General features: G+C 48.1%; 4 protein-coding genes across 16 annotated transcripts; 3 read left to right on the top strand and 1 right to left on the bottom strand.

Moving 5' to 3' along the window:
- The first annotated feature begins 57266 nt into the window (after window positions 1-57266).
- LOC140393878 (melanophilin-like) lies at window positions 57267-315592 on the top strand. Of its 5 annotated transcripts, XM_072480450.1 has the most exons (18): window positions 57267-57417; window positions 59830-59860; window positions 94648-94818; window positions 123578-123799; window positions 159716-159852; window positions 169373-169426; window positions 195774-195859; window positions 206031-206159; window positions 217570-217780; window positions 227684-227928; window positions 229060-229143; window positions 271543-271779; window positions 294595-294798; window positions 295463-295633; window positions 301031-301123; window positions 304698-304764; window positions 308425-308522; window positions 310897-315592. In XM_072480450.1, the coding sequence occupies exons 3-18, from the start codon at window positions 94709-94711 to the stop codon at window positions 310921-310923; spliced, it is 2175 nt and encodes a 724-aa protein (XP_072336551.1). In that variant the 5' UTR covers window positions 57267-57417; window positions 59830-59860; window positions 94648-94708; the 3' UTR covers window positions 310924-315592. The 5 variants fall into 5 exon arrangements, with proteins under 5 accessions (XP_072336551.1, XP_072336558.1, XP_072336567.1 ...); XM_072480457.1 differs by lacking the exon at window positions 59830-59860; XM_072480466.1 differs by lacking the exon at window positions 229060-229143.
- A 59503-nt stretch (window positions 315593-375095) lies between these two features.
- On the top strand, window positions 375096-454895 carry LOC140393862 (calcium-responsive transcription factor-like). Of its 5 annotated transcripts, none has more exons than XM_072480400.1 (16): window positions 375112-375177; window positions 381095-381172; window positions 382181-382305; window positions 383255-383485; window positions 387233-387353; window positions 397807-397927; window positions 401548-401632; window positions 407188-407377; window positions 413351-413468; window positions 415898-416041; window positions 421009-421248; window positions 422667-422829; window positions 432527-432602; window positions 442468-442598; window positions 447765-448143; window positions 452857-454895. In XM_072480400.1, the coding sequence occupies exons 3-16, from the start codon at window positions 382195-382197 to the stop codon at window positions 452955-452957; spliced, it is 2211 nt and encodes a 736-aa protein (XP_072336501.1). In that variant the 5' UTR covers window positions 375112-375177; window positions 381095-381172; window positions 382181-382194; the 3' UTR covers window positions 452958-454895. The 5 variants fall into 5 exon arrangements, with proteins under 5 accessions (XP_072336538.1, XP_072336501.1, XP_072336527.1 ...); XM_072480426.1 differs by lacking the exon at window positions 375112-375177 and adding an exon at window positions 378848-379175; XM_072480410.1 differs by lacking the exon at window positions 375112-375177 and adding an exon at window positions 378848-379188.
- A 1344-nt stretch (window positions 454896-456239) lies between these two features.
- On the top strand, window positions 456240-499866 carry wdr12 (WD repeat domain 12). The gene is made up of 13 exons (XM_072480388.1): window positions 456240-456388; window positions 463935-464029; window positions 469897-469991; window positions 470165-470271; window positions 471222-471337; window positions 482178-482332; window positions 484349-484394; window positions 485110-485195; window positions 487566-487706; window positions 489281-489386; window positions 493395-493527; window positions 495516-495588; window positions 496947-499866. Exons 1-13 carry the CDS (start codon window positions 456348-456350, stop codon window positions 497022-497024), a joined length of 1272 nt encoding a protein of 423 aa, XP_072336489.1. The 5' UTR covers window positions 456240-456347; the 3' UTR covers window positions 497025-499866.
- Window positions 499867-530304: 30438 nt separating this feature from the next.
- Window positions 530305-1129772, bottom strand: unc80 (unc-80 homolog (C. elegans)). Of its 5 annotated transcripts, XM_072480341.1 has the most exons (65): window positions 1129379-1129771; window positions 1090904-1090952; window positions 1089121-1089277; window positions 1046849-1047159; window positions 1044213-1044336; window positions 1035101-1035165; window positions 1029879-1030009; window positions 1018689-1018950; window positions 1001800-1001934; window positions 1001122-1001338; window positions 987555-987695; window positions 976183-976451; window positions 950181-950507; window positions 947795-947926; window positions 946742-946889; window positions 945800-945907; window positions 942211-942359; window positions 918739-918902; window positions 916572-916670; window positions 907842-908050; window positions 899726-899832; window positions 896878-897025; window positions 893959-894131; window positions 859516-859728; window positions 851370-851505; window positions 845400-845533; window positions 844988-845153; window positions 835576-835779; window positions 835387-835484; window positions 820595-820795; window positions 813367-813474; window positions 799098-799236; window positions 773100-773281; window positions 770459-770590; window positions 767158-767344; window positions 760771-760902; window positions 760507-760650; window positions 759034-759134; window positions 757113-757199; window positions 753762-753945; window positions 751054-751148; window positions 742243-742332; window positions 738480-738581; window positions 731084-731264; window positions 726174-726439; window positions 681916-682050; window positions 680929-681067; window positions 674187-674283; window positions 667122-667292; window positions 666217-666309; window positions 664327-664545; window positions 656559-656759; window positions 638301-638424; window positions 625537-625662; window positions 619193-619316; window positions 615237-615443; window positions 608028-608212; window positions 605717-605882; window positions 602808-602987; window positions 597270-597417; window positions 582462-582518; window positions 563953-564034; window positions 542239-542350; window positions 540210-540430; window positions 530305-530990 (listed from the first exon to the last, which is right to left on the bottom strand). In XM_072480341.1, the coding sequence occupies exons 1-65, from the start codon at window positions 1129468-1129470 to the stop codon at window positions 530721-530723; spliced, it is 10056 nt and encodes a 3351-aa protein (XP_072336442.1). In that variant the 5' UTR covers window positions 1129471-1129771; the 3' UTR covers window positions 530305-530720. The 5 variants fall into 5 exon arrangements, with proteins under 5 accessions (XP_072336442.1, XP_072336452.1, XP_072336459.1 ...); XM_072480351.1 differs by lacking the exon at window positions 582462-582518; XM_072480358.1 differs by lacking the exon at window positions 945800-945907.
- Window positions 1129773-1153433: the final 23661 nt, after the last annotated feature.

Below are 1153433 nucleotides of genomic sequence, written 5' to 3'. Positions count from 1 at the left end.
CCAAGGCGATGTCTGATGCATTCCTCTCTACCTGGAAAGGGATGGTTTCGTCCATCGCGTGCATAGCGGCCTTGATGATGTCGGCCTCAGCCGTCAGGGGAAATGTCGTGGTCTTTATGAGTGGGCGGGCTTTGTCCGCATATCTGGGGACCCACTGGGCATAATAGGAGAAACGCCCCAAGCACCGTTTGAGGGCCTTGAGGCTACGGGGGAGAGGGAGTTCCTTAAGGGGGCGCATGCGGTCGGGGTCGGGACCTAGGACCCCATTTACCACGACGTAGCCGAGGATGGCTAGTCGGGTTGTGTGGAAAACGCATTTTCCCTTGTTGTAGGTCAGGTTGAGGGCCCGGGCGGTCTGGAGGAACTTTTCAAGGTTTGTGTCATGGTCTTGCTGATAATGGCCGCAGATGGTGACATTGTCCAAGTACGGGTAAGTAGCCCGCAGGCCGTACTGGTCCACCATTTGGTCCATCGCCCTCTGGAAGACGGAGACCCCATTTGAGATGCCGAAGGGGACCCTGAGGAAGTGGAAAAACTGGCCGGCTGAACATAGAACACAGAACATTACAGTGCAGTACAGGCCCTTCGGCCCTCGATGTTGCGCCGACCTGTAAAACCACTCTAAAGCCCATCTACACTATTCCCTTATCGTCCATATGTCTATCCAATGACCATTTGAATGCCCTTAGTGTTGGCGATTCCACTACTGTTGCAGGCAGGGCATTCCACGCCCTTACTACTCTCTGAGTAAAGAACCTACCTCTGACATCTGTCTTATATCTATCTCCCCTCAATTTAAAGCTATGTCCCCTCGTGCTAGACATCACCATCCGAGGAAAAAGACTCTCACTGTCCACCCTATCTAATCCTCTGATCATCTTGTATGCCTCAATTAAGTCACCTCTTAACCTTCTTCTCTCTAACGAAAACAGCCTCAAGTCCCTCAGTCTTCCCTCTTAAGATCTTCCCTCCATACCAGGCAACATTTTGGTAAATCTCCTCTGCACCCTTTCCAATGCTTCCACATCCTTCCTATAATGCGGCGACCAGAATTGCATGCAATACTCCAAATGGGGCCGCACCAGAGTTTTGTACAGCTGCAACATGACCTCATGGCTCCAAAACTCAATCCCTCTACCAATAAAAGCTTACACACCGTAAGCCTTCTTAACAACCCTCTCAACCTGGGTGGCAACTTTCAGGGCTGCTTCGAAAGCAGTATAGAGGCGGTCTTCTGGTCGGATAGGGAGCTGGTAGTAGGCGGATATTAGGTCGACAGTGGAGAATACGTGGTATTGAGCGATCCGATTGACCATCTCTGCTATGCGGGGAAGGGGGTACGCATCGAGCTGCGTGAAGCTGTTTATGGTCTGGCTGTAGATCACGACCATCTGTTTCTTTTCCTCGGACCGTACTACCACCACTTGTGCTCTCCAGGGGCTGTTGCTAGCATCGATAACCCCCTCTTTCAGTAAACGCTGGACCTCTGACTTGATAAAAGTCATATCTTGGGCACTGTACCGCCGGCTCCTGATGGCGACGGGCTTACAGTCGGGGGTGAGGTTCGTGAATAGTGAGGGGGGTGCATACCGTGAGGGGGGCAAGGGTCCGCCGAACTTCAGGGTCAGGCTTCGGTGGCTGCATTGGAAATCCAGACCAAGCAGCAGGGGGGCGCATAGGTGAGGGAGGATATAGCGCTTGAAACTAGCGTATTCACCGCCCTGGATCGCGAGATTCGCAATACAATACCCCTTGATATGGACCGAGTGGGACCCGGAAGCGAGGACTATGGTTTGGGAAGCGGGATAGGTGTGCAAGGAGCAGCGCCTTACCGTTTCTGGATGGACAAAGCTCTCCGTGCTCCCGGAGTCGAAGAGGCGGGGGTGTCGCGCTCGTTGATCTGGACCTGAATCTTGGAGTTCCGCAGGTGCTTTGGCCGCGATTGGTCGAGGGTGATTGCTCCCAGTTGCGGGTAGTCTGAGTCCTCAGCCGAGTCGGATTCACAAAATGGCCGCCGCCGTCGGTCGCACGTGTCGGGTTTCGAAGATGGCCGCTGCCAAGATGGCCGCCCCCATGACTCTCACGAGGCCGTTGATGCGTCAGAAAGGTGCATGTCCGGCCAATGCGCAGCCTCGTTAAGGGGCCAGCGGGCCTGTGAGCTTGATTTTCGGGCCTGGTGAGCTTTTTGTTTCTGGGCCTTGGGCCTGGCCAGGCAGACCCTCGCGAAATGCCCCTTCTTCCGCAGTCGCTGCAGATGGCGGAGCGGGCTGGGCAGCATTGATGTGGATGCTGGCCTTGCCCACAGAAATAGCACGGTGTTCCCCCGGTCTGGGCGGGTCGCCGCACTGCGCAGGCCCGTAGCGTGGCAGAGTCTAGGGAAATCCAAGGGGGGGCTCGTAGGGTCCGCGGGGTACGTGCCTAGGTTGTGGTGGGCCACTGCCAGTGAGGTGGTGAGTGTTACCGTGTCCTGAAGATTTTTAGCTCCATTTTCGAGGATGCGCTGCCTGATATTGCAGTTCCTGGCGAGCGCGGTGAGCTTTTCCACGTACTCATCCAGCATTTCCCCTGAGCGCTGCCGGCAGGTAGAGAGCAGGTGCCGTGCATGTACCTCATTCATGGGTTTGACAAAATGCTTTCGCAGGATCTCGATCACCTCATCATAAGTGGTCGCCTTCTCGATCATGGCAGAGATTCTATGGCTCACCATAGAATGGATTCCAGGTAGGCCTCGAAGCAGCGGAACCAGCACTTTAAAATTTCTTTGGCCTCCGGTGTCCGTGCTTCCAGGTTGAGCATTTCTGGCTTGAGACCGGCGTCCATCCTAACGTACTCTGTTTATTAAATTGTAGTACCCTCAATAATGACACGAGAGTGTGGAATGGTAAATAAAGGCTTTAATAAGCAGAGAACTAGCCAGCTACAGAGATGAATGCTCACTGAGTGCCGTCTACAGGACGTCACCTTATATACGGCTCGCTGGTGGGTGGAGCCGGAGGCGGAGTCCCCCATGGTTCCAAACTCGGTCTTAAAGGGGCATCACCTACATGGTGTTAAGGGTACAGTAACCATTCAGCTGTACTGGGTGTCTGTCACTGCCTGTCTGTATCTCATTATGTGCATGAGTGCATATCATGACAGGTTTAAATACTTACAGGTTTGGGACTTTATGAGGAAGCAGGTGCCGTCCTTTCCCGGTTTTCCGCCTTTGGGTTGGAGGATCAGGTGATGTCGAAGGAAGGAGTTGGTGAGGGGAAGGTATTTCTATAAGGAGCTTATGGACTGGGAGGGAGCCCCGATAGGAGAAGTCAAACGGAAATGGGAGGAGGAACTGAGGAGCGTACGTGCGGCCTCGTCCTGTGCAAGCCTTATCCAGTTTAAATAGTTCACAGGGCGCACATGACGGTGGCGAGGATGAGTAGGTTTTTTGAGTGGGTAGAGGATAGGTGTGGACAGTGCGCGGGGAGGCCCACAAACTATGTTCACATATTCTGGGAATATCCGAAATGAAGGGGCTCGGGCAGGGGTTCGCATATGTAATGTCTGAGGTGTTGAGGGTGAAGATGATCCCGAATACAGATGTGGTGATATTTGGAGTGTCGGGAGACCCAGGAGTCCAGGAGGCGAGAGAGGCCGAGGTCCTGGCATTTGCTTCCCTGATAGCCCGGAGATGGATTTTGTTTGGATGGAGAGACCCGGAGCCACCGAAAGAGGGGATGTGGGTGAGCGACCTGGCAGAATTCCGGAGGTTGGAAAAAAACCAAGTTCGTCTTGAGAGGGTTGGTCGATGGATTTGCCCAGAGGTGGAAGCCATTCATCAACTTCCTCAAGGAGGATTGAGGCGTCAGCAGAGGGGTGGGGGATAAAGGAGTTAAATGGGGAAGGCAGGACGGGTGGTGGGAAGGACAAGGAGGTTTGGGTGGTGATTAGCTTCTTATTTATGATGATGTTCCTGTTTGTTCTTGCTCTTGTTTATATGTTTACTGTTTATATAAATGCCTTAATAAAAATATATATTTTTAAAAAATTGTTGTGCCCTGACCCCTACCTCTAACCTATGTGCTGCACCTGTGCCAACTTAACTCCAGTCTAACTTCCTTATTTTACGTGGCCTACTTCTTCTTCTCTGGTATGACTCCACACAGCGCATCAGACGTGGAGGCTGCCTTCTGACCTGAAATGCTTGGAGCTCGATGGGCCCGGCCGACCTTAGGGTGGGACAGGTGACGAGGTGCCACCCTGTTCAGGTCGCTGTCCATGAAACGCGGCAGTGTCAGGTGTAGGGAATTTGGAAGCACTCTGGAGCTACAGCACCTCCCCTGCGGGTGGCACCGGCATAGTTCCCTTCAGTTCCTCCTCCCTCGGGGGGCCCGATGAACCCTGGGCTACTCCATAGGACGGAGCTGAAGCCGGAGTGAGCTCCGGAGGCTCCATCAACTGGCACTGCCAGCTCACCAGGCCCACGCTCATCGGAATTAGGGTCTTGAATCCCTCAACAATGGAGCACTGAGACTGGGACACATTCTTAAGTGAGTGAGTCATGTCCCTCTCTGACTCGCCCAGGTCAGTCAGTGGCTGGCCAATGCTCGTGATGCCGTCAGCCATGACCCTTTGTGAATGGGCCAAGCTGGAGCGTCGCAGCAATGTCCATGTGGGCCTGATACATGTCTGCCTGTGACTAGATTCCCCTGTCCTGAACATCAGCCATTGACAGCACAGTGTGTTCCAACCTTTTGATGTCTTTTTTGTCTTTTTAAAATAAATCTAGAGTACCCAATTAATTTTTTCCAATTAAGGGGCAATTTAGCGTGGCCAATCCACCTACACTGCACATCTTTGAGTTTTGGGGGTGAAACCCATGCAAACATGGGAGAATATGCAAACTCTACATGGACAGTGACCCAGGGCCGGGATCGACCCTGGCACCTCGGCACCGTGAGGCAGCAGTGCTAACCACTGCGCCACCGTGCTGCCCTAGCTTTGGATGTCTTGACCCATGGCTCTGACGTCTTATCCCAGGTTTTCTACCACGGACGCCATCCGTCCAGTGTTGGCCTGGTTACCATGCATTGGTGGCATCATCTCCTGCACCTGAAAGCAGTTGGACTCTTCCAGCTGCACCTGCAAGCGTTGGAACGTTGCTGACGCCCCTTCCTGTAAATCCTGTCTGTGCGTCTGTATCTCCACCTGTAATGGAATCATACTTCCCAGAAGCGTGATACCTGTCCGGACTGCAGCTGCTTCCTGGGCTTGGGCAGCCCTCCGACTGTCCACACCCTCGGGAGTCCATACCTACAACTGATGTGCTGCAGCATTTGTGCACACCAGAAGGTAACCCAGGAGCCTCATCACTAAATTATCCAACCAAGGTGATGGTCTCTGTGATGGTGGATGGTGCAGGTGACAGCAATGACGAGAAGTCAGTGCCTCCCCCAGACTGGTTTCCGTGGTATACTGTGGATCTTGCTGTAGGCAAGGTATCCCAGATGGGCCAGCCTGGTCTGTTGATGATCCTGTAAGAAAAAAGACCAGACACATGGTGAGATAATAGAACCCTTACAGTGCAGAAGGAGGCCTTTCGGCCCATCAAGTCTGCACCAACCTTCAAATTTGCATTCTACCCATGTCCATCCTGCTCTATAACCCCATAACCTAACCTTCACATCCCTGTCAATTACGACGAGACGAGAGTAGAATGTAATCGAGGCTTTATTACACAGAGATGTGTGGCCTCCTACAGCAGCTTACGAAATGGCTGCTGTTCGGAGAGCACACACATTTATACTCCGCCTCCTGGGCGGAGCCAGCAGGCAGGGATCTACCCCCATACCTGTAGTACAGGGGCCTTACCATAATACCCATATATACAATATAATACAACAGTGGTGACTACCACATTCACCCCCTGTTAAAAATGAGTCCAGCGGAGGGGGTGGCATTGCTAATTGTGTTCTATCTTAATTCGGCTCTGTTTAATTACGTTTGCTCAAGAGTCGCCAGGTATCTTTCGATACCGCCACAAGGTTCAAAACCGAATACTGATCAAAGACTCGATACACCAGTTAGTAAGTTCAAACTCAATGCTCATTTATTTACACACACAGTCAAATATACTCATGCAGAAAACTCTACAGACTAAACTATCACTACTGCTAAAGCCTATACTTAGCTTCAGGTGCCCACTCAGTCAGAGGAACAATGGCCGTTGCTCGGTTCTGAGGCTGCATAGCTGAGCTGTTTACAGGATAGCAACTAAGATCGTCTATCTCATAGCGTGCTTTGATTTGGAAGTTACTTGGTCTGGAGCAGCTTTGGCAGGTCTCTCCCCGCTGAGAGCCAAGGCCAAGAGAACGATTCTCTCTTGGGGAGTCCTTTTTATACTCGAAAGGGCTTTGTGCGCTTTTGGGAGTGCCTTGAACTTGGCCCCAATTAATTGGGCCGTTTGCCAATCATTCTTATCGATTTTCCTCCAATAGAGGGGTGGGTTCCCTGATTGCTGGGCATGTCCTAGGTGGCCATTGGTCTGCTTTGTTTTAGTCTCCTCTGGCGCCGGGGTGGCTGGCTTAGCAATGTTTACCTCAATGTTACCTTTTTGTCCACAGAGATGGCTCATTAGTATGGAGATGGTTTTGCAGTCTCGGTCTTGTCTGGGAGCTATAGCTCCAATCAACAGACAAACCTTGCATCTGCTTGCTTTCTCGGTATTGTCCAATTTCCCCTGCATTCCTTGCAAAGTGTCCATTTTGTAATCGGGACGTGGCCATCCCAGATGGCTACACACCCTCCTTGTGATCCTCCATGCGAAGCGTGAAGGATCACATTACTGCATTGTCTTCGTTCTCTGACCAAACGGGGCACCCATAATCAGGCTCTACTCTGCCCTATCCTATGAAACACAATTTTACCTAAATCATTTTAAATACATCCATTATTATAAACTCTACGGGGAGCTATGACATTAATGCATGCATTACAGAAAAATAAAAAAACTGGAACCTCATACTATCCTCAATAAACTATCCTCACTCAAACAATCCCAAAAATAATCTATAACATCTTAAACTGTACAAAATAGCAGCACTCAAATTTCTCTGGCCTGGCAGTCATGCACAGAGGTTTACAGTTCTTTATTTAACAGAATACATAAAGAGAAATGGATGCACTTTAATTCATGTCAAGGGGTTCGGGGGTTTGGTGAAACCAAAAATGGGGGACCTGAACTTGTATACCAGGGTGCGAGAGCGGTAGGCTCTCTGTCGCCATTTCCTGAGTCTAAGTGTCTGCACGACACTGCAGAGTATCACCAGTACTAAGAGTGCTTCTACTATGTAAGATAGTGAATACCAGGTGATAAACTTATCACACAAGGTCGGGGTATTGTTAGCTGTCGCGGGGCTAGCTATCTCGGGGTTCTGTGTATTGCAGAGGTGGGAATCATTCAAGGCCTTTGTGGTAGGGGTCAGGGGGGTAGCGTCCACGCGCAACTGAAGGGGTCCCGCTAAGATCCAGGTGAACATGAAGGTTGTCTTCATCTTTCTGTCTTTCTGTCTTCTTTGTCTTCCTCTGGGGTTCCTGAGGTTCTGGAGTTCTGTGAACACAAGCATAATATCTGTTATTATCTTGCTTAAGATTGCGTATGTCTGTCTGTCCTTTATTGCCAATTACCCATTATAATTAGTCACGATCTGTGACTCCCTCATTTTTTTTTAAACCAAATATGTGGGGCAAGACATCCGAGAAAAATACTGACATAGTGCGAGCTGTCTCGCAGCCTGTGCAATCTACCATCCTAGTGTTTTAGGATTTAAATGGCATATGGAAGCAACCTAAGGGTTGCCAAAACAAAACAAAAGAATTTTGAACGTAACGAGCCAAAATGGGGTGCGTATGGGCTGCAGCCGGTAAGAAATGAGTGGAATCCCCGGGTAGGACGGTGATCAATGCCATTTGTGCTCTACCCGAGCGTAGCTGACCAGAGCGGGGTCCTCAGGCAGGGCGGGGACCAGTGCCGTTTCTCCACTGCCTGAGCAACCGGCAAGAACGGATAAGAATGTGGTATTCGTGGGGGTTGCCTTGTTGTCTGCTGACAAACTTGTACCTCTAAACTGGTTTCTGTTGACAAACTAGTTCCTCTGAACTGGTTTCTGTTGACAAACTAGTTCCTCTGAACGGTTGTCTGGGGACAAACGTGTTCCACTAACAGGCGTTGGCCATCAAAGGAGTGGTGACATGGGGCCGTGAAAAAGTTTCAAGTTTACAAACAACACTTAACATTAACACTAACGAACAAACATATAACAAGCATGGTGCAGGTTCCATCAGAACGGACACCGTATCTCTCCATCGGTTCCTTTTTTCCATCATCTGGACACCTCACTGCTCAATAGCGAACAGGGTCGCAAAGAGATTTGTTTGGTGGGAGTCAAACTCTAAGTCATCATCTTCTCCCGGCTGCCAAACTCTTGACTGTAGTAACCGTGCTAAAGCTGCTTGGGGCGAATTGGGGTCCATCTCATCATTCCGGATGAGCCTGAACAAATTGTCTCTGTGCCAGAATCGTGTGTCGAGGCTGGAGCTACTAGGTATCAACCCGTAATCGTCGGGTGGTGGGTCTGGGTCAGGGGCTTTGATATATGTAATCTCGAAGGGGTCAGTGGAATCATGCTCGGATTCGCTGGGAGTGGGGCCTGGTACAGGGGGATAATCGTATCGTGGTGTGCTGTGGCTATCGTCATCGTGATCACTATCACTGTCGCTGTCGCTGCTGGTTGAGGGAAGGGAGAGGCGGAGTCGTGCCTCTGGGGGCGGAGTTGAAGTCGCGTCTGAGGACAGGCTGGACTGGTTGGGGGAGGGTAGGAAAACATCACCTTTGGGTGGGGCGTGCTCGTCTGCTGCTGCGAGCAGGATGTGCTTTGTGTGGCTATTCTGCGAGCCATAAGCCTTGAGCTGGTTTATGTGAAACCACGCAGACTTACCATTGGGATATGTAATCTTGTATACTGAGGGGCTGACTTTGTCCGAAATGGAGTACGGTCCGAAGAATTTAGGGGAAAGGAATGTTCTGGGGTTGTATAGGGAAAGCATCACTTGCTGCCCTGCTGCAAACTCAGTGGCGTGTACTGTTTTGTCGAAACAAGCCCTGCTCTGTTTCTTCCTGGTCCCAAGTCTCACAGCTGCTGCGAGTTGGGCTGCCTTTATGTTCTCTATCAATTGTTGTACAGTATTTTCATGCGTGAGGGCTGTGACTGCGGGGCTGGCCAAATCCAGTCCTAATAAATACTCTGCCCCTTTCATGGGGCATCTGGTCATGAGGGTATGGGGGGTGTATCCTGTGGACGTGGATACCGTGTTCCTTAGAAACATTAAAGCAAATGGGAGAACTGAATCCCAGGTGCTGTTATTCTGCTGTACCATTTTCCTGAGGGTGGCTTTTAATGTCCTGTTCATCCTCTCTACAATGCCGCTTGACTGGGGGTGGTATGCTATGTGAAACTTTTGTCGAATGCCGAAAATCGTGAGGACGTTTTTCATTACACGTCCTGTGAAATGGAAGCCTAGATCGGATTCTATACTGCGGGGGAGGACCCATCTTGTAAAGATGTGCTGTGTTAGTATTTTAGCTGTTGTCTCGGCTGGTATTAGTTCTCGATGGAAATGCGTCCACCCATTTTGTGAGGGTGTCGATGACCACCAACACATACTTATAACCATTTCTGCAAAGGGGTAGGGGTCCTATATGTATCTGTAGATTTGTCCAGGGTCCATTAATGGGGTGGGTATGACTAAGTTGAGCCTTTTTCGCATATCTGTCTGGATTGTTCTGGGCACAGATCAAGCAATTCTCTATGTAGTGGGTAACATCGGCTTTTAAATCAGGCCACCAGCAGAGCGGTCTGAGGTGGGCTAGGGTGGGTTCAATTCCTTGGTGTCCATGATTGTCATGGAGCTGACAAATGATCTGGTTCCTGTCCTGGCTGGGAACTATATAAATGCCATCCTTTAAAATCACACCGTCATGTGTGGTTATTGCTTTCTTGTATTTATCATACGGGGCTGGGAAGGTACCCTTGAAAACTTCCCTGAGTTTCTCATCCTCTTTCTGTGCCTTCGCCTTCGCTAGATCCTGAATATTGGTCTGTGAGACCTGAACTGCGTGTACTGGGGTGCTTTCGGGGGGGGTTCCAAAAATAACCATGCCTGGAGCCCACCTTCGCTAGGGCGTCTGCTTTAACGTTACCGGGGGGAAGAACAGTGATGACTGCGAACCTTAATTATTCCATATTTTCTATCCTTCGCTGTCTCTAAGATATGGCGGAGTAATGGGGCTGAGGGTAGGGGTTTACCGTCCGCGGAAACAAATCCTCTCGTTTCCCACAGGGGTTGGAATGCCGTCAAACTATTGCAGACATAAAAGCTGTCCGAATAGATGCCTGCTGGGGTCGGGAACGAGTCGGGTGGTCTACAATGTAAGCGATTGCTGCCAGTTCTGCTGCCTGCGAGCCTAAGTGTCCTGGCAACTTTAATGAAATCTCATCTAGGGCGCGTCCCTGCGCGTCCTCTACGAAAATACCGCAACCGGTGATTCTCTTTCCATTTAACACTGTGGAGTAGCCATCCACATAAATCTTCACTTGTCTGTGGGCTGGGGTCTCTGGAGTGTACTACCGGTTTTCCTGGGAGGTGTTTTGGGTATAAATGGGCCTGTGTTCTGTTTTGTGGTGATGACCTCACACTCATGAGGGGTGCCTGGATACTGCAAATTATCGGCAAGGAAGGTATGGGTCTTGGTTCTTTTTACTGTAATGTCCCGTCCCTGTAAAAGAAGGGTCCAACGGGCTGTGCTGATTTGGCTGACTGTGCCATCCTTAAGTCGGCCGTCTAACAATAGCTGTGTCGGTGTGTGTTCTGTGAGGATGGTGATGGGGTTGAGTCCTGTAATGTAGGCGAAGTATTGTACTGCCCAGAAAACTGCGAGCAGGTTCCTTTCACAGGCAGAAAATCTTTGCTCTACAGGGTCTAACACGCATGAGGCTTATGCTACGGGGCGTAATTGGTCATGGTGTCCCTGGAGGAGCACGGCCGAAAGGGTTCAGTCGGTGCTTGCTACTTCGATAGCATATGGGGAAAGTGGAGCTGGGACCTGTAGTGCGGGGGCTGTGCTGAGTGCTCTTTATAAAGCATCCACGGCATCCGTATGCTGTGGAAGCCATTCCCAAGTTGCCTGCTTCCTGAGAAGTTCGGAAAGGGGCGCTGCTTTAGTGGCGAAACCATCAATATGGTTTCGGCAGTAGCCAACCAGTCCTAAAAATTACCGGAGGGCTGAGACATTGTGGGGAAGGCACAATTTGACGATCGAGTCAATTCTCTTTTCCACAATCTCGAGTTTACCATGTGTGATCACTGTTCCCAAGTAAATCACTTTCTCTTTCAAAATCTGGTCCTTCTTGGGGTTGACTTTACAACCAATTTGTTTTAGGAGTCCCAGGAGTTCGGCGAGAAACGAAATGTGCTCTCCCTTTGTGTCTGTCTGTAGTAACAAGTCGTCTACATACTGGACCAGACAGTCGGGCGGGAAAATTTTGCTGATCCATTTGCCAGCTATCGGTGGAAAATGGAGGGGGAGTTGTGGAAGCCTTGTCGAAGGCACGTCCACGTATATTGTTGTCCCTGGAATGTATAGGCAAATTTGTACTGGCACTCTTTAGCCAATGGAATGGACCAAAAGCCGTTGCTAATGTCCAAAACCGAAAAATATTTTGACTGGAGTCCCTGTTTGAGCATGGTCTCGGGACCCTTGGCTACGGTGGGGGCTGCTGCTGGGGTTACTTTGTTCAGTTCCCGGTAATCAATGGTCAGTCGCCATGATCCATCGGGTTTCCTGACGGGCCAAATTGGTGCATTGTGCATTGTTTGTGGAGGCTACTGATCGGAGTACGCCTTGATCCAACAAAGTCTCGATTACTTTGGAGATTTCTCCCTCTGCTTCCTGGGGAAATCCGTCCTGCTTCTGGGGTTTAGGGTCGGAACCTGTAATGTTCACAAAACCAGCCAATTTGTCACAGTCGTGCTTGTGCTGTGCAAATGCTGATTTATGTTCCTGCAGGACTGCCCTAACCTGTTTGTCTGCACTAATGGCACGAGGGTCGAACCAGAAGTCTCCTACTGAGCTAATCCTGTTTACATACTCTCCGACTGTGAGCGTGGCAGGGGCTCGTGCTGCCTTTGCCATTTTCCATACACACTTGTTAACTGGGTCAAAAGAAAGGTTGTGGGAGCTCATAAAATCGATCCCTAGGATATGTTCTGCTGTCTGGGGCAGATCAACCAAAACTACGGGGTGCTTAGTTGTAATGTTACCTATTTGTATCGCGACAGGGGCTGTGGTGTGTCCCTGTTGTAAATGACCTGTAAAGCCGCTGAGTGTGATGGTGTCTGTTGTGGGCCACGTGTCTCGCTGAAACATCGTGGAGGAATGGAGTGTGGTGCGGGACCCTCCTGTGTCCCAAAGAAATTCTAGGGGTGTCCCCAGACTTTGCCTGCTACTACCGGTCTACCGGACTTGTCACAAAGGGTGTCGCAGACCCAAGTTGGGGAGCCTGAACACCGTCAGTCGGTGCCGTTCATGTCTGCATTCTCTGAACGGGCGCTAAGGCTATGGATCGGCTTTGCCCTATTCCTGTTTAGGGTGCCTGTCTGTTGGTTTCCCTGCTGCTTTTGGAGCGCATTGCACTCTCGTGCAAAGTGTCCTAACTGTCCACAATTGTAACATTCTTGAGCTTTGGGCTGGGGTGGGCTGTTCCTGCCATCATTTAACCATGCGGGCTTCTGGTGCGCTTTAACTGGATTCATGTCTGCCTGCTCTTCATCAGGTTTTATAAATGCAGTTTTGCCTTGGACTGATTGCTCCCAAGTGCGGGACAACCTTTTCAAAACCCATTTTTCATTGTGGGCTTTGTCTGAAGGGTCATAATTTACGCAAGCTTTCTGTCCTGCGTCTGTCGCGTGAGAGACTAGGATTCGAGTCCATTTGGCCATATTATCTGGGGACAAATGGGCGCGGGCTAACTTTCCGAAAACTGCTGTGAAGTGTATACACAAGCGTCCAGCAAACGCTGTGGGGTGCTCTGTTTTCTTTGGCCGACACTTATTTAGGCCTTCTACGGGGTCTCCTCTGTTTTAGCCGATCGCATCAAGGATCGCTGTGTGCATCTCTTGGAGTGTGCCTCCTCCTACGTTCTGTGGGTTGGGAAGGGCTGCCTTCCCAACTGAAGGTCGAGGCTTAAAACTGTGAGCTTCACTTGCTCCTTCTTGTCCAGGTCGTACATGGCAGCCTGCTGTTTGACTTTCGCGAAAAATTGGTGGGGGTCTGATGTGGGAAGGAACGGTGTAATTTTTCCACACGTGTGCCGTAATTGGGTCACGGTTAATGGGGTTGTATAAAGGAAATCTGTGTCTCCTTCTGCTGCGGCCCTGCGATGTGTGGTTACAGGGTTCATGTGGGTGTGTTCTGCCTGTACGGTTGGGGGTTGGGGTGCTTTCCTTTTCTGGGGTTTTTCCTGCGTACATGTCCCATGTATGTATCTATGGGCAGTCTCATTTAACTCCTGCCAATCGGGGCCGTTTTCCTGATCTAAATGGGGTCCAAATGTGCTTTGAAACCCATTCTGAACGGAAAGCAGAGATTGCAATTTGCTCCCGGCACTTTGCGTGGTCTACTGAGCTCTGCCTTTGTTCCGTCGTGGAAGTATGGAGTGCTTGTAGGGCTGCTTTCAAATCATTTCACTGTTTCTGCAATTTCTCTACCTGTTGCTCGGTTTCTTGTCTTACCAAGACCGCACGTTGCGTGTCCTGGTAGGCCTTATCATATTGCGTTTGGAAGCTACTCAAATGCGCGAGACAAGATTGGTGTGCCCTGTTGGCATCATCCACCTCTCTGTCCCTTGCTGCTAACTGCTCTCTCAAATCTCTATTCTCCTTCTGCACTTCGCTCACGTCTACCTCACTACTTCTGTCTCTCTCCTCTATCTCTACGGAGCATCCTAACGACTTCCTCTGTGCCTCGCATTTGTGCCAAACAGGACACGATTGCCATCGGTTTGCGAGCTTTCCCTAAGCTCTTCTTATGGATCTCGGTCAGGTTCTCCCACCAAGTATGTCCTATACTCCCGGGACCTGTTTCATCATTGGCGCAGAATTCACTCCAAAGGGGCCATCCTTCCCCTTTGAGATATTTCCTGATGTCATCTTCCCAAACGGGACACTGTCCTACTCTACTGGTCGCTGCGACCTCAAATTCCTGGGGGTTCATAAGGTATTCCATTGCCTTCATTGCCATTTTCTCTATCTAGGTTCTCTTCTGATTTTAGAACAGGGGGTGATAAAATAGTGATGTAAACACGGGAACGGCTTACGCTAATTTACGGCCTACAAAGCTCCCGACAGTTTTACGCAACAAAATCTCTCAGGTTTACCTTATATCCCTGCTAGTACGAATGCATTAACACACTTCCGAATCTCGGAGGCTTGATCAGTACTGTTCTTACACTTGCGGTTTTTCTGTTTCCAATTGGATACTCAATTCAAATGTGGGTTCTCTCAGAGTGGTTGGCCACTTTTAAGTGGAGTCCCATCTGGGTCGCCAGTAAATGTTGCTAATTGTGTTCTCTCTTAATTTGGCTCTGTTTAATTACGTTTGCTCAAGAGTCGCCAGGTATCTTTCGATACCGCCACAAGGTTCAAAACTGAATACTGATCAAAGACTCGATACACCAGTTAGTAAGTTCAAAAGCAATGCTCATTTATTTACACACACAGTCAAATATACTCATGCATAAAACTCTACAACCTAAATTATCACTACTGCTAAAGTCTATACTTAGCTTTGGGTGCCCACTCAGTCAGAGGAACAATGGCAGTTGCTCGTTCTGAGGCTGCTGGGTTGAGCTGTTTACAGGATAGCAACTAAGAGCGTCTATCTCGTAGCGTGCGTTGACTTGGAACTTACTAGGTCTGGAGCAGCTTTGGCAGGTCTCTCCTCACTGAGAGCCAAGGCCAAAAGAGCGATTTTCTCTTGGGGAGTCCTTTTTTTACTCGAAAGGGCTTCACGCGCTTTTGGGCTGGCCTTGAACTTGGCCCCAATTAATTGGGCCGTTTCCCAATCGTTCTTGTCGATTTTCCTCCAATAGAGGGGTGGGTTCCCTGATTGCTGGGCGTGTCCTAGGTGGCCATTGGTCTGCTTTGGTTTAGTCTCCTCTGGCGCCGGGGTGTCTGTCTTAGCATTGTTGACCTAAATGTTACCCTTTTGTCCCCGGAGATGGCTCATTAGTATGTAGATGATTCTGCAGTCTCAGTCTTGTCTGGGAGCTATAGCTCCAATCAAGAGACAAACCTTGCACCTGCTTGCTTTCTCGGTATTGTCCAATTTTCCCTGCATTCTTTGCAAAGTGTCCATTTTGTAATCGGGACATGGCCATCCCAGGTGGCTACAGTGGAAAACTACATACATACAGATTGGTTTTAAAATTACAGAGAAGGTTACAAATTTAGACGATCGGGCGCCTTAATCTGTCGTTGAGAGCGCCGCAGTGCTGGTGGCGACTCAGGTGCCGGCTTGGTCTTCGGTGACTCCGGGTGCATGTCGAAATCCTCCTCATCCCCGGGTGGGAGCAAGGGGAGGACGGGTTGTCCTGGAGTGGGGGCTGCGGTGGGATATGCCGGGGGAGGGGAGGATGGCGCCGGGGCAGAAGGGGGGATGTGTGGGGACCCAGCTGGTGCCAGATCCCTGAGGGAGACTGTGTCTTGGTGGCCGTCGGGGTACGCTATGTAGGCGTACTGCGGGTTTGCATGGAGTAGTTGTACTCTCTCAACCAACGGGTCCGCCTTGTGGAGCCGCACGTGCTTGCGGAAGAGAATGGGTCCTGGAGATGCCAGCCACGTTGGGCGTGAAACCCTGGAGGTGGACTTCCTGGGGAAGGCAATGAGAGTTACATGGGGGGTTTCGTTGGTTGCGGTGCACAGGAGCGACCGAATGGAGTGAAGTGCATCGGGGAGGACCTCCTGCCAGCGGGAGGCCGGGAGATTTCTGGGCCGTAGGGTCAGCTGGACGGCCCTCCAGACCGTCCCATTCTCCCGCTCCACCTGCCCGTTTCCCCTGGGGTTGTAGCTGGTTGTCCTGCTCGAGGCACTGCCCCTGTTGAGCAGGTACTGGCGCAGCTCCTCGCTCATAAATGAGGATCCCCGGTCGCTGTGGACGTAGGCGGGGAAACCGAAGAGAGCGCAGATGGTGTTGAGGGCTTTGATGACGGTGGCAGACGTCATATCGGGGCATGGGACGGTGAAGGGGAATCGGGAAAACTCGTTGACCACATTAAGAAAGTACGTGTTGCGGTTGGTGGAGGGGAGGGGCCCTTTGAAGTCCACGCTGAGACGTCCAAAGTGGCGGGAGGCCTTCACCAGGCGCGCGCGGTCTGGCTGGTAGAAGTGTGTGGTTTACACTCCGCTCAGACCTGGCAGTCTCTGGTGATAGCCCTGACTTCCTCGATGGAGTAGGGCAGATTGCGGGCCTTTATGAAGTGGTAAAAGCGGGTGACTTCCGGGTGACAGAGATCATCGTGCAGGGTCCAGAGTCGGTCCACTTGTGCGCTGGCACATGTACCTCGGGACAGGGTATCGGGGGCTCGTTGAGCTTACCGGGGCGATACAGAATCTCGTAATTGTAGGTGGAGAGCTCGATCCTCCACCTCAAGATTTTATCGTTTTTGATCTTACCCCGCTGTGTGTTGTTAAACATGAAGGCAACCGACCGTTGGTCTGTGAGGAGAGTGAATCTCCTGCCGGCCAGGTAATGCCTCCAATATCGCAAACTGTTGGAGAAGATACTGAGGGATAGGATCTATTCACATTTGGAAGAAAATAGAATTATCAGTGATAGGCAGCATGGTTTTGTGCAGGGAAGGTCATGTCTTACAAACCTAATAGAATTCTTTGAGGAAGTGACAAAGTTAATTGATGAGGGAAGGGCTGTAGATGTCATATACATGGACTTCAGTATGGCATTTGATAAAGTTTCCCATGGCAGGTTGATGGAAAAAGTGAAGTCGTATGGGGTTCAGGGTGTACTAGCTAGGTGGATAAAGAACTGGCTGGGCAACAGGAGACAGAGAGTAGTGGTGGAAGGGAGTGTCTCAAAATGGAGAAAGGTGACTAGTGGTGTTCCACAGGGATCCGTGCTCAGACCACTGTTGTTTGTGATATACATAAATGATCTGGACGAAGGTATAGGTAGTCTGATTAGCAAGTTTGCAGATGATACTAAGATTGGTGAAGTTGCAGATAGCGAGGAGGACTGTCAGAGAATACAGCAAAATATAGATAGATTGGAGAGTTGGGCAGAGAAATGGCAGATGGAGTTCAATCCAGGCAAATGCGAGGTGATGCATTTTGGAAGATCTAACTCAAGAGCGGACTATACGGTCAATGGAAGAGTCCTGGGGAAAATTGATGTACAGAGATATCTGGGAGTTCAGGTCCATTGTACCCTGAAGGTGGCAACGCAGGTCGATAGAGTGGTCAAGAAGGCATACAACATGCTTGCCTTCATTGGACGGGGTATTGAGTACAAGAGTCTTCAGGTCATGTTACAGTTGTATAAGACTTTGGTTAGGCCACATTTGGAATACTGCGTGCAGTTCTGGTCGCCACATTACCAGAAGGATGTGGATGCTTTAGAGAGGGTGCAGAGGAGGTTCACCAGGATGTTGCCTGGTATGGAGGGTGCTAGCTATGAAGAAAGGTTGAGTAGATTAGGATTGTTTTCGTTGGAATGATGAAGGTTGAGGGGGGTCCTGATTGAGGTCTACAAAATTGTGAGAGGTATGAACAGGGTGGATAGCAACAAGCTTTTTCCAAGAGTGGGGGTGTCAATTACAAGGGATCACGATTTCAAGGTGAGAGGGGGAAAGTTTAAGGGAGATGTGCGTGGAAAGTTTTTTACGCAGAGGCAGGTGCCTGGAAAGCTTTGCCAGCGGAGGTGGTAGAGGCGGGCACGATGGCATAATTTAAGATGCATCTAGACAGATATATGAACGGGCGGGGAACAAAGGGAAGTAGATCCTTGGAAAATAGGCGACAGGTTTAGATAAAGGATCTGGATCGGCGCAGGCTGGGAGGGCCGAAGGGCCTGTTCCTGTGCTGTAATTTTCTTTGTTCTTTGTTCTAAAGGCTCTGTATCTAAACAAGTAGCATTCCAAACAAAACACATGAACTGATCGTGCCAATAGAAATAAATAAGTACGGTCTGATAGCCATTATAGAGACATGGAATGGGGAAGTGACATTGATTGGGACCTAAAAACTGAAGTGTACATAGAACATAGAAAATACAGCACAGAACAGGCCCTTCGGCCCACGATGTTGTGCCGAGCCTTTGTCCGAGATTAATCATAGATTATCATTGAATTTACAGTGCAGAAGGAGGCCATTCGGCCCTTTGAGTCTTCACCGGCTCTTGGAAAGAGCACCCTACCCAAACTCAACACCTCCACCCAACACCAAGGGCAATTTGGACATTAAGGGCAATTGATCATTGGCCAATTCACCTAACCCGCACATCTTTGGACTGTGGGAGGAAACCGGAGCACCCGGAGGAAACCCACGCAGACACGGGGAGGACGTGCAGACTCCACACAGACAGTGACCCAAGCCGGAATCGAACCTGGGACCATGGAGCTGTGAAGCAATTGTGCTATCCACAATGCTACTGTGCTGCCCTTGAGAACAAATAAATCTACACTATATCATTTTACCGTAATCCATGTACCTATCCAATAGCTGCTTGAAGGTCCCTAATGTTTCCGACTCAACTACTTCCACAGGCAGTGCATTCCATGCCCCCACTACTCTCTGGGTAAAGAACCTACCTCTGATATCCCTCCTATATCTTCCACCTTTCACCTTAAATTTATGTCCCCTTGTAATGGTTTGTTCCACCCAGGGAAAAAGTCTCTGACTGTCTACTCTATCTATTCCCCTGATCATCTTATAAACCTCTATCAAGTCGCCCCTCATCCTTCTCCATTCCAATGAGAAAAGGCCTAGCACCCTCAACCTTTCCTCGTAAGACCTACTCTCCATTCCAGGCAACATCCTGGTAAATCTTCTCTGCACCTTTTCCAAAGCTTCCACATCCTTCCTAAAATGAGGCGACCAGAACTGTACACAGTACTCCAAATGTGGCCTTACCAAAGTTTTGTACAGCTGCATCATCACCTCACGGCTCTTAAATTCAATCCCTCTGTTAATGAACGCGAGCACACCATAGGCCTTCTTCACAGCTCTATCCACTTGAGTGGCAACTTTCAAAGATGTATGAACATAGACCCCAAGATCTCTCTGCTCCTCCACATTCCAAGAACTCTACCGTTAACCCTGTATTCCGCATTCATATGTGTCCTTCCAAAATGGACAACCTCACACTTTTCAGGGTTAAACTCCATCTGCCACATGACAAAAGTGTACATGACTTTTAGGAAGAATGGGAAGGTAAGAAAAGGTGGAGAGGTGGCTCTGTTTTGGAATATTAGAGAGGGATGACTTAAATTCAGGAAATCATTATGTCGAAGCAGTTTGGGTTGAGATAAGAAAAGATAAAGGGAAGAAGTCACTTGTGAGAATGGTGTACAGGTCCCCTAATTGTCACTACTGGGTCAGAGTTTTAAAAAAGAGATAGTGGGAGCTTGTGAGAAGGGTATGGCGATAATCATGGGGGATATTAATCTACGTATGGATAGGAAAAATCAGACTGGCAAAGTTAGCCCAGATGAGTAGTTCATTGAATGTTTTCAGGATAGTTTCTTAGAACAGCACATTCTGGAGCCAATGAGAAAGCAGGCTATACTAGACCTGGTATTGTGCAATGAGATAGACTTAATTAATAACCCCATAGTGAAGACACCCCCAGATATCAATCATAATAAGACTGAATTTTACATTCAATTTGAGGGAGATAAAGAGTATCCAAGATTAGCATTTTAAACTTAAATAAGGGCAATTATGAGGGGTTGAAAGCAGAGCTAACTAGAGCGACCTGACAAATGTGCTTAAGTGATAGAGCAATAAGGTTCAGTGGCAGACATTTAATGAATACTTCAGAATACATAGAATAGACACATCCAGTAAGAAATAAAAATTCCGGGGGGTGAGGGGGTGGGGTGGCATCATGTGTGGTCAATAAAAGAGTGAAAGACAGTATTAAACTTAAAGAAAAAGCATATATGTGCGCAAAGGTGAGTTGATAATTGAAAGTAGGACTATGGCAGGTGAATTAAATAGGTAGTTTGCATCTGTCTTCAGATATCGAGAACACAAGTGGCATCTCAGAAATAGCTGTAAATCAGGAAGTGGAAGGGAAGGAGGATCTCGTAAAATAACAATAACCAGGGAAGTGGTATTGAGAGAATTGTTGGATCTGAGGGATAACAGATTATCTGATCCAGATGGACTTCACCCTAAGGTCTTGAAAGAAATGGCTAATGAGATGATGCATTGCTTCTAATTTTCTAAAATTCCCTAGATTCGGGAAGGTTCCTTTGGATTGGAAGGTAATCGAACATTACAGCCCTCAATGTTGTGCCGAACTGTGAAACGACTCTAAAGCCCATCTACACTATTCCCTTATCGTCCATATGTCTATCCAATGACCATTTGAATGCCCTTCGTGTTGGCGAGTCCACTACTGTTGCAGGCAGGGAATTCCACGCCCTTACTACTCTCTGAATAAAGAACCTACCTCTGACATCTGTCCTATATCTATCTCCCTCAATTTAAAATAAATGTAACTCCTTTCTTCAAGAAGGGAGGAAGTAGAGAGCAGTAAATTACAGGCCAGTTAGCTTAACATCTCTCGTAAGGAAAATGTTAGAAGCCATTATTACAGATGTTACAGCAAGGCACTTGGAAAAATTCAAGACAATCAGGCAGAGTCAACATGGTTTTGTGAAAGGGAAATCATGTTGAATCTATTTATTGGAGTTTTTTGAAGGAGTCACATGTGCTGTGGATAAAGGGGAACTAGTGGATGTACTGTATTTAGATTTCCAAAAGGCACTTGATAAGGTGCCACCTCAAAGGTTGTTGCATAAAATAAAATCTCATATTGTAGGGAGAAACATTTTGGCATGGATTGAAGATTGGCTAGTCAACAGGAAACAGCATTGGTATAAATGGGTCTTTTTCTGGTTGGCAGGATGTGACAAGTGGGTTATCACAGATATCAGTGTTGGGGCCTCAACGTTTTACAATTTATATAAATGACTTGGATGAATGGGCTGAAGATATGGTTGTTACATTTGCTGACGACACAATGATGGGTAGGAAAATAAATAGTGAAGAGGATGTAAGGAGGCTACAAAGGGACATCGATAGGTGAAGTAAGTGGCCAAAAATCTGGTAAATGGAGTATAATGTGGGCAAATGTGAAATTGTCCATTTTGGTAGCAAGTTGAGAAAGAAGATTATTATAAAAATAGTGAGAGATTGCAGAGCTATGAGGTACAGAGGGATCTGGGTGTCCTAGTGCATAAATCACTAAAGGCTGGTACAAGTAATTTGAGAAGCTAATAGAATGTTATTATTCATTGTGAGGGGAGTTGATTACAAAAGTAGGGAGGTGATGCATCAGTTGTGCATGGCATTAGTGAGACCATGTCTGGAGTATTGTGTACACCATCCAGAAGTTTAGTGAGGGCTCCGTCAGAGTCTGTTACACCACAGTGTAAGAATCAATCCAGTCTAGTCTTTTAGGTTCAAGCTGGTTTATTGTGGGGCACTTTCTCATAGTTCTAACCCCCAAGTAGCTCTCACAACAAAATGTTCCAGCTGTCTGTATTAATAGGATAATCAATGTCACATATTTAAGCAGCAATCCCCTTAACAAGGCCATTGACATACACAGTGGTTACTAATACACTGACACAGGCTTCCTGGCAGCCATCCCCCTGATATTATCTGGAGCACGTGCTGTGGATGTGTTTATATGGAGCTCCCCTCTGATTGCGGAGATTAAGTTGCCCCAGGGCGAGCAAATCAGTGGAAGGACGCTAAGAACATGGCATGATTCACATGGACAAAAGTATCATTAAAGAGACTCAATATTCCATAAGATTTCCCACTACTGGGAATTTGCACTGATTTTCTCACCAAAACCGACACCTTGCCAAATTCTGGTAACATTCCACCCATTATATGATCAGGCGCTGGATTCCCCATTTGGGAAACTAAGGGCACAATCTACGGGCCAAGCTATGCATGAAAAGCAGTGAGCCGCGGTGCAATATGGATGATAAATGGTGGGAGGCCCCGCTCCCAAGATCTCCCTGCTCGACAGGATGTAACGCAATCTCGCGAGATGTTGCGATGTGAAGTCAGCCCATTGTGGATGGGATCATTTTTTGGCAAATCTGCATGTTTGGCACAACATCGTGGGCCGAAGGGCCTGTTCTGTGCTGTATTTTCTATGTAGAGTGAGACAGCTGGTTTCACATTAATTTGCAGTTCCCTGAGGTAACCAAGGTATTGGGATCTATCCCCTTCACCTTGAAGACCTTGGGCAAACGCCATTCAGTACTGTTCTCCACAAATGTGATCAGACGGAACAGCACTCGTGGGAATCTCCCCGGAGTTTGGAGGAGCCCAGGTGCATGCCCTTTGGCCAGGGTGGCACCTCGGCACTGCCAGCTTGACACCCTGGCACTGTGAGCTGGCAGGGGCACTACCAGGGTGCCAGGATGACAGTGCCAAGCTGGCATTTTCTGCATGGGTATGGGGGTCCCGGGGACACCCTTACAGTGAGTTGGGGCTTGGGGGTGTGCGGGGTCGCACTGAGGGCTCAAGAGAATAGGGCACCATTTTAAAATGGTTATCCATCTCTCCCTGCACTACGAAGTTTTGGTGAGTGGAGCTCCTCAGTGCAGGACACGGGACTATGTGAGTCCTCGACTGCGCGTTTCCCACTGAGGCCCCATTTCTAACCAGAGTCACGTTAGATAACGTGTTTATCGATGCTGTGGGCACAAGGAAACACGGGGCTAAACGCGTTCACTGTGGGACATAGTTCCCATTTGGTTAAATCACGCTCTAGGTGAATCGCGTGCAATTCCCATCCCCACTGGTGTCTGATTGTCTGGGGCCAGAATTGAAGCTAAAGAGCCTGACATGCTCGAGCCGCTTACAAGCGCTTCACCACCACACACTCATTCCAGCCAAGAAAATGGCTGCAAGACGACTTGCACCCCAATTCCAGGAATCTGAGGTAGACAGGATGCTGGATGCTGTGGAGGAGAGGAGATCCCACCCCAGGTGGTGTGTCAACTGAAACCCACCCCCATGAACAGCACCTGGGAAGAGGCTGTCAGGGCAGGCAGTATCACGAGGTGGACCGCACCCAATGTAGGAAGAAGATGAATGACCTTTGTAGGGCAGCTTGGGTGAGTCACCACCTCTGTGCCCATGGCATCACACCTGTCCCTCACTCCTCGCATCACTCACCAATCTCCTGGAGGCCAACAAAACCCCACCATATCCCTTACAACCCACCCTCCACCAAAGCCCAACACATATATTGCCACCAGTCTTGCAGACACATATCACCAGCTACAGACCCCCCATAGAACCTGCCTCCCAGCATCCCAGGGGAGTGTACTGCAGCTCGCAGGCCAGGCCAAGGAATGGACAGTGGCTGACATGGAGGTCAGCATGCGCCAAGCAAGTGAGAGCCTAATGCTATACTGTAGCAAGTGAGTCACCCTTCTCTCACAGACCAGTCCCAAGATGCCACCATTGCTCTTGTCTTTTGTCTCGTAGGGTTACCATCAGACAATACTACGTCACACCCAGCCACATCCCCAGCACACCCCAGAGCACCAGTCTGGAGAAGGCACTGACTTTTCATCAGCTGCCAGTTGAACTCTACACCATCACAGAGACAATCACCTTAATGGGACATTTCAATGATGAGGCTCCTGGATCACCTTCTGGTGCACACCACGCACATGCTGCAGCAAATCAGGTGGAGGCATGGATTCCTGAAGGTGTGCGAGGTTGGAGGGCTGCTCAATCCCAGGAATTAGCTGTTGTCCAGATAGCTGTCGTGCTTCTGGGAACTATGATCCCACCCCTGGCACAGATGCAGGCGTAGAGCCAGGATTTACAGGATGGGGTGTCAAAACATTCCAGTGCCTGCAGGTGCAGGGGATGGTACTGACAATGCGTGTTTCCCAGGCCAACATTTAATGGGTGGCCCCTGCGGTGGAAGTCATTGATCAAGACGTCAGAGCCATGGGTCAGGACATCCAAGGCTTGTGGCACACTGTATGGTCGTGTGGTGAACCACTGTAATATATTGTACATACTGTTCTTACTTATTGTACTTACTGTTCTTACTGTTTGTTACATGTCTGGGTTTGTCCCTGCTGGCTCCGCCCCTCGGGCTCAAGTATAAAGGTGGCTAACCTCCAGCCCTGCCCTCATTCTGGGACCGGCTGCCAGCAGGTATCTTTGAGCTGATTAAAGCCACATTTTACTCTTCCAACTCTTGTCTGTCGTCATTGATGGTATATCAATTTAATCAGCTAAAATTTTAAGATGGATCCATCGCTCAAGCCTGATCGCCTGGAGCTGGACCCCCAAGCAGCCGACACCACTGCCACGTTTGAACACTGGCTAAGCTGCTTCGAATCTTACATTGATTCCTCCGCCGCCGCCGACGCTGAGACCCACAAGCTGCGAGTCCTCAACTCCCGGGTGAGCCCGCAAGTTTTCCTTCTTATCAGAGACGCTACCTCGTACGAGGATGCGATAACGCTGTTGAAGGGGCAATATGTTAAGGAGGTCAATGAGGTGTACGCTAGGCATCTCCTTGCCACGAGGCGACAGGGCCACGGAGAATCGAAAGCTGAATTTCTATGCGCCTTGCGGGTACTCGGCCGGAACAGAAGTTGTAAGGCGGTATTGGCTATCAAGCACATCGAATTGCTGATCCGGGACGCCTATGTCACAGGCATAAAATCTAATTACATCCGCCAGCGGCTACTAGAAGGGGGTACACTCGACCTCCAAGACACAGTACAGCTCTCGGACTCGTTGGAAGTGGCCTTCCATAACATGGATGCCTACACCTCTGGCCACGCGGCACCCTCGTGGACGTCGTGGGCGCCGTCATCACCTGCGCCAGGGGCGCCGCAAGACTCCGGATGCCCGAAATGTTACTTCTGTGGCCAGGGTAAGCAGCCCAGACAACGCTGCCCAGCGAGGAGCACGATCTGCAACGGGTGCGGAAAGAAGGGCCACTTCTCTAAAGTCTGCCAGGCCCGACCTGTTTCTAAACCCAGCAGCGCTGCGTGTAGCCCGCGGGGACCGCCCCCATCTTCCACGTCATCCGCCACGTGCGACCCGTGGGGGCCGCCATCTTCGACACCACACACCACTTGCGACCTGTGGGGGCCGCAATCTTGGCCGCCACCTTCGATGCCACCCGCCACGTGCGACCTGTGGAGGCTGCCATCTTGGAATCACCCCGCCGCCTCCCGGAATCCCTGCTCACCAGATCGTACGCTTGCCTCCGCTACCCTCGATCAGCCCACCCACCTTCCGAAGCTCGCCTCCATCATCCTCGACCAATCTCGACCTCATCACCTCACTAAATCCATGCGGTCCGGATCAACGGCCACGAGATGACCTGCCTCTTCGACTCCAGGAGCAAGGAGAGTTTCATTCAGCCAGATACGGTACGGTGCTGCTCCCTCCCAATTTTACCCGCGACCCAGGAAATCTCCCTGGCTTCCGAATCACATTCCGTGGAAGTCCGTGGGTACTGTGTCGCAACCCATACAGTACAAAAATTTCAAGCTCTGCATCCTCCCCCAACTCTGCGCTGCCCGACTACTAGGTCTAGATTTCCAATGCCACCTCAAAAGTCTTACCTTGGAGTTCGATGGACCACTGACCCCTCTCACCGCCTGTAGCCTCTCGACCCTTAAGGTCGCCCCACCCCCGCTCTTTGCTAACCTCACCCTGGACTGTAAGCCCGTCGCCACTCGGAGCAGACGATACAGTGCTCGGGACAAGGCCTTTATCAGATCGGAGGTCCAGCGATTCCTGCGGGAAGGGATCATATAGGCCAATACTAGCCTCTGGAGAGCCCAAGTGGTGGTCGTCAAAACTGGGGAGAAGCACCAGATGGTCATCGACTACAGTCAGACTATCAACCGGTACATGCAGCTCGATACGTACCCTCTCCCCCGCATATCTGACATGGTCAATCAGATTGGGCAGTACAGAGTCTTCTCCACTATTGACTTGAAGTCCACGTACCATCAGCTCCCTATCCGCCCGGAGAACCGCCAATACACTGCCTTCGAGGCAGATGGCCGCCTTTACCACTTCCTCATGGTCCCCTTCTGCGTCACCAATGGGGTCTCGGTCTTCCAACGGGAGATAGACCGAATGGTTGACCAGTACGGGCTGCGGGCCAGTATCTGGATAATGTCACCATCTGCGGCCATGACCAGCAGGGCCATGACGCTAACCTCCAACATTTCCTCCACACCGCCAAGCTCCTTAACCTGACATACAATAAGGAGAAATGCGTTTTCCGCACAACCAGCCTAGCCATCCTTGGCTACGTTGTGGAAAACAGAGTCCTAGGGCCCGATCCAGACAGCATGCGCCCCCTTCAGGAACGTCCACTTCCCCACTGCCTCAAGGCCCTGAAGAGATGCCTGGGGCTCTTTTCATATTATGCCCAGTGGGTCCCCAATTATGCAGCCAAGGCCCGCCCACTCATTAAATCCACCATTTTTCCCCTGATGGCTGAGGCCCGCCTGGCCTTCAACCGCATCAAAACAAAAATTGCCAAAGCCACGATGCACGCAGTAGAATAGTCCATCCCGTCCCAGGTAGAGAACGATGCGTCTGACTTTGCTCTGGCCACTGCCCTCAACCAGGTGGGCAGGCCCGTGGATTTCTTCTCCCGTACACTCCAGGGCTCCGAAATTTGACACTCCTCCATCGAAAAGGAAGCCCAGGCCATTGTGGAAGCTGTGCAACATTGGAGGCATTACCTGGCCGGCAGGCGATTCACTCTTCTCACTGACCAACGGTCAGTTGCCTTCATGTTCAAATAAAACACAGCGGGGCAAGATCAAGAATGACAGGATCCCAAGGTGGAGGAACGAACTCTCCACCTATAATTATGATATCTTGTATCGACCTGGGGAGCTCAATGAGCCCCCAGATGCCCTATCCCGCGGTGCATGTGCCAGCGCACAAGTAGACCGACCGGCCCTCCACAATGACATCTGTCACCCGGGGGTTATCCGTTTTTTCATTTTATCAAGGCCTGCAACCTGCCTTACTCCATCGAGGAGGTCAGGACCATGAGCAGGGACTGCCAGGTCAGCGCGGAGTGCAAACCGCCCTTCTATCGGCCGGATAAAGCACACCTGGTAAAGGCCTCCCGCCCCTTTGAGCGCCTCAGCATCGATTTCAAAGAGCCCCTCCGCTCCACTGACCGTAATGTGTCTTTCTCAACATCATTGATGAGGTACTCACGTTTCCCTTCCGCAATCCCGTGCCCTGACATGACCTCTGCCACAGTCATCAAGGCCCTGCATGGCCCCTTTACCTTGTTCGGTTTCCCCACTTACATCACTAGCGATCGGGGTTCCTACTTCATGAATGATGAGCTGCGTCAGTTCCTGCTTAGCAAGGGCATCGCCTCAAGCAGGACTACCAGCTACAACCCCCGGGGGAACGGACAGGTGGAGAGGGAGAACGCGACGTTCTGGAAGGCCGTCCTTCTTGCCCTATGGTCTAGATGTCTCCCTGTCTCCCGCTGAGGAGGTCCTTCCTGATGCGCTCCACTCCATCCGGTTGTTCCTGTGTACCGCCACCAATGCGACACCAATGCAAAATCGTGATTGGCGCGGGGGCGAAGAATGTGTGTCAAACCCGAGATCGAGTCCGGTGCCGCTCCCACGATTCTCCAGTCCCCGGAGAATCGCCGCCAATCGCCTGCGCATTTGACGCGCCGCCGGTCGTGGGCCATTGAAAGAGGTCCCCGCAGCGATTCTCTGAGTGTAGTTGGCCGAGTTCCCGACGGCGTGGTTCTCTCCTGGTTCCACCCGTCGGGAACTCGGCGTGGCGGCTGCAGACTCAAAGAACAAACAAAGAAATGTACAGCACAGGAACAGGCCCTTCGGCCCTCCAAGCCCGTGCCGACCATGCTGCCCGACTAAACTACAATCTTCTACACTTCCTGGGTCCGTATCCTTCTATTCCCATCCTATTCATATATTTGTCAAGATGCCCCTTAAATGTCCCTATCGTCCCTGCTTCCACTACCTCCTCCGGTAGCGAGTTCCAGGCACCCACTACCCTCTGCGTAAAAAACTTGCCTCGTACATCTACTCTAAACCTTGCCCCTCTCACCTTAAACCTATGCCCCCTAGTAATTGACCCCTCTACCCTGGGGAAAAGCCTCTGACTATCCACTCTGTCTATGCCCCTCATAATTTTGTATACCTCTATCAGGTCTCCCCTCAACCTCCTTCGTTCCAGTGAGAACAAACCGAGTTTATTCAACCATAGCTAATGCCCTCCATACCAGGCAACATTCTGGTAAATCTCTTCTGCACCCTCTCTAAAGCCTCCACATCCTTCTGGTAGTGTGGCGACCAGAATTGAACACTATACTCCAAGTGTGGCCTAACTAAGGTTCTATACAGCTGCAACATGACTTGCCAATTCTTATACTCAATGCCCCGGCCAATGAAGGCAAGCATGCCGTATGCCTTCTTGACTACCTTCTCCACCTGTGTTGCCCCTTTCAGTCTGCGGCCGCCCTGGTGGGAGGGAGCGGGGGGATCATTCACAGAGGGGAGCCTCCAGGATGGCCCGGCTACCGATCGGGATCCACCGATCCGCGGGCGCACGCAATCTGGATGGGTCCGGTGCCGATCCATGGTGTGGGTCAGCCATGTCGCGCGAGGCGGCCAACGCAGGCCGCCGCTGTGCGCATGCACGGACCCACGACCGGAAGTGCAGGACCCCGCATTGGCAACCGGAGCTGCAAGAACTATTCCGCGGCCCTGCTAGCCCCCTGCAAATCGGAGAATCACCCTGGACTTTCTCCAGGTAAGTCCAGACTGATTTGTGAGCGTTTGTTCGCGGGCGTGGGGACATAGCCCCATTATTGGAGAAACCCGCACTGTATGCTTCACCCAATGTCCATGTCTATGTATTTACATTGTGTATTTATTGTATGTTCTATGTTTTTCATGTATGGAGCGAGCTGCCTGGACTGTACGCAGAAGAATACATTTCACTATACCTCACTACACGTGACAATAAATCTAAATCTAATCCTCAGCAAGAAGTGGCAGGGCAAGGCACCAGAAGTGTGAGGCAACCTTGCATGACGGTTTTCCCAGTGAATGAGCTGTCATCGCTCACCATCTCCCGGAACCACCTCCACTGCGCCTCAAGGTATATGGGCCCGTGAGAAGGTTTGGCCAGCACACATGCAAAGATCACCAGGGCAGAGAGTGGAATGTGATCCAGGAGTCAGACTTTATCAAACGATGAGGAGCAGCAGACCTCATCTCACAGTGAATCGTTATCATCCTCCACCCTGTCATGATATGCACTCATGTACATAATGAGATACAGACAGGCAGTGACAGACACCCAGTACAGTCAATCAACACACAGGACAGAACACAACCAATCACCAGGCAGAACACTAGAGGGGGGGTTCCCCACTATAAAACACACAAGGCATCAGCACTCTGCCTCTTTCCACTGGTGACAACTGTAGTGACAGTCAGGGTGTATAAATCAGTTAGCACATTCTACACGTGGCTCAGAGCTAGTCTGGTCTAGTTAGTTATAGTTAGCACACTTAGATTAGTAGAGTGTCAACCCACAGCAAACTGTGTGCACTGCTCCAGAAGTTCAATAAAACGTACTGAACTAACGTCTAAGTTTGGTGTCTACTTTACAGTACAACTGCATTCAGTTGCCGTCCGTGTTATCCCAGGGTGAATAACACGACACACACCCTGGACAAGACCCGCGGATACTGCCAATCCAAGGCCAACACCTTGTGGTGATGCTGGTAGGACCTTCGGAAGGGGAGGGGAGCTCTGGTCATGGGAAGGAGTGGAAGGCTTGTGGAAGGTGGAGTGAAGCACAGAGAGATAGGGAAATGGGAAGTGGTTATGGGGAAGGGGGATTCTGTTTGAAGCAGGGAGGAAGGGGGTATGGAGAGGTGAGACAGGGCATCGGTGCTGCCAGTGGCCAGGCCTCCTAGTTGGCAAATCAGGAGTTGATGAGATTGTCCCGAGTGCAGTGGCCCTGGGGCACACATTGGGTGGCCTGCCCTGCCACCTTGGGGTCCACGCCCAGATGCTCCTGTACATCCTCTTTGTCAGATGGAGCCTACCGTTCTTTCTGCTCCTCCAGTATGTCGTTCCTCTGCTACGCACGGTTTTGCAGGATGCAGCAGGCCAGCACAATGCTCAATATCCTTTGGGGGCAATATTGGACACCCCCACCAGAGAATGTTGCAAGATGAATATTCCCTTGACCATCCAAAGCCACCAGGTTACATGGTCAGAGTGAATTGTACGGCTGCACCACCCTCCATATGCTGCCTCGCCCCCAACCCAACCCTCACCCCACATCCAACCCCTTCAATATGTTGACATTCTCACTGCACCCCTACCCCCATCAGTGAGTGGTACCTGGCCTGTGATGTGGGCATCCTCTATCCGCATCATCCATTGCTGTCAGCAGGAGTACCAAAGTCTGCCGTTACCAATGCCAGCGATAGGTTCTGTGGCCCATGTCCTGTTCCCCTCAGTGGGGTCTATTGTGGGTGTCCTCACTGGGTGGGCTGGGTGTTATCCCACTAGCAGGGTGACAACTGGTTGTGCGGTGGAGAGGGTCACTGTGTGCCACTAATCATCTCCTTGGGGGTGGTACCAGGGATGGTACCAGGGGATTGGAGAGTGGCGAATGTCGTGCCCCTGTTCAAAAAAGGGAATAGGGATAACCCTGGGAATTACAGGCCAGTTAGTCTTACTTCGGTGGTAGGCAAGTCATGGAAAGGGTACTGAAGGATAGGATTTCTGAGCATCTGGAAAGACACTGCTTGATTAGGGATAGTCAGCACGGGGTAGGTCTTGCCTTACAAGTATTATTGAATTCTTTGAGGAGGTGACCAAGCTTGTGGATGAAGGTAAAGCAGTGGATGTAGTGTACATGGATTTTAGTAAGGCATTTGATAAGATTCCCCATGGTTGGCTTCTGCAGAAAGTAAGGAGGCATGGGATAGTGGGAAATTTGGCCAGCTGGATAACGAACTGGCTAACCGATAGAAGTCAGAGAGTGGTGGTGGATGGCAAATATTCAGCCTGGATCCCAGTTACCAGTGGCGTACCGCAGGGATCAGTTCTGGGTCCTCTGCTGTTTGTGATTTTCATTAATGACTTGGATGAGGGAGTTGAAGGTTGGGTCAGTAAATTTGCAGACGATACGAAGATTGGTGGAGTTGTGGATAATGAGGAGGGCTGTTGTCGGCTGCAAAGAGACATAGATAGGATGCAGAGCTGGGCTGAGAAGTGGCAGATGGAGTTTAACCCTGAAAAGTGTGAGGTTGTCCATTTTGGAAGGACAAATATGAATGCGGAATACAGGGTTAACGGTAGAGTTCTTGGAATGTGGAGGAGCAGAGAGATCTTGGGGTCTATGTTCATACATCTTTGAAAGTTGCCACTCAAGTGGATAGAGCTGTGAAGAAGGCCAATGGCGTTCATTAACAGAGGGATTGAATTTAAGAGCCGTGAGGTGATGATGCAGCTGTACAAAACTTTGGTAAGGCCACATTTGGAGTACTGTGTACAGTTCTGGTCGCCTCATTTTAGGAAGAATGTGGAAGCTTTGGAAAAGGTGCAAAGGAGATTTACCAGGATGTTGCCTGGAATGGAGAGTAGGTCTTACGAGGAAAGGTTGAGGGTGCTAGGCCTTTTCTCATTAGAACGGAGAAGGATGAGGGGCGACTTGATAGAGGTTTATAAGATGATCAGGGGAATAGATAGAGTAGACATTCAGAGACTTTTTCCCCGGGTGGAACAAACCATTACAAGGGGACATAAATTTAAGGTGAATGGTGGAAGATATACAAAGAACAAAGAACAAAGAAATGTACAGCACAGGAACAGGCCCTTCGGCCCTCCAAGCCCGTGCCGACCATGCTGCCTGACTAAACTACAATCTTCTACACTTCCTGGGTCCGTATCCCTCTATTCCCATCCTATTCATGTATTTGTCAAGATGCCCCTTAAATGTCACTATCGTCCCTGCTTCCACCACCTCATCCGGTAGCGAGTTCCAGGCACCCACTACCCTCTGCGTAAAAAACTTGCCTCGTACATCTACTCTAAACCTTGCCCCTCTCACCTTAAACCTATGCCCCCTAGTAATTGACCCCTCTACCCTGGGGAAAAGCCTCTGACAATCCACTCTGTCTGTGCCCCTCATAATTTTGTATACCTCTATCAGGTCTCCCCTCAACCTCCTTCGTTCCAGTGAGAACAAACCGAGTTTATTCAACCGCTCCTCATAGCTAATGCCCTCCATACCAGGCAACATTCTGGTAAATCTCTTCTGCACCCTCTCTAAAGCCTCCACGTCCTTCTGGTAGTGTGGCGACCAGAATTGAACACTATACTCCAAGTGTGGCCTAACTAAAGTTCTATACAGCTGCAACATGACTAGCCAATTCTTATACTCAATGCCCCGGCCAATGAAGGCAAGCATGCCATATGCCTTCTTGACTACCTTCTCCACCTGTGTTGCCCCTTTCAGTGACCTGTGGACCTGTACTCCTAGATCTCTTTGACTTTCAATACTCTTGAGGGTTCTACCATTCACCGTATATTCCCTACCTGCATTAGGCCTTCCAAAATGCATTACCTCACATTTGTCCGGATTAAACTCCATCTGCCATCTCTCCGCCCAAGTCTCCAAACAATCTAAATCCTGCTGTATCCTCCGACAGTCCTCATCGCTATCCGCAATTCCACCAACCTTTGTGTCGTCTGCAAACTTACTAATCAGACCAGTTACATTTTCCTCCAAATCATTTATATATACTACAAAGAGCAAAGGCCCCAGCATTGATCCCTGTGGAACACCACTGGTCACAGCCCTCCAATTAGAAAAGCATCCTTCCATTGCTACTCTCTGCCTTCTATGGCCTAGCCAGTTCTGTATCCACCTTGCCAGCTCACCCCTGATCCCGTGTGACTTCACCTTTTGTACTAGTCTACCATGAGGGACTTTGTCAAAGGCCTTACTGAAGTCCATATAGACAACATCCACTGCCCTACCTGCATCAATCATCTTAGTGACCTCCTCGAAAAACTCTATCAAGTTAGTGAGACACAACCTCCCCTTCACAAAACCGTGCTGCCTCTCACTAATACGTCCAGTTGCTTCCAAATGGGAGTAGATCCTGTCTCGAAGAATTCTCTCCAGTAATTTCCCTACCACTGAAGTAAGGCTCACCGGCCTGTAGTTCCCGGGATTATCCTTGCTACCCTTCTTAAACAGAGGAACAACATTGGCTATTCTCCAGTCCTCCGGGACATCCCCCGAAGACAGCGAGGATCCAAAGATTTCCGTCAAGGCCTCAGCAATTTCCTCTCCAGCCTCCTTCAGTATTCTGGGGTAGATCCCATCAGGCCCTGGGGACTTATCTACCTTAATATTTTTTAAGACACCCAACACCTCTTCTTTTTGGATCTCAATGTGACCCAGGCTATCTACACACCCTTCTCCAGACTCAACATCTACCAATTCCTTCTCTTTGGTGAATACTGATGCAAAGTATTAATTTAGTACCTCGCCCATTTCCTCTGGCTCCACACATAGATTCCCTTGCCTATCCTTCAGTGGGCCAACCCTTTCCCTGGCTACCCTTTTGCTTTTTATGTACGTGTAAAAAGCCTTGGGATTTTCCTTAACCCTATTTGCCAATGACTTTTCATGACCCCTTCTAGCCCTCCTGACTCCTTGCTTAAGTTCCTTCCTACTTTCCTTATATTCCACACAGACTTCGTCTGTTCCCAGCCTTTTAGCCCTGACAAATGTCTCCTTTTTCTTTTTGACGAGGCCTACAATATCTCTCGTCATCCAAAGTTCCCGAAAATTGCCGTATTTATCCTTCTTCCTCACAGGAACATGCCGGTCCTGAATCCCTTTCAACTGCCACTTGAAAGCCTCCCACATGTCAGATGTTGATTTGCCCTCAAACATCCGTCCCCAATCTATGTTCTTCAGTTCCCGCCTAATATTGCTATAATTAGCCTTCCCCCAATTTAGCACATTCATCCTAGGACCACTCTTATCCTTGTCCACCAGTACTTTAAAACTTACTGAATTGTGGTCACTGTTACCGAAATGCTCCCCTACTGAAACATCTACTACCTGCCCGGGCTCATTCCCCAATACCAGGTCCAGTACCGCCCCTTCCCTAGTTGGACTGTCTACATATAGACAGTCCACATAGACACGGGGGGATGTCAGATGCAGGTTCTTTACCCAGAGAGTAGTGGGGGCATGGAATGCACTGCCTGTGGAAGTAGTTGAGTCGGAAACATTAGGGACCTTCAAGCAGCTATTGGATAGGTACATGGATTACGGTAAAATGATATAGTGTAGATTTATTTGTTCTTAAGGGCAGCACGGTAGCATTGTGGATAGCACAATTGCTTCACAGCTCCAGGGTCCCAGGTTCGATTCCGGCTTGGGTCACTGTCTGTGCGGAGTCTGCACATCCTCCCCGTGTCTGCGTAGGTTTCCTCCGGGTGCTCCGGTTTCCTCCCACAGTCCAAAGATGTGCAGGTTAGGTGGATTGGCCATGATAAATTGCCCTTAGTGTCCAAAATTGCCCTTAGTGTTGGGTGGAGGTGTTGAGTTTGGGTAGGGTGCTCTTTCCAAGAGCCGGTGCAGACTCAATGGGCCGAATGGCCTCCTTCTGCACTGTAAATTCAATGATAATCTACGATTAATCTAGGACAAAGGTTCGGCACAACATCGTGGGCCGGAGGGCCTGTTTTGTGCTGTATTTTTCTATGTTATATGTTCTATGTTTCTTAGATGCTTGTGGGTGGGCAGACTCAAAAGTGGGGATGAATGAATGATTCATCTGCCAGGACCTTCGCTGCAGTGTGATGTGGAGCCTGAGTTTTACACTCAAAGATCTGGTCAAGTTTCCTGGCCGGGGCAGGATGGATGGGAACAGGGATGCAGTGGACAGGCAGGGCTTACAGACAGCTCATGGTCCTGAGCCACCCCCACCTCTGAGATGTGAGGTGAGAAAATCCTTATTACAGAACAAGAGGTTTGGGTCTAGAATGCACTGCCTGGAAGTGTGGTGGAGGCAGGTACAATCAAAGCATTTATGAGGGCATTAGATGGGATATACCCCCAGGATTAGCCCCCAAAGGATATACCCAAGGATTCTTTGGAAGGCAAGGGATGAGATTGCAGAGCCTTTGGCTTTGATCTTTGGGTCCTCGCTGTCCTCGGGGATAGTGCCAGAGGACTGGAGAGTGGTGAATGTTGTTCCTCTGTTCAAGAAAGGGAATAGGAATGACCCTGGTAATTATAGGCCTGTTAGTCTTACTTCGGTGGTCGGGAAGATAATGGAAAAGGTCCTGAAGGATAGGATTTATGACCATTTGGAAAGATGCAGCTTAATCCGGGATAGTCAACACGGATTCGTGAAGGGTAGGTCTTGCCTCACAAATTTGATTGAATTCTTTGAGAAGGTAACTAAGTGTGTAGATTAAGGTAGAGCAGTTGATGTCGTATACATGGATTTTAGTAAGGCGTTTGATAAGGTTCCCCATGGTCGGCTCATGAAGAAAGTAAGGAGGTGTGGGATAGAGGGAAATTTGGCCAATTGGATAAGTAACTGGCTATGACATAGAAGACAGAGGGTGGTGATGGATGGAAAATTTTCAGACTGGAGACCAGTTACTAGCAGTGTACCATAGGGATCAGTGCTGGGTCCTCTGCTATTTGTGATTTTTATCAATGACTTGGAGGAGGGGGCTGAAGGGTGGGTCAGTAAATTTGCTGATGACACCAAGATTGGTGGAGTAGTGGATGAGGTGGAGGGCTGGTGTAGGCTGCAAAGAGACATTGATAGGATGCAGAGCTGGGCCGAAAAATGGCAGATGGAGTTTAACCCTGATAAGTGCAAGGTGATTCATTTTGGTAGAAAAAATTTGAATGCGGATTACAGGGTCAACGGCAGGGTTCTGAGGAATGTGGAGGAACAGCGAGATCTTGGGGTTCATGTCCACAGATCCCTGAAGGTTGCCACTCAAGTGGATAGAGCCGTGAAGAAGGCTTATAGTGTGTTAGCGTTTATTAACAGGGGTCTTGAGTTTAAGAGCCGCGGGGTTATGCTGCAACTATGCATGAACCTGGTGAGACCACATTTGGAGTATTGTGTGCAGTTCTGGTCACCTTATTATATGAAGGATGTGGAAGCATTGGAAAGGGTGCAAAGGAGATTTACCAGGATGCTGCCTGGTTTGCAGGATAGGTCTTATGAGGAAAGGTTGAGGGAGCTAGAGCTTTTCTCTTTGGAGCGGAGGAGGATGAGAGGCAACTTAATAGAGGTTTATAAGATAATGAGGGGGATAGATAGAGTGGATGTTCAGAGATTATTTCCTCAGGTGGATGTAGCTGTTACAAGGGGGCATAACTATAAGATTCAGGGTGGGAGATATAGGAGGGATGTCCGAGATAGGTTCTTTACTCAGAGAGTGGTTATGATGTGGAATGGACTGCCTGCTGTGATAGTGGAGTCGGACACTTTCGGAACTTTCAAGCGGTTATTGGATAGGCACATGGAGCACACCAGAATGTCAGGGAGTGGGATAGCTTGATCTTGGTTTCGGACAATGCTCGGCACAACATCGAGGGCCGAAGGGCCTGTTCTGTGCTGTACTGTTCTATGTTATATGTTCTATGATTATTTGAATGTGCAGGGGTACGGGAAAAAGGCAAGGGAATGGCACTAGGTCATGATGCTCGTGTTTGGAGAGCCAATGAAGGGACAATGGGCCATTGTCTTCTGCATCATAACAATCCTGTGATTCTGTGAACCTATTCCTTCTATTGTCCTATCAATATACTTTAAACATTTGACCATCTATTTGTTATGTTCTTTGTTATGGCCGTATTAACTGTTAGGTGAATTGGACATTCTGAATTCTCCTTCTGTGTACCCGAACAGGGTCTGGAGTGTGGCGACTAGGGGATTTTCACAGTAACTTCATTTCAGTCTTAATATAAGCATACTTGTGACAATAATAAACATTATTATTAGTAGTAGTTCTTTGAGTAGTAACAAGATGAACACGTGGAAAGATAATTAACAAACTATGATACAAACAGTAATGAATAAATGAATTCAGTGAATTCTCCTCGAGCTACTTCTAGCGCCACTGACCTCTTGTACAACTTATTACCAACTTCTGGACATCTAGAGTCACATGGTAGATCTCTATTGCCACCAGCTGGTTGGAGGTCACATCGATAACTACATACATTGATCGACAACTATATGCAAACTGTGCACAGGCATATCACCACACTATTGTTATCATTAAAGCATTTAATAGATCGTTCTAATTCTTTGTATTTTAAATCAGGTTATCTGTAATTTTTTTGCAGTTTTGTTAAGAATCAGCAACTGAAGACGACTTTTTGTTCTCTTCACAGTTGCTGCCTGACTGAATCACTTTTTCTGATAAATGTCTGCTGAATTTGCTTCAATTACCCAATGACAGGAATATAGACATAGTTTGAATTAGTGCTTGCAGAATGACCCTCAGTTCCTCATGTGCCCGATTTGTACTGAATTGGCAATTCTCTTTCACAGCAAGTAAAGTAAAGTTTCCATAGTTCCAGATGACCATAGGCTTCTTTCCCCTTTGAGGGGGGGAGCTGACTGGTGGTCACTTAACCTGAGGATCACCACACCTCAGGTGAGGGGCACGGTTAAGAAGGCCGGGTGGGGCCTTCATGAATAACTTCAGCCAGTACAGGAATTGAACGTGCATTATTAGCCATGCTCTGTATCATGAACCAACCGTCCAGCCAACTGAGTTAAACAAGCCAAATTAGCTATCTTTCACAAGGGCACCAGCGACTGTTGGCAACCCAGGCTCAATGTTAGCATTCCTGCCTTTGACTCAGAAGGTTCAAGGCATTTATATCATTAACCGTATCATTTTTACAGCAACAATAACTTGTAATAATATTATAACTCCTTTCAAGTGGGAACATGTTACAGAGTGTAATTGCAGGAGTGTTGTGATGCACTTCCAAAGACTTTGGGTGCGATTCTCAAACTCCCGCGCCGGTTGGGAGAATCGCCTGGGCCGGCAAAATTTCCCGCGACGCCGGTCCGACGCCCTCCCGCGATTCTCCCAAGCGGTGGGAACGGCCCCGTCGAGTTCCGCGGGCCGCAGGCCGGAGAATCGCCCGAGACACCCAAAATGGCGATGCTCCGGCACCCCTGCTATTCTCAGGCCCGGATGGGCCGAGCGGCCAGCCCAAAACGGCGGGTTCCCCCCGGCGCCGTCCACACCTGGTCGCTGCCGTCGGGAACAGTACAGGAACGCTGGGGGGAGCAGCCTGCGGGGGGGGGGGGAGGGGGGATCCTGCACCGGGGGGTACCTCAAATGTGGGGTGGCCCGCGATCGGTGCCCACCGATCGTCGGGCCGTCCTTTCTGAAGGAGGACCTCCTTCCTTCCGCAGCCCCGCAAGATCCGTCTGCCATCTTCTTGCGGGGCGGACTCGGAGAGGACGGCAACCACGCATGCGCGGGTGACGCCAGTTATGCGGCGCCGGCCGCATCATGTATGCGGCGCCGCCTTTACGTGGCGACAAGGCCTGGCGCGTGTAGATGACGCGGCCCCACTCCTAGCCCATTATCGGGCCCTGAATCGGTCGGGATAGGGGCCGTTTCGCGCCGTCGTGAACCTCGACGGCGTTCACGACGGCGTGGGCACTTCGGCGCGGGAGTGGAGAATCCCGCCCAGGATTAGTGAACACCAAAGGATTTATTTTCCAAGATCTGCAGCTAGTTCTGGAACTCCTCACCTTGAGTCATGATTGGTAACCCAGGCCAGGTGATCCTTACAGTGTTGCCCTGAAAGGGACAATCACCACAGACACCAAGCCACATTAGGACAGATAACCCAAAGCTTGGTCACCCAGCTAGGTTTTAAAGAGCATTTTAAATAAGCAGAGAATGATAGTGAATTAGAGGAATTTAGAGAAGGAATTCCAGAGCATGGAGCCTGCGCAGCTAGCTGAATGTATGGCCAGATGATGGAATAAAATCGGGATGATCAAAGGGCCAGAATTTCAGGAGCACATATATCCTGGCGAGCTGTAGGGCTGAAGGAAATTGCAGAGATTGGGAAGGTCGAGGCCATAGAGGTATTTGAAAACAAGAGTGAGAATTTCTAAATCGAGGTGTTACTTACCCAGGAGCCTAAGTAGGCCAATAAGCACAGGACTGATGGATAAATGGGTTTTGAGGTAGTAGTGGTGGAGAAGTAGGGGATGGGATAAATAATGCCATGGGGGGGGGGGGTTTCTTGACCATGGAATCCCCATAAATGAAAATCCTGTGAGGGCTGTGGGAGGCTGCCAGGTTTCATTGGGTTGTCTCTCCCCCCCCCCCCCCTCAACTCCACCCCCCAATGCAGACAAAAAGTCCACCAAGGTGGTAATGGGCACCCTATTGGCCACTTAAAGCATTGGTCCTCCTCTCCACACCTACCCTGGCAACACCATCCCCTGCCATATTGCCTGCCTTTCCTTCTCGCAGACCATTCCCAAAGGGCTTAGATACTGACTTTGTCTTCAGATGATGTTGCCGAGGGGCAGCATGAATATAGCATGAAGAATGTTTGAATTGTGACAGTTCATAATTGTAGCATTATCTGAATATTTATCACCCAATTTCAAAATATTATTCAACCAGCAAGGGTTGAATTATACATTTTATTCTATATTATGTCAATTTCATATCGACAACCTGCAAAGTCGCCTCTCTCTTTCGTAATTTTGACTGTAGGGGGGAAAGATTAATTCAGCTTGATAAATATTTGTCTTGTATATCACACTCTATGGTGAGAATTTCAGACGAGATGCAACTGGATGTAATGATTTTAATGTTCTATATGTGGTCTGAGGTCAGGGCTTGCAAGCAGAGAATGTGGTTTACATCAAGCCTTGAAACATTTGTTCACCAGAACTCCATGATTTAGATTATGAACAAAGATGCATTAGGAATTATTTAATTGAGTCTTTTGGGGTTTTGAAGGAAAGCATTAGGCCATTCAGGAGAGGGTTAGGAAGCACTCTTCACCCAAATAGTGTGAGAGGTGTAACGCCGCTCACAAAAAGCAGTACATGCTATCTCAATTAATAACTTTAAATCCAAGATTAACAAGAGTGTAAAAGGACATTGAGCCAAGATGGCATTTGGATACAGAGCAACAATATCATTGATGGTAGAAGAGGCTTGAGGGGCTGTTTGGCTTACTTTTGTATCTATATTCTTCTGCTTAAAGAGTTACCACATTTTAAAATTAAATTTCCACAACTTTTACACAAGGCAACATTGTGGCTTGCTTGCTCCATGATGCAACGAGATTAAAGATTCCCACAAGATGCAGTACTGCTTTTTTTTCTAAGTATTAGGGGCTTATTTTAAACCAGTTACGCAAGGATACTAAAGCAAAAAAGTGCCGATGATGAAGTCAGAAATCAAAACCAAAATGCTGGAAATGCTCTGCAGATCTGACATTGCGTATGCAGAGGGAAACTTGACTTAACATTACAGGCTGATAACTCTGAGATGCAATAGTTTTGAAACAAGGTAGGGAAAGGAGAGAGGGGAGGTTGGAAGGTGGGATAGATTAAACGACAATGTTGGTGCAGGGCAAAAGGAGATGATAATGGGGTAAGATGAAATTAAAGATTTGTGGTGATTGTCCCTTTAAGGGCAACACAGCAAGCTGAGGATCACCTGGCCTGCGGGATCAATTGGGGCTCAGAGTGGGTAATTACACCAGGGGTGGAGTCCTATCGGGCAAGAGATATGCAAGGAGTAAGCTGCAGCCATGCGGCTGCTGAACATTTGTTAGTAGTAAATCCTTTTTGCATTCATTAATGAAGTCTGTGAAAGCGCTTCATTACAAGATTGTATGAACGTGAGAGCAGAATTATCGGACAACAATTGTCCAAAAACAAAAAGAACACAAATAAAAAAAAGAAAAAAATCAATGAGACAGAAGTTATGATCTGAAATTGTTGAATTCAATATCAAGCCTGAAGGATTAAGTGCCTAATCAAAAGATGTGGTGCTGTTCCTCCAGCTTTCATTGAGCTTCATTAAAACAACATAGGAGGCCGTGAATAGAGTAGGAGTGGCAGGGAGAATTAAAATGACAGACGCCAGGAAACTCAGAGTTATGATTTTTTTTATTATTCATTCTTGGGATGTGGGTTCATGGGCTAGGCCAGCATTTATTGTCCATCCCTAATTGTGGTGTGAGCTGTTCTCTTGAACCGCTGCAGTCCATGTGGGATAGGTACACCCACTGTGTTGTTAGGAAGGGAGTTCCATGATTTTGACCCAGCAACAGTGAAGGAACAACAATTTATTCCCATGTCAGGATGATGAGTGGTTTGGAGGAGAACGTCCAGATAGTGATGTTCCCAGGTGTATGCAGCTCTTGTCTTTCTCGGTGGTAGCGGTCATGACTTTGGAGGTGCTGCCTAAGGAACTTTGGTGAGTTTCTGCAGTGTATCTTGTAGATGGTACAAACTGTGGCCACTGTGCGTCAGTGATGGAGGGAGTCCAAATTTTTAGATAAGGTGCCAATCAAGCAGGCAACTTTATCCTGGATGGTGTCAAGCTTCTTGAGTGTTTCTGGAGCTCCAAACTTGTGCCATGCAGCTAGTGGACAGGCTTTGGGGAGTCAGGAGTTGAGTTACTCACTGCTGGATCACCAGCCGCCATCCTGCTCTTGTAGCCATGCTATTTATAACGCTAGGCCAGTTCAGTTTCTGGCCAAAAACCCCAGGGTGTTCAACGTGGGGGATTTAGCAATTGTACTGCCATTGAATGTTAAAAGCACGGTGAGCACGGTAGCATTGTGGATAGCACAATTGCTTCACAGCTCCAGGGTCCCAGGTTCGATTCCGGCTTGGGTGACTGTCTGTGCGGAGTCTGCACATCCTCCCCGTGTGTGCGTGGGTTTCCTCCGGGTGCTCCGGTTTCCTCCCACAGTCCAAAGGTGTGCAGGTTAGGTGGATTGGCCATGATAAATTGCCCTTTGTGTCCAAAATTGCCCCTAGTGTTGGGTGGGGTTACTAGGTTATGGGGATAGGGTGGAGGTGTTGACCTTGGGTAGGGTGCTCGTTCCAAGAGCCGGTGCAGACTCGATGGGCCGAATGGCCTCCTTCTGCACTGTAAATTCTAAAAAAAGGCAATGGTTAGGTTCTCTCTTGTTGGAGATGGTCATTGCCTGGCACTTGTGTGACACTTGTACTTGCCACTTGTCAGCCCAAGACTGGATATTGTCCATGTCTTCCTACATTTGGACATGGACTGCTTCAGTATCTGACAAGTCGCAAATGGAACTTTGAACATTGTGCAGTCGTCTGCGAACATCCCGACTTCTGACCTTGTGATAGAAGGGAGGTAATTAATGAAGGAGCTGAAGATAGTTGGGCCTAGGACACTATCCTCAGGAACTCCTATAGTGATGTCCTGGAGCTGAGATGATTGGCCTCCAACCACCACAACCATCTTCCTTTGTGTTGGGTATGACTCCAACCATCGGAGAGTTTCCCCCCCGATTCCCATTGACCCCAGTTTTGCTAAGGCTCCTTGATGCCATACTCGATCAAATTCTGCCTTGATGTCAAGGGCAGTCACCCTCCCCTCATCTCTGGCATTCAGATCTTTTGTCCATGTTTGAACCAAGGCTGTAAGGAGATCCGAAGCTGAGTGACCTTGACGGAATCCAAATTGAGAGTCAGTGAGCAGAATATTGCAAAGCGAGTGGCACTTGATTGCACTGTTGATGACCCCTTCCATCACTTTACTAATCAAAGGGCGGAAATTGACCCTCTTTATTGAACCAAGGTGTCATGTGAGAGTACCTTTAAGAAATGGGTGTTTAAGAAATGTACCTTTAAGAAATGGGTGTTTATCAGTGATGTCAGAGTGTGGGTGGAGCTGGGCTGTCTTTCAGGTTTTTACTTTCATTTTAGGCTGTTTGCTGCAGAGTGTGTTTTAGTTTCGTTTTCAGTGTTGGAGCTGAAGCCAGACAAAGCAGGTGTACTGTTGTTCTCTCTGCCATGAAAAGACTATCTCTTGATCATTTGGTAATTCAGAATTATAAATGTTCTTCGTAGTGAATGTAAATCTAATGTGCTTCTGTTAAAAGATGTTTCTTTTGACTTCTGGATGTTGTTTGGGAAGTTATTAAGGATTACCTAGTATTGTATTCTTTGGGGGCTGTATTTGAATTGATGGTTGCTAGGATGTTCACTATATGTTTTAAAAAGGTTAACTTGAGTTCATAGAATAAACATTGTTTTGCTTTAAAAAATTATTTTCCATTTCTGCTGTACCACACCTGTAGAGTGGGCCATGTGCTCCTCATACCACAATCTATTAAAAGGTGTAGGTCAGGTGAACTCCATGATACAGTTTGGGGTTCTCTAAACCCTGGCCCATAACAAATTGGGCGATCGTCCGGGATAAAAGTCTATCTATTGGACTGGCTTAGTGAACTTAAAGACAGTGAGGGGTGAGCATATTGTGGTTGCTTATCGGGTGTGGTATTCTAGTTTAAGTAGGGAGTGTGTTGTGGACAATGGCTCTTTCAGAGGCTCTGAGATGGTCACACAAAGTCCCTTATGGACAGAGACTAAAAGCAGACTGTGAGATATGGCAAAAACAATGCAATTAACTTTACCTGACAAAATGCGAAAAGGTGAGGTAATTTTGGCGGTGGCTAAGCATTTAAAGTTGCCTGAGATACAGTTTGACTCATTGAAAATGGCAAAAATTCAGTTCCAAGTTTAACAAATGGAACATGAGAAAGAATTAAAGCAGCTTGAATACGAAAGAGAAAAACAAGAAAGAGAGAGCAGCAAAAGAAAAAAAGAGAGAGAGAGTGAAAAGAAAGAGAAAGAGAGGAAAAAGAAAAGGAGAGAGAAGAAAGGAGAAAAGAAAGAATAGCCCTAGCAGAACAAAAAGAAAGAGAAAGGGAGATACAGATCAGGGAAAAAGATAAAGAGAGACAGAGTTTGAACTTCAGAAAATGGCCATGAAACATGACAGTCAGTTAAAATTGGAAGACGTAAATGGAAACGTACAGTTGGATGATAGTGATGAGGCTAGTGAGAAAGAGCGTCAAAGTCGAAGGCTTGGTAGGAATCTATTTAAATATGTCCAAGCATTGCCAAGGTTTGATGAGAAGGAGGTAGAAGCCTTTTTCATCTCATTTGAGAAGGTAGCTAAACAAATGAAATGGTCATAGGACATGTGGGTATTATTGATTCAATCAAAGTTGGTAGGTAGGGCTAGTGAAGCGTTTGCATCACTACCGGAGGAAGTATCTGGGAAGTATGAAGAGGTGAAAAAATCCATCTTAGGTGCCTGAAGCCTACAGACAAAGGTTTAGAAATTTAAGGATAGAATTTGGTCAAACATACATGGAGTTTGAAAGGCTCAAACAGAGTAATTTTGATAGGTGGATAAGGGCTTTGAAAAGAGACCAAACGTATGAAGCTCTCAGAGAAATTACACTTTTGGAGGAGTTTAAAAATTCAATTCCTGATGTAGTGAGAACTCATGTGGAAGAACAGAGGGTTAAAACTGTGAGGTTAGCAGCAGAAATGGCAGATGATTATGAATTATTTCATAAATCAAATCTTGGTTTCTAACATCAGTTTCAGCCTGTGAGGGATAGAAACTGGGGACATGAGAAATACTCAAGTGGTAAAGGTAAAGGTGATCTGATGGGAGATAATAAGGAGAGTATACCTCAGATTAAACAAGAAATCCAGGACGGTGGAACAGACATGAAAAGTTTCAAATGTTTTAACTGTAATAAACTAGGCCATGTAAAGTCACAGTGTTGGTGGTTGAAGAAAAGCACTGGGAAGGCTGATGTGGTAACACATGATAAGACAGTGGGGTTTGTTAAAGTGGTAAAGGAAAGCCCAAGTGAAGCGAAGGAGGTGCAAACGATTGTACAGCTAGATCAAGAGGTGATTGATAAGAAGGTGCCAGATCTCTTTAAAGAATTTACTTGTGTGGATAAAGTTTACTCATGTGTATCAGGAGGAGCAGGTAAAGAAGTCACAATTTAAGGGATACGGGAGCTAGTCAATCTTTAATGGTAAGAGATGAGGAGTTATGTAGTTTGGGAAGAATGTTGCCAGAAAACGTGATAATATGTGGAATTCAGGGTGAGAGGAGTAGTGTTCAATTATATAAGGTAAGGTTGGAAAGTCCAGTGAAGAGTGGTGAAGTGCTAGTAGGAGTAATAGCGAAACTATCTTGTCCAGGAATACAGTTTATCTTGGGTAATGATCTGTGTGTATACCAGAGTGTTATTACCGTAAAAGTAATGTCTTGATGAGAAAATGGAGACCTTCACATATGCAGGCTGATGAAAAGTGGGCAGAAGTTCATCAAGTAGTATTGCCGGTAGGGTATAGAAAGGAGGTGTTGCGAGTTGCACATGAGGTACCAGTGGGAGGTCATTTGGAAATAAGGAAAACTCAAGCTAAAATCCAGAAACATTTTTACTGGCCTGGACTACATAAAGATGTAGTTAAATTTTGTCAATCATGTCACACATGTCAAGTGATAGGGAAACCTCAAGCAGTGATAAAACCAGTGCCCCGAATACCCATTTGAGGAGCCTTTTACAAGGGTCTTAATTGATTGTGTAGGACTGCTTCCTAAAACAAAAAGCGGGAATCAATATCTTTTGACTATAATGGATGTGTCTACTAGGTTTCCAGAGGCCATTCCAGTACGTAATATTACAGCTAAAAAGATTGTGGAGGAGTTACTTAAATTCTTTACTAGATATGGACTACCCACAGAAATACAATCAGATCAAGGATCAAATTTTACCTCAAGGTTATTCAAAGAAGTTATGATTGCTTAGGAATAAAACAATTGAAATCAACTGCGTACCATCCAGAATCGCAGGGAGCATTAGAAAGGTGACATCAGACATTAAAGACAATGTTGAGGGCTTATTGTCACGATTATCCAGAGGTTTGGGATAAAGGAATTCCATTCGTACTGTTTGCAACTAGGGATGCACCTAATGAGTCAACCAAATTCAGTCCTTTTGAACTAATTTTTGGTCATGAGGCAAGAGGCCACTTAAATTGATTAAGGGAAAATTGGTGGATGAGAAATCAGAACTTACATTATTGGATTACATGTCAAATTTTAGGGAACGATTAAATAGAGCAGGTGAATTGGCTAGACAACATTTAAAAGTTGCACAAAATGTGATGAAACGGGTGGCAGACAAGAAATCCAAAGTTCGTCGTTTTGCCAGTGGAGATAAAGTTTTAGTATTGTTACCAGTGGTAGGTGAACCTTTAAAAGCTAGGTTTTGTGGACCTTATCAGATTGAAAGGAAATTAAGTGAGGTGAATTATGTGGTAAAAACACCAGATAGAAGGAAAACACACCGAGTGTGTCATGTGAATATGCTTAAAAGGTACTTTGAAAGGGAGGGAGAGAAAAAGGAGGAGATTTTAATGATTATAACTCAAAGTGACGAAGCAAATCTAGATGACTGTGAATTTGACATACCTCCAATTAAATTGGAAAACGAGGATGTTCTTAAAAATTGGGATGAATTGTTGAGTTACCTTCCAGAGGAAAAACGGACTGACCTGAAAGAGTTATTGATATCACGAGGGCAAGTTTGTAGAGATAAATTGGGAAGTACTAAAATGGCTACACATGATGTCGATGTGGGAAATGCTGTGCCAATCAAACAACATTCATATAGACTTAACCCTTTAAAATTGGCACAGGTTAACAAAGAGATTGAGAGTATGCTTAAAAATGGCATAATTGAAGTGGGTTGCAGCCAATGGAGCTCACCATAGTGATGGTACCAAATCCAGACGGTACCCAACGGTTATGTGTGCACTATAGAAAGGTTAATGCAGTTACAAGAACGGACTCTTATCCTATCCAACACTTGGAGGATTGCATTGAGAAAGTGGGACAATCAGCTTTTATTTCCAAACTGGATTTACTTACAGGTTACTGGCAGGTACCTTTCTCCGAAAGGGCGAAGGAGATTTCAGCATTTGTGACTCCAGATGGCATATACCAATTCAAAGTTATGCCATTTGGCATGAAAAACGCACCAGCCACATTTCCACGGTTAACTAACAAAGTTGTTTCAGGATTACCCAATTGTGCGGTATGTATCGACGATCTGGTCATTTTCAGTCAGACATGGACAGAACATTTGAAACATCTGATGGAGTTATTCGATCGACTTCAGGAGGCGGGTTTGGTGATAAATCTAACCAAAAGTGAATTTGGAAAGGCCCAAGTCACTTTCCTTGGCCATACAATCAGACAGGGTCGAATGGTCACACGGGATGTGAAACCAATAGTTATTGAGGAGTTTTTGATACCCTCAGGACGAAGGGAAATAATGTGATTTCTTGGCATAAGTGGATTTGATCGAACATTCCAAAACAGGAATGCGGAATATTTGGCTAATGGTAAAGTTCTTGAAAGTGTGGATGAGCAGAGGGATCTAGGTGTCCGTGTACATAGATCCCTGAAAGTTGCCACCCAGGTTGATAGGGTTGTAAAGAAGGCCTATGGAGTGTTGGCCTTTATTGGTAGAGGGATTGAGTTCCGGAGTCGGGAGGTCATGTTGCAGCTGTACAGAACTCTGGTACGGCCGCATTTGGAGTATTGCGTACAGTTCTGGTCACCGCATTATAGGAAGGACGTGGAGGCTTTGGAGCGGGTGCAGAGGAGATTTACCAGGATGTTGCCTGGTATGGAGGGAAAATCTTATGAGGAAAGGCTGATGGACTTGAGGTTGTTTTCGTTGGACAGAAGAAGGTTAAGAGGAGACTTAATAGAGGCATACAAAATGAGCAGGGGGTTGGATAGGGTGGACAGTGAGAGCCTTCTCCCGCGGATGGATATGGCTGGCACGAGGGGACATAACTTTAAACTGAGGGGTAATAGATATAGGACAGAGGTCAGAGGCAGGTTCTTTACGCAAAGAGTAGTGAGGCCGTGGAATGCCCTACCTGCTACAGTAGTGAACTCGCCAACATTGAGGGCATTTAAAAGTTTATTGGATAAACATATGGATGATAATGGCATAGTGTAGGTTAGATGGCTTTTGTTTCGGTGCAACATCGTGGGCCGAAGGGCCTGTACTGCGCTGTATTGTTCTATGTTCTATGTTCTAAATGTTTTGTAGCGTGATTGCTCCGCTGATGGACTTGCTGAAGAAGCGTCGAACATTTCACTGGACAGCGGAGTTTCAACAGGCATTTGACAGCCTGAAAGCTGTGATAACCAATGCTCCTGTGTTGGAGAATTACAGGGGACTCTGTGATCAGATTGAACTAAAGTATCTGACTTTAAAGAGACATGCCGAGGCGTAGAGGAATGGATGGATCGTGCAGAGACCTTCTTTGAAAGAACATAGAACATAGAACATACAGTGCAGAAGGAGGCCATTTGGCCCAACAAGTCTGCACTGACCCACTTAAGCCCTCATTTCCACCCTATTCCCGTAACCCAATAAGCCCTCCTAATTTTGTGGTCACTTTGGGCAATTTATCATGGCCAATCCACCTAACCTGCACGTCTTTGGACTGTGGGAGGAAACCGGAGCACCCGGAGGAAACCCACGCAGATACGGGGAGAACGTACAGACTCCGCACAGACAGTGACCCAAGCCGAGAATCGAACCTGGGACCCTGGCGCTGTGAAGCCACAGTGCTATCCACTTGTGCTACCGTGCTGCCCTTCTTGTTCGCTGAGACTGTCAATCGAGAAGGATTTCCTGTTGGAAGAAGATGAACGAAAAACAAAATGGGCTATATTAATGTACCTGTTTGTGTGTGTTGTTTTTTGAAATGAAAAAGTATATTTACTGTGTGCATTTCTTAAAGGATAGTGAAAAGGTGAAAAATGAAACCATCTTAAAGTTGATGGGGTTTTTTTTTCCTTGGGGGGAGGTGTCATGTGAGAGTACCTTTAAGAAATGGCTGTTTAAGAAATGTACCTTTAAGAAATGGGTGTTTGTCAGTGATGTCAGACTGTGGATGGAGCTGGGCTGTCTGTCAGCTTTTTACTTTCATTTTAGGTTGTTTGCTGCAGGGTGTGTTTTAGTTTTGTTTTCAGTGTTGGAGCTGAAGCCAGACAAAGCAGGTGGACTGCTGTTCTCTCTGCCATGAAAAGACTATCTCTTGATCATTTGGTGAATTCAGAATTATAAATGTTCTCCGTAGTGAATGTAAACCTAATGTGCTTCTGTTAAAAGGTGTTCCTTTTGTCTTCTGGATGTTGTTTGGGAAGCTATTAAGGATTACTTAATGCTGTATTCTTTGGGGGTTGTATTTGAATTGATGGTTGCTAAGATGTTCACTGTATGTTTAAAAAGGTTAACTTGAGTTCATAGAATAAACATTGTTTTGCTTTAAAAAATACTTTTCCATTTCTGCTGTACCATACCTGTAGAGTGGGCCATATGCTCCCCATACAACAATCTATTAAAAGTTGTGGGTCAGGTGAACTCCATGATACACTTTGGTGTTCTCTAAGCCCTGGCCCATAACAAATGTCAATTTCTTGGTTTGGATTTGTCTTATTTTGTGTTCAGGACATACCAGGGCAATTTTTGACCTTGCTAGGGAGCTACCAGTGTTGTAGCTGTACTGGAACAGCTTGGCTAAGGGCGCAACAATTTCTGGAACACAAGTCTTCAGTACAATTGCCGGCCCATAGCCTTTGCAGTATCCAGTGTCTTCAGCTGTTTCTTGATATCATGTGAAGTGAATAGAATTGGCTAAAAACTGGCATCTGTGGTGCTGGGAACCGTCAGAGGAGAGCGAGATGATCATGCATTCGACACCTCTAGTTGAAGATTGTTGCAAGTGCTTCACCCTTATTTTTTGCACTGGTGTTCTGGGCTCTTCCATCATTGAGGATGGAGATATTTGTGGAGCCTCCTCCTCCAGTGAGTTACTAATTGTCTACCGCTATTCACAACTGGATGTGACACAACTGCAGGGGTTAGATCTGGTTCACTAGTTGTGGAATTTATTAGCTCTAGCAATCACTTGCTGTTTATGCTGTTTGGCATGCCACAAGTCCTGTGTTGTAGCTTCACCATGTTGATGCCCCATATTAAGCCTGGTGCTGCTCCTGGCATGTCCTCCTGCACTCTTTATTGAACCATGGTCAATTTCTTGGTTTGGTTGCAATGGTAAAGTGGGAAGATATCCCAGGCCACGAGGTTACAGGTTGTGGTTGAGTACAATTCTGCTGCTGCTGATGGCACACAGCATCTAATGTTTGCCTAGTCCTGAGTTTAAAATCTATCCCATTTAGCACAGTGGTAATGCCACACAACACAATGGAGGGAATCCTCAATGTGAAGACGGGACTTCATCTACACAAGGTCTGTGTGGTGGTCACTTCTGTCATGGACAGATGCATCTGCAGCAGGCAGGTTGGTGAAGATGAGGTCAAGTATGTTTTTCCCTCTTATTGGTTTCCTCACCACCTGCTACAGTCCCAGTTTAGCAGCTATGCCCTTTAGGACTTGACCAGCTCAGTAGTAGTGCTACCGAGTCATTCTTGCCAGTGGACATTGAATTCCCCACCCAGAATACATTCTGCACTCTTGGTATCCTCAGTGCTTCCTCCAAATGGTTTCCAACATGGAGCAGTACTGAATCAGCTGATGGTGGACAGCATGTGGTAATCAGCAGGTGGTTTCCTTGCCCATGTTTGACTTCATGCCATTGAGACTTGGGGCAGCACGGTAGCACAGTGGTTAACACAGTTGCTTCACAGCTCCAGGGTCTCAGATTCGAGACCCGGCTTGGATCAATGTCTGTATGGAGTCTGCATGTTCTCCCCGTGCCTGAGTGGGTTTCCTCCGGTGCTCCGGTTTCCTCCCTCAGTCCAAAGATGTGCAGGTTAAGTGGATTGGCCATGCTAAATTGCCCTTAGTGTCCAGAAAGGTTGGGTGGAGTTATTGGGTTACGGGGATAGGGTGGCAGTGTGGGTTCTATGATTCTATGACTTCATAGGGTCCAGAGTTGATGTTGAGAACTCTGAGGAGAACGCCCTCATGACTGTATACCACTGTGCCACCACTTCTGCTGGGTAGATCCTGCTAGTGAGACGGGCATACCCAGGAATGCTGGTAGTGGTGTCTGCGACAGTGTCTGTAAGGTATGATTCTGTGATTATGACTATGTCAGGCTGCTGCTTGACAAGTCTGTGAGACAGCTCTTCCAATTTTGGCATAAGCCCCCAGATTTTAACAAGGGGGACTTTGCAGGTTCGGCAGAGTTGAGTTTGCCATTGCCGTTTCCAGTGCCTCCATCGATATTGGGTGGTTTGTCTGCTTTCATTCCTTTGATTTTTTTAAAGGTTTGAAGCAACTGAGTGGCTTGCTAGACCATTTCAGAGGGTGTTGAAGAGTCAACCAAATTGCTGTTGGTCTGGAGTGAAATGTAGGCCAGACCAGGTAAAGACGGCAGATTTCCTTCCCTGAAGGATATGAGTGAGCCAGATGGGGTTTTATGACAATGGTTAATGATTTCATGGTCACCATTAGACATTTCATTCCATATTTTTTTTGTAAATGAATAGAGGTGTTCCAGAAAGCAGTCACCCAATCTACATTTGATCTCTCCAATGTAATGGAGACAGCCTCCTGAGCAGTGAACACAGTATGCTAAAATACATGAAATACATACAAATCGCTGTTCTATCTGGAATGGTTGTTAGGGCCTTGGACAGTGAGGAGAGAAAAGGTGAAAGGACAGGTGTAGCATCTTCTGTGATTTCACAGGGAGGTGTCATGGGAAGCGGACAGGTTCCTGGGGTGATTGAAGAGTGGGCCAGTGTGTCACAGAGGGAATGGGTGGAAGGAGAGGGAGGCTATCTGGTGAAGGAAGACACCCTGTCTGGGACAGGGAGAAAGATAGTGAGGGAATGCAAGGATGCAGGGACGTGGGATGAAGGGAAAGGTCCTTCTTGTTGGGTCTGACGGTCCTGTGGTTGGGTGGGGGAGGACTTGTCTGAACAGGGATGGTGAGAGAAAGATAATCTTAGAGGGTCGGGACCGTTGATGCCTCATATTAAGCCTGGTGCTGCTCGGGTCCTGGAGGTAGAATTGAGGATTCGAGGCAGTGGAAGAAACGATCAGTGAGCAGGGGGAGTAGGACGTGGTAGGGTGGCATGTCCAAGGTGATAGTCAGGTGACTGAAGGTTTCATAGGGAATCACTGAAATGGATTGAACGACAGCTTGGAATATGGGAGTGGTCAGGGTGGGTATCGGGGAGGTAACGAGTGTAGGTTCAGAGGGGAAACAGTTGTTTATACAGAACATAATCCATTAAAATGTCGAATGAAGTTTAAAGATTGAAATGCAAGACTGTTTAGATGGAATTTATTTCAACAACCATGTAACTTAATTATACATGTAGCAGGAAGATAAAAATATAATTGCAGATGCTTTATCATGACTTTGAGTTCTGAGAAGAATGGAACATTTAAAGACGGGAAAGAAAGACTAAAATGAACTATGCATGCATGAATATGATGAGATATGTATCTTATAGTGTAATAATAGTGTTTAGTAATGAGTAGTATTTAAAGTTGAAAAGGCTTTGGAAAATGAAGCCAACTTTTCATGTTGCTAGTTCATTTTTTAAGGGGGGAGGTGTGATGAATGTGAGAAATTGTCCTATTCCATATTTTATATATTTTTGCAATAATGTTATTTAAACCTGGGTTAAGATACAGACAGACAAGTACAACTGCTAGAGCTGTGATTAAGGTTCCATAAAAGTGGGGTAATCATTGATTTACAGATGAAGGATTCTGCTAATAGGTATTCTGCTTGAGAACTGTTTACCTGTTTACAGATAGCTAGCAAATGGAATATTGTTTTGTTTGAAGGGACCCCTGGGAGGGAGATAATTTATGAAGTTATTGTATTTGGTGCTGGCTAAACGCCTTAAGGGACATCTTGTAAGAAGAGACAAAGGAATGCCTTATGCTTTGGGTACAGATAATATAATTAATAGGAGGAGCCAGGTGTTGCTAACTTTTGGTTGGCTCTTAAATCGTAATTTGCTCTGTTTGTTTAACCTTTGCTCTAGAGTCGCCAGGTATCTTTATGATACCGCCACAAGGTTCAAGTTCAAGTAATGATCAATAACTCAACACACCAATTAGTAAGATTCAAATCAAAACACATTTATTATACACAGTAAATCACTACACATGCATAAGCTCTACTTTCTAGACTATTCCTGTGACTAAAAGGCCAATACTTAGCTTCGGATTGGCCCACCAGGTCATGGGAACAAATGGCCTTTCGTTCAGGTCCTGAGTCTGCAGGATTCAAAAGCTGGTATGGACTGGTAGCTAGGAGTACCTATCTCACAGCGAGCGTTGACTTCAGACTTACTTGGTTGGCGGCCGCTGGACAGTTCATTCTCAGGGGTTGCTTCGCGTTGCTGAGTAACTCTGTCAAGAAGGACGATTTGAACTTGGGGGCTTTACTTTATAGTCCCCAGCGGCGTCCCGCCCTTCAGGGCGGACCCCGTTCCAAATGATTGGACTGCGTTCCGATCATTTGGATCGATTTCTCCAATACTGGAGTTGTTCCCTGATCGCTGGGCGGTCCCTAAATGTCCGTTGGCCTTCCTTTGCCTTGGCTCCTGCTGGCGCCGAGGAGTCTGGCTTGGCTTTATTCACCTTAACTGTTGCCATTGTGCCTTGGAATTGCTCATTACTATGCAGATGGCTGCTGGTTTTAGTGATGTCTGGTTTCTTACAGGTTTCAATGCACATGATTTCTGTATCAGGGCAGCACGGTAGCATTGTGGATAGCACAATTGCTTCACAGCTCCAGGGTCCCAGGTTCGATTCCCGGCTTGGGTGACTGTCTGTGTGGAGTCTGCACATCCTCCCCGTGTGTGCGTGGGTTTCCTCCGGGTGCTCCGGTTTCCTCCCACAGTCCAAAGATGTGCAGGTTAGGTGGATTGGCCATGATAAATTGCCTTTAGTGTCCAAAATTGCCCTTAGTGTTGGGTGGGGTTACTGGGTTATGGGGATAGGATGGAGGTGTTGACCTTGGGTAGGGTGCTCTTTCCAAGAGCCGGTGCAGACTCAATGGGCCGAATGGCCTCCTTCTGCACTGTAAATTCTATGATAATCTATGAATTTGCTAGTCTTTGCCTGTGTTGGCTGAATTTCCCTTCAGCCTTTGCGGTTCTCTATTTTAAGTCGGGAAGTGGCCAACCCAGGTGGCTATACAGGTCTGCCTGAAAAGGTAGTTTGTCCTAGAATTCTCAACTGGATAGAAGTGTTTTTGGTCCCTCCAAAGATTCTACACAGAGAAAAGAATGTAGAAATCTGGTTGTTAACTTTATCCATGAGTGATATTTGAAATGTATTGGTTTGCTTGATTGGAATAAAGTAACAGGTTTGGGAAGTAAGTTAAGGTTTTTCTCTTTTTCTCAAGAACTGTTGTAACTGTTAACTGTAAAGCTCCTAAAGTGCTTCATTTGGTGCTTAAATTAAGGTTTGTTTTACCGAAAAGGTACCTATTGGTCAGTGTTATCACTCCTGTCGTGCACCAACATTTCCTCACAGTTTTACAAATTACAAATAATTGGGTTCACATCCGGGATCCTAACAATGCCCCATGTAAATCAATCTCCCAGCTCCAGGTTCCCATGTAAACTTCAAAACCCAGCTCCAAGCACCCCTGTGTACGTCAATCCTGAAGCTATGAGTTCTCCAGCATATACCAGCTCTCCCAGCTGAGTTCCCATGTGTACATCAAACACCCAGCTGAGTTCCCATGTGTACATCAAACACCCAGCTGAGTTCCTCTGTGTACATCAAACACCCAGCTGAGTTCCCATGTGTACATCAAACACCCAGCTGAGTTCCCATGTGTACATCAAACACCCAGCTGAGTTCCCTGTGTACATCAGACACCCAGCTGAATAATGCTGCGTACATCAAACTCCCAGTTGAGTTCCCCTGTGCAAATCATAATCCCAGCTGAGTTCCCCTGTGTACATCAATCTCGCTGCTGATTTCCCCTGTATAGATCAAACTCCCAGTTGAGTTCCCCTGCGCACATCAAAATCCCAGCTGAGTTCCCCTGTGTACATCATCTCACGTCAGCGCTGAGTTCCCCTGTGTAGATCAAACTCCCAGCAGAGTCCCCCTGTGCAAATCAAACTCCCAGCTGAGTTTCTCTGTGTAGGTCAACTCCCAGCTCTTGAGTACCTATGTGTACATCACACACCAAGATCTGAGTACCTCTGTGTACGTAAGCTCCCAATTTGAGTACCTCTGTGTACATCACACACCCAGCTCTGAGTTCCTCTGTGTACATCACACACCCAGCTCTGAGTTCCTCTATGTACATCACACACCCAGCTCTGAGTTCCCCTGTGTACATCACACACCCAGCTCTGAGTACCTCTGTGTACATCACACATCCTGCTCTGAGTACCTCTGTGTACATCACACACCCTGCTCTGAGTTCCCATGTGTTCATATAACTCCCAGCACTGAGTTCCCCTATGTACATCAAACTCCCAGCTGAGTTCCCCTGTACACATCAAACTCCCAGCTGAGTCCCTCTGTGTACATCAAACTCCCAGCTGAGTTCCCCTGTACACATCAAACTCCCAGCTGAGTCCCTCTGTGTACATCTAATCCCAGCTGAGTTCCTCTGTGTACATCAAACTCCCAGCTAGTTCCTCTGTGTACATCAAACTCCCAGCTGAGTTCCCCTGTGTACAACAAACTCCCAGCTGAGTTCCCCTATGTAAATCAAACAACCAGCTGAGTTTCCCTGTGTAAATCAAACTCCAAGCTGAGTTCCCCTATGTACATCAAACTCCAAGCTGAGTTCCCCTGTGTACATCAAACTCCCAGCTGAGTCCCTCTGTGCACATCAAACTCCCAGCTGAGTTCCCCTATGTAAATCAAACAACCAGCTGAGTTCCCCTGTGTAAATCAAACTCCAAGCTGAGTTCCCCTATGTACATCAAACTCCAAGCTGAGTTCCCCTATGTACATTAAACTCCCAGCTGAGTCCCCTGTGTACATCAAGCTCCCAGCTGAGTTCCTCTGTGTACATCAAACTCCCAGGTGAGTTCCCCTGTGTACATCAAACTCCTAGCTGAGTTCCTCTGTCTACATCAAACGTCCAGCTGTTTTCCCCTGTGTACATCAAATTCCCAGCTGAGTTCCCCTGTGTACTTCAAACTCCCAGCTGAGTTCCCCTGTGCAAATCAAAGTCCCAGCTGAGTTACTCTGTGTACATCACACACCGAGATCTGAGTAACTCTGTGTATGTTAACCCACAGTTCTGAGTACCTCTGTGTACATCTCACACCCTGCTCTGAGGTATCCCTGTGTTCTTCAATCTCCCAGCACTGAGTTTCCCTGTGCACATCAAAATCCCACCTGAGTTCCCCTGTGTACATCATCTCACAGCGCTGAGTTCCCCTGTGTACATCAATCTCCCAGCTGAGTTCCCTTGTGTACATTAAACTCCCAGCTCTGTTGGACGTTGCCCCAGAGGCTGTTTCTGTTCATTCCTTTGTTCCGGACTGGTCTGTTGCGTCAACATCATGTGGTTAGAAAATCATTTGAAACATTCCTGCGGCTGCATGTGATATTTTCTTGCCGGCAAGTGTATAGGCTGTGACCCTGTGGCTCAAGATCTGAGCCGTGACGTGTGATCATGTGGTACGGGGACAGAGAGCTCTGTGACTGTACACACTGAACACTGACTGAACAGTAACACTGCAGGAGTTCAGGAAAGTAGTTCATCAATGATACTGAGTTCTCATGAGAATTTTTAATGAAATTCATCCTTTTCGGTCAGTTAATTGCACCCGGTGACGACGTGCTCTAAAATTGGTAATGTATAAAATTTAAAATAAAATCTGGAAAGTTACTAGCAAGCTTATTGCTCCAAGACATTATTAAAGTTTAATGTGTCAATGCCTGGTATAAAATTGTTATAAAAATGTGAATTAATTAAAATAGTGTGTTATTAAAATATAAAATCCTCAAAATGTAGTGTTATTAATGCATAATCTTAATGCTGCGGTATAATGTATTGTGTTTTAACCAGTGACATAAATTAATAAGAGAACAGTGAGGTCTTGTATGTATTTTCTTCTAGTGCCAGATCTTTCATAATGAACATTTTGTGGGAATAATTTAGTTATATATGTGTATGGTGGCAACAAATATTTGGATAAATTTTCTTCTACTTGCTATTTCGAAAAGAACAGGTACAACTACACCAGAAGCATCAGAGTAAACCTTCACACATGTCCATACAATGTCTTCGAGAATGTAGCGTATAATAGAAATCGAGTGAGGAGTAAGTCAGGAATGGGTTACAGTTTTTTTTTACTCCTATTGAATGTAAAGTAAACCCTTTTTTAAAAAAGAAATCACACGAATTGTAAAGAGTTTACCGAGTGTTTCTTTATATGTTGCTGTTTAAAATGATTCTTTCGTGGAATTTAAACATCTCTGACTAGGACAGCATTTCTTGCCTATCCCTAACTTCCCTTGATAAGGTGGTGCTGATCCGCCTTCTTGAACTGCTACAATTCATTCAGTGTTTCCTCTGCTGAAGTCTCTCTGGACACCGCCTCTGTCACTTGAAGTCTTGTCTCAGTGGCTGGGCAGCCTTGCTTTGAAATACTTCACCCATTATGTATTTCCAAGAGGTTTTGGGTGTGTCTATCTGTGGCAGCTATTGTTTCAATGTCCAGTACTTTGCATTTTTAATGTCTCCTCCTTCGATAGTTCTGAGTTTCAATGGATGTCTGAACTCTTCACCCTCCCTTCAGGGTGATTTGTTGGTTTCTCATCTTCACCTTGGAATGTGGCCTTGCACGTTTGAGCAATTTACTCTGTCTCAGTTCAAATTACAAAATTTCCAGTCAGTTGAAAGTTGAAAAATCACATTTTCAAAAATAAAAGGGCATAGCCTTGTGACAGATATTAAACTGAAGCTCCATTTGCATTCTTAGATCCAGATCACTTTCCAAAGTAAAGCAGGGTTTTTTTTCTCATTATCCCAGCCAATATTTTTCCATCAACCAATATCACTTGAAGTTATCTGGTAATCTACTCATTGACATTTGTGGGACCTTGCTGTGTACAACTGCTATGTTTCCTATTATTACAACAGTGTTTACAGTTCAAAAGTAGTTAATTGGCTGAGAAACACTTTGGGATGTTCTGACAGCCATGATATAAGTCTTAAGTTTTTTCATCTTGTTAGGTTTTTGCCCCTAGGCTTCAAAAAGATGTTAATTACATTAAAGTTTGATATTATATCCAATTGGCGTACTTGGAGAAAATGATGTACCTCGAACATCACTTTATGACAATGGGGCCTTAGTGAAGAATTTTACAGCCATTCACATTTGCACAGTCAGGACTCAATCATTTATTTGCCTTCTGGACAATTGACAGATTCCTTCCTGCACAATGGACAAATCATAAGACTTTAAGATGTAGAGTAAAACTAATTTGAATTAATTGTTAGTGATTCATGTTTTACCACTGTGTTTGTCAAACTTTGCCATTCTGGTTATGTGTGTGCACTACCGAAGTTAGAGTAACATTGAGATTATATGCTCATCTAACAGGTGAGATGCATGGGTTATAGAGGGTTTGCTATCTTTATCTGTCACTAACCCTACAACATCTGCTCAAAGTTTTAGAATTCTTCCATCATTGTTAAATGTAATCATTTTCCAATTGAGTTGAAACTGGCCATTATGATGTTGATCGAAGGATATATATTAATCAGCACACCCAGGATAATGTTCATGCTCTTTGTATAGTGCAATGGGATCTTTCATGGTCAGGTGAGAGAGCAAGCACAGCTTCAGTTTATCATTTCAGCCTAAAGATGGCACCTCTACCAGGGCAGCACTCCCCTTAGTATGGCACTAGAGTATCAACTTTGCTTTTTCTGCTCAAGTGCTGGAGTAGGATTTCAATCCACACCTCCTTACCCAGGGCAATAATGCCACCCACTGAGCAACAGCTTATACTGCATAAGGGAAGGGGAGGCTTAATGCATAACTGAGGGGAAAAGGAATAAAGGGTTCCAGGGGACAGGATTAGAAGAAGTATTAGATGGGCAGGAGCTCGTATGAGGTATAAGCACTGGTATGGTCCACTTGAGCCAAATGGCCTATTTCGGTGCTGTAGATTCTATGCAAGCCCGGGCCTTTAAAAACTGCAAGTGGAGCTTTACATAGCTGTTCATACCTTATGTTTTTTGGTCTTTTTTAGGTTCAGCAGCAACTTCTAGCCCATTTTCCAGGTTGGTGACATTATGTGGACTGCTTATGTCAAACTGCTGCTATATTTGCCCCTAATTTCTTATTCCAGGATGTTCCCCTTTGAAAAACCTATTCTCATGTTTCTGCATTGCATGGATGGTTAACTCTTTACAGTTAACGACAGTGTGAGAGATTACCTAGTTAATGACAGTACAAGAGGTGACCTATCTTTCATGTGTACAAGATGGCGTAAATGGGATTGCTGATATTGGTGAGGGTATGCAGTGGTTTTGAGGCCAGTATGAGGGGCATTACAATATATTCTATGATAAATCTGACAAAGGAGCAATGTTGGAAGGTTGGATCTTGTTGACTCATGCTTTTGTATGACTGTGTCTAATCTATCGTCAAGCCACTCCTAAGGGGTGGCTTATGTTTATTTATTAAATTCCAACCATTTACAGCCAATACGTTTTTGGCACACCAAATAGTATTTTCTGATTATACTTACAAAGCACTGTTGACATATAGTAAGGTGGGCCACTTGTTTCATATGTGAAACTGAATCTTTGTAAATTAAATGATTTTGCTCAACCTTGGGAGATGGCGATGTATTAGAACAACGAAGAACAAAGAACAAAGAAATGTACAGCACAGGAACCGGCCCTTCGGCCCTCCAAGCCCGTGCCGACCATGCTGCCCGACTAAACTACAATCTTCTACACTTCCTGGGTCCGTATCCCTCTATTCCCATCCTATTCATGTATTTGTCAAGATGCCCCTTAAATGTCACTATCGTCCCTGCTTCCACCACCTCCTACGGTAGCGAGTTCCAGGCACCCACTACCCTCTGCGTAAAAAACTTGCCTCGTACATCTACTCTAAACCTTGCCCCTCTCACCTTAAACCTATGCCCCTAGTAATTGACCCCTCTACCCTGGGGAAAAGCCTCTGACTATCCACTCTGTCTATGCCCCTCATAATTTTGTATACCTATATCAGGTCTCCCCTCAACCTCCTTCGTTCCAGTGAGAACAAACCGAGTTTATTCAACCGCTATTGGTAGTATTGGATTAGTAATGCAGAGACCTAAACTAATACTCTGGAGATGCCGGTTCACATCCCACTATGTAGAATTTAAATTCAATTAATTGATGGGTATGAAATTAAAAGTCAGTCCCAGAAATTGTGAACATGAAACTAATAATAATAATCTTACTGGACTGGTTTAACACAGTGGTTTAGCACAGCTGGCTTGTAATGAAGAACAATGCCAGCAGCGTGGATTCAATTCCCGTACCGGCCTCCCCGAACAGGCGCCGGAATGTGGCGACTAGGGGCTTTTCACAGTAATTTCATTGAAGCCTACTTGTGACAATAAGTGATTATTATATTATTATTTATTAGTGTCACAAGTAGGATTACATTAACTCTGCAATGAAGTTATGTGAAAATCCCCTTGTCGTCACACTCCGGCGCCTGTTAAGGTACACTGAGGGAGAATTTAGAATGTCCAATTCACCTAACAAGCACGTCTTTCAGGACGTGTGGGAGGAAACCGGAGCACACGGAGGAAACGCACAAAGACACGAGGAGAACATGCAGACTCCTCACAGACAGTGATCCAAGCCAGGAAACAAACCTGGGACCCTGGCGCTGTGAAGCAACAGAGCTATCCATTGTGCTACTGTGCCGCTATCATCCACTATTGCATCAGCTTGACGTCAGTGATAGTGAAATTGTTGGAAAAGATTCTCAAAGATAGGGGGCACGAATCTCCGAAATGGAGACAGAGTGTTTGCGCCGTCAGTTCACGCCGCTCCAGCCTCCCTTCTCGGCGCCAAATGGGTGCCGCGCCAACCCACACATGCGCAATTGGGCCGGGCCAACCCGTTCATGCGCGGGGGACTTCTTCATCGCGCGGCCCCAGACGCAACATGGTGTGGGGGTTCAGGGGCCGGCCGCGCAACAAAGTAGGCCTGGGGGGGCGGAGAGGCCAGCCCGCCGATTGGTGGGCCTCGATCGCGGGCCTACTCTGGGGCCCCAGGGACGGAGCCCCCCTCACCCCCCCCCAGCCCCCCCCCCCCCCACCCCCACCCCACGCCCACATGCCGCCCCCCGACTCTTTGCGCAGAGTTCCCGCCAGCAGCAACCAGGTGTGGACGGCTCCGGCGGGACTCTGCTTTTTCCACCCGGCCCATTCGGACCGGAGAATCGTCGGCCCCGCCGCATACAGTGGCCCGCGACCAGCGCCGCGTCAAACGCGCCGCCGCAAATGGCGCCGATTCTCCGCACCTCGGAGAATCGCGTGCCGGCGTCGGGGCAGCGTGATGCAGTTGCGCCAATTCTCCAGCCCGTCACGGGGCTTGGAGAATCGCGCCCAGGATCTATGCACATTTGGAACTGAATGGTCTTATTGGTGACAGACAGCATGGTTTTGTACGAGGGAGGTCATGTCTCACTAATTTTTTTTTTTTAAATTTAGAGTCCCCATTTCATTTTGTTTTCCCAAATATGGGGCAATTTAGCGTGGCCAATCCACCCATCCTGCGCATCTTTTGGGTTGTGGGGGCGAAACCCACGCAAACACGGGTGAGAATGTGCAAACTCCACACGGGCAGTGACCCAGAGCTGGAATCGAACCTAGGACCTTAGCGCCATGAGGCCGTAGTGCTAACCCACTGCACCACCGTGCTGCCCTATGTCTCACTAATTTGATTGAATTTTTTGAGGAGGTGACAAAAATGATTGACGACGGAAGGGCTGTGGATGTTGTCGATATGGTCTTTAGTAAAGCATTTGATAAGTCCCTCATGGCAGGCTGGTGAAAAAGATTAGATCACATGGGGTAAGGGGTGAACTAGCTGGGTGGATCCAGAACTGGCTTGGCCATAGAAGACAGAGGGTAGCAGTGGAAGTTTTTTTTTCTGAATGGAGGTCTGTAACTAGTGGTGTTCCGCAGGGATCAGTATTGGGACCTCTGCTCTTTGTAATATATATAAATACTTGAAAGAAAACGTAGCGGGTCTGATTAGCAAGTTTGCGGGTGATACTAAGATTGCAGGAGTTGCGGATAGTGATGAAGATTGTCAGAGAATACAACAGGATATAGATAGACTGTAAAATTGGGAAGCAAAATGGCAGATGGAATTTAACCCGGACAGATGCGAGGTGATGCATTTTGGTAGATCCAATTTATGTGGGAGCTATAAAATAAATGGCAGAACCATCAGGAGCAAAGAGACACAGAGATCTGGGCATGCAGGTCCACAGATCCTTAAAAGTAGCAGCATAGGTGGAAATGGTGGTAAAGAAAGCATATGGCATGCTTGCCTTCATAGGACGGGGTATCGAGTATAAAAGCTTGAAAATTATGTTACAATTGTAAAGAACGTTGGTTAGGCCACATTTGGAACTGTGTCCAATCCTGGTCACCGCACTACCAGAAGGACGTAGAGGCTTTGGAGAGAGTACAGAAAAGGTTTACCAGGATGTTGCCTGGTATGGGGGGGTATTAGCGATGAGGAGAGATTGAATAAACTGGGATTGTTCTTCCTAGAGAGATGGAGGCTGAGGGGTGACCTGATTGAAGTTTATAAAATTATGAGGGGTATAGATAGGGTGAACAGTTGGAGGCTTTTTCATAGGGCGGAAATGACAATCACAAGGGGGCACAAGTTCAAGCTGAGGGAGGAAAGGTTCAGTGGAGATGTGCGGGGGAAGTTTTTTGAGCCTGAGGGTGGTAGTGGCCTGGAATGCACTGCCAAGTGAGGAGGTTGAGGCAGATATGCTAGCAACCTTTAAGACTTATCTGGATAGGCACATGAACAGACGGGGTTCAGAAAGATACAGGCGGTTGGTCTAGATAGGACACGAGATGAACGCAGGCTTGCAGGGCTGAAGGGCCTCTTCCTGTGCTGTATTTTTCTTTGTTCTTATTGTATAAACCTTGGTTCACAAATGCCCTTTAGGGACCAAAGTTATTACCAGGTCTGGCCTACATGTGACTCCATACCCACAGCAATGTGGTTGACTCTAAAATGGCCTAGCAAGCCATGCAATTATACCAAATGCTACAAAGTCAAAAAGAAATGAAACCAGACAGCCCACCCAGTGTCAGCCCTGCAAAATCCTTCTTACTAACATCTGGGGGATTGTATCAGCATTGGGAGAATTTTCTAACAGACTAGTCAAGCCACAGCCTGACATAGTCATACTCACTGATCATACTGTAATAACCCTCACAAGACACATGGGGACCCCAATTGGTCTCCCCGTGGCGCTCGTGGAATACAAAAGAACAAAGAACAAAGAAATGTACAGCACAGGAACAGGCCCTTCGGCCCTCCAAGCCCGTGCCGACCATACTGCCCGACTAAACTACAATCTTCTACACTTCCTGGGTCCGTATCCTTCTATTCCCATCCTATTCATATATTTGTCAAGATGCCCCTTAAATGTCCCTATCGTCCCTGCCTCCACTACCTCCTCCGGTAGTGAGTTCCAGGCACCCACTACCCTCTGCGTAAAAAACTTGCCTCGTACATCTACTCTAAACTTTGCCCCTCTCACCTTAAACCTATGCCCCCTAGTAATTGACTCATCCACTACTGGCAGAGGCCCAACAGCTGGAGCTTGTGGAAAATGACTTCTAAAAGCCAGCCCAGAATGGGACCGGAGCTGTAAGTTGCATTGTGGCCTTTACTTTTGTTGCTGAATTAAACCTCTTTTGGATTTACCTTCTCTGGCCTCCTGAGCTTTTATACATACTTTACAGACAATGGGCGGGATTCTCCAGCCGCGCCCGCCCGGCAATCTGAAATTTCCTCCCGAGGTCAATGGACCTTTACGTGGTCTGCGTCCCACCCATGGCGATCCTGCAGTGGGTGGGTCGGAAGAATCCAGCCCAATGTCCCAAACACCACCATTACCATCCTCCATTTGTCTGTCCCACCAGCATAGCAGGTCCACCTGAGGTGGCAGCACAGTGAGAGACAGTCTGGAGGGACATACCCTGGGAGTCTTCAACACTAACTCTGGACTCCAAGAAATCTCATGGCATCAGGTCAAACATGGGCAAGGAAACCCCCAGCTAATTATCACCTACTGCCCCTTCCCCACCTCAGCTGATGAATCAGTACTCCTCCATGTACTGAACATAACTTGGAAGAAGCGCTGTGGGTGACATATGCAGAATGTTCACTGAGTAGAGGACTTCAATGTTTACCAGCAGGAGCAGCTCAGTAGAACCACTACTGACAGAGTCCTAGAAGCGATAGCGACTAGACTGGGTCTGTGGCACGTGGGGGGGGGGCGGGGGGGGGGGGGGGACGGACCGTCAAGAGCAATAACCTACTTGTCCTTGTCCTCTCAATTCTTGAAAGAAGTAACTAGTAGAGTTGACCAGGGAGAACCTGGTTCTGTTGACCAGGGAGTGGGTGGCACGGTAGCACAGTATTTGGCACTGTGGCTTCACAGCTCCAGGATCCCAGGTTCGATTCCTGGCTTGGGTCACTGTCTGTGCGGAGTCTGCACGTTTTCCCCGTGTCTGCGTGGGTTTTCTCCCACAGTCCAAAGATGTGCAGGTTAGGTGGATTGGCCATGCTAAATTGCCCCTAGTGTCCAAAAAGGATAGGAGGGGTTACTGGGTTACGGGCACAGAGTGGAAGTGTGGGTTTAAATGGCGTGGCCTTTCCAAGGGTCGGTGCAGACTGAATAGGCCAAATGGCCTCCTTCTGCACTGTAAATTCTATGTTCTATGTTCTCACCGGTGGATGTGGTTTATTTAGACTTTCAGAAGGCTTTCAACAAGGCCTCCCATAGCAGATTACTATGTTAGGTTAAAGCGTAAGGGACTGTGGGTAGTGCCTTGAGATGGAGAGAAAGCTGTTTAGCAGACAGAAAGCAAAGAGTTGGAATAAATGGGTCTTTTTCCGATTGGCAGGCAATGACTAGTGGGGTACCGCAGGGATCTGTGCTAGGACCCCAACTTTTCGCATCATATATTAATGATTTGGAAAAGGGAACCAAATCAGAGCTGTGAGAAGGCTGCAGAGATGTTCAGCGTGATTTGAACAGGTTGAGTGAGTGGACATATGCATGGCAGATGCAGTATAATGTGGATCAATATGAGGTTATCCACTTCGGTAGCAAAAATAGGAAGGCAGATTATTATTTCAATGGGTGTAAATTGGGAGAATGGGATACTCAGCAAGACCTTGGTGTTCTCGTGCACCAGTCGCTGAACGTAAGCACGCAGGTGCAGCAGTCAGTAAAGAAGGCAAATGGTATGTTGGGCCTTCATAGCGAGAGTATGAGTATAGAAATAGGGATGTTTTATTGCAATTGTATAGGGTATTGTTGAGGCCGCACCTCTAGTATTGTGTGCAGTCTTGGTGTCCTTTTATGAGGAAGGATGTTCTTGCTATGGATGGAGGGAGTGCAGCGAGTGTTTGCGAGGCTGATTCCTGGGATGGCGGGACTGTCATGTGAGAAAAATTAGGTTAAGATTATATTCATTGGAGTTTAGAAGAGTGAGAGGGGATCTCATATAAACTTACAAAATTCTAACAGGATTAACTCGGATAGATTCAAGAAAGAATGTTCCTGATGGTGGGGGAGTCCAGAACTAGTGGTTATAGTTTGAGGATAAGGGTAAACCTTTTTAGGATTGAGGTGAGGAGAAATTTCTTCATCCAGAAAGTGGGGAATCTGTGGAATTCACTACCACAGAAAGTAGTTGAGGGCAAAACGTTGTGTAATTTCAAGAAAGAACTAGCTATAGCTCTTGGGGCTAAAGGGATCAAGGGATATGGGGGGAAGGCAGGATCAGGGTAATGAACTTGATGATCAGCCATGATCATAATGAATGGCAGAGCAGGCTCGAAGGGCGGAATGGCCTCCTCCTGCTTCTATTTTCTATGTATGTTTCTATGTAAATGCTACTAACATCTGGGGGATTGTACCAGCATTGGGAGAGTTTTCTGACAGACTCGAAATGTTAGCTCTGGTTTTTTCTCCACAGACATAGTCAGATCTGCTGAGATTGTCCAGCAGTGTCTGTTTTTGTTTCATATTCCAGCATTGGCAGTCATTTACTTATATCTGAATGCACAAGACAAGCCTGAAGCATTGGTAAACATCTTCAGCCAGAAATGCCGAGTGGATTATCCTTCTCAACTTCCTCCAGAGGTCCCCAGCATCTCAGGTACCAGTCTTCAGCCAAATGGCTGAAGGCACTGGATACTGCAATGTCCATAAGTTTGACGTGGAGATGCCAGTGTTAGACTGGGGTGAGCACAGTAAGAAGTCTTACAACACCAGGTTAAAGTCCAACAGGTTTGTTTCAAACACTAACTTTCGGAGCGCTGCTCCTTCCTCAGGTGAATGAAGAGGTAGATTCCAGAAATATAGACAAATTCAAAGATGCAAGACAATGCTTAGAATGCGAACATTTGCAGTTATTAAGTGTTTACATATCCAGATAAGATAGAGATAATATCCAGATAAGATAGAGATAAGTTTGACAACATGCTGGCAATAGTACTGAATACTAGTGCTTCAGAACAAACTGTGTGTCCAGCTCCTAGCCAATACAGCTACAACACTGGCATTTACTTGATAATGTAGAAACTTGCCCAGATATGTCCGTACACAAAAAGCATGTCAAATCCAATGCGGCAAATTCCCACACTTGCTGTGTTTTATCGTTTGCCCACCACCATTGCGTGAGTTAACGTTTTGGCATATTGTTGCCACTTCATCAGTCCACTTGCAATCACAACAAAGTGACGGAATTAACAATGTTATAAGTGGCATTTACACAGTAATAACCTGCTCACGGGCACTCAGTTTGGGTTCCACCAGCTCCTGACCTCATTACACCCATGGTTCAAACATGGACAAAAGAGCTGAACTCCAGAGGTGAGGTGAGAGAGACTGCCCTTGACATCAAGGTAGAATTTGACCGAGTGTGGCATCAAGGAGCTCCAGCAAAACGGGAATTAGGGAGAAAACGCTCCATGTTTTCTTTGTATTTTGAATCATTTGAATCATCCCCCTCACTGGATCATGTGGCCCTGCTCACCCGAACCATCCCCCTCACTAGATCATGAGGCCCTGCTTCCCGAGAACATCCGCCTCACTGCGTCATGAGGCTCTGCTTGCCGAGAACAACCCCGTCACTGGATATGAGGCCCTATTCTCCATGAACATCCCCTCACTGGATCCTGAGGCCCTACTTACATAGATACATAGATGCATAGAAGATAGGAGCTGGAGGAGGCCTTTTTGCCCTTCGAGCCTGCTCCGCCATTCATCGCGATCATGGCTGATCATCCAACTCAATAGCCTAATCCTGCTTTGATCAAAGGCTATGGGATTGAAGGTGGATAAATCCCCAGGGCCTGAGAATCTGCACCCCAGAGTGCTTAAGGAGGTGGCTCTGGAAATAGTGGATGCATTGATGGTCATCTTCCAGGGTTCTATAGACTCTGGAACTGTCCCTGCAGATTGGAGGGTAGCTCACGTAACTCCGATATTCAAAAAGGGAGGTAGAGAGAAAGCAGGGACTTATAGACCAGTAAGCCTAACATCGATAGTGGGGAAATGCTTGAATCCATTCTCAAGTAGTGGGGAAATGCTTGAATCCATTCTCAAGGGCTTTATAGCGGAACATTTAACAAGCAGTGGCAGGATCAGTCAGAGTCAGCATGGATTTATGAAGGGAAAATCATGCTTGACAAATCTGTTGGAATTCTTTGAAGAGGTGACCAGTACAGTCGACAAGGGGGAGCCAGTCGATGTGGTATATTTGGACTTTCAGAAGGCGTTTGACAAAGTCACGCAAAAGAGATTATTGTGCAAAATTAAAGTGCATGGGATTGGGGGAAATGTATTGAGGTGGTTAGAAAACTGGTTGGCAGAGAGGAAACAAAGAGTAGGGATTAATGGGTCCTTTTCAAATTGGCAGGCAGTAACCAGTGGGGTACCATTGGGATTGGTGCTGGGACCCCAGCTGTTCACAATATATAGTAATGATTTGGATGGGGCACAAAATGTAATGTCTCAAAGTTTGCAGATGATACCAAATTAGGTGGGAGGGTGAATTGTGACAAGGATGCAGGGATCCTACAGCAAGATCTGGACAGGTTGGGCAAGTGGGAAAATCAATGGCAGATGCAGTATAATTAGGATAAGTGTGAGGATATTCACTTTGGAAGCAAAAACAGGAAGGCAGATTACTACCTGAATGGTTAGTGAGCAGCGGGACCTGGGTATCCTTGCACACGATTCGCTGAAGGTAAACATGCAGGTGCAGCAGGTGGTAAAGAAGGCTAATGGTATGTTGGCCTTCATTGCAAGAGGTTTCGAGTATAGAAGCAGGGATGTGTTGCTGCAATTATACAGGGCATTGGTGAGGTCACACTTGGAGTATTGTGTGCAGTTTTGCTCTCCTTCTCGGAGAAAGGATGTTCTTGCTCTCGAGGGAGTGCAGCGAAGGTTTAGCAGACTGATTCTAGGGGTGGCGGGAGTGTCGTATGAGGAGAGATTGACTAGGTTGGGATTGTTCTAGCTGGAGTTCAGAAGAATGAGGGGGGATCTCATAGAGACTAATAAAATTCTAACAGGACTAGACAGAGTAGATGCAGGGAAGATTTACCAATGATGGGTGTGTCCAGAACCAGGGGTCACAGTCTGAGGATTCAGGGTAACCCATTTTGGACAGAGGTAAGGAGACATTGCCTCACCCAAAGAGTGGTGAGCCTGTGGAATTCATTACCACAGGAAAGAGTTGATGCTAAAACTTTGAATATATTCAAGAGGCGGCTTGATATAGCACTTGGGGAGAATGGGATCAAAGGCTATGGAGAGAAAGCAGGATTAGGCGATTGAGTTGGATGATCAGCCATGATTGTGATGAATGGCGGAGCAGGCCCGAAGGGCCAAAAGGCCTCCTCCTGCTCCTATCTTCTATGTATCTATGTATGTAAAAAATTCCACTACATTAGTTAGGCACGACCTGCCCTTCATGAACCTATGCTGCGTCTGTCCAATGGGACAATTTCCATCCAGATGCCTCGCTATTTCTTCTTTGATGATAGATTCCAGCATCTTCCCTACTACCAAAGTTAAGCTAACAGCCCTATAATTACCCGCTTTCTGCCTACCTCCTTTTTTAAACAGCGGTGTCACGTTTGCTAATTTTCAATCCACCGGGACCACCCCAGAGCCTAGCGAATTTTGGTAAATTATCACTAGTGCATTTGCAATTTCCCAAGCCATCTCTTTGAGCACTCTGGGATGCATTCCATCAGGGCCAACAGACTTGTCTACCTTTAGCCCCATTAGCTTGCCCATCATTACCTCCTTAGTGACAACAATCGTCTCAAGGTCCTCACCTGTCATAGCCTCATTTCCATCAGTCACTGGCATGTTATTTGTGTCCTCCACTGTGAAGACCGACCCAAAAAACCTGTTCAGTTCCTCAGCCATTTCCTCATCTCCCATTACTAAATCTCCCTTCTCATCCTCTAAAGGGCCAATATTTACCTTAGTCACTCTTTTTTATTTTATATATTTGTCGAAACTTTTACTATCTGTTTATATATTCTGAGCAGGTTTACTCTCATAATCTATCTTACTCTTCTTTATAGCTTTTATAGCTTTCTGTTGCCCCCAAAAGATCTCCCAATCCTCTAGTCTCTGAATAATCTTTGCCACTTTTTTGCTTTTTCCTTCAATTTGATCCTCTCCCTTATTTCTTTAGATAGCCACGGTCGATTTTCCCTCTTTCTACCGTCCTTCCTTTTTGTTGGTATAAACTTTTGCTGAGCCCTGTGAAAAATCGCTTGGAAGGTTCTCCACTATTCCTCAACTGTTTCACCATAAAGTCTTTGCTCCCAGTCTACCTTAGCCAGTTCTTCTCTTATCCCATTGTAATCTCCTTTGTTTAAGCACAAAACACTAGTGTTTGATTTTACCTTCTCACCCTCCATCTGTCTTTAAAATTCCACCAAATTGTGATCGCTCCTTCCAAGAGGACCCCTAACTATGAGATCATTAATCAATCCTGTCTCATTACACATGACAGATCTAGGATAGCTTGTTCCCTCGTAGGTTCCATTGCAAATTGTTTGAGGAAACTATCGCGGATACATTCTGTAAAGTCCTTCTCAAGGCAGTCTTGACCGATCTGGTTAAACCAATTGACATGAAACATAAACTGAATTGTTGCCATGACGCAGAGAGTCTAGCTGTTTATCCTTTCCAGATAGGTGTATCCACAAATTTCTGGTATCATCCTCGTAAATCTTCTCTGCACTCTTCTCGGTACTCTGCAAGAGGGTAGGCAGGGAAAGGGTTGGCCCACTGAAGGATAGGCAAGGGAATCTATGTGTGGAGCCAGAGGAAATGGGCGAGGTACTAAATGAATACTTTGCATCAGTATTCACCAAAGAGAAGGAATTGATAGATGTTGAGTCTGGAGAAGGGTGTGTAGATAGCCTGGGTCACATTGAAATCCAAAAAGACGAGGTGTTGGGCGTCTTGAAAAATATTAAGGTAGATAAGTCCCCAGGGCCTGATGGGATCTACCCCAGAATACTGAAGGAGGCTAGAGAGGAAATTGCTGAGGCCTTCACAGAAATCTTTGGATCCTCACTGTCTTCAGGTGATGTCCCAGAGGACTGGAGAATAGCCAATGTTGTTCCTCTGTTTAAGAAGGGTAGCAAGGATAATCCAGGGAACTACAGGCCGGTGAGCCTTACGTCAGTGGTAGGGAAATCACTGGAGAGAATTCATCAAGACAGGATCTACTCCCATTTGGAAGCAAATGGATATATTAGTGAGAGGCAGCATGGTTTTGTGAAGGGGAGATCATGTCTCAATAAATTGATAGAGTTTTTCGAGGAGGTCACAAAGATGATTAATGCAGGTAGGACAGTGGATGTTGTCTATATGGACTTCAGTAAGGCCTTTGACAAGGTCCCTTATGGTAGACTAGTACAAAAGGTGAGGTCACACGGGATCGGGGTGAGCTACAGAACTGGCTAGGCCATAGAAGGCAGAGAGTAGCAATGGAAGGATGCTTTTCTAATTGGAGGGCTGTGACCAGTGGTGTTCCGCAGGGATCAGTGCTGGGACCTTTGCTGTTTATAGTATATATAAATGATTTGGAGGGAAATGTAACTGGTCTGATTAGTAAGTTTGCAGACGACACAAAGGTTGGTGGAATTGCGGATAGCGATGAGGACTGTCAGAAGATACAGCAGGATTTAGATTGTTTGGAGGCTTGGACAGAGAGATGGCAGATGGAGTTTAATCCGGACAAATGTGAGGTAATGCATTTTGGAAACTCTAATGCAGGTAGGGAATATACAGTGAATGGTAGAACCCTCAAGAGTATTGAAAGTCAGAGAGATCTAGGTGTACAGGTCCACAGGTCACTGAAAGGGGCAACACAGGTGGAGAAGGTAGTCAAGAAGGCATACAGCATGCTTGCCTTCATTGGCCGGGGAATTGAGTATAAGAATTGGCAAGTCATGTTGCAGCTGTATAGAACCTTAGTTAGGCCACACTTGGAGCATAGTGTTCAATTCTGGTCGCCACACTACCAGAAGGATGCGGAGGCTTTAGAGAGGGTGCAGAAGAGATTTACCAGAATGTTGCCTGGTATGGAGGGCATTAGATATGAGGAGCGGTTGAATAAACTCGGTTTGTTCTCACTGGAACGACGGAGGTTGAGGGGCGACCTGTTGGAGGTCTACAAAATTATGAGGGGCATAGACAGAGTGGATAGTCAGAGGCTTTTCCCCAGGGTAGAGGGGTCAATTACTAGGGGGCATAGGTTTAAGGTGAGAGGGGCAAGGTTTAGAGTAGATGTACGAGGCAAGTTTATTACGCAGAGGGTAGTGGGTGCCTCGAACTCGCTACCGGAGGATGTGGTGGAAGCACGGACGATAGTGACATTTAAGGGGCAACTTGACAAATACATGAATAGGATGGGAATAGAGGGATATGGACCCAGGAAGTGTAGAAGATTGTAGTTTAGTCGGGCAGCATGGTCGGCACGGGCTTGGAGGGCCGAAGGGCCTGTTCCTGTGCTGTACATTTCTTTGTTCTTTGTTGTTGTTCTTCCTAATGTCTCTATTTCCTCTTTATATTAGAGCAACCTGGACTCCAACAGTACCTTATTGTGTGATCTGGCCCAGGTCTGATACAGGTTTAGAATAACTTCCTAACTTTTCACTTCTCTCTCGAAATAAAGGCCAGTGCTTGGTTTGCTTTTTCTTATGGTCATGCTATGACCATCAACCTTTGGTAATTGATTGATTTGTACTCTTAGAGTTCCCTTTTTTCCAAACCTACACTTGCACCTTCTAAATATTAAGTGAATTCCTTATTCGTCTGATCAAGATGTCCTTAGAGAAGCTGAATGAGGCAAGTGAGACTGGGTAATGTTATCAAATGCTATTTTATACCAAAACAATGACTTGGTTTATTGAGTGGGCTGAAACTACAGATTAAACTTTGAAAAGTCGCAAAGTCACCTCAACAGCATGTCTCAAATGAAATGAATGAACAATTCCATAACTACACCTGACAATTTACAAAGCTCTCAGGGTTGTCTCGGGAATAGACACCCATTGAGAACAGTAAGCTCAAAAGGGTGTGAACTGCCATTTCCTGAATCACTCATAAAGCATTCAGACATAATCATAATCAGCTGGATGAGGAATGGGTCCCTGCTGAAGACCAACAACGTTAATTTGATCATTTTAAACAATGGACCTGAAATGAGCTAATTCTGACTATGTTTAGCAAATGGTCAGTTTGTGAAGGAAGGTCATGTGACAGCATGACTTTTGTTTAAATAGACGTAGATTTCTAGAATCGCTGAGCAACACGACCAAGGGTGGAATTGTCCCAGAATTAGTGAGTATGGAAATTGACGCGTTTCCCATTGGCCGCAATGGTGGGTTTTCACTCCGTATCGTCCGTCCTGCCTCATAAATTATGTATCCACGTGAAACTTGCTGGATCACGGGCGGGTCGCCTCTAGTTCACTAGCCCTGAGGTGACCTCACCACTTCCTCAATCTGGACGCCATATTTAAACAGGCACAGAGCACACAATTCTCAGAAAGCAGGACGTCATAATTCAGTGAGGGGGATGATTCGGGTGAGCAGGGCCTCAGGATCCAGTGAGGTGTATGTTCCCGGAAAGCAGGGCCTCATGATCCTGTGAGGGGGATGTTCTCAGAGAGCAGGGCCTCATAATCCAGTGAGGGAGATGTTCTTAGAGAGTAGGGACTCATGATTCAGTGAGGGCGATGTTCTCCGACAGCAGGGCCTCATGATCCAGTGAAGGGGATGTTCTGGGAGAGTAAGGCCTCATGATCCAGTGAGGGGGATGTTCTGGGAGAGTAGGGCCTCATGATCCAGTGAGGGGGATGTTCTGGGAGAGTAGGGCCTCATGATCCAGTGAGGGGGATGTTCTCGGAAAGCAGGGCCTCATGATCCAATGAGGGGGATGTTCTGGGAGAGTAGGGCCTCATGATCCAGTGAGGGGGATGTTCTCAGAAAGCAGGGCCTCATGAACCTGTGAGGGGGATGGTTCAGGTAAGCAGGGCCTCATGATCCAGTGAGGGGGATGTTCTCGGACTGCAGGGCCTCATGATCCAGTGAGGGGATGTTCTGGGAGAGTAGGGGCTCATGATCCAGTGAGGGGGATGTTCTGGGAGAGTAGGGGCTCATGATCCTGTGAGGGGGATGATTCGGGTGAGCAGGGCCTCAGGATCCAGTGAGGTGTATGTTCTCGGAAAGCAGGGCCTCATGGTCCAGTGAGGGGGATGTTCTCGGAAAGCAGGGCCTCATGGTCCAGTGAGGGTGATGTTCTCGGACAGCAGAGCCTCATGATCCAGTGAGGGGATGTTCTGGGAGAGTAGGGGCTCATGGTCCAGTGAGGGGGGTTGTCATGATATTCAAACACACACATCATGATAGACACACCAACAGACAAATCAGAACACACAACACCACAACCAATGACAGAAAGATATAAAAAGCACAGACACGACCCCCGGTGGTCAGTATTAGCTGGAGAGGAAGACCAGGACAGACCTGCTACCAGACACACTCAGGGAGACAGCACGTGCAGAGTATCCAGAACGAACTGTATTATAAGAGTTAAAATAAAATAGAGTTGTACCACATACAACTGTGTTGGCTCATCTGTGCACCAGAGCACCCAACACCACATGGTACAGGAGTGGATCGATACCTGCCGGCATACCTCAGTGTGCACAGACAACCAGCAGTGCCCAGGCAAAATGATAGAGCTCCCGGTTCCGCAGCCGCTCCAGTGCTACGGCGATCTCCGCGAAAACTGGCGGCGATTCCGGCAATGGTTCGAATTGTTCCTGGTGGCAGCTGAACTCCAAGACCTGGATGATAGCGAAAAAATTGAATTTCTCCTCACCATCGCCGGTGCAAGGGCAAGAGAAATATTCACAAGGTTCAGGTTCTTCAGGAGGCAGCAAAGGTACGATTACCAGGCAGTCCTGGACAAATTCTCCAAGTACTGTGAAGAAAACACAATCCAATCGGCAAGTAAAGGTAAGAAAAGCTGCAGTACTCACCTGGTGGCTGGGATCCCGGAGCCCGAATTCCCAGAGGCCGAAATCCCGGGCCTGAGAGAGGGCTGGGTCGAGGTCGGCGGCCATCTTGCTAAAGGTATCACGCTAGCACAGTTGCGCGAGCAGTGCGCAGAACCGGAAGTTTCGTTTGCGCATGCGCGAGGTGCTGCGCATGCGCAGTCAAGAAAACGGCCATCGGTAAAGGAACAGCGATCTGAGCATGCGCAGTCGCTTCCTACGTGCTACATACCGAGCGTCAGGATGTCAGAGGCCCCAGACTGCACCAATTTAAAGGGGAAACGTCCCAAATCCAATTTAAAAGGGAAACGTCCCAAATCAAAAAAACAAAAATCTGTTAAAGCTGTAAAACAACCTTCCCTCACCTGGAATGACAGCACATTGCCGCAAATTGACCCAGGAGATGAATTTGACCTCCGAAGAACCCTCCGACAAGCTGTTACCTACGCACAAGCCGATGATTCCGACCTCGAATACTTCGATGACGATCTTTACAGTGTTTCCGGACCTCGCGAGCCCAATGATAGCTCCGTGGTCCTATACGACTATGACTCGGACGAACCTTTCGTGTTGCACATTGGCGGCCCCCACATTGAATCCGACGCAGATGCGGATTCATTTTTCGGATTTGAGGATCTTCAATCCAGCAGATATGACGTCCCAACTTATCAGTACCGGATGATGCTGCAGCCTGACATTAACAGACAGGGAGCGCTGCAAGCACACGGAGAGCGCCCTGCTGCCACACAGAGCGTGGTCCACGTCCCGCTCAACGTTCCCGACTCTATGAAAGAAGACATGCAAGACTCCAGAGCGCAGTCCTCGCATGAACCAGAAGTGACTCCAGTGTCACAAGCCTCCACAGCAAGCTCGTGGACAGACTCCACAATTGCAGAAATGCAAGACTCCAGAGCGCAGTCATTGCACGAACAAGAAGTGACTCCAGTGTCACAAGCCTCCACAGAGAGCTTGTGGACAGCCTCCACGATAGAAGCAACGCAAGACTCCAGAGCGCAGTCCTTGCACGAACAAGAAGTGACTCCAGTGTCACAAGCCTCCACAGAGAGCTCGTGAACAGCCTCCACGATAGAAGCAACGCAAGACTCCAATGTGCAGTCCTTGCAGGAACAAGACCTTGAGGGTCTAGCAACCTCTCCTGACCAACCAGCGGCAGATGATGCAAGTCTGCCATGCTCACGTGAACAGCAAGAAGGCTATAACAGCCTACCATGCTCCACTACACAGCAGCATGACCATGACGGTCTCTCATGCTACAATGAAGGGCACAGCGCTGAAGACTGTTCAAGCCCAACTGAAGACAAGCCAAAGGAATCGCCTCGTCCAAGCCCGAAGAAAAAAGGTTTATGCGCTGACCTTCAGGATCATTATAGCCGAACAGAGATTAATAATGCTGCACGGCCACAGAAGGATGCTGAGGATTTGCTAAAGAAATTAATTGAATGTTTAACTTGCAAGGAGCAGACTGAGAATTGCCAGTGTTTTAGTACGGATCGAAAAAATGGACAAGACATTGGTCCTCAGGTAATGGAAATACCACAACCTGAATCATATCTACAGCAGGGACAAATGTCTCCCTTCAACACAACGCCGCAAAGTCCCAACTTCGGAGACCAGCAGTTAGTCAGTAATGACTCTTCTAACCTTGAGGGGAACATTAATTGCATTGAACCTATACACACTCCACTGATAAATGAGCAGAACATTGGAGCAAGAATCCTGAGGACACCGACATCGAGTAGCCAGATAACGAATTTAAAACCCACAGCAGTTTCAAGTGAACCAAGTGTGCTTTCCACTAATGGTGAAGATGCAGATAAGGTCGACCCGATTATCCATTGTACCACACTAACCCCAGTGATTAAGCAGTTATGTATGGGGAGTATAATGTGGGCAATTGAGAACAGTAAAAGAGAGACTGTGACCATGCCAGTCCCAGCAAAATCAGACCCAGAGACCATGAAGGCATGTACATTAGACAAAGATACATATGAGGCACCTGAGAAGAAAAGTGAAACGGAATGTTCTTTGGAAAATAGTACAATGTCGATAGAAACATTGGATCCTATATTCGAGACCATACATATGGGAGAATTTGGGGGTAATAAACAAGGTTCTGCAATGTCTGGGGGAAGATTTAAAATTCCAAAGAAGAAAAGCCCAAATGAAGGACAACGGCAAGACAATGACAGTCCACCGACATGGTGTGCACCACCAGATGAAAACTCTGACAATTTACCCAACCCTAGTGAACAGCAAGCTGCTAATGAGGATCTATCCACGGGATGTGAGACGAGTGACGACAGCATCCCACTTCCCATGCAAAAGGTGCAAGGTGACAGACCTCGCCTAGTGCGTACCGAGGCACTCGACGATCACGGTGGGACCACTGACTACTGCGGTGGCAGTGCACCGCTTCCACCCTCGATGGCTCGAGCCTCTCCACTGGTTGGTGCATTCCTGCATGTTCCGACTCCAGAAGTGCAGCTTCAGGGAATCTCGGCTGCCTCCAGTGAACCTGTTGGGACTCCGGACGGGGGGGCATCGACGGAAGGCAGACCGGACTCCAGATGGGGAGCAGCCAAGCGCCGACTCTGATTCGCGCACGCCAGACCTTGCTCCGGACGGGCGGTGTCGCGGCCTAGGTGATGGCACGCTCAGGGTGACGGCGGATGCCACGGCGACAGGGAATGGATCGCGTGGCAGTCCCACTGGGTCGGCAGTGGCAACCAGCACCGGCGGTCCAAGATGGACACACCAATTTGCGCCATCGCCAGACGTTGATGCGAGCGACAATTCTCTCTCCAAGGCGACATGCTTCGACGTTTTTCTGCGGAGTCGCCCTTCCGGCACAGCAGGTGGCCGGAACCAGCATGCACGGTCTCGGCCAACTTCCACATCTGGCACAGTCATCGCCTTGCATGATATTAGTGATGGTGCTACTTCGATGGCAACGACCCATCGGCTACAAGATGCCGTCCACCACAAACATAAAAAGAAAAAAGACTCCACCTTGTTCCTGGCATGCAGGGCGGATGGATTGGTGCGTAGGCGCAATCAGCGAGCGTTGCGCCGCCTTCCAAGCTCGCAACTGAACCGTACACACACGCCGGATCCTCCACTGGTTCCCAAGGATGACTTCGTGGAGATGCCATGGATCATGCCCCTTCCAGCGCCACCAGAACCAAACAACAGCCAAGGCAACACTAACAAAGATGTTGAATGTTATATTTGCACGAATGAAAAACCAAGCACTGCACGAAGTACAACAAATGGTAAAGTAGAGACTTCGGCAACAGCATCACCTCCAACAGTCCAAGGTGAACCAGTGTGGCCACAAATCTCCACAGCTGAACCGGCTTGAGGACCAGCACATTCTTGAGGCGGCCACCCATTGGACTGGACTTATAACGCTGTTCATACGTTCAAAAAAGTCAAACACTTCTGTATTATAACCTGTTGTTGTTTATTGTTCCAGGTATCGTCTGACCGGACCACTGTTCAAGTTTTTTTTTTCTCTCGCATCCATGTTTTGTTATGGTACAACCTTGTTAGTGTGACGCACCCGAAATCGCCCCATGTAAATAGTTACGTCATATACACACGCTGTACACAACACACGCACACACTCTTAGATGCACTCACGACACGATTATATTTATAACCACGTAGGCACATATCTTTGTAAAAAGGAGGGATGTCATGATATTCAAACACACACATCATGATAGACACACCAACAGACAAATCAGAACACACAACACCACAACCAATGACAGAAAGATATAAAAAGCACAGACACGACCCCCGGTGGTCAGTATTAGCTGGAGAGGAAGGCCAGGACAGACCTGCTACCAGACACACTCAGGGAGACAGCACGTGCAGAGTATCCAGAACGAACTGTATTATAAGAGTTAAAATAAAATAGAGTTGTACCACATACAACTGTGTTGGCTCATCTGTGCACCAGAGCACCCAACACCACAGGGATGTTCTCGGAAAGCAGGGCCTCATGATCCAGTGAGGAGGGTGTTCTGGGAGAGTAGGGGCTTATGATCCAGTGAGGGGGATGTTCTCAGAAAGCAGGGCCTCATTAACCTGTGAGGGGGATGATTCAGGTGAGCAGGGCCTCAGGATCCAGTGAGGTGTATGTTTTTGGAAAGCAGGGCCTCATGATCCTGTGAGGGGGATGTTCTCGGAAAGCAGGGCCTCATGATCCAGTGAGGGGGATGTTCTCGGAAAGCAGGGCCTCATGGTCCAGTGAGGGGGATGTTCTCGGAAAGCAGAGCCTCATAATCCAGTGAGGGGATGTTCTGGGAGAGTAGGGCCTCATGGTCCAGTGAGGGGGATGTTCTGGGAGAGTAGGGGCTCATGATCCAGTGAGGGGGATGTTCTCGGAAAGCAGGGCCTCGTGATCCAGTGAGGGGGATGTTCTCGGAAAGCAGGGCCTCATGATCCTGTGAGGGGGATGATTCGGGTGAGCAGGGCCTCAGAATCCAGTGAGGGGGATGTTCTCAGAAAGCAGGGCCTCATGATCCAGTGAGGGGGATGTTTATGAAGAGTATTACCATTGAGGACACTACCATTGCGGTAGACACCGGGGAACCAATGGATGTAGTATATCTGAATTTTCAGAAGGCTTTTGACAAGGTGCCACATCAAAGGTTACTGCATAAGATAAAGATGCATGGCATTAAGGGGAAAGTAGTAGCATGGATAGAGGATTGGTTAATTAATAGAAAGCAAAGAGTGGGGATTAATGGGTGTTTCTCTGGTTGGCAATCTGTAGCTAGTGGTGTCCCTCAGGGATCAGTGTTGGGCCCACAATTGTTCACAATTTACATGGATGATTTGGAATTGGAGACCAAGTGCAATGTGTCCAAGTTTGCAGATGACACTAAGATGAGCGGTAAAGCAAAAAGTGCAAAGGATACTGGAAGTCTGCAGAGGGATTTGGATAGTTTAAGTGAATGGGTTAGGGTCTGGCAGATGGAATACAATGTTGATAAATGTGAGGTTATCTATTTTGGTAGGAATAACAGCAAAAGGGATTATTATTTAAATGATAAATTATCAAAACATGTTGCTAGGGAGAGGGACCTGGGTGTCCTAGTGCATGAGTCACAAAATGTTGGTTTACAGGTGCAACAGGTGATTAAGAAGGCAAATGGAGTTTTGTCCTTCATTACTAGAGGGATGTAGTTTAAGACCAAGGAGGTTATGCTTCAACTGTACAAGGTGTTAGTGAGATGACACCTGAAGTATTGTGTTCAGTTTTGGTCTCCTTACCTGAGAAAGGATGTACTGGTGCTGGAGGGTGTGCAGAGGAGATTCACTAGGTTAATCCTAGTTGAGGGGGCTTAATTATGAGGAGAGGTTGAGTAGACTGGGACTGTACTTGTTGGAATTTAGAAGGATGCGGGGGGATCTCATAGAAACATATAAAATTATGAAGGGAATAGATAGGATAGATGCGGGCAGATTCTTTTCACTGGCGGGTGAAAGCAGAACAAGGGGGCATAGCCTCAAAACAAGGGGAAGTAGATTTAGGACTGAGCTTAGGAGGAACTTCTTCACACAAGGGTTATGGATCTATGGAATTCCCTGCCCAGTGAAGAAGTTGAGGCTCCTTCATTAAATGGTTTCAAGATAAAGATAGATAGTTTTTTGAAGAATAAAGGGTTATGGTGTTTGGGCGGGAAAGTGGAGCTGAGTCCACAAAAGATCAGCCATGATCTCATTGAATGACGGAGCACGCTCGAAGGGCCAGATGGCCTACTCCTGCTCCTCATTCTTATGTTCTTATGTAGGTCTCATTATGGGCAAAATTGCCAATTCTTCTCCATAGGTTGAACATGGGTTTGTAGGCTAAAATTAGAACGTTTAGTTCACCGGCATATTCTGCTAATTTCATGCTTTTTAAAATGTGAACGCAGCTGGGAATGAGAAGATTTATACCAACATGAATTCAGGCATTCAGTTCAGTTTCCATCCTAAAGACCTTTTCATGTTTCACTGAAATTATCTTCTCAAAATAAATTTTAAATTAATCAGCTGCTGTTTTATTTTAGTTGCTGTGCTGTATAGAGTTATTCAAAGTTGTTGTTGGAGGGAAGGTAGTTTGTAAGACACTGCTTCTGAGATGTTGGATGGAAAGTGATTAGGGGTGAGTCTGATATGTGACCCTGTCCCTTAATCACAGAGCTTGCTGCAACTCATTAATTACTCATAGGTGAAGAAAGCCAATCAGCGAAGTCGTGGGTGATTGTTGTCATCCAGGTATGCCAGCATGAGCCACACCTTTGGTATAAAAGAGAAAAGTTAAATAAATATATGTGATCTATTATGAGTTATAAGTAAAGTATGTGGGTGGATCGACCACAGACTGTCATTTTGCAATAAGCCTTTTGTTGAGAAACCTGAAGACTGAGGCCCATAGTGCAGAACTCTTGAAAAAGGTAGGAGAGAAGGCAAGATTTAAAATAAACCCTGTGGCCATCATATGATCCACCTTGGGTCCAACTGTGGACAAGTACACACCACTTTTTAAAGCTATATCAGTATTCATCATGTTTTAAGCTGGGTGTCATTTGTGTGCCCTTCCTCTCAACCTATATCAAAGTCTCTGTATTACCTACCATGTGAGGGGAAGAAGCTGAGTGCAGTAGTGAAGCCTAATCACAATCTCATACAAGAATTATAATGAGTCATCCAGGCAATACAACCCCATACCCTGCTTGCTCTGGTTATTACTTTACAGCATTGGTTGTCAACCTTAGGTGAATGATTTGCTACAATACTGAGATCTTTTACCTTGACAATACAGGATTAATACTCTGGAGAGGTTTACAAGAATGTTGCCAGCGCTAGAAAAGTGTAGCTACGAGGAGAGATTGGATAGGTTGGGGTTATTTTCCGTGGAACAAACAAAGAACAAAGAAAGCTGAGGGATGACTTAATTTTTTTTTTTTAATTTAAAAATAAATTTAGAGTACCCAATTATTATTTTTTTCCAATTAAGGGGCAATTTAGCATGGCCAATCCACCGAACCTGCACATCTTTGGGTTGTGGGGATGAAACCCACGCAGACACGGGGAGAATGTGCAAACTCCACATGGACAGTGACCCAGGGCTGGGATTCGAACCTGGGTCTGCAGCGCCGCAGGCAGCAATGGTAACCATGTGCCGCCCTAGGGATGACTTAATTGAGGTTTTTGTAAGGGGCATGAAGAAACCAGCACGAGTTTTAAGGATACAAAGTAATAACATTTATTTACTATAATATATATACATAACAGTAGCAGTAACTTCCCTTGCTACATACTCCTTCCTGCTGGTTCCTGAACTGGCCAGCTTTATTTACACTGGGAGTTTACTAGTGGTTTCTCCGCCCCCTCATTGGGGAAGCTCATACTCCCACAGGATTGTGGGATAGTCATTAGTCCCCAGCCAATGGTAAGCAGGCAGGTTATAACATCCCTCCCCCCCAAAGTCCAAGGAATCCACCGAAGACCCTGGCGAAGGAGGGCGTCGGACTCGTTTGGCCGCAGGCCGGACACCATTTGCACGCGGCGCTGGATCAGGCGGCGTGTAACGAGACGGAGACCGGTGCTTCCGTGATGAACGGCGCGGTTGTACATCCACGGCCCGTGGACCCGAGGATTCCCCCTCTGATGCATCCTGTGTCTCCATCTCGGAGTCAGGGTCTGCTGCCTCCGTCATGTCAGCGTCTCTATCACCATTCGGTCCCGTAACAACCTGCGCAGGCTTCGAGTGAGGCACCAGAGGAAGATTGTGAGGACTATCTTCCCTTGTTTCTGGTCTCTGCGGCTGTTGAAATGAGCTCCGGGGGCGGGGAATATTTTGAGGGGATGGTCTTCTGGACCGAACGTGGTCGACATGTTTTCGCTGGAGACGACCCTGGGCTTGCACTTGGTAAGATATAGGGCCCGTTTGGTGAAAGATTACACCAGGAACCCATTGGGCACCACCAGCAAAATTCCGAACGAACACTGGGTCACCGGGCGCAAACTGCCGAATCGGCCGATGCCGAGAAAATCCCTGTCCCTGCCGTTCTGGTGTGCGGCGTACTTTTGCGCCAATGTCCGGGAAAACCATACTAAGGCGGGTGCGAAGTCTCCGGCCCATTAGGAGTTCTGCGGGAGCTACCCCAGTCACTGTATGGGGGGTGGTCCTGTACATAAACAAAAAGCGAGCCAGTCTCGTGTCCATTGATCCGGAAGACTGCTTCTTTAGGCCTCTTTTGAATGTCTGCACTGCGCGCTCTGCCAACCCATTTGAAGCCGGGTGGTAAGGGGCAGTGCGGACATGGCGGATGCCGTTCATCTTCGTGAACCTCGCAAACTCCTCACTCATGAATGGAGTGCCGTTAGCCGTGACCAGCACCTCGGGGAGGCCATGCGTACTAAACGATAAACGCATCTTTTCAATTGTTGCGCAGAACGTTGTCCCCTGCGTCCCCTGCACCTCTAGCCATTTGGACTGGACGTCAATTAGTAGAAGGAACATTGCTCCTTGAAAAGGGCCTGCGAAATCTGCATGCAAGCGTGCCCAAGGCCGCCATGGCCATTCCCAGTGATGTAGGGGCGCGGCCGGCGGAAGCTTCTGATGCTCCTGGCAAATGGAGCAGTTTTGGGCCACCTTCTCAATGTCGGTGTCGAGGCCTGGCCACCAGACATAACTCCGGGCCAACATTTTCATTTTGGTCACGCCTGGATGCCCATTGTGCAAGTCTGTTAGTATCAGCTCCTGGCCTTTTTCCGGGACAATCACACGCGTCCCCCACAAGAGGATGCCGTCTTCCACGTTGAATTCTGACAGCTTGGAGGAAAATGCCCGCAACTCGCCTGGGAGCTGTCTATGCTGCCCACCATACAGGACTAGTGCCGAACCGTTGACAGGACTGGCTCCGTCTGGGTCCACTCACGGATCTGTGATGCCGTGACAGGCAAGGTATCCATAAAATTTAGGGTTGCAACCACCTCACCGGTCATGGGGGTCGACATGGGGCCGGTCGATAAAGGCAATCGGCTCAGTGCATCGGCATTTGCTATCTGCGTACCTGGTTTGTGCTCCAGAGAATACTCGTATGCAGCGAGCAACAAAGCCCAGCGCTGGATCCGTGCAGAAGCAATGGGCGGTATTGGCTTATCCTCTCTGAAAAGTCCCAGCAGGGGCTTATGATCAGTCACGATGGTGAAATGGCAGCCGTACATGAACTGTTGGAAGCGTTTCACCGCAAAAACCACTGCCAGGCCCTCCTTCTCGACCTACGCGTACTTTTTCTCCGCCTCAGTCAATGTGCGGGGGGCAAAAGCTATCGGTCGCTCGGCCCCGGTCTCCATCTTGTGGGACAGGACGGCCCCAATACCATACGGGGATGCATCACATGTGACGAGCAAAGGCTTTCCAGGATCATAGTGGGTTAGTAACCCAGACGACGACAATTGTTTTACCCGCCGGAAAGCGGTTTCTTGCGGCTGACCCCAAACCCAGGTGTGATTTTTCTTTAGCAGCAGGTGTAAGGGGGCCAGCGTAGTTGCCAGATTGGGGAGGAACTTCCCGTAATAGTTTACGAGACCGAGAAAAGAACGAAGATGCGAAGTGTCAGTCGGGGTGGGGGCATGTTGAATTGCACGCACCTTCTCTGCGACGGGGTGCAGACCTTTGCGGTCCAACCGATAACCCAGGTAGACTACTTCCTTTGCCTGAAATACGCACTTTGTGCGACGTAACCGGACTCCAGCCCCCGAAAGGCGTCTAAGGACAGCCTCCAGATTTTCCAAATTTTCCTGCTCCGACGTCCCTGTAATCAAAACGTCATCTAGGTAGACAGCCACACGTGGTAAACCTCTCAAAATGCCCTCCATAACACGTTGAAAAATTGCGCAGGCAGAGGATACTCCAAAGGGCAACCGTGTATATTCATACAGGCCCCGGTGAGTATTAATCGGTACATATGGTCGGGAGGCAGGGTCCAGCTCCAACTGCAGGTAGGCGTGACTCATATCTAATTTTGTGAACGAGAGTCCACCTGCAAGCCTCGCGTAGAGATCCTCTATGCCAGGCATTGGATATCGGTCGAGTCGGGAAACCGTATTCACTGTAAGTTTATAGTCGCCACACAAGCGAATTGTGGCATCTGGCTTCATCACAGGTACAATTGGTGCTGCCCAGTCAGCAAAATGGACGGGCCTGATAATACCCAAACTCTCCAAACGAGTGAGCGCCCCTTCTACCTTCTCGAGCAAGGCGTAAGGCACTGGGCGCGCCCGGAAATAGTGCGGCGTGGCTCCTGGTTCAACTTGGATACGGGCTACGGCCCCTTTTATTTTCCCCAAACCAGGCTGGAATACATCTGGGTATCGTCCTAGCACCTCAGTCAACCCTTCAGAAACTGTTTGGAGGATGTTCTGACATTGCAACCGCAAATGGCGCAACCAGTCCCGACCCAACAGGCTGGGCCCATGGCCGCGCACCACGATAAGTGGGAAATATCCCTCCTGGTGTCCATAGACAACAGGGGTCATTGTAGTTCCTGCAATGTCCAGTGGTTCCCCCGTGTAGGTGGCCAACCTGGCCTGTGAGTCGGTTAATGTAAGGTCCTGTATACCCAGCTTGATGCGGTCGAATGTCCTCTGGGCGATCACGGAGACCGCTGCGCCAGTATCCAACTCCATCTCAAGTGGGTGGCCATTGACCCGTACTGTCACCTTAATGGGGGCCACACGGGGAGCTGCCACACAATGCAGCTGCAGGCAGTCGTCCTCCGTCTCCACGTCCTCAGGAGTAGTCACCGCAGGTTCATCCACATGGAAGGTACGGCCTCTGGGCTGGTCCCAGTTACAGCCCCTGGGCTGGTCCCAGTTTTGGTCAGAACGACGGCACCTCTGGCGCCCCCAGGACCGCCGTCCGCGACGGGGTCGACGCCTACAAGTCTGACACGGATATGGCTCCTCATCCATTGGCTCTGGAGAAGGCTCCCTTCGGGGAGGAATGTCCGACGGCCACTGGCGTCGGTCCGAACGTTGCCTCGCCAAAGGTACCGCAGGAGTGCGGGGGGACGTTTTCGGATGGAAGGGGTTGCGCACCAAGGCATGCACTTCCATTCCCTATAGCTCCTGTACTCCTCGCTCTGCGCTCTCTCGGGACAATACTATTTGAATGGCCTGTTGAAAAGTCATTGTTGGCTCAGCTAACAACTTTCTCTGGGTGGCCGCATTGTTAATACTGCAAACCAAACGGTCGCGTAACATTTCTGACAAGGTCTCACCACAGTCGCAGTACTCCGCAATCCTGCGTAGCCTGGATAGAAAATCGGCAAGGGATTCTCCAGGAGTCCTCTCAGCGGTATTAAACCGGTAACGCTGGACTATCGTGGACGGGGTTGGGTTAAAATGTTGCCCCACTATATTCACATGTTCATTAAACATTTTGGTGTCCGGCGCAGCTGGGTACGTAAGACTCCTAATCATCCCAAACGTATGCGGGCCGCAGGCGGTGAGCAATATGACCACCTGGCGCTCGTTTTCGGTGATATTGTTTGCCTGGAAATAGTAACGCATCCGTTGTGTGTACTGGTTCCAGCTTTCCAGCGCAGCATCATAAACATCCAAACGTCCGTACAGAGGCATGGTATAATAGAAAACAACTTCCAACCTGTATCCAACAAAAATCCAGGGAGGTGGCTTCAGCAGTGTAGACAGCTATTCACTTTAACCTTCGTCGCCAGTTTTGTAAGGGCCACGAAGAATCCAGCACGAGTTTTAAGGATACAAAGTAATAACATTTGTATAATAACATAACAGTAGCAGTAACTTCCCTTGCTACATACTCCTTCCTGCTGGTTCCTGAACTGGCCAGCTTTATTTATACTAGGAGTTTACTAGTGGTTTCTCCGCCCCCCTCATTGGGGAAGCTCATACTCCCACAGGATTGTGGGATAGTCATTAGTCCCCAGCCAATGGTAAGTAGGCAGGTTATAACAAAGGTGTACAAAATTATGGGGGGAAAGAGATAGAGTGGACAGGATAAAATTGTTTCCCCTGGTGGAGAATTCTAGAATTCTAGAACCAAGGGACAAAGATTCAAGATAAGTAGCAGAAGGCGTAGAGGGGGCATGAGGAAGAACCTTTTTATGCAGAGGGTAGTGGGAGTCTCGAATTCGCGGCCCAAATTGGTGGTGGAGGAAAAAACTCTAAACTCTTTTAAAATCTGCAGCTTAAGTGCTATAAGATCCAGGGCTATGGACCGGCTGCAGGAAAGTGGGATTAGAAAGGGCAACTTGGTGTCCTCCGGCTGGCATGAACAAGATGGGCTGAATGGCCTCCTTCTGTGCTGTAACTTTTCCATGGATTCTAATAGACTTCAGTTCTATACCCGGTAGGATGCATATATGCTCACTGTTAGTCCACCTACCTATGTCTTATGGTCTTATGGTCTACCTAACCTTACATTTATTTAGGTTAAATACCATTTTGTAGATGGGGGCCTATCGCCCATCTCATTAAGATTTGCAGACAGCAGTCTATTCTTGTTTACACTCTTAACACTTGCACAGATCATCTTATCATCCTCAACCTTTATCGATAATTCTCCTGTGGTTCCAGAGAAAATAAATGGAAATCACCCTAACACTGATCCCTATGAGAGAAAACCATGTAGGGTCTCCAGGCAGATCCACAACTATTAAAAACAATTTTCTACAAATGAGAATTTAGTCAATTATTCATTCATTGAAGTAACTTTCCATTGATTCAAAATGATTCTATCTTATGGAGTAAGCTTTCTGAAAATCTAGGTAGAGAACATCGATCAATTTATCTTCATCCTTCAACATTGTAACTTCTTAAGAAGAAAATTCATCAAATTCGAAAGCCAAAACTTTCTCCAGAAGCCAAGTTAAATATAACTGTTTGTCTGAAATAGTGATATCACATTGTAGGCTATGATTAGCTAAACTTGGACAAGGAGGATGATACATGAACAGAGAGAATGTTATAACATTTTTGGGTATAAGATGGTTGAGGAAAAAATGTATGGATATAAATTGACTGGTTATGAAATGGCCGAGTATAAATTGACAGCTATGAAATGCCTAGACCACGTTGAGAACTCGATTGCCATTAGTAAAACCTCCAGCTATTAATTCTAACTGGTTTCTCTAATCATGGAACGTGAACAGAGCAGTGTATGTATTATCATACACTCAAGCTCAGATCTTGACTAAACAATTTGTGTTTAATGTTTTTTCAAACTTTCAATAATTTGTTTCATATGGATTTTACTGCTCCCCTGTTTGGCTGATGTAACAGTTTAAAATAAGAATAATCAGTTTAATTATCCTAAATGGCAGTATATTGAACATTTTTATACATTTCAAAAATGATGATTTGTAACAGATAGTTTATTTTTTAAAAAGCTTAAAATTATAATGGAAAGAATTTCTGGAAGTTTGAGACGATCTGCAGCAGATAATTAACAAAAAGCTCCTTTAATTCAAATCCGTCACATGCTGGACTCATGATGCTTTTCCCCACTGTGCTAAACTTGGTCAGTAAATATTACTTGCATTTTTATTGTATCTTCCATATCAAAAAGCATCAAAATATTTTATAAAATGGATTAATGTGTAGCAAAACTATAGACCATCAGTGTAAGAAAGTGACGAGCAATTAGGGATCGGCAATAAATCGATTATCATCAAATTTACAGTGCAGAAGGAGGCCATTCGGCCCATCGAGTCTGCACCGGCTCTTGGAAAGAGCACCCTACCCAAGGTCAACACCTCCACCCTATCCCCATAACCCAGTAACCTCACCCAACATTAAGGGCAATTTTGGACACTAAGGGCAATTTATCGTGGCCAATCCACCTAACTTGCACATCTTTGGACTGTGGGAGGAAACCGGAGCACCTGGAGGAAACCCACGCACACACGGGGAGGACGTGCAGACTCCGCACAGACAGCGACCCAAGCCGGAATCGAACCTGGGACCCCGGAGCTGTGAAGCAATTGTGCTATCCACAATGCTACCGTGCTGCCCTCTAGTGAGACCAGCAATGCCTGCATGCCATGTGCAGTATTTTGGAAAGAATGGCAACCATCAAGCAGAATAAGTATGTACAGAGAATTCTAATACTGCTATCCATGACTCTGACTCCAGTTTACTGACTGGCAAGGAAAACCCACAATTAGCCCCAGGATTTGCGTGCTCTGCCCAATTGGCTAAATGGGTCACTTGACCCTATGAAAACACGCCCCTTAAAGGGACACACTACCACATCCCTCCCTCTTTCTTCTTGGGCAATCCGTCAGTGTCATGGATGAGTTGCTTCGACTCCGTGGAGCTGGGTTCAGCGGTGGCTGAATAGTCCAATCCTGGATCCGCAGACTCTACCACAGGTTTGGCAGGTGGTGTTTGATGAGGTGGGTAGGACACTCTGGATTCTGCGCTCTCTTTTCACTGTTTACGTTTGGCCTCCGTCTGCTCCATCCTGTGACGCTCGAGGTGATTGGCGCCTTCACCAATACTTCTTCTCCAGCTTGTGTGTTCTAAGGCAAGCGATTCCCACATATCAATGGGATGTTGCATTGATTTAGGGAGACTTTCAGAGTGTCCTTGTAGGGTTTCCTCTGCTTTCCAAGTGATCACTTGCAATTGCAAAGCCCTGAATAGAACACTTGTTTCCAGAGTCTTGTGTCACAAATGCGGACAATGTGGCCCGCCAATCGCAGTTGTTCGAGTGTGACCAGTGCCTCGATACTGGGGATATTGGCCTGGCAGAAGACACTCCTGTTGGTACGCATATCCTGCCAATGGATTTGCAGGACTTTGTGGAGATAACGTTGGTGATATCTCTGCAAGGATTTGAGTTGTCTGCTGTACATTGTCCATGTTTCTGATGCATACAAGAGGATGGGGCCACGGTTGCTCTGTAGTCCATGAGCTTGGTGATGGATTTGAGGTCTCGGTCTCCGAACATTCTGTTCTTCAGGCATCCAAAGACTGAACTGGTACATTGGAGTCGATGCTAGATTTCATTGTCAATGTCTGCTCACATTGAGAGGAGGCTCCCGAGGTATGGGAAATATTCCACATTGTCCAGGCGCTCGCCATGGATCGTGATGGTATGGAGGCAGTTTTGCGTGGCAGGAGCAGGCTGGCGGAGAACCTTTGTTTAGCATGCAGCCCATTCTCCCATATGCGTTGGTGAATGTGTTGACGATGATTTGTAGTTCGGTCTCTGAGGGCTTCATAGGCTTTGTCTGCATACTGCAACTCAACAACAGAAGTTGGGGTGGTCTTGGTTCTGGCCTGGAGGCACCAGAGGTTGAACAATTTCCTTCCTGTCTGGTAGGTTAGCTCCACTTCAGCGGGGAGCTTCAGGATGATGGGATGGAGTGTTGTTGCAAGGAAGATGGAGAAGAGCATTGGTGTGATGACACAGCCCTGTTTAACCCCAGTTCTCAGAAGTATTGGGTCTATGGTGATTCCATTGGTGAAGATCATGGCTTGCATGCCATCGTGCAGAAGGTGGAGAATGGTGCCGAACTTCTCCGGGCAGCCGAATTTGAGGAGGATGCTCCACAATCCCTCATGGTTGACAGAGTCAACGTCCTTTGCGTGATCAAAGAGGATTCTTCCGATGACCTTTCCCGTGGCGGAGAATAGGGAAACCCCTCTGTAATTTCTACAGTCGGATATGTCCCCTTTCTTGAAGATGGTCACAATTAAGGCATCTCTGAGAGCACCCAGCATGCTCTCTTCCTTCCTGATAAGGCTGATGAGGTAGTGGATCCTTGTCAAGAGTGCATCGCCGCCGTATTTTAATACTTCTGCAGGGATTTCATCTGCGCCAGAGGCCTTGTTGTTGATGGCTTTTTCGACCTCAAGGTGAGCTGGGGTTGCACTGAGGTGGTGGTGGGTAGGTTGTTGCGAGATGGCATTGAGGGAACTTGTGTCAATGGCCATGTTTTGGTTGAGGAGGTTCTCAATGTTCCCTCTCCAGCGGGCGTTGACTGTCTCTGTCTCTGGTGAGCGTCTGTCTCTGGTGAGCGTCTCCTCATTTTGGGGTCTCAGTGGGGTGGGACCCTGGGTACTCAGACCGCATTTGGTTTGAATTGTGCTGAAGAAGCCGTGCACATCATGGTTGTCAGTGAGTTGCTGAGTCTCCTGTGCTCTTTCCATCCACTCATAACAAGGAACTATTTACAATATTATACAATAAATGGATCCCAACTCAGTACATTATAAGGTAAGTTGGTCCGGGGACTTCCTGTTCCGTTGGGAGCATCATAATTCATCAGCAGGCACTCCTGCTGTAGAGTTCAAACTTCAGTTTGAACCTCAATGGGTTGACTCCTGACTTTGGAAGGTTCATCAGTGGAGATAACTTCTGCAGTTCCCACTGGAACATTACTTGGTTCTTCCTTGGGTAGCTTTCTGCAGCATTACTTTCATCTGTAGCAATATCACCGACAAGTATAATTGGGGCGGGCTGCCCCACTGGTTCTGTGTACGATTCCCCTCCTCAAATGGTCCAGGTGTTTCTTCACCTTCTTAATCTGGCCACCTAATCAATGTAACACTGGACCGCTCCTGTAAAAACTTTCCCCCGCAGAATGAAATTACTGTCCCCACACTCCCAGTGGAGAGCAACACCCATCAAGGGTTAGAGCATTGTCTGCAGTGTCATGGGCCTATCCGAATATCGCTTTGAAGGAAATTTCCCCACTCCCACAGCAACCCACGGGTAACAGAATCAGTGAATTTGCTTTTACCTTGTATGTTTTACCTTGTATGTTTGACGCAATGAAATTCTGAACATTGATGTGTTATTTGACATGCAGTCGCCACAGTGTGTTGCCACTGATCGGTTAGCAAATTGCAGGAGGTGACCGCAGACAGGAACTGGCCAGCACTGAATTCTTAATGAGATCATTCTGAGTGATGGTTGCGGTGTCATTCTGTAAACTACAGTCTGTCAGCAAAAGAAATGTATGAAGCTCTCTGATAATCTATCCAGGTTTTTTAATCCCAAATACGTGGAGCTGGATTCACCGCATCCCAACGCCGAAATTGCGTCTGGCGCAGGGGTGGACGATCCAGTTCCACGCATGGAAGCGGGACCGGTGCGAGTTCCTTGATTCTCCGGCCCCCGAAAAGCAGCGTACTTGGGGAGAATGCTGCGCCGCGTATCCCCCACCTGTGGCCATTGCAAAAGGCCCGCCCCGCTGTTCCCGCCCCCGACTGGCCGAATTCCTGATGGTGGGACCACTCATGGTCCTACCCAATACTCGGGGGCGGGCCAATCGGAGGGCAGGCGGGGCCTCATATGGGACCAGGGTATTTTTGAGCTGGCGGTCCGGGTCGGGCAGGCGGCCGATCGGTGGCCATGGGCCATGGCGCGGCTGCTGGAGGCTGCCGCCCTGCGCATGCACGGCCTCTGACCCGGAAGTGTGGGGGCCCGTATCTGCAGCTGGAGCTGCGAGCTTCGCCACGGCTCCCTGCTAGCCCCCTGCAGGGCTGTGGATATGAGGCCTTTTGACGCCAGTTTTTCTGGCGTAAAAGACCACAGTTTTCATGATGGCGTGGGGTCATAGGGCGGGATTCTCTGACCACCCCGCCGGGTCGGAGATTCGCCGGGGGCTGGCGTGAATCCCGCCCCTGCCGTGTCCCGAATTTTCCGCCACCAGAGATTCGGCGGGGGAGGGAATCGCGCCGTGCCGGTCGGCGGGGGCGGGAATCGAGTCGCGCCGGTCGGCCGCCCCCCCCCCCCCGGCGATTCTCTGCCCTGCGGTGGGTCGAAGTCCTGCCGCTGTCAACCCTCTCCCGCCCGCGTGGATTAAACCACCTACCTTACCAGCGGGAGCAGGTGGCGCGGGCGGGCTCTGGGTTCCTGGGGGGAGGGCCCGTGGCGATCTGGCCCCGGGGGATGCCCCCACTGTGGCCCACCGATCGGCGGGCGGGCCTGCGCCGTGGGGGCACTCTTTTTCTTCCGCCTTCGGCATGGTCTTCACCATGGCGGAGGCGAAAGAGACCCCCTCCCCTGCACATGCGCGGGGATGACGTCTGCAGCCACTGACGCTCCCGCGCATGCGCGGACTTCCGCCGATCGGCGAAGACCTTTCGGCCCCGGCTGGCGTGGTGCCAAAGGCCAGTCCACGCCAACCAGCGGAGCGCCAACCATTCCGGCGCGGGCCTAGCCCCTCAAGATGAGGGCTTGGCCCCGAAAGGTGCAGAAAGGTGCAGAGACTTCCGCACCTTTGGGGCGGCCCGACGCCGGAATGGTTCCTGCCGCTCCATCACGCCGGGACCCCCCGCCCCGCCGGGTAGGGGAGAATCCCGCCCATAGTCTCTGAAACGGAGAATCCAGCCCATGTTTCCTGCAGGGAAGCTGCGCAAAGTATCAATCAAGAAATTGTGAGACACTCTTCAAAATCCTCCAAATGTTAATTTTAATGATGTGTTCTCGCAGCGGGTGAGGTTGTCTGCTGTAAACTGTACTTGTGAAATGTGCCTTTATGGTATTTGCTATTGACATGTACTGTTATTTAAAAGGACTCCTAAAACATTATAAGCTAACAAAAAAATCATCATAATTACTCTGTCTCTGGTCAGCTAATGAACAGAAGTGCATTATTCGGCTTGGGAAGTTACATGGACAAGTTACAAAGACGGTTCTGCTAATCAGGAATTTAAAATTTGATAAAACTTTAAAATGTTGAACTTGTTTTCCTTGGCAAGAGGAATATTTTATCCAAAATGACCTAATTTCAGGATTATAAAGAGAATTTGGAGCGCTAATCTAGAAAACAATGTTAATTCTGGTGACGAATGGAAATATAAAGTGACAAATCTGAAATGCAGGGGTTAAGAAATAAAATGCCAACTTCTTTCATCTTAAAGTTAGTCCAGTTTTGGAATAGCCCACCTGAGCGGAATTTGAACCAGAGAGGAGAAATAAAACCATCTTTGAAGAGATAAAGGGAGAATATGAGAAAATTAGGTTGAACGATATGGTCATTTACTGATTCTCAAAGTTCTTACCTGTGCAATGATTTAAAACAGTGTAACCAGAATGGATCTTGATACAATTTATGAAAAGATTTGAAATATGTGTTTGCACAGATTTCTTCACTTTGTCTGCTGGCACACGTGTGAGTATTAAAGTCAAGAGAATACTTAGAATATGGCAAGGAAGCTGGATCTATCAAAACTAACAGAAGACGAGGCCCAACATGTCTTGCAGGTTGTTCAACGGGATCTGGATCTGCGCAAGCAAGAAGAAGACAGACTTGGGTAAGCACAGCTAAGTAAATTAAAAGAGAGAAATCCAGGTGGTGCACCACAACACGAGACATAATGATGGTTGAGGAGAGCAGGAGGGAAATTGAACTTTTTGGAGGCAGAAAGCTGAGATTCCTAAATTCTGCACTTGTAAGAAGATGGAAAGAATGAGGCAGAGAAGGCGTTCCACGGATTTGAAGTCCAATGATAAGATGTTAAAGTAAAGAGGTGAAATTTTGTAAGAGACAGTGGGATGGGATGGAGGGATCTTGAGAATCGTGCATTTTGAGTGAAACAAGACTAGTTCTAGAATATCAAGTTTTAATGATTCCCTAGTGGTGCTCCAGTATCATCACAGCATTGCTGCAAGTTGGGAGCCGCCTATCTGTTTTGCTATTCACAATACCTACACAATTCAGGTACTCAGTGTGTATCTCATTTGCAGATTAAGATGTTCACAGCACCCAAAACCCAAAGTTTTCTCATTCCTGATTACTCGTGAGGTTGGGATTAGGCTAAGTTCTCAACATTGTCTTGTATAGATTCACACACAAAAATCTAGTTACTTAAGTGAAATACTAGATCCATACCCACCAGAAAGAGAGAAAAAGAAATTAGGGGAACAAAATAAATTACAGCAGCTGTATCAGTAAATCTAAAGAAACCTTGGGCGCAATTCAACTAAAAGGGAACAAAGTTCCTTAGCAAGCGCGTTCAGTCGCTTGTTTTCCGGCGCGTGCAACCCTGAGAAACACATGGCTACACAATGCCACATCACCCTATCACCAGCAGATCATGCAAGATACAACACAAGATGCATGATTAGACCGTGGGATGGGTGGGGGTGGGGTGGAAGGCGTTGTATTGGGGAGGAGGTGTGTTTGGGAGGAGGGAGTAGAGGTGGTGGTGGTGGAGCGGGGTAGTGGGAGTAGTGTGGGTGCAGGGGTGGTTTGAGAGTGTTGTGGGGGTGAGGGGGTGGTGTGGGGATGAGGGTGTTATAGGGGTGAGGGGGTGGTGTCGGTGTGAGGGTGGTGTGGGGGTGAGAAGGGGATGGTTAGGGGATGGTGTGGGGGTGGTGTTGGGGGCGAGTAGCACACGTTTCATGAGGAACCGCAATTAAGTGGGGTCTCACTTCCTCGCTCGACATCAAACTCCACCCCGACGACTGCCTTTTCCTCAGGCCCGCCGACCACGTCCTAGGCCTGCTGCTCTGCCGCAGTGAGGGGCCACAGGTCCGGCGGTCCCCTTCCAGTCTTTTCCCGCTCCCAGCGGCTATGGGCAGCCAGGGGAAACAGAAAAAGCAGTGTTATACAGTCTGATGCATGTAGCCCAGGGAGTGGGTAGCTGCTGGCTTCAATGGCCATGGAACTTGGCCATAGCTGCCGGTATGGGTGTCGGCGTGTGGTGCAGGGTGGGGGTTCGCCCAGGGGGGAGGTATTGCTCACATGGGGTACTGGGCAGGCTATGCTGGAAGTGGCTGAAAGTGCTGCACTTGGCATTCTCAGGACCTCTGGCTTCTGATTTCTGCAGAGCCAAACTTTCGCCCACTAACTGAATAGAAACACAGTAAGTGGATAAAAATGTTCGCTAATGCTTGTTTCTGCTGGATTTCTGCAGAAGTTATGAAAGAAGACCAAAAAAACATCGAAACATCAGACAACGCATTTATACATGTGGACGCCTGGCAATAACCTACCTTTGTGCTGGAAGAATGCTGCCAGAATTTCCAGTGTTCTTTTTAATCCACTGAGTTTTCACAGAATTTTGCAGCATGATTTAATAATGCAGCATTTTCTCTGTCATGCCCTCAGGAATCATTGCTGAAACGCATTTGATGTAACACCCTTGCAACCAGAAGACAGAGAAGGCTTTTGTTTGTTGCTGGTTGATATTTGTAATTGCACTTAAGCAACTCTGCTTGCTTTGGGCATGTATTGATTCAGCGATAAGGGCAACGTAATGTTTACGAAAATTTTTAGGATATTGACTGACTGTCCAAGGACCCAAACCACCCAGTGAGTAAACAAAATCCTTCCTTGTATTCTTGGAGGAGGCATGAGTTGTTCCTGTGACTAACTTAAATCAAAAGAAAGTTTTTGCGTTCTTGCTCTTTAAACTTCAAAAAGAACCGTGGATATTTAACAGGCCTCCCATAAAGCTCTCCAAGTTCATTTTGGTCTGGCAGTAAATTTAGTTTTGAGTGAAATTTGTGTTCTTGTTTTACCAATTACAATTGCTTAGCCAAAGTACTTAGAAGAGGGAAACATTGAACCTTTAGCTGAGAAAGCAGCCATTCCTCATCAGCTTGGCTCAGTTAGTGTATTGTGTATGAGTCGGAGGATGCTTGGTGTTCAAGTGGACATGGGTGGGGACAGAAAACATTCAGAGACCCTATTTACCGATCTCCGTACAACACATCCTGTTGAGGTTAGTGGAACTAAATATGGGGCAGTGGATTGAACAAGCAACCAATGTAATACAGTCTTTTGCAATTCCCCCGCTACCCTGCCACCATTTACAGTTCCACCTCCCATGTGTTCAAACTTCACTTCAGGATTAAAGCTGGTGATTGTTTGAAGTTTTGAATAAGAAACTAAATTGAATGGCCCTACACTCAAACTTTCTTTATGGCTTTTCAGGTGTCTGCACCTCACTGCTTCTGAACAGGGTGTGGTCTTGTCAATTTCATGCAAATGATTGTGAAAGAACTTACTCACAGATTGCCAACAATAGTTCAGAGGAAAACAACATAAAAACCTGGTCATATTAATTGCTCAGTTGCTAACCAAAATGATATCAGCCTTGAGGAACATGTTGATCTTGTGAAGAAAGGCCTTTATTTTAGATTTTTTGAATAAAAAGTAGTTTTGTGACTTCAATACTAGCTACAGAATTCTCTTAGTATTTCAGTAATGGAATCATGCTCAGTATGGCATGACTGCCCTCAAGCCTCTTTTGAAACAGAACTTTTTTGAGTTAAACAAGGTAAGGGAAACAAGAATGTTTTTTTCAGTTGCTAATTCTGTAATTTTAGACCTCCCCAATCTACTTTTTCCTATTTGCTCTCTGATGGAATGGTGTAATCCTATATTTTTCTCATTTTTGAGTCCATTGTTAGACTGAGGGACACAGGGGTAGTGTCCCTGTCTCTGAACCAGAAGCTCTGGGTTCAAGTCCCATGTCAGGACTTGATGGCCACAGAAGATACCTTCGTAAGGTGGCCAAACAGCCTGTAAATCTTTCCAATGTGCCTGATGGAAGGTTGTAGGAGCAGGGCAGTTTCCTGGTCAGCCACACTGCAGAAGGAAACTGCGAAACCAGTACCGTACTTTGCCAAGCAGAATCATGGGCCAATCTAATGGAAGCCCATGGTTGCCAAGAGGTGATGGTACCTAGAGGAGGAGGATGAACACCCAACCCACGTATAGCACAGTGAAATGTGTTAGCTCCGTTTACATCGCATTATCAATGAAGCACACCCAAGATGTGTGAAACAGAATAAATTCACTTTAGATTGGCCCATTGCATATTTCCTTGTTATATGCCACACATGTTAAGCGAAGTGCTGTTCTACACAGATACCTCTCTTCTCATTACGCTGTCACGCTTGGAATATATAAAAATGAGATACAGGCAAAAACCAACTTATCCATTTAACCTGTCTCATATAGTTGTGATGCCTTGTATATCACAATTCATACATTGACTACAGACTTGCAGCCATGTTGCAAGGGCTGGTTTAGCACAGTGGACTAAACAGCTGATTTGTAATGCAGAACAATGCCAGCAGCATGGGTTCAATTCCAGTTCCAGCCTCCCCAAACAGGCACCGGAATGTGGCGACTAGGGGCTTTGCACAGTAAATTCTTTGACGTCTACTTGTGACAATAAGCGATTATTATTATGTAATCTAAAAGAAATCAAAACCAGATTTAAAATCCAGACCAATCACATCGTTCCTAAAGTGTGTTGAGCAGAACTGGACACAATGCTTCAGTTGTGGTCGAACCAGAGCTTGATAAAGGTTCAATATTACTTCCCTACTTTTATTCTTAATATCTCCACCAAGATCCCAGGGGCAGGATTCTCCATTTCTGAGACTAAGTGTTGATGTCGGGGCAGAATTCGTGGACTTCCACGACAGCAAAACTGGACCACCTCCATCTGTGTCGGCGCCACATCGACCCAGCGCCACATGGAACACAATCGATTTGAATGAGAAACGGTGCCGGATTCGCGATTGACACTCAGAAGGCTGACATGTTGCAGCCACATATACACACTTCACTCTCCACGCACACCATCCCAGCCAACAAGATGACAGCAAGGAGTGCGGCACCCTGTTTCATCAATGCTGAGCTGGAGACCCTCCTGGACACGGTGGAGGAGAGGCCGGCCACCCGGTACCCCGCCCCGGTAAGGAAGCCATCGCCATGCCTGTCTGTCCATTCCCCCCCCCCCCCCCCCCCTCCTGTCCCGGGTGCATCTGGCAGGCAGTGGGCAGAGCAGGGTGGCACCACGCCACCCCGACATTCGAGCAGCAGCCCATTCGCCCCAGAAGATGACCACCAACGGGGACCACAAGGCAGAAATCACAGCAGGCTGCCTCCACTCCTGTTGTACCATTTGGGGATTCATGTAGACATAGATTTATGGCCCGTAAGGCCAGAAAGTTAGACACCAGTTAAGTCTGCACGGGTACAGGGCACAGTTTAGTTACAGGGGCTAGAGCACGTATCTGTACATATGTTTTCACATTAAATACCTGATAACACTGTTATGTCTTTTTGTTTTTATAAATTTAGAGTACTCAATTCATTTTTTCCAAATAAGGGGCAATTTAGCATGGCCAATCCACCTAGCCTGCACATCTTTGGAACAAGGGGAGACTGTGAAAACTCCACACGGGCAGTGACCCAGAGCCGGGACTGAAACTGGGACCTCGGCGCCGTGAAGCAGGGTAACACTGTTACAACCTGCCTCGGTGTTCTGCCAGATAGGTGTGAAGGGTGGACTCGTCTGGGCTGGCCAGGGAGGGGGTGCGAGGGTGGGAGGGGGGAATGGGCAACATTGTGGGTGGCCTGGGCTCCCCAACCGTCCCCACCACCATCACCCCAGGGATCCAATGGCACCGTGTGTTGGAATGACCAGCTCTCATGGAGGGATCACCCAGGTGGACGGTGGAAAGTGCTACCCTAGGCAGGAGTCTGATGTTGTCATACAATGCAGAGCACCAGAGTTCATCGCAGAGTGGGTTGTCATCATCCTCCAACCCATGGACCAGATCTGGTGTTGCTGCCAACCCAGGGCCCGCACCCTGTAGAGCGACAGGTATGTATCACGGAGGGGGTTGAAGACATGTGGGGAGGGGTGGCGGTGGCTGGGTGGAGAGGGGTGGGGGGCTGTGGGGGTGCAATGCGGTGTCCATGCCCCTGGTCAGTTCCTCTCTCCCTGCCCTCCTCTTCCCTCGGTGAACCTGGAAGCAGTTAGAGCACCCCGTGCGTGTTGGCCCTCGTGCTCACTTTGAGCAGCCTCTCGTGCACGCCTGTCTGGGCCCCATGTCCTGCCTGACCTCCCCTTCCCTGCATCCTCCTCACCGGACGAGGACTGGTGTTCATCCTCCTTCTCCAGCACGTCGCCACTCTGCGCGATGTTGTGGAGGACGCAGCAGGCCGCCGCGATGCAGGCAACCCTCTCAGTATCATACTGGAGGGCCCCTCCAGAGCGGTCCTGGCACCTGAACTGCATCTTCAGGAAGCTGAAGCACTGCTCGATCATGTCCCTGGTTGCTGCATGGGCATCACTGTAACAGGCCTTGCATAGGTTTGTGGCCTCCGGATGGATGTCAGCAGCCACGACCGCAGCAGATAATCCCTATCACCCAGAGCCAACCACCCAGCCGGTGCAGCATCTCAGACGTGTCAGGAATCGTCAAGTGTGCCAGGATGAAGGTGTTGTGCACATTGCCTGCGTATTGGGCGCAGACGTGCACAATGTTCAGTTGATGGTCACATATCAGCTGCACATTTATTGAGTGAAACCCCTTTCGGTTGGTATAGAGTGACCTGTCATCGGCAGGTGTTCTCCGCAGGCATCCCACTGCCTGAGCATCCTGGTGGGCTCGGTCCACATTGAAATGGATTTATTGTGCCAACTGGACATATAGGACCTCTGTGACGGCACGAGATGCACCTGTGCACCGAGCTCTGTGAGATCCCGTCAGGTCCCCACTCACCGCCTGGAAGGAGCCTCTGGCATAAAAGTTCAGGGCAAGTGTCACCTTGATGGTCACCGGAAGTAGGTGTCCTCCCACATTCCCCCAAGGAGTCAGGTGCTCCATGATCTGGCACATATGTCCCCTTACTCAGCCGGAGTCTTCAATGGCATGCCCGGTCCGGCAGGTCCTTAAATGACTGGCGCTGCTGGTACATGCAAGGTCTCATGAGCCATCTCCTTTGCACCTCCTCCTCTTCGACCTGTTAGGTGGCCGGCTCTCCAACCTGGGCGGCTGCCTCCAGTTCCGCTGGGGCAGGCTCCGCTGGAGCAGGCTCTACTGCTGCATGCTCCGCTGCTGCATGCTCTCCTATTGCAGCTTCCTCCTCATCGAGCAGCTCCAGCCCATACAGTCATAGGGAATCCCCCTGGGCTATGGCGGCTGGCAAGAAGGCCACCATTGCTGGTTGTATACCAATATCCATTTTCTGCAAGGGGCAAAAGGCCAACATGTTAGAACCATGCGTACCCTGTGTCCAACCAGGTCCAGTGGGCTACACAGTGCCCGAGTTGGCACTCCAGACTTTGCCCCCGCATGCAACCCCCCCCCCTTCTCCCCCCCCCCCCCCCCCCCCCCCCACCACCACCAGTCCCACACCCCTGTCCCTGTTGCTACCCAGAAGCATGGGGACTCTGGTCCTGGTGCCCATGTCTGCTGCCAGGGGTACCACCAGCTGCTGCTGCCCTTGCCAGCGGTACACTCCATGGCCCCTGCTCGGCCCCCCTGTAGGGGCTCCAGTGGGCATTGCCCTGGGCGGGCTGCCTGATGTCGTGCATGTGGGTGGCAGTAGGTGGGTGGTGGAGGCTATGGCAGAGCGTGGGGGTGGGGAGGTTGGGGGCACCCATAAGGCCGGTGGCACTCTGCTTAACCAGGGGACAAGGTGGGTGGTCAGTGGGGTGCGCTCCAAGATAGCTGCCTTGCAGATCGTGGTAATGACAGTCTGTGCCTGGATACTGTCCGAGTCCCGAGGGGGTCACCCTGGCCACACGGCCTGTCGGCCTGTTTCCCCCATCACCACCGCGCCCGCCCAGGCCACCCCCAGCCAACCCGGCCCATGTCCGGCCAGGCAGCCCACAGTTGCACCTCTCTGTGTCCTACTTGCTCTGTTTCCCTCATCAGCCATACGCCGGTTTCACTAATTTTAAATGCAGAGGTGAAGCTCGCCATCGGGAATTTGGTCCATCAGAGGTGGAGAATCGGGGAGGCCCCGCAGAATACTGTGTCTGGCCCGTTAATGATATGCAAATGTGTTTTCTGTACGTGAGTTTCAGAATACATTGACACCGTTGTCGAGGCACAGAGAATTGCGATTTGGCATTAAATCGGCACCCGCCGCGATTTTGGAATCGGAACCGATTCTCCGCCCAATCATGTTTCCCAATTTTGGCGTCGGCCGACGGAGAATCCCGGCCCATATACTTTGACTCTCTCAATATGTCCTTCAATCATTTGTGCCAGGACCTCCCAGGTTATGATTAATAAGTTTGCAGACGACACAAAGGTTGGTGGAATTGCGGATAACGATGAGGAGTGTCAGAGGATACAGCAGGATTTAGATTGTTTGGAGACTTGGGCAGAGAGATGGCAGATGGAGTTTAATCAGGACAAATGTGAGGTAATGCATTTTGGAAGATCTAATGCAGGTAGGGAATAGACAGTGAATGGTAGAACCCTCAAGAGTACTGACAGTCAGCGAGACCTCGGTGTACAGGTCCACAGGTCACTGAAAGGGGCAACACAGGTGGAGAAGGTAGTCAAGAAGGCATACGGCATGCTTGCCTTCATTAGCCGGGGCATTGAGTATAAGAATTGGCAAGTCATGTTGCAGCTGTATAGAACCTTAGTTAGGCCACACTTGGAGTATAATGTTCAATTCTGGTCGCCACACTACCAGAAGGATGTGGAGGCTTTAGAGAGAGTGCAGAAGAGATTTACCAGAATGTTGCCTGGTATGGAGGGCATTAGCTATGAGGAGCGGTTGAATAAACTTGGTTTGTTCTCACTGGAACGACGGAGGTTGAGGGGCGACTTGATAGAGGTCTACAAAATTATGAGGGGCATAGACAGAGTGGATAGTCAGAGGCTTTTCCCCAGGGTAGAAGGGTCAATTACTAGGGGGCATAGGTTTAAGGTGCGAGGGGCAAGGTTTAGAGTAGATGTACGAGGTAAGTTTTTTACACAGAGGGTAGTGGATGCCTGGAACTCGCTGCCAGAGGAGGTGGTGGAAGCAGGGACGATAGTGACATTTAAGGGGCATCTTGACAAATACATGAATAGGATGGGAATAGAGGGATAGGGGCTCAGGAAGTGTAGAAGATTATAGTTTAGTCAGGCAGCATGGTCGGCACGGGCTTGGAGGGCTGAAGGGCCTGTTCCTGTGCTGTACTTTTCTTTGTTCTTTGTTCCCTCTGTCCCTGCACAATATTTAGCACTGTGCTATTCATTATATATTGCTTCCCGTACTCCTTCTTTCAAAATGCATAATCTCACATTTCTCTATATTAAATTCCATTTGCCATATGTCTGCCCATTCTGTTAGCCTATCTATATCCTGTTGCAGTCAAGTTGTATCATCCTTATCTTTGCCACATTGTACAATCATCAAATTTCAACATCCAAGTTATTTATATATATCAAGAAACAATGGTCCACAGGATGTCTGTCAGACGTGGAAAGTTGAGCACACTACATCTTCTCTTCATTACTCTAGATCTAACGGCCTAGCTGAATAAATGATTTACATGGTGAAATCCCTAATCCTCAAATGTAGACAGACCAGCAAGATGTACACATTGCAGTGTTGTATCTGAGAGCAACACGTAAGTGCAACACTTCCAATACTGGCTGAAGTCATATTTGACTGCGCACTAATTTACCTACTCTACCAATTCTACCTTATAATAGTGATATATTTCCACGTCAGGATAGTGAGTGACTTAGGGAAACTTCCAGGTGGTGGTATTCCCAGGTATCTGCTGCCCTTGTCCTCCTGGATGGTAGTGGTTGTGGGTTCAGAAAGTGCTGCCTAAGGAGCCTTGGTGAGTACCTGCAGTGCGTCTTGCAGATGGTGGAAACTGCTGCTCCTCTGCATTACTGGTGGAGGGAGTGAATGTTGGTGAATGGGGTGCAAATTAAGCAGGCTGCTTTGTCCTGGATGGTGTAGAGTTTCTTGAGTGTTATTGGAGTTGTACTCATCCAGGCAAGTGGAGCTTAGTCCATTACACTCTTGACTTGTACCTTGTAGGTGGTGGACAGGCTTTGGGGGAGTCGGGAGGTGAGTTACTTGCCACAGGAGTCCTAGCCTCTGACCTGCTTTTGAAACCGCAGTATTTATATGGCTGGTCCAGTTCAGTTTGTGGTCAATGGTAATCCCCAGGATGTTGATGGCGGAGGATTCAATGATGGTAATGCCATTGAATGTCAAGGGACTATGGTTAAATTCTCTCTTATTGGAGAAAATAATTGCCTGGCACTTGTGTGGCATGAATGTTACTTGCCATTTGTCAACCCAAGCCTGGATATTGTCCAGGTCTTACTGCATTTGTATGAGGACGGCTTCAGTGTCTGAGGAGTCGCAGGTAGTGCTGAACATTGTGCACTCATCAGAGAACATCCCACATATGACCTTATGTTGGAAGGAAGGTGACTGATGGAGCAGCTGAAGATGGTTGGGCCTAGGACACAACCCCGAGGAACTCCTGCAGTAATGTCCAGGGACTGAGAGGACTGACCTCCAACAACCACAACTATCTTCCTTTGCACTGAGCATGGGTGGCATGGTGGCACTGTGGTTAACACTGCTGCCTCACAGCGCCAGGGACCTGGGTTCAATTCCAGTCGTGGGTGACTGTCTGTGTTGAGTTTGTACATTCTCCACATGATTGCATAGGTTTCCTTCGGGTGTTTCTTCCCACAGTCCAAAGATATGCAGGTTAGGTGGATTAGCCATGCTGAATTATTGTCTAAAGATGTGAAGGTTAACTTGGGTATGGGGTTATGAGGGCAAGGTGGGGGGTGGAGGGGGGGGGGGGGGGGTAGCCTAAGTAGGGTGCTCTTCCAGAGGGTTGGTGCAGACTCAATAGTCAGAATGTCCTCCTTCGGCACTGTAGAGATTCTATGACTTATATGACTCCAACCATTGGAGAACTTTACCCCTGATTCCCAATTAATTCCAGTTCAGCTAGGGCTCCTTGATGACATACTCAATCAAATGCTGTCTTGATGCCAAGGGCAGTTAATCTCACCTCAAAACCGGAGTTCAGCTGTTTTGTCCATGTTTTAACCAAGGCTGTAATCAGGTCAGGAGCTGAGTGATCATGATGAAACCCAAACTGACATCCGTGAGCAGGGTATTGCTGAGTAAGTGCTGCCTGATTGTACTGTTGATGATCCCTTCCCCTTATGATAGGGCGGTAATTGGCTGGGTTGGATTTGTCCTGCTTTTTTGTGTACATAACATACCTGGAAAATGTTCCACATTGCCGGGTAGATGCCAGTCTTGTAGTACTGGAATAACTTGGCTAGAAGTGCGGCAAGTTCTGGAGCACAAGTCTTCAGTCATTTTGCCAGAATATTGTCAGTGCCCATAACCTTTGCAGTATCCAGTGCCTTAAGCCATTTCTTGATATCACATGGGCTGAATTGAATTGGTTGAAGACTGGCATCTGTGATGCTGGGGACCTCTGGAGGAGACTGAGATGGATCATCCACTCCGTACTTCTGACTGAACATTATTGTGAATGTTTCAGCCTTGTCCTTTACACTGATGTGTTGTAATATGCCTTTAAGGGATGGCAGCATGACATCATTAGAAGTGAATATACCTTGTGATCCAGTCTTAAATTCACTATTACTTTGAGCAGAGCACACAGCTCTGTTGTCTTCAAAATTTATACCTATGTCTAACTGTTGTCATGTGCTGAGTCTTAACAAATGAATCCACAACATGTTTACCCAACCCCTTATGAGCAATTGGGTATTATGTTATTATAATAACATGACAGTGGTGAATCTATGTGGTGGTGGGGTTGTAATTGGCCAGATTATATTTGTCCTGTCCTTTTTGTGGATAAGACATATCTGGTCAGTTATTCACATTTATGCCGCGTTGTGGCTGCAGTAGAAAGCTTGACTAGGGGGTGTGGCTAGTTCTGGAGCACAATCTTCATTCAGTACTACAACCAGGATGTTGTCAGGCCCCATATCCAGAATCTTCTGCAATTCTTTGACAACACATGGAGTGAATCAAATTATCTGAAGACTGGCATCCGTATTGAAGTGGACCTCAGCAAGAGGCTGAAATGAATCATCCATTTTCAAAGTTTCAGTCTTGTCTTTTCACTGATGCGTTGGGCTCTGCTATTATTGAGGATAGAAATGTTTTTGGAGTATCCTTCTCCTGTTAGTTGTTTATTGGCCACCTTGATTCATGACTGGGATTGTGCCTTCAGAGCTTTGACCTGATCCATTGGCTGTGGGTTTGGTTAACTCTGTCTATCATTTTTTGCCTCCCCTGCTGAGCATCCTGTGTTATAACTTCACCATTGTTTCTTCTCATTTTTAGTATGCCTGGTGCTGGTTCTGACATCTTCTCCCACATTCATCATTGACCCAGGGTTTGTATCCTGGTTCCATTGTGATGGTAGAGTGAGGGATGTGTCGGACTAGAAGTTACAGATTGTATTTAAATGCAATTCTACTCTGCTTCTGACTGTGAAAGATGGCAAGCTGGCCAGGGAACTATTGGAATAGTCATACCTGGAGGTAACAATGGTGTGAATCATGGTTTTAGTCACAGATGAGCTGAGTCAGATGATATTATGGAAGTGGAAGTAGGTGCCTTAGTGATGGAGCAGATAAGTAATTGGGAGCTCTTCTCATACAGATGGATTGTATTGTGTCTGGGCCGGGAATTGATAGAACTAACCAATTAGTCCCAGTTCCCACATAGATGTTTCCCCTTCTTGTATTTCCGTCAAATATTTCTCCAGATAAGCAATACCCTTCCACCACCAAACTCTACTTAAATGTGCTTTTCCTCCTTTTCATGGGTTTTATTGGAGCATTCAGGATCAGCGTCTCTCTGCCCTGTGCTGTAACCTTCATTCTCCCCTGGTGTTACAGCACAATCCTCATATGTGATAGAGTTATATATGGAAATGTAAGACATTAAAGAATAAGGTTAGGTGGGGTTACTGGGTTACAGGGTTACGGGGATGGGGTGGAGATGTGAGCTTGGGTGGAGTGCTCTTTCCAAGGGCCATTACAGACTCGATGGGCCGAATGACTTCCTTCTGCACTGTAAATTCTATGAATAAGAAAAGATGATTAGGATTATCAGATTTGTATTTGGATCATGATGAGGATTAGTTGCTCTCCTAGACCATGGGCACTGAGGCTAACATTTAGACCAAGTATCTTTACTACAAAGCTTAGATTCTATTACTGTATATTCTGTAATGTTACTGGTGTTACTTCCTGATTTTATTTTTTGCTGCACCAAGACTGAGAGTTTGTATGCAAAGTTTAGCTGGAAAATCATTTATTGAAGATATAAGTAATAAGGAGCAGTAAACATCACATGTCAACGCTGAGCTGTGGTTTCTTCACTCATGATTTTCCTGCTTTATCGGAACAGAAAGCGCTTTATTCATTCAGTCCACAAAGCTAATCTGTGCCTTTTGATAGTTTATAGAACACAAGGTCAGCTTCAGTATCAGTAATGTAGGGCTGAATTTTAGGGAGAAGTGAAGTCGGGAACATGGGTACTTGGGGGGGGGGGGGGGGGGGGAGGGGGGTGGCAGGTGGTGCAGGAGGGAAAGGGGGTTAGAAAGACTGGCAACGGCCAGCACATCAGTTTTTTAAAATTCTTTCATGGGATGTGGTTCACGGACTAGGCCAAAATGTGTTGCTCATCCCTAATTGCCCTTGATCTGAGTGGTTTGCTAGACCCTTTCAGAGAGAGCAATTAAAAGTCAACCACATGACTATAGGCTTAGAGTTACATGTAGGCCGGACCAGTTAAGGGCAGCAAATTTCCTTCTCGAAAGGATATTCGTGAACCAGATGGGTTTTTAAATCAATGTTTACCATGGACTAAATCTCAATTCCAGGTTTTCAGTGATTGAATATAAATTCCACCAGCTGCCATGGTGAAACTTGACTCCATGTTCCCGAGCATTAGCTTGGGCCTCTGCATTACCTGTCAAGTAACATTACCACTGTGCCACTGTCACCCCTACAGGAAGCCATTACAACTGGGAGCGTAGAATTTTGAAGGGGGCATCCCTGTTTCACAGGCTGTCTGCTTGAGATTAGCTGATGGGGTGTGGGTGAATAGTGGGGTTCCAACAATAATTTCCCCAGGAATTCCTCTCACCCCCTCCCCCGCGGCTTAATAAGAGAGTCAGCAGGACAAGGGGGTATTTTGTATTTGGTAAGGAGGGTTGACCTTGACGCTGCATTTGGCGGCTGTGGAAAGTGTGCACTCAGTGCTTGGGATTCGAACAGGCTTGATAAGCCCTTGGCATCATGGACCCAGAAGAGCAGAAGGCAAGTCAACCAACCACGGTGTGAGAGTAGCACTTGATTGGTCCAGGCATCAAAATATTGAGAAACCGATGACCTGCTGTCCAAAAGCAGTTGGCACTGATTTTGGCCCCAATGACGATGATTGGCAGCTCCATCCACAGGAAGGGTGAAGCTCCAAGCAGAAGGAGAGCAGGGGAGAGGAAAATGAGGCAGAAAAGCAATAGAGGCTAAACCCTCAGCACAGCATTGCATGCCAAATTTGGAGCTATCTGGAGATGATTTGGATTCAGTGCTGCAGGCGGCTACCACTCTTGAGGTAGATGGCCACAAGCATCTGTGCGCTCTTCACCGAAGACCTCACAACTCGCAATACTGAGCACAATGCTCAGGCAGTGGCTGTCAAAGTCACTGAAGCTTGAACTTCTTTATTCTGGCTCTTTCTAACAATCAGCTGCACACCTTGGTGGCATCTCGCAAATGGTGGCAACTACTTCATTCTGAAAGTCACAGATACCTTTTCCCCCAGATTTGGACAGAACATTCCTTTAACAGCAGACATGACCTCACAGGGCCAAAGGGTTTTGCCGCTATCTCTAGATTCTACACATGCATGGAATCATCAGTTACACTCATGTGGCTATCAGGGAACCCAGAAACCCACCAGTCAGGTTCATCAACAGGACAGGCTTTCACTCCTTCAATCTCTACCTGGTCTGCAACCACAGCAAGAGCTTCCTCCACGTGTGTGCTAGCTTTCCTGGCAGCTGCCAAAACTCCTTTATGCCCCGGCAGTCCAAGCTGCCTCAGATCTACACTCTAGTCTCCGAAGTGTGTGGATGAATCCTCAAGAGGCATGGAATGTCCCTTCCAGAGATGGATACTCGCCTCTCGACAGAAACCTAAGACAGAGATAAAAAGGTGATAAAACCAACACCATCTTCTTACTAATGTTATAGGCCAGGGTTTAGAAAACCCCAAAGTGTATCATGGAGTTCACCTGACCCACGACTTTTAATAGATTGTGGTATGGGGAGCACGCAGCCCACTCTACAGGTGTGGTGCAGCAGAAATGGAAAAGTAATTTTTAAAGAAAAACAAAGTTTATTCCATGAACTCAGTTAACCTTTTTAAAATATACAGTGAACATCTTAGCATCCATCAATTCAAATACACCCCCCAAAGAATACAACACTCTTAAGTAATCCTTAAATTTTCCTTTTACCATCCATAAACCAAAAATCCTTTTTACAGAAGCACAACAGGTTTAAATTCTCTACTGAGAACAGTTATCACTCTAAATTCACCAAATGATCTAGAGATAGTCTTTAGATGGCAGAAAGATCGAAATTACACCTTCTTTGGCTGGTTTCAGCCCCAACACGAAAACGAAACCAAAAAACACAGACATACCCAAGCTTTTTCTCAAAGCGAAACTAAAAAGCAGAGCCAGAGCTCAGCTCCACCTGCACTCTGACATCACTGCAGCCACTTGAGCAGACAAACATTTCTTAAAGTGACATTCCCATGGCACTAAGCCCACCATTGAGCAGGATATCAGATTTCTCAACATGTGTTTTGATGCCCAGACCAATCAAGTACAACCCTCCAATACCCTCATTTTGGTCATTGTGGTGGTATGCTGCATCAGCCGCAGAATGTAAGCGTGCAAGTACAGCAGGCAGTAAAGAAGGCAAATGGTATGTTGCCCTTCATAGCAAGAGGATTTGAGTATCGGACTAGGGATGTTTTATTGCCTGTTATGGGAGGGGTGTTTTCAGAACCCCAAAATGTATCATGGAGTCCAACCAACCCCCCCCTCCCTTTAATGGATTGTTGCTTTTGAAGCACACAGCTTGTTCTCCAGGTGTGATACAGCAATTATGGACAAATGTTTTTAAACACAAGACAATGTTTATTCCATGAACTCAACTTAACCTTTTTAAATAAACATTGGATCTCTTAACACCCCTTACTTCAAAGATAACCCTGAAAATATTGCAACACTAAATAATCCTTCATTAATTCCTTTCAGCATCCAAGGGACTTAACATCTTTAAACAGGAACACATCAGGTTAAAGGCTCTACTATTATGAGTTTAAATCACCCAATTGATCCAGAGATAGTCTTTCGTGGCAGAGATCACAGCAGATCCAGCTCACTGCAAAGACAGACACCCCCCCAAGCTCTTTTCCTCAAAACTGAAACTAAACTGCAAAATGGCTGATCTAAAGCCCAGCTCCACCCACAGTCTGACATCACTGCATTTCTTAAAGGTACATTGCTTAAACATCCATTTCTTAAGGCACTCTCACACGACACCTCCCCCCAAGGAAAAAAAATAAACCATCAACTTCAGGATGGTTTCATTTTTCACTTTTGCACCATCCACTAAGAAATGCACACAGTAAAAATACTTTTTTGTTTCACCAAAAAAAAACACATGCAAACAGGCATAATAATATCGTCCATTTTTCCTTTGTTCTTCTTCCACCAAACAAAATCCTTCTCGATTGACAGTCTCTTTGAACAAAGTCTCTGCACGATCCATCCATTCCTCTACTCCTCAAAATTTCTCTTTAGAATCAGATACTTTAGTTCAATCTGACCACAGAGTCCCTTGCAATTCTCCAATACAGGAGCATTGGTGATCACAGCTTTCATGCAGTCAAATGCCTGTTGAAAGTCTGCTGTCCATTGAATTTGTTTACATTTCTTTAGCAAGTCCATCAGTGGAGTAATCACACCACAAAACTTTTGCACAAATGTTCGATCAAATCCACTCATGCTAAGAAATCGCATTATTTCCCTTCGTCGCGAGGGTATTGGAAACTCCTCAAGGAAAGAGATTCGGGCTTCTCCAAATTAGCTTTTGGCTAGGTTCATCACCAAACCCGCCACCTGAAGTCGATCGAAGAACTCCATACGATGTTTTAAATGTTCTTTTCATGTCTGGAAGTTGGAAATAAAAGCAGATTGGCCCACTTTCTCAATGCAATCCTTCAAATGTGGGATAGGCTAAGAGTCCGTTCTTGTAACTGCATTCACCTTTCGATAGTCCGCACACAACCGTTGGATACCGTCTGGTTTAGGTATCATCACTATGGGTGAGCTCCATTGGCTGCAACCCACTCCAATTACGCCATTTTTAAGCATACTCTCAATCTCTTTGTTAACCTGTGCCAATTTTAAAGGATCAGGTCTATATGGATGTTGTTTGATAGGAACAGCATTTCCCACATCTACATCATGTATAGCCATTTTAGTACTTCCCAATTTATGTCTACAAACTTGGCCATGTGATATCAACAACTCTTTCAGGTCAGTTCATTTTTCCTCTGGAAGGTAACTTAGCAATTCATCCCAATTTTTAAGAACATCCTCATTTTCCAATTTAATTTGATGTATGTCAAATTCACATTTGGATTTGGTTCGGCACATTGAGTTAGAATCATTAAAACCTCCTTTTTCTCTCCTTCCCTGTCAACGTACCTTTTAAGCATATTCACATGACACACTCGGTGAGTCTTCCTTCTATCTGGTGTTTTTACCACATAATTCACCTCACTTAATTTCCTTTCAATCTGATATGATCCACAAAACCTAGCTTTTAAAGGCTCACCTATCACTGGTAACGACACTAAAACTTTATCCCTACTGGCAAAACTACGAACTTTGGATTTCTTGTCCGCTACCCGTTTCATCACATTTTGTGCAACTTTCAAATGTTGTCTAGCCAATTCACCTGCTCTATTTAATTTCCGATTTCTCACCCACCAATTTTTCCTTAATCAATTTAAGTGGTCCTCTTACCTCATGACCAAAAATTAGTTCAAAAGGACTAAATTTGGTAGACTCATTAGGTGCATCCCTAATTGCAAACAATACGAATGGGATTCCTTTATCCCAATCCTCTGGATATTCTTGACAATACGCCCTCAACATTGCCTTGAATGTCTGATGCCACCTTTCTAACGCTCCCTGTGATTCTGGATGGTACGCAGTTGATTTAAATTGTTTTATTCCTAAACTATCCATAACTTCTTTGAATAATTTTGAAGTAAAATTTGATCCTTGATCCGATTGTATTTCTGTGGGTAGTCCATATCTAGTAAAGAATTTAAGTAACTCCTCCACAATCCTTTTAGCTGTAATATTACGTACTGGAATGGCCTTTGGAAACCTAGTAGACTCATCCATTCTCGTCAAAAGATATTGATTCCCACTTTTGTTTTAGGAAGCGGTCCCACACAATCAATTATAACCCTCGTAAAAGGTTCCTCAAATGCTGGAATGGGTATTAAGGGTGCTGGTTTTATCACTGCTTGAGGTTTCCCTATCACTTGACATGTGTGACATGATTGACAAAATTTAACTACATCTTTATGTAGTCCAGGCCAATAAAAATGTCTCTGGATTTTAGCTTGAGTTTGTCTTATTCCCAAATGACCTCCCACTGGTACCTCCTTTCTATACCCGACCGGCAATACTACTTGATGAACCTCTGCCCACTTTTTATCCGCCTGCATATGTACAGGTCTCCATTTTCTCATCAAGACATCACTTTTACGGTAATAACACTGGTATACTCTCAGATTCCTCTTCCGTATATGCTTTCTGATATATCCATTTACTTCTACATCTTTCTGTTGTAACTCCGCCAATTTTTCTGAGCTAAAAATATCCGCCTCATCCTCCACCTGTTCTTGTTCTTTTCCAACCATCTGATCAAAAATTGTTTCTGATAATTGCACTTCAACTTCATCTTCACTCTTTGATTTCTCCTCTTGTCTTAACCTGTGACTTTGCGACCTTGTTACTACACAATCAGGAAAAATCCCAGGTTATTCGTCCTTCAACACTTCAGTTGACTGATTTTCCACTGGCATCACTCCTACCTGCGATCCAGCTACATCATTACCCAAGATAAACTGTATGCCTGGACAAGATAGTTTATCTATTACTCCTACTACCACTTCACCACTCTTCACTGGACTTTCCAACCTTACCTTATATAATGGAACGCTATTCCTCTCACCCTGAATTCCACATATCACCATCTTTTCTGGCAACATTCTTCACAAACTCCATAATTCCTCATCTCTTACCATTGAAGATTGACTAGCCCCTGTATCTCTTAAAATTGTGACTTCTTTACCTGCTCCTCCTGATACACATGAGTAAACTTAACCCACACAAGCAAATTCTTTAAAGACATCTGGCACCTTCTCAACAATTACTTCTTGAACAGGCTGTACAATCGTTTGCACCTCATTCGCTTTCCTTGGACTTTCCTTTACCATTCTAACAAATCCCACTGTCTTATCCTGTTTTACCACATCAGCCTTCCCAGTGCTTTTCTTCAACCACCAAAACTGTGACTTTACATGGCCTAGTTTATTACAATTACAACATTTGAAACTTTTCATCTCTTTTCCACCCTCCTGGATTTCTTTTTTAATCTTAGGTACACTCTCTTTATTGTCTCCCATCAGATCACCTTTACCTTTATCACTTGAGTATTTCTCATGTCCCCAGTTTCTATCCCTCACCGGCTGAAACTGATGTCGGAAACCAATCTTTGATTTATGAACTAATTCATAATCATCTGCCATTTCCACTGTTAATCTCGCAGTTTTAACCCTCTGTTCTTCCACATGAGTTCTCACTACATCAGGAATTGAATTTTTAAACTCCTCCAAAAGTATAATTTCTCTGAGAGCTTCATACGTTTGGTCTATTTTCAAAGCCCTTATCCACCTATCGAAATTACTCTGTTTCAGCCTTTCAAACTCCATGTATGTTTGACCAAATTCTTTCCTTACATTTCTAAACCTTTGTCTGTAAACTTCAGGCACTAGCTCATATGCACTTAAGATGGATTTCTTCACCTCCTCATACGTTCCAGATACCTCCTCCGGTAGTGAAGCAAACACTTCACTAGCTCTACCTACCAGCTTTGGTTGAATCAGTAATACCCACATGTCCAGTGGCCATTTCATTTGTTTAGCTACATTCTCAAATGAAATGAAAAAGGCTTCCACTTCCTTCTCGTCAAACCTTGGCAATGCTTGGACATATTTAGATTCCCACCAAGCCTTCGACTATGATGCTCTTTCTCACTATCCTCATCACTATCCTCCAACTGTACGTTTCCCTTTACGTCTGCCAATTTTAACTGACTTTCATGTTTCATGGCCATTTTCTGAAGTTCAAACTCCCTCTCTTTATCTTTTTCCCTGATCTGTATCTCCCTTTCTTTTTCTTTTTGTTCTGCTAGGACTATTCTTTCTTTTCTCCTTTCTTCTCTCTCCTTTTCTTTTTCCTCTCTCTCTCTTTCTCTTTCCGCTCTCTCTCTTTCATATTTAAGCCGCTTTAACTCTTTCTCATGTTCCATTTGTTTAAATGCTTAACCACCGCCATAATTACCTCATCTTTTCACATTTTGTCAGGTAACGTTAACTGCAATGGTTTTGCCAAACCTAACAGTCTGCTTTGAGTCTCTGTCCTTAAGGTACTGCGTGTGACAATCTCCACCCCCAAAAACTTATGAGCGTCCGAAAGAGCCATTGTCCACAACACACTTAAACTAAAATATCACACCGGAAAAGCCACAATCCTTCACTGTCTTTAAGCTCACTAAAGCCAATCCAATAGATAGACTTTTATCCCCCTCGAGCCCCCAATTGTTATAGGTGAGGCATTTTCCGAACCCCAAAATGTATCATGGAGTTCAACTAACCTCCCCCTTTAATGTATTGTTGCTTTTCCGAGCACACGTCTTGTTCTCCAGGTGTGGGTTTACAATTATGGACGCATGGTTTTTAAACACAAAACAATGTTTATTCCATGAACTCAACTTAACCTTTTTAAATAAACATTGGCTCTCTTAACCCTCCTTACTTCAAAGATAACCCCGAAAATATTACAACACTACATAATCCTTCATTAATTCCTTTCAACATCCAAGGGACTTAACACCTTTAAGCAGAAACACATCAGGTTAAAGGCTTTACTATTATGAGTTTAAATCACCCAAATGATCCAGAGATAGTCTTTCATGGCAGAGATCACAGCAGATCCAGCTCACTGCAAACACAGACACACCCCAAGCTCTTTTCCTCAAAACTGAAACGAAACTGCAAAATGGCTGATCTAAAGCCCAGCTCCACCCACACTCTTGTCAGATGTTTCAGTTGCTGTGAAATGAAGAGTCTAAAGTTCTTTTTCCTTTTCACCAAACACCATTTATTTCACTTCCACAGCCTCTGCACAAAACTCTTAACAACACACCACCTGACAGAGGCCGCCTGAAGCCCCTTTACATATCAGTGTCAATTAATGGATACTTAGCATAAATGAGACAACTAATTGCAATGTCTCTTAACCCATTACTTAACAGTCTCCCCTTCCTTGGAGAAAAAAAATAATAATTAGGTGAAAACAAAATTTCAAGAAACTTTTTTGTTTGGACGCGAAAGAAAAAAAAACATTCCCAGAAACAAGCGTCCTTCATTAACAATATGCAAAAGTTTCTGTGAACTCGCCCCTCTTTTCGTAAAACAGTCTGACAGTTGATAGCTCCTGTCAACCCATTTAATTTTTGTTATTTCCCCTCTGTCCAACATCTGCTTCAAACTTGCGATGTCTATCCGTAACCTCTTTTCATTGACAATTTTTGTAGAGTTCACATTTTCCCACAGGGATTTATTGTCAATGTGACAGTCAATAGGTATATTACCCAAATCCCCTAATCCCAAAATTTCTGTCAATATCATCCTTATATAAAAAGCCATATCCACCGCCTCTACAAGGCTTAACGTCTCAGCAGCCAAAGTGCTTTTTACCACTCTCCTTATTTTCTTTGTTTCCCACACAAGTGGGCAACATTTACCATTGTTCCCCAAAAGGAAAATTATAAAACCTCCTGCGCTTGAAACCCCATCACATAAATTTGGGTAGGACACATCACTATAAACTATGAGTTTCAATTGCTTAAGGTCACCTAAAACCGGGAACTTCAAAATACACTCCTGCATTTTTAGTTTGGCCAACGCTTTATTTGCTCTTATTATGTCTTCCACTTTCCGATCATTCATTTTTGTACTCAACTCTAAGACATCAAAACTCACGTCCGGTTTAGTCTGTCTACCTAACCAGTTCAGTTGCCCAATTAAACTTCGCAATTGCTCTTTTTCTATCTTTGAAACCATTGCGTCTTTTTGTAAAACTCGGCCACGACTAATTGCTATTGGGGTGATGCTTTCCAAATAAGATTGCTGACGTAAAGTTGCCCCTAATTTAGTCTGTCCAATTTCCAGTCCAATATATTTAAATGCACCGGAAGCCTGACTTCCAACGCTGAATTCTTTCCTCAAACCAGAGATTACAATAGCTTCAAAATCACTAGTCCCACCCCACAAAAAATCATCGACATGCATCATAAAAATGCCAGAAAGATTTCCTTTATAGTACCAGTAAAATATTGCAGGATCTGCTTTCAACTGGCAACAGCCTAACTTTAACAAAACTGATCTTCCCGAAAAATACCAGACTCTAGATGCATCATTTAATCCATATACACATTTGTTCAACTTCCAGAGTACCCCTTCTGTGTTAGCTGCTTCTTTAGGAGGATGGAGAAGAATTTCTCTCTGGAGCTGATGCCCCTGCAAAAAGGCAGCTTTTATATCTATAGATTTGCATTCCCATGCCTTTGTGGCTAACAGAGCCAAGAAGATATTTAAAATAACCTTTCCTGCTGTAGGTGAATCTACCCTTAAATCCTGATCTTCTAAGTTTTCTTCAAATCCCCTTGCCACGAGCCTGGCCTTTGCCTTGTAAGTTCCATCCGGAAGAACCTTTTCCATGCAAATCCATCTGTGGGATAGAACTCTTTGTCCCCTATCCTGTACTTCCGTGTATACCCCAAATTCATTCCAACTATGTAATACTTGCTGTTTAGCTTCTTTAATAACTTTTTCATCTAATTTATTTGAAGCCACCAAAATCTCACGTGCATGTGGGCTTCTACTCCTATTAGTATTCGTAGTCTTACTCATGTTCCGAGATCTTGACAAACTACGTCCCCTCTCCCGCCTGGTATCTTGTTCTGTACTGCTACTGCTTGATCTTTCCCTTCTGCTGTGGGATGTCTTTTCAATAGTTCTCAACCTTTTCCTGCGGACCTGTTCACTATCCGATGTACTATCTGAACTGGCACTGCGTTTCTGTGCCCTCCATTTTTGAACTTCGTTTTCCCAATCCATTGCCTTGACTCCTTCCCCTGAATGCTGTACATTCAACCAATGTTTATACTTTCCAGTGGCCTTCCCTGCTCTACTAATAACAGTTGCATCCTTCCATTGAGTAGACCCTTCAGGCAAGTATGTCACTTTTTGTACCAACGTTTGGCAGTTGCCCTTTCGGAAAAATGGCCTGTTTTAATTCACCAGAAGTGTTGTGTTCCTCCACAGAAACCCTGTCTATATCAGTTAATTGGTCCTCATAGTTCTGTAACACATGCATACTAGATGACTCTGGTTCCTCGTCATGTCTGTCTGCTCTGTCTAAATTTGAAAATTTGTAATCTGTACCCATTATCCTTGATGAGTGGACCCTAACAGTTTTGATTACCATGTTGCAAAATAATTGTTTTGCCATCTATGCCTATGATGTTCCCTGGGCCTTTCCATTCATTAGAATTGTCTCTCTTATAGTATACCATGCCTCCTTGATGAAAAACGGCATTTGATGGTCGTACGTTATGTCTTAAAGCTCTGCGAATTCTTTCAGAGACTTCTGCTTCCAAAGAAGCTTTTCTACTGCTATGTAATGCATTTAAATGTTCAGCAAAACCAGGGCTAATTGTAGTCCCCTCCCAAGCTGGAGGCTGGTCATCCAAAATGGATGGAATTTTAGGATTTCTACCAAACACTAATTGATAAGGACTATAGCCCCCAACCATCTGCAATTAATTCTTTGCATGTACTGCCCATGCTAAAGCTGAATTTAGCGTGAAATTTGGTCGAGCTGCCAAAATTTTCCGAAGCATGTCATCGATGACAGCATGATTTCTTTCACATACACCATTACTAAATGGGCTTTCTGCAGCCGTATTCATAACTCTGATATTCATGTTTTCACACATATCCCTAAACTCATCATTAGCAAATTCTCCCCCATTGTCCGTAAGGAACTTTGCCGGTGGACCCATTCCTGTCCCTATCCATTTTTCCACGATTTGATCCAGAATTACTCTCTTTTCTTTACTTCGTACAATCGTTGATTGACTAAATCTGGTTGCTAAATCTACAAAATGCAAAATAAATATATTATTTGCTTTATCCCATATCTTAAGGTCCATGGCCACATTGTCGTTAAAATCCCTGGCCAAAGGTAGGGTTACTATCGGTCGTGCTGGTGTCCTTCTGTACTTTCTACAAACTTCACAGCGGTCACTAACCTGTTCTATCAGTTTAGTATAGTCGTCATCCCTTACTCCTGCATCCTTTAATAAATCTTTCAGCCTCCGAGGAGACAGATGTGCAAATTGCCTATGCAGTTTTAATACAACAAGCTTTTTATCAGCTAAAGTCCCATTTTGAACTGCCATTAGCACATCCTTAACCACTCTACTTGAAAAATTATTTGTCAGTAATGGAATACAATAGTGTCCCGACTGTGTAAATTGTAAGTCCACCGTCTTCCCAAAAGCTGTTGCCTTATCCTGTTCCATATCCAGTTTCATGTGTGCTTTCTTCATCGATGGTCTGCTCAGAAGCAAAGGTATCTCACTGGATACACCATCCGTGCTAATGAAATTATTCACTCCGGCAATATTGCAAGGGATCACCACTCTTTTCAGCGACTTCAGAGTATTAGCATCCCCAAACCTGAAACTTGTGGAACTTTCAAATTCCTTAACCTTGTTACAATTTTCAGCATTCAAAGATTCCAGGTAACATTTTAACCAGTCAATTCCACACACAGTAGATGTGCAGCCACTGTCCAATGCAGCACAGCTGAAGGATTCTGCAACCAACACCCTCATTATCCTGGTAAAACTGCTTGTCAATAGGACAATGCCTTCTTTCTGGTCACTATCTTTTTCCTCTTCTGACTCTTCCATGTCATGTGTCGCTTCAAACACTCTATCATAACGAGTTGGACAGTTGAAAGCATAATGTCACATCAAAAACATCAATTTATCATGCCCCGTGCATTTCTGGGGTTCATCTTCCTATTGTAGGTTCTAACTGGGTTTCATAATTTCCTTGTCTCGGTCTCCGTCTATAGTCTTGAGCCCTGTTTGTAGCCATACGATTTCGCCATCCTATATAGCAGGGCACCACCAGAGCGGTCCAGAACTGCATTTTCAGCAATCTATTGCACCGCACACAGACAGCACGGATGATAACGTGGGCCTCATTATAACGGGTATCCGCACTGGCATCATGAGCCAGGACCTCAGCTCTAGCCCTTGTTCTCAAGAGCCAACCGGCCATCCTGGGGTGGTCCTCGAAGACGCTGGGGATCTCCAAATGCCCCAGGATGCAGCTGTCATGCATGCTCTCTGGGTAGTGGGCACACACATGCATGATCCGGAGGTGGTGGTCGCACACCATCTGGACATTCAGATGGTGGAACCCTTTCCTGTTAATAAAGGGCAGGGCAACATGTGTGCCACCTAATGCCCCCTGGACCTGGGGCTTCCCAGTACTAGGTGCTGGAGAATCCTGCAGCTTTGGCACCTTGGTGGGCCTGGTTCAGATTGAAGGTGATAAAGTCTGATGCCAAGCATACTGAGTATCTGTGACCTTACGGATCTACCTATAGGCTGTAGATTCTGAAATGGTGCATAGGTCCCCGCTCGAGCCCTGGAATGAACCAGTGGCATAGAAATTGAGCTCTGCGGTGACCTTCACGTCCTCCTCATCCACAGGGTGCCAATTTTGCAAGGACATGGCACAGGTGCCGCACTGTCTTTTGTTGAGACGCCGTCTTCTGCGGCACATGCTTTCCATCATCTCATTGAATGACCTTAGCTCATCACTGACATTCCTCCTCGGCCTGTCGGGCTGCCGGGTCTTCAGGGTGTATGGCAGCCCACTGCTCATGAGGTGGCGCCTCCAGCCTGTGTCGACACTGCTGCCTCCTCCAGTTTCTGGCCGCCTGGGCTGCCACCAGCAATGTGAGGGCAGCTGCAGCGAGATCAGTGCCAACAGCCATTTTGATATCTGTAAGGAATTGGAGAAAGAGCGAGACAAGTGGCGGGAAGACAGAGTCCCGTTGCCAGCAAATGGCACGTTGCCCAGAAACACGTGGCTGGAGGAAACAGAGTAACCTGCCCATAATATGGGAGAAGATTTGATGAGAAAGAAAGAAATGTAGAGGAGGACAATGGGGGAAATGTGCAGTGGAGAAAAGGTATATGCTGCTTAAAGAAAGAAAGTAATGGAATATTTGGTGATAAACATGAACTTGAATGAAGTCCGGAATTCTCCAGTTGTCGGGGTTCACTTTTCCTGCTGGCAGCGCACCCTGTCCATGGATTTCTATCGTCATGGGGTGACATCATTGGGAAATCCCATCGACAAGCAGTGGGAGTATTGAATCCTGCCGCCAGTGAATGGTGCGCCATCGAGAAACACGCGGCTGGGGGAACGAAGAATCCCCACCCGTAATTTTATAGTTTATGACATGTCAATGTACACCTCAGTATTGACACAAACAATAGAAGAAGCAATTAGCTATCTTTCTGCAGTGCAACAATGACATTGGGCCACACGCTGAGAGGCGACTATGCTGTTAAATATCTGTGTGTTCTTATCAATAATGTTCAGAGTTCCTAGTTAAGATCATATGTGTTAGGATTAAATCTTGATCTACAGAATTCTGAACTTTTCATTGATCTACATGTCATAGAATCATAGATACCCTACAGTGCAGAAGGAGGCTATTTAGCCCATCAAGATTACACTGACCCTCTGAAAGACCACCCTAACCTTGGCACATTCCCCTGCCCTATCCCTGTAACCCCAACTAAATCTAAGGGGCAATTTATCATGGCCCATCCACCTAACTTGCACATCTTTGGACTGTGGGAGGAAAACCACGCAAAAAGTCTAAACTCCACACACACCCAAGGCTGGTATTGAACCCAGGTCCCATGCTGCCTTGTCAATGGTCTTATACATTTTGTGGATAGAAGTATATGGGCGGGATTCTCCGACCCCCCCAGCGGGCCGGAGAATCGCCGGGGAGCGGCATGAATCTCGCCCCGGCCCATATGTCTGATTCTCCGGCGCCGGTTTTTCGGCGGGGGCAGGAATCGCGTTGCGTCGGTCAGGGGTCGTTGGCAGTGGCCCCAACGGCGATTCTCTGTTCCGCGATGGGCCGAGTGGCCGCCCGTTTCCGGCCAGTCCCGCCGGCGTAAATCAAACAAGGTCCTTACCGGCGGGACCTGGCTCTGCGGGCGGCCTGCGGAGTCCTCGTGGGGGCACGGGGGGATCTGGCCCCGGGAGGGGGGCCCCGCGGTGGCCTGGCCCGTGATCGGGACCCACCAATCTGCGTGCGGGCCTGTGCCGTGGGGGCACTCTTTAGCTCCGCGCCGGCCACTGTAATGGTCCGCCATGGCCGGCGCGGAGAAGAACCCCCCTGCCCATGCGCTGGGATCGTGCCAGAACACGCTGCCGCTCCCGAGCATGTGCCAACTCGCGCCGGCTGGTGGAGGCCCTTCAGCACCAGTTGGCACGGAGCCAACCCCGCTGGCGCTGGCTGACGCGGTGCCAACCACGCCGGCGTCGGCCTAGCCCCTGAAGGTGCGGAGGATTCCACACCTTCTGGGTGGCCCGACGCCGGAGTGCTTCACGCCACTCCTCAGCGCCGGCACGGCCCGCCCCACCGGATAGCGGAGAATCCCGGCCCATATGTCTGATGACATAGTTGTCCATATTCTCCAGTGTTGCAGACTTTAGCATTAGGAAGTTTAGTTGTTGGGTTGGATGACTGTATGGGCTACCCTACCTTGTGCAGGGATGTTGGTGGGTTGGATTGTTATTTTTGGAGCTGTATTTTTGTTTCACACCTGAGTTACTCACAAAGATGTGCTGTAACATTTATCGGCAGTTGTTATGGGGAAGTCTGATTCTTTCGGCTGAATTTTATGTGGGGCGCAGAGGGTGGCAGGGTCGCACCTTTGGTGTAAAAAACAATGGCGGGCCCAACTGAATTGGCTAGTTCACCCACAGCGACAGGACTTTCATTGATTTTGGGTGGGGCTTCCACCCCAAGCAAGAAAGGAAGACCTACCTCTCAGAGCTGTTAGCCATTAAAATGGCTGGAAGCTCTCATATCCCAGCAGCACCGTCTGAACAGGAGGCATTCCCCCCCAAAATCCCGGCCTGACCACAAGGTCACCAGGTGGCTCCTGACATGGATTTCGCTTGCCTCAGGAAAGACCCCAGCAGTGACAAGAGGTCCTTATGTCCCCATTAATTGTCCAATTAAGGATCTCAGTTGGCCCAAGGGACATGAGGTGGCCATCCGACATCTGGCCTGGCACAGATAAAATACCTGTGATGGCTGATGGGGTCGATCAGTGGATGGACAATGTGGGCATGCATTTTCAGACATACGGATGGATTTTAATCATTTTTACTAAGCTTGTACACTGGGTACAAGCTCGGAATGTCATAGGATTTTCCAACCAAATTCTTCAATCCAATCTATGTCCATATTTGTAAATTTTATCCTCTAGTTATTACAATCCTTAAATTTATGGAAGTAAATTATAATCAGCAACCAACTATAATATTATTGTTGTGGCAACCATCAGAATGTGAATTGTATATTGGCAGGAACTTATAAGCCAGATTTTACAGAAGACATCTTTGTTTTGCTTTAATTCACTCACCTTTTTTCCTGTATTTCCTCCTGTTCCTTCTATCTTGCTTCCTGCTGTCTAGGGAATTAAGGTCTAAGATTGAGGAAGAAACGGCTAAGAGGAAGTTTCTTACGAAGCAAGCCAAGTTTAATGAAGGTCATTGCATTCACTGCCTGGAACCTTTTCAGTTCTTGGTGAACAGCAAACGGCGATGTCTGGATTGTTGTCTGTACACCTGCAAAAGCTGTAGCAAATTCAACAAAAAGGAGTACGGCTGGGTGTGTGATTCCTGCCGGGTTGCCAGGTGAGGCAATGCATGGAACCAGTCTCTCGTATGCATGGACATCCTGTTTATTCCCCATCCCTCTTCTTTCTGCATGCCTCTCCTAATTTCTTTCCACACCCGTGGAATCCCGTTTCTTGATGTTCGCGCCTTCCATTATTTATTTACCCTGCCATTCTCTCTTCCGAAGGTGCTGATTCGTGCGAGAGTTTCCAGAGCCGCTAGCAACCCCCTTTGCTGGTACACATTAATATACTTAGACTTTGCATTTCCAGAAGCAAGATTGAGCAATTCAATGTTAAACGCGATCCAGATCTGAGCCAGTATTATACAAATACACTTTCCATTCCAATCAAGAGTGAAGAACACAGACTGATTAACTCAGACACAGTGCGGACAATCATAGACCCCCAGCTTCCAATGATCTCAACATAGCTTGGGAATTTAACCTCCCTGGACAGTGTTGTACAAGACCACACCGGACAGTGAATTTAATCTTTTTAAAAAGTGTGCCTTAAGGACAAGACACAAGTAGGGCAAGAAATTCAATTGCATAGTGCTATTTCTATTGGTTTTACACAGATGTACACATTCGTAAAAGCAGGGGAAATTACACCAACCCTCCCCTCGGTGCACTTGAAGAAATTGGAACGGTGAGATCATGACATCACAGATACCAACAGGGTGATGCAATTTACTAATGCTGAAGTTGGTTAACAAATGTGCACGGAACACATAAAACAAGTGTTACAAAGCAAATTGGAACCTGTTCTGGGGCTATTTGAAGGGCCAATTAACAAGATGCAGCTAAGGTGCTTTTGATTTACTTACGCTCAGGTCACATTGGTGAAAGCTCTGTGGTGTGTTGCCTGGAGGAGTTTAAAGGTTTCTACTGAGCACAGAAAGGCTAAGAGAATTGCATTGCCTCGTGTAAGAGGTGTTGAGGTGCCACTTGCTGTGCAGAATGAGCGGAACAGACATGGGAGGAGAAAAAGAAGGGAACCTATCCAAGGATGATAAGGAGGGTTTCCTTTAGAAGACGCTACCCCAGACACGCCTCCTATATTGGGATGAGCCGGGAAGAACGTCTCACCAAACTTTGCTTCACCAAGGAGCTAGTGACAAAGTTGTGCCACCTCCTTGACAATGGCCTGGGGCCTCATACCAGGATGAGGTCAGGTCTCCTCTGTGGCTAGGATGATCACGGCCTTCCTTTAATTCTTAGCAACTGGTTCTTTCCAGCTGGAAGCTGGAAACATGAAAATGAAATGAAATGAAAATCGCTTGTTGTCACAAGTAGGCTTCAAATGAAGTTACTGTAAAAAGACCCTAGTCGCCACATTCCAGCGCCTGTTCGGGGAGGCTGTTACGGGAATCGAACCGTGCTGCTGGCCTGCCTTGGTCTGCTTTCAAAGACAGCGATTTAGCCCTGCGCTAAACAGCCCCTACTAAACAGCTAAACATCTGCAAAGTGTTGCAAATCACCATCTATAGAAATATTTGGAAGGTAATCAAGGCTTTCTACAGGAGTCGGGGGAGATTTCATTCTCTACTACCTAAGGATGATATGGCACGTGGATTTGCCAGAATAGCATGCTTCTCAAGGATGCACGGTGCCCCAATGTGGCACCGGGTTCCCTCATGTCAATGTGGAGCGATACCACAATCACTCAGTAAAATGTGTTTTGGTATGTGAACACACCAAGAAATTCAACTCAGTGATTTCTCACTAATCTGACAGCACTCACAATGCTATCCTCCTTCAACAGTCTGCCCACACAATAGGATGGCTGCTTGATAGCTAACCTCTCCACCCATGGCTCATGACCCCATTCCATTATCCCATCACACAAAGTTAGCGGACCATCAACAAGAGCCATGGAGCTCCACTTTTAGAACTGCAAGTGGAATTTTACTGCTTAGTTCACTCAGATGTCCTCTGCAGTCTATGCCCAAGAGGGTCCTCCATGTTTGTATTAACTGACAATTATGAGGGCCCAGCCACCTGTTCCTGCAATCTGCAAGGCACCTCAGGAAGAGGTGGAGGAGGAAAGGAGGAGACCACATGTCGCAGCTGCAATTGGACAGACCGAGAGGGGCTGCATATTGAGGTTTCACTTTGGTTAAAGCTTCCTCACCACCAACCCATCTCAGTGCAGCCATTTCATAAAGGCCAACAACAAAAACGTCCACACAACAGTATTAGCCAGCAATACATCAATAATGCAAAAAGAAATCCCAGAAATAATCATTCTTGTGCATTTTTTTTTAATGCTTGGCTTGTGCATGCCCTTACCTGGCCTAGTGTACTTACACACTGCACCCCGGTGACCTGAGCATTGTTATATTACTTGGAGTAATATTTGTTCCTCATTTGTTTCTGCTGAGTTGAACTTAACTTTGCTGATGAATACTCAAAGTCGTCCAGTGATAACAAATAATTTATTGAGTAACTAATCAATTAACTTGTGAGTTTGATTTTTCAATACTTTTACTAATAGCCAAATTAAACAGGATAGAATTAGATCAGCTATGAATATTATATTTTGCACTCTGAGCTTATTATACTTCTGTTCTCTAGCCACACCACACCCGGAGAGAGTGGAAAAACAGATTGAGCTTGTATTTATACTCCCTGTTCGTGTTGCCCTCAAGTGATCATCTGACTGTATTGACTACACATTAACCCTTCATGTATATACATATACAGAGATCACTACAAGCATGACTTTCACTCGGGCAGGCCACAGGTGATGTTGGAGGATGCTCTTGAGACGCTCTGGGCATTGAGAGCCTGGATTTCGACCTTGATATGGGTGACAGCAGCCTCGGCTAGTTAGCTGAACGACAAGAATAAGTTCACTGATGGAGTAGCAGTGGTGGGAGCACCAGTGCTGTCCTCCTGAGAGTATTTGTGCATCACGGTGCTTTGCTGCTCTCATGGGGACGCCGTCAGAAATCCTTGCAATTGCCAGCAGCACAGATTGCTCGGAGGGGTTTGCAGCCCCGTCGAGCACTGAAATTTGCACCCACATTGGCAGCAGTCCTAAATTTGCTAGCAGCAGTCTGAACCTGCATGCCGACAGCCAGGAATCTTATGACCTCTGTCTGCTTCCAGTGCAGCACGAGACATAAGGAAGCCTCTCGCTGAGCTGGAGACAGCAGCTGACAGATGCTCCATCATGGCTGTGTCCACAAATGCTGCTATGGTGGTGCCCATCACTTACACAGTGAAAAGGATAGGCTCTAACCTCAGCACGGTGGTCTGTGCCACGGTGGAGCCAAACTCCTCCAAACTCCTAGTTAGTGACGGTCGACTATCTAGTGGGATAGCCAGTGTGCCAAGGATCTCAGTGTGCATGGTCATCACTGTTTTCCTATCATCCACTCCAACTAGGCCCTGACTTGAGTTCCCTGCAGCAGAGCTGGTGTGCAACCTCACTCTCCAATAGATTCTGACATGAGCTATCCTGGTTGCAGACCACTCATGTCTGGTGACACACAATGTGCAGGTCCCATTTCTAAACTAGCCTCTAACATTCGCACAGAGCTATGATCCAAGCTGGTGGCTCTAAGTGTCAGATCGAGTGAAGGTATGTATTCTTTAAAGCTCTCACCCTCCTCTCAACCTCCCACTTTCTCGGTAGGGTTGAATAGCCACTTATTCTTGGCGATCTAAAACTGTCGGCAAAGGGGAAGGATGAGCGAAGGGGGCCTGTTTTAGAGAAGAAATAAGGAGGCACACAGTTACTCCATATGCAGTTTCCATGTTGTGGCACCTTTCAGGATGAGGAGCGAGTCGGGCAGATGGGTAAGGGAGCAACATTACTTCATCCAGAATAATAATAATCGCTTATTGTCACAAGTAGGCTTCAATGAAGTTACTGTGAAAAGCCCCTAGTCGCCACATTCCGGCGCCTTTTCGGGGAGGCCGATATGGGAATTGAACCCACGCTGCTGGCATTGTTCTGCATTGATAGTCTCTGCTGATCTAGGTACCACTGGCTCTGTAGCACTGCTACCCATTATCCAAAGAGCCATCTCCTCCAAAGTGCTGAAGAGATGTATTCTTCCTGGCCCTTTTCTGATTTTCCTGCTTGCTATGCATGACCTTCTCCTGTAGGGGAGAGGAAAGACTATCATTGACTGTCAGAATATGTTTGAGTGATGCCTACCATAGCTGACTAAAAGCAGCAGTGAAAGGTGTTTGTGCGGTTAATGTGTTTCAAAGACGTATGTGGGGATGAGGTGTAGGATAAGGATGTTAAGGTAAGACCTGAGTGTCAGGCTGTGGTGGTGGGGATCTGGTGCATTGATCAGTGTAAGAAACGTGTGCATTGGGGGATTTGCGAAATGTGATGTGCTGAAGCATTCAATCACCTAAACCTCTCCAGCTAAGTCATTAAACCTGTTTGGTGCTGCCACTATGTTTTGGGCACTCCCTCTCATAGAATCATAGAATCATAGAATTTACAGTGCAGAAGGAGGCCATTCGGCCCATCGAGTCTGCATCAGCTCTTGGAAAGAGCACCCTACCCAAGGTTAACACCTCCACCCTATCCCCAAAACCCAGTAACCCCACCCAACACTAAGGGCAATTTTGGACACTAAGGGCAATTTATCATGGCCAATCCACCTAACCTGCACATCTTTGGACTGTGGGAGGAAACCGGAGCACCCGGAGGAAACCCACGCACACACGGGGAGGATGTGCAGACTCCGCACAGACAGTGACCCAAGCCGGAATCGAACCTGGGACCCTGGAGCTGTGAAGCAATTGTGCTATCCACAATGCTACCATGCTGCCCTCTCCTTGTGCTTCCACTCCCTCCTCAGGCTCTCTCGAGAAACATTTTGCACCCCCATCCCCAACCCCACAAGAAACATGACCTCCTTCCTCTCTGCAAAGTATGTTCATCCTTGCTGATATGGTTTCTCCATCAGTAATTATCCAGGAGCCTGCAATTAGTTGCTGCAAGCTCCCTTCTCCAGGGGCTGCAGCTATCGGTAGAATGTTCTTTGTCCAGAACATTACCCAACACGCTGGAGTACAGAAAGGATTGCTAAATCAAAATGGACAACAGGGATGGATGAAGGTTGCACTTTTTCATGCTACAATCGTGGAAGGAAGTTGGGTCGACCAATTTCCTGTCTTGTCCACCCCATTCCTGACAGTCATGGGCACGCCACAAACTCAAAATTGGGGTGATTGCATTTTTGCACTTTATTCTATAGGAACGTAGACTGAAATGCAATTGTAATAATTTTGTTCCAAATTCATTCCCCCACCCTAATTCCACGCTAAAGATCATAAGGGCAGATGAAGTGAAAGATCTTTTTTTTTTTTTTTAATTTTTTTTATTCTCCTCCTTTTTCACGTTTTCTCCCACATTTACACCCATCAACAATAAACAATAATCAACAAGATATGTCAGTCCCCATAATAACAACGATCCCATCCGCCCACCAACCCCCAAACCTCAACCCGCATGTTTACATAAACAAATGACAAAAAGGAATCAGGGATTACCCGTAGTCACCCTTAATCTACACGGCTCTCCACCCCCCCACCCACCCCCCCAACCAACGCCATCCAGCCTCTAAGAAAGTACCGTACATGATACCCCAAAGTTGTACCCCCCCAAGTCTCCAGCTCCTCCCGTCCAATGCCTCTTGTAAAACTCCTCCTCCCAACCTCGGTTCCCTCCCCCCAACTTTCCACCCCGGCTAGACCACTCGGACCCTGTTCTGTCAGGCTCCGTTGGCCGCAGCCCCTCCCCCACCTCACTCCCATTCACTGGCCGGCTTAAACCGGCCAGCGTGGAGGCCCCTGCCCGGGTCCCTTTCCCCCTTGCCCGGCCCTAGGAAAGCCCAAAGATCCCCTTTTAGCACACAAACCCCGCTTTTCCACCTACACCCCAAAGAGCCCTCCTTTCGAGTGAAAGTCCTGTCCCTTCCCTTGTCCAATTATATGCAACATTGGCTCCTTTAGCCTCTACACCTGCGCGCAGTGATACAAAAAAAAAGAAGAAAATACAGTCATGAGGTTACATCGGCACATGACCATTCCTCAATTTGTCAGTTCTGCCACAGTCCTTCTGCTTTCGCAAACTCCTCCACTGCTTCCGCCGTTCCAAAATAAAAGTCCCTGAGCTTGTAAGTCACCCTCAGCTTTGCTGGATATACAATGCCGCACTGCACCTTGCCAATGTACAGTGCCCTCTTCACCCGGTTGAAGGCAGCCCGCCTCTTCGCCAGCTCCAACATAAAGTCCTGGTATACACGTATACCAGCTCCAGCCCACTGCACCACCCGCTTCTGTTTGGCCCAGTTCAGGACCTTCTCCTTCACACTGTACCTACGGAAGCACAGAGTCACTGCCCTTGGCGGCTCACTTGCCTTTGGTACAGGCCCTTGGCGGCTCACTCGCCTTTGGTACAGGCCTCCACGACCGATGAGCCCGATCCAGTTCATATCGGGAGGGGTCCTCCCCCTCCCCCAGTAGTTTTGCCAGCATCGCGGCAAAATACTCAGTCGGCTTCGGTCCTTCAACTCCTTCGGGCAGCCCCACGACCCTCAAATTCTGTCGCCTGGATCTGTTTTCCAGATCTTCCATTTTTCCTCTCAGATTCTTGTTCATGTCCATCACCTTCCGCATCTCCTTCCCCATCGAGGCAATTTGATCACCGTGCTGCAATACCGTCTCCTCCACTTCCTTCAGCGCCTCCCCTTGCTCTCGCACCTCCGCCACTATGCTCGCCACTGCCGTCTTCACCGGGGAAACCGCCTCCTCCACCAGCACATTCAAAACCTCCCTCATCTCCTTCCTCACCATCTCCATACATTTCTCAATCTGCGCCAACTGCTTTTGGAATTCCGTAGCCATCACCTTAGTTAGTTCTTCAGCCGTAAGCACTGCGGCCTCCCCTGGTGCTCCAGCCTCCATTTTCTTTGTTGACCCCACGGTGACCTTTCCCCCCTCCAACGGACTTTCAGCCGCTTTTTTCCCGGCCGTATTTTTGGTGATTTTCGACATCCTTCTTCTCCTTGCGCTATCCCCCGACTTTTGCTGCCGTCGCTGGCCCTAGGACCGGGCGTTACTCCGCGAAAATGCCGTTCCCGAATGGGAACCCTCCAATGTGCGGCTGCCTCCCACCCGCCGTCACCGGAAGTCCTCTGAAGTGAAAGATCTTGGCGTACAAGTACACAGGTCCCTAAAGGCAGGAGTTCAAGTGGACAAGGTTGTAAAGAAGTCAGATGGAATGCTTTTCTTTGTTGCATCTGTAACTTATGTTTCGATACTGGTACTTCGACCAGTATTTTAATCAAACGTTTTACCCAGATGTCTTGATGACCCAGAGGACCCAAAAGATGTGCTTGTTAGGTGAAGTGGACATTCTGAATTTTCCCCCAGTGTACTCAAACAGGCGACAAAGTGTGGCAACTAAGGGATTTTCACAGTAACTTCATTTCAGTGTTAATGTAAGCCTTCTAGTGACACTAATAAAGATTATTATTATTAGTGAGGAGAACAAAGGACACACAAGTATAAAATCAAACCAATTTTATTTAACAACAATAATATTAACCCTTAACTTAACCCAAAACATATAGTTAAAGTCCCCAAGATTCGTTATACTTCCCGTAGGGTGGCTTTGGTTGAGCCGTGGGCCCTATTCTCTGAGTCTCTCAGGCCCGTCGTTGTGAAGGTGGGTCTCGCTGGCAGCTTCCTTCCGTCCCTGGTCTGTCTTGCAGATGGTCAAGGTCACCTTCCACGTCGAGTCTTCGCTGGGGTGTCTTGGGTGTCTACATTCATCCCCCTCCCTTGGCGCCTTTCCAGAAACATCTCCGGCTTTCAGCTAATGAGGCCTTGGGAGGGTAGCCCTGCACCCAATGGATGAGATGATGACCACTTGACAGGACACTGGGGCTCACCCCCAGGGGTCCATCCCCAATGGTGTTGTTTGCACGTAACCTGTTGCCGCATAAGGTAATGGTGGGAATTCTGGGTGGCTGAAAGTCTGGTCCGATATGGGCAACTCAAAACAAATCAATGCATATCGATAGAATTGATGATCTTCTGATGCATGATTGATGGGGCAGGTTCAGACATGTCTGGCAGTTTGTCTGGGGGTTGTGTATTTGACTTTGGTCAAGTCTGAATTCCCATCAGCCTGCCTGAGGTTTGACTACAGTTTGATTTAAACTGCCCAATTCTTTAATTTAAGTTATCCAATTTAATTGGGCCTAAAACTAGGCCATGCCAATTTACCATACCTTCATTGGCCGAGGTATAGAATATATAAGTATGGATATATTGTTGGAATTGTATAAAACACTGGTGAAGCCATAACTGAAATATTTTGTGCAATTCTGGTCACCACATTACAGGGAGGACATAATTGCTCTGGAGAGAGTGCCGAGGAGGTTTACAAGAATGTTGCCAGAGCTAGGAAAGTGCAGCTACGAGGGGAGATTGGATAGGTTGGGGTTATTTTCTTTGGGACAAAGCAGACTGAGGGGTGACTTGATTAACGTGTACAAAATTATGAGGGGAAGATCGAGTGGACAGGATAAAATTTCTCCCCTTGGAAGAGAATTCTAGAAACAGGGACATAGATTCAAGATAAGTGGCAGAAGGTGTTGAAGGGACCTAAGGAAGAACTTTTTTATGCCGAGGCTAGTGGGAGTCTGGAATTCACTGTATGAGTTGGTGGTGGAGGCAGAGATCCTAAACCCTTTTAGAAAGTATCTGGATCTGCACCCTAACTGCTGTAAGCTACAGGGTTGTGGGCCGGGTGCAGGATGCGGGATTATAAAGGGCACCTTGGTGTTCTCAGACTGGATGGACTGAATGGCCTTATTCTGTGCTATAACTTTTCTATGGTTCTATCATAAGAAATAGGGCTTGCGGTAAGCAATTCAGCCTTTCAAGTATGCTTCACCAGTTAAAATCATGGCTGATCTCATTGTGGCCTGAACTCAACTTTTCTGCCCATCCTTCAAAAGCCTTAACTCCGATATCGATCAAAAATCTGTCAAATTCTCAAATTCACTATTCAATCACACCTTCCATTGCTTTTTGGAAAGGGAGTTCCATAACCTAATGACCTTCTGAGAGAAGAAATTTCTCCTCATCTTTGTCTTAAATGGGAGTCCTCTTATTATTCAAGTGTGCCTACTAATCCTAGATTCCCCCACGAGAGGAAAAATCCTTCCGGTGGTGGGTTGGGGTGCCTGACTCATTAAGATAGCACAGCAGAGGAGGGTCACCTGGCTCTGGGACCAAAGAGGAGAGTGGAGTCCCCTTTCAGGACGAATACATTGGGGAGCCAAGTAGTTAACACGTACGGCTGAAACAGCAGCTCCGTGCTGCTCCAGGGCAGCGAGGCCAGCGGCCTGTGTACCATTGTTCCTTGTTTTCAATAAACTCGGTGCACACGAAGAGCCTCTGCTTCACCGCTGCCAGGCCACCACAGGCAACCATGTCAAACCCCCTCAGAATATTATGGTCTGGATTCTCTGCGACCGCTGCAGTGAATGGGAGATTTGGTTGAGCACAACATTTTCCATCCTCGCGAGCAGCAGAAGTGGAACAGATTCGCAACTGGGAATCCCAGCGTCTATGTTTCAATAAGATCACTTCTCATTCTTCAAAACTCCGAGTATAGGCATAACCTGCTAAACCTTTCCTCATAAGACAAAGCCCCTCATCCCATGAATCAGCCGAGTGAATCTTCTCTATATTGCGTCCAACACATCTCCCTTTAAATAAGGAGACCAAAACTATACACAGTACTCCAGATGCCGACTTGCCTTTGCTGCCCCAAATTCATCTGCGGTGGTATTTGTGAGTTCAAGTTGCTGTCCAACTGAAGGAAGCCAGGTTAGATGATAACTTGTATTGTTCTAACATATCATCCCCGATACTCATAGTACTCATAGAATTTACAGTGCAGAAGGAGGCCATTCGGCCCATCGAATCTGCACTGGCTCTTTGAAAGAGCACCCTACCCAAGCCCACACCTCCACCCTATCCCCATAACCCAGTAACCCCACCCAACACTGAGGGCAATTTTGGACACTAAGGGCAATTTAGCATGGCCAATCCACCTAACCCGCACATCTTTGGACTGTGGGAGGAAACCGGAGGAAACCCACGCACACACGGGGAGAACGTGCAGACAGTGACCCAAGCCGGGAATCAAGCCTGGGACCCTGGAGCTGTGAAGCAATTGTGCTAACCACTATGCTACCATGACAACAATGCTTCCTGAAGAGCAGAAAGGCCTTCCCTCAGAACGGCCCATCATTATTCCATTAGCTCATTACCAATTGTACAGAATGCACCAGAATGTTTTCTAGGATTAAACCTAATGGGCAGAATTATATCCACCCAGGTGTCAAAGTGTATTGTGATGAATGAGATAGTTTAAGACGCTCTTCATTATTTAAACAAATCCCACTGCACTTTCTTAATTATCTGTCTGGAAACCCCAGATGAAGGACCAGTTCCCAACATACAACATATCATTGTGATTTAAAAGAGTAGGCAAAAAGCGAAGGTAAATCTAAAGGTGACAGTTAAACCAAGTAGAGTATTCTATTGATACATTCACACTCTTTGCTTGAAAGCTTCTTGTTTGTCCTTTATTCACATAATCTTGTTGAAACTCTTGGCAGCTTCCATTGACTGTAATTTACAATGAATCTGTCCAATAGAACTTCCTCAGTTGATAGAACTGCATTCCTCTGTACAGTTTATGTAGTAGGGATGTTTCCCATTGTTTGGATCCAGATGTAAATGTGTTGATTATTAGTAATGTCTAAAGTGATTGTAACATTGGGTGGAATTTTTTATGCATGCACAATCAGGATGTTGCATACATTTTCATGCACAAGTTTTACTGATGTCTGTTGGACACCCAAATGTTCTGACTGTTATAACCTGCCTGCTTACCATTGGCTGGGGACTAATGACAATCCCACAATCCTGTGGGAGTATGAGCTTCCACAATGAGGGGGGCAGAGAAATCATTAGCAGACTCCCTGTATAAATAAAGCTGGCCAGTTTGGAACCAGCCGGGAAGGAGTGAGCAGCAAGCGAAGCTGCTGCTGCTGCTGATACATGTTATTGTAAATAAATGTTATTACTTTGTATCCTTAAAACTCGTGCTGGATTCTTTGTGGCCCTCAAAAAACTGGCGACGAGGGTTAAAGTGAATAGCTGTCTACACTGCTGAAGCCACCTCCCTGGATTTTTGTTGGATACAGGTTGGAAGTTGTTTTCTATTATACCATGCCTCTGTACGGATGTTTGGGTGTTTTTGATGCTGCGCTGGAAAGCTGGAACCAGTACACACAATGGATGCGTTACTATTTCCGGGCAAACAATATCACCGGAAATGAGCGCGCCAGGTGTTCATATTGCTCACCGCCTGCGGCCCGCATACGTTTGGGGTGATTAGGAGCCTTACGTACCCAGCTGCGCCGGACACCAAAACGTTTGATGAACTTGTGAATATAGTGGGGCAACACTTTAACCAAACCCCGTCCACGATAGTCCAGCGTTACCGGTTTAATACCGCTGAGAGGACCCCTGGAGAATCCCTTGCCGACTTTCTATCCAGGCTATGCAGGATTGCGGAGTACTGTGACTATGGTGAGACCTTGTCAGAAATGTTACGCGACCGTTTGGTTTGTGGTATTAACAATGCGGCCACCCAGAGAAAGTTGTTAGCTGAGCCAACATTGACTTTTCAACAGGCCATTCAAATAGTATTGTCCCGAGAGAGCGCAGAACGAGGAGTGCAGGAGCTACAGGGAATGGAGGTGCATGCCTTGGGGCGCAACCACTTCCGTCCGAAAACGTCCCCCCGCACTCCTGCGGTACCTTGGGCGAGGTGATGTCCGGATCGATGCCAGTGGCCATCGGACATTCCTCCCCGATGGCAGCCTTCTCCAGAACGAATGGATGAGGAGCCATGTCCGTGTCCAACTTGTAGGCGCCGACTCCATCGCGGATGCCGGTCCTGGGGGCGCCAGAGGCGCCGTCGTTCTGATCGAAACTGGGGCCAGCCCAGGGGCCGTACCTTCCATGTGGATGAACCTGCGGCAACTACTCCTGAGGATGTGGAGACGGAGGACGACGGCCTGCAGCTGCATTGTGTGGCAGCTTCCCATGTGGTGACAGTACGGGTCAATGGTCACCCACTTGAGATGGAGTTGGACACTGGCGCAGCGGTCTCCGTGATCGCCCAGAGGACATTCGACTGCATCAAGCAGGGTATACAGACTCTGAAATTAACCGACACACAGGCCAGGTTGGCCACCTACACGGGGGAATCATTGGACATTGCAGGAACTACGATGACCCCTGCAGTTTATGGACGTCAGGAGGGGCGTTTCCCACTTATCGTGGTGCGCGGCCATGGGCCCAGCCTGTTGGGTCGGGACTGGTTGCGCCATTTGTGGTTGCAGTTGCAGCACATCCTCCAAACAGTTTCTGAGGTGCTAGGACGGTATCCAGATGTATTCCAGCCCAGTTTGGGGAAAATAAAAGGGGCCATAGCCCGTATCAAAGTCGAACCAGGAGCCACGCCGCGCTATTTCTGGGCGCGCCTGGTGCTTTACGCCTTGCTTGAGAAGGTAGAAGGAGAGCTCACTCGTTTGGAGACTTTGGGTATTATCAGGCCCGTCCGTTTTGCTGACTGGGGCAGCACCAATTGTACCTGTAACGAAGCCAGATGCCACAGTTCGCTTGTGCGGCGACTATAAACTTACAGTGAATACGGCTTCCCGACTCGACCAATATTCAATGTCTCGCATAGAGGATCTCTACGCAAAGCTTGCAGGTGGACTCTCGTTCACAAAATTACATATGAGTCACGCCTACCTACAGTTGCAGCAGGACCCTGCCTCCTGACTATATGTAACGATTAATACACACCGGGGCCTGTATGAATATACACGTTTGCCCTTTAGACTATCCTTTGTCTGTGCTATTTTTCAACGTGTTATGGAGGGCATTTTGAGAGGTTTACCGCGTGTCACTGTCTACTTAGATGACGTTTTAATCACAGGGACGTCGGAGCAGGAACATTTGGAAAATCTGGAGGCTGTCCTTAGATGCTTTTCGGAGGCTGGAGTCTGTTTACGTCGCACAAAGTGCGCCTTTCAGGCGCAGGAAGTAGTCTACCTGGTTATCGGGTGAACCGCGAAAGTTTGTGCAATTCAACATGCCCCCGCCCCGACTGACACTTCGTTCTTTTCTCGGCCTCGTAAACTATTCCGGGAAGTTCCTCCCCAATCTGGTAACTACACTGGCCCCGTTGCACATTCTGCGAAAGAAAAATCACACCTGGGTTTGGGGTCAGGCGCAAGAAACCACTTTCCGGTGGGTAAAACAACAATTGTCGTCGTCTGGGTTACTAACCCACTATCATCCTGGAAAGAAGCCTTTGCTCGCCGCATGTGATGCATCCCCGTATGGTATTGGGGCCGTCCTGTCCCACAAGATGGAGAACGAGGCCAAGCGGCCGATAGCTTTCGCCTCCCGCACATTGACTGAGGCGGAAAAAAAGTACGCGCAGATCGAGAAGGAGGGCCTGGCAGTGGTTTTTGCGGTGAAACGTTTCCACCAGTATGTGTATGGCCGCCACTTCACTATCGTGACTGATCATAAGCCTCTGCTGGGACTTTTCAGAGAGGATAAGCCAATACCGCCCATTGCTTCCGCCGGATCCAGCGCTGGGCTTTGTTGCTCGCTGCATACGAGTATTCTCTGGAGCACAAACCAGGAACGCAGATAGCGAATGCCGACGCACTGAGCCGATTGCCTTTATCGACCGGCCCCATGTCGACCCCCACAACCGGTGAGGTGGTTGCAACCCTAAATTTTATGGACACCTTGCCTGTCACGGCATCACAGATCCGTGAGTGGACCCAGACGGAGCCAGTCCTGTCAAAGGTTCGGCACATAATCCTGTATGGTGGGAAGTATAGACAGCTCCCAGGCGAGTTGCGGGCATTTTCCTGCAAGCTGTCAGATTTCAGCGTGGAAGACAGAATCCTCTTGTGGGGGACACGTGTGATTGTCCCGGAAAAAGGACAGGAGCTGATCTAAAGAGACTTGCACAATGGGCATCCAGGTGTGACTAAAATTAAAATGTTGGCCCGGAGTTATGTCTGGTGGCCAGGCCTCGACACCGACAGAAGGTGGCCCAAAACTGCTCCATTTGCCAGGAGCATCAGAAGCTTCTGCCGGCCGCGACCCTACATCACTGGGAATGGCCAAGGCGGCCTTGGGCGCGCTTGCGTGCGGATTTCGCCAACCCTTTTCAAGGATCCATGTTTCTTCTATTAATCGATGCCCACTCTAAATGGCTAGAGGTGCATAAGATGCTAGGCACAACGTCCTGCTCAACAATTGAGAAGATGCGTTTGTCTTTCAGTACGCATGGCCTCCCCGAGGTGCTGGTCACGAATAACGGCACTCCATTCACCAGTGAGGTGTTTGCAAGGTTCATGAAGATGAACACCATACGCCATATCCACACTGCCCCTTACCACCCGGCTCCAAATGGTTTGGCGGAGCATGCAGTGCAGACATTCAAACGAGGCCTAAAGAAGCAGTCTTCCGGGTCAATGGGCACGAGACTGGCTCGCTTTTTGTTTTCGTATAGGATCACCCCCCATGCGGTGACTGGGGTAGCTCCCGCAGAAGTCCTAATGGGCCGGAGACTTCACACCCGCCTTAGCATGGTTTTCCCGGACATTGGCGCAAATGTACGCCACACACAAGAACGGTAGGGACATGGTTTTTCTCGGCATCGGCTGATTCGGCAGTTTGCGCCCGGTGACCCAGTGTTCGTTCGGAATTTTGCTGGTGGTGCCCAGTGGGTCCCTGGTGTAATCTTTCTTACCAGGTGCAAGCCCAGGGTCGTCTCCAGCGCAAACATGTAGACCACGTTCGGTCCAGAAGACTATCCCTTCCAAAGATTCCCCACCCCGGGAGCTCATTTCGACATCCACAGAGACCAGACACAATGGAAAGTAGACCTCACAATCTTCCTCTGGTGCCTCACTCAAAGCCTGCGCAGGTCATTACGGACCCGTGTGGAGATAGACGGATGCAGCAGACTCTGACTCCGAGATGGAGACACAGGACGCATCAGAGGGGGACTCCTCAGGCCCACAGGCTGTGGATGTACAACCGTTACGCCGTTCATCACGGAAGCGCCGGTCTCCGTCTCATTACACGCCGCCTGATCCAGCGCCTCATGCAAATGGTGTCAGGCCTGCGGCAAAACGAGTCCGACGCCCTCCTTCGCCAGGGTCTTCGGTGGATTCCTTGGACTTTGGGGAGGAGGGATGTTATAACCTGCCTGCTTACCATTGGCTGGGGACTAATGACAATCCCACAATCCTGTGGGAGTATGAGCTTCCACAATGAGGGGGGCGGAGAAATCATTAGCAGACTCCCTGTATAAATAAAGCTGGCCAGTTTGGAACCAGCCAGGAAGGAGTGAGCAGCAAGTGAGGTTACTGCTGCTGTTGTGTTTATATGTTATTGTAAATAAATGTTATTTCTTTGTATCCTTAAAACTCATGCTGGATTCTTCGTGGCCCTCACAAAACTGACATAATAGCCTAAAATGTCTGTGGAGTTGCAGTCAGAGTCAGAAATATTTACCTGTACATGAAGCTGCTCATTTCCCCCTGAACTCAGTGAGTGGGGGTTGGATTGAATGGTTAGTGGGGGGTGTGGTGAGTGAGGGGTGGAGGTAGTCAGGAGGGTAGTGAGTCGGGGATGGGGGTAGTCAGAGGAGGGTAGTTGGGATGGGGATGATTGTTGAGGGATTGTCATTGGGCAACACGGTGACACAGTGGTTTGCACTCTGCATCATACCACCAGGGATCCGGGTTCAATATCGGCCTTAGGTGACTCTGTGTGGAGTTTGTACTTTCTCCTCATGTCTGCGTGGGTTTCCTCCGGTTGCTCCGATTGCCTCTCACAGTCCAAAGATGTGCAGGTTAGGTGGATTGACCATGCTAAATTACCCCTCAGTGTCGAGGGATGTGCAAGTTAGGTGGGATTGTGGTGATAGGGCAGGGCAGTGGTTTAGGCAGGGTGCAATTTCAGAGGGTCGTGCTGACTCGATGGGCCAAATGGTCTCCTTCTGTACTGTAAAGATTCTGTGTCGTTCTTGGGGGGGGGGGGGGGGGGGGGGGTGTTGGGGGGGGGGAGGCGTGCAGTCAGTGGGTGGGGGGTATAGTCAGGGTTGTGTCATGTTTACTAGATCTTTTATATTCAAACATTTGCTTGATGCTCTGATTGCAAATTGTCCTTGGTTACAAATACATAGGAGATTCCACCCAACGGTGAGTATTCCTCAGTGGGAAAGAAAACAGTACTGTTTCCTTTTGTCATATAATGCTAATATTTTGTGTAGTGCAGCATATCTTGAATCACATTATGCAATGTTTTGTATGAATGGGCAGCATTATTAATCTCACCAGTAAAAATGTGTGTATAGGAATTACCTGCACCCAGAGCAATTGAAAATGGGGCTGAAGGATTCTAACCATATCTCAGCAAGTACTGGCAGTGTGGAATCACAGACATTCCCCATTGAGTGTATGTTGATGACAGTGTTAAACATTCATACTACTTGGTCACCATCTTGTGGTGAGATGGAAGTATTTGACTGTTGTTTCTATAATTGAAACAACATGTTGACTTCAATTTCTAAACAATTACATGTTTTTGCAAGACTGAGATCATTCCGCATATATTTTCATTATTATCTTTGTTTGCAAATGATTGTTTGGTGCGTCCAGTTGAATGACTGAAGCTAATCTTCGTTCACCTACACATTCTCGCGTGTCCCTCCTCAGCTCCAAATACTTTGCCTTATATGTTCTTTCTCTTTCCTATTTAACTCTCTGTGTGTCCTGATCCAACTTTTTTTGATTCCTTCATGGGATGTGGGCATTGCTAGCTGAGCCAGCATTAGTTTCCAATGCCCCATTAACCTTGAACTGAGTGGCTTGCTAGATCATTTCAGAGGACAGTTATGTGTCAATCACATTGCTGTGGTTCTGGAATTACATGTAGGCCAGATCAGGTAAGGATGACAGATTTCCTTCCCTAAAGGTTGTTAGTGAACCAGATGAGTTTTTACAACAAGCGATGATAGTTTCATGCTTACCATTACTGAGACTAGAGGCTGGCCTCTCCAGTCCCTCAACCGCATGTTTTGATGTGTCACGCCATTTTCTGGCAGCAAGATTCTGTCTTCCCGCCGCTTGTCAATGGGACTTCCCATTGAAGCTACCCCATGCAGCTGGGAAACCCACAGGCAAGGGTGCACTGCCAGTGGGAAGAGAATCCCAATGGCCAGGGAATTCCAATTTAGCTTTCAATTCTGATTTTAGTTTACTTAAATGAATATAAGTTCATGGTAGGATTTAAACCCTAGATCCTGGGCTTCTGGATGACTAGTCCAGTGACATCATCACCACAATGGCACCCCGATTATTGTCTAGGGAAAAACAATGTGAAGGCCTGCTGCAATGTTCCAGTGAAGCTCAACACAAACTGGAGGAACAACATCTCATCTTCCGATTAGGCACGCTACAGCCTTCCGGTCTCAACATCAAATTCAATAACTTCAGATGATTAACTCTACCCACCTCAACCCATTTGTTTTCATCCCATTTCATTTTAACTGTCTTTTACCATTTCTTGTCTTTCTTAATATATATTTAAACCCTACCCATCTTATCCACTTTTCCTTACCCTTTCTCCTCTTTGCATCCCTCTTCCCCTCCCCCCACATCTACAGTTCACCCTCTGATGTTAGTTTCTTTGCTGTTTGGCCTTTCACATCTTTTGTTCTCTCTGGGGACTGCCATTAGCACTCTTTCCCCTTGGTTTTTGCGGTCATTAGCACCCGGTTTCCCTGGGTTTCTGTGGCTGTAACTCATCTTTCGTTCTCACTCCACCGTATAAATATTCCCTACATTCTCTGTCTGTTAGCTTTGACAAAGAGTCATCAGACTCGAAACGTTAGCTCTTTTCTCTCCCTACAGATGCTGCCAGACCTGCTGAGATTTTCCAGCATTTTCTCTTTTGTTTCAGGTTCCAGCATCCGCAGTAATTTGCTTTTATCCAATGTGAAGATCCTTATCTCCCTCCTCTTACAAGGCCCACCATGTAGTTACCCAATCACTATTCCTTGATTCATTTTGTTTCACTCCTGCCATTTTCAACTTTGGTGATGACCTGTAATGGACAAGATGATCTTATGCTATAAACTTCAAAGCATGTTGGATGGGTTGTCCAGTTTTCTACCATGCCTGTGGGACATCAAGGATACGTTACAAATATCTTAAAAGATCAATTTATGTCAATTCTCCAGGGATTTTGTTGATCTCCCACTGAAGTTTCACAGGGAGGCCACAGAAGTCAGAGGTTATAAATTTTAAATGAAACTTTTAACTTGGTCAATGCCTGGATTATTTTTAACTGGACTTCAGCCAGTGAATGGACTTCAGCTGGGTTTCGTTGTTGTTTTCGTAGCTTGAAATATGACGTTGAGTTGTCTGGTTTGTAGCCCAGTTGGCATGTGAACAATAGTTCATAAAACCCTAGATCCTTTTGAGAACAGTGCACGTGTTATTCCGTAAAGGGTATCAAGTATCAAAGATTCAGCATCAAGCCACGTGTCAGAAGCCAGTCGCTCATTCTCTGTCTGCTTGGAAAATATATATACTTGATTTAAATCTTTGTTTAACTGTTTATTGAGAAAGAATTTGGAACTCCTTAAAAGAAGTTTCTTAATGAAATGCCTGGAATAGTTAAACATATGAATCCATTTGTCTATAGCTAAGATGGTCAGAATATGTCAATTTAAACATAACAAAGGCTAGAGAGCACAAGATACCAGAAATCTGTAGACAATTTGATCAATGCTGTTCAGGACATTCTATATTATCCCCCAATACTCTGTGAGGTTTCATTATTGCCTATGCATAAGAACATAAGAAATAGAAGCAATAGGCCATTTGGGCCTCTAATCCTGCTCTGCCATCCAACAAGGTCATGGTTGATCTGATAATGGCTTTAATTCCACTTTCCTGCCTGCCCCCTTAACTCCTTTGCTGATCAGAAATCTGTCACACTCAATCTTGAATATATTCAATGATCAATATTCAATGTTAAAACTTTGAATATATTCAAGAGGCGGCTGGATACAGCACTTGGGGAGAATGGGATCAAAGGCTATGGGGAGAAAGCAGGATTAGGCTACTGAGTTGGATGATCAGCCATGGTCGTGATGAATGACGGAGCAGGAGGAGGCCTTTTGGCTATGTATCTATGTATCCAATGCCATGCCCGGTAAGGATATCATTTTCTTAACTCTCAAGATACAGACTTCAGTCAATGTGCAATTTCTTGAAATTAACTTTAAAAAGTGGTTTAAATGATGCCCAAGATGTAGCAGAGGGACAGAAGATGTTTTGTGATTTCCAGACAGACAAAGGATTAATTCATATCAGAATATGAGTCAGGATCATGAGGGGGCTGGACAGAGTAGATAGGGAAAAACTGTTTCTACTGTTATAGGATCAATAACGAGAGGGCACAGATTTAAAGTGATTTGCAAAAGAAACAAATGTGATGGGAGGAAAACCTTTTCACACAGTGAAAGGTTCGGGTGGGCAATGCACTGCCTGGGGGTTTGTTGGAGGCAGGTTCAATTGGGGCATTCAAGAGAGCATCAGGTCATTATTTGAATAGAAACAATGTTCAGGGGTTCGGGGAAAAGGCAGGGGAACGGGGAAAAGGCAGGGGAACGGGGAAAAGGCAGGGGAATGGCACTAAGACATGATGTTCGTTTGGAGAGCCGGTACGGATACGATGAGCCATATGGCTCCCTTCTGCACTGTAACAATTCTGTGATTCTGAACATGCTTCTGAAAATGTTCTTAAAATGTGAATGACTATGGGTGGAATGCCCTCCCTTGAATGGAAGTCAAAATCCATTGATGGCATTTGCACCGTCTATTCTTAGTGGACTTATCGAAAACTCAAAATCAATCACCTTTCTGACACTGGGGTGAATAATCCAGCCCCACCTGCCACAGGAATCATGAGTGGTGGGGGGTGGGGGGGGGGGGGGGGGGGGGGGACATGTGACGGACTATTTGAAGATCCATTGACATTGGGTGGAAATATTTAGTCTTGAGGCGGACCTGACCGGAAAATCCTGCCCACTGTCTCTGAGGGCAATCCTGAACTAAAGAGATCTGCAGAACCAGTTAATTATAAGTTGGTGCGAATAATTCAATCATTTCCTCAACTGTAGCAATGGCTTTGGACTTGCAATCAATTCTGGGTGGACAATAGTTACATTGATCCTATGATCAAAACAGCCTTCAGATATGGGCAGGGTTCTCCGTTTCTGAGATTTCTGAGATTGACGCTGGCACAGAATTCATGGAGTTCCACGACAGCAAAACTGCCACCGCTGCTACTGTTGAGGGGCTAGCACCGGCACCATGTGTCAATTCCAACGAGAAACGGTGCAGGATTCGCCGGTTTCACAGCCGCATCTATACTTCACTCCTCACACACAGTATCCCAGCCAACTAGATGGCAGCAAGACGCGCTGTCCCACGCTTCATGGATGCTGAGCTAGAGACCCTCCTGGACGCGATGGAGGGCAGGTGGATGTCCTTGTATCTCGAAGGAGGCTGCCAGTCCCCGCAGTTTGCCGTGCCTGGGCACAGGTGGTAGAGGCAGTGAGAGCCGTGGGAAACACCGTCCAGACCGGTCTGCAGGGCCGGAAAAAACTGCATCTCCTCAGGGTGGTCAAGGTGAGTAGGCAATACTGTGGCCTTGGCATTAACCCCCGACCCACACACCCATAACCTAGCCCCCTTCCCAACCCGGAGGGGGGCAGAACCCCCACCCTGCACCACATGCCGGCACTTATACCAGTGCCCTGGTCACTGAGGCCACAAGCTACCCACCCCCTGGGCTGCCTGCGTTGGACTGTCTAACACTGTTGTTTTCTGTTTGCCACCCCCACCCCCCACTCGCACCCCTCCCAGGAGAAGGCCGCCACAATTGCTGGGAGTGGAAGAAGACTGGAGGGGGACTGCCAGACCTGCAGCCCCTAGCCATGGCAGAGCAGAGGGGCCTGAATGTGGTCGGCGGAAAGGGAGGTCGCCGGGGTGGTATTCAGTCACAGGCGAGGAAGTGAGACCCTGCTTAGTTGCGGTTCCACGTGACACATGTGTCAACCCCCCCCCAACACCACCCGCACCCCACCATCACCCGCACACCACCCGCACTCCCCTCCGGCCCGCGGTCTAATTCTGCATCTTGTCTCGTGTCTTGCAGGACCTGCTGGAGATTGGGCGGGTCCATCAGGCGACCTCGCCCCCAGCCATTCCCGTGAGCCAAGCACCGACGTTGAGAGCAGCTCGGACGGCAGCCCTCCACCCGAGATGCTAGACACCCCGGAGCTCGAGTCTGAGGATGACACTGACTTGCCGTCACAGCTGACTGCAACATGCTCCACCATCCCAGAGTACTAACCTCGGTTGGCACTTTACAGGTGGAAGTAGGAACACCCGAGGGATCAGACGGTCGGAGGGTGCGCCGACCCCAGGAATCAGCTGCCGTCCAGATGAGTTTCGGGCTTCTGGAAGGGACAGTCCCATCGATTGTGGAGATGGAGTTGCAGAGCCAGGGACTACAAGAGGGGTTGTCGGCGAGCATCAAGCACCTGCAGGTTCAGTTGGAGGAGTCCAACCCCGTGCAGGAGCAGGAGGTGGTGCTGACAATGCGTGCCACCCAGGTCAACACTGCACGTGTGGTGTCTGCGGTGGAGGCATTGGGGCGACGGTAGTGACTGTGGATCAGCATTTCCAAGGCCTGGGGCCTTCTGTGCAGGCGATGGCTGAGGCCCAGGACAGGTTTGCCACCTCACAGCCAGCCATGTGCCAGAGCCACCTGGAAATCGCAGCGGCGCTCCTGAGCGTGGTCAAGTCACAGCGGGCCATGGCTGGGAACGTCAGCGGCATTGCCCAGGCGCTGGCCGACGTGGTGCAAACACAGAGGGAGGTGGCCCAGTCCCAGAGGGAGATGGCGCAACCACTGGCTGATATGACACAAACCCAGAAGGTGGTAATACAATCAATGGTTGATATGGCGCGGTCCCTGTGGTAAACCACTGTGTTCTGATATTAGAGGTTGTACGGTAGAACCTGCACTACAGGTTCACCTGTGGCCCCTGTATGCTAGCTCCGCCCAGGAGGCGGGTTATAAATATGCGTGGCCTCCAGCTCGCAGCCATTTCGCCAGCTGCTGTGGAGGGCCACACATCTGATACTAATAAAGCCTCAGTTTGGATTCAACTTCGTCTCCAGTCAAATTGATCGTGCCTCAATCCCGACATAGATGGTCCACTCCCTGTGCTCCATTGCCAACAGCGTGCAGATCCTGGCCGAGACCAGAGTGGCCTCCAGGACTGGCAGCGCCACGTGGTGGGAGCGCCTCACAAGATAGCTCCCTTTGCACTGCCATCCCACAGAGAACCCGGAGGCCATTGGGCACCCTGAGGGAGGAGGAGGTGATGGGGCCCTTGCCTGTGACTCCTATAGGAGAGGTGCTAGAACACCGCAGCACCTTGGACTCCCCTCACCCCCTCCTGTCCCTGGTGCATTTGGTGGGCAGCAGGCAGAACAGGGTGGCACCATGTTACCTTCGATGCCCAAGTAGCAAGCCAGGCTCATCTAGGCCCGGTCGCCCCAGAAGACGGCCACCAACGGGGACCCTGGTTGCAGGCTGAAATCACAGCAGGCCGCCTCCACTCCTGCTGTACTATCTGGGGACCAGTCAAGGTGTAGCATTAGGGCCCGTAAGGTCGGAAAATTAGATACTAATTAAGTTGCCATGGGTGCAGGGCACAGTTTAGTTATAGGGGATAGGGCACAAATCTGTATATACGTTGTCACATTAAACACCTGTTCACACTGTTACGGGGGGGGTGGGGGGGGGGGGGTTGAGGTGGGTAGGGTTGGGATGCGGGGTCCATACTCCTAGCCAGTTCGTCCCCACCCCCAGTCGGTGAACTTGGAGGCGATCAGAGCATCCTGAGCACGTTGGCCCTGGCGCACACGTCGTGTAGCCTCCCGTGCCTACTTGGGCTTCATGTCCTGCCCATACTCCCCCTTCCCACATCCCCCTCTTCGGACGAGGCCTGCCATTCCTCCTCCTCCAGCGCGTCGCCTCTCAGTGTTGTGGAGGATGCAGCAGGCCACCACGATGCAGTGAAGCTCTCAGCATCATACTGGAGGGCCCCTCCAGGGCGGTCCAGGCACCTGAACCGCATCTTCAGGAGGTTGAAGCACCACTCGACCACGCTCCTGGGTGCTGTCTGGGCGTTGTTGTCGTGTGTCTCTGCGTCGGTCTGTAGCCTCCGGACAGGTGTGATCATTCCCGGCTGCAGTAGATAACCCCCGTCACCCAGCAACCAACCACCCAGCTGGGCGGGGGGCTTTCACGAATATGCCAGGAATCGCCGAGTGTGCCAGGATGGAGGCATAGTGCACACTGCCTGGGTATCAGGCGCAGACGTGTATAATGCACAGCTGATGGTCACATATCAGCTGCACATTCATCGGGTGGAGTCCCTTTTAGTTAGTGTAGAGTGGCCTGTCATCAGCCGATGCTTGTAGGGGGTCATGCATCCCGTCGATCACCCCTGGACCCGGGACATTGTGTCGTGGCAGCGAACCCTGCTGCTCAGGCATCCTGCTGGGATTGATCCACATTGAAGTGGATGTATTGAGCCGCCTGGGCATATAGGACCTCCATGATGGTCCCCACTGGGAGCCTGGAAAGAGCCCATGGTATAAAGGTTCAAGGCGACCGTAACCTTGATGACCACCAGAAGTGGGTGTCCTCCCCCATACCCCCGCGGTGCTAGGTGTGCCATGAGTTGGCCGATATGTCACACTGTCTCTCTGCTCAGCTGGAGTCTTCGACGGCATGCCCGGTCCGGCAGGTACATGAATGACAGGCGCTGCCTCCTGTTCCTCTGCGGCAGGCTCCACTGCTGCAACTTCCTCCTCCTCGAGCAGCTCCAGCTTGTACAGCCGCAGGGCATCCCCTAGGGCTGTGGCAACTAGCAGGAAGGCCACCATTGCTGGTTGAATTCCAATATCCATTGTCTGCAGGAGGTGAATGACTGACATGTTAGCATGGTGCATACCCCGTGCCAACCAGGTCCAATTGGCTGCATGGTTGCCCCGGTTGGACTGCAGGCTCCGCCTCCACATGTCCCGTCCCCCCCCGCTATCTCCGCATCTCTGTCCCCGATGCCTGTCCCTGATGCCAGGGGTACCTACCGTCGGCTGACATTGCCCTCGCCAGTGGTGCGCATCACGGCCTCTGCCCGGCGCCCCCGCAGGGGCTACAGTGGCCGTTGCCCTGGATGAGCCATCAGCGGGTGGGGGACAGGTGGAGGGGGTTATTGCGGAAGGTTTGGTGCAGAGATGTAGGTGGTGGAGGGACCCATACGGCTGGTGTCACTCTGCAGAACCAGGGGCCACGATGGGTGGTCAGTGGGGTGTGCAGCAAGATGGTCACCTTGCAGGCCACGGCAATGGCGGTCCATACCTGGATACCGCCCCACTCCCATGGCGGGTCACTCAGGCCACTCAGCTTGTTCCCCGATCACTCCCATTTGGCCTATCAAGTCTGCACCAACCCTCTGAAAGAGCACCCTACCCAGGCCCACTCCCCTGTCTAATCCTCTTAACACCATAACCTCAGCTAACCCACATACCTTAGGACACTACAGGGCAATTTAACATCGACAATCCACCTAACCTGCACCTGGAGGAAACCCACGCAGACACAGGGAGAAAGTGCAAACTCCACACAATCACCCGAAGCTGGAATTGAACCCGGGTCTCGGGTGCTGTGAGGCAGCAGGGCTAACCACTGAGCCACTGTGTCGGCAGTCATGAGCAGCTTAACGGTCTAAAGGACTTTTTGTATTGTGTTAATGATGTAGCTGAATGCTTAATTGTCTAGAATCTAACCCTATTTGTGTCTGTATGTCTGCGTGCATTAGAGACTTTATTCAAAACACGCCAGCACCATAAGCCCCACTTTTAAATGTTTGTCTGAATCCACTTGTTACATCCTCAAAGAATGCTAATAAATTTGTTAACACGGTTTCTAGTTCACAAACCATGTTGATTCTGCCTCATTGCATTATGATTTTTTAAATGTCCTTCAATTGGCCTCCAGACCAGCAGAGCCACTAGAGATTGAAAAAGAATATTGAAATTATGGAAAGTAGGTTGTGTAGTTTGGCTGCATTTTAATTTGCTGCCTTTTCAGATCCAGCACTAACACTCAGTCTCCCGTTCATCTTTTGAGGCAAAGGTGGCCATCCGGAGTGTTTGGTGGCATTCATGTGGATATGTAGGTTACTGCTAAGGCTGACTTCTGCTCGGAAGGTATTGCTGCAAATAGGACAGGCTTCTGCAGACAAGTGGGGTTTTGGACCACTTGCTGGTTTGGGATTTCCTCTTCTTGCATGTTTTCTCTGCCTCTGCTCGAAAGGACTTGCTTTCAAAAGAGGCTGCACTGTTTTTGATTTAGTAGCACTTGCTGCAACGATCCTGGGTGAGCTTCTTTCAGACTCAAAGCCGATATCAAAACCCCTAAATAAAACTTTATAGAGTGTCCTAGTAGTGCTTCCTTTGACCACCATGAGAGCACACCCAGACTCGAGCTCTCCACAGACATTCCCCTCAGGTAAGTGTTATAACCTGCCTACTGACGATTGGCTGGGGACTAATGACTATCCCACAATCCTATGGGAGTATGAACTTCCCCAATGAGGGGGGCGGAGAAACTCCTACTATAAATAAGATGACCAGTCCAGGAACCAGGAGGAAGGAGAAGGTAGCAAGGGAAGTTACTGCTACTGTTATGTATATATTGTTATAGTAAATACACGTTATTATTTTGTATCCTTAAAACTCGTGCTGGATTCTTCGGGGCCCTTACAAAACTGGCGATGAAGGTAAAAGTGAATAGCTGTCTACACTGCTGAAGCCACCTCCCTGGATTTTTGTTGGATACAGGTTGGAAGTTGTTTTCTATTATACCATGCCTCTGTACGGACGTTTGGATGTTTTTGATGCTGCGCTGGAAAGCTGGAACCAGTACACACAACGGATGCGTTACTATTTCCGGGCAAACAATATCACTGAAAACGAGCGCCAGGTGGTCATATTGCTCACCGCCTGCGGGCCGCATACGTTTGGGGTGATTAGGAGCCTTACGTACCCAGCTGCGCTGAACACCAAAACGTTTGACGAACTTGTGAATATAGTGGGGCAACACTTTAACCCAACCCCGTCCACGATAGTCCAGCGTTACCGGTTTAATACCGCTGAGAGGACCCCTGGAGAATCCCTTGCCGATTTTTTTATCCAGGCTACGCGGGATTGCGGAATACTGTGACTATGGTGAGACCTTGTCAGAAATGTTACGCGACCGTTTGGTTTACGTTATTAACAATGCGGCCACCCAGAGAAAGTTGTTAGCGGAGCCAACATTGACTTTTCAACAGGCAATACAAATAGTCTTGTCCCGAGAGAGCACAGCGCGAGGAGTACAGGAGCTACAGGGAATGGAAGTGCATGCCTTGGGACGCAACCCTTTGCGCCCAAAAACGTCCCCCCGCACTCCTGCGGTACCTTGGGCGAGGCAACGACCAGACCGACGCCAGTGGCCATCGGACATTCCTCCCCGAAGGGAGCCTTCTCCAGAGCCAATGGATGAGGAGCCATGTCCATGTCAGACTTGTAGGCGCCGACCCCGTCGCGGACGGCGGTCCTGGGGACGCCAGAGGCACCGTCGTTCCGACTGAAACTGGGACCAGCCCAGGGGCCGTAACTGGGACCAGCCCAGAGGCCGTACCTTCCATGTGGATGAACCTGCGGCGACCACTCCTGAGGACGTGGAGACGGAGGACGACTGCCTGCAGCTGCATTGTGTGGCAGCTCCCCGTGTGGCCCCCATTAAGGTGACCGTACGGGTCAATGGCCACCCACTTGAGATGGAGTTGGATACTGACGCAGCGGTCTCCGTGATCGCCCAGAGGACATTCGACCGCATCAAGCAGGGTATACAGACCCTTACATTAACTGACTCACAGGCCAGGTTGGCCACCTACACGGGGGAACCACTGGACATTGCAGGAACTATACCCAATGCCTCGCATAGAGGATCTCTACGCGAAACTTGCAGGCGGACTCTCATTCACAAAATTAGATATGAGTCACGCCTACCTGCAGTTGGAGCTGGACCCTGCCTCCCGACCATATGTAACAATTAACACACACCGGGGCCTGTATGAATATACACGGTTGCCCTTTGGAGTATCCTCTGCCTGCGCAATTTTTCAACGTGTTATGGAGGGCATTTTGAGAGGTTTACCACATGTGGCTGTCTACCTAGATGACGTGTTGATTACAGGGGCGTCGGAGCAAGAGCATTTGGAAAATCTGGAGGCTGTCCTTAAACGCCTTTCGGAGGCTGGAGTCCGTTTACGTCACACAAAGTGCGTATTTCAGGCAAAAGAAGTAGTCTACCTAGGCTATCGGGTGGACCGCGAGGGTCTGCACCCCGTCGCAGAGAAGGTGCGTGCAATTCAACATGCCCCCACCCCGACTGACACTTCGCATCTTCGTTCTTTTCTCGGTCTCGTAAACTATTACGGGAAGTTCCTCCCCAATCTGGCAACTACGCTGGCCCCCTTACACCTGCTGCTAAAGAAAAATCACACCTGGGTTTGGGGTCAGCCGCAAGAAACCGCTTTCCGGCAGGTAAAGCAACAATTGTCGTCGTCTGGGTTACTAACCCACTATGATCCGGGAAAGCCTTTGCTCGTCACATGTGATGCATCCCCGTATGGTATTGGGGCTGTCCTGTCCCACAAGATGGAGAACGGGGCCGAGCGACCGATAGCTTTCGCCTCCCGCACATTGACTGCAGCGGAGAAAAAGTACGCGCAGATCGAGAAGGAGGGCCTGGCAGTGGTTTTCGCGGTGAAACGCTTCCACCAGTATGTGTACGGCCACCATTTCACTATCGTGACTGATCATAAGCCCCTGCTGGGACTCTTCAGAGAGGATAAGCCAATACCGCCCATTGCTTCTGCACGGATCCAGCGCTGGGCTTTGTTGCTTGCTGCATATGAGTATTCTCTGGAGCCCAAACCAGGTACGCAGATAGCAAATGCCGACGCACTGAGCCGATTGCCTTTATCAACCGGCCCCATGTCGACCCCCACGACCGGTGAGGTGGTCGCAACCCTAAATTTTATGGACACCTTGCCTGTCACGGCATCACAGATCCGTGAGTGGACCCAGACGGAGCCAGTCCTGTCAAAGGTTTGGCACATAGTCCTGTATGGTGGGCAGCATAGACAGCTCCCAGGCGAGTTGCGGGCATTTTCCTCCAAGCTGTCAGAGTTCAGCGTGGAAGACGGCATCCTCTTGTGGGGGACGCGTGTGATTGTCCCGGAAAAAGGCCAGGAGCTGATTTTATCAGACTTGCACAATGGGCATCCGGGCGTGACCAAGATGAAAATGTTGGCCCGGAGTTATGTCTGGTGGCCAGGCCTCGACACCGACATGGAGAAGGTGGCCCAAAACTGCTCCATTTGCCAGGAGCATCAGAAGCTTCCGCCGGCCGCGCCCCTACATCACTGGGAATGGCCAGGGCGGCCTTGGGCACGCTTACATGCAGATTTCGCAGGCCCTTTTCAGGGATCCATGTTCCTTCTACTAATTGACGCCCAGTCCAAATGGCTGGAGGTGCATAAGATGCAGGGGACAACGTCCTGCGCAACAATTGAAAAATTGCGTTTATCATTTAGCACGCATGGCCTCCCCGAGGTGCTGGTCACGGATAATGGCACTCCATTCACGAGTGAGGAGTTTGCTAGGTTTACAAAAATGAACGGCATCCGCCATATCCGCACTGCCCCTTACCACCAGGCTTCAAATGGGTTGGCAGAGCGTGCAGTGCAAACATTCAAAAGAGGCCTAAAGAAGCAGTCTTCCGGATCAATGGACACTAGACTGGCTCGGTTTTTGTTTACGTACAGGACCACCCCCCATACAGTGACTGGGGTAGCTCCCGCAGAACTGCTAATGGGCCGGAGACTTCGCACCCGCCTTAGTATGGTCTTCCCGGACATAGGCACAAAAGTACGCCGCACACAAGAATGGCAGGGACCGGGATTGTCTCGGCATCGTCCGATTCGGCAGTTTGCGCCCGGTGACCCAGTATTCGTGCGGAATTTTGCTGGTGGTGCCCAATGGGTTCCTGGTGTAATCTTTCGCCAAATGGGCCCTATATCGTACTAAGTGCAAGCCCAGGGTCGTCTCCAGCGAAAACATGTAGATCACGTCCGGTCCAGAAGATCATCCCCGCAAAAGATTCCCCGCCCCCGGAGCTCAGTTCAACAGCGGCAAAGACCAGAAACAAGGGTAGTCCTCCAAATCTTCCACTGGTGCCTCACTCGAAGCCTGCGCAGGTCGTGACGGGACCGAATGGGGACCGAGACGCTGACATGACGGAGGCAGCAGACTCTGACTCCGAGATGGAGACACAGGATGAATCAGAGGGGGAATCCTCGGGTCCACAGGCCGTGGATGTACAACCGCGCCGTTCATCACGGAAGCGCCGGTCTCCGTCTTGTTATACGCCGCCTGATCCAGCTCCGCGTGCAAATGGCGTCCGGCCTGCGGCCAAACGAGTTCGACGCTTTCCTTCGCCAGGGCCTACGGTGGATTCCTTGGGCTTTGGGGGGGAGGGATGTTATAACCTGCCTACTGACGATTGGCTGGGGACTAATGACTATCCCACAATCCTATGGGAGTATGAACTTCCCCAATGAGGGGGGGGCGGAGAAACTCCTACTATAAATAAGCTGACCAGTCCAGGAACCAGGAGGAAGGAGAAGGTAGCAAGGGAAGTTACTGCTACTGTTATGTGTATATTGTAATAGTAAATAAACGTTATTATTTTGTATCCTTAAAACTCGTGCTGGATTCTTCGGGGCCCTTACAAAAGTAAGAGAATGTCAGGCACTCTGGCTGCAAGACCAAATTATGAGTGGTGAGGAGGGTGTTAAGAGGCTTCAAGGCAATTTAAACAAGTTGAGTGAGTGGGCAAATACATGCAGATGCAGTATATTCAGGTTAAATGTGGATAAATGTGCAGTTATCCACTTCAGATGGAGAAACAGAATGGCAGAGTATTATTTAGATGGTGATAGATTGGGAATGTTGACATACAAAGGGACCCGGGTATCTTTGTATACCAGTCACTGGAAGCAAGCAGTTAGAAAGGCAACTGGTGTGTTGGCCTCCATTGCAAGAGGAACTGAGTACAGGAGCAAGGATGCCTTACTGCAGCTGTGCAGACCCTTGGTGAGACCATACATGGAGTATGGTGTGCAGTTTTTCTCTCCTTATCGAAGAAAGGATATACTGGCCATAAAGGGAGTGCAGCGAAGGTTCACCAGGCTGATTCCTGGGATGGAAGGATTGTTAATAATAATCATCTTTATTGTCACAAGTAGGCGTACATTAACACTGCAATGAAGTTACTGTGAAAAGCCCCTCGTCGCCATTTTCCGTCGTCTGTTCGTGTACACTGAGGGAGAATTCAGAACGTCCAACTCGCCTAACAGCATGTCTTTCGGGACTTGTGGGAGGAAACCGGAGCATCCGGGTGTGATAATCACCACTGTTGTATCTATTAGGAGATGTGTGGTAAGGCCCTGTACTACAGGTACGGGGGTAGTCCCTACCTGCTGGCTCCACCCAGTAGGCGGAGTATAAATATGTGTGCTCCCAGTGCAGCAGCCATTTCGCCAGCTGCTGTAGGAGGCAACACATCTCAGTGTAACAAAGCCGCAGTTGATTCAACTCTCGTCTTTGTGCAATTGATCGTGCATCAATTTATTGCACTAAAGTTTTCAGAAGGTGGACCTCCGCATCAATCCGGATCGCCTGCAGCTGGATCCGCAATCAAGCAACGTCAAAAAGGACTTTGAACATTGGCTAGCTTGTTTCGAAGCTTACATCAGGTCTACACCAGACCCAATTCCGGAAGATCCAGATCCTCTACTCGCGGCTGAGCTCCAACGTTTTTCCGCTTATCCAGGACGCGCCGACCTATGATGAAGCCATGGCGCTACTGAAAGAGAACTACGCCTAGCGGACGAACACGCTCTTTGCCAGACACATACTCTCTACTCGTAGTCAGCTCCCTGGTGAGTCCATAGAAAATTTCTGTCGTGCTTTAATTCCCCTGGTCAGAGACTGTGACTGTCAGGCCGTCACGGCCACGGAATATTCGAACCTCCTCATGCGGGACGCTTTCATCACGGGGATAGGGTCAGACCACATCTGCCAGCGACTTTTAGAGGGGGCCACGCTCGACCTCGCGGAAACCAAAAAGCTGGCGCTATCGCTGACAATTGCCTCGCGCAATATCCAGGCCTACACCCCCAGCCACGCGGCCCTCTCCTACTACGCATCGTGACCTCTGCAGACGGCCGCCCCACCGGGGACCCCACTCAGCCAATACTACTCCTGTGCCACGCGCCAGCCAGCCAACCCGGGGGCCCCAGATATTACTTCTGTGGGCAGCAAAAACACCCCCGCCAATGCTGCCAGGCCCGCAGCGCCCTTTACAAGGCCTGCGGCAAGAAGGGGAACTTTGCCACGGTGTGCCAGGGCCGCTCAGTCGCCGTTATCGCCCCTACCCCCCACCGCGTACGGACAGAGGGCGCCACCATCTTCCCCTCCTCGGACCATGCGTGGCCAGTGGGCGCCGCCATCTTCCCCTCCTCGGACCACGTGCGGCCCATGGGCGCTGCCATCTTTTTCAACCCCCGCCACGTGCGACCCGTGGGTGCCGCCATCTTGTCCACCTCAGGATCTCCAGGCGGCGCCATCTAGTCTCCCCCACAGCACATGGGTGCCACCATCATACCAAGACCCGTGCCTCCCGGGCACCCCATCGTCCGACACCAGCGACGACCAACCACGACTCGCCTCGGTCACAATTGACCAGTCTCGCCCGCACAATCTAGCCACCGCCTCGACAAGTGTGAAGATCGATGGGCATGAGATCTCCTGTCTGATGGACTCCGGGTGCACCAAAAGCTTCATCCATCCCGATACGGTAAGGCGCTGTTCCCTCGCGGTACACCCCGCCAATCAGAGAATGTCCCTGGCCTCCGGGTCCCACTCTGTGGCGATCTGGGGGTACTGTATAGCCACGCTCAAGATCCAGGGCGTAGAATTCAGCGGCTTCCGCCTCTACATCCTCCCCAACCTCTGCGCTGCCCTGCTACTCGGCCTGGACTTCCAGTGGACCTCCAGAGCCGAACATTGAAATTCAGCGGGCCCCAACCACCCGTTACTGTGTGCGGCCACGCGACCCTAAGGGTCGACCCACCTTCCCTATTCGCAAACCTAACCCCAGATTGCAAACCTGTCGCCACCAGGAGCAGACGGTACAGCACCCAGGACAGGACCTTCATCAGGTCCGAGATCCAGCGGCTAGTACACGCAGCTCGACGCGTGCCCGCTCCCACACATATCTGACATGGTCAATCAGATTGCACAGTACCGTGTCTTCTCAACTGTAGACCTAAAATCTGCATACCACCAGCTCCCCATCCGTAAGGCAGACCACCCATACACTGCCTTCAAGACAGATGGCCGCCTCTACCATTTTCTTAGGGTTCCCTTCAGCGTCACCAACGGGGTCTCAGTCTTCCAACGGGAGATGGACCGAATGGTCGACTGGTACGGGCTGCGGGTCACTTTCCCGTACTTAGACAATGTCACCATCTGCGGCCACGATCAGCAGGACCATGGTGCCAACCTTGCCAAATTTCTCCACACCGCCACTCTCCTAAACCTCATCTATAACAAGGAGAAGTGTGTATTCAGCACAAACCGCTTAGCCATCCTCGGCTATGTGGTCCAGAACCGAGTTCTGGGGCCCGACCCCAACCACATGCGCCCCCTCATGGAACTCCCCCTTGCCCACTGCCCCAAGGCCCTCAAACGCAGCCTGGGGTTCTTTTCTTACTACGCCCAGTGGGTCCCAAACTCTGCGGACAAGGCCCGCCCACTCATCCAGTCAACTCTTTTCCCCCTGACGGCTGAGGCTCAACAGGCCTTCAACCGTATTAGGGCCAACATCGCCAAGGCCGCGATGCACGCAGTCGATGAGATTTTACCCTTTCAAGTGTTGAGCGACGCATCAGACGTCGCTCTAGCTGCCACCCTCAACCAGGCAAGCAGGCCCGTGGCATTCTTTTCACGAACCCTTCATGCCTCCGAAATTCGACCTCCGTCGAAAAGGAGGCCCAGGCTATCGTTGAAGTTGTGCAGCATTGGAGGCATTACCTGGCTGGCTGGAGATTCACTCTCCTCACTGACCAACGGTCAGTAGCTTTCATGTTTAACAACACACAGCGGGGCAAGATCAAAAACGTTAAAATCTTGCGGTGGAGGATCGAGCTCTCCACCTACAACTACAAGATTTTGTATCGCCCCGGTAAGCTCAACGAGCCCCCCGATGCCCTATGCTGAGGTACATGTGTCAGCGCACAGGTGGACCGTCACCGGACTCTGCACGACAACCTTTGTCACCCGGGAGTCACACGGTTGTACCACTTCATCAAGGCCCGCAATCTTCCCTACTCCGTCGAGTAAGTCAGGGCAATCACCAGAGACTGCCAGGTCTGTGCGGAGTGCAAACCGCACTTTTACCAGCCGGACCGTGCGCGCCTGGTGAAGGCCTCCCGCCCCTTTGAACGTCTCAGCGTGGATTTCAAAGGGCCCCTCCCCTCCACCGACCGTAACACGTATTTCCTCAGTGTGGTCGATGAGTACTCCAGATTCCCCTTTGCCATCCCATGCCCCGACATGATGTCTGCCACCATCATCAAAGCCCTCAACACCACCTTCGCTTTGTTCGGCTTCCCCGCCTACATCCACAGCGACAGGGGATCCTCATTCATGAGTAATGAGCTGCGTCGATTCCTGTTCAGCAGGGGTATCGCCTCCAGCAGGACGACCAGCTATAACTTCTGGGGAAACGGGACGGTCTGGAGTGCCGTCCAGCTGGCCCTACCGTCCAGAAATCTCCCGGCCTCTCGCTGGCAGGAGGTCCTCCCCGATGCACTCCACTCCATTCCATTCGATCGCTCCTATGCACTGCGACTAACGACACACCCCATGAACATCTCTTCGCCTTCCCCAGGAAGTCCACGTCCGGGGTGTCGCTCCCGACTTGGATCGCAGCTCCAGGACCCGTGCTCATCCTCCGTAAGCACGTCTGACTCCACAAGTTGGTTGAAAGGGTACAGTTACTCCACGCTAACCCCCAGTATGCCTACGTAGCGTACCCCAACGGCCGCCAGGATGCTGTCTCCCTCAGGGACCTGGCACCAGCAGGTTCCCCACACACACACCCCTCCGGCCCGGCGCCACCTTCCCCTCCCCCAGCGCACCCAACAGCAAACCCCCGGGACCATCAGTCCTCCCCCTGCCCATGCCCAAGGATGAGGAGGATTTTAGCATGCTCCCGGAGTCACCGAGGACCAGACCGGCACCGGAATCTCCGCCACCACTGCGTCGCTCCTAACGTCAGATCAAGGCCCCGGACCGGCTAAACCTGTAATTGGTTCGGGACTGTTAAAGCATCATGTACGGGACTCCAAATTTTTTTTTGCTCAGTATATTAAAACTTGTTCTGTATATAGTTCTCCACCACCCCTGCCGGACTCAATTTTAACAGTGGGTGAAAGTAGTAATCACCACTGTTGTATATATTAGGAGATGTGTGGTAAAGCCCTGTACTACAGGTATGGGGGTAGTCCCTGCCTGCTGGCTCCGCCCAGTACGCGGAGTATAAATAGGTGTGCTCCCCATACAGCAGCCATTTTGCCAGCTGCTGTAGGAGGCCACACATCTTAATGTAATAAAGCCTCAGTTGTATTCAACTCTCGTCTTTGTGCAATTGATCCTGCATCACCGGAGGAAACCCACACAGACACGGGGAGAACATGCAGCCTCTGCACAGACAGTGACTCAAACTGGCAATCGAATCTGGGACCCTGGCCCGAGCGCTGCGGGTCGTCGCCATGCGCGGCCACGGATCTGGCAATTCTCCGGGGGTTTTACGTGGCGCGGCTGCGAGCATCAGTGCAGGTGCGGCACTGACTTTTGCATCATAAGACTAGGCACATTCTCCGGAAATAGCCCAAAATCGGAGAATCCAGCTCCTAGTCTCAGGAATGGAGAATCCCGCCAGTGAAGTTTAGGTGGATTGGTCATGCTAAATTGATCCTTCATGTCCAGGGTGTGAGGTTAGGTTATAGGGATAGGGCAGGGTGAGCGAGGGAGTGGACCTGTGTGGGGTGCTCCTTCAGAGAGTCGGTACAGACTCGATGGGTCGAATGGTCACCTTCTGCACCATAGGGAGTCTATGAAAGGAGGAGTAGGAAATTCCAATGGGAGGAAAATTGGATGAAGAGCTGAGGAGCTAAACAGCGAGTGGAGGGGATAAAGGGTAAGATAGAGTGCAAGAGAGTGCATTTAGGTGTTGGTAGAAGAAGCAGATAAAGCAAAATAAGAGATTTAAGATGAAACATCTGGCACTTACATCTTGTCAGGAATTAACATCAGTGAGAGGAGGTAGTGGTAGTACCCGATCTGAGTAACTCTGAGTAAAGGTGGTTTTCTGCTAAGACAAAGGTTTTAACTATATTCCTGTATTTTTTTTAGGATTGTAAATACTGGGTCATTGGACTGGTTTTACAACCATGTGAGGTCTCGTTTCAAAAACTTTGGAAGTGCAAAGGTGATGCACTCTTTACACAAAAGACTTCAACCTGGAGAAAAACGTCTCCTCCGACATTTAGGTATGCTATTTATTCTCCCTAGTTATGTTATCAATGGCTTTTTATCCAAGTTACACTTTAAGTGCTCAAAAATATAGATTCAATTTGTCATTAAGAGAACTAGGTGATTTACTGAATGCACTCAAGTACTAACCACTCAATGTTAAATAAGAGTAGCAAAAAATGTAACAAATCAACTCTTAGGGAGAATATGATGCAAAGACTGAAGGTAAATGATCATAAGTTTCCAGCAATTTCTTTTTGAATATACGAACAGGAGTAGGCCATCGAGCCACTCATGTTCGTTCTGATGCTCATTTGATCATGCCAAATCTGCGACCTAACTCCATACCTTTAGTGAATACAATCTATTGATATTAGATTAAAGATGTGGCACCATTGTCATTGGTAGTAGAGAATTCCAAACCTCTACCACTCTTTGTGTGCTGAAGTGTTTCCAAAATACACTCCTGACAGGTCCAACTCGAATTTGTAGACTATGACCCATACTCATCATCTCCCCATTCAGTGGAAATATTTCCCCTCAACGTCCTCTCTATTTATTTCCCTTAATGTCTTGAAGAATGCAATTAAATCACCCCTTAGTCTTGTAAATTCCAAAGAACATAACCCATTTTTGTTTTATCGTTCCATGTAATTTTGCTCTTTGAGTATTCTATTACTCTCATAAATCTCTGCCGCACTCCCTCCAAGGCTAGGATAGCCTTCCTAAAGTGTGGTGCCCCAAACTGCTCAAATATTACAAGTCTGATTTAACCATGGCATTGTATAGCTAGAGCATAACTTCTACCTCCTTATATTCTAGTGTTCTAGATGTAAATCACAGCATTTTAACCATTAGCCTTTTAATTATTTTCTACATCTGTTCATGATATTTTAATAATTTCTGTACATACCCCTAAGTCCTTCACTGTTTACAACTTTCCACCATTTACAAAGTACTCTGTTCTATCCTTTTACGGTCAAGTGGATGGCTAAATATTCGCCTGCATTAAAATCCTTTTGCAATGGTTTTCCCAAACACTTGTGTTCTCATCTTTTTGTAATTTTATGCTTCCAAGTATGCTGCTTACGATGCCAGCTGTCTTTGTGTCATTACCACATTAGGATCTGTGACTTTCTATTACTTTGAGAAAGTTTGGCCCAGAGGGTTGGGGGAAGGGAGGGACGTGGCAGAGGCAGTTGACTAAATGGATCAATCTGAGTGACAAAAGAGACGGCGAGTTCCTCATAATAGTTGTGGGAAATGAGGGTGGGAGGGGGGGGTGCAGGGAAGCAGAGTTCAGAAAAATGGTTGGAGCAGGAAAAGAAAGCTGAGGATTGTTATTACATTCCAGAATGGTCCTGGAATAATGAGTAGTTTTGGCAGAAGACAGCAGTACCTAATTGTGCTTCATGTGGTCCAATCCGCCATAAATGTTCAAGTCTGCATCTTGGACCTAAGGGTGGAAGATGAGAGTCATACTAGGCAGTGCAAGCAATGTGAGAGAGTAATGGTTTAAATGCAGCTAGGGATTGAAGGTGGAGGTGAGGATGAGGAGATCGGTGGCTGCAGAACTGCGTGGTGAATGGAGGGTCAAAGGCTGGGGAGTTGGAATTTGAAAGTGCAGTTGTAGGTTGTGGTAGTATGTATTGGGGGTCATGTGGGACTGGAAGCCCTAATGTCATTGGCTGACAGATCCCGGGTCCTGGTTGGCCGTTGACCTCATACTCCGCCCTGAAGGCGAAGTATAAGAAGCCGGTGCCTTCCCCCGCAGGCCAGTTTACTATCGGGCTGCTGGGGAACAGACACGCTTAATAAAGCCTCATCGACTTCACTCTATTCGTCTCACGGAGTCTTTGTGCGCCACAATTTATTAAGCGTGTCTGTTCCCCAGCAGCCCGATAGTAAACCCTTACCACCATACGAAGCATCACCCCGCCGGGTTCATTTTTGACAAGGGGTGAATGTGGTAGTATGTATTGGGGGTCATGTGGGACTGGAAGCCCTAATGTCATTGGCTGACAGATCCCGGGTCCTGGTTGGCCGTTGACCTCATACTCCGCCCTGAAGGCGAAGTATAAGAAGCCGGTGCCTTCCCCCGCAGGCCAGTTTACTATCGGGCTGCTGGGGAACAGACACGCTGAATAAAGCCTCATCGACTTCACTCTATTCGTCTCACGGAGTCTTTGTGCGCCACATAGGTGAATTGGGAGAGAGATTTTCCAGAGGCAGACACGGAAGTGGGTAGGTTTGGGAGGGAGAAGGGTTAAGCGGGGGAGAGCAGTACAAGGAATATATATGTATGATTGGCGCAAAGACTTATGTGCGAAGCCTTGAGAGCTGGAAAGGTGAAAAGGTTTACTCTAAATATAGGTTGGAAAGTTTTTAATGGAAGGAGAGATGAAGGAACAATAGGAGAGCAGTGACTTCAGGAGAGGGAACACAATGAAATATGGAGTTTAAAATGGCTAAAGATGATAATTCACAGAGGCTAGGAGGAAAACAGCCAGAATAACTTGATGAGAAAATGTTACGGTTCTTTAGTGGTCAGTGGAGAACCAGGATTTCAAATGAGTTGCGAGAGTTGGAATAAGGTGAGATGCTCAAATGTAGCGGAGGTTCCAGAGGAATCAGGTCAGGGTGTGATTTGATGATATGAGCAAATGGTGGAAGGTATAGCCAGGCTAGTATACTCCCCCTTCAGCAAGTTTCCATCAAGATCATGGGCGGGATTCTCCCCTACCCGGCGGGGCGGGGGGTCCTGGCGTGATGGAGTGGCGGGAACCACTCCGGCGTCGGGCCGCCCCAAAGGTGCGGAAGTCTTTGCACCTTTAGGGGCCAAGCCCTCACCTTGAGGGGCTAGGCCCGCGCCAGAGCGGTTTCCGCTCCACCGACTGCCGGGAAAGGACTTTGGTGCCACGCCAGACAGGACCAAAAGGTCTTCGTGGGCGACACGGTTCAGCACTTGCGCGGGAGCGTCAGATCCCCGCGCATGGGCAGGGGAGGGGGTCTCTTCCGAACAGGTCTTTTGGCCCACCAAGCCTGCGCCGACCATGCTGCCCATCTGAACTAAAATCTTCGACACTTCCGGGGTCCATATCCCTCTATTCCCATCCTATTCATGTATTTGTCAAGATGCCCCTTAAACGTCACTATCGTCCCTGCTTCCACCACCTCCTCCGGTAGCGAGTCCAGGCACCCATTACCCTCTGTGTAAAAAGACTTGCCTCGTTCATCTCCTCTATACCTTGCCCCTCGCACCTTAAACCTATGCCCCCAAGTAATTGACCCCTCTACCCTGGGAAAATGTCTCTGACTATCCACTCTGTCTATGCCCTTCATAATTTTGTAGAGCTCTATCAGATCGCCCCTCAACCTTCGTTGTTCCAGTGAGAACAAACCGGGTTTATTCAACCTCTCATCATAGCTAATGCCCTCCATACCAGGCAACATTCTAGTAAATCTCTTCTGCACCCTCTCTAAAGCCTCCACATCATTCTGCTAGTGTGGCAACCAGAATTGAACACTATACTCCAAGTGTGGCCTAACTAAGGTTCTATACAGCTGCAACATGAAAATGCCAATTTTTATACTCAATGCCCCGGCCAATGAAGCATGCCGGTCTTCTTGACTACCTTCTCCACCTGTGTTGCCCCTTTCAGTGACTTGTGGACCTGTACACCTAGATCTCTCTGACTGTCAATACTCTTGAGGGTTCTACCATTCACTGTATATTCCCTACCTGTATTAGACCTTCCAAAATGCATTACCTCACATTTGTTCTCCGGGGCCTCCACGAATCTCCGCCTCCGATGGGCTGAATTTCTGACAGCGAGATTCACTTGTGGTTTTAAAAGTCTTGAAACTGGCATCGTGGCTGATGAGGGAGAGAGAGTAGGTAGGACACAGTATAGCATGACCATGGGCTGCCGGGCCAGACTGGCTGGGATGAGGGGTGCCCCTGTCAGCGCCAGGCAGGAGAGAGGTGATGGGGAACTGGCCGTGTGGCTGGTGTGACTCCCACAGGACTGGGGTGGTGGCCAGGTACGGACCGCCATTGCCGCAGCCTGCAAGGCAGCCACCTTGCGGGGCAGCCCACTGACCACCGACCTTGGCCTTGGTTCTGCAGAGTGACACTGCCCCACTCCCCCACCCCCCTCCCCGCCCCCCCCCCACAACTCCCAGCCCGCACCCCACTCTCCGCCATACCACACCCTCCTTCCACCACCCACCAGTGGGGTATCAGGCAGCCCACCCAAGGACAACACCCACTCTAGCCCCTTCGGGGGCACCGGGCGGGGGCTGCAGAGCATATCGCTAGCAAGGGCAGCATCAGCCAATGGCAGGGTGGGCACCAGGGCCAGAGGCCCCCAAAGTGCTCGGCACCAATGGGGCCCAGGGTGCAGGGAGAAGTAGCGGTAGGGGGATATGCGAGGCAGAGTCCACGGTGCCAGCCGGGGTCACCATTCAGCCCATTGGACCTGGTTGGGCACAGGAGTACACACCGTGCTAATATGTCAGCCTTTCACCCCCTGTAGACGCAAGAGCCCCCGGGACTGCCCTGCGGCTGTATGAGCTGGAGCTGCTCAAGAAGGAGGAAGCTGCAGCAGCGGAGCATGCAACAGCGGAACGTGCAGCAGCGGAGTGTGCCACAGCGGAGCATGCAGCAGCGGAGCGTGCCACAGCGGAGCATGCAGCAGCGGAACGTGCAGCAGCGGAGCGTGCAGTAGTGGAGCGTCCAGCAGCGGAGCATGCAGCAGCGGAGCATGCAGCAGCGGAGCATGCAGCAACGGAGCATGCAACAGCGGAGCGTGCAGCAGCGGAGCGTGCAGCAACGGAGCGTGCCACAGCGGAGCGTGCCACAGCGGAGCATGCAGCAGCGGAGCATGCAGCAGCGGAGCGTGCAGCAACGGAGCGTGCAGCAACGGAGCATGCAACAGCGGAGCGTGCAGCAGCGGAGCGTGCAGCAACGGAGCGTGCCACAGCGGAGCGTGCCACAGCGGAGCATGCAGCAGCGGAGCGTGCAGCAGCGGAGCGTGCAGTAGCGGAGCGTCCAGCAGCGGAGCGTGCCACAGCGGAGCATGCAGCAGCAGAGCATGCAACAGCGGAGCGTGCAGCAACGGAGCATGCAGCAGCGGAGCGTGCAGTAGCGGAGCGTCCAGCAGCGGAGCGTGCCACAGCGGAGCATGCAGCAGCGGAGCATGCAGCAGCGGAGCATGCAGCAGCGGAGCATGCCACAGCGGAGCGTGCCACAGCGGAGCATGCAGCAGCGGAGCATGCCACAGCGGAGCGTGCCACAGCGGAGCATGCAGCAGCGGAGCGTGCCACAGCGGAGCGTGCCACAGCGGACCATGAAACAGCGGAGCGTGCAACAGCGGAGTGTGCCACAGCAGACCATGAAACAGCGGAGCGTGCAACAGCGGACAGGAAACAGCTGCTCAGGATGGAGAGCTGGCCACCCAACAGGCCAAGGGGGAGGTGGTGCAAAGGAGGTGTTGGATGAGGCCTCGCATGTACCAGCAGCACCTGTCATTCGAGGACCTGCCAGACCAGGCATGCCGCCGAAGACTCTGGTTGAGCAGGGAGACAGTGCAACATATCTGCCAGATCATGGCACACCTGGCACCATGGGGGAATGGGGGAGGACACCCACGCTCAGTGGCCGTCAAGGTGATAGTCACCCTCACTTTTGTGCCATGGGCTCCATACTGGTGCTGAGTGGAGAATTGCCACAGAGCTTGGTGCACAGGTGCATCCGTGTCATCATGAAGGCCATGTATGCCCTGGCAGCACAATACATCAATTTCAATGTGGACCAGGACGCCCGCCCTCCGGCTGACTCCTGGCCAACAGGCGTTATCCACTGCGGTCGTGAATGATGGCGCCTATCCAAAGGCCTTCGGCCGATGTGGAGGCCTTCTACAATGACGCCCGTGCAGCGATCAAGGATGTGATCGACTGGTGTTCTGGCATCCTAGTTCAGGTGCCTGGACCATCCTGGAGGGACCCTATAGTCTGGCGCTAAGAGGGTTATGAGGGTCTACAGCATTCTCCACAACATTGCACAGCAGAGGGGCTATGTGCTGGTGGAGGAGGATGAATGCCAGGCCTCGTCCAATGAGGAGGATGTGGGGGACGGCCAGGATGGGCAGGACATGGGGCCCAGGCAGGCACGGGAGGCTGCAAGATGTGTGCGCCAGGGCCAACGTGCATGGGATGCTCCGATCGCCTCCAGCTTCACCAACTGGGAAGGGGGAGGAAACTGGCCAGGGGCACGGGCATTGCATCCTCCCCCCCCCCCCCCCCCCCCCCCTGCCTGCAACCCCCGCTGTGATACATGGGAGGGTTGACCCACGCTCTCAGTTATAGATCAGTGCACCATTTCAAAATGGTGGCCTGAACTCTGAGTTCAGCTCCCCAGAGACATGGTGCAACATGGTCTGCAGCAGCCGGGAGACCCCAGTCCCAGAATCTACGTGATTTGCAACCCCTCGCATGATCAAGCGCAAACTTGTGAGATGTTGAACGGCACTCGTGGGGGTCTCCCAGGGGAATTGGAGGATAAAAGGTGCATGCCCTTAGGGCAGATTGGTACCTTGGCACCACTGGTGCCACCCTGGCCCCCTAGCCCTGCCCGCCTGGCAGTGCCAACTGGGTGCCAGAGTGGCACAGACAAGGTGCGCAGGTGGCTTTTTTTTGCATGGCGGCGATTGGACTGGGAATGTCCTGCACGGGTGTTGGCTGGATGCGGGGGTTCCGGGGACCCCTCATAGTGAGTTGGGGCTTTGGGGGGGTCGGGGATCACACACGGGGGCTCCATTTTTAAATGGCAGCCTGATCTCTTGCAACACTGAGGAATTCCGGCGAGGGGATCTTGTCAGTGCAGAAAACAGGGCTATATGCAGGCTCGACCTGGAGTTCCCCACTGAGACCCCCTATCTACCCCATGACATTTAATAGCATTGTGTTCTTGGCTCTGCGAGCGCCGGTATCACACAGCTAAATACACTCGCTATGGAACTTTGTTCCCATTTAGTTAAATCGCGCACTCTAAATGTGGGCTAAACCAGTGAGAAAGTACCCAGGGCCCAAAAAGTGACTAAGTGTCATTCGATTGCGGTGAGGAACTCCCAGCAAAACCCACCACAAATGACACTTTGAAAATTTTCCATTAAATCGTGCACAATATTCCAGGTGTGGCCTCACCAAGGCCCTGTATGTTTACAGCAAGACATCCCTGCTCCTGTACTCGAATCCTCTCGCAATGAAGGCCAGCATACAATTTGCCTTCACTTCCACCTGCTATACCTGCATGCTGACCTTAAGTGACTGGTGTACAAGGTCACCCAAATCTCATTGTACGTTCCCCTCTCCTAATTTATGGCCATTCAGGTAATAGTCTGCCTTCTCGTTTTTGCTACCAAAGTGGATCACCTCGCATTTATCCAAATTATACTGCATCTGCCATTCATTTGCCCACTCACTCAACTTGTCCAAATCACACTGAAGGATCTCTGCATCCTCCTCACAGCTCACCCTCCCACCCAATTTGGTGTCAAATGCAAAATGGATTATTCGGGTAAAGGAGGTGGGAAGAATGAGCCTGCACCAATTTTTTAGGGTGGGAAAGCCAGCGAGGGAGTAAGACAGCCATTGGGATTGCTCCTCCAAAGAAGGCTGTACAAAATGCCGTGAAGAGCCCTCTGAAAGATGTCAAGATTTTCACAGAGGGAAGCTGCAGACTTATCTAAGAAGGAGTCAAGCCTGGGACGGTGGCAGGAGAGTAGGAAAATTGAGGAGTACTGAAAGATTAGCCATGATTTAGCCTATGAAAGGAGACATAACAACTGGAGAGGGTGGTTTAGGAGGGGAAAAAAGAATGGCTTACATTTATATAGCAATTTTTCACAACCATCAGACCTCAAAGTGTTTACAGCCATAAAAGTTTTGAAGTGTAATCATTGTTGCAATGTAGAGAATGCGGCAGCCAAATTAGCTTACTGCAAGCTGTCATAAATGGCAATGTTACAAAATAAATAAGGAGAAAAGAAGAAAAATGGTAATAAAAGTGGGCCTGGAGTGGCTGACAAATGCACACATGAATGGACACAGGGAAAACTTAAGTTACAGAGGCCTGAAGGTGTAGAAAGATTCAAATACATGTATCATGGTGATAAATGGAGAATATGGAAGAGACAATCACCACACTACAAGGGTCGATCTCTGACTGCAAACAATATGAGCTATGCTAATATAGACCACTTAGTCTTAAGCAGAATGTCGTGACACTTGGACTGAGTGATTGAGAGACAGGTTATGGTTCTTGCAGCATTCCAAATTGCTGTGTAAATTAGTTGGACGGGAGTGTATGATCATCATATAGGAAGAAGTGTGCTTCCTTAGAGTTGGCTTTCCACATTTTGTAGGACATGGAGGATGGTGTGTTTCCATCCATTCCCTTTCTCATTCGTCCCAGCAGCTGAGATCTTATTACCCAATCTCTTTCAGGCTTTTAATGCTGCCCAGCATGGTGATGCTGCTCTAGAAGGTGGACAAAAATCTGCTGGACTTTCCGAGATTGTGGGAGTAAAGCTCCCCATTGGGTTTCTGGAGAGCCACTGGCTTCTCATGGGGTCAGAATAGTTTGGCTAATGTAAGGTAGAATTTATCAACCAGTTATTACATAGAAACATACTTAGAAAATAGGAGCAGGGGTAAGTCATTCGGCCCATCGAGCCTGCTCTGTCATTCGTTATGATCTTCCAACTGAATAGCCTGTTCCCATCGTCCCCTCATATCCTTTGATCCCTTTAGCCCAAAGAGCTATACCTCACTACTTCTTGAAAACATGTTTTGGCCTCAACTACATTCTGTGGTAACAAATTGGAACAAGCCGGCCATTCTCTGGGTGAAGAAATTTCTCCTCATCTCAGTCCTCAGAGATTTAACCCATATCCTTGGACTACACCCTTGGTTCCAGACACCCCCTCCATCGGGAACATCCTTCCTGCATCTATCCTGTCTAGTCGTGTTAGAATTGTATAGGTTTCGATGAGATCCTCCCTCATTCTTCTGAACTCCAGCGAATATAATCCTAACCGACTCAATCCTTTCTCATACATCAGTCCCACCATCTCAGGTATCAGTCTGGTAAACCTTCGCGGCACTCCCTCCAATGCAAGAATATCCTTCTTCAAAAAAGAAGACCAAAACTTCATATGATATTCCAGATGTGGCCTCACCACGGCCCTGTTTAATTGCAGCAGGACGTCCCTGCTCCTGTAATTGAAACCTCTGACTATGAAGGTCAACGTACCATTTGTCTTCTTCACCGCCTGCTTACTGAAAGGTTATGTGTACCAATTCGAAAAAAAACAGAGAGAGATTGAAAGCTGAGTTTTTCATGTCGAAGGGAAGCTTCTGTGATTTGCAAGCCTTCTTCCAGGCTAATTAACTTAATGGTATTATGTGATGCATTCAAGTCCCTGCAGTATTCAGTTTATACTTTATTTTTAATGCATTTATTACCTCTTGTAGATGCACACTATGAACGAGAAGGATTTGACTCTGTATCAGATAGTTTCTTGCATGGTGAGTAGACACCAGAATACTTCATTTGTTTTCATTATTTGACCATAGCCCCTGTTACGATCTGACGCGTGGGGGTGGACTGTCTCCCCTCTTCCTTATTCAACTGTAACAGGGTTTTTGTGAAAAGGATATATTTGCATATTGCCAAGAAAATACATTTTGTTAAAGCTTTTTTGCCTTGTATTCATCAGCTGAGAAGCTTCATCAAAATGTATTTTTTCAGCCATACTCAAGTTCTGGACTCCAAATGACTGAAAGGATGAATTTGCCAATTCAGTAAATGTTTAACGGTTTATACACTGCGATCATTAAAAAAAACAGAGAAAACAAAGGAAGAGGTTAGCTCTTTCATACTTTACCCAGTCTAATTAAAATAAGAAAACACTCTCCAACTTTCACACACACACACACAGATACACACTCAAACTTTACACATAAATAGATCATGGAGTGGGGAAGGATAAATCAATGAAATTAGAGTCCAAGGAAATAAAAGAGGGATGTGGTCTGAGGAGTTTGTTTTTGGGATTAATTTGCTGGTCTCACAATTTCCCTTGTAGTTGCGATTTAAAGATGTTAATTTGGCTGTCCTTTTGGAGACAGTAGTGTGGTGTTCATTGCCTTCAAAAAGTCTCTATCCACAGCAGGGACTTCCCTAGGTGGCATGGTCAGCAAACAGGGTTCAAAAGCTTGTAGGTTGGGTTGGTGCGAAGGAGAATGGAATGAAAGGAAATACATCACTTGGGTCTGCTCTCATCAGTGTGTTATGGGGGTCAGGGTTTAGAGAACCCCAAAGTGTATCATGGAGTTCAACTTTTAATAGATTGTGGTATGGGGAGCACACAGCCCACTCTACAAGTGTGGTCCTTCAGAAATGGAAAAGTTCTCTTTCAAAGCAAAACAACGTTTATTCTATGAACTCAAGTTAACCTTTTTAAAACAAACAGTGAATATCTTAGCATCCATTAATTCAAAAATAACCCGCAAAGAATACAACACTACGTAATCCTTTAAGCTGTCCTTTTAACACCCAGAAGACTTAACAAACCTTCAAACAGAAGCACAGGATTTGCCAGGATGTCTCCGAACGGGTAGAGGGAATCCTGAAGGGGGAGGGCAAACAGGCAGAGGTTGTTGTACATATTGGTACTAACGACATAGGCAGGAAGGGGCATGAGGTCCTGCAGCAGGAGTTCAGGGAGCTAGGCAGAAAGTTAAAAGACAGGACCTCGAGGGTTGTAATCTCGGGATTACTCCCTGTGCCACGTGCCAGTGAGGCTAGAAATAGGAAGATAGAGCAGACAAACACATGGCTAAACAGCTGGTGTAGGAGGGAGGGTTTCCGTTATCTGGACCACTGGGAGCTCTTCCGGGGCAGGTGTGACCTGTATAAGATGGACGGGTTGCATCTAAACCGGAGAGGCATAAATATCCTGGCCGCGAGGTTTGCTAGTGTCACACGGGAGGGTTTAAACTAGTATGGCAGGGGGGTGGGCACGGGAGCAATAGGTCAGAAGGTGAGAGCATTGAGGGAGAACTAGGGAATAGGGACAGTGTGGCTCTGAGGCAGAGCAGACGGGGAGAAGTTGCTGAACACAGCGGGTCTGGTGGCCTGAAGTGCATATGTTTTAATGCAAGGAGCATTACGGGTAAGGCAGATGAACTTAGAGCTTGGATTACTACTTGGAACTATGATGTTGTTGCCATTACAGAGACCTGGTTGAGGGAAGGGCAGGATTGGCAGCTAAACGTTCCAGGATTTAGATGTTTCAGGCGGGATAGAGGGGGATGTAAAAGGGGAGGCGGAGTTGCGCTACTTGTTCGGGAGAATATCACAGCTATACTGCGAGAGGACACCTCAGAGGGCAGTGAGGCTATATGGGTAGAGATCAGGAATAAGAAGGGTGCAGTCACAATGTTGGGGGTATACTACAGGCCTCCCAACAGCCAGCGGGAGATAGAGGAGCAGATAGGTAGACAGATTTTGGAAAAGAGTAAAAACAACAGGGTTGTGGTGATGGGAGACTTCAACTTCCCCAATATTGATTGGGACTCACTTAGTGCCAGGGGCTTAGACGGGGCAGAGTTTGTAAGGAACATCCAGGAGGGCTTCTTAAAACAATATGTAAACAGTCCAACTAGGGAAGGGGCGGTACTGGACCTGGTATTGGGGAATGAGCCCGGCCAGGTGGTAGATGTTTCAGTAGGGGAGCATTTCGGTAACAGTGACCACAATTCAGTAAGTTTTAAAGTACTGGTGGACAAGGATAAGAGTGGTCCGAGGATGAATGTGCTAAATTGGGGGAAGGCTAATTATAACAATATTAGGCGAGAACTGAAGAACATAGATTGGGGGCGGATGTTTGAGGGCAAATCAACATCTGACATGTGGGAGACTTTCAAGGGTCAGTTGAAAGGAATACAGGACAGGCATGTTCCTGTGAGGAAGAAAGATAAATACGGCAATTTTCGGGAACCTTGGATGACGAGTGATATTGTAGGCCTCGTCAAAAAGAAAAAGGAGGCATTTGTCAGGGCTAAAAGGCTGGGAACAGACGAAGCCTGTGTGGCATATAAGGAAAGTAGGAAGGAACTTAAGAAAGGAGTCAGGAGGGCTAGAAGGGGTCATGAAAAGTCATTGGCAAATAGGGTTAAGGAAAATCCCAAGGCTTTTTACACGTACATAAAAAGCAAGAGGGTAGCCAGGGAAAGGGTTGGCCCACTGAAGGATAGGCAAGGGAATCTATGTGCGGAGCCAGAGGAAATGGGCGAGGTACTAAATGAATACTTTGCATCAGTATTCACCAAAGAGAAGGAATTGGTAGATGTTGAGTCTGGAGAAGGGGGTGTAGATAGCCTGGGTCACATTGTGATCCAAAAAGACGAGGTGTTGGGTGTCTTAAAAAATATTAAGGTAGATAAGTCCCCAGGGCCTGATGGGATCTACCCCAGAATACTGAAGGAGGCTGGAGAGGAAATTGCTGAGGCCTTGACAGAAATCTTTGGATCCTCGCTGTCTTCAGGGGATGTCCCGGAGGACTGGAGAATAGCCAATGTTGTTCCTCTGTTTAAGAAGGGTAGCAAGGATAATCCCGGGAACTACAGGCCGGTGAGCCTTACTTCAGTGGTAGGGAAATTACTGGAGAGAATTCTTCGAGACAGGATCTACTCCCATTTGGAAGCAAATGGACGTATTAGTGAGAGGCAGCACGGTTTTGTGAAGGGGAGGTCGTGTCTCACTAACTTGATAGAGTTTTTCGAGGAGGTCACTAAGATGATTGATGCAGGTAGGGCAGTAGATGTTGTCTATATGGACTTCAGTAAGGCCTTTGACAAGGTCCCTCATGGTAGACTAGTACAAAAGGTGAAGTCACACGGGATCAGGGGTGAACTGGCAAGGTGGATACAGAACTGGCTAGGCCATAGAAGGCAGAGGGTAGCAATGGAGGGATGCTTTTCTAATTGGAGGGCTGTGACCAGTGGTGTTCCACAGGGATCAGTGTTGGGACCTTTACTGTTTGTAGTATATATAAATGATTTGGAGGAAAATGTAACTGGTCTGATTAGTAAGTTTGCAGACGACACAACGGTCGGTGGAATTGCGAATAGCGATGAGGACTGTCTGAGGATACAGCAGGATTTAGATTGTCTGGAGACTTGGGCGGAGGGATGGCAGATGGAGTTCAATCCGGACAAATGTGAGGTAATGCATTTTGGAAGGGCTAATGCAGGTAGGGAATATACAGTGAATGGTAGAACCCTCAAGAGTATTGAAAGTCAAAGAGATCTAGGAGTACAGGTCCACAGGTCATTGAAAGGGGCAACACAGGTGGAGAAGGTAGTCAAGAAGGCATACGGCATGCTTGCCTTCATTGGCCGGGGCATTGAGTATAAGAATTGGCAAGTCATGTTGCAGCAGTATAGAACCTTAGTTAGGCCACACTTGGAGTATAGTGTTCAATTCTGGTCGCCACACTACCAGAAGGATGTGGAGGCTTTAGAGAGGGTGCAGAAGAGATTTACCAGAATGTTGCCTGGTATGGAGGGCATAAGCTATGAGGAGCGATTGAATAAACTCGGTTTGTTCTCACTGGAACGAAGGAGGTTGAGGGGCGACCTGATAGAGGTATACAAAATTATGAGGGGCATAGACAGAGTGGATAGTCAGAGGCTTTTCCCCAGGGTAGAGGGGTCAATTACTAGGGGGCATAGGTTTAAGGTGAGAAGGGCAAGGTTTAGAGTCGATGTACGAGGCAAGTTTTTTACGCAGAGGGTAGTGGGTGCCTGGAACTCGCTACCGGAGGAGGTAGTGGAAGTAGGGACGATAGGGACATTTAAGGGGCATCTTGACAAATATATGAATAGGATGGGAATAGAAGGATACGGACCCAGGAAGTGTAGAAGATTGTAGTTTAGTCGGGCAGTATGGTCGGCACGGGCTTGGAGGGCCGAAGGGCCTGTTCCTGTGCTGTACATTTCTTTGTTCTTTGTGATCAGGGTTTACATTCAATACTGAAAACATTTATAATTCTGAATTCACCAAATGATTAAGAGATAGTCCTTCATGGCAGAGAGCTCAACAATACAGCTGCTTTGGCTGACTTCAGCTGCAACACACTGAAAAACAAAAACAAAAAGACAAAGACACACTCAAGCTTTTCTCAAAGTGAAACTAAAAAGCAGAACCAGAGCTCGGCTCCACCCACACTCTGACATCACTGCAGTAACATGAGCAGCCAAACATTTCTTAAAGCAACATTCTCATGACACCTCCCCCAGAAAAAAAAATAAACCATCAACTTCAAGATGGTTTCATTTTTCACCTTTTCACCATCCTTTAAGAAATGCACACAGTAAATATACTGTATCATTGCAAAAAACAACACAAGCAAACAGATATAATAATAGTCCATTTTTTCTTCGTTCTTCTTCCTCCAACTGAAATCCTTCTGTTCATCACATTCGTGACAAAGCATCGGCTATCACGTTTTCCCATCCTGCCACCATGTACTATTTTGAAATGAAATGGCTGTAACAATAAACTCCAGCGAAACAGCCTTGCATTGTTATTCCGGAATCGCTCCAAAAATGTCAATGGATTATGATCAGTATATATAATGGTGTCAGACGGATTGCTGGTCACATAAATGTGAAAATGTTGCAAAGCCAGCACCAAACTCAAAGTCTCCTTCTCAATCGTGGAATATTTTTTCTGGTGAGAATTCAATTTCATTGAAAAATAACCAACAGGTCGCTCTAGCCCTTCGTCGTCGTCTTGTAGAAGCACCGCACCTACACCTACACCCACATCACTCGCTTCAACCGCCACTTTGAATGGTTCTGTATAATTTGGGATGGCTAACAGAGGAGCAGTAGTTAGCAGCCTTCAGGCCATCATATGTCTGTTGACACTCCTCTGTCCACTGGAATTTGTTACGCTTCTTGAGCAAGTCCATCAGTGGAGTGACCACACTGCTAAAATTTGGGACAAATTTCCGGTAAAATCCACTCATACCAAGAAATCGCATTATTTCTCGTCGTGTCGAGGGTACCGGAAACTCCCCAATAACTTTTGTTTTCACATCCCGTGGGACCATTTGACCCTGTCCGATTGTCTGGCCAAGGAAAGTGACTTGGGCTTTTCCAAATTCACTTTTGGCGAGGTTTATCACCAAACCCGCCTCCTGAAGTCAATCGAATAACTCCAATAGATATTTTAAATGTTCTTTCCATGCCTGGCTGAAAATTACCAGATCGTCGTACATATACCGCACAATTGGGTAATCCTGAAACAACTTTGTTAGTTAACCGTTGAAATGTGTCTGGGGCATTTTTTATGCCAAATGGCATAACTTTTGAATTGATATATACCATCTGGAATCACAAAAGCTGAAATCTCCTTCGCCCATTCGGATAAAGGTATCTGCCCGTAACCTTTAAGTAAATCCAATTTGGAAATAAAAGCTGACTGTCCCACTTTCTCAATGCAATCCTCCAAACGTGGGACAGGATAAGAGTCCGTTATTGTAACTGCATTAACCTTTCTATAGTCCACACACAACCGTTGGGTACCGTCTGGTTTAGGCACCATCACTATGGGTGAACTCCATTGGCTGCAACCCACTTCAATTGTGCCATTTTTAATCATACTCTCAATCTTTGTTAACCTGTGCCAATTTTAAAGGGTTAAGTCTATATGGATGTTGTTTGATTGGAACAGCATTTCCCACATCAACATCATGTATAGCCATTTTAGTACTTCCCAATTTATCTCTACAAACTTGCCCACGTGATATCAATAACTCTTTCAGGTCAGTTTGTTTTTCCTCTGGAAGATAACTCAACAATTTATCCCAATTTTTAAGAACATCCTCATTGTCCAATTTAATTTGAGGTTTGTCAAATTCACAGTCATCTGGATTTGGTTCGTCACTTTGAGTTAGAATCATTAAAACTTCCTCCTTTTTCTCTCCTTCCCTTTCAAAGTACCTTTTAAGCATATTCACATGACACACTCGGAGAGTCTTCCTTCTATCTGGTGTTTTTACCACATAATTCATCTCACTTAATTTCCTTTCAATCTGATAAGGTCCACAAAACCTAGCTTTTAAAGGTTCACCTACCACTGGTAACAACACTAAAACTTTATCTCCACTGGCAAAACTACAAACGTTGGATTTCTTGTTCGCAACATGTTTCATCACATTTTGTGCAACTTTCAAATGTTGTCTAGCCAATTCACTTGCTCTACTTAATCGTTTCCTAAAATTTGACATGTAATCCAATAATGTAATTTCCGATTTCTCACCCACCAATTTTTCCTGAATCAATTAAAGTGGTCCTCTTACCTCATGACCAAACATTAGTTCAAAAGGACTAAATTTGGTTGACCCATTAGGTGCAAACAGTACGAATGGAATTCCTTCATCCCAATCCTCTGGATAATCGTGACAATAAGCCCACAACATTGTCTTTAATGTCTGATGCCACGTTTCTAATGCTCCCTGTGATTCTGGATGGTATGCAGTTGATTTAAATTGTTTTATTCCTAAGCTATCCATAACTTCTTTGAATAGCTTTTGAGGTAAAATTTGATCCTTGATCCGATTGTATTTCTGTGGGTAGTCCATATCTAGTAAAGAATTTAAGTAACTCCTCCACAATCTTTTTAGCTGTAATATTACATACTGGAATGGCCTCTGGAAACCTAGTAGACACATCCATTATCGTCAAAAGATATTGATTCCCACTTTTTGTTTTAGGAAGCGGTCGTACGCAATCAAAAGGTTCCTCAAATGCTGGAATGGGTATTAAGGGTGCTGGTTTTATCACTGCTTGAGGTTTCCCTATCACTTGACATGTGTGACATGATTGACAAAATTTAACTACATCTTTATGTAGTCCAGGCCAATAAAAATGTTTCTGGATTTTAGCTTGAGTTTGTCTTATTCCCAAATGACCTCCCACTGGAACCTCATGTGCAACTCGCTACACCTCCTTTCTGTACCCTACCGGCAATACTACTTGATGAACTTCTGCCCACTTTTCATCCGCCTGCATATGTAAAGGTCTCCATTTTCTCATCAAGACATTACTTTTACGGTAATAACACTCTGGTATACACTCAGATTCCTCGTCCATGTATGCTTTCTGATACATCCGTTTTATTTCTTCATCTTTCTGTTGTAACCGACAATTTTCCTGAACTAAAAATATCCGCCTCATCCTCCACCTGTTCTTGCTCTTCTTTAACCATCTGATCAAAAATCGTTCCTGATAATTGCACTTCAACTTCATCTTCACTCTTCGATTTCTCCTCTTGGCTTAACCTGTGACTTTGCAACCTGGTTACTACACAATCCAGAAAAATCCCAGGATATCCATCCTTCAACACTTCAGTTGTCTGATTTTCCACTGGCTTATCAACCACAGTAGGCATCACTCCCACTTGCAATCCAGCTATATCATTACCCAAGATAAACTGTATTCCTGTACAAGATAGTTTCTCTATTACTCCTACTACCACTTCACCACTCTTCACTGGACTTTCCAACCTTACAAGGTACAGTGACTGAGGGGAGCTCAGTGAATAGGACCAGGAATACTAAAAGAAATAAAACGGGAAGTGAAAACATTAATGGTAAGCGACGCGGCAGGTTGTTACATGAAGATATGGGTTCAACGACAAGGAAAATTAGGAGAAAGGTTAAGAGGATATATAACTTAGGAGAGGTTACTGATCGAGGTGTTAAGATTCAGAACAGAGGTAAAAAAGCCAACATAAGTGTACTTTACCTGAATGCTCGTAGTATTCGGAATAAGGTAAATGAGTTGATGGCGCAAATCATCGTGAATGACTATGATTTAGTGGCCATTACTGAAACATGGTTAAAGGATAGTCACGACTGGGAGTTAAATATCCGAGGGTATTAAACTTTTCGGAAGGACAGAGTGGATGGTAAGGGAGGTGGTGTAGCTCTGTTATTTAAGGATGACATCCGAGCAACAGTAAGGGATGACATCGGTGCTATGGAGGATAAGGTTGAATCCATTTGGGTGGAAATCAGGAATAGTAAGGAGAAAAAGTCACTGATAGGAGTAATTTATAGGCCACCAAATAGTAACATTATGGTGGGGCAGGCAATAAACAAAGAAATAACAGATGCATGTAGAAATGGTACAGCAGTTATCATGGGGGATTTTAATCTACATGTTGATTGGTTTAACCAGGTCGGTCAAGGCAGCCTTGAGGAGGAGTTTATAGAATGTATCCGCGATAGTTTCCTAGAACAGTATGTAATGGAACCTACGAGGGAACAAGCGGTCCTAGATCTGGTCCTGTGTAATGAGACAGGATTGATTCAGGATCTCATAGTTAGGGATCCTCTCGGAAGGAGCGATCACAATATGGTGGAATTTAAAATACAGATGGAGGGTGAGAAGGTAAAATCAAGCACTAGTGTTTTGTGCTTAAACAAAGGAGATTACAATGGGATGAGAGAAGAACTAGCTAAGGTAGACTGGGAGCAAAGACTTTATCGTGAAACAGTTGAGGAACAGTGGAGAACCTTCCAAGTGATTTTTCACAGTGCTCAGCAAAGGTTTATACCAACAAAAAGGAAGGACGGTAAAAAGAGGGGAAATCGACCGTGGATATCTAAGGAAATAAGGGAGAGTATCAAATTGAAGGAAAAAACATACAAAGTAGCAAAGATCAGTGGGAGACTAGAGGACTGGGAAATCTTTAGGGGGCAACAGAAAGCTAGTAAAAAAGCTATAAAGAAGAGTAAGATAGATTATGAGAGTAAACTTGCTCAGAATATAAAAACAGATAGTAAAAGTTTCTACAAATACATAAAAGAAAAAAGAGTGGCTAAGGTAAATATTGGTCCTTTAGAGGATGAGAAGGGAGATTTAATAATGGGAGATGAGGAAATGGCTGAGGAACTGAACAGGTTTTTTAGGTCGGTCTTCACAGTGGAAGACACAAATAACATGCCAGTGACTGATGGAAATAAGGCGATGACAGGTGAGGACCTTGAGAGGATTGTTATCACCAAGGAGGTAGTGATGGGCAAATTAATGGGGCTAAAGTCTCCTGGACCTGATGGAATGCATCCCAGAGTGCTAAAATAGATGGCTAGGGAAATTGCAAATGCACTAGTGATAATTTACCAAAATTCACTCGACTCTGGGGTGGTCCCGGCGGATTGGAAATTAGCGAACGTGACGCCACTGTTTAAAAAAGGAGGTAGGCAGAAAGCGGGTAATTATAGGCCAGTGAGCTTAACTTCTGTAGTAGGGAAGATGCTGGAATCTATCATCAAGGAAGAAATAGCAAGGCATCTGGATGGAAATTGTCCCATTGGGCAGACGCAGCATGGGTTCATAAAGGGCAGGTCGTGCCTAACTAATTTAGTGGAATTTTTTGAGGACATTAACAGTGCGGTAGATAACGGGGAGCCAATGGATGTGGTATATCTGGATTTCCAGAACGCCTTTGACAAGGTGCCACACAAAAGGTTGTTGCATAAGATAAAGATGCATGGCATTAAGGGGAAAGTAGTAGCATGGATAGAGGATTGGTTAATTAATAGAAAGCAAAGAGTGGGGATTAATGGGTGTTTCTCTGGTTGGCAATCAGTAGCTAGTGGTGTCCCTCAGGGATCAGTGTTGGGCCCACAACTGTTCACAATTTACATTAGATGATTTGGAGTTGGGGACCAAGGGCAATGTGTCCAAGTTTGCAGACGACACTAAGATAAGTGGTAAAGCAAAAAGTGCAGAGGATACTGGAAGTCTGCAGAGGGATTTGGATAGGCTAAGTGAATGGGCTAGGGTCTGGCAGATGGAATACAATGTTGACAAATGTGAGGTTATCCATTTTGGTAGGAATAACAGCAAAAGGGATTATTATTTAAATGATAAAATATTAAAACATGCTGCTGTGCAGAGAGACCTGGGTGTGCTAGTGCATGAGTCGCAAAAAGTTGGTTTACAGGTGCAACAGGTGATTAAGAGGGCAAATTGAATTTTGTCCTTCATTGTTAGAGGGATGGAGTTTAAGACTTGGGAGGTTCTGCTGCAATTGTATAAGGTGTTAGTGAGGCCACACCTGGAGTATTGTGTTCAGTTTTGGTCTCCTTACTTGAGAAAGGACGTACTGGCACTGGAGGGTGTGCAGAGGAGATTCACTAGGTTAATCCCAGAGCTGAAGGGGTTGGATTACGAGGAGAGGTTGAGCAGACTGGGACTGTACTCGTTGGAATTTAGAAGGATGAGAGGGGATCTTATAGAAACATATAAGATTACGAAGGGAATAGATAGGATAGATGCGGGCAGGTTGTTTCCACTGGCGGGTGAAAGCAGAACTAGGGGGCATAGCCTCAAAATAAGGGGAAGTAGATTTAGGACTGAGTTTAGGAGGAACTTCTTCACCCAAAGGGTTGTGAATCTATGGAATTCCTTGCCCAGTGAAGCAGTAGAGACTCCTTCATTAAATGTTTTTAAGATAAAGCTAGATAGATTTTTGAAGAATTAAGGGATTAAGGGTTATGGTGTTCGGGCCGGAAGGTGGAGCTGAGTCCACAAAAGATCAGCCATGATCTCATTGAATGGTGGAGCAGGCTCGAGGGGCCAGATGGCCTACTCCTGCTCCTAATTCTTATGTTCTTATGTTCTTACCTTATATAATGAAATGCTACTCATCTCACCCGGAATTCCACATATTACCACCTTTTCTGGCAACATTCTTCCCAAACTACATAACTCCTCATCTCTTACCATTAAAGATTGACTATCTCCAGTATCTCTTTAAATTGTGACTTCTTTACCTGCTCCTCCTGATACACATGAGTAAACTTTACCCACACAAGTAAATTCTTTAACGACATCTGGCACCTTCTTATCAATCACCTCTTGATCAGGCTGTACAATCTTTTGTACCTCCTTTGCTTCACTTGGGCTTTCCTTTACCACTTTAACAAACCCCACTGTCTTATCCTGTTTTACCACATCAGCCTTCCCAGTGCTTTTCTTCAACGAACACTGTGACTTTACATGGCCTAGTTTATTACAGTGAAAACATTTGAAACTTTTCATGTCTCTTCCACCCTCCTGGATTTCTTTTTTAGTCTGAGGTACACTCTCCTTATTATCTCCCATCAGTTCACCTTTACTTTTACCACTTGAGTATTTCTCATGTACCCAGTTCCTATCCCTCACAGGCTGAAACTGATGTCGGAAACCAATCTTTGATTTATGAACTAATTCATAATCATCTGCCATTTCCGCTGCTAATCTCGCAGTTTTAACCCTCTGTTCTTCCACATGAGTTCTCACTACATCAGGAATTGAATTTTTAAACTCCTCCAAAAGTATAATTTCTCTGAGAGCTTCATTCGTTTGGTCTATTTTCAAAGCCCTTATCCACCTGTCAAAATTACTCTGTTTGAGCCTTTCAAACTTCATGTATGTTTGACCAAATTCTTTCCTTAAATTTCTAAATCTTTGTCTGTAAGCTTCAGGCACTAGCTCATATGCACCTAAGATGGATTTTTTCACCACCTCATACGTCCCAGATACGTCCTCCGATAGTGATGCAAACACTTCACTAGCCCTACCTACCAGCTTTGTTTGAATCAATAATACCCACATGTCCTGTGGCCATTTCATTTGTTTAGACCCCTTCTCAAACCACTGCCATAATTACTTCATCTCTTCGCATTTTGTCAGGTAATGTTAACTGCAATGGTTTTGCCAAATCTACCTGTCTGCTTTTAGTCTCTGACCGTAAGGTACTGCGTGTGACCGTCTCCATCCCCAAAAACTTCTGTGCCTCTGAAAGAGCCATTGTCCATAACACACTCCCCACTTAAACTAGAATACCACACCTGAAAAGGAACCATAATATGCTCACCCCTCACTGTCTTTAAGTTCACTAAGCCAATCCAATAGATAGACTTTTTCATAGAATTTATAGTGCAGAAGGAGGCCATTCTACCCATCGAGCATGCACTGGCTCTTTGAAAGAGCATCCTACCCAAGCCCACACCCCCACCCTATCCCCGTAACAAAGTAACCCCACCCAACACTAAGGGCAATTTTGAACACTAAGGGCAATTTAGCATGGCCAATCCACCTAACCCACACATCTTTGGACTGTGGGAGGAAACCGGAGCACCCGGAGAAAACCCACCCACACACGGGGAGAATGAGCAGACTCAACACAGACAGTGACCTAAGCCGCAAACCGAACCTGGGACCCTGGAGCTGTGAAGCAATTGTGCTAACCACTATGCTGCTGTGCTGCCCCTTTTATCCCCCTCAAGCCCCCAATTGTTATGGGTCAGGGTTTAGAGAACTCCCAAAGTGTATCACGGAGTTCACCTGACCCACAACTTTTAATAGATTGTGGTATGGGGAGCACACGGCCCACTCTAAGGTGTGGTACTTCAGAAATGGAAAAGTTCTTTTTTAAAGCAAAACAATGTTTATTCTATGAACTCAAGTTAACCTTTTTAAAACAAACAGTGAATATCTTAGCAGCCATTAATTCAAAGATAACCCCCAAAGAATACAACACTACGTAATCCTTTAAGCTGTCCTTTTAACACCCAGAAGACTTAACAAACCTTTAAACAGAAGCACATCAGGGTTTACATTCAATACTGAAAACATTTATAATTCTGAATTTACCAAATGATTAAGAGATAGTCCTTCATGGCAGAGAGCTCAACAATACAGCTGCTTTGGCTGACTTCAGCTGCAACACACTGAAAAACGAAACCAAAAAGACAGAGACACACCCAGGCTTTTCTCAAAGAGAAACTAAAAAGCAGAACCAGAGCTCAGCTCCACCCACACTCTGACATCACTGCAGTAACATGAGCAGCCAAACATTTCTTAAAGCGACATTCTCATGACAGGTGTCTCAGCTGTTTTTCCTCTTACTGCAGGGAAAGCAGAAGCTTTTTTAAAAATTTAGAGTACACAATTTGTTTTTCCAATTAAGGGGCAATTTAGATTTGTCAATTCACCTACCCTGCACATTTTTTTTAGGGGGTTGTGGGGGTGAGACCCACGCAGATATGGGGAGAATGTGCGAACTACACACTGACAGCGACCGGGGGCTGGGATCGAACCCGGGTCCTCAGCGCCGTGAGACAGCAGTGCCAACCACTGCGCCACCATGCTGCCCCCGAGAAAGCAGAAGCTTAAACAATCAAAGTGTTGGCCTGTCACATGACGATCACCCAGTGATTCAAACATGGTCATGACTAATGTATTCCCTCATGTAACTTAATCAGTTCATGTCTGGGAATCGTCTTTCTCTCTGTTGGTGTCCCATTGTTCAAGTGATTGAGTTTAAAGTGTATTCCCGTTGTAGCTTGATGAGTTTGTATCTTGGAACATTCTGCAATATCCCAGGTGATTGCTTTAATGCCTTGCTAATGGGGTTGGGACATGTGGCTCACTCATATTCTCGGGCTGTCGTTGTCCTCAATGAGTTGTTGCAGATGTGGTGATATCTCAGTGGATTGGAATGTGGGACGTACAGAAATGAAAATTGGATAGCCACCTTTCATTCCAAGTTCGAGTTATACTTAATCTCTGTTTTTATTTGAAGTCTGTTTTTAAAAGTTCAGTTCAGCCTTGAATCAAAAACATTATTATTTGACTTGAAGCATGTTTTTGTGACAATCTATTGACGCCACTTTCTGTTTCCCATGTTTATTCAGTGATAGTAATAATGTAGCACTGACTGCTTGTCCATCCGTGACCCTCGACAAACCAGGTGATCCACCTGCTCATTGAGATGGAGAGCACATAATACAGAGTGGGTAACTGTTGGAGTAGTCCTGCTTGGTATTATTCAACAGGGCAGCATGTCACCCGAGTCCTGAGTGTGGTTTTCAAATGAGATATTGATTGGGTTTTTGACTGTGGCAAAGAGTTAATGAATAACGTAGGGCTACAAACTTGAGGAGAAACTGAAATGCCTGTGACAGATAGATACAGTATGACTTTGTTTTGAAGATAAAAGATTCTAATCATCTTGATGTAATTTCCTCCAGAAGGTTCTGAGACACACTTACTCTTTCTGCAGTAGTGTGAAAGAGTTTCTGACTCATTATCAACTGTTTTTTTTATGATTATACAATGCCAAGATCTATCCTTTTGCTTCGGACAGCTGAACTGGGAATAGATGGCTACAATGGTAGATTTTGATGAGAAAAGATGGGTGGAAGCTCAAGTGGAGCATTAACCCCGGCATGGACGGATGGACCAAATTTAGCCTGTATGAAAACTCTGGAACCAATTTTGAGCCAGATGTTCTTTCAGTTAGAATTTAAATTCTTCAATCTCCATGTATCAAGGTGGAATGAAATGTTCTAATTCTAACAAAATTAAACTGAACAATGCACTTTGCTTTTGGAAAATGAAAGCTTTGAAAAAATTAATATTTTCCAATTAAGGAGCAATTTAACATGGCCAATCTGAATTCATGGAATCATGGAATCCCTGCAATGCAGAAGGAGGCCATTCAGCCCATCGAGTCTGCACCGATCCTTCGAATGAGCACACCACCCATGTCCACCCCACCCTATCCCCGTAACCCATAACCTAACCTGCATATCCCTGGACACGAAAGGGAATTTTATGATGGCCAATCCACCTAACCTGCACATCTTTGGACTGTGGAAGGAAACAGAAGCACTCAGAGGAAACCCACGCAGACACGGGGAGAAAGGGCAAATTCCACACAGACAGTGACCCAAGGTTGGAATCAAACCAGGGTCCCAAATGCTGTGAGGCAGCAGTGCTAACCACTGTGCCACCGTGCCATCCCTATCATACTGTGCTAGTCTGGTCTACTGTAATCTAATGACTCTGGCACATCACACTGTGATAGTCTGGTCTGCTCTACCCAATCACTCTGAGAAATAGAACCATAGAAAAGTTACAGCACAGAAGGAGGCCATTTGGCCCATCTTGTCCATGCCCGCCCGAGAACACCCAGATGCCCTTTCTAATTCCACCTTCCTACACCCGGTCTATAGCCCTGTAGTTTACAACACTAAGGTGCAGATCCATGTACTTTTTAAAAGAGTTTAGGGTCACTTCTTCAGAAGAAACTTTATTAACAAAGCAAAGCGCAGACATTGGAGGTGCCAACACTCCCCGGGTGGGAGGAAGCCACTGGCAACCCCGGTGAGGAGCGACGGCTCCAACTGCCCTTGCCCCGCGGCCGAGCCTCTGCCCCCAAGGCATGCAACATTAAATTGAAGACATTGCCGATTCTTGGGGTTTTCCTAACTTCAGCTACCCTCGCTGTCAGGGAAACAAGCTGAAGTGCAAATGGCAGTAGTGGATATGAATCTGGAACCCACCTCTTCATTCACCTGAGGAAGGAGCAGTGCTCCGAAAGCCAGTGATTCGAAACAAACTTGTTGGACTTTAACCTGGTGTTGTAAGACTTCTGACTGTGCTCACCCCAGTCCAACGCCGGCGTCTCCACATCAATATAACTTAGAGCAGCTCCGGGCCTTGAGGTTCTGACTTCAGGTTGTGCCACCTCAGTATGAGTGACAGCAGTCTGGACAGGCTTGTTGAGTGGCAATAGCAAGCCTTTCTAGGGGTTGCACAATGCTGAGCACTGAGTCTTGAAGGAGTTATGTGGCGGCGGTTTGTTATTTTTGTAATTCTTGTATCGGTTTAAATAAGCAGCAATCTACAAATCCGTTAAGAGGGGAGATTTCTGCTTCCGGTGGCAACCATGGAGGAGTAGGTCGCACATTCGATAGCTCCCGCCTGAAACGGACTTTCGTACCTTTTTTCCCAACTTTTCTCGGGCTTTAGGGGATAGATCGGTGTAGTGGACGATATTAAGAAGGATTCCCCCTCCGATGTATGGCTAATTGGACTCCGCCCAGATAGAGTGAAGCAGTCGGAGCTGGGACCGCGGTGCAGCATGGCGGGGGGTCAGGACCAGGGAGCGGTGGCTCAGTGGTCTAAGGAGCAGCAGATGAAGTTCTTTAAGGACTGTTTCGCTGAGCTGAAAAAGGAAACATTGGACCCAATCAAGGCTGCGATCGATCAAGTGGTATTGAATCAGGCGGCCCAAGGGAAAGCGATACAAGAAATTGAGCTGAAGTTATCTAGCCAGGAGGACTATCTAACCGTGCTGGAGCATAAGGTGGAGGTGTTAGATGAACGCCACAAGCAAATGCAGGAGAAGTTGGACGACCTGGAGAACAGGTGCAGGAGGCAGAACTTTTAAGGATCGTTGGCCTCCCCGAAGGAATTGAGGGGTCGAATGCGGGAGCATATGTGTCGAGCATGCTGGAGACGCTGATGGGGCCCGGGGTGTTTTCTCGGCCCCTGGAAGTGGACAGAGCGCATTGAGCCCTCGTAAGGAAGCCGAAGGCGAATGACCTGCCGAGGGCCATGGTGGTGCATTTCCACCATTTTTCGGACAAAGAACTTGTCTTGCGGTTGGCCAAGAAGGAGCGGAGCAGCAGATGGGAGAACAGTGAGATGCGCATCTACCAGGACCTGGGCCAAGAGACGTGCTGAGTTTAACCGGGTGAAGGCGATCCTCTTCAAGAAGGGGGTGAAATTTGGGATGCTGTATCCAGCGCGGTTGTGGGTTACGCACGAAGACCGGCACTTTTACTTTGCGGCACTGGACGATGTATGGTCTTTTATCAAAGAAAATAAGTTGGAAGCGTCTTAAAGGACACTTAAGTCTTGAAGGAGTTATGTGGCGGTGATTTGTTATTTTTGTAATTCTTGTATCGGTTTAAATAAGACTGTATGTCATTCTGGGTTAAGTATGGGGCTGGGGTGGTGGTTTGAGGGTGCTTTGTTTTTGCAGAGATTGGATGCAGAGGGGGGAGGGGAGCCGCGAAGTTGGTGATATTCAGTGGGAAAGTGGGTTTGGTCCCAAGCGATTGTTTTCTGCATTGGTTTATGTTAATTTATTTTACTTGAGGTTGTTTACTTACTGGGGACTGCAATGTTGTTAAATGGTTTATGCGTGTCGGGAGAGGGGTTCAAACAATAGGGAGCCAGACTGTTTGGCACCAGGGGCGCGGGCTGTTGGGGTCAGCATGGGTCAGCTGACTCTCGGAAGCGAGGTGGGGGGTGAACATGTGCTAAGATGGTGCTTGACCTGGGGGATTAGGTTTCGGGTGCTAGTGTGGGGGGGGGGGAGGGGGGGCTGCTTCACAGGGGAGGAACAATTACCAGGGAACAAAAGGGAAGTCGAGGGCGGTGGCTGCTTGTGGGGGAGCTCGGGGAAGCGGGGGGCGTGGGCTCTGGGCTGGCCAAAAAAAAGTTATGTCTAGTCGGCAGGGGGGGGGGGGTTTGGCAGTCCCCGCCCCCCCCCCCCCCCCCCCCCCCCCCCCCCGTCCAGGTTGATTACGTGGAATGTGAGGGGTTTGAATGGACCGGTCAAAAGGGCTCGCGTTTTCGTGCATTCAAAGGGACTGAAGGCAGGAGTAGCAATGTTTCAGGAGAAACATTTAAAGATTATTGACCAGACGAGATTGAGAAAGCGGTGGGTTGGTCAGGTGTTCCACTCTGGGCTGGACTCAAAGACCAGGGGGGTAGCAATATTGATCAGCAAGCGGGTGACGTTTGAGGCTGGAAGAATTGTGGCAGATAAGGGGGGTAGATATATAATGGTGAGTGGGAAGTTGGAGGGTGTACAGGTGGTGCTTGTAAACGTATATGCTCCGAACTGGGACGATGTGGGATTTATGAGACGGGTGTTAGGCAAGATTCCGGACCTAGAGTCTCATGGCTTGATCATGGAGGGGGACTTTAACACGGTCATTGATCCCGATCTGGACTGGTCAAAATCCAGGACTGGAAGGAGACCTGCCGTGGCGAAGGAATTGAGGGGTTTTATGGAGCAGATGGGGGGGGGGGGGGGGGGGGTAGACCTGTGGAGATTCGAACGGCCGAGGGCGAAGGAGTTTTCGTTTTTTTCTCATGTTCATAAAGTTTACTCCCGCATTGATTTTTTTTTTTGTTCCAGTCGGGGCGCTAATTCCGAAGATGGCGGGAACGGAATATTCGGCGATTGCAGTCTCTGATCATGCCCCGCACTGGGTGGATTTGCGGTTGAGTGAAGAGAGAGGGCAGTGCCTGCTGTGGAGGCTGGATGTGGGGTTGTTAGCAGACAAAGCGGTCTGCGGGTGGATGAATATGTCCATTTAGAATTACCTGGATACAAACGATACGGGTGAGGTATCAGCCGCGGTGGTTTGGGAGGCTCTGAAAGCAGTTGTAAGAGGGGAACTAATTTTGATTTGGTCCCATAGAGAAAAGGTAGAACGAGCAGAGAGGGAGAGATTAGTGAAGGAGATACTTTGAGTGGATAGAAGATATGTGGAGGCCCCAGACGCGGGGCTCCTGAGGGAGCGTCGGAAACTACACGCAGAGTTTGAGTTGTTGACCACGGGGAGGGCGGTGGAGCAGTTGAGGAGGTCTACGAATATGGGGAAAAGGCGAGCAGGATGTTGGCGCACCAGCTTTGGAAGAGAGAAGCGGCCAGGGAGATTGGGGGGGGGGTGAGGAATAGGGAGGGAAACAGGGTCTTGGACGGGGGGGGGGGCGTGAACGACGTTTTTAAAGAATTTTATTGCAAATTATATGAGTTGGAACCCCCGCCTGGTGTAGAAGAGATGAGGCAGTTCCTTGATCAGTTGAGGTTTCCGAGGGTGGAGGAGGACCTGGTCGAGGGACTGGGGCCTCGATTGAAGCAGGGGAAATTGTTAAAGGTCTGGAGGGCATGCAGCCGGACAAGGCTCCGGGGCCGGTAGAATTCTATAAGAAGTTCTCAGAGGTGTTGTGCCCACTGCTGATGAGGACCTTTAATGAGGCAAAAGAGAGGGGGATCCTCCCCCCAACGATGTCGCAGGCCTCGATCTCGCTCATCCTGAAACGAGAAAAGGACCCGGAGCAATGTGGGTCACATAGGTCGATCTCGCTTTTGAACGTAGATGCCAAGCTGCTGGCTAAGGTTTTGGCCACTAGGATAGAAGACTGTGTCCCGGGGGTGATAGGGGAGGACCAAACCGGATTTGTTAAGGGCAGACAGCTCAATGCTAACGTTCAGAGGCTTTTGAATGTAATTATGATGCCCTCAGAAGGAGAGGAGGCGGAGGTGGTGGTTGCGATGTACACGGAGAAAGCTTTTGATCGGGTGGAGTAGGAGTATCTTTGGGAGACGCTGGGAAGGTTTGGGTTTGGTGAGGGCTTCATCGACTGGGTGTGATTGCTCTACAAGGCGCCGTTAGCGAGTGTGTGCACAAACCAGCTGAGGTCGGGATACCTTAAGCTACACCGAGGGACGAGGCAGGGGTGCCCCCTCTCCCCATTGCTGTTCGCTCTGGCTATAGAGCCATTAGCCATGGCGCTGAGAGCATCAAGGAAGTGGCAGAGGCTGGTTCGGGGGGGGGGGGGGGGAGGGGGTGGAGCACCGGGTTTCGTTGTACGCGGACGATCTGCTCTTGTACATCTCGGACCCGGCGGAGGGGATGGGGGAGGTTATGCAGACCTTGGGGGAATTTAGCAGGTACTCGGGGTACAAATTGAACATGGGGAAAAAGTGAATTGTTTGTGATCCAGGCAAGGGGGCAGGAGAGGAGACAGTAGGAGCTGCCACTCAGGATGGTAGAGAGGAGCTTTCGCTACCTGGGAATACAGGTGGCTTGGAAATGGGAGCATTACACAGGCTCAACCTCACCCGGCTGGTTGAGCAAATGGAGGGGGACTTTAAAAGATGGGATGTGCTCCCGTTATTGTTGGCGGGGAGGGTACAGACCGTGAAAATGACGGTCTTCCCCAGATTTATGTTTGTCTTCCAGTGCCTCCTCATCCTCGTCCCTAAGGCCTATTTCAAGCGGGTAAACAAGATTATTTCGGGCTTTGTATGGGCGAATAAAACACGGGTGGAGATGTTGTTGGAGCGCAGTCGGGGGGGAGGGGGGGGGGGGTTGGCGCTGCCAAACATCTGCAACTACTACTGGGCGGCGAATATAGCGATGATTAGGAAGTGGGTAATGGGGAAGGGGTCGGCCTGGGAGTGGATGGAGGCGGCGTCATGCAAAGGGACCAGTTTGGGAGCACTGGTAACGGCACCTCTGCCGTTCTCGTCGGCCCGTTACTCCACTAGCCCGGTGGTGGTGGCGGCATTGAGGATCTGGGAGCAATGGAGGAGGTATAAGAAGGTGGAGGGTGTGTCAGTCCCGATTTGCAATAATCACAGGTTCGTGCCGGGCAGGATAGATGGCGGGTTCCGAAGTTGTCAGAGAGAAGGAATTAGACAGATGGGAGATCTATTCATGGACGGGAGTTTTCCCAGTATGAAGGTGCTGGAGGACAAGTTCAAGCTGCCGCCGGGGAATGGTTTCAGATATCTGCAAGTGCGGGACTTTCTGAGGAAACAGGTGTTGGCTTTCCCGCTGTTGCCGCCACAGGGGATACAGGATAGAGTAGTCTCTGGTATCTGGGTGGGGGAGGGGAAAGTGTTGGATATCTATCAGGAGTTGTTGGAGGCGGAGAAGACCCCGGTGGAGGAACTGAAGGGCAAGTGGGAGGAGGAGCTAGGTGGGGAGTTAGAGGCGGGTGTGTGGGCAATCGCCCTAAGCAGGGTTAATTCCTCCTCATCCTGTGCCAGGCTCAGTCTAATACAGTTTAAGGTGGTACACCGGGCACACATGGCGGCGAGGATGAGCAAGTTTTTCGGGCAGAATACAGATGTGTGAGGTGTGCGGGAAGCCCAGCAAACCATGTCCACATGTTTTGGGCATGCCCGAAGCTTGGAGGATTCTGGCAGGAGTTTGCCAAGGCAATGTCCAAGGTGCTAGGCACGCGGGTGGTGCCGAGTCCAGAGGTGGCGATCTTTGGAGTGTCAGAAGACCCGGGAGTTCAGGGAGTGAAAGAGGCCGACGTTCTGGCCTTTGCCTCCGTTAGCCCGGAGACGGATCTTTTTAATGTGGAGGGACTCGAAGCCCCCGAGTGTGGAGACTTGGGTCAGTGACATGGCTGGGTTTCTCAAGCTGGAGAAAATAAAGTTTGCCTTGAGGAGGTCAATGCTGGGGTTCTCGCGCAGGTGGCAGCCATTCGTCGACTTTCTCGGGGAAAATTAAAATGTCAGCAGAAGCAGCATTCTGAAGGGGTGGGGGGGAGGGGGGGCGGGTAGGGGCAATATGGTTAAGGGATGTACAGAAGGGGTTGGGTGGGAAATGTCTAGTTTACTATGTTGATGTTTATGTTATTATTGTTTTGTTTGCTATTGTTATAAAAATTTTGCAAATGCTTCAATAAAAATATTTTTTTTTAAAAAGAGGGGAGATTTCTGGATTGCAGTTACAGGGCAGCCTGCACAGAGATGAACATGGGTATCTTGGCCTCAGTCAGAGCTTCCACTAAAGCACTGGGACACTGGTTGGCTTCTCCTTGTGCTGAAGCTGAGATAGCAGTTACCAGATACTCCATCACAGACCGATCTGCAAGGGCTGTCAGGCAATTTTCCCCCATTTCTGTGGTGAAAAGAAAGAGCTACGTGCTCCGGGATGGTACATCCCCTCTCCCACATTGAAGCCGGTCTCCTCCGTGCTCCTTGACAATTATAATCTTTATTGTCACAGGTAGACTTACATTAACACTGCGATGAAGTTACTGTGAAAAGCCCCTAGTCGCCACATTCCGGTGCCTGTTCGGGTACACAGAGGGAGAATTCAGAATGTCCAAACTACCTCACAGCACTTCTTTCAGGACTTGTGGGAGGAAACCGCAGCACCCGGAGGAAACCCACGCAGACACGGAGAGAACGTGCAGACTCCATACAGACAGTGACCCAAGCCGGAATCGAACCTGGAACCCTGGAGCTGTGAAGCTGGCAAGCACGGTGTCGGCGAATTGGCTGGTGGGCCTTCATTTGCGGCGAGCAGCCCATGAGGCCTCGTTAAGTGGACCAGTTAACGTTGAATTGGCCTCGCTGGGCCAAGCGCCAGGAAGCTCGGGGTAATTCTCGCTCACTACCACACTTAGAATTTTTCCGGAGAATTGCACCCTCTGTCATTAATATAGATCAAGAAAAACAAGAGTCTTAATAGCGACACTTTGGAAAACCCACTATATACCTTCCTCCAGCCTGAAAAAAAGATATTTACCACTCTCAGCTTTCTCTCGCTCAGCCAGCTTCTCACCCACTGTCATTGTCCCTTTTATTCCATCGGCTTCATACCTTTCTGGCAAGATTATTATTTGCCACTTTATCAAATGTCTTTTCAATGATCATCCACACCACATCAACCGCATTACTCTCATAAACCTGGACTATATTATAAAAAGTCAGTCAAGTTAGTTAAGCATAATTTGCCCATTATAAATTCACACTGTCTTACTTTAATTAATCGACATTTTCCCAAGTGATTATTCATTTTCTCCCAGATTATCATTTCTAAGAACTTCCCAACACCAAAGTTGATCTGATTTGCCTGTAGTGGCTGGGTTTATCCTTACAAAGTTTTGTTTTAACATGGGTGTTGTCATGATATTCAAACATACATCATAACACATACATAATGATAGACAGACCAACGGACCAATTAGCACACATAACACGACAGCCAATCACAGACAAGGGCAGACACAGTATAAGACAAGAAACACAACACTTCCTGGGCAGTCCATCTGGAGACAGCACAGGGCCAGGACCTCAAAGCAAGACACTCACACAGTCACCATGTGCTGAGTACCAAGTCTGATGTATAAATAGTTAGATGGAATAAAACTGCGTTGTACCAATCGCAACCGTGTTGGTTCGTCTGTACCTCAGAGCACCCAACACCTCAGGTGTAACATTTGCAATTCTCCAGTCCTAAGGCACCTCTCCTCGATATAAGGAGGATAAGGGGTATAAGGGAACAAGGAGCAGGAGTAGGCCATTCAGCCCCTCGAGCCTGGTCCACCATTTCATAAGATCCTTGCTGATCTGATAGTACCCTCAAATCTGCTTCCCGCCTGCCATCGATAACGGTTCAAACCCTTGCTTACCAAGAATCTATTCATCGCTTTCTTTAAAATATTCAAAGACTCTGCTTCTACCACCTTTTCAGGAAAAGAGTTCCAAAGACGCACGACTCTAGAAAAGAAATTGCTTCATTTTGCTTTAAATGGGCAACTCTTTATTTTTAAACAGTGACTCCTGGTTCCATATTCTGCCAGAAGAGTAAACATCCTCTCCACCCTGACAAAACCCCTCTGGATTTTATAGGCAGTAACAAGCTTTCATGTGAATGCTTTGAGGGACTCCAGATGCAGGGGTTGTGTCGCAGTACCATCTCCTCTGTCAACCTCATGTGATGAAAGTTTCCTCATCCCCCACCCATTTGGATTTGCTCCCTTTGATTGTCCTGCAAGAGAGAGGGTTGTACATGCCAGAGATTGTGTTGCACTGTGTTTGGTTGATATGCCTGCCGTGGCTGGAGGCTTATCGAAGCAGCGAGCGGTGGGTATCAGGCTGTTCATCTTTGGAAGACGTGTTAAGGGTGAGTTGAAGGGCGAATGTCAAGCCTGAATCCTGAGTGTTCGGATCTGCTGATGGTTGAATGATGGGGCTGCTTGCCTCCTCAGCCCAAAGAGGCTGCACAAAGTTTGTGCTGCTTGCCTCAGTGAGAGTGGGCATAGGCAGATAAATTGCGACTTCTATGCCCAAAAACAGGCCTGATTGCATTTTTAACCAAAACTGTTTGTTGATTTAAAATATTGGTTTTGATTTCTCAAAATGTTGGAGATATATAAAGTTATATGATAAGACTTTTCTGAAGTAAACTGAAGTGAGCTGATATTTTTAAACAAGATTCCCCTTCATGTCTTGCATTACGCAGTTTGAAGAAGTGTAATTATTCTGGAACTGTGTTTGATCAGCCTCTTTGTTTGGAAGGTGTGGTGATATGCATCACTGTAAATACACAAGGGGTTAATGCAAATACTCTACGACTAAGTAAACACTAGAGGGAGAACCAGAGACGTCATGACATGCAGACATACAGCTAATAAACACATAGAATAGAACACGACCAATGGGCAGTCAGGACACCCAGAGGTGACACTACCACAAGGGGGCATTACACAACCCATATATAAGGACAGGGCACACATGCTCTGTCTCTTTCCACAGGTGACACTTAGAGAGTAGGACAGGGGCAGATCAGAAGCATCACACCCACCACGTGGCTTAGAGCAGACTGGTTAGTTAGACTGAGTTACTATAGCAAGATTAGCAGGAGAGTCGAACTCATAGAGAACTGTGCTAATGGTTCAATAAATCACATTGAACTTACTTCAACGTCTGGAGTATCTTTTGGTCAAAGCTGCATCGAGTTGCAGCCTGTTATCCCAGAGTACAGAACACTCTGTTAGAAGGTTGAACAGCCTGTGAGCCAGTGTGCACCTCATGAGACTGATCCAATGGCACATTTGGTCATTGACTATACAGACTAGGGACGACCGAATCCCTATTCTACACTAATTTAGCTGCTCACAAACAGGGCAGTGGGCATGTGCTGCCTGTGTGTTTCTGGAATAGACCTGTCATAAAACAATAAATACCTGCCCAAGTGTCCCACCTGACTGTCATACTGCAATTCTTACCAAAGGAGTTACATGATGACAGGATTGGGGTCAGTAGTGATGACTCTTGCAGTGGAATAGCCCACAGCATTGACGGTCACACATGAATGACCTCATTTGGTGAGGTCCCCAGGACTGGATGACATCTGTGAAGTCATCTTCTGTCATGAGTTAATAGCTTCAAAAAATATAAATTTGTCTCTTTTTTTGAAGGGGTTAATTGATGCGGTGTGTTTTTGTAAAGATGCTAAGTGAAATAAATTGTGAGCAGTCTTGACCTAGTTTTTGTGGATTTAGAACTATAGCATAAACTGCCCACAGGTTCCGCAACTGAACATCTCAAACAGGACACAGGGTTGCTGGTTAAATGCCAAGGCTGGGATGATAAGGAGGGTAGAATACTGCTTATGTTTCATAGGGAAAAGCAAAAGAAGATTTACAGTTGAGTAGAGAGAGATGCACACTGCAGCTGAACTTGGCAGTACTTGACCTTGATGCTGATGATGGGTGGGGAAAGTGCTATGTTCGTCATCACCAATGACCATCAACTTGATAGATTCAATAGTAAATACTACTTCACTTTTCTAAATCTTTTACCGCTATAATAAAATAGTCAAGCAATTATTCCATGTGTTTTCTATTATGGACTTCCTCCCTCTTCCTCCAGCAGGGGAGAAAAAAAGAAAAGTTCATGGATACTTTTTTGCTCATCAAACAAATTATTCCTTCGAACTGGATAAGACCTGCTGCAGTACTTCCTGCCAGCTTTCACAGTCTATTATCCAATCTGTGGCTAACTTCATTTGTTAAATGGGAGAGATTTGTTTGACCAAGTAGCTCCTAAATTCAAAAGACACCCCGCTGTCAACAACAAGAGCAGAAATTGCCTTAATTGCTTAAATTGACTTAATTCCTCGCACTCACTAATTAAGCATGGAGTTGATTAATACCAGTTGATGTCGAGCAGTCACATTTGCTTCCTGTGTCTTGGTCCAAGCGTATGCTTTCTGATTTGATGTGCGTGCCAGGGGAAGGGTAGCGTGGCATTAAACCATGAGCAAAATTGATGTTTTCTACCCATCTCCTGAAGTGCACAACATTGTGTGACCTCAGAACACACAGCTTTGTGGGGTGTTAGGCACCATGCGCACCATTAACAATGTGCTTTCTCTTCTGTTCTCTATTCCTGTAGGTGAAAACAATCCTGAAATGATAACGGGAGTTATTGAAAAGGATGAAGCTACTTTAGATCACGCAGAGGCTCGCCGCTATAGTGCAGTAATGTCCCTTTTAGGTGTTTTATTTGGAAAATATCAATCATTTGTGGAGTCAGGTTTTGCTTTAAACATTGTTTTCAAACATCTGTTTGCAAAGGACTTCCTTAAGCATGGGTAATTTATTAATTAGCATTTATTGTTTGAGGTGTCTGCTGACATCCACTATGTACAAATATATATATATAATATGTTATATATACAGTGGTAAAGCAGGTGAACTGCTGGAGATGGAACTTAATTGAGGCTAAATAGTGTTCAATTCTGGTCACCACACTACCAGAAGGATGTGGAGGCTTTAGAGAGGTTGCAGAAGTGATTTACCAGGATGTTGCCTGGTATGGAGGGCATTAGCTATGAGGAGCGGTTGAATAAACTTGGTTTGTTCTCACTGTAACGACGGAGGTTGAGGGGCGACCTGATAGAGGTATACAAAATTATGAGGGGCATAGACAGAGTGGATAGTCAGATGCTTTTCCCCGGGGTAGAGGGGTCAATTACTAGGGGGCATAGGTTTCAGGTGCGAGGGGCAAGGTTTAGAGGAGATGTACGAGGCAGATTTTCTACTCAGAGGGTAGTGGGTGCCTGGAACTCGCTACCGGAGGAGGTGGAGGAAGCAGGGACGATAGTGGCAGTTAAGGGGCATCTTGACAAATACATGAATAGGTTGGGAATAGAGGGATATGGACCCAGGAAGTGTAAAAGATTTTAGTTTAGACGGGCAGCATGGTCGGCACAGGCTTGGAGAGCCGAAGGGCCTGTTCCTGTGCTGTACTTTTCTTTGTTCTTTGTTCTAAATGTAAATCTTAAAATATATTTACACAAAGGACATATTGTGGTGGAACTTAGAACTATGGACTGCTGTTTGAAGTTTAATTATCATTGGCTTTAACTAAACACTCAGGGCTGAATTCTCCACTTTCCTCCACCGGCAGTGAGAATTGCGGTCGGGCGGAGATAGTGCACAAGTGAAAAATCGCGATTCGTGACAGCGGCGAGCATTTTTTTAATGGTCCAGATCCCCACTGGCGACGTTACAAACTTTGCGCCCCATGAATGCGGGCCCATACAAAACCGTCATTTGCATGGATTTAAATCTCATTAGTGGATTGAACACTTCACGCTCCCCACCTCTCAGGCGGACGTCATGCGGTTATGAATTGGTGCAAGTATTTACAAGCAGCTACTGGGTGCCATGGCTGTTGAGGGGGAGCGAGAGGCTAAAGAAACTCTCAAAAATTGTCGGGCTTGGTGGGGAGTGACTGCCTGGGGTGGGGAGAGTAGCAGCGAATGACTTGGTGCCAAGTCCGTGGATTCGGTGTTCAGGTCAGAATCAGGGTGGCCTGGCTCAAACCGCCATTGCTGCAGTATGTGATTTAAACATACCCATAGATGAAAGACCATAGAACCATAGAATTCCTACAGGGCAGAAGTCTGCACCAGCCCTCTTAAAGAACACCCTTTCCAGGTCCCAACCCTAACTCCATAACCCCACCAAACCTGCACAACATTGGACACTAAGGGGCAATTTAGCATAGTCAATCTGTCGAACCTGCACATCTTTGGACTGTGGGAGGAAAGCGGAACACTCAGAGGAAACCCACGCAAACACTGAGAGAAAGTGCAAACTCCACACAGTCACCCAGGGCCTGAATTAAATCCAGGTCCCTGGCGCTGTGAGGCAGCAGCGCTAACAACTGTGTCCCCGTGCCGCACCTCTGGTGCTACTTACAGGCTCCTGGTGGCTCACACTGTTGGCTGACCACTGTGTCTTGTAAATGTTCAAAGTGCCTCTGGTCATCTGGGAGCCGACCCAGGCCGCTTCCTCTGGAAACCCCCAGACCCCAGTTGCATCAGCAATGAGATGGGCAATGCTCAGCTCAATCGTTGGCCCACCAGGTTTTGGCACTGCTAGGTGCACTCATCAGAAGCTGAGCTCAACTGCAGAGGAAGCAGGGGATTAGCAGAGCTCACTCCAAATGAAGGAAACCTGCACCGTGGCCTTTGGATTCCTTCCTGGCACACTGTCCCTCTTAGGGCAGAGGCCTCACTAGCCCTCTGGATAACGAGTTGCCTCTTCCTGGTGAGGCTGGCAGCACTGATTGCCTCTGTCACCACCTCCCAGGTGCTGTTCAGGAGGGCAGGCTTGAGTCTGCGGCCCTCCCTGGGGAAGAGGGTGCCCCTCTCCTCATTGGCATTGAGCAGTGGGTTCACTTCAGACTACCAAAATCGGAGGGGGCGTAGTGGAGGGTGATGTGTTGGGTGCTCTGGATCCGTGGAACACATACAGGCCACCAACACTTAAAATAGTGCATCACTATTTTATTAAGTTAGAAACTGTTGAACATACTTTCACTGTGGGTTAATACGATGTTAGATTAAACTAAAGACCTATGCCTGCCCTAACCAGTCTATGCACTCAGCACATGGTGAAGATCTGTGCTGTAAGCTGTAAGCTCTGTCCTTCTAGGAGGCTGCATCCCGAATGAGCGGGAACTCTGATGCCCCCTGTCTTTATAGTGAATGTGCTCTAACTGGTGATTGGCTGCGGTGTTGTGTATGTTGATTGGTCCCGCTGTGTGTCCATCAGTGTGTGTGTGTTTCTGCACCATGATATACCGGTGTATATTATGACATCCCCCCTTTTATAAAAGAACGTATGTGTGTGGCAATAAATAATGTATGGTGAGAATGTTCCTAACTACGTGAGCGCTGCGAAGACATATTTACAGGACTACGTACATGAGAATTAAGCTATTTACATGGGAAGGTGCCTGGTTCAGAGAAGCAGTATGCAACAAGAATAACAAGATCAACACTATACACAAACCAGAGAAACGATCAAACAAAGCAGCGAAACAATTCAGAGAGTCTATAAGTCTGCAATGTTCATAAATTAAGTCTCTGAGGTGGGTGACAAATTCTGGTTGATCGCCTCAAGGGTGAGTTGAGAGCCGCCGGTTCAGGAGCGGGCTGGACTGCGGCAGAGTCAGGGGGATGCAGAGTGACAGGGAGCTCTGCATAGTCCGTGGCAGGGTCAGCAGGAGGGCGAGGCGACAGTGGAGGATCACGTGGCGAGCGTGGAACGAGACGAAGGGCGCGGCGATTGCGGCGCAGAATAGAGCCATCCGGTAGACGAACCAGGAACGAGTGGGGGGCCACCTGCCGAAGGACAACAACGGTTGCAGACCAGCCACCATCCGGAAGATGGACTCGGACATTGTCATCTGGAGCCAGAGCAGGGAGATCAGCTGCACGGGAGTCATGAGCCGCCTTGTGCTGTGCACGAGACAGCTGCATCCGGCGAAGGACCGGAACGTGGTCAAGGTCTGGGACATGGATGGACGGCACCGTCATCCTCAGGGTACGTCCCATGAGTAACTGGGCTGGCGACAGGCCAGTGGACAGTGGGGCGGAGCGATAGGCCAGCAAGGCAAGGTAGAAATCGGACCCAGCATCGGCAGCCTTGCATAGGAGCGGTTTGACTATATGTAATCCCTTCTCCGCTTTGCCGTTGGATTGGGGGTACAGGGGACTGGATGTCACATGGACAAAATTGTTCCGCCTGGCAAAGTTGGACCATTCTTGGCTGGCGAAGCAGGGGCCATTGTCCGACATAACCGTGAGCGGGATGCCGTGTTGAGCAAAGGTCAACATGCACGAATGACTGCAGACGAGGTGGTGTCGTGCAACCGTATCACCTCCGGGTAATTCGAAAAGTAGTCCACAATCAAGACATAGTCTCTACCCAGCGCCTGGAACATGTCGATGCCCACCTTGGTCCATGGTGACGTGACCAACTCATGGGGCTGCAGGGTCTCATGTGGTTGGGCCGGCTGGAAGTGCTGACAAATGGGGCAGTTGAGCACTGTGTTGGCTATGTCCTCATTAATGCCGGGCCAGTACACAGCCTCTAGGGCCCGTCGGCGGCACTTTTCCACGCCAAGGTGGCCCTCGTGTAGTTGCTCCAGGACAAGCTGGCGCATGCTATGCGGGATGACAATGCGGTCTAGTTTTAGAAGAACCCCGTCTACTACCGCCAGATCATCTCTGACATTATAGAACTGAGGGCATTGGCCCTTGAGCCACCCGTCCGTTAGGTGGTGCATGACACGCTGTAGCAAGGGGTCAGCCGCCGTCTTGCGGCGAATTTGGACGAGGCGTTCACCGTGGCAGGTAGATTGGAGGCCGCGAATGCCACATGGGCGTCAACCTGGCAGACAAATCCCATTGCTTCACATGGAGTTTTGACTGCCCTGGAGAGACCGTCAGCAATGATGTGGTCTTTGCCTGGGGTGTATACCAGCTGGAAGTCATATCGCCGGAGCTTGAGAAGAATACGCTGGAGGCGAGGCGTCATGTTGTTCAAGTCGTTCCGTATTATATTGACCAGCGGGCGATGGTCGGTCTCGACGGTGAATTGAGGAAGTCCGTAGACATAATCGTGAAACCTAACCACACCGGTCAGAAGGCCCAGGCACTCCTTTTCTATCTGCGCGTAGCGCTGCTCCATGGGGGTCATGGCACGTGACGCATATGCAACGGGGGCCCATGATGAGGCCTCATCACGTTGAAGGAGCACTGCCCCAATGCCGGATTGACAGGCATCAGTCGAAATTTTGGTCTCCTTTGCTGGATCAAAGAGTTCTCTCCATTCGCGCTCGTGGGCAGGGAGCCATTGGAAGTCTGTCGTCTTCCTGACCAGGTTCCAGAGAGCCGTGGTATGAGAGGCGAGGTTATGGATAAATTTCCCTAAAAAATTGACCATGCCCAGAAATCGGAGGACTGCCTTCTTGTCCTCTGGTGTTTTCATAGCTGTGATGGCAGCTACCTTGTCCACATCCGGCTGCACACCCAATTGGCAGATGTGGTCCCCGAGGATCTTGAGTTCCGTCTGACCAAAAGAGAATTTAGCCCTGTTGAGGCGAAGGCCATGTTCATGTATACGTCTGAATATGCGCTGGAGGTGACTAACAAGTGCGAAATGGCCGCCCTCATCCAGGCTGAGGCCCTGGAGTTGCTCGATTGCTTGGACCCGTTCTGCCTCGTGCGGACCTTGCCGCACCATTTCAGCCGCTTGGATGTGGGAATACCGACTAGTGGCGTGTTCGCAGGTCCCGATGGCGGTCGCTAGGGTGAGCTGCTTTACCTTGAGGAGCTGCTGGCGTAGGGGGTCCGACTGAACACCGAAAATGATCTGGTCGCATATCATGGAGTCGGAGGTGGGCCTGTAATTACAGGACTGCGCAAGGATGCGGAGGTGGGTGAGAAAGGTCTGGAAAGGTTCATCCTTACCCTGCAAACATTGTTGGAATACATAGCGTTCGAAACTTTCATTTACCTCGATGTTGCAGTGACTGTCAAACTTGAGGAGGACCGTCTTGAATTTTGATTTATCTTCACCATCAGCAAAGGTGAGAGAATTGAAAATGTGGATGGCATGTTCTAACCATGGATAGGAAGAGAGCGATCTTCCTGGTGTCTGAGGCAGCTTCCTGGTCTGTGGCTTCAAGTTAGAGCTGGAAGAGCTGTTTGAATATCTTCCAGTTGGCCCCTAGGTTACCGTTGATGCGGAGCGGCGGCGGCGGGCGGAGCTGTCCATTGATGACTGTATGCTGGTGAAAGGCAGATCACTTGCAGGTAGGTCTAAGAAGCTCTAATATCCCTCAACTCCTGGTATCATGATGTGTTGGGTGCTCTGGATCTGTGGAACACATACAGGCCACCAACACTTAAAATAGTGGAACACTATTTTATTAAGTTAGAAACTGTTGAACATACTTTCACTGTGGGTTAACACAATGTTAGATTAAACTAAAGACCTATGCCTGTCCTAACCAGTCTATGCACTCAGCACATGGTGAACATCTGTGTTGTAAGCTGTAAGCTCTGTCCTTGTAGGAGGCTGCATCCCGAATGAGCGGGAACTCTGATGCCCCCTATCTTTATAGTGCATGTGGTCTAATTGGTGATTGGCTGCGGTGTTGTGTGTGTTGATTGGTCCCACTGTGTGTCCATTTGTGTGTGTGTATCTGCACCATGATATACCGGTGTATATTATGACAGAGGGGGGCAGGTTTTCTCTGAGCCATGTTCATGGCAGGAATGAGTTTGTGGTGAGCCAAGCACTTAAAGGCAGCTCCAGCTTGTCAGGCTCTTCAGCGCTAATTCTGTCCAGCAGTTACATTGCTTGCTGGGCTGGGAAGTGCTTCTAATTCACGGCAGCAGAGTGCTGGTCCATTTCCATGTCCTGAATCGTGGAACAAATAGTACCCCCAACATAAATGCTAATCACCCGCTATTCTGATCGGGCGGGAACACTTGGGGCTCGATCTACCGGCCACGCCAGGCGCAAAGTGTTTGGCAAATCCCGTGAGAGGATCATCTCACAAGATTTACCTGGCTCACCATGCCTCATAAGGTCTCATAGGATCTCATGAGACGTCACAATCTGGATCTTGCCCACAATGGGCAAGATCTAGTGCTGGCTAATCTGCATATTAGAATACTGCAGTAAGCAGCACTTTGATATGCACGTGCCGGAGTTACCCAAGGCATGGGATCTAACCCCTGCACTTCATAGATCCCGAGCGAGTGCCAGTTAGCACTAGTCTCCACGAATGGGTACCAGGTGTATCGACAATTGGAGGGGGGGGAGTCTCCCGGGGGGTCTTCCAGGGTGGCATCGCCGATGCCATCTGATCATCCTGGCACCCTGTCAATTCCACCTGGGTGCCCCTGGCATTGCCAGGGTGACTGGGTGGCATCGGTGAGGCTGTGGGGGTTGTGTTGGAGTGAGGGTGGTGTGGGTGTGGGGTGGTGTTTTGGAGGGGTTGACACACTTGTCATGGGGAATGCAACTCAGCAGGGTCTCACTTCCTCACACGACGGCGACTTCCATCCTGGTGACTGCCTTTTCCTCTGGCCCGCCGACCACGTCAAATGCCCTCTGCTCTGCTGCGGTGATGGGTCGCAGTACCAGTGGTCCCCCTCCAGTCTTCTCCTGCTCCCAGCAATTATGGGCAGCGTTCGTCTGGGGGTGGGGGAAAACACATTACGCACAGGATTAGACAGTCCGGCAGATGCAGCTGAGAGGGTGGGCATGGCACTGGCTGTGGCAGCCGCCCGTTGCGGCCTGTATGGGTGCTAGCATGTGATACAGGGTCGTGGTTCGGACACCCTCCTGGTGTGGGGGGGGGGGGGGGGTTGCGGGTAGGGTTACAGGTGTGTGTGGTGGGGGTTGGTGCCAGGGTCACAATGCTGTCTACGCACCCAGGCCGCCTGAGGAGGTTGTGCCGTTTCTTACGGTGCTGCCAGCCGATCCAGACGATGTTGCACACGGTGCCTAGGCACGGCAAACTGCGGGGCTGGAGGTCTTAGACCCACCCCAGGGTACATGGTCACCAGCCTCGCCTCCATGATGTCCAACAGGGTCCCGAGCTCAGCGTCCGTAAAACGGGGTGTCGTTCTCCTCACTGCCATGTTGTTGGCTGGGGTGGTGTGTGACTTATAGAATCATTTACAGTGCAGAAGGAGGACATTCGGCCCATCGAGTCTGCACCAGTCCTTGGAAAGAGCACCCTACTTAAGTCCACACCTCCACCCCATCCTCGTAACCCAATAACCTCACCTAACCTTTGGATACTAAGGGCAATTTGGCACAGCCAATCCACCTATCCTGCACATCTTTTGACTTTGGGAGGAAATTGGAGCACCCGGAGGAAACCCACGCAGACACGGGCTGAACATGCAGACTCTGCACCGACAGAGACCCAAGCCTGAATGGAACCTGGGACCCTGAAGCTCTGAAGCAGCAGTGCTAACCACTCTGCTACCCTGCCGTCCCGTGTCGGGAGTGCAATGTGTATTTACGGCTGCAACTTGGCAGCCTCCTGAGGGTTAATCATGAATCCATCGAATCCTGCACCATTTCTCATTGGAATCGATTGTGTTCCACATGGCACCGGTGTGAGCCCCTTAATGGTTGTTGAATTGGTCTAGGTGCGGTGCCAGATTTGCTGTTGTAGAACTCCGTGAATCCTGCCCCGGTGTCAACACTTGGGGCTGGACTTTTTGGCCACGCCCACTGCAAGATCACCAGGGGCGGGACGCATAACATTTAAAGGCCCATTAACTTCGGGAGGGAATTTCCAATCATCAAGCAGGCGCGGCGGGAGAATCCCACCCTTAGTCTCAGGAACAGAGAATTCCGCCGCCAATCTCTGAAGTTGCTAATATCAGGTACTTTGTATAGGATTACATTCAATTCTGATCAATATGCAGACAGGATCTACAGGCATTTAGGGAGGCAAGGACTGATTAGAGACAGTCAGCATGGCTTTGTAAGGGGAAAATCATGTCACATGAATTTGATTGAGTTTTTTGAAGAGGCAACCAAGAAGGTCGTGCAGTCAACGTTGTCTACATGGACTTTAGCAAGGCCTTTGACAAGGTACCGCATGCTAGGCTGTTGCATAAGGTTAAATCTCACGGGATCGAAGATGGGTTGTTTTTCAAACTGGAGACCTGTGACCAGCGGTGTGCCTCAGGGATCAGTGCTGGGTCCACTGTTATTTGTTATATATATCAATGATTTGGATGAGAATGTAGGAGGCATGGTTAGTAAGTTTGCAGATGACACCAAGATTGGTGGCATTGTGGACAGTGAAGAAGGTTATCTAGGATTACAACGGGATCTTGATCAATTGGGCCAGTGGGCCAATGAATGGCAGATGGAGTTTAATTTAGATAAATGTGAGGTGATGCATTTTGGTAGATTGAATCGGGGCAGGGCCTACTCAGTTAATGGTAGGGAGTTGGAGAGAATTATAGAACAAAGAGACCGAGCAGTACAGGTTCATAGCTCCTTGAAAGTGGAGTCACAGGTAGACAGGGTGGTGAAGAAGGCCTTCGGCAAGCTTGGTTTCTTTGGTCAGAACATTGAATACAGGAATTGTTACATCAGGGGCTGGATTCTCCGTCGGCCGGGGATGTTCCGTTTTGCCGGCAGCCCGGGTGCTTCCCGATGGCGTGGGGCTGCCCCACAATGGGAAACCCCATTGACCAGCTGGCATAACGGAGCATCCCACCGGTGGGGTAAACTTGAAATGTGGCGCGACGGGGTGGAGAATCCAGCCCCTTGTTGAAGTTGTACAAGACATTAGTAAGACCACACTTCGAATACTGTGTACAGTTCTGGTCACCCTATTATAGAAAGGATATTATTGAACTCGAATAATATTAAACAGAAAAGATTAACTAGGATGCTACCGGGATATGATGGTTTGCGTTATAAGGAGAGGCTGGCTAGACGAGGACTTTTTTCCCTGGAAAGTAGAAGGCTTAGCAGGATCTTATAGAGGTCTATAAAATAATGAGAGGCATAGATAAAGTAGATAGTCAACATCTTTTCCCAAAGGTAGGGGAGTCTTAAACGAGAGAGCATAGGTTTAAGGGGAGAGGGGAAAGGTTAAAAGGGTCCAGAGGGGCAATATTTTCACACAGAGGGTGGTGAGTGTCTGGAATGAGCTGCCAGAGGTTGTAGAGAGGCGGGTACAATTTTGTCTTTTAAAAAGCATTTAGACAGTTATATGGGAAAGATGGGTATAGAGGGATATTGGCCAAATGTGGGCAATTGGGACAAGCTTAATGGTAAAAACTGGGCAGCATGGAAACCTTGGGCTGAAGGACCTGTTTTCATGCTGTAAACCTCTTGACTCATATGCAGTAAACTCCTCAAGATTAAGCATTTATATGGACATTACTTGGGCCTTTTCTGGTAACCCTAAGCAGAATGGGGAACTTGTATCTGTCTAGCTGTTAGCTTGTTAATTTTGGTTCACCACACTTTTAGCTTCCTCTTTATAACTGCATTATCTCCCAGCAGGTTGCACTGAAATAGAGACCAATTGCTAGTGTAAACTCGGTTGATGGTTTAATGCTGTGATCCATCAGAAAATGTAATAAATACCTGAAAGCCATGGAATCAAACAGTTCAGAACAAGGCCATCGTCTTTGTGCCAGCTCTCAGTAAAAGCTATCCAATTTGCCCGATTTACCTACTCTTCCCACATAGTTCTGTCTAAAAATATTCTTCCCTTTTCAAAAGATTGAACAAATGCAGCAGTATTTTTAATTGGAAAGTATTTAACACTTTAACTGTCTGTATTCTCCAGTTACGCAGAAACAAGCGCCTGCTCTCCGTACATCCCATTGACTTTGATATGGACTCGGAGTACTCTGCCCAGTCTCGTCGCCAATCTCTCCAGCTTCCTTCCCCACATTATGATGGGAGTGGGCTACAGGTAACCCCCTCAATTCCCCAGCTATATTAAAACAATTTAGAATGAGATGTCACAGACATATGTTGAGAGACGGTAGATTTAAAACTGTGATTAAGATGAGCTGCTTCTCGCAGAGGGTGGTGAATTTGGGGAACTCACTGCCCCATTATGCGGTGGAGTGTGAATCATTGAATGGTTTCAGGAAGGAGATAGATGTATTTCAGATTTTAAAAACTGGTCAAAGGGATATGGGGAGCAAGCAAGGAGGTGGATTTGGGACCAGGAAGAGATCAGCCATGATCTAATTGAATGGCGGAGCAGGCTCATAACGGTTGAATGTCCTATTTCTGCTCCTCATACCTATGTACCTAACCTTATTATGTGTCCCATTTCAAGACTGCAGCAACAAACAAATGCACTGTCCAGTAGGCTGTTGACCTCTGTACCCCAGGTGCTGAATTAATCAACTTTGAGTGGTGATGATTGAAAGGAGCTGTAAAATAAGCCTTGGTTAGCCTGGCATAGAATCATAAAATCCTGCAGTACAAACGGAGACTATTCAGCCCATTCTGCCATTGCCAGCTCTGTGAAAGTGTTGTCTAATTGATTCCACCTCCCTGTTTTCCCCCAGCATGTGTTTTTTTTCCCCCTTTTTTCGGGTATGTGGCTAATTACCTTTTGGAGTCATCATTGAATCAGCTTCCACCACCTTTCCAACCAGTGAATTTAAAACCATAACGGCATTAAACAAAATTCAACATTCATTTTGTTCTCTTGCAAAATCATCTTAAATCATTGCCCTCTGGTTATTGACCCTCCTGTTAGTGATGAGAGAGATGAAAATGAAACCAGGGGCGGGATTCTCCGCAATCGGCACGATGTCCGCCGACCGGCGCCATAAACGGCACGAATCAGTCCGGCATCGCGCCGCCCCAAAGGTGCGGAATTCTCCGCATCTTGAGGGGCTAGGCCCGCGCCGGATTGATTTCCGCCCCGCCAGCTGGCGGGAAAGGCCTTTGGTGCCCCGCCAGCTGGTGCGGAAATGACTTTGCCATGCGGCGCATGCGCGGGAGAATCAGCGGCCGCTCACGGCATCCCCACGCATGCGCAGTGGAGGGGGTCTCTTCCGCCTCCGCCATAGTGGAGACCATGGCGAAGGCGGAAGGAAAAGAGTGCCCCCACGGCACAGGCCCGCCCGTGGATCGGTGGGCCCCGATCGCGGGCCAGGCCACCGTGGGGGGCACCCCCCCGGGGCCAGATCGCCCCGCGCACCCCCCAGGACCCCGGAGCCCGCCCGCGCCACCTTGTCCCGCCGGTAAGAGAGGTGGTTTGATTCTCGCCAGCGGGACAGGCATTCCAGCAGCGGGACTTCGGCCCATCGCGGGCCGGAGAATCGCCGGGGTGGGGGGGGGGGGCGCCATCCGGCGCGGCGCAATTCCCACCCCCGCCGAATATCCGGTGCCAGAGAATTCGGCAACCGGCGGGGGTGGGATTCACGCCAGCCCCCGGCGATTCTCCGACCCGGCGGGTGGTCGGAGAATCCCGCCCCAGGTTCCTGATTTTGTTATCCATTCATTCCAACTGAATTTATTTATTAAGTTAGGGCACAGTTGAACCTCAGTTGTGATTCCAATCAGCTGCCTTCTGTCTGGCTATTGACCTGAACAGTGACCCTTTAGGCAGACCTTCCAGAAAGTGGCTGAAACCTGTACCTCTGGGCCCCAGCGTAAGTTAGTACCTTTGGAGTAGGAGCAGAAAATGGGGACAAAAAACCAAATTGGCCTCTTGTCTCATTATCATACTGTTTTTACATATTACCCCCTGGATACAAAAGGCAACTGATGTACTATTAATTCACTGCAAGACGACGAGAGTGAGTGAACATGGGCTTTATTAACCAAGAACTTGCCTGCCTGTGTCTGCTGTACAAATGAGCACCGCCCCCAGGCGGCCGGTCTATATACTGTCTGAGGGTGGCAGAGCCAGAGGCGGAGCCCACCAGGTTCCAGTGCAATACCTGGAAGGAGATCACATTACCATTGGGCCACAGTGCTACACAGACAGCTTATACTATGGTGAATACATTCACCACAGCAACTTATTACCTAAATGGAGAGAAAACCTCAGAGCGCTTCGGTGCAGAGGGATCTGGGTGTCCTCAGGCATGAATTGAGGAAAACTAGTGTGCAGGTGCAGCAGGTAATAATAAAGGCAAATGGAATTTTGGCATTTATTGCAAAAGGGATAGAGTATAAATGTAGGGAAGTGTTGCTGCAACTGTACAAGGCATTGGTGAGACTGCACTTGGAGTACTGTGTACACATTTGGTCCCCTTACTTGAGGAGGGAGGTAGTTGCATTGAGGCAATTCAGAGGTGGTTCATTAGATTGATTCCAGAAATGAAGGGTTTGTCTTATGAAAAGAGAATGTGCAGTTCAGGCCTTTACTCTCGAATTTAGAAGAAAGAGAGGAGGTCTAATTGAGGTAGATAAGATGAAAAAGGGGATTGACAAACTGGACAGAGAAAGAATGTTTCCTCTTCTGGGGAAATCTAGGTCATAATTTAGGATAAATGGTAGCAGATTTAAAACAGATGAGGAGAAATTACTTCTCTCACAGAAATGAAATGAAAATGAAATGAAAATTGCTTATTATCACAAGTAGGCTTCAAACGAAGTTACTGTGAAAAGCCCCTAGTCGCCACATTCCGGCCTTTGTTCGGGGTGAATCTGTGGAATTCACTACCCCAGAGTGCATTGGATGCAGGGACATTGAATAAATTTAATGAAGAGGTAGACATATTTTTAATTAGTAAAGGGTTGAAGGGTTATGGAGAACGGCCAAGAAAGTGGAGTTGAGGCCAAGATTAGATTAACCATGATCTAATTGATTGGCGGGGTGGGCTCAAGGAACTGAATTGCCAACTCCTGCTCTGAATTTCTATGTTCTTATGTACATGATCTTCATCTTGAAATTTCAGATAGAATCATAGAATCTACAGGGCAGAAGAAGGCCATTCAGCCCATCGAGTCTTCACCGGCCCTTGGAAAGAGCACCCTATTTAAACCCACACCCCCACCCTATCCCCGTAACCCAGTAACATCACCTAACCTTTTGGACACTAAGGGGCAATTTAGCATGGCCTTAACCTACACCTCTTTGGACTGTGGGCGGAAACCGGAGCACCCGGAGGAAACCCACGCAGACACAGAGAGAAAGTGCAAACTCCACTCAGACAGTCACCCGAAGCCGGAATTGAATCTAGGACCCTGGAGCTGTGAGACAGCAGTGCTAACCACTGTGCCGCCATGCCACCTGTTGTCTTATATTTTTGTGCTGGTGCAGCAAAGTATCATCGGTTTCCAACGATATAAATGAGGGCTGCAGTCGATGAGTGTGTTGGTGAAGTAACTGAGGAAAATTTACTTTCCTTTTAAAATGCATGAAAACAGTAGACCAAAAGACGACAGTAATAAAGATGTTCTAAAGTACATATCATTGATTTTCAAAACATTGTAAACACTTCACACATGACTGCACCTATGTTTTCAAGCTGGTACCTCGATAGGCCAATTTTTCTAATGTATTTTTTTTTTCCTGTGGAGAATTTTATGCTGATAAGTGTCATGCACAAAATTACTGGGGATTGAGACATTTTCCCATTTTAGGCATCCAGTGCCAGCACTGAGCAATCCCAGCTAATTACAAGCAGCCAAGCACCTTCTACTCTAAGTCAACAAGATGGTTTGCAACATGTAAAGACCATTCTTGCTGAACCAAATGTGGAACTGTTCCACCCTTCACAGCAGAACCTGAAATATGTTGCTAGGTCCTGGAGGCCCATCTTGTGGTCACATTTTTGACTTTCAAAAAAGTGCCTCCCTTCAATTTTCTCTGGTCCTTTAACTCCTGGCTGCATTTACTCAAGTTGGGATATGGTTCCATGTACACTGACTGCCCTCCAATACTTTGCCCACCTGGCACTTTTTCATTTAGTGGCTTGCAGTAGCTGGTTACATTTTTTTTTCATGAAGGACTGTGCACCAAAAGATGATCCTAAGGCAACATTGACATGTATACACTTTCCAGTGTGAATCGCTGGATAGATTTCAATAGCAAGGAACCTGCCTGATTTTTCCATTTGCCAGTTCACTATTCCTGATGAAAGCTATAGCATTCTACTGGGCATGGCCAGGTCAATCACCAGAGTCTCAAGATAGAGATTTTCCCTGGTCTGTCCAGCTCAATTTAACACTTAACAGGACCTTTGCTGATGGTGATAGCTGGACATTTACTGTGGAAAAAGATACAGGGTAGAATTCTCCGTTTTGAGAGATTACGTGCTGACGATGGGACTGACTGGCGGCTGTTCCACAGTCCTGATGGGTGTGCGATGACTGGAGCCATTCAGGACATGCCATTGGGCCAGCACTCGCGCCACATGGAACTAGCTGGATTCCAACGCAGCGTGTGATTCATTGGGGTCAGGAATGGCACTCGAGAGCCTGACAAGCTGGAGCTGTGTAGAAGCACTCCACTCACAATGCACTCTCATTCCAGCCAAGAAGATGCCACCCCCGAGAGCGGCCCCGAGATTCGCAGCTGCAGATCGTGAGATACTGCTGGATGCCGTGGAAGAGAGTCGGGCCACCCTGTTCATCGGTATGGGAAGGAGGCTGCCACCCGCCGATGTCAACTGGGCCTGGGCAGAGGTGGCCGAGGTTGTGTGCTCCATGTGCCCCACCGTTAAGACAGCCCGCATGAGTCACCAGCTCTGTGCCCCTGGCGCCACCCCTGTCCCACACTACCACTCCCCCTCCCCCCCTCCTCCCCACTCACATGCGGCCCACACCAGCAAGCATTGCTGGGTGAGGATGGACAACCTCCCAGCCAAGATGAGGCAAGGCACCACCACCATGCCCCTGGCACCACCCCGTCGCACATGCCCGTAACCCACACACCCCTCAACGAGGACAAGTGAACCTCACCCGCCGGTAGTCCATGCAGAGACCAACCCACGCTAAGTGCCAACACACATTCTGCCCACCATGGTCAGATGCCCTACACACATAGGCCAATAGCTGCGGCCCTCCTGTGCTTCCCGCATCCGAGTGTCTCACATTGCATTATCTGTCCCTCCAGGAGATCCACAATCTCATCATGCGTCCTGTTTTGTATCTTGGTCCCTTGCCCCAGCCAGCATCTACAACACCCCAGAGCACATGTCCGTGGGCAACGCCGACTTCTCATCACTGCTGTCACCAACACCCTCCACCATCCCAGAGACACTCACCTTGATGGGTCATTTTAGTGAAGAGGCTCCTGGGACACAAATCAGATCGAGGAGGAGCCCCCAAGGGGGCAGACCAGTCGGAGGGCGGCCTGACCCCAGGGGCTAGTTGGCATCCAGGTGGATCTCGTGTTTCTGGAAAGGGTGGTCCCATCAATGTTGTAGATGCAATGTTAGGGACTACATGAGGGGGTGTCAGCAACCATCCGGTTTCTGCAAGTGCAGTTGGAGAAGTCCAACGCATTCAGAAGCAGGAGGTGCTGCTGACAATGCCTGCAACCAGGCCAGCACCACATGGGTGGCATGCACTGTGAAGGCCTTGGGTGCGAGGGTCATGGCGGTGGGTCAGGATATCCAAGACCTGGGACACAGTGCATGATCGGTGGCTGAGGTGCGTGACAGGGCAGCCATGTCACAGGCAGGCATGTACCCGAGCCACATGACATTGCAGCAGTGCCCCAGAACGTGGCCCAGTCACAATGGGCCATGGTTGCGGGCGGCGTGAGCATTAATGTGGCGCTGGATGACCTGAACCGCTCACAGAGGGACCTGAGACAGTCACTGATTGATATGCCACAGTCCCAGAGGGACATGGCACAGTTCTTGTACTTCATGGCCATGAGCATTGAGATCCTGGTCGCGAGTAAGGGAGGGCCTCCAGGACTGGCAATGCCAGGTGACGGTAGTGTTTGCTCCGACTGCGCCCCCGTCCTAAGGAGTAGCCTGGGTGCCATTAGGCACCTGGAGGGAGGAGGACGTGATGGGGCTTGTGCTGCTGACTCCTGCCGGGCAGGTACTGGGACACCGCAGCGCCACTGAATCTCCTCCACCTGCCCTTGGCGCATCCGATGGGCAACGGGCAGAACAGCATGGCACCACGCCACCTGTGACACCCGGAAGAATGCTAGGCCCAGTCACTCAAGAGAGCAGCCAACATAGGGGACCCAGGCCACAGGGCGGAATACGTAGCAGACTGCCTCCACATCTGATAAACCACCTGGGGACCCACCTAGATGAAGCATTAGGACAAGTAAGATTAGAAAGGTGGACACCAGAGCAGCCCGGTGGTGCAGTGGGCTAGACCTGCTGCCTTACGGCGCCGACGTCCCAGGTTCGATCCCGGCTCTGGGTCACTGTCCGTGTGGAGTTTGCCCATTCTCCCCGTGTTTGCGTGGGTTTCGCCCCCGCAAACTAAAAATGTGAAGCTAGGTGAATTGGCCTTGCTAAATTGTCCCTTAATTGGAAAAAATGAATTGGGTACTCTAAATTTATTAATAAAAAGAAGAAAAGTGGACACCAATTAAGTTGTCATGGGTGCAGCTTTAGGGGCTAGGGAACATATATTGTACATAGCTTTGTTACCAATAAACACCTGTTCACCGACGTTTCGAGCTGCTTCAGCCATCTATCTGAAGGGTGTGAGGGATGGGCTGGGCTGGGTGAAAAGATTGTGACGGGTGGGGTGGGGTTGGGACGGGGAAGTGGGAGGGTTGTGTAGGAGGTGAGGCCGGTGGCATTGGAGGACGGCGCTTGTCTGGGTCGCCAGGACAGTCGGAGGTCCGTCCCGGGGCCACCCTCTCGGAGGCAGCAGGGGACTGGGACAGAGATGTGGGTGTGCCATGTGGGAGGGCCTACCCGGTGAGTGACCCATCACTGTTCGCCAGGCCCAGAACCACCCTCTCCACCCCTCCCCGGAGGCCAACCCTGCCGCCTCTGAAGATCTGTTATGGACTGACCAGCACGCATGCAGAGGATCAACCGGGAGGACAGTGGAATGTGGCACCGGGCATGAGTCAGACTCTGTCAAGTGATGCGGAGCACCAGAGCTCATCACACTGCAGACCGTCATCATCCTCCATCCCATGGACCGGACCCGCTGATACTGCTGACACAGGGCCAAGACCTGGCAGTTAAGCTGGTGGGAAGCTCAGAGGGGGGTGTGGGGGATAGAGTGCAGGAATTAGGGACAGAGGAGGGGGTGGGTGGTCATGGGGGGGGGGGGGGGGCGGGTGTGGGATGGCTGGTCTGCTGGTGGCAAAGCCGCCTAGTCAGCAAGCCTGGAGTCGATTAGGACGTCCCATACACGGCGGCCCTGGATCACACGCCGTGCGGACTCCTGTGCCTGCCCTGTGTCATCCTGGACCTCCTTTGCACCTCTTCATCGGATGAGGCTTGACGTTCTCCCTGCTCCTCTTCCAGCATGTCGCCCTTCTGCTGCGCGATGTTGTGGAGGATACTGCTGGCCGCCACTATGTGGAAGACCCTCCTGGGGCTATATTGGAGTCCAGGGATGTGAACCGCAGCTTCAGGACATCGATGCACCACTCAATGACGCCCCTAGTTGCTGTACGGGCGTCGTTGTGGCGGTTCTCTGCGTCGGTCTGTAGCCTCAGTGCATCTACAAGGGTTGCTGCAGCCAGGTACGTGCAAACTGTTCCTGGCTGGACTTCTAAATCCATTATCTGTAGGGGGTAAAAGGAAAACATGTTAGCATGGTGATTAGTCCTGTGCCTATCCAGGTCTAATCCCTACATGTCATTCCCCCCCCCCCCCCCCCCCCCCCCGCCCCCACACTCCCATCCCCACCCATGCCATTCCCCCCCGACGCTCTGCCTTCTGGACTGCACCCCTGGCCCCACCATTGCCTGCCACTGGGGGGTGCGGGGTGGTCTCTAACCCTGTCAACCGTCTAGGCTGGCAGGGATACTGATGGCTGGCACTACCCATGTGATGAAGACTCTAGAAATACATTTAGTTACAGTTGGCAACCCAACCTTGATGCCTCCCAACAGCCTTGAGGGGAGGAGTTGCCAGGGGGGGTGCTCTTCTATTTGGCCCCTCATTTAGCACCTGGATAGGTGGACACTGCTGGGAGTGCACCTTAAAAAAGATGTTGTGGAAGGACGCTGCCTTCCCAACCATGTAAGTAGGATGTGGGGGGCCTGCACCTGTCGGGCAAGTCACCAAAAGATGGGGTGGTGAAGGCTGGCAAAATTGTTCTGCAGGAGCAACCATTGCAATTGAGGGGCCTCTACGTGGCCTGAAAAGAGCCACAAAAGAGGCAGGATGTTGACCACTTGAAATCGTGCAATGTGCAGTTAATTAAATATGCCTCCTTGAAGGGTCACCAATTCTCGAGGTGGGAACTGGAGGGAAATACCTGTCACCTCCATTATCTGATAAAGTCAAAGGTCTGGGCACCATATCTAGAGGGTACCTGAATAGCCAGCTTTATCCCTCCCCCGGACACCCTGCACTATCCATCCCCGGACACCCTGCACTATCCCTCCCCGGACTTCCTGCACCAGCCCTCTCCCGGGCACCCTGCACTATCCCTCCCCGGACACCCTGCACTATCCCTCCCCGGACTCCCTGCACTATCCCTCCCCGGACTCCCTGCACTATCCCTCCCCGGACACCCTGTACTATCCCTCCCGGGACACCCTGAACTATCCCTCCTCGGATACCCTGCACTATCCCTCCCCGGACACCCTGCACTATTCCTCCCCAGACACCCTGCACTATCCCTCCTCGGATACCCTGCACTATCCCTCCTCGGATACCCTGCACTATCCCTCCCCGTACTCCCTGCACTATCTCTCCCCCGGACACCCTGCACTATCCCTCCCCGGACACCCTGCACTATCCCTCCCCGGACACCCTGCACTATCCCTCCCCGGACTCCCTGCACTATCCCTCCCCGGACACCCTGCACTATCCCTCCCCGGACACTCTGCACTATCCCTCCCCGGACACCCTGCACTATCCCTCCCCGGACACCCTGCACTATCCCTCCCCGGACTCCCTGCACTATCCCTCCCCGGACACCCTGCACTATCCCTCCCCGGACACCCTGCACTATCCCTCCCCGGACACCCTGCACTATCCCTCCCCGGACACCCTGCACTATTCCTCCCCAGACACCCTGCACTATCCCTCCTCGGATACCCTGCACTATCCCTCCCCGGACACCCTGCACTATCCCTCCCGGGACACCCTGTACTATTCCTCCCCGGATACCCTGCACTATCCCTCCCCGGACACCCTGCACTATCCCTCTCCGGACACCCTGCACTATCCCTCCCCGGACTCCCTGCACTATCCCTGCCCAGATACCCTGTACTATCCCTCCCCGGACACCCTGCACTATCCCTCCCCGGACACCCTGCACTATCCCTCCCCCGGACATCCTGCACTATCCCTGCCCTGGACATCTTGCATTGTCCCTTCCTGGTCTCCCTCCACTACCTCTTGTAGTGATATTCAGATATCAATATACATGATCAATGTATGTAAATGTAGTACAGTCATTTCAACACTAGATGGCTCACAGTCAGATACTATAAGAACTGATTTCCTGCCTTTTCTAAGTCAGATGATTCAGATGATATCAGAACAGTGAACTAGTTTATTATAATAGAGTATAGTTATATAATTAACTGTATTGTACTTTAATTCTTTATTGTTAGTTTAGTATTCAGTAAAAGGACTCAGAGTTTATCATTTTATTACTCATTAAATAGTTCACCTTTCAATAAGAAGACTATTGGTCATTTTATCATCCTGGTGGATTCAAGAGTAATATATATATTTTAGAGAAGTCATTATTTAAATGATAACACCTCTCCCCAGATATCTTGCACTATCCCTCCCCGGAAGCCTGCACCTTCCCTTTCACCCTGCTCCACCCTTCTCTGCTAATGCTTCCTTCTGACGTTGGTCTTCCTCCACGCAACTGGCACTGCCACCACGCAGTCTCCAGCCATAGGCTGGCAGTTACAGGCACTCCCCAAAGATAAAGTTGGTCACTGAAAAAGTCAACTATGGCGGGTACATGCCACTCATTTTTTAATTACTCCCTGACAGGGAACTTAATTCCGCTGTTTTTTTCTTAAGCATCCATGCCATGCTAATTGATGCAAAAGGACTTCCCAAAATTGTTTCTTCAGAAACTTTTTTTAAAAATCTTTTTATTTGGCATTTTCAAACATTATAAACAATTATGTACATTGCTGGCCGTGTTCATTCACTGTACAATATAGAACGGCTTGTCTTTTCCTTCCCTTAAGTTCGCCCAGTCTGCCGCCATCTGGCTCGGTGTGTGGTCCCTCCCGCCCCCCCCCCCACCCCACCCGGAGCCCACCCCTCACTGCCCCCCTCCCACCCACCCCCTTTGCATCCCCCCTGGTTGGTTTGGAGGGGTGTTTCTACCCCCCTTCATCTCCCATTCCCACCCTCTTTCTTTTCTTCCCCTGTCAGCTTCGGCCATGATTCCCCTGTGGCTGGCCGGGTTTCCCCTTTATGCCTCTTCAGCCCTTCCTCCTCTTCCCCCCCCCCTCCTTCCCCCAGGTTGCGGGTTCCTATGGTTCCCCACTGTCTTTTTTGTCTTTTTCCTCTCCCCTTTTCTTTCTGTCGTTCATGTTTCCCTATCTATTCATTGTTGCTGGCCTCGAACAGGTTCTGGAGCAGACCGACGAACTGCCCCCTTGCATTTAGAAAACCTTCCTCCGACCCTCGGATGGCATACTTCATCTTCTCCAGGTGGAGAATTTGCGAGTTCTCAGCAAACTAGTCCGCAGCTGTGGGTGGTGCTGCTGTTCGCCAGCCAAGCAGGATTTTTCGGCGTGCGACTAGGGTAGCGGCCCTCTCCCCTATTGCTTTAACCCACTGTTGAAACCCTGAGTACTTAATTGCGAAAGTACAACTCATTGTCTAGAAACTGAGTCGGGGGGTTTCTGGCCCTCCCCTGGCAGGGTGACCCACCGAGGGGGATGTGGGGGGTCCATTGAACTTAGGTGGGACCATGCGATCCCGGCGGTGGGCAAGGGCTGGAAAACCCACAGTTCTGACTTGACACCACTGTGTTTCTATGTTTCTAAGTTAAGTTTCCGCATCCACCAAGCTACCTGTTGCTTGCGGGACTGGGAGGTTGTACCCGTTAGCACCGTTTATAGATGCTGAGTATTTTCTGTGTTTTCTCTTTTCATTTCCAACATCTGCAGCATTTTGCTTTTTGGCAGTCTTGTGTTAGCCCTTATTGGCGTATTGAAGACTAAACATGTTTGTTGGAATAAGTCATGTGACAGTCCTCTCAGAGTTTGACATGTTTCATTCTTCTTCTTCAATTTCTTGTTCAATCAGTCATTTTCAGAGTTTCCGTTCTCTGGCAATGGTGTAGCAGAGGAGGGCTCCAGAAGGGGGTCTTTTATTGGAGAAGCAGAGCTGGCCTCAGTATTTCGGAACATCCTGCATGAGAAAGGACAGAACTTATTGCCAGAGTCTGAGTTTAGCACTGAAGTCCGTTTGGAGATTAACAAAAGAAGGAAAAGTTTGGACAAATCTTCCAAATCCGGTATGAAACCTCTTTCCTTCACTTCAAATATCTTGTATTTGACTCCAATTGCATAAAAGTATGTAGTGTATCAAAATTGATCTGAAGTGAAGAACTTCATTATTGCACTTTTGGGATCTACATCTAACCTTCATACAGAATATCAGAATGAGAGTATTTTATGTATTTGTTTTCCAGTTATAGGCATCACCAGAAACACCAACCCCTAGTTGCTCTCCAGTCTTAGTTGCTCTTGAAAAGATGCTGATGGACCATCTTCTTGAGTCGCTGGAGATTGTGACTTGTTGATGATCCCACAGTGCCTTTAGGTATGGAGTTCCAGTATTGTCATCCAGGATTGCCAATATCTATCCCAAGTTGGAATGGCGTGGTGGAAACCTTGAAGTGAAGAGGTTCCCTGTAGCCCTCATCCTTTTCCTGTATCTGTGAGCTATAACCATGCATGAAATGAATGGTTTTGACAACACTTCTTTGCCAAAAAACTTTAAAAAGAACATGTTGAAAATATTTAGCAGGTCTGACTGCATCTAAAGAACAAAGAACAAAGAAAAATATAGCACAGGAACAGGCCCTTTGGCCCTCCAAGCCTGTGCAGACCATGCTGCTCGTCTAAACTAAAATCTTCTACACTTCCAGAAAGAACAAACACTTCCGGAAAGAAAAAAAACTTCTGGAAAGAACATCTGTCGAGAAAGAAACAAAATTAACATTTCAGGTCGATAATCTGATGAAATCTTCCAGCATTTGGTGTTTTTATTTCTGATTTCCAGCATCTGCAGTATTTTGATTTTGTATTAGTTGCTTGGTGTACAGGGAGTCCCTTCTCCAGCACACAATTACACATTATTCTAGTACATTGGAAGTAAGGGACAGATTTTATAAGACCGTAAGATGTAGGAGCAGAAGTAAGCCATTCAGCCCATTGAGTCTGCTCCGCCATTCAATGAGATCATGAATGATCTGGAATGATTCTCCCTAACTCCACTTTCCCGCCTTACCCCATAACCTAGATTCCTTTACTGGTTAAAAATCTATCTCAGCCTTGAACATACCCAACCTCCACAACCCTCTATGGTAAAGGTTTCCACAGATTCACGACCCGATGACTATAGTGCTCTCCATGCAAAACAGCAATGAGGAATGCCGGGTCAGGCACATTTGCATTCTGAGTGATTTTCCATCTGTTCATTCTGAAAGGTGGCAAACTCTGTTTTAAACTCAGACAACTAACTCATCAAACATTCCCCTAAGTTAGCATCCTCTCTCAGAGCACATTTGTGAGTGCAGGTTCCTTCACACACGTTTTTTATTAACCAGTAATTCTCCAGCTTTGGACAGACCCATAACATATGAACGTGGTTTGCGTGGCACCCCCCCGCAATGTTCACACATATCTTCTACCCCCTCAAAGAGCCGGCTCATCCTCACCCTTGTAAGGTGCGCTTTATACACCACCTTCAGCTGTATCAGCCCCAACATCGAACACGAGGTGGAGGCATTCACACTCCAGAGCACCTCACACCAGAACCCCTCCTCCATATCCTCTCCCAACTCTTCCTCCCACTTTGCCTTGATCCCTTCTCGAGGTGCCTTCTCTCCCTCTAAAATAACCCCGTAAATAGCCGAGACTACCCCCTTCTCCAGTCCCCCTGTCGTCAGCACCTCCTCCAGCAATGTGGAAGCCGGCTCTACTGGGAAGTTCTGCATCCCCTTTCTGGCAAAGTCTCGAACCAGTATGTATCTAAATATTTCCCCGTGCACCAGCCCATACTTCGCTCCCACTCCCTCAAAACGACCCCAAGAAATAAATCTTTTAGTGTCCTAATTCCTTTCTCCTCCCATCTCCGAATATTTCCATCCCACTTCCCTGGCTCAAATCTATGGTTCCTCTGAATTGGCATTTCCCTTGACCCTGTCCCCAACACAAAGTGCTGTCAAAACCGTCTCCAAATTCTCAAAGAAGCTATTACTACCGGACTCCCTGAGTATCTCCCTGGGGCCGTCGGGAGCGGCGCTCTCGCTAGCTCCGTCAAACCCAACCCCCTACCCCAACTCTCCTCCATTCTGACCCATTGGGTGTCAACCTCTCTGACCCAGCTCTGTACCTTCTCCACATTCGCCGCCCAGTAATAATACATCAGATTTGGAAGACCCAAACTCCCGCCTGCCTTCCTCTCTGTAGAAGCACCTTTTTAATTCTGGTCACCTTCCCTCTCCATATGAACGAAGTAATCATCCCTTCAATCACTCTAAAAAAAGTCTTTGGCAGGAAAATCGGCAGGCATTGAAAAATAAACAGGAATCATGGCAGAAAATTCATTTTAACCACCTGTACCCAACCCGCCAATGACAAAGGGACACCATCCCACCTTGCCAGATCAGCTTTCACTCTCCTCACCAAACTAAAAATGTTGTACCCCCTCCCCAAACTTGAGCAACCTGCACCCCCATGTATCTAAAGTGAGTCCCTGCCTTACAGAATGGCAGCCCTCCCACCATTGCCCCCACCCCTGGCCGAGACACCACAAAATATTCACTCTTGTCTAGATTTAATTTGTACCCTGAGAAAGACCCAAACACCCGAAGCAGCTCCAGTATTCCCTCTATTGACACACTTGGTTCCGACACATGTAATACCAAGTCATCGGCATATAAGGACACCCTATGCTCTATCCGCCCCATCCGCCCCCCCGCACTATCCCTTTCCATACACCCGAACTTCTTAATGCGATGGCCAATGGCTCAATCGCGAGTGCAAACAGCAGGGGGGACATAGGACATCCCTGCCTAGTCCCACGGTGGAGAGGAAAGGATTCTGAGCTGATGTTATTTGTGCGCACACTGGCCCTCACCTCCTTATATAATAGCTTACCCGGTTCACAAATTTGGGTTCAATTCCAAACCGCCCATTCTACCCCCATTCTACCCGGTCAAATGCTTCTCAGCGTCCATTGCAACAACCACCTCTGTTTCCTTCCCCTCCGCCGGTACCATAACCACGTTCAATACCCTCCCAAAGTTCGAAAAGAGCTGCCTCCCTCTCACAAACCCTGTCGGATCTTCACCTATCACCTTCGGGAGGCACTCCTCTAACCTACCTGCCAGTACCTTCACCAATATCTTTTCGTCCACGTTTAAAAGTGATATGGGCCTATACGACCCACACTCCGTCGGATCCTTATCTTTCTTAAGTAACAGGGAAATCGATGCCTGCCCCAAAGTCTGTGGTAACATCCCTTTCCCTATCGCCTCCTCAAACATCCCCACCATCAGCGGTACCAGCTTATTTTTGTATTTTTTTATAATATTCCACCGGAAACCCATCCGGTCCTGCCACCTTCCCCGACTGCATCCTCACAATCGCATCTTTTATTGTCCTGCTCCATTATCGCCCCCTCTAATGTAGCCCTGTCCCCCTCCCCTAACCTTGGGTACTCCAGCCCATCTAGAAATTCCTGCATCGCCTGGACTCCCCCAGGTGGCTCTGACCTGCAGAACCTCTCATAGAATTCCTTAAAGACCTTGTTAATCTGATCTGGAGCTGCCACCAACTTCCCTGCCCTGTCCCACACCTGGACAATTTCCCTTGCCGCAGCCTCCCTACGGAGCTGACCCGCCTTCTCTCCATGCTTGTAAACTGCCCCCCTTGCTCGCCTCAATTGGCGTACCGCTTTCCTGGTAGATAGTCGGTCAAAGCTCGCCTGGAGTTCCTTCCTCTTTTCCAACTGCGCTGGGTCCCTATCTTCTGCACATCTTCTGTCTACCTCCAGCATCTCATCTATTACCCTCTGCCATTCCAACCTCTCCTTTTTGTCTAGCCTAGCCTTGAACAAGATCACCTCACCCCTCACCACCGCCTTTAAAGCCTCCCAGACAACTGCCTCTGACACCTCACCCGTGCAGTTAAAACCTACATATTCCTCGATTACTTTTTCAATTTTGTCACAGAACCCGCGGTTCCCCAATAGTCCCACATCTAACTTCCACCCTGGTCTCTGTACCCACCCCTTCCCCAGTACCATATCCATCCAATGGGGAGCATGATCTGATATTGCAATTGCCGAGTACTCCGACCCTTTAACCCCAGCCAGCAGCGCCTTCCCCACCATGAAAAAGTCAATCCCGAATGCACCTTATGGACCACTGAGAAAAACAAGTACTCCCGCTCCCTCGGTGCAGAAACCTCCAAGGGTCCACCCGTCCCATTTCCGCCATTAGCCCAGCCAGCACCTTCGCCCCCCCCCCCCCCCCCCCCTGACAGGACCAGCGAGCGCGGCCGTGACCTGTCCAATTTTGGCTCCTGCACCAAGTTCTAGTCCCCCCCCCACTATCAGTTTGTGTGTGTCCAAGTCGGGGATGGCCCCACACACCTTCTTCGCGAATCCCACATCGTCCCAATTGGGACTATATACATTTACCAGCACCACTAGCCTCCCCTCTTGCGCCCCTGTCACAATCGAATACCCATCCCCCTGATCTGCAACCACCTTCTCCACCTGGAACTATACCCTTTTGCTGACCATTACCGCTACCCCTCGAGCCCTTCCGTCAAATCCAGAATGAAACACCTGATTAACCAAGCCCTTTTTAAGTCTCACTTGGTCCTTCACCCTCAGATGAGTCTCCTGCAGCATTGCTACATCGGCCTTCAAACCTTCAAGATGTGCAAGTACCCTTGACCTCTTGACTGGGCCTCCCAGCCCCCTCACATTCCACGTGACTATCCTAACTGGGGGTCTCTCACCCCCCCCCCTTCTTATCCACCACCATCATACCACCAGGCCCTGCCCCATGAGCCTGACCTGTCCCTTTCCATTATTAACATTGAACCCTCTCCCCCCCTCCCAGAATCCCTCCCTGCACTTCTCTCTGCCCACACTTAACAGGTCTTGGAGTGGCATTTAAATCCAGAGTTTCTGGCTCAGAGGTGGAGAGTGGCACCACCTGCTGAGCCACAAGACCTCCCACTTCATTCAGATGCTTCCCTTCTGAGTTTGAAATCAGCAAGTACATTTTTGAGCAGAGTAGCGGGATATTATTTGGCAAGTGTTGAAGTTGTGCTCTACCTGATCTGAGGGTGTTTGATGCTGATTAGGAAAAAATATATCCTTCCCTGCTTTCTTCCTCCCTATCTCTATGACTTCCTCCATCCATAGAATCCCTACAGTGCAGAAGGAGACCATTCAGCCCATTCAGTTTGCACTGACCCTCCAAAAGAACACTGTACCTTGGCCCACTACCCTGCCTAATCCCCGTAACCCCGCTCATTGATCATTGCCAATCCACCTAACCTGAACATCTTTGGACTGTGGCACGGTAGCACAGTGGTTAGCACCGTTGCTTCACAGCTCCAGGGTCCTAGGTTCGATTCCCGGCTTAAGTCACTATCTGTGCGAAGTTCTTCCCGTGTCTGCGTGGGTTTCCTCCGACTGCTCCGGTTTCTTCCGACAGTCCAAAGATGTGCAGGTTAGGTGGATTGGCCATGCTAAATTGCCCTTAGTGTCCAAAAAAAGGTTGGGTGTGCTTTCTGGGTTTCAAGGATGGGGTGGAGGTGTGAGCTTAAGTGGGGTGCTCTTTCCGGGGGGCCGGTGCAGACTCAATGGGCTAAATGGCCTCCTTCTGCAATGTAAATTCTATGATTCTATGAAACTGGAGCACCCAGGGGACATCGGAAAGTAGCTGAGCGGAAAGAATCTGGAGTGCAGTCTGGGAAGGTAAGCGGCATAAAAACATACCTCAGGGATCTGCGGTCTTCACATGGGTAGGGGAGCTGAGTGGGAAAAATCCTGAGTGCTGTCTGAGAAGGGAAGTGGTATGAAAACTTACCTCAGGGATCTGCGGCATTTACATCGGAAGCGGAGCTGAGCAGGAAAAATCCGGAGTGCAGTCTGAGAAGGGAAGTGGTATGAAAACTTACCTCAGGGATCTGCGGCATTTACATCGGAAGCGGAGCTGAGCGGGAAAAATCCGGAGTGCAGTCTGAGAAGGTAAATGCTATAAAAACTTACCTCAGGGATCTTTGGCCTTCACATCAGGAATAGAGCAGAGCGGGAAAAATTGGGACTGCAGTCTGAGAGGGTAAGTGGTATTCGTGTCTGTGTCTCTGTGTTTTCAAATTGTGGGGGGAGAAAACTGAGAAGTGACGTCACTGCAAAGCTGTGACCTGATCGGCTGATAGGGAATCTGTGTTTAATTTGAAAAGAAACCTTGAAAAAACTAATTGTATTAACTAGGTAGAGGAGTAACTAATCCTGAGGGCGGAGATTACTATTTATCATTTAATTGTACAGTAGAAATCTGGTACACTCGTGAGAATTTATTTTGAATTAATTAACTTACGCTTAAATGTCACTCAGTGGGGTGCAGTGCTCTAACTGTAAGATATGGGAAATCCATGACGCTTCCAGCATTCCGATCGACTATGTCTGCAGAAAGAGTAACCAATGGCAGCTACTCACAGACCACGTGGTTCGGTTGGAGCAACAGTTGGATGCACTTCGGAGCATGCAGGGGGTGGAAAGCGTCATAGATAGGAGTTAAAGAGACATGGTCACACCCAAGGCAGACAGGTGGGTGACAACTAGAAAGGGCAGGCAGTCAGTGCAGGAATTCCCTGTGGCTGTCCTCTTCTCTAACAAGTATACCATTTTGGATACTATTGGGGGGATAGCCTATCAGGGGAAAACAACAGCAGCCAGAACAGTGTCAACACAACTGGCTCTGTTGCTCAGCAGAGGCCAAATTGTAGGAGAGTGGTAGGTGCAGGTGACTCTATAGTAACGGGCACAGATAAGCGCTTCTGTGGATGCAAGGAACATAGAATTTACAGAGCAGAAGGAGGCCATTCGGCCCATCGAGCCTGCACCTGCACCCGGATGTGAAAGAGACTCCAGGATGGTATGTTGCCTCCCTGGTGTCAGGGTCAAGGATATCTCTGAACAAATACAGACCATCCTGAAGGGGAAGGGTAAACAGCTAAAGGTTGTAGTGCACATAGGTACTAACGACAAGAGCGATGAGGTCCTGCAGAAGAAGTTCAGGGAGTTAGATAGTAAGCTAAAAAGCAGGACCTCCAAGGTTGTAATCTCAGGATTACTCCCTGTGCCATTTGCCAGTGAGGCTAGAAATAGGAGGATAGTGCAGCTAAATACATGGCTAACCTGGTGGTACAGGAGGGAGGGTTTCAGATTTCTGGACCATTAGGATCTTTTCCGGGGCAGGTGGGACCTGTACAAGAAGGATGGGTTACATCTAAACTGGGGGGGTACCAATATCCTGGATGGGAGGTTTGCTGGAGTCACTCGTGAGGATTTAAACTAATATGGCAGAGAGGTGGGAACCAAAGCATTAGCTTAGAAGGTGTAATAACTGAAGGGGAAATAAAGAACCAAAATACGAGACGAACATCCCCTGTCTGCTCAAACACAATGGTCCAAAGTGTATTTGTTTCAACGCTAGAAGTATAGCAGGTAAGCCAGATGAATTTTGAGCACTGATTAGTATTTGGAACTATGATATTGTGGCTATCACAGAAGCATGGTTAACGGAAGGGCAGAATTGGCTGCTGAATGTTGGAGGATATAGATGCTTCAGGAGACATAGAGAGGGATGTAAAAGGGGTGGGGGAGTAGCATTACTGGTTAAGGAAAATATTATAACCGTACTGCGGGAGAACACATTGGAGGGCTCATACAATGAGCCAATCTGGGCAGAGCTTCAGAACAGGAAGGGGGCAATCACAATGTTGGGGGTTTATTTCAAGCCCCCCACTGCCAGCAACAGATTGAGGAGCAGATAGGTAGAGAGAAATTTGGATTGGTGCAAAAGTAACAGGGTTGTTGTGGTAGGGGATTTTAACTTCCCCTATATTGGCTGGGGCTCAATTTTCCCACGGTGGAGAGGCCAGTCACTAGGGGGCATAGCTTTAAGGTCTGTGGGGCAAAGTTTAGAGGAGATGTGCGAGGCAGGCTTTTTACACAGAGGATAGTGAGTGCCTGGTATGCTGCCAGGGGAAGTTGTGGAAACTGATACATTAACGGCGTTCAAAAGGCATCTTGACAAATACATGGATAGGATGGGTATAGAGGGATACGGCACTAGGAAGTGCTGAGGGTTTTGGCCAAGGGTGGGATCATGACTGTTACAGGCTTGGAGGACCGAAAAGCCTGTTCCTGGACTGTATTGTTCTTTGTTCTTTGAAACCCACGCAGACGAGGGGAGAATGTGCAAACTCCATATAGACAGTCATCCAAGACCAGATTCGAGCTTGGAGCCCTGCTGCTGTGATGCAGCAGTACTAACCACTGTTCCACCGTGCAGCCCCTTTCTCCACATCTGTGTTCTTATCCATGGCTCAATTCCTTCACCACTTGAATGATGGCTATGCCTTCAGCAGTCTCAGTCGTGACCTGTGGAATTCCCTCCCTGATCCTCTCTGCCTCTCCAGCTCAGTCCACCTTTCAGAATCTTTTTAAAGCCATGCTTTTGGTTGCCTATCCCAACATCTCCTTATTTGGCTCAGTGTCATTTTTAAAATTTAACCGCGCTCCTATGAAATGCCTTGGGATGTTTTACTCCATTAAAGGCATTATACAATTGCACATTGTTGTCATGGTAATATGTTCTGTTCCAGACTAGACCACTAGATTTCATTGCATTTTACTGCCTCATTTCAGAACTTTTACCGATAAATTACTGCTGACTTATTTTAAAATTCTGTACTAATTATCCTGATGTTTTCGAAGCTCCAGCAAAATGATTGATTAGTCCACCGGATAACAATTGTCAGATCAAAATGCTGGAATTTCCAACCTAATCCATTTGTGGAAACACAATTGCAAGAAAGGTAGTGTCTATGGGGAAGATCCATCCCTGCCTTCCCAGGGCAATGAGAGATGTGTGATTATATTGTGAGCTTATTTTCTGAAATGTAATCGGAACTGTTATAGGTCCATTCATGTCGTTGAACAAGAAGACCAGAAGCAGAATGTCTGATGGGGTGATGGTGGATAGCCATCTGCTGAAAATAGCCAAAACAAGAACTATGGCAACATTTCCAGTGTCACCTTTACTAAAAGTGTCTGTGCACCTTCATGATGGAGTTTGCTGTCATGTGCCTTCTGATTCTTACATTAAAATTACCAAAAGAAGAATTTCAATCCAAATTTGGCCATTTTTTAGTAATTGAGGAGACGAAATTAGGTGCTATACAACAGCATCTGTCGGGTCCTATTGATTTAAAAACTGACTCAATGATTATGAATATAGAAAGGCAACACCAAATCCATTCTAACTTACTGAGCAGGAAAATCACAGACGTTGTGACTGGTAATGGTATGAGAGAAATAATTTGTACTTTTTCGCTTGGTTTTCTCCACTCTTCTTTTGACTCATGTCTGGTGTGGCAGCACTTTGACATCCCACCCAAGAATCCACTGTTCTGAGCATTAATTTTTAATAACCATGGACCAATAACACCAAACTGAGTGAATGTTACTGCCCATGGCCCTAGCTTACTTCACCCTAGACCAGGAAAGAAACATGGGACTTTTGTCCTCTGTGTGCCTCAGTATCTTTCCTTGTAGTGTATTTGGCACCCATGAATGTGCCAAGCAAAATTTTTCTCTGTTTTCTTTGTTATTCTTGTTGTCCAACAATCACTGTAAGGATATTCACTTCCAGCGTTTTACGTAGGATTACATGGGTTTTAAGGCACATTTGATAAAAAGGGTTCTAATCCTGGAGCATCCATTCCTACAACTAAGTCAATCTCTTATAAAATGCACTGGACCAATGCTGCAGATACATGCATATGTTTCTCTATAGAAGATGGCTCCTCTAAATTCATGTTAACATCTCCTTTTATTTTTCTTTGTCATTCACTTACATGTTAATTGAATTCAGACGAGGTGCTGCATCGTGAACACAGACTTCCCCGCACTCGCTCAGTTCCCGGAATATGGACCTCCCCTGGGGAAGCAGAGCTTCACCATTCACTGCCTTATCAAAAGCACGGGGCCCCGTATTACGCTGATATGGAGAGCTCTGACAACGATGAGGCCCCTGAGCATCCAGTGTATCAGCGGCACTTTGTGCGTCACAGGAATAAAAGTTCCTCACAGGAAAACTCAGGCTCTGGAGGAAGTCAGGTATATATTCAAAGAATACGAGCAATCTGGATTCTGCCAATGTACACAATTATGAATTGAACACAACTTTATTTCTAATTAATTTGGCATCTATATTATAGCCTTTAGAGCTGGCAAACATTATGACAAGAGTGCTGTGTGGATGAAGGGATTGACCAGGTAACTGGCAGTCTTTTAATTCTATAAATTGGGATGAATTAAATATAAATGCACTGCTAAAGGAAAACTTGAGTCTGTGTCTGGGATTGCATTGAATGTTGAAAGGCATTTTTTTAAATCACTACATACATTCTGAGTTTTGAACCTTCCCCAGTTAAAATTCCAAACTGTGATTCTTTCCCTCTGGGGATGGGTTTGAGACCCAAAAACACTCCCATTTCCTGTTCCCTCTCCTCAAATTGAAAATTCATCTTATTAATGTGTCAACAGCCTGATGTAAGGGTAAGTTTCAGCTAAACTCCGATTACCTAACCTCGGAAACACCAAGTGCAGAAGTAAATATTGCCCTGGAAGAAAAGCAAAATACTGGGAGCGAATACTGCAAATCTGAAACAGAAACAGAAAATACAGGAAAACCCCAGCTGGTCTGGCAGCATCTGTGGAGAGAGAAACGGAGTTAATGAGTCGAGTCTGACCAGGCTGGATCTGCTGAGTTTCCAGCATTTTCTGTTTGTGTTAAATATTGCCCCGATTTCAAGGATATAAAAATCAAGATGCAGGCTTAACAATCTTTTAATTGTGATTTACCCAATTATAACTTTCCGAAAATGTTGCAGATATTATCCCATTCTCTTATTTTTCTTCAATTCCCTAGAATAAATCCCCTCAGCCTAGTTAATTTCTATGTCTCATTTTCACACTTGCTACATTTTGATCATCTTCTACATGCTTTGCTTGTAACTCTGACAGTAGATCTTTAGTGTACGAGGAAGTGTGAGGAATGGTGCATAACAATCCTTTGGACCGTGGTAAATACGATTTATGGTTTACATTTAGCTGAACGCCAAATCTTTGGATTCAGTATACCCATTTTCTCTGACACTGAAGATCCTCTTTCAACAGTTGAGTTGCATAATCTATTCAGGTGGCGGTGTTGAGCTGGTGATGGTTTGAAACTCTCCTGCCCTACAGCTTTCAGATCTGTCGAAGCGCATGTCTTCTATTGAGCGAATGCTATGCAGACTGGAGGAGAAGATGACTCCCAGCTCCGAAGAGGTAATCAATTGCAATTGCAAAATTACATTGATTAATAGTTGCCTTCACAGGAAACAAATTAAAAATTTAAAAAATTATTATATTTATTAATAAATATAAAACATGTTTGTCCAGAGACAGCCCATGAAAGTAACTCTCACGGGAAGTTGAAAGGGAACTTTAGTTTGTGAGTGACAATTCCGTGAATGTATGCGATGGAGTCATCTCCTGAGGCACTTCAACCCAGAATGATTAGATAGAATCAATGGGAGATTCCAACTGTTTTATCCTCAATGGATTACATTAGATTATCAAGCAGGGATTTTACAGAAGACAAGTAGACAAAATATTGAAATCATTAGCAACTGTTTTTAGGTTCTATAATTGCCCCAATGGTTCCAAAATGGTGGCACCAAACACCTTATTGGTGAGAATGTGAGTGGAAGTCCATATATACCACATCAACCGCCTTCCCCTGATCAACCATCTGTTATCTCACCAAAAAACTCAATCTTATTAGTTAAGCATGATTTTCATTACCGAATCCATGCACGTTTTCTTTAATTAACCTACATTTTTTGAAGTTACTTTTAATTTTGTCCCAGATTAATACTTCTAAACAGTATCCTACTTGAGATGTTACACTGAATGTTGTAGCTGGGTTTATTTTTACACCCTTTTTTGTACATGAGTGCAACATTTACAATTCTTCAGTCCTCTGGCACCATGTCCATATCTATTGAAGATTGGAATCTTTTGGTCAGTACTTCTGTAATTCCACACTTACTTCCCTCAGCATCCTCAGAAGCAACCCATCCGATCCGTGGGACTCATAAATTTTAAGTACGACCTGATTTTCCAACATCTCCTTTTATATATCAATTTTAGCCCATCCAGTATCTCAGTTATCATAACTTTCTCTTCTTCCTTGGCAAGGAGAGATGCAAGTTTCTCATTTCATATCTCAGCCTCTAAGTGTAAATCCCCATTTTAGTCCCAAATCAGCCCCACACCTGCACTGTTACTATTCATATACCATAGAAAATGTGCCTCGACTGTACCTACATAATCACATCTTTAAAGGCAGTCCATTATTCCACTACAGTTTGCCTGCCAATCTTTCATTCCATTCTACTTAGGACAAGTCTGTTCTCAACCCACTGAATATATATATATTTTAAAAAATATATTTATTAAAGTTTTTTAACACAATTTTTCTCCCTTACAAACAATAACCCCCCCCCCCTCGTAACAAAAAAAACCCAAGAAATCGCGCAGAACAAGATATATACATGGCAAAATGATATATTTACACAGCTTTGTACACTGGCCCTCACCCGTACGCGCCAGTTTCCCCAACCCTTCATGTTATCTCTTGCTCATCCACCCTCCCAGGCAGTCCCCCCTTTCCCCCCCCACCCCCCCAAGGTTGCTGCTGCTGCTGACCGACCTTCCTCTAACGCTCCGCGAGATAGTCTAGGAACGGTTGCCACCGCCTGTAGAACCCCTGCGCAGACCCTCTCAAGGCGAACTTAATCCTCTCCCAATTTATGAACCCAGCCATATCATTTATCCAGGCCTCCAGGCTGGGGGGCTTCGCCTCCTTCCACATTAGCAAGATCTTTCGCCGGGCTACTAGGGACGCAAAGGCCAGAATGCCGGCCTCTTTCGCCTCCTGCACTCCCGGTTCGTCCACTACTCCAAATACTGCTAGCCCCCAGCTTGGTTTGACCCGGACTTTCACCACCTGAGATATTGCTCCCGCCACTCCTCTCCAGAACCCCTCCAGTGCCGGGCATGACCAAAACATATGGACATGGTTCGCCGGGCTCCCTGAGCACCTTCCACATCTGTCCTCTACCCCAAAGAACCTACTCAACCTCGCCCCCGTCAAGTGCGCTCTGTGGACCACCTTAAATTGTATCAGGCTGAGCCTGGCACACGAGGAGGAGGAATTAACCCAACCTAGGGCATCAGCCCACAGACCTTCCTCGATCTCCTCCCCCAGCTCCTCCTCCCATTTACCCTTCAACTCTTCTACCAGCGCTTCCCCCTCTTCTTTCAACTCCTGGTGTATTTCTGACACCTTGCCCTCCCCGACCCATACACCCGAGATCACCCTATCTTGAACTTCCTGTGCCGGGAGCAACGGGAATTCCCTCACCTGTCGCCTCACAAAAGCCCTCACCTGCATATATCTAAAGGCATTTCCCGGGGGTAACTCGAACTTCTCCTCCAGTGCCCCTAGGCTCGCAAACGTCCCGTCGATGAACAGGTCCCCCATTCTTCCAATCCCCGCCCGATGCCAGCTCTGGAACCCCCCCGTCCATCTTCCCCGGGACAAACCGGTGGTTACCCCTGATCGGGGACCACACCGATGCTCCCATTGCACCCCGGTGCCGTCTCCACTGGCCCCAGATCCTTTAGCGTTGCCGCCACCACCGGGCTCGTGGTATACTTTGTCGGCGAGAGCGGCAGCGGTGCCATCACCAACGCCCCCAGGCTCGTTCCTTTACAGGACGCCATCTCCATCCTCTTCCATGCTGCCCCCTCTCCCTCCATAACCCACTTGCGGATCATCGCCACATTTGCTGCCCAGTAGTAGCTCCCCAGGTTTGGCAGCGCCAACCCTCCTCGGTCCCTACTGCGTTCCAGGAACCCTCTCCTTACTCTCGGGGTCTTATTCGCCCACACAAACCCCATAATACTCCTGCCTACTCTCTTAAAAAAGGCCTTAGTGATCACGATGGGAAGGCACTGAAACACAAACAGAAACCACGGAAGGACCACCATTTTGACTGACTGCACTCTACCTGCCAGCGAGAGCGGTAACATGTCCCATCTTTTGAAATCCTCCTCCATTTGCTCCACCAACCTCGTCAGATTCAGTTTATGTAGGGTCCCCCAACTCCTGGCTATCTGGATCTCCAGATACCGAAAGCTCCCCTCCGCCCTCCTCAGTGGTAGGTCCCCTATCCCTCTTTCTTGGTCCCCCGCCTGTAATACAAAGAGCTCACTCTTCCCTACATTGAGCTTATAGCCCGAAAACACCCAAACTCCCTTAGAGTCTGCATGACCTCCACCATCCCCTCCATTGGATCCGCCACGTACAGCAACAGGTCATCCGCATATAGCGACACCCGATGCTCTTCTCCCCCTCGGACCACCCCCCTCCATTTAGTAGACTCCCTCAATGACATGGCCAATGGTTTGATCGCCAATGCGAACAACAGGGGGGACAGGGGGCACCCCTGCCTCGTCCCTCGGTACAGTCGAAAGTACTCTGACCTCCGCCGGTTCGTCACTACACTCGCCATCGGGGCTCTGTAAAGGAGCTTAACCCAATTGATAAACCCTACCCCGAACCCAAACCTACGCAGCACCTCCCAGAGGTCCTCCCACTCTACTCGGTCAAAGGCCTTCTCCGCGTCCATAGCTGCCACTATCTCTGCCTCTCCCTCCTCCGATGGCATCATTATCACGTTTAAGAGCCGCCGCACATTGGTGTTTAGTTGCCTGCCCTTTACAAATCCCGTCTGGTCCTCGTGGATTACCCCCGGGACACAGTCCTCGATCCTCGTGGCCAGCACTTTTGCCAGCAACTTTGCATCCACATTGAGGAGCGAGATCGGCCTGTACGATCCACATTGCAGTGGGTCCTTGTCCCGCTTTAGGATCAAAGAAATTGTCGCTTCCGACATTGTCGGGGGCAGGGTCCCCTCCTCTCTTGCCTCATTAAAGGTCCTCACCAGTTGCGGGGCCAACAGGTCTGCGTACTTCCTGTAGCACTCCACCGGGAATCCGTCCGGTCCCGGGGCCTTCCCCGCCTGCATGCTCCCCAAACCCTTGCTCAGCTCCTCCAACCCAATTGGTGCCCCCAAACCAGCCACCTCTTGCTCCTCCACCCTCGGGTATCTCAGCTGATCTAGGAATCGTCTCATCCCCTCTTCCCCCGCTGGGGGCTGGGATCTGTACAGCTCTTCATAAAAGGCCTTGAACACCTCGTTTATTTTCGTCGCACTCCGAACCGTGGCTCCCCTTCCATCTTTGACTCCCCCATTTCCCTCGCTGCCATCCTCTTACGGAGCTGGTGTGCCAGCATCCGACTAGCCTTTTCCCCATACTCGTAGGTCGCCCCCTGCGCTTTCCTCCACTGTGCCTCCGCCTTCCCTGTGGTCAACAGGTCAAACTCCGTCTGGAGCCGTCGTCTTTCCCCAAGTAATCTTTCCTCCGGGGCCTCTGCGTATCTCCTGTCCACTCTCAAAATCTCCCCCACTAACCTCTCCCTTTCCATACCCTCTGTCTTCTCCCTATGAGCCCTAATGGAAATTAGCTCTCCCCTGATCACTGCCTTCAACGCCTCCCATACCACCCCCACCCGCACCTCCCCATTGTCGTTGGCCTCCAAGTACCTTTCGATACACCCCCTCACCTTCCCACACACCACCTCGTCCGCCAGCAGTCCCACATCCAGCCGCCACAACGGGAGTTGGTCCCTCTCCTCTCCCAGCTCCAGTTCCACACAGTGCGGGGCATGGTCCGAAACGGCTATAGCCGAATACTCCGTCCCCTCCACCCTTGGGATGAGCGCCCTACCCAGAACAAGGAAATCTATCCGGGAGTAGGCTTTGTGTACATGGGAGAAAAAAATTCCCTGGCCTGCGGCCTTGCAAACCGCCATGGGTCCACTCCCCCCATCTGATCCATAAACCCCCTAAGTACCTTGGCCGCCGCCGGCCTCTTTCCAGTCCTTGATCTGGAGCGGTCCAGTGCTGGATCCAACACTGTATTGAAGTCCCCTCCCATTATCAGGCCTCCTAGCTCCAGGTCCGGAATGCGCCCCAACATGCGCTTCATGAATCCTGCATCATCCCAGTTCGGGGCGTATACGTTTACCAACACCACCCACGTCCCTTGCAGCCTACCGCTCACCATTACATATCGCCCTCCATTGTCCGCTACAATAGCCTTGGCCTCAAATGACACCCGCTTTCCCACTAATATTGCCACCCCTCTATTCTTCGCGTCCAGTCCCGAGTGGAATACCTGTCCTACCCATCCCTTTCTTAACCTGACCTGGTCCGCCACCTTCAGATGTGTCTCTTGGAGCATGGCCACGTCCGCCTTCAGTCCCTTTAAGTGCGCGAACACTCGAGCCGTCTTCACCGGCCCATTCAGGCCCCTCACATTCCACGTTATCAGCCGGATTGGAGGGGCTCTCACCCCCCCCCCCCCCCCCGCCCCACGCCCCGCCGACTAGCCATCTCCTTTTCTGGGCCAGTCCCGTGTCCACGCCTCCCTCACCCTCCAGTCCCCCACTTCTTCTGTGTCCCATTCCCTTTCGGCCAGTGCAGCAGCAACCCTTTTCCCCCACCCCTTCCCCCCCTCCCCTCCCCCATGTCACTCCCGTAAGTCAGCTGACGCCTGCTGACCCCGGCTTCCCCCGCCGTCCCATTGACGTCCCCGCGTGGGAGTCTCCCAATCCATATGCATTCCTTCGTTCCCCTTCCCGCCTTTCTTCCCGCGCGCGGGAAAGAAACCCGCGCTTTCCAAAGCCCGCTCCGCCCCCTCTGGCGCAGCTCCTGTCGCGGCCTTGTCTCTCTCCCCCAGCCCATGTAACATTTCCTGCGCGTGATTGACCCCCTATATACAACAACCATCACACATCAAACCCCAAAACATCCCCCCACCCTCACAAACCCTCAGTTAGAGTCCAACTTTTCGGCTTGTACAAAGGTCCAAGCCTCTTCAGGCGTTTCGAAGTAATAGTGTTGGTCCTTGTATGTGACCCACAGTCGCGCTGGCTGCAGCATTCCGAATTTCACTTCTTTCCGGTACAACGCCACTTTGGCCCGGTTGAAACCCGCTCTCCGCTTTGCAACCTCTGTGCTCCAGTCCGGGTATATTCGGATCCCTGCATTGTCCCACTTACTGCTCCGCTCCTTCTTGGCCCATCTCAGGACCCACTCTCTGTCCGTGAACCGGTGGAACCTCACCACCATCGCCCTTGGCGGCTCATTTGCCTGGGGCTTCTTCGCCAGCACCCGATGTGCCCCGTCCAACTACAGCGGCCTCAAAGGGGCCTTCGTGCCCATCATTGCCTCGAGCATCGTGCTCACATATGCCCCGGCATCACCCCCTCCACTCCCTCAGGGATACCCAGGATTCGCAGATTCTTTCTCCTCGACCTGTTCTTCAGGTCTTCGAGTCTTCCCGCCCACCTCTTGCGTAGCGCCTCGTTCTGCTCCACTCTCACCGCCAGGCCCACGAGCTCGTCCTCGTTCTGACTGACTCTTTTCTGTACCTCCTGGATCTTAGCTTCGTGGGCCTTCTGCGTGATCCCGAGTCCTTCAATTGCCGAAAGCATAGGCGCCAACATCTCCTTGAGCATCTCCTCGCGCTGCTCCTCGAAGCAACGCTTGATGAACTCCTGCAGCTCCCCTTTGTCCCTGGCTTCCGACATTTTGTTTTCTTTCCCTCGCTTCTCCCGTTGCTCCAGTGCCGCTCCTTTGGCCGTTACACTTCTGGTCCGTTTCATTAAAGTTGGCAGTGTTTGCTTCACCAGTCTGCCCCAAAAAGTCTATGGAAACTCCTGAAAAAGGTCTGAGAGTCGGTTCCAGACGGGAGCTGCCGAATGCGCGACCTACTCCTCCATGGCCGCCACCAGAAGCCTCGTCCCTGCTTCTTCAATGGCCTTGGTAGATCTTTTCACAGTTGTTCCCTCTGCTGCTAGAATTCACCTTTGATAGAGTCAAGTCAGATTTCAGCTTTAAGCTTGCCCTTCCCCTGCCTGCATGCTGGAAGAGGCCCCTCTCTCCCCTGCAGTTACAGCCAAATCTTTTACTGTTTCTGCCGGGTCTGGTATCCAAAAGACATAACATTCCTGGGGGACACTGTCAGGGGAATGCTACAGTCTTCTTCCCACACCGGGAAATGTCAAACAAATGCCGTGGGGGCCCTGTAAAAGAGCCCAAAAGTCCGTTCCAAGCGGGAGCTACCGAATATGCGACCTAGCTCTGCATAGCCGCACCCGGAACAACCCACTGAATATAGGCCACCTCCAGTTAAATACTTGAAATGAAATGAAATGAAAATCGCTTATTGTCACAAGTAGGCTTCAAATGAAGTTACTGTGAAAAGCCCCTTGTCGCCACATTCCAGCGCCTGTTCGGGGAGGCTGGCACGGGAATCGAACTGTGCTGCTGGCCTGCCTTGGTCTGCTTTCAAAGCCAGCGATTTAGCTGAGTGTGCTAAACCAGCCCCTTTTTTGTTTTATCTTAGGTTCAACTTTTATCTTAGGTTGCTCGTTGTCAATCTCCGTAGCTAATATAAACCTTATGATACAATGATAATTGTTTCCTAAACGTTCCTCCACTGACACAATCTACTTGACCGACCTCTTTCCCCAGAACCAGGTCCGTAAATGCTTCCTTTCTCATTAGGTCAGAAGCATACTGATCAACAAAATTCTCTCTTTTATAAAAAATATTTTTATTCTCCTCCTTTTTCACATTTTCTCCCAAATTTACACCCAACAATAAACAATTATCAGTTACGAATGCAATGTCAATCCGCATATCAATAACAACGATCCCATCCTCCCACCAAACCTTCAAACATTAGCCCGCATGTTAACATAAACAAATGACAAAAAGGAATCAGGAATCACCATTAATACATCCCCCCGCCCCTCCCCTCCAACCCTCCCATCCCCCCCCCCCCCCCCCCCCACCACCAATGTTCGATGTGATCTAATTCTCGAAAGTGCATAATGAATAACGCCCATGAATTGTAGAACCCCTCCATCCTTCCCCTCAGTTCAAATTTGACCTTTTCAAGCGTCAAGAATTCCAGCAGGTTCCCCCCACCACGCTAAGGCACAGGGTGGAGAGGTTGATCTCCACCCTATCAGGATCCGCCTTCGGGCGATCAACGAAGCGAAGGCTACAACATCTGGCTCCGCACCCGTTTCCAACCCCGACTGGTCCAACACCCCGAACATGGCCTCCCGAGGGCCCGGGTCCAGTTTCACATGCACCACTTTAGAGATTACCCTAAACACCTCTTTCCAGTAATTATCCATCTTAGGTCAGGACCAAAACATATGACCGTGGTTTGCGGGGTCACCCCCACAATGTTCACACACATCTTCTACATCCTGAAAGAGCCGGCTTCAGCTGCATCAGCCCCAACCTCGCACACGAAGTGGAGGCGTTCACCTCCGTAACACCTCACACCAGAACCCCTCCTCCATACCTCTCCCAACTCTTCCTTCCACTTTGCCTTGATCCCTTCCAACGGCGCCTTCTCCTCTTCCAAAATAACCCCGTAAACCGCCGAGACTACCCCCTTCTCTAGTCCCCTTGTCATTAGCACCTCCTCCAGCAATGTGGAGGCCGGCTCCTCCGGGAAGCTCTGTATATCCTTTCTGGCAAAGTCTCGAACCTGCATGTATCTAAATATTTCCCCCTGCTCCAGCACATACTTCGCACCCAGCTCCTTCAATCCTGCAAACTGACCCCAGTAAACAGATCTTTTAGTGTCCTAATTCCTTTCTCCTCCCATCTCCAAAAATTTCCATCCCACTTCCCTAGCTCAAATCTATGGTTCCCCAGAATTGGCTTTTCCCTTGCCTCTGCCCCCAACCCTTTCAAGTGCTGGCAAAACTGCCTCCAAATTCGCAACAAAGCTATAACTACCAGACTCCCTGAGTATCTCCCTGGAGCAGTCGGGAGCGGCGCTGCCTAAGCGCTTTCAATCCCGACCCCCTACACAAACTCTCCTCCATTCTGACTCATTGGGAGTCAATCCCTCTGACCCAGCTCCGTACTTTCTCTACATTCGCTGCCCAGTAATAATACATCAGGTTCGGAAGACTAAAACCCCCTGCCTGCCTTCCTCTCTGTCGTAGCATCTGTCTAATTTTGGTCACATTCCCTCCCCAAATGAATGAGGTAATCATCCCTTCAATCTGCCTTTGGCAGGAAAATCGGCAGGCACTGGAAAATAAACAGAAATCGCGGCAGCACATTCATTTCAACCGCCTATACCCGACCCGCCAGTGACAGAGGGAGACCATCCCACCTTGCCAGATCAACTTTCACTCTCCCCACCAAACTAGAAATGTTGTACCTACAGAGCCCCCCCTAATCCCGAGCAACCTGCACCCCCAGATATCTAAAGTGAGTCCCTGCCTTATGGAATGGCAGCCCCCCCACCCCGGGCAGAGACACCACAAAATATTCACTCTTGTCTAGATTTAATCTGTACTCCGAGAAAGACCCAAACACCTGAAACAGCTCCAGTATTTCCCCTTTTGACACACTCGGTTCAGACACATATAGTAACAAGTCATTGGCATTTCAGGACACCCTACGCTCTATTCCCCCCCCCCCCCGCCCCCACTATCCCTTTCCATACCCCCGAACTACTTAACACGATGGTCAATGGCTCAATCACGAGTGCAAACAGCAGGAGGGGACATAGGATATGTCTGCCTAGTCGCACGGTGGAGAGGAAATTATTCCGAGCTGATGTTATTTGCGCGGACACTAGCCCTTGGCTTATATAATAGCTTTACCCAGTCCACAAATCTGGGTCCAATCCCAAACTGCTCCAGAACTGCCATCAAGTACCCCCATTCTACCCGGTCAAACGCCTTCTCAACGTCCAAAGCCACAACCATCTCTGTTTCCTTCCCTTCCGCCGGTACCATAACCACATTCAATACCCTCCTAATGTTTGAAAAGAGCTGCCTCCCTCTCACAAACCCCATCTGATCTTCACCTATGACCTTTGGAAGTCACTCCTCTAACCTATGTGCCATTACCTTTGCTAATATCTTTGCGCCACCTTTAAAAGTGATATGGGCCTATACGACCCACACTCCGTCAGATCCTTATCTAAGTAACAGGGAAATCAATGCCTGCCCCAAAGTTTGTGGTAACATCCCCTTCCCTATCGCCTCCTCAAACATCCCCATCTTCAGCGGTACCAGCTTATTTTTGAATTTTTTGTAATATTCCACCGGAAACCCATCCGGCCCTACCACCTTCCCCGACTACATCCTGACAATCGCATCTTTTACCTCCTGCTCCCCGATCACCCCCTCTAATGTAGCCCTGTCCCCCTCCCCTAACCTTGGGTACTCCAGCCCATCTAGAAATTCCTGCATCTCCCGGCCTCCCCCAGGTGGTTCTGACCTGTACAACCTCTCATAGAATTCCTTAAAGACCTTGTTAGTCTGATCTGGAGCTACCACCAACTTCCCTGCCCTTTCCCGCACCTGGACAATTTGCCTTGCCGCAGCCTCCCTCCGGAGCTGACCCGCCAACAGCCTTCTCTCTATGCTCATAAACTGCCTCCCTTGCTCGCCCCAATTGGCGTACTGCCTTCCTGGTCGATAGCTGGTCAAAGCTTGCCTGGAGTTCCTTCCTCTTTTCCAACTTCCCTATCTTCTGCATAACTCCTGTCTACCTCCAGCATCTCATCTATTACCCTCTGACATTTCAACCTCTCCTTTTTGTCTAGCCCAGCCTTGAACAAGATCACCTCACCCCTCACCACCGCCTTTAAAGCCTCCCAGACAACTGCCTTCGACACCTCACCCGTACAGTTAAAACCTACATATTCCTCGATTACTTTTTAAATTTTGTCACAGAACACTCGTTCCCCCAACAGTCCCCATCTAACCCAACAAAATTCTCTTGATCACACTTCATTAATTTTTCTCCCTCTTTGCCCTGTCTATCTTAGGGTCATTTAGATCCCTTGAATTTACGCTCCTCCGCCACTGGTTTGAAGGTGGTGAAGCCATGTAAAATCCAGCAGGCTGCCTGCCTGCTTTATACATGCTTGTCCTGTACCCCCGCTTCAGCTTTTATCAGCAGTGGGAGGTGGCATTGGTGGCTCGCTCACTTACAAAATAGCGAGCCAGCACACCTTGCCTCCTCAGCACGGTAGCACAGTGGTTAGCACAGTTGCTTCGCAGCCCCAGGGTCCCAGGTTCAATTCCCGGCTTGGGTCACTGTCTGTGCGGAGTCTGCACATTCTCCCCGTGTGTGCGTGGGTTTCCTCCGGGTGCTCAGGTTTCCGCCCACAGTCCAAAGATGTGTAGGTTAGGTGAATTGGCTATGCTGAATTGCCCTTCGTGTCCAAAAGAGGTAAGGTGGGGTTACGGGGATAGCGTTGAGGTGAGGGGCTAGGGTGGAGGTGTGGGCTTATGTAGGGTGCTCTTTCCCAGTGCCGGTGCAGACTCGATGGGCCGGATTCTATGATTCTGTGATTCTCAAGCCTCAAGTGTAGTACCAGAAGTGGCCACTGTGGCGCTGCTAGGACTGGAGAACTGCCAGCTCAGAGGTGGGACCTCCTCACCCTGAGGCGCAGACGTCTCACCTCCAGTCAACTAATGGCTAATTAGACATTAAATGGCTGAAAGGCAAGCATTCCTTCCCTGACGGACTGCCCCGATTTTTAGCCATGGGAGACAGACAGGGATCACAGCGCCCCATAAAATGCGACCCATCATCACTACTCCACAGTTTTTGCATCTCTGTAATTTCCTTAAAAATGTATTTCTCTGTATCGTTCTCATTTGCTGGTCGTCATAAAATATACCCAACAGTATAATGATAGCTCTATTATTTCTTAACTCAAACCAAATTGATTCTGTTCGAGTCAAAAGGCTGCCATGATGGAATAGCCAACTGTGTGCAATCTGTAAGATGTGGATTTGAAGTGTGCAGCTGTAATATGTGTCTGAGAGTGTAGTGCAGCTTATGAATATACGATATGGGTCCAGATTGATGGATAAGTGACAAAGTATAATGAATTGAGCATTGTCTGAGGCTGCTGGTGCACTTCATAGAGTAAGGCATTTGAAGATACATTCACTTACCTTGGCCACTTGTGTGAGATGAGATCATTGAACTTCTTGTACCGTTGCATCCAGGTGCATCAGGTATGACTGCTGGCATTGACCTCCAAGGCTATCTGCTACCACTGCCTCCTGAGAGGAATTAACAGGGTGGGTTCTGACGATTTCTCCCCTTTGGCGGATACTAGAATCAGGGGATACAGTTTAAACATAAGGGAGCCCTCATTCAATGTGGAGATGAGGAGAAGTTATTTGTTTCAGAGGGTCGTATTCTGTGGAATTCTCTTTATCAGCGAGAAGTAGAAGCTGGATCATTGAATACTTTTATGTTGAATTAGTTACATTCTTGATTGGTAAGGGTATCAAAGTATACAAGTGGTGGACAAGAAAGTTCAGTTGAGGCCACAGTCAGGTCAACAGTGATCTTTATCAAATGGCAGAGCAGGCTCTAGAGACTGAATGGTCTACTCCTGCTCCTAATTCGTATGTTCAGATGAGCATATGACTGGAGACCCTACACGCCCCTTGCCAATCCAGGACACATCTCCTATGCTGCACACAAATCTTGTAACAGTCCAAATTACTGCAAAGCGAACACCAGGGAAGACATAATGATGGATATGGTGCAAGAGTATTGTGGAGCAGGCAAACAGGCAGTGAGATGTTCTGGGGGTATCAGGCGACCCTCAAGGACAAACCACAGATAGAAGAGAGAATAGAACAGCAAGGTTAATTCCTGGATCTGGACCCAAGGACCTGGCAGTAGCGTCACAAGAAGTCTATTGATATCAAATGGGTGGTCTTGGACAGTGAATGTAGCTTTACATGACTTCTCCTACTCACTACAATATTGACCTCTCAAGTTGGTCAATACAGCATAGACAATCTCAACTTGGAAATACATCGCCGTTCCTTCACTGTGGCTGGGTCAACTGCTGAAACGCCGTACATAAAAGCTCTGTGGGTGAACCTGCACCACATGGGCTCCAACAGAAGGTGGTTCACCATCAACTTCTTAGGAGCAACTAGCGATGGGCAACAAATGCTGGCCTGACCAGTGATGTCAGTATTCCATGAACAAATTTAGAAAATGCACTGCAGCAGTATCACTCACCCAGCATCAGTCCCTGGCACGCAGAACTTATGCACAACATTCACATACTCCGCTTTATATTAACACACCTACCTCTCACTTAGTCCATATATGTCCAGCCAAGGCTGGCACATCCACCTAAACACCGTGATACAAAGTTGCTCACATTCTGTTCTCTCTCTTGTAGGAAGGTTGGCACACAATCGGAGGAAGCAGAGCAGTACTGGCATGGGATAAGTAGCCTCCATCTCCTGAGTCCAACAGAGGAGATGGGTGTCTGCATTGTGGGGCTGGCTATGACAGGGGCCATATCTTACTCACTGAGATCATGAAGGATGATGGCTTGTTCTCGCCCTCTATCCCTTCTCAGCTTCCAACGTACCCAAATCTTTTTATTTGGAAAGCTGTTGATACTGTAACCATGCATTGTTTGCTTGTCACCCCAGGGCAGCATGGTAGCACAGTGGTTAGCACAGTTGCTTCACAGCTCCAGGGTCTCAGGTTCGATTCCCGGCTTGGGTCACTGTCTGTGTGGAGTCTGCACGTTCACCCTTGTCTGCGTGGGTTTCCTCCGGGTGCTCCGGTTTCCTCCCACAGCCCAAAGATGTGCAGGTTAGGTGGATTGGCCACGCTAAATTGCCTTTGTGGGGTTAGCTGGGGTTACTGGGTTACAGGGGTAGGATGGAGGCATGGACTTAAGTGGGGTGCTCTTTCCAAAGGTCGTTGCGGACTCAATGGTCTGAATGGCCTCCTTCTGCACTGTAAACCCTACGATTTACCTATGATTTACCCACCCATCCTCCCTCACACTAACTTTTCCTGTCTGAGTTCCTACTTTCAAACACTCGAGACCTGTTACTTGGCCAGCAATGGGAAACCCAGGAGGAAGCAAGAGAGGAACAGCACAGCACAAATGAAAAGGCCCTCCCAGCTCCCAGCTCAGATACTCACAAGTCATGTACCTTGGAGGCAAAACTAGATTTGGGAACACATGGGGAGTTGTTTGGGCACAAGTAGCCTGCGCAGCCTGGCCAGGGATAAGGAGCAGCCCATGTGTCAGCTGAACAGAAAGAAAGGTTGTGGTGAGTATTCTGCACTGGACTCAGATGAGGAATTTTATGGGGTAACATACAGGAGAATGCTGAATGGGCATACACACCAAGATGCTGGGTGGATTGGTTTGCCTACTTGACAGCTTACTGTCACTCACAAGTAGCAAAAACGCTCTGGCAATAACCTGGTAGAGTATGATGTGGAGATGCCGGCGTTGGACTGGGGTGAGCACCTTTCGCCTGAGGAAGGAGCAGTGCTCCGAAAGCTAGCGTTTGAAACAAACTTGTTGGACTTTAACCTGGTGTTGTAAGACTTCTTACTGGTAGAGTATGACATGGAGCTTGCCCTTGCAGGAACCTATGTTCCATCTCCCTGTCATGCTGAATTCTCAAGGGCTCTGCCACTGCTGTGCCCCTAGCTGTTTCACCCCTGTGTGGTCAGGTCAGCTCCTTCTATCCCTCAGTGAGGGTATAGCAACACTTTCTGAAAAATCCAGGAACTCACCACGACACCTTCAAAAACATTCCAGAGTATTTCCAGACACTTTGCAAAAGTACCACAAAATTGCTAGACCTGCAATTAGAGTGTCGGGCGTGTTAGATAAGGGCCGACAATCAGCTTCTTGCTAGTTTTTTATGGAGTGAATAATGATTTTTTTGCCCGCAGGCACATTGCTCCGATGTTGGCCTCCTGGCACCATATCATCCATTTGGACTGTGTGATGTCAGGCTAGCACTGAAATTATCTCCCACACACACTGGACACAACTGTGTGAGCCATTATCCTCAAAGAACACCTCATGGGTCATGCAGGAAATGATCGGCATTGCGAACTGCACTTGAAAAACAGTGCAAAGTCTCCAATATAAGGCAACCTTGCACCCCACATGTGTTTTTGTAAACGGCTTCGCTAAAAGGAAGGTGATGTACACTTCCTTATCAAATTAATTAGCTGTATCCTCTACACACACTTCCAAAATAAAACTAGCAACCGATCAGGGAAAGGTTGAGACAGTTGTTGTGGATTTCTTTCTCCCTACAAGGCTGAATCATTTTCTTGCGTAACATTTTAATGCTGAAAATGTTGCGAGGCATTGATTACTTCCATTAAGACATTTGAATAAAAATGCTTTTAAAAGAAAATGAAGAGTGAACGCAATTGGAAAGCTTTTCTGTAGGTTTATTAGAAAACTCCCTTTGGGCTAATGTACACAGAGTGTTTACTGAGAGAAACAGTTTGTTCCTTATTTTTATTTCTGTGGCATTTATTGCTGTTTTAGAAAGCTTCAGTAATAAGGTTTGGAATAGGAAGCTGGCGGGGTGGAACTAAGTGAATCACTCTTTCAAACAACTCACATAAGCATCATGGGCCGTGATGTGTTATGTGAGTTGGTTCAAATTTGACTGCAACTGGATGCGGTGAAACTATAAACAGGCTTCCGACACAGGAGATGGTCCAACACTGTTTTATTGAACTTGCTGATTGCTGTACATAGTCTGCTGTGAGTTGACACTCTATCAATCTAACTGATAACCTCCTACTGGCTTGACCAGACGAGCTCTCTACCTCATGGAGATGGTGCTCACTGGCTTGTGCACTCTTACTATCTCAGTAGCTGTGTCCTGTGAGAGAGAGAGAGAGTCTTAAAGCCCTGTGGGCTTTATAGTGGTTGTGTCCTGTCTGGTGATTGGTTGTTCTGTGTCGTGTGTGTTCATTGGTTATCCTGTGTGTCAATCACTGCCTGTCTGCATCTCATTATGTACTTGAGTGGATATTGTGAAATCTCCCATTTTTAAAATAAAATTTTGGAACGTGGCGATATATATACATGCATGACTATGTACAAGTGGTGAATGAATGAACATATGTACATGGGAAGGTGTCTATCGTGCAGATACAAAGCAAACTGAACAAAATTTACACGATTTAAGTCTATAGATTCAGTCTTTGTGGCGGGCGACGAATTCTTGTCGATCGCCTCAGAGGTGGAGGGGGGGGACGCCGGTACCTGGACAGGCGGGATTGCTGCCATTTTGGGGACCTCGTGGACAGGTGGGATCGCTGCCAGATCGGTGGCCACGTGGGGTGAGATTTCCTGAGGCGGCATGATGACATGCGGAGAAGTGCGGTCAGGTGGTGGGCAGGGAACTTTACGCAGCGCCCTCCTGTTGCGCTGTAGAATGGAGCCATCAGCCAGTTGAACAATGAACGACCTGGGGGCAGCCTTTCTGATGACAACAGCTGGGGCTGACCAGCCTCCCTCAGGCAACTGGACGCGAACAACATCTTCTGGAGCCAGCGCAGGCAGATCCGTGGCATGAGCATCATACATGATCTTCTGGTGGTCCTTGGATCACTGCACTTTCTGCAGCACCGTGAGATGGTCAAGGTCTGGAACATGGATGGTTGGAACAGTCGTCCTCCGGTTGCGGTTCATGAGCAGCTGCGCCGGAGACAAACCTGTCGACAGAGGGCTTGCCCTGTATGCCAACAGCGCCAGGTTGAAATCCGAGGCTGTCTGCAGCTTTGCACAGCAACTGCTTGACAATATGGACCCCATTTATGGCCTTCCCGTTTGATTGCGGGTAATGGGGACTGGATGTGATATACCTGAAGTGGTAGGATCGTTCAAAGTGGGACCACTCTTGGCTGTAGAAACATGGGCCGTTGTCACTCATTACTGTGAGTGGTATCCCGTGCCTGGCAAACGTCTCTTTGCAGGTTTTGATGACTGACTTGGACGTGAGGTCCAACAGTTTCACCACTTCCGGGTAGCTGGAGAAGTAGTCGACCAAGATCACGTAATCATGCCCATTTGCGTGAAAGAGTTCTGTCCCCACCTTGGACCACGGAGAAGTCACGATCTCGTGCTGTTGCAGTGTTTCCTTGGGTTGAGCTGGTTGAAATTCCTGGCATGTTGTGCAGCTGAGGACCGTATTGGCAATGTCCTGGCTGATGCCGGGCCAGTAGACTGCCTGCCGAGCTCTGCGTCGACATTTCTCCATCCCAAGGTGACCCTCATGGATCTGTCTGAACACCATGGTTTGCATGCTTTGGGGAATGATGATTCTATCTAGTTGAGCATCCCCTCAACAACCGTTAACTCGTCCTTAACGTTGAAGAACTGAGGGCACTGCCCCTTTTGTCAGCCATGGGCGAGGTGTTGCATCACGTGCTGCAGTAGAGGATCTTTGGCAGTTTCTTCGCGTATCTGGACAACTCGTTCATCAGTGGCTGGGAGGTTGCTGGCACACAACTGCACCTGTGCCTCAATGTGGCGAATGAAGTTGCCCTGTTCACACGGTGTGGTGATGGATCGGGATAGGGCATCCGCAATGATCAGCTCCTTACCCGCTGTGTAGACGAATTCGAAGTCATATCGACGAAGGTGAAGAAGAATTCGCTGCAGCTGAGGTGTCATGTCATTCAAATCCTTTTGGATTATGTGGACTAAAGGCCTGTGGTCTGTTTCCACCGTGAACTTTGGCAGACCATATACGTAGTCACGAAACTTGACTATTCCTGTCAGGAGACCCAAGCACTCCTTTTCGATCTGGGCATACCGTTGTTCGGTCGGAGTCATGGCCCTGGATGCATATGCCACTGGAGCCCAGGACGAGGAGTCGTCTCGCTGGAGGAGCACCGCCCCAGTGCCGTCCTGGCTTGTGTCTGTGGATATCTTGGTATCCTTGGTTGGGTCAAAGAACGCCAGTACTGGGGCTGTGGTGAGTTTCACCTTCAGCTCAAGCCACTCCGTTTGATGTGCGGGAAGCCACTGGAACACTGTCGACTTTTTAACGAGATGCCGGAGGGCCGTGGTGTGGGATGCCATGTTGGGAATGGAGGCCATTTTCATGAATCCTCTGGAAAACCTGTTTGAGGCGAGCGATGTGATCCTCGGGCGTCGTGGACCAGATGATCACGTCGTCCACATAGACTCGCCCCCCCCTCGATGCCCTCCATCATTTGTTCCATTATGCGATGAAATACTTCGGAAGCTGAGATGATACCAAAAGGCATGCGGTTGTAGCAATACCTGCCGAACGGAGTGTTAAACGTGCACAGCTTCCGACTGGACTCGTCCAGCTGTATCTGCCTGAATCCACGGGAGGCGTCCAGTTTGGTAAAGAATTTGGCATGAGCCATCTCACAGGTTAATTCTTCACGCTTTGGGATCGGGTAGTGCTCTCGCATTATGTTGCGATTCAGGTCTTTGGGATCAATGCAAATGCGGGAATTCGCCAGAGGGTTTCTTGACGCAGACCATGGAGCTGACCCAGTCTGTTGGTTCCGCGACCTTTGAGATGATGCCCTGGTCTTGGAGCTCTCAAGCTGCGTTTTCAGACGATCCTTGAGGGGAGCCGGCACCGGCGTGGTGCATGGATGAATGGGGTGGCATTCGGCTTGAGCAATATCTTGTAGCGATATGGGAGCGTGCCCATCCCATCAAACACACTGTGGTATTGTGTGAGAATGTCGTCTATCTCAGCCTGGAGATTCGCATTGGGCAAGGCAGTCGCCAGTGTCGAGGACATGGCATGGACTCGCTGAACCAGATTTAGGGGCAACATTCTCCGACCCCCCGCCGGGTCGGAGAATCGCCGGGGACTGGCGTGAATCCCGCCCCCGCAGGTTGCCGAAGTCTCCGGCACCGGATATTCGGCGGGGGCGGGAATCGCGCCGCGCCGGTTGGCGGGCCCCCCCGTTCAATTCTCCGGCCCGGATGGGCCGAAGTCCCGCCGATAAATTGCCTGTCCCGCCGGCGTAAATTGAACCACCTACCTTACCAGCGGGACAAGGCGGCGCGGGCAGGCTCCGGGGTCCTGGGGGTGCGCGGGGCGATCTGGCCCCGGGGGGTGCCCCCACGGTGGCCAGGCCCGCGATCGGGGCCCACCGATCCGCGGGCGGGCCTGTGCCATGGGGGCACTCTTTCCCTTCCGCCTCCGCCACGGTCTCCACCATGGTGGAGGCAGAAGACACTCCCTCCACTGCGCATGCGTGGGAAATTGTCAGCGGCCACTGACGCTCCCGCGCATGCGCCGCCCGGAGGTGTCATTTCCGCGCCAGCTGGCGGGGCAGCAAAGGCCGTTTCCGCCAGCTGGCGGGGCGGAAATTCCTCCCGTGTCGGCCTAGCCCCTCAATGTTGGGGCTTGGCCCCCAAAGATGCGCGCGATGCCCGTCTGATTGGCGCTGCTTTGGGCGCCAGTCGGCGGACATCGCGCCGTTTCGGGAGAATTTCACCCTAGGAGTTTGCATGCACGAGCACCGAGCAAGGATGCCATGTCAGGCCGGACGATCTTGAATCTTAACGTCGCCTTGATTGCCTTGTGAGAGACACCTAGCTGACATGACCCACTGGCAGCTATGACATTACCATTGTAGTCAAGGAGCTGGCAGACTGGTGGAAGAATGCTAGGTTGGTCTCGGACGCTGTTGAGGTCCGACTGTGATATGAGGTTTGCAGACGCGCCAGTGTCCAATTTAAATCGGATGTGAGACTGGTTGACCGTGATGACAGCACACCACTCGTCGTCAGGATCCACACTCCGGATTGAAAGGCGGTTTGCAGGCGCGGTGGAGACCAGCTTGCGTGTGGTGATGATGCCCACCCGATATGGAGATTCGAGGCAGTCAGCATCGGGGTCCGTTGGGCTGGCTGGATCAGAATCCTGCATGCCTTGTTGTACGCAGCGGACGTGTCTGCGCTGCAGCTGGGATCGCTGGCTGTTGCTCGGTGGAGCGGACCTGCAGAAGGCCGCGTAATGCCCAGGCTTTCCACACTGTAGACATCGCCTTCCTTTGGCTGGACATTGCCGCTTTAAATGGGCAGAGCCACAATTTGGACACGTCATGACGCTAACGTCTGTGCGCCATCGCGCATGCGCAGTGCAGTCGGCCGACATTCGCACATACGCATTAGGGTCTTCGGCCTCATCGTCCACCCGGTCGTGGCGCGCATGCATAGGGACCCAGGAAATGCGCGCGAAACGGCCACTCTCCTCAATGCTTAGGCGTTGCATTTTTGCGATGGCCTGCACCCTTTCTGCCTCGTGGGAGGCCAATTTTGCAGTTTCTGTTGCCCTGATGCGGGAGTAACGATTTTTTTGCATGCTCATGGACAACGCACATTTCGATGGCGACAGAGAGGGTCAACTGTTTGATTTTGAGGAGCTGCTCCCACAGGGAGTCGGACTGGACCCCAAAAACAATCTGATCCCGGATCATGGAATCAGCCGTCGAGTCATAATTACATGATTGCGCTAGGATGCGGAGATGGGTCAAGAAGGACTGAAAGGTTCATCCTTACCCTGAAGCCTCTGTTGGAAGATGTACCATTCAAAGCTCTCATTCACCTCAATTTCGCAGTGGCTGTCGAATTTCTGATTTGAACTTCGTCTTGTCTTGCCATCGGCAAACGTGAGCGAGTTATAGATGTGGATGGCTTGATCCCCCGCAGTCGACAGGAACAGCGCGATCTTTCTGTCATCCGATGCTGCCTTGAGGTCAGAGGCCTTGGTATACAGGAGGAACTTCTGTTTGAAGACTTTACAGTTGGCGCCGAGGTTGCCGGAGATCCAGAGTTGCAGAGGAGGCTGGATCTTTTCCGTGCCGCTGGATGGCTCTTTGCCGGTCGTTGCAGATTCACTCAAGGTAGGTTCGTTAGAATTAATCGCTCCCTGATACCATGATGTGTTATGTGAGTTGGTTCAACGTTGACTGCAACTGGATGCAGTGAAGCTAGAAACAGGCTTCTGACACAGGAGATGGTCCAACACTGTTGTATTGAACTTGCTGATTGCTGTACATAATCTGCTGTAGGTTGACATTCTATTAATCTAACTGATAACCTCCTACTGGCTTGACCAGTTTAGCTCTCTACCTCATGGAGATGGTGCTCACTGGCTTGTGCACTCTAACTATCTCAGTAGCTGTGTCCTGTGAGAGAGAGAGAGTCTTAAAGCCCTGTGGGCTTTATAGTGGTGTTGTCCTGTCTGGTGATTGGTTGTTCTGTGTCGTGTGTGTTCATTGGTTATCCTGTGTATCAATCACTGCCTGTCTGCATCTCATTATATAAATGAGTGGATATTATGACAGGCCGAATGGCCAATTATTCTCAGTACCACTTAACAGATCATGTTTGACTAATTTAATTGATTTTTTTGATGAAGTAGTGGCCGGAATTCTCCATTTGGGAGACCTCTCTGGGACCTCTCTCTCATCTGGGGTGAATCGCCACTGTTTTGCGCTCACATTGGGAGCACAAATCCAGAGTGATTCCCTATTCCTTGCAATGCAAATTTATGCATGGTAGGAGTTGCAAGGGATTCTGTCGCAAATTCCATTATTAGGCTGCCATTCTGAGCGGGCGGCCTGATAACAAGGTCTGGCATCTGAGCCGTCTCCCCCACCACCCCTCCCGCAACAAAACCTCCACATCTTTGAAACCAGAGCACCTGGAGGAAACCCAGACATGGAGAGAAAGTTCAAACTCCACATAGACAGTCGCCCGAGGCCGGAATTGAACCCAGGACCCTGAAGCTGTGAGGCAGCAATGCTAACCACTGTGCCACCACTGTGTTTAATCTCATCTTCCTTCACCCTTGAATGAATTTCAAACAGTGAGCTGTGAAACTAACCCTAATGTTGATAAACATCTGGCTGTAATTGACAGTTCTTGGACCACATCAAAGAAAATTAAGTGCCTTCATTTCCTCTTTTTCTCTGCAGAAAGCACTTAACTGTCTTTGATGTAGTCCAAGAGCTGTCAATTATAGCTAGATGTTTTGTAATATTGGAGTTTCACAACTGACTACTTGAAATCTACTCAAGCATGAGACTGACTGCATTGTTCTACATAGACCCGATGGATCTCTTTCATAAAAACTTTTTAAAATGGGAGAAGGAGTAGATGATGTGGTCCCTGAAGACTGCTTCACTGATTTTGGAAAACCATAGCTAGTGCATCCACTATGTCTGCCACTGCCACTTTTGGAATCCTAGGGCGTAGACCATCAGGTCCTGACGAGTTATTGCAATTTAGTGCCTTAAGTTTCTCTAATACGTTTTCTCTGTTGATATCAATTACCTTAAGTTCTTCACTGTTATTAGCTCCTTTTTTGCCCTCTATTTCTGGTATGTATCTTTGATTCTACTGACAAGACAGGCACAAAACACTTGTTCAATGTCTCTGTCATATTCTCATTCCACAAGATAATTTCTTGTGTCTCGGGCTGTTAAAGGATCAGCATTTATTTCAGCTATGTTTTTTTATATATACTTGTAACAGCTCAGTGCAATAATGACTCTAAAATATGGAATTTAAAAATTACACTGTGTTCCCAGATATTTATGGAGGCCTGTTAGCTCAGGTGACTATATGACTAGTGTGTGCTTCAAGATAACTCCAATAGTACAGATTTGCTTTCAGCTCTGGCTGAGGTAGACCTGGGACATAGAAACATAGAAAATTGGAGCAGGAGTAGGCCATTCAGCCCTTTAGTCTGCTCTGCCATTCAATATGATTGTGCATTAAGAAATTAGTCCTTTACAGTTTTGCCTGCCAATCGTTGATTCCAAGTTAACTGGATTATATCTGGTCTCACTTCTAATCCTCTATTTCAATGCCATACACAGGCACTCTCCTCAAACCCCTTGACACCTTTCTGTAGTGATATGTAAATGTGAAGATATATTAAAGGGTTAATGACTACATCATAGTATAAGACAACCACTAGATGGCAGCACTAGATTCATGTGTGTATATATATATGGGGTGAGATTCACCGCAATCGGCGAATTGGCCCGCGCCGGAGCCAAGAACGGCACAAACCACTCCGGCGTCAGGCCAACCAGAAGTTGCAGAATTCTCTGCACTTCCGGGGGCTAGGCCGGCGCCCGGAGGGGTTGGCGCTGCGCCAACCGGCGGCGAAGGGACTGCGCGAGTTAGTGCATGCGCAGAACCGCTGGCATGGTTTAGCGCATGCGCAGACCAGCCGGCGTATTCTGGCACATGCGCAGGAAGGTGTCTTCTCCGCGCCGGCCATGGTGGAGCCTTACAGGGGCCGGCGCGGAAGGAAGGAGTGCCCCCACGGCACAGGCCCGCCTTCGGACTGATGGGCCAGGCCACCATGGGGGTGCCCCCCCCCTCCCCCCCCCCTCCCCCCCCTCCCCCCCCCCCGGGGCCGGTTCCCTCCGCGCCTCCACGAGGACCGCAACAGCCGGCCTACCAGCCAGGTCCCACAGTGTGGGACCATGTTCAATCCACGTTGCTGGACTGGCCAGAAATCGACGGCCGCTAGGCACATTGGGGCCTGGAGAATTGCCGGGGGGGTCGCTGCCAACGGCCCCCGACCGGCGTGGCATGATCCCCGCCCCCGCCCGAAAACCCGCGCCGGAGAATACGGTAGCCGGCGTCAGAGCGGCAGGGCGGGATTCACGCCGCCCCCCGGGGATTCTCCGACCCGGCGGGTGGTCGGAGAATCCCGCCTTCGGACTCAAAGGATTTTGGGTCTCTTCGAACCAGGAGTGACTGGACAGCAGAGTGTGAGATAGATAATAGTATAGTTAGCACGTGTAGTTAAATATAGTTAATACTTATACTGAATTACTTTATCACCAGTTATAGTTCTGTAAGAGTGAACAAACCCAATTCAACATTATTTAATTTGTTATTCAATTAAACCTATTTGCTTTAAGTTGAAGATTGGTAGTTTCTTTTGAATCTAACCATCAGACCATTCTGGAAGTGTCAAGCAAAAAGTAACGACATATTATTACAAACAAGTAATATAACACTTTTGAGCCTAGAAATCTATCCATTTCCTTCTTAAATATATTCAGCGACTTGGCCTCAACAGCCTTCTGTCGTATATAATTGCACAGATTTACCACCCTCTGAGTGAAGACGTTTCTCCTCATCTCAGTCCTGAATGGCATTCCCCATATCCAGAGGCTGTGACCTCTTGTCCTCGATCCTCCAGCCATAGGAAAAAAAATCTCTGCATTCAGTCTGTCCAGCCCTGTCAGAATTGTATACATTTCAATTAGATCCCCTCACATTCTTCTAAATTTGAGTGAATGCAGGACCCAGTCGATGACAATCCTGCCACCCAGGATCAATGTGGTGAACCTTTGCTGCACTCCCTCTATGGTAAGTATATATTTTCTTAGATAAGGAGACCAAAACTACACACCATACTCTAGGTGTGGTCTCGCCAAGGCCTTGTACAGCTACAGTAAGACATCTTTGTTCCTATACTCAAATCCTCTTACGATGAAGGCCAAATACAATTTGCCTTCCTAACTGCTTGCCGTACCTGCATGCTTGTTTTCTGTAACTGGTGCACAAGGACACCCTTGTCTCTTTATACATTAACATTTCCCAATCTGTCACCATTTAAATAATACTCTGCCATTCTGTTTCTCTGTCCAAAGTAGAGACCTTCACATATATCCATGTTAAATTACATCTGCCATGTATTTGCCCACTCACTCAACTTGACAAAATCACCTTGAAGCCACTTAATGTCCTCCTACTCACTCACATTCCCACCAGGTTTTGTACAAACTTGGAAACATTAAATTTGGTTCCCTCATCCAAACCATTGATGTATATTGAGCAGGATTCTCTGATCTCATCCGCGGCGGGAATCATTGTGAGCGAGAAAGGAAAATTTGGCATTCCAGTCGAAACTCCATTCACTTTGAGCACCATTGAAACCCCAATCCTATGAGCTTTAATTTTGTACGCTAACTTATTATGTGGGACTTTATCAAAAGCTTTCTGAAAATCCAAATTAACAACATCCACTAGTTCACCCTTATCTACTCTGCTAGTTTCACCCACAAAAAGCTCCAGGAGGTTTGTCAAACATGATTTCCATTTCATAAATCCATGTTAACTTTGTCTAATCCTGTCAATATTTTTCAAAGTGACCTGTTATCGCATCCTTTATAATAGACTCTAATATTTCCCCCACTACTGATGTTAGACTTCCTGATCTACATATATTGCGACACTGGAGAATGTACAGAAATTAATTATGAGAATAATACCAGAACTGAAAGGATAGATATTAACCTATTAGGAAATACTGAACATTGTTGGGATCTTTTCATGGAAAAGAGATGACTGTGGGTGACCTGATAGAGGTCTTTAAGATTCTGAAAGGATTTGATAGTATAGCTGAGATCAGGAAGATGGCATTGTGGTGGAAGATCAGCCATGATCTAGTTAAATAATGGAGTAAGTTCAAAGGGCCAAATAGCTTACTCTTGCTCCTATGTTCCTCTAATTGTTCACAATACTCCAATTGTGGTTTAACTAAGGTTCTATATGTATTTGGAGACCACTCTGAGAGAGAGGGTGAACTTCCAAAGGCCGTGGCCCATATTGGTACCAATGGGATAAACAAAGAGGGATGAAATTACAGAGACAGACATTAGAGGTCTAAAAAGGAGACTTGCTGCATTTGGTTCTGGGGAATTAGATGCATCAAATGGATCAAGTGTCAAGAGGGGAACATTTAGGACACAGTAATCTTGGTATCATAAAGTTTATGTTCACAATGGAAAAGCACAAGGGCAATCCAGAGTGGAGATACCTAATTGGAGGAAGGCCAGTTACTGTGAAGTGAGAACAGATACAATCCAGTTAACTTGGAATCAACGATTCCAACAGGCAAAACTGTAAACGGTTAATTTCTTAATGCGTTTACGGGATGTGGATATCGCTGGCTAGCCCAGCAAATATTGCCCGTCCCTAATTGCCCTTCAGGATGTGGTGGTGAGCCTTGTTGAATCGCTGGATTCCAAGTGGTGTAGTTACACCCACAGTACTATTAGGGAGAGAGTTCCAGGATTCTGACCCAGTGACAGTGAAGGAAGTCAGGATAGTCAGTGACTTGGTCACGTTCAAGTGGCAATGTTCCCTTGTGTCCACTGGACTGCCTTCAATGAAGAGATGTTTGGATACAGTTGAGGATGGATTGGAAAAGCAGGGATTCTTCTTCTTAGAGAAGAGAAGGCTAAGTGGAGCGTTGATACAGGGGTTTCAATGAAGTACACAGAGTGAAATTGTTCCCATTGGCGGAATGATCAAGAAGCAGGGAACATCGATTTAATGTGATTGCCCAAAGAATCAATGGCAACATGAGGAAAATGGGAGGCAGGCACGAAAGTGGAGTTAAAGTCATGGTCATATCAGCCATGAATTTACCGAATGGCGGAGCAGACTCAAGGGGCAAATGATCTGCTCCTGCTCCTATTTCTTCTGTTTTCTTATGTTCTAAAATCTTTTTTCATGCAGTGAGTGGTTCGGATCTGCAATTCACTGTTTGGCAGTCTGGTGGAGGCAGAGTCAACTGAGGCCTTTAAAAAGGGAATTGTATAAACACCTGAAGAGAAAAGCTTTTTACAGGGCTATGGAGCAAGGACTGGTGATTGGGGTGAGCAGAGAGCCAATATGGACATAATAGGTTGAATGGTGTCTTTCTGTCATGTAAACATTCTATGATTCTAGCACTTTAGAAATGAATCCTAATGTGCATTTTATGATGGTATTAGCCAGCACTGCCATTTCTAATGTTTTACAAACATATGAACATACGAAATAGGAGCAGAAGTTGGTTACTCGGCCCTCGAGCCTGCTCCACCATTTGATAAGATCATGGCTGATCTGTTTGCGCTTCAACTTCTAGATTCCGAACGACCGTCAATAACCTTTGATTTCTTTGCTGAAAAGATTTTATCGACCTCCAGGTTTAAAATATTCAATGACGTTGCCTCCACTGCCTTCTGAAGCAGAGAGTTCCAAAGTCTCACAACGCTCTGATAGAAAATGGGCAGCATGGTAGCATGGTGGTTAGCACAATTACTTCACAGCTCCAGGGTCCCAGGTTCAATTCCCCGCTGGGTCACTGTCAGTGCGGAGTCTGTACATTCTCCCCGTGTGTGCGTGGGTTTCCTCCAGGTGCTCCAGTTTCCTCCCACAGTCCAAAGATGTGCAGGTTAGGTGGATTGGCCATGCTAAATTGCCCTTAGTGTCCAAAATTGCCCTTAGCGCTGGGTGGGGTTACTGGGTTATGGGGCTAGGGTGGAGGTGTGGACTTGGGTAGGGTGCTCTTTCCAAGAGCCAGTGCAGACTCGATGGGCCGAATGGCCTCCTTCTGCACTGTAAATTCTATGATTCTATGAAAATACTTTCTCCTCATCACTGTCCTAAAAAGGTGACCCTTAATTTTCAAACACTAGCTCTGGACTCATCCACAAGAGGAAACATCCTTGTCCACCTTGCTAAGACCATTCAGGATCTTAAAGGTAAGGTAAACACACCATAGTCCCAGCTGACCATAGGCTGCTTTCCCCTTTGAGGGGGAGAGCTGAATGTGATGTGGGAGAGACATAGACGAAGCACCCAGTGTGCAAGAGGGTTCACAGAGCATGGTGCCATCAAATCGCAGCATGGAGGATTTGCGTGGGTGAAAAAAGTTATATTTAGTTGAAGTGCTATATGAGGAATTCTCTACAAGTGCCTAGGTTCACCTGTGCCCACTAGGTGCCGACAGTTTCTTACTCTTCCTCACTCTCGCGCTACGTCTAGGTGCTTCCCCAGGATCCACAGCTGAGGTTGAGGCAACCTGCTGACTTCCATGCTCTGTTGCCTGAGAAGACCTTAGTAGGCGTCTTTTGGGTGCCTAGACCTTGAGGGTTCAGGCCTACTTCCAGGCTGCATGTGTGTTGCTGTACTGCTTGCAATGTTCTTTGATTATGCTCATCTTGGATCTTGATGTGGTAGTGTTAACAAAGAATATTAGACTTTGTTTTACAACAAAACTATTTATTACTAACACTTTTATAAAGGATTACTATAATGTCTAAGATTAATATAGTTAGAAATAATGGTCTAACACTAACTTAAGATAATACCGAGCTACTCTAATATGCGACTGCAATCAACTCCTAACTAACACCTTCTCCTGGAGCACACGGTGCCCCCGGGTCACGTGCCGGCATACTCACACCACCTGGTGGCCAGATGCTGGAACCGTGAAAAATATAAATTATAATACACATACAGATGATAATGAGCCACTTATAATATACACAGATGTAGACTATCATCACATCCTCCTTTCTTTCAAAATAATTTTGAATCATAATCATGTACATTGAAACTATACACATGTACATTGATTTTGGTCATGTAAAACTGCATACATGCAAACGCGACTGTACATCAGTTCAGTCAATCAGGCTGGCAATGTTGTCTTCGAGCCCTGGTGGACCATCGCAGTACTTAAGGTGAGGACAAGGTAGTCTGGTTATTTTCCAGTAAACTATCTTGCTCATTGGTTGTGTCAACCTCGGGTGTTTCTACAACTGTGTGCGTAGTCTCAGGCATGTGAGGAGGAGCAACCCCATCATCCAGTCTTGATTGAAGAGTAAATGGTTGATTCGCCTGAAGCTTCAGCAATGCTCTGCGATTTCATCTCAATATTGAGTCTTGATCTTTGAAAACGATAAAGGATGGGACCTGCCTGTCTTGTGACCTTGGCAGTCATGGACCATCCTTCTGGTGTCTCAACCCTGACGGTATCATCTGGTCCTAAACCGTCCAACATTCTGCTGGAGCGGTTGTTGTAGTGTGTTTGTTTCTGCTTTTGAGCAGCCATTTGTTGCATTATGGGCTTATTATGAATTTTTTCTGGGAATGCTGGGAAGTATTGTCTGCAGCTTCCTACCCATTCGCAGTTCAGCTGGAGCTAATCCACTACTCAGTGGTGTGGTATGGTACGCCAACAGGGCTAGATACGGGTCACTGTGTGAAGCAGTGGCCTTCTTGAGCAGAGTCTTAGCGATGTGGACCCTTTTTTCTGCTTGCCCATTGGATTGAGGGTGGTGCAGGCTGGGGGTGATGTGCTTGAAATCATGGACTGGATTCTCCGATTTTGAGACTAAGTGCTGATGCCAGCGTGGGAATCATGGGGCGCAATTCTCCCGAAACGGCGCGATGTCCGCCGACTGGCGCCCAAAACGGCGGCAATCAGACGGGCATCGCGCCGCCCCAAAGGTGAGGAATGCTCCGCATCTTTGGGGGCCGAGCCCCAACATTGAGGGGCTAGGCCGACGCCGGAAGAATTTCCGCCCCGCCAGCTGGCGGAAACGGCCTTTGTTGCCCCGCCAGCTGGCGCGGAAATGACATGTCGGGGCGGCGCATGCGCGGGAGCGTCAGCGGCCGGTGACAGTTTCCCGCGCATGCACAGTGGAGGAAGTCTCTTCCGCCTCCGCCATGGTGGAGACCGTGGCGGAGGCGGAAGGGAAAGAGTGCCCCCACGGCACAGGCCCGCCCGCGGATCGGTGGGCCCCGATCGCGGGCCAGGCCACCGTGGGGGCACCTCCAGGGGCCCCAGAGCCCGCCCACGCCGCCTTGTCCCGCCAGTAAGGTAGGTGCTTTAATTTACGCCGGCGGGACAGGCAATTTATCGGTGGGACTTCGGCCCATCTGGGCCGGAGAATCGAGCGGGGGGGCCGGAGACTTCTGCAACCGGCGGGGGCGGGATTCATGGCAGCCCCCGGCGATTCTCCGACCCGGCGGGGGGTCGGAGAATGACGCCCATGGTGTTTCACTACAGGAAAAACAGCGCAAATGCTGCACCGATTCAACAACTCTAAATGGTCTAGCACCATCGCCATGTGGAATGCAACCGGTTCCATGCAAAATGGTGCCGGATTCGCCAGGTCCATGATTGGCGCACATGAGGCTCACACCGCAGCTGCACTTAAGCGATCCATCCCCCCACGCACACCATCCCAGCCAAAAAGATGGCTGCAAGGAGAGAAGTGCCATAGTTCTAGAATGCTGAGCTGGACACTGTAGAGGGTGCCATCTCTGCTACTCCACTACTGGGCCGATATCTGGGGTTTGAGTATCTGTGTGTGTCTCTCTCCAGCTGGCACTGAAACTTCAGAGGCCAGGGGATGCCGCACTGGGACACTTCCACTGAAGAGAGCACTGAATCAAGCCTGCCGTTTATCCCTAACCGGCAGCCTGAGGCTTATATCACACAGATCTCCAGACCCCTACCAATACCCAGGTGATTCTCTCTCTTGCCGGTGGTGCAACACCCACCCGGTTCCTACTTCGCTAGAGTAGCTTTCCCAAGAGAGAGAATAGGACACTGCTGTTTATTACCTAACCAGCAGTCTGTCCTGAGTGAATCGCTCAAGATGACCCTTGATTCTTGAACCCGGAATTAAGGTGAGGAATATTTTAACAATGACTTGGTCAGAGATCGCTGGTGAAAGATTGAAGAATTTAAACGACTCCAATTATCAGCAAATCAAGGTTTATTGCAAAACCCAGGTCAAAATCATCAACAGAAGAAAATATAATAAAATCTTAAACTCTAACACAAACTAAGTCTATTCAAAAAGTACTATAACGGACACAACGAAAAATCTTATGGTTACACAGTTTTAGCAATAGCACAAAACACACATCAAGTTCCCTTCCCCAAAGCCTCAACCACTATTAAAGTCAAGGGAGTTTCGCAAGCTGCTGCAGGGTACTTACGGTCACAGGCTGCAGAGGTCAAGTCAGAGGTGCAGAGGTCGAGCCAAGAGCCAAGCGACCCTCAATCGAAACACAGCCCCTTTTATATTGTTTTACCTGGCTTTGTCCTGTGTTCGGCCAGCCCCTTTTGCATTGAAAAGGTAAGGTTTAAAGTTCCCGCTGGTCCCGCCCCCTTTGAGCCGGTCAGAGCTGTTTGTTTCCGGGTATTCCTCGCAGGTCCGCTCCTTCCAGCTAGGCAGACCTGCGCGATTTGAATTTGGCGCCGACTCCGCCCCCTCCTTCCAGTGAGTTTCTGCCGGTGGCTTCTGTCAAGATTGGAGTACCTCCCCCAGGTCCGCCTCCAACTTGTTTTTTTCTACCGTCCGCGATTTGAATTTGGCGCTGACTCCGCCCCCTCCTCCCAGTGAGTTTCTGCCGGTGGCTTCTGTCAAGATTGGAGTACCTCCCCCAGGTCCGCCTCCAACTTGGTTTTTTCTACCGCTTATCTTCAAGGGGCTTTTCCAGCGCAATGTACTGAGCCCAGACAGTCTGTTTTTTAGGATAACGAGGTTAAGCTCTCTTGTGAAGAATTTCAGTGTCTTCCAGCTGCTCCGGAGATGGCTGCTATTCTCACCTCGCTATGTTGATGGGGTGTTAATTGGATTCTGCTCTGGTGGAGGCCAGGTCATTTACATTTGCATGGGGCTATGACCATCCCATTGTCCTGCTTGCAGGCAGGCCCCCTGTGTATTCCCGTGCCCCTTTGTCTGTGTTTCGATCTTATCTCGTTGTCTGGCTCCTTCTTCCTTGTAGCTCCTAGGGGGGGGTTTGTAAATACTTATGTCCCTACTCAGCTCAGCGGACCAAGCCTGCTGGGAAAACTGGTTACGTTCTCTTTGCTGAAAAGTCAGTTTACAGTCTCTGAGTTTTATTCTTGGGCAGTCCAAAAGGGGCCGAATTGCCCGAAAACCTTACAACACCCTCCAGAAGCCGTTGAGGAGAGGTGGGTGACCCTGTACCATGACCCAGGAGGAAGGCCGGCAGGCGTCGTCGTGCCTAGGCGCAGATGGCAGATGCAGTCAGCGCCGTGGACAACGTCATCCAGACTGGCATCCAGTGCAGGAAGGAACTGCACAATCTCCTCACGGCGGCCTAAGTGGGTAGGCAGTGCTGTGCCTCTGGCACTAACCCTCCCCCCTCATACACCCACAACCGAGCCCCTCCCCCCCCGGGGGACGGCCAAACCCCCACCCTGCCCCAGAAGCCATCACCTATGCCAACCCCCCTCAGCCCACACCCCCCCCCCCCCCTCACCCCCCTAACCCCGCCCCTCCCCAGCAGTGCCTCCCCAGACATCCAAGCACTGATGCGGAGAGCAGCCCGAACACCTGCTCTCTGGTCGAGACTCAGGACATCCCGGAGCTCAGGTTGGAGGATGACACTGACTTCCCGTCACAGCTGTCTCCAACAGCCTCCACCATCTCAGAGACTATCACCTTGGTTGGGCACTTTAGTGAAGAGACTCTTGGGACACTATCTGGTGAGCACCACACACATGCTCCGGAACAGCAGGTGGAGGCAGGTGGACGGTTGGAACCAGCTGCAGCCCAGGTGGGTCCCGGGCTCCGGGAACATCCAGTCCCAGCCATAGTGGAGATGTAGTCAGAGATCCAGGGACTACAGGAGGGAATGATTGCGTGCATCCAGCACGCGCAGGTTGAGGAGTCCATCCGCGTGCAGGAGCAGGGTCCGGTCCGGTCATGCGTGCCACCCAGGCCGACACCGCACTGGTGCCGTCCATGGTAAAGGCAACAGGGGCAACGGTGTCAGATATGTGTCAGCATGTCCAAGGCCTGCAACCCTAATGCAGGTAGGGGCCGAGGTCCAAGACAGGGTTGCCTCTCATAGGTAGCCATGTGCGAGGGCCACCTGTACATTGCAGCGGTGCTCCTCAGCGTGACCCAGTCACATCAGGTCATGGCTGAGAACATGGCGGCATCGGCAGGCGCTGGCCGACATGGCACAGACACTGGGCGGGATGGCCCAGTTCCAGAGGGAGATGGCCCAGTCACTGGCTGATGTGGCACAGACTGTCAAGGTGGTGGCACAGTCACAGTGTGATGTGGTGCAGTCCCAGATGGAGATGATCCACTCCCTCTGCTCCATGGCCATGAACATGCAGACCATGGTCGAGAACAGAGCGGGCCTCCAGGACTGGCAGCGCCAGTTGACGAGGGACCTCGGGGGATGGCTCCGCTCGTACCCCGTCCCATGGAGTAGCCCGGGGGCCATTGGGTACCCCGAGGGAGGAGGTGGTGCTGATGCCAATGCCAGTGACTCCCGCAGAGGAGGTGCCAGAACAGCGCAGCACCCCGGTCACCCCCTCCCCCTCCTGACCCTGATGCATCTGGTAGGCAGCATTCAGAACAGGGTGGCACCACCCACCCTGGATGCCTGCGCAGTGGCCAGGCCCATCCAGGCCAGTCGCCCAGGAGACGTGCGCCAACGGGGGCCCATGTTGCAGGGCAGTAGTCACAGCAGGTTGCCTCCACCCCAGCTGTACCATCTGGGGAACTACCTAGGCGTAGTGTTAGGGCCCGTAAGGCCAGAACGTTAGACACCAGTTAGGTTGGCACAGGTACAGAGCACAGTTCAGTCATAGGGGTTAGGGCACAGACTGTATATATTTCTCCACAATAAGCACCTGTTAACGGCGTTGAAACTGGCCTCAGTGCTCTGTCTGCTGGGTGTGAGGGTGGGCTGATCAGTGACGGCCGGAGGGGGAGTGGGTGATGGGGGGCCAGTACAGGCCCTGTGGGTGCACCCTGGCCCTGGCGATGACGTTGCCTGCCCGGGTCCCATGTCCCGCTCATCGTCCACCTGCCCCGCATCCTCCTCGTTGGACAAGGCCAGCCCTTCCTCCTCATCATCCTTCTCCAGCACATCACCCCTCTGCTGTGCTTTATTGTGGAGGATGCAGAAGGCCACCATGATGCAGGTGACCCTCTCAACCTCGTACTGGAGGGCCCCTCCAGAATGGACCAGGCACCTAAGCTCATCTAGAAGAGGCCGAAGCACACTTGACCACATCCCTGGTCGCTGTAAGGGATTGTATCAGGTCTCCACATCGGTCTGTGGCCTCCGGATAGGCGTCATCAGCCACAACTGCAACGGGTAACCCCTGTTGCACAGCAGCCAACCCCGCAGCCGGGAGTTGCCCCTCGAACATGTTGGGAATCACCGAGTGTGCCAAGGTGAATGAGTCGTGCACGCTGTCCAGGTATTGGGTGGAGACGCGCATGGTGCACATCTGTTAATCGCAGACCAGCTGCATGTTCATGGAGTGAAACCTCTTTCTGTTGGTACAGCGACCTGTTATCCGCCGGTGACATGCAACCCGTCGATTACCCCCTGGACCCGGGGCATCTCGGTGATGGCAGCGAACCCAGCTGCCCGGGCATCCTGGTGGGCGCGGTCCACATGGAATTGTATGTACTGGGCCGCGTGTGCATACAGGGCATTACTGATTGTGCGGATGCACCTGTGCACGAATGTCTGCGAGATCCTGGACAGGTCCCCACTCGGCGACTGGAAGGACCCCATCGCATAGAAGTTGAGGGCGACTGTCACCTTGACAGTCACTAGGAACAGGTGTCCTCCTCCATATCCCCGCGGTGCCAGGTGTGCCATCATCTGGCAGATGTGTCTCACAGTTCCTCTGCTCATCCACAGTCTCCATCTGCATGCCCAGTCCGGCAGGTCCTCCAATGACTTGCGATTCTGGTACAAGTGGGGCCTCATGTGGCACCTCCATGGCACCTCCTCCTCAGCCTGTTGGGCAGTCGGCAGCCATCCCTCCAGCTCGTGCGGCTGCCACCTTCCCCTCTGCAGCCCGTTCCTCTGCCGGTATCCGGCCCTGTCGGTTCCCCAGTCCTGGCTCCCATCCCTACTGCCAGGGACACCGTTGTCTCGCACTGCCTGCACTGGGGGCTGCCTTGGGTATGGTCCTGGGTGGGGTGTTCGGGGCCAGGAGGGGGGGAGGTGCGGGTTTGGCGGGGGGGGGGGGGGGCACCCATGGGGCCGGTGTCACTGTATACAACCAGAGGACGGGGTGGGTGGTCAGTGGGTGTTCCGCAAGATGGCGGTCAGTGCCTGGGCACTGCCCTAGTCCCATGGGGGGGGGGCACCCAGGCCGCTCAGTTGCCTCCCTCCTCCCACCCTCCCCTCCCATTCCCTCTCCTCTATCCTCCCCTTCACCACTCCCGGCTCTGTCAGGCCCCCACTCCCCACGACAGCCGGCATGGCCGATGTCCAGGCTGGCAGCCCGCAGTCACCCCACGCCATTTCCTACCTCCTCTCTCTCGCTCAGCAGCCAGGTTCACGATTTTCATAATCACAAGTGAACGACACCGGCGGGATATCGGCCCACCGGAGGCCTCGGAGCATAGGGGACTGGATTCTCCGATTGTGAGGCTATGTCTTCACGCCGGCATGGGATCGGTGTGTGGGACGGGGGTTGGTGCCAGGGGCACAGTGCTGCCTTCTCACCCTTGCCACCTTGAGGAGGTCGTGCTGTTTTTTTCAGCACTGCAGGCTGGTCCGGACGACGTTACTGGAGGCCTTGCCCTCCTCTGCCACATGCACTCAGGATGGCGAACGACGGCGGCTGGCAGCCGCCTTCCCAGGCCAGGGTACAGGCTGGTCCGCCTCTCCTCCACAGCATCCAGGACGGTCTCCACTTCGGCATCCGTGAAGTGTGGAGGCGCGCGTCATGCTGCCATCTTGTTGATTGGGATGGTGTGTGTGGGGAGTGGAGTGTGTATATGCGATTACAGCCTGTTAGCCTCCTGAGTGTCAATCGCGAGTCTGGCAAATCCGGCACCTTTCCTCGTTGGAATCAAGTGCATCCCACATGGCGCCACATGGTCCAGGTGTGGTGACACTTTTGCTATCGTGGAAGTCCACAAATCCTGCCCAGACGTCAACACTTAGTCTTCAGAACGGAGAATCCAGCCGAAGATCTCTGTTTAAGCCATTTTAAAGTTAGAATTTTGCATAGCTGTTGTCCATTCTGTTACCTTCCAAGAGTTTAGACCTGACAGCATGTATGCACAATATGCCTAATGTAATTTTCTAACAGGAATGCTCTGTTCCTGCATTGCAATCATCATTGCTTCAGTTTTGCTACTCTGTCCTTTCTAGATGTGGTGCTGAATCCTCTGTGCACAGCTTATTATAAAACCTCCAGCCTCAGTTTCTGTGTATTTGTTAACATCCAACTCCCAACATCATGCAAAGTTGCTGAATGATTAAAGCCTCATACAAACAAAAAGGTTTGCTGGAAATCCGTGGCAGATCGAGTAAACATCCTTAAAGAGAAAAGAGAGGCCAATATTTCATCAGATATTTTCCACTCAAAAGGTTAAATAATTGTCATCTTTCTGGCCACTCCAGACTTGCAGTGCATCGAAGATCTTTTCTGTTTTTATGACTGACAAGATTCTCTGTACACCTAGTTCTCCCTTAGCAGTCCTGGTGAGGGCAATGAATCGCCGTTTTCTAACCAAATTTTATAAAGGGCGTGACTAATGGTGAGAATATTTCCAAATTGTTTTTAAAGGATAAGAGAAGAGAGTGAGTCTGAACTTGCCCTTTTTGTGTGCTCACTTTTTTTCCCTCTCCTTTCTTTCTCCTTGCTCTCTTGGCCTTCCTCACACTCTCCCGACCCCATGTATTTTTGGGTGGGTTTATGTCTCTTGCCTCATGGAGACCAAGTAGTCACGTGATGATGTGGCTACTTAAAGGGTCACATGTCGGAAATGGGGAATTTCTCCCCGGAGCGCGGGCAGAGCGGAAGCGTGTAAGAACTGCTCAGGGTATTTAATAAACTATTGCTGTTATAAGTCCTTGGTCGCCAGTCATTGGAACCCAGTACTTCTACATAGTGTCAGGAGTTGGCAGTGCAATACAATACAATACAATATATTTGATGAAAATGTTGCAGACAACTGGGCCAAGTTTGAAAAGGAGTGGCGAATATACTGCAGCGCCGGGCTATCTGGCAAATCAAAACATGTTCAAGTTTACAACTTCCTAAATCTAGCAGGTCCTGAGGCCATTGAGATGTTAGAATCTTTTGTCTTCCAAATGGAGCAGGCGAAAGAGGACCCAAGACACTGTTAAAAAAGTTTGAAAACATTTGTTTGCCAGTGACAAACATAATATTTGATAGGCACACATTTACCATTACAGACCAAAGACTTACAAATTGATACAGTCACATACTGCAACGTGATGACGTGATTACTAAAAGGGATCAAGGGATCTGGGGGGAAGGCGGGATCAGGGTATTGAACTTGATGATCAGCCATGATCATAATGAATGGTGGAGCAGGCTCGAAGGGCTGAATGGCCTCCTCCTGCTTTTATTTTCTATGTTTCTATGTTCTCCCCAGAGTGGAGGTGTGCAAGAGTGGCTCAGAGTATGGAATCAACGAGTGTTGTTATATGTCCTTGGTTGCCAGCCATTGGTAGGTCACTTCCACACCCCATGTCCACTCCTCTGTGCTTTCTCTCTGTTTTTTGTGTGAATTCTTCGCTTCTCTCCTCCACACAGATTAATTTACAAAGGAAACTGGTGAGGTGCATGTGACACCAAACCGCTATAGTACAAATGCCAATATTGCCTCAACGTGCTTGATCCCGACATCACTTCTGCGGACTCACTGAAACTTAGCAGGAATGAAATGTACATATAGTTGTCATTTATACACCAGATGGTACATCTTAGAAATATAGACAATAAGAGAAAAACACCTCTCACTATATTAGCATGATATATTCATATATCAGTATATTATACTGTGGAAAGAAAATCTTTCTCAAGTGGCAACAATAGTTTCCCAACCTGAAAGTGACCCATTTAACACAACTCTCTGTTTTCTGTTAGTGAGCCACTCTTCTATCCATGCTGGCATGCTATCCCCAACATCATGAGCGCTTGTCTTGTGCAATAACCTTTAATATGGTATTTTATCAAATGTCTTTTGGAAATTCAAATACACTACATCCACGGTCCCCCTTTGCACTAAGTCTGCTGATCCTCCTTGATCCACCCTGCTTGCTACATCCTCAAAAGATTCTAATGAATTTATCAAATACGATTCCCATTACATAAAACCATGTTGACTTTGCCTGACTGTATCATGATTTTCTAAATGTCCTGCTACTATCTCATTAATCATGGATTCCAACATTCTCCCAATGAGATTGGTCAAAATCTAGGAACTCCATTCCTAACAGCACTGTCTGTGTACCGACACTATCACCTTCTCAAAGGCAATTTGGGCTGGGTAATAAATGCTGGCCTAACCAATGGCACCCACATCCCAGGAACAGACTGAAAAATGAGGTGTCAACCTGTTGAAGCAAAAACAGCATAAGCAGCGAGTAATAGGCAGAGCTAAGCGATTCCACAACCAACGCATCAGATCTAAGCTCTGCAGTCCTGCCACATCCAGCCTTGCCACATCCAACAACTCACTGGAGGAGGAAACTCCACAAATATCCCCATCCTCAATGATGGAGGAGCCCAGCACGTATGTACAATAAACAAGGCTGCGGCATTCGCAACAATCTTCAGCCAGAAGTGCCGATGATCCATCTTGGTCTCCTCCGGTGGTACCCAGCATCACAGATGTCAGTCTTCAGCTAATACGATTCACTACATGTGATATCAATAAACAGCTGAAGACACTGGATACTGCAAAGGCTATGGGTCCAGATAATATTCCAGTAATAGTACTGAAGACTTGTGCTCCAGAACTTGCTGCATCCCAGCCAAGCTGTACCAGTGCAGCTACAACACTGGCATCTACCCGGCAATGTGGAAAATTTCCCAGCTATGTCCTGTACACAAGAAACAGGGCAAATCCAGCCCAGCCAATTACCGCCCTATCAGTCTACTCCATCATCAGCAAAGTGATGGAAGAGTCATCAACAGTGCGATCAAGCGGCACTTACCTGCTCACGGACGCTCAGTTTGGGTTCCGCCAGGGTCACTCAGCTCCTGACCTCATTACCGACTTGGTTCATACATGGGCAAAAGAGCTGAATGTCAGAGGTGAGGTGAGAGTGACTGCCCGTGACATCAAAGCAGCATTTGACCGAGCATGGCATCAAGGAGCCCAAGCTAAACTGGAGTCAATGGGAATCAGGGGGAAAACTCTCCGCTGGTTAGAGTCATACCTGGCACAAAGGAAGATGGTTGTGGTGGTTGGCGGTCAATCATCTCAGGGTAGTTCCTCAGGGTAGTGTCCTTGGCCCAACCATCATCAGCTGCTTCATCAATGATCTCCCTTCCATTATAAGGTCAGAAGTGGGGATGTTTGCGGATGACTGCACAATATTCAGCACCATTCATGACTCCTCAGATAATGAAGCAGTCCATGTCCAAATGCAGCAAGACCTGGACAATATCCAGGATTGGGTTGACAAGTGACAAGTTACATTTGTGCCACACAAGTGCCAGGCAATTACCATCTCCTACAAAAGAGGATCTAGCCATCACCCCTTGACAGTCAATGGCATTACCATCACTGAATCCCCCACAATTGACATTCTGCGGGTTACTATTGATCAGAAACTGAACTGGACTAGCTACATTAATACTGTGGCTATCAGGACAGGGCAAAGGCTAGGAATCCTACGGCGGGTAACTCACCTCCTGACCCCCCAAAGCCTGTCCACCATCTACAAGGTACAAGTCAGGAATGTAATGGAATACTCTCCACTTGCCTGGATGAGTGCAGCTCCAACAATACAAGAAGCTCGACAGCATCCAGGACAAAGCAGCTCGCTTGATTGCTCCTCCTTCCACAAACATTCAAACCCTCCACCACTGCCGAACAGTGGCAGCCACGTGTATCATCTATAAGATGCACTGCAGTAACTCACCAAGGTTCCTTAGACAGCACCTCCAAACCCACAACCACTGCCATCTAGAAGGACAAGAGCAGCAGATACCTAGGAACCGCACCACCTAGAGGTCCCCCTCCAAGTCACTCACCCCTTTGACTTGGAAATATATCGCCGTTCCTTTGCCATCGCTGGGACAAAATCCTGGAATTCCATCCCTAACAGCACAGTGGGTGTATCTACACCTAATGGACTACAGCGGTTCACAAAATCAACTCACCACTACCTTCTCAAGGGCAACTAGGGATGAGCAATAAATGCTGGCCTAATCAGCGACGCCCGCATCCTGTAAACAAATTTTTTTTTAAATTTTAATTTTTTAAACTAGACTATAGTTTCCTGCTTTCTTTTTTCCTCCTTCCTTGAATAGAGGTGTTTTTGTGGTTTTACAATCTGCTGGTATCTTTGAAGATTGCAATTAGTGCATCCATTACAGTATGTCTTCTGTTAATGTTAACTGACTTAACCTTATTTCATTTTAACTTCAACATTGCCATTTTCACTTTCATGACATTTGCTATAGACTTCTTCTTTTGTGGCATGTCTGCTCACATGCCTTTTCCTGCAGTGCTTTCACCCTTGCTGATTCCCAGCCTTACCAACATCTCCCTTGTCGACCCCCATCCTTGCCACTCCTGCCCTTGCTTCTCCCCAACCTTGCTGATTCCCAGCCTTACCACCTCCCAGTTTTGGTTCTCCCATCCTTGCCGATTACAGCACGCTCTCCCCACCCCTGCTATTCTCCCCCCTTGCCAACTCCCCCCCTGCCCCGCCCTTGCTAAATCCATTCCCCCCCCACCCCCTTGCCAACTCATCCCTCGTCAACTCATCCCTCGCCCTTGTCAACTCTACCCTTTTCACCCAGCCTCTGTTTTTACCTGCATCTTTGGGATCTGCTCTTCAGTGGCTACTTCTCCTGGTTTCATTTCTGAATTCTTGGGCTTCATCTAGTTGCAGAAGCTGGTCAGTGCACATAGCTGCTGCCTGTACTGAGCAACTTCTGCCAATAATGGAGCCTGGTCAATCTAAAAGTTCGTACTGTCATCCTTTTGAATTACATAATTTGTAAATTGTATTTCTTTCTTATTTCCCTAGAACAGCAAGATGATGGTTTAAGAATCAGCCCACCATTCAGAGTATATTAGATGATGTAGAAAAACCTAAAACTGAGAGTAGCAAAAAAAGAATGTATGTCCAAATATAGCCTGTACCCTAGGAGTCAATTAAACACATTTTTTCAGATAAATAGTTTTATCTGGGTGACATCAGAACTATGAGAGAAAACTTGGGAAAGATAAAACTGTTGGGTGACCTTATAATCTTCAGTTCCATGACCCATGGTGCCGCAATCTCCACCACAGTCAGGGCAAAAAGGCAAGTCTCAAATCCACCCCAGTTGAAACAGGGATTAAACCCCTTGCTGATGGCACTAATCTGAATCACACTGGCCATCCAGCCAAGCAGACCATCAAATCCTGGGGTGAGATCTGAACCCAGAGCTTTTAAGCTGAGAAGCAGAGATGTTACCATTGCACCACAAGACCTCCAGGAGTGACCATTCAAATTATGAAAGAGTCGACACAGATGGCGCTGTCCAATGGCCACACTGCACCCAAAAAGCAGCTCACCGTGGCACAGCGTGGTCAATAAAAGCCGGGAGAATCTCTTCCCGGGATCTACCTGGCTCGCAACGCTTCGCAAGATCCATCATGATTTTGTGAGATATTGCAATGTGAATCCTGTCTATTGTGGGCGGGATCACTTTTTGGCAAATCTGCATATTAGAGTGAGGCAGCTAGTTTCACTCTAATATTTCCAAGGTACCTGAGATTTCTGAGGTACCTGAGACTTTGGGGTTCATCCCGTTCGCCTCGGAAACCTCGGGCGAGCGCCATTCAGCACTAGTCCCCACAAATGGGACTAAACGGAATGGCGCTCATGGGGTCTGGAGGCCACCAGCTGCATGCCCTATGGGCAGGGTGGTGCCCTGGCACTGCTGGTGCCACCTGGGCATCCTGGCAGTGCCACCTGGGTGCCAGCCTGGCATTGCCAAGGTGCCCAGGTGACATTTTGTGTGCGTGCGCGATTGGGCCGGGGATGGGCTGCGTGGGTGTTGTGGGGGGGGGGGGGGGGGTCCTGAGACCTTCCCATAGTGTATTCAGGCTGGGGGTTGAGGATTGCTTCGGGGAGCTCGGAGCTCCCTGGTGTACAAAATGGGCTATGTGCGGCCTCGGCTGTGCATTCCCCGCTGAGAAACACATGGCTCAACGCGCTCGTTATGGGACTTTGTTCCCATTTAGTCGCATCGAGTGCAGAGAGTTTGTTTCCATCAGTGGGAGAGAGCAAAATTAGGGGTCATCAACATAAGATAGTCACCCAGCATTCAAATAGGGAATTCCAAAGAAACCTCTTTACCCAGCGAATGATGCAAACGTGTAAATCACAACCACAAAGAATAGGATAGATGTGCTAAAGGGATGTGCTTAAAGGAAGCTAGATAGACATAAGAGGGAGAAGAGAATCGAGGGTTATTTTGATAGAGTTAGATGAGGAAGGATGTGCTTCATCCTTGCAGGATGCTTCACCCGATACCCTAGGTATTTACATTGTGTACATTGGTGCCCTATTATGTATTTTTTTTATCATGAACTAAATGATCTGTTTGAGCTGCTCGCAGAAAAATACTTTTCACTATACCTCGGTACACGTGACAATAAACAAATCCAATCCAATCCAGAATGAGGAAAGCTTCAGGGGAGCATAAACACCAGCTTAGGTTGCTTGTGCCAAATGACCAATTTCTGTGCAGTATATTCTATGTAATTCTAAATAAATAACTTTAATTTAAAAAAATTTGCATTGATTTTGCAGACACCGGCCAACACAGGTAAACTTCCAATGTTGCCTCCAGTTGATTCTGAAGCCTCAGGTCTTGATTTGACGGATGCAGACATAGAAGAAGAAAAGCTGAAGAAGAAATTGAGTGAGTTAGCCAGCAATATCAGTGACAAAGGCCCTTCATCTGACGAAGAAGAGGTAAAAAGGAAAACTGAAAGAACACGAGAAGTGACTTCATCCAGTGAAGACCTGCAGAGTGAGGCTCTAAAGGTAAGATACTCTTTGAGGTGAGGCTCGGTTTGCACTCTTTAGTCTGCAAGAAGTATTCGATAAAGCACGCCAGGTAAAATCTGTTGTCAGTTGCTGAGTATAATGTTAATGTTCAATGGTTTATCTCCCGTCTCTTCAACAGGCACTGTGGTGGCGGTGGAGTAGCCGTGTTGTCCCAATACAGTTTCTGACCTACTCAACACCTCTAAACAGGTTCCCAGTTTTGTAGCTTTTTTCAGAGGAAGGCATCATCCAAAGGATGGGCAATATCCCATTGGTTGAGAAAGAATATTAGATTGTGAATCCCACCCTGAAACCCATACTCATGGTTAATTTGATAGCACCATTGGAAGAAGCATGGAAATCTAACTTTGCCTGGCTTCGAGTTGTGAAATGGTGAAATGGGGTAAAAGGTAAGTGGAGAAAACAAGAACTTAAATATTGAAATCTGAGTAGTTGAACATCAACAAAAATTGTACCAAAGCAAAACCTGAGCAAGACGTTGAATGTAACCTAATTGGAAAATGGGTGAAGTAAATGCACAGGTGAATCATATGGGTAGCGTGAGAGCAATTGAGCAGATAAACGATGCAAGTATCATTTTTTAAACTTTTCCCAATGGCTCATTAGATGTGGTACTGAACTATACTGTTCCAGAAGGATCCAGTCACTGATCTTCATTGGGTGAGGTGTTATCAGCCAATTATGCATTGGGGTGTCAGAGTTGGCTTCAGCATTTCAGTTATTAAGTAAAAAGGGGTAAATCAGATGATCCTGCTTACAATTCAGTGACCATGCTGGAGAAAGTGTTACATGAGATTAGGTTAGGGGTGCAATTTAACGGTGGTGAGCGGTAACTTTTTTTTCTTTCTTCGTGGGCGTCGCCCTAGAAGAAAGTGAAATTTGACTGACTATGATAATCATAATTGGCACATTGCAACAAGGCTAATGTTGCCACCACTTCAGCCTCTCTTTGCTGCAGAGTGTCTTTCCTAACCTATGTATAAGCTTGATGAGAGGGGGCAGCACGGTGGCGAAGTGGTTAGTGCTGCTGCCTCACGGCACCAAGGTCCCAGGTTCGATCATGGCTCTGGGTCACTCTCCGTGTGGAGTTTGCACATTCTCCCCGTGTTTGCATGGGTTTCGTCCCCACAACCCACAGGTGTGAAGGATAGGTGAATTAGCCATGCTACATTGCCCCTTAATTGGAAAAAATGAATTGGATACTCTAATTTTTTTTTTAAAAGCTTGTTGAGGTCGTACACTGCCCAAAATCTGGTGGGCCTGAAGTGAAAAAGCATTCAATTTCCAAAAATTAAAAATTTTAATGTGTAAAGGGCAGTTCTTGTCTCATGTTTCAAATCACACATATTTAATGGGGTTGGTGATAAGGCAGGGTTGGTTGCAATTCCAAAATGTAAATTAGTAAACTCATTATATCATAGAATGTGGCAGAACAGCTCTGCATAGCTGAAGTTTGCTTCCAAAAATATGCTATAGTTACCTTGCTAGAATTAACCTGAAAGTAAATTAATGCCTTCCTCAATAGACACATCCTTTAATGTTAACACCTTCTATTGTAGTGCTTTAAATCTCAGAAAAATACTCCAATATGATTTTGACTGGGATTGTCTAGCCCCGTTGTGGTGGGTTTCCCTGCGGCGGATGCAATGAGCCAATCCAGTCTCTGTTAACTTTGGCGGGACTGGAAGATCAGACCCTTCATTCCCGCATGAAAAATGGGAATGTAATAATCCGTTTCACAATTGAAGGCTCTAACATCCACCATTTGCTTTGCACAGACCAAAGCACCTATCACCAAAGCACACCTTGTCTCCTTACTTCTTTACCATTGTCTCCTCCTTTAAGCATCTCACCTTTTTCCCTGACTCTCATGTAATTTAAAATCCTTATTTTCTACGGTCAATCCAAGTGCCATATCAATTTTCTCACTGAGGTTCTGCACTGAGAAACTTCTCAACCTTGTTGACTTCACCTTCCATTGGATCTCATCATGCTCACTCTCGACTGAGTTCACTGTCCTGCCGGTATCTCTTCCTTCACATAAATTTCCTAATCCATTTCTATGGTCACCCCTTTGCCTTACCATCTCATATGACCTCACTACTCCCATAGGATCAATCACAGATTAGATCATCTCTGATCACTTCCTTGTGTCACTTTCCACTTCCTCCTTCCTTCATCCAATCATATCCCCTTCCGTGTCTGTCCCTGGAAAACGTTCTTTCCCAGTTCAATTACAAATGCACAGCCAAAATTACAACTGTCTAGATTTGGCCCTCCATTCACCACAACATAGCTGCAGTAACCAGCCCGCTTAATTGCACGCTCACCTCCAACTTTGATGCCATTGTCCTCATTAAAACCATAACTCTGTCTCACCCTCACTATTCCACTGGTATAACCCTCAGTTCCACTTCCCTCATTCCAAGTGACACAAATATGGCAGACAACTGGCTTAGTCATTCACTACCGGATCTGCCTGGACCACATAAAGCATTGTTGAGTCCTGCTCACTACTCCAGGATCAAGGGAATATACAATGAATGGTAGGACTCTAGGAAGTACAGAGGATCAGAGGGACCTCGGTGTGCATGTCCATAGACCCGTGAAGACAGCAGGAAAGGTAGATAAGGTGGTAAAGAAGGTAAATAGGGTCCTTGTCTTTATTAGCCGAGGCATAGAATATGAGAGCAGGGAAGATGCATCTGTACAAAATGCTGGTTAGGCCACAGCTGGAGTACTGTGTACAGTTTTGGTTGCCACACCACAGAAAGAAAGTGATAGCATGAAAAAGAGTACAGAGCAGATTCACCAGGTTGTTCCCTGGGCTGGAGCGTTTCAGCTATCAAGACAGACTGGATAGGCTGGGGTTATTTTCCCTCGAACAGAGAAGGCTGAGGGGGATCTGATTAAGGTGTATAAAATTATGAGGGGCAGGGATAGGATGGATAGAAATATACTTTCCTCCCTTAGTGGAGGGATCAATAATAAGGGGGCATTGATTTAAGATAATGGGCAGGAGGTTTAGAGGGGATGGGAGGAAAAACCTTTTCACCCAGAGGAGGTTTGGAATTTGGAACTCGCTGCCTGAAAGGGTGGTAGAGGCCGGAACCCTCACAACATTTAAGAAGTATTTAGATGAGCACTTGAGATGCCATTGCATACAAGATGGATTTATCTTAAAATGCTATAGCATCCTCAACTTTGTTCCTCGACTGCAAATCATCTTTCCTTATTCCCTGTCTCCTCCACCCTTACCCCCAATAATAAATGTGAGAAGCTAGTTCATAGACTTCTTTGTCATTAAGATTGAGACCATCCAGTCTGCTACTGGGATTACCGTCCTTGCTTGCCCTAGCCCAACAGACCAAACATCCTCTAAGGTTTCATCCTCCACTAGTTCAAACTTGGATCTTTCTTTTGTTTTTCTCCTAACTTTCCCCTCATGCCCTCACCAGGTTTGTCTTGTCAGTGAGACCCACCTTCCACTCTCTTGACTCTTTCCCACTAAACCACTGACCACCCAACTTCCTTTCTTGGCTCTCACGTTAGTCAACATTGCTAATGATTCTCACTTCTCTGGTTCTGCCCCTCCTTCAAAAGCTGTCAGCATCTCCTGTCGCCTCAGAAAACCAAGTCCTGACTCCATCGTCTGTTATGTTCTGTTGCTTGGCCATTAGGAATGATGCACAATAGAACGTCTAGTTCCTGATTAGTTAAAATGTTTTATTGTAAACTAAATGCGTGGTTAAGATAACTATGAGAAATATATTACAAACTACGAATAATAAATTATCCTAGAGCTACTGCAAGTACAACTATCCACGAACACGACCATCTCCAGTCTCCTCAAGGTACAGAGTCAAGTGGTAGACTTACACTGCTACCTGCTGGTTAGAAGTAATTTATATCATTATATACATGATTGTTTATGCATATCATCACACCATCCGTGCAAACTACCACCGCATCTCTAATCTCCCTTTCCACTCCAAAGTCCTTGACTGTGTTGTTGTCTCCCAAATGTATTTATTTATTTCCTGGAACTCCATGCTTAAATCCCTCCAATCAGGTTTTCACCATGCTACTGTACTGAAACCATTCTTATCAAAGTTATAATGACATCCTATATGACTGTGACAAAGTCAAACCATCCCTCCTCATCCTTTTTGACCTGCCTGCAGCCTATGGTGCACCATCCGCCTTAACACTTCTCCATTCTTGACCACTTGAGTGGGACTGCACTTGTCTGATTCCATTCTTATCTACCTAAGTTGTAGCCAGAGAACATGGCTTATTTGTTCCCACATAGTTACCGCTCATGTCCCCCAAGGAGCTATCCTTGTCCCTCATCATCCAAGACCACAATATCAGTTTCCACATATACACTGATAATACTATGCTCTACCTTATCACCACATCTCTTGACCTGTCCATCGTCTCTAAATCATCAGGCTGCTTTCCTGACATCCAGTACTGGATGAGCAGAATTTTCATCTTGGCCAACATTTTTCCCTCAATGAGCACCTTTACAAAACAGATTATCTGATCATTCAGTCATTGTGACACTGTCTGCGCATAAAGTGGCTACCATATTTGTCTACAAAGCAGTGATTTCACCTTCAAATATATTAATTGGCTGTAATTCTCGTAGCAACATCCTGCTGAGGTGCATGTCACTGTGGCTAAGTCCGGAAGGAAGTCCTTCTGAATTGACCACCAGGAAATCTGAGGGATTGAACCTCTTTGCCTGCTTCCCTCCCCTTTATGTCAGGACTTATTACCATTTTGTTTATTGTGTGTTGTTATCAACCATTATCAATATGGTTGACATCAACAAAGCAGCATCAATAAGTAAGGAACATCTTTCCCATACCAGTGAAGTTAACTTTATATGTGCTGAACGGGAAATATTTATTTTTCTGGAATCAGTTTAAATATCAGGCTGTTGCTGTCACCAAGTAAGATGATGGGCCTTTAATGTAGAAAGGTAACATTGTTTGTTCTCAGCTCATTGATGCGATAGTCCATGCGACCCATATCTTAATGAAAGGAAGCTTTTCTAGTGTTCCATTAGCTTATCATTAAAAGGAAGAAGGAGTTACCCCTTTGCCCCATTAACCTAAGAGGCAACTCTGTGTAATTTGGTTTTCTAATGGTTCTTTTGTCTAATTTCCATTTTGGTCTTAAGCAGCTAAAGAGAATGTCTGACTGGATGAATGTAGTGCGTTGTTTTTTGCTTTGATATTAAGTAATATAAATGAGATACATAAACATTTTCAGATCCTATTCTGATGTCGGCAGCACTAGAGAACCTATTAACAGAATCAGCAATAGCAACATCTTACCTAATATTGACCTTTCCCCTCCTATAGTTCTTATCAATGGACCATCTTGTTGATTTGAAAACACAGCAAAAATATGGCCTTTTCATTCAAGTATAAGCATTAACTGGAGTTGAGGGGGTGGGATTTAACACTGCAGAAAAATACAGAGAAGGAAGTACAGTAGGATCCGAATGATTCTTAACCATCTAGACCAGAATTAACTCAGCCTTTGCTGTCAGCTAGTGCAGCAGAAGGGGTACTACTGCCCTTCTCAATCCTGGGTGGGCAAGAGAAAATAATTCATCATAATATCTACTCCTGACCACTAACCAGTAACCTCTGGGTGATTATATGTCAATCTCAGTTGAGTGGGAACAAGACTGGACTTGGCTGTGTTATCCTATGTGACTGTAGTCTGTTGACATTATCCATGAGACACAACAGCATAGCTAGACCCGGAATCACAGAGTTGCTACAGTGCAAAAAGAGGCCATTCAGCTTGTCATATCTGCACCAGCTCTCCGTAGGAGCACTTTACCCTCGTGCCACTCCCCCGCCTTCGACCTGTAGCCTCACACATTCTTCCTTTTCAAATAACAATCCTTTCTGATTGCCTCGATTGAATCTGCTTCCACCACACTCTCAGGCAGTGCATTCCAAATTCTAACCATTTTCTGCGTTAAAAAGTCGCCATTGTTTTTTTTTGCCAATTACCTTAAATCTATCCCGCTCTATTATCGATCTTTCCCCAATGGGAAGAGTTTATTTCTTATCCATTTTGTCCTCATGGTTTTGAATGCATTTATCAAGTCTCCTCTTAACCTTCTCCGCCAAGGAAATCAGCCCCAATGTCTCCAATCCATCTACGTAACCTATGTTCTCCATCCCTGGGACCACTCTCATTAATCTTTTCTGCACTCTCTCTAATGACTTCACACCTTTCCTAAAGTATGGTGCCCAGAACTGGACACAATACTCCAGTTGAGACTGATTCTGTGTTCTATATGAGTTTAGCATAACTTCCTTGCTTTTATACCCAATGCCCCTACTAATAAGTCTAGGATGCCGTAAGCGTTATTAACGAGTCTCTAAACCTGTCCTGCCACCTTTAAAGATTTATATACATATACACCAAGGCCTTTCTGCTCCTGCACTTCTTTAAAATTGCACCCTCTATTTTATATTATCTCTTTGTACCAAAATGAATCACTTTACACTTCCCTGCATTAAATATTAGATGCCACTTGTCCACCTATTCTACAAATATATCTGTGTCCTTTGAAGTTCAATACTCCTCGCAGTTCACAATACTTACAAATTTTGTATCATCCACAAATTTTGAAAATGTGCCCTGTACACCACTGTCTCGGTCATTAATATATATCAGGAAGAGCAGGGGATAAAACACTAACCATGGGGAACTCAACTACAAACCTTCCTCCATTCTGAAATACATCCAGTCACCACTACTCTCTGTTTCCTGTTACTGAACCAATTCTCTGTCCATGTTGCTACTATCCCTTTTATTGCAGGAGCTATAACTTTGCCCACACATCTGTTGTGCTTTTGGAATTCCATGTATAAATATGAACAGCATTATCCTCATCAACCTTCTCTGTTATGTCATCAAAATCTAATAATAATCTTTATTATTGTCACAAGTAGGCTTACATTAACACTGCAATGAAGTTACTGTGAAAATCCCCTAGTCGCCACATTCCGGCGTCTGTTCGGGTACACTGAGGGAGAATTCAGAACGTCCAATTCACCTAACAAGCACGTCTTTTGGGACTTGTGGGGGGAAACCGGAGCACCCGGAGGAAACCCATGCAGACTTGGGGAGAATGTGTAGACTCCACACAGACAGTGACCCAAGCTGGCAATCGAACCCAGGTCCCTGGCGCTGTGAAGCAACACCACTAACCACTGTGCTACCGTGCTGACCAGTGAAAGGCACCAGAAATCATCAGGTCCCCAATTGCAACAAAGGATACTGCTTAACTCTGGCGCCTTAGACCATTCAGCCATCCTGACATTTTCCATCCTGTCAACTCCAACAAGTTAGTAAAACACTATTTTCTCTGACCAAATCCATCTTGGCCTTCTTTAATTACCTACATTTATCCAGGTAACTATTCATTTTGTCCCAAAGTATCATCTCTAGAAGCTTTCCCACAAGTTAACTTAAGCTGACTGGCCTGGGCTTATCTTTACACCCTTTTCTGAACAAGAGTGTAAACATTTGCAATTCTCCAGTCCCTTGGCACCAGGCCTGAGTCGAAGAGATTTGGATAATTATGGACAGTGCTTTCGTAATTTCCGCTCTCATTTTCCTCCGTATCCTTGGATATATCCCATCCAATCCTTATCAACTGTAAGTGCAGACTCCTAACCAATACCTCCTCCTTATTAATTTCAAACCCTTTAACTATCCCTCCTCTTTCAACATGATCTGCACAGCATCATATTCCTTGGTAAAGGCAGATGCAAAATATTAATTTAATACTTCAACCATGTCCCAACCTCTATGTATTAATCCTGTTTTGCTCCCTAACTGGCCCTTGTATGAGTTGGTGCAATCAAGAGGGAAAAAGTCAACAAAATGGAGAAGTAGACGTACCTGGGTAACAGGAGGAGAAGCTCTACTGCCTGCTTTGTTAGGTGTGAAGCAGTGGATCGAGGGAAGGGCAGAAAATACTGGGCTACAAGAGGCCGCCCCTGTGCAGCTTCTAGTGACCAGGACTAACGGGCAAGATTCTCTGGCCTCCCTGGGACGAGTTTCTTGGTGGCAAGAAGCAACCCTCCATTGGGCAGTGCACCTCTGTCAATGGGATTTCCCACTGGATCCACCCCACACCGCTGGTAAACCCAGAAGATCCCACTACGTGAACAGCCGTAAGATCTCACCCAACATCTTTTGTCTGGTCAGCTATGTGACCTCAAGTGTAGAAAGGTAAAAGAAAGTTCTTCTGGGGAATAAAAATAACTTTAACAAGGGCGAATAAATATGACTTGTCAAAAAGTAAATGATGATAAATTTCATCAAAGGCCTCCTATAATTTCATGATTTTTACCATTAAACTGTTTCTTTTGTTTGTTTTAGTGTGAGGGGGTTGCTGGTAAAAGTGAGAAGCATCTGGGGCAGTATTCTCCGTCCCGCGCACCCGGTTTCTTCCCATCGGCAGCGGGATCCTACATCCTGTCAGCTGGCCAATGGGGTTTCCCATTGTGGGCACCCTCACGCCATCAGGAAATCCGTGGGCGTCAGTGCCCTGCCAACGAAATGGAGGATCCTGCCAATGGAGAATCCAGCCCCTGATCTATGTAGAAACACCTTTTACAGAATTGTCAGCAACCAGTATTCATTAGTCAGGTAGATTATGAACAAGCTTTCACAACTATCGCCCAGCAAGAATTTCTAGTTCAACTATTATACAGGTCAAATACAAAATACAAATCCCTGTACTCAGTCAGCATTGTGCCTTAATCTCAACTTCAGAGGAGTTTGTCTCTGCTACATCACTGTGATTGTTTTTTTCATTTCACAGACTTGTTGCATCATTGCATTGTCAAAATTAGATTGCTCGTTTATAATAATAATCTTTATTAGTGTCACAAGTAGGCTTACATTAACACTGCAATGAAGTTACTGTGAAAAGCTCCTAGTCGCCACACTCCAGTGCCTGTTGGGTACACTGAGGGAGAATTCAGAATGTCCAATTCACCTAACAAGTACATCTTTCGGGACTTATGGGAAGAAATCGGAGTACCCACGCAGACACAGGGAGAACGCGCAGATTCCACACAGACAGTGACCCAAGCCGGGAATCAAATCCAGGTCCCAGGCATTAGGAATCAATGGTGCTAATCACTGTGCTACCATGTACCACATTGTGATCAGGGGCGAAATTCTCCGTTACCGGCGGAAACTCCGCCGATCGGCGCAAAAAACGGCGCAAATCCCACTTGCGTCACGTCATAAAAATGGGCCGATAGTCTGCGGCCCGAAATGGGCTAGCAGCGACGTAACGGGATCCGCGCTTGCGCAGTGGTTCACGCCGTGCAGCGTCATACGCGCTGCACGGCGTGACGGCTCATAAGGCCGCGCAGCTCCCCCCCACCCGACCGGAACAGCCGACCGCAACACCCGACTTGATGGCTGGCCGTCGCTCAGCCCCGAGGTTCGAGTCACGCGATGTGGAGGCGCTCCTGGATGCGGTGGAGCAGAGGAGGGACGCCCTGTATCCCGGGCACGGCCGCAGAGTTGCCCCACGCCACAGCCGGCGTCTGTGGAGGGAGGTGGCAGAGGCCGTCACCGCTGTGGCCCTAACACCACGGACAGGCACCCAGTGCCACAAGAAGGTGAACGACCTCGTCAGAGCAGGCAGGGTGAGCCTCCCCCATATCCCCCATATCCCCTCTCCCCCAAATCCCCCCCTCCCCCATATCCCCCCCTCCCCCATATCCCCCCCTCCCCCATATCCCCCATATCCCCCCTCCCCCATATCCCCCCCTCCCCCATATCCCCCCTCCCCCATATTCCCCCCTCCCCCATATCCCCCCTCCCCCATATCCCCCATATCCCCCCTCCCCCATATCCCCCATATTCCCCCATATCCCCCATATCCCCCCTCCCCCATATCCCCCATATCCCCCCTCCCCCATATCCCCCATATTCCCCCCTCCCCCATATCCCCCCTCCCCCATATCCCCCATATCCCCCCTCCCCCATATCCCCCATATTCCGCCCTCCCCCATATCCCCCCTCCCCCATATCCCCCATATTCCCCCCTCCCCCATATCCCCCTCCCCCATATCCCCCATATCCCCCCCATATCCCCCCTCCCCCATATCCCCCCTCCCACATATCCCCCCCTCCCCCATATCCCCCATATCCCCCCTCCCCATATCCCCCCTCCACCATATCCCCCATATTCCCCCCTCCCCCATATCCCCCATATCCCCCTCCCCCATATCCCCCATATCCCCCCCTCCCCCATATCCCCCCTCCCCCATATCCCCCATATCCCCAAGTGAATCCAGCCCTAACCTTCACCTCTGCAATACACGCGCAACCGATGGCGTGCATTCATATACCTGCCTAACACTGTTGCCTTTTACCCCTGCCACCCCCCCCCCCCAGGAGAAGCGCGCACACAACAATAGGGAGCATGTGAGGACTGGAGGAGGGCCCGCTGATGAGAGGCCACTGACCGTACACGAGGAAAGGGCCCTGGAACTGGCTGGCGGACCTGAGGACCGGGAGGTTGCTGATGCAGAGGTCAGGGCCCCACGAGCAAGTGAGCCACCAACAGCCCGTCCCCATATCCCCCCTCCCCTATATCCCCCTCTCCCGTATCACCTGATCACTGCCTGATGTCTAACCATGCATGCTTCATTGTGTATCGCAGGACCAAACGTCCAGGCACCCATCCCCGCAGATGCAGACCGCCCGCAGGATGCCCCTCGGAGACCACAGGAGACGGAGAGACCCGCACCCTCCAGCATGCGACGCCCGCAGGATGCCCCTCGGAGACCACGGGAGACGGAGAGACCCGCACCCTCCAGCATGCGACGCCCGCAGGATGCCCCTCGGCGACCACGGGAGACGGAGAGACCCGCACCCTCCAGCATGCGACGCCCGCAGGATGCCCCTCGCACACCACGGGAGACGGAGAGACCTGGAGCAACAGGGAGACGACACCCCCGTCACGTGCGGGAGCGACCACCCAGCGATGAGGGGGGCAGCCACAGGCCCCCGTCACATCCGAGCCAGGACACCACTACCCAGGACACCACTATCCAGGACACCCCTACCCGGGACACCACTACCCAGGACACCCCTACCCGGGACAGCACTACCCGGGACAGCACTACCCGGGACAGCACTGCTCAGGACACCCCTACCCGGGAAGACGAAATACCGGACAGTGACTCAGAGTGGATGGGTGGAGACGAACCCCCACCCCAAAGTGCCATGGACTCATAGTGGTACGAAGAGCACGACACAACGCCACTGCTGTCACCAACACCCTCCACCATCGCAGAAACACTCACCACGGTTGGGCACTTTAGTGATGAGGCGTCTGGTACACTCACTGGTGCGCACAACACAGCCGTCCCGGTACAGCAGGTGGAGGTAGGAGCAGCAGAGGGACCGGGCGGTCGGAGGGCAGCCCAGGCCAAGCGAACATCTGCCGCCCAGATGGATCCCGGGTTCCTGCAGTTACCACACCCACACATAGATCCGATGCAACCACTGACACGGAGACGAGCGAATAGGGTGACGGGTGGCTTGCGGCGGCTGCGGTCGCAGGTGGAGGAGTCCACCCGCGCCCAGGAGCTGGGAGTGGTCCCGGTCATGCGTGCCACCCAGGCTGACACCGCACGGGTGGCGTCCGCGGTGGAGGCAATGGGTGCGACGGTGTCAGACATGGGGAATGGTTTGCGAGGCCTGGGGCCTTCCGTGCAGGCGGCGTCTGTGGCCCAGGAAATGGCTGCCCTCTCACAGGAGGCCATGAGCCAGTGCCAGCGCCAGATGGCAGAGGCGCTCAACGCCATAGCCCAGTCTCAGCAGGCCATGGCCCAGTCTCAGCAGGCCATGGCCCAGTCTCAGCAGGCCATAGCCCAGTCTCTGCAGGCCATGGCCCAGTCTCTGCAGGCCATGGCCCAGTCTCAGCAGGCCATCGCTGAGGGCATCGGCGCCAGTGGCCATTTGCGAGCTGGCGTCGCACTGTCGCAGACAGGGTTCGACAACCCCCTGGACTCCATGGCTGCAAACCTGCAGACCCCTGTCGATACCAGCACGGGCCTCCAGGACTGGCAGCGCCAGATGTCGGGGGCGCGTCGGATGGCCAGTCCGTTCGCATCCCCCACCCATGTAGAGGCCTGGGGGCCATCGGGCACCCCGAGGGAGGAGGAGGTGGTGTGGTCCGTCCCGGCTCCCTCTGTAGGGGAGGTCCCGGTACACCGCGACACCTCGGACTCCCCCCCTTCCGTCCCAGGTGCATCGGGTGGGCAACGGGCAGGACAGGCTGGCAGCTCGCCATCCCAGTCGCCCGGGCCGCAGCCTGGCCCATCTAGGCCAGGACGCCCCAGGAAACGGCCGCCAAAGGGATCCAGTGTCAGAGGGCAGGAATCACAGGAGTCCACCTCCAGTTCTGCTGTACCGTCTGGGGAACCACGTAGACGTAGTCAAAGGGCCCGTAAGTCCAAACAATTAGACACTGAGTAAGTTGGCACGGGTGCAGGGCACAGATGAGTTTTAGGCGCTAGGGCACGTGCATGAACTCCTTTGGTTATTAAAGTCAATGTTACACCTACCGAAGCTGCCTTTGTGCTCTGTCCAAAGTGTGCGGGGGTGTCATGTACGTTGTGCGCAAGTGTGTGTGTGAGGGGTGGTCTTACCTCAGCCCCAGGTGAGTCTGCCCCCTTCCCCCTGGGCCGCCATCAACATCCCCCGGGCAGAGGACGGGACCGTGCGCTGCAGTGTCACAGCCGCATGCAGGGATGGTCCGTGTGGATGGTGGTACTGTGGCCATGGGTCAGACATAGTCCAACGATGTAGAGCCAGGAGCTCATCAGAGGCGGGTTGTCATCATTCTCCATGGCCTGCGATAGACACGCGTCCACCCGCAACTGGGTGAGCCCGGCCCGTTGTGCCGCCGGTGGATCGGCAATTGGGGGGGGGGGGTGGTGTGCATGCGGGTGGGGTGTGTGGGGTTGGGGAGGGGGGGTGAGGGTGCTGGGTGGGTGGATGGGTGGGGGGTGTGGGTGGTCGGCTGTTGTCATGGTGTGCGGTCTGTGGCCATACTACCCGATTCCCACGCCCATCTAGTCAGTGAAGCGGGCGTCTATCAGTCTGTCCCGTGCCCGCTGGGCCAGCCGGTAACGGTGGACAGCCACCCGTCTGTGTCTACCCCGTCTGCCCTGACCATTGCCCCCATCCCCCTCATCTGGGGAGGACTGGGCCTCTTCCTGCTGCTCCTCCACTCCGCCCTCCTCTGCCTGCGGCACATCGCCCCTCTGCTGGACTATGTTGTGCAGGACGCAGCACACCACAATGATGCGGCCGACCCTATCTGACCGATACTGGAGGGCGCCCCCAGAGAGGTCCAGGCACCTGAAACGCATCTTCAGCACGCCAAAGCACCTCTCGATCACTCCCCTTGTCGCTACATGGGCATCATTGTAGCGGTTCTCCGCCTCATTGCGTGGCCTCCGTATAGGCGTCATCAGCCACGATCGCAATGGGTAGCCCCTGTCGCCCAGCAACCAGCCCCTCAGCCGGGGATGGCGTCCCTCATACATGCCGGGGATGGATGACCGCGACAACACGAATGAGTCGTGTACACTGCCTGGGTGACGGGCGCAGACGTGCAGGATCATCATGCGGTGGTCGCAGACCACCTGTACGTTCATTGAATAGGTCCCCTTCCTATTAGTGAACACGGCCCTGTTCTCTGCAGGTGGCCGCACGGCGACGTGCATCCCATCGATCGCGCCCTGGACCATGGGGAACCCGGCAACGGCAGAGAAGCCCACGGCCCGGGCATCTTGGCTGGCCCGGTCCACGGGGAAGCGGATGTAGCGGTGCGCCATGGCATAAAGGGCATCTGTCACTCCCCGGATGCACCGATGCACCGATGTCTGCGATATGCCGGACAGGTCCCCACTCGGTGCCTGGAATGACCCCGTTGCATAAATGTTCAGGGCCACCGTAACCTTGACGGACACGGGGAGAGGGTGTCCCCCGCCAGTGCCACGCGGTGACAGGTGTGCCAGCAGGTGGCAGATGTGTGCCACGGTTTCCCTGCTCATCCGGAGTCTCCTCCTGCATTCCCAGTCCGTGAGGTCCTGGTATGACTGCCGGGGCCGGTACACACGGGGCGCCCTCGGGTGCCTCCGTTGCCGTGGGGCCGCGACGTCCTCCTCCCCCTCCTCGTCCTGTCGGTCAGGTGTCCCTCCAGCCTGGGCGGCTGCCGCCTGCCTCTCTGCGGCAGCCTGCGCCGCCTCTCTGGCACGCTCCTCCTCCTCCTCCTCCTCCTCCTCCTCATCCAGGGCAACATAGACATGAGCGGCTGCCACCACGGCGGCCAACATCGCTGGATGGTCTGAAAACATGACGGCCTGGTGGGGGGGGGAGGGGAACGACGACATGTCATCATTGCCCATATCCCCTCCTCCCCCCAGCCAGGTGGCATGGGCCGCATGGGTCCAACTGTTGGAGGCTGGCACCTGGCCAGGTGGACCAACTCATTTGCCCTCCCATCACCCACCCCGGCACGGACCCCCCCCCCCCAACCTCCACCCCGGCACGGCCCCCTCCCCAATCCCCAACCTCCACCCCAGGACGGACCCCCCCCAACCTCCACCCCGGCACGGACCCCCTCCCCAACCTCCACCCCGGCACGGACCCCCTCCCCAACCTCCACCCCGGCACGGACCCCCTCCCCAACCTCCAACCCGGCACGGACCCCCTCCCCAACCCCCAACCTCCACCCCAGCATGGACCCCCCCAACCTCCACCCCGGCACGGCCCCCCCCCAACCTCCACCCCAGCACGGACCCCCCCAACCTCCACCCCGGCACGGCCCCCTCCCCAACCCCCAACCTCCACCCCAGCACGGACCCCCCCCCCAACCTCCACCCCGGCACGGACCCCCTCCCCAACCTCCACCCCGGCACGGACCCCCTCCCCAACCTCCACCCCGGCACGGACCCCCTCCCCAACCTCCACCCCGGCACGGACCCCCTCCCCAACCCCCAACCTCCACCCCAGCATGGACCCCCCCAACCTCCACCCCGGCACGGCCCCCCCCCCAACCTCCACCCCGACACGGACCCCCTCCCCAACCTCCACACCGGCACGGACCCCCTCCCCAACCCCCAACCTCCACCCCAGCACGGACCCCCCCCCCCCAACCTCCACCCCGGCACAGACCCCCTCCACAACCCCCAACCTCCACCCCGGCACGGACCCCCTCCCGGCACTCCCCCGGAGCCCAGCCTACTCTAACCACCCCCCCCCCCCGCCGCACACACACACAAGCCGAGACACACCTCTCCTCACGCAATCAGTCTGCGGCCACGCCATTTCCTGCCCAGAGCCAACCCCCCAGGCCGTCACTCACCTCCTCGCTGGTCGGCGTGAGCCTGGAGCACCGGGTCACGCCGATGAAAAGGAGGTTTGATTCACGTCGACGTGAACGGTCATCACGTCGACGGGACTTCGGCCCATCCGGAAGGGAGAATATCGGCAGGCCGAAAATCGGCTGCCTTGCGCAGACCCGTGACATTCTCCGCGGCAGCAGCGCCATTAACGCCCCGCCGACTTTTCTCCCTTCGGAGACTTCGGCGGGGGCGGGGGCGGGATTCACGGCGGCCAACGGCCATTCTCCGACCCGGCGGGGGGTCGGAGAATGACGCCCCAGTTCTGTAATGTGAGTCCATGACAATTTTGTTTGGAAATTTCATATAGATTCTTGCAGCAGACAGAAGGTGCTTGGAATTTTATTAGTCTCCAGTGGTAAATTGACCTTATATTGACCCATTTATCACCGAAGCACCAATAAATTATTAGACTTTGCAAAAAAGACAATGCAATAGGTTGGACCAATCATATTAGCAAAGGTGGTCTGGGACATGAGCTTGTAGAAAGCATTAATGCCAGTTTCCTGGAGCAATATGATGTGGAATCAACTAAAGATCAAACTATTTTTGATCTATTATTGTACAATGATTCAGGGTTAATTATTAATGCCAGAGTAAAAGATCCATTTGGAAACAGTGATGATAATATAATAGAATAGCACATTACCATTGAAAAAATCATTCTTCAATCACACACAAGAATCTTAAACTTAAGTAAAGGCAATTACCTAGGTATGAGGAAAGAGGTGGCTTAGGCTTATTGGTTAAATAAGCTAAAAGGTATGCTGGTAATTAAATAGTGGGAAGTATTTAAAAAAACAAATAAAAATGTTAAAAATAATGTATTCTATTGAAAAACAAAAACACAGTGAGAAAAATCTATTCATAGCTTACTAAGGAGGGTGACAGCTGATATTAGATTAATACAAGAGGTCTGTAATGTTGTTAAAAGTCACAGCAAGTTGAGGATTGGTGGTGTGTTCAAAGTCGGCAAGGAGCCACCAAAATGTTGATAAAATAGGAATAATATAATATGAGCAAACTAGCCAGGAATAAAAAGAACATTGTGAGAGCATTTACAAATAATAAAAAGGAAGAGAGTAGCTAAAAAGTAAACATTGGTCCCTTAGAAGCAGAGACAGGAGAAATTATCATGGAGGATGAGGAAAAGACAAATGACAAATATTTGGGGCGCGATTAGCCAGATGCTTCTCAGTGATTGGAGCACTGAGAAACACCCCACTATCTGATGCCCATCCGGGTAGATCGGGGAACATCTATGGGGAACGCATGGCCTAAGCCGCAGTTAGCCCCATTTCCTGCATTGAGGAGCTACGCAAGTCGGAACTCCTCAGTGCAGAGAGAGAAAATGATGTCCCAATCTCTCAAGCTCCTGACACGATCCCCGAACCCCCCCACCCCCAAGCACCTATTCACTATAAGGGGGTCCTTGGGCACTGCCAGGGTGCCAGGCTGTCAGTTCCAGGGTGCTCATGTGGCACCAGAAGTGCTAGGGTGCCACCCTGCCCAGAGGGCAAGCACCTGGGGGCCTCCGATCCCCTGCGAGATTCCCACAAGTGCCATTCCGTCTGTTCCACATTTGTGGAGACAAGCACTGAACAGCACTCGCCTGAGTTCTCCAAGGCAAGAGGGCTAGATCCCTGTCTCATTCTAACATGCAGATTTGCCAGAAAGTGATCCCACCCACAATGGCCGGGATTCACATTGTGACGTCTCACGAGACCACTTTAGAGCTCGCAAGGTATGGTGAGCCGGGAAGATCCCGGAAGAAGGAGCACCTGGCATCTACTGGCTGCATCCATTTTCGGGCACAATGTGACCAGTAGATCACGTCCTTTGTGTCCATTTTCACAATAGAAGACACAAGTTACATGCCAGAAATAGAGGGTAACCTGGAGCTAATAAGTGTGACATAATTCATATCCATAGAGAAAATGTACTGGAGAAACTTAAGTTGTTAAAATCTGTCAAATCCCCTCATGGCCTAGGGTCCACAAACTGGTAGCTGCAGGAAAAGTGAATGCGCTGGCTGTGATAGTCAAAAAATCCCATGATTCTGGCTTAGTTCCATCAGATTGAGAGCTAGTCAATATAACACTGTCAAGAAAGGAGGGAAAGAGAAAACAAAGTGCCTGGCACTGCTGGTGCTGCGTAGCGCCCTGGTAGTGCCATCTGGGCACCTTAGTGGTTCCAGCCTGGGTGCCAGCCTGGCACTGCACTGCCAAGTTAGCACTGCCAAGGTGCCAAGCTGGCAATTGTTGCGCGTGTGCGATTGGGCCGGGGCTGCCTGGTATGGGTGTTTGGGAGGGGGGTGGAGAGGGGGCTTCCCATAGTACGTTTGGGATGGGAGGGGAGGTCAGGGATTGTTTCGGGGGCCTCCCAATCTCTCGCTTCATTGGGAGGTTCCAGCGAGCAGAGCTCACCACTGTAAAAAACAATGCTACATGGGGCCTCGGCCATACATTCCTCATTCAGGCCCCTTATTCAACACGGGTTGTGTTGAATAGCCATGTGTTTCTCGGCACTATGAGTGATGGGAAACACATAGCTAAACATCCTCGCTCGGGGACTTTGTTCCCTTTTGGGGGAATCGCGCCCATAGGCTTTAAGGAGTGCTTTGAAGGAAGAAAACAAGGTATAGAAACAGAGAGGTGTAGGGACGATATTCCAGAACTTGGGACCTGAGCAATTGAAGGCACAGCCGCCAATGATGGAGGATTAAAATTGAAATACACAAAAGCCCAGAAATATAGAAGGGAAGAAACCTTGGAGAGTTGTGAGGTTGGAGGAAATTACAAAGATAGAGGTGAGGTAATTGAGGGATTTGCAAACAGGGATGAGAATTTTATATCAGGATGTTGTTTGCCCAGGAACCAATGTAGTTCAGTGAGCACAGGAGTGATAGGGGAACGTGACTTGCTGCGAGCTAAAATATGGGCAGCACCCGCACATTTATCAAATGAGATAAGATCCACGGTGCTATTTTTGACAGAGGGTAGGATTTGTTGTTGGGGAAACTATGTTCCCCTGCAAAGTGTAAGTGCACCTGACCCAAGAAGTGATTCCCAATCCTTAGCCATGCAACTTTTTGCATGGTGAGGATTGCGAGGGATTCTCTAAGGAACCCCACTATCTGGCCGCCATTTTGAGCAAGCGGTCCGATAGCGAGGTCCCACGGTTGGGCCACCCCCGCCCCTACAATGTAATTCAACTCCCTCCTCCTGGGATTTTCTGGGCCATCTCCCCTCCCCCTAGTATGGCGGTGACCCAACACCCCCTCCCCACCCCACCAGAGGCCCGCTAAATAAAGAGACCCTCCCAAAGACTCCCTAAATGAAGAGACCCCCCACAGACCCCCTAAATAAAGATACCCCCCACAGACCCCCTAAATAAAGAGACCTCCCACAGACCCCCAAAATAAAGAGACCCCCACAGAGATCTCTTAAATTAAGAGACCCACACAGACCCCCCCCCACAGAGACCCCATAATTAAGTGACCTCCAAAGAGACCCGCTGAATAAAGAGACCCCCGAGACCCCCAAAATAAAAAGACCTCCTAGAGACTCCTTAAATAAAGGGTGCCCCCAGTTGAGTAACTTTGAAATAGTCAGCTGTGAAACTAACCTCAATGTTTATAAACATCAAGCTCCTGAACCACTTCAAGCAGAGTTAAGTGCTGTTAGTCTCACAGGAGACCACTTCAAAGTCATTCAATTATTAAGGGAGGTGAATGGAAAGCATTTGATTCAGTTTGAAGTGAGGTGGGCTTCCTGACAAGGATCCCTCTTCTGGGAGGCTTCCTGACAAGGATCCCTCTTCTGGAGGCTTCCTCACAGGGATCTCTCTTCTGGAGGCTTCCTGACAGGGATCCCTCTTCTGGGAGGGTTCCTGACAAGGATATCTCTTCTGGGGGGTTTCCTGACAGGCGCCTCTTTTCTGCGAGGTCTCTGGGTGACTCTTCAATTAGGATGGGGGCAGTGGGGGCGGGGGGTGGGGGGTGGGGGGCTGTCTTGTGGGTGTGGGGTGGAGAGGTTTTGCATTGTGGGAGGGAGGGTGACCCTCCGATAGGCTTTGGGGGCAACCTCCTTAAAGAGTTACCCCCTCGGTCCACCGTGAGGTCCACAGCGTCAAATCATTCATGTGATTCCCTTCCCAAAGGACCCGAGAATCACTCGAGCCCGGTGATGGCCTGGTAATTGGATGCAAATGGGTCTTAATGACCCATATGTGCCCTTCCCCTGACATGGGGTGCGAATCTCTATCCTGACACCAGCAGGGGGCCAGTACGCTGTTCCTATTTTCTCCCTGATGCCGAGTTCACGATGCGGCGGAGAATCCAGTCCATAATCTCAGCACTCCGGCTGGGATTCGCTGTTGCGAGTCTGCCTCACTATCGCTGCTAGCGAGAATAGAGGGCGAGATTCTCCACTCCCCCGCCGGTTGGGAGAAATGCCTGGGCTGCCAAAATTTCCCAGGACGCCGGTCCGACGCCCTCCCGCGATTCTCCCAAGCGGCGGGAACGGCCCCATCGAGTTCCGCGGGCCGCAGGCCGGAGAATCGCCGGAGACACCCAAAATGGCGATTCTCCGGCACCCCCGCTATTCTCAGGCCCAGATGGGCCGAGCAGCCAGGCCAAAATGGCGGGTTCGCCCCGGCGCTGTCCACACTTGGTCGCTGCCATCGGGAACAGCGCGGGAACGCTGGGGGGACGGCCTGCGGGGGGGGGGGATCCTGCACCGGGGGGTACCTCAAATGTGGGATGGCCCGCGATCGTGCCCACCGATCGTCGGGCCATCCTCTCTGAAGGAGGACCTCCTTCCTTCCGCGGCCCTGCAAGATCCGTCCGCCATCTTCTTGCGGGACGGACTTGGAGAGGACGGCAACCACGCATGCGCAGGTTGGCGCCGGCCAACCTGCGCATGAGCGGGTGACGCCAGTTATGCGGCGCTGGCCGCGTCATGTATGCAGAGCCGCCTTTACGCGGCGCCAAGGCCTGGCGTGTAGATGACGCGGCCTCGCTCCTAGCCCATTATCGGGCCCTGAATCGGTCGGGATACGGGCCGTTTTGCACCGTCATGAACCTCAACGGCGTTCACGACAGCATGGGCACTTCGGCGCGGGAGTGGAGAATCCCGCCCATAGTGTTTGGCACTCAGCGCTCATTCACTACAGCGGGACCAGAGAATCCCTCTGGCGGGAAGGAGCAGAGAGTCCCACCCTTCATATATTACAACCTTGACTGCAGGACATAAATGGCAAACTGGCACTGATTGTAGAAAGAGGGGAAAGGATTGAAGAGGCTGGGAAATTGAGCAGGGCACAGTCATTATATAAAGCATGGAAACGTATTAAGGAAGCGGATGAGAGTGTAAGCTTTGCGGACATAATTAAAGCATGTCGTTGTTGAGCCCGACTGACTTACACTTAATCGATAGCAAAAACTCTTAACTAAGTAGATGTGCATTACAGAAGCAGTAGCATGTTTACTAATCGCAAAGTGCGCTTGAGAAATGCTCCATGCTCTTGCTAATGACTAATTACGAGCTTCACCTTTTAAATTCACGTACCTCTCACAGCATTTATTTGAAACGACACATATGTTCTCCTCATGAACATTTTCCATTTCAAGCAACCTGTGTCAGAAACAACCACTCTCACGGCAGTTTTTATATGTAACACTGTTAGATGCAGATTAAAGCCACTTCTCTGGTTCAACCATGTTTTTCAGTCCTACCCTGAGCACCCCGTACTGTGATTAATGTGAGCATCTTTCCATTTCTACCACCAGTTACCCCATCATTCCTCTGGATGAAACTGTCTATTTCAGAATAGATACTACAAATCTATTTGAAACAGGTTAAAGCCTCCACAAAGAGAAAGAGATGAAAATCCACATTGAATGTTCGCATTAAATATTTGTGCAATAACATGGTAATTTTCATCCTATCGCACAGAATAAGAAGCAGTTTTTGTGCTGTGAATCCAGGTTCACTAATAACTGAAATAAAACAGGGGGCGTGATTCTCCGACCCCCCCGCCGGGTGGGAGAATCGCCGGGGGTCGGCATGAATCCCGCCCCCGCCATCCTCCCAATTCTCCCACCCCAAAAAAACCGGCCCGGCGTGAGTCGCGCCACCCGCCTCGGAGAATGGCGGGGTCCGGCGCGACTCAATGGGCGCCGTGGGCGCCCGAGTTCTCCGGCCTGCGATGGGCCGAAGTCCCGCCCATCTGTGGCCGGTCCCGCCGGCGTAAATCAGAGTAGGTCCCTTACCGGCGGGTGGGCTCCGGGGTTCCTGGGGGTTCACGGGGGGATCTGGCCCCGGGAGGTGCCCCCACAGTGGCCTGGCACGCGGTCAGGGCCCACCGATCCGCGGGCGGGCCTGTGCCATGGGGGCACTCTATTTCTCCACATCGGCCGCTGTGATCCTCCACGATGGCTGATGCAGAGACAAACCCTCCCGCGCATGTGCCAACTCGCGCCGGCCGGCAGAGGCCCTTCGGCGCTGGTTTGCGTTGGCCAAGCCCCTATCCCGCCGGCCGGCAGGGCGCCAACCACTCCGGGGCGGGCCTAGCCCCTGAAGGTGCGGAGGATGCTGGAGTGGTTCACGCCACTCCGTCGCGCCAGGACCCCCCCGCCCCACCCGGTACGGGAGAATCCCGCCCAGGAATCCTTGTTTCATATTAAACCTTCACAGTTAACCCACGAAGATTCCCTCAGCTGGGGTGAAGTTACGACATCTTTACATTCATACTTGATTTTTAACTTCCTGTCGATTCTGTTGTGTTATGCTTCTTCATGTAGCATAAGCTGCTTCCTTGATATATGCTCTGACAAAGGAAGGTTGAGAGTTGGAGATGGTTTAACACATTTATTGAACATTTAACAATTCTCGTACTTGAGTTTGACTCTCCTGCTAATCTTGCTATAGTAACTCAGTCTAACTAACCAGTCTTCTCTAAGCCATGCGGTGGGTGTGATGCTTCAGATCTGCCCCTGTCCTTCTCTCTGAGTGTTGCCTGTGGAAAGAGAAAGAGCATGTGTGCCCTGTCTTTTTATATGGGTTGCCCCCTTGTGGTAGTGTCACCTCTGGGTGTCTTGACTGCCCATTGGTCGTGTCCTATTCTATGTGTTCATTAGCTGTATGTCTGCATGTCATGATGTCTCTGGTGCTCCCTCTAGTGTTTACTTAGTCTTAGTGTATTTACATTAACCCCTTGTGTATTTGCAGTGATGCATATCACCACAGATTCTGTTAATTTTGTTTTCTACTTATGTATATGGCATTCACAGCGCTCATCAGCAGTGGCTCTTTGTGACATCACAACGAAAGCTTTAAGGATCATTAACGCAACTGAAAAAGCATTGCATGACTTTGCAGAAGTAGATGGCACAGTTAATGAACCTCTCACAAATCCCAGTTTTCATCTAAAGTCCAGTGAAAAAGACCTAAGTGTGAGCGAGGCTGATGAAGCATACAGAAAACTTGAGGAAAATGTAAGAACAACAGTCTATCTCACAGAAGAAATATATTTTAATATTAGTACCTATGAGATATCTTTGCATTTCTTGACATTTTTTTTATATTTAATAAATATAAAAAGGTATGGATTGATCTACACCTTTGTGGATGTGTAATGTACATCTGCATCTCTTGGGATGGGACTAAATTATGGAAAAGTTCATGTTGCACCCATCTTTTGCTGAGTTAGCTGATCTCAGAGAAGGAAGGAATTGGGAGCACTTCCATTGGTTTCAGCACCTCTTGGCTAGATAGCTTTCCAGTGGTTTCTGCTGGAAAGTTAACATATGTGGACAGTAGATCAAGCTCAACTGAGCTGCCATCTGTGCTACAATAACCTGACAGCACATTGTCTAGGTTGATGCATGGAGAAGGTGCTGGGAAGCTAATACCCCATAAGGGGAAGAAAATTAGGCCTATTTGAGCCTTTCATTTTCTAATTGAAAACCAAACTAAAGAAAGTTAGTCATTTGATGCACTTTAGTCTCGGCATGTGGGAAACAACTCAGCAATGTTCCCAGCTGACCCAGTCAATATCCCTGCCTGATATTTTGCCAGTCACTCGACATCTGCCTCTCGTATATGAGGTACTGTCATAGACAGAAAGAGGGAGTAATTTGGCACATTATCTTCCTGTAGGTTTATATGGCAGCCAGTACAAATCACGGCCTGGAAATCCAGCTCAAGGACCTGGAGGAGCGAGCACGAAGCAGACAAAGTCACACCACCACAACAACAGACTCTGAGCTCTCAGAACTGGAAGATAAGGTGGCTTCAGCTGTTGCTAAGGTTCAATACACTGAAAGTGAGGTACAGTGTAAAGCGCTACAGATTTGAAAGATAGTTTGCAGCTGCATGTTGAACCTTAGGAGGGGTGGCTCTCTAACTCCAATGGCTCTGTTGGTCAAAACATCACCCAGTGCATGTACAGAATAGAAAGGTTGCCAGGTTTGATCTTTGATCTGTGCTGATGTAGTGGGTCTCAGCTGGTAAGGTAGAAAGGAAACTGGGATTAGATTTAGTTTCCTCTGGTTTATTGGAGGGGGGTAAAAAGGAAATCAGACGAGGTTCTCAAAATTGATTGCTATGCAATGGTTTCTGTTGGAAGTACACTGTCGATGTCATTGGATGAGGACAGATCAGGCTTGGCTGTAGTGCTCAACTTTTTCAAATAGACCACTAATTTGATCGTCTCAACAGGGTTTACTCAGTACCTTTTGTTGCGAACCAAATTCAGAATCAATTCCTTGCTCAAAGACAACTGTTGCACCACTCATGATGGGATGGGTACTGAGTGTATTTCCCCACACAGTGACTTCTGATTCCAAACACCTCACTGTGGGGAGCTGCAAAATGGAGCCTGAACACTTTCCCATAGAAAGAGAAAAAACACTACAAACGAACAAGCATTTTTTATCTGCAAGTCCGAAACCGAACACATCCAAAAACAGCACTTCCTTTGAACCTCATTGACCTTTAGCACGGGAGGCCTGTGATCTGAGCCGACCTGACCCGAGTTGACATGAACCTCACTGACTGCACCTTTTATTTGTTACTCAATATTCTTATTACTCTTACTTTCCCAGCCATCTTATTTACTTTAGACAATAGTGCCCAAGGCTTTGGCCATTGTAATGTAAGTAGGCCAAGGCCTATATCCATCCAATTCTCTTCCTACACCTAGGGATGTACACTTTTGTCTCTTTCCATTGCTACTAATTCCCAGAACAGGTCGCTGGTCTGTCACCAAAGGGTTATAGCTTGAGGAGCACCACTCCACATCAAGTGTGACTGACCTGGAGTCTCTCCCGCTATTACCACCAACCATTGGCATGTTGGAAGAATTGCCACGCTCAACCTGTTTGACTGCGTTATGAACGCACCATCCTTGGTCACCAAGTTCTGGATGGGAGGGATGCTACCCACTGCACCACAAGACCTCTCGAGGCCTATATGCAGTATCCAAAAACCTAAATTAACTGCAGTGTGAAATACAATCGGCCCCAAGGGCTTCAGCTGATGGATACTCAACCCATATAGTCCAATCTATCAGTAGTGATCGTGGCTTACAGAGATTGCATTTCTCTGTCCACTACTACAGTATTGTGCAGTGATGTATTCATCTTCAATATTGCCAAAGATAAATTTTATCTTAAACAACAAGGTTATTCTTTTAATTTGTGGTATTCTAATGGGTCCCATTAGTTATTGTAAGGATGTTAGGTAACCCTGCCTTCTCGTAGTACTTCCATGCTTCTTTTGATTGTAGAACAAGAGAATTATAAGGAACAACAATGTATCTCAGCTCAGCCGGCATTCCAACTGGGCATCCATAGCAACAGCTTGCATTTATGTAATGCCTTTAACATATTAAAGGTGCAAAAGCATTATGGAAGGCCCAACATTATAGGTGCAGGGAACATGAGGCGCAAAGGGTCATCATTTATCATAATGATCTGGGCTATTTCATGAAGAGTGGCATTTTACCTGAGGTACCAGTGGACCACAAAACATGTCAGGCCCTTAAAGAGAAGAGGTGAGAAGATAAATTACTGAATAAAAGGAACCTTATTTTGATTGGGTGAATGACTGATTTAGAAAAAGTGCCACCTAAATAATTGATTTCTTTGTAATTTTAGCTCACAAATGTTAATGTGCAAAACTCATCTCAGAAATTGAAATTTGGATATAATTCCATTTTTAAAAAATTATTATTTTCTGGTTGACAGTAAGTTTTTTGCAGGTGTGTTGAGTATTCTTTTGTTTGTACATTTGGTTACCTAAGTTAGCGAGTTTAGTAGGTACAGCAGATGTATTCATGCTCAGAATTGAGAGACTGTGAACATGAGTTGATAAATAGTATAGTGCCCCCAAGAGACTAAGACTAATTCTTACCTCTCCCTCAATTTGTTTGCCACCTTATCAATGCCTGTCCATTTTTGCCATGTAGTGTCCACGTTCAATGCCTCATCCATTCAAGATCATAAATGATTTTTCATTCCCATGGCTTATGACATCCCTTAATATAAGTCACCTCTTCACCCTCTGATCCAATCGTTGAAATTTCTTACACAGTTTTCATCTGAGCAACCAACAGCTTTTCATTGCAAGATCACCGTGCAGAACAAAACCACTCCAAATTCTTTCTATAAACCTATCACCCAGTCTTTACCTCAAACCCTAAGTATGAGAAACTCAGTGGCTCAATTGTGTCCAAAATTAAGCCCATTGGCACTCCTGCTTCCACTGAATGCTGCAAGATTTTTAACAAGTTTTTCCTGTTTTCAACCCAATCAAATTATCAACCATCCTGTTCTCAGCTGTTTGTGCCTACTCTCAGCAGTCAACACATTCATCTTATCCAGTGACTCTTCAGTCGCCCTGAAGATTCTATGCCATTCCAGCTTCTATCCATCTTTGCCCTATGAATGCAGATTTGATGAAACTGTATTGCTATCTTTGAAGATTTATATCTACCGCCCTAATCCTCAAGAACTCCATCCTTCACTCCCTCCATCCTTTTCAACTACAGTAAAACTCCTGGCATACATTGTTGTCTCATAATTGCACGTTCCATTTCATAATTGACTCCCTCCAAACTGACTTCTGCCTTAACCAAGCACCAAATTCACATTGTCTGAGGCACAAATGACATTTTGACTGGCTGTAACAATGGTTTTCTGTCAATTAGCTTCTTCCTCATTAGTTATTCCATCTTTGGCACTGTTAATCGCTCTGTTCTCCTGCAACATGTTTTCTCTGCAGTCCACCTCTCTCCATCTCAATGGCTGCTAAACCAAAGCTCGTTTTTCTCATCCTAATTACACCATCTGACTCCCTCAACCTCCTGTTTTGCCAGAAACCTCAGTTAACAAATTATAATTTCAGGTTGAATACTTTCCATCCAAGTTATGAACAGTCAGGTCTCATGAAAGGTCATTAAGGCAGCTCAGTGCCACAGTGGCTAACACTGTTGCCCCACGGTGCTGAGGACCCGGGTTTGATCCCGACCCGGGTCACTGCCTATGTGGAGTTTGCACATTCTTTCGTGTCTCTGTGGAGGTCTCGCCACCACAACCCAAAGATGTGCACGGTAGGTAGATTGGCCGCACTAAAATTGCCCCTTAATTGGAAAAAAAATTTAAAAGAGGTCATCTACCTGAAATGTTATCTGTGCTATTCTCTCTTCACAGCCGCTGTTGTGTATTTCCAAAGTTTTCATTACCTACCACTTAATATTTTCTTTCTTTGTCTTCTATAATTTTCACAACCACAATCCAGCACGCAATGATTTCTTAAATAAAAACAGAAAATGCTGAAAATATTCAGCAGGTCTGGTAGCATTGATGAAGAGAGAAAGAAATGTTAACAGTTTAGGTCTGTGACCTTCATCAGAATGGAATAAGTTTTTGTTCGACATGTAACAAGTATGAGCCAGGAACATGCCAAACTCGTCATTATTCATAGCTGAGCCCTAACAGGCAAGTACAGCAGCATCTAATAATGTTCTCAACTGTGTACTTGCAACGAGACCACTGGATAATGATCAAAAACCTGTCATACATTCCCCTTCTGGGAGTAAATATAGTGTCCCTACTGGCACCACAACTATGAACAGTAAAGTGGAAGGATCAAAGCTAGGATTTTGTTGGGATGTTTTGGTTGACATTTTTCTGGTCAACAAAAAATCAGTATGGTGGCTATCCAACGCTCAGAAATGTCCATTCAGACCATTATTTGAAGAACATTCCTGAGACCATTAAAAAAGAGCCACAGTTTCTATCTCTTTGGATAGCGTGCTCTGGAACTGACTATGCATTCACAATTGTCATCAACAGACATCTATTGATTGGACTTTGTCTCATATATGATGGGTTGTTTTCTACTTGGCTATTCCATAATGGCAATGAAGGCAGTAGCAGAGCTGACCAATTCGCCAAGGAAGGCTCTGAGCATAGATTGGTTGCAGCTTGCGACACGTTTGCAAGTCTATCATGTTGGTCAAATAATGATATATAGGGGTGGGGTGAACACAGCGCAAAGAAAAAACGAAAGGGTGCACCGGGTGAGAGGGGGTACAATTCTTTCAATTAGCACAACATCAAGTGCCGCTTGCAGACTACAATGTTTCTTTGGGCCAGACAGCGCTGTGGGCCACTATCTGTGTGATCCATGTGACATTCCTCATTGATGTACGCTTGGATCACCTGAGGAGCAGTGATCTTCATTAGATTGCTTCTGTGTCTGGGAATTTCCTCAACCTGACACTGCTTCTCATTTCTACGGGGGTCTTCAGAACCCAGCTGTGGGAGAAATACAAAGTGTGTGTTCCCTGGAGAACTCCATCTGGGGAAAGGCAAGACATGCGCCTTTTTTTCCACACTAGCTGCCATCCGGTAAGTTTGAATGTCTAGTCTTAATATTAGTGAATGAATGTTGGTGAATGGATGAGTGAGGACTTGGCAGCTGGGTGAGGTGGGAGGGGCAGCTTGTGTAGGTGCTTGCATGGGAAAATGGGTAGAAATAGTTGGTGAGGTGGGTAAGTGGGTAAGGATAAGTGAGTGAATGGGTAGTTAGGTTGAAGGGTAAATGAGTTCGATTTGGGAGGGTAATCAAGTTGGGTGGAGGGTAATCAGGAGTGTAGTTGGGGGGGGTCAAGGAGTGTAGCCAGATGGTCAGGAAACATAGTCAGGTGGGTAGTCAGAGGGTCAGGGGAGGATTTGGGAGGATAGTTAGGTAGTTTAGGGAGTGGTCGAGTCACAGTCAAGGAGTTTGTGTGAATGATTGGGGACCCTGTTCAATAGATACCTAGGAGTTAGACAAGAATTTTTCTGTCAATCATTTCCTGGGTAAGTACTCAGTTAAGTACTATCGAACTGCTCCAAGTTTCCAACTATAACTTGGTGTTGGAGACATTCACGGACGGTCCCAGGGAGCATGGGAATTACCCATCAGAAGTTGAATCCTCCTCGGAATTTCCCACGGAGGTATGCACGGCAGGACTTCCTCAGGCTCCCGACGTACATCTCAGTCGTATGCAGCCTCTGAGGATCTGGAAAACGGATGATTTAGCCCGTAATGTTGGCCCTTGAAGAAGCGAGTCTGCAAGCAGCACTATGCAAATGGATTTTTCCCCAGTAAGTATCTTTACACAAGAAAAGTCAATGTATTAGCTATTTGAAATGTCAGTGCGGTTTTGTACTCCAGGTTTCTGACATAGAAAACCGGATTGCAGCTCTGAGTGCAGCTGGGATGAGTGTTTCAACTAAGGAAAAGCCCAGAAGGAAGCAGGATGGACAGGTGTGTGTGTGGTGTGTGTGTGTTAACGTGTTATCATCACTGATGCTGATTAAATTAGGGTGGATAACAGAGTCCTAGTCCATGAATTGAAAATATCTGTATAATATATATATTATGTACATAAAAGAAAGTGCTGGCAAGCTTCCTAATGCTTCAGTTACTAAAGACATTGCTGTAAAGATGCGGATGTAAAGGTTTAATCCTTGTTTTACTAGGGTAAGATGATCTTAGGTTTCCACTTCATGATAACTGCCCAGTTGCATTACATATGTGCGTAGATATCATCTGAGAAAAGGATGCAGTTCTGTGATAACTTTACTGTTAAATAACTTGCTCACTGGCACTCTCTTGCTTAAGTTCAAACTTGAAACATGGTCACTTGGGAGAGATACTGGATGGGAGACAGTGTCTGGAGCTGTTCTTCAGGCAATGATGATAAGAAGTCAGAAAAATAATAATCTTTATTAGTGCCACAAGTAGGCTTACATTAACACCGCAATGAAGTTACTGTGAAAAGCCCCTAGTCGCCACATTCCGGTGCCTGTTTGGGTACACAGAGGAAGAATTCAGAATGTCCAATTCACCCAACAATCATGGCTTTCCGGACATGAGGGAGGAACCGGAACACCCAGAGGAAACCCACGCAGTCACGGGGAGGACGTGCAGACTCCACACACACATCGAACTCGGGTCCCTGGCGCTGTGACGCAACAGTGCTAACCACTGTGCGAGCTTGCCGCAAAGATTGTTCCTATCCAAGATCCCCCATTATTCGACATAATTTCATGTGACTGGTGGGGAAAACAGGGAAGGACTTTTTAATTGACTGTTTGGAAAGTGATCTTTCACAGTAGTTAGCACTGCTGCCTCACGGTGCCAGGGACCCAGTTTGATTTCGACCTTGGGTTACTGTCTGTGTGGAGTCTACATTCACCCTGTGCGGAATTCTCCCCCCCCCCCGCCCCGCCAGCCCCCCCCCCCCCCCCCCCCCCACGCCGGGTGAGAGAATCGCCGGGGCATCGCGCGAGTCCTGCCACGTCGCCGCAACACCCGCACGCGATTCTCCCCCCCGCCCCAAACCAGCGCGGGGCAAATCACGGCTGGCCGCTCGGAGAATTGCCGCTTGCCGTTTGTAACGGGCGAGGGGTGATTCTCCGGCCCGGATGGGCCGAGCGGCCTGTCCAACACGAAGGGTTCCCGCTGGCGCCGATCAAAACCTGGTCGCTGCCGGCGGGAACAGTGCGGGAACGCTGGGGGGGGGGCAGCCTGTGGGGGGGTTCCTGCACTGGGGGGGGGGCTCAAAAAGGGTCTGGCACGCGATCGGGGCCCACCGATCGGCGGGCCGGCCTCTATGAAGGAGGACCTCCTTTCCTCCGCCGCCCCGCAAGATCCATCCGACATCTTCTTGCGGGGCGGCCTCGGGGAGGACGGCAACCGCGCATGCGCGGGTTGGCACCGGCCAACCCGCGCATGTGCAGGTGACATCATTCGGCGCCGCGTCATGTATGCGGCGCCGCTGTTACGCGGCGCCAAGGCCCGGTTCATGTAAATGACGCAACACCGCTCCTAGCCCCCCGGGGGCGGGAGAATAGGGGGCTGGGTGCGGCCTCCGACACCGGAGTGAAACACTCCAATTTTCACTCCAGCATCGGGACTTAGCTTCCTGATGGGAGGATTGTGCCCCCTGTGTCTGCGTGGGTTTCGTCCAGGTGCTCTGGTTTCCTCCCACAGTCCAAAGATGTACGTTCAGGTGAGTTGGCCATGCTTAAATTGCCCCTTCGTGTCCAAAAGATTAGGTGGGTTTATGGGGATAGGGTAGGGTAGGCCTAGGTGGGGTGCTCTTTCAGAGGGTTAGTGCAGACTTGGCCTTCTGCAGTGCAGGGATTCTATGGATTCTATGATTCTTGTTTCTACCTATAATGCATTCGTTGAACATCACATATTCCTTTGTTTATCTTTTAATATAATTAAACATTTGTGAGTAGGTTGATAAATTGTTTTAACAAGAAACATGATCCCCCATGACAAATAAATCCATCTCTTGTCTCAGAATTTAGCGTTTTCTGTAGTCGCCACCCGCCTGCTAAAGCACCCAAGTTCAGTGTCTGGTTTCTACACTAATTTAGATTCTCTTTATCCAATTTTATAACTTCCAGTTGCCTGAAGAATTGTTACATATATCTTACTGGTTCCAAGGATGGGATGTCAAGCAATTATTATGAAATTTATCCTTCAATCATAGAAATGTTAATGCTGTTTAGATGAATAATATTGTGGTAAACATTAAGTGGACGGTCCCCTTCAAAAGTATATGAATGCTTTTCATTTCACCACTTTGAAGATGAAACCAAGGAATTTGAAATGTTCTTTGCCAGTCTTCTGTGCCACGAGCTGATGGCTTGCGCCACTGCCTCTGTGCCTACTGTGGCTTAGGCGCCCCCCTCTGGCATGGCAGTCTCTGCCACATTTGCAGCAGAGGAAAACTGCGCTGATGTTCAGCTGGTGAGCAGATTAGATGAAGGCTAAATGTGGTTTAAAAGGTCTTGCGGTTCATGTTCACATGGCCAGTAAACATTTAATTGCGGGGCTGAGCCAACAGATAAGGAAACTTTCAGTTTTGATCCCCAGTGTATTCCACATTGACATCGGCTGTAGATGAAATGCTTCAATTATCTTGGTGCCTCAGTTCTAAGGACAGGGTGAGTCAGCTGGAGTGTCTTTTCCTGATGACTAGACTGTGACAGCTGTAGTACCTTCCAGAGAAGTATCCAGGGGGACTCACTGATATCTTGGGCAAGGCACCATAAAAATATTCAGGCGAGTAGGGGAGAAAGCTGACGGCTGGACTGAGAATTTTTTTAAATGTGGTCCAAATTGAAGTATAAAGTTGCTTTGTATGGAATTATTTTATTATATCTGTATTCTCAGTAGCCGATATCTCCCTGACTAATTGGGCGCTGAGGCCAACTCTAATCCTGAGATATATGTACCTCAGAGAGTGCAGAGTTTGTGAGTAAGCATCTATTCTTATTGAAGTGAGGCCCGCTTCCCACAAAGAAACTGGAAGCCTGAAATAAACGCTCGTAGTTCAGTGTCATTTGCAAAAGCACATGCAAGAAAGGACCATGGAAATTTTAAAAACTGGTCTTAGGGCTCATCCAATTTATCTGCTGCCAAAATGTTAGTCCGAAACAGTCATTTCCACCACTTTCACAGCAGCACACAGCAACACCCACCCTCCGGGTCCTTTCACCCTGAAGTGTCAGCAGGAATTCCCACCCTGATGAATTTTGTTGATCTCTGAGCACATTCTTCACAAAACATTGAGGGCAATATTTAAATATTGCAATGCATATTGTGCTGAGGACCTAGGTCTGCTAATTGATGCACAGGTGCATAGAGTGCCTCTGAAAAGCATTGATCATGTTTATCAATCCCACATTCGCCTGGTTCTTGAGAATTAGGTTATACATGGAGGATATTTCTGTGCAGAGATAAATGAGTCATGTGATATGTATGGATGATGTTTCTTTTTACAACCAATTTGTTTGACAAATGTGCATCTCTTTTACAGGCAATGATGGTGCAACAGTATCCTCGCCGAAAATGGTCAAATCCAACTGGAAATAAGGAATCAAAAAGTCAGTTAGACATAGTAGTGGTTTGATTTGAACATATTTTGAATAGAATGTAATTTGTATTTGATTATGGGTTGGGTGGTCTTAGATTGTAAAACAATGAGACATCTCTTCAATGTCTCACAAAGATGTTCCAAGGTATTTGCAGCCTTCTTTCTCAAACTTACTTCCCTTTCCCCTTTTCTATTTAATCTGTCCTATAATGATGAGCAAATTCTCTGGTGCTTCATTTAATCTTTCCTCCTCTCTCCCACCCTTTCAGTGCCTAAGTGTTAACCAATTTCTAAACCCTTACCCCATTCATTTCTCATGGTCCTCAACCCTCTTGCATGTTCTTCTTTATCTCTTCATCCTCACACCAAGTGGCGACTCTAACTCATTTTCATCTTCCCAGCATCTCAAAATAATGGACCTTCTTGTTCTCCAGTCTCCCTTGCTTCCTACAATGTTTGGTATTGAAATGTAATGGAACGGATATCTTGAGCAGTAGCAACTCCTACCAGATTGCTGTCCTGCAGTCCTACTTATCCTCAATATTATTTTAACAGTTGCATTCCATTTAATTTATGTTATCAATATGGCTTAACGGGGAAGGAATTTGTAGGAAACAACAACTGTGAACTGTGTCATCTCATCTACACCCCCCCCCCCCCCCCCATCCCCAAATGATTTTTATCATTAGTCTTAATGCCTTCAATAAAAATAAATTCTAGGTATTTGCTATCAAATACATATTTTTAATATCAAATTAATGTAGATAATAGTCCCAGGTTTGACTATTTAACTTGGAAAAGTAGTGTTGATTAAATTTAAGTTGAGGGAAGTGAATTGGATTATTTTCTGTTTAGTGCAACAACCACATGCTGATGATCAGTTTTCAAAGCATTGAGAAAGATGGGGGAGACACCTCATTGCCAGTCTCATTATAGCACATCACAAGAAACCTTTACAATAGATATTATCACAGTATAATTATCACAGATATTATACAGTAAAATCATAATACAAGGAACTTGCTCCTAATGCTAAGGTTTTGCAGAGTATTTAGAATTGTTTATTTAAAGACAGAAAGGGTAATCATAAATCATTTGTTTGAAAGTAATTGTTTCATCTACTTCCCTTTTTCAATGTCAAGGGCTAATGAATGACTTTGTCCAGACCCTTTCTGAAACAATCACCATTGAGTGTGGAGAAACAACATGTTGTTTGTAAGAAATTACCAATATTTTACTGTTAAGATGGACAATTCTTTTGGAAGAAAAGACTTACACAATCAAAGTCAATTAGGATGGATTATAATGCACTTCCAGATTATCACATGGACAAAATGAAACAGTGTTTTTTAACGAGGTTGGAAAAGAATCGTCTATCAGACCAGCAGAGGGGTTTATTCAGAGCTGCCCTCTGAAATGGCCTAACAAGCCATTCAGTTGTGCCAAGCCACTGTAGGAAAGTCGAAAAGAAATAAAACAGGACTAAAACTGGGGAGCTCCCCTACAGACTAGTCAAACATCAACCTGACATAGTAATGCCCCAGACTCCTCTATCGCCATTCCTGGGTATACCTATCCCAATAGCCTGGCATACTCACCAGAGATGGTGGCACTGTGGTATACAGTTGGCAGTTCCCCTGGAGTCCTTAACATTGAAGGACAATGGCATCCTGCTGATTACCATCTACAACCTGCTCCCCCCTCCCTCCCTCTCACCACCACCACCTCCCTGCCACACCTACTCCTTCACCTGAAGAATCGGTAAGAAGCACGGAGAAGCATGAGAACAGAATGTACTCTGCGTGGGAGTCTTCAATGCGTATAAACAACAATGGCTCAGTATCTGCATTATTGACTGAGCTAGCCTAGCCCTGGAAGATATATCTGCTAGAGTGACAGGTGGTGAGGGAACCCACAAGAGAGAAAAACCTACAGATCTCACCCTCACCACTTGAACCATCACCAATGCATCTATCCATGACAGTATAGGTACGCAGTCCTTGAGGAGACAAAGGCCCATCTTTACACTGAGTGTGCAATCCATTGTGTTGTGTTTTACTACCAGCATCCGGAATGGCAGAGCAGATCTATCAGATCAAAACTAAGCATTGTTGAGATGCTGTGGACCAACAGCGAAGAAGTATATCCAAACACAATCTGTAACTCATGGCCCAGCAAATCCCTTACTCTACCATTATCATTGAGTCATGGTTCAATGAGAAGTACAGGAAAGAATGCAAGAGTGTCAGGCACACCTGAAAATGAGGTATCAACCTGGTGAAGCTACAACACAGGACTATATTCAAGCTAAACATGGGGAGCAGCATGCAAAAGTCAGAGCTAAGCGATCCTCCACCCAACAGATCATATCAAAGCTCTGAAGTCATGTCACATCCAATTGTGAATGCTGGTGGGGAGTTAAATGATTAACAAGTGAGAGTCTAACCATCAAACGTGACATTCATTAGCAGTACCATCACTGAATCTCCCCACCATTAGCACCTTGGGGGTTACCATTGACCAGAAATGTAACTGGACTAGCCATACAAATACTATTAACTACAAGAGCAGGTCAGAGGATGAGAATCCTGTGGTGAGTAACTCATCTCCTGACTCCCCAAAGCTTGCCCATCATCTACAAGGTACAAGTCAAGAATGTGACGCGAATGCTACCGTCTTGAGAGTGCAACTCCCAGGCAACACTCGTGAAGCTCAACACCATCCAGGACAAAGCAGCCCACCTCTTCCACCAACCCAAACATTTACTCCCACTACCACCGGTACACAGTTTCAGGAGAGTGTACCATATGGAGGTACACACCAGGTGGAGTTGAGACCACAACCTATCAACCAGGATGTCACAAATGGTTTGAGGGCCCAAGTTGCCTGTTCCAGCCCCTAGGTCCTATGTTCCCATTTTCCTATATACAAGTTGCACTGCGGCAACTCACATAGCCTTCTTCAACAGTGCCTTCCAAACCTCTGCTACTTAGACTGACAAGGACAGTAATCCTTGAGAATACCCTGACCTGCACGTTTCTCTCCAAGCGAGATGCAATCCTGCCTTAGAACTCTATTGCCATTCCTTTACTGTCACTGGGTCACATTTTGGATCTCTCGCCCTAATAGCACTGCGGGTGCACCTACACCAAGTTGACTTCAGTGGTTTAAGAAAGCAGCTCACCACCTCCTTCTCAAGGGTAATTAAGGATGGGCCAGCAAAGTACAAATCCCATAAAATAATTTTTAAAAATTGATCCAGTGACAGTAAAAAGGGCCAGCAATGTATGTTCGAGTTAGGATAGTGTGTGACTTGGAGAAGGAACTTCAAGGGGTTGCACTTGTCTTAGTTCAGATCACAGCCTTAGGACTTCATAGAACTCTACAGTGCCTGGTTTAGAGTTGGTAAAATAATCAAGGGAAGAGAATAAGTGAAGAACCAGACAATTCGCCATGAGTTGCTTATTGAACTTATTAGTACTTATCCTATATTGATCATCCTTTTTTTGGACCCTGCCACAAGTGGGAACACCTTCTCTAAATTCACCCCTTCAAACCTCTAATTTAGTGACTTTAATAGAGAAGTCTCAGCCTACATGGTTTTTCCTTATTTTTAAAGCTATGAAAAATATAAATATGTATTTTAATAATTAATATTCATTTTCTACAGCTACCAAGAATGATACAGTTGATCGAAATTCACAGAATAGAGGATCACTCACCCAACGGAATCCAAGTAAAAGGGGAAGATTGGACCGTGTTTTTGGGGTACGCTAAGGCTCCATCTTTTGGGATGGTCCTGGTACAATAAAGCACAATACTACTTAGAATAAAACCTGGAACCTTTGTGGCTTGCTTCCCCTTTACCTAGCCCTCAGTAGAATGCAGCGTTGTATGATTCCAAGCCTCCATCTGGAGCCTGTTCAGCTCGCAGATGTTACCACAGCTCAAATTCAGGTCCTTCATATGTCGCGATCTGGATCTCACCCTTGCTGGGAGAGATCCAGATTAACATACTTAATGGATCATTTAAATATGTCTGCGCCCCATTCTCCTGAGGCCCAGGAACTAACACCCACAACTGGGGGACCACGCTAAAGTGCCATTTTGCACTGGTCCACACAAATATGGATAGGCATAACGGCACATTGGTTGGGGGGGGGCGCTCCCAAGCAATCCAAGGCGCCTGGTGGTCGTGCTCTGGGCAGGGTAGTATCCTGGCACTTCCGCTAGTGCCCAGGGATCTTGGCACTGCCAGTTTGGCACTTTGGTAGTGCCACGTTGGCACTGACAGACTAGCAGGGACACTGCCAGGTTGCCAGGCTGGCAGCACCAAGGTGTCCGGGTGCTAGATTGCCCGTGCTAGGGATCGGGCCCCGGGTGCCCTGCGGTTAAGAGGTTAGGTGAGGGCAGCACGGTGGCGCAGTGGTTAGCACTGGAACTAAGGTGCTGAGGACCCGGGTTCGAATCCCGGCCCTGGGTCACTGTCCGTGTGGAGTTTGCACATTTTTCCCTTGTCTGCATGGGTTTCACCCCCACAACCTAAAGATGTACAGAGTAGGTGGATTGGCCACGCTAAATTGCTCCTTACTTGGAAAAAAAATAATTGGTTACTCTAAATTAAAAATAAAGATTAGGTGAGGGGGGGGCTTGAGGACCCCCTCGGAGGTAAGTTGGGACAGTTGGGCGGGGGGGGGGGGGGGGGGTCGGAGGCCATGGTGGGGTGTCCAAGGGGGGCCGAGAAATTGGTGCTCGTCAGTACAGGAAATTAGGTAAGTGCGACCTTAGCAGGATGTTCCTCGCCGAGGCCACAAAAAAATGATAGGGTCCCGTTTGATAGCGGAGTCGTTCTTGGCGCTACAGGTTCTATACGTGGCATAGCAGGAATATTTTTTGTGCATTAAATCACGCTCACTGTCTTTGAATTCTGAGACCGGTTTTTGGGGAGCATACCAAGCCTCATTCAGTATGCCACTGTTCTTTATTTACGCCTCTGCTTTCCTGGAGGCTGAAGCAAATCTGGAAAATGGAAACTCCTGCAGTGGGAGGGAGACTGCCTCTATGTGTCAGATGGGGACAATGGTAAGAGGTGTTCATCTGCCTGTGCACATCTGTGGGGAGAAAGGGAAATGAATCCAACTGTACACTTTGGATGGAGGTAATCTATTTCTGAGAGAGTAAGAGAAAGGGCAATAGTTTGCTTCTCAAGCTAGAAAAGTAAAACCTTGTAACTTAAAAAGTAACTTAAAGCTGTTTTTGAGTTGTATATAGTAGAGCTATGGAAAAAATGCCTGTGGACATAATTTTGGTGAAAATTTAATAGTTGAGGAACAACACACATTTTTCAATTTTCTTCTAAAAGCCCTTACATTTTTAAACAGTGCATTGAACTCTTTCATATATTTGCTATTCGGCACAATAATTCGAGGAAGCATTAATAGGTTTCATGGTCAAATCTGCACCCCTCTCTAATTCGTAAACTTCCACATATCTCTGTTCCAGCTACGGGATCAGAGTCTTCTAAAAAAATTATCCATATCCGGTATTGTTATTGCATCCCTGAGATCATGCACACAGTTCTTATCGATCTATATGCAGGTTATGGGAAGGCACTCACTTCCCTCAGCCAGGGTAAAGATTCAGCCAACGGCCTGGTCCTTCAAATGGTGGCCTGACAAAGGAGTTGGTAAAAGTGTGGGAGAATTATATAATCTGAAATCAGCTGTCCTGTTATTTGTACTTATGGGGCAGCACAGTGGTAGCACAATTGCTACACAGCTCCAAGGTCCCAGGTTCGATTCCCGGCTTGGGTCACTGTCTGTGTGGAGTCTGCACGTTCTCCCCGTGTGTGCGTGGGTTTCCTCCGGGTGCTCCGGTTTCCTCCCACAGTCCAAAGATGTGCAGGTTAGGTGGATTGGCCATGCTAAATTGGCCTTAGTGTCCAAAATTGCCCTTAGTGTTGGGTGGGCTTACTGGGTTCTGGGGATAGGGTGGAGGTGTGAACCTTTGGTGGGGTGCTCTTTCCAAGAGCTGGTGCAGACTCGATGGGCCGAATGGCCTCCTTCTGCACTGTAAATTCTATGAAATCTATTACTGTTCCCTGATTGGTCACATTTTACTTGTTTGTTTGTTTGCTAAACAGAAACCAGTCATGTCTATGCGACCTTAAAGAGAAAAGTCATCAACTGGAGCTATGTGCTGCCGCATTAGAAAAGCCTGCGTTACCCAGAATCGGAATAAAAAAATCAACATCTCAAAGAGCAATCAACTTGTTAAATGATACATCATACAAAACAGCGTGTGTGTTAAATGTTTATTTTATGCAGAGTTATGTACAATCGATCCTGTGTAGTAATGGATTTATGCAGAGTTACGTACAATTGATCCTTTGAGTAATGGATGTCCCCTGCATTGAAATATATGTATGTGCATTCTACCATATTGCATCAACTCTAATGCTTTTTACATTTGTGATGTTTTGATACAGCAATGCTTTACATGTTACTGCTTTTTAATACTTTTGTGACAAATTAGATGGCAAGTCCAAATCCCTCAAGAACTCAGTTGCTAAATGTACTGCCCACTAAGAAACTGAGCTGTAAGGAATTCCTCTTCAAGGGGCTGGTTTAGCACAGTGGGCTAAACAACTGGCTTGTAAATAAGGCCAGCAGCACGAGTTCAATTCCCGTACCAGCCTCCCTGAACAGGTGCCGGAATGTGGCGACTAGCGGCTTTTCACAGTAACTTCTTTGAAGCCTACTTGTGACAATAAGCGGTTTTCATTTTCACTTTTCATTTCATTCTCTGGCTCATTCCTGGTCCACATGAAATAAATGATGGTTGGGGATACACTGTTGCCATCATTACCCTTGGCCATTTCAGAAGAAAATAAGTCAGTATTTTCAATCAATCAGTCACCAGTTCTGTTACTTTAGATTGGAAAATTGGGCATGTTACTCTGTTATTTAAGAAAGGTGACAGTGGGATATCAAGGAATTGTAGAGCATTTCACTGAACATCCCCATCCTGCTTCTCTCACCCCAACTTCCTGATTTTCTTGTTTCCTGATAATCAGGAAATGCAGCCGGCCGAGCCAAAGCACACCACTGATAAAGAAGCTCCATCAGTTGAGTTGACAATTGCACCCACCAGCTCAGGTACTGGCACTGTGTGAACTTTAGAGGCTAGGAGAAAGACAGGAATTGCACATGGTAAGTTACTGGGCATGAGGAAGCTGCAGCAAGGCCAGAGGGAAGCATAGCTTGTGCAGCAGCTCACTATGAAGCTAGGTCGCAGACAGGTTCAGCTTCAGGGGACTCTGATGGGGAAGCACACTGAAAAATGCCGATGAACATGCGCAATGAGATGCCTGGTGCACTGGCACGCCTGTTAGACAGCCTCCATGCACTGTCAAAAAGCAGTTAGGTTTAAAGGAGGAGCTTAGTTTGATAAATGGTAGAGGACAGCCTAAATTTTATCACATTTGCCAGGAGCCGACCAGGGCAGGAACCTCCTTACCTGAAACTCTGTGCCTGATTGAGGGGCCTGGCAGTGGGATGGGCCAAGGCCAATGAAAGCCATCTATCTCCCTGCCATGCCTCTGACCCCCTTTCCCGATGACGGCTTCCCCAGGACCTCTTTACTGCTCTTTACACATCCATGTTCAGGGCGACAATGATGTAGAACACGACTGACAGCAGCCACTGCTTCTGGCTGCCCTCTGATTAGCTGGCAGTTCCTGGGGGCAGAAATTCTGCCTCTGGGGTCCTAAATTCCAGAAAAGGCACGACACTGGTCAATGAACTGCCTGATGGGCACTTGATTTCATCAGGCCTCCCCACAACAGGAGTCCTTGGTATTTACAGGTAGCCAAATCGTCTAATGGTTTCACCAACTCACTAACAGGCTTCCAAAACAAATCACAGCATGTCTACAATCTTTGCCAGAGAGAAATAAATCAAAAGTACCTTACCTGCAAGTTGACGGTCTGGCCCTCTAAGTAGTATTAGTGGAGCGGCAGGGTGGGGGAGAATGACCCTCATGCAGCTGAACTCATTTTGAGTTGAGAATGATTGACATGTGTGTTCCCTGGACTGGCATGAAAGAAGTTTCAGAAATGGTTGTCTGCCAACTTGATCTGACCACTCCTGACCAAATATAATATGACCAAGCTAGCACCGTTCCCAGCAAGGAGCATGCCTGAAACAGTTTGAAGCATGGCAGCAGTACAGAATCAAATTTCACAGCCTGCAATCATAAATTCATAGAATGCCCACAGTGCAGAAGGAGGCCATTCAGCCCATCGAGTCGGCACCGACCCTCTGAAAGAACACTCTACTTAGACCCATTACCTCACCCTATCCCCGTAGACTTGCAACACCATCTAACCTTTAGACACTAAGGGGCAATTTAACATGGTCGATCCACCTAACCTGCACATCTTTGGACTGTGGGAGGAAACCGGAGCACCCGAGGAAACCCACGTAGACACGGGCAGAACAAGCAAACTCCATACAGATAGTCATCCAAGGTCAGAATCCAAGCCGGATCCCTGGCGCTGCCAGGCAGCTGTGCTAACCACTGTGCCACCGTGCTACCCATGGATAGTGTCCGAATACCATGAAATATTCAGTTAATTCAAGAGCACTGAAATAAATTTGTAAAAGGTAGCTCATGGCTGACAAGCTAATTAAATATTTTGATGATGTGACTAGTGGACAGGGGAAGATCAATGAGGTGTTATGACTTCCTGAAGTTATATGTTAAAGTCCTTCATAAGAGATGGTTAGTTAAAGCTGGAATTGAAGACAAATTATTGACCTGGTTTGGAAATTGGCTCAGCAGCACTGCGGTAATAGGCAGGATGTGACTAGTGACATCCAGCAAGGAGTTTGGCCTCAACTTTTCATTGTATTTATTAACAACTTAGGTAATGTGATAGAAATCCACAAATCCACATCTGCTTGATTCCTCTGTAGGGGGAGTGAGTTGAAATGTCCCTGAATATTTCAATTACAGAAAGCTTTAGATGCAGAGCCAAAGTGGTCAATGAAAATATTAAAGTGTACATTTTAATTTCGAAGAATTGCCGGCTGTTGGGCTGAGGAACACTTTCCAATTGTAGAACTTGTAGTTAAACTTGAGCCTGTTATCCCTCAGAGGAAAAAGCACATTGCTCATCAAATCAAACCTCCTCCCTCCGCAGCCCAGTAAACAGTACAATCTTGCAGACCTTTCCTCACTCTTTTATTGTATTATCTCCTGGAAGAAGCCAAAAATACTCCAGTTAATTTGGAGAAAACACCGAAAATTCATCTCTATTTCCCTAAGACAATCAAGGGAACGCCCAAGAAACCATTGCTCCTGACTCTGAAATATAACTAACTGGTAAGTCACCCTCCGTAACTGGAAATGACCTCTTCTCTAAGATACATGCCAGGTTCTTGTCACGGGTTTGTAACAGCTCTAGCTCATCAGCTCGTGACAGTTAATTTCAGAAAGTGATAATTCTCCATAAAAGGAATATTTCCTGGCATCCATCCTATTGTAGAACCTGTAGATTTTATAGTCCGGGGATGTTTCAAATATTCATTCGAACTGGCTACATAACAAGTAAATTTTCAATATGGAACTAATTCCAAGAGTATGATCTGCTGGGTGTCGCAGCTTGGGCAAGGAACCGAATTTCTAACTGGACTGTCCCGACCCTTTATCTTTTTAAAGTTTCAATCATGTTCCCTCTGGGTGTATGTTTCTCCTAAATAAATCAGGCTAATTCTCCCAGCTTGTCTTCCTAACTCAAAGCTCTTCATTTTGGAGTCATATGACTCCTGTACTTGATTCCCTATCAAGAGAACATAATATTTTATTTGCTTTTCCTATAACTAATTAATACAGTTTATGCAGCTTTAATGAGTGAGCAACTATTATCCTAGGATTCCTTATTACCACAACATGATATGAAAGCTCCTAACTATGATATCCACCACCCGCTGGCCCAATTACCTCATTTATTCAATGTATTTATGAATCATTAAGTCCTGTGCACAATCTTGTACTATCCTTGAATTTAAGAATGGTTCCTCTAACTCATTAATGAAATTATGGGGAATAGTTATCCCAGGAGTGAGCCCTGCAGAATTTATTCATAACTAATATCCTTACTCTGCTTCTTTAAGCGCTCCCACATTTAATATAATCAAAGATGCAGAGTAAAGTCTATCCAATGATGCACTATCAATTACGACGAGACGAGAGTAGAACGTAATCGAGGCTTTATTACACAGAGATGTGTAGCCTCCTACAGCAGCTGACGAAATGGCTGCTGTTCAGAGAGCACACACATTTATACTCTGCCTACTGGGTGGAGCCAGCAGGCAGGGATCTACTCCCGTACCTGTAGTACAGGGGCCTTACTGTAATACCCATATATACATATAATACAACAGTGGTGACTACCACATCCAATACTATGTTTTAATCTCAAATTCAGAAATCCATTCCCTGCTGTGATGCTTTGACTTGCTATGGCATACGTCATCCTTGTAACTTGTCTGAGTCAGCTTTTCAATTGCTGTTGAATTAATGGCATAAAAAAGTCTCATAAATATGCAAAGGTGATTGGATATTTTGTTCAGATGTATTCATTATATGCACTGGAATGACTACCAACATGTTTTATTAATTATATTGATTAAATTCCACATGCATTGTTACCGAAGCAGATATATGACAATTAGTACGTGCATTCATGTCATCAGAGATGATTCAGCTGAAAAAGAAACCTCCACCTAAAGAGGTTTATTGTCATGATGGGAAAATATATGCTTTCACCATCACTCAGATTCAGTCTCTCATTTGTTCACTCTGCCATTACTCACTGTATCCACGTTGCTGACGTGCTTTCACTCTCTCTCTCACTCATTAACATTCACATCTTTCTTGCATTTGTATGATTGTTCAGTAACACCCTCTCCCTCATTCATTATTCTGCACATGGCTCACAGGGACTGCAGCCTGTTCTGCCATTCACAGACATGCCAACTCTTGTAAATTCAACACAACTTCTAAGCCCCAATCATAATCTCACACTGGGACTTTCAAATCTCAAGGTATTTTGTAAGCAGAGCCAACATTGTGTGAGAAGAGCAATGACAGGCAGATGGATGAAATTGTGATCGGCAGGCAGGGATGGAGTGTGTGTAAGACTGTGGGGAGGAGCCAGGAATCGCGGTCAGCAAAATGCTGTGAAAAGTGGCCAGCTTGTTCAGGCAGAAGGCTCTTTTTGCTGCTTCTGTTGCATCAAAATAATGGAAAGTGGCAAAATCAGCCTCCCTCACCAGAGCCGCCACATATCCCTGGACATAAGGAAGCAAGGTTGTGGCAGCCTAGACCCCAGGGCTCTTCACAGATATTGTTCACAAAAGATTATAGATGAAGTCACCCCCCACCACCCACCCAAATGCCAAAACTCTGTTTTCATACCTGAACTGCCAGCTGGACATTAATTAAACATTTCTGACCACAATCCACCCTGTTAGTGCATCAGTGACAGCAATAGTCACATCCTAAGATTGAATTTTAAAAATGTTCTTTCCCTAAATATTTTGGAAATCTTGTATCAGTAGATTTAAGTTTATAATTAGTATTATGATTTATTTTAAATGGTGTGTCAGTAATTTGAAAAGGGGTCCTTCAACCAAGGAAATTGCCAGTGCAGTGGTCCGTGGGCTGCCAGACTTGCCATGGACCCTGGGGATAACCTCTCTAACGGACAAGAGAGAGGAAAAGACAAGGGGGAAGAAAGAGAAAAAAGAAGAGGCAAACTATCTAATTTGTATAAATTAATAGCAGGTAGTCACAACCAATTTTAGGAAGAGTTTGGCCACAGAACTATCGATCAAAATAAAATAACTACCAAAAACATGTCTCACAAACCAACTCACCAAACCAGAGTGTTAAACTGGTTAAGGTGACCTGTCTGTTGACACAGATAGTGGGTTGGATCTTTAAAAGGCTTTTCTGAAAGCATTCTCAGTAAGGTGCAGTAAGATTTTTATGTGGTCACGAAAGGATTCTCTACTGTCTATCACAAGCTCAATATACATATAGCTCCAGACACTTATCAACAATTTTGTGAATAGGGCTCTAACCATTTGTTCACATGCAAGCTTGATTTACACAGGAGAGTACTGGTTCAATCCACAAACTATTACCACAGACAAAGCAGTTAGAGAAGTCTTGAAAAGACATAAAGCATCCTTTGCCCAACACAAGCACAACTGCGGTAAGATCCCAGGAGTGGTTCACATTACAAGTCCCGATCCTAAGCCCCAGAAACAATAAGGCTTTCCACAGCAAGCCGAGGGAGAGATAGGCAAAGTAATCCAGAGTTTATTGGACCAAGGAGTAATTCGGCCCGTAGCATCAACGAACAATAACTGTTGCCTTTTTACGTACTGTAAATACGGCAATCAACGAGATTGCCCTTCTTTCTTTGGATATCAATGTTATATTGCTCAGAGTCGCCAGATATCAAATGATACCACCACAAGGTTCAACCGGATATTGATCAAAGAGCCAAACAGCAGTTAGTTAGTTCAAGATCAAGGGTACTTTATTTACACACACAATTATCATGCAACATAAACACTACTAGTTAAACTACGTCTGTTAACTATGACAACCTGTACTTAATTTCAGGCACCCGGCTTAGGTCAGAGGAACAATGGCCGTTGTTCGAGTCTGGATCTATCGGGTCTGTAGAAGTAACTGCTGCTCAGCTGGGCTCATCCGTCTGGTAGCGGGCGTTGAACTTGAACTTGCTTCTGGTGGTGCTGCACTTGGAAGTAGACGTTGCCGGAGCGCCAGGTCCAAGAGAGGCTGAACACATGGTTGTCTCTCTTTTTATCCTTGGGGGTTTTCGCGCTCTTTTGGTCGGTCTTTCAGTTTGGACCCCACTAATTGGGTAATTCTTGATCGCTGTGTTCGATTCGAACCAATAAAGGGCGGGTGCCTTGATGGCTGGGTGTGTCCTAAGCGGTCATTGACCCTGTTGTTTATGCTTCCTCGGTACAAGGAGTGGTGCCTAAATGTCTGGGATTGTATTGGTCGCTCAGGTATCAGTTCTTTGTCTGACGGAGATGGGCCATCAAAATGCTAATCGGTTGGGGGTTTCGATACCGTCTGGATTCTTCGCTCACAAATATACATTCAGGTTCTGAGCCTGATTGAATCTCACATTGTCCATTTTTCCCGTTAGGCTTTGCGACCTTCCCTCTTCCTTATTGTAAGTGGCCATCCCAGATTGCTACAGTCTGTTCTCTTGATCCTCAACGCGAAGCGTGAAGGATCACACTACTGGATCTTCTCCTGTTCTCTGATATGCCGGGTACCTTCAATCAAGGACAGGTTCTATCCTACTCTGTCCTATGGGTCGAAATATATTTACCTAAGTTTTCCCTAATACAACACATAGCTCTAAAAATTCTAAGGGGGCACTATAACATTCGAACATACATTTCAGTCTCTTTGCACAAAAAAAGGGGAAACTCTAACTGTCCTTAACTAAACTACACTCATGCTGCTATCTAATAACCAAAGAACTTATATTACAATACAAAATACATAATAGCAGCATCACATTCCTACTTAACACTAATGTCCATGTACAAAGAAAGTAACTTTATTAAAAAAAACAACCGTGGAATTTATTAGGAAGGAAGGGTTCAGAAAGAGTGTGGGGTTTGCTGGAGTCCGAGGAAAGGGGCTCTGAGTGTGTATACTGGAGGGCGGGAGGCTCTCCTTCGCCATTTCCGAAGTCTGATCGTCTGGATGACACTGCAAAGTATTGCTATAACCAGTAGAGCCTCTACTGTGTACGAAAGGGAATACCATTTTATGATATTAACACACCATGTGGGGGTATCAGTGGCTGTGTATATGTGTGGTGTAGTGTCCGGGCTGGGGGTGTCATGTTGGGTGGTCATGTTAAGGGCCTGTGTGGTGAGGGGTGTAGGGGCGGGTAACGTGCGCAACTGTATTGATCCAACGACGATCATGATGCAGATCATCAGGTTCATCTTCAGCTTGTCTGTATCTTCCTTTGTCTTCTGGTATATCCGTATCTTCCGGGGGGTACAAGCATTATATCTGTTATTATCTTGTTGCTTAATATCTCGTTTGTCTGTCTGTTTCTCCTTAACGTCAATTTCCCATTTAGAATCGTCACCTGTGTGGTTAGGGGTGTAGGGGCGGATAACGCGCAACTGTTTTGATCCAACAACGATCATGATGCAGATCATTAGGTTTGTCTTCAGCTTGTCTGTTTCTCCTTAACGTCAATTTCCCATTTAGAATCGTCACCATATGTGACTCTCTCATTTCTTTTTTAAACAACCATTTGGGAGACAAGACATCCGGAAAAAAAAAAAATTTTCACAGCGCGAGCACTCTCGCAGCCTGTGTTTGATGGGCTGAGTGGGCGGACAATTTCTCCGTCCAGTGCAAACTCGTTTCAACCAAATGTTTTGAACATGTAAATAGCAGGTGGGGGAATAGCAATTGAAGTGTCGCCGGAAAGGGGACAGAAATTGTGGCAAAAGTGCATTCTTTAAACCACAGTTGTAAAAAGAACAGCAAAAGAGTTTCGAAAATAATTCTCCGAATGGGGTGCATATGAGCCGCGGCAGGGCAAGAATGGGTGGAATTCCCCCGGTAGGGCGGTGATCAGTGCCATTACTCCACTACCCGAGCTTGGCTGACCAAATACATAGGGGGTCCTCAGGCAGGTGGGGATAAGTGCCGTTACTCCACTGCCTGAGTGACCTTCCAAGAACGATAAGAATTTGAGCATATATGGACTTCAGCAAACTTGTGTCTTTAACTGCCATGTGGCATCAGAGGAGTAGTCACAGCTGTATCAAGAAATGTGTCTGGGGTTGATACACAAAGTCGTACAAGAGAGAGAACATTCAACATTAAAAAAACAAACTAAAGAAGAAAGCGGGCAGGTTCCATCAGGGAATAGGACACCGTAAATCTCAATTGGTTCCTTTCTCTCATCATCTGGACACCTCAAGGTTCCATTCCAAAAAGGGTATCAAAAGGGTTAGCATGGTGGGAGTCAGACCTGGAGTCATCACCATCTCCCGGGTGCCAAACTCGTGCCTGAAGTTTGAGTGCCAATCCGGCTTGTGCCGATGTGGGGTCCATCTCGCTGTTCCGTGTCAGACGACAGGAATTGTCGCGGTGCCAATGTTTCGGATTCTGTTGGGCGGTAGGGGCAAGGGGGGTGTCGCTATTGTCGGGTGGTGGGTCATGTTCTGGTAACAGCAAATAGATTGTGTCCGAGGGGCCGAACATATTGTGGTCGGTTCACTGGGGCTGTAGGGACTGGGGCCTGGTCTGTGTTTCCATTGTTCGGGTCTATCAAGGGCATCCGTTGTGCTGTCGCTATCGCTATCGCTAGCGGCCAAATCCAGTGTTAGGGTGATATTCGACTCTGGGGGTGGAGTCAAGGTCGTGTCTGTGGACATGCTGTCCTGGCTAGGGGAGGGCTGGATTGGGTTGTCAGTGGGCGGGTCTCCGCTGTCTGCCATTGCCAATGAGAGGTGGTGTGAGTGGCTGCACTGCGTTCCATAAATCTTAAGCTGGTTTATATGGAACCATCCTGATTTTCCATTAGGATATGTGATCTTGTAAACTGCGGGGCTTACTTTATCGGAAATTGAGTAGTGTCCTGCAAATTTAGGGGAGACGAATGAACTAGGATTGTACAGGGAGATCATGAGTTGCTGTCCGACTGTATGCTCTGTCGGGTGTATTGTCTTTTCAAAGCAGGCCTTACTCTGCCTTCGTCTGGTGCCCAGTCGAACAGCTGCAGTGAGCTGTGCTGCTTTAATATTCTCCGACATGTTTTGGACCGCTTTTTCGTGGGTAAGGGCAGTGACTGTGGGGCTGGCCAAATCAAGTCCAAATAAATACTCGGTACCCTTCATGGGTCGTCCGGTCATGAGGGTATGGGGGGTATAACCTGTTGAACTCGACACTGTGTTTCTAATAAACATCAGTGCGAATGGGGGCACTGTGTCCCAAGTTGTATTATGCTGCTGTACCATCTTCCTAAGTGTTGCCTTTAGTGTCCGATTCATGCGTTCCACAATGCGGCTGGACTGTGGGTGATAGGCAATGTGAAACTTCTGTTTTATGCCAAAAATCGTCAGGACATTTTTCATAACTCTGCCTGTAAAATGCGAACCTTGGTCCGACTCAATACTATGGGGGAGTCCCCATCTAGTGAAAATGTGCTCAGTTAGAATTTTTGCCGTGGCTTTGGCCGTATTTGTTCTTGAAGGTAATGCTTCTACCCATTTTGTGAAGGTGTCGATGACGACCAACACATATTTGTATCCATTTCTGCAGGGGGGAGGGGACCAATATAGTCTAACTGCACGTTTGTCCATGGGCCATTAACAGGGCGGGTGTGTCTTAGCTGGCCTTTCTTTGCATATCTGTCTGGGTTGTTCTGGGCTCAAATCAAACAATTCTCAATGTAATGGGTTACATCGGTTTTTAAATCGGGCCACCAGTAGAGAGGTCTGAGGTGGGCAAGGGTGGATTCTATCCCTTGGTATCCGTGCCCATCATGGAATTTGCAAATAATCTGGTTCCTGTCCTGGGTGGGGACCACATAAATACCATCCTTTAAAACGATTCCCTCATGGATCGTTAAAGTATCTTTAATCTTATCATGGGGAGCTGGGAAATCTCCTTTCAAAATTTCCTTTAGTGTCTCATCTTCTTTTTGTGCCTGGGCTAAGTCTTGACTGTTGGTCTGTGAGACCTGGACCGTGTGTACTGGGGCACTCTCGGGGGGGGTTGCCAAAAGTGGCCATGTTGTGAGCCTGCTTTCGTTAGGGCGTCTGCTTTCACGTTACCGGGTGGGAAGGAACGATGGTGGCTTCTAACTTTATCGATTCCGTATTTTCTACCTTTCGCTGTCTGGAGAATGTGTTTGAGTAATGGCGCTGAGGGTAGGGGCTTTCCGTCGGCGGATATAAATCCTCTAGATTCCCACAGGGGTAGGAATTCTGTCAGGCTGTTGCAGACGTACAAACAGTCCGAATATATGTCTGCTGGGGTCGGGAACAAATCTGGGTGCTGGACAATGCAAGCGATGGCTGCTAACTCAGCTGCCAGCGAACCTAAATGTCCATGCAACTTTAATGAGATTTCCTCTAAAGCGCGTCCCTGCGTGTCCTCTACATAAATTCCACATCCTGTGATTTGTTTTCCATCAAGAACTGTGGAGGAGCCATCTACATTAATTTTTAGAGCTTTGTCTGTGGGCTGGGTCGTCTGTGGTCGGATGCCTGTCTTTTTCGGTACCAATTTAGGAACAAAGGGGCCTGTGGTGTGCTTGGCGGCAATGATCTTGCACTCATGTGGGGTTCCTGCATAGTGTAAATTATCGGCCAGAAACGTGTGCGCCTTTGTCCGTTTTACCGTAATGTCACGTCCTTGTAGGAGTAGGGTCCAGAGCGCTGCTTGAATTTGGCTTACTGTGCCTTCTTTTAGCCTACCGTCTAATAGTAGCTGTGTCGGGGTGTGCTCGGTCAAAATGGTTATGGGGTTGAGTCCTCTTATGTATGAGAAGTACTGTACCGCCCAGTAAACTGTGAGCAGGTGCCTTTCGGAAGCTGAAAATCCCTGCTCTACGGGGTCTAAAACTCATGAAACATAGGCTATGGGTCCTAAACGATCGTGCCTTTCCTGAAGGAGTATGGCCGAAAGGGTTTGTTCGGTGGTCGCTACCTCTATTGCGTATGGGGAGTGTGGATCTGGGGCCTGCAAAGCGGGGGCTGTGCTTAGGGCGCGTTTCAATGTGTTTACGGCATTATGTGCTGTGGAAGCCATTTCCATGGGGCCTGTTTCTTAAGGAGCTCGGAAAGTGGGGCTGCTTTTGTGGCAAAACCGTCTCTATGTTCCTGCAGTAACCGACCAGTCCTAAAAATGACTGGAGTGCTGTAACATTTTGGGGCAAGGGCAATTTTACAATCGAATCTATCCGTTTCTGTTCTATTTCACGCTTAGCATGCGTGATGACTGTACCTAAATAAATGACCTTTTCCTGGAGGATTTGGGGTTTTTGGGGGTTAATTTTGCATCCAATTTCTTTGAGGAGTCCTAATAGTTCCGAAAGAAGCGAAATGTGCTCTTTCTTGGTGTCAGTCTGTAGGAGCAAGTCGTCCACATACTGAACGAGGTATTCAGGTCGGGGAAAGTTTGATAATCTGTTCGCTAATTGTCTGTGAAAAATGGAGGGGGAGTTGTTGAAGCCTTGTGGAAGGCACGTCCACGTGCACTGCAGTCCCTGGAAAGTGAACGCAAATTTGTACTGGCACTTTTTATCCAATGGAATGGACCAAAAGCCATTGCTAATGTCCAAAACCATGAAAAACTTTGACTAGACTCCCTGTTTTATGGGTCTCGTGACTCGTGGCAATGGTGAGGGCTGCTAATGGAGTCACTTTGGTTAATTCCCTATAATCAATGGTCAGTCGTCATGAACCATCTGGTTTTCTTACGGGCCAAATCGGGACATTGTTTGTTGATGCTACGGGCCGAATTACTCCTTGGTCCAATAAACTCTGGATTACTTTGGCAATCTCTCCCTCGGCTTGCTGTGGAAACGCATGGTTGAAATTGTCCGCCCACTCAGCCCATCAAACACAGGCTGCGAGAGTGCTCGCACTGAGAAAATTTTTTTTTTTCCGGATGTCTTGTCTCCCAAATGGTTGTTTAAAAAAGAAATGAGAGAGTCACATATGGTGACGATTCTAAATGGGAAATTGATGTTAAGGAGAAACAGACAAGCTGAAGACGAACCTGATGATCTGCATCATGATCGTTGTTGGATCAAAACAGTTGCGCGTTATCCGCCCCTACACCCCTCACCACACAGGCCCTAAACCTGACCACCCAACATGACACCCCCAGCCCGGACACTACACCACACATATATACAGCCACTGATACCCCCACGGGCAGCACGGTAGCACAAGTGATTAGCACTGTGGCTTCACAGCGCCAGGGCCCCAGGTTCGATTCCCCGCTGGGTCACTGTCTGTGCGGAGTTTGCACGTTCTCCCCGTGTGTGCGTGGGTTTCCTCCGGGTGCTCCGGTTTCCTCCCACAGTCCAAAGACGTGCAGGTTAGGTGGATTGGCCATGCTAAATTACCCGTAGTGTCCATAAGGGTTGGGAGGGGTTATTGGGTTGCGGGGATAAGGTGGAAGTGAGGGATTAATGTGGGTCGGTGCAGACTCGATGGGCCGAATGGCCTCCTTCTGCACTGTATGTTCTATGTAATCTATGTAATCTATGGTGTGATAATATCATAAAATGGTACTCCCTTTCGTACACAGTCGAGGCCCTACTGGTTATAGCAATACTTTGCAGTGTCATCCAGACGATCAGACTTCGGAAATGGCGAAAGAGAGCATCCCGCCCTCCAGTATACACACTCAGAGCCCCTTTCGTCGGACTCCAGCAAACCCCACACTCTTTCTGAACCCTTCCTTCCTAATAAATTCCACGGTTGTTTTTTTAATAATGTTACTTTCTTTGTAAATGGAAATTAGTGTTAAGTAGGAATGTGATGCTGCTATTGTGTATTTTGTATTGTAATATAATGGTTATTAGATAGCAGCATGAGTGTAGTTTAGTTAAGGACAGTTAGAGGTCCCCTTTTTCCTTTGTGTAAAGAGTCTGAAATGTATGTTTGTATGTTGTAGTGCCGCCTTAGAATTTTTAGAGCTGTGTGTTGTATTAGGGAAAACTTAGGTAAATATTTTGACCCATAGGACAGAGTAGAATAGAACCTGTCCTTGATTGAAGGTACCCGGCATGTCAGAGAACAGGAGAAGATCCAGTAGTGTGATACTTCATGCTTCGCGTTGAGGATCAAGAGGACGGACTGTAGCCATCTGGGTTGGCCACTTACAATAAGGAACAAGGAAGGTCGCAAAGCATAACGGGAAAAATAGACAATGCAAGGTTCAGGCAGGCTCAGAGCCTGAAAGTATATTTGTGAGCGAGGAATCCAGATGGTATCGGAACCCCCAACCGATTAGCATTTTGATGGCCCATCTCCGCCAGACAAAGGACTGATACTTGAGCGACCGATACAATCCCAGACATTTCGGCGCCACTCCCTGTACCCAGGAAGCGTAAACAACAGGGTCAATGACCGCTTAGGACACACCCAGCCTTTAAGGCACCGGCCCCTTTATTAGTTCGAATCAAACACCGCGATCAAGAATTACCCAATTAGTGGGCTCCAAACTGAAGGATTGCCCAAAAGAGCACGAAAACCCCAAGGATAAAAAAGAGAGACCACCATGTGTTCGGCCTCTCTTGGACCTGGTGCTCCGGCAATGTCTACTTCCAAGTGCAGTACCACCAAAAGCAAGTTCAGGTTCAACGGCCGCTACCAGATGGATGAGCCCAGCTGAGCAGCAGTTACTTCTACAGACCCGATAGACCCTGAATCGAACAACGACCACTGTTCCGCTGACCTAAGCCGGGTGCCTGAAGTTAAGTACAGGTTGTCATAGTTGATAGGTGTAGTTTAACTAGTAGTGTTTATGTTGCATGATAATTGTGTGTGTAAATAATGTACCCTTGATCTTGAACTAACTAACTGATGTTTGGCTCTTTGATCAATATCCGATTGAACCTTGTGGTGGTATCATTTGATACCTGGCGACTCTGAGCAAAATATCGATATCAAAAGAAAGAAGGGCAACCTCATTGAATGCCGTATTTACAGTAGGTAAAAAAGGCAACACTGCCCACTCCCCATATACCTTCATTCCCTGAGAGATCAGGGCCAGGATTCTCCAAAATCCCGGCAAAAGTATTGTCGCCGGCGTAAATGCCAGAGTGTTTCACGCCGGCGTCAGTGGACCTCTTGGCCCAGTGATTCAGTGGGCCACAGGGGCCAGCATGGCACCGGAGTGCTACGCGCTGCTCCGGTGCTGGAGTGCTGCACGCTGCTCTGGTGGCAATATGCAGCCCTGTACTGCGGGTGCAGGTCCGCACATGCACGTGGTGGCCATTTCCGTGCCGGCGCCGCGCAACATGGCGGAGCCACACAGTGGGCCCGCATGAAAGGAGGTAAGCCCACTCCAGATCGTGCGCGCATGCTGATTGGTAGCCCCTGATCGTGGGCCTGGCCGTCGTAGAAGCCTCCCCAGGAGTCTGATTCCCCCCGCCCCCCCACCAGGACGGCCAGTGCGGCCATGGGTCCGAGCTCCCGCCAGGTGGTACAAGGTTGGAACCACGCTGGCGGAACTTGGCGGGAACTCGGCCGGTTGATCGCGGAGAATCGCCACGGGGGCCGTTGCGATTCTCCGCGATCGACCGGCCGAGTTCCCGCCAAGTTTTCAACGGCCCCCGACTGGCACCCTGCTGACCGTGCACGCATGACTGCCACCGATTCCCAGGTTGCCGGAGAATCGCATCCCGGCATCGGAGCGGCGTGGCAGGAATTTACGGCGTGAATTTCTGCCGATTCACCAACCCGGCGTCTGCTCAACGAATCCCGGCCCAGAAATCTGTCTATCTCACCCGTAAATATATTCAACAATTCACAACCCTCTGGGGTAAGGAATTCCAAAGATTCACACCCTTTGCAGGCGGGAGGGTTTCAGATTTTTGGATAACTGGGGCTCTTTCTGGGGAAGGTGGGACCTCTACAGACAGGATGGTCTACATCTGAACCTGAGGGGCACAAATATCCTGGGGGGGAGATTTGTTAGTGCTCTTTGGGGGGGTTTAAACTAATGCAGCAGGGGCATGGGAACCTGGATTGTAGTTTTAGGGTAAGGGAGAATGAGAGTATAGAGGTCAGGAGCACAGATTTGACGTCGCAGGAGGGGGCCAGCGTTCAGGTAGGTGGTTTGAAGTGTGTCTACTTCAATGCCAGGAGTATACGAAACAAGGTAGGGGAACTGGCAGCGTGGGTTGGTACCTGGGACTTCGATGTTGTGGCCATTTCGGAGACATGGATAGAGCAGGGACAGGAATGGATGTTGCAGGTTCCGGGGTTTAGGTGTTTTAGTAAGCTCAGAGAAGGAGGCAAAAGAGGGGGAGGTGTGGCGCTGCTAGTCAAGAGCAGTATTACGGTGGCGGAGAGGATGCTAGATGGGGACTCTTCTTCCGAGGTAGTATTGGCTGAAGTTAGAAACAGGAAAGGAGAGGTCACCCTGTTGGGAGTTTTTTATAGGCCTCCTAATAGTTCTAGGGATGTAGAGGAAAGGATGGCGAAGATGATTCTGGATATGAGCGAAAGTAACAGGGTAGTTATTATGGGAGACTTTAACTTTCCAAATATTGACTGGAAAATATATAGTTCGAGTACAATAGATGGGTCGTTTTTTGTACAGTGTGTGCAGCAGGGTTTCCTGAAACAATATGTTGACAGGCCAACAAGAGGCGAGGCCACGTTGGATTTGGTTTTGGGTAATGAACCAGGCCAGGTGTTGGATTTGGAGGTAGGAGAGCACTTTGGGGACAGTGACCACAATTCGGTGACGTTTACGTTAATGATGGAAAGGGATAAGTATACACCGCAGGGCAAGAGTTATAGCTGGGGGAAGGGCAATTATGATGCCATTAGACGTGACTTGGGGGGGATAAGGTGGAGAAGTAGGCTGCAAGTGTTGGGCACACTGGATAAGTGGGGCTTGTTCAAGGATCAGCTACTGCGTGTTCTTGATAAGTATGTACCGGTCAGACAGGGAGGAAGGCGTCGAGCGAGGGAACTGTGGTTTACCAAGGAAGTGGAATCTCTTGTTAAGAGGAAGAAGAAGGCCTATGTGAAGATGAAGTGTGAAGTTTCGGTTGGGGCGATGGATAGTTACAAGGTAGCGAGGAAGGATCTAAAGAGAGAGCTAAGACGAGCAAGGAGGGGACATGAGAAGTATTTGGCAGGAAGGATCAAGGAAAACCCAAAAGCTTTCTATAGGTATGTCAGGAATAAGCGAATGACTAGGGAAAGAGTAGGACCAGTCAAGGACAGGGATGGGAAATTGTGTGTGGAGTCTGAAGAGATAGGCGAGATACTAAATGAATATTTTTCGTCAGTATTCACTCAGGAAAAAGATAATGTTGTGGAGGAGAATGCTGAGCCCCAGGCTAATAGAATAGATGGCATTGAGGTACGTAGGGAAGAGGTGTTGGCAATTCTGGACAGGCTGAAAATAGATAAGTCCCTGGGACCTGATGGGATTTATCCTAGGATTCTATGGGAGGCCAGGGAAGAGATTGCTGGACCTTTGGCTTTGATTTTTATGTCATCATTGGCTACAGGAATAGTGCCAGAGGACTGGAGGACAGCAAATGTGGTCCCTTTGTTCAAAAAGGGGAGCAGAGACAACCCCGGCAACTATAGACCGGTGAGCCTCACGTCTGTAGTGGGTAAAGTCTTGGAGGGGATTATAAGGGACAAGATTTATAATCATCTAGATAGGAATAATATGATCAGGGATAGTCAGCATGGCTTTGTGAAGGGTAGGTCATGCCTCACAAACCTTATTGAGTTCTTTGAGAAGGTGACTGAACAGGTAGACGAGGGAAGAGCAGTTGATGTGGTGTATATGGATTTCAGCAAAGCGTTTGATAAGGTTCCCCACGGTAGGCTATTGCAAAAAATACGGAGGCTGGGGATTGAGGGTGATTTAGAGATGTGGATCAGAAATTGGCTAGCTGAAAGAAGACAGAGGATGGTGGTTGATGGGAAATGTTCAGAATGGAGTACAGTCACAAGTGGAGTACCACAAGGATCTGTTCTGGGGCCGTTGCTGTTTGTCATTTTTATCAATGACCTAGAGGAAGGCGCAGAAGGGTGGGTGAGTAAATTTGCAGACGATACTAAAGTCGGTGGTGTTGTCGATAGTGTGGAAGGATGTAGCAGGTTACAGAGGGATATAGATAAGCTGCAGAGCTGGGCTGAGAGGTGGCAAATGGAGTTTAATGTAGAGAAGTGTGAGGTGATTCACTTTGGAAGGAATAACAGGAATGCGGAATATTTGGCTAATGGTAAAGTTCTTGAAAGTGTGGATGGATAAGCAGAGGGATCTAGGTGTCCATGTACATAGATCCCTGAAAGTTGCCACCCAGGTTGATAGGGTTGTGAAGAAGGCCTATGGAGTGTTGGCCTTTATTGGTAGAGGGATTGAGTTCCGGAGTCGGGAGGTCATGTTGCAGCTGTACAGAACTCTGGTCCGGCCGCATTTGGAGTATTGCGTACAGTTCTGGTCACCGCATTATAGGAAGGACGTGGAGGCTTTGGAGCGAGTGCAGAGGAGATTTACCAGGATGTTGCCTGGTATGGAGGGAAAATCTTATGAGGAAAGGCTGACGGACTTGAGGTTGTTTTCGTTGGAGAGAAGGTTAAGAGGAGACTTAATAGAGGCATACAAAATGATCAGGGGGTTGGATAGGGTGGACAGTGAGAGCCTTCTCCCGCGGATGGATATGGCTGGCACGAGGGGACATAACTTTAAACTGAGGGGTAATAGATATAGGACAGAGGTCAGAGGTAGGTTCTTTACGCAAAGAGTAGTGAGGCCGTGGAATGCCCTACCTGCTACAGTAGTGAACTCGCCAACATTGAGGGCATTTAAAAGTTTATTGGATAAACATCTGGATGATAATGGCATAGTGTAGGTTAGATGGCTTTTGTTTCGGTGCAACATCGTGGGCCGAAGGGCCTGTACTGCGCTGTATTGTTCTATGTTCTATGTTCTATATGAGTGATGTAATTTCTTCTCATTTCAGTTCTAAATAATTGGCTCCTAATCCTGAGATTGTGCCACCATGTTTTAGATTCGCTGCGCAGCAGGAACAATCTCTCAGCATCTACCCTGTCAAGCCCCTCCAAATTATTTTATATTTCATACGAACATACAAATTAGGAGGAGTAGGCCACTTTTTTTTATAAATGATTTTCATTGGGTTTATGAACAAAGTATATTTACAGTTATGTACACAGAATAAAAAATATATATATAGAAGAGAAGAGAAAAAAAAACAATAAAATAAAGACTGCTATGATATTGTGCACTTGCTCAACAACAACTCTGTACAGTTAGCAATACTATTTTTAACAAATAGGTAGGCACCTGTTTGTGGGGGGGGGGGGGGGGGAGAACTGGGGAGGTACATAAACATTTGGGTGCCGGAGAAACAATTACATTAGTTATGCCCAATACAGAGAGGGCAAAATGAGAATGGATCTGGTGTTGGTGTTGTTACTTGCTTAGGCAACTTGACCCTGCGAGATTGCTTTGCTATTTAGTACGATCATGACAGATCTGACTGTGACAACTCCACATTCATGCCTACCCCTTGCTTATCAAGGATCTATCTCGCTCTGCCTTAAAAATATTCAAAAACTCACCTGTCACTGCTTTTTGAGGAAGAGAGTTCCAGCGACTCATGGTCCTCTGAGAGAAATAAGTTCTCCTCATCTCTGTCTAAAATGGGCAACCCTGAATGTTAATCAGAGACTCCTAGGGAACGATCTATCGGCCTCGCTGCACCCGAAAAGCAGCGTGCCAAAGCACAACATGGCCGATAGAAGCTGGGAGACCCCACTCCAGGAATCTACCTGATGAGCGGAGCTCCTCAGTGCAGAAAATGGGGCTATGTGCAGCATCGACCGCACGTTCCCTGCCGAGGCCCTCGATCTAATGCGGGTTATGTCTGATAGCATTGTGTTTCTCGCGAAACGTGTGGCATACCAACTCATTACATATTGCCAACCAGTAAATTACCCATTATGGCATGTGTTTTTAATTTCTGGGCAATAACCTTCAGATGGGAGACATTATACCTTCTGGAATTCTAAGTACAATACATCCACTGAATCCCCTTTATCCACAGATCATCTAACTTCTTCAGAGAACTCCAATAACTTGGTTAAACACATTTCCCTTTCACAAAACCACGTTGATTCTGATGGCTTACACAGAATTTATCCAAGTGCCATGTTATAATGTATTTAAAAATAGCTTCTAACATTTTCCCGATGACAGATGTCATGTGAGAGTACCTTTAAAACATGGATGTTTAAGCAATGTACCTTTAACAAAACAGTGATGTCAGAGAGTGGGTGGAGCTGAGGTTAGGTCAGCCATTTTGAAGTTTAGTTTTGCAGTTTGAAAAGAGCTTGGGAGTGTCTGTGTTTGCAGTGAGCTGGATCTCTGCCATGAAAGACTATCTCTGGATCATTAGGGTGATTTAAACTTATAATAGTAGAGCTTTTAACCTGATGTGATTCTGTTTAAAGGTGTTAAGTCTCTTGGAAGTTTGAAGGCACATTTTGAGGAATTATTTACTGTTGCAATATTTTCGGCGTTATCTTTGAAGTAAGGGGTGTTAAGAGATCCAATTTTTATTTAAGATGTTAAGTTGAGTTCATGGAATATACATTGTTTTGTGTTTAAAAACCCACGTGTCCATAATTGTAATCCCACACCTAGGGAACAAGCCGTGTGCTAGGAAAAGAAACAAATACATTAAAGGGAGAGGTTGGTTGAACTCCATGATACATTTTGGGGTTCTGAAAATGCCTCACCCATAACAATTGGGGGCTCGAGAGGGATAAAAGTCTATCAATTGGATTGGCTTTCGTAAACTTAAAGACAGTGAAAGATTGTTGCTTTTCCGATGTGGTATTTTAGTTTAAGTGGAGAGAGTGTTGTGAACAATGGCTCTTTCAGAAGCTCAGAGGTTTTTTGGGGTGGAGAATGTCACACGTAGTACCTTACGGACAGAAACAAAAAGCAGACTGTTAGATTTGGCAAGAACATTGCAGTTAACATTACCTGACAAAATGCGAAAAGATGAGGTAATTATGGCGGTGGTTAAGCATTTAAAGTTGCCTGAGATAGAAAATGGAAATGGCAAAAATTCAGTTGCAAATTAAACAAATGGAACATGAGAAAGAATTAAAGTGGCTTGAATACGAGAGTGAGAGAAAGGAAAAAGAAAGAGAAAGAGAGAGAGAGGAAAAAGAAAAGGAGGGAGAAGAAAGGAGAAAATAAAGAATAGCCCTTGCAGAACAAAAAGAAAAAGAAAGGGAGATACAGATCAGGGAAAAAGTTAAAGAGAGGGAGTTTGAACTTCAGAAAATGGCCATGAAACATGACAATCAGTTAAAGTTGGCAGACATAAAGGGAAATGTACAGTTGGATGATAGTGATGAGGATAGGGAGAAAGAGCGTCATAGTCGAAGGCTTGGTGGGAATCTATTTAATTATGTCCAAGCATTGCCGAGGTTTGACGAGAAGGAAGTGTAAGCCTTTTTCATTTCATTTGAGAAGGTAGCTAAACAAGTGAAATGGCCACAGGACATGTGGGTGTTACTGATTCAAACAAAGCTGGTAGGTAGAGCTAGTGAAATGTTTGCATCACTACCGGAGGAGGTATCTGGAACGTATGAGGAGTTGAAAAAATCCAGCTTAAGTGCATATGAGCTAGTGCCTGAAGCTTACAGATAACGGTTGAGAAAATTAAGGAAAGAATTTGGTCAAACATACATGGAGTTTGAAAGGCTCAAACAGAGTAATTTTGATAGGTGGATAGGGGCTTTGAAAATAGACCAAACGTATGAAGCTCACAGAGAAATTATACTTTTGGAGGAGTTTAAAAATTCAATTCCTGTGTAGTGAGAACTCATGTGGAAGAACAGAGGTTTAAAACTGCGATATTAGCAGCGGAAATGGCAGATGATTATGAATTAGTTCATAAATCAAAGATTGGTTTCCGACATCAGTTTCAGCCGGTGAGTGATAGAAACTGGGGACATGAGAAATACTCAAGTTATAAATTAAAAGGTGATCTGATGGGAGACAATAAAGAGAATGTACCTCAGATTAAAAAAGAAATCCAGGAATGTGGAAAAGAAATGAAAAGTTTCAGATATTTTCACTGTAATAAGCTACGCCATGTAAAGTCACAGCGTTGGTGGTTGAAGAAAAGCACTGGGAAGGATGATGTGGTAAAACAGGACAAGACAGTGGGGTTTGTTAGAGTGGTAAAGGAAAGCCCAAGGGAAGCGAAGGAGGTGCAAACGATTGTACAGCCTGTTCAAGAAGTAATTGTTAGGAAGGTGCCAGATGTCTTTAAAGAATTTACTTGTGTGGGTAAAGTTTACTCATGTGTATCAGGAGGAGCAGGTAAAGAAGTTACAATTTTAAGAGATACAGGGGCTAGTCAATCTTTAATGGTAAGAGATGAGGAATTATGTAGTTTGGGAAGAATGTTGCCAGAAAAGGTGGTGATATGTGGAATTCAGGGTGAGAGGAGTAGCGTTCCATTATATAAGGTAAGGTTGGAAAGTCCTGTGAAGAGTGGTGAAGTGGTAGTAGGAGTAATAGATAAACTATCTTGTCCAGGAAAACAGTTTATCTTGGGTAATGATATAGCTGGACCGCAGGTGGGTGTGATGCCTACTGTGGTTGATAAGCCAGTGGAAAATCAGTCAACTGAAGTGTTGAAGGACAAATATCCTGGAATTTTTCTGGTTTGTGTAGTAATAAGGTTGCAAAGTCACAGGTTAAGACAAGAGGAGAAATCAAAGAGTGAAGATGAAGTTGAAGTGCAATTATCAGAAACAATTTTTGATCAGATGGTTGAAAAAGAACAAGAACAGGTGGAGGATGAGGCGGATATTTTTAGTTCAGGAAAATTGGCGGAGTTACAACAAAAAGATGTAGAAATAAAACGGATATATCAGAAGGCATATACGGAAGAGGAATCTGAGAGTATACCAGAGTGTTATTACCGTAAAAATGATGTCTTGATGAGAAAATGGAGACCTGTACATATGCAGGTGGATGAAAAGTGGGCAGAAGTTCATCAAGTAGTAGTGCCGGTAGGGTATAGAAAGGAGGTGTTGCGAGTTGCACATGAGGTACCAGTAGGAGGTCATTTGGGAATAAGGAAAACTCAAGCTAAAATCCAGAAACATTTTTATTGGCCTGGACTACATAAAGATGTGGTTAAATTTTGTCAATCATGTCACACATGTCAAGTGATAGGGAAACCCCAAGCAGTGATAAAACCAGCGCCCTTAATACCCACTCCAGCATTTGTGGAACCTTTTACAAGGGTCCTAATCGATTGTGTAGGACCGCTTCCTAAAACAAAAAGTGGGAATCAATATCTTTTGACTGTAATGGATGTGTCTACTAGGTTTCCAGAGGCCATTCCAGTACGTAATATTACAGCTAAAAGGATTATGGAGGAGTGACTTAAATTCTTTACTAGATATGGACGACCCACAGATATTCAATCGGATCAAGGAACAAATTTTACTTCAAAGTTATTCAAAGAAGTTATGGATAGCTTAGGAATAAAACAATTTAAACCAACTGCGTACCATCCAGAATCACAGGGAGCGTTAGAAAGATGTCATCAGACATTAAAGACAATGTTGAGGGCGTATTGTCAAGGTTATCCAGAGGATTGGGATAAAGGAATCCCATTCGTATTGTTTGCAATTAGGGATGCACCTAATGAGTCGACCAAATTTAGTCATTTTGAACTAATGTTTGGTCATGAGGTAAGGGGACCACTTAAATTGATTGAGGAAAAATTGGTGGGTGAGAAATCGGAAATTACACTATTGGATTACGTGTCAAATTTTAGGGAACGATTAAATAGAGCAGGTGAATTGGCTAGACAACATTTGAAAGTTGCACAAAATGTGATGAAACTGTTAGCGGACAAGAAATCCAAAGTTCGTAGTTTTGCCAGTGGGGATAAAGTTTTAGTGTTGTTACCAGTGGTAGGTGAGCCTTTAAAAGCTAGGTTTTGTGGACCTTATCAGATTGAAAGGAAATTAAGAGAGGTGAATTATGTGGTAAAAACACCAGATAGAAGGAAGACTCACCGAGTGTGTCATGTGAATATGCTTAACAGGTGCTTTGAAAGGGATGGAGAGAAAAAGGAGGTTTTAATGATTCTAACTCAAAGTGACGAACCAAATCCAGATGACTGTGAATTTGACATACCTCAAATTAAATTTGGAAATGAGAATATTCTTAAAAATTGGGATGAATTGTTAAGTTACCTTCCAGAGGAAAAACAAACTGACCTGAAGGAGTATTGATATCACATGGGCAGGTTTGCAGAGATAAATTGGGAAGTACAAAAATGGCTATACATGATGTAGATGTGGGAAATGCTGTTCCGATCAAACAACATCCATATAGAATGAATCCTTTAAAATTGGCACAGGTTAACAGAGAGATTGAGAGTATGCTGAAGAATGGCATAATTGAAGTAGGTTGCAGCCAATGGAGCTCACCCATAGTGACCAGACGGTACCCAACGGTTGCGTGTGGACTATCGAAAGGTGAATGCAGTTACCAGAACGGACTCTTATCCTATCCCACGTTTGGAGGATTGCATTGAGAAAGTGGCACAATCTGCTTTTATTTCCAACAGACATGGAAAGAACATTAAAAACATTGTATGGAGTTCTTCGATCGACTTCAGGCGGCGGGTTTGGTGATGGACCTAGCCGAAAGTGAATTTGGAGAAGCCCAAATCTCTTTCCTTGCGTGGGCTAGGAAAAGCAACAAATACATTAAAGGGAGAGGTTGGTTGAACTCCATGATACATTTTGGGGTTCTGAAAACGCCTCGCCCATAACAGATTGAACCAGATTATCTGATTCTGAAGAGAAATGGCGAGGTGTAGAGGAATGGATGGATCGTGCAGAGACTTTGTTCATAGAGACTGTCAATCAAGAAGGATTTCGGTTAGAGGAAGACAAACAAAGAAAAATGGACTATATTATTCTTCCTGTTTGCATGTGTTGTTTTTTTTTTAATGAAAAGGTATATTTACTGTATACATTTCTTAGTGGATGGTGCAAAAGTGAAAAATGAAACCATCTTGACGTTGATGGTTTATTTTTTTTTCTTGAGGGGAGGTGTCATGTGAGAGTACCTTTAAGACATGGATGTTTAAGCAATGTACCTTTAAGAAAACAGTGATGTCAGAGAGTGGGTGGAGCTGACGTTAGGTCAGCCATTTTGCAGTTTAGTTTTGCAGTTTGAAAAGAGCTTGGGAGTGTCTGTGTTTGCAATGAGCCGGATCTCTGCCATGAAAGACTATCTCTGGATCATTAGGGTGATTTAAACTCATAATAGTAGAGCCTTTTAGACTAATGTGATTCTGTTTAAAGGTGTTAAGTCTCTTGGAAGTTTGAAGGAACATTTTGAGGAATTATTTACTGTTGCAATATTTTTGGCATTATCTTTGAAGTAAGGGGTGTTAAGAGATCCAATGTTTATTTAAGATGTTAAGTTGAGTTCATGGAATAAACATTGTTTTGTGTTTAAAAACCCACGTGTCCATAATTGTAATCCCTCGCCTGAGGAACCATCCGTGTGCTAGACAAAGCAATAAATACATTAAAGGGAGAGGTTGGTTGAACTCCATGATACATTTTGGGGTAATGAAAACGCCTCGCCCATAACACAGATGTTAAGTTAAGTGGCCCATAGTTTCCTGCTTTCTGTTTCCCTCCCTTTTTCAATAAAGCAATTATATTTTCACTATTTTGCAATCTACTGGAATCATCCCCAAATATAGTGAATTTTAGAAAATTAAAACCAACGCATCAACTGTTTCACCAGCCACTTATTTTTAGGATCCTAGGATGAAATTCATCAGGACCCAGGGAATTGTCAACCCGCAGCTCCAAAAATTTTCTAAATATTACTTCCCTGATGATTGCAATTTTCTTCAGTTTGTCCCTCCCTTCCCATTCCTGATTTACAGCATTTTCAATGAGATCACAGTTTCAAGTGTAACGGCAGCAGTCATTATCAGTGTCTTGTCTGAGTGACAGTTTTTGTTCAATAGTTTAGAACTGGTAGCCTAGGGCAGCACATGTCACAGTGGTTAGCACTGCTGCCTACAGCACTGATGACTCAGGTTTGAATCCCGGCCCTGGGTCACTATCCGTGTGGAGTTTGCACCTTCTCCCCATGTCTGCGTGGGTTTCCAAAACCCTTTTCATATTGAACAAAAGGTACAAACGTCCCCTTTTCCGAACGAACAAAAGACACATTTGCATGCACGGTCCTGTGTGACGGTGCATTAGCAACTGTACTCCCACTGTACCCATACCTTAACAATTGTTTGTGCTACTAGTCAGTCTCTGCACATGCATTGCATACACGTAGGCCAGAATTTTACGCACCTCACGCCACAGGTTCTGAGGTGGTGGGGAGTGTCATTCCCATGGCCCTTGTTGTCTTGATAACTGTTGTTGTTCCACTCTCCAGACAAGGAGCCTTATCTAAATGTGCAATCAATGTCAATGTGCACACAAGATTTGCATGTTTTAAAGACTAAGGCCAGAATTCTAAGTGGCCACTTAAGGGCATTAATAGGGCAAGGGTGAACTTGCAGATCTCTGGTATTGATGGTAGTTCTGTACTCAGTATAACTGGTGAGATCTCTCTGACTGGCTGATTGCTGTGAAAGAACAGTTTCGCTAGTTGTTCAGATATGCCTGCGGTTGTGCTGGTACATTTGGTCATTCAGTTCCAATGCCCAAAATCGAGATGGCAATATCTCTCCGCATATCCATACTAATGTCCTCTGGTTTGTAATGCAGAACAAGGCCAGCAGCACAGGTCTTAGCCGAACAGGCGCCAGAATGTGGCTACTAGGGGCTTTTCACAGTAACTTCATACTTGTGATGATAAAAGAATATTATTAGAATGATTATTATAATCTTTCATCCTTATCTGGTCTGGCCTACATGTGATTCCAGACTCACAGCAACTGCCCTCTGAAATGGCCTGGCAAGCCACTGAGTTCAAGGGCAGTTAAGGTTAGGCAACAAATGCTGACCTTGCCAGTGACGCCCAAATCCCAATAAAGAATAATAAATGTGCCAAGTGTCCACATGGGCTGACAGCTGTTGAGAGCATTGAAGTTTAGCACCTTAGCTGGTTCTCTAATGCTCAGCTCTGGCAATGGTTGGCAGGTGTTGTCAAAATGAAATTTCCTCTGCTGAGCAGCTCTAAACAACTAGCGATCGCAATCGCCTTACTTATCTTGGAAGCCCGTCTACCAACCTCTTTATAGGCATAGACCCAATAAATGTTGCCTTTGGAACCCAAATCTGATATCGGAGTGTTACCCCACTCCACCCATTTGGGCTATTTTGGATTTAAATAACCCCTAAGAGTTTCCTCCCATTCGGCGCAGGTGGCAATGCCTAGCTCTCTCACTCTCTCTAGGGTTTGTCACGGATGTGTAGGGATCAACCGAGGTAGGGGTCCGGATATCACTAAATTCCCTCCCACAGAGTTTACCCAATTGAACTCCGTCGAGCTACGGGTCCAATTCTCTGAGTCTCCATTGTCTCAGGACTTCCATTCGTCCTCGTGTCTGTCTTCGAATCTTCCCTGCTGCCTCTACACCAAGTCTTCACTGGGGAGGGTCCTGGGTGGTCAATCTTTATCCCCCTCTTCGGGCCTTTCCAGAAAGTTCTCTGGCCCTCGGTCAATGAGGTTTCAGTACAGGGGTCACAATATCCAATAGGGTTGCTGATTGCAACTCTGCAGGATACCAGGAACCCACCTGTGAGGGGTCCATTTTCAGGTTTATTGTTTGCACGTAACCTTACTCCATATATGGTAACAACAGGAAAACTGGGTGCCAGAAAGTCTAGCTTCATCTGGGCAATCAACAACAATCGAAACATTTGAATCGGACCGATTATCTCCTGATGTCTTGTTGACAGGGCAGGCCCAGACGTGTCCCGACTGTTTGTCTCTATTCAGTGTCTTCGAACTTGGCTGTTCAAAGGCCTGCCTGTGAGCTGGTTGTGGTTTAATTTAAAATGTCCAATTCTTAATTTAAAGTGTCCAAATATATATCAGGCCTAAAATTCAGGCCGCTGTATATTTTACCACATTATTAAGTTGCATGACACACCAGTGTCAACCTGATGGAAGCAGATACGATAGCGGTATTTAACAGGCACCTTGATGAATATACAAATAGGAATGGGAATAGAGAGATACGGACCCTGGAAGTGCAGAAGGTTTTAGTGTATGGAGATTGGCTTTAAGTTATGATTATCGGTTTCTCACCACGCTACTGCAGAGTCCTGATTTCACCAACAGTAGCGGGCCAGTTAGATCGCAAACTGATCGGTGCCCGGCGCAGTTCTTGATTTTGATCTCTCCCGCAATCTAACGGCCGCGTTGCGCTCTCGCTCAAGTGCAACGCAGCCGTACAATTGCGCCCCATATCCCTATTTCTTTGGGAAATCACTCCTAGAGTGAGGTATCCTTTCTTCACAGTCTTACAAAATGAAAATAAAATATTGAGGTGACTGTCCAGTATCCTTTTTTAAAATAAAATTAGAGTACCCAATTCATTTGTTCCAATTAAGGGGCAATTTAGCGTGGCCAATCCACCTATCCTGCACATCTTTGGGTTGTGGGGGCCTGCACATCTTTGGGTTGTGGGGGAGAGACCCACGCAAACATGGGGAGAATGTGCAAACTTCACACGGACAGTGACCCAGAGCCGGGACCGAACCTGGGACCTTGGCGCCGTGAGGCACCAGTGCTAACCACTGCACCACCGTGCTGCCCGACTGTCCAGTATCCTAGCCACTGTTGGGGTCTGTTCTGGGACCGTAATATAGCAACTAACTTTTTCCTACTCACTTAACCTGGCTATGCCTCTTTGCAACCTCTCTGTGTCCTTCCCAAAGTTTGCCTTTCTAGCTTGGTATCATCACAATGTTATGCTCTGTCTCTTCATCTAAGTCATTAATATCGACTGTAAATAGCTGAAGTTGCATCAGTCCACTATTCACAGCGTGTCAACTTGAAAAAGCTCCCATTGAGCCCACTCTTTGCTTCTTCTCTGTACGTGGGTTCAATTCCCGGCCTGGGTCACTGTCTGTGTGGAGTCTGCACATTCTCCCTGTGTCTGTGTGGGTTTCCTCCGGGTGCTACATTTCCTCCCACAAGTCCTGAAAGATGTGCTTGCTCGGTGAATTGGATATTCTAAATTATCCCTCTATGTACCTGAGCAGGCGCTGGAAAATGGCGACTAGGGGCTTTTTACTGTAACTTCATTTCACTGTTAATGTAAGCTTACTTGTGACACTAATAAAGTTTATAATAATCAAACTTTGATAAATGCTGATCCTAACTCCATGAGTCCTTATCTTGCTGTACTTAATCAAACTGTATTTTTTAAGTGCATTGTTAAGACTTGCTTAATTATAGGCATAATCAATCCAGCATTTTCCTAATAACTGATGTTAGGATAACTAGCCTGGTGTTTTCTGTTTGTCTCTCGCTTTTCCTGCAAAGCAGTTTATTTTGTTAACTTCCAATGTGACGGGACAATTTCAAAATCTAAGACAGTTTGGGAAATCACAGCTAGTGCATCCACTATCTCTGCAGCTACTTCTTTGAGAATCCTAGGGTTCTTACTCAGTCTGCGTTGCACTCAGTCAAAACTTCCTCTCCGTCTATCCACTTCCCCATTTCTTTTTCCATGGCAGTGCAGTGACCTTTACCTGGGTATGTACAGAAGGGGCTGATGGGACATGGAAAGACCACTAGGGGGCAGCACTGGTGGGTATAAAGGGGGAAGCAAGAAGCCCTCTGGTCTCTTTGGCTGATTAAACTGTGAAGAGAACAAAGGCAGAGATTTAGCTCAGGGCTGCTCGTGTGGTCAGGCCTAGTTGTATAGAAAAGTTGTAACCTTCTACGAGTACAGTTCTTAAAGTAAGAGCTCACACAGTTATTTAAGTTGTGTTACTCAATAAACTTTATGTAAAACTTCTGGACGACTTCGAGCCTTCTTCCGAAAGCCATTGCTGTAACTGAATTGAGTAGCACATGTTACCTGCCATACAGGTAACAAAACAGGCAATGGTTTCTTTTACATCAAATTTCTTGATTTTGGAGGATTTATTTCTTGATTTATGAGATGGTGGGATTGCCAATGAAATCATATCTGATCTGTGACCAAACTCCGTATATCTACCTTTGCCCCCTATCCCTTAATACTGATTAATAAAAATCTATCATCTCCAATTTAAAGTTAACAAATGGCCCAGCATTAGCTGCCATTCGTGGAAGGGGATGGCAACCATCTACGACCCTTTGTGAGAAGTGTTTCCTAGCTATATTCCTGAAAGTTCAGGATCTAAACTTCGGGTTATGTTCCCTCATCTCAGCCAGCAGAAATTGCTTTTCTCTGTCGGGTGTATCAAATACCCTGACTATCTTTAAAGAATTCATCAACCACTTCTTTGTTGTGTTCTTTGTATTGTTCTTCAGGATGGTGAAGGTTGTATTGTTGACAAAGAACAACAAGCAGTGTTTAACAAACAAAGCTAATTTATTACACTAAATTAGATTTGAACATTTACTAAGGAATTAGATAAGTAAAGAATACACTACACTTCTACAATACTAAACTGTGCTATCAGCTAAACTATCTCACATCTACTCAGTCTAATTTCCTTCCATTCTCTCCTGTGTCTCCTGTCTCTCTCCTCTCTCTCTCTCAGAAGTCAAGGAGGCATGTGATATTTACATGGTTACACTATAGCACCATCTAGTGAGTAGAGTAGGAACATTACATTCACCCTTTATGTTCCATACAATATCCACATCTTAACTTACTAAATTCCATGGAATACACCCCTAGTTTGTATAGTTTAATCTTGTAGTATAACCCGAGGAGATCAGGGCCGGGATTCTCCGAGCCCGCGCCGGGTCGGAGAATCGCCGGGTGGGGGCGCGAGAATCCCGCCACGCTGCTCCGACGCCGGGCTGCCGGTCGGGGGCCGTTTAAAGCGGCCACCGTGATGATTCTCCACGCTTCACGGGCCGAGTGCCCATCGAGTTCCGCCGAGTCCCACAGGCGTGGTTTACATATGGTCCCACCCGGCGGGACCTCAGCTTTCTGGCTGCGGGGCCGTCCTGGTGGGGGGGCGGGGGATCCGACTCCGGGGGGGGGGGGGGGGCCTCCACGGTGGCTATGCCCGCGATCGGGGGCTGCAGATCGGCGGGCGCGCTCATTCCGGGGAGGGGCTATGTTCCTCCGCGCCGGGCCCCTGTAGGGCTCCGCCTTGTTGCCCAGTGGCAGGAGCGGAGACGGCCATGGCGCGCATGCGCAGACCCCACCAGCCGTATAGGGCCGGCTTTCGGTGCTGGAGCAGCGCACAGCACTCCGCCGCTGTTCTAGCCCCGAAAAAGGGAGAATGACTGGGTCTGGAGGCCCATTGACGCCGGCGTCGCTTGTGCCGGTTTTGACGCCGCCGTCAACACTTGGCCGAGATTTCGGAGAATCCCGGCCCAGATATTGTTCCAATAAACCTCTCCAAGGCCAACATCTCCTTCCTAAGGTGAGGTGCCCAGAACTGAACATAGTACTTCATGTGCAATTTCACCTGGGCTTGTTCATCAGGAATATGCAATCACAAAGTTACAGTATATCTCTGAGACCCTGGGCTGGATTTTAATTTGCTGATGTTGTTAAGAATGTATGTGTGGGAGCAATTTGAAAATCATGATCCTGGAGAGTGGCAGTGCATCCCAATGGCTCCGGAATGCAATTACATTTTTATTGGGAGCATGTCTCGGGGGGTGGGGGAGCATCGAAATCAGGAACCTGCCACGTTGCCTATTAATTGTGCCTGTTAAGTTATTTGTGGAGCCAATGAAAAGGCCTCACTAGGCCGGTTTGTGATTTTCAATTAGCAGACATGGGGAACACACATGTTCTGAGTGAAAGTAACCCCGACTTTAACCTTGAACTACCGAGGTGCGCGTGTCTGCACAGTTGGAGGTTGTGGGTGAGCAGTTTGATTGTTCTTAGTGAGCTCCCTTGTCCTCGCACATGTGTTGGGGTCTCGGGCAGCTGCTGAACTGACTGGATGACTGCGATCTACTGGTTCCTGCAAAATGAAATAGAGGCTTAATTGATGGGGTTAAGCTATATCAGAATACATGTGACTCACTGTGGTTGTTCGGATTTGATGAAGTGATGGCTGTAATCCATACTAGTTGTTGGAAGAGGCCAATCGCCCCTTCGTCACAGTTCATCCAGAACAGCACTGACCTGCTTTTCCTACAAAATGCCTGATACCTTCGCTCCACCCTGTAATGACAAGATCTTACCAAGTTGAAATCGAATTAACTCCACAGGGCAGCACAGTAGTGCAGTGGTTAGCACAGTTGCTTCACAGCTCCAGGGACTCAGGCTCGTTTCTCGGCTTGGGTCACTGTCTGTGTGGAGTCTGCACATTCTCCCAGCGTCTGCGTGGGTTTTCTCCGGGTGCTCTGATTTCCTCCCACTGTCCAAAGATGTGCAGGTTAGGTGGATTGGCCATGCTAAATTGCCCATAGTGTCCAAAATGTCCTTGAGTGTTGGGTGGGGTTGCTGGGTTGTGGGGATGGGGTGGGGTGTGGTCCTTGGATGGGGTGCTATTCCGGGGGCAGGTGCAGACTCGATGGGCCGAATGGCCTCCTTCTGCACTGTAAATTCTATGATGATTCTATGATCGTAGTTCAAATCCATTGATTGCCCGGTTAATAAATTACTTCATGTATCTTTTTTGTTTCAGTTGTAAGGCTCCCTTATATGATATGAATGCACATGATAAATGCCCTTAGTGTCCAAAAAGGTTAGGTGGAGTCACTGGGTTATGGGGGATAGGGTGGACGTGTGGGCCTAAGTAGGATGCTCTTTCCAAGGGCTGCTGCAGACTTGATGGGCCGGATGGCCTCCTTCTGCACTGTAAATTCTATGATTCTATGAATCCCCTTAATCAAAACACAATTCCATTAGCCCAAGCTTTTTAAAATGGTTTAATTGCATCGCTGGCTCCCAAACTTTCAAACACGGTTTCTTTTAAATCATGGCTACAGCAGTTAAACACATTCTAATCTAGGCTTTTAACCCTTACTGCACTAAATTCCTATCATACAATACATCTGAAATTCCTACATTCATCAAATCCGCCACTTACAAAATGAACTAAGGGCAGCACGGCAGCATTGTGGGGGCAGCACGGTAGCATTGTGGGGGCAGCACGGTAGCATTGTGGATAGCATAATTGCTTCACAGCTCCAGGGTCCTAGGTTCGATTCCGGCTTGGGTCACTGTCTGTGCGGAGTCTGCACATCCTCCCCGTGTGTGCGGGGGGTGCCTCTGGGTGCTCCGGTTTCCTCCCACAGTCCAAAGATGTGCAGGTTAGGTGGATTGGCCATGATAAATTGCCCTTAGTGTCCAAAATTGCCCTTAGTGTTGTGTGGGGTTACTGGGTTATCGGGATAGGGTGGAGGTGTTGACCTTGGGTAGGGTGCTCTTTCCAAGAGCCGGTGCAGACTCGATGGGCCGAATGGCCTCCTTCTGCACTGTAAATAAAACCAGCAGCATAAACAGATGCCTTTTTCAAAAGACTTTTAACTCTAAATATTTTTCAATGGATACTCTATAAGATGCATATCATATTACATTTCAATCATGCAAACTTAAACATGAGTATAGTCCATTTCAGTCTTTCTTTTCCACCTTTGAATGTTCCAGTCTTCTCACACTTCAAAGTTGTGATAAAGCATTAGCAATCACATTTTCTGTTCCCGCTACATGTAGGATTTGTGAGTTAAACGATTGTAACAATAAACTCCATCTGAACAGTTTCGCATATTGATCCTTAAATTTTTCCAAAAACTTCAATGGATCATGGTGCATATATATATTTGTCTCCGATGAATTGTTAGCAATATAAATGTCAAAATGTTGTACCGCCAATACCAAACTCAATGTCTCCTTCTCAATGGTCAAATATTTATTTTGATGAATATTTAATTTCCAAGAAAAATAACCAACACGCCTTTTGATTCTTTTGTCGTCTTCCTGCAACACTACAGTACCAACACCCACATCACTCACATCAATTGCCACCTTAAATGGCAAGTCCTGAAAGATGTGCTGTTAGGGGGGGAATTGGACATTGTGAATTCTCCCGCTGTGTACCCGAACAGGTGCCGGAATGTGGCGACTCGGGGGCTTTTCACAGTAACTTCATTGCAATGTTAATGCAAGCCTATTTGAGACAATAAAGATTATTTTTTAAAAATTTTGATGATTCAGGCTGTGTCTGTGGCAAACTTAAATGTTGAGCTATTGTTTGTATTATCTCTACCTTCCTTACCCCTTCAGATAAGGTTAACTGCAGCTTTTCCGCCAAACCTAAAAGTTTTGTTTAGTCATCCTTTGTAACCCATCCCGAGTAAGATCTTCTACATCCAGGAAAACCTTTGCAACTGAAAGAGTCATCTTTGTTGGTGTCTCAGGTAGGCTTACATTAACACTACAATGAAGTTACTGTAAAAACCCCTTAGTTGTCACACTACGGCACCTATTTGGGTACACTTAGGGAGAATTAAGACTCTCCAATTCACCTAACAAGCATGTCTTTCGGGACTTGTGGGAGGAATCCGGGGCACCCGGATGAAACCCACGCAGACACAGGGAGAACGTGCAGACTCTGTACAGACAGAGACCCAAGCCCGGATTCGAATCCGGGTCCCTGGTGCTGTGAAGCAACAGTGCTAACCACTGTGCTATCGTGCCACCCTATCCCAGTCTCTCTCTGTTTAAACTCCAAAACCTTAAAGAAAGCAATTGTTCCACACAAGCTCACTGTCTTAAAATTCAATAATCCCAAGGCTAACAAGGAATTATACTTTAAAATCCCGGCAAAGAGACGCTAATTTTATTACATTCCCTGACCAGACCCTAACAGTGGCTGGGACACTGGACAGAAACCCCAATATTTTATTTTAATTTTGTAAGACTGTGAGGAAAGGATACCTCACTCCAGGAGCAATTACACAGAGAAATAGGCATATGGTCTATTAAAACAAACTTTATTACTAACACAATATTACAATAATTAATATCATAGCAGAAAATAACTTACAGAACTGGCTAGGTCAAAGAAGGAAGAGGGTAGCAATGGAAGGGTGCTTTTCTAATTGGAGGGCTGTGACTAGTGGTGTTCCCATTCAACCCCCTCACATTCCACATGACCAGCCTGGTCGGGGGGCTCCCAGGCCCCTTCCCCTGCCGATAAGCCATATCCCTTTTTGGGCCAGACCCCGACCAGTGTCACGCGACTCTCTGGGCCTATCCCCGGATGTCCAGCACCTTCGATCATTTCCCAACTGCTCCACACCCAGGTCAGCCACCCTCCCTACCCAACCCTCCACTCCCACCCTCAAACAATAAACCAAATCCTGCCCCCCATGCCTTCCTCCTGGCAACCCCCCAATTCATTCTCATTAACTAGCACGCCCAGCTAGCATGATGGCCCCTACCCAAGGCCTCAACCACTCCTCCCCCTACAGTTCCCTTCCCGCCCCCCCGACCATCCCAACCATCAACCCCATCAGTCTTGCAACAGACACGGAGGGATTCATCAGGCGAATGAGGCTCCGGGAGTTCTTCCACAGACCACAAGAGGCCGACAGCGAACCCAGTGAGACAACCATTGAACCAGATCAGCAGACCGAGAGATATGCGGTGCGGCAACCGCAGAGGAAAGAGTCAAATTGGGCCCTTTCGGAAGGCCGCTGCCCTAGACTCGACATGTATGCTCAAGCTGTCAGGAGTCGCGTCAATGCCAGATTCATCAGTCGCATTCACAAGACAGCCCCGAATGTCACCCAAGCACAACGCAATGCCATCCGCGCTCTCAAGAGCAACCACAACATCGTCATCAAACCAGCAGTCAAAGGAGGGGCCACCGTCATACTGAACAGAACGGACTACTGCAAAGACGTGTACCGACAACTCAACAACCAGGAACACTACAGACAGTTACCCGCAGGTTTGACCAAGGAACACACCCGCCAACTCAACAGACTGATCAAGGCCTTGGATCTAGACCTTCAGAGCACCCTATGTGCTCTCATCCCACGTACTCCCTGCGTTGGGGATCTCTACTGCCTCCCAAAAATACACAAGGCCAACACACCAAGCCGGCCTATTGTATCAGGCAATGGGACCCTGTGTGAGAACCTCTCTGGCTACATCGAGGGCATCTTGAAAACCTTCGTACAAGGTACGCCCAGCTTCTGTCGCAACACGACGGACTTCTTGCAGAAACTCAGCACCCATGGACCAATTGAACCAGGAACATTCCTCGTCACAATGGATGTCTCGGCACTCTACACCAGCATCCCCCATGACGACGGCATTGCTGCAACAGGTTCAGTACTCAACACTGACAACTGCCAATCTCCAGATGCAATTCTGCAACTCATCCGCTTCATTCTGGATCACAACGTCTTCACCTCCGACAACAAGTTCTTCATCCAGACACACGGAACAGCCATGGGGACCAAATTCGCACCTCAATATGCCAACATCTTCATGCACAAGTTTGAACAAGACCTCCTCACTGCACCGGACCTTCAAACGACATTATACACCAGATACATCAATGAAATTTTTTTCCTTTGGACCCATGGCGAAGAGTCACTGAAACGACTACACGATGACATCAATAAATTCCATCCCACAATCAGACTCACCTTGGACCACTCTCCAAAATTGGTTGCATTCTTGGACACACTCATCTCCATCAAGGACGGTCAACCCAGCACTTTGCTTTACCGAAAGCCCACGTATAATCTCACGATGCTCCACTTCTCCAGCTTCCACCCTAAACACATTAAAAAAGCCATCCCCTATGGACAAGCCCTCTGTATAAACAGGATCTGCTCAGAGGAGGAGGAGCGTAACAGACATCGACAAAGGGCAGCATGGTAGCATTGTGGATATCACAATTGCTTCACAGCTCCAGGGTCCCAGGTTCGATTCCGGCTTGGGTCACTGTCTGTGCGGAGTCTGCACATCCTCCCTGTGTGTGCATGGGTTTCCTCCGGGTGCTCCGGTTTCTTCCCACAGTCCAAAGATGTGCAGGTTAGGTGGATTGGCCATGATAAATTGTCCTTTGTGTCCAAAATTGCACTTAGTGTTCGGTGGAGGTGTTGACCTTGGGTAGGGTGCTCTTTCCAAGAGCCGGTACATACTCGATGGGCCGAATGGCCTCCTTCTGCACTGTAAATTCTATGATAATCTATGATAATCTACAGACGCTGAAAGATGCCCTCGTACGGACGGGGTACGGCGCACGACTCATCCAATGCGCCACAGCAAAAAATTGCACCAACCTCCTCAGAAGACAAACACGGGACAGAACCGACAGAGTACCCTTCGTCGACCAGTATTTCCCCGGAGTGGAGAAACTACGACATCTTCTTCGCAGCCTTCAAGATGTCATCAATGAAGACGAACCCATCTTGCCAAGGTCATCCCCACACCCCCACTACTTGCCTTCAAACATCCGCACAACCTCAAACAAACCATTGTTTGCAGCAAACTACCCAACCTTCAGAACAGCGACCAAGACACCACACAAACCTGCCAAGGCAATCTCTGCAAGACGTGCCAGATCATCGACATGGGTACCACCATTACACTTGAGAACACCACCCACCAGTTACGCGGTACACACTCGTGCGACTCGACCAACGTTGTCTACCTCATACACTGCCGGAAAGGATGTCCCTTCTTGATCTGCCTCGCCCATCAAAGGATCTTCTCCTTGTCCACAATGTGGTGCAACCACACCACCATTGCCCGCGGCAGCTGGCCCACGTCCGGCCTCCTCCTCAGCGGCCTATGCACTCAGTCCACCTCCAGAGGTCGATCAAAGGCCCCCTCCCCCCGTCAATTTCTCCAACATCCTTGCCACATACACAGCGGCCTCCGCACCTTCAATGCCTTCAGTCATCCTGACAATCCTTAAGTTTTGCCTCCTGGAGCAATTCTCCAGATCCTACACCTTCTCCCTCAGCCTTTTCTGGCCCACGCGCATCAGTACCACCTCCACCACCAATCAGGCAACCTGCTTTTCCTGCTCCCCTATGCTTCTTCCACTTTCTGGATTGCCTGGCCCTGGGACTCCAGCCTCTGCTCAACTCACTCAATCCCAGATCTCAGCAGTTCTACCACCTTGGCAGGTCTTCCAGGACTTCTTTCCTCTGTTCCAGGAACTTATTGTTCAGAAACTGCTCCATCGGCCACTGGGTGTGCAGACCACCATCTTTACCTGTGGTGCACCACGAAGGTGTATCATTTGTAATCCTACAATCCTCTGGCCAGAATCCATGGAAGATTATAGCCAGAACGTTTGGAATTCCCAACCTTACTTCTCTCAATAATCCAGAATGCATGCTATCTGACCAGGTGACATGCCTACTTTGAAGACAGCCAAACTTTGAACACATGGTCCTTATCTATTTTTATCCTATCCAATATTGCTACTCACTCTTCTTCTAGTCATGCTCTCTGTCTCCACAAAAGGTCTCCTTTTAGGTCCATGATTGACCTACCCAACCTTTGACTACCTTTTTACTATTCAAAGTTCATCAATTAGTTTGGTATCATTTCCTGTTTGCCATAATCTATTTTCATTTTCACCTTTTTAGATCTCTGTCGTATTTTATATTAGTTTCTGTATGATGAACATTGTCATAAGTCTCCTGACTGCTGTCTTGTAACTTTTATTATTTTATTCATCCAGGGAGCTCTAGCTTTGGATGTCCTTCCTTTCTCCCTCATAAAGGTATATCCATTCTGTACTCGAACCATCTCCTCCCCTTGTTCATTTACTGTTTTGCCTCCAATCCACCCGTGCTCTATTCTTTTCAACTGAGGAAGTTAAATATTTTTACACTTGATTGTTACTTGCCTTTTTCCATAACTATGCTGAACCTGATCATTGTTCTCCAAATGTTTTCCAACTGAAAGATGCGCTGCTTGCCTCACTTCATTCTCCAGAAGTAGGTCCAGCTGTTTCTACATCTGGGGCGGGATTCTCCGACCCCCCGCTGGGTCGTCGAATCGCCGGGGGCTGGCTTGAATCCCGCCCCCGCTGGTTGCCGAATTCTCCGGCACCGGATATTCGGCGGGGGTGGGAATCGCGCCGCGCCGGCGCGCGCCCACCCCCCACCCCCCCCCCCCCCCCCCCCCGCCCCCTCCCCGGCGAATTCCGGCCCGTGATGGGCCGAAGTCCCGCTGCTGGAATGCCGGTTCCGCCGGCGAAAATTAAACAACCTCTCTTACCGGCGGGACAAGGCGGCGGGGGTGGGCTCCGGGGTCCTGGGGGGGGGGGGGGGGGGGTGGGCGTGGGCGATCTGGCCCCGGGGGGGGGCCCCCACAGTGTCCTGGCCTGCGATCGGGGCCCACCGATCCGCGGGCGGGCCTGTGCCATGGGGCACTCTTTTCCTTTGCCTTCGCCATGGTCTCCACTGTGGCGGAGGCGGAAGAGACCCCCTCCACTGCGCATGCGTGGGGATGCCGTGATCGGCCGCTGATGCTCCCGCGCATGCGCCGCACGGCAAAGTCATTTACGATCCAGCTGGCGGGGCACCAAAGGCCTTTCCCGCCAGCTGGCGGGGCGGAAATCAGTCCGGCACGGGCCTAGCCCCTCAAGGTGAGGGCTCGGCCCTTCAAGATGCGGAGAATTCCGCACCTTTGGGACGCCGTGATGCCGGACTGATTCACGCCGTTTTTGGCGCCGGTCGGCGGACATTGCGCCGATTGCGGAGAATCCCGCCCCTGGAATCTGTCATAATATGCACTCATGCACATCATGAGATAAAAGCAGGCAGTGACAGACACCCAGGTGATCCAATCAATGTACAGAACAGAACACGACCAATCACAAGACAGGACACCAGAGGGGGACTTACACCTATAAAACACACGAGGCATCAGCACTCTGCCTCTTTCCACTGGTGATAGCTATAGTGATAGTCAGGGTGTACAAATCATTCAACACCTCCAACACGTGGATCAGAGCTAGCCTGTCTAGATAGTTAGCTTTAGTTTACTTTGGGTAGTAGAGAGTCAACCCACAGGCAGCTGTGTATTTTGTTGCTAGAGTTCAATAAATCTTTTATTGAACCAACGCCTTTGTTTGGTGTATACTTGATCAGTTAATTGCATCGTGTGCAATCTGTGTTACCTCAGGGCGAACAACACGACAGAATCTGCAAAGGCTTCAATTTCCATATATATTATGGAGCAGACCTTTCTTTTCGACTCCTGTGTCAATGGGCGAGAAATGTACTGATCAAGAAAAATCTCTTGTGCACATTTCAGGATTTCCTGCTTCTCATTCCCCTGAACACCGTTACTATTTCTATCTATATTGGGATAACTTACATTCTCCATTACCCCCGCTCTGTAATTATACTTAGTGTTCTATCTCCTTTCCAGTACTTGATGGCCTGTAGAATATACCAAGCAGCATATTGCTTCCTTAACCCTAACCAAATACACTCTAACCCTGAACTACATCATCCCTCACCAGTGTTATAATTGTTTGATCAATGTTACCGTCCTCCTTTTTTTATCCTTTCCTGAAAATCTTGTAGGCAGAAATATTAAGTTCCCAATCCTCTCCTTTGAGACAGATCTCTGTTATTTCCACCACATCATAGTTCCATGTGGTAACTTGTGCTTGCAGCTCATCAACCATAGTTACTATACCCTTCTGTCCCATTTCTGCAGCCAACAATAACCTGCTTTATCATACTATTGCAACACTCATTCTTGCATGGCATAGGGAGTAATGTAGAGATTACTAACTTTGATGGCCTGAACTTCCTCCTGAACGTTTCAAACCAGGCTGTCAAAGTCCAACTCTTTTCTTTCTAATGTCATTGGTTCACACATGGACTTAGAGTCATAGAGTCATACAGCGTAGAAAAGGTAATTTGGCCCATCAGGTCTGCGCCGGTCAAAAACACCCACCTAACTATTCTAATCCATTTTCCCAGCACTTGGTCCACAGCCTTATATGCCTTGGGATCGCAAGTGCACATCTAAATCCTTCTTAAATGTTATGAGGGTCTCTGCCTCCACCGCTTTTTCAGGCAGCGAATTCCAAACTCCCTGGGTAAAAAAAGTTATTTCTCACCCCCCCCTCTAAACCTCCTGCCCCTTACCTTAAATCTATGCCCTCTGGTCATTGATCCCTACACCAAGGGGAAAGGTTTGCTCCTGTCTATCTATGCCCCTCATAATTTTATACATCTCAGTCATGTCTGCCCTCAGTCTCCTCTACTCCAAGGAAAACAATCAAAGTCTATCCAATCTCTCTTCATACCTAAAACCCCAGCCCAAACAACATCCTGGTAAATCTCCTCTGCACCCTTTCCAGTGCTATCACATCCTTTCTATAATGTTGATTCCGGAACTGCGCACAATACTCCAGCTGTGGCCTAACCAACGTCTTATACAGTTCCAGCATAATTCTCCTGCTCTTAAACTCTATGCCTCGGCTAATAAAGGCAAGTATACCATATGCCTTCTTAACCACTGTATCCACCTGCTACCTTAAAGGACTAGTGTACATGCACACCAAGATCCCTCTGATCCTCGATGTTTCCCAGGATTCTGCCACTCATCATGTATTCCCTTGCTTTGGTTGTCCCGCCAAAGTGCATTACCTCACTTATCTGGATTGAATTCCATTTGCCACTGATCAGCCCATCTTACCAGCTATCTATATCATCCTGTAATCAATGGCTATCCTCCTCACTATTTATCACCGCACCAATATTCGTATCATCTGAAAACTTATTGATCATGCCTTCTACATTCATATCAAAATCAATTATTTAAACTTCTTGTGCTTCCCTTCCTCCCTCAAAATGCTGTGCACCTTCTCAGTGATGTCCTTTACCCTGGCACCAGGGAGGCAGTGCTCCTTTGGCAGCACCTTCCAAAACCAGCCATAACCAACTAGAAGGACAAGGGCAGCAGATGCATGGGAACACCACCACTTCCAAGATCCCCTCCAAACACCAGCCTGACTTGGAACTATATTGACATTCCTTCACTGCCTTTGAAACAAAATCCTGGAACTCCAGTCCTAAACGCACTGAGTTTGCCTCCACCTAAAGGACTACAGTCATTCAAGAAGGCATCACACTACCATCAGTAAACGCCGGTCTTCCTAATGATGCCTATATCCCATGAAAGAACAGAAAAATATGCACCATATAGGAGTCTTATTGGTAGTTGCAGAAACACCTCTATTCACTGACTATTGAAGCCCCTGTGACAACTTCATTTCTGCACCTTGTTGTGTCGCCTTGTGTAGTCATTTACCCCACAATTCTGTGGACATGTTCTGGACTCTACAGCCCTCACTGCACAGTGGCACAGTGGTTAGCACTGCTGCCTCACAGCACCAGAAACCCAAGTTAGATTCTGACCTCGGGTGACTGTGTGTGTGGAGTTTGCACGCTCCCCCCAGTGTCTGCGTGGGTTTCCTCCAGGTGCTCCAGTTTCCTCCCACAGTCCAACAATGTGCAGGTTAGGTGGATTGGCTGTGCTAAATTGTCCCCAGGTGGATTATTGGGATAGGCTGGGGATTTGGCCTCGGTAAGCTGCTCTTTCAAAGGGTCAGTGCACACTCCATGGGCCAAATGGCCTCCTGCACTATAGGGATTCTATGGTTCTGTGATACACAGTGCAGGAAACTGGTTTGAGATTGTCACACTCCTGTAATGCCTGCCTTTACTACCCCGCCAAGTGGCCACCTATTTAATATTTTCTTGAACTTGGGGGGGGGGGGAGGTTGGTTTCCTGGAACCTGCACCGCAGGAACTGACCAGCTCATCCGATATGCCCTGCAGTGGTCCAAGCTACTCTTCAAACTTGAAAACCCTGAGCTTGATTTCAACCAATTGAAGTAGCTGAAATGGTTTCCCATTGCCTTCCTCAAAGTTTTTATGTTGGGAGTATATCTTCATTTAGTGGTCAATAATCAAAGTTAAACAATCACACCGCCTACCAACCATTTACAATGGGGAGGGGGTGGGAACTTTCAGTCATTGATTCAACGGCCACTCCTGGATGATCCAGCAGAGGGCAGTAGAGCGGATCCAGCAGAGGGCAGTAGAGCGGAGCTGCTGACTGGCTGTTGCGGGGGAAATTTGCATACGTCCGTTGTGGTCACCCTAACCTGAAGGTGTACCTGTGCAAGAGACCCTAGCTGTTCAAGTGAAGACAAGCATCCAGCAGAGGGCAGTAGAGCGGAGCTGCTGATTGGCTATTATGGGGGAAATTTGCATATGTCCATTGTGGTCACCCTAACTTGAAGGTGTACCTGTGCAAGAGACCCTAGCTGTTCAAGTGAAGACAAGCATCCAGCAGAGGGCAGTAGAGCGGAGCTGCTGATTGGCAGTTGCAGGGGGAAATTTGCACACGTCCGTTGTGTCATCCTAACTTGAAGGTGTACCTGTGCAAGAGACCCTAGCTGTTCAAGTGAAGACAAGCATCCAGCTGAGGGCAGTAGAGCAGAGCTGCTGATTGGCTGTTGCAGAGGTAATTTGCATATGTCCGTTGTGGTCACCCTAACCTGAAGGTGGTTTGTGAAGGAGCTGTTGTCAAGTGACACTTAAACCCGAAACACTTCTTCAGTGTTTTCCCTCCTCTAACCCAAACAAAAACAACCGCTGTAAAGATCAAGAGGAAGGCTCGAGGGCAGGTAGAAGTAGAAAGAAGTTGAACCGTGACATCACAGCCTGCAGGTAAGGGATTGGCTGGTGACTGGTAAGTAGTTTCTCTTTTATTTTCCCTCAGGTGTTATCGTGCGGGGCGCAGAGGTTTCTGAGTGAGTGCTTGCTGAGAAGGGGATTGAATAACAGGTAAGCTCTTTCTTTCTTTTTCTTTTTTTATCTAGAGGGGATGGCAGGGAATGTAGTGCAATGTTCCTCCTGCAGAATGTCTGAGGTGAGGGGTGTCATCAGTGTCCCTGCTGATTTCATCTGTGGGAAGTACACCCATCTCCAGCTCCTCAGAAACCACGTTAGGGAACTGGAGCTGGAGCTGGATGAACTTTGGATCATTCGGGAGGCAGAGGTGGTCATAGATAGAAGCTTCAGGGATGTAGTTACTCCAAAGAATAAAGATAGATGGGTGACGGTGAGAGGGGTTGGGAGGAAGCAGTCAGTGCAGGGATCCCCTGTGGTCGTTCCCCTTAGTAACAAGTATACCGCTTTGGATACTGTTGGGGGGGGGGGGTAAGCCATGGGGTACAGGTCTCTGGCACAGAGTCTGTCCCTGTTGCTCAGAAGGGAAGGGGGCGAGGAGTAGAGCATTAGTCATTGGAGACTCCATAGTTAGGGGGATAGATAGAAGATTATGTGGGAACGAGAGAGACTCACAGTTGGTGTGTTGCCTCCCAGGTGCCAGGGTCCATGATGTCTCGGATCGTGTTTTCGGGATCCTTAAGGGGGAGGGAAGCTGCCCCAAGTCGTGGTCCACATAGGTACTAACGACATAGGTAGGAAAAGGGATAGGGATGTAAGGCAGGAATTCAGGGAGCTAGGGTGGAAACTTAGATCTAGGACAAACAGAGTTATTATCTCTGGGTTGTTACCCGTGCCACGTGCTAGCGAGATGAGGAATAGGGAGAGAGAGGAGTGGAGAGAGGAGTTGAACACATGGCTACAGGGATGGTGCAGGAGGGAGGGTTTCAGATTTCTGGATAATTGGGGCTCATTCTGGGGTCGGTGGGATCTCTACAAATGGGATGGTCTACACCTGGACAAGAGGGGTACCAATATCCTGGCGGGGAAATTTGCTAATGCTCTTCGGGAGGGTTTAAACTAGTTCAGCAGGGGCTTGGGAACCTGAATTGTAGCTCCAGTATACAGCAGGTTGAGAGTAGTGAGGTCATGAGTAAGGTTTCAAAGTTGCAGGAGTGTACCGGCAGGCAGGAAGGTGGTTTAAAGTGTGTCTTCTTCAAGAGCAGGAGCATCCGGAATAAGGTGGGTGAACTTGCGGCATGGGTTGGTACCTGGGACTTCGATGTTGTGGCCATTTCGGAGACATGGATAGAGCAGGGACAGGAATGGTTTTTGCAGGTGCCGGGGTTTAGATATTTCAGCAAGCTCAGGGAAGGTGGTAAAAGAGGGGGAGGGGTGGCATTGTTAGTCAAGGACAGTATTACGGTGGCAGAAAGGAAGTTTGATGAGGACTCGTCTACTGAGGTAGTATGGGCTGAGGTTAGAAACAGGAAAGGAGAGGTCACCCTGTTAGGGGTTTTCTATAGGCCTCTGGAAAGTTCCAGAGATGTAAGGAAAGGATTGCAAGATGATTCTGGATAGGAGAGAAAGCAACAGGGTAGTTGTAATGGGGGGCTTTAACTTTCCAAATATTGACTGGAAACGCTATAGTTCGAGTATTTTAGATGGGTCCATTTTTGTCCAATGTGTGCAGGAGGGTTTCCTGACACAGGATGTAGATAGGCCAACGAGAGGCGAGGCCATATTGGATTTGGTACTGGGTAATGAACCAGGACAGGTGTTAGATTTGGAGGTAGGTGAGCACTTTGGTGATAGTGACCACAATTCGATTACGTTTACTTTCGTAATGAAAAGGGATAGGTATATACAGCAGGGCAAGAGTTATATCTGGGGGAAATGCAAATATGATGCGATCAGCCAAGATCTTATGGAGAGGAAAACTGCAGGGGATGGGCATAATGGAAATGTGGAGTTTGTTCAAGGAACAGCTACTGCGTGTCCTTGATAAGTATGTACCTGCCAGGCAGGGAGGAAGTGGTCGAGCAAGGGAACCGTGGTTTACTAAAGCAGTCAAACACTTGTCAAGAGGAAGAAGGAGGCTTATGTAAAGTTGAGACATGAAGGTTCAGTTAGGGCGCTCGAGAGTTACAAGTTAGCTAGGAAGGACTTAAAGAGAGAGCTAAGAAGAACCAGGAGGGGACATGAGAAGTCTTTGGCAGATAGGATCAAGGATAACCTTATAGCTTTCTGTAGATATGTCAGGAATAAAAGAATGACTGGGGTAAGAGTAGGGCCAATCAAGGACAGTAGTGGGAAGTTGTGCGTGGAGTGTGAGGAGATAGGAGAGGTGCTAAATGAATATTTTTTGTCAGTATTCACACAGGAAAAAGACTATGTTGTCGAGGAGAATACTGAGATTCAGGCTACTAGACTAGAAGGGATTGAGGTTCATAAGGAGGAAGTGTTAGCAATTCTGGAAAGTGTGAAAAAAGATAAGTCCCCTGGGCTGGATGGGATTTATCCAAGGATACTCTGGGAAGCTAGGGAGGAGATTGCTGAGCCTTTGGCTTTGATCTTTAAGTCATCTTTGTCAACAGGAATAGTGCCAGAAGACTGGAGGATAGCAAATGTTGTCCCCTTGTTCAAGAAGGGGAGTAGAGACAACCCCGGTAACTATAGACCAGTGAGCCTTACTTCTGTTGTGGGCAAAATCTTGGAAAGGTTTATAAGAGATAGGATGTATAATCATCTGGAAAGGAATAATTTGATTAGAGATAGTCAACACGGTTTTGTGAAGGGTAGGTCGTGCCTCACAAATCTTACTGAGTTCTTTGAGAAGGTGACCAAACAGATGGATGAGGGTAAAGCAGTTGATGTGGTGTATATGGATTTCAGTAAAGCGTTTGATAAGGTTCCCCATGGTAGGCTACTGCAGAAAATACGGAGGCATGGGATTCAGGGTGATTTAGCAGTTTGGATCAGAAATTGGCTAGCTGGAAGAAGACAAAGGGTGGTGGTTGATGGGAAATGTTCACACTGGAGTCCAGTTACTAGTGGTGTACCACAAGGATCTGTTTTGGGGCAACTGCTGTTTGTCATTTTTATAAGTGACCTGGAGGAGGGCGTAGAAGGATGGGTGAGTAAATTTGCAGATGACACTAAAGTCGGTGGAGTTGTGGACAGTTACAAGTTACAGAGGGACATAGATAAGCTGCAGCACTGGGTTGAGAGGTGGCAAATGGAGTTTAATGCAGAAAAGTGTGAGGTAATTTATTTTGGAAGGAATAACAGGAAGACAGAGTACTGGGCTAATAGTAAGATTCTTGGCAGTGTGGATGAGCAGCGAGATCTCGGTGTCCATGTACATAGATCCCTGAAAGTTGCCACCCAGGTTGAGAGGGTTGTTAAGAAGGCGTACGGTGTGCTAGCATTTATTGGTAGAGGGATTGAGTTTCGGAGCCATGAGGTCATGTTGCAGCTGTACAAAACTCTGGTGCGGCTGCATTTGGAGTATTGCATGCAATTCTGGTCGCCGCATTATAGGAAGGATGTGGAAGCATTGGAAAGGGTGCAGAGGAGATTTACCAGAATGTTGCCTGGTATGGAGGGAAGATCTTATGAGGAAAGGCTGAGGGACTTGAGGCTTTTTTCGTTAGAGTGAAGGTTAAGAGGTGACTTAATTGAGGCATACAAGATAATCAGAGTATTGGATAGGGTGGACAGTGAGAGCCTTTTTCCTCAGATGGTGTTGTCTAGCACGAGGGGACATAGCTTTAAATTGAGGGGAGATAGATATAGGACAGATGTCAGAGGTATGTTCTTTACTCAGAGTGTAGTAAGGGGGTGGAATGCCCTGCCTGCAACAGTAGTGGACTCGCCAACTCTAAGGGCATTCAAATGGTCATTGGATAGACATATGGACGATAAGGGAATAGTGTAGATGGGCTTTAGAGTGGTTTCACAGGTCGGCGCAACATCGAGGGCTGAAGGGCCTGTACTGCGTTGTAATGTTCTATGTTCTATCCTAGTTTTCAAGGGAGCAATCTGATCACTCACTGGGGCTGCCGATGTGGGTCTCAGCTCTACCTCCTCTGGCTGGTCGGTGCTACCAATATGAAATTCGTCACTTTCTTGGTCAAATATATCCTGCTTGAGGTCAAATTATTTGGTCATCCAGTATTTGAAAACCATATTCTAATTTTCACTCACTGGAGATTTAGGGACTGGGGCTCAAATCCCTCACTTGCTGATTCAGAGATGGAAATGTTGCCACTGAAGCCAATTTTTAGGTCGAAGAACTCGCAAATGGCTACAATATGAGAGGGCAGATACGATGGATAGAGCCTCAGCACAGACACCGTTAATCTCATTGCGGGCTGGACCAATTAAAGAAGCATTGCAGTAGCTTTAGACGGCTTCTTTATCAAAAACAACTGTTAAGAAAGGAGACTATCACTCATCAATAATTGATCAACACCCCCTCACATATGCAGAATTCAAGTCAGCATTTATATTCCATCTATTGTACAGTTATTACTGCTGTTATATCAATTTCAATTATTGAGAAGTTGTATGACAGAAGAGCTCCCGGGTTGGATTGCAATTTGAAAACATTTCAGCTTTTTATATTTTAAACGAGAGAAAGTAAGAGGCTGGAGAATGGAGAATGAAGGAGGAAAACACATTGTGAGCAGAGGCGGAAGCAAAAAACGGGAGAGGAGAGAGAGGGAGGTAGACCAAGACTGATAGTTAAACACCAAGAACGACACTAATACATGAGGCTAGACGTTCTGGGTTGACCGTATTAGCCGATGAACGCTTTTTAATACTTGGGCTATTGGTTCCATTTAAATACCTGAGAAATGTCAGACAAATGGTGCTTGTTCACCGTTATTGCCAATATTAATTTCTGGGTTCAGATCATAGCAAAGACTTGGAGATAATCGAGGAAGAGATACACAGATATACCCAGAGGACTCCCCATGAAGTACGGAAGTGCTGAACAAGCAGGGCAGAGGATCTTGAGGAGATGCAAGCGTCGAGTCGGGCCATCCTTGGGAAGGGTGCAGATCACACTGACGCCAGTGTCATTAGCAAGCTACCCTCCAATGAGTGACGCTTATAAAGTGGAACTGGGCAAAGCGAATTCAGTCAGTCACTGACGTAATCGCGCGCTAACTAACGGAATAAAAAGCGGATCCCAGTGAATTGGATCAGCAGCTTCACAAACCGCCTGTTGGGTACCGAGCGGTGAGTAGACTTGGGGCGAGAGACAGCAATTCTTTTGAGTCTGACTGGATCAGATTTACGATTATTGCAATGTTTTACTTCATGCAAACTTGCATTGCAACTTTTCTTTCGCATTTCAGGAGTATTCAGAGGTTTTTTTTGAACAAAAGGTTTCCTGTCATTTGGCATTTAATAAAAAAAGTTTTGTTGTAATGCTGTAATGTAATTGTTGTAGATGTACTGTATGAACTCATGGGGCTCGCTCATTCTCCGCAGCTCTTGGCTCTGCTCCGTACACCCCCATCAGAACAGAACTTGTCCGCCGCACCTTGTCGAGGAATGAAGCTGCTGGCGGTTTGCTGTGTCTTTTGCCTGCTGGTGTGCATCGCGGATGCGGGGTCTCAGGTCCAAGGCTCTTCGGTGGAGATCAGGAGTAAGTGATCGCTTCACCCAGTTGGTGATGGGAGAATTGATTTGTGTGTATGAAATGATGTGGACTCGGGCGATTCCTGCAACTCATCCCAACTAACAAAAGGAGAGGGGGCAACTTGTATATGATTGTAATAGGAAATAAATAAAAGGCGGGAGAATTTGTATGCTACAAATATACTTTTTTAGTTTTTTTTTTTGGGGGGGGGTCCTAACGTGTTTCAGATGAGCAGAAAGCAAAATTGGACAGGAAGCTACTTAATGTGCCATTAGATTAGGCGGCAAGGACCATGGTGAGAGGCAGGTTTTGAGGGGCATGCGAAAGGAAAGCGGAGCGGAAAGGTTTAGCGAGAAGTCCAGAGTTTAGGGCCTTTCAGGATACGACGGGTATTCTACTCTGAATCTTCCCTGTTGATGGAGAGGAAAGAGTGCCCAGTATCACCAGATGCCCAGTATAACCAGATGTGCATGCCTGCAGGGGAGGCTCTATGCCGATAGAGAAATGGTGCCTTATACCATCAGCTCTGTCGCTTTGCAGTCAGGGAAGGTCAATGTTCTTATGTGTAAATACTAACATTTGCATGTGCTGTTCCTAACATTGAGGGAAAGTTAGAAGTTTGAATAACAGGAAACTTCATGCTTTGCTTCACTCTAGTTGCATTTATGCTATAGCCGGTGAAAAGTAGGTGATGTCAGATTACATTCGAGACGATTACATTCGAGACATTGCTTCTCCAAATATAATCCAAGAACCTTCACACCTGAATTAGACGAGTGTGTGAATGTAACGGTTTTTTTGTACTACCACACTGCTTTGGAAACCTTAATAATTCTCCAGTGTTTTAGAAAATAAAAACTGTAGTTTCTTAATAAAGAGGTTACTTTATTAAGTCATGTGTGAAATTAAAAAGTTTAAAGTAATATAGGAGGGGTTTTTTTTGCTGTTAGGTAAGAGAAATGTGTCCTTTTCATCCTGATGATGTATCCCTGCAATTATGGGATGTTTGTCAGTAAGGTGTGGGTTTTCAAAAAAAGTTCACCAAACACTTCCATTGAGTAGATAGGTGTGGCTGCAATATTGATTATATATTACATTAGACATTTAAAATGTCAACAAAGGTAATAGGCTTACTTTTTTGAAGATGTGCTCATGCACAATATGATACAGTGCCTTTCTACCGCAGACACTGGAAATATAATTCTACCTGAAATAATCACTGCCAGTTGCAACAGACCCAAAGAAAATTGATTTGCGTGGTATTGGCTAAGTGCATAGCACTAAATGTCCCTTGCAGATCTGCACTACCACAGCTCCGAATTGTTATTCCCACTCATAATTTCTCTAATGAGAAATGTTGCAGCCGAAGGTCCTCTTCAAATTGGGGGAAAGAATAATAAAGGTGCTCGAGTAAAAGGAACTGTGTTGCACCCAATTTGGGAGCATGTGGTTGGGAAAAATAGAGGGAATTTTGTCGTGCTTTAGCTTTAGACACCAGGGAGAACTTTGAACGATGTAGGGAGAACTTAATGCTGCATTTTATCCATCCTGCACCTAACCAAGCATACTTGATAAAGGAGAATAGAGACAATTTAATATTGCATCTTGTCTGTGATGTACCTGACTTGAAAGTGCTCAATGCTGATAGTGTTGCACAAGTACAGGGCTCTGTTCCTCAGCATTGATGTTTCTCAATTGATCAATCAATGCAAAATTTGCCAAGAAAATCTTTAAAATAGGAAGAAATTTCTATTTTAAATTCCGACTCCCAGTGCAATTTTTCTCTGGTCTCTTTCTCTTCACCATAAATGGTTATATGTTAATGTCAGTTTTGAACAAAATGTTCCACAAGCAACCAGAACAGAAGTGAGGGTTGAGATTTAGTTTTTAGAAAAACTCCAAAAATTAAAGAGAAAATACAATCACCATCTGTAAAGAGAAAATGTAGCTAATGGGGAAAAATATATTGACATTGTACTCCTTTCAGCCTCATTACATTACAGCACTACTGCAAATTTGGCACCAGAAGCAATGCCCCGCTTTCAAATAGTGTAAGTTAAGTGTAATTGTTTTTACATTTTCTAAGTGCGAGTCAGTAAAAGATCTAATCTGATCAGAACTTTGAGAGTCAGGGAGCAGAGGTGAGTGTAGTGGCCACTACACAGTGGTTAGCACAGTTGCTTCATAGCTCCAGGGTCCCAGGTTCGATTCCCGGCTTGGTCACAGTCTGTGCGGAGTCTGCACGTTCTCCCCGCATCTGCGTAGGTTTCCTCCGGTTTCCTCCCAGTCCAAAAATGTGCAGGTTAGGTGGATTGGCCATGATCAATTGCCCTTAGTATCCAAAAAGGTTAGGTAGGGTGAAGGCGTGGGCTGAAGTAGGGTGCTCTTTCCACAAGCTGGTGCAGACTCGATGGGCCGAATGGCCTCCTTCTGCACTGTAAATTTTATGATTCTACTAAGGAGAAGGTGCTGGGGAAGCTGAAAGGTATGAAGGTGGGTAAATCACCCAGACCGGATGGACTGCACTCCAGGGTTCTGAAGGAGATAGTTGAGGAGACTGTGGAGGCATTGGCGGTGAACTTTCAGGAATCACTGGAATCAGGGAGCGTCCTAGAGGATTAGACAATGGTTAATCTAACGCCCCTGTTTAGGAGGGAGAGAGGCAGAAGATCGAAAATTTAGGCTGGTTAGCCTGACTTCAGTCATTGGTAATTATTAAGATGAGATTGTGGAGTACTTGGAAGTGCATGGTAAAATAGGACTGAGTCAGCACGTCTTTATCAAGGAGAGGTCATGCCTGACAAATCTGTTAAATTCTTTGAGGAGGTAACAAGGAAGTTAAACAAAGGAGAACCAGTGGTCGTGATCTACTTAGATTTCCAGAAGGCTTTAAAAAATATATATATTCATTAAAGTTTTTTAACACAATTTTTCTCCCTTACAAACAATAACACCCCCCCCCCGCTCGTAACAAAAAAAACGAGAAATCACGCAGAGCAAGATATATACATGGCAAAATGATATATTTACACAGCTTTGTACACTGGCCCTCACCCGTTCGTGCCAGTTTCCCCAACACTTCATGTTATCTCTTGCTCATCCACCCTCCCAGGCAGTCCCCCCTTCCCCCCCCCTCCCAGGACGTCCCCTCCAGCTCCCCCCCCCCCCACCCCCCCGCAAGGTTGCTGCTGCTGCTGACCGACCTTCCTCTAACGCTCCGCAAGATAGTCTAGGAACGGTTGCCACCGCCTGTAGAACCCCTGCGCAGACCCTCTCAAGGCGAACTTAATCCTCTCCAACTTTATGAACCCAGCCATATCATTTATCCAAGCCTCCAGGCTGGGGGGCTTCGCCTCCTTCCACATTAGCAAGATCCTTCGGCGGGCTACTAGGGACGCAAAGGCCAGAACGCCGGCCTCTTTCGCCTCCTGCACTCCCGGTTCGTCCACTACTCCAAATATTGCTAGCCCTCAGCTTGGCTTGACCCGGACTTTCACCACCTGAGATATTGCTCCCGCCACTCCTCTCCAGAACCCCTCCAGTGCCGGGCATGACCAAAACATATGGACATGGTTCGCCGGGCTCCCTGAGCACCTTCCACATCTGTCCTCTACCCAAAAGAACCTACTCAACCTCGCCCCCGTCAAGTGCGCTCTGTGGACCACCTTAAATTGTATCAGGCTGAGCCTGGCACACGAGGAGGAGGAATTAACCCTACCTAGGGCATCAGCCCACACACCTTCCTCGATCTCCTCCCCCAGCTCCTCCTCCCATATACCCTTCAACTCTTCTACCAGCGCTTCCCCCTCTTCTTTCAACTCCTGGTGTATTTCCGACACCTTGCCCTCCCCGACCCATACACCCGAGATCACCCTACCTTTAACTTCTTGTGCCGGGAGCAACGGGAATTCCCTCACCTGTCGCCTCACAAAAGCCCTCACCTGCATCTCACAAAAGCCCTCACCTGCATCCAGAAGGCTTTTAACAAGGTGCCGTACAGGAGTTTGTTAAATAAGTTCCATGGTGCTCGGGGCAAAGTACTGGCATGGATAGAGGATTGCCTAACTGGCAGAAGGCAAAGAGTGGTAATAAAGGGGTCTTTTTCGGGATGGCAGCCGGTGACTCGTGGTCTGCAGAGGTCGAGGAAGGGATAATTTTAGGGATTCCTGTACCCGAGATCTCTGCCAGAAAGAGAACATGGATATGATCTGTGTGAGCTCAAAGTCTCGCTCAATTGTGTTATCCCTCTGAGTTACCTAGCTTTCCAGTGCTTATTGTGCATGTTTATAGGGAAAATGGCTTTTTAGCTGGTGAAACTGCACTGTGTCTTGGCAAGAGTGAAATAATTGAGGAGAAAACGGTAATAAAATTGACATTGGAAAAGAGTGAAAGAAAAGATAAAATAAATGAGGAAGTACAGGCAGTACCAAGTCCGAGTTTTCAAAGTCCGACATTGGAGAGGGAAAATTAATGATTATAAGACAATCGAGAAAAAATAGCTTTTGCATCAACCAACTCAGAAGAATTGGATTTCCTTGTGGACTTAGCAGCATTAATTGGTGGAGATTTTCCTGTTCGGCTGACAAATTTAAATGGCTATTAAGGGTTGGTTATTTTTGGTTGCATTTTATATAATTTATGCTTTATGATGAATGATAATACACATCAATCAACTTAAAACCAATTTGATCTTGAAATATTTTCCAATAAAATTAAACACAGGGTCCACTCTAAAGCCTGGAGTGCTGATAGACCCCGATAACTTAAAGCACTGTTTGCAAAGTGGACCTTGGATGCAAAGCAATCTTACCCTCCAGGGTTGGTTGAATTGGTATTCTTTAGTTTGTGAAGAGGAATTGTTTATTGTGTGAAATGCAGAATAATACCATTGGTATCTTCAGCACCTATTTTACAATCAGTTAAAGTTGTTAATAAAATTACAAAGAATACTTTGACAGCTAACTGAACCTGTAGTTCATAATTATTTTGTGCCTTTATTCAGAGTATTCCAGCTGAATTGCTTGTACGTTACAAGGTACGTAATCGTAGGAAGATTATACTCCTTAAGTGAGGATGATAGGGCTCGATGAATAATGAAGGTAATTCTGAGTATTAAGAATGTAATTGAACAGGTTAAAGAAGTTTGGTTTACTTTTGTTGAAAATGGCATTAGGTTATAAATTGGTATGTATTGCATGCATATTTCAGGTACGAAGCACACCAATTTAATAATGTAGTATCTTGTACCAACCTACACAAGCATAGATCCCACCATTAAATCTGAGACCTTTTTTTAGATGTCATCGTCTCCTTGAATATGCAAATGAGGAACTTATCCCTACTATGACCCCTTTTAGAAATTTGTGTCTGATAAAGGGAGGGGGCAGTGTTGGGACTTGCTCTGCTCAGGAATCTTCAACGCTCTCAAGCCAAAGGTAGGTTGCAAACTATCTTGTGGGGCTGCCGTGCTCTCCTGACTCTACATCTACTCTACTCTACATTTACACTCAAAATCTTGCTTTCAGGGTTTATCTGACGAGGCAGGCAGTCACAAATTAAGTTTTCAATTGGATGAGCAGCCTGTGGAAGTGTGGCGGGCATGTGATAAGAATGCTGATGAGATCCAAGGATCAATTATTGCTGATTCCAGTGCCTATTACTGAAAAATAGGTGCAGGTCAATTTCTACTCCCTTTGAACTAACTGAAGTATTCAACTTTGCAAAGAGAATTGTCAAGGTTCATCAAAGTAAATGGTTTTCTGTGTTGAAGGAAAATGATGTTTAAAAGTAGGATGTTGGGAGTAAGAGAGATCTTAGCTGAAGCATCACAGAGCATAATAGAGTTTAGGCATAAATTCGAGAAAGGCCATCAAACACAGATATTAAAAAAAGTTTCAAGAGTTGTTATTTTCTCGAGAGGAAGGATTGAGGTAATTAATAAAAAGCTGAGTAACTAGAATTGAGATCCATTGAAAAGGTAATGGGCTTGATGAGCTCAACAGCTTTTTCTTATACCTTAAAATTCTTGAATTCTTATTTCCAAATTAGTGCTGGATTAGGCACTTCGCTGAAGCTCCATTTTCCTTTTCCTAAATATAACCATTCCCCATCTTAAAGGAAAAAAAATGATCCTATTTATGCCTTTTTCTCTGGGTGACACGGTGGCACAGTGGTTAGCACTGCTGCCTCACAGCTCTCGGGTCCCAGGTTCAATTGCTGCCTTGGGTGACTATGTGGAGTTTGCAGTTTCTACCCGTGTCTAGGTGGGCTTCCTCCGGGTGCTCCGGTTTCCTCCCACAGTCCAAAGATGTGCAGGTCAGGTGGATTGCTCATGCTAAATTGCTCCTTAGTGTCCAAAGCGTTAGGTCGGGTTACGGGGATAGGGTGGAGGCATGGGTTTGGGTAGGATGCTCTTTCCAAGGACGGATGGTCTCCTTCTGTACTAATTCTATGATTCTACAATTTCAATTTTTATCTGTATGCGGTATGCTCCTCTCTGTACTTGAAAGGACAGGTGGGTCGGTATCTGTTGCCAGGTCTCCGATAGTCACTGAAACCAGACATCTGGAGGTGTACAAAATAGTCCAGATACTCTTTGTTTACTCTCCTACCTCTCCTCCCTTTTGTGCGGCGATATCTGGCCAATGTCTCAGGCACCCACCTACTATGTGTTGAGATCAGGAGCTAACTCTGTGCAACATTCGCTTAATATTAATTTTTTTTTAAAATCCTTCCTCCACTTTTAAATGAACAGTTTTCTGCCATTCATTATCAGGTTCTACACCTGTAATTGAAGGATGGAAACTGGAGAAAATACACAAGAACAAGGTATGAAAGGTCTCCAAGCCCCTTAGATCCATACCTGGTAAGGGTTACTGCCCTCAATGTAAGAGGTGAGATTATTATGAAGCAAATGAAAGAAGTTCTGATGTAAATAGATTTTGTTTTCTTGCATTATGTGAGCCAATAAAATGTTGCAAGGTGCTGATAGTATAAATACTCGTGCCTTGTTTTGCAGATGCGGATATTGATTCCTCTTGGTATACTGGACGTGGAATAAGGCCTGTGGGCCGTTTTGGGAGGAGAGGACTAACCTTGGAAAATATCAGAAAATATGAATTGGGCACTCGTCGTGTCTGCATCCCAATCCAGGAAAGTGAAGACTACAACCAGAATGAATAAAACAAAATCCTGCCTGTAACTCCATACTTACAAAGCCAACTTTATAAATTCTCAATTTACCATCTGTAATTGTGTAATGAAAACAAATTATCAAGCATGAACAGTATTAAAAAACTGATGTCCATCTTCTATAGAATGTCAAAGCTTTAATGTTGACTGTTTGAACCCCAAGGAAAATAGATTTTTCGAGTTTCAACTCAATTAATAGTCAATGTGCGTCCACAGTTCTATCCTGCCATTGCCATTTATTGTTTGGCAGGACTATAGGGATGTGTTTAGGTAATAGTACAGATATGTCAGGGACTGTAGTTCTATTCTTCCTTAAATGTATAGCTTTTCCTCACGCCTTAGATTTCCAGTCGCTCTTTTCTACTCAATTTGTTATTTTTCTCTTTTGCTTATTCTCCTGTTCCCTTTGCCTGTATAATTTCAGATTTCTCTTTTGAGATTTTTTCCTTTTTTGTTCAATTGTTTCACTCTGAAAATGCTCTTTAAACTTTGCTCAGATTCAGTACCAAACTATTATTTTCATCGAAATGAATTTATAACTTGTCCATATCCTTGTAAAACAAGCAGCGAGTTTGAGCCCTGCAAGTGTCTGCAACAAGCGAAGTGTTCTCTAACATTAATTTTTTTCCTCAAAAACTTTCACCAGTTCTTGGCCAGTGTTGTGTAGCTACAGGTCATTGTATCTGACTGTTGCACTACCCTAAACAAAGGCAACATCTTGGTGATGACAGCATGTTTCCCACAAACTGGGTAAGGGGATTAGATTGGGTTAAATTGAAGATTTGTGTTGGAATAAATTGATCCGAACTCCATTAATGCTTCTTTATAGCAATCTTTCTTTGCCTTCCTTTCCAGTAGCTTATTAACCCAGCCAATTTTCATAAATTAAATAGTCAGCGGCTCTTTGAAGTCCACCTCCTTTCACCAGTAGCCTCATGCTGCTTTATTTGTCTCTGAGCCTTGGGATGTTAAGAATGAAGATTCAATGTAATTCCCTCTTGCTCCCCTAAGATCACCTCAATATAATTATTGATCCTTTTCTTATGGAGAGGTACCTGACTTCCATTCATGGTCCAGGGTGAGTAACAAACTCAGCCTAATCTGCTGGTTATGATATACAATGACTCCTGTCAAAAAGTTAAAACTGTGGATATTGAGAGAAGGCAGATTTGATCATCGATGTAGTAACCCCCAGAATGGTACTGTATTCTGACATTCATCACCTTGCTGTGTGCAGAGTGTGAAAAACATATATTGAATAAAGGCCACATGTTAAATGCTGAAAATTGAATGTTATGTTATACACTATAGGCAATTTGATCTTAGTAAGATAAATTAGTCTGGGAACTTCTTTTGTCTAAACCCTCTGAAATTCAGCAGTTCCATTTCCCTGTTCACAAATTGTACTAATTCTGCATTTGATGAGTCCATGGCACGTATGTGTATTTAGGTGAAGCATGTATTGTGCAGGAAAATTACATGTTAGTTGAAAAAAAAATATTTAAAGGATCATCAACCATAAGTGCCTATTTCGGGGATCAGACTGCAACTAACTTTTTTCCCCGTTCTTCGTCATTTATTTTTGTCTAATACCTGTGCTGACACCATCATTGGGGAATTGGTTTGAAGAGGTTACTGAGCTGACACTTGATAGAAACAGGTTTAAACATACACACATAACCAAAGCAGCACCCCTCAGTTTCTCAATGTATCCCTTTATTCATCATGCTCCTCTGATTGAAGGCTGGGTGCCTTGTGTTTTCTGGAATGAGTTTGTCCATTCCGTCACATCATCTAACAGCAACTTTCTTTGCCTTCCTCTTAATCTATTATCAATTTCTCAGTGCCAACTTTAATAACTATCACATAATGTGCCCATGGTCAGGATGATTTAATTATTTGTTGCTCCCAATGGGCAGTGCTAGATTGCAGAATTACTTATAGTATGGTGCCTACTCGCCCTCACCACTTTTGTCTTCTCATACTAATTCAAGAGGTCTTCCATTAATCACTGTTCAATTATGCCAGTGGCACAATAACTGAAAAACCTCCAGTCCTCAGTGACACAGTTAACCACATAACACTTAAATATTACATATTATTACAAGTCTGATTTTGAAGTAGTCCAGTAACGGTTTCAGGTTGTGAAAGAACACTTCTGCAATTGTCTTGTTTTACTTGTCCATCTGTTACTGTTCACCTGTGGAACTAAACATTTTTATCTACTTTCTTTATTTCGATAATTAATCTCTTGCAGACTTGCTTGCATTGAAACTACCATTGATTTTTGTCTTTTTTCACTTACTTTCAATTCTAGATTTCTGCCCTCTTGGGTGTTTGGTCTTGCTAATCTGTAAACCAACTCATCATTATTTCCATGCCTTCCTATGCTCCTGCCATTGCAGGCTTCAATCCCTCCCTTGGCATTCTGTAAAGGACACATCAAAGCACCCATCACTAATTCTTTATGAGTTGCAGCCAAACTGGCCTATCCTTTTTAATTGACCAGTACACTTGCTGAGAGCTAATCTTGCTAACTTCATTCTCTTTTGCTTGCTTCCTCCCCATCACTATCCTTTTGGGTTCTGCCAGCAGGCCAACTCTCAATTACCTCCCCACCCTTCCCCCGACCCTCCCATTTGATTGTTCTCTCTTGAACAATACTCTTGTATCCATGACCTTACTGTGGATGAATCATAGACATTTACAGCACAGAAGGAGGCCCTTTGGCAAATCATGTTCACACCAGTCTACAAGTAGCCAACCAGCCTAATCCCACTTTCCCGCTCATGATTTGTAGCCTTATAGCTTCAAGTGCATATCAAACTATGCTTTAAATGTTATGAGGGTTTCTGCCTTAACCATCCAGTGAATGCCACTGAATGCCAGGCAGTGAATGCCAGCTCCCCACCACCTACTTGGAAAAAAATCCTGTTGATTCCCTTCAAACCCCATATCTCTTATCCTAAATCAATGCTCCCTGGTCATGGATCCCTCAACCAAGGCCTTCAGATCCATCCTATTCAGAATTTTATACACGTCCAATTCGATCTGCCTTCAGCTTCCTCTGTTCCAAAGAAAACTGAACCTATCAAATCATCCCTGATACCTAAAATTTCCCTATCCAGGAAACATTCTCGTAAATCTCCTCTGTACCCTCTCTATTAGTCACATCTTTATTATAATAGTGACCAGAACTGCAAGCAGTGCTCCTGCTATGGCATAATACTGTTTCTACGATTTCAACATAACCTCCCTGTGCTTATGTTCAATGCCTCAGCTAATAAAGGCAAGTATCCCATATACTTTCTTAAGCACCTGATCTACCTGTCCAGCCACCTTCAGGGATCTGTAGATATGCACTCCAAAGTCCCTCTGTTCCTCAACACTTCTCAGTATCTTACCATTTATTGTGTATTCCCTTGCCCTGTTCACCTTCCTCAAATACTTAACTGGATTTCACCCCATTTACCACTGTTCCACCCACTGGACTGGTCCATTGGCAGCTTCCTACAGTCTACAGCTTTCGTCTTCATTTGCAACCACATTGACAATTTATGTGTCACCTGCAAACTTCTTAATCATACCTCTGACATACAAGTTTAATCATCAGTATACACCATGAAGGACAAACAACTTACTACGCCCTGATTGCATTGACATATGGACTTTGACTGAAGCTTGACTGAAGGGTGATCCCCCATATCCTTTATTAAAGTCTCATGACCAGCCCAGCTGGAAGGATTGAGCGTTTATATTGGTGAATGGGGTGCCGATCAAACAGGCAATTTTGCCCTGGATGGTGTAGAGCTTCTCAAGTGTTGTTGGTACTCCTGCTCATCCAGGCCAATGAGAGTATTCCATCACACTCCTGGCATCTACCTTGCAGCTGGTGGACAGGCTTTTGGGAGTCAGCTGAGTTACTCTCCTCAGACTTCCCAGCCTCTGACCTACTCTTCTAACCAGTATTTATATGGATGGTCCAGTTTAGTTTCTGGTCAATAGTAACCCCCATGATGATGATTATGGTGAAGTTCAGCAATGGTAATGCAATTGAATGTCATGGGGAGATGGTAGATACTCTCATGTTGGTTATGGTCATTGCCTGCCGAATGTCAATTGCCACTTACCAGCCCAAGTCTGAATATTGTCCAGGTTCTGCTGCATATGGACACAGACTGCATCTGAGGAGTAGCGGAAGATACTGAACATTGTACAATCATCAATGAACATCCCCACTTCTGACCTTATGTTGGAAGGAAGGTCATTGATAAAGAAGCTGGAAATGGTCAGGTTTAAAACACGACCTGAGAAATTCCTGCTGTGATGTCCTGCGATTGATCTTTAGTAACCACAGATTTGTTAAAACCAGTCACATTAACCAGTGGAGAATTTTCACCGATTTCCATTGATTTAAATTTTGACAAGGTCCATGATGCCAAATTTGAACAACTGCTGCCTTTATCCAAGGACAGTCTCTGCCATCTCACCTCTGGAATTCAGCTCTTTTGTCCATATTTGTACCACGGCTGTAATGAGGTCAGCATTCACGTGGCCCTTGTGGAAACCAATCTGGGCCTCAGAGAGCAGGCCCTTGCTGTGTAGGTGCTGTTTGATAGCACTGTTGACGAGACCTTACATCACTTTGATGATCAAGAGGAGGTTAATGGGGTGGTAATTGGCTGGCTTGGAGTTGTCCTGTGGACAAATTTTGTGAACTAGACATACCTGGGCAATTTTCATTCAGCACTGTTGATTAGATGCTGGTATTGTAGTTTGGCAAAGAGTATGGCTAGTTCTGGAGATAAAGGGCTGGATTTTCAGACGGCAGGATTTCTCGTTGACCGGCAGCCTATGGGTTTCCTGGCGGCATGGTAATAATGGCAGGTGGCGGGAACGCAGAATCCTGCTGCCAGCGAGGGTGCAAGAAAATGCGGACCGGAAAATCCCGCCCGAGGTTTTTACTACCTCAGTGTAGATCCCTCGAACCAATATCAGGACTTAAAAGATTAAAATTATGAGAACTTGTTGCATAGATCTGGCCTGCATTCCTATGAGTTTAAAGATTGTGTGATTATCTGAGATTTCTACATATAAACATAGGTAGATAAAAAAGCTCTTTCCCATCGTAGGAAAATTCCGAACAAGGAGCCAGTCTTAAAATTGGAGATAGGCCATTCAGGAGTGAAATGAGGAAGTGTTTTTTCAGAAAGGGTAGTGGAAATCAGGAACTCATTCCACTAAAAGGCTACTGAACCCGGTACTGGGTAGCCTACATTGGTATTCTTTTCCAATTGAAAATTCTTATCATTTGTGTTTAAATCCCTTCATGGTCTCACCCCTCCTTTCACCCAATTAACAGTTGTCCTTCAGCTATTAAAGTTCCATGCTTTTCCACCTTCATAAAATTAACGTCTTTGACTAAGCTTTTGGTCACCCTCCAAAAATTCCTTCTTTATTTCAGCAATCATCTGATCTGTGAAGTACCTTGAAATTTTCTTTCTACATTAAAAGGTAATGTAACAAAAGCAGAAAATGCTGTAAAATCTCAGCAGGTCTGACAGCATCTGTGGAGAGAACAGAGCTGATGTTTTGAGTTTGGATAACTCTTCGTCAATATTTAATCCTTTGTTCCATCTAAGTTGTTGTTGGAGGTATTGTGCTCATTTATATCGTTAATCAATGCTGTATGATTGTCCTTTTCATTATCATTTGGTCTTGAACCCATCTGTTGTCCAGATTATGTCTCAAAATGCATTGACGTAGCTGTTGAAATTATTAGGCAACATATCTCTTCTGATTTTTTAATAGTAATTAAATAAAAGTGCGATCAAACAGCAATTACACAGCATGGGCCTGCTCTCTGAGGCCCAGATTGGGTTCCACAAGGGCCACGTGATTATAATTGTTTATTAATGTCAATCCAATGGTAATTAGCCCGTAGCATTCAGAATCTGTCCCCAGTAAGAATTGTGTTTTAATTTTTAATTTATTAAATTGTTCCATTTCCTCACATTGTCAAGCTCAGTCAACATGGCAAACACTCGCTATTGGAGACGATATGCCTGTCAAGTTGGCTCCCTTACATTACTCAACTCAACAATTCTGTCAATTACGTTATCAACTTCATCACCATTAATCAATAATAAAGCAAGAAATGGAAAAATATTGTAGTTTTGATTCTTAACATCAGTCAGCGGTGTGACAGTATTGAAAGGGGAGTGTTTCTGGAGCAGTTTATTTTCAATATGGGCAAAACATTATTATTCCCACACTGGTGCGTACTAGATAACCGAGACCTGCTTGGTTCTGTTGCATTTTTTATATGTTTTTCCCTCGACTATTTAAGTCAGATCCAGCTGCAATGCTGATGTTACTGATTTTATGGGCTCAAAATTCAATTTGCAGCATATTTGTTGTATCTCCCCGGAGACGCAGCTATGAATCCAGCCCAGGCTCTCTTGAAGGAATTTATATATTTTCTGGTGGCTACAATGTCTTAAGTTTTCGGTGTTTTCAACACATCTACACCAATGCTTGGAGGTACAGGATTCGGCCAGTTAACCACACAGAACAAAATATCCTCCCTAAATGCACCTGAAAATGATATCGGGGACATCGAAAATTGCTGTTCTGAGCAAACTGGTAAGCTTTCAAGTCACAATTTAGCAGCAGAAATTGGTAATTTTTCAGGGGAACGGCTATGCTGAGTATTTGCCCAGTTTAGACACCAAGGGTTGTGATGATATGCAAAAGCAATCATAGATTATCATAGAATTTACAGTGCAGAAGGAGGCCATTCGGCCCATCGAGTCTGCACCGGCTCTTGGAAAGAGCACCCTACCCAAGGTCAACACCGCCACCCTATCCCCATAACCCAGTAACCCCACCCAACACTAAGGGAAATTTCTGGACACTAAGGGCAATTTATCATGGCCAATCCACCTAATCATGTAGAGAATGATGTACATGACTTCCGACCAGCAGGTAGCAGTGTAAATCTACCATGTGACTCTGTATCTGTACCTCGAGGAGTTGGGAGGTAGCTATGTTGGTGGATAGTCATACTTGCAGTACAGTAAGAAGTCTTACAACACCAGGTTAAAGTCCAACAGGTTTGTTTCCAACACTAGCTTTAGGAGTACTGCTCCTTCCTTAAGTGAATGAACCACCTGAGGAAGGAGCAGTGTTCCAAAAGCTAGTGTTTGAAACAAACTTGTTGGACTTTAACCTGGTGTTAAGACTTCTTACTGTGCTCACCCCAGTCAACGCCGGCATCTCCACATCATACTTGCAGTAGTTCTAGGATAATTTATTTGAGTTAGTAGTTTGTAATACATTTCTTATAGTTATCTTTACCACGCATTTGTTTTAGAATAAATGACTTTAACTAGTTAAGAACTAGATGTTCTGTTGTGCATCATTGCTATTGGCCATGGCACAAGAATATGGCAAGTGGCTCAATATGGCGCTGCAAACAACCCTCAGGAAAAATGTCGTTCTACCGTTCTTCACAGCAAAGCAACCAAGTTGGCACCGCCAGCTGTCCTTGTTTCCTCAAGATTAATTAACCCATCCGTGTTTTATCACTCGATCGGTGGAAAATAAACTCACCGAGTAGCCATTAATGACTCGACCCTGCCCGGCGGCCGGTGGGGGCGACCCAGGGTTTGAGCGGGCGCTGCAGGTCGGCCTGAGGACCGCGCATGCGGCGGTGCCGGCGCCGGGGCTGGGCGGGCGGCGCATGCGCGGTGTCGGCAGGCCGGCTCTCCATGGCGGATGTGTTGGAATGAAGACGAGGTTGAGTAGACTCGTTCCGGTGTTTTCCTCGCTGTCTGTCTGTCCGGCCGGCCTCTGTCCCGCGCTCTCGCTGACTTTCAGCCTCTGGGACCCGCTGCGTCCGGGAGGATGGGGGAAAGGGAGAGGAGGCGCGGACCTCAGACGAGCCCTCACTAAGCGTTCGTTTAGTGAAAGCTGTAGCGCGACAAAATGGCGAGAATCTGCTGCAGGCTGTCAAATGGGCGGGGGACCCACCTGGTCGAGTGACGGAGCAGGCAGTAATACTGCTACATGTTAAAAAAGCAACATTTTTAACATTGATTGTAATACATTAATATTCAAATAAGCATTCGTCCAAAATGTGTCCCCCTCCCCAGCAGGCGGTGTGGATTTTCACTATTGAGCCTCTGGGTACTGTGGGATGGTGACTGTTGCTGTTTGGTTGGATGTTTGCAAAAGCTTAGGCCATGGTTTATTTTAAAGAATGTCAATAGTCGGTGACTGTAGAAAAGCTTTAATCCTGAAACTTGCAGGATGACTAATTTCTATTTTTCTCGTCCTCGTCAGTGAAGCTTTTACGAAAAATGTTCAGAATAGTAAAATGCAAATCCAAACGCACTGGTAAATTTAAATTTTGTGACAACAGTTTAATTTGTATTATTTCCGCATAAAACCAGTTAGGCTGCCCAAACTCATCGTCCACCTTCTCCCCAAAGGAAGTTTGTATTGAAATACTTGAATCATTTTGACCCACCTAAATAATTCCATTGAATGAACTTAATGTGACAAGGATTAACAAAAATCCTTACAATATTTTTACTAATATGAGCACTGGGGAGAGATCTATAAAATGCATCTGAGCATATGCTGGGAGGGCTTTATCTGAACAAATGTTTTACTTATCAGTTACTGAATATTTAATTACAGTAATGTCAGGTGTAGGTCAAGTAAATTAGCATTTTTGCATTTATTTATTCTGTTGTGCGTTTATAAATAAACGTGAGAATAGTTCATGGTTTTTCTGTAAAGCTAAAGTTGCAGGAAGTAAGTGACATTGCACAAGAACTTTTGGGCAGCAAGTTTGTTTGCATAAGGGGTCCAGTTAGCTTTTACATATTTGAAAACCAAGTGCAAGTTGTTTTATGTTGGTCTATATTACACCTGAATGCAGTTAACATTGTTAATTACTATAGTTAATAATCTTGAATTAAGTTTTTTAAAGGTAGCACTTGCAAATTCAGCTATGAGCTGGATGCAACTAATACAGGGAGACTGTCTCTTGATTTACCCTTTAGAGAAATACCTAGTTTTCACTATCCCCACACATCATCATGGTTGTGATCAGAAACTCAACTTGTGAAGAATTATATATTTGTGCCAGACATGTATTTTGCTTGTGTCCAAACACTTTGTGGCAGTGTGTGTTGAGACTGACCTATTTCTAGGTTTATTGGCGTATGGTTGTCAAAGTGCTAATCAGAAATAAGTAAAATGAACCATTCCATCAAAGCTTTCCATCTTGCGCTCAACAGGCAGCTATGAAATATAAAACGGCAGTAAAGGAAACAACTTGTACTGCATAAGAAGAGAAGGCTGCTTGGTTGGCAAGTGGACTCTGGTAAAGACATTGACATGGCGCATGGTGCAGAGAACAGTTAACTGCCATTGTTTCAGATTCAAACCAGGCAGGTTGACACTAATTGGTCAAGGCATAGCCTTTGGGAATGAACCAGGGAGTGGCAGTCCCCTAAACGTTTGCTTAGTTGGAAAATACATAATGTGTGGGTGCACTCCTGGTTGCAAAGGTCAGGGCCCTGTGTTTTAATGTATGACATCTAGCATCTGTAAGTGAGCCACACTTGCTAACCAATAAGCACTCCCTTGTGTACTATAAATTGTTGTTCCCTTTGCTGTTGGTTTATCTTGCGTAGCTATCCTGATAGTGCAAAATGAAAAACTTCAATAATATCTTTTTCGAGCAAACTCAAATTCCATGCTCCCACATGACTTTAAAATTAAGCACTTGTGTCAAATGCCTTTGCTCTCAAAATGGCATTGTGGATCTGAAATTCTGATATCTGCATGAAATGCCAATTCTAATAATGAAAGAAGCTTTGAAATGAGGATCAACTTTAAGAATGGGTGCTAAATAATGAGCACATATTACTGTATCAAACATTTTACAGGCACCACCTTTTCTTCATTGTTAATGTTATTCCAGCTGAGAAGCCAGCAGTCTGCTTGTACATGACTTGGTGATAAATCCCATGAGAGCAGGGAGTTAACTTCCCGCAGAGGTGGCTGAGTTTCAGATCTTTGAAGTTGTGAACCAACTTCTCAAGAATTCTGTTTTATCTCCGCTTGTTGGTATTTTAACCAATGTTTGTCCCACTACCTAAACAAATTTTTAAAATATATGCCAATAAATTTCACGCCAATGCAGTCTCACACCACAGTGAAAATGTACAACAGTTTGATGAAATATGTGCCAGTTTACAAACTATTAAAAATGAAATAAAAGTTACTTTTTAATAACAAATCAGTACAGTGAGCTATCATGAACATAGTTCTTGTTTGTTATGGTCTTTTTTGTGATCTTTTTTGTTTTAAGCAGAGTGCCATGAGAAGTGCGAGAACTGGTTGAGACCCAGTAGTTTCAGGGAACTGAATTAAGAAGTACCCATAAACCTTGGGCTTTTATTTGTGTAGGGTGAAACAACATTTGTGTTTATTTAACACAGCTCCATTTTAAAACAAAAATTCTTCAGGGGATTGTTATTCATGGGAATATTTTAAAATACCTTTGCGAATGAGATGCAGTGTTAGAAATGACTATCATATCACCATAAATTCTAATCAGACTGAAAAATATCTGGTTGCAAATCCAAAAGAATAATGTATTTTTATATTACAGTTGGAGTATATTTAATTATAAAAATATTTTGGTCTCCCATCATTGTCTCTTATGTGTTTGCTTGAGAGGTATGGTAGTGAATTTTATCATGTCTATCCTTGTTCCACATGCACCCTGGCAAGTGCGATCAGAGGACCAATGCTAATCTAATGCACTGGTTAGTATGGGTGATAAGGTGGTAATATCATGCATAGTCTGAAATCAGCAAAACTGATCTATGCTTCATATTGTCCACACGACGTGTTTCCAGCGCTGGTCTTTAAGCTGTTGGGAATGCTCTTGAGGGAAAATTAGATTGAAAGTGACCAGAACTGTTCTTGCCTACTTCCCAGTGGCCAATTTCAGAGCAATATTCACTATTGCCTAGGATCATGTTGGCTGCCACCTTGGCCATAATGGTACATTGTAATCAAAGAGCTTGAAGGAAAAAACACAAAGATTCACTCTCCACAAAACAAATTACTGGGCTCCTATCTACAGTTGGTGCGCGTTTTTTTTTGACCTTTGAAAGAATGATATCTCTTTTCCTTGCCACTTCTGTTTCAAGTCCGAATGTAGCATCCCCTTCCCGATTTTGCTTCTGGTTGTAAACTTATTTCCTCAGCTTAATTAGAGTTAATTCTAGTTCTGCAGACCGCCCGCATGGAGAACTTTTGCCCATGAGTAATTAAACTGTGTATTTGGGCTATACTTCACATATCATTTTTTTGGAAGGGTAAGATTAAATGTTCTACATGACAATCTGGCATTAAGGTGGGGAAGGAAATAAAGTATTTTAAGAACATGGATTTCCATAAGTAGTTTTACAATTTCATATGATCTTAAAAAAAGTTGGCCAGTTGTTGGCAATGCTATCCATTGGAAAGCATCATATGGTAGTTTAATAGTGACAATACCTTTGTTTGCCACTTTGTTTCAGTTTGTTTCTCTTTTTATAAACACCCTCATTCATTTTAATAGATACTTCATTAGGGGTAATAAAAAAACACTTGGGTCAAGCAGCAGCTGTAGAGAGAAAAAAGAAGTTGAGATGCTTCCGGTTATTGACTTTCATCAGAGATACCAGTTGCCTTCTGGAACTCTTTCCATGTGCCATTCTTCTTAAGTATGTATGGACAGTGAGTATTGGCAAGTTATTCAGCCACTGAAGGCACAAGTTAAGGTTCACTATTTTAATCTGGAAACCACATATGAACCGTCCAGAATAATCTTGAGATAAAAGTGTGAACATATCCCTCCCCTCCTTTACTCCGAGTTACTGTGCCCAGCGCCCAGCCTATCTATATCAACTAATTCAGCACAAACCAGGAATTGAACTTGTTTGTGTTTGTGGCTTAAGTTCATGTTGGACATTGAATTTAGAAATGGAGCTGTCAAGAGGTGCCATAGTGAGAAAGTGCTGCTTTTTGAGTCTACCAACCTCTAGTTAGGAGAGTTGCCATTATAATAATCAAGAGAGGAAAATTAACAGCTAGAATGATGCTTTAAGTGTAACTTAGCAATTTAAAAAAAGTTAATACATTTCAGGCAAAACATTTTGTTGCTATTACTGGAGTAAAAATGCAGTATATAATGTTGAATTTAGAATTTATGGAAAAACACATCATGAGTAAATACAAATGTTCAGCAACGTTACATACTGTATTCAATTTATATAGATAACTTTTTAGTGCAAAGTTAAAAAGAACTGTTGTGAATGGATTTTGATAAAATGTAGGTTGCTTCATCAGTTGGCATTCGGTTGCTGAAGATGAAGTGACTAAGTACAAGTGAGCAGGGAATGATGTGATGAAACATGTGTGGTGGTTGTAGGAAGAGAATACAGTGCTTTTTGTTGCTAGTATACCAGTTGGAAGGCTTGTTTGTTTGATTCATTTATTTAGGCTGTGTCATAGTCATATTTGAGATTTTACAGCATGGAAAGAGGCCCCTTCTGCCCATTGTGCCTGTGCCCGCCATCACGCACCGATCTACTCTAATCCTATCTAACCCCTGTGCTTATTAGTGTAAGTTTTCCCGTAAGTTAATTTTTATACTGTTATTTGAAAATGCAGTCACAATAGAAGTCAGATAATAAGAATTAGTTTGAAACTGAAATAAAGTTATCTTCCTGGTCAGTTATCTCGACGAGGTTAAATTCTTCCAAGCTACAGGCAGTTAAACCTTTGTATCACACTCTACTCGAGTCATGCTTCATTAGTCATGAAAATGAACCTTTTACAGGACACTATTGATTTTCATTGAAAGAATATATGCACATACAGTAACAGAAGAAGTAGGTTATGATTTATCAATTTTCTAGATTTTGAGAAGATAATTTGCAATATAGTTATAATACCGCTATAATATGTTGCATAGCAGAAAGCTCTGTGCAATGTGCTTGCATATGTATGCTCCAAACACCAGGCAGTTGATAGAATCTATGGCATGGAGACAGGCCCTTTGCCCCAGACTGGTCCATGCCAACCAAAAAGCCCATCTAAGCTAACCCCATTTGCCTGCATTTGGCCCATATCCCTCTAAACTTTTCCTATCCATGTATCTGTCCAAATGCTTTATAGAATCATAGAAGCTACGAAAATGTGACTGGTGGGATACTTAAATGTTGCAGGATATGAGACATTTGCACCATCGAAACTTCAAAATAATATTCCAAGGTCTGTCTGAGCATCTTTTACAGGCAGGTTGACACAACACTTGTAGATGCCACATATAAAGTTAAACCCAAGCAGTATAAAATTGCCTTTTCTCTGGTACTTGACTGGAGTACTGCAGAATTTGTTTAGTAATGAGACAAATGTAATCCAAACACACATGAATAGGCTTACAGTGAATATACATACAGTCGGACATTCTCAAGATACAGTCCTTCACTGAGTGAATGTGCTAACTGAATTGAACATTAGATAGGGGGGGGGGGAATTGATGAATGTTTGTTGAATAGCAATTGTTTAGAACCCTGTGCTTAAATTATAAATAATAAGGGGAAGAGTATTTGTTACAATTTAATGTTTTATAATGTAGGTAACCATACAAAGAAGATTCAGGATGTTGCAAGCGCAATTAAGTGGATTGGCTAACGAATAGTGAATGGATTTTAGTGTAAGTAAAATGTACATTGGTACAGGACACATAGACACACCTGAAGGAGTGTCCATTTATGACATACAAAAGTATGAACAAAGAACCTTTTTCTAATGACCACAATCGTACCTTTCACACATCATGTATATTCCATTCTATCTCGGACTCTTGTGTAATCTCTTGAAGAAAGGTCGTGCAAACTTTGTTTCACTTGCCAAAAAGATGAATCCATTTCAAATTTATTCAGACTAAATTATTTTGAATGCTATATTTTATCTTGCGGCTATACTGTATGCTGAATATAACCTCCTGCTATCAGCCAGGTTTATAATATTTCAACTCTGGTCCATGCTTTATGAATTAAACAGAAAATAAAATCACTGTCTCTATGTCTGACCTTTTAACTTGTGATTTTAAGGAAACCAACAGCCCCCAAAGTACCTTGCCCATGTAATCATTCATATATATGTGAGCCTTGATGGTGAATGTCAGCAAACTATTCCATCATGGGGAGCATTGCAGCTAAACCCAAACCAATCTTCATCCAGCTCTTTATGATGCACTTCTGACTGACTGACCAAAGGGAAGCTCTGATTGTTTCTCTGTTCAGTCTTGGGGAAGCTCAGGCCAACTGTATTGTCCTGATTGAGATCCACTAGCTTCCCATAAGCCTGAAAGTCAAAGCTAGGTTATTCTTCGTCTTTGGGCTCAGTTCCATGCTGAATAGTACAATGAAATCCATTCCCCTGATATTACACATATTTTCCATTAGAAAATATGCCTTCTCTCCTATGCCTCTTCTGTGTATAAAGCTAAAAATACATTGAATCACTGTTTACCTTCTTCAATCTGCCTTTCTTTTAAATTCTTGTATCTTATGCATTTTGGTATTATTCATCTCTGACTTTTGCATGAATTCCAGTACAACTGTTTGTTTCTCTGTATCCTCAGGTATTTCCACTTGGCTCTGAGTCTTTTGATTTCTTTATTCAACCATTAAGTATCATTTTCATTCTATTATTTCAGTGGTTACTTCTGAGATGGCAGAAGATGTCAGTGAGGATGAGATTGGTATTGAGAGAAACACTACATTATTGGGACCAGATGCTGACATAACTGAGGACTCTGAGGCAGAACGTCAGGTTTTCCAGGTAAGATCACAGTTATCAAAAAAACGTTTGATCAAAACAGAAAATGATGGAAATATTCAAGGTGGAGGTGTTGAGTTTGGGTAGGGAGCTCTTTCCAAGAGCCGGTGCCGACTCAAAAGGGCCGAATGGCCTCCTTCTGCACTGTAAATTCAATGATAATCTATGATTAATCTAGGACAAAGGTTCGGTTAAGTCTGTCAGCATGTGTGGAGGGAGCAGACAGATTAATGTTTCTGGGACCGATCTTTCTTCACAAGCAGTATGTGAGCGAATGTTGAAACTCCAAGAAGATGGAATAAATGCTCAGTTGCAGATAACAGATATTTCATTGAATTCCTTTCATAGAATCCCCACAGTGCAGAAGGAGGCCATTCGGCCCATCAAGTCTACATCAACCCTCCGAAAGAACACTGTACATTGGTCAACTCCCCCGTCCTATCCCCGTAACCCCTGGCATTGATCATGGTCAACCCACCTAACCTGCTCATCTTTGGACTGTGGGAGTAAACCGGAGGAAACCCATGCAGACACGAGGAGAATGTGCAAACTCCACACACAATCACCCAAGGCTGGAATCGAACCCGGGGTCCCTAGCACTGTGAGGCAGCAGTAATACCACTGTGCCAACATGCCGCCCTTCCAATGCTGTTCTACACGTAACCACTTCAAAGTTTGTGAGAATGACCTGCCCTTTAATTTTCTGTCAATCTATCTGAGGATTTGCTCATCTTCAATTAGTGGCTACCCTACCCCATAATTAAGAGGTCTCAGTCTCAGCACCTGGGTACTGTGCCACCATGCCTCAGATAAAGCTAAATTAAAACTCAAATGTGTCTTCAGTTAACCCCTTTCAGCTTGCCATCCTGGTGATGTTGAGCTATCTCTGCATGCTGCTGCTCAAATGCAAAGGTTGCTAAATTCAGCTTTTCTGTTTGTTTAACTTTCAAAGCAATTAGCCTGGATCGATGATGGAGAATCTGCATTTGGAAGTAATGATCCCATCACTGTCATTCCCATCACAGTACACATTACAGATGACTGTGCTACTTCTCAGAATCCTACGGTACAAGTGTCCCAACAAGCACAGACTCTATCCACTGAGCCATTCCAGTTGATGGATCAGAATGGGCAACCGATCCAGTATGAACTTCAATCACTGGGGGATGCAAATACACGTATGGTTAGTAACAAATGAACTGAGAGAAAAATTATACAAATGTTTATGTTTCTCATTGACGCATGCAAAAATCTAGTGATGCTAATTACTGGACTCCACAAAATTGGCAGCACTTCCATATGTTGATATAATAACCCCAAAATGTAACAGCTTTATTATCTGCAAAATATCTGCAAAAAATAAAATCCAAATGTGAATGCATTTAACACTGGTGTTGAATAACCCAGAATTTAACAAAGTGGTTTAGGTTTGACCTCCCTTTCAGAGGGGTCTAGCAAGCCCTATTTGAGCTAGTGCAAGCGGGTTGGACCTTTGATTCAGACTTCCATTCTCTTCAATAAGAGACTTGCACCAGGTGCTAGATATAGGTTAGGTGACAAGTCACATCTCACAGAACTACTTATCCCAATTGCTTGATCATCGATTTTCAAAAAATGACATGGAGAATACTATTATATAGACTGTACATTTTAATGCCCTGATAAATTAATGGCCTAATGAGTTTAGGTGTTGTTGAAGAAAAAAATAGTCAGCACTTCGAGTTTTCGCGAAAGATCCTTTATTTAACACAAAGTTCATGGGGGAATTAGATAGACCAAAGTCATTCCAAATGTCCCCTCTCTACAGAGGTAAGGCAAGCAATTTATATGTTACAGTAAGCAATATCCCGGACAAATTGCATTCTTTAGATAAGCTAAAATCCAGAACAAACGAGCAGGCCTTGAGTTCGTCGTCTAAGAAAAATAATAATTGTCTGCTCTCAGCAAAACAGTGTGCAGCTGTATGCTTATTTACATTGTATGACCTTCTGACTTTCATTCAGAACTTCTTGACTAAAAAATAAGGCAAAAGATCCATCATGCTTTGCCAAATGCCTATTTCCATGAAATATAGTCAAGCAGCCGGTTAAAATGAGTACAGAGTATTAAGGCAACTAATCCGCCAACTAAAGTTCCTTCTACAGGTGTCAACTGTTACGCAGTCTACGGTATGAACCATATGCTTTCAGCAATGGTGTCAGTTCGGCATTTGGCCAGGCTGCTGCTTGATTGCAATGTATGTGCACTGTTACACACTTGTAAATCTTGTGAAAATCTTTAGAAATATTTGTAATTTATTCAACCTAAAAATAAAGGAATTATAACCCATAGGGGAAAAGCACTTGAGGCATCATCCATTTAACAAAACTGATGCATTGACAGGCCAAGGGAATTTCTACTGTATTATGTGATCAATTTGAGGTAGAACTTTAAGAATTTGGTGTTTTTAGACATGTATTTGTTACATATTAACATTTTTATTTTTAGTGTGAAGATTTTAAATTCTCCTTTCCAGTATTTTTAAGGTATAAAGAATAACTTTCACCAAAACTTTTGAGTTCTAGTATTTAAGTTTTCGATTTTGACTGAAAAATAGTTTGCAACCATTCAGTTGATACTGCCTTGAATTATGCCTTTGCAGACATGTCTTGATCATGTAAGTCTAAATCAAACTCTGCATTAGCTACCACTGTTACTTTCCAATAAGGCACATAAGGATACCTATCCAACTGTCCGAGCATGACTGTAGGTTCTCCCAGAGCAAGGGAAGAAAAAAAATATATATATAATGCATGTGGGCGGCACAATAGCACAGTTGCTTCACAGCTCCAGGGTCCAGGTTCGATTCCTGGCTTGGGTCACTGTCTGTGCAGAATCTGCACGTTCTCCCCGTGCCTGCGTGGGTTTCCTCCGGGTGCTCCGGTTTCCTCCCAAAGTCCAAAGATGTGCAGGTTAGGTGGATTGGCCATGCTAAATTGCCCTGAGTGTCCAAAAATGTTGGGTGGGGTTATTGGGTTACGGGGATAGGGTGGAGGTGTGGGCTTGGTCGGGTGCTCTATCAAAGGGCCGGTGCAGACTCGATGGGCTGAATGGCCTCCTGCACTGTAAATTCTATGTTCCTGTCTGAAGGGACAGGCTCAATGCAATTGAAAGGAAACCAAAAGTACTCAGCAGGTCAGGCAGCAGGGACTGTTCCCTATCACCATCTTCTTTTGCCTTGTGTGATCACCCCTATGTCCTTTCTCTCCTGCCCTTGACCCAATCTTTTCCCTTTTGTTCTTCCTGCCCCCCTTTCTAGTCTCTGTATGAAAACCTGTTAATTCTTTAATTTTTTCCAGACCTGATGAATGGTCAACAACTTGAAACGCTAATCGTTTCTCTGTCTACAAATGCTGCCTGACCTATTGAGTAATTCCAGCATTTTCCATTCTTTTTTCAGATTTAAAGCTGTATTTTGCTTTTGTATTAGAGTAATTTATTGAATTATTTTTGGAATCTTGGTCTTAAAAGCAATTAATTAATCTCCATTGATCTTGGGATCCATCTTGGTAAAGCACTCAGATCGGACAGAAATTGAATGCAAGCAGAAAATATGCACTTCATCCCAAAGATATACTGATAAATTATAATTTACTTCACATATCTGGCTAGATAGCAAAGGAAGGGAGAGAGCTGCCACCTAATGATGGTCATGAGTAAGTGTCTGTTGGTGTCAAGAGAATTGTTATAAGTGCCATCTTTGGCACTACCTGGTTATCTTGCTGCAGAAATAGTACCAATCACTTTTCCACCATTACGATGCTCCTAGCTACTGCTAATATATTAATTCAGGATCCTCGTGCTTTGACTTGACTTCCAAGTGGTTCTGAGGTTGTAGTCATCATAGTACTTACTCTCTTGCAATTTTCCCCTTTTAAGCTGCATTCTTCCTTTTTGAATAGATCTCCTGTTTTTTCCATCAAAGTTAAGTTTCTTCATGTTTACAGGTTAGTAACCTCCAGGACAGGATGAAAGAATTTTAGTCAATCCATGCAGTTGTTTCGTCACTTCATTAAAATTCCCACCACTAAGGAACAGTTAATAAACAATATATTAGAGTACTAGTATTAGAAAATCACAGTAAATCTAATGTTTTTGACCAACACAGCCCAGGTCAATGATATCTGGAGTCTCTCCACTCTTTGTGTTACTTGTTCAGAAAAAGTAATTGCTCATTCTGCCTTATCAATGGGCGCTTTTTGATTAACATGCAGGGATTTACCTTTGTGTCATTTACAAAGCAACTACTTGGTAGCAGCATTATTATTTTAAATAATACAGTGGGCAGCACGGTGGCGCAGTGGGCAGCACTGCTGCCTCATGGTGCCGGATTCGATCCCGCCCCTGGTCACGGTCCGTGTTGAGTTTTCACATTCTCCCCCTGTCTGCGTAGGTCTCACCCCCACAACCCAAAAAGATGTGCAGGTTAGGTGGATTGACCATGCTAAATTGCCCCTTAATTGGAAAAACAAATTGGGTACTCTAAAAAAATGTTTTTAATTAAATAATACAAACCGCCATTATAAAGAATTTGTAGGTTGAACAAATGAAGATAAAAATGACAGTCATTGTTACAGTATTGTTTCCCCCCACCACCTGCCAGTCTATTCCTTGTTCTTTTCTAACTTAGTGCAGCATGGAGCTCTTTTTGACCAACAGTTTTACTGTTTATTATATGTCAGTGCTTGTCCAGGTTCCTTTGGCCCCAGTACTGAAACCTCCAGGCAAATAATGAAAATCCTTTCTTGGACTTAGGTTGTGGTACCGTGAAAGTGGGGCAAATTTCATTCAATATAATGGGAATGAGGCAGCCCTCTCTGATGCTTTTTTATCTACTGAATGGAAATTGCAAATCTAACACGATCCATCCCATGTTGATGGTTATTTCCAGATGATTGTTACCAGCCAGTCAGAGAATGGCCAGGTGCTTCACGTGATTCCTTCCAACCCACCTGGTGTTGCACAGGTGCTGATTCCACAGGGACAGATTCTCGATGTCACAGACTCGCATGGTAAGGATGATTACCATATGTAATCTCCATAATTTGGCAATTCACTTTGTGTGATTGAGTGTGCCAGTTGTTTAGCAAAAGATAATGAACTACTGTGACCTAGGTGTTCTTTTTCCATCCTTCAGGTAGTGAATTGTGCACTGGTTGGGGCTATGGGTGAAAGTAACAAGATTTGTGGATGGGGAAAAGAGAAAAGAAAGTAGCTGTTATGCAGCACACTTTGTTTCATAAGCAATTGGTTGTTCACACAGTAAAATTGTGTACTTTCTAATCTTAATAATTCTTATTTTAAGTAAAATATATATTTGCATTGTTATCCAATGTATTGTCCAACTAGAATTTCCTTTGCTACGACTAATGTTTGATCTAAACTTTATCATGCTGGTGAATGGCTATCAGGCAAGATTTGTTAGATGACACATTCTCTTTGAAGCACAGAAAGAGTTGTTATATTTTGTTACAATCTATAAAATATTTTGAGACTTATATGAAACTATATGTTAAATGAAAAAATTGTCAGAATAGTTATTCTTAGTATTTTCAACAAGATTCATTTGTCTCTGCTCGTTTTAGATCACAATTCTGTCAATAAAAATACAAATGACTACCAAAACATAGCAATCAAATACTGGGATTTGTAGCGACTTACAATGGCCAACTCCCGATTCAAAATGGCGAACGGCAAAGGCTGATGGGAAAGTCAGCCAACAAGACAAAAACCAGCAGCTGCAGGTTGGCTGTGTATTTACCTCTGGAAAGGCCAGACAAGATCGATACCAGCAACCATCAGCCTAACAAAACACCAGCCATCTGCATACTAATGAGCAATCCCCGGGTACAATAAGCAACATTTAGACACACAAAGCAAAACCAGACTCTTCGGCGCCAGCAGAAGCCGACACAAAAGGAGGTGAACGACCACCTCAAGACCGCCCATCGATCAGGGAACCGCTCCAGCATTGGAGAAAATCGAACCAAGCGATTGGGACAAAGTCCAATCACTTGGGACCAGGTACAGGGTTCACCCCGAAAGGCGGGAAGCCCCTAGGGACTATAAGAATTGAGCCCCAAGTTCAAGTCGCTCCCTTCTTCTTCGGCTCGCTTCCAGCTCTTCCAGCTCTCGTCACTCTTCAGCAGCCGATCGAACCTGTAAGTCTTACTTCAACGCTCGCTACAAGATAGGCGCTCCTAGCTATCAATCTGTACCAACTTCGAATCCCGCAGGCTCAGAACCCGAATGAAAGGCCATTTGTTTCCCTGACCTGGTGGGCCAGTTCCAAGTTAAGTATAGGCCTGTTAGTTGTAGAAGTAGCTTAAACGTAGAATTTGTGCATGAGTAGTGATTACTGTGTATAATAAATGTGCTTTGATTTAAATCTTACTAATCGGTGTATTGAATTATTGATCATTACTCGGACTTGAACCACGTGGCGGTATCATAAAGATACCTGGCGACTCAAGAGCAAAGGTGATAAAACAGAGCAATTAAACAAAGGCAGAGTTAGCAACATTATTTGGCGACATCCTGACGGGACCCAATCTAGAAGTGGAAAACCACTCCGGGAGAACCCAAGAATTTGAATTAGAGATCCAATTGGAAACAGAAAACCACAAGTGTTCAAGCAGTTCTGATCAATACTCATAAATTCGGAAGTGTGTCTATGCATGCGTAACTAACAGGGCGATAAGGTAAAACTGATAGATTTTTTGTTGCGACAAAACTGTCGGAAGTTTGTATTTCGGAAAGTAGCGAAAGCCGTACCCGTATTTACAGCACCGCCTTAATACCTTCTGTCCCAAATTTGAAGAGCAGCATTCGGATAGGAAAGATGGCAATGCAGCGCCTAATGAACCCCGAGGAATTTGCGGTCGCAGCGACCAGCAGCAGTAGAGTGGGACAATGTCCCACCTGGGAGGAAGAGATCAGGAAATATCTCAAAGGGAAAGGATGGCCCCTTTGGAATGAATTCTGTGACAACGAGGAATCGGGTCCCGGGGGTATAGGACATACATGGTGGGAGACCCTGAGCGAGATCCACAAAAAGAGCTTCGGGAAAGCTCGCAAGCCGATGGCAATCGTGTCCTGCTTGGCACAATTGCGAGGCACAGAGGAGGTCGTTAGGACGCTCCGGAAAGAAGTTGCGGGCATACATCGAATGAGTAAGGTCGATGTAAGCGAGGTAGAAAAGGAGAATTTAGAATTGAGAAGGAAGTTGGCGGCAAAAGATGGCGAGGTGGAGGATGCCAAAAGGGCACACCAGTCTTGTCTGGCGCACTTAAGCAGCTTCCAGTCTCAATATGAAAAGGCCTATCAGGACACGCAACGTGCAGTCCTGGTACGTGAAGAAACAGAAAAGCAGGTAGAGGCATTGCAGAGACAGTGTAGCGATCTAAAGGCAGCATTAAGAGCACTCCATGCTGCCACCACAGAACAAAGACAAAGCACGCTAGATCACGCAAAGTGCCGGAAGCAGATTGCAGAGCTGCAATCGCTGCTTTCAGTTCAGAAAGGTTTCCAGGAAACCTTTGGAGAAAAATTAGATCAGGAAGACGGCCCTGATTGGGAAGAATTGAACGAAACAGCGCAGAGATATGTTCAGGGAACATGTGCGCAGGGAAAGCCACAAAAGAGGAAAGCGCCCCAACCCGCCACAGAGCAGATAGTTCAAGCTCCAATGAACCCAGTAACCACCTACCGCACAGCCACATCGGACGATGAGGAATTTCTATATTCCACCCCCTTAACAGTGACCCAATTACGGGACACGTGCAATAAGATCATACCGTTCCTCCCCACCTCAGACCCCCACCATTTCTTTGCCACAGTCAAGCATCAGGCGACCATGTACGGCCTGGATGAGCGAGAGCATGTAAAGCTCACAGTTTTAAATTGAGGCCCTTCAGTAGCAGCAGCCCTTCCCGACCCACAGAATGTAGGAGGAGGCACCCTTGCAGAAATGCATACCACGGATCCTGGATGCGATCGGGTATAACCGGGGTGACCCCGTAGATGGCCTCAACAAATGTAGGCAAAAGAAATCCGAGCACCCCACAGCGTTTGCAGGACGCCTGTGGATTCACTTTGCAGCAGTCTTTGGAGATTTAGACCGTGCCCATTTGTCCCCAGACAACATGGCGGAATGGACCCGCACCCTTATCTCCCATGCCACAGAAACAGGACAGAAAGCCTGCGTGAGTTATGATCCCTCAGAGGAGGCCCATAACGAGAAGTGGGTACTGAAAAGATTGTCCCGCGCTTGGGAGCAATCTGTTCAAAGTAAACCCGCAGTTAAGAATACCGAGGAAAAGCAGGCCGGCGCAGATATGCAGGCAGTAAAGACAACACACCAGAACCCCGCATGGGTGAATGAGGGAAAGAACAGCCCCCCACCCAAGTCACAGAAGTGTTACAACTGTGGACACTTCGCAAGAGAGTGCAATGCCCCAAAAAAGCCACAGAGAGCCCAGCAGACGGGCACTCTGAGTAAGTTGGCGCCCGTTCAGATCAGACGGACTTGACCGGAACGGACTGACGGTGTACGGGCTCCCCCAGTTGGGTCTGCGACACCCTTTGGGATAGGTCCGGACGACCGGTAGTTGCAGCGAAAATTCGGGGACAGCTCATCGAATTTCTCTGGGACACAGGAGGGTCCCACACCACAATAAATTCCTCCACCATGTTCCAAAAAGACACGTGGCCCACTACAGCCACTATCACCCTCAGCGGCTTTACAGGCCACTCACAGCAGGGACACATCACAGCCCCTGTACCCATTCAAATCGGTAACATCACCACCAAGCACCCCGTAGTTTTAGTTGACCTACCCCACACAGCAGAACACATTCTGGGAATTGATTTCGTGAATTCCCATAATCTTTCATTCGATCCAGTCAACCAGTGTGTCTGGAAGATGGCAAAATCCGCAAGAGCCCCCGCAACGCTCAACATAGGAGAATATGTGAACAAAATTAGCGCAGTAGGCGAATTTTGGTTCAACCCGACCACGCTTAGTACGGACAAGCAGGTTAGGGCAGTTCTGCAAAACAACAGGGCAGCATTCGCAACCCACAAGCACGACTGTGGACGGATGACTGGCTCTGTACAAATAACAGGGCCTGACCCTAGACCCTAAAAACAGTATGGATTTCCCCAAGAGGCAGAGGGAGAAATCTCAAAGGTAATAGAAAGCTTATTAGAGCAGGGCGTACTTAGATCAGTAGCCTCCACTACTAATGCCCGGATTTGGCCAGTGAGAAAGCCTGATGGATCATGGCGACTGACCATCGATTACCGGGAACTCAACAAAATCACCGTAGCAGCCCCCACAGTAGCCACAAGTCCCGAGACCATGCTCAAGCAGGGACTCAATTCCCGATTCTTTACGGTTTTGGATGTCAGTAATGGATTCTGGTCCATTCCATTGGCAAAGGCGTGCCAGTACAAATTTGACTTCACCTTTAAAGCACAGCAGTACACGTGGACATGCCTACCACAAGGCTTCCACAACTCCCCCTCCATTTTCCACCGACAGCTGGCAAATGGTTTAACCAAATTCTCTCGCCCCGAATGTCTGGTTCAGTACGTAGACGACCTACTACTGCAGACAGACACCAAGGAAGAGCACATTGAGCTTCTGTCCGAACTCCTGGAACTCTTACACTCAATCGGTTGTAAAGCCAACCCCAAAAAGGCCCAGATTTTGGAAGAAAAGGTGATATATTTCGGAAAAATTATCACACATGGTAAATGCGAGATCGAGCATAAAAGGATTGACTCGATTGCTAAATTGCCCCTTCCCCGGAACGTTTCAGCCCTCCGGTCGTTTTTAGGACTGGTTGGCTACTGCCGAAACCACATTGACGGTTTCGCCAGCAAGGCAGCACCCCTCTCAGACCTCCTAAAGAAAGGAGCCCCCTGGGAATGGCTTCCGCAGCATACGGATGCTGTGGACTCTTTAAAACAGGCACTCCTAGCAGCCCCCTCACCACAAGTTCCAGACCCGCTTTCCCCTTACGCCATAGAGGTCGTGACCACAGACCGCACCCTTTCGGCCGTGCTCCTCCAGGAACTGCACGACCAGTTAACGCACGTAGCTTACGCCTCCAGAATTTTAGATGCTGTGAAGCAGGGATTTTCAGCCTGTGAGAGGCACCTGCTCGCAGTATTTTGGGCAGTGCATCATTTTTCATATATTACCGGACTGAACCCCATTACAATTCTCACCGAACACACCCCCACCCAACTCTTACTGGATGGATGACTCGAGGACGGTACAGTCAGCCAGATTAGAGCAGCTAGATGGACCCCTCTCTTGCAGGGATGAGACATCACTGTTAAACGGACAAAGACGCACATCTATTTAGCCGACAACTTACAGTACCCCGGAACCCCCCCATGAATGCAAAATTATCTCACCACAACACAGGCCCCTTTATTGCGAAAACACCCCACAGAAAGATAGGTAGTTCAACCCAGAGCCCCCAGCACACAGACACGTGTGAGCCCATAAAGATCTATGTGGATGGATCTTCCACAGTCTTGGATGGGAAGCGCATAACAGGTTGCGGTATATATGTCGAGGACATGCAGGGACGCGCCCTTGAGGAAATATTGTTACAACTTCCAGGCCACATAGGCGCGCAGGCAGCAGAGCTCGCGGCCATCGCGTATATAGTGGAACACCCAGATTCCTTCCCCAGCCCAGCAGACATATACTCGGACAGCCTCTATGTCTGCAACAGTCGCACGGAATTTCTGCCCCTGTGGAAAGCAAGAGAATTTGTTTCCACAGACTGGAAACCCCTCCCCTCAGCCCCATTGCTCCGTCACATTTTCGAGCGAGCACAGAACATGACTTTTGGGATAGTCCAGGTCCGCAGTCACCATCGTTCCTCCCCCCCCCCCCCCCCCCCCCCCCCAGAAATGTGAAAGCCGACGCACTGGCTAAAGCATGTTCCAGCCATGGATATTTTTGGACCCCCCCCCCCTCCGAAAGCGCACCAGTGAATGCAGTTCAGGTCTCACAGACAAAGATCGAGGATCTAGTAGAGGCCCAGAAGCAGGACAGCAATCTCAGGAAGATTTTGAAAGGAAAATATCCAGCTCCCTGTGAGAGGTTCAAAAATGCACTGACCACACATGACGATGTGGTGTTAAAAGACACCCTTTATGTGGTTCCTGAACAGCACAGGAATCAACTGATTTGTTTGTTCCATGACGGTCATGGACATCAGGGAATCAATCCCACTACAGCCCATCTCAAGCAGCTTTGTTGGTGGCCGAATTTAAAGGAAGATGTAAACCATTACATCGAGAATTGTCTTATCTGTGCCCAGAATAATCCGGACAGATATGCCAAAAAGGCTCAACTCAGCCACACCCGACCCGTTAATGGCCCCTGGACTAACCTCCAGATTGATTTTATAGGACCATTGCCCCCTTGCAGGAATGGCTATAAATATGTACTTGTGGTAATTGACACATTTACGAAATGGGTGGAAGCATTCCCAGCCCGCACAAACACTGCAAAAACCACAGCCAAGGTTTTGACCCACCACATTTTTACAAGTTGGGGACTCCCCCGCAGCATTGAATCAGACCAAGGTTCCCATTTTATGCGACGTGTCATGCAGAACGTCCTCACGATATTTGGCATCACCCAAAAATTCCACATAGCATACCACCCACAGTCGAGTGGTATCGTGGAGCGCATGAATCGGATCCTAAAATCCACCCTCAGAAAAATGGTTCAGCAGATCAACACCACTTGGGAGTCAGTCCTCCCTTTCGCGCTGATGTTTTTGCGTAACACAATTTCTACTTCCACAGGTTACACCCCACACACACTCATGACCGGACGCCCCATGAAAGGCACAGAATATTTATTAGGTTCAGACTTGACCAACCCCGAAGTGACGGCCCTCACACACGAGAACGCTGTAGAGCAATTAGTTGAAAATGTTAAAACGGCTCAGCTAGCAACCGCAGTAAAATTGGGCACCAGAAAGAAACAGGGCAAGGCTTGTTTCGACAAGATAGTGCATGCGATTGAGTACAGTATAGGACAGCAAGTAATGCTCTCTGTATATAACCCCAGCACGTTCCTGTCCCCAAAATACTCGGGTCTGTACTCCATTGCTGACAAAGTAAGCCCCTCCATATATAAAATAAAGTACCCCAACGGTAAGACTGCGTGGTTCCATATAAACCAGCTGAAGGCATATGGAACACAGTCGAACCACTCACACCACATCATGCTCGACGCAGCACACCACACCCCGCCCACAGCCAACGTAACCCTACCATCCCCCAATACGTCCAGCCCAGCCACGGACTCAACCTCGACTCCACCCCCGAAATATACACTCCGACCCGAAACACCCACAGACTGCAGCAGCAGAGACAGCGACTGTGACTCGGACGACAGCCACAGCACGCCTCCCTACTATCCCCATGCAACAGGCCCCACACCCAGGGATTCCGACTACGATCCAAGTGATCCCTTCATGATCACTTTCCTCAACAAACCCCACCACCGAATTACACTGACGATCCCAATTCTGTCCCCACACAACTAGACACCAACTATTGGCACCGAGATAACTCGTTCCGACTCGTCCGCAACGACGAGAGCGACCCCACCTCACACCATGCAGCCCTTTCAGCCCTGATACACTCAAGAGTTTGGCACCCGGGAGAAGATGACGACCTTGGGTCTGACTCCCAAACCGAGAACCCCTTTGCGACCCTGTTCGCAACCGAGAACTGAGGTGTCCAGATGATGTTTTAAAAGGAACCGCTTGGGAGAAGTGGTGTCCTTTCTGATGGAACATGCCGCATGTTTTAAGTTGTTTGTAAGTTTGTTAAATGTTGTATGTCCGACAGGAAACAAAACATATTCACGGCCCCACGCCTTTTCGGCCGAAATCTCTGTGGACTTGCCCACAGAGACTCACTACTGGCAGACACTAGTTCAGCGGAACTAGCTTGTCTGCAGAGACTTGTTAAGGTACCAGATGCCCGTTCATAACTGCCCTTCTGGTTTGAAGGAAAGAACCATTACGGCAGCCCCCCCCCCATGGTGACTGCATTTCTTGCCCGTTCTTGTCGATTGCTCAGGCAGTGGAGAAACGGCTTGGGACCCGCCCTGCCTGGGAACCCCCCCTCTGGTCAACTACACTCGGGTAGGAGAGACACGGCATTGGTAGCCGTCCTACCCGGGGACTCCATCCAACTTTTACCCGTCGCAGCCCATACGCACCTCATTTTGGCACTTTCAGTTCAAAAAGTTTTGTTTTGTTTCAGGTAACCCTTAGGTTGCCAACCACATGCTATTTACATCCTGAAACATTTGGAGGTAAATTGCGCAGTCTGCGAGACGGCTCGCACTGGTTCATTATTTGGAAGTGTGTCTTGTCTTAAAATTTGGTTTTTGGAAAAAAAAATGAGGGAGTCACACATAGTGACCAATTATAAAGGGAGTAATTGGCACTAAAGGACAGACAGACTATCATACGAGATGTTAAACAAAGATAGTTACAGACACTATGCTTGTTTCCACAGAACTCCAGAAGCTCCAGGACCGGAGAAGAGAAGAAAAGAAAAGAGAAGAGCCATGAGGATTTCCTCCACATGGATCAGCATCATACTAATGGGCATTTGGTTGCGAGTGAACGCGAACCCCATGACTTCAAGCCCCCCCCCAAGCCGTTAATGTTTCACTTCCCTGCAGTACCCAGAGCCCAGTCACCAGCGACACCACATCATCTTGGTGTGCCAGGTTTATAACCTGGCACTCCCTGTCCTATGTAATAGAAACCCTACTAGTATTAGCGATACTCTGCTGCATCGTGCAGACTATGCGTCTAAGGAAATGGAGAAGGAGAGCCTACCGCGCTCGAACCCCGGTATATAGGATCAGATCCCCTATTTTCGGATACGACCAGACCCCCGACCCCCGCGATCTATAATAAAGAGCATTCATTTGCGGTTTTATTGTAAATAAAGAAATGTAAAGAACTGTTCATGAGCAAATTGTACGATCCTGTGCTTGACTGCCAAGCCAGGAAAAATGTGTATAAACTGCTATGATTTTGTTTATATGGTTGAGGAGGGTAGAATAATGAAATGTTTAAGTGAGTGTAGTGTACTAAGAATAGTTAGAGGTTCCCAGTTTATTGTTTTGTAATGCATGTCCCTGTTTGACATAGCGCCCTTAGAATTGTCAGTTAAAAGTTTTTTGCATAGCTATGGTCAGTGCAGAGGCCATGAAGGAAGTGCCCCCCCCCCAGGTCAGGGAATGGAAAGCAACATAGTTATGTGATCCTTCACGCTTCGCGTTAGGATCACAAGGAGGGAATGTAGCCACTTAAAATGGTCAACTCCCGATTCAAAATGGCGAACGGCAAAGGCTGATGGGAAAGTCAGCCAACAAGACAAAAACCAGCAGCTGCAGGTTGGCTGTGTATTTACCTCTGGAAAGGCCAGACAAGATCGATACCAGCAACCATCAGCATAACAAAACACCAGTCATCTGCATACTAATGAGCAATCCCCGGGTACAATAAGCAACATTTAGACACACAAAGCAAAACCAGACTCTTCGGCGCCAGCAGAAGCCTACACAAAAGGAGGTGAACGACCACCTCGAGACCGCCCATCGATCAGGGAACCGCTCCAGCATTGGAGAAAATCGAACCAAGCGATTGGGACTCACTTGGGACCAGGTACAGGGTCCGCCCCGAAAGGCGGGAAGCCCCTGGGGACTATAAGAATTGAGTCCCAAGTTCAAGTTGCTCTCTTCTTCGGCTCTTCCAGCTCTCGTCACTCTTCAGCAGCCGATCGAACCTGTAAGTCTTACTTCAACGCTCGCTACGAGATAGGCGCTCCTAGCTATCAATCTGTACCAACTTCGAATCCCGCAGGCTCAGAACCCGAACAAAAGGCCATTTGTTTCCCTGACCTGATGGGCAGTTCCAAGCTAAGTATAAGCCTGTTGTAGAAGTAGCTTAAACGTAGAATTTGTGCCTGAGTAGTGATTACTGTGTATAACAAATGTGCTTTGATTTAAATCTTACTAATCGGTGTATTGGATTATTGATCATTACTCTGATTTGAACCACGTGGCGGTATCATAAGGATACCTGGCGACTCGAGAGCAAAGGTAATAAAACAGAGCAATTAAACTAAGGCAAAATTAGCAACAGATTGCAAACTGCTGATTATGATTCCAATGCAACTTGCTTAGCAGAATAAAGGAGAGGACATGTAAATCAAGTTACTACATTTCAAAAAGCTAAATTTTGAAGATGGGGTCTGGCTATCCGAATGTTCTCATTATTATAATGTTTACCTTATTCCACTAGGTTTTTCTTTATTTACTGTCTGTTTATTATTCTCTGATCATGCTGTAATTATTTAATTTCTTAAAAGTTAACTCTTATTTATTGCCAGATACAATAGATGACAAACAGCTAAGTGATGAGCTTCAGACGGTGACCGTAGCTGCAATAACAGATAACACCGGTTATGTTTTGCCATCTTCATTAACACTGCCCAAAAAGGCTTCACTCAGGTATGTATGAAACACATTATGTCATGAAATCTAACAGAAAATTGAGTGGTATCTAAGGAAGCGATGGCTTAGTTACAGGCGCGATACATTTCAACAGGGAAATTCAGAGAAACTAAAGCTCCTTTGATGACCAGGGCGATAGATGAAGCTATGAAACAAAACATGCAGATGCATGGTGCACGTTAGGTGAAATCTTCATGCGAGAACCATACCAAGTACCATAAGTTTGAGAGAGGAAGTGAAGCAAAAAATAAGACTGGCAAAGAGTGAATATAAGAACAGGCTGGTGGTTAACATAAGAGGAAACCTAAAAAACGTAATCTGGCATGTAAATACAATGCGGCTAGTAAAAGACAGGGTGGGGTTTATAAGGGATAACAAAAGTGAAATATGCTTAGAGGGACAGAGCAAGGCTAGAATACTTAGTGAGTAATGGAAACAGAAAATATTGCCAAACCTGAGTTTTTCCAGCATTTTCTGTTTTTATTTCAGATTTCCAATATCTACAATATTTTACTTTTCTACTTAGTGATTGCATCAGTGTTTACTAAAGAAGAAGATGCTTACAAAATATCAGTTGGCATGGTGGAGGTAGAGAAAATGGATGGGGTAAAAATTGATGGCTCGGATGTATTGGAAAGGCTGGCTATGCTAGACTGGATATCTCATCTGGATCACTTGCATCCTAAGTTGCCTAAGTCAAGGACGTGAGAGCGATAATAGCAGAAGTGCTTGCCATAAATCTTCCTTAGATACGGGCGAGTGCCAGAGGATACGGGCGACATTGACACAGTGGTTAGCACTGCTGATTCACAGTGCAGGGACCCAGATTCAATTCCGGCCTTTGGTGACTGTCCGTGTGGAGTTTGCACTTTCTCCCCGTGTCTACGTGGGTTCCTCCGAGTGCTCCGATTTCCTCCCACAATCCAAAGATGTGCAGGGTAGGTGAATTGGCCATGCTAAATTTCCCCTTAATGTCCAAAGGTTAGGTGGGGGTATGGGGACAGGGTGGGCATTTGGGTTTAGGTAGGGTGCTCTTTCAGAGGGTTAGTGCAGTCTTGGTGGGCCAAAGGGCCTCCTCCTGCACTGTAGGGGATTCTATGATTGAAAAGTGGGATTTTCTCCTAGGCCGATGTTCGGCAGGAAAAGCAGTGTTGAAGCTGCCGACTGGTGTCTTTCTCTGCCGTTTAGTGCAGCACTTTAATTTTTTAAAACTTTAAGTCCAGATCGGGGTGCCATTTTTAATAGCAAACCAGTTCACTCAAGTGAACACCTCCCTCTCTTTCACCCCCTTCCTTTCGCACCAAATTGGCATCAAGATGGCACTACCCTGTCATCCAACTGGCAGCTCCTGGGTAGTCCCAGCTTGATGCCAGGTACTACCCAGGCATGACCCTCTTTTCCTTTCACCCAAGCGCTACACTTATCTGAGCTCTCTGGGAGTAATGCTCTCTTTCTGAGACCAGTTACTCTTCATGGCTTTCTGCTATCATGTCACATTGGATGTTTTTTTTGACGTGGGGGTATGATTCCAACGTATGGGCCTGATAATAAGTTAATTTATTATTATAATATTCCTGACGTTCACGTGACCCATCATTGAGGGGGGTTTAAAAAACAATAATCAGGAAAAAATAGGCACTTGCCGAGTGTTAAGTCATTCAGGAGAACCAAGAGAATCCAGCAGATGCTGCCTTTATGGATTTTAAGAAGCTGTTTGGCAAAATACTACTTGTGGCAAGAGATACAGGGAGTTGTGAAAAGGAACAATCCAAGGAGTGCGTCTTAAAAGACCTGGAAGTCACTGCCTAGGCAGTAGCATAAATGAGTCATATTCTTGTTGGCAGGATGTGATGAGAGGTGTGCCACAGGGATCAGTACTGGCATCGCAACTCTTCACAATTTATATAAATGATTTAGATGAAGGGACCGATGGTTTGGCTGTGAAATTTTCAGATGATACAAAGATAGGAAAGTAAGTTGTAAAGAGGACATAAGGTTACAAAAAGATATAGATCAGTTGGGTGAGTGGGCAAATGGAGTATAATGTGGGAAAATATGAGGTTGTCCATTTTGGCAGGACAAATAAAAAGCATATTCTCTAAATGGTGAGAGATTGCAGAGCTCCAAGATGCAAGGAATCTGGGCGCAACTCTTAAATGCAGCAAGTAATTGAGGGCGACTCAGTGGTGCAGTGATTAGTACTGCTGCCACATGGCGCCGACGACCCGAGTTCGATCCTAGCCCCAGGGTACTGTCTGTGTGGACTTTGCACATTCTCCTTGTGTCTGCATGGATCTCACTCCCACAACCCAAAAGATGCGCAGGGTAGGTGGATTGGCCACGCTAAATTGCCCCTTAATTTAAAGTAAATGCAGAAAGTAATTAATATGTGTAACTTCTAATACACATACATATGCCACACTTCAAGAGGGCCCTGCTCCTTGCAAGCAGAAAGAACACATATGCACATTGCATTGTTTCAGCTAAACAAAATAAGTGATAGCTAGTTAATTCCTCAGGACAATGTCCTTAGGACAACGGGGGCTGGTATAGCACAGTGAGCTAAAGAGCTGGCTTGTAATGCAGAACAATGCCAGCAGCACGGGTTCAATTCCTATACCGGCCTCCCCGAACAGGCGCTGGAATGTGACGACTAGGGGCTTTTCACAGTAACTTCATTGAAGCTACTTGTGACAATAAGCGATTATTAGTAGTAGTAGTAGTATTAGTATTATTGATCAATCAGAGTCAAGCTGTCTGGTTTAAATCTCCAAACAATGCTTGCCATTTGGCTGTCAGTCACCATTAAGGATTTATTGGACTCCACCTGATAGTGTCCAATTCTGGTTATTTAAACATAGAATAAGATTGCAAGGATATGCAACCCATATATGATTTGATGTACTAGGAATTTAATGCAGGAGAAAGGTTAATGAAGCTTTAATAATGTGAGATTTCAAGCTAACAGCATTAAAGGCAGTATTGTGTGTGACTTGAAGGGGAATTTCCAGGTGGTGGTGTTCCCATGTGTCTGGTACCTTTGTCCTTCTACATTGGTAGTAGTTGTGGGTTTGGATGGTGATGACTAAGGGGCCTTGGTGAGTTCCTGCAGTATATTTTGTAGATGGTACACACTGCTGCTATGGTTCGTGGTGGTGCAGGGAGTGAATGTTTGTGGATGCGGTTCCAATCAAGCGGATTACTTTGTCGTGCATGTTGTCAAGGTTTTTTTGGGGAGCTGCATTCATCCAGGCAGGTGGATAATATTCCTTCACACTCTGTACTTGTGCCTTGTAGCTGGTGGACAGACTTTAGGGAATCAAGAGATGAGATGCTTGCTGTGGAATTCTTAGCCTCTGATCTGCTCTTGTAACCAAAGCATTTATATGGTTGAACCAGTTCAGTTTCTCCCAGGATGTTGATAAAAGGGGATCCAGTGATGGTAATGCCATTGAATGTCAAGGGTAGATGGTTAGATTCTCTTTTTTTGGAGATGGTTGTTGGTTGCCTGGCCCTTGTATGGCACAAATGTTACTTTTCACTTGTCAGTATTACAATTCCATTCACAGCAATTATGTAGAAAAATGCTTTAAATATTTTCTTTCCTTGTATTTCAGAACTGTTGAAGACAATTTTCCTGTTCCATTGCAGCCACTGCCACACAACACCCCTGCCTGGGCTCGACGGCTTCGGAGTTGTGAGGTTGATTAATTGCTTACGTATCTGCTTTATTTAAGATATTGCTCCATGTTGATCTCTCTTTGAGTAGCATTGACTTTCAAATATTTTTTATCAGTTGGTGCAATTTATACTTGGGGTGCCAAATAAGCTGCACTGCCTAAATTTTTCAATACCGTTCAGGAGAGCACAGATTTTCATCAAAAGCTCTGAACCACAAGCAAAGCATGCAACAGTAGAGATACAGTCAGGGCATAGATCTGTGAAAGATGTAGGGTAGAAATTTATGAATCAAGAAATAAACAAGTGCAAAAATTCTGAGGAACGGTTAATGTTTCTGGAGAGACCCATCTTTCTCTTTCAGATACTGACTGAACTGTGTGCATTTCCAGCGACTTCTGTTTTTATTTCAGATTCGCAGGGTTAATTTTTTATTAATTTTTGCAAATTTTTACACCAAGTGGAAGGAAGATTTACGTATTGGTTTGTGTTCATACAACAGGAGGCTGCATTCCCCTCTGGCCTTCCTGGACTATCCTGTAACTGGACTGGTGTATTGATCTTAACCCCCTGCTGGAGGATTTGTAGGAGCGACCCAAAGTTGTCTTTGTTCCCTATCCCTCATTGAAAAGTAGCCTGAGATTATATAGATGCTCCATAACCATTATTGGGAGTGGATATGTGTTGTGCACTGAATTAGAATTTCACAGTAAGAACAAAGAACATTACGGCACAGGAACAGTGCCTTCAGCCCACCAAGCCAGCCCCGATCCAGATTCCGTATTTAGACCTATTTCCCAAACAATCTGCATCCCTCCATTCTCCGCCTATTCATGTGTCTATCAAGAGACATCTTAAATGTTGCTATCATGCCTGCCTCCACTGGCAACATGTTCTAGGCACCCATCGCCTTAAAAACTTTCCCCCTCTCACCTTGAACCTTGTAATTGAGTCTTCTAACGTGGGGAAAAGCTTCTGAGTATTCACCCTGTCTGTACCTTATAATTCTGTCGACCTCAATCCGATCTCCCCACAGCCTCTGTCTTTCCACCAAAAATAATCTGAGTTTATTCACCCTCTCCTCATAGCTAACATCCTCCAGACCAGGCAACATCCTGGTAAACCTTCTTTGCACTCTCTCCAAAGCGTCCACATTCTTCTGGTAGTGTGGCGACCAGAACTGCATTCAATATTCCAAATGTGGCCTAACTAAAGATTTATACAACTGTAACATGACCTGCCAACTCTTGTACTCAATGCCCCAGCCAATGAAGGCAAGCATGCAGTATGCCTTCTAGACAACCTTATCCACCTGTATTGCCACTTTTATGGAACAATGGACCTGATCGCCTAGATCCCTCTGTATGTCAATACTCCTAATGGTTCTGCCATTTACTGTATAATTCACACCTGAATTTGATCTTCCAAAACGCATCAACTCGCATTTGTCCAGATTGAACTCCATGTGCCATTTTTCTGCCCAACTCTCTAATCTGTCTATATTCTGCTGTATTCTCTGACAGTCTCCTTCACTACCTGCAACTCCACCTATCTTAGTGTCATCTGTAAACTTGCTAATCAGACCATCTACATTTTCCTCCAGGTCATTTATATATTACAAACAACAGCGGTCCCAGCACTGATCCCTGTGGAACACCACTAGTTACAGATCTCCATTCTGAAAAACTCCCATCCACTGTTACTCTGTCTCCTGTTGCCAAGCCAGTTCTTTATCCATCTAGCTAGCACACCCCGAATCCCATGCAACTTTACCTTCTGTACCAGTCTGCCATGAGGGACCTTGTCAAACACCTTATTGAAGTCCATGTAGACGACATCCACAGCCTTTCCGTTATCAATGGATTTTGTCACCTCCTCGAAAAACTCTTTATCAAGTTGGTGAGACATGATCTTCCCCACATAAAACCTTGATGCCTATAATTAACAAGTCCATTCGCTTCCAAATGTGAATAAATCCTGTCCCTCAGTATCTTTTCTAACAGCTTCCCCACCACTGACTCGGGTTCATCGGCCTGTAATTACCTGGATTATCCCTGCTTCCCTTCTTAAACAAAGGAGCAACATTGGCTATTCTCCAGTCCTCTGGAGCCTCACCTGTGGTCAAAGATGATGCAAAGATATATTTTAAGACCCCAGCTATTTCCTCTCTCGCCTCCCACAATAACTTGGGATGTATCCCATCCAGCCCAGGGACCAGTCTATCTTAATGCCTCTTATGATATCCATCACTTACTCCTTCATTATGTTGACATGTCCTAGAATATTCATACATACATCCGTCATGTTCCTCCCCTTGGTGAATACCGATGCAAAGTATTCATTAAGAATCTCACCCACTTCCTTTGACTCCACGCAAATCTTCCCTCCTTTGTCCTTGAGTGGGCCTACTCTTTCCCTAGCCACCCTCTTGCTCCCTATATATGTATAAAAGGCCATGGGATTTTCCTTGACCCTGCTTGCTAATGACATTTGATGGCCTCTTTTAACTCTCCGAACTCCCCATTTGATGTTGTTCCTACTTTCCCTATAGTCTCCAAAAGCTTTGTCTGTTTTTAGGTGCATAAACCTTTATCTTTTTGACTAGTCTCACAATTTCCCCCGTCATCCATGGTTTCCTAATTCTGCTAATTCTATCCTTCATTCAAGCAGACCAGGCCTGTCCTGCACTCAACTGGTCTTTAAAAGACTCTCGCATATCAAAAGTGGATTTACCTTCAAACAGCTCCAATCCACATTCTCCAGTTCTTGCTGAATTCTGTTGTCGTTCGCTTTCCCCCAATTTAGCACCCTCACTCGAGGACCACTTTTGCCTCTATCCATGATTATTCAAAAACTTATGAAATTATGATCACTATTCCCAAAATGTTCCCCGACTGAAACTTTGGTCACCTGGCTGGGCTCATTCCCCCCCCAATACTAAGCCCAATAAGCCCTGGTTGGACTGTCAACATACTGTTTCAAAAAACCCTCTTGGACACACCTAACAAATTGCTCTCCACCCAAACCTCTGGCACTAAGGGAGTCCCAGTCAATATGGGGGCAATTAAAATCACCCGCCACGACAACCCTGCTATTTTATAAAGCCAGTGCTAACTGGATCGTTAACACAATTACAATATTTTGTAATTTGTGTTTTAAAAGATTAGCTTTCCCAACATTCCCTGTATGGAAATGGAATGGAAATCGCTTATTGTCACAAGTAGGCTTCAATGAAGTTACTGTGAAAAGCCCCTAGTCGCCACATTCCGGCGCCTGTTCGGGGAGGCTGGTACGGGAATTGAACCGTGCTGCTGGCCTGCCTTGGTCTGCTTTAAAAGCCAGCGACTTAGCCCAGTGTGGAATGCAAGGGTTAAAGAGTTTTCATTCTAATTGGGCAAGCTAAAATGGACCCTCTCTTTAGAGTATTTCATGACAATCGCAAGGATAGAGTTGAGTGTGGACATTTTGTCCATCTATTTAATTTGTTGACAGAAGTCCAATCTTACCCCATAATGGCATCTAACTATTTCATGAAAGATTCAGGAGTTGTTGCTTCCATGATTGTAATTTGATTACTCTTTATTTGAGAAAAGTTTTTTGGTACCAGCCCATAAATTACCTTCTACTAGTTTTCTGCACTGTAGTCATGACTTAAATTACAGTAATGCCCAAGGTTAATTTTGTCTTCTGTAGTTAGCATTATACTTCGCTGAAAGGATTCCTCCGATTGTGTAACTTCAGATCAGTGTTTAGGTCCGTAGAATCTCTACTGTGCAGAAGGAAGCCATTCGGCCCATTGAGTCTGCACTGACCCTCTGAAAGAGCACCCACCTAGGCCCACTCCCCCGCCCGATCCACATAACCCCACCTAATCTGCACATTTTTGGACACTAAGGGACAATTTTTTTCGCGTGGCCAATCCACAGATGGGTTGCACGATAGCACAGTGGTTAGTACTGTTGCTTCACAATGCCAGGATCCTGGGTTCGACTCCCTCTTAGGTCACTGTCTGTGCAGAGTCTGCATGTTCTCCCCATGTCTGCATGGGTTTCTGCCCACAAGTCCGGAAAGACGTGCTTGTTAGGTGAATTGGACATTCTGAATTCTCCCTCTGTGTACCTGAACTGGCGTCGGAGTGTGGCGAATAGGAGCTTTCACAGTAACTTCATTGCAATGTAAATGTAAGCCTACTTGCGACAATAATAAAGATTGTTTTTATTTATCTGCACATTTTTGGATGTTTCTCTTGGGCATAATTTCAAAATAGATGACACAAAACCTGGCAATATAGTGATCTTTGCGGAGAATGACAGGCTACAAGAATGTATGAACATATGACATTGCAGAGGTAGGCCACTCTGCCCCTCGAGCCTGCACCACCATTCAATAAAATCATGGCTGATCTATTTGTGTTTTGAATTCCATTAAAAAATTATCCTCGTCCCTGTCCTAAAAGGGCAACCCCTAATTTTAAAACAGTGCCCCCCTAGTTCTGGACTCACCCATAAGAGGAAACATCCTTTCTATGTCCATCTTGTCAAGACTGTCAGGATCTTGTATACTTCAATCAAAAACCACTCGGTCTTCTGGGAAACAAGCACAGTTTATCCAACCTTACACATAAGACAACCTGCCCGTTCCAGGTATCAATCTAGTAAACCTCCTCTGAACTGCCTCCAGTGGATAGTGACAGGCTGGTGGAATGTGCAGGCAAGTGGCAGCTGAAATGTAATGTAAAAATGCTTAGAAACAGGACAGAGATAGTATAAACTAAATTCTCAGGGTGGTGCAGGAATATAGAGGCCTGTGGATATATGCACTCAAGTTGTTGAATAATAGCGCAGGTTGAGAAAATGGTTAAAAAAGATATCTAGTGTCCTGGTCTTTCTAAATTTAGACAGAGTACAAAAGCAAGGAAATTATGATGAGCTTTGCAAGACAATGCGGGATCTCTGCTTTTGACATTGTGTTCAATTCTAAGTATTGTGTTCAATTCTGAGCACTGCACTTTTAGAACGATATGAAAGTTTTAGAGGGCAGAAAATATTTTGGAGAATGATTCCACGGATGAGGGACGTCTGTTACAAGGATAGATTGGAGAAGCTATGGTTCATAGATCAGAGAAGGTTGATAGATCTGCTCAAAATCATGAGGGATTTAGAAGGATAGATAGAAAGAAACTTCCCATTTGCGGAAGGGCATGGGACCTTTAAAGTTCTTTGCAACTGAATCAAAAGAGACGAGGAAAAACATTTTTAGCAATGTGGTTAAGATCTAGATTGCACTGACTGAGTGTGTGATGCAGGCAACTTCAATCGTGGATTTCAAAAGGGAATTGGATAATCACCTGAAAGGAAAAAAATTGCAGGGCTTCAGCGTAAAAAAAACTGAATGTACTATTCAAGGTGTGGACTGACCGGAATGTCACACCCTGCTTGATACCATCAAGCTGAAGCTATAAAGAGATAGTGGTGGTGAAAGGAACAGAGCAAGGCTAGAAGAAAGCAGGAACTTAAAAAAATGTCCAAACACATAATTGCCTTACTTGCTCATCTTTCTGTTCATTGTTCATGTTCCAGAAAATTGGAGACTCCTATCGCGGATACTGTGAGAGTGAAACCGAATTGGAAAATGTATTAACAGTTCATAAACAGCAAACACAAAGTGTCTGGGGAACACGGCAGTCTCCAAGCCCTGCTAAACCTGCTACCCGACTGATGTGGAAATCTCAATATGTACCATATGATGGAATTCCATTCGTTAATGCAGGTCAGAATATGGTACTGGTTAGAAAATGGTTACCTTCCACCAGAGAGATATTTTGTTGGCAATTATTAGAGAAATATATTAACACCTTTCTCACTTAAAATTTAAAAAAAAAAAAAAATTCCTTGACCCATTTAAAAATTCCCGCTCACAATAATAGAGTTCTTCTTGTTCCAACTTGGTTAATACACCTAAACAGTAGCATTAGGCCTTTGTCAATGTCACCATTGTCCTAGGTGAGTTAAAATAAAGTGCAACAGGCTATTTCTTTCCATCTTGCATACTATTATAGGAAGCTATTCAGTTCATGATGCTTGTGCTGTTCTCTGAATGAGCTATCTATTTAAAGTGATTACTTTTCAAGTATTTGTCTGCTTCCCTTAAAGTTATGTATTCTGCTTCCACAAATGTTTTTGGTTTGGCCATAATATTTGAATTTTTAAAAAATCTCCTGAAACCTCCCTTCATTCTTTCATTGCTGATTTTAAATTTATAATTGAAGCTTCTCATTCAGGATCTTTTGGGACAGCACATTGGCTAGCACTGTTGCTTCACAGCTCCGGGGTCCCAGGTTCGATTCCCGGCTTGGGTCACTGCGGAGTGTGCAGGTTTTCCCCGTGTCTGTGGGTTTCCTCCGGGTGCTTTGGTTTCCTTCCACAATCCAAAGATGTGCAGGTTAGGTGGATTTGCCATGCTAAAATTGCCCTTAGTGTCCAAACAAAAATGTTAGGTGGGGTTACTGGGGTACGGGGATAGGGGGGCAGTGTGGGCTTAAGTAGACTCGATGGGCCGAATGGCCTCCTTCTGCACTATAAATTCTATGATCCCAGTGAACCTTTTCAGTATTTTCACCAATTTTCCTAAAATAATTGGATGCAGTTTTCAAATTGTTACCCAACATGTTTTCAGTAGGTTTAGGCATTACTCTTTGTATTTGCATGCTAACCCCTATTTATTAAATTTTTTTTTTTTTTTTACAGCTTTACTACTTTCCATTCAAAATTTCTGTCTGAATCCCCATGGTCTTTGCTGTTTTATCCCATAAAGTTTACCATTTCGTGTATTTTTTTTCCTTTTTCTAAATCCCCAATCAAATGTATCATAAAAATGAAATGTCATCTGAGATTTGGTTGCTCAACCTTCTACTAGGCACACCCTTTCCCCCTTGAGTTGCTTCCCCTTTGATTCTGTAGCGCAGTATACGGAACAAGATAAATGAGCTTGTTGCACACATTGAAATTAGCCTGTACGATGTGGTGGGCATCACAGAGACGTGCAAGGTGATCAAGGCTGGGATCTAAATATCCAAGGTTATGTGTCCTATCAAAAGGACAGGCAGATGGGCAAAGGGGGGGGGGGTTGCATTAATTAGTAAGAAATTAAGCTAAATCGATAGGAAGAAGCGATATAAGATCAGAGGGCATAGAATCTGTGTGAGTAGAGTTGAGGAATCACAAAGGTAAAATGACCCTGATAGGAGTTATGTACAGACCTTAGCAATGGTCAGGATGTGGGGGAGAAAATAAATCAGAAGATGGAAAGGGCATGTAAAAAAGGCAATATCACAATAATCATGGGAGACTTCCATATGGGCGGCATTGTTGCACAGTGGTTCGCACTACTGCTTCACAGTGCCAGGGACCCGGGTTCGATTCCCGGCTTGGGTCACTATCTGTGCAGGGTCTGCACGTTCTCCCTCTGTCTGCGTGGGTTTCCTCCGGGTTATCCGGTTTCCTCCCACAAGTCCCAAAAGACATGCTTGTTAGGTAAATTGGACATTCTGAATTCTGTCTTGTGTACCCGAACAGGAGCCAGAGTGTGGCAACTAGGAATTTTCACAGTAACTTCATTGCAGTATTAATGCAAGCCTACTTGTGATAGGAATAAAGATTATTATTAATATATGCAGGTGGACTGGGAAAATCAGGTTGGCAGTGGATCCCAAGAAAAGGAATTTGTGGAATGTCTAAGAGATGTTTTTTTGCAGCAGCTTGTGACAGCCTACTAGGGAACAGGCAATTCTGGATTTGGTGATGTGTAATGAGGCAGACTTGATTAAGGAACTTAAGATGAAGGAACCGTGGCTTGGGGAGCCGTGACCACAATATGATAGAATGTACCCTGCAATTTGAGAGAGAGAAGCTGGAACCAGATGTAATGGTATTGCAATTAAATAAGAATAACTACAAAGACATGAAGGAGGAGCTGGCCAGAGTTGATTGGAAAGAGAGCCTAGCAGGGAAGACCATGGAACAGCAATAACAGGAGGCACAAGAGAAATTCATGCCAAGGAGGAGGAAACATGCTAAGGGGTGGACGAGACATCTATGGCTGACGAGGGAAGTCAAGGACAGCATAAAAGCAAACAAAAAAGCATACAAAGTGGTGATGATTAGTGGGAAGCCAGGGGATTGGGAAGCCTTTAAAAGCGAGTAGAGGACAACTAAAAAGGGCAATAAGTGGGGAGAAGATGAAATGAGTGTAAGCTAGTTAGTAATATAAAAGAAGATAAGAGTTTTTTTTCAATATATGAAAGGTAAGAGAGAGGCAAAAATAGACATTGGACCACTGGAAAATGAGGCTGAAGAAGTAATAGGAAATAAAGAAATGGCAGAGGAACTGAATAGTTACTTTGCATCAGTCTTCAGTGGAAGGCACCAGTGGGATGCCAGAGCTCCAGGAGAATCAGGGGGCACAGGTGATTGTAGTGGCCTTCACTAAGGAGAAGCTTCTGGGGAAACTGAAAGGTCTGAAGGTGGATAAATCACCTGGACCGGTTGGACTACATCCCAGGGTTCTAAAAGAGATAGCTGAGGAGATTGTGGAGGCATTGGTGGTGATCTTTCAGGAATCACTGAAGGCAGGGACGGTCCCAGAGGACTGGAGAGTGGCTAATGTTACACCACTGTTTAAGAAGAGAGGGAGGCAGAAAACAGGAAATTATAGGCCGTTTAGCCTGACTTCGGTCATTGATAAGATTTTAGAGTCCATTATTAAATATGAGATCGCGGAGTACTTGGAAGTGCATGGTAAAATAGGACTGAGTCAGTACAGCTTTGTCAAAGGGAGCTCGTGCCTGACAAATCTGTTAGAGTTCTTTGAGGAGGTCACAAGGAAGTTAGACACAGGAGAACCAGTGGACATGATTTATTTAAATTTCCAGGATGCCTTTGACAAGGTGCCGCATAGGAGACTATTAAATAAGTTAAGAGCCCATGGGGTTAAGGGCAAGATCCTGGTATGGATAGAGGATTGGCTGACTGGCAGAAGGCAGAGAGTGGGGATAAAGGGGTCTTTTTCAGGATGGCAGCCGGTGACTAGTGGTGTGCCTCAGCAGTCGGTGCTCGAACCACAACTTTTCACAATGTACATCAACGATCTGGAAGAAGGAACTGAAGGCACTGTTGCTATGTTTGCAGATAATGCAAAGATATGTAGAGGGACAGGTAGTATTGAGGAAGCACGGGGGGCTGCAGAAGGACTTGGACAGGCTAGGAGAGTGGGCAAAGAAGTGGCAGATGGAATACAGGGACAGGTAGTATTGAGGAAGCAGGGGGGCTGCAGAAGGACTTGGACAGGCTAGGAGAGTGGGCAAAGAAGTGGCAGATGGAATACAATGTGGAAAAGTGTGAGGTTATGCACTTTGGAAGGAGGAATGGAGACATAGACTATTTTCTAAATGGGGAAATGCTTAGGAAATCAGAAGCAGAAATGGACTTGGGAGTCCTTGTTCAAGATTCTCTTACGGTTAACATGCAGGTTCAGTAGGCAGTTAGGAAGGCAAATGCAATGTTAGCATTCATGTCGAGAGGGCTAGAATGCAAGAGTACAGATGTACGTCTGAGGCTCTGGTCAGACCCCATTTGGAGTATTGTGAACAGTTTTGGACCCCGTATTTAAGGAAGGATGTGCTGGCCTTGGAAAGGGTCCAGAGAAAGTTCACAAGAATGATTCCTGGAATGAAGAGCTTGTTATATGAGGAACAGTTATATGAAGAACAGTTGAGGACTCTGGGTCTGTACTCATTGGAGCTTAGAAGGATGAGGGGGGTTCTTTCTGAAACTTGCAGGATACTGCGAGGCCTGGATAGAGTGGACGTGAAGAAGATGTTTCCACTAGTCGGAAAAACTAGAACCAGAGGGCCCAAACTCAGACAAAGGGACGATCCTTTAAAACAGAGATGAGGAGGAATTTCTTCAGCCAGAGGGTGGTGAATCTCTGGAACTCTTTACCGCAGAAGACTGTGGAGACCAAATCAGATAAATAGGTTCTTGATTAATAAGGGGATCAGGGGTTATGAGGATAAGGCAGGAGAATGGGGATGAGAAAATATCAGCCATGATTGAATGGCGGAGCAGACTCGATGGGCCGAGTGGCCTAATTCTGCTCCTATATCTTGTGGTCTTATGGAGATAACCACACTCCTTAATCAAGCTGTCTATATGAAAGCTTGTCAAACACCTTTTGAGAATCATGAGTGCAATATTCATTACAATTCCTAAAGAATTTTAATGTCAGCTATAACTTGACATTACACATCTCTGCTAACGGTCCCTAATTAATCTCTTTTTTTAGAGAGTATTTATTTCACACCACTACTGATATTGTTACTCTTTATTCCTTCTTGAATAGAAGTGTTGACCTCTAGTCCTGTAGAACAATTTCTATATGCATAAATGTTTGAAAGATTTGTGGCCAGACTGACTGCTGTTTCGTTCTGATTTCCTAAACATTTTATGATGCATGCCTTTTTTGAAAGTGGTCTTGCTCCTCTTCGTGATTGAGATCTGGACCTAATTATGGATTTGGTTACATATCTTAATGTTCCTTGGGTTACAGATATAACTGACACTGCAATAGCTACTAAATTTTCAGGTGCATTCCTCACGGTGTATTAAAAACCTATCTGAATTTGCAACCTATTAGTGTTCATTTTTTGAAACTATTTTGTAGTTTGGGAAATTACTAGATTTACCAGTGAAGGCTGCATGAATTATTATTGGAATTAGGACGCAGTTGTATCATGGTTATGATACTTGGCTAGCAACCTGCCGGTTCAAATCTCATACATGCAAGTTGTGAAATTAAATTTACCAAAGTAGAAAAATGATCAGGAAACTGACTGGATTTTGGTTAACTCAGGGCCACTTGAGGGCAGCACAGTGGCGCAGTGGTTAGCACTGGTGCCTCACGGCGCCAAGGCCTCAGGTTCGATCCCGGCTCTGGGTCACTGTCCGTGTGCAGTTTGCACATTCTCCCCGTGTTTGCGTGGGTTTCGCCCCCACAACCCAAAAGATGTGCAGCTAGGTGGATTGGCCACGCTAAATTGCCCCTTAATTGGAAAAAATGAATTGGGTACTCTTAAAAAAAATGTTTTTTAAAGACTCAGGGCAACTCGTATTTAAGGGCAAACTCGCTAAGTACCTGATGGAGAAAGGAATAAAAACAACAAATGCTGGAAGCGCTCAGCAGGTCTGACAATATCTGTGGAGGGAGAAACTGAGTTAATGTTTTAGGCCTTTATTCAGATGGAAGGTCATAAACCTGAAACGTTGACTGTATTTCTCTACTAATACTGCCAGACTTGCTGAGAATTCCTGGTATTTTATGCTTTTATTTCAGGTTTTCAGTATCCACACTGTTTTTGAAGGAATAAAAAGAATTATTGATCAGGTGCGATGTATGTGGGGGGGGGGGGACAAAACTCATATGGAGCATTAACACTGGCATAGACCAGTTGGGCCAAATGTTGTAATTTCTATTATTCCCTCAGTCTTATAACACATCCGTAATTCCTGGTATCCTTGGCGCAATATTTTTACATTGAAGCTCTTGCAGAATGTTGCAGTTTCACGTTTACCCTTTCTGACGACACTGATTTTTGAACCAGTCATTGTAAGCATTCAGTTTGTGCTGATTTCATGAGAGTGTAATTTAGATGATTTATAACCACACTATGTACATATCCCCATTCAGGAAGTAGGGCCATTGTTATGGAATGCCAATTTGGACCAAGGCGAAAAGGAGTTCAACCTAAGAAAATAGAACAAGAGAACATTTCAAATCCGCATTATAAGGCAACTTGTGCTGCACGGTAAGAAACCCCTTGAATAATAGGGACAAGTGTGCAGTCATTTTTATATTGTCTGAAACTGATCCATTCTGTAATTTTTATGGGCTTCCCGGTTCCATTTCACTGCATTCAGCACCAAGACTGGAAGCAACTTCTATCTAGCTGCTCTTTTAGAGTGCAGACATTAAAACTGCACACACAAAAAATGACAAGTTTGTTTATATTCACTAGCTTTCGGAGCGCAGCTCCTTCAGATAAGCCGTGATGAAGGAGCAGTGCCCCAAAAGCTAGTGAATCCAAACAAACTTCTTGGACTTTAACTTGGTGTTGTAAGACTTCTTACTGTGCCCACCCAGTCCAACGCTGGCATCTCCACATTATCACATAAAACTGCACCCATACTCCCAAGTGCGGCCAACTTATCGGACTGTTTATCTGATAGCCAGTATGAAATGAAATGAAATGAAAATCGCTTATTGTCACAAGTAGGCTTCAAATGAAGTTACTGTGAAAAACCCCTAGTCGCCACATTCCGGCGCCTGTTCGGGGAGGCTGGTACGGGAATTGAACCTGCGCTGCTGGCCTGCCTTGGTCTGCTTTAAAAGCCAGCTATTTAGCCCCGTGCTATACCAGCCCCAGTACTGGGTGAACAGAAATTTCTTCCAATTAAATATTGGGAAGATTGAAACCATTGTTTCAGTCCTGGCTCCTAATTCCTTTCCCCAGCTAGAAATTCCATCCCTCTCCCTGGCAATCGTCTGAGGCTGTGTTAGGCTGCTCATAATTTATATGTCACACTTAACACTGTGATGAACTTCTAAACCACAGATTTGTGCCATGAGTAAGACCATCTTTTTCTACCTGTTGTTCACCTTTGTAACATTGCGTAACTTTTCCCCATATCAGCTCATGCTGCTGAAACCCTTGTTCATGGATTCTCATCCTTGTCAGATCCTTAAGAGTCTAAATTGTGGCTGAGTTGGTGGCACTCTCCACATCGAGAGTCACAAGGTTCTGGGTTCAAGTCTCATTCGATTGATCCCAGCTTCATCTATGAGTAGTTAACTTTGTTCTTTAAATGGAAAAAACTTTGCAACACTGTTTACTAGTTGGTTGATTTGAGACTGTTAGTGAACAACCTTTCAAACCTCTGCAGCTCTTGCGGTGATCATGTAAAGTAGGCAATTCTGAGATATTCATTCAGTGACAACAAAAAGTGCAAGTAGAGATTATGTATGATTGGAGGAGACCTTCGAGGAATGATATTTCCACAGTTATTGGATACAAAAATGTACGGGTTATTGTACTGGACCAGCAATTCTGAGATCATAAGCTCAAATCCCACCATGGCAAGATTTGAATTTGCGGAAGCGAGCCTGTTGTGATTATTTTGCCTTGCAATTCTGGTCATACATTATGTGGTTGATTTGTAATGCCCTTTAAATTGACCTAACAAGCTACTCAGTTGTTACTCTTACTCAGTAAGTTGAGTAATGGCGCACAAGACGGTCAACATTTTTGAACTTGTCTTGAATGCTGCAACCCATTTGTCTTATTTGAACCAAATTTGTGGGGTGTGAAGAAGCTGACAGTCTCATGTTTTGAACATGAACCTGATTTCTGACTTTCTGAGCACTGCTACATGAATGAATCAAAGCTGTCAACATAATTGGATAGGACACATTTGAAATGAGAGTGGCTTACTTTGCCATATACTCATTAGCAATTTCACACCGAATAAATTTTCAGATTTTACCTGGTCAAGTGAATTTGCTCTATCTTTAGTTGAGTGAAACTTACTGGAGCAGCATCCTGTGTTTGGCTGTCACGATTTAGCTTTGTGCACTGCCACGCAACCATTTTGGTTTCCTATAATACCTGGCTTCAGCTTTATGTGTTTTAACAGCTAAAATTTGATAAGTTGAATGTTTTGATTGCGATTTACTAGCAAATGTGAGCCTATGCAGTTTGAAAGCTGCAAAAGTAAACAGTATTTCAAGGCTGTTTTAGGATTCACACACTAGGCCTCAGCAGAACAATCTTTGAGGTTTACTAGTTACCTTAAAGATATCTGCTATCATTAACCCCATGTGGTAAACTCAAACTTGCTTGTCGAGTACTCACCCAGCAATAAAACATTCCTTCCACTGAAGACTCAATTTAAAACATAAGATGAGAACTGATATGTAACTTCAAGAGCCTTTCCACAGACAGGATGGGTTCAGACATGATTTAATGACTTCAAAAATAATTGACAGACTTTGTCCTCCATGAATTCCTTGTTCTTAATCTGGGCTTGGGTTTGAAGAAGATTTTGACGAACTATGTCAGCCTTGATTGAATGGCGGAGCAGACTCGATGGCCGAGTGGCCTAATTCTGTTCCTATGTCTTATATTTTACGTTATTACTACATGAGAGTGCACCTTGTCTTCTCTTTATTTTTTTGCAGAATCTACATTAAAAAAGTACGAAAATTCCCAGAATACAGGGTTCCCATAGATCCTAAGATTGATAAGAAGGTTATCCGACAAGAGCAGGAAAAGGCATTCAACATGTTGAAGAAGAATGGATTTGATATAGGAGGAGTTGTCAGGTAGGGATTTTAAATATAAGACGATAAATAACTCATGATTAGCATGTTAGAACATCCCATTAAAAACCTTAGCAGCAATCTGTTACTTCATGTGACTTATTAATTTATTTTCTCCTGACTTAAAACCGTTTCCTACCATTTAACAATTTGTATATGTATTAGGACTTCAGCTACAAAACAAGATATTGTGTTTGAGGGAAGATTGTGTTTTAATTTTCAGTTGCAGTTTTCTGAAACAAAGTGTATGATTTTCACTGATGGTTTCTGAACCTTGCTGTCAGGCTAAAATGGGGGACAGAAGCCTGCTCTGTGTGGGGAAACAACTCATTGTGATTTTCCCAATTTAGCCATCTAATTGCCATAGTGTGGGTTGCTAATTAAGGGTGGTTGGTAGGCTCTCAAAGTTCAGCAGTGTACATTACTCTGATATTGAAGCAATCTGTGCCCATATGCAACAAGACGGGGATAACGTTCAGGCTTGGGCGGATAAATGGCAAGAAATATTTGTGCCATACAAGTGCCAGGAAATGATTATCTACAACAAAAAAACATTGAAAGGCATTGCTATCACTGAATTCCACATTATCAAAATGCTGGAGGTAATCAATTACTAGAAACTGCACGGAACCATCCATATGAATACTGACTGCAAAAAAGGAGACTGGAAATTTGCAGAAAGTAACTCCCCTCCGACTCCCCAAATCCTGTCCACTATCTACAAGGCAATAGCCAGGAATGTGATGGTATGCTCTCCATTTTCCTGGATGTGTACAGATCCAACTGGAAGGGGAAACAGTAGCAGAGTGGTATTGTCACTGGACTAGTAAACAAGAGACCCAGATTATTGCTCTGGGACCCAGGTTCAAATCCTGCCACTGCAGATGGTGAAATTTAAATGCAATAAAAATCTGGAATTAGAAGTCTAATGATGACCATGAAGCCATTGTCAATTGTCGTAAAACGCCATCCGGTTCACTAATGTCCTTTTAAGGAACAAAATCTGCATCCTTACCTGGACTCCAGAGCCACAGCAACATGGTTGACTCTTAACTGCCCCCTCAAGGGCAATTAGGGATGGGCAACAAATGCTGTCCCAACTTGTGATGCCCACGTCCCATGAACATATTTTTTTTAAAAAACCAAGAAGCTCAACACCATCCAGGACAAAGCAACCCTCTTGATTGCTACCCCAACCATTACCTACAACATCCATTCCCTCCACCACCACATTGGTAGCAGTGTGCATCATCTACAAGATGCACTTCAGCAAGTCACCAAGGCTTCTTCGACAGCACCTTCCAAACCTGCGAGTTCTAGAAGGCCAAGAACAGCAGATGCATGGGAACACCACTACCTGCAAGTTCTTTTCCAAGCCGCATACATATCACTGTTCCTTCGCTGTCCCCAGGTCAAAATTCTGGAAATCACTCCCTCACAGCACTGTGGGTGTACATGCTGTACATGGCCTGTTGTGGTTCAAGAAGGCGGCTCCTCACCACCTACTCGAGAGCCATTGGGGATGGGCAATAAAAATGCTAGCTTAGCCAGCGATGTCCACATCCACAAAAGAAAACTTGCACTTGAGGGAAGGAAATCTGTCCTTGCCCGTCTGGCATGCACATGACTAGATCCACAATAATATTGTTGACTCTTCACTGCCTTCTGAAATAGCCCAGTAAGCTACTCAGTTGAAAGGCAATTAGGCAAGGACAACAAATGCTGGCCTTGCTACAACACCCGCATCCCAACAAGACCTGGACAAATGACTGAGAGACATGAGCTCAAATCCCACCATGGCAACTAGAGAATTTGAATTCAGTTCACTAAATTAAACTGGATTTAAAAAAGTTAGTATCCCTAAAGTATTGTAAACTGCCAGATTATTGTAAAAACCCATTGGTCTGCTAATTTCCTTAAGGGAAGGAAAGCTACTATCCTTGCCCAATTTCCCATATGTAACGCCAGAGCTACAGCAATGTGCGTGACTCTTACCTGCCCTCTGGAATAGGTTAGCAAAAGCCACTCCATTGTCTTTGAAAAGGCTTACTGTTATCTTCTCAAGAGAATTAAACAATGTACAATAAATGGCGCCCTTGTCAATGATGTCCACTTCCCGTGAATTAATAATTAAAAAGAATGCCATTTTAGAGTTGGATCAGCTGAAAGTGGACTGAATTGTCCAAGAATTCCCTAGTAAAGCTGAAGTTCTTGCCATCCAACAAGGCTGAGAGAAAGTATGGGGATCTTCCAGGGTCCACAAAATTGTTTAAAGTGCTAATCACAATATTCATCCTATGGATTGGTACTGTTCTGCTGTCATGATCCAAGCATAAAAATATTTTTTCTCCCAGTATTGGAACCCAATGCAGCTTTGGTGTTGGACATATAAAGCTCAGGATATGAAGGAATGGTCCTTTTTCAGTAACCACATCGGTCAATATTTGACAGATCTAGTGATGCTGGTCAATTTATGAATCCAGTGCATTTTTGTTTAGATTTTTGTACATTTCTGCTTCTGCCTGTGGTCATTAATTTTTAAATCCATTTAACTGACCTTGGATTAATATAATTGGTCATGATCAGTGTTGGCTGGTTTAATTGCATCAGTTGAAAATTGTCTCCACTCAATTTAGCTGTGTATCTCCCCTTGCACGATTTCTAACATTATGACAAGTCTGTAGATTCATTGAATTTGCCATTTTTATGTTGCTGCTTGGATTTACAGTACCAGCAGTATTGAAAGTTGTTTAAAAGTAGCATTTGTTAACATTTAAAAATAAGATCAAGGGACACATAAAATGGCGTTCAGTGTCACCAGAGGTAACCAATTGTGTAATTTTATCACCTTTATCTTTTTTCTCAACTCCCTTAAGCACATTCCTTTACCCTCCTGCAATCCCGCTATTCTTACAATTTAGCTGTTGTGCTTCACTTGCCAAAGCCAAAACTGCGAGGGTTATCCGTCTTTTTTTCCCCAATCCCCTCATTCAGTCCCTCTAATCTTGTCAAACAGCAATAGCAGGTGGTATGTCAGATACCAAAACCATTTTTGCAGCTGCCTCTACTGCTTCCTCTTCCTCTGACTGCTGTTGCCACTCTTCGGAGTTCTCTCCTTGAACTTCTTCATCTCATTCTTCTCCGCTTAAAATCCTCAAGACATATCTCACTGTTCAACTTTCCAGCCATTGCTAATTACTTCCCTTCTGGCTAGGACACCATTTTCCTTGCATTCATTTGTGATGTAAACTTGGGACCTTTATGTGAATGCATACATTTGTTTAAGTTATTTTCTCCAAATTATGCTTTGCCGCCAGAAATCCTATGAAAATCCACAAAAGAGGTGGATGTTGATGCCTTTGGGGAGACTATCGTTATTAATTTATATTAAAGTACAGTCTTCAAAAATACAAATATGGCATTAGTAGTCAAGTCCACCAATTTTTCAGTCATTTTATCCTTTATAGACTTCAGCAAGGGTTAATTTGACAAATCTGTTTCAAAACAGTCTGGACAGACATAGTCGCCAAGGAGCCCTGTGTGTTTAAGGAGCTTTTCCATCAGGTTTACTTGTCTTTTAAGTTACCAAATATCAAAAATATTGTCATCTGTGATAAAGCCAAGCGTGCCCAGAAAAAATTAAAATTGTAACGGTTTGCCATTAGCTCTTCAGAAAGGCATGTTGAAATTACTGAAGATTTGTTTGACATGGGTACGACACTTGCTTCAAAAAACTATTGTGAAAATCATTCTGAAATGCCTAGCTTTGGCCGTTAGAATACCTAGCTAGAACCTCAATCAGTAAAGAATAGTCCTCTCAGAGCAAAGGAGGGTCTGCAACATAAGGTGAACATTGAAACACCAGAACGCTGGCCTTTATTCTTGCATTCTTTTCAGCAATGACTGAATCACTGTCTGCCCTAGTGTTGAAGGAACCTCAATGGAGGATTGTATCTGATTTTTTTTTTGAGAAACACTACCTAATATTTGGGTGAGAGAGACTGTTGAGAAATAGAAGGTTTAGCATTTCACAGTTGCCCCTCTAAAAAGAAAAGAGTCTTTGGGGCACTTGAGGATGGGCATAGAAGTGACTACAGTATCTCTGGCATTGAAGATTATCATCAGGGTTCTACTTCCATGACCTTGTAGTTTGTTTAAGTATAAGAGTTGCTTGCCTAACTTGTATTTCGGGGCTTCTATTATCCTATCCATGCTTGGATAAGGACATTACACACCCAATCTCTACTTTTTATTACAGGATTGAAGATATGTACAAATCGTGTCTATAGAGTAAATTACCACTATTGAAGTTGCAATTGAAGCATCAAACTTGCTTTGATGCTGCAACCCAGTTATAGAATCTATTATTTCACATTGGAAATGTTGTTCCTGGCAAACTACTTTATTTAGCTACATCTGTGACATACTACAGCAGTACAAAAAGCTAGATAATGACATGGTGCGCAATACAGTACACTGATAAATTTTAGAATTATAGAATCATAAAATAGTTTATCCATGTATCTGTAATCCCACATCCCTGGAACCATTCTGGAAGTACTCTTCTGAACCCTCCCTAGCGCCTTTATGTCCTTCCTGATGTGTAGTGCCCCAAATTAGATACAGTAGTCCAGCTGGGACTGAAATAGCATTTACATAGGTTTGATATCATTTCCTAGCTCTTGTAATCTATGCCTCAATTTAGAATTGCACAGTTTAGGGATAGGAACTATTGCATTTTAATTACATTTGAGCACATGATTTTCTTGCAGCACAAGGTTAATTTTCTGTTGAGAATTTGAAATGATCATAATTGTTACCTCTTTCAATTTGCAGGTGAGCTGATGAAATATTTTAGGATTTATAGAAACTCTAGCGTGGGTCCTGGCTGGGAATTGTTTCCAGAATTGTATTCTGTCCACTGACAGGTTTTACCCACAATGTTAGTGACCATATTCATGTTGCCACAGGTGGTATGTCCAATTACCCACACCACAGGCTCACCAGTACCATGATCAAGACGGTTCCTATTTACCACCACTTCCGCCACCACCACCTCTGCCATTTGTTTCCGTTGAAGAGGAAGATGTTGGAATGATAGATGAAAATGGGATATTGCCTTCTCGCCTGCACCCACGTGTCACTGAGAAGATTAGAGAACTGGTTGTTCAGGGAATTGACCAAGTCTACATGGTCCGGAAGCAGTTAAGGTACAACTTTGTTTTCCAATGCTTCGGGAAAATTTAGACTAGTATAGAAAATATACTTGCAGTGCAATGCAATGATGATAAAGTCATATATCATTACAGTATGTAAAGAATCCCACATTAATAATTCTCCTGATCTGTACAGAAGATTTGTATTATCAAATGGGAGTTCTTGGTCACAATACAAAAGCTCTGAACACGTTTCAAAAAGTGAAAGGTTAATGATTTTAATGTGAATGATGTCATATTTACTCTGTTATGTTTTACCTTCAGTGGAAATCCAGCATTCATATGTAGGAATTGAATTTATATTGCATATTAAAGCGTGTTCTCCTGTCAGCAAGATTTATTTCTCAAATTTGGATGCCGAGATTTGTGATTAAAATCCATTTGCTTATTTTTGTTTTTTCTGAAGATTTTCATTTACAAAATGAATACTGGTGACATCAGGGAAAGTGTTTGGAAGAAAATATTGAATCTGACATTGTGAGGCATGTGGATTAAAAACCATAAATTGTTTTTGTATTTCATTCCATAGAATAGAACAATAGAATTCCTACAGTGCAGAAGAAGGCCATTTGGCCCATCAAGTCTGCACCGATCCTCTGAAAGAACACCCTACCTAGGTTCACAACCCCAACCATATACCCGTAACCCCATAACCTCACCTAACCTGCACATCCCTGGAAACTAAGGAGCAATTGATCATGGTCAATCCGCCTAACCTGCATATCTTTGGACTGTGGGAGGAAACCGGAGCACCCGGAGGAAACTCACGCAGACACAGGGAGAACGTGCAAGCTCCACACAGACAGTCACCCAAGGCCGGAATTGAACCCAGGTGGGTCCCTGGCGCTGTGAGGCAGCAGTGCTAACTACTGTGCCACCCATTCATGGGATGTGAGTGTTGCTGGCAAGACCAGCATTTATTGCCCAATCCTGATTGTCCTTGAGATGGTGATGGTGAACCTTTGCCTTCAACCGTTGCAATCTGTGTAGCACAGCTCTATCCAAAGTGCTGTTAGGGAGGGAGTTCCAGGATTTTGACCCAGCGACAAATAAAGTATTCAAAAAAAGTAAGAGTTAATGATTGTTGGCTACATTCTGTTTTCTCACAATCCATTTTTGTTTCGATATAAATGGATCAGAATGGGGAGAATTCACAACCAGTCAAGCAAATCCAAACCAAACCAGTTATCATCCAATTTTTGGCTGGCCTGCAAGCAGTCTTTAACCTCAGATGTGTGTTTTATTTGGTTAAGACTTTACCAGTTGGATCTTGCTTATTTCGTCTTTGTCACCAATGTGTGGCATGGACTGTATACGGTTGTTTTATTTCCTGATGCTAAGTAGGCTAGGCTTTGTCCTATTGGATTTTGAAATGCTGGTCTGTAATTGATAACCTGTTTTCCTTTGTGCAGAAAATTTGTGGAAAGGGAATTATTTAAACCTGATGATGTTCCTGAGAGACACAACCTCTCCTTCTTTCCGACTGTCAATGACATCAAAAACCACATTCACGAAGCACAGTTAGCACTACAGAGAGGCGAGCTGGAGTACATATCCGGATCGATGACTGCAGCAGTAAGATATATGTTTGTTCTGATGTGCAAGTAACTATTTGGTCTGGGGGCATGGTGAAAGATTCTTCCTGATTTGTTCAACCTTCACACACAAGTTGGATTGTTATTGCATATGGAACAAATGGTTTTCTCCCTCTTTTCCCCACTCTATTGGATATGTCTTCAACAGGCCTTCCATTCCAGACACGTCATGGGTAGCAGACTTGTACTTTTCACTCCCAACCAGAAAAAGTTCTAATCCTGGTTATAGTTTTTTGTGCGAATTAATACTTTTGTTTGTCATTTACTTCATTGAGATGTTTTGTTTAATTTTCTAGCTAAGGCAAAATATTGTTTGAACATTATAATCGATGTAGGTGTACAGCAGCAGCTATAATTTTAGTTGTTTGCGTATTGTGGAAAAAGAGACATGCTGTCAAAGCTTTTCATCTTCCACTCATCAAGACAGATGCAGGAATGCCAAATTTCAAAGGGAGCTGCAATTTATCCCATATGAGAAAGGGAGCTGATCAGTTGGCAAGTTGACTGATTGAGGTGTTGCCAAGGAGGATGCACCCAGGAATCTATTGTCCACCAGGCTTTTGTTTAATTCAAAAAAGGTGCAATGCTTAGACATATTCCTATGGCGGCAGGGGACTGTCCCCTGCATGTGAATATATGTGGTTTCCAGCAAACGTGAATGAGCCACATTACAAACTCAGCTGACAAATTTAAATTGGTTGTTAATGTATTTCTTAGCACACTTGGCGTTGGTTCCGTGAATGCTACCCAGTTGTGGAATCGCATCTAATGTTCAACATTATGTTTGGAGCTTTGAAAAGTCGGGTTGGTTGAGTATAGTCAGTACTCTGCCTAATCCAAATAGCTGAAGGGTCATGCTATTTGAAACAATCCACCAGTTGTTGAGAAATATGGCTTACGTATCTGGTAACGCACCAACACTGAAATTCGTATACAACATAACTTATTTGTTTGGTAGGCAAAACATCTTTTTGGCTTGACTGCAGCATTCTGTTTGTGGGAAAATCACTTGTGCTGTCACTGCATAGCCACAGCTTACCCCAAGTAACTTCACTTGTTGCTCAAATTTTTAAAATATCGTATGCTTCTGGGGTAATTTGAGGTATACTGGGCACTTCTCTGACTGAGTGATACACATCAAGCAATGATCTGACCATGGTAGCCATCAGCCCACATGGTAGCTTTGGTGGGCCTTATTTTAAAAAAATGTAATTCCTTCGATGGATATGGACTTCTCTGGCAAGGCCAGCATTTATTGCCCATCATTGATTTCTCTTGAGAAGATGATCAGCTGCCTTCTTGAACCGCTGCTGACCATGTAGTGTAGGTATACCAATAGTGATGCTACAGATGGAGTTCTGGGATTTTGACCCAGTGACAGTAAAGGAATGGCGATATACTTTCAAGTCAGAATGCTATGTGGCTTAAAGGGGAACTTTCAGTTGGTTGTGTTCAGGTGAGTTCCTGCAGTGCATCTTGTAGATGGTGCACACTGCTGTCACTGTGCGTTGGTGATGGAGGGAGCGAATATTGAATATTGTGGATGGGGATCCAATCAGGCCGACTGCTTTGCCCTAGATGATGAGCTTCTTGAGTGTTGTTGGAGCTGCAATTATCCAGGCAAATGGAGACTATTTCATCACACACTTGACTTGTGCCTTGTAGATTGTGGACAGGTTTTGGGGAGTAAGGAGGTGAGTTATTCGCTGCAGGGTTCCTAGCCTCTGACCGGCTTTTGTAGCTACAGAATTTAAATGGATAGTCCAGTTATGTTTCTGGTCAGTGGTAACTCAGGATGTTGAAAGTGGGGAATTTAGCAATGGTAATGCTATTGAATGTTAAGGGACAATGGTTTGGATTTCTTGTTGGAAATGGTCATTGTCTTATGTAGCGCAAATGTTTCTTGCCACTTGTCAGCCCAAGCCTGGATATTATCTGGGTCTTGCTGCATTTGGGCACAGGCTGCTTCAGCATCTGAGTCGTCGCAAATGGTGCTGAGCATTGTGCAATCGTCAGCGAACCTCTGACCTTATGATGGAGGGAAGATCATTGATGAAGGAGCTAAATGTGGTTGGGCCTAGGACAGTGCCCTGAGGACCACTTGTAGTGATGTCCTGGAGCTAAGATGACTGATCGCCAACAACGACAACCACCTTCCTTTGTGCAAGATATGACTCCAACCAGCGAAGAGTTTGCTCCGATTCCCATTGAATCCTGTTCTGCTTGGGCTCCTTGATGCCATCTGTCAAATGTGGCCTTGATGTCAAGGGTAGTCACTCTCCCTGCACCTCTTAAGCTTTTTGCCAATATTTCAGCCAAGGCTGTAATGAAGTCAGGAGCTGAGTGGCCCTGGCAGAACCCAGGCTGAGCATCAGTGAGCAGGTTATTCTCACACAAGTGCTGCTAGATAGCACAGTTGATGATCCCTTCCATTATTTTACTGATGATCAAGAGTAGACTGATGGGGCAGTAATTGGCTAGGTTGGATTAGTGCCTGTTTTTGTGTGCAGGACATACCTGGACAATTTTCTACATTGCTGGGTAGATGCCGTGTTGTAACTTTACTGGCACAGCTTTGTTAGGGGGATGGCAAGTGCAGGAGCACAAGTCTCAGTACTATTGCCAGAATATTGTCAGGGTTCATAGCCCTTGCAGTATTCTGTGCCTTCAGCCATTTATTAATGTCACGTGGAGTGAACAGAATTGTCTGAAGACTGACATCTGCAATGCTGGGATCTCAGGAGGATACCGAGATGAATCATTCCCTCGGCATTTCTGACTGATGATTGTAGCAAATGCCTTATCTTTTGCACTGATATGCTGGGCTCCCCCATCATTGAGGATGGGAAAATTTGCGGAGTCTCTTCCTCCAGTGAGTTACTTAATTGTCCACCACAATTCACGGCTGGATGTGGCAGGGCTGCAGACCTTAGATCTAATCCGTTGGTTGTGGAATCGCTTATTTGGCATGCAAGTAGTCCTGTGCTGTAGCTTCACCAAGTTGGCATTTTTACATATGCTTGGTGCTGCTCCTGGCAAGACCCTCTTGCACTCTTCATTAAATCAGGTATGGTGTGATGGTAGGGTGAGGGATTGCTGGGCCATGAGGTTACAAATTGTAGAGTACAAATCTGGTGCTGCTAATTGCCCACAGTGCCTCTAGGATGCCCAGAGAGTTGCTAGATCTGTTCAAAATCTCCCCATTTAGCACGGTGATAGTGTCACACTACACTATGAGAGTGTCTTCACAAGGGCTGTGTGTGGTGGTCATTCTTGCTGATACTGTCATGGACAGATGCATCTGCGGCAGGCAGGTTGGTGACGATGAGGTCAAGTATGTTTTTCGCTCTTGTTGGTTCCCTCACCACCAGTTGCAGACCCGTCTAATATAATGTCCGTTAAGACTCTGTGATCTCATGTGCTTCCGAGCCACTCTTGGTGATGAATATTGAAGTCCTCCAGAGTCCATTCTGCGCCCTTGCCATCTTCAGTGCTTCCTCCAAGTTGTGCTGAACGTGGAGCAGTACTGATTCATTGGGTGCGGCAGGGTGACCTCTATGTGTTAATCAGCAGGACGTTTCCTTGCCTATGATGCCTGATGATGTCATGGAGTCCAAAGCCAATGTTCAGGAGACTCGGGGCAATTACCTCCCGACTATATACCCCTGTGTCACCATCTCTGTCCTGTTGGTGGGACAGAATATACCCAAGGATGGTGGTGTTTGGGACATTGTCTGTAATGTATGATTCCATGAGTATGACTACATTTGGGCTTGACGAGTGTTTGAGACAGCTCTCCAAACTTTGGCACAAGCCTCCAGATGTTAGTAACGAGAAATTTGCCGAGTCGACAAGGCTGAGTTTGCCTTTGTCATTTCTGGTGCCTACGTTCATGCTGAAAATGTCTGTCCAGTTTCATTCCTTTGAGACTTTTTAATGACTTGATACACCCAAGTGGCTTGCTAAGCCATTTCAGAGGGCAGTTAAGAGTCAACCACATTTCTGAGAGTCTGGAATCACATGTAACCAGACTGGGTTCAGCATTCTTCCCTAAAGGAAATCAATGAACCTGATGCGTTTTTACAACAATCAACTATGGTCACCACTGGACTGTTAATTCCAGATTTCTTGTTGAATTCAAATTCCACCACCATTCGAACCCATGTATCCAGAGCATTACCCTCGGTCTCTGGATTACTAGTCCAGTGCGAATACCACTATGTCGCCACCACCTCCTGTAATGGGACTCAGTTGGGGAGGGGGGAGGTGCGGTCCTATTTTTGAGATTGCTGATAAGGCAAATCTTATAGCATGTGGAGCTATGGGAATCACAGCACATATATTGAGCAGTAAAGTAGACTTTTGGCAGACAATGGTCGAGATCCCAAAGGAATGCTGAAGAGAAAATTAGATGAGCACAGATATTTCCGAGGATTGTGAGGCTAGCGGAGATTACGGAGTTAAGGAGAGGCAAGACCACGGAAGGACTTGAAAACAAGGATGCGGTTTTTTAAATTGAGCCTTGTACAGGTGCCAGTTTGGATCAGCAAGCACAGGGGCTAAGGACATGGGCAACAGAACTTAAGACAGACCTTTGGAAGACCTCCAGTTTACAGTGAGTAGAATGTGAGGGCAGCCAGGAGTGCCCGGTCTTTAAAGTGATGTTGAACTGTGTCCAGAAGAGTCATGCTCCGAAGCCCTGTGTCAACAAGGATGACAATTTCTCAACTTCCATTTCTCAGTCTCCCATTCCTCTTTATTGGAGATGGTCCAAATTCATCCCACTGCTCCTATTAGCTATAGGACACAAATCATCTTTTGTCACCCCCACCTTTACAACAACCCTTGCTTTATGGGTCATAAACTCCAGAAGTTTATATTCCATCACAAACAAATGTACATTTCCTTCCAGATACAGAGAAACAATAAATAAAGTCACATTCTCTTGTCAGCATATCTTAACCCAAGCCCCGCTATTAAAAGTAACGGTTAAGATCACATCCTATCTGAAAGGCTGCATGCTGTGCACTGCTGCCTCATGCCGCTGATGATCTGGGTTTGATCCCGACTCCGGGTCACTGTCCGTGTGGAGTTTGCACATTCGCCCCATGTTTGTGTGGGAGTCTCACCCCCACAACCCAAAAGATGTGCAGGCTAGGTGAATTGGCCATGCTAAATTGCCCCTTAATTGGAAAAAAAAATAATTGGGTACTCTAAATTTTTTTTAAAATCACATCCTATCATAATATCAGGGAATAAAGGTTTCCCTCTCTGTACAGATCAATTAAAGCAAAGATCGATTTGTTTAAATGTAATATCATCTTAGGCTGATTTTAGATATTCCTTCAAACTGCTTTAAAAACAAACACCTCGTGGTATTGTGGTCATTAAGACAGCTTCAGCTCAAGACTCCAAGAAACTCCGTCATAAAACAATCTTTCTTTATCAACAACTTCTTTCCTATTCCCCAACTACCTTGATCGCTAATTTTCTAACAAGTTCCATCTGACCATTTTAAAAGTGGCTAGCTTAAAAGTTCATAAACATTAGTCCACCCTATACTAAATTCCTTAGAAATATTATACCAGAATCAAAATCTTGGAGTGGTTGAAGCAAATAGTAAAGATGCATTTGAGGGCAAGCTGGATAATATATGAGGGAGAAAAATGGAAGATTATGGTGGTAGAGTTTGATGAGGATAGGCGGAAGGAGGCTTGACTAGGTCGTTAATTATCCTGTACAATCCAATGAATTTATTTTTCACAGAGAGACTTCAGAATCTGGCTTAGTGTGGCACATCTGTATTGTAAATCAAGAGAGAATCAGACACAAATGGGAAACATTTTTATGGTCATGAGCCTGCACAGATTCATTCAGCAATGGTTGACATGACGCTAGTTGAGTGACTAGTGCTTTTCAGTTCATGACCAGAACCCAGTTTGTCTCATTCCCTGAAAAAACATTAACTCAGGTTGTGGCATATCATGCCGCAGCTAGAAGGGGTTGAAACTCTTGTATTTTTTTAAATAAATACTGAATGTCTTCTGGTCAGTGCCAGTATGATTTCCCATCTATACTGAACTCAGATGGAGTAACAGCTGGGGCAGATTTCAGTGATGTTGCACAAGAAAGGGTAGGGATAAGTCAGAGTTCCTGATCCTGCCTGTATTTATGGGCAGCACGGTAGCACAAGTGGTTAGCACTGTGGCTTCACAGCGCCAAGGTCCCAGGTTCGATTCCCTGCTGGGTCACTGTCTGTGCAGAGTTTGCACATTCTCCCTGTGTCTGCGTGGGTTTCCGCCGGGTGCTCCGATTTCCTCCCACAGTCCAAAGACGTGCAGGTTAAGTGAATTGGCCACGATAAATTGCCCTTAGTGACCAAAAAGGCTAGGAGGGGTTATTGGGTTGCGGGGATAGGGTGGAAGTGAGGGCTTAAGTGGGTCGGTGCATACTCGATGGGCCAAATGGCCTCCTTCTGCACTGTATGTTCTATGTTCTACGTTCTATTACTGCCTACTGGAAGTGCACGTGGACCTTGGGCAACATATAATCAATTGTGTTGCTCTCTAGTCAAATACCCACTTGCAGTCTATTTCCTTGGTTCACATATGCAGAATGCCCATTTGAACTCCACATACTGTAAGTCTGTAACCACCGTTCACACTTATCGTAACCAGAAGTGCAGTGCTTTCAGAAGAGAGGGGGAGAAGTTTAACCAAAAAAAAACAGTACCCGAAGAGTGCATTTTTAATAGGGCTCATTAAGTTTAACTTGATGTCCTCAAATATCAAGACTTTATTTCTGCATATGGTCACGATTGACAAACTGCATATCTGTTTTGTGAAATCCTTGCAATGCTAGTGAGTAGTCAGCATCAACCAATGAAAGTCGCTTAGGACAGGTGTCTTTTTACTTGATGAAGTAAGATGACCTTCTCTTCTGTTATAGGGAAGAGGCAGAGGAGTGGGATATGAAAATGGGGAGCAGTTGCCATTCCAATAAAATCCTCCGGTCTCGATGTGAGGTTGCGGATGGACTGCTGACTTGATTATATACATTTTGATGAGCAGAGCGCAAGGGTTACAGCTAGGGATTCAGCCTGTAACATGGATGAGCAAGGATACCATATTGGACCTAGTGGATATGTCTACCAAAATGTTGCCCATTCCCACGTAGGATGAAACAAAGATAATCTAGGAGAGCATGATTCAGGTAATGGCTTATAGCATTACACCTAGACATACCTTGTTCTCCAGATTTTTAAAATGTCTTGTTGCACTTGATCGACAGCCAATCTTGGTAGTCACCCAGCAATTGCAAAAACAGGTTGGATTTATATAGCACTTTTCACATAATAAAACATTTAAGATGTTCACAAGCACTATCAGACCAAATTTGACAAAGTAGGAAAGGTGACACAAGCTTGGTCAAAGAGGAAGGTTTTAAGCAGCAACTTAGTGGATAGAGAGGTGGAGAGGGTTAGGAGGGTTGTAGTTTTAAAGTCTGGCGGAAGCAGAAGCTGGTGGTGATCTGCCACCTTGAATAACAATGGGTGGCCATTTCACAGGACAGTTAGGAGTCATTTCCCCATGCTGTGGGTCTGGAGTCGCATGTGGGTCAGAGCAAATGAGGGTAGATTCCTTTCCCTAAAGGAGGTTAGTGAACCAAGTGGACTTTTATGACAAACTGATAATCTTATGATCACCATTACTGATACTATTTTGTTCCAGATTGTGTTTAATTAGTTGAATTTAAATTCCCCAGATGCCTTGGTGGGGTTTAAACTCATTTTTACCTATCATTTGTCTGGGCCTCTGGGTGACTTTGTTCAGTAATGTAAACACTATGCTACTATACCCCATGATTCAAACACAAGGATGAGATTTTAAAATGTAGGCGTTGCCTGACTGCAGACCACAATGAGCACAAGGCTGTAGAAGATGGTGTGAGTTAATGTATCGGCATCAGAGTTTTGGATGAGCTTACGATTGCGTTGAATGTTAGTAGGGAAGCTGACTGGGAGAACATTTGAGGTTCAGAAAAAAATACAATACTGTTTCTTCTTTGAGCTATTTGAAAACATTGGATACAGGTTAATCCAGTTTTTTTAAAAAAAATTGTTCATTAGATGGAAGCGTCGCTGGCAAGGCCACCATTGGCTGCTCACTACTAATTGCTATTGAGAAGGTGCAATCCATATGGTATAGGTATACCCACAATGCTGTTCAGTAGGAAGTTCCAGTAATTTGACCAGTGACGGTGACTAAAATGATGTTGGCCAAGTAACAATGTTGTCATCGATGTTTTAGACTTGAGCAATGTGACTGCATTCTGAGGCCATGTCCTATTACTATGCATGGCTAATAATCTCCTTTTTCTGGCTGATTTCTAGAAATGGTTCCATTTCCCAGGCAAGCATATGGGAATGACAGATAGGAAAATGTCAATCGTCCATCAAATCTGTCTCATACATCATATTGCAATTGAGCATTATAATTGTTGGTGTTTTCCATAACTAGCAGTCCATGTAATCCCCTAGGGCAGGCACAATTCAAGAAAATAACCAATTCTGGGAAATACTACTTCGATCCACAGAGACGATTAGAACTAATTCCATGGGGCACAAAATCCAACAACCTTCTCAAGATTGAGGATATATTGAAAATTTTCTAAAAGCATCAGCAAAGCTTATGTGTTCCCAGAATCAGCCACCTAGTCCGATCTTTCCTGCTGAAAAACAGGCATTCTTTGTGAATTTAACATGTAGTCTTTACTCTTTAATACTAAATGTATCTACCAGACTATTGAATAGCTGTATGAGAGAAAACCAAGAAAATAACTCAAATTATGGTGGCCTCATATCTGTATCAAAGCTGTTTTTAGATTTACTACTAGGAAGTGCATGAGATTGGCATGACTTTATTCACTCTTGGATCTTGTGTGTGCTTTTCCTCTCCTCTCCATATCACTTCTTTGTCCATTAACCCAAATGATACTCGATGTGGATTATTTATTGCTTGTATTGGGATTAACAAAATAACAGGATTATAGTAGTTAAAGTCAGTATTTGGTGTGAATGAGTGTTGGCAATTCGCTTTTTAAAAGATTAATATTTGAGAGTAAAATGTTAATGTTTGACAAAAAAACTCATCAATTGTAAACTATAATCTGATGCCTTGTCTTTTTATGGTGGTTCAAATGGATTGTAAATAGCCCATATGATTTGAAGATCTCCCACCATTCTGGTCAACATTCCTCGCATATTAATGGTGGCCTTCTTATTTATCTTGTTGATGTTTGTGGAATCTTAGTGTATGACTTTGATGTTTGACTATTTAACTACTTAATCACATTAATGAATTGTAAAGTGAACGCATGTGTGAAGCCATGAGACTTTGTAATGACGTTTTATAAAACTCTTTAGCACCCTGCATGTTGAGAGTTGATGGAAAAAGATTTACTTGCCCCATGCACAATTTAGGCAAGCTGCCTAGTTGAAGCCGTATGCCATGGACAAGCCACTGGCCTCTAGAGGCAAAATGAAGAAGTAAGATATTTAGCTAATCTGAAAGGGCCTTGTATCTTGAAGTCTGTACAGGAGCATCATTGGCTGAGTCACTGACTTCTGTGCTGCCTCAAATCTATTTCTGTTTAACTTACAAAGACTATTTTTCCAGCTGCAATGGACGGCTTCTAATGGGAGTCTTCAAACAGAGACAGTGACAGTCACACTTGCATCTACACATGGAGATGGTAAGTTATGGCACAAATTCTATATAGCATTTTGGCCTCGAGACCTAACCTTATTGTGAAGCAAGAGTTGTCAGTGAACACTTCGGCCTTTATTTAAGATGTAAGAATATAGCAAGGACAAACATTTAAATGAACTGACACTTTTTAAAAAGATTCTCCGTTAGGAGTTTCAGCACTCTATCCTCTGAGACAGGAACCTATGTGTTCAAATCTCGCCCTAGAGGCTTGAACACATAATCCATGCTGCCATTTTAATGCACTGTTGGGGGTGCAATCTCAGATGAGATGAGAACACCTTTTGCCCATTTAGGTAGGTGTAAACGATCCCAAGGTACTAGAACATAGAACATAGAAAAATACAGCACAGAACAGGCCCTTCGGCCCACGATGTTGTGCCGAACCTTTGTCCTAGATTAATCATAGATTATCATTGAATTTACAGTGCAGAAGGAGGCCATTCGGCCCATTGAGTCTGCACCGGCTCTTGGAAAGAGCATCCTACCCAAAGTCAACACCTCCACCCAACACTAAGGGCAATTTTGGACACTTAAGGGCAATTTTATCATGGCCAATCCACCTAACCTGCACATCTTTGGACTGTGGGAGGAAACCGGAGCACCCGGAGGAAACCCACGCAGACACGGGGAGGATGTGCAGACTCCGCACAGACAGTGACCCAAGCCAGAATCAAACCTGGGACCCTGGAGCTGTGAAGCAATTGTGCTATCGGCAATGCTACCGTGCTGCCCTTAAGAACAAATAAATCTACACTATATCATTTTACCGTAATCCATGTACCTATCCAATAGCTGCTTGAAGGTCCCTAATGTTTCCGACTCAACTACTTCCACAGGCAGTGCATTCCATGCCCCTACTACTCTCTGGGTAAAGAACCTACCTCTGACATCCCCCCTATATCTTCCACCATTCACCTTAAATTTATGTCCCCTTGTAATGGTTTGTTCCACCCGGGGAAAAAGTCTCTGATTGTCTACTCTATCTATTCCCCTGATCATCTTATAAACCTCTATCAAGTCGCCCCTCATCCTTCTCCGTTCTAATGAGAAAAGGCCTAGCACCCTCAACCTTTCCTCGTAAGACCTACTCTCCATTCCAGGCAACATCCTGGTAAATCTCCTTTGCACCTTTTCCAAAGCTTCCACATCCTTCTTAAAATGAGGCGACCAGAACTGTACACACTACTCCAAATGTGGCCGTACCAAAGTTTTGTACAGCTGCATCATCACCTCATGGCTCTTAAATTCAATCCCTCTGTTAATGAATGCTAGCACACCATAGGCCTTCTTCACAGCTCCATCCACTTGAGTGGCAACTTTCAAAGATGTATGAACATAGACCCCAAGATCTCTCTCTGCTCCTCCACATTGCCAAGAACTCTATCGTTAACCCTGTATTCCGCATTCATATTTGTCCTTCCAAAATGGACAACCTCACACTTTTCAGTGTTAAACTCCATCTGCCACTTCTCAGCCCAGCTCTGCATCCTATCTATGTCTCTTTGCAGCCGACAACAGCCCTCCTCACTATCCACAACTCCACCAATCTTCGTATCGTCTGCAAATTTACTGACCCACCTTTCAACTCCCTCATCCAAGTCATTAATGAAAATCACAAACAGCAGAGGACCCAGAACTGATCCCTGCGGTACGCCACTAGTAACTGGGATCCATGCTGAATATTTGCCATCCACCACCACTCTTTGACTTCTATCGGTTAGCCAGTTCGTTATCCAACTGGCCAAATTTTCCACTATCCCATGCCTCCTTACTTTCTGCAGAAGCATACCATGGGGAACCTTATCAAATGCCTTACTAAAATCCATGTACACTACACCCACTGCTTTACCTTCATCCACATGCTTGGTCACCTCAAAGGATTCAATAAGACTTGTAAGGCAAGACCTACTCCTCACAAATCCGTGCTGACTATCCCTAATCAAGCAGTGTCTTTCCAGGCGCTCTGAAATCCTATCCTTCAGTACCCTTTCCATGACTTTGCCTACCACCGAAGTAAGACTAACTGGCCTGTAATTCCCAGGGTTATCCCTAGTCCCTTTTTTGAACAGGGGCATGATATTCGCCACTCTCCAATCCCCTGGTACCACCCCTGTTGACAGTGAGGACGAAAAGATCATTGCCAACGACTCTGCAATTTCATCTCTTGCTTTCCATAGAATCCTTGGATATATCCTGTCAGGCCCGGGGGACTTGTCTATCCTCAAGTTTTTCAAAATGCCCAACACATCTTCCTTCCTAACAAGTATTTCCTCGAGCTTACCAGTCTGTTTCACACTGTCCTCTCCAACAATATGGCCCCTCTCATTTGTAAATACAGAAGAAAATTACTCATTCAAGACCTCTCCTATCTCTTCAGACTCAATACACAATCTCCTGCTACTGACCTTGATCGGACCTACCCTCACTCTAGTCATTCTCATATTTCTCACATATGTGTGAAAGGCCTTGGGGTTTTCCTTGATCCTACCCGCCAAAGATTGTTCATGCCCTCTCTTAGCTCTCCCAATCCCTTTCTTCAGTTCCCTCCTGGCTATCTTGTATCCCTCCAACGCCCTATCTGAACCTTGTTTCCTCAGCCTTACATAAGTCTCCTTTTTCCTCTTAACAAGACATTCAACCTCTCTTGTCAACCATGGTTCCCTCACTCTACCATCTCTTCCCTGCCTGACAGGGACATGCATATCAAGGACACGTAGTACCTGTTCCTTGAAGAAGTTCCACATTTCACTTGTGTCCTTCCCTGACAGCCTATGTTCCCAACGTATGCACTTCAATTCTTGTCTGACAACATCGTATTCAAATAAACCCAAGGGAGTTTCCCCCCCATATCCTGCCCAATATTCACTCTGTTAACCAACATCAGGAAAACATTATCTGATCATTATCTCATTGCTCAGTTCTGCACAAATAGACTGCCACAATTCCTACATTACAGCAGTGGCTTCTTAATTGGCAGTAAATTGAAATTATACCATGTTATTCCTTTCAGAACCTTAACACCGCAAATCAAAATTTAATATCATAAACAATATGCAGCATCAGTCAGGGAAATTTGGAATTGTTAATTTAAATCTGATGTCTTGAGGTAACAAAAGGCAATATGTAATGCAAGTTTTATCTTCATGTTATTGCAGTGCTGCATATTCTCTGGCTAAGAGGATAGGCATATTCTATTTTTTGAAAAATTTTTATTGCCGTTTTGCACTTATTATCCAAACTCTGCAGAATAATACAGAAACAACCATAATAATTAACATAATAACATAATATCAGCACAGGCACCACAGGATGTTCCACGTCCAAGACGGTTGCCCCCGTTCTATTCCTTTACTTATTTACAAAGGTGTGTATCTCGTAGTTTAAAAAAAATTGTTGTTATTGGGACTCTTAACATTTAGTGATATGGGTTACACACATCTTTACATATGTATTTACTGGGTGGTACAGTGGTTGCACTGCTGCCTCAGTGCCGAGGACCCGGGTTTGATCCTGGTCCCAGGTTACTGTCCGTGTGGAGTTTGTACATTCTTCCCATGTCTGCGTGGATCTTACCCACAACCCAAAGATGTGCAGGGTAGGTGGATTGGCCACGCTAAATTGCCCTTTAATTGGACATTTTTAAAAAACCCATATGTATGTACAACTCTTGGTAAGGCTCTTTACATAATACTTTACATTAGTTTTGCTGGGGAGGGAGATCCTTTTCCCTACTCAAGTTTTCGGGGAAGGGTGGGTTGGACAGGTCCGTTCTCCCGGTTTGACCCATGTGGGAGGGATCCATGACCCTTCCTGTGGATGGCCTCCCTCCCACTCCTTCTCTATCTGCACACTTCCTTTTCCATGCCACCTCCACCCCAGTTAGTTGCTCGTTGCAAACAGGACTGTAAAGAGGTTTATGAACTACTTCCATGTGACGTGGAATCTCTCCTTGGATCCCCTTGTCGTGAATGTTATTTTTTCTAGCCTCAGGAATTCGGCCAAGTCTGAGAGCCACTCTGAGACCCTGGGTGGTGCTGCTAACTTGCATCCTTGGCAATCAGTGAGGCGAAGACTAGGGTGTCAGCACCCCTTCCCTGTCCAGAGTTCTGGATGCTGTGACACCGCGAAGACTGCCACAGATGGGAACGGCTCCAACTCAACCCTGGACATGGCCTCAAAAAAGGCGGTCCAGAATTCCCCGAATCTGAGGCAGGTCCTGAACATGAGTGTGGTTGGTCGGACTCCTGGCACAGCTCACACTTATCCTCCATCTCCGTGAAGAACCCACTCATGCATGTCTTAATAAGGTGCGCTCTGGCGCCACTTTGAGTTGCATCAGGCTTAGCCCGGCACTGGAGGAGGTGGAGTTGATCCTGTGCAGCGCCTTGATCCAGGCTCCTCTCCCTACCTCTATGCCCAGCTCCTCCCATTTCCCTCTGGACTCGTTCAGTGGGGTCCTGCCTAACCTTTTTCATGAGTCATCTGTAGATGTTGCTATATTTGTCATTGCCTAACCACCAGTCCAGCCCTACCATTATGTACAAAAATGTGTGTCCTGATCTCGGGAGGAATGTTTTGATCTCCTTGCAGAGAAAGTCATGCAGTTGAAGGTACCTAAGCTTGTTCCCTTTCGGGCGTTGGAGCCTCTCTGAGAGTTCCCCCAGGATCACCAGTCTATCATCCACATGTCCCTCACTCTGTGTCCCGCTATCTTCCGTCCAAATCCCAAATGTGGCATCCATTTTTACCGGTGTGAACCTATGGTTTTCTCAGATAAGGGCCACCACGGACATCTCTCCAAGCTTGAAATGGCACCTGAACTGGTTCTATGTAATGTGGCTACTACCACCGGGGTCCTGGAGTATGTTTGTGGGGGGGCCGGGAACGGTGCAATGGCCAGCGCTTGGAGAGATGTCCCCCTGCAGGAGGTCTCCTCCATATGGACCCAGTCTACCTCTGATTCCCTTAGCCATACCCTCATCCTCTCCACGTTTGTCGCCAAGTGGTAGTAGAGAATGTTCTGTAGGGCCAGGCCCCCCACATGTCACCTTCACTGTAAGATGGTCTTACATATCCTAGGGGCTCTTTTCCCTCTCAGATGAAGGCCATGATTAACTTGTCGACCCTGGTGAAGAGGTATTTGGGGACGAAGATCGGGAGTGATCTGACTATGAAGAGGAACCTAGGCATCATGTTCATTTTGACCACCTGTACCCTTCCCGCTAGTGAATGAGGGACAGAGTCCCATCTTTGGAGGTCCCTCTTCACCATCTCCAGCAGGCTGGAGAGGTTCCATTTGTGGAGCATCGTCCACGTGTGGGCCACTTGGATCCCCAGGTACCTGAATTTGGTCTGGGTTGCTTTAAATGGTAGTTGTTCCAGCTCCACTCCTCCTGCTCGGGGTGGGGGGACACCGGGAAGATTTTGCTCTTTCCCAGGTTGAGTTTGTAACCTGAGAAGGCACAAAATTCCCTCCTGTTATCTTTTCCATGCTAGCTATGGGATTCGCCACGTAGAGGAGCAGGTCATCTGCATAGAGTGAAACTCAAAGCTCTCTGGCCCCTTTTCAAATGCCTGTCCACCATTCCGCCAATCTAAGGTTGATGGCCTTTGGTTCGATTGTCAATGTGAACCCTGTTCAACTGTGCAGCTGAAAGTATTCGGAGCTGGTAGCGTTCATCTGTACGCTCATCATGGGGCGCTGTACAGGACCTTCACCCACGTGGTGAACCTTGCTCCAAACCCAAACCATTCAAGCACCTCCTTGAGGTACCTCCACTCTACTTGATCAAAGGCTCTCTCAGAGTCCAGGGAGACGACCACGTCTGGTGTCCTCTCCCTGGGTAGGGTCATTATTACAGTCAGCAGGCATCCAATGTTCGCTGTTAGCGGTCTGATCTTCCGCGATCACTTCTGCAGGCAGCTCTCTAGGCGCCTTGCCAGAGTTTTCGCTATGACGTGTGCATCAGTGTTTTAAGAGAGAGATTGGTCTGTATGTTCTACATTTTTGTCGGGTCTTTGCCCTTTTTGGAGATCAGTGAGATCGAGGCCTGGGCCTGCGTGGGCGGCAAGGCCTCCTTCGACACCGAGTTGTTCGACATCTCCTGCAAGTGTGGGCCAATGCTGCTGCAAATGTTTTGTAAAAGTCTACTGGAAAACCGTCTGGTCCCAGCGCTTTTCCTGATTGCATAGAATTAATGCATTCCACGATTTTGCCCAGCTCTAGCGGTGCTTATAGTCCTTGTTTCCTGTCTTCCCCCACATATGTCTAATCCGTTGAGGAGCTGTTCCATCCCCGAGCCCCCGTTCATGGGCTCGGAGGTGTATAGTCCTCGGTAGAAATTTACAAAGGCCTCTTTAACCTCTTTTGGGTCTGCTACTATACTAACATTTCTGTCTCTAACTTGTACAATCTCTTTCGAGGCTGCCTGCTTTCTCAACTGGTGTTCCAGCATGTGGCTGGCCTTGTCGCTGTGCTCGTAGAAGGCCTCCTGTGCCTGGCAAAGCTGGTGGGCTGCCTTCGTTGTGGAGAGCAGGTCAAATTCCATCTGCAGCTTTTTCCGCTCCGCCAACAGTTCCATGGTTGGAACTGTGGAATACAACCATCCACCTCCAAAATGGAGTTGATCAGCCGTTGCTTGGCTGTCCTTTCTTTCTTGTCTCTAAGGGCCCTATATGCTATGATTTTGTCCCTAAACCGCATCCTCAGTGCCTCCCAGAACTTGGAGAGTGGAACCTTCCCGTTCTGGTTGCAGGTTACATATCCAGCGATTGCTTGGGATATCTTTGTGCAGAATTCCTTATCGGCGAGGAGAGCTGCATCCAGCCTCCATGGGGGCATTGGGTCTGGCCGTTCCCCACCCTCACGTCCATGTACCGTGGCATGTGGTCTGAGATTACAATTGTGGAGTTTTCCGCATTTGTTACCCCGGGAAGCACCATCTTTACGACAAAAGACTTTGTGCACATGGGAGAAACAGGAGAATTCTTTCTCTCTCAAGTGGTTGTACCAACAAGGGTCCAACGTCCCCCATTAGCTCCAGAAAGGCGTTGAAGTCTCCGGTGGGTGTCTCGGTCCGGTTTTCGGCCATCGTCTTCATGACAAATTCTGCATTGTCCCAGTTCGGGGCTTATGTATTTACCAAGACTACTCGGACACCTTCCATGGTTCCGCTGGCCATGCGTATCCCCGCCGCCCCCTTCCACCGGGTCCATCACTGTGCTCATCACCAGTGAATGAAACTGTCCTAATATGAATGGCCACCCCCCCTTGCCCTGGTATTGAAACATGAATGTCCCACCCAGCCCTCCCTTACCGCAGTAGGTCCCTGTCTCTTAAGTGTCTCCTGTAGGAAGGCTACGTCCACCCTCATACGCTTAAGATGGGCAAGGACTCTGGATCTCTTCACCTGCCATTGAGGTCCCTCACATTCCATATTACAATCCAGATAGGGGAGACCTGCCCCTGTTCATCTGGGCCTGCCCTTGCTCATGCGCCATTCAAGATGGCCACCAACTACTTTTTCGTCATCACCGCGTACGACCTGTTGCAACCAACGCGCTACCCTCCCTTCCCTATTCCATGGGGTTTCTCTCCGGCAGCCCCACAATTCATTCTCCGGTTCTGCCAATACGATCAGTTCTCCTGGTCATCAATTTTGTCCTTTAGCACCTTTGGGCCCTGACCAGGCTCGCTATCTTGGCCTCGAATGCCGCGATCCGGTCCCCTTGATCCTGGAGGCTTTTTCAAGGTCCCTAGTCGTCGTCTCCTGGGCCTCTAATCTCCAGTCTTTCTCATTCATGCCTGCTTTATGGGGGCTGCCGCGCCTCCACTGCCAACTCTCATCTCCTCCCTGTGCCTCTGGAGCTCAGAGGTGATGAAATTTGTCGATCAGCACCTGGGTCTGCGCTGGGAGCTCTGCAGGGTTGACCCTCACTCAGTTCTGCACCTCCGCATGTGGTGCCCTGTTCTGAGGCTGAGGATTCCCCCTGTTCGTCTCTGCTGACCTTTTGGCTGGGCGGTTGGCTTTTTGCCATCCTGTTCGGCAGTGTGGTCGATGGGGGGGGGGTTAAACTGCAGGGTTATAAGCACTTTTGGTGCCCGTCTGTTGGGACTAAATGGGCGTAGTTGTAGTTCTTAGACAAGAGCCACCTTTTGTGCGACCACTCAGCTCATGGCCATCACCAGAAGTCGAATAGACATGTTATATGCCTCCATGTGATAATGTAAAAGTTAACCGTTAGGTGTAAAGAGATGATAGGTTGGCAAAAGTGGGATTTCAGTGAAGCCCTGGATTAAAACTTCTGTTCTTATTTCCTTCTTTGTAGGAAGTGATTTGAATTATTCTGATGTCATCTTGAAAGCATAAAGGATTTTTTTGTACAATTAACATGTGTGTCCATTTAATTATTTTTCAGTAAGAAACCCCAGTATTCCCTGAAGAAATGTCCTAAATCGCACTTGCATATTTCTGACTATCCCAATACATATTTAACTCTTTAATACAGAAATGTAATGCTATGTTAAGTCAAAATTTATGTATTGTCATCTTCCACAATACTGAACTTTCAGAACACAGCTAACTGAAGCTGTGTAAATTCACGATATTTTATCTGCAGAAACCAGATGAAAAAAATGTAGAAACCTTTACAGTTGAATAATTAATGAATTTCTGCTTCTGTCACCCACTTTCAAATTGTTGCTAGGGTGGAAATTCATATAAGAATGCACAATATGCATCCCTCAGATTGTCTTTATTAAAACTGATTGGGATTTTCCCCAGCAGTGTTTTGTGAGTACTGCCTTTCGGCCAGTACCTAGAAATGAGACACATGGGTTTAATTAGCTCCACTGTAGACTATGGCCGAAATGTTCCGGCTATTGGAGTTCTCTTTTCCTGCCAACAGTGCACCCTGACGGTGGGTTTCCCAGCAGTGTGCAATGGTTTCGGTGTAAAATTCCATTGATAAGTGGCAGGAGTAGAGAATCCTGTCGCCAGCGAATGGCACTCCGCGAGAAACACGCGGCTGTGGGACGGGAGAATCTTGCCCTGTGTTTCACTGTTCCTGGAGGCTAATGAGAGGCAGTTACTTTCAAGGCCTCTCAGCATGCTTTGGCAAGATCCTTGTAGTGATATTCATGGACTAGCTTGCTTCATTCCATTACCCTGCATAGTAGTAACCAACACGTTTAGAGAAAAGTTTTGAGCTTAAAAGATCATATAAAAAAAATTAGTGGCATAGCCTCACAGCAACAAGGATTCATATAAGAATGCACAATATGCATTCCCTCAGATTGTCTTTATTAAAACTGATTGGGATTTTCCCCAGCAGTGTTTTGTGAGTACTGCCTTTCGGCCAGTACCTAGAAATCAGACACATGGGTTTGATTAGCTCCACTGTAGACTATGGCCGAAATTTTCCGGCTATTGGAGTTCTCCTTTCCTGCCAACAGTGCACCCTGCCAGTTCCGGCCTTGTGTGGAGTTTGTACATTCTCTCCATGTCTGCATATGTTTCCTCTGGGTGCTCCTGTTTCCTCCCACAGTCAAAAGGTTTATCGGTTCAGAAGATACTGGAGCAGAAGTAGGCCATTTGGGCCATAAAGTCTGTTCTGCCATTCAATCATGGCTGATCTCATCCTGACCTTAATTCCACCATCCTACCCATTTCCCATAACCCGTCAACCCATTGTTATGGGGATGGGTGGAGGAGTGGGCCTGGGCGGAGTGCTGTTTCGGAGGGTTGGTGCAGACTCGATGGGATGAATGGCCTCCTTCTGCACTGTAGGGATTCTATGAAAAAGTGTTAAATATAATGTGCATTTTTTCACATGTTGTCAATTCACAGAAAGTACCATAGCTGATTCAATCATCACAAAGGTGGAGTCAGCCCAGGTGGCAGATGTGCTATCTTCAGAGGCAACCCAGCTTCCATCTTCACTTTCCTCGCTGCAACCAAAGCTTTTTGCACAATTACAGGTCAGATCAATAAGTTGTTTTTCTAAAGGAAACCTAGGTCTCCACTTGGCTGAGCTTGCAATTTGCATTCTTCTAATAATTTCCTTTTTCCTCAAAGTTCTGCCTTTCATGCTTATTTTCACAACTTATTATTGACATTCTAATGCTTAAGCCCATTTACTGCTGAAACCCTCATCCATGCTTTGGTTACTTCTAGACCCTACTATTGCAATGCTCTTCTGGCTGGCACACTCATCTTCCATCGCCATAAGCATGAACTCCTAAAGATCTCTGCTGCCATAGCTTAACTTTCACCAAGACTTGATCAACCATCACTTCTGTGCATACATTAGCTTCCAGTCGTAATGCCTCAAACTTAAAATACTCAACCTTGTGTTCAAATTCCTCCCAAACCTTGCTTTTCCTTGTCTCTGTAACCTCTTCAGCCATACAATCTTAAGAGAAACGTGCGTATTTCTCTTGTGTATTCCTTACCATTGGCAAAAGTGCTGCCAACTGTTAGGCCCTAAACTCCAGAACTCCCGCCACAAATCTCTTCACCTTTCTACCTCTCTCCCAATCCTTTAGACATAACTTTGAAACAAGTGTTTAGTCACTTTTTCTAATATTGTCTCCTTTGGTGCAGCATCAGTCTTTGTCTGATTATACTCATGTGAACATCACATTTTACATGGTTAAACCCCCTATGCTAATTGTTGAGGTTGTGCACATGCACTTCAACATGGCAATACTTTGTATACTTGTATGTTAAACATCAGTCTAACATAGTCCAATGGGGCTGGTTTAGCACAGGGCTAAATCGCTGGCTTTGAAAGCAGACCAAGGCAGGCCAGCAGCACGGTTCGATTCCTGTATCAGCCTCCCGAACAGGTGCCGGAATGTGGCGACTAGGGCTTTTCACAGTAACTTCATTTGAAGCCTACTTGTGACAATAAGCGATTTTCATTTCGTTTTCAGTAGAGCTCCAATTCTCCCCCCTTCATTGAACCTCCATCTTCGGAGTTGTCATCAAATATAGTGAAGCATTGTTTCTTTTTCTCTCTCCACCTCCCTTGAAGATTTTGACTCTTGCTGGGGACGGTTCCATGTTTCTAGCAGCTGGCCAGTATGCAAGTGATCATTCTACAGCTGCGATTGTTAGATTGTTGAGCCACAAAGAAAACCACAGTGAGATCCAATGCTGTTTTTTTAGTTAATGGAAGACTGAATGTTTATCTTGAATTGGCTTTTTTATTCCTTTGGAACCTTTGCTGAGGCCAATAATAAATAACACCTCAAATTCCTCAAGGGCAGCATGGTGGTTAGCACAGTTGCTTCACAGCTCTAGGGTCCCAGGTTCGCTCTCCCCGTGTCTGTGTGGGTTTCCTCCGGGTGCTCCGGTTTCCTCCCACAGTCCAAAGATGTGTGGGTTAGGTGGATTGGACATGCTAAATTGCCCTTAGTATCCAAAAAATGTTAAGTGGGGGTTACTGAGTTACGGGGATAGGGTAGATACGTGGGCTTCAGTAGGGTGCTCTTTGTAAGGGTCGGTGCAGACTCGATGGGCCGAATGGCCTCGTTCTGCACTGTAAATTCTATGATTCTATGAAATACTGGACTTTACCGGGACCTTGGATTCATGTCTCACTACATTTAACTACATATAACCCCCCACCATCTGACCTGGGCTTGTGAAATCCTACCAACTGTCCTGGCTTGAGACAATTCACACCTCTCTCCTGTCACGCAATCTGGACTGTAAAGACTTAATTACCTGTAAAGACTCACATTCAAAGTATCATCTTGCATCATTGGCTTTGTCTTTATATGCTGTGTTTATGTAAACCTCTTCATTCACCTGATGAAGGAGCTCCGAAAGCTAATGATTCCAAATAAACCTGTTGCACTTTAACCTGGTGTTGTAAGACTTCTTACTGTGCCCGCCCCAGTCCGACGCCGGCATTGCCACATCACCTCAAATACTGTTTGGAAAGTGTGACTAACTCAGCAAGTTTCAAATAGGTATGATCATCTGTGTTTTTAAAGTACTTTGTCAAAATAATATATATACATCTGTAGCTTTCAGCAAGCTATTTATATTCCTAGTTATAGAAGATTCAGTGAAGTCCCTCCTCGCACCCTTAAACTCTGTAATCAACCCCTTTCCCCAACACATTGCAATCAGTCCCACCCCACAACACACAATAATCAGCCCATCTCCCACTGCTCCCACACAGACTAACCAGCACCTTTTCCAACACCCCACCCCATAAACACTGTACTGAGATCCTGTTCAAGCACCATCCCCCTACCATGTGACAGCCACCTTCACCTTTTGTTTAGTTGCCAATACACCAATGCAAAACAGAGCCATTGGCCTGGGGTAAGGAACCTGTGCACAGGCGGGCAGAAGCAGAGTAAAATTTGCAGCCTCCACTTGCCTTCCTGGCTCAGCCACATGACCTCCCAGTTTTTTTCCATACGCAGTCAATCACTGACTGCCAAGGTGGCACACGGCAATCCCAGTTCTGTGTTGCCCTTTCTGCTAGAAATGCTTTGTAAGGTTAAAGACTACTTTAGCCTCACTGTCCTCTCCTTTGCTATTTGGTGACATTGATCCAGTGAGTCTAGGACTATTGCTCCAGAGCACTTCTCTATAGTTGCCATTGTTGCCTTGGTGGAGAGGGAGCCCATGACCCCAAATGCTGTTTCTATGACCCCATCAGGGTCACCGCCCACAGTTTGAAAACCACTGCTAAGCTATCAAGGTAACTAGCATCCACTTTGAGAACATTTATGCTTTGGATAGTCAGATGATTTCTCTCTCTTTTACTGAAGGACATCTCTGATCTGACTTTTTGTTTCTACTGCAAACAACAGACCCGTGTCCCATTTCCCAGAATAAAGAAAATTTCATATGTTATTACTGTGGTTTAAAAATTAACAGGTTTTGGTCCTCCCTCTGAGCACATATAGAAAGGAATTTTCATCAAAGCTTCAACTCAGAGCCTGAAGGTAAGCATGCAGGTACAGCACGCAGTAAAGAAGGCAAACGGTATGCTGGCCTTCATTGCGAGAGGATTCGAGTACAGGAACAGCTGCAATTTTACAGGGCCTTGGACCGGCCACACCTGGAACATTGTGTGCAGTTTTGGTCTCCTTATCTGAGGAAGGATGTACATGCTATAGAGGCAGTGCAGCGAAGGTTTACCAGACTGATTCCTGGGATGGAAGGACTGACATATGAGGAGAGACTGAATCGGTTAGGATTGTATTCGCTGGAGTTCAGAAAAAAAAGGGGGGTTCCCAATGAAATTATAACAGGACTAGACTGGGTAGATACAGGAAGGATGTTCCAGATGGTGGGTGTGTCCAGAACCAGGGGTCACAGTCTGAAGGTACTGGGTAAACCATTTAGGACCGAGGTGAGAAATGTCTTCACCCAGAGAATGGTGAGTCTGGAATTCATTACCAGAGGAAGTAGTTAAGCAGTTAGACATAGCACTTAGGGTGAAGGGGATCAAAGGATATGGGATGGGGAAATGGGATTAGGCTATTGAGTTGGATGATCAGCCATGATAATAAATGGCAGATCAGGCTCAATGTGCCGAATGGCCGCCTCCCTGCTCCTATTTTCTATGTTTCAACTTTCCCATCCACTCCTCATAGGCCCTTGGTTTCCCCGAGACAACAAAATTCTTTTATATACTCAACATGAGAGCATCCATAATCCTCTGCGTTAGAGAATTCCAAAGATTTACAACACTTTGAATGAAGAAATAGATAAAATCAAAGACATTTTTGGCACGGTAGCACAGTGGGTCACTGTGCAGAGACTGCACCTTCTCCCCGTGCCTGCGTGAGTTTCCTCCGGGTGCTCTGGTTTCCTCCCACAAGTCCCGAAAGACATGTTAGATGAATTGGACATACTACATTCTCCCTCTGTGTACCTGAACAGGCACCGTAATGTGCATTTCCAGTGTTAATGTTAGCCTACTTGTGACAATAATAATGATTATTATTATGATTAGTGTTTTCATCGATCACATCATTTCATGCTGTATATCGCACAAACTAAATTTGAGCAACGGGTTAAGCGAGCTGTTTCATGTTGCTGTTATGCAGTAGCAGCACTGGTGGTGTTCGCTATCAAGCGGATGCTGCTGTCAAGCCGAAAAGATGTTCTGCCCATCACACAAATGAGTAATGCGCTATATGAGTTTGTGTGATGCTAGATATGTAGGCCGTACATCCCAAAAACTAGTGGATCGTAACAAACAGCATGTCCCTTCCTCTGTTTGCAACGGGCATGGTACAGACTGTACCTAAATAGCCCCTGCATGCAAAATCCAAAATATTAGATGTGATTCTGCGATTGGACAACATTTGCTAAATAGTGTACTAAAAATTACGCTGACAACCAATTTAAGATTGTCAGCTGGCTCGCAGTGTGGTGCATTTGCTTGTACTGGAAGCATGTGCACACATTGTGTCTATTTCAGCTAAACAAAGTAAGTGATAATCATTTGCTGGTTCACAGGGCAACGCCTTGATAATCGAGAGTCCAGCTGCCTGGTTTAAATTTCAAACAATGCTTGGCAGTTAACAGTCAGTCACCATCAACTGGTACACTCTCCATAGCAATGCCTCTATCAATTAGTTCCACATGCCAACCAGCCAGCACCCTCTTCTCTTACAGTATAAAGTTGTTATTTCCCCTGGTATTGGTATTCTTGCAATTGTCCTGATAAGTGCAAAATGAACAGCTTTGACAAAATCTCTTCCTTTCAGCAACATTGAAAATGCTTTTCTTCCTCTTAAATCTTCAAATATTAGCCCTTATCCTGTGTTCTAGAATTTCTAGCCAGGGGAAACAACTTTTCTGTACCTGCGCTGTCAAAACAACTTCAGAATTTTGTATGGTTCGATGAGATAATCTCCAGGAAGTCTAGAACTAATTTTCTCAGCTTTTCATCATTGGACGATCCTCTCAGCCCAGGAATCAATCTAGCGAACCTTCACTCTACCTCACTCAACCCCCACCCAGGGCAAAAATTTGATAAATGGATTGTAACTTTCTTTCCCTTCAGTCATATCTTATATGACTTTAACGTCTTTCAAATAATTAGTTATTTTCTGTAAGGCATTTCCTTCTGTTTGCAATTTATTTTCTTTCTTTCTCTCAAGGGCTTACAGTTACAGTCAGCCTTTGGTTCTTCTGACACAACCACAGCAGTTGTTACATTGAACTCCCATCAACCAGGTATCAGCAGCCCTTCTGCAGTGCTGGATTCAAGCAACCCCACTGCACAGCAACACCAGGTTTTCAGCCAAACTCACTTTCTGCAACTCGGCAGCTCACTCTCAGAGTGTGACTCCGCAACTTCCACCTTGCTTGGTGTGGCAGGAGCTGAGCAGAATATGGTCAGCATGGGGCAGCTGGTAACAGTAGGAACATCTGTCGGTGGAGACACGGGCCTTGATGGAGGAGTTCACCAGATCTTCCTTGAATCTGGGCAGACCATCCCCATACAGATCATGGAAACCTCATCATCTGCCACAGTCTGTAAGTTTTGTTATTTTGCTTGTAGTGAAATCTAGTGCTCTAATTTTAATGCAAAAACAAAACACTGGATGCTAGGAATCTTAACTGAAAATGCTGAAAATACTCAACAGGTCAGGCATTATCTATGGAGAGAGAAACAGTTAATGTTTCAACTTGTGACCTTTCAGAACTGGGTAAAGTTGAAAATAGCTTTTAGGGACATAAAATAGAGGAGGGTGGAGGGAAACAAAAGGAGAGGTCTGTGATGAGGCAGAAGACGGGGCATTAAATGCCAGCAGAGTTGATGGAGCAGAGCCAAAGTGGGTGGTAAAGGTAAGTCCAGAGGAGGTGTGAATGGCATGAAATCAAAAACAAGGTTAAGACTTGACACATGAAAAGGAAAGGTGACAAAATGGGGGTGGGGGACAGCGATAACATTCTGAAATTGTCGAACAGCGGTGTTTCTTGCCAATGCCATGTTTGCAAGTTGTTGAGTCTTGGCTTATTTCATGCATTGGTTTAGATTTTCCAAATTATTTTCGGTTCGGGGAAAGTTCCACTGGGTTGGAAGATAGCAAATATTCAAAAAGGGAGGGAGACCAAAAGCAGATAGCTACAAGCCATTTAACCTAACTTCTGAGATAGGGATGTTAAAGATATTATAGATCTTATTGCAGGGCAATCGGGCAGAGTCAACGTGCTTTTGTGAAAGGGAAATCATGCTTAGCCAGTTTATTGGAGTTCTTTGAAGTAGTCACATGTGCTGTGGAAAAAGGGGAACCAGTGGATGTACTGCACTTAGAATTCCAGAAGGCATTTGATAAGGTGCCACATCAAAAGGTATTGCTTAAAATAAAAGCTCATGGTGCAGGGGGTAACATATTAGCATGGATTTAATATTGGCTAGCCAACAGGAAACAGTTGGCACAAGTGGGTCTTTTTTTAGTTGGCAGGATGTGATGAGTGGTGTGCTACAGGGAATCAGTGCTGGGGCCTCATCTTTTTACAGTGTATGTAAAGAAGTTGGATGAAGGGACTGAAGGTATGGTTGCTAAATTGCTGACAACTCAAAAGATAGGTAGGAAAGTAAATTGTGAAGAGGATGTAAGGAGGCTACAAAAGAACATAGGTTAAGTGAGTGAGCAAAAATCTGGCAAATGGAGTATAATGTGGGAAAATCTGAAATTTTTTATGTTGGCAGGAAAAATAAAAACATGCTTATTATCTAAATCGTAAGAGGAAAATTAATAAAATGTTATTGTTTATTGTGAGGGGAATTGATTACAAAAGTAGGGAGGTTATGTGTCTTATACAAGGCATTGGTGAGACGACATCTGCAGTATTGTGTACAGAATTGGTCTCCCTTGTTTAAGGAAAGATGTAAATACTTTCAGAAGCAGCACTGAGTAGGTTTACAAGACTAATCCCGGGAATGGGCCGGTTTTCTTATGAGGGGAGGTTGGAGCGGTTAGGTTTGTATCCATTAGAGTTTAGAAGAGTAAAAGGCGATTGATCGAAATCTTTAAGATCATGAGGGGTTTTGGCAGGGTGAATGTGGAGAGGATGTTTCCTCTCATCAGAGAATCCAAAGCTCAGGGTTATTTTTTTTAAATGAGGGGTCACTCAGTTAAGACAGAGGTGAAGAGAAATGTTTTCTCTTAGGATTGTGAGTCTCTGGAACTCTTCCTCAAAATGCCGTGGAAGCAGAGCCTTTGAATATTTTTAAGGCAGAGCTAGATAAAAGCTTGATTAAAGGGGGTGAAAGGTTATCGGGGGTAGGGAGGCAGGAATGTGGGTTTGAGGTTACAATCAAATCAGTTATGATCTAGGGCAGCATGGTGGCATAGTGGTTAGTACTGCAGCCTCATGGCACTGAGGACCCGGGTTCGAACCCAGCCCCGGATCACTGTCCGTGTAGATTTTGCACATTCTCACAACCCAAAACGATGTGCAGGGTATGTGGAGTGGCCAACCTAATTTGGAAAAATAACAATTGGCTACTCTAAATTTTTCTTTTAAATCAGCCATGATCTTATTGCATGGCAGAACAGGTTCAAAGAGCAGAATGCCCTGCTAATTTATATGCTCTGAGCATGCATTGTGCATGCATGTTACTCTGACGTAATTTGGAGCGCCCGAGTAGTTAGCGGCCAGGACCAAACCTGGTGCTGCTGAAATCATCTTTTTAAAATAATGAGTAATTAATAAAGATTTAAGGCAAGGCACTGTACACTCTCAGTTGTGAACACTAGCACACTGCAATGAATCACAGCTGCTTGTAACCAGAATTCATAAAGCTAGTCAGCCTGAAAAGTGCATTTTTCCAAGTAATTATTGCAGTAGCCTGTGGAACCAGAAGTGATGGTAAACATTGGGTTTCACTGAACACTGCACACTCTGCCATCCATAAAGCCTAAAGAAAGCAAATGGCAGCACGTGCTGGATCAACAATAGCCATTATTTAAGCAAGCATTTACAGGGGATTCCCCTAGAGAAGGCGTGTCCAACCTTTTTGTGTGAAGAGCCGCATTGGATTTTGTTTTGCACTAGGGCTGATGAGCAAATTTTGAAATGATAAAGTTTGGCACAACATTAAACAAAAATTTAAATAAAATATTGATATATGATACAATTTAAGGTAGTCCACCGGGCACACATGATAGCAGCTAGGATGAGTAGGCTCTTCGGAGTTGAGGATAAGTGCGCGGGAAGCCCAGCAAATCGTGTCCACATGGTCTGGGCATGCACGAACCTTGGAGGGCTTTGGCAGGATTTTGCTGAGGCAATGTCCACGGTACTAAAAACACGGGTAGTGCCGAGTCTGGAGGTAGCGATCTTTGGGGTGTCGGAAGATCCGGGAGTTCAGGGGGCGAAAGAGGCCGACGTGTTGGCCTTTGCCTCCCTGGTAGCCCGGAGATGGCTCTTGTTAATGTGGAGGGACTCGAAGCCCCCCCCCCCCCCGAGTGTAGAGACCTGGGTCAGTGACATGGCTGGGTTTCTCAGTCTCGAGAATATAAAGTTCGCCTTAAGAGGGTCAATGTTAGGATTCACCTGGAGGTGGCAGCCATTCGTCGACTTTCTTGGGGAAAATTAAAATGTCAGCAGATGCAGTATTCCAAAGGGGGGGTGGATTGTTGTTGTATGGTTGAGGTGTGTGAAGATTGGGCTGGGGGAATGTTTATTTTACCATTTGATGTCATTGTTTATGTTACTGTTATAAATTTTTTCAAATACCTCAATAAAATATTTTTTAAAAAATAAAATATTGATATATGGAACAACTTGCTGAGCAACAATAAAGCAATGTTAAATCACCATACTGATAATTTAAAATAATGAGTAATTAATAAAGATGACCATTACAGTGTGAGAGGGTTAAATTGTATATTTCCGATTTATTCTCAGTCTCACGGTACTTACCCACTCACCCAGTCCTATGAGTTGGTGTGACTGTGTTGGTGTGTAGCGGTAAGGGTGAGTGCAAACCCTGAAACTGGCAGTGAGCCACACTCCCGCTCGCTCTCATACTCACATACACACACTTCGCTCACGCACAAATACACACTCACTAATACACACTCACTAATACACACAAATGCACACACTCGCTCACACACACACACACACATGCGCGCACACACTCACACACGGCCACATGTGCAAGCGCGCACCCTCGCGCCCACACACTCGCCCGCATGTGCATACCCACACGCGCACATCCTCATGTCTGCCCACACACACCCTCCGTGCTCTTGCCAACACACACCCTCAGCGCTCTCGCCCACACACACCCCCTCCTTGCTCTCGCCCACACACACCCTCAACGCTCTCGCCCACACACACACACCCTCAACGCTCTCGCCCACACACACACCCTCAACGCTCTCGCCCACACACACACCCTCAACGCTCTCGCCCACACACACACACCCTCAACGCTCTCGCCCACATGCACACACACACACAGCTCTCGCGCGCGCGCTCACACACCCTCAGCGCTCTCGCCCTCACACCCTCAGTGCTCTTGCCCACACACACACCCTCAGTGCTCTCGCTCATGCGCGCCTGCATACACCCTGGCCCCATCCAGCAGCCAGAGTATTTTCCATCACCTCATTCCCAGCAGCCAATTTCTCCTCTCTCCGCTCTCTCCCCCACCACCATCGTTGCAAACCGCAGCCATCTCTTCCCTCCCGCCCATACCTGTTAGTTCCTCCGATCCAATGAATTTCAGACAGTCAATATTTAGGATTCTGTTCCGTAGAATAATTTTTTAAAACTAACAAATGTCTGTGAGCTCTTGCAATGGCCTTTAAATTTACTTTGCCAATGTTGTTTTATGTTCCTTAATGGCAAGTAGAGGGAAGAGACCTTATCAGTTATGTATAATTTGAATTCAAAGCCAAGCGGTTTGTGAAAGGGGCTGTTTTAGTTGCATTGCCAAACGTTCTCAGCAGCATCCAGTGGAAGGATATGGACCTTAACTTTATTTGGCTAAATTCAAGCATGTAACATTTTTGAAAAATCCTTCCTACTCTTTCTGTTTTAGTGTTACTTCCTGATTGCTACCACACCACCAACAGTAAGTTTGAATAACATAGTTTTACATTTATTACATGGATGCTGATATCAATTTATCTATCCCATTTAGAAAAAACATGGTTATTCATAAACGTCTGTTGTTTTGATCAATATTGTTGCTCTTGCTTAACTTTTTTCCCAATGTAATTATAGCCCAGGAGCGATGTATTAGCCAGGTGAAAGAGGAGTCTGAAGATGGGAGCCTACCTGCAGCTGGGTCCTGCCTGCCTGAGATAGCTGGACCAGGAGACTGAAGATCTTCATCTACTTCATGTATGCAACCAAAGAAACTGGTGGTGCCCAGTGACTAGTACCCTGGCGTGGGAGATTCCTGAGCTATCATGGAACATAAGGGTAAATCTGGTGGTAGACAAAGACCAGGTTGAAGCTTCCATTCCAGTAACCACAATAGGTTCACCTATTTTGCAAGGAGAGAACTTTTTAATTTTTGTCATATGCATGAACCTTCTGCTCAGCCTGCTTTGTAAGAATGAACAGTGAGGGCATTTGAACATGTTAACAAAAATTAACTGCTCAGAGCTGCTAAAAGAAATATCTCCGTTTTGGTGGCCTACCTAATATGTATCCTTAAAATATCAACAAACGCAACAGATCAGCACTTTGTCACGAGCTGGTATTGAAGCCTGTGCCAGCAACGTAAGGATCATCATCTGTACAGATTTCTACTACAAGGCTGCTGCTTATTGGTGTTATCTATAGATTTTCTGGTGCTGGTACCAGACCTACACTAATGAGAGTACATGAATTAAAAGCATGCTGGATCGGAACAGACTATATTTATTCACAAATTGTTGGAAATACAGTGGAAAATTTGGACTGCTTTGTACTGGCTTTGATGCCAGATATGGAGCCAGATTTGAAATCTCATGGTACCTTCAAACTGCAGAGGAGTGGCCACTCAGGATTTTCTAGTTCACATACAAGTAGCTTGCAGAGCTTGGAAATACAATTAATTTTGAGCTCTGGGCCCTTGGCCTTTGAAAATTCACCAGCAAGTATTCTTCTCAAGCCTGACATATGATTTGATGCATAGTCACAGATTGCTTTGCTGGGTTCCTGACTGTAAAGGTCCATACTGTATTTTGAAATGTTTACTAATGGCATAAAGTAGCAGTGATTCAGAGATGCAAAGTTCCAGTGAAAGAAAACATTTGTATTTCTTGAACTCCTTTTCAAAGGGAAGGACATTGTAAATGAAGATTATTTTGGGAGGGGAAGAACAGTTCTGGGAGAAATGAACTGCTCTTACCAGTAAGCCGTGTAATTGTAATTGAGTTTTTTAATGAGGCGCTGGGATCTGGCGGACACCTCTAACCAGACCATCTGATTATGAGGGCATTATTCCATGTCTAACGCACCGGCCTTTAATTAGTGATGAACAATGTAAGTGCAACCATTGCACAGCTATCATTAGAAATTTTTCACATTTTCAGGGTGTGGGTCTCTTTAATGGTGAGGGGCAGGGAATTATGACTGCACAATCTTTTATTTCAGTACTATTCCACCTTTTGACTGAGAAACTTTTGCCATTTTCTGATTAACTGCAAAATTAAACAGATAAGCGGGCCTAGGTAGGGTACTCTTTCAGAGGGTCGGTGCAGACTCAATGGGCCAAATAGCCTCCTGCACTGTAGGAATTCTATGATTCTATAACTGAATGTAAAAAACATTATGTATTTATCTTTAAATACAATTGCTGTGGCATTCAAAATTGCCAATTTTTCCTTATTTGGGAAGCTTTGAAGACCTCCAGAATTCACAAGTTAAAAAACTTAAAAAGAAATACACCTTGTGAGGAGATGATGTTCAAACAGTTAAACCAACGGAACATTTTCAATAGAAAATTAGTTACTCCAATAGTGTGAAACAGATAGAATGATTTTATTTCAGCCATGGTAGGATGACCTCTTGTTGCCTTGGCTGCCCCATCAGCAAGCTAACTGAGAACTGCCAGTACAGTCAACCATGATTCTTGCACAGGTGCATACATTGTGCTTTTCTAATTACACAAATCTACCTGACGTGAACCATTAAACAGAAGTACACTTGCTTCAGTGAAGTTTGATCACAGACAATGTTTTAATACATCAGTGTTTGCAGAAGATTGGAATGTTTTATGAAAGCTACCAACAGAAATGAAATAATTCAAATAAAGACACTTTTCATTGTAATTTGTCTGTTTGTCTTTTCATTTAAACACAAGTCCTTTCTTTTAATTTCCCTTTGTTCCCATTTCTTTTTTATTTTATTATTTTTGGTCCATGGACTCATAATTGGAATGTGCCTTTTAAGCAGTGGACATAAACTGAACAGCCTGTGTCTGCGAGCCAGGACAGTGTGTTCCAGGATTTGTTTTTGCAGAGGAGAATAGAGACTTGTCAGTGCTGAGGGAATCTTAAGAACCAACTTTGGAGGATGTTGGTTCGATTAGCTGGCTGGCAACCTGTGGGTTGGCCAGGGACAGTGTTCTGGCTGACAACAGCCAGTGAATGGTTCATGTGAGATGCTTCTGAGAACTGATCAGAAGTGATTATGATGTGGAGATGCTGGCATTGGACTAGGGTGAGCACAGTAAGAAGTCTTACAACACCAGGTTAAAGTCCAACAGGTTTGTTTCGAATCACTAGCTTTCCGAGCACTTCTTCCTCAGAAATGATTAGACCTTGATCGAAGAAGGAACTCTCTCGCTCTCTCACTGCTGGTGTAAACAACTGCTTTACTGTTTAAAACCAGTGCATGCCCGGCACATCTTTACTATACAGTTGGAATGATCTTGAATCTACAAAGGAAGTCGACAGCCTTGCCAGAGAAAACCCTCTCAAGCTTAGAAGGAAGAAGAATCGAAGCAAAAACATGAGCTCCTGAAACTTTAACTGAACCCATTATAGTGTATTGGAGATTTTTTTCATCTTTAACCTTTTTAACTTTATCATCATTTTGCTACATAGCCTCAGAAAGGAGCCCTGTTAAAAACCTACTCAATTCCTGTTTAGTTGACACCGTTATGCCTGCTTAACTCCCATGCATTTCTACAAATGTACCCCCCTCCAATCATGAAATTGATCTTGTATCTGTTACATACCTTGCCAACTACATTTTGGAAATCTATATAAATTGTTTCCAACTAAAACAATTGACGCGGTTTTTGGTTCAGATCAATCAATTTGGTGGAAGCCACTGTGCCGCCCCATCCTCTGTTCAAACAATTCTAATATTAAGCAAAAAGTGCCAGAAACACCAGGCAATCTTTTCGAAACAAAATGTGCTTATTGTTTGTCCTGATTAACTCGTAAACGGATAAGTTGCACTATCGAGCCAATACTTTTCTGCCCTAATGGTTATAGTTTTTTATTGAAATGAAATGATGTCCTGTAACAAAGACTATCTTTCTATAAGTATGCTCAATAGCCCGGTCTGGAAATGTTCAGTGCAACAGCAACTGCTGTTTTCGGAGACAGTGTGCCTTTGGGAGTCTTGGGCAATGGCTCGCAGAAGGTCTGATTGGATTGGCGCGGCGATCGACTGTTGTGGCTGTCACGGTCACGTGGTGCTGGAGGTTCTGTGACAGCACTGAGGCCGGCAGGCAGTGCGCAGGCGCGGATAGCGCTGCTCCACCATCCAACATGGCGCAGTTGCAGGCCAGGTTTTATACGGAGGACAGGAGGTGAGTTCACCCGGCTCGGCTCGGCTCCTGAGCGTTATCCCACCGCCAGCAAGGGCCCGCACCGCAGCGGCGGGTGTGGGTCGGGAAACATGCCCCGAGCGGGTTAGTTTAATAAAGCCAGACTTTGTAGTTAAACCCTTCGCTCTCGCATGTGGAGTCCATGCTGGCACTGGGAGCCCTGAATGTTATCAGGTTATTCAACTGCACGGGGCATCACAGCTCAGTCCGATCCAGTTCGAAGCCACATTATTATTATCCAGTTACGGCAGAGGTAATTGACGCTTCAGGAGCATCCATACCGACCTCCCGACTACATCTGATGGACCCTGAAGTCTGTTGAAACAAATCTATCTTCATTTCAATTAATTGGCTACCACAGTATGTGCCAAGGATCTAGCCAGGACCTTCGTGGTCTGCAAGGCAGGCCACTCGATGCATCTTCAAACTGAGGCGGGGGGGGAGGGAAGTAGGTCATTGACTTGATGCATTATTGTTTCCTCCTCCCTTTGTAACCGCCCAAGGGTGCATCAACAACATTGGGTTTATTCTCTAAATTTTGAATGTGGACCACAATCCATGCAGTCTTTTACTTGAGAATTGTGCTGCATCATAGAATGAAGGAATCCCACTGATGCCCCTCTTGGTGAGCTCTTTGTCTCAAAAACATGCCCCGAGCAGGCATCTAACCTAAGGGTACTATGGCTTCACAGCCAGGGTCCCAGGTTCGATTCCCGCTTGGGTCAGTGTCTGTGCGCAGTCTGCACGTTCTCCCCTTTTCCGTGTGGGGTTTCTCCGACAGTCCAAAGATGTGACGGTTAGGTGAATTGGCCATGCCAAATTGCCCTTGGGTTAGATGGGGTTGCAGGGTTACGGGGTAGGGTGAAGATGTGGGGTTAAGTAGTGTGCTCTTTCCAAGAGCCGGTGCAGACTCGATGGGTCGAATGGCCTTCTGCACTGTAAATTCTGTGATTCTATGAAAAAGGTGTCTGGGAAGATGCCAGTTGGAAGTTAGTACGAAGTCTTACAACACCAGGTTAAAGTCCAACAGGTTTGTTTCGATGTCACTAGCTTTCGGAGCACTGTTCCTTCCTCAGGTGAATGAAGAGGTATGTTCCAGAAACACACATATAGACAAATTCAAAGATGCCAAACAATGCTTGGAATGCGACCATTAGCAGGTGATTAAATCTTTACAGATCCAGAGATGGGGTAACCCCAGGTTAAAGAGGTGTGAATTGTATCAAGCCAGGACAGTTGGTAGGATTTCGCAGGCCAGATGGTGGGGGATGAATGTAATGCGACATGAATCCCAGGTCCCGATTGAGGCCGCACTCATGTGTGCGGAACTTGGCTATAAGTTTCTGCTCGGCGATTCTGCGTTGTCGCGCGTCCTGAAGGCCGCCTTGGAGAATGGGTTGGAAGTTAGACACTATTACATGGCGTGGGAGGATTACTTCCTCTGCTTCCATCAGGACAATAGGCAGCAAAGCTCTGCTACCAGACCTGTTCCACCAGTCTCTTTTGCTGCAGCCCAGGTTGTGTCCCACTGTTGAAGGTCCTCCTTAAATGTATTTTGCCAGGGCCGCCCCATCGTTGTCTTCCATCGGATGGTGTTCATTCTCACTACCACTCTGGTACATCTGGAGGAAAAATACATGTCCTACCAACCTTTCTGTCATCATGATCCATAGGCTCCTGATCAGTCATCTGTAGCACTGGATGGGAGGAGAGGGAACAAAAAAGTGCTTGAGTCGAGAGGAAAGAAACCAAATAAGTTGAATGGCAGCTCGGGTTCAACTGCTCTGCTTTTACTGACTCTTTCATGATTTGGTCATTTTAATCCTCACGGACGGTCCCCCTCAGCCTCTGCCCCCTTTTATTTTTATTACTTGCTTTCCCTTGTATCTCTTCTAAGTTCTTGAGATTTTTAATGTTCCTGCTACTCGGTTTGAGGGTTGTCCCTGTTATTGATCCGTGAATCAACACTTAGGCAGCTCAAGCTATTCCTGTCCAACCCTCTTCACCGGGGGATGTTCACATAGCAATGATAAAACGATAATCTTGTCATTGCTGCTATGTAAACATTCCCCAATAGAGTGTTGGGACATTGTAGGCAGGTCAATTCTGTTTCATCTAAAGTACTTCACAACACAAGTTGTTGCTGGACAATGTGATCAGCATCATGAATTCTGCCCAATTTTCATCTCACTGGTCTAGATTCCTTTTGAAGTGAGATTAATTATCCGAATAACATATTTGTAAAACAAGCATTAAATTAACAAGCGGTTTTGCAATTCCTTGTGCATGATGGGATTTCTAAGTACCATATGTTATCAGACGTTCCATTATAATGTCCTAGTGGGTTTGAAGCGAGCCTGTTGGTGCTGTTCAATATGAATTTGACTGATCTTCAGTGGCATCGCTTCGCCTCTCCACCTCGGTGCACCCCCATGGCCTTTGATTCCTTGAGAAACCAAACCATCTCAGGCTTAACTATATTAAACAATGGAGCAGCCACAACACTTGAATAGAGAATTCCAAAGATTCACAACCTTTTGAGTCAAGTTAATAATACTACCTTTAACTTCCTGAGTAAGCCACAAATAGGTTTTTGTTGTTGAGGTTTTGTTTTTCAATGGATTGTATTTTTGTTGAACATTTTGAATTGTTTTTTTAAATGTTTCCCGCTGTTTATTTATCACCATATCGTTGGGTCTATTAACACAACCAACCAGCTGTGCCAGTGTATTTGTCTTTGTTTAAAATTTTGAATGGGACTGGAATATGTTGCTTTAAAACTTAATATGGAATTCAATTGTATTATGATCGACATTACAGTTTACATTGTAAAATGTTATTTAAACATTAAGGGCGACACAGTTGTAAGCACTGCAGCCTCACAGGGCCAGGGATGCGGGTTCAATTCCAGCCTTGTCTGTGGCACGTTCCCCCAGGGTTTGCTCCGGTTTCCTCCCAGAGTCTGAAGATATGCAGGTTAGGTGGATTGGCCATGCTAAATTGCCCCCTGGTCGCCAGGAATGTGCAAGTTAGGTTATGGGGATTGGGCGGGGAGTGGACCTAGGTAGAGTGCTCTTTCCGGTAGTTGGTGCTGACCCAATGGACCAAATAGCCTCCTTCTTCACTGTTGGCATTCTATGATTCTAAGAATGTCTGATTTTGAATAAAAATAGTTTAACATCAATAAAGAAAAGTGTATATTGAAACTTTAAAAGAGCAATATACAATAGATTGGATATGTGTGCTGAATTGTGCAAAATCTGGCTCTGCAACCTGTGCAAATTTAAAACTGAATAGAATTAGCCAGCACAAGTTATCAATGTTAGATCGAACAAAAAGGAAAACTAAATTTTTGAGATTTTGCTCCCAACATAAGTGAAAGAAATTCTGGAAACTAAAATAGAAAGGCTGACCGCTGGTTTTGGAATATTTAAACTTTGTGACTGACCAAAACATTATGTTAGACGACTAAGAACTCTGGAGTGTGGCCTTGTAATTGAAATAGTAACAACTTAAATGAGAATTGAAAGACCATTTGCAATATTTTGCCTCCTTCAAGTTATAAAGCTTTTTTTAAATGTTCTTTTTTTTAAACTTTGCATCACATCACTTCCTGAGGATATACTGTTAACCTGGTTGTGGTTAGTTGATTAGACACAGACAGATAATCTAAATGCTTTGATGCTTATTGTTCATTGCTGATTAGTGCGTGAAACCTGTGGCTCAAAGAATGGTGTGGCAAGGAAAGTTTTCGATTCATGAGCCACTGACTGTGGTACTGGGAAGCAAGTGAGCTGTTCTTTTGGGACCAACTGACCTGGCAAATTGTATAATTAGGTCTTTAAACTAAAAGTGAAGTGAGATTTGGAAGTCTAAAAGGAAAAGTCAAGATAATAGAGCAAGTTGGTTAAAGACCAGCAGAGTGGGACAGGATTGTACAGAGAGTTAGTTGGGCATCAATGAGTAAGGTCCATGGAAAGGATAGTAGTCAAAAATAAAATTAAGCCTTTTATCTGAGTATGTAATAAGGTAGATGATCTGGAAGCACAATAGATGATCTGGAAGCACAAATAATCGTTTAGATATAATCACCATCTTTGAGACATGGTTACAAAGTTCGAGAAATAAATAGTCCAAGATACACAACATATCGAAAAGACAGGCAAAATAGTAAAGGAGGTTTGGCCCTTTTAGTAAAGGATAACTTGGGTACAGTAGTGAGAAATGACCTTAGCTTGGAAGATCATGAAATAGAATCCAAATGGGACATGGAATAACATGGGTCAGAAAATGGCTGAGCAATTGAATGCATTCTTTGGTTCTGTCTTCACAAATGAAGACACAAATCAGATCCCAGAAATGTTGGAAAATGAAAGGTTTAGTGAGAGGGAAGAACTGAGGGAGATCAACATTAGTAGAGAAATGGTGCTGGGAAAATTGATGGGATTGAAGGTGGATAAATCCCCAGGGCCTGAGAATCTACATCTTAAGGAGCTGGCTCTGGAAATAGTGGATGCATTGGTGGTCATCTTCCGGGATTCTATAGACTCTGGAACTGTCCCTGCAGATTAGAGGGTGGCTCACGTCACTCCGATATTCAAAAAGGGAGGTAGGGAGAAAGCAGGGAATTATAGACCAGTAAGCCTAACATCGGTATTGGGGAAAATGCTTGAATCCATTATCAAGGACTTTATAGCGGAAAATTTAGAAAGCAGTGGCAGGATCAGTCAGAGTCAGCATGGATTTTTTTAAAAATTAAAAAATTAGAGTACCCAATTATTTTTTTCCAATTAAGGGGCAATTTAGCGTGGCCAATCCACTTAACCTGCACATCTTTGGGTTGTGGGGGTGAAACCCATGCAGACATGGGAAAAATGTGTAAACTCCACATGCTTAGTGGGCCAGGATTCGAACCCGGGTCCTCAGCGTCAGTATGGATTTATGAAGGGAAAATCATGCTTGACAAATCTATTGGAATTCTTTGAAGAGGTAACCAGTACAGTTGACAAGGGGTAGCCAGTCGATGTGGTATATTTGGACTTTCAGAAGGCTTTTGACAAAGTCCCGCATAAGAGATTATTGTGCAAAATTAAAGCACATGGGATTGGGGGAAATGTATTGAGGTGGATAGAAAACTGGTTGGCAGAGAGAAAACAAAGAGTAGGGATTAATGGGTCCTTTTCAAATTGGCAGGCAGAAGTAGTGGGGTACCACAGGGATCGGTGTTGGGACCCCAGCTATTCACAATATATATTAATGATTTGGGTGAGGGAACCAGATGTAACGTCTCAAAGTTTGCAGATGATACCAAATTAGGTGGGAGGGTGAATTGTGACGAGGATGCAGGGATCCAAAGCAAGATCTGGACAGGTTGGGTGAGTGGGCATATCAATAGCAGATGCAGTATAATTTGGAAAAGTGTGAGGTTATTCACTTTGGAAGCAAAAACAGGAAGGCAGATTACTACCTGAATGGTTGTAAATTGGAATAGGGGAGTGTGCAGCCGGACCTGGTTGTCCTTGTGCACCATTCGCTGAAGGTAAGCATGCAGGTGCAGCAGGCGGTAAAGAAGGCTAATGGTATGTTGGCCTTCATTGCGAGAGGTTTCGAGTACAGAAGCAGGGATGTGTTGCTGCAATTGTACAGGGCCTTGGTGAAGCCACACCTGGAGTATTGTGTGCAGTTTTGGTCTCCTTCTCTGAGGAAGGAGGTTCTTGCTCTCTCTCTCTCTCTCTCTCTCTCTCTCTCTCTCTCTCTCTCTAGTGCAGCGAAGATTTTCCAGACTGATTCCAGGGATGGCGGGACTGTCATATGAGGAGAGATTGACTAGGTTGGGATTGTTCTCGCTGGAGTTCGGAAGAATGAGGGGATCTCATAGAGACTTATAAAATTCTAACAGGGCTAGACAGGGTAGATGCAGGGAAGGGTAGATGCAGGGAAGGTGTTACCCATGATGTGTGTGTCCAGAACCAGAGGTCACAGTCTGAGGAATCAGGGTAAACCATTTCGGACAGAGATAAGAAGACAATTCTTCACACACAGTGGTGAGCCTGTGGAATTCATTGCCACAGGAAGTAGTTGATGCTAAAACTTTTAATATATTCAAGAGGCGGTTAGATATAGCACTTGGGGAGAATTGGATCAAAGGCTATGGGGAGAAAGCAGGATTAGGCTATTGAGTTGGATGATCAGCCATGATCGTAATGAATGGCGGAGCAGGCTCGAAGGGCCATAAGGCCTCCTCCTGCTATCTTCTATGTATCTATGTAAGAAGTTTATAGGCCATATAACAATAGTTATATTGTTGGACAAAGTGTTAAGTAAGAAATAATTGGAGTTTTTAACAAAGGCATGGACTAATGCATTAAAATGGCAAAAGTGTCTGGAAGATGAATTTGTAGAATGCTTTCACAGTTTCCTGGAACAATATGTGGTGGAACTAACTGTTAGAGCGATTTTAGATTTTGTATTGTGTGATGAGGCAAGGAAAATTAATAATTTCATAGTAAAAGATCACTGGGAAATGTGATCATAATAAAGTAAATTCCATATTGGGAAGTTTGAAAATGAGCTACTCCTGTCCCAAACAGAAATGTCCAATTTTTTTAAAACAGTGACATAGTTTGAGAGGGGTGTTAGCAAAGATTGATTGAGGAAATAGATGAAAAGCTCTGGTAATTGAAAGAAACAATTCAAAATATTCAACAAAAATACATTCCATTTAAAAATTAAAACTGCAGGAAAAATCTATCCATGGCTCATTAGTGAAGCTAATGAGAGTATTAGATAAAAGAAAAGATTTCTAATATGACAAAGCATTGTAGTTAACTTGAGAATAGGGAGTGTTTTGGAAACCAGCAAAGTTGATGAAAATTGAAAAATTAGACCATGAGAGTAAATTACCCAGGAGTATAAAAACAAATCTTAAGAGCTTTTGCAGGTATATACAAGTCAGGGGAGTAGCTAAAGTACATGTTAGTCCTTAAGAGCTAGTGTCAGGAAAAAGTGTTATGGAGAATGATGGAGTATGTCAAAAATCCCATTTCCAACAGCTGAACCACCGGCGTACAGTGAAGAGCCATAGGCATCATAGGAAAAACATTTCCCACACCAAATGATTAGGATTTGGAATGCGCAACCTGATGCTGGAGACTGATATAGTAGTAGCTTTCAAAAGGCAATTGGATATCAACTTGGAGAATTAAATTGCAGGACTATGGAACAAAAGTTGGGAGATTGGGCCAAACTGGATTATTCTTTCAAATAACCAGTGTAGACTTCATGGGCTGAATGGCCTTCTTGTACTTTTCTGTCTATAATTCAATGAAAAGGTTTTACAATGGGGAGGAAGGGAAAGTAGTCAATGCAATAGTCCCTCTGCTCAGTACAAACATTTGTACTATTGATCACACCTGTTGTCTTGGCTGCAGTGGGTACATGCTATCATGGCCACAAAGTAGAATGAGATTTAAGATAATATATTTTAAAACTGTCTTTCAAATACTGAGAAATGTGTTTCTACACATAGGTATGAATTGGATGACATACCATTCTCTGTACCTGCTTCATCTGAAGTCGATGACCTCAGTAAAGTTATCAACAAGCTCCTGGATGCAAAACATGGTGAGTTTATGCTATTTGTGAGTGCCAGCCAATTGATCCAATTTTTTTTTTTTTTTTAATAAATATTTTATTGAAAATTTTTGGTCAACCAACACAGTACATTGTGCATCCTTTACACAATATTATAACAGCACAAATAACAATGACCTATTTTATATAAACAAAAAAAAAGAATAAATATTAAATAACAAAAATGAAAACTAGCCCTAATTGGCAACTGCCTTGTCACAAGTTACAAAGGCCAAAACATCGGCCTCTCTCGCCTCCTGCACTCCCGGCTCTCGTGCAACCCCAAATATAGCCAACCCCCAGCTTGGTTCGACCCGGACCCCCACTACTTTCGAAAGCACCTTTGTTACCCCCATCCAAAACCCCCGTAGTGCCGGGCATGACCAAAACATATGGGTATGATTCGCTGGGCTTCTCGATCACCTCGCACACCTATCCTCCACCCCAAAAAATTTACTGAGCCGTGCTCCAGTCATATGCGCCCTGTGTAATACCTTAAACTGAATCAGGCTTAGCCTGGCACACGAGGACGACGAGTTTACCCTGCTTAGGGCATCTGCCCACAGCCCCTCCTCGATCTCCTCCCCCAGCTCTTCTTCCCATTTCCCTTTTAGTTCATCTACCATAGTCTCCCCTTCGTCCCTCATTTCCCTATATATATCTGACACCTTACCATCCCCCACCCATGTCTTTGAGATCACTCTGTCCTGCACCTCTTGTGTCGGGAGCTGCGGAAATTCCCTCACCTGTTGCCTCGCAAAAGCCCTCAGTTGCATATACCTGAATGCATTCCCTTGGGGCAACCCATATTTCTCGGTCAGCGCTCCCAGACTCGCGAACTTCCCATCCACAAATAGATCTTTCAGTTGCGTTATTCCTGCTCTTTGCCACATTCCATATCCCCCATCCATTCCCCCCGGGGCAAACCTATGGTTGTTTCTTATCGGGGACCCCCCCAAGGCTCCAATCTTTCCCCTATGCCGTCTCCACTGTCCCCAAATCTTCAGTGTAGCTACCACCACCGGGCTTGTGGTGTAGTTCCTCGGTGAGAACGGCAATGGGGCTGTCACCATAGCCTGCAGGCTAGTCCCCCTACAGGACGCCCTCTCTAATCTCTTCCACGCCGCTCCCTCCTCCTCTCCCATCCACTTACTCACCATTGAAATATTAGCGGCCCAATAGTACTCACTTAGGCTCGGTAGTGCCAGCACCCCCCTATCCCTGCTACGCTGTAAGAATCCCTTCCTCACTCTCGGGGTCTTCCCGGCCCAAACAAAACCCATGATGCTCTTTTCAATCCTTTTAAAAAAAGCCTTCGTGATCACCACCGGGAGGCATTGAAACACAAAGAGGAATCTCGGGAGGACCACCATCTTAACCGCCTGCACCCTCCCTGCCATTGACAGGGCTACCATATCCCATCTCTTGAAATCTTCCTCCATCTGTTCCACCAACCGCGTTAAATTTAACCTGTGCAATGTGCCCCAATTCTTAGCTATCTGGATCCCCAGGTAACGAAAGTCTCTTGTTACCTTCCTCAACGGTAGGTCCTCTATTTCTCTACTCTGCTCCCCTGGATGCACCACAAACAACTCACTCTTCCCCATGTTTAATTTATACCCTGAAAAATCCCCAAACTCCCCAAGTATCCGCATTATTTCTGGCATCCCCTCCGCCGGATCCGCCACATATAGTAGCAAATCGTCCGCATACAAAGATACCCGGTGTTCTTCTCCCCTTAGTACTCCCCTCCACTTCTTGGAACCCCTCAACGCTATCGCCAGGGGCTCAATCGCCAGTGCAAACAATAATGGGGACAGAGGGCATCCCTGCCTTGTCCCTCTATGGAGCCGAAAATATGCCGATCCCCGTCCATTCGTGACCACGCTCGCCACTGGGGCCCTACACAATAGCTGCACCCATCTAACATACCCCTCTCCAAAACCAAATCTCCTCAACACCTCCCACAAATAATCCCATTCCACTCTATCAAATGCTTTCTCGGCATCCATCGCCACTACTATCGCTGTTTCTCCCTCTGGTGGGGCCATCATCATTACCCCTAACAACCTCCGTATATTCGTGTTCAGCTGTCTCCCCTTCACAAACCCAGTTTGGTCCTCGTGGACCACCCCCGGGACACATTCCTCTATTCTCATTGCCATTACCTTGGCCAGGACCTTGGCATCCACATTTAGGAGGGAAATTGGTCTGTAGGACCCGCATTGTAGCGGGTCCTTTTCCTTCTTTAAGAGAAGCGATATCGTTGCTTCAGACATAGTCGGGGGCAGTTGTCCCCTTTCCTTTGCCTCATTAAAGGTCCTCGTCAGTACCGGGGCGAGCAAGTCCAAATATTTTCTATAGAATTCGACTGGGAATCCGTCCGGTCCCGGGGCCTTTCCCGTCTGCATGCTCCTAATACCTTTCACCACTTCTTCTACCTCGATCTGTGCTCCCAGTCCCACCCTTTCCTGCTCTTTCACCTTGGGAATTTCCAGCCGATCCAAAAAGTCCATCATTCTCTCCCTCCCATCCGGGGGTTGAGCTTCATATAATTTTTTATAAAATGTCTTAAACACTTCATTCACTCTCTCCGCTCCCCGCTCCGTCTCTCCTTCCTCGTCCCTCACTCCCCCTATTTCCCTCGCTGCTCCCCTTTTCCTCAATTGGTGTGCCAGCAACCTGCTTGCCTTCTCCCCATATTCATACTGTACACCCTGTGCCTTCCTCCATTGTGCCTCTGCAGTGCCTGTAGTCAGCAAGTCAAATTCCACATGCAGCCTTTGCCTTTCCCTGTACAATCCCTCCTCCGGTGCTTCCGCATATTGTCTGTCCACTCTCAAAAGTTCTTGCAGCAACCGCTCCCGTTCCTTACTCTCCTGCTTCCCTTTATGTGCCCTTATTGATATCAGCTCCCCCCTAACCACCGCCTTCAACGCCTCCCAGACCACTCCCACCTGGACCTCCCCATTGTCATTGAGTTCCAAGTACTTTTCAATACATCCCCTCACCCTTAGACACACCCCCTCATCCGCCATTAGTCCCATGTCCATTCTCCAGGGTGGGCGCCCTCCTGTTTCCTCCCCTATCTCCAAGTCCACCCAGTGTGGGGCGTGATCCGAAATGGCTATAGCTGTATACTCCGTTCCCCTCACCTTCGGGATCAATGCCCTACCCAGCACAAAAAAGTCTATGCGCGAGTAGACTTTATGAACATAGGAGAAAAACGAGAACTCCTTACTCCTAGGTCTACTGAATCTCCACGGGTCTACCCCTCCCATCTGCTCCATAAAATCTTTAAGCACCTTGGCTGCTGCCGGCCTCCTTCCAGTCCTGGACTTCGACCTATCCAGCCCTGGTTCCAACACCGTGTTAAAGTCTCCCCCCATTATCAGCTTTCCCGTCTCTAGGTCCGGAATGCGTCCTAGCATCCGCCTCATAAAATTGGCATCATCCCAGTTCGGGGCATACACGTTTACCAAAACCACCGTCTCTCCCTGTAGTTTGCCACTAACCATCACGTATCTGCCCCCGTTATCCGCCACTATAGTCTTTGCCTCGAACATTACCCGCTTCCCCACTAATATAGCCACCCCCCTGTTTTTCGCATCTAGCCCCGAATGGAACACCTGCCCCACCCATCCTTTGCGCAGCCTAACCTGGTCTATCAGTTTCAGGTGCGTTTCCTGTAACATAACCACATCTGCTTTAAGATTCTTAAGGTGTGCGAGTACCCGTGCCCTCTTTATCGGCCCGTTCAGCCCTCTCACGTTCCACGTGATCAGCCGAGTTGGGGGGGCTTCCCACCCCCCCCCCCTTGCCGATTAGCCATCATCTTTTTCCAGCTTCTCACCCAGTTCCCACGCAGCTGTATCTCCCCCAGGCGGTGCCCCCCGCCCATCTTCTCCCGTACCCGCTCCCTCCTTTCCCCAGCAGCAGCAACCCAGTAATTCCCCCCTTCCACCCCCCCCCGCTAGACCCCCCGCTAGCGTAATTACTCCCCCCATGTTGCTCCCAGAAGTCAGCAAACTCTGGCTGACCTCGGCTTCCCCCCGTGACCACGGCTCGCACCGTGCGACGCCCCCTCCTTCCTGCTTCTCTATTCCCGCCATAATTATCATAGCGCGGGAGCCAAGCCCGCGCTTCTCCCTTGGCCCCGCCCCCCATGGCCAACGCCCCATCTCCTCTCCCTCCCCACCTCCCCCCATCACCCCCTGTGGGAGAGAGAAAAGTTACCACACCGCAGGATTAGAACATAAAACCCCTCTTCGCCCCCCACATTCGCCCCACCACTTTGTCCAAACGTTCTTTTTAATAATCCACTCATTCCAGTTTTTCTTCTACAATAAAAGTCCACGCTTCATCCGCCGTCTCAAAGTAGTGGTGCCTCCCTTGATATGTGACCCACAGTCTTGCCGGTTGCAGCATTCCAAATTTTATCTTCTTTTTATGAAGCACCGCCTTGGCCCGATTAAAGCTCGCCCTCCTTCTCGCCACCTCCGCACTCCAGTCTTGATAAACGCGGATCACCGCGTTCTCCCATTTACTGCTCCGGGTTTTCTTCGCCCATCTAAGGACCATTTCACTATCCTTAAAACGGAGGAATCTTACCACTATGGCTCTGGGAGTTTCTCCTGCTCTCGGTCCTCGCGCCATAACTCGGTATGCTCCCTCCACCTCCAACGGACCCGCCGGGGCCTCCGCTCCCATTAACGAGTGCAGCATCGTGCTCACATATGCCCCGACGTCCGCACCCTCCACACCTTCAGGAAGACCAAGAATCCTCAGGTTGTTCCTCCTTGCGTTGTTCTCCAGTGCCTCCAGCCTCTCCACACATCGTTTCTGATGTGCCTCCTGTATCTCCGTCTTCACCACCAGGCCCTGTATATCGTCCTCATTCTCGGCTGCCTTCGCCTTCACGACCCGAAGCTCCCGCTCCTGGGTCTTTTGTTCCTCCTTTAGCCCTTCGATCGCCTGTAGTATCGGGGCCAACAGCTCTTTCTTCATTTCCTTTTTTATCTCTTCCACGCAGCATTTCAAGAACTCTTGTTGTTCAGGGCCCCATGTGAAACTGCCACCTTCCGACGCCATCTTGGTTTTTGCTTGCCTTCCTTGCCGCTGTTCCAAAGGATCTGCTGCAATCCGGCCACTTTCCTCTCCTTTTTCCATCCGTGTCCAGGGGGAATTCCCTTCTGGTTTACCGCACGGTGTTTTTAGCCGTTACAATTGCCGTTGGGGCTCCTATCAAGAGCCCAAAAGTCCGTTCCACCGGGAGCTGCCGAAACGTGCGACTCAGCTGGTCATCGCCGCACCCGGAACTTCAATTGATCCAATTTATATGTGCCAGCCGGCACTTGTTATGATAAACCAGATTATGATTCAAAACATTTTTCAATGCCATATGTGGGTCCTTGTGCTGAGAATCCTGGGTTTGAATCCATAGCACAATACTGCCCAGACTGCCATTTGACTGAGATGGCAAGGATGGATTGTGTGGAAAATGCAAAAGACTGGTATTGGTCCAGTATGGGGTGCCCTTTTAATGTTAACATTGTGTAAAGGGAGCTTTACGCTGTATCTTGCCACAATCAATTCACTATGTGACAAAAGTAATATGTGGAAGATGTTCACATTTCCAGCATTTATCATGGTCTTCAGGCCTTAGTACTTTGAGTATGATTGTCTATTTGAACTCAGGGCTCAGGAAGATTTGTAGATTATGATCAGAAGTCTGGGTGGCTTGTTTAGGGGGGTGGGTGGCTGTTGGGGGGGGGGGGGGGGGGGGGAGGGGTGGTGCTATGTATGTTTGTTCTTTGTTTTATATGTGAAGCACCTGATGTCAGGTTTCTTTCTTGCAGCTAATCACAAGCATACAGACTTTGATTTCCTTATTAAGGACCAGTTCCTACGGCTAGCACTGGGTAAGCACATGGAAGTGGAAAACATTTCAACGGTAAGTCACCACAAACCGACTTTCGTGAAAATTCATTAATGCAGAGCTCCCTATCACCCGGTCTAGGAGAATACAGCATATAATGTTTTTCTGGAAGCAGCAGCAAGAAATGTAGTTGGTTAGTGACCAAATTGAAGAAAGAGCATTAATGTAATCTTTTTGTCCCATACTAGGAAGAGGTGGTTGAGATTGAATATGTGGAAAGATACAGTGCCCCTCAGCCAGAAGAGTGCTTGTTCCATGATGATTGGGTCAGTGCAGTGGAGGCACAGGGAGAATGGTAAGAACGGTATTGATCAAAGCCATTTTGTGCTGGGACACCTGAAAATAGTGGGAAATTGGTTTGGAAAGTCTGTTGCTGAAAATATAAACAGCATTTTTGGTAATAGTGAGGGTCAGTGATAGCTCATTTGCCATTAGGGCTTAAAACTTTGCAGAGCAGCTTGGTTATTTATCATTTCCTTTTTCAAACCTTTTAATGTTTCTACTGGGGTTCAGTCTGGTTCGAACAATGAATGGTCTCTGATCTAACTGATCCATAGCACCTAACATAACAGACTTGTATGACAGCGACAGTGGGGAAACTCACCTTTTTCAGTAGTACTGCTAGATTGTGCCACTTAGGCTGAATCCCATCAGTTGCAAATTATCCGGTGTTGATACAGATGTTTTTGGATTGGTGATGATTCTTCATCTTTTGCCTTCCTCCTTTTTCTGTTCTTACCTGGCTGCACTCTAGAAACTAATCCTGGACTCAGTTCCTTAAAAGAGTACTGCATTTATGGAGATCTTTAAGATGAGAGTAGGATGAGAGAAGTGACCTGTATTGTTTGCATTAATATGACCAAGTAAAGTATCAATACCTGCCAACACCATTCAACATTGAGTGGTATATTTTCAAGCAAATAGGTTTATCAAGCACAATAAAAGCAGAAAATGCTGTAAATACTCAGCTGGCATGGCAGCACCTGTGGAAAACAGAGTTAATGCTTCAGGTTAGTGACACCTTTGTTCATTTTGAAATGTTAACTCTGTTTTCTCTCTCCCAGAGACTGCCGGATCTGCTGGCCATTTCCAGCATTTTCAGTTATTTTAGACTCCCAGCATCTGTGGTACTCTGCTCTTATAAATTTGTCAAGCACTGCTGTTTGGAAATGGTGTCCTTTCATCAGCTCATGTCTAGCTTTTAATAAATTCAACACTTACTGTGGTTATTTTATGTTCTTTCAGGATTCTCACAGGATCGTATGACAAAATTGCTCATATTTGGACTTTAGATGGCCGACCACTCATGGCTCTTTCCGGACACACTGAAGTAGTCAAAGATATAGCGTGGATCAGGAAAGGTGAATCTCTTGATAGTCTTAAGTTAAAATAACTATAGCCTAATGGGGTCTATTTTTAAAGAATCTGGATCTGCAAATGTTCTTGTATCACTGGGCTAAATCGCTGGCTTTTAAAGCAGACCAAGGCAGGCCAGCAGCATGGTTCAATTCCGGTACCAGCCTCCCCGAACAGGCGCCGGAATGTGGCGACTAGGGGCTTTTCACAGTAACTTCATTGAAGCCTACTCGTGACAATGAGCGATTTTCATTTCATTTCATATCTGTTGTAATCATTCAGTAAATTGCAAGATTATGTATTTTATGCTATTCGAGGACGTTTTACAGTATTGTGTAGCTCACTGGGAGTCTCTTGTGGCAGTAAAAGACCGTGCAGCACAGATGAAGGTGTAAACTGATTGCATGTTTGAATGCACTGCCGGTTGTTGGTTAGTAAAGATCGTTCTATTAAGTCTGTCTGATTTGTATAACGTTTAATTGTGTAATGGTCTAATTTTGAACTTCATCTGAGTGGCTATCATTAAATGCATGGTTTGTGATATTATCTATCAAATGTATAATATTGCCTTTGCATTAGATTTCTCATACCATTGCATCAGCTACTCTGGTTCCCCTGATTTTTAAAAACAAAGTAGAATTTTTGAGGTTTCTTCGTAAATGTTTGAGTTTAGGGTCTGGGATGTTCACACAAGTTTTGAGTTCCTTACTTAATGTACATCGAAAATTAGGAGAGTAATAGAATACATCTTATAATAGTTGTTATTTGGAACATGAATGTGCTGAATCTACTCATTTGAGTTTCATTCCCAAAGACATTTCTGTTGTCTTGACCTCATTATGCCCACATTTTGTGGTTTTAATAATAGTGATAATGAACAGTGATCATTTCCCTACTTTGTAAAACTGACAACTGCATCCCCAGGCGAGCAATTAAATACAGAAATTCAGAAGTTGCTGTCAGTGATTACCAGCTCCTCCACAGGGTGCACTGTTAATGTATTTGCCGATATAAGTCAATTAGAAATCACTGAATTGAAGCTATCTTCCACTTTCTATACTGCTATTCTTGCTGTAAAAACCATTGAAAAGATTATGCCGTGTTAGGTGTCACTGGATTACAGTGAGAAGTCTTACAACACCAGGTTAAAGTCCAACAGGTTTGTTTCAAACACGTGTTTGAAACAAACCTGTTGGACTTTAACCTGGTGTTGTAAGACTTCTTACTGTGCTCACCCCAGTCCAACGCCAGCATCTCCACATCATGGATGATTTACAGCAAGGTCAGTCAAAATTACTTTTAAATGACATCTCTGGCACTAAAAAACGAATATTATGTTTATGAAATGTAATTTTTTTTTCCATTCCATGCTACAAATTTCATAGCCTTTTAAAATCTATATTTTTAAGTTTATGATATTTCAGATTGTACTGTTATCCCATATGTCTTGATCTTTATTTCGCTTTCTAGAAAACATGAATGATAAAAACCTACTTGTTTCTTTCTGATGTTCTGTCTGTGGGCATCCTTCAATGTGATTGGCTATTAAGCCTACTTGATGACAACACTACTACTGGTTGCAAGAAGTATCCCCTACAGCTGGTGCCAAATCAAATTAACCGTGCCAAAGATGAAATTTACGCCCTAAGAGCTCTAGGGAAACTTTTATGTCGTTTTCTTTGAGGATATTTTCTTTGGGGTCACTTTGCTTTGTTTCATAGAATAGTTTTAAAATTCTTTAATGGGATGTAGGCAATGCTGTGTAAGAGTCCTTTCTAGTTTCCCTTATTTCCCTCTGTTATTTTGATCCATGGAAGCTTAATGTACATTTATTAAGTCAAGCAGCAGAAGGAAGGAGGAATTGAAGAAGTTGTAACATAGTATATAGTACTGTTAACCTTGGACAACAAGTACCAGACTTTTTGGCACCCGGGAGATTTGGGGGGGGCGGAAGTGGGGGTGCTCTGTTCACTTGATTAGCCGGTGGCCAATGAATTGCTCAAAAGGCTGTATTCTGCCAGGTAACAGTGGTGAATGGGTCCTACTTGAGTGGAATGATTTTCAGAGACCCTGAAAACTCCAGGAAGGACCTGCCTTTGTCTGTCTGTGTGCCTGTCACTCTCGCTCTTTCTCTCAACCATAACACGTGGCCAATCCACCTAACCTGCACATCTTTGGATTGTTAGAGGAAACCGAAGTGCCTGGAGGAAAGCCACGTGGAGAATGTGTAGATTCCACAAACAGTCGACCAAGGTTACTGGGTCGCTGGTGCTGTGGGGCAGCGGTGCTAACCACTGTGCCACCATGCCATTTTTACTTATGGTTTTCACCCCTCTCCTCCCACCTGTGCTTGTCTGACTTGTGTGTGTAGAGGGTGGGGCGGGGGGGGCAAGTTAAAGTGGGGATTAGGAATTATTGATAGTTAACCAGTTGTCTTTGCTGCATATTTTGTTATTGTTATTGTAAATGAAAAGTAATTGTGTTTAAATTTACAAACCTAATTATTTACAAACTGTAATTATTGGGCGGCCAAAAACTTTGTTTCTTTTTCCAAGAATTACTGGTTAATTCCATTGTTTTGCGACTCCAGGTCAAGTGGGACTGGAATTGACCGCGCACCAGCCCAGGGTGCCGTAACAGTTGGCATGGCCAGAATTTGTTGCCCATTCCTAATTGCCCAAGAACTGAGTCATTTGCAATGCCATTTCAGGGGGCAGTTAACAGTCAACCACATTACTGTGGATTAGAGTGGCATGTAAACCAGACCAGATTAGGACAGCAGATTGCCTTCCCTAAAGGGCATTAGTGAACCATATGGGATTTTACTGCAAGCGATGATAGTTTCTTGGTCCCATTGCTGTTTCTGGTCATTTGATTTGAGATATGCTGGTTTGGGGCACAGCAATGTTCTTTTCTTCTTTGCTTACTTAGTTTTAGTTTTACACTTACTCTTTTTTAAAAATAATTTTTATTAAAGTTTTCACAAAATATCAACAACAAAATGTAAAAGGAACAGAATAGAGTTAAATACAAAACAACCCCGTGCCCCCCTCCCCCTATTCATAAATAATAAATTAACACCCCGAATTAACACATAGCAGATATATACACCCCCTCAGACCCCCCAGTATAGACAAACAAAAGTAAAAATAGAACCCCCCCGGGTTGCTGCTGCTGCTGACCATTGTCTACCGTTCTGCCAGGAAGTCCAAGAACGGTTGCCACCACCTGAAAAACCCTTGCACCGATCCCCTTAATGCAAATTTCACCCTCTCCACTGTCCTCGCTACGCCCTTCCAAAATTCCTCCAGCGCTGGGCATGCCCAGAACATATGGGTGTGGTTTGCTGGCCTCCCTGAGCACCTAACGCACCTGTTCTCACCCCCAAAAAACCGGCTCATCCTTGTCCCGGTCATGTGTGCCCTGTGCAGCACCTTAAACTGTATGAGGCTGAGCCTTGCGCACGAAGAGAAAGCGTTCACCCTCCCAAGGGTATCTAGAACATAGAACATTACAGCGCAGTACAGGCCCTTCGGCCCTCGATGTTGCGCCGACCTGTGAAACCACTCTAAAGCTCATCTACACTATTCCCTTATCGTCCATATGTCTATCCAATGACCATTTGAATACCCTTAGTGTTGGTGAGTCCACTACTGTTGCAGGCAGGGCATTCCACACCCTTACTACTCTCTGAGTAGAGAACCTACCTCTGACATCTGTCTTATATCTATCTCCCCTCAATTTAAAGCTATGTCCCCTCGTGCTAGACATCACCATCCGAGAAAAAGGCTCTCACTGTCCACCCTATCCAATCCTCTGGTCATCTTGTATGCCTCAATTAAGTCACCTCTTAACCTTCTTAACAGCCTCGTTAGAGAGAAGAAGGTTAAGAGGTGACTTAATTGAAGCATAGTCCCTCAGCCTTTCCTCATAAGATTTTCCCTCCATACCAGGCAACATTCTGGTAAATCTCCTCTGCACCCTTTCCAATGCTTCCACATCCTTCCTATAATGCGGCGACCAGAATTGCACGCAATACTCCAAATGCGGCCGCACCAGAGTTTTGTACAGCTGCAACGTGACCTCATGGCTCCGAAACTCAATCCCTCTACCAATAAAAGCTAACACACCGTACGCCTTCTTAACAACCCTCTCAACCTGAGTGGCCACTTTCAGGGATCTATGTACATAGACACCGAGATCTCTCTGCTCATCCACACTGCCAAGAATCTTACCATTAGCCTAGTACTCTGTCTTCCTGTTATTCCTTCCAAAATGAATCACCTCACACTTTTCTGCATTAAACTCCATTTGCCACTTCTCAGCCCAGCGCTGCAGCATATCTATGTCCCTCTGTAACTTGTAGCATCCTTCCGCACTGTCCACAACTCCACCGACTTTAGTGTCATCTGCAAATTTACTCACCCATCCTTCTACACCCTCCTCCAGGTCATTTATAAAAATGACAAACAGCAGTGGCCCCAAAACAGATCCTTGTGGTACACCACTAGTAACTGGACTCCAGTCTGAACACTTCCCATCAACCACCACCCTTTGTCTTCTTCCAGCTAGCCAATTTCTGATCCAAACTGCTAAATCTCCCTTAATCCCATGCTTCCGTATTTTCTGCAGCGCCTACTGTGGGGAACCTTATCAAATGCTTTACTGAAATCCATATACACCACATCAACTGCTTTACCCTCATCCACCTGTTTGGTCACCTTCTCAAAGAACTCAATAAGGTTTGTGAGGCACGACCTACCCTTCGCAAAACCGTGTTGACTATGTCTAATCAAATTATTCCTTTCCAGATGATTATACACCCTATCTCTTTTGTCTTTAAACCTTTCCAAGATTTTGCCCACAACAGAAGTAAGGCTCACTGGTCTATAGTTACCGGGGTTGTCTCTACTCCCCTTCTTGAACAAGGGGACAACATTTGCTATCCTCCAGTCTTCTGGCACTATTCCTGTTGACAAAGATGACTTAAAGATCAAAGCCATAGGCTCAGCAATCTCCTCCTTAGCTTCCCAGAGAATCCTAGGATAAATCCCATCCGGCCCAGGGGACTTATCTATTTTCACCCTTTCCAGACTTGTTAACACCTCCTCCTTGTGAACCTCAAGCCCTTCTAGTCTAGTAGCCTGAATCTCAGTATTCTCCTCGACAACATTGTCTTTTTTCTGTGTGAATACTGACGGAAAATATTCATTTAGCACCTCTCCTATCTCCTCGGACTCCAAGCACAACTTCCCACTACTGTCCTTGACTGGCCCTACTCTTACCCTCGTCATTCTTTTATTCCTGACATATCTATAGAAAGCTTTAGGGTTATCCTTGATCCTATCTGCCAAAGACTTCTCATGTCCCCTCCTGGCTCTTCGTAGCTCTCTCTTTAGGTCCTTCCTAGCTAACTTGTAACTCTCGAGCGCCCTTACTGAACCTTCATGTCTCATCTTTACATAAGCCGCCTCCTTCCTCTTGACAAGTGTTTCGACTGCCTTAGTAAACCACGGTTCCCTTGCTCGACCACTTCCTGCCTGACAGGTACATACTTATCAAGGACACGCAGTAGCTGTTCCTTGAACAAGCTCCACATTTCCATTGTGCCCATCCCCTGCAGTTTTCCTCGTCATCTGATGCATCCTAAGTCTTGTCTCATCGCATCATAATTGCCTTTTCCCCCAGATATTGCCCTGCGGTATATACCTATCCCTTTCCATCACTAAAGTAAACGTAATCGAATTGTGGTCACTATCACCAAAATGCTCACCTACCTCCAAATTTAACACCTGTCCTGGTTCATTACCCAGTACCAAATCCAATATGGCCTCGCCTCTCGTTGGCCTATCTACATACTGCCCACGTCCCCTCCTCGATCTCCTCCCCCAACTCCTCCTCCCACTTACCTTTCAGCTCCTCCACCGAGGCCTCCTCCTCCTGCATCACCTGGTATGTTGTCGAGATCTTCCCCTCTCCAACCCACACCCCCGAGAGCACCCTATCCTGTACCGTACGTGGCAGCAGCAGCGGGAATTCCACCACTTGCCACCTGGCAAACACCCTTACCTGTAGATACCTAAAGGTGTTCCCCGGGGGGGAGCCCGTACTTCTCCTCCAGCTCACCCAGGCTCGCGGACTTCCCATCCACAAACAGGTCCTCCAACCTTCTTATCCCTGCCCTGTGCCACCCCGAAAACCCTCCATCTATTCTCCCTGGGACAAACCGGTGGTTCCCCCGTGTCAGGGTCCACACCGAGGCCCCCACTTCCCCCCTGTGCCGCCTCCATTGCCTCCAGATTTTGAGGGTATCCGCCACCACCGGGCTCGTGGTATACCTCATTGGAGGCAGCGGCGCCGTTGCCAGCGCCTCCAGACTCGTACCCTCACAAGACGCCATCTCCAGCCTCTTCCATGCAGCCACCTCCCCCTCCATCACCCACTTGCGCACCATCACCGCATTGGCGGCCCAGTAGTACCCACAGGTTGGGCAGCGCCAGCCCCCCCCAATCCCTACTCCGCTCCAGGAACACCCTTCTCACCCTGTGAGTCCCTCGCGCCCACACAAACCCCGTTATGCTCCTGTTGACCCGCCTAAAGAAGGCCTTCGGGTTAGGAATGGGGAGGCACTGGAACAGGAACAAAAACCTTGCGAGCACCGTCATCTTGACTGACTGCACCCTACCCGCCAGGTACAGCGGCAACGCGTCTCACCTCTTAAACTCCTCCTCCATTTGCTCCACCAGCCTCGTGAAATTAAGTCTATGCAGGGCCCCCAGCTCCTGGCCACCTGGACCCCAAAATACCTGAAGCTCCTCTCCGCCCTTTTTAGTGGGAGCTCGCCAATCCCCCTCTCCTGGTCCCCTGGGTGAACCACGAACAACTCGCTCTTCCCCATGTTGAGCTTGTACCCTGAGAAATCCCCGAACTCCCTGAGGACCCTCATTACCTCCGGCATTCCCCCCACCGGGTCCGCCATATATAGCAGCAAGTCGTCCGCATATAGCGACACCCTATACTCCTCCCCACCCCGCACCAACCCCCTCCAGTTCCTCGACTCCCTCAGTGCCATAGCCAGGGGTTCAATCGACAGTGCGAAGAGCAGGGGGGACAGGGGACACCCCTGCCTCGTCCCTCGATGCAACCAAAAGTACTCAGACCTCCTCTTGTTCGTGGCCACACTCGCCATTGGGACCTCGTACAACAGCCTAACCCACCTGATGAACCCCTCCCCAAACCCGAACCACTTCAGCATCTCCCACAAGTACCCCCACTCTACCCTATCGAAGGCTTTCTCAGCGTCCATCGCCACCACTATCTCCGCCTCCCCCTCCCTCGCCAGCATCATAATAATGTTCAGGAGCCTCTGCACATTCACGTTCAACTGCCTCCCCTTCACGAAACCCGTCTGGCTTTCGTGGATAGCCTGCGGCACCCAATCCTCAATTCTCGTGGCTAAGACCTTCGCCAGCACCTTGGCATCTACATTTAACAACAAGGAGATCAGTGCCCGGGACATAGTCGGGGCAAAGCCCCCCCTCCCTTGGGGAGGCCCATTGAAGGTCCTAACCAGCAACGGGCTCAACAGGTCCACATATATTTTGTAGAATTTGACCGGGAAACCGTCTGGCCCCGGTGCCTTCCCCGCCTGCATGCTCCCTATCCCTTTGGCCAGCTCCTCCAGCCCAATCGGGGCCCCTAATCCCGCCACCAGTCCCTCCTCCACCTTCGGGAACCTCAATTGGTCCAGAAAGCGGCCCATCCCTCCTTCCTCCAGTGGGGGCTGGGACCGATACAGTTCCTCATAAAAGTCCCTGAAGACCCCATTGATGCCAACCCCACTCCGCACCACACTCCCTCCCCTATCCTTAACTCCCCCGATCTCCCTAGCTGCGTCCCGCTCCCGAAGCTGATGCGCCAGCATCCGGCTTGCCTTTTCCCCATATTTATAAACCGCCCCCTGGGCCTTCCTCCACTGCGCCTCCGCCTTCCTGGTGGTCAACAGATCAAATTCGGCCTGGAGGCTATGCCTCTCCCTCAACAGTCCCTTCTCCGGCACCTCCGCGTACCTCCTGTCTACCCTCACCATCTCCCCCACCAGCCTCTCCCTCTCCCTCTACTCTTTCCTCTCCTTGTGGGCCCTAATGGCGATCACTCTCCCCTAACCACCGCCTTTAGCGCCTCCAAGACCATCCCCACTCGGACCTCCCCGTAATCGTTGGCCTCCAGGTATCTCGCTATGCTTCCTCGGACCCGCTCGCTCACCACCTCGTCCGCCAACAGCCCCACCTCCAAGTGCCACAACGGGCGCTGGTCCCTCTCCTCCGCCAGCTCTAGGTCAACCCAATGCGGGGCGTGATCCGAAATGGCTATCGCCGAGTACTCGGTATCTGCTACTCTCGCTATCAGCGCTCTGCTCATAACAAAAAAGTTGATCCGGGAATAGGCCTTATGAACATGCGAGAAGAATGAAAATTCCCAAGCCCCCGGCCTTGCAACTCTCCAAGGATCCATCCCTCCCATCTGGTCCCCTCAGCACTTTAGCCGCCGCCGGCCTCCTACCCGTCCTAGACCTGGAGCGTTCCAGTGCCGGATCCAACACCGTGTTAAAGTCCTGTCCCCCATTATCAGGCCCCCAATTTCCAAGTCCGGGATCCGACCCAACATGCGCCACATAAAACCCGCATCGTCCCAGTTCGGGGCGTACACGTTGGCCAGCACCACCCTCTCCCCTTGCAGCTTACACTTACCATTACGTACCTTCTGCCATTGTCTGTCACAATACACGACGCCTCGAACGACACCCTCTTTCCCACCAAGATTGCCACCCCCTGATTTTTGGCATCCAGCCCCGAATGAAACACCTGACCTACCCACACCTTCCTCAATCTTACCTGGTCTGCCACCTTCAGGTGTGTCCCCTGGAGCATGACCATATCCGCCTTCAGCCCCTTCAGGTGCGTGAACACCCGGGCCCGCTTTACCGGACCGTTCAGTCCCCTTACGTTCCAGGTTATCAGCCGGATCAGGGGGCTACCCGCCCCCTCCCCCGCCGACTAGCCATAACCTCTCCTCGGCCAGCCACGCGCCCGCACCCCACGCCCTGCCCGTTCCCCACGGCGGCAGACCCCCATCCCAACCCCTCTACTCGCTCCAGCTCCCCGTTGACCATACCAGCAGCAACCCAGTCCCCCCCCCCCCCCCCCCCCCAGCTAAGACCCCTCCTAACTGTTTTGCTCCCCCCATTGCACTCCCGCAAGTCAGCTGACTCCTGCTGACCCCGGCCACTCCCGCCTCTCCTTCGACTCCTCCCATTGTGGGACTTCCCCTCCCCCTGCATTACCCACCAGTAGGCTCTCCGCCTCCCCCTTCCATCCCAAGCACGGGAAAAAAAACCACGCTTCCCCGCCCCCTCCAGCCTTCAGAGCGGGAAAAAGCCCGCGCTTTCCACCTGCCCGGCTCCGCCTCCTCTGCCGCAGCTCCTTTTACAGGCCCAGTCCCCTCACCCCCGACGCGGGGCTCCATCCCCCCTACCGGCCATCTACCCCCTACTCCGTTTACTTGCCCCCCTCCAAGAGCCCACCCGACAGACCCAACCAAAACAGTGCCCAACCCACCCTAACCACCCACCCCGAATCAAAAAGAAACAAGAACAAAGAACCCCCCCTCAAAATGTGACACATCAACAACAATCCCCGACCATCCCCACGTCTGACCCCCCATCACGACCCTCAGTTTGTGCCCAGCTTCTCGGCCTGAACAAAGGCCCACTCCTCCTCCGGGGCTCAAAATAATGGTGCCGGTCCTTGTAGGTGACCCACAGTCGCGCCGTCTGCAGCATGCCAAACTTCACCCACTTCCTGTGCAGCACCGCCTTCGCCCGGTTGTATCCAGCCCTCTTCTTCACCACGTCCGCGCTCCAGTCCTGATATATTCGAACCTCTGCATTCTCCCACCTGCTGCTCCTCTCATTCGTGGCCCACCTGAGTACGCACTCCCGATCAGCAAACTGATGAAACCGCACCAACACCGCCCGCGGCGGCTCGTTAACCTTGGGCCTCCTCGCCAGCACTCTATGGGCCCCTTCCAGCTCCAGGTGCCCCTGGAAGGACCCCTCTCCCATCAGCGAGTTTAACATGGTGACCACATAGGCCCCCATGTCCTACCCCTCCGGGAGGCCCAGGATCCGCAGATTCTTCCACCTCGACTGATTCTCCATCTCCTCGAATCGCTCCTGCCATTTCTTGTGGAGCGCCTCGTGCGCCTCCACCTTTACCGCTAGGCCCAAGATCTCGTCCTCGTTATCTGAGATCTTTTGTCGGACCTCGCGGATCGCCACCCCCTGGGCCGTCTGGGTCTCCAGCAGCTTATCAATAGAAGCCTTCATCGGCTCCAGCAAGTCTGCTTTGAGCTCCCTGAAGCAGCGCTGGATAATCTCCTGCTGCTCCTGCGCCCACTGCATCCACGCTGCCTGGTCCCCGCCCGCCGCCATCTTGCTCTTCTTCCCTCGCACTTTCTTTGGCTTCACCGCCACTTTTTTAGTCGCCCCGCTCCTGGTCCAAGCCATACACTGTCGTGGGAATGTTGCAGTCTTCTTCCCACACCGGGAAATGTCGAGAAAATGCTGTTGGGGGCCCTGAAAAGAGCCCAAAGTCCGTTCCAAGCAGGAGGTGCCGAACCTGCGACTTAGCTCTGCATAGCCGCAACCGGAAGTCTCCAGTTTTACGCTTACTCAAAACCTGGCCACACGTTCATCATTCCTTGGTAAAATGTGCTTGTGCTTTCATGTGCTGTCTTTATAAATGTGATGTATGGCTTTATTTAACTGAGTGCTGTTTTTATTAGTTGGTTCCTGCAACTTGCTGCTCAGTGCCTCTCAAGATCAGAGTGTTATTTTGTGGGAATGGAACTCTGAAAAGAACAAAGTGAAAGCATTGCACTGTTGTCGAGGACATGCTGCGAGTGTAGAATCAATTGCTGTGGACAACACCAAAACCAAAGTGAGTTGCTAAATTCTGAGATTTTTAGCTCCGTGTATCCATTTAGATCCATAGATTAGCACTTTTGTCTGGTTTAATAGTTTAGGTAATCCTATTCAAGGGAACCATAAAAGTCCAGCAGATTGGGAAGAGCAGAATAAGCCAAAAAAAAGTGATGCATGTATTTAATCTTTAGACAAAATGAGAAATTCTGGTATCCTTATTGTGAGTGTGTTCTGTTCATTCTTTTGTCTTTTTCTGCCCCTTGTTAATGACAATCCAGTTATCTACTCTTAGACTTTTAGCAGTGTTGTTCTGAAAAGCTTATTGAGGAAAGTAGGAAGAGGTATATCTACGTATTGTGTTGGATCTACATTAATCATGAACCAGTACTTTTTATTTTCCTTTTAAGAGTGGCTTGCCAGATAAAATTAGAATTCGTATGTGATTGGGAATAATAGCTTGGATTGAGGATTGGTTAATGGACAGAAAACATTTGCAATAAACGTTTCATTTCAGATTGGCAGGTTTAACTAGTGGAGAGCCGCCAGGATCAGTGCTTTGACCATGTCTATTTACAATCTAATGTCATGGCTTGGGTGAGGAAGTCAAATGTTAAATGTCCATACTGACTGATGGTACAAAGTTATGGGGAAAGCTTTGAGGAAGGTACAATGAGGCTGCAAAGGGATAGGGCTGAAATGTGGGAGATGAAGTATAATATGGGGAAATGTGAATTATCCATTTTGGTAGGAAGAATTAAAAAAATCAAGATATTTTCAAATGGTGTGAGACTACTAAGTTTTGTGTTCAGAGGGATTTGGATGTTCTTGTATGCAAATCGCAGGACGTAGAGTTGATCAAGATGGTCAGTCATGGTCCTATTGAATGTTGGAGCAGGCCCAAGCGGCTTTATGGCCTAATTCCTTCAAGAAGGGATTAGATATAGTTCTTGGGACTAAAGGGATCAAGGGATATGGGAGAAAGGCGGGATCAGGGTATTGAACTCGATGACCAGCCATGATCACAATGGCAGAGCTGGCTCGAAGGGCCAAACGGCCCCCTGCTTCCATTTTCTATGTATGTTTCTATGTATGTACTCCTATTTGTCTTGTTTTTTCCGTAGACTGGGGTCAGTGTTGGTCATTGGCACTTCAGTCAATGATTTTCACCAGAGCCTCTGGAACAATTTTGCACCACTGCAAAATGTCAAATCACAAATGTTACTGAAACTTCCTTTTCAAATCACTGGTTGTACCTCATCTGGAGTATTGCATGAAGTTCTGGGAAGGATGTTTGAGGCTTGGAGATGGTGGAATGAACATTTATTGGAGTGATACAAAGGATGAGGTAGTTCAGTTATGTGGAGAGGGGCTGGTTTAGCTCACTAGGCTAAATCGCTGGCTTTTAAAGCAGACCAAGGCAGGCCAGCAGCATGGTTCGATTCCTGTACCAGCCTCCCTGAACAGGCGCCGGAATGTGGCGACTGGGCTTTTCGCAGTAACTTCATTGAAGCCTACTCGTGACAATAAGCAATTTTCATTTCATTTCATTTTTTTCAAAATGGAATTATTTTCCTTAGAGCAGAGAAGGTTAAGAGAAGATTTGATAGATATTCAAAATTACAAAGGGTTTTCATGGAGAAACATTTGGCACATGGGTTGGTAACTAAAGATCATAGATTTAAAGTAATTGGTAAAAGAATTAGAGAATGAGAGAGAAATTTGGCCACACAGGATCATTAAGATTTGGAATGCACTACCTGAAAGTAGCAGGATTGTATTTTGTATAACTTTAAAAAGGCAACTTTCAAAAATGTATTTAAAGAGGACTAAATTTGCAGAGTTATGAGGAAAAAGCTGGGCTATGGGACTCATTGGGACAGCTCTTTCAAAAAACCAGTCTATGCACAATGGCTGAATGGCCTCCTGTGCAGTACAAATTTGATTAACTAAAGACATTGCAGTACTCAAGTTTATTTTAGATTTGCAGATTACCTATTTTTCCATGTGCTTTACCGACACATTTTCTGCTTAGTTTTGCAGTGGCTCATGGGACAAGATGATAAAGATTTGGTCGACAGGTAATGTTTTCTATTGGCTTTGGTTTCCTTTCACTAAATATTTGTCCACAAACTCACATGTCTGAAGCCCAGCTCTCAAACTGTTACTTTTTTCTTTCATTTAATCATTCCTGACCAATTTCAAGGTCCAAATTGTCAATCAGCAGCTTTTCTTAAAAATTAGTCAAATGTCTGGTTTGCTTCAATTTTCTTTACTAAATTAATTGTATAATATTTTGTAGCATCATTATTTGGAAGCATTGTCTTCATTTTGGCACCCTAAATGCCAGACAAATTTGCAATGTCAAAGCAATTGGAATTATCTAACTCATCAGAGCCAAGCTGCTCCATGATGATCTGGCAATATGTAGCTTTTAACATTTGCTTGTTGAGATTTTGATGTCAGGAATGCATTTGTTACATCCGATGTTGTGTTCTACTGACAAAGCAGAGTAAGCATATCCCAGAATTGTATATCATACCCTGTGCTTGTCCCTGCCTTATGTCTCAGGACCATGAACCATATCCTGGCTAAGGCAATTGATAGGTAACCTGCCATCACTAGTGTAACTCAAACTTGCTCAAGATGACCTTTTCCTCGGGTCTCTGCTACTTTGTTACAGCACCCAACACAAGGAGTTTGCCATATGGTAGAGTTGAATGTGTAAGGCTCTATTCTGCCACTGCACTATGCCAACGTTTACTTTCTCAACAACCTGAGTTTTTGAACACTTAGTTCCCAATGAGGATGAAGAAATGGCGGAGGAATCTGAATCCAGACCAAGGAAAAAACAGAAGACTGAACAGCTGGGATTAACAAGAGTAAGCAGTTAATTAATATTGTAATTTTTTGCGTAGGATAATGGCAAAGGTAAAGGAAGGGAAATAATCAGGTTGTCACAGGAAGTGATGACCTAAGAGTGTATACTATGTCCTTATCCAGGATCTAAAAGGGATAGTGAGACTGATGTGCCAGGTGAAGCACTCCAGTGAGAGTTTTTGACTTGAATTCCAATTCCTTCTTTTCACCATACTAGGAGGAAATGATGGGTTTCTACATAAGGGTAAAATGAAAGTAGAGATGATGGTGTTTCCAAGGCATTTGCAAGACTTATAGTGTTACAATAAACAAAAGATTTAACATCATAGTCCCCATCTATAGAATCTTCATAGGTTGGAAATCACAAGCAACGGGATTGCATTTTCAGTCCACCTTGCAAAGGAAAATAACTTATTGGGTTCCATGGGTTAAATTTATTTATATATGTGTTCAATTGGTTCAATTACAGCACAAACCTCTGTGATGATCTTTAACCTGGAAGCAGTAAAGAAAATTTTTAATTTCTTTAAAATGTCTGGAATCAGTTTTTAAGAATATTTGAAAGGGCCTTTTAGGAGATTTCATCAATTGTAAAAGAGCCACTTATATTTTTCTTGGAGGATAAGAAATACTGATCCCTGCCACTTTGCAACTCTTCAACTGAAGCAGTACTAATAGGAAAGAAGTTAACGTATGAAAGCTGTGTGGCTGGCAGACACGAGGGAGAGCTACAGCAGTGTGGAGAACAGAGATGGCACATTTACCAGGAGCTGTGTGTGTTTAATTCAATTAAATGGAACAGAAAGATGAAGACAGTTTTCAGACAGGGATTGTGAATTGGACAGTTACAGCCGCTGCTTCAGTTTTGCCAAAGCCTACTGGACTGTTTAACGGTCTATTAAAGGAGTGGAATAAATGAGTCTTTGGGGAATTGTGCCTTCACAATTGTCATGAACCTAAGGATGTTGAAAAGGAGTGTACCATTTGGGTAAATACAGTCTCTCAGACAGTATATGGCTGCTGGAGAACATGACTTGAGGGCCTAATCAATTGAATGGGATAGTGAGTGATCCTGTGTGCCAGAGGCCAAGTTAGAAAAAACTTAGAACTGCATGTGGTACCACATGTTTGCAGGAGGTGGTGTTTGTGGTTGTGAAAGGCGTATCTTTATTATATTGGCTATTACTTTCTTGTTTGAAGTATCATTTGCTTGTTAATTCATATTTGATTTGAGTTAAAGTTACCAGAAATGAAAGATTGTTGGAATTTGTGTTTTCATATGAAGGTCATTTGGTTACTTTGGTTTACGATTCCCAGTGGGGATCATAACACTTTCAACAAAAAATAAACATTTGCTATGTTATTTCAGATGAGTAAAATCAAATATTGAAACAGACTTTGTAAATTTCAATAACTTTACTTCCTGCATTGAGTGAAGTTCGCCTGACATTTGGGTCCTGTTTCTGCACAACCTAAGTAAGATCCCACATAAATAGACAAAATCCTCAATATTTGCCAGCCTAATGTATAACCAAGTTTAAACACAAGTCCCGGAGGTTTTAAGCTTTGTTTATGCTTCCTTGCCATTTCATATGATATATATAGAGGTGTATAAATATATAGAGATGGTTATGACACCCTGGGCGAGTGCTCAGTCAGTTCCAGCCCCACAGTCCCTGGAGTGTCAACATAGGTGAATTAACCAATAATTTGTGCTTTTCTGAGATCCTTAACCCCTGACTGATCCAATGAGTTACAGACATCAGATTTACAAACTGTTTATTAATAATGAGGAAAGGATGAATATATATAAATAAATAACAGGGCAGTGGTCTACCTAATCCCCAAATCCCGTGCCACCCAAACACACACAAGACAGACACACGGTAAGGGTTGGAGAGGATTTTTTAAAAATGGGGATTAAGGAAACAGGTTTGAGATTAATCTGCAATTGTGGCCTCTGGGGAATAGATTCATTCCTGAGATTCAGGTCAACGCAGTTCTGTCCTTCGGCTACCGGATGGCATTTTACATAAGAGTTCCAGGTCGGTGCAATTCTGCCCTTCTAACACCAGGTGGAGCTTTACACAGGATTCAGATCGATGCACTTCTGTTCCTCTACCACTAGATGGAGCCTCTGCATCCCGGAGATATTACTGGGCTTTAAGTCTGAAAGTTTGCAGACCTTTCATTTGCCTGATTTCTGTGTAGAAAATCCGGCTGTAGTATGAAGAATACTCTCCGTTTGGAAGTTTGAATATTTTATTTTACATTTTCGTAAAATTAAAAACTTTATCATTTAAACAGAACATGTTGCTTAATGATCTGTCATTAGGAGGCACCATTGATAACTTGGATATCCTCTTCCACAGACTCCTATGATGACATTGTCTGGTCACAATGAAGCGGTTTCTTCAGTCTTGTGGTCTGATACAGAAGAACTCTGTAGTGCATCTTGGGATCATACCATAAAGATCTGGGATGCTGAAACTGGAGCCCAGAAATGTACTCTGGTGAGTTGGTAATCTTTACTTAGCAGCATGGATTCTGCAATTAATATTTAATGGAGGCCACAGTGGAATAAATGCACACATTATTCCCATAACTACCCTTTTGAGAGAACTTGATTAATTGGGTAGTACAGGGATGGTGGTATTCGCTGTACTGTTCTTGGGCATTAAGAGCGTTATAGTCTAGAAAAGATTTGTGTATATGCATTTCTGTCCTCCAGATGAGAAGAAATTGTCATCTGTGAAATCTTTCCTCAGCTTCCTGGAGCAATCCACTCTTATATTGTGAATTGAAGGAACAAATCCTTTCTTGCCACTTGCCATTTTGTTGACAGCTCATTGGTGTAATCCAAACCCCCCAGGAAAGCTACGAATAAAAACTGTTAAAGAACACATTTGTTGGATTATCACACAATTCCAAAGCAACACTTCCCAGGTGTAACAAAGTAAAATGATACAGATGCTGGAAACGATACAGATGCTGGAAACCTGAAATAAAAATAGAAAATGCTGGACAGGTCTTGTGAAATCTCTGGAGAGAGAAACAGTTATGTTTTGGGCCTTTGACCTTTCATCATTGACCTGAAACGCTAACTACGTTTCTCTCACCACAGATGCTGCTAGAATTAATTCCAGCATTTTCTGTTTTTATTCCTAATTGTACTTATCGTGCTTGTGATTTAAAGTTGTCATTTATGCAAAACTTTGAAATATGATACCGATCCAAGTAACCATTCTTTACATGTGAATTGGGACAGTGTGTGCTGCTATGAAATGACCATTATTTCTCTTTTCCCACAAAAGAAAACAGAGTTTTGTTCTAATGCTGCCTGGTGCTGAAACTTTCTAACAGCACATGATTTGTTTTTGCATTTTAAGTGTACTATCAAAATCTATAAACACGCTATCCCAGGCAAACTTTAATTTTTACAAAGCACTGTATGTGTATCTCTGCTTTTCGTTCCCTGCTCTTTTCTCAACTCCACTAACGATCACTCTGGCTCTTCAAAAAGCTGCTTTCTTTTGGTCAGTAGATGCCTAAATGTCTGATTGATGTGATAGCAGATCATTGTTTTTCTATCTTTGTGTTTTATCCTATCAAACAAGATGGGCAGCACGGTGGCACAGTGGTTAGCACTGCTGCCTCACAGCTCCTTGGTTCAATTTCGGCCTCGGGTGAATGTGTCGCGTTTGCACTTTCTCCCCGTGTCTGCAAGAGTTTCCTCCGGGTGCTCCCGTCTCCTCCCACAGTCCAATGATGTGCAGGTTAGATGGATTGGCCATGCTAAATTATCCTTATGTCCGAAAGGTTAGGTGGGGTTACTGGGTTATGGGGATAGGGTAACGGCATGGGCTTACGTAGGCTGCTTTTTCCAAGAGCCGGTGCAGACTCAGTGGGCCAAATGACCTCCTGCACTGTAAACTCTATGATTCAGGTTGTCTAATTTGTGATATAGCAGTCTAATCACATCTGGTTTTGAAGCTAAGTATTTCCTCAAATGACTTGTATTATCTCATGCTATCTGAAACAGATTTCCTATGTTTCTTAGTTTCCTAACTGCTTTCTTTCTCTACAGAGTGGAAGCAAAGTGTTTAATTGCATCACTTATTCACCATTGTGCAAAAGGCTGGCATCAGGCAGCACAGACAGGCACATCAGGCTGTGGGACCCACGCTCAAAGGGTAATTAAGAAATGTTTTGTGCTTTCTCCTTCAAGACACTAACTCTGTACCATCCTGTTAGCTCCATAGAACCATAGAAAAATTACAGCAGAGAAAGAGGTCACCGTGTTTGCGCTGGCCAAACAAAAAGTTATAAAACTAGCTGTTCATTCTAATCCCATCTTCCAACACCATAACCTTGCAGGTTATAGCACTTTAGGTGCAGGTCCAGGTACCAGGTGAAGGTCTGCCTCCACCACCAGACTAAGCAGCAAGTTGCAAATACCCACCACGCTCTGGGTAAAGATGTTTCTCCTCATCACCCTCTAATCCTTCAACCAATCTTATTGAATCTGTGCCTCCTGGTAATTGACCTCCCCGCTAGGGGAATTGGCGAATCCCTGTCTATCTTGCAGACACAAAAGTCAGTGAAGATTTGCCACCAACATCACCAAGGCTTCTTGGGCTGACTCAGTTGCAAATGGTTTTCTTCTTGCAGATTTAACTAGATGCTTTTATCTCAGCTGGCATCTCTTTCTGAGACATCTAAGTTCACGATTACTTCAACTGAAAAGCAAACACGAATTTCCTAAACTCAGTCCCCAACAGCCTTGCAGTATTTCATATATGATAACTTAGAACTCCTGTCTTCACTCTTTGGCATGCGTACTGTGAACACCTGTATTTTCCCGTATCACTGGACCCCTGTCGCTAGGCAACTGCATCGTTTTTTCTATTTTATGTTTTTCCCCCCAAATATCACTTAACTACTAATACTAAGCCTTTGTAACTCATCTCTTCACTTTTGAGGGTTGTAAAACCTCATTAAAGAAGCATCAATACAAAACAAATCCAGAAAACTTGACCTTTTTGCTAGGAGGCCCTCCAGACCTCCTGGCACCAAACTTGCTTCAAAAATAAATGAAAGTGCAATTCTGTCCCACTTTTCTCAACGCACACAAGTATTAATTAAACTTAAAGTTAGACATAATTTCTCACAATTCTTACAACCAAATTGAATAACCTCACACTTAGCTGCCTGCGATCATATTACCCACAAGCTAACCTCTGTATATCTCTTTTGCAGCTTCTCTGTGTCCTCCTCACAACTTACATTTCCACCTAGCTTTAAATTGTCAGCTTTAAGATGCATTACTCTCTGTCTCTTCATCCAAGTCATTAATATAGCTTATATATAGCTGAGGCCCTCTTACTGATTCTTGCAGAACAGTCATAGTCATAGCCTACCAATTTGAAAATGCTCCATTTATTCACACTCTTTTCTTCTTACCTAATTCCCAAACTATGCTATCTTTTGTGTGATACTTTATCAGATGCCTTTTGGAAATCCAAGTATACAGCATCGACGGGATCCCCTTTATCTATCCCACTTGTTACATCCTCAAAAACTCTTAATAAATTTGCCAATCAAGATTTCCCTTTGGTAAAACCATGTTGACTTGTTCAAATCATGCTATGCTTTTCTAAGTGCTGTTACAATCCCAGTTGATGTTATAACTGGATGGGAAGAACCCAGAATGGAACCTGGCTCAAAACACTGCAACTTTTACTTTTTTTTAATAAAAGTTGGACAAACAGAGTCACAGGATCATTAATTAGTTTTGACAACAAGCAAAGAACATTTATTGAACGTGAAAAGTTGAGCTATTAAACAATACTCCTTTACTGACCACCCCCCATCTTAAATACACACAGATTTTAAGATTAACAAGTACTACAAAGTATATCTAAAGCCACAATGGCCTCATTCACACGCAGCCCCTTATAAGCCAAATATTGAGAGGGTGCAGGGTTGATATAGGGGGACGGAGTCTGTCTGTGGGCATATGGAGGGAAGTGCCTGTGGAGGTTCCAGTTTGAGAGCTTTGGTTACAGTTCCTCTGCTATTCTCTCCGGCTAAATGGACTTCCAGTCAAGTGGTGGATACCATCTTGAGAATATGGTGACAGTTGAGGCAGCTTTTTTAGCTGGGGGCTATGTCATTGCTGGCCCCAATCTGTGAGAATCATTATTTTGTGCCAGCAGCCTTGTACTGAGTATTTCGGACATGGAGGGAGGAGTGGTTGGAGCGGTTTGGCTTTTTCTTTATAGATGGGAAGATCGCTCATTTTGAGGAGTGGGTGGGCACGTACTGGCTCTCAGGAGCTAACCTGTTTCTGTATCATCAGGTAAGCGCATTTGTATGCAAGGAGATTTCTTACTTCCCCTTGATGCCTCAGCCCTCGTTGATGGATAGGGTTCTTTCAGTGGTGGGTGTAGGTGAAGGGAATTTATAGACGGCTCGGGTCAATGGAACAGGTTCCACTGGAGGAGGTTAAGTGGGAGGGGGTGCTGGGCGAGGTGTTTGGGGCGGGGTGGTGGAGCGGAGAACGAGGCAGTACACAGAGTCACTTCCACCTCCTTGTGTGCTAGGCTCAGTCTGATTCAGTTTAAGGTGGTTCATAGGACATATTTGACCCGGGCACGGATATGCAGGTTCTTCTCAGAAGTAGATGATAGGTGCGAGCAGTGTTCTAGGGGTCCAGCACATTATGCACACGTATTCTGAGCTTGTGGGTCTCTTTCTTCAGCAGCATGTCAGAAATTCTTAGGCTTGAGTTGGATCCTTGTCCTTTGGTAGCTCCCTTTGGAGTTTCAGATTTATCGGAGCTGCAGACAGGGGCGAAGACAGATGCTCTGGCCTTTGGCTCACTAATAGCCTGAATATATCTGCCGTTTGGATGGAGGTCTTTGGTTTTGCCCAGTGCCGCAGAGTGAAGTGATCTGATAAAAAGGTCTTACACTTGGAAAAGATTATGTAACCCTCGATTGTCTTACTGATTACAAATCCACCAATCTCAGCCTTTAACGTACTTTTTTTTGAATAGAATTTACAGTGCAGGAGATAGATATATTTCTGATTTTAAAAATGGGTGAAAGAGATATGGGGAACAGGCAGGGAGGTGGATTGGAAACCAGGAAGAGATTAACCATGATCTGATTGAATTGCCTACTTCTGCTCCTAATTCCTATCTTCCTATGATCTTATTGAAACATACAAGATTCTGAGGGGATTTGATACAGTAGTTAACAGGTGGATGTTTCCACTCATGAGGGAGACTAGGGGGTCACAGTTTAAGATTATGAGAAGTCTCTTTTAAGACTGGGTAGAGGTGACGTTTTTCTCTCTCAATGTCATTAAGCTGTGGAATTCGGGGCAGCACGGTGTTGCAGTGGGTTAGCCCTGCAGCCTCACGGCCCAAGTTCAATCCCGGCTCTGGGTCACTGTCCGTGTGGAGTTTGCACGTTCTCCCCGTGTTTGTGTGGGTTTCGCCCCCACAACCCAAAGATGTGCAGGCTAGGTGGATTGGCCACGCTAAATTGCCCCTTAATTGCAAAACATTAATTGGGTACAATAAATTTTAAAAAAAATTAAGTTGTGGAATTCTCTTTCGCAGAGAGTATTGGAGGCTGCGTCATTGAATTTATTCAAAGCTGAGTTAGATAGATTTTTGATGGACAAGGGAACCCAGGATTATGGGGAGCAGACAGAAAAATGGAGTTGAGACCACAGGCAGATCAGCCTAGATCTTCCTGAATGATGGAGCAGTGCGAAGGCCATATGGCCGACTCCTGCTCCTCAGTCTTATGTTCTTAAATGTTACAATTTCTCCTTTTTATGATGTCACAAGGATGCTGATGATGGAGGGCAACTCTGCTGCCTTGTGTTGACTGGATGTCAAACCATCCATTCACTTAAGGGGATTTCAAAATAACTTCTATTGTCTTCAAATGTAGACAATGACAACAGCTGAAGCAGCTGCCTAATTCCATTCACTCAAGACTATTCTACAAATCCACGTCTTGGCACTGTACTGCCACCAGACTAAATAGTTCTTTCCCGTCTGCATTCATGAATTAATTCTCTATAATATTTAAAGAAAGTACTTTGTGTTTTGGGCAAAATGAGCTGGAACGGGTTAGTGTTGGCACACTGTATAATTATTTTCTCTTCTTTCTCCCCCGCAGATGGATCTCTAGTGCTGCTATCCCTAACTTCACACAATGGATGGGTAACAGCAGTCAAATGGTCACCCACGCATGAGAATCAGTTGATTTCGGGCTCGTTTGACAAATTGGTCAAGCTCTGGGATGTAAGAAGGTATCTTGAGAATTTATTTTGTTTGTGTCAGGTCAGAGATTCGCAGAAGCTAGATTGAAATCTCAAAAGTTATTTCTGCAAAACTGAAATGCTGTCATCTCTGTAACTATTTCCACCATTAGAACTACTTTAGAATGAGCCTCACTTTTACCAGGCAGGTATAGTTTCACAGTGGCAGCAAGAAAACCAGTCTCTAGAGTGTGAGTCTGTGCTAATCTTGACTATATTGTGGCAATTACAGCAAGTTTCACAAGTGGACAGGAGTAAATGGCCTCTATTCAAACTTAACACTGCTCTGAAAAAAATGTTACATGCTCAAGTTAATTTCCCCAATTACATGCAGTTCTACAGGCAGTATCTGTATCCCAGCATGTCAGACAAGTGGCCACTCTTGGGCCCTGGACCAACAGTGGAGGCACAGCTGAGTTGACTTTGCCCTTACTTGGTGTTCACACATACACTCCTGGCAGGGATCACTGTATATCAATCCACTCCACGCTCTATCTCCTTTTCCCTATTCTTTCCTTCCTAGCCCAGTTTGGCTTATGCCAGTTGCAGCTTTCTACCCTGATTAACATTTGCTGACAGTACAGACTGCAGTATGGCCATGGATATGTATGAGTCGCTTTGGTGTAAGATTATTAAATGGCAAATTACTTCAAAGTGCATGTTCCCAAATGCTGCTCATGTTTTAGAGATGTCATCATGATGACTAGTGTAACAAAGCCAGAATTCACCAGTGAAATGGCCCGGCACAAAACCATTCAACAGATGTAATTTTTCCAGAATTTTTAATCATGTGAAATTAATTGTAATGTTTTAGAAAGCCCACATGAAAGGCCAGAAGTTAGAGGAGTAAGGAGAATCACATTTCTTGGGGTGGAGTGAACAAGCAAATATCCAAGGAGAAAACGAGATGCAGTGGGAGTTAGAAAGTAAAACAGCCCAGTATGATAGGGGCCAATTTGGAAGCTTGCATCTTGAGAGCAATAGGGGGGAAAATTGGGACAAAAGGTCTTGTAGGGTCCAGAGAATTACCAATATTATAGAGACCTGATGTTGGTTATCTTATGGGAGAGTGATGAGAAGTATCATTGCCAAGAATCTCTCCCGCTGCAGAATCATGTATTTCCCTCAGCACCAGATCAGCAGTGATCAATGCAAATTCCACTAATGCACTTGAGTCTTGATGCTGCTGCTGTTCCTGCTCCAAGGCCTTCAACAATGCTGTTGTATTAATGATGCCCTAGAGATAAAACTTTCTTTCTATTTCTGTGGAGAATCTGGTGTGTGCACTTATCAATTGAAACACCTTTTACGTTGATTGTTTGATTCTGGGAGTCGCCAAATGCTAAAACCGGCTCTCCTTGGTGCACTACAAGAAATGGTCTACAAATCTGCTATTGGAATAAATGAGTATGATTCAGTAAACACTAGGAGTAGGTACATGGATGCTGGTCTCCTGCAATCTTTCTTGAATAAGTGCCAATATAAAAGTGGTTTTAAGTATGGAAAAATAGCTGGTCCAAGTCAATTTGCTAATTCACTGAATCCCAGTTCATCATTTAGGGCAGCACGGCAGCATTGTGGTTAGCACAATTGCTTCACAGCTCCAGAGTCCCAGGTTTGATTCCCGGCTTGGGTCACTGTCTGTGCGGAGTGTGCACATTCTCCCTGTGTGTGCGTCGGTTTCCTCCGGGTGCTCCGGTTGCCTTCCACAGTCCAAAGATGTGCAGGTTAGGTGGATTGGCCATGCTAAATTGCCCATAGTGTCCAAAATTGCCCTTAGTGTTGGGTGGGTTTGCTGGATTGTGGGGATGGGGTGGGGTGTGGACCTTGGATGGGCTGCTTTTCCGGGGGCAGGTGCAGACCCGATGGGCTGAATGGCCTCCTTCTGCACTGTAAATTCTATGATGATTCTATGATCGTAGTTCAAATCCATTGATTGCTCGGTTAATAAATTACTTCATGTATCTTTTTTGTTTCAGTTGTAAGGCTCCCTTATATGATATGAATGCACATGAAGACAGAGTACTCTGTGTAGACTGGACAGAGAATGGGGTAAGCATTGGGTGCCTCGGCATCTATTTTATTTCTTCTCCACATATTGTGCAGCGATACTGGCATGAAAAAAAAGTCCATGGATTTGCATCTATCATTCTCTTCAGCCTTTCTGCCTAAAAATGGCACATATCAGAATTATTATTATTTATTTTTTTTGCATATGTTGATCATTTTTTATTTATTTTTTACATTTAGAGTACCCAATAATTTTCTTTCCAATTAAGGTCCAATTTAGCATGGCCAATCCACCTAATCTGCACATCTTTGGGTTGTGGGGGTGAAACCCACGCAGACACGGGGAGAATGTGCAAACCACACACGGACAGTGACCCTGGGCTGGTTTTCCAACCCGGGTCCACAGCGCCGTATACAGCATTGTGTCACATGCTGCCTCTGCATGTGCTGATTATTATTCCTCCTGTCTAGTAACGTGTGATTTGAGTAATGCACACATTAAAAGAAATTGCCACAGAAACCCACATTTTTGTTGTCCCCTTATTAGTTTCCTCGTCTTTCAGCATGTCCAATTGAATGCCAACACTTCCAAACCTCAGATGCCTTAATCTGTGGTGAATGTAGGGAAACTGGTTCTGTCTGCCAAGCTGATGGGATGACAGTTTTGAGCCAAATAAATTTGTTTTGGGGGGATTCAGGTCTGTTATTACTGTTGAGAGCTCACAGCAGTAGTCAATGCACCATAAATAACCGTAAGAATGGATGTGGGATCATTAGATATTGTAATGCAAATATACAGCCCACTCAGTTCAATACTTTTTTTCTCATGAGGTGGGATAAACGTACCACATTGACCAGAAAATGTTATTTGTGTCTATTCTTTTCTCTCGGCCATTTTAGTTGTGTGGTGGAATGGAAACCTAATTGACGAGGTCCAGAGTGTTGTAGAAAAAGAAGGGCATGAATTTGGAAATGTTCTGAAGCCAGTTTACAAGTGGGGTCGCTTGATTGAGTTTATAATCCACAAGAGACTTAGCAGAGCTTTGAAATCGTGAAAAATTAAGCATTGTTTCACTGGAGGAGATTTACTGGGGTGTGGGCAATGAAGATTTCAACCGTGATGAAATAGCATGATCCCACGATGAAGGCTGCATAACTACTTCCAGAGAAGATTACTAAATAAATATTTAAAAGGAAGGGGGTGCCAGTTGTCTCATCTGATGGGAGACTCTTCACTCCTGAAGTTGATTCTCTGCCCTGAGATTGCAATAGTGGTTTTAAAAAAACTGGGTGATTACGCAGAAAAGGCTTTTGAAGATCCTGAGAAGTAGGAAGGTAATTAATAACATAAAAATATCAGGGTGGGAAGATAAATAAATGTTTCTTTTTGATCTTTTCAGTTGCTATTAAGTGGTGGAGCAGACAACAAATTATTCTCGTTCAGATATTTGACTCCCACTTCTGGCGATGGAGCATGAGGAAGAAATACCAATTTGTTAAATGATGAAGACCAAAACATCACCAGAGCGTACCATCAGCTTCATTGAAATACTTCATCGGACCTTCTTGTCTCCCATTTATTTCTGAAACCACCATACAAGGAATTGAATAAGATTTGTTTGCCTGCCATGACTGTCCTGAGTTCTGATCTCATTTCTGTCAGCACTAGCCTTGCAGTGTTATAATACTTGACGTTTGTTTCAGTAAGATTATTGGCATTGGGATTTAACCTGGGATAGGAGGGCCCGGGTGAGAAAATTTACTGCTGCTAAGTTTTTTTTAGTCATTTGTAATAATTCTGCGCACAATTTTTAAAAAAAAGTCTGCCCTGTAGTTTCTAATTTTTTACTAAAGATTGTAAATCTGTCCATGTCCATTCTAAATGTTGAACATGCTGTGGTTGATTTAATTCATTTCGAGCCGTCTACATTGTTGTCACCATCCAGATAATAGGATCCAGCAATTCACAATCATCTCCTGCACCCTTGTGAAATCCTCCTGGGCCGTGAGCGTTGTGGTTGATGTAAACCAGGAGCTGAGTGCAGTCTTGGGTTGGTCTGGATAACTTAAACAACTCATTGCTCAGCAGACTTTCACCCTGGTGCTGTAGGCCAGTTAAGTTGTTGAGGATTTTCTTGCCTTGGAAGAGCGTCATTTTTTTGAGAATATGTTTTATTTTCTTACAATTTCTTACCATTCTTAATGAAATTATAGAATTGCAGAATTGTTACAGTGCAGAAGGGTGGTACAGTGATTAGCACTGCTGCCTCACAGCGCCAGGGACCTGGGTTCAATTCCGGCATTGTGCCACTCTGTGGAATTTGCACGTACTCCCGTTTCTACCGGTTTCCTCCAAGTGCTCTGGTTTCCGCCCACATTCAAAGATGTACAGGTTAAGTGGATTGGCCATGACCAATGCTCTGGGATAGGGCGGGGGAGTAGGTTTGGAAGGGTGCCCTTTCGGAGGGTCGAAACAGATTCGATGGGCCGAAAGGCCTCTTACGCTGTTGGGATTCTGTGGATTTTGCGTTTGCACCGGCTCTCCGAATGAGTAATTCACCTAGTGCCAGTCCCCTGTCTTCTCCCCTAATCCTGCACATTCTTCCTTTTCAGATAGTTGTCTATCCCTGTTGAATGCCTCAATTGTACCTGGCTTCACCACACTCTCAGGCAGTGCATTCCAGATTTCAACCACTGTTGCATGAAAATATCTTTACTTCTATCACTTTTGATTCTTTTGCCAATTATTTTAATCTGTGCCCTCATATTCTTGATTCTTTTACAAGCGGAAACAGGTTCTCCCTATCTACTCTCTCCAGACCACTCACGATTTTGAATAGCTCTATCAGGTCTTCTCTCAGCCTTCTCTTCAAGGAAAATAGTCCCAACTTCACCAAACTATCTTCATAACTGAGGTTCCTCCTCCCTCAAACCGTCTTTGTGAATTTTTTTTTCTGCACTCTCTCTGAAACCTTCACATCCTGTAGTGAGGTGCCTATACTCCAGCTGAGGCTCAACTAGTGTGTTACACAAATTCAGCATAATTTCCTTGCTCTTGTACTCTATGTTCCTATTAATAAAGCCCTAGGATATTGTCTGCTTCATTAACCGTGCTCTCAACCTGTCCTGACATCTTCAATGATGTAGCACATATATCACCCAGGTCCCTCTGCTTCTCCACCCCCTTCAGTGTATTACCCTTTATTTTCTGTTTTCGCTCCATGTTCTTTCTACCAAAATGAGCCACTTTTCATTTCACCACGTCAAACTTCATCTTCCACTTGTCTGTCCAATCCAGCATCTCATCTATGTCCTTTTGAAGTTCTACAATATTCTCATCACAGTTCACAATGCTTCTTCCAAGTTGTATCACCCATGAATTTTGAAAATTTTCCAAGATGTCTTGATGATTAATATATATCAGAAAGAGCAAGGGTCCCACCACTGACTCCTGAGGAACTTCAGCACAAACCTTCCTCCAACCCGCAAAACATCTCTTAACCACTACTCTGTTTTATGTCACTCAGCCAATTTCATATCCTCAGCCAATTTCATATCCATGTTATTACTTTTTATTCCATGAGCTATAACCTTGCTTACGAGTCTGGTGTGGCACTGTATTAAATGCCTTTTGGAAATTCATGTCAACCCACAACAGGATTGCCCTCATCAACCCTCTCTGTTATCTCTTTAAAAAAAACTCCTCCAAGTTAGTTAAACATGATTTTCCCTTCACAAATCCATGCTGGTTTTCCTTAATTAACCCACATTTATCCATGTGACTTAATTTTATCCCAGATTATTGTTTCTAGAAGCTTCCCGCCATCAAAGGTCTGACTGGCCTGTAGTTGCTGGGCTTACAATTACATTCCTTTTTGACAAGGGTGTAACGTTTGCAATTCTCCAGTCCTCTGGAACCACTTCTGCATCTAAGAAAACTGGAAAATTCTGGTCATTGCCTTTGGAATTTCTATTCACTTCTCTTCATGTCCTTGAATACACCTCAAGACATACAGCCCTGGTTCTTAAACTATTCCTCCAGCATCTAAATGCCAAAATTTTACACAACATAAAGGATATATAGCAGTTAGCATTCACGCCTCATTCAAGTCTTCACCCATCTAATTCTTGAGCACAGCTCTGTTCCTTTCTCCCTCATATGCTTATCTCACTTCACTTTTAACACAGTGAGTCTGGCAACAAGTTCCACATTCTTACCATTCTGGCTCACCATCTCAAGGACAGTTAAGCTGGGCAATAAATGATGGCCTTGCCATTGATGCCACATCCCATGAATGAATAAAATAAATTTGTCCTGAATTTCCTGTGGTGACTGTTATATTATGGTCTCTATTTTTGTTTCTCTCCTCAAATGGGGACACCCCTTTCTGTCCAGCAAAAACTGTTTTCTCTACTAAAGAGACTTAGTCTGTTCATATCTGTATCAAAATATTCATAGGAGGCATTTACCCATTGTTTTTATTAATAAATCTTTACTGTGACCTATCTTAAAGTAACAGCCATTTAAATAACATTTGTCAGAAATATCTCCGTGAATGTGCTGATTTAATTAATCGCCTTGGATTCTGTAGGGTGTTCCTCTGGGCAAAGATTGGTGAAAATCCTAAAGTATTGACTCTTTACACCATTTCTCTGGCATGGTAGATCGAGGAATCACTGGCAAAATTCTACTTGCTTGTTTTTCTTTCTTTAAACAACCCTTACCATTAAGCCCTTAGATTTTGTTTAAATTAGGGCTTACTTTGCTGGGATGTGTGGGAATCTTTTAAAGTAATATCAGTTGATGTATGCGTTTTTCCAGAATGATTGTTAGCTTCAACCCCCCAGTGATAAACAGGTTTACAGTTATAGAGATTAGAGAAAAGAAAAAGAGGTTGTTTCCCTTTCAAAACCCTCGTGTGCCATTTCAACTTTGATGAATGTAGTGATATTGTAGGAAGTGCAAATGTTAGAAAAATAATGAACAACTACTACTGTCTACAGTTCAGCAAATAGCCAAGCTTCAGTTAGAAAAGCTGAAACAGCGTCTGTATTTTCACATTTTATTATTGAAGTGAAAAGTACGTCAAAGCTCTTTTTTTAATTCCAGGTTCTGTGAATGTTTTACAAAAGTTAACCTGAAGATCCCTAAAACGAATTATTGTAAATGCAAACTGAAATGTCAATAACTTAGGAGTCTGCCATTTGACCCTTCGAACCTGCATTATCATGGCTGGTCATCCGTAACCTGGTACCTGTTTCTGCTTCCCCCCCCCCCCCCCCCATCCTCTGATCCCTTTTGCCCCTAGAGCAATATTGAACTCCTTCCTGAAAACAATGTTTTGGCCTCAACTGCTTTCTGTGGTAGAGAATTCCACAGACTCGCCTCTCTGTGGTGAAGACATTTCTCTTCATCTCAGTCTGTACAACTCCGTATCCTCAGACTGTGACCCCTGGTTCTGGACTCCTTCAACATCATGAATATCCTTCCTGCATCAACCCAATCCTGTTAGAATTTTAAAGCTTTTTATGAGATTCCACCGCCCTCATTTTTCTAAACTCCGGTGAATATAAATCCTCACCGACTCGATCGCAATAACAGTCAGGAAATCCCACAATAAAAACAATTCACTTTCCTGATCTTCAGTGTTCCTGGTAATAAACACTCTACCTCTCCAGTTCAGAAAGCTGAATTCTGGCAATAACGGGTGGGATTCTCCATTGGCTGACGGCAAAATTGGGAAACATGATTGGGCAGAGAATCCGTTCCAAAGCCAAAATCACAGCAGGCGCTGATTGTCGCCAGATTGCAATTCTAGGTCACCTCGACTGCTGTTAATGCAGTCTGGAACGCATGTACAGTAAGCACATTTGCATATCAATAGCGGCCTGACGCTGTATCCTCCGGGGCCTCCACGATTCTCCGCCTCCAATGGGCCGAGTTCCCAACGGCGTGGTTCACTTGTGCTTTTTTAAAATCTTGAAACCAACATTGTGGCTGGTGAGGGAGAGAGTTGCCAGGCCAGGCACTGGGTTTGGGGGGTGGGGGGGGTGAACAGGAAATGGACCGTGTGTTCGGGGTGACCCCCCCCCCCCCCCCCCACAGGATTGGGTGGTGTTCAGTCACAGACCACCATTGCTGTGGCCATCTTGCTGCGCACCCCACTGTCCAGCCATCTTGGCCCCGGTTCTGCAGAGTGATACCGGCTGCATGGGTGCCCCCACCCTCTGCCATTCCCCATCCCCACCGGCCTGCTACCTACTGGTGGGGTGTTAGGCAGCCAACGCAAAGGCAATGGCCACTGTCGCGCCTATGGGGACTGCAGAGCGTATTGCTGGCAAAGGAAGCACCAGCTGACTACCTCAGGCGACAGGGTCAGGCAATGACAGGGCCATTGGGTGTGCAAGATGGTGGGGGGGGATTGAAATGCGGGGCCAGAGTCCGCAGTAGTTCCAACCAGGGACACCATGTAGACAGGTGGGCACGGATGTCCGCACCATGCTAACATGTCAGCCTTTCAACCCCCGGAGATGATGGATACTGGAATTCAACCAGCAATGGTGGCCTCCTGCTAGTTGCGGCAAGCCTGGGCGATGCTCCACGGCTGTACGAGCTGAGCTGCTTGAGGAGGAGGAAGCTGCAGCAGCGGAGCATACCCCAGAGGAGCAGGAGGTAGCCGCCCAACAGGCCGAGGAGGTGCAAAGGAGGCGCTGCACGAGACCTCGTGTGTACCAGCAGCGCCTGTCAATTGAGCTGCCAGACCAGGCATGCCATCGAAGACATGGCTGAGCAGGGAGACAGTGCAACATATCTCAGATCATGATAAACCTAGCACCGTTAGGGGAAGGATGCCCGCTCCCGGTGACCGTCAAGGTTACAGTCACCCTGACCTTTTATGAGACGGAGTCCTTCCAGGCGCCAAGTGGGGACCTGGCTGGAGTCTCACAAACCTCAGTGCACAGGTGCATTACCCACCATCACGGAGGCCCTATATGCCAAGTCGGCTCAATACCTCCATTTCAATATGGACTGAACCCACCAGGAGGCGTGAGCAGTGGGGTTTTTCAACATGCCCCGGATCCAGGGGTGATCAATGTGGTGCACATTCCCCCAATGAGCACCTGCAGATGACCGGCTGCTTTACAACCGAAAGGGGTTCCACTCAATGAACGTGCAGCTGATGTGTGACCATCAGCTGTGCATAATGCATGTGTCCCCGATACCCGGGCAGTGTACACGATACCTTCATCCTAGCACACTCGATGATTCCTGACATGAGCGAGACGTCCCCTGGCTGGGAGGTTGGCTCCTGGGAGATGGGTAATAACTGCAGTTGTGGCTCATGACACCTATCCGAAGGCCACAGACCGACGCGGAGACCCGATACAATGATACCCATGCAGCAACCAGGAGCGTGATAGAGGATGCTTCGGCCTCCTGAAGATGCAGTTTAGGTGCTTTGACCACTCTGGAGGGGCCCTCCAGTATGATAATGTGCAAGATGGGGGGGCCGGGGGGGGTCGAAATGCGGGGCCAGAGTCCGCAGTAGTTCCAACCAGGGACACCACGTAGACAGGTGGGCACGGATGTCCGCACCATGCTAACATACGGTCCCATCGAATCCCTGGGGTGACGGTGGCGTTGACAGGAGTGCGGGTGAGGGAGCCCAGCCCACCCACAACATCCGCCGATTTCCACCCCTCATATCCATCTGACAGAGCAGCGAGGCAGGTTGTAAAAGTGTGAACAGGTCACCCACATCATGGCGGCCTGCTGCGTCCTCAACTTTGAGCAGCAGAGGAGCGATGTGCTGGAGGAGAAGGAGGGTGGCAGGTCATGTGGCCTGGGAGGCTGCACGACATGTTCATCAGGGCCAATGCGAGCGGGACGCTTTTATCGCCGCTAGGTTCACCATCTGGGGGGAGGGGGGTTGTAACTAGCCAGGGGCACAGACACAGCATCCCACACCCCCGTCCACCCCGCCGCTGGCAACCCCCTCTGATACATACCTGCCGCACATGGGGTAGGCCCTGGGTTGGCAGTAACACCGGGTCTGGTCCATGGGATGGAGGATGATGACAACCCACATTGCGGGTTCTGATGCTCCGCATTGTCTGACCTCTGCACACGGTAGCACTTTCCATGGTTTACCTGGGAGATCCCTGCATGTGAGCTGGATAATCCATCATACGGTCCCATCGAATTCCTGGGGTGACGGTGGCGTTGACAGTCAGGAGTGCGGGCGAGGGAGCCCAGCCCACCCACAACATCCGCCGGTTTCCACCCCTCATATCCATCTGACAGAGCACCGAGGCAGGTTGTAAAAGTGTGAACAGGTGTTTAATGTGACAACATATATACAGATTTGTGCCCTAGCCTCTATCTCTAAACTGCCCTGCAGCCGTGCCAACTTAACTGGTGTCTGTGGCTACCTAAATTGCAAAGATCGCTGGGAAAATGGTCAAAGATAGACGCAGACAGGCTGCAGCTTGCAGATATACAAAAAGCTGCAGCCCAGACTTTGCAGAAACTAACACAGGAAACAGGCCTTTAAAAGGCCATCCTGGGACAATGGGCTCCAGGTAGAAACTGACAATAAGTGGCAGAGTTGGTGGCATCTGCATTCCTATGCCTATGTGCATCGACCACTTAACGGCCATGGCTAACCGGGACATGCCCCACCATCAAGGTGGCAACCCTTAATTGGTTGGGATCGATCAGGGTAATCAAGCTCTGATCGATCGATTGGACATCTACCTGGGACCGCCCAAAAGCGCGCAAAACTTTCAAGAGATAAGGGTGCTGCGCAGCCCATTACTCGCTCTCTCGACTGCAGCTTTCGACTGACAACAACCCGTAACCAGCCAAGAAGAAGGACATCCACAGAACGACCAGAGATGAGGACACAGATGACCAGCACCATACTTCCAGCACCGCCAGACAATGGATCCCAGATAAGGCCATATCTGCTCTGTACTTGCTGGTCACCTGGAAGTTAAGTTAAGGGGCTGGATTCTCCACAACCCGACGCCAAAATCGCCTCCAGTGTTTGGGTGGAGAATCCAGTTCCATGCATTGAATCAGGACCGGCGCCGTTTCCTCGATTCTGCGGCCCCCGAAAAGCCTTGTACTCTGGGAGTACGGCCCGTATCCCTTACCTGCGGCCATTGCCAGAGGCCCGCCCCGCTATTCTCCACCCCCGACCGGCCGAAGTCCCGACGGTGTGGGTGGGCCAATCGAAGGGCGGGGGGGGGGGGGCGGGGGTGCTTATACATGGCAGGGTATTTTCGAACGGGCGGTCCAGGTCGGGTGTGCGGCCAATCGGGGGCACTATTTGCGTGGTCTGAGTCCGTCATGGAGCACGGCGCGGTGGCTGGAGGCATGAGCGGCCTCTGACCCGAAAGTGCGGGGGCCTGTATTTGCAGCTGGAGCTGCGAGCCTCACCATGGCTCCCTGCTAGCCCCCTGCAGGTCTGTGAATATGTGGCCTTTTGACACCTGTTTTTCTGGCATCAAAGGCCACAGTTTTCATGACAGCGACGGGACATAGTCCCTGAAACGAGGAATTCAGCCCAAGGTCTTGTGTGTTACCTTAAGAGTTCAACTTGCATGTGTGTGTGATTGATTAACATAAACTTTGTGTGTGTGAAATAAAGCATTCTTGTGTTAGGCAACTTATGGTCATTTGTCTGACGTATACAGGTTAAAGACACACTGGTTTGGAAGATACAACATTTTTAAATTCCTAGCTTTACAGGCCCTAATGCGACTTCTTGGTGGATTCCCAGACGGTACAGGAGGGATGGAGACAGCCTGCTGTGATTCCCGCCCTATGACTAGGTCCCGTTTGGCAGCCGTCTTCTGGAGCGACCAGGCCTGGATGAGCCCGGCTGCTGCTCGGATATCCCAGGTGGCGGTGGTGCCACCCTGTTCTGCCTGCTGCCCACCAAATGCACCAGGGACAGTATGGGGAGGGAGGGGGTAGTCCGAGGTTTTGTGATGTTCCGGCACCTCCCCTGCGGAGTCATCGGCACGGGTCCCATCACCTTCTCCTCCCTCGGGGTGCTGCCGGGCTACTCCAGGTTAAGAGGGTCTGAGCAGAGCTATTCCCTGAGGCCTCCCCCGCCACTTGGCACTGCCAGTCCTGGAGGCCCACTCTGGTCTCCACTAGGGTCTGCATGCTCACAGCCATGGAGCACAGGGAGTGGACCAACTCCATCTGGGACTGCGCCACATCACCCATTGACTGTGCTGTAATGATCTGCATCACTGTATATACACAAGGGGTTGATGTAAATACACTACAACTAAGTAACCACGAGAGGGAGCACCAGAGATGTATATAATAGACAGGAAGTCAGGAGGGCACTCTTCACAGGAACAGCAGCTAGTGAGCAGGATACAGACAGACAGCTCTCAAGTAACATCTAGTATAAGCTCTGGAGAGAGAATGAACTTACTCAATAAAGCATCTACTTCAACTGTAAGACGACGAGCTTTATTCAGACATAAGAAATAATATATGTGCCACTCTCTCTGGGACTGGGCCACCTCCTGCATCTGTGTTATGTCGGCCAGCACCTGGGCAATGCCGATGAAGTTCGCAGCCATCGCCTGCTGTAACTGGGCCACGCTCAGACACACTGTTGCAATTTCCAGGTGGCTCTGGCACTTGGCTACCTGTGAGGCGGCAACTCTGTCCTGGGCCTCGGCCAGCGCCTGCACAGAATGCCCAGGCCTCGCCGCCAGTGCCTCCAGTGCAGACGCCACATGTGCGGTGTTGGCCTGGGTGTCACGCGTGGTCTGCACCACCTCCTGTTCCTGCACGCGGTTGTACTCCCAGAGGTACTGGATGCTCGCCTACAATCCCTCACGTAGTCTTTGGCTATGCCACTGCATTTCCACTATGGATGGGACTGTTCCAGAAGCTCAAAACTTGTCTGGATGGCAACTACTCTCTGGGGTTGGCCTGCCCTCCAACCATCTGCCCCCTCGGGAGTTCCTACCTTCACCTGATGTACCAGATCAACTGGGGGGGGGCGAACCACGTAGTGTCCCAGAAGCCTCTTCTTAAAGTGCCCAACCGAGGTGAGTGTCTCTGGGATGGTGGAGGGTGTTGGAGACAGGTGTCATGGGAAATCCATGCCATCCTTGACTCGAGCTCTGGGGTGTCCTGAGTCTCGGGTCTAGGACCTCCGTCCGAGCTGCTCTCCTAATCACTGCTCGGCTCAAGGGGGGCTCCGGCTGTGGCACTGGCTGGGGGCAGGGGCCACTGGATGGACCCGTCCCATCACCAGGAGGTTCTGTAAGACACAAGACACGACGCATGGTTAGACCCCGGGCCTGGGGTCAGGGGGTGAGGGTGGTGTGGGTGAGCATGGTGTGGTTTGGGGTGAGGGTGGTGTTGGGGGGGGGGGGGGGGGGCGGGGAGTTACACACGTGGCATCAGGATCTCCCTTCATTATCCATGACCAACTTCCACCCCAGCGACCTTCCTTTCCTCGACGCTGCCGACCATGTCCATAGCCCTGCTTGCCACCATGAGGGGCCGCTGGTCCAGCGGTCCCTATCCAGTTTGCTATCTCTCCTGGCGGTTATGAGCGGTCCTCCCCTGGGGGAGGGGGGGTGACAGGAAATGACAGTGTTAGGTAGTCTGAGGCATGCAGTCCTAGGGGGTTGGGGGTAGCTGGTGACCTCAGTGGCCAAGGCAACCGATCATGGCAGTCGGCATGTGGTGCAGGGTGGTGGTTTGGCTGCTTCCGGGTGGGGGAGTGGTCGAATTACGGGAGTGTGGGACGCGGGTTAGTGCTAGGGGCACGGTGCTGCCTACTCACCCTGGCCGCCCTGAAGAGGTGTAGTTTTTTCTGGCACTGCTGTACTTGTCCGGACGGTGTTGCTCATGGTGTTGATCATCTCTACCACCTGCGCCCAGGCACACCGGACGGCGGCGGCTGGCAGCCTCCTTCCCGGGCCGGGATACAGGGTCAACCGCCTCTCCTCCACGGCGTCCAGGAGGTCTCCAGATCGGTGTGCGTGAGGCGGGGTGCCGCTCTCCTCACTGCCATCTTATCGGCTGGGACGGTGTGTGTGGGGGGTGCAGTGTGTATTTGCGGCTGCAGCCTCTCAGCCTCCTGAATGTCAATCTCGGACCTGGCGAATCCGGCACCTTTTCTCATTGGAATCAATTGTGTTCCATGTGGCGCCCGTGCTAGCCCCTTAACAGTAGCTGAATTGGGCAGCACGGTGGCGCAGTGGTTAGCACTGCTGCCTCACGGCACGGGAGTCCCAGGTTCCATCCCGGCTCTGGGTCACTGTCCGTGTGGAATTTGCACATTCTCCCCGTGTTTACGTGGGTTTTGTCCCCAAAACCCAAAAGATGTGCAGGGTAGGTGGATTGGCCATGCTAAATTGCCCCTTAATTGGAATAAATGAATTGGGTACTCTAAATTAATTTTTTTTAAAACAGTAGCTGAATCGGTCCAGGTGCGCAGCCTGTTTTGCTGTCATGGAACTCCACGAATCCTCGCCGACGTCAACACTTAGGGCTGGATTCTCCGATCGCCGACACCGAAATCGCACTCGCTGATGGTCAGGAAAATCAACATTTACGGCGAAATTGGGGGTGGCACCCTTTTTGCGATGCTCCACCCCCTCTTAAACACGATACTCGGGGAGTACGCCGCATGGACGGCCTCAGGGCGTCACCTGAGGCCCTCCCACGATCCTCCGCCCCCGATGGGCCAAGTCTCCGACGGCGCCGCTCGTGTGTGTTCACACCATTCAGGGACCGTCGCGTGGAGGCTGCGGACTGTGTCCAGCGCCGCCAGAGTCGGGTGGGGGGGGAGCTGTTCCGCTGGCAGGGGGGGGGACTTTGGCGGGGGCTGGGGGGGCGTGGTCCGGGGGGTGGCGAGGCTGGTTGCAGGGGGGCAATGTTTAGCCGCCGTGCACATGCGCGGCCATGCACGGACCCGGCCATTCTCCAGCCCTATCCACCGGGGGCTTTACTCTGCATGGCTTCTAGCCCCCCGTGCGGGGACGGCACCTACTTTCTGGTCGTAAGACCAGATGGATCCTGCACACACAGCCACAGGGTCAGCAAACCCAGCCCTTAGTCTCAGGAATGGAGATCCCTCCGAAGTCGTCTGGAATTTTTTTCAGCAGCGCCTGCAACTTAGATTTGCCACTTGCCACTTTATTCTAGTGTGAATAAAGAGATAGAAACAAGATGGATAACAATGGAAAAGATAGAATCTTTATCATCACTTTGCTTTCCCCATCCTGGGCCCGTTGGTAGTTCTAATCCTGAATCCTCAAATCCTTTTGCAGATCTAGATTATACAGTAGTTTGAGCAGACCCAAGGTAAACTGTAGTTTAGCCATTTTAATACAATGCAATACTTTGGAAAAATAAAAAATACAATATTTGGATGTATAATATTTTTCTCAGTGCTTTGTAATGTTTTGTCACTATTTTATGTCTCAGGTACATATTTATATCTGGGTCACACACTTAGGGTTAGGCATTATAACTTTACCCTATAATCCAGAAATGCCTTGGCCCAAGCATTCTGGACTGGAGAGGTTACAATGAATAACAAGAAATTCAGAGCTGAGGGTCTTAGCTGAAGCCGAGGAAACCAATGAAGAGACAAAGGAAGTCACGGACGGCACAAGGTAAGAATTAGAGGAAGTTGGACATCGTGAGTGGTAGATCAAAAGGTCACAGAGATGAGGAAAAGGGGTCATGGAGGAATTTGAACAAGAATTTTATATTTGGCATGTTTGGGATCCTGGACCAGGAGCCAAATAGTCAATCAGAGAACTCAAGTGATGAGTAAAAAGGACTAGAGACAACATGTTTAGGTGAGCTGAAGTTTGTGGAAAGTGTGCCTGCCAAACTATAGTGTTGAAATTAAATTCTCAGGATTTTCTTTTTAAATTCCTGAGCAATGAATTTGAGAGGAATTATTAAATAGTCCATGACCATTTAAAATAATTGGAAAATACTAGAACCCTGAAAACATGATCCAAATCTATTCATTCACATTTTACTTGCTCGATTCAAATTGAGTAGGTGAGTTGCATCGTGGATTGTAGCTAAGGTGTATTTTAATCACCTTATGGGTTTGGAACACATAATGCTCAATGAACTGGTGGAGCTAAATATAATGGCTGGGATTCTTCAATCCCGGGGCCACGTTCTGACGCTGGCGTGAAAAGTGGCGCGAGACACTCCGGCGTCAATGGGCCCCAAGTGTCAGATATTCACCCCTTCCTCGGGGGCTAGTATGGCACCGGAGTGGTCTCCGCTGCTCTGGCACCCAAAACCCGGCACGCCACGGCCGGCGCGATTTTGCGCATGCGCGTGGGTTCCTGTGTCCGCGCCGGCCCCCGGGCAATATGGCGGAGCCCTACAGGGGCCCGGTGCAGAGGAACATAGGCCCCCCAAGGAGCCAGCCCGCCCGCCGATCGGTAGGCCCCGATCACGGGCCAGGCCACCGTTGAGGCCAGCCCCCCCGGGGTCGGATCCCCCCACCTCCATACCAGGAAGGCCCCCGCAGCCAGAACTCCAAGGTCCAGCCGGGTAGGACCATACGTAACCTACGCCGGCGGGACTCTGCTGAACTCAGCGGGCACTCGACCCATCGAGACCCGGAGAATCACCGGGGGCTGGGGGGGGGGGGCGCTTTCAACGGCCCCTGACCGGCATGGCGGCGATCTCGCGGGCCCGGAGAATTGGCGGGCCAGCATCGGAGCGGCAGGGGGTTGGAGAATCCCGGCCAATCCATTTCTCAGGAAAACTTTGTTGTACAATGTTAGATTTACTGAAATGGCATGATGGCATGTCTTAGGCAATTGGAAGACACTAAAAGATCAAGAAAATGAATAAAATATCCTGGGAAAATTAAGAAATGTTGGGAATTATGTGGTCTTAATAGGTTGAAGCAGTAGTCTCAGGCTCAGTGATTTACCTGATATTGGGGATTCTACAGAACTTGTACCAATGCATATTTTCTAGATAATACTTCTAACATTTCTAAACGTTTCTAAACAGTGACAAAATTCATAATGCTGAAGTGCAAAGGGACTTGGGAGTCCTAGTCCAGGATTCTCTAAAGGTAAACTTGCAGGTTGAGTCCGTAATTAAGAAAGCAAATGCAATGTTGTCATTTATCTCAAGAGGCTTGGAATATAAAAGCAGGGATGTACTTCTGAAGCTTTATAAAGCATTAGTTAGGCCCCATTTAGAATACTGTGAGCAATTTTGGGCCCCACACCTCAGGAAGGACATACTGGCACTGGAGCGGGTCCAGCGGAGATTCACACGGATGATCCCAGGAATGGTAGGCCTAACATACGATGAACGTCTGAGGATCCTGGGATTATATTCATTGGAGTTTAGGAGGTTGAGGGGAGATCTAATAGAAACTTACAAGATAATGAATGGCTTAGATAGGATAGACGTAGGGAAGTTGTTTCCATTAGCAGGGGAGACTAGGACCCGGGGGCACAGCCTTAGAATAAAAGGGAGTCACTTTAGAACAGAGATGAGGAGAAATTTCTTCAGCCAGAGAGTGGTGGGTCTGTGGAATTCATTGCCACAGAGGGCGGTGGAGGCCGGGACGTTGAGTGTCTTTAAGACAGAAGTTGATAAATTCTTGATTTCTCGAGGAATTCTCGAGGGTAAATGGAGTTGAAATCAGCCATGATTGAATGGTGGAGTGGACTCGATGGGCCGAATGTCCTTACTTCCGCTCCTATGTCTTATGGTCTTAACATATTTTAAAACGTTAGATTGGAGGAAACTAGGAGCAGGAGAAGGCAATTCAGCCCCTCGAGCCTGCTCTGCCATTCAATACAATCCTGGCTGAACTCATATTGGTCTCATCGCCACCTTCCTGCCCATTCCCCATAACTCTTCATCTCTCCTCAAATGTAGTTAGTGTTTTGGTGTCCACTGCACTCTGCGGTAGAGAATTCCACACATTCTCGACCCTTTGAAGTAATTCCTCCTAATTTCTGTTTTCAATCTTTAGCCTAAAACTATGGTTTTAGAACTTGCATTCAAGAATGTCAAGGAGGGGAAAAATCCACTCCGTGTCTACTCTATCAATCCCCTTTAGCGTCTTATATGCCTCAATTAGCTCTCCCATTCTTCTAAATTCTGTCGAGTATAGGCCTGAACTGCTCAATCTCTCTTCATAAGACAAATCCTTCATCTCTGGAATCAATATACTTTTTTTTAAATTAAATATTTTATTGAAAATTTTTGGTCAACCAACACAGTACATTGTGCATCCTTTACACAATATTATAACAACACAAATAACAATGACTATTTTATAAACAAAAAATGAATAAATAATAAATAACAAAAATGAAAACTAGCCCTAATTGGCAACTGCCTTGTCACAAGTAACACTCTCCAAAAATATAATTTAACAGTCCAATATATAATTATCTGTAGCAACGACCTATACATACTATGCAGTATATATTAACAACCCTGAGAGTCCTTCTGGTTCCTCCCCCCCCCCCCCCCCACCCCCACCCCTCGCCCCCCCCGCCCCCCCCGATCCTGGGCTGCTGCTGCTGCCTTCTTTTTCCCATTCCGTCTATCTTTCTGCGAGGTATTCGACGAACGGTTGCCACCGCCTGGTGAACCCTTGAGCCGACCCCCTTAGGACGAACTTAATCCGCTCTAGCTTTATAAACCCCGCCATGTCATTTATCCAGGTCTCCACCCCCGGGGGCTTGGCTTCTTTCCACATTAGCAATATCCTGCGCCGGGCTACTAGGGACGCAAAGGCCAAAACATCGGCCTCTCTCGCCTCCTGCACTCCCGGCTCTTGTGCAACCCCAAATATAGCCAACCCCCAGCTTGGTTCGACCCGGACTCCTACTACTTTTGAAAGCACCTTTGTCACCCCCATCCAAAACCCCTGTAGTGCCGGGCATGACCAAAACATATGGGTATGATTCGCTGGGCTTCTCGAGCACCTCGCACACCTATCCTCCACCCCCAAAAATTTACTGAGCCGTGCTCCAGTCATATGTGCCCTGTGTAATACCTTAAACTGAATCAGGCTTAGCCTGGCACACGAGGACGACGAGTTTACCCTGCTTAGGGCATCTGCCCACAGCCCCTCCTCGATCTCCTCCCCCAGCTCTTCTTCCCATTTCCCTTTTAGTTCATCTACCATAGTCTCCCCTTCGTCCCTCATTTCCCTATATATATCTGACACCTTACCATCCCCCACCCATGTCTTTGAGATCACTCTGTCCTGCACCTCTTGTGTCGGGAGCTGCGGGAATTCCCTCACCTGTTGCCTCGCAAAAGCCCTCAGTTGCATATACCTGAATGCATTCCCTTGGGGCAACCCATATTTCTCGGTCAGCGCTCCCAGACTCGCGAACTTCCCATCCACAAACAGATCTTTCAGTTGCGTTATTCCTGCTCTTTGCCACATTCCATATCCCCCATCCATTCCCCCCGGGGCAAACCTATGGTTGTTTCTTATCGGGGACCCCCCAAGGCTCCAGTCTTTCCCCTATGCCGTCTCCACTGTCCCCAAATCTTCAGTGTAGCCACCACCACCGGGCTTGTGGTGTAGTTCCTCGGTGAGAACGGCAATGGGGCTGTCACCATAGCCTGTAGGCTAGTCCCCCTACAGGACGCCCTCTCTAATCTCTTCCACGCCGCTCCCTCCTCCTCTCCCATCCACTTACTCACCATTGAAATATTAGCGGCCCAATAATACTTAGGCTCAGTAGTGCCAGCCCCCCCCTATCCCTGCTACGCTGTAAGAATCCCTTCCTCACTCTCGGGGTCTTCCCGGCCCACACAAAACCCATGATGCTCTTTTCAATCCTTTTAAAAAAAGCCTTTGTGATCACCACCGGGAGGCACTGAAACACAAAGAGGAATCTCGGGAGGACCACCATCTTAACCGCCTGCACCCTCCCTGCCATTGACAGGGATACCATATCCCATCTCTTGAAATCCTCCTCCATCTGTCCCACCAACCGCGTTAAATTTAACCTATGCAATGTGCCCCAATTCTTAGCTATCTGGATCCCCAGGTAACGAAAGTCCCTTGTTACCTTCCTCAACGGTAGGTCCTCTATTTCTCTACTCTGCTCCCCTGGATGCACCACAAACAACTCACTTTTCCCCATGTTCAATTTATACCCTGAAAAATCCCCAAACTCCCCAAGTATCCGCATTATTTCTGGCATCCCCTCCGCCGGGTCCGCCACGTATAGTAGCAAATCGTCCGCATACAAAGATACCCGGTGCTCTTCTCCTCCCCTAAGTACTCCCCTCCACTTCTTGGAACCCCTCAACGCTATCGCCAGGGGCTCAATCGCCAGTGCAAACAATAATGGGGACAGAGGGCATCCCTGCCTTGTCCCTCTATGGAGCCGAAAATATGCAGATCCCCGTCCATTCGTGACTACGCTCGCCACTGGGGCCCTATACAACAGCTGCACCCATCTAACATACCCCTCTCCAAAACCAAATCTCCTCAACACCTCCCACAAATAATCCCACTCCACTCTATCAAATGCTTTTTCGGCATCCATCGCCACTACTATCTCCGTTTCTCCCTCTGGTGGGGCCATCATCATTACCCCTAACAACCTCCGTATATTCGTGTTCAGCTGTCTCCCCTTCACAAACCCAGTTTGGTCCTCGTGGACCACCCCCGGGACACATTCCTCTATTCTCATTGCCATTACCTTGGCCAGGACCTTGGCATCTATATTTAGGAGGGAAATAGGTCTATAGGACCCGCATTGTAGCGGGTCCTTTTCCTTCTTTAAGAGAAGCGATATCGTTGCTTCAGACATAGTCGGGGGCAGTTGTCCCCTTTCCTTTGCCTCATTAAAGGTCCTCGTCAGTACCGGGGCGAGCAAGTCCACATATTTTCTATAGAATTCGACTGGGAATCCATCCGGTCCCGGGGCCTTTCCCGCCTGCATGCTCCTAATTCCTTTCACCACTTCTTCTACCTCGATCTGTGCTCCCAGTCCCACCCTTTCCTGCTCTTCCACCTTGGGAAATTCCAGCCGATCCAAGAAGCCCATCATTCTCTCCCTCCCATCCGGGGGTTGAGCTTCATATAATTTTTTATAAAATGTCTTGAACACTCCATTCACTCTCTCCGCTCCCCGCTCCATCTCTCCTTCCTCATCCCTCACTCCCCCTATTTCCCTCGCTGCTCCCCTTTTCCTCAATTGGTGTGCCAGCAACCTGCTCGCCTTCTCCCCATATTCGTACTGTACACCCTGTGCCTTCCTCCATTGTGCCTCTGCAGTGCCTGTAGTCAGCAAGTCAAATTCTACATGTAGCCTTTGCCTTTCCCTGTACAGTCCCTCCTCCGGTGCTTCCGCATATTGTCTGTCCACCCTCAAAAGTTCTTGCAGCAACCGCTCCCGTTCCTTACTCTCCTGCTTCCCTTTATGTGCCCTTATTGATATCAGCTCCCCTCTAACCACCGCCTTCAACGCCTCCCAGACCACTCCCACCTGGACCTCCCCATTATCATTGAGTTCCAAGTACTTTTCAATGCACCCCCTCACCCTTAGACACACCCCCTCATCTGCCATTAGTCCCATGTCCATTCTCCAGGGTGGGCGCCCTCCTGTTTCCTCCCCTATCTCCAAGTCCACCCAGTGTGGAGCGTGATCCGAAATGGCTATAGCCGTATACTCCGTTCCCCTCACCTTCGGGATCAATGCCCTACCCAGCACAAAAAAGTCGATTCGCGAGTAGACTTTATGGACATAGGAGAAAAACGAGAACTCCTTACTCCTAGGTCTGCTAAATCTCTACGGGTCTACACCTCCCATCTGCTCCATAAAATCTTTAAATACCTTGGCTGCTGCCGGCCTCCTTCCAGTCCTGGACTTCGACCTATCCAGCCCTGGTTCCAACACCGTATTAAAATCTCCCCCCATTATCAGCTTTCCCATCTCTAGGTCCGGAATGCGTCCTAGCATCCGCCTCATAAAATTGGCATCATCCCAGTTCGGGGCATATACGTTTACCAAAACCACCGTCTCCCCCTGTAGTTTGCCACTCACCATCACGTATCTGCCCCCGTTATCCGCCACTATAGTCTTTGCCTCGAACATTACCCGCTTCCCCACTAATATAGCCACCCCCCTGTTTTTCGCATCTAGCCCCGAATGGAACACCTGCCCCACCCATCCTTTGCGTAGCCTAACCTGGTCTATCAGTTTCAGGTGCGTTTCCTGTAACATAACCACATCTGCCTTAAGTTTCTTAAGGTGTGCGAGTACCCGTGCCTTCTTTATCGGCCCGTTCAGCCCTCTCACGTTCCACGTGATCAGCCGAGTTGGGGGGCTTCCTACCCCTCCCCCCTTGTCGATTAGCCATCACCTTTTTCCAGCTCCTCACCCGGTTCCCACGCAGCTGTATCTCCCCCAGGCGGTGCCCCCCCGCCCATCCTCTCCCATACCAGCTCCCCCCTCTCCCCAGCAGCAGCAACCCAGTAATTCCCCCCTCCCACCCACCCCGCTAGATCCCCCGCTAGCGTAATTACTCCCCCCATGTTGCTCCCAGAAGTCAGCAAACTCTGGCTGACCTCGGCTTCCCCCCGTGACCTCGGCTTGCACCGTGCGACGCCCCCTCCTTCCTGCTTCTCTATTCCCGCCATGATTATCATAGCGCGGGAACCAAGCCCGCGCTTCTCCCTTGGCCCCGCCCCCAATGGCCAACGCCCCATCTCCTCCACCTCCCCTCCTCCCCCCATCACCACCTGTGGGAGAGAGAAAAGTTACCACATCGCAGGATTAGTACATAAAACCCCTCTTTGCCCCCCACATTCGCCCCACCACTTTGTTCGAACGTTCTTTTTAATAACCCGCTCATTCCAGTTTTTCTTCCACAATAAAAGTCCACGCTTCATCCGCCGTCTCAAAGTAGTGGTGCCTCCCTCGATATGTGACCCACAGTCTTGCCGGTTGCAGCATTCCAAATTTTATCTTCTTTTTATGAAGCACCGCCTTGGCCCGATTAAAGCTCGCCCTCCTTCTCGCCACCTCCGCACTCCAGTCTTGATAAACGCGGATCACCGCGTTCTCCCATTTACTGCTCCGAGTTTTCTTCGCCCATCTAAGGACCATTTCTCTATCCTTAAAACGGAGGAATCTCACCACTATGGCTCTGGGAATTTCTCCTGCTCTCGGTCCTCGCGCCATCACTCGGTATGCTCCCTCCACCTCCAACGGACCCGCCGGGGCCTCCGCTCCCATTAACGAGTGCAGCATCGTGCTCACATATGCCCCGACGTCCGCTCCCTCCACACCTTCAGGAAGACCAAGAATCCTCAGGTTGTTCCTCCTTGCGTTGTTTTCCAGTGCCTCCAACCTTTCCACACATCGTTTCTGATGTGCCTCCTGCGTCTCCGTCTTCACCACCAGGCCCTGTATATCGTCCTCATTCTCGGCTGCCTTTGCCTTCACGACCCGAAGCTCCCGCTCCTGGGTCTTCTGTTCCCCTTTAGCCCTTCGATCGCCTGTAGTATCGGGGCCAACAGCTCTTTCTTCATTTCCTTTTTGATCTCTTCCACACAGCATTTCAAGAACTCTTGTTGTTCAGGGCCCCATGTTAAACTGCCACCTTCCGACGCCATCTTGGTTTTTGCTTGCCTTCCTTGCCGCTGTTCTAAAGGATCCACTGCAATCTGGCCACTCTCTCCTCCTTTTTCCATCCGTATCCAGGGGGGATTCCCTTCTGGTTTACCGCACAGTGTTTTTAGCCGTCAAAATTGCCGTCGGGGCTCCTATCAAGAGCCCAAAAGTCCGTTTCACAGGGAGCTGCCGAAACGTGCGACTCAGCTGGTCATCGCCGCACCCGGAAGTCACCGGAATCAATATACTTAATCTTCTCTGAACATCTTCTGATTAATTTAAGCCCCATCTCAAGTAAGGGGACCAAAACTGCCCAGTACTTCAGATGCAGTTTCACCAGTGACCTGTACAGTTGTGAAACACTTCCTTACTTTTATACTCCACCCTCTTAGCAATGAATGCCAAATTTCCATTTGCCTTCCTTACAACCTGCTGCACCAGCTTATTAACTTTCTTTGATACAGTATGACTGCAGAGGGATCTGGGTGTTCTCGTACTTGTGCTTCATTTGTAATAAAGTATAGTCGGATTGACCAATTCCTAAAGTATGGCACTTGGGTGGCACCGAAGCACAGTGGTTAACACAGTTGCTTCACAGCTCCTGGGTCCCAGGTTCGATTTCCACTTGGGTCACCATCTGTGTGGAGTCTGCACGTTCTCCCATGTCTGCGTGGGTTTCCTTCGGGTGCTCCAGTTTCCTCCCACAGTCCAAAGATGTGCAGGTTAGGTGGATTGGCCATGCAAAATTACCCCTAGTGTCCAAAAGAAAAGGTTAGGTTGGGTTACGGGGATAGGGTGGAGGTGTGGGCTTAGGTAGGGTGCTCTTTCCAAGGGCCGGTGCAGACTCGATGGGCCAAATGGCCTGCTTCTGCACTGTAAATTCTATGATTCTGTGAAATGCTACTGCTTTACAGTTGTATAGAACTCAATGACGTAGTTTGATGAAGAGTTCCTCAATGCCCTGGGGCGAAATTCTCCGACCTCCCGCCGGGTCGGAGAATCGCTGGAGGCTGGCGTGAATCCCGCCCCCGCCGATTGCCGAAGTCTCCGGCACCGGATATTCGGCGGGGGCGGGAATCGCGCCGCTCCGGTTGGCGGGCCCCCCCCGCTCGATTCTCCGGCCCGGATGGGCCGAAGTCCCGCCGCCAAAATGCCTGTCCCGCCGACGTAAATTAAACCACCTACCTTACCGGCGAGACAAGGCGGCGCGGGCGGGCTCCGGGATCCTGGGGGGGGTCGCGGGGCGATCTGGCCCCGGGGTGTGCCCCCACGGTGGCCTGGCCCGCGATCGGGGCCCACCGATCCGCGGGCGGGCCTGTGCCGTGGGGGCACTCTTTCCCTTCCGCCTCCACCACGGTCTCCACCATGGCGGAGGCGGAAGAGACTCCCTCCACTGCGCATGCACGGGAATGCTGTCAGCGGCCGCTGATGCTCCCGCGCATGCGCTGCCTGGAGATGTCATTTCCGTGCCAGCTGGCGGGGCACCAAAGGCCTTTTCCACCAGCTGGAAATTCGTCCGGCGCCGGCCTAGCCCCTCAATGTTGGGGCTCGGCCCCCAAAGATGCGGAGCATTCCGCACCTTTGGGGCGGCGCACGCGATGCCCGTCTGATTTGCGCCGTTTTGGGCGCCAGTCGGCGGACATCGCGCCGTTTCCGGAGAATTTCGCACCTGATCTTTGTTCCTTCCTCAAACAGCACCAAAATATCTCAGCTGTGTTTGTGATCTTGCTGGATACAGAATGGCTGCCACATTGACCCAAATAGCAATAGGGCTGTTAAAGTATCCTTAAAAGTACTATTATGGCCTGTGTGCAATAGTTTTATCAATGATATTATTTAGGTTTGTTTTGAGAGGCTGCGAGACTGTTTTTAACTTTTAAGGTTCAACTTTGGAGAAAGAGGCACCCGCTCCTTTTCTTACTGGAAAAGGCATAGGAACTTAGGAACATAGGAATTAGGAACAGAAGTCAGCAATTCAGCCCTTCGGGCCTGTTCCACCATTCAATCAGATCATGGCTAACTGCTTCCTGGTCTCAAAGCCCTCTTGAAACCATTTAATGATTTGGACTCCACCACACTATGGCACAGCGAGTTCCACAAATTCACCACCCTCTGCGAGAAGTAGTGCCTCCTCATCTCAGTTTTAAATCCAGCGGCTCAATCTATATCTGCGATATCTTTTTTCTAGATTGCCCCACAAGGGGGAACATTTGGTCGACATTTACTTTATCAATTCCTTTTCGTATTTTACATACCTTGATCAGATACCCTCTCATCCTTCTAAACTCCAGAGAGTATAAGCCCAAACTGTTTAATCTATCCCTGGAATCCTACTACTGTTTCTGCTTTCTATTGGCCCGCCAGCTTTGAGCCCACCCACTGTCTTTAATTCTACAGTAAGTCACTAATTAATGGAAATTTCCAGACATTATTTATCCACACAATGCGGGGTTGTGACCCCCATTTGGCCCTGACGTTAATGTCCTGACCCAAAATAGTGCCCATGGACCGAATGCCACAACTAAAAATATATTGAGAAGGCCCTTGATTGGCAACTAAATTGTTCACATTTAGAGTGGTAATTAATTGGAACATTAGTAATTGATGGGCGTAACTTGGGACGAGAAACAATGTACACATGTTCAATAAACGCTACTTCACAATGCATAATTAATTATACCTTAACTGCAACTCCATTGACACCAGGAAAAAAGTTCTCAATAATGTTGAAAAAATAGTTTCTGGTTCTACTTTTTGCCTTTGAAAAACACATTTCAGTGTTGTTAAAAGAGGAAAATAGTGGATTGCCAATACATATACTATTTATTTCAATATTACATTGTTCTTTACATAGACTGGAGTCAAATAATACAGATGAACTTTTATTATTTTGACTGACAAGAAAGGCAGCTGTATGAAGGAAAATGTTATTTTGGGAAACTGCTAAATTGAGGCATGTTTCAATAAAAATCCATTATCTGTATTCTACATTATTGCGCACACTTCCAAAGCCTGTATGTCAACTGTATCTTAAATACATATGATGATGGCTACATGACATTGAAAAACAAATCCAACTCCATTGAAAGACAAATGAAGTCGCCAGTTGACAACACATAGAACATAGAACATAGAAAATACAGCACAGAACAGGCCCTTCGGCCCACGATGTTGTGCCGAACCTTTGTCCTAGATTAATATGTTCATATGTTCCATTTTCTATTTCTCGAAATTACATACACTATCTTAGAGCCAATTTTAGGTGAAATAGCAGGCGCCAAGCACTATACATTATCAGTGCACCTTGATATGCACATCTATACTATTAGCTCCCGACATCCCAGCAGTGAGAGTTACAATGAAGCGTCAGGGGCAGGATTTTCCATTTCAGAAACTAGATGTTGATGCCGTGACTGAATCGGTGGACCTCTAAGACAACTAAATTGGTGCCGGTCTCAGAGCAATTCAGGATCCGTTAATGGGCTAGTGCCGGCGCCACGTGGAACACGATCGATTCCAATGAAAAACGGTGTCCAATTCGCAGAGGTCGGGATTACCACTCAAGAAGCTGACAAGCTGCAGCTGCATATCAGCACTTCACTCCCCATACACTCATCCCAGCAAACAAGATAAGCGGCACCCCAGTTTGCAGACGCCATGCTGGAGGCCCTGCTGGGCGCCATGGATGAGAGGCGGGGCACGCTGTTCCCCTGGGTGGGAAGGAGGCTGCTCCCCCCCCCCCCCCCCCCGCACCCTGTCATACACCCGGGCCTGGTTGCAGGTGGCAGAGGCCAAGAGTGCCGTGGGCCTCAGTGCCAGAACTGGCCAGCAATGCCGAAAGAAGCTGCATGAATCCTCGGGGTAGAGTGAGTAGGCAGTACAGTCCCACACACCCATAAACTCACCCCCCTACCTGGAGGGAGTCTGAACCACACCACTGGCAGTGTGCTCGCTCCCCATCCTGCACCACATGCCAGCACCCAAACCGGCCACCATGGCCGGGTCCCCTGACTACGAAGACCACCAGCTGCTCACCCCCCTGTGCTGCCTGCGTCCGACAGTCTAACACTGTATGCTTTCTGTCTCCATCACCTCTTCCCGCCTCCACAGGAGAAGGCGGCGCACACCCGCAGGGAGAGGGAGAAAAGCGGAGGGGGAACACCGGACCGGCGACCCCTCAGAGTGGCGGGCACTGGATCTGGTCAGTGGGCCCGGAGAGAGGGCAGCCACTGAGGCAGAGATCGGCATCGGGCAACCAAGTGAGACCCTGCTGCGCACGATCCCCCCCCCCACACACACACACCCTCACAGCCCCCACCTCACAACCCCCACACCACCCACCTCATCATCTCCCGCACAACCCTCCTCCCCAAACCCAGCACCCACCTCACCATCACACCACCCACCTCCCCAACCCCCACCACCCACCTCCCCAACCCCCACACCACCCACCTCCCCAACCCCCACACCTCCCACCTCACCATCCCCCACCTCCCCAACCCCCACACCACCCACCTCCCCAACCCCCACACCTCCCACCTCACCATCCCCCACCTCCCCAAACCCCACACCACCCACCTACCCAACCCCCACACCTCCCAAACCCCACACCACCCTCCTCCCCAACCCCCACACCACGCACCTCCCCAACCCCCACACCTCCCAAACCCCACACCACCCTCCTCCCCAACCCCCACACCACGCACCTCCCCAACCCCCACACCTCCCACCTCACCATCCCCCACATCACCCACCTCCCCAACCCCCACACCTCCCCAACCCCCACACCACCCACCTTCCCAAACCCCACATCACCCACCTCCCCGACCCCCACATCACCCACCTCACCATCCTCCACATCACACCTCCCCAACCCCCACACCACCATCCTCCCCAACCCCCACACCACCCACCTCCCCAACCCCCACACCACCCACCTCCCCAACCCCCACACCACCCTCCTCCCCAACCCCCACACCACCCACCTCCCCAACCCCCACACCACCCACCTCCCCAACCCCCACACCACCCTCCTCCCCAACCCCCACACCACCCACCTCCCCAACCCTCACACCACCCACCTCCCCAACCCCCACACCACCCACCTCACCATCCTCCACATCACACCTCCCCAACCCCCACACCACCATCCTCCCCAACCCCCACACCACCCACCACCCCAACCCCCACACCACCCACCTCCCCAACCCCCACACCACCCTCCTCCCCAACCCCCACACCACCCACCTCCCAACCCCCACACCACCCACCTCCCCAACCCCCACACCACCCACCTCACCATCCTCCACATCACACCTCCCCAACCCCCACACCACCATCCTCCCCAACCCCCACACCACCCACCTCCCCAACCCCCACACCACCCACCTCCCCAACCCCTACACCACCCTCCTCCCCAACCCCCACACCACCCACCTCCCCAACCCCCACACCACCCACCTCCCCAACCCCCACACCACCCTCCTCCCCAACCCCCACACCACCCACCTCCCCAACCCTCACACCACCCACCTCCCCAACCCCCACACCACCCACCTCACCATCCTCCACATCACACCTCCCCAACCCCCACACCACCATCCTCCCCAACCCCCACACCACCCACCACCCCAACCCCCACACCACCCACCTCCCCAACCCCCACACCACCCTCCTCCCCAACCCCCACACCACCCACCTCCCAACCCCCACACCACCCACCTCCCCAACCCCCACACCACCCACCTCCCACCACCCACCTCCCCAACCCCCACACCACCCTCCTCCCCAACCCCCACACCACCCACCTCCCCAACCCCCACACCACCCACCTCCCCAACCCCCACACCACCCACCTCCCCAACCCTCACACCACCCTCCTCCCCAACCCCCACACCACCCACCACCCCAACCCTCACACCACCCACCTCCCCAACCCCCACACCACCCTCCTCCCAAACCCCCACACCACCCACCTCCCCAACCCTCACACAACCCACCTCCCCAACCTTCACACCACCCACCTCCCCAACCCCCACACCACCCTCCTCCCCAACCCTCACACCACCCACCTCACCATCCCCACACCACCCACCTCCCCAACTCTCACACAACCCACCTCCCCAACCCCCACACCACCCACCTCCCCAACCCTCACACCACCCACCTCCCCAACCCCCACACCACCCACCTCCCCAACTCCCACACCACCCACCTCCCCAACCCCCACACCACCCACCTCCCTAATCCGTGATCCAATCATGCATCAAGTCTTGTGTCTTGCAGGATCACCCGGCGATGAGGCGGGCCCTTCTGGTGTCCCCCGCCCCTAACACCAAGCAGATTCCAGCGACGAGGAGGCAACGGACAGTGACGCAAGCCCCCAAACGCCAGCCCAGGTCATCCCGCAGCATCAGTCTCAGAGACCTTGGTTGGGCATGTTAGGACGCAGCTCCTGGGACACGATCTGGTGCTGCGCTCCATCAGGTAGAGGTAGGAACCCTCAAGGGGATGGACAATCGGAGGGCGGCCGACCCCAGGGACTAGCTGCCATCCAGATGAGTCTCAGGCGTCTGGAAAAGACGGTCGCATCAATAATGGAGATGCTGACACAGAGCCAATGACTACATGAAGATCTGTCAGCAGCCATCCAGCATCAGCAGTTGGAGGAGTCCAACCGCATGCAGGGGCAGAAGGCGGTGCCAACAATATGGGCCACCAGGCCAACACTGAACAGTGGCGTCTGCGGCGAAGGTCATGGGGGCGAAGGTATCGGCAATTGGTCAGGGTGTCCAAGGCCTGGGGCAATATGTGCGGGCGGTGGCCAAGGCGCAGGACAGGGCTGCCCTGTCACAGACAGCTATGTACCAGGGCCACCTGGACATTGTAGCAGTGCTCCAGATTTGGCCCAGTCTCAGCGGGTTACGGCTGAGAGCGTTGACAGCATTGTCTGGTGCTGACTAACCTGAGCCAGTCCCCTGGGAGGCATAGTCACTAAGTGATGTGGCACAGTCTTAGAGGGATGTGGCCCAGTCCCTGTGCTCCATGGCAGCGAGCATGGAGACCCTGGTCGAGACAAGAACCGACCTCCAGGACTGGCAGCACCATGATGTAGTGGGGGAGCCCGAGGAGTTTGTTCCCCCATCCCACGGAGTAGCCCAGGGGCTTTTAGGCAAACTGAGGGAGGTGGAGTGATGTGGTCCTTGCCGGTGACTCTCGCAGGGGAGGTGCTGGAACTCCACGGCATCTCGGACTACCCCCTCCACCCCACCCCCCCTCTCCTGTCCCCGGTGCATGGGATGGGCAGTGGGCAGCATAGGGTGGCACCACACCACTTGGGACACCCGAGCAACTGCTGGGTCCAACCAAGCCCGGAGGACGGACGCAAAAGTAGACCCAGGTCACAGGGCGGGATTCGCAGCAGGCTGCCTCCACTCCTGATGTACCGCCTGGGGAACCACCTAGACATAGCATTCGGGCCCGTAAGGTCAGAAAGTTAAACACCAGTTAAGTTCGTAAGGATGTAACACATAGGTTAGTTAGCGATAGGGGCCAGGGCACAGACTTGTACATAAATGTTCACCTTTTCACAATAAACACCTGTTCACAAACATTTCAACCTGCCTCGGTGCTCTGTCAGAAGGTTGTGAGGGATGGGCTGGGCTAGCCTGTCTGCAAAGGGGGCATTGGGGGGGGGGGGGGGGGGGGTGGAAGAGATGGGCGGCCGTTAAAGGTGGGCATGGGCTGAGGCTCCGGGTTCGGACACCACACATCGTCCCGTTACCCCACCCTGCCCCATCCCTCTCAACCCCAACAACCCTCACCCCTCCACCCCATATCCACCTCGCCACCCCAAGGGTGCAGTGGGACCTACTCCAGGATGTTGCCCCTCTGCTGCACGATGTTGTGGAGGACTCAGCAGGCCTAACGCTATACTGGAGGGATCCTCCAGAGCGGTCCAGGCACCTGAAACTGCTACTTCAGGAAGCAGATGCACCACTTGATCACACACCAGGTCGCTGTATGGGCGTCATTGCAGCGGGTCTCCGCTTCGGTCTGTGGCCGATAACATCATCAGCCAGACTACAGCGGATAGCCCCCATTGCTCAGGAGCCAAACCCTTACCCGGTGGTGTGGTGGCACCTTGAAGGTGTCAGGGACCGTTGAATGTGCCAGGACGAAGGCGTTATGCACACTGCCCTGGTATCGGGCGCAGACGTACATGATGTGCATCTCATGGTCACACATTAGCTGCACGTTCATTGAGTGGAACCCGTTTCAGTTTGTGAAGATTGGCCTGTCTGGGCCGGTGCGCATTGGGGGACATGCATCTCATCGATCACCTCCTGGACCTGGGGCACCCTGGCACTAGTGGTGAATCACACAGCCTGGGTATTCTGGTCCTCATTGAAATGGATGTATTGTGCCGACCGGGCATATAGGGCCTCCGTGACGGCGCGTATGCACCTGTGCACCCACTCTGCGCCTGGAAGGACTCGTGGCATAAATATTCAGGGCTACCGTCACCTTGACGGCCACCAGGAGTGGATGTCCTTCTCCATACCCCTTGCGGTTCCAGGTGAGCCATGAACCGGCAGATATGTTGCACTGTCTCCCTGCTCAGCTGGAATCTTCAACGGCATGCCCGGTCCAGCAGGTCCTCGAATGACAGGCCATGCCGTTCACACAAGGCCAAATGCAACATCTCGGGGGTGGGGCGGGAGGGGGGGTAGGTGCATGGTAGTACAGTGGTTAGCACAGTTTCTTCACAGCTCCAGGGTCCCAGGTTCGATTCCCTGCTTGGGTCACTGTCTGTGCGGAGTCTGCGCGTTCTCCCCATGTCTGCGTGGGTTTCCTTCCGGGTGCTCCGGTTTCCTCCCAGTCCAAGGATGTGCAGGTTAGGTGGATTGGCCATGCTCGATTGCCCCTTAGTGTCCAAAAAGGTTAGGTGGGGTTACTGGGATAGGGTGGAGTTGTGGGCTTAGGTAGGGTGCTCTTTCCAAGGGCCGGTGCAGACTCGATGGGCCAAATGGCCTCCTTCTGCGCTGTAAATTCTATGATTCTATGATCCTTCCCACCTCCTCCTCCTTGACCTGTTGGGAAGCTGACTGTCCATCGTCACCGGCTTGCCCCATTCCTCTGGGGCAGGCTCACCTGCTGCAGGTTCCTCCTTGAGCAACTCCTGCTCCTACAGCCTCAGTGCATCCCCCAGCGCTACGACGGCCAGGGTGAAGGCTACCATTCCTGGTTGGAGTCCGAAGTTCACTGGCTGCAGGGGGTGAAAGGCAGACATGCTAGCATGGTGCATACCCCTGTGCCCAACCAAGTCCAATGCTACATAGTGGTCCTAGCCTGCACTGGAGTCCCTGCCCCTGTTATGTGCCCCTCCCTCATCCCCCATCCTTACACCCACCCCAGCCATTTCTCTTAGCACACTGCTCCCCAACCCATCGGTGCCAGGCACCACGGGGGCTTCTGGCCTTGGCACCCATCCCTGCCCACAGGGGTATCGGTCGCTGGCCCTACCTATGCCGACGGTACAATCCGCACCCCCTGTCCAGCACCCTCCTGCAGGGGCTACTGTGGACATCACCCTTGGGTGGCCCTGTTATGCCCTGCCAGCGGGTGGCATCTGGTTGTGAGGGGGGGAAGGGGCATTGGTGGGGTAGAGGGGAGAGGGAGGAGTGTGGGGGGGGCACCCATTCGGCTGGTGTCACAGTGCGCAACCACGGACCATGATGGGTGGTCACTGGGGTGCTCAAGATGGCTGCCTTTCAGGTCACAGCAATGGCTATCCATGTCTGGACATCCTCGTCCGGGGTGGCGGGGGGGGGGGGGGGATCACCCTGACCCCACGGCTCCTGGTAATCGCCGCCCTTTGGCAGACACCCCCTCCCGGCCCGGCAGGCCCCAGGCCCCAGCCCCCCCCCCCCCCCACACACACACAGCCAGCCCATGGTCACGCCTCTATATCGACCTTCTCTTTCTCCCTCAGCAGTCACGGCACTGGTTTCCTGATTTTTAAAACCACAAGTGAAACCTGCCGTCCATAATTCCTCGTGACGGAGGCGGAGCCCCCGAAGAATATGGGGTTGGATCCTTTAATGATATGCCAACATCGTTTACTGCACGTGCATAGTAGAACATATTCACGCACTGCTGAAGCACCGGCGCATAGCATTCTGTCAGTTCCCGGAGCTGGCCACGATTTTGCCCCAAACGTGATTCTCCGCCCATTCACGTTTCACAATTCCGGCATCGCTGGATGGAGAATCCTGCCTCTGTTGTTGAAGCAGGGCAATTAAGGCAAGCAGAAACTGCTACGTCAAATAAAACAACAGACTGCATGTTCATTGTATTCATTTGTGGGCCAAAAAAGAATCAACCATGTTATTGAAGGAACTTACCCATGCTTTTTTTTTTGTGCAGTTCATTCTTGCAATGGAGCTTTTCTGCCATGAATTAATATTCGTTTTCTTAATCAGGGAAACATATGTTGCAATTGTATAAGGTGTTAGTGAGGCCACACCTGGAGTTTTGTGTTCAGTTTTGGTCTCCTTACTTGAGAAAGGACGCACTGGCACTGGAGGGTGTGCAGAGGAGATTCACTAGGTTAATCCCAGAGCTGAAGGGGTTGGATTACGAGGAGAGGTTGAGTAGACTGGGACTGTACTCGTTGGAATTTGGAAGGATGAGGGGGGATCTTATAGAAACATATAAAATTATGAAGGGAATAGATAGGATAGATGCGGGCAGGTTGTTTCCACTGGCGGGTGAAAGCAGAACTAGGGGGCATAGCCTCAAAATAAGGGGAAGTAGATTTAGGACTGAGTTTAGGAGGAACTTCTTCACCCAAAGGGTTGTGAATCTTTGGAATTCCTTGCCCAGTGAAGTAGTAGAGGCTCCTTCATTAAATGTTTTTAAGATAAAGATAGATAGTTTTTTGAAGAATAAAGGGATTAAGGGTTATGGTGTTCGGGCCGGAAAGTGGAGCTGAGTCCACAAAAGATCAGCCATGATCTCATTAAATGGTGGAGCAGGCTCGACGGGCCAGATGGCCTACTCCTGCTCCTAGTTCTTATGTTCTTCTGTTCACAATTCCTCCAAGATCCTTGCACGGTGAGTTAATGCCTCCCACTCCAGTATTGTGGATGATAGGTATCATGGGGAAACCAAAGGGTAATTTTACATTTTCACTGCTGATAGAGCTTCCCATGATGGACGAGCATGTTGGGAATACCCCAATACGTTTGAGTCTGTTCAGGCTGCAGCCTCCTTCCATTGAAAATCTGTGTGCTGCCTGCCAGCTCTAATAATAATAATAATCCTTATTATTGTCACAAGTAGGCTTACATTAACACTGTAATGAAGTTACCGTGAAAGTCCCCTAGTCACCACATTCTGGCGCCTGTTAGGATACACTGAGGGAGAATTCAGAATGTCCAATTCGCCTAACAGCATGTCTTTCAGGACTTGTGGGAGGAAACCGGAGCAACCGGAGGAAACTCACGCAGACAGTGACCCAAGCCGGGAATCGAACCTGGGATCCTGGCGGTGTTCATGAGAATGTGTAAATGAGACAGTTCACATCAACTTTGGGAATTGGGAGCAGCACCGTGGCGCAGTGGTTAGCATTTCTGCCTCACGGCACTGAGGTCCCAGGTTCGATCCCGGCTCTGGGTAACTGTCCATGTGGAGTTTGCACATTCTCCCCGTGTTTGCGTGGGTTTCAACCCCACAACCCAAAGATGTGCAGGGTAGGTGGATTGGCCACACTAAATTGCCCCTTAATTGGAAAAAATAAATTGGGTACTTTAAATTTATATTTAAAAAAACTTTGGGATGTGATATAAAATCACTTGCCACGTGGCAAGCATGAAATCTCATTCTAGATGTAGTTATTCTTTTGTTATGTTTGGAATAAAGTTGTTGTTAAAGATTACCAACAATTGTCATTGACAACACCTCAAACACAAGGACACACCAGCCACATTGCATTTCCTTGGATTGAAGACTGACGATGTAAATCAACCCTTCAGTCTTTTGGTGCTCATCTACAAAATGTTGGGGAAATCATTGCTAAATTTTAAAAATAAAAATTTAGAATACCCAACTATTTTTTTCCCAATTAAGGGGCAAGTGGCATGGCCAATCCACCTACCCTGCACACTTTTGGATTGTGGGGGTGAGACCCACGAAGACACGGGGAGAATGTGCAAACTCCACGAGGACAGTGGCTCGGGGCCAGGATTGAACCCGGGCTCTCCATGAGGCAGCAATGCCAATCACTGCGCCACCGTGCTGCCCCCCCCCCCCCACCCCGCTATTGCTAAATTAATGAATGAGCCTTACTTATTGTGACTGTCTATGGATTTGGAGTTGGTGAAAGAGGATTGCCCCAGCTCCCTAGCACCAGTGAGTGATTGGCCTGACAAGATATGTCCAGGGGGAAGAAAATAGGGGAGTGGGGGTAATAGGAAAACGTCTAGCTATCAAAAAGAAATTCGCTGAAAAATTATTTAGTTGTTTACAAATGAAATAAAATGCTGGTTCTTGGAATTATAGATTCTGAAATATCAACGCCTGGCTTTTCCCCATTCCATAATACAGGTTATGTATTGGCTTCAATTATGTATTCAATTATGAAGATGCATATGTCACATTAAGTTTAAAATATACTGCAATGGAACTTCCATTATCTGCCACAATAGAGCATAAGATTTCCATACCAATAATTTTGATTTTACATTTTTTCGATATTACAGTATGCAAGTACGATAAAATAAATGGCAGTAAAGCTTATGCCAACTACTGGCATTAGGTTTAGACAACATCTCGTGCAAGGCTTTGCCCTGCAAAAATTCTGACAAGTTATCAGGAAGGCAAATAATTTAGGCTCAATTGTATATATGTATATTAAATATTTTGGCACAACAAGTTGGCTTTTGACATCAAACTGGTTCATTTCTGTAATACATTTAAACGGCATGTGTATGTCTGAAAGTTTCCATTATAAAATGACACAATGTTGAAACTGAAACACAAGACCACATTCAGTTAATGAAATCACGGCAGCAATACATTTACGGTTGATGATTTGTTTCCCAACATTGGTGTTTTAATGACGAGATTACTCAATATTATTATTTTGTTGCTACTTTGTTGAAAATACAATGAAGTTTGCAAATTCTTTATCAGATTAAGATTCTTCTGACACAAATACCTACTACCCTGAACTAACAAATCATGAGAACGAAACTTGCGCTTTCTTTGTGGCAGCTAATTTCAGCTAATCCTGTGACTTTATAAATATCTTGAAACATCAAGAATATATCAATGCCCTTGGATCTATCACTAGATCTAAGCTGTATTGAGCACGCAAAACTAGTCAGGAAAATACCAACAGGCAGACAAGCTAGGTTACCACATTTACTGGAGAATCCAACAACTGACACACTTGAACTAAAATAATAATGAAAAATGAGGAAATGTTCTCATGGTAAAGAACTGCCTTAGATGCGGGATTGATCCAGATTTCCATCAGTCTCACCAGATTTAACATCCAACAAACTGAATGGATCAGAAAGAAGTGGATTTTCTGTCCCATTCTCTTCACTGATATGCAAGATGGTGTCTGAATGTTCAAGTAAGCTGCTTGATTCAAGGCCCGCAAAGTCTTCACTGTCAGCAGCTTGGGCCTGTTCTAAAGATTCTGTCTGTGCCGCCATCATTTCATTTGTCTGAGAATCTTTGTTTTCAATCTCTGAAGATGTTAGCTTCACCTGAGAAAAGGATAAGCATTGTTTTAAAATAGGTGAAGGAAGGATCAACACTTCTTTTAAATGCCTTCGGCACCCTGTATGCCAGTGTTATGTAGTTACATTGTGTATCTTGTGTTGCCCAATTATGTATTTTCTTTTATTTCCTTTTCTTTTCATATACTTAATGATCTGTTGAGCTGCTCGCAGAAAAATACTTTTCACTGTACCTCTGTACACGTGACAATAAATAAATCCAATCCAATAACTGCAGAGATCTCTTGCTCGAAGACATGTGAATGTGCAAATTCCTACAGTAAGGAACAACCCTCTGTGTGAGTGGACTACTTCAGCTTTGCCCAATATCACTATCAACATATAATATATCGGGCCTTCGTGAGACCACAACTGGAGTACTTAGTGTAGTTTTGGTCTCCCTACCTAAGAAAGGATACACTTGCCATAGAGGGAGTGCAACAGAGGTTTACCAAGCTGCTACAGGGGTTGACAAAACTGTCCTATGAAAAGAGGTTGGTTCGACTGGAGCTGTATTCACTGGACTTTAGAAAGTGAGAGGGGATCATAGAATGATAGAATTTACAGTGCAGAAGGAAGCCATTCGGTCTATCAGGTCTGCACCGGCCCTTGGAAAGAGCACCCTATTTAAGCCCACACCGCCACCCAATCCCTATAACCTAGTATCATCACCAAACTTGCACATCTTTGAACTGTGGGAGGAAACACACACAGATACGGGGAGAAAGTGCAAACTCCACATAGACAGTCTCAGCCAGAATTGAACCTGGGACATTGGAGCTGTGAAGCAGCAGTGCTAACCACTGTGCCACCCAACCATACAATTGATTCAAGAGGTCTTAACATAATTTTTTTTAAAAATTAGAATACCAAATAGAGTGTCCAATTAAGGGGCAATTTAGCATGGCCAATTGACCTACCCTGCATATCTTTTTGGGTTGTGGGAGTGAGATGCATGCAGACATGGGGAGAATGTGCAAACTCCAGATGGACAGTAACTCGGGGCCAGGATCGAACCCTGGCCCTCAGCTATGTGAGGCAACACTGTGCCACTGTGCTGCCCTGATCTGATTGAAACATAATAATAATAATCTTTATTGTCACACGTAGGCTTGCATTGACACTGCAGTGAAGTTACTGTAAAAAGCCCCTAGTCGCCATATTCTGCCGCCTGTTCGGGTACACAGAGGGAGAATTGAGAATATCCAATTCACCTAACAGCACATCTTTCGGGACTTGTGGGAGGAAACCAGAGCACCCGGAGGAAATCCACGCAGACACAGGGAGAACGTGCAGACTCCGCACAGACAGTGACCCAAGCGAGAATCGAACCTGGGACCATCGAGCTGTGAAGCAACAGTGCTACCCACTGTGCTACTGTGACAAGCGTATACGATTTTAACAGGGCGGGACATACTAGAATGCCTTGTTGCAGAATCTAGAACCAGGGGACACAGTCTCAGGATATAGGTAGACTCAGAGGATAAATAATTGTGTCACTCAAAGGGTAGTGTACCTGTGGAATTCTCTACCATAGAAGGCTGTGGAGGCCAAGTCACTGAAAGTATTCATGAAAGAGATAGGTATCTAAAATTATTTTAGTCGCATCAAGGTGTATGGGGAGAAATCAGAAATATAATAATAATCGCTTATTGGCACAAGTAGGTTACAATAAAGTTACTGTGAAAAGCCCCTAGTCGCCACATTCCGGCGCCTGTTCGGGGAGGCCGGTACGGGAATTCAACCGGCATTGCTGGCTTTATTCTGAAACACGGGCCAGCTGTTTAGCCCACTATGCGAAACCAGCCCCTGCTAAACCAGCCCCTAAATATGGCATTGAGATTGAGAATCAGCCATGATCATACTGAATGGTGGAGCAGGCTTGAAGGGCCAAATGGCCTCTTCATGCTCCTAGTTTCTAGGTTTCCATCATCTTGACAGGATAGAATCATAGAGTCGTACAGTGCAGAAAAAGGCCCTTGGGCCCATCGAGTCTGCAGTGACTATAACTACCCCTAATCCTGGGCTAGTCCCATTTATCAGCACATGTCCCTTATCCTTGAATTTGATGGTGTTTCAAGTGCGCATCCAAGTGCTTTTTAAAGGATGTAACGTTTTCCGGCCTCCACTACCTTTCCAGTGTCATGATAGGGGGATAAATAAAATAAATAAATAAATAAGTAGGCTTACATTAACACCGCGATGAAGTGTCATCTTCTGTTTTTGCTCCCTCTCCCTCAGGAGAAGACTGCGTACAACCACCGGAAGTAGGAGAAGATGGAGGCAGAGGAGAGGGCCCTGGGCGTGGTTGGCGGCCCAGAGGAACGGGAGGTCGCCGAGGTGGAGCTCGACCATGGGTGAGGAAGTGAACCCCGCTTAGTTATGGTTCCCTGTGACACGTGTGTCAAACCCACCCCAACACCACCCTCACCTGCACACCACCTTCACCCACACATCACCGTCATCCCCACACCAGCATCGCCACACCCACGCCCACCCTCACTCTCTCCCCTGGTCCGTGGTCTAATCATGCGTCCTGTCTTGTGTGGTGAATGTATAGTACTAGTAATTCACCAGTGTATTAGTATCATGTTCTGCCATTGTGTTACAGCTATGTTACGTTGTTGACCTTGTGGGCTCCACCTATGGGCCATTGTGTGGCTTCACCCACAGGGGGATATGTTGGGGCATGTACGGACTCCGCCCATGGCTCCTCCCCTTGAAAGGAAGTATAAAGAGCAGTTGACCTGTAGGCGGTTCACAGTATTGTACCAGTCATAGGTAGGCACTGTTCTAAGCTGATTAAAACCACGGTTTACTTCTACTCGTGCCTTTGAGTAAATTGATGGTCGCATCATCTTGTGTCTTACAGGACCTGCTGAGGATTGGGCGGGTCCATCTGGCATCCCCCTCCCCAGCCAGTGCCACAGCCGGGGACCCCGTGAGCTGAGCAGTAACGGGGATAGCAGCTTGGACACCAGCTCTGTGAACGAGACTCAGGAGACCCCGGTTCTGAGGCTGAAAGTGATTTCCCATTACAACTGTCTCCAACACCCTCCACCATCCTAGAGACACTCACCTTTAGTGAAGAGGCTCTTGGTACACTATCTGGTGCTCACCACACAGCTGCTCCAGTACAGCAGGTGGAGGTAGGAACTCCCGAAGGCCGGACGGTCAGAGAGAAGGCCGATCCAAGGTGCCAGCTGCTGTCCAGACAGGTCTCGAGCTTCTGGAACAAACAGACTCATAGTGGAGATGCAGTCGCAGAGCCAGGGACTGCATGTCGGCGAGCTTTCAGCACCTGCAGGAGCAGTCGGAGGAGTCCACCGGGTGCAACAGCAGGAGGTGGTGCCGACAATGCATGCCACCCAGGCCAACACTGCAGGGGTACCGTCCGCGTTGGAGGCATTGGGGGCGACAGCTTCAGCTATGGATCAGCATGTCCAAGGCCTGGGGCATTCTGTGCAACTGCTAGCCGAGGCCGAGGGCAGGGTTGCTGCCTCACAGGCGACTATGTCCTAGAGCCACCTGGAAATTGCAGCGGCGTTCCTGAGCGTGGCCCAGTCACAGCAGGACATGGCTGGGAACTTTGGCGGTATTGCCCAAGCGCTGGGTGACGTGGTATAGACAGAGGGAGAAGGCACAGTCACTGGCTGATGTGATGCAAACCCAGAAGATGGTGGCACAGTTAATGAGTGATGTGGCGCAGTCCCACACGGAGATGGCCCATTCCCTCTGCTTCATGGCCGGGAGCTTTGGACGGTGGTTGAGACCTGAGCAGACCTCCAGGACTGGCAGCACCGGTAGCGGGGGAGCCTCAGGGGATTGCTCCCCTTGCACCCCCATCCCATGGACGAGTGGACCGGGGGACATTGGGCACCCCGAGGGAGGTGGAGGTGCCGGTGACTCCCGCATGAGAGGTGCCGGAACACCGCAGCATCTCGGATTCCTCCCCTCCTGTCCCTGGCGCATCTGGTGGACAGCGGGCAGAACGGGGCTGCACCATGCCACCCGGGAAACCCGAGCAGCAGCTGGGCTCATCCAGGGCCGGTTGCCCCAGAAGAAGGCCGTCCACGGGGACACAGGTCGCAGAGCAGGAATCACAGCAGGCCACCTCCACTTCTGCTGTACCGTCTGGGGTTCCACCTAGATGTAGCATTGGGGCCCGTAAGGCCAAGAAGCTAGACACTAGTAAAGTTGGCATGGCTGCAGGGCACCGTTTAGTTATCGGGGCTAGGGCATAAATCTGTATATATCCATTCACGTTAAACATCTGTTGCCACCGTTACAACCAACCTTGGTGCTCTGTCTGATGGGTGTGCGGGGTGAGCTGGTCTGGGGTGTGGGCGGATGTTGGGGTGGGGGGAATGGGTGGACTCTGTGGGGGCCCGGGCTCCCCCCCCCCCCCTGCCCCCCCCCCCCCCCCCCCCCCCCCCCCCCACCCATCTCCACCACTGCCATCCCAGGGATCCGATGGGACCATGTGGTGGAATGTCCAGCTCGCACGCAGGAATCACCCAGGTGGACTGTGGAAAGAGCTACCGTGCGCAGGAGTCAGAGGGTATTGACGCTGCGAAGTAGCGATGGAAAATGGACTGGCAGGAAAAGGAGGACATTGAACTTTTCAGGAAATGTTTGCTTTCTGTTCCTTTGGGTTTGTTTGTGTTTTCTTTTGGGGCCAATGCCCTGTGTGAAATACCTGTCCTACCCACCCTTTCCTAAACCGAGTCTGATCATCAATCTTCAAGTGTGTTTCCTGCAGAAGAGCCTTTTAACTCCTTAACTGTGTGTACACACAAGCCCTCTTGACCAGCCCATTCAACCCTCTCATATTCCATGTGACCAACCCCCCAACCCCCCCCCCCCCCCCATCACCCCCACCCCCCGATCAACCATACCCCCTCCTTGGCAAGCTTCCAGTCCGCATCCCGCACCTCCTCAGGCCTACCTTCGGATGTCCACTGTCATCGACCCTCCCCATACCACATCTTAAAAGTCCCTCCCCTGTCAGCAGTTCCCCCCCCTGTCAGCAGTTCCCCCCTCACCCCACCCCAACATTATAATCCCAACTCCGATCCACACTCTAACCATCTGAACTAATCCGCCCAGCTAGCCTGACTGCCCCCGCCCATGACCCCTAGCACCCCCCCCCCCCCCCCCCACTGATTCCCCTCCCACCCACTCAAACATTATCACCGGTGCACAAAAAACAACACCAATCCAAACACAAAGAGAAACCACCCATCCCCCAGATCCGAGCCATGTACGAGCCAGCATCCACTCATTCGCTACCCTCCCACAGCCCCACGAACCTCAGATTCTGCCTGCGGGACCGGCTCTCCAAGTCCTCCAACTTCTCCTTCAGCCACCTCTGCGTATCCCGCATCACCCCCAACTCGGCCGCCATTGCTGCTGCTTGGGCTCCCCCACTGTCTCCTCCACCTTCTGGATCGCCTGGCTCAATCCCCGCCTTTATCGGATCCACCACCCTCGCTAGGTCTTCCAGATTCTCCTTCCGCTGCTGGGTGAACTTCTCATTCAAGAAGCCCACCAACTGCTCCGCCGACCATTGAGATGGTAAGGCCGATCCTGACCCTGCATCATCTTCCCTTGTGTTGCAGATACAGCTTCTCCTCGCTCCAACTGCTCCTTTCTTTTTAGACCACTCCTGGTCCACGAATCCATCCACTGGTGGGACGCTCTCTCCTTCCACCCTCCCACACCTTTTTTACTCAACACATCCATCCGATAACCAGGGAAAAGGTCCAAAAATACCATCACGAGCGGGAGCTCCAAATGTGTGACCACTCACACCATGGCCGCCATGGGAAGTCGACTCGACATCAAGGTCTTGTTGCACATTCCCTTCTCTCAATCTATAGCCATTCAGACCACGCCCTCTACATTTGTGTCCAAATCATTGATGTACACTACAAATAGCAAGTGAATTCCAGTCACAGAAACATCCCTTGACCATCACCCCCGTTTCCTGCCTCTCAGCCATTTTAGGATCCAAAGTGTCACTTTACCTTGGATTCCATGGGCCCTTACTTTCTTGACCAGTATACCATGAAGGACCCTATCAAAAGCCTTGTTAAATTCATAAGACCATATCAAATGCAATACCCTCATCAACACTCCTGGTTAATGCCTCAAAAATTTGGTTAAATTTGACAAACACAACCTTCCCTAAACAAATCCATGCTGACTATCCCTGATAAATCTGTGCCTATTCAAGTGCAGATCTATTCTGTCGCTTAGAATTCTTTCTAGCAGCCTCCCCACCACTGAGGTTAGATTAACGACATACAAATTCCGGTCTATCCCTACCCCCCTTTTTCAATAGTAGGACAATGTTAGCAGTCCTCTGGCACCTCACCGGTGGCCAGGCAGGATTTTAAAATTACTGCCAGTCTCCCTGATATCTCATCCCTTGCCTCCATGTGACTCGCTGTGATTGTCAGGATTTGATGAAGTGATGGAGCTGTGATCTGTATTTGGTTGTTGGGAGAGGCCAATCTCGCCTTCACCAAAGGAGCAATCCCTGTCTTTCCCAGCAAGATCGGCTGCATCCTCCTCGAGTTCGGTGAGGGTGAGGATCTCTGTCATCGCTCCTCACTATGGGCTTGCTCTCAGCTTGGCCTCTATGAAGACAAAAGAAAGGCAGGTGAGCAGAGGTTGGGTTAAATGCTTGTCCCCCGTGTGTGGTGAGCCCTCCCTGGAAGGGCCAGAGCAATACCATGACAGATGGGATGATGGTGATGTGAAAGTGCCCGTGATGAGTGTTGATGTGTGGCCACTGATGGATGTGCGAGATCTATGAAGAGAGTAGTAATTTGAGTACATGCCATGATGATTGTTTGAAACTGGAGGAAGTTAAAGGATGACTTACTCTCGTGGAGTGGATGAGATGATTCCTCCACTTCCTGCATGTGTGACACTTCGGCAGCAGTTGCCAGCTGTGCTGACCTCCTGGGCAATTGGCTCCCTGCCGAGAGGCGACGGTTGGGTGCTTCCTGGAACCATCGCTGGGGTAGGGGACATGCGTCTCGGACACCTCAAATCAACGCCTCGTGGGTCTGGTGGCTGAAGCGGAGTGCTCCGTAATCCTGGGGGAGATGACCTTTTGCTTGTGGCAGGATACCATGTTGAGCAGTTTCCTGACGACAGTGGGCTGGAGAGAGTGATATCAGTGTGCTGCACTGGTGCTTAAATATGGCACCCGGTCCTTTAAACATGGCAGATGATGGCGGGCAGACAAATCACCTCCCTACTTGCCTGGTGGTTTGGAGAGACACTCGTTCGTGATAATTAATGAGGCACCACATGCAGAATTGGATGTGGATTTATGCCATTCTGGCCAGTGGGTGCAGCAACCCTGGGCCTGCCCGCATCACCCTTAGACAATAAAATTGTGAATTCCGTCCTTTGCAACAACCAGAGGATTAGTTGGCATTAGAAATTTGATGTGTGAGGAATTAAATTATGCAAACCCAGGTCCAACCATAATACAGGACAACTTTGGAATATGATTACAATAAATCACTCAGACTACCCTTTTCATCTGTAAACTCTTTTAGTTTATCTTTTTTCCCCCTGTTTTTTCACCCCTATAAATATCTTCTCCTGGCAACAATTCCTTCCAAATAACCTGTGGCTCTGTAGACCAGTTAGCTGATGGCTAGCCTGCTTGAATGCAGTATGGGTGAGTAGAACCTTGCACCACTGTCAGTAACCACTTTGAGTAAGCTCAAGACTAATTAAATACTGACAAATAGGAAAGCATTACAGCATTTTTGGCCAAATTCTGGGGTTTATTATCTTAAAATGATGGTGAAATGACTCACTGCCCAATTGCTGCTGAGGTTATGGTCATTTCCAGCTTCTCAAGGCCTACAGATGAGTGTTTGGAGTGCCTGCCTGGAGTCAGGCATTAGCCTTTTTTAATCTGGAAATTGGGATCCCATTAATTACATTAAACTGTTATTGCCATTTTAGGATATTACTGGGCATATGATGTGCTGCGAGCAAACTTACTTAACATCGTCAAACATCTTTTTATGTCAGTTCCAGCTCCCACTTGTTACTTGATTAAGATATACCAGTCAGATTTTTAGATTATTTTCTCCATATTTCTATCTCTTGTTATGAATTGTTGGATCACATCTTCTCCAGCTGGAAGGCACCTTCTTACCTACCCGAGTTATATTCAGGTGAAGGAGGGCACGGATGTGGGCAAAATGTCAGCAGGCCCATAGAATAGCCCCTAATTGTGCAAATTGGCTGTGCCTCCATGGAACAATCAGCCAATCTGCCTTGGAATCTGCCTCCTCAGTATTTTACTTCCCTGCAGCTCTATTCATACCATCCAGTGGGTATGCAATACCTAGAGAGTGCTGCATGTTACAGGTCTTTCAGCTCAGATGTTAAACTATGGGGGCCCAACTTTTTCCCCAGGTGCATGTGAAAGGTCACAGGTCACTATTTGAAGAACACAAAAGCATTCCTGGTGTCCTGGTAAATATTTATCACTTAGTCAACACCAAAACAGTTTAACTGCTCAATTCCAACATTGCTGTGTATGGTACCTTTCTTTGGGAATGTGGCTGTTGCATTTCCCTATATAATTGTGACTACCTTCAAAAGTAATTCACTGGGAACTGAAACAATATGTATAGTGTAAGGAATACAATGGGTTAACAATTTGATGTTAATACTTCTCACCACCAGATGGAGATAAGGAGCAGTCATATAAATATCACGTGGCTCCTGGGATTCTGAGGGAAGATGTTTAGGCGTAAGATGGATCAGTTGTGTATTTGAGAGTTCTGCAGTTCGAGATAGCATAGTTTAATTCAGTAACCTTATATTTTAGGAATATGTACAAATCTTATTTAGTAGCATTAATAAAATAGTTTTGTTAGTTAACAAAGCTTGTTGTTCTTTATTCAACACTACACATCCAAGCCATCCAGCTAAAGCAAAACAGAGAACAACATAGGAACCACTTTGTGACACCTTGAGACATGAAATTCACTATTCTATATGAATGCAACTAAGTTGTTTTATTATATGACTGAATCCAGGAAGAGGTTTCTGATGAATTTTTGACATTTTGCGGTTTAGATTTTGTGATTAGAAAAAAATTATTTTATAGCAATCAACTCTTGAAGGTGTCAGACTAGATGTGCTATTTAGGACATTTACCTGGCTGTGGTCTAGAATGCTTGGACCCTGACTTACAGGGGATCGAGGTTGTGCTGTTGAAATGGGTGAAGTGGCAGCTGAAGATGGTGCCGCAGCAGATTCTGGTCTGTTGCCCTCCACCTGTTCTGCTGCAGTTTCCTTTCCCTCTACAATTGTTGCCTGTTGCTGAGGAGTCTTGGTATCCTGCTGTATTTCAGTGAAGGTAACTGACCTCTTTTGCTCTGTCACAATCCAAAGTTCAAGTAAAAACATGGTGATGTTGATTTAAAATATCTACTTCATTTAAATGCTAAGAGAGCAGGATAAAGTCAATACACATAATCATCAGTTATAATATATATTTATACATAAGTCTAGGCATCTAAAAACTGATGAAGCCCTTGAGGAGCACAGTGAAAGTAGGAATGAACTTAAACGTGGAATTAGGAGGGCTAAACGGGGCCATGAAATGTTTTTAGCAAACATGGTCAAAGAGAATCCTAAAGCTTTTTATATATATATTAGGAGCAAGAAGGTAGCAAGACAAAGAGTAGACCCATTAAGGACAATGGAGGGAAGTTATGCGTGGAACCATAGGAAGTGGGTGAAATCCTTAATGAGTACTTTGTATGAATATTCACCAGGTAGAAGGATATGACGGATGTTGAGGTCAGGGATAGGTGTGTGAAAGCTCTTGAGAATGTCAATATATAAAAGGAGGAAGTGTTGAGCATCTGAAATTGCATCCGGTCCCTGGGGCCGGATGGGATCTATCCCAGGTTACTGCAGGAGGCAAGAGGAGGATAGCTGGGGCCTTAACAGATATCTTCCTCTTTGACCACAGGCGAGGTTCCAGAGGACTGGAGAATATTCAATGTTGTTCCCTTGTTTAAGAAAGGAAGCAGGGACAATCCAGTAAATTATAGGCCGGTGACCCTGACATCAGTGGTGGGGAAGCTTTTAGAAATGATACTGAGGGACAGGATATATGCACATTTGGAGGAAAGGTTAGGGCATCACTTTTCTTGTGCTGTACTTTTCTTGTTCTTTATTAAAATAAATAACCTTGTAACATAACTGGAAAATCAGTCTGGTTAGCTTCTTATGTCATAATGTGATTTATTACTATTCCTTTCATTATTCTGAATTACTTCCGTCCAGTTTTGTATTTTACCGTTCCACTGTCTGCCGGTCTCTTAATTGAATAATAGAAACTTTCAACACCGAAGGGGCCCATTAGGTCCACCCTGCCTGCACCCACACGTTACAAGAGAAAACATGCTTATTTCCTCATCCTCAAGAACTAGTCCAATTCCCTTTTAAAAATTATTTTAAGTGTTTCTATCTTCTTAATGAGCCTTCTTTGTGGCACTTTGTTGAATGCCTTCCAAAAGTCCATATACGTGTTTACTGTATTACCATGATCAATGTTGTTATTATTGTCATTAAGAGGCTACCAATCTCTGTGCCCATAAAGCATTCAAACCAAAATCATTCTGAAAAATAATGCAATCTTTGTCCGAACAATATCACACCAAACCCCCCAAAATGGTGGCTAAGATATTCTCGGATATTCTTGCCTCCATTCGGAATCAGTCTGTCACATGTCGTTGGTGTTGGGTGGGGTTACTGGGTTATGGGGATAGGGTGGAGGTGTTGACCTTGGGTAGGGTACTTTTCCGGGGGCCGGTGTAGACTCGATGGGCCGAATGGCCTCCTTCTGCACTGTAAATTCTATGTCCCCCATCAGCTCAGGCTCGGCAAAGAATTTGGACTTACCATAAAGGGCACTGCAGGATCATGCCTTTTCCTGGCACAGCACCACATTGTGCTACTAAACTTCAAAGTCTGATAGGATTTTAAAAACGGTTTATTTGTTTTCATTTAATTGTTGTCTTTATACCCTTAAACATTGCTTTCATCAAATGGTTTAGTAGGTTTGAAATGTTTCCATTTCCTGTGACACTGTTCATAATTTTAGTTTCCAAGTGCACTTAGTTGTCAGATAACCTAAACTCTACTTGTCAGAAAACTTAATTCTGGCTCTTACCTAGCGGTTTTGCTTTCGGCTGGATGTTGCGTCTGGTTGTCGATAACCGGGCACCCTGTCGTCCTCTTACTTCAGTTTGTAACTTCGGACGCGAGAGGAGAGCTCGCCGTGGCTAACAGGAACAGTAATCATTTTTACAAAGTATTTTAAAAGCATTAACATTATTCCAAATTTGCTTTATTGCATAACAGCTGTTAGGAATTCCTAGCTTACGTTTAGGAAAATGATAGCTGCTAATGTTGGGATGTAGAATATTTTCCATTTTTAAAATTGATGTTGCCATCAAGTACAATGCAACATAAAGTCTCTCTATTCCGAGAATGGACTTTAATTCAACTTCACATAAATAATCTTTGCTCAAATCCTTATCACCTCTCCCCCTCTAACTAAGGTAGCATTTCAATGGCTATCTGCAGCATCATTCTAAAGTAAGTCTCTGCAACTCAGTGCCACAAGACCTTCTTGGGGATATTTTTGCATATTAATTGACACTACTTGTTCTAACGCAGTGTCACATGAGGTTCCTGGCCTCAGATTGGCTGGCAGAGGGACACCCTGTCAAATGGGAGTGGCAGCTACAACATCAAGCAACTAATTGCACAAAGACCATAAAATACAGCCTTCGCTTCCAGGGCTTTCTGGCTGGTGGACAATGCCACCACCTCTCTGCATTAAATCCTGGCCCCACAGGGAGTCACAGAAACACTGAGAAAGGTTACTGCTTAAATTCTGGAAGTGACAATACAGCCAAGTAAAAGACAGCAGTGACCAAGTCAAGTTAAGCCTTAAAGCATCCCAAGTACAATATTTCATGGTTGAAGTCATACAAGATGAGCAAATTATTTCAAGGGCAGCAGATAATAATAATAATAATAATAATAATTGTTTATTGTCACAAGTAGGATTCAATGAAGTTATTGTGAAAAGCCCCTAGTTGTCACATTCCAGCGCCTGTTCGGGGAGGCTGGTACAGGAATTGAACCTGCGTTGCTGGCATTGTTCTGCATTACAAGCCAGCTATTTAGCCCACTGTGCTAAACCAGCCCCTCTGACTATCGTGGCTGACTATTCAGATACTGACTGTCATGTCATAACTGTGGCTGCTGTCATTTATCTGGCAATGACTGAGCTGAATTCCCTCTGTTCTCTTTGATTCTACAGTTCCCAGGCCGTTCAGATCAACTGAAAAAAAGATTGTCCACTCATGCAGACACTTGGATTTAATGTAATTACATTCAGTTAATTCTCGCTTGTTTTTGGCCTCATTTGGTGAGTTCCTGCCTGCAGGTCAAATTTAGGAGGAGTGAATATTTAAGTACAGAGACAAAGATATGGTCAAGTATCTGCTATATAGTTGAACATTTTTAATAAAGTACATTTATTGAGGTTTTACATTTTAACAAACAACCAAGAAAGCACAGGAATGATGCAGCACAGCAAGAAAAATAAAGTCTCAACATACAGGAATACAGAGGGAGACAGGAGAACAGCAGTACAACTGGCTCATGTTAGCATATTGTATGTCCTGTGTTCCCTTTTAATGCCCGACCTGCTACCTTTTCTGATCTACATTCTTCAGGTTAGCTGCTACAAAGTTACTGCACCCTTTGGGATTTCTGTTTAACTTATAGTCTTTGGACACTGGGAAACCCCAGTCTTCTGTTGGGCTGGTTCAAAACCATCCCCTTTTATGTTCTGCGGCAGAATTTGTGATGTTGTTTGATTGACTTGGCAAGCAATCACTCAGCGTATGTGGAATTTTCAGCCTTCTCCTATCGGAGCTTACAGCTGGTGAAGCCAGTCAGAACCTTTCAGGGAAGAAGGTAGCTCTTCTGGAAAGTGCTATCTTTTGTTCAGTTCTGTTAAGCAGCCAGCAAGAAAGGACCCTGAAGACTCTCTCTCTCTACTGGATGATTTTAAGAGGCATTCAAGCCAAATCTGTGAAGACTTTCTTGTTTAAACGAGCACAGACAGCCATCAGAACTGGGAAAGAGATATTAAGTGTGAAAGTGCAAGTTTCCCCAAAGGTCAGTAACCTTAGAACTGTGTGTGTCAGGGGCTGGGAAGAGCTGAAGAATTGAAGCTTAAGTTGGGAGCATTACTGATAAAACCGCCAGAGTCTTGGACAGGAATCAGGCCAGTACAAACTGCTAAATTCCAGGATCAGAACTGTGTTGTTCCCAAGGGAGGTGAAAGCCCCCCTCTCTTGGTAGAAAGGCAGAAGTGCATGATGTTTTAAGTAAGTTGGTTCAATGTTGACTGCAACTGGATGCAATGAAACTAGAAACAGGCTTCTGACACAGGAGATGGTCCAACACTGTTTTATTGAACTTTCTGATTGCTGTACATAGTCTGCTATGAGTTGACACTCTATCAATCTAACTGATAACCGCCTACTGGCGTGACCAGACTAACTCTCTACCTCATGGTGATAGTGCTCACTGGCTTGTGCACTCTTACTATCTCAGTAGCTGTGTCCTGTAGAGAGAGAGAGAGTCTTAATGCCCTGTGTGCTTTATAGTGGTGGTGGCCTGTCTGGTGATTGGTTGTTATGTATCGTGTGTGTTCATTGGTTATCCTGTGTGTCAATCACTGCCTGTCTGCATCTCATTATATACATGAGTGGATATTATGACATCTCCCCTTTTTGAAGTAAATTTTGGAACGTGGCGATATATATACATGCATGATTATATACAAGTGGCGAGTGAATGAACATATGTACATGGGAAGGTGTCTATCGTGCAGATACAGAGCAAACTGTACAACATTTACAAGATTTAAGTCTATAGACTCAGTCTTTGTGGCGGGCGACAAATTATTGTCGATCGCCTCAGAGGTGGAGGGGGGGATGCCGGCACTTGGATAGGTGGGATTGCTGCCATGTCAGTGGCCTCATGGAGAGGCAGGATCACTGCCAGATCGGTGGCCTCATGGTGCGAGATGTCTGGAGGAGGCATGATAACATGCGGAGAAGTGCGGCCAGGCGGTGGGCAGGGAACTTTTCGGAGCGCCCTCCTGTTGTGCCGTAGAATGGAGCCATCAGCCATTTGGACAACAAAGGACCTGAGGGCAGCCTGCCTGATGACAAGAGCTGGGGCTGACCAACCTCCCTCAGGCAACTGGACGCGGACAACATCGTCTGGAGCCAGCGCAGGTAGATCCTTGGCATGAGCATCATACATGATCTTCTGCTGGTCCCTGGATCGCTGCACTTTCTGCAGCACCGTGAGGCGGCCAAGGTCTGGAACATGGATGGCTGGAACAGTCGTCCTCAGGTTGCGATTCATGAGCAGCTGCGCCGGAGACAAACCAGTCGACAGAGGGGTTGCCCTGTATGCCAACAGCGCCAGGTTGAAGTCAGAGGCTGAGTCTGCAGCCTTGCACAGCAACCGCTTGACAATATGGACCCCTTTTTCGGCCTTCCCTTTTGATTGCGGGTAATGGGGACTGGGTGTGATGTGACTGAAGTGGTAGGATCGTGCAAAGTCGGACCACTCTTGGCTGTAGAAACATGGGCCGTTGTCACTCATTACTGTGAGTGGTATGCCGTGCCTGGCAAACGTCTCTTTGCAGGCTTTAATCACTGACTTGGATGTGAGGTCCAACAGTTTCACCACTTCAGGGTAGCTGGAGAAGTAGTCGACCAAGAGCACGTAATCTCGCCCATTTGCGTGAAAGAGGTCTATCCCCACCCTGGACCACGGAGAAGTCACGATCTTGTGCTGTTGCAGTTTCCTTAGGCTGAGCTGGTTGAAACTTCTGGCATGTTGTGCAGTTGAGGACCGTGTTGGCAATGTCCTGGCTGATGCCAGGCCAGTAGACTGCCTGCCAAGCTCTACGTCGACATTTTTCAACCCCAAGGTGACCCTCATGGATCTGTCTGAGCACCATGGCTTGCATGCTTTGGGGAATGACAATTCTATCTAGTTTAAGAAGGATCCCCTCGAAAAACTGGGGGCACTGCTCCTTTTGCCAGCCATGGGCAAGACGTTGCATCACGCGCTGCAGTAGAGCAGCTTCTTCGCGTATCTGGACAACTCGTTCATCAGTGGCTGGGAGGTTGCTGGCACACAACTGCACCTGTGCCTCGATGTGGCGAATGAAGTCGCCCGGTTCACACGGCATGGTGATGGATCGGGATAGGGCATCTGCGACGATCAGCTCTTTGCCCGGTGTATAGACGAGTTTGAAGTCATATCGGCAGAGATGAAGAAGAATTCGCTGTAACCGAAGTGTCATGTCATTTAAATCCTTCTGGATTATGTGGACTAGCGGCCTGTGGTCTGTTTCGACCGTGAACTATGGCAGACCGTATACGTAGTCATGAAACTTGACTATTCCTGTCAGGAGACCCAGACAAGCCTTTTCGATCTGGGCATACCGTTGTTCGGTCGGAGTCATGGTCATGGAGGCATGGGGCTGGTTTAGCACAGGGCTAAATCGCTGGCTCTTAAAGCAGACCAAGGCAGGCCAGCAACACGGTTCAATTCCCGTAGCAGCCTCCCCGAACAGGCGCCAGAATGTGGCGACTAGCGGCTTTTCACAGTAACTTCATTTGAAGCCTACTTGTGACAGTAAGCGATTTTCATTGAAGGGGCTGGTTTAGCACACTGGGCTAAATCGCTGGCTTTTAAAGCAGACCAAGCAGGCCAGCAGCACGGTTCAATTCCCGTACCAGCCTCCCCAAACAGGCGCCGGAATATGGCGACTAGGGGCTTTTCACAGTAACTTCATTGAAGCCTACTTGTGACGATAAGCGATTTTCATTTTTCATTTCACATGCCACTGGAGCCCAGGACGAGGAGTCGTCTCGCTGGAGGAGCACCGCCTCAATGCCGTCCTGGCTTGCGTCTGTGGATATCTTGGTATTCTTGGTTGGGTCAAAGAACGCCAGTACTGGGGCTGTGGTGAGCTTCGCCTTCAGCTCAAGCCACTCCACTTGATGTGCGGGAAGCCACTGGAACACTGTCGACTTTTTAACAAGATGCCGGAGGGTGGTGGTGTGGGATGCCCATGTTGCGAATGAATTTTCCGAGAAAATTTACCATCCCGAGGAAGCGGAGGACCGTCTTTTTGTCCTCTGGTGTCTTCATGGCATTGATTACCAGCACCTTGTCGGCGTCAGGTTGCACACCTTGCTGTGAAATGTGGTCACCTAAAAACTTGATAGCGGACCGCCCAAACGAGCATTTGGCCCTGTTGAGCTGGAGGCCATTTTCATGAATCCTCTGGAAAACCTGTTTGAGGCGAGCAATGTGATCCTCGGGCGTCGTGGACCAGATGATCACGTCGTCCACATAGACTCGCACCCCCTCGATGCCCTCCATCATTTGCTCCATTATGCGATGAAATACTTCGGAAGCTGATATACCAAAAGGCATGCGGTTGTAGCAATACCTGCCGAACGGAGTGTTAAACGTGCACAGCTTCCGACTAGACTCGTCCAGCTGAATTTGCCAGAAGCCACGGGAGGCGTCCAGCTTGGTAAAGAATTTGGCGTGAGCCATCTCACAGGTCAATTCTTCACGTTTTGGGATCGGGTAGTGCTCTCGCATGATGTTGCGATTCAGGTCTTTGGGATCAATGCAAATGCGGAGTTCGCCAGAGGGTTTCTTGACGCAGACCATGGAGCTGACCCAGTCTGTGGGTTCCATGACCTTTGAGATGATGCCCTGGTCTTGGAGCTCTCGTAGCTGTGTTTTCAGACGATCCTTGAGAGGAGCCGGCACCTGGGGTGGTGCATGGATGACTGGGGTGGCATTCGGCTTGATCAATATCTTGTAGAGATATGGGAGCGTGCCCATCCTATCAAACACACTGTGGTATTGTGTGAGAATGTCATCTATCTCAGCCTGGAGATTCGCATTGGGCGAGGCCGTCGCCAATGTCGAGGACATGGCATGGACTCGCTGGACCAGATTTAGGAGTTTGCATGCGCGAACACCGAGCAAGGATGCCTTGTCAGGCCGGACGATCTCGAATCTCAATGTCGCCTAGATTGCCTTGTGAGAGACACTTAGCTGACACGACCCACTGGCAGCTATGGTATTACCATTGTAGTCAAGGAGCTGGCAGACTGGTGGAAGAATGCTAGGTTGGTGTGAGATGCTGTCAAGGTCAGACTGTGATATGAGGTTCGTAGACGCGCCAGTGTCCAATTTAAATTGGATGCGAGATTGGTTGACCGTGATGACGGCACACCATTCGTCGTCAGGATCCACACTGAGGATCGAAAGGCGGTTGGCAGGCACGGTAGAGACCAACTCGCGTGTGGAGATGATGCCCACCCGATACGGAGACTCGAGACAGTCAGCATTGGGGTCCGTTGGGCTGTCTGGATCAGAATCCTGCATGCCTTGTTGTACACAGCGGACACATCTGCGCTGCAGCTGGAATCGCTGGCTGTTGTTCAGTAAGGACCTGCAGAAGGCCGCGTAGTGGCCAGGCTTTCCACACTGTAGACATCGCCTTCCTTTGGCTGGACATTGCCGCTTTAAATGGGCGGAGCCACAATTCGGACACGTCATGACGCTGACGTCAGCACGTTCTGTGCGCCATTGTGCATGCGCAGTACGGTTGGCCGACATTCACGCTTTCGCCTCAGGGTCTTCGGCCTCATCGTCGACCCGATCGTGGCGTGCATGCGTGGGGACCCGGGAAAAGCGCGCGAAACGGCCACTCTCCTCGATGCTCGGGCCTTGCATTTTCACTGTGGCCTGCACACTTTCTGCCTCGTGGGAGGCCAGTTTTGCAGATTCTGCCGCCCCCGTTGTCTGTAACTCATTGGAGCAGTCAAGGTTTAAAGGTCTTTGGAAAATACGCATTATTGGTTGATTCACTTCTGTTGGGACTCCAGGGTCTATGGGGCTGGAATTGACTGTGCACTCACCCAGGATGTCGTAACACGCAATACAATCATTAGACATAATTTGATGCCTCCATAAGCCCCACCAAAGAAAAAGAGAGAATAGGATAAGGCCATGAAAACATGGTAAAATGGTGTACACCTTCCCACGGGAATTGCTCGTAATTACTAGAAGAGTTCAGGATAAATTTATCGCACCATGTTTGGCCGTGCACCGATATACAACACCCTTAACCCCAACAGTACCAGAGGCACCAATGACACACTGCAACCTTCTCCCCTTGCACATCATACCCATCTGCACTCCTGAAGGATCCAATCACAGATTCTAAATACAAAGAAAATACACGAGGACCCCAGTTCTAAAAGGATGTTCCACATATACCACACAATTCAACATAACCCCAATTTCAGGCTCAGTACAGAACCTCCATCATCCTGAATATTTATACAGAGAGGACCAGCAGCTATATATTTGGATTATGATCAGTGCCATCAATGCCTCCCATTGAGACAGGCTAGAGAATAAAATGGAGAGAGAACCACCAGGAGTGGATCACAGTATAAAAGTGGATCACGATCCAGCCATGAGTCCGTACTCTCCTGGCACATGCTCATCATCCGTTGATGGAGAAGAGAATAAATGGCTCGTTCCATCAAGAAAACGTCCTGATCATAAGGAGTAGGGTCAACAGGATATCAATCAAAGCACAGGACTTGGCTCAACCCCGGGTCCCCATGGACAGAAGGGTCCGCAAATCAAGGATATTCAAACACCTCCAAAATAAAACGCAGCCTTTCAGAATATTCCGAAGAAGTGTCTTTGAGAAGGGACATCCCAGGCTTCGGGGGCAACAGGATACCAATCACAGCCCTGGAACTGGCCTAGCTCAGCACATTCTGATACACAGGAATCAGTACCCCCGGGATTTCCAGCACACATCAAAACCTGCACCCCAGTCGATCCTGCACCTCACCAACCACACCCAGGGCAGTGCACCCCCCACCCCCCCCACATTGACACCAGAAATGATTACGCCAGCCTCAACTGGGGAGACCTCACCACCGAAGGGAAGAAGAATCAGCAAGACACCCAATAATTGAGTGCCCTGGGAGGGGGAGGCCAATTACTTTCCCCCTCACCTCTTGGCACAATAAGCGAAACCCTCTGTAGGCCACCGGAGCAGACCAGGGTTTCTAACAGCTAAGCCAGGTGAAGAGAAGAAGAAAAAAAAACCTTTGCATGCCATCGCAAGGAGGATATTAGGGGATACAGCAATGCTGCCTCAACAGAGACACAACACTGCTTCCACACGGAAAACTCAATCACAACGAGGAGGACACTCAGGAAACCACTGTATAAGACCTCTTGGCGGACGGCACCTACCTCCCCCATCAAACCTACCCCCGCATGAAGAAAAGGCTCCAATAACGTAGAGGCATGGCATAAAGACACTCTTCAACAAATCAATCAAGAATGAACTGGGCACACGTTGGCGTGTGCCGTCACTCATTCCCTCTTCTTCTAATATCTCTAAAAAAAGACCCCAAAAAATGCCAATCTCAATGAAGAGTCAGAAGGAATCCAGCACTCCCAAGGATACATAATCTGTCTGGAACATCGAAGAAGATAGGCGCTGATTCTTAAATTTAAAATGACAAAAATCAAAATAACAATTCAATTGTTACCTCTATGTGGGGCGGGGGGGGGGGGGGGGGATATCAATGAGGACTTAACTAACCGCACCAACCATCTCTACACCAACCATCACCCTGCCATGGTTCTGTCATAATATACACCAGCATACCATGGTGCAGACACACACTGATGAACACACAGTGGGACCAATCAACACACACAACACTGCAGCCAATCACCAGTCAGAGCACACGCACTATAAAGACAGGGGGCGTCAGAGTTCCCGCTCATTCGAGCTGCAGCTAGCTAGGAGGACAGACCTCACAGCCTGTTACACAGACATTCACCATGTGCTGAGTGCATCAACTGGTTAGGACAAGGCAAAGGTCTTTAGTTAAAGCTAGTATCGTATTAACCAACAGTCTGAGTATGTTTAAACAGTTAATGATTCAATAAAATAATATTGCACTATTTCAAGTGTTGGTGACCTGTGTGTGATCCAGAACACCCAACATATCATGATACCAGGAGTGGGGGGATATTAGCACTTCTTAGACCAACCTGCAAGTGATCTGCCTTCCGCCAGCATTCCATCATCCTGCAACATGGACAACATCAGCCCGCCGCCGCCGCCACTCCGCATCGCTGGCAACCTCGGGGCTAACTGGAAGATTTTCAAACAGCGCTTCCAACTCTCCTCGAAGCCACAGACAGGGAGAGCGCCTCGGATACCAGAAAGATTGCTCTTCCCCTCTCCACGGCCGGGGACCATGCCATCCACATTTTCAACTCTCTCACCTTTGCGGATGATGAAGATAAAACGAAGTTCAAGATGGTCCTCCTCAAGTTTGACACTCACTGCAGCGTAGAGGTGAATGAAAATTGTGAACGCTACGTGTTCCAGCCGCGTTTGCAGGGTAAGGATGAATCTTTCCAATCCTTTCTCACGCACCTCCGCATCCTTGCGCAGTCTTGCAGCTATGGGCCCACCTCCGACTCCATGATACGCGACAATATCATTTTCAGTGTTCAGTCGGACCCCCTACGTCAGCAGCTCCTCAAAGTAAAGCAACTCACCCTAGCGACCGCCATCGAGATCTTACATGAAAACACTACGAGTCGGTATTCCCATATACAAGTGGCTGAAACGGCACGGCAAGGTCCCCATGAGGCGGAACGGGTCCAAGTGATTGAGCAACTCCAGGGCCTCAGCCTGTATGAGGGCGGCCATTTTGCGTGCTTTTCGCAGACTCCCGCGCTTGTACGCACCAAACGAGGGGACGGCGACGTTGAGGAACGCAATGCGCAGGCGCGCACCACGCACGACTGCACCGCGCATGCGTGGGGGCGCAGCGAACGTGCTGACGTCACGACGTGCGGCAACTGTGGCTCCACCCATTTAAAGCGGCAATGCCCCGCAAAATCTCGACAATGCCTACGATGTGGCAGACTTGGCCACTATGCTGCCTTCTGTCGAGCAGCACAGCGTGCCAATTCATATCGCTTCAGCCAGCCTCGCAGGAACGTTTGGGCAATTCAACCCACGGTCACCGGGTCCGATGCGGACTTTCGAGTCGGTGTCGTAACGAAAAACAGGCTGTCTCCAAAGCAAAGACACCAGCCGCTGTCGGTATACAGCATCGATCCAGACGATGAGTAGTGTGCCACCCTGACGGTCAACCGGTCCCAAATACGATTCCGCCTGGACACTGGTGCCTCCGCCAATCTCATGGCGTGGTCTGATTTCCAAAGCCTTCGTGTCAAACCAGCCATCCTTCCATCAGCCTGCCAGCTATTGGATTATAATGGCATCGTCATTCCTGCTCGCTGCTCGTGCCAACTTGAAGTGATGCACAGGCCACGCAAAGCCATCCTTCCTTTCGAGATCGTGGGCTCCTCGAAAGACTCCCTGCTTGGCGCACAGGCATGCAAGCTGTTGAACCTCGTTCAGAGAGTTCACTCTCTCTCTCCTGATGACATGTCTGCCTTCCAGGACGCTGACTTCAGGGCGCAACACAACACCATCATCGACCAGCACCACGACGTCTTCGAAGGCATGGGCATGCTCCCATATACTTACAAGATCATACTCAAACAGAACGCCACGCCTGTGGTGCACGCACCTCGCAGAGTCCCAGCACCCCTTAAGGACCGCCTCAAGCAGCAGCTGCAGGACCTCCAGGACCAAGGAGTGATCTCCAGAGTTACGTAACCAACCGACTGGGTCAGTGCCATGGTGTGTGTAAAAAAGCCTTCCGGCGAGCTGAGAATTTGCATTGATCCAAAGGATCTGAATCGCAATATCATGAGGGAGCATTATCCGATTCCCAAGCGCGAAGAGATCACATGCGAGATGGCTCGCGCCAAGCTCTTCACCAAACTCGACACCTCGAAAGGATTCTGGCAAATCCAGCTCAACCAATCCAGCAGGAAACTGTGTACATTTAATACCCCCTTTGACAGATATTGTTACAACAGGATGCTGTTTGGGATTATATCGGCTTCAGAAGTGTTCCACAGGGTCATGGAACAAATGATAGAAGGCATTGAAGGTGTTCGCGTCTATGTCGACGACATAATCATTTTTTATTTTTTTTAAAAATATGTTTATTCAAATTTTCCAACAAAATTTTAACAAACCCCCCCACCCCCCATAACAAAAAGAAAAAGGAACACAAACACAACAATCGAAAATAATACAAAACTTATACATTGGGTTTCCCCCGTATATAGCAATTCATATGACATTCAAAGGTACCCTTGGGGAAGCCCACCCCCCACCCACCCAAATTCCCCCCTCGAAAGAGACCCCCCCTCCCCACCCTTGGGTTGCTGCTGCTGCTGACCTCCTCCTAACGCTCCGCGAGATAGTCTAGGAACGGTTGCCACCGCCTGAAGAACCCCTGCACAGACCCTCTCAAGGCAAACTTTACCCTCTCCAGCTTAATGAACCCTGCCATGTCATTTATACAGGCTTCCACACTGGGGGGCTTCACGTCTTTCCATAATAGCAAGATCCTCCGCCGGGCTACCAGGGACGCAAAGGCCAGGATACCGGCCTCTTTCGCCTCCTGCACTCTCGGCTCATCCGTTACCCCAAATACTGCCAACCCCCAGCTCGGCTTGACCTGGACTTTCACCACCTTGGACATAGTCCTCGCGAAACCCCTCCAGAACCCATCCAGTGCCGGGCACGACCAGAACATGTGGACGTGATTCGCCGGGCTTCCTGAGCACCTCCCACACTTGTCCTCCATCCCAAAGAACCTACTCAACCTCGCCCCTGTCATATGCGCTCTATGAGTAACCTTAAATTGTATTAGGCTGAGCCTGGCGCAAGAGGAAGAGGAGTTAACCCTACTCAGGGCATCAGCCCACAGACCCTCATCTATCTCCTCCCCAAGTTGCTCCTCCTACTTGCCCTTTAACTCCTCTACCGAGGCCTCCTCCTCTTCTTTCATCTCCTGATAGATCGCCGAAACCTTGCCCTCTCCGACCCATACACCCGGAATCACCCTGTCCTGAATCCCCTGTGCCGGGAGCAACGGGAATTCCCTCACCTGCTGCCTCACAAACGCCCTCACTTGCATATACCTGAACGCATTTCCCATTAACCCAAACTTCTACTCCAGCGCCCCTAGGCTCGCAAACGTCCCATCTATAAACAGGTCCCCCATTCTTCTAATCCCTGCCCGATGCCAGCTCCGAAACTCCCCATCCATCCTTCCCGGGACGAACCGATGGTTCTCCCGAATCGGGGACCAAACCGAGGTTCCCACCTCGCCCCTATGCCATCACCACTGCCCCCAGATCTTCACCATTGCCGCCACCACCGGACTCGTGGTGTACCTTGTCGGCGAGAGCGGCAGCGGTGCCGTCACCAGCGCACTCAGGCTCGTGCCCCTGCAGGACTCCAACCTCTCCCACGCCACCCCCTCTCCCTCTATTACCCACTTACGGATCATCGCCACATTAGCTGCCCAATAATAGCCGCACAGATTCGGCAGCGCAGCCCTCCTATGGCCCTGCTACGCTCCAGAAACACCCTCTTTACCCTCGGGGTCTTATTTGCCCACACAAAACCCATGATGTTCCTACCTACCCGTTTAAAAAAGGCCTTCGTAATCATAATGGGAAGGCACTGGAACACAAAGAGAAACCTCGGGAGGACCATCATTTTAACCGACTGTACCCTGCTCGCTAGCGAGAGTGGCAGCACATCCCATCTTTTGAAATCCTCCTCCATCTGCTCCACCAACCACGTCAAATTGAGCTTGTGCAGGGCCCCCCAACTCCCAGCCACCTGGATCCCCAAGTACCGAAAGTTCCTTTACGCCCTCTTCATTGGTAGGTCGTCTATCCCCCTTCCCTGGTCCCCTGGATGCACCACAAAGAGCTCACTTCTCCCTTCATTGAGCTTATAGCCCGAGAAGTCCCCAAACTCCCTTAGAATCCGCATGACCTCCACCATCCCCTCCACTGGATCTGCCACATACAGCAACAGGTCGTCCGCATACAGCGACACCCGATGTTCCTCTCCCCCTCGGCCCAATCCCCTCCATTTCCTGGACTCCCTTAGTGCCATGGCCAAAAGCTAAATTGCCAATGCAAACAACAAGGGAGACAGGGGGCACCCCTGCCTCGTCCCTCGGTACAGCCGAAAGCACTCCGACCTCCGCCGATTCGTAGCCACACTCGCCACCGGGGCTCTATATAGCAGCCTGACCCAGCTGATGAACCCCTCCCCGAACCCAAACCTCCGCAGCACTTCCCAAAGATACTCCCACTCCACCCGGTCGAAGGCCTTCTCCGCGTCCATAGCTGCCACTACCTCCGCTTTTCCCTCCACCGATGGCATCATAATCACGTTGAGGAGCCTCCGCACATTAGTGTTTAGCTGCCTGCCCTTTACACATCCCGTCTGGTCCTCATGGATCACCCCCCCGGGACACAGTCCTCAATTCTCGTAGCCAGCATTTTTGCCAGCAACTTAGCATCCACATTGAGGAGCGAGATCGGTCTATGCGACCCACATTGCAGTGGGTCCTTGTCCCGCTTCAGGATCAGAGAGATCAGCGCCCCGGACATTGTCGGGGGCAGGGTTCCCCCCCCCCTTGCCTCATTAAAAGTCCTCACTAGCAACGGGCCTAGCAGGTCCACATATTTCCTATAAAACTCGACCGGGAACCCATCTGGCCCCGGGGCCTTCCCCGCCTGCATGTTCCCCAATCCTTTAACCAGCTCCTCCAACCAAATTGGCGCCCCTAAACCAACCACCTCCTGCTCCTCCACCCTCGGGAACCTCAGTTGATCCAAAAATCGTCGCATCCCCTCTTCCCCCGCTGGGGGCTCCGATCTGTACAGCTCCTCATAGAAGTCCTTGAATACCTCATTTACTCTCACCGCACTCCGCACCGTATTCCCCCCGCTATCCTTAACTCCACCTATCTCCCTCGCTGCCTCCCTCTTACGAAGCTGGTGTGCCAGCATCCGATTCGCCTTCTCCCCATACTCGTACGTCACCCCCTGTGCTTTCCTCCACTGTGCCTCTGCTTTCCCTGTGGTCAACAGGTCAAACTCCACCTGGAGGCTTCGCCGCTCCCTGAGTAGTCCCTCCTCGGGGGCCTCTGCATATCTCCTGTCCACCCTTAAGATCTCCCCCACCAACCTCTCCCTCTCCCTGCCCTCTCTCTTCTCCCTGTGGGCCCTGATGGAGATTAACTCTCCCCTGACCACCACCTTCAACGCCTCCCAGAATACCCCCACCTGCACATCTCCGTTGTCATTGGCCTCCAAATATCTCTCGATGCACCCCCGCACCCTCCCGCACACCTCCTCATCCGCCAATAATCCCACATCAAGACGCCACAACGCGCGCTGATCCCTCTCCTCTCCTAATTCCAGCTCCACCCAGTGCGGGGCGTGGTCTGAGATGGCTATGGCCGAATACTCCGTTCCCTCCACTTTCGGGATTAGCGCCCTACTCAAAACAAAAAAATCTATCCGGGAGTAGGCTCTATGTACATGGGAAAAGAATGAGAATTCCCTGGCCAGGGGCCTGGCAAACCTCCATGGATCCACTCCCCCCATCTGGTCCATAAACCTCCTAAGCACCTTGGCAGCAGCCGGCCTCTTCCCCGTCTTGGACCTAGAGCGATCCAATGCTGGATCCAGCACCGTGTTGAAATCCCCCCCATTATCAAGCTTCCTACCTCCAGGTCCGGAATCCGACCCAGCATGCGCTTCATAAATCCGGCATCATCCCAGTTCAGGGCGTATACGTTTACCAGTACCACCCGCACCCCCTGCAACCTACTGCTCACCATCACGTATCGACCTCCATTGTCCACTACAATATTCTTTGCCTCAAACGACACCCGTTTCCCCACCAGTATTGCAACCCCTCTGTTCTTCGCATCCAGCCCCGAATGGAATACCTGTGCTTCCCATTCCTTTCTCAGCCTGACCTGATCTGCCACCTTCAAATGTGTCTCCTGAAGCATGACTACGCCTGCATTCAGTCCCTTTAAGTGCACGAACACTCGGGCCCTCTTGACCGGCCCATTCAGGCCCCTCACATTCCAAGTTATCAGCCGGATTGGGGGGCTGCTCACCCCTCCCCCACACACCCCCACCCCCACCCCTGCCGACTAGCCATCTCCTTTTCTAGGCCAGTCACGTGCCCGGGCCTCCCGTACCCTCCAGTCACCCGGATGGCGGACCCCCGCCCCGCCCACACTCTCCCACAGTCTCCCCATCAAATCCCTTCACCCTTCCCCATCCAGCACCCAACCAAGGGAACATTCCCTACACGTAGTTAAAGCCATATATACAGCAAACAAACAAACCCTCAATTTGAGCCCAACGTTTCAGTCTGTATAAAGCTCCAAGCCTCCTCAGGCGTTTCGAAATAGTGGTGCCGATCCTGGAATGTGACCCACAATTGCGCTGGCTGCAGCATACCGAACTTCACCCCTTTCCGATGGAGCACCGCCTTAGCCCGATTAAAGCCAGCTCTCTTCTTGGCCACCTCTGCACTCCAGTCCTGGTAGATTCGGATCTCCGTGTTCTCCCACCTGCTGCTCCGCTCTTTCTTGGCCCATCTCAGGACACACTCTCTGTCCATAAAGCGGTGAAACCTCACCACTACAGCCCTTGGCGGCTCGTTGGCCTTGGGTCTCTTTGCCAGGACCCTGTGCGCCCCATCTAGCTCCAGGGGCCTCGGGAAGGCTCCCGCGCCCATCAGCGAATTGAGCAATGTGCTCAGATATGCCCCGGCATCGGGCCCCTCCACTCCTTCAGGGAGACCCAGAATCCGAAGATTCTTCCTCCTCGACCTATTCTCTAAGTCCTCAAATCTTTCCGCCCACCTCTTGTGCAGCGCCTCGTGTGCCTCCACCTTCACCGCCAGGTCCAAGATCTCGTCCTCGTTCTCCGAGGCTTTGTGCCGCACCTCTCGGTTCGCCGCCCCTTGGGCCTTTTGGGTCTCCACTAGCTTCTCAATCGCCACCTTCATTGGCGCCAGCATTTCGGTTTTCAGCTCCTCAAAGCAGCGTTTAAGAAACCCCTGCTGCTCCTGCGACCACAGCGCCCATGCTGCTTGGTCTCCACCCGCCGCCATCTTGCTTTTTCTCCCTCTCACTTTTCGCTGCTCCAAGATCCCTTTTTTCACCGCTCCACTCCTGGTCCAATCCATATATTGTCGGGGGGACCTTGCTATCACCTTCCCACACTGGAAGCCGTCGAACAAGTGCCGTTGGGGCCCTTCTAGAGAGCCCAAAGGTCCGTTCCCGGCGGGAGCTGCCGAATGTGCGATCTATCCAGGCATGGCCGCAACTGGAACCGACATAATCATTTGGTCCACCTGGCAGGAGCATATCAGTCGCCTCCAGCGCGTGTTCAAACGCATACGTGAGCAGGGCCTACGCCTCAACAGAGCCAAATGCTCGCTTAGTCAGAAGGAACTCAAGTTCCTAGGGGACCACATCTCCCAGTTGGGTGTGCGGCCGGATGTGGACAAGGTGGCTGCTATCACAGCCATGAAAACGCCAGAGGACAAGAAGGCGGTCCTCCGATTTCTGGGCATGGTCAACTTTTTAGGGAAGTTCATCCCTAACCTCGCCTCTCATACCACGGCTCTCAGGAACCTGGTCAGGAAGACGACAGACTTCCAATGGCTTCCTGCCCACGAGCGTGAATGGAGAGAACTCAAAACCAAACTCACCACGGCCCCGGTCTTAGCTTTCTTTGATCCAGTGAAAGAGACAAAAATTTTGACCGATGCCAGCCAATCCGGCATTGGGGCGGTGCTCCTGCGACGCGATGTGGCCTCATCATGGGCCCCCGTTGCATATGCGTCAAGCGCCATGACCCCCACGGAACAGCACTACGCGCAGTTAGAAAAGGAGTGCCTCGGCCTTTTGACCGGTGTCGTCAAGTTTCACGATTATGTGTACGGCCTTCCTCAATTCACCGTCAAGACCGACCATCGCCCGCTGGTCAATATAATACAGAAAGACTTGAACGACATGACGCCTCGCCTCCAGCGTATTCTGCTCAAGCTCCGGCGATATGACTTCCAGCTGGTATACACCCCGGGCAATGACCTCATCATTGCCGACACTCTCTCCAGGGCAGTCAACACTCCCTGTGACCCAGCGCGATTCGTCTGCCAGCTTGACGCCCATGTGGCCTTTGTGGCCTCCAATCTACATGCCACAGATGAACGCCTCGTCCAAATTCACCGCGAGATGGCGGCTGACCCTTTGCTACAGCGTGTCATGCGCCACCTAACAGACGGGTGGCTCAAGGGCCAATGCCCGCAGTTGTATAACGTCAGAGATGATCTGGTCGTCGTAGATGGTGTTCTCCTGAAACTGGACCACATTGTCATCCCACATAGCATGCGCCAGCTCGTCTTGGAACAGCTACACGAGGGCCATCTTGGCGTGGAAAAGTGCTGCCGACGGGCCCGAGAGGCAGTGTAGAGGCCCGGCATCAATGACGACATCGCCAACACAGTGCTCAACTGCCCCACTTGTCAGCACTTCCAGCCGGCCCAACCACGTGAGACCCTACAGCCCCATGAGTTGGTCACATCCCCTTGGACCAAGGTGGGCATCGACCTGCTCCACGCACTGGGCAGGGACTATGTCCTGATTGTAGACTACTTTTCAAACTACCCGGAGGTGGTACGTTTGCACAACATCACATCGTCTGCAGTCATCCATGCCTGTAAGGACACCTTTGCTCGTCACGGCATCCCACTCACTGTGATGTCGGACAATGGCCCCTGCTTCGCAAGCCAGGAATGGTCCAACTTTGCCAGGAGGTACAACTTTGTGCATGTGGCATCCAGTCCCCTGTACCCCCAATCTAATGGCAAAGCGGAGAAGCGAGTCCATATAGTCAAATGGCCACTCTGCAAGGCTGCCGATGCTGGGTCCGATTTCTACCTCGCCCTGCTGGCCTATCGCTCGGCCCCACTGTCCACTGGCCTGTCGCCAGCCCAGCTGCTCATGGGTCGCACCCTGAGGACGACGGTGCCGTCCATTCATGTCCGGCCTCGACCCCGTTCCAGTCCTTCAACGAATGCAGCTGTCTCGTGCACAGCACAAGGCGGCTCATGACTCCTGTGCAGCTGATCTCCCTGCTCTGGCTTCAGATGACAACTTCCGCATCCATCTTCCGGATGGTGGCTGGTCTGCAACCGCTGTGGTTCTTCGGCAGGTGGCTCCCCGCTCGTTCCTGGTTTGTCTCCCGGATGGTTCCATTCTGCGCCGCAATCGACGTGCCCTTCGTCTCGTTCCACGCTCGCTACGTGATCCTCCACTTTCGCCTCGTCCTCCTGTTGACCCTGACCTGGACTATGCAGAGATTCCGGTCACTCTGCATCCTCCTCCCTCTGACGCAGTCCAGCCCGCTCCTCAGCTCCTGACCCACCCTTGAGGCGGTCAACCAGAATACGTCGCCCACCTCAGAGACTTAATTTGTGAACTCTGTGGACTTATGGACTTTCTGATTTGTTCTGTTCTTCCGTTTAATCGTTCAAGTGGTTTGTATATAGTGTTCATCTCGTTATTCAAGTGACACACTGTTTTTCTGCACCAGGCACCTTCCCATGTAAATAGCTTGGTTTTCATGTACATAGTCCTGTAAATATTTCGCACACACATAGTCAGGGACATTCACCATACACTATTTATTGCCACGCAGGTACATTTTTTATAAAAGGGGGGATGTCATAATATACACCAGTATATCGTGGTGCAGACACACACTGATGGACACACAGTGAGACCAATCAACACACACAACACCGCAGCCAATCACCAGTGGGAGCACACGAACTATAAAGACAGGGGGCAATAGAATTCCCGCTCATTCGAGTTGCAGCTAGCTAGGAGGACAGAGCTCACAGCCTGTAACACAGACATTCACCATGTGCTGAGTGCATCGACTGGTTAGGACAAGGCAAAGGTCTTTAGTTAAAGCTAGTATCGTATTAACTCACAATCTGAGTATGTTTAAACAGTTAATGATTCAATAAAATAGTGTTGCACTATTTCAAGTGTTGGGGACCTGTGTGTGATCCAGAACACCCATCACATCAGGTTCCACTCATCTTCACTATCAATGAGATAAGGGGTGTACAAAATACACTCCCTTCCCATAGCCGCAGGGATTACAGCGCATAAAAAAAGGGGTAAAACTGTGCACAGACCACATATCACATAATCGACTCAAAATGTTTTTTGCTAGAACAGGATAACAGGCAACTCTCGCCCTCGTGCTCACACCTCACACACCCTTGCCAGGAGAAAAGACAATAACATATAATCAACAACATGTTCACGAGTAACGTCCAGGATTATTGAAGGACTGAAGGATAACAACATCATCTATGTTGCTTGGAAGGGCCAAAGTTATGTCAGGATTGTCAAACACTCCTCAGGATGGTTCGAAAAAAGCAACGACCGAAACACCTTCACTTCCACCATGCCATCGCCCCAATTCCCAAGCGATCCAGAACCTAGGCCCCAATGTTGGGGATGACTCGACACAACTGGCCACCTTCAACCCCGCACGATGAGATTTGTGAACTGGTTAATATAAGGCCAGTTGTCGGGGGTGCCCAACTGACCCCAAACCTCAAAGACTGGATACATCGTGCTCTGTCGAAGCTGATATGCCCAGCCTACAGATCAAGATCACTCAAGCGTGGCAGCTAATTTACAAATTCAATTGAGAACTTGCCTCTCACTTCGTGCTGGAGACCAGGCTCACGGACACTCGTTGTCCGGCTCATTCCGCCAGAACCTATCAGGACAGAGAACACCATGCAGTAGGGTCTCAATGAATCAAAGGTGGGCTATTATAAGGGAACGTGCTCTATCAAATACAAGGGGTCTCTCCTGCATGTTCACCGTTTTCTCAAGGATACCTGCCAGTTCCTCCAAGTAAGCACCAAAGCTCTGCGCCAAGAAGCCAGGATCATCATCCAGAACAACATACTCAATGTCGGCCATCACCGCCGGAGCATAGGCCTGCTCACCAGCAACAACGCCACTGCAAGTCGGGCTCCACCCCAGTCAGCTCTGTCCGCCTCAATCAAATGAGGATTCTTTACGTTTTAACTCATTTTCTCATCACAAAACTCCAATCAGGATCATCCAGGGACATAGTGAAAGAGACATTTCCCAAACAAGGGACATTTATGAAATGTGAACTTGGATAAAATATAGGGTTAAAAGACGAGCAGAGCCAGAGCTCGTAAAAACGCAGCCATTCCTGCGCTCATATCAGGTGACCCCCCAACTTTTTAAATTGTAGATAAATTATCTGTAACTTATATTAGTGTGTCGTCATCATTTTTTGCTTCAAACAAATGTCCATTTTGGAGCATCAAAGTGACCCAAGGAAGCATGAATACAACATCATTTTGGGAACTGTTTCCAGAGTGTAATCTTTATACAGAAACTTCTAAACACTCAAAGTATGGCTGTATTGATCACAGTAAAGATCCATCTTTTTAATACTGTGGTCTGAGGGCTAGATTTTCAGCAGTGCGGAGAAGAATCCGTGGTCCTTTATAAAATAGTGGGCTGGATCTGGATGTAAAAGTCTCTCCCTTTTCCAGCAGATCCAATTTTGCAGGCACAGGTAAGGGGGTGGGCCATGACTCACACAAGAGGGAAAACCAAACTCAGCAGGGCCATTTAAATTTAGTGTTGAGTTCAAATAGACCCACATTTTGTTTATTACAAGGGACTTAACCTGAAGTGTGGAAGTCGATTAATGGAGGAGACATAAGCACTCTTGAAGGGCTGATATGGTCTGTTTATGTGTCATATTCTGATGTTTTTTTCAATCTCGTGCTCTTTAAACATGAAAACAGGCTGAAGCTGCCAGGAAGAGTTACAAATCCCGACTGCTGGACTGATTGATTGCAAACCATGTGGGGTGGTTAGAAAAAAAATACCATCTGGTCATGCAGATTCAATTAACTTCCGAGTTGACATTTCCCAAGGAGAATTATCATGCCATTAAGAATGCTTGGCTGTGTTTTATTTAATTATCTCTACAGGGTGTTACAAATTCACAGTTTGATCGACAGTTTAAAGCAGTTACTCAAGGATTAGTTGGCTTAAAAGTGGGATCCGAATTGAAGTTTGTTTGTTGTTTTATAAGAGATTAACACAGTGGCACAGTGGTTAGCACTGCTGCCTCACAGCTCCAGAGACTCGGGTTCAATTCCGACCTCGTGTGACTGTGTGGAGTTTGCACTTTCTCCCCATGTCTGTGTGGGTTTCCACCGGGCGCTCTGGTTTCCTCCCACAGCCCAAAGATGTGCAGGTTCGGTGGATTGGTCATATTAAATTGCCCCTTAGTGTTGAAAAAGGTTAGGTGGGGTTACAGGGATAGGGTGGAGGCGTGGGCTTAAGTAGGATGCTCTTTCCAAGGGCCGGTGCAGACTCGATGGGCCGAACGGCCTCCTTCTGCACTGTAGGGATTCTATGATTAACCAGTTGAGGAGATTTAAAAGCTTTAAATTGGTTTCTTGAATGGGAGTTTTTCACTATCAGCTATCATAGATTGTTCGAAGTTTATTTCTTTTAACGCAGCCTCCCGAACGGAGAATCCAGCCCATTATGTTTGATGTCTGGGTTTTCAGCATTACTCTAAAGATCAGAATTCATGTTCTCACCTGCCTGAGGCCTCTCTTTCTTCCCAGTGGTTGCTGTATGAGAAGATTTTGCTGACCAGGTTCACTTTGCACACTTGCTACCCTGTTAAGCACATCAAATGTTAATCAGATTACAAATAACTCTCACGTGGCAGCTGTTTCATTACTTTTTACCATTATTTTTGTAGTGCTTGCTTCATGTTTCAGAAAAGTATGACTAACTTAATTTCAGCAAATAAATTGTCTTCTTTTTGAGTTTGAAACACCCACCCCAGACTGCGGTTCCACACATTTCCCGGTAGGGAAAAGCATTCGGTGTAGCTGATAAACTTTGATTTTTACATGCTCTTAAAGATTAGACTACTTATAATTGTTTTAATTCCTTCAGTTACTTTAGTCTTTTGATAAGTCCATAACATTATTAACTTGGTTGAGATTAATAGTGTCTAACAGTCTGGTGTGGAGTTGGTTTTACGGAAACACTGACATTGTGTAAATAATCTTACAAAAGCAATGCTTTTCCTTGACCATTAGAATATTTGTGTTACATTTTGTCCAAATAAATCTCCTCTAACATGTGAAGACTCACTTAACATTTTCACAAGGAAGATAAAGTTGCAAGATTACACTGATCTGAAACAGAAACAGACAATATTGCTGATTGAAAAGTAAGTCTGGCAATGGTGGAGGCGTAAGCAACTTATTTCAAATATTGTATAATATTGTGAATATTGTGAACTAAGGGACATCAGAATTTCAATCATTCATCAGATGGTAACACAACTTGCAAGAAACAATTCTGCTAAAGATGTGGCACAGTGGGTTAGCAATGCTGCCTAACGGCGCTGAGATCCCAAGTTCGATCCCGGCCCAGGATCACTGTCCATGTGGAGTTTGCACATTCTCCCCGTGTTTGCATGAGTCTCAGCCCCACAACCCAAAAGATGTACAGGCTAGGTGGATTGGCCATGCTAAATTGTCGCTTAATTGGAAATGAAATAATTGGGTACTCTAAATTATTATTTTTTTAAAATTCTGCTAAAGATAAGGCAATGCAATATACCTAAGTTCAAAAGATCTTATGTAAAGGCGCTTCTCCATACTTATCAATCTTACCAAGGGACAGAAAATAAGGAACAGTGTTCTTGTACTCACCAAATTTACACTGCAGATGGGTGAGATTATCCGTTACCATGAACATTGAAAATTACTCTTCGTAATTTCAATTTTTTCCTTCAGCTTTCCTGTGTGCATGTTTATTTCACCTTGAATCCAGCCAAGGAATATTGGGCTATAAATGAGTTCATATAGCACTCTCCTGCTACTTCCCAAGGGTATCATAAGCTACAGGCTCCTTTCCTGTGTGGTGTTGCCACAATTGAATGATTGGATAAACAAAAATGAACTACTCATCCCTATGCAATCCTTTATGCTCGTCTTGTCCTCTACTGGCTTAGTGCTCTGAGACAGTGACTACCCAAGCAGCTGCAACATGGCTAGTAGAAGACTGCTGATTTTCACCAGGAAAGACTTCAGATGACCTTGCAGGATGCCTTTGAACCAGTCTGGGCCTTCAGGGGCTGCACCACATCAGCATGGGCAGTGGCAGTCCGGCCTGTCTCAGTGGCAACAGCAAGGGCATTGGCAGAGTGGCAATGTTGGGAGCACAAATACTGGCACTTTGAGAAAGGAACTGGTTCGTCATCTACAGAGTTACTGCCATACCTATGGAGTGCATCTCAACAATCCTAGTAATATTTTGGAGGACAGGTTGTTGGACTAGTTTAAAATCTTGCATGCTTCTTTGTGCAGTGAAATCTGTACCTGTGATTGCAACACTCTGAGCCTTGCAAGGCAGCTACCCTGGATCTTGTCATCCCTTTGTCTGAGCTTCTACTGCAGCAGGGACATGTTGGGAGGATACCAGCTGTGTTGCAGTGGAAGCTGAGACAGTGACTAGCTGGCACTCCACCATGGATTGGTCAACCAACAATGCCACTGACACTCTGGAAAGGATGAACAGGTGCCATGTTGGAGCCAGACTACTATAAGCTCCTTGACTGTGTGAAGGAGCTATCTGGAAGGCCTGCCAATGCACCAAACATTGTGGTCTGCATTGTCATCAGTGTTCTCCTCTACGCTGCCCCATTGAAATCCTCATCAAAAAGGTGTAATGACATTAATCGGTGTAGTATATAGACCACCAATTTGTGGAACAGATGCAGAGAAACAAATTTGCAAACAAATTACAGAGAGTTGCAAGAATTATAGAGTAATCATAATGGGGGACTTCAATTATCCAGATATAGACTGGGATAGGAATTGTGCAAAAGGAAGAGAGCCAGAGTTCCTGGAATGTGTTCATGATACTTTTCCGCAGCATTATTTATGGTCCAAAGAGAGGACAGCCACTGCTGGACCTGGTTCTGGGGAATAAGTTGGCCGAAGGGGATCAATAATAGTGGACAGTGACCATTGTATCAAAAATGTCAGGTTGGCCATGGAAAAGCACAAAGAACAATCCAGAACAGGGATAATTAATGGGGAAAGATGAGATGAGAATGCATCTGAGAAAAGATGGCACTTAAATAATGGGCCACCTTCAAAGAAAAAGAATTGCAGGCAATGTTATGATATATTCCTTTGAAGGGAAAAGGTAGGCCAAATAAATCCAGAGCGCCCTAGATAACAAGAGAGATAGAGTCGAAGATGAAAAGGAAGAAGTGCGTGTACAATAGATGACAAGTAGAAAATGCAATAGAGAATCAGGCTGAATGTAGAAAGACTGGAGAGGAAGTGAAAAAATTAATAAGAAAAGCAAGGGGAGAGCATGAAAAGAGTCTGGCAGCTAACATAAAACTGCATCCCAAGGTTTTCTATAAGCATGTACATAATAAAATGGTGGTAAAGGAAAGAATAAGGCTGATTAGGGATAAAAAAGAGGACTTGCTAATGGAGGCAGGAGAAATAGTCTGGAATTAAATGAGTACTTTGCATCTGTCTTCACAAAAGATGAAGATTCCACCCAGACTGAGGTGAGAGGAGGTAACTGATACACGAGAAGAATTTACAATTAAAAGGAGACGGTGTTAGAACAGCTACCTTTGATTAAAATTGCTAAGGTACCAGGGGTGGATGACATACATCAAAGTGAGAGTGGAAATTGCAGAGACACTGGTGTTAATCTTCCAGTCTTCCTTAGGCACAGGGGTGATGCCAGAGGACTGGAGAATTGTGAATGCTACACCCTTGTTCAAAAAAGGCTGCAAGGATAAAGCCGGCAATTATAGACATGCCAGTTTGACTTCAGAGATATGAAAATGAAAATCGCTTATTGTCACAAGTAGGCTTCAAATGAAGTTACTGTGAAAAGCTCCTAGTCACCACATTCCGGCGCCTGTTCAGGGAGGCTTGTATGGGAACTGAACCATGCTGCTGGCCTGCCTGGGTCTGCTTTAAAAGCCAGCGATTTAGCCCAGTGTGCTAAACCAGCCCCGATAGGGAACGATCTGGAAACTATAGTTTGGAACTGAATCAATAATACCTAAATAATTAGTGCAGGCTAACTAGCGAAAGCCAGCATGGATTCATTAAAGGAAAATTATGTTAACCTAACTTGCTTGAGTTATTTGAGGAGGTAACAGAGAAAATTGATAAGGGCAATGCTGTTGATGTGGTGTATACGGATTTTCAAAATGCACTTGATACAGTGCAACACACAGACTTGTGAGAAAAATTCTAGCTCATTAGATAAAAGGGAAAGTAGGTTCTTGGTTAAGAAATTGGCTGAGTGATAGGAAACACAGAGTAGTGCTAAATGGTTACATTTCAGATTGGAAGAAGGTTTGGAGTGGATTTTCCCATGGTCAGTGTTTCTTGCTCTTCTTGATATGTATTCTTGATATATATTCTTGATGTATATTCTTGATATATATTTATGGTCTAGATTAAGGGGCGAAATTCTCCGTTATCGGCGGAAAGTCCGCCGATCGGCGCAAAAAACGGCGCAAATCCGACTTGCGTCACGTCGGAAAAATGGGTCGATAGTCTCCGGCCCGAAATGGGCTAGCAGCGACGTAACGGGATCCGCGCTTGCGCAGTGGTTCACGCCGTGCAGCGTCATACGCGCCGCACGGCGTGACGGCTCATAAGGCCGCGCTGCTCCCCCCCACCCGACCGGAACACCCGACCGCAACACCCGACTGGATGGCTGGCCGTCGCTCAGCCCCGAGGTTCGAGTCACGGGACGTGGAGGCGCTCCTGGACGCGGTGGAGCAGAGGAGGGACGCCCTGTATCCCGGGCACGGCCGCAGAGTTGCCCCACGCCACAGCCGGCGTCTGTGGAGGGAGGTGGCAGAGGCCGTCACCGCTGTGGCCCTGACACCACGGACAGGCACCCAGTGCCACAAGAAGGTGAACGACCTCGTCAGAGCAGGCAGGGTGAGCCTCCCCATATCCCCCCTCCCCCATATCCTCCATATCCCCCCTCCCCCATATCCCCCCTCCCCCATATCCCCCCTCCCCCATATCCCCCCTCCCCCATATCCCCCCTCCCCCATATCCCCAAGTGAATCCAGCCCTAACCTTAACCTCTGCAATGCACGCGCAACCGATGGCGTGCATTCATATACCTGCCTAACAGTGTTACCTTTTACCCCTGCCACCCCCCCCCCCCCCACAGGAGAAGCGCGCACACAACAATAGGGAGCATGTGAGGACTGGAGGAGGGCCCGCTGATGAGAGGCCACTGACCGAACACCAGGAAAGGGCCCTGGAACTGGCTGGCGGACCTGAGGACCGGGAGGTTGCTGATGCAGCGGTCGGGGGCGTACTAGCAAGTGAGCCACCGACAGCCCGTCCCCATATCCCCCCTCCCCTATATCCCCCTCCCCCGTATCACCTGATCACTGCCTGATGTCTAACCATGCATGCTTCATTGTGTATCGCAGGACCAAACGTCCAGGCACCCATCCCCGCAGATGCAGACCGCCCGCAGGATGCCCCTCGGAGACCACGGGAGACAGAGAGACCCGCACCCTCCAGCATGCGACGCCCGCAGGATGCCCCTCAGAGACCACGGGAGACGGAGAGACCCGCACCCTCCAGCATGCGACGCCCGCAGGATGCCCCTCGCACACCACGGGAGACGGAGAGACCCGCACCCTCCAGCATGCGACGCCCGCAGGATGCCCCTCGCACACCATGGGAGACGGAGAGACCTGGAGCAACAGGGAGACGACACCCCCGTCACGTGCGGGAGCGACCACCCAGCGACGAGGGAGGCAGCCACAGGCCCCCGTCACATCCGAGCCAGGACACCACTACCCAGGACACCACTACCCAGGACACCACTACCCAGGACACCACTACCCAGGACACCACTACCCAGGACACCACTACCCGGGACACCACTACCCAGGACACCACTACCCGGGACACCACTACCCGGGACAGCAGTACCCGGGACAGCACTACCCAGGAAGACGAAATACCGGACAGTGACTCAGAGTGGATGGGTGGAGACGAAACCCCACCCCAAAGTGCCATGGACTCAGAGTGGGACGAAGAGCACGCCACAACGCCACCGCTGTCACCAACACCCTCCACCATCGCAGAAACACTCACCATGGTTGGGCACTTTAGTGATGAGGCGTCTGGTACACTCACTGGTGCGCACAACATAGCCGTCCCGGTACAGCAGGTGGAGGTAGGAGCAGCAGAGGGGCCGGGCGGTCGGAGGGCAGCCCAGCCCAAGCGAACATCTGCCGCTCAGATGGATCCCGGGTTCCTGGAGTTACCACACCCACACATAGATCCGATGCAACCACCGACCCGGAGACGAGCGAAGAGGGTGACGGGCGGCTTGCGGCGGCTGCGGTCGCAGGTGGAGGAGTCTACCCGCGTCCAGGAGCTGGGAGTGGTGCCGGTCATGCGTGCCACCCAGGCCGACACCGCACGGGTGGCGTCCGCGGTGGAGGCAATCGGTGCGACGGTGTCAGACATGGGGAACGGTTTGCGAGGCCTGGGGCTTTCCGTGCAGGCGGCGTCTGTGGCCCAGGAAATGGCTGCCCTCTCACAGGAGGCCATGAGCCAGTGCCAGCGCCAGATGGCAGAGGCGCTCAACGCCATAGCCCAGTCTCAGCAGGCCATGGCCCAGTCTCAGCAGGCCATGGCCCAGTCTCTGCAGGCCATGGCCCAGTCTCAGCAGGCCATGGCCCAGTCTCTGCAGGCCATGGCCCAGTCTCTGCAGGCCATCGCTGAGGGCATCGGCGCCAATGGCCATGTGCGAGCCGGCGTCGCACTGTCACAGACAGGGTTTGCCAACCCCCTGGGCTCCATGGCTGCAAACCTGCAGACCCCTGTCGATACCAGCACGGGCCCCCAGGACTGGCAGCGCCAGATGTCGGGGGGGCGTCGGATGGCCAGTCCGTTCGCATCCCCCACCCATGTAGAGGCCTGGGGGCCATCGGGCACCCCGAGGGAGGAGGAGGTGGTGTGGTCCGTCCCGGCTCCCTCTGTAGGGGAGGTCCCGGTACACCGCGACACCTCGGACTCCCCCCCTTCCGTCCCAGGTGCATCGGGTGGGCAACGGGCAGGACAGGCTGGCAGCTCGTCATCCCAGTCGCCCGGGACGCAGCCTGGCCCATCTAGGCCAGGACGCCCCAGGAAACGGCCGCCAAAGGGGTCCACTGTCAGAGGGCAGGAATCACAGGAGTCCACCTCCAGTTCTGCTGTACCGTCTGGGGAACCACGTAGACGTAGTCAAAGGGCCCGTAAGTCCAAACAATTAGACACTGAGTAAGTTGGCACGGTTGCAGGGCACAGATGAATTTTAGGGGCTAGGGCACGTGCATGAACTCCTTTGGTTATTAAAGTCAATGTTACACCTACAGAAGCTGCCTTTGTGCTCTGTCCAAAGTGTGCAGGGGTGTCATGTACGTTGAGCGCAAGTGTGTGTGTGAGGGGTGGTCTTACCTCAGCCCCAGGTGAGTCTGCCCCCTTCCCCCTGGGCCGCCATCAACATCCCCCGGGCAGAGGACGGGACTGTGCGCTGCAGTGTCACAGCCGCATGCAGGGATAATCCGGGTGGATGGTGGTACTGTGGCCATGGGTCAGACATAGTCCAACGATGTAGAGCCAGGAGCTCACCGCAGGGCGGGTTGTCATCATCCTCCATGGCCTGCGATAGACACGCGTCCACCCGCAACTGTGTGAGCCCGGCCCGTTGTGCCGCAGGTGGATCGGCAATGGGGGGGGGGGTCGTGTGCATGCGGGTGGGGTGGGTGGGGTTGGGGAGGGGGGTGAGTGTGCTGGGTGGGTGGATGGGTGGGGGGTGTGGGTGGTCGGCTGTTGCCATGGTGTGCGGTCTGTGGCCATACTACCCGATTCCCACGCCCATCTAGTCAGTGAAGCGGGCGTCTATCAGTCTGTCCCGTGCCCGCTGGGCCAGCCGGTAACGGTGGACAGCCACCCGCCTGTGTCTACCCCATCTGCCCTGACCATTGCCCCCATCCCCCTCATCTGGGGAGGACTGCGCCTCTTCCTGTTGCTCCTCCACTCCGCCCTCCTCTGCCTGCGGCACATCGCCCCTCTGTTGGGCTATGTTGTGCAGGACGCAGCACACCACAATGATGCGGCCGACCCTATCTGACCGATACTGGAGGGCGCCCCCAGAGAGGTCCAGGCACCTGAAACGCATCTTCAGCACGCCAAAGCACCTCTCTATCACTCCCCTTGTCGCTACATGGGCATCATTGTAGCGGTTATCCGCCTCATTGCGTGGCCTCCGTATAGGCGTCATCAGCCACGATCGCAATGGGTAGCCCCTGTCGCCCAGCAACCAGCCCCTCAGCCGGGGATGGAGTCCCTCGTACATGCCGGGGATGGATGACCGCGACAACACGAATGAGTCATGTACACTGCCTGGGTGACGGGCGCAGACGTGCAGGATTATCATGCGGTGGTTGCAGACCACCTGTACGTTCATCGAATAGGTCCCTTTCCTATTAGTGAACACGGCCCTGTTATCTGCAGGTGGCCGCACGGCGACGTGCATCCCATCGATCGCGCCCTGGACCATGGGGAACCCGGCCACGGCAGAGAAGCCCACGGCCCGGGCATCTTGGCTGGCCCGGTCCACGGGGAAGCGGATGTAGCAGTGCACCATGGCATATAGGGCATCTGTCACTGCCCGGATGCACCGGTGCACCGATGTCTGCGATATGCCGGACAGGTCCCCACTCGGTGCCTGGAATGACCCCGTTGCATAAAAGTTCAGGGCCACCGTAACCTTGACGGACACGGGGAGAGGGTGTCCCCCGCCAGTGCCACGCGGTGACAGGTGTGCCAGCAGGTGGCAGATGTGTGCCACGGTTTCCCGGCTCATCCGTGTCTCCTCCTGCATTCCCGGTCCGTGAGGTCCTGGTATGACTGCCTGGGCCGGTACACACGGGGCGCCCTCGGGTGCCTCCGTTGCCGTGGGGCCGCGACGTCCTCCTCCCCCTCCTCGTCCTATCGGTCAGGTGTCCCTCCAGCCTGGGCGGCTGCCGCCTGCCCCTCTGCAGCAGCCTGCGCCGCCTCTCTGGCACGCTCCTCCTCCTCCTCCTCATCCAGGGCAACATAGACATGAGCGGCTGCCGCCACGGCGGCCAACATCGCTGGATGATCTGAAAACATGACGGCCTGGTGGGGGGAGAGGAACGACGACATGTCATCATTGCCCATATCCCCTCCTCCCCCCAGCCAGGTGGCATGTACCGCATGAGTCCAACTGTTGGAGGCTGGCACCTGGCCAGGTGGACCAACTCACTTGCCCTCCCATCCCCCTCCCCGGCACGGACCCCCCCCACCATCCACCTCCCCGGCACGGACCCACCCCCCCAACCTCCACCCCGGCACTGACCCCCCCACCCCCCTCCCCAGCACAACCCCCCCCCCCAACCTCCACCCCGGCACGGACCCCCCCCCCCACCTCCACCCCAGCACGGACCCCCCCATCCCCCTCCCCAGCACGGACCCCCCCATCCCCCTCCCCGGCACGGACCCCCCCCCCAACCTCCACCCCGGCACGGACACCCCCCCCAACCTCCACCCCGGCACGGACCCCACCATCCCCCTCCCCGGCACGGACCCCCCCCCAACCTCCACCCCGGCACGGACCCCCCCATTCCCCTCCCCGGCACGGACCCCCCCCCCAACCTCCAACCCGGCACGGACCCCCCCAACCTCCACCCCGGCACGGACGCCCCCATCCCCCTCCCCGGCACGGACCCCCCCCCAACATACACCCCGGCACGAACCCCCCCCCCAACCTCCACCCCGGCACGGACCCACCCCCCAACCTCCACCCCGGCACGGACCCCCCCCCAACCTCCACCCCGGCACGGACGCCCCCATCCCCCTCCCCGGCAAGGACCCCCCCACCCCCAACATCCACCCCGGCACGGACCCTCCCATCCCCCTCCCCGGCACGGACCCCCCCCCCCCGCCCCCCAACCTCCACCCCGGCACGGACCCCCCCACTCCCAACCTCCACCCCGGCATGGACCCCCCATCCCCCTCCCCAGCACGGACCCCCCCCATCCCCCTCCCCGGCACGGACCCCCCCCCAACCTCCACCCCGGCACGGACCCCCCCCAACCTCCACCCCGGCACGGACCCCGCCATCCCCCTCCCCGGCACGGACCCCCCCCCCAACCTCCACCCCGGCACGGACCCCCCCCCCCAACCTCCACCCCGGCACGGACCCCCCCCCCCAACCTCCACCCCGGCACGGACCCCTCCATCCCCCTCCCCAGCACGGACCCCCCCATCCCCCTCCCCGGCACGGACCCCCCCCCAACCTCCACCCCGGCACGGACCCCCCCCCAACCTCCACCCCGGCACGGACCCCCCCCCAACCTCCACCCCGGCACGGACCCCGCCATCCCCCTCCCCGGCACGGACCCCCCCCCCCAACCTCCACCCCGGCACGGACCCCCCCCAACCTCCACCCCGGCACGGACCCCCCATCCCCCTCCCCAGCACGGACCCCCCCCATCCCCCTCCCCGGCACGGACCCCCCCCCCAACCTCCACCCCGACACGGACCCCCCCATTCCCCTCCCCGGCACGGACCCCCCCCCAACCTCCACCCCGGCACGGACCCCCCCCCCAACGTCCACCCCGGCACGGACGCCCCCATCCCCCTCCCCGGCACGGACCCCCCCCCCCAACATCCACCCCAGCACGGACCCCCACATCCCCCTCACCGGCACGGACCCCCCCCCGCCCCCCAACCTCCACCCCGGCACGGACCCCCCCCCTCCCAACCTCCACCCCGGCATGGACCCCCCCATCCCCCTCCCCAGCACGGACCCCCCCATCCCCCTCCCCAGCACGGACCCAACCCCAACCTCCACCCCGGCACGGACCCCCCCCAACCTCCACCCCGGCACGGACCCCCCCCCAACCTCCACCCCGGCACGGACCCCCCATTCCCCTCCCCGGCACGGACCCCCCCCCAACCTCCACCCCGGTACGGACCCCCCCCCAACCTCCACCCCGGCACGGAACCCCCATCCCCCTCCCCAGCACGGACCCCCCCCATCCCCCTCCCCGGCACGGACCACCCCCCCAACCTCCACCCCGGCACGGACCCCCCCATCCCCCTCCCTGGCACGGACCCCCCCCAACCTCCACCCCGGCACGGACCCCCCATCCCCCTCCCCGGCACAGACCCCCCCCCCAACCTCCACCCCGGCACGGACCCCCCCCCAACCTCCACCCCGGCACGGACCCCCCCCCATCCCCCTCCCCGGCACGGACCCCCCTCCCGGCACTCCCCCGGAGCCCAGCCTACTCTAACCACCCCCCCCACCGCGCACACACACACACAAGCCGAGCCACACCTCTCCTCACGCATTCAGACTGCGGCCACGCCATCTCCTGCCCAGAGCCAACCCCCCAGGCTGTCACTCGCCTCCACGCTGGTCGGCGTGAACCTGGAGCACAGGGCCACGCCGATGAAAAGGAGGTTTAATTTACGTCGACGTGAACGGTCATCACGTCGACGGGACTTCGGCCCATCCGGAAGGGAGAATATCGGCAGGCCGAAAATCGGCTGCCTTGCGCAGATCCGTGACATTCTCCGCGGCAGCGGCGACATTAACGCCCCGCCGACTTTTCTCCCTTCGGAGACTTCGGCAACCGGCGGGGGCGGGATTCACGGCGGCCAACGGCCATTCTCCGACCCTCTGTGGGGTCGGAGATTGACGCCCAAGGTGTTCAGAGCATAATTTCAAAATTTGCCCATGATACAAAGTTTGGAACCGTTGTCAACTGTGATGAGGATAATCTTAAATTTTGAGAGGACAGTCATGTTGGTGCATTGGGCAGGCAAGTGGCAGATGATGTTCAATGCAGAGAAGTGTGAGATGATTCATGTTGGCAGGAAGACTATGGAGAGACGGTATAAAATAAAGAAAGAAATTCTAAAGCAGGTGCAGAAACACAGGTACCTCAGTGTAAATGTACATAAGTTATTGAAGATGGCAGTGCATATTATGAGAGCAATTAATAAAGCATATAGTATTTTACACTTTATTATAATAATCTTTATTGTCACAAGTAGGCTTACATTAACACTACAATGAAGTTACTGTGAAAATCCCCTAGTCACAACACTACAGTGCCTGTTCAGGTACACAGAGGGAGAATTCATAATGTCCAATTCACCTAACAGCACGTCTTTCCGGACTTGTGAGAGGAAACCGGAGCACCGGGAGGAAACCCATGCAGACACAGGGAGAACGTGCAGACTCTGGACAGGCAGTGACCCAAGCCGGGAATCGAACCTGGGACCATGGCACTGTGAAGCAACAGTGTTAACCACTGTGCGGGACAGTGAGAGTAAGCTGCCTGTCGCTGGGCCAAAATCCTGGAATTCCCTCCCTAACAGCACTGTGGGTGTACCTACAAGAGAAAGAAATCATGTTGGACATTAGATAGGCCTCACTGAAATACTATGTCCAGTTCTAGGTGTCATAGTTGAGGAAGGATGTGAAGGTATTGGAGAGAGTACAGAAGAGATAAGCAAGAATGATTCCAGGGATACAGAATTGTAACTATGAGGATAGATTAGAGAGGTTGGGACTGTTTTCCATCAAGAAAAGGACAGGGATATTCAAGATCCTCAGGACAAATAGTGAGAAACTGTTCCCACTCAAGGGTACATCAGGAACTAAAGGGCACAGATTCAAAATAATTGGCAAAAGGAGTAGAAATGATGTGGAGAAAACTTTTTTCACCCAGAGGGTGTTTGGAGTCTAGAGTGAACTTCATGAGAGGGTGGTGGAGGCAGGTTCAATCTAAGTATTCAAAGGGATTTGGATTGCTATCTGAAAAGAAAGAATGCGCAAGGCTACAGGGATAAGGCAGGTGAATGGGACAGGGTAGCATGATCTTTCAGAGAGCCAGTATAGACTTGCTGGGCTGAATGGCTTCTTTCTGCACTGTACCTGTAAAGATGCTGTGATTCTGTGAAGTCAGGAGTGTGATGCAATACTCTCCACTTGCCTGGAAAGAGTAGCTCCAATAACACTCAAGTAACTCAACACCATCAGGATAAAGCAGCCTGATTGACTGGCATCCCATCCACCACCTTCAACATATCACTCCCTCCACCACCGATGCACAGTCTATAAAACATGCACCTCACCACTGCTCCTTTGACAGCACCTTCCAAACACGCAACTTCTACCACCTTGAAGGATAAAAGCAGCAGATGTAGGGGAAGCCCGCCACTTTCAGGTTCCTCTCAAATCCGCACACCACCCTGACTTGCAATTATATCGCCGTCCCTTCACTGTCGCTGGGTCAAAATCCTGGAACTCCCTCCCTAACAGCACTGTGGGTGCACCTACACCCGAAGAACTGCAGCGGTTCCAGACTGCAGCTCACCATCACCTTCTCAAGTGCAATCGAGATGGGTAATAAATGCTGGCCGAGCCAGCACTGCCCATGACTCATGAAAGAATTTTTAAAATAATGTAACAGTGGTTTCCTGCAACTTGACCACAGGTGAAAATTTATTTTACATTTTCAGCAGTGCTGTCATGTCCTGGGGACCAGATTCTGAGCATTGACGCCCCTTCCTTCCTCAAGCTGGTGCATGAGGACATCCTGCCAAGTCACAAAAACATAGATCTGATTTGCATCACTGAGGCGGATAGAGTTGTGAAAATCCATGGTTCAGCCCACCCACTTCGGGAGAAAGTGCTTGCAAAGGCAGAATCGTAATTGCCGGCGGGTTGAGGGGGTGGCGGGTTGCGACAGATGAGCATTTGCTGCAGTTGGGCTAGCCAACCCAGGAAAGAGATCAGAGGCAGCCATAGGGGCTGCCGGATGCCGAGGAGGGCTGTTTCCAGGCCCGCCTTGATATTGTGGGATTTTGTTCCTGTTATAGAAAAACAGAAAGACCCTTTAACTCTCACCCCTCACAACCGCTCACCCCCAACACACTCTCCATGGCCAATCCATGTCACCTCATGCCCCTCCACACCAGGCTATTACCCCATACCCTCAAAATAGCCCCTCATGCCTGCTATGCCAAACTATACTCAGTGGCCCACTGTACACTGTATAGAACCAATGAACCCTACAGTGACAGGAGGATATGTAAGAAATAACATTTAAAAAGCCATTCATTCGTTACTTTCCACTTTGTTAACAAAGTCCTTAAACTACAATGCAATAAAAGTGTCAATCACCCTGACCTTTTAAAGTATCAATATAAGAAGCGGCAAGCACTTGAAACCGCTTCACCTTGTGTAAATAAACACTATGCAATTGACAGCAGAGATCAGAGAGTCGGAGCTGTCAATCAATCAATGTTTTCCCTGGGGCTAGGATGTTTTATCAGGATAATGAGTACATGTATTCTCACCAATATTCAATGTGTATTCTTGGCAGTATAGTAAGTCATTGGGCATGGAAGTGCTATAGCTTGGCATTAGTGGGCATAAACATCCATGGGGATGGATTGTGGAAAAGCTTGACATAGGGGACATTTGGGACCATTGGGGTGGGGGTGGCAGTTTGGGGGCATAGCTTGATATACGGGGCAAGAGGAGGAACCTCTGAACTCATGTTTTACAAGGTCCATTCATGCAGACTATGGTTCATGACTCCCTTAAAACTTCACCTGTTCCCTTGAAAAGTGCCAATGTCCTTAATGGAGTCAGCCAGGTTGAGAGTGCTCAGTGTGGGCTCGCATCCACACCCTTGAAAATCACACAGCCCCAGAATGGGGTCAGCAATCCCAAAATCAGGACCCAATGATTTTTGAAGAGTTCCCAACTCATTATGACTTAGCGGACATCCAGGCCATGTTGTTCCTCTTGGCGTCCAGCTCGCTCACCTGAGCCTCCAAGATACTGTTGTTGAACCTTGATTGGGATGGGTGTGGCTGGTTGCTATGATGATCCTGCACCTAAAAGAATGGTGCCATCCAATTTCTAGTCCATTGTGTATACCTACCATTTAACATATTCACACCAGGTTTGTACATTGGCTATCAACATTTCAAATCTATTGCCAGCTTTTGGTAATTTTCTAGATCACTGTCTAAATAGTCTTAGAACTTCCAAAGTACTGCAAATCCCTTCAGCATGGTGTTTTCTACTTCCTTTCCAAAGTTCATCAGTTATTTGACATCAAATGGATCAGAAGGTACAGCAGTCAGTCATGTAGTTGTGGATAGATTACTGTATTACTTGTTTCTACATACAGGACAGAATTTTCCCAACGTAGTCCTTGTTTGGGTTAGTCGATTGATCACAGAGGGTGGATAGGATGACCCACTAGATCTGTCAAAGGAAGAATTTCTGATTCAAGAGCCAGAATGACTCAGCACTTTGATATTTGAGGCTGCAGCAGCTGTAGGAATGGAGGGGAGACCAGGAAGGCTGCTCCCTAGGTATCCCATTCTTACTTGGAGTGCTACTGACCATTGCTGAGGAATGACAGTGAGGGGCACTCTACTCCCAAGCAGGCATGGATGGAAGAGGCCAAGGAAGCTAGCAGCAATACTGTGATCCCTCCAACCTGGAGACAGTGCACCAAGAGGGTCCAGGACATCAGGAGGGCAGGGGAGGGAGTTGCGTAATACTTTTAGACGCCAAGGTCCGGACTCTGGCTTTCCAAGCATTCTCTTGTTCAGTACTCATTTGACTAACTCACCTTACATTCTTCTTTCTTCAGGCACCTCTTCACATATCCATCTGAGCAGCCAATATTCACACTCACCCTGAGCCAACTGCCCTCTCTCAGTCACCCTCCACAGATTTTGTCCTTCCCTGCTAACCCACACAAGCCATTGCAAATTTATTTTGCTCCTTGCCGGAGACAGCATTCAGCCTGGGAGAGAGGCAGACACCTGGGAGAGAGACAGACACCTGGGTGTGCCTGGGAAGGTGTTCCAGTGCCAAGCACCTTGATGGCCACTGACATTGCACAGTTAGACTTCAGAGAAGGACGTCTTGTTCCAGAAGGCTGCAGCTGTCAGAAAGGAAAAACCTGCAGGGCCACAGGGAAAGGCATGGGGGGAGAGGGGGGGGGGGGGGGGGGGAGTCAGACAGTGGACTTTCTCATGAGGAAGGTAGCATGGACACAGTGGGACAAATGGCCTCCTTCTATGCTGTAAATAGTCAGTAATTCCATTCCATAACCAGCCATGAAAGTCTGAGCCTATTGAGGCACTAATGCTCAGACATGTCGAGGGGTCTGTCTGTAGACTCATTGTGGGGCTTCTCGCTTTCTTGGAGCTGAATTTCTTTTCTATCCCCTTTGCCCTGAGGAGCAGCATGCAGCTGAGAAGAAGTCATGGTTCTGTTCCTGGTATTCCTTGTCTTGTTCTTCATCAGAGCTTAAAGTAGAGTTGCAAAAGCTGCTCCCATGCCAGAGCAGAATATAAGTGCAGCTGAAGGCGAGTGCTTTCAAAGACGTTGACAATAGCCTGTCACGAAGTGATACCTCTTTTTGAGAGAGGAAATGCTTTGAACAGCTGTCCCTCACCTGGCCATGGCTGCAACTGTCCAGTCTTTAGAACCATAGAATCCCTGCAGTTGAGAAGGAAGCCTTTCGGTCCATCAAGCCTGCACCAGTCCTCTGAAAGACCACTCTACCTAGGCCCACTCCCCTACCCTATTCCTGTAACCCCACCTACCCTGCACATCTTTGAACTGTGGGAGGAAACTGAAGCACCCAGAGGTAACCCATACAGACACGGAGAGAATGTGCTAACTACACACAGACAGTACCAAGGCTAGAATTGGACCCCGGGTCCTTGGCGCTGTGAGGCAGCAGTGTTAACCATTGTGCCATCATACCCTATTGATCAAAGTTTTTGCATTGATCCTCAGCTTGGTAGTTTCACTGAAGAAGCCCTTCTCATTGTGTACTCACTGAGTTGCTGACAGATCAAGAAACAAGTGCCCTGGTTGATAAATCCAGAATTGAGAGTTTAAAAAAAATAAATTTAGAGTACCCAATTCATTTTTTTCCCAATTAAGGGCCAATTTAGCGTGGTCAATCCACCCAGCTTGCACATCTTTTGGGTTGTGGGGGCGAAACCCACGCAGACACGGGGAGAATGTGCAAACTCCACATGGACAGTGACCCAGCGCCGGGATCGAACCTGGGACCTCGGCGCCGTGAGGCCGCAGTGCTAACTCACTGCGCCACCGTGCTGCCCTCCGGGATTGAGAGTTAAGAGAGTATTTAATGACTTATTTGAATATTTTAACTTCTGCCATGTCTGCTGCATGGGCACCCCCCCACTTTGTCTTCAGTCCTGCCACAATGAAAACTTGAAGAGGATGATGTCAGCATCCTGGCCTGACATCACGCTTATGGCATTCAACTCACACTTGCACCCAAAGCTTTCTCCCTTTGCCTGGGAAAATTGCACCCACAATATTTGATACAGCCAAAACCCTTTGGATCACTAGTTCGTCACTTCCTTCACAAGACAATTTTGAGTCTTGGACAAGATTGTATATCCAATAAAAAGAAAAGATGAATTTGATGTTAGAGTGGCTAATGGCATATCTTCTATGAAAGGTTGAATCAAGAAAAGCACCCACAAAAGTTATTGTGATTGGAAAGTCTGAGACTGCGTGTGGTAGATTTGAGTGATGCTGATAAATCGCACTCAAATGAACATTATGTAGCCAAAGAATTTTGTTGTCTTTGTAATTAAAGTCAGGCTCAAACTAAAATTAGAGTTTGAAGTACTCATCCACTAAGCAGCATTTTGTTAAGCAACTTCAGAGGAAAGAAGGACTGTTAGGTAAAACCAAAGTTTCTTTAAAATAATGCTTTGGAGTGATCAAGAATTACTGCAATGATTATGATACATATGTTATGAAACCCAAAGGATCAACAGAAAGTGAAGCAGAATCAGGGGTTGCAATTATATGCATAATTGCCTAGCACTTGTATTGCCCATCATTAAAGATGGTATGTGGGAGATGAGTTTGTTAACAATATAATTCTGTCAAGATGAATGACTGGAACACTTTGGGCTGGACATTCCTCTGGATTTCTGATGATACTGGAATAGACTGGTATGAAAATCAAGTGAAGAGACCAGTACACTGGACTTCTATCCAATCTTCCGACTTTCCTATTGTGCACTGCCACATGTGTTGCATGCTTAGAAGCATGCATGCAAATAGGGGTACATATATTTAATTGAAGTGATCACGTAATGTTATACATCTCATTTATCATAATTATAGCTTTATTCCTATTATTTGACAGTATAGGCACAAGAATAATGATTTTGGAAATGCTTAGATCCAAGAGGCCTTTAACAGCACTAAATTTGAATATGTACATCATTTTTATTTCAAATGTCTGTTTCATTTGCATATATATAGTATATATATTTGATAAGCCTAGTAGGAAATGTAAACAGCCTGAAAGATCAAATGGTTTCATTTGTTTTAAAACATTAATATTTGATAACTAATATAACGCTGATATTCTGAAATTTCACCCAATTACCTTGAGGTGCCTGACAACATTACAGCGTCCACTTAATTGCAGTGTGATTTTGAGTAATTTAAATGAATTATGATAATTTATTCCAATAGCAACAGAGATTGGTTATTAAAATGAGTGAACCTTTATTGTTCCTTACCCTTTTATGCTATTATGTCTTATGTTACACCTCCACCTTCACCATCAAAAACTCGATTATTTAAAAAGCTGGAATATGTGCACACAGGTGAATGTTATGAGACCATGGGTTGATAATATTAGAATAATGGAACGTTTTCATGACACATCTGATTTTCAATTAAATCACAGGTACCACAGACAAAAAAAGTACAACATTTATGAGAATATAGACATGTGAATGGGAATATGGTTTTTGTTTGGAAAATTCAGATGACAACTAAATAACAAGACTTGTTAAATGGCAAACAAATGTGTTATCAGGATTCCCAGCATGTACATTGACATAAATGCAACATTACACTGTACCTAGAAAGGTTAATCTCAGCAGCCAGCCCCTGGGATTCATCGAGCACATTAGGTTCACTGCAGGGCAGGGAGATGAGTATTTAGGGAAATTAAGCATGCCTTGTCCACAAACAGGGCAATTCGCAAGGTGACATGCTGTTCAACAGCATGCATTTATTATACATTGTAACAAATCAATAGAGACTTACACTGGTTAGGGACCAGAAGTTCAAATTAAATATAATGCTTAAGAACACATGAAAAACTCAAACAATTCCACATTATTCCACAGTCCATGAGGAAACTTTCAGTTACTGAACATTACAAAGAATTAAAAAGAAATGTGGTTAATTGAAGACAAAATACTGCTTTGCTACAAAAAAAAAAACAGATTTTCAACAATTTATCAGGGATCCATTTATCAATAATCTGAAAACTAAACACAAAAAATGTATATTCTTTAGCATACTATAACCACAAATTAAGATCAAATTCCTCAATACCATGTTCGCAAATGTATCCAAAGAAATTATATTGTGTGAACAGCCCTGAGTAAAGGTGAGAATGAGAAAATCAGAGGGCGATTAGATTTCTTCCAGCAGTTAGTTAGAGAAAAACATTGGCAATGATTGAGAGTTGGTCACCTTGACAGGGAATGATGTGTGGTACAAAAGGTACCTAGCTGAGAAAAGAGCATCTTTAAAAATGGTGTTAAAATGTCACAAACACGGTTCTTAGAACCACCATGTTGCTTCAGTTTTCAAAGTAGAATACACCAAATATTTGAGATTTTTACGAGAAACAATTCAAAGGTTTAAAAAGAGTAATTTCAAATGCTGAATCTGCCGAAAATATCATTTTGACCATAAATCAAACCAATTTTATCATTAATATTACTTTCGGTTGTAGTCACAGAAGCAATTTATTTTATTTATCTATAAGCATTTTGATCTTTTACTTGTCATTACTTACCTCATTATCTTGAATGCAAATTTGTTAATTACAAATTCGAAAATGAATAAAATAATGAAATTATTTCCCAAAATGTACAGGTTAGGTGGATTGACAATGATATAAATTGCCCCTTAATGTCCAGGGATGTACAGGTTTGGTGTATTATGAGGTTACGGGGATGGGTTGGGGGAGTTGGTCTAGGTTGGGTCTTCTTTCAGAGGGTTGGTGCAGACTCAATGGGCTGAATGGCCTCCTTCTGCATTGTAGTGATTCTATGATTCTATGCTAAGAATGTCTGCATTTTAACAGATTTTTTGGGATATGTAAATAGAACAATAATGAAAGGAAAGTTAACAAATTGTGAATGGATTCAATTACAGGCAGGATGAGGTTCTTGGATGTAGATACCTGCTTGAAAGCCCAGGCAATCTGAACTGCTAATTTTAGTGAGCTAACTGTAAACCACTGTGTTATACATTCGCCTTGCCCAGAAGCCAGGTTTTCTCTTAAAGTAGGAAATCTATCAATTAGTTCTCCAAACACGTTTCCTAGTGTCAGCTTTAGAATGGTAGAAATGTGGTCATCAGGCCCCTATCAGTTAGTTAGTGGACACCATCAACAGACAAAGGAAAACAGCGAAAATTGAAAAAGAAATAATTCACAGACTCAAAACAAGAATAATCTTTATGATAATCTTTGTTGTCACAACTAGCTTTTCATTAATAATGAGCCTAAATTCTTAAACTGGAGTTGGGAACCTGGGGCGGGATTCTCTGCAAACTGGCGCGATGTCTGCTACCCGGCACCAAAAACGGCGCGGATCACTCCCCATTCTCCGCACCTTTAGGGGCCAAGCCCTCGCCTTGAGGGGCTAGGCCCGCGCCGGAGCGGTTTCCGCTCCGCCGGCTGGCGGGAAAGGCCTTTGGCGCCACGCCAGCAGGCGCCAAAAGGACTTCGCCGGGCGACGCATGCGCGGGATCGCCAACGGCAGCTCATTTGGATTCAACCGATCAACTTTCGCCAGTTCTGATAATACCAGTGTGATGCCACCACCAAACACTTCCCTGAACTCAACTTTCCGCATTCTTTCTGCGACATCCCTGTCTACTCTTCCATCACTCCCAACACCGCCTCCCTTTTCACAGCACCCTAGAACAGGAGACACAACACCTGACCTTTCACCTCCTCCCTTCTCCATCCATAGTCCCAAATATGCCTTCCAACTGAGGCAGTGCTTCGCTTGTACTTATGTCAATTTTGCATACTGTAATCATTGCTCAGATTTGGGAAATCTTACATTGGGGCGATCAAACACAGATAGGGTGAGCACTTTGCAGAACACCTCCATTCAATCTTCAAGTATGAGTCTGAGCTTCCAGCTGCCTGTCATTTTCATTTGCAACTTTGCTCCCATTCTGACCTTTCTCAATGTTCCACTGAAGCCCAATGCAAGTTTGACAACAGGACCTCAACTTTCAATAGGGCATTTTACTGTAGAATTCAACAATTTTAGATTATAACACCTGCCTCTAATTGTTTTGGACTTTTCTTTGCAGATTTTCTCCCCCCCCCCCCCCCTCTTGTTTGTCCCTAATTTCCTTTTCTTTGCTTCCGGACAACAGCTATCCAGCATACTGCCATTCACACCTCCTCGAGATGGATCTTTTGTTTCTTTACTCGCCCCATTGGCATTCCCTCTGGCTTTACACCATGAAACCCTTTGTCATTTAGGGCTGAAATTTCATTTTGATGCGGGGAACAGGAACCGGGATTGTTTCCAAGTCCCTAACAGGCACGTTCTCCCCGTGTCTGCGTGGGTTTCCTCCAGGTACTCCGGTTGCCTCCCACAGTCCAGAAATGTGCAGGTTAGGTGGGTTGGCCATGCTAAATTGCCCTTAGGTTAGATGGGGATGCTGGGTTACAGGGATAGGGTGGAGATGTGGGCTTAAGTAGGGTGCTCTTTCCAAATGGGCCGAATAACCTCCTTCTGCACTGTAAATTCTATGATTCTTAATTGAATGGAGACAGGTTCAATTAAGAACAGTCAATGTGCTCTCAAAGTTGGCGAGACAATCAGATGTCTCTCAGCTTCAGGGTAACAGCCAGCTGAAAATGAATGGTAAGTAACTGAGGGGGCACTTCAACGTGAAACAGCCTCCAAGCCAGTGTAAAAAAAACTAAATAGTAGAGAAATCAGCCAGGAAACAACTGTGGGTGGTGGGGTAGGATGGGTGGAGAGAGGGTATGGGAAATCCCTCTACAGGATGGCCTTTCAGTGCACACCAATCCAGGCAGACAGCCTGGAGGTGACCTGAATTGTTGGCATCCTGGCCTGCAACTGAGTGCCAGCCCCAGGCAGCATTACCTCGACAAACTGAAAATCCTTTACAAAACTCTGAATGAGCCTAATTGACTGGCTGCCTCATGGGGACTGGCAGCCCAATCAGACCTGAACGACCATCAACCAGAAAGTTCAGTGCCAGAAATGGTGTCAGGAAACTGGCACGCCTGAACAGTTCTGGTATTCCAAGCCCCCTTTTCCACTGTCTATAAACTCATTGGTATCCAAAGATTCTGGGTGCAATTCTCCCACCGGGGGGCTAGGAGCGGCATTGCGTCATTTACGCGCGCCGGGCCTTGGCGCGGCGTAAAAGCGGCGCCGCATAAATGACGCAGCCGGCGCCGCGTAAATACGTCACCCGCGCATGCACGGGTTGGCCTTGCCGTCCTGCCCGAGGCTGCCCCACAAGAAGATGTCGGATGTATCTTGCGGGGCGGCAGAGGAAAGGAGGTCCTCCTTCAGAGAGGCCGACCCGCCGATCGGTGGGCACCGATCGCGGGCGAGACCCTATTTGAGGCCCCCCCGGTGCGGAATCCCCTTCCCCCCCCACAGGCCGCCCCGCAGCATTCCCGCGCTGTTCCCGCCGGCAGCGACCAGGTGTGGACGGCGCCGGCGGGAACCCGTCGTATTGGGCAGGCCGCTCGGCCCATCCGCGCCGGAGAATCGCCGCTCGCCCGTTGCAAACGTCGAGGGGCGATTCTCCCAGCGGCCAGCTGTGATTCTCGCCGCGCCGGTTTGGGGGGGGTGGGAGAATCGTGTGCGGGCATCAGGGCGGCGTGGCGGGACACGCGCGGTGCCCCGGCGATTCTCCCACCCGCCGTGGGGGGGGGGGGGGATTCCGCCCTCTGCTCTTAATCGCTCCTGATCACAGACATTCAATTTTGTTCTTCATTTAACGCTCCCTACTTTCATTTCCTCTAAACCCAATACACTTCTAACTTTTCCCAGTTCCAAGAAACCGTGATGTGGATAACCATGCGGGTGGGGGTAGTGTCCTCGTGTGAAAGCCCTCCTCACTAGGCCACCACGGGCCATACATTGGCTGAAAAACATAAGCAATAGGAGGAGTAGACCACACAGCTCATTGAGCCTGCTCCGCCATTCAATACAATCATGGATGACCTTGGGCTGCAACTCAATTCTCCAGCCCAGTCCCCATATCCCTTTATTCCATAAGAGACCATCGATCTGTCTATCCCAGCCTTAAATGTATTCAGTCATGGGAGCATTCACAACCTTTGGGCTAGAGAATTCCAAAGATACATAACACTTATAATTGAGAAATTTTGCATCTCAGTCCTAAATGATTGGCCCCTTATCCTGAGACTATGTTCCATGTTTTAGACTCCGTGGCCAATGAAAACAATCTCTCAGCATCATCCTATCAAGCCCCTTCTGAATTTGTAGGTTTCAATTCGATCTTCTCTCATCCTTCTAAACCCCAGAGAATATCAGCGCAATTTACTCAGCCTCTCATCACAGGACAACCCCCTCATCTGAGGGACCAATCTTATGAACCGTCACTGTATCAATGCAAGTATATCCTTTCTTAAATGTGGAGAGCAAAACTGCACACGATATTCCAGATGTGCAACATGATCCAACGGTCACATTGCACCCAGCGCGGATCCATGCAAACCGTTTAGATCGCGGGAGAGGTCAAAATCGGGATCCACACTGAGTGCCAATCTAACCGGCCCACTCCTGTTGGCAGGTTCCGGATCCATCCCCGGATGCGGTGAGGTACCAATTAACACTAATTGAGGGCAATCTCCATCCCATTAACAAGATGGATGCCCTATCTAACTGCCTCCCGGGATCTAACTGTCTCCTCAGTGGGAAGTCACGCGGATGCTCCTTGGTGCACCTACTTAAAAATGGGAACCTAGTTATATGGCTATTGTGGGGATCGGAGGAGGTGAATAGCCATTTTTGGAATTGGGCATGCAGCCCAGGGGCACTGGGGCTTCTGTCCCATGCTCGGTGGGGTGGGGGGGGGGGGGGGGGGGGGGGGGAGGGCGAGAGAGAGAGAAAGAGATGCTCTCTCACTCTCCTGTTATGCTCTATGATAGATTGTCTTTCAGGTAATGATTGTTCCTGCCTTGAGAGTCTGCTGCTGGGAGCTGCCAGAGGGGGAGAGAGAGGAGCAGTGATCCGACTGCTGCTGCTTCCATTTGGAAACTATGCGTCTGCCTGCTGTTGCCTCTTTTGCTTCTGTTGCCTGCAGTGAGGAAGTGAAGAGAGTAAGGTGCAACCACTACCAATGCTGACAAAGGACAAGGGTGGCGACTGATTCAACTGAGCAACTTGCTGGAGGTATGATGAACTCTTCTTGCACCTTGTTGGTGCTTTTGCTGTATTGCTGACTGTGCAATTTTTCATGTCTGGAGGCCATGTGGTTGCTTGTTACCTTGTTACTTTTCCTTCTGTGGCCTGGACCAAGGACTGTGTGGCGTTGGTGACTGGAAGCCGGTACTTCAGGTGGCAAGCTCGATTTGACTGAGCAACTTGCTGAAGGCACAAAGATTCGTCCTTGCAGCTTGTTGGTGCTTATGTTGTACTACTGACTGTTCAATGTTTCATGTTTGGAAATGTGTGTTTGCTTGCTACCACCTCTTTTACTTCTGTGGCATGGACCAAGTGGGATACCTTCTGGATGGTGTACTGCAGTGCACCGCCAGAGCGGTACAGGCATCGGAACCACATTTCCAGCAGTTCGATGCACCGCTCAACGACAGCACGGGTGGCAACATGGGCCTCATTTTATCGGGTCACGGCCTCGGTCTCCGGCCTCCGCACTGGCGTCATCAGGTGCCTCTTATCCTCCAAGAGCCAACCTGTTATCCTGGATTACTCCTCGAAGACCTTGGGAATCTCCAAGTTTCCCAGGATGTAGTTGCCATGCACGTTCTCCGGGAAGCCTGCACATACGTGCATGATCCGGAGGTGGTGGTCGCAGACAAGTTGAACAATCAGGGAGTGGAACTCCTTCCTGTTAATGAAGGGCACTCCCTGAAGCCCAAGTGCGTGCAAGGCAACATGCATGCCATCAGTTGCCCCCTGGACCTGGGGCATCCCGGCAATGGCGGAAAATTCTTCAGCCAAGGCATCTTGGTGGGCTTGGTCTAGCTCAAAGCTGATATGGTCTGATACCTGACCATACAGGGTCCGTGACATGATAGATGCTGTAGGTTGTGGGCTGTAGCTTGTGAAATGACGCACAGGTCCCTTCTTGAGCCCTGGAGTGAATTGGTTACATAAATGTTCAGGGCTGCAGTGACCATCATGGCCACCAGGAGCGGGTGTCCTCCTCCTCCACGGGGCGCCAAGTTGGCGAGGACATGGCACAGTGCCACACTGTCTCTTTGGTGAGATGGAGTCTCCTGTGGCATATAATGTCTGTCATCCCCTCAAAAGACCAGTGACACCTGTACACCTTGAGCCGTGGCTGCCGTCCCACTCTGGGTTCCGCCCTAATGGCCAGTTGGATTTTCAGGGTGTGCGACGGCCCCATGCACATGGGGTGCCACCACCAGCCTGCATCGACACTGCTGCCTTCTCTGACGTCAGGCCACCTGGACTGCCACCAGCACCGCAAGGGCATCCTCTGTGTGATTGACACCACCATCCATTTTGGTATCTCTAAGTAATTGGAGAGGACATAGACTAACAATCAGTTCGGGCTTCCACGCCGGAACCCTCAAATCCCTGATGTGTCCTGCCTTCTCTCAGAATGCCATCCACCAAGCCAGTTGTACTGGAAACCCCGCTCTGGGCACTCACCCCCAAAGGCCCTAAGACCCCAGACTCCTGCTGGGGACATTAGGGAGATCATGCTCAGGTGCCCTCCCCAGATCCACACACTCACCCTTTGTTCATGAGGATATCCCCAGTGCTGAAGCCAAGCTCCTGAGTGATTGCTTGTTGGCTGCTGCCTCTAGGGGCAGCACGGTACCATAGTGGTTAGCACTATGACTTCACAGCGCCAGGGTCCCAGGTTGGATTCCCGGCTTGGGTCACTGTCTGTGCGCAGTCTGCACGTTCTCCCGTGTCTGCATGGGTTTCCTCCTGGTGCTCCGGTTTCCTCCCACAAGTCCCGAAAGACGTGCCATTAGGTAATTTGGGCATTCTGAATTCTCCCTCTGTGTACCCGAATGGGCACTGGAATGTGGCGACTAGGGGCTTTTCACAGTAACTTCATTGCAGTGTTAATGTAAGCCTACTTGTGACAATAAAGATTATTATTATTATTACATGGTGCTGATGTTTCCAGAGTTCAGGCAAAGTGTTCAGGCTTCAAAGTTTAAGTGAAATATAATGCAATAATCATTGTCTGAGACATGGCACGTGTACCCACGAGAAGCCACTTGAGCTCTTTTGAAAGCCAACCAATTAAACAAAAGTAAGAGAAGCCACTTGAACTTTGTGGCAGAAATGATCTGTCCATCAATGGGTTACTTGCTGGTTGTGCCACGTATCAGTATCATTCTCCATCCAGGGGCTGCAGCTGAGCAGGCCCTCCCACACGGCCCAATCTCATCGGAACCTGGCAATTACATTATCCACTGACGCTCAAGGTGCAGTTGAACATCCTGGGCTTCTAGCGTGTTTGACCAGCGGTGACATGCCAGTTACATGCAGCACTCACCACACCTGCAACAAAAGCATCAGCAATCTGCAAAAGCATTTCGTCAACGTCTGCAGCAGGTTGCTTATTTTGACTGTGGGAGGGAACCGGAGCACCCGGAGGAAAACCACGCACACACGGGGAGGATGTGCAGACTCTGCACAGACAGTGACCCAAGCCGTAATCGAACCTGGGACCCTGGAGCTGTGAAGCAATTGTGCTAACCACAATGCTACCGTGCTGCCCCGAATTATGAATGTTACACCTTTGTTCAAAAAGTGATGCAGGGATCATAGAATCATTGAATCCCTACAGTGCATAAGGAAGCCATTCAGCCCATCGAGTCTGCACTGATCCTTCGAATGACCACTCGACCAATTAACACTTCCCCTGTCCACTCCGCCTTATCCCTGTAACACAGAACCTAGACATTAAGGGGCAATTTAGCATGGCCAATCCACCTAACCTGCACATCGTTGGACTGTGGGAAGAAACCAGAGCACATGGAGGAAACCCACGCAGACATGGGGAGAACGTGCAAACTCCACACAGACAGAGGCTGGAATTTAACCCAGGTTCCTGGCGCTGTGAGGCAGCAATGCTAACCACTGTGTCACCGTGCTGGCAATTATAGACCAGTCAGTTTGACTTCAGTGGTCGGGGAATTTCGGGAATACTATAGTTTCGGACACCATCAATAGTCCTTAGACAAGTGCAGGATAATTAAGGAAAGCCAGCATGGATTCATTAAGGGAAAATAATTTTTGACTAAACTGCTGCAGGCTTTTAAGGAGGAAACAGAGAAGGTAGATAAGGGCAACACTATTGATGTGGTGTGTATGGATTTTCAAAAAGCATTTGATACAGTGCAACACAACAGATTGGTGAGTAAAATTCTAGCTCATGGAATGAAAGGGAAAGTAGGCTCTTTGGTAAGAAATTGGCTGAGCGGAAACAGAGAGTAGTGATCCATGGTTGTTTTCCAGATTTAGGAAGGTTATAATGGAGTAACTCTGTTGGGACTCTTGCTGTTACTGATATATATTAATGCCTTAGACTGTGATGTTCAGGGCTGATTTCAAAATTTTCAGATGATACAAAGATTGGAAATGCTGTCACCTGTGACGAGGATTGTCGTGGACTTCAAAAGACATGTTTGTGGGCTGGGCAGGCAAGTGGTCGATGAAGTCCAATGCAGAGAAATATGAGATGGTTCATTTTGACAGGAAGAATATTAATCAGGGAACTGAGTACAAGAGTAAAGAGGTCATGTTGAACTTACATAAGACATTAGTTCTGCCTCATCTGGAGCGAAAACAGCGCGGGAGGAGAGAGCCGGGAGATTTTAAAAGCGCTGGAGGAGAGAGCCGGGACAGCGAAAACAGCGCGAGAGGAGAGAGAGCCGGGACAGCGAAAACAGCGTGGGAGGAGAGAGCCGGGAGATTTTAAAAGCGCTGGAGGAGAGAGCCGGGACAGCGAAAACAGCGCGAGAGGAGAGAGAGCTGGGACAGCGAAAACAGCGTGGGAGGAGAGAGCCGGGAGATTTAAAAAGCGCGGGAGGAGAGAGCCGGGACAGCGAAAACAGAGCGAGAGGAGAGAGAGCCGGGACAGCGAAAACAGCGCGGGAGGAGAGAGCCGGGAGATTTAAAAAGTGTGGGAGGAGAGAGCCGGGACAGCGAAAACAGCGCAAGAGGAGAGAGAGCCGGGACAGCGAAAACAGCGCGGGAGGAGAGAGCCGGGAGATTTAAAAAGCGCGGGAGGAGAGAGCCGGGACAGCGAAAACAGCGCGAGAGGAGAGAGAGCCGGGACAGCCAAAACAGCGCGGGAGGAGAGAGCCGGGAGATTTAAAAAGCGCGGGAGGAGAGAGCCGGGACAGCCAAAACAGCGCGGGAGGAGAGAGCCGGGAGATTTAAAAAGCGCGGGAGGAGAGAGCCGGGACAGTGCTGGGAGAGGTGAGTGCACAAAAGGTGTGGCAGGAGTGCCTTTAGATACGGAGTGCTGATTGGAACAGAGTGCATCTGAGTTTAGCTGAGTGACTGAGTCCGGGTGAGTGACGAGAGAGGGCTGTGTTTTTGTTGGTGTTTTTGTTGGTGTTCGGGTTTATCTTTGAGGTTCTATTAAAAAAAAAATTATTTAAATTAATTAACTAGTTGAATATGGCTGGACAGGTGATGTGCTGTTGCTGTATGATGATGGAATTGGTGCATCCCATTGAGACCGTCAGTGACCACATCTGCAGCAAGTGTTGGCTGCTTGAGGAATTTCGGCTCAGAATTGATGAGCTGGATACCGAGCTGCACACACTGCGGCACATCAGGGACGGGGAAAATTACCTGGACGTTTTGTTTCAGGAGGCAGTCACACCCGGTAGAATAAGTACTGTTAATTCGGACAGTGGTCAGGGACAGAGTGGTGTGACTGCAAGGGAGGCAGGTAGGGGGATCCTGAGTTTAGGAGATGAGGTACCTCAGCCCTTGACCTTGTCCAACAGGTATGAGGCACTTGCTCCCTGTGTGGATGAGGAAGAGGGCTGTAGGGAGGATGCGTTGACTGACCACTGCACCGTGGTACAGGAAACCATTCAAGAGGGGGGAGCAAAAAGACACGTGGTAGTTGTAGGGGATTCTATAATTAGGGGGATTGATGGCATCCTTTTTAAGCCAGATTGAGTGTCCCGCATGGTATGTTGCCTGCCCGGTGCCAGGGTGAGGGACATCTCTGATCGGCTTGAAAGGATTTTGGAGAGGGAGGGGGAGGATCCAGTTGCTGTGGTCCACGTTGGGACTAACAACATAGGTAAGACTAGGAAAGAGGACCTGTTTGGGGATTATCAAACACTAGGGACTAAATTAAAGAACAGGTCCTCCTGTTCTTTAATCTCTGGATTACTACCCGATTATAATCTCTATAATCTCTGGATTACTACCCGAGCCACGTGCCAATTGGCATAGGGTTGAGAAAATTAGGGAAGTTAACACGTGGCTAAAGGAGTGGTGCGGGAAAGAGGGATTCCATTTCATGGGGCATTGGCATCAGTACTGGGACAGGAGGGACCTGTACCATTGGGACGGTCTTCACCTGAACCATTCTGAGAACAGTGTTCTAGCGAATAGGATAAATAGGTTGGTCACAAGGACTTTAAACTAGCAAGTTGGGGGGGAAGGGAAGTGTAAAGCTATGGACAGTATAATGGTTAATGGAGATCAAGGCAGCAGGTTACGTGACAGGTTATTATGTAGAGATATGGGTTCAAAGACAAGGAAAATTAGGAGAAAGGGTAAGAGGAAAAATAATTTGCGAAAAGTTACTGATCAAGGTGTTAGGATTCATAACAAAGGCATAAAAAACAGCATAAGTGTACTTTACCTGAATACTCGTAGTATACGAAATAAGGTAAATGAGTTGATGGCGCAAATCATCGTGAATGACTATGATTTAGTTGCCATTACTGAAACATGGTTAAAAGATGGTCACGACTGGGAGTTAAATATCCAAGGGTATCAGACTATACGAAAGGATAGAATGGACGGTAAGGGCGGTGGTGTAGCTTTGTTGTTTAAGGATGGCATCCGGGCAATAGTAAGGGATGATATTGGTGCTATGGAGGACAAGGTTGAATCAATTTGGGTGGAAATCAGGAATAGTAAGGCGAAAAGGTCACTGATAGGAGTAGTCTATAGGCCACCAAATAGTAACAGGATGGTAGGGCAGGCAATAAGCAAAGAAATAACGGATGCATGTAGAAATGGTACAGCGGTTATCATGGGAGATTTTAATCTGCGTATCGATTGGTTTAACCAGGTTGGTAAAGGCAGCCTTGAGGAGGAGTTTATAGAATGTGCCCGGGATAATTTCCTGGAACAGTATGTAATGGAACCTACAAGGGAACAAGCGGTCCTAGATCTGGTCCTGTGTAATGAGGCAGGATTGATTAATGATCTCATAGTTCGGGATCCTCTTGGGAGGAGTGACCACAATATGGTGGAATTTAAAATACAGTTGGAGGATGACAAGGTAAAATCAAACACTAGTGTTTTGTGCTTAAACAAAGGCGATGACAATGGGATGAGAGAAGAACTAGCTAAGGTAGACTTCATGGTGAAGCAGTTGAGGAACAGTGGAGAACCTTCCGAGCGATCTTTCACAGTGTTCAGGAAAGGTTCATACCGACAAAAAAGAAAGACGGTAGAAAGGGGAAAAATCGACCGTGGATATCTAAGGAGGTGAGGGAGAGTATCAAATTGAAGGAAAAAACATACAAAGTGGCAAAAATTAGTGGGAGACTAGAGGACTGGGAAGTCTTTAGGGGACAACAGAAAGCTACTAAAAAAGCCATAAAGAAGAGTAAGGTAGACTATGAAAGTAAACTGGCTCAGAACATAAAAGCAGATAGTAAAAGCTTCTACAAATATATAAGACAAAAAAGAGTGGCTAAGGTAAATATTGGTCCTTTGGAAGATGAGAAGGGAGATTTATTAATAGGAGACGGGGAAATGGCTGAGGAGCTGAACAGGTTTTTTGGGTCAGTCTTCACAGTGGAGGACACAAATAACATGCCAGTGACTGATGGAAATAAAGATATGATAGGTGAGGACCTTGAGATGATTGTAATCACTAAGGAGGCAGTATTGGGCAAGCTAATGGGGCTAAAGGTAGACAAGTCTCCTGGCCCTGATGGGATGCATCCCAGAGTGTTAAAAGAGATGGCTAGGGAAATTGTAAACGCACTAGTGATAATTTATCAAAATTCACTAGACTCTGGGGTGGTCCCAGAGGATTGGAAAGTAGCAAACGTGACACCACTGTTTAAAAAAGGAGGTCGGCAGAAAGCGGGTAATTATAGGCCGGTTAGCTTAACTTCGGTTGTAGGGAAAATGCTGGAATCTATCATTAAGGAGGAAATAGCGGGGCACCTGGAGGGAAATTGTCCCATTGGGCAGACGCAGCATGGGTTCACAAAGGGTAGGTCGTGTCTGACTAATTTGGTAGAATTTTTTGAGGACGTTACCAGTGCAGTAGATAACGGGGAGCCAATGGATGTGGTATATCTGGATTTCCAGAAAGCTTTTGACCAGGTGCCACACAAAAGGTTGCTGCATAAACTAAAGATGCATGGCATTGAGGGTAAAGTGGTAGCATGGCTAGAGGATTGGTTAACTAACAGAAAGCAGAGAGTGGGGATAAATGGGTGTTTCTCTGGTTGGCAACCTGTAACTAGTGGGGTCCCTCAAGGATCAGTGTTGGGCCCGCAGTTGTTCACAATTTACATAGACGATTTGGAGTTGGGGACCACGTGCAATGTGTCAAAGTTTGCAGACGACACTAAGATGAGTGGTCAAGCAAAAAGTGCAGAGGATACCGGAAGTCTGCAGAAGGATTTGGATAGGTTAGGTGAATGGGCTAGGGTCTGGCAGATGGAATTCAATGTTGCCAAGTGTGAGGCTATCTATTTTGGGAGGAATAACAGCAGAATGGATTATTATTTAAACGGTAAGATGTTAAAACATGCTGCTGTGTAGAGGGACCTGGGTGTGCTGGTGCACGAGTGACAAAAAGTTGGTGTGCAGGTGCAACAGGTGCTTAAGAAGGCTAATCGAGTTTTGTCTTTCATTGCTGGAGGGATGGAGTTCAAGACTAGGGAGGTTATGCTGCAATTGTATTGGGTGTTGGTGAGGCCGCATCTGGAGTATTGTGTTCAGTTTTGGTCTCCTTACCTGAGAAAGGACATATTGGCACTGGAGGGAGTGCAGAGGAGATTCACTAGGTTGATCCTAGAGTTGAGGGGATTACATTATGACGAGAGGTTGAGTAGACTGGGACTGTACTCATTGGAGTTTAGAAGGATGCGGGGGGGGATCTTATTGAAACATATAAAATTATGAAGGGAATAGACAGGATAGATGCGGGCAGGTTGTTTCCACTGGTCGGGGAAAGCAGAACTAGGGGGCCTCAAAATTAGGGGAAGTAGATTTAGGACGGAGTGTAGGAGGAACTTCTTCATCCAAAGGGTTGTGAATCTCTGGAATTCCTTGCCCAGTGAAGCAGTTGAGGCTCCTTCTTTAAACGTTTTTAAGAAAAAGATAGATACCTTTCTAAAGAATAAAGGGATTCGGGGATATGGTGTACGGGCCGGAGAGTGGAGCTGAGTCCACAAAGATCAGCCATGATCTCATTAAATGGCGGAGCAGGCTCGAGGGGCCAGATGGCCTACTCCTGTTCCTAGTTCTTAAGTTCTTATGTTCTTATGAGTGCTGTATCCAGTTCTGGATGCCACACTTGAAGGATATGAAGGCATTAGAGAGAGTGCAGAGGAGATTCACAAGAAAGGTTCGAGGGGTAAAGAACTGTAGCTATGAGGATAGATTGGAGAGTTTGGTACTGATTTCCTTGAAAAAAGAGGGCTGAGGAGAGAATTGATAGAGGTATTCATGATCCTGAGGGATATGGACAGGGTAAACAGTGAGAAACTGTTCTCACTCAAGAGAGCATCAAGAACTAAAGGGCACAGATTCAAAATAATTGGCAAAAGGAGTAAAAGTGATTTGAGGAGAAATCTTTTCACTCAGAGGGTGGTTGGAGTCTGGAACAAACTTTCTGAGAGGGTGGTGGATATAGGTTTGATTGACGTATTCAAAAGGGATTTGGATTGCTATCTGAAAAGAAAGAATGTGCAAGGTTACGGGAATAAGGAAGGGGACTGGGACTAGGTTGACTGATCTTTCAGAGAGCCAGTGCAGACTCAATGGACCAAATGGCTCCTTCTGCGGTGTAAAGATTCTGAGATTCAGATTGATACATTCATAAAACAATACAACTATTCTCCACATTTACATTTTCTCATATTGACTTTTAATAGTAATTTAAATAGTAATGTATTTAAAGATATAGAAATTGTTGGCTTCATTACCTGTGGCTGGGCAAAATTCTGAGGCCTGAGTCAGGCTGAGGAGCGGACATACTGGAGACATGGCTGGAAAATCGACGGCGCCCTCGACTACTGCTGGCCAGATATGCTTCCTGTTCACTAACGACGCTAGGCATGCTTACAGTGTCATCTGCAGGGCGGAAAGGAAAATCTATTCAGACAGCCTTCTTTTCCTAATCGAATCACAAAGTTACAGTGCATTAATTACAGTATTAAAAATAATAAAGCTGGCATGAAACATGCTGGAACCCCCATAATAACGGTTTTAGAATAACAAACACTCCTATGATAAGGATATAGAAGTTGTAAAATAATTTTTACAATTTTTATATTTTACAAGTGCAAAAGTTCAAATTGCCTTTTCTGTGCACCTGGGATGTGTCAGTCTAGTGACCCAATAATCTGACAACAGTCATAAGTAAAAAGCCTATCATTTTAGATATAGTAAATGCAGACAAGGTAAATAATCTGAGATGGGAATCAGAGGGATATACTGCCCCTTAAATGAATGAATTCATAATCTACGTTTCTGTTGGACCCAATAAAAAAAGTTCCCCCTGGAAGCCATCTTCTGCTCCTAATTTTCACCCCTCATGGTTTTTAGCTACAACACACCACTTTCTGCTTAACATAAATCTTTGTGAATGCAACTCTGTATTCAGTTATAAGAATATATGCAAACATGACACCAATTTTACCAGCCTTCTTACGGGGTTGCAGGATCCAATTTTCTGACTAAATGATTTCTGTGTGCCTTCAAGGCTAAATACAGTGAAAATTAGCTTTACTGAATAATGAACAAATACAATGAAATTGGGATGAGTCCAACTTGGCTGACCCAAAATTCTGATTATGTTGAAGTCATCAACTAATCCCAATGGAAGAATAGCAATTCCAATGGAACGATGCCCTTAAGTTAAAATTCTGCACTGGCAAGCTCGGATTAGCCAAACTTGTCTCTTTTTAAAAAATTTCCAGTTAAGGGACAATTTAGCGTGGCCAATCCACCTACCCTGAAGACCTTTGGGTTGTGGGGATGAGACCTACAGGCAGACACAGGGAGAGCATGCAAACTCCACACAGACAGTGACCCGGGGCTGGGATGGAACCCAGGCCCTCGGCATCATGAGGTAGCAGTGCTAACCACTGCACCACTGTGCTGCCCCGCCAAACTTGTCTAAACTTGTCAGATGACCGTGCTGACAAATTAGAGCAAATTTAGACCACACAAGAGTGGGAAATCATGGAGCGTTGGGCAAGCCATCATTTGACATTGAGATCTCCTTGTGAAAGCACATGCCACACCTGAGAGTCTGGCTAACCTGTGAGAAAGTTAAAAGCGTTTTGATTGGAGAAAAGGTGAAGTGGGTACAGTGAGTAGAAAAGTGCAATGGGGAAAACAGACTTTGTGAAGGAGTGGGAGATTCCAACATTGAGTTCATCCGCCATTCCCATAGAATCCCTACAGTGCAGAAGGAAGTCATTCGCCCCATCGCATATGTACTGATACACTCCATCCTACCCGTAATCTCATAACTTAACCTGTACATCCCTGGACACTTAAGGGGCAATTTATCATGGCCAATCCATCTAACCTGCACATCTTTGGACAGTGGGAGGAATCCGAGCACCCGGAGGAAACCTTTGCAGACACGGGGAGAAAGTGCAAGCTCCGCACACAGACAATCGCCCGAGTCTGGAAATTGAACCCGGATCCCTGGCGCTGTGAGGCAGCAGTGCTAACCACTGTTCCACCATGCTGCCCTTGTGTTATGAAACACAAGGCAGAAATCGTGGAACAGTTTGATAAGCAGGCATTTTCTCCAGCAAGGAAGAGGATGAGAACAACTGTCTGCCTGTTATTGAAGAAGCTCTGCTAATGAGTGGGTCCAAAATGGTCTTGCCTGTGCCTTGAACTAGCATGCACCACAGGAGATTTTTAATGTGGATAAAACCGAACTGTTTTACCATTTTTTGCAAGACCACATTTTGATGTTGAAAGGCGAAGCATATTATGGTGGAAAGTGGAGCAACGACTGTGTCATGGTCTTCACCAATTAGAATGGCACTGAAAAGCTGCTGCTTTTTGTGATAGGAAAATCAAGAAGCTGCGTTGCTTCATGAATGTCAGACATCACCCACGCAGTATGATGCTAACAAAACCACCTTAATTACCTTCAGCATTTTTGAGGTATGAATCAGGAAAGTGGACAAAATGTAACAACAAAAAAAGGAAAGACTGTCATCATAACAGACAATGACCTCATGCACCTCGATATTACGGCCTCAAGTGCATCAAGCTGATGTTCTTGTCTCCCAACACCATGGCCAAGCTCTAACCAATGGGGCCGGGTGATTAAGAACCTGTGACCTACCACTGACAGCATCTGGGGCGAGATTCTCCAACCCCCCGCCGGGTTGGAGAATCGCCGGGGGCTGGCGTGAATCCCGCCCCTGCCGGTTGCCGAATTCTCCACCACCGGAGATTTGGCGGGGGCGGGAATCGTGCCGGTTGGTGGCCCCCCCCCCGCGATTCTCCGGCCCGAATGGGCTGAAGTCCCGCCGCTAAAATGCCTGTCCCGCCGGCGTAGATTAAACCACCTACCTTACCGGCGGGACAAGGCGGCGCAACGGGCTCCGGGGTCCTGGGGGGTGCGCGGGGCGATCTGGCCCCGGGGGGTGTCCCCACGGTGGCCTGGCCCGCGATCGGGGCCCACCGATCCGCGGGCGGGCCTGTGCCGTGGGGGCTCTCTTTCCCTTCCGCCTTCGCCACGGTCTCCATCATGGCAGAGGCGGAAGACACTCCCTCCACTGCGCATGCGCGGGGATGCCGTCAACGGCCGCTGACGGCATTCCCGCACATGCGCCGCCCGGAGATGTTATTTCCGCACCAGCTGGCGGGGCACCAAAGGCCTTTTCCGCCAGCTGGCAGGCGGAAATTCGTCCGGCGCGGGCCTAGCCCCTTAAGGTTGGGGCTCGGCCCCCAAAGATGCGGAGCATTCCGCACCTTTGGGGCGGCACGATGCCCGACTGATTTGCGCCATTTTGGGCGCCAGTCGGCGGACATCGCGCCGTTTCCGGAGAATTTCGCCCCTGATCTCTCAAGTTATCAAGGTCATCAATAAGTAGGATTGCAATCCAGCTATTCATGTGGCCATGCTTACGATAAAGAACGTGTGGAAGCTAATGATAGAAGCCACAATTTCCAAATACTTCCACCACACTGGGTGCAAACAGGTTATGACTGCACAAGACGTCAAACAGGAGGAGGAGCAGGGTGAGGCCAAGAAAACCCAATGATGAGGCACTTTTTGCTCAACTGTAGGAGGCTGGCATGGAAATTGCAGCAGAGAACAGCACGGAAACTTAACAGAGGTGGACAATGTTGAACGCTGCACAACAGAACTGAGAAATTATGCCACCATAAATGCAGTACGTTCTTTAACCAAGGAGTTGAAGGAAACCGATGACCCTAAAGACTGATGAATTCGTGTCCACCTGTTTCCCTAGCCAATGACACAAAGGATGCTCTGGGATTTTGTACTGCAACATTAAAAACACATTTGACTGCATTGATGTAATTCAGGACTGTATCGCACACGTCCAAAGACAACACGCTAAGCAGGAAAGATTACAATCCGGAACTAACTCCCATTATTCTTCAATGCAAATCTCCAGATTTTTACTAAGGCAAGCCATTATATGGTGTGAACAAATTAAATTAAGACTTTCTCACACATGTGCTGCTTTACTGAGTTTGAATTTGGTATTGGAATCTGTTGTTTTGACACGGACCACATTTGTAGGCATATTGTATTTTTCTGTATAACTACATCAATATAGCCCATTGGAAACCTAATCTGCCTCAGTCTTGTCTGGTGAACCAGCGTGTAAATTTGGCAGGTCTTTCACTTGGTATACTGACCAAATCTATCCCTCAACCAATGTCACTAACTGTCCAAACTGGCTGCTGTGTGTCCTGTACAATGGCCGTGATTGTACTTCAAACGTATTTCATTAGCTGTGAAGTTCTTTGGGATGTTCTGAAATCAGGAACTACACTACATCTACCCACCTCTCACCCACTCCCCCATGCGCCCTCCATGTCATTCATTGCAAACTCATACCCTGACCACGCTCCAAGGTCTCTCATACCCTCCATGCCAACTCAATGCCAATACACCCACTATTTGCCATGGGAAGATCCCAGAAGCTATGTGGAGATTAAATAAAATACATGTCTAGCCATCTAAGAGAGCTTTCACTTTACACACTGTATCGTGAAAAAACTCCCATCCATAAAGCCCATTCAAACCGTTAAAATCTCAAGTAGTTAATCTTTTAGGAACAAACTTCTATTTGTATTCCACATCAAAATCAGCAAATCTTTTAAGCTGTCAATCAAACTGTGAATTCAGATCCCCCTGCTGAACATTTCAAACTCAGCCAAGCTATTAGGGAAAAGTCAACAATGCTGCACAAACAGATACTACACCAGCTGGCCTGTGAATTAAAGCAATTCAGCAGGAGTTTGTATTTTTAACAATCACTGACAACATCGGCCACATTTTTTTCTAAAGTTTAAAGAGTGGTCGATTTAAAAAACCTTCATATCATGACAGTTAAACAGAAATGTCCATCCTTCTTTACGTCTACTCCATGAATTCATGGCTCTCATAATGTGGGTTAAGGCCCTTGCAAAAGCCAAAGAGTTCAAATTTGGGTTTCCCTCCTGTAAGATTCATGCCCTGACCCCTTACCACAAACAAAATGGGATCTGTTGGAAACGGGGGCAGGACTTTCACAACAAGGTCCAGTCTGTTATTTTTAGAGATCTGTGGTGTCTTCCCAGCTCCATGAAAATCCAGCCCGAAATGTTGTTTCATTGATGCATCTTTTTATGTTTTAGATCAGTTACCTCACGTTGATCAGTAATCACACTTCAGACTAACCTACTTAGTATGGGAGAGTGTTTCTATTCACACACACTTATATATCTACACACACACACTAAGCTAGATTTGTGATTTATAAGTAAGCGGGGGAAAAAAGCAGTAAGCAGAAAGCTTTTTTGGAATAGCAGAAAATGCTGATTGAATTTTTCATCACAAATTTTTAAGTTCGGGAAAATTTGCTCCTTTGTCAAAAATTGAACTTTTGTCCTAATATTAGTCATCATACTCTGTATGTGCAAGACTGGGCACAAGTTCAAATCAGGGTGGTCCGAAATTCTGTAGCTTGTTGAAGAATTGCATAGGCAAATAATTTATTGATTTGAAATATTGTAAAATACAGAGGTGCATTCAACATTCTAGCAGGCACCATTCAAAGACAATTCAACTTGGACCTCATGTTGTATTAAATACAAAAACAGCAGCTCATGCTACTTCTCATAGCCTGAACAAATTACGACTGTTGAAATGAAAAAAGTGCAAATGATGAATAGGCTGTCATGTTCGATCTACTCAAAGCAAATATCATGCGAGTTGAATTGAAGCTCTGTTAATGACAAATGCTCACTTTCACCATCCTCCTCATCAGTCCTGCTTAGTGTGTCCTGAGAGGCCTGATGAGAAGGCTGGCTGTCCTGCTCCCACACAGTGCCTGTCCCCGTGTTTGAACGAGACATGGTGGCCAGACTCAAGCGGTAAGCTGATGTGGAGGTTCCCACAGTGCTGATGGAAGGTTTGCCTTGGTATGCTGCAAAGATATAATGAACAAGTTATGTGAGACAAATATGACAATGCAAGATTCTGATTAGACTCTTAGTATTTTCATCAACTGCAAGGCAGTAACAGGAGTCTTGCACAAAAAGATATAATGACCAGAAAATATTAGTAAAATGCATTCGTCAATGGGAGAATTGTAGGCACAGTTCCTGTTCTCATTGTGTGGAGGATGAAAGTGCTGGAAAATGGGACATTATGGCAGTTTGCATTTGGGGACAGCTTCTACCTAGAATAGGAAGGAAACCACTTGCTCAAAAGTGATTTGTGTCCAAACCATGAGGCCATGTTCCCTCAGTTCTGTGGCAAGCAATCAAATATCAGGTGAGACATTTCATCTCACTCACGTTCTGATCAGAAAGCATACTCATGACAGTTGTGCAGAAACTGTTAGCTTGGACCTGCCTACTCTCAATGGAAGGAGAATACATGGTGGTAAGCAGTTCAGAAGGTGACAACATTTAGTAATATGGTGAAGTAAAAGGATATGATTTAAAAGAAAAACTATGCATGATGGGTTGGTGATACCACTGAGCTGCCTTCATACACTTGCTTGGAAATTGTAAAATATCCTGAAAGCCTAAGCATAAAGGTAATCCCTAAATTTATTTATTTCTCAACAATAGTTGTGAATGTGTAATTACTGCCATCTGGAAATGTAAATTTTATTGTATTTTATATTTTTTGTCAAGGATATTAAACAGCCTTATGTTGGTTTTTCTATTGTTTGTGAACTTTTAAGGGCGATAATCCATTATTTCTGGACTTTTATTGCAAAATTAGATCACAGTAACACCGAGAAACACAAACAAGATATATGGGGTCAATTCTGCAGTCTTGCTGCAGTGCTGAGAACACTGATCTTATGCACAAAGTGTGTCACTAGTACATATCTGAACTTGCAAAGTCAAGTTATAGAAATTATTAAAATACATTCCCTGTGTGCAATAGTCTGCTCCTGTGCTGTCACCAATGGTGGAAGTGGGATTTTCAGAGTAAATTTAAAGGCTGATGGGAAAGGTTAATGGGATGTAGCCATTCATAGGTCAGTGATTGCATGGGGGAACGGAGCAAAAAGTCATGCCTGCCAAGGTCAATGCTGTGTATGGTATTGCATGACCTAGAAACAGATGCATGGGACAATGACTTATCTTAAGGAATTAGCAAAGCATGATTACCCAACAGAAGAACCATGTTCCAAATTGCATGCCACTAATATTACCTGCCAACCTGTTCCACATTTACTGCTCACTTATGTTAAGGCCTCATCCAATCTTACAGTTCTTTCACTGCATTCATGCATAGTCACACTTCAACTGAGTATATGCTCACAAGTTGAAACTTACAATTGAAAGCTTTCCACACACCCATCTTCCAAACCATTGTAACACAAGCATAGTCACTGAGGATGGGATTGACACTGCTAATATTGAAGCTAGTAGTGGGCTCTGGTACTTTGAGAAATGCAGCAATGCAGTAACATTAGGGAGCCGCCTTACGCTATTCATTGGAAGACTAGGTCAAAGTGCAGGCCATGCTGACAGGCTACTGTGACTGATCCATCAATCAATTGTTTGATACCTACATAAGCAGCACATTCATTAATGTTATAGTGGTAGATGGGCATGGGGTGTAACAGTTAAGAGCCAATCACTGAGCTGGTTGCAGGTATCACTGGTACAGATGGTGAAGTTCTGTAATTGGCTCCTTGCTGGTCCTGAGCAAGCTGTGGCAATTATCCTCAGTGACTGCTGGGTACATTTACTATGGTCTGCAGTCATAAAAGGTGTTCATTAGTTACTCTGGCATGGTTTCCTTTAACCACTTCAACCATGTAGTTGAAGCCCTTCAAAATTAAGCTTTATCTTAAGCATGAAAAACATTGGCAAATTAATGAGCTTTAATGAGCGCTAAGGCATGCAAACTCCCAAACACATAAGATTCAGCAGATCATTAAATTGCAGCCTAATAGGAAACAAATCATCATAGAATTTACAGTGCAGAAGGAGGCCATTCGGCCCAGCGAGTCTGCACCGGCTCTTGGAAAGAGCACCCTACCCAAGGTCAACACCTCCACCCTATCCCCATAACCCAGTAACCTCACCCAACACTAAGGGCAATTTTGGACACTGAGGGCAATTTATCATGGCCAATCCACCTAACCTGCACACCTTTGTACTGTGGGAGGAAACCGGAGCACCCGGAGGAAACCCACGCACACACGGGGAGGATGTGCAGACTCCGCACAGGCAGTGACCCAAGCCGGAATCGAACCTGGGATCCTGGAGCTGTGAAGCAATTGTGCTATCCACAATGCTACTGTGTTGCCTGGGTCTGTTATAATACTGGGTCTTTATAACCCATTATAAATACTGGGTCTGTTTTCCCAATTCCATGACCCTTCTGTGCCCATGCTGCAATTTTTCTCCTGGAGTGTGCCACCGCAGAATTGGCCCCATTGTATATACATGGAGGAATGTCATCCTTCAAAAGACACTCCTATTAATTCAATCTAAGGAGATTAACACCTCTACATTATCACAATAGTTCCAGATGTCTGCAGTCTCAGGCTCTCCAACAAGAGATTTAATTAAGTGACAAATTAAGGATACTCGTGTGGTGTGGTTACACTATTAGGACACATTTTATTTGTGATCTGCAGCAATCTACAAGAAAATAAATGTTTTCTGAGACTACCATTACCTGATCCACTGTGCACTGCCTCTTTCAGGATTTTTAATTCGCTGTGAAACTCAGTGACTAGTGAACTCTTGCAGAGTGGTCTCGGAATGAACCGGCGCTCGAGCTGGTCTACAATATGATGGCGTGCAGTCATTTCTTCATGATTTTCTGCTGGTTGACTTAATAGCTGGGAGAATTCCAGAGAGAAAAGAAGCATACATTTGTTTTTGTAGAAACCATTCTCGGCAGTTCTCTTATTTGAACGGCATATTTTTCTCCCTTTTAACGCTCTTGCTGTAACATAGAACACTGACAATTTATGTGCAACGAGGTGATATTGCACTGCAATGAATGCTCTGCAATTGACTAAGAGTAGCACAGATTTAGCTTTTCATTTTTCCACTCTCCCTTTAAGGAGTAACATAGTTTAGATTTAAAAGCCTTGATGTAAAGCTAGAAAGAAATGGGCATTGCCGTCTCTGTTGTGACTCATCTCAAGAGACAAGAGATTTATCTCTTGGCATATGCAACACTTGTATTAGTAGCTCGTGGTTTTGTGGGTAGAGGTTTAGAAGGTGCAGATGGCTCAAGATTTCAAAAGCTTTTAGCTGCATTTATAGTTCATAGTGTTGATGGGAGCAGATTTTGTTCAATCATGTATCAAGACATGACGGGCAAAAATACAGTCCAGGGAGGAGCAGGAATAGGCCAAGGATATCATCTGCCAGCTGGCAGCTGCTTCATGAATAGATTTTGTTGCGAAAAGGGCTGCAATTCTGGCAACAGATAGGCATCATAGAATTAAAGGACAAAGGACAAAACACCTGTCAACAGGTAGTTAAGGTAGCAATAGGTCACTATTTAAAAAGCTTAACAGGAGCAGGAGGAGGCCATTCGGCCCCTTAGAACTTGCTCCGCCCTTCATTATGATCAGGGCTGATCATCCAACTCAATAGCCTGTCTGCCTTCTCTTCCCCCCCCCCCCCCCCCCCATATCCTTTGATCCCTTTAGCCCCAAGAGCTATATCTACATTTTTCTTGAAAACATACAACTGCTTTCTGTGCTGGTGAATTCCACTGGTTTACCACTCTGGGCGATGAAATTTCTTCTTATGTCAGTACTAAATGGTTTATCCCATATCCTTAGACTGTGACCCCTGGTTCTGAACTCACCCGCCATGGGAATATCCTTTCTGCATCTGCCCTGTCTAGTCCTGTTAGAAATTCATAGGTTTCTTTGAGATCCCCCCTCATTCTTCTAAACTCCAGCGAATATAATCGTAACCGACTCAATCTATCCTCATACATCAGTCCCGTCATCCCAGGAATCAGTTTGGTAAACCTTCATTGCACTTCCTCTATAGCAAGAACATCCTTCCTCACATAAGGAGACCAAAATGGAACACAATATTCCAGTGTGGTCTCACCAGGACCCTGTATAATTGCTGAAGGACATCCCTGCTCCTGTACTTGAAGCCTTTCGCTATGAAAGTCAACATATCACTTGCCTTCTTTATCACCTGTTGTACCTGCATACTTATTTCAGTGACTGATGTACAAGTTCACCCAAGTCTCATTGCACATTCCCCTCTCTCAATCTATAGCCATTCAGATAATAATCTGCCTTCCTGTTTTTGCTACCAAATTGGATAACCTCACATTTATCCCCATTATATTACATCTGCAATGCATTTGCCTTCTCTCTCCACTTGTCCAAATCACACTGAAGCATCTCTGCATCTTCCTCACAGCTCACCCTCCCACCCAGCTTTGCGTCATCTGCAAAATTAGAGATATTACATTTAGTTCAATCATCTAAATAATTAATATATATTGTGAATAGTTAGGATCCTCACACTGATAAACCTATATTTAGCTGTTTGATTAAAATTCAGCAAGTTTAAAAAATGATGAAGTATTCATAGAAATTTAAAAAAAGATTTCCTGTGCTGTACTTTTCTTTGTTCTTTGTTTAATACACTGCTCAATTGTTCACGGTAGATTTGCCAACATGCAAATTAATCCATATGAAAGTTGGAAGACAAAAATAAATACTTTTCAAAAGGGGCACAAAATATTGGGCACAATATTTACAATATTGGGCGGGGTACCAAAGTTTTGGGCACAATATTTACCTAAATTGAGCCTAAACTGGAAATTCTTCTCCTCTGTATTCGCATATACAACAAACTATCATAAAAAACGTTGAAGAATATCCAGAGATTACATGATTATATCTGTAGTTTAATTAGCTGAAACTGATTCAACACAATTATCACGGATATTTAAAAGAAAATCCGCTGTTAGAAAAATGATTGAGAAGTTTCTTTACCTTACATTGGATAAAAGGACGCAGAAGAACGAAGATAGGGATTCTTGTCCTCACTATAAAATCAATAAAATCCCACATGGCAAGGCCTCCGACCTTTCGCAGTGCCATTTCTTTGACTTGCAAACTGAGCTTATACCATTGACTTCCCAAATGATGCTCAAAGCAGACAAGGATCACCTTTAAAGCTAACAGGCATAGGAAGATTTAAAATAGAGAGACAAATAAGAAGTCATTACTACGATTTGATTTTGTTTAACATATTTGATATTAGATTAAGAATATAGTTGATTGGATTGGAATAAAGAAACAATGCGTTAGGATCCCTGATGAGAACCCAATTATTTGCAATTTATAGAACGGTGAAGAAAGGTGACAGCACCACAGGAGTGCTAACACTGACCAATAGATATTTTACACATAATATTTTGAAATGGAATGGCCTCTGAAAATCTTGTAGACATATCCATTATGATCAACAAATATTGATTCCCACTTTTCATCTTAGGAAGAGGTCCCACGTAATCAGTTAGGACCCTAGTAAAAGGTTCACTAAATTCCGGGTGCTGGTTTGATTACCGCTTGTTTTCCTATTATTTGATGCGTGTGACATGTACAAAATAATTCAACTATATCCTTATGCAGTTCAGGCCAATAAATAACTTGAGGTCGCGATCGGAGCCCAACGTTCGGCGGGCTGGCCTCTCCCCCCCTCCCCCACCCCCGGCTCCTTCCGCGCGCGGCCCCAGATCACCGGCGCCATGTTGGTGAGGGGCCGGCGTGCGTAAGAAGTTCCCCGCAGTTGGGCTGCCCCAACTGCGCATGCGCGGGTTGGCGCGGCGCCCATTTGGCACCGCGTAAAGACGCTGGAGCGGCGTGAACCGCTCCAGCACCGTGCTGTCTCCCTGTGGGAGCCAGAATAGGTCGTGCCTGGGCCTTGTTCATGCCGTCGTGAAATGCGACGGCGCGGGCTCTTGTTCTGTGCTGCGGAGAATCGCCCCCCTTATCTTTTTCCTTTACTTCTAATTCCAATTCAAACGGTTTCATTTTTTTTTTCATGCTGTAACTCTTTAATTTGTAACTGGATCTGTCGATAGTTTCAGTTCACCACAGGATTTTAAATTGAACTGAAGTGTCTTGAGTTCACTCATGAAAGGTTCTCTTCAAGGTCTCTGCACAGAGAAAAGCAAGTGAGCTTGATTGTTAACTTTATTTCTAAGTGGTCTTTGAGCTGTATTGGTTTGCTTAATTTGAATATATATAGTTGCAGCTGGAGGGAGTAAGTTAAAGTTTTCTCCTTTTATTTCCGAACTGTTTTTACTGTAAAGCTATATAACTATATAACTTTGTTGCTAATGTAATTGATTTGGTGTTCAAAGTTTACTTAACATAAAAATATCTATTGGTCAGTGTTATCACTCCTGTGGTGTGCATCCCAGCACTGAATGTACTGCTGAGTAGCTGTTGAAAGAGAGAAAATTTTGGAGAGAATTAGATATTTACAGCACAGAAGGAGATACTTCACTCCATCAGTGTCTGCTGGCTCTTTAGTATAAAAATCCAAACATGTTTCCCAACAGAGACCCTTTGCATGAAAGATTTGTTGAATCTTTCCTTGCCTTAAATGATGCACTGCTCCCTCCTTCCACTGCTCTTTGGGAAAAGATTCTACTCAACATGAAGAAAGTACTGCTAACCTCCATCTTTACACTCTTTAGTGACTATTTTAAATTAATGACATTTTGGGCTGGATTTTAATAGTTTTGAGTCACTCGCAGTGGGGAATTTGGAGGTTTCAGCAGGGAATTTGTCAGTGACATTTTAGTCCAACCATTGCATTAGCATCTAACGTTTAGGTTTCCTGTCCAATAAATGCTAGCAGGTGTGAGGAGAGTCTGGATAAACTCAGATTGTTTTCACTGGAACGACAGAGGTTGAGGGGCGACCTGATATAGGTTTACAAAATTATGAGTGACATGGATGGAGTGGATAGACATGTTTTTTCCCAGGGTGGAAAAGTCAATTACTTGGGGACATGGGTTTAAGGTGCGAGGGGAAAAGTTTAGAGGAGATGTGCGAGGCAAGTTTTTATACACATACTGGTGAGCACCTGGATCGTGCTGCTGGGGGAGGGGAAGCAGATTCTTTTTTTTTAATTTAAATATATTTATTCAAATTTTTCAACAAATGTTCAACAAAACCCCCCCCCAACAAGAAAAAGAAACAAAACCACAACAAACAGAAATTATACATAGGATTTCCCCCAGATACAATAACCCCCCATATAACAGTAGAAAACACAAATAGGGAAATACCCCACCTTAACCCAAAAGCCACCCCAAAAGAACCTCCCCTCCCCCCCACCCTTCACAAATCCCGTCTAGTCCTCATGAATCACCCCCGGGACACAGTCCTCAATTCTCGTAGCCCGAACCCTCGCCAGCAACTTAGCGTCAACATTGAGGAGCGAGATCGGTCTATACGACCCACATTGCAACGGATCCTTGTCCTGCTTCAAAATCAAAGAAATCAGCACCCAGTACATTGTCGGGGGCAAGGTCCCCCCCCCCCCCCCCCCCCCCCCCCCACCCCCACCCCCCACCTCATTAAAAGTTCTCACTAGCAACGGGCTCAGCAGGTCCAAGTATTTCCTATAAAATTCAACTGGGAACCCATCCGGCCCTGGGGCCTTCCCCGCCTGCATGCTCTCCAAACCTTTAACCAGCTTCTCCAGCCCAATCGGCGCCTCCAGCCTGGCCACCTGCTCCTCCTCCACCCTCGGGAACGTCAGCTGATCTAAGAACCGTCGCATCCCCTCCTCCCCCGCCGGGGGCTCAGACCTGTACAGATCCCCATAGAAGTCCCTAAATACCTTGTTCATTCTCACCGCACTCCTCACCGTATTCCCCCCTCTTTCCCTAACTCCACCAATGTCCCTCGCTGCCTCCCTCTTACGAAGCTGATGTGCCAGCATCCAACTCGCCTTCTCCCCATACTCATATGCTGCCCCTTGCGCTTTTCTCCACTGTGCCTCTGCTTTCCCCGTAGTCATCAGGTCGAATTCCATCTGGAGGTTCCGTCGCTCCCTAAGTGTCATAATATACACTAGTATATCATGGTGCAGACACACACTGATGGACACACAGTGGGACCAATCAACATACACAACACCGCAGCCAATCACCAGTGAGAGGACACGCACTAGAAAGACAGGGGACATCAGAGATCCCGCTCATTCGAGTAGCAGCTAGCTAGGAGCACAGAGCTCACAGCCTGCAACACAGACATTCACCATGTGCTGAGTGCATCAACTGGTTAGGACAGGGCAAAGGCCTTTAGTTAAAGCTGGTATCATATTTACCCATAGTTCAAGTATATTTAAATAGTTAACCTTTAATAAAATAGTGTTGCACTACTTCAAGTGTTGGTGACCTGTATGTGATCCAGAACACCCAACACATCACTAAGTAGCCCCTACTCGGGGGCCTCTGCATAGCTCCTATCCACCCTTAAAATCTCCCCCACCAACCTCTCCCTCTCCCTCCTCTCTCTCTTCTCCCTGTGGGCCCTAATGGAGATCAGCTCTTCCCTGACCACTGCCTTCAACCCTCCCAGACTACCCCCACCTGCACCTCCCCGTTGTCATTGGCCTCCAAGTATCTTTCAATACACCCCCGAATCCGCCCGCACACTTCCTCATCCGCCAACAGTCCCACATTGAGGCGCCACAGCGGGCGCTCGTCCCTCTCCTCCCCCAACTCCAGCTCCACCCAATGCGGGGTGTGATTCGAGATGGCTATGGCCGAGTATTCCGTTCCCTCCACTTTCGGGATTAGCGCCCGACTCAAGATGAAGAAATCTATCCGGGAGTAGGCTTTATGGATGTGGGAAAAAAGGAAAATTCCCTGGCCAGCAGCCTGGCAAACCTCCATGGATCCACTCCCCCCATCTGGTCCATAAACCCCCTGAGCACTTTGGCCGCAGCCGGCCTCTTAACCATCCTGGACCTAGAACAGTCCAGTGCTGGGTTCCCCACCGTGTTGAAGTCCACCTCCATTATCAAGCTTCCTACCTCCAGATCAGGAATCCGACCCAGCATGCGTTTCATAAATCCGGCATCATCCCAATTTGGGGCATATACGTTCACCAGTATCACCCGCACCCCCTGCAACCTATCACTCACCATCACATATCGATCTCCATTATCCACTACAATATTCAGTGCCTCGAACGACATCCGCTTCCCCACCAGTATTGCAACCCCTCTGTTCTTCGCATCCAGCCCTGAATGAAAGACCTGCCCTCCCATCCCTTTCTCAGCCTAACCTGATCTGCCACCTTCAAATGGGTCTCCTGGAGCATAACCACGTCTGCCTTCAGTCCCTTTAAGTGCGCGAATACCCGGGCCCTCTTGACCGGCCCGTTCAGGCTCCTCACATTCCAAGTTATCAGCCGGATTAGGGGGCTACTCGCCGCCCCGCCCCTGCTGACTAGCCATCACCTTTTTTAGGCCAGCCACGTGCCCGCCCCTCCCGCACCCTCCAGTCCCCCAGGCGGCGGACCCCCACCCCGACTACCTCTCCTACCTCCAGCTCCCCTTTGGCCAATGCAGCTGCAACCCAGTTCCCCCCCCCCCCCCCCCCTCGCTAGATCCTCATTTTGCTCCCCCCATTTTGCTCCCCCCATGACATTCCCGTAAGTCAGCTGACTCCTGCTGACCCCGGCTTCTCCCGCCATTCCATCGACCTCCCAGTGTGAGAATCCCCCCACCCCTTGGCAGTCAGTGTGCGCTCCTCTCCAGCACCGCCCTTCCCCCCGGCCCTGCCCCCTTCCTTCCCTAGCGCGGGAAAAAGCCCGCGCTTTCCATCTGAGCCAGCCCCGCCCCCTCTGGCGCAGCTCCTTTTTACGGCCTTACCCCAACTCCTCATCCCTGGGCCTCCACCCCCCTCTTCCTCCGCGGGGCCCTGTCCCTCCAACACCGACGCCCACACTCTCCCACAGCCCCCACATCAAATCCATTTACCCATCCCCACACAGCACCAAAACAAAAAAAACATTCCCAAAACGCAGTAAACACCGTAAACACCCCCCGCGACAAACCCTCAGTTCGAGTCCAACTTTTCAGACTGGATAAAGTTCCATGCCTCATCAGGCATCTCAAAATAGTGGTGCCGATCTTGGAACGTGACCCACAATCGCACTGGCTGCAGCATCCCGAACTTCACCCCCTTCCGATGGACAACCGCCTTAGCCTGGTTGAAACCAACCCTCATCTTAGCCACCTCCGCACTCCAGTCCTGATAAATTCGGATCTCCGTGTTCTCCCACCTGCTGCTCCGTTCTTTTTTGGCCCATCTCAGGGCGCACTCTCTGTCCATTAAGCGGTGGAACCTCACCACTGCAGCCCTTGGCGGCTCGTTGGCTTTGGGTCTCCTTCCCAGGACCCGATGAGCCCCATCCAGCTCCAGGGGCCTCGGGAAAGCTCCCGCGCCCATCAGCGAATTGAGCATCGTGACCACATATGCCCTGGCATCGGGCCCCTCCACTCCTTCAGGGAGACCCAAAATCCGAAGATTCTTCCTCCTCGACCTATTCTCCAGGTCCTCAAACTTTTCCTGCCACCTCTTGTGCAGCACCTCGTGCGCCTCCACCTTCACCGCCAGGCCCAAGATCTCGTCCTCGTTCTCCGAGGCTTTTTGCCACACCTCACGGATCGCCGCCACTTGGGCCTTCTGGGTCTCCACAAGCTTCTCAATCGATGCCTTCATTGGCGCCAGCATTTCTGCCTTCAGCTACGCAAAGCAGCGTTTGAGGAACTCCTGCTGCTCCTGTGACCACTGTGCCCACGCTGCATGGTCTCCACCCGTCGCCATCTTGCTTCTCCTCCCTCGCACTTTCCGCTGCACCAAAATCACTTTCTTAACTATTCCACTCCTGGTCCAATCCATACAGTGCCGGGCGAACCTTACTGTCACCTTCCCACACTGGGAGCCGTCGAACAATTGCCGTTGGGGCCCCTCTAAAGAGCCCAAAAGTCCGTTCCTGGCGGGAGCTGACGAACGTGCGATCTACCTCGGCATAGCCGCAACCGGAAGTCGACGTGGAAGCAGATTCAATAGCGACATTTAAGAGGCATCTTGACGAATACATGAAAAGGATGGAAATAGAGGGATACGGACCTCGGAAGAGCAGAAGGTTTAGTTCAGGCAGGCATCATGATTGACGCAGGCTTGGAGGGCCGAAGGGCCTGTTCCTGGGCTGTACTGATCATTGTGATCATAGCCTGCATGAGTCTATTTCAGCTGATGTATTTAAAGGGACCCTGCTAGTGGAAGGAGGATTTAGGAAATCCAACACAGAAAAATCGACAACAATGGAGTCACATTGTAACAAGGCAGCACTTCAATTCAATGATGCCTCCCTAGGGTTGTGACTTTGTGCCATAAGGACCCACAGGGAGACCCTGTTCTCGACTAAGCAGAGGAAGAAACCAGCTACATAAGACAAGACGGTGTGGCTGGAAGTAGCTGAAGGGATCAAGAGTGTGGTGCCATGCACCTAGATAAAGTGCTGGAAGAGGTTTAAAATTTAATCACGTTAGGAAAAGTTATTTGCAGGGCACATTCAAGTATATTGTGATGTGCTTCTAACCCTAACCCCAGTCCCTCAGCTTTCCTAACCCTACTCCTGTACATCACTCTTCTTATCAATTTTCCATTTGACCATCCACCTTCATGTTACTGTCATGTCAACCCAATCCTTCACAATTACCCCACATAAATGTTGTCTATCCATCCATTCAACAAATTTTACTGCTCTCAATTCAAGCTACCGGATTACAGAATAAAATATCACACAACCACCTGGCGTGCAGCAGTTACTTGCGTTGACTTCATGCTACAGTGAAATATGGTCATGTGCACAAGGATGACTTGACTCAAATCTTCTTATGTTCACAGTTCTAAATCATGTCCTCCATCTCCCATGGACCCATCAAGTGTCACATTGGAGGTGGTGCAGCAGGAAGAAGATTCCTCAAAGGAGGTAGTTCACTCAATGAGTGCACCATCAAAAGACTCAAGCAAACTGTCTGCCAGCTCAGATACACATAGTTTCAATCCTTTTTATAACTCTGTAATGGACGTTTGTTTCAAGTCTGCTGAAAATTTTTGTTTAATCTATTGCTGACAATAAAATGCTCTCCAACATTACCTAAGTAAGCTGCCTGGCTTGTGGACTCGGCCAATCCTTCCCGTCGCAGGTCCTTTCCAGCATCCCCAGGGGTAGAGCAGTGTGCTGGGGAGTTCTCCAGCATGAAGTTCTTGCTGCGAGAAGTACTGATGATTCGTGGTGGAAGGAGGATATTGATTACAGTCTGTAACAGCAGGAAAACCTCAGGCTGCTCCAAGTTAGGGCTATCTATAACACAGGGGAAAATTGTCACTTAAAAAAAATGTTAGCAATCTGATTTTGTTTTGCCAGTGAGAGAAGATTCACACGACCATTCATATTATCAGTTTCATTTCAAATCAAGAACGGGCAATTACAACTTTTAGTTTATGAGTAAACTTTTCATTGATAAATTTACCAAAAGAATTGTTCCCTATCTCCCCTTTATTGCTTTACTCCGCTTTTCCACCTTCAACAGTCGCTGAAGATTGGCATGCCGCTACTGCAGGCGGTGAGGAAAGCTATTGGCATTCTGGTCTTCATAGCGAGAGGCTTTGCGCATTGGAGTAGGGATGTCCTGCTGCAGTTATTCAGGACCTTGGTGAGGCCACACCTTGAGTATCGTGTATAGCTTTGGTCTCCTAGTTTGAGGAAGGACATTCTTCCTATTGAGGGTGTCCAGCAAACTAATTCCCGGGGTGGCAGGACTGACATGAAAGACTGGATCCACTGGGCTCTTACAAAAAACAAAGAACAAACCACAGAACAAAGAAATGTACAGCACAGGAACAGGCTCTTCGGCCCTCCAAACCTGTGCCGACCATGCTGCCCGTCTAAACTAAAATCTTCTACACTTCCTGGGTCCGTATCCCTCTATTCATGTATTTGTCAAGATGCCCCTTAAATGTCACTATCGTCCCTGCTTCCACCACCTCCTCCGGCAGCAGGTTCCAGGCACCCACCACCCTCGTACATCTCCTCTAAACCTTGCCCCTCGCACCTTAAACCTATGCCCCCTAGTAATTGACCCCTCTACCCTGGGAAAAAGCCTCTGACTATCCACTCTGTCTATGCCCCTCATAATTTTGTAGACCTCTATCAGGTCGCCCCTCAACCTCCGTCGTTCCAGTGAGAGCAAACCGAGTTTATTCAACCACTCCTCATAGCTAATGCCCTCCATACCAGGCAGCATCCTGGTAAATCTCTTCTGAACCCTCTCTAAAGTCTCCACATCCTTCTGGTAGTGTGGCGACCAGAATTGAACATTATACTCCAAGTGTGGCCTAACTAAGGTTCTATACAGCTGCAACATGACTTGCCAAATCTTATACTCAATGCCCCGGCCAATGAAGGCAATCATGCCGTATGCCTTCTTGACTACCTTCTCCACCTTTGTTGCCCCTTTCAGTGACTGTGGACCTGTACGCCTAGGTCTCTCTGACTGTCAATACTCTTGAGGGTTCTACCATTCACTGTATATTCCCTATCTGCAATAGACCTTCCAAAATGCATTACCTCACATTTGTCCGGATTAAACTCCATCTGCCATCTCTCCGCCTAAGTCTCCAAACGATCTAAATCCTGCTGTATCCTGTGACAGTCCTCATCGCTATCTGCAATTCCACCAACCTTTGTGTCATCTGCAAGCTTACTAATCAGACCAGTTACATTTTCCTCCAAATCATTTATATATACTACGAACAGCAAAGGTCCCAGCACTGATCCCTGCGGAACACCACTAGTCACAGCCCTCCAATCAGAAAAGTACTCTTCCATTGCTACTCTCTGCCTTCTATGACCTAGCCAGTTCTGTATCCATCTTGCCAGCTCACCCGTGATCCCGTGTGACTTCACCTTTTATACCAGTCTGTCATGAGGGACCTTGTCAAAGGCCTTACTGAAGTCCATATAGACAACATCCACTGCCCTACCTGCATCAATCATCTTTGCGACCTCTTCGAAAAACTCTAAAGTTAGTGAGACACGACATCTCCTTCACAAAACCATGCTGCCTCTCGCTAATACAAATGTACTCACTGAAGTTTAGAAGAATGAGAGCGGATCTCATAGAAGCATAGAAAAATCTGATTGGAATGGACAGGCTCGATGCAGGAAGAATATTCCTGATGTTGGGGACGTCCAGAACTAGGGGTAACAACCTAAAGAATAAGAGATAAGCCATTCAGGACTGAGATGAGGAAGAACCTCTTCTCTCAGAGAGTTGTGAACTTGTGAAATTCTCTACCACAGAAAGCTGCTGGGGCCAGTTCGTTGGATATATTCGAGAGGGAGCTGGATGAGGTCCTTGCAGCTAAAGGAATCAAGGGGTATGTAGAGAAAGCGGGAGTGGGATACTGAATTTGTATTATTAGCCATGATCATATTGAATGGTGGTGCAGGCTCAAAGGGCCGAATGGCCTGCTCCTGCACCTATTTTCTATGATTGTACGCTGACCTCGTTCAGCTGGGAGTGTGGCCGATTTGAAGCACAGATATTTACACAATCTCAGTTGATATCAAGAAACAGGAAATTCTTCAAGGGTGGGTCAGTGATATTGGGTGCATTTTCATTCTGGCGCCCAGATATGATGGTGGGATGTGCGCTATCAATCCTGCCCCACCATCCCCGGTGCATCATTAATTAGGTCAGGGCCAGACGTTAGGGCGTGGATTCTGTCGGCGTCCACAGTGCAAAAATCTCTGGAAGGGATTCTATGATCCTGAGGCTAAGTGTTGACGCTGTCGGAAACACATTTGCGTTTCTCGACGATGTCAACACGGCCTCAGGATCAGCAATTCTGGACCCTACAGGGGGCCAGCCAACTGCACATGCACAGTGGTACTGGCACCAACGTGCACATGCACAGTGACACTGGCACCAACACGCGCATGCGCAGTGGCTTCCTTCAACACGTTGGCCCTGACGCAAGATGGTGCAGGATTACAGGGGCCGGCGCGGAGGAAAGGAGGCCCCAGCATGAGAGGCCGGCCCGCCGATCGGTGGGTCCCGATCGCGGGCCAGGCCACATCGGAGGCCCTACCCGGGTTCGGACCGCTCCCCCCCCCACCCACAGGCCGCCCCCCCAACCCTTCCACGCCGAGTTCCCGCCGGCTGAGAGTAGGTGTGGATGGTACCGGCGGGAGTCAACATTTTTACGATGCCGCTCGGGCCATCCCGGGCCGAGAATCGGCGGGCTGGGCGCGTAAAGCAGCCCCCGAACCGGGGCTGCACCAACCACGCCGGCGCCAAAGGCGCCGATTCTCCGCTCTGCGGAGAATGGCATATCGGCGTCGGGGCAGCGTGGCGCGATTCGCGCCGGTCGCGGGGATTCTCTGGCCCGGCCCCGGGCTGAGAGAATCCCGCCCCCCGTTCCTGCCCCCGCCATGGGACTTGGTCGCAGATGGGAGAATTCTGCCCGATGCAGCTGATTTAAAAAATGAACAATCACCTTGCTAGTTATCGTTCACCTTTCATTTGTAGCTCCTTGCAACAAGGTGCCATTTGTAATGGTCTAAATGAAGGATAGCTAAATCTGTCAATTAAAAGTAATAACGCCTGAAAGGTTTAACTTGTGGTCCGCTAACTTGAAGTCAAATATTCTATGGCCAGAGGGGCTGGGCCATTATTGGTAGATCCATTCAACACTTTCTACAAACACAAACTACCTTTTCTTTTGAAAAAGAGTTATGTTAAATTATAACTTATTTTACCTTCTACCCAACAGAAATAATGTTTTTTCATTTCAAATATATTAATAATATTTAATGTTGAAACAGAAGTTAGCTTTAAGAAAACTATACCAGGCATGACATTTAGCTATGATTACATTTTCTAGCAATCTTCACACAATTCCTGAATTTATATTGGTGGAAAGATGTTCTTCAACTTCCAGCAAATGTCCTTTTTTCTCACATGTGTGATATGTTTTCAAACTAAATAGAAAACAAGATGTGCAGAAGTAACACTACTGCTTTTAGATATAATTATAATAACAGACCTTTGCTCCCAGTTCCAACTGTTAGCACAAATGGTATCAGAAGATTCAGGAGCATTCCTTCCCTTCTCTCCTGGTTAGTAAATGGAGAAATCACATGGCTTAAGGGGAAGTCTTCTTTCAAAGCCTTTCATGAAAAAAAAGTCATGTAAAATATTTTTAATAGCTCCAAAGACATTTCAAATAGCTCTATGACAGAATGGAAATTGTTGTTGATGTAGTAAAGTAGAAAGGCCATGGCTAGAAACATATAGGCCTGAACTTTCTCAAAGACTGAGAGGATCTCTGGCTTGGCCAGTCCTGATTCTGGAGCTCCCATCCTTGAATCCGGCACCCACCATTCTCTCACGGGGGAAGGGGGAATGATATGGGGAACGGGATGGATTTTAGTTTGCACATCTGTGATTCAAAGAGGCAGCTAAACATATAGAAGTGCAGCTGTTTTCAAACAGATCCAATTTTTCCTCGTGGGATGTCTAATGCAGGTCTTGTGGGCTTTAGACCTTCCAGGTGGCGATGTAGGGAGCCCTTTGGATAGAACCAGGGACAGCTTTGGGAGAAGTGGGTAGCCCTTTGGGAGAGGTCAAGTTAAAAGTTCTGTTAAAAGTAGACATGAATGTGCATAAAAAGTGGAAACATTCATTGGAACTGTTAACTTGCCAGGGCATTGAAATCTCCTGGCCTTTAATAAAATGAACAGTCTGTAGCTTAAAAAATCAGTAATAGATGGATTCCTACTCAAAGGAGATAGAATACTTTTTCCTGCATGCCTCCGACAAGGAATTCTGCAACAGATTCACGAGGGTCATTAGGGTGTAGAAAAATGTTGTCGAAGGGCAGGACAATCTGTGTACTGGCCTGGAATCAACAAGGATGTCGACAGTCATGTACAGGAATATGCAATCTGCCGAATGCATCAACCTGTGCAATGCAAAGAAAGTATGGAAGAAAATCAACTCATCACCAATCCATGGATCAAAGTTGGTATGGATTTGTTCTACTTTAAAGGTTGTGACTATCTAGTCACCATCGACTATTATTCCAACTATCCCGAGGTGATGCCGCTGAATGATTCAACAACAAGATCTGTCATACGCGCAGCAAATTCCATTTTTGTACGCCATAGGATACCATTACACGTTGTCTCTGACAATGGTCCTTGCTTCACAAGCTGGCAGTGGACAAACTGTGCAGAAAAGTACAACTTTAATTACATCACATCAAGCCCACTGTATCCTCAACCAAATGGCAATGCAGAGAAGGGCGTAGGAATAATCAAAAATTGTTCTCTAAAGCAATCGATGACAACAAAGATGTATCTTTGGCACTTTTGACGTACAGAGCAACACCACTGTCATCTGAATTATCGCCAGCTCAGGTGCTAATGGGTAGAAAAACCTGCACCATGTTACCTGAGATGACTATTCCAGATATGGATCATCAAGAGATACACAACTGTATCAAATTAAGAAAACAGAAACAAAAAGAGAACTATGACAAGCAAACAAAACCTCTATCAAAATTAAAAGAAGGAGACTATGTATGTCTACAAAATCCTGATGGTAGATGGCAACACATAGCTAAAGTTCGAAGACAAGTCACACCCAGATCATACTTAGTTCAGACTGAACAACGTTTTATGTTCAGAAGAAATGGAAGATCCCTGTTGCGGATAAAACATCATGTTCCGTCTCAATATCAAAATGTTATTGATCAAGATAACATCTTCCAGGACATTGATTTCCTAATCCTTACTTGTCACCAATACAGCAAGACAATATGGAAAACCAACTGCATACTTTGAACAAACCACTGAGAAGATCAACTAGAACGAAAAGTCCACCGAACGGATTACATTTGTAATGACTATAATGATTATTAATTTGACATCAACAATGTGATGTAAGTTATTTGTAACTGAATGTAAAAAGTAATAACAAGTTCATGATTAACAAAGTTTATAATTTTTTCTTTTCCAAAGAAAGGGGGTAATGGTATTATCCTAAATGTAAGAACTGCAAGGGTTAACGAAATGTATAAGTCAACCACTAGAGGGAGCTAGATGTACAAGTATATAAAACATTGATGCTAAGCCTTATGGGTGAGAACTGTAAGAAGTCTTACACCACCTATAAAGTCCAACAGGTTTGTTTCAAACACTAGCTTTCGGAGGACTGCTCCTTCCTCAGGTGAATGAAGAGGTATGTTCAAGAAACATATATATAGACAAGGTCAAAGCTGTAAGACAATGCTTTGAATGGGAGCATTTTCAGGTAATTAAGTCTTTACAGATCGAGGGATAGGGGTAACCCCAGGTTAAAGAGGTGTGAATTGTCTCAAGCCAGGACAGTTGGTAGGATTTTTCAAGCCCAGGCCAGAGGGTGGGGAATGAATGTAATGTGGCATGAATCCAAGGTCCCGGTTGAGGCCGTACTCATGTGTGGGGAACTTGGCTATAAGTTTCTGCTCGGCGATTTTGCGTTGTCGCGCATCCTGAAGGCCGCCTTGGAGAACGCTTACCCGGAGATCAGAGGCTGCATCAGACTGCTGAAGTGTTCCCCGACCCACATTATGGGTGAGAGATTGAGGAGAAGGCTAGAGAGCAAATTGAAGGAAAGATAGTGTGAGCGAGAGTTGTGTATTATCTGAGAGTAAGCATCGAATCCAAATTAGTAGTGTCAATATATTTATAGCTTTGTTCAAGTTAAAGCTATTTTGTGGTCTTTGTGGACACTATGCCAATCATCCTGAATTTAGCAACATAAAGAACACCACAGTAAGGAGGGATGGCATCATAGAAGGCTCTTCAAATTAAACCATATGGGTAGAACTTAAAAACCAAAAATGAGCAATCACATTTCTGGGAGTGTTCTATGGGCCTGAGAGAAAAAGACAATCAAATATGTAGGCAAATTTCAGAGAAGTGTAAAAGTAATGGGGCAATGATAGTGGGGAATTTCAACGTCCCGAACATTAACTGGGGTAGCCATAGTGTAAAACGTTTAGAAGGAGCGGAATTCTTAAAATTAATCCAGGACAATATTTTAAGCCGCTACAAAGAAGGTCCTACAAGTGAGGGGTGGTCCTGGATTTAATTTTCGGTAACGAAGCTGGACAAGTGGTTGAAGTATCATTAGGGGAGCATTTTGCAGACAGTGAAGATAACTCCATTTGTTTCAAGATTGTAATGGAAAAGGACAAGGATGGGCCTGAAATCAAATTTCTAAACTGGGGGACAGCCGGGTTTAAAAAGATCAGGGGCGGGATTCTCCGGCGCCCCGCCAGGTGGGACAATCGCTGGGGGTCGGCGTGAATACCGCCCCCACCGTCTTCCCAATTCTCCTGCCCCCAAAAACCGGCCCGGCGTGAGTCGCGCCGCCCGCCTCGGAGAAAGGCGGGGTCCGGCGCAACTCAATGGGCGCTGGGGATGCCCAAATTCTCCGGCTTGCGATGGGCCGAAGTCCCGCCCGCCTGTAGCCGGTGCCACCGGTGTAAATCAGGGTAGGTCACTTACCGGCGGGACATGGTGGCGCGGGTGGGCTCCGGGGTTCCTGGGGGTCGCGGGGGGATCTTGCCCCGGGAGGTGCCCCCACGGTGGCTTGGCCCGTGGTCGGGGCCCACCGATCCGCGGGCGGGCCTGTGCCGTGGGGGCACTCTATTCCTTCCGCATCGGCCGTTGTGGTCCTCCGCGATGGCCGATGCGGAAGTGAATCCCTGCGCGGGGATGACACCAGCATGCGCTGGTGCTCCCGCGCATGCGCCGACTTGTGCCGGCCGGCGGAGGCCCTTCGCCGTCGGTTGGCGTTGCGTCAGGCCCCTATCCCGCCAACCAGCGGGGGACCAACCACTCCGGGGCGGGCCTAGCCCCTGAAGGTGCGGAGGATTCCACACCTTTGGGGCGGCCCGATGCCGGAGTGGTTCACACCACTGCGTCCCGCCGGGACCCCCCTGCCCCGCCGGGTATGGAATCCCGCCCCAGATCTGATTTGTCCTGTGTGGATTGGGAGCAGACACTTTTAAGTAAATTTGTAACAGAACAGTGGGATGCATTCAAGAAAGAAATAGGGAGAGTACAGGGCCAACATGCTCTAATAAAGGAAAAAGATGGGACCAACAAATCCCAAGGACCCTGCATATCGAAAGGTATAGAGCAGTGTATAAAGAAAAACAGGGAGGCTTATGGCAGAGGGCTCAAAACAGCAAAAGCCTAAGACGATGATAGAATGTGCAAGAGGAAATTAAGAGAGCAGAAAGGAGGCATGAAAAAAGTCTGGCAGGTAAAATAAAGGACAATCCGAAGTTGTTTTGCAAGTACATTAAAGGTAAAGGGATATTTAGGGAAAGAGTAGGACCAATTGAGGACCAGAGTGGTAATTTGTGTGTGGAGCTGGAGGATGTAGGTGGAGTTCTACATAAATACTTTGTGTCACTGTTCATTAGTGAGAGGGACGATGAGGATGTCGAAATCAGGGAGAAAGACTGTGATGAAATTAAAGAAATTAACATAGACAGAGAGGAGGTTCTGAGTGGTCTGGCAGGCTTAAAGGCAGACAAATCTCCAGGGCAAAATGAAATGTGTCCCAGGCTGAGTGAGGCAAGGAAGGAAATAACAGGGGCACTGGTAATAATTTTCAATTCATCTCTGGGCACAGGAGAGGTGACAGAGAGAGGATAGCCAATGTGGTGCCATTATTCAAAAAGGGAGGAAGGAATAAACCAGGGAACTACATACCAGTCAGTCTAATATCAGAGACCCTCATTACACTTGAAATGCATTTAAATGTGCCCTTGCGATGCCAAGGCATACAAGGCTATGGGTCAAGTGCTGGAAAATGGGATTGGAATAGTTCGGTGGTTATTTTTGACTGGCACAGAAATGATGAGCCGAAGGGCTTTTTCTGTGCTGTAGACCTCTATGACTCTATGATATAAATAAGATCTAGATAAGAAGACAAATAATTTGTTCAGTTTAACATAAGACTAACAGAGAGAAAAAAAACAATTTTGGAAATGCAGAGCAGGTTATGCTGCATCTGAAATATACAGGTTGCCGTTTTTGTGTAATCATTCACTGGAATCAAAGGAAGCAATTTTAGCCTCATTCATCCAGCAGGAAATTGATAGGATTTGATGAAGTGCCTATTTTACTTTCTATTAACTTCAAAGGGAAGTAATTTGAGTAGTGTGTAAAACAGGCAATGTTTAGTGGAGGAAGCTATCATGATTTGCTTGTCTGCTGGTTAAAATAACTCTCCAACTTCAGCCATGACACTGAGCCTTTTAACATTTGATATTTTCCAATATTTACCACTGGCTATGTATTTTTAAAATGAACTGGTTTAATTTCAGATTTACAGCATTCAACCGGCGGGACTTTTGTTGCAACCCGCCGCATGTTTCACAGTGGTAGAGGTGGCCTGCCATTGGCCGGTGGCGTGACAAGAAGGTCCCGCCACTGTCAAAAGCGTTACTGTTGAATACCCCCCTCACCGCTGTGAAAGCTGTGGCGGGGGTGCAGTGTCGGTGGGACAGTAAGATCCCACCGGCGTGAACGGCGAGAAAGTTCCGGCTGTGTATTTTTAAAAACTCAATTATATGGACATTTATGATCCAGTCAACTCTCTATTTCCTAAGAGCCCAAACTTATTGTAAGTCGGCAAAAGCTCAATTTTTTGTACTCAAAATTAAAACACTTAATAAAAATTTATATTTAATTTACTTCAACTGCTTTCTCCATCTCAAGCTACATGGATATTTTCCTTGATTCTTCTGTTTGAAAAGACTCGCAAACAGTGCACTGAAATGTTTCAACAGGCAGTAGCATAGTGGTATTGTCACTGGATTAGTGATCCAGAGACCCAGGGTTATGCTCTAGTGACCTGGATTCGAATCCTGCCAGGATAGTTGGTGGAATTTGAATTCAATAAAAATCTGGAATTAAAACTCTAACGGCGACCATGAAACCATTGTCGATTGTCGTAAAAACGCATCTGGTTCACTAATGTGCTTCAGGGAAGGAAATCTGCTGTCCTTATCTGGTCTGTCCTACATGTGCAGTGGGACCAGAGAATCCCTCAGTGACGTTTTGTTTTCATATCCAGCTATAATTTTCCACTTGTACAAAATACCATTGGAGATGGAATTTACACAGGATTCTCCCAATGCCCCCTTGGTGGAAGCTCTGGGAAAATTATGCAAATTTACACTTATGTTATATCTCCAGGAATTCTGTTGTAGTGAGTGGGAGATTGCGAGAATGTTGCTCCCTCTCTCCAGCCCCCCCCCCCCCCCCCCTCCGCACCCAGGAGATTTTACCTTCAAGATTTTAAACAACAAAATTAAAATACCTGAATCTGTGATGCCACAAGTCTAACAACTGCTGTGCTGAAAGGTAGAGGTGGAGAGAGATATGGACTCAAGTGTAGAAGAGGTAGACCATCAGCAACACTGGATGGCCCAACAACGCCCATTACCTATAAATAACAAATGGAAGAATTTATTCCTCATCGTGATCATTCAGAGAAGTACCACTTCCTAAAGTCTGCTTTTTGTTTGAAACTTTTCTGCAACTAAAAATAGGAGTACGTTTACTATCTACATTTATTTGTTCACCATCCGATTTCAGTTTCATGCTTAGAAGTGTGAAACTATTTAACTGCCTTTTGAACAGAAATTTAGAGTTGTTTTTTGCACTCTATTGTAGGGGTTAGTTGCAAATAGGGCTGCCGTGCTACCTCTGCTACAGACTTAATGGAGGCAAACAGATCAGATACAACTCCAGAATTGATACCCAGTGCTCAAGGCAGTAACATTTGGTATGAAGGACAGGAAAACACCTTGATTTCCTGATCTTGTTCATTATCTAATGTTGCATGAGTAGAGGTCAGAGGAATCAATACAAAGGGCAGCCAAGAGGATAGAATTGATGGTGGCAGAAGCTAAAAAAAAATCTCAAATACACCCAGGAGGAGGTGGGCTATGATGTCATCTTTATCATAAATTTTTCACCTGCATTTCTCTGCTGAAGATCACACTCGCTGGCTTACAATTCTGTGGTGGTGGAACTTCTCATATTCAGCCACTGATTGCAAATTTAGGGAGGAATTTAATGGTCGAGGTGATGGGTCTGACCACCTGCTCAACCCAGTCACAGTCATTTCCGTAAGACCAGACGCAACTAAATCCCAATCAGGACGTCCGCTGCATGCCGTGCCGTTGTGGTTCCTGGGTCCTAAAGGCTGAATTTACCACCTCAGAGTGCTTCCAGCCAATCAAAGGTGGGCATCCCTCTAGTACTGACAGAGGCACCAGGAACACTGGCTACTGTTAGTATAGTAAGAAGTTTTACAACACCAGGTTAAAGTCCAACAGGTTTGTTTCGATGTCACTAGCTTTCTGTGCGCTGCTCCTTCCTCACCTGACTTCTTACTGTGCTCACCCCAGTCCAACGCCAGCATCTCCACATCATACTGTTAGTATGGCAGTAAGCCCTCAGAGAAGGATATCTGTTGGACCTTCGGAACATAGTTAGTGAGGTGTAGTCAGTTAGGGAGGCCTTGGTGAATTTGATGCAGAGGGAGGAGAGTCAATGTAAAGGTGGCGGTATGGGTCTATGGTTGCCCTGTTGTTGTCAGGTCCCTCTGTTGGACACCAGCTGCCTCAATGAATGCAGGCCTAACCAACGATGCCCACATCCTGTAAATTAATTTTTAAAAATTGAGAGGAGTCAGGAAGGCAACATGCTCTCCAGCCTGAGCCCCACTATACAACCCCTCTGTTTCTCAGCCCACTCCTGGAACAAACCACTCTGGTATCCAGGCACATGTGGGCTTCCAGCAAAAAACAACATTCACAAGTAGGGAACATGGGTGATTCTTTTCTCCCCTGTTAATGCCATACAGAATGATCCATCCCTCGCACTGACCTCATGCCCATTCCCCCACCTGATCCTCATCCGACAGTTACAGCCCATCTGGGTTGGTCCCTCCCACCCCCCCAGGTCTCCATGAGAACACCTTGGAGGGGAGCTACGAGCAGACCGCCGTATTCACAGCACAGCTGACATCCCCACCCTCAGCGCAGAGACACACATCTTGGTGGGCAATAGTAGTGGACAGGCTTTTGGGGCACACTCTGGTGAGCACCACACAGCTACACAGCTGCCGATGCACATCAGGTGGAAGCAGGAACACCCAGGCGAGTCAGCAGTCGGCGGTCTCCTGTACCCCAGGACCCAGCTGGGTCCCAGTCAGATGCTGAGACTCTGGGCCAGGTTTACCCGGATAAGATGCAGATGCTAGGGTGTGGCTGTGAGATTCAAAGGGGGATGCCAGTGACACCCAGCAGGTCCATAGCCGATTGGAGGAGTCCCAGAGGTCGCAGAAGATGGCACCGGCAATGCATGCCACTGAGGCCAACATTGCTGGGGTGGCGACCGTAGTGGAGAGCCTGGAGCACGACATCGGCAAGGTTTCCAAGGTGTGGCCCAGTCAGTGACGGCCATAGCTGAGCACCTCGACAGCATGTCCGACTCGCTGGGGGACCTGCCTCAGACCCACAGTCCCAGGTGGACCTTGATGAGGCACTGCGGAGCATGTCCCAGTCTCAGGTGGGAATTGCCGAGGCATTCCAGAGCATATCCCCGTCGCTGGGGGAGGTGTCCCAGTCTCAGGTGGGCAAGCCGAGGAGTCACGGGCATGTGGGCATTGCCGGGGCACTCCAGAGCATGCCCCAGTTATGGAAGGGCATCGCAGATGTTGTCTGCACCATGCTGTAGACATTGGGGAGCCGCCAGGGCTGGCAGAGCCAGATGACTAGGGAGAAGCCGGGGCTCGATCCAGCTGCCCCTTCGCCCCGAGGTGAACCCCAGAGTGCCAATTGCGCCAATCGTGAGGGGACACTCAGTGCCAAACTGGAGCCACCCTATGGAGTGATATCGGCGGCCTCCAGTTCCCCTGAGACCCATCGCCCTGACAACGACATGTCTCGGAGTCAGTACTCGGAACAGGGTGGCATGGCGGGGCATGTGCTACCAACAAGTGGCCCAGGCCCTCTGGCCCCAGGGCACCTAGAGGATGCCCGCCAACGGCATTGAAGGCCACAGGACGTGGTAGGCAGCAGGTTGCTTCCACCTCTGATATGCATCCTGGGGACGCACCTAGACACAGCGGTAGAGCACTGAAGGTCAAGGATCACTGAAAGGTGACTGGAGGCAGGGAGGGTTTGAGGGCAAGAGGGAGTAGGTTGTGTTGAGGCAGAGGAAGGAGTGGGAGGGGTGTTGAAGGTGGGGTGGTACCATCAGTTGATCGGGGCTGTTGGGGACACATTTGTACAGCATTAAAAAACGTCGCACTCGAGAAATATGACACCTCTGGCACTTTCTTCTGCAATGGGGGCCGAGCACCAATCCCCTGCCCCACCTACCCAGGCATGGAGATCTTGGATGCCTCTTCCACACCCAATGCTCAGACAATGGTTGTGAGTGAGCACGCAACGGGCAGGCACGAGTCAGACTATGGCATAGATTGAGGAGCACCAGCGCTCAGCTCTCAGTGGATTATCATCAACTCCCTGCCCCCGACAGTGGCCCGCGGACACTACTGACACAGGCCCATCTCCCTGGAGTGATGTTACACAGACTCTGGGAGGGTGGAACAGTGCGGGAGAGGGAAAGGGGGGAGAAGAATGGGTGGGGGAGGGGAGGGGAGGGTGAAGGGAGAGGGTGGAAGGGGGAGGAAAGAAATGGGATGAGGGGGAAGGCTGAGGGATGGGGAGAGGAGGTGGGAAGGGGGGGAAAGACAGATGAGGCTCCATGAATCGGGCGAGGATGAGGACCTTCCGGGCCCTCTGGGCTTGCCAGACCCTCACCACTGCTGCATGCCCACCAACCTCAGGCTGGTCCTGCGTGCCCTCCCCGGGCTCAGGGTATAGCATGGCGGACACTGAGACACCAGTCTCCACCCCACCACCACCCCACACCGATGGCCGGCCACCCCGGCCAAGACCGGTCCCCTTGGGGGGCTTCCCCACCCTCCTCTCCGAGCGTCGGGGCAGCAACCCCAACTCATTGCCCGGGAGTGAAGATGGTTACTCACTTCCTCGTATCCCCACAGCAGCACTTGCGGCAGCTTCCTTTTTAAAAAAGGTGTACTAATCGGCGCCTGCGTGACCATTTGCTGGGGTGGCTGTTAGAAAACGGGAGCCCATTAGATAGGGGTCGCTTCCGTTAACTATACGGATGATTGGCCGTAATGGTAAATATTGGTTTCTCACCATGCTATAGCGGGTTCCTGATTTCGCCAACAGGAGCGGGCCAGTTAAATAGCAAACCGATCGGCACCCAGCACAGTTCTCGTTTTTGGCCGCTCCCATGATCTAATAGCCTTGTCATGTTCTTGCTTAAGCGCAACGCGGCCATTAAATCGTGCCCATTGTCTGTAATCAAAAATAAGCTGGGCCTTCCAGCCAACCAAGGACAGAAAACCGAAAGGTTAAATAAATGTGTTGGCAGTATACTCTGCTGGAATCTGGTAGCTATTAGATTGGCGCTGGTATGTCTACTACATCATAGTTCTGTTATAGTCTCTGCATGTGGCTCAGTGACATCCTGGGCCTCCCCAGCTTCACCCCCTTCACCATCCTCATCATCGGAGGAAAGATCTTGGTTCTCCATGTCTCCCTCAGGCAACACAACCCTTTAGAGTGCTAGGTTTTGCAGGATGCAAAAGACAACAATAGTCTGGGACACTCTGTGGTGAGTATTGGAAAGCCCTCCTGATCAGTCCAAACATCTTAAATTCATCTTTAAGAGGCTCATCATGTGCTCAATCATGGTCTGTGTAGAGACATGTGCAGTACTGAAGCACTGCTCAGCATCAGCATCACTCTGCGGAAGGCAAACTGGTGTCATCATCCAGGTCTCCTGGTGGTATCCCTTGTCTCCAAGGAGCCAATCTGCAACAACCGAGCTTTATAAATAACTTGTGGTATCTGGGAGTGAGCCAGAACGTTGGCATTGTGAAATCTCCCTGGGAACCGAGCTCAAACCTGTAGGGTTTGTATTCTGTGATCACACATGAGCTGTTTGTTCAAATAATGGAATCTTTTTCTATTGGTGAATGTGACTGGCTGTTGCCGGGGAGCTCTCAAGGCCACATGTGTGCAGTCAATTGTGCCCTGCACTTGTGGGAAACATGAGAATGCTGCAATTCCCAATAATCGCAAAGCCTGGCTTTTGGGATCCAGGTGGAATTTGACAAATTGGTACGCTCTCCTGAACAGAACATCTGTCACCTCCTGGATGCACTTGTGTGTGACTAAATGGGCGATGCCGCACCGGTCCCTGGTGGAGACCCGGAAGGAGCCACTGGTGAAGAGGTTTAAGGTGGTGGTGGTGACCTTCAGTGCCATTTGCATGAGAATACCTCCAAATCCTTGCAGCCGCAGCTCAATGCGGACAAGCTGGCGAATGTCTACACCCATATTCCGGGACGTTCTAAGGCTCCTCTAGCATTGCCTTTCATTCAACTGCAGATAGCTGCACCACCTGTGAAACATCTGTGATTGGGCCCTTGCTTCTTGTTGCAGTAGACCCTGTTCACCAGCATCCTGACCTTCTTGAGGCCCTGCTCCCTCTTACTGCTCTGGCCGTTTCTCCTCCTGTTCCTGTGCCAACCTGCAGTGGGCCCTCCTTCTCCTCATCGAGATGACAGCCAGTAGAAAGGCAGTATTGCTCTGGGCCCCTGTGGATCTGTGAACAAATTGAAGTGAGACATCTGGTGACCATATTCTTTACAGGCTTGTCTCCATCTCAGAACCACCAAAGCTATGTTAAACCCTGTGCCTGGCCTGGCCTCTGTCTAACCATGGTATCCCCACCCCATCCCTTCCTGGAGGACCAGGATATGTTATTCTCTAATTCTGAATAACGACTGTAGACTTACAGTTAACACAAATACTTTATTCAAAGGGTTCGTTCTGCTTCCAGAGTTCAACTAGATGTACAACAGTCAAGAGGTATCACCAGTGAAGCTAAGGTAAACTGCCTATGCTAAGCTATCCCTGTGTGCTGCTGCTCACTAGCTCCGTGCTTCTAAAAGAGGCAGATCCTGCCTTGGGCTCGACCCTTTATACCCGTCTCTGATGCTGCCCTCTAGTGATGCTGTGGCAGTCACATTTGTGCTGCAGTCCCTGGTGTATGTGCAAATGCATGTACATATGTACAGATCACTACATCCGCCCCTTTTGACTTGATATGTTTTCTAGACTGGCCTCAAGAAAACTGTACATAACAAGTGGTGAGAATAAGCAAAGCTGCACACTGCGAAAACGATAAAGTAATACAGAAACAATTAGCAGTGTTATGAGTCCATTGTAAGAAATGTTCATATTTGTCTTGTGGGTGTGTTGAAGTGTTGTTACAAATCTTACGGCTTCTGCTGGACCGTCTTAATGGTGGTGGTGGTGGGGATGACGGTTTGATGTCATCAAGAGTACTGTCTGGCGTTGTGTGGCGAGGAACGTCCTGTGGACTAATGGACTTGGTCAAGTCCAGTGTGGGAAACACCGGCGTTGTAGGCCGAAGCATTAACAGATCCCGGCGGTTCGGGCTAAAGAGTACTCCCGCCGACGACTTGACAATGTAGGACCGTGGTGCCTCCTGCCTGATTACCGTGGCTGGCTCAGACCATCCGCCTTTTGGGTCCCTGATCCTGACGATGTCGCCCATGTTCAGTGGCTTGAGTGGGATCACATGTTGATCGTAGTATTGTTTTTAATTGGACCGTAGTACCCGCATTTTGTCGAGTACCAGAGCATTATCGGGGTCTCGGAATTGAATCGCCAGGAGGGTTGTCTGGATGTCCCTGCCGAAAAGTATCTGCGCTGGCGACAGTCCTGAGTTCAATGGGGTTGCTAGGTAGGACAACAGTGCTAGGTTGATGTCCGAGCGTGAATCTGTTGCCTTGCTCATAAGTTGTTTAACAATGTGGACAACCGTTTCCACTTTCCCATTTGACTGTGGGTAGCGCGGACTGGATGTGACATGCCGAAAGCTGTAGTGGTCTGAGAACTCTTTCCATTCCCAGCTCGCGAAACAGGGACTATTGTCTGACATCACCACACGCGGGATTCCATGTCGCGCGAATGTCTCCTGGCACGCTTTGATGACAGATGAAGACGTGAGATCATGGAGTTTCAGTACCTCCGGATAGTTTGAGTAATAGTCCATGATCAAGACATAATCACACCGTGTGGCATGAAATAGGTCAATGCCCACTTTTGTCCACGGTGCCATTGTGAGTTTGTGTTGCTGCAGTGGTTCTTTACACTGTGCGGATTGATGTCTTTGACAGGTGTCACATGTCATGACCATGTCCGTTAAGTCTTGATTCATGCCGGGCCAGTACACAGCCTGTCGTGCTCACATTTTGCATTTCTCAATTCCTAGGTGGCCTTCATGAATCTTATGTAGCATCTCGGCGCGGAGTGTGGCCGGAATCACAATCTGCGCATTGCGTAGCAGCAGGCCGTCAACTTCAATCAGGTCTGACTTGACATTCTGAAATTGTGGACATTTTCCCCTCGTCCAACCGTGCTGGAGTAGGTGCAGCACCCTCCGTAAGGTTGCGTCTTTCTGCGTCTCCTGTCGGATTAGGCAAAGCTTCTCATCCGAAGCAGGCATATTCTCCATGCATAACTGTGTTTGGGCCTCGATTTCTCTGATAGGGGCTGATGGTGCGTTGTCAGTGCCAATGGATCGGGACAGTGCGTCGGCAATGGCAAGATCTCTTCCCGGAGTGTAGACCAGGGTGAAATCATACCTTCGCAGCTTCATCATGATACATTGCAGACGAGGTGTCATGTCATTTAGATCCTTGTCTATGATATGGACCAACGGTCTGTGGTCGGTTTCCACTATGAACGTGGGCAGGCCGGACACATAGTCATGGAATTTCAGAATCCCAGTGAGGAGTTCAAGACATTCTTTTTAGATTTGTGCGTATCTGCACTCAGTTGCGGTCATGGCCCTGGACGCGTATGCCACCGGGACCCAGTCAGACTGGTCGGCCTGTTGGAGGAGAACGGCGCCAGTCCCGTCCTGGCTGGAGTCAGTGGAGATCTTGGTGGGTCTGGTTGCGTCAAAGAAAGCAAGGGTCGGTGCCCTCGTTAATTGCTGTTTGAGATCCACACATTCATTTTGGTGACGTTGTGTCCATTCAAATGCTGTGGTCTTTCCTAGGAGATTGCGTAAAGCTACCGTCTGAGCTAACCCAGTCAGTCGGCTGTGTGACTCGCGATATTACACCTTGTGACTGCCTTCTTGTCGTGTGGCGTCTTCATGGTCCATATTGCAGCGATTTTTGCCTCATCAGGGCTGACACCCTGAGATGATATGGTGTCACCCAAAAAGGTTACAGACTCCTTCGCAAATGTGCATTTTGCCTGGTTCAGTTTCAAACCGTATTTATGAATCCTCTGAAACACCTTCTTCAGACGACAGAGGTGTTCTTCTTCAGTGGTGGACCATACGATGATGTCATCCACATAGACTCTGACACCCGCGATCATTTGCTCCATAATCCTGTGGAAGATCTCTGCCACAGAGATAATGCCAAAGGGCATGCGATTGAAGCAGAAACGGCCGAATGGCGTGTTGAACGTACACAGTAATCTGCTCAAGTCATCAAGCTGTATGTGCCAAAATCCCTGCGAGACGTCGAGTTTGGTGAAGATACGAGCATTCGCCATCTCAGATGTGATCTCTTCACGCTTGGGGATGGGGTAGTGTTCCCGGCGAATGTTCTGGTTCAGGTCCTTCGGGTTTATGCATATGCGAAGATCTCCAGAAGGTTTCTTAACACAGACAATGGAGCTAACCCAGTCAGTCGGCTGTGTGACTCGCGATATTACGCCTTGTGACTGCAGTCTGTTGAGTTCCGCTTTCAACTTCTCCCACAGTGGAGTTGGAACCCTCTTGGGCAGCTGAATGATGTGTTTGGCATCTGCCTTCAGCATGATTTTGTATTGGTAGGGTAGGGTGCCCATGCCTTTGAATACGTCGGGGTATTCTTGTAGCATGCTGTGGATTTTAGCTTCCAGGCTTGCTGGATCCTGGGTGTGCATGTAAATGCGTTGCACCAGCCGCAAGTCTTTGCAGGCCTGAGCGCCTAACAGTGATGATTTATTGTCGTCTACAATTGTTGTCCACCCGGAGATGGCACGATCCCTTTGAGGCGATCTGATTGCCGTTGTAGTCCTTCAGCCGACATGCAGTGGGTATTATTCCATGGTCTCCTGGAATCGAATGGAGATCCTTATTAATGAGGAGGTTAGCTGAGGCCCCAGTGTCAAGCTTGAAGACTAATGGAAAGTCATTGACTTGCACAGTCGCAGTCCACTCACTGCTGGAATCAATGCTGTTGACCGTGTGAGGCATGGCAATTGTTGCGTCATGTTCCTCAATTGTCTCGATCGTGTCCACGACAAACGAGTTGTCGCAAGCGAGGTTGTCCTCATCCGAGAAATACTCATCATTGTTTTTTTTGTGCTCTGTTGAATCTATGCTTTTTACATTGAAGTTCATGTGTTTCTGTCTTGTTGTCTTCATTTGCAGTGCAGCTCTGCACTGTGAGGCAAAGTGGTTGTATTTGCCACACTTTAAACATTGTTTTCCAGAAGCTGGACATTGACCTTTTAAGTGGGCGTGGTCACAGCGGGGACACGTCATGACGCTGTCCCTCCATGCTCGCGCATGCGCAGTAGGCCTTTCTTCTGTGTCAAATCTTCGGGAGAACTGCGCATGCGTGTGGCCTGCATCCATGTTCGCGCGGGACTGCCGCTAGAGGAGCGCCTTCTGGACGCCTGCGCCACCATTTTGACGGGCTCGACCTCGTGGTGAAGGCCTTGGTCCCGGTAAGTAAACTCCTCATATTCTTCTTTGCTTTTTTCATAAGTAAAGCATCTTTGCATGGCTGTTTCTAGGGTTAGGTCTTTTCATTTTAATAAGGATTTTCTAAGTCCCTCATCAGATATACCATTGACTATCTGGGCCGTCATTCTCCAACCCCCCCGCCGGGTCGGAGAATGGCCGTTGGCCGCCGTGAATCCCGCCCCCGCCGAAGTCTCCTGGGCGGGGGCGGGAATCGGGCCGCGCTGGTTGGCGGGACCCCCCGCTCAATTCTCCGGCCCGGATGGGCCGCAGTCCCGCCCAGAAATTGCCTGTCCCGCCGGCATAAATAAAAACTGGTATTTACCGGCGGGACCAGGCGGCGCGGGCGGGCTCCGGGGTCCTGGGGGGGTGCGGGGCGATCTGACCCCGGGGGGTGCCCCCACGGTGGCCTGGCCCGCGATCGGGGCCCACCGATCCGCGGGCGGGCCTGTGCCGTGGGGGCACTCTTTCCCTTCTGCCTCCGCCACGGCCTCCACCATGGCGGAGGCGGAAGGGACTCTCCCCATTGCGCATGCGCGGGAAACTGTTGGCGGCCGCTGACGCTCCCGCGCATGCGCCAAATTTCCGCGCCAGCTGGCGGGGCACCAAACGCCATTTCCGCCAGCTGGCGGGGCGGAAATCCCTCTGGCGTCGGCCTAGCCCCTCAATGTTGGGGCTCGGCCCCCAAAGATGCGGAGCATTCCCAACCTTTGGGCCGGCGCGGTGCCCGTCTGATTGGCGCCGTTTTTGGCGCCAGTCGGCAGACATCGTGCCGTTGGGAGAGAATTTCGCCCCTGATCTCTGATGAGGGAGTCACGGAGGTTTTCAAAGTTGCAGGATTGAACTAGTAATTTTAAATCAGTTACAAAACTGCTGAAAGATTCTCCCAGTTTTTGTAAACGTCTGGTGAACTTGAATCTTTCAAAAATCTAATTGACTTCAGATTGACAGTGGGTTTCAAATTTTTTGATGATTATTTCCAGCTTGCCCTTGTCCTCCCCTTCCAGGTAGATAAAGGAATTATATATTTCTAATGCCTGCGGACCTGCCAGGGATAAGAGCAAGGATACCTTCCTGACATCAGATGCTGAGGTTAGATCCTTAGCTTCTAGATATATTTTGAACTGTTGTATGAAAATTTTCCAATTGGAATGCATATTACCAGTGGTCTTGAGCAAGCGTGGAGGTTGGATTGGGTCCATCGTGCCAATTGGTATCTGAAGGGTCCGAATGCTGCGAGGCCTTCCTTGGTCGAATGTCTGGTTTAAGTTCTCTTCTCTTGCTGGTGTCTAGCTGGCTTGCTGAAACCACTCCTGGTACTATGTTATTCTCTAATTCTGAATAACGACTGTAGACTTACAGTTAACACAAACACTTTATTCAAAGGGTTTGTTCTGCTTCCAGAGCTCAACTAGATGTAAAACAGTCAAGAGGTATCACCAGTGCAACTAATGCTAAGCTATCCCTGTGTGCTGCTGCTCACTAGCTCTGTGCTTCTAAAAGAGGCGGATCCTGCCTTGTGCTCGACCCTTTATACCCGTCTCTGATGCTCCCTCTAGTGATGCTGTGGCTGTCACATCTGTGCTGCAGTCCCTGGTGTATGTGCAGATGTATGTACAGATGTACAGATCACTACACAGGAATATGTGCTCCTCCCATTCATACAGGGCTACGAATGGATACATCACTCTTTGATTAGGGTAATGTAGCCATGAACGAGTGTCCTTCTTCTGTCACCATTCAGCTTGCCCCCACTATTATGGGACCAATGAGCCAGGAACCAACAAGCTGCCATGTGGCTTTCACCATGGACAGGAGAGCATAACTGAGCATGGTTGTCATTTTGTTGCCTCTTGATTATGAAGGTGTCCCTTTAGTTGGCCAAATGCGCTGACCTTCAACTCTGCCCACCTGAAAAGACCCTCCTCTAACTTCAAAATATAACAGCTTTATTGGGCATGCATTGCATTGTTGTTACCCAAGGAACAGTGCCTGTTAGTTTTGAAACTTGATCCACCACCTTCTAGCCTGGGTCTGTCACCCACCAACTGCTCCCAATAAGCATTAACCCATCCAAAATAACCATTCCTCTCCCCTCTGTCAGCCTTGAAACTTCCCACCCCGATCCTGATTCCTCCTGTTATCCAAGCCACTTGTGTAGTCTGCTTCCATAACCCCTCATGGCACCCTCACCTACCCAACTATCACACTGGACCTGCCAACCTACCTCATCTCACTCCCTCCTCTGACTGTGGCTGTTTCTGTTCCATTTGCTGTCCAGTACCCTCAGTTCAACCTCCAGGACTCCACTGTTGGTAGCACTGGCCTCGCCATCTCTCTCCCATCATCCCTGCCTTTAAACCTTCCCCCTCCACCCAACCGCAGGACCCCCAGACTAACAAGAAAGTCCTTCCCTCCATCCCATGTCACTGTATTCTCGCATTCCCTTACTTTCTCCCTCCCTGCCGAGATAGTCTATCTTCTAACTCCAGCCAATCTCTTCATTTTTGGACAATCTCCCCACTCACTTCCCTGACAGTGCCCCTCCCCCTTCCCTGGACAAACACTCTTCACCCCCCCCCCCCCCCCCCCCACTCCCACCCTCTTTCCCAGGACAGTATCCCCTGCTTCTTCTCTTAGCCTGCCTCCGGTGTTCAGCCTCCACTCCACTCCTTTAACCAACCTCCACCCCCCCCCCCCCCGCCCCTCACCTGCCGTGCATGCCCAACCTCCCATTCACACTGCCTCGTCTTCCACCCTTCACCTGTCTCCCATCTCCAAGCTTTGTACAGAGTGTCCTACCAGCGCCCAGAATGAGTCGGACTGTGAGCAGTCCCAAGAAGGTGGAAGCAGCATCTACTCACCTCTAGTTGTGGAAGAAGTCAAGCTTGCCAGGTGCGTGCCACTTATTTACATTCTTAAAAGTGAATGCTCTAATTCCTGACAGGAGGGAACTTCATTCCAGCGAGGTGGCCTATTAATGGGCATGTGTGACATACAGATGCATGCAAAAGCGCTTCCCCATATTGTTCGTCCCGCCACCGGGAAACTGATTTTTGACCTCATGCCAAATTAAGTTCCCCCAACCCCCACTCTTCCTCCCTTTGGTGGGACTGGAAGATTCCACCCATTATTAAAGTTTGACAGGTGGAGGTTAAACTTCACTGCTTACCAACTACTCACCAAATTAACACAAACATTAATCAGTGACCTGAGATGTGGTAGGAATGATATGATTGGCTGTCGTTGAAGCGTTAAGCAAATGCCTTCTATTAAATTACTGGCTGCTTCCCACTCCACCTGGCGCCTGCAAAAACAAAGAAAAAAATCAACCAGAATCTGACCAAATATTCCAATGTTTTATGCTAAGTTACTACGTGTACAACTATGTCTCTTTTCAAAGCAGCAAACTTGAGCATCACGTTTGCAAAAATATGTAAATTGTTGCAACCAATTGGCTAAAATATCATATTCTTAGGAAAGCAAATCCTAATTGAGTAATCAATTGAAAAAGTGGAAAAAATAGAAAAGACAGTGGGTGGAATTCTCTGTCCAGCGAAGGCAAAATCGCAAAACGTGATTTGGCAGAGAATTGCGCGAGCTGGAAATTGTCGCAGGTGCCGGGCGCTCGATGGAATGCCATGCTTCGTGCCTTGACAGTAGCGTGATTGCATTCTACTCCCCATGTACTGTAAACGCCATTTAAATGAAATGAAATGAAAATCTCTTATTGTCACAAGTAGGCTTCAAATGAAGTTACTGTGAAAAGCCCCTAGTCGCCACATTCCGGCGCCTGTTCGGGGAGGCTGGTACGGGAATTGAACCGTGTTGCTGGCCTGCCTTGGTCTGCTTTAAAAGCCAGCTCTTTAGCCCTGTGCAGATCATTAACGGGCCTGACCCTGTATTCTCTGGGTCTCTGTGATTCTCCGTCACTGCCAAGAGGAATTACCGACGCCGAGTTTCACTTGTGGTTTTAAAAATCAAGAAACAAGCGCGTGTGACTGCTGAGGGAGAGAGATCAGGTACGTCAAGTTCCCAGAGGCGTGACTGTGGGCTACCGGTCCAGCCACTGGCATGGCTGGCTGGAGGTGGGGGGATCGTCTGCCTGGTCCAGGGGAAGGAGCAGGGGGCAACCAGGGGATGAGCCGTGGGGCCGGGTTGGCTCCCCTTGGGACTGGGACCGGTGTGTCCATACACAGACCACCATTGCTGTGGCCTGCAAGGCAACCGTCCTGCTGCGCACCTCACTGACCGCCCGCCGTGGCCTCTGAAGGGGCTGTCCAGCGATGAGACCTCTTAAAACTGAATAGCTAGGATGCCACTAGAGTAGTTCTACATAAGATAGTTTATTAAGGATTAAGAATAATCATAGAAAGTATACCCAATAACCAGTATTAACCATCACACCTGTGTTTTTAGGACATAGCAGTGATAATCATGTAAGCTCTAGCTACAAGCAGTGGCCACAATGCATGATGGGATTTAGGCTCACTAACTTGCCCATGTTTTTGAGACACATGAGATTGTGTGGTCAGTAGATTACATAGTGGACTTAATAAACAAGTTTTATCAATGGCCCCAATATCCTCTGAAACAATCCATGGAGTAAGAGGAAGCCAGTTCTGGTATCCAGCTCCTGGATGGACAATGGGTGGACAGGATCTGACTGCGATATCAGGATGGGAAATCCAGGAAAAACAACGTTAAAATGAACACGGGATCTTGGTAAACAACAGGTGACAGGATGGGGTTAAATCATGGGCCGGTCACAATTCTACTGGATAGTTTGAAAATGACAGCTTCAAGGATTGGATCAAGTCCAACTGGGATGGGCTATTGATTTTTGGAAAATCGTACAATAGATGTGTTTCTATAGGTGTTTAGCAGATAGATCTTGGCAAGCATCCAGATCTCTCTCTCATGTACACGAAACCAAGCTTGGGATAATAAAGCAGTCATATCCAGGTTGTTGTGTCTGTTGCTCTCTGTATTGGGTTGAGCCATAACCACAGGGAAGAACCTCACGTGAAAGCTGACTCAATACACAGGTCCTGAAAACGCTCCTACAGCCTGTGGTTGCACACAGTGATGTCGGCCATATGGGTGCCCCCACCTCACCATCCCCGCACTCCACCCCACCAACCCCCACCTCCACTGGCGGGGCATCATACAGCCCTCCCAAGTGGGATAACCACAGTAGCCCCTACAGAAGGGTGCCGGATGGGGGCTGCAGAGAGTATCATTGGCATCATACGGGGCAGCCACCAGTACCCCTGCTGGCAGGGATGCCAGGGTAAAAGGTGCAGTGTGGAGGGCAGACTGGCAGGGGGAATGGCCGAGGGTGGGTGAGGGGGGAACATGTGGGGGTAGGGCCTACAGTGCAGGCCAGGTACACCGTGTAAATGTTGGACCTGGTTGGTACGGGGGCATGCACGCACTACACTAACATGTCTGCCTTTCACCCCCTGCAGATAATGGACGGGGGAATCCAACCAGGAATGGTGGCCTTTATCCTGGTCACTGCAGCCCTGAGGGATGCACTGAGGCAGTATGAGAAGGAGCTGCTTGGAGAGGACCCTGCAGCGGTGGAGCCTGCCCCAGAGGAATAGAAGTCAGCCAGTGAGGATGGAGAGTCGGCTGTCCAACAGGCCAAGGAGGAGGTGGGAAGGATGCGCCGCATCAAGCCTTGTGTATACCATCGGCGGCTGTCATTCGAGGACCTGTCGGACCGGGAATGCCATCAAAGACTCCGGCTGAGCAGGGGGACCTGTGACATTTCTGCAGGATCATGGCTCACCTGGAACCAAGGGTGTATGGAGGACACCTGCTCCCGGTGGCCATCAAGGTGACGGTCGCCCTGTACGTTTTCGTCATGGGGCCCTTCCAGGCCGAGTGGGGACCTGTCTCGGATCTCACAGACCTCGATGCATAGGTACATCTGTGTCACCATGGAGGCCCCTGTACGCCCGGTCGGCATGATACATCAAATTCAATGTGGACCAAGCCCACCAGGTTCGCCACCATCACTGGGATGCCCCAGACCCAGAGGGTGAGCGACAGGATGCATATCCCCCATGAGCACCAGAAACCAAAAGGGGTTCCACTCGATGAACAAGCAGCTGGTGTGTGAGCATGAGCTGTACATCATTGTCGTATGTGCCTGATACCCTGATGTATTGGGCATCCTTCACCCTGGCACACTTGACAGTTCCTGACATCTTCGAGGCACACCACCGGGTGAGGGGTTGGCTCTTGGGCGACAGAGGCTATCCGCAGCGGTCGTGGCTGATGACACCTCTCCAGAGGCAACAGGCCAACGAGGAGACCTGCTAAAATGACGCCCATGCCACAACCAGGCGTGTGACTGAGCGTTGCATCAGCATCCTGCAGATTTGGCTCAGGTGCCTGAACCGTTCTGGAGGGGCTTTCTATTACAGTGCTAGGAGAGTCGTCCACATCGTGGTAGCCTCCACAACATCACGCAGCAGATTTTGCCTGCTGCCCATCGAATGCACCAGAGACAGGAGGGGGAGTCCGAGGTGTTCCAGCACCGCCCCTGCAGGAGTCACCGGCACAGGCCCGACCACCTCCTCCTCCCTCGGGGTGGCCAATGGCCTCGACTACTCCTTGGGAAGGAGTGCGACCAGATCAAATTCCTGGGGCTCTCCTGCCACCAGGCGCTGTCAGTGCTGGAGGCCTGCTCTCATCTTGACCCAGGTCTCCATGCTTGCGGCCATGGAGCACAGGGACTGGACCACCTCCCTCTGGGATTGTACCACATGACTCAGTGACTGTACCACCTCTCTCTGGGACAGGCTCAGGTCAGCCAGCACCTGAGCAATGCCATTGAAGCCCTCGGCCATAACACTTTGTAACTCTGCCAATGTCCAGGTGGCCCTGGTACATGGCTGCTTGTGATAGGGTATCCCTATCCTGTGCCTCGGCTACCATCCACACAGATTGCCCCAGGTCTTGGACATCCTGACCCATGGCTGATACCTTCTTCGCCCCCAGGGCCTCCACCGCGGACACCTCCCGTTTGCTGTTGGCCTGGGTGGCACGCATGGTCGACACTGCCTCCTCCAACTGCGCCTGCTGATTCTGGATGGTTGTTGACAACCCCTCATGTAGCCCCCAGCTCTGTGTCTGCATCTCCAGCATCGATGGAACTGCCTTTTCCAGAAGCCCAAGACTTGTCTGGACAGCAGCTAATCCCCGAGGCTGGGCAGTCATCCGATCATCTGCCCCCTTGGTGGTTCCTACCTCTACCTGATGTACTGCAGCATGTGTGTGGTGCACACCAGATATAGTCCCAGGAGCCTCTTCACAACCGAGGTGAGAGTCTCTGAGAATTTGGAGGGTGTTGAAGACAGCTGTAACGGAAAATCCCCTGACTGGTGCTCTGGGGTGTCCCTGGCTGCCGCTTGGGGGCTCTCTTTGCTGTCTGTTGCCACCTCATCGCTGGAATCTGCTTGGGGTTGTGGTTGGGCATGGGGGGACACCAGAAGGGCCTCAACACCAGGTGATCCTGCAAGACACAAAACATGATGCATGATTGGATCGTGCGTTTAGAGTGGTGGCTGGTGTGGGGGAGGTGGTGTGGTGTGGGGGTGATGAGGGTGTTGTGTGGGAGAGCTGGGATGGGGAGAGGGTGGGGGTCATTCCACGTGTGCCACAGGGACACTGCAACTCAGCGAGGTTCACTTGGTTGCTCAATGCCGACCTCGTCCTCGGTGACTGCCCTCTCTCCGGGCCCACCAACAAGCTCCAGTGCTTGCTGCTCTGCGATGGTGAGTGGCCGCAGGTCCAAAGGTTTGCCCTCCGGTCTTCCCTCTCGCTCTGCTGGTATGCGCCGCCTTCACCTGAGGGAGATAGAAAGCGCACAGTGTTTGGCAGTGGGATGCATGCAGCACAGGGGGTGGGCATCTGATGGCCTTTGTGGCTAGGGCACCCTGCCAAGATGGGTGGTATGGGTGCTGGCATCTGGTGCAGAGTTGTGTGCGTGCACACTTGCCAGCGGGTGGAGGTTGTGGGTGTGCAGGATGGGGGTTGGTGCCAGGGGCACTGTGCTGGTTACCCATCCTGGCCGCTATGAGAAGGTTGCGCAGCTACTTCTGGCACTGTTGTCTGGTCCTGGTGGTGGGGCTCACATTGCTCACGGACTCTGCCACCTGCACATCAGCCTGATGTACGGCGACGGGTGGCAGCCTCCTTTCCACCCCGGGAACAGGGTGGCCCACCTCTCCTCCATGGGCCCCAGCAGGTCTCGAGCTCTGCGTCCATGAACCGGGATGCCGCTCTCCGTGCTGCCATCTTGTTAGTTGAGATGAATGTGTGTGGGGAGTGGAGTGCTAATATGCGGCTGCAGTTTGTCAGCCTCTCGAGTGTCAATCCCGACCCCAGCGATTCGGACACCGTTTTTCATTAAAATCGCGTGAGTTCCATGTGGCGCCTGTGCTATCCCATTAACAGATCATGAATTGCTCCAGGACCGGCAAAAATTTAGTTGTCGCAGAAATCCTAACCTCGACGGCACGGTAGCACAGTGTTGAGCACTGTTGCTTCACAGCGCCAGGGTCTGAGGTTCGATTCCTGACTTGGGTCACTGTCTGTGCGGAGTCTGCACGTTCTCCCCATGGCTGCGCGGGTTTCCTCCGGATGCTCCAATTTCCTCCCACAAGTCCCGAAAGACATGCTGTTAGGTAACTTGGACATTCTGCATTCTCCCTCTGTGTACGCAAACAGGCGCTGGAGTGTGGCGACTAGGGTATTTTCACAGTAACTTCATTGCAGTGTTAATGTAAGCCTACTTGTGACAATAATAAAGATTATTATTATTGTTAAATCCACCGATTCTGTCCTGTTTCAACACTTGTTTATACTCTGTAACAGAGATTGCTTCTGTGACCCCCTATGACCCGGACAGTGACACGGTGATTGGCACTGCTGCTTCACAGCGCCAGCGACCTGGGTTTGAATCCTGACCTTGGAGGAGTTTACACATTCTCCGTGAGTTTGCCTGAGTTTCCTCCGGGTTCTCCAGTTTCTTCCCACAGTCCAGAAATGTGCAGGTAGATGGATTGGCCGTGTCACATTGCCCCTTAGAGTCCAGGGATGTGCCGGTTACGTTATGGGGCTACAGGGATAGGACTGCGTGGATGGGGGAGTGGGCCTGTGTAGAGCACTCTTTCAGAGGGTTAGTGCAGGCTTGATGGGCTGAATGACTTCCTTTGCACTGAGGGATTCTATGATTCTATTCCATGATTTCCTTCTGGCATTTCCTGTCCTTGATAACCTGGCCTCTCCTCAACTTGAAATCAGATCTGTAGAAAAACTTTACTCAGTCAGCCTCAGGATCATAGATCCCCACAGAGTCTTCTCTGACCTTCCGGAAGAGCAGCCTATCCAGGCCCACACCCCCACCCTATCTCCGTCACTCTTTAACGCGACCTAACCTTTTGGACAATCGGGCAATTTAGCATGGCCAATCCACCTAACCTGCAAATATTTGGACTGTGGGAAGAAACTGGAGCAGCCGGAGGAAACCCACGCAGACACGGGGAGAAGGTGCAAACTCCACACTGTCACTCCAGGCTGGAATTGAATCGGGATCCCTGGCACTGTGAGGCAACAATACTATCCACTGTGCCACCTGAGCGCACAAAGACTCCGAGAGACGAATAGAGTGAAGTCGATGAGGCTTTATTAAGCGTGACTGTTTCCCCCGCAGTTCGGTAGTAGACTGCCTGCGGGGGAGGACTCCAGGTACTTATACTCCGCCTTCAGGGCGGAGCTAGAGGTCAACGTCCAACCAGGACCCGGGATCTGTCAGCCAATGACATCATGGCTTCACAGTCCCACATGACCCCTAATGCATACTACCACATTCACCCCTTGTTAAAAATGAACCCGGCGGGGTGATGCTTTGCATGGTGGTAAGGGTTTACAAGGCTGGTCCTGGCAGGAAAACTTTCACATGTTATAACAGTATGTACAAGTTTTTTTTTGTTTCAAACTATTTACAGTAATCGTCAGGAAAAGACAAAATGTTCTCGTTAAAAGTCCACAAAGTCCACATTGTACTGTTAGATCGACGCCACGAGTCGGTCGGGCGGTCTGGTCGTCCGTGTCGATCGCCTCGGCCCCGGTGGTGGTGGTGGTGCTTGTTTCGGTGTTGTCTTCTCCGGGAGCCTTACGGTTTCAGCTTGGGCTTCATTCCTGGTCGGGCCTGCGAGGAGGACTGATCCTCCTGGGAAGGGGGCGGTCGCGGGGTGCGGCGGTGGCAGGAAGGGGGGGGGGTTGGGTGATTGGTGTCGGGTGGGGTGTGTGTGTTGCCGGCGGGCGCCAGATCTCGCAGAGAGACCGTGTCCTGTCGGCCGTCGGGGTACTCCACGTAAGCGTACTGCGGGTTCGCGTGAAGGAGGTGAACCCTTTCGACCAACGGGTCCGACTTGTGCGCCCGCACGTGCTTTCGGAGCAAGATGGGTCCTGGGGCCGCCAGCCAGGTCGGCAGCGACGTTCCAGAGGAGGACTTCCTGGGGAAGACAAGGAGGCGCTCATGAGGCGTTTGGTTAGTGCTAGTACACAGTAGTGACCGGATGGAGTGGAGGACGTCCGGAAGAACCTCCTGTCACCGTGAAACTGGGAGGTCCCTGGACCGTAGGGACAGTAGGACGGTCTTCCAGACCGTGCCGTTCTCCCTCTCTACTTGCCCGTTCCCCCGGGGGTTGTAGCTGGTCGTCCTGCTCGAGGCTATCCCGTTGCTGAGCAGGAACTGGCGCAGCTCGTCACTCATGAAGGAGGACCCCCTGTCGCTGTGGACGTATGCGGGGCAACCGAACAGTGTGAATATGGTGTTCAGGGCTTTAATGACTGTGGCCGCGGTCATGTCAGAACAGGGGATGGCGAATGGGAAGCGGGAGTACTCGTCCACCACATTAAGGAAGTATATGTTGCGGTCGGTGGAGGGGAGGGGTCCTTTGAAATCCAGACTAAGGCGTTCAAAGGGGCGGGAAGCCTTAATCAGGTGCGCACCATCCGGCCTGAAAAAATACGGTTTGCACTCTGCGCAGATGTGGCAGTTCCTTGTGACTGTACGGACCTCCTCTAAGGAGTATGGGAGGTTGCGGGACTTGATAAAGTGGTAAAACCGAGTGACCCCCGGGTGGCAGAGGTCCTCGTGGAGGGTTTGGAGGCGGTTAATTTGTGCGTTGGCACATGTGCTGCGGGATAGGGCATCGGACGGCTCGTTCAGCTTTCCGGGACGATACAAGATCTCGTAGTTGAAGGTGGAGAGCTCGATCCTCCACCTTAAGATCTTGTCGTTTTTGATTTTGCCCCTCTGTGCATTATCGAACATGAAGGCTACCGATCGTTGGTCCGTGAGGAGAGTGAATCTCCTGCCAGCCAGGTAATGCCTCCAATGTCGCACAGCTTCCACTATGGCTTGGGCTTCCTTTTCCACTGAGGAGTGGCGGATTTCTGAAGCGTGGAGGGTTCGGGAGAAAAAGGCCACGGGTCTGCCCGTTTGGTTAAGGATGGCCGCTAGAGCTACGTCGGATGCGTCGCTCTCGACCTGGAAGGGGAGGGACTCGTCGATGGCGCGCATCGTGGCCTTTGCGATATCCGCTTTGATGCGGCTGAAGGCCTGGCAAGCCTCTGTCGACAGAGGGAAGGTCGTGGTCTGTATTAGGGGGCGGGCCTTGTCTGTATACTGGGGGACCCACTGGGCGTAGTATGAAAAAAACCCCAGGCAGCGTTTCAGGGCTTTTGAGCAGTGCGGGAGGGGAAATTCCATGAGGGCGCGCATACGTTCAGAGTCGGTGCCTATTATCCCATTGCGCACTACGTAGCCCAGGATGGCTAGCCAGTTGGTGCTAAAAACGCACTTGTCCTCGTTGTACGTGAGGTTCAAGGCTTTAGCGGTCTGGAGGAATTTTTGGAGGTTGGCGTCGTGGTCCTGCTGATCGTGGCCGCAGATGGTTACATTGTCGAGATACGGGAACGTGGCCCGCAACCCGTGTTGATCAACCATTCGGTCCATCTCTCATTGGAAGACCGAGACCCCGTTTGTGACGCCAAATGGGACCCTTAGGAAATGGTATAATCGCCCGTCTGCCTCGAAGGCTGTGTACTTGCGGTCACTTGGGCGGATGGGGAGCTGATGGTAGGCGGACTTGAGGTCCACGGTGGAGAAGACTTTATATTGGGCAATCCGATTGACCATGTCGGATATGCGGGGGAGAGGGTACGCGTCTAGTTGTGTGTACCTGTTGATGGTCTGGCTATAGTCTATGACCATCCTTTGCTTCTCCCCTGTCTTTACTACTACCACCTGTGCTCTCCAGGGACTATTGCTGGCCTGGATTATGCCTTCCTTTAGTAGCCGCTGGACTTCGGACCGAATGAAGGTCCGGTCCTGGGCGCTGTACCGTCTGCTCCTAGTGGCGACGAGTTTGCAATCCGGGGTGAGGTTTGTAAACAAGGACGGGGGTTGCACCTTGAGGGTTGCGAGGCCGCAGATAGTGAGTGGGGGTATTGGGCCGCCGAATTTGAAGGTAAGGCTCTGTAGATTGCACTGGAATTCTTATCCCAGTAATGTGGGGGCGCAGAGTTGGGGAAGGACGTAGAGCCTGTAGTTTTTGAACTCCCTCCCTTGCACCGTTAGGGTAACTATGCAGAAGCCTTTGATCTGTACGGAGTGGGATCCTGCAGCTAGGGAAATCTTTTGTGCGCTGGGATGGGTGGTCAAAGAACAGCGTCTTACCGTGTCGGGGTGGATAAAGCTCTCCGTGCTCCCGGAGTCGACTAGGCATGGTGTCTCGTGCCCGTTTATCAGCACCGTTGTCGTCGTCGTCTGGAGTGTCCGGGGCCGAGCTTGGTCCAGCGTTATTGAAGCAAGACGTGGTTGTAGTAGTTGAGCGTCTTCTTCGAACCCCGTGGAGCCGTCGACACTGGGGTCCGTTGTTGCCGTCCAAGATGGCGTCGGGATTGAACAAAATGGCTGCCCCCATGCATCGCACATGGCTGGGGGGTCACAAGATGGCGGCGGGGGTGGACAAAATGGCCGCTCCCATGCGTCGTACAGGTCTGAGGTGGTCCAAGATGGCGGCGCCCTTCCTCCCCTCGTGCTGGCCGGGACCCAAAATGGCTGCGCCTGCGGGTCGCACATGGGGCGCTGGGGGGGTTGGGGAGCGTTAGGAACACGCAGGGCTCCCTCATCTCTGGGGACAGCGGTGGTCGGGACCCAAATTGGTAGCGCCGGCGGGTCATACGTGGGGCGCGGGGGGGGGGTTTGGGGGGCGTTAGAGCCGCGCAGAACTCCCTCTTCTCCGGGGAGAGCGGTGGTCGGGACCCAAAGTGGGAGCGCCGGCGGGTCATACATGGTGCGTGGGGGGGGGGGGGGGTTGGGGAGCGTAAGCGGCGTGCAGGGCTCCCTGTTCTCCCGGGACCGCGGTGGTCGGGACCCAGAGTGGCTGCGCCTGCGGGTCGTACATGGGGCGCAGGGGGGGTTGGGGAGCGTAAGCGGCGTGCAGGGCTCCCTGTTCTCCCGGGACAGCGGCGACCTCGCGGGACCGGCACACAACCGCGAAATGGCCCCTTTTCCCGCAGCTCTTGCAGATCGCTGCGCGAGCCGGGCAGCGCTGCCGGGGGTGTTTCGCCTGGCCGCAGAAATAGCAGCGGGCGCCCCCGGTGCGACTTGGTGTTTGGACCGCGGAAGCCTGTGGGGTGTCCGGGGGGGGGGGGGGGGTGGTGGGTTTGTCGCAACGGGTACGTACGGAGCCCAATGGGCTGCCGCGCGGTCGGGGCCGTAGGCGCGGGTATTTCGCGCGGCCATGTCTAGGGAGGCTGCTAGGGCCCGTGCCTCTGAGAGTCCTAGCGACTCTTTTTCCAGAAGTCTTTGCGGATTTGGGAGGAGTTCATACCTGCCACAAAAGCATCGCGCATTAACATGTCCGTGTGTTCATTTGCGTTCACCGATGGGCAGCTGCAGACTCGTCCCAAAATTAGTAGCGCGGCGTAGAATTCATCTATCGATTCTCCGGGACTTTGCCGTCTCATTGCGAGTTGATAGCGAGCGTAGATCTGGTTTACTGGGCGGACATAGAGACTTTTTAGTGCTGCGAACGCCGTCTGGAAATCCTCTGTGTCTTCGATGAAAGAGAAAATCTCCGTACTTAACCTCGAGTGCAGGACCTGTAGTTTTTGGTCTTCTGTGACCCGGCCGGTGGCCGTTCTGAGGTAGGCCTCAAAACAAGTCTGCCAGTGCTTGAAAGCTGCTGCCGCGTTCACTGCGTGGGGGCTGATCCTCAGGCATTCCGGGATGATCCTGAGCTCCATAGTCCTTTTTAGTCACGCTTAATAAATTGTAGCGCACAAAGACTCCGAGAGACGAATAGAGTGAAGTCGATGAGGCTTTATTAAGCGTGACTGTTTCCCCCGCAGTTCGGTAGTAGACTGTCGCAGGGGAGGACTCCAGGTACTTATACTCCGCCTTCAGGGCGGAGCTAGAGGTCAACGTCCAACCAGGACCCGGGATCTGTCAGCCAATTACATCATGGTTTCACAGTCCCACGTGACCCCTAATGCATACTACCACACCACCCCAATATAAAACATTTCTCCACAGAAAGTACGCTTCTTGCTCTTGCTGACACTTAAAAAAAAAAATCATCAAGATGTAATTTGAGTTTCAACTCAAACCCTCCCCTTCCCAGTAGAAGTGTGGACAGGGTATGATTGATCGGGTGGAGGGGGCGGGGGGGGGGGCTGTGAAGCTGTGTTCCGAGCATCGTCCTGGTCCCTGCTATCTTAACTTAATTTAGACATATGAATGAAAACCTCAAGGCAAGGGCAAAGGCTCTCTTTACAATGAAAAATCACTATCTAATTATGCCATTGGTGCTGCAATGCCAAGTCCCTGTCCAGCAATAAATTTACGCCAGGGATTGTTCCCTTGAGTCTCCAATATCCAATTCGTGCTCTCAGCCACTGTCCTGTGCAGCCTCTGGCTACTTTTGGACAAAAAACTTCCTATGATGATTTGAAAGAAGCCGCCGAGTGTAAATGGCTGAGCTTCTCCATCCCAGCTTGCAAATGGCCCCCGTTGTGCATTATGTTGTATCAAACTCCTTGCTATAAAATAGTATAAAGTCTAGCTTACCATAAACATTGGCAAGGGAAATCTCAAGGTATGAAATACGGGTATAAATTTGTAAGCATTCGGTCTTGCTGAAAGGCTTCACATTGTAGAAGTATGGATTGCAGATGGGCCATTTAACACTATTGGGTTGTACCCCTGCCCAAGGAAGCTCTTCGCAAAATTTAGCTTGTAGAATTTGGTTAGTTTAGACGGTAACTGAACCTGGAGAAACAACTGCAGCTGCAGTTGGATATATCTTATTTTTGTTATTTTTGATGGAAGGGCTGATTCTGACCTTGTGCACACAAATTCATTAGTATTGAGAGTGCTGGATTCTCATTTCAGACATGCGCGCACATGCAGACTACACGCACACTCAGCTCTATCAAAGTCCCACAATCATCTCTCTCTCACAGGCAACCACCTCTTACATACAAACATTGCTCTCTCCCACACACATGTTCACTTTAATCACGCACATACTTCTCTCACGCACACATACTCACCACCTAAAAAAGTTACCTCTCTCTCACACACATATTCACCTCCCTCACACACATCACACTCACCTCTCTCTCGCACACACATATTTCTCTCTCACATGCACATTCACTTTAATCACACACACACTCACCTATCACACACACATTCACTTTAATCACACACACACTCAATTTCTCACACACATGCTGATCTATCTCTCACACACACACACTCACCTCTCTCTCCCACACACACCTCTCTAACACATTGTGATGAATGATATCTGTATACACATGTACCTTTAATGCGTATGCCCCTTTAAGACCGGGTTTGGAACCCTGGAGGACTCCGCCTCCGGCTCCGCCCCAGTAAGCTGTATATAAGGTTACGTTCAGTAGGCAGCGTGCAGTGAGCACACTTCTCGGCAGCTGTTTGGTTCTCTGGTAATTAAAGCCTTTGTATTACCAAACTCCTCTCCTGAGTTGTAATTGAGGGTATCTCAATTTAACTACCAGACTACATCAAGATGGACAGCGGTCTAAAGCCGGAGAAGCTCAATTTGGACGCTCTGTCGCCTGAGGCCACTGAAATTTTTTAATACTGGCTCCGGTGCTTTGAGGCCTATCTGAATTCCTCAGAGACCAAAGTTGACGGACCTCGCCAGCTGAGCTTACTACATGCCCGGGTGGTCCACCGACTATCCTCCGTGATCGAGAAAGCTACGACATACGAAAAGGCGGTCGAAATCCTACAGAAGCGCTTCGTAAAGCCGATAAACGAGGTACACGCCAGACATTTGCTCTCCACCTGCTGCCAGCACTCCGAATACTTGGAGAGACTCACCGCACTCGCCAGGAACTGCGACCATAAAGAGGTGACGGCAGAAGTCCACATGAATGTACATATTCGTGATGCTTTCGTGTCCGGTATCCGATCCACATACATCTGGCAGCGGCTCCTAGAAGACGGAGCGAACGACCTCCAAGGCACGGTAACGCTCGCCTCTTCCCTGGAAGCGGCCCACCATAATCTTCGCACGTACTCCGCGGATCTTGCAAACCCCTCTCGATCCCCTCCAGACTCGCCCACGCTTCAGGCCTGCGCCGCACGGCGACCTGCTCACACCGGGGGTCCCCAATGCTATTTCTGTGGGCAAGGCAACACTCACGCCTGCGTTGCCCGGCCCGCTCCACTATCTGCGGCGAATGCGGAAAGAAGGGGCACTTCGCGAAGGTCTGTCTGGCTGGGCCCAAAGGCCAGAATCGAAAGTCTCATTGGGCCCAGAAATCGAACTCCCGGGACCACAGGCCCCGCAACGCAGCCGCACGGCGGCCAGACACGCCTACTTCTGACGCGTCATCGGCCTCATGCGAGTCACGGAGGCGGCCATCTTGGCAGCGGCCATCTTCAAAACTCAAAACGTGCGACCGATGGCGGCGGCCATTTTGCGAGTCCGATTCAACAGAGGACTCTGACTGCCCGCAACTAGGAGCGATCATGCTCGATCAATCTCGGCTGAAGCACTTGTGAAACTCAATGATGCAGGTTCAAATCATTGGCCGCGACACCCGCTTTTTGAGGGAGCACGGAGACACGGTAAGACGCTGCTCCCTGCGCATCTATCCCGCCTCCCAAACTATCGCCCTCGCATCTGGGTCTCATTCGGTCCAAATCACGGGGTATTGTGTCGCGAACCTCGCTATCGAAGGCGCCAAATACCCCCGTTTTAAACTTTATGTCCTCCCTCACCTCTGCGCCCCCCTGCTGCTCGGTCTGGACTTTCAGTGCAGCCACCGAAGCCTGACCCTGAAGTTCGGCGGACCCCTGCCCCCGCTCACGGTATGTAGCCTAGCGACACTCAAAGTTGCACCACCCGCCCTCTTCGCGAACCTCACCCCCCGAGTGTAAGCTCGTCGCCACCAGGAGTCGGCGGTACAGTGCCCAAGACATGGCTTTCATCAAGTCAGAGGTTCAGCGGCTACTAAAAGAAGGGGTCATAGAGGCTAGCAACAGCCCTTGGAGGGCACAAGTACTAGTAGTCCGCTCCGGGGAAAAACAAAGTATGGTGGTGGACTATAGCCAGACCATAAACCGCTTTACGCAACTCGATGCGTATCCACTTCCCCGCTGTGGTATTATAGGTATGACGGTACCCGAGAGGCTAAAGCACCATTGGTAGAACCTGTATGCTTGCTATTGGCTAGGGTGTATAATAGCTCCGCCCAGATAGGCGGGGTATAAGAAGCCGTGCCGCCCCAGCAGCCCTCATTCTGTACCTCAGCTGCTGGGGGAAACACCTAGTTTAGTAAAGCCTTCAGTTGGGACTACAACCTCGCTTTAGTGGTCATTGATCGTGCATCAATTTAATAAGCTAGATTTTTAAGAATCAAGCTGGAGTGTCTGCAACTTAGCCCCCACGCGGCGAACTCAACGGCAATCTTTAAGCACTGGCTGGCGTGCTTTAAAGGGTATCTCGAGACGGCTGAAAATGCACCCACGGGAGAGCAGAAACTGCACGTCCTACACTCAACGGTGAGCCCGGAGATTTACACCATCATCGAGGAAGCGGAAGACTTCGATGCAACAATTGAACTGCTAAAAGGACACTATATTCGCTCGGTAAACCAGCTCTACGCCCGGCACCTGCTTGCAACAGGACGACAAACCCTTCGGGAATCGTTGGAGGAATTCTACCGCGCACTCCTGGTGCTGGGAAGAAACTGCGGCTGCCTGCAAGTTTCGGCGAGCGAACACACGGAACTCTTAGTCCGGGACGCTTTTGTGGCAGGTATGCTTTCGTCACAAATCCGCCAGCGCCTGTTAGAGAAGGACACCCTGGGTCTCAGGGAGGCACGGGCCCTTGCAGGCTCCCTGGATGTGGCCTCCAGGAACGCCCGCGCCTATGTTTCCGACCGCGCGGCAGACCCCTGGGCAGCGTGGAACCCCGCAGCGGCCGACCCCAAGAATTCCCCCGTTCCCCCACAGGCCTGCGCTGCAAGGCAGCCTGGCAAACCCGAGGGGCCCCGCTGCTACTTTTGAGGGCAGGCCAAGCACCCTCGCCAGTGCTGCCCGGCCCGCGCATCTACCTGCAAGGGATGCAGCAAAAATGGCCATTTCGTGGGGGTATGTCAGGCCCGAGCGGTGGCCGCGGTCTCCAGCGGCAAATCCGGGCCGCCACCACAACTGCTCCACGGGCCCCCACGCTTGAGGAATGGGCGCCGCCATTTTGTGCACCCCCGGCCATGTGCGACCAATGGGAGACACTATCTTGGATGAACCCCCAGGACCCCAGCTAGGCCGACCACACACTGCCTGAACAGAATTCCCAACTACTGCGATTGGCCTCGGTGACTCTGGATCAGCCTCGACCTCGAACACTCTCAACCGCTATGACAACCGTTTTCATCAACGGGCAGGAGACGTCCTGCCTAATTGACTCTGGGGGCACGGAGAGCTTCATATACCCCAACACGGTAAGGCGCTGTTCCCTCCTCATCCACCCTATTAATCAAAAAATCTCACTGACCTCCGGTTCCCACTCAGTGGAGGTATGTAGCAAACCTCACAGTCCAGGGAAGGGAGTTCAAAAATTTCCGTCTCTACGTCCTTCCCCACCTCTGCGCGGCTACACTCCTGGGTTTAGACTGCCTGTGTAACCTTCAGTCTGACCTTCCAATTCGGCGGCCCTATACACCCCCTTACTGTCTGCGACATCGCGACCCTTAAGGTCGACCCGCCTTCCCTGTTTGCGAACCTCACTCCGGATTGCAAACCCGTTGCCACCAGGAGCAGACGCTACAGTGCCCAGGACCGGATCTTTATTAGGTCAGAGGTCCAAAGACTACTGAGGGAAGGGGTAATTGAAGCCAGTAACAGCCCCTGGAGAGCTCAAGTAGTGGTGGTAAAGACCGGGGAGAAGCACAGGATGGTCATCGACTACAGTCAGACCATCAACAGGTTTACGCAGCTGGACGCGTACCCTCTCCCTCGCATATCCGACATGGTAAACAGGATCGCGCATTATAAGGTCTTCTCCACGGTGGATCTCAAGTCCGTCTACCACCAGCTCCCCATCCGCACTAGTGACCGCAAATACACTGCCTTCGAGGCAGATGGGTGGCTCTATCACTTCTTAAGGGTTCCCTTTGGTATCACTAACGGGGTCTCGGTCTTCGAATGGTTGACCGGTACGGTTTACAGGCAACATTCCCGTATCTCGATAATGTCACCATCAGCGGCCACGACCAGCAGGACCACGACACCAACCTCCGAAAATTTCTCCAGACCGCTAAAATCCTTAACCTGACATACAATAAGGATAAATGCGTGTTTAGCACCGACCGCCTAGCCATTCTCAGCTACGTAGTGCGTAATGGAGTTATAGGCCCCGACCCTGAACGCATGCGCCCCCTTATGGAGTTCCCCCTCCCTCACTGCTCTAAGGCCCTGAAACACTCATCCACCTCTCTCACACACTCATCCACCTCTCCCTCACACACTCATCCGCCTCTCTCTCACACACTCATCCGCCCCTCCCTCACACTCATCCGCCTCTCCCTCACACACTAATCCACCTCTCCCTCACACACTCATCCACCTCTCCCTCACATACTCATCCACCTCTCTCTCGCACACTCATCTGCCTCTCCCTCACACTCATCCACCTCTCGCACACTCATCCGCCTCTCCCTCACACACTCATCCACCTCTCTCTCGCACGCTCATCCACCTCTCTCTCACACACTCATCCGCCTCTCCCTCACACACACATCCATCTCTCTCTCACACACACTCATCCACGTCTCTCTCACACACTCATCCACGTCTCTCTCACACACACCCAACTCTCTCTCTCATACACACACTCAACTCATGCACACACACCATCTCGCACACACACACATGTCTCTCTCCCACACACACACTCAGCTCTCTCACACTCCCACACTTATTTTTCTCCCACAGGCACACACCTCTTACATACATCGCTCTCTCCCACACACACACACTCACTTTATCAGACACACACACTCCTCTTTCTCATGCACAAACTTCTCTCTCACGCACACACTCACCATCTCAAAAACACATTTACTTCTCTCATATACATATTCACCTCTCTCACATACACACATTTCTCTCTCACATACACACACTCAGCACTCTCTCTCTCACACACACTTCACATTAATCACATCCAGTTACCTCTCACACACACAGACTGATCTATCTCTCACCACTCTCGCCCACACTCACCTCTCTCCCACCCACACACTCACCTCTCCCACACACACACTCACCTCTCTCACACACACTCACCTCTCCCACACACACTCACTTCTCTCACATTCACTCACCTCTCTCGCACACACTCACCTCTCTCGCACACACTCACCTCTCTCGCACACACTCACCGCTCTCGCACACACTCACCTCTCTCGCACACACTCACCACTCTCACACACACTCACCGCTCTCACACACACTCACTGCTCTCACACACTCACCTCTCTCGCACACACTCACCGCTCTCACACACACTTACCTCTCTCGCACACACTCACCGCTCTCACACACACTCACCGCTCTCACACACACTCACCGCTCTCACACACACTCACCTCTCTCGCACACACTCACCGCTCTCACACACACTCACCTCTCTCGCACACACTCACCGCTCTCACACACACTCACCTCTCTCTCACACACACACACACACGCATCTCTCACACTCAACTCACAGCAGATGTCATTAGATTACCTACAATACCAGGAGTTTTCTCCAATGTTTACCAGCTTACAAAACAAGTTACCTTAATGTTGGCATCTTGTGAATCTTGTTAAACATCCGATCTAATCGTTTTAAGATTAGGATGAGGGCTGGCCGTACAGCTTCTGTAGTCCAATCGGTGATTGGAAGCATTTCCATGATGTATCTCCGAAGCCCAGAACTCTCCATTGTTTGCGTGTCGTACGGTGCAAGTTTTAGGAGGGAATGTGCAATTTCTGCCAATCTAAAGTAAAACAACAAATGTTAAATTTCTTAGAGAGCTACAAAACACTATAACCACAGATTCTAAAGACTATTTCAATGACAGGAAAGTAAATTTGATTTTGTCCTCAAACTGCACTGAGAAAGTGCACAGACCTGCAAAGAAGACATCAGTGGGGAAACTGATACCATTACCAAGATCTATTTTGCTGTCTCCATTTAATTACTGACCGAGGAATGATCTGGCTCTGTTTATACACTATAATGGAGACAATGAAATAAGATTCAGAGGGACAGCAAGATCTGAAATAGGGGCACGTAACTTCCTCAGAGTGACAATCTCCGTCGAATCACCACTCTCGAAGGACTTACCCACGCTGATATTCCAAAGCCCCTGTCTTGCCCAACCTTCCTCACTCAAGCTAGGTGAGACAGGAGCTCCAGGTTGCATTGGCAAAGAGTAACTGGGGTGCAGGGAAGAAAGGATGGCCCCCTTTTTACGGTACTAGCTGCCATACAGAGGAGATTTGAAGGAACAAAAGGTAAGTGGTTCAGACAACGGGGAAGGGGATTGGACGGGAGGGAAGGGGACTGCCCAGGGGGGTGTCAGAGATCAGACCATATCGCACCGAAAGGGTTCAGTCAGGATGGCTTGAGGTAAGGGAAGGGGGGGGGGCAGTCAGGAGGGTTTGGATTGGGTCGGGGTGGTGTGTTCCATGTGTGGTAAACCACTGTTGCACCTCTATTAGGTGATGTACGGTAGGACCTGTACTACAGGTACATTGGTAGTCCCTGCCTGCTGGCTCCGCCCAGTAGGCAGAGTATAAATGTGTGTCCTCCATGCTGCAGCCATTTTGCCAGCTGCTGTGGGAGGCCACACATCTTAGAGCAATAAAGCCTCAGTTGTATTCAACTCTCGTCTTTGTGCAATTGATCGTGCCTCAATTTATTGCTCTAAGATTTTCAAAAGTTGGACCTCCGTATCAAACCGGATCGCCTGCAGCTGGATCCGCATTCAAGCGACGCCAAAAATGACTTTCAACACTGGCTAGCTTGCTTCGAGGCGTACATCAACTCGGCGCCAGCCCTGTCTCGGAGGCTCAGAAGATACAGATCCTGGACTCAAGGTTGAGCTCCAGCATCTTTCCGCTAATCCAGGACGCCCCGAACTACGCCGAAGCCATGACGCTTCTCAAGAATTACGCACAGAAGACGAACACGCTCTTCGCCAGGCACGTACTCGCCACTCGCTCCCAACTCCCTGGTGAGTCCATAGAAGACTTCTGGCGGGCCCTAAACCCACTCGTCCGGGACTGTGACTGTCAGGCCATAACCGCCACTGAACATTCAAACCTCCTTATGTGGGACGCGTTTGTTACGTGGATTGGGTCAGATCTCATACGCCAGCGACTGTTAGAGTGCGCCACGCTCGACCTAGCGGAGACAAAGAAACTAGCGCTCTCCATGACGTCGCCTCACACAACGTTCAGGCCTACGCCCCCAGCCGCGCGGCCCACCCCTCCCATGCATCGTGGACTACAGCCAGACCATCAATCGGTACATGCAGCTCGACACGTACCCCCTCCCACGCTTATCTGATATGGTCAATCAGATTGCACAGTGCCGGGTCTTCTCAATTATAGACCTCAAATCCGCCTACCACCGGCACCCCATTCGTAAATCGGACTGTCCATACACTGCCTTCGAGGCAGACGCCCGCCTCTATCACTGCTTCAGGGTTCCTTTCGGCGTCACCAACGGGGTCTCGGTCTTCCAAAGGGAGATGGACCAAATGGTCGACTGGTACGGTTTTCGGGCCACCTATCCGTACCTCGACAACGTCACCATCTGCGGCCATGATCAGCAGGACCACGACGCCAACCGTGCCAAATTTCTTCACACCGCCACTCTCCTAAACTTCACCGACAACAAGGAGAAGTGCGTGTTTAGCACGACCCGCTTAGTCATCCTCGACTATGTGGTCCAAAACAGAGTTCTGGGGCCCGATCCCGACCGCCTGCGCCCCCTCATGGAGCTCCCCCTCCCCCACTGCCCCAAGGCCCTCAAACGCTGCCTGGGGTTCTTTTCGTACTACGCGCAGTGGGTCCCAAACTATGCGGACAAGGCCCGCTCACTCATACAGTCCACCCATTTTCCCCGGATGGCCGAGGCACAACAGGCCTTTGCCCATATCAGAGCCGATATCGCCAAGGCTGGCATGCACGCAGTAGAGACACTGCCCTTTCAAGTAGAGAGCGACGCATCAGACTTCGCCCTAGCCGCCACCCTCAATCAGGCAGGCAGACCCGTGGCATTCTTTTCCTGCACCCTTCATGCCTCAGAAATTCGGCACTCATCCATCGAAAAAGAGGCCCAAACTATCGTTGAAGCTGTGTGGCATTGGAGGCATTACGTGGCCGGCAGGAGATTCACTCTCCTCAATGACCAACGGTCGGTAGCCTTCATGTTCAATAACACACAGCGGGGCAAATTCAAGAATGATAAGATCTTGCGGTGGAGGATCGAGCTCTCCACCTGCAATTACGAGATTTTGTATCGCCCCGGCAAGCTCAACGAGCCTCCAGATGCCCTATCCCGAGGTACATGTGCCAGCGCACAGGTAGACTGACTCCGGACCCTGCACGACAGTCTTTGTCACCCGGGAGTCACATGGGTTGTACCATTTCATAAAGGCCCGCAATCTGCCTTACTCATCGGGGAAGTACAGACAATCACCAGGGACTGCCAGGTCTGTGCGGTGTGCAAGCCGCACTTCTACCGAACGGATCGTGCGCGCTTGAAGGCCTCCCGCCCCTTTGAGTGCGTCAGTGTGGATTTCAAAGGGCCCCTCCCCTCCACCGACCGTAACACTTATTTTCTCAGTGTGGTCGATGAGTACTCCAGATTCCCCTTCGCCATCCCATGCCCCGATATGACATCTGCCACCGTCATCAAAGCCCTCAACACAATCTTCGTTCTGTTCGGCTTCCCCGCCTACATCCACAGTGACAGGGGATCCTCATTCATGAGTGATGAGCTGCGTCAGTTTCTGCTCAGTAGGGGTATCGCCTCCAGCAGAATGACAAGCTACAACCCCCGGGGAAACGGACAGGTAGAGAGGGAGAATGGGACGGTATGGAGGGCCGTCCAACTGGCCCTACGGTCCAGGAACCTCCCGGCCTCCCGCTGGCAGGAGGTCCTCCCTGATGCACTACACTCCATTCGGTCACTATTGTGCACCGCCACTAACAACACACCTCATGAACGTCTTTTTGCCTTCCCCAGGAAGTCAACATCCGGGGTGTCGTTCCCGACTTGGCTCGCAGCTCCAGGACTGTCCTGCTCCGTAGGCACGTCCGACCCCACAACGCGGACCCGTTGGTGGAAAGGGTGCAAATACTCCATGCAAACCCCCAGTATACCTACGTTGCGTACCCCGACGGCCGCTAGAATACTGTCTCCCTCAGGGACCTGGCACCAGCAGGTCACACACACACACACACCCCCGGCCCGGCACCACCCTCTCCTTCCCCAGCGCTCCCAGCAGCAACCCCCCCGGGACCATCCGTCCTTCCCCTGCCCACGCTCAATGATGAAGAGGATTTTGGCACGCTCCTGGAGGCTCCGGACACCACTACGTCGCTCTCAGCGGCACATCAAGGTCCCGGACCGGTTAAACCTCTAACTGGTCCACTGGACTTCAAAATTCATTTTTTCCCCAAAAGTTGTATATGTAACTGTAAAAAGAAAACCATTGTTGTATACAGTTCTCCACCACCCCCGCCGGGCTCAAATTTAACAGGGGGTGAATGAGGTAAACCACTGTTGCACTTCTGTTAGGTGATTTATGGTAGGACCTGTACTACAGGTACATTGGTAGTCCCTGCCTGCTGGCTCCGCCCAGTAGGCGGAGTATAAATTTGTGCGCTCCCTATACAACAGCCATTTCGCCAGCTGCTGTAGGAGACCACACATCTTAGAGCAATAAAGCCTCAGTTGTATTCAACTCTCTTCTTTGTGCAATTGATCGTGCCTCACCGTGCAAGGCTGGGTTTGGATTTTTTAAACAGTTACTCTGGAGTTAAAAGTGGTTTTTCTTCCTCTAACTCATTCAGAGTAACTATCAGGGCAAAACGGGCAGAACCATCCGAAGTTAGAGATTTAAATCCCATCTGTCCGCTGGTTCCCAGCCCAGTGCAATTGTCCAGAAGAAATTAGCACTTCTGGGAAATTGCCAGGTAAACTATAATTGGTAACTTCCTAGAAGGATTCCCAGTCCGTCATTGGGGTGCTCCCTAAATGCGATGCTGGGGAACCAGGATTTTATGGGCCAGGACACTTGGTACGCAATGTAATGCAGCAAAGTGAGGAAAGGTGTCACCTGCACCACTATTAAACAGTGCTTACATAGCAATAATCCCGCTCGGGGTGGTCAATTTGGGTTCTGTCAGGGCCACTCGGGTCCTGACAAACATAGACAAAAACGTTGAACTGAAGAGGGAGGTGAGAGTGACTACCGTTGACATGAAGGCAGCTTTTGACCAAATGTGGCTTCAAGAAGCCCTGGTAAATTGAAATCAATGGAACCAGGGGGAAAACTCTCCAGTGGTTGGGAGTCATAGCCAGCACAAAAATCAAGATGGCTGTGGTGGTTAGAGGCCATGAACCTCCCTTTAACTGAAGTTCGGAAGTGTTGATTTTAAATAATGATTGCACAAAGTTCAATACCTTTTGCAGCTCCTCAGATCCTGAAGTAGTCTGTTCCCATATGCAGCAAGACCGGGACAGCATTCGGGCTTGAACTGACAAGTGGCAAGTAACATTGGCGTCACACAAGTGCCAGGCAATGACCATCTCCAACAAGAGAGAATCAAACCATCGCCTCTTGACATTCAATTGCATTACCATCGCTAAATCCTCCACTATCAACATCCTGGGGCTAACCACTGATCTGAATTGGTCTAGCCATGTAAATATTGTGGCTGCAAGAGGTCAGAGGTTGGGAATTCTGCAGCGAGTAATTCAATTCCTGATTCCCCAACCCTGCCCACAATTTACAAGGCACAAGTCAGGAGTGTGATGGGATACTCTACACTTGCCTGCATAATTAGAGCCCCATTCACCTACTTAAACAGTCACTTCCTCCACCATTGATGCACAGTTGCAGGAGCGTTTACGATGAACAAAATGTACTGCAGCAACTTACCAAGGCTCTTTCAACAGCACCCTTCAAATCCATAGCTTGTACCATGTAGGTACAAGTTAAGGGCAGCAAATACATGGAAACACCATCATCTGCAATTTTACTTCCAAGTCACATACCATCCTGGCTTGGAACTATATTGCTGATCTTTCATTGGCACGAGATCAAAATTCTGTAACTGCTTCCCCAAGGCTCTGTGGGTGTACCAGCACCGATGGACAGCTGCAATTCAAGAATTAAGCTGGCTCCCTACCACCTTCTCAAGGACAAGTAGGCATGGGCAACACATGCTGGCATTGCCAATGATGCCCACTTGCAGTACAGCTGAAAGATTGAGATTTACAGCAACCCTGCAATTCTGGCAATAGCTTTCAGAATTTAGACATCTGATGATTACTGGAGATGTGCCATTCTAATGTACTCCAAGTTCAATCTACCTCTTCAAGGGGTGTTATTTTCAATTTCCAGTATTTTGCGTGGAATGGTGTGGCTTCATAGAGAAGGTTAAGAGACTGAATCCATAACTGTGATGCTGATCTCCTTCTCTATGTTGTACCTTTCTTCCACAGGTTGCACATTAAGGACAGAGGGAATGTCTGCAAAATTCTGAGTGAATACTTCATTCTGTCATCGTTGTATATTTACAGAAATAACTTTACTAAGATCGGAGCTGATTAGAAATCAAAAGATTAAGACAATTACACTTACATGTCTTTTTTTTAACCTTCTGAACGGATGTTAGGTAGATAAACTAAACCTTACTGAAGTACCTGTGCAGAGTAACTGCATCAAAGTATCTCTTGTCCAAGAGCAAATTCTTCTCCCATTCCTTTTCCAAAGCAGCAAAGGAATCGCCGATGGAAAGCATCCTGACAAATATTTAACCTTAAGGCAGTATTGCAGATTTTAAGGTACACATTTTCATACTAAGATGTTATCATTGGCATTCTTCTATCTATGTAGGATGATAGACATGCAGCAAATTAAATCCATTGGGGATGGGGTCGTTGCCACATGATGCACTTTTGCTGAGGCTGAAGAGACCAATCTGTGAGAGGAAGATTTTACCACAAGTCACACATATGAAGTGGTTATCAGGCGTCACTTTGGGTTGCTGTTATCGATTGCCAAACTGAGAAGCCTGTAATTGTCATGGTGCTACTTGTTGGGCCCAATGGTGATGTCGCTACTTCGTCCCCGCCCCGCCGTCATCGGTTATGTCTCCCAGGTGTAAAAGCTGATGTTTGAAACCTTCATGCGACACTTGCAAGCATCTTTGAAGCATAGCTTTGAGCATTCTGCTGATCTTCCGGCTCCAGATTGTTGCTCTCTTTGGTTGGCCCTGAATATGGCGGTCAATATGGTCGCCTTCCTTAATCCTAATTATGTTTGCTCTAGAGTCGCCAGGTATCTTTCGATACCGCCACAAGGTTCAAACCCGAATACTGATCAAAGAGCCAATATACCAGTTAGGTAGTTCAAAGTCAATACTATTTATTTACACACACAGTAATATCTACTCATGCACAAAATACTACAGACTAAACTATCACTCCTGCTAAAGCCTATACTTAGCTTTGGGTGCCCACTCAGTCAGAGGAACAATGGCCGTTGTTCGGATCTGAGGCTGCTGGGGTCGAAGTGGTGTTGGGGAACAGCTAAGGTCATCCATCTGGTAGTGAGCGTTGACCTTGGACTTACTTGCTTCTGGTGCAGCTGGTGGACGGGTCTCTCCGATGTGAGAGCCAAGTCCAAGAGAGCGATTCTCTCTCGGGGCCTTCTTCTTATACCCGAAGGGGCTTCGCGTGCTTTTGGGCGGGCCTTGAACTTGGCCCCAATTAATTGGGCCGTTTCTTGATCACTGGTATTGATCTTGACCAATAAAGGGGTGGGTGCCCTGATGGCTGGGCCTGTCCTAGGTGGCCGTTGGCCTTGCTTTGTGTATGCTTTTAGTTTGGGGAACTGGCGCCGTGAGGTCTGGGGCCAGATCGGTTACTTAAGTATCTTCCTTTGTTCCCAGAGATGGGCCATCCATATGCTAATAGGCCTACAGTTTCAGTCTTATCTGGGAGCTGCGGCTCCAATATGCAGAAAGGCTCTGTGCCTGCTTGCTTTCTCAACATTGTCCATTTTTCCCTGCAATCTTTGCAAATGTCCATTTTCTATTCTGGAAGTGGCCATCCTAGATGGCTACAAGGTACGTAACCTGATGTATGATGTACGACCATCTTCCATCCTGTGAATCTGCTCAAGCCAATGAAGCTGCCTCCGCTTGCTGAGTGCCAACAAAGCTCCTATTAGATTTCCGGAATGCGCAATACTAACCAGAATATTAGGATGGCAAGTTTTAAATCAGTGGTATATACCCTTTAATGCAGAACTATACCTCATATGTGACTTCACATCAAGTAGTTCAAGAGCGGTAACCCTTGGTTCCCCAGCCATATTCTGGAGAATCTTCAACCTGGGACCAGAGTGCTTGAAGAATTCAGTGCAAATATTTAGGAGTGACTCCCGAGGCCTGCGGAATTCTTCTCTTGCCATACGTTCATCCAGTTCTTCAGTTGGAAGACTCTGGCCCTCTTCTAACAAATGAAGGTTATCTCTGCAGAAAAACAACAATATCCTTTTATTATAAAGTAAAATGAAGTCTCTCAACATCATCTGCGATTATAAACAATTTTCAACCAACTAACGAGTGACTTGGAAGGCTAAAATCTTGCAATTTTCCACTCTGCACCATCATGGGAGCACCATCATTGCAATGGCCACAATGGATCAAGAAGGCTCACCACCTTCTCAGGACAATAGGTTAGGCCTATCCAGAGTCACACTAATGGGGGTGCTAAGCTGTTTTTTCTCCACAGAACGGCTGGCATGGAGAAACTGAAGTTAGGTCACTGGTCAATGTCAAGTAATTTCAAATGATGTGCTTTTATATTACTTCCTCTGCTCTAGTTTAAAGGTGTCACCTCCATGCACCGTTCTGCCTTATAAATGACAAAAATGCAAGTTGCAGTTGCCTAGGTGTTTATAATACCAGTTCATCCTGATTAATTAAAGGTCTGTCAGAGATCTGTTCACAGGGCAGGATAGAGCATAACAGACATACATGCAGAAGGTAGGTACGAGAATTTGTCACTGTTCACATATACAATGCATGGACAAGGACTTTGCATCATAATTATAAGTCTGGTAAATCCCCAGGACATGATGGTTCGCATGTCAAGGTTTTAAATGAAGTTTGTGAGTAAATTACAGATGTTTTAACCATAATCACTTAAATCTCCCTCAATTTGGTAATTGTCCTTTTAGATTGGAAAATTGCAAATGTACTTTGTAAGGGAGATGAGAGGGAAAAACCAGGGGCTGAATTTTCAGGATGGTGAGTGTTCAGCACTCATCACCCTAAGGGTTGGCAGAGAACGCACCCCTGCTGACTCCGACAGGCCCACTGCCAGTTCATGCTCAGTTGAGCTCTGATTGGCAGTAGGCAGGTCTTCCATCCGCAGTTGGACCAAAGTCCTGCCTTGGAGAACTGTCCGCATTAAGAAGACGTTGAGGATGGTGAAAGGCTTCAAACAAAGTGTGGCAATTTACTGGAAGGAGGTTTTTAGGATAATCTCTAAAGTGGTGCACGTGAAACTGGACCCGGGCCCTTGGGAGGCTACATTCGGGGTGTCGGACCAGCCAGGGTTGGAAACAGGTGCGGAGGGTTTATCGCCCGAAGGCGGATCCTGTTGGGATGGAGAGCAACCTCTCCACCCTGTGCCCTGGCGTGGCTGGGGGACCTGTTGGAATTCTTAACTCTTGAGAAGGTTAAGTTTGAACTGACGGGACGGATGGAGGGGTTCTACAATTCATGGGCGCTATTCATTATGCACTTTCAAGAATTGGATAACATCGAACATTAGGGGTGGGTAGGTGGAAGGGAGGGTTGGGGGGAGGGGAACTGTAAGTGTTAATGGTGACTATGGACGATTCCTGATTCCTTTTTGTTTTTGTTTATGTTAACATGCGGGCTGCTATTTGGGGGTTTGGTGGGAGGATGGGATTGTTGTTGTTGATATGGGGACTGACATTGTATTCGTTACTGCGTATTGTTTTGTTTGTGGGTGTAAATTTGGGAGAAAATGTGAAAAAGAATAAAAATATTTTTTGAAAAAATAAGGCAAATTAGTAGAATGATCAAAATTATCATTTACTATTTGGTCCGCTGTCTCTATATAGCATGTCAAAAAGGAATGGGTAAGAATTATCACAGGTTCTTCCTGACCTTATATTGGCTGCTCCAGGCATGGCATGGTTGGCTGTTGGAGCTCCTCTGTGACCTTGGTCGGACCTGCTCACTTGCGGAGCAGTCATTGGTCTGTACCGAAGTGCATGAGAAAAAAAACATACAAATTCAAATAAAGTTTCCTTTATCATCAAATTTTGTGGCATCATTTGATCGCGACAGTGACAAAGATTAAAACAGATGCTGATTTACAAAAAATGTATTATTAATTTCCTCTGATCAATTCGAGAATAGTTTCATGCATTACGTTTTATTTAATGAAGTATACAGCAACATATTAATTAATAATCGCTTATTGTCACAAGTAGGCTTCAATGAAGTTACTGCCTGTCCCGCCGGCGTGGATTAAACCACCTTTTGAACGACGGGACAAGGCGGCGTGGGCGGGCTCCGGGGTCCTGGGGGGGGCGCGGGGCGATCTGGCCCCGGGGGGTGCCCCCACGCTGGCCTGGCCCACGATCGGGGCCCACCGATACGCGGGAGGGCCTGTGCCGTGGGGGCACTCTTTCCTTTCCGCCTCCACCACGGTCTCCACCATGGCGGAGGCGGAAGAGACTCCCTTCACTGCGCATGCGCCGCCCAGAGATGTCATTTCTAGTCGCCACATTCCAGCGCCTGTTCGGGGAGGCCAGTACGGGAATTGAACTCGCGCTACTGGCCTTGCTCCGCATTAGAAGCCAGCTGTTTGGCCCACTATGCTAAGCCAGCCCCTGAATCTACTGAAAATGATGAAAGGAACATAATTTGTTGTTTAATTTATGTTTTCAAAAATCTACTACAGTAAACCCACAAATGCTTACACAAAAATGAGTTTCATTCAGAATAACAATGACGCTCATAGTATAGACTGAATGGACTGTACAAGAACAGGATTAATCAATTACCTGGTGAGAGATTCAACACTATATAACAGGGCTTGTAGGGATGTGGCAAGTGAAGCAATAGCAGTGATTTCATCTCGTGCTGCAGATGATGATTCCAATTGAATAGTTTGTTTCTTTAGTTTTTGCAAGTAGCAGGGAACCAGTGCTTCTAGAACCATCAACATTTGAAGACTAGATGGCACAAATAAGAAACATTAAATAAGTCCTCTGAGGCAACAGCAAAGTAAAGCCAATTCTACCATGGCAGCCAGTTAAGAAATGGCAGAAAGATGGGAATGTATATAAGGGCTAGAAATCAGATCTTAGTTGTGCAATTTCTGGATCACTGCTCCAAAGACATATGTCCATAAATGAATTACCTTTGACCGATGACACAGGTGCAATTATCAAAGTTAAAGTTTTGTTCCGATCTTATTGATGATATGGGGCGAAATTCTCCCGAAATGGCGCGATGTCCGCCGACTGGCGCCCAAAACGGTGCCAATCAGACGGGCATCGCGCCGCCCCAAAGGTGAGAATGCTCCGCATCTTTGGGGGCCGAGCCCCAACATTGAGGGGCTAGGCCGACGCCGGAGGAATTTCCGCCCCGCCCACTGGCAGAAACGGCCTTTGTTGCCCCGCCAGCTGGCGGGGAAATGACATCTCGGGGCGGCGCATGCACGGGAGCGTCAGCGGCCGCTGACAGTTTCCCGCGCATGCGCAGTGGAGGGAGTCTCTTCCGCCTCCGCCATGGTGGAGACCGTGGTGGAGGCGGAAGGGAAAGAGTGCCCCCACGGCACAGGCCCGCCCGCGGATCGGTGGGCCCTGATCGTGGGCCAGGCCAGCGTGGGGGCACCCCCCGGGGCCAGATCGCCCCGCGCCCCCCCCAGGACCCCGGAGCCCGCCCACGCCGCCTTGTCCCGTCGTTCAAAAGGTGGTTTAATCCACGCCGGCGGGACAGGCAATTTATCGGCGGGACATCCGGGCCGGAGAATCCAGCGGGGGGGCCCGCCAACCGGCACGGCCCGATTCCCGCCCCCGCCGAATATCCGGTACCGGAAACTTCGGCAACCGGCGGGGGCGGGATTCACGGCGGCCAACGGCCATTCTCCGACCCGCTGGGGGGACGGAGAATGACGCCCGTGATGTTGAACAGGGAAAAGTAAGTGGCAAAATTCTGTCAATGGATATGAAGTGGTACCTTTTCATAATTAAAACAGATAATAACTGTACATTTGTGCATGTGAAAATGAAGATAGCGGAGGGTGGCACAGTTGTTGGCACTGCTGCCTCACAGCGCCAGGGATCTTGGTTCAATTCTGGCCTACGGTGACTGTGTGGATTTTTCTCCCCGTGTCTGCGTGGGTTTCCTCCGGGTGCTCTGGTTTCCTCCCACAGTCCAAAGATGTGCAGGTTAGGTGGATTGGCCATGATAAATTGCCCCCTTACTGTCCAGGGATGTGCAGGTTAGGTGGAGTTACGGCGATAGGGCAGGGTAGTGGGCCAAGGTAGGGTTCTCTTTCAGAAGGTCGGTGCAGACTCGATCGGCTGAATTGTCTCCTTCTGCACTGTAGGAATTCTATAGTTCTATGGAGAGTTGTGGAAAAACAAATCGGCTGAATGAGAGACAGCTGGGTGATGTGAAAGAGCAGCTATGATTTGTGAATTCAGGTACAAAGGACCATAAAGAACACCTCAATGGATATATAAAGTCCATTAGGAATACTAAGATTTACTAAGAGCTTCAGAATATAAAAGCAAAATGTAATAGTGAATCTACAGAAATTTTAGTGAGAAAACTATGAAACAATAGAGAATACACAATGTAGCTTCATTATGATCCTTCCAATTGTGAGAAAATAAAGACTTGAATAATTCTGGTAGTTTTCTTTAAATTAGCAAGGACTACATGGTGATTTGCCAGAGGTAAATGTTGGACAGAATATGCAGAAGCTAACATTGTCCAGTCATTAAAGGTTTACAATGAGAGGACATGGACATAAGAATAAACATGAGCTTTAGGATAGAGAGCAGGACAAACGTTTACACACAGAGCTGTGTAATTACAGACAGAGAAGTTCACTTGTGGTATTCCAAATCGGGAAACAGGTGCTGTGGCTGATGAAGGTACAGGAGGGGGTACAAATAGTATCCAACATCGCTATAGTGTGCTACCAGTTGTGCCTCTGGCTATGGGAAGTAGCCGGGAGGTTGGGGGGGGGAGGCAGCTAGGAGGTGGGTCGTGGGGCCGGGGTGGCCGGGCATGGATCGGCATTGCCGCACCCTGCAAGGCTGATAACGCCACTGACTGCCCACTGGGAACTTTGCGCCAAGGGTAATAGGGGTGCCTCTCCAGGCCACCCCTCTACGTACCCTCTGGCCCCAGCCAACCCATCAACGGGATGGACACGATCCAGCAACTAGCGCCATCAACTTGGCTGGGATAAGTGTTGGCAGGCATTGGAATTGTGCAAGTTCTACGTGGTGCCGGTACCGGCTAGCCCATTAACGGGATCTGAATCACTCTGGGACCACTTTCGTCCACATAGAGCACTTGCGATTCAGTCCCGGCCTCAGCATTTCTCCCAAATGGAGAATTTGCCCTTTGTACTTAAGAATATAACATTTGTGATGAGCATGAAATCGTGAAATTAATAATAAACGTAACAATATCTTTGTTGGAACGGCAACAGTATGGTCTTTCATATGTAAGCAAGAATGTATTTGTCGCTGGTAATATTCCTGCATTTCCCAGGATGAAGTTTATTACTGCATTCAATCGAGTGCTGTTGAATGACAGGCATCATTTGAGACAGACCGGCCCAATTGTTTCAACAGCAGGGGATCTGACAATATTCCTAGTTAGTCAGACTTATGCACATTTAAGGTTTTAAAATGTTTTGCCAACAAAGTTTCTGAAAGTGGAAGCTGAACATCAAGTGCAACAGGATATCTGGTAGCTTGATAAGCAGTGGGACAAACAATGCGTCTCTTAACCATGAGATTCAAGGTTTGTGAAACAGAGGAAAGGCAATAAGAAGCAGGGTGAATTAAAGTGGGAGGATTCAATGTCAAATTAATACAGAACAAGAAATAGAGAGAGTGAAAGAAAAATTAGATTGAGTGAAAAAAAATTAGGGACAGAAAAAAAATATATATTTAAAAAAAAAACATTTTTTGAAACTCCCCAAATATTTCACAAGCTGAATGAGTGAGAGCCCACTTATACGTGTTCAGCTTTTGAGCAGGGGAGGTTGATTGGCAGTCTTTAACAATTAGCATATTGGTAAAAGGATACATGTGCAGTTAAATAACAGGTTTAGTTTTCTGTGGCACATTTAATGGATAATTAATGTGCAACTTCAAGAAAATAACAGAAGTTAATTGTGAGATGGCATTTTGCATAGCTGACCTTAAACCAGCCAGCAACTTGTGCTAATTCACAATTCATGGGCATCTCTTCCTCATCAAAAATTGGTGGCTGATATATGTATTGATAATGGTATTCTTCGTTCAGATGCCATCATTTTTTCAGCATAATCTGGACTGTTTACTGAATGCATGTTGCTGCTATTTCTGTTTTATTTCACTGTAAAATAGGCTTATAATTCATCACGACTGCTACATATTTGTTTAATTTTCTCTTCCTTTGCCAGTATGACAAGTATATAAGTTAGGTCAATATGTCATATGCTTAATTTTACATTTCATTTTCTATATGAAGTGAGTTCACACCAAGGAGAGGCCATTCACCTGCTCCGAGTGAGGGAAAACATTCAACAGTTTATGGCACCCCCAGATACACCAGAGAATTCACACTGGGAGAGACCATTCACCTGCTTGGAGTGTGGGAAGGGATTCAGCAATTCATCCCATCTGATAACACACGAGTTCATACCAGGGAGAGGCCATTCATCTGCTCTCAGTGTGGGAAGAGTTTTAAAGATTCATCTGCCCTGATGAAACACCAGCGAGCCCACAGTGGTAAAGGTTGTTTACCATCATGTTCATTCTGACAGTTGGAGATGGGGAGGGTTAGAGGATTTCTTTCTGCTGGACCAGCCGGTCTCACGACTTTGCTTCCAGTGGGCTCATGGTTTTGTACCTTGTTGCAAAATATATTGTTTCATATTTGACATTGATCATAAAATCAAAGGATGGCGTAAAGGTCAATTATATTTTGTTTATATTTCTGTTTAGAACCGCCAAAGGCATGCCACATTGCCATGGAGATGATCTTTTGGGGGATAGTTCTTTTGTTTAATTTATCTGGTTTTTCTCAGAACACAGTTTTGGCGGAGAGGACAAAATCGAAATCCGCACTAGGCACCGATTGGTTTGCGATCTAACTAGGACTCTCCCGTTGGTGAAATCAAGATCCCACCATGGCGTTGCGAGCAACCAATAATCACCACTTAAAACCAATCTCCAAATAATTATTGGGAAAGACCCCCTATCTGACGGTCTTCCATGATCTAACTGCCTCTCCAGAAAGTGGTCACGTGGGCGCCGATTGATAGTCCTCTTTAAAAACATGAAGCTGGTGGAATGACTGCGGTGGGGATCCAAGGAGGTGAGTATACACTTTCGGTCAAAGACAATGAGCCCGGGGTTACCGGGGTGCTGCCCCAGTGCTCGGGGTGGGGGGGTGGGGAACCCCCTTGGAGGGCGGCTCAATCTCGGGGAAGGGAATGGGTCTCCATTGATTGAGGGGGGGTCACCCCTGGGCTAGGGGCAGCGTCTCGGCCCGGGAGTCTGTCATGCCACCCCCCTCAATCGTGTGTACCCATTATGGGGGCAACCCCAGCCCCTGCCTGCCTGTACTACCGGCCACCCAAACTCCTACTGACCCTGGAGGCCTTTGGCCGTGCAGCTGAAGGCTATTGCTGATAAGGAATTGGTAATCGTAGTTAAGTGAGCACTTCATAGCTCCCTAGTGCATTCCCATGGGTAGGAGTGCCATGTTGCATGCGGAAGTTATTGCCTTGCATTCCAATCAGATCGTGTTGCCTCGACACTGTGCCTGAACACTGCAGGAAGCAACACAAAAGACACCGCAGCTGACATCTGAACACGCAGCGGTTGGGCCCCAGGGGGACCTTTCCGTGACCAGAGGGTAGGAGTGTGAAACAGGAAGTGGACTAGTGCCCAGTCCAGTTAATGGTCCATGTGGGTGTCTGGGGTAGTGGGGCTGGTGTCCAGTGACTCGGGACCGCCGCTGCAGCCGGGGGTGCGTGGGCAGGGTGTGTCGAATGGCAGGGGATGTGGGGGGAAGGGAGGAGAGCAATGAGAGCATGGAGGGTCCCAGGGAGGAAGACATCGCTGGTTGTCAGTCTCTCACCATCTCCAAGTCCTTACAGATGTGCAGGTTAGGTGGAGTTACGGCGATAGGGCAGGGTAGTGGGCCAAGGTAAGGTTCTCTTTCAGAAGGTTGGTGCAGACTCGATGGGCTGAATTGTCTCCTTCTGCACTGTAGGAATTCTATAGTTCTATGGAGAGTTGTGGAAAAGCAAATCGGCTGAATGAGAGACAGCTGGGTGATGTGAAAGAGCAGCTATGATTTGTGAATTCAGGTACAAAGGACCATAAAGAACACCTCAATGGATATATAAAGTCCATTAGGAATACTAAGATTTACTAAGAGCTTCAGAATATAAAAGCAAAATGTAATAGTGAATCTACAGAAATTTTAGTGAGAAAACTATGAAACAATAGAGAATACACAATGTAGCTTCATTATGATCCTTCCAATTGTGAGAAAATAAAGACTTGAATAATTCTGGTAGTTTTCTTTAAATTAGCAAGGACTACATGGTGATTTGCCAGAGGTAAATGTTGGACAGAATATGCAGAAGCTAACATTGTCCAGTCATTAAAGGTTTACAATGAGAGGACATGGACATAAGAATAAACATGAGCTTTAGGATAGAGAGCAGGACAAACGTTAACACACAGAGCTGTGTAATTACAGACAGAGAAGTTCACTTGTGGTATTCCAAATCGGGAAACAGGTGCTGTGGCTGATGAAGGTACGGGAGGGGGTACAAATAGTATCCAACATCGCTATAGTGTGCTACCAGTTGTGCCTCTGGCTATGGGAAGTAGCCGGGAGGTTGGGGGGGGAGGCAGCTAGGAGGTGGGTCGTGGGGCCGGGGTGGCAGGGCATGGATCGGAACTGCCGCACCCTGCAAGGCTGATCACGCCACTGACTGCCCACTGGGAACTTAGCGCCATGGGTAGTAGGGGTGCCTCTCCAGGCCACCCCTCTAGGTACCCTCTGGCCCCAGCCAACCCATCAACAGGATGGACATGATCCAGCAACTAGCGCCATCAACTTGGCTGGGATAAGTGTTGGCAGGCATTGGAATTGTGCAAGTTCTACGTGGTGCCGGTACCGGCTAGCCCATTAACGGGATCTGAATCACTCTGGGACCACTTTCGTCCACATAGAGCACTTGCGATTCCACAGGACTGGCATATATTTGAGTTGGTCCCGAAAGAAAGTGAATGAAGATTTCCTAAGAAAAGGGAGATGTTCAGAACTGCAGATAGTTTTAAGTAAGTTATATATGTGTTTATTAGGAATAAGCTAAGGGTTTAAGTTTAATTAATTAATTTTATTTTGTGTTTCCTTTTATTTTGTGTGTTTTGGGGCTGCACGGTGGCACAGTGGTTAGCACTGCTGTCTCACAGCATCTGGGACCCAGGTTCGATTCAGGCTTCGGGTGACTTTCTGTGCAGAGTTTGCATAATCTCCCCGTGTCTGCATGGATTTCCTTTGGGTGCTCCAGTTTCCTCAGTCAGTCCAAAGATGTGCAGGTTAGTGTCAACGACCAGGTGGGGTTAGGTGGTAGGGCGTGGAAGTGGGCCCAGGTTGGGTGCTCTTTTAGAGGGACGGTGCAGACCTGATGGACCGAATGGCCTCCTTCTGCGCTGTAGGGATTCTATGATCATTTTTTAGTCTCAGCAATATGCATTGTTTTGCTGTTAGATTCTGCATTACCAAACATAGGCACATAACAAGGATAGTTATGAAAAAAAATCTTATTATTTTACATATTTATTTCGTAAATAATTATCCAGTACCTTCGAAGTGATTCCGGTGCATATGCAACGACAGTAACACACAGTTTAATAGCTTCACTGATAGAGAAGGCGAGATCTTCGTTTCCATAGCAGAAATCTAGAAGTACATGAATGATAATTATTTAGTTTAGGTAGAGTTTGTTTCACTGGTATCATTCTACATATGCTTCCTCAAAATAGGAGAGAAACTTCTAATTTTGCTAATATTGCTCAACATCATTTCAATTCACTTGAGATCTGAGACTGAAAAGAGAATTCTTATGTTACTCTATCACACCACTGACCAGAAAATTGAAATAAATCAGCGATATAAATACTGTAATTACAATAGCAGGTCAGAGGTTGGGAATTCAGCAGGTAACTCAGTTCATGACTCCCCAAAGCCAGTCCACCATCTACAAGGCAAAGTCAACAGTGTGATGGAATACGCTCTACTTGGCTGGATGAGTGCAGCCCCAACAACACTCAAGAAGCATAACACCATCCAGGACAAAGAATCCCGCTCGTCCCATCCTCCACCTTAAACATCCACTCCCTTCACCAAGGATGCACAGTGGCAACAATGTCTATAATCTAAGCATGACAGGTTGATAAGGTGGTAAGGAAACCTATGTTTGCATGTTTTGTATGTGGATCCAAAAACTGGCTGAATAATAGGAACAAGAGAGTAATGGTCAATGGTTATTTTTCAGGCTGGAGGAAGGTTTGTAGTGGTATTTCCCAGGGGTCAGTATTGTGACCTTTGCTTTTCCTGATATATTAATGATCTAAATCTTGGTGTGCACGGGACAGTTTCAAAGTTTGCAGATGTCAGAAAACTTGGAAGTATTGGAAACTGTAAAGAGGACAGTGTAGAACAGGCATTGGCAAACTCAGGGGCGCGCCCCGCGGGCGGGTCACGGGCGGGTGTCGGATGGGTCGCAGAGCTGTCCATCACGGTGCTCCCGATCACGCAAATCCGCGTGCAACAGCCGGCTTTTAATAATGCCAGCTGCAAGCGACCTTTAAAATGGCCAGGAACAGAAAAAAAAAATTGGCCCGCATGCGCATGCACACCGATGATCGGGCACGCATGCGCAGTGCGGCCGCATTTTCTTAATATGGTCGCAGCCTTTTTTTTTCAAATTCGGGGGGGCCAAAGGGACCAAAGGGACCAGTGACCCAAAACTGTTTCCTCTATTTTTGTCAGCAACAAACAAGGTAAGAGAAAATGGTGGGTCACGCAGGTCAGCCGGCGTGGGCCACAAAGGTCGGCCGGCGTGGGCCACAAATGTCAGTCGGCGTGGGTCGCGATGGTCGGCCGGCGTGGGCCACAAAGGTCGGCCGGCGTGGGCCACAAAGGTCGGTCGGCGTGGGTCGCGAAGGTCGGCCGGTGTGGGCCACAAAGGTCGGCCGGCGTGGGCCACAAAGGTCGGCCGGCGTGGGCCACAAATGTCGGTCAGCGTGGGTCGCGAAGGTCGGCCGGCTTGGGTCGTGAAGGTCAGCTGGCATGGGTCGCCAAGGTCGGCCGAGTTGGGTTCCGAAGGTTGGCCGGTTGGTAAAAATGGGTCCCTGGAAAAAAAGTTTGAAAAACACTGGTGTAGAACCTCAAAAGGACATAGACAAGTTGGTGGAATGGACAGATGAAGTTCAATGCAGAGAAGTGTGAGGTGATGCATTTTGGTTGGAAGAATATGGAGAGACAATTTAAAATAAGTGGTAAAATTCTTAAGGGGGGTGCAGGAGCAGATTCACATGATTTATCCCAAGTCCACCTCCATGTGTACATGTGAAAGAGTATTGTGTGCTTCATGCCTGCCACTGGGAGTACTAGTTCGCAAACATCGAAGGTCTTCATAGTTTTTGTTCCGAAGACTATCATCAGCCCTGTCCGATCAGCGAAGTCCTGCTGCAAAGCATGTCGACTCACAAGGTTGGCTGTCATTTTTAGGGTCAAAGTCACAACGTATGAAAGCAATAATCAGTATCACCATCTATTTTAATAGGGCGCAAAGTTTTTGGAGCTTTCTTATTATCTTCAGTCTTTCTAAGGATTTTGTTTTCATCTTTCTGGTTGGGACTCTTCTGGTTGATGAGATCGATGAAAACTGTTTTTCAGTATTTGTCTCATCAACAACATGCACCGTTTGTGCATGGTCCATGGTAGAACGCGCAAAACATTGTTTTGCAAAATGTCCAGCACGGCCGCTCCTGAGACAAACTTTTCCAAAGACCGGACATTGCTGGGGGCCATGTCGGGTGCCACACTTTTAGCACAAGGTGGTGGCAGCGGCTCCTGTCGGCCATTTAAAATTACCACCCGCACTGAGACCACGTTTCTTCATGACGTGCGACATAGCACTAATGGCGCTGGCTTCTTCTTCCAAGTTGATGCAAAATGTTTGAGCAGCGTATGCTTATTCTCTGTGCAGCTATCTCGCTCACTTGGCAAATTTTAACCTTCTTTTCCAGCAACAAATCTTCCCCCTACAATATATAAAAGCTTATCATCAGCTACACCAAAGACGATTTGGTCATGGATCAGCGAAGATTTCAGGTCACTGAAGTTCCATGGCTGGACCTTCAGCCGCAAGTCTGTGACAAAACTGTCAAATGTTTCGCCAGGTCTCTGGGTACGCATACGGAACATATAGCGCTCAAACTTTTCATTCTTCATAGGGGAACAATGCTTAACAAAGTGCTTCATCACTTCAGCAAATTTCTTGTGATCCTCCACATTATCAAACACAAACGAGTTATACATTTTGAGCACTTGTGGACCTGCTACCGTTAGCAGCAATGCGATTCACCTTTCCCAGGGTGCGCCTGTAGGCCCATGGCTGAAACATAAATTTTGAACTGTTGTTTGAACAGCCACCAGTGCTCACCTACGTTACCGGACATCTGAAGCTGGTGGGGGGCCCTCAGTCTGTCCATCCCGTGCATCAGCATTTTAATATGTGTTGGGTCACCTCAGGCTACAGTTCATCAGACAGGTCTTCAAGCCGAATGCCTAACGTTATCACTGTCGCCGGTATCTTTAAATCTTCAGCACTCGTGGTACCATGCTGTGTTTGGTCCTTTATAGCTTACCAGAATCGTTTATTGAGTCTCGTGTGATAAGATTGCAATCTGATACAGAGCATGTTATCACGGAGTATGCTTATTACTCCTCTGGAATCTGCACCTTGCACTGACCATTCACTTGTATGTCTTATTACCCTTTCCACCTTCTTCTCAAGATCGCCGGCTGTGTCTCCCCTTATATGGGAGTCACTGGTCACATGACCTTGATCTAGAGACCACATGGAGTGCCTACACCACCACCTGCTGGTTGGAGGTCGCACACCATCCATCTATGATATAGCCCATTGGCATATCACCAGAAAACTGAACGTGGGTGACCTAGGGGAGGGGAGCTGTGGGGATATGTATGGGTGACTGCTGGAGGAGATACTCTCCTCCCATGAGACAAAGAAAAAAATGGGAGGAGAAACTAGGTACAGGGTTAGGAGGGCTCTAGATTGAAGCATTGCACAGGGCAAACTTCACCTCCACTTGCGCAGGGCTGAAGGTGGTGTACAGTGCACACCTGACCTAACAAGAACTTGAATGAGCAGGTTATTCCCAGAGGTGGAGGACAAATGCCAACAGTGCCAGGGCGTCTCGGCATACCACACCCACATGTTCCTGGCTTACCCCAGGTTTGTCGGATATTGGACATCCTTCTTCGAGGCCATGTCCAGGGTTGTGGGAGTGAGGGTTGAGCCATGCCCTAAACGTGGCAGTCTTCGGGGTATCAGATCAGCCAGTTTTTCATTTGGGGAAGGGGGGGTCGACGCCCTAGCCTTTGCCTCCTTGATTGCCCACCAGAGAATCCTGCTCAGTTGGCTATTGGTAGCACCACCCAAGACTGCAGACTGGCTGTGCGAACTTGCAGAATTTCTCACGCTGGAGAAAATAAAATTCACCATCCGCGGATCGGAAGTAGGCTTCCATAGAACTTGGAAGCTGTTCACCAATTTGTTTCAAGACCTGTTCGCAGCCAGCAACCAGTACAGCAAGGGGGAGGGGAAGTGAGGGGGGGCGGGGGGGAATGACAGTGGGGCGGGAAAGGCAAACAAAAAGGAAAATAAAGTAACGCAAGCTACGAGCAGGAGGGACAAAGACGCAAGGGACCGGTTTGATGGCAAGCTAAGGCAAAACCAAATTGTATACAAATACCTGTAAATATGTGTCTTGCCCACATTGGGGAATGTAAAATATGTATGCCAGTTAAAGGGGGTCACAGCCACAGTTGTTGTTATGAAGGTGCTCGCTTATAAATAAAAGTGTTGTTTTTTGCGCGTTTATTTTGGATAATGCATAATTTATAATTTGTTGGATATAAAATATGAAAACTCAAATAAAACATATCGCAAAACAAGAAGTAACAATCAAGGGGCATCTAGAATTCTTTTTATTTTCTCAAGGGAACAGAAAGTTTTTTTTCCCATTAGTTCTCCATCCAGAAGAGCAATAAAATGACAAAGAAACTCACCCTCTTTCCTTATAAATTGGAGCCAAAGTACTCAGTTTATCAGGTTTCTATTCATTCATAGCAGAGAGGCATCACTGGCTGGGCCATCATTTATTGCCCATCCCTAAATGCCCTCGAGAATAGTCTCAGCATAATTTAATTGTTTGGAACAACTTTTCTTTTTTAAACTTTTTCTGCTTTTGTTTAAGATTTTGAATAAACTAGTGATTTTACTGATCAAACAACAGAATCAAAAAGATCTTGCTGAATTCTTGCAGATTCTGTAGGAAAAGTCATTTTGGTAAAAAACAGACACATTCGAGGCATTAAGAATCAAACATTGAAACAATTAAAAGTGATAACCCTGGGCGAGATTCTCCACTCCCGCGCCAAAGTGGCCGCACCGTCGTGAACGCCGTCGAGGTTCACGACGCCGGGAAACGGCCCCGGTCCCGACCGATTCAGGCCCTGACAATGGGCCAGGATCGGGGCCGCATCATCTACACGCGCCAGGCCTTGTCGCCCGCGTAAAAGCGTCGCCGCATAGATGACGCAGCCGGCGCCGCATAACGGGCGTCATCCGCGCATGCGTGGTTGCCGTCCTCTCTAAGTCCGCCCCGCAAGAAGATGTCTGACGGATCTTGCGGGGCCGCAGAATGAAGGAGGTCCTCCTTCAGAGAGGACGGCCCGACGATCGGTGGGCACCGATCGCGGGCCACGCACATCTGAGGTACCCCCCGGTGCAGGATCCCCCCTCGCACCCCCCGCAGGCCGCCCCCCCCAGCGTTCACGCACCGCTCACGACTGCAGCGACCAGGTGTGGACGGCGCCGGGGGGAACCTGCCGTTTTGGCCTGGCCGCTTGCCCCATCCGGGCCTCAGAATAGCAGGGGTGCCGGAGAATCGCCGTTTTCGGTGTCTCCGGCGATTCTCCGGCCTGCGGCCCGCGAAACTCGACCGGGCCGTTCCCGCCGCTTGGGAGAATCACGGGAGGGCGTCAGACCGGCGTTCTGGGAAATTTTGGCGGCCCAGGTGATTCTCCCAACCGGCGTGGGAGTGGAGAATCGCGCCCCCTATATATCAACTATCTTTCAGGGAAGTATCTGACGATATGTATAAAATATTTGTTTTTGGAGTTAAAATAAGGCTAATAGTTACTCTGTGCGCGATTTAATGCCCAGAAAACAGAGTCCATTTTGGTCGGGTGTAGCGGGGTGTTTCTCGGCACCTGCAGCAATCAAATGGGACTCTGATGAGCTCAGCTTGCCAGTGTAGGAAGGGATCGGGGCACCATTTTTAAATGCCGTCCTAATCTCTCAGCTCCCCTCAGGTTCCCCACCGCGGCCTCCTGACCCTCCCAATTCCCCAACTTACCAATTAGAGGGTTCTCGATCCCCTCTCACCCACCTCTTAAGGACGGGGCACCCCAGGCCAGATCCCTGGCACATGCAACCTGGCACTGCCATCCTGGCACCACGGCAGTGCCAGTGTACCATCCTGCCCAGAGCCCGACCACCCGAGGCCTTCAATAACATGGAAGACTCATCCCAGGTGCCGCTAGGGTGTGGACCAGTCCTAAACGGCAGGCGCGTGCATTTGTTCTCAGGCCTCAGGGGAATCGGGCATCAACATTTTTAAATTAGCCTAATAGCTCACTTAAAGTATGTAAATCTGGATCTTGCCCAGTGAGGGCGCGATCCAGATTATAACGTCTTGCAAGATCTCATTGGATCTCACTAGGCATTCCGAACGTCAACAGGCAAATCAGGCAACAGTCGTGTCGCATCACTGAGTCGGGCACGATGAGGCCGTTCGATCGCACCCTGTAATTCTGATTATTTTAATTACAAATATAGTAAGCATGGTTGTAGAAGCTAAGGAATAACAGATAAGCAAGAATGTAATGACACTCAGTGACAGGGAAAATCTGAGAATAAAGCTGTCAATAATGAAAATCAAGATAATAAATTTAATCCAAACATTTCTTACACTCGAATAATTACATGTATTACTACATTGCATGGTAGCATAGTTACACTATAATGAAACTTTGATCAGGTGATTCCTTACTGCTACTTGATACTTCTCTTTCAGGAAAAATGGATTACAAAGTCATACATTGAAAATTGTCATAATACTACAATTCATTAAATGTGATTATCTTCAGCAGAAAATAATGAATATTTTCAATGCATAAATTGCTTATTACACATCATTGGCAATTACTGAATGTAATCACGATTACCTAGAGACTTTAGTGGTTTCTCAGCTTTTACTAATTCCAGCACATCCAATGTATCTTGTGTATCACCCTCCAAGGACACCAAAAGGTCAAACAGACATTGCGAAGATACGCCTTTGGCTGATCCGCTGGTTGTAACATCCTAAATACAAAAGCCAAATGCAGTTTCCTTTGATGCAAAATTTTGTTTTCAACACTGACATTAATTTTCCTGTATAGTTTCATTTAAATTCTTAAATGAAGGCTTTCTCAATCATTCAACGAGTTAAATTATACGATTTGAGCCACACAGAACAGGAAGGTAACAAATTTAATTTGTATCTGATTTCAGCCAGAGAAGTGGTAGATAGCTACAACAGGCTTCTGCCGCCCTGTGTTAGAAGGCAATAGCCTAGTTTCTCTCCCTGATTACTATTCAGTAATCCCAGATGAAAATGTACATCTGTTAATGTCATCTGAGGATAGGATCAAGGATATTTATGAGCTCCTGATAGTTGACCAATCATGTAACATTCACAGTTCCACTCAAGTATGAAGAGTCACCACTTAAGTGTCAGCCAGCTGTGAAACTAAATCCAATATTCAGGAGGAGAGAGGGGAAGAAATGACTCATAAAGTGACTAAAAAGTAAAACCAATTGCTGATACTTTTATTTTACGGATTGAAAATTGATAGTCCATGTGAGACTGGCTTTGCAAGATTTTGAATTTCGAGTCTAGTGATGTCCCTCTATCAATAAGATGTAGTCAGTCAGCAACTTACTAGCATGAAAAAAACTTATGCCAACTATAGCTGACAAACAATCAACATTGGGATGTATGCCCATGAAGAGTGTGATCTAATTAATAGTCCTGGACTACAACATTGTTACTTTTGGCATTAATATACTGTAATTCCATTTTGATGGGAATCATCTGGGGTAACATCTAAAATCTTTCATTTTGAATTATAATTGGGGGGTGGAATGCAAAGTGAATTTTGTTTGCTTACTGAGAATTCCAGTAATGGTGCTGCGCTTGCAAATAACTGGAGAATAAAAGGCTTTCGATGCAAGATATAAAACTGGCGACATGAAAACTCGATTGCTTGGCGTAGTAATGGATTGCTTTCATAATCAGCATAGACCTGTAGGAGAGAAAATTTTAAAACAATGTGAATACAAGTCAAAAGTATACACAGGGCGAGATCTTCCGGCTGTTCACGCCAGTGGGATCTTCTGTTCCCACTGACAGCATACCCTGCTGCCAGGGTGGATTCAATGGGAAATCCCATGGACAGTGGAGGACCAGAAGATCCCACCGTCGAGTCGTTTCATGCCACTGAGAAACATACCATGGGGATGCCAGAGTATTTCACCCATAGTCTATGATTAATTCGTTCACGTGTATGATTATGAAGGAAAATTATGCTATTTTTACTGTTACAGAAAAGAGGACTGACATGCATTTGTGTAGCGTCTTTCAGGACCTCAAAAAGTCCTAAAAGATTTTACAGGGAACAAATACATTGAATTTGAAGTCACTCTTGTAATGTAGGAAATACAACAAATGAAGCGTGCACAGTAAGCTTCCCAAAACAGCAATGTGATAACGACCAGATAATCTGTTTTTTCAAGTGATGTTGATCATGAGATAAATATTGATCATGGTACTTGGATAAGTCCCCTGCTCTTGTTCAAACAAATGCCGTGGAATCCTTTGCATCCATCCACACAAGAGAGTGATTTAATATTTAATCCTTTGGATTTTGACGGCAGCGGTGCGCAGGGGCCTTCTGGGAGGTGAGTAGTGAATTTAAAACCACTTACCTTTACAGGAGCAGCCCTTTGGATTTCGGCGGCAGTGGTGCGCAGGGGCCTTCTGGGAGGCGAGTAGTGAATTTAAAAACTCTTACCTTTACAGGAGCAGCCCTTTGGATTTCGGCGGCAGCGGTGCGCAGGGGCCTTCTGGGAGGTGAGTAGCGACTTTAAAACCACTTACCTTTACAGGAGCAGCCCTTTGGATTTCGGCGGCAGCGGTGCGCAGGGGCCTTCTGGGAGGTGAGTAGCGACTTTAAAACCACTTACCTTTACAGGAGCAGCCCTTTGGATTTCGGCGGCAGCGGTGCGCAGGGGCCTTCTGGGAGGTGAGTAGTGAATTTAAAAACCCTTACCTGGTCCCGTGTCTGTTTTTTTCTGTTTTATTTGTTTTTATATAAGGCGGGAACCGGAAGTTCGACCCGCGGACCTGATGGAAGTCCCCCCCCCCCAACTAATAAATCCTGGTGGAGAGGAAACCCGAGGCACTACACGTGTAGTGTCTCCCACCCGCCCTCCTCCTCTAACCTAATAATAAGACCCATTGGTGTGAGGTAAGTGCCATATTATATGATTATATTATTAGCATTGTGCAGGTCAAGGTTCGGAGGTGGAGGAGCAGTCTCTGTCAGCGAGAGAACCTGAGAACATCCAAGACACTCAGAAGGTAAGAAGGAAAGTAAGTGATTTTTACTTATTTTTACTTTTATACCTTTTTTCAAATTGTGTGTGTCGGGGGGAAACTGAAGTGACATCACAGAAAAGCTGTGGCTAGTATTTGGTAACTAATTAAACATAATAACTTAATTATAATTTAGAGGGATATCTAAGCCAGAGATCGGAGAGTACTATAGTTAGCTATCACATTTCTGTTAGAAATCTAGTGCTAGGAAACAGATAGTTGACAGTAACTTTGAAATTTAAAAAAAAATATTTTTAAAAAAAAAGACAAATTTTAATTTTAATTTCAATTAATTGACGCAATGTCAGTTAGAGGGGTGCTGTGCTCTGACTGTAAGATGTGGCAGGTCCGGGAGGCTTCCAGCGTCCTGGATGGCTTCATCTGCAGAAAGTGCACCCAACTGGAGCTCCTCACAGACCGCATGGTTCGGTTGGAGCAGCAATTGGATGCACTTAGGAGCATGCAGGTGGCGGAAAGCGTCATAGATCGCAGTTATGTAAATGTGGTCACACCCAAGGTGCAGGCAGAGAAATGGGTGACCACCAGAAAGGGCAGGCAGTCAGTGCAGGAATCCCCTGTGGTTGTCCCCCTCTCGAACAGATATACCCCTTTGGATACTGTCGGGGGGGGTAGCCTATCAGGGGAAAACAGCAGCAGCCAGAGCAGTGGCACCACGGCTGGCTCTGATGTTCAGAAGGGAGGGTCAAAGCGCAGGAGAGTAATAGTAATAGGGGACTCTACAGTCAGGGGCACAGATAGGCGCTTCTGTGGACGTGAAAGAGACTCCAGGATGGTATGTTGCCTCCCTGGTGCCAGGGTCCAGGATGTCTCCGAACGGGTAGAGGGCATCCTGAAGGGGGAGGGCAAACAGGCAGAGGTCGTTGTACATATTGGTACTAACGACATAGGCAGGAAGGGGCATGAGGTCCTGCAGCAGGAGTTCAGGGAGCTAGGCAGAAAGTTAAAAGACAGGACCGTGAGGGTTGTAATCTCGGGATTACTCCCTGTGCCACGTGCCAGTGAGGCTAGAAATAGGAAGATAGAGCAGCTAAACACGTGGCTAAACAGCTGGAGTAGGAGGGAGGGTTTCCATTATCTGGACCACTGGGAGCTCTTCCGGGGCAGGTGTGACCTGTATAAGAAGGACGGGTTGCATCTAAACCAGAGAGGCATAAATATCCTGGCCGCGAGGTTTGCTAGTGTCACACGGGAGGGTTTAAACTAGTATGGCAGGGGGGTGGGCACGGGAGCAATTGGTCAGAAGGTGAGAGCATTGAGGGAGAACTAGGGAATAGGGACAGCGTGGCTCTGAGGCAGAGCAGACAGGGAGAAGTTGCTGAACACAGCGGGTCTGGTGGCCTGAAGTGCATATGTTTTAATGCAAGGAGCATTACGGGTAAGGCAGATGAACTTAGAGCTTGGATTAGTACTTGGAACTATGATGTTGTTGCCATTACAGAGACCTGGTTGAGGGAAGGGCAGGATTGGCAGCTAAACGTTCCAGGATTTAGATGTTTCAGGCGGGATAGAGGGGGATGTAAAAGGGGAGGTGGAGTTGCGCTACTTGTTCGGGAGAATATCACAGCTGTACTGCGAGAGGACACCTCAGAGGGCAGTGAGGCTATATGGGTAGAGATCAGGAATAAGAAGGGTGCAGTCACAATGTTGGGGGTATACTACAGGCCTCCCAACAGCCAGCGGGAGATAGAGGAGCAGATAGGTAGACAGATTTTGGAAAAGAGTAAAAACAACAGGGTTGTGGTGATGGGAGACTTCAACTTCCCCAATATTGACTGGGACTCACTTAGTGCCAGGGGCTTAGACGGGGCGGAGTTTGTAAGGAGCATCCAGGAGGGCTTCTTAAAACAATATGTAGACAGTCCAACTAGGGAAGGGGCGGTACTGGACCTGGTATTGGGGAATGAGCCCGGCCAGGTGGTAGATGTTTCAGTAGGGGAGCATTTCGGTAACAGTGACCACAATTCAGTAAGTTTTAAAGTACTGGTGGACAAGGATAAGCGTGGTCCGAGGATGAATGTGCTAAATTGGGGGAAGGCTAATTATAACAATATTAGGTGGGAACTGAAGAACATAGATTGGGGGCGGATGTTTGAGGGCAAATCAACATCTGACATGTGGGAGGCTTTCAAGTGGCAGTTGAAAGGAATACAGGACCGGCATGTTCCTGTGAGGAAGAAAGATAAATACGGCAATTTTCGGGAACCTTGGATGACGAGTGATATTGTAGGCCTCGTCAAAAAGAAAAAGGAGGCATTTGTCAGGGCTAAAAGGCTGGGAACAGACGAAGCCTGCGTGGAATATAAGGAAAGTAGGAAGGAACTTAAGCAAGGAGTCAGGAGGGCTAGAAGGGGTCACGAAAAGTCATTGGCAAATAGGGTTAAGGAAAATCCCAAGGCTTTTTACACGTACATAAAAAGCAAGAGGGTAGCCAGGGAAAGGGTTGGCCCACTGAAGGATAGGCAAGGGAATCTATGTGTGGAGCCAGAGGAAATGGGCGAGGTACTAAATGAATACTTTGCCTCAGTATTCACCAAAGAGAAGGAATTGGTAGATGTTGAGTCTGGAGAAGGGGGTGTAGATAGCCTGGGTCACATTGTGATCCAAAAAGACGAGGTGTTGGGTGTCTTAAAAAATATTAAGGTAGATAAGTCCCCAGGGCCTGATGGGATCTACCCCAGAATACTGAAGGAGGCTGGAGAGGAAATTGCTGAGGCCTTGACAGAAATCTTTGGATCCTCGCTGTCTTCAGGGGATGTCCCGGAGGACTGGAGAATAGCCAATGTTGTTCCTCTGTTTAAGAAGGGTAGCAAGGATAATCCCAGGAACTACAGGCCGGTGAGCCTTACTTCAGTGGTAGGGAAATTACTGGAGAGAATTCTTCGAGACAGGATCAACTCCCATTTGGAAGCAAATGGACGTATTAGTGAGAGGCAGCACGGTTTTGTGAAGGGGAGGTCGTGTCTCGCTAACTTGATAGAGTTTTTTGAGGAGGTCACTAAGATGATTGATGCAGGTAGGGCAGTAGATGTTGCCTATATGGACTTCAGTAAGGCCTTTGACAAGGTCCCTCATGGTAGACTAGTACAAAAGGTGAAGTCACACGGGATCAGGGGTGAGCTGGCAAGGTGGATACAGAACTGGCTAGGTCATAGAAGGCAGAGAGTAGCAATGGAAGGATGCTTTTCTAATTGGAGGGCTGTGACCAGTGGTGTTCCACAGGGATCAGTGCTGGGACCTTTGCTCTTTGTAGTATATATAAATGATTTGGAGGAAAATGTAACTGGTCTGATTAGTAAGTTTGCAGACGACACAAAGGTTGGTGGAATTGCGGATAGCGATGAGGACTGTCGGAGGATACAGCAGGATTTAGATTGTCTGGAGACTTGGGCGGAGAGATGGCAGATGGAGTTTAAACCGGACAAATGTGAGGTAATGCATTTTGGAAGGTCTAATGCAGGTAGGGAATATACAGTGAATGGTAGAACCCTCAAGAGTATTGAAAGTCAAAGAGATCTAGGAGTACAGGTCCACAGGTCATTGAAAGGGGCAACACAGGTGGAGAAGGTAGTCAAGAAGGCATACGGCATGCTTGCCTTCATTGGCCGGGGGATTGAGTATGAGAATTGGCAAGTCATGTTGCAGCTGTACAGAACCTTAGTTAGGCCACACTTGGAGTACAGTGTTCAATTCTGGTCGCCACACTACCAGAAGGATGTGGAGGCTTTAGAGAGAGTGCAGAAGAGGTTTACCAGAATGTTGCCTGGTATGGAGGGCATTAGCTATGAGGAGCGGTTGAATAAACTCGGTTTGTTCTCACTGGAACGAAGGAGGTTGAGGGGAGACCTGATAGAGGTATACAAAATTATGAGGGGCATAGACAGAGTGGATAGTCAGAGGCTTTTCCCCAGGGTAGAGGGGTCAATTACTAGGGGGCATAGGTTTAAGGTGAGAGGGGCAAGGTTTAGAGTAGATGTACGAGGCAAGTTTTTTACGCAGAGGGTAGTGGGTGCCTGGAACTCGCTACCGGAGGAGGTAGTGGAAGCAGGGACGATAGGGACATTTAAGGGGCATCTTGACAAATATATGAATAGGATGGGAATAGAAGGATACGGACCCAGGAAGTGTAGAAGATTGTAGTTTAGTCGGGCAGCATGGTCGGCACGGGCTTGGAGGGCCGAAGGGCCTGTTCCTGTGCTGTACATTTCTTTGTTCTTTGTTTGTTCTTATGGTTTAATATGTCATCTGAATGACAACACTTCTGAGAGTACAGCTCTCTTTTAGTATTGCATTGGAATAGATTTTCATACTCAAGTCTCTGGAGTTGGACATGAACCCACAACTGTGTGGTGTAGAAAGCAAGATTGCTACCAACTGAGCCACAGCTCATACTAAAAGGCCAAAGTTGAACTGAACCATCAAAGTTAAGTAATAAAGCTGGAGGGCATTGATTAGATGGTTACTTGAGCACATACAATTGGACATGCACGGAGACAAGAGTGGAATGATGTCAGGAGTTTTCCAACAGTTATATTTTCCTCTGTTAATAAACCTATCCCAAGTAAAGATAGGCTTTGGATTTTTCCTTCACCAACTGGCTATCAGGAGTATTGCATAGTGCAGGAATACCACTGTCATTCGGAAAAGATGGACAGTGGACCCATGATGCCACTGAAGGAAATTTTTCAAAGGACTTAATCGATGGTCGATTGTCGTAAAAACCCATCTGGTACACTAATGTCCTTTAGGGAAGGAAATCTGCCATCCTTAACTTGTCTGACCTACATGTGACTCCAGACCCACAGCAATGTGGCTGACTCTTAAATGCCCTCTGAAATGACTTAGCAAGCCACTCAGTTGTATTCAACCACTACGAAAACACAAAAAAGAAATGAAACAGGACAGACCACCTGGCATCGAACCAGGCACCGGAAACAACAACAGCAAACCCAGCCTGTCGACCCTGCAAAGTCTTCCTTACAAACATCTGGTGGCTTGTGCCAAAGTTGGGAATGCTTTCTCACAGACTAGTTAAGCAACAACCTGACAGAGTCATATTCATAGAACCTTACCTTACAATGTCCCAGACACCCTATCACCATTCCTGGGTATGTACTGTCTCACCGGCAGGACAGACCCAGCAGAGGTGGTGACACAGTGATATACAGTCGGGAGGGTGTTGCCTGGGAGTCCTCAACATCGACTCTGGGCCCCATGAAGCCTCATGGTTTCAGGTTAAACATGGGCAAGGAAACCTCCTGCTGATTACCACGTACTGACCACCATCAGCTGATGAATCAATACTCCTCCATGTGTAACACCACTTGGAGGAAGCACTGAGGGTGGCAAGGGTGCTCTGGGTGAGGCACTTCTATGTCCATCACCAAGAGTGGCCCGGTAGTACCACCACAGACTGAGCTGGCCGGGTCCTAAAGGACATAGATGCTAGGCTGGGACTGCAGCAGGCGGTGAGGGAACCAACAAGAGGGAAAAACATACTTGACCTCATCTTCACCAACCTGCCTGCTGCAGTTGCATCTGTCCATGACAGTATCGGTAGTAGTCACCACCGCACAGTCCTTGGGGAGATAAAGTACCATCTGCACATTGAGGAGACCCTCCATCGTGTTGTGTGGCACTACCAATGTGCTAAATGGGATAGACTTCGAACAGATCAAGCAACTCAAGACTGGGCCTCCATGAGGTGCTGTGGGCCATCACCAGCAGCAGAATTGTATTCAATCATAATCTGCAACCTCATGGCCCGACACATCTCCCACTCTACCATTACCACCAAGTCAGGGATTAACCCTGGTTCAATGAAGAGTTCAGCAGAGCGTGCCAGGAGCAACACCAGACATACCGAAAAATGAGGTGTAAACCTGGTGAAGCTACAGCACAGCTACTTGTGTTCCAAACTACATAAGCAGCAAGTCATAGACAGAGCTAAGTGATTCCATTATGAGTGCCTCAGATCTAAGTTCTGCAGTGCTCCTACATCTAGCCCTGAATGGTGGTGCACAATTAAACAACTCACTGGAGGAGGAGGCTCCACAAATATCCCCATCCTCAATGATGGAGGAGCCCAGCACATATATGCAAAAGCCAAGGTTTTTGGCATTCGCAACAATCTCCATCCAGAAGTGCCAAGTGGATGACCCATCTTGGTCTCATTGTGGATAGCACAATTGCTTCACAGCTCCAGGGTCCCAGGTTCGATTCCGGCTTGGGTCACTGTCTGTGCGGAGTCTGCACATCCTCCTCGTGTGTGCGTGGGTTTCCCCCGTGTGCTCCGGTTTCCTCCCACAGTCCAAAGATGTGCAGGTTCGGTGGATTGGCCATGATAAACTGCCCTTAGTGTCCAAAATTGCCCCTAGTGTTGGGTGGGGTTACTGGGTTATGGGGATAGTGTGGAGGTGTTGACCTTGGGTAGGGTGCTCTTTCCAAGAGCTGGTGCAGACTCGATGGGCCGAATGGCCTCCTTCTGCACTGTAAATTCTATGATAATCACAGATGTCAGTCTTCAGCCAATATGATTCACTCCACCTGATATCAAGAAACAGCTGAAGGAACTGGATACTGCAAAGGCTATGGGCCCATGACAATATTCCGGCAATAGTACTGAAGACTTGTGCTACAGAACTTGCCACACGCCTAGCCCAGCTGTTCCAGTACTGCTACAACACTAGCATCTACCCGGCAATGTGGAAAGTTGCCCAGGTGTGTCCACAAGAAACAGGACAAATACAACCCAGTCACCTCTCCATCACAAAGTGATAGAAGAAGTCATCAACAGTGCTATCAAACAGCACTTGCTCAGCAATAACCTGCTCATGGATGCTCAGTTTGGGTTGCACCAGGGTCACCCAGATGCTGACCTCTTTACAGCCTTGGCTCGAACATGGTCAAAAGAACTGAATGCCAGAGGTGAGGTGAGAGTGACTGCCCTTGACATAAGGCAGCATTTGACCGAGTATGGCATCAAGGAGCACTAGCTAAACTGGAGTCAATGGGAATCAAGGGGGAAACATGCTCTGCTGGTTGGAGTCATACTTGGCACAAAGGAAGATAGCTGTGGTGGTTGGAGGTCAGTCATTTCAGCTCCAGGACATCACTGCAGGAGTTCATCAAGATAGTATCCTAGGCCCAATATCTTCAGTTGCTTCATCAATGACTTCCCTTCCATCATTAGGTCAGAAATGGGGATGATTGCAGATGACTGTGCAATGTTCAGCACCATTCGCGACTCCTCAGATAATGAAGCAGTTCATGTCTAAATGTAGCAAGATCTAGACAATATCCAGTCTTGGGCTGACAAATGGCAAGTTACCTTCGTGCCACTCAAGTGCCAGGCAATGACCATGTCTTACTAGAGGAGATCTAACCATTGCCCCTTGACATTCAATGACATTACCATCACTGAATCCCCCACAATCGATATCCTGGGGGGTTACCATTGATTAGAAACTGAACTGGACGAGCCACATTAATACTGCGGCTACCAGGGCAGGTCAAAAACTAGGATTCCTGCAGCGAATAACTCATCTCCTGATCTTCCAAAACCTGTCCACCATCTATAAGGCACAAGTCAGGAGTGTAATGGAATACTCTCCACTTGCCTGGATGAGTGCAGCTGTAATAACACTCAGGACATTCGACACCATCCAGGACAAAGCAGCCCGCTTGATTCCTCCCCCTTCCACAAACATTCAAAACCTCCACCACCGATGAACAGTGACAGCCATGTGTACCATCTACAAGATGCACTGCAGTAACTTGCGAGGGTTCCTTAGACCGCACCTTCCAAACACACAACCGCAACCATCTAGAAGGACAAGGGCAGCAGGTACCTGGGAACCCCAACACCTGGACGTCCCCCTCCAACTCATTCACCCTCTGACTTGGAAATATATCACTCTTTCCTCACTGTCACAGAGTAAAATCCTGAATCTCCCTCCCTAACAGCACAGTGGGTGTACCTACACCTTAGGGACTGCAGTGGTTCAAGAAGGCAACATGCCACCACCTTCTGAAGGGTAACTAGGGATGGGCAATAAATTCTGGCCTAACCAGTACGCCCACATCCCGTAAATTAATTTTAAAAAGTACAAAATAAATGGTTGCAAATGGGAAGCAAAAGAAAAAAACATTTAAAAAGGAAAAGGAAAGTTGGAATAGCAGCCTACAGCCTCATAAAATGATGGCTTGAACTATGGTGGTAAGTGTTAAACATCACGTGGCATGGCACAGAAGTCCCATTCTGGCATGTTAGTTTCTGCAGAAGACAGTGGTTGAGAAGGTGCATGATTCGCGGCCTCTGTTTTCTCTGGGCCCTCTTAGACAGCTGTGCTTTTCATTTCTACTCAACGTTTCCAATGATCTTATACACAGACAGCCTCCAAAGGTCATGGGCTGGATTCTCCGCAGCCCCGCACCAAAATTGCGTTTGGCGCGGGGGGGGGGGGAAATCGACATTTACACCTGAATCGGGCCAGGCGCCACTCCTGCGATTCTCTGGTCCCAGGAGAATCTATTGCGCGTGAATTACGCGGCGCGACTTGTGGGCCATTGCCAAAGGCCCTCCCAGCGATACTCGGTCCCGACCGGCCAAATTCCCGACGTCGTGGTTCTAGCCACGTCTGGCCAGTCGGGACTCAGTCCGCGGCCGCCCTCGTGGGGGGTGGGGAATCAGGCACTGGGGGTGGGGGGTCTTATTGGTGGCCGGGGCGGCGATCGGGCGGGTCAGATGGAGCGAAGCGGGGCAGTTCGGTGGGACCTTGTTTGTTGGTCCAGGTCCATCGGCTGAGTCGGCCATCACGTTCGGCCTGGCCGCTGGAGGCTGCCGCCGTGCGCATGCGCAGACTCGGAACCGGAAGTGCGGGAGCTTTTATCCGCAGCCAGAGCTGCGTGAATCACGACGGATCCCTGCCAGCCCCCTACAGATAAGTGAATTACTCTTTATTTTTTTCAGAAAACTACTGGGCGGGATTCTCCACTCCCACGCCGAAGTGGCCGCGCCGTCGCGAACGCAGTCGAGGTTCACGACGGCACGGAACGGCCCCAGTCCCGACCGATTCAGTCCCTGACAATGGGCCAGGATCGGGGCCACGTCATCTACATGCGCCAGGCCTTGTTGCCGTGTAAAAGCGGCGCCGCATAGATGACGCGGCCGGCGCCGCATAACGGGCGTCATCCGCACATGCATGGTTGCCGTCCTCTCTAAGTCCGCCCCGCAAGAAGATGGGGGACGGATCTTGCGGGGCCGTGGAAGGAAGGAGGTCCTCCTTCAGAGAGGACGGCCCGACGATCGGTGGGCACCGATCGCGGGCCACCCCACATTCCAGGTGAAGCCCAGTGCAGGATTCCCCCTCGCCCCCCCCACAGGCCACCCCCCCCAGCGTTCACGCACCGCCCATGACTGCAGCGACCAGGTGTGGATGGCGCCGGGGGGAACCCACCGTTTTGGCCTGGCCGCTCGGCCCATCCGGGCCTTAGAATAGCGGGGGTGCCGGAGAATCGCCATTTTGGGTGTCTCCGGCGATTCTCCGGCCTGCGGCCCGCAAAACTCGACCGGGCCATTCCCGCCACTTGGGAGAATCGCGAGAGGGCGTCGGACCGGCGTCCCCGGAAATTTTGGCGTCCCAGGCGATTCTCCCAACCGGCGTGGGAGTGGAGAATCGCGCCCCTGGAGTGAAACTCCGGCGTTGTGACATAGCCCCATTTTTGGAGAATCCAGCTTATCTCCCTTGTTGGTGTCCTTGTCGTGGATGCCCAAGAGATCATGACCTAGTGGCTAGTTCACCGTACTGAAGCTCTTTGGGTACATGGCCACCATCCATCTGATGAAGGTAGCTGAGTTAGTGCAAATATCACATGCTTAGCTAGGGGTTAATGTTGATGGAATTAGCACACTGAAGGACCTCTGTGTTGGTGACTTTCCAGGAGATGCAGAGGATATATCAAAGACAGTGAAAATAGAAATGGTTCAGCTTTTCCACCTGCCTAGAATATGTTGTTCAGATCTCACAACTGCACAGGGGTGCACTGAGGATGCAGGATTGGTAGATTCACAGTTTTGGTGTTCACAGTCAGGTTTCTGTTGTTCCACACTCCCTTATTCCGTTTTAGCTTTTGTGATGTGGGTGCTGATTTCAGCATCAAATGACATATTGCTGCCGATTGTGGAGCCTCGATATGTAAAGCTATCAACAACCTTCAGTGTCACATCATAGAGTAGAAGGTTCAAATTAAATTTAGAGTCGGGCTGAGAGAGAGTGGGGAGAGAGAATAGCAGAGTTAAGGAGAGAACATTTCAGCCTGTAAGAGAAAATATGTTTTTTCTAATTCATTCATGGCATGTGGGCATCATTGACAAGGCCAGCATTTATAGCCCATCCTGAATTACCTGTGAGAAAGTGGTGGTGAAACTCCTTCTTGAACTAGTGGGGTCCTGCTGCTGAGTACATCCACAACCTAACAGGATGAAGTGCCAGGATTTTGACTCACTGGCAGTGAAGGAATAGTGATATTGTTCCAACTCAGGACTGTGTGTCCCCTGGAGCGGAGCTTGGAGGTGTTCACCAGCTTCTGCTGTCCTTGTTTTTCTCGGTAGTAGAGGCTACAGGTTTGGAAGGTGGTGTCGAAGGAACCTTGGCAGGATGCTGCAGTGGACGGCACAGACTGCTACCACTGTGCAGCGGTGGTGGAGTAAATGTTTAAGATGATGAATGCGGTGCCAATGAGCAGGATGCATTGTCCAAGATGGTGTTGAGCTTGTTGAGTGTTGTTGGAGCTGTACTCATCCAGGCAAGTGGACAGTATTGTATCATGCTCCCGCCCTATGCGTAATAGGTGGTTGGCAGGCTTTGAGGACTCAGGAGGTGAGTCACCCACCACAGAACTTCCAGCCTCTGACCTGTTCTTGTAACCAAGCATGGTTACTCCTTAACAGCAGTAGCCCCACAGGGCCATCCCGGCCCAAGGCACATGCATCAGCCTCAGGAAACTAGTTGAGACTGGTAAGTTCGACCTAACCCTGGGCAAAGCATTACGTGACTGGTTAGTATGTGGAATCTGCAATGCGGCTGCAAAAAGAAAATTAAAACTTGTTTAGACCTCCAAATAGTCATGGAAATTGAAGTATCCAGGGAAAGTGATAAACAGGGAGTTGAAGAACTCCAGGGGTTGGCGGTGCTCAGGTGAGGATACCAAAACAGGCTGCGGACACAGTCCGCTAGGACTGAAGAACCCATTCCCCAGCATTGGGGGCGACACGGGAATAGGCCCTGGGAATACCGCCAAACCTTTTACCCTGATCAGGAGGACAGGGAGTAAAATTGTTAGCCTGCAATGGTTGCAGCAGGACACAGGGATCCGGGCACAGAAGGCCCCAGGAGGAGTCACCTATCCACCAACCGCACGGCCAGGCATGACCGTCCCGTCCATGACAGGGCCCACTACGTGGAGGACAATGACGACCAGTACCAACAACTACATTGTGCGGCGGCACCAAGAATTGCGCCCATCCAAATTTTGCTTCAGGTGAACGACCATGCAACCCTCATGCAACTCGATACATGGTCTGCCATGTCTGTCATTAGTCAACAAAACTTAAACTGGATATAATCTGGGACTTGTCTGCTGAAGGGTACCAATGCAAGGCTAGTAACCTACACGGGGGAGGCTCTCGCGACTGTGGACATGACAACCTTCCCCACTGAACACGGCCGTCATTCAGCAAATTTACCACTGGTGGTTGTACATGGGAGTGGTCCGAGCCTGTTGGGAAGCGACTGACTACATGCACCCACAAGGCCCCAAAGGCATATTGGCCAGATTTTTGACCTTATTCCAGGAAGGTTGCGGACTATTAGGGGGGCCGTAGCCCGAATGTGTCGACCCCATGGCCCAGCTGTGCTAATTCCACGCCCACCCCATTCGATATGCATTGCGTCCAGAAGTAGATGCCGAGTTGGACCAAATGGAGAACCTAGGGATCATAAGACCAGTACAATTTGTCAACTTGGCGGCACTGGTTGTACTTGTAATGAAGCCGACAGGTCGGTGCATTTTTGCGGAGATCATAAAATGACAGTGTGGAATTATCATGTATTGCAGTATCCAAGAGGCTGAAGACCATGGTTAAACCTAGGAGTTTACCGTTGGCTGTTTGGTTTGTAGCTCCGCCCTGACAGGCGGGGTATAAGAACCGGTGCCGTCCCAGCAGCCCTCATTCTGTACCGAAGCTGCTGGGGAACAGTTCTAGTCTATTAAAGCCTTCAGTTATTTTACTACTTCGTCTTTAATTGTAATTGATCGTGCATCAATTTAATAGACTACACTTAAGCTGAGAGGATGGATCTCCGAATCAAGCCGGAGTGTCTACAACTCAGCCCCCACGCGGTGAACTCGGCGGCGATATTTAAGCACAGGCTGGCGTGCTTTAAAGGCTACCTCGAGACGGCCGGAGGCACCCCCTCAGGAGAACAGAAACTGCATCTCCTGCACTCAAGGGTAAGCCCTGGGATCTACACCCTCATCGAGGAGGCGGAGGACTTCGATGCTGCGATCAAACTGTTAAAAGCACATTATATCCGCCCTGTAAATCAGGTCTACGCACGTCACCTGCTTGCAACTAGACAGCAAAGGCCCAGGGAATCGTTGGAGGAGTTCTACCGTGCGTTACTGGTGCTGGGCAGAAACTGTGGCTGCCCGCAAGTTTCGGGGAGCGAGCATACGGAACTCCTAATCCGGGATCTCTTCGTAGCAGATATGAGCTCCTCAGAGATTCGCCAGACTCTTAGAAAAAGACACCCTGGGACATAGAGAGACGCGGGCCCTAGCAGGGTCCATGGACGTTGCCTCCAGAAACTGAGCACCGCCAACCCCTGGAGTTCTTCAACTCACCGACCGCACGGCGGCCCCCTGGGCTGCGTGGCATCCCACAGCGGCAGCCCCACAGACCTTCCCCGTGTCCCATCAGTCCTGCGCTGTAAGTCCCGCTAACTCCGTCGGGCCCCGCTGTTTCTCCTGCGGACAGGCGAAGCACCCCCACCAGCGCTGCCCAGCCCGCACCTCCACCTGCAAAGGGTGCGGCAAGAAGGGCCATTTGGTGGGGGTCTGCCAGGAATAGCCATGGTCTCCAGCGACTCCGGACTGCCGCGGCAGCCTTCCCTTCAGGCCCCAGGCGGCCAGCACTCACCGCCACCCCCCTATCCTAGGGCCACGTGCCACCCACGGGCGCAGCCACTTTGCCCCTCGGGCACCACGCTGGACGGATGGGCGCCGCCATTTTGTCCATCCCCGACCACCATGTGCGACCCATGGGAGACGCCATCTTGGATGGGTCCCCAGGTGCCCAGCACGGCCGACTACATGCTGCCCGATCAAAACCCGTAACTACTTCATCTGGCCTCGGTGACCCTTCATCTGGACCAAAATTGACCTCGGACACTCGCAACAGCAACGACGATGGTCTTCATCAACGGCCACAAGCCGTCTTGCCTGATCGACTCTGGGAGCACGGAAAGCTTTATACATCCCGACACGGTAAGGCGCTGTTCATTTGTTATCCACCCTGTAAACCAAAGAATCTCCCTGGCCTCCGGGTCACACTCGTTGGAAATAAAGGGGTTCTGCCTAGCAAACCTCACTGTCCAAGGGAGGAAATTCAACAAGTTCCGCCTTTATGTCCTGCCGCACATCTGCGCGGCTACACTCCTGGGGTTGGACTTCCAATGTAACTTGCAAAGCCTGACCTTCAAATTCGGCGGCCCTATACCCCCCCTTACAGTCTGTGGCCTCGCTACCCTTAAGGTTGACCCGACTTCCACTGCCAAAAAGATTCCTTCTCGAGACTTCCGGTTGCGGCTTTGCGGAGCTAAGTCGCACATTCAGCGGTTCCCGCAAAAACAGACTTTTGGGCTCTTTTCAGGGCCCCCAAGGGCACTTTTTCGACGTTTCCCGGTGTGGGAAGGAGTTAATAATAGCTCCCCGTCAGTATATTAACTAGGAGCGGGGTGACAAAAAAGGTGGTGGTGGACCAGAAGGGAGGGAAGAAGGACAAAATGGCGGCGGGCGGAGACCAGGCAACGTGGAGGCAGTGGGCAGAGGAGCAACAGGAGGGTATCCAGCGCTGCCTCAGAGAGATTAAATAGCCCTGCTAGAGCTGATGAAGGCTTCTATTGATAAGCTGCTGGAGACACAGACGGCCCAGGGGGTGGCGATCCGAGAGGCTCGATGTAGCGCACAATGACTCACGAGAGACGAGAAGTGATGAAGTCGATCCAGGCTTTATTAAGCGATGCTTGTCCCCAGCAGCTCAGCAACAGAATGAAGCTTCGGGGAGAAGCTCGGGTTCTTATACTCCGTCTTCAGGGCGGAGCCAGGAGTCGGCAGCCAAACAGGACCCGGGATCTGACAGCCAATAGCATCTCGGCTTCACAGTCCCACATGACCCCTAATACATACCACCACATTCACCCCTTGTTAAAAAGGAACCCGGCGGGGTGGTGGTTTGCATGGTGGTAGGGGTTTACAAGGCTGGCCCTGGAAGGAAAATTTCGGACAGTGTTACTACAGTTTTAGCCCTACACTGGGTTATGTACAATTTTGTGCGAACTATTTTTTTTTTTTTTGTTACAACAACATTCTTGGTATCACGCGGATTCCACGAGTCGAGCGGGCGGTCTGGTCTTCCTCATCGATTGCCTCAGCCCCGGTGGTGGTGCAGGTGCTTGCTCAGGTGTTGTCGTCTCCGGGAGCGTTTCGGTGTTTGTTCCTGTTTTACTCCTGGGCGGGCACGGGAGGAGGACCGATCCCCCCCGGGAAGGGGGCGGTCGCGGGGTGCGCCGGTGGCAGGGAGGGGATGATCGGTGTCGGGGTGTGTGTGTGTTGCCGGCGGGCGCCAGGTCCCGCAGGGAGACCGTGTCCTGTCGGCCGTCGGGGTACGCCATGTAGGCGTACTGCGGGTTCACGTGGAGAAGGTGAACCCTCTCGACCAACGGGTCGGATTTGTGCGCCCGCACATGTTTCCGGAGCAAGATGGGTCCTGGGGCCGCCACCCAGGTCGGCAGCGACGTTCCGGAGGAAGACTTCCTGGGGAAGACAAGGAGGCGCTCATGAGGCGTTTGGTTAGTGGTGGGACACAGCAGCGACCGGATGGAGTGGAGAGCGTCCGGGAGGACCTCGTGCCACCGGGAAACGGAGAGATCCCTGGACCGTAGGGCCAGGACGGTCTTCCAGACCGTGCCGTTCTCCCTCTCTACTTGCCCGTTCCCCCAGGGGTTGTAGCTGGTCGTCCTGCTCGAGTCTATGCCCTTGCTGAGCAGGAACTGGCGCAGCTCGTCACTCATGAAGGAGGACCCCCTGTCGCTATGGATATACGCGGGGCAACCGAACAGTGTGAATATGGTGCCAAGAGCTTTAATAACTGTGGCTGCTGTCATGTCGGGGCAGGGGATGGCGAAAGGGAAACGAGAGTACTCGTCCACCACGTTCAGGAAGTATGCGTTGCGGTCGGTGGAGGGGAGGGGCCCTTTGAAATCCAAACTGAGGCGTTCAAAGGGGCGGGAAGCCTTGATCAGGTGCGCTCTATCCGGCCTGAAAAAGTGCGGTTTGCACTCTGCGCAGATGTGGCAGTTCCTGGTGACTGTATGGACCTCCTCCACAGAGTAGGGGAGGTTGCGGGACTTTACGAAATGGTAGAATCGAGTGACCCCCGGGTGGCAGAGGTCCTCGTGGAGGGCTTGGAGGCGGTCTATTTGTGCGTTGGCACATGTGCCGCGGGATAGGGCATCGGACGGCTCGTTCAGCTTTCCGGGACGATACAAGATCTCATAGTTGAAGGTGGAGAGCTCGATCCTCCACCTTAAGATCTTGTCATTTTTAATTTTGCCCCGCTGTGCATTATCGAACATGAAGGCTACCGACCGTTGGTCGGTGAGGAGAGTGAATCTTCTGCCGGCCAGGTAATGCCTCCAATGTCGCACAGCTTCCACTATGGCTTGGGCTTCCCTTTCCATGAGGAGTGGCGGATTTCTGAGCCGTGGAGAGTCCGGGAGGAAAAGGCCACTGGTCTGCCCGCTTGGTTAGGGGTGGCCGCCAGAGCTACGTCGGATGCGTCGCTCTCAACCTGGAAGGGGAGGGACTCGTCGATGGCGCGCATCGTGGCCTTTGCGATATCCACTTTGATGCAGCTGAAGGCCTGGCGAGCCTCTGTCGACAGGGGGAAGGTAGTGAACTGTATTAGCGGCCTTGTCTGCATACTGGGGGACCCACTGGGCGTAATATGAAAAGAAACCCAGGCAACGTTTCAGGGCTTTGGAGCAGTGGGGGAGGGGGAATTCCATAAGGGGGCGCATGCGTTCGGGGTCGAGGCCTATTATCCCATTGCGCACTACGTATCCCAAGATGGCCAACCGGTTTGTGCTAAAAACGCACTTTTCCTCGTTATGTGTGAGGTTCAGGGCGTTAGCGGTCTGGAGGAACTTTTGGAGGTTGGCGTCGTGGTCCTGCTGATCGTAGCCGCAGATGGTTACTTTGTCGAGATACGGGAACGTGGCCTGCAACCCGTGCTGGTCAACCATTCGGTCCATCTCCCGTTGGAAGACCGAGACCCCGTTTGTGACACCAAATGGGACCCTTAGGAAGTGGTATAGACGCCCGTCTGCCTCGAAGGCGGTGTACTTGTGGTCACCTGGGCGGATGGGGAGCTGGTGGTAGGCGGACTTGAGGTCCACGGTGGAGAAGACCTTATACTGGGCAATCCGATTGACCATGTCGAATATGCGGGGGGAGAGGGTACGCATCTAGCTGCGTGTACCTGTTGATGGTTTGACTATAGTCTACGACCATCCTTTGCTTCTCCCCGGTCTTTACTACTACCACCTGGGCTCTCCAGGGACTATTGCTGGCCTGGATTATGCCTTCCTTCAGCAACCGCTGGACTTCAGACCGAATAAATATCCAGTCCTGGGCGCTGTACCGTCTGCTCCTAGTGGCGACGGGTTTGCAATCCGGGGGTGAGGTTTGCAAACAAGGGCGGTGGTTCAACCTTGAGAGTTGCGAGGCCGCAGATAGTGAGTGGGGGTATTGGGCCGCCGAATTGGAATGTTAGGCTCTGCAGGTTACACTGGAAATCTAATCCCAGTAATGTGGGCGCGCAGAGTTGGGGAAGGACGTAGAGCCTGTAGTTCTTAAACTCCCTCCCTTGCACCGTTAGGTTCGCGATGCAGAACCCTTTGATCTCTACGGAGTGGGTTCCTGCAGCTAGGGAAATCTTTTGCGTGCTTGGATGGATGGTCAGAAAACAGAGTCTTACCATGTCTGGGTGAATAAAACTTTCAGTGCTCCCGGAGTCGATCAGGCACGGCGTCTCGTATCCGTGGACCAGCACCGTTGTTGTCATCGTCTGGAGCGTCCGGGGCCACGATTGATCCAGTGTCACCGAAGCCAGTCGTGGTAGTAGTGTCGCGGCGTCTTCTTCGGACCCCGTGGATCCGTCGATTCTGGGGTCCTTTGTTGTCAACCAAGATGGTGGCGTCCATGAATTGCACGCGGCCGGGGGTGGACAAAATGGCCGCCCCATGGATCACACGTGGTCGGGGGTGGACAAAATGGCCACCCCCATGAATCGCACGTGGCTGGGGGGTCACAAGATGGCGGCGCCCATCCTCCCCTCGTGGTGCCTGGGACCCAAAATGGCGGCGCCCGCGGGTCGCACATGGGGCGCTGGGGGGGGTTGGCGAGCGTTTGAGATGTGCTGGGCTCGTTCTTCTCCGGGGATTGCGACGACCCCCCGGGACCGGCACACTGCCGCGTAATGGCCCTTCTTGCCGCAGCTTTTACAAATAGCTGCGCGGGCCGGGCACCGCTGCCGGGGGTGTTTCGCTTGTCCGCAGAAATAGCAGCGTGCCCCCCCGAGATGGTCTGGCGCTTTAACCGCGCAAGCTTGCGAGGGGAGGGGGAGTTTGTCGCGACGGGGGTCCACGGAGCCCAAGGGGCTGCCGTGCGGTCGGGGCCGTAGGCGCGGGCGTTTTGCGAGGCCACATCTAGGGAAGCTGCAAGGGCTCATGCCTCTGAGAGTCCTAGCGACTCTCTTTCTAAAAGTCTTTGGCGGATTTGGGGAGAGTTCATACCTGCCACAAATGCATCGCGAATTAGCAGGTCCGTGTGTTCGATCGCGTTCACTGGCGGGCAGCTGCAGCCCCATCTCAAAATTAGCAGCACGGCGTAGAATTCTTCTAGCGATTCTCCGGGACTTTGCCGTCTCATCGCGAGTTGGTGGCGCGCGTAGACTGGTTAACGGGCCGAACGTAGATGTCCTTCAGTAATGCGAGCGCCGTCGGGAAATCCTCTGCGTCTTCTATGAGAGGGTAAATTTCCGGGCTTACCCTCAAATGCAGGACCTGCATTTTCTGGTCTTCTGTGATCCGGCCGGGGGCCGTTCGGAGGTAGCCTTCAAAGCATGCTTGCCAGTGTTTAAATACTGCTGCCGAGTTCGCTGCATGGGGGCTGATCCGCAGGCATTCTGGGGCGATCCGGAGCTCCACAGTCTTTTAAGCTCGCTTAATAAATTGTAGCGCACAACGACTCACGAGAGACGAGAAGTGATGAAGTCGATCCAGGCTTTATTAAGCGAGACTTGTCCCCAGCAGCTCAGCAACAGAATGAAGCTGCGGGGAGAAGCTCGGGTTCTTATACTCCGCCTTCAGGGCGGAGCCAGGAGTCGGCAGCCAACCAGGACCCGGGATCTGTCAGCCAATAGCATCTCGGCTTCACAGTCCCACATGACCCCTAATACATACCACCACACTCGACAAAAGATCTCTGACAATGAGGACGAGATCTTAGGCCTGGCGGTAAAGGTGGAGGTGCACGAGGCGCTCCACAAGAAATGGCAGGAGCGGTTCGAGGAGATGGAGAATCGGTCGAGGCGGAAGAATCTGCAGATTCTGGGCCTCCCGGACGGGCTGGAGGGGCTGGACATGGGGGCCTATGTGGTCACCATGTTGAACTTGCTGATGGGAGCGGGGTCCTTCCAGGGGCCCCTGGAGCTGGAAGGGGCCCATAGAGTGTTGGCATGGAGGCCCAAGGCTAACGAGCCTCCGCGGGCGGTGCTGGTGCGGTTCCATCGGTTCGGCGATCAGGAGTGTGTGCTCAGGTGGGCTAAGAAGGAGAGGAGCAGCAGGTGGGAGAACGCGGAGGTTCGGATATACCAGGACTGGAGTGCGGAGGTGGCGAAGAGCAGGGCCGGGTACAATCGAGCGGAGGCGGTGCTACACAGGAAGGGGGTGAAGTTTGGCATGTTGCAGCCGGCGCGACTGTGGGTTACCTACAAGTACCGGCACCGTTATTTTGAGTCTCCGGAGGAGGTGTGGGCCTTTGTTCAGGCCGAGAAGCTGGACACAGACTGAGGGTCGGGATGGGCGATTGGGGACTGCGGTGGATATGTTATGCCTATTTTTGGTTCGTGGGGAGGGGTGCCTTTGCATTGTTTTGGGTTTCTTTTTCTCTGTGTTTTTCTCTTTTGGGTTGTGGAGGGTGGATGGGGCGGGTTGGGCACTGTTTTGGTTGGTGGCGGGGCCTGGTAGGTGGAGAGCCCGGGCTTTTTTCCCGCGCCGAAGACTGGGGAGGGGCGGGGCTGGGGCGGGGAAGTGAGGATTGTTTCTCGCGCTTAGAACGGAGGGGGAGAGCCTGTGAATGGGGAGCGAGAGAGGAGGGTGTGCCACACAATGGGAGGAGTCGAAGGGGAGGCGGGAGTGGCCGGGGTCAGCAAGAGTCAGCTGACTTGCGGAAGTGCAATGGGGCGAGTAAACCAGCTAGGATGGGTCCTAGCCGGGGTGGGGGGGGGGGGGCGATCGAGTTGCTGCTGCTAAGGTCAAGGAGGAGCTGGAGCGAGTGGGGGGGGGGGGTCGAGACGGGGGGCGTGCCGCTGTGGGGAACGGGCCAGGTGTGGTGTGCGGGCGCGTGGCTGGCTGAGGAGGGGGTCATGGCTAGTCGGCGGGGGAGGGGGGGGGGGGGGTGCGGGTAGCCCCCTGATCCGACTGATAACCTGGAATGTAAGGGGACTGAATGGGCCGGTTAAGCGGGCCCGCGTGTTCGCGCACCTGAAGGGGCTCAAGGCGGATGTGGTTATGCTCCAGGAGACACACCTGAAGGTGGCAGACCAGGTAAGACTGAGGAAAGGGTGGGTAGGTCTGGTGTTTCACTCGGGGCTAGATGCCAAAAATCGAGGGGTGGCGATCTTGGTGAGAAAGAAGGTGTCATTTGAGGCGTCGAGCATTGTGGCAGATAATGGCGGTAGCTACATAATGGTAAGTGGTAAGTTGCAGGGAGAGAGGGTGGTACTGGTCAATGTGTATGCTCCGAACTGGGACGATGCGGGTTTTATGCGGCGTATGTTGGGTCGGATCCCAGACTTGGAAGTGGGGGGCCTGTTAATGGGGGGAGACTTTAACACGGTGTTGGATCTGGCACTGGATCGCTCCAGGTCTAGGACGGGTAGGAAGCCGGCGGCGGCTAGAGTGTTGAGGGGATTTATGGACCAAGTGGGAGGGGTGGACCCTTGGAGATTTGCAAGGCCGGGGGCTAGGGAATTTTCATTCTTCTCACATGACCATAAGGCTTATTCTCGAATCGACTTTTTCATTTTGAGTATGGCACTGATAGCGAGAGTAGAGGATACCGAGTATTCGGCAATCGCCATTTTGGACACGCCCCGCATTGGGTGGACTTGGAGATGGGGGAGGAGAGGGACCAGCGCCCGCTGTGACGCTTGGAGGTGGGGCTGTTGGCGGACGAGGAGGTGAGCGAGCGGGTCCGAGGAAGTATAGAGAGGTACTTGGATACCAACGACAACGGGGAGGTCCGAGTGGGGATGGTATGGGAGGCACTGAAGGTGGTGGCGAGAGGAGAGCTGATCTCCATTAGGGCCCACAAGGAGTGGAGGGAGCGGGGGGAGAGGGAGAGGCTGGTGGGGGAGATGGTGAGGGTAGACAGGAGGTATGCTGAAGAGCCTGAGGAAGGATTGTTGAGGAAGAGGCGCAGCCTCCAGGCCGAATTCAACCTGGTGACCACCAGGAAGGCGGAGGTGCAGTGGAGGAAGGCCCAGGGGGCGGTCTACGAGTATGGGGAAAAGGCAAGCCGGATGCTGGTGCATCAGCTTCGGAAGCAAGACGCAGCTAGGGAGATCGGGGGAGTTAAAGACAGGGGAGGGAGCGTGGTGCGGAGTGGGGTTGGCACCAATGGGGTCTTCAGGGACTTCTACGAGGAATTGTACCGATCCGAGCCCCCACGAGAGGAGGGAGGGATGGGCCGTTTCCTGGACCAATTGAGGTTACCAAAGGTGGAAGAGGGACTGGTGGCGGGACTGGGGGCCCCGATTGGGCTGGAGGAGCTGATCAAAGGGATAGGAAGCATGCAGGCGGGGAAGGCACCGGGGCCGGACGGTTTCCTGGTCGAGTTCTATAAAAAATATATGGACCTGTTGGGACCGCTGTTAGTTAGGACCTTTAATGAGGCAAGGGAGGGGGGGGGGGCGGCTTTACCTCCGACGATGTCCCGGGCACTGATCACCTTGATCCTGAAGCGGGACAAGGATCCCCTGCAATGTGGGTCTTACAGACCGATTTCCTTGCTAAATGTAGATGCCAAGGTGCTGGTGAAGGTCTTAGCCACGAGGATTGAGGATTGTGTGCCGCAGATCATCCATGAAGACCAGACAGGGTTTGTGAAGGGGAGACAGTTGAACGCGAATGTGCGGAGGCTTTTGAACGTTATCATGATGCTGGCGAGGGAGGGGGACGCGGAGATTGTGATGGCGATGGACGCTGAGAAAGCCTTCGATAGGGTAGAGTGGGGGTACCTATGGGAGGTGCTGAAGCGGTTTGGGTTTGGGGAGGGGTTTGTCAGGGGGGTTAGGCTGTTGTATGAGGTCCCGATGGCGAGTGTGGCCACAAATAGGAGGAGGTCCGAGTACTTTCGGTTGCACCGAGGGACGAGACAGGGGTGTCCCCTATCCCCCCTGCTCTTCGCACTGGCGATTGAACCCCTGGCTGTGGCACTGAGAGAATCGAGGAACTGGAGGGGGTTGGTGCGGGGTGGGGAGGAGCATAGGGTGTCGCTTTATGCGGACGACCTGCTGCTGTATGTGGCGGACCCGGTGGGAGGAATGCCAGATGTAATGAGGATCCTTAGGGAATTCGGGGACATTTCGAGGTACAAGCTCAATATGGGGAAGAGCGAGCTGTTCGTAGTTCAGCTAGGGGACCAGTAGAGGGGGATTGGCGAGCTACCACTAAAAAAGGTGGAGAGGAGCTTCAGATATTTGGGGGTCCAGGTGGCCAGGAGCTGGGGGCCCTGCATAGGCTTAACTTTACAAGGCTGGTGGAGCAAATGGAGGACGAGATCAAGAGGTGGGATGCGCTGCCGCTGTCCCTGGCGGGTAGGGTGCAGTCAATCAAAATGACGGTGCTCCCAAGGTTTTTGTTCCTGTTCCAGTGCCTCCCCGTGTTTATCCCGAAGGCTTTTTTCAGGCGGGTTAACAGGAGTATAATGGGGTTTGTGTGGGCGCGAGGGACTCCGAGGATGAGAAGGGTGTTCCTGGAGCGGAGTAGAGATAGGGGGGGCTGGCTCTGCCCAACCTCTGTGGGTACTGCTGGGCCGCCAATTCGACGATGGTGCGCAAGTGGGTGATGGAAGGGGAGGGGGCTGCATGGAAGAGGCTGGAGACGGCGTCCTGTGTGGGTACGAGTCTGGGGGCGCTGGCAACGGCGCCGCTTCCGCTCCCTCCAAGGAGGTATACCACGAGCTCAGTGGTGGTGGCAGTCCTCAAAATATGGGGGCAGTGGAGGTGGCATAGGGGGGAAGTTGGGGCCTCGGCATGGACCCCATTACGGGGGAACCACCGGTTCGCCCCAGAAAGAACAGGTGGAGGGTTTTCGGGGTGGCACTGGGCAGGGATACGAATGTTGGGGGACCTGTTTGTGGACGGGAAGTTCGCGAGCTTGGGTGAGCTGGAGGAGAAGTACGGGCTCCCCCCCCCGGGGAACACCTTCAGGTACTTACAAGTAAGGGCGTTTGCCAGACGGCAGGTGGTGGAATTCCCGCGGCTACTGCCACACACAGTACAGGACAGGGTGCTCTCGGGGGGGGGGGGGTGGGTGGGAGTGGGGAAGATCTCGGAAACTTACCAGGTGATGCAGGAGGAGGAGGAGGCCTCGGTGGTGGAGTTGAAAGGTAAGTGGAAGGAGGAGTTGGGAGAGGGGATCGAAGAGGGGACGTGGGCAGATGCCATAGGGAGGGTGAACTCTTCCTCTTCGTGCGCGAGGCTTAGCCTCATACAGTTTAAGGTGCTGCACAGGGCACACATGACCGGGACAAGGATGAGCCGGTTCTTTGGGGGTGAGGCAGGTGTGTTAGGTGCTCAGGGAGCCCAGCAAATCACACCCATATGTTCTGGGCATGCCCAGCGCTGGAGGAATTTTGGAAGGGCGTAGCGAGGACGGTGTCGAGGGTGATAGGATCCAGGGTCAGACCGGGCTGGGGGCTCGCAATATTTGGGGTGGCAGAGGAGCCGGGAGTGCAGGAGGCGAAAGAGGCCGGAATTCTGGCCTTTGCGTCCCTCGTAGCCCGGCGAAGGATTCTCCTTCAGTGGAAAGATGCGAGGCCCCCAAGCGTGGAATCCTGGATCAGCGATATGGCAGGGTTCATTAAATTGGAGAGGGTGAAATTCGCCTTGAGAGGGTCAGTACGAGGGTTCTTTAGGCGGTGGCAACCGTTCTTAGACTTTCTGGCAGAACGATAGACATTGGTCAATGGCAGCAGCAGCTCGAGGTGGGGGGGTTTACTTTATTTTCGTTTATGTTATTTACACTGGAGGGTCTGAGGGGGTGTATATACCTGTTGTATTAAGTCGGGGTGTTAATGTTAATTTATTATTTAGGTACGGGGGGGGGAGGAGTTTGGGGGGTTGCTTTTTTAGATTGTGTTTTGTACTTAACCCTGTTGGGTTCTTTTTTCTTTCTCATTTTGTTATTGATATTTTATTAAAACCTTTAATAAAAAAATTTTTTAAAAAAAAAAAAGGTTGACCCGCCTTCCCTGTTTGCGAACCTCACTCCGGATTGCAAACCCGTCGCCACAAGGAGCAGATGGTACAGTGCCCAGGGCCGGACCTTCATCAGGTCAGAGGTCCAAAGGCTACTGAGGGAAGGGGTCATTGAAACTAGCAACAGTCCCTGGAGAGCTCAAGTCGTGGTGGTAAAGACCGGGGAGAAACATAGAATGGTCATTGACTACAGTCAGACCATCAACAGGTTTACGCAGCTGGACGCATACCCTCTCCCCCGCATATCCGACCTGGTAAACAGGATCGCGCAATACAAGGTCTTCTCCACGGTGGATCTCAAGTCCGCCTACCATCAGCTACCCCTCCGTACTAGTGACCGCAAATACACTGCCTTCGAAGCAGATGGGCGGCTCTATCAATTTTTAAGGGTTCCTTTTGGTGTCACTAACGGGGTCTCGGTCTTCCAATGCGAGATGGACCGAATGGTTGACCAGTACGGCTTACGCGCAACGTTCCCGTAACTTGATAACGTCACCATCTGCAGCCATGACCAGCAGGACCACGATACCAACCTCCGAAAATTTCTCCAGACCGCGAAAATCCTTAACTTAACATATAATAAGGATAAATGCGTATTTAGCACCGACCGTCTATCCATTCTAGGCTACGTAGTGCGAATTGGAGTTATAGGCTACGACCCTGAACGCATGCGCCCCCTTATGGAGATCCCCCTCCCTCACTGCCCCAAGGCCCTGAAGTGCTGCCTCGGGTTTTTCAGCTATTATGCCCAGTGGGCCCCTAACTACGCAGACAAAGCCCGACCCCTAATCCAGTCCACGACCTTCCCCCTGTCGATGGAGGCCCGCCAGGCCTTCAGCCGCATCAAAGCAGACATTGCAAAGGCCACGATGCGCGCCATCGACGAGTCCCTCCCTTCCAGGTCAAGAGCGATGCGTCCGACGTAGCTCTGGCCGCCACGCTCAACCAAGCGGGCAGACCGTGGCCTTCGTCTCCCGTACCCTCCATGCTTCCGAAATTCGGCATTCCTTGGTCGAAAAAGAGGCACAAGCCATAGTAGAAGCTGTGCGACATTGGAGGCATTACCTGGCCGGCAGGAGATTCACTCTCCTCACTGACCAACGGTCGGTGGCGTTCATGTTCGATAATGCACAGTGGGGCAAGATAAAAAACGACAGGATCTTGCGGTGGAGGATAGAACTCTCCACCTACAACTACGAGATCTTGTATCGTCTCGGGAAGCTAAACGAGCCTCCTGATGACCTGTCCCGCGGCACATGTGCCACCGCACAAGTGGACCGCCTCCGAGCCCTCCACGTGGACCTCTGCCACCCGGGGGTCACTCGGTTTTTCCACTTCGTTAAGACCCGCAACCTGCCCTACTCCATTGAGGAGGTCAGGACAGCCACCAGGGACTGCCAAATCTGCGCGGAGTACAAACCGTACTTCTACCGGCCAGAGAGGGCGCACCTGATAAAGCCTTCCCGTCCCTTTAAACGACTCAGCATGGACTTCAAAGGCCCCCTCCCCTCCACCAACCGCAACACGTTCTTTCTGAATGTGATTGATGAGTACTCCCGTTTCCCCTTCGCCATCCCATGCCCCGACATGACCGCAACCACCGTCATCAAGGCCCTCCAGGGTATCTTTACACTGTTCGGTTTCCCCGCTCACATACACAGTGATAGGGGGTCCTCCTTTACGAAGACCGTTCTACTGGCCCTACGATCCAGGAATCTCCCAGTCTCCCGCTGGCAAGAAGTCCTCCCGGAGGCCCTCCATGCCATCCGGTCACTGCTCTGTACAACTGCCAACCAGACACCTCATGAACATCTCCTTGTCTTTCCCAGGAGGTCCTCCTCCGGGTCCTCGCTCCCAACCTGGCTAGCAACACCCGTTTGCCAGACGGCAGGTGGTGGAATTCCCGCGGCTACTGCCACACACAGTACAGAACCATCCTGCTCCGGAAGCACGTGCGGGCACACAAGTCGGACCCGTTGGTCGAGAGGGTCCACCTGCTGCACGCTAACCCCCAGTATGCCTACATGGCGTTCCCTGACGGCCGGCAAGATACAGTCTCCCTTCGGGACTTGGCGCCTGCCGGAACCCCACGCGCACCTGAACCACCCCCCTCCACAGCACCTCACAGGAGGGTCAGTCCTCCCGCCGTTCCTGCCTAGGCCCTCCCACCCACTGACGCCCCCCCTACTGACGTCTCAACCATTTGCCCCACCAGCGCCGTCTAGGGGTGACGAAGCTGCCATGGAGGCCGAAGCCACGCTCCCGGAGTCGCAGATGCCCGGGCCCTTACCAGAATCACCACCGAAGCTCAGACGATCCAGGAGGACGACCAGGCCACCCGACCGACTGATTGCTTCAGTGTAACTGTAACTGTAACTGAACACTGAATGTATATATCTTCCATGTTTGTAAATATTCTCGACAACCCTGTAAGGAGGTATCACGGTACCTCCATATCTGATCATACCATGTTAAATGCAATTGTAACCACTGGCCACCACCCCCACCGGACTCCTTTTTAACAGGGGGTGAATGTGGTATTATCAGGTATTGCAGTACCCGAGAGGCTGAAGACCATTGGTTAAACCTAGGAGTTTACCATTGGCTGTTTGGTATGTAGCCCCGCCCTGACAGGCGGGGTATAAGAACCGGTGCCGTCTCAGCAGCACTCATTCTGTACCGAAGCTGCTGGGGAACAGTTCTAGTCTATTAAAGCCTTCAGTTATGTTACTACCTCGTCTTTAATTGTAATTGATCATGCATCAGACAGTAAATCAGGTATCATGCTTAGACTGTTATCCAGTTCCTAGGATAGAGGACCTGTAAGCCAAGCTCAGCAGTGGACTTAATTCACCAAGCTAGATATGAGCCATGCGTAGCTCCAGTTGGTCCTGGCGCCCGAAGAAGATTTGTCATCATCAATATATACTGGGGGCTCTATGAGTATAGCCGAATACCATTAGGGGTCTCGTCTGCGTGTGCTATATTTCAGAGGATCATGGAAAACATATTGCAGGTGTTACCACATATGGCAGTCTACTAAAACGATGTATTGATAACCGGTTCTGCCAACTTGGCAGAAGTGGTACAATGCTTTGAGGCATCTGGCACCTGTCTCCACCAAGAGAAGTGCATCTTCAACGTAGCTGACATGGTGTACTTCAGGTACTGCGTGGACTGCCATGGTCTGCACCTCATAGGTGATGGTCCGGGCCATCTGCCATGCCTTGTGCCGGGGGGCCAATGGAACTAATTTATTGGGCAATGCCCCCAATATCAGACACACCAACAATTATCCTCAGCAGCCCTGCTCCACCCATGGGAATAGCCCATAAGGTCTTGAGCCCAGGTTCCTCTCGGGTTGGCCACGACTCTGGCTCGCCTCCATAGACTAGGAAAGACGGACAACTCTGTGCGCGGGGCGCAGGGCAACAGACAGTGTTTGCCGGAGAAAAACAGCAGCTTTCCTCTTCAAGACAGATTACTCATTTTGACCACTCTGGGCCGCACTTACTAACATGCAAAGTGTCCCCTTATGGCATTGGGACCATACTAGCCCATGTAATGGAAGATGGATCCGGACGACCTATTGCATTTGCGTCTAGGACATTGGCTGACGTGGAGAAATGGTACGCACAAGTGGAGAAAGAAGGACTGGCCATGGTATTTGGCATAAAGAAATTCCACAAGTATGTCTATGGACACCACTTCAACGCCCTGACGGACGACTAGCCCTTCTGGGGCTCTTCAAGGAGGGTTGTCTGATTCCTCCTATAGCCCTTGCCCGCATCCAGCATTGGACGCTATTACTGGCAGCATTTGACTACGTATTGGAACACCGCTCTGGGGCCCACTTATCCATGCAGACGCTTTGAGCCGCCTACTGCTGCCCACTAAGCCACCTGCTTCCGCCACAGCCGATGAAATAATAGCTGCCCACCATTTCATGGACTCACTATCAGTCATGGCATCTTGCATCTGCGACTGGTCTCAGACTGACCCACAGTTCTCCCGTCTCAGGCATACGGTGCAGTAGGAGGCCCAACACCGGACTCTGCCGGACGACCTGAAGCCTTACAAAAACTGAGCATTGACGACGGCATGCTCTTTTGGAGCACCTGCGCTCCTGCTCGACCTCCATAATGGGAGTGTCTAAAATAAAGATGCTCACAAGGAGCTAGGTCTGGTGGCCTGGCATCGACGTAGAGAATAAATGAGTAGCCCAGCAATGCCCCCAATATCAGACACAACAATGATTATCCTCGGCAGCCCTGCTCCACCCATGGGAATGGCCCAGAAAGTCTTGAGCCCGGGTTCATGTTGACTTTGTGGGCCCTTTTCAGGGGGAAATGTTCCTCTGCCTGTTAGAGGTTAACTCTCGGTGACTAGAAGTGATGCGGATGCAGGCGAAAATAGTCAAGGCCACCGTGGAAAAACTATGCCAGATTTTCAGTACGCACGGAATTCCCGAGGTACTTGTGTCCAATAACAGCATTTAGAAACGTGATGTTCGCCTCCGCCAGCGGCAATCGACACGTAAGAACTGCTCCCTACCACCCGGCCTCATACAGACTGGCTGAAAGAACGGTCCAAACATTTAAGCTGGTCACTCACCTGGCACAATTTCATTTTCTTTTTACAATCGCACAACACCGCATGCCACAACGCCCTTATTGCCATTACCACTGGCCCCGGGACGGCTGTGGCCGCAGCCGAAAACCCTCCTACTAAAGACGCCGAGATGTATCCACGTGGACGAGCATCCACTCAGCTCTGAGTCAGAGACCGAGATGGACACGCTACCCCTGTCTGAGGCACCTACACCAGAAACAGCTACCGCACCGGCAATGTCGCTCTGCCTCAGTGGTTGTCACCCAAGCGCTGTTCTCCAGTCTAACACATGCCCCCCAGGCTGACACAGACTGGACCACAGTGTCAACCTCGATCTAAATGGACCAGAGATCCAGAATTGGTTTCGACAGACATGGACATGTCTCTGAACTTGTGGGGAGAGAGGTGTTATAACCTCAGTGGGGGTCACGGGAGAGGAACCATGCCTTCTGGGAAATATGAACTTCCATGAGGAATGAGGCAGGGTTTCCCCTTAACAGAAGTAGCTCCTCTACTATAAAAACCCCGACCGGGGTGCATGTCGTGAAAAGGAGACTCTCTGGGGAATGGTGGTCTTTGATAGTAACTAGAAATAAACCTCTCTGTGCTTTTCTAAAGTCCTGTTTATGAGTGGCTGCTTACTTCGGATCTAACAGTCAAGCTACATTTCTGGTAAATGATAACCCCCAGGGTAGGTGATTTAGTGAAGGCACTGTTGAATATCTGGGGAAGATGGTTGGTTTCGCTTTTGTTGGAGCTGATTACTGTCTGTCACATCTCTAGTGTTTATGTCATTTGCTCTTAATCATCCCAAGTCTGAACACTGCGCAGGACTTGTTGCAGGCAGGCATAGAACCATAGAATCCCTACAGTACGGGGGAGGCCATTCGACTCATTGAGTCTGCACCTACCCTCTGAAAGAGTACCGTACCTAGGCCCACTCTCCTGCCCTATCCCCTAACCCCACCTAACCTAAGGGGCAATTTTGCCATGGCCAATGCACCTAACCTGAACATCAATGGACTGTGGGAGGAAACCGGAGCACCCGGAGGAAACCCACGCTGGCACGGGGAGAACGACAAACTCCACACAGACAGTCACCCAAGGCCGGAATTGAACCCGGGTCCCTGGTGCTGTGAGGCAGCAGTGCTAACCACTCTGCCACCCTTGAGAAGTAACTTTTCTTAGAAGTTAAAAATGGGATTAAACATTGTGCGTGGCAATAAATGACAAAAACATACAGAGAGAAGGAATAATTTGATCAAATGCTTTATTTACTACATATAGTTTAGCATTAATATTGTAGTAATAAAACTATCCCAATGTTTACAGTCTTTTTTGGACTCCTGTTATTTGATCTTGTATTCTGTAAGTTCCAAATCAAAACTCAGATGGATCGAGGAGTGGCACAAGGGGTGGCAGAGGAAAACTATATGAATGTTAAAGATGTTAAAAAGTAGTACAACATTCAGTCGAAAAACATTAGGATAGCTTTTGGAAAGGCTTGCAAGACTTCTCAACAAGTTAGTGGTTTCTGCCAGAGCTCAAGAGGCAGGAACCATCGATTGCCCTTCAAAATGAAGGGACAAAGAACTGAAGAAGTAAGCATAACTCTGCAGACAAGTGGCAGAATAACTCAGCAGAAAAACTCCCTGTTCGATGCATGGTGAAGATAGATCAAACTTGAAGGAGCTACATGAGGAGAGCTGCCCTCTTTCTCACTCCGCAGCTCCATCCCTTTGCAGCATGCCTGCAAAGTACAGTCACGTTTTGGACCACAGCTGACGACTACAGTTTAGTTTATGCAAGTCCTCTGCACCACGTTGCACTGCTTTACATCTGCCCCTTCACTGACCCAATATAATTTTTTAGGTAGTGTGGAAAATAGTTAGTTTTTTAAAATTACTTTTTCTGAGTTACAAAGACAGGGCTCAGAGTGCGGACAGGGGCGATCCCCCAATCCAGCTCCTTGCCTGCTCCAAAAACCAATTCAAATTCAAACTGAATCCAATTCATGGTCCCCACAAGAGAGACATACCAAATCTAAGCCAAAAGGCAGAGCAGATTCTAAGACACTTGATCTGAGCCAAAAGGCTGAGAAGCGATGTGGCAAAAATAGTTGATGCCATCCTGGTGTGTATGACCAATCTGTCAATGTCGTCTTAATATTACTCTGGCATGTCTTCTTTCTTGCAGTACAATTTTAGATGAGATAGGAGTAATTCTGAAGAATGTTCCAATGTAACAGTTAGTCAGACACTCGCATATCATGGCAATGCCACTGTCCCGGTCAGAGCATAAGAAGGAAAATATATATTCACATCAACTTGGCTACTCGATAAAATTATTGTTATTTTTCTGAATGGACCAAGGCTTTACCCCGACTAACCATGACTCATACTGGAGGAAATTCTAACCCTCAGACAAACAGCAGAGACTTGTTGTCTTCTAAAAAGGCACCAATGTGCCCCCCACCCCCCATCCTCATCCCACCACCCAGAATCGCACAAAGTCTGTGTGTATTTCTAAAGCAGGACTCTGGCCACCAGAGGTGCTGTGTCTCTAAGGGAAAAAGGGACTCTGACTCCTCCATTAAACATCTCAAGATTCCAGACATGGGGAAATACATCCCTTGTCCAGCACGCAGCAGAACAGGTAGGAGGTATGTCACATGACCTTTCCAAAGCTGCTAAAGCCTGCAATATCGCCACGTGGAATTGAACCCGGCATTCTACCATTTACCATCTGACAGGTAGTGGCAGAAAGAGCTCTGTCCAGTGTGGTAGTCACTGTCATAATATACATCAGTTCATTATGGTGCAATCACATACACGCACTGATGGACATGCAGTAGGACCAACCCCATACATAACACTGCAGCCACTCACCAGTGAGAGCACAAGCACTATAAAGACAGGGGACAGGAGAGTTCCCGCTCATTCGAGCAGCAGCCAGCTCAGAGCACAGAGCTCACAGCCTGCAACACAGACATTCACCATGTGCTGAGTGCCTCACCATAGCTAGTGATAGGAAAGGGTCCACAGTTAAGTTGGTATTGCTTATACCCACGTTTACAGTATGTCAGCATAGTTGAACAGTTAATAAAATAGCGTTACACCACTTCCAGCATTGTTGGCTTGTTTGTGAACCAGAACACCCAACACGACAGTCACCACTGTTTGTATATAGTGCACATATGAGATGTAATACGGTAAGGCTCCTGTACTACAGGTACGGGGGTAGATCCCTGCCTTCTGGCTCCGCCCAGTAGGCGGAGTATAAATGTGTGTGCTCACCGAGCTGCAGCCATTTCGGCAGCAGCTGTAGGAGGCAACACATCTCTGCGTAATAAAGCCTCAAATACTCTCTTAACTCATCTCGTCGTAATTGATAGTGCAGTAATTTATTACACAGAGATTTTACAGCAATAACATAGGAACATAAGAACTAGGAACAGGAGTAGGCCATCTGGCCCCTCGAGCATGCTCCGCCATTTAATGAGATCATGGCTGATCTTTGTGGACTCAGCTCCACTCTCCGGCCCGTACACCATATCCCCGAATCCCTTTATTCTTTAGAAAGGTATCCATCTTTTTCTTAAAAACATTTAAAGAAGGAGCCTCAACTGCTTCACTGGGCAAGGAATTCCAGAGATTCACAACCCTTTGGGTGAAGGAGTTCCTCCTAAACTCGGTCCTAAATCTACTTCCCCTTATTTTGAGGCTATGCCCCCTAGTTCTGCTTTCCCCGACCAGTGGAAACAACCTGCCCGCATCTATCCTATCTATTCCCTTCATAATTTTATATGTCTCAATAAGATCCCCCCGCATCCTTCTAAACTCCAATGAGTACAGTCCCAGTCTACTCAACCTCTCGTCATAATCTAATCCCCTCAACTCTGGGATCAACCTAATGAATCTCCTCTGCACTCCCTCCAGTGCCAATATGTCCTTTCTCAGGTAAGGAGACCAAAACTGAACACAATACTCCAGATGTGGCCTCACCAACACCTTATACAATTGCAGCATAACCTCCCTTGTCTTGAACTCCATCCCTCTAGCAATGAAAGACAAAATTCGATTAGCCTTCTTAATCACCTGTTGCACCTGCACACCAACTTTTTGCGACTCGTGCACCAGCACACCCAGGTCCCTCTGCACAGCAGCATGTTTTAACATCTTACCGTTTAAATAATAATCCATTCTGCTGTTATTCCTCACAAAATGGATAGCCTCACACTTGGCAACATTGAATTCCACCTGCCAGACCCTAGCCCATTCACCTAACCTATCCAAATCCTTCTGCAGACTTCCGGTATCCTCTGCACTTTTTGCTTTACCACTCATCTTAGTATCATCTCCAAACTTTGCCACATTGCACGTGGTCCCCAACTCCAAATCGTCTATGTAAATTGTGAACAACTGCAGGCCCAACACTGATCCTTGAGGGACCCCACTAGTTACAGGTTGCCAACCAGAAAAACACCCATTTATCCCCACTCGCTGCTTTCTGTTAGTTAACCAATCCTCTACCCATGCTACCACTTTACCCTCAATGCCATGCATCTTTAGTTTATGCAGCAACCTTTTGTGTGGCACCTTGTCAAAAGCTTTCTGGAAATCTAGATATACCACATCCATTGGCTCCCCGTTATCTACTGCACTGGTAACGTCCTCAAAAAATTCTACCAAATTAGTCAGACACGACCTACCCTTTGTGAACCCATGCTGCGACTGCCCAATGGGACAATTTCCCTCCAGGTGCCCCGCTATTTCCTCCTTAATGGTAGATTCCAGCATTTTCCCGACAACCGAAGTTAAGCTTACCGGCCTATAATTACTCGCTTTCTGCCGACCTCCTTTTTTAAACAGTGGTGTCATGTTTGCTACTTTCCAACCCTCTGGGACCACCCCAGAGTCTAGTGAATTTTGATAAATTATCACTAGTGCGTTTACAATTTCCCTAGCCATCTCTTTTAACACTCTGGGATGCATCCCATCAGGGCCAGGAGACTTGTCTACCTTTAGCCCCATTAGCTTGCCCAATACTGCCTCCTTAGTGATTACAATCATCTCAAGGTCTTCACCTATCATATCTTTATTTCCATCAGTCACTGGCATGTTATTTGTGTCTTCCACGATGGACCTTCGCATTAAGTCAGGTCGCCTGCAGTTGCACCCTCAAGCAGACAACGCAACGACGGCCTTCGACCACTGGCTAGTTTGCTTTGAAGCCTACATCGGATCAGCGACAGAACCACCCCCAGAGGCACAGAAACTCCAGATCCTGTACACATGGTTGAGCTCCAATATTTTTCCTCTTATCCGGGACGGGCTCAACTACACTGAGGCCATGGCGCTTCTGAAAGAGAACTACACCCGGCCGATCAACAAACTCTACGCCAGGCAACTCCTGTCCACGCGGGAGTCATTGGAAGATTTCTGGTGTGCCCTGCACGCCCTGGCGTGGAACTACGATTGCCAGGCAGTTTCGCCATGGGCGCCGCCATTTTCGCCCCCGCAACCCACGTGCGGCCCGTGGGCGCTGCCATCTTCCCCCCCATCAGACCTTGTGCGGCCCGTGGCCGCCGCCATCTTTAACGCCACGTGCGCCCCGTGGGCACCGCCATCTTCGGCGCCATTTTGGACGGTGCCTCAGGACCCCTGCTCGTCGGACACCTCATCGCCCGCAACCGCCGCCGACCAGCCCAGGGCCCACCAACACCAGCCGCAGCTCGCCTCTATCACGCTCGACCCAGTCCTGGCCACATAACCTCGCAACCGCAACAATGACAGTGAAAGTCGATGGCCACAAGACACCTTGCCCTCTCGACTAAGGGAGCACGGAGAGTTTCATCCACCCTGATACAGTAAGGTGCTGCTCCCTTGCAGTACACCCCATTACCCAACGAATCTCCCTGGCCTCCGGATCCCACTCCGTGGAGATCCGGGGGTACTGCACCGCCACCCTCTCCGTCCAGGGTGTAGAGTTTAGCAACTTCTGGCTCTACATCCTCCCCAACATCTGCGCAGCCTTGCTACTCGGCCTGGACTTCCAGTGCAACCTCCAAAGTCTAACTCTGAAATTCGGCGGGCCCCTACCACCCTTTACTCTATGCGGCCTCACGACCCTTAAGGTCGACCCACCCTCCCTGTTTGCGAACATCACCCCGGATTGCAAACCCATCATCACCAGGAGCAGACGGTACAGTGCCCAGGACAAGACCTTCATCGTCGGAGGTCCAGCGGCTACTGCGGGAAGGCATCATCGAGGCCAGCAACAGCCCTTGGAGAGCCCAAGTGGTAGTTGTAAAGCCTGGGGAGAAACACAGCATGGTCATTGACTACGGTCAGACCATCAATCGGTACACGCAGCTCGATGCGTACGCCCTCCCACGCATATCTGATATGGTCAATCAGATTGCACAGTACTGGGTCTTCTCTACAGTGGACCTGAAATCTTCCTACCACCAGCTCCCCATCCGCAAGGCGGACCGCCAATATACGGCGTTCGTAGCAGACGGCTGCCTTTACTACTTCCTTAGGGTTCCCTTCGGCATCACTAATGGGGTCTCAGTCTTCCAACGGGAGATGGACCGAATGGTTGACCGGTACGGACTGCGGGCTACCTTCCCGTACCTGGATAACATCACTATCTGCGGCCACGACCAGCAGGACCACGACGCTAACCTTTCCAAATTTCTCCACACTGCCAAACTCCTGAACCTAACGTACAATAAGGAGAAGTGCGTGTTCAGCACCAACCGCTTAGCCATCCTTGGCTATGTGGTGCAAAATGGAGTTCTAGGACCTGACCCCGACCGCATGCGCCCCCTCATCGAACTCCCCGTTCCCCACTGCCCCAAGGCCCTTAAACGATGCCTAGGGTTCTTCTCATACTGTGCCCAGTGGGTCCCTAACTATGCGGACAAGGCCCGCCCACTCATTCACTCCACAGTTTTCCCCCTGACGGCCGAGGCTCACCAGGCCTTCAACCGTATCAAGAACGACATCGGCAAGGCCGCGATGCACACGGTCGACGAGACCCTCCCCTTTCAAGTTGAGAGCGAAGCATCAGACGTCACTCCAGCCGCCACCCTCAACCAGGCAGGCAGACCTGTGGCATTTTTTTCCCGCACCCTCCATGCCTCCGTAATTCGGCACTCCTCCGTCAAAAAGGAGGCCCAAGCCATCGTTGAAGCTGTGTGGCATTGGAGGCATTACCTGGCCGGCAGGAGATTCACTCTCCTCACTGACCAATGGTCGGTTGCCTTCATGTTCAATCACACACAGCGGGGCAAGATCAAAACGATAAAATCTTGAAGTGGAGGATCGAGCTCTCCACCTACAATTATGAGATTTTGTATAGCCCCGGTAAGCTCAACGAGCCCTCCCGATGCCCTATCCCGAGGTACATGTGCCAGCGCACAAGTGGACCAACTCCGGGCCCTACACGATGGTCTCTGTCACCCAGGGGTCACCCAGTTCTTTCACTTCGTAAAGGCCCACAACCTACCTTACTCCATTGAGGAGGTCAGGACTGTCACCAGAGACTGCCAGGTCTGCGCGGAGTGCAAACCGCACTTCTACCGGCCAGACCAGGCACACCTGGTGAAGGCCGCCCGTCCCTTTGAATGCCTCAGCATGGACTTCAAAGGGCCCCTCCCCTCCTCCGATTGAAACACGTACTTCCTTAACCTGGTCGACGAATACTCCAGATTCCCCTTCGCCATTCCATGCCCCGATATGACGTCTGCCACAGTCACCAAGGCCCTCAACAGCATCTTCACTCTGTTCTGTTTCCCTGCTTATGACCACAGCGACTGGGGATCCTCCTTTATGAGTGATGAGCTGCGTCAATTCCTGCTCAGCAAGGGCATTGCCTCAAGCAGGATGACCAGCTACAACCCCCGAGGAAACGGGCAGGTGGAGAGGGAGAACGGGACGGTCTGGAAGGCCGTCCTGTTGGCCCTACGGTCTAAAAATCACTCGGTCTCCCGCTGGCAGGATGTCCTCCCCGACGCCCTCCACTCCATCGATCGCTACTTTGCACTGCGACTAATGCAACCCCGCATGAACATCCCCTTGCCTTCCCTAGGAAGTCCACCTCCGGGTTTTCACTCCCAACGTGGCTCGCAGCTCCAGGACCCGTTCTCCTCCGCAAAAACGTGCGGCTCCACAAGGTGGACCCGTTGGTCGAGAGGGTAAAGCTACTCCATGCAAACCCACAGTATGCCTACATGGCGTACCCCGACGGCCGCCAGGACACAGTCTCCCTCAGGGACCTGGCACCAACTGGGTCCCCACCCCCCCCTCCATCTGCCCCGGCGCCAAACCCCCCCCAACAGCGCACCTCACCACAGCCCCCGCTCCAGGATGATCCGTCCTCCCATTGGTTCCATGCAGGGATGAAGATGAGGACTACACGCTCCCGGAGTCACCGACGACCAAGCCGGCGCCTGCATTGCCACCGGGACTGCGGCGCTCACAACGGAGGATCAAGGCACCCGACCGGCTGAATTTGTGAACTTTTGCAGAACTGTACAGTCTAAAAATGCTCACTTACATGTAAATAGTTTTCCACCACCCCCGCTGGACTCTTTTTTAACAGGGGGTGATTGTGATAGTCACCACTGTTTGTATATAGTACACATATGAGATGTAATACGATAAGACTCCTGTACTACAGGTATGGGGGTAGATCCTTGCCTGCTGGCTCCGCCTAGTAGACGGAGTATAAATGTGTGTGCTCACCGAGCTGCAGCCATTTCGGCAGCAGCTGTAGGAGGCAACACATCTCTGCGTAATAAAGCCTTGATTACTCTCTACTCTCATCTCGTTGTAATTGATAGTGCATCATCCAGGTTTAAAATTGTCTGGCGCTCATCTATACTGTAAGGCACTGGAACATTGGAACTTCTAATTGGTGCCTTCAAGACTAATTCACTCCGATATGCCTTCTTCCATTGTGTAAGTCCTCACTTCTGGAGAGACGGATCACCCTGCAACAGTTTCAGCCTGCTGACCTCTGAAGGAACATGCCATTGGAATTTTGGTTCTGGACTTGTTTAAAACCATAGCTCTTTTTTGTGGTCTTGCCCTGTATCTCTTTCTTGCTCTTAACCTTCTTTTACTGCACGAGTGCAAAAAGGGGGTGAATGTTGCGAAAACCCCTTCCCGCATTTTGTGTGTGTGTAAAATAAACCAATCCTCTTAATTTACTTTCTTTATTTTATCTTGAGTTTGCTGTGGGATTATTAATTGAGGTTTGGATTATGCCAAACTCAAGTGTTGGGGAAATATGTCACCATATAAAGCGTGAAATTAGAAATCAAAAACACCTTTCTACTTACAGACTGGTAGTGAAAGGAAAAATCAGGGCTGTTTAAATGAATTCCCCTCATGTCCATAACACCACCATGGATTAGGTGACAGAGTCCTCTTTGGGAAGATAAGCCTGAGCTAGAATGTCAGCCAGAGCGAGATGACAGCAGCTGCGTTTGCAGCTGTAGGTTGCATGAATGCCAGGAGAAAAGAAAACATTTACAACAGGACTTTTCAAAGTCCCTCCTGTCAGAGCATTTCCCCAATCCCCTACTCCCACCCAAGCACTTTCTCAGGATGCATGTGCAAGAGAATTGGTCACTACCAGCCACCGTGTAATAACCCTTCCCCACTCATCCCTCAACTTAGCCAACACTTTCTGTGGGCAATTTACCTCTGGTGACATGACTGGTAATGAATGCCTTCATATCCTTCTTTGACACACTGTCCAGTCTTCAGAACTCTTCCCACCTCTCACTTGTTATTTTACTTCTTTTAACGGTTAATACTTAATTACGTTTAGCATTTTTACTTAACAGAGCAGCAGAGGGTTTATCAACCAACATCATTAAAACAAATTATCTGGTCAAATTGCTGTTTGTGAGACTTTGCTGTACACAAATCAGCTGCCAGGTTTCTTGCATTACAACAGTGCCAACATTTGCAAAGGACTTAATTTACTGTAAAGTGCTTTGGGATGTTCTGAGGTTTATATGCTTTACTTTATTAAAACAAGCTGTGCTTTCACATAAATAGACCTGTCCTTGATAATTAGGGCAGGGTGCTTTCCAAGCAGATGAGTATCGAATTGGGAATTCTCCCAATCCCATGATCTGGGGAGTCATTCCCCGACCCCCCGCCGGATTGGAGAATCGCCGGGGGCTGCCGTGAATCCCGCCGCCTCCGGTTGCCGAAGTCTCCGGTACCGGATATTCGGCGGGGGCGGGAATCGGGCCGCGCCGGTTGGCGGGCCCCCCCGCTGGATTCTCCGGCCCGGATGGGCCGAAGTCCCGCCGATAAATTGCCTGTCCCGCCGGCGTGGATTAAACCACCTTTGAACGGCGGGACAAGGCGGCGTGGGCGGGCCCTGGGGGCCTGGGGGGGGCGCGGGACGATCTGGCCCCGGGGGGTGCCCCCACGGTGGCCTGGCCCGCGATCGAGGCCCACCGATCCACGGGCGGGCCTGTGCCGTAGGGGCACTCTTTCCCTTCCGCCTCCGCCACGGTCTCCACCATGGCGGAGGCGGAAGAGACTCCCTCCACTGCGCATGCGCGGGAAACTGTCAGCGGCCCCAGAGATCAGGGGCGAAATTCTCCCGAAACGGCGCGATGTCCGCCGACTGGCGCCCAAAACGGCGCCAATCAGACGGGCATCGCGCCGCCCCAAAGGTGCGGAATGCTCCGCATCTTTGGGGGCCGAGCCCCAACATTGAGGTGCTAGGCCGAAGCCGGAGGAATCTCTGCCCCGCCAGCTGGCGGAAACGGCCATTTTTGCCCCGCTAGCTGGCACGGAAATGACAAGTCGGGGCGGCGCATGCGCGGGAGCGTCAGCGGCCCCTGACAGTTTCCCGCGCATGCGCAGTGGAGGGAGTCCCTTCCGCCTCCGCCATGGTGGAGACCATGGCGGAGGCGGAATGGAAAGAGTGCCCCCACGGCACAGGCCCGCCCGCGGATCGGTGGGCCCCGATCGCGGGCCAGGCCACCGTGGGGGCACCCCCCGGGGCCAGATTGCCCCGCGCCCCCCCCTGGACCCCGGAGCCCGCCCACGCCGCCTTGTCCCGCCGTTCAAAAGGTGGTTTAATCCACGCCGGCGGTACAGGCAATTTATCGGTGGGACTTCGGTCCATCCGGGCCGGAGAATCGAGCGGGGGGGGCCGCCAACCGGCGCGGCCCGATTCCCGCCCCCGCCGAATATCCAGTGCCGGAGACTTCGGCAACCGGCGGGGGCGGGATTCACGGCAGCCCCCGGCGATTCTCCAACCCGGCGGGGGGTCGGAGAATGACTCCCTTAGTCTGAAGGAGCCTGCCGGCTTTATTCTCATGTTGTGGATGCTGGCAATGGGACGGAGATGGGCCAGCTGTGTCCGAGGCAAAGCGCGGTGGCAACAGGAGTGAGCAGAAAGTGAGACTGGCAGGTTAGAAAGCACAAGTTCATTTAATAGGACATTTGGCAATTTGTAATCATGGCTATTAGGCCCTCCCCCACTCCTCACCCACCACTTATGTCATCTCCATGCCCCCCTCATATTTCCCATGTCCCCTCCATGGTTCCTCATATCTCTCATGCCCTCCTGTTCCTTCCAGGTCCCCCAGGATCCCGATGCTCTCTCCATTCCCACTCTGTATTTGCAATCAGTACAACAATCAATGAGCCATAAAATAACACTGTCATGTCTTTAAAATAAAAAACAGTCATTCAAAAACCTCTGTAAAAACTATTGTCCCTCTCACCTCCTTATAAGGCTGTCAGGTAAACATAGGCATTAAAAGTCCCGTTGAGGAAACCTGTATTTCACTTCACACGTCAAATAAACATACAAGCACTGAAATCCACTTCAATGGAAGATCAGATTATTACAAGATAATAAAATGTCAAACAAAGCAACACACCCTTTGCAATTGTTTAAACAGACACTTGATGGGCTGAATCCATTAGTCATTATTGGAATTTGGCCAATCCTCAATGATGAGATCATAGTGCAATTGTATTTGGCCAGACACCTGTTTTTCCAGGTAGCCACATTGTGAATACTTGGCTGAGGCCCAAGAATGACAAATTGCTGCAGCCCAGTAGGGGACTGTTTAGACAGCTGGAAGGGGGAGTGCTAGTTTTGTGTGAATAACATTTGTATTCCCCAATAATGACGTGATATTTCTTTGAAGAGGTTTTTCAATGCCTTTGTTTTCATTTAGCACAAGTCAGGAATGTGATGGAATATTCTCCACCTGCCTGGATCAGTGCAGGTCCAACAACACAAGAAGCTTGACACTATCCAAGACAAAGCAACCCGCTTGATTGACACCCCATCCACAAACATACTCTCCCTCTACCATCCACGCACAGTGGCAGCCATGTGTACCATCTACAAAAGGCACTGCAGCAAACCACCAAGGCACCATAGATAGCACATTCCAAGCGCACAACCGCTACCCTCCAGAGGGGCAAAGCTTGCAGACATATGGGAGCATCACCACCTGGAAGTTTCCCTCTAAGCCACTCATCCTCCTGACTTGGAAATATATCACTGTTACTTCACTGTCGCTGGGTCAAAGTTCTGGAACTCCCCCCCCAACAACATTGTGGGTGTACCTACACCACATGGACTGCAGCAGTTCAAGAAGGCAGTTCACCACCTTCTCAAGGGCAATTAGGGGTGGGCAATAAATGCTCGCGTAGCCAGCAATGCCTAGATCTGATGAATGAATAAAAAAGGTGTGAAGAAAATTGAAGGTTTTATTAATGACACTTTTAATGCAAATTCTAGATTGGCAAATTTGTGAGAAGGTAGGAGAGAAAATGTTGAATGCCCACATAGTTTTGTTGATTCCCGACTCCAGACCAGTGGTTCATGAACTACTGAAGAGCCCTGAGCCACATCTCTACAAAAGACGTCCTGATTCCATTCAGGTGGTGGAGAACGGGATGGGGTAGGGGCGCTCCGTAATGCGCATATCTGCAATGGAGCCAGCAAGGTCAGGGGTGCTACATACGGACTCACAAACGTCACCCTTAATCTGCACTAGCAAAAACTACCAGAAACAGAAACAGGAATGGAAGTGGAAATCTGGAAATCTGCCTCTGTTCCAACATGAGTGGGCGAATGAAAATCTGGCCCTGAATATTCCTCCGTATTTCAACAATTAATTTCTGTAATATTTATGTAGTTATTAAATCCGAGTATGCCTCAAGTCTGTACAGTGAATATTTTGTATACAATGTTTGATGGAGGTCACAGGGTAGGTTTGAAGAAGGAAGGCATTCAAGCATTTGATTCATTTCTTCTAGATGATCAATCCTACTTTATTGCTAACTTAACATTTAGCTGATTCTTTACTTAGTCGTGGGCCCAGATCTTAACCCCTATTCCTGGAAACTTGTTCCAAAAGTAAGCCCTCCATGTAAAGAAATATTTATTTACTACATTTATCCTTCATTGCTTTGAACTTGTATAGTCTTATTCTGCTGCTGTTATAGTTTTGTCTGCACTGGATTGCTGCTTTGGGCTGCAATCCAGTGGGGGGCGTTCAGTGAGGAGGGAGCGAGGTGCTCTTTCTCTACTTTTCCTCAGAATGGTGAGTGGCGGCCTTGGTACATAGGACCTGGAAGCTGTGGAGTTGAATGGGTAAGTATTTATGACTTTTATCGCTGATAGTTTTTAAGGTCTTATTTTGTGGTACATGCTTTGTTGTACCGCAAGACTACTAGTGATCAAGAGAAAAAGTACTGCCGATCTGAACCTACACCTAGCTGCTTGTACCCAGCTCGGCTCAGATCTTTTCAATCTCATCAGATTAGACTGGATTCCAAATGAAATCTGGTTCTTAAAACCAGAATGGTTTTGAATGATTGCAAATATATTAAACACAAAACACAACATAGCTGTAGCATTGTTTCACTTTCATGGTCGATTTCTAATGAAGAATAATTTGATTATAAATAATTATTTATTCCGATTACCTGTACACTTAATACTTGTTCAAATAAACTTACTTGAAGCATGGAAGGAAGTATCCACTGATATCCACTCAGTGAAAATAGATGGTTGAAGTGCACGGCAGTATTGATAGCTGTAGCAGCGTATTGTCGAAGCAATGCACCGTCCTCTGGATGTAGAATTAAAGCCCCATTAAACACATTCAGGAAGAGCATAATCTCATCACCCCAGGGAAATTCACTGGGCATGCCCAAGAACATCTCCTCCAATAGCTTGATCCACATACTCTTGTGAAGGGTATCAAGTCCAAATAGTTCTTTACCTGACAAAACAATGAAATATTTCATCTTGATGTTCAGCAAATCAGCACCATGACTATTTTATTTCAAACCTTTGAATAAATTTTTAATTAAAAAGCCTGAAGAATTTAATTTATCCAGATGTACATGAAATATTACAAACTATCCCATCCATTTAGTTAAAATAACTAGTTCCCAAAGTACTGACAATTAAATACTATAGGTATTTAAAAGCTTATTATTTTAATTGTTAGAAAATAAATCTGTGGCCCACAGGCAAGTTGAATAATGCAAACAGATAGTTCATATATCATCAGAATTAGGACACATTTCACTTTCAGTAACTTGAATGAACTTGAACACACATAAACATACAGTAGGTTATATTCATGTATTAATTAAATAAGAATGTACAAAGGGCAATTGTACAAATAGTTTGCCGCCAGAAAAAAATCGTTATTGAATCTGCTATTCTCAAATTACCCTACAAAATTACAGCCAATAGATTAGAAAGCATCAGTGAGATGCAATGAAAATAAAAAACAAATATTAAAATAATATTCAGACCACCCAAACCCCTGCTGTGTACTCCCATGTATAGAGTTCTGATCCACAAACCAACTGATCCCAGGGGATGGATTGCTGTGTTCGGGTTGTACAGTTCTGGATCTCAAACCCACATTGCATCAGCAATAGATGCTTGACACCATTTATTTATTTTTAAGCGTGTCGTCACACTTTTAAAAAGTTTGAGGAATTGTGGGGAAGTGGTGGAAGGATTCCCAAGTTGATTATCAGCCCGTTGAACCGTGTTATGAATGCTCTCCCCAAGGCCAACAATTTCTGGCATTGGACGTGACTCCAGAACTATTGTCCAGTGGTAGGAACAATTTCACTGTGCCACACGATCTCCTCTGACACCATTTCTGTTGGGATGGTCAATTAGTGCCAATGGAGTATGCTCATTATCCAGTTAAGGATAATTGGCAGGCTCACAGCCGAGCTGCCAAGGTATGCAAGGACACGAGGTGGCACTTCAATGTGGGATGCACTTTAAGACAAGGTAAGACCATTTTTTAAAAAGGCCACAGCTGTGAGGCCATCATTGTGGAGGGGCAGTCACTCCACTGATGGCCAACAGCGGTAGCTGTGGCCCAACAGTCTTGCCAGTTGTGGGGTGGAGCCCCTAGCAGGATGAGATGCTGGCCCTCCCATCTGCTAGTCTGACACTAGGAGGTTGCCTCCCTCCTCTGGATGTGTTTCACCCCCTTTGGAGGACCTGAAAGATGGCTGGAAAATTCTGCTCAGTGACCTTAATAGGGTATTTAATTGGCATAATAGGTTACCCATTACTTGTCCCCATTTCCACACTGCCCAAACAAAAATATGGCAGAGGTAGGGTTATGTCAGCGACACGGCACGCTGCTTTCCCACACTTATCTCCAGACTTTCCTTCCTCTGAGCCCTCTTCGATGGGAATCCAAAATTCTGAGTTTAGAGGCCATGGTGGGTGGCACAGTGATTAGCACTGTTGCCTCATAGCGCCACGGACCCGCATTCAATTTCGGCCTCAGGTGACTGCGTTGAGTTTGTACGTTCTCCCATGTCAAGTGGGTTTCCTCCGAGTGTTCCGGTTTCCGCCCACAGTCCAAAGGTATGCAGACCAAGTGGATTGGCCATGCTAAATTTCCCCTTGATGTCCAAAGGTTAGGTGAGGCTATGGGTTTGCAGGGGAGTGAGCCTAGATAAGGTGCTCTTTCAGAGTGTCGGTGCAGTCTCGATGGGCCGAATTACCTCCTTCTGTGGAATTACCTCCTTCATTGGGATTCTATGATTCTATGCCAATTTTTCTCACATTCTTTTTGGGTGTTGCTAATGTAAAACATCTACTTTTGTTCCCTCGTGACTTTGATTTGTAAAAGTCATAACGATGATTGAGCATCAATTTTGTTTTAAATTTATTCATTCATGGGATGTAAGCATCATTGGCTAGCATTTGTTGCCCATCCCTGATTTCCCTTGAGAAGGTGGTGGTGGGAAGGAAGTCCCAAGATTTTGACCTGCCGATAGTGAATGTATGGCGATATGGTTCCAAGTCAGGATGGTGTATGGCTTGGAGGAAAACTTGCAGGTGGTTGTGTCCCCATGCATCTGCTGCCCTTATTCTTGCAGGTGGTAGATGTTTAAAAGGTACAGTTGAGGGACGTTAAGATAGATCTTGTAGATGGTACACACTGCTGGCATTGCACATCGGTGGTGGAGGGAGTGAATTTTTAAAGTGGCGGATGCTGTGCCAAACGAGGGGGCTGCTTTGTCCTGGACAGTGTCAAACCTCTTAAGTGTTGATGGAACTGTACGCATCTAGGCAAGTATTCCATCACACTCCTGACTTGTACCTTGTAGAGGGTGGACAGAGTTTGGAGAGACAGGAGTTGAGTTACTAGCCTCAGGATTCCTAGCCACTGACCTGCTCTTGTAGTCACAGTGTTAGTACCGTTGGTCCAGGTTAGTTTCTGGTCAATGGCAACCTCCAGGATGTTGATGGTGGAGGACTCAGTGATGGTAATGCTATTGAATGTCAAGGGGAGATGGTTAATTATCTCTTGTTGGAGATGGTTATTGCCTGGCACTTGTGTGGCACAAATGTTACATGCCACATATAAGCCCAAGCCTGGAAATTGACCAGGTCTTGCTGCATTTGGGCATGGACTGCATCAGTTTCTGAGGAGTTGCAAATGGTGCTGAACATTATACAATCATCAGAGAACATCCGCACTTCTGACCTTCAGATGGAAAGAAGAGCATTGATGAAGCAACTGAAAATGGTTGGGCCGAGGACACTTCACTGACTTACTCCTGCTGCAATCTTCCAGGACTGAGATGGTTGATCTCCAACCATCTTCCTTTGTGCAAGAATCAGTGGAGGATTTTTCTCCTGATTATCATTAACTTCATATATTCTAGGGCTCCTTGATGCTTTCAGGTCAAGGGCTGTCATTGTCACCTCACGTTTTGAATTCAACTCTTTTGACCATCAGTCATTGGCATCTCACCGCTTGAATTCTACTCTTTTGACCTTTGTTAAGAATTGTGGAAAGTTAAGATTCAAAATTGAAACTGGGATAAAATCAATTTTAAAAAGGGGGTTCATAAAGGCAGATTTCTAAAGGGATTTTCATTTGCGAATTAACGTATCAGTGAGAAAAGCGAGTGTTTACCGATATGTCTAAGGGGAAATGGGGTGTAAAAGAGTTAACTTCAAAGGGGAGAGGTAAGGAAATTCACCTGTATGTGCTAAAAGCTGGATCCACAGTGTGGGTAGCATCAATGGGAAAGAATTATATATCCATAGGACAATAACTGGAGAAAGAGAACAGTAGCAGCTACCATCACAGCCACACCCAGCTGCAGAAACTGTCTCCAAAAACAAGTCATTGCTAAACAGGCAGCCAGTTGAGATCCTAAACTCGAACTGAGAAGATTTCTTCTTTGCTGAAATTGAAGACGCTTTTCCCAAACATGGCTAAATAACCTGGGTGTGGTAATTATTTGCTGGATTTAGCTCATTGAGCTTTATAATACTGGATTTTTTTTCTGGGAACAAAGGGATCTCTCAGAGTTCAGGAAACGTAGGGATTGTTTTTCTGGGAGCCAAAGGGGAACAAATAAACTTATAAAAATTAAAATATACTCCCCATTGTTGCAACATAAACCACATGGCATCATTGTGGGAATCTGATATTTGAGAATTTACTGCTACTGACTTGCATGTCCTTCGGACATAATAAGTCAATTTTCACTTCTATCATTGGGGTTAACAGGGCTGTATTTGACTCAAAATGGTGGCTTCCAGTTTTCTTTTTTAAAAATGTTTCCAAGTAAGGGGCAATTTAGCGTGGCCAATCCACCTACCCTGCACATCTTTGGGCTGCAGGGATGAGACCCATGCAGACATGGGGAGAATGTGCAAACTCCACACGTACAGTGACCCGGGTCTGAGATTGAACTCGGGTCCTCAGCACCGTTAAGCAGCAGCGCTAACCACTGCACCACTGTGCCGCCCTGGCTTCCAACTTTGTTAATACCATATATTTTGAAAAAGGCTTGGTGGCTGGAGAAGTCGCTTATTTCAGGGCAGTGGGCTTCTTACAATATACAATTACATCCCAGGGCTTCGATTGCCATTTTAGGTCAGAAATGGTTGGAGCATACTCCATGTTGCATGTTCTCACAAAACTAATCTAGGCCACTGGCATCTCGGGACTACCATGAACTGCGATTGTGACCTTTCCTCCACGATTACTTTGCTGGTAATTACTGATACTCAATATTGGACGACCTCATGTACGCTGGTTTGTTGAGGCTGGTGGCTCAAAATCACAGCCATTTCTTCGCTGCAAATAGAGGTGTATGGCCAGCGTTCATATGATCAAACCCATCAATTTTGAAATTTTATAAATTTATTTATTTAAGTAAGAACATGGGCCTGATAATTGTTCGACTAATTCCTCCTCCTTAAATTGATTAAGATTTGTGTATTTTTGTAAAATATTAATGTTCTTAGGCAGGTTGTGCATTGTTCCAACCCTATGAGAGTTGGACATATTATAAGGTGACTTGAAATATTCAGTTTGAATGATTTGATGCCCACTGAAGAGTCATTTTACCTTGATGATCGGTGAACAGTGAAAATTCTGCATCAACTGCATTTCGAGGAAATGATGGAAGTCTGAGAAGATCCTCTTGCAACAAGGATACATGTGATTGTTTGTGTGCAGAAGGCAGGTTTTGAGTAAGAGACATTAGAAACATCACTCGACCAAGTTCCTCCAGTTTCCGAGTAAACACCTATTTAAAAATATGTTCATTATTTTGTGAGAAAGAACTGTACTTCGAAAATCCATAATTTAAATAATAGTATCAATGTTAAGATTCTTAGAAACATGGTACGAATCATTTAATCACAGAAACACCAGCAAAAAAGTAGTCATTGTGCCATTGCTGGTTCCACATTCCTTTTAAAATGTTACTGATTGGGCTGCAGAAACCATTTGTGTAATACATGCGATATTCTAATCTATCGAGCGGCACAGTGGCGCAGTGGTTAGCATTGCTGCCTCAAGAAAAACATTGATCCCAGGAAGAGCCCGGCGAAGTTGGCAAATAAATGCACCCGCCCCGGCCACTCCCATGGGTGGAGCGAGGCAGATGGTGGGAGCTTTTGATATTCCTGACATGCCACCCACTGCTGCACCAACCTCCTAATATTGGTATCGAGCCCTGTGCGCCACACATAGCACCTGGTGAGCATCTTCGGTTTCGAAACCCCCGGATGTCCACTGTGAATATTCTGCAAAATCATTTTTCGTCCTTGTCTCGGGATAACACGCGGGTTCTCCCACAGAAGAATGCCGTCCCCTACACTAAGCTCTTGTTGCTTGTTTGCAAATGCTTGCAGTTCTTCCAGAAGTTTCCCCCGTAGACCCCCATGTCAAACAACATGGTGCAATTTTGCAAATGTAGGGTCCTTTTGAGCCCATACACAAATTTGAGAAGCCATGACAGGCAATGTGTTCATAAAGTTAAGTGCCAGCTCAACTTTGTCCGTTACTGCGGGGACAGAGGGGCATAGGCAATGGGAGCTGGCCAAGGGCATTCGCGTGCGCAATATGTGTGCCTGGGCGATACTCAAAAGTATATTGATACGCTGCCAACAGCAGTGTCCATCGCTGGATCCTGGACAAAGCTATTGGTGGTATCACTTTATCTTCTTTGAAAAGGCCAAGTAAGGGCTTGTGGTCTGTGACTATTGCGAAATGACATCCATAGACATCCATTGGTGAAATTATTAAACAGCCAAGATCACAGCCAGTCCTTCCTTTTCAATATGAGTGTAACGGCACTCTGATGCGCTGGCTATCGGCTGTTCTGTCCCATCGGCCCAGCCATGGGACAACACTGCCCTGATGTCATATGTGGAGGCGTGCATGTCAGTATCAGCAGTTTTGACAGGTCATAGTGCATCTATCGTTCGAAATTGACTTTGGCAAATTCCTCTTCTTGCCCCATCTACCATGCCCATTTCTGTTGCTTCTTTAAAAGCCCATGTAAAGGCGGCAGTATAGTTGCTAGATTTGGACGACGTTTTCCATAATAGTAAACGAGCTCTAGGAATAGGGGGTGGGATTCTTCCCCACCCGACGGGGCGGGGGACCCGGCAGGATGGAGTGGCGTGAACCACTCCGGCGTCGGGCCGCCCCAAAGGTGCGGTTTCTCCGCACCTTTAGGGGCCAAGCCCTCACCTTTAGGGGCTAGGCCTGCGCCGGAGTGGTTGCCGTCCCGCCGGCTGGCGTGGAAGGCCTTTGGCGCCACGCCAGCCGGGGCCGAAGGGACTCCGCCGGCAGGCGGATGTCCGTGCATGCGCGGGAGCATCAGCGGCTGCTGACGTCATCCCCGCGCATGCGCGGGGTCACCTCCACGTCGGCCATCGCGGAGGCTATGGGCGACGCAGAGGGAAAAGAGTGCCCCCACGGCACAGGCCCGCCCGTGGATCGGTGGGCCCCGATTGCGGGCCAGGCCACCATGGGGGCACCCCCCGGGGCGAGATCATCCCGCCCCCCACCCAGGACCCCGGAGCCTGCTCGCGCCACCTGGTCACGCCAGTAAGGGAGGTGGTTTGATTCACGACGGTGGGACAGGCATTACAGCAGCGGGACTTCGGCCCATTGTGGGCCGGAGAATCACCGGGGGGCGGGGGTGTCCCGCCGAACGGCACGGCGCGATTCCCGCCCCCGCCGAATCTCTGATGCCGGAGAATTCGGCGGCCTTCACGCCGGCCCCCGGCGATTCTCCAACCCGGCGGGAAGTCGGAGAACCCCACCCAGGGTCACAGAGTCATACAGCACAAAAAAGGCCCTTCATCCTCTCCGCACTGGTCAAAAACAACCACCTAACTAGTCTAATCCCACCACTTGGCCCATAACCTTGTATGCCTTGGAATTGCCAATGCACATCTAAATGTTATGAGGGTCTCTGCCTCCTTTACCCTTTCAGGCAGCGAGTTCCACACTCCCACCACCCTCTGGGTAAAATTATTTTTTCTCACATCCCCTCTAAACCTCCTGCCCCTTGCCTTAAGTCTATGCCCCCTGGTCATTGATCCCTCCACCAAGGGAAAAAAAATCTTCCTATCTACACTATCTATGCCCCTCATAATTTTATACATCTCAATCATGTTCCCATTTGGTATTCTCTGCCCCAAGGAAAATGATCCAAGTCTATCCGATCTCTCTTCATAAATAAAACTTTCCAACACAGACAATGTCCTGGTAAATCTCCTCTGCACCCTTTCAAGTGCTATCATATCCCTCCTATAATGTTAATTCCAGAACTGCACACAATACTCAAGCTGTGGCCTAAACAATGTTTGACACAGTTCCTACATAACCTCCCCCTTCTTTAACTCTATACCTCTGCTAATAAACGCAAGTATATCATATGCTTTCTTAAGCACTGTATCCACCTGTTGTGCAACCTTAAGGGACGGACGTACAGGCACACCAAGGTCCCTCTGATCCTTGCAGCTACACTCCACCCCGTCAACCAGAAGTTCCCCTGGAGTGGAGCTAACCTGCAGGACATGCGGAAAACTTTTCAACCTGTAGTTTCTTTGTTTATCCCTTCCTCCCTTCTTGAATAATGGTACCACATTGGCTGTCCTCCAGTCCTCTGGCACCTCTCCTGTGGCCAGAGAGGAATTGAAAATTATTGCCAGTGCCCCTGCTATTTCCTCCCTTGCCTCATTCAACAGCCTTTGAAACATTTCATCTGGCCCTGGAGACTTGTCTACTTTTAAGCCTGCCAGACCACTCAGAACCTCCTCTCTGTCTATATTAATCTCTTTAATTTTATAGCAGTCCTTCTCCTTCATTTCTATACCCACACTTTCCCTCTCATGAGTGAACACTGACACAAGGTATTCATTTAGAACCCTACCTACATCCTTCGGCTCCATATACAAATCACCACTGTGGTCCTTTTACCCTTAATGTACTTATAAAACAACTTAGGATTTTACTTTACTTTACTACCAATAACCTTTCATGTCCCCTTTTAGCTCTCCTAATTTCCTTTTGAAGTTCTCTCTTGAACATTCTATACGCCTCTAGAACTTCAGGTTTGAGCCCTCGATACCTGCCATAAGCCTCCCTTTTTATCCTTATCCAATGTTGTATATCCCTCAATATCCAGGATTCACTGAATTTGTTGGTCCCACCCTTTATCTTGATTGGAACATGTTGACCCTGCACTCTCACTGTTTCCTTCTTGAATGTGTCCCACTGTTCTGTTACAGATTTACCTAAATGTGTCTGCTCCCAGTCCACTCTGGCCAAATCATATCTGATCTAATTAAAATGGCCTTCCCCCAGTTTAGAATTTTGATCTCAGGCTGATACTTGTCATTTCCATGACAATCTTGAACCTAACGGAGGAATGATCACTGTCTTCAAAATGTTCTCCCACTGATACTTCAATCAGCTTTCTTTCTGGAAATTAAGTCCAGGACTGCTCCCTCTCTTGGAAGTCCTTCTACATACCGGCTTAAAACGTTCTCTGGGATGTATTTTAAGAATTCCACTCCCTCTAATCATTTCACACTGTGGCTATCCCAGTTAATATTGGAAATAAAGTTGAAATCCCCAACTATAACTACCCTATTACTTTTAAACTTCTTTGAAATTTGCCTACATATCTGCTCCTCTATGTCTCTCGGACATTTAGGGGGCCAATAGAACACCCCCAGCAATGTGATTGCCCCTTTTTGTTTTTTGAGTTCTATTCATATGGCTTCTGTTGAAGAGCTTCAAAGATATTGTCCCTCCTTACTGCTGTAATTGATTCCTTGATCAAAATTGCGACACTCCCTGCTCTTTATCTCCTTCCCTATCTCGCCTGAAGATCCTGTATCCCGGAATATTGAGCTGCTAATCCTGCCCCTCTTTCAAACATGTCTGAGTGACAGCAATACCAACATACCCCCATACTTTAATTTGTGCCCTCAATTCATTTGCCTTGTTCTTCAGACTCATTGCATTAAAATAAATACCATCCATTCTTACCAAATTCCCTTGTAACCTAACTGGCATAGCCATTCTATGCCTCCTGTCTCACTTGATGGCTATACATCTATCCCTGCTGAACCTTTTCTCAGGGTCCCAGGCCCCTGCAAAGTTAGTTGAAACCCTCCCCAACAGCACTTGCAAACAGCCCTGCAAGGACACTGGTCCCATTTCATTTCAGGTGCAAACCGTCTGCCTTGTACATGTCCCACTATCCCCCAAAATGATTTCATTTATCATAGAATTTACAGTGCAGAAGGAGGCCATTCGGCCCATCGAGTCTGCACTGGCTCTTGGAAAGAGCACCCTACCCGAGGTCAACACCTCCACCCTATCCCCATAACCCAGTAACCCCACCCAACACCCCAATGTCCCAGAAATCTAAAGCCCTCCCTCCTGCACCATCTCTTCAGCCATGCATTTATCTGGACTAACCTCTTACTCTAGACTCACCAGCACATAGCACTGGAGGTAATCCAGAGATTACTATCTTCTTGGTCCTGTGTTTTAATCTGCTTCCTAGCTCCCTAAATTCTGTTTCAGGACCTCATCACATTTTCTGTCAATATCGCTGATACCTGAGCTTACCTTAGAATGACCTCAGCTCTGTCATGTTATCGGGTGTTGGGACCTGCTTGATGGTCCAGACTTTCTTTTCTACCGGGTGGACCCCGTCTTTGTCAACCCGGTATCCCAGGTATATATTTCTCTTGCCTGGAAGACACACTGGCCTTTTTTCAGGTGGATAACTACTTCTGGGAATCTGTGGATTAATTATTTTAAAAGTCTAGATGTGTATTTTCAGTGGCTCCTCTAATCACCATTTCGTCCAGGTAGACATCCACTCTGGGGAGCCCTTGAAGAATGCCTTCCATAACCCACTGGTAAAATGGCCCCAAATGGGAGCTTGGTGCACTCATACCACCCTGGTGGGTGTTAATGGTTACATATTTTGTGGACGCTGTGTCCAACTCCAGATGGAGGTATGCATGGCTCATGGGTTCATCAAAGCCCATGGAGCCCTGGCACTCCTAGACCCTCTTTTTTGCATATTCACATGAGAAGAATAGATCTATGGATCTTTTTAGATCCAAGGATGGCTGCGCCAACGATTTCCACTGGTTTGCCATGTTACTATTGCCACACACTAGGAGGTCTTGCAACGTCTCCGGGAGGGATGGGCCATAGTCACAAATCTCAGCCAACTTGAGAAGGCTCATCAAGAATTCCATGATCCCCCAGGATTCATCCGGCCGTGTTCAACCAGTAACTCCGCATACACCACTCCGCAACTCCTACGAGTTCATTAAAGATCTTTGAATCTCGGCAGCTGGGTAGGTAAGTCTTTTGATCACACTGAAAGTTGGGGCTCTACAGATGGTCCTATTACTTTTTGCCAGCCGTCTCCGACAATACCATTCGTCTGGAAGAAACACTGCATCCGTTCGGTATACTGGGCCCAATCTTTCATTGAAGACTTTGAAGACTTTCAAAGTCTTCCAAAAAGGGTCATTTTTAAAATCTCTCTGATCTTGCTCTCGTGCTGCGGAATTTTTCCTCGTCACCAGTATAAAGGCTCAGGAAACCGGAGAATGTGAATCAAAACAGAGGTTTATTTCCAACCCAAGAAAAAGGCCACAACGCGACATACAATCATGCCGATTCCGATCCGGGCCGGCTTTTAAGGATTGATTCTAATTTATATACAAAATAATAAGAGTACAGGCAAGGAGCTATCTCCTTATCTAGGTCTTAACATGTCTCGGTTCTACACCACACTGACCCTAGGCCTGGGTCATGTGCCTTCTTACATCACTATGTGGGCGGTACTGTACTCAGTCCCACATTAACCCTGTTTGTGCCAGACCCTTCTGATTGTATTTCCCCATCACTTAACCTTTTCTAAAATAAATTTAGCAGACCCAATTCATGTTTTCAAATTAAGGGCCAATTTAGTGTGGCCAATTCACCTACCCTGCACATCTTTGGGTTGTGGGTGAAACCCATGCAAACACAGGGAGAATGGGCAAACTCCACACGGACAGTGACCCAGAGCCGGGATCGAATCTGGGACCTCAGCGCCGTGAGGCAGCAATGCCAACCACTGCACCACCGTGCTGCCCCCCCATCACCTAACTTGAGAAGAGAAACAGTTACTAGAAACGTACAGCTTCAAGCACACCAAGATTGTGCAGCAAGCTGGCAATTTAAAATGCAAGCAACAATTGATTACAACGTTATTTCACACCAGCTATACTGCAGCCTAGCTCAAGCAGGAGAGACTTAAGGCTCTATTTTGTTCTCCTTCATTTTCTTGAGGCATTCTTGCAAACCTACATCTGCAGGGAGAGGTGTGCCTCACTCTGGCAGCTCAGTTGGTTGAGTCTCACCCTCTCAAAGCAGATTCTGCTAGCACACCCTTAGTGGCATTATCATGATATACGATTCTCTGGCTAACTGTTAATCCTAGAAGGTTCTTCAGAATTAACCTGTTGCATCTTATATGACACTGCAAGAAAGAAGGTATGCCAGAGTAATCATGAAAAAGTGTTGTCCATTTTGTCACACACACACCAGAATGGCGTTCAGTCATTTCTCCCACCCACGGCACACCTACCTAGAAATTATATTGGGCCAGTGAAGCCGTTAATGTAAAATCGTATCACCTGTAGCAGGAATACCACTGGCAACCTGACAACAGAACACATATGGGGACAGCAGCTATCAATTGCAGTTGGACACTTGACTGCACCACCATGCTGGCAAGTCACAATTACTTGACCCTGAGGAACATCGTAGAGAGCAGCCCTCATTTAAAAGATCTCTTTATCTTCAACCGTTGTGTACAAATAAATAGCATGTCTTCTGTATAAATATATTTCAACAGGAAAAAAATCAATGTGTAAAGGATGATAGGTTAAGTCTCAAATGCATCTCTTCTTACCTGTTTCTGGATTAGTTCTTGCCCTTTTGATGGGAGCATATGGACAAGATTCAGCTGTGGTGAGACCGAGCGTCGAAATGGGTATATATCTCGTACATAAGTCTATAAAGAGACAAGCCACAATGTTCGGAGCACGTTAATAGGCTAGTGAGTATAGAACATAGAACATACATTGCAGATGGAGGCCATTCGGCCCATCGAGTCTGCACCAACCCACTTAAGCCCTCACTGCCACCCTATCCCCATAACCCAACAACCCCTCCTAACCTTTTTGGACACTAAGGGCAATTTAGCATGGCCAATCCACCTAACCTGCATGTCTTTGGACTGTGGGAGGAAACCGGAGCACCCGGAGGAAATCCACCCAGACACGGGGAGAACGTGCAGACTCCACACAGACAGTGACCCAGCATGGAATCGAATCTGGCATCCTGGCGCTGTGAAGCCACAGTGCTAGCCACATGTGGTACCTTGCTGCCCTGTTCACATTGCCTGGTGAACTTTCAATCACACACCAGGAATATCCCTCACCTAAACTGAGTCACCTTACCTCAGGTGGACTACAAGTGAACCCCAGCAGGTGAGATTTTGAAACAAGGGCTGATCCAGCTATTTGACTATAGGGGTTTCCCAATGCTCCAAAAATGGGTGGAATGGTGACACAGTGGTTAGCATTGCTGCCTCACAATGCCAGGGATCAGGATTTGATTCCGACCTGAGGTGACTGTCTGTATGGAGTTTGTACATTTTCCCTGTATCTGCATGGGTTTCCCTGAGTGCTCCAGTTTCCTCCCACAGTCCAAAGATGTGCAGGTTAGGTGGTTTGGCCATGCTAAATTGTCCCTTAGTGTTTATAGGTTAGTTGGAGTTATGGGGTTACAGGGATAGGGAGAGGACGTGGGCCTAGGTAGGGTGCTCTTTCAAAAGGTCAGTGCAGACTCGATGGGCCAAATGGCTTCCTTCTGTGGGGTTATCTCAAAAATAAGAGATTGTACTAATTTTTGTTTCTGGATCTTTCAATGGAAAATAGTTATTGTGTCTATCTACAACTTAACAGTCACTGTACTTCCAAGGAATTTGCAGAACACACAGAAGTGTGAGGTGTTTCTGAAAGACGTGATAAGATACTCTATAATTTCCATCCTTCTTTTCAGTTAAGAAATTGACTTTATGTCCCCAGCCCAGGGAAAGGGAAAAACACAGTAATTACTTCTGTTTCTAATTGCTGTTCAGTGACATCTGCTGAAAGACACAAATGAGGAATGATGACCCCTGGATCAATATCCTGCTGACACTCACTGTCTAGTCTCACAGAGGTAGACAGAGTGACGATTGGATGAAGTTCTGGAGCATTGCACAGGAGCGGAAAGGAGAAAAGTAGAGTGCACTAAGAGAATAAACGGAAGACACAAAATTATTATTCTGTTGCACAAAACATACGGTAACCTTGGACGGACTGGAACAGAATGGATAAGAAGCATCCTAAATTAGGCGTTGGGCCTCACCCATCTTAAATATGATTTGTGGGCATCCTCACCCAGCTCGTCAGTCAGAACTTGACTGCTTTCACTTGGCTTTGACACGAGCCAAGGCCCAAGGGTAGAGAGTGGGGGGGTGATCAGCAGGGTAGCAGTAGTCACAATCTTAATGTGGAGGGAGGAGGAGACCTTTCGCTGGTTCCACCTGCACACTAAACTAAGTTTCAAAAAATTTATCTGCAGTCTTCAGGAGTCTGATTAGTTTAAACAACTATTGTGATTGGTCTAGAGATGGCTGAATGACTTCATTTCACTCTGAAAGACAACCTCTAATTGGATGAGCTGAGAACAGCATTACACTCAAATCTCCATATCATGGTGAGCGTGGACAGCGGAATGATGGGTAGACTGGGCCTTGGAGTGGAACTCGGAGAGGGCCTCAGAGCGGGAGGCCAGAGGGGACCTTGAAACAGGGAGCCGGAGCAGGGTGCAGAGGTTGCCTTGAAATGGGGAGCCGGTGTGGGCCTCGAAACAGGGAGCCGGTCTGGGCCTCGAAAGGGGGAGCCGGAGCGAGCCTTGAAACGGGGAGCTGGAGCGAGCCTTGAAACGGGGAGCCGGAGCGGTCCTCGAAACGGGGAGCCGTAGCGGTACTCGAAACGGGGAGCCGGGGCTGGCCACAAAACAGGGAGTGGAGTGGGCCTCGAAACGGGTAACCGGAGCAGACCTCGAAACGGGTAACCAGAGCGGGCCTCGAAATGGGTAACTGGAGCGGGCCTCGAAACAGGGAGCCGGTGCGGGCCTCGAAACGGGGAGCCAGGGCGGGCCTCGAAATGGGGAGCCGGAGCGGTCCTCGAAATGGGGAGCCAGAGGGGGTCTCGAAACGGGGAGCCGGAGCGGTCCTTGAAACAGGGAGCCGGTGCGTTCTTCGAAACGGGTAACCGGAACGGGCCTCGAAATGGGGAGCCAGAGAAGGCCTCAAAATAGGGAGCCGGAGCGGTCCTCGAAACGGGGAGCCAGAGGGGGCCTCGAAACTGGGAGCCGGTGCAGGCCTCGAAACGGGGAGCCAGAGCAGGCATTGGAGCAGGAGGAGCTGGAACAGAACTTGGAACAGGGGGAGCTGGAGTGGGCCTTGAAACCGGGAGACCGGAGGGAGCTTGACTCAGGGCAGGAGACCAGAATGAGCCTCGGAGTAGGGGGACTGGAGCAGGCCATGGAGCGGGAGTGGAGTGATCTTCGGAGTGGGGGAACTGGAGCGGGCCCGGACCATGGAGACGAGAGCGGCTCTAGGACTGGGGGAACGGGATTGGCCTTGGACGGAGGAACCAGAGTGGGACTTTGAGTAGGGGGCTGGAGAGGACTTCAAAGCGGGGACTAGAGGGCCCCTCTGAATGTTAAAAAGAGGAGTGAGTATTTGAGAGAGAGGGGGGTGAGCACTTTTGAGAGGGAAGAGTGAGTGTGTGTGAGAGAGAGAGATGTGGGTTAGTGTGTGAGAGAAAGGGAAGTGTGTGAGAGAGTTAGGTGAGTGCGTGAGAGAGAGGGAGGTGGACATGGGTGTGAGAGAGTGAGGGAGATGTGGGTGTATGAGAAAGAGAGATATGAATATACATGAGTGGGAGGGAGAGAGAGAAGGAGATGTGGATGTGTGTTTGTGCGAGAAAGGGTGACATGGGTGTGTGTGCGTGAGGGAGACGGTGATGTGTATGTGAATGTGTGAGAGGGGGAGGAGTGAGAGTGAGCGGGACAGAGAGTGGTGCATGTGTCCGATATGAGAATCAGCTTTCCAGCATCAGTCCTCCCATTAAAAATGACAAAAGGTAAGACTTAAATATTTTGTTAATAAGATAACTTTTTAGATTACCCACTCCTAAAGTGGATACTTTTTCCAAGGTGTCATCAGAGGGTGGTTTGTCCAGGAGATAATGTGAGGGGGTCGCATAGCAGGCAAAAGTATTTGTAACTGTGTGCCTCTTCCTAATTCCTAATATATGCATACATACATCTGGGAAAATATGGTTTACGCTTCGCACCTACTTTGCAGCAACAAAGAGGCTTCGACATTAAGAGAACATTTGGGTTTCCACGATGCTCTTGGGACGTCACTAGGTTCCGCAGCAGAAAAAGTTTGGGAAATCCTGGTCTCACATATAAAGAGAATCTTGTAACAATGTGAAACATTTCAACTTGTAACATTTGAAAGTTATTTTCCTGCTTTCAATGTTTCTTCCGTTAAATAATCAGTTCAATAGCATCTGACATTTCGGATTTTCAGCTGATCAGTGCCTTACTTTAGCATAATGTATCAGGTTCCAACGTTTATCCATCAAAAAGTAGTGGTTTGACTGAGCTTCAGGAATATTAAAGAATTCCAAGCATTCCTAAAAATAAATAATATGGCAATTTCAGCAATTGCAAATCAGCGACAAACAGAAGGCAGTAAATCCTTTCTAAGTTTAAAACATGCCGTCATGTTTAATTTGGCTGATTTATGTGGGAAACACATAACATGCCATGAGCACATCAAATATTCTGTAATATACATCCAAAGAATGTTTTTGTGATTAATGGCATTTCCGATATACGATAATGAGTGAAAATAAACATATATAAAATGTACAAAATAGTCATGGGTACATTTGTCTGGTTTAGTCATTGAGTTACACAAACATTGTGCCACAGGCACTGCAGTGCCAAGGAATAATAATTACTGTACCGTCATGGGTTTTGAAAAAATTAAAGCACTGAGAAATGATAACAGTTTATAGTACAAAAAACATCTTCTTTAACAACCATTGTGTTTTTAACTTCAGCACAGTTTATGTGAATACATTTGGATATAACAAAGGTATATCCCCAGCCTCTACTGAATTCCTAGCCCAGAGTCACTTAAATAATATTAGCAGGCTCCTTGGTCTCTTCTGCTGAAGGGGAGGAAGGGCCGAGGAGCTCTCTGGCACCTCTTGGATTGGATTGGATTTGTTTATTGTCACGTGTACCGAGGTACAGTGTAAAGTATTTTTCTGCAAGCAGCTCAACAGTTCATTACGTACATGAAAAGAAAAGGAAATAAAAGAAAATACATAATAGGGCAACACAAGGTACACAATGTAACTACATAACCACCGGCATCGGGTGAAGCATACAGGGGTGTAGTGTTAATCAGGTCAGTCCATAAGAGGGTCATTTAGGAGTCCGGTAACAGCAGGGAAGAAGCTGTTTTTGAGCCTGTTCATGCATGTTCTCAGACTTTTGTATCTCCTGCATGATGGAAGAAGTTGGGAGAGTGAGTAAGCTGGGTGGGAGGGGTTTTTGATTATGCTGTCCGCTTTCCCCAGGCAACGGGAGGGGTAGATAGAGTCAATCAATGGGAGGCAGGTTCGTGTGATGGACTGGACTCTTGCAGCATTATGTCAAAGAAAAATAAAATATTAACATTTTTCAAAATTGGCACCGTAGTGCATGCAATCAAATGCAGAAAGATTGATTAAATGAACTTTATAGTCCTTCAAATTTTAAATCTCACTTTCATAGAAGGTGACTGATAAAAGAACCAGCTCCAACAGGGGGACAAATCTTTTTGTGTAACGAGCGATTATGATTTGGATGCATTGCCTGATAAGGCCTCAAAACAGATACAACAGATACCCTCAAACAGGAATTGGATAAATTTATGGGGAAGATAAAATTGCGATGATATGGGAACGGCTGGGGGTGAGCTCAACTGAATTACTTTGCGAAACAGCCAGTACAGTCTAGATAGGCCAAATGGCCTCCCATGCTGTACTATTCTAGGATCCTAAAAGATTATAGATTCCAGAGACAAAAAGGTATCCCTGGCTTCAACATGGCTATGGCGCAAATTATTGAAAATACACAAGATATTTCTGTAATTTGGATATTACAGTGTACGCATCTGTATGTGGACAGGAATAATGTGCATCATTTGTCACTGGTAGGAAATGGAAACAACAGGAAAATGGATGGCTGATGTATTTCTTCCCTCAGTTCTGCTGAAAAGAATCAGCAGAGTGATTGATACAATTTAGTGATAGGTTTACGATATGTTAAGAATTCCGCTGTATCCCAAAGCCCAGGAAGGTAACTTGAAGCATCGGTTCTTCGTGGTGTATATTTTCTTTTTGGTATACTGTGAGAAGAATATGAGATCCAGGGAGGAATAGCCCAGTCATTGCATGAACATTGCATGAACAATTAATAAAGAATATTTATTCACTTAAAAGAAAAAAACACACACTACAATAAGGACTATAATACACTGCAACACTTAAGTATACTGATAGCTATACACGCACAATATTACATGAAATCCCCGTGGTTCCCGAGATTCTCGTTATTCCCAAACAAGATCAAATATTTTAAAGCTCTATGAGCTAAATCCAGCAAATAATTACTGCACACAGGTTACGGGGCCACATTTGGGGAAACTTTCTTCAGGTTCAGTCAAGGTGAAATCTGCTGGATTTGAGTTTTGATCTTAACCAGCTGCCTCTTTAGCAATAACTTGTTTCTGGAGACTGTTTATGAAGCTGAGTGTGGCTGATGGTAACAGCTACTGTGCCTCTTTTTAACTTCCAATATTTTAAGTCAATTTACTCTCTTTTTCTCCATTTCCTTTTCTGCCATTGCGAACTTCTCCATTTCCACATCAAATTTCCTCACTTCCATTTGAAAAGCTCTCTCTTTGTCTCTTTCCCTGCATCACTAGTTTTTTCATTTCTATTTCATGTTGGAATTGAATTTTAGCCAATTCAATTGCCTCACTTTTCAGAGAACTTTGGTCTATCTGTCAACACTTGCAATTTTAAATATTTCACTATGCTTCCAATAATCTCAGGATTCCTTATCCCTGCAAATAATCCTAGTTCCAAATTATCTGCCAATTCAATTAATTGACTTTTGGTTACTTTCTGTAAAGCAGGCAGAGTTCCATCTTCCACCTTTGGAAAGCCTTAGTTATGGTAAGAGTCATGTTGCAGTCATCTCATTGTAACATAATTTGGGGGCCTATCCGGGATGTTTGGAACCGTAGAGGGTGGAATCAAGTTACAGTGTAAATTAAAAGAGATACCAGGTTTGAAGTGATGTAACAGGATGGCCCTGGAAGCTGCTAAGAGTTTTCTTGAGGTGGAAGACTTACCTCTGGTTTATTTGAAAGAGCTTCAAAAAACAAGCTAGTCGACTGGTAGGTAAATTAGGAATAAAGGTACCTGCTAAATCTAAGAAGGTGGAGATAATTGAAGTGATTGCTCAACATTAAAATATGAAAGAGATGCTAGGAACAAAGGTGAGCCGACTAGGTAGTGCGGCATCAGGGATATTTTCTGGTGGGGAAGTTGAGCTGGAGAGTTCGGTTGCAGTTAGAGCATGAAAAGAAATGAAAAAGAATGGAAATAAAGATGAAGCATAAAGAAAAGCAAAAGAAATGGAGATGGAAGTGATGAGGTTGGAAAGAGAGAGGGAGGAAAAGAAAAAGAGAGGAAAAGGAAAAAGAGAAAGGGAAAAGAAAGAGAGGGAAAAGAATAAGAGAGAGGAAAAAGCAGAAGATGAGAGGAAAAAGTAAAAGATAGGCTCTCCAGCTTAAGACACCAGAAATTAATTGGAAACTTCCAGAAAGTAGAAGGGTGCTTACTCCTAGGACAGACCCCAATGGCAACATGTTTTAATTTATACAGGCCCTTCCAGATTTTGATGAGAAGGATGTAGAAACCTTTTTGGGGCTTTTGAGAAAATAGTAACCCAAATGGAGTGGTCAAAGAAAAGTAGGCATTACCCATGCAGAGTAAATTGATGGGGTGGGCACGGGAAGTTTATGCTTCCCTATCAGAGCAGGTGTCTAAGAATTATGACTATTTTGGATGTATATGAATTTGTTCCCAAAGCATATAGGCAAAAGTTTCGGAGTTTGAGGTGTCGGCCAGACAGACTTATGCAGAATTTAAAAGGGTTACGTAGAACAATTTTGATAGGTGGGTATGAACATTGGGAGTTGAAACTATCTCTGAGGCTCTAAGAGAGGTCATTCACTCAGAAGAATTTAAGAATTCCCTACCTTCTACAATAAGAATTGATGTTCAAGAGCAGAGGGCGAATACTGCTAGGTAGGCAGCAATTATGAGCTAATCCATAAATTTAAACCTTTTGTCCATCAGATCCATAATTTTCAAAAGGACAGGAAGTGTGAGCGTCAAAAGAAGGCAGATAGTCAAGGTAGAAAATGGATAGCTGAGAATGTTCCGAGATTTCCTCCTCAGACCAGGAAGTAAGGTACTAAATCCTAGGTGTTACCATTGTAACAGGTAATACATGTTCATTCAGCATGTTGGAAGTTGCAAGGAAAGCTCCTGGGACTTGTGGAAGTTTATAAGGAGAATTCTGTAAAGAGAATAAAAGCATGCTTGCTTTGAAGAAAAGTTTACATGATAGCATGGCATCAGTTAGTCAGGTAAGGACTGTGAACTGATATCAAGCGAACAACTGGTTAGCCCACATCCTTTTAAAGGTCTATAGTGCCTCTTTGAGGTAAAGGAAGCAGGGAGCAAAGGAGATGAACTAATCAGTAATCAATTCCTTTTTTTAAATTAAGAGGAAGATGGTGGAGAACCATGTGGTGGTTCTGCCACCGTATCTGTTAACAATAACCAGAAAGTTTATAGCGGCAATGACGTACCATCTTCTGATTCTGAAAGCAAAGAATAGTTGAAATCTGGAAAGCACAAATTGTTTCAGTCCATGTTAACGAATGGAGATAGGGCTGTGATTATGACAACTGCGATGAGGAGGTAAAAGTTGTGACATAAAGAATGGTGCATAAACAGTCTGTCAACTTGAAGAGGATTGACCCTCAGCTGCACTTGTTTCTGAAGGTAACCATTTGACTGCAGGAGATCCTCGAAATTCGGTTATACATTCATTTAAAAAATAAAGTTTCCAATTAAGTCGGAATTTAGCGTGGCCAATCATTGAGGATATCATTGAGGATAGAGAATCATTGAGGATATCATAAACATGGAGAAGTTGCACGGTCAGCAGTTTTGAGAGGATAGGGTCAAGTGAGCAGAAGGTGGATCTCATGGACAAGCTGAGCTCTGGGAGGGAAGCAGATGGAGAGAAATGAAAGAAAGATAGGGCAGCACGGTGGTGCAGTAGTTAGCACTGCTGCCTCACAACGCCGTGGTCCCAGGTTCGATCCCGGCTCTGGGTCACTGTCCATGTGGAGTTTGCACATTCTCCCCGTGCTTGTGTGGGTTTCACCCCCACAACCCAAAGATGTGCAGGCTAGGTGGATTGGCCATGCTAAATTGCCCCTTATTTGGCAAAAATGAATTGGGTACTCTAAATTTATTTAAAAAAAAGAAAGATAGGAGTTGAGGGGAGACAGGGAGGAAATTTAGAGACAGTTCAGCCCATGGGCTAGTGGAAGGGAGGGAAGCAGCAGAGGCCGTTAATCAGATTGTCTCAATCTTAGTGACAAAGAAGCTCCATGAGCACCATGGAGGTGAGGGTGGAGGAGACAGGGGAGAGGGCAAACCCTTCAAAAGGAAGTAACTTGTGTTAGAGATATTTAAAGGACTCAACACACTATGTTTAACACAAAACTGATTTATTTGACTTTTATGATTGTGGATGCTTTGTCACGCTTTTAAGAGCTGACCATTAAAAAATATAGGAACTAGAAGGGAAACTTCTATACTGGGGATGGATGTGTGTTTGTGATTTATGTCTTGCATACTTCATAATGAAATGTCTGTGTCCTGAAGTTTAATTCTTTTGGAGGGAGAAGTATGTAAGGGTCCTTCCTGTTTGCGATTGTTTATTCCCTTACTTCCCTTTCTTTTATTTTTGCCATTATATTTTTGATCCATGGATGATATATGGACAGGACCCGCACCTTTAATTCAAACAGAAGGATCCAGAAGGCTGTGCTGATTTAAATTGGCGATTGCAGATGGACCAGCATCAATGAAAGAAACTGGCCGGTGGCCAATGAATTAACCCAAAAGGCTGTGAGTGCCCGGTAACATGTGGTGATTGGGTCTGATCCCACTGGAATATTTCAGAGCTTCAAGGGTTGAGTTTTGGTTTGCGTTTGACTCCTGGCAGACCTGAGAATGGACTCCTGTCCTCTCCCCTCTTGATTTTCCTCCAGAATGGCTGTGTTTCTGAACTGGCAGGGAGTCAGGATGAATCTATGTATAAGAGAATCATTACAAGTTGTGTAAGCAGGGGAGAACCAACCAACTCTCTGATGTAAACCCACCAACTCTCTCCGGAAAAGGCAGAGGCCTGGAAATAAATCACGAACTGAAAGCAAAGTTTGATGTGAAGAAAAGAGGCCACTACAGGAAAAGCTGTGACTAACTCATTTCTAAACTACAAAGAAGATCATTACAGATGGCAACCCAAGGACCTTAATCAGAAACCGTACTACAAGGAAAGTGTGCTAAAGAACTACCATTGGAAGCAAAGACTCTTATCTTTTGACCTTCATCCTTATCATTTTCACCCCCACCCCATGTCTGTCTGTCTTGTGTGTGGGTGTAAAGGGTGGGACTGTTAAAGGGGTAGTAAGTTAGCTTGTTGTTTGTCCAGTTGTGTTTATTGCATGTTTCATCATTATTCTTGTTATAAATAAACAGTAATTGTGTTTCAACCTACAAACCTGGTGACTGTGATCATTGGGCAGCCAAGGGTCAAAGACCTTGGAACTTTTTATAAGAATTATTGGTTAATTCACTTGTGTTGAGATTCCGGGGCATGTGAGGCTGGAATTGACCGTGCACTTGCCCAGGGTGGCATTACAGGAGAAAATATAAAATAAAATGCACAATCTAAAGTGGGTGCAGGAACAGAGAGACCGAGATGTATATCTGCACAAATCGTTGAAAGCGGCAGGACACGTTAGCGAGCAATTAATAAAGTCTATGGGGTCCTGGGCTTTAAAAATAAAAAAACACTTCAGCAGTCAAGGGCATTCAGCCTCTGATCTCCGGGTAAGCGTTCTCCAAGGCGGCCTTCAGGACGCGCGACAACGCAGAATCGTCGAGCAGAAACCTATAGCCAAGTTCCGCACACATGAGTGCGGCCTCAACTGGACCTGGGATTCATGTCATATTACATTCATCCCCCACCATCTGGCCTGCGAAATCCTACCAACTGTCCTGGCTTGGTACAATTCACACCTCTTTAACCTGGGGTTACCCCATCTCTGGATCTGTAAAGATTTAATCACCTGCTAATGCTCGTATTCCAAGAATTGTCTGGCATCTGTCTATATATATGTTTCTGGAACATACCTCTTCATTCACCTGAGGCAGGAGCAGCGCTCCGAAAGCTAGTGACATCGAAACAAACCTGTTGGACTTTAACCTGGTGTTGTAAGACTTCTTACTGTACTTTAAAAATAGAGGCATAAAGTACAAAGGAGTTTACGAATAAAATATTAATTCGGCCTCAATTAGAGTATTTTGTGCAGTGCTGGATACCACACTTTAGAAAAGACGTGAAGGTTTCAGACAGAGTTCAGAAAAGATTAATGAAAATGGTTCCAGGCATGAGGAACTTCAGTTCAGTAGATAGATGGAAGAAGCTGGAACTGTTCTCTTTGGAGAACAGGAGGTTAAGATGTGATTTTAAAGAGGTTTTTTAAAACATGAGGGGGCTGAACAGAGTAGATGGGGAGAAAGTGTTCTTGTTGGTCGAAGGATGAAGAACAAGAGGGCACAAATTAAAGATAATTGCAAAAAAAAGCAATAGCAAGATGAGGAACAATTTCTTCATGCAGTTAAGAGTTTAGAAGGGCAGCACGGTAGTTAGCACGGTTGCGTCACAGCTCCAGAGTCCCAAGTTCGATTCCTGGCGTGGGTCATTGTCTGTGTGGAGTCTGCACTTTCTCCCTGTGTCTGCGTGGGTTTCCTCCGGGTGCTCCGGATTCCTCCCACAGTCCAAAGATGTGCATGTTAGGTGGATTAGCCATGCTAAATTGCCCTGAGTGTCCAAAAAGATGGGGTGTGGTTGCTGGGTTACGGGGATAGGGTGGAGGTGTGGGCTTGAGTGGGGTGCTCTTTCCAAGGGCTGGTGCAGACTCGATGGGCCGAATGGCCTCCTTCTGCACTGTAAATTCTATGATTCTATGAATTTGGAATGCACAGTCTGAGACAGTGGTGGAGACAGATTTAAGCATGGCTTTCAAAAGCGAATTGGACCATTATATGTAAAGGAAGAAAATTGCAGAGCTATGGGGAAAAGTCGAGTGAGGGGAACAAGGTGAACTGCTACTGCTGTGAGCCAGTATGGTCATGCAGGCCGAATGGACTCCTTCTGTGCTGTATGATTCCAAGATAATGAGTATACATTACAGAATTAAAGCAAATGCTGTTTTATAACATTGGTATTGTTCTCGATGGTTCAAATACGTTAATTAGAAAACATGATTTAGTGATTCCTTAATATGGATAATCAATTGATTATTTTAGGTGAAGGAGAAGGATGCAATTATTACAATTCCATGCTAGAGGCAAGAAGCCTTGACCATTGCTTTTCACAGTCACTTCATTTGAAGCCTACTTGCGACAATAAGCGATTTTCATTTCATTTCATTTCATTGGTTGTGCAGTGGACACTAGCCACAAACCTTCGTTCATTAAAATATATTATTGGACCTACAATAAATTTTAACCTCGACAGAGGTGGCAATTGTGATTTAGATTGTGGTAATTATGAAATATTTAAAGCACAAAAATACAAATTAAAAACAAACTAGCTAAACATTGGACAGAGTAGAAATGAATGGCTGATAAATAAGGCATTTACCTAAAAAAGTAAATAATTAACGTACATCTACTGAAATAGGATAAAATACATACTAATTTAAATTAAGTAAACATATTAACAACCATGCATTCAATGGAGTATCTTAGTATACTTATACAGTACACACATGTTACAGGTATTCACTATATGGCACACACATATCAACATTATATTTATGCAATTTGAGCTAAACTCCACTGAACAATAATAGAATATGAAATTACCTTAGACAAGTAAATTACTTTTGAAAGTAAATTATATTCTCTTACCTTGAGAACAGCTTCAAACTGTGTATCCTCATGCACAGGAAGTTGTGTTGGGATATCACATTCATTTTGTCCATGGACAACTAAAGTCTTTGTTCCTGGGTAATAAAGAAGCCTTACATCTAAACTGTTCTCAAGACAGCTAATATTAGCACTTCGTAATCAGCCACCGAGACAAAAAGACAAATCGAACTCAAGTTTTTGCCACTAAAATAAAAGCAAAATACCGTGGATGCTAGAAATCTGAAACCTGAACAGAAAATGCTGGATAAACTCAACAGGTCTGACGCATCAGTGGAGAGAGAAACAGAGTTAACATTTTGAGTCCAGGAGGTGGAAATTTGATGGATTTATATACTGTATAAGAGAGGGGGGAACAAAGTAAAACATCTGTGATAGGTGGAAGTTAGGAGAGATTGCAACAAAGATGTGTAGCGCACAAGACAGAGGAAATATTAATGGCAGTGTGAATGACTATGGAATGTGCTGACAGTGGCATAAAGGTAAGATAGCAGATTGTGTTAATATGAGAACAAAAGTCAATGCTCAGTGAAAGCAAAACTTAAAAACAGGTGACAGATGGCCCAGTGGGGAGTGGGGGACTGCAGGACCATTACCCCACCAATGAACATCAAGCCATTATTTCCAGGACTGTCACCTGACCTCATCGCCTTTGGAGGTCTTCCCTCCATAGCTTCCAATCTGAAAGTCCCACAGTTCCACACAGTCCGCTTCCATACTTCCCAAAATCCACAAACAGGACGGCCCTGGTCATCTCATCCTATCAGCCTGTTGATGCCCCAGGGAACTAATTTATTCCTTTCTTGACTCCATCCTCTCTCTCCTTGTCCAATCTCTTCCCACCTACATTCACAATTCCTGTTACACAACGTTATATCAACAATTTCCAGTTTCCAAGCCTTAACCATCTCCTTTTCACTGTGGATCCCTCTACACCTGCATCCATTACCAGGAGGGTCTGAGGGTTCTCTACTACTTACTTGAGCAGAGGCCTGAATAATCCACGTCGACAACCACTCTCTTCTGCCCAGCTGAACTTGTTCTGTCATTGAACAATTTCTCCTTTAAATTGTCTTACTACCTGCAACTAAATGTATGGCTATAGGTATCTGCATGGGCCCCAGTTATGCCTGTCTTATTGTGGGGTATGTGGAACATTCCTTGTTACAGACCTACTCAGGCCTACTCCCACAAATCTTTTTCCATTACAGCGATAACTAGATCGGTGCTGCTTCATGCTCTCGTCTAGACCTGGAAACATTTATCGATTTTGATTCCAGTTTCCATCCCTCCCTTACCTCCAAATAGTCCATCTCCACCATTTTGCTTCCCTTCCTTGTAGACCCCCCTGTCTCTATTTCCATCGATAGACTGACCACCAATATTCATTACAAGCCCACAGCTATCTTGCTACAGCTCCTCATACACCACTTCCTGTGAGGACTCCATCCCATTCTTCCAGTTTCTCCACCTCTGTCGCATCTTTTCTGATGATGCCAACTTCGAAAATGGCACCTCTAAAATGTCTGCCTTTTTTCTTAAACAAAGTGTCCCACCCCCCACCTTTTGTGGTTGACAGTGCACTCAACTGGATCTGACCCATTACCCACACCTCTGCCCTCAACCATTCCCCTCCCTCCCAGAACCACGATAGGATTCCCTTGACCTCACTTTTCATCCCAATGGTCTCCATATTCAATTTCCGCTAACTCCAGCATGATGCCAGCACAAAACACATCTTCCCCTCAACCCCCCTGCAGTAGCATTCTGCAGGGATCACTTTCTCCATGACACACTGTTCCGTTCCTTAATCACCCCGAACTCCTCATCCCCTTCTCTTTCAGTTCTAATGCTCGTCACCATCATGCAACAACTAGGCACTTTCTTTCTGTATCAATGGATTTATAGAAACGGTGAAACACAATTGATCTTATTTGGAAATAAACAGGAATATGGGGCGAAATTCTCCGGAAACGGCGCGATGTCCGCCGGCTGGCGCCCAAAACAGTGCAAATCAGACGGGCATCGTGCTGCCCCAAAGGTGCGGAATGCTCCGCACCTTTGGGGGCCGAGCCTCAACATAGAGGGGCTAGGTCGGCGCCGGACGAATTTCCGCCCCGCCAGCTGGCGGAAAAGGCCTTTGGTGCCCCGCCAGCTGGCGCGGAAATGACATCTCCGGGCGGCTGCGGCAGCGGCCGCTGACAGCATTCCCACGCATGCGCAGTGGAGGGAGTCTCCACCATGGCGGAGGCGGAAGGGAAAGAGTGCCCCCACGGCACTGGCCCGCCCGCGGATCGGTGGGCCCCGATCGCGGGCCAGGCCACCGTGGGGGCACCCCGCGGGGCCAGATCGCCCCGCGCCCCCCCCAGGACCCCGGAGCCCGCCTGCGCCGCCTTGTCCCGCCGGTAAGGTAGGTGGTTTACTTTACGCCGGTGGGACAGGCATTTTAGCGGCGGGACTTCGGCCCATCTGGGCCGGAGAATCGAGCGGGGGGGCGCGCCAACTGGCGTGGCGCGATTCCCGCCCCCGCCGAATCCCTGGTGCCGGAGACTTCGGCAATCGGCGGGGGCGGGATTCATGCCGGCCCCCGGCGATTCTCCGACCCGGCGGGGGGTCGGAGAATCTCGCCCATGGATCTAGAAATACACCATATTTGACTGTCAACCTTTGGCAGCTAGTTGTGCTCCTACCTGGCATAGAGGCCGTCACGAGCAGTTTGACTTCACACTGTTCTTTTTTCATTGTCTGTTTCAGATCTTTGAAGAAAAGTCCTTCAACATAACCTACAACCTCCCATAGAAAGGTAACAGTGGCTGAGATTGCATCCATGCCCCATTCACAAGGTGTGCGTACAAAGTACATGATCAGGCCAACCTGAAATGCAACAGGAAAAACTGAAAACTGATGGTCTATTTCAGTATTGTTCTTTAATAATAGTCTGCACCAACATTAGAGTGTGTCCAACATATGTTCAAGGCTCATAGCCTTGTCCCATCTCCATACACATGAAATTGTATTAGTGCTTTTTCAGCCAATGAGTTAAAAAATAAATAAAATTTGATTCGCAGTTTTCTTGCAAAATTCCAGGGATGGGATTCTCCATTGGCTGATGCTGAAATCGTGAACGCAATTGAGTGGAGAATAGGTTTTGACGCCAAAATTACAACTTGTGCTGATTTGACGCCAAATCGCAATTCTCCATCACCTCGACAGCGGCATCAATGCATTCCGGAACGCACATACAGTAAACACCGTTTGCATTTCATTACCGGTCCGCTGTTGAGTGCCCCAGCAGCCCATAACACACCCATACGCACCATCACAGATTCTGAAGTCAGAGCGGCTTTCCTGAAAGTGAACCCTCGGAAGGCGACGGGTCTGGACGGGTTCCCTGGTTGTGAACTCAGAGCCTCCGCGGACCAGTTGGCAGATGTATTCGTGGACATCTTTAACCTGTCCCTACTCCGCTCTGAGGTCCCCACCTGCTTCAAGAAGACCACCACCATACCGGAGCCAAAGAAGAACCAGGCAACGTACCTCAACGACTACTGTCCGGTGGCCCTGACTTCAGTTGTAATGAAGTGCTTCAAGTGGTTGGTCATGAAGCACATCACCTTCATACTCCCAGAACGCCTTGATCCACTGCAATCCGCATACCGCTGCAACCGTTCCACAGCAGACACCATCTCCCTAGCCCTACACTCATCCCTAGAGCATCTCGACAACAAGGACTCCTACATCAGACTCCTACTTATTGACTACAGCTCCGCCTTGAAAACCATAATCCCAGACAAGCTCATATCAAAACTCCAAAACCTAGGATTTGGCTCCTCCCTCTGCAACTGGATCCTTGACTTTCTGATCCACAGACCACAATCAGTAAGAATAAACAACACCTCCTCCACAATAGTCCCACCGGGGCTCTGCAAGGCTGCGTATTTAGCCCCCTATACTCCCTGTACACACACGACTGCGTGACAAAATTTGGTTCCAACTGCATCTACATGTTTGCTGACGATATGACCATAGTGGGCCAGATCTCGAATAACGATGAGTCAGAATACAGGAGGGAGATAAAGAACCTAGTGGAGTGGTGTAGCGACAACAATCTATCCCTCAATGCCAGCTGGGGCGGGATTCTCCGACCCCTCGCTGGGTCGGAGAATCGTCGGGGGGTGGTGTGAATCCCGCCCTGCCGGCTGCCGAATTCTCCAGCACCGGAAACTCGGCGGGGGCGGGAATCGCGCCGTGCCAGTCGGCGGGCCCCCGCCAGCCATTCTCTGGCCCGCGATGGGCCGAAGTCCCGCTGCTGTAATGCCGGTCCCGCCGGCATGAATCAAACCACCTACCTTACTGGCGGGACTGGTGGCGCGGGCGGGCTCCAGGGTCCTGGGGGTGGGGGCGCGGGGCGATCTGGCCCCGGGGGCTGCCCCCACGGTGGCCTGGTCCGCGATTGGGGCCCACCGATCCATGGGCGGGCCTGTGCCGTGGGGGCACTCTTTTCCTTCCGCTTCGGCCATCAGCCTCTGCGATGGCCGACGCGATGGTGACCCCCCCCCGCGCATGCACGGGGATGACGTCAGCAGCCGCTAATGCTCCCGCGCATGCACAGACTTCCGCCGGCCGGCGAATTCCCTTCGGCCCTGGCTGGCGTGGCGCCAAAGGCCTTTCCCGACGGCCGCGGCGCGCCAACCACTCCGGTGCGGGCCTAACCCCTCAAGGTGAGGGCTTGGCCCCTAAAGGTGCGGAGAAATCCGCACCTTTGGGGCTACCCGACGCCGGAGTGGTTCACGCCACTCCATCCTGCCGGGAACCCCCGACCCGGCGGGTAGGGGAGAATCCCGGCCCTGGTTATTGACTTCAGGAAGCAAAGTATTGTACACACCCCCGTCAGCATCAACGGGACCGAGGTGGGGATAGAACATAGAACATACAGTGCAGAAGGAGGCATTCAGCCCATCGAGTCTGCACCGACCCACTTAAGCCCTCACTTCCACCCTATCCCCGTAACCCAATAACCCCTCCCAACCTTTTTGGACACTAAGGGCAATTTAGCATGGTCAATCCACCTAACCTGCACATCTTTGGACTGTGGGAGGAAACCGGAGCACCCGGAGGAAATCCACGCAGACACGTGCTGACTCCACACAGTCAATGACCCAGCGGGTAATCGGACCTGGGACCCTGGCGCTGTGAAGCCACAGTGCTATCCACTTATGGTACCGTGCTGCCCACGATGGTTAGCAGTTTCAAATTCCTAAGGGTACACATCTCCAAAAATCTGTCCTAGTCCACCCACGTCGACGCTACCATCGGTGCCGTTTTTCAGATGCTCCGCCCCCTCAAAAATGGCAGACTCGAGGAGTATGCCGCACGCTGTCGGGACAGCCTCAGGATGTCACCTGAGGCCCTCCCCCACTGCTCCACCCCCGATGGTGTGGGACAAGTGTCCTCTGAATCTTCGTGAACCTGGCGTGACGGCTGCAGACTGTGTCCAGCGTCGCCACAGTTCGGAGGGGGGAGCGTTCCACTGGCAGGAGGGACTTCGGCGGAGGCTACAGGGGGCAGTATTTGGCTGGCTGGGTCCGCGCATGGTCTGCGCTATGTTGTACAGTGCGGTCGCTGCAGGCCGCCACCGTGGTTATGCGCAACCACGGACCCGGCTATTCTGCGTCCGTATCGGCAGGTAAGGCTTTACGTGATGCGGCAGCTAGCCCCCCACCAGGCGGAGCATCTTGGGTACAAACGTTTTGGTCGTAAGACCAGACTCTTCCTCCAGACATAGGTGCAGAATTGGAGAATCCAACGCTTAGTCTGAGAAACGGAGAATCCAGACCCATGTTTTTCAGTTTGTTCAATCAAGAAGATACTTGCAGCTGGAACAGCAGTCATTCATTGTTTCTCAATTTAATCATTAAATAGAGAAACTAGCTGGAATTTGAATAGGTCAGCTAAAAAAATAGGTAGTCAATTGTTTTATTATTGGATGGGTATGGATGGGTAACATTATTCATTTGAGACAAGGCATTGGTAATACTTACCAGGTAGTTAAAGAGAATATGGGAGGTCTGAGCAGGCATGTCCCCAATATTTAACAGAAGTTTGCGCAGCATGTAAATCAGTTCATCCTACAAAAGAAACATGTGTGACTTCACAAAAAAGCCAGAAACTTTTTAATTTTGTTACTGAAATATCACAAATATTTTCCAATATTAGATCTCAGGACTTCATTTAAATATATGGTTTGTTTGTACTATTACAACAGTCATATGGGTGTTAGATTTTGTTAATAGGTGGAATTTTCCACTCTGGCCTGCGGCTGGAATTGTGGCGAGTTGGGGCACTGAATTTGGCATGATTGAAAAAAATCAGTTACTGCCAGTGGAAAAATAGTTTGGAACTTTGTTCTCCTGACTTTCAAGGAGGTTGAACCACAACTTCAGTGTTACACCCAGTTTTGGTCATGTGAGGGTGCTTGAGAAAGTACAGAAGAAATTTACCAGGATGAGGGACTGTAACTACAATGAAATGAAAATGAAAATCGTTTATTGTCACAAGTAGGCTTCAAATGAAGTTACTGTGAAAAGCCCCTAGTCGCCACATTCCGGCGCCTGTTCGGGGAGGCTGGTACGGGAATTGAACCGTGCTGCTGGCACGGTTTGCTGGCCTTGGTCTGCTTTCAAAGCCAGCTAAGGAGATTCAGGGGAGATCTCATAGAGGCATATAAGATTATGATGGGTTTATATACGGTAGACGAGGAGGAACCTCTTTAGCTGATGGTACAAGGACTAGATAGGAGGCACAGATTTAAAGTTTTGGCCAAGGGATGCAGGGGGATGTAAGGAATCATCTTTTTATGCAGTAAGTGATAATGACCCGGAACTGGTCGCCTATCAGGGTGGTGGAAGGGAAGATGATCAAAAGGAAACTGGTAACCACTTTGTATCATAGAATCCCTACAGTGCAGAAAGAGACGAATTGGCCCATCAAATCTGCATCGACCACCTGAAAGAGCACCCTACATAAACCCCATACCAGTAACCCCTCCTAACCTTTGGACACTTCAGAGCAATTTAGCATGGCCAATCCACCCAACTTCACATCGTTGGACTGTGGGTGGAAAGAGGAGCACCCAGAGGAAACCCACGCAGACACAGGGAGAAAGTGAAATCTCTACACAGATAGTCTCCCCACGTGGGAATCAAACCCAGATCCCTGGCGCCTGAAGGGAAATAAACTTGCTGGACACGGGAAGGAGTGGAGGAATGGGAGTGACTGCAACCAATAAAATATAAATGTTTGAAATTGAGATCCAGTGGTCAAAAAGGAAATTAAAACATTAAAAAGTGGCATAGTTAATATTTTCACATGAACATATCAATTCATTACATTACTCAGGTAAGTAATAAATACAGTATTTTGCATCTGTGCTGGCCACAAACAACCTTGGCTCCTGTGCATGTCAGAAAATAATGGGCAGCTTCTCCATCATTTTTCATTCATTAACATTAATGGATGGAACATTTGCGATCTACCAGCCCACCATTTTCTGGTGTGAAGTGTAATGTTGCTTACTGCCGACATTGACTCAAAGTTCATCTTATAGTCTAAATGTTGCAATCTGAATATACGTACATTTAATTTTGCAAATATATTTTAACATCAAAATTTAAAATCCATGTTTCCTTTAATTCATACATATATCGGAACTTAATGTTAATTTAGCACTTACCCTTTAATAAGGCTACAGTACTCGGAGTAGCTCCTTCCAAGTGATCAACATTCAAATAGGCTAGCTTGCAAAAATATAAGTGCTCATGTTGCCTGGAATTTAAGGGCTTTGTCTATTCTTCCAATTGGAAGTGGAACTATGGTTTGTGCGGAAAATTTCAAAGAATAAAAAAGTGATGTAAAATAAGTTCTTATTTTTGATGCAATTTTTATTGAAGTGAATTCTGTTACCTGACGGTTACTAATCGTGAGCTTCTCTAAAAAATGTCGCAGAACGAGTGCAGGATCTTCGATCAAACAGTTCCACAATACCTGTTGTGCTACTGCACTCACTAAAAAGGAAAGGAACAATGTTAAATACAATGCAGTCACTTTAATTATTAATGTACCATTAAAAAAACATATTAGCCCAGCCTAATTATGCAGGCAGGTAATCTCTACAGTTCATCCTGCCGTTCACCCTGCTAGAGAATAGTGCAGTATCAGTGGGAATTCATCTGCACAGAATGTCTCCAGCCTCGGTAGCTCCATCAAGTTGGCCTTTTAAGAAGCAGAATTGTTGTACAAGACCAGTAGGAATTTTGAGAACATGCAGCTACATACTTGTTAAACATCAGAATTATGGAATCTTCTCCCAGTGATCATTTGAACGATCATCTAGAAGCAAGCTCCAATCATAATTTACAATGCCAAGCTGCATGGCAAGCTTTACGTCTTAAAGCACAAGGATTAGGGGTAAGGTATTGAGATGGGTAGAAAACTGATTGGCAGGCAGGTTACAAAGAGTAGGAATAAACAAATCTTTTTCCAAATGTCATTTGTCTTATTGTTCTACATAATAAGTGTAATTATATGAAATAAAGGCTGAACAACACCAATGTAGACTTGAAAAATAAGAAGTCTTACCATACCAGATTAAAGTCCAACAGGTTTGTTTCAAATCACTAGCTTTCGGAGCGCAGTTCCTTCATCAGGTGAGTGAAGAGGTGTGTTCCACAAACACATATATAGACAAAATTAATGATGCAAGATGATATGTTGAATGCGAGTCTTGGCAGATAATTTACAGGTCCTCGCCAAAAGCTAGTGATTCGAAACAAACCTGTTGGACTTTAACCTGGTGTTGTAAGACTTCTTACTGTGCTCACCCCAGTCCAATGCTGGCATGTCTACATCATGATTTGTAAAATGATCTTGTAACAGGTGAGCTAATTAACAACATTAGAAGCGAGAGACAGTGCTTTGATTCTATCTCTCTGAAAAACAAATCTTTCAACTTTTTAAAATTAAAACAAAGTTTTGAATGAAAGTGTGCAGCAGTTATTTGTGAATTGAATTTTACAAAGATATGAAATAAAATCCATAGCACAGTGCAAAGATTGCAGTGGACCAGGTGATTACAAGATACTAGCATAAAAGCAAAATAGTACAGATGCTGGAAATCTGAAATAAAAACAGAAAATGATGGAAAAACTCAGAAGGTCTGGAGAGAGAAACGGAGTTAACATTTCGAGTACTCTTCTTCAGATACTTGCTTTCTGCCATATATGTTCTGTTGATTCTGGTAATCATTCAGACCATTTACCACATGATCACGATTCAATTACGTTGAATGTTCAGCTTAAATATAATTATCTGAGTTGTTAAAGCTTTGTTTTCTCCAGAACACAATGCACAGCTAACTAAGATGTGATTAAAAACTACCTGCCACGCCATCGTCTCTCACGCCTCCATCCTCCATGAGGTGAACAATAGGCAGCACAGTAGCACAAATACATGCAGGGAATACAGCCTGGGGAGGCTGCAATACATGATGTGTTGGAGTGTTCTCTGTGGCATCTTCCTCATCTGCACAGAAAACAGATACCTATTTCACACATTCAATGATTAAGACACTTTTATGTGACAGAACACAACAATTTAGTTTCCTCCCAGTCCTTTATGAATTAAATAATGGTCTCCACTTACCTTCAGCACTGACTGCCGATCGCACTGACCACACAGAGCCTCGACGGAATGAGTAATTTCTGTGGGATGTACTGGATGTGCAGGATGGACTGACAGACAGCCGACGGGAAGCTAAGTTTGTGGCATCTTCAACTGGCAAAAGTGAGAAAATCAGCAATTTAGTTCAGTAAATAAATACAAATTCACATCTTTAAGACAGAATCAAAATTAATTCTTCTGGTTACACTTTTTTTTGTATTTATTGGTATTGTAACAGACTATGTTTATCGCAGCACAGTTGAATAGTTAACATGTTCAAGTTTAGTTTTCTCTGATTTTGGTTGAAACTAAGTTTTGCACTGAAACTATTGCCCATCATTACTGGGAACTCCCTGTAAAATGATGGAAAAATTAGGCATGCAACAGAAGTCAAAAGTCAACATAAGTCCACATTTTGGCTGCACATGTGGAGCACAGTGCCATGAATTGGGAGGTCACAGGTTTGAGTTCTCAGCTTGCTGCTGTGCAGGGAGGAATGGAGAGTGAGGTCATACCACAATGCCACTTGACACTTGCTCAATATACAGCTGTATTGATGGGGTTCAGGTAGCGCAGTGGTCAGCACTGTTGCTTCACAGCTCCAGAGTCCCAGGTTCGATTCCCGGCTTGGGTCACTGTCTGTGCGGAGTCTGTGCCCCCGTGTCTGCGTGGGTTTCTTCCAGGTGCTCCGGTTTCCTCCAACAGTCCAAAAATGTGAAGGTTAGGTGGATTGGCCATGCTGGATTGCCCTTGGAATCCAAAAGGTTCGATGGGGTTACTGGGTTACAGGGATAGGATGGAGGTGTGGGCTTAGGTGGCGTGCTCTTTCCAGGGGCAAGTGCAGACTCGATGGGCCGAGTGGCCTCCTTTTGCACTGTAAATTCTATGATTCATAGAACAGCATATTAAAACATATGCCAAATTCTTTCACTGTACTTAGGGATACATAATAATAACCTGGTATGAACTTCTGCCATCAATTTTAGTGATTTTAGCCTCAACACTTGCCTATGATAGCTAGGCAGGGGTCAGAAAGAAAAAGACGTGCATTTATATAACACTTATCACAACCATAGAATATTGCAAACTTCTTTGCTGCTAAAGATGTACAATTGAAGTGCAATTACTGTTGTAATATAGGAAATGCTGCAGCCAATTTGTACGCAGCAAGCTCCCACAAACTGAAATGTGATGATAGCCAGATAATCTGTATTTCTGATGTTGATCGAGGCTTAGATTTACATCACAGATAATTAGCGTGCTCTTCTTTGAAATAGTACCATGGGATCTGTTATGTCAGGAGCACAGCCTCAGCATTGGCTTTGTATTTTGCACTCAAGTCTTGGAATGGGACTTGAACCCATAATTTTCTGACTCACACAAAAGTGCTACCAATTTAGCCACAGCTGGCAGCTGAGCAATATTTTGATGGGCAGCAGGCATTTTAACATGCGGTGTAAAAATGTATTTTTAAATGGGAATTAATGACAAACGTAATATTGTTGCTCCTGAGAATGGGGTGAAAGTCTTGCCTTGAAGCAATAACACTGCTCCCAGCATTAAATTATTGTAGGGCAGCCTTGGGAATTGTGGGTGTAGTACAAGGGTGTGGCAGATATTGGGTTAATGGCACAGTGGTTAGCACAATTGCTTCATAGCTCCAGGGTCCCACGTTCGATTCCCGGCTTGGGTCACTGTCTGTGTCGGGTCTGCACGTTCTCCCCGTGACTGCGTGGGTTTCCTATGGGTGCTGTGGTTTCCTCCCACAGTCCAAAGATGTGCAGGATAGGTGGATTGGCCATGATAAATTGCCCTTAATGTCCAAAAAGGTTGAGTGGGGTTACTGGGTTACGGGTATAGGGTAGAGGTGTGGGCTTAAGTGAGGTGCTCTTTCATAGGGCCAGTGCAGACTCGATGGGCTGAATGGCCTCCTTCTGCACTGTAAATTCTAAAATGTGGGACTTGTCATCATATACACCAGTATATTATGGTGCAGACACACAAACACACAATGATGGACACACAGTAGGACCAATCAGCATATACAACATCGCAGCCAATCACCAGTGAGAGCACACGCACTATAAAGACAGGCGACAGGAGAGTACCCGCTCATTCTAGTAGCAGCCAGCTCGGAGTATAGAGCTCACAGCCTGCAACACAGACATTCACCATGTGCTGAGTGCATCACCTGGTTAGGACTAGGCAAGGATCAACAGTAAAAGCTGGCATTGCATTTACCCACAGTTCAAGTATGTTAATATCGTTAACCTTATAATAAAATAGAGTTGCATCACTTCCAGTGTTGGTGACCTGTTTGTGATCCAGAACACCCAACACATCATGGTACAAGGAGTGGTTGCATACTAGCACTTCTGAGACCCATCTGCAACTAATCGACATTCCGTCATCCTGAAGTATGGAGAACATCAACCCGCCGCCGCCGCTCCGCATCGCCGGCAATCTCAGGGTCAATTGGAAGATTTTTAAACAGCGCTTCCAGCTCTTCCTTAAAGCCACGGACAGGGAGAACGCCTCGGACACCAGGAAGTTTGCTCTGCTCCTCTCCACGGCCGGGCAACACGCCATCCACATCTTCAACTCCCTCACATTCGCAGACGACAAGGACAAGACAAAGTACAAGACGGTTCTCCTCAAATTCAATACCCACTTCAGCATAGAGGTCAATGAAAGCTTCGAAAGATACCTGTTCCAGCAGCGCTTGCAGGGTAAGGACGAGCCTTTCCAATCCTTTTTAACACACCTCCACATCCTTGAGCAGTCCTGCGGCTATGGGCCCACCTCCGACTCCATGCTACGCGACCAGATCGTATTTGGTGTTCTGTCGGACCCCCTGCGTCAGCAGCTCCTCAAAGTAAAGCAACTCACCCTAGCGACTGCCACCAGCCGGTACTCCCACATACAGGCGGCTGAAATGGCGCGGCAAGGTCCCCACAAGGTGGAACGGGTCCAAACAATTGAATACCTCTAAGGCTGCAGCCTAGATGAGGGTGGCCATTTCGCACGCTTTTCGCAGCCTCCCACGCTTGTACGTGCCAAACGAGGGGACGGTGACATGGAGGAACATGCCGCAGAACCGCACCGCGCATGCGCGGTGGCGCAACGAGCGTACTGACGTCACGACGTGTGGTAACTGTGGCTCCACCCATTTAAAGCGGCAATATCCTGCAAAATCGCGACAATGCCTACGATGTGGCAGACTTGGCCACTATGCTGCCTGCTGTCGAGCAGCTCAGCCTTCCAATTCATATCGCTTCAGCCAGCCTCGCAGGAATGTTCGGGCAATACAACCCACGTTCACCGAGTCCGATTGCGACTTCCCGCAGACCAGTGACACCGAGGACCCGAGGGAGCCTTTTCAAGTCGCTGTTATAACAAAGAACAAGCTGTCCCCGAATCAAAACCACCAGCCGCAGTCGGTGCACAGCATTGATCCAGACGACAAGTGGTATGCCACCCCGACGGTCAACCGATCCCAGATACGATTCCGCCTGGACCCTGGGGCTTCCACTAATCTCCTAGCGTGGTCAGCCTTTCAGACCCTTGGGGTTGAACCAACCATTCTTCCGTCGACCTGCCAACCAGTGGACTACAATGGCAACGTCATTCCTGCTACCGGTTCATGCCAACTCGAAGTGACGCACAACTAGCGAAAAGCCGTCCTTTCTTCGAGATCATGGGCTCCTCGAAGGACTCTCTGCTAGGCGCACAGGCGTGCAAACTCCTAAACCTCGTTCAACGAGTACACTCTCTCTCTCTCCAGAGGACACGTCTGCCTTCCAGGATGCGGACTTCAGGGCACAACTCAATGCCATCATCGACCAGCACCATGACGTTTTCGAAGGCATGGGCACGCTTCCATACACTTACAAAATCCTGCTCAAACAAGACGCCACGCCTGTGGTTCATGCACCTCGCAGAGTCCCAGCACCCCTCAAAGACCGCCTCAAGCAGCAGCTGCAGGACCTCCAGGACCAAGGAGTGCTCTCCAGAGTGACGGAACCAACCGACTGGGTCAGTTCCATGGTGTGTGTAAAGAAGCCTTCCGGCGAGCTCCGTTTCTGCATTGACCCAAAGGATCTGAATCGCAACATAATGAGGGAGCATTACCCTATCCCCAAGCGCGAGGACATCAGGGGCGTCATTCTCCGTCCCCCCGCCGGGTCGGAGAATGGCCATTGGCCGCCGTGAATCCCGCCCCCGTCCCCGCCGAAGTCTCCGGTACCGGAGATTGGGCGGGGGCGGGAATCGGGCCGCGCCGGTTGGCGGGACCCCCTGCTCAATTCTCCGGCCCGGATGGGCCGAAGTCCCGCCCAGAAATTGCCTGTCCCGCCGGCGTAAATCAAAGCTGGTATTTACCGGCGGGACCAGGCGGCGTGGGCGGGCTCCGGGGTCCTGGGGGGGGCACGGGGCGATCTGACCCGGGGGGTGCCCCCACGGTGGCCTGGCCCGCGATCGGGGCCCACCGATCCGCGGGCGGGCCTGTGCCGTGGGGGCACTCTTTCCCTTCCGCCTCCGCCACGGCCTCCACCATGGCGGAGGCGGAAGAGACTCTCCCCATTGCGCATGCGCGGGAAACTGTCGGCGGCCGCTGACGCTCCCGCGCATGCGCCGCATTTCCGCGCCAGTTGGCGGGGCAACAAATGCCATTTCCGCCAGCTGGCGGGGCAACAAACGCCATTTCCGCCATCTGGCAGGGCGGAAATCCCTCCGGCGGCGGCCTAGCCTCTCAATGTTGGGGCTCGGCCTCCAAAGATGCGGAGCATTCCGCACCGTTGGGCCGGCGCGATGCCCGTCTGATTGGCGCCGTTTTTGGCGTCAGTCGGCGGACATCGCGCCGTTGGGGGAAAACTTCGCCCCAGGTGCGAGATGGCTCGGGCCAACATCTTCACCAAACTTGACGCCTTGAAAGGATTCTGGCAAATTCAACTAGACAGGTCCAATACCCCGTTTGGCAGATACTGCTCCAGCAGGATGCCGTTTGGGATTATATCGGCATCAGAAGTATTCCACCGGATCATAGAGCAAATGATGGAGGGCATTGAGGGTGTGCGCGTCGATGATGACAACATCATCATTTGGTCCACCACCCCGCAGGAGCATATCAGTCGCCTCCAGCGCGTTTTCAAACAAATACGGGATCAAGGTCTTCGCCTCAACAGAGCCAAATATTCCTTCGGCCAGACAGAACTCAAGTTCCTAGGGGACCACATCTCCCGGTTGGGTGTGCGGCCGGATGCGGACAAGGTGGCAGCCATCACGGCCATGCAGAAGCCAGCAGATAAGAAGGCGGTCCTTCGATTTTTGGGCATGGTCACCTTCCTGGGGAAGTTCATCCCCAACCTCGCCTCCCATACCACAGCTCTCCGGAACCTGGTCTGGAAGATGACAGACCTCCAATGGCTTCCCGCCCACGAGCGCGAATGGGAGGAGCTTAAGACCAAGCTTACCATGGCCCCGGTATTGGCATTTTTTGATCCCTCGAAGGAAACAAAAATTTCAACGGATGCCAGCCAATCCGGTATTGGGGCGGTGCTCCTGCAACGCGATGAGGCCTCATCATGGGCCCCCATTGCATATGCATCACGTACCATGACCCCCACGGAACAGCGCTACGAGCAGATCGAAAAGGAGTGCCTGGGCCTGTTGACTGGGGTCGACAAATTTCATGATTACGTGTCCGGCCTCCCCCAATTCACTGTCGAGACCGACCATCGCCCGCTGGACAACATTATACAAAAAGACCTGAATGATATGACCCCTCGCCTCCAGCGCATTCTGCTTAAACTCCGGCAGTACGATTTTCAGCTCCCGTACACCCCGGGCAAGGACCTGATCATAGCCGACGCTCTGTCCAGGGCAGTCAACACCCTGTGTGACCCAGAGGGGTTCGTCTGCCAGTTTGACGCCCATGTGGCCTTCACGGCCTCCAATCTGCCGGCCACGGATGAATGCCTTATCCACATTCGCCGCGAGACTGCGGCTGACCCCCTACTACAGTTTCTCTGCACCAGGCACCTTCCCGTGTAAATAGATTAGCCTCATGTACATAGTCATGTAAATAACGCGCACACACATAGTCACGTACATTCACTACACAATATTTATTGTCACGCAGGCACATGTTCTTTATATCAAAGGGGGGATGTCATAATATACACCAGTATATTATGGTGCAGACACACACACACAGATGGTCATGCAGTGGGACCAATCAGCATGCAGAACACCGCAGCCAATCACCAGTGAGAGCACACACACTATAAAGACAACCAATATCCTCAACAGTCTAGAATTTTAAAATGTATATTTAAAAACATTGCTGAAGCCGTTTTACAAAATAAATACCCTCCTCCTCCAGTTCAGGTGGCGGGGTGTTGGTGGGTTCATAGCAGGCCTCTTGTGTGACGGGAATGGCTGTGATCAGGCTGGCTTCTCTACCAAGTCGTTTCTTCTCCTCTTCCTGCTGCAAGTTCTTTAAAATATGCTCAGCTCGTTGGTGAGAACGGGAAACGGCACGAGCTGAAAAGGATTTCTGTAACAGATTGTTTGTTAAGATAATTAAAATGGAATCTTATTTCACATAATCCAATTTTGGAGCATACCAATTATGTTAAATGTTTCAAAAAACCTAATCAAGAGTTTTGTTGTTCATTTTATTTCAAAGGCAAGGTGAAAACATGATATGACAAGCTGCCACATTCCCTTATGTTAAAGCCACACTTTAGCTAGAATTTTTCTTGCGAGCCTCTGAACCATGCTGTAAGGTTCAAATAGGGGTCACAAGTCGGTACCATGTGAGAAAAAGTCACTCTTTATGATTTTCCCTGGACCGGTCAGAGACAGGTTCACTATCCAAAAACTAGAGCGCCTATCAGAAATCAGGGGCAGGCTTCGATGGCAGACAAGTGTAGAGCGCGCATTACAACATGGAGGTGGCCCTTCTCAACTTTTTAATGTTTAAATAATGGCTTTTGCAGCTGGGTAACTGGGGTTGGCACAGTAGCACAATGGTTAGTATTAATGCCTTACAGCGCCAGGAGTCTGGCTGAAAGGCAACAGCAACAGCACTGACAGAAAAACAATGGTGAGAGCACCAATGCAATTATCTTGAGACAGCATAGCAGGTTCTGACAGCAAGAAGCGGCGCGATTCCCGCCCCGCCGAATTTTTGGTGCCGGAGAATTCGGCGGCAGACGGGGGCAGGATTCACGCCGCCCTCCGGCGATTCTCCGACCCGGCCGGGGGGGGGGGGGTAGGAGAATCCCACCCGGGGTCCATGATGTAGCAGGCACTTTAGGGGTTAAACAGATTGAGGGAAAAGACAGCTGGCAGCAGAGTCAGAGGATACGCCCACAGCCTGAGTTACCTTGTCCCATTCATCTTAACCTCATGAGTGGAAATACACAGGATGCCCCGATTCAGCCAGGATGGTCCACTCAAGATCCATTGTTATTCAGGACAACTTTGATTGACCAGCCATCAGTCCATCACAGAGTCTGATGACCGATTTGTCCATCAATGCCAGCCCGGAAGGGTGACTGCCAGCCACCACCATTCAACGTGCCTGGGCGCAGGTGGCAGAGGCGGGCAGCATCGTGGGCAACACCGTTTGGACCAGCCAGCCATGCTGGAGGGAACTGCATGACCACCTCAGGATGGCCAGGGTGAGTAGGCAACACTGTGCCCCCCCCACAGGAGAAGGCCGCCCATAACCGCTGGGAGCAGGGAAAGCCGAGAGGGGGACCACCGGACTTACCGAGGCAGAGCATAGGGACGTCAGAGCGACCTCCAAATTCGGGTATGCTCTGGGAGGGCAGAACCCCCTCACCCTGGAACCATGAGACCCCCCACAATCAAGACCACTCAGAAAAAAGAATAAAGGACTAGGCCACTCAAAAACCAAGGTAAATCTGTATCTGAATGTCAAGTCACCAAGGTTTACCATCTAACACCACCATGTCCAGTCTTCACAATACCAATACTAAGAGAGAAGTAGAAGGAACGCCCCAAAATCTCTCAAACTCAAGGAAAAGTGAAGAACAAGAACTGTCGGAACTAACCCCTCGGATCTACAAACCACGTCCTAAGCTATTACAATGAGACGAGAACCGCCAACCCAGCGGGCCCCTTTAAACCCCCAAAATGAAACGAATAAGGATAAATACTGGACTCAGCCTTCGGACGCTTACCAACCTTTACCTCCACAGATGTGGACCAAACTCAATATTCAGCCGAACACGATGAAACCTCATTAAATCAGGAAAACCCATGGTGCAGGACATCACACAAGAAATATTTATATGCAAACAATTGAATTGACAACATTAACAGTCAACAACATGATTATCACAGTGTAACACTCAGGATAACAACAGAGGAACAAGGCAGTCATCAGGATAAAGACCAGTCCATTGAGCACAGGACAAAAGTAGACACCCAGGATAAGACAGGATTTGAAACAGAGAGCACTCTTCAGGACCTTCCAGGACGGCCTGTGCAGCTCAGGCAAATTCAATCCCTCTCAACCCACAACAGGAACATGACCACACAGAACCATGGGTTGGAAGACTAACTCAACCCCAGGCCTCGGAAACAGGATTAAATATGTGCCATCGAATCCAAGCTGCCTGGCATCCAGATTGAGACTCCCATGACATGGCAGTCAGTTCTAAACTCAGCTGGGAACATCTCTACCACCTCACCAGAGACACCAGACATGATCGGGCTTCTCACCAGTTTCCCTTCATCCTCAATCCGAGTTCGTCAAGGTGGATGGCAACCACGCAACAATGAAATGAAATGAAATGAAAATTGCTTATTGTCAAGTAGGCTTCAAATGAAGTTACTGTGAAAAGCCCCTAGTCGCCATATTCCGGCGCCTGTTCGGAGAGGCTGTGTGCAAATACATCTTTGTGAACTTAGTGTTTCACCATTTTTCTGGCCTACAATCAATATTTCAATCACGATGAACAATTTTAGTAACTATTTCCTTCTTTTTCTGCATAAATGTATTTGACTCCCAAACATTTTACTTCTATTTTATAATTCTAATGATTACTTCACCCTCACAATCGGGAAGGTGTAACTATAAGTACCCACGTCCTTGAAATTAAAGCATTTTAAGTTGGAAAATTGTAAGCAGAGCATGCCAGAAATTCCGATATGGACTATCAATGGGCAAGACTCCACACCAGGACCACAAAGTTAATCTCTTGCTGGTCATCATAGCAACAAACAGTTGATAACTAATCAATGTTCCTTAAACAAAGTTTTCAAATGTATATAATCATTTTTACTTTTTACTATTTCATAATATTGACTCGAAAGTAATGATAATGTATAAAGCTGAGACATTATTAAAGAAGGTAGCCGAGATGTGGAGATGCCGGCGTTGGACTGGGGTGAGCACAGTACGAAGTCTTACAACACCAGGTTAAAGTCCAACAGGTTTGTTTCGATGTCACTAGCTTTCGGAGCGCTGCTCCTTCCTCAGGTGAATCACCTGAGTTCACCTGAGGAAGGAGCAGCGTTCCGAAAGCTAGTGACATCGAAACAAACCTGTTGGACTTTAACCTGGTGTTGTAAGACTTCGTACTATTATTAAAGAAAACATAGTTCACCAGAGTTTAGCCCAGCTAACACTTACAGACTGATCTTCACTGATTGGGTCCTGTACACGCCCAGTGCTCTGCGGAACCCAAGGGGGATCAAACATCGGTACAGATGGCATGCCCAAAATTGGAGAAGGTAAGGTGAAGTTTATACTTGGAGGTGGAATCTTTAAAAAATAAGCAAGAAATTTTTGGTAAAACAAAAGAGAGTAAAACTCTTAATTTGTACATTTATTAAAGAGGAAAAAATAGCACTCTCTCCACAGATTCAATCCACATTACATCTAACAAATTGAGGTATATAGACACATTGAAGAAATATATAGAAGTATGAACATTTAAATAATTAGGATTCCTTTTCCAATGCCTTTTTCAAAATACAAGTACCCACGTTCTTGAAAATCATAAAAGATGATAAATTATGTAAGGGATGCAAGGCAAATGGGATTGGGAATGGGACAAGTAAAGAAACAAAAGGTGGGTCTAGGCTCTCGAGGAAGTGTAAATGGCAGAATCATATCAATAGCTGCTGTCTGAAGGAACGGGAGCAAAGGAAATTATCTGAAATTATTGAATTCAACATTAAGTTTGAAGGTTGCAAAGAGCCTAATCAAAAGATGAGGCACTATTCCTCCAGCTTCCAATGAGTCTCATTAGGCAGTGGGTAGTCCACTGAAGACTAGATCTGAGCATGGGAGTGGGACAGGGAATTAAATTGTCATGTGACTGGAAACTCAGCTTAAACTAGTGGACTGAAAGGGGACTCTGCAAAATAACCAGCCAATCTGTGTTTGGTCTCCTCAGTGTAGAGGAGACTTCATTATTAGCAGTGAATACATTACCTAAATTAAAAGAAGTAAAAGTAAATTTCTGTCACCTGGAAGGAGTGTTTGGATATCAAAAAGGGAGGAAGTACAAAGGCGGATGTTTCTTCTCCTGCACTTGCACATAATACACCGATGGAAGGGGAGAATATTGTAGAGGATGGTTGAAGAGTGGACTATGGCATCACTGAGGAAACAGTCCCTTTGGAATACTGAAGGGACAAAGAGGAGACATGGCAGAGGATGGTCTGCAGAATGCAGAGGATGTTGGGTTGAAAGCTAAGGACAAGGGAAACCTTATCATGGAGGGAAAAGGTTGTGAGTAAAGCTGTCGGAAATGCAACAGGCACACTCGAAGGCCCTGCCAACCCTAGTGGAAGGAAATCCTTGGTTCAGGAAAGACAAAGACATACTGTAGCGTGAAGTCAATTCGCAGTGACTTCAGTTTTCTTCCATCATAGAGCAGATTTTTCATTTCATCTCCAGTGTCAATGCTGAATAGGTTTTCATCTGTCTCTGCAGAAACAAGACCACCGACCATCCACTTCTGCAGCTGCACATCCACCTGAAACTCCTCCACATCAGTAATAAACAAAGAACCAAGAACAATACAGCACAGGAACAGGCCCTTCAGCCCTCCAAGCCTGTACCGGTCATGATACCAGCCTTGGTCAAAACCCTCAGCACTTCCTAGTGCCATATCCCTCTATACCCATCCTATCCATGTATTTATCGAAATGCCTTTCGAACAGCGTTAATGTATCTGCTTCCACAACCTCCCCTGGCAGCTCGTTCCAGGCACTCACCACCCTCTGTGTAAAAAAGCTGCCGTGCACATCTCCTCTAAATTTTGCCCCATGGACTTTAAACTTATGCCCCCTAGTGACTGACCCCTCCACCCTGGGAAAGTGTGCCTGCCCTTCCACTCTATCCATGCCCCTCATAATCTTGTAGACCTCTATCAGGTCGCCCCTCAACTTCCGTCATTCTAATGAAAACAGTCTGAGTCTATTCAGCCTCTCCACATAGTTAACATCCTCCAGACCAGGCAACATCCTGGCAAACCTCCTCTGCACTCTCTCCAAAGCCTCCACAACCATTTGGTAGTGTGGCGACCAGAATTGTGCGCAATATTCCAAGTGCGGCCTTACAAAGGTTCTATACATCTTTAGCATGACTTGCCAGTTTTTATACTCGATGCCCGTCCAATGAAGGCAAGCATTCCATATGTTTTCTTAACTACCTTGTCCACTTGTGTTGCCACTTTCACAGATCTCTCTGACTTTCTATATTCCCAAGAGTTTTGTCATTTACTGTATTTCCCCTCTATGTTAGACCTACCAAAATGCATTACCTCACATTTGTCCCTGTTTTTGCTCCAGTTCTTCTTTTTGACATACAAGGGAACAATGTAGATGTAAAAACTGGGAGAAAGAAATAGAGTCCTTATAAGGAGTGTGGTATAAAGAAGCATGATCAAGATAACTATGGGAATCGATCAGCTTATTGGAAATAATGAGCAACAGCCTATTCTCAGAAATGGAGGTGAAGAAGTTGAGGAAGGGAAAGGAAGAGATGGAGTTAGATCATGTGACGGCAAAGGAAGAAAGAAAATTGGAAGCAAAATTGATAAACTTTGTGGCAAGAGTAGGAAAAGACACTGATATAGCCATCACTATGTCAATATGCCAGTAAAAGAGGTGGGAGTAGGTCTTCATTAGGAATGGAACACAAAATGCTCCTTATATCCTCGGAGAAGGCAGGAATTGATAGGAACCACATGGAATCCCATTACAATGGTGACAATGAGTGGAGTCAATGGAGAAGTTATACTTAATCCTGTAAAGGTTACCTTAAAGATCTGTTGGGCACCTTCTTCCATACGTGGCCAGACCTGGTACCTGAATCTCCAGAGTGTGTTAAATTTCACAATAGCATTGATACGTTGTACAGCCTCTGGATGGTGAAATTCAGAAATGACCATATCTGACACAGCATCAGGAACTTTAACTGCACACAATAGAAACATGGCCGCTGTAGGGAGAAAGAAGGAATATTTTACATTTACATAGCAACTTTCACAATCTCAGCACAGCCCAAACTGCCTTGCAAATAATGAAATGCATTTTGAAATGCAATTACTGGTGTAAAGAACAGAACACGGCAGCCAATTTCTGCACAGCAGGATCCCACAACGACTAATGAGATAAATGACTAGATCCTCTGTGGGATACTCATTGGCTAGAATACCAAGGAAAATCCCCCTGCTCTTCAAAATAGTGCCTTGGGATCACGTGAAAGACAAAGCCTCTCACAGCGCAACTCTCCTTTAGTACTGCAATGAAATGCCACCCTATATATGTGGCCATGTATCTGGAGTGGGACTTGAACACAACTTTCCGATTCAGAGACAACGTGGATTTACAATGAAACACATGTGCCTAGGCACAGAGGGCCCCAAAATGATGAGCGAGTCTCTCACAGCCAATCAAGGACAGAACTACTTTGAAAACCCTTCCAGAATTTGAAAGTCAATCACTCTGCTGAGCCAATCACAGAGAAGGGGGAAGTTCTTTGGAACACAATCACCGGTCGGAACTACATTATAATGTAATAATATCCTTTTATTGTCACGAATATGAACTTACTGTGAAAAGCCCCTAGTTGCCACATTCCGGTGCCTGTTCAGGTAAGTTGGTACGGGAATTGAACCCGTGCTGCTGGCCTTGTTCTGCACCACAAACCAGCTATCTAGCCCACTGAGCTAAAACACCTCTACGCCCATGTAGCTGTGCTGCTGTGCACCAGAGCAGTGAGGAGGCAGTGTGCACCACAATGGTTCGATTCCGGCCTTGAGTGACTGTCTGTGGAGTTTGTATGTTCTCCGTGTGTCTGCGTGAATGAGATTAATTTTCAGGAATAAAGCAAGGTTTAAAAAAATGGAGATTGGGGGCAACGCGGTGGTGCAGTGTTTAGCACTGCTGCCTCACGGCGCCAAGGTCCCAGATTCAATCCCGGCTCTGGGTCACTGTCCATGTGGAGTTTTCACATTCTCCCCGTGTTTGCATGGGTTTCGCCCACACAACCCAAAGATGTTCAGGATAGGTGGATTGGCCACGCTAAATTGGAAAAAATGAATTGGGTACTCTAAATTTACATTAAAAGTTTTTTTTAAATGGAAATTGTGTGTGTGGTTGATGGAAATCAAAACAAAGTTATTTACATAATTAGTCAGAAAATAGCCTTAAAAACAATTTTTTCATAAAGTATAGAGCATTGGGAAGATTGCAAGCATTGATATTAGATACAGCTTAAGTTAACAAAGGGCATAATTCAATCTCAAAATGCATTGGAAAATAAACAACTGATCAGGTGTGGCATTCTCATGGTTAAGCTTTATAAGTTCTGTTCGTGGCCAGATAAATAACATAGCTCCTGTAAGCTATGTAGCCTGGTTGTCAGGATTGAGGAGTAAACGTGAAGGTAAAGTCACTATAGTCCCAGGTGACCATAGGCTGCTTTCCCTTTTGAGGGGGAGAGCTGACTGGTGGTGATTTAACCTGAGATTTAACCTGAGAATCACCACACCTCAGGCGAGGGGCACGCTTGAGAAGGCGAGGCCTTCAAAAAGGCTGAGATGTAAAATATATGATTTGTATCAATTTTCATGAATGAAGATGACGCAACCTTATGGACTAAACATGCAGTACAACAACTTTAGACTGTGAACTTTCCTCTCCAGCTTGACTTCCCACTTTGTTTTCTTGGTCTGTCACGATACAACCTCCGCCCGCCGCCCCCCCCCCCCTCCCCCCCGTTGCTGCCTTTCGCCATGGGGCATCTGTCACTCACTTTTCAGCTTTGCTTTCCCTGAGCACTGACCTTTGCTCTCTTGTTAACACATTTTGCTGTCTTATCTTCAGTCCTTAATGCCACCATTAACCTCCCCCCGCCCTCTTCCCCTCCCGGTCTTATGTCAATCTCTCATTAATTCCGACATAGCTCTGACCTTCTATTCTGCCCCACCTCCTCCACCCCACCAACTGTATAACTGATCACAATTCTACCCGTCTTCTGTTCTGTGAAAGGGTCAATGGACTCTTTTGTGAGGGCCACGAAGAATCCAGCACGAGTTTTAAGGATACAAAGTAATAACATTTATTTACAATAACATATACATATATAACAGCAGCAGCAACTTCCCTTGCTGCACACTCCTTCCTGCTGTTTCCAAACTGGCCAGCTTTATTTATACTTGGAGTTTACTAATGGTTTCTCCGCCCCCCCCCCCCCGCCCCCCCCTCATTGGGGAAGCGATGTTGTGCCGAACTTTTGTCCTAGATTAAGAACAAATTAATCTACACTCCATCATTCGACCGTAATCCATGTACCTATCCAATAGCCGCTTGAAGGTCCCTAATATATCCGACTCAACTACTTCCACAGGCAGTGCATTCCATGCCCCCACTACTCTCTGGATAAAGAACCTACCTCTGACATCTCCCCTATATTTTCCACCATTCACCTTAAGTTTATGACCTCTTGTAATGGTTTGTTCCACCCGGGGAAAAAGTCTCTGACTGTCCACTCTATCTATTCCCCTGATCATCTTATAAACCTCTATCATGTCACCCCTCATCTTTCTCCGTTCTCATGAGAAAAGGCCTAGCACCCTCAACCTTTCCTCATAAGACCTACTCTCCATTCCAGGCAACATCCTAGTAAATCTTCTTTAAACCTTTTCCAAAGCTTCCACATCCTTCCTAAAATGAGGCGACCAGAATTGCACACAGTACTCCAAATTGTATCTTGCTACCTCAGCTTTAACACACTTTTGTGAGGGCCTCGAAGAATCCAGCACGAGTTTTAAGGATACAAAGTAATAACATTTATTTACAATAACACATATATATTACAGCAGCAGCAACTTGCCTTGCTGCACATTCCTTCCTGCTGGTTCCTGAACTGGCCAGATTTATTTATACTAGGAGTTTACTAATGGTTTCTCCGCCCCCCTCATTGGGGAAGCTCATACTCCCACAGGATTGTGGGATTGCCATTAGTCCCCAGCCAATGGTAAGCAGGCAGGTTATAACATCCCTCCCCCCCCCAAAGTCCAAGGAACCAACCGAAGACGCTGGCGAAGGAGGGCGTCGGACGCGTTTGGCCGCAGGCCGGACACCATTTGCACGCGGCGCTGGATCAGGCAGCGTGTAATGAGACGGAGACCAGTGCTTCCGTGATGAACAGCGCAATGGTTGTACATCCACGGCCCGTGGACCCGAGGATTCCCCCTCTGATGCATCCTGTGTCTCCATCTCAGAGTCAGAGTCTGCTGCCTCCGTCATGTCAGCGTCTCTATCTCCATTCGGTTCCGTAACGACCTGCGCAGGCTTCGAGTGAGGCACCAGTGGAAGATTGTGAGGACTACCTTCCCTTGTCTCTGGTCTCTGCGGCTGTAGAAATGAGCTCCGGGGGCGGGGAATCTTTTGAGGGGATAGTCTTCTGGACCGAACGTGGTCAACATGTTTGCGCTGGAGACGACCCTGGGCTTGCACCTGGTAAGATATAGGGCCCGTTTGGCGAAGGATTACACCAGGAACCCACTGGGCACCACCAGCAAAATTCCGAACGAACACTGGGTCCCGGGCGCAAACTGCCGAATCGGCCGATGCCGAGAAAATCCCTGTCCCTGCCGTTCTTGTGTGCAGCGTACTTTTGCGCCAATGTCCGGGAAAACCATACTAAGGCGGGTGCGAAGTCTCCGGCCCATTAGGAGTTCTGCGGGAGCTACCCCAGTCACAGCATGGGGGGTGGTCCTATAAGTAAACAAAAAGCGAGCCAGTCTCGTGTCTATTGATCCGGAAGACTGCTTCTTTAGGCCACTTTTGAATGTCTGCACTGCGCGTTCTGCCAACCCATTTGAAGCCGGGTGGTAAGGGGCAGTGTGGATATGGCATATGCCGTTCATCTTCGTGAACCTCGCAAACTCCTCACTCGTGAATGGAGTGCCGTTATCCGTGACCAGCACCTCGGGGAGGCCATGCGTACTAAAAGACAAACGCATCTTTTCAATTGTTGCGCAGGACGTTGTCCCCTGCATCTTATGCACCTCTAGCCATTTAGACTGGGCGTCAATTAATAGAAGGAACATGGATCCTTGCAAAGGGCCCGCAAAATCTGCATGCAAGCGTGCCCAAGGCCGCCCTGGCCATTCCCAGTGACGTAGGGGCGCGGCCGGCGGAAGCTTCTGATGCTCCTGGCAAATGGAGCAGTTTTGGGCCACCCTCTCAATGTCGGTGTCGAGGCCTGGCCACCAGACATAACTCCGGGCCAACATTTTCATTTTGGTCACACCTGGATGCCCATTGTGCAAGTCTGTTAGTATCAGCTCCTGGTCTTTTTCCGGGACAATCACACGCGTCCCCCACAAGAGGATGCCGTCTTCCACGCTGAATTCTGACAGCTTGGAGGAAAATGCCCGCAACTCGCCTGGGAGCTGTCTATGCTGCCCACCATACAGGACTATGTGCCAAACCTTTGTCAGGACTGGCTCCGTCTGGGTCCACTCACGGATCTGTGATGCCGTGACAGGCAAGGTGTCCATAAAATTTAGGGTTGCAACCACCTCATCGGTCGTGAGGGTCGACATGGGGCTGGTCGATTAAGGCAATCGGCTCAGTGTGTCGGCATTTGCTATCTGCGTTCCTGGTTTGTGCTCCAGAGAATACTCTTATGCAGCAAGCAACAAAGCCCAGCGCTGGATCCGTGCGGAAACAATGGGCGGTATTGGTTCATCCTCTCTGAAAAGTCCCAGCAGGGGCTTATGATCAGTCACGATAGTGAAATGGCGGCCATACATGTACTGGTGGAAGCGTTTCACAGCAAAAACCACTGCCAGGCCCTCCTTCTCGATCTGTGCGTACTTTTTCTCCGCTGCAGTCAATGTGCTGGAGGCGAAAGCTATCGGTCGCTCGGCCCCGTTCTCCATCTTGTGGGACAGGACGGCCCCAATACCATACGGGGATGCATCACATGTGACGAGCAAAGGCTTTCCAGGATCATAGTGGGTTAGTAACCCAGACGACGACAATTGTTGCTTTACCGCCGGAAAGCGGTTTCTTGCGGCTGACCCCAAACCCAGGTGTGATTTTTCTTTAGCAGAAAGTGCAAAGGGGCCAGCGTAGTGGCCAGATTGGGGAGGAACTTCCCGTAATAGTTTACGAGACCGAGAAAAGAACGAAGATGCGAAGTGTCAGTCGGGGCGGGGGCCTGTTGAATTGCACGCACCTTCTCTGCGACGGGGTGCAAACCTTCGCGGTCCACCTGATAACCTAGGTAGACTACTTCCTTTGCCTGAAATACGCACTTTGTGCGATGTAAACGGACTCCAGCCTCCAAAAAGCGTCTAAGGACAGCCTCCAGATTTTCCAAGTGTTCCTGCTCCGACGTCCCTGTAATCAAAACGTCATCTAAGTAGACAGCAACACGTGATAAACCTCTCAAAATGCCCTCCATAACACGTTGAAAAATTGCGCAGGCAGAGGATACTCCAAAGGGCAGCCGTGTATATTCATACAGGCCCCGGTGTGTATTAATCGTTACATATGGTCGGGAGGCAGGGTCCAGCTCCAACTGCAGGTAGGCGTGACTCATATCTAATTTTGTGAAGGAGAGTCCACCTGCAAGCTTCGCGTAGAGATCCTCTATGCGAGGCATTGGATATCGGTCGAGTCGGGAAGCCGTATTCACTGTAAGTTTATAGTCGCCACACAAGCGGACTGTGGCATCTGGCTTCATTGCAGGTACAATTGGTGCTGCCCAGTCAGCAAAACGGACGGGCCTGATAATACCCAAACTCTCCAAACGAGTGAGCTCCCCTTCTATCTTCTCGAGCAAGGCATAAGGCACCGGGCGCGCCCGGAAATAGCGCGGCGTGGCTCCTGGTTCGACTTGGATACGGGCTACGGCCCCTTTTATTTTCCCCAAACCAGGCTGGAATACATCTGGGTATCGTCCTAGCACCTCTGTCAACCCTTCAGAAATTGTTTGGAGGATGTGCTGCCATTGCAACCGCAAATGGCGCAACCAGTCCCGACCCAACAGGCTGGGCCCATGGCCGCGCACCACGATAAGTGGGAAACGCCCCTCCTAGCGTCCATAAACACCAGGGGTCATTGTAGTTCCTGCAATGTCCAGTGGTTCCCCCGTGTAGGTGGCCAACCTGGCCTGTGAGTCGGTTAATGTAAGGGTCTGTATACCCTGCTTGATGCGGTCGAATGTCCTCTGGGCGATCACGGAGGCCGCTGCGCCAGTGTCCAACTCCATCTCAAGCGGGTGGCCATTGACCCGTACTGTCACCTTTCATGGGGGCCATACGGGGAGCTGCCACACAATGCAGCTGCAGGCAGTCGTCCTCCGTCTCCACGTCCTCAGGAGTAGTCGCCGCAGGTTCATCCACATGGAAGGTACGGCCCCTGGGCTGGTCCCAGTTACGGCCCCTGGGCTGGTCCCAGTTTCGGTCGGAACGACGGTGCCTCTGGCGCCCCCAGGATCGCCGCCCGCGACGGGGTCGGCGCCTACAAGTCTGACACGGACATTGGTTCTGGAGAAGGCGCCCTTCGGGGAGGAATGTCCGATGGCCACTGGTGTCGGTCTGGACGCTGCCTCGCCCAAGGTACCGCAGGAGTCCGGGGGGACGTTTCCGGACGGAAGGGGTTGCGCCCCAAGGCATGCACTTCCATTCCCTGTAGCTCCTGCACTCCTCGTTCTGCGCTCTCTTGGGACAATACTATTTGAATGGCCTGTTGAAAAGTCAATGCTGGCTCAGCTAACAACTTTCTCTGGGTGGCCGCATTGTTAATACCGCAAACCAAACAGTCGCGGAACATTTCTGACAAGGTCTCACCATAGTCACAGTACTCCGCAATCCTGCGTAGCCTGGATAGAAAATCGGCAAGGGATTCTCCAGGGGTCCTCTCAGCGGTATTAAACCAGTAACGCTGGACTATCGTGGACGGGGTTGGGTTAAAATGTTGCCCCACTATATTTACAAGTTCATCAAACGTTTTGGTGTCCGGCGCAGCTGGGTACGTAAGGCTCCTAATCACCTCAAACGTATGCGGGCCGCAGGCGGTGAGCAATATGACCACCTGGCGCTCGTTTTCGGTGATATTGTTTGCCCGGAAATAGTAATGCATCCGTTGTGTACTGGTTCCAGCTTTCCAGCGCAGCATCAAAAACATCCAAACGTCCGTACAGAGGCATGGTATAACAGAAAACAACTTCCAACCTGTATCCAACAAAAATCCAGGGAGGTGGCTTCAGCAGTGTAGACAGCTATTCACTTTAACCCTCGTCGCCAGTTTTGTGAGGGCCACGAAGAATCCAGCACGTGTTTTATGGATACAACGTAATAACATTTATTTACAATAACATATATATATATATATATATAAAACAGCAGCAGCAACTTCCCTTGCTGCACACTCCTTCCTGCTGTTTCCAAACTGGCCAGCTTTATTTATACTTGGAGTTTACTAATGGTTTCTCCGCCCCCCCCTCATTGGGGAAGCTCATACTCCCACAGGATTGTGGGATTGTCATTAGTCCCCAGCCAATGGTAAGCAGGCAGGTTATAACAGACTCAAAACGTTAACTCTGTTTCTCTCACAGATGCTGCCAGACCTGCTAAGTTTTGCCAGCATTTTCCGATTTTATTACTTGGGGACTCAAATGATTAATACATAGGAAAATAACGTCTTTGTATATTGAGAAATTACATGGCCAACACATTTTCTTAAGAGCTCCTGCACCTCAAAATTTCCCACTATACCACTGGTGGTGGGCAAGGAGAGCAAGTGTGAGGGGGGGAAAGATAAAGTATGTGTGAGGGGCAGGGAGGAAGGGCGCAAATGAAGCTAAACACAGGGCCCCACGAATTGTAAGAGGTGAAAATAATTAAATACTGACACCATGGGCGTCATTCTCCGCCGGCGGGAGTCTCCGTTTTGCCGGCGCCCGGGGGTTTCCCGACGGCGTGGGGCTGCCCCACAATGGGAAACCCCATTGACCGGCCGCTTTACGGAGACTCCCGCCGGCCGGTCGGGGCAGAAATGTGGCGGGGCGGGTAGGAGAATTTCGCCCCTTATGTTATTTATAAATAATTACTTGCATTGTTTTTCATGAGTGCTCTCCCCAGAGACAGGTCCTTGGCTCATTGTCTGCTGGATGCTTCATCCTGAGTTATGTTTCCTTAACAGTTTTTGTCAGTGGCAGTCTGCCATTGCCTTGCACTCTCCTGGGCAGGGAGAGGAAGCAGATTCCAAGTATGCCTCAGTTGGAATGGGAATTATTCTGAACCACGTGTCATCTAGCCAACTGAGCTAACCAGCTCCCTCCAAATAATAATTTAAACATAACCAAAAGAAGTTCATGAGTTCATGAGAGCTTGTTTCCGTAAAAATAAATAGCCACATGTCCATGCAGATGACAGGCAAAATTTAGTATGCTATTGTCAATGAGGACCCAGCAGTCAAAAATGTTACATTTGCAGTTTCATTTTTCTTAAGCGTTGTGCATCAACTGCAGCAGTAATTGATAGGCAGGATTCTCCGACCCCCCGCCAGGTCGGAGAATCGGCGAATGCCGGCTGCCGAATTCTCCGGCGCCGGGAATTTGGCGGGGGTGGGAATCGCGCCACGCCAGTCGGCGGCCGCTAGCAGCGCCCCCCCCCCACCCCCCAGCGATTCTCCGACCCGCGATGGGCCGAGTGGCCGCCTGTTTTCTGCCGGTCCCGCCAGCGGAAATTAGAGTAGGTACTTACCGGCGGGACCAGGCTTTGTGGGCGGCTTCCGGGGTACTCGGGTGGGTGCGGGGGGATCTGGCCCCGGGAGGTGCCCGCACGGTGGCCTGGTCCGCAATCGGGGCCCACCGATCCGCGGGCAGGCTGTGCCGTGGGGGCACTCTATTCTTCCGCTTCGGCCACTGTGGTGCTCCGCCATAGCTCCCGCACATCTGCCAACTCGCACCGGTCAGCTGAGGCCCTTCGGCGCCGGTTGGCGTGGCGCCAAGCCCATTTCCAGCTGGCCGGTGAGGCACGAACCACCCTGGCGCTGGCCTAGCCCCTTTGGGGCGGCCCGACGCCGTAGTGGTTCCCGCCACTCCTCGGCGCCGGAGTTGCCCACCCCGCCGATTCCCACCCGATGTCTTTTTATTTGGATTTTAAACCGTCCACTAGATGGTGCACAAAACAACAGTGTGATTTTCTCTGCGTCCCTTTTAGGAGCACCTGGTGACTTTACAGAAACAAATATCATGCCATTCAATTCATTAATACTGTTATTTTTCCACACAAATCACCTCAGTTTAATCACACTTGATTCTTTATGATTCTTCAATAGTCGTCTTGTTGCATCAACCAATTAACTCCTTAAATTTTTTTTAAAATATAGTATCCAATTTTTTGATTTCCAATTAAGGGGTAATTTCAAATTCCTAGGGGTGCACATCACCAAAAATCTGTCCTGGTCCACCCACGTCGACGCTACCACCAAGAAAGCACAACAGCGCCTATACTTCTTCAGGAAACTAAGGAAATTCGGAATGTCCACATTAACCCTTTTCAACTTTTACAGATGCACCATAGAAAGCATCCTATCAGGCTGCATCACAGCCTGGTATGGCAATTGCTCGGCCCAGGACCGCAAGAAACTTCAGAGAGTCGTGAACACCGCCCAGTCCATCACACGAACCTGCCTCCCATCCATTGACTCCATCTACACCTCCTGCTGCCTGGGGAAAGCGGGCAGCATAATCAAAGATCCCTCCCACCCGGCTTACTCACTCTTCCAACTTCTTCCATCGGGCAGGAGATACAGAAGTCTGAGAACATGCACAAACAGACTCAAAAACAGCTTCTTCCCCACTTTCAGCAGACTCCTAAATGACCCTCTTATGGACTGACCTCATTAACACTACACCCTGTATGCTTCATCCGATGCCAGTGCTTATAATAACTAGAAGCAGGAGTAGGCCATCTGGCCCCTCGAGCCTGCTCCACCATTCAATGAGATCATGGCTGATCTTTTGTGGACTTAGCTCCACTTTCCGGCCCGAACACCATAACCCTGAATCCCTTTATTCTTCAAAAAACTATCTATCTTTATCTTAAAAACATTTAATGAAGGCGCCTCTACTGCTTCACTGGGCAAGAATTCCATAGATTCACAACACTTTGGGTGAAGAAGTTCCTCCTAAACTCAGTCCTAAATCTACTTCCCCTTATTTTGAGACTATGCCCCCTAGTTCTGCTTTCACCCGCCAGTGGAAACAACCTGCCCGCATCTATCCTATCTATTCCCTTCATAATTTTAGATGTTTCTATAAGATCCCCCCTCATCCTTCTAAATTCCAACGAGTACAGTCCCAGTCTACTCAACCTCTCCTCGTAATCCAACCCCTTCAGATCTGGGATTAACCTAGTGAATCTCCTCTGCACACCCTCCAGTGCCAGTACGTCCTTTCTCAAGTAAGGAGGCCAAAACTGAACACAATACTCCAGGTGTGGCCTCACTAACACCTTATACAATTGCAGCATAACCTCCCTAGTCTTAAACTCCATCCCTCTAGCAATGAAGGACAAAATTCCATTTGCCTTCTTAATCACCTGTTGCACCTGTAAACCAACTTTTTGCGACTCATGCACTAGCACACCCAGGTCTCTCTGCACAGCAGCATATTTTAATATTTTATCATGTAAATAATAATCCCTTTTGCTGTTATTCCTACCAAAATGGATAATCTCACATTTGTCAACATTGTATTCCATCTGCCAGACCTTAGCCCATTCACTTAGCCTATCCAAATCCCTCTGCAGACTTCCAGTATCATCTGCACGTTTTGCTTTACCACTTATCTTAGTGTCGTCTGCAAACCTGGACACATTGCCCTTGGTCTCCAAATCATCTATGTAAATTGTGAACAGTTGTGGACCCAACACTGATCCCTGAGGGACACCACTAGCTACTGATTGCCAACCAGAGAAACACCCATTAATCCCCACTCTTTGCTTTCTATTAATTAACCAATCCTCTATCCATGCTCCTACTTTCCCCTTAATGCCATGCATCTTTATCTTATGCAGCAATCTTTTGTGTGGCAGCTCGTCAAAGACTTTCTGGAAATCCAGATATACCACATCCATTGGCTCCCCGCTATCTACCGCACTGGTAATGTCCTCAAAAAATTCCACTAAATTAGTTAGGCACGACCTGCCCTTTATGAACCCATGCTGCTTCCACCCAATGGGACAATTTCCATCCAGATGCCTCGCTATTTCTTCCTTGATGATAGATTCCAGCATCTTCCCTACTACCGAAGTTAAGCTCACTGGCCTATAATTAACCGCTTTCTGCCTACCTCCTTTTTTAAACATTGGTGTCACATTTGCTAATTTCCAATCCGCCGGGACCACCCCAGAGTCTAGTGAATTTTGTTAAATTATCACTCGTACATTTGCAATTTCCCTAGCCGTCTCATTTACCACTCTGGGATGCATTCCATCAGGGCCAGGAGGCTTGTCTATCTTTAGCCCCATTAGCTTGCCCATCACTACCTCCTTGGTGATAACAATCCTCTCAAGGTCCTCACCTGTCATAGTCTCATTTCCATCAGTCACTGGCATGTTATTTGTGTCTTCCACTGTGAAGACCGACCGAAAAAACCTGTTCAGTTCCTCAGCCATTTCCTCATCTCCCATTATTAAATCTCCCTTCTCATCCTCTAAAGGACCAATATTTACCTTAGCCACTCTTTTTTGTTTTATATATTTGTAGAAACTTTTACTATCTGATTTTATATTCTGAGCAAGTTTACTCTCATAATCTATCTTACTCTTCTTTATAGCTTTTTTAGTAGCTTTCTGTTGCCCCCTAAAGATTTCCCAGTCCTCTAGTCTCCCACTAATCTTTGCTACTTTGTATGCTTTTTCCTTCAATTTGATACTCTCCCTTATTTCCTTCGATATCCATGGTCGATTTTCCCTCTTTCTACCATCCTTCCTTTTTGTTGGTATAAACCTTTGCTGAGCACTGTGAAAAATCGCTTGGAAGGTTCTCCACTGTTCCTCAACTGTTTCACCATAAAGTCTTTGCTCCCAGTCTACCTTAGCTAGTTCATCTCTCATCCCATTGTAATCTCCTTTGTTTAAGCACAAAACACTAGTGCTTGATTTTACCTTTCACCCTCCATCTGTATTTTAAATTCCACCATATTGTGATCGCTCCTTCCGAGAGGATCCCTAACTATGAGATCCTGAATCAATCCTGTCTCATTACACAGGACCAGATCTAGGACCGCTTGTTCCCTCGTAGGTTCCATTACATACTGTTCTAGGAAACTATCGCGGATACATTCTATAAACTCCTCCTCAAGGCTGCCTTGACCGACCTGGTTAAATCAATCGACATGTCGATTAAAATCCCCCATGATAACTGCTGTACCATTTCTACATGCATCAGTTATTTCTTTGTTTATTGCGTGTCCCACCATAATGTTACTATTTGGTGGCCTATAGACTACTCCTATCAGTGACTTTTTCACCTTACTATTCCTGATTTCCACCCAAATGGATTCAACCTTATCCTCCATAGCACCGATGTCATCCCTTACTGTTGCCCGGATGTCATCCTTAAATAACAGAGCTACACCACTTCCCTTACCATCCACTCTGTCCTTCCGAATAGTTTGATACCCTCAGATATTTAACTCCCAGTCGTGACCATCCTTTAACCATGTTTCAGTAATGGCCACTAAATCATAGTCATTCACGATGATTTGCGCCATCAACTCATTTACCTTATTCCGAATACTACGAGCATTCAGGTAAAGTACACTTAGTTGACTTTTATACCTTTGTTCTGAATCTTATGTTGTTACATTGTATATGCTGTGTTGCCCTATTATGTATTTTCTTTTATTCCCTTTTCTTCCCATGTATTTAATGATCTGTTGAGCTGCTCGCAGAAAAATACTTTTCACTGTACCTCGGTACACGTGACAATAAACAAATCCAATCCAATCCAATCTAATTTAGCATAGCCAATCGACCTACCCGGCACATCTTTTTTTGGTTTGTGGGGGTGAGACGCGCGCAAACACGGAGAGAATGTGCAAACTCCACACGGACAGTGACCCAGGGCTGGGATTGAACTTGGGACCTCGGCGCCGGGAGGCAGCAGTGCTAACCACTGTGCCACCGTGCCGACCCAATTATCTCCTTTTAACTGAATTTATGGATTTTGCTCCAATTCCAAATTCTAACCATCCTCTGTGTGAAAAATATATTTTTCCAATTTTACTTTTATTTATTTTTCTGATCACTGTTACCTGTTGCTATAGTTACTGTCTCATTTAACAGTTACAAATTTTTTCTACATTTCTGATTTTATTAATTGGGGACTCAAATGATTAATACATAGGAAAATAACGTCTTAGAATATTGAGAAATTTCATGGTCAACACATTTTCTTAGAGCTCCTGCCCCTCAAAATTCCCCACTACAGCACTGGTGGTGGGCAAAGGAGCGCAGTTGTGAGGAGGGTAAAGATTAAGTATGTGTGAGGGGCGGGAAGGAAGGGCGCAAATGACGCTAAACAAAGTGACCCATGAATTGTAAGAGGTGAAAATAATTAAATACTGACACCTTATGTTATTTAGAATATCATGAGAATGTCGCATTAAGAAATATTTGAAACATTTTTATTGGCCTGGACTACATAAAGATGTAGTTAAATTTTGTCAATCATGTCACACATGTCAAGTGATAGGAAAACCTCAAAAAGTGATAAAACCAGCGCCCTTAATACCCATTCCAGCATTTACAAGGGTCCTAATTGATTGCGTAGGACCACTTCCTAAAACAAAAAGTGGGAATCAATATCTTTTGACTATTATGTATGTGTCTACTAGGTTTCCAGAGGCCATTCCAGTACGTAATACTACAGCTAAAAAGATTGTGGAGGAGTTACTTAAATTCTTTACTAGATATGGACTATCTGGGAGGTGGTACTTACTTTAAAACCACTTACCTTTACAGGAGCAGCCCTTTGGATTTCGGCGGCAGAGGTGCGCAGGGGCCCTCTGGGAGGTGAGTACTTACTTTAAAACCACTTACCTTTACAGGTGCAGCCCTTTGGATTTCGGCGGCAGCGGTGCGCAGGGGCCTTCTGGGAGGTGAGTACTTACTTTAAAACCACTTACCTTTACAGGAGCAGCCCTTTGGATTTCTGCGGCAGCGGTGCGCAGGGGCCCTCTGGGAGGTGAGTACTTACTTTAAAAAGCCTTACCTGGTCCCGTGTCTGTTCTTTTCTGTTTTATTTGTTTTTATATAAGGCGGGAACCGGAAGTTCGACCCGTGGACCTCTGGGAAGTCCCCCCCCCCCCCAACCAATAAATTCTGGTGGAGAGGAAACCCGAGACACTACACGTGTAGTATCTCCCACCCGCCCTCCTCCTCTAACCTAATAATAAGACCCATTGGTGGAAGGTAAGTGCCATATTATATTATTATTGTATTATTAGCATTGTGCAGGTCAAGGTTCGGAGGTGGAGGAGCAGTCTCTGTCAGCGAGAGAACCTGAGAACATCTAAGACACTCAGAAGGTAAGAAGGTAAGTAAGTGATTTTTACTTATTTTTACTTTTATACCTTTTTTTTCAAATTGTGTGTGTCGGGGGGAAACTGAAGTGACATCACAGAAAAGCTGTGGCCAGAGTGGCTGGTTGGGATTCTACCCTAAATTTAAAAAAAATTTGAGTATTTGGTAACTAATTAAACATAATAACTTAATTATAATTTAGAGGGATATCTAAGCCAGAGATCGGAGAGTACTATAGTTAGCTATCACATTTCGATTAGAAAACTAGTGCTAGGAAACAGATAGTTGACAGTAACATTGAAATTTTTAAAAAAATATTAAAAATAAAAGACACACTTTAATTTTAATTTTAATTAATTGACGCAATGTCAGTTAGAGGGGTGCTGTGCTCTGACTGTGAGATGTGGCAGGTCCGGGAGGCTTCCAGCGTCCCGGATGGCTTCATCTGCAGAAAGTGCACCCAACTGGAGCTCCTCACAGACTGCATGGTTCGGTTGGAGCGGCAATTGGATGCACTTAGGAGCATGCAGGTGGCGGAAAGCGTCATAGATCGCAGTTATGTAAATGTGGTCACACCCAAGGTGCAGGCAGAGAAATGGGTGACCACCAGAAAGGGCAGGCAGTCAGTGCAGGAATCCCCTGTGGTTGTCCCCCTCTCGAACAGATATACCCCTTTGGATACTGTCGGGGGGATAGCCTATCAGGGGAAAACAGCAGCAGCCAGAGCAGTGGCACCACGGCTGGCTCTGATGTTCAGAAGGGAGGGTCAAAGCGCAGAAGAGTAATAGTAATAGGGGACTCTATAGTCAGGGGCACAGATAGGCGCTTCTGTGGACGTGAAAGAGACTCCAGGATGGTATGTTGCCTCCCTGGTGCCAGGGTCCAGGATGTCTCCGAACGGGTAGAGGGCATCCTGAAGGGGGAGGGCAAACAGGCAGAGGTCGTTGTACATATTGGTACTAACGACATAGGCAGGAAGGGGCATGAGGTCCTGCAGCAGGAGTTCAGGGAGCTAGGCAGAAAGTTAAAAGACAGGACCTCGAGGGTTGTAATCTCGGGATTACTCCCTGTGCCACGTGCCAGTGAGGCTAGAAATAGGAAGATAGAGCAGATAAACACGTGGCTAAACAGCTGGTGTAGGAGGGAGGGTTTCCATTATCTGGACCACTGGGAGCTCTTCCGGGGCAGATGTGACCTGTATAAGAAGGACGGGTTGCATCTAAACCGGAGAGGCATAAATATCCTGGCCGCGAGGTTTGCTAGTGTCACACGGGAGGGTTTAAACTAGTATGGCAGGGGGGTGGGCACGGGAGCAATAGGTCAGAAGGTGAGAGCATTGAGGGAGAACTAGGGAATAGGGACAGTGTGGCTCTGAGGCAGAGCAGACGGGGAGAAGTTGCTGAACACAGCGGGTCTGGTGGCCTGAAGTGCATATGTTTTAATGCAAGGAGCATTACGGGTAAGGCAGATGAACTTAGAGCTTGGATTAGTACTTGGAACTATGATGTTGTTGCCATTATAGAGACCTGGTTGAGGGAAGGGCAGGATTGGCAGCTAAACGTTCCAGGATTTAGATGTTTCAGGCGGGATAGAGGGGGATGTAAAAGGGGAGGTGGAGTTGCGCTACTTGTTCGGGAGAATATCACAGCTGTACTGCGAGAGGACACCTCAGAGGGCAGTGAGGCTATATGGGTAGAGATCAGGAATAAGAAGGGTGCAGTCACAATGTTGGGGGTATACTACAGGCCTCCCAACAGCCAGCGGGAGATAGAGGAGCAGATAGGTAGACAGATTTTGGAAAAGAGTAAAAACAACAGGGTTGTGGTGATGGGAGACTTCAACTTCCCCAATATTGACTGGGACTCACTTAGTGCCAGGGGCTTAGACGAGGCGGAGTTTGTAAGGAGCATCCAGGAGGGCTTCTTAAAACAATATGTAGACAGTCCAACTAGGGAAGGGGCGGTACTGGACCTGGCATTGGGGAATGAGCCCGGCCAGGTGGTAGATGTTTCAGTAGGGGAGCATTTCGGTAACAGTGACCACAATTCAGTAAGTTTTAAAGTACTGGTGGACAAGGATAAGAGTGGTCCGAGGATGAATGTGCTAAATTGGGGGAAGGCTAATTATAACAATATTAGGCAGGAACTGAAGAACATAGATTGGGGGCGGATGTTTGAGGGCAAATCAACATCTGACATGTGGGAGGCTTTCAACTGGCAGTTGAAAGGAATACAGGACCGGCATGTTCCTGTGAGGAAGAAAGATAAATATGGCAATTTTCGGGAACCTTGGATGACGAGTGATATTGTAGGCCTCGTCAAAAAGAAAAAGGAGGCATTTGTCAGGGCTAAAAGGCTGGGAACAGACGAAGCCTGCGTGGAATATAAGGAAAGTAGGAAGGAACTTAAGCAAGGAGTCAGGAGGGCTAGAAGGGGTCACGAAAAGTCATTGGCAAATAGGGTTAAGGAAAATCCCAAGGCTTTTTACACGTACATAAAAAGCAAGAGGGTAGCCAGGGAAAGGGTTGGCCCACTGAAGGATAGGCAAGGGAATCTATGTGTGGAGCCAGAGGAAATGGGCGAGGTACTAAATGAATACTTTGCATCAGTATTCACCAAAGAGAAGGAATTGGTTGATGTTGAGTCTGGAGAAGGGGGTGTAGATAGCCTGGGTCACATTGTGATCCAAAAAGACGAGGTGTTGGGTGTCTTAAAAAATATTAAGGTAGATAAGTCCCCAGGGCCTGATGGGATCTACCCCAGAATACTGAAGGAGGCTGGAGAGGAAATTGCTGAGGCCTTGACAGAAATCTTTTGATCCTCACTGTCTTCAGGGGATGTCCCGGAGGACTGGAGAATAGCCAATGTTGTTCCTCTGTTTAAGAAGGGTAGCAAGGATAATCCCGGGAACTACAGGCCGGTGAGCCTTACTTCAGTGGTAGGGAAATTACTGGAGAGAATTCTTCGAGACAGGATCTACTCCCATTTGGAAGCAAATGGACGTATTAGTGAGAGGCAGCACGGTTTTGTGAAGGGGAGGTCGTGTCTCACTAACTTGATAGAGTTTTTCGAGGAGGTCACTAAGATGATTGATGCAGGTAGGGCAGTAGATGTTGTCTATATGGACTTCAGTAAGGCCTTTGACAAGGTCCCTCAGGGTAGACTAGTTCAAAAGGTGAAGTCACACGGGATCAGGGGTGAGCTGGCAAGGTGGATACAGAACTGGCTAGGCCATAGAAGGCAGAGAGTAGCAATGGAGGGATGCTTTTCTAATTGGAGGGCTGTGACCAGTGGTGTACCACAGGGATCAGTGCTGGGACCTTTGCTCTTTGTAGTATATATAAATGATTTGGAGGAAAATGTAACTGGTCTGATTAGTAAGTTTGCAGATGACACAAAGGTTGGTGGAATTGCGGATAGCGATGAGGACTGTCGGAGGATACAGCAGGATTTAGATTGTCTGGAGACTTGGGCGGAGAGATGGCAGATGGAGTTTAATCCGGACAAATGTGAAGTAATGCATTTTGGAAGGTCTAATGCTGGTAGGGAATATACAGTGAATGGTAGAACCCTCAAGAGTATTGAAAGTCAAAGAGATCTAGGAGTACAGGTCCACAGGTCATTGAAAGGGGCAACACAGGTGGAGAAGGTAGTCAAGAAGGCATACGGCATGCTTGCCTTCATTGGCCGGGGCATTGAGTATAAGAATTGGCAAGTCATGTTGCAGCTGTATAGAACCTTAGTTAGGCCACACTTGGAGTATAGTGTTCAATTCTGGTCGCCACACTACCAGAAGGATGTGGAGGCTTTAGAGAGGGTGCAGAAGAGATTTACCAGAATGTTGCCTGGTATGGAGGGCATTAGCTATGAGGAGCGATTGAATAAACTCGGTTTGTTATCACTGGAACGAAGGAGGTTGAGGGGAGACCTGATAGAGGTATATAAAATTATGAGGGGCATAGACAGAGTGGATAGTCAGAGGCTTTTCCCCAGGGTAGAGGGGTCAATTACGATGGGGCATAGGTTTAAGGTGAGAGGGGCAAGGTTTAGAGTAGATGTACGAGGCAAGTTTTTTACGCAGAGGGTAGTGGGTGCCTGGAACTCGCTACCGGAGGAGGTAGTGGAAGCAGGAACGATAGGGACATTTAAGGGGCATCTTGACAAATATATGAATAGGATGGGAATAGAAGGATACGGACCCAGGAAGTGTATAAGATTGTAGTTTAGTCGGGGAGCATGGTCGGCACGTTCTTGGAGGGCCGAAGGGCCTGTTCCTGTGCTGTACGTTTCTTTGTTCTTTGTTTGTTTGACTACCCACAGAAATACAATCGGATCAAGGATCAAATTTTACCTCAAAGTTATTCAAAGAAGTTATGGATAGCTTAGGAATAAAACAATTTAAACCATCCAGAATCGCAGGGAGCGTAAGAAAGGTGGCATCAGACGTTAAAGACAATGTTGAGGGCTTATTGTCAAGATTATCAATAGGATTGGGATAAAGGAATTCCATTCGTACTGTTTGCAATTCGGGATGCACCTAATGATTCAACCTAATTTAGTCCTTTTGAACTAAGTTTTGGTCATGAGGTAAGAGGACCACTTAAATTGATTAAGGAAAAATTGGTGGGTGAGAAATCGGAAATTACATTATTGGATTACGTGTCAAATTTTAAGGAACGATTAAATAGAGCAGGTGAATTGGCTAGACAACATTTGAAAGTTGCACATAATCTGAAGAAATGGGTCGCGGACAAGAAATCCAAAGTTCGTAGTTTTGCCAGTGGAGATAAAGTTTTTGTATTACCAGTGGTAGGTGAACCTTTAAAAGCTAGGTTTTGTGGACCATATCAGATTGAAAGGAAATTAAGTGAGGTGAATTATGTGGTAAAAACACCAGATAGAAGGAAGACTCACCGAGTGTGTCATATGAATATGCTTAAAAGGTACTTTGAAAGGGAAGGGGAGAAAAAGGAGGTTTTAATGATTCTAACTCAAAGTGACGAACCAAATCCAGATGACAGTGAATTTGACATACCTCAAATTAAATTGGAAAATGAGGATGGTCTTAAAAATTGGGATACGTTGTTGAGTTATCTTCCGGAGGAAAAACGAACTGACCTGAGAGTTATTGATATCACATGGGCAAGTTTGTAGAGATCAATAGGGAAGTACTAAAATGGCTATACATGATGTAGATGTGGGAAATGATGTTCCTATCAAACAACATCCATCTAGACTTAATCCTTTAAAATTTGCACAGGTTAGCAAAGAGATTTAGAGTATGCTGAAAAATAGCATAATTGAAGTGGGTTGCAGCCAATGGAGCTCACCCATAGTGATGGTACCAAAACCAGACGGTACCCAACGGTTGTGAGTGAACTATAGAAAGGTTAATGCAGTTACAAGAACGGACTCTTATCCTATCCCACGTTTGGAGGATTGCATTGAGAAAGTGGGACAATCAGCTTTTATTTCCAAATTGGATTTACTTAAAGGTTACTTTATCCGAAGGGCAAAGGAGATTTCAGCTTTTATGACTCCAGATGGTATATACCAATTCAAAGTTATGCCATTTGGCATGAAAAACGCCCCAGCCACATTTCAATGGTTAACTAACAAATTTGTTTCAGGATTACCCAATTGTGCGGTATACATCGACGATCTGGTAATTTTCAGCCAGACATGGAAAGAGCATTTAAAACATCTGATGGAGTTATTCGATCGACTTCAGGAGGCGGGTTTGGTGATAAACCTAGCCAAAAGTGAATTTGGAAAAGCCCAAGTCACTTTCCTTGGCCATACAATCGGACAGGGTCGAATGGTCCCATGGGATGTGAAAACAAAAGTTATTGGGGAGTTTCCGTTACCCTCGAGACAAAGGGAAATAATGCGAATTCTTGGCATGAGTGGATTTGATCGAACATTTGTGAAAACGTTTTGGAGCATGATTGCTCCACTGATGGACTTGCTGAAGAAACGTCAAAAATGTCAATGGACAGCGGACCTTCGACAGGCATTTGATGGCCTGAAAGCTGTGATAACCAATGCTCCTGTGTTGGAGAATTACAAGGGACTCTGTGTTCAGATTGAACTAAAGTATCTGACTTTAAAGAGAAATGCCGAGGCGTAGAGGAATGGATGGATCGTGCAGAGACTTTCTTGTTCAAAGAGACTGTCAATCGAAAAGGATTCCAGTTGGAGGAAGAAGAAAAAAAAAAGGAAATGGACTATATTATTATACCTGTTTGCGTGTGTTGTTTTTTCAAACGAAAAGTATATTTACTGTGTGCATTTCTTGAAGAATGGTGAAAAGATGAAAAATGAAACCATCTTGAAGTTGATGGGTTTTTTTTTTCTTGGGGGGAGGTGTCATGAGAATGTCGCTTTAAGAAATGTTTGGCTGCTCATGTTACTGCAGTGATGTCAGAGTGTGGGTGGAACTGAGCTCTGGTTCTGCTTTTTAGTTTCACTTTGAGAAAAGCTTGGGTGTGTCTGTCTTTTTGGTTTCGTTTTTCATTGTGTTTCAGAGTTGCAGCTGAAGTCAGCCAAAGCAACTGTATTGTTGAGCTCTCTGCCATGAAGGACTATCTCTTAATCATTTGGTGAATTCAGAATTCTAAATGTTCTCAGTAGTGAATGTAAACTCTGATGTGCTTCTGTTTAAAGGTTTGTTAAGTCTTTTGGGTCTAAAAGGACAGCATACAGATTACTTAGTGTTGTATTCTTTGGGGGGTGTATTTGATTTACTGGTTGCTAAGATATTCACTTTTTGTTTTAAAAAGGTTAACTTGAGTTCAAGTTAAAACATTGTTTTGCTTTAAAAAATACTTTTCCATTTCTGAAGTACCACACTTGTAGAGTGGGCCATGTGCTCCCCATACCACAATCTATTAAAAGTTGTGGGTCAGGTGAACTCCATGATACACTTTGGGATTCTCTAAACCCTGACCCACAACAATAAATAATTACTTGCATTGTTTTTCATGAGTGCTCTCCCCAGAGACAGGTCCTTGGCTCATTGTCTGCTGGATGCTTCATCCTGAGTTATGTTTCCTTAACAGTTTTTGTCAGTGGCAGTCTGCCATTGCTTTGCACTCTCCTGGGCAGGGAGAGGAAGCAGATTCCAAGTATGCCTCAGCTGGAATGGGAATTATTCTGGACTACGTGTCATCTAGCCAACTGAGCTAATCAGCTCCCTCCAAATAATAATTTAAACATAACCAAAAGAAGTTCATGAGTTCATGAGAGCTTGTTCACATAAAAAAAATAACCACATGTCCATGCAGATGATAGGCAAAATTTAGTATGCTATTGTCAATGAGGACCCAGCAGTCAAAAATGTTACATTTGCAGTTTCATTTTTCTTAAGCATCGTGCATCAACTGCAGTGGGAATTGATACCTTTTTATTTGGATTTTAAACCGTCCACCAGATGATGCACAAAATAACAGTGTGATTTTCTCTGCTTCCCTTTTAGGAGCACCTGGTGCCTTTACAGAAACAAATATCATGCCATTCAATTCATTAATTCTGTTATTTTTCCACACAAATCACCTTAGTTTAATCACACTTGATTCTTCATGATTCTTCAATAGTCGTCTTGTTGCATCAGCAATTAAATCCTTTTTTAAAAAAATATTTAGAGTGTCCAATTATTTTTTTTCCAATTAAGGGGCAATTTATCATGGCCAAACCACCTACCCTGCACATCTTTCTTTGGGTTGTGGGGGCGAGATCTGCGCAGACACGGGGGGAATGTGGAAACTCCACACGGACAGTGACCCAGGGCTGGGATTGAACCTGGGACCTCGGCGCCAGGAGGCAGCAGTGCTAACCACTGTACCACCGTGCCGTCCCAATTAACTCTTTTTAACTGAATTTATGGATTTTGCTCCAATTCCAAACTCTAACCATCCTCTGTGTAAAATATATTTTTCCAATCTTACTTTTATTTTTTTTCCTGATCACTGTTATCTTTTGCTATAGCTACTGTCTCATTTAACAGTTACGAATTTTTTCTATATTTGCTAATCGTTTATAACCTGGAAGTCTATGAGGACTATGTATCCGCCACACCACTGTCACCCTCAAACTCCGGGGATTGTACAGTAACAACAATGAAGGGAGTCCCTTAGAGTCTCCTTTTGCCCAAGGATAACCAGGCCAGCCAACAACATCCCTCACCCCAATCTGCGATAAAATATTGGTAGCAGCGGGTAGGCAACAGGTAAGGTGCCACTGCCAGGGCACCCAATTTTACAATTCCCCCTTCCTGCTAGCCTGCTCCCAGGGAGACATAAATTTAAATGTCATCACTAGTGTATCTATGCTATACCATTTCCATTGTTGATACAGGTTTCTTACAAGAGGCTTCTCAAATCAAAAAATGATGTTCAAACTGCTGCCTAAGATCTTGCTCAAGTTCACTGTTACTTTCTTGTTGTTCTAATTTATACAAAACCAAGGATGTTTATTATCTTTTCTACTTGTGCTGTCATTTCTAATGCAAACATGTGAATTATTGGATGAAAAAGACAAAGGTCCAATCAGTTTGCATATATATATATAATATATAAATGTTGTATGATGCAATAATAATGCAGCTGTTGACTAATCATAGCAATCAATTTACATCATTAGTAACAGGTGGTGAAAAACTGTTTTGTCGTAGCGTGGTCCAATAACTCAGAAGAGCTAGATGAAGGTCCTTGTTTCTCTTGAATAGACCTTTAACAGTTCATAACCCTCTCTCTACTGCTCCATTCGATTGGTGATTATGAGGTGAACTCATAAGCATGAATGAAGAAATAGTTGTTTTCAAATTTGTAGAATAATTATCACACTGTTAAGACATGATGTTGCCCTGGAGCCTAGTATTGCATAAATTCTCGAGAGATTGGATGATTGCTTCTGCTGTAATACTGTGCAATATGTTCACTTCAATCTACCATGAGTACTAATCAGTGACAATAAAAATTAAAATACGTCCATTCCCACGCACTCCAATGATAGAAACGTAGAATGTATAGTCGTTTTTTGTTCTTGGGCGTTTATAACACATGTCATGCAATTAGAAATAATTTCTTCTCCACAGCAAGTAATGCCTGATTGCTCTGCTCTCGCATGACATTTTGTTATTCCTAGCTGATCTTGGTGAACACTTTGAAGAATACCAAGCCGAAGTGTTATCGGCATGACTACTCTCTCATTGAAGACTAATAAATCGTCAATGACAGTGAGTTGCCGAGCAGAACCTTATAGCCAAGTTCCGCACACGAGTGCGGCCTCAACCGGGACCTGGGATTCATGTCGCATTACATTCATCTCCCACCATCTGGCCTGCGAAATCCTACCAACTGTCCTGGCTTGACACAATTCACACCTCTTTAACCTGGGGTTACCCCATCTCTGGATCTGTAAAGATTTAATCACCTGCTAATGCTCGCATTCCAAGCATTGTTTGGCATCTTTGAATTTGTCTATATATGTGTTTCTGGAACAGACATCTTCATTCACCTGAGGAAAGAGCAGCGCTCCGAAAGCTAGTGACATCGAAACAAACCTGCTGGACTTTAACCTGGTGTTGTACATTTACCAGTGTCCACTCTTCTGAATTCTTGACAGTACTGAGGGAAGACTGGAAGATTATGACAATCCCTTCTGCTATTTCCAGTTGCACTTAATTTGCAACCTGGAATGCAAGCCACCTGGACTCACCCACTTCATTACATCTTGGGATAAGGAGCGACAACATAGACTTAATGCGCGGTTCTAAAGAATGTGCAAGAACAGAGGGACCGGGGGGCTGGGTTCATTAGCAAAGGTCTTTGAAGATGGTAGGACATATTGAGAGAGTAATTAACAAAGTATTAAATAAATACTTTATTTATATTATATTAAATAAAACGAGGTATTAAGTACAAAGGCATGAAAATCATGCAGACCCTTTATAACATTCGGTTTGATTACAAATATTATGGTCAGTTCTTATCAACTCACATTGGGAAGGATGCAAGAGTCCTTGGGAAGGTGCAAAGGAGATGTACCAAAATGGTTCCAGGGCTAAGGCATTTTAGTTGCAATATTAGGTTGGAGAAGCTGACATTGTTCCCCCTGGAGTAAAGGAGATTGTGGGGAGATTTGATAAAGGTGCACAAGATTATGGCAGCTTTAGATATGGCAAACTAAGAAAAGCTATTCCCATTATCTTGTCATGGGAATGTCACTTTAAGAAATGTTTGTCTTCTCAAATGGCTGCAGTGATGTCATTGTGTGGTTGGAGCTGGGCTCTGGCTCTGCTTTTTACTTTTGTTTTGAGCTGGAAGCTTTTTGGGGCTCTGAGTTTTTTTTGGTTTTGTTTTCAGTTGAGGAGCTGCATTCAAACCAAGAAGATGTATTTTGATCTCTCTCTCTCTGCATGCAAAAGAATGTCTCCAGATCACTTGATAATTTCAAAGTAATACCTGTTTCTGCAAGGAATGCAAACCTACTGTTTTTGTCGGAAAAAGGGTGTTTGGCTTATGGATGTTGTTAGGAAAGTTACTAAGGTTTACCTATAGAGTACTGTATCTTGGGGGAGTATTTGTGTTGGTAGTTGATAAGATGTTTACTGTGTGTTTATAAAATGTTAACTGGATTCATAGAATAAACATTGTTTTGTTTAAAAATACTTAAGATCTCTGTTGCATAACAGCTGGAAAGTGGGGCCTTGTGCTCCTCATAACCAAAATCTATTACAAGTTGTGGGCTAGATGAACTCCATGATATACTTTGGTGTTCTCTAAACCCTGGCCCATAACAATCTGATGAAAAAAGGACTAAGGTTCATAGATTTAAGGTTCTGGGATAGAGATGTAGGGGGAGTGTGAGGAAAAGGATTCTAAAACAGTGAGTGGTAATAACCTGGAATAGTGGATATGATTGACAGTTTCAAAAGAAATTGAATTGGGCACTTGAGGGAAATAAACTATGGCGATAGAGCAGGGGAATGGGACTGACCGGTTTGTTCTACGAAGAGCCTTTGTTGGCTTGATGGACTGAATGGCTTCTTTCTGTGCCATAAATGACCCTATGCTACAGCGTAATCACCAGACAATGTTCAGATTCTTTAAACTAATGGAATTCATCTGCCTGAGATCTTTAATTCGGTGCAAGGATAGTATGGTATCATGTATCACACTTAAATGTAAATTACCAGCAGCTGCAGCCATGTGTTCATCCACACTAAGGAGGAGTTCCCAAGCTGCAGGCTGTATGTCTCCATACATGTCTTCAGTCAGTATAGGTGCAGCTTTGATCAACAAAGACAATGGGGCGGGAGAAAGGCTCATCACCTACAAAAAATAAAGAAAAGCAGGAAATGAGACTGTAAACTGTACAATGTTGCAGCAGCAATGGGGGTAATTTTACCGACAAAACAGGGGTGGGGCTGGGGTCAGGTGCGATGTTGATATTTTACAAAGCTCAAACCCAGCTTTAATGTAGACAGAATGTGAATGGGAGGATGGAGGTTGACCCCTTAAATACTATAATGAGACCATGTGCCTCATATTTAACCGGTCATATTATCCCTGGCCAGTCATTTTTCCTGGTTCTTGGGAAATCCACAAGCAAAAAGACTAAGACTGCTTCATGGAAAAGGTAGTATCCTACAAGCCCTCTTAGCTTATCTTCTTCCCTGTCTGTCGTAGGACATCTAGTCACTCCTTCTCCACCCCCACCATTAACTTCAATTGGGCCTCCTAGGTTCAATGATCACAATCCCCCTTACACCCCCCTTGTGATTAGGGGATTCATTGGATTAGACAGGTCTACCAAGATCAGCAACTTTCCTTTGGATAGGAGTCTTCCCAGGGATTAGCACACCATTCCTGACCAGGATTGTCCAGCACACCCTTACAGGCCCTGAAGATTCAGACTCTGTATGCAAGCTGCGCGAAGAACGATGCATACTGTGGAGTTTGAGGAATCCCAACTCGTCAAACAAAATTCTTCCCCTCTGCTTACAAAATCTGCCCCAGTCAAGGTCAGGGCAAAAAATACATAACAGCAAGTTTAAGTTACTTAGCCACATTTGATAAAATTGTGAAGCATATAAATACAATATCAAAAATATTGCAATATACTATGTGCAATACTTAACACAATCACAAAGTAAAAGATGTACATAAATATTAAACAATGTGACAGAATGGACAACATTTTAACTGATGGACTCTCTAACAACGGGGAAGTGTGGCAGTGGATCAGAAACCCGAAAGTTAACATAGTGGGCTTTGCCATGTCTTTTTAACTCACCTCGACAGCCATCATCCGATTCCAACCCCTGCCTCAGCTGATCTACCTCTGCAACCCTCCTGCATTTTTTTGTTATCTCAGGACTTGACTTTTCTAATATTCTTCTGGCCACCTCTCATTTTTCCATCCCACTTCTGCTTATCTAAAACTTTGCTGCCTATATCTTTGCTCATGCTAAATCTCATTCACTTATCACCTCGGTGCTTGTTCCTACATTGGCTCAGGGTCAAACTTTGTTTAAATTTAAAATGCCCATCCTTGATTTCAAATGCCCCATGTCTAGGTTTCTCCAGTCCTATAAATCTTCAAACTCTCAGTGCTCCTCCAATTCTGTGAACCTCCCATTTTAATTGCTTGACCATTCAAAGTCATACTTTCGGTGGTCTTCACTCTAAGCTCTGAAGTTTTTCCCTAAACTTCTCCGTCTCTCTAGCTCTCGCTCCTTCTTTAAGATGCTCTTCAAAACTTATGACTTTGACCAACCTTTGTCCTGATATCATTTTCCATGGCTTGGTGTCAAAATGTTTTTATTGACAATGTTCTTGTTAAGCTGCAACACTGGCATTTGCCCGACAATGTTCAAAATCTCCCAGGTATGTCCTGTACTCAAGAAACAGGACAAATCCAACCTGGGCAATTACCACCCCATCAGTCTATTCTCTTTCACCAGTAATCTGACGGAAGGTAATCAACAGTGCTATCAAGTGGCATTTACTCAGCAATAACCTGCTCACAGATGCACAGTTTGGGTTCCGCAAGGGTCACTCAGCTCCTGACTTCATTACAGCCTTGGTTCAAACATGGACAAAAGAGCTGAACTCCAGAGGTGAGGTGGAAGTGATTGCCCTTGACATAAAGGCAGCATTTGACCAAGCATGCCATGGAGCCCTAGTTAAACTGGAGACAGTGGAAATCAGGGGGAAACCTCCGCTGTTTGAGGTCATACTTGGCACAAAGGAAGATGGTTGTGGTGGTTGGAGGTCAATCATCTCAGTTACAGAAAATCACCACAGGAGTTTCTCAGTGGAGTGTCCTAGGCCCAACTATGTCCAGCTGCTTCACCAATGACCTTCCTTCCATCGTAAGGTCAGAAGTGGGGATGTTCGCTGATGATTACATAATGTTCAGCATCATTCGCGACTACTCAGATACTGAAGCAGTCCGTGTCCAAATATCCAGGCTTGGGCTGACAAGTGACAAATAACATTTGTGTGACAAAAGTGCCAGGTAATGATCATCTCCATCACGAGAATTTCTCACTATCACCTCTTTATATTTAATGGAATTACTATTGCTGAATCCCCCACAATCGCAGATGGTGGGTCGGGTCTGCGCACGGCCGGCGCCATGTTGTACAGAGCGACCGCTGCAGGTCGTCAGCCACGCGCATACTCTGTCAGGGGCCCGACCATTCTCTGGCCTTTTTCGGCGCATGAGCCAGGAGTTTCACCCGATGCCACTGCTGGTCCCTCACCGGTCCGGAATCAGTGAAGGGTCGGCGTCGATTTTTTCATCGTAAACCTCCTGCAAATTCTCCATTCGAGCCAGCTCGTAGCCGCTGAAACGGAGAATCCAGCCCAAGAATTCTTGGGCGTCATTCTCCGACCCCCCGCCGGGTCGGAGAATGGCCGTTGGCCGCCGTGAATCCCGCCCCCGCCCCCGCCGAAGTCTCCGGTACCGGAGATTGGGCGGGGGCGGGAATCAGGCCGCGCCGGTTGGCGGGACCCCCGTTCAATTCTCCGGCCCGGATGGGCCGAAGTCCCGCCCAGAAATTGCCTGTCCCGCCGGCGTAAATCAAACCTGGTATTTACCGGCGGTACCAGGCGGCGTGGGCGGGCTCCTGGGGGGGGGGGGCGCGGGGCGATCTGACCCCGGGGGTGCCCCCACGGTGGGCTGGCCCGCGATCGGGGCCCACCGATCCGCGGGCGGGCCTGTGCCGTGGGGGCACTCTTTCCCTTCCGCCTCCGCTACGGCCTCCACCATGGCGGAGGCGGAAGAGACTCTCCACACTGCGCATGCGCGGGAAACTGACAGCGGCCGCTGACGCTCCCGCGCATGCGCCGGGAAACTGACAGCGGCCGCTGACGCTCCCGCGCATGCGCCGCATTTCCGCGCCAGCTGGCGAGGCAACAAACGCCATTTCCGCCAGCTGGCGGGGCGGAAATCCCTCCGGCGTCGGCCTAGCCCCTCAATGTTGGGGCTAGGCCGCCAAAGATGCGGAGCATTCAGCACCTTTGGGCCGGCGCGATGCCCGTCTGATTGGCGCCGTCTTTGGCGCCAGTCGGCGGACATCCCGCCGTTGGGGGAGAATTTCGCCCCTTGACTGCAAACAGCAGACGTTAGATGAATTGTAATTTAAAATCTGAGAGTGATAGATTTTTATTACCTAAAAGAATTACTGGTATCTAAGTACAAAGAAAGGAATATGGACAAAAGCAACTTACTGCGGATGCTGGAATCTGAAACAAAAACAGAAATTGTTGGAAAATCTCAGCAGGTCTGACAGAATCTGTGGAGATAGAACAGAGCTAATGTTTCGAGTTTGGATGACTCTTCGTCAGAGCTAGAGAGATCTGGAAATAGGGTGAGACTTATACTGTTGTGGGAGGGGAGGGGGTCAAAGAGTCATAAAATCATACTGCACAGAAAAGGCACTTTGGCCCATCGCGTCTGCCCCGGTCAAAAACAACCACCAGCCTTTGTAATCCCATTTTCCAGCCCTTAGCCCATTGCCTCGAAGGCACCTCTTTCTTTACAAAATCCCGGGCCTACATGTACCTAAAACTGTTCCCCCTGGGCAACTCACATTCTTCCTCGAGCTCCTTCAGCCTTGCAAATCTAACCCCTATAAACAGATTGCCAAATCTCTCAATCTCTGCCTGCCATCATCCCCAAAATCACGCATCTAGTTCCACCAGCATAAACCTATGTTTGTCACAGATTGGTGCCCACACTGAAGCACAGACAGTCACCCTGCAGCTGTGAAGCAAATGTGCTAACCGTTGTGCTACTGTGCACTCGCCCTTGACGTTCCCCCATGAGCCTGCCTTCCAAAACCCCGCCATCGAAACAAAAGAGACACTTCAAAGGGAAATTTTACTTCAGAAAATGAACAAACACACGCACAAACTACTCGCTCTCATCTCAGTCCATTGTCCCTAATGAACTCCTTCGCCAAAATAGTACTTACGCTTCTGGAAAGTCACCCACAGGCGGGCCGGGTACAGCACTCTGAACTTCACCCCCCTTCTTAAAGAGGACATGGTTAAACGCGGCCCTCCTCTTCGCCAGTTCTGCTCCCAGATCCTGGTACACCCGCAGCTCGTTCTCTTCCCAGGTGCACTGCCTCGTCTGCCTCGCCCATCTGCGGATCTTCTCCTTATTCAGAAAGCAGTGCAACCACACCACCATCACCCTTGGTGGCTCTCCCTCTTGCGGCCTCCTCATCAACGCCCTGTGTGCTAGGGGCCGGTCAAAGGCCCCCTCCCCCATCAACTACTTCAACATTTTTGGCCATGTACGTTCTGGCTTCCGCACCTTCGATGCCTTTGGGCATGCCCACGATCCTTAGGTTTTGTCTTCTGAAGTGATTCTCCAGATCCTCCACCTTCTTCTTCAGTCTCTTTTGGGTCTCCCGCATCACCGTTACCTCGATCACCAGCGAGACCAACTGCTCCCCAGATCTTGACCAGGTCTTCCAGGGCCTCCTTCCACTGCTGACTGAACTTTGTGTTCACAAACTCCACTAGCTGCTCCGTTGACCACTGGGCAGGCAGAACAGCCCCTTGTCCTCTGCCATCTTATCCTGTGGCACACCATGAAGGCACTCCTGTTCCAGCAGCTCTCTTTTCTTCTAATCCCACTCCTAGTTTGTGGATCCATCCGCCAGCCACATCAGAGGAGTAACACCTTCTACAGGCACTTCCGCACCTCATGCCATCAAATATTTCCTCTTTCGGGCGGGGAAAAGACTAAAAATTACCGCCTTGAGTGGGAGGCACCAAATGTGCGACTACTCACTCCATAGCCGCCACTGGAAGTCCCAAATGTACCAATTTTTACAGATAATCATAGAAAGCATCCTATCTGGCTGCATCACAGCCTGGTATGGCAACTGATTGTCTCAGGACCGTAAGAAACTATAGAGGGCCTTGAACACAGCCCAGTACATCACGCAAAACCACCTCCCATCTATTGACTCTGTCTACACCTCCCGCTGCCTTGGGAAAGCGGGCAGCGTAATTAAAGACCCCTTCCACCCGGGTTATTCTCTCTTCTAACCTCTTCCGTCGGGCAGGAGATACAAAAGTCTGAGAACGCGCACTAACAGGTTCAAAAACAGCTTCTTCCCCGCTGTTCGCAAACTCCTGAATGACTCTCTTATGGACTGAACTGATCTCTTCACACATCTTCTCTACTGAGTAGTACTACACTCTATATGCTTCACTTGATGTCTATGTCCATATATTTATGTGTGTCTTATGTTTTTTTTCATGTATAGAACTATCTGACACAGAACAGTACTGTTCACTGTACCTCAGTACACATGAGACTAAATCAAATCAAATTGCCCTCTGCTGCCTGCCACTCAGCCAATTTTGGATCCAATTTGCCAAATTTCCTTGGATCCCATCGGGATCATATTAGTCTTCAATGTGGGACCTTATCAAAAGTCCAAGTAGACTATGTCAAATGAATTTCCCTAATCTACGCACCTGGTCACTGCTTCAAAAAATTCAATCAAGTTGGTCAGACATGACAACTTGACAAATCCATGCTGACTGTTTATGATTAATCCATGACTCTTCAAATGCAAATTAATTCTGTCTCTCAGAATTACTTCCAATAGTTTCCCCACCACTGAGGTTACACTGACTGGCCTGTAGTTTCTTGGTTTATCCCTTCCTCCCTCCTTGAATAATGGTACCGCGTTGGTTATCCTCCAGTCCTCTGACACCTCTCCTGTGGCCAGAGAGGAATTGAAAACTTTTGCCAGTGCCTCTGCTATTTCCTCCCTTGCCTCACTCAGCAACCTGGGATACATTTTATTTGTCTACTTTTAAGCCTGCCAAACCACTCAGACTCTCCTCTCTGTCTATGATAATTTCTTTCATTTCATCACAGTCCTTCTTCCTGATTTTAATACCTACATCATCCCTTTCATTAGTGAACTCTGACACAAAGTATTCATTTAGAACCTGACCTACATCCTTCGGCTCCACACATAAATTACCACTGTGGTCCTTAATAGGCGCGACTCTTCCCCTAGTTATCCTTTTACCCTTAATGTACTTGTAAAACAACTGAGGATTTTCCATTATTTTACCTGCCAATATCCTATCACGTCCCCTTTTTGCTTTCCTAATTTCCTTTTTAAATTCCCTTCTGCACATTCAATACGCCTCAAGGGCTTTTGCTGTTTTGAATCCTTGATATCTGCCTTAAGCCTCCCTTTTTCTCCTTATCTAATGCTGTATATCCCTCAAAATCCAGGGTTCACTGGATTTGTTGGTCCCACCTTTTTTCTTGATTGGAACATGTTGGACCCGTACTCTCCCTATTTCCTTCTTGAATGCACCCCATTGTTATATCACAGATTTACCTGAAAGTGTCCTCTCCCAGTCCACTCTGGCCAAATCGTATCTGATCTTATTAAAATTGGCTTTGCCCCAGTTTAGAACTTTGATCTCAGGCCCATTGTTGTCCTTTTCCACAACAATCTTGAATGTAATATAGAGTTATGATCACTGTCTACAAAATGCTCCCCAATGATAGTTCAACCACTTGCCCAGCTTTGTTGCCACAAATTATGTCCAGGACTGCCCCCTCTTTTGTAGGTCCTTCTACGTAGTGGCTACAAAGGTTCTCCTGGATGCATTTATGAATTCTGCTCCCTCTAAACCTTTCACACTATGGCTACTTCAGTTAACATTGAACAAAGTTGAAATCGGCCCCACCACAAACCTATTATATTTACACTTCTCTGAAATTTGCCTACATCTCTTCTCTTCTATATCTGTCAGACTGTTAGGGGGCCTATAGAATACTCCCAGCAATGTGATTTCTCCTAGTGATTTTTAGGTTCTACCCATATAGCTTCAGTTAAAGAGCCTTCTACGATGGCGTCCCTCCTTACTGATGTAATTGATTCCCTGACCAAAATTGCGGCACCCCCTCCTCTTTTACCTCCTCACCTAATTCACCTGAAGCTCCTGTATCCTGGAATGTTGAGCTGCCAATCCTGCCCCTCTCTCAACCATGTCTCAGTGACAGCATTGACATAATACCCCCATGTTCAATTTGTGCCCTCAATTCATCATTAAAATAATCACCATTCAATCTTGCCAAGCTTTCTTGTGACTTAACTGGTCTAGACAATCTATGCTTTCCTGGCTCTCTTGAAATCTCCTCTGATCTTGGCTGTGCATCTCTCCCTGATGAACCTCAGGATCGCAGGCCTCTGCCAAGTTTGTTTAAACCATTCCCAACAACACTAGCAAACCTCTCTGCAAGGACACTAGTCCCATTTCTGTTCAGGTGCAAACTTTCCACCTTGTACAGGTCCCACTATCCTGAAAAATGGCCCCAGTGAGGGTGGAGTCCCAGTGAATGGTAGAGAAGTGAGATAGAGGGCTGGCAATAGGTGGAGTCTAGGGAGAGATTGACAAAGAATGTCATGGATGAAAAGACAAAGGAATCGTAAATGATTGTAATCATGGCTAAGAAGGGTTCTGATAGTGGCACCTTAAGAGATCAGAATGAGTCAGTGGCAGAACAAAGGTGAGCAGTGTGTCAAAGGACAACCTGAAACAGGGAACAGATGGTCCTGGTGGGGTGGGGGTAGGAAGATGGTGGTAGAGGAAAAACAAAAGAAAAATTAGTGACAAAGAATTCTATGGGCACGATTCTCCGCTCCCGCACCGGTTTGGAGAATCGCCTGGGTCGCCAGATTTTCCCGCGCCGCCGGTCCGACGCCCTCCCGCGATTCACGGAAACGGCCAGATCAGCACAATCGCGTTTTGCGCGGCACGGTCCAGTGAATCGCCCGCCACAGCCAAAATGGCGATTCACCGGTACCCCCGCGATTCTCAGTGCCGGATGGGCCGAGCGGGCTGCCCAAAACGGCGGGTTCCCCCCGGCGCCGTCCACACCTGGTCGCTGCCGGCGGGAACAGCGCGGGATCGCTGGGGGGGGGGAGGCGGCCTGCGGGGGTGGGGGGATCCTGCACTGGGGGGGGGCCTCAAATGGGGTCTGGCCCGCGATCGGTGCCCACCGATCGTCGGGTCGGCCTCTCTGAAGGAGGACCTCCTTTCTTCCGCAGCCCCGCAAGATCCGTCAGACATCTTTTTGCGGGGCGGACTCGGAGAGGACGGCAACCACGCATGCGCAGGTTGGCGCCGGCCAACCCGCGCATGCGCGGGTGATGCCAGTTATGCGGCGCCGGCCGCGTCATGTATGCGGCGCCGCCTTTATGCGGCGCCAAGGCCTGGCACGCGTAAATGACACAGCGCCGCTCCTAGCCCATTATCGGGCCCTGAATCGGTCGGGATAGGGGCCGTTTCGCGCCATAGTGAACCTCAACGGCGTTCACGACAGCGCGAACACTCTGTCTCCATTTCAGAGAATCCCGCCCTCTATGAGTTTCTTGCACTTAATATTGGAACGGAGGCAGAGGAGAGGCATTTAAGAGGAATGGAATATAATGGAAAAAATAGCCAGGAGTTATCTTTGCATTTTAGGATGATCCTGGATTTGTGAGCTATTTTGATATGTGAGAGTCGGGCCCGATGGTGCGATATATGGTGCACCAAGATCTGGCAGTGGATGGCTGGATCACATGTCCACATATCCTTTCAAATCTGCATGCCTTAGACTTAAGGGAGGCAGAGATGAGAGTTATACTAGGAGGAACAGCCATGGTAAAAGGGAGCAATCATTTTATTGAGGTCACGTGTATCAAATGTAAGACTGAGTGTGTGGTTAGGCAGATCAATAGAAGCAGAAATAGGACTTCCGGTGGTGGCTATGGAGGAGTAAGTCGCACATTTGGTGGCTCCCGCTCTGGTCGGACTTTTGGACCTTAACCCCGGACTTTTTTCCGGTTTTGAATGGCAAATTTAAAGGCTGAGGCAATTGGGCACTGTTTCCTCGCGTTGTTGTATGGAGAAAAGGACCAGATGTGCACGAAAGGGCGGAAACAAGAAGTCAATAACGAGCTGTGTTGAAGCTGCAACGGGAGACAGTATGGCCGAGGACCGGACCCCTGGGGTGGCAGCACAGCGACTAACAGACCCAGTGATGCAGGCCATTCAGGCTGGCTTTGCCAGGCAGAAGCGGGAATGCTTGGACCCGATCAAAGAATCAATTGCTAGAGAGCAGACTGGATGCCCAGGACCGGGCGATTCAGAAGGTGGAGAAGGCGCTGCTTGAACAAGAGGAGCATCAAACAGCTGGGGAGCTGGAGGTGGGAATGCTTCGGGAACAGCAGAAAAGACTCCTGGAGAAGGTGGAGGACCTTGAGAACCGGTCCCGCCGGCAGAACCTAAGAATTGTCGGGCTCCCGGAGGGAGCTGAGGGAGGATGCTGGGGCATACGTGGTGGATATGTTCGAAAAGCACTGGGGGAGGGGGCATTCCCCTGACCGTTGGAGGTGGACAGGGCATACCGGGTGCTTGCTAGAAAGCCGCGGGCGGGGGACCCTCTGAGGGCAATGGTGGTGAGATTCCACAGGTTCCTGGACAAGGAATGCATTCTTCGGTGGCCAAGCGCACGCGGAGTTGCAAGTGGGATAACAGCATCCTGCGGGTGTACCAGGACCGGAGTGTGGAGGTGGCGAGGAAGAGGGCAGGATTTAACCAAGTCAAGGCTATTTTCTTTAAGAAGCAGGTGAAGTTCGGTCTGCTGTATCCGGCATGTCTTTGGGTCACGCATGAGGACCAACATCACTATTTTGAGTCACCTGATGAGGCACTGGGCTTTGCGAAAAGAAAAGGACTGGTGGGAGTTTGAGAACATTCGGACTCAGAGACAACTTGTTGGCCTATATTGGGCCCCTTTTTTTTCCTTCTGTTTTTCTGTGGTTTTTGTTTTTGTTTTCTCCCCCTTGGTTTTTGGTGGGTTTTGTTTTCCTGTTGTTAAATTGGCTATGCCTTCTCGTATTGTTTTGTGTCTGGTTTTTTTAGAGCTCAGCTTGGGGGGAAAAAGAGGGGGGAAGAAAAGTTGATTTTTCATTTTTTGGGTTTTTTTCTCGGTAGATGTTGGCAATGGCCCTTTTGTGTTTTATCTTGTGTGTTTTTATTGATGTACACTTTTGTGGGATGGAGACGTGCCTGTCTGAGTTTCGGTGGGTGGGGCTTTTGTTTTTGTGTTTTCTTGTTGTTGGGTGTTTGTTTGGGGATTGTTGGATGAGGGCATTTGTTTACATGGGTGGAGGGCAAGAGAATAATAAGTGGGAGACTTCTTGGCGCCGGGGGCCACCAAACTAGTTGGGTGAGCTAGCTCACGGCAGCACAGTGGGGGGGGGGGGTGTATATGCTTAGTTCATTAGATGGGTTGGGTTTTAGAGTAGTGTTGCTGGGGGGAGGGGAAGAGGGGGGGGATGGGTTCTGCTGACGTGGGAGGGACTTCGATGGAAGGTCACTGAGGGGGTCTGGGGTGGGTTCTGCCATGGGGCAGGCTAGAGGAGGCATGGCGCAAGGGCTGGAGGCAGGCCCAAGAAAGGGGATGGCTGACCAGCGGGTGGGGGGGGGGGCACTTTGCCCCCCCCCAATTAGGCTGGTCACCTGGAATGTCCAAGGGCTAAATGGGCCGGTAAAGAGGGCACGTGTGTTTCCACACCTGAGGGGACTGAAGGCAGACGTAGTAATGTTGCAGGAGACACACCGTAAAGTAGTGGATCAGGTCAGGTTGAGGAAAGGCTGGATTAGTCAGCTTTTCCACTCGGGGCTGGATTCAAAGACAAGAGGGGCTGCGATTCTGATTAACAAGCGGGTGGCATTTGAGGTGGGGAGAATAGTCTCGGATGTAGGAGGTCGATATATCATGGTTAGTGGCAAGCTGCAGGGGATGAAGGTAGTGCTGGTCAATGTATATGCGCCAAATGCCAAATTGGGATGATGGGGGTTTTATGAAGAGGGTGCTCAGGAAGATTCCGGACCTGGATTCGCAGAGGCTGATTATGGGAGCGGATTTTAATACGGTTATTGATCCAGGCCTGGACCGGTCATGCTGGAGAACGGACAAGGTGCCAGCAATGGCAAAGGAGCTGAAAGGGTTCATGGAGCAGACGGTGGGGCAGAGGGGGGGGGGGGGGGGGGGGGGGGGGGGGGGTGTCCATGGAGATTTAGGCAGCCGAGAACCAAGGAATTTTCTTCTTACTCCCACGTACACAAGGTGTATTCCCGGATAGATTTCTTTGTTGTGGGCAGGGCCCTGTTGGCGGGGGTGGTGGACACGGATTATTCGGCGATTGCGATCTTGGACCATGCTCCGCACTGGCTGGACCTGCAGGTCAGCATGGATAGCAAGCAGCGCCCGCAATGGAGGTTGGATGTAGGGCTATTGATGGACAAAGCGGTGTGCGAGAGGCTGAGGAAGTGCATGCTGAACTACCTGCAGGTAAATGACAGGGGGAGGTCTCAGCAGCGGTGGTCTGGGAAGCGCTGAAGGCAGAGATGAGAGGAGAGCTGATCTCGATCCGGGCTCACAGGGACAGGACGGATGGGGCAGAAACGGACCGACTGGTAAAAGAGATTCTACGAGTGGATAGGAGGTATGCGGAGGCTAGAGCGGCAGGGCTTCTAAGGGAACGCTGGAGGCTACAGGTAGAATTTGGATTGTTAACCACCGGGAGGGCAGTGGAACAGCTGGAAAGGTGAAGCGGGTGATTTATGAGCACGGGGAGAAGGCCAGCAAGATGCTTGCACAGCAGCTCAGAAAGAGGGAGGCAGCTAGAGAAATAGGGAAAGTTATTGACGGGGATGGGAACTTAGTTGGGGACTCGGCAGGGGTGAGCAAGGCCTTTCGGGACTTTTATAGCAGCTTGTACAGGTCTGAACCCCCTGAGGGGCGGAGGGGATGAGGCACTCTTTGGATGGGCTGACTTTGCCAAAGGTAGATGGGGAGCTGGTAGAAGGGCTGGGGGCCCCGATTGGGCTGGAGGAGTTAGTGGAGGGGCTGAAGGCCATGCAGTCGGGCAAGGCCCCGGGACCGGACGGGTACACAGCCGAGTTCTATAAAAAGTTATTTGGAATATTGGGGCCGGTGCTGATGAAGGTCTTTAACGAGGCCAAGGAAAGAGGGGATCTGCCCCAGAAGATGTCACAGGCCATGATCTCGCTCATTCTGAAAAGGGACAAGGACCCGGAGCTGTGTGGGTCTTACAGGCTGATTTCCTTGCTGAACGTAGATGCCAAATGTCTGGCCAGAATTCTGTTCTCCAGGATTGAGGACTGTGTACCAGACGTTATAGTGGAGGATCAGACTGGATTCGTTAAGGGCATGCAGCTGGTGGCCAATGTAAGAAGGCTGCTAAACGTGATCATGATGCCCCCGGAAGGTAGGAAAATTGAGGTGTTGGTCGCGATGGATGCGGAAAAAGCCTTTGATCGGGTCGAGTGGGATTACGTATGGGAGGTGCTGGAGTGATTCGGGTTTGGAAGCGGCTTTGTTGACTGGGTTAGGTAGCTGTACCGGGCTCCGGTTGTTAGTGTACAGACAAACAGGACGACTTCGGACTATTTCAGGCTGCACCGGGGGACGAGACAGGGATGCCCCCTCTCCCCCCTGCTGTTTGCGATAGAGCCACTGGAAATTGCTCTGAGGACCTCAAGGGGCTGGAAGGAGTTGGTCCCGGGGGGGGTGGAGCACACAGTCTCGCTGTATGCGGATGACCTACTGCTGTATGTCTCAGACCCAATGGAGGGGATGGAAGAAATTATGGGAATTTTAGGGGAATTCAGCCGGTTTTCGGGTTATAAGCTCAATATGGGGAAGAGCGAGATGTTTGTGGTCCAGGCGCGAGGTCAGAGAGGCGACTGGGGGAACTGCCGTTCAGAGTGGTAGTGGACAGTTTCAGGTACCTGGGTATCCAAGTGGCGAGGGATTGGGACAGGCTACATAAATTGAACTTGGTCCGGTTGGTGGATCAGATGAAGGAGGATTTCAGTGACCTTCCATCGAAGTCCCTCCCGTTGTCTCTGGCAGGTAGAGTGCAGTAGGTAAAAATGACGGTCCTCCCGAGATTCCTATTCATCTTCCAATGCCTCCCCATTTGCTTTAGTATTATTTTAGCAAAAGACAGAAAGCGTAATAGATAACGGCAAGAAGAACAATCCCAAGGTTTGTTTAATGTAATCTTGGCTAGCAGAAGCTGTTTTTGTTCTCGACGTTGTTTATTTCATGGTAAAAATTTATGTTCTTAAATTTGTAAGGTAGGGTGCTTGGAGTGGTCTCCAACCATTACAACCCCTCCACGATCGTGTCCAAATAAATTATCTGAAACGAAGCTCGAAGCCTCTGACTATTTTATTTCCATGACAGTATATTAAGTCATAAGGAAGCTGTCGTTAACGAAGGTTAATTTATGTACATATTTACAAGTACATGCTTACCACAGCATTTCACCCCCATTGTACACCTCGCTGGGCAGATAGGTCTCGCCAGGCCCCGAGTTGGGTTTTCTTTTACTTCCTGCCTTAGCGAGCCCCAGGTAGTTGGCCTCCGTCCCCTACCTGGAGAGCTGGGGAGATTAATGGATGTTTTGTCGTGGACCTCGTGGGTCCTCAGTTAGACAGCAATACAAGAAAGTGATCAAAGATGTCCTTATTTGTGATCAATAGATCAAGAGTAATGAGATTGCACAAGATCGAGGGGATGGCCCTGAATTGGGGTTGTTCTGGGGGTGGGAAGTTGTAGAGTTGGAAGAGGTAACAGAAATACGGAGGAGTGAATCTAGACCATGGAGAACAGAAGTGAGAATTATAAATTTAATGTGCTAGAACAGTACAGTGCATGGTTACTGCTACGGATATTTTCTGAGTGGGAAAAATGGACTAGTTTTTGTACCTTCAATGACTAATCACTAATAAATGAGAATTATAACATTTTTACATCGGCTTTTAGCTGCAGAGTAAAAACAAAAGCAGCAAATAACTTTATAACTGTACCTGAGTTCTAATGTATTTCAACATTCCGGAATCCTTTTTTCCTTCCAAACTTGTAACAGGTATTCTTTTTTTCAAGGAAGGTGTACGTAGGCATGACTTTTCAGAACACTGGAGAGGAAAAGCTAATTAATAAATATTTAATTTAACTTGAAAATTAATAATTTAAGCTGATAGCCCAGAATGCCGGATTTTGGTATTGCTCAAACATGAGTGATAATTGTTAACAATCCATTAATGGATTGATTTTCCGCCAACAAATACAAAAACAGCAACATTTTATATATGTATAACTTTATACTCACTTATTGACACAAGTAGGCTTCAATGAAGTAACTATGAAAAGCCCCTAGTCGCCACATTCCGGTGCCTGTTCGGGGAGGCCTGTACGGGAATTGAACCCGTGCTGCTGGCCTTATTCTGCATTACAAGCCAGCTGTTTAGCCCACTGTGCTAAAGCAGCCCCTGGTTGTTACTCAATAGGAAAGAGGGGCCAAGGTGCATTTATTGAACAACCAATGTCCTTCAGCTTCGACTTGGTCCACTTTCTCATCCTGCTCTGAATTTCCAAGCAGCGGCAGTCACTGTGCAGCATCAGGGAGGCTAACTGTTCCCTGGATCTCATGATGAGGACATAGCCACCTCAGAGGCAATGGGAATCCAGGATAGAAGCTGATTTGGCATCCAGAAGGGTCAAAAGATGCAGCAAGGACATGAGGCTTTAGGGTGTGTGCCCACTTACTACTGGAGGCTGCTGGGAATGAAAACACCTCAAAGTAACGCATGACACTAATGGAAAGGGACTGCACAGGAGGGAAAAGCAAAGTGTAAAAATACAGGAACATTTAGGAAATCCCATCATTAGGAGGACAAAGCAGCAATTCTATAACTGCTGTTGTGAGTCCCATATAGTGTGTTGCCTTCAACACTCATCATAGAGATGGTGCAGGATATTCTGCAGGGGGATGGGGCCGAGCCAGAAGTACACTTCCTTACCAATGACATAGCGGGGGTATTGATATCTTATAGTCAAACTTTGAAATGAAATGGAGGAAGTTAAGAATAGGACCTCTAAGGTTTGGATTGATCTCTGGATTAATCCCAGTGCAATGAGTTAGCAGGGGTAAAATAGGACAATATTGAGGATAAATGTGCTATTTGAAACATGGTGTATGAGGGAAGGCTTAGGATTCTTGGGCCATTATGACCAGTTCTGGGGCAGGAGGTACCTATTCAGAAGGGACAGGTTGCACCACAGGGGGTCTAGGACCAATCAAATAGGAGAATTTTAGATTAAAGGGTAAGAAGCGGGAGGATTAAATTAGTAATGGGAGAAAGCGAGGAACAATTCGAAGTAGAACTTCAAAATTTGAAGAGGACTGACTTCAATGGGATCGGAAGAGATATAGCCCAGAGAAAATGGAACCAAGGATTGTCAGGAAAAACAGGAACAGAACAATGAAGCTCTAGGGAGGAGATGTTTCAGTACAGGTTAGGAACATTCTAACAATGGTAAAATGTAGGGGAAGTGAAACTAGGACTCTCTGGATGGCAAGGGTAAAAGAGAATATGATAAAACAAAAAAAGAGCAGCGTGTCATCTGAATTCTTTAACCGAGAACCAGGTCAATCAAAATACGTTGCAAGAGGAAGTGAAGACGAATAAGGCAGGCAAAGAGAGAATATGAGAATAGAATGGCAGTTGACATGAAAGGGGCCCAAAAATCTCACTAGCCACTTATTATTTATATGTTAGTAGAAGAGGTGGAGTGAACCCTATTATGGACAAAGAGGGCAACATATGCTTATGTCATGGACAAGTTGGCAGGCAAGTTGATGAATGTAGTCACGTATGTTTCTCGCTCTTCTTGACGGTGTTATCGGGTCACTCTTAATAATTGAAGTCCCCCACCAGAGTACATTCTGCACCCTTGCCAACCTCAGTGCTGCCTTCAAGTTGTATTCAAAATGGAGTAATGTCTCATCAGCTGAGGGGGTGGGGGGTCTGTGGTAATCAGCCCATGTTTGACCTAATGCCATGAGACTTCATGGGGTCCAGAGTCGATGGACTCCCTGCCAACTGTATACCACTGTGTCGGTGAAACAGGACATACCCAGGGACGGTGATCATGATGTCTTGGACCATTTCAGGCTATTGCTTGACTTGTCAGTGAGACAGCAATCCCATTTTCAATACTGGCCCCAGATGTTAGTAATAAGGAATTTGTAGGGTCGAAAGGGCTGAGTTTGCTGCTGTCAGTGCCTAGGTCAATGCCTATATAGCAGTTTGAAAGGCAGCTGAAGGCAAAGCCACCAATGCTTAAGTGAATGGAGATAAGAGATGCTCCCCTGAGGAACAGGAAGTCCCTGATGCATGGTGCTTGTAGAGCTAAAGCAGGGGACAGAGGAAAGGAGGGGTGAGGTGAGGCCATGGAAATAATGTAAACAGGAGGTCTGCAAGGGCAGAAGTAATGGGCCAGCTGATCGGATACAGAAAAGCTTTTGATGATTTTCAATTTATACAGTCTGGAAGATGAGAAGTCAGCCAGGAAAGCATTGAAATCATCTAATTTGTAGGTGGCAGGGGCATGAATGAAGATTTCCATGGCAGATTGGCTGAGCTAGAGATGGGCAGTGTTAGTGTCAAAATCAAAGCCAACAAGAGGATGATTTGCCTGCCATTACAAGAGTTAAGGGTCTTGAGAAAAGACGATTAAGTTAGTCTAAGGAGTAGGAGAGTGGTGTGGCAACAGGAATTAACACTGCATACAATACCTCAGAGTGCTGGGCTGTTTGAGTGACCTGTACATGATGAGCACATGAAGAGGAAGATTCTGCAGGACTTCAGGGAGACGATAGGGTAAGGGCACTTAGGTGACTTGTTCCTCTGGTGAACCAGCACAGACTTGACAGGCCAAATGTCCTTCTTCTGTGCCGAAAGCATTGTGATTCTGTAAGTGAAAATGGCTCACTGCTGAGCAGGGACGCATTGTGGAACAGGTGTGAGGCCAAGGTATCTTTTCAGAGTAACAGCTTGACCTGTCTGCCTAATGGGCTGCGAGATGTTGATCTGGTCACCGCAGTTATAGTAAGAAAATGATTGGAGGAGCTTAAGTGGACCATATAACTATGGTAATGTAATGACTGGGTGAAATTGAAAGAACATAATTGCATCTTGCTGTCATTTTTTAAATTTGCTCATGGGATGTGGACATTGCTGGCATGGCCAGCATTTATTATCCATCCATAATTTCCCTTGAGAAACTGATGGTGAGGCACCTTATTAAACCACTGTGGTCCATGTAGTTTAGATAAACCCACTGTGCTGTATGTATGGGAATTCCAGAATTTTGACCAAGTAACAGTGAAGGGACAACAATATATTTCTAAGTTAGGATGGTATATGACTTTGAGGAGAACTTACAGGTGGTAGCATTCCCACGGTCTGCTGTCTTTGTGTATCTAGATGGTAGATGTTGCATCTTTGGACGGCGTTTTCTTAATTTTTAATATAAATTTAGAGTACCCAATTATTTTTTTCCAATTAAGGAGCAATTTAGCGTGGCCAATCCACCCAATCTGCAGACACCTGAAACCCACACAGACACGGGGAGAATGTGCAAACTCCACACGGACAGTGACCCAGGGCCGGGATTCGAACCCGGGTCCTCAGCGCCATAGGCAGCAGTGCTAACCACTGTGCCACGTACTGCCTGTAAGGTGTTTTCACAGAAGCTTTGGTGAGTTGATCCCGTGCATTTTTGGAATGGTATACACTGCTGCCACCATGTATCAGAGGTGGAGGAAGTTAATATTTAAGTGGTGCTTGAGGGGGAGTCAGGGGTATCAATCAAGTCAGTTGCTTTGTCCTGAATGGCAAACATCTTGAGTATTGTTTGAGCTGCACTCAGGCACCAAGTGGGAAGTATTCCATCACACTCCTAACCTATGCCTGGTAGATGGAGGAGAGGTTTGGGAGAGTCAAGAGGCGAATTACTCACCACAGAATTCAAAGTCTCTGATCTATCCTTCTAGCCACAGTATTTGAGAGGAACATCCAGTTAATATTCTGGTCAATGATAACTCTTAGGATGTTGATGGTGGATAATGCCACTGAATGTCAAGAAGAGGTGGTTAAGCTTATTCTTGTTGGAGATGGTCATTGCCTCGCACTTTTGTGCCATGAATGTTACTTGCTACTTATCAGCCCAAACCCGAATGTTGTCCAGGTCTTGCATGCAGGCAGAACTACCTTTTTATCTGAGGATTTGCAAATGGAGCTGTGCATCATGCAGTCATCAGCCAACATCCCTTTATAATGGGGGAAGATCATTGATGAAGCAGTTGAAAGTGATTGGGTCAAGGATACTAATTCAGGTTCTTGATTCCACACTGTCAAATACTGCCTTGATGTCAAGAACAGACACTCTTATCTCGCCTCTAAAATGCAGCTGTTTTGTCCATGTTTAGGCTGTAGTGGGGTCTGGAGCTGAACTCGGCGTTGGTGAGCAATTTATTGGTGAGTGCTGCTTGACAGAATGGAATACTTCCCCCACAAAAGGTGTGGGTGCGAAGACAGATTCCATCATTTTGCTGATGATTGATTGAGAGTGAGCTGATGAGGTGGCAATTAGCCAGATCTTACGAGTTTTCTTTGTTTATGAACAGCATATGTCTCGGCAATTTTCCATTTTTCAGGTGGATGCTGGTGTTGTAGCTGTATTGGAATAATGACTAGTTCTGGAACACAAGTCATTAGGACTGCTGCCATGTGTTTTGGGGGCCAATAGCCTTTGCTGTATCCAGTGCCTTCAGCGTTTCTTGACACCACATGGAGTGTATCAAATTGGTTGAAGACTGACACCTGTGATGTTGGGGACTTCAAAAAAGGATGAGATGGATCATCCACGTGGAACCTCTGGCTGAAAATGGTTTCAAATGCTTCAGCCTTGGTTTTTGCACTGACTCCCATATTTTTGAGGACCAGAATATAATCACAACAGGATGAGACAGGACTGCAGAGCTTTCATCTGATGTGTTGGTCGTGGCATTGCTTAAAGAACAAAGAACAATACAGCACAGGAACAGGCCCGTCAGCCCTCCAGGCCTGCGCCGATCACGCATCCTATCTAGACCAACCGCCTGTATCCTTCTATGCTGTTCATGTGCCTATGCAGATAAGTCTTAAAGGTCGCTAACGTAGCTGCCTCAACCACCTCACTTGGCAGTGCATTCCAGGCCACCACTACCCTCTGTATAAAAAACTTCCCCCGCACATCTCCGCTGAACCTTTCCCCCCTCACCTATAACTTTGTCTATAATATGCCATTTCTGCTATTTACTATATATCTAGTCCTGTGTCATAACATCACCAGCTTGGTCCCTCATTTAAAGTCTACCTAGTACGAACTCCTGGCATACCTTTCGATACTACTCATTAAAGTAGGATTGGTATCCTCCCATTATGGTAATGTCAGAGTGAGGGATATGCCAGGCCATGTGATTACAGATTGGGTACAGTATTATTCTGCTAGTGCTGATGGCCCACAGTACATCAAGAATGCCCATCTTTGAGCACTGGATCCATTTTAAATCAATCTCACGTAGCATAGTTTTTTTTTGAGTTTCTTCACACCCACACCTTTTTACCCTTTGGGAAATAGTGGGGGAAGTGATGGAAGGATTCTCGAGCTGATTATCAGCCCATTGAACCACGTTATGAATGCTCCTGCCATGGTTAACAAATCCTGCCATTTGACTCAAACCAAAAGCTTCTGGTCCAGTGATAGGGGTGCTACCACTGTGCCTCAATGCTTCCATGTGGCACTGCTACACGGGATGATGGAAGGTGATTTAAATGTGAAGACATGACTTCGTCACCATTAGTACTGTAGTAGTCACTGATGCCAATACTGTCATGGACAAACACACCTACAAATGTAGTCTGGTGAAGACAAGGTCAGCTAGGTTTATCCCTCCTGTTGGTTCTCTCACCACCTGACACTGGCCCAGTCTGGACTCAGACAGCTTGGTCACGAGTGGTACTACCAAGCTGCTCTTGGTAACGGATATTGAAGTGCTCACCTCAAGTACATTCTCTGCCCTTGGTACGTCTTCCAAGTGGTGTTCAATATGGAGAAGAGTACTGATTTATCAATTGAGTTAGGAAAGTTAGAGGTAATCAGCAGGTAACCTTGGGCGAAATTCTCCGGAAACGGCGCGATGTCCGCCGACTGGCGCCCAAAACGGCGCAAATCAGTCGGGCATCACGCCGCCCCAAAGGTGCGGAATGCTCCGCATCTTTGGGGGCCGAGCCCCAACCTTAAGGGGCTAGGCCCGCGCCGGACGAATTTCCGCCCGCCAGCTGGCGGATAAGGCCATTGGTGCCCCGCCAGCTGGTGCGGAAATGACATCTCCGGGCAGCGCATGCGTGGGAGCGTTAGCGGCCGCTGACGGCATTCCCGCGCATGCGCAGTGGAGGGAGTCTCTTCCGCCTCCGCCATGGTGGAGACCGTGGCGAAGGCGGAAGGGAAAGAGTGCCCCCATGGCACAGGCCCGCCCGCGGATCGGTGGGCCCCGATCGCGGGCCAGGCCACCGTGGGGGCACCCCCCGGGGCCAGATCGCCCCGCGCCCCCCCAGGACCCCAGAGCCCGCCCGCGCCGCCTTGTAAGGTAGGTGGTTTAATCTACGCCGGCGGGACAGGCATCGCGCCGCGCCGGTTGGCGGGCCCCCCCCCCCCCGCGATTCTCTGACCCCCCTCGCCCCACATCCATGTTAGATTTAACACCAAATTTGAACTCATTCTTCAGAGCATTAATCTGTGCCAAAGGAATCAGTCCAGTATCATAAGCATTCTGCCAGTGTTTTGCACACAGAAATGTCACAAATACAGAACTGAGATGAGTGACTAGTCGATCTGTTTTTGCTGGGATTTTTAAGTAGAAATCTTGGCCAAGAACCAAGAGAATGCCATCCCTCTCTTCAAATACTGCTAAAGAACTTTTAATGCACAGATGAATCATCAGAACAAGAATACAAATGGCACCTCCAATAATGCAGCACTCCTTCAAAGTGAACACATGCTGAAAATTGAGACAAAATTAAGACAAGCATAATGCTCATTTTTGTGGTAGTTTTAAATGTCAGAAAGCACAACAAAAATAAGGAATTTAGGAGTAAGAACAATAAACAGGCAGAATGTTAGTTAATAGAGCTGAAGAGTTATAAATACCTCCTTTGATTTCTTGACCCTCAAGCCTACTTTACATGTAGTGTCATCTTCCCGGACAGAATCCACAGTGTCTCCGTAGAGGAGTTTTATTGCCCGCACAAGGCGAGCACAAGATCGGCTGTGATGTTGGTAGCAATGAGGGTGGCAGTAATCAACATGACAGCAGATGAAACTTTGCTGGCTGCACAACAAAATCATAACCTGAAGAAAAGGATTCTAACATTAGGAGAAAATATAGAAAAATAGCGTCTTTTGATTAGCAACCAGATGGAAAAGATGGCAACACATCATTGAATCATAGAATGATGCAGCACAGAAGGAGGCTGGGCAGGAATTCACCCACTGTTGGGATTCTCTGTTCCCACCAGTGAATCCAGCCCTATGTGGCTGTGCTGGCTTCTTCAAACTGCAATCCAGTTAACCCCACTCCTCAGCTCTTACCCCATTTCCCTGCAGTTTGTACACCTTCCAGTATTTAACCGACTCACTTTTGAAAGTTACTATTGACCCGGAGGTGGCAGCCGTTCGTCGACTTTCTTGGAGTTCTTAAAATGTCAGCAGAAGCAGAAATTCAAGGGGGGGGGGGGGGGCTAGACTATTGCTTTATTGATGGGGGGGGTGAAGAATGTGATGGGGATGGAAATGTTCATTGTATCATTTTTATGTTGCTGTTATTGTTATTATTATTTTAAAAACTACCAATACTCTAATTTTAAAAAAAATTTTTAAATGAAAATTACTATTGAATCTGTTTCAGAAAATGCTGGAAATACTTCACAGCTGTGGAGAGAGAATTAGAGTTAATGTTTCAGGTTGATGGTCTTTCATGCCAGGCCAGCTGACAGTTTCCGCATTTTCTGTTTTTATTTCAGATCTTCAGCATTCACGGTATTTGGTACTTTTATTGAAGTTGTTCCCACCACCACACCAGATATTGTGCTAATTTTCTCCACATGTCATCTCTGCTTCTTTTACCATTCACCTTAAATCTGTGCCCTCTGGTGATTGACCTTTCAGGCATTGACAATCCTTTCTCTTTCTTAAAAATTTCATTAACACCCTTCATGATTGTAGTACTCTCAGTAACGACACAAGAGTGTAGAATGGTAAATTAAGGCTTTAATAAGCAGAGAACTAGTCAGTGACCAAGACATGTGCTTACTGAGTGCCACCTACAGGGCGTCACCTTATATACGGCTCCCTGGTGGGCGGAGGCGGAGGAGGAGTCCCCCAGGGTTCCAAACCTGGTCTTAAAGGGGCATCACCTACATGGTGTTAAGGGTACAGTAACCATTCATCACAATGATTTTAACTTCATGTATCACATTTACTCTTCACCATTTCCATTCTAGTTTATCCAGTCTATTCTTGTAACTACAATTTCTTAACTCTGCAATCATTCCAGCAAATCACCTCACCATGGCCTTCACATGTTGGGTCCAGAACTGACAAGGCAGCTGGGGAAAGTAAAAGAAACTCAAAAAGAAAAAGGAGGCATTTGTCAGGGCTAGAAGGCTGGGAACAGTCGAAGCCTGTGTGGAATATAAGGAAAGTAGGAAGGAACTTAAGCAAGGAGTCAGGAGGGCTAGAAGAGGTCACGAAAAGTCATTGACAAATAGGGTTAAGGAAAATCCCAAGGCTTTTTACACATACATAAAAAGCAAGACGGTAGCCAGGGAAAGGGTTGGCCCACTGAAGGATAGGCAAGGGAATCTATGTGTGGAGCCAGAGGAAATGGGCGAGGTACTAAATGAATACTTTGCATCAGTATTCACCAAAGAGAAGGAATTGGTGGATGTTGAGTCTGGAGAAGGGTGTGTAGAAAGTCTGGGTCACATTGAGATCCAAAAAGACGAGGTGCTGGGCGTCTTGAAAAATATTAAGGTAGATAAGACCTCAGGGCCGGATGGGATCTACCCCAGAATACTGAAGGAGGCTGGAGAGGAAATTGCTGAGGCCTTGACAGAAATCTTTGGATCCTCACTGTCTTCAGGGGATGTCCTGGAGGACTGGAGAATAGCCAATGTTGTTCCTCTGTTTAAGAAGGGTAGCAAGGATAATCCCGGGAACTACAGGCCGGTGAGCCTTACTTCAGTGGTAGGGAAATTACTGGAGAGAATTCTTTGAGACAGGATCTACTCCCATTTGGAAGCAAATGGACGTATTAGTGAGAGGCGGCATGGTTTTGTGAAGGGGAGGTTGTGTCTCACTAACTTGATAGAGTTTTTCGAAAAGGTCACAAAGATGATTGATGCAGGTAGGACAGTGGATGTTGTCTATATGGACTTCAGTAAGGCCTTTGACAAGGTCCCTCATGGTAGACTGGTACAAAAGGTGAAGTCACACGGGATCAGGGGTGAGCTGGCAAGGTGGATACAGAACTGGCTAGGTCATAGAAGGCAGAGAGTAGCAATGGAAGGATGCTTTTCTAATTGGAGCGCTGTGACCAGTGGTGGTCCACACGGATCAGTGCTGGGACCTTTGCTCTTTGTAGTATATATAAATGATTTGGAGGAAAATGTAACTGGTCTGATTAGTAAGTTTGCAGATGACACAAAGTTAGGTAGAATTGCGGATAGCGATGAGGACTGTCAGAGGATACAGCAGGATTTAAATCGTTTGGAGACTTGGGCGGAGAGATGGCAGATGGAGTTTAATCCGGACAAATGTGAGGTAATGCATTTTGGAAGGTCTAATGCAGGTAGGGAATATACAGTGAATGGTAGAACCCTCAAGAGTATTAAAGTCAGAGAGATATAGATGTACAGGTCCACAGGTCACTGAAAGGGGCAACATAGGTGGAGAAGGTAGTCAAGAAGGCATGCTTGCTGTCATTGGCCGGGGCATTGAGTATAAGAATTGGCAAGTCATGTTGCAGCTGTATAGAACCTTAGTTGGGCCACACTTGGAGTATAGTGTTCAATTCTAGTCGCGACACTACCAGAAGGATGCGGAGGCTTTAGGGAGGGTGCAGAAGAGATTTACCAGAATGTTGCCTGGTATGGAGGGCATTAGCTATGAGGAGTGGTTGAATAAACTAGGTTTGTTCTCACTGGAACGACGGGGGTTGAGGGGCGACCTGATAGAGGTCTACAAAATTATGAGGGGCATAGACAGAGTGGATAGTCAGAGGCTTTTCCCCAGGGTAGAGGGGTCAATTACTAGGGAGCATAGGTTTAAGGTGCGAGGGGCAAGGTTTAGAGGAGTTGTACGAGGCAAGTTGTCACAGAGGATAGTGGGTGCCTGGAATTCGCTGCCGGAGGAGGTAGTGGAAGCAGGGACGATAGTGACATTTAAGGGGCATCTTGACAAATACATGAATAGGATTGGAATAGGGGGATACGGACTCAGGAAGTGTAGAAGATTTTAGTTTAGACGGTCAGCATGGTCGGCACAGGCTTGGAGGGCAGAAGGGCCTGTTCCTGTGCTGTACATTTCTTTGTTCTTTGTTCTCATGTTTTATATAAGTATTGGACCATTCCCTGACTTTTGCATTCTAGTTCTCTATTTATATAGTCCAGGAACCTATGTGCTTTGTTAACCTGTCCTGCCACCTCCAAATATTTTGCACAAACACCCCCAGGACTTTCAGCTCTTCCACCCATCCCCCTCCTTTAAAACTGTATCATGTAGTTTGTATTGTCTCACCTTGTGCTTGCTACCAAAATGTATTGCCTCCCACCTTTCTGCGTTTAATTTCATTTGCTATGTGTCCATTCATTCCATTAGCCTATCGGGATCCTCTTGAAATCCATTGCTACCTTCCCCTGGCACGTTTCATGTAATCTTCAATTTTTGAAATTGGGAGCCAAATAGTGTCATTAATAATCCAAAACAGCAGTGATCCCATTATTGAATGTTCTAGAACTCCACTTGGTGCCTCCATCCTATGTTTTCTGCTTCTTACATTTTTTTATCGCTGCTGCCACTGACTATCTTAACCCATGGGTCTCGTGATAGAATCCATAGAATCCCTACAGTGGGATGCCTACACGACTTAGTCTGCACCGACACACTGAGAGAGCACCCCACCTAGGCCCAGCCACAGCCCTATCCCCGTAATCCTGTAATCCCACCTAATCCGCACATCTTTAGACACAGAGAGGATTTTTTTTTTTAGCATGGCCAATCCTCCACACCTACACATCTTTGGACTATGGGAGGAAACCGGAGCACCCGGACGAAACCCACACAGACACGGGGAGAACATGCAAACTCCACACCGACAGTCACCCAACGCTGAAATCAAACCCGGGTCACTGGTGCTGTGAGGCAGCAGTGATAACCACTGTGCCACCATGCCGCAGTATCTGGTCTGAACACTGAAAAATATTTTCCCACTTCTGGGGCATCATTCTCCGACCCCACAGCGGGTCGGAGAATGGCCGTTGGCCGCCGTGAATCCTGCCACCGCCGGTTGCCAAAGTCTCCGAAGGGAGAAAAATCGGCGGGGCGTTAATTGCGCCGCTGACGTCGGAGAATGGCACGGGTCTGCGCAAGGCAGCCGATTTTCGGCCTGCCGATATTCTCCCTTCCGGATGGGCCGAAGTCCCGTCGACGTGATGACCGTTCACGTCGACGTAAATGAAACCTCCTTTTCATCGGCGTGAACCTGTGCTCTAGGTTCACGCCGACCAGCGTGGAGGTGAGTGACGGCCTGGGGGGTTGGCCGCTGGCAAGGCGATGGAGTGGCCACAGTCTGAATGTGTGAGGAGAGGTGTGTCTCGGGTTGTGTGTGTGTGTGTGCGGCTGGGGGGGGAGGGGGTGGTTAGAGTGGGATGGGCTCCGGGGGAGTGCCGGGAGGGGGGTCCGTGCCGGGGAGGGGGATGGGAGGGTCCGTGCCGGGGAGGAGGATTGGGGGGGTGCCCGTGCCGGGGAGGAGGTTGGGGTCCGTGCCGGGGAGGAGGATGGGGGGGGGGTGCTCGTGCCGGGGAGGAGGTTGGGGTCCGTGCCGGGGAGGGGGATGGGGGGTCCGTGCCGGGTAGGGGGATGGGGGGTCTGTGCCGGGGAGGGGGATGGGGGGTCCGTGCCGGGGAAGGGGTGGGGGGTCCATGCCAGGGAGGGGGATGGGGGGGTCCGTGCCGGGCAGGGGGATGGGGGGGTCCGGCCGGGGAGGGGGATGGGGGGTCCGTGCCGGGGAGGGGGATGGGGGGTCCGTGCCGGGGAGGGGGATGGGGGGGTCCGTGCCGGGGAGGAGGAAGGGGGGGGGGTCCGTGCCGGGGAGGAGATTGGGGTCCGTGCCGGGGAGGGGGATGGGGGGGGTCCGTGCCGGGGAGGGGGACGGGGGGTCCGTGCCGGGGAGGGGGATGGGGGGGTCCGTGCCGGGGAGGGGGATGGGGGGGGTCCGTGCCGGGGAGGGGGATGGGGGAGTCCGTGCCGGGGAGGAGGATGGGGGGGGGGGGGGGTCCGTGCCGGGGAGGGGGGTGGGGGGGGGGGTCCGTGCCGGGGAGGAGGTTGGGGTCCGTGCCGGGGAGGGGGATGGGGGGTCCGTGCCGGGGAGGGGGATGGGGGGTCCGTGCCGGGGAGGGGGATGGGGGGGTCCGTGCCGTGGAGGGGGATCTGTGCCGGGGAGGGACATGGGGAGGGGGATGCGGGGACGTGCCGGGGAGGGGGATGGGGGGGGGCCGTGCCGGGGAGGGGGATGGGGGGGTCCGTGCCTGGGAGGGGGATGGGGATCCGTGCCGGGGAGGGGGATGGGGGGTCCGTGCCGGGGAGGGGGATGGGGGGGGGTCCGTGCCGGGGAGGGGGATGGGGGGTCCGTGCCGGGGAGGGGGATGGGGGGTCCGTGCCGGGGAGGGGGAGGGGGGGTCCGTGCCGGGGAGGGGGATGGGGGGTCCGTGCCGGGGAGGGGCGTGGGGGGGGTCCGTGCCGGGGAGGGGGATGGGGGAGTCCGTGCCGGGGAGGAGGATGGGGGGGTGTGTCCGTTCCGGGGAGGAGGTTGGGGTCCGTGCCGGGGAGGGGGGTGGGGGGGGGATCCGTGCCGGGGAGGAGGTTGGGGTCCGTGCCGGGGAGGGGGATGGGGGGGTCCGTGCCGGGGAGGGGGATGGGGGTTCCGTGCCGGGGAGGGGGATGGGGGGGGTCCATGCCGGGGAGGGGGATCCATGCCGGGGAGGGGGATGGGGGGGTCCGTGCCGGGGAGGAGGATGGGGGGGGGGGGGGGTCCGTGCCAGGGAGGAGGTTGGGGTCCGTGCCGGGGAGGGGAATGGGGGGTCCGTGCCTGGGAGGGGGATGGGGGGGTCCATGCCGGGTAGGAGGATGGGGGGGGGGGTCCGTGCCGGGGAGGAGGTTGGGGTCCGTGCCGGGGAGGGGGATGGGGGGTCCATGCCAGGGAGGGGGATGGAGGGGTCCGTGCCGGTCTCGGGTTGTGTGTGTGTGTGTGCGGCTGGGGGGGGAGGGGGTGGTTAGAGTGGGATGGGCTCCGGGGGAGTGCCGGGAGGGGGGTCCGTGCCGGGGAGGGGGATGGGAGGGTCCGTGCCGGGGAGGAGGATTGCGTGGGTGCCCGTGCCGGGGAGGAGGTTGGGGTCCGTGCCGGGGAGGAGGATGGGGGGGGGGTGCTCGTGCCGGGGAGGAGGTTGGGGTCCGTGCCGGGGAGGGGGATGGGGGGTCCGTGCCGGGTAGGGGGATGGGGGGTCTGTGCCGGGGAGGGGGATGGGGGGTCCGTGCCGGGGAAGGGGTGGGGGGTCCATGCCAGGGAGGGGGATGGGGGGGTCCGTGCCGGGCAGGGGGATGGGGGGGTCCGGCCGGGGAGGGGGATGGGGGGTCCGTGCCGGGGAGGGGGATGGGGGGTCCGTGCCGGGGAGGGGGATGGGGGGGTCCGTGCCGGGAAGGAGGAAGGGGGGGGGGTCCGTGCCGGGGAGGAGATTGGGGTCCGTGCCGGGGAGGGGGATGGGGGGGGTCCGTGCCGGGGAGGGGGACGGGGGGTCCGTGCCGGGGAGGGGGATGGGGGGGTCCGTGCCGGGGAGGGGGATGGGGGGGTCCGTGCCGGGGAGGGGGATGGGGGAGTCCGTGCCGGGGAGGAGGATGGGGGGGGGGTGGGGTCCGTGCCGGGGAGGGGGGTGGGGGGGGGGGTCCGTGCCGGGGAGGAGGTTGGGGTCCGTGCCGGGGAGGGGGATGGGGGGTCCGTGCCGGGGAGGGGGATGGGGGGTCCGTGCCGGGGAGGGGGATGGGGGGGTCCGTGCCGTGGAGGGGGATCTGTGCCGGGGAGGGACATGGGGAGGGGGATGCGGGGACGTGCCGGGGAGGGGGATGGGGGGGGGCCGTGCCGGGGAGGGGGATGGGGGGGTCCGTGCTTGGGAGGGGGATGGGGATCCGTGCCGGGGAGGGGGATGGGGGGTCCGTGCCGGGGAGGGGGATGGGGGGGGGTCCGTGCCGGGGAGGGGGATGGGGGGTCCGTGCCGGGGAGGGGGATGGGGGGTCCGTGCCGGGGAGGGGGAGGGGGGGTCCGTGCCGGGGAGGGGGATGGGGGGTCCGTGCCGGGGAGGGGCGTGGGGGGGGTCCGTGCCGGGGAGGGGGATGGGGGAGTCCGTGCCGGGGAGGAGGATGGGGGGGTGTGTCCGTTCCGGGGAGGAGGTTGGGGTCCGTGCCGGGGAGGGGGGTGGGGGGGGGATCCGTGCCGGGGAGGAGGTTGGGGTCCGTGCCGGGGAGGGGGATGGGGGGGTCCGTGCCGGGGAGGGGGATGGGGGTTCCGTGCCGGGGAGGGGGATGGGGGGGGTCCATGCCGGGGAGGGGGATCCATGCCGGGGAGGGGGATGGGGGGGTCCGTGCCGGGGAGGAGGATGGGGGGGGGGGGGGTCCGTGCCAGGGAGGAGGTTGGGGTCCGTGCCGGGGAGGGGAATGGGGGGTCCGTGCCTGGGAGGGGGATGGGGGGGTCCATGCCGGGTAGGAGGATGGGGGGGGGGGTCCGTGCCGGGGAGGAGGTTGGGGTCCGTGCCGGGGAGGGGGATGGGGGGTCCATGCCAGGGAGGGGGATGGGGGGGTCCGTGCCGGGGAGGGGGATGGGGGGGTCCGTGCCGGGGAGGGGGATCCGTGCCGGGGAGGGGGATGGGGGGGTTCGTGCCGTGGAGGAGGATGGGGGGGGTCCGTGCCAGGGAGGAGGTTGGGGTCCGTGCCGGGGAGGGGGATGGGGGGTCCGTGCCGGGGAGGGAGATGGGGGGTCCGTGCCGGGGAGGAGAATGGGGGGGTCTGTGCCGGGGAGGAGGATTGGGGGGGGGGGCCCGTGCCGGGGAGGAGGTTGGGGTCCGTGCCGGGGAGGGGGATGGGGGTGGGAGGCCCGTGCCGGGGAGGAGGTTGGGGTCCGTGCCGGGGAGGGGGATTGGGGGTCCGTGCCGGGGAGGGGGATGGGGGATCCGTGCCGGGGAGGGGGATGGGGTGTCCGTGCCGGGGAGGGGGATGGGGGGGTCCGTGCTGGGGAGGAGGATGGGGGGGGGGGTCCGTGCAGGGAGGAGGTTGGGGTCCATGCCGGGGAGGGGGATGGGGGGTCCGTGCCGGGGAGGGGGATGGGGGGGTCCGTGCCGGGGAGGGGGATGGGGGGGTCGGTGCCGGGTAGGGGGATGGGGGGGTCCGTGCCGGGGAGGGGGGGTGCGAGGGCAAGTGAGTTGGTCCACCTGGCCAGGTGACAGCCTCCAACAGTTGGACCCATGCGGTCCATGCCACCTGGCTGGGGGGGAAGGAGGTGATATGGGCAATGATGACATGTTGTAGTTCCCCCCCCGCCCCCCCCCCCCCCCCCCCCCCCCCCCAACCAGGCCGTCATGTTTTCCGATCATCCAGCGATGTTGGCCGCCGTGGCTGCAGCCGCTAATGTCCATGTTGCCCTGGATGAGGAGGAGGAGCGTGCCAGAGAGTCGGCGCAGGCTGCCGCAGAGGGGCAGGCGGCAGCCGCCCAGGGTGGAGGGACACCTGACTGACAGGACGAGGAGGGGGAGGAGGACGTCGCAGTCCCACGGCAACGGAGGCACCCGAGTGCGCCCCGTGTGTACCGGCCCCGGCAGTCATACCAGGGCCTCACGGACCGGGAATGCAGGAGGAGACTCCGGATGAGGCGGGAAACCGTGGCACACATCTGCCACCTGCTGGCACACCTGTCACCGCGTGGCACTGGCGGGGGACACCCTCTCCCCGTGTCCGTCAAGGTTACGGTGGCCCTGAACATTTATGCAACGGGGTCATTCCAGGCACCGAGTGGGGACCTGTCCGGCATATTGCAGACATCGGTGCATCCGGGCAGTGACAGATGCCCTATATGCCATGGCGCACCGCTACATCCGCTTCCCTGTGGACCGGACCAGCCAAGATGCCCGGGCCGTGGGCTTCTCTGCCGTGGCCAGGTTCCCCATGGTCCAGGGCGCGATTGATGGGATGCACGTTGCCGTGCGGCCACCTGCAGATAACAGGGCCGTGTTCACCAATAGGAAGGGGCCTATTCGCTGAACGTACAGGTGGTCTGCGACCACCGCATGATGATCCTGCAAGTCTGCGCCCGTTACCCAGGCAGTGTACACGACTCATACGTGTTGTCGCGGTCATCCATCCCCAGCATGTACGAGGGACGCCATCCCCGGCTGAGGGGCTGGTTGCTGGGCGACAGGGGCTACCCATTGCGATCGTGGCTGATGACGCCTATACGGAGGCCACGCAATGAGGTGGAGAACCGCTACAATGATGCCCATGTAGCGACAAGGGGAGTGATAGAGAGGTGCTTTGGCGTGCTGAAGATGCGTTTCAGGTGCCTGGACCTCTCTGGGGGCGCCCTCCAGTATCGGTCAGATAGGGTCGGCCGCATCATTGTGGTGTGCTGCGTCCTGCACAACATAGCCCAGCAGAGGGGCGATGTGCCGCAGGCAGAGGAGGGCGGAGTGGAGGAGCAGCAGGAAGAGGCGCAGTCCTCCCCAGATGAGGGGGATGGGGGCAATGGTCAGGGCAGACGGGGTAGACACAGGCGGGTGGCTGTCCACTGTTACCGGCTGGCCCAGCGGGCACGGGACAGACTGATAGCCGCCCGCTTCACTGACTAGATGGGCGTGGGAATCGGGTAGTATGGCCACAGACCGCACACCATGGCAACAGCCGACCACCCACACCCCCCACCCATCCACCCACCCAGCACCCTCACCCCCTCCCCAACCCCACCCACCCCACCCGCATGCACACCACCCCCCCCCCCCCCATTGCCGATCCACCTGCGGCACAACGGGCCGGGCTCACACATTTGTGGGTGGACGCGTGTCTATTGCAGGCCATGGAGGATGATGACAACCCGCCCTGCGGTGAGCTCCTGGCTCCACATCGTTGGACTATGTCTGACCCATGGCCACAGTACCACCATCCACCCGGACCATCCCTGCATGCGGCTGTGACACTGCAGCGCACGGTCCCGTCCTCTGCCCGGGGGGATGTTGATGGCGGCCCAGGGGGAAGGGGGCAGACTCACCTGGGGCTGAGGTAAGACCACCCCTCACACACACACTTGCGCTCAACGTACATGACACCCCCGCACGCTTTGGACAGAGCACAAAGGCAGCTACTGTAGGTGTAACATTGACTTTAATAACCAAAGGAGTTCATGCACGTGCCCTAGCCCCTAAAACTCATCTGTGCCCTGCACCCGTGCCAACTTACTCAGTGTCTAATTGTTTGGCCTTACGGGCCCTTTGACTACGTCTACGTGGTTCCCCAGACGGTACAGCAGAACTGGAGGTGGACTCCTGTGATTCCTGCCCTCTGACACTGGATCCCTTTGGCGGCCGTTTCCTGGGGCGTCCTGGCCTAGATGGGCCAGGCTGCGGCCCGGGCGACTGGGATGGCGAGCTGCCAGCCTGTCCTGCCCGTTGCCCACCCGATGCACCTGGGATGGAAGGGGGGGAGTCCGAGGTGTCGCGGTGTTCCGGGACCTCCCCTACAGGGGGAGCCGGGACGGACCACACCACCTCCTCCTCCCTCGGGGTGCCTGATGGCCCCCAGGCCTCTACAGGGGTGGGGGATGCGAACGGACTGGCCATCCGACGCCCCCCCGACATCTGGCGCTGCCAGTCCTGGAGGCCCGTGCTGGTATCGACAGGGTCTGCAGGTTTGCAGCCATGGAGCCCAGGGGTTTGGCAAACCCTGTCTGTGACAGTGCGACGCCGGCTCGCACATGGCCACTGGCGCCGATGCCCTCAGCGATGGCCTGCAGACACTGGGCCATGGCCTGCAGAGACTGGGCCATGGCCTGCTGAGACTGGGCTATGGTGTTGAGCGCCTCTGCCATCTGGCGCTGGCACTGGCTCATGGCCTCCTGTGAGAGGGCAGCCATTTCCTGGGCCACAGACGCCGCCTGCACGGAAAGCCCCAGGCCTCGCAAACCGTTCCCCATGTCTGACACCGTCGCACCCATTGTCTCCACTGCGGACGCCACCCGTGCGGTGTCGGCCTGGGTGGCACGCATGACCGGCACCACCTCCAGCTCCTGGACGCGGGTGGACTCCTCCACCTGCGACTGCAACCGCCGCAAGCCGGCCGTCACCCTCTTTGCTCGTCTCCGGGTCGGTGGTTGCATCGGATCTATGTGTGGGTGTGGAAACTCCAGGAACCCGGGATCCATCTGGGTGGCAGGTGTTCGCTTGGGCTGGGCTGCCCTCCGACCGCCCGGCCCCTCTGCTGCTCCTACCTCCACCTGCTGTACCGGGACGGCTGTGTTGTGCGCACCAGTGAGTGTACCAGACGCCTCATCACTAAAGTGCCCAACCGAGGTGAGTGTTTCTGCGATGGTGGAGGGTGTTGATGACAGCAGTGGCGTTGTGTCGTGCTCTTCGTCCCACTCTGAGTCCATGGCACTTTGGGGTGGGGGTTCGTCTCCACCCATCCACTCTGAGTCACTGTCCGGTATTTCGTCTTCCTGGGTAGTGCTGTCCCGGGTAGGGGTGTCCTGGGCAGTGCTGTCCCGGGTAGTGGTGTCCTGGGTAGTGGTGTCCTGGGTAGTGGTGTCCTGGGTAGTGGTGTCCTGGCTCGGATGTGACGGGGGCCTGTGGCTGCCCCCCTCGTCGTTGGGTGGTCGCTCCCGCACGTGACGGGGGTGTCGTCTCCCTGTTGCTCCAGGTCTCTCCGTCTCCCGTGGTATGCGAGGGGCATCCTGCGGGCGTCGCATGCTGGAGGGTCCGGGTCTCTCCGTCTCCCGTGGCCTCCGAGGGGCATCCTGCGGGCGGTCTGCATCTGCGGGGATGGGTGCCTGGACGTTTGGTCCTGCGATACACAATGAAGCATGCATGGTTAGACACGCAGGCAGTGATCAGGTGATATGGGGGAGGGGGGATATGGGGACGGGCTGTCGGTGGCTCACTTGCTAGTACGCCCCCGACCTCTGCATCAGCAACCTCCCGGTCGTCAGGTCCGCCAGCCAGTTCCAGGGCCCTTTCCTCGTGTTTGGTCAGTGGCCTCTCATCAGCGGGGCCTCCTCCAGTCCTCACATGCTCCCTATTGTTGTGTGCGCGCTTCTCCTGTGGGGGTGGGTGGGGGGTGGGTGGGGGTGGTGGCACGGGTAAAAGGCAACACTGTTAGGCAGGTATATGAATGCACGCCATCGGTTGCGCGTGCATTGCAGAGGTTAAGGTTAGGGTTGGATTCACTTGGGGATATGGGGGATATGGGGGAGGGGGGATATGGGGGAGGGGGGATATGGGGGAGGGGGATATGGGGGAGGGGGGATATGGGGGAGGGGGGATATGGGGGATATGGGGAGGGGGGTATGGGGGAGGGGGGGTATGGGGGAGGGGGATATGGGGGAGGGGGGATATGGGGGAGGGTGTGATATGGGGGAGGGGGGATATGGGGGAGGGGGGATATGGGGGAGGGGGGATATGGGGAGGGGGGATATGGGGGATATGGGGGAGGGGGGATATGGGGCACGTATGACGCTGCACGGCGTCAACCACGTGCGCAAGCGCGGATCCCGTTACGTCACTGCTAGCCCATTTCGGGCCGGAGACCTTCGACCCATTTTTCCGACGTGACGCAAGTCAGATTTGCGCCGCTTTTTGCGCCGATCGGTGGACTTTGCACCGATAACGGAGAATTTTGCCCCTGAAAACAAATTATCTTGGCAAGAAACCTTCACTACAAAGAGGCAAGTTTACACCACAGCAATAACATACCTCAAGTACCATGAGCCACAATGCCTCTTTCTGAATGAGTAATTAACAGGGATTGATCATTGATGTCATAAAGATATTCAGGGAAAGAGCAAGAATGAGATGTTGTAGGTTTAAGGCAATTGGAAAAAGAAACAAAGGAGGCTTGAAGAGAAACCATTTCATGCAGCAATCGGGTAAGATCGGGAATGTGCTGCCTGATAGTGTGACGAAGGCAAAGCCAATCAAAATACTCAAGAGGGAATTGAATTTTATCTGAAAAGGAAGAATGCGCAGGGTTACAGGGAGAAGACTGGGGAAATAGACCGAGTGGCCATGTGAGATGTGTTGACGCGGCTATGAAAGAGGTCACGTAGCATGAGCGTGGGAGTTATCTCCAGGAGCGTGGGCAGAGCATAAGTGTTGATGTAGTTGCTAAGCTAGTGAACAAACCACCTTTGTTGAAAGTCTTTGCCGTCAGTGATTCAGGAACCCACTACATTCCCAATTAACGTGAAACATTTCCCAGAATCTTACCCAGAATTTCATGTTTGAATTCCTTCAATCAGGTTTTCACTGTTGCCACAATACTGAAACGTCTCTTATCAAAGTTGCAAATGACATCCTATGTGATTGTGACAAAGATAAACTATTACTCCTTGTACTTTTCAAACTGTTTTATAGCCTTTAACATATTTTATCAGACCATCCTCCTCCAATGCCACTCCCATTGTCCGCTTGCATGGGACAGCATTTGCTGGATTTCATTCGTCTAGTTACAGCCAGAGAGTCACCTGCAATGGCTTCCCTTCTGGCTCCAGTACAGTTACCTCGAATGTCCCCCAAGGATTTGTACTTCATCCCCTCCTTTTCTCATCTACATGCTGCCCCCAGGCAATATCACCCAAAAGCAAATTAATTTTCACTATACAGCTACATTCACTTGACACTCAGCTATACCTCAGCACCGCCTCTGCCAACACTTCCATTGCCTTTAAATTGTTCGACTGTTCGTCATAAATTTATTACTGCCCGAGCAGAATTTTGTTTTTCAATTAAATATTGGGAATACTAAAGCCATTCTCTTCAGTCTCCACCTCATACTATCGAACTATAGAATAGAAGTCCTACAGTGCAGAACGAGGCCATTCAGCCCATCGAGTCTGCATTGATCCTCTGAAAGAGCACCCTACCTAGGACAACTTCTCCACCCCATCTCTTTAACCCAACCCAACCGGCACGTCTTTGGACACTAAAGGACAATTTAGTATGGCCAATCCACCTAACCTGCCCATCTTTGAACTGTGGGTTAGGGAGTTATTCCCTAGTTATTGACCATCCCAATCCCGGAAACTGTATGAGGTTGAACCAAGGTTTTGGTCATCTGCATTAATATATCGTACTGTGGGGTCAGATATTGTTTTCTGATGCCTCTGTGGTGTCTACTGGGACCCTTTACTACATTGAAAGTGCTATATACACAAACTGCTGATGTTGTTGCAGAAAGCGAAAGCTATAATGTGTAGTGCTCAGTGTATGGAAAATAAACAATGATTTAACATGCGAGTTATCTATTGATATATCTTCCCTTATTTCACATTACTATGATCTTGGTTCATGTATAAGCTATTACTTTCAAATTTGACATTCCAGAAACAGATGAAAACCCAAATGAAAATCGTTTAAGCATACTGGTAACCACGTCATGTTTCTATGGTAATTTTCTTCTGTTCCTACGGTGCTCAGTCCTTCTGGTTCAATACTAGGTTCACTGGTACTCCAAGGGCTTCCTGTTAAAATACAGAGAAATTCGAAGTACTATCTTTTCACATTAAATGCAATTCTCATTGATTTGAAGGTAAATATATGTTGAGAAATTACCAATGTCAGTAACTGTGTCATGGCTTTGTGACAATAGAACCTCTTCATTTTCGGACTCAGAATCTTGCCGTGTAAGCTTTGTGCTTTTCAAGCTTCCCGCTCGGCGTATGCTTGACAAGGAGCCGCCTTTCTTTACTCGAAAACTGCGTGCCCCTTTTATCTGAAGTAGACGTGAACCTCCTGGTCTTACTTTTCTACTTGGTCCTATGAAAATGTCAAAAATAGGAATACTGATTACATGACATCGTACGTAAAATGCAGGTAAATTATTTCCTAATTTTTAAAAATAAATTTAGAGTACCCAATTCATTTTTTCCAATTAAGGGGCAATTTAGCGTGGTCAATCCACCTAGCCTGCACATCTTTGGGTTGTGGGGGCGAAACCCTCGCAAAAACGGGGAGAATGTGCAAACTCCACACGGACAGTGACCCAGAGCCGAGATCGAACCTGGGACCTCGCTAGCATGAGGCAGCAGTGCTAACCACTGTGCCACCCTAATTATTTCCTAATTTTGATCAGTAAACTTTGGACCAGTACAGCATAGAATAAGTTGGATTACACGGCTAATTAGGATGGGAAGTTATTTTATCAAGTAATTCTACACCTTGATCAAAATTGTTTTGAACTCCAGGGACGAGATCCTCCCCTACCCGGCGGGGCGGGGATCCCGGCGGGATGGAGTGGCGTGAACCACTCCGACGTCGGGCCGCACATTTAGGGGCCAAGCCCTCACCTTGAGGGGCCAGTCACGCGTCGGAGTGGTTTGCGCGCCGCCGACCGGCGGGAAAGGCCTTTGGCGCCATGCCAGTCGGGGCCGAAAGGACTTCGCCGGGCGGCGGAAGTCCGCGCATGCGCGGGAGCGTCAGCGACTGCTGACGTCATCTCCGTGCATGCGCAAGGGGGGTCACCTACGCGTCGGCCATCGCGGAGACCTACACGGCCGACATGTAGTAAAAGAGTGCCCCTACGGCACAGGCCCGCCCACAGATCGGTGGGCCCCGATCGCGGGCCAGGCCACCGTGGTGGCACCCCAGGGGCCAGATCGCCCCGCGCCCCCCCCGAGGACCCCGGAGCCCGCCTGTGCCACCTAATCCCGCCGGGAAGAGAGGTGGTTTGATCCTCGCTGGCGGGACAGGCATTCCAGCAGCGGGACTTCGGCCCATCGCGGGCCGGATGAATCGCCGAGGGGGGCTCGCCGACTGGCGTGTCGCGATTCCCACCCCCGCCGAATATCCGGTGCTGGAGAATTTGGCAACCGGCGGGTGCAGGATTCACGCCAGCCCCTGGCGATTCTCCAACCCGGCGGGGGATCGGAGAATCCCGCCCCAGGTCAGAAATAAAAGTGACTTAAAATCCATAAACTATGGGCATGGTCCAACAGCCACGCTGCGCCAGAAAACGCAGTGCAGCGTGGCCATCGAAAGCTAGGAGATCCCACTCCCAGGATCTACCCAGCTCGCAACACCTCGTGAGATTCAACGCAATCTCGTGAGACATTGTGGGGTGAATCCCTCCCACAATGGGCCAAATCACTTTTTAGCAAATCTGCATATTAGAACAAAGCAGTAAGCCTCACCTTAATGTGTAGATTCCCGAGTTACCTGAGGCATTGACATGGGATTGAGCGAGTTTTCAAAGGGATTTAAATACAACAATGAAGATTTTAAATTGGAGGCACTGGGATTCGAGAGTCAAGGTAGAATTCGAGAACCAGGACTCTGAAAACAGCGCGGGAGCTGAGGGAGCCAGGACTCTGAAAACAGCGCGGGAGCTGAGGGAGCCGGGACTTTGAAAACAGCGCGAGAGCTGAGGGAGCCGGGACTTTGAAAACAGCGCGGGAGCTGAGGGAGCCGGGACTTTGAAAACAGCGCGAGAGCTGAGGGAGCCGGGACTTTGAAAACAGCGCGGGAGCTGAGGGAGCCGGGACTTTGAAAACAGCGCGGGAGCTGAGGGAGCCGGGACTTTGAAAACAGCGCGAGAGCTGAGGGAGCCGGGACTTTGAAAACAGCGCGAGAGCTGAGGGAGCCGGGACTTTGAAAACAGCGCGGGAGCTGAGGGAGCCGGGACTTTGAAAACAGTGCGGGAGCTGAGTGAGCCGGGACTTTGAAAACAGCGCGGGAGCTGAGGGAGCCAGGACTCTGAAAACAGCGCGGGAGCTGAGGGAGCCGGGACTTTGAAAACAGCGCGGGAGCTGAGTGAGCCGGGACTCTGAAAACAGCGCGGGAGCTGAGTGAGCCGGGACTTTGAAAACAGCGCGGGAGCTGAGGGAGCCAGGACTCTGAAAACAGCGCGGGAGCTGAGTGAGCCGGGACTTTGAAAACAGCGCGGGAGCTGAGGGAGCCAGGACTCTGAAAACAGCGCGAGAGCTGAGTGAGCCAGGACTCTGAAAACAGCGCGGGAGCTGAGTGAGCCGGGACAGTGAAAACAACGCGGGAGATTTAAAAAGCGCGGGAGCTGCGAGTCGGAGCGGAGATTTTAAATGATCGCGGCTTAGTTTCGGGAGTCGTTCGGAGGAGGAGGAGCAGTCTCTGTCAGGGAGAGAACCTGAGAACATCTAAGACACTCAGAGGGTAAGAAGGTAAGTAAGTGATTTTTACTCATTTTTACTGTTGTACCTTTTTCAAATTGTGTGTGTCGGGGGGAAACTGAAGTGACATCACAGAAAAGCTGTGGCCTGAGTGGCTGGTTGGGAATCTACACTAAATTAAAAAAATTAAGCATTGGTAACTAATTAAACATAATTACTTAATAATAATTTAGAGGGATATCTAAGCCAGAGATCGGAGAGTACTATATTTAGCTTTCGCATTTCTATTAGAAATCTAGTGCTAGGAAACAGATAGTTAATAGTAACTTTGACATTAAAAAAAAAATATATATATTTTTTAAAAATTTAAATTTAAATTTTAATTAATTGATGCAATGTCAGTTAGAGGGGTGCAGTGCTCTGACTGTGAGATGTGGCAGGTCCGGGAGGCTTCCAGCGTCCCGGATGGCTTCATCTGCAGAAAGTGCACCCAACTGGAGCTCCTCACAGACCGCATGGTTCGGTTGGAGCAGCAATTGGATGCACTTAGGAGCATGCAGGTGGCGGAAAGCGTCATAGATCGCAGTTATGTAAATGTGGTCACACCCAAGGTGCAGGCAGAGAAATGGGTAACCACCAGAAAGGGCAGGCAGTCAGTGCAGGAATCCCCTGTGGTTGTCCCCCTCTCGAACAGGTATACCCCTTTGGATACTGTCGGGGGGGAATAGCCTATCAGGGGAAAACAGCAGCAGCCAGAGCAGTGGCACCACGGCTGGCTCTGATGTTCAGAAGGGAGGGTCAAAGCGCAGAAGAGTAATAGTAATAGGGGACTCTATAGTCAGGGGCACAGATAGGCGCTTCTGTGGACGTGAAAGAGACTCCAGGATGGTATGTTGCCTCCCTGGTGCCAGGGTCCAGGATGTCTCCGAACGGGTAGAGGGCATCCTGAAGGGGGAGGGCAAACAGGTAGAGGTCGTTGTACATATTGGTACTAACGACATAGGCAGGAAGGGGCATGAGGCCCTGCAGCAGGAGTTCAGGGAGCTAGGAAGAAAGTTAAAAGACAGGACCTCGAGGGTTGTAATCTCGGGATTACTCCCTGTGCCACGTGCCAGTGAGGCTAGAAATAGGAAGATAGAGCAGCTAAACACGTGGCTAAACAGCTGGTGTAGGAGGGAGGGTTTCCGTTATCTGGACCACTGGGAGCTCTTCCGGGGCAGGTGTGACCTGTATAAGAAGGACGGGTTGCATCTAAACCAGAGAGGCATAAATATCCTGGCCGTGAGGTTTGCTAGTGTCACACGGGAGGGTTTAAACTAGTATGGCAGGGGGGTGGGCACGGGAGCAATAGGTCAGAAGGTGAGAGCATTGAGGGAGAACTAGGGAATAGGGACAGTGTGGCTCTGAGGCAGAGCAGACGGGGAGAAGTTGCTGAACACAGCGGGTCTGGTGGCCTGAAGTGCATATGTTTTAATGCAAGGAGCATTACGGGTAAGTCAGATGAACTTAGAGCTTGGATTAGTACTTGGAACTATGATGTTGTTGCCATTACAGAGACCTGGTTGAGGGAAGGGCAGGATTGGTAGCTAAACGTTCCAGGATTTAGATGTTTCAGGCGGGATAGAGGGGGATGTAAAAGGGGAGGCGGAGTTGCGCTACTGGTTCGGCAGAATATCACAGCTGTACTGCGGGAGGACACCTCAGAGGGCAGTGAGGCTATATGGGTAGAGATCAGGAATAAGAAGGGTGCAGTCACAATGTTGGGGGTTTACTACAGGCCTCCCAATAGCCAGCGGGAGATAGAGGAGCAGATAGGTAGACAGATTTTGGAAAAGAGTAAAAACAACAGGGTTGTGGTGATGGGAGACTTCAACTTCCCCAATATTGACTGGGACTCACTTAGTGCCAGGGGATTAGACGGGGCGGAGTTTGTAAGGAGCATCCAGGAGGGCTTCTTAAAACAATATGTAGACAGTCCAACTAGGGAAGGGGCGGTACTGGACCTGGTATTGGGGAATGAGCCCGGCCAGGTGGTAGATGTTTCAGTAGGGGAGCATTTCGGTAACAGTGACCACAATTCAGTAAGTTTTAAAGTACTGGTGGACAAGGATAAGAGTGGTCCTAGGATGAATGTGCTAAATTGGGGGAAGGCTAATTATAACAATATTAGGCGGGAACGGAAGAACATAGATTGGGGGCGGATGTTTGAGGGCAAATCAACATCTGACATGTGGGAGGCTTTCAAGTGGCAGTTGAAAGAATTCAGGACCGGCATGTTCCTGTGAGGAAGAAGGATTAATACGGCAATTTTCGGGAACCTTGGATGACGAGAGATATTGTAGGCCTTGTCAAAAAGAAAAAGGAGGCATTTGTCAGGGCTAAAAGGCTGGGAACAGACGAAGCCTGCGTGGAATATAAAGAAAGTAGGAAGGAACTTAAGCAAGGAGTCAGGAGGGCTAGAAGGGGTCACGAAAAGTCATTGGCAAATAGGGTTAAGGAAAATCCCAAGGCTTTTTACACGTACATAAAAAGCAAGAGGGTAGCCAGGGAAAGGGTTGGCCCACTGAAGGATAGGCAAGGGAATCTATGTGTGGAGCCAGAGGAAATGGGCGAGGTACTGAATGAATACTTTGCATCAGTATTCACCAAAGAGAAGAAATTGGTAGATGTTGAGTCTGGAGAAGGGTGTGTAGATAGCCTCGGTCACATTGAGATCCAAAAAGACGAGGTGCTGGGTGTCTTAAAAAATATTAAGGTAGATAAGTCCCCAGGGCCTGATGGGATCTACCCCAGAATACTGAAGGAGGCTGGAGAGGAAATTGCTGAGGCCTTGACAGAAATCTTTGGATCCTCATTGTCTTCAGGGGATGTCCTGCAGGACTGGAGAATAGCCAATGTTGTTCCTCTGTTTAAGAAGGGTAGCAAGGATAATCCCGGGAACTACAGGCCGGTGAGCCTTACTTCAGTGGTAGGGAAATTACTGGAGAGAATTCTTCGAGACAGGATCTACTCCCATTTGGAAGCAAATGGACGTATTAGTGAGAGGCAGCGCGGTTTTGTGAAGGGGAGGTCGTGTCTCACTAACTTGATCGAGTTTTTCGGGGAGGTCACTAAGATGATTGATGCAGGTAGGGCAGTGGATGTTGTCTATATGGACTTCAGTAAGGCCTTTGACAAGGTACCTCATGGTAGACTAGTACAAAAGGTGAAGTCACACGGGATCAGGGGTGAGCTGGCAAGGTGGATACAGAACTGGCTAGGTCATAGAAGGCAGAGAGTAGCAATGGAAGGATGCTTTTCTAATTGGAGGGCTGTGACCAGTGGTGGTCCACAGGGATCAGTGCTGGGACCTTTGCTCTTTGTAGTATATATAAATGATTTGGAGGAAAATGTAACTGGTCTGATTAGTAAGTTTGCAGACGACACAAAGGTTGGTGGAATTGCGGATAGCGATGAGGACTGTCGGAGGATACAGCAGGATTTAGATAGTTTGGAGACTTGGGCGGAGAGATGGCAGATGGAGTTTAATCCGGACAAATGTGAGGTAATGCATTTTGGAAGGTCTAATGCAGGTAGGGAATATACAGTGAATGGTAGAACCCTCAAGAGTATTGAAAGTCAAAGAGATCTAGGAGTACAGGTCCACAGGTCATTGAAAGGGGCAACACAGGTGGAGAAGGTAGTCAAGAAGGCATACAGCATTCAATTCTGGTCGCCACACTACCAGAAGGATGTGGAGGCTTTAGAGAGGGTGCAGAAGAGATTTACCAGATTGTGGCCTGGTATGGAGGGCATTAGCTATGAGGAGCGGTTGAATAAACTCGGTTTGTTCTCACTGGAACGAAGGAGGTTGAGGGGAGACCTGATAGAGGTATACAAAATTATGAGGGGCATAGACAGAGTGGATAGTCAGAGGCTTTTCCCCAGGGTAAAGGGGTCAATTACTAGGGGGCATAGGTTTAAGGTGAGAGGGGCAAGGTTTAGAGTAGATGTACGAGGCAAGTTTTTTACGCAGAGGGTAGTGGGTGCCTGGAACTCGCTGCCGGAGGAGGTGGTGGAAGCAGGGACGATAGTGACATTTAAGGGGCATCTTGACAAATACATGAATAGGATGGGAATAGAGGGATACGGACCCAGGAAGTGGAGAAGATTGTAGTTTAGTCGGGCAGCATGGTCGGCACGGGCTTGGAGGGCCAAAGGGCCTGTTCCTGTGCTGTACATTTCTTTGTTCTTTGTTCTTTGTAGAGCAGGGAGCACAGACTGAGACCTATATTGTTTCAAATCAGCTGAATTTATGTAAGCTGAAGGATGGGCCAGTAACCAGTAAAGCTTTGGAAGTCAAGTCTGAAAGTGGAAAAGGCATAGATGAGGGTATTGGCAGCAGGTGAGCTGAAGAGCAGGACAGACAATGTGACACCGATGGAAGGACTTGGTCTTTGTGGCAAAGAGGATAAGAAAAACAGTTCAAGGTCAAATAAGATGCTGAGATAGCAGACTATCTAGTTCAACCCAAGTGCGTAACTAGGGTGGGGAGGGCTTGGTAGTAAACGTAAAGTTTGTGGCAAGAATGAAGATGATTTTCTGGTCTTAACAATAAGTGAATGGCAGACAAAGGAGGCTGGCAAGATATAGAGGCAGTAGAAGGGTCAAAAGAGGTGATAGAGTGGTAGAGTTGGATGTTGTCAGCATAATTGTGCTACACGAGACCATGGGCAGGAGTTTACAGAGTGCTACAATCCCCATTTCCCCCGTCTAGAAAGTCCACAATACTGTCCGACAACCATTTAACACTGGAAGCAGCTTTAAGATGAGATTTCTGCTCGTATCTTGAGTGGATGGAGGTGGAGGGATGGATTCAAAAAGCCGGAGGCAGGGTTAAAGAGATGCAATGACCTTGGGCGGGGTTGCATCCATTAGTCACAGGAGACTCATAAAAGGTTGTCTTACTCTCCCTGATAGACATCAGCTGAAGCTGCCAGGCCTTCCATATGGCATGACCTCACGCCAGCATGGGTAAAATACCAGCGGGGGTATGAAAAGGCATGTAATACGTCCACAGAGGCAAAGTCTCTGCACTGGGAGTGTGCAGAAGATCTGACACTCCCTGTTATCTACAAAGAAGAGGTTCCCTGATTGGCTACTAATCAGGGAACTCGTATTCCAATTGGCTAATCTCAAAGGTCTTGTCTAAGTCATTACACGATCCACCAATGGCTACTTAGGAGCCTCAATTAGCCCAAGTCCAATGAATTGCCCAACCCCTGTAAAAGTTCAGATTGGTGGGGCGGATAGAAAGTGAGAAGGCCACTTGTCAGATGTCTCCCCACCATCAAACCTGGCAGCCGGGGAGGTAAAATCCAGCCCCAAGCTTTTGGGTGATGTCCTCAAAGGACTCCAGAGTTAATCACTTGGATGGAAAGGAAAACAATTTCTCAAGCTCCGATCAGACGCATAAAAGTGGAATCTGATGAGGGCAGTCCCATATAGGTGACTATTGTAGTCACTGAGGAGTCCGAGAAAGGTGAGTCAAAGGTAGTTTATTTCCTACTCACAACTAGGAAATACAGCAACTAAGTAACAGTCCAAGTCCCAGCTGGGACCATCCTGAGATTCCGATTCCTTCCTGGGCTGTCTTTTAATTCCTTGGGGAATTAACAAGGCTGCTATTGGGCCTCCGTCTCTCAAAGGGGGGAGCTCGTACCCCAAAATGCTCATCGGGAGGTCAATCAGATCATCTCCATGGTTCTCATGGGTGTTATAACACTAACCAATAGAGGAAGATGGTATGGTAGACCAGGTTAAAGGTTAAGAAGGACAAGGTTAGATAATGTACCACATTCATAGCCACAGAAGATGTATTCTGTGACTTTGAATAATGTAATTTAGGTCCTGTGACGGGGATGAACCCCAATTGGAGAAATTCAAACATGGAATTGGGAGTAAGTTGGATATAGATTTGGGTGGCAGCAGCAAGTTCAAGGGCTACTTTAGAGAAGACACTAACCCATTAAAATACACTGGTCCAAGTTTGCATTTAAGAAATGAAATTGAATCTAGCACTACAAATTCGTATTTCTCATTCAAAGACTTTCATTTGTTTCACTTTCATCACCATAAGGGACGGGGCAATGGGAATGGGAAATCCCGCCGGCATGAAAGCTGTTTGTGGACTCCCGTTGGATTCTTCCCCCGCACCCCCACACCCCCACTGGCTTTCCCACCCGCCAAAAGCGGGGGTGGACAATACGGCCAGAACATTTGTGACAACACATAACAGTACTAGCAAAGCATCAGTGCATGATGCCGTCACATACATATAATCTGGTTCTAAATACTGACTGATTTTACAAAATCCAGATTTCTGCATGCTGACTTTGTGATGTCAATGGAGGTTTCAATCTGTTAAAGCAGCAACAAAAATTCTATTCAAGTATAACACGCCACAGCTGTAAGGGAGGATCTGAGAATGCAATGATTGGAAAGAGGTCAGTCCAAGAGCTTCACAAAGACTCCCTATCCTGGCGATGGAAGGTTAGCATTGCAGGGTACGATTCAACCATGTCTCGTAACTATTTTTCCACAGACACAAGGAGGAATGCAGAAGCAGGCAGCAGCAATGCTATCTCCTTCATGGTCTTCATGCAACTGAGGAGAAGAACGAATTATGACCAAGCAATTGTCCCACGATTCTTACAGTCCAACATCATTTAGTCAATTTTTAAGGTGGACAGTTTTACTGGTCTGGATGCAGAGGAAAAGTAACTACAATGGACACTGATCATCCATCTTATTTATACTTATACTTCAGTTTCAGTTGTTCTTTATTAAAAGAATAACTTTATAAATACATAATTGTAAAACACTATCTCTAAATCTTTTCCAACCCTTTTTCTCTTCACAGGCTGTTTCTGATTTGAGAGTATGGCTGCTGCTGTGTAAAGAATCTTTTGAATCTTGTTCATCGTCAATAATTCCTGCAAAACTGATTTTCCGTTCGTATCTGTGTCGATCTAGTTCAGGATCCAAATGGAGTCTGCAGCTTTCCAAATCCTGTTGTCAAGAAATAGACATCATTCAGACCAATGTGACAAGTATCATTTTTAAAACTCACAGTGAAAATGGAGCAGGAAGTTCTCGTGTGTTTTGAAATGCAGTGTGTATATATGTTGCAATTTCGATAAAAATGACAAGATTGGCCTTTGCTTTTGGCTCTTCTGGGTATTTATGGTATGTGTTGGGTAATATTTTCCCTCATAGGGTGGTTTCTAGAAGTAAGCAATTGTTGATAATACTCACAACAAGAGGTTCAGCGCGTGGTCGAGGCAAGCAAGGAAATGTTTCTCGGAGGAATGTTGTTATCTCGAGAAGAAGTTGGCATGCTGCCATCTTTAATGCAAATGGACAGCCACACTTGGTGGGATTAACAGTATCTGTCAAAAACATTGGAATGATGAGATGTAAAGAAATATTGGTTTAGAATAAAGAAGTTTGACGGGGGGTTGGGGTTTAATTATCCCAGAATCATGGTTACAGTACAACATGGAAGGCTGCCATTGGATCAGTTTCCATTACCCTATCAGACATTTCATTCCCAATCCTAACCACTCATTACACAAAGTTTATCCTCATGTTGCGTCTGGCTTCTTTGCAAATGACCCCACGTGCTCCTTGGTTATTGGCCCTTCAAACATCGGAAACAGTTTCTCATTATTTTCCCCATCAAAACACCATAATTAAATCTCCTCGTAGCCTTTGCTGTTCTAAGGAGAAACACCAAAGATTTGCCAGTCTATCCATGTAAATGTAATCCCTCAAACTAGAAATGTCCTTTCCCTAATAATTAGCCCATAGAAACCCAACATTACACCCACTTCCTTAAACCAGCACAAATACTGCACTCTCTTACTAGTGACCAGTGAACATGACCTCATCGCTACCTCCATAATCATAATTTCAATTTATGGCAATTAAATATACCAACTAACAGAACACACGGATAAATGAACACTCAGCTTGGGCAAATCAAAAGTATTCAAATTATAAGCTAATATATCTGATTAATTTGTGACTGTCTGTGTGGAGTCTGCACGTTCTCCCCATGTCTGCGTGGGTTTCCTCTGAGTGCTCCGGTTTCCTCCCACAGACCAAAGATGTGCGGGTTTGGTGCATTGGCCATGATAAAATTGCCCCTTATAGTCCAGGGACATGCAGGTTAGGTGGGGTTACGGTGTTATGGGGATCGCTGCTCTTTCAGAGGGTCGGTGCAGACTTGATGTGCCAAATGGCCTCCTACTGTACTGTAGCGATTCTATGATTTGATTTATGCTGTGTTTAATTTGTTGGTGGTAGTTATTTAAAATGTGTTTACTGACATGCACACATCCTCACTATAACATAATCAAAAGTAATATCTCCAGTTGTATTCAATTAGGATCTAAGAATGTGGCAAACAAATAAAGAGACACTCGGTCCATAAAGTCCTTTCTGACTGCAGACAGTTCGTGTCCAGTTTTAATTCAGTTTTCTATTACCCAAAATCTGATCCTGTCAAATGCCATCTAGTCCTGGATGCCCCTCCAACCCTTCCAAGAAAGTAATTCTCTGGTTCCCCATTTGGAAGAATCCATACAGCCAGCTATCACTGCACTAGTTTATCCTGGAAAGTTAAAATTTCATGCAAAAGTTATACCGTTCAGGGATTTATTTATTTAAAGTACAACTTAATGGCTGAAATACACATATTCAAAGGTAGTGAATTTTTAGCTTTGAAAACAATTCCTCTTGTTCAGATTTCCTGAATTAATTCAATTTTTGTTCGCTGCCACATTGGTTGCACGTCTCATAAAAATCTTGAAAATAAAAACCTGAGTGCTTCGAAGAAAACAAAAGTCCAGAAGGAATATTTATTTCTGAATGCACCTCTTTGTTTGAAAGAAAATATTGGCCTCATGAGATATTTGACTGATACAGTTTTTAAAAGTAAATTTCATTATGACACAAAATACCAAGAGTCAGGTCAAGGTCTGTGAATGTATCTTCAAATTCCATACTTTAGTACTTGCACCACCAACCTGCTCAATGTAGCATACCCCAACCACCACTTACCCATTAACAACTTCTAACAATCAGGACTCAAGCATACCATTTGTGCAATCTATCTGATCTTCACACACCTACCACTGCTCAAATCCTCATACCCACATTCCACAGTTTTCACATGTAACTATTCAGCTATGATAACAATACTAATATGTGTTGCAAAGCACCCACTGACATTCTTTCCCCTCTCTTTCAGGACAAGATGGCTCATGACATAAGGCAACACTGAACTGACAGTGGACAGGCCCTTACCCTCCTCCCAGAGGATACATTGCTTGGCAGTATTGGCATGGCCATCAGTGAGGCCGTTGCAAGTAACATTGCTGATGCCGCCCAGGATAACATACATTTTCACAGGAACTTCATTGCAGTGTTAATGTGAGCCCACTTGTGACAATAATAAAGATTATCATTCCCTCCTTATGCATCTTTTGAAACCCCACTTCACCCTCATCCGACAATTTAATATGAAGTACAAGCTGCAGCTGGTAAAACCATGCACCTTTTAATTAGTCTCCCTTCTCTCACACCAACCTTTCCCTTGTGCATTTGTGTTTTCAGTTATCCATAAGTACCCATATACTGTATCTGCCAGTGGTGCCTGAAGGTGAAAGACCAGGCCTCTGAGGAAGTGCCATCAGTTGATTTGATGTCCATGGTCAACAACTTAGATAATGGCTCTGCATATATTAGAGGGTAGTATAGAGTCAAGCGATGCATGTGATAAGTCATTAGGCACGAGTGGGCTACAGCCACGCCAAGGGAAAGGATAGCATTGTTGCCAGTTTCTTGGAGGGAAAGGTTGCAAATGTGCTATTGTCAGAGGATTTTATGAGGACTTCAATGGGGCCGTGGAATAGGAAAAGACTAATGGCCATGCACACAGAAATGCTTGGTGCATTGACAAGTCATCCAGAAAACCTCTGCCAAGGAGTATGAAGGAGTTCTGCTCCATCTTTGAGCCCATTCTTTCCAGTGGAATTGATGCCTATCACTACAAGCCCTGGAAATCAAGTAAATTAAAGAATATGGCGATAGAGTAGGAAGGTGGAATTGAGGCAGAAAAACAGTCAAGATTGCACTGAATTGCAGAGCAGGCTGAAAGAGTCAAATAGTGTATTCCTGCTCCTAATTGTTATACATTAGGGCCCAGCCACCTTGCAGTCCCTGAAATCTCAGGACCCACTGTAGCACTGGCAGAAGCCATGCCAATCTAAGTGCTGCAGTGGAAATTCAGAATGAGCTTATGAGATCTATGTTTATTGCCATACTTGGTGCCATGCAGGTTCAGACTGTTGCCGTCATGGTTGTGGGAGCTAGTCCTCAAAGGCTCATAGCAGGAATTTAGAACAGCAGATTATTAGGATGGTTGAGGGTCTGCCCGGAAAGAGTGGCAGTAGCTGTATGGTGTATGTTTTCTCTCTCAGGATGACAATATTTGTCCTCCAACCACTTCTACTCCACCATTCTCCTTGCAGTTGCCAATTGGGCAGCAACAGTTTGACTTGCTTGTCATGTTGAGATGGCATAGTCCAAAGCTGGGATTTTAAGATAAAGAGCTGCTCGAGGGTGTCATGCAAGGCCACTAGCAATCTCCCCCTGGGAAAGCCAGGAGCTACCCTGGGTTCTGCTATTGAGTTAGCACTGTATAGAAAAGCTAAACAAGGACAAGGCATCAGCAAAACAGACATAAAGAGGAAGCACAAGAGTGAATAACTGAATATTTTACTTATTAATGGAAGAGTTGCTCTGTGATGTCTTTCATTTTTGCATTTTAGGATTTTGGCAGCTATGAAGGGATGGTAAGGTGGGAAAATGTGGAACAATCGTGATCTGGGTGTTTTTCATGGGAAATGGAGGCTCATTAGGTACTCACGGACAACCTGCTGAGAAAGATAATGTGCTAGATGCCGTTTCACTTCTACTTCTTTCTCCCTTTCCAGAGGTGATAAATTGGGAGAAATGCTCCAGGAAGTACTGAAAGATCCCCAGAGCAGTCCAGAATATGGCATTATAGCACTCCAATGGGCTACTCTATTACACTCCTAGGGACAGCATAACCATCAGTGTAAGAGTGTTGTCTGCACATGGTAGGTAATGAAGAAACGTAAGTCATATGTACACATGGTAGCCTTGGTAATTTAGTTTTGTATTGACTTCATTTGACCAGCCTTGGAGGCTGAGGACAGAGAGATCAGAGTGGAGAATTCAAATGGCAGGTGACCGGACAAGGGGCGAAATTCTCCCCCAACGGCGCGATGTCCGCCAACTGGCGCCAAAAACGGCGCCAATCAGAAGGGCATCGCGCCGGCCCAAAGGTGCGGAATGCTCCGCATCTTTGGGGGCCGAGCCCCAACATTGAGGGGCTAGGCCGGTGCCGGAGGGATTTCCGCCCCGCCAGCTGGCGGAAATGACGTTTGTTGCCCCGCCAGCTGGCGGAAATGGCGTTTGTTGCCCCGCCAGCTGGCGCGAAAATGCAGCGCATGCACGGGAGCGTCAGCGGCAGCCGACAGTTTCCCGCGCATGCGCAGTGGGGAGAGTCTCTTCCGCCTCCGCCATGGTGGAGACCGTGGCGGAGGCGGAAGGGAAAGAGCCCGTGGATCGGTGGGCCCCGACCGCAGGTCAGGCCACCGTGGGGGCACCCCCCGGGGTCAGATCGCCCCGCGCCCCCCCCAGAACCCCGGAGCCCGCCCACGCCGCCTGGTCCCACCGGTAAATACCAGGTTTGATTTACGCCGGCGGGACAGGCAATTTCTGGGCGGGACTTCGGCCCATCCGGGCCGGAGAATTGAGCGGGGGGTCCCGCCAACCGGCGCGGCCCGATTCCCGCCCCCGCCCAATCTCCGGTACCGGAGACTCGGCGGGGGCGGGGGCGGGATTCACGGTGGCCAACGGCCATTCTCCGTCCCAGCGGGGGGTCGGAGAATGACGCCCATGAGATTCAACATCTGGGGCGTCATTCTCCGACCCCCCAGCGGGTCGGAGAATGGCCGTTGGCCGCCGTGAATCCCGCCCCAGCCAAAGTCTCCGGTACCGGAGATTGGGCGGGGGCGGGAATCGGGCCGCGCCGGTTGGCGGGACCCCCCCCCCCGCTCAATTCTCCGGCCCGGATGGGCCGAAGTCCCACCCAGAAATTGCCTGTCCCGCCGGCGTAAATCAAAGCTGGTATTTACCGGCGGGACCAGGCGGCGTGGGCGGGCTCCGGGGTCCTGGGGGGGGCTTGGGGCTATCTGACCCCGGGGGGTGCCCCCACAGTGGCCTGGCCCGCGATCGGGGCCCACCGATCCGCGGGCGGGCCTGTGCCGTGGGGGCACTCTTTCCCTTCCGCCTCCGCCACGGCCTCCACCATGGCGGAGACGGAAGAGACTCTCCCCACTGCGCATGCGCGGGAAACTGTCGGCGGCCGCTGACACTCCCGCGCATGCGCTGCATTTCCGCGCCAGCTGGCGGGGCAACAAACGCCATTTCCGCCAGCTGGCGGGGCAACAAACGCCATTTCCGCCAGCTGGCGGGGCGGAAATCCCTCCGGCGCCGGCCTAGCCCCTCAATGTTGGGGCTCGGCCCCCAAAGATGCGGAGTATTCCACACCTTTGGGCTGGCGCGATGCCTGTCTGATTGGCGCCGTTTTTGGTGCCAGTCGGCGGACATCGCGCCGTTCGGGGAGAATTTCGCCCCTGATTTGGACATTTTCCAGCCTTCTGGTCTCAAAGCACTGAATTTAACAATTGCAAATCATAACCTCGAGCCTCATTACTTTTTTTTTCGATGGTAGCTGAAGACAACTCTGCCTTTCCCATTTACACTTTCTCTAGTCCCATCTTTGTTTTTTTATTATTCCATTACCACTTCCTTTTGCCTTACACTATCATTTATATTGGCATTCAATCTTTCCTGTTTTCCAGCACACGATGGACCTTCCCTTTAGTTCTTCACACCCTCATCCCCCACATCACCACCCCCCCTCCCCCAACCATCATACTTGTTTAAAATCGGCTAAATCTGTACTTTTCCCGTTCTAAAGACAGGTCATCAATTTGAAGAATTAATCTGTTTCTCTATCCAATGGTGTTGTCTGACCTGCTGAGTACTTCCAATATTTTGTTCTCATTTCAGATTTCCAACATCCACACTCTTTTACTTCAGTTAAAGTAACATAATTAAACATACTGTCATCAAGAAAATCTTCTTCTTCATCTTCTTTCCGCAATCGTCTTTTCGTCTCATCGTCATAAATGAAACTCAGTATGTTTGCTGGGCTCTCACTCTCGGTGTGACACAGCTCATTCAGTCTGTTCCCAATAGCCTATCAGGAATCCAGTATCATAACTTCAGAGAGAAAATTAAGCATTTGCATGTAGATAAAAAAGCAAGCAGTAAACGTTTCAAAAATGTTCATTTTAGATTGAGTAGTTTGACACACAATCGCCCTTGTTGACTCTTCATTGCACATACACACACATGCTCTCTTTTGCTCTCTCTCTCTCTCTGCAGGCTCACGCACAAGGTCATCCACAAAAGTACCTGGGAAATGCTCAGTGAGAGGAGGAACATCTGGTTGAAATAATGGAGAGGGAAATGGGACATGACTCAGGTTTAAAAAACAGAACCCGTAGACTCAGAAATTAAAGCCATGCAGTCTCTAATCTTCAATGATTTATTTTAATTGAACAAGTGTCAATTAATGAGCTGATGTCGCAGCTGCTTATAATAAGAAGTCTTAGAACACCAGATTAAAGTCCAACAAGTTTGTTTCAAATCACTAGCTTTCGGAGCACTGTTGCTTTCTCATTCACCTGAGGAAGGAGCAGTGCTCCGAAAGCTAGTGATTTGTAACAAACTTGTTGGACTTTAACCTGGTGATGTAAGATTTCTTACTGTGCTCACCCCAATCCAACGCCGGCATCTCCACATCGCAGCTGCTTATATCCTGGATATGTCTTTAGCTTAAGTAGGGTGTTTTGTTATAACACCACCGTCATTTATGAGGCCTGAACAGAACGGCAGTCTGCCATAAATTTTGTTCCTCCCATTTATAGGAATATAGCAAATTAAGTAGCACAAAAAAAACACCAAGCAAGGCCATCAAGGCAAAGCAACATGAAGGAGGAAGTAAAGTCACCCTAAAATTTACAATGTGCATCATTACATTTGGATGACTTTAGTTCTATCTAATATGGACTTCCTTCGTTGGTATGGGCCACACGAGTAGTACCACTAAGAACAAAATGGTTAAAGACAAATCTGCAGTAGCGCATAGGATAATATTTCTGGATAAGGGGTTTCATTTGTGCCCAAAGTTTCCACAGGGGCCTCCCTCTGGAAATTACTGAAGGCAATTTCTACCACAAAGTAGAAATACTTCTTTTAATTTGGTTCCAATAGGTGGATTAGAAAAGTATGCACGCCAATTACATCAAATGGCATTTTGTCACTTTTGTTACACTGTGGTAGGGGGGGTATAAGATAAGGATGTCTGCTTTTCCATTTCTTTTTTAGCGGTCTTGCAATCTCTAACAATTACTTTTCAGCCATCAGTGATCTGCTAGCTGACCTACATTAGCTCCCAATTAAGTAATGGCTTGATTTTAAAATTCTCACCCCAGTTTTCAAAATCTTTCCACGGCCTTGCCTTTCCTTATCCCCGAATCTCGTCCAGTCCCACAACTCTCCAAGCTATGCGTTTCTCCAATACTAGCCACTTCAGCATCCCCAATTTTAATTGTTCCACTGTCGGTAGTTGTGTCTTCAGCTGTTGAGATCCTATGGTTGGGCAATGTCCACGGCCGCGAAACACGCGGTGGGTTGCCGGAAAATCCGGCACTACATCCTTTTGTCCAAATTTTTGGTCATCTGCCCAAATATCTCCTTTTGTGAATTGATGTCAAGTTATGTTTTATAATGCTCCTGTGAAATGCCTTGAGATGTATTATTGTGCTAAAGGCACTTTTAAATGCAAGTTGCTGTTGAAAATGAAATCACTACATTCAAAAGCTCAGGGTGAACAATATAAGACGATCTTTTATACAGATAACGTCATTGTTATTACAGGATCCTCAGGCACATTGTCCCATACTTGATTAAAATTATAGATTACATTAATTCTAGATTGTGGGAGCAGCACAGTGGCGCAGTCGATAGCACTACCTCACAGCGCCGAGGTCCTAGGTTAGATCCCAGCTCTGGGCCACTGTCCGTGTGGAGTTTGCACATTCTCCCATTGTTTGCATGGGTTTCGCCCCCAGAACTCAAAGATGTGCAGGGTAGGTGGATTGGTCACGCTAAATTGCCCCTTAATTGGAAAAAATGAATTGGGCACTCTAAATTTTAAAAACAGAATTCTAGATTGTGAACCATGGCTTGATACAAATTTACCTGGAGAAGATCTGTAAAATAGCAAGGAAACTACCAGCTGCTTGCAGTCAAGTTGTTTGATATGATGTAACCTGGTCTCCTAAAGGAATGGTCTTGCAGGGCATAATCATCAAACTAAACTAATATTGATCTGGAACATTAACTCTATATCTCGCTCCAGAAATGATGCCTGACCCGCGGAGTCATTCCAGAATTTTCTGTTTTCATTTGTGATTCTTATTGTGAGAGCTGTTCACAAAGTATGATATCTTGGGCTTCATAAATGGAGGTATTGAGTATAGAAGCAAGGAAATTATGCTGAACCGTTGTCAAGGACTGGTTAGGCTACAAATAGAATACTGCACCGGGACGAATGTCTTAGAGAGGGTGCAGAGGACACTTACCAGTATGGTTCCAGAGATGAGGCAATTTATCTACAAGGTTAAGTTGAAGAAGCTGGAGTTGTTTTCCTTAGAGCAAACAAGGCCAAAGGAAGATTTTATAGAAGTACCAGGTTGTGGCAGCTTTAGATAAATTAGACAAGTAAAGGTGTTTCCATTTGCTGATAGCACAAGGTATCGGAGACATAGATTTAAGGTACCGGGTAGGAAATACAAAGGGAACGCAAGGAAGCTTATTTGTACACTGTAAGTGGTAATGACCTGGAACACTCTGCCTAGGAGAATGGCGATCCATGATTTCTAAAGGAAATTGTACAGGAACTTGAGGGAAATAAACTTTTTCTGTTTTTTTAAATAAATTTTGAGTGCCCAATAAGTTTTTTCCAATTAAGGGAAATTTAGCATGGTCAATCCACCTACCCCACACATCTTTGGGTTGTGGGGGTGAGACCCATGTAGACATGGGGAGAATGTGCAAACTCCACATGGATAGTGACCCGGGGCCAGAATTGAACCAGGGTCCACGGTGTGGTGAGGCATCAGTGCTAACTACTGCGCCACCTTGACACCTTTTTGAGGGAAATAAACTTGCAGGTCTAAGGAGCTACAATGGGAATGGGACTAATAGAATTGCTCACATGGATCCGGCGTGGACTCTGAAAAGCAACCTTCTGTGTTGTAATAACTTCCCATCTCTGCCCTTATGTTTACTTTGAGGTAAGGCCTTGTATCTTCAATTTATCTACCTGTGGAAATAATCCACGTTTACCGAGTTTATCTCCCATCATTTTGGCCTTCTCCATTAAATTCCACTATCAAGCTTCACAATTCCAGAGAATGCAAGTTACTTTAACTTTTCTTTGTAGCTCAAAATCTCTTCCTATCTCTTAATTTTCTGGTAGAGTTGCACAGTGCATTCTCTAGATATATTAAATCACTGTAACAGGCAAGAATCTAAAGCTGCACACATTATTCAAGATGTGGAGATGCCGGCGTTGGACTGGGGTGAGCACAGTATGAAGTCTTACAACACCAGGTTAAAGTCCAACAGGTTTGTTTCGATGTCACTAGCTTTCGGAGCGCTGCTCCTTCCTCAGGTGAATGAAGAGGTCTGTTCCAGAAACACATATATAGCCAGATTCAAAGATGCCCAACAATGCTTGGAATGCGACCATTAGCAGGTGATTAAATCTTTACAGATCCAGAGATGGGGTAACCCCAGGTTAAAGAGGTGTGAATTGTGTCAAGCCAGGACAGTTGGTAGGGTTTTGCAGGCCAGATGGTGGGGGATGAATGTAATGCGACATGAATCCCAGGTCCCGGTTGAGGCCGCACACATGTGTGCGGAACTTGGCTATAGGTTTCTGCTCGGCGATTCTGCGTTGTCGCGCGTCCTGAAGGCCGCCTTGGAGAACGCTTACCCGGAGATCAGAGGCTGAATGCCCTTGACTGCTGAAGTGTTCCCCAACTGGAAGGGAACATTCCTGCCTGGTGATTGTTGCGCGATGTCCGTTCATTCGTTGTCGCAGCATCTGCATGGTCTCGCCAATGTACCACGCTTCGGGACATCCTTTCCTGAAGCGTATGAGGTAGACAACGTTGGCCGAGTCGCACGAGTATGTACCGCGTACCTGGTGGGTGGTGTTCTCACGTGTAATAGTGGTATCCATGTCGATGATTTGGCACGTCTTGCAGAGATTGCCATGGCAGGGTTGTGTGGTGTCATGGTCACTGTTCTGAAGACTGGGTAGTTTGCTGCAAACAATGGTTTGTTTGAGATTGCGCGGTTGTTTGAAGGCAAGTAGTGGGGGTGTGGGGATGACCTTGGCAAGATGTTCATCGTCATCAATGACGTGTTGAAGGCTGTGAAGAAGATGACGTAGTTTCTCCGCTCCGGGGAAGTACTGGACGACGAAGGGTATTCTGTCGGTTGTGTCCCATGTTTGTCTTCTGAGGAGGTTGGTGCGGTTTTTCGCTGTGGCGCGTTGGAACTGTCGATCGATGAGTCGAGTGTCATATCCCGTTCGTACGAGGGCATCTTTCAACGTCTGTAGATGTCTGTTACGCTCCTCCTCGTCTGAGCAGATCCTGTGTATACGGAGCGCTTGTCCATAGGGGATGGCTTCTTTAATGTGTTTAGGGTGGAAGCTGGAGAAGTGGAGCATCGTGAGGTTATCCGTGAGTTTGCGGTAAAGCGAAGTGCTGAGGTGACCGTCCTTGATGGAGACGAGTGTGTCCAAGAATGCAACTGATTTTGGAGAGTAGTCCATGGTGAGTCTGATGGTTGGATGGAACTTATTGATGTCATCGTGTAGTCGTTTCAGTGATTCTTCGCCGTGGGTCCAAAGGAAAGAAATGTCATCCATGTATCTGGTGTATAACGTCGGTTGAAGGTCCTGTGCGGTGAGTAGGTCCTGTTCAAACTTGTGCATGAAGATGTTGGCGTATTGGGGTGCGAATTTGGTCCCCATGGCTGTTCCGTGCGTCTGGATGAAGAACTTGTTGTCGAAGGTGAAGACGTTGTGATCCAGAATGAAGCGGATGAGTTGCAGAATTGCGTCTGGAGATTGGCAGTTGTCGGTGTTGAGTACTGAGGCTGTTGCAGCAATGCCGTCGTCATGGGGGATGCTGGTGTAGAGTGCCGAGACGTCCATTGTGACGAGGAATGTTCCTGGTTCAACTGGTCCATGGGTGCTGAGTTTCTGCAGGAAGTCCGTAGTGTCGCGACAGAAGCTGGGCGTACCTTGTACGATGGGTTTCAAGATGCCTCTTTACGCAAAGAGTAGTGAGGCCGTGGAATGCCCTACCTGCTACAGTAGTGAACTCGCCAACATTAAGGGCATTTAAAAGTTTATTGGATAAACATATGGATGATAATGGTATAGTGTAGGTTAGATGGCTTTTGTTTCGGTGCAACATCGTGGGCCGAAGGGCCTGTACTGCGCTGTATTGTTCTATGTTCTATGTTCTATGTTCTATGCCCTCGATGTAGCCAGAGAGGTTCTCACACAAGGTCCCATTGCCTGAAACGATAGGGCGGCCTGGTGTGTTGGCCTTATGTATTTTCGGGAGGCAGTAGAGATCTCCGATGCGGGGAGTGCGTGGGATGAGAGCAAGTAGGGTGCTCTGAAGATCTGGATCCAAGGTCTTGATCAGTCTGTTAAGTTGGCGGATGTGTTCCTTGGTCGGATCTGCGGGTAACTGTTTGTAGTGTTCTTGGTTGTTCAGTTGTCGGTATACTTCTTTGCAGTAGTCCGTTCTGTTCAGTACGACAGTGACCCCTCCTTTGTCTGCTGGTTTGATGATGATGCTGCGGTTGGTCTTGAGAGCGCGGATGGCATTGCGTTGTGCTTGGGTGACATTCGGGGCTGTCTTGTGAATGCGACTGATGAATCTGGCATTGACGCGACTCCTGACAGCTTGAGCATACATGTCGAGTCTAAGGCAGCGGCCTTCCGGAGGGGTCCAATTCGACTCTTTCCTCTTCGGTTGCTGCACCGCAGATCTCTCGGTCTGCTGTTCCGGTTCATTGATAGTCTGCTGGGGTTCGCTGTTGGCCTCTTGGGGTCTGTGGAAGAATTCCCGGAGCCTCATTCGCCTGATGAATTCCTCCGTGTCTGCCGCAAGACTGATGGGGTCCATTTTGGTGGTGGTGCAGAAATTGAGCCCTCTGCTGAGGACTTCAATTTCGTCTGGTTGAAGGGTGTAGTCTGACAAGTTGACAATTATTATTTTCTACTGTGGCACCGGGGGTGGCTTGGTTGCTGCTGGTGGTGATGCCGAGTTTCTCAAGCTTGAACAGGTTTGAACAGGACCTACTCACCGCACAGGACCTTCAACCGACGTTATACACCAGATACATCGATGACATTTTTTTCCTTTGGACCCACGGCGAAGAATCACTGAAACGACTACACGGTGACATTAATAAGTTCCATCCAACCATCAGACTCACCATGGACTACTCTCCAAAATCAGTTGCATTCTTGGACACACTCGTCTCCATCAAGGACGGTCACCTCAGCACTTCGCTTTACCGCAAACCCACGGATAACCTCACGATGCTCCACTTCTCCAGCTTCCACCCTAAACACATTTAAGAAGCCATCCCCTATGGGCAAGCGCTCCGTATACACAGGATCTGCTCAGACGAGGAGGAGCGTAACAGACATCTACAGACGTTGAAAGATGCCCTCGTACAAACGGGATATGACACTTGACTCATCGATCGACAGTTCCAACGCGCCACAGCGAAAAACCGCACCAACCTCCTCAGAAGACAAACATGGGACACAACCGACAGAATACCCTTCGTCGTCCAGTACTTCCCCGGAGCGGAGAAACTACGTCATCTTCTTCACAGCCTTCAACACGTCATTGATGACGATGAACATCTTGCCAAGGTCATCCCCGCACCCCCACTACTTGCCTTCAAACAACCGCGCAACCTCAAACAAACCATTGTTTGCAGCAAACTACCCAGGCTTCAGAACAGTGACCACGACACCACACAACCCTGCCATGGCAATCTCTGCAAGACGTGCCAGATCATCGACATGGATACCACTATTACACGTGAGAACACCACCCACCAGGTACACGGTACATACTCATGCGACTCGGCCAACGTTGTCTACCTCATACGCTGCAGGAAAGGATGTCCCGAAGCGTGGTACATTGGCGAGACCATGCAGACGCTGCGACAACGAATGAACGGACATCGCGCAACAATCACCAGGCATGAATGTTCCCTTCCAGTTGGGGAACACTTCAGCTGTCAAGGGCATTCAGCCTCTGATCTCCGGGTAAGCGTTCTCCAAGGCGACCTTCAGGACGCGCGACAACGCAGAATCGCCGAGCAGAAACTTATAGCCAAGTTCCGCACACATGAGTGCGGCCTCAACCGGGACCTGGGATTCATGTCGCATTACATTCATCCCCCACCATCTGGCCTGCAAAATCCTACCAACTGTCCTGGCTTGACACAATTCACACCTCTTTAACCTGGGGTTACCCCATCTCTGGATCTGTAAAGATTTAATCACCTGCTAATGGTCGCATTCCAAGCATTGTTGGGCATCTTTGAATCTGGCTATATATGTGTTTCTGGAACATACCTCTTCATTCACCTGAGGAAGGAGCAGCGCTCCGAAAGCTAGTGACATCGAAACAAACCTGTTGGACTTTAACCTGGTGTTGTAAGACTTCATACTGCACATTATTCAAGGTATGTCTCATTCCTGGAACGGTTCTGGTAAGTGTCCTCTGCACTCTCTCAAAGGCCTTCCCATCCTTCCTGATGCAATATTCTAATTAGAACATAGAACATACAATGCAGAAGGAGGCCATTCAGCCCATCGAGTCTGCACCAACCCACTTAAGCCCTCATTTCCACCCTATCCCTGCAACCCAATAATCCCTCCTAGCCTTTTTTTTGGTCTATGTGGCCGATCCAATATTTTGTACGATATTATGGATATATCACAAACATACATTGATTAGTCTATGATTTTTTTTCCTTTCGGATGCCATTTATTACTTGCCAAAGGTTCCTTCCTTACCTCACCCCATTGACAGAAGAGTTTTGCTGCCTTCCACTGTAGTTTCTGATTACGCTTATTTCCAACGACAGGTGATCTTCCTCGTGATAAACCTTTTTTAGCTATATTAACGTGGTGTCCTTTCATCCATTCTGGCCAGTTTCCACGGTTGCATCGATGTACAAACCGGGCACATTCCAAGAATAGTGCTGCCCTTGCTACTACTGGTGCTTCCTAGGATGAAAGAATCATTTAAAAATTGGTCAAAGGGAGACATGCAAATTAATGATCAGAATACATTTTACCCTCCAACTGAAATGCACTAATGGACTTCCTTCCTAGGCCATTAATAATTTTCACATAAAAATGTTAAGCTGCAATGCACAAAATCATTTTGCAGCCCAAAGCTGGGACTGGCACCGTGATCCTCTTAGCTCATGTGAAGCTCCAGAATAGTTCCCAAATAAATGAGTCGCCCACTTTATGGAAAGGTGTAAACTTTATGGAAGTTATAATAAAAGCATTATTGCCAGCAATTCCATAGAATCCCGACAGTGGAGAAGGAGGCTATTCGACCCATCGGGTCTGCACCGACCCTCGGAGAGAGCACCCTACCCAGGCCCATGCCCTATCCCCATAACCCCACCTATCTTTTTGGACACTAAGGAGAATTTAGCATTGCCAATCCACCTAACTTGCACATCTTGGAATGTGGGAGGAAACCCACGCAGATGGGGAGAGTGTGCAAGCTCCACCCAAAAAGTCACCCAAGATCGGAATCAAACCCGTGTCCCTGCGCTGTGAGGCAGCAGTGCTAACCACTGTGCCACCATGCCATCCTGGAAGCATTTAAAATGCCACTCTTAAATGGCAATCAACATTTGAATCATCTCTCATCTGACATAAGTTTCTCTTCAATTTATAGTTAATGGTATGTATTCCAATGTGTTAAACATTAAAACTTTGGAAGGGTGACATAGTGGTATTGTCACTGGACTAGTTATTCAGAGATCTGTTCTAGGGACCCAGATTCAAATTCCACCACAGTGGATGGTGACATTTTCATCCAATAAAATCTGCAATTAAAAGACTAATGGTGACCATGAAACTACTGTTGATTACTGGGGAAAAATACTCCTCTGGCTCACTGATTTGGGGGCAGCACCGTAGCCTTGTGGATAGCACAATTGCTTCAAAGCTCCAGGGTCCCAGGTTCGATTCTGGCTTGGGTCACTGTCTGTGCGGAGTCTGCACATCCTCCCCGTGTGTGCGTGGGTTTCCTCCGGGTGCTCCGGTTTCCTCCCACAGTCCAAAGATGTGCAGGTTAGGTGGATTGGCCATGATAAATTGCCCTCAGTGTCCAAAATTGCCCTTGGTGTTGGGTGGGGTTACTGGGTTATGGGGATAGGGTGGCGGTGTTGACCTTGGGTAGGGTGCTCTTTCCAAGAACCGGTGCAGACTCGATGGGCTGAATGGCCTCCTTCTGCTCTGTAAATTCTATGATAATGTCCTTCAGGGAAGGGAACCTGCCATCCTCATCTGGCCTGGCCTGGCCAACATGTGACTCCAGATCCACAGCAATGTGGTTGACTACTAATATGCCAGCAAGCCACTCAGTTATATCAAACCGCTAAAAAGTCTAAAGGGTATGAAACCGGACGGACCACCCAGCATCGGCCCAGGCACTGGAAACTACAACGGCAAACTCGGCCCTGGCAACCCTGCAAAGTCATCTTTACATCTGGGAATTTGTGGCAAAATTGGGAAAGCTATCTCAAAGACTAGTCGAGCAACAGCCTGACAAAGTCATACTCATAGAACCATACAGATAATGTCCCAGACTCCATCCCATCCGTGGGTATGAACATAGGACATACAGTGCAGAAGGAGGCCATTCTGCCCATCGAGTCTGCACCGACTCACTTAAGCCCTAACTTCCACCCTATCACTGTAAACCAATAACCCCTCCTAACCTTTTTGGTCACTAAGGGTGACGAATGTGATATAAAATAGTTAGTTCAAATATTAGTTACAGTAATGTAGATGTGGGCCAGTCAAATAGTAGTGAGTTCACAAAGCACAAAGGACAAAGGAATTCAGAAAGCATGGCAAGGAGGATGGGGAAAAGGGATGCTGGGTAACAAGAGGCCCAGGGTTAAGGAATGCGAAGTGAGCCAATCAGGATATATGGCCAGGTCAGGAGGAGTACAGGATGACCTATGGGAATCTTGTATGTGAAAATTGATGCCATTTGAATGTATTTGCAGAGATCTCTTAGTCTCCGACCTCACTTGGTTCGAGAGATTTTAGGAGACAGTTTCTGTGTTCTGAGTCTCTGTGAAGCGAGTCAGCCTTGCAAGTGGTTAAAATAAATAATACTATACCTACAAATCCATCTCGATTTTTATTGAGGCCAGACTGACGGGTAAAGAATTCAATGTTTTGTCATTTGGTGCCGAAAACCCGGGATTTCTCCAGACGGTCACCGGCCAGCTGCGAAATCAGAATTAGACTGATGTTGGACAAGGAAAGTGGAAATGGGCCCACAATGTGTGTAGCTGGAAAATGACCACATTGAGTTTCCCCTGTTCTCATGGTCTGATTGGTCTGGTCACTGTTGGTACGGAAAGATCGTCTCGATGAAATCAAAGGTCAGTCTGGGGATTAGAAAATTAAACTGAAGGGGTATCATAATATTGATAGTTCAGTTTTGGGTTAATTTTGGAATTGATGGGACATCAAAATGATGGTTTAATTCCACGTGTGTGTGTTTTGGAATTGATGGGACATCGGATGATGGTTCAATTCCATGTGTGTGTGTTTTGGAATTGATGGGACATCGGATGATGGTTTAATTCCACGTGTGTGTGTTTTGGAATTGATGGGACATCAAAATGATGGTTTAATTCCACGTGTGAGTGTTTTGGAAACTATAGCTGATTAAGCTAAAATTGTATCCTTGGACTGTAGTGGCGAGCAATGCAGTCTTGCAGCTTAATTCGAGATTATGGGGAATTGCTTGGATAACACGAGTGATCCAGGCAGTCCATTGCAAATATTATGTGATATTTATCCAGATAAAGCGAGAGATTTTAGGAAAATGTCAGCAACTTTAAGGAAGAAATTGGGTGATGAATGGCCACGAGGGGGCACTGAAGACCTGGATATCATTAAGAAAATTCAGTATGAAATCTGCAAAAAGCCAAAGTATGAAAGCAAAAGAGTTAATTGGACTATGGAGACAATATTGTCAAGAGGAGAGGGATAAGATCATGTTATCAAGTTGGCAAGAAAATGCCCTTAAAATGGGGATTCCAATTAGTGAAGTGGGGAACCAGGAAACTCTGGAGATCTAGAAAAAGGAATGTGCATTCAAAAAATGCGCAAGTAAAGAGAGGGTGGACTCGAGTTAAAAAAAAAATGGGCTACTAGTTCAATGGCTGGCCTTGCATTGACAGAGGCAGATGGTGACCCAGAGAATTGGACCATGTCGGGTAGAGTCCCGACTGCACCAGTAGCATTGTCAGCACTAATTCCAGAACCACCAGGGTACCATAATTTATATCCAGTCACTGCTCCCCAGATTCAAATCATGCCAGCCACTCCAGTCCCTTCGGTTGATTCCTATTTCTGCACCTTCACCGTCTGTTAGAGAAGGGGAGCTCTGTTCCACAAGCCCAGTTAGCTCTAGGACCCGATCTCGGGCAATGAGAGAGGGGCCAGATCCTATCCAGAAACAATTACGCATACCGCTTAGATCCCTTAAGACCGATATGGTAGGACAGAAAAGTATGAGAACAAAGAAAGAGGACGGGAATGGTTCTGAGGAGCCGGAGCTCCCCCTATCGGAAGGGAAGGACGTCAAAGTTTTTGAAGAGCCAAAGGAATCCGCTAAAGCGCCCCCTAGTGAGACTCTGAGACAGTTGCCGATTAGGAAAATACCCAACCCGGATGCTGCAACAGCAGCAGCCCAGCCCACGATAGACGTTTATTTCCCATGGAGACCCAGTGAGATGATGGCTATTCTGGCTGCAATACCAGTCAGGAAGAAATCTCCTGCTGCTTTCGTGGACTATCTGAGAACTACCATCTCAGTTTATCAAGCTGATTCAAGGAACCTCTGGGCCCTAGTCCAGCAGGTTTTAACCCCAGCAGAGTACTGCAGTCATCTCAACCACTTGAATTATGCTAGCCACGCCACACTTCAGCAAGCCCATGCTTTGGACGATGATAGACGGGCATAAATCCTGAATGCGTTGAATGCCACATTTCAAAAGCCCCAAAACATCTCTGCTATCTTAGACCTCAAACCTAAAAAGACTGAAGAGCCAGAGGAATTTCTGGAACGTTTTAATGAAATCTTCCGTGGGCAGTCAGGCGACTTGCTGTACCAAAATGGTCAGAATTCCCCTCAATATTGTGCTATGTTAATGCATTACCTACCACTGCCGTGAAATGTAATAACATGAATTGGACAGAGAACGACCCTTCTCAGATGGCCCGGGCAGTCAGATTTATTGGAAGGAGGGTGTAGGCCAGGAAGGAGGCTCAGTTACAAAGATTAAGACTGAGTATGTAATGAAAAAGGATGATCTGAGACCCCAACCAGCGGCAGATACAGTGGCTTACCAGCTATAACCCCAATATTGTGACCTTGGGTGGGTGGATCAAACAGGGGAGGATATCAAACCCACCCAAATGGACTCTCAGCCCCTCTTTATGGCCCACCGTATGCACTAACAGCTTTACAACTGCCGCCCCCTCTGAGGGGCCATTGGTCTACTGGGAAAAGAGGACGGAGCAGATATAGAGGGAACAATACATGTTTTAATTATGGCCCTACAGGTCACTGGCATCAGGAATGCCCCTTTAAAAGACGGGCAGCAGAAGGAGACTACCCGACCCAAAGGAGGGAGTACCCACCAAGGGGAGGACAGACGAGGTACACCGACTTCTCCCAGGCAAAGCCTTTCCCAACACAAGATTGACTAGCTAATTTAGTCATAAGGACTCTCCAATCGGACAGGGAACCTATTATTTCTCTGCAGACAGGAGATCAACATTACCCATTTGTAATCGACACTGGAGCAGCCATGTCTTCGGTGCAATCAGAACTTCAACTACCACTATCCGACCACACCCAGCATTTGTCGGGGTTCCAAGGACAGGTGTGTGAGTATCCTATTTCTGAACCTGTAACAGTCACTTATGAGAATAAGTCTACAGATCATCAGTTTGTGGTGACGACTGGATTGGACTGTAACTTGTTGGCCCGAGATTTACTGTGTATCTTCCAGCTACAGCTAGAGTGCGGAGACGAAGGGGTAACAGTTCAATCATGGAGGATGAGACAACAGTGCTACATTTCTATCACACCCCAATGGTGGGCGTTAGACATTGAACATTCACTGCACCACGTTACCCTGGCCTATGACAGAACCGGACAAAACAGGGAGTTGGAGGTCAAATACCGGCCATTAATTGGGACCGAATAGCCAGTCAAGATTACAACAAGTCACGGGAAAAGAAGGTACAGCCGATTTTGTTACAATACCACCACATTTATGGCCACAGTCAGCTTCTGTATTCCCTCATATTACACGTCAGGTCCACGACCAGTACCATGCCAAGGATCTGGGACCTATGGTAAGGAGGGCAGTGGATCATTCAGACCCAAGAGTACGCACTTCAAGTCATGCCAGACGGCACTTCCATAAAATATTTTGAGGTACCTGAAACGATTAACATTCGACTTCAGCATCACCGGGGACGTGACGTTGTGGGATATGTCAACCCACAGCTCTGGAAGAATAGGGGATTTGTTACCTCGGCCGGCACGGAAATATCCCACCGGGGTTTAGTGAATGACGTACTGCAGGCTCTCCTTATGCCCGCGCAGATTTCCGTCATTAAATGCGCTGCCCATACAAATGGTAAGACCCCAGTTGACGTTGGTAATGAACAAGCAGATTGTGCAGCGCGGACAGCCGCGCAAATTCAGCAAGTGATGGTGCCTAAAATGTTAAGTCAGACTAAACGTTCTGCGATAAATAGGTCTGCCTCCGACAAGCCAATGCCAACCATCCAAGACGTCATGTTGTTCCTCTGTTTAAGAAGGGTAGCAAGGATAATCCCGGGAACTACAGGCCGGTGAGCCTTACTTCAGTGGTAGGGAAATTACCGGAGATAATTCTTCGAGACAGGATCAACTCCCATTTGGAAGCAAATGGACGTATTAGTGAGAAGCAGCACAGTTTTGCGAAGGGGAGGTCGTGTCTCACTAACTTGATAGAGTTTTTCGAGGAGGTCACTAAGATGATTGATGCAGGCAGGGCAGTGGATGTTGTCTATATGGACTTCAGTAAGGCCTTTGACAAGGTCCCTCATGGTAGACTAGTACAAAAGGTGAAGTCACACGGGATCAGGGGTGAGCTGGCAAGGTGGATACAGAACTGGCTAGGCCATAGAAGGCAGAGAGTAGCAATGGAAGGATGCTTTTCTCATTGGAGGGCTGTGACCAGTGGTGTTCCACAGGGATCAGTGCTGGGACCTTTGCTCTTTGTAGTATATATAAATGATTTGGAGGAAAATGTAACTGGTCTGATTAGTAAGTTTGCAGACGACACAAAGGTTGGTGGAATTGCGGATAGCGATGAGGACTGTCGGAGGATTCAGCAGGATTTAGATTGTCTGGAGACTTGGGCGGAGAGATGGCAGATGGAGTTTAATCCGGACAAATGTGAGGTAATGCATTTTGGAAGGACTAACGCAGGTAGGGAATATACAGTGAATGGTAGAACCCTCAAGAGTATTGAAAGTCAAAGAGATCTAGGAGTACAGGTCCACAGGTCATTGAAAGGGGCAACACAGGTGGAGAAGGTAGTCAAGAAGGCATACGGCATGCTTGCCTTCATTGGCCGGGGCATTGAGTATAAGAATTGGCAAGTCATGTTGCAGCTGTATAGAACCTTAGTTAGGCCACACTTGGAGTACAGTGTTCAATTCTGGTCGCCACACTACCAGAAGGATGTGGAGGCTTTAGAGAGGGTGCAGAAGAGATTTACCAGAATGTTGCCTGGTATGGAGGGCATTCGCTATGAGGAGCGGTTGAATAAACTCGGTTTGTTCTCACTGGAACGAAGGAGGTTGAGGGGAGACCTGATAGAGGTATACAAAATTATGAGGGGCATAGACAGAGTGGATAGTCAGAGGCTTTTCCCCAGGGTAGAGGGGTCAATTACTAGGGGGCATAGGTTTAAGGTGAGAGGGGCAAGGTTTAGAGTAGATGTACGAGGCAAGTTTTTTACACAGAGGGTAGTGGGTGCCTGGAACTCGCTACCGGAGGAGGTGGTGGAAGCAGGGACGATAGTGACATTTAAGGGGCATCTTGACAAATACATGAATAGGTTGGGAATAGAAGGATACGGACCCAGGAAGTGTAGAAGATTGTAGTTTAGTCGTGCAGCATGGTCGGCGCGGGCTTGGAGGGCCGAAGGGCCTGTTCCTGTGCTGTACATTTCTTTGTCTTTGTTCTTTTGTCATAAGGTTACAGGAGGACACTCCTGAGAGTGATAAACAAATGTAGGTTGTACATATGATTCTGTTTCTTCTTTATGGACCACGCCAGCACATCAGACTTGTATGTCTGATGTACTGGCTTTATGGGTCATCGAATGTGTACACTTTGCAACTCATTGTGGGGATCAGGGGACTAGTGATTTGTTGCTGGACACTTGGTGGCACCCTAAAATGCAGGGACAAGCCCAGAGTATCAGTAATCGGTGTTTGATTTGTCAGCAATATAACACCGGCAAAGGTACCCCTTGTGGTATGGGGCAAACCCCGTTGCCCAGTGGTCCCTTTGAGACGCTCCAAATGGATTACATTGAGTTAGAAAGGTGTCAATGTTATAAATATGGGGCGCGATTCTCCGACCCCCCACCGGGTCGGAGAATCGCCGGGGGCTGGCGTGAATCCCACCCCCGCCGGTTGCCGAATTCTCCGGCACCGGATATTCGGCGGGGGCGGGAATCGCGCCGCGCCGGTTGGCGGGCACCCCCCAGCGATTCTCCGGCCCGGATGGGCCGAAGTCCCGCCGCTGTCAACCCACGCCAGCCGGCGTGGATTGAACCATCTTTGGGACGGCGGGACACGGCGGCGCGGGTGGGCTCCGGGGTCCTGGGGGGGGGCGCGGGGTGATCTGGCCCCGGGGGGGGCCCCCATGGTGGCCTGGCCCGCGATCGGTGCCCACCGATCCGCGGGCGGGCTTGTGCCGTGGGGGCACTCTTTTCCTTCCGCCTTCTCCACGGTCTCCACTATGGCGGAGGCGGAAGAGACTCCCTCCACTGCGCATGCGCGGGGATGCCGTGAGTGGCCGCTGACACTCCCGCGCATGCGCCGCCCGGCAATGTCATTTCCGCGCCAGCTGGCGGGGAACCAAAGGCCTTTCCCGCCAGCTGGCGGGGCGGAAATCAGTCCGGCGCAGGCCTAGTCCCTCAAGGTTGGGGCTCGGAGGGTCAAGATGCGGAGGATTCCGCATCTTTGGGGCGGCGCGATGCCGGACTGATTTGCGCCGTTTTTGGCGCCGGTAGGCAGACATCGCGCCGATATCGGAGAATCCCGCCCCTGTTTTGGTCATTGTGGATGTGTTCAGCAGACGGGTCGAGGCATATCCGACTAGCGATAATAAAGCTGCTACTGTGGTTAAAGTTCTGATGCGGGAAATCATTCCCCGGTACCGTATACCAGCTCAGTTAAGTTCTGATAATGGGCCTCATTTTATTGGACAGATTAACAAGGAGTTCTGCTCCCAGTTGGGCACACGCCAGCAGTTACACTGTGCGTACAGACCACAGGCGGCCGGGTTGGTTGAGAGACACAATCAGACCCTCAAAACTAAATTGGCTAAATTAAGAGCAGACACGGGACTGACATGGCTTAAGTTGCTCCCTGTTGCCCTCTTCCAGCTGCGGGTTACACCTGCGGGACCGGCCCGGCTCTCTCCTGCCACGATCCTTTATGGCAGGCCCCTTAGAACTCCCTGGAACCTGCATGTTCCCAGACTGGTTCAGTTTCACCATATGACTGAAGAAATGACTACCTATGTTGTAGCCCTCACTAAGGTCCTCAAGGAGCTCCATGGGCAGGTCCTCGCAACTCACCAGCCACCGTCCCCATTACCTAGCTCGCTTTCAGTGCAGCCTGGTAGTTGAAAATGAAATGAAAATCGCTTATTGTCTCAAGTAGGCTTCAATGAAGTTACTGTGAAAAGCCCCTAGTCGCCACATTCTGGCGTCTGTTCGGGGAGGCTGTTATGGGAATTGAACCGTGCTGCAGGCCTGCCTTCGTCTGCTTTCAAAGCCAGTGATTTAGCCCTGTGCTAAACAGCCCCCGGGATAATTCCCACTCACAGTATGATAGGCTGCAACGGTGGAGGGCGTACATACCTAGTCTCTTCACTCCCAATAGAGACTCCTGGTCGTACGAGAATTGTTTCAGCAGTGACGGGTACGGCTGTTTGCTGGTAGAGGTGGAAACAAATATAACATGCCTGTTCCCCACCTGTGCGGACAGGAGGTGTCATATCACTCAGGCGTCTGGCCAATGCGTCTGTCACAACACCACCTGCGTTCCATTGAACGCCGGCCTCAAGTTCCTTTGTGGCTGGACGAATGTCTCTCACATCACTGTTGGGACTCGGGCTTTCTGCATTGCTGGGAGGCCCGAGTGGGCGTTCCAAAGCTGGATAAACTGGGCTACTGGGGGATCCCTACGCAACCGATATCCTGATTGTGATGCTAGCCTGTACACGGAGCAAGGATACTACTTTTTTTTAATCGCACAGCAACCAATATTTTGTCACCCCCATTTCCCCGCCAAATTGCTATCGGGACTCTAGTCCCTACCACAGTCCCCTGCCCCTCGGCGTGGATGCTGCATAATTAGTTAGCACGCCGGGCAGTCTCAGCCGAATTCTGTGAGAACTGGAAAAAACCTCAGGTTCTCGCACCCAACCGGGGCCACTCAGCTGGGTGGGGAATTCTGAGCGTCTTGACACTGGGAGGTGTGGGGCGGTTCCTTGGCGGTCAGCGATAGGAATTATTTTATTTGTGGCCTTACCATCCTGGGAAACGAAACCTTGGGAGCCCTCAGGGCAATAACCAAGGAATTGTCTCAGTTGCGGTTGTTTGCCATGCAGAACCGTTATGCTCTTGACTATCTTCTGGCCCATGAGGTTGGGGTATGCGCCATAGTGCAGGGCCAGTGTATCATGGGAGTTCAAGACCTAACCGCTAACATCACTAAATTTTATGGATCGCATACGGGATCACCTGGACGGTATGCAGGACCCTGGCTCTTGGGGTAACTGGGCATTCGTAGGTTGGAAGGACTGGTTGATAAATATGGCCATGTATTTAGCAGTGGCACTCGGCTGCATCTTTGTGGACCTGGCCATCCTTAAATGCGTGATGGGTAGAATGCAGGGTGCACTGGAACAGATAGACGCCCCTAGAATCTTGGCTGTTAGGATCCACGAGGGTGCAGCGGATGATGGGGTGCTGCAACAGGAATTGGAAATGCAGCGACAAATCGCAGATAGGTTATCATGAAATAATAAAAGGAGGGAATGATGAATGTGATTTAAAATAGTTAGTTCAAATATTAGTTACAGTAATGTAGATGTGGGCCAGTCAAATAGTAGTGAGTTCACAAAGCACAAAGGACAAAGGAATTCAGAAAGCATGGCAAGGAGGATGGGGGAAAGGATGCTGGGTAACAAGAGGCCCAGGGTTAAGGAATGTGAAGTGAGCCAATCAGGATGTATGGCCAGGTCAGGAGGAGTACTGGATGACCTATGGGAATCTTGTATGTGAAACTTGATGCCATTTGAATGTATTTGCAGAGATCTCTTTGTTTCCGACCTCACTCGGTTCGAGAGATTTTAGGAGACAGCTTCTGTGTTCTGAGTCTCTGTGAAGCGAGTCAGCCTTGCAAGTTGGTTAAAATAAATAATACTATACCTACAAATCCATCTCGATTTTTATTGAGGCCAGACTGACGGGTAAAGAATTCAATGTTTTGTCAAGGGCAATTTAGCATGGCCAATCCACCTAGCCTGTGGGAGGAAACCGGAGCACCCGGAAGAAACCCACGCAGACACGGGGGAAAGGTGCAGACTCCGCACAGACAGTGACCCAGCGGGGAATTGAACCTGGCACCCTGGCGCTGTGAAGCCACAGTGCTATCCACTTGTGCTGCCGTGCTGCTCACAAAAGTGGTCAAAGGGAGACATGCAAATTAACGATCAGAATACATTTTACCCTCCAACTGAAGGATAAACATCGGCAGGACAGACCCTGCAAGTGTAGTGACACAATGGTTTCCAGTCAGGAGGGAATTTAGATTAGATTTAGATTTGTCATGTGTACTGAGGTACAGTGAAAAGTACTGTTCTGCGTACAGTCCAGGCAGATCGTTCCATACATGAAAAATATAGGACATACAATAAATTGTCCTGGGAGTCCTGAACAATGACACTGGACCACACCAAGTCTCCTCGCATCACGTTAAACATGGGCAAGGAAACCTCCTGCTAATTACCACTGCCCCACCGCCCTAACCTGAGCATCTCTCCACCGGCAGCTGGTGCATCAGTACTACTCTATGCTGAACCCCATTTGAGGAAACACAGAATGCTCGGTAACAACACTACAGAAGCAGCTGGCTGAGTCCTAGAGGACATAGCTGCTAGACTGGATCTGCGGCAAGTGGTGAGGGAGCCTACAAGAGGGAAAAACATACCTGACCTCATTCTCACCAACTTGCCTGCCACAGATCCATGACATGGGTAGGAGTGACCACCACACAGCCCTTGTGGAGATGAAGTCTTGTCTTCACACTGAGGATACACTATTGTGTTGTGTAAATGGGAGAGATTTCAAACAGATCTCGCAACTCAAGGCTGGGCATCAATTTAGAAAAAAAAATTTAGAGTACCCAATTCATTTTTTCCAATTAAGGGGCAATTTAGCATGGTCAATCCACCTAGCTTGCACATTTTTGGGTTGTGGGGGCGAAGCCCACGCAAACACGGGGAGAATGTGCAAACTCCACACGGACAGTGACCCAGAGCCGGGATCGAACCTGGGACCTGGAACCCACTGTGCCACCACGCTGCCTGAAGGCTGGGCATCAATGACGCATTGTTGGTCATCAGCAACAGAAAAATAATGCTCAACCACAATCTGTAACCTCACGGCCCACCATATCCCCCACTCTACCATTACCCTGCAACTAGCCAGGGGGGGCCAACGAACTAAGAGTGCAGGAGGCCATATCAGGAGCAGCACCGGTATACTTAAAAATGAGGTGTCAACCCGATGAAGCTACGACGCAGGTCTACTTACATGCCAAGCAGCATAGGCAGCACTTATCATAGAATTTACAGTACAGAAGGAGGCCATTTGGCCCATCGAGTCAACACCAGCTCTTGGAAAGAGCACCCTACCCAGGCCCACATCTCCACCCTATCCCCATAACCCAGTAACCCCACCCAACACTAAGGGCAATTTTGGACATTAAAGGCAATTTATCATGGCCAATCCACCTAACCTGCACATTTTTGGACTGTGGGAAGAAACAGGAGCACCCGGAGGAAACCCACGCACACATGGGGAGAACGTGCAGACTCCGCACAGACAGTGACCCAAGCTGGGAATCGAACCTGGGACCCTGGAGCTGTGAAGCATTTGTGCTAACCACTATGCTACCGTGCTGCACTTACATGCCAAACAGCATAGGCAGCAAGCGATAGCCGGAGTTAAACAGTTCAACTAACAGATCAAATGTAACCTCTGCAGTCCTGCCACATCAAGTCATGAATGGTGGTGGATAATTAAATAACTCACTGAAGGAGGAGACTCTACAAATGTCCCAATCCTCAATGATGGGAGAGACCAGCACATCAGTGCAAAAGATAAGCTGAAACATTTGCAATAATCTTCAGACAGAAGAGAATGAGAATGTATGGATGGAACTCAGGGAGACTGCGAGGTTCTTGAGTAAATTGACATAGGGAGTGAAAAATATTGGAGGTGTTGGCAGGCTTAAAAGTGTACAAATCTCCAGATCTGCATGAATTGTGGCCCAGGGTGCTGTGGGATGGGAGGAAAGAAATTGCAGGGGCTCTGACCCAAATTTTTAATTCCTCTCTGGCCACGGCGGAAGTGCCTAAGGACTGGAGAACAGCTAATGTTGTTCCACTATTTAAGAAGGATGAAAGAGATAAGTCAGGGAACTACAGACTGGTGGGTCTCATGTCAGGGAAACTATTGGAGAAAATTCTGAAGAAGAGAATCTATCTCCACTTGGAGAGGCAAGGTTTGATCAGGGATAGTCAGCATGGCTTTGTCAGAGAGAGGTCATGCTGAACAAATTTGATTGAATTTTTTGAGGTGACGAGGTGTGTAGATGAGGGGAGTGCAGTTGTTGTAGTTTACATGGATTTCAGCAAAGCCTTTGAGAAAGTCCCACATGGGGAACTTATAAAGAACGCAAAGACACATGGGATACAAGGTAATTTGATAATTCAACATTGGCTTAGTTGATAGGCAGCTGCTTTAGTGACTGGGTGTGGAGATGCCGGCGTTGGACTGGGGTAGGCACAGTAAGAAGTCTTGCAACACCAGGTTAAAGTCCAACAGGTTTGTTTCGAATCACTAGCTTTCGGAGCACAGCTCCTTTATCAGGTGAGTGAAGGGGTGGTTCCACAACCACATAAAGAGGCAGTCATAGGCTTAGTGATTGGAAGCCAGTGTCCAGTGGGACACCACAGGGATCCCCTATTATTCATCATTTATTATGTTGCGGTTTCCTCCCACAATCTAAAGATGTGCCAGTTAGGTGGATTGGCCATGCTAAATTTCCCCTAAGTGTCCAAAGGTTAGAACATAGAACATAGAACGATACAGCACAGTACAGGCCCTTCGGCCCACGATGTTGCACCGAAACAAAAGCCATCTAACCTACACTATGCCATTATCATCCATATGTTTATCCAATAAACTTTTAAATGCCCTCAATGTTGGCGAGTTCACTACTGTAGCAGGTAGGGCATTCCACGGCCTCACTACTCTTTGCGTAAAGAACCTACCTCTGACCTCTGTCCTATATCTATTACCCCTCAGTTTAAAGCTATGTCCCCTCGTGCCAGCCATTTCCATCCGCGGGAGAAGGCTCTCACTGTCCACCCTATCTAACCCCCCGATCATTTTGTATGCCTCTATTAAGTCTCCTCTTAACCTTCTTCTCTCCAACGAAAACAACCTCAAGTCCATCAGCCTTTCCTCATAAGATTTTCCCTCCATACCAGGCAACATCCTGGTAAATCTCCTCTGCACCCGCTCCAAAGCCTCCACGTCCTTCCTATAATGCGGTGACCAGAACTGTACGCAATACTCCAAATGCGGCCGTACCAGAGTTCTGTACAGCTGCAACATGACCTCCTGACTCCGGAACTCAATCCCTCTACCAATAAAGGCCAACACTCCATAGGCCTTCTTCACAACCCTATCAACCTGGGTGGCAACTTTCAGGGATCTATGTACATGGACACCTAGATCCCTCTGCTCATCCACACTTCCAAGAACTTTACCATTAGCCAAATATTCCGCATTCCTGTTATTCCTTCCAAAGTGAATCACCTCACACTTCTCTACATTAAACTCCATTTGCCACCTCTCAGCCCAGCTCTGCAGCTTATCTATATCCCTCTGTAACCTGCTACATCCTTCCACACTATCGACAACACCACCGACTTTAGTATCGTCTGCAAATTTACTCACCCACCCTTCTGCGCCTTCCTCTAGGTCATTGATAAAAATGACAAACAGCAACGGCCCCAGAACAGATCCTTGTGGTACTCCACTTGTGACTGTACTCCATTCTGAACATTTCCCATCAACCACCACCCTCTGTCTTCTTTCAGCTAGCCAATTTCTGATCCACATCTCTAAATCACCCTCAATCCCCAGCCTCCGTATTTTCTGCAATAGCCTACCGTGGGGAACCTTATCAAACGCTTTGCTGAAATCCATATACACCACATCAACTGCTCTTCCCTCGTCTACCTGTTCAGTCACCTTCTCAAAGAACTCGATAAGGTTTGTGAGGCATGACCTACCCTTCACAAAGCCATGCTGACTATCCCTGATCATATTATTCCTATCTAGATGATTATAAATCTTGTCTCTTATAATCCCCTCCAAGACTTTACCCACTACAGTCGTGAGGCTCACCGGTCTATAGTTGCCGGAGTTGTCTCTGCTCCACTTTTTGAACAAAGGGACCACATTTGCTATCCTCCAGTCCTCTGGCACTATTCCTGTAGCCAATGATGACATAAAAATCAAAGCCAAAGGTCCAGCAATCTCTTCCCTGGCCTCCCAGAGAATCCGAGGATAAATCCCATCAGGACCCGGGGACTTATCTATTTTCAGCCTGTCCAGAATTGCCAACACCTCTTCCCTACGTACCTCAATGCCATCTATTCTATTAGCCTGGGTCTCAGCATTCTCCTCCACAACATTATCTTTTTCCTGAGTGAATACTGACGAAAAATATTCATTTAGTATCTCGCCTATCTCTTCAGACTCCACACACAACTTCCCATCCCTGTTCTTGACTGGTCCTACTCTTTCCCTAGTCATGCGCTTATTCCTGACATACCTATAGAAAGCTTTTGGGTTTTCCTTGATCCTACCTGCCAAATACTTCTCATGTCCCCTTCTTGCTCGTCTTAGCTCTCTCTTTAGATCCTTCCTCGCTACTCCATCGCCCCAACTGAAACTTCACACCTCATCTTCACATAGGCCTCCTTCTTCCTCTTAACAAGAGATTCCACTTCTTTGGTAAACCACGGTTCCCTCGCTCGACGCCTTCCTCCCTGCCTGACCGGTACATACTTATCAAGAACACGCAGTAGCTGATCCTTGAACAAGCTCCACTTATCCAGTGTGCCCAACACTTGCAGCCTACTTCTCCACCTTATCCCCCCCCCAAGTCACGTCTAATGGCATCAAAATTTCCCTTCCCCCAGCTATAACTCTTGCCCTGCGGTGTTTACTTATCCCTTTCCATCATTAACGTAAACGTCACCGAATTGTGGTCACTGTCCCCAAAGTGCTCTCCTACCTCCAAATCCAACACCTGGCCTGGTTCATTACCCAAAACCAAATCCAACGTGGCCTTGCCTCTTGTTGGCCTGTCAACATATTGTGTCAGGAAACCCTCCTGCACACACTGTACAAAAAATGACCCATCTAATGTACTCGAACTATATCTTTTCCAGTCAATATTTGGAAAGTTAAAGTCTCCCATAATAACTACCCTGTTACTTTCGCTCTTATCCAGGATCATCCTCGCCATCCTTTCCTCTACATCCCTAGAACTATTTGGAGGCCTATAGAAGACTCCCAACAGGGTGACCTCTCCTTTCATGTTTCTAACCTCAGCCCATACTACCACGGAAGATGAGTCCCCATCTAGCATCCTCTCCGCCACCGTAATACTGCTCTTGACTAGCAGCGCCACACCTCCCCCTCTTTTGCCTCCTTCTCTGAGCTTACTAAAACACCTAAACCCCGGAACCTGCAACATCCATTCCTGTCCCTGCTCTATCCATGTCTCCGAAATGGCCACAACATCGAAGTCCCAGGTACCAACCCATGCTGCCAGTTCAGCTACCTTATTTCGTATACTCCTGGCATTGAAGTAGACACACTTCAAATCACCTACCTGAACACTGGCCCCCTCCTGCGACGTCAAATCTGTGCTCCTGACCTCTATACTCTCATTCTCCCGTACCCTAAAACTACAATCCAGGTTCCCATGCCCCTGCGGCATTAGTTTAAACCCCCCAAAGAGCACTAACAAATCTCCCCCCAAGGATATTTGTGCCCCTCAGATTCAGATGTAGACTATCCTGTCTGTAGAGGTCCCACCTTCCCCAGAAAGAGCCCCAGTTATCCAGAAATCTGAATCCCTCCCGCCTGCACCATCCCTGTAGCCACGTGTTTAATTGATCTCTCTCCCTATTCCTCATCTCATTATCATGTGGCACGGGCAACAACCCAGAGATAACAGCTCTGTTTGTTCTAGTTCTGAGCTTCCATCCTAGCTCCCTGAAAGCCTGCCTGACATCCTTGTCCCCTTTCCTACCTATGTTGTTAGTGCCAATGTGGACCACGACTTGGGGCTGCTCCCCCTCCCCCTTAAGGACCCGGAAAACACGATCCGAGACGTCACGTACCCTTGCACCTGGGAGGCAACATACCAAACGTGAGTCTCTCACGATCCCACAAAATCTCCTATCTGTGCCCCTGACTATCGAGTCCCCAATTACTAATGCTCTGCACCTCTCCCCCCTTCCCTTCTGAGCAACAGGGACAGACTCCGTGCCAGAGGCCCGTACCCCATGGCTTACCCCTGGTAAGTCCCCCCCCCCACAAGTATCCAAAGCAGTATACTTGTTTCTCAGGGTAACGACCGCAGGGAATCCCTGCACTGACTGCTTCTTCCCAGTCCCTCTTACAGTTACCCATCTATCTCCAATCTTTGGTGTAACTAATTCCCTGAAGCTGCTATCTATGACCCCCTCTGCCTCCCGAATGATCCAAAGTTCTTCCAACTCCAGCTCCAGTTCCCTAACTCGGTCTAGGTTAGGTGGGGTTATGGGGTTAATGAAATAAGGTGGGGGATTGGGCCTATGTAGGGTTCTCTTCAGGAGGTTCGGTGCAGAACGAATGGGTCGAATAGCCTCCTTCTGCACTGTAGCGCTTCTATAATTCTGAGAATCCTGTTGCAAGTAACTCACCTTCTGACTCCCCAAAGCCTGTCCACCATTCACAACGCGCAAGTCAGCAGTGTGATAGAATGCTTGCACGGATAAGTGCAGCTCCAACACTAAAGAAACTTGACACTATCAGGACAACGCTTGTGGCACCCCATCCACAAACATTCACTCCCTCCACTACTGACAAACAATGGCAGATGTGTGCACCATCTATTGGATGCACTGCAGGAACTGACGAAGGCTACTGAGCCAGCACCTTTCAAATCCACAACCACTACCATCTAGAAGGACAAGAGCAGCAGATACCTGGGAACCCCACCACCTGGAGGTTTTCCTCCAAGTCACTCATCACCCTGACTTGGAAATATATCACCGTTCCTTCACTGTCGCTGGGGCAACATCTTGGAACACTCTCCCTAACAGCACAGTGGGTGTACCTACACCTAAAGAACTGCAACGGTTCGAGCAGGCAATTTACCACCACCTTCTGAAGAGCAACTCGGGATGGGTAATAAATGCTGACCTATCAGCATGCCCACATTCCGTAAATGAGTTTTAAGAAACTGCTACATCCTGGGGCAGTCGGACATCACCGGCCTCTTTGAGGACCTCCTCAGGATGGCCTGTTGGCTCTTGGGGGATAAGAGGTACCCGTTGAGGACCTGGCTAATGGCGCTTGTGACCAATGCGGAGACCCGACACAACAAGGCCCATGAGGTCACCTGGGCTCTGACTGAGATGTGCATCGGGCTGCTCAAAATGCGGTTCGATTGTCTCAACCATTATGGTGGTACACCTCCCAGAGGGTTGCCCATTTTGCGGTGGTCTTCTGTGTCCTCCACAACCTGGCACAGCAGCAGGATGAAATGAAAAGTGCTGCTTGTGGAGGGGGAGGAATATGATGTCACCTCTGAGGAAGAGGACGAGGAGGAGCCGAACCAGGAGGGACTGGAGGACAAGCCCAGGGCGGATCCACATGACCAGCTGGAGGATGGAGGACAGGTGGTAGCGGCAAGGATACGGCAAGCCCGGAGGGCCAGGAAGGCCCTCATCCATCACCCCCTCCATCCCCCACCCACCCTGTTACACCCTCCCAGGGTCAGTGTAACATCACTCCAGAGTGATGAGTCTGTGTCGGCGCTGGTGGGTGATGATAACCTGTTGAGAGCTGAGCGCTGGTGCTCCTCAATCTACAGTCTGAGTCCTGCCTGGGTGCTGAGAGCTCACTCACACCCATCACCTGCACGTGGTGTGCCTGGGTAGGGCGAGTGTGTGTGTGTGGGGGGGGAAGGGGGGGGGGGAGGGCGGGGGGGGGGAAGCATCCAGGACCTCCATGCCCGGTGGTTGGCCCACATTCCGGAAGAATGGTGCCACAGCGTCATATTTCCCGAATGCAACGGTTTTTAATGGTATGCATATATGTCCCCCAACTGCCCCGGCCCCCAATAGTGCTGCCCCACCTTCCCCACCCCTCCCAACCTGTCCACCCACCCATTCACATCTGTCATCGCATCCTCCCCCCAAACCCTCTGCCCCCTTCCCCTCCCAGTACCCTCTCAGTGTTCCGCGACCTGCATAACCTTCCCTGCTCTACCCCTGTGCCTAGCTGTGTCCCCCGGATGCATATCAGAGGTGGAGGCAGCCTGCTGCCAACTGCATCCTGTGGCCTTCAATGCCCATGGCGGGCTTCCTCTGGGCGCCCTGGGGCCGGAGGGCCCAGGCCCACTTGCCGGTGGCACATGCCTCACCATGTCATCCTTTTATGGGTGCTGACTCCGAGACGCACCATTGTCAGGGGTGTGATACTTGGGAGAGCTGGTGGCACTCCATAGGATGGTTCTGGTTTGGCACCCAGTAGTCCCGCTCTCCTGGTCAGTGCCCATAGGGCCCTGGAGTTCACCTTGGGAAAGAGGGTCAATTGAATCGAGCCCTGGTACCCCTATGTCATCTGGCTCTCCAGCCCTGGCTGCTCCCTAATATCTGCAGCATGGTGTTGACACCCTCGGCGATGCTCCTCAGTGACTCGGACACACTCTGCAGGGCCTCGGCAAGGCCCACCTGAGACTGGGACACATCCCTAAGTGACTGAGACATGCTGTCAATGCGCTGTGCTACAGCCGTCACTTACTGAGCCATGCTTTGGACACCACCACTCATGTTGCTGACATTGTGCACCAGGCTCTCCACTGCGGTCGCAATGTTGGCTTCCGTGTCATGCATTGCCGGTGCTATCTCCTGCCCCAGTAGCCTCTGGGACTCCTCAAATCATCTATGGACTGGCTGGAGTGTCGCTGACATCTCTCTCTGGCGGTCACACCTTATTGACTGCATCAGCTCCGGGTAAACCTGGTCCAGAGTCTCAGCATCTTACTAGTACCCAGCTGGGTTCTGAGATCCAGCAGACTTATGACTGCTGTCTCAGATAGGCATACCTGCCTCCACCTCATATGCATCAACAACTATGAGTTGCTGACCAGAATGTGCCCCAGATGCCTGACTACTACTGTCGCCCACCAAGTTGTGTGTCCCGGCGCTGGTGGAGGGTGGGGATGACAGCTATGCCGCCAATACGGTGGTCTCCTCAGCGCTCTCCTCTGAGGTTTTCTAATGGGAGGCGGCGGGTGGGAAACCACCCCAGATGGGCCGGCACGTCGGATGGAGATCATTCAGGTGAATGTCCATGCGGTTAGTTGGATGGATTGGTCATTCTATATGACATTAACAACTCACGTGTGACTGGTCATCTCGGTTGGGTCTGATAGATCCTCACCTCTATGCCGTCCGCCAACCTCTACGGGGTAAGTCAGGGCATGACATGGTGCTGGGTGGGGTGGTGCCAGACACATGCTCATGGGGAAGGGTGGGGTGGTGAGGGTGGCGGGCAGGGACAGTGCCAGGGTTCCAGTGCCAACTCACCCTTGTGACCAGGTGGAGGTCATTGATCTTCTTAGGGACTTCCGGGTGCGGCGATGACCAGCTGAGTCGCACGTTTCGGCAGCTCCCGGTGTAACGGACTTTTGGGCTCTTAATAAGAGCCCCAACGGCAATTTTAACGGCTAAAAGTACTGTGCGGTGAACCAGAAGGGAATCCCCCCTGGATACGGATGGAAAAAGGAGAGGAAGGTGGCCGGATTGCGGTGGATCCTTTAGAGCAGCGGCAAGGAAGGCAAGCAAAAACCAAGATGGCGTCGGAAGGTGGCAGTTTAATATGGGGCCCTGAACAACACGAGTTTTTGAAACGCTGCGTGGAAGAACTCAAAAAGGAAATGAAGAAGGAGCTGTTGGCCCCGATATTACAGGCGATCGAAGGGCTAAAGGAGGAGCAAAAGACCCAGGAGCGGGAGCTTCGGGTCGTGAAGGCAAAGGCTGCCGAGAATGAGGACGACATACAGGGCCTGGTGGTGAAGACGGAGATGCACGAGGCACACCATAAACGATGTGTGGAAAGGCTGGAGGCGCTGGAGAACAACGCGAGGAGGAACAACCTAAGGATTCTTGGCCTTCCTGAAGGTGCGGAGGGAGCGGACGTCGGGGCATATGTGAGCACGATGCTGCACTCGTTAATGGGAGCGGAGGCCCCGGCGGGTCTGCTGGAGGTGGAGGGAGCATACCGAGTGATGGCGCGAGGACCGAGAGCAGGAGAAATTCCTCGAGCCATAGTGGTGAGATTCCTCCGTTTTAAGGACAGAGAGATGGTCCTTAGATGGGCAAAGAAAACTCGGAGCAGTAAGTGGGAGAACGCGGTGATCCGCGTATACCAAGACTGGAGTGCGGAGGTGGCGAGAAGGAGGGCGAGCTTTAATCGGGCCAAGGCGGTGCTTCACAAAAAGAAGATAAAATTCGGAATGCTGCAACCGGCAAGACTGTGGGTCACATATCAAGGGAGGCACCACTACTTTGAGACGGCGGATGAGGCGTGGACTTTTATCGTGGAAGAAAAATTGGAATGAGCGGTTTATTAAAAAAAAGAACGTTTGAAACAAAGTGGTGGGGCGAGTATGGGGGGCGAAGAAGGGGGGAAAGAGGAGTTTTATGTTATTAATCCTGCGATGTGGTAACTTTTCTCTCTTCCACAGGAGGTGGTGGGGGGAGGAAAGGAGGTGGAAGAGATGGGGCATTGGCCATTGGGGGCGGGGCCAAGCGGGAAGCGCGGGCTCGGTTCCCACGCTATGATAATCATGGCGGGAATAGGGAAGCAGGAAGGAGGGGGCATCGCACGGTGCAAGCCGAGGTCACGGGGGGAAGTCGAGGTCGGCCAGAGTTTGCTGACTTCTGGGAGCAACATGGGGGTGTAACTACGCTAGTGGGGGATCTAGCGGGGGGGGGGTGGGAGGGGGGAATTATTGGGCTGCTGCTGCTGGGGACAGGGGGGAGCTGGTATGGGGTGGGATGGGCGGGGGGGCACCGCCTGGGGGGGACACAGCTGCGTGGGAACCGGGTGAGGAGCTGGAAAAAGGGGATGGCTAATCGACAAGGGGGGGGGGTAAAAAGCCCCACAACCCGGCTGATCACGTGGAACGTGAGAGGGCTGAACGGGCCGATAAAGAGGGCACGGGTACTCGCACACCTTAAGAAACTTAAGGCAGACGTGGTTATGTTACAGGAAACGCACTTGAAACTGATAGACCAGGTGAGACTACGCAAAGGTTGGGTGGGGCAGGTGTTCCATTCGGGGCTAGATGCGAAAAACAGGGGGGTGGCTATATTAGTGGGGAAGCGGGTAATGTTTGAGGCAAAGACTATAGTGGCGGATAGCGGGGGCAGATACGTGATGGTGAGTGGCAAACTACAGGGGGAGACGGTGGTTTTGGTAAACGTATATGCCCCGAACTGGGATGATGCCAATTTTATGAGGCGTATGCTAGGACGCATCCCGGACCTAGAGGTGGGAAAGTTGGTAATGGGGGGAGATTTCAATATGGTGTTGGAACCAGGGCTGGACAGGTCGAGGTCCAGGACTGGAAGGAGGCCGGCAGCAGCCAAGGTGCTTAAAGATTTTATGGAGCAGATGGGAGGAGTAGACCCGTGGAGATTTAGCAGACCTAGGAGTAAGGAGTTTTCGTTTTTCTCCTATGTCCACAAAGTCTATTCGCGAATAGACTTTTTTGTTTTGGGAAGGGCGTTGATCCCGAAGGTGAGGGGAACGGAGTATACGGCTATAGCCATTTCGGATCACGCTCCACATTGGGTGGACTTAGAGATAGGGGAGGAAACAGAAGGGCGCCCACCCTGGAGAATGGACATGGGACTAATGGCAGATGAGGGAGTGTGTCTAAGGGTGAGGGGGTGCATTGAAAAGTACTTGGAACTCAATGACAATGGGGAGGTCCAGGTGGGAGTGGTCTGGGAGGCGCTGAAGGCAGTGGTTAGAGGGGAGCTGATATCAATAAGGGCACATAAAGGAAAGCAGGAGAGTAGGGAACGGGAGCGGTTGCTGCAAGAACTTCTGAGGGTGGACAGGCAATATGCGGAGGCACCGGAGGAGGGACTGTACAGGGAAAGGCAAAGGCTACACGTAGAATTTGACTTGCTGACAACGGGTACTGCAGAGGCACAGTGGAGGAAGGCACAGGGTGTACAGTACGAATATGGGGAGAAGGCGAGCAGGTTGCTGGCCCACCAATTGAGGAAAAGGGGAGCAGCGAGGAAAATAGGGGGAGTGAGGGATGAGGAAGGAGAGATGGAGCGGGGAGCGGAGAGAGTGAATGGAGTGTTCAAGGCATTTTATAAAAAATTATACGAAGCTCAACCCCCGGATGGGAGGGAGAGAATGATGGGCTTTCTGGACCGGCTGGAATTTCCCAAGGTGGAGGAGCAGCAAAGGGTGGGACTGGGAGCACAGATTGAAATAGAGGAAGTAGTGAAAGGAATTAGGAGCATGCAGGCGGGGAAGGCTCCGGGACCGGATGGATTCCCAGTTGAATTTTACAGGAAATATGTTGTCTTGCTCGCCCCGCTACTGATGAGGACCTTTAATGAGGCAAAGGAAAGGGGACTGCTGCCCCCGACAATGTCTGAGATATCGCTTCTCCTAAAGAAGGAAAAGGACCCGCTGCAATGCGGGTTCTATAGACCTATTTCCCTCCTAAATGTAGACGCTAAGATTCTGGCCAAGGTAATGGCAGTGAGGATAGAGGATTGTGTCCCGAGGGTGGTCCATGAGGACCAAACTGGGTTTGTGAAGGGGAGACAGCTGAATACGAATATACGGAGGCTGCTAGGGGTAATGATGATGCACCCACCAGAGGGGGAAGCAGAGATAGTGGTGGCGATGGATGCCGAGAAAGCATTTGACAGAATGGAGTGGGATTATTTGTGGGAGGTGCTGAGGAGATTTGGTTTTGGTGATGAGTATGTTGGATGGGTGCAGCTGTTGTATAGGGCCCCAGTGGCGAGTGTGGTCACGAATGGACGGGGATCTGCATACTTTCGGCTCCATAGAGGGACAAGGCAGGGATGCCCTCTGTCCCCATTACTGTTTGCACTGGCAATTGAGCCCCTGGCAATAGCATTGAGGGGTGCCAAGAAGTGGAGGGGAGTACTTAGAGGAGGAGAAGAACACCGGGTATCTCTGTATGCGGATGATTTGTTGTTATATGTAGCGGACCCGGCGGAGGGGGTGCCAGAGATAATGCGGACACTTCGGGAGTTTGGAGAATTCTCAGGATATAAACTGAACATGGGGAAAAGTGAGTTGTTTGTGGTGCATCCAGGGGAGCAGAGCAGAGAAATAGAGGACTTTCCGCTGAGGAAGGTAACAAGGGACTTTCGTTACTTGGGGATCCAGATAGCCAAGAATTGGGGTACATTGCATAGGTTAAATTTAACGCGATTGGTGGAACAAATGGAGGAGGACTTCAAGAGATGGGACATGGTATCCCTGTCACTGGCAGGGAGGGTGCAGGCAGTTAAAATGGTAGTCCTCCCGAGATTCCTCTTTGTGTTTCAGTGCCTCCCGGTGGTGATCACAAAGTCTTTTTTCAAAAGGATCGAAAAGAGTATCATGAGTTTTGTGTGGGCTGGGAAGACCCCGAGAGTGAGGAAGGGATTCTTACAGCGTAGTAGGGATAGGGGGGGGCTGGCACTACCGAGCCTAAGTGAGTACTACAGGGCCGCCAATATCTCAATGGTGAGTAAGTGGATGGGGGAAGAGGAGGGAGCGGCGTGGAAGAGATTGGAGAGGGCGTCCTGTAGGGGGACTAGCCTACAAGCTATGGTGACGGCCCCATTGCCGTTCTCACCGAAGAAATACACCACAAGCCCGGTGGTGGTGGCGACTTTGAAAATTTGGGGACAGTGGAGACGGCATAGGGGAAAGACGGGAGCCTTGGTGGGGTCCCCGATAAGAAACAACCATAGGTTTGCCCCGGGGAGAATGGATGGGGGATTTGGAATATGGCAAAGAGCAGGAGTAACGCAACTGAAAGATCTGTTTGTGGATGGGAAGTTCGCAAGTCTGGGAGCGCTGACCGAGAAATATGGGTTGCCCCAAGGGAATGCATTCCGGTATATACAACTGAGGGCTTTTGCGAGGCAGCAGGTGAGGGAATTCCCGCAGCTCCCGACGCATGAGGTGCAGGACAGAGTAATCTCAAAGACATGGGTGGGGGATGGTAAGGTGTCAGATATATATAGGGAAATGAGGGACGAGGGGGAGATTATGGTAGATGAGCTGAAAGGGAAATGGGAAGAAGAGCTGGGGGAGGAGATTGAGGAGGGGCTGTGGGCGGATGCCCTAAGTAGGGTAAACTCATCATCCTCGTGTGCCAGGCTAAGCCTGATTCAATTTAAGGTGTTACACAGGGCGCATATGACTGGAGCACGGCTCAGTAAATTTTTTGGGGTAGAGGATAGGTGTGCGAGATGTTCGAGAAGCCCAGCGAATCACACCCACATGTTCTGGTCATGTCCGGCACTACAGGGGTTCTGGGTGGGGGTGACAAAGGTGCTTTCGAAAGTAGTGGGGGTCCAGGTCGAACCAAGCTGGGGGTTGGCTATATTTGGGGTTGCACAAGAGCCGGGAGTGCAGGAGGCGAGAGAGGCCGATGTTTTGGCCTTTGCGTCCCTAGTAGCCCGGCGCAGGATACTGTTGATGTGGAAGGAAGCCAAGCCCCCGGGGGTGGAGACCTGGATAAATGACATGGCAGCGTTTATAAAGCTGGAACGGATTAAGTTCGTCCTAAGGGGATCGGCTCAAGGGTTCACCAGGCGGTGGCAACCGTTCGTCGAATACCTCACAGAAAGATAGAGGGAATGGAAAAGAAGAAGGCAGCAGCAGCAGCCCAGGGGGGAGGGGGGGGGAGGAACCAGAAGGAGTCTCAGGGTTATTAATATATATGTATAATATGTATAGGTCGTTGCTATAAATAATTGTATATTGGATTGTTAAACCATATTTTTGGAGAGTGTTTATCTGAGACAAGGCAGTTGCCATTTAGTTTTAGTTTTCGTTTTTGTTATATATTATTTATTCTTTGTTTATAAAACAGATCATTGTTATTTATACTGTTATATTATTGTGTAAAGGATACACAATGTACTGTGATGGTTGACCAAAAATTTTCAATAAAATATTCTTCAAAAAAAAATAAAAAAATAGATCTTCTTAGGGCATTGGGTGTCGGTCCTCCTGGTGACACTCCCTGATCTGATGGCCGCTGTCACTTCCTACCAGGCAGCACTGGCTGCCCTGTGGCTGACCCTCCAAGTACCTCAATGGAACAGGGTATCCAGTCTGATCTCGACTGCATCCAACCATCTGGCCAGGTCGGCATCCCCAAATCGTAGGGCTATTCTCCTTGGTGGCATGTCTGCGAGCTGTGTGGGGTTTGCTCTGCAGGATCGGTTTAAGTGCTGCTCTCCCTTGTTAGCGGGGATGGGTGGGGGGGGGGGGGGGGGGATACTTAAATTGTGCTCTAGATCCAAGGAAGGATTGACCCATGTCCAAATCGCTGACTCCACCATGTGTGGCAAAAGCTTTCATGACTTTCATGGAACAGATGAGTAGTGTTTTTGAACCCGAGGGATAAAGATTTTTCTTTCTTTATCCATGCCATCAGTTTTACCAATGCGTTGATTTTCTGTTGTAGGTAGGTCTTTCCTCCCTTGGGTGAAGAGGATGGGGTCTTCAGCCATTGTGATTTAAGATCATACCCCACATTTTGTGATTTGATGCTGGAGACAGGTCCCTCTCAATACCCACCACTGAAATTGGATACTACGTTGTTGGCAGACAAATGTCCTCCGCCACTGGGGAATATATAAAATTTCATAAAAAGGCGTCAATCGCACTTTCTACGCTGTGGGAAGCCCATAAGGTGGTTATTGGGGGGAGATCATTTCCTACAAAGTATACATGGAAAGGACTATGAGGTGGAGCAGCCGAGGCTGTGAGACTCCATCCTTGAGTCATATAATCAGTACTCGCTTGCTCTTACCCCGGAGTTTCTTGCGAGTAGACGCAATTTGAATTACTATCAACAGGTAGGGCGGTGAGCCAGTTGTGGCATTCAAGGGGGGCATTTTATGAAGATAGGGAGAAGGCCAGTCGCTCATCAGCTGAGGAGGCAGGCTGTGTCTGGGGAGATTGGGCAGATAAGAGACTCGGGTTGCAGTTTGGTTCCCACCCTGCCTAAGGTCAACGCGTCTTTTGAAACATTCTTTCAGGATCGCTATAGATCAGAGCCCTCAGAGAAGAGTTCAGCATGACAGAATCTTTGGATGGGCTATCCTTCCCATTGGTGGAAAGGGAGAGGCAGGAGGAGTTGGAATCCCCATTAGATCCTGAGGAAATTATGAAATGCATTGAGTGAATGCAGATGGGTAAAGCTCTTGGCTCTGATGGATTCACATTGCGTTTTATAAGAAGTTGCACGACAATTGATTCCTTTAATATTAGATATGTTCAATGACTCCTTGTCCCGGGGTTCATTGCCCATTACACTTGAGCAGATCTCTAATTCCCTGATCCAGGAGAAGGACAAGGACCCTACGGAATGTGGGTCATTTCAACCCATCTTTCTTTTGAATGCAGACGCTAAATTACTCGCAAAAGTACTGGCACGGCGCTGGAGCCCTGCCTCCCAGAGGTGATCTTGGAAGACCAGATAGGCTTCGTCAAGGGTGAGCAATTGTCGGCCAATATATGTCGGCTGTCAAATATTGTCCTTTCCCCCTCTCAAGTGCCTAAACTAGAGGTGATTGTTTCCATGGATGCCGAAAAGCATTTGATAAGGTGGAGTGGGGATTTCTCTGGAGGTTTGGTTTTGGGCAAAAGTTCATATCCTGGATTCGTTGACAATATAGGGCCCCCACTGCTAGTCTTCACACAAATGTCTTCAGTGCGGGTTATTTTCCGCTGACTAGGGGAACGAGCCAGGGATGTCCATTGTCTCCGCTTCTATTTGCTTTAGCAATTGAACCACTGACCAATAACTTTAAGATCTTCCACTAAGTGGTAGGGGCTAAATCGCCTGGCCAGGTCTGGCTTTTGTTATCTGGGAATCCAGGTGGCCCATGTTTGGGCCTCGCTCCATAAATTAAATTTGCTAGTCAGGTGAATGGGGTCAAATCTGACTTGCAGAAGTGGGATAACCTCCCTCTGTCCTTGGCAGGCAGGGTTCAGACTACTAAAAGGAATGTCCTCCCCAAATATTTATTTATTTTTCAGCATCTCACCACTTTTCTCCCAAATCCTTCTTTGTCTGAGTTAACAAATAAGTGTCCTCTTTACTTGGGTAGGCAAGATCCCAAGGATCCGTAGGGCATTCCTCCAGAGAGATGTCAGGTGGTTTAGCTTTACCCAATTTGTTATGTTATTATTGGGCTGCCAATATTGAGATAGTACTGGAGTGGTTTAGTGATCCAAGTTCCATATGGGCCAAATGGAGGCGAGTTCTTGGGGCTCTAGTTTGGGTAATTTAGTAACTGCCTCGCTTCCGTTCTCCTGCAAGAATTTCTTCGAATCAGGTAGTGGTGTCCAACCTGACAATCATGAAGCAGTTCAGACAGCATTTTAAACTTAGCTCCATTCGTTGTTTACCCAATCTGTAGTATTCATCTCTTTGTGCCAGCGGGGTTAGACTCAACGTTTAGGTCATGGGAGGAGAAGGATTTGGCGAGGGTTGCGGGCCTGTTCGTGGAGGGAAGGTTTGCCAGCTTTGAGAAGCTGTCGGAAAAATTTCAACTCCCTGGGACCAATTTGTTTAGATATTTCCAGATTCGCGATTTTTTGTGAAAGGCTTTTCCTCCTTTTCGCTTGATACCACTGTCCTTCCTGTTGGAAAGGATTTTATCTTTGGCTGGATCTGGTGCAGGGAGTATTTCGGATATTTACAGCAAAATCTTATCAGCGGAGTGGGCTCCGTTGAATGAGGTGAAGATGAAATGGGAGGGTGAATTGGGTCCTATTCTGAATGAGGTGGTGTGGAGCGACCACATCCTCTTGTGATCGGCTTAGTTTGATCCAGTTCAAGGTGGAGCACAGGGCTCATCTGACCAAGGCGAGGACGAGAGCGTTTTTTTCTCCTGGGTGGACGACATGTGTGAGTGGTATTCTCGGAAGCCGGCTAACCATACTCATATATTCTGGCCATGTCCCAAATTATTACAATTTTGGACAACATGGGCACGATCTACCTAAATGGGACCAGAGTCCCACAGAGTGCGCGATCAGCCGAGTGTTTCCCAGCGCTCGGAGTGCCGAGGAAGACCAAAGTATCGAACAACCTACAGGTTGATCAGGAGCCTCTGCAGGAATGAGTGGCCGAGGCCGCACTTATTCCCATTTTCTGAACTGAGGAGCTCAGCTCGCTGGAACTCCTCAGTGCAGGGATAGATCAGGACTCAATTTATAAATGGATTCCCGATCTCCCAAAACTGCGGTGCGACCGCTGAACACCCCCAAGCCCCAATCCACCTATAAGGGGGTCCTCGGATGCCCTCTCACCCACTTAGGGTAGCACCAGGCCTGATCACTGTCACACAAGTGCCAGCTTGGGATCTTGGCAGTAGCAACCTGGCACCCTGGCAGTGCTACGTCCAGCTGGCTGTGCCATCTGAGTACCTTGGCTGTGCCAGGTTGGCACCCTTGTCAGTGCCAGGGTGCCAGTTGGCAGTGCCATGGAGCCAGGCTGGCAGTGCCATGGTGCCCGGATGGCATCAGAAGTACCAGGGTACCACGCTGCCCTGAGGGCAAGCACCTAGGGACATTCAATCCTCCTAGGAGACCCCCATGATTGCCATTCCATCTGTTCCCCATTTATGGAGACCAGCACTGAATGGCGCTCGCACCGAGGTCTCCAAGGTGAGCGGGTTAGTTCCCACAACTTGGTTAGATATTGGGGCTGTATACTAGAGTGAGACTAGCTGCCTCACTCGACTGAGCAGATTTGCCAGAAAGTGATCCTGCTCACAATGAGCGTAATTCGCATCGCAACATCTCGCAAGACCGTGTTAGATCTCGCAAGGCGTGGCGAGCTAGGTAGATCCCGGAAGGGGGGATCTCCCAGCATCTCCTGGCCATGCCATGCTGCTTTTCGGGCACAATGCACCAGTAGATCTCGCCCCATATCAGAGATTCATAGTGCTGAACTGGAGCCGTGTCCGCCGGTGGCCATTTTCGGGGTATTGAAAACAGGGGGTGAAGGCAGATGTCCTCGCCTTTGCCTCATTAATAACCCGGAGGCGGTTCTGCTGGGTTGGAGGTCTCTTACTCCACCCAGTGCCTCGGCCTGGTTGGGTGACCTCATGGAGTTCCTACATTTGGAGAAGGTCAAGTGCACCATAGAAGAGTTCTACCAAAGATAGCAGCCATTCATTTCCTTTTTTAAAGAGTGAGTCACTATCAGTTATTAATAGGATTTTAGTTTAATGTTGGGGGGGGGGGCGGGGGGGCGGGGATTAAGAGTGGATGTGGTCTAGATTATTGATTGTACTCTTTTTACATTGTAACTTGAAGCATCTGTTTTATATTATACTATATGTTATTCTGTTATCATGAAAAAGTTTTCAATAAAATATTTTTAAAAAAGCTCTGTCTCCTTTCTCCTAATCTATCCTATATCCAAGACAATAGGTTGCCTCCAACACCTGTGTGCTGAGTGCTCTGTTTCACAGAGACATGGCTCACCCCCGCCTCACTGGACTGTGACATACAACCTGAAGACTTCTTAATTCACCGGGCGGATGCACCGCATCATCAGGCAAAGCGAAGGGTGGAGGGGGTTGCCTCCTCATTGACTCCTCCTGTTGCTTGGATGTGGCGACCCTGATGACCTACTGCTCCCCAGACATGGAATACCTAACCGTGAAGTGCCGCCCATATTACCTTCCATGTGAGTTCACTTCAGCCATCAGAATGGTCTACATCTCACTCCAGGCAGAAGTGAGGAAGGTGCTGGACGAACTGTACACAGTTATAAACAACAACAAAACAGAATACCCGGAGTCCTTGTTCATCGTGGCCGGGGAGTTCAACAAGGCCAACCTCAAGAGTGTACAACCAAAATTCACCAGCACATCTCCTGTCCCACCAGGAGCGACAACACTCTTGACCACTGCTACTCAAAAACCAAGGGTGCCGACCGTTCCATCCCCCGACCGCACTTTGGGAAATCAGACCATAAGACGATGCTCCTTCTCCCGGCATACAAGCAGAAACTCAAGCGGAAGAATCCAGCTAAGAAGGTCGTGCAGTACAGATTTGAGGAAACAGAAGAGCTCCCACGTGACTGCTTGGAGACAGTGGACTGGTCCATATTTAAGAACTCAGTGACCAACTTAAATGAGTATATCACCATAGTCACAGACTTCATCAGCAAATGTGTGGACGACTGTGTGCTAAAAAAAGCAGTACGTGCATTCCCCAGCCAGAACCCATGGTTCAATCGTGAGATTTACTCCCGACTGAAGGACAGATTTGAGGCAGTCAAGTCAGGCGACCCTGACCTATACAAAAAATCCAGGTACGACCTCCGCAAAGCCATCTGGGATGCCAAGAGAGAATATCAGACCAAGCTAGAGTCACAGACTAGCGTTACAGACTCTTGCCGGTTGTGGCAAGGCCTAAACAAAATAACAGGCTACAAAACAAAGCCGAGCAGTATCACCAGCAGCAGTGTATCCTTCCCCGATGAACTCAATGCATTCTATGCTCGGTTCGAGCAGGAAACCATTGATCCGCTGTCGAGTGCCCCAGCAGCCATCACATACCCATACCCACCGTCACAACTTCCAAAGTCAGATCGGCCTTCCTGAAAGTGAACCCTCGGAAGGCGGCGGGTCCGGATGGGATCCCTGGTCGTGCACTCTGAGCCTGCATGGACCAGCTGGCAGATGTGTTCGCGGACATCTTTAACCTGTCTGTACTCCGCTCCGAGGTCCCCACCTGCTTCAAGAAGACCACCATCATACTGGTTCCAAAGAAGAACCAGGCAACGTGCCTCAATGACTACCGTCCGGTGGCCCTGACATCAGTCATAATGAAGTGCTTCGAGAGGTTGGTCATGAAGCGCATCAACTCCATACTCCCAGAACACCTTGATCCACTGCAATTCGCATACCGCCGCAACCGGTCCACAGCAGACGGCAACTTCCTGGCCCTACATTCAACCGCCTTCAACACCATAATCCCAGCCAAGCTCATATCAAAGCTCCAAAACCTAGGACTTGGCTCCTCATTCTGCAACTAGATCCTCGACTTTCTGACCCACAGCCCACAATCAGTAAGAATAAACAACAACACCTGCTCCACAACAGTACTCAATACTGGGGCCCCACAAGGCTGCATACTTAGTCCCCTACTATACTCCCTGTACACACATGACTGCATGGCAAAATTTGGACACAACCATAGTGGGCTAGATCTAGGATAACGGCGAGTCAGAATACAGGAGGGAGATAGAGAACCTAGTGGACTGGTGCAACGACAACAACCTATCCCTCAATTCCAGCAAAACTAAAGAGCTGGTCATTGACTTCAGGAAGCAAAGTACTGTACACACCCCTGTCAGCATCAACGGGGCCGAGGTGGAGCTGGTTAGCAGTTTCGAATTCCGAGGGGTGCACATCACCACAAACCTATCCTGGTCCAGCCACGTCATTGCTACCGTCAAGAAAGCACAACAGCACCTATACTTTCTCAGGAAACAAAGGAAATTCGGAATGCCCACATTAACTCTTACCAACTTTTACAGATCCACCATAGAAAACATCCTATCTGGCTGCATCACAGCCTGGTATGGCAACTGCACAGCCCAAGACCGCAAGAAACTTCATAGAGTCGTGAACACAGCCCAGTCCATCACACAAACCTGCCTCCCCTCCATTGACTCAATCTACACCTCCCGCTGCCTGGGGAAAGCGGGCAGCCTAATCAAAGACCCCTCCCACCCAGCTTACTCACTTTTCCAACTTCTTCCATCGGGCAGGAGATACAAAAGTCTGAGAACACGCATGAACAGATTCAAAAACAGTTTCTTCCCTGCTGTTACCAGACTCTTAAACGACCCTCTTATGGACTGAACTGATTAATACTACACTCCTGTATGCTTCACCTGATGCCGGTGTCTATATATTTGCATTGTGTACTTTGTGTTGCCCTATTATATATTTTATTATTATTTTCTTTTCTTTTCATGTACTTAATGATCTGTTTGAGCTGCTCGCAGAAAAATACTTTTCACTGTACCTCGGTACACGTGGCAATAAACAAATCCAATCCAATCCATGCACAAACATTTCTGATGACAGTCTTTTACACAAAACCTTTTCAAAGGCCTTCCGCACATCCATATAAATAACTTTCAGAAACATTAGTTACCTCCTCAAAAATTTCAATTAGGTTTGTTAGACATGACTTGCCCTTTACAAATCCATGCTGAATTGGGAAGGTCACATTTTATAAATATACATGTATTTAGAGCCAAAGTGATCTCCTGGGCCACTTTCATTTGCCTAAGAGAATTGGAGAGGACTTTCCCAGATTTTTGCTTCTCTAATTGATCGTAAGTTTTCCCCCTTTTTTTGCCTCATCTAGCAGATTACATGACTGATGGTGGGCAGGTAAATATGTGTACGGGTGGGACTGCGTACCTAATCGTGATGCACCAGGTATGAATGAATAGTTTTTTTACGGTTCACTGATTATGTGTGTTGGTAAGAACTCAGCTGCTTGCAATTTATAATGAAATTATAATGGTAAATTTGTAAAATAAAAATGACACACTCAGTTATGATTTTGCTGTATTCAGCTAACAGCATTATATATAAGTTAGAGGACATAAAGAGAGCATTCAAGCCTAACAGACCTGTATTGCTGTTTACATGCTGCACTAGCCTTTTGACCACCCAATCAACATATCCTTTTATTCCTTTATCCCTCGTGTATTCATCTCACTTTAATACACCTATGCTATTCACCTCAAGTACTTCTTCTGGTGGCTAGTTTCACATTCTAACCACCCTTTATGCCTGAATTTTTAAAAAACTTCCTGAGACCCTCAACTATTCCCATTTAACAGTGCGAGTTTTTCAATTTTAACGTTTGGAAAGAATCCACATTAGCACTTCCAAAAACAGGAACTAGTGGACAAAATACAAAGATTTTCTTTTACCAGGTCGAGAGCTGCAGCTAGGATTGAAGCATCAGGAATTGTGCCAGGTTCGCAGCAATTTAAAAGGAACTGGAAGCGTTTCATGCCCTGTCTAATCGCTCCAAGATTCACAATATTTTTGTTTTTGCTTCCTTCTTGGCTGGCCGCAAGGTGTTCCTCAAAGCTACGGCAACCTATAAAAATACAAAATATAGAATCAAATTGCAAAAGTCTATTGAGAATGATGATTATACTTGTCATTTATCTATTCTCAACCCCGGATTGGGATTTCTCAACAATGGAAAGATACAGAATTTTGGCATCAAGTTCACAAGAATGCATTGCTGCTAACTTGTTCCATGATTTCAAGGTCCAGCTGTATTCCTGACAATCCTTGTACAAATCAAAGCAGCCTAACAAGTGGGTGGATTCTCTGCCCCGGCCATGGGTAGAGGACATAAGATTCCCGATGCGGAGGAGAATCGAGTGTTTGAGTAAAAACAGGATCAGTACCGGGCACTGATATTTTCCACTGTGGACCCCCATATCAGAGAACACGCCTCGCCCCCCCATATTCTAGATTCTCTGATATCAGAACCCCCTTATATCAGAGATCCCCCAATAAGTCATCCTTATCTGGAAAGGCATGATGTGGAGATGCCGGCATTGGACTGGAGTGGGCACAGTAGGAAATCTTACAACATCAGGTTAAAGTCCAACAGGTTTGTTTAGAGTCACTAGCTTTCGGAGCACAACTCCTTCATCAGGTGACTCAGGACTCACCTGATGAAGGAGATTTGCTCCAAAAACTCACCTATTGGACTTTAACTAGGTGATGTAAAACTTCGTACTCTACCTGGAAGGTGAAGAGAGCCCAGGCAGAAACAGGGGAAAATCACTGCTTTTGCACTTTCCAGTCCCTTACACCTGCTGCCAGAAGTGTTGAAAGCAGCAGCTGTTACTTCATAGAAAGCCAAAATACTTCACATGTTTTTAAACCCTCTGCGGGCTTCTATTTATTGTCAAAGAGAAATAGCATTTCGTAGACTGTAATTGATAGACGAATAGCTTCCAGATGGTCAGGGGTTTGGGATGTTTATTGTCATTTCTCTTCACACTTTAATGTTTATCAACATCTAGCTTTGATTGACAGGTCCTCACCACATCAAAAGCACAAAAACAGTTAAATGCTTTCTGCTGAGACAAAGAGAAAGTGAAAGCATCCCATAGATTTGGGGGAGGGGGCACTGATGGGGGGGTCTCTATTGGGGGGGCCTAAATGGAGTGGGCCTGATGGGTTGGGGCCTGTTTGGGGGGGTCTAATGGACGGTCTCTGATTTTGGGGTCTCTGATCAAGGGTCTGATGGGCATGGTCTTTTGGGGGAGTCTGATGGGAAGGTCTGATGGGAGCATCTAATGGAGGGGGGGCTGATGGGTGGGGGATCTGATGGGGGGGTCTAATTCTGGGGTCTCTGATCAAGAGGTTCTCTGATTGGGAGGGGTCTCTGATTGGGGGGGGGGGTCTCTGATCGAGGGGTCTCCGGTCGGGGCGGTCTCCGGTCGGGGCGGTCTCTGGTCGGGGGGTGTCTCTGGTCGGGGGGTGTCTCTGGTCGGGGGGCTTTCTCTGGTCGGGTGGGGGTGTCACTGGTCGGGGGGCATGCTGAAAAACCTTTAGAATCAATGGCAAAGTGGCAATTGGATCCAAAATTGGCTCAGGTGCAGAAAGCAAAGATCAATGGGTATTTTTGTGACTGGAAGTGGTGTTCCACAGGGCTCAGTATTGGATCCCTTGCTTTTTGAGATTTATAGCAATGATTTGATTTGCATGTAAGGGCCATGATTGTGAAGTTTACAGACTATACAAAAATTGGCCATATGGTTGATCATGAGGAGGAAAGTTGTAGACAGCAGGAAGATAATTGTGTCTTTAAATGTTTTCCCACCATGCCAAAACCAATTAGGGAAGGGCAATAAATGCTGGCTGGGCCAGCAACATCCACATTGCATGAAAGAATAAAGAAAAAAATTGCAATCTTGCAGTCGTTTTGTCAGCAGCTCTATGAGCCAGGAGGATTAGAGCATTGTGGCTTGAGCGGCTGCAATTTCTATCCTCAGGAACCTAGGATGCTTCTCATCTGCTCCTGGAGACTTTTCTTTTTTTGTGGACTGCCAACCATTTAAGCACAAGGCAGTGTGATCCTGTTGGTAATGACATTGAAATGCTGGAAGGAATACTTCTAGTATGTGTGTTTCATATTCACTGGAATTCTATTTTTTATGAAACGTTGATATGAACACATCTTTGCTCCATATAAAATGGCATTCTGAGTTGCCACTGGAAGAATTAGAATAAGATAAAGTAATGTGCTGTATATTTGTGTCTGTGACAGGCTAGAGAGAGTTGTTAGTTATTATAGTGTGTCCAATACAAAATCAAAATTAGTGCCAATGCAAGGCATATATCCAACCAATTTAAAGACCTGAACTACAGGAAAATGTATATACAATTTAAAACTAGTAAAAAACATTGCTACAGTAATAAAAGGGATAAGGATCAGGCTGCATGAACTGTTTTTTTTCTGTTTGAAAAAACTATTAGTTGCCCTGTTATTAAACCCACTCTTTTAACTCCCACATACTAGCTGCAATTTATGAGAATGCCAAAGACATGGAAAGTGACTCATAACCTCATATTATGCTATTTGTGCCTGCAATCTGTTCCTACTCAGTTTACTTAGGCAATTTTGGACAATTTATTTTCCAAACAAAGTTAATAAACTTCTCTACGAAATTCATTTTTAAGATGAAATGCATCCCCTTACTATGACTGACCAGTGTTACAGTTACAAGAAGCAAAAAGTATCTCAAAGAAAGTATGATGCCAACAGAAATTGAATGAAGGGCAAAAGTAATTCTGAAATCAGATGCTGGGGTAAATACCATCTTTTTCTTCTGTGTGATGAAGCTTTGATGGATTTCTTCGACCGGAGCGCCATTTACCAAGTCGCTTGAAGAAGTTCTCCTCTTCATCTCGCCCATCCTCCAGGCCCTCACCTTCTGAGAGCTTAACTGCACTATTAAACTTCACCTGTGTGCAATGACATTATATATCATTTAATAAGTATATCATTTCTTACAGAACTTTAGAAACCAATAGGAGCTCATTTCTAACATCTATGAAAGAAATACATCCATAATCCAGTGCTCGCAAGACTTTCCTCTCCAAAGTCGAAGATAAATAAGCATGGTGTCCCATCCCTACAATACCTGCAGAAACAAACTAAGCTGACATGCGCAGTGGAGGGAGTCTCTTCCGCCTCCGCCATGGCTGATTTGTAGGCGGAAGGGAAAGAGTGCCCCCATGGCACAGGCCCGCCCGCGGATCGGTGGGCCCCGATCGCGGGCCAGGCCACCGTAGGGGCACCCCCCAGGGCCAGATCGCCCCGCGCCCCCCCCAGGACCCCAGAGCCCGCCCACGCCGCCTTGTCCCGCCGGTAAGGTAGGTGATTTAATTTACGCCGGCGGGTTAGGCAATTTATCGGCGGGACTTCGGCCCATCCGGGCCGGAGAATCGAGCGGGGGGGCCCGCCAACCGGCGCGGCGCGATTCCCGCCCCCGCTGAATCTCTGGTGCCTGAGACTTCGGCAACCGGCGGGGGCGGGATTCACGCCAGCCCCCGGCGATTCTCCGACCCGGCGGGGGGGTCGGAGAATGTCGCCCCAGGTGTCAGTTTAATGACTTATCCGAATAACATCATCACTGGCAGTGCAGCTCTCCGTCAGTACTCAACTGAAGTGTCATCTTAGATTACGTGCTCAAATCTCTGGAATGGAGTTTGAACCCACAATCTTAGAGGCCATGAGTCAAGGCAAACATTTAATATTGAAATTAAAGGGCAAAACCTCTAACAATGACATTAATGGAATAGAAATGTAAGTGGCAAGATCACTGCCCATGTTAATGCCTATCTGCTTCTAAACAAATTTCCAATTATTATGCATAGTTTCTAACAATAATGCGGGTAGTATCTAGGAATTATCACACATGTGGCCAACACTTTGGAGTGCCAATACAGCTATTTAAAGGTATGTAACTGCCTTTTAAACTTAAGCTGAACTAGAAGTAGTACTTGCACCTTGCTCACCTGATTCAACAACTCACATTGCAATACTATTCCAAGAGGATGCCGATCTTCCCGTGCTTTGGTTAACATAGAACATAGAACAGTACAGCACAGAACAGGCCCTTCGGCCCTCGATGTTGTGCCAAGCATTGTCCGAAACTAAGATCAAGCTATCCCACTCCCTGTCATTCTGGTGTGCTCCATGTGTCTATCCAATAACTGCTTGAAAGTTCCTAAAGTGTCTGAATCCACTATCACAGCAGGCAGTCCATTCCACACCCGAACCACTCTCTGAGTAAAGAACCTACCTCGGACATCCCTCCTATATCTCTCACCCTGAATCTTATAGTTATGCCCCCTTGTAACAGCTACATCCACCCGAGGAAATAGTCTCTGAACGTCCACTCTATCTATCCCTCATTATCTTATAAACCTCTATTAAGTCGCCTCTCATCCTCCTCCACTCCAAAGAGAAAAGCCCTAGCTCCCTCAACCTTTCCTCATAAGACTTAACCTGTAAACCAGGCAGCATCCTGGTAAATCTCCTTTGCACCCTTTAAGTGGAAGTTTTTCCATGAGAAATCAACAATTTCCAGATACTTACAAGAACCAAATATGGGATCTTCCTAGCCCGTAAGCCTCAACCAACACATTTTCCTCGAATCCACAGAGTTTATTTAATTCAAACCTTCTTGATTTACATCCAACATGGATCAAAGGTGGTTTAAAATAATTGCAATAGTTTCAGTTGCTAGCCTTCTATGGTAATGTGGTAAATTTGTGAGAAATGTCATAAATAATAGGCTAATATACTCTATGTGTGCTATATGCAATGTATAGTAAGGGGAGCATTTGATTTGATTTTACATCAGAGACTTTTTAAATACCAAACCTCACACTAATGCCACTTTGATCACCTATTGCTGCTGTCAGTTAGCCGCAGAATGCTCAGTCACAAAAGTTTAGATTGATTACATCTATAGACAATTTAGAAAATAACATAAGTTAAATGTACACTGATAGTTTGGTACGTCGCCTATAATGTTGAACTACTAAATTCTGGTTACACCATACCTGCCACTACTACTATTCACATTTAAGTAAACATACAAATCACAACAAGTGGAAAAGGTTTGCTAATTGGGAAAAAAATCATTACAGTCCAATATGATAAAACCATCTTCTGATGACATGACACCATCACAAAACTTTATAACAGAATTTCAACGAATTTTAAACCAGCAGCGCTTGTTGAAGGCTTTCAAAATCTATTCAGGGCTTTTGTAATACTGTACCAACAAATTGAGGCATACCTTAAAAATTGCATTCCTGAGCAATGAGTCAATTTGGATATCTACAAGAAAGCAATGCTGCATGTATATGCTGATGTTCAGCTATGGTAGCATACAAATAACTTTGAAGCATCCACAGGAAAATGCTTAAGGCATTAAGCAATATGAATTACAAATGTGTGTTAGCCTACCTAACAGAGGTAATAACACATTAAAAGTAATTAATCAAATGCAGAGCTTGTTGGGTCACCCTATGAATGTGATAAAGTGCCAGATGAAGGCAAAGTCTTTATCCCCCGCCAAGCATTATAAATAAAAAGTTAACTAAAACAAAGTTCATTCCATTAGAAGTAAAAGAAAGTACTCTCTGCACCTTTGAACTCTGACGTATAAATGAAAGTCTGTCCACAGAACTGATGTCCAGGAGGTCTTCAACACCATCTGCTAGTCCTGACAGCGAAGAGCGTTTCAGCCAGTTTCCTACAATAATATTATTCACAATGGTCATTTCTAATCTTTACATGGACTTTGAAACATATGTTTATCTTACAGTTCCAATCAATTGGAGATATTACAATACTCAACAAGTAAATCTCTCATGAGTTATTCTTTAATTCCCTCCCAACAAATCTCCATTGATGTCAATCCACGGTCAATCTTTTAGGTGGGAGGATCTGAACAGTCTTCACAAAGATTTCTCAACAGAAGTCATCATTACTGCTCCATAACTATCTGAAGTAGAGGTGGAGATGATGGTGCAGTAGTAATGTCACTGGACAAGTAATCCAGAGGTCCAGGCTAATGCTCTGGGAACCTAGATTCAAATCCCACCACTGCAGCTGGTGGATTTTAAATTAACTTAATTAACTTGCAATTCTAAAACCAGAATCCGTAATGGTGACCATGACAACTATCAACACCTGTTGTAAAAATTATTTTTAGGGAGGGGAATCTTCAATCAGTGTAACCCACCTTTGACTCCAGGCCCAAATACGGTTGACCCTTAACTGCCCTCCGAAACGACCGAGCAAGCCACGCAGTTTAAAGCCAATTAGGAATGGCAACAAATGCTGTCCCTACCAGTAACACCTACATTCTGTGAAAGGGAAAAAGGGTGCATGTCGAGGGCCTTTGGTCTACTCATGACAGCTTTTGTTGCACTCTAAGATGAAAGGTTTTCATGACCTGCCCAGTAACTTTCCAACTCTCAACAAAAAACAGATTTAAGTTTAAATGGCAATTGAAACTGAGTTTCAAACAAACTTTCACGATAAATAATGCACATAAACAGAAAAAGGTGGAAATATTCAGCAGCTGTGGAGAGAGAAACAGAGTGTCATGCTCCTCGTGTGCGATGTGGGAGCTCAGGGACACGTCCACTGTCCCTGGCTCCTTCACGTGCAAGAAGTGTGTCCAGTTGCAGCTCCTGTTAGACCGCTTGACGGCTCTGGAGCTGCGGATGGACTCACTTTGGAGCGTCCGCGATGCTGAGGATGTCGTGGACAGCACGTTTAGCGAGTTGGTCACACCGCATGTGAAAGGTACTGAGGGAGATAGTAAATGGGTGACCAAAAGACAGAGCAAGAGTAGGAAGGCAGTGCAGGTGTCCTCTGCGGTCATCTCCCTGCAAAACAGATATACCGCTTTGGATACTGTTGAGGGAGATGGCTCACCAGGGGAAGGCGGCAGCAGCCAGGTTCATGGCACCGTGGCTGGCTCTGCTGCGCAGCTGGGCAGGAAGAAGAATGGCAGGGCTATAGTGATAGGGGACTCAATTGTAAGGGGAATAGACAGGCGGTTCTGCGGACGAAATCGAGACTCCAGGATGGTATGTTGCCTCCCTGGTGCAAGGGTCAAGAATGTCTCGGAGCTGCAGGACATTCTGGGGGGGGAGGGTGAACAGCCAGCTGTCGTGGTGCACGTAGGCACCAACGATATAGGTAAAAAACGGGACGAGGTCCTACAAGCTGAATTTAGGGAGCTAGGAGTTAAACTAAAAAGTAGGACCTCAAAGGTAGTAATCTCAGGATTGCTACCAGTGCCACGAGCTAGTCAGAGTAGGAATGTCAGGATAGAGAGGATGAATACGTGTCTCGAGAGATGGTGCAAGAGGGAGGGATTCAAATTCCTGGGACATTGGAACCGATTCTGGGGGAGGTGGGACCAGTACAAACCGGACGGTCTGCACCTGGGCAGGACTGGAACCGATGTCCTAGGGGGGGTGTTTGCTAGAGCTGTTGGGGAGAGTTTAAACTAATGTGGCAGGGGGATGGGAACCGATGCAGGAAGTTGGAAGGTAGTAAAACAGGGACAGAAATAAAAGGCAGTAAGGGGGAAAGTGCAAGGCAGAGAAGCCATAGTCAAAAATCAAAAAGGGCGACAGTACAAGGTACAGTGACTGAGGGGAGCTCAGTGAATAGGACCAGGAATACTAAAAGAAATAAAACGGGAAGTGAAAACATTAATGGTAAGCGATGCGGCAGGTTGTTACAGGAAGATGTGGGTTCGACGACAAGGAAAATTAGGAGAAAGGTTAAGAGGAAATATAACTTAGGAAAGGTTACTGATCGAGGTGTTAAGATTAAGAACAGAGGTAAAAAAGCCAACATAAGTGTACTTTACCTGAATGCTCGTAGTATTCGGAATAAGGTAAATGAGTTGATGGCGCAAATCATCGTGAATGACTATGATTTAGTGGCCATTACTGAAACATGGTTAAAGGATGGTCACGACTGGGAGTTAAATATCCGAGGGTATCAAACTTTTCGGAAGGACAGAGTGGATGGTAAGGGAGGTGGTGTAGCTCTGTTATTTAAGGATGACATCCGGGCAACAGTAAGGGATGACATCGGTGCTATGGAGGATAAGGTTGAATCCATTTGGGTGGAAATCAGGAATAGTAAGGCGAAAAAGTCACTGATAGGAGTAATCTATAGGCCACCAAATAGTAACATTATGGTGGGGCAGGCTATAAACAAAGAAATAACAGATGCATGTAGAAATGGTACAGCAGTTATCATGGGGGATTTTAATCTACATGTTGATTGGTTTAACCAGGTCGGTCAAGGCAGCCTTGAGGAGGAGTTTATAGAATGTATCCGCGATAGTTTCCTCGAACAGTATGTAATGGAACCTACGAGGGAACAAGCGGTCCTAGATCTGGTCCTGTGTAATGAGACAGGATTGATTCAGGATCTTATAGTTAGGGATCCTCTCGGAAGGAGCGATCACAATATGGTGGAATTTAAAATACAGATGGAGGGTGAGAAGGTAAAATCAAGCACTAGTGTTTTGTGCTTAAACAAAGGAGATTACAATGGGATGAGAGAAGAACTAGCTAAGGTAGACTGGGAGCAAAGACTTTATGGTGAAACAGTTGAGGAACAGTGGAGAACCTTCCAAGTGATTTTTCACAGTGCCCAGCAAAGGTTTATACCAACAAAAAGGAAGGATGGTAAAAAGAGGGACAATCGACCGTGGATATCTAAGGAAATAAGGGAGAGTATCAAATTGAAGGAAAAAACATACAAAGTAGCAAAGATCAGTGGGAGACTAGAGGACTGGGAAATCTTTAGGGGGCAACAGAAAGCTACTAAAAAAGCTATAAAGAAGAGTAAGATAGATTATGAGAGTAAACTTGCTCAGAATATAAAAACAGATAGTAAAAGTTTCTACAAATACATAAAACAAAAAAGAGTGGCTAAGGTAAATATTGGTCCTTTAGAGGATGAGAAGGGAGATTTAATAATGGGAGATGAGGAAATGGCTGAGGAACTGAACAGGTTTTTTGGGTCGGTCTTCACAGTGGATGACACAAATAACATGCCAGTGACTGATGGAAATGAGGCTATGACAGGTGAGGACCTTGAGAGGATTGATATCACCAAGGAGGTAGTGATGGGCAAGCTAATGGGGCTAAAGGTAGACAAGTCTCCTGGCCCTGATGGAATGCATCCCAGAGTGCTAAAAGAGATGGCTAGGGAAATTGCAAATGCACTAGTGACAATTTACCAAAATTCACTAGACTCTGGGGTGGTCCCGGCGGATTGGAAATTAGCAAACGTGACACCACTGTTTAAAAAAGGAGGTAGGCAGAAAGTGGGTAATTATAGGCCAGTGAGCTTAACTTCGGTAGTAGGGAAGATGCTGGAATCTATCATCAAGGAAGAAATAGCGAGGCATCTGGATGGAAATTGTCCCATTGGACAGACGCAGCATGGGTTCATAAAGGGCAGGTCGTGCCTAACTAATTTAGTGGAATTTTTTGATGACATTAACAGTGCGGTAGATAACGGGGAGCCAATGGATATGGTATATCTGGATTTCCAGAAAGCCTTTGACAAGGTGCCACACAAAAGGTTGTTGCATAAGATAAAGATGCATGGCATTAAGGGGAAAGTAGGAGCATGGATAGAGGATTGGTTAATTAATAGAAAGCAAAGAGTGGGGATTAATGGGTGTTTCTCTGGTTGGCAATCAGTAGCTAGTGGTGTCCCTCAGGGATCAGTGTTGGGCCCACAACTGTTCACAATTTACATAGATGATTTGGAGTTGGGGACCAAGGGCAATGTGTCCAAGTTTGCAGACGACACTAAGATAAGTGGTAAAGCAAAAAGTGCAGAGGATACTGGAAGTCTGCAGAGGGATTTGGACAGGCTAAGTGAATGGGCTAGGGTCTGGCAGATGGAATACAATGTTGACAAATGTGAGGTTATCCATTTTGGTAAGAATAACGGCAAAAGGGATTATTATTTAAATGATAAAATATTAAAACATGCTGCTGTGCAGAGAGACCTGGGTGTGCTCGTGCATGAGTCGCAGAAAGTTGGTTTTCAGGTGCAACAGGTGATTAAGAAGGCAAATGGAATTTTGTCCTTCATTGCTAGAGGGATGGAGTTTAAGACTAGGGAGGTTATGCTGCAATTGTATAAGGTGTTAGTGAGGCCACACCTGGAGTATTGTGTTCAGTTTTGGTCTCCTTACTTGAGAAAGGACGTACTGGCAGAGTGTGCAGAGGAGATTCACTAGGTTAATCCCAGAGCTGAAGGGGTTGGATTACGAGGAGAGGTTGAGTAGACTGGGACTGTACTCGTTGGAATTTAGAAGGAATTTAGAAGGATGAGGGGGGATCTTATAGAAACATATAAAATTATGAAGGGAATCGATAGGATAGATGCGGGCAGGTTGTTTCCACTGGCGGGTGAAAGCAGAACTAGGGGGCATAGCCTCAAAATAAGGGGAAGTAGATTTAGGACTGAGTTTAGGAGGAACTTCTTCACCCAAAGGGTTGTGAATCTATGGAATTCCTTGCCCAGTGAAGCAGTAGAGGCTCCTTCATGAAATGTTTTTAAGATAAAGATAGATAGTTTTTTGAAGAATAAAGGGATTAAGGGTTATGGTGTTCGGGCCGGAAAGTGGAGCTGAGTCCACAAAAGATCAGCCATGATCTCATTGAATGGCGGAGCAGGCTCCAGGGGCCAGATGGCCTACTCCTGCTCCTAGTTCTTATGTTCTTATGTTCTTAATGTTTTAATCTGTGACCTTCCATCAGAACAGGGAAAAGTTAGAAGTAGAAGGTTGTCAGCAAGTAAAGGTAGGGGGTGGAAGGTGAGAAAAAGAGCACGAGGGGAGGTCTGCATTGGGATGGAGGACAGGACTGGTTAATTGACTAAATGATAAAAGGTGCAAGGCCAAAGTGGGTTGTACTTTGACAAGAAACAAAATATATCTGTAAAGAAGAGTGAATGGTAGGATCATGTAGAGCTACTGTCCAAAAGCAAAGAAAAGGAAACAAGAAATCAACAAGAAAGACAAAAAAAGAAACCAGCAAAGAAAAAGGAAACAAAATGGGGGCAGAAACTACAATCTAAAATTATTTAACTAGGTGTTGAGCCCAGTGCCAAATTTGAGGTCCTGTTCCTTAAGCTTATTTTGAACTTCGCTGGAACACTGCAGGAGGCCAAGGACAGAAAGGTCAGAGTGCAAGCAAGGTACTGAATTAAAATAACAGGTAACTGGAAACTCTAGGTCACGCTTGTGGACTGTTCTCCAAAAAGCAGTGTTTGGTCTCCCCAAAATGAAGGAGACCACATCATGAACAGCAAAAAGAGCATACTAAATTGAAAGAAGTACAAAAAAAAGAATCACAGTTTCACCTGGAGAGGATGTTTGGAGCTTTGGATGGTGAGAAGGGATGAGGGAATATAGCTGCAAGGTTAGGCTGGAGAAGTTGGAATTGTTCACCTTGGAGAAAAGCAGATTGAGGGGATATCTGATAAAGGTGTACAAGATGATGACACATTTAGATATCACAGAAGAAGAGAAGTGATCTCCATTAGCTGCTGGTATGAGGACTTGGGGACACAGATTTAAAGTTTTCGGCAAGAGATCCAGGTGCAAGAAATAACTTCTTTTAACTCAGCGTGTGGCATTGATCTGGAACTCACTGTCTCAGAGATTACTGGAAGCAAAGACAATCAATTATTTCAAAAGGAAATTGGATAGATGCTTGAGGGAAACAATCTGACAGGGCCAAGGGGATAGAGTGTGGGAATGGACTGATTGGATTGCTTTACAGAGGCCTCCATAAATCTGATTGGCTGAATGGCTCCCTTGACTGCCGCAATGACTCTATGACACGAGCGATGGAAAGCCACATCATGAGGTAAAACAAAATATTGTTTACATCCTATCGTGAAGCACTAGTTGTAAATGGACATCGAGTGCTTGGAGCACTACTGAGCTGCATTAATCATATTATTGGGAGGGCCTTTAATTCAAATAAATTCAGTGATCTTAGCACAGAGGAAGTGAGCTGGCCTTGGGGTACTACAGATATTTCTCTAAATGGGATAGTGAATATGTCTCGGGTCTCATTATCCTATAATGTAGATCAGGACCTGATGTACCACGTATCACATCAACCATGCTATATACAGGAAGGAAAATAATTATTAATACTGAAAATGCAAAATAAAACCAGGAAATAATGCAGATCCAAGACTGGACTGAACATCACCACAAGTGGTTAATCTTTTTTTATCTCCAAACACAGAAAGAAATGTGCATTTGCACATTTCTATTTTTACCAGCTTAATATTTTCTTTTGTGCTGCTACTAAAGTAATAATCTTGTTTTATCCACGTCACTCTGTCAGTTATTCAATTTATTCTCAATAGCATTGAAAAAAACACAGCGAGGCCTTGTTATTAGCTGCAGTCTTGATATTAAATATTCATTGGAAAAATCATTTCCATTTTGAGTTTCACAAAGAAGGAACAGTGAAATTATTTCTTAAAAAAAGCTTAACTGCCATTAGCCAGCATGCAAGATAATTAAAGAGAAGTTTCTAGTAATTTTAATACACCTCAGGTTATGGTATTTCTTTTTTCACCTTTGGTTAAGGTGAACAGTGCGATACAGAACTTATCTTTATGGATAGGAATACGCAATTTTTAAAATTGCAAACTCAGATTCTCCTCTCTGTCATGTTAATTGAACTACACATTTCTTCCCATCAGGTCTATTTTACGTCAGTTGATTTCAGTGTAATTAAACAAGCGAACATGTGGTTTAATCCCAAGAACCTTTCCCATTGATTTTTAGTGATAAGATCCCATCTGGAGTACGGAGTGCAATTCTGATAACCTCACCCAAGATGTTCTATTGCCCTTGCCCATGCACACAGCCGAGCAGTGAAGGTGATTCCAGGTAGAATTTAAGTTAGAAGAAAATGTTAAAAAGTTCCTTAGATATTTGAAATAATGCAGAAGATTCAGAAAGAAATTACGAGAATGGATCTAGGGATGAGGGATCATTATGTAGATACATTGGAGGAGCTAAGGTTTTTCTCCTTAGACAAAGAAGATGCGGGGGAGATTTGCTAGGTGTTCAAAATCATGACGGGTCTGAGCATAGTGTATCACGAGAAACTGTTTCCATTGGTAAATGTGTCAAGAACAAGATGCCGCCATTTTAAGGTGTTTGACAAAAGAACAAATGGCAACATGGGAAAATATTTTTTATGCAGCAAGTGATTAGGATCTGTATTGCACTACCGAGAGTTTGGTAGAAACAGATTCAATCAAGGTTTTCAAAAGGTAATTGGATAAGCACGTGACGAGAAAACAAAAATTGCAGGACTTCAGGGAAAGGGCAGGGTGTGGGATTAGCTGAGTTGCTCATGCAGGGAGCTGGCAAAGGCAAGATGGACTGAATGGCATCCTTCTGTGTTACCATTCTGTAATTCCATGAGAACGTTAATGCGCAAGAGGATATCAAAGCAAATAAGGATGGGGGATTGTTGTATTTGAAACTTAACTTTTAATAGAAATCTCTTTCTTGTAGCTGAATTTTAATCTTTTTTTCCACCTGAACCAATACATATTATGTATGCTTTATATACTTTCAACAATACAACCTGTGCCCTTTCTATTGTTTATCTGTAACAGTTCTGGACATGATGTGGCCGAGAGAAAGAGGGAACCGACCTATGGGAAGTTTGAGTTTCTTCCTCAGAGAGATTCTTCTGGATCGTGAGCGTGAGTGTCTGTCTGTCGTGGTTCCAGAATGAGCTGTTGTGCAATCAGAGGTGTCTTGCTCAGATTGGCTGCTTGTATCACTTGCAGCACTTTGCGATTTAAACATTTTGCGCCAAAAGTCTTTTCTGCCCAAAAGAGCTCCTGGAATTTGTTCTTCACTATTAATTTTAAAAACACAGACAATAATCTGTTAACAAAAAGTTAATTGACACAATTATATTTAAAGCAAATACATTCAAATGTTGGAACCTTTTATTTTACACAGTACATTGCATGCAAAAAGCTCAATCATGAAAAACCATTGGATTTACGACACATGGCTAAATTTGACGCATCTCAAAATTGGGCTTGGGAAACAATTAACCAGTGTTCATTTGAAACGATGCAGGCTAAACACGCTGCGGAATGTTTACACACCTCAGCAGGGTACAAAATTCATGTGAGGCTAGCACTACTTAAAGCTCACCTGTGATACTGAAAGCCAGCCGGTACTTCTTAAAAGGAGAGATCGAAAGTCCCCGAGGCCTGGAGGGGATCAGGAGGTTCCAAGGCCTGGAGTGAAATCAGGAAGGGGAAAGAGTTTGGAAGAGGGGTGGGCAGGGTTAGAGGCTGGAGAGAGTTTGGAGGAGGAAGTGGTTGGAGGGAAGGGGAGTTTTCAGGGGACGAGCCTGCAGGAAAGGGGTGTTTGGAAGGGAAGAGGTTGGAAGGATAAGCATTTGGGGGGGTGAGAGGCTGACGGGAAGGGCAGAGAGTCTGGAAGAAAGTGAGGGTTTTGAGGCTGATGGAAGAGGGGGAGAGTTGGAGACTCGAGGGAGAGAGGCGGGAGAGGTTGGAGACTAGAAGGAGAGGGAGTAGAGTTTAGACCCCAAGATGAGAGGAAGGTTGGGGGGAGTGGAGAGGGACCCTGAGACTTGGAGAGTGGCTGGGTGGAAAGTATAGACCCTGAGACTAAAATCAATAAAGTACTGATGGGGATCGGGTGGTGCTCTTCAGCATGTGCTGTATAGTGGAATAATTTTTTTTGGACAAAACGAAAAACCGAAGAAATTCAGATATTAAGTAATTAATTACCTTATATTTTTCAATGCAGGTTATTGAGCACATTTGATACCTTTGAGTGTGCTGGGTAGCTTTGAGCATGCTGCATATATATTGTTATGATCCCAGTTGATGTTATTCCTGAACGGGAAGGTCCCAGATGGGCCCCTGGCTTAAAACACTATGGCCGCTATTCTCCCCCCCCCCCATGCCGGGTGGGAGAATCGGCAGGGCGCCGCGCGAATGGCGCCACACCGCACCGACCCCCGCACGCGATTCTCCCACCCCCTGGAAACCAGCGGCGCGCGATTTGCACCGGGCCGCTCGGAGAATCGGCGAGTGGCGATTCTCCGGCCAGATGGGCCGAGTGGCTGCTACGACACGAAAGATTCCCGCCGGCGCCATCCACCCCTGGTCGCTGCCGGCGGGAACTCTGGGGGGGCGGCCTGTGGGGGGGCATGGGGGGTTCCCCGCGCATGTGCAGGATGGCCCGGCCCAACTGCGCATGCGCAGGATTGGGCTGCCCCAACTGAGCATGTGCGGGTTGGCACGGTGACCATTTGGCACCGCGCAAGGACACTGGAGCGGCATGAACCGCTCCAGCGCCATGCTGGCCCCCTGTGGGGGCCAGAATATGTTGTGTCCGGGCCCTGTTTGCGCTGTCGTGAAACGCGACAGCGTTCATGACGGCGCGAACACTTGGCCTCAATATCGGAGAATCGCCCCCATTAACTGTTACTTTTTTTTAATGAGGATTATGAGGAACATAATCACAGCCAATAAATGTTACTGAAATATTTTTATTAAACTTGAAAAGTTTGACTATAATACAATAATCCTTCACTCCCACTTATCTTCAAAAATGTACATAGATTTTAAGGAAAACACAAGTTACAAAATATATCTTTTGCTATAATGTTCTCAGTAAATACACAGACCCTGTAGCTCAACAGGCTAGCTACGGTCATACACACTCCTCTCTGAAACCAAGTGGCAGATGTCACTCAATCAAACTCCTGTGGATTTTCCCTCAGATATCCCCAGATGATTATTACACTGTGAGTCAACTGATCTCACTGGACTCTGACTTCCGCATGAGTGTTTCCAAACTCCACTCTAGAAAAGGAACGCCTTAGAATTTTCACAGTAACCTCATTGCAGTGTTAATGTAAGCCTACTTGTGACACTAATAAAGATTATTATCTTCTTTCAAAAAATGCTTTCCCTCAGCTGGTTCTAGCAAGGATCCACTTCCAGTATTTTTAATTCTCCTTTCAGTATTCCTTTGCCTTGAATAGACATGTGTATTCCAACTTCTATACAATCTCTCATGTACCCAGCCACCAATTGCTTCACAATTACTTTGAATATTGCTCACAGGCTGTAATAAGATATCACCAACCTTAGAATTACTTCAGATATCGGGCTTATCATTCGCTAACGTCACCAGATCTGCACTTTTCAGCTCTGTCCTTAACTTCAATGAGCAGTACCTTTGTAGAGTTTCCAATTGCTTTGTTCCTTTAACTCCAGTTTCCTGGAACATATCTTTTAATTCCCTGGTTTCTCAAACTAACTGTTCTTTAGTTTCTGGGACTAGCTTTTTTGCCCATTACTCCGTCGTTCTGCTTCTGCTGCCAGCAGACCCGAGAGAGCTGTTCACTTTCTAGCTTCCCAGTTCCAACTACTATGGGTTCAGGTAAACTAATCTCACAAGGTGAGAACCAAACTAAACTGGGGTGCATAGTGGTTAGCACTGCTGCCTCACAGCACCAGGGACCTGGGTTCAATTCCGCCTTTGGTCACTGATGTGTGGACTTTGCACTTTCTCTCCGTGCCTGTGTGGGTTTTCTCCGGGTGCTTCGGTTTCCTCCTACAATTCAAGATGTGCAGGTTAGGTGGATTGGCCATGATACATTTCCCCTTTCTGTCCAGGGATGTGCAGGTTAGGCTTTGGGGTTTTGGGGATAGGGCAGGGTGGATGGGGAAGTGGACATGGGTACTGTACTCATTCAAAGGGTTGGTACAGACCCAATTAGCCGAATGGCCTCCTTCTGCACTGTATTTTATGATTCAACGGTCTTTTTTCTTCTAAAGGTAGCTCCTGGTTGCTAAGCAATGGCTCATTCTTTCTTTCAGCTTTTGTTGTCTTTCCATATCATAAACTCTCTAAGCACAGTCGAGACACAGGGCAGAGACACAGGTTCTGACTGAATCCCGACATGTTGCTCTCCAGTTGCACAGCCCAGATTTTGAGCCACTCTGGAAAATAATTCAGGAGGCTTGATTTAGACCGTCACTTCCGGGGCAAGGCCTGATAGATTGCCCTGAGCAACACTCCCCCTTCCCCCATGGACACGGGGGTAACACCTACAATCCCCCACCATAAGCATCATTGGGAGCTCCTCACCCACACCACCACAAGCATCAACATCGGTGCACCTCCCCCTTCTCCCACCAAAAACATCAGAGGCTCCTCCCCCGCACCTCCACCACCACAAGCATCAGCATCAGGGGCTGCTCCTCCAACCCCCACCACCATTGAGGGTCCTCCCACCCCAAACAAACCTAACATGAACCTCACCCCACTAGGGGGCCCTGGAGGGTCTGCCCTGGCACAGGTTGGGACTGACATGCAGTGCCAACCTGTGCCAAGGTGCAGTGCCAGAGCACTAACTGGGCATGCTCCCCTCCCCCAGGGGGCTAAACTCACATTTGTGCCTGGGGAATCTCCTCAACTGATTCATCTCGCTGATGTGACGTCGTATCAGCGAGGTTTGAATATTCTGTGAGGGGGGAATCAGTAATGAGATTAAAATGTATGGACATCGATTAAACCGAGGTTCTCACCCTTCATGGTCGTGAATCTCATTACGTCACTGGCAAGAGTGTGGACAATTGGGAAACAAGACTTCACTGGAGAAAACCTCGTTTCCCGATTCTCGTGAGATTTAGCACCCACGTCGCCATTTTTACTGATGGTGGACAAAATTGCCCCCACAGTTTAAAATTAAATAAAAACACCCCATACATGCAAGTACTTTAGTTTAACATTCATCTAACTGGAGTTTTACCCTTTGTTATACACTAAATTAAACTCACTTAAATCTGTATCTTATTTCTGATTTCCAACATACAAATCACTTAAAACTACCTCTACTTGCTGAAAATATGCCTGAGTGCACTGGCTAATTTTGAGACCACTATCAAATTTAATGTCATATTTATTCCAAAATAGAGGTTTTGATGTCAAGTATTTTACGATCCCAGTTCATGGTATAATTGGACAGGAAGAACCCAGAATGGAACCTTGGCTCAAAAGATCGTAACTCTTACTTATTAAAATCAAACGTGGAGGAAAAGAGTCACAGGACCACTAATTAGTTTGAACTATATTTATTCTTCACGCCGTAGCTTTCTGTATCACAATAGAATCCCAGTTGGAACTGAAACAAACCCACCCCCACACACACAAACGTCTTTTAATAGCATGAATCTAAGTATATGTTAGATTCTATACAGAAACATTAAATTAAACTCACCTAAAACTATGCCTTACATAGCAATAAGGCACAGGCTAAATGACTTACTACAGGCATGCTCGGAAATTTGGTCATCTTTGAAATTACCCATTTGCAGAAGATTTGCAAATTGCAACAACAGGATGCTCTCAAATGCACAAATCAATACCTTAACCACAAGGTTCCATCAAGGCTCATATTAAACCAGGCAGGACGCAATACCTTAACCACAAGACCTCATCAGGGCTTGTGTTGACCGATGCAAGGCCTGACACGTGAAACCACAAGGTCTGAATATTGGAAAAACAATGTCTGCAGGATGGACCATGTGGGTAGGAGAATCAGGTCATCCGGCCCCTCGGAGCAGAACACAAAGGCATGACCTCTTCAATGGAATACGCGTACAGACCTATAATTATTCGAGGCCTGAGGTCATTTCTTTAGTGACAACTCACACACAGCACCCTGAGTTCCCGCAGACCTCAGTGAACAGAAACACCTCCAAAGAATGACCCGGCCAGTTCTACTGGGGTAATATCTACTTATGTCCAAACCTGAGAGTTTTGTGACAATTGTGATTATTTGTAATGCATATGAATTGCAATGCATAGTGTATTTGATTGAAGTTTAGTTAATAAAATCATCTTGAATCATAAGTTACAGTGTAGAGTGTTTGTTTGACACATAACTGTTTGACCTCTTGTAAGAGACAGAGACCAAGAGGCTCAACATTCATTTCTCATGTTTCCCCATACAAATATAACTCCCTTAAAACTACCTTTGGTTTCCAAACAAGTTGATTAGTGGCAAGTGCTGGTAATTAACATGAAATGAAAAAAATGAAAAATGAAATGAAAATCACTTATTGTCACAAGTAGGCTTCAAATTAAATTACTGTGAAAAGCCCCTAGTCACCACATTCCGGCGCCTGTTCGGGGAGGCTGGTACGGGAAAGAATCTAACCATCTCCTCTCTGACATTCAAAAGCATTATCATCACTGAATCCTCCACTAAAATATCCAGTGGATTACCATTGACCAGAAACTGAACTAGACATGCCATATAAATACTGTGGCTAAAAGAGATCAGAGGCCGGGAATTCTATGGAGAGTAACTCACCTCCTGACTCCACAAAGCCTGTCCACCATTTGCAAGGCGCAAGTCAGGAGTGTTATGTTGTACTCTCCACGTGCCTGGATGAGTGCAGCTCAAACAACACTTCAAGAAGCCCAGCATCATCCAGGCATAGCAGCCCACTTGATTGGATCTCCATTCACACCTAAAATCCAATTACTCTAACTCAATCCAACACACCCACCAATGCTGCCAGCTTACCCCTCACCTCTGATTTCCTCCACATACCTCCAACTATTCACCCAAGCACAGCAAATCCTTCCCTCCATCCTTAAGGACAAGGTGGCACATAATAGAAGGGAGGAGAGCGGAGCCTGTAAGCCCTGAGGCTTATGGAGCAGATGGACTTCCGTCACTTTGCAACAGAATTCATACCATCCAGCACCACTGAGAACTGTGAACATGATGGAATGTTCCTGTCTTCTGCCCCTCCTCACCTCCCAGCTCAGTCTAATCCTGCTAACTAGCAAGATGAGCATTTGCAAGTGGTATGGCCTCTCGTTTCCCACCCAACATCCTTTGTTTGCTTGTGAGCTCATAGGGTACAGGGCTATGGATCAAGTACTGGAAAATGGGAATAAAATAGATAGGTGCTTGACTGCCGGTGCAAACGTGATGGACTGAAGGACCTCCTTCTGTGCTGTCAAACTCTATGACTCATTGGAGACAAAGGTTGCAAACCAGGCCTGCTGCAAGGGATTCAGTTAAAGATACCTTCTGTCACTGCCAAGGAACATGGAGGAGTCACGCTCCAATTTGGCAGAGAGCATCATGAAAAGTTTACTCTTTGCAGCCTCTGTTCCATCTCTCTGCCATTCTGATGCCTCAGAGCAAACCCCTACATAATCCAGGAACCGATCCCAACACTTCAAACAACAATCCGCAGTAGATGTAGATAATTTGCAATTGTAGAAGTTCTTAAGTTTGCCTTACTTGCAAGTTGGGTTCCTGTCGCTTTGCATAACAGTAACACAGAGCCCATACTGAAGCTGAAAACCTGATCCTTGTTGAGTGACCTGCAAATTTGTTCAATGAATCTGCATGGTCCAAATAGGGACAATGGGCATCACATCAGCTGGTAGGGCTGTGCATTATGATAGTATTCAGTTCAACTGCTTCTGATACATGCAAAAGATGCCCACACAGGTACTGTGCTTAAGATGGTGTGCCACACTAGAAGTGGATATCAGCATAGCATGCAACTCCAAGAGGTCAACCAGTTTCCATACCATCGCCTCCAGTGGCACTACCGTGATGAAATTCACACCTATGAGTTCTTAGAAATAATTCCAATGGAATATTTTTGAAGATGTAATGAACTAATCACATATTGTGCTCAAGGTCTTTTGATCCCATTTACCCACCCTACCGCATCTACATCCAACACAAAAGGCTCTCTCTGAGTGATAACTGCAAAATGCACTGTTTTTAGTTAATTTTACGAAGGGTTGAAATCCCTTGAAGACAAAAGCACCTGCCTACTTTTGGAATATCACACAGTAAGACAATGATCATCAATATCCCCAAAATGGAAACTATGATCCATTTCTTAAGACACATGGAACTATCTTATGATAAAATAAACTCAGGTATGATTATCAGTTGAAATGTAAGCCTGGAAACTATTGTGAGTGATGTTACAGGATTTTTCATTTTTGTTCTTGGGATGTGATCAACATCAGCAAAGCTAATTTATAGTTTATTCCTGGTTTTCTACTGGCTCATTCCAATGTGGAACAGGGGACATCACCTCCCATTCATAGTACATAGCCTATCTTGAGGGCGACACAGTGGTTAGCATTGCTGTCTCACAACGCAAGGGACCCAGGTTCGATTCTGACCTAGGGTGACTGTGTGGAGATTGCACATTCTCCCTATGTCTGTGTGGGTTTCCTCTGGGTGCTCCGGTTTCCTCCCATGGTCCAATGATGTGCACTGTAAGGATTGTATTCTATGATCACAGGGCCCTGTTTGTGCCAAATGTTTTCAATCAGAATAAGACCACTCAGTAACAAGCAGTAGCCAGCTCCCTTCATATCCAGGGCATCACTGACCACAGATGTTGCCATTCGTTGTGTATCGTCAGGCAGCATCTGATCACAAAAACAGAATCAAGCTGTCACAATGCATTTATCATCCACTCCAATATTAAACAACCCCCAAAAAACGACTATAATAGCTCCTATATGACAATTCCTCACAACTTGTCCAGATTGAGTAATTCAAGATCAAAGCAACGGGACCACCATGATTATTATTGAGGACATCATTAGGGATGCTGAAGAGATTCAGCTGTCTCAACAGATCAGGGGCCCACAAAGTGTGTAGGTTAGGTGCAGTTACGGGGATAGGGCGGAAGGGTTGGTGCCCTTTCAGAGAGCTGGTGAAGACTCGATGGGCCAAATGGCCTCCTTCTGCACTGCAGAAATTGTATTCTACATTGTTGCTTTGACTGTTTTACTCAGGCAGCTTAGATATGAGCATAAAATATGGCTGATGAGTTTTCCTTCCGGAGGGTTCCTATTCTATTCCACAGAATTTGATTCAATCTGCACTGTAAGAAAGTAATAGAAATATGAGGCATGGCTCCTAGACTTGGCACACAGATTTGAAGTCCTTCTCAGATACTGATGGCAGCAAATCTTAATAAGTATCAGTCATATTTAACCAGTTACTGTAACACAGTTAAAGTAAAAATGATTAAATTAGTGATCAATCAACTCAAACATTTTACTTGATTGAGTCAAATGCAAAAATACAATAAAGCAAGACTTTATTTCAGGCATCGTGCAGCATACTTGCACTCCTGTAGATAAAAGGAGAAAATAGTGGAATGTTCTTTCAAAAGAAATAACATCCATAGCATTGGATTGTTTCAAGTAATGTGATATATTAGGGATATCTGAAAGGGACATTCCACCTTTGGGCTACAGTTTTGGTATGTGAAGTGTAATTAAAGAAATGTAAGCAATTTCCTATCACTCACTGTTCTGGAGTCTGCGGAGGCCGACTGGAGACAAGGCTACGGCATTCGTCCGGCGCCGCTGAGGCCTGTGCTTTATCGGTGCTTAATCCCCCTTCAGCTCTGCAATCAACCAAATTCAAATTATGATACACAAATACAAAACCGACTTGTGGGCCTGGATTTTCACCATGATAAAGACCCATTACCTCATCCAGAGGTGTCCTGGGATATTATCCAAAGGGGCACATTACCTCTCCAAAGGGATACCCTGACAAACTATCGGGCCGCACGGTGGTACAGTGGTTAGCACGGCTTCCTCACAGCACCAGGGACACGGGTTCGACTCCAACCTTGGGTGACTGTTGGTGTGGAGTTTGCACATTCTCCGTTGTGTCTGCGTGGGTTTCCTCGGGGTGCTCCGGTTTCCTCCCACAGTCCAAAGACGTGCAGGTTAGGTGAATTGACCATGCTAAATTGCCCCTTAGCATCCAAAAGATTTGCAGGTCAGCTGGAGTTACGGGGATAGGGCTGGACAGTGGGCTTGGTTGGGTACTCTTTCAGAGGGTCGGTGCAGACACGATGGGCTGAATGGCCTCCTCCTGCACTGTAGGGAGTCTATGATTCCATGAAATCCACCAAGTTCAGACCTGTTCTTACCCTGTTTAAACTGTACACTCTGGGTTTCACATTCCTGGCCGACCAAAATCTCACTTCAATTGAGGTAACTGCTGATTTAAATAGCCAGCTACCTCCGTAAAGCATGTATGTGTGAACTCCAGTCCCACTCTTGCAAAAAGTCTCCCTGGGGGCAGAACTTAGGACTTCAGGGCTCATCTGCCATTTTAACCATGATGGAGAAGCTTTCTGCTGTGGCAAAAATCTGGGTCTATTTGTAACAGGATATGCAAATGCAGATATGTCCCAACAAGATTCTAAATAAACCGATATATTTTTCAATGTGTATTTTTAAGTGTTACATGTAGATTTCACTATTCATTTAACAAATAGAACAGAAAGCTAAATGGATAGATAAACACTCAGTTATTGCTTTATCAGTCATTCTTTTGTTATACATTAGTGACACTACAATTGGCTTCCTTAGGGAGACACTGCATGTCCTTCTATGTGTGAACCAGATTTTGTTTAGTTGCATATACATACGGCATTGGAAGGTAAGGAATGCAATTATACACCGATTTATCGATTTATTTCCCATTATTCCATGAATTGGCTTGAGAATAAGGAAAATAGACACATGCATAATCGGTGAACTAAATGTAAAATTTCTTTATTAAGATGATAATCAAAGCAGCAAAGTAAAGGAAATACTCAATTACACTAATGTTCATTATGAACGATAGGAATTATGACAATGTTGTAACACGATGAGAGTGCTTTTGTCAATGACTTATAGGCTGGTAAATTGATCTCTATATTCCTGTAGACAGTAATGTTAACTGTGATTTGATTTTTGAGAAAAGTCAGGGACTTCTCTTCCAATTTATCTTGTCTTTATCTAAGGAAGCATCAAAATTTTAAATAAATAAATCACATTGCTACCAGGTCTTCAATGCCATTATTTTTCAGTCCAAGTGACAGAGGCATGAACATGGGTGTAACTCTAACAATCCACACTCATCATTGGTTTTAATGGGGCAGGGTGGCACAAAAATCCCTGGAAATAACGGACTGATGTAAATAACTGATGTTGCCCATGCCACAATTTCCTGAAAATTCTATTAATGGCATAATCCATGGCGCAGCACAGTGTCACACACCCACTTCTGCACATTTCATATCTATGTTTCAATGAGCATCGTGACAATTTCAGGCATATGCCCCAGGTGTCCAGAGGGCACTCTGACCAAGGTGGCATGCAGAGCATTTCCTGCGCAGAATGAGTGTGCACACACTTCCTGCCATTTGGATTTTGACAGCACTCATGCGCCGCCTGTCAAAGAGGTGCTGCGCAATCTAATTTCTAGGCCATGGGGACAACATGAACGAGTTGTGCGTGTGGCATCACTGTGATCACGATGCACAGCAGCCCTTACCCTTCTCTCATAGAAACAAGAACTGTTAAGCACTTCTTTATTAAGCTTCTTCAAATTATAACAGCGCCATTAGTCACAGAAAATACAGTCACAATAAAAAAATCAATTACATTTAAGCCATAACAGTTGTGTACCTTTTGCTGACTGACACTTTCTTTTCTTCAGTGTCTTCTGGTTTCTTACCAGGTGTTACCTTGTCCGTACTATCGAGGAGAGCACTTAGTGCCACCCTTCTAAAAACATTCCCATGAGTCTCTTTGATGAATTGAATAAGTTGACGAATGTCGCAATAAAGTCCCTAAAGGAAATAATTTATATGAGCACAGTTTATATCAAAATGCTGAGGATTCACTAATGCAAAATTAACTGATTGCAGTCACCCATTTGCCTTTTCGGTTTAGGTTTAAAATAAAAATGATTAAACAGCTGTAAAAGGTCTCCTGTTTGAGTAAGGCTTGTTTTCAGTCATTGTTCTCATAATAATAATTAACAGGTCCGTCTGCAGGAAATAAGTTTTCTTCTACCTGCCAACATTAATTTTCTATGCATACTACATTAATACAACCAAAAATAAATGGTAGATGCCAAAGGTGTATCATATGATTGCAATTTAAACAGATGGCTAAAATGACTGAGTCCTCAAATATCTTTTCCAAAAAGAAAATGGATTAATTTTCTCATTTTTAATGTTTCGCCCTTTCACTTTGTCGCTTTCTGGGTCATGATTCCGGTTCTATCTGAGGAAATTGGCAACTAAAATCAGTTTCAGGTTCAGAACTGATATTGTCGAATCAATAATACATCTGGCACTCTAGGGGTTTGACCACACAAAAGATTATGGGAAAGCTGAACAGTTCCAAAATCAGTTAACCATAATTTCTCAATCACAATCACTTTTGGTGCAAAATAGGGATTTGGGATATTTGGTCGGGCATTACAACTGCCCTTTGGGACTAACCATTCTAGACCCAACCATCTTCAGCTGATTCATCAAAGACCTTGTTGAATATTGTACCTTGTTCAGCACCATTCGGGACTCCCCAGAACCTGAAGCAGTCCATGTCCAAATGCAGTAAGACTTGGACAATATCCAGGCTTTTGCTGACTGGCTACGAGTAACATTTGCGCCACACAGTTGGCAGGCAATAACCATATCCAACAACAGAAAATCTAACCATTGCTCTTTGACATTCAATAGCATTACCATCGATAAATCCCCCATTTTCAACATCCTGGAGATTAGCATCAACCAGAAACTGAACAAGAATAGCTATATAAATACCATGGCTACAAGAGCAGGTTAGAGACGAGGAAACTTGTGGCGAGTAACTCACCTCCTAACTCCCCAAAGACTACCCACCATCTACCTACAAGACACAAGTCAGGAATGTGATGGAATACTCTCCACTTGCCTGGATGAGTGCAGCTTCATCAACCTTCAAGACATTTGACACCATCCAGGTCTAAGCAGTCAGCTTGATTGGCACCTCATCCACAAACATTCATTCTCTCCATCACTGACGTACAGTGGCAGCTGTGTGTACCATCTACAAGATGCACTGCCTAACCTCACCAAGTCTTCTTAGACAACACATTCCAAACACACAACTGCTACCATCTAGAAGGGCAAAGGCATAGATACTGGGGAACATCACCACCTAGAAATTCTCTTCCAAGGCACTCACCATCCTGATTTGGAAATATATCACCATTCCTTCACTGTCGCAGGGTCAAAATCCTGGAACTCCCTCTCTAACAGCACTGTATGTGTACTAACACCACATGGTTCAAGAAGGTGCCTCACCACCACCTTCTCAAGGGCAATTAGGAATGGGCAATAAATGTTGGTCTAGCCAGCAAAGCCTACATCCCATGCATGAAAGAAATGGCATCTGCTGTGTGCATGCATGCTTCTGAAGTAAGACTTCTGAAGGCAGATTGCATATTGGTCAGCCCTTTAGCTTAGATGCAGTGAATGACTGACAGAAATATGGAGGTGCAGATCATGATGTCAATTAGTATGTTGCTAGTGTTTTCATTTTAGAGCATTAAGTAATGCCTTTTTAACCTTGCACATCTGAACATGTGTTCAGAGTGAGTTCCACTGTCGGGCTGGATGGGAGGGCATGCCAAATTGTGCAGTACTCTGCTCATTAATTGGATTGGATTGGATTTGTTTATTGTCACATGTACCGAGGTACCGTGAAAAGTCTTGTTCTGCATACAGTTCAGACAGATCATTATGTACATGAAAAGAAAATACATAGGGCAAAGATAAATACACAATGTAAATACATAGACACATGCGTTGGGTGGAGCATGCAGGAGTGTAATATTAATCAGGTCAATCCATAAGAGGGTCGTTTAGGAGTCTGGTAACAGCGGGGAAGAAGCTGCTTTTGAATCTGTGAGTGAGTATTCTCAGACTTTTGGATCTCCTGCCCGATGGAATAAGTTGGACGAGTGAATAAGGTGGGACGGGTCTTTAATTATGCTGCCCGCTTTTCCAAGGCAGCGGGAGGTGTAGATCGAGTCAATGGATGGGAGGTGGGTTTGAGTGATGGACTGGGCGGTGTTCACGACTCCCTGTAGTTTTTTACGGTCCTGGGCCAAGTAGTTGCCATACCAGGCTGCGATGCAGCCAGATAGGAAGCTTTCTCTGGTGCATCTGTAAAAGTTGGCAAGAGTCAATGTGGACATGCCGAATTTCCTTAGTTTCCTGAGGAAGTATAGGTTCTGTTGTGCTTCATTGGTCGTACCATCGACGTGGGTGGACCAGGACAGGTTGTTGGTGATGTGCACACTTAGGAATTTGAAGCTGTCAACCATCTCCACCTCGGCCCCATTGATGCAGATAGGGGTGTGTGCAATACTTTGCTCCCTGAAGTCATGACCAGCTCTTTAGTTTTGCCGACATTGAGGGAGAGATTGTAGTCATTCCACCACTCTACTAGGTTCTCTATCTCCTTCCTGTATTCTGACTCATCGTTGTTTGAGATTCGACCCACTGTGGTCGTGTCGTCAGCAAACTTGTAGGTGGAGTTGGAACCAGATTTTGCCATGCAGTCGAGTGTGCCTAAGGAGTAGAGTAGGGGGCCTTGCAGGGCCCTGGTATTGAGGACTATCATGGAGGAGATGTTGTTGTTTATCCTTACTGATTGTGGTCTATGGGTCAGAAAGTCGAGGATCAATGAGGTAAAGTCACACGGGATCAAAGGTGAGCTGGCAAGATGGATACGGAACAGGCTAGGTCATAGAAGGCAGAGAGTAGCAATGGAAGAGTGCTTTTCTGATTGGAGGGCTGTGACTAGTGGTGTTCCGCAGGGATCAGTGCTGGGACCTTTGCTGTTCGTAGTATATATAAATGATTTGGAGGAAAATGTAACTGGTCTGATTAGTAAGTTTGCGGACAACACAAAGATTGGTGGAATTGCGGATAGCAATGAGGACTGTCAGAGGATACAGCAGGATTTAGATTGTTTGGAGATTTGGGCGGAGAGATGGCAGATGGAGTTTAATCTGGACAAATGTGAGGTAACGCATTTTGGAAGGTCTAATACAGGTAGGGAATATTCAGTGAAAGGTAGAACCCTCAAGAATATTGACAGTCAGAGAGATCTAGGTGTACAGGTCCTCAGGTCACTGAAAGGGGCAACACAGGTGGAGAAGGTAGTCAAGAAGGCATACGGAATGCTTGCCTTCGTTGGCCGGGCATTGAGTATAAAAATTGGCAAGTCATGTTGCAGCTGTATAGAACCTTAGTTAGGCCACACTTGGAGTATAGTGTTCAATTCTGGTCGCCACACTACCAGAAGGATGTGGAGGCTTTAGAGAGGGTGCAGAAGAGATTCACCAGGATGTTGCCTGGTATGGAGGGCATTAGCTATGAGGAGAGGTTGAATAAACTCGGTTTGTTCCCACTGGAACGACGGAGGTTGCGGGGAGAACTGATAGAGTTCTACAAAATTATGAGGGACATAGACAGGGTGGATAGTCAGAGACTTTTTCCCAGGGTAGAGGGGTCAATTACTAGGGGGGGGGGGCACAGGACGTCTAACACCCTGCTGTAATATTTAAAAGACATCCAGATAGTCATTCGTGCATCACACCAGGACTTTTGGAGTAAAAACTGTCAATGAGATGGCAGCAAGCACCAGCCTCGTGATTTAGCAGTGCCTCCCTGAAAACTCTCCTCCAGGTTGTCGAGGAAAGGCTTTTTCCAATTCCGTCTTCTTTCCATGGGGTGGCAGCAGGACGTCCAATAATCTGACCATGGCAGTTCCGGCCGTGGAGCAGGCACCTGCCCTTGAGCAGGGAACCAAACAAAGAATGGTGTTCTCTCGGCCTTAGACCTCCAGAGGACATTCACCAAAGTCATCACAGACAAGAGGGCATGGTAGTCAGCAGGCTGCCTCCAGCTCTGCTGCAGATGTCAGGAACATAGAAACATACAGAGAAAAACCTCTGGTGGCGGCCATGGAGTGGTCGCACATAAGATGGTTCCTGCCAGCAGACTGTTTTTATGGCCCTTCTTGCCTGTTTTATGGGGCTGGTGCAGGTGAAAAAGTGGTAATATTGAAGAACTCGGATTGATGTCGAAGAGTTACCAGATGAGGAGTGTGTCATGCAAGGTACATGCTTCGGACCGGGAGGACACGTGTGGCACAAGAGGGGGAAAGATGGCAGAGGGACCTGTGGCGTCGATGCCTGCACAGTGGTCAACGGAGACGTTCGTCGAGTTCTTATCGGCCAAATTCAAAAAGCAAAGGCTGTAGTCACTGAGGACTTGGCGAGAGTGACAGAGTCAATTCAGGTAGCCCTGCAGAGGGTGGAACAGTGGTTGGAGATGCAGATGGTTGCTAACTATGAGGATCGTGTTACCTCTATGGAGGCAGAGATATGATGATGTCGGAGGGGCAAAATAAGATGAAGGCTAAGATCGATGATCATGAGAAACACTCAAGGAGGAAGAACTTGAGGCTACCCAAAGACATTGAGGAGACGAGAACTACAGAATATGTGGCCAAGGTGTTCAAACATTTGGTGGTGGAGGGGGTCTTCGACCCCGCCTCCTGAAGTAGACCGGGCCCATCAATAGTTGAGGAAGAAGCCAATGAAGAGCTGACAACAAAGGTTTCTTTATGGAGTCATTGGGTGGTGGCGGCCATCTTGGGTGGACCCGGGAGGTGGGCATGGTAGGGGCCTGGAGGAATCTATCAGGATGGGGGGGTGGGGGTGGAGGAGTGGTGGTGGGGAGGGGGAGGAGTGGAGAGGAGAGACTAGTCTAGTGGAATGGGAGGGTACTAATGGGTTGATTACAAGGTGTTGAGTGTTCACCCATTTCAAAAGTTTGAAGGCAGACTTGGTCTTTCTGCAGCATTAGTCCAGCACTGCACCATCCCTTGTTGGACCCTCTACATATTGAGCTAAAATGTTCTCCTGTACAAATTTTTAAAACTCTACTCCATCTAAGCCCTTAACATGATGGCTATCCCTTGGGTGTGACTATCATGTCTCTATAACTCTTATCTATGACGTTTTCTGCCATCTGTATGCTCTTAAGTGCATCCAACTGCTGCTCCAACCGAACCAAGCAGTTTTTGAGGAGCTGCGATTGGGTACACTTCCTGCATATGTAGTCACCCGGAACGCTGAAAGAGTCACAGACCTCCCACATCTCAGTTAGAGCACTGCACCCTGCTGACTGACATTTCTAGCACCAGAAGTTGCGCTAGAAACAATGGATGCATTGGTGGTCAACTCCAGGATTCTATAAACTCTGGAACAGTTCCTGCAGATTGGAGTGCAGCTACCTTAACTCCACTATTTAAAAAAGGAGATAGAGAGAAAACAATGAATTATAGACCAGTCAACCTGAGGTTAGTCGTGGGGAAAATTCAAGAATCCAATTATCAAAAATTTGATACCAGAGCACTTAGAAAATAGTGGCAGGATCAGATAGAGGCAGCATGGATTTCTGAAGGGGAAATCATGTTTGGCAAATCTGTTGGGATTCTTCGAGGATGTAACAGGTAGAGTTGATGAGGGGGTGCCAGTGGATGTGGTAGATTTGGACTTTGGTAAGACTTTTGACAAAGTGCTGCATAAGAGATTAGTATGTAAAATTAAAACGGGGTAGTATACTGAGATGGATAGAAAACTGATTGGCAGACAGGAAAAATAGAGTAGGAATTAATGGGTGTTTTTCAAATTGACAGGCAGTGACGAGTGGGGTACTGCATGGATCAATGCTAGGATCCCAGCTATTCACAATATATATTAATGATTTAGATGAGGGAACAAAATGTAGTATCTCAAAATTTGCAGATGACAGCAAGTTGGGAGGGAGGGCGAGCTGTGAGGAGGATGCAGAGATCCTTCAGTGTGATTTGGACAAGCTGAGTGAATGGGCAAATGAATGGTAACTGCAGTATAATTTGGAGTAATGCAAGGTTATCCACTTTGGTAGCAAAAATGAGAGAGCAGATTATTATCAGAGAGGCCATAAATTAGGAGAGGGAAATCTGCAACCAGACCTTGGTGTCCTGATACACCAGTTACTGAAGCTAAACATGCAGGTACAGCAGGCGGTAAAGAAGGCAAATAGTATGTTGGCCTTCATAGCGCGATTAGCATACAGGAGCAGGGATGTTTTGCGGCAATTTTACAGGGCCTTGGTGAGGCGGCAACTGGAGTATTGTGTGCAGTTTTGGTCTCCTTATCTGAAGAAGGATGTTCTTGCTCTGGAGGGAGTGCAGCGAAGGTTTACCAGGCTGATTCTTGGGTGGCAGGACTAATGTCTGAGGAGAGATTGAATCAGTTAGGATTGTATTTGCTAGAGTTCAGAAAAATGAGGGGGGCTCTCATAGAAACCTATAAAATTCTAACAGGACTAGACTGGGTAGATGCAGGAAAGATGTTCCCGATGGTGGTTGTCCAGAACCAGGCGTCACAGTCTGCGGATATGGGATAGACCATTTAGGACAGAGATGAGGAGAAATTTCTTCACCCAGAGAGTGGTGAGCCTGTGGAATTTGTTACCACAAGAAGTAGTTGAGGCCAAAACATTATATGTTTTCAAGAAGCAGTTAGGGCGAAGGAGATCAAAGGAAATGGGGGAAAGCGGGATTAGGCTATTGTGGATGTGGATGATCAGCCATGATCACAATGAATGATGGAGCAGGCTCGAAGGGCCAAATGGTCTCCTCTTGCTCATATTTGCTATGTTTCTATTTGTGGAGACCCATAACAGGGCCAACTACAGCTGCTGCCTGTATGTCCTACCAAACACTTCCAGGACAGAGTCTGGCTCTTGGTGCTATGCTGAGCGTCACTTTAACTCCTTTTGACTGTGAGAAGCCTGCAGCTACGCAGCTGAAAGCTATTGTTAATGAGTATTTGGCCTTGTTAGTTATGTGAGCACTTCCCGATTACAGGTTGTGTTTGCTGCTGCTTAGCTGCAAATGCCTGGAGATTGGAGTTTGTTTGCTGCTGCCTGCTCCTCTTCGATTTGAACTTACTTGCTGCTTTCTGGATGAAGAGAAGGAAGGAGGAAGGTAGTTATCTTTTGGTATATTTTACCTGGAGCGCAGCAGGGGTAGGATTTTGGTGGACCTACTACTGGGCTGAGCATGTACGAAGATTTGCTGGAGAAGGCTGGATGTTTTTAAAGATCTGCTTTGTGTGTTGACTGTGATATTGTTCTGGACCTGTGCATCACCTGTTAGTGCCCCCTGTGTTCCTGTGGCCCGGTCCTCGGACACGATGGTGATAGAACATCAGACACTGATACTGCAGGTGAGGAGGGCAGTGGCCCAGCTCGAATGGGCAGCCTGGAGGTTGTGCCGGGACAATTTAATGGACTATCAGTGATATTTTATGTAGCCATCTGCTGCTCCCGTTATAGGAGCCGTGCAGGTCGCTGGACTTCCTTCTTTTCCTTTTCTTCTGCATTTGGTCTATTATGTCCGTGTGAGGGTGGGTGCGGGCGTTGGGTCTATTATGTCTGTGTGAGGGTGGGTGCGAGGTGGGGTCTATCATGTCTATGTGAGGATGGGTGCGGGGGTGGGGTCTATTATGTCTGAGGGTGGGTGCGGGGATGGGGTATATTATGTCTGTGTGAGGGTGGGGGTGGGGTCTATTATGTCTGTGTGAGGGTGGGTGCGGGGATGGGGTCTATTATGTCTGTGTGAGGATGGGTGTGGGGGTGGGTCTATTATGTCTGTGTGAGGGTGGGTGCGGGGGTGGGGTCTATCATGTCAGTGTGAGGATGGGTGCGGGGGTGGGTCTATTATGTCTGTGTGAGGGTGGGTGCGGGGGTGGGGTCTATCATGTCTGTGTGATGGTGGGTGCGGGGGTGGGGTTTATTATGGCTGTGTGAGGGTGGGTGCGGAGGTGTGGTCTATCATGTCTGTGTGATGGTGGGTGCGGGGATGGGGTCTATTATGGCTGTGTGAGGGTGGGTGCGGGGATGGGGTCTATTATGTCTGTGTGAGGGTGGGTGCGGGCGTTGGGTCTATTATGTCTGTGTGAGGGTGGGTGCGGGCGTTGGGTCTACTATGGCTGTGTGAGGGTGGGTGCGGAGGTGTGGTCTATCATGCCTGTGTGATGGTGGGTGCGGGGATGGGGGTCTATTGTGGCTGTGTGAGGGTGGGTGCGGAGGTGGGGTCTATCATGTCTGTGTGATGGTGGGTGCGGGCGTTGGGTCTACTATGTCTGTGTGAGGGTGGGTGCGGAGGTGTGGTCTATCATGCCTGTGTGATGGTGGGTGCGGGGATGGGGGTCTATTGTGGCTGTGTGAGGGTGGGTGTGGAGGTGGGGTCTATCATGTCTGTGTGATGGTGAGTGCGGGGATGGGGTCTATTATGTCTGTGTGAGAGTGGGTGCGGGGGTGTGATCTATCATGTCTGTGTGAGGGTGGGTGCGGGCGTTGGGTCTACTATGGCTGTGTGAGGGTGGGTGCGGAGGTGTGGTCTATCATGTCTGTGTGATGGTGGGCGCGGGGATGGGGTCTATTATGTCTGTGTGAGGGTGGGTGCGGGCGTTGGGTCTATTATGTCTGTGTGAGGGTGGGTGCGGGCGTTGGGTCTACTATGGCTGTGTGAGGGTGGGTGCGGAGGTGTGGTCTATCATGCCTGTGTGATGGTGGGTGCGGGGATGGGGGTCTATTGTGGCTGTGTGAGGGTGGGTGCGGAGGTGGGGTCTATCATGTCTGTGTGAGGATGGGTGCGGGGGTGGGTCTATTATGTTTGTGTGAGGGTGGGTGCGGGGGTGTGGTCTATCATGCCTGTGTGATGGTGGGTGCGGGGATGGGGGTCTATTGTGGCTGTGTGAGGGTGGGTGCGGAGGTGGGGTCTATCATGTCTGTGTGATGGTGGGTGCGGGGATGGGGTCTATTATGTCTGTGTGAGGGTGGGTGCGGGCGTTGGGTCTATTATGTCTGTGTGAGGGTGGGTGCGGGCGTTGGGTCTATTATGTCTGTGTGAGGGTGGGTGCGGAGGTGTGGTCTATCATGCCTGTGTGATGGTGCGTGCGGGGATGGGGTCTATTATGTCTGTGTGAGAGTGGCTGCGGGGGTGTGATCTATCATGTCTGTGTGATGGTGGGTGCGGGGGTGGGGTCTATTATGGCTGTGTGAGGGTGGGTGCGGAGGTGGGGTCTATCATGTCTGTATGATGGTGGGTGCGGGGATGGGGTCTATTATGTCTGTGTGAGGGTGGGTGCGGGCGTTGGGTCTACTATGGCTGTGTGAGGGTGGGTGCGGAGGTGTGGTCTATCATGCCTGTGTGATGGTGGGTGCGGGGATGGAGGTCTATTGTGGCTGTGTGAGGGTGGGTGCGGAGGTGGGGTCTATCATGTCTGTGTGATGGTGGGTGCGGGGGTGGGGTCTATTGTGGCTGTGTGATGGTGGGTGCGGGGATGGGGTCTATTATGTCTGTGTGAGAGTGGGTGCGGGGGTGTGATCTATCATGTCTGTGTGATGGTGGGTGCGGGGGTGGGGTCTATTATGGCTGTGTGAGGGTAGGTGCGGGGGTGGGGTCTATCATGTCTGTATGATGGTGGGTGTGGGGATGGGGTCTATTATGGCTGTGTGAGGGTGGGTGCGGAGGTGTGGTCTATTATGTCTGTGTGAGGAGGTGTGGCCTATCATGTCTGTGTGATGGTGGGTACGGAGATGGGGTCTATCATGTCTGTGTGAGGGTGGGTGCGGAGGTGTGGTCTATCATATCTGTGTGAGGGTGGGTGCGGAGGTGTGGTCTATTATGTCTGTGTGAGGGTGGGTGCGGGGGTGGGGTCTATTATGTCTGTGTGAGGGTGGGTGCGGAGGTGTGGTCTATCATGTATGTGTGATGGTGGGTGCGGGGATGGGGTCTATTATGGCTGTGTGAGGGTGGGTGCGGGGGTGGGGTCTATCATGTCTGTGTGATGGTAGGTGCGGGGATTGGGTCTATTATGTCTGTGTGAGGGTGGGTGCGGAGGTGTGGTCTATTATGTCTGTGTGAGAGTGGGTGCGGGGATGGGGACTATTATGGCTGTGTGAGAGTGGGTGCGGGGGTGGGGTCTATTATGTCTGTGTGAGGGTGAGTGCGGGGGTGGGGTCTATTATGTCTGTGTGAGGGTGGGTGCGGAGGTGTGGTCTATTATGTGTGTGTGAGGGTGGGTGCGGGGATGGGGTCTATTATGTCTGTGTGAGGGTGGGTGCGGGGTGGGGTCTATCATGTCTGTGTGATGGTGGGTGTGGGGATAAGGTCTGTTATGGCTGTGTGAGAGTGAGTGCGGGGGTGGGGTCTATTATGTCTGTGTGAGGGTGGGTGCGGAGGTGTGGTCTATTATGTGTGTGTGAGGGTGGGTGCGGGGATGGGGTCTATTATGTCTGTGTGAGGGTGGGTGCGGGGTGGGGTCTATCATGTCTGTGTGATGGTGGGTGTGGGGATAGGGTCTGTTATGGCTGTGTGAGAGTGAGTGCGGGGGTGGGGTCTATTATGTCTGTGTGAGGGTGGGTGCGGGGATGGGGTCTATTATGTCTGTGTGAGGGTGGTGCGGGGATGGGGTCTATCATGTCTGTGTGAGGGTTGGTGCGGAGGTGTGGTCTATTATGTCTGTGTGAGGGTGGGTGCGGGGGTGGGGTCTATTATGTCTGTGTGAGGGTGGGTGCGGGGGTGGGGTCTATCATGTCTGTGTGAGGGTTGGTGCGGGGGTGGGGTCTATTATGTCTGTGTGAGGGTGGGTGTGCGGGTGGGGTCTATTATGTCTGTGTGAGGGTGGGTGCGGGGGTGGGGTCTATTATGTCTGTGTGAGAGTGGGTGCGAGAGTGGGGAATTGTATGTTGGATACTGTTTTCAGCCTCTCCTGCCTCTGGGGCCTGGGAGTCGTTGGAACGAGGCGCTGCCAGTGCTGGAAAGCGGGAGGTGGTTTTTGCTTTCTCTCCCTCTTCTGCTATGCTACATGTTGGTGCGAGCTTCAGGTGGTTGGCTCACCAAGTGACTTTACATTGATGCAGGTTCACTGTGGGGGAGGCGGGGGGAACAGAGAGAGAGCTGTTTTTGCACCGTTGGCAGTTTGTTCCTTTTTCTTTTGTCTGGCAGCCGTGTGCTTGTCTGCTGCAACCCCTCTCACTTCTATGGCCTTGTCCCCTGGCAAATTACTAGTGCTGGAGAAGGGGTGGGGTGTTCTCTATCCTTCCTCCGCTGTGCCCCGTATCGGCGTGACCTTTTCCCGTGATCTGTACTGCTCGTTCTCACACACATGCACGCTAACAGGCATGCACGCACAAAAATATGTGCTCTTTTTCATGCACAACCTTACTAATATGCATGCACTGATGTTCACACACAGATTTTCCTGTACATGCATTGGGTGCCTCTCCACCAATGTGTGTCTGCTGTTGGGTTGCGGGCAGACGCTGACTCGGCAGCTGGTGGTATTGTATTCTTTTTGTTTCTTGTCTCGATTTTGTCTTTGTTGTGCAACTGATGTTCTCGTTATATTCCTGCCAGTTTTGTGCTTTCCTTCGGTACACGCTACCCATGCTGGTGGGAAAGTTCCCCCTCCTTCATTAAAATGCAAGTTCCTCTATGCTTCAATGTGCCAGACAATGCACATACATCACCTTGTCAAAACCGCATGTCAAATTTGCCCTGTACTGCAACCAAACATGATTCCATCCTCTCATAGTCCAGCTGGTGTGCGACCATAGGCGAGGAATAATGCAGATCAATGCTTGGTGTCCTTGCAGCAGTAGAAATACCTTAATTCTGAAATATTTCACTGTGCCAGTTGTATTTTAGCCACCATGGTAAACAAATGAGTGGCTAGTGGACAACAAAGGTTATCCACTGACCACCTGGATGAGCAATACAGTGCACAATCCACACACACATATGTATATTGAATATGCTGCCGCTCAAAATGTGATTGATGAAGCAGAACATTGACATTTTGAAACTGCCAGGAGACTTTGGAGCAGCCTTTCAATACTCAGCAGGGTGGATGTCAAGAGTCAACATGGTTTGCTGAATGCTCCATCATGCAGAGGAGGCAGCCTTTACCACTCACTATATGGTCAATAGCTCAGGAGCAGGAACATAAGGAGGCGAGAAGCAGCAAGAGGAAGAGAGGCAAACTAGACAGTTCCTTTCTGAGTGGGCAGCTTGTGAAAGCTTATTTGCATGCAATACCAGTAATCACACCAATTCTCCATTCACCAAGATTCTACCACTAATCATTACACTGTTCACTTGGCCACAATGCAAAAATAAGAGCTGCCATAAAATAAACGCTCCAAACCAAATTTCTAAATGAAATAATCCAATATCACACACAAGAGTCAACCAAATATCCTTGTGCATTCCTTCAGTGCTTGTGTTCTGTTTGCCTTTGCCTATCCCAGTGCTTCTACTCACTGTAGCTCTAGCAGCTGCAATGTGCCTCGTGGAGTGGACACTGAAGATATTCTTGGAGGAACAGCTCTGGATTAGATGGCCCATTTTGGCATGAATGGCAGCAGCCTGTGCTGGTCGGCTGACTAGCAGCAAGGAACCTGGCAGAGTAGCAGGAGGACAGATGCTGTCTTTCTGAGAGAGAACAACAGGCTTGTGCTTCATGGAACCATTGCCATTCAACCAGGATGGCCCTTCGGCAATCCTAATAAACTTCTGGATTGCTGTGAAATGCCAAAAGCCCCTTTGCACACTATAATCCATAACATGATGGCAGTGTCTGACCTTGCAGGACTTCAATCTGAGTTTCCATTGCAAGATTCAAACTTCTGATAGAAGTTGCTTGCGCTATCATGAAAACTGAGAAATCATCCATCAGATGAAACATTGTGGTTAGATCTAAAAGTTTGTTGATGGAGTTGCCCACCACATGCTGGAATGGATGGACTCCAAGCACTGCGCAGGGTCCTTTGTCAAGATGGTGCTCAGATCCTCAATGGCTCTTGACGCTAATCTGACATTTTCTGGTCAGTTTGCTGGTACATCAAGCATCTATCTATGCATATCCATCAATGTTCTTCTCTAAACTGACCAATCAAAGTGGTCCCGGGATCCTCTACAACAGAACTCCCCTACAACTTCACCCTCTGGCAAGTTGCCACCAGCCATGTCTGCGGGCCACTGCTGCCCGCGTTTCACCATGTGAAAATCCAACCTCAGAATCCTATCCTCTAAATTAAGCACGTATCGGTATCCAAGCAGGTAATTTGCAAGTGTGAAATTATGTAATGGTGCTTCATCACTATCTTCTTGCTGTTCTGCAACTGCCTGACCAGGTGGCCAGTTTTGGGTATCTGATAGGAGTAAGACATATGGGTACGGTTGTGCAGCAGGGAGTTGTGGAAGGTAACAAGTGCATGCATACACCAATCTGCAGCTTGTCAACCAGCTGAGAATGAGGTAGAATGTGATAAGGAAGATTAGGCATGAGAATACAGTGGTCTTCACTGGTTTCAGACCCTCCACTGACCACAGTCAAATCATACAGGATCATCTACCCTCCTTCGGTTAGCTCTTGCTGCCTCAGGTTGTACACGATATTGTCCTGCATGCCAGGGGGAAGTGTCAGCGGGTGTTGTGTAATCAGTGTATGTGATGAGAGTGGTCAGGATTGAATAACTGTCAGTTTGTGCAAGCTGCGGGATGTGGGTGTGAGGTTTAAAGCAGTGATAACTATGTGTGTGACAGTGAGAAGATCTGAATGTCAGATACGAGCCCTGATTGATGGCAACTGTTGGTAGATAAGGGTGGGAATGTGGTGATTTGAGCAGAGTTCAAGATAATAGTACAGTTGGTAGGATATGGTACTTGATGGAGGATGAGTTCACTGACTTGAAGTTACAGCTCTTTATTTAGAAAAAGATTTTTCAAAATCTTTAATTGAAATTCTCGAATTTGAAGTAAGACAGAACAAACTGCTTTAAAATGCAAGGCCACCTTCCACAGTGTAGGTGAGAAAGGGGAACAAGATCCACCCAAAAGTCAATGTAAAAAGAGACATTTCACATCTCAACAGACATCCACATCCCATCTCCTGTTGATCAATAACACAAAATGTGGAAATGGTCTGAGTTCAAAGAAATCTGACTCTGGCGTGAGAGACAAGGGCCGGGATTCTTCGACCCGACGCCGGCTCGCCGATTCTCTGGTGCCGATTTTAGGGCACCCGCGGGATCGCCACCGCAACAGTCAGGGACCGTTGAAAGCGCCCCCCTCCCCTGGCGATGCTCCGGACCTCGATGGGCCGAGTGCCTGCCGAGTTCAGCCGAGTCCCGCTGGCGTGGGTTACTCAGGTCCCACAAGGCGGACCTGGAAGGTGTGTCTGCGGGGCCGTCCTGAAAGGGGGGGTGGGTGGGGGGGATCCGACCCCGGGGGGGGGGGCCCTCCACGGTGGCCTGGCCCGTGATCGAGGCCTATTGATCGACGGGCGGGCTGGTTTTTCGTGGGGGCCTATGTTCCCCACGCCGGGACCCTGTAAGGCTCAGCCATATTGCCCGGGGGCCGGCGCGGAGACGGGAACCCACACACATGTGCGGAATCACGCCAGCCGTGGCACGCATGCGCGAATTCATGCCAGCCGTGCCGCGCCAGCTGGAGCTTCGGAGACCACTCTGGCGCCGACCTAGTCCCCTAGGAAGGGGAGCATACTGGACAATTGAGGACCGTTGACACCGGAGTGGTTGGGGCCGCTTGTCACGCCAGCATCAGAACTTGGCCACGGGATTGGAGAATCCCGGCCATGCTGTTTGTTCCTTGGAGAATACAGACAGAACAGGGATAAGAAAAAACAACCACAGACCTGCTCTGTGTGTACTGGTGTGTCAGTGTGCGTGTGATGTGGTAAACCACTGTGTTCCTATATTAAGGGTTGTACGGTAGAACCTGCCCTACAGGTTCACCTGGGCCCCTGCATGCTAGCTCCGCCCAGGAGCTGGGTTATAAATATGCGTGGCCTTCAGCTAGCAGCCATTTTGTCAGCTGCTGTAGGAGGCCACACTTCAGATACTAATAAAGCCTCAGTTTGAATTCAACTTCGTCTCCAGCCAAATTGATCGTGCCTCAATTTATTAGTATCTGATTCAGAAGATGGACCTCCGGATTAAACCAGATCGACTGCAGCTGGATCCACACACAAGCGACGCCAGAAAGGACTTTCAGCACTGGCTAGCTTGTTTTGAAGCGTATATCAACACGGCGCCGACCCCTGTTCCAGAGGCTCAGAAGATTCAAATCTTGTACTCCAGACTCAACTGTAAAATCTTCCCGCTGATCCAGGATGCGCCCAATTACGCTTACGCTATGACTCGACTCAAAGAGAGTTATGAGCAGAAGACGAACACGCTCTTCGCCAGACACACGCTCGCAACGCGTACTCAACTACCTGGTGAGTCAACCGAGGACTTCTGGTGGGCCCTGATACCACTAGTTTGGGACTGTGACTGCCAGGACGTTACAGCTAAGGAGCACTCAGATCTCCTTACGAGGGATGCTTTTGTAACTGGGATTGGGTCCGATGCTATCAGGCAGCGGCTCCTAGAAGGGGCCACGCGCGACCTCGCAGAGACTAAAACACTAGCGTTTTCCATGACGGTCGCCCTGCGTAATGTACAATCGTACGCCCCCAACCGCGCGGCCCACTCCTCCTACGCTTCATGGGCCCCACAGGCAGCCGCCCCAGCGGGGGCGCAACCCACCCAGTACACCTGCGCTACGCACCAGCCAGTGATCTCCGGAGGGCCCCAATGCTATTTTTGCGACCAACAAAGACACCCCTGCCAATGCTGCCCGGCCCGCGTTGCCCTTTGTAAGGCCTGCGGGAAGAAGGGCCACTACGCAGCGGTGTGCCAGGCCCACTCAGCGACAGCGGTCGCCCCCCACCCCCCCGGACAATGGGCGCCGCTATCCTCCCCCCGCTCCCCAGGCCATGTGCGAGCAATGGGCGCCGCCATCTTCTCCCCCGCAGCAGGCCTGCTCTCCCCCCCCCCCCCCCTCCCCCCCGGGACACTGAGCGCCGCTATCCTCCCCTCCCTTCAGGCCATGTGCGAGCAATGGGCGCAGCCATCTTCTCCCCTGCACCAGGCCCGCTCAGCGGCAGCCCCCACCCCCACCCCCCCTGGTCATGGACAATGGGCGCCGCTAACCTCCCCTCCTCCCCAGGCCACGTGTGTTTCATGGGCGCCGCCATCTTGCTTCAACCCCGCAACGTGCGTTCCATGGACGCCACCATTTTGTGACCCCCAGGATTTCCAGGCGCCGCCATCTTGTCCACCCCGCAGCACACGGAGACCAACGGCGTTTCAGGACCCCGACGCAGCGGCCGCCTCACTACCCGACGATTAACCACGACTCGTATCAATGGCAATCGACCAGTCCAGCCCACACACTCTGACCAACGCATCCACCAGCGTGAAAGTCAACGGCCACATGACCTCCTGCCTACTGGACTCCGGGAGCACCGAGAGCTTTGTACATCCAAATATGGTAAGGCGCTGCTCCCTTAAGGTACACCCTACCAATCAAAGTATCTCCCTGGCCTCCGGATCCCATCGCGTAGCGATCCGGGGGTACTGCACAGTCATGCTCACAGTCCAAGGCGTAGAGTTCCACGGTTTTCGCCTCTACGTCCTCCCTAACCTCTGCGCTGCACTTATCCTTGTCCTGGATTTTCAGTGCAACTTCCAGAGACTGACCCTTAAATTCAGTGGACCCTTACCACCCCTCACTGTGTGCGGCCTCGCGACCCTAAAGGTCGATCCTCCTTCCCTCTTTGCCAATCTAACTCCAGATTGCAAACCTATCGCCACCAGGAGCAGACGGTACAGCACCCAGGATAAGGCCTTCATCAGGTCCGAGGTCCAACGGTTGCTTCAGGAGGGAGTCATCGAGTCCAGCAACAGCCCCTGGGAAGCTCAAGTGGTAGTGGTTAAGTCTGGGTAGAAAAATCGAATGGTCGTGGACTACAGCCAGACCATCAACAGGTACGTGCAGCTCGACGCATACCCCCTCCCACGCATATCTGACATGGTTAGCCAGAATGCACAGTACCGGGTCTTCTCAATGGTGGACCTGAAATCCGCCTACCACCAGCTCCCCATCCGTAAATTGGACCGGCCATACACCCCCTTCAAGGCAGACGGCCAGCTATATCACTTTCTTAGGGTCCCCTTCGGCGTCACCAATGGGGTTTCGGTCTTCCAAAGGGAGATGGACCGAATGGTCGACCGGTACGGATTGTGGGCCACGTTTCCGTACCTAGACAATGTGACCATCTGCGGCCATGATCAGCAGGACCACGACGCCAACCTCGCTAAACTTCTCCGCACCGCCACTCTCCTCAACCTCACGTAAAACAAGGAGAAGTGTGTGTTTCGTACAAACCGCTTAGCCATCCTCGGCTATGTGGTCCAGAACGGAGTTCTGGGGCCCGATCCTGACCGCATGCGCCCCCTCATGGAGCTTCCCCTCCCCCACTGCCCCAAGGTCCTCAAATGCTGCCTGGGGTTCTTCTCGTATTATGCTCAGTGGGTCCCAAACTATGCAGACAAGGCCCACCCGCTCATACAGTCTACTCATTTCCCCCTGACGGCAGAGGCCCAACAGGCCTTCGCCCGGATCAGAGCTGATATTGCCAAGGCCACAATGCATACTGTAGACGAAACACTTCCTTTCCAAGTAGAAAGCGACGCATCGGACGTCGCTCTTGCCGCCACCCTCAACCAGGGCAGGCAGGCAGGCCCGTGGCATTCTTTTCCCGCACCCTCCGTGCCTCCGAAATTCGGCACTCATCCGTCGAAAAGGAGGCCCAGGCTATTATTGAAGCTGTGCGACATTGGAGGCATTACCTGGCCGGCAGGAGACTCACTCTCCTCACTGACCAACGGTCGGTAGCCTTCATGTTCATCAGCACGCAGCGGGGCAAGATCAAAAATGACAAAATCTTGCGGTGAAGAATCGAGCTCTCCACCTATAACTACGAGATTAAGTATCGCCCTGGCAAACTCAACGAGGCCCCAGACGCCCTATCCCGAGGTACATGTGCCAGCGCACAGGTAGACCGACTCCGGACCCTGCACGACACCCTTTGTCACCCAGGGGTCACTCGGTTGTACCACTTCATAAAGGCACAAAATTTGCCCTACTCCGTCGAGGAAGTAAGGACGATCACCAAGGACTGCCAGGTCTGTGCGGAGTGCAAACCACACTTCTACCGGCCGGACCGCGCGCAGCTAGTGAAGGCCTCCGCCTTTTTGAAAGCCTCAGCGTGGATTTCAAAGGCCCCCTCCCCTCCTCCGACCGACACACGTATTTCCTCAGTGTGATCGATGAATACTCCCGTTTTCCCTTCGCCATCCCATGCCCCGACATGACGTCTGCCACCGTCATTAAAGCCCTTAATTCTATCTTCACTCTGTTCGGCTTCCCCGCCTACATCCACAGTGACAGGGGATCCTCATTCATGAGTGATGAGCTACGCCAGTTCCTGCTCAGCAGGGGTATCGCCTCCAGCAGAGCGACGAGCTACAACCCCCGGGGAAACGGACAGGTAGAAAGGGAGAATGGGACGGTATGGAGGGCCGTCCAGCTGGCTCTACGGTCCAGAAATCCCCCGGCCTCCCGCTGGCAAGAGGTCCTTCCTGATGCACTACATTCCATTCGCTCATTACTTTGCACTGCTACTAACAGTACACCGCATGAACGCCTTTTTGCCTTCCCCAGGAAGTCCACATCCGGGGTATCACTCCCAACTTGGCTCACAGCTCCGGGAACCGTGCTTCTCCGTAAATATGTGCGGCTCCACAAGGCGGACCCGTTGGTGGAAAGGGTGCACCTGCTCCACGCAAACCCACAGTACGCCTACGTGGCGTTTCCCGACGGCCGCCAGGATACCGTCTCCCTCAGGGACCTGGCACCAGCAGGTTCCGCCCCCACACCATCCCCGTCGCCCCTGGCACCACCCTCCCCTCCCCCGACGCCCCCATCACCCCCCCTAGGACCGTCCGTCCTCCCCCTGCCCACACCCGTTGATGAAGAAGATTTTGGCACGCTCCCGGAGTCAACTTCGACCACGACAGCACCAACATTGCCGGCTCCACTTCGTCGATCCCAGAGGGCGATCAAGGCGCCGGACTGGCTGAACCTCTGACCGGATGACCAGAGACATTTTTTTTCCATTGTTCTGTAAATATTAAAGATTGCGAATTGTATATAGTTATCCACCACCCCCACCGGACTCATTTTTAACAGGGGGTGAATGTGGTAAACCACTGTGTTCCTATATTAAGGGTTGTACGGTAGAACCTGCACTACAGGTTCACCTGGGCCCCTGCATGCTAGCTCCGCCCAGGACGCGGGTTATAAATATGCGTGGCCTTCAGCTAGCAGCCATTTCGTCAGCTGCTGCAGGAGGCCACACTTCAGATACTAATAAAGCCTCAGTTTGAATTCAACTTCGTCTCCAGCCAAATTGATCGTGCCTCATGTGACACAGAAACAAGAAGGAACCATAGCTGGTCACCCATGCAAAAAGGACAAGCAGGCAAAGGTTCTCTCCCTCTCTCTCTTTTTGTTGCTGGAAAAAGCTCAGCATAAGCCACAAGCTAAAGGAAATCGGACAGCTTTCCAGCTACTCTTGAGTGTCTGCAACTAACTGCTAGTGTGCTAAAGTCAGTTCTTCTGGAATCACCAAATTTACAGCCATAACATACTGGCTATCTACACTCACAAACAAGCCCAAGACTGACTGGTATACTCTTTAAAAAAAAATTTTTTTATCCAGACTGTTAACTTCTCATTTGATCAGAGTATTAATGTGTGTTGTGTTCGTTATTATTTTCTCGGGTTTTTTTTAGTAACTAATAAACTTACTCTTTCTTTAACTCGGGAAAGCCTGGTTAAATTGGCTCCTTATAAAATGTAAATACATTTGGGTTGGGGAAAGGTACCCACGGGAGAAGGGATTCCTTTTAAATTAACCTCGTGTGAGACATTAAGACATCAGACATTAAAGACAATGTTGAGGGCATTTTGTCACAATTATCCAGAGGATTGGGACAAAGGAATTCTATTCGTACTGTTTGCAATTAGGGATGCACCGAATGAGTCAACAAAATTTAGTCCTTTTGAACTAATTTTTGGTCATGAGGTGAGAGGACCACTTAAATTGATTAAGGAAAATTGGTGACTGAGAAATTGGAAATTACATTATTGGATTACGTGTCAAATTTTAGGGAACGATTAAATAGAGCAGGTGAATTGGCGAGACAACATTTAAAAGTGGCACAAAATTTGATGAAACGGGTAGCGGACAAGAAATCCAAAGTTCGTAGGTCTGCCAGTGGAGATAAAGTTTTAGTGTTGTTACCAGTGGTAGGTGAGCCTTTAAAAGCTAGGTTTTGTGGACCTTATCAGATTGAAAGGAAATTAAGTGAGGTGAATTATGTGGTAGAAACACCAGATAGAAGGAAGAATCACCGAGTGTGTCATGTGAATATGCTTAAAAGGTACTTTGAAAGGGGAGAGAAAAAGGAGGAGGTTTTAATGATTCTAACTCAAAGTGATGAACCAAATCTAGATGACTCTGGATGTGAATTTGACATACCTCAAATTAAATTGGAAAACGAGGATGTTCTTAAAAATTGTGATAACTTGTTGAGTTACCTTCCAGAGGAAAAACGGACTTACCTGAAAGAGTTATTGATATCACATGGGCATATTTGTGGAGATAAATTGGGAAGTACTAAAATGGCTATAAATGATGTAGATGTGGGAAATGCTGTTCCAATCAAACAACATCCATATAGACTTAACCCTTTAAAATTGGCACAGGTTAACAAAGAGATTGAGAGTATGCTTAAAAATGGCATAATTGAAGTGGGTTGCGGCCAATGGAGCTCACCCATAGTGATGGTACCGAAACCAGACGGTACCCAACGGCTGTGTGTGGACTATAGAATGGTTAATGGAGTTACAAGAACGGACTCTTATTCAATCCCACATTTGGAGGATTGCATTGAGAAAGTGGGACAATCAGCTTTTATTTCCAAACTGGATTTACTAAAAGGTTACTGGTAGATACCTTTATCCGAATGGGCAAAGGAGATTTCAGCTTTCGTGACTCCAGATGGTATATACCAATTCAAAGTTATGCCATTTAGCATGAAAAACGCCCAAGCTACATTTCAAGGGTTAACTAACAAATTTGTTTCAGGATTACCCAATTGAGCGGTATACATCGCCGATCTGGTAATTTTCAGCCAGACATGGACAGAACATTTAAAACATCTGACGGAGTTATTCGATCGACTTAAGGAGGCGGGTCTGGTGATAAGCCTAGCCAAAAGTGAATTTGCAAAAGCCCAAGTCATTTTCCTTGGCCGTACAATCGGACAGGGTCGAATGGTTACACGGGATGTGATACCAACAGTTATTGAGGAGTTTCCGATGCCCTCAAGACAAAGGGAAATAATGTGATTTCTTGGCATGAGTGGATTTGATCGAACATTTGTGCAAAAGTTTTGTAGTGTGATTGCTCCACTGACGGACTTGCTAAAGAAATGTCGAAAATTTCAATGGACAGCGGAGTTTCAACAGGCATTTGACTGCCTGAAAGCTGTGATAACCAATGCTCCTGTGTTGGAGAATTACAAGGAACTCTGTGATCAGATTGAACTTGCACGGTAGCATTGTGGATAGCACAATTGCTTCACAGCTCCAGGGTCCCAGGTTCGATTCCGGCTTGGGTCACTGACTGTGCGGAGTCTGCACGTCCTCCCCGTGTCTGCGTGGGTTTCCTCCGGGTGCTCCGGTTTCCTCCCACAATCCAAAGATGTGCAGGTTAGGTGAATTGGCCAATGATAAATTGCCCTTAATGTCCAAATTGACCTTGGTGTTGGGTGAAGGTGTTGAGTTTGGGTAGGGTGCTCTTTCCAAGAGCCGGTGCGGACTCAAAGGGCCGAGTGGCCTCCTTCTGCACTGTAAATTCAATGATAATCTATGATTAATCTAGGACAAAGGTTCGGCACAACATCGTGGGCCGAAGGGCCTGTTCTGTGCTGTATTTTCTATGTTCTATGTAAAGCATCATGCCGAGGCATAGAGAAATAGATGGATCATGCAGAGACCTTCTTGTTCAAAGAGACTGTCAATCGAGACGGATTTCAGTTGGAGGAAGAAGAACGAAAAAAAATGGACTATATTATTATACCTGTTTGCGTGTGTTTTTTTTTAAACAAAAAGGTATATTTACTGTGTGAATTTCTTAAAGGATAGTGAAAAGGTGAAAAATGAAACCATCTTGAGTTGATAGTTTATTTATTTTTTCTTGGGGGAAGGTGTCATGTGAGAGTACCTTTAAGAAATGGGTATTTAAGAAATGTACCTTTAAGGAATGGGTGTTTATCAGTGATGTCGGAGTGTGGGTGGAGCTGGGCTGTCTGTCAGCTTTTTACTTTTGTTTTAGGCTGTTTGCTGCAGGGTCTGTTTTAATTTCATTTTCAGTGTTGGAGCTGAAGCCAGACCAAGCAGGTGTACTGCTTTCTCTCTGCCATGAAAAGACTATCTCTTGATCCATTTGGTGAATTCAGAATTATAAATGTTCTCAGTCGTGAATGTAAACCTAATGTGCTTCTGTTAAAAGGTGTTTCTTTTGTCTTCTGGATGTTGTTTGGGAAGTTATTAAGGATTATTTAGTGTTGTATTCTTTGGAGCTGTATTTGAATTAATGGTTGCTGAGATGTTCACTGTATGTTTTAAAAAGGTTAACTTGAGTTCATAGAATAAACATTGTTTTGCTTTTAAGAAATACGTTTCCATTTCTGCTGTACCACACCTGTAGAGTGGGCCGTGTGCTCCCCATACTACAATCTATTAAAAGTTGGGGGTCAGGTAAACTCCATGCTACACTTTGGAGTTCTCTAAACCCTGGCCCATAACACTGGCCGACTTTATTTATACAAAGCCAAGTATTGTTAAGGGTCCCCCGCCCCTTTATCGGGGAAGCTCTGCAAAATCCATGGGGTGGTTAATCACCCCTACCCCGCAAGGCCCCTGCAGGTTATAACAATGGCCCAATATCAAACCCATGACAAATTAGTTCCGAGATACTCTTACCAGATTCTCAGCGCTGTGTAATTCATGCGTAGTGGATGCACATCGTGTGATCAGAGGTTTGAACATACAGCTCACAATAATTGCTTCCATACTTCGTGCAGCTGATTTACCGTCACCAGTGGTAAAATTATTTCCAAATCCAGCCTTGTCTAAACGTAGAAAATACAAATGAATACTTTATTTGCTAAGGTCCATGTTCACATCCCTCTGCCCTTTTTCAGGAATTATAATCAATTTTCTTTTAGACATTCTTAATCCTCTTAAATCTCCCTGACTCATTTCCACTGGTCAGCAAATCATTTTTTTATTCTTCTGTGTCTGCACATCAATCTTCATGACAATATTCAAATAATAGCTGCTTTTCGTTATGAAGCTCCAATTTCCAAATGCATTTTTTAACATAATCATTGTTGAATTGTGCTTGCTACTAATTGAAACTGTTTATTTATCCATAGAAGATCAAGTTCAATTCTTTTTACCACATCCCTACTCAACTTTTCAAAGCATTTACTTCCCACACCACACAATTTCCTCCTTCGCTCCTTTAAATGTCATTGTGGCTCAATGGAAACCAAGTTCTCACTTCTGACTCGGGTGGCTGTGGATTCAAGTCCCACTGCAAAGACTCGAGTACAAAATATAGGCTGACACTTCAATGCAGTACTGGGTGAAAGCTCTGATTTCAGAGGTGCTATCTTTCTAAAGAAGAAAGACAAGTTGAGCGGAATTATCGGGCGGGATTCTCCCATTCGGCGGCAGAGTGTCCAACACGACGGCGTGAACGGGCCGCTGGGAGTACCGATTCTGGCCCCTACAAGGGGCCAGCATGGCGCTGGAGCAGTTCACGCCGCTCCAGCCTCCCAACGCGCGCATGCGCGGTGGCCTCCCTCAACGTGCCGTTCAGGGGCCAGCGTGGAAGAAAATAGGGCCTCCCCACCCACAGGCCGCCCCCCGACCCTGCGTGCAGAGTTCCCGCCGGCTGCGACCAGGCATGGACGGCGCCAGCAGGACTCTGCCTTTTTAGAGCAGCTGCTTGGCCAATCCCGGCTGAGAATCGGCGGCATGGCCCCGTACAGTGGCCTGCGACCGGCGCCGCGCCAAACGCGCCGACACCAATGGTGGAGAATCGCGTGCCGGCGTCGAGGCGACGTGGCCCTGTCGCAGGGATTCTCCGGCCCCGCCCTGGGCTGGGAGAATCCCGGCCCATATCGGCATGAAGTATTCATGACAAGGTAGGTGAATTAATGGCACAATTAGAGAACTTGTAGCCATAACTGAGATAGGGGCAGTATTTAAGATTTTGGGTCTGAGCTGCCTAAGTCGGGGCCAAATGGGACTCATGACCCTTCGCCATGTGGGAAACAGTCAACAGCAGTATTCTACCCAAATTCGTCAACTAACGACCAGAACGTGGGCTTTGATTACAGCCTGACATGGCAGGAGCGAGAGAGAGAAACATCTTGAGGTGACATCTCAGCAATGTTAAATAAAAAAATGGAGAGCAGCTGGGCCACCATCATGGAGGGGACTTGTGAAGCTGCTGTGGTCAGGCAACTGAGGAGGGCACCAAAGCCTGCCTGAAGTGCTGGCCCTGTGACCAGGAGGTCACCAGCCACCTGGCCTAATTCTCAATGACGTTAGGGAGCCTGCATTCAACTGTTAAATTCCTGTCAGCCTCCGACAATAGACTTTAATAAGCCACTCATTTCCGTGCCCGCTTCTGTGCAGGTAGTCCTGCTGACCCCAATTTTGTCTCCGAAATAGGGCACAGGAACAAGTGGTGCCCATTTGTGTAGCCCACCTATGTACCCACTAGCCGGAGGTTTTTGGTTGCCCATGCTGATGGGACCTTCAGGTCCCCCCGACAGGGCACCCCCGCCGTTGGTTTCCTGGTCGCCAGGGGTGCATTAAAAGAGAAATCCCGCTGACAAGGGCAGGACCAGAAGATCCTGCCACTGGCTAATGGTGGACTGCCTGTGCCACCATGAAACACGGGGTGAGTTACGGTAAAATCCCGCCCACTACCTTATAGTTTCAGGGTGACTAAGGTTGTCAACTAAACATTTCAATGCGATTAACTTTAACAAAAGAAAGGCAAGATGGAAAAGGACAGGGAAAAGCCAGAAAGTAAGTGATAAGATAAAGAAAGTAGTGAGAAAGGATCTTAGCCTAGAAAATCTGAAGTCATCTCATTGAAAGGCATTCAATTATTAGAGGGCCTTATGGGATAAATGCTGAGAAGTAATTTCCCCTGGCTGATGAATTTTGTTGTCAGATAGAGTCCAGTCATTTAGGTCTGAGATCAGAAGAAAAGTATTCACTCAGAGGTTTGCAGATCTTTGAAATTCTTTACCCAGGAGGACTGCAGATGTTCAGTCATTGAGTATATTCTTAGGAGGACTGCAGATGTTCAGTCATTGAGTATATTCTTATCACTTACTTCCTGGCTTATCTCAGTATATTCAACATCAAAATCAATAGACTTTTGGAGACTAAGGAAATCAAGGAATATGAAGGTAGGGCAGGAAAGTAGCGTTGAAGTCGAGGATCAACTCTGATTTTATCAAATGACAGAGAAGGCACGAGTGGCCTCGAATGCTAATTGTTTTGTTCCTCTCCATAAGCCATTCCCCAGTATCACAGCTAAATAGATCATTTAAATATGTGAACCTAGATGGTGAGTCTCTGTAGGCTGTTCAACAATGGGAGCACTACAGCCAAGTCAATCACCTGACATCAAATGAAATGTACAGTGACGTACATCACAGAAGAAGACATCTTTGCCAATTGTGTTTGTGTCACATACCTATCAGAACAATTCAAAACTGAACTGACTCTCTTCCTCTGCTTCAAACACTTATCCAATCTTTTGTTAAAGGTGCAATGATTCCTGCCTCAACTGTACGACACAGGCCAAAGACATTCACCTGGGACAAAGCATTTTATGCTCCAACAACTCTACATAAAGAATCTTGTTTTTGAGCCATCGCCTTACTCTCTTCAAGGCAGTTTAAATTTGACAACTCCGTCTCAATTGGGGAATTAGTATAATCCTACACCAATTCTTTTCCACCTTTATTAAATTGCACTGACGCTAACTATAATACCAACCTCCATTAATCTGGTGGACATTAATTAATTCAATTCTGGGACCTTCCTGGAAGATATGACATGAGTATCTATGTGCATTTGCTAACTGATCCACCAGTGCAATATTTTTGTCTTCAATTGAAATTTGCACCAATACTTGTAGCTCTTATATCAAACAAATATTCTGAAATCCTTTCCAAAGAAACAATACACATCTTTCAGTAACTGGCAGTTTGATGGAGAAATAGAAACGAGAGAATCATTTTCCTGATACACAACCCTGCAATTTCAACGTTTCTGTCACAAACAGCACACTGGCACAGATTAAACCACTTTTCTTCATCTAATAATCAATTTTAATTTTACTTCAAGAAGCTTTAAAGCCAAAGCAATTTTAAACAACTTCAAAGCAGCATTCCTGAATCAGGCTTTGCAATCATAAGCCTACCCATGCAACATCCTTTACTTATTGATAAAGGAATAAGTAAAATGTACTTACCTGTGGTAGGCCTCCCGATTGGAGCCACCAATTTTCCTGTTTCAAAGAGGCTGGGGCGCCTAAAACGGATGTTGCAACCCCCAGCTGATCGGATCTGAATACCTAGTGCTATTAAAGAAATTTTTGGAAAATAAATGGCTGTTAAAGAAACTAAAAAATGAACATGAGGAGAGGACATCCACATCTCGGGGATTTCTCACAAAAAGAAATATTCCAGTGAGATTTTTAACAACAGACAGGAAGCTTTAGATCCTTCATGCAAACTGTTGAATTTTATGGAAGGTGAGGACCACCTAGTTTGGTACAACATGTACTCTAGGTAACCCCACCCTCTTTTTTTTAAACAGGAAAATGGTAGCTGCAATTTTTAGGAAAAAAATGTTTTTAATTCTGTCTTTTAGATGGAGAGATTGATTTGAAATTTGGGTGGAGGTGTTGTGAAAGAATTATGATTTCAGGTATCAATCTCCAGGTTTACAGAATCTTACCCTCATGCTTCTTTTTCAGTTTTCCGAATGTTGATGATGCAGTGGTTTGGTGCACCAAGGTACTATACATGTTGGTTTTGTGATTCCTCACACAATTACTAGCCCATCTCAACAGCGCGAACAGAGAAAAACACAAGGGAGGCTAGGTGTTTTTCCATTTTATAGGTCTGAATTAGTGGACAATTCACCCTACACTATTCATAAGGATGTGCAACTGATTAACTCAAGAGACTTACAGAATAGAGCATGGAGAACTTGAAGAGAAAAAAGACAAAACAATGAAATGGTAAAAAATATTGATTTTTACAGGATTGCAATAAAATCCAACTGAAAATCAAATAGATACAAGTAGCTATCTTGTAACTATTAGTATATAATCAAACATTACTGATTATATACTTAGCACATACAAAAGAAAAAGAAAACAGTTGATAGAAAGAGATGCTGTACTTACTGTCAGTAACTGGTTCCATGCAAAACCCTAGCAAAGCATGTAAGAAATCCACTACATTGTTCAGGGAATCCTTGTTCACATACTCCCGCAGAGTTTGCCGAAACTGTACTTTGCTAAGTTTGTACAATCTAGAAAGGCAGTTCTGTGCCTAAAATGATTAATACATTTTAAAATAAACAATGCTTAGTAATAGCTAACAGTATTCTTCAACAAATTTGTATAAAATTGATGCTAGCATCAGAAGTTGTGAAAGATTAATCATAGGATCACTACACTGCAGAAGGGGGCCATTTGGTTCACCGAGTCTGCACAACACTCCGAAAGAGCACTTGATCTAGGCCCACTCCCCTGCACTATCCCTGTAACCCCACCTAACCTTTGGACACTATGGGGTAATTTAACATGGCCAATCCACCTAATCTGCGCATCTTTGGACTGTGGTAGGAAACTTGAGTACCCGGAGGAAACAATGCAGGCACAGGGAGAATGTGCAAATTACACACAGTTAACCAAGGTCAAAATCGAACCCGGGTCCCTGGTGCTGTGAGGCAACAGTGCTAGCCACTGTGCCACGGTGCCGTCCTAAATAATAAATCAATGTTTCTTCATTCAGATGTATATCATACTAAGGATGCAATAAGTTGATTGATTGAAAGAAGGGACACTTCAGTACAGTGCTGCAGATCATAGTTCTAGAGAACATTAAAGAAGTGTTGTCCTGTTTTTCTGGTCAAAAGTGACAGTGGATCAGCCTACAGTTAGATCAGTGATGTTTAAGAAATATTAGAACTGATAAAGGTGTTAATTACTTGAGCTGAAAAATCTTCAACTGAGTTCAAAGGAGCCTATATTATGACTTGAGTTATAACTTTGGCTAAATCTGAAAAATACTGCTACTTATAATAGGCCAGCAATGGTTAAAAAAGCTTTACATTCCTCCCAAAAGATGCCTTAGCTGCTAAGTACAGAATAGCACCAGCTACTGTGTGCCATTTCTGGGCCACAACTTTTTAAAAATCTTAATGTTATTATTTCTAAATAGAACCTACTTACTTGAAGACGTAGACGATCACCTGACAGCCCACGGTGGCCCTCACCACATCCATATGCACACCCCAATGATTTCACTATTTTGATGAGCATTGTTAATGTAAGTTTATGGATGTTGCCTGAGGTATCTTCATCCTAATTAAACATAAACACATGTTAGTACTACATGGTAAGAGGCTAGTTACAAATATTTGCATAAAAAGCTGGACTGAGGAATGATTTTCTCTTTTTTTATATGCGCATAATATATATACGAAGAACAAACTTTGCATATCTTTTCCACACATGAAGATACGCTTAATAATTAAAACCTGAGCTACTCTCTATTTTAATGCAAGTCGAGAACTGCAATCCCCAATTCCTGCTCTTTTTACCAATAACTACAAATTTGACAATTAAAATGGCCTGATCCCTGGTTGAAATGAAATGTTACATCTCACAAACTTGGCAACCTTTGAGAGGTAATCAAAAAGAACAATGGAACTTCCGGTGGCAGCATGTAGGAAGAGGTCGCACATTGAGTGGCCCCGCTCGAGGTTTGATGTTTTAGAATTAAATGCCCGGTCCCTGGGGCAATTTTTGGTTAAATAAGTGCAGGAAGACATAAGGAAGGAGGATGTCCAAAACTCAAAGGAAAGCTGCCTTAAAGAAGGGGGCGAGTGAAGGTTCGCCGCCGATTGGAAGGGTCCGTTCGGCAACTGGAAGGATGGCAGAGGCTGGATGGGGTCTCATTGTTCACGGCAGAAAAGATGACCGAGGTGATGGCTATGGAACTTGAAAAACAGTTCTCAAAGCACATGGAGGTGATGAGGAAGGAGATGATGGCAGCATTGAAGGTGCTGTGGAGGAGGCGATTGCCCCAGTGAAGGTGGCTGTGTCGAGGACATCGGCCGAGGTGTAGGAGCAGGGGAAGAAACTGAAGGGAGTGGAGGAGGCCTTGATGCAACACCTCGATGGGTGGGGAGCTGCAGAGGGTGATGGAGGCCAACAAGGGTCTGCAAGCCAAAGTGGAGGACCTGAAAAACAGATCTAGGCGGCAAAATCTGAGGATCGTGGGCCTGCCCAAAGGGGTGGAGGGCCAGAGACCGACAGAGTGTTTTGCCAAGATGGTGGCGGAGCTGTTGGGGGACAGGGAAGATCCCTCTTGGTATGAACTGGATCTGGCTCATAGGGCGTGGAGGCCTAAACCAAAGGCGAATGAGCCACCAAGAGCAGTGATTATTTGTTTCCATAGGTTCCGTGAGAAGGAGAAGGTCCTAAGTTGGGCAAAGCAAAAGTGGGAGGTGCAGTGGGCTGGAGTTGTTATAGGGATATACAAGGACTTTACTGTGGAGTTGGCGAGGAGGCGGGCGAGTGAAGTCGACATTGTATAATAGCGGTGCGCGGTTTGGCATAGTGCACCCAGCTAAGTTGAGGGTGACCTACAACTCCAAAGACTTTTATTTTGAGATGGTGGAAGCGGTAGAAGTGTTTTCGAAGGCAGAAGGACTGGGGCAGAATTGAGAAATGGGACTGAGGATTGGACTTGGACTGAGGGTGCAGCGGAGTGGGGGGGGGGGGGGGGGTGGAGAAGTGTCTGTAGCTCTACGTTTTATCGCATGTCATTATATGTGCTACATGAGTTGAAGTTACATATTTGGACAAGGTAAGAGTTGGGATTTTCTTTGCAATGATGATTCTTTGGGTTTTGTGTGTTTAAACTAGGGTTGTGTGTTGAAAGGGGTTTCTTTGTTTTTCCTGGGACCAGGTTGGGGGAAGGGAATTGGAGGTCAGTGTGTCCTGGGCAGGGGCCTCCACAATGACTAGCTCAAGTGAGGGGTTTGCTGGAGGGAGGTTTTCGGGGTCATCTCGGGGGTAGGGTTCGTGAACTTGGAACCAGGACCCCAGAAGCCATTTTCGGGGGTCGAACTGGCAGGCGGGTGTGGGGGCAGGTGTTGTGAGCCTTGGCCTCGCTGATTGTCCGGAGGCCGGTTCTGTCGGGGTGGAGGTGAACTTCTGCATCCCGGGACACGGCTTAATGGGGGGACCTTTGACTCTCGGGAAGGTGAAGTCTCAGTTGAAAGGGACGAAGGAAGGGTTTCACAATTCATGGGGGCTGTTTATTATGCACTTCCAAGACTCGGTTGCCATTGAATAATGGCGGGGGTGGGGGGGGGGGGGTGCTGGCGGTATTGTTGTCTTTGGTTACACTGTTATTTGATTGATTGTTAATTTGTTCTTTTTTTTACCTGGAATGTACGGGTAGATGTTTTGGTCTGTATATTGAGCGGGGTGCGGTTTGTGTGTGGGGGATTCTTATTGTATTTGTTGTTGTTTGTTTTTTGTTTTGTTGTTTATTGTTGAAAATGAGGAGAATAAAAAGATACATAAAAACAAAAGAACAACAAACCTGCTCCTCATTTTTGCTCTTTTTATCTCCATCATCTCCACCGCCACCTCCTCCAGCATCTCCACCTCCACCCACACTTTCATTTCCATCATCTGGTGCAGCTCCAAATGCACCAGATGATCCTCCTGGTGCTCCTCGCTGAGTAACTGTTTCTTTCTGCCATTTGTCATCTATATTGTTCTCCTTATTTTCTTCAATTTTGTAATTCTTATCCACCGATGGAACCACCTCCAGCTGCAGCAGGCAGTCAATGATGTTCAGCCCCACATCACATATACGAGAACTGATGTCATGGTTAAGTACCACAAACAAAGCATTTAGAATGACCTAAAAATGTTTTTAAAAAGTTCATTTACAAATACAATAGTAAGCATTGTCTTAGTGCACAGTTCAGTTGTTACATTTTGCAAAGATTCTAATTTCAGAATAGCTGTTGATGAAAATCCCTTGACTCATCTAAACAAATATATTTGGTCTTCACAACAGAGCTCTGCATTAACGACAAAGCAAAATAGAGATCTGGGGATAGGGCAGTGGTGGGCAACCTGTGGCCGAGGGGCCTCATGCGGCCCATCAAGTTTCAGAGTGAGACATTTTGTTGACTGTTGCCCACAAACAGAGTTGCCACATTCTGCTGGTTTCCACCCGCCTTTTAGCTTTGACAAAGGGTCACCTGGACTCAAAACATTAGCTCTTTTCTCTCCTTACAGATGCAGTCAGACATGCTGAGATTTTCCAGTATTTTCTCTTTTGGTTTCAGATTCCAGCATCCACAGTGATTTGATTGTATCCAGCTGTGCAGCTTTATTAACAGTATGACTTATGTGACACGCAAGTAAAGCAACGGTAAGTGAAGTTAAGTTTGTGCTGATTGCACGCAACATTGATTGTGGGAGCCGTGCACTCCTTCTGCGTCCAATTAAACATAAATACTACTTTTTTTTTTATGACTTGACGTTGATGACAGTTCTATTAATGCTGAATGTTGACAGTTAACCACCACTAAAAGGCTGCAAATTCTGGGCCCTCTAACTTGATAAGAAACTGACTACTTACTATACACCAGCAAAACTGTTTAATGGTTCAGTATGTTATTTAAAAATGTTTTCAGTGATTTCAAATCAGATTACCAACTGGTACAGCAACACCCTTACAAAAATGATTATTTTCTCTGATATACCCACTTTCCCATCTGTTTATAAATCTGCACTAGATTGTCACTGCTAAATCATTAAGCAATATGTTTTCAATAGAAAGAAAATGATAAATAGTTATGCTCTACCACACTTCCCAACTCCGCTGGCTGATGGAGAATTTAATTTTTTGATTATGCAAATTAATTTTAGCAGACACCTGGGGCTGGTCTTTGGGACTATGTCCCCACACCATCGTAAAAACTGTGGCCTTTCGCGACAGAAAAACTGCCGTGAAAGGGCCACATATTCATAGCCCTGCAGGGGGCGAGCAGTGAACCGGCGGGAAGCTCGCAGCCTTTGCTGCAGATACGGGGCCCACACACGTCCGGGTCAGAGGCCGCGCATGCGCGTGGCGGTAGCCTCAGCAGTCATGCCGTGCTTCATGGCAGACTCAGACCGCAGAGCTGGTCCCAAATAGTGCCGCTGATCGGACGTGCACCCGACCTGGACCGCCCGCCCAAAATTAGTCCGATGCAGTATAAGGCCCCTCCTGACCTCGGATCGGCCCGCCCCCGACCAGGGCGGCTATGGACTCAGTCCGCAGCCGCCACTCTAGTATCCCAACCGGCAGGACCACATTAGATCCACACTGTCGGGAATTCGGCTGGTCGGGGGCGGAGAATGGCGGGGTGGGACTCCAGCAATGGCCGCAGGTAGAGGATACGCGGCGCGCGGCGTACGCTTTTACTGGCCTGGAGAATCGGGGAACCAGCGCCGGTCCCGATTTTGTGCAAGGAAATGGATTCTCTGCCCCGGCGCCGGCCGTGATTTCAGCGTCAGGGTGCGGAGAATCCAGCCCCTAAATTGTAACTGAACGAGCGCAATTTCAAGTGCATTTTGGACATCATTTTCCAGTTGCACCCAAAATGGAAACTCTACTGCAATCTTTCTTCTCAAACAAGTACAAATTAAATAATTTATTCATCATGCGTAATGGTCAGAGAATAAAGGGAAGATAATTTGATTTTAAGGACAAATCATCTACTGCTCTTAAATCCATGGGATGCTACAGGAAGAAGGTACAACTATTTGATCATCTGTTTGAGTGTGCACCTCATTTTCAGACACTATGTAGCTTGAAAAATGACTACACAGGTGATGCGACCATCAATTCACACGAGACAGAGAGTTGAAGTGAACAGTGGCTTTATACCTCACCTCAAGTGGGTGGAGCCAGGGGCGGAGCCCACAAGGGCATCAACATGATACATTCCGTGTAGTACAGTACAATGGTCCAGAGGTGGAGCCCACATGGGCAACAGCGTGATACAATGTAATACGGTGGTGAATGGTTAGTACAATATGTTCACCACATTCACCCCCTGTTAAAAAAATTGAAGTCCGGCGGGGGTGAAGGGCTCACAGGTTCAGTCTGTCTGGCGCACTGAGCGTGCGCTGCGATCGCCGGAGCTCTGGTTTTGCAGTGGGCACGGGTGTCAAACTCGTTGGTGCGGGCAAGGGTGGTGAACACATCGGTGCGGGCACAGGGGTGGACTCAGGGAGAGTGTCTGCAGGAGCTTCATTCCTGTGGGTCGGCGAAGGGGGGAGGGAGTTTAGGAGGGGGTGTAGAGGTCATGTAGGGGCGGGGGTGCTGTTCGGTGTAGGTTGGGTGGGGTGGTGGTAGGGGAACCTGCGGGTGCCAGTTCCCGGAGGGAGACCGTATCCTGTCGGCCGTCGGGGTGTTCTACGTATGCATACTGGGGGTTGGTGTGAAGGAGCTGGACCCTCTCGACCAGAGGGTCGGACTTATGACTCCTCACGTGTTTGCGGAGTAGGACGGGCCCCGGTGTCTTCAGCCAGGATGGAAGCGAGACCCCGGAGGTGGATTTCTAGGGAAGACAAAAAGGCGGTCATGAGGCGTCTCGTTCGTGGCTGTGCAAAGGAGGGACCTAATGGAGTGGAGCGCGTCGGGGAGGACCTCCTGCCACTGGGAAACTGGGAGATTCCTAGACCGTAGGGCCAGGAGGATGGCCTTCCATACCGTCGCGTTCTCCCTCGCCACCTGTCCGTTTCCCCGGGGGTTGTACCTGGTAGCCCTGCTCGAGGCAATGCCCTTACCGAGCAGGTACTGACGCAGTTCGTTGCTCATAAACGAGGAGCCCCGGTCACTGTGGACGTAAGTGGGGAAACCGAACAAGGTAAAGATACTATGTAGGGCCTTAATGACAGTGACTGCGGTCATGTCGGGGCAGGGTATTGAAAACGGGAAGCAGGAGAACTCATCAACAACGTTGAGGAAATACGTGTTTCGGTTGGCAGAGGGGAGGGGCCCTTTGAAGTGGATACTGAGGCGCTCAAAGGGCCGGATGCCTTCACGAGGTGGGCCTTATCCGGTCGATAGAAGTGCGGCTTACACTCCGCACAGATTTGGCAGTCCCTGGTCATGGCCCTGACCTCCTCAGTGGAATAGGGCAGGCTGCGGGCCTTGATGTAGTGGAGAACCCGGGTGACCCCCGAGTGGCAGAGGTCATCGTGGATGGCCTGGAGTCGGTCATCTTGCACGCTGGCGCACATGCCACGGGAACAGGGCATCTGGGGGCTCGTTGAGCTTCCCAGGTCGATACACGATATCGTCATTATAGGTGGAGAGTTCGATCCTCCACCTCAAGATCTTATCGTTCTTGATCTTGCCCCGCTGTGTATTATCGAACATGAAGGCTACCGACCGTTGGTCGGTGACGAGGGTAAACCTCCTACCAGCGAGGTAGTGCCTCCAGTGCCGTACAGCTTCCACGATGGCTTGGGCTTCTTTTTCGACTGAGGAGAGTAGAATTTCGGAGGCGTTGAGGGTACGGGAGAAAAATGCTACTGGGCTGCGCGCCTGATTGAAGGTAGCGGCGAGGGCGACCTTTGACGCGTCCCTCTCCACCTGGAAGGGGACAGACACGTCCACCGCGTGCATCGCGGCTTTGCCAATATCTGCCTTGATGCGGCTGAAGGCCTGGCGGGCCTCAGCCGCCAGTAGGAAGATGGTAGCTTTGATCAGTGGGCGGGCTTTGTCCGCATAGTTGGGGACACACTGGGCGCAATAGGAAAATAACTGTTTGATTTAGAAGAAGATGAATTTTCAATCAACTTTAAACAAAGGTTCTACTTGTAGGTATTGCAGCTGGAGCCTGTTAATTAGTTAATTGGATTAGGCCAATTTTCAGAGGCTAGATTCACAGTATAAAAGTGATCCACCTACAGTGCAGACTTTGTTTGCACTGAGTGCTGAATTTGTTGCGTTTGAGTGCTCTAGTGAGAGTTTGGTGACTGAGGGAGTAGAAGGGTTTATTTTATCTAAAGTCTAGTCTTTCGTTTATTTAGTTAATTAACTTAAAAGTTGCTGTTTGGTTTAGAAGAAGGTAAATTTTCAATCAGCTTTAAACAAAGGTTCTACTTTTAGGTACTTGCAGCTGGAGCTTGTTAATTAGTTAATTGGATTAGGCCAGTTTTCAAAGGCTAGATTCACAGTATAAAAGTGATCCACCTACAGTGCAGATTTTGTTTGCAATGAGTGCTGAATTTGGTGCATTTGAGTGCTATAGTGGGAGTTTGGTGACTGAGGGAGTACTGAATTTGGTGCATTTGAGTGCTATAGTGAGAGTTTGGTGACTGAGGGAGTGCTGAATTTGGTGCATTTGAGTGCTATAGTGAGAGTTTGGTGACTGAGAGAGTGCTGAATTTGGTGCATTTGAGTGCTATAGTGAGAGTTTGGTGACTGAGAGAGTTAGGTGAAGAGGGAGTAAGGTGCTCCTTTCATTTCATTTCCTACATTTCCGCAAAGAGCGAGAAGGGAGCCAGGAGTTTACAGAGGGTGCAACTGACTGGGAGCAGAGTCGGAGGGCGGAGATCCAGTTGGTCCACAGGGCAGCCATATTCTGTAAGGTAAGAGGGGATGGAGGCTAGGCCAGTTGCATGCTCTTCCTGTAGGATGTGGATGGTGAGGGATACCACCGGTGTCCCCGCTGACTGTACCTGCGGGAAGTGCACCCAACTCCAGTTCCTCAGAGACCGTGTTAGGGAACTGGAGCTGGAGCTGGATGAACTTCGGATCATCCGGGAGGCAGAGGGGGCTATAGAGAAGAGTTACAGGGAGGTAACCACACCCAAGGTACAGGACAAGAGTAGCTGGGTTACAGTCAGGGGAAAGAAATCAAACAAGCAGACAGTGCAGGGATCCCTCGTGGCCGTTCCCCTTCAAAACAAGTATAACGATTTGGATGCTGTTGGGGTGATGACCTACCGGGGGAAGGTCCTAGCGGCCAGGTCTCTGGCACTGAGTCTGGCTCTGGGGCTCAGAAGGGGGGAGAATAGAAAAGCAATAGTAATCGGAGATTCAATGGTTAGGGGAATAGATAGGAGATTCTGTGGTCACGAGCGAGACTCCCGGAAGGTATGTTGCCTCCCGGGTGCCAGGGCCAGGGATATCTCAGATCATGTCTTCAGGATCCTTAAGGGGGAGGGGGAGCAGCCAGAAGTGGTGGTGCACATTGGTACCAACGACGTAGGTCGGAAAAGGGGTGTGGAGGTAAGAAACGAGTTTAGGGAGTTAGGCTGGAAGTTAAAAGCCAGGACAGAGTTGTCATCTCTGGTTTGTTGCCGGTGCCACGTGATAGCGAGGCTAGGAATAGGGAGAGAGTGCAGTTGAGCACGTGGCTGCAGGAATGGTGTAGGAGGGAGGGCTTCAGGTATTTGCATAATTGGAGCGCATTCTGGGGAAGGTGGGACCTGTACAAGCAGGACGGGTTAGATCTGAACCAGAGGGGCACCAATATCCTGGGAGGGAGGTTTTCTAGTACTCTTCAGGAGGGTTTAAACAAATTTGGCAGGGGAACGGGAACTGGATTTGTAGTCCAGCAACTAAGGTAGCCAATATTCAGGACGCCAAAGCGTGCAGTGAGGCAGTGGGGAAGGGAACACTGACAAAGGAGAGTACTTGCAGGCACGGAGATGGGTTGACGTGTGTACACTTCAACGCAAGAAGCATCAGGAATAAGGTGGGTGAACTTAAGGCATGAATCGGTACTTGGGACTACGATGCAGTGGCCATCACGGAAACTTGGATAGAAGAGGGGCAGAAATGGTTGTTGGAGGTCCCTGGTTATAGATGTTTCAATAAGATTAGGGAGGGTGGTAAAAGAGGTGGGGGGGGGGTAGCATTGTTAATTAGAGATAGTATAATAGCTGCAAAAAGGCAGTTCGAGGAGTATCTGCCTACTGAGGTAGTATGGGTTAAAGTCAGAAATAGGAAAGGAGCAGTCACCTTGTTGTGAGTTTTCTATAGGCCCCCCAATAGTAGCAGAGATGTAGAGGAACAGATTGGGAAACAGATTTTGGAAAGGTGCAGAAGTCACAGGGTAGTAGTCATGGGTGACTTCAACTTCCCAAACATTGAGTGGAAACTCTTTAGATCAAATAGTTTGAATGGGGTGGTGTTTGTGCAGTGTGTCCAGGAAGCTTTTCTAACACAGTATGTAGATTGTCCGACCAGAGGGGAGGCCATATTGGATTTGGTACTTGGTAATGAACCAGGGCAAGTGATAGATTTGTTAGTGGGGGAGCATTTTGGAGATAGTGACCACAATTCTGTGACTTTCACTTTAGTAATGGAGAGGGATAGGTGTGTGCAACAGGGCAAGGTTGACAATTGGGGGAAGGGTAAATATGATGTTGTCAGACAAGAATTGAAGTGCATAAGTTGGGAACATAGGCTATCAGGGAAGGACACAAGTGAAATGTGGAACTTGTTGAAGGAACAGGTACTACGTGTCCTTGATATGTATGTCCCTGTAAGGCAGGGAAGAGATGGTCGTGCGAGGGAACCATGGTTGACAAGAGAGGTTGAATGTCTTGTTAAGAGGAAGAAGGAGACGTATGTAAGGCTGAGGAAATAAGGTTCAGATAGGGCGCTGGTGGGATACAAGATAGCCAGGAGGGAACTGAAGAAAGGGATTAGGAGAGCTAAGAGAGGGCATGAACAATCTTTGGCAGGTAGGATGAAGGAAAACCCCAAGGCCTTTTACACATATGTGAGAAATATGAGAATGACTAGAGCGAGGGTAGGTCCGATCAAGGACAGTAGCGGGAGATTGTGTATTGAGTCTGAAGAGATAGGAGAGGTCTTGAACGAGTACTTTACTTCAGTATTTACAAATGAGAGGGGCCATATTGTTGGAGAGGACAGTGTGAAACAGACTGGTAAGCTCGAGGAAATACTTGTTAGGAAGGAAGATGTGTTGGGCATTTTGAAAAACTTGAGGATAGACAAGTCCCCCGGGCCTGACGGGATATATCTAAGGATCCTATGGGAAGCAAGAGGTGAAATTGCAGAGCCGTTGGCAATGATCTTTTCGTCCTCTGTCAACAGGGGTGGTATCAGGGGATTGGAGAGTGACGAATGGCGTGCCACTGTTCAAAAAAGGGAATAGGGATAACCCTGGGAATTACAGGCCAGTTAGTCTTACTTCGGTGGTAGGCAAAGTAATGGAAAGGGTACTGAGGAATAGGATTTCTGAGCATCTGGAAAGACACTGCTTGATTAGGGATAGTCAGCACTGATTTGTATGGGGTAGGTCTTGCATTACAAGTCTTATTGAATTCTTTGAGGAGGTGACCAAGCATGTGGATGAAGGTAAAGCAGTGGATGTAGTGTACATGGATTTTAGTAAGACATTTGATAAGATTCCCCTTGGTCGGCTTATGCAGAAAATAAGGAGACATGGGATAGTGGGAAAGTTGGCCAGCTGGATAACGAACTGGCTAACCGATAGAAGTCAGAGAGTGATGGTGGATGGCAAATATTCTGCCTGGATCCCAGTTACCAGTGGCGTACCACAGGGATCAGTTCTGGGTCCTCTGCTGTTTGTGATTTTCATTAATGACTTAGATGAGGGAGTTGAAGGGTGGGTCAGTAAATTCGCAGACGATACGAAGATTGGTGGAGTTGTGGATAGTGAGGAGGGTTGTTGTCGGCTGCAAAGAGACATAGATAGGATGCAGAGCTGGATGAGAAGTGGCAGATGGAGTTTAATCCTGAAAAGAGTGAGGTTGTCCATTTTGGAAGGACAAATATGAATGTGGAATACAGGGTTAACGGTAGGGTTCTTGGCAATGTGGAGGAGCAGAGAGATCTTGGGGTCCATGTTCATACATCTTTGAAAGTTGCCACTCAAGTGGATAGAGCTGTGAAGGCCTATGATGTGCTCGCGTTCATTAGATCATAGAATTTACAGTGCAGAAGGAGGCCATTCGGCCCATCGAGTCTGCACCGGCTCTTGGAAAGAGCACCCTACCCAAGATCAACACCTCCACCCTATCCCCATAACCCAGTAACCCCACCCAACACTAAGGGCAAATTTGGACACTAAGGGCAAATTATCATGGCCAATCCACCTAACCTGCACATCTTTGGACTGTGGGAGGAAACCGGTGCACCCGGAGGAAACCCAAGCACACACGTGGAGGATGTGCAGACTCCGCACAGACAGTGACCCAAGTCGGAATCGAACCTGGGGCCCTGGAGCTGTGAAGCAATTGTGTTCAAATACTGCGTGTCCTTGGTAGGCATATCCCTGTCAGGCAGGGAGGAAATGGCCGTGTGAGGGAACCATGGTTGACAAAAGAGGTTGAATGTCTTGTCAAGAGGAAAAAGGAAGAGTATGTAAGGATGAGAAAACAAGGTTCAGTAGGGTCGCTTGAGGGTTACAATGTAACATGGAATGAGCTGAAAAAAGGGCTTACGAGAACTAGGAGGGGGCATGAGAAGTCCTTGGCGGGTCGGATCAAGAAAAACCTCAAGGCTTTTTACTTTTATGTGAGAAATAAAAGAATGACCAGGGTGAGGGTAGGGCCAGTCAAGGGACAGTAGAGGGAACTTGTGCATGGAGTCAGAATAGGAGGGGCGTTGAATGAATACTTTTCTTCAGTGTTCACAAAGGAGAGGGGCCATGTTTTTGAGGATGAGAATGTGATTCAGGCGGGTAGTCTGGAGGAAGTCGATGTTCTGAGGAAGGATGTATTAGCAATTTTGAAAAACCTGAGGGTCGACAAGTCCCCTGTGCCAGATGGGATATAACTAAGGATTCTTTGGGAGGCAAGGGATGAGATTGCAGAGCCTTTGGCTTTGATCTTTGGGTCCTCGCTGTCCACGGGGATAGTGCCAGAGGACTGGAGAGTGGCGAATGTTGTTCCTCTGTTCAAGAAAGGGAATAGGAATGACCCTGATAATTATAGGCCAGTTAGTCTTACTTCGGTGGTCGGGAAGATAATGGAAAAGGTCCTGAAGGATAGGATTTATGACCATTTGGAAAGATGCAGCTTAATCCGGGATAGTCAACACGGATTCGTGAAGGGTAGCTCGTGCCTCACAAATTTGATTGAATTCTTTGAGGAGGTAACGAAGTATGTAGGTGAAGGTAGAGCAGTTGATGTCGTATACTGGATTTTAGTAAGGCGTTTGATAAAGTTCCCCATAGTCGGCTCATGAAGAAAGTAAAGAGGTGTGGGATAGAGGGAAATTTGGCCAATTGGATAAGTAACTAGCTATCACACAGAAGACAGAGGGTGGTGGTGGATGGAAAATTTTCAGACTGGAGACCAGTTACCAGCGGTGTACCACAGGGATCAGCGCTGGGTCCTCTGCTATTTGTGATTTTTATCAATGACTTGGAGGAGGGGCTGAAGGGTGGGTCAGTAAATTTGCTGATGACACCAAGATTGGTGGAGTAGTGGATGAGCCTACTGTTGTAGGCTGCAAAGAGACATTGATAGGATGCAGAGCTGGGCCGAAAAATGGCAGATGGAGTTTAACCCTGATAAGTGCGAGGTGATTCATTTTGGTAGAAAAAATTTGAATGCGGATTACAGGGTCAACGGCAGGGTTCAGGGTGCTGAAGCGCCTATACGTAAGGCCGGTGAATGAAGTGTACGCGGGGCATCTCCTCACCACTCTTAAAAGTCCACGGATTCTGCATTGGCGTCAGCAATTAGCCTCAGAAACGGAGAATGCCGCCCCATGTCTGCGTGGGTTTTTTCCAGGTGCTCCGATTTCCTGCCACAGTCCAAAGATGTGCAGATTAGATGGATTGGCCATGCTAAATTGCTCCTTAGTGTTCAAAAGGTTAGGTAGGGTTATGGGTTCGGGTGGAGGTATGGGCTTAAGTAGGGTGCTCTCTCCAAGGGATTGTGCAGACCCGATAGGCCAAATAGCCTCTTTCTGCAATATAGGAATGCTATGGTTCTAAATTAAAACATGTGGGTATGATGGCATTGCTGTCACAGAGACATGGTAGAGAGAGGGGCAGGACTGGCAACTCAATATTCCAGGATACAAGGGCCGGGATTGTCCGCGTCCGCTCAAGTGCGGAGAATTGGAGTTGATGCCGAGATGTGCCGCGACGCCGGAGAATTGCCGCCAGCTGCACGTGATCGACGCAGCGCAGGTCGGGGGCCCCCTCGGCAATTCTCCGCGGTCGACCGGCCGAGTTCCCGCCGGCGTGGTTCTAACATGGTTCCACCCAGCGGGAGCTCGGACCAGGGGTCATGGTGGCCGTCCTGGTGCGGGGGGGGGGGGGATCAGACTCCGGGTAGGCCTCCACGACGTACAGGCCTGCGATCAAGTGCCACCTTCTTCCGCTGTGTGGCTCCGCCATGTTGCGCGGGCCCAGCACGGAAGCGGTCACCACACTCATGGACAGACCCGCAGCCGGCAGTGCAGGGCCGCGGATCATCGCCAGCGCCGTGCTGGCCCCTGTGGGTCATGGAATGACTGGGCCAGGAGGCCCGTTGACGCCGGCATGAAACACTCCGGTGTTTACGCCGGCATCAACACTTCGCCGCCGTATTGCAGAATCCCGGCCAAGATCTTCAGGTGAGATAGGGAAGGAGAGAAAAGAGGAGGGGGTGTCGCAATTTTGATCAGGGAATCAATTACTGCAGTAGGGAGGGATGACATTTTAGAAGGCTCTTCAACTGAGGCCATGGGCTGGATTCTCCACCCCGCCACGCCACATTTCCACTTCACCCCATGGCGGGATGCTCCGTTACGCCAGCTGGTCAATGGGGTTTCCCATTGGCAGCCCCACGCCATCTGAAAACCCCTGGGCTGCCGGCAAAATAGAGCATCCCCGCCGGCGGAGAATCCAGCCCCATATGGGTAGAATTAAAAAACAAAAAAGAGCACTCACATTGCTGGGAGTGTTCTAAAGGCCCCTAACAGTCCAAGAGAAATAGAAGAGCAGGTATGTAGGCAAATTTAAGAGAAGTGTAAACGCAATAGGTCAGTGATAGTGGGGGATTTCGACTTCGCCAATATTAACTGGGGATGCCAAACTGTGAAATGTTTAGAGGGAGCAGAATTCTTAAAATGTATCCAGGAGAACTTTTTAAGCCATTACGTAGAAGGACCTACAAAAGAGGGGGTGATGCTGGACTTAATTTTCGGTAACGAAGCCGGGCAGGTGGTTGAAGTATCAGTGGGGGAACATTTTGAAGACAGTGATCATGATGTACCATCAATGAAGACGGACGAGAGTCTGAAGAATAAACTGTGGCTTTAATCAGCGAAAAGATACCTGCTGGCAGCCGGTCCCAGAATGAGGGCAGGGCTGGACGTTAGCTACCTTTATAATTGAGCCCGAGGGGCGGAGCCAGCAGGTACAAATCCAGACATGTAACGAACAGTAAGTACCATAAGTAAGAACAGTATGTACAATATAACACAGTGGTTCACCACATTCACCCCCTGTTAAAAAAGAGTCCGGCAGGGGTGAAGTGGACGGGTTGAATTAGAGATCGAGTCTGTCGGGGGTTTTGACCTTCCGCTGTGATCGCCTTAGTTCCAGCTGTGGTGAGGACACTGGTGTTGGATGAGGTGTTGAGGCCTGCGTATCCAGGAGCGTGTCGTCTTCTGGATAAGTAGCAACGGAGGGAGACGGTGTAGAGTCGTGAGTAGCAACGGACGGAGACAGTATAGACTCGGGGGTAGTGGTGATGGTCGCTGGGGAACTTGCGGGTGCCAAGACCCGAAAGGAGACTGTGTCCTCCCGCCCGTCATGATGTGCCACGTAGGCATATTGGGGGTTAGCATCGAGGAGAAGAACCCGTTCGACCAGAGGATCCAACTTGTGACTCCTCGCAAGCTTCCGGAGGAGGACGGGCCCTGGAACCGTCAGCATGGATGGGAGCAAGACCCCTGGGGAAGACAAACATTCTCTCGTGAGGTGTCGCAGTGGTGGCGGTACACAGGAGCGACCGGATGGAGTGGAGCGCATTGGGAAGGACCTCCTTCCAGCGGGAGACAGGGTGACTTCGAGACCGTAGGGCAAGAAGGACGGCCTTCCAGACCGTTGCGTCCTCCCTCTCCACCTGTCCGTTCCCCCGGGGGTTGTAGCTGGTAGTCCTGCTTGAGGCGATGCCATTGCTAAGCAGGAACTAACACAGCTCATCACTCATGAAGGAGGGACCCCAATTGCTATAGATGTAAGTGGGGAAACCGAACAAGGTGAAGAGGCCGTGCAGGGCCTTGATGACATAAGAACAGAAGAACTAGGAGCAGGAGTAGGCCATCTGGCCCCTCGAGCCTGCTCCACCATTCAATGAGATCATGGCTGATCTTTTGTGGACTCAGCTCCACTTTCCGGCCCGAACACCATAACCCTTAATCCCTTTATTCTTCAAAAAACTATCTATCTTTATCTTAAAAACATTTAATGAAGGAGCCTCTACTACTTCACTGGGCAAGGAATTCCAAAGATTCACAACCCTTTGGGTGAAGAAGTTCCTCCTAAACTCAGTCCTAAATCTACTTCCCCTTATTTTGAGGCTATGCCCCCTAGTTCTGCTTTCACCCGCCAGTGGAAACAACCTGCCCGCATCTATCCTATCTATTCCCTTCATAATCTTATATGTTTCGATAAGATCCCCCCTCATCCTTCTAAATTCCAACGAGTACAGTCCCAGTCTACTCAACCTCTCCTCGTAATCCAACCCCTTCAGCTCTGGGATTAACCTAGTGAATCTCCTCTGCACAGCCTCCAGTGCCAGTACGTCCTTTCTCAAGTAAGGAGATCAAAACTGAACACAATACTCCAGGTGTGGCCTCACTAACACCTTATACAATTGCAGCAGAACCTCCCTAGTCTTAAACTCCATCCCTCTAGCAATGAAGGACAAAATTCCATTTGCCTCCTTAATCACCTGTTGCACCTGAAAACCAACTTTTTGCGACACATGCACTAGCACACCCAGGTCTCTCTGCACAGCAGCATGTTTTAATATTTTATCATTTAAATAATAATCCCTTTTGCTGTTATTCCTACCAAAATGGATAACCTCACATTTGTCAACATTCACTTAGCCTATCCAAATCCCTCTGCAGACTTCCAGTATCCTCTGCACTTTTTGCTTTACCACTTATCTTAGTGTCATCTGCAAACTTGGACACATTGCCCTTGGTCCCCAACTCCAAATCATCTATGTAAATTGTGAACAGTTGTGGGCCCAACACTGATCCCTGAGGGACACCACTAGCTACTGATTGCCAACCAGAGAAACACCCATTAATCCCCACTCTTTGCGTTCTATTAATTAACCAATCCTCTATCCATGCTACTACTTTCCCCTTAATGCCATGCATCTTTATCTTATGCAACAACCTTTTGTGTGGCACCTTGTCAAAGGCTTTCTGGAAATCCAGATATACCACATCCATTGGCTCCCCGTTATCTACCGCACTGTTAATGTCCTCAAAAAATTCCATTAAATTAGTTAGGCACGACCTGCCCTTTATGAACCCATGCTGCGTACAGCATGGGTTTATGAACCACATGACTGTGGCAGAGGTCATGTCAGGGCACGGGGTGGCAAAAGGGAAACGTGAGTACTCATCAATGATGTTGAGAAAGTACACATTACTGTCAGTGGAGGGGAGGGGCCCTGTGAAATCGATGCTGAGGCGCTCAAAGGGGCAGGAGGCCTTTACCAGGTATGCTCCATCCGGCCGATAGAAGTGCGGTTTGCACTCCACGCAGACTTGGCAGTCCCTGCTCATGGTCCTGACCTCCACGATGGAGGAAGGCAGGTTGCCGGCCTTAATAAAATGAAAATAAAACAGGTGACCCCCGGGTGACAGAGGTCATTGTGGAGGGCCCGAAGTCGGTCTACTTGTGCGCTGGCACATGTACCGCGGGATAGGGCATCTGGGGGCTCATTGAGCTTCCCAGGTCGATACAAGATATCATAATTATAGGTGGAGAGTTCAATCCTCCACCTTAGGATCTTGATCTTGCCCCGCTGTGTGTTATTGAACATGAAGGCAACTGACCGTTGGTCAGTGAGGAGAGTGAATTGCCTGCCGGCCAGGTAATGCCTCCAATATCGCACAGCTTCCACAATGGCCTGGGCTTCCTTTTCGACGGAGGAGTGTCGAATTTCAGAGCCCTGGAGGGTACGGGAGAAGAAAGCCATGGGCCTGCCCGCCTGATTGAGGGAGCGGTCAGAGCAATGTCAGACGCGTGCATCGTGGTTTTGGCAATATCTGTTTTGATGTGGTTGAAGGCCTGGCGGGCGTCAGCCGTCAGGGGAAAAATGGTGGATTTAATGAGTGGGCGGGCCTTGTCCGCATAATTAGGGACCCACTGGGCATAATAGGAAAAGAACCCCAGGCATCTCTTCAGGGCCTTGGGGCAGTGGGGAAGTGGAAGTTCCAGGAGGGGGCGCATGCGGTCGGGATCGGGCCCTAGGACTTCGTTTTCCACAACATAGCCAAGGATGGCTAGGCGGGTTGTGCGGAAAATGCATTTCTCCTTATTGTATGTCAGGTTAAGGAGCTTGGCGGTGTGGAGGAAATGTTGGAGGTTAGTGTCATGGTCCTGCTGGTCATGGCAGCAGATGGTGACATTATCCAGATATGGGAACGTGGCCCGCAGCCCGTACTGGTCAACCATTCGGTCCATCTCCCGTTGGAAAACCGAGGCCCCATTGGTGACACCGAAGGGGACCCTGAGGAAGTGGTAGAGGCGGCCATCTGCCTCGAAGGCATGTATTGGCGGTCCTCCGGGCGGATAGGGAGTTGGTGGTACGCGGACTTCAAGTCAATAGTGGAGAAGACTCGGTACTGCGCAATCTGATTGACCGTGTCAGATATGCGGGGGAGAGGGTACGCATCGAGCTGCATGTACCAGTTGATGGTCTGACTGTAGTCGATGACCATCCGGTGCTTCTCCCCAGTTTTGACGACCACCACTTGGGCTCTACAGGGGCTGGTACTGGCCTCTATGATCCCTTCCCGCAGGAGTCACTGGACCTCCGACCTGATAAAGACCTTGTCCCCAGCACTGTGTCGTCTGCTCCTGGTGGCGATTGGCTTACAGTCCGGGGTGAAGTTAGCAAAGAGCGGGGGTGGGGCGACCTTAAAGGTCGAGAGGCTACAGACGATGAGAGGGGGCAGGGGTCCATCGAACTCCAAGGTAAGAGGTGGCATTGGAAATCTAGACCTAGTAGTAGGGCAGCGCAGAGTTGGGGGAGGACATAGAGCTTGACATTTTTGTACTCGACGCCCCATACTGTAAGAGTTGCGACACAGTACCCATGGACTTCCACGGAATGTGATCCGGAAGCCAGGGACATTTTCTGGGACGTGGGTAAAAATGGGAGGGAGCAGCGCCGTACCGTGTCTGGGTGAATGAAACTCTCCACGCTCCCGGAGTTGAAGAGGCAGGTTGTCTCGTGGCCATTGATCCGGACGGCCATCATGGATTTAGTGAGGTGATGAGGTCGAGATGGTCGAGGGTGATGGAGGCGAGCGTCAGAAGGTGGGTGGGCTGATCGAGGGTAGCGGAGGCCAGCATATGATCTGGTGAACAGGGGTTCCGGGAGGCGGAGGGGTGATTCCAAGATGGCGGCCCCACGGGTCGCATGTGGCGGATGGCATCGAAGATGGCGGCCCCCACGTGGCGGGTGGCGTCAAAGATGGCGGCCAAGATGGCGGCCACCACGGGTCACACTTGGCGGATGACGTGGAAGATGGGGGCGGTCCTCGCGGGCTACATGCAGCACTGCTGGGTTTAGAAACAGGTCGGGCCTGGCAGACTTTAGAGAAGTGGCCCTTCTTTCCACACCCATTGCAGATTGCGCTCTTCACTGGGCAGCGTTGTCTGGGGTGCTTACCCTGGCCACAGAAGTAACATTTTGGGCCTCCGGAGTTGGCGGATCGCTGCGCGGCCCCTGGGTCGGGTGATGGTGGCGCCCACGATGCCCAAGAGGGTGCCGCGTGGTCAGACATGTAGGCATCCATGTTATGGAAGGCCAGTTCCAACGAGTCTGAGAGTTGTACTGTGTCTTGGACGTCGCGTGTACCCCCTTCTAGTAGGCGCTGGCGGGTGTAATTAGATTTTATGCCTGCGACATAGGCGCCCAGATCAGCAATTCGATGTGCTTGACAGGCGATACCGCCTTACAACTTCAGTTCTGGCCGAGTACACGCAAGACGCGCAGAATTTCAGCTTGCGATTCTCTGGGGCGCTGTCGCCTCATAGCAAGGAGATGCCTTGCGTCCACCTCGTTGACTTCCTTATCATACTGCCCCTTCAACAGCATTATCGCATCCTCGTACAAGGTAGCATATCTGATAAGAAGGAAAATTTGCGGGCTCATCCGGGTGTTGAGGACTCGCAGCTTGTGGGTCTTAGTGACGGCGGCGGCGGAGAAATCAATGTAAGATTCGAAGCAGCTTAGCCAGTGTTCAAACGTGGCAGTGGCATCGGCTGCTTGGGGGTCCAGCTCCAGGCGATCAGACTTGAGCGATGGATCCATCTTAAAATTTTAGCTGATTAAATTGATGTACCATCAATGACGATAGACGAGAGTCGGAAGAGTAAACTGTGGCTTTAATCAGCAAAAAGATACCTGCTGGTAGCCAGTCCCAGAATGAGGGCAGGGCTGGAGGTTAGCTACCTTTATACTTGAGCCCAAGGGACGGAGCCAGCAGCGACAAAACCAGACATGTAACAAACAGTAAGAACAGTAAGTACAATATAATACAGTGGTTTACCACAGATCATAACTCCGTTAGATTCAAGGCTGTTATGGAAAAGGACTGCAATGGACCTGAGATTAAAGTTCTAAACTGGGGGGAGGCCGATTTTAATAAGATCAGATATGATTTATCCAGGACTGGGAGCGGATACTTTAAGGTAAATCTGTGTCAGAACAGTGGGACAAATTCAAGAAGAAAATAGGGAGAGTGCAGGGCCAACATGTTCCAATCAAGATAACGGACGGGACCAACAAATCCAGTGAACCCTGGATATCGAGGGATAGACAGAATTGGATGAGGGGAAAAAAGGAGGCTTATGGCAGATATCGAGGACTCAATACAGCAGTATACCGAGAGGCTTATAGAACATGCAACAGGGAGCATAAAAAGGAAATTAAGAGAGCAAAAAGGGGTCATGAAAGGACACTGGCAGGTAAAATAAAGGAAAATCCTAAATTGTTTTACAAGTAAATTAAGGGTAAAAGGATAAATGGGGAAAGAGTAGGGCCCATTACGGACCACAATGGTAATTTGTATGTGGAGAATGTAAGTAGGGTTCTAAATTAATACTTTGTGTCAGTGTTCACGCGTGAGAGGGACGTATATGTATAGAAATCAGGGAGAAGGACTGCAATAAAATAATTAAAGAGATTAATATAAACATAGAGGAGGTTCTGAGTGGTCTGGGAGGCTTAAAGGGAAGAAATAGCGGGGCGCTGGCAATAATTTTCAATCCTCTCTGGCCACAGGAGAGGTGCTGGAGGACTGGAGGATAGCCAATGTGGTACCATTATACAAGAAGGGACGATGGGATAAACCACAGCCAGTCAGTGTAACCTCAGTGGTGGGGAAACTATTGGAAGCAACTCTGAGAGTCAGAATTAATCTGCATTTGGAGATGCAGGATTAATCAAGAACAGTCGGCATGGTTTTGTTAAGGGTAGGTCATGATGACCAACTTGATTGTATTTTTCGAAGAGGTGACCAGGTGTGTAGATAAGGGAAAGGCATTTGACCCAGTCTTCTTGGACTTCAGCAAGGTTTTTGATAAGGTCTGACATGGGAGACCGATAGCGAAGTTAAGAGCCCATGGGAACCAAGGAAATTTGGCAAATTGGATCCAGAATTGGCTGAGTGCCATGAAGCAGGGTGTGATGGTCGAGGAGTGTATTTCTGACTGGAAGCCTGTGTCCAGTGGGGTCCCACAGGGATCAGTGTTGGGGCCCTTGCTGTTTGTGGTTTATATAAATGATTTAGATATGAATGTAGGAGGGTTGATTAGTCGGTTTGCAGATGTTACGAAAATTGGTGGTGTGATAAATAGTGAGGAGGGTAGCCTTCTATTACAGGAGGATATAAACGGGCTGATCAGTGGAAAATGGAATTCAAAGCCGATAAGTGTGAGGTGATGCACTTGGGCAGGACAAACAAAGCAAGGCAGTGATAATTGGCAGGGCCCTGGAACGCACCGTGGATCAGAGGGAACTTGGTGTGCATGGACACCCGCCCCTTAAGATAGCAGAGCAGGCGGATATAGTGGTTACGAAGGCATATGGTATACTTGCCGTTATTAGCCGAGGCATTGAGTATAAGAACAGGGGGTTATGCTAGAACTGTATAAAATGTTGGTTAGGCCACAGTTGGGAGTATTGTGTGCAGTTCTGGAATCCTCATTGCAGGAGGGATGTGACAGCACTTGAAAGGGGGCAGAGGAGATTTACCAGAATGTTGCCTGGGCTGGAGCGTTTTAGTTTTGAAGAGAGATTGGATAGACTTGGATTGTTTTCCTTGGAGCCGAGGAGACTGAGGAGGGACATGATTGAGCTGCATAAAATTATGAGCGGCAGAGATAGAGTAGACAGGAACAAACTATTCCCTTTGGTGGAGGGGTCAATGACCAGGGGGCATAGATTTAAGCTGAGGGGCCGGAGGTTTAGAGCGGATGTGAGAAAAAACCTTTTTACCCAGAGGGTGATTAAGTCAAACATTTGTGTTTTTAAATGTACTACAGGGTTCGACCATAGTTTGTAGAGTAATATACCAAGATAGCCTTAGCAGAGAATATGTAACAACTTGGGACAAATGAGGGCAGAATTAACAAGTACCAATGAATAAATATTCACAATGTATTTTTGCAATCCAAAATAATTAGGGAGTGTTGGACTCTTCAGGGGCTAAAGGATACCTGAGCTCTAGTGAAGTAAAGTGAAGCTAAGCACGGTCTTTTAAGGATGTGAATCTCCGAGCTGGAATTTACAAGGAGATGATAGCCCCGCCACTGACTGGAAAGTCAGGGGAGAACCCACTTCCTCAGCTCTGGAAGCGATGAATGGATTTTATGGTCATCAGACTTGGTCAATTGCCTGAGGTCAGGTCTTCCCCACCACCACCTCCCTCCCAACACCCTTGAAAGAGTTGCCGCCATTTCCAAATGCTGCCTGCCAATCAGTTTGGAGTGGTGGCCACTTCTGGGACTGCAGTCAGTCCCCAACGAGCATCACTGAAGGCTGGAATGAAAACAGCCTTACTTGGGCCAGTCAGGCAGGGCTTGAAGGGGGTAGGGAGAGAGAGGCCAGGTATGAGGGTGGGCGAGTTCAACTGGTGGTCCTTTCCACTGGGGGTGGGCCAACTGTTTGCGTACAGGGAACCTAAACAGGAAGAATACTGAATGTGTAGTCATGCCACTGGAGTTTAATTGGCAGCCTCGCCACGTGGAATGGGCACCCCACTTAAAAGCCACAATCAGCTCAAGGGTGGGCAGGCAGCCTGACATTAATCCTGCTGCTGATAAAATACCAGTGGAAACAGGTAGGTGATGGGCGCAAATCCCCCCAGCCATCCCATCCCATTTTACCCACCGCCTGCCTGCCAACCCACCTCTGGCCTCTATTTTTAGTCCAATTTGCTTGTGCTTCGTCATGTATGTACACCTCCTGCAACAAAGGATGAAAAGGGTGTAATGGAGCACCAGGCCCATTTGGATTAATGTCGTGAAGACCTGAGCTGCAGGCTAAACACAGAAGTACATCACAAAATAGCGGGCTGGATTCTCCGTTTTACAAACTAACAGTTGACTCCGGGTCTGAATAGGTGGACTGCTATGACAACTAAATTGGCGGCGGTTCTGGAGCAATTCAGGATCCGTTAATGGGCTAGCACTGGCACCACGCGGAACAAGAGCGATTCCAATGAAAATCGGAGCTGTCCGATTCGTCGGGGTCGGGATTGCCACTCGAGAAGCTGAGAAGAAGCAGCTGCATATCAGCACTCCGCTCCCCACACACACTCGTCCCAGCCAACAAGATGGCAGCATTGAGAGCAGCATTCCAGTTTGCAAATGCCAAGGCAGAGATCTTGCTGGATGCCATGGATGAGAAGCGGGCCACCCTGTTTCCCTGGCTGCCACTCTCAGCCGTACACCGGGTCTGGCAGCAAATTGCAGAGGCCGTGATCGCCGTGGGACCAATCGTTAGAACCAGCCAGCAGTGCCGAAAGAAGCTGCATGACCTCCTCAGGGCAGCCAGGGTGGGTAGGCAGCACTACGCCTCTGGCACCCACCCCCTCACCTGGAGGGTGAACGAACCCCACTTGCCAGCAGTGTGCTCACTCCTTATCCTGCAGCACAAGCTAGCACCCACACTGGCCTCCATGGCAGGTGCCTTGGCCATGAAGGCCACCAGCTGTCCACCCTATGTGCTGCCCGTGTCCAAATGTCTCACACTAGAAGGTGACCCACAATCGCAGGGAGACAGAGAAGATCGGAGGGGGACACCAGACCGACGACACTGCAACGGAGCAGCAGGCACTGGACGTGGTCGGTTGGCCCGGAGAGAGGGCAGTGGCCAATGCGGAGGTCGGCATCGGGCAACCAAGTGAGACCCCGCTGCGTTGCGGTGTCCCATGGCATGCATGGCACTCCCTCACCACCCCCTCCCTCACCACCCCTTGGGTCAGATTTCCAAGGCCTGGAGCACGTGACAGGGCTGAGGCACAGGACAGGGCTGCCCTGTCACAGGCAGCTATGTACCAGAGCCACCTGGACATTGCAGCGGTGCTTCACAGTTTGGTCCAGCCACAACGGGTTGTGGCTGAGGGCGTTGTCGGCATTGACCTGAGCCAGTGCTGGAGGGAGGTGGCACAGTCTCTGTGCTCCATGACCACGAGAATGGGGACCTATGTCGAGACAAGAGCGGGCCTCCAAATCTGCTGCGCCAGGTGGCGCAGAAGTCCCAGGGGTTCACTCCGCTCGCACTCCTATCCCATGGAGTAGCCCAGGAGACATCGGGCACCACGAGGGATGAGGACGCAATGTGGTCCATGCTAGTGACTCTCGCAGGAGAGGTGCTGGAACATCACAGCACCTCGGACTCCCCGTACCCCCTTGGCTCTGGCACACCCGGTGGGCAGCAGGCAGAACAGTGTGGGACACCTGAGTCCATCCAGGCCCGGTCACTCCAGGAGATGGCTGACAAAGACGACCCAGGTCACCGGGCAGGATTTGCAGCACCTGATGTACCACCTGGGGATTCACCTCGCCGTAGTGTTAGGGCCCGTAAGGCCAGAAAAGTAGACACAGGTGCAGCAGAGGATAGCATTAGGGGTTAGGGCACAAACAGTTATTGAGATGTTCAATTTGCAAAAGAAACACCTGTGAACACAAGTTCCAACCTGCCTCGGTGCTCTGTCAGCAGAGTGTGAGGGATCGGCTGGGCTGGCTGCAGAGGTGATGCGGGCGGGGGTGGGATGGGATGTTCCTTCTGTGGCCAGGTCCCCTAGAATGCCCTGTTCATGTCGGCGCTGGCGCACACATTGCAGACTTCTGTGTCTGCCCGGGCCACATGCTTGCCCATCCTGGCCCTCCTCTGCCTCCTCCTCATCGGGCATGGGCAGACATTCATCCCCCTCCTTCAGCATGTCTGCCCTCTGCTGCTCGATGTTGTGGAGGATGCAGGCAACCACGACACTCCCAGCGCTCTATTGGACGGCCCCTCCAGAGCGACCTAGGCATCTGAACCGCATCTTCAGGCTGCTGGAGCACCGCTCGATTACGCCCCTGGTTGCTGCGTGGGTGTCGTTGGAGTGGTCTCCACATCGGTCTGTGGCCTCCGGATGGCGTCATCAGCCACGACCGCATGGGTTAACCCCTGTCGCCCAAGAGTCAATCTCTCACCTGGGAGTGCGTCTCGAAGGTGTCAGGAACCGTCGAGTGTGCCAGGATGAAGGCATCGTACACACTGCCCTGCTATCGGGCACAGGCGTGCATGATGTGCATCTCAAGGTCACACGGCAGCTATATGTTCATTGAGTGGAACCCCTTTCGGTTTGTGAAGACCGGTCCAGTTGGTGCACTCATAGGGGCATGCACCCCGTCGATCAGTCCCATCCTATACCCCGCTGCCCAGGATTCCTGTGAGTTCGGTCAACATTGAATTTGATATATTGTGCCAACCAGGCATATCGGGCCTCCATAATGGTGCAGATGCACCTCTACACTGAGGTCTTCAAGATCCCGGACAGGTTCCCACTTGACACCTGGAAGGACCCCGTGGCGTAAAGGTTCAGGGTGACTGTCACCTTGATGGCCACTGGGAGCAGGTATCCTCCCCCACATCCCCACGGTTCCAGGTGCGCCGTGATCCGGCAGATATGTCGCACGATTTTGCCCTGCTCAGCCGGAGTCTTCGACGGCATGCCCATTCTGGCAGGTCATTGAATGACAGGGGCTGCCGGTACACATGGGGCCAATGTGGCACCTTCTTCCCACCTCCTCACCCTGTTGAATGGCAGGCTCTCCATCCTCACCAGCTGTCTCCTATTCCTCTAGGGCACGCACCGCAGCTGCAGGAGCCTCCCTGAGCAACTCCTGCTCGTACAGCCTCAGTGCATCCCCCTCGGCTGCGGCAGCCAGGATGAAGGCCACCATTCCTGGTTTGATTCCAAAGTCCACTATCTGCAGAGGGTGAAAGGCAGACATGTTAGCATGGTGCATACCCCCATGCAAAACCAGGCCTATTTGAAATTATTTGTCACGAGCCACTGTTGAGTGCACCAACTGGACTGCAGTGACTTCCAAAAAAAGTATAGGGATACAACTGAGAAATCCATTTTCAGCAGAGTAACAAAATTGTTCACAACACTGAGGAGGTTACCAAACCACAAAAAAAATTGTGATGTTTTGCTAGACCTACAAATGGATGGCATAGACATTAATGTAGAGGGAATCGGGGTGAAACTATTCACAGTTGGAGTCATGCCTACCGCAAAGGAAGATGGTTGTGGTTGTTGTAGGCCAAATATCACAGCCCCAAGACATCACAGTAGGAGTTCTCAGGACATTGACCTGCTCTCAATCATCTTCAGCGCTTCATCAATAACTTTCTCTCCATTATAATATCAGAAGTAAGCATGTCCACTAATAATTGCATGGTGTTCAGTTCCATTCAGTTCCTCAGAGAGTGAAACAGTCCCTGTTGTCCGTATGTAGCAAGACCTGGGCAACATACAGGCCTGGGCTGACGAATGGTACGCAACATTTGTGTCACACAAGTACCAGGCAAGATCAATGCCAACAACAGACAGTTCAATCACCTTCCCTTGACATTCAATAGACTTAGCTGGTAATAATTCACCATCATAAATTGTCCGTTATCAATATCTTCAGGTTAGCATTGACCAGAAACTTAACTGGGCCAGCCATATAAATACTGCAGGTACAAAAGCAAGTCAAAGATGGTGGTGGATTTTCATGTCGGACGCAGAATTAGGAAATGGAACTGTTAGCGGAAGAAATTGCTATGTGTGTCAGGATTGGTATAATAAAGATGTCTCAAAGTATTGTAATAGCACAGGTCAAGGGCAAACCAGCAGGCAAGGGGTTAACATATACCAAGGGAAAACCAGCAAGCAAGGGGTTAAAGTCACCCACATTGGAAATGATTTAATCAACTCACAGAGCATTTGAATATGAAAAGGGAAACACAGGAGGCCCCAGTAAGTCTAAGGGATCCATTGTCCAACACATTTGCACCTCTTCTAGAAGTTAAATATGTTAAGCACAAACCCATGAGATTGCAAGGAAATATTGTATTCTTTAATCGTTTTCCCATTACAGGGACCAGAAAATATGCATACTGATCACTTTGTATTGTTCCGAATGATTCAGTGACGTCAATACCTGCTTGTGACTCCGAACAACTTTAAATATATATGCATGTAATTCTGAGGACAGGCTGAGCTGGCTTTTGTGAGCTACAAGATAGTCGCAGAATCTATCTGTCCTGTGTGTACACAGTTTTTCCAAATTAAACGAAGTTTTACCAACACCACGCGGTCAAGAACAAACTTGGAGGTTTTTCTTCCCTCCAACAGAACTAATTCCACAATAATGATCCTGCCTCTGTCTTGAGGCTGCCAGGAGGAGGGATCTAGTGGCCTGGAGGCGGGCGGAGACCAGAGTGGGCAGGTTGACAGTCGGCATTCCTAAAGAGCCTTAGCCCGTTGCATCTGACGGAATCCACAGCTCACCTATAGGCCTTGAATCGCCTAACCATTTTACACACCCTGACTACCTTAAACATCCCCCACCAACACCCAGTCCACTCACCAAAAAGAAAATGCTGGAAAATCTCAGCAGGTCTGGCAGCATCTGTAGGGAGATAAAAGAGCTAACATTTCGAGTCCAAATGACCCTTTGTCAAAGCTAAAGACAGAGAAAGTGGGAAATATTTATACTTACTATGGGCCAGGGTTTAGAGAACACCAAAGTATACCATGGAGTTCACCTGACCCACAACTTTTAATAGATTTTGGTTATGCGGAGCACAAGGGCCCACTTTACAGGTGTGATGCAACAGAGACCTAAAAGTATTTTTAAACAAAAACATTGTTTATTCTATGGATCCAGTTCACATTTTATACACAGTAAACATCTTATCAACTACCAACACACAAAACGCCACAGATACAATACTCTATAGGTAACCCTTAATACCTTTCCTGGCAACATCCATACGTTAAACCCTTTTTAAATAAAGACAGTAGGTTTAAATTCTCTACAGAAACAGGTACTGCTTTGAAATCATCAAGTGATCTGGAGACATTCTTTAGCTTGTAGAGAGAAAGATCAATACACACTTCTGCTTGGTTCACACGCAGCTCTCCAACTGAAAGCAAAACTAAACAGAGCCAAAACCTGCTTTCAGCACAAAACAAAAGTAAAAAGCAGAGCAGAGCCCAGTTCCACACACACACTGACATCACTGCAGCCGTTTGATAACGCACGCATTTTTAAAAAGAGGTACCACCTGACATACTGTGGAGGGAGAATGAAAGATGAGTCATAGCCACAGAAACCCAGGGAAATGGGATGCTAATAGACACAGGAATCAAAGGGAAAGAGTGCTAATTGCAGTCCCCTGAGAGAACAAAAGGTGTGAAAGGCCAAACTGCAGAGAAACCAACATCAGAGGGTAAACAGTAACAGATGTAGATGTGGGGGAGGGGAAGGGGAGAAAGGGACAAAGGAATGAAAGGTGAGTAGTAACTCAAACTGAGCAATTTTGATAAAAATACCATTTTGTATGATTCAAATTGATAGAGAATTTGGAGAAAGCAACTCCAAATTGAGGGTATATTGTCGATAATCAGAAAATGGATATCATTTTCATTAAACATAATTTTGGTCTTCCTGAATCATTTAAATCCTGAATCATTGAAATCTTAATTCTTCATACCTTACTGCACTTCCCAAAGTCATGTTACATTTGGTTTTATTATTTTAAAACATTACCCCAAGATCAAGCATCCCGTTTTTCTTGATAAAATAGTTGGATCCTTCCATGTTCTCGGTTTGTTCCAGGCTGCTGTAGTTTATACAGGAATCAGTCAGACTGCGGGGCAAGTTAGCACATGCCAGTGGCTCATGGGTCAATTCAGGTATAGCCACTTGGTTACATAGCTTTCGCATGTGTTCACTGAAGAAATCGGAATATCCCACGTTGAACGATGCTACGGTGGTGTTGAAAGTGGCTACAGTGATCGTGGAAATCTGTGATCTCACTGCAAAATATAAGATTACGCTTCGTAAGTTTTCACTCAATTGCTAATATTTTAGATTTAAAACATAATATAATGACCCAGAATGTCCTGAGACAATGCAAACGGTGCATGCCACTACTTATTCCTTCTCCTATTCTGTGAAAGGGAAATTAATGAGTTGCCAACTGAGAAGCATGCTGGGAAATGCTTGACTATAGTTCAACACTGCTTTTGAACGAAAATAAGTAGGTCATAGATTCATAGAATTTACAGTGCAGAAGGAGGCCATTCAGCCCATCGAGTCTGCACCGGCTCTTGGAAAGAGCACCCTACCCAAGGTCAATACCACCACCCTATCCCCATAACCCAGCAACCCCACCCAACACTAAGGGCAATTTTTGACACTAAGGGCAATTTATCATGGCCAATCCACCTAACCCGCACATCTTTGGACTGTGGGAGGAAACCGGAGCACCCGGAGGAAACCCACGCACACACGGGGAGGATGTGCAGACTCCGCACAGACAGTGACCCAAGCTGGAATCGAACCTGGGACCCTGGAGCTGTGAAGCAATTGTGCTATCCACAAGGCTACCGTGCTGCCCCCATCAGGTCAGGTAACATAAACGAAATACTGCTTAATATTTTGGTCTCGGCCTTAATATGAAAACACATTGTCCTCCAAAAGATAACAAAATGTGTACTCGAGTTGCTTTTAGCCAAGGGCAAGAACATACGTACTACATATTTCATCTTACGTACTTTCCAAGGTCTATTTAATATAAACATGGCTGTTTACTTCAAGCTGTTATTTCAGACTATAAAAATATGCTTTCTTCAATCGAATCTCAGAGTGCGGTGGACTGGCTAGGCAACCAGAACACACTCTCTCCGCAAATATATTTGTGTAAATAAATTTCCTTAAATTGAACCTCGAGGAATTTGTCTTTATTATCATTTCCATGACATATTCCAATCCTTAAATTTCAGATTAGTTTCCCAGAAATAGATTTCAGCAGACATAACATCAAATCAGGGACCTCAGAAAAAGTGCAACAAATACTTGCCCTTTCAATTAAACAGATCAATATTGGCAAGCCCTTCATCACAGAATTCTGAATTTTAACTTCATCCATGTTTTCCAGGAAGTTGGTTAAAATATGGACACACTCAATTCAGTTTTAGGAATTTTCCAAATTACAAATTACAAAAAATATTTATCCAATAGACTACACTAGTAATATAGGTTGCCCGGGTGGCACGGTGGCACAGTGGTCAATGCTGCTGTCTCACGGCGACGAGGACCCAGGTTTAGTCCTGGCCCCGGTCCTTGTCCGTGTGAAGGTTGCATATTCTCCACATGTCTGCGTGGGTCTCACCCCCACAACCCAAAGATGTGCAGAGTAGGTGGATTGGCCACGCTAAATTGCCCCTTAATTGGAAAAAAAATAATTGGGTACATTAAATTTACTTTCAAAGACTTTGAGTAAAGAAACCTTAGGCAATATTGAGCTTAATGTTGTTTGGTTCTCAAGTGAGGTAATAAGTCCAATTTCACGAGACTGTCCGGAAGTCTGCTCACCCTTCCCAGCGGCACTGTGGGTGCACCTGCACCACTTGGACTGCAGTTATTCAAGAAAGCAGCTCCCCACCACCTTCTCAAGGGTAATCAGGGATGGGCAACAGATGGAGACTTTGCCAGCAGTACTCACATCACAGAAAAGAATGGGAGGAAATCAGCAAATTGTTTCAAGTGATTTGCAACTTGTCAGAATTAATCAGATATTGCCCAAGTCTCAGCTTCAGACAAGCCTCGGTCGGGGCTCTAGCTCCTGCTGCACAGTATGAATGAGCCAAAAACAGGCAGAAACTGGGGCGAAATTCTCCGTTATCGGCGCAAAGTCCTCCGATCGGCGCAAAAAACGGCGCAAATCCGACTTGCGTCACGCCGGAAAAATGGGTCAAAAGTCTCCGGCCCGAAATGGGCTAGCAGCGACGTAACGGGATCCGCGCCTGCGCACGTGGTTCACGCCGTGCAGCGTCATACACGCCGCATGGCGTGACGGCTCATAAGGCCGCTCTGCTCCCCCCCACCCGACCGGAACACCCGACCGGAACACCCGACTGGATGGCTGGCCGCCGCTCAGCCCGACGTTCCAGTCACGGGATGTGGAGGCGCTCCTGGATGTGGTGGAGCAGAGGAGGGACGCCCTGTATCCCGGGCACGGCCGCAGAGTTGCCCCACGCCACAGCCGGCGTCTGTGGAGGGAGGTGGCAGAGGCCGTCACCGCTGTGGCCCTGACACCACGGACAAGCACCCAGTGCCACAAGAAGGTGAACGACCACGTTAGAGCAGGCAGGGTGAGCCCACCCATATCCCCCCTCCCCCATATCCCCCCTCCCCCATATCCCCCTCCCCCATATCCCCCCTCCCCCATATCCCCCCTCCCCATATCCCCCATATCCACCCTCCCCCATATCCCCCATATCCCCCCTCCCCATATCCCACCTCCCCCATATCCCCCTCCCCCATATCCCCCCTCCACATATCCGCCGTATCCCCCGCCCCATATCCCCCCTCCCCATATCCCCCCTCCCCCATATCCCCCCTCCCCATATCCCCAAGTGAATCCAGCCCTAACCTTAACCTCTGCAATGCACGCGCAACCGATGGCGTGCATTCATATACCTGCCTAACACTGTTGCCTTTTACCCCTGCCACCACCCCCACCCACCACCCCCCCCCAACAGGAGAAGCGCGCACACAACAATAGGGAGCATGTGAGGACTGGAGGAGGCCCCGCTGATGAGAGGCCACTGACCGAACACGAGGAGAGGGCCCTGGAACTGGCTGGCGGACCTGAGGACCGGGAGGTTGCTGATGCAGAGGTCGGGGGCGTACTAGCAAGTGAGCCACCGACAGCCCATCCCCATATCCCCCCTCCCCCATATCACCTGATCACTGCCTGCGTGTCGAACCATGTATGCTTCATCGTGTATCGCAGGACCAAACGTCCAGGCACCCATCCCCGCAGATGCAGACCGCCTGCAGGATGCCCCTCGGAGGCCACGGGAGACAGAGGGACCCGGACCCTCCAGCATGCGATGCCCGCAGGATGCCCCTCGGAGGCCACGGGAGACAGAGAGACCCGGACCCTCCAGCATGCGACGCCCGCAGGATGCCCCTCGGAGGCCACGGGAGACAGAGAGACCCGGACCCTCCAGCATGCGACGCCCGCAGGATGCCCCTCGCACACCACAGGAGACGGAGAGACCTGGAGCAACAGGGAGACGACACCCCCATCACGTGCGGGAGCGACCACCCAGCGACGAGGGGGGCAGCCACAGGCCCCCGTCACATCCGAGCCAGGACACCACTACCCAGGACACCTCTACCCAGGACACCACTACCCAGGACACCACTACCCAGGACACCACTACCCAGGACACCCCTACCCGGGACAGCACTACCCAGGACACCCCTATCCGGGACAGCACTACCCAGGAAGACGAAATACCAGACAGTGACTCAGAGTGGATGGGTGGAGACGAACCCCCACCCCAAAGTGCCATGGACTCAGAGTGGGACGAAGAGCACGACACAACGCCACTGCTGTCACCAACACCCTCCACCATCGCAGAAACACTCACCTCGGTTGGGCACTTTAGTGATGAGGCGTCTGGTACACTCACTGGTGCGCACAACACAGCCGTCCCGGTACAGCAGGTGGACGTAGGAGCAGCAGAGGGGCTGGGCGGTCGGAGGGCAGCCTAGCCCAAGCGAACATCTGCCACCCAGATGGATCCCGGGTTCCTGGAGTTTCCACACCCACACATAGATCCGATGCAACCACCGACCCGGAGACGAGTGAAGAGGGTGACGGCCACCCGCGTCCAGGAGCTGGAAGTGGTGCTGGTCATGCGTGCCACCCAGGCTGACACCGCACGGTTGGCGTCCGCGGTGGAGGCAATGGGTGCGACGGTGTCAGACATGGGGAACGGTTTGCGAGGCCTGGGGCTTTCCGTGCAGGCGGCGTCTGTGGCCCAGGACACGGCTGCCCTCTCACAGGAGGCCATGAGCCAGTGCCAGCGCCAGATGGCAGAGGCGCTCAACACCATAGCCCAGTCTCAGCAGGCCATAGCCCAGTCTCTGCAGGCCATGGCCCAGTCTCTGCAGGCCATGGCCCAGTCTCAGCAGGCCATCGCTGAGGGCATCGGCGCCAGTGGCCATGTGCGAGCCGGCGTCACACTGTCACAGACAGGGTTTGCCAACCCCCTGGGCTCCATGGCTGCAAACCTGCAGACCCCTGTCGATACCAGCACGGGCCTCCAGGACTTGCAGCGCAAGATGTCGGGGGGGCGTCGAATGGCCAGTCCGTTCGCATCCCCTACCCATGTAGAGGCCTGGGGGCCACCGGGCACCCCGAGGGAGGAGGAGGTGGTGTGGTCCGTCCCGGCTCTCCCTGTAGGGGAGGTCCCGGAACACCGCGACACCTCTGACTCCTCCCCTTCCGTCCCAGGTGCATCGGGTGGGCAACGGGCAGGACAGGCTGGCAGCTCGCCATCCCAGTCGCCCGGTTCGCAGCCTGGCCCATCTAGGCCAGGACGCCCCAGGAAACGGCCGCCAAAGGGATCCCGTGTCAGAGGGCAGGAATCACAGGAGTCCACCTCCAGTTCTGCTGTACCGTCTGGGGAACCACGTAGACGTAGTCAAAGGGCCCATAAGGCCAAACAATTAGACACTGAGTAAGTTGGCACGGGTGCAGGGCACAGATGAGTTTTAGGGGCTAGGGCACGTGCATGAACTCCTTTGGTTATTAAAGTCAATGTTACACCTACAGAAGCTGCCTTTGTGCTCTGTCCAAAGCGTGCGGGGGTGTCATGTACGTTGAGCGCAAGTGTGTGTGTGAGGGGTGGTCTTACCTCAGCCCCAGGTGAGCCTGCCCCCTTCCCCCTGGGCCGCCATCAACATCCCCCCGGGCAGAGGACGGGACCGTGCGCTGCAGTGTCACAGCCGCATGCAGGGATGGTCCGGGTGGATGGTGGTACTGTGGCCATGGGTCAGACATAGTCCAACGATGTGGAGCCAGGAGCTCACCGCAGGGCGGGTTGTCATCATCCTCCATGGCCTGCAATAGACACGCGTCCACCCGCAACTGTGTGAGCCCGGCCCGTTGTGCCGCAGGTGGATCGGCAATGGGAGGGGGGTGATGTGCATGCGGGTGGGGTGGGTGGGGTTGGGGAGGGGGGTGAGGGTGCTGGGTGGGTGGATGGGTGGGGGGTGGGGGTGGTCGGCTGTTGCCATGGTGTGCGGTCTGTGGCCATACTACCCGATTCCCACGCCCATCTAGTCAGTGAAGCGGGCGGCTATCAGTCTGTCCCGTGCCCGCTGGGCCAGCCGGTAACGGTGGACAGCCACCCGCCTGTGTCTACCCCGTCTGCCCTGACCATTGCCCCCATCCCCCTCATCTGGGGAGGACTGCGCCTCTTCCTGCTGCTCCTCCACTCCGCCCTCCTCTGCCTGCGGCACATTGCCCCTCTGCTGGGCTATGTTGTGCAGGACGCAGCACACCACAATGATGCGGCCGACCATATCTGACCGATACTGGAGGGCGCCCCCAGAGAGGTCCAGGCACCTGAAACGCATCTTCAGCACGCCAAAACACCTCTCTATCACTCCCCTTGTCGCTACATGGGCATCATTGTAGCGGTTCTCCGCCTCATTGCGTGGCCTCCGTATAGGCGTCATCAGCCACGATCGCAATGGGTAGCCCCTGTTGCCCAGCAACCAGCCCCTCAGCCGGGGATGGCGTCCCTCGTACATACTGGGGATGGATGACCGCGACAACACATATGAGTCGTGTACACTGCCTGGGTAACGGGCGCAGACTTGCAGGATCATCATGCGGTGGTCGCAGACCACCTGTACGTTCATCGAATAGGTCCCCTTCCTATTGGTGAACACGGCCCTGTTATCTGCAGGTGGCCGCACGGCGACGTGCATCCCATCGATCGCGCCCTGGACCATGGGGAACCCGGCCACGGCAGAGAAGCCCACGGCCCGGGCATCTTGGCTGGCCCGGTCCACAGGGAAGCGGATGTAGCGGTGCGCCATGGCATATAGGGCATCTGTCACTGCCCGGATGCACCGATGCACCGATGTCTGCGATATGCCGGACAGGTCCCCATTCGGTGCCTGGAATGACCCCGTTGAATAAAAGTTCAGGGCCACCGTAACCTTGACGGACACGGGCAGAGGGTGTCCCCCGCCAGTGCCACGCGGTGACAGCAGGTGGCAGATGTGTGCCACGGTTTCCCGCCTCATCCGGAGTCTCCTCCTGCATTCCCGGTCCGTGAGGTCCTGGTATGACTGCCGGGGCCGGTACACACGGGGCGCCCTCGGGTGCCTCCGTTGCCGTGGGGCCGCGACACCCTCCTCCCCCTCCTCGTCCTGTCGGTCAGGTGTCCCTCCAGCCTGGGCGGCTGCCGCCTGCCCCTCTGCGGCAGCCTGCGCCGCCTCTCTGGCACGCTCCTCCTCCTACTCCTCATCCAGGGCAACATGGACATTAGCGGCTGCCGCCACGGCGGCCAACATCGCTGGATGATCGGAAAACATGACGGCCTGGTGGGGGGGGGGGGGGAACGACATGTCATCATTGCCCATATCCCCTCCTTCCCCCCAGCCAGGTGGCATGGACCGCATGGGTCCAAATGTTGGAGGCTGGCACCTGGCCAGGTGGATCAACTCACTTGCCCTCGCAACCCCCCTCCCTGGCACGGACCACCCCATCCCCCTCCCCGGCACGGACCCCAACCTCCTCCCCGGCACGGACTCCCCCCCCCATCCTCCTCCCCGGCACGGACCCCCCCATCCCCCTCCCCGGCACGGACCCCCCGTCCCCCTCCCCGGCACGGACCCCAACCTCCTCCCCGGCACGGACCCCCCATCCCCCTCCCCGGCACGGACCCCCCCATCCCCCTCCCCGTCACGGACCCCCCCATCCTCCTCCCCGGCACGGACCCCCCATCCCCCTCCCCGGCACAGACCCCCCCATCCCCCTCCCCGGCACGGACTCCCCATCCCCCTCCCCGGCACGGACCCCAACCTCCTCCCCGGCACGGACCCCCCCCATCCTCCTCCCCGGCACGGACCCCCACCCCATCCCCCTCCCCGGCACGTACCATAACTGATGCACTATCAATTACAACGAGACGAGAGTAGAATGTAATCAAGGCTTTATTACACAGAGATGTGTGGCCTCCCACAGAAGCTGACGAAATGGCTGCTGTTCGGAGAGCACACATATTTATACTCCCCCTACTGGGCGGAGCCAGCAGGCAGGGATTTACCCCCATACCTGTAATACAGGGGTCTTACCGTAAAACCCATATACAGTATAATACATCAGTGGTGACTACCACATTCACCCACTGTTAAAAATGAGTCCAGCGGGGGTGGTGGAGAACTATATACATACAGATTGGTTTTAAAAATCGCAGAGAATATTACAAATTTAGGCGGTCCGGTGCCTTGATCTGTCGTCGAGAGCTCCGCGGTGCTGGTGGTGACTCAGACTTCGACTTGGTCTTCGGTGACTCGGGGAGCGTGTCGAAATCCTCTTCATCCCCGGGTGGGAGCAAGGGGAGGACGGATTGTCCTGGAGCGGGGGCTGCGGTGGGGTGCACCGGGGGGAGGGTGGCGCCGGGGCAGGGGGGGGGAGGTGGAACCAGCTGGTGCCAGGTCCCTGAGGGAGACTGTGTCTTGGCGGCCGTCGGGGTACGCTACATAAGCGTACTGCGGGTTGGCGTGGTGTATCTGTAGCCTCTCAACCAACGGGTCCGCCTTGTAGAGTCGCACGTGTCTATGGAGGAGAATGGATCCTGGAGCTGCCAGCCACGTTGGGAGCGAAACCCCAGAGGTGGACTTCCTGGGGAAGGCAAAGAGACGTTCATAGGGGGTTTCGTTGGTCGCAGTGTACAGGAGCGACCGAATGGAGCGAAGTGTGTTGGGGAGGATCTCCTGCCAGCGGGAGGCCGGGAGATTTCTGGACCGTAGGGCCAGCTGGACGGCCTTGCAGACCGTCCCATTCTCCCGCTCCACCTGCCCGTTTCCCCGGGGGTTGTAGCTGGTCGTCCTGCTCGAGGCAATGCACCTGTTGAGCAGGAACTGGCGCAGCTCATCGCTCATAAATGAGGAGCCCCGGTCGCTGTGGACGTAGGTGGGGAAACCGAACAGAGCGAAGATGGTGTTGAGGGCTTTGATGATGGTGTCGAGGGCTTTGATGACGGTGGCAGACGTCATATCAGGGCATGGGACGGCAAAGGGGAATTTGAATATTCGTCGACCACACTGAGGAAGTACGTGCTGCGGTCGGTGGAGGGGAGGGGCCCTTTGAAGTCCACGCTGAGGCGTTCAAAGGGGCGGGAGGCCTTCACCAGGCGCGCACGGTCTGGCTGGTAGAAGTGCGGTTTACACTCCACGCAGACCTGGCAGTCTCTGGTGATAGCCCTGACTTCCTTGATGGAGTAGGGCAGATTGCGGGCCTTAATGATGTGGTAAAAACGGGTGACTCCTGGGTGACAGAGATTGTCGTGCAGGGTCCAGAGTCGGTCCACTTGTGCGCTGGCACATGTACCTCGGGATAGGGCATCGGGGGGCCCGTTGAGCTTACGGGGGCGATACAAAATCTCGTAGTTGTAGGTGGAGAGCTTGATCCTCCACCTCAAGATTTTATCGTTTTTGATCTTGCCCCGCTGTGTGTTACGAAACATAAAGGCAACCGATCGTTGGTCAGTGAGGAGAGTGAATCCCCTGCCGGCCAGGTAATGCCTCCAATGCCGCACAGCTCCAACGATGGCTTGACCCTCCTTTTCGAAGGAGGAGTGCCGAATTTCGGAGGCATGGAGGGTGTGGGAAAAGAATGCCACGGGCCTGCCTGCCTAGTTGAGGGTGGCGGCCAGAGTGACGTCTGATGCATCACTCTCGACTTGGAAGGGAAGCGTCTCGTCAACCGCGTGCATCGCGGCCGTGGCGATGTCGGCCTTGATACGGTTGAAAGCCTGGTGAGCCTTGGCCGTCAATGGGGAAAATGGTGGATTGAATGAGTGGGTGGGCCTTGTCCGCATAGTTTGGGACCCACTGGGCGTAATACAAAAAGAACCCCAGGCATTGTTTGAGGGCCTTTGGGCAGTGGGGGAGAGGGAGTTCCATGAGGGGGCGCATACGATCGGGGTCGGGCCCCAGAACTCCGTTCTGGACCACATAGCCGAGGATGGCTAATCGGCTTGTGCTGAGCACGCACTTCTCCTTGTTACACATGAGGTTGAGGAGAGTGGCCGAGTGGAGAAATTTGGAAAGGTTAGCGTCGTGGTCCTGCTGGTCGTGGCCGCAGCTGGTGACATTGTCCAGGTACGGGAAGGTGGCCTGCAGTCCGTATCGGTCAACCATTCGGTCCATCTCCCGTTGGAAGACCGAGACCCGTTGGTGACGCCGAAGGGAACCCTAAGAAAGTGGTAAAGGCGGCCGTCTGCTTTGAACGCAGTGTATGGGTGGTCCGCCTTACGGATGGGGAGCTGGTGGTAGGCAGATTTCAGGTCCACTGTCGAGAAGACCCAGTATTGTGCAATTTGATTGACTATATCAGATATGCGTGGGAGGGGGTACACGTCGAGCTGCGTGCACCGATTGATGGTCTGACTGTAGTCAACGACCATCCTGTTTTTCTCCCCGGTTTTCACCACTACCACTTGGGCTCTTCAGGGGCAGTTGCTGGCCTCGATGATACCGTCCCGCAGCAGCCGCTGGACCTTAGACCTGATGAAGGTCCTGTCCTGGGCGCTGTACCATCTGCTCCTGGTGGCGACGGGTTTGCAATCCGGGGTCCAGCAGGCACGAGGTCGCGTGGCCGTTGATTTTAACCGTTGTCAACGCGGTGGCCAGGTTGTGCGGGCGAGATTGGTCCAGCGTCATCGAAGCGAGCTGCGGGTAGCCATCGGATGCTTCGGGTGGCGAGCGTGTGCGGTTCCGATGTCGGGATGTCCGGAGACCCTGTGGGGGACAAGACCCATGGTGCGCACATTGTGGTCTCGGGACAAGATGGCAACGCCCATTGGTCGCACATGGACCCGGGAGGAGAAGATGGCGACTCCCATTGTGCATCTGGCGTGGGGGAGGGGGCGATAGCGGGCGCGACAGGTGCATTGGGAAGGCAGGGCCCCGGCTGAGGAGGTCGTCGGCGGGGTCCGGGAGGGGTAGGAAGGAGAAGAGTGGGCAGCGCGGCGGGAGATGTACGATTGTACGTTACGGGATGCGACCGTCATGGAGAGCGCCAAAGTTTTCGTCTCCGCCAGTTCGAGCGTGGCCCCTTCCAGCAATCGTTCTCGGATGCGGTCCGACGCAATCCCCGTCACGAAGGCATCGCGCATGAGGAGATTCAGTGTTCGGCAGCCGTGACGGCCTGACAGTCACAGTCCCTGACGAGTGGAACTAGGGCCCGCCAGAAGTCTTCGATGGACTCACCAGGTACTTGCGAGCGGGTGGCGAGTACATGCCCGGCGAAGAGAGTGTTCGTCTTCTGCGCGTAGTGTTCCTTAAGGAGTTCCGATGCTTTTGTGTAATTTGTGGCGTCTTGGATCAACGGGAACACGTTGGAGCTCAGTCTGGAGTACAGGACGTTTATCTTCTGAGCCTCCGTTGGCGCGGGGTCCGCCGCGTTGATGTAGACCTCAAAACATGCTAGCCAGTGAGTAAAGTCTTTCCTGGCGTCGGGCGAGTGCGGATCCAGCTGCAGGCGATCGGGCTTAATTCGGATATCCATTCTGTGGAAAATCTGACTGTAATAAATTGATGCACGATCAGTTGCACAAAGTTGGGTACAACTGTGGCTTTATTACAGTCAGATGCGTGGCCTCCTGCTGCAGCTCGCGAAATGGCAGGGCACTGGAGGTCATACATATTTATGCAGTTCTCAGTGGGCGGAGCCAGCCGGCAGGAGCTACCGGCGAACCTGTAGTGCAGGTCCTACCTTACATCTCCTATTACAGTGGTTCACCACACTAGCATTTATCAACTGTGCCCAAAATGTACCCCAGGATGGCTACAGCGTTACTGAGCATACATCTTACCTTCTTTCACTGCGTTGTCTCCGTGACTGTTGGAGTGATCAGGTATGTCACTCAGCAAGGTGTGATGGGAATGGGAATGCCTCGCACTCATGCTTTCCATTTCTGTTGCTGTATCGGAACTCCCTCGCCGGGTGAATTTTCCTGTGAACGCAGAACATTGAAAAAATGCATCCTTAAAATCCTCTGAGGAACAGAGTAAAATGAAAACAAAAATAAAACACAAATAAAACTATAAGCCAGAGGGTTAGTGATGGGTTCAACATTGTGATTTGACATTTGGAGAAATCCTTAACAGTTATGTCTTGAAATTACACCAGGCATAGATTATTCCTTGGACACTTAATGACTTTAAGATAAATTAATTAGTTTGCCAGTAAATTATTTTTAAATGAGTTAATGCCTTCAGTAAATGAGCAGATTAAGCAATTTAATGTCCTCTTGTAAGCATAATTATATAAATATTTGTGATGTCATTTTAAGGCTTTGGAACACTTGGGGGGGTGAAATACAGCAGGCATGTCACAAACATTTTGTAAGAGACAGGAAAGGGAAGTTGAAGCATTTGTTAATTGGTGTTTTTATGTTGGCTCAGTGTTGACAAGGTGGAAAGTCTGGAAGTTGTTCAACTCTCTTCTCTGTCAACAATTAGGGTACAGTACAGAGGACAGGAAATAACTTAAATGGAGTTAAATGGCAAAAGGCATGTAAAATATCCCTGAATTCTTCAAGCAAGAAAGAGGCTAAATACACAAGTTGAGAAGTGGGAGGAAGAGATAAATAAGAATGGCACGACAAAAGAATAAACATGCAGTTAACAATTAACAGTTCATAAAAGGGAATCTTCCACCTGCATGTAAGTAGCAATAAACAGGTAGAAAGAGACAGAGGGCAGGATTCTCCGGCCTCGTCCGCCCGGCGACTGGAGAATCCCGCCCGAGGTCAATGGACTTCTCCATTGTCCGCCTCTCGTCCGTGGGGTCCTTGCAGCAGGCGGGGCAGAAGAATCCAGCCCAGGGTCTCTTGGAGTCTCTTAGAACCGAAGGAAAAATTGTGACCTATCCGAGATGAAGAAGGGAACTTGTTTTTAGATGCAGAGGCTATGGGAAGGGTTTTAAATGAATATTTTGTCTCAAAGGAAATGGATGAAGCAGATATAGTAGTCCAGGAGGAACACTGTGAGATACTGGATTGGATAATCATAGAGAGGAAGCACTTGAATGACTGAAATCCTTGAAAGTTGATACGTTGCCAGGGCCAAATGGATTGTTTCTGAGGCTACTGAAGGAGGTCAGGGAGCAGGTAGCAGATGCTCGGACGTTGATTTTCCAATCCTCATTAGACACAGGGGAGGTACCAGAGGACTGGAGAAATGCAAACGTTGTACCATTGTTTAAAAAGGGATCAAAGGAAATGCCGAACAATGATAGACCAGTTAGTCTTATGTCAGTGGTGGGCAAATTAGTAGAATCAATTCTGAGAGATAGGATTAACTTCCATATAGAAAGGCATGGACTCGTCAGGGATAGTCAGCATGGGTTTGTTAAAGGAAGGTCTTGCCTCACAAATTTGATTGAATTCTTTTTGGTGGTGAGTAGCCAGGTCCTCAGCGGGTTCCCCTTTTCCCCAAGAGCCAACCGGCCATCCTGGGGTGGTCCTCGATGATGGTCCTCGGATGTCTGACTGCCCCAGGATGTATCTTCTGTTAACATAGGGCACTCTCAGATGGCCCGGTAAGCACAAGGTGACAAGCGTGCAGTTTGCCAGCCCCTGGATCTGGGGCATCCCAGCAATGGCGGAGAATCCTGCTGCCCAGGCATCTTGTTTGGCTTGGTCCATGTCAAAGTTTTCTGCCTGGGCAAACAGGGCATCAATTACCTGTCGGATGTACCTGTGGGCTATGGCCTGAGAGATGCCACACAGGTACCCGCTTGAGTCCCGGAATGATCATAAGGCATAAAAGTTCAAGGTGGTGAGCAGCCCTGCAGTACACCGCCCAGAAGGTCGTCCGTTTTGTGGTGGTCAGCTATGTCCTCCACAACATGGCACAGCAGCGGGGCGATGTGCTGGAAGTGGGAGATGAGGAACATGTGGCCACTCCGAGGAGGAGGAGGAGAACAAGGACGATGAGGCGGATGAACCGAAGGACCAGCCTGAGGCTGCAGGACAGGTGGCAGGGAGGCTCTCATAAATGCCTGCTTCACTTAGGACTGGCCTGTTCTGTCATCGCTACCTTCGGCTGCCCTGTGGCTCACCTTCTGGACCCCTTGAGGGAACAGGACATGCCTCCTGGCCTCAACTGCATCTAGAAGCCTCCCCAAATCTGCATCTCCAAATCTTGTGGCCGGTCGCCTCAATGCCATGGCTGCAAACTGGGTGGGGTTTGCTGTGCAAGGGCTGTTTAGGTGCTGCTCGACCTTGTTAGCAAGAGGGTGGGGGTGCTGGTGACTGCGGTCCCAGCGAATTGACTGGTGAGTCGTCATTTGCGGTGAGAAGCCCATGGAGCCTCATTAAATCTTGCAGCTACAGGCCCACCTCCGACTACATGATACGCGACCAGCTCGTTTTCGGTGTTCAGTCGGACCCCTACATCAGCAGCTCCTCAAAGTAAAGCAACTCACCCTAGCGACCGCCATCGAGACCTGTGTCCTACATGAAAATGCCAGCAGTCGGTACTCCCATATACAAGCGGCTGAAATGGCGCGGCAAGGTCCCCACGAGGCGGAACGGGTCCAAGTGATTGAGCACCTCCAGGGCCTCAGCCTGGATGAGGGCGGCCATTTCACGCGCTTTTCGCGGACTCCCGCACTTGTACGCACCAAACGAGGGGACAGCGACGTGGAGGAACGTAATGTGCAGGCGCGCACCACGCATGACCGCACCGCGCATGCACGGTGGTGCAGCAAACGTGCTGACATCACGACGTGCGGCAACTGTGGCTCCACCCATTTAAAGCGGCAATGTCCCGCAAAATCTCGACAATGCCTATGATGTGGAAGACTTGGCCACTATGCTACCTGCTGTCGAGCAGCTCAGCCTTCCAATTCATATCGCTTCAGCCAGCCTCGCAGGAATGTTCGGGCAATTCAAACCACGGTCAACGAGTCCGATTCCGACCTCCCACACAGCAGTGACACCGAGGACCCGAAGGCGCCTTTCCCAGTCGGTATCATAACGAAAAACAGGCTGTCCCCGCCAATCTCATGGCGTGGTCTGCTTTCCAAAGCCTTCGTGTCAAACCAACCATTCTTCCATCGGCCTGCCAGCTATTGGACTACAATGGCAACATCTTTCCTGCTACCGACTCATGCCAACTCGAAGTGACGCATAAGTCACGAAAAGCCATCCTTCCTTTCGAGATCGTGGGCTCCTCGAAGGACTCTCTGCTTGGCGCACAGGCGTGAAAGCTGCTAAACCTCATTCAAAGAGTTCATTCTCTCTCTCCTGATGACACGTCTGCCTTCCAGGATGCTGACTTCAGGGCGCAACTCAATGCCATCATCGACCAGCACCGTGACGTCTTCGAAGGCATGGGCACGCTCCCATATACTTACAAGATCATACTCAAACAGAACGCCACGCCTGTGGTGCATGCACCTCACAGAGTCCCAGCACCCCTCAAGGACCGCCTCAAACAGCAGCTGCAGCACCTCCAAGACCAAGGAGTGATCTCCAGAGTTACGGAACCAACTGACTGGGTCAGTTCCATGGTGTGCGTAAAAAAAGCCTTCCGGCGAGCTCAGAATCTGCATTGATCCAAAGGATCTGAATCGCAACATAATGAGGGACCATTACCGAATCCCCAAGCATGAAGAGATCACATGCGAGATGGCTCGCGCCAAGCTCTTCACCAAACTTGAAACCTCGAAAGGATTCTGGCAAATTCAACTGGACAGATCCAGCAGGAAACTGTGTACCTTTAACACCCCTTTGGCAGATATTGTTACAACAGGATGCTGTTTGGGATCATATCGGCATCAGAAGTGTTCCACAGGATCATGGAACAAATGATGGAAGGCATTGAAGGTGTTTGTGTCTATGTCGACGACATAATCATTTGGTCCACCACCCCGCAGGAGCATATCAGTCGCCTCCAGCGCGTGTTCAAACACATACGGGAGCAGGGCCTACGCCTCAAGAGAGCCAAATGCTCCTTCAGCCAGACGGAACTCAAGTTTCTAGGGGACCACATCTCCCAGTTGGGTGTGCGGCCGGATGCGGACAGGGTGGCTGCCATCACAGCCATGAAAAAGCCAGAGGACAAGAAGGCGGTCCTCCGATTTCTGGGCATGGTCAACTTCCTAGGGAAGTTCATCCCTAACCTCGCCTCTCATACCACAGCTCTCAGGAACCTGGTCAGGAAGACGACAGACTTCCAATGGCTTCCTGCACACGGGAGCGAATGGATAGAACTTAAAACCAAACTTACCACGGCCCCGGTATTGGCCTTTTTTGATCCAGCATAAGAGACAAAGGTTTTGACCGATGCCAGCCAATCTGGCATCGGGGCAGTGCTCCTGCATCGCGATGAGGCCTCATCATGGGCCCCCGTTGCATATGCATCATGCGCCATGACCCCCACGGAACAGCACTACGTGCAGATCGAAAAGGAGTGCCTGGGCCTTTTGACATGTGTCGTCAAGTTTCATGATTATGTGTACGGCCTTTCCCAATTCACCGTCGAGACCGACCATCGCCCGCTGGTCAATATAATGCAAAAAGACTTGAACGACATGACGCCTCGCCTCCAGCGCATTCTGCTCAAACTCCGGCGATATGACTTCCAGCTCGTATTCACCCCGGCCAAAGACCTGATCATAGCCGACGCTCTGTCCAGGGCAGTCAACACCCCGTGTGACCCAGAGGGGTTCATCTGCCAGGTTGATGCCCATGTGGCCTTCGTGGCCTCCAATCTACCGGCCACGGATGAAAACCTCGTCCAAATTCGGCGCGAGACGGCAGCTGACCCCCTGCTACAGCGTGTCATGCGCCACCTAACAGACGGGTGGCTCATGGGCCAATGCCCGCAGTTCTACATCAGAGATGATCTGGCGGTAGTCAATGGTGTCCTTCTGAAGCTGGACCGCATTGTTATCCCGCACAGCATGCGCCAGCTTGTCTTGGAACAGCTACACGAGGGCCATGTTGGCGTGGAGAAGTGCCTCCGACGGGCCCGAGAGGCAGTGTACTGGCCCGGCATCAATGACGACGTCGCCAACACAGTGCTCAACTGCCCCACCTGTCAGCGGTTCCAGCCGGCCCAACCACGTGAGACCCTACAGCCCCATGAGTTGGTCACGTCCCCTTGGTCCAAGGTCGGCATCGACCTGTTCCACGCGCTGGGCAGGGACTATGTTCTGATTGTAGACTAATTTTCAAACTACCTGGAGGTGGTACGTTTGCACGACATCATATCGTCTGCAGTCATCCATGCCTGTAAGGACACCTTTGCTCGTCACGGCCTCCCACTCACTGTGATGTCGGACAATGGCCCCTGCTGCGCAAGCCAGGAATGGTCCAACTTTGCCAGGAGGTACAACTTTGTGCATGTGGCATCCAGTCCCCTGTACCCCCAATCCAACGGCAAAGCGGAAAAGGGCGTCCACATCGTTAAACGGCTCCTCTGCAAGGCTGCCGATGCGGGATCCGACTTCTACCTCGCCCAGCTGGCCTATCGCTCGGCCCCACTGTCCACTGGTCTGTCGCCAGCCCAGCTGCTCATGGGTCGCACCCTGAGGCGACGGTGCCGTCCATTCATGTCCCAAACCTCGACCAAGTTCCGGTCCTTCAACGAATGCAGCTGTCTCGTGCATAGCACAAGGCGGCTCATGACTCCCGTGCAGTTGATCTCCCTGCTCTGGCTCCAGATGACAACGTCCGCATCCATCTTCCGGATGGTGGCTGGTCTGCAACTGCTGTTGTTCTTCGACAGGTGGCTCCCCGCTCGTTCCTGGTTTGTCTGCCGGATGGTCCCATTCTGCGCCGTAATCGACGTGCCCTTCGTCTCGTTCCGCACTCGCTGCATGATCCTCTGCCAGTGCCACGTCCTCCTGTTGTCCCTGACCTGGACTATGCGGCGATTCCGGTTACTCTGCATCCTCCTCCCTCTGACGCAATCCAGCCCGCTCCTCAGCCGGCGGCTCCCGACCCACCCTTGAGGCGGTCAACCAGAATTCGTCGCCCACCTCAGAGACTTAATTTGTGAACTTTGTGCACTAATGGACTCTCTGGCCCGTTCTGTTCTTCCGTTTAATTGTTCAAGTGGTTTATACATAGTGTTCATCTCGTTATTTGTGTGACACACTTTTTTTCTGCACCAGGCACCTTCCCATGTAAATAGCTTAGTTTTATGTACATAGTCCTGTAAATATTTTGCACACATGTAGTCAGGAACATTCACCACACACTATTTATTGTCACGCAGGCACATTTTTTTAAATAAAAGGGGGGGATGTCATAATATACACCAGTATATCATAGTGCAGACACTCACTGATGGACACACAGTGGGACCAATCAACATGCACAACACCGCAGCCAATCACCAGTGAGAGCACACGCACTATAAAGACAGGGGGCATCAGAGTTCCCGCTCATTCGAGTAGCAGCTAGCTAGGAGGACAGAGCTCACAGTCAGCAACACAGACATTCACCATGTGCATCAACTGGTTAGGACAAGGCAAAGGTCTTTAGTTAAAGCTAGTATCGTATTTACCCACAGTTCAAGTATGTTTAAATAGTTAACCTTTTAATAAAAGTGTTGCACTACTTCAAGTGTTGGTGACCTGTATGTGATCCAGAACACCCAACAAATCAGTTGTTAGCACTGCTGCTTCATAGCGCCCAGGTTCGATCCCGGCCCCGGGTCACTGACAGGTGGATTTTGAACATTCTCCCCGTGTCTGCGGGGGCCTCACCCCCACAACTCAAAGATGTGCAAAGGTGGATTGGCCATGCCAAGTTGTCTCTTAATTGGAAAAAAAACACTTTAAATTTATTTAAAAATAAGATTTTCTTTCCCCAAATTCCACCCATAATGTTGGAATTGTATAAAATACTGGTGAGGCCACAACTGGAATATTGCGTGCAGTTCTGGTCACCACATTACAGGAATGGATTTATTGTTCTGGAGAGAGGAGATTTACAAGAATGTTGCCAGGACTAGAAAAGTGTAGTTACAAGGAGAAATTGGATTGGTTGGAGTTATTTTCCTGGGAACAAAGAAGGTTGAGGGATGGCTTAATTGAGGTGTGCAACATTATGAGGGGAAGAGAAAAGGTGGACAGGATTAAATTGTTTCCCTTGGTGGAGAATTCCAGAACCAGGGGACATAGATTTGAGATAAGTAGCAGAAGACGTAGAGGGGATATGAGGAAGAACCTTTTTACGCAGAGGGTAGTGGAAGTCTGGAACTCACTGCCCGAGTTGGTGGTGGTGACAGAGACCCTAAACACTTTTAAAAAGTACCTGGATCTGCAGCTTAAGTGCTGTACATTATAGGGCTATGGATGGGTGCAGAAAGGTGTGATTAGAACGGGCACCTGGGTGTCTTCAGACTGGCATGGTCAAGATGGGCCGAATGGCCTCTTTCGTACTGTAACGTTTGTATGCTTCTATGATTCTAGGTGACACATGCATAGAACAGCAGGCTAAAGATGGAATACATAATGGGCCATAACTTCTGACTAGCGTCGGAAAGAGCTGGTCTGCGAGAATTACAAGAAACGAATACCCTTAACAATTACTCTGCCATTACGCTGCTATTTCTGATCACTGGAGGTGCTTGCGAGCTGCTTTGAAAGACTCCTCGCAGGTTCTAATGCAGTCCAGCCCCAGCAGATTACAAGTGGCCACATAACCATTTTTACTGCACTACCTTCCGTAAAGCAGTTAAGTTTAAAGAGCCCAGTGAAATTGACAGGCCATGGAGAAGGTTTTTAAGGTAAGTGGATAAGATTTGAGTGGCCAGGGGATCTGAGGTGAGGGGGGTGGTGGGGGCGTGGGCTGTTCAGATGTCAGTGTGTGGGGGGGGGATCGCAGGTCATGATTTAGGATTAAGAGATCAGGGGTGAAGATTTGGAGGTCAGCGGTGAGGGTCAGAGAGTAAGGTGAAGAGGCCCAAGGACAGGGGGAGGGGACTCAGTTCGGCCTGCAGGGGTGATCAGAAGTCAGATTGGAGGGGGGGGGGGGGGGGGCATGTGGTAAGGGAGCATGCTTAGAGGGTTGGGATGGTGGCGAATAACATCGTGGGTGGGTAGGCTGGTTAGGGGAGTCAGTATGGGTGATTACAATCCTTACCCAGAAGTTAAAAGAGGTTTTAATTCTATCTTTTTCTGGGTAACTATCATGTAAACCTGGCAGAACCAATCAAAGTTTGCGATTGGATCGTTCCCAGCACAGGGCCATTTGTCCAGGGGCAGTTTTCGCTTTTGGACAATTGTTGTGCAAATGCTGACCTGTGAAATTCCAGGTGTAGCCCCCAAATTCAATGCTGAGGAGTTTGGAAGTTATGGCCCACTCCACTCCTTTTTGTCAGTGATAATATGAAGGATGAGGATGCCGATAGTGCAGATGGTAGTGGTCTTGGTCGGGGTGAAAATTAATTGTCAGGATGTGCTGGAAAGGCTTGGTTATGCTTCGGGTAGGTAGGTTGCCTTGTCCAGATGACTTGCATCTCTAGTTGCTGAGTGAAGTAGGGGTGCAGACAGCCATAATCTGACAATCTTTTCTCGATACAGGGGAGGTGCGAGAGGATTGGAGAGTGGCAAATGTAAAATCCTTGTTCAGGAAAGGCTGCAAAGACACTCTTATTGGATACAGGCCGGTCAGTTTAAATCAGTACAGGGTATGGTCTTAAAAGTAATAATCAAAGAGAAAATTAACAGACATTTGATTATGTTTGAGTTAATTAAGAGAGCAGCATGGATTTGTTAAAAGAAAATTGTGTTGACTAATCAAGTAAAACTTTAAATGAATTAACAAAGGTTGATGAAAGTATTGAAGTAGATGTCTATCATGGATCTTAATGAATCATTTGACAAAGGACCCATAAAAGGCTGGTCAACAAAATTGAAACTCAGGAATAGGAACGTCAGTGTCAGCTTGAATAAAGAAAATGGTTAAGGACAGAAAACATAGACTCATAGTAAATGGTTGTTTTTCAGACTGGAGGATGGTGTTCCCCAAGAGTCAGCGCTAAGCCTACTGCTTTCTTGATATATATAATATACATACAAACATACAAATGCACATTTATCAATGCATATGTGTGTGATATATATATATATGACTTGATACACAGTAAAATTTCAAAATTTGCCAATAATATCTAACTTAGAGATGTGGAAAATGTCAGGATGATACCAATCAACTGCAAAAGAACTTAAGATAGGCTGTGAGAATGGAGGGAGAAATGGTTACTGGAACTTAATTTGCATTTTGGAAGAAGGGTCTAGAGAGGGATATGGAGGTTCATGAACATAAGTCTTTCAAAGCTGACAGTACAGATTGGGAAAGCAGCATACGGGACATTAAGGCTGAGATCTACTGGCCGCGTCCCGCTGGAATTGGGGCAGGACGCAGCCGGTCGATCCCGGGACAGGCCGCCCCCGGGATTACCGACAGCCTATGTCGCGATCTGGGTCCCACGCATTTAAGAACCCACTTAGCCGTGCTGATGCTGGATCAATCAATCACCTAGCATCTGTGAGCCTCACCGAGGAGGCCACAGTCGGGCGCCATTCGTCCCCACAAATGGGAATCAAGCAGAATGGTACCTGGAGGGGTCTCCCAGGCAATTGAAGACCCCTGGGTGGTCGGCCTCTGGACAGGGAGGCATCCTGGCACTGCTGGTGCCACCCAGGCACCTTGACACAGCCAGCCTGGCACCATGGCAGTACCACCTGAGCACCCTGGCAATGCCACCTGGGTGACATGCTGGCAGTACCAAAGTGACAAGCTAGCATTGTGCCCGCACTGGGGATCGGGCCCGGGGGTGCCCTACCAGTGTGTGGTGGGGTGTGGAGAGGCCTGAGGACCCACCTATTGGTGAATTAGGCATTGGGGGTGGTCCGGGGGGTTGCATCTAGGGGTTGAGGGATCAGGCGCCATTTTAAAATGGTGTCCCAATCTCTTCCTGCATTTAGGAGCTCATTGGAGTACAGGAAATTATGCCAAGTGCGGCCCCGGAGGGGGCGTTCCCCACCAGGGCACTGAAACAAGACAGAGTTGTCATGATATTCAAACACACATATCATGATAGACACACCAACAGACAAATCAGCACACACAACACGACAACCAATCATAGACAAGGACAGAGACAGTATAAGAGAAGAAACACGACACCTGGTGGCCAGTAGATCTGGAGACCAGGACAAGGACAGGACCTGATTAACATCACACACAGGGAGTCACCACGTGCAGAGTATCAAGACAGAACTGTAAATAACAAGTTGAAATAAAACAGCGTTGTACCAAATACAACCGTGTTGGTTCATCTGTACATCAGAACACCCAACACTACATGGTACAGGAGTGGATCGATACCTGCCGGCAAACCTGCCATTCTGAGATATGGACATCACCAACAAACCGCAGCCGTTGCAAGTCGCTGGGAACCTTGGCACCAATTGGAAGCTTTTCAAGCAGCGATTTGAACTGTACATGCGAGCCAACGAGAAACAGAGTGCCTCGGACGAAACAAAGATTGCGATGCTCCTCACCACCGCAGGTCAGCACAACATCGATGTATTCAACTCACTGGTGTTCGCGGAAGGCGCGAACCAATCCAAGTATGACACGGTCCTCCTCAAGCTAGACCAGCACTTTAACGTTGAGGTCAATGAAAGCTTTGAGAGGTATGTCTTTAAGCAGCGCCTGCAAGGTAAGGATGAGCTCTTTCAACCCTTTCTGACGCACCTCCGCATACTCGCGCAGTCCTGCGGTTACGGCAACACCTCAGAATCCATGATCCGGGACCAGATTGTTTTTGGCGTTGCCTCCAGTGGCCTATGCCAGCAGCTTCTTAAAATTAAAGGCCTGACCTTAGCGTCTGCGGTGGAAGCTGTGTCCTCCATGAAAATGCAACCAGCCGTTTTGCCCAATTTCAGGCGACCGAGTCGGCACAGAGGGGGTCCCTAGCCGTCAAATCGGCAAGCCAGGCCACCCACGAGGCCGAACGCATCCAGGCAATTGATTATCTCGGCCCGGACGAGGGCGGCCGTTTCCCGCGCTTTTCGCGGTCTCCCGCGCTTGTGCGCACCAAAACCAACGGCAACATCGAGGGACGCACTGCGCAGGCACGCCCGATGCAAGACCGAACTGCGCATGCGCAGTGGCGTAACGAACGCCGTGACGTCATGACCTGCGGCAACTGTGGAGCTGCACATTTAAAAGGGCAATGTCCTGCTAAAAACCGACAATGCCTACGATGTGGCAAGATGGGCCACTACGCTGCCTACTGTCGAGCGGTTCAACTGATGGATCCTACACATCTCCGACAACCTCGCAGACACGTCAGGACCGTCCAGCCCGTACATCAGGACATCCAACCAAATGACACAGATGACCAAGATGCCTTCCGGATTTCAGTCATTGATGTGAACAGGGTCAACACCATCAATCCGGCCGATGAATGGAGTGCCACCCTGCCGGTCAACCTGAATTCGTCGCACACCTACTAGATTGGACTTATGAGACTGTTCACACGTTAAAGTTGAAACACTATTGTATTGTAACATGTTACTGTTTTATCATTCCAGATATCGTTTGACCGGACCACACTTCAAAGTTTTTCGTCTTCCTGTTTTGTTATGGTACAACCTCGTTAGCATGACACACCCGACATCACCCCATGTATATAGTTACGCCACATGCACCTGCTGTAAATATCACGCACACACACTTTTAGATGCACTCACGACACATTTGTATTTATAACCACGTAGGCACATAACTTTGTTAAAAAAGGGGGATGTCATGATATTCAAACACACATATCATGATAGACACACCAACAGACAAATCAGCACACACAACACGACAACCAATCATAGACAAGGACAGACACCTGGTGGCCAGTAGATCTGGAGACCAGGACAAGGACAGGACCTGATTAACATCACACACAGGGAGTCACCACGTGCAGAGTATCAAGACAGAACTGTAAATAACAAGTTGAAATAAAACAGCGTTGTACCAAATACAACCGTGTTTGTTCATCTGTACATCAGAACACCCAACACTACAAGAGTGTTGTTAGATAGCGGGGCCGTTTCCAACGCTAAAGGTGGCGAGAATGATCCCGCTAACCCCACCACCAGGTGTCGTGTTTTGATTAGATCACGCCTTAGGTTTCATAAGTGGAGGTATTGAGTACAAAAGCAGGGAGGCTGTGCTGAACCTTTACCAAACTCTTTTTTGGCCACAGGCAGTGAATTGCGCCCATTTCGGGTCACCACACTTCAGGAATGGTGTTGCAGATCCTTGACAGGCTGCAGAGATTGACCAAAATGATTCCAGTAATCATGAGTTTAGGTACAAGGTTCGATTGCAGAAGTTCGAGTTGTTTTCTTAGGAACAAAGGAAGATTAGTGGAGATCAAACAGGGATGTGAAGATTATGACAGGTTTAGATAAGGTGACAAATAAAAGCTGTTCTCGTGAGCTGATGGCACAAAGTTTAAGGGAGACTGATTTAAGCATTTTAAGTGACTGTGTTTTGAGACATGAGCTACAGGGAGAAGCAGCGAGTGGTAGCGAACCGGATATTGCTATCTTTGACGGTGGTAGAAGTGGAGATGTTCAACGATTTCAAAGGGAAATAAACTTGCAGGTCTATGGGGATAGATCGAGAAATAGGACCGACTAGACAAGCATGGACTTAATGGGCCAAAGAGCTCCTTCTGTGACAAAATAGGTTTAACAGCCACAAATCAGGCAGGTCAACCCCGTGCTTTCATAAAATACGGCTTTACGATGTTGAGTTGGCAATTTGACATCATCCAGCCTCTCTCCAATAATACAGAAGTCAAGCGGCTCGACAAGTTCAGCTTAAAAAAGCCAATAAACTGCAATTTTTCATTGCCCATTTCTCGCTGGTCGCACGGGAAAAACATTCCATAGCAATGAGCAGCAGAGTTTGCTATCGAAGACTAGAACATTTAGATGCTAGTAGACTTTATGTGTTCAGTTTTTATGAGCTGACATAAGAATTAAGTAGACTGTAAGGCTGTGAACTGACTTCCACTTCACTGCCCTAGATATCCGATTGGGCACTGAGTTCCCCTTCACAACGCTGATTGGCAAGAATTCCAGCTAGTTGACCACCAATTGGCCAGGCAGTGCATGATTCAACCTGCCGCAATGGCAGGGGAGTTAGCAAGTGGACCATACACTTTCCATTCCGTCTCTCTTAGCCTGCTGAAAACCATACAATCCAGTCCAGTGACTGTATGCCCCACCCAACATCACCCCCAAAGAAATATTTTACAGGAGGAAGCTAAAATGTACATGAACTAAACATATGAGAGCAACATCAAGTTACATTAAGCAACCTATTCCTGGCTCACCCAGTATTGTAGCTTGCCATCCCCCTCTCTCCAAACCACGTCTTTCTTCTCCAGTTCCAGAAAAGCTCCCAAATGAAAATGTGCTTCGGGTTGGTGACACATCTAAATGATCCTCATGAAGAAGAAATGGCATTCCCATGCGTCGCTGCCTCTTTTTACCCGGGTGATGGAATGGGATTGAGCCTTTGCGTTCACGCTCCTCTTTGCGACTCTTGAACTTGTAGACAAGTGTGGTCATCAATATTATTACTCAATAGTACATTTGATGTAGGTCACAGACTCATTTTGCACATTAACATTTAGGCAGCTGTAGCTTAATTTTTGAGTTTATGATGCAGGTTTTCCAACTGACATATTATAACACATGCATTAACTAATTTATTCACTTTAGTTGAAGTAACTATGATAAGGAAATCTATGCCTATGAACAAATATTAAACCGATAGAAAAATTGCGATACTCCAGTAATTAAAATTAATGCTGACTTGATGTAGATATTGCCATTCAGCAGTATTTCTTACATAATGATGGCCGTGTTCTGAGGTGTAATAGAGAATGAGAACATAAAGGTTAAATACCAATGATATATGTAAATAGAATATTTATTAAGCCAGTAGAACTGATTTTAAAATGCATTTTTTGTTAGGCCTCATATATATTTACAAAATATTTCTTCACCTTTTTAAAGATGTTCATGCCTAGGTCAGTAGAAAGGTCTGGAACAGCCGGTCGTCTCAGGTTAGCCACGGACACCTTAGAAAATGTTTCAGAACTAAGGGATTTTTCCCCTTCATTGCACTTCATTGTAAGATCCTTGCAAAAACAGAACATATAAATGAGTCAAACATTCTTCAGAGAAAAGCTTTTTTATTTGTTTATTCTTTTAAAAAATTAATTTATGGGATGCGGGCATTGCTGGGTCGACCAGCACTTATTGCACATCCCTCGATGCCTTCGAGAAGGTGAGCTGCCTTCTTGATCCGCTGCAGCCCTTGAGGTGTAGGTTCAGTCACACCACTGTTATAAGACCATAAGACATAGGAACAGAATTAGGCCACTCGGCCCATCAAGTCTGATCCGCCATTCAATCATGGCTGATATTTTTCTCATCCCCATTCCCCTGCTTCTCCCCATAACTCCTGATCCCCTTATTGATCCACAACCTATCTATCTCTGTCTTAAAAGACACTCAGTGATTTGGCCTCCACAGCCTTCTGCGGCAAACAGTTCCACAGATTCACCACCCTCTGGCTGAAGAAATTCCTCCTCATCTCTGTTTTAAAGGATCGTCCCTTTAGTCTGAGATGGTGTCCTCTGGTTCTAGTTTTTCCTGCAAGTGGAAATATCCTCTCCATGCCCACTCTATCCAGGCCTCGCAGTATCCTGTAAGTTTCAATAAGATCCCCCCTCATCCTTCTAAACTCCAACGAGTACAGACCCAGAGTCCTCAACCGTTCCTCATATGACAAGCTCTTCATTCCAGGGATCATTCTTGTGAACCTCCTCTGGACCCTTTCCAAGGCCAGCACATCCTTCCTCAGATACAGGGCCAAAACTTCTCACAATCCTCCAAATGGGGTCTGATCAGAGCCTTATACAGCCTAAGAAGTACATCTCTGGTCTTGTATTCTAGACCTCTCAACATGAATGCTAACATTGCATTTGCCTTCCTAACTGCAGACTGAACCTGCACATTAACCTTAAGAGAATCATGAACAAGGACTCCCAAGTCCCTTTGTGCTTCTGATTTTCTAAGCATCTCCCCATTTAGAAAATGGAGGGACTTATGGAGGGAGTTCCAGGATTTTGATCCTTCGACAATGAAGGAACAGCAATATATTTCCAAGTCAGGATAGTGAGCGACCTGGAGGGAAACCTCCAGCTGGTGGTGTTCCCAGGTATCTGCTGCTCTTGTCCTTCTAGATGGTAGTGGTCATAGCAGTAGCACAAAATGAAGACCGTGAATCAACAGCCCATGTTTATCTCCACTTTCCACTTTTTCTTTTCCACTGATTTTACACATCAGTAAGCTAAAGCACATGAAGAAATTAAAATGGACACCAACACTGCTACTTATCTGTTGGTAAGGTCCCAACTGTATATGTTTTCAGAGCTAAGTGCCAATCAGGTTGTGCTGGCTACACACAAACAATTTTCCCCAAACCTTACAGCCTGATATTACAGAATGACGGAATCACAAAATAATACAACACAGAAGAGACCCTTGGGTCCATCGAGTCTGCACCGAAGCATGAAAAACACCTGACCTGCCTACTTGATCCCAATTGCCAGCACTTGATCCATAACCTTGAATGTTATGACGTGCCAAGTGCTCATCCTAGTAAGGATGTGAGGCAACCCGCCTCTACCACCCTCCCAGGCAGTGCTTTCCAGACCCTCACCACCCTCTGGGTGAAAAGGTTTTTCCTCAATCCCCCCTAAACCTCCTGCCCTGACTTTGAACTTGTGTCCCCTCATAACTGACCCCTCAAGTAAAGGAATAGCTACTCCCTATCCACCTTGTCCATGCCGCTTATAATCTTGTACATCTCTATCAGGTCACCCCTCAATAGACATAGAACTATACAGCGCAGTACAGGCCCTTCGGCCCACGATGTTGCACCGAAACAAAAGCCATCTAACCTACACTATGCCATTATCATCCATATGCTTATCCAATAAACTTTTAAATGCCCTCAATGTTGGTGAGTTCACTACTGTTGCCGGTAGGGCATTCCACGGCCTCACCACTCTTTGCGTAAAGAACCTACCTCTGACCTCTGTCCTATATCTATTACCCCTCAGTTTAAAGCTATGTCCCCTCGTGCCAGCCATTTCAATCCGCGGGAAAAGGCTCTCACTGTCACCCCTGATCATTTTGTATGCCTCTATTAAGTCTCCTCTTAACCTTCTTCTCTCCAACGAAAACAACCTCAAGTCCATCAGCCTTTCCTCATAAGATTTTCCCTCCATACCAGGCAACATCCTGGTAAATCTCCTCTGCACCCGCTCCAAAGCCTCCACGTCCTTCCTATAATGCGGTGACCAGAACTGTACGCAATACTCCAAATGCTGCCCTACCAGAGTTTTGTACAGCTGCAACATGACCTCCTGACTCCGGAACTCAATCCCTCTACCAATAAATGCCAACACTCCATAGGCCTTCTTCACAACCCTATCAACCTGGGTGGCAACTGTCAGGGATCTATGTACATGGTCACCTAGATCCCTCTGCTCATCCACACTGCCAAGAACTTTACCATTAGCCAAATATTCCGCATTCCTGTTATTCCTTCCAAAGTGAATCACCTCACACTTCTCTACATTAAACTCCATTTGCCACCTCTCAGCCCAGCTCTGCAGCTTATCTATGTCCCTCTGTAACCTGCTACATCCTTCCTCACTGTCGACAACACCACCGACTTTAGTGTCGTCTGCAAATTTACTCACCCACCCTTCTGCGCCTTCCTCTAGGTCATTGATAAAAATGACAAACAGCAACGGCCCCAGAACAGATCCTTGTGGTACGCCACTTGTAACTGAACTCCATTCTGAACATTTCCCATCAACCACCACCCTCTGTCTTCTTTCAGCTAGCCAATTTCTGATCCACATCTCTAAATCACCCTCAATCCCCAGCCTCCGTATTTTCTGCAATAGCCTACCGTGGGGAACCTTATCAAACGCTTTACTGAAATCCATATACACCACATCAACTGCTCTACCCTCGTCTACCTGTTCAGTCACCTTCTCAAAGAACTCGATAAGGTTTGTGAGGCATGACCTACCCTTTACAAAGCCATGCTGACTATCCCTGATCATATTATTCCTATCTAGATGATTATAAATCTTGTCTCTTATAATCCCCTCCAAGACTTTACCCACTACAGACATGAGGCTCACCGGTCTATAGTTGCCGGGGTTGTCTCTGCTCCCCTTTTTGAACAAAGGGACCACATTTGCTGTCCTCCAGTCCTCTGGCACTATTCCCGTAGCCAATGATGACATAAAAATCAAAGCCAAAGGTCCAGCAATCTTCTCTGCTCCAGCGAAAACAACCCAAGCTTATCCAACATCTCTTCATAACTTAAATGTTCCATCCAGGCAACATCCTGGTGAACCACCTCTGCACCCCCTCCAGTGCAATTACATCTTCATCTAGTTATGCCAAAAGAGGTGCATATGTGCAGTAGTGTTTCAGGTTTCAGAGGGAGCTAAACTGCTTCTCTGTGGACTAATTAACATTGCCTGAGGAGTTCTGATTCAACAAGACACAGTGAAGATCACTGTCTTGTATTCTGGCCCTCTTGACATGAATGCTAACATTGCATTTGCCTTCTTAACTGCTGACTTATTTTTGTGTAATTTGTGTGTTTTGTGTTTAAATAGTTCCTTCTGCAACAAGTGTAAAAATGGAGATGGATTTCTGATTGAATATATCATCCGCATTGTATTTAAGAGTTGTAAAAGGGGAAGTGGAAGTTTTCCTAATGTCAAAAGCCACAATCGCACATTCCAAGTTTGGCCGAGAAGCAAATATCTCCTCGGATAGCAGTGGTATATTATAGGCAGCTTCTCCAAGTAGATGCAAGGTTGAAAAGATGAAACATCCAGTGCTTCCACTCTATATTGCTATTCAAGAATCTCCAGGGGAGTTCTCCCAGTATCCTGCCAATATTTATCCCCCAACTAATACTAAAAAATAGGGGATATGGCCATTATGTCATTGCTGTTTTTGGAATCTTGCTGTGTGCAAATTACTTGTAATGTTTCCTACATCACAACGGTAAAAGATACGTTAAAATACTCTGGCCTCAAGATACTTTAGGATGTCATTAGATTTTGAAAGGTGCTACATAAATGCAAGTCAATTTGTTCATTTATTTGTACACTAGTAATGCTGGATATTAGAACTGCATGCACTGCTGGTGTCCAGGGTTGCTATGGAATATGGAGAGAGGATTTACATTTTAATTGGTTGAACGGAGTTGAATTGCACGCAGAATTTTAAGTTTCAGCTTCCCTGGGCAGGATTCTCCCCTACCCGGCGGGGCGGGAGGTCCCGGCGGAATGGAGTGGCGTGAATCACTCCGGCGTCGGGCCGCCCCAAAGGTGCGGATTCCTCCGCACCTTTAGGGGCCAAGCCACACCTTTAGGGGCTAGGCCCGCCCCGGAGTGGTTGGCGCCCTGCCAGCTGGCGTGGAAGGCCTTTGGCGCCACGCCAGCCGGGGCCGAAGAGACTCCGCCGGCCGGAAGGAGTCCGCGCATGCGAGGGAGCATCAGCGGCTGCTGATGTCATCCCCGCCCATGCTCAGGGGGGGGGTCACCTACGCGTCGGCCATCGCGGAGACCCACACGGCAGGCCCGTAGTAAAGGAGTGCCCCCAAGGCACAGGCCCGCCCGCGGATCGGTGGGCCCCGATCGCGGGCCAGGCCACCATGGGGGCACCCCCCGGGGCCAGATCGCCCCACGCCCCCCCAGGACCCCGGAGCCTGCGCGCGCTGCCAGTTCCCGCCGGTAAGGGACCTGGTTCAATTCACGCCATCGGGACCGGCATAGCAGCAGCGGGACTTCGGCCCATCGCGGGCCGGAGAATCACCAGGGGGGCCGCCAAACGGCGCAGCGCGATTCCCGCCCCCGCCGAATCTCCGGTGCTGGAGAATTCGGCAGCTGGCAGGGGCAGGATTCACGCGGCCCCCCGGCGATTCTCCGACCCGGCGGGGGGTCGGAGAATCCCGCCGCTGTCTTCCAAAATTTTAAATTTTAAAAAATATATATTTTTATTCTCCTTTTTCCCATTTTCGCCCAGATTTACACCCACCAACAATAAACAATAAACAGTAACAAATATGTCAATCCCCATATCAATAACAACGATCCCATCCTCCCACCAAACCCCAAACATTAGCCCGCATGTTCACACAAACAAATGACAAAAAGGAATTAGGGAATCACCCATCGTCACCATTAACACACACAGCCCCCCTCCCCCCAACCCTCCCACCCACATGCCCCAACTAATGTTCGATGTTATCCTGTTCTTGAAAGTGCATAATGAATAATGCCCATGAATTGTAGAACCCCTCCATCCTTCCCCTCAGTTCAAACTTAACCTTCTCAAGAGTCAAGAATTCCAACAGGTCCCCCACCACACCAGGGCACAGAGTGGAGAGGATGCTCTCCAACCTATCAGGATCCGCCTTCGGGCGATCAACGAGGCGAAGGCTACAACATCTGCCTCCGCACCCATTTCCAACCCCGGCAGGTCCGACTCCCCGAATATGGCCTCCCGGGTACCCGCGTCCAGTTTCACATGCACCACTTTAGAAATTACCCTAAAAACCTCCTTCCAGTAATCCTCTAGCTTTGGACAGGACCAAAACACATGAACACGATTAGCGGCCCCCTTCCGCAACGTTCACACTCGTCTTCTACTCTTTCAAAGAATCGGCTCATCCTCGCCCTCGTGAAGTGTACTCTGTGTACCACCTTCAGCTGTATCAGCCCCAACCTCGCGCACGAGGTGGAGGCATTCACTCTCTGGAGCACCTCACACCAGAACCCCTCCTCCATATCCTCTCCCAACTCTTCCTCCCACTTTGCTTTGATCCCTTCCAGTGGTGCCTTCTCCTCTTCCAAAACAGCTCCGTAAACCGCTGACACTACCCCGTTCTCCAGTCCCCCTGTCGTCAGCACCTCCTCCAGCAATGTGGAGGCCGGCTCCACCGGGAAGCTCCGTATGTCCTTTCTGGCAAAATCTCGAACCTGCATGTATCTAAACATTTCCCCCTGCTCCAGCCCATACATCGCTTCCAGCTCCTTCAATCCTGCAAACCGACCCCTAAGAAACAAATCTTTTAGTGTCTTAATCCCCTTCTCCTCCCATTTCAGAAAATTTCCATCACACTTCCCTGGCTCAAATCTGTGGTTCCCCAGAATCGGCATTTCCCTTGACCCTGCCCCCAACCCGAAGTGTTGGCGAAACTGCCTCCAAATTCTCAATGAAGCTATTATTACCGGACTTCCTGAGTATTTCCCCGGAGCTATCAGGAGTGGAGCTGTTGCTAGCGCTTTCAATCCCGATCCCTTGCACAAACTCTCCTCCATTCTGACCCACTGGGAATCAACCCCTCTGACCCAGCTCCGCACCTTCTCCACATTTGCCGCCCAGCAGTAATACATCAGGTTCGGAAAACCCAAACCTCCTGCCTGCCTTCCCCTCTGTAGCAGCACCTTTCTAACTCTGGCCACCTTCCCTCCCCATATGAACAAAGTAATCCTTCCCTCAATCTCTCTGAAAAAAGCCTTTGGCAGGAAAATCGGCAGGCATTGGAAAATAAACAGAAATTGCGACAACACGTTCATTTCAACCACCTGTACCCGACCCGCCAGTGACAGAGGGAGACCATCCCACCTTGCCAGATCAGCCTTCAGTCTCCCCACCAAACTAGAAATGTTGTACCTGCGGAGCCCCCCCACTCCCAGGAAACCTGCACCCCAGGTACCTAAAGTGAGCCAAAATGTTAACTGTTAAGCAAAATTTAAAAAGTCTTTCTAGTCATAGCCTCCCTATGCTGTGGAAAGTGCCTCAGGCATGCTTCAGTCATTTTCAACATTCTTGACAGATGTGAGTCGCATCAACAGCCTTCCGAACCAATATCACAATTACTCTTACCTCAGATATTTGGTTGGAGTAAGAAATGGGCCACAGTGTGAATAGAATTTCTGGTTGCTGAAAAAATACCAGGATTCCACCAAAACATAAAATTCTGTGTTTAATGCATGGATTTAAATATGTGAAGTGGACAACTTGGACATCCTGAGATATTAGAGAGAGGACTGCAACCATTTTACAGTTCCACCATTTTACTGGGGAAGCTGATTTGATTGGTACACTCCAGATACCAGACTACTGATATCACTAATTGCAAGACAACATTTTAATGATTGGATAGTTTAATTAAGAATGCGGACCTTTAGTGTGATTGGTTAATTATTCTCATGTGCTATGCCGTGATGTGTTGGGTACTCTGCTACACAGACGAACCAACACGGTTGCGAATGGTACAACTCAGTTTTATTACAAACATTTATTTACAGTGGTAAACTGGTTACTGAGGTTCGATCATAACCCTTGAATCTGTGGACCTCTTCCTAACACTATCTTGGAGTGGCACTCAGCCCATGGTGGATGTCTGAGTGGCTTGCTGTGAGCTCTGTGCCCTGAGCTGTCTCCTGCTGGAATGCCCGGGAAGTGTCGTGTTCCCTGTTTTGTAGTGTGGCTGCTCTTGCCTGTGATTGGCTGTGGTGTTGTGTGTGTGTTGATTGGTCCGTTGATCTGTCCATCAGGATGTATGTATGTTTGTATCATGATGTTTACCTGAATATCATGACATGCAGGATGTAACCTTAATCAATAGTCATGATTGGACATAAATAACTAGTAAAAAATGATTGGTATATGCTAATTTCTTGCAATCTAATCTCAAAGTATAACTGTCTGTACCATTCTTGAATCTGGGCCTTTTGGTGTCCGGATTAGAATACCGAGAGTCCACATGATTAATAAAGGGCGCGATTCTTCCAAAATCCTTCTCAGCAGGTACTGCCGCGAGCTTCCGGGCGCTTGCCCCATTGGCAACGCTGCGTCTTGCAGTCGGCACCCAGAACAGGGGTAGCCATCTGGGATGGCCACTTCCAACTAAGCACAGAGCAACTCACAAAGACTGATGGGTAAAATGGACAAGCCAAGAGTCAGGCAGGTTCTGAGCCTGAAATGCATATTTGTCAGCAAAGTCCAGACGGTATCAAAACCTCGTCCCATTAGCATGTTAATCAGGCCGATTAGCAGGTGATGGCCCATCTCCCCCAACACAAAGGACTGGTACTCCAGCTACCGGGACAGTCCCAGACATTTCGGCGCCACTCCCTGTCCAAGGGGAACGCAAACAACGGGGTCAATGACCGCTTGAGCCATGCCCAGTCATCCAGATCCCCGCCCACTTATTGGCTAAGGAATCGAACGGAGTGATCAGGGATCATCCAATTAGTAAGGCCCAAATCGAAGGACCGCCCAAAAGAGCATGAAAGCCCTCCCAAGTATAAAGGAAGAGTTCGCCATATGCTCGCTCTCCTTTGGCCTTGGTATCCCAGTCACGGTCATCGCCAATTGCAGCAACACCAGAAGCAAGTTCGAGTTCAACTCCCACTAACAGACGGATGAGCCCAGCTGAGCAGCAGTTACCCCTTCGAACCCAAGAGATCCAGAATTGAACAGCGGCCACTGTTTCCTGACCTAAACCGGGTGCCCGAAGTTAAGTACAGGTTGGCTTAGTATTGGTGTAGTTGACTAGTCGTATTTATGTTGCATGATTGATTGTCTGTAAATAAAGCACCCTTGACCTTAAACTAACTAACTGTTAAGAAGTCTTACAACACCAGGTTAAAGTCCAACAGGTTTGTTTCGATGTCACTAGCTTACGGAGCGCTGCTCCTTCCTCAGGTGAATGAAGAGGTATGTTCCAGAAACATATATATAGACAATTTCAAAGATGCCAGACAATGCTTTCGCAGGCCAGATGGCTATTAGCGAAATCCTACCAACTGTCCTGGCTTGACACAATTCACACCTCTTTAACCTGGGGTTACCCCATCTCTGGATCTGTAAAGATTTAATCACCTGCTAATGCTCGCATTCCAAGCATTGTCTAGCATCTTTGAATCTGTCTATATATATGTTTCTGGAACATACCTCTTCATTCACCTGAGGAAGGAGCAGCGCTCCGAAAGCTAGTGACATTGAAACAAACCTGTTGGACTTTAACCTGGTGTTGTAAGACTTCTTACTGTGCTCACCCCAGTCCAACGCCGGCATCTCCACATCATAACTAACTGGTGTTTGGCTCTTTGATCGATAGCCGGTTGAAACTTGTGGTGGTATCATTCAATACCTGACGACTCTAAGCATTCGGACAGAGACAATACAGAAAGAAGGTAAATTCACTGATTGCCCTAATTGGAACAGAGCCAGAGTAAAGAGCATAGTAAAGAGAATTCGGCAACACAGGGTGACCAGGGATGGGAACTGAACGTCCCAGGGTTCTCAGTATTTAGGAAGGACAGGCATCAAAGAAACGTTGGTTGCGTGGCACTGCTGGTTAAAGAGGACATTAACATAATAGTGAGAAAGGACATTAGCTCTGACAATGTGGAGTCTGTATGGGTAGAGTTGAGAAATACCAAGGGGCAAAAAACATTAGTGGGTGTCATATATAGACCCCCCAAACTGCATTGGTGATGTTGGGAATGGCATTGAACACAAAATTAGAGATGCATGTAATAAGGGAATATCGGTGATCATGGGTGATTTTAATCTTTACATAGATTGGGCAAATCAAATTAGCCACAATGCTGTAGAGGAGGAATTCCTGGAATGTATACGGGGTGGTTTTCTTGACCAATATGTGGAGGAACCAACCAGAGAGTAGGCCATCTTAGACTGAGTACTGTGTAATGAGAAGGGAATCATTGCCAATCTGGCTTTTTATCAAGATGGAGAGTGAAGTAGTTGATTTGGAGACTAGGGTGCTGAATCTTAATAAAGGGAACTATGAAGGTATGAGGCATGAGTTGCCTTGATAGATTGGGGAGAATTAATTAAAGGGATGACCGTGGCTAGGTAATGGCAAACATTCAAGGAACACATGGGGGAAATGCAGCAACTGTTCATTCCTGTCTGGCACAAAAGAAAAATGGGTAAGAGGGTCCCAGTACCCATGGCTTACAAAGAAAATTAGAAATAGTGTCTGATCCAAGGAAGAAACATACAGATTGGCCAAGTAAAATAATAGGTCTGAAGATTTGGAGCAGTTTAGAATTCAGCAAAGAATGACGATGAGACTGTTAAGAAGGGGAAAGTACAGTATGAAAGTACATGTTGCACGGTAGCTCAGTGGTTAGCACAGTTGCTTCACAGCTCCAGGGTCCCACGTTCGATTCTCGGCTTGGGTCACTGTCTGTGCGGAGTCTGCACGTTCTCCCCGTGTCTGCGTGGGTTTCCTCCGGGTGCTCCGGTTTCCTCCCACTGTCCAAAGATGTGCAGGTTAGGTGGATTAGCGATGCTAAATTGCCGTTAGTGTCCAAAAACGTTGGGTTAGGGGGGGTTACGGGAATAGGCTGGACGTGAGGGGATAGGGTGGAGATCTGGGTTCAGGTAGGGTGCTCTTTCCAAGGGCCAGTGCAAACTCGATGGGCAGAATAGTCTCCTTCTGCACTGTAAATTATATGATTCTATGAAAGTAAGCTTGCAGGGAACATAGAGACTGACACCAAGAGTTTCCACAGATATGTGAAGAGAAAGAGATTGGCAAAGAGAAATGTCGGCTCCCTACAAACAGAAACAGAGGAATGCAGAATAAGGGACAAAGAAATGGCTGAGCAATTGCATACATACTTTGGTTTTGTCTTCACAAAAGAGGACACAAATCAGATCCCAGAAATGCTGGAGAACGAAAGGTTTAGTGAGAGGGAGGAACTGAGGGAGAGCAACATTAGTAGAGAAATGGTGCTGGGAAAATTGATGGGATTGAAGGCGGATAAATCCCCAGGGCCTGAAAATCTGCATCTCAGAGTGCTTAAGGTGGCGGCTCTGGAAATAGTGGATGCATTGGTGGTTATCTTCAGGGATTCTATAGACTCTGGAACTGTCCCTGCAGATAGGAGGGTAGCTCACGTCACTCCAATATTCAAAAAGGGAGGTAGAGAGAAAGCAGGGAATTATAGACTAGTAAGCCTAACATTGGTAGTGGGGAAAATTCTTGAATCCATTATCAAGGACTTTATAGCGGAACATTTAGAAAGCAGTGGCAGGATCAGTCAGAGTCAGCATGGATTTATAAAGGGAAAATCATGCTGGACAAATCTGTTGGAATTCTTTGAAGATGTGACCAGTACAGTTGACAAGGGGGAGCCAGTTGATGTCGTATATTTAGACTTTCAGAAGGCGTTTGACAAAGTCCTGCATAAGAGATTATTGAGTAAAATTAAAGCACATGGGATTGGGGGAAATGTATTGAGGTGGATAGAAAACTGGTTGGCAGAGAGGAAACAAAGAGTAGGAATTAATGGGTCCTTTTCAAATTAGCAGGCAGTAACTAGTGGGATGCCACAGGGAATGGTGCTGGGACCCCAGCTATTCACAATATATATAAAGATTTGGATGAGGGAACAAAATGTAACATCTCAAAGTTTGCAGATGATACCAAGTTGGATGGGAGGGTGAACTGTGACAAGGATGCAGGGATCCTACAGCAAGATCTGGACAGGTTGGATAAGTGGGCAACTCAATGGCAGATGCAGTATAATTTGGATAAGTGTGAGGTTATTCACTTTGAAGGCAAAAACAGGAAGGCAGATTACTACCTGAATGGTTATAAATTGGGAGAGGGGAATGTGCAGCGGGACCTGGGTGTCCTTGTGCACCATTCGCTGAAGGTAAGCATGCAGGTGCAGCAGGCGGTCAAGAAGGCTAATGGTATGTTGGTCTTCATTGCGAGAGGTTTTGAGTACAGAAGCAGGGATGTGTTGCTGCAATTATACAGGGCCTTGGTGAGGACACACCTGGAGTATTGTGTGCAGTTTTGGTCTCCTTTTCTGAGGAAGGATGTTCTTGCTCTCGAGGGAGTGCAGCAAAGGTTTACCAGGCTGATTCCAAGGATGGCGGGACTGTCATATGAGGAGAGATTGACTAGGTTAGGATTGTTCTCGCTGGAGTTCAGAAGAATGAGGTAGGATCTCTTAGAGAGTTATAAAATTCTAACAGGGCTAGACAGGGTAGATGCAGGGAAGATGTTACCAATGATGGGTGTGACCAGAACAAGAGGTCACAGTCTGAGGATTCAGGGTAAACCATTTCAGACAGAGATGAGGAGACATTTTTTCACCCAAAGTGTGGTGAGTCTGTGGAATTAATTACCACAGGAAGTAGTTGATATGAAAACATTGAATATATTCAAGAGGGAGCTAGATATAGCACTTGGGGAGAATGGGTTCAAAGGATATGGGGAGAAAGCAGGATTATACTATTGAGTTGTATGATCAGCCATGATCGCGATAAATGGTGGAACAGGCTCGAAGGGCCAAATGGCCACCTCCTGCCCCTATCTTCTATGTATCCATGTATGTATCTATGGCACGGCTGTGCATGTGCCACCGTCTAGTGCGCATGAGCCTTCCTGCCCCAGAGCCTCAAAGGACGCCTGCCAGGGGCATCGAAGGACACGGAACATGGCAAGCAGCTGGCTGCCTCCACCTCTGATGTGCATCCTGGGGACACACCGAGACGGAATGGTAGAGCAAGGAAGGACAAGCACATTGAGGATCACTGAGGGGTGTAGATAGGTGGGGGTTGTGGAGAGAGTGGAGTGGCACCATCGGGTGAGTGGGGCAGTGTTGGACACTTGTGAAACATTAGAAACCCTTCACCACAACCAATAAGACGCCTCGGTCACTCTCTTCCACCATGCAGGCCAAGCTGCGAACCATTGCCCCCTCTCCCCGGGAATGAGGGGTGCCCTACCAACCCAGCCCCCTGGACACACTGCATGCAGGTGATGGGTGTAAGTGAGCAATCAGCAGACAGGCAGGGGTCAGACTTTGACATAGAATAAGGAGCCGATGCTCTGCTCTCTGCGGGCTATCATCACCCACTGCCCTCGACAGTGATCCGCTCACGGTGCCGACACAGTCCCAACACCCTGGATTGATGTAACAGCGACCCTGGGAGGGTGGGAAGGATACGGTTGATGGATCGGGACACTTCCTTTGTGAAGTGTGCGAGTATGAGCGGCTCTTTAGCCTTCCGGGTTTGAAGGACCCTCGCCGCTGCCGGCTGTCCTGCAGCCCCCACTAGTCCTCCGGTTCGCCCCTGGGATCGTCCTCCAGCCCCTGCCGGTCCGGCGCTTCCTCATCATCCTCATCCTCCTTGGAGGTGGCCACATGTTCCTCATCCCCCACCTCCAGCACGTTGCCCCACTGCTGCCAGGTTGTGGGGCACAGAGCACACCACCACAGAGTGGGCGACCGTCCGGGGGTGTACTTCAGGGCACCACCAGAGTGGACATGGCATCGGAAGTGCATTTTGAGCTGTCCGATGCATCGCTCAATGGGCACATGAGCCACGTTGTAACGGTCCTCCGTATTGGTATCCGGCCTCCTTACTGGCATCATTAGCCAGGTCCTCTGCGGATACTCCTTATCCACCACTACCAGGCATAGTTCAGCGGGGTCCAAGATACTGTCCACACCATTTAATATCTGCAAGGAATTGGAGACGCTGTGAGGCTGACAAGCACCCCGGGGCCCGCTATCCCCCCCTCCTTTGATCCGCTCTCCCACAGCTGGAGCACCCTGCCCATGCACACTCGGCCGGAGTGGATGCCCCCCGCTCACTGGACCCCAGACACTCTACCCTTGACATCTGCACATAACGTTACCTGGACCGGACGCTGGTCCCCTCTCCGTTGTACGCACCCACCTTTTGGCCAGTACATGCCCACGGGGCGGGGGCCCATTCCCTGGGTGTTCGGATTTTGGCTGCTGTGTGTGTGATATTGCCTCCCACAGTGTTCAGGCAGAGTGACCAGGCATCACGGTCTGCTTGGGATGCTAGGCAATAACTCCCACATGCTAACAGGCACACCCACCCACAGAAATCTACTTGCGTTTTGTGAAGTGCTCACTTAACTACAATTGCCAATTCCCTGTTAGCAATAGCCTTCAGCCGTACATCCAGAGGCCTCCGCGGTCAGTGAAGATTATGGGTGGTTGGTGGGGCATATAGGTAGGGACAAGGGTTGCCCCCGGAGCAGGTACATACGATCCAGGGATTGGCATGGCGGATCGGCGTTCGGTTGCTCCTCCAGCACAGCAACCCCTCCCTCTAACTCGGATCCCCTCCATGGTGGACCATCTCAGCAGAGGGTGGACCCCCCACCCCTGGTTACCACCCCCACCCCCTTCCGAGCACAGAGGCAGCAAGCCCAGTTTCTCCGGGCGCATTGCCTGTGAGCGAAAATGGCTACTCACCTCCTCGGCTCCCCGCAGATGCCCTTCTGCCAGGTTAGCGTTAATGAGCTATTTGCATCCTTCTGTTAGTGCGGGGCATGAACCTCAATCCCAATGTCAGGATGGGTGCTAGAGCATCAGAAACAGATCGACATTTTCTTCATGACACTGGATTCTCTGCCTCATCGGTAACTCCACTACCAGTAGCGCAAGACGGAGCATTTTACACATTATTAAAAACCCTGGTTTAAAATACATACAGCAGCGTGACTACTAAAGCTGTAATTAATGAGTCATAAAGGGTAAGGTAACAATTGATTTGAACTCTTCCTGTTTACACAGAAATGGCTAATGGGATATTGTTTTGATTTCTGGAAAATAGATAATTTATGAGAGCTTTTACTGAGTCCTAGCTAAGCGCATGATGGGACATCTTAGTGAGATACAGCTAATGTAATTCATGGGAGGAGCCAGGTCGGTCTGTAGTTTGGAGTTTTGTCAAATGCTGTTAGGTTGAGCAGAAGATTCTGACAATACAGATGTGTAATGGATCTGTTCTTAAAAAGGATCTCTCTCTCTCCAAAGGTCTTCAAGTAATCCGTTTTACTAACTTATTTATAAATGGCATTTGAACTGCAACATGTTGCTTAATTCAAATTAATGGCAGGTGTAGATAGTAAGTTAAAGTTTTTCCTTTTATTTAAGAATTGTTTAACTGTTAATTGTAAAGTTATTTCTTTGATATTAATGTGGTTAATTCTGTGTTTAAATTAAAGTTTGTTTCAACATAAAAGATGCCCATTGGTCAGAATCATCACTCCTGTGGTGAAGGATCTTTCCTCACAGTTTTACAAATTGAAAATAAAACGTTTTGGATTCTCATACAGAATCCTAACAAAGGTTGGGGTCCCGTATCCTAACATGTAGAACCACAGGGTTATGAATTGTTGCCTTCAGGTGAGCACAGAACTAGAAAGTGGAAAAAGTCAGGAAAGATGCGAAATGAATCATTACTTATACATATGATCCTGCAGGAGTGGAACCCATGCACAATGGGCGTAATTCTCCCCCCCCACGACGGGTGGGAGAATCGCCGGGGCACCGCGTGAGTCCCGCCACGCCTCCCCGGCACCCGCACGCGATTCTCCCACACCCCCTAAACCGTTTGTAACGGGCGAGCAGCGATTCTCCAGCCCGCATGGGCCAGGCGGCCTGCCCAACACGACAGGTTCCCACCGGCGCCGTCCACACCTGGTCACTGCCGGCGGGAACAGCGCGGGAACGCTGGGGGGGGGCCTATGGGGGGGAGGGGGGTTCCTGCACCGGGGGGGGGACTCAAAAGGGGTCTGGCCCGCGATTGGTGCCCACCGATCGGCGGGCCGGCCTCTCTGAAGGAGGACCTCCTTTCCTCTGCCGCCCCGCAAGATCCATCTGACATCTTCTTGCGGGGCGGCCGCGGGTTGCCGCCGGTCACCCTGCGCATGAGCAGATGACGTCATTTACGCGGCGCCGGCCGCATCATTTACGCGGCGCCGGCCGCGTCATTTATGCGGCGCCGCTTTTACGCGGCGGCAAGGCCCGGCGCGCGTAAATGACGCGGCGCCGCTCCTAGCCCCCCGGGGACGGGAGAATAGGGGGTTGGGAGCGGCCTCTGACGTCGGAGTGAAACACTCCGATTTTCACTCCGGTGCCGGGACTTAGTCTCCCGATGGGAGAATTGCGCCCAATATACCTATCATGGTGCTATTCTCCTCAAAAGGGAAAATAGATTTCCTGTACACTTGATGGAGTTCTCTATTCAATCCAGCAAGCCTTTTCTAAAATTAATTTGAACCTCAGTGGAACTGGTCTAAGAATGCAAAGAAATCGAAAAGAAATGTTAATATATCGGCAGCACGGTGGCGCAGTGATTATCATTGCTGCCTCATGGAGCTGAGGTCCCAGGTTCGTGTTTGCTTGGGTTTAGCTCCCACAACCCAAAGATGTGCGGGGATTGGCCACTTTAAATTGCCCCTTAATTGGAATAAATGAATTGGGGAAAAATTAATTGGGTACTCTAAATTTAAAAAAAAGAAATTTTGATGTTAAATGAATTTAAAGTTCATGTCACTTCTTGCCATACATAAATACTACGGGCATGATTTTCCAGTGGCAGAGGCGGTTTGCCATTGGGGGGGGGGGGGCGACGAAAGATGCTGCCAATGGGAAGGCCTGAATATTTAGCACTACATGCTGCACAGGAGATATGTTTTAACTGGTTGCATTGTGGTAAATCAAAATGTGTGTATATGTGCTATCGCTATTCTTGTGCATAGTTACTTCAGATTGAATCAGTAATTATTTTGCCACAACCTGAAAGATTGAAATATTTCTTCATCTTTTTAACTCAGTGATATAAATTTCTTGTATCATTGTATTTCACAAAATTATTCTTTGTCACACAATAACCTTGATGTGAATGCAAATCATTATAAAGAAAAGACCTGAACTTAATCTTTTCATACCTGTGTTTTATGGGTGTTAACCAGTGAAGGAGCTGCGGCTACCATGGAGCTACTGCGTGGTCTGGGTAATTGGGTTATTTCAGGTTCAGAAGGTCGATCAGGCTTCTCCTCCAGAATCTGTCGAAGTCTTTGTAAATAATACATCAGTGCCCAGTGGATACCTTCTTCGGACCAGTGGGGCTGCAGTAGACAGCGCAATACTGCAACATCAAAATAGGTGGCATACCGAGACCTTTGACTCAGTGGTATTGTTATTGAAGTTCTGTAACAGAAAGTTTGTATTTTGTGAAAACATAATGAGTGAGAGAAAACGGTTTACAATCATATTCAAAATAACTGTCACATTAATACGTAATCTGTGAAACTTTTAACCAAGTCCAGGAACTAGAACATTATTTTATTACTGACAAGTTCAAGCTGCTGTTTTGCATTTCCTATATTGGTCCAACTTCCATTCCAGAGCATGGGCACAACATCTTGGTTGACATTCTGGTGCAGTATTGAGGGAATGGTGCACTGTGGGAGATGCCATTTTTCAGATGCGATGTTAAACCAAAGCTCTAGCTGCTTTTTCTGATGGATGTAGAAGATTCCATTGCACTATATTGAAAAGTGCAGACAAATGCTGACCTGGTGAATACTGATCCCATTGTTTGGTGAATATTTATCCCACAATCAACATCACACAGAGAGGTGACCTGGACATTATGACACTACTGTTTGTGATAGTTTACTGTGAGCATTTTGGCTGCTGTGCTTAGTACAATAAAACATTGGCAGTATTCCAAAAAGTACTTCATTGACTGTACGGTATGAAATGAAAAGTGCGATATAAATAGAAGCCTTTTTCCCCCAAAATACAAAAATGTATACAGAGGCTTGGAAGGGACAGTTAGAAATAGGAATAATAGTTAGGTGGAGAGAAATTGGCTAACTAACAGGAAGCAGCAAGTAGTGATAAAGGGGTCTTTTTCAGGTTGGGGAGCAGTAACCAGTTGAGTGCCACAGGGATCAGTGCTGGACCACTGCTATTCACAACATATATTAATGATTTAGAGGAAGGAACAGAGTGTACTGTGGCCAAATTTGTGAATGATATAAAGGTAGGAGGGAAAACAGATTGTAAGGAGAATTAAATAGTTTACAGAGAGATATTGATAGGTTGAGTAGGCAGAAAACTGGCAAATTAAATTTGATGCGAGAAAATATAAGATTGTTAACTTTGGAAGAAAGAATAAGAAGACAGATTATTTTTTAACTGAAGAGAGACTGCAGAGAGCTGTTGCACAAAGGCCCTTGAGGTCCTTGTTTATGAAACCCAGAGAGCTAGCAGACAGGCGCAGAAGGTAATAGGGATGGCAAATGGAATGCTGGCTTTGATTTCAAGCGGGCTGAATAATAAAAGCAAAGAGGTGCTGCTGCACTGTACAACATACTAGTGAGGCCATATTTGGAATATTGCATACAGTTTTGGCCCCCTTATTTAAGGAAATCTATATTATCACTGGAGGTAGTACAGAGGAGATTAACTAGCATGATCCCACGTGTGGAGGGACTACATATGAGGAAAGAATAAACAGGTTGGGTCTGTACTCCTTGGAGTTCAAAAGAATGAGAGGTGATATGATTGAAACATCTAAGATTCTTAGGGGGGTTAGACAGGGTAAATGTTGGGAGGATGTTTCCACACATGGGAGAGAGTAGGACCTGTAGGACCAAAGGACAGAGTCACAGAATAAGGGGAGCTCATTTAAAATGGATTTGAGGAAGAGTGGCAAATATTTGGAATTCTTTTACCACTGGAAGCTGTGAAGTCCTTGTATATTTTCAAGGCTGAGATTGATAGGTTTTTAATCAGTAGGGTAATTAAGGACTACGGAGATAAGGCAGGAAAGTGGACCTGGTGAATGTTAGATCAGCCTTAATCGTATTAAATGGCGGAGCAGGCTCAAAGGGCTATATGGCCTACTCCTGTTCCTATTTCTTATGGTTTTATAGGGTGGAAAACCTTGTATCTGACCTGCAGGCAGTGGAGATGGAACAGATTCCTGTTTGTTTTGTAGTTTAGCTCCACTGCAGTGGGGAGCTTTCTGAGGGCGAAATAGAGCATTGCAACAAGGTAGACAGACAAAAGCGTCAGTGTAATGTCACAGCCTTGCTTGATCAGAGTCCGAATGTGAATTGGGTCTGTGGTGGATCCGGTGGTCAGGGTCACAGCTTGCATGTCATCGCAGGGCAGGTGGAGGATGGTGATAAACTTCTGGGGCAGCCGAAACCAGAGTGATTCCCACTGGCACAAGGAGCGATGCAGATGTGCCATTCTATGGCACTTCAATTGTTTTTTTTCACTTGATCTGCCTTTGAGGGGGGTGGGGCCTAAATAAACATAAACACATTTTCATGGCTGAAGGCACACATTCAAATTCAGTGGCAAAATAACCAGAGGCAATATGCAGAAAATCTTTGCATAAAAAGTGGTTAGGATTTGGAATGCAATGCCTGATAGGGTGGTGGAAGCAGATTCACTAGTAGCTTTCAAAAGGGTATTGGGTAAATACCTGAAGGGATATGGGGATTGATCCAAGGAGTTGAACTTAAATGGTTTGCTTGTTGTAGAATTCAATGAACACTGAATAGCTGAATATTCTTCTTCCTTGCTATACTATTCTATGATTCTATAATTGGTCGCGTCTTTTTATTCTAGGTATTTCTCTTTAAAATAATGTTCTTGAAAAGTGATCTTAATATAAAATATGATCAAAAATACCAACAGCATTTTAATTAAGGAACCTCTGTTTCCAGCTTTCCTTTAATTTTTGCTACTTATTTAGTTTATTTAAGGAAGTTGATGTGACAACAGGCAAGGAAGGCCAGAACTAAATGAGATCTTTGGGTGATGAATGTCTTTTGATTATATCTTAGTGATACATTTCCTGTGAATTCATCAAACAGTAATAAAAATGTAAGAAAAGATGGTGAAAATCTGGCTTGTTCCATCAGATCTGGAATCAGAGTTTAAAATGACACCCAGACAGATGGGAAGAAAATTTGCTTTCCCTGCAAGTTCCAAGTAAAATGATTTTGGCAGTCTCTAAACTATTCCTAGTGGTTGCACACCCACAGCACAATTCAACATAATTTTCGTTCAGAATGGCAAAAAAGATGCTCTGTGGAAATGTCAGAATAGGTTGACACTGCTGCAATATGACATGCTCTTCCATTCTCTTTAGTGACGTAAAGTTGTGGTACTTTTATTTAAAAATATTAGATTAATACTTTGCGCATTTAAAGTTCTGATAACACTTACGATGAGAAAAAAAATAAACGCACTAACAAGAATAGGCCATTTGGTCTTTTGATTCTGTTCATTCCAACAAGTCTTCTCGGATTTGCATGGTTGTAAATTCCCCAGCTTACTTAATCTACCAAGGTATGTGCAACAGATAATGGGCGGGATTCTCCACTCCCGTGCGAAGTGGCCGCGCCGTCATGAACGCCGTCGAGGTTCACGACGGCGCGAAACGGCCCCGGTCCTGACCGATTCAGGCCCTGACAATGGGCCAGGATCGGGGCCGCGTCATCTACACGCGCCAGACCTTGTCGCCCGCGTAAAGGCGGCGCCGCATAGATGACGCGGCCGGCGCCGCATAACGGGCGTCATCCGCGCATGCGCGGGTTGGCCGGCGCCAACCCACGCATGCGTGGTTGCCATCCTCTCTAAAACCGCCCCGCAAGAAGATGGCGGACGGATCTTGCGGGGCCACGGAAGGAAGGAGGTCCTCCTTCAGAGAGGACGGCCCGACGATCGGTGGGCACCGATCGCGGGCCACCCCACATTTGAGGTACTCCCCGGTGCAGGATCCCCCCTCGCCCCCCCCCCGCAGGCCGACCCCCAGCGTTCACGCACCGCTCACGACGGCAGCGGCCAGGTGTGGACGGCGCCGGGGGGAACCCGCCGTTTTGGCCTGGCCGCTCGGCCCATCCGGGCCTGAGAATAGCGGGGATGCTGGAGAATCGCCATCTTGGGTGTCTCCGGCGATTCTCCGGCCCGCGAAACTCGACCGGGCCGTTCCTGCCGCTTGGGAGAATCGCGGGTGGGCGTCGGACCGGCGTCCCTGGAAATTTTGGCGGCCCAGGCGATTCTCCCAACTGGCGCGGGAGTGGAGAATCGCGCCCAATGTTTCTGAGCCAAAACACTGGTGCTTCCATCTGGCTTCTTCGGGTAAAGCAAGGAAAACACTGCAATCTACATTGTTCAATCATGAATATTTGTGTTCTTTTTAAAAAAACTATGGGCGAAATTCTCCTACCCGCCCCGCCACATTTCTGCGCCGACCGGCCGGCGGGAGTCTCCGTAACACCGGCCGGTCAATGGGGTTTCCCATTGTGGGGCAGCCCCACGCCGTCGGGAAACCCCCGGGCGCCGGCAAAACGGAGACTCCCGCCGGCGGAGAATGACGCCCTATATCTTCAAATATTTACATTCTAAAAATATTTTCAAACCTGGACTTCATTGTTACATGGTACTATTACTCTGTACTGAAAAAATCATGGAAGAAATGTTTTGGTGCTGCTGATATTGTATCAGACATTTCAGGTTTTGACCATTTGGTGGCAAAAATGCATTTTAATATTTTATTTTCATTATATTCATTTGATTTATATTATACTTTTCGTGAAACAAGGTGTCTGGGTTTTTTTACCTTGTGTTTGCCATTTTTAAACAGACTTAACCACTGTACAAGTAAACTGCCTGTCTTAAATTTGATCTTTTTGTAATGGCTGTCAGGTTTACAAATGATTCTACTGCTAAGGAGTTTGGAGTCCATTTGCAATGAAATTCCAGCTATCTGCTACCAGACGCACACACTCAAGGATCAGACTGTCTGAACATAACACAGAAACCATGGCAACTAAAGAATTGCATGACAAGAAAGTCAGATTTGATTTATGGTTGTTGCACCTTTTCATTTAATTTATGATTGAATTCACCTAATTGTTGCTAGGTTATCATGGTTCCCAGAATTCTGAACAATTTTCTTCTGTCACATAATATAACTTTAAATTTATATTGCAACGTTATTAGTTTTTGTAATAATTGGTCTTTGTCTCATTCTGATCAATAGTTAATGCAGTATTACTTTACAATGAATTACATTAAAATAAAACCTAATGAGAATCGGAATAGATGTTCCCACACAAATTTAGCAGGAAAAACGTAGAGCAATTAGTGAGTAGCAAATCAGTATTAGAGAAGGAGGGAGTCTGAAGGGAAGTTGACTTGTGAACAAGATGAAGCAAGAGAAGCAGCTGAATAGATAATATTACTCATAATGAGGAAGAAGAAGACCATGTATTAGTTGGAGGTTAAGATTGGTCGCAGGAGTTTGGGAACATGATTGGTGGTAGAAGAAAAAAGCTATAGTTTAAGGGTGTTTGGCATAGCAAGTGTGTGGGACTGGAGACATATCACCCATATTATGATGTAGGGAATCACATGATCAAGTAGACTAAGTAGAGTCCAGAAAAAGCCAGCATGGGAACAGTGCTGAATCAGCACTATACCCTGGAGGTGCATATAGTTTTGTGTTACCGATAAACACTTTGTTCAACCACACAAGCCTCTTAGTGAGACACTGAACAAGCAGCCTTACAACATGGTGGTAGCAAAGGATGAACCCATAACAGTGATGATATACACAAGCAATCATAGAAATAGTAATGTATACGACCTCCAACCAGCAGGTGGCAGTAGAAAACAACCATGAGACGCTGCTACCTCAGGGAGTCTGGAGATGGTCGTCGTAGTGAATAGTCATATTTGTAGTAGCTTTTGCATAATTTATTATAGTTAGTAGTTTCTCTGATGTTTATCTAACCCACGTAATTTAATAATACACATTTAACTAGTCAAGATCTAGACATCCTCTTGTGCATGATTCCTACCGGCTAAGCACCAGAACGTAACAATAACCTCCAAGAAGCTGGAGAAATATCCCAGAATCTTAAAGCATCGAGAAAGTAAAGAAACTGCAGTCTGACCTGTGAGAAATCTGTCTAAACCAAAGGGATCACCTAAAATCAGCTCCACTGCAGACCTGATCAAACACAGAGTCGTGGAATGTACCCAGATCACAAAAGGCTGAGCAAAATTTCAAAAGGAGAAAAGGAAGCTGGAAGGCAGAAGAGAAGCTAAGGATTTGAACAAGTCTCATGGAGGTCCATAGTAAGTATCCAACATTTGCAGAGTTAAATAACCTACAAGGAGTGAGCAAAAATTCAGTTCTAAGCCAGAACTATTTTTAAAAGTGCTTTAACAGTAAGTCAGAGCAGCCCGTATCTGAAATTCCTGCAGCCAGCCTGGGTTCAGAATTAAAGCAAATTACTGTGGATACTGGAATCTGAAACGAAAGAGAAAATGCAGGAAAATCTCAGCAAGTCTGGCAGCATCTGTAGGGAGAGAAAAGAGCTAACGTTTCGAGTCTGATGTAAAAGAGTGGACAAAGAGTCATCGGACTCGAAACGTTAGCTCTTTTCTCTCCCTACAGATGCTGCCAGACTTGCTGAGATCTTCCAGCATTTTCTCTTTGGGTTCAGAATTGGTGCCATACCATGTGACAGCTGGGCTCATTTAAAAGAAAAGAAAGATGCAGAAGATTTCACAACCTTTTCCAAAACTGGCAAATGATTATTATATATCTAAAAATCCTTCTATATCATACGGAAGGCACCAAATTGTTGATTTAATAAGTCATTGTCGGAAATAAATCCTAAAGGAGTCGGGACCACAATTGCAGTAGGGGTCTGCCAAAACGAGACATGCGAGAAGAAGTGAAACAAAATGTTATTGCTGCACCATCTTTAAAAATGGAATAGCATTTAAAACTGTACTCACCTGAATTCAAATGTAACCATGCACAGGACATCAACATTACCAGACCAAATGGGAGTGATACAAGAGCCAATCAGATGCAAAATTGGCATCTTGGGAGAGGAAAATCTTCAAGATACCAGAGTACAATGGGATTAAGAAGGAAATGAGAGGAAGTCCAATTTAATACATTTTATACTTGTTTGAAGTAATTGTTGATGAAGTAGTCAGAAGGCAATATATAGATTAACCCTCAGCCACATTTGGTGAGATATTAAAAGCCATTGATAAATATTTTAAACTGTAAAGCTGTGGAGAGCGCAGACCTTAAAAAAAGGAATAGAACAGCCGAATAAAGGATCAATAGGGCAAGGAGACCCAAGGCAAGGGAGTCAGTACCCAAGAAAACCACAAAGTGGTAGCAGACCATGTCAGGGCAGCTAAAGTGCACACCCGGAAGTGTTTAGTGCAGAGGGAAGAAGAGACTGAGAAGCAGCTTAAAGGCTTCGATATGGAGCTTTACAAAAATGCTGACATATTAAGTAAAGTACAATAGCAGGCAGCAGTGCAGAGTGAGCAGACGGTATGAACGAAGGAATCATTACAAATCGTAATCGGCGATCGGGCGGAGAATGGCCAAATCGGGGACAGCACCATTTTGACGTCGTTTTTCGAGTCTCCGCCCCCTCTGAAATGGCATCATCGCGCACACCATTGCAACGCCGGTGATCAGGTGGAGAATCCTTTCTGATGACCAAATCGGGGCTGGTTTGACACAGTTTTTCGAGTCTCCGCCCCCTCTGAAATGGCATCATCGCATTGCGTGCGCACGCCGTTACAGCGCCGTTGGCAGGCCCTCCCGCGATGCTCCACTCCCAATGGGTTGAGCTCCGACCGCATGGTTCACGTGTGGTCTGAGCAGTCTGGAACCCGGCATGGCGGCTGCGGACTGTGTCCAGTGCCGCCACACTTGGTCGGGATCCGTGCCACTGGCCGGGGGGGTGCTTAGGGGACTGGTGGGGGGTGGCCAGGGGGTGACCTGTGGGGTCGCAATTGGCGGGTCGGATCCGTGTACGGCCGGCACCATGTTGTACGGCGCAACCGCTGCATGTCATTGTCGTGTGCATGCGCGGCTACGGACCGGTCATTCTCTGGCCATTTTCAGTGCTGGAGCCACTGCTAGCCCCTCACTGGTCCAGGAATTGGTGAGAGTTCGGCGCCGATTTGGCGTCATAAAACGCCTGTGATTTCTCCATTTCAGCTGGCACATAAACGGAGAATCCAGCCCATTATCTGCTGTAAACTAAAAGAAACGGAACCTGAAAAAAAGAAAATGAAGCTATTTCACAGGAAAATGTTTGTATTGAAGCTGAATTGGAAGACTTGAAACTCAAGATTTAAACAGAGTATGTACCTTTGAGAATCCCTACAGTCCAGAAGGAGTCCATTAGGCCTGCACTGACCCTTTGAAAGAGCATCCTACGATGGCCCACGCCCCCACCCTCTGCAACCCCCATAATCCCACCTAACCTGCATATCCTTGGACACTAAAGGGTAATTTAACATGGCCAATCTGCAAAACCTGCACTTTTTTGGACTATAGGAGGAAACCAGAGCACCTGGAGGAAGCCCACCCAGGCACGGGGAGACAGTACCCAAGAAAACCACAATGTGCAATCTCCGCACAGTCACCCAAGGCCCAAATTGAACCAGAGTCCCTGGTGCTGTGAGGCAACAGTGCTAACCACTGTGCGACCGTGCTGCCCAAATGTATGATAAACTAAAGTCTTCAATGAACCAAACTGTTCAAGGTTGGAACAAACACATTTCTGAGGTATCTGAGGTTGTGAAAGAAACAGAAGGGTTGAATGTTGCGAAGAATGCTATAAGCAAAAATCTGAATCATGCGAAGACTCAGTATGTATCTCCAGTAAAGCACAAAGAAGCAATAACAGCTCTGAATTCCAATTGTTGGCATATTGAAGAGGCAGTTGGCAGAGCTCAATCAGAAGTACAGCAGACACGAACATCAGGCATAAGATGTATTCAAGGAAATTGTTACCTTGCAAAACACTTTGAAGAATTAATATATGCCCCTGAAAAAACATGAGGGGTTAAAAAAACGTTAAATACTACTTTAGAAAAAAACGTGTTGAAACTATCAGTAGTGAGGAAGCAATGCACTGGAGCACAGTGTGAGTTAAGAGGTCACCAAGAAAATCAACAGTTGAAAGAACAGATAATATTCCTTCAAGATCAAATGCAAAACGAGTACATAACGCTTCATGAAGAAATTAAGACTGTCTCGAACAACAGAATGGAGGAACAGCAAAAGAATGCTGAGGAGACAGCTGAATTACAAGAAAACTCAAAATGAAGCACTTCAGCTTCACAAAAAAAGGCAAAATTTTTTGAAGGACCTTCACTCACTATAGGGATTCCCAAGGTCAAAGTTTATTCCTCTGGAAAATTATGAAGGAAAGCAAAATAAATTTAATGTCACTCTGAATGAAATGAAGAACCAGTTGGTGGAGAAAACTCAACAATGTTCACTGTTCCAGGAGGAAGTCAAGGGGTACAAGAAAGGGACAGAAGAGCTGAAGTATCAGCTGAATGGAGGAGGTGACATTGAAAGGAAAAGCCATAAAACTTTCCAAGCTGCGAATACATACTTTAGCCATGACAGGCACAATTACAGAACTGAACAAGTTAAGACTTCGTCGGAGACAGACCTGGCCAACAGTGAAACCAAAATGAAGAACAAGGACAAAGCTCTGCTACAGATGGAGAAAAAAGACTAAAATAAGTTTGGAAAATATAAATACGATGCTGACGATCAAGAAACTAGATGGAAAAGCACTGGATGCATCAAATTTACTGAGAATCATTCCGTTGTTGACAAATGAAATCACTGAAATCAAATTCAAGAACCTAGATTGTCAAGAAAAAGTTGAATAATTGTAAGAGAAAGTAGATGTTCTCACAAAGGAGTATGAGGAGTCTCAGTGGCGGATTTTCGCTCCCATGTTTGGGTGTCGGGATAGGCGGCGAGAGCAAGAAATCCCATGGGTGTCCCAAAACTCAGTTTATGCTGGCGGGAATTCAACAGGTTAGTACATTCCACAGGGGGGGAGAAGGGTCATGCCCGGGCAGTACCCTGGCACTATCCCCCTGGCATTGAACTTCGTGGGGCGAGTGAAGGGGGTTGCATGGGTGGGCATTCAGTGACGGAGGGGTGGTGGGGCGTTCCGGAGGGGCAAATTATATTTTTTAATTTTTTAAAGGGCACCTCGATCTTTTAAAAGCTACATTGCTGGTGAGGAACTATGGGACCCACCCCTTCACGTTCTTATTTACTAAGTCTCTAACAATACAGCAGAAGAAGCTGCCCTTGGAGCTGGCAGCTTCCACACCATTTTCCTGCCTGCTGCGATACTCTTCAAACAAAATGACGCTCTCTGAAACAATTAGCAAAAGCAAAACTGTAAGCTTGAAGGACAGCACGGAGGAATCAGGACTTGGTGAGGAAACAAATTCAGTGCTGAGAGAGGGTAGCATGTAAAGAATGATTGTACTGTAAATAGGTTCGGATATATACTTGGGGGAGGTATTACATCATGGTATTCAGCATAGCATGGGTTAATGTACCAGGGAGCAATGCCATCCACATTATGATGTAGAGACATTTGATCGTAGACTCGGAGTCCAGTATTAGAGTAATAGGAGCCAGCATGAGGACAGCATCTAGTAGGGAAGATGCATCAACAAGCACTTAATATTCAATAAGACCTCCCAGTGAGATATTGACCAAACAATCTTACAACAGAACCCAGCAATTATCTTTACACACCAGGTTGATTCTGAACTATTGGATAGAGACAGTGAATCTTTTCAGTCCTTGAAGCAGTCCAGCTAGATCGCATGATAATAGCTAAGCTAACTGTCCACCAGATACGCTCAAGTCTCAATTCTCCTCAATACGCCCTTCATTATTAAGTATTTGCTACCTGCCACTGCCAGGCATTTTGCACTTTACTGGCCCTAGAGACTCAAATGCATTTTTGGCCCACTGATCCAACGTCGTCATGTACAGTTTGCTCCCGGCGCCTACTTCAAACCCACTTTGGCCGGACTGGGAAGATTCCACTCAATATGAGCCAATGAAGGATATGGGTCAGCAAAAGACAAATGTAGTAACAGCTGCTTCATTGAGTCATAATTTTTTACTATTTATTCTTTCAGGTAAACCATGGACTATCAACTAATTTTCTCATGACAATGCAATTATTTACTAACAGCAAATTGAAAAGCAGCAATACCTGGAGTTAGTGGTTCCTTTGTCCTGAGAGGCACCCGCTGCTTCAAATGAATTTCTTTGATGGCAGCTCTGCATTCTGATCTCTGGAGGTACCGAGTCCAGTTGACCAGTTTCACAAACCACCTGAAAACCCTTTGAATCATTTAAGCAAATTAATTAACTTTTGAATGATTACGCTGGAATATTCATACCCAATTCAACAAGTATTTGACATTCTTATTTTCAAGATACATCACAATAACCATAAAGGGGTCTTTATGTGTTAGTACGTAGTGCCCCTGCCTCTAAGCCAGAAGCCCAAGTTCAAGTCCCACACCAGAAATTGCTGGCCATGGGAGAAAGTTCAAGATGTGGTACAAGCAAGTTGGTGACCAGCCTACCAATCCGTCCAACATTTGTCCAAAGGGGGAAAAAATGTGTGAAGATGTGAAACAAACAATAATGAATAATTAGCATTTATATCACTTGCCAATTTACTGAGCTGATAAAAGTGAAATGTAAGCAATATTTATTTTTCATTCAAACTGTTGCAAAAAAGACAACACAATGACACAGGGTACTAGAGCTCCAATAAATTGTTCACAATAGGTAAGTTGTAGTTTTGAAGTTGAACTGAGTTCTGATATTGACGGTTTGCTGAGTTGCACAAATATTTGAGTGTATGTGCTATTCCCTTCCACAAGTAAATCATTGTGGAACTATTTCCAGTAATTAATGCATTCTATCAGTGATACGGTTCAAATTTCTCTAGGAATCCAGTATGGTGTAATCCCCAAGAACATGGTGCATTCTCAGTTTAACCTTGGTATTGGACTTTTAGAAATGGAAATTTGGGACAAAATTAATCGACATTTGAACCAATGTGGATTAATAAAGGAAAATCAACAGATTTTTTAAGGGAAAATCATGTTCAACTAACTTGCTTGAGTTTTTTGATGAGGTGACGGAAGGGGCTGATGATAAGTAATGCAGTTCATGTGGTGTACATGGACTTTCAAAAGGCATTTAATAATGTGCCACACAACAGGCTTGTCCACATAGTCAAAGATTATGAATAGAAGTGACAATCACCACATCGATACAAGATGGACTGAGTGGCAAAACAAGAGATTAGTGAATTAGTTTGTTTTGGATTGGAGAAAGGTATAGAGAAAAAGGGTGGTACTGCCAAATCTGTAGCCCCCTAGTTATCTAGAAGCATGCAGAGTAAGATAAAGCAAGAAAAAAAGGCTTCCGGCAGTCACAAATAAATTAATTCATGAGAAAGCCTAGAAGGGTATAGAAAATGCAGGGGTGAAAAAGTGAAATCAAGAAAGAAAAGAGAGGATCTGGAGAAATGTTGGCTGGTAAAAATCAAGGAGACCCCAAAGATGATTTATCAGTATATAAAAAGCAAGAGGATCCCTATGGGGGATTTACAAGGTAACGTATGTGTTGATGTAAAAGATTTAGACAGGGTTCTTAATGAGTACTTTGTCTCTGTATTCACTGAGGAGAGGCTTGCTGCAGACATTCTAGTTTCTGAGAAGGATTGTGAAATATTAGATACATTAAGCATAGTGAGAGAGGAGATACTGGAGGGACTAACATCCTTGAAGGGCCGGATGGATTGCATCCCGGCTGTTAAAGGAAGCCAGGGAGGAAACACCAGATGCTCTGAGGATCATTTTTTCATTCCTCACTAGATACAGGTGAGGTGCCAAAGAATTTGGAGGTCTGTGAGCATTGTACCATTGTTTAAAACGGGTGCAAGGATAGGTGAAATAATTATAGGCCAGTAAATCTGACTTTGATGGTGGTCAAATTATTGCTGAGAACCAGGATAAACTGTCACATAGAAAGGTATGGTTTAATCAGGGACAGTCAGCTTGGTATTGATAGGGAAAAATCATGTCTTACTAACATACCTGAATATTTGAAGAAATAACAAGGAGGATTGATGAGGGTAGTGCAGTGGGTATTGTCTACATGGATTTAAGAAGTGACAAGGTGTATTGATGAGGGTTCAGTGGATATTGTCAACTTGGATTTTAGTAAGGCAGTTGACAAGGTCCCCACATGGTAGACTGATCAGAAAAGTAAAAGCCCATGGGATGCACGGGAATTTGGCATGGTAAATTCAAAATTGACTCCGTGAATCAAAGAGTAATGATCGATAGATATTTTAGCAAATGGAGGGTGGTTTCCAGCGGTGTTCCACAGGGCTCAGTGTTGGAGCCCTTGTTGTTTGTTGTATATAGTAATGATTTAAATATGGGATACACAATTTTGAAATTTGTAGATGAAACAAAAATTGGCCATGTAATTGATAGTGAAGAGTATAGCAGTGGACCCTAGAAGAAAATCAAATGGTTTGGTTTGATAGTGGAATAGCAGATGAAATTCAATCCAGACACGTGTGAAGTTTTGCATTTTTGGAGGAAATCAAAGCAATAAATGGAAGGATATTGAATGGGGTAGAGGAAGTATGTGCATGTCCACAGGTCCCTGAAGATGGCAGGACTAGTGGTTGGTAGTCAAGAAGGCATATGGAATGTTTTCCTTTACATGAGGCTTGGAGTACAAAAGCAGGGATGGAATGATGGAACTGTATAAAATACTGGTCAGGCCACAACTGGAATTGTGTGTACAGTTCTGGTGACTACAGTACAGGAAGGATACAAATGCTCCACAGAGAGTACAGAGGAGATTTACAGGAGTATTGCCAGGGCTTGAAAATTGCAGCTATGAGGAAAGATTGGATAGTCTAGGGTTGTTTTCATTAGAATAGAGGCGGCTGAGGGGTGACTTGACTGCGATGTAAGAAATTATGTCGACAGAGAAGACGTGTTTCCCCTAGAAGAGGACAATTACAAAGGCCAAGATTCAAGGTGATTGGTAAGGTTAGAGGGGATATTAGGAAAAAGGCTTTTCACCAAGAGGGTGGTAGGTGTCTGGAACTCGCTGCCTGGATTGATGGTTTGAAGCAGAAATCCTCCACTCATTTCAAAAAGGTACTTGGATCTGCACCTGAAGTGGTGTAACCCGCAAGGCTGTGGATTGGGTGCTGAATGCATCAGAATGAGCAGGTAATGTTTTAAGTTGGTGCAGCCGTAATGGGCTAATTAGCCTCTTTTTGTGCCTTAACTTTTCTATGGTTTCTATGGTGTTAGGGACCCTGCTTTTCTTGATCTGCATGAATCATGTAGGCTTGGGGAGGGCACAATTTCTAAATTTGCGAATGGCACAAAACTTGTGAACCATGAGGAGGATAGTGAGAAACGTTCAGAGGATATTGACAGGCTAGTGGATTGGCGAGAATTAGCAGAATGAATTTAATATAGAGAAGCTACTCACTTTGATAGGAAGAAAAAAGAGAGGTAATATAAAATAACAGGTATAATTCTAAAGTGGGAGCAGGAGTAGAGGGACCTGGGCGTACATGTACACAAATCAATGAAGGGGGAAGGCCAGTTTGAGGAAGATGTTCACAAAACACATATGATGCTGGATTTTAGGGGCAGAATACAAAAGCAAGGAAGGCATGATATACCAGTATAAAACATTGGTCCTGCCTCTGGAGAACTCTGCCCACTTATGGGCGTCACACTTTATGAAAGATGTGAAGGCACTGAGATCTTTTCCGCCCACTACCCCAGCCAGGAGGATGAATGTGAATAACATTTAACGACTTTACATCTGGCCGCTTGGAATGTTGTCTCCCTGGTGGCGTGACGTCACGCCGGCGCAATTCACTACTTGGTTTTGAAAACGAAAATCAGTCATGATGACCACATCAGGAATGCGGAGGTGCCTAGAACCTCCAGGTTGAGGGCAGAGGCAGGGCAGTGACCCCTGGCAGTGGCAGGGAGCAGTACCAGAGCACTAAGGTGGGCCTATGAGGTGGGAACTGCTGGGGGGGTTACCCTTCTCCACTGGGGGAGCGGGGCTTCCCCTTATGTGTGCTGGAGGAAGATCTATGCGTGCCGGCGAACGTGCGGGTGGGGGGGGGGGGCAGGGGAGAAAGAGTACCCCCCAATACTTCAGTGGTGGGTAGGGAGTCACTCTGAAGCTTGTGGGAGGGGGGAGTTCCTCCAAGGCCGTGGAGGGGTGGGATGGAGTTCAATTTTCTCCCATATTGGGGCACCCTTTAAAGATGGATCGCGGATCTCTGTTTAGTCGGGCTTGCCGGCTCTATCAGGCCCTGCCCCACCAGAGTGATGGCACAAACCTTGTCCCAGGTTTTTTTTGACAGAGATATGAACAGAACACCTGGCTGTGTTTCTGGAGAGAAACACGTCAATTTTCAGTCAGAGCCTGACACTTTGCCATTTGTTTTTGGAAAGTTCTGCCCTGTAACCAGCAAGTGGTTAGGATCTGGAATACACTTCCCGAGAGTGGTGGTGGCAGATTCAATCGAAGATGATTGTACTGGGCGATGGGAGAAAGGCGGATGAGTGTGACTAGGTGAGTTCCTCTTGTAAAAGGCTGACAGGGACAAGACAGGCCATAAGCCTTTCATCTGTGCTGTAAACATTCTATGAATCTATGACTTTATCTATTTAAGCATCATTCATCAAGTCTTTGAAACAACACTGTCGACACTAGAATAAATTACAATAGTAAAGGGGCTGAATTTTGAAGAGGATTTTCCCTCTTTAGCACAGTGACTTGGGCAGGTTTTCCACCAAACATCCATCAAAGTTGCAGCAGTGAAGTGGAAAAGCCCTGAGGAAATTCACCTCTAATATTTATGTTGTGATTGTGCTTTAAGCCTATTTCCCTGCAAACATTATCCACGTTCACAAAGGAATGCACCTTGCAAAATCAATTCCCTATGGCATTGATACATCCACTTCTAAAGTGGATGTATCAATGCCAAAGGGAATTGATTAGTTGATTTCCCTGGGCTCTCAAAATCAGGGCTATGTAGATAATGTACGTATCAACACTTTTTTTCAATTTAGCTAAGTTGATAAATATGCCACTGACCACCAAATGTAACCCAAAGGAAATCATTCATAGAATTCTTTGTTTTCAATCAAATATCTTTTTTGTGTGAGATGTATGAATGGGCATGGGAAATATGTCAACCCAACTGATGTACAGGATGAAGAATTTTAAAGAATTATTCAGAAAATGAAAGAAGCTACATAACTGAATATAGGCGAAATGTTGTACTCTAGACCTAAATGATATAAGCATGGCAGTAAACAAAAAATAGTTAAATAACTGAACACTCACGGTTGTTCCAGCGTTATCAGAATCACAAGATGTTCCTCTGTTGTTTAAAGGTGAAGTTCTCTTGGCTAGAAAGGAAAAGTCATAATTCATCAGCAAAATACTTCAGATTGCCCAGTGTTTGGACAGTATTGATCAAACAGTGGTAACTAAAATTGATAAGTGATAATTGAAACAGTTTGAACCCATTTGAACCGGGTAAATTGTGCAGATAGCAGAGGTAACTGGGCAGCAATTCTGTCCTGCTGGAACTCAGGCAATTTTAGCCACTTGTGTGTGGAGACGAGTATTGTAAGAATAGTCACCTCAGATAGTTAACTGCTTTATTAAAATAGTCATTTAAGGTGGAAGGGCTTCCTGCACACCATTTCCAAATATATGGACATTCCTTTAACATGAACACCTAACGTTGCTCGGTAATTAGCTGCAACAATAGTCAATAGAAAAACCATTGGTGAATACATTGCATCTGCAATATTTTAGTTACTTTCAACATTCATTGTGAACCAAATGGTTTTGTGTTCCATTTCTGCTGTCATTTAAGTTCACATTTGTGCCAGTTGTTCATCTTGTTCTAAACAGAGGTTTTGCTGCACCTCCATGCAATACTGATAGAACCACTGCTCATCATAAACTCATTGTGGTATGTATCCCTTTTTAATCCTCCTCAAAATTCAGTTCTGATAACATGCTTTGACAATGGCAGCACTAACGGCATCATTTTTGGAAAACTTCATCTGGTCAGGAGCAGAGTAAAGCAGGTGGGGATCACTCTGAAGGGGTGGCATGCTGGCGAGCACCGCTTCCTCCCAGCACCAGGAACCCAGGTTCGATTCCTGCATTGGGTGTCTGTGTGGAATTTGAACATTCTCCCGAGGTCTGCCCTGGTTGCTCCAGAAGCAGCGCTGTGAAGCAGGTGTGGAATCACTGTGAAGCAGGTGGAGATCAATGTGATCACCGTACTTTTATTGGTTAGGGGTACTGTTGCTTTGTTTCTATCTAAACTTAATCTAAAAAGTTGTGAAATTCAAATTCTCCATTTTGGGAGAATGATAAGGATAAATAAAACATTCAGTTAACCTCCTTAGATTTAAGTAAGATCAGCAATGTTCTTTTTAAGTAGTAAGTTTTGTTATCTAATAGATGGAGAATGGACAGGGCAGCTCTGACTCCTGGGACAGAATCTGATGGGGGAGTGGAAGTCAGGATTACTTCTAATGGATAGCGGGACAGCTGAACACATGAGATCATGTGCTGTTCAACTCTTTGAATATGCATCCACAAGGAGTACATCAAATCTCGTAATGAGGCGGGCAGGAAGTGGTCCAGCCCGCCATTACCATATAGATTCCAATATACATCTGGGTACCATATTTAAATGCCACCCATGGAATGCACCCAATCCCACCTCACCCCCTTTTTGAGTGTAGACGTCATTCTGGACTTTGAGGTTCACCTTCCACACCATCACTGTGGAAAGTGAACCTCAAAGCCTAAGATGGCGTCTACATCGCCAGGTGCAGGGTCAGATGGGAAGAAGGCATTGGGGTAAGAGCGGCGAGTTGTTGGTGTGGTCCGAGGCTGCTTTGGGTGGTGGGAGGAGGAAGGGGGCGGGGAAGGAGAGGAAGAGGGAGCGTGTTCGCATCAAATTAAGGGGTCCCATGCAACTGGGGCTCAATGGAATTCCCTGGGTGTTGATTAGTCAGGGGGTGGAGAGTCCAGAGTGTGGGAGGTGCCCCATGTGGGACTTGGTCTGTGTGTTTAAAATAGATAAGCTGAAGTTACAAGGGTAACTATTGGTGTAAAACTGGTAGAACCATCAGATGTTAGCGATTTAAATTGGTTTGTCAAATGGTTCCCAGCGCAGCATAATTGTCCAGGGGAAATTGGTGTTGGATTCCCAAGGTAGCCCTGCAATAAGAACTAGAAAGCAAGTCTGATCTTCAACTTAGTTCATTGCGTTCAACAATCACTTCTCCATCAAAATACCACAGTGCCAACTGTATCCCCTTTATATATTCATGAAGCCTATCAAACAATAAGGAAATTAAATAATTACAACAGCAATTCTATCTTAAGCTCTCATTCCTGAAGAAAAAAATAATAATCTGATGTAAATTACCATAACACAAATGTATAGATTTTCTTTTCTACATTAAATGCATGCTTCCCCCACCCCCACCGCATTTTTTTATTATCCATTCTCACATTCTCTTCCTTGCAGAAAAAGATGCTCTACTTTGACAATTTCAAATAACTTCTTCGAACTAGCTGCTTTTTTGTTAGACAGTCAGGTAATTGGTAACTGTTGTGAACCCACTTGATCTTGTCAATCTCCCTGTTTTCTAGTGTTTGTTTTCAGCTCGCTATGTCAATCGGTAGTCTCTTTTCATTGTTGCTTTTTGTAGAGTGGACATTCTCCCAAAGGGATCTATTGCCCATGTGACACTCTATAGGTACTGTTCCCGAATACTCTGTTCCATTTAAAATTTCAGTCAGGATCCTGGATATAAAAGAAACATATCTACTGCCTCCACTGATGCAAATGTCTCTGTGCCAATGTACTTTTTAACCACTCTTCATATCTTTATAGTTTCTCATGCCAAAGGGCAACATTTTCTTTTCTCCCCCAGGAAATAAAATATAAATCCTCCCGCACTCGAAGGTCATTACAGAGATTAGCATCAGATACGTCACTAAGTTTCAGTTGTCCCCTAAAGATGTAAATTTCAAAACACAATTCTCCAATTTTAATTTTGCCAGTGTTTTGTTTGCTTGAACAATTTCTTCACCTTTGAGATTTTTCATTTTAGTGCTTAGTTCTAAAACATCAAAACTGGCGTCCGGTTTTGTTTGTCTAGCTAACCGGTTCAGCTGCCCAATTAAACGTCATTATTGCTCTTTTTCCATTTCAGAAGCCACCGTATCCTTTTGTTAGGCCCTACCATGAGTAATTGCAGGCTGCAGGCGGTGAGCCCTCCAGTATTCCTGGGAATGGGTATCCGAATTTGTGGTGTTCTGCAACTTCCACAACCTGATGTTTGTTCTCATTGCTCAGCGTTTTAACGATCAGAAGGATGAAGGGAGCACATCCGTAGCGGGGGCTGGCTGCCCTTGAGCATAACATCAGACTGCTGTTCCTTAAATAAATCGCCAGATCCCTGTGTGGATTCTGATGGTCAGCTCTATGATATTCCCCATTAGAACATGGCTTTCACTGTACGAGCACTGTCCTCATGTGGTAGGATGCTGGAGGAGAGTCATCCGCGCTGGTCGCCAAGCAGCATCCTCTGGTTAAAAGTGGTGGCTCAAAATGGCTGGAACGGAGGACCAGTGAGGTTGAAGGAATTCTGACTGCTGCCAGGATAATAGGCATTCATTAACATAATATTCTGGGTGTGACTGCACTTGAACCTTGAGTGAGCGGTTCCCTCTCCTGGTGTTGGTACACTTGCGCATGTGCAAGTGACGGCCACAAAGCCATGTGCAGGTAGCCAAAGGGTTCTTGCACCATAGAGAATCCACTATGCTGGCAAACCCATGTATCCACTACTTCTACTTCTCTCTATTTAGACAGAACACAACTAAGTCCCCTTGCTGACATACATTGTTTCTCAACCTCCCAGATGCAGTAAACCAAAATGCATTGGTAATGCCACCGATTCCAGCCTGGAAGGATCTGTGGGATAAAAATTCCGACCCACGGTCACCTTGATTGCCACTGGTAGCATTTACCTCTCCCTGCTTGAGGTTCCAAGAGGTGGTACAGTTCTGTGACCACACCTTTGGTGAAATGCAACCACTGAACACAATTTTTCTGGTTTGGTTGCAGGTAAGAGAAATGCTTCCTGAAGCCGCCAGTAGGTAAGGCATCATGATTAAAGCACTCCTCCCTCTGCAAGCACCTTGTCCTCTTGGTTTCACTGGGGATCGGGATGCCCTGGGTGGCTGGGTTCTGGGCAGGGTGGTACGCTGGTACCCTTGATGCAACCTGAGCACTGTCAGCCTGGCACCCTGGCAGTGCCACTTGGGTGCCAACCTGGTACTTTCAGGATGCCCAGGTAGCACTGCTAGCCCACACTAGGGATCTGGCCTGTGATGCCCTGCCCTTATTAGGTGGGGTGTGGGGGGTTCAATGACTTGGGGGGTTTTGAGAGTGGGGTGGCATTTGCTGGCGAGACCCACCTTGGCAGGGCGTCCCCCGCTGTGACCCCAAAATACATCAGAGTCCTGGAGATAGCGGGGCCTTTCGCAACTGCGAGCACTGGAAACACTCAGCTAAACGTGCTCTACACAGGATTCTGTTTCATTTCCATTAGATCGTGCACAATATCTTTCAAACATCCAAAGACAGTTCCTGCTGACTTAGTCAACATTTCACAGATCCTGCAATAACTTAATAATTCTACTAAAAGTTTAACAGAAGGTGGTCAAAAGCAACTCACCTAAGTGGATGCTGATGTCTTTCAACAGCCACTAGCTGGAGGATGATGGGGTACGGAGGGAGTGGGTCCCTTATGCAGCTGGACACATGTTTAGCTGAGCATGTTTAAGAGACTTAACTGGAACTGTGAAATTTAAAATGGAGATCGAGCATCAAGTCAGCATTAAACACTGACTGATATCACAATCTTCCCATTCCACATCCTTCCATGTACCCATGGGCCACATGCATTATCACCCTCCACAATATGGTGATCAGTTCAGGTCATGCCGAAAATGGTTGATGTAGATCCTACATCTGTTTTTTTTAAACCCCAACTGGCTCCCCGATGTCATGTGAGAGTACCTTTAAGAAATGGATGTTTATCAAATAGCTGTAGTGGATGTACATTTAAGAAATGGGTGTTTATCAAATAGCTGCAGTGATGTCAGTGTGTGGATGGAGCTGAACTGTGACTCTGCTTTTACTTTCGCTTTGAGCAAAAAGGCTGGTGTGTGTCTGTGTGTTTTAGTTTTGTTTTCAGAGTTGAAGAAGCTGCAGTCACAGCAAGAAGGTGCATTGTTCTCTCTCTGCAATTGAAAGACTGCCTCCAGATCATTTGAGGATTTCAAAGTAAATCCTGTTTCTGTAGAGAATTTAAACCTGCTGTCTTTCAGTAAAAAGGGTCTTTTGGTCTTCTGGATGCTGTTAGGAAAGTTATGAAGGGTTACTTGTAGAATATTGTATCTGTGGGGATGATTGGTGTTGATAGTTGTTAAGATGTTTACTGTGGGTTTATAAAGTGTTAACTGGATTCATAAATAAATATGGTTTTGTTTTTAAAGTACTTTAGATCTCTGTTGCATCACACCTGTAAAGTAGGCCCTTGTGCCCTTCATAACCACAATCTATTAAAAGTTGTGGGTCAGATGAACTCCATGATACACTTTGGAGTTTTCTGAACCCTGGCTCATAACAAATGTCGCTGAAATTACCACGGAGCTGAATTTTGCAGTCTAAAACCAAATATTAAATTTCTGGTTTGCCAGTTTCTGGTTCTAGCGTGCCACTGCTCCCAGACCTAGAATATGTGACCGTGAAGTGTCGTCCTTTCTACCTCGCACCTGAATTCACTTGTGTACTCATCACTGCAGTCTACATCCCACCCCAGGCAGAAGTGAAGAAAGCACTTGACGCACTACACTCCACCATCAACAACCAAGAAACAAATCACCCTGAAGCCCTGACAATCGTGGCTGGAGACTTCAACCAGGCCAACCTCAGAAAGGCTCTACCTAAACGCCATCAACATTCCTCCTGCCCCACCAGAGGTGCAAACACCCTGGACCACTGATACACGAGCATCAAAGGTGCCTTCCGCTCCATGCCCCGACCACACTTTGGCAAATCCGACCACAAGTCGGTACTCCTCCTTCCGGCTTACAAACAGCGACTCAAGCGTGCTGAACCAGTCAATTGCTTGGAGTCTGTGGATTGGTCCATATTCAAGGCCGCGGCAGCTAACCTGGACGAGAATGCAACCACCGTCACAGATTTCATCAGTAAGTATGTCGAAGACTGTGTACCAAAGAAGACAATACGGGTTTTCCCCAATCGAAAACCCTGGCTCAACCAAAAGGTCCACTCCCTGCTACAGTTCCGGATGGAGGCGTTCGAGTCTGATGACCCTGACCTATCATAGAATTTACAGTGCAGAAGGAGGGCATTCGGCCCATCGAGTCTGCACCGGCTCTTGGAAAGAGCACCCTATCCAAGGTCCACACCTCCACCCTATCACATAACCCAGCAACCCCACCTCACCCAAGGGCAATTTATCATGGCCAAACAACCAAACCTGCACATCTTTGGACTGTGGGAGGAAACCGGAGCACCCGGAGGAAACCCATACGGACACGGGGAGAACGTGAAGACTCCGCACAGACAGTCACCCAAGTCGGGAATCGAACTTGGGGCCCTGGAGCTGTGAAGCAACTGTGCTAACCACTGTGCTACCGTGTTGCCCACCTATACAAGAAATCCAGGTACGATGTACAGAAAGCCATCAGGGATGCCAAAAGACAATACCGGATCAAACTAGAGTCCCAGGCCAACGACACAAACCCAAGACATCTATGGCAGGGCATCCATGAGGTCACAAACTACAAAGCAAGGCCAGGCAGAATCTCTGGGGCTGGAACAAGACTCCCGATGAACTGAACAAGTTTAATACTCACGTTGAACAGACAGCCAATAAGCCACCCGCCCCAACAGGCTTGGACACACCCATACACACTATTACAGCCTCGGAGGTAAGAGCTGCCTTCTTGAAAGTAAACCCGCGGAAAGCGACGGGCCCCTGGGCGAGCACTCAGAGCCTGCACTGACCAGCTGGCAAGTGTATTCGCAGATATCTTCAACACCTCACTTCTCCGCTCCAAGGTCCCTACTTGGTTCAAGAAGACCACCATAATACCAGTACCAAAGAAGAACAAGGTAGCGTGCCTTACTGACTACCGACCGGTGGCCCTGACATATGCTATCATGAAATGCTTCGAGCGGCTAGTCATGAGACGGATCAACGCCAGCCTCCCAGATGGTCTCGATCCATTGCAGTTCGCCTACCGCGGCAACCGATCCACAGCAGATGCTATCTCTCTGGCCCTACAATCCACTCTCGAACATCTCGACAACAAGGACATCTACGTCAGACTGCTGTTCATAGTCTACAGTTTCGCCTTCAACACCATTATCCCAACAAGACTAATAACCAAACTCTGCAACCTTGGACTTGACCCTCCCTGTGCAGCTGGATCCTTGACTTCCTTAGCAACAGACCGCAATCTGTCAGGATAGGTTACAACACCTCCTCCACAATAGTCCTCAACACCGGGGCCCCGCAATGATGTGCGCTCAGTCCTCTACTGTACTCTCTGCACACACACGACTGTGTGGCAAGATTCAACTCCAATTCAATCTATAAGTTTTCAGATGATACCGTCTGTGGTGGGTCGTATCTCAAACAATGATGAATCAGACTACAGAAGGGAGATAGATCACTTGGTTGCACGGAGTACCGAAAACAACCTCTCTCTAAATGTTGGCAAGACCAAGGAACTGATCATTGACTTCAGGAAGCGTAGCACGACACCCTCCCGCTGTCAACATCAACGGCTCCGGAGTAGAGATGGTCGATAGCTTGGGGGTCACCATCACCAACAGTCGGTCCTGGTCCACTCACGTTGATGCAACAATCAAGAAAGCCCAACAATGTCTCTACTTCCTACGGAAGCTATAGAAATTCGGCACGTCTGCATCGACTTTCTCAAACTTCTACAGCTGTGCCATAGAGAGCATCCTATCTGGCTGCATTACTGCTTGGTATGGCAACTGCTTAGCCCAAGATCGCAAGAACCTGCAGAGTGTGATGAACTCAGCTCACTCCTCATGTGGTGTATCACACAAGCTTGCCATCCTCCAATTGATTCTGTATACACCTCCCGCTGCCTCAGAAAGGCAGACAGCATTGTCTGAGACCTCTCCCACCCAGGCTTTGCCCTCTTCCAGACTCTTCCATCAGGCAGAAGATACAGAAGTCTGAAGACCCGCACATCCATACATAGGAACAGCTTCTTCCCCACAGTTACTCGACTCCTCAACGACTCTCCCTTGGACTGATCTGTTCCCTGTAAGAACACTGTTCACAACACCCTATGCTGCTTTTGTTTGGCCTTGTTCTGCACTGTAACCAATTACTATTTATTGATGTACCATTATGAATGTACTCTGCCGATTATTCTTTTGTCTATTATGTACGCACTGTGTATGTTCCCTTGGCTGCGGAAAAATACTTTTCACTGTACTTCGGTACATGTGACAAATATCAATCAATCAATCAATTCTAAAATGTATCTACAGCTCAAATTATAGGATAGGAGGTGAGAGAAATATCCAACTCTGTGATTACAGATGGAGATATTACAAACAGCAAATACTTTTGAACAAGTTCCTTGTAATTACACAGAATTACACACTATTCACGACGCCCAATGCTGCTCTTGCTCATGTATTTGCTGTTTGGCCCCTTGTTCTGCACTGCAACCAATCACTGTTTGTCATTGTACCATTTGTCAATGTTCTCTGTTGATTATTCTTTTTGTCTACTATGTACATGCTGTGCACGTTCCCTCACCGCAGAAAAATACTTTTCACTGTACTTCGGTCCATGGCACAATAAAATAAAATAAAATTGAAATATTAGCACAAACGTTTTACCCATTCATATGGAATCCCTTTGTTTATTTTAATTGTGGCAATCATTGTTTTATTTTAAATGTGATCACTCATATCAGTGATGATGTGGAGATGCCGGCGTTGGACTGGGGTGAGCACAGTACGAAGTCTTACAACACCAGGTTAAAGTCCAACAGGTTTGTTTCGATGTCACTAGCTTTCGGAGTGCTGCTCCTTCCTCAGGTGAAACCTGAGGTAGGAGCAGCGCTCCGAAAGCTAGTGACATTGAAACAAACCTGTTGGACTTTAACCTGGTGTTGTAAGACTTCGTACTCATATCAGTGGGCAAAGGAATTTTACACAAATATTTTAAGTTGTGTCGTTATCTTTTAGTTATGTTGTTTTGGTGCAAGAAGGTGCTTTTAAAATATATTGTATAAATAACTGTCAAGATTTTCTTACCTGTAACAATATTCCTTATTGGTTTTACAAGAGCAGTAAATGCAGGTGCTTCAGGATGCTTGTGCTCCCACATTGGTTGCCAGATCACAAGACCACTCGCCAGGCGAAAGGTGAGATCAGATTCCTAAGAAAACACAGTAAAAAAACACATTGTGGAAATGGTGGAGAAATTATTTTCATACAACCAACTGGATTTTAATCAAACAATTTCAAATGCTTAAATCACAATTGCACCGATTGACATATTTCACTGATTTTATGGAAATTTACTTCAACTTTTGATTGTTAATGCAAATAGAATCATTTTCATTGATGACTATTTTCATCCAAATTTTCAGAGTGAATATTTTTTCAATTCGGTTGTGCATCACAAGATGGCACATACTGGATCAGGTCATACGTACAGGTCATCAGGCAACTACTATCAGCAAATACCTAATACGCAGATAATTAAAACCAACTATGAATTCTGCCGTTTTACAAGAAACCAATCTTCAATGATTCATCTTTGTGGATCAATTTTGTTTAAACCTTTCATGCATGCTCGGTTAATTTTTCCTTCAACTCGGAAGTAGCACCAGTCCATGTGTCCAAAGCTTGATACGGATCATGGGCGTTTTTTCTTTAATGAGATGTGGGTGTAGTTAGCAAGGCCAGTATGTGTTGCCCATCCATAATTGCCGTTGGCCTGTCGGGCCATTTCAGATGGCAGTTTCAGAGAGTCAATCACAATGTTGGAGTCCCATGTAGGCCAGATCAGGTGAAGCCGACAGGTTTCCTGAAGGACATTAGTGAACCAGATTTTTTTTTAAATGACAATCAATGAGAATTTTAAAGCCATTACTAAGACTAGTTTTCAATTCCAGAATTACTAATTTAATTCATATTTCACCAGCTGCCACGGTGGGACTGAACGCATATCCCCAGAACATTAGCCTGGGCCTCTGGATTAGCAGTCCAGTGGCAATAACTACTACATCACACAATTCAAACTGAATCACTGTCTGAGGCCACATAAATTTCTTGGAAAATTGTATTGGTTTTGGAGTCTCATTATGATTTGGTTGCTCTGTGCTCCAGTTTCCTCAAAACTTGTACTGTTCTCATGCAGGCTCATACATATGCTTAGCCATACACAGTGATGCTCCAAATTTCAACACAAATTTGACTGAACACAAAAAATTAGTCTTCTACGTGACTGGGCATAAGTGAAATAGCACAGTCTGTTGCGTCTCAGATCTGCTAGACAGATTAAGGTGCTTCCATAATCCTGTGTGGCAATGCATCCCAGATCATAACTCATTATGTAGAAAAAAAATCATCTTCCCTCTCGTTCTTTTGGCAATTATCTTAGATCTGTGTCCTTTGGTTACAAACCCATCTCTCCACTGGAAAACATTTCTCTTTATTTACCGTATCAAAACACTTAAATTTTGAAGAGTTGTCATCTCTCCCCTTAGATTTTCCTGCTCTATGAAGAATCCACCTACTATACGTGCACTCCGGAACACATTGATGCCGCTCTCGAGGTGATGGAGAATTGCGATTTGCATCAAATCGGTGTCTGCCGATTCTCCGCTCAAGCGCATTTCCCGATTTCACCGATGGGCAGCGGAGAATCCGGCCCACAGTGTTTTGGCCTCAACTGCTTTCTATGGTAACAAATTCCACAGGCTCACCACTCTCTGGGCGAAGAAATTTCTCCTCATTGATGTCCTAATTGATCTACCCCATATCCTCAGACTGTGACCCGGGTTCTGGACATCCTCACCATCCTTGTAGCATTCCCCCTGTCTTGTACTGTCAGAATTTGTGTCGGTTTCTATGAGATCCCCCTCATTTTTGTGAACTCCAGTGAATACAATCCTAACCGACTCAATCATTCCTCATACATGTGTCGTGTCATCCAAGGAATCAGTCAGGTAAACCTTCGCTGCACTCCCTCGAAAGCAAGAACATCTGTCCTCAGATAAGGAGACCACAACTGCACACAATATTCCAGGTGTGGCCTCGTCAAGGCCCTATACAATTGCAGCAAGACATTCCTGCTCCTTGGACTTGAATCCTCTCGCTATGAAGGCCAGCATATCATTTACCTTCTTTACTGCCTTCTTTACCGCCTGCTGCATCTGCATGCTTACCTTCAGCCACTGATGTATGAGGATATCCAGGTCTCGTTGCACATTCCCCTCTCTTATTTTATGGCCATCCAGATAATAACCAAATTATACTGCATCTCCATTCATTTGCCCTTTTACCCAACTTGTCCAAATCACACTGAAGGATCACTGTATCGTCCTCACAGCTCATCCTCTCACCCAATTTTGTGTCATCAGCAAATTTGGAGATAATACATTTACTTCCCTCATTCAAATCTTTAATATATAGTGTGAATAGCTCGGGTCCCAGCTCCGATCCCTGCAGTACCCCACTAGTCACTGTCTGCCATTTGGAACCCGTTAATTTGTACTCTTTGTATCATGTCTTCCAGTTTTCTATCCATATCAATACTCTACCCCTAATCACATGCACTTTAATTTTATACGCTAATGTCTTCTGTTATGAATTAGCTCAATAAATATGCTAATTTTAAAATAACCAAAAAGTACAAGATTCAAGAAATTTATGAAATGTACCTTAATTCTGTGGATAAGAGGTGCAAACAAGAAGACAAACAATTCTACAGTGGCCATTGAATTTGTAAAGAGCTTGGGTCTTGTATGCTCCTCCTCTTCTGTGACACCACCTTGCCCAGGCTGGCCTGGGGATCCACGATTCTCCACCTGGTGAACAAAAGCACTGCTGCTCCCAGACCAGCTGGACCCTCCTCTTCCAGTACTGAAGGCAGCTGTAGTCTCATTGCTGCATTCAAAAGGGGCATCCAGCAGCATCCAATGCAGTGTATGAAGAAGCTTGGTCTCTGCAACGCCAAGTTTATCTTGATGGCCTTGTAAAATAACAATAAACAGTTAATAGTCAGGATAGAATATTTTGGAACAAAGCAAACAGTTCCCTTTTCATGCAATCCCGTGATGATCTGGGAGCATGCTGGGAGCGTCAATGAATGGTATAACAATAGTTGTTAAAGGGTTCACTCTCTTAAAGTCGAGTATTGCCCATTTTCCGTACTGATGTTGAATGCAGCAGCAAGGAGGGTGTGGCACAGAATTGCTGTAATTGAAGGAAATTGTTATATACTCCATTTTATGCCAGATATTCTGTCCTGGTTTACTCGTATTACTATCTCCTATAAATGGCTTGCATCTTTAATTGCCCAATATTTGGATCAGCATGCCGAGAGGTCAAAGAGGTCAATGTGCTGTGTTCCCAAACCACCACACTGACCCCGCAACATGGCTTTCAGTAGATGGGCTGATTATACAATCCATCAGTCTATGACTCAGGCTATGAATCAACAAATACTATATTGTTTTCAAAAAGAAGTTGGATACAGCACTTGGGCCAAAGAGGATCAACGGATATCGGGGAACGGGAGGAAGACGGGGTCAGGCTATTGAGTAGGATCATCAGCCATGATCATTGGGCAGCACGGTAGCATAGTGGTTAGCACAAGTTTTCTCCCACAGTCCAAAGATGTGCAGCTTAGGTGGATTGGCCATGCTAAATTGCCCTTAGTGTCCAAAATTGCCCTTAGTGTTGGGTGGGGTTACTGGGTTATGGGGTTAGGGTGGAGGTGTGGGTTTGAGTGGGGTGCTCTTTCCAAGAGCCGGTGCACACTCGATGGGCCAAATGGCCTCCTTCTGCACTGTAAACTCTATGATAATCTATGATAATGAATGGCGAGCAGAATGTCCTCCTCCTGCTCCTATTTTCTATGTTTTCTATACTTAACAAAAATGGTATATTGCAAAACCTCAGAACAATAAAGATGTTTCTGCCTGAGCTACCTCTCAAAAAATACACTGAACATACATTAGGGGCAGCACAGTGGCTAGCATTGCTAGCATTCATCTCCTTTCATGCTTGAATTACTTTGAAGTAGTCAGCTGTGAAACTAACAGAAAGCACTTAACTCCCTTTGATGTGGCCAGAAGCTGTCAATCATAGCTTGATGTTTATAAACGTTTGTGGGTAATTTCACAGCTGACTACTTCAAAGTCACTCAAGCCTGAAGGGAGATGAATGAAACAATGCAGACTGCTGGGTGTGTGTGCAAGCTGTCAATCACAGCCTAGTAAAATCAATATCACAGAGAAATGAATGAATGGCATGTAGATCAAAGATTTGAGAAGGTTTAAACCCAGCTGATTGGTTTTCTCTTTCCAGGAATTGACTGGTGCTGTTTCATGTGCCTGAGCCAGCAGGTGGACTGCACAGGTGAGTTTTAAAGCAGTGGTATTTTTTCACTGCCTCTGTCTGGACTGCCCTCTTGCTTCCAGACAGGGATCAGTCTTCTAGGGGCTTCTAGACAAGGGTCTCTCTTCTGGGGCGGGGTGGGGGTGGGGTGCTTCCATACAAGGGTCTCTCTTCTGCTTGGAAGGGGGCATTCTCTTTAATTAGGAGGTCTCTGGTAGGGGTCTCATTAATTAGGCGATCTCTCATGGGTGGAGGAGGTGGGGGGGGGGGTCTCGTGGCCAGGTCTTGCATTGTGGGTGGGGGGGGGGGCGCATATGAACTACATCAGGGTCACGCTTGTCAAGACCTACACCAATTCTCACCCACTTGATTCCTGGCCCAGTGGACTTCAGAACTGAGAATATAGTGCTCGGTAAGAGGATGCAAATGGGTCTTAGCTAGGGCGGGATGTAAACCTCGATCCCAACATCAGTGGAAGACCAGAGCAACGGAACAGGATTGGCGCCGGTAGTGGAGTTCCTATGCAGCAGAGAATCCAGGCCAAAATAAGTTTCATGTCACTGAACAAACTGGAGAACCACTTGGCAGAGCAGGCTCAGCACTGTTCGATATTCCAGGGAGGGAGCCAAAGTCTACACAAAACAGGCGGCATGGTAGCACAGTGGTTAGCACTGTTGCTTCACAGCACCAGGGACCTGGGTTCGATTCCCAGTCTTGGTCACTGTCTGTGCGGAGTCTGCATGTTCTCCACGTCTCTGCGTGTGTTTCCTCCGGGTGCTCCAGGTTCCTCCCACAGTCCAAAGATGTGCAGGTTAGGTGGACTGGCCATTCTAAATTGCTCTTAGTGTCCAAAAAGGTTAGGTGTGGTTATTGGGTTTCGGGGATAGGGTGGAGGCGTGGGCTTAAATAGGTTGCTCTTTCGAAGGGCAGGTGTAGACTCAATGGGCCGAATGGCTTCCTTCTGCACTGTAAATTCTATGATTTTATTCTATGACTAGAGAGCTGAAGAATTAGTTGAATGACAAAGATATAGCACTGAAAGGAAAAGCCACAGAACATCCCAAACTGCAAACAAAAGAAATTGTGAATCTGACCCTGAAACGCAAGGCACGAATAGAAGAAAAAGTACTGGATGTTACATATGTACCGAGAACCATTGAACTGAAAAGATTCAGAAGCTTTTAAAGCAATCGGGAAATAAAACAACAAACAATTATTTGTTTGAAATTTGTGTATCAGGTGGAACTGAAGGTTCCCTTTGCAAGATGTATTCATCAAGTGAGAACATGGTAGACACCACGGAAAAAGAAAATCTGAGTTGGCTCGAGAAATAAACAGAGTGTGCATGCCCCTTGGCAGGAGCAGGGCTGAGCCAGTGTCCAAATAAACCAGACAGGTTGTTAACAAAGAGAAATGCAACTTGAAGGAGTACAAAAAATTTATGAACTGGAGATAACCAACTACCAGAAACACACAGTACTACTACCATGCCTTCACACATGACAGATGTGTAAGAACTGTCAATACTCCAGACTGTCTGAATTTGTAAACACAGAGACTTGAGGTGGAGGAGAAGTGATAGCAAGTAAAGACCGTTTAATACTCCATTGGAAGGTAAGTTTTCTTTGGAGAAGAAAGGGGGATGTTGTGATATTGTGTACAGATCATTGTAATGTGCCCAGCAGAGTAAAGGTTAACGTGGGACTGGACCTCCGGTAGTGGCCATGGAGTGAGTAGTCATACATTTGGTGGCTCCCGCTCAAGGTGGAATTTTTTCAACCTTCCCCACCCGATCTGAGGGATGTTTGATGGCGAAAGGTACATCAGTACTGAGGGAAGGTAATACTCCTCTGGTGGGACCGATTTATCTCTTATCTGTCGAGACGTGTAATCAGCAAGAGGCAGCAGCTTGACCAATAGATTAATAGAGCTGCGACATCGGAAAAGATGGCGGAGAGTGGGTGTGCAGCGTTGCCCGCCCAGTGATCTACAGAGCAGCTGGTGAACTATCTCAACAGAAAGTTCCAGCAGCAAAGGAAGGAGGCCTCAGAGAGCCTGGCTAAGATGGTGGAGCCGCTTAGGGCGGCTATTGAGCTTGTGGAACAGAGGCAGGAGGCACAGGACCTGCTGATCCAGAAGATGGAGGATCGATTGACCTCGCTGGAGGTGGAGATGTGGATGAGCAGCCAAAAAAGAATGAGGGAGAAGTTGAAGGGTCTTGAAAACTGCCCCAGGAGGCAAAATCTCTGGATTGTGGGGATGCCCAAGTGTGTTGAAGGAGCGCAGGTCGCCAAGTATGTGGCAAACATGTTCCCCCGACCTGATTGGTTACATGAAATGTGCAGGGGTTGGACAGAACGGTTAAATGGTTGCATGTTTTCGCAAACTTGAGTAACTTGAAGGCGGACGTCGTGTTTCTTTGGCAGACACACCTGAAGCTGGGAGATCAGACGAGGCTGAGAATTGGATGGGTGGAGCAGGTGTTCCACTCGGGGTTGGACATGAAGACGAGGGAGGTGGTGGTGCAGGTCAACAAGAAAGTGGCATTCGATGTTGGCAGTATTGTAGCTGGAGGGGTCTCCTGTGGTTCTGGTGAACTTTTTGCCCCAAATTGGGGTGATGTGGATTTCTTGAGATGGGTATTAGGGAAGATGCCAGACCTGGACATGCACAGGCTGATAATGAAGGTTTTAGATCATAGGCTGGACTGGTCTTTGAAGGTTTTGGGTATGGCAAAGGCGTTGAGGGGGTTCATGGACAGTAGAGGGCAACCCATGGCTGTTTGGGAGGCCCGGTGTGAAGGGGTTCTTGTACTTTTCTCATAGCCCTGTGTGTACTCACAGACTGACTTTTTTCTAATGGATAAGACGCTGTTGGCATGGGTAGTCGATTCAGAGTATTCGGCGATTGTGGTCTTTTTTTAAATTTAGAGTGCAGAATTATTTTTTTTCCAATTAAGGGGCAATTTTAGAATGGTTAATCCACCTAACCTGCACATCTTTGGGTTGTGGGGGTGAAACCCACGCAGACAAGGGGAGAATGTGCAAACTCCACAGTGACCCGAGGCCGGGATCGAATCCGGGCTGGATGCAGGTGGCTGAATACTTCAGCGACTTCTTTGTAGGGGATAAGTTTGCAGGCCTTGAAGAGCTTGAGGAAACGTATCAGTTGCCTAAGGGGAATAGATTTAGGTACCTGGAGGTGAGGAACTTCTTGAGGAAAGAGATGCCGTCCTTCACGGTGTTGTCAACTCCGGTGCTACAAGATAAGCTGTTGTCCAAAAAGACATTAGGGAGGGGAGAGTGGCAGATATTTATGGAGAATTGATGCAGAGAGAGGGCACTCCGGTGGAGGAGGTTACACGCAAATGGGAGGAGGAGTTGGAGGTGGAGTTGAGGGCCGGGCTGTGGAAGGAAGCCCTGCAGAAGGTGAACGCGCCCTCGTCGTGTGCGAGGTTATGCGTCATCCAATTTAAGGTGGTGCATAGGGCTCACAAGACGGTAGCAAAGATGAGCCGATTCTTTGCAGGGGTGGAGGATAAGGACGGGACCTGTGAGCTGGGTGGTCTGCGAATCACGTCCACATGTTCTGGGGGTGTCCAAAGCTGAGGGGGTTCTGGCATGGGTTCTCTGAGATTTTGGGCGTAGGAGTGGCCCCAGTCTGGAGGTGGTAATATTTGGAGTGTCGGACGAGCCGGGAGTCCAGTTCGGGAGAGAGGCTGATATTTTGGCCTTTGCCTCTCTGATACGGGGAGAGGAGGAGTTCACCCTGAGGTAGAAGCCGTTTATCGACTTCTTTTTTGTTCATAAATTTAGAGTGCCTAATTATTTTATTTTTTTCCAATTAAGTGGCAATTTAGCGTGGCCAATCCACCTAACCTGCACATCTTTGGGTTGTGGGGGTGAAACCCACGCAGACATGGGGAGAATGTGCAAACTCCACACGGACAGTGAACCAGAGCCGGGATTCGGACCAGGATCCTCAGCGCCACAGTCCTAGTGCTAACCACTAGACCACATGCCGCCCTTATTGACTTATTTTAAAGTGAATTTTAAATGGGGGTCAGGGTTTCATGTTTTCCCTTTATATCGGGGAGGGAGGGGGGAGATAAAGGGGAAAAATGAGGGGGTGGTGTGCATTGCAGGCCTGATATGAGTTGGCACAGTTGGCTGGTATTTTTCGTTCTGTTGTTTTTGTTTCTGATATTTCAATGCATATATGCAAAATACCTTTAATAAAAATATATATTTTTTAAATGTCAGTCAGAAAGAACACTCTGGAATTAACCCTCCTGTGTGGAAGCAGCACCATGCATGTCAGTAACCCGGAAACTGTAAATAGTGAAACGACTATCAATGAACAGTTCATGTTTAAACATACAAGTCTCAAGATCTCATCAGTCAGACATCTAAAGAACCCAAAATACAACATGCGCCACGCAAGTGCCAAGGAATGACCATCTCCAACAAGATGAATCTAACTATCGCCCCTTGATATTCAATGGCATTACCATCTCATAGTCCCCCACTCCCAACATCCTGGGGGTTACCGTTGATGATTTGGACTAGCCATATAAATATTGTAGCTACAAGAGCAGGTCAAAAGCTAGGAATCATGGGACAAGTGATTCACATCTGGACTCCAGAAAGCCTTTCCACCTCTGCACGGCACAAGTCAGGGCTTTGATGGAATATTCTCCACTTGCCTGGATGAATGCAGCTCCAACAACACAAGAAGCTCAACGCCATGCAGGACAAAGCAGCCGCTTAATTGCTTTTCCTTCCACAAACATTTACTCTATCCACTGACGCATAGAGGCAGCAATGTGTACCACCTACCAGATGAACTGCTAGACCTCACCAAGGCTCCTTTAACAGCACCTTGCAAACCCATGGCCTTGACCATCTAGAAGGACATGGGTAGCAGGTGCATGGGACCATAACGACCTGTACGTTTCCCTTCAAGCTAAACACCAATCACACTTGGGAGCTATATCGCTGTTCCTTCACTGCCACTGAGTCTAAATGCTGGAGCCTCTTCGTAACAGCACTCTGGGCGCACCCACCGCACATGGGCTGCAGCGGTTCAAGATAGTGCCCAACAACCACCTTCTCATGGGTAATCAGAGAAGGGCTATAAATACTGGCCTAGCTAGCAATGCCCACGACATATAAATGAATTTTTTGAAAAGCCTTAGATCTGAATGAGGGCAATTAACACATCCTCCTTTTTATCTAACAGCAATCGAAAGTAACACCTAAGAACTAACTTTTGGCCTGTGCCATACAAAGAACAGACAACAGAAGACTAATTCATTCTATGACTTACATTAAAGAAACCAGTCAATAACTAAAATACTTTTGTCACAATGGGGCACGAGAGAACTGGTTTCATCAATCCTTCAAAGTGGCTTTGAAGCTCTAGGACAGCTGTACTGACTTGAAATGTATGCAAAAGCACAGATGGTGGAACTTGGTTAAAGGTTGTATATAATGGGGCCAATTTTCCTGCTGGGTTGCGCCCGGCGCGAATCCCGCTATGTCAGGTAAATACCGGGAGTGCACTGAACTCCAGTGGTTGTCACTGCTGCCTTACAGCGCCAGGGACCTGGGTTCAATTCCGGCCTCAGGTGACTGTGAGGACTTTGCACATTCTCCCAGTGTCTGCGTGGGTTTCCGCCGGGTGCTCCGGTTCCCTCCCACAGTCCAAAGATGTGCAGGTTAGGTGGATTGGTCATGCTAAATTGCCAGTAGTGTCAAAACAGGTTAGGAGGGGTTCTGGGGTTACAGGGATAGGGTGGGGAGTGGGCTTTGGTAGGGTGCTCATTCAGAGGGTTGGTGGTGGCCTCCTTCTGCACTGTAGAGATTCTGTGAAATTTGCGGTTTGCAATGTACCCGGACTCTCCCAGCAGACATAATCAATCACTAATTTTAATGAATTTATAATGTGCAAAGTTGACTTAATGCCAAACCTTCTGGGTTTGTGCTATGTTCCCACGGGCCAGCATGATGTGGCACAAACAGAGATCAGGTGCAATGACCATGCCGCAGGGGAAGGGTTAAAGGCCAAAGCAGCCCTCTGATGGTCAGTATCAGTGAGAGCCAGGTTGCCACTGCCAGGGTACCAGGGGCTGTGACAGGTTGGCACTGCCAAGCGATGGGGAATGAAGGGGCAGGGCCTGAAGTGGGCAGGACCTTTGGTGTCCCATAGCAGAGTGACGCTCACTTGGTGGGGCTTGAATTGGGCAATTGGGGAGGGGGTCGGGTCACTCTGATTCGGGGGGTGTTGACCCAAACATTTAGTGATGTGTTGGTTGCCCTTCTGAGCTCAAGGGTTGGGTGGGGCGTGTCCCCTTGTCGTGGGGAGTCCCGATGTTCGTCCCACCACCGGCCAGTGGCAGGCCACCTCCGCCACTATCAAGCACACTGTGGGGTGGGGTGTAAAATCCCGCCCCATATCTATTCACATTTAGCCTACTTTTAAAATTTCACATGTATATCTTGCAGAAATGGACTACTGGGGTCAACATCAGCTTTCAAATTTTTTTTTGGAAAATATTTTATTAAGGCGTATATAATTTTAACAATTTTCAAGAGGAAAAAACAACTAATAACCCCCATCCAACCAACAACCAAACCCAGCAACATGGCGTACACACAGTTCCCCAATCCTCCTTTCTCACTATTTCCCACCTCAGCCAGCCCCCCATGCCTCCCACTTACCCTTTAACCCCCCTCCTCCTCCAAATCCTCAAAACACGGAAAGCTGCCCTCAATAAACAGTTCCCCAAACCGCTCGATCCCAGCTCGCTGCCATTTCCAGAACCCCCCATCCAGCCCCCCCGGCGCAAACCGGTAGTTGCCTCAAATAAGAGTCAATACCGACGCCCCCTCCACTCCCATGTGTTTCCGCCACTGTCCCCACTCTCAAGGCCGCCACTAACACCGGGCTTGTGGAGTACCGAGCCGGCGAGAAATGCAGATATGCCATTACCAGTGCCCCCAAACTTGTGCCCCTACATGAGGCCGCCTCCACCCACTCCCACTTCCTAACTATTGCTATGTTCGCCACCCTTTCATAGTTCCTGAAATACGGTAGGGCTAGCCCCCCCTCGACCCCACTCCAGCAACGCCTTTTTTACCCGCAGGGTTTTACCCACCCGCACAAATCCAAAGATCACCGGATTCACTCTCTTGAAGAAGAAGGCCTTGGGGATAAAAATAGGCTGGCACTGAAATACAAACATAAACCTCAGGAGAACCGTCATCTTTACCATCTGCACCAGTGTCAATGGAAGTACATCCCACCTTATAAAGTCCCCTTTCATCTGCTCCACAACCAAGCCAAATTTAGCTTGTGCAGTTGCTCCCACCTCCGCTCCAGCTGGATGCCCAAAAAAGCGAAAGCTCCCGCCCACCACCTTGAATGGTATGCCCCCCAATCTCCTCTCTTGTCCCCTCCCCTGAATCGCAAAGACCTTGCTCTTGCCCATATTCAATTTGTACCATGAAAACCGGCAGAATTCCCCTAGGATCCCCATAATCTCTCCAATCTCCCCCACTGGGTCAGAAATATACAAAATTAGGTCGAACTACCTTCAAACGATGGGCTTACAAAGGATAGTTGGGAGGATGAGCACTTGTGTGACATTCCATCTGCGTTCTCAGATACAACATTTTCTCTTTTTGTGGCTGCTTTTGAGATACTGTCTAATTATGCTAGGGTTCTGCTAAAATTGTGACACATGACTGGGAGCACCCTTGCAGAATTTCAGGGCCTTAAAGAAACAGAGTTTACATTGTGCTGTCGCTTTGCTTCCCTGAGCCGTCGACAGGCACAAGGTCTGTGAACCCAATAACACAGATCCTGTCTGCTTAATCAATGCCACACTTTAGAAAATGAGTGCTCAGCTATCTACGTTTAATAAAGATATCCCAACTTTGAGCATGTAATTTCATCATATCATAATTTAGGCATCTGCTTTGGTTCAATGGTGCAACTCTGTGTTCTGTAATCAAGTACCACGCCAAACATTTGAAGACATCATATTGTTTGACATTTTAGTACTGTTGTCAAAAGTGCTATCTTTCTGATTAAACTTTAAACCCAAGTGTCTATATCATGTATAAATATAAAATATCCCACGGCACTATTTGAATACGAACAGATAAAATCTTCCAGTGTGCCAGACAATTTTATTTCCTCAAAAAATATTATTCAAAAACAGATCATTTACCTAATATTTGCTTCTGGAAGTTGGCTGTGAACAAACTGTCGACAGCATCTCTCTACAATACAACAATTTAAAAGTAATTCATTAGCTTTAACAGAATTTGGGAACAAAGAACAGTACAGCACAGAACAGGACTTTCGGCCCTTCAAGCCTGCGCCGATCACGTGTCCTATCTACCCTGTATCCTTCTATACCCTGTCTGATCATGTGCCTATCCAGATAAGTCTTAAAGGTCGCTAACATATCTGCCTCAACCACCTCACTTGGCAGTGCATTCCAGGCCACCACCACCCTCAGTGTAAAAAATTTCCCCCGTACATCTCCACTGAACCTATCCCCTTTCACCTTGAACTTGTGCCCCCTTGTAATTGTCATTTCCGTCCTGGGAAAAAAAAGTCCAACTGTTCACCCTATCTATAACCTTCATAGTTTTATAAACTTTTATCAGGTTGCCCCTCAGCCTCTATCTCTCTAAGGAGAACAATCCCAGTGTATTCAATCTCTCCTCATAGCCAATACCCTCCATTCAGGCAACATTGTGCAAAACCTTTTCTGTACGCTCTCCAAAGCCTCCACATCCTTCTGACAGTGTGGTGACCAGGGGCGAAATTCTCCTACCCGCCCCGCCACATTTCTGCCCCGACCGGCCGGCGGGAGTCTCCGTAACACCGGCGGGTCACTGGGGTTTCCCATTGTGGGGCAGCCCCACGCCGTCGGGAACCCCCCGGGCGCCGGCAAAACGGAGACTCCCGCCGGCGGAGAATGACGCCCCTGAATTGGATACAGTGGGGGTGATTCTCCCATGCCGCGCCGTCTGGGAGAATCGTTGTTCACGCCAGTTTTCCGCGCGACGCTGTTCCGCCATTCTCTCAACCGGCAAGAACGGCTTCTTCGAGGTCGGTGCCGCGCATGCCGGAGAATCCGCCGAGCAGGCAGCAGAGCCAATTCTCCCAGCCCTCCGCTAATCTCCGGGCCGGATGGGCCGAAGTCCCGACGGCGTGACCCCCCTGCTAAATAAATTTGTCAGCCAGCACAGTGGATGAGGGAGGTGAGTAGGCAGGCCGATCCCAGGAACCAGGCGTCCAAGGCCGGTGATTGCGGGTGGGTGGGGGGGGGGCTGTATGAAGAGTTTGCCGCGATCCCCCATGGGGGGGGGAGAGGGTCGACGTGGTGGGGGGGGGCGGGGATGTGGTTCGGGGGAGCGGGGGAGTGGGGGAGTGGGGAGGGTGGATGTGGTTGGTGGGGGGGGGGGGGGGGGGAGTGGGGGGGGTGGATGTGGTTCGGGGGAGGGGGGGAAGTGGGGAAGGATAGACGTGGTTGGGGGAGGAGGGGGGGGAGTGGGGGAGGGTGGATGTGGTTGTGGGGGCGAGGGGGGGAGTGGGGAAGGGTGGATGTGCATCCGGGCAGTCACCGATGGCCTTTATGCAGTTGCAGCACGATACATCAATTTCCCGGAGGACCACACGCACCAGGCTGCCAGGGCATCGCAATCCGCCTCAGTGGCCGGCATCCCGATGGTACAGGGCGTTGTGGATGATGTACACGTCAACCTGCGTGCACCAACACAGGACAGGGACGTTATCCTAAACAGGAAGGGGACATATTCGATGAACGTTCAGGTGGTGGGCGACCAAGGAATGAGAATAATGCACGTGAGCGCCCAGTACCCGGGAAGTGTGCATGACGCCTTTATATTGGCGCAGTCCTACATCCCCGCAATATTTGAGGGTCACCCACCCTGGATGAGGGGCTGGTTGCTGGGCGACAGGGGTTATCAGTTGCGGCCCTGGCTGATGACGCCCGTACGGAGGCCACAGACCAACGCAGAGAGCCGGTACAATGAGGCCCATGCAGCAACCAGGGGTGTAGTGGAGAGGTGCTTTGGCCTCCTTAAAATGAGGTTCAGGTGCCTGGACAGCTCAGGAGGCGCTCTGCAGTACGACTCCGACAGGGTTGGAAGTATCGTCGTCGCCTGTTGCGTGCTGCACAACATCGCCCAACAGAGGGGTGATGTGATGGAGGAGGAGGAAGCAGGTGAGGCCGAAGAGGCCAGCGACTCTGATCAGGAGGATGAGGAGGAAGAGGAGGAGGAGTTGGCGGAGGAGGAGGGGGAGGGGGAGGATGGCGGGGCATAGACACAATCGGGGCGCGGGATTTGGCCGGGAGGCCGCACGACGCCACCGTTTGGGACAGTGGGCATGCAATGCGTTGATCGCCACACGATTCACACACGAGGGGGAGGGCATCGTTGTTCAGGGCATTCGCACCATTGACCACACGCACTGGCACCATCCAGCACCCCCCTCACGCACCATCGCACAACCCTACCAGACACGGTACCACACCCTCAAGCAACACTACACCTGCGGCACCTCGTTACTGTCGATTAAGCCTCCCATGTAGTATATTAAATTGATGCGCTAAGCGTCAAGAACCACAAAGACATGTGAGACTTTAACTCAGGCTTTAATATACTACATGGGAGGCTTACCCGACACAGACGACCCCAGACAGAATGGGGCGTGTCCCAGAAGAGGTTCTTATACTGACTCCCGGGGGAGTGGCTAAGGTGGAGCTCTCCGTGGCCAGGTCGGGTTACCTACCAGTGACCGAACCTCTGCAGAGTTACAGTATAATACACAGTATTACAGGGCTACGTTACGCACAACTATTATATACTATGTACAATGGTAGGGAGGTACAGTGGTGTATCACCACACACTGTTACCTCTGTAAGCGGGTGTGAACAGTGCCATGTTGGATGATGACAACCCGCTCTGTGATGAGCTGTGAGTTACAGATCGCTACTGATTGCCTGACTCATGGCCATATCTGTTTACCCCCACCTCGGTGTCCCCTCTAAGCATCAGGGACACTCCATCTCATGTCCATGTGGGGCAGCGGGCATCGGAGCACTGAGGACAAGGCGTGTTTGGTGTTGGGGGGCGGGGGGGGGGGGGGGCACTCACGGCCTCACCCTTGCGATGATCCTCGAACATCACCGTCACCGGGCACCCTCACTTCCCCCCCCCCCCCCCCAACCAGGCACCGGAAATAGGACAGACGCATGGAGGTTTGGTGTAGCTTCTTTAATTGTGACACTGAAACACAAGTGCTCTAGCCCCTATAACTAATCTGTGCCCTGCACCCGTGCCAACTTACTACGTGTCTAACATTTTGGCCTTACGGGCCCCACCACTACGTCTAGGTGTCTCCCCGGATGGTACATCAGGAGTGGAGGTGGACTGCTGAGAATCCTGCCCTTCGACGTGGCTCCCCGTCGGCACGCACTTCCTGGGGCAGCCCGGCCTGGATGGGCCAGGCTGCTCGGCGGGCGTGCTGGATGGGGTGATGCCATTCTCCTCTGCCCGCTGCCCACCAGATGAACCAGGGACAGGACGGGGGGATTGCTAGTGTTCCGGTCCCTCCCTTGCTGTGATTACCGGGACAGGCACCGGGACCTCCTCCTTCCTCGGGGAGTCCGTTGGCCCCCGGGCCTCTCTAAGGGACGGTGGTGTACGCGGAGGCAAGCCCCGTTACACCACCGACACCTGGCGCTGCCAGACATGGAGGCCCGCTGTGGTAGCGACCAGGATCTGAACGTTACCGGCTATGGAGCTGAGGGAGTGCAACATCCCTGTCAGGGACTGCGCTACCTCCCGCTGGGTCTGGGTGATGCCGTCTATCACATGGACAAGGCTGCCGATGCTCTCAGTGATGGCCTGCTGAGACTGGGCCAAAGCCCGGAGCACGGCGGTAATGTCCATGTGGCTCTGGAGCATGGCTGCCTGTGAGAGGGCAGCCCTGTCATGGGCCACGGATGACGCGTGCGCACTAAGCCCCACGCCCTGAAGAACCTGACCCATGGCCGAAACCGTTGCCCCCATTGCCTCCATCGCAGACGCCACCCGTGCGGTTTCGGCCTGGGTTGCAGCCATGACCGGCACCATTCTCTGTTCGTGGACGTGGATGGACTCCTCCAGCTGCGTCTGCAGTTGTCGGAAGACAGCCGCCATCCCGTCGTCTGGTCCCTGGGGTGCCAAATGCATCGGGTCTGTGAGTGGGCCTGGAATGGCCAGGAACCCGGGAGCCGTCTGGGCAGCAGCTGGGTGCTGGGCCTGGCCTGCCCTCTGACTGTCCAGCCCCTCGGCTGCTCCTACCTCCACCTGCTGTACCGGTTCGGCTGTGTGGTGCGCACCAGTCTGTGAACCAGCGGCCTCGCCACTAACTTGTCCAACCGGGGTGAGTGTATCTGCGATGTTGGAGGGTGTGGGTGACAGCAATGCTGGCCGCTACGTCATCGTCTGTCCCCAGCTCTGGTGTCTCCTGTGTGGAACCTTAGCCCGGTGCATTGAGACCACGGGCGATGCCAGGTGCCATGCCCCTGTGCCTCGAATGTCGCGACGTCCTCTGTGCGTCACTGTCCGGGCTCGCTGTCCCCTCCTCGTCCATCACACTGTCATAAGAGTCATTATCGTCTGTCCTGATGTCTCTGTCTGTCCTCTGTGCATCAAGCCTCGATGGCCCGGCCTCAGAGGATGGCCCTCCTGCCCATGGGGGGGGGGGGATGAAGCACAGGGTTAGGCGGACATTGGCAGGACGCACATATGAACGCAACATGATCACAAGGTGGGGACACTACAACCCACGCCATGGCACCTGCCCACTGGGTGGGGTGGGGGGTTCCACATGTGTCCCGGGTGCAACGTAGCACCGCCCCCCCCGGTGTGATGGTGGTGGGGGGGGGGGGGGGGGGGGGGGGAGTGGGGGCCTTGCCCGGGGGGAGTGTCAGGGCACTTGCCCTCGCTGCCCCCGTGAGGTCGTGCAGTTTCTTCCTGCACTGGTCTCCCGTGCGGGGGATGTGCCCCACAGCGCTGACTGCTGCCCCGACCTCTTGCCATCCACGCCTCATGGTGCTGCTTGGCTGCCAGTGTCCACGTCTGGGGAAGAGGATGGCCCGGCGCTCCTCCACTGCCTCCAAAAGTGCCTCCAGGTGGCTGTCCCGGAAGCGGGGAGCGGCGAGACGGGGCTCTTCCATGTCAGGCCCCGGTGTGTGTGTGTGCCGATCCGCGCACTTCCTTATACGTGGCGTGGCATCGTCGCGCAACGCCAGGATGACGCCGCTGCTCCTGCGCAATTCCCACCGCGTTTCTCGCGGTGTCGCTGCTGGCCCCTTTTCTGGATGTGAATCGGTCGCGGTGGGGGCCTGCTCGCGAAGGCGTTCACAACGGCGCGGGCACTTAGTCCCGCGATCGGATAATCGCCCCCAGTATTCCAAATGTGGCCTAACCAACGTTCTAGATAACTGTAACATGATTTGCAAACTTTTATTCTCGATGCCCTGTCCAATGAAGACAAGTGGGCGGTACGGTAGCACAGTGGTTCGCACTGTTGCTTCACAGCTTCATGGTTCCAGGTTCGATTCCCGGCTTGGGTCACTGTCTGTGTGGAGTCTGCACGTTCTCTCTGTGTCTGAGTGGGTTTCCTCTGGATGCTCCGGTTTCCTCTCACAGTCCAAAGATGTGCAGGTTAGGTGGATTGGCCATGATAAATTGCCCTTAGTGAGTTACCAGGGTATAGGGAAAGGATGGAGGTGTGTGCTTAAGTAGGGTGCTCTTTCCAAGGGCCGGTGCACATCCGATGGGCTGAATGGCCTCCTTCTGCACTGTAAATTCTATATCTATGATGCCATATGCTTTCTTTACCACCATTTCCACCTGTGCTGTCACTTTAAAGGTCTGTGGACGTGCACGCCCAGATCTCTCTGTATGGTTCTGCCATTTATTTTCTAGCTCCCACCTGAGGTACATCTACCAAAATGCATTACCTCGCATTTGGCCGGTTAAATTCCATCTGCCATTTCTCCACCTAATTTTGTAGCCTTTCTATATCCTGCTGTATTCTCTGACAATCTTCATCACTATCCGCAATTCCTGCAATCTTAGTATCATCCGCAAACTTACTAATCAGACCAGCTACGTTTTCTGCCAAGTCATTTGAATATATTACAAACAGCAGAGGTTACAGTACTGATCCCTGCGGAACATCACTAGTTACAGACCTCCATTCCGAAAAACACCCTTCCACTGCTACCCTCTGTATTCCATGATGAAACCAGTTCTGAATCCATCTAGCTAGTTCACCCCTGACCCCGAGGGATTTAATCTTTTGCACAAGCTTGCCATGAGGGACCTTGTCAAATGCTTTACTAAAGTCCATGTAAACAACATCCACACCCCTTCCCTCATCAATCATTTTTGTTACCTCCTCAAAAAACTCAATTAAATTAGTGAGACATGACCTCCCTGGTACAAACCATGCTGTCTGTCGCTAATAAGGCCATTCACTTCCAAACGTGCATAGATCCAGGGCTGGATGCTCCACTGTCAGGATTCTCCATTGTGCCGGCAATGCGGGGATATCCCGACGGCATGGGACTGCCCACAATGGGAAACCCCATTGCCGGCCGGTGAGACTGAGTATCCCGGTGGCGCGCCGCACCAGGATGGAGAATCCTGCCCCCTATCTCTGAGAATCTTTTCCAACAATTTCACTATCACTGACGTCAAGCTCACTGGCCTATAATTACTCGGGTTATCCTTGCAACCCTTCTTAAATAACGGGACAACATTGGCTATCCTCCAATCCTCTGGGATTTTACCTGTGGCCAATGAAGAAACAAAGATTTCTGTTAGAGGCTCAGCAATTTCATTTCTTGTCTCCCTCAATAATATGGGATAGATGCCACCTGGCCCTGGGATTTGTCTACTTTAATGCTTTTTAACACACCTAACATTTCCACTCTCGTCATAACGACTTGTACTAAAGTGTTTACATATCCCCGAGACACCACCAATCAATGTGTCCCTCTGCTTTGTGAATACCGATGCAACGTACTCATTAGGGATCTCATCTACTTCCTTTGGTTCTACACATAATTTCCCTCCTTTGCCCTTGAGTGGACCAACTCTTTCTCTAGATGCCCTCTTGTACCTAATATATGTATAAAATGCCTTCGGATTCTCCTTAATCCTGTCTGCCAAGGACATTTCGTGACCCTTTTTGTCCTCCTAACTTCCTGTTTGAGCTCTTTTCTACTTGCCCTGTATTCTTCAAGTGTTTAATCTGTTTTAATTGCCTAGCTCTCATGTATGCATCCTCTTTCTTTTTGACTAGACTCACATTTTCCCTGGTCATCCACGGTTCCTGAATCCTGCCTTTTCTTTTCCTTGGCACATGCCTGTCCTGCGTTCCTTTCAACTGCTCCTTAAAAGATTCCCACATGCCAACTGTGGATTTACCCTCAAACAGCCTCTCCCAAACAACAGCCTCCAAATCCTGCCTAATCTGGTTGTAGTTAGCCTTCCCCCAATTTAGCACCTTAACCCTCGGACAACAATCATCCTTTTCCATGAGTATCCGAAAGCTTACGGAATTGTGGTCACTGTTCACCACATGTTCCCCCACTGCAACTTTGATGACCTGGCCGGGCTCATTCCTTAGTAATAGGTCCAGTATAGCCCCCTCTCTAGTCGGACGATCCACATTTTGTTACAAAAAACCTTCCTGGACACACTTAACAAATTCCTCACCATCCGGACCCCTAGCCCTAAGGGATTTTCAGTCAATATGAGGAAAATTAAAGTCTCTCACTACACCAACCTTGTTATTTCTACATCTATCCAGAATCTGCTTCCACATCTGTTCTTCAACTTCCCGTGGGCTGTTAGGAGGCCTGTAGTACACCCCCATCATAGTGACTGCCCCTTTTCTGTTTCTGAGCTCTACCCTTAATGTCTCATTACTTGATTCTTCCATAGTGTCCTCCCTCTGTACAGCTATAACACGTTCTCTAACCAGTATTGCAACTCCCCCACCTCTTTTACCTTCCTCCCTGACTCACCTAAAACACCTCTATCCTGGAATATTTAGGGCCAGTCCTGTTCCTTTTTTAACCAAGTCTCCGTTACAGCAACCGCATCCAAGTTCCGCACGTGAATCAAGGCTCTAAGTTCATCTGTCTTACCTGTAATACTCCGTGCATTGAAGCAGGTACACTCCAGACCTCCAAGCCCACAGAGTACGACCTTCCCCAGCCTGCCCTTCCTCTTAGCCAGCCTGGCCCTGGTACCATGCTCATCCCCAGTCTCTACACTTGCTGGCTTACAGTTCTGATTCCCACCCCCCTACCACATTAGTTCAGTTTAGGGAAGCGAATGATTGATTCTGTACGAATAGCTTCTCCTCGGAACACAAGACCAGCTGGGATATTCTGTTCACATTTTTCCTCCTTTCCTTCAAAAATCTCTTAATCTGGACAGGATCAATCCTGGGTCCATTAATGTTGCGATATTTGTGAATTACATTGAGCTATGTTCATAAAGCAGCTCTTTCAAGAAAAATCGAACAGAATTTTTACATTATTGCTGTGGAAAAGCATTTAGTGAGTTTAATCCATTTTTACCAGGAAATATAAAGAGCAAAAGAGAGAAAAACATGCATTGAGTTAACCAAATATTGTAGATTTTGGACGGTTATGGAGAGGCACAGTAATTGATAACAAATATTGAAAAACACATATTTTCAGACTTAAGTCTGACCTTTGGCAGATCTTCCCTTATCTCAGATTGGAATCACCCCCTGGGTGCTCTGGTCCCATTTGAAGATGCTGAGGACAGGTGATCAGGAAATGAAACAGACTGATGCGCCTTTTTTGAAAAATATGTACAGCATACATGCACACTTTTTTAAAAGACTAAAACTATGTAAATTGGTTAAAGACGTAACTGCTAATAGTGAAACTGAATAATTGAAATCAATGGTATAATAAGGATCTGAAGCTCACTTTAATTGTTAGCTGTCAGCAAGCAGTGCATCTGAATACTGGACCCCCTGCCTTATATCCACTAGAATCTAACCAACCCACTTGTAATATTTTAAGTAATACTCTCCTTCTTTTTGAATAGAAATAATGTGCAGGGGTACAGGAATGGCGCTAAGACATGATTCACTTTTGGCGAGCTGGTGCAGACCATGATGGGCCAAATTACCTCCCTCTGCGCAACAACAATTCTGTGATTCTGCTGAATTGAGCCTCAGGATAATACCACAGGTGAGACTCCACTTTGTGAGTGTCATAACCCCCACGAGGATCATGGGGAAACTATCATTGATCTCCCCATGGGACTTGTGGAGTACGAGCTTCCCAGATAGGGGGCGGAGGCCACCCACTTGGAGCTTGTTATGAACTAAGATAAAATTTGGCCCAAAGGAGGGCCTGGTGTGATTTGTTCTCCTGAGAAGGACTGTATTGGGAATGAAATGCTGCCTTGAGCAGAACTTTGTAAATAATTAAATAAGTCCATGTTCTTTTACCACCAGCTACCTCTGAGTTACTAAAGTGAAGATAAGATTTGAGACTAAGTATTTCCTTGTACCAGAGAATATTAGGAGGAAATTTAAACAGGTTTTTTGACATTATGAAGGGTTTTTATATGATTATTGGGAAAAGCGAATTTCCTCTATTTTGGAAAAGGTACTAAGGAGTCTTCAATTTTGATTTGTATGAAAAGATGCTCGGAAAAATGCTTTTATGCAAAGAAAGAGCACAGTAAGAAGTTTTACAACACCAGGTTAAAGTCCAACAGGTTTGTTTCAAACACTAGCTTTCGGAGCACTGCTCCTTCCTCAGGTGAATGAAGAGGTATGTTCCAGGGAACATTCTGGCATTCCTCTTCATTCACCTGAGGAAGGAGCAGCGCTCCGAAAGCTAGTATTTGAAACAAACCTGTTGGACTTTAACCTGGTGTTGTAAGACTACTTACTGTGCTCACCCCAGTCTAACGCCGCCATCTCCACATTTATGCAAAGAGTTATTGAAGCTTGCAATACTTTAGCATATGGACCAGCTAAAGACAATGACATCTTTCAGAGGATAAATATTTGAAACATAAAATCATATAAGGTAAACAGCCTCAGACAGAAAAGGGGAATGGACTAATTTGATGTTGTAAGCATCCCATGTTATACTGTACTAAGAAAAGCTATCATCTTTGGAATAAATACAAAACCATTTATAATGCACCTTTATTCTCTCCCTATCCAAGTAAAGCAATAAGAAAAGGTACCATGTTTCTCATGCTCTGCCATTCCATTCTTAACTATTATATAAATAAGTATAAAGCAAAAATATATAAAGCTGAAGCTTTGAAGGTTTTTAAGGCAGAAGGTAGATTCTTGATAAGGAAAGGGGTGAAAGGTTATTGAGCTAGGTGTGAATGTGGGGTTGAAGTTACAATTAGATCAACAATTAACTTATCGGGGACTTCCGGTTGCGGCTATGCCAAGGTAGGTCGCACGTTCGGCAGCTCCCGCAGGGAACGGACTTTTGGGCTCTTCAGAGGGGCCCCAACGGCAATTGTTCGACGGCTTCCAGTGTGGGAAGGTGACAGCAAGGTCCCCCCCGACATTATAAGGATTGGACCAGGAGTGGAGCGGTTAAAAAAGTGATCCTGGTGCAGCGGAAAGTGCGAGGGAGAAAAAGCAAGATGGCGGCGGGTGGAGACCAAGCAGCGTGGGCGTAGTGGTCGCAGGAGCAGCAGGAGTTCCTTAAATGCTGCTTTGAGGAGCTGAGGACAGAAATGCTGCCGGCAATGAAGGCGATGATTGAGAAGCTTGTGGAGACCCAGAAGGCCCAAAGGGCGGCGATCCAGGAGGTGCGGCAAAAAGCCTCGGAGAACGAGGACGAGATCTTGGGCCTGGCGGTGAAGGTGGAGGCGCACGAGGCGCTGCACAAGAGGTGGGCGGAAAAGTTTGAGGACCTGGAGAATAGGTCGAGGAGGAAGAATCGTCGCATTCTGGGTCTCCCTGAAGGAGTGGAGGGGCCCGATGCCGGGGCCTATATGAGCACGATGCTCAATTCGCTGATGGGCGCGGGAGTTTTCCCGAGGCCCCTGGAGCTGGATGGGGCTCATCGGGTCCTAGCAAGGAGACCCAAAGCCAACGAGCTGCCAAGGGCTGTAGTGGTGAGGTTCCACCGCTTTATGGACAGAGAGTGTGTCCTGAGATGGGCCAAAAAAGAGCGGAGCAGCAGGTGGGAGAACACGGAGATCCGAATTTATCAGGACTGGAGTGCGGAGGTGGCTAAGAAGAGAGCTGGTTTAAACCGGGCAAAGGCGGTGCTCCATTGGAAGGGGGTGAAGTTCGGGATGTTGAAGCCAGCACGATTGTGGGTCACGTTCCAAGATCGGCACCAATATTTTGAAACGCCTGATGAGGCATGGAACTTTATCCAGACTGAAAACTGAGGGTTTGTCGTGGGGGGATGTTTACTGTGCTTACTGCATTTGGGGAATGTTCTTTTGTTTTGGTGCTGGGTGGGGATGGGTGAATGGATTTGATGTGGGGGTTGTGGGAGAGCGTGGGCGTCGGTGTTGGAGGGGCAAGGCCCCGCGGAGGAAGAGGGGGGGTGGAGGCCCGGAGATGGGGAGTTGGGGTAAGATGGCAAAAAGGAGCTGCGCCAGAGGGGGCGGGGCCGGCTCAGGAAAGCGCGGGCTTTTTCCCACGTTAGGGAAGGATGGGGGTGAGGCCGGGGGGGAAAGGGCAGTGCTGGAGAGGAGCGCACACTGATTGCCAAGGCGTCGGGGGATTCTCACACTGGGGGGTCGATGGAATGACGGGAGAGGCCGGGTTCAGCATGAGTCAGCTGACTTACGGGAGTGTCATGAGGGGAGCAAAATGGCTAGATGAAGATCTAGCGGGGGGGGGGGGGGAGGAGGGGGGAAATGGGTTGCTGCTGCATTGGCCAAAAGGAAGCTGGAAGTAGGTGAGGTAGTCGGGGTGGGAGTCCGCCGTCTGGGGGACTGGAGGGTGCGGGAGGCGTGGGCACGTGGCTGGCCTAGAAAAGGAGATGGCTAGTCGGCATGGGGGGGCGAGTAGCCCCCCGATCCGGCTGATAACTTGGAATGTGAGGGGCCTGAACGGGCCGGTCAAGAGGTGTTCGTGCACTTAAAGGGACTGAAGGCAGACGTGGTTATGCTCCAGGAGACCCATTTGAAGGTGGCAGATCAGGTTAGGCTGAGAAAGGGATGGGTAGGGCAGGTCTTTCACTCAGGGCTGGATGCGAAGAACAGAGGGGTTGCAATACTGGTGGGGAAGTGGGTTTGATTGAGGCACTGAATATTGTAGTGGATAGTGGAGGTCGATATGTGATGGTGAGTGATAGGTTGCAGGGGGTGCGGGTGGTACTGGTGAACGTATATGCCCCGAATTGGGATGATGCCGGATTTATGAAATGCATGCTGGGTCGGATTCCGGATCTGGAGGTAGGAAGCTTGATAATGGGGGGGGGGGACTTCAACGCGGTGCTGGACCCAGCACTGGACCGTTCTAGCTCCAGGACGGGTAAGAGGCCGGCTGCAGCCAAGGTGCTCAGGGGGTTTATGGACCAGATGGGGGGACTGGATCCACGGAGGTTTGCCAGGCCGCTGGTCTGGGAATTTTCCTTCTTTTCCCACGTCCATAGAGCCTACTCCCGGATAGATTTTTTCATTTTGAGCAGAGTGTTAATCCCGCAAGTGGAGGGAACGGAATATTCGGCCATAGCCATCTTGGACCACGCCCCGCATTGGGTGGAGCTGGAGTTGGGGGAGGAGAGGGACCAGCACCCGCTGTGGCGCCTCAATGTGGTACTGTTGGCAGATGAGGGGGTGTGTGGGCGGGTGCGGGGGTGTATTGAAAGATACTTGGAGGCCAACGACAACGGGGAGGTGCAGGTGGGGGTAGTCTGGGAGGCGTTGAAGGCGGTGGTCAGGGGAGAGCTAATCTCCATTAGGGCCCACAGGGAGAAGAGAAAGGGGAGGGAGAGAGAGAGGCTGGTGGGGGAGATTTTAAGGGTGGACAGGAGGTATGCAGGGGCCCCCGAGGAGGGGCTACTTAGGGAGCGGCGGAACCTCCAGACGGAATTCGACCTGTTGACCACGGGGAAAGCAGAGGCACAGTGGAGGAAAGCGCAGGGGGTGGCATATGAGTATTGGGAAAAGGCAAGTCGGATGCTGGCACATCAGCTTCGTAAGAGAGAGGCAGCAAGGGAGATTGGTGAGTCAAGGATAGAGGGGGGAATATGGTGCGGCGTACGGTGAGAATAAACAAGGTATTTACGGACTTCTATGGGGATCTGTACAGGTCTGAGTCCCCAGCGGGGAGGAGGGGATGCGACGATTCCTGGATCAGCTGAGGTTCCCGAGGGTGGAGGAGGAGGAGGTGGCTAGTTTGGGGGTGCCAATTGGGCTGGAGGAGCTGGTTAAAGGATTGGGGAGCATGCAGGCGGGGAAGGCCCCGGGGCCGGATGGGTTCCCGGTTGAATTTTACAGGAAATGCATGGACCTGCTGGGCCCGTTGCTAGTGAGGACTTTTAATAAGGCGAGGGAGGGAGGGACCTTGCCCCCGACAATGTCCAGGGCGCTGATTTCCTTGATCTTGAAGCGGGACAAGGATCCATTGCAATGTGGGTCGTATAGACCGATCTCGCTCGTCAATGTTGACGCTAAGTTGCTGGCGAAGGTGCTGGCTACGAGAATTGAGGACTGTGTCCCGGGGATAATTCAGGAGGACCAGACGGGATTTGTGAAGGGTAGGCAGCTAAATACAAATGTGAGGACGCTCCTCAATGTGATTATGATGCGGAGGTAGTGGCAGCTATGGACGCGGAGAAGGCCTTTGATCGTGTGGAGTGGGAATATCTTTGGGAAGTATTGAGGAAGTTTGGGTTCAGGGAGGGGTTCATCAGTTGGCTCAGGCTGCTAAAAAGAGCCCCGGTGGCGACTGTGGCTACGAACCGGCGGAGGTCGGAGTACTTTCGGCTGTACCGGGGGATGAGACAGGGGTGCCCCTTATCCCCCTTGTTGTTTGCACTGGCAATTGAGCCGCTGGCCATGGCACTGAGGGAGTCCAGGAAATGGAGGGGATTGGTCCGGGGAGGGGAAGAGGAATACCGGGTGTCGTTGTATGCCAAAGACCTGTTGTTGTATGTTGCGGATCCAGTGGAGGAGATGGCGAGGTCATGCGGATCCTGAGGGAGTTTGGGGACTTTTCGGGGTATAAACTCAACGTAGGGAAGAGTGAGCTCTTTGTGGTGCATTCAGGGGACCAGGGAAGGGGGATAGACGAGCTACCGCTGAAGAGGGCGGAAAGGAGCTTTCGGTACCTATGGATCTAAGTAGCTAGGAGTTGGGGAGCCCTGCACAAGCTCAATTTGACGCGGTTGGTGGAGCAGATGGAGGAGGATTTTAAAAGATGGGATATGTTGCCACTCTCACTAGCGGGTAGGGTGCAGTCGGTCAAAATGACGGTCCTCCCAAGGTTTCTCTTTGTGTTCCAGTGCCTTCCCATTTTGGTCCCCAAGGCCTTTTTCAAACGGGTAAGCAGGAGCATCATGGGATTTGTGTGGGCGAATAAGACCCCGAGAGTGAAGAGTGTGTTTCTGGAGCATAGTAGGGACAGGGGGGGCTGGCGCTGCCGAATTTGTGTCGCTATTATTGGGCAGCCAATGTGGCGATGATCCGTAAGTGGGTAATGGAGGGAGAGGGGGCGGCATGGAAGAGGCTAGACATGGCGTCCTGTGTGGGCACTAGCCTGAGGGCGCTGATGACGGCACCGCTGCCGCTCTCGCCGACAAGGTACACCACGAGTCCGGTGGTAGCGGCGACGCTGAAGATCTGGGGGCAGTGGAGGCGACACTGGGGTGAGGTGGGAGCCTCGGTTTGGTCCCCGATTCGGGAGAACCATCGGTTCGTCCCGGGAAGGATGGATGGGGGGTTTTGGAGCTGGCAACAGGCAGGGATTAGAAGAATGGGGGACCTATTCATCGATGGGACGTTTGCGAGCCTGGGGGGTGCTGGAGGAGAAGTTTGGGATACCCCCGGGAAACGCTTTCAGGTACATGCAAGTGAGGGCGTTTGTGAGGCGGCAGGTGAGGGAATTCCCGCTGCTTCCGGCACATGGGATTCAGGGTAGGGTGATTTCGGGTGTATGGGTTGGAGAAGGCAAGGTTTCGGCGATTCACCAGGAGCTGAAGGAAGAGGAGGAGGCCTCGGTGGAGGAGTTAAAGGGCAAGTGGGAGGAGTAGCTTGGGGAGGAGATAGATGAGTGTCTGTGGGCTGATGCCCTGAGTAGGGTTAATTCTTCCTCCTCTTGCGCCAGGCTCAGCCTAATACAGTTCAAAGTTACTCACAGAGCGCATATGACAGGGGCGAGGTTGAGTAGGTTCTTTGGGGTGGAGGACAGATGTGGGAGATGCTCGGGGAGCCCGGCAAACCATGTCCATATGTTCTGGTCGTGCCCGGCACTGGATGGGTTTTGCGAGGACTATGTCCAAGGTGGTGAACGCCCGGGTCAAGCCGAGCTGGGGATTAGCATTATTTGGGGTATCGGACGAGCCAGGATTGCAGGAGGCGAAAGAGGCCGGTATTCTGGCCTTTGCGTCCCTGGTAGCCCGGCGGAGGATTTTGCTACTATGGAAAGATACAAAGCCCCCTAGTGTAGAAGCTTGGATCAATGACATGGCAGGGTTCATCAAGCTGGAGAGGATAAAGTTTGCCTTGCGAGGGTCTGTGCAGGGGTTCCTCAGGCGGTGGCAACCGTTCCTAGACTATCTCGCGGAGCGATAGGAGGAGGTCAGCAGCAGCCCAAGGGTGGGAGGGTTTCTTTCTTTTGGGTTGGCGTGTGAGTGAAGGTGGGGGTTTTCCCTATTTGTGTTTTTAAATGTTATATGGGGGATTATTGTATATGGGGGAAATCCAATGTATAATTTCTGATTGTTGTGTTCTTGTTTCTTTCTTCTTGTTGCGGGGGGGGGGGGGGGGGGGTTTGTTGAAAATTTGTTGAAAAATCTGAATAAATATCTATTTTTTTAAAACAATTAACTTATCGAATGGCGGAGTAGGCTCGACCAGTTAAGTGGCCTGCTCCTGATTCATTTGTTCATATGTGTGTGCTACTCCAGGTGTGGTTGGGAAGGTCTACGGTTGCGGCACCGCATGCAGCTATTATGAGGTCAGGATCGCCATTGTGAATGCTGTAGGAAATTTTCATTCTGCATCCCTGACAAACCTCCCACCCCACTATTTACATGTGCTGATGCAGGTTTTGGAAACCTCACTGGAGCCTTTGTGGCTAGTTGCGGAGGCCTGCTGTGGACTAGAGAACATTCTCGCAAGTAAGTGTTTAATGTTTTGACAACTTCAAATATCAAAATTACATGCTATATTTTGAAATAGATGTGTTTTAACTGCTGTCATTCATCACAGGGTTGGCTCTTCCCTGCAATAAGCGTTGAGATCATAGATCATAGAATTTACAGTGCAGAAGGAGGCCATTCGGCCCATCGAGTCTGCACCGGCTCTTGGAAAGAGCACCCTACCCAAGGTCAACACCTCCACCCTATCCCCATAACCCAGTAACCCCACCCAACACTAAGGCCAATTTTGGACATTAAGGGCAATTTATCATGGCCAATCCACCTAACCCGCACATCTTTGGACTATGGGAGGAAACCGGAGCACCCGGAGGAAACCCACGCACACACGGGGAGGATGTGCAGACTCCGCACAGACAGTGACCCAAGCCGGAATCGAAACTGGGACCCTGGGGCTGTGAAGCAATTGTGCTATCCACAATGCTACCGTGCTGCCCTGCACGGTAGATGCAGTAGAGTACTTCACCCAATGTGAAAAATGCCCGTAACAGCCTCCCCGAACAGGCGCCGGAATGTGGCGACTAGGAGCTTTTCACAGTAACTTCATTTGAAGCCTACTTGTGACAATAAGCGATTTTCATTTCATTTCATTTTCAAAATGCTCATGCATTCAAGTTGAAAAGAAACAGGGTTGGGATCATTTTGGAAAGTAATTTAGCTGCCCAGAGCCCTTTTAAACTGGGAGAGATGTCCGGTGGTGGCCATAGTGTTAAGGGCGAGGCGTTTGCACAACCCCAAAATGTATCATGGAGTTCAACCAACCTCTCCCTTTAATGTATTTGTTGCTTTTCCTAGCACACGGCTTTTTCCAGAGGTGTGGGATTACAATTATGGACACGCGGGTTTTTAAACACAAAACACTGTTTATTCCATAAACTCAACTTAACATCTTAAATAAACATTGGATCTCTTAACACCCCTTACTTCAAAGATAACTCAGAAAATATTGCAACAGTAAATAATTCCTTAAAATGTTCCTTCAAACTTCCCAGAGACTTAACACCTTTAAACAAAATCACATCAGGTTAAACGTTTTACTATTATGAGTTTAAATCACCCAAATGATCCAGAGATGGTTTTTTATGGTCGAGAACCAGCTCCCTGCACACACAGACACTCCCAAGCTCTTTTCAAACTTGCAGCTCTCTGGAAACACACAGACACACACAAGCTGCTTTTTAAACTGAAACTAAAAACCTGCAAAATGGCTGACCTAAAGCCCAGCTCCACCCACTCTCTGACATTACTGTTTTCTTAAAGGTACATTGCTTAAACATCCATGTCTTAAAGGTACTCTCACATGACACCTCCCCCCAAGAAAAAAAAAGAAACCATCATCTTCAAGATGGTTCCATTTTTCACTTTTGCTCCATCCACTAAGAAATATACACAGTAAATATACCTTTTCGTTTTTTTTAAAAAACAACACACGCAAACAGGTATAATAATTTAGTCCATTTTTCTTTGTTCTTCTTCCTCCAACCGAAATCCTTTTCGATTGACAGTCTCTTTGAACAAAGTCAATGCACGATCCATCCATTCCTCTACTCCTCGGCATTTCTCTTTAGAATCAGATACTTTAGTTCAATCTGACCACAGAGTCCCTTGCAATTCTCCAATACAGGAGCATTGCCGATCACAGCTTTCAGGCAGTCAAATGTCTGTTGAAAGCCCGCTGTCCATTGAAATTTTTAATGTTTCTTCAGCAATTCCATCAGTGGAGTAATCATGCCACAAAACTTTTGCACAGCTGTTCGATCAAATCCACTCATGCTAAGAAATTGCATTATTTCCCTTCATTTGAGGGTATCGCAAACTCCGCAGGGAACATGACTCGGGCTTCTCCAAATTCACTTTTGGCTAGGTTCATCACGAAACCCGCCTCCTGAAGTCGATCGAAGAACTCCATACGATGTTTTAAATGTTCTTCCCATGTCTGGAAGTTGGAAATAAAAGCAGATTGTCCCACTTTCTCAATGCAATCCTTCAATGGTGGGACAGGATAAGAGTCAGTTCTTGTAACTGCATTCACCTTTCTATAGTCCACACACAACCGTTGGGTACCGTCTGGTTTAGGTACCATCACTATGGGTGAGCTCCATTGGCTGCAACCCACTTCAATTATGCCATTTTTAAGCATACTCTCAATCTCTCTGTTAACCTGTGCCAATTTTAAAGGATTAAGTCTATATGGATGTTGTTTGATAGGAACTGCATTTGCCACATCTACATCATGTATAGCCATTTTAGTCCTTCCCAATTTATCTCTACAAACTTGCCCATGTGATATCAATAACTCTTTCAGGTCAGTTCGTTTTTCCTCTGGAAGGTAACTTAACAATTCATCCCAATTTTTAAGAACATCCTCATTTTCCAATTTAATTTGAGGTATGTCAAATTCACAGTCATCTGGATTTGGTTCGTCACTTTGAGTTAGAATCATTAAAACCTCCTTTTTCTCTCCTTCCCTTTCAAAGTACCTTTTAAGCATATTCACATGACACACTCGGTGAGTCTTCCTTCTATCTGGTCTTTTTACAACATAATTCACCTCACTCAATTTCCTTTCAATCTGATACGGTCCACAAAACCTAGCTTTTAAAGGCTCCCCTATCACTGGTAACAACATTAAAACTTTATCCCCACTGGCAAAACTACGAACTTTGGATTTCTTGTCCACTACACGTTTCATCACAATTTGTGCAACTTTCAAATGTTGTACAGCCAATTCACCTGCTCTATTTAATCGTTCCCTAAAATTTGACACGTAATCCAATAGTGTAATTTCCGATTTCTCACCCACCAATTTTTCCTTAATCAATTTAAGTGGTCCTCTCACCTCATGACCAAAAATTAGTTCAAAAGGATTAAATTAGGTGCATCCCTAATTGGAAACAATACGAATGTGATTCCTTTATCCCAATCCTCTGGATAATCTTGACTATACACCCTCAACATTGTCTTTAATGTCTGATGCCACCTTTCTAACGCTCCCTGCGATTCTGGATGGTACGTAGTTGATTTAAATTGTTTTATTCGTAAGCTATCCATAACTTCTTTGAATAACTTTGAGGTAAAATTTGATCCTTGATCCGATTGAATTTCTGTTGGTAGTCCTTATCTAGTAAAAAATTTAAGTAACTCCTCCACAATCCCATTGGCTGTAATATTACGTACTGGAATCGCCTCTGGAAACCTCGTAGGCACATCCATTACAGTCAATAGATATTGATTCCCACTTTTTGTTTTAGGAAGCGGTCCTACACAATCGATTAGGACCCCTTGTAAAAGGTTCCTCAAATGCTGGAATGGGTATTAAGGGCGCTGGTTTTATCACTGCTTGAGGTTTCCCTATCACTTGACAGGTGTGACATGATTGACAAAATTTAACTACATCTTTATGTAGTCCAGGACAATAAAAATGTTTCTGGATTTTAGCTTGAGTTTTCCTTATTGCCAAATAACCTCCCATTGGTACCATGTGCAACTCGCAACACCTCCTTTCTATACCCTACCAGCAATACTACTTGATGAACCTCTGCTCACTCTTCATCTGCCTGCATATGTACAGGTCTCCATTTTCTCATCAAGACATCATTTTTACGGTAATAACACTCTGGTATACTCTCAGATTCCTCTTCCGTATATGCTTTCTGATATATCCGTTTTATTTCTACATCTTTCTGTTGTACCTCCGCCAATTTTCCTGAACTAAAAATATCCACCTCATCCTCCACCTGTTCTTGTTCGTTTTCAACCATCTGATCAAAAATCGTTTCTGATAATTGCACTTCAACTTCATCTTCACTCTTTGATTTCTCCTCTTGTCTTAACCTGTGACTCTGCGACCTTCTTACTACACAATCCGGAAAAATCCCAGGATATTCATCCTTCAACCCTTCAGTTGACTGATTTTCCACTGGCTTATCAACCACAGTAGGCATCACTCCTACCTGCGATCCAGCTATATCATTACCCAAGATAAACTGTATTCCTGGACAAGATAGTTTATCTATTACTCCTACTACCACTTCACCACTCTTCACTGGACTTTCCAACCTTACCTTATATAATGGAACGCTCATCCTCTCACCCTGGATTCCACATATCACCACCTTTTCTGGCAACATTCTTCCCAAACTACATAATTCCTCATCTCCGACCATTAAAGATTGACGAGCCCCTGTATCTCTTAAAATTGTGACTTCTTTACCTGCTCCTCCTGATACACATGAGTAAACTTTACCCACACAAGTAAATTCTTTAAAGACATCTGGCACCTTCTTAACAATTACTTCTTGAACAGGCTGTACAATCGTTTGCACCTCCTTCGCTTCCCTTGGGCTTTCCTTTACCACTCTAACAGACCCCACTGTCTTATCCTGTTTTACCACATCAGCCTTCCCAGTGCTTTTCTTCAACCACCAACACTGTGATTTTACATGGCCTAGTTATTACAGTGAAAATATCTGAAACTTTTCATTTCTTTTTCATTCTCCTGGATTTCTTTTTTAATCTGAGGTACGCTCTCTTTATTGTCTCCCATCAGATCACCTTTACCTTTACCACGTGAGTATTTCTCATGTCCCCAGTTTCTATCCCTCACCGGCTGAAACTGATGTCGGAAACCAATCTTTGATTTATGAACTAATTCATAATCATCTGCCATTTCCGCTGCTAATCTCGCAGTTTTAACCCTCTGTTCTTCCACATAAGTTCTCACTACATCAGGAATTGAATTTTTAAACTCCTCCAAAAGTATAATTTCTCTGAGAGCTTCATACGTTTGATCTATTTTCAAAGCCCTTATCCACCTATCAAAATTACTCTGTTTGATCCTTTCAAACTCCATTTTATTTTGACCAAATTCTTTCCTTAAATTTCTAAACCTTTGTCTATAAGCTTCAGGCACTAGCTCATATGCACTTCAGATGGATTTCTTCACCTCCTCATACGTTCCAGATACCTCCTCCGGTAGTGATGCAAACACTTCACTCGCTCTACCTACCAGCTTTGTTTGAATCAGTAACACCCACATGTCCTGTGGCCATTTCATTTGTTTAGCTACCTTCTCAAATGAAATGAAAAAGGCTTCCACTTCCTTCTCGTCAAACCTTGGCAATGCTTGGATATATTTAAATAGATTCCCACCAAGCCTTCAACTATGACTCTCTTTCTCACTATCCTCATCACTATCATCCAACTGTACGTTTCCCTTTAGGTCTGCCAATTTTAACTGATTGTCATGTTTCATGGTCATTTTCTGAAGTTCAAACTCCCTCACTTTATCTTTTTCCCTGATCTGTGTCTCCCTTTCTTTTTCTTTTTGTTCTGCTAGGGCTATTCTTTCTTTTCTCCTTTCTTCTCTCTCCTTTTCTTTTTCCTTCTCTCTCTTTCTCTTTCCTCTCTCTCTCTTTCTCTTTCTTTTTCCTCTCTCTCTCTTTCTCTTTCTTTTTCCTCTCTCTCACTCTCGTATTCAAGCCGCTTTAATTCTTTCTCATGTTCCATTTGTTTAATTTGCAATGATTCAAACTCTATCTCAGGCAACTTTAAATGCTTAACCACCGCCATAATTACCTCACCTTTTCGCATTTTGTCAGGTAATGTTAACTGCAATGTTCTTGCCAAATCTAACAGTCTGCTTTTCGTTTCTGTCCGTAAAGTACTACGTGTGACATTTTCCACCCCAAAAAGCTTCTGAGCCTCTGAAAGAGCCATTGTTCACAACACTGTCCCCACTTAATCTAAAATACCACACCGGAAAAGCAACAATCCTTCACTGTCTTTAAGTTCACAAAAGCCAATCCAATAGGTAGACTTTTATCCCCCAATTGTTATGGGCGAGGTGTTTTCAGAACCCCAAAATGTATCATGGAATTCAACTAACCTCTCCCTTTAATGTATTTGTTGCTTTTCCTAGCACACGGCTTTTTCCCGAGGTGGGGGATTACAATTATGGACACGTGGGTTTTTAAACACAAATCACTGTTTATTCCATGAACTCAACTTAACATCTTAAATAAACATTGGATCTCTTAACACCCCTTACTTCAAAGATAACTCAGAAAATATTGCAACAGTAAATAATTCCTTAAAATGTTCCTTCGAACTTCCCAGAGACTTAACACGTTTAAACAAAATCACATCAGGTTAAAGGTTTTACTATTATGAGTTTAAATCACCCAAATGATCCAGAGATGGTCTTTTTTGTCAGAGATCCAGCTCCCTGCACACACAGACACTTCCAAGCTCTTTTCAAACGTGCAGCTCTCTCGAAACACACAGACTCACACAAGCTGCTTTTTAAACTGAAACTAAAAATCTGCAAAATGGCTGACCTAAAGCCTAGCTTCACCCACTCTCTGACATCACTGTTTTCTTAAAGGTACATTGCTTAAATATCCATGTCTTAAAGATACTCTCACATGACAATAGCATACGTGGTCATGCTCGAGGTGTTTCTTTCGGTCCTTTTCCCTGTTTGCTGGGCGGATGTTTTGGTGGAAAAAGGTGTGGAAGTGGTGGAGGAAAGTAAAGCTCAGTCAGTGGTGTCAGTGGGTGGATCTGCGGAACTGAAGTGGGTCAAGAAGGAAGGAGCTGTTGGAGCAGGAGATTCTTTGTGCGTTACAGTGGAAGATGGCCGAGGGTATAGGGTTGGCCCTACCAGCCCAATGGTCTACGGAACAGCTGGTGGACTTCTTGAATGAGAAGTTTAGCCAGCAGAGGAGGGAAACTCAGGAGGATCTGGCTAAGGTGGTAGAACTGCTAAAAGCGGGGATCGATCTGGTGGAGCAGAAGCTGGAGACGCAGAACGAGGCACTCCAGAAAGTGGGGGAGCATGAGCAGCAGCTTACCTTGTTGGTGGCCGAGATCAGGATGACGTGGGAGACCCAGAAGTGGCTAAAAAAGAAGGTGGAGGATCTGGAAAACCGCCCTTGGAGACAAAATTTAAGAATAGTTGGGATGCAGAGGGTATTGAGGGAGCAGATGCCAGCTCATATGTTGCCAAAATTCTGGAACAGCTGATGGGGGAGGGGGCCTTTGACCAGCCGCTGGAGGTCGACCGGGCGCATTGGGCACTGGTGAGAACGCCGTAGGCGAATGAGCCGCCGAGGCCGATGTGGTGAGGCTCCACTGATTCATCGACAAGGAGAAGATTTTGTGGTGGGCCAGACAGACGAGGAGATGTACCTGGGAAGGTAATGAGCTCCAGATATACCAAGACCTGGGTGCAGAACTGGCTAAGAGGAGAGCCGGGTTCAACTGAGTCAAGGCTGCCCTCTTCACAAAGGGGGTGAAGTTCAGGATGCTGTACCCGGCTCGCCTCTGGGTGACTTACAAAGGCTGTGAACATTATTTTGGGACACCAGAGGAAGCAATTGAGTTTTTGAGAGACAATGAATTGGCAGGAGGGGGAGGATATTGAACTTCGGAGGGATTATGAGAAGATGTTAATTTGCTCTGCCTGTTTGCTTTGTGTTTTTGGGTTGTGTGTCAGGGGAGAACCTCTCGTCTTCGAGATGTTTGTTGGGGGCTGCTGTGGCGGGATGCTTGGGGAATGTGGAGGGTGAGTGCATCTTTTATCTTACTTCATTGTTATTCGTGCTAAGGAGGTGTGCAAGCGGGCATTGAGGGGAATCAGTGGGGGCGGGTAGGAGGTTTGGCGCCATGGGCAGGTGCTGCCAGGATAACTGGGCGGGCTAGTTAACGGGAGCGCAGTGGGAGGTGAGCAGGTGCTTACAGTTTTAGAGGGGGTTGGGAGTGTTGTTTTGTTTAAGGGAGGGGGAGGGGGGCTGCTGACAAAGGTGAGGATGTTGTGGCGCAGTATGAAAGGAGTTGGTGACAGTGGACACCCGAGGGTGGCCTGGGGGTTCACGTGACACAGGCTGGGGGATAACGCAAGAAGCGATATGGTTGATCGGCAGGTGTGGGGGGGAGTTGCCACTTCAATGTGGTTATTGAGCCGAGTTTGGACCGGTCGGGGAGGGTGTCGGCGGTGGCGAAGGAGCTAACAGGACTCATGGAGGGCATGGGGTTACACCCATGGAGGTTCAGGAGGCCGAGGGCGAAGGAGTTCTCGTACTTCTCTTATGTACACAGGGTGTACTCGCGGATTGATTACTTGGTAGTGGATAAGACACGGCTGGCGGAAGTGGTTGACTCAGGGTACTCGACAATTATGGCCTCTGACCACATGCTGTACTGGGTGGACTTGCAAGTGGACCTGAGAGGCCCAGCGCCCACAGTGGAGGCTGGATGTGGGGTTGCGAGCAGATGAGGTGGTGTGCGGGCGGGTGAGGGCCACCATCCGGGAGTATGTGGAGCTGAAAGATACGGGCGAGGTCTATGGGAGGCGCTTAAGGCAGTGGTCAGGGGGGTTTCAATCGATTCGGGTGCATAAGGACAAGGTGGAATGAGCAGAGCTGGCAAGGCTGGTGGGCGAGATTCTGCGGGTGAATATTAGCTACTCGGAGGTCCTACAAAAGGTCTCTCGAGGGACAGATAGCATTGAGGGGGGGCTGCAGAAGGACTTGGACAGGCAAGGAGAATGGGCAAAGAAGTGGCAGATGGAATACAATGTGGAAAAGTGTGAGGTTATGCACTTTGGAAGGAGGAGTGGAGGCATGGACTAATTTCTAAATGGGAAATGCTTCGGAAATCAGAAGCACAAAGGGACTTGGGAGACCTTGTTCAAGGTTCTCTTCAGGTTAATGTGCAGGTTCAGTCGGCAGTTAGGAAGGCAAATGCAATGTTAGCCTTCATATCAAGAGGACTACAATACAAGACCAGGGATGTACTTCTGAGGCTGCATAAGGTTCTGGTCAGACCCCAGTTGGAGTATTGTGTGCAATTTTGGGTCCCGTATCTAAGGAAATATGTGCTGGCCTTGGAAAGGGTTCAGAGGAGGTTCACAAGAATGATCCCTAGAATGAAGAGCTTGTAGTATGAGAAACAGATAAGGACACTGGATCTGTACTCGTTGGAGTTTAGAAGGGTGAGGGGGATCTTACTGAAACTTATAGGATACTGCGAGGCCTTGATAGAGTGGATGTGGAGAGGATGTTTCCACATGAAGGAAAAACTAGAAGCAGAGGACACAATCTCAGACTAAAGGGATGATCCTTTGTTATGGGCCAGGGTTTAGAGAACCCCAAAGTGTATCATGGAGTTCACCTGACCCACGACTTTTACTAGATTGTGGTAAGGGGAGCACATGGCCCACTCTACAGGTGTGGTGCAGCAGAAATTTAAAAGTAATTTTTAAAGCAAAACAATGTTTATTCTATGAACTCAGTTAACCTTTTAAAAACATACAGTGAACATCTTAGCAACCATCAATTCAAATACACCCCCCCAAAGAATACAACACTATAAGTAATCCTTAAACTTTCCTTTTGACATCCACAAGACAAAAACCCTTTTAACAGAAGCCCATCAGGTTTAAAGTCTCTACTGAGAGCAATTATCACTCTGAATTCACCAAATGATCTAGAGATAGTCTTTAGATGGCAGAGAGATCAAAATTACACCTTCTTTGGCTGGCTTCAGCTCCAACACTGAAACAAAACCAAAAAATACAGACGCATCCAAGCTTTTCCTCAAAGCGAAACTAAAAAGCAGAGCCAGAGCTCAGCTCCACCACACTCTGACATCACAGCAGCCACTTGTGCAGACAAACATTTCTTAAAGTGACATTCCCATGACACCTTTAAAACAGAGATGAGGAGGAATTTCTTCAGCTCGAGGGTGGTGAATCTGTGGAACTCTTTGCTGCAGAAGGCTGTGGAGGTTAAATCACTGAGTGTCTTTAAGACAGAAATAGCTCGGTTCTTGATTAATATGAGGATCAGGGGTTATGGGGAGAAGGCAGAAGAATGGGGATGAGAAAAATATCAGCCATGATTGAATCACAGAGCAGACTCGATGATCCAAATGGCCTAATTCTGCTCCTATGTCTTATGGTCCCAGAGTGACAGAAGCTCCAGATAGAGTTTGGGTTGGTGTCCATGGGCAGACAATGGGAAGTTGCGGAAGGCCAGAGAGGCAGTGTATGAGTATGAGGAGAAGGCAATCAGGATGCTGGCTCACTAACGTAGGAAGCAGGAGGCATCGAGCGAGATCAGAAGGGTGAAGGATGGGAGGGGAAGAGTGGTACTAGACCCGGTGGGGGTGAATGGGATATGAGGGGTTTTATAAGAGGCTCTACGAATTGGAGGCCCCAGGGGGAATGGAATGCAGCAATTCATAGACAGGATTGAGTTCCCAAAGGTGGAGGAGGACCTGGTGGAGGGGCTGGGAGCCTCCATTGGATTGGTGGAGGTGATGGAGGGTATGGGGCTGATGTAGCGAGGGTAGGCTACGGGCCTGGATGGGTTTCCTGGAGAATTTTCCAAAACGTTTTCAGGGGCCCTGGGGCTCCTGCTGTTAAGGGCATACAACGAGGTGAGGGGTAAGGGGGAACTCCTCCCTACATTATCGCAGATTTCGATATCCTTAATATTAAAGAAGGATAAGGACCCGGAGCAGTGTGGTCCTACCGCCCAATATCACTGCTAAATGTGGATGCCAAACTGCTGGCAAAGTTGGCCTCGCGGATTGAGGACTGTGTGCCGTGGGTCAGAGGGGAAGAGCAGTTGGGGTTTCTAAAGGGGAAGCATCTGTCGACGAATGTTACGCGATTATTAAACGTGACAATGATGCCCCTGAAGGGACAGGAGGTGGAGGTGGTGGTCGCTGTATCGGGTGGAATGGGAGTATATGTGGGAAGTGCTGGGACAGTTTGGGTTCGGGCAGGAGTTTGTGGACTGGGTCCAATTGTTGTACAGGGCGTCGGTAGCGAGTGTACGGACGAATCGGGTGAGTTTGGGGTACTTTGGGTTACACTATGGGACAAGACAGGGATTTCCACTCTCCCCATTGTTTTTTGCCTTGGCAATAGATCCACTGGCTTTGGCGCTTAGAGTGTCAAGGAGATGGAGAGGGATAGTGCAGGGGGGAGAGGAGTGCAGGGGGAGAGGAGTGCAGGGGCAAGAGGAGTGCAGGGGCGAGAGGAGTGCAGGGGCGAGAGGAGTGCAGGGGCGAGAGGAGTGCAGGGGCGAGAGGAGTGCAGGGGCGAGAGGAGTGCAGGGGCGAGAGAAGTGCAGGGGCGAGAGAAGTGCAGGGGCGAGAGGAGTGCAGGGGCGAGAGGAGTGCAGGGGCGAGAGGAGTGCAGGGGCGAGAGGAGTGCAGGGGCGAGAGGAGTGCAGGGGCGAGAGGAGTGCAGGGGCGAGAGGAGTGCAGGGGCGAGAGGAGTGCAGGGGCGAGAGGAGTGCAGGGGCGAGAGGAGTGCAGGGGCGAGAGGAGCGCAGGGTCTCGCCATATGCGGACGATCTGCTGCTTTATATATCAGATCCACTGGGAGGTATTGGGGGAATTATGAACATTTTAGAGAGTTTGGCCGGTTTTCCGGATATAAGTTAAACATGGGGTAGAGTGAGATCTTCCCGATCGAGATAAGGGGCAGGAGAGGAGTTTGGGCAAGCTGCCTTTTAAGGTGGTGGAGGCGAGCTTTAGGTATTTGGGCATCCAGATAGCATGGGTTGGGAACAACTGCATTAATTGAATTTGCCCCAGTTAGTGGAACAGATGAAGGGGGATGAGGGGGGACTTTAAGAGGTGGGATGTGCTGCCGCTATCGCTGGCGGGGCAGGTGCAGACAGTGAAAACGTAGATACTCCCGAAGCTCTTATTTGTTTTCCAGAACCTCCCGATCTTCATTTTTAAATCTTTTTCCAGGAAAATTAATGCTGTGATTTTGGGGTTTGTGTGGGCGGTGAAATCTCCATGGATAAAGGAGGTGCTGTTGGAATGGGGACGCGGGGAGGGTTGGCCGTGCCAACTATAATGAATTATTATTGGGCAGCGAATATAGCCATGGTTAGGAACGGGGTGGTGGGGGAGCAGATGGAGGCAGTCCCTTCTCAGGGCATGAGCTTCGGGGCATTGTTGACATGCCTCTGCTGATCTCGCCGGCCATGTATGCCATGAGCCCGGTGGTGGTGGCGGCCCTGTGGGTATGGGGGACAGTGGTGGCAGCATCAGAAGCTGAAAGGTGCCTCGGTGTGGGCACTGATTTGGAGGAAACATAGACTTGTACCGGGAGCTGGACGGGGCGTTTCGGGGCTGGTGACTGGCAGGGATCAAGTGGTTTGGGGACCTGTTGGTGGGGTAGCTTCTCGAGCTCAGAGGAACTGGAGGAGGCGCATGAGCTGCCCAGTGAGAATGGGTTCCGGTACTTATCGGTCTGGGATTATGTGAGGAAGCAGGTGTCGTCCGTTTCCGATCTGCTGCCCCCGGGGCTACAGGATAAGGTGGTATCGAAAGCAGGAGTGGGTGAGGGTAAAGTATCCGCGATTTACAAGGAGTTAATGGACTGGGAGGGAGTCCTGATAGGCGAAGTCAAATGGACGTGGGAGGAGGAGTTGGGGGTGCGGGGTGGAAATGGAGGCTGTGATGTGGGAGGAGACTTTGAGGAAGGTGAATGCATCTTTGTCATGTGCTAAGCTTAGCCTTATTAAATTCAAGGAAGTGCATAGGGCGCATATGACGGTGGCCAGGAAGAGTAGGTTTTTTGATGGGGTGTAGGCTCCGAGTAGGTATTCATGGAGCCCAGTGGTGCAGTCCACGATGAAGATACGGAATCAGCTGAGGAGGAATTTTAGGACGGGAGGGATGTCAGTGCTAATGCCGCTGTGCGAGAATCACGGGTTTGAGCCGGGGGTTTGGATAGTGTATGTAGGGAAGTGGGGCTGGTAAAGATGAGGGATTTGTATTTGGAAGGAGGGTTCGCCAGTCTGGAGGAGCTAAGGGAGAGGGTAGAGCTGCCGAGTGGCAGTGAGTTCAGGTATCTGCAGGTTAGGGACTTTGCACGAAAGGTCTGGAGGGGGTTCCCTAGGTTGCTGGGGTACACCCTGCTGGAGTGACTGCTGCTTCCGGATGTGGAAGGGGAAGGAAAAATTGGGGATATATATAAGTGGCTGGGGAAGCAGGGAGGTGAGCGGGAGGTGAAGATCAAGGAGATATGGGAAGCGGAGTTGGGAATGGAGATCAATTGGGGAGTATGGAGTGAGGCACTGCGAAGGGTAAACGGGACCTCCTCTTGTGCAAGGGTGAGCCTGATACAGTTTAAGGTGGTGCACAGGGTGCATATGACTCGGGCGAGAATGAGTGGGTTCTTTCAGGGGGTAGCAGATGAGTGTGAGAGTTGTGGCCGGGGGCTAGCGAATCACGGGCACATGTTTTGGGTTGCCAAAAATTGGAAAGATTCTGGGCGGGAGTGTTCACGGTCTTAGCCAGGGTAGTGGAGGAGGAGGTGGACACGGGCCCTTTGGTGGAGAGGAGGAAGACCGATGTCGTGGCCTTCACCTCTCTGATTGCACAGCGCCAAATTTTGCTGGAGTGGCGGTCGTCATCACCACCGGGGTAGCAGCATGGTTGGGTGACCTGTACAACTTCCTGTGATTAGAGAAGATAAAGTATGAGTTAAGGGGCTCAGCAGGGGGGTTTGAGAAAAGGTGGGGGATGTTTGTGACCATGTTTGAGGAGCTATTCGTCACAGGGGGGTGGGTGATGGGGAGAGGGAGGGGTGAAAAAGGGGAAATATCTGTACAGACTGTATAGTTGATTGTTGGGAAATATGTTTCCTGGGGTGTTTACTTGCTGTAACCTGCTTTGATACACGTTTGTAATAAAATACATTTTTTTTTTAAATGGAGCATTGTGAGCAGTTTTGGGCCCCGTATCTAAGGAAGAAAGTGCTGTCCTTGGAAATGGTCCAGAGGAGATTAACAAGAATGATCCCTGGAATGAAGAACCTGTCGTATGAGGAACAGTTGAGGATTCTGGCTCTGTACTCGTTGGAGTTTAGAAGGATGAGGAGGGATTTTATTGGAACTTACAAGATACTGCGAGGCCTGGATAGAGTGGACGTGAAGAGGATATTTGCGCTTGTAGGAAAAACTAGAACCAGAGGACACCATCTCAGACTAAAGGGACGATCTTTTAAAACAGAGATGAGGAGGAAATTCTTCAGCCAGAGGGTGGTGAATCTGTGGAACTCTTTGCCGCAGAACGCTGTGGAGGTCAAATCACTGAGTGTCTTGAAGACAGAGATAGATAGGTTCTTGATTAATAAGGGGATCAGGGGTTACGGGGAGAAAGCAGGAGAATGGGAATGAGAAAATATCAACCATGATTGAATGGCGGAGCAGACTCGATGGGCCGAGTAGTCTAATTCTGCTCCTATGTCTTATGGTCTTATGGTCCTCGAAAACTCAAGTGTGCCTCCTTATCAGCCTACCTCTACAGCCACACTACTCCTGCGCTTACCTCACATTGCATTGCAGCTCATAAAACCTGACTCCTCCCCGTACACATCCCTCATAGATCCAAATATGGCAGGAATGGGGTTTGGAGGGGCCTTGCATTTTGGAAGCTGAAAAGGTGCCTAAGTCGCATTTTCCCATTCCTACATGAAACTCCGGCTCTAGATCTCCATTTCAAAATTTGCCTTCAAAGGTTAAGACTTCGAACTGAGATCGTTTTGTAATTAGCAGCTATTAAGTGCACTTAATGATAGAATTTGTAGTTTAGGTAAAGAAACCAGATGTAAGTTCCATGATTTCTGTGCAACATTCCAATATTCTGTCTTCTTTCAAGTTGCAACATTCAAACTGTGCTGGAGGTAATTATGCAAACATACTTATATCCTGATACATGTTCCATTTCTCAGCACTGGCACTCTTCATCTGATGAACTGAAAGCCTAAACATTTATATTTTCAAATGCATCTTTCTTGCTCAGGAATTATTTCAAAGGTTATCTTCCCTTCTCAAAAAAATACTGAAACATTAAAAACAATTTCAGTGCAATTAAATGGATCTGCTACTAATTTAGATGTCATGTTTAGGACCTTGGTTTACTTTGTTCATCATTCCTAATATCTGCCACCAATCTCTCAGTAAAGCTTGTCAATGATTTAAGCAGAAGACAGTGCCCACCATACCTCTCTGTACTGCTACAGCATAGAAATACCCGAGTTATCATTCTCTTGACACTTCTATATAATCAGTTAATAATTAACACTGATAAGAGTTATTGCCTAAATTGATTTACAGAAATAATCTGTTTTACCTTACACCTTTTAGTTCAGTACTTGAGAATGTTAATATATTTACTGAAATGTGCATTTAGTTCAAATTAGATTTTAGCTACTAGGCAGTGCACACATGGTTTATAAAAAAGCTGGGGCGGGATTTTCCCCTACCCGGCGGGCGGGGGGTTCCGGCGTAATGGAGTGGCGAGAACCAATCCGGCGTCGGGCCACCCCAAAGGTGCAGAAGTTTCCGCACCTTTAGGGGCCAAGCCCTCACCTCGAGAGGCTAGGCCCACGCCGGAGCGGTTTCCGCTCCACCGGCTGGCGGGAAAGGCCTTTGGCTCCACGCCAGCCGGGGCCGAAAGGTCTTCGCCGGGCGATGCGGGTCCGCGCATGCGCAGGAGCGTCAGCGGCTGCTGACGCCATCCCTGTGCATGCGCAGGGGAGGGGGTCTCTTCTGCCTCCGCCATAGTGAAGACCATGGCGAAGGCGGAAGAAAGAGTGCCCCCACGGCACAGGCCCGCCCGCGGATCGGTGGGCCCCAATCGCAGGGCAGGCCACCATGGGGACACCCCCCGGGGCCAGATCGCCCGCGCCCCCCCCCAGGACCCCGGAGCCCGCTCGCGCCGCCTTGTCCCACCGTTCAAAAAGTGCTTTAATCCACGCTGGCGGGACAGGCATTCCAGCAGCGGGACTTCGGCCCATCGCGGGCCGGAGAATTGGTGGGGGTGGGCACGCCGACCAGCGCGGCGCGATTCCCACCCCCGCCGAATCTCTGGTGGCGGAGACTTCAGGACACGGCGGGGGCGGGATTCACGCCAGCCCCCAGCGATTCTCCGACCCAGCGGGGGGGTCGGAGAATCCCACCCCTAATTCGCCACAATACAAATATCCAAAATGCTTCCAAAATTGTTGAAAATACAACCACTGTTTACCTTCCAGAAAAATTAATAGGTAGAGGGGAAGCACTCACCAAGCTTATTCCGGTTTGAAAGTAGTGTAGCTGTGCAATGAAGTACATGTGGCAAGGCAGCCTGTGTTAGTTCCCAACGTGTAATGCTCTGGATGGCCTCTGAGAGTGCAGGCGAAAGACCATGTAACTTGCACTCCACCAAAACACGTTCAAAAGACTAGAAACCAATAAAACACAGTTAAAATAAATTAATGCAATCCTTCCACAAGCGGTACTAATTCCGCTTCACCATACATATGCTTTGCAGGTAAGTGTTCCTGTATCGCTCCCTAGTTCCACACATCTTTCATGCTAAGAGCTTGCAGGAGGTAGAAACAACATCTTGTGAACGTGGGTGCAGATGGAAACTTGTGATTACTTTATGGTTGTATTACATGATATAAGAAAAAAACATCAGCAAAAATGCTGGTTATAGGTTAAAGAACTTGATGTGCATGGGTGCTGATGGTAGGGAATTCCAGGATTTTGGCCCAACAATGAAGAAACAGTGCTTTATGTCCAAGTTGGCTAGTATGTGATTTGGATGGAGCTTCAAGTAATAGTGTTCCCATCACATTGCTCCTTTCATCATTCTTGGCGTTAGAGGTTATGCTTCTGGGGGATACTATAAAAGTAACTTTCCAGAGTTATTGCAATACATCCTGTAGGTAATAATGACTGTGACTACTGTGGACTGGTGGTGATGAAGGTAATTATTGAGTTCAATAGCAAGGGTGTTTTATAAATAAGACGTTTATGTTCGGGACTGCATCTTTAATTTAGAGTAAAATGAAGGGTACATGTGACCTGTTCTGAAGTCTGCCTAAAAACAGGCCTGAGTTACTTGGCTGTTTAAGATTAAAGGGTTGTTTTGATGGAAAGAAGGTGTGGGGTATTCACACTTGGTGGCAATGCTTAGAATCCTTGTCTTCAAAGTTCCATGAATGTTGGATTATAAACAGATATGCTTTAACTGTCCATTTATTTCAAAGGTGAGAGAGTTGGTGCGTCAAGGTCGGCTAATCAACATTTCTACCTGGATACAAAGCCAATATTATTCATGATGACATGGCGATGTGCTTTGAGAGGGGAAAGGTTTTCAAAATTCATAGACACAGCAGTCCATCAGGATCCAGGAGAGAAGGGGCAGCTAGAAGTCAAAAATCTGTATGGTTCACTATGCAGGTGTGTAGGTGGGAGCTAAAGCTTGGATTGAAAAGGTCAAATTCCTAAGGATTTGAAATGAAGCTGGAACACTCACCTAGCTTGTGCTTGAAGGAGAATGGCCAGGAAAACCATTCAACCTAAAGACAATTCTAAGGCTAAAAGTTACCAAGCTGGGAAATGAAAAGAATGAAAGTAAAATAATCACTTTGGACTAGGTCCGGGAAAACTAAATAATTACTTAAGCGACAGTGTAAAGTATACCTGCGAAGTGGGTTTTTAGGCTGTTTTAAAAGAAAAAGGGAAAAGTTTGGTTCTGTCATTTAAAGTATCTGCTTCCTGCAAAAATAGTACTTAGTCAAATTGCTTTTAGTCTGTTTGTTCCAATAAAGTCTTAAGACATGAAATCTAGTTGAATCATCCTTTCAGCTATCAACTGGAAATTTGAGTATATTGTTTAGGGTAATCGGTCTTTCCTGGGATAGTAATAAGTGCTAGTCATGAGGTAATGACCTTTAATAGCACCATACTAAAAACAAGTGCTCACTGACATTTGTATCAGGTTTCAGCAATGAACAGATGCTTCATTGTTACCTTTGTAACCACAGTATACATTCAATATTAAAATAAGATAACATACCACACAGGAGGCTTCATACTGTTTGCCCAGCTTTGGTCTTAGGAAAGCACTGAAAGGTTTAAAAAAAAGCCCTGTTTCAACTGCAGTGTAATTTTCTTTGAACATCTTATGAACTAAACACATTAACAGTTTATTATAAATTTCTATTTCTGTTTATCACATTGATGCACTATCAATCACCACAAAGCCGAGAGTAGTGGAATAATCGAGGATTTATTGAGCAAAGATGTTGTGCCTCCTGTAGCTGCTACCAGAATGGCTGCACACCGGCGAGCACACACATTTATACGCCACCTACTGGGCAGAGCCAGCAGGCAGGGATTTACCCATGTACCTCTAGTATATGTGTCTTACTGTAATACATATAATACAGCTAGTGGTGACTACCACACATATATCGCAAAATTATCAAAAACATGAACAATGTAGTAGGAGAGGTAATTTATAATTAAACTACCAAAGAGACTGGCTTGAATGAGTGATCCCATAAATGAAGAAGCTAATTGAGCTAAACTGTCACAAAAGAACCATGGGCAAATATTAACATATATATATCTGCAGATATAAATTTAGGTCTCTCAAAGCAACAAGGTAATAATTCTTTTTCCCGTGTACTTCGGCAAAGAAACATTCAACAGATTAGGAATAAGGACATAAAAACAATGACACGACAGCATTAGTCATAACTTTTATAGCTATTTAAAAAGATAGTGGCGATCTTGGATCACAAACTTCCAGGTCCAGTAGCAGCTGTTCTTTTATAAAATTCATTACTTTATGGTCTGCTTGGCCAGTAGAAACACAACTGGTGAGTCAAACGAGCAAACAGAGTGGTTGGCGCTTTTCCTGATTATAACCAGATATTAACAGAGGACCAAAAGTAAGAGAACATAGAAAATCAAAAATATCGTACCACCCGATATCATTATTGAATGTGGACGCAACGTTATTGGGAAAGGTGCTGGCATTGCGAATTGAGGACTGTGTGCTGGGGTGATCGGCGAGAATCAGACGGATTTTGTGAAGGGAAGGCAGTTGTCAGCGAATGTGTAGGTAACTCAATGTAATTATGATGCCTTCGGAGGGGCAAGAGGTGGAGTTAGTGGTGGTGATGGACGCAGAGAAGGCTTTTGATTGGGTGGAGTGGGCGTATTTCATGCAGGTGTTGGGGCGGTACAGGCAGGGCTTCGTAGGCTGGGTGAAATTGTTGTATCGGGCAGCAGTTGCGAGTGTGCGGATGAACCGAGTGAGTTCGGAGTACTTTGGGTTATATCGGGGGATGAGGCAGAGGTGCCCGCTCTCCAAATTGCTTTTCACCTTGGCAATAGAGCCGCTGCCAATGGCACTTAGGCCGTCGAGGGATTGGAGAGGCATTGAGCGGTGGGGCGCTGAACACAGGGTCTCATTGAATGCAGACAACCTGTTGTTATATATTTTGGACGTGGTGGCAGCATTGTAGGCATTATGGAGGTCCTGGGGAATTTCGCCAGTTTTCAGGGTACAAATTGAATATGGGAAAGAGCGAGGATTCCCGATTGAGGCCAGGGGGCAAGAAAGCAGACTAGGGGAATTGCCGTTTAGGATGGTGGGGGTGAGTATCTGGTATTTGGGCATCCAGGTGGGGTGGAGTTGGCGCAGTGTCATAAACTGAACTTGGCTCAGCTGGTGAAGCAGGTGAACGTGGACTTTAATAATAACAATCTTTATTAATGTCACAAGTAGGCTTACATTAATATTGCAATGAAGTTACTGTGAAAATCCGCTAGTCGCCACATTCCGGCGCCTGTTCGGGTACACAGAGGGAGAATTCAGAATGTCCAAAATAACCTAACAGCATGTCTTGCGGGACTTGTGGGAGGAAACCGGAGCACCCGGAGGAAACCCATGCAGTCACAGAGAGAACGTGCAGACTCCGCACAGACAGTGACCCAAGCGGGAATCAAACCTGGGACACTGGTGCTGTGAAGCAACAATGCTAACCACTGTTCTACTGTGCCACCTATAGGTGGGATGTGCTGCCGCTGTCGCTGGTAGGGTGGGTGGAGACAATGAAGATGACGGTGCTGCCGAGGTTTTTGTTTATATTTCAGAACCTGTTTTTGTTTATATTTCAGTGAGCTGATCTCTGGGTTTGCATGGGAGTGGATGATCCCGAGGGGAGTGGGTGCTGACGGTGCCGAACATCATGAACTATTATTGGGCGATGAACATTGCGATGGTAAGGAAATGGGCCGTGGGCAAAGGATCAGGGTGGGGGCAGGTGGAGGCAGCATCGTATAGAGGTATGTGTTTGAGGGCTTTGTTTTGGTGCCTTTACCGTTCTCACTGGCTCGGTACTCCGTGAGCCCAGTGGTGGTGTCGGCCCGAAGGGTATGGGGGCAGTGGTGGCAGTATATGGGGCTTGCAGGGGCCTCGGTGTGGGCACCAATCTGTAATAACAAGAGGTTTGCGCCGGGGGGGCTGGCTGCAAGGTTTTGGAGTGGCAGCAGGCAGGTATGGAGCACTTCGGTGACGTGTTTATAGGGTGAAAATCTGCGGGGCTGGAGAACCTGGGGGACTGTATGAGTTGCCCAGGAGGAATGGATTTAGATACCTGCAGGATCTGGACTTCGCAAGGAGAGGGCTGCCGCCCCTGGGGTTGTAGGACAAGATGCTGTCGAAGGTTTTGGATATCTTTAAGGAGTTGATGGAGTGGGAGGGAACCCTGGTGGGGGACTGAAGCGTAAATGGGAGGAGTTGGGCGGGAAGAGGGGGGCTGAGACATGGGCGGAGGTGTTGTGGAGGGTGAACGTGTCCTTGTCATGTGCGAGGTTAAGCTTCATCCAGTTTAAAGTGGTACGTAGGGCTCATATGACGGTGGCTAGGATGAGTAGGCTCTTTGCAGGAATAGATTATAGGTGTGGAGGTGGTTCCGGGTCCGGAGGTGCCGATACTTGGGGTGTCAGAAGATCCGGAAGTCCAGGGGGTGAGACAGGCCGATGTATTGGCCTTTGCCTCCCCGATAGCCCGGAGACGGATTTTGCTAGGGTGGAGAGACTCGGAGCTGCCAAAAGCGAGAGTGTGGGTGAGTGACCTGGCAGAATTCCTGAGGCTGGAGAAAGTCAAGTTCGTTTTGAGGGGGTCAGCAGAAGGGTTCATCAGGAGGTGGAAGTCATTTATCAATTTCTTTAAGGAGGATTGAGGGATCAGCAAGGGGGAGGGCGTGGGTTGGGGGAGGTTAGGAGGTTTAACTGGGAAGGCAAGATGTGGTGGGGGGGTTCATAGAATCATAGAATTTACAGTGCAGAAGGAGGCCATTTGGCCCATCGAGCCTGCACCGTCTCCTGGAAAGAGCACCTTACCCAAGCCCACACCTCCACCCCATTCCTGCAACCCAGTAACCCAACCTAACCTTTTTGGACACAAAGTGCAATTTAGCATGGCCAACCCACCTAACCTGCACATCTTTGGATTGTGGGAGGAAACCGGAGCACCCGAAGGAAACCCACTCATACACGGAGAGAACGCGCAGACTTCGCACAGACAGCGGCCCAAGCCGGGAATCGAACCTGGGACCCTGGAGCTGTGAAGCAACTGTGCTAACCACTGTGCTACCCTGCCGGCCTTGTTGGTGTCAGGGGGCAGGCAGGGTGTGGTTGTTCATTGTTCTGTTGCTCTTCTGATTTTTTTTGTGTGTGTATGTGAAAATGCCTTGAATAAAATATTTTCTCAAATTAAAAGAAAAACAGAAATAAAGAAACAACCTCGGAAGGCAGAGAGCCTGGTTGGGAGGGGACCGTGGTGGGGAGAAAAAAAAACTATTAACAGGAAGAACAATATCAAAAAATAAAGGAATGACAAAGGGAGTGCCTCTGTCCTGCAGCATGACAGGCAGATGGAACAGCTACTGTGAAGAGAGCTAGCTCTGGATGATGCCCTCTGTTAACGTGCGTGTTCAGGCCACAATCAGATCAGCATGATCTTATTGAATCTCACAGTGTCCTTTCTGGGCCAAATGGCTTACTCCTACTTCTATATTTATGATCTTGTGCACACACATGCCTGCTTGACCCACCATGTTCTGATCCGGTGAGGTGGCAAGAGTCGGTTCAAGTGAGAGGACCTCTTCATTAGTGTCACACTTTCTCTTCCATGGTGTCTTTCATCATGTCCACAGAGTGACTCCAGTGCCATATTCATCATGGTACAACGCTCACACTGCCCTGATGTTTTATTCACCATTGTTTTGTTATGTTTCCTTTGTAACATAAGCGGCTTCCTTGTGTTGCATTTGTCAAGGAAGGTCGAGACGTGTAAATAACTTCAACTCATTTATTTACACTATGTACACTTTTATAACTTGAGTTCGACACTACTGCTAATCCTATTGTAGCTACCTAAACTGACTAACCATCTGCTGTCTTCCACGTGGTGGGTGTGATAATGAATCAACCCTGTGCCTCTCCTCACTGACTGTCTCCACTGGCCAAAGGGGCTGATCATGTGTGTGGTGTCCTTTATGTATGGGTTGGTGTAATGCCCCCCTGTGGTCGTGTCACCTCCTTGTGTATGGTGAATGTCCATTGGTCGCCTCCCATCTAACTTATCTATTGGTTGAGTGTGTGTGTGTGTGATACTTCTGGTGCTCCCTCTAGTGTCTGTCTAGCTTACATGTATTTACAGTGATGCACATCACCACATCCTCCCCTTTTTATATGTTCATAATTTCTGTACACTTTAAGAAAAACTGAACAAAGAACAGATAGAGAAGGTAAGGTATATACAAGTCATGGGAACGGTGATTAAACAATAAGTCCAAATCATTCATGTGAGTCCATAAACCATCAATCATCATGGTCAAATGTCTTTCTTGGTTATGAACGCCATCAACGGGAACCAAGAAGTGGTCGAATCACTGCACTGTCCGCTTTGGAGTCTTTTTCTTTTTTTCTTTTTATTTTTGTGGTGGTGCTGTCGGATGGCATCTTGTAGTTGATAGGTCGTTGACATTGAAGAGGTACCATCAACAGTATCATTCGAGGTCATGGATATGCCAGATGTTGAAGTCGGATGAGACTGTGCATACTGGTTCTGGCCACATGCTGTGCTGGAAGGGTGATTCTGCTGAGAAGCATTGAAGCATGTTGATTTGGAGACAGAATTGCTGCTCGCATCAATGTCTGGTGATGGTGTGAAACTAGAACCTTGCATCTGATAGGAATATGCTGTCTGGCCAGGCTGTGGTGCAGCAAATCCTGGGCAGTAAGTAAGGCATCCAGTCTGTAGTGCAGATTGCGCTGGTGGTAGTCCTCCTTTGGTCTTGATTCCATTAGTGGGCAATCCGTAGTGCTGGCCTGTTTGAGAATATGCTGCATAGACTGCTGGCTGCTGCAGGCTTGAATACTGGGTTTGTCCAGCATGAGCTGTCATTGGCCGCACTGCCGGTGTGGAACAAATGTGTGGACATAGCTGTGGTGAAAATTGGTGTATTCCTCTTGGACTGTAGCTGCTGCTTGTTATTGCTGACCCAGTGTGATTGTCACGTGATCCATCTCCTGTCGTTGTGGCATCTGCTGTCACCCTGAGCGTGCCATCACTGAAGTTGCGGCACTGCCTGTCTGGAGTAAAGTCTGGCTTACGTGAATCAGAGTCGGCGTTTGGTTGCTCCCCATCTGGAGTCTGGTCTGTTTTTTGTTGATGCTCCCCATCCGGAGTCTTAGCAGGTTCACTGGAGTCAGCTGAGATTTCTTGAAACTGCACGTCTGGAGTCGGAACATGCAGGAATGCATTGACTAGTGGAGAGGTTCGAGCAATTGAGGGTGGAAGTAGTGTGGTGTCACCGAAGTCACCAGTGGTCTCACAGTGATCGTCGAGTACCTCTGTATGCGCTAGCTGAGGTCTGTCACTTTGCACCTTTTGCATGGGAAGTGGGATGCTGTCGTCACTCGTCTCACATACTGTGGGTAGATCCTCAGTAGCTGCTTGCTGTTCACTAGGGTTGGGTAAATTGTCAAAGTTTTCATCTGGTGGTGCAAACAATGTGGGTGGACTGTCATTGTCTTGCCGTTGTCCTTCATTTGGGCTTTTCTTCTTTGGAATTTTAAATCTTCCCCCAGACATTACAGAACCTTGTTCATTTCCCTCAATTTCTCCCATATGTAGGGCATCAAATGTTAGATCCAATGTTTCTTTCGTCATTGTACTAGTTTCCAAAGAACAGTCCGTTTCAATTTTCTTCTCAGTTACTTCATATGCATCCTTTTCTAATGTACATGCCTTCATAGTCTCTGACTCTGATTTTGCTGGGACTGGCACAGTCACAGTCTCTCTTTTACGGTTCTCAATTGCCCACATTCTACTCCCCAGACATAAATGCTTAATCTCTGGAGTTAATGTGGTACAATGGATAATCGGGTCGACCTTATCTGCATCTTCACCATCACTGGAAAGCACAATTGGTTCACTTGAAACTGCTGCGGGTTTTAAGTGCTTTATCTGGCTACTCGATGTCGGTGTCCTCAGGATTCTTGCTCCAATGTTCTGCTCATTTAGCAGTGGAGTGTGCAGAGGTTCAATGCGATTAATATTCCCATCAGGGGTTGAAGAGTCATTACTGACTAACTGCTGGTCTCTGTAGTTGGGACTTTGCGGTTTTGTGTTGAAGGGAGACAGTTGTCCCTGCTGTAGATATGATTCAGGTTGTGTTATTTCCATTACCTGAGGATCAATGTCTTGTCCATTTTTTCGATCCGTACTAAAGCAATGGCAATTTTCAGTCTGCTCCTTGCAAGTTAGACATACAAGCAATTTCTTTAGCAAGTCCTCAGCATCCTTCTGTGACTGTGCAGCATTGTTAATATCTCTTCGGCTAGAATGATCCTGAAGGTCAGCGCATAATCCTTTTTTCTTCGGGCTTGGAAGAGGCGATTCCTTTGGCTTGTCTTCATTTGGGCTTGAACAGTCGTCAGCGCTGTGCCCTTCATTGTAGCATGATAGACCGTCATGGTCGTCCTGCTGTGCAGTGGAGCGTGGTCGACTGTTATAGTCTTCTTGCTGTTTACGTGAGCATGGCAGACTTGCATCATCTGCCGCTAGTTGGTCAGAGGAGGTTGCTAGACCCTCATGGTCTTGTCCTGCAAGGACTGCGCATCGGAGTCATGCGTTTCTGCAATTGTGGAGTCTGTCCACGAGCTTGCTGTGGAGTCTTGTGACACTGGAGTCACGTCTTGTTCCTGCAAGGACTGCGGTGTGGAGTCTTGCATGTCTTCTTTCGTAGAGTCGGGAACCCTGAGCGGGGCGTGGACCATGCTCTGTGTGGCAGCAGGGCGCTCTCTGTGGGCTTGTACCGCTTTCTGTCTCTTAATTTCAGGCTGCAGCATCATCCTGCACTGATGAGTTGGGACGTCATATCTGCTGGGTTGAAGATCCTCAAATCCGAAAAGTGAATCCGCATCTGCGTCGGATTCAATGCGGGGGTCGCCAATGTGCAACACGAAAGGTTCATCCGGGTCGTAGTCGTCTAGGACCATGGAGCTGTCATTGGGCTCGCGAGGTCCAGAAAAAATGTAAAGATCGGTATTGAAGTATTCGAGGTCGGAATCATCGGTTTGTGCGTAGGTAACTGCTTGTTGCAGGGTTCCTCGGAGGTTAAATTCATTTCCTGGTTCAATTTCCAGGTGAAGGAAGGTTGTTTTACAGCTTTAAAAGATTTTTTTTTTTTTGATTTGGGACGTTTCCCCTTTCAATTGGATTTGGGAACGTTTCCCCTTTAAATTGGTGCTGTCTGGGGCCTCTGACGTCATGACGCGCGTGATGTAGCACGTAGGAAGCGATTGTGCATGCGCAGATCGCTGTTCCTTTACCGATGGCCGTTTTCTTGATTGCGCATGCATGGCGTCTCGCGCATGCGCAAACGAACCTTCCGGTTCTGCGCACTTCTCGCGCAACTGCGCTAGTGTAGTCCCTTTAGCAAGATGGCCGCCGACCTCGACCCAAATCGCACTCTGGTCCGGGATTTCGACCTCGAGGTGAGTACTGGCGCTTCTCTTACCTTTCCTCGCTGATTGGTGTGTTTTCCTCACAGTATTTGCCGAATTTGTCCAGGACTGTCTGGAGTCGTACCTGTTTTGCCCCTTGGAGAACTTGAATTTTTAAAAGATTTCTTCTGCTCTTGCACCGGCGATGGTGAGGAGAAACTCTATTTTTTCATCATCGGCCAGGTCTTTAAGTTCGGCTGCCACCAGGTAGAATTCAAACGCCTGCCGCAATCGCTGCCAGTTCTCGCGGAGATCGCCGTGGCACTGGAGCGGCTACGGAATAGGGAGCCCGTACATCTTGCCTGGGTATTGCTGGTTGTCACTGTACGCTGAGGTATGGCTATCTGGATTTTAAGCAGTTCACTACTGTTACCATGTTTTGTTATGTTTCCTTTGTAACATAAGCGGCTTCCTTGTGTTGCATTTGTCAAGGAAGGTCGAGACGTGTAAATAACTTCAACTCATTTATTTACACTATGTACACTTTTATAACTTGAGTTCGACACTACTGCTAATCCTATTGTAGCTACCTAAACTGACTAACCATCTGCTGTCTTCCACGTGGTGGGTGTGATAATGAATCAACCCTGTGCCTCTCCTCACTGACTGTCTCCACTGGCCAAAGGGGCTGATCATGTGTGTGGTGTCCTTTATGTATGGGTTGGTGTAATGCCCCCCTGTGGTCGTGTCACCTCCTTGTGTATGGTGAATGTCCATTGGTCGCCTCCCATCTAACTTATCTATTGGTTGAGTGTGTGTGTGTGTGATACTTCTGGTGCTCCCTCTAGTGTCTGTCTAGCTTACATGTATTTACAGTGATGCACATCACCACAACCATGTTTTAAATTCCATCAATTTTATTCATGGCAGCTTCCCTTTAACAAAGACAGTCTGCTTTTAAGACGAGCAAGCTGGTGAAACACCATGCTGCCAGCAAAATGCGGATCAGGCCCTTGCTAAGTAGAGGTAGCCAGCATTGTGAAGAGGCAGTCAGGGGCATAGAGGATGCTCATCCCGGTGTTATAAACATGGTAATGAGGTGGGAGCACCACATTTTCTTGCTGCACACCTCCTACAGAACTGCCATAAGCAAATCATAAATTGTGATCCCGTGTCCAAAAATAGGACATGAATTCTCAGCCCGACGACAGTCCTTCACGCACACTAGCTGTAACCTTGCACTTTGAACACACTGCAGATCTAGGACCAGTGTGCATAAAAGACATTTAGTCCTCAACCTATAAACTGCTCTCACTTTCCTGGTTTTCAGAGCAGGTATTAAAACTTAGCAGTTTCACAAATGTATGATTCCCAAAATTCTATTGAAATGGAAAAGTGAAATGGACCTGCATGAACACAGCCCTCATACTTTCAATTCTGAAATATCTGACAAAGTCTTTCTGTTGAGTGATAATTTAGATTATAAAGTAAAATCAGAGAAATATGTAAATTTACTGAATATTTCCCACATGAAAACCTGGTATGTCACACTTATAAGCAGAGTTTTGCAACCTACAATCCCAAGAGATCAATGTATCAGTATGACTGACATATTTCCAATAGACTAATCATCATTAAAGATCTTAGTCTTCTGCAATCAATACAGAATATTTTGCAGTAATTCTCAGTCTCTGCAGAATATATTTTAATCTTTTGCATGTTTGTTGGAGCTTTCACCAGTGACACGATAAAAATTCCAATCAGTCTGGCAAGGTCAAATAAAGGAAATTACTTTCAAGTAAGAATCCACATTCTGAACAATAATAGTATTAAAGCAACTTTCTAAGAGATGATTCATCCAAATAGTTTTACCCACATACAATTCCACCAAAACAGTTATGCAGTTTTAAATCCTGATCAAAGAAATTAGGTATTGAAAAATGAAAATCGCTTATTGTCACAAGTAGGCTTCAATTAAGTTACTGTGAAAAGCCCCTAGTCGCCACATTCCGGCGCCTGTTCGGGGAGGCTGGTACGGGAATTGAACCGTGCTGCTGGCCTGCTTGGTCTGCTTTAAAAGCCAGCGATTTATCCCTGTGCTAAACAGCCCCTGTTGCATAATGTGTATTGAAATGAAATGAAAATGAAATTAAAATCGCTTATTGTCACGAGTAGGCTTCAATGAAGTTACTGTTAAAAGCCCCTAGTCGCCACATTCCGGCGCCTGTTCGGGGAGGCTGGTACGGGAATTGAACCGTGCTGCTGGCCTGCCTTGGTCTGCTTTTAAAGCCAGCAATTTAGCCCAGTGTGCTAAACGAGCCCCTGATGGCTGGTGCATGATGTGGAAATTCAGGAATAGTTCTAATCAGACACAACCGGCTGGATTCTCCATTCCCATTCCTGAGACTAAATGTTGACGCAGGGGCAGGATTCGTGGACTTCCACGACAGCAAAACTGGCGCCGCACCTGGACCGATTCAGTGACCAACAAGGGGCTAGCATCGGCACCACTTGGAACACAATCGATTCCAATGAGAACCGGTGCCGGATTCGCATTAACACTCAGGGAACTGACAAGCTGCAGCCACATATGCACACTTCACTCCCATACACACATCATCCCAGCTAGCAAGATGGCAGCGAGGAGTGCGCACCAAGGTTCATGGACGCCGAGCTTGAGACATTGCTGAACGCCATGAAGGAGAGGCGGGTGACCCTGTATCCCAGCCTAGGAAGAGGCCAGCAACAGCATGAACACCACCATCCGGACTGGCCAGCAATGCAGGAACAAATAAAGGAAATTACCTCCTCAGGGCGGCCAGGGTGAGTAGACAGCACTGTGCCCCTGGCACCAACCCCGTAACCCACACACCTGTAACTCCACCCTCCATCCCCACCCCCACCTCACCCCCTCCTACAGGAGGGCAGCCGCACTCCCAGCCTGCAACACATGCCAGCACCCATATCGGCCACCATGGCCAGGTGTCCTGGCCACAGAAGCCACCAGCTACCCATCCCCTGGGCTACATGTGTCAGACTGTCTAACACTGTGCATTATCTGTTTTTTCACCCCAGCAGGAGAAGGCCGCCCATAACCACCAGGAGCGGGTAAAGACTGGAGGGGGAACCACCGGATCCTGCGGCCCCTCACCACGGCAGAGCAGAGGGCCCTGGATATAGTAGGCGGGCCCGAGGAAGGGCAGTTGCGAGGATGGAGATCGGCGTCGGATGAGGAAGTGAGATCCCGCAGAGTTGCAGTTCCCCGCGTCTCCCCCCCCCCCCCCCCCCCCCTCAACGCTACCCTCATCCACGCTCCACAGTCCCCCACCACCCCCACATTCTAATCATTGGTCCTGTTTTGTGTCTTGCAGGAGCTGCCGGTGATGGAGCGGGTCCTTCTGCTGTCCCCTGCCCCCAGCCCCTGCCAGAGCCCCAGGTGCCAAGCAGCGATCAGGACACCGACACAGACAAGAGCATCAACCCGAAACGCAGGACACCCCGGAGCTCGAGTCCTGGGATGACACTGATTTCCTGTCCCGGCCATCTCCAATACCCTCGACCATCCCAGAGACACTCACCTCGGTTGGGCATGTTAGTGAAGAGGCTCCTGAGGCACTATGTGGTGCGCTCCACACAAATGCTCCAGTAGAGCAGATGGAGGTAGGAACACCTGAGGGGGCAGACGATCAGAGGGCAGCTGACCCAAGGGACTAGCTGCCATCCAGTTGGGCTTCTCGAACAGACAGTCCCGTCAATTGTAGAGAAGCAGTTGCTGAGCTAGGGACTAAATGAGGGCTTGTTGGCGAGCATCCAGCACCTGCAGGCGCAGGAGGAGGAGTCCAACCACGTGCAGGAGTAGGTGGTGGTGCCGGCCATGTGTGCCACCGAAGCCAACACCGCACGGGTGGCGTCCACGACGGAAGGCGAGGGTTTCGGCCGTGGACCAACTAATCCAAGGCCTGGGGTAATCTGTGCAGCTCTGGGCTAGGCCCAGGACAGGGCTTCTCTCTCAGAGGCAGCCATGTGCCTGAGCTACCTGAACAGGGCAGTGCGCTCCTGCCTGAGCATGTCCCAGTCACAGCGGGCCACGGCCGAGAGGGTCAGCCTCATTACCCAGGCGCTGGCCGACGTGGCGCAGACACAGAGGGAGGTGGCCCAGTCCCAGAGGGAGAACATAAGACCTAGGAACAGGAGAAGGCCATCTGGCCTTTCGAGCCTGCTCCGTCATTCAATGAAATCATGGCTGATCTTTTGTGGACACAGCTCCACTTTCCGGCCCGAACACCATAACCCTTAATCCCTTTATTCTTCAAAAAACTATCTATCTTTATTTTGAAAACATTGCATGAAGGAGCCTCAACTGCTTCACTGGGCAGGGAATTCCATAGATTCACAACCCTTTCCTGCTGAACTCAGTCCTAAATCTACTTCCCCTTATTTTGAGGTTATGCCCCCTAATTCTGCTTTCCCCCCTCCAGTGGAAACAACCTCCCCGCATCTATCCTATCTATTCCCTTATATGTTTCTATAATATCCCCCCACATCCTTCTATATTCCGAGTACAGTCCCAGTCTACCCAACCTCTCCTCGTAATCCAACCCCCTCAACTCTGGGATTAACCTAATGAATCTCCTCTGCACACCCTCCAGCGCCAGTATGTCCTTTCTCAGGTAAGGAGACCAAAACTGAATACAATACTTCAGGTGTGGCGTCACTAACACCTTCTACAGTTGCAGCATAACCTCCCTAGACTGAAACTCCATCCCTTTAGCAATGAAGGACAAAACTCCATTCGCTTTCTTAATCACCTGATGCATCTGGAAACCAACTTTTTGTGACTCATGCACTAGCACACCCAGGTCTCTCTGCACAGCAGCATGTTTTAATATTTTATCATTTAGATAATAATCCTTTTGTTCTTATTCCTACCAAAATGGATAACCTCACATTTGTCAACATTGTATTCCATCTGCCAGACCCTAGCCCATTCACTTAGCCTATCCAAATCCCTCTGCAGACTTCCAGTATCCTCTGCACATTTTGCTTTACTTCTCATCTTAGTGTCATCTGCAAACGTGGACACATTGCACTTGGTCCCCAACTCCAAATCATCTATGTAAATTGTGAACAGTTGTGGGCCCAACACTGATCCCGGAGGGACACCACTAGATACTGATTGCCAACCAGAGAAACACCCATTAATCCCCACTCTTTGCTTTCTATTAATTAACCAATCCTCTATCCATGCTACTACTTTACCCTTAACACCATGCATCCTTACCTTATGCAGCAACCTTTTGTGAAGCACCTTGTTAAAAGTTTTCTGGAAATCCAGATATACCACATCTATTGGCTCCCCGTTATCTACCGCACTGGTTATGTCCTCAAAAAATTCCACTAAATTAGTTAGACAAGACCTGCCCTTTATGAACCCATGCTGCGTCTGTCCAATGGGACAATTTCATCCAGGTGCCTCACTATTTCTTCCTTGATAATAGATTCCAGCATCTTCCCGACTACTGAAGTTAAGCTAACTGGCCTACAGTTACCTGCTTTCTGCCTACCTCCTTTTTTAAACAGTGATGTCACGTTTGCTATTTTCCAATCCCCCGGGACCACCCCAGAGTCTAGTGGATTTTGGTTAATTAGTGCATTTGCAATTTCCCTAGCCATCTCTTTTAGTACCCTGGGATGCATTCCATCAAGGCCAAGAGACTTGTCTACCTTTAGCCCCATCAGCTTGCCCATCACTACCTCCTCAGTGATAACAATCATCTCAAGATCCTCACCTGTCAGAGTCTCATTTCCATCAGTCACTGGCATGTTATTTGTGTCTTCCACTGTGAAGACCGACCCAAAAAACCTGTTCTGTTCCTCAGCCATTTCCTCATCTCCCCATTATTAAATCTCCCTTCTCATCCTCCACAACAGTCTCATCTTCTCATCCTCCACAACAGTCACTGGCTGATGTAGCACAGACCGAAAAGGTGGTGGCACAGTCAATGAGTGATGTGCCACATCCCAGATGGAGGTGGTATACCCCCTGCGCTCCATGGTCGCGAGTATGCAGACTCTGGCCGAGATGAGAGCAGGCCTCTAGGAGTGGCAGCACCACGTGGCAGGGGAGTCCCATGGGGATAGCTCCACTCACACCTCCATCCCATGGAGTAGCCCAGGAGCCATCGGGCACACCGAGGGAGGGGGTGGTGGTGGGGCCCGTACCAGCGGTTCCAGCAGGGGAGCTGCCGGAACACAGCTGCAACTCGGACTCCCGACGCCCCCTCCCTCTCCTGTCCCTGCCGCATTTGGTGGGCAGCGGGCAGAACAGCAGCACCATGCAACCTAGGACACTCAAGTAGCAGCCAGGCCCATCCAGGCAGAAGATGCCCGCCAAAGGGTACCCAGGTCGCAGGGATGGAATCACAGCAGGCTGACTCCACCCGTATGTACCGTCTGGGATCCACCTTGACGTAGCTTTCAGGCCCATAAGGCCAGAAAATTAGACACCAGTTAAGTTGGCACGAGTGCAGGACACGGATTAGTGATAGGGGCTAGGCCACAAATCTGTATATAGGTTTCCACATTAAATACCCGTGTATAATGTTACAACCAGCCTTGGTGCTCTGTCAGAAGGATGTGAAGGGTGGGCTGGTCTGAGCCGCCGCAGAGGAGCGTGGGGAGAACGGGCTGACGTTGGGGGTGGGCTTGGCTCAGGAACCGCAGTTCAACCAGCGCTCATTGTTGCGGTGTCCCATCACCTCCCAACCCCCGTCCCCACCTCTGCCACCCCAGGCGATTCGATGGGACTGTGTGATGGAATGGCCAGCTCGCATGCAGGGATCACCCAGGTGGACGGTGGAAAGTGCTACCGTGGGCAGGAGTCAGACATTGTCAAATGATGCGGAGCAGCAGAGCTCATCGCAGAGCAGGTTGTTATCATCCTCCGCCCTATGGATCAGAACCGCAGTTACTGCCAACCCAGGGCCCACACACCCCATAGTGCGGCAGGTATGCATCACGGAGGGGGTTGCAGGCAGAAGGGTGGCCGGGAATGGGGGAGGGGATGTGCAGGTGGAATGCGGTGTCCATGCCCCTGGCCAGGCCACCCCATCTAGGTGATGAACCTGGAGGCGATCAGAGCATCCCTTGCGGCCTCCTGTGCCTGCCTTGGCCTCATGTCCTGTCCATCCTCGCCCTCCCAGCATCCTCCTCCTTGTCGGAGGCCTGACGCTCATCCTCCTCCTCAAGCACGTTGCCCTTCTGCTGCACAACATTGTGGAGGGCACAGCAAGCCGCCATGATGCGGGCGACCCTCCCAGCGCCATACCGGAGGACCCTCCAGAGCGGTCCAGGCACCTGAATCGCATCTTCAGGAGGCCAAAGCACCGCTCAATCATGCTCCTGGTCGCTGCATTGACATCATTGTAGCGGGTCTCCATGTCAGTCTGTGGCCCGAATAGGTGTCATCAGCCACGACCACAGCAGATATCCCCTGTCAGACAGGAGCTAGCCCCACAGCCGGGGATGTCCTACAGGAGCTAGCCCCACAGCCGGGGATGTCCTTCGAAGAGGCCGAGAATCGTCGAGTGTGCCAGGATGAAAGCGTTGTGCACATTGCCCGGGTATCGGGCGCAGATGTGTATGATGCACATCTGATGGTCACACGCCAGTTGCACGGTCATCAAGTGGAACCCCTTTCGGTTTGGCCTGTCATCTGCAGGTGATTGTGGGCAACATGCATCCTGCTGATCACCCCCTGGATGCTGGACATCTCAACAATGGCGGTGAACCCCACTGCCCGGGCATTCTGGTGGACTGGGTCCACATTAAAATGGATGTATTGTGTCGACTGGGCTCTCCGTGATGGCACGGATGGACCTGTGCACTGAGCTATGTGAGGAGCTGTGGAAGGAGCCAGTGGTGTAGAGGTTCAGGGCGACCGTTACCCCCCATTCGTGTCCTCCCCCATTCCCCCATGGTGCCAGGTGCACCACGATCTATCAGATATGTCACAGTGTCCTCCTGCTCAGAGTCTTCTATGGCATGCCCGGCAGGTCCTCGAATGACAGGCACTGCCGGCACACGCGAGGCCTCATGCGGCGCCTCCCTTGCACCTCCGCTTCCTCCTGCTCGGCCTGTTGGGCGGCTGGTTCTCCATCCTGAGCAGCTGCCTCCATTTCCTCTGGAGCACACCCCGCCGCTCCCGCTTCCTCCTCTTCAAGCATCTCCAGCTCGTACAGCCGCAGTGCATCTTCCAGGGCTGCGGCGACGAGGAGGAAGGCCACCATTGCTGGTTCCATTCCAATATCCATTGTCTGCAGGGAGTGAACGCATCGGTGCCCGGCACCGTGGCAGACTCTGGCGCTGGCGCCCATCAAGGATACCATCAGTTCCACAGCCCCAATCCGACAGCCCCCTGTAGGGGGCTACTGTGGGCATTGCCCTTGTGTGGGCCAGGGAAGAGATTGCTGGACCTTTGGCTTTGATTTTTATGTCATCATTGGCTACAGGAATAGTGCCAGAGGACTGGAGGATAGCAAATGTGGTCCCTTTGTTCAAAAAGGGGAGCAGAGACAACCCCGGCAACTATAGACCGGTGAGCCTCACGTCTGTAATGGGTAAAGTCTTGGAGGGGATTATAAGAGACAAGATTTATAATCATCTAGATAGGAATAATATGATCAGGGATAGTCAGCATGGCTTTGTGAAGGGTAGGTCATGCCTCATAAACCTTATCAAGTTCTTTGAGAAGGTGACTGAACAGGTAGACGAGGGTAGAGCAGTTGATGTGGTGTATATGGATTTCAGCAAAGCATTTGATAAGGTTCCCCACGGTAGGCTATTGCAGAAAATACGGAGGCTGGGGATTGAGGGTGATTTAGAGATGTGGATCAGAAATTGGCTAGCTGAAAGAAGACAGAGGGTGGTGGTTGATGGGAAATGTTCAGAATGGAGTTCAGTTACAAGTGGAGTACCACAAGGATCTGTTCTGGAGCCGTTGCTGTTTGTCATTTTTATCAATGACCTAGAGGAAGGCGCAGAAGGGTGGGTGAGTAAATTTGCAGACGATACTAAAGTCGGTGGTGTTGTCGATAGTGTGGAAGGATGTAGCAGGTTACAGAGGGATATAGATAAGCTGCAGAGCTGGGCTGAGAGGTGGCAAATGGAGTTTAATGTAGAGAAGTGTGAGGTGATTCACTTTGGAAGGAATAACAGGAATGCGGAATATTTGGCTAATGGTAAAGTTCTTGGAAGTGTGGATGAGCAGAGGGATCTAGGTGTCCATGTACATAGATCCCTGAAAGTTGCCACCCAGGTTGATAGGGTTGTGAAGAAGGCCTATGGAGTGTTGGCCTTTATTGGTAGAGGGATTGAGTTCCGGAGTCAGGAGGTCATGTTGCAGCTGTACAGAACTCTGGTACGGCCGCATTTGGAGTATTGCGTACAGTTCTGGTCACCGCATTATAGGAAGGACGTGGAGGCTTTGGAGCGGGTGCAGAGGAGATTTACCAGGGTGTTACCTGGTATGGAGGGAAAATCTTATGAGGAAAGGCTGATGGACTTGAGGTTGTTTTCGTTGGAGAGAAGAAGGTTAAGAGGAGACTTAATAGAGGCATACAAAATGATTGGGGGGTTAGATAGGGTGGACAGTGAGAGCCTTCTCCCGCGGATGGAAATGGCTGGCACGAGGGGACATAGCTTTAAACTGAGGGGTAATAGATATAGGACAGAGGTCAGAGGTAGGTTCTTTACGCAAAGAGTAGTGAGGCCGTGGAATGCCCTACCTGCTACAGTAGTGAACTCGCCAACATTGAGGGCATTTAAAAGTTTATTGGATAAACATATGGATGATAATGGCATAGTGTAGGTTAGATGGCTTTTGTTTCAGTGCAACATCGTGGGCCGAAGGGCCTGTACTGCGCTGTATTGTTCTATGTTCTATGTAAATCACCCTTTGTGTCCACAAAGGTTAGGTGGGGTTGCTGGGTTACCGGGATGGGGTGGAGGTGTGGGCTTAGGTAGGGTGCTCTTTCCAAGGGCCAGCACAGACTCGATGGGCTGAATGGCCTCCTTCTGCACTGTAAATTCTATGATTCTATAAAAGCTGGATGATAACAAACGGCGCCACCTCCATCTCGCCTCTGTGGGGATGTCAGCTGACTGGTTGGCGTTCCCTCACACTAACTAGGGTTACTCTGGCAACAAGGATCCCTCTCCCGCAATAGTCAAGCCCACCACTCAATGCAGTCCTTTGGGAAAGTCTGATTTCAGCACAAGGAACACAGCGGCTACACCCTTTTGAGAGTCATTCCTCTGGTACCAGTGATACAGATCATCAGGGACACCTCTAACTAAAGTGGTTTCTGCATCAGGAGAGATGACTCTGTCTGTATATTATTGCCCTGATATTACCCTGGTTGAGAGTTCAAAACCTGCCTTCAGCCAGACAAGAATCAAACATTCCATGTCACGCTTTGAGGGCCAATGCTCTGTCCTCACTGCAAGTCATTATCATTCTCCTGCATTGTATGTATCAGAGAAACAGCATTCTTCCCATGACATGACCAAATTCATGGTTGGGATCGCACTGCCAACCAATCAGTGAGGAAGGGCCATCCCTCCTGATGGACCTTCCGTGCCCACACTAGTCCTGGTCATCCATGAAGCAGAGTGCTATCAGGGTATTCCGATCTCTCCTCTCCATTCGGGCCTTGCCATCACCTGATGGCTTTCCTCTGCCTCCTTCAGTCCCAGGTAGTCCCCTCAACACCGTTCTTATCAGAGATGCGCTGCTCATTCATCTCTTCCTCTGCCAGCTCCTCACCCCATTACAGAGCCAGGTTGTAGAGGGCGTGGCACACAACAACAATGCGCGAAACCCTCTCAGGGCTATATTGGAGGGCTCCATCTGAACTGCATTTTAAGCATCCCAATCATCCGTTCAACCAACGCATGATTAGTAGCATGAGCCCCATTTGTAACTGGTCTCTGCTGCACTGGCCTCTGCACAGGGATCCAGCCACATCCCGAGGGGCACCCCTTGTCCCCAAGGAGCCAACCCTGTAGTCGAAGATCTCCCTCAAATACCTTCGGTAGCTGGGAGAGGCCAAGGATGTAACTGTTGTGTACGCTCCACGGGAACCAAGCACGCACCTGCAGGATGCGCTTGGAATGATCACAGATGATCTGAACATTCAAGGAGTGGAAGTCCTTGCAGTTCATGAAGGGGATTCCTTTAAGTGTGTACTCAATAGCTCCCTGCACTTGTGGGAAGCCAGATACCTAGGTGAACCTCATGGCTCTCATGTCCTGGCTATCCTGGTCCACTTAAAATTGATGTAGTCTATTGCTTATTTTGTCGTTGCTGTAAAACCAAAAATACCCCAATAAAATGTTTATTAAAAAAAAAGAAATATTAAAGTGTTAAAACTGTGAAAATGCTGCAATAAAATATTTTCTATAAAATTGATGTGTCGAACTCCACTCCATTACAATCTGCCACACTTGCCAAGGCCCGACATGAGCCTCTCCCTACTCAGTGTGACAGATGACCCTCTCAGATCCTCAGGTCTCATGAAAGGTGAATGCATCAGGCCCATGGGTTAACTGAACAGCCTTGTGCTCAAATCTCTCGGCATGGGGTGGGGGGGAGATGGCCTGTGAGGATACCACTGAAGCAACAGAGGTTGAAACCTTTGGCCCGTGTCTCAGATGCAGTACATCTGCTCTCCCTCTCAGAGAAAAAGGAGAACGTTATTACCAATTCCATCATGCTTCATTCTTAGTAGCAATGGCAATAGGTCACACACGCATTACTGCTGGACTGTTTTGGCAAACTAGGGGAGAAAAAAACACCTCATGAAAAATACCTCCCTCCACACCTGACAAAAGGGCAGGGGTAGCACAGTGGTTAGCATAATTGCTTAACAGCTCCAGGGTCCCAGGTTCGATTCCTGGCTTCTGTGCGAAGTCTGCACATTCTCCCCATGATTGCGTGGGTTTCCTCCGGATGCTCCGGTTTCCTCCCACAGTCCAAAGATGTGCAGGTTAGGTGGATTGGCCATGCAAAATTGCCCTTAGTGTCCAAAATTGCCCTTAGTGTTGGGTGGGGTTACTGGGTTATGGGGATAGGGTGGAGGTGTGGGTTTAAGTAGGGTGCTCTTTCCAAGAGCTGGTGCAAACTCGATGGGTTGAATGGCCTCCTTCTGTACTGTAAATTCTATGAAAAGGACCTGCAAGCGAGATCCTTTCTTTGCTGGGTAAGCATTTTTATTTTAAATATTAAAGCTAATTAGCAGTTAAATATGTCATTATTACAACAGGTGCAAAACCAAAGACAGAATGAAAAGATTCACCGCCAGTAGAAATATCACATTTTCAGAACACCTGTTTAGTGTTCTATCTTCCCTAAAGGTTTTCCAAAAAATCACTGAGAATATAAGTGTTTGCTTCATCCCAAACTTCAACATGTCATTCTTAATCAATGGCCAAAGGCTTTCTGCATCAAGAGTAAATTAAAACTACAATTTTTTTTTTTTTTTTTCTTGTGCAATTATCCAATAATCAACTTATTAATTATTATGCATCCCGTAATTTATACTTCAGTATACTTATGCTTTGGTAGCATCCCTACCTCTGAACCAGAAGCTCTGGGTTGGAATCAAACTCCAGGGCCTGATAGCCACAGAAGGTGTGTTCATAACATGGCCAAACAGGTTGATTATAACATCTATGGTGATATGAGTTGGAAACCCTACTTGTCAGACTGGACCTGCCGAACGCAATAGCAAACCACTACTGTACTTTGTCAAGTGTAACCATGGGCCAAAACATGGAAGACAGGAGTCATCAATGCACCCTTGACTTCCGGTTGCGGCTATGCCTAGGTAGGGCGCACGATCGGCAGCTCCCGCCAGGAACGGACTTTTGGGCTCTCTAGAGGGGCCCCAACGGCAATTGTTCGACGGCTTCCAGTGTGGGAACGTGATAGCAGGGTCTCCCCGACATTATATGGATTGGACCAGGAGTGGAGCGGTGAAAAATGTGATCTTGGAGCAGCGAAAAGTGAGAGGGAGAAAAAAAAAGATGGCGCGGGTGGAGACCAAGCAGCATGGGCGCAGTGGTCGCAGGAGCAGCAGGGGTTTCTTAGACGCTGCTTTGAGGAGCTGAAAACCGAAATGCTGGCGCCAATGAAGGCGGCGATTGAGAAGCTAATGGAGACCCAGAAGGCCCAAGGAGTGGCGATCCGGGAGGAGACGCAAAAAGCCTCGGAGAACGAGGACGAGATCTTGGGCCTAGCGGTGAAGGTGGAGGCGCACGAGGCGCTGCACAAGAGGTGGGCGGAAAGATTTGAGGACCTGGAGAATAGGTCGAGGAGGAAGAATCTTCGGATTCTGGGTCTCCCCGAAGGAGTGGAGGGGCCCGATGCTAGGGCATATGTGAGCACGATGCTCAATTCGCTGATGGGCACGGGAGCCTTCCCGAGGCCTCTGGAGCTAGAAGGGGCTCACCGGGTCCTAGCAAGGAGACCCAAGGCCAACAAGCCGCCAAGGGCTGTAGTGGTGAGGTTTCACCACTTTATGGACAGAGTGTGTCCTGAGATGGGCCAAGAAAGAGCGGAGCAGCAGGTGGGAGAACACGGAGATCCGAATCTACCAGGACTGGAGTGCAGAGGTGGCTAAGAAGAGAGCTGGTTTCAATCGGGCTAAGGCGGTGCTCCATCGAAAGGGGGTGAAGTTCGGTATGCTGCAGCTCGTGCGATTGTGGGTCACGTTCCAGGATTGGCACCACTATTTCGAAACGCCTGATGAGTCATGGAGCTTTATACGGACTGAAAAGTTGGACTCAAACTGAGGGTCTGTTGTGGGGGGATGTTTACTGTGTATATGGTGTTTATTACGCTTAGGGAAAGTTCCTCTGGTTTGGGTGCTGGATGGGGAAGAGTGAAGGGATTTGATGGGGAGACTGTGGGCGTCAGTGTTGGAGGGGCCGACCCCCGCGAAGGAAGATGGGGAGTGGAGGCCCGGGGATGGGGAATTGGGGTAAAGCCACAAAAGGAGCTGCGCCAGAGGGGGCGGGGGCGGCTCAGGAAGCGCGGGCTTTTTCCCACACTGGGGAAGGACAGGGGTGGGGGTCGGGGGGGGGGGGGGGGGGCTGGAGAGGAGCGCACACTGACTGCCAGGGAGGGGGAGGGGGGATTCTCACACTGGAGGGGGTCGATGGATTGGCGGGAGATGCCGGGGTCAGCAGGAGTCAGCTGACTTACGGGAGTGTTATGGGGGGAGCAAAAGGGCTAGATGTGGATCTAGCAGGGGGAGGGGGGGGGGGGAGGGGGGCTATAGGGTTGCTGCTGCATTGGCCAAAGGGAAGCTGGACGTAGGAGAGGTAGTCGGGGCGGGGGTCCGCCGTCTGGGGGACTGGAGGGTGTGGGAGGCGCGGGCACGTGCCTGGCCTAGAAAAGGAGTTGGCTAGTCGGCGGGGGGTGGTGATAAGCATCCCCCAATGCGGCTGATAACTTGGAATGTGAGGGGCCTGAACAGGCCGGTCAAGAGGGCCCGGGTGTTCGCGCACTTAAAGGGACTGAAGGTGGACGTGGTTATGCTCCAGGAGACACATTTGAAGGTGGCAGATCAGGTTAGGCTGAGAAAGGGATGGGTAGGACAGGTATTCCATTCAGGGCTGGATGCGAAGAACAGAGGGGTTGCAATACTGGTGGTGAAGCGGGTGTCGTTTGAGGCAATGAATATTGTAGTGGATAATGGAGATCGATATGTGATGGTGAGCGGTAGGTTGCAGGGGGCGCGGGTGGTACTGGTAAACGTATATGCCCTGAACTGGGATGATGCCGGATTTATGAAACGCATCCTGGGTCGGATTCCGGACCTGGAGGTAGGAAGCTTGATAATGGGGCGGGATTTCAACACGGTGCTGGACCCAGCACTTCATCGCTCTAGGTCCAGGACGGGTAAGAGGCCGGCTGCGGCCAAGGTGCTTAGGGGGTTTATGGACCAGATGGGGGGAGTGGATCCATGGAGGTTTGTCAGGCCCCAGGCCAGGGAATTTTCATTCTTTTCCCACGTCCATAGGGCCTACTCCAGGATAGATTTTTAAATTTTGAGTAGGGCGCTAATCCCGAAAGTGGAGGGAACGGAGTATTCGGCCAAAGCCATCTCAGACCATGCCCCGCACTGGGTGGAGCTGGAGTTAGGAGAGGAGAGGGACCAGTGCCTGTTGTGGCGCCTGGATGTGGGAATGTTGGCGGATGAGGAGGTGTGTGGGCGGGTGCATTGAAAGATATTTGGAGGCGAACGACAACGGGGAGGTGCAGGTGGGGGTAGTCTGGGAGGCATTGAAGGCGGTGGTCAGGGGAGAATTAATCTCCATCAGGGTCCACAGGGAGAAGAAAGAGAGCAGGGAGAGGGAGAGGTTGGTGGGGGAGATCTTAAGGGTGGACAGAAGATATGTAGAGGCCTCCGAGGAGGGACTACTCAGGGAGCGGCGGAACCTGCAGATGGAGTTCGACCTAATGACCACAGGGAAAGCAGAAGCACAGTGAAGGAAAGGGCAGGGGGCGACGTAGGAGTATGGGGAGAAGGCGAGCCGGATGCTGGCACACCAGCTCCGTAAGAGGATGGCAGCGAGGGAGATAGGTGGAGTCAAGGATGGAAGGGGAGCTACGGTGCGGAGTGCGGTGAGAATAAACAAGGTATTTAGGGACTTCTATGGGGATCTGTACAGATCTGAGCCCCCAGCAGGGGAAGTGGGGATGCGACGATTTTTGGATCAGCTGAGGTTCCCAAGGGTGGAGGAGCAGGAGGTGGCTGGTTTAGGGGCGCCAATTGGGCTGGAGGAGCTGGTTAAAGGATTGGGGAGCATGCAGGCGGGGACGGCCCCGTGGCCAGATGGGTTCCCGGTCGAGTTTTACAGGAAATACGTGGACCTGCTAGGCCCGTTGCTGGTGAGGACTTTCAATAAGGCAAGGGAGCGGGGGACCTTGCCCCCGACAATGTCCGGGGCGCTGATCTCTCTGATCCTGAAGCGGGACAAGGACCCACTGCAGTGTGGGTCGTATAGACCGATCTCGCTCCTCAATGTGGATGCTAAGTTGCTGGCAAAAGTGCTAGCCACGAGAATTGAGGACTGTGTCCCGGGGGTGATTCATGAGGACCAGATGGGATTTGTAAAGGGCAGGCAGCTAAACACTAATGTGCGGAGGCTCTTCAATGTGATTATGATGCCCTCGGTGGAGGGAGAAGCGGAGGTAGTGGCAGCTATGGACGTGGCGAAGGCCTTCGACCGGGTGGAGTGGGAGTATCTTTGGGAAGTGCTGCGGAGGTTTGGGTTCGGGAAGGGGTTCATCAGCTGGGTCAGATTGCAATATAGAGCCCCGGTGGCGAGTGTGGCTACGAATTGGCGGAGGTCGGAGTACTTTCGGTTGTACCGAGGGACGAGGCAGGGGTGCCCCCTGTCCCCCTTGCTGTTTGCATTGGCAATTGAGCCTCTGGCCATGGCACTAAGGGAGTCCAGGAAATGGAGGGGACTGGTCCAAGGGGGAGAGGAACATCGGGTGTCGCTGTATGCGGACGACCTGTTGCTGTATGTGGCAGATCCTGTGGTGGGGATGGCGGAGGTCATGCGGATCCTAAGGGAGTTTGGGGACTTCTCGGGGTATCAGCTCAATGTAGGGAAAAGTGAGCTCTTTGTGGTGCCTCCAGGGAACCAGGGAAAGGGGATAGACGACCTGCCGTTGAAGAGGGTGGAAAGGAGCTTTCGGTACTTAGGGATCCAGGTGGCTGGGAGTTGGGGGGCCCTGCACAAACTCAATTTGATGCAGTTGGTGGAGCAGATGGAGGAGAATTTCAAAAGATGGGATGTGCTGCCACTCTAGCTAGCATACAGAGCTTTGTACAATGGATTCCTCCCATACATGTCAGTTTTCCAGATCCTCATGTATTCTCTTGCTCAAATACCCCCCAAACAAGCCCCCCTTCCCCTCCCTCCCTCCTCCCCACCCCCCAGGCGCAAGACATCCCCCCCACCCCCCTGGGTTGCTGCTGCTGCTGACCGACCTTCATCTAACGCTCCGCGAGATAGTCTAGGAACGGTTGCCACCGCCTGTAGAACCCCTGCGCAGACCCTCTCAAGGCAAACTTTATCCGCTCCAATTTGATAAACCCTGCCGTATCATTTATCCAGGCCTCCACGCTGGGGGGCTTCGCCTCTTTCCACATTAACAAGATCCTTTGCCGGGCTACTAGAGACGCAAAGGCCAGTATGCCGGCCTTTTTCGCCTCCTGCACTCCCGGCTCGTCCACTACTCCAAATAGTGCTAGCCCCCAGCTTGGCTTGACCCGGACTTTCACCACCTTAGATACTGTTCCCGCCACTCACCTCCAGAACCCCTCCAGTGCCGGGTATGACCAAAACATATGGACATGGTTTGCCGGACTTTCTGAGCACCTCCCACATCTGTCCTCTACCCCAAAAAACCTACTCAACCTCGCCCCCATCATGTGCGCTCTATGAACCACCTTAAATTGTATCAGGCTAAGCCTGGCACACGAAGAAGAGGAATTAACCCTACTTAGGGCATCAGCCCATAGCCCCTCCTCAATCTCCTCCCCCAGCTCCTCCTCCCATTTACCCTTCAGCTCCTCTACCAACGCCTCCCCCTCTTCTTTCATCTCCTGGTATATCGCCGACACCTTGCCCTCCCCACCCCATACACCCGACATCACCCTATCTTGAATCTCCTGTGCCGGGAGCAACGGGAATTCCCTCACCCGTCGCCTCACAAACGCCCTCACCTGCATGTATCTGAAAGCATTTCCAGGGGGTAGCCCAAACTTCTCCTCCAGTGCCCCTAGGCTCGCAAACGTCCCATCAATGAACAGGTCCCCCATTCTTCTAATCCCTGCTCGATGCCAGCTCTGAAACCCCCCGACCATCCTCCCTGGGACAAACCAATGGTTACCCCTGATCGGGGACCACACCGAGGCTCCCATTGCACCCCTGTGCCGTCTCCACTGGCCCCAGATATTTAGCGTTGCCACCACCACCGGACTCGTGATGTACCTTGCCGACGAGAGCGGCAGCGGTGTCGTCACCAGCGCCCCCAGGCTCGTTTCCTTTCTGGACGCCATCTCCAACCTCTTCCATGCCGCGCCTTCTCCCTCCATCACCCACTTACGGATCATCGCCACAGTTGCTGCCCAGTAGTAGCCACCCAGATTCGGCAACGCCAACCCTCCTCTGTCCCTACTGCGCTCCAGAAACCCTCCTTACCCGTCTTATTCGCCCACACAAAACCCATAATACTCCTGCCTACCCTCTTAAAAAAGGCCTTGGTGATTACAATTGGAAGGCACTGGAACACAAAAAGAAACCTCGGGAGGACCACCATTTTGACCGACTGCACTCTACCCGCTAGCGAGAGCGGCAACATGTCCCACCGTTTGAAGTCCTCCTCCATCTGCTCCACCAGCCTCGTCAGATTAAGTTTATGTAGGGCCCCCCAACTCCTAGCTATTTGGATCCCCAAGTACCGAAAGCTCCTTTCCGCCCTCCTCAGCGGTAGGTCGTCTATCCCCCTTTCCTGGTCTCCTGACTGTAGTACAAAAAGCTCACTCTTCCCTACATTAAGCTTGCAGCCCAAAAAATCCCCAAACTCCCTTAGAGTCTGCATGACCTCCACCATCCCCTCCACTGGATCCGCCACATACAGCAACAGGTCGTCTGCATAAAGCGACACTCGATGCTCCTCTCCCCCTCGGACCACCCCCCTCCATTTCCTAGACTCCCTTAATGACATGGCCAAGGGTTCAATTGCTAATGCAAACAGCAGGGGGGACAGGGGGCATCCCTGTCTCGTCCCACGGTACAGCCGAAAATACTCCGACCTCCGCCGATTCGTAACCACACTCGCCACCAGGGCTCTGTATAGGAGCTTAACCCAACTAATAAACCCTCCCCCGAACTCAAACCTCCGCAGCACTTCCCAGAGGTACTCCCACTCTACTCGGTCAAAGGCCTTCTCCGCGTCCATAGCCACCACTATCTCCGCCTCTCCCTCCACCGGTGGCATCATTATCACGTTTAGGAGCCGCCGCACATTGGTGTTTCGCTGCCTACCCTTTACAAATCCCGTCTGGTCCTCGTGAATCACCCCCGGGACACAGTCCTCGATCCTGGGCCAGCACTTTTGCCAGCAACTTAGCATCCACGTTGAGGAGCGAGATCGGCCTGTACGACCCACATTGCAGTGGGTCCTTGTCCTGCTTCAGGATCAAAGAGATCGTCGCCTCAGACATTGTCGGGAGCAGGGTCCCTCCTCCCTTGCCTCATTAAAAGTCCTCACTAGCAACGGGGCTAACAGGTCTACGTACTTCCTATAGAACTCAACCGGGAACCCATCCGGTCCCGGGGCCTTCCCTGCCTGCATACTCCCCAAACCTTTGCTCAGCTCCTCCAACCCAATTGGTGCCCCCAAACCAGCCACCTCTTGCTCCTCCACCCTCGGGAACCTCAGTTGGTCCAAGAATCGTCGCATCCCCTCTTCCCCCGCTGGGGGCTGGGATCTGTACAGCTCCTCATAGAAGGCCTTGAATGCCTCATTTACTTTTGTCGCACTCCGCACCGTAGCTCCCATTCCATCCTTGACTCCACCTATTTCCCTCGCTGCCATCCTCTTACGGGCCATCCTCTTACGGAGCTGGTGTGCCAGCATCCGGCTCGCCTTCTCCCCATACTCGTAGGTCGCCCCCTGCGCCTTCCTCCACTGTGCCTCTGCCTTCCCTGTGGTCAACAGGTCGAACTCCGTCTGGAGATGTCACCTTTCTCCAAGTAGTCCCTCTTCAGGGGCCTCTGCATATCTCCTGTCCACTCTTAAAATCTCCCCCACTAAACTCTCCCTTTCCATGCCCTCCATCTTCTCCCCATGAGCCCTGATGGTGATTAGCTCTCCCCTGATCACCACCTTCAGTGCCTCCCATACCACCCCCACCCGCACCTCCCCGTTGTCGTTGGCCTCCAAGTACCTTTCAATGCACCCCCGCACCCTCCCACACACTGCCTCATCTGCCAGCAGTCCCACATCCAACCGCCACAACGGGCGTTGGTCCCTCTCCTCTCCCAACTCCAGTTCCACCCAGTGCGGGGCGTGATCTGAAATGGCTTTGGCCGAATACTCCGTTCCCTCCACTTTCGGGATCAGCGCCCTGCCCAGAACAAAACAATCTATCCGGGAGTAGGCTTTGTGCACGTGGGAGAGAAAAGAGAAAAGAAAATTCCCTGGCCTGTGGCCTGGCAAACCTCCACGGATCCACTCCCCCCATCTGGTCCATAAAGAGGCCGCAGCCGGCCTCTTTCCGGTCCTCGATCTGGAGCGATCCAGTGCTGGGTCCAGCACCGTATTAAAATCCCCACCCATAATCAAGCTTCCTACCTCCAGGTCCGAAATGCGCCCCAATGTACGCTTCATGAATCCAGCATCATCCCAGTTCGGGGCGTATACATTTATCAATACCACCCACGTCCACTGCAACTTACCGCTCACCATCACATATCAACCTCCATTGTCCACTACGATATTCTTGGCCTCAAACGACACCCGCTTCCCCACCAATATTGCCACCCCTCTGTGCTTTGCATCCAGCCCCGAATGGAATACCTGTCCTACCCATCCCTTTCTTAACCTGACCTGATCCGCCACCTTCAAATGTGTCTCCTGGAGCATGGCCACGTCCGCCTTCAGTCCCTTTAAGTGCGCAAACACTCGGGCCCTCTTTACCGGCCCATTCAGGCCCCTCGCATTCCACGTTATCAGCCGGATTGGGGGTCCCTCCCCCCCCCCTCCCCCCCCTCCCCCCTCCCCCTCCCCCTCCCTCTCCCCCTCCCTCCCTCCCTCCCCTCCCCTCCCTCCCCCCTCCCTCTGCCCCCTTCCCCCTCCTCCGCCCCTCTCCCCCTCCTCCGCCCCTCTCCCCACACCCCCCTCCCCCTCCCCCTCCCTCCCTCCTCCCCTCTCCCCCTCCCTCTGCCCCCCCTCCACCTCCCCCTCCCCCCTCCTTCCCCCCCTCCTCCTCCTTCCCCCCCCTCCCCCTTCCCCCCTCCACCTCCCCCTCCTCCTTCCCCCCCCTCCCCCTCCCCCTCACCTCCCCCTCCTCCTTCCCCCCCCTCCCCCTCCCCTCCCCCCCTGCCGACTAGCCATCCCCTTTTCTAGGCCAGTCCCGTGCTCGCGCCGCCTTCACCCTCCAGTCCCCCAGACTGGGGACCACCGCCCCGACCACCTCTTCTGTGTCCAATTCCCCTTCGGCCAGTGCAGCAGCAACCCTATCCCTCCCCCCCCCCCCCCGCTAGACCCGTGTCTAGCTCTTTTGCTCCCCCCATAGCACTCCCGTAAGTCAGCTGACTCCTGCTGACCCCGGATTCCCCCGCCGTCCCATTAACCCTGCCGCATGGGATTCTCCCAATCAGTGTGCGCTCCTCTGTTCCCCCCCCCCCCGTCCTTCCCTAGCGCGGGAAAAAGCCCACGCTCCCCTTTGGCGAAGCTCCTGTCACGGCCTTGTCTCATTTCCCCCATCCCCGAGCCTCCCCTCCCTCCAGCACCGGCGCCCACCGTCTCATACAGTCTTCTCACCCGGTCCCTTTCCCCATCCCCATCCATCCTCCAACCCGTGGAACATTTCCTGCGCGTGATTAACACCCTATCTATGTACAACAAACATCGAACATCTCCCCCACCGTCACAAACCTTCAGTTTGAGTCCAACTTTTCAGTTTGAATAAAGGTCCAAGTCTTCTCGGGCGTTTCAAAATGGCCCATTTCAAGACCCTCTCTCGGTCTGTGAAACGGTGAAACCGCACCACAATCGCCCTTGGCGGCCTCCTCGCCAGCACCCAATGTGCCCCATCCAGCTCCAGAGGCCTCGGAGGGGCCTCCGCACCCATCAGCGACTGGAGCATCGTGCTCGCATATCCCCCGGCATCGGCCCCCTCCACTCCTTCAGGGAGACCCAGGATCCGAAGATTCTTTCTCCTCGACCTGTTCTCCAGGTCTTCGAATCTTTCCGCCCACCTTTTGTGCAGCGCCTCATGCGCCTCCAACTTCACCGCCAGGCCCAAGATCTCATCCTCGTTCTCATTAACTTTTTTCTGCACCTCTTGGATCTTTACCTCGTGGGCCTTCTGGGTCATCCCTAATCCTTCAATCGCCGACAGCATAGGCGCCATCATCTCTTTCCGCAGCTCCTCAAAACAGCGCTTAATAAACTCTTGCAGCTCCGGCCCGCCTTCCACTTTATCTGCCGGCCGCCGCCATCTTGTTTTTCTTCCCTCGCTTCTCTCGCTGCTCCAACGCCGCTTTTTTAGCCGTTTCACTTCTTGTCCGTTCCATAAACAGTGAAGGGGGACCTCACTCTCACCTTCCCACACGGAACGTCTTCAAAAAACTCCCGTTGGGGCTCCTCTAGAGAGCCCGAAAGTCCGTGATCGCGGGAGCTGCCGAATCGTGCGGCTTAGCTCCGCATCACCGCAACCGGAAGTCGCCCGCATCTTTCCTATCTATTCCCTTCATAGTTTTATATGTTTCTATAAGATCCCCACTCATCCTTCTAAATTCCAACAGTCCCAGTCTACTCAACCTCTCCTCGTAATCCAACCCCTTCAGCTCTGGGATTAACCTAGTGAATCTCCTCTGCACACCCTCCAGTGCCAGTACGTCCTTTCTCAAGTAAGGAGACCAAAACTGAACACAATACTCCAGGTGTGGCCTCACTAACACCTTATACAATTGCAGCATAATCTCCCAAGTCTTAAACTCCATCCCTCCATGCAATGAAGGACAAAATTCCATTTGCCTTCTTAATCACCTGTTGCATCTGTAAACCAACGTTTTGCAACACATGCACTAGCACACCCAGGTCTCTCTGCACAGCAGCATGTTTTAATATTTTATCATTTAAATAATAATCCCTTTTGCTGTTATTCCTACCAAAATGGATAACCTCACATTTGTGAACATTTTATTCCATCTGCCAGACCCTAGCCCATTCACTTAGCCTATCCAAATCCCTCTGCAGACTTCCAGTATCCTCTGCACGTTTTGCTTCACCACTCATCTTAGTGCCGTCTGCAAACGTGGACACATTGCACTTGGTCCCAAACTCCAAATCATCTATGTAAATTGTGAACAGTTGTGGGCCCAACACTGATCCCTGAGGGACACCACTAGCCACTGATTGCCAACCAGAGAAACACCCATTAATCCCCACTCTTTGCTTTCTATTAATTAACCAATCCTCTATCCATGCTACTACTTTCCCCTTAATGCCATACATCTTAATCTTATGCAGCAACCTTTTGTGTGGCACCTTGACAAAGGCTTTCTGGAAATCCAGATATACCACATCCATTGGCTCCCCGTTATCTACCGCACTGGTAATGTCCTCAAAAAATTTCACTAAATTAGTTAGGCACGACCTGCCCTTTATGAACCCATGCTGCATCTGCCCAATGGGACAATTTCCATCCAGATGCCTCGCTATTTCTTCCTTGATGATAGATTCCAGCATCTTTCCTACTACCGAAGTTAAGCTCACTGGCCTATAATTACCCGTTTTCTGCCGACCTCCTTTTTTAAACATTGGTGCCACGTTTGCGAATTTCCAATCCGCTGGGACCACCCCAGAGTCTAGTGAATTTTGGTAAATTATCACTAGTGCATTTGTAATTTCCCTAGCCATCTCTTTTAGCACTCTGGGATGCATTCCATCAGGGCCACGAGATTTGTCTACCTTTAGCCCCATTAGCTTGCCCATCACTACCTCCTTGGTGATATCAATCCTCTCAAGGTCCTCACCTGTCATAGCCTCATTTCTATCAGTCACTGGCATGTTATTTGTGTCTTCCACTGTGACGACCGACCCAAAAAACCTGTTCAGTTCCTCAGCCATTTCCTCATCTCCCATTATTAAATCTCCCTTCTCATCCTCCAAAGGACCAATATTTACCTTAGCCACTCTTTTTTGTTTTATGTATTTGTAGAAACTTTTACTATCTGTTTTTATATTCTGAGCAAATTTACTCTCATAATCTATCTTACTCTTCTTTATAGCTTTTTTAGTAGCTTTCCGTTGCCCACTAAAGATTTCCCAGTCCTCTAGTCTCCCACTAATATTTGCCACTTTGTATGCTTTTTCCTTCATTTTGATACTCTCCCTTATTTCCTTAGATATCCACGGTCGATTTTCCCTCTTTCTACCGTCCTTCCTTTTTGTTGGTATAAACCTTTGCTGAGCACTGTGAAAAATCACTTGGAAGGTTCCCCACTGTTCCTCAACTGTTTCACCATAGAGTCTTTGCTCCCAGTCTACCTTAGCTAGTTCTTCTCTCATCCCATTGTAATGTCCTTTGTTTAAGCACAAAACACTAGTGTTTGATTTTACCTTCTCACCCTCCATCTGTATTTTAAATTCCACCATATTGTGATCGCTCCTTCCGAGAGGATCCCTAACTATGAAATCATGAATCAATCCTGTCTCATTACACAGGACCAGATCTAGGACCGCTTGTTCCCTCGTAGGTTCCATTACATACTGTTCTAGGAAACGATCGCAGATACATTCTATAAACTCCTCCTCAAGGCTGCCTTGACTGACCTGGTTAAACCAATCAACATATAGATTAAAATCCCCCATGATAACTGCTGTTCCATTTCTACATGCATCCGTTATTTCTATAGATATGTCAGGAATAAAAGAATGACTCGGGTAAGAGTAGGGCCAGTCAAGGACAGTAGTGGGAAGTTGTGCTTGGAGTCCGAGGAGATAGGAGAGGTGCTAAATGAATATTTTTCGTCAGTATTCACACAGGAAAAAGACAATGTTGTCGAGGAGAATACTGAGATTCAGGCTAGTAGACTAGAAGGGCTTGAGGTTCATAAGGAGGAGATGTTAACAATTCTGGAAAGGGTGAAAATAGATAAGTCCCCTGGGCCGGATGGGATTTATCCTAGGATTCTCTGGGAAGCTAGGGAGGAGATTGCTGAACCTTTGGCTTTGATCTTTAAGTCATCTTTGTCAACAGGAATAGTGCCAGAAGACTGGAGGATAGCAAATGTTGTCCCCTTGCTCAGAAGGGGAGCAGAGACAACCCCGGTAACTACAGACCAGTGAGCCTTACTTCTGTTGTGGGCAAAATCTTGGAAAGGTTTATAAGAGATAGGATGTATAATCATCTGGAAAGGAATAATTTGATTAGACATAGCCAACACGGTTTCGTGAAGGGTAGGTCGTGCCTCACAAACCTTAGTGAGTTATTTGAGGAGGTGACCAAACAGGTGGATGAGGGTAAAGCAGTTGATGTGGTGTATATGGATTTCAGTAAAGCGTTTGATAAGGTTCCCCACGGTAGGCTACTGCAGAAAATACAGAAGCATGGGATTCAGGGAGATTTATCAGTTTGGATCAGAAATTGGTTGGCTGGAAGAAGACAAAGGGTGGTGGTTGATGGGAAGTGTTCAGACTGGAGTCCAGTTACTAGTGGTGTACCACAAGGATCTGTTTTGGGGCCACTGCTGTTTGTCATTTTTATAAATGACCTGGAGGAGGGCGTAGAAGGATGGGTGAGTAAATTTGCAGATGACACTAAAGTCGGTGGAGTTGTGGACAGTGCGGAAGGATGTTACAAGTTAGAGGGACATAGATAAGCTGCAGCGCTGGGCTGTGAGGTGGCAAATGGAGTTTAATGCAGACAAGTGTGATGTGATTCATTTTGGAAGGAATAACAGGAACACAGAGTACTGGGCTAATGGTAAGATTCTTGGCAGTGCGGATGAGCAGAGAGATCTCGGTGTCCATGTACATAGATCCCTGAAAGTTGCCACCCAGGTTGAGAGGGTTGTTAAGAAGGCATACGGTGTGTTAGCTTTTACTGGTAGAGGGATTGAGTTTCGGAGCCATGAGGTCATGTTGCAGCTGTACAAAACTGTGGTGCGGCCGCATTTGGAGTATTGCGTGCAATTCTGGTCGCCGCATTATAGGAAGGATGTGGAAGCATTGGAAAGGGTGCAGAGGAGATTTACCAGAATGTTGCCTGGTATGGAGGGGAGATCTTATGAGGAAAGGCTGAGGGACATGAGGCTGTTTTCGTTAGAGAGAAGAAGGTTAAGAGGTGACTTAATTGAGGCATACAAGATGATCAGAGGATTGGATAGGGTGGACAGTGAGAGCCTTTTTCCTCGGATGGTGATGTCTAGCACGAGGGGACATAGCTTTAAATTGAGGGGAGATAGATATAAGACAGATGTCAGAGGTAGGTTCTTTACTCAGAGAGTAGTAAGGGTGTGGAATGCCCTGCCTGCAACAGTAGTGGACTCGCCAACACTAAGGGTATTCAAATGGTCATTGGATAGACATATGGACGATAAGGGAATAGTGTAGATGGACTTTAGAGTGGTTTCACACGTCAGCGCAACATCGAGGGCCGAAGGGCCTGTACTGCGCTGTAATGTTCTATGTTCTTTGTTTATTGCCTGCCCCACCATAATGTTACTATTTGGTGGCCGATAGACTACTCCTATCAGTGACTTTTTCGCCTTACTATTCCTGATTTCCACCCAAATGGATTCAACCTTATCCTCCATAGCACCGATGTCATCCCTTACTATTGCCCGGATGTCATCCTTAAATAACAGAGCTCACCACCTCCCTTACCATCCACTTTGGCCTTCCGAATAGTTTGATACCCTGTTTATGTTGCCTTGGCCAGTTGATGGTGGAGATGCGTGCAAGCCATAAGAGTCTAGAATTAGGAATTCCCCCATGCTCCCTGTCAATCTTGTGCATATGTAAGGTTTTTAATCAAAGTAAGGTTCAGTTTAAGATTGCCAACTTGGTTTGGCATGTTGCCAGAGATTTTGATCATATAACATTGAAGACTTGACATTAAATCACACAAGGCCACTCCAAATGCTTCAACATCTGACATTTGATTGCTTGATATTTACTCACTGCTTGTCGATGTTGAAACATTTACCCGAGTTAAGTATCTCAATATCGCCAAGGCCTGAGTAAAATATTTGACCTTTTGTTTTAGAGTGAGATGAGTAACATAATTTTTAAATCATAGAAACAGCACAAAAGAATTGAAGGTTTAAGGAGAATATGTTTTAATATGAACTATTGTGATGGTAGTTTCCCAGCATTAACTGCAACAAAAATGGGAACCTTCAGTTCAATAAAAATATCACTGATATAAGAACTGTCTAATGCAAATTTTCATACAATTTATGTATTTTTAAGAATAAAGAACACGTTATGAAACTTAGTTAAATCAAAACAAAACCTAATTCAATTCATTGACTCCTACATCCCATCGCTGGAAGCTAAGCTAATTTCTTGCAGAGAAGAACTTGACTTCTGCAATAAAAAAACAATAGGCCAGATGTTGCTCTTCCAACAACCCCAACACTGACAGCACTCATTATTATTACTGGGTATAACTAAGATCAACTTCTGTGGTGCACAATGCATAGTTAAATGCAAAATCTGGAAGTGTGTGCTTCTCCTCTTCCCTATTTAATGCTCTTTCTCATCTTCTTTTGTATTTTTTCCATTTTTTACTCCCTAGTTTGTATTTTTCATTTTCATCTCCCTTCTCTAGTTTATACTGCTCTCTACCTCGCCCTCCCCCAGTTTATGTTGCCCTTTCTCAGAGTTACCCTGATCCTTCACAGTAACTGTTACAGGTGTAATCAACAGAGAAATCAGAATTAAGGAATGATTTTGATAGGGTAACAGAATCATTAATTAATCACACAAATGACCAATTAAAAATTTAAGCCTTCAAGAGGAGCTGAGGTTTTAAACAATGTGGTAAATGTTATCTACAGATGAACAAGCTGACTGGCCCTGAGAAATTAATTTTTTTACGTGGAGTCCCAGTCCCTCAGAAAAAAAAATCACAATGTTACCCTTTTTATAAATGAAAATAAATATATATTTAAAGTTTGTGTTTTTCCATTCAAGTGTCTCCTTAAGCCCCTGTTTATGACCTAATCTTAATCTTGTTTTCTATACAATAATTTAAATGTATTTCATATTTTTTGATTTTGGCTTCCTGCCTTTTGATCTGCAATCTAAGAGATTGATCCGCCTTCCTGTGGATAACATTTTTGCAGAGCAGAACAGGTTCCCTATAAAAGGAGCTGAAATCAAACTGATGTTGGAAAAGTGGAAGTGTGCAATCTAGAGCCTCTAAAGTTTTGTGGACAGTTTTTCTTGATGTGATGGCAAGTAATATTCTCTTGTTGCTGGCTATACAATCTGGGTCATTATCCAACAGGCTAACATGAACTCTCTCTTACTCCAGTTTGTTTTCACTACTTTATCTCTCACAACAGTTTGTGCAGCTATCTCCCAACCTCAGTCAGTGTGTGTTTCTCTCCCTCCCTTCCCTACAGTTTCTCTCTCTCTCCGCACTCCACATTCAGTTTCTCCCAGCTTATGTTTCGCTCTCCCTCACTTCCCATTCTGTTTATTTCTCTCTTCTTCACAATTTGAGCTTCCCTTCTTCCCCATCACTTTCTTGTTCCTCTGTATTTTTCTTTTTCTCACTCCCTGGTTTGTATCATTATCTTTTTCCATGTCTCCGCCTTCTCCAGTTTACATTGCTCTCTCTCTTTATCTTTCTAATAGTTTCTGTTGCCTTTTCTCCCTCACTCACATAGTTGCTTTGTCAGGACTCAGATATTCCAGAGGTTTTCATGGCCCCAATGGAATCATCTTGGCTGCCAAGCAATATGTTCAGAAGAGTTAATGGGCGCGATTCTCTGAAATGGAGACAGAGGGTTTGCGCCGTCGTGAATGCCGTCGAGGTTCACGACGGCACGAAACGGCCCCTATCCCAACCGATTCAGGGCCCGAAAATGGGCTAGGAGCGGCGCCGCGTCATTTACGCGCGCCAGGCCTTGGCGCCGCGTAAAGGCGCCATCGCATACATGACGCGGCCGGCGCCGCATAACTGGCGTCACTCGCGCATGCGCAGGTTGGCCAGTGCCAACCCGCGCATGCGTGGTTGACGTCCTCCCTGAGTCCGCCCCACAAGAAGATGTCCGGCGGACCTTGCGGGGCTGCGGAAGGAGGTCCTCCTTCAGAGAGGCCGGCCCGATGATCGGTGGGCACTGATCGCGGCCAGACCCCATTTGAGGCCCCCCCCCCGGTGCAGGATCCCACCCCCCCCCCACACCCCCCTGCCGGCAGCGATCAGGTGTGTACGGCGCCGGGGGGGAACCCGCCATTTTGGGCAGGCCGCTCGGCCCATCCGGCACTGAGAATCGTGGGGGTACTGGCGAATCGCCATTTTGGCTGTCTCGGGCGATTCACTGGACCGTGCCGCGCAAAAGGCGATTGTGCCAATCTGGCCGCTTCCGTGAATCGCGGGAGGGCGTCGAACTGGCGTCGCGGGAAAATTTTCCGACCCAGGTGATTCTCTGAAACGGCGCGGGAGCAGAGAATCGTGCCCAGAGGGTCAGCAATGGACAACACCGCTCAGCTTTGCAGCCAAATGAGCAGCCCCATTATGTACTGAATGTCAAGCCCTGGTTCACACATCATGGAGAGTCATCAAGGGACTCCAACAGATTCATAGAAACATAGAAAATAGGAGCAGGAGGAGGCCATTCAGCCCTTCCAGCCTGCTCTGCCATTCATTATGAGCATGGCTGATCATTAACTCAATAGCTTGACCCCACCTTCCCCCATATCCTTTGATCCCTTTGACCCCAAGTGCTATATCTAAATGCTTCTTGATAACATGCAATATTTTGGCCTTAACTACTTTCTGTGGTAACAAATTCCACAGGCCCACTACTCTCTGGGTGACTACCCCAGATTTTGACCCCTGGTCCTGGACATACCCACCATCGGGAACATTCTTCTTGCATCTACCCTGTGTAGTCCTGTTAGAACTTTATAGGCTTCTAGGAGAACCCCCTCATTCCTCTGAACTCCAGCGAATACAATCCTAACCGATTCAATCTCTCCTCATACCAGTGTCCTGCCATTCCAGGAATCGGTCTCGTAATCTCTGCATTTACTGATTTATTAATGGACGAAATCTTAATCAAAAACCCACTGAGTTCCAGAGTTAAAATTAGGCTCAGTCAGTCAGTCAGTGATGTGAATGTTTATTTACACAAGTTATTTGGATCTGGAATATATTTTTTAGAAAGGCTATGTCGATAATAACATTCAAAAATAACATTCAAAAAGGATAGCCCTTTAAAGTTGCTAACAAGGGCACGATGGGCTGAACGGCCCTTCTCTGAGCTGTGATAATCTGGAGTGAAACACCCCCCTTGGCGACCAGCTCCCGACCCGAGACTCGGCCTGAATGTCGGTCCGACCCCCGGCGCCGGTCTGACTCCGGCCGGCCTGTTCGGGGTCTCCGAGCGGGGATGGGGGAGGGGATCTCTGCGGCGGGCCCCGGGGCTCTCTTTGCAGTCAGTAGCCGCGGCTGCCCCTCACCTGGTCTGTCTCCAAAGGAAGGTCTGGACGGGGAGAGGGATGCCCCGGCCGCACTCCCGCTCCGCATCCTCGGAACTCTTGCGCTTCACCATCGCCGCTTCCTGCAGTCCCCGAGCGTGCCGGCGCCTCCTTCACCCTGGCTGGGCGGCCGCATCAGGCCGCTGCTTCCGGCTTCAGCACCTGCGGCAGCGGACAGCGCCCGGGCCGTCAATCACTCAGCTGCATACAGCACTCCAGAGGCACCCACTGAGATTTACTGAGGAGGTCATCTGCAGCCAGCTTCTTAATGCATCATATTATGTGCATTGAAACCCCAGAGGGTTGACAGTATGTAATAAAAACGCCACACGCTTGCACAATTGGCCATTGGCGGATATATTTTTTTCCAAATGCGTCACATGTTGCGTACCCACCGCGCAGGGATATTAAATACTATGTTTTTACTTCACAGTGATGGGACACTTGTTACTTCAATATTATTTCTGTTGCAACAGATGCTGTTCTTTTGCAACAACAACCGCATTTTCCTTTGCATGACGGTCTTCACAAACTTGATGGTGAGCAGGGATATTGTAAATAAAGTACCAGAGTCCCAGATGACTGTAGGCTGCTTTCCCATTTGAGGGGGGGGGGGGGGGGGAGCTACCCTGGCAGTGATTTAGCCTGAGGATCATCACAACTCAGGTGGAAGGTGGGGCCCTCATGAATAACCTCAGCCAGTACGGGGACCCATGCTGGTGATCTGGCTCTGCAACACAAACCAGCAGTCCAGCCAATTGAACTAAACCATCCTCCATGGGGGGGGGGGGGGTGTAATTATAGGGGAGTGCACGCTCATATTAAAAGAGCAGCCCAGCCAAAAAAAGTTGAAAACTCAACTCTTCACATTTAATTGACTATTCAGTCCGCGCCAGTGGTGATTAAATACCACGACAAAACACATTCTGGGGGGGTGGGGGTGGGAGTTTCAGGATTTGTTTCATCAATGCCAATTGCATTGGATTGGTGGGAGCTCTTGTACATTGTCAATATTTAGAATGAAAGAGGGGGATATAAATCACAGCAGAGGAATTTAATGGGATATGTCTTCATTCCCTCAAACTATGATTGGAACTGAAATGGAACAATAACGTCACACAACGTGGTTAACATTTAAAGTGGCACGGTAGCACAGTGGTTAGCACAAAGGAACTAATGTGATAGTGCACAGCCCACCCAGCACCTATTTGGGTGCACTTGAAACAAAAAAAATCACCTCAGCATCAATCAGATACACACTGAGACATGGGACAAATTGCCTCGGGGAACAACATTTAGAGCCTCAATAACTATAAATAATTACAAAATATTGAATTACAAAATTGCAACATAGCATCAAATTATTTGCACCTCCTAAAATAGTAAGAGTGTATCAATATGATGAATTTCTAATTTGTGTCCTGACAAGTCATATATTTCACTTATTTTATTAATGATTTCATTAATTTTAATGGTCTTAATCCATTTATCAAGTAGTTGGGAGAGCTGTCTCACAAGCTAGTCAAGCAACAGCCTGGCATAGTCATACTTGTTGTTGCTAACTTTTGCCTTAATTTAATTGCTATGTTCTATCACCTTTGCTCTTGAGTCGCCAGGTATCTTTCTGATACCGCCACGTGGTTCAAGTGCGAGTAATGATCAATAATCCAATACACCGCTTAGTAAGAGTTAAATCAAAGCACATTTATTATATACAGTAATCAATACTCATGCATAAATTCTACGTCTAAGCTACTTCCTACAACTAACAGGCCAATACTTAACTTGGAAATGGCCCACCAGGTCAGGGAAACAAATGGCCTTTCGTTCGGGTTCTGAGCCTGCGGGATTCGAAGTTGGTACAGATTGGTAGCTAGGAGCGCCTATCTCGTAGCGAGCCTTGAAGTAAGACTTACTGGATTTCAGCGATGGCTGGACCGGTCACCGTCAAGGGTTGGTTCGTGTTGCTGAGTGACCCGGTCCAGAAGAGAAGCAGAGGGGTGCAGGGGGATGCAGAAGGGGTAGCAGAAGGATCGATTTGAACTTGGACTCTATTCTTTTTGTCCCCAGGGGCTTCCCGCCTTTCGGGACGAACCCTGTACCTGGTTCCAAGTGATTGAACTTTGTCCCAATCACTTGGTTCGATATTCTCCAATGCTGGAGCGATTCCTTGATCGATGGGCGGTCTTGAGGTGATCGTTCACCTCCCTTTGTGTAGGCTTCTGCTGGCACCGATGAGTCTGGGTTGGCTTTGTGTGTCTAAAATGTTGCACATTGTTCCCGGGGATTGCTCATTAGTATGCAGATGGCTGGTGTTTTGTTGTGCTGATGGTTACTGGTATCGATCTTGTCTGGCCTTCCCAGAGGTGAATACACAGTTTACCTGTAGCTGCTTGTTTTAGTCTTGTTGGCTGATTTTCCCATCAGCCTTTGCCGTTCGCCATTTTAAATCGGGGTTAGCCATTCTAATTCGGGAGTTAGCCATTTTAACTGGCTACATACTCATGGAATCATACCTTACAGAGCTATGTCCTACCACTATCACCATTCTTGGGTATGTCCTGTCTCACCGGCAGGACAGACCCAGCAGAGGTGGTGGCACAGCGGTATACAGTCATGAGGGAATTGCTCTGGGAGACCTCAATAACGACCCTGGACCCCGTGAAGTCTCATGGTATCAGCTTAAACATGGGTAAGGAAACCTCCTGCTGATTACCACATACCATCCACCATCAACTGATCAATCAGTACTCATCCATACCACTTGGAGGAAGCTGTGAGGTTGGCAAGGGCGCAGAATATGCTCTCGATGGGGGACTTCAATGTCCATCACCAACAGTGGCTTGGTAGTCCTACCACAGATTGAGCTGGCCGGGTCCTAAAGGACATAGCTGCTAGACTGGGACTGCAGTAGGTGGTGAGAGAACCAACAAGAGGAAAACATACTTGACCTCATCCTCACCAACCTGCCTGCTGCAGATGCACCATCGCCATCTACAAGTTTGCTGACGATATGACCATAGTGGGCCAGATCTCGAATAATGACAAGTCAGAATGCAGGTGGGAGATAGAGAACCTAGTGGAGTGGTGCAGCGACAACAATCTATCCCTCAATGCCAGCAAATCTAAAGAGCTGGTCGTTGACCTCAGGAAGCAAAGTACTGTACACACACACCCCTGTCAGCATCAACGGGGCTGAGGTGGAGATGATTAGCAGTTTCAAATTCCTAGGGGTACACATCTCCAAAAATCTGTCTTGGTCGACCCACGTTGACGCTACCACCAAGAAAGCACAACACCACCTATACTTCCTCAGGAAACTAAGGAAATTCGGCGTGTCCACATTAATTCTTATCAACTTTCACAGATGCACCATAGAAAGCATCCTATCTGGCTGCATCACAGCCTGGAATGGCAACTGCTCATCCCAAGACTGCAAGAAACTTCAGAGAATCGTGAACCCAGTCCAAGACTTTCCTCCAGGCAGCGGGAGGTGTAGATGGAGTCAATGGGTAGCACGGTAGCATAGTGGGTAGCACAGTTGCTTCACAGCTCCAGGGTCCCAGGTTCGATTCCCGGCTTGGGTCACTGTCTGTCTGGAGTCTGCACGTTCTCCCTGTGTGTGGGTGGGTTTCCTCCGGGTCCAGTCTAGCAGCTATCACACAAACCTGCCTCCCATCCATTCATAGATCATAGAATTTACAGTGCTGAAGGAGGCCATTCAGCTCATCGAGTCTGCACTGGCCCTTGGAAATCAGCACCCTACCAAGCCCACACCTCCACCCTACCCCGTAAACCAGTAACCCCAGTTAACCTTTTTGGACACGAAGGGCAATTTAATATGGCCAATCCACCTAACCCGCACATCTTTGGACTGTGGGAGGAAACCAAAGATGGTGATGATGCATCTGCAGCAGGCAGGTTGGTGAGGATGAGGTCAAGTATGTTTTTCCCTCTTGTTGGTTCCCTCACCACCTACTGCAGTCCCAGTCCAGCAGTCCATCACACAAAACTGCCTCCCATCCATTCATAGATCCTAGAATTTACAGTGCTGAAGGATGCCATTCGGTCCATCGAGTCTGCACCGGCCCTTGGAAATCAGCACCCTACCCAAGCCCACACCTCCACCCTATCCTCATAACTCAGTAACCCCACTTAACCTTTTTGGACACTAAGGGCAATTAAGCATGGCCAATCCACCTAACCTGCATGTCTTTGGACTGTGGGAGGAAACCGAAGCACCCGGAGGAAACCCACGCACACACGGGGAGAACGTGCAGACTCCAGACAGACAGTGACCCAAGCCGGGAATCGAATCTGGGACCCTGGAGCTGTGAACATAGAACATACAGTGCAAAAGGAGGCCATTTGGCCCATCGAGTCTGCAACGAACCACTTAAGCCCTGACTTCCACCTTATCCCCATAACCCAATAACCCCTCCTAAACGTTTTGGTCACGAAGGGCAATTTAGCATGGCCAATCTACCAAACCTGCACATCTTTGGACTGTGGGAGGAAACTGGAGCACCCGGAGGAAACCCACACAGACACGGGGAGAACGTGCAGACTCCGCACAGACAGTGACCCAGCGGGGAATCGAACCTGGGACCCTGGCGCTGTGAAGCCACAGTGCTATCCACTTGTGCTACCGTGCTGCCCATTGACTCCATCTACACCTTCCGCTGCCTGGGGAAAGCAGGCAGCATAATCAATGAACCCTCCCACCCGGCTTATTCACTCTTCCAACTTCTTCCATCGGGCAGGAGATACAAAAGTCTGAGAACACGCACGAACAGACTCAGAAACAACTTCTTCCCCACTGTTACCAGACTCCTAAGCTCCCCTCTTATGGACTGACCTCATTAACATGTATGCTCCACCCAATGCCAGTGTTATGTGGTTACATTGTGTACCTTGTGTTGCCCTATTATGTATTTTCTTTTATTTCCTTTTCTTTTCATTACTTAATGATCAGTTGAACTGCTCGCATAAAAATATTTTTTACTGTACCTCGGTACACGTAACAATAAACAAAATCGATCCATTCAATCCATCCATTCCATGACAACATCAGTAGACGTGACCAAGACACAGTCCTTGTGGAGACGAAGTCCCGTCTTCACATTGAGGATACCTTCCATCGTGTTGTGTGGCACTACCACGTGCTAAATGGGATGAACTTCAAACAAACCTACCAACTCAAGACTGGGCATCCATGAGGCTCTGTGGGCGATCAGCAGCAGCAGAATTGTAATCAATCACAATCTGCAACCTCATGGCCTGGCATATCCCACTCTACCATTAACACCAAACCTGGTTCAATGAAGAATGCAAGAGGGCATGCCAGGTGCAGCACCAGGCATATCGAAAAATGAGGTGTCGACCTGGTGACGCTACTTGTGTGCCAAACAGCATAAGCAGCAAGTAATAGACAGATCCACAATAAACGCATCAGATGTAAGCTCTGCAGTCCTGCCACATCCAGCCGTGGATGATGGTGAACAATTAAACAACTCACTGGAGGAGGATATCCCCATACTCAATGATGGAGGAGCCCAGCACATATGTGCAAAAGAAGCAGTCCCAAAGCTCTTCAGCCAGAAGTGCCGAGTGAATGATCCATCTCGGTCTCCGCCGGAGGTCTCCAGCATCACCGATATCAGCCTCCCCGAACAGGCGCCGGAATGTGGCGACTAGGGGCTTTTCACAGTAACTTCATTGAAGCCTACTTGTGACAATAAGCGATTTTCATTTCATTTCATTTCATTTTTCATGTCAGTCTTCTGCCAATACGATTTACTCCACATGAAATCAAGAAATGGCTAAAGGCATTGGACAGTGCAAAGGCTAGAGGCCCTGACAATATTTCGGCAATAGGACTGAACATTTGTTCTCCAGAATTTGCCACACCCCTAGCCAAGCTTTTGCAGTACAGCTACAACACTGGAATCCACCCGGCAATGTGGAAAATTGCCCAGGTGTGTCCTGTACATTTGAAACTGGACAAATCCAACGCAGCCAATTAGCACCCGATCAAGTGGGGATGTTCTCGCAGCTGACTGCACAATGTTCAGCACCATTCGCAACTCCTCAGATAATCAAGCAGTTCACGTTCAAATGCAAAATGACCTGGACAATATTCAGGTTTGGACTGACAAGAGGCAAGTTACATTTGGGCCAGGCAATGCAGATCTCCTGGAAGGGAGGAACAAACCATCGCCCCTTGACATTCAATGTCATTACCATCACTGAATCCCCCACAATCAACATCCTGGAGGTTACCATTGATCAGAAACTGAAGTGGACTGGACAGATTAATACAGTGGCTATCAGAGCAGGTCAAAGGCTAGGAATCCTACAGCGAGTAACTCACCTCCTGACCACAACAAAGCCTGAGGATTCACCTGAGGAAGGAGCAGTGCTCCGAAAGCTAGTGATTTGAAACAAACCTGTTGGAATTTAACCTGGTGTTTTAAGACTTCTTATTGTGCTCAGACCAGTCCAACGGCAGCATCTCCACATCACAACAAAGCCTTTCCACCATCTACAAGGCACAAGTCACGAGGGTAAAGGAATACTCTCCACTTGCCTGGGTGAGTGCAGCTCCAACAACACTCACGAAACTCGATAACATCTGGGACAAAGCTTGATTGTCCCCCCCCTTCCACAAACATTCTATTCCTCCATCACTGATGAACAGTGGCAGCCGTGTGTACCATCTACAAGATGTACTACAGTAAATCCCCAATGTTACTTAGACAACACCTTCCAAACCCCTGTTGCTATATTTATTTGGTTATAAATATGGCGATTAATAAGGTCGCCTTTCTTAATCCTAATTATGAGTATGCTTTCAGAGTCGGCAGTGGAGGAGGATTTTTAAAGATGGGACATGTTACCACTCTCGCTGACGGGTAGAGTGCAGTCGGTCAAAATGGTGGTCCTTCCGAGGTTTTTGTTTGTGTTTCAATGCCTTCCCATCATGATCACTAAGGCCTTTTTTAAGAGAGTAGGTAGGAGTATTATGGGGTTTGTGTGGGCGAATAAGACCCCGAGGGCAAGGAGAGGGTTCCTGGAACGCAGTAGGGACCGAGGAGGGTTGGCGCTGCCAAACCTGGGGAGCTACTGCTGGGCAGCAAATGTGTCGATGATCCGCAAGTGGGTTATGGAAGGAGAGGGGGCAGCATGGAAGAGGATGGAGATGCCGTCCTGTAAAGGAACGAGCCTGGGGGCGTTGGTGACGGCACCGTTGCCGCTCTCGCTGACAAAGTATACCACGAGCCCGGTGGTGGCGGCAACGCTACGGATCAGGGGCCAGTGGAGACGACACAGGGGTGCAATGGGAGCATCGGTGTGGTCCCCGATCAGGGGTAACCATCGATTTGTCCCGGGGAAGATGGACGGGGGGTTCCAGAGCTGGCAGCGGGCGGGGATCAGAAGAATGGGGGACCTGTTCATTGACGGAACGTTTGCGAGCCTAGGGGCACTAGAGGAGAAGTTTGAATTACCCCCGGGAAATGCCTTTAGATATATGCAGGTGAGGGCTTTTGTGAGGCGACAAGTGAGGGAATTCCCGTTGCTCCCAGCAAAAGAAATTCAAGACAGAGTGATCTCGGGTGTATGGGTCGGGGAGGGCAAGGTGTCGGAAATACACCAGGAGATGAAAGAAGAAGGGGAAGCGCTGGTAGAAGAGTTGAAGGGTAAATGGGAGGAGGAGCTGGGGGAGGAGATCGAGCAAGGTCTGTGGGCGGATGCCCTAGGTAGGGTTAATTCCTCCTCCTCATGTGCCAGGCTCAGCCTGATACAATTTAAGGTGGTTCACAGAGCTCACCTGACGGGGGCGAGGTTGAGCAGGTTCTTTGGGGTAGAGGACAGATGTGGAAGGTGCTCAGGGAGCCCGGCGAACCATGTCCATATGTTTTGGTCATGCCCGGCACTGGAGGGGTTCTGGAGAGGAGTGGCGGGAGCAATATCTCAGGTGGTGAAAGTCCGGGTCAAGCCAAGCTGGGGGCTAGCAATATTTGGAGTAGTGGACGAGCCGGGAGTGCAGGAGGCGAAAGAGGCCGGCATTCTGGCCTTTGCATCCCTAGTAGCCCGGCGAAGGATCTTGCTAATGTGGAAGGAGGCCTGGATAAACGATATGGCTGGGTTTATAAAGTTGGAGAGGTTTAAGTTCGCCTTGAGAGGGTCTGCGCAGGGGTTCTACAGGTGGTGGCAACCGTTCCTCGACTATCTCGCGGAGCGTTAGAGGAAGATCAGTCAGCAGCAGCAACCTGGGGGGTGTGGGGGGTGGGGACGTCCTGGGAGGGGAGGGGGGAGGGGGGGGGAAGGGGGGACTGCCTGGGAGGGTGGATGAGCAAGTGATAACATGAAGGGTTGGGGAAACTGGCACGTATGGGAGAGAGCCAGTGTACAAAGACATGTAAATATATAATTTTGCCATGTATATATCTTGCTCTGCGCGATTTCTCGTTATTTTGTTACGGGGGGGGGCTTATTGTTTGTAAGGGAGAAAAAGTGTGTTAAAAAACTTTAATAAATATATATTTTTTTAAAATGCTGATTCACTCAAGGTAGGTCCGTCTGTTTGCTGATCAACGCTGATTCACTCAAGGTAGGTCCGTCAATTTTCAGCATCACTCACTGGTACCATGATGTGTTGGGTAGGCTGGGTTGATGAGGACTGCACTTGATGCAGTGTAGCGAGAGACAGACCTCCAACACTTGATAAGATGCAACACGATTTTATTTAACGTCGGGTCCCGAGAGGGCGGGAAAACTGGTGCTCTCTTGGCTTTATCGTGGTCGTGTCCTGTCTGGTGATTGGCTGCTCTGTTCTGTGTGCTTACTGGTCATCCTGTGTGTCAATCACTGCCTGTCTGCACTCCATTATGACACACCACACAGTTGCTGATGCGCTTCAGGTAAAGGCAGGAACATCCAGGTAGGTGAGCAGTTGAAGGTATGCTGGATCCCAGGACTCAGCTGGGTCTCAGTCAGATACCGAACCTCTGGACACGTTTATCCCAGAGGTCAGGCAGATGATAGGATACAGCCGTGATGTACAGGAGGGGATTTCAATGACAATTCAGCGACTGCAAGACCACTTGGAGGTGTCCCAAAGGCTACGGGCGGCGGAGATGATGTTGACAATATGAGGCACCAAGGCCAACACTGCTAGGGTGGCGACCACAGTAGATAACCTGGAGCATGACTTCAGTGTCTTGAGTGGTGGTGCACAAGGCATGGCTCAGTTCGCGATGATCAAGGCTGAGGGCCTTGCATTATGTCCCTGTCACTGAAGGACATTCCCGGATGCAGGTGGACATTGATGAGGCACTGCAGATCATGGTCCATTCACTGAGGACCATGATGCATTAAATGGGAAACCACGAGGACTGGCAGTGTAAGATGACTCAGAAGCCTCTGGGGCTCACTCTCCGCCCCATGGAGACCCCCAGGGCCCTATGTGCAGCATCAGGAAGGAAGAGATGTTTGTGGCCAACCAGCGGCCTTCCACCAAGGAGACAACGGCGGTCTCCAGTTGTTCTGAATCCACCCCCCACCCCCACCCCCTCTCTGGTTCCAGGCACTCCAGAAGGTGTTCGCCAAGGGCATCAAAGCAGGAAGATGCCTCTGATGTGCATCCTGGGGACACAGCGAGATGTAGCAGTAGACCACGAAAAATCAAGAAGCGAGAGGATCACTGAGTGAGAAGTTGTGAGGGGGGAGGAAGGGTCTATCTGTAGGGGGAATGGAAATGTCAAATGTTCAGAGCAAAACATGTTACACCTGATACATGTGAAGACACTGTCACATTAATTTTCACAGCAGGCGTGCCTGCACCCACACCTCCTGTTGCCCTCCGCTCCCCAAAATCCCCACCCCTAGGCACAGTGATCCAAGATCAGAAGCCCCCGATGCAGTCCCCGTTCAGAGGATGGGTGTGAGCGCACAGTCAGCAGAAAGACAGGAGTCAGACTCTGGCATAATCTGAGGAGCACCAGAGCTTTCCTCACAGTGGGTTATCATCACTCTCCTGCCTTGTATAGGGACCCACTGACAGTGCCCACACAGGCCCATCACCCTGGGGTGATGTTACACAGACGCTTAGAGGGTGGGACAGGGTAGTCAGGGGGGAGAGGTGGGCAGGGGTATTTTGGGGAAGGCGGGGAATGGGTGGGAAAGAGAGGAATGGGGCAAGGGGGGATGGGGGAAGAAGGGATTGGGGGGAGTGGGTGACCTGACGGACTAAGCTTCGTCCGATGAGAATCGGATGGGGGCCTCCCTGGCATACCGGATCCTCGCCACAGCCTGTGCTCCATCCTCCGGTTCCTCCCTGGGCTTGTCCTCTAGCCCCTCCTGATCCATCTCCTCCTCAGATGAGGCCACATGTCCCTGCTCCTCCTCCTCCTCCAGCATGTCGCCCCACAGCTGTGCCAGATTGTGGAGGGTACAGCAGACCATCACAAAGCAAGAGACTCTCAAAGTTGATAAACAGTTGCTCGGGCATACAGGGCATCTGTGACCTCATGGATGTGGGCTGTAGCTTGAGAAAAGCCGCACAATTCCCCGCTCGAAACCTGGAATGATCCAGTTGCATAGAAGTTCAGGGCTGCAGTGATCTTAATGGCTACCAGGAGCGGGTGTAAGATGACTCACCTCCATGGGGTGCCAGGTCTGCCAGGACATGGCACAGATGCTGCATATCTCTTTGCTAGCCACTTAATAGCAGCTAAATCGGTACAGGTGCGGCAATGACTTTTCTGCTGTGGAAGTCCACGAATTCTGCGTCAGCGTCAATACTCCGTCTCAGAAGTGGAGAATCCTGCCCCTGAACTTGAAAAAGATTGAAAAAAGGAAACAAAAGGGGAATCCAAAAACTTGAATTCGAATTTCAAAGGGTAAGAGGAAGGTGTTGCTAACTTTTGGTTGGTTCTTAATTTGGCTCAGACACAGCAGTAAATGTTGCTCATTGTCTCTTTACTTAATTTGCTCTGTTTTATAACCTTTGCTCTAGAGTCGCCAGGTATCTTTATGATACCACCACGAGGTTCAAGTTCAAGTGCTGATCAATAACTCAATATACCAGTTAGTAAGTTTCAAATCAAAACACATTTATTCTACACAGTCAATCACTACTCATGCATAAAACTCTACTTACTAGACAATCTCTAACACTAAAAGGCCTATACTTAGCTTTGGAACTGGCCCACCAGGTCAGGGGAACAAATGGCCTTTCGTTCAGGTTCTGAGTCTGCAGGCTTCAAAGCTGGTATGGACTGGTAGCTAGGAGCGCCTATCTCATAGCGAGCGTTGACTGGAGACTTACTTGGCTGATGCAGCTACCAGGCAGGTCATGTTCAAGGGTTGTTTCGAGCTGCTGAGAGACCCTGCAAAGAAGGACGAATTGAACTTGGGGACTCTATTTTATCGTCCCTAGAGGCTTTGCGCCCTTTTGGGCGGACCCCGTACCTGGTTCCAAGTGATTGGACTGCGTTCCGATCACTTGGATCGATTTCTCCAATACTGGAGCTGTTCCCTGATCGCTGGGCGGTTCCTAAGTGTCCGTTGGCCTTCCTTTGTCTTGGCTCCTGCTGGCGCCGAGGAGTCTGGCTTGACCTTGTTTTACTAAATGTTTCCAATTGTTCCCGGGGATCGCTCATTAATATGTAGATGGTTGTTAGTTTCAGTGCTGTCTGGGTTCCTGCAAGCTCTGATATACAGGAAACTTTGCACCTGCTTGTTTTTCCTGCGTTGACTGAATTTCCCTGCATTCTTTGCGGATCTCCATTTTAAAGTCGGGAAGTGGCCAACCCAGGTGGCTACACTGGGAAAGACTTTCAATTGAAAAGAGAAAGGCTTCAAATATGTAAACCTGACAATGGGTCAGATTTAATTCCTGGCTTGAATAAGCAAGGCTTATTCACCTGGAGCCTAAATTCAATGCAGAGGTTGAGATATATTTTGTGTAATTTGAGAGAATTGTGATGTTGTTAAAGCAGCCACGAGGAATTTGAACTCTTCTATCGTATGGAATGTAAAATGCAGAAGGAGGCCATCCAGCCCATCAAATCTCCACCAGCCCTTGGAAAGAGCACCCTACTTAAACCCACACCTCCACCCCATCCCCATAACCCGCTGAGACCACACATGGCTCATGCCAACGGGCCCATCGGAGGCGGAGCATTGCGGGTGGGCCCTAAAATGATATTCAAACGGGGTTGCGACTGCGCCGGCTGCGCATCTTGATGACGCTGATTTGGAGGTGGGGGAGCATCTTGACCCAGTGTCCATCTGGCACCTGCCACGATTTCGGCATCGGGAGCCATTCTCTGCCCGATCGCCGATCCCGATTTCGGCGTCAGGCAACGGAGAATCCCGCTCATTGTCTTTTCACATCCCAGAACTGTCCCAAATTCAAACAACAGTGTTATTGGTTGTCAGATTTTCATTAATGTCCAGTTCATCTCTCCTTCAAAAGAGGCTTTGACCTTATGTCCGTAGAAACCACCTAAACTGTTATGTGATTTTTTTTTTTCTTATTGTAAAAGGGGTGGAGTAAGGAAAGGGTGGAATAAACATTTACAACTGGCCGTCATTATGTCACCACCTCTCTTTATTTCTACTGAACCAGAAACACGATGAGGGACCTCTTTTATTTAATTATTTCTACACACTTCTTTTCTTTCAATCTCAGAATTTTTTTCTGTCTTGCTTCTTGTGTTAGTTGTGTCAGGAATAATTACTTTTTGAACCTGACAAAAAGTTTTAACACAAGATTAATCCAACACAGGATTAGCCAAAATCATTTTGATATCTCAAATTCCAATCAACTCTATTGAATTAAAATTATCTCACTCTTACATGTGTGAGTTTGTACCTGGATTAAAATTCCAACAAATATCCTGGAATCATGGCCAGAAAAACATTACTCCAGGTTCTGTTAGCTGTTTGCTCATAAATTACAATTTCAACAGAAAACATCAACACTTGAAACAGATACACATGAATATCATACACAAGCAGCAAAACACATAAAATGCTGTAAAACAACAAATTAATTATGTCAATGTCCTTGTGTTTTTGTTGTAAAGTTCCAAGAGTGTCTGTAATTAAAAACTCCAGACAAAGTTAATTCCCCAGAAAGATAAACCTTAATGATAATATGACTCTATGAGCCTTCACATAAACAAACGAAATACACAGATTCCTCTGCTCATAAAAGTTCAAACAGTTAACCATCAGCCTTCTCTCACTGCTACAGGTTCTTTTTTTAAAAAACATTTTATTAAGGCATTTGTGATTTTTAACAATTTCAAAATCAAACATAACAGTAAATTACATCCGCCCAAACCACAATAATACCCAGCCAACATGGCTTACAGACATAGTTCCCCAGTCCCCCCTCCTCCTCTCACTGATCCCACCTAAGATATCTCCCCCGACCTAAGCTTTCTTCCCTATTTGTATCTGCTGACAGCTTAATTTTCTCCAAAGAAGTCGATAAACGGCTGCCACCTCCGGGCGAACCCTAACGTCGATCCCCTCAGGGTGAATTTAATCTACTCAAGCCTGAGAAACCCGGTCATGTCATTGACCCATACCCCTGATTTTGGGGGCTCTGAGTCCCTCCTTGCCAATAAGATCAGTCTCTGGGCTACCAGGGAAGCAAAGGCCAAAACAACAGCCCCTCCCGCCCACTGGATTCCCTGATCTTCCGACACTCCAAAAATTGCCCCTGGACTCAGCGCCACCCTTGTCCTTAGTACCGTAGTCATGACATCGGCAAATCCTTGCCAGAATCCCCTAAGCGTCAGACATGCCCAAAAATATGGACATGATTTGCGGGCCCTCCTGCACACCTGTCCTTCACCCCTTCAAAGAACCTGCTCATAATGGCCACAGTCATATGTGCCGGTGGACCACCTTAAATTGTACCAGGCTGAACCTGGCACATGATGAGGACATGTTGACTCTACTCAGAGCATCTTCCCACAGACCTGCCTCTATTTCCTTGCCCAACTCTTCCTCCCATTTATGCTTTACCTCCCCTATTGTGGTTCCCTCCCACAGTTCTTTATAAATTTCCGAGATCTTCCCCTCCCCCATTCCCACTTTCGAAACTACCTTGTCCTGTATCACCTGAAGCGGTAGACGCGGAAAGGTCGAAACCTGCCTCCGTGCAAAGTCCCTCACCCGCAGATACCGGAACCCATTCCCATCTGGGAGCTCAAACTTCTCTTCTAAGTCCTTCAAGCACTTTTCCTCTAAGTCCTTCAAAGCTGCCATCAATGAACAGGTCCCCCTATCCGCCCGATACCAGCTCACTGCCACCTCTGAAACCCCCCATCTTTAAGACAGAGATTGATTAATAAGGGGATCAGCGGTTATGGGGAGAAGGCAGGAGAATGGGGACGAGAAAATATCAGCCATGATTGAATGGCGGAGCAGACTCGATGCCCCCCCACCCCCACCCCCCCCCCCACCCCCACTCCCCACTCCCCACTTCCTGATCATAGCTCCATTTGCAGCCCAATAATAGATCCTAAAATTTGGTAGGGCCAGCACCCCCTCCCCCCGCCACAGACGCGGCCCCGCTCCAACAGCACCTTCTTTACTCGCGGGGTTTTACCCGCCCACACAAACTCAGATATCACCGCATTGACCCTCTTAAAAAAGACCTTTGGAATAAAAATAGGGAGACATTGGAATATTAACAAAACTCTCGGGAGAATCGTCATCTTTACGGTCTGTACCCTCCCCGCCAGTGACAAAGGGAGCATATCCCACCTTCGAAAGCCCTCCTTCATCTGCTCCACTAACCGAGCCAAATTCAGCTTGTGTAGCTGTTCCCACCCCCGCGCAAACCTGGATTCCCAAGGATCAAAAACTCCCTCCCACCATCTTGAACAGCATCTCCCCCAGCCTCCTCTCCTGCCCCCTTGCCTGGATCACATAAACCTCACTCTTACCCATACTCAATTTATACCCAGAAAACCAGCCAAATTCCCCTAGGATCCTCATAATCTCTCCAATCCCCCCCAGCGGGTCAGAAATATATAGGAGTAGGTCCTACGCGTATAACGAGACCCTGTACTCCACCCCCTCCCTCACTATTCCCTGCCAGTCCTTCGACTCTCTCAGCGCCTTCGCCAGTGGCTCTATGGCGAAGACAAACATCAGTGGAGAGAGTGGACATCCCTGCTTCGCCCGCCGGTGCAGCCTAAAATATTCCGAACTCACTTTGTTTGGCCGCACGCTCGCCACCGGTGCCTGGTACAGCAACCAAACTCAGTCCACAAAACCCTGCCCAAACCCAAACCGCCCCAGGACCTCCCACAGGTATTTTCACTCCACCCAGTCAAAAGCCTTCTCCGCATCCATGGCGACCACTACCTCCACCTCCCTACCCTCGGAGGGCATCATAATCACATTTAAGAGCTTCCTGTGTTGGCTGTTAACTGCCTCCCTTTTACAAACCCCATCTGGTCCTCCCCTATCTTCCCTGTCACACAATCCTCTATTATCAAGGCCAAGATTTTGGCCAGCAATTTGGCGTCCACATTCAGAAGGGAGATTGGTCTGTATGACCCGCATTGTTCCGGGTCCCTCTCCCGCTTCAGAATCAGGGAAATCGAAGGCTGTGACATCGTTGGGGGAAGCCCAGAAATATTTTGAGGATCTGGATGTGAATGGGAGGGAGCAACAATAACAATCACCAGGGAAAAGATACTGAGATAATTATTAGAACTAAAAGCTTACAAATCTCTCAGTCCTGATGGACTTCATCCGAGGGTCTTAAAAGAAAGTGTCTGCTGAAACAGTAGGTGCATTGGTTTGAATTTTCAAAACTTCCCTGGATTCTGGAAAGGTTTCCATAAGATTGGAAAATTGCAAATGTGGCTCCTCTATTCAAGAAAGGTGGGATACAGAAAGCAGGAAACAGCCTATCATAGGGAGATTGCTGGAATCTATTATTAAGGTGATTATAGTGGGACACTTAGAAAATCTCAATGCAATCTAGCAGAGTCAACTTGGCTAAGTGAAAATGGGCAAATTTATTGAGTTTTTTGAGGAAGTAACAAACAACATGAATAAAGGAGAACCTGTGAATGCCCTGTACTTGGATTTCCAGAAGGCATTTGATAAGTTGCTACATTAAAGGTTATGGTATACTGAGTAAATATTAGCACGGACAAAGGATTGGTTAGCTAGCTGGAAGCAGAGAGTCGGGAAAAATGGGTCTTTTTTGAGTTGACAAGCTATGACGAGTGGCGTGTCACAGGAATCATTGCCGGGTCCTCAACTTTTTACAATTTATCTCAATGACTTGGATGAAGGGAACAAATGTATGTTTGCTAAATTTGCTCATGACATAAGGATAGGTAGGAATATAAGTGGTGAAGAGAACATAAGGGGTGGGATTCTCCGGTAATGGGACTGTGTCCCCACTCCAGCGTCAAAACACGGGCGTTTCCCTCTGGACTTTCCTGAAGAAAGTCCAGAGTGATTCTCTTATCCGCAGGGGGCTAGCAGGGCCCTAGAGTAGTCCTCGCAGCTCTGGCTGCTGATACGGAGCCCTGCACTTCCGGTCGGGAGTCCGCGCATGCGCACGGCAGCGGCCGCCCCGTGCGACATGGCGGATTCACACCATGGACTGGCCCCGAAAATATAGGCCACCCCCCCCAAATCGCGAGTGCCCGTGGATCGGTGGCCCCTGATCGCTAGCCTGGCCGTCCATAAGGACCCCCCCCAGTGAAGGACCCCCCTGCCCCCCACCAAGGTAGCCGCGGACTGACTCCACAGCCACCACTGTCCGTTCCCGACATACAGAACGTGGTTAGAAACACGCTGTCGGGAACTCGGCCAGTTTTCGTTGGAGAATCGCCGCAGGGGCTTCTGTCAATGGCCCCTACCCGCGCCACATAGACCGCGCGCGATTCGTGGCTATTCTCCGGGGCCCATTCTCCGCACACGCGCCGATCGCGATTTCAGCTTGGAGATTCCCGCCCAAGGAGTCTTATTAGCTAAGTGAGTTGGCAAAAGTTTGGCATTAACCAGACCGGAAGGTCCTGCCGTTGGGAGGGACCACCAAATTCCACTCATACTGTGGGAAAATGTGAACTTGCTCGCTTTGACAGGAAGAATAGAAAAGCAGTATATTACTTAAATAGAGATTGAAAACTCTTGAGGTATGGACTGATCTGAGTATCCTGGAGCATGAATCATGAAAAGCTAGTGTGCAGGTACTGCAAGTGTTTAGGAAAGCAAATGGAATGTTGCTCTTTATTGCAAAGGAAATGGAATATAAAAGTATGAATGTTTTGCAAGTTGTCCAGAGTGGAGGTGAGACGACATCTATAGTAATTAATACAGTTTTGGTCTGCTTATTTAGCAAAGGATATAAATACGTCAGAATACGTTCAGAGAACTTTCACTTAATTAATTCCTAGGATGGGAGGGTTATCTTTCAAGGAAAGAGTGGACAACTCCAATGGAGTTTAGAAAATTGAGAGGTGATCTTCTTGAATCATAAAGGATCTTGAGGGCACTTGATACGGTGGATGCTAAAAGGATGTTTCTCCTTGTTAGAGAGACTAGAAGAGACAGTTTAAAAATGAGGGATTTCCCATTTAAGTCAGAGATGAGAAGATTTGTTTTCTCTGAGGTTCATGAATATGTGGAGCTCTCTCCCAAGGATCAATTAATATTTTTAAGGCAGAGGTAGATAGATTCTTGACTATCAAAGGAATCCATGGGCTGGATTTTCCCGCAATTGGCGGGGCGGCCCGTGTCGGCACCAAGAATAGTGCAAATCACTCCGGCGTCGGGCCGCCCGGAAGTTGTGCTGAATCCTCCACACTTCCGGGGGCTAGGCCGGCGCTGGAGGGGTTGGTTCCGCGCCAACCAGCGCCGAAGGGCCGCCACCGGCATGCGCGAGTTGGCGCATGCACAGGACTGCGGACGTGTTCTGGCACATGCGCAGAACCGCCGGTGTGTTTCCTGCGCAGGCGCAGGGGGATTCTTCTCCGCGGCGGACATGGCGGAGCCTTACGGAGGCCGGTGCGGAGGGAAAGAATGCCACCACAGCACAGGCCCGCCCGCAGGTCAGTGGGCCCCGATCGCGGGCCAGGCCACCGAGGGGGATCCCCCAGGGCCGGATCTCCCCGCGCCCTCCCGAGGGCCCCGCGAGACGGCCGACAGGCCAGGTCCCGCTGGGATGGACCACCCGAAAACGGGCGGCCGCTCAGCCCATCGGGGCCCGGAGAATTGCCGGGGGGGGTGGTGCGCTGTCAACGGCCCCCGAATGGCGTGGCGCGATCCCCGCCCCCGCCAGAAAACCGGCGCCGGTGAATTCGGCAGCCAGCGGCGGAGCGGCGGGGCGGAATTCACAACACCCCTCGGCAATTCTCCGACCCGGCTGCCCCATGTTTCTCTGGGGTCGGTGGAAATGTGGTGCTGAGGCCACAATCTGATCAGCCATGATCTCATCATGGCTCGAGGGGCTGAATGGCTGATTCTTGTTCATAATTCAAATGTTTGTATGTACATCTGCCAGAGCACGGCATTCTGCCCAGCCCAGTCATTCTGGGGTTGGTGGACCAAACTTGTTTCATTGGTTGCAGGGCCTTGCTGCTTGTCCTGTGTATAAGCAGACAGCACACACCCTGCATCGATGGTGCCGCAATGGAACAGATACCTAATCAGTAAAAATCTCCACTGACAAACCCACGGAAAATCGCTGGACAATTGTACACAAAGTGAATGTTGAAAGCCATTTTCCACGGCGAGGAAAATTCAGCTATTGTTAAAACTAAGACTATTAATCATTGTGTTTATTTTTTTTAAATGTTTTTTTTATTCTCCTTTTTCACCTTTTCTCCCAAATTTATACCCAACAATAAACAATAATCAGTAACGAATGTAATGTCAATCCCCAAATCAATAACAATGATCCCATCCTCCCACCAAACCCCAGACATTAGCCTGCATGTTAAGATAAACAAATGACAATGAGGAATCAGGAATGGCCCGTAGTCACCATTAACACATAGGCCGGGATTCTCCATTCTGGGGACTAAGTCCCCATGCCAGCGGGAAAACCGTCGGCAACCACTCCACATTTTTGGGTGTTAGGTCGACGGCGGAGGGGTTGGCGCCACTCCAGCCGGCCTCAAAGGGCCGCCGCGAGTCCGCACATGAGCGGAACGGCTGGCGTGATCTCGTGCATGCGCGGAACGGCCTGTATGATTCCGCGCATGCGCAGACCGGCCGGCGTATTTTCACGCATGCTCGGGGGGGGGGGGGTTGTTTTCTCCATGCTGGCTCCCCGACAATATGGCGGAGCCCTACATGGGCCTGGCCCGGAAGAAAGAAGTGCCCCCCCGCAACAAGCCCGCCCACAGATAGATGGGCCCCGAGCGCAGACCAGGCCACCATGGGGCCCCCTCCTGGGTTGGATCCCCCCTCATCCCCCGAGGAACACCCACGCATACTCACCTGCCAGGTCCTGCCGGTACATGAGTTGAGTGATTCATGGGGCAGGACTGGTGAAAAATGGACGGCTGCTCGGCCCATCGGGGCCTGGAGAATCGCCGGGGGGCGCTGCCAATGCCCCCCGACCGGTGAGGCAGGAATCCCGCCACTGCCCGAAAAACGGGTTCGTAGAATACGACAGCCGGCGTCGGGGCGGTGGGCCGGGATTCCCGTCACCCCCGGCGACCTCCCTTTCCTCCGGGACACCGACCACATCCAGGGCCCTCTGCTCTGCCATGACAAGGGCCGCAAGTTCAGTGGTCCTTCTCCAGTTTTCTCCCGCTCACGCCGGTTGTGGGCGGGCTTCTCCTGTGGCGTGTGGGGGTGGGGGCAAATATAAAATGATGGTGTTAGACAGTCTGACACGTGCAGCCCAGGGGTGGGTAGCTAGTGGCCACCGTGGCCTGGGCACCCGGCCATGGCGGGCCAGTATAGGTGCCGACACTTGATGCAGGGTGGGGGTTCTGCCGTCCTCTGGTTTGGGGGGTAGGGTTACAGGTGTGTGGGATGCCAGGGGCAGAGTACTACCTACTTACCGTGGCCACCATGAGGAGGTTGTGCAACTTTTTCCGGCATTGTTGGCTGGTCCTGTCGGTGGTGGCGACAGTGTTCACCGCCTCTGCCACCTGCACCCAGGCCGGCGAGCCGTGGTGGCTGACAGCCTCCTTCCTGGCCCAAGGTACAGGGTCATCCGTCGCTCCTCCACCGCGTTCAGGAGGATCTCCAGCTCGGCATCCGTGAAGTGTGGGGCCACGCCCCTTGTTGCCATCTTGTTGGCTGGGATGGTGTGTGTATGGGGAGTGTATATATGTGGCTGCAGTTTGTCAGCCTCCTGAGTGTCAATTGCGAAACCGGCGAATCCGGCAGTTTCTCATTGGAATTGATTGTGTTCCTGGTGGCGCCGGTGCTAGCCCCTCAACAATAGCTGAATTGGGCTGGAGCCGGTGGAAATATTTAGATACATGCAGGTTCGAGACTTTGCCAGAAAGGAGATACAGAGCTCCTGCTGTACCGTCTGGGGATCCACCAAGACATTAGGGCCCGTAAGGCCAGAAAGTTAGACACTAGTTAAGTTGGCATAGGTGCACGGCACAGTTTAGTTATAAGGGCCAGAGCACAAATCTGTATATATGTTACCACATTAAACACCTGTTCACACTGTTACAGCCTGTCTGGGTGCTCTGCCAAATATGTGTGGGGGGTGGGCTGGCATGGGATGGCCAGAAAAGGAAGGGGAATGGGCAGACATTGTGGGTGGCCTGGGCTCCCCACCCTCCACTCACCCGACCGTCCCCAATACCGTCACCCCAGGGATTCGACAGGACCTGGTGATGGAATGGCCAGCTCGCATGCAGGGATCTCCCAGGTGGTCGGGAGGTAAGTACTACTGTAGGCTGGAGTCAGATGTTGTCAAATGATGTGGAGCACCAGAGCTCATAGCAGAGCGGGTTGTCATCATCCTCCATCCCATGGACCAGACCCGCTGTTACTGCCAACCAGGGCCCCATCCCGTAGTGAGGCAGGTATGTGTCACAGAGGGGGTTGCAGGTGAGGGGATGTGTGTGGGGCTGAGATCCGGTGATCGTGGCCCTGACTAGTTTCGCCAGCCCACCCCCCCCCCAAGTTGTTGCCGACCCTGGAGGTGATCAGAACGTCCCTGGCGCACACGTCGCTGGTCTCCCTTGCCTGCCTGGGCTCAATGTCCTGCCCATCCTTCCCCACATCCTCTTCCTCCTCCAGCTCACCCCTCTGCTGCGTGATGTCATGGAGGACGCAGCAGGCCGCTGCAGTCCTCTCAGCATCATACTGGAGAGCCCCTCCAGAGCGATTCAGGAACCTGGTTGTTGTATTGGCATTGTTGTAGCGGGTCTCCGCTTCGGTCTGTGGCCTCTGGATAGGTATCTTCAGTCACGACCGCAGTGGATAACCCCCGTCACCCAGGAGCCAAACCCCCAGCTGGGGGTGTGGGGGCCTCAAACATGTCAGGAATTGTCAAGTGTGCCAGGATGAAGGCGTTGCCTGGGTATCGGGCACAGGCATGTATGATGCACAGCTGATGGTCACATATCATCTGCATGTTCATCGAGTGAAACCCCTTTTGGTTTGTGTAGAGCGGCCTGTCATTTGCAGGCGCTCTTAGGGGGATATACGTCCGCTGGACGTATCCCATCGATGGTGGCGAACCCCGCTGCCTGGGAATCCTGGTGGGGTTGGTCGACATTGAAGTGGATGTATTGAGCCTCCTGGGCATATAGGGCCTCCGTGAAAGCACAGATGCATCTGTGCACCAAGGTCTGTGAGATGCCGGACAGTTCCCCACTCGGCGCCTGGAAGGGCCCCGTAAAAGTTCTGGGTGACCGTCACCTTGATGGCCACCGGGAGCGGGTGTCCTGCCCATATCTCCACGGTGCCAGATGTGCCATGATCTGGTAGATATGTGACCCTGCTCAGCCAGGGTCTTCGGCGACATGCCCGGTCCGGCAGGTCCTCGAATGATTTGCACTGCCGGTACACAAGAGGCCTCATATGGTACCTGCTTTGTACCTCCCCCTCATCTGTGGCGATAAGCCTGACGTTGTAGTGGAGAAAATTCTAGAATCCATTATCAAGGATTTTATAACAGTGCACTTTGAAAACAGTGGCAGGATCAGACAGAGTCAGCATGGATTGATGAAAGGGAAATCATGCTTGCCATATCTTGGAATTCTTCAGGAATGTGAGGTTATTTACTTTGGTGGGAAAAATAGTAAGGCAGATTATTATTTGCATGGGTGTACATTGAGAGAGGTGGATACGCAGCAAAACCTTGGTGTCTTTGTGCATCAGTCACTGAGAGTGCGCAGGTACTGCAGGCAGTAAAGGCAAATGGTATGTTGGCCTTGTTAGTGAAAGGATTGGAGTGTAGGAATAGTGATGCTTTACTGCAATTTTATAAGGTATTGGTGAGGCCACACCTGGAGTATTGAGTGCAGATTTGGTGCCTTTATCGGAGGAAGGATATTCTTGCTCTGGAGGGAGTGCAGCAAAGGTTTAGCATGCTGATTCCTGGGGTGGCGGGACTGACGCATGAAGAGTGTGTGAATCAGTCAGGATTGTATTCGCTGGAGTTCAAAAGAATGAGGGGGGGATTTCATAGAAACCTACAAAATTCTAACAGGACTAGACAGGGTGGACGCAGGAAGGATGTTCCCGATGTGGGGATGTCCAGAACCAGGGGGTCACAGTCCGAGGATACAGGGTAGACCATTTAGGGCAGAGATGAGGTGAAATCTCTTTGTCAGAGAGTGGTTGGCTTGTGGAATTTGTTATCACAGAAAGCGGTTGAGTCCAAATAAACAGTTGGATACAGCACTTGGGATAAAGGGGATCAAAGGATATGGGAGGAAGGTGGGATAAGGCTATTGAGTTGGATGATCAGGCATGATCATAATGAATGGCAGAACATGCTCAAAGGGCCAAATGGTCTCCTCCTACTTCTGTTTCTAAACGAGAATAGAGATATGAAGTAAATGATGAAAACTGATTTTAAAGTCACCAAGTTCCAGTCGGCATAATGTAAGCAACTTTGGCTCATTTTTTTAACTGAACTTTTGATTCAATCACCCCCCCTTAAAAAATAACTTTGTCACATGTATCTGTGAAAGCAAATTTGGGTGGCACGATTGCACAGTGGTTAGCACTGCTGCCTCACAGCACCAGGGACTCGGGTTCGATTCCTACCTTGAACGACTGTGTGGAGTTTGCATGCTATCCCAGTGTCTGCGTGGGTTCCCTCCAGGTGCTCCGGTGTCCTCCTACAGTCCAAAGATGTGCAGGGTAGGTGGATTGGCAATGGTAACATTGCCCTTTAGTGTCTAAAGGTTAGGTGACATTACCGGGATAGGGCAGGAGAGTGAGCCTAGGTAGTGTACTTTTTCAGAGGGTTGGTGCAGACTTGATGGGCCGAATGACAGCCTTCTGCACTGTTGAGACTCTATGATTGTATGAAACTGTAATCAGAGGGCAGCACGGTGGCACAGTGGTTAGCACTGCTGCCTCACGGCACCAAGGTCCCAGGTTCGATCCCGGCTCTGGATCACTGTTCGTGTGAAGTTAGCACATTCTACCTGTGTCTGCATGGGTTTCGCCCCCACAACCCAAAGATGTGCAGGGTATGTGGATTGGCCACAATAAATTGCCCTTAATTGGAAAAAAAGAATTGGGTACTCTAAATTTAAAAAAAATGAAACTGCAATCATGTGCAAAATTCTCCGGAAACGGCGCGATGTCCGCCGACTGGTGCCCAAAACGGCGCAAATCAGACGGGCATCCCGCCGCCCGTGGGGGCCGAGCCACAACCTTGAGGGGCTAGGTCGGCGCCGGACAAATTTCCGCCCCACCAGCTGGCGGAAAAGACCTTTGGTGCCCCGCCAGCTGGCGCGGAAATGACATATCCGGGCGGCGCATGCGCGGGAGCGTCAGCGGCCGCTGACAGCTTCCCACGCATGCGCAGTGGAGG

This window comes from Scyliorhinus torazame, chromosome 2 (genome assembly GCF_047496885.1).
Source record: "Scyliorhinus torazame isolate Kashiwa2021f chromosome 2, sScyTor2.1, whole genome shotgun sequence".
Lineage (NCBI taxonomy): Eukaryota > Metazoa > Chordata > Chondrichthyes > Carcharhiniformes > Scyliorhinidae > Scyliorhinus > Scyliorhinus torazame.
The sequence above is the reverse complement of the archived record's forward strand: the minus strand, read 5'-3'. Positions and strand labels throughout refer to the sequence as shown.

What these genes read in the sequence shown, in the direction of transcription:
- LOC140393878 (XM_072480457.1), top strand. Translation starts at nt 94,709, where the DNA reads ATGGCAAGGAAGCTGGATCTATCAAAACTAACAGAAGACGAGGCCCAA. An exon ending in GATTCCTGCCGGGTTGCCAG is followed by an intron (nt 123,800 to 159,715) that starts GTGAGGCAATGC and finishes TATTTTTTTTAG; the next exon opens with GATTGTAAATACTGGGTCAT. An exon ending in AGGCTCGCCGCTATAGTGCA is followed by an intron (nt 195,860 to 206,030) that starts GTAATGTCCCTT and finishes TGTATTCTCCAG; the next exon opens with TTACGCAGAAACAAGCGCCT.
- LOC140393862 (XM_072480437.1), top strand. Translation starts at nt 382,195, where the DNA reads ATGGCAGAAGATGTCAGTGAGGATGAGATTGGTATTGAGAGAAACACT. An exon ending in ATGGTCCGGAAGCAGTTAAG is followed by an intron (nt 421,249 to 422,666) that starts GTACAACTTTGT and finishes TCCTTTGTGCAG; the next exon opens with AAAATTTGTGGAAAGGGAAT. An exon ending in TGCATCTACACATGGAGATG is followed by an intron (nt 432,603 to 442,467) that starts GTAAGTTATGGC and finishes GTCAATTCACAG; the next exon opens with AAAGTACCATAGCTGATTCA.
- wdr12 (XM_072480388.1), top strand. Translation starts at nt 456,348, where the DNA reads ATGGCGCAGTTGCAGGCCAGGTTTTATACGGAGGACAGGAG. An exon ending in GCTCCTGGATGCAAAACATG is followed by an intron (nt 464,030 to 469,896) that starts GTGAGTTTATGC and finishes TCTTTCTTGCAG; the next exon opens with CTAATCACAAGCATACAGAC. An exon ending in AAGCTCTGGGATGTAAGAAG is followed by an intron (nt 493,528 to 495,515) that starts GTATCTTGAGAA and finishes TTTTTGTTTCAG; the next exon opens with TTGTAAGGCTCCCTTATATG.
- unc80 (XM_072480341.1), bottom strand. Translation starts at nt 1,129,470, where the DNA reads ATGGTGAAGCGCAAGAGTTCCGAGGATGCGGAGCGGGAGTGCGGCCGG. An exon ending in GTGCCCAACAGATCTTTAAG is followed by an intron (nt 770,591 to 773,099) that starts GTAACCTTTACA and finishes TATTTTTTAAAG; the next exon opens with ATTCCACCTCCAAGTATAAA. An exon ending in GAGAGACGATGGCGTGGCAG is followed by an intron (nt 759,135 to 760,506) that starts GTAGTTTTTAAT and finishes TTTCCTTTTTAG; the next exon opens with TGAGTGCAGTAGCACAACAG.